Raw genomic sequence first — 1153433 nt, 5'->3', positions numbered from 1 at the left:
CCGCATGCCCACTATACGCCCTCGCTCGAAGTCCGTCAACTGCACATACGGTTCACGTCCACGCTGTCGCGGCATGCTACCAGTGTTAAAGACTGCGATGGAGCTCCGTATGCCACGGCAAACTGGCTGACACTGACGGCGGCGGTGCACAAATGCTGCGCAGCTAGCGCCATTCGACGGCCAACACCGCGGTTCCTGGCGTGTCCGCTGTGCCGTGCGTGTGATCATTGCTTGTACAGCCCTCTCGCAGTGTCCGGAGCAAGTATGGTGGGTCTGACACACCGGTGTCAATGTGTTCTTTTTTCCATTTCCAGGAGTGTATATATATATATATATATATATATATATATATATATATATATATATATATATATATATATAAAATCATTTAGCGGGGGTTGGATTTCATATGCTCATCATTCTCAGGTGGCAAATAAAATATATATGACGTAGGAAACATGTAATAACCGAAAGCGTTCACGTGGCGACGACTCTTTATCAGTTTCATATAAATATCCAAGAGCATATTACACGCATTTCTTGATTTCACCAGCTCAGACACTCTGTAAACAGTAACATTCTCTTTTACCTTGAATATGTAGTTCTCAAGGTTAATTGTTGTAACATGTTAAGGAAGCAAGAGCTATGGAGTATTTTTTCTAATGTGTGTCTACAGCTCTGTTGTTGAACAAGCAGAGTCGCACAGTCACTATCCCCCTTTAATAGTGATAACTAAAGCATGACTATACTTTGCACACTACACTCACTACCTCTCCTCTGAACTATGGCGTTACCTTATTCACAGACATCCAGCACACACTTGAACTTGAATAACTGAATGGCGATGGATTCATAGTGGCCGGTGTGCAATTTTTTTAGTAATAATAAAAAATACCTAAGTAAGGAAGTTAATTTTTTTTGTAGCTGGAAGTCAATTATTTTGTTTTTCAATTAATGGCCAAATTCTGTAACTTTATATCTTCTCTCCTCTGAGTCCGTATTAAGTTGAACTTACTTCCATGTTGTCGAGATCTACACACTTCTGTTAGATGCTTCTTCTTCCGACGCCGTAAAACTTTTCATTCTTGACCGTGTAGGTAATGGAATTTTCATTTATCGGACTTTTTCCTCATATACAGGCAGCAGGTGTGACGTGATCTCTTCGTGGTGCGCGGAAGAAAATAAAAAGGCCTCATATTTTTGCACTGAGAGAAATTATTATTCAGATACCGTGAAAGCTACTACACGCATCTCATATCTAAACACGTCCTCTCTCCACGAGAACCTAAGACATAAGGTGACAAAAAATTGAATGAGGTCTTTATCATTTGGTCTTGCCTTCCGGCGTAGCAAAATACAACTTTTTCGGGCGGTTACAGCGGTTATCCTTGACTTTTCCTACGTACCAATACAACTGCCCCCACACTGTGCGGTGACATGCAATGGAAGTGCACAGAGTTTTGCATGTAATTGTATAGCTTAAATTTAAGTTTGTGCCGAATGGGGTACAACGACCTTCATTTGTCGGCGTATTATTCTTTGTAATTTGGATTGGAGATGTCAGCTTGTCTTACGTACACATTATCTTATAGCAAATACACTATTTACATACGGAATGATGTTACCAAGCATTTACATGAGGGCGCTCCAAGAGCGGTTACTTGTCCTTTTGTCAACATTGCTAGTCTCTGTGCGCATATGCACGAAATATGTTTCTTGGCTATGCAAGAACCATTAATGTTCGAAGCATTATTCTGTACCGTCGTCCGCGCTTCCACTCGCGCTTTTAATGTCGTTTTCACACTGAATGCCAAAACTATCTGCCCACTATCTTGCTGTCGCGTGGTCTTCCGTCGTGAGTGCGGTCCATGTGCGTTTACTCTTCAAGAACCGATGTTGTGGCAGACTATTCACCTTAGGAAGAATGTTGTCCGTTGTATCCACATTTTCAGTGCGGTGAACGCTGCACATCAACACCCAACGTCAAGATAAGTGATGCTTGCACAATTGTAGTTTGATGATTAGTGTATCAGATGTTGCGTAGCATAACATCACAAAAAATTGATTCACAGCACTATTGCACAAGCGTTTGGGTACCACTATATGGTTCGTCGTTCACTTTGGCGTGAGAATCGCTTCTAGTCCTTGAGGTTTTCTCCTTTTAGATAGTTCTTCAAGTTCATCATTGACATATGATTCGATATACACAAAAATTCACATAAATATTTTTGACATAACAATGCGTATTACAATGGCTTACATCTATAACTGACATTCCACCCATTATTTGCATCAAACATAGAAAATTCTTAAATACTAAAACATTACAGTTTTCCTTCTTCAGTTATCGTTACTGGTTAGTACAGTTTGTTAGTTAACCTAAAAAAATTCCTTTGTACATAAATACAAATAACTTACATAAATTTAATTAGATTCTGTTGCTACATATGCATTTAATGTATCCACATTTTATTTTCCGTTCATGCATACATCAGTTATGAGCGTTTAATATTTTCCTAGGGAGAAACATGGAAAAGCATTTACATCATGGTTCTACATTAGGCATTGCTAGCCTAACTACGCTTTGGCGCAGCTTCCTGCATTGGGGAGCGAATGACTTTGGGTTTTCCTACTCTGCGTAAATAATAGAATAAAAGCAAACTGGTGCTTTTCATTTATTAATAAGGAATTGTTTTACATGTAGCTTTGAGTTCGTAACGTTAAAGTTTTGCACCACTTCATATTTATCTCTTACAATTATGGGGAAATGCCGTTGTTTCTGTCCATATTCGATGCAATAAAAGTTGATTAGTTTTATCTGAGCTGATATGCGTCCTTGTTTATGTCTGTTTTGTAGTCAGTATGTACATGAAAAATGTTTTGTTGTTGTACTGCGACGATGTGTATTCTTATTTTTCATTTGTTTGATGACCAAAATACATACACAACACATAGTAATAACTAAATCATTTCTTTGGGGTGCGGCCCACTTTTTTATTTGGTACCAATAACATCCGTCGTAAATCTCTTCTGGGCCGTGTCGATGCACTGGTCGTTGCAATATAAAAAAAATTATAATTAACTTATAAACTAATTGCATTTCGTAGCTCATAGGCTGCTCATATACTCGGTCATCACATTCGCTCGCAGATGTTTTTTCATTATTCATTCTAATTTGTTCATATATATTTACTTGCATTTTTATTCCTCTTTTTCTTTTACCATGTTAAGAAAGTTATTTCGACATTTCCTACGGTATCTTATCCTTTTATTAGCTAACACGTCCGGTATGTTTCGTTGTAATGATTTTTTTTACTATTACTTATAATGTATATATTTTAGTGTTGATGTGACTTTGCATATTGATATAACATTATACTCTTTCGTTCCCTGATAGTAAAATATGGTTGTTACGTGTTAATATTTATTTTGAAATTGAGTTTGGCACTTGTGTAGCTTCGTGTTCCTAGCTGGTTGCGCCGCGAGATAGCCTGTTGCGCTTGCTCAAGGTCAATGTCTCTTCCCTAGTACTGACGTAAACATGCATTGTTGAGTGCGCGCAGCTGATACGTACGCAGCTCCCGTTTGCATTTTGCTTCACATGAAGCTGTGTTTTTACACTTCCCTCTTGTCGAATGTCTGTTTTTCCTTATAAAACAAGAAAATTGCTTGGGTCTATACACATTTCAATCAAAATATACATATTAAATTTTTATTTTTATTAATTTTTTTATAAAACTATAAAATTTACTTATAAGACTATATTATACATGTCTCTACAGGATGAAAAACTCCAAAACGACAAGGAAAATTCTCAGTTTTATAACAAAGGGTAAATGCGGCACAGAACGTCAGAGAGCGGTCCAGAAAGATCCGTAGAAGTTCACTATAAAAATCTCAAAAACCGCAAAGGGTGCCGGAACCAGATCGCAAACGCGAAAATTTAAAAAAAAATCGCTCTCGCCTGGTAAAGTAACTGGGTGGAAGAACACAAGAAGAAACGCTCTGAGAGGATGAAAAGTTTTCGTGAAGCAAAGAAGAAAAAACTCCCGGAAATGAAACTGTGAATTCAAGTTTAATCACTCTGCAAAAATAAAATGGGGATAATCGTTATAATAATAATGAAAACCATAACATTACTTATACATATTTTTTTCTGACAATGAAACTGCTGCAGTCATGGACTGTGCGGCTGGTCCTGGCGGAGGTTCGAGACCTCCCTCGGGCATGGGCATGTGTGTTTGTTCTTAGGATAATTTAGGTTAAGTAGTGTGTAAGTTTAGGGACTGATGACCTTAGCAGTTAAGTCTCATAAGATATCACACACATTTGAACATTTTTTGAACAAAACTGCTGTGATGAAGTGTCACTACTCGTGAAAAGCCTTTAAATCTTTGTGAGGGTGGAGACCTTTGTCTCGCCCCGTTCTTTCATATACTAATCTGTAAGTTCCAGGATAAGGTATTTATAAGGTATTTTTGTGATAATATAGGGTCTTGAGTATAGTAATTGATATTTTTTGTTTAACTTAGCGATCTTTGTCGTTTTGGGATGTGTTCTCGAGAGGACTCGTTGCCCTTCAAAAAAATGTGTAACTCATTTTAGTTTTTTGTTGTATATTCTCTTTCTGTATTCTGCTCTATTCTCTAGTGTAATTAATACTTGTTTGATTTTATCCCGTAAAGTTAACTCTATAGTAGGTACTTTTGGTATGGGTGATTCCCAATCGTCAGTTTGCTTTGTGTTAAACATAAGTTCATTAGGAGTGAAACCTGTGGAAGAGTGGGGGAGATTGTTTACTATTTTCTTAAATGGAGTCACGTATTCAATCCATCGTGAATGATTGTTGTGAGCGTATGCCCTTATAAATCTACTGAATTCTTTATACACTCTTTCCACGGGACTTGGTCCTGGGTGGAAAAAACTCACCAAGATGTGTTTAACGCCCTGTGTGTTCATGAATTGTTTCCATTTTCTTCCCACAAAATAGACTGCGTTTTCTGTTAACATGACTTTGTGTTTCCCTACTCTTCGTAAATCATCCTCTTCAATTCTCCTTATGATGCTACTGGCTGTAGTGGTTTTGATAGCATAAAGTTTGATGTATTTTGTGAAAATATCGTAAAGAGCTGTTATGTATTTGACACCACCTTTTGCTCTAGGACAGGGGTCTCCAAACTACGGCAAACCGGCCCGCGTTAGCTGGGTGGCCATCCCCGGTATCCGACCCGCCAAATATTTGAGGTGGTACCTATACTGCCAACAATTGAGTTTCGAGGCCTATCGCGACCAATACAGCGCGGCATTGTCGGACACAATCACACAACGGAACTATCAAATATATGCTCTGGCTCTGCTACTCGCTCCAAGACTACATAATTAAACTTATTGTTGCGCCGCTTGAAATAACAATGCGTTGACATTCTCTACCTCTTCGTCTTGCAGTAATAGTGTTGCTAACAATGATTTTGAGATTTCGTTAACTTTGCACGACGCTTTCGTGACATACTTTTTTGCCGGTGAAATTCGCCAGAGTAAAATACGCCAGAATTTCGGTCAGGTACGTCCACCAATCAAAATTATGTAATTAAATAAAAATCGTAGTTCGTTTCAGTGTTAGCTATTCCCAGAAACTTAGATTTTTTCGATTTCATCTTTCCTTTAGCCTTACATTACGGTGATCATGGAGTGCTAGGGTGCTTTAATCCCACTAGGTAAATCATGGCCCTTATGACTTCGTGGAGGAGTCAATGTGGCCCGCGGACTAAAAAGTTTGGAGACCCCTGCTCTAGGATATGGTCCTGCGATATCAAGAGAAACCATTTCCAGTGCGGCTTTGGTTAGTATGGGGTGTAGTTCCGTAAACTTTGACATATTGGATGGTTTTGTTCTTTGGCAAATAGCACACTTTCTTAATATTTGTGAAACACGTCGTCGTAATTAGGAAAATAACAAAGTTTGGAAATCTTGTCTGTACATTTTGTTACTCCGTAGTGTCCCCAAACTTCGTGTGCATGTTTGATAAATTCGTCGATATATTCCTCTGGAAGTCATACACACCAATAGAAATTTTCGTGCTGCCGGTGAAACAAAACGCCATTGTATAACTGATACCATTTACTTACTTTGTGGTTTGCATTTCGGTTAATATTTTGTATTACCTTTTTCCACCTATCGTCTCGGTGTTGTATCATTCCTATCTGCTTACAAAATTTTTTTGTAGTCTGATTTTTGTGTACTACTTTGCATCAAAAACGTTCGGATTTCTGAATCGTGTTCACACAGCTCACTCAAATCGTCTAGTCCCTGCGGCAACCTGGATAGTGCATCTGCGATAATATTCTGACTGCCCTTTATGTATTTCAAAATTAAATTCCTGCAGGTACACACACCATCTCGCTAGTCTTCGGTTGCTTTGCTTCACAAAGAAATGGCATTTACCATTACCTACGTCTATTTGAATTTTATAGGTTCTAAATGTGTCTATACCTATCAAGCAGTTGACTATAAGTTTGTCCACTATTAAAAATCACACTGCACAGAAAATTGTTCAATGTTCACGGTGATAAGAGCTTGGCGTTTTACTAACTTGGTTTTGGCGCCTGTAGCGGATTGTACTTTGCAGTTTTGTACTGGCAGAACAGAAAATTTATTCCGTCTTTTTAATTCAGTGAAAAATGCTTCAGACATTAAATTAGTCGACCAAAAATGTTCACTCTGATTACTGCTTACGCTTGTTCTTCCAGTGTATTTTTCGCCGATTTTAGTTCATGTTGGTATAGATCGTCCTTTATGTCTCCCTATTCATCGAATCGTACGAAACATGTTTGAAAATTTGATTTGCCCCTATCACTTACAAGGTCTATAGTACGGGGCTCAACTACGACCGATTCGGGTTTTCCTGCGGTGCAGTCTGATCTACTTCGGTTCACGGGACAACTTCTGTCAGTTGTACTGTGTGACTGTTTCTCCAGTGTGTATCATTTCCAGTTCGCGACGTGCGTTATCGTGTGTTCATATGGCTGTTGCGAAATGTTGCCGTATTGCGATTTTGCTGCGCAAAGGTTGGCTGCGGTACGGCGTGTTGTACGTTATTGTTGTAGCCGCGCGCCGGCCACTGGTACGGCTGACTGTTTATTTTTACACGCGGTGGATAATTTTGAGAGGAGGGATATAAATTACCTTGTGAATGGTAATCATTCCTGTTATACGGAAAGCTTTGTTTAAATCTCTTGTGCAGTTTGTTTACTACGGTAGAGATGTTCTTTAATGTGGAAGTTAATTGTGTTTGTGTAGCTTCCAGGTTTGTGTGTGTGTCTTTCATCGCTTTTATTTGCTGCTCTACTACATCGTTATGTTCGTTAAGAGTGCGTAATTTCTGTTTTATTTCCGTAATGTCATTGTTTGTTTACTTCTGAAAATAAATCTTGTTTTAGCAGTTTTTCCGTGTCTTTAAATTTTATGTTCATTTCATCGTGAAAATTCTTTGTCAAATCACTGATCTACTGTGTGACTGTATCCTGAAAATCTTTTAAAACTTGTTTCTGCTCTTGCTTTACGTTGTTTATGTCTTGTGTTACTATTTATGTCCGTTCGCAAATTGGTGTTATTATTTTTATTTCTGCACGCAAACTGGTGTTTGTATTTTGTATGTCTGCACGCAAATTGGTGTAGGGGAGAGTGGGGTAAGACGTGATAGATAATATATTTGGGGTCACCAAATCAACAATCATAGTCAGAAGAATTTGAAAAAATATAGTGTAATTATACATTATTATAGCTGAGAATGATGTACAAACAAATTTGTTTTGACTTTTCAATTACAATATAAAACTGTCTTTGTAATACAATGACAAGTTTCCATCTGCCCCATCTAGTGGGGCAAGATGGGGTTATTAGTGGGGCATGATGGGGTCAGTCCTTGCACAGTGCACAAACATGAACTGCTACATCGTCTTCAACTTCTTCTCCTGCACAGGAACAATGAGCCCATCTTTTGCATATACAACGCTGAATCCACCCTTCAGTAGACTGTGAGTACAAGTATCCACAGTAAAGACACTCAGCGTCAGAAGATTCTGATGAAGAGGAACTTATCTGCTTACTTTTTAAGTTGGTTTTGTTAATTTCTTTGCCTTGCTTTTGTATTTTCTTCTTACTACTCGACTTCTTTAGCAATACTTGGTTAGTGATGCTTGTATTTTTCTTACTTTGAGCAAATCTCTTTGTTAAGTTTTTCCTAGCTTGTCCCATTTGCTTCATTTCTTTTTAAATTTATTTCTGCTTGTAAATCATTTTTGTAGGGTGATTCAGTCAAAACTGCCGGTTTACCATGATTTCGGCTCTTCTTTTTTGAATCGAGGCCCCTGCAAGAGGGAACCGGTACAATGTCTTCTGGTGTTGGACATTTTGGAATGGTTACAGCCTTTCCAGCAGTTGTAGTAACATTAATTTGACTTGAAACAGGATGAATATTTTCAATTGGAGCAGCAACTTCAAGTATTTCATAAGCACCATCAGCCTGGAGAACGTCGGAGGGAACATCTGGAGTTGATATATCCGATTTAGCAGCAGGATGATGTGGGCTGGAGACACCAGAAGGTTGACGTAGGCCTAAATAGGCGGAAGCAGCAGAATGAGGTGAGTTGAAAGCAGCAGAAAGCTGGTTGGTGTTTGTAGCCCCGTGGGTTGAGGGTTCATTATCTGTGACATCTGGCCTAGGCCTATCTGTAGTCTCAGATGGGGCATAATCATGGTCACTGAAAACGCCTTGGTTGGTAGGCCAAATTCCAGTTTTGTGAAATCCATCAATTGCTGTGGACATAGTTGCTGCATTTACAAAAGCCCTTCTATATAGCTCAGATATTTGGAACAAAGAGACAACACGTCCTGGATTCGACCTGAGCCAGCATGAAACTTCCTGGTCATAAAAAACACTCAAAGGCTTGATGAAGCTTACATCGGTAGGCTGTAAACGATGAGTGCAATGTGGTGGGAAGCACAACAACACTACGCCATTTTCCCGTGCAAAGGCAATAACATCCATGTTTTTGGTGTGCTAAAATGTCCATCAAGAATCAGAAGAACTGGCCTCTCCTTAGTAGCTCGGCTCCAGTCAACAAATTTCTTAAACCATTGAAAAAAAATATCGGATTGCATCCAACCACTTGGGTGATATGCTACCCAAGCTCCAGGAGGGCAGTCATTCATTAACCGATCGTTAGCTCGAACCCTTGGAAAAATAAAAAGAATGAGTGTATATGAACCAGCAGCATTGCAACATACTTCCATTGTTACAGTGTTGCCTCTTTCAGCAGAAGATAACACACAAACTTGTTTTCTACCTTTTAGAGACAGAATTTTTGACCTATGCTTTGGTACTACAGTTACTTCAGTCTCATCACAATTACGGAGTCTGTCAGGGGTAAATTGATGTGTATCAATAAGTCGAGTTAAGAAACAAAAATATTTAGTTACGTTCGGTTTGTTGAATGCTGCAGCTCGTGCTCAACTTGTATTCTCTGGTTTTCTGAGGGTTATCTGAGGATGCCTGCGTTTGAAACCAATGAACCAATCTTTGCCAGCTACTTGTTTTTCTTGAGAAAATGTGTGCTTTTTACACAACTGCTCTGCCCATTGAAAAGCAAGTTTTCTGAGGTCATATTCTGTCAGACCAAATAACCTTTCCTCCGTCTTTAGTACGTATTCCACCAACATATTCTCTTCCTCTGGAGTAAAAACGGTTTTAATTGGCCCTAGACTCTTGACCAAAATTGGAGTTGTTTTATTTGAATACACACGTCCACTCGATGACGCAGTAAATATATTTTCCAATTTCTCTGTCTGATCACGAGGTACTGTAACTCTTCTTTCTAGAGATGTTTGCGGAACACGAAAAGTGTCAGCTGCTCTTTTATATCCCATTTCACCTGTGATAACGGCTTCAATAGCTGATTTCATTGCTTCTGGAGACCATCCACCTCGATCAGTCTTCCTCTTGTATGTCCTTACCATCTTAGAAACCCTGTACAAACAAAAGACGAAATTGTAAAATCTGTGGGGTAAGATGGGGTAGTCCCAAATCATGCCCCACTGATACATTATGTAATATTTATCGCTAGTTTTAGGTTAGGTTTTGACTAAAAGTATTTATAATATACATAACATAACGTCCAAAAATAACAGTTTCCACCAATATATACAGTGCTTCAGTTAATGAAGTATTTTACCTGTATTCAGCACCAAACTTCAACTTCACTAGCCGGCCGATGTAGCCGAGCGGTTCTAGGCGCTTCAGTCTGGAACCGCACGACCGCTACGGTCGCAGGTTCGAATCCTGCCTCGGGCATGGATGTGTGTGGTGTCCTTAGGTTAGTTAGGTTTAAGTACTTCTAAGTTCTAGGGGACTGATGACCTCAGGTGTTAAGTCCCGTAGTGCTCAGAGCCATTTTTTCAACTTCACTAAGAAGCTTTCCAGCAAAAATCGCGCCAGTCGAGGGAAACGGACTTACACAAGGCACTAACAGTTCAGAATGGCTGCCACTTACACGTATTCTTTTCTCCATCCCTACTAGCAGTATGAACGTTTTCCGCTAGATTGCAGCACTAACTGAGCCATAAAGCCAAGTACCCCTTCTTACCCCGCTACCCCGTCTTACCGCGCTTTCCCCTAATTGATGTTCACACTAAACAGTTTTTGGAGTATTACAGCAATGCGTCATTTTGGTTGCTATTTGATGTACTTTGGTTGTTGGCAACTGTACTCTGCAAATCAATATTTGAATTTCGTGTGATGGATGACGGTAAAGTGTCGTCAAAAATCATGTTGTCTGTGCTTTCTATGTTTCCTTGTGCGAATAGAATGTTGCTCGCAGAGATATGTGATGTAGTGTCATCTCTTGTCATCAACGTGTCCTCAAAGTTAGAACTCTGTGAAAGCTCACTAACACTTGTCATTTCGGTCATGTTCATCTCTGAACTATTTAATACGCCTAATTGTGGAAGACATGGCGCTGATACTTCAGATGTTCTTTTCTGCAATTATACGCCATCTTGGCTCGTTGGGTTTTCGCCATTGTTAACAATAATGCAACTAAATTTTGTGCCATATTTGATGGAATATTAAGCTTAAAATTTTTGGAAAACAGAACACTGAAATGTATTATTTTGTGAATTTCAACATACGATTTACGTGTCGTAAGCGTTATTTAACTACTTTTATGACGCACGAAATGTTGTAACACGAAAAACTTCAAACTTTTCTCTCGTCACTCATTACGAAAAATTTCTGAAAAAATTCACTACAATGCATTTAGGAAGGAAAATTAAGGAAAGGTAAATCTAATTATTACGCAGGAGGCGCTACCAAGCATAACTAAGCAAGCGGTTGCGTAGCGGTCCTACTGCGATGAAACAAACAGCATATTTTCCAAAATTTTCCGTAAATTCCGGTTCCTTTTGTTTCCTTTTTGGATTGGTTTTCTACGCAAGAATTTTCGGTTCTGGTTATTTTGCTCCCATGTCGTGATGTTGCAAATGAAAATTTTAAAAAATAATTAGTACATACAAAAATTTTTCATACAATGTCGCAAAATAATGTTGCATAATTTACACAACTGGTTTCATGGCCTTTTCAATGTCATGTCACCAGGTGGCCAGTTGTGCAAATTTTTTTTATTAATAATAAAAATACATAAATAAGGAAGTTAATTTTTTTGTAACCAGACGTCAATTATTTTGTTTTTCATTTAATGGCCAAATTCTGTAACTTTATATCTTCTCTCCTCTGAGTCCGTATTAAGCTGAACTTACTACCATGTTGTCGAGATCTACACACTTCTGTTAGATGCTTCTTCTTCCGACGCCGCAAAACTTTTCATTCTTGACCGTGTAGGTAATGGAATTTTCATTTATCGGACTTTTTCCTCATATAACGGCAGCAGGTGTGACGTGATCTCTTCGTGGTGCGCGGAAGAAAATAAAAAGGCCTCATATTTTTGCACTGAGAGAAATTATTATTCAGATACCGTGAAAGCTACTACACGCATCTCATATCTAAACACGGCTTGTCTCCACGAGAACTCAAGAAATAAGGTGAAAAAAAATTGAATGAGGTCTTTATCATTTTGTTCTCGCCTTCCGGCGTAGCAAATACAAATACGTATTTTGCAGGCGCTTACAGCGGTTATCCTTGGCTTTTCCTACGCCGGCCGTGATGGCCGAGCGGTTCTAGGCGCTTCAGTCTGGAACCGCACGACCGCTACGGTCGCAGGTTCGAATCCTGCCTCGGGTATGTATGTGTGTGATGTCCTTAGGTTAGTTGGGTTTAAGTAGTTCTGAGTTCTGGGGGATTGATGACCTCAGATGTTAAGTTCCATAGAGCTCAGAGCCATTTGAGCCATTTACATAACATGATATTCCTTTTTGGAAATTCGACTCCCACATACACGTTACAGGGTCTAAACAGAGCTGTATCACGAAGTCACCGTTTCTCGCACATGTAACAAACAAAATCTTTGTATGACGCTCTAACAGGCTCTTTTGTTTATTCGTAACAAACTCAATTTCGCAAGTTGAAACAACAGATCCGTCTCGGGGAGATCCTCCTCCTGCACCAAAGTGTTAAACAGGTACGGTGCTTAGCAAGATGAACTTAAAAATGCGCTTCGACTACAACTGTTTTTCTGTTTCTCCACCCACCTGCTACGCCCGTGAAAATTAATTGCACTCACAATGATTTCTTAGCCACGGGAAAATTGTGTGATCTGGGTGGTGGAAGCTAAGCATGGAACGCACTGACACAAATATATAAAAGACCCCACTGTGTGTTGGCTGGATTTACAAGTATCGTAAACACCAAAAGGTTTCGTGGAAGTGGTGAAATCGATAAACCGAAAAGACTCTAGGACTTTTTAAATAATTGTAATTACATCTATACTCATCGACAAGTATTTGATGGTGGGAGGCTTTTTTGGCAGTGCGAAAACGACACTCAGCTGGTGCAAGTGTGGACGTACCATAATTTTTTTACACATGTATAACTGATAGTCAGAATTATGCTGCTGCTTGATCGTAAAGGGACATATGACCAGACGTTTGTGGGACGCAATCAAACTACTATTCATGTAAGAAAGAAAATTACGTATGTCTAGTCGTAAGGGAAGGATACATTTGATGTGGTGAATTGTGATTTCAACGCATTGAGGAATATATCCGAACGTAAGGGGTGATAGATTCATTTCGTAAACGGCTGCACAATATAGCAATGCATGGGCTCAACTGGACCCGTTGTAGTGTACAAACAGGACGGGCAATACGGCAGTAAAAAAAAAGTCCCCTCATCGGCACCCCCTAAACGTATCCTTGCATTTTCCTTGTCGTTTTATCGGCAATGACGTTGATTACAGTACTCCAACTCGTATCGGTGATATCTTTCCAATCCTTTGTACCGAGGGGGTGTGGTTGATTATCACATAGGGCCGGACGCCTGTGCTTTATAACACTTGTTTGAGTGAGTCTTGACAGGATGCAGCACCTTCCGGAAGTGCTGACTGGAAAACTTAAACGTCAGGTACTTGCCTAGGACTGAAGAGAATCGAGACACGTAGCTGGTGCGAATGTGCGCATGCCATAATTTTTCGGGTGTTGTACACATATAAACGATAACTGCAGTGTTTGAAATGCGTATATGTTGCAGTGTAAAGTTACTGTGGCTTATGTTCCGGCATGTCCAGAGAAAATGACTGTGTGTGCTATCGTGAGGGAGGTATAGATGCAGCACATCGATAGCCTTAAGGAGAAGTAAAGATTTTTTTTACATGGAAAATTATGTGTGCTATCGATATTGAGATTCGTTCCAGAACCATGGCCGTCAAGAGGAGACATTTCCAGCACATTTCTCGGTGTCAGACTGCGGCAGCAATCCATATATTTAATTGTAGCTACACCAAACTGTTTCGAACAAGATGGAGACACGGCATCTACAGAAAGTTCTGAGAAAGCAAATGTTCAAAGACAAGTTGAAGCAGACCATTCATCTCTGGCGGGATGCCGTCACTCATCCGCCTCTGTGGCTTTAGGACGTCTCCAGACCTGTAGCTGTAGTATACCGAAAATTCCCGCCATTTTTCTCTTCTGTATGACAGTGCTTCGAATTCTGTTTGCGTTATTGTTCCCATTTCACGTCTGTGGTTAAACAGTGCTCTCTTTCCAAACAACAAGAATGCTTTTATGACTAACGATGTTTTCGCGAGCGTGCAGACATGATGAGAGCTTTTGGCTGTGAGAACGTTTACCATTTCTGAGACGTATGTTGAAAGCAAAACGTCAGAATTTCCAGGAAGGGAACACGTGGTGTCTCGTTAGGACCATCAGGGAGAATGCATTCGGTGTTATTCTGGGCTATTTTTGTAAACAGTTCCTGTTACGGCAATAATTTCCATGCAGGCAAGCTGAGACACCAAGAAAACTCCTACAAAAGCGAGCGTTAACTATTTCTACGACACTTTACAATTTACGAGAGGTCGACATCGCTCTTATTTACATAGGCATGTGACGTCAGTACAACATTGAGAACCTTTTAGATGGTACGTCACTACACTAACATTTCGCGTCGATGCGTCAGCTCGCGTGTCCCGTTAGCATCGCTAGCGACAGTGCTACCTGAGCTATTCTGGGAAGCGTTGGAACAGATTGCTATAGCGATGGACCCGCAGCTCTGCATCATCGCGCCAGTAACAATGCCTACGTGAACACGTATTTCGACAGGTATTTCTCAGGGGTCAAAGGGATGCCGCCGCCTCATCCTTGCAAGAGATGAACTGACACCTGCACGTGGTTCGGCCGCTGACTTTGCAGGGCCGCCGCTGCATCCCGACTCTTGGGAGCGTGTGCGGTACATCCTGTGCGGTCCAGTGGACAGAGGTCGGTGTGCTGTGCGTGCTTCGCGATCGAAAGCTTTGCCCGTGTAATTACGTGTGATGTGTGTTTCATGACTGTATTCCTTGAACAATCGGAATGAGAAAAGAAATGCGATCCATGTAATTACTTCTCACAAGACCTGCATCTTTCCAAATAGCAGAGAATGATGAGCAAGTGAAATCCAAGCCCTGCAAACTGATTTTTTTCATAAAAGAACAATATACCCTTGAATTTCCCTTCGTGAGATCCTTCCTCTCCATGGCAGAGCCACCACTTTCTGGGTAGAAGAGGGAAGCGGTAGAGGGGAGGGGCAAGAGGAGCTGCAGAGGGGGGTGGGAGGACGATGAGCGATTTCCTGAAAAATACTTTAAATAAAAAAATTAAATATATTCCATTGCCTTGAATCCCCTAAATTCTTTAAATAAACAATATACCAGACACCAAAGAATATTCCATACACTATGATCGAATTCCCTCCAAATGACCAATGAACTGAGTCTTTTTCCCTCCATTTTCTGGGAAGGAGGTTGGGAGGGAAGGGGGTTTACCAGGGGGGAGAGGTTAATTAATTGGTCAATGTAAATAAGTAGTCAATCAAATTGATAAGAGGGAGAGGGGCTATTCTAATAACTCACATCTGAAAGTTTACCTGTAGCAGTGAGGGGGGGGGATGTATCCTGAGGGAGGAGGGGAGTGGCCAGGGAGAACAATAGGTTAAGAGCCTGTCAATCAAAAGGAAAGATTCTTTTAACAGAACAATAGGTTAAGGATCTGTCAATGAAAGGAGAACAATAGGTTTGCACCTGAGTGCATACCTGCCTCTGATGTAGGCAACCTGCACTAACAAAATGCACTTGTGGCGGCTTTGTTCTACTACTGCTGATATGCATTTATCTTGTTTCCTGGTAAGAGGTATTCTCCGTAACTAATGATCACTTTATATAGGACTGATGTGGGCATAGTATAATTTCTGAACTGTGTACAGATGTGAACAGTGGACACTATACATCTCTGGAAAGCTATATTGAGAGAGCCACTATTTTAATGAAGTAGTTTTTTTCGTTTTACAGTTTGTTACCATAGTTTATCGTAGAGAAACCTGCAAGACAGATGTATGTCATGCACTAGGAATGTATTTCTTACATTGAAATATTAAGAGCACTGCATTCCACATGACTGATATGTTAGAAACTCAAGCGATCTAACATTATAGCCTGTTTCAAGAGCAGAACTATGTAGCCTTAGGACTGCGTGTGTTTATGATCTCTCTTACCAATACACTCCTGGTACTGATCCCAGACACTAGAACAATACTTTAAATTGATAGAGTAGTTGATTTGCGTAAAATGCTTCTAACTCCATCTGTCAGGAGCTCCATCATGCATAATAATCACCCTTTTTTTGTTCCTCTTAACTGTCTGCTATTACATCACAACACTTTCAAATCTGTTAGTATACATCGATAAGGAGTGCTAACCTCCTCGACATGGGTGCATCTGGAGAAATCGTGTGCACTTGGATGGGTGAGGACTCGGCAAGCTCCATTCATTCACGAGATGTGGAATGTAGTTGTCTACTTCTGGTTAGCTGCAGATTAAATCGGTAATGGCGCTGCAGGGTTGGTTGGTCAATTACAGTGCAAGGGGATTTTTCAGTCTCTAATTTTATCCTAAGACTGCGAGAATGCTCTGTGACTCTCATCAGCATATAGATAGATAGTAAATTAAACACTATGCTCGAGGTGCTAGAAATATGTAGAGCACTGTCTGGTCTACTTTGATGATGTACATGTTCGAGAATTAACAATGAATGGATGTACTGCACAGTCATCTATCTACATTCTCAATGATACACGCAAAGTTGAGAAGGGACGGTTTAGCTATGATACTGAATTTGGGAAACATGCAGTTGCATCATTGGTCAGTGTTGAAAGTACTGTAAAATTGCTTAACTTGTTTGCACTATTAACTGTGATGCTTATTATTTCAGTACATCGACGGTGTCTTTTCCATCCCATCTGTCCACTGGTACACTGTTGGTTACCACATAATGACTGACTTACATCGCTTGTTTGAACTGGAGAAAGAGTCTTGGTGGAGGGGCAACATCTACTGGGGATGGCTAGCACCGAAACAGTGATCGAGTACATGAGTGCAATATGAGGAATCAGTCGAAACAGAACACAGAGCCATCAGCTATCCCGTCACTGTGACAGATGAGTTTAAATGTAGAGGTCGTCAATCACCTTCAGACAGCAGCCTTTAAACTCTCTACAACGCCGCCAAACTCTTCCAGTTTCATTACGTTGTAGCTGTCTTTTATTTAAAGTCATCCAGTGTTTGTGGTGTGTTATGGTAACAGCAGTAACAACATGACTTACACCATGCGACATCTAGTTTTCTGTGAGAAACATGGATCAAAACATGTTAATGTCAGTTTAGAACGTGACACAGTCCACGATGTCGTGTACAAAGCATGTTACAGCAGAAAAAAACAATGTTTCAAACGACACAGGGTCACAGGGAGGGTCACTTCGACTTATAGTATAGTTTGTGCGATACGGTCATCCTACTACAGTACAGGTGATGCACCTTTACACTGGTCCATGCGATGGATCAATAGATGTTTATTGAATAGAATCGTCACATGCTCTCGATGGTTTCACACTCTAATATTCAAGCTTGCACCCTTAGTCAAATGGCTCTGAGCACTATGGGACTTAACATCTCAGGTCATCAGTCCGCTAGAACTTAGAACTACTTAAACCTAACTAACCTAAGGACTTCACACACATCCATGCCCGAGGCAGGATTCGAACCTGCGACCGTAGTGGTCACGCGGCTCCAGACTGTAGCGCCTAGAACCGCACGGCCACTCCGTCCGGCCCACCACCCTTAGTCGCAGAGCAGTGTAATTGAGTAAGAGTCTTTCCATATTTGAGGCTCTGTAGGCCACTTTGCAGGGTTTAATTGTCGATGAGATATGGTAATCTGTGCAAATTAATATTTTGCCGCTGAAAGTCTCGTCTGCATAAAGAAAAAAGGAGGTGGACAGTGTTTCCACACCTGTGGCATCAGTAATTCGGTGTGTAAATTCAGTAAGAGCCAATCATAATGCTCCACTCATTCACAAGACATCCTTTGTGTCGAGACATTGGAGTCCCTACAGACTGATTCGATTAAGACGGGGGCACGGTATCTACAGAAAGTTCTGAGAATGGAAATGTTCAAAGACAAGTAGAAGCAGACCATCCATCTCTGGTGGGGATGCCATCACTCATCCGCCATTGTGGCATTAGGACATCTCCATACCACTGTCGGTAGGATACCGAAAATTCCCACCATTTTTATCTTCAGTAGGACAGCGCTTCGAATTCTGTTTGTGTAATGGTTCTGATTTGTCCCGTCTGTGGTTAGACAGTGCTCTCTTTCCAAACAACAAGAATGCTTTTGTGATTAATGATGTTTTTCCAAGCGTGAGCAGACATGGCGAAGGGTTTTGGCGGTGAGAACGTTTAACATTTCTGAGAAGTATGTTGAAAGCAGGACATCACGATTTCCAGGAAGAGAACACGTGATGTCTCGTTAGGACCATCCGGAAGAATGCAGTCAGTGTTATTCTCGGCTATTTTCGTAAACAGGTCCTGGTCGTTGTGCGTACATTTCACGGGGATGCGTCAGCCACACTGGGCAGGTAAGCAAGTGTGCATGGCTAGACACAGCTCGCATGTTCCATTAGGATCGCTAGGAGCAATGCAGCTGGAGCTATTCTAGGAAGCAATGGAATGGATTTCTGCAGCGTCTGTGAGGGTGAGTTGCTCGGCAATTAGATCTTCGTTGGACTGCAGGTGGAGAGACGTATCATACCAGCAATGGTGAAAATGAGCACGTGGTCCAGAGAGTGACTTGGCGCTCATTTACATAGACATCTGACATCAGTATAACACTCGAAGAACTCTAACTGTATACCCGAAAACAGACGCGACTTTCACCTGCCATTGGCATTGATGTGACAGCTGGCTCTGCAAAGTGCATGTACGCATTGGAACAGTTCTCTGATACGTTGCGTTTCTTACGTGCACTAAGAGTTTGTGCACTACATTATTTTCGGGTGTGTAAGCACTGTGAGTATGCTTGAATAGCGTTACACATGCATTATCTTTTGACAATTTAGGAGCTGTTTGCGTGTCTCTTTCGTTATTTTGCGAGTAGGTCTGTAAACTGTACCATGCATGATTTAGACAGTTTATGATTAGCAAGCGTGTCTGCAGAGCGTTTTACTTGCATTATTTTGAAAATTTATGAGTGTTTTGCATCTCTGCATATCAGTGTATTGGATTATTTCGGTGATTTACGAGTAATTTGCAGGTCTGTAGACTCTTTACTGCGACCTCAAGCATGCAAGGGTGAGTGCTTTGTACCAGTGTAATAAATAAACTACTTGAAATCTGTCCCTAAATAAATTGTATGCATTATTTCGACAGTTTATAATTAGTGTGTGTGTCTGCACTTCAGTGTACTGTATTATTTCGGTAATTTACGAGTTGTTTGCGTGTCTGTATGCTGTGTATTGTGACCCCAAGCAAGTCAGGGCGAGTGTTTTGTATCAATGTAATAAATTTACTATGTAAAATCCGTCCCTAAATAAACTGTTCGGAAATAGATAAAGCACACACTCCCATATGAACCATGGACCTTGCCGTTGGTGGAGAGGCTTGCGTGCCTCAGCGATACAGATAGCTGTACCGTAGGTGCAACCACAACGGAAGGGTATCTGTTGAGAGGCCAGACAAACCTGTGGTTCCTGAAGAGGGCAGCAGCCTTTTCAGTAGTTGCAGGGGCAACAGTCTGGATGATTGACTGATATGGCCTTGTAACACTAACCAAAACGGCCTTGCTATGCTGGTACTGCGAACGGCTGAAAGCAAGGGGAAACTACAGCTGTAATTTTTCCCGAGGGCATGCAGATTTACTGTCTGGTTAAATGATGATGGCATCCTATGGGGAAAAAAAATCTGGAGGTAAAAGAGTTCCCCATTTGGATCTCCGGGTGGGGACTACTCAGGAGGACGTTGTTATCAGGAGAAAGAAAGCTGGTGTTCTATGGGTCGGAGTGTGGAATGTCAGATCTCTTAATTTGGCAGGTAGGTTAGAAAATTTAAAAAGGGAAATGGATACGTTAAAGTTAGATATCGTGGGAATTAGTGAAGTTCGGTGGCAGGAGGAACAAGACTTCTGGTAAGGTGAATACAGGATTATAAATACAAAATCAAATAGGGGTAATGCAGGAATAGACTTAATAATGAATAAAAAATAGGAATGTGGGTAAGCTACTACAAATAGCATAGCGAACTCATTATTGTGACCAAGATAGATACAAAGCCCATGCCTACTACAGTAGTACAAGTTTATATGCCAACTAGCTCTGCAGATGATGAAGAAATTGATGAAATGTATGATGAGATAAAAGAAATTATTCAGGTAGAGAAGGGAGATGAAAATTTAATAGTCATGGGTGACTGGAATCCGAGAGTAGGAAAAGGGAGAGAAGGAAACGTAGTAGGGGAATATGGATTGGGGGTAAGAAATGAAAGAGGAAGCCATCTGGTAGAATTTTGCACAGAGTATAACTTAATCATAGCTAACACTTGGTTCAAGAATCATGAACGAGGGTTGTATGCATGGAAGAACCATGGAGATACTGGAAGGTATCAGATAGATTATATAATGGTAAGAACTGTAGATTAAAACTGAAGAAACTGCAAAATGTGGGAATTTAAGGAGATGGGACCTGGATAAACTGACAGAACCAGAGGTTGTAGAGAGTTTCAGGGAGAGCATTAGGGAACGATTGACAAGAATGGGAGAAAGAAATACAGTAGAAAAGGAATGGGTAGCTTTGAGAGATGGAATAGTGAAGGCAGCAGAGGATTAAGTAGGTAAAAAGATGAGGGCTAGTAGAAATCATTGGGTAATAGAAGAGATATTGAATGTAACTGTTGAAAGGAGAAAATACAAAAATGCAGTAAATGAAGCAGGCAGAAAGGAATACAAACGTCTCAAAAATGATATCGACAGGAAGTGCAAAATGGCTAAGCAGGGATGGCTAGAGGACAAATGGAAAGATGTAGAGGCGTATTTCACTAGGGGTAAGACAGACACTGCATACAGGAAAATTAAAGAGACCTTTGGAGAGAAGGGAACCACTTGCATGAATATCAAGAGCTCAGGTGGAAACCCAGTTCTAATCAAAGAAGGGAAAGCAGAAAGGTGGAAGGAGTATGTAGAGGACCTATACAAGGGCGATGTTCTTGAGGACAATATTATGGAAATGGAAGAGGAGGTAGATGAAGATGAAATGGGAGATATGATACTGCGTGAAGAGATTGACAGAGCACTGAAAGACCTAAGTCGAAAAAAGGCCCCAGGAGTAGACGACATTCCATTAGAACTACAGACAGCCTTGGAAGAGCTAGGCCTAAAAAACTCTGCCATCTAGTGAGCAAGATGTATGAAACAGGCGAAATACCCTCAGACTTCTAGAGGAATATAATAATTCCAATCACAAAGAGAGCAAGTGTTGACAGGTTGTAATGGTACTTTGACGTCCGCGCCTCCGCAATACAAAGTTATAATTTACGATCGCGCACGCAGAGGAGCGCTGCGCCAGCGACCGATTTTATAAATAATTTTGTTCTTCTTTTTTTTTACTTTTGCGTAGTTTTTTGTTTTTAAGAACTAAAGGAGGACTCTCTCTCTCTCTCTTGTCTTGAGACGAAAGACGTGTATTTTCCCGCTGTGTTGAATGTGCTTTTGGTGAAAATTAAAATTACATGTCAAAGTGATGTTGTTTCAATAGTTAATGAGAAGAAGAAGATAAATAAAAAAGGTAACACCACAATTGGCGTCCTAGTGACAGGACGTGCAATCTTCGGATTTGATACAAGTGCAATCTTCGGATTTGATACAAGTGCAATTTTCGGATTTGATACAAGTGCAGTTACTATAAATTTTGGACATTTTATCTAATTTTAACCACTTAATAGCATCAGAAAATGAATTTGGACTAAGTCTCATTCATTTAAATTGTAATGTTACGTGCATGAAATTTACAACAATATTGTTTTCCTGTTATTAATTTGTGTTAATTTTCATTTTCATGTTGAGGAAATTAATTTGGTAAAAAAAAAATGGAAAAGAATAACGTTCCATAAAATAATTTGCACGGACGCGAAAGAAAAATTTTGGATTGAAAACTGTATATTTGACGCTACATTTGCAACATAAGACTGACAAAGAAAAAATGGTGAGTACAGCAATTTGCATTTTTTCCAGTTTCAAGCAGCCATCTGTACTTCCTTTATTCCGATCCATTTATTTCGAAATTATTTTTTTCAAATTGTAGTTAAAATTGATTTACTACTATTATTGCAAATGATAAGTGAAGAGCATATTCGCAGTCATTTATTTGTGCGAGGGAAATTTCAGTGCCAATTTAATAAGTCAATTTCTAATTAGAAATCATATAGAAATATCCATTTCCATAAGAGAAATTTCAGATTTCAACATATCATATTTAAAAAAATTTTTTTTTACCATTGGAAAATTTTATTTGCAATTAATTATGAAAATCGCAAGATGGACGCTAGACGCGTAGAAATTGTTTCCGCGGACGAGCTTAGTGAAAGTGACACATTGCAAAACATGTCCGACAGTCAAATGAATATTGAACTTAATAGGGAGGATGTTCAAGACATAATTTTACCAGATCGATTAAGACAACAACCCCTATATTTAAACAGATATACAGGCGAATGGAGAGTGAGTACTACGCGACAAAACGTGACATTGACAACGTCAACTTCAGAACCAGACATCAATCAGACACGAAAAAATGACGAAACTAAGACACAGGACTCTGACATGCTCAACCAGATTCTGAAGTTACTTGGTGACCAAAACAGAAAATTTGACACTTTAGACAAAAGATTTGACGCTTTAGACGAGAAAAATGACAATTTAAAACGTGACATTGGGAAATTTGACACTAAATTCGATGAACTGACACGGGACATAAAACAAAATTTTGAAAAACAATCGAGACAAATTGCCGACTTGACAGAAACCACCAGTAGTCTTGGAAGGAAATTTACTGACTTATCAGACAAGGTTACGAGACAAGAAAAGGTATTTGTGGAATTCAGTGACGAGACAAAAACTGACTTACAACGATGTAATGAGAAATTGTTAACAGTAGTTTTTGAACAACAGAAAACCAGTACCCAAGTTGACGAATTACGACAGTCACACAATTCCGTAAAAACAAACCAAGAACACTTAGACCTGACGATTACAGACCTTTCAGACAGATTAAATGATGTAACATTGGAGCAGAAATCCTTACAGGAAAAGTTAGAAAAGCTTGAAGACAGAGCAGATGTAGCATCTTTAAAGAATGACACTACTCTAGCAGAAAAACTTGTACATGAATGCAAATTATGTGATGATTATTTAGATGAGAAGTTTGAGACAATGACACAGATCATTTTAGATAAGACAAAGGAACAAGTAAAGAGAGAAATCAAATTCCTTGGCCACATCATATCAACTGAAGGCATTTATCCAGACTCAAGAAAAATTGATGCAATAAAGAATTTTCCATCCCCACAGAATCGTAAACAACTCAAAGCCTTTCTTGGTCTATCTTCATTCTTCAGGAAATTTGTACCCTACCACCTTCTTAGCAGTCCACATCTTCTATCTTTACTCAAAAGAAATAATATTTGGAAATGGACAGAGTTCTGTCAGACAGATTTTGAAGCGATTAAGAATGCTTTAGTTAATGCACCGTTGTTATGTCATCCTGACATGATGTCAGACTTTTGCCTAGTAACAGATGCAAGTTCCTATGGACTCGGAGCATTTTTATTCCAAATTCATGTAGAAGATGAACAAACAGTCATCAAACCTATAAGTTTTGCTAGCCGCACACTCACTGAATGCGAAAAGTCATATTCAGTGACCGAGCGCGAAACACTTGCCATAGTATGGGCGTTTCGCAAGTTTCGCTACTTTCTATGGGGAAAACGTACTAAGCTTTATACTGATCATCAAGCTCTTTCTTTCCTGCTATCATGCAAGTTATTACATCCACGTCTTGCACGCTGGTGTGCATCACTACAAGAATATGATTTTGATATTATATATATAAAAGGAGAATCCAACATTATAGCCGATGCTCTATCTCGTTTGCCACAAGGCCTACAAGAATTTTCAGATGTGACAGAACAAACATCAGATTTCAAAATTTTACTCATGTATGATGGTACATTTGCACCTTACTACAAAAACATGTGCAGGAAGTTAGCCATATTGCAGGACAATGATCCCAGGTGGATCCAGATAAAGAATAAATTACGTGCAGGAGCAGACCCACATCTTGAAAAATATTACACGTTACACAAAGAAGTATTATTTCACCGACGAAACCCTGAATCACAGCATTGGTGTGTTTGCTTACCTGAAGCTCATGTTGATGATTTTATTTTATTTACACACAGAACTTGGGGACACTATGGTGTAACCAAATGTACAGATAAGATTATACAATATTGCTATTTTCCAAATTTAAGGCGAAGAGTATTGAGTAATATTAGGAAATGCATCATATGTCAGAAAGCCAAATATTCTAATCGCACAAGCATGAATGAATTGCACCCAATCATACCTAAGAGGCCATTACAGCTAATTTCTTTAGATATTGCAGGACCCTATCCACAAGCACGTGGAGGAATGAAATACATCCTTGCTGTGTTAGATGTTTTCACAAAGTATTTAAAATTATATGCTTTACGTTCAGTTTCTACCACTGCTATTACCAGACGTCTATTAACAGATTATTTTGTAAGAATAGGAAAACCTGAAGTTATGATCACGGATAATGCAGCATATTTTACCAGTTTAAAATGGAAGACATTTATTGAAGAACAGAATGTTAAACATATTTTAATTTCAAGATTTCATGCAGCAGGTAACCCAGTAGAAAGAACATTTCGAGAATTTGGACAGTTTATGAGAACACACACACCAGAGAAGCACACAAAATGGATAGAATACCTAGCACCATTTGAACAAATAGTGAACAATTTAACTCACATTTCTACTGGGTACACGCCAACTGAATTAATTATGGATAAAACAGAAAGAAATGAATGGACAGACCCTCTACCTAAATTTACAGCATAACAAATCATGTTAGTTTAGAAGAGAAGGTAAGACAAGCTTACACGACATTATGTGACAAAGCTAAGGAAAGAAAGCAGAAATATGACAGAGGTGTCAGGAAAGCACAAACATTTCAAGTTGATGTGTTAGTTTTACTAAGGACACATCCTAAACCCACAAAACTGAAACATTTAAACAGGAAATGGCAGATCTTATACTCTGGACCATATCGAATTGCAAATATTCCACACCCTGGCTGTTATTCATTAGAATATCCATTAACACATAAACCTAGAGGTCTACACCCACACAGACATTTGAAAAAATACATACAGTAAAATGTTAGCTACTGAGGAGAAGATAATGAATATGATATACAGTTATGATGAGCCTACATTTAAGTTATACAGATACTTACAATCTAATGAATGCAGGTAAGTCTAGAAAGCAATGTGAACCATCCAATAGCTAATAAGATATTTGGTTATAAGAGGAGTTGCTATTGAGGCATATACACATTAGACGAGGCATATACACATTAGAGGAGGCAGAGAACTGAACAGAATTATTTTCTTTAGGAGGCATGTGATAATAGTAACGTTGATATGAGTGATGTGAGTGACTGAATGAGATGAGTGAATGTACTTTTAGTCTAATAAGAGGATGAATAGTAATATGGAGAGAGGTAAATGGAATATAAGATGAAAAAAGGGTATTATTATTGTTGTTGTTGTTGAAGTAGAAAGTAAGTGATGATGAATAAGAGGAAAAAATATATATATAATGCTGAGGGAATAAGTATATGTTATTTTGTGAAGAATGAATAATGGGTAGGTGAGAATGTTATGAGTAAGTGAGAATATGTTGAGAGGAGAGAAACTAGATTTGAACAGTATATCACATGTACTCATGGAATACAGAATGAAAGTAGTGGAAAGATTATTATTTATTGAAAGATTGGTATGCCTGAGATAATAACTTATGTGGTGTCTTATATATTCTTATAACTAAAGGTGAAAGTATAGATTTATGTGGAAAGAATTATTTACAGCAGCCACTGTTGGAAATATACCAGAAGATTTAAATCTATAACACTTTAACACTAATCTAATGGGAACTTGTAATGAAATTTTTGGAGTTATGTAGGCTTGACACTTCAGATTGGAAGAACTATTTAAGAGAACATATTTAGCAGTCATCTAATGACATAATTAAAGCTCATCTACTGAACTGAACTGATGCACCATTAAATAGAAAGGAGAATAAGGAGAAAACAAAACGTCAGTCCTCTGTTGCGGCTCATACTCTCATCCCTTCCTTAGAAAAATTTATACATGTCGATGAAATATTTGACATTATATAATTCGTGATTATCTGACAGTATGGAGAGACATACACAAATATTTATTTATGAATAGAATTTTACAGGTACCACAAGGTAAATACAGAATGGATATACAGCATGGAACGCAGCAGCAATTATCTAAGAAGATTTATTTATTTATTAAGTAAAACATTTATTTATATTGCTTGACACTCATGAAAGGAAGGAGATGAACTACACAAACTTTATAGGAACATGATTGACTTGAACTAGATATATATATATATTCACTTACCACACTGATGTACATACTTGTAGGATCCTAAGATATTTAGAGGGGCACCACTCTTAGAAACGGTAATAGAGGGGTACCACTCTTAGAAACAGCAATAGTGGGGACACCACACTTAGAAACGGTATTAGGTATAGGAACTTTTACATTATATTAAGTTAACATGTATTTTATTTATCATATTTTATTTTGTGTAGTCCACTGTAGGAGATGACTTTACTAGTATTTATGAAGTAGTCAGCAACCATCCCATGAACCTATCCTCCTACAGAGGGCTGTCTTGAAGCTTGAAATATGTGTAAATTTTATTCCAGGAGGCAAGACGAATTTTAAGTTGAATATTCTAGCGAGTTGCCACAATTATCTTCAAATGTTGCAAGTGTAACGGAAAAAGAATGAGCTAACAAATAAAATGTATATTTCAATCTGAATGTAATGTAATTCACATGTCAGCACAATGATATTGAATGTAACGTAAAAAAAAAATTGACTATATTTTTTCATTTAATTCTGTATATGTACTATATGACAACAATGTATCTCATGTAATGATTAATTGTAAATATTTGTATATTCATGTACTTATTGTATCGAGAGATGTATTTTAAGGAGATGTTAATGAACTGCAAAGGACTTGTGCATGTAGCACATGATTCATATAAATGGAACTGAAAATGCAAAGAAGAAACCAACGTGATGGAACACTGGTCAAGAAATATTTACGTAGTGTCAATATGCTTTGAAGTGTATGGTGTTGTGGAAGCCGGCAGGTCTTCAGGTTGGTGTAAAAGACAAGCTCATCACCTGTCGTAGGCAGTGAGGTGTTTCCTGTGCCCTCATTGACCATTTATACCCCGGTAGACACCACCAAAATTCGACTGCTGGAGATCACAATTTCGTGTTGACACATTGAACAAACTTTGGATTTTCTTCAAGTCACACGTAAGAGATCCAGGCAGTACACACACACTCAGAATCCGATACTACGTTTAAAGACATTGGAGCAATATAATAGAAACATTTATTGTTAGAATTAATTCCATTGTAAACATGAATCATGTGGACTGAATTCAAAAGCTGTGCTAAGCAACGATACTACGCTGCAATTCAAAGACATTAATGTTATGACTCCTAAAGAAGATACACACCAAAAAGACTGTATACAAAGACTGATATGCAAAGCGCATTGTGCTCAGAAATATTTTTTGTAATATGTAAATTTCTTATTTCCTCTTATATGTATGTATCTATGTAAATTTTCTATACTGCCACGCTCGCTTGCGGAGCGTGTCAGTAGAGGAGGCATTGTAATGGTACTTTGACGTCCGCGCCTCCGCAATACAAAGTTATAATTTACGATCGCGCACGCAGAGGAGCGCTGCGCCAGCGACCGATTTTATAAATAATTTTGTTCTTCTTTTTTTTTACTTTTGCGTAGTTTTTTGTTTTTAAGAACTAAAGGAGGACTCTCTCTCTCTCTCTTGTCTTGAGACGAAAGACGTGTATTTTCCCGCTGTGTTGAATGTGCTTTTGGTGAAAATTAAAATTACATGTCAAAGTGATGTTGTTTCAATAATTAATGAGAAGAAGAGATAATAAAATAAAAAGGTAACACCACAAGGTGTAAAAATTACTGAACTATCAGTTTAATAAACCATGGCTGCAAAATACTAACACGAATTCTTTACAGACGAATGAAAAAACTGGTAGAAGCTGACTTCGGGGAATATCAGTTTGGATTCCATAGAAATGTTGGTACACGTGAGGCAATACTGACCCTACGACTTATCTTAGAAAATAGATTAAGGAAAGGCAAACCTACGTGTCTAGCATTTATAGACTTAGAGAAAGCTTTTGACAATGTTGGCTGAAATATTCTTTCAAATTCTGAAGGTGGCAGGGCTAAAATACAGGGAGCGAAAAGCTATTTACAATTTGTACAGAAACCAGATGGCAGTTACAAGAATGGAGGGACATGAAAGGGAAGCAGTGGTTGGGAAGGCAGTGAGACAGGGTTGTAGCCTATCCCCAATGTTATTCAATCTGTATATTGAGCAAGCAGTAAAGGAAAAGAAAGAAAAATTTGGAGTAGGAGAAGAAATAAAAACTTTGAGGTTCACCGATGACATTGTAATTCTGTCAGAGACAGAAAGGACCGGGAGAGCAACTGAATGGAATGGAGAGTGTCTTGAAAGGAGAATATAAGATGTACATCAACAAAAGGATACGAGGATAATGGAATATAGTCGAATTAAATCGGGTGATGCTGAGGGAATTAGATTAGGAAATGAGACGCTTCAAGTAACAAACGAGTTTTGTTATTTGAGGAGCAAAATAACTGATGATGGTCGAGTTAGAGAGGATATAAAATGTAGACTGGCAATGCCAAGAAAAGCGTTTGTGAATAAGAGAAATTTGTTAACATTGAGTATAGATTTAAGTGCCAGGAAGTCGTTTCTGAAAGTATTGGTAAGGAGTGTAGCCATGTAAGGAAGTGAAAAGTGGACAATAAATAGTTTAGACAAGAAGAGAATAGAAGCTTTCGAAATGTGGTGCTTCAGAAGAATGCTGAAGAGTAGATGGGTAGATCACATAACTAATGAGGAGGTATTGAATAGAATTGGGGAGAAGAGGAATTTGTGGCACAACTTGACCAGAAGAAGGGATCGCTTGGTAGGACATATTCTGAGGCATCAAGGGATCACCAATTTAGTATTGGAGGACAGTGTGGAGGGTAAAAGTCGTAGAGGTAGACCAAGAGATGAATACACTAAGCAGATTCAGAAGGATGTAGGCTGCAGTAGGTACTGGGAGATGAAGAAGCTTGCACGGGATAGAGTAGCATGGAGAGCTGCATCAAACCAGATCTGGACTGAAGACCACAACAACAACAACACTCCTTCCTCTCTGCAGCAAACCAGCACAGGCTGAGTCATTTTCCTGGCTTTTTTCCCTCAGACTGCCATGGGATGAAACTGCGCTCTGGTGGCAGTACTGTGTACTAGGTCAATTGCACTCCAGACCTCATGGTGGACACACTCAATGGAGCTACTGCCTCAAATTGTTTAAATAAACACTGCATACAAAATAAAGAATTACATCCATCCTATCCAGAAGTCCAGCACAGGCTGAGTCATTTCCCAGCCAATTCCTAGGAAGATGTGGCGGTTGGATCACTTAGGTTAGTGGAGGTAACCTAAGTGCCCTTTTTTCCCGCAGTTTCGTAGGTTAGTGCAGGTAGCCATGGTATGTTGCATTGACCTGCTGGAATCTGGAATTCCGCCATTTTCGGGGTAGGGGCAGGGGGAGGGGAGGGGGTTAGGTTAGCGGAGGTAGCCCAATTGACCTATTTTCCCTTCCAAAATTTGAACTTCCTACCATGACGTCATTGTTACATTGCCATATCTATCGCCGCCATCTTGGATCCGCCATCTTTAAAAATTTTGCGACAATGTTCCACTACTCCCATTAAGATCGTGTCTACCATGCAGCTGCAGTACTGGCTACTAATGGCAGAAGGGGGTGGGACTGGTAATATCCAATGGTGAGCACAGAATGAGGCTAAGGAGAAAGATTGAAATGCTTAGTCGTCGAATAGCTTACAATAGTGGTACAGTGCTAGTGGTGTTGACACAAAGTAGAGCAATGGCAACTATACAAAAAGCAAACATTGCATTATATCTACAACTACAGTTGCCGAAGTTGACGTCTCGTCAGAAAGGAACCCAAGATATTTCACAGAGCGATAAAGAAGTGGTGAATGAAATATTATTGTTTCTGCTAGGTGAGTCAGTGGAATGTGTGGCGTTGCTTATGCTCGACTGTGCAGACAATGTACATGAGGAGGATAATGATGACTTACGCTCTTAACAAGTGGACTTGATATTGCAACAGGTGTCGAGTCACGTCAGACAGGAATCCACAAATCCCGTCTCCAATGAAACGTAATAAAGGACAATCGTTTCTAAGGAGCAAGTACTAAACACAATTACTACATGGAACATCATCCGTGGTATAGTAAAAAAACCATTATGAACAGATTCCGAAAAAGTCATCAGCAAGACGAACGTGCAGTGCATAAGAAAAACGACCGATATTGAAGGGAGGACAAGGCGCACTTGTTATATAAACTGGTGTTTTCGCGTTTCAGGAATGCTCAATGCCATTTACAGGTAGTGCATAATAGTAACCTACTATGTTATGCGCATAAAATTCCCCGCCACGTGGGTTAGAGTGATTTAAAGGGAAGCAGTGGATAGTTACATAACTTAAAACGGAAGACGTGAGACAACGAAATTTCAAACAAACCAGCTTGTCGATGCACAGCAAACTGCGGAATCGGCCCGAAAATTGGCGGTTGAGATAAGCAACCTTTTGTCACAGTTCAGTAAGGAATTAGTTTTCAAGTCCGACAAATCGGGATTTGAAGAGAAAATGCGTATGAAAGGAACCGTGGAAATTAGAGGTACCAAGACAGCTGTATCAAGATTAACTAACATCAAAGCCTTAATGCATTTGTGTGCAATTATGTCGAATGTTAATCTGGATGGTAAATTGGTTGGAAACATATTTATTGTGCTGCGAGATGTTGGAAGTGGTCTCGTGTGCGTAATACTGGAAAGACAGTAGGGAATATTTATGTCGCAGCAAGGAAGAGTAGAAAAATGGGCCTAACAGAACTGCAACTATGGTAGGAGCACTACTTTTGGACAATAGCTGCTCAAAATAACTTGTTTTTGCATGATTTCTGCTCTGCATATAAAAATCATGGCCCTTACGTGCGTAGCTATCCTTTCTAAAAAGGGTGCGACATTACTGTTCATACCACCTGGAACCACTGGATAAATTCAGCCTCCGGATGTTTGTTTCTCCGTGCCTATAAAACATAGTATCGCACTATTTGCAGATGTGCCTTGAAGGTTAGCCAGTTTCACGATAAACTGCAGGACAGGCTGTTTCGCGTTCGGCTGCATGTCACCACATTGCATCAGTTCTCTTCACCCCGTTGCGCCAGTAAGATTCTATCCGCATTCCTTTACTGTGGATACCTAGCTGAAAGTCCTGCACGGTTTGTTTTGCATGTTCAAAAGAATTATAAGTTTCGTCACTGACATACTACAAGGAGTTTGCCTTAGATCTTGGTAGTGCAAGAGTTTGTGATCACTGTGGCACGCCATTTTTCATTCGGTATTCACGATGCAAGTTACTGGTTTGTTTTGAACATTCCTCGAATGTCAACAATGTTCTTTATGTGAAGTGTAATACACACATCCCATAGAAGGTTGATGTCTGCACCTCCCGGAGACTCTTTTTCTGTCGCCCTCCTGATGCATATGGTGAGACATCAGCAGATAATATTTTTCCTGTCATAATTGTTAACACAACGCTTTCAAATGAGCCTTACTAGAGATTACACTTGTGAGTTCGGCCTCGGCGCCGTGTTTCTCGCATCTTTGAGACCACTGCGCGATCTACTAGCAGTGTCCATGTCCAGCTGGGCGACAGTAAGATCTTCTGCCGACAAGCATTTTCTCCTTCTCGCTAGCACTCGAACGCCCAGAGGGGTCAAAACGACCGTTTTCGGTTTTTAAGTGCTAGCTGTTCTGAAGAATGATTCGAGTGACATTTACTTTCGTGACATGTATTTATTTGGCATGTACTTTCACTTTATTAAAAAACAGTGCATTTCGCCTAATTGATTATCACTATCTTCCAATGTTACCTTTAACGTCCAGAGGGGTCAAATTGACCCCTTTAGAAAAAAGCTATAACTTTGTTTATAGTTATACCATACATTTATCTCATGCATTCTCAAGCCTTGGATACTTTACTCTGTAGTACAATAATTTACTTTCGTTCATATTATTGACATATGAAATGACAAACATCGTCTCGGTTCACCATTTCCTTGTAAGGAGCAGTATTTCAAAGGTAATTGTGAGATGAAGAATGAAATGAATCGGAAAGAGTATTTATGAGATGAAGAGATTCTTGCAGAGTCACAAAGAGTTATGGAGTGTGATTCGGATGGTGGGGAACTTTCTTCTGACGCGTCATAGGAAGAGTTTTTACCGCAGACATTGAGAGAAGAAGAATCATCTAATACTAATGATTCTGATTCTTCAGATACAGATAATGGAAGTTTACAGTCTAGTAAGTATATTAATGTTATTGCTGTTAATTTATAATCATCATATTCTTATCTACATATATCGTTACTGTACTTAATTTAGATTTTATGGTGGCTTTCTTACATTTGTTCTATTATTAGTGCTCTATAGATCGAGAAGAATCATGTAACACAAGAGGAGATAATCCTATTCCTCCAAGTGTAGAACAAGTGGCTGCTGATGAAAGACATAAAGAAGTTGCTACTAATGGAACAGCTCTGGTTAGAAGCAGTGCCTAATTCACAAGGTGGGCGTCTTCCTAATCTAAATATTTTGAGAGAATCTCCTGGACCTACACCACACACAAAAAGAAATGTAAGTGATGAACTTGTATCAATTGCTTGGCACTTGTTCATGTTGTTGTTGTTGCGGTCTTTAGTCCTGAGACTGGTTTGATGCACCTCTCCATGATACTCTATCCTGTGCAAGCTTCTTCATCTCCCAGTACCTACTGCAGCCTACATCCTTCTGAATCTGTTTAGTGTATTCATCTCTTGGTCTCCCTCTTCGATTTTTACCCTCCACGCTGCCCTACAATACTAAATTGGTGATCCCTAGATGCCTCAGAACATGTCCTACCAACCGGTCCCTTCTTCTCGTCAAGTTGTGCCACAAGCTCCTCTTCTCCCCAATTCTATTCAATACCTCCTCATTAGTTATGTGATCTATCCATCTATTCTTCAGCATTCTTCTGTAGCACTACATTTCGAAAGCTGCTATTCTCTTCCTGTCCAAACTATTTATCGTCCACGTTTCACTTCCATACATGGCTACACTCCATACGAATACTTTCAGAAACGACTTCCTGACACTTAAATCTATACTCGATGTTAACAAATTTCTCTTCTTCAGAAACGCTTTCCTTGCCATTGCCAGTCTACATTTTACATCTTCTCTACTTCGACCATCATCAGTTATCTTGCTCCCCAAATAGCACAACTCCTTTACTACGTCAAGTGTCTTATTTCCTAATCTAATTCCCTCAGCATCACCCGACTTAATTCGACTACATTCCATTATCCTCGTTTTGCTTTTGTTGATGTTCATCTTATATCCTCCTTTCAAGACATTTTCCATTCCGTTCAACTGCTCTTCCAAGTCCTTTGCTGTCTCTGACAGAATTACAATGTCATCGGCGAACCTCAAAGTTTTTATTCCTTCTTCATGAATTTTAATACCTACTCCGAATTTTTCTTTTGTTTCCTTTACTGCTTGCTCAATATACAGATTGAGTAACGTTGGGGAGAGGCTACAACCCTGTCTCACTCCCTTCCCAACCACTGCTTCCCTTTCATGCCTCTTCGACTCTTATAACTGCCATCTGGTTTCTGTACAAATTGTAAATAGTCTTTCGCTCCCTGTATACCCTTGCCACCTTTAGAATTTGAAAGAGAGTATTCCAGTCAACATTGTCAAAAGCTTTCTCTAAGTCTACAAATGCTAGAAGCGTGGATTTGCCTTTCCTTAATCTTCCTTCTAAGATAAGTCGTAAGGTCAGTAATGCCTCACGTGTTCCCATATTCCTACGGAATCCAAACTGATCTTCCCCGAGGTGGGGAAATAAGTGAATTGCATTACACTAAAAATAATTTTACAAACGCCTTAGTTTTAAGTAGTTCTAAGCCTAGGGGCCTGATGACCTCAGATGTTAAGTCCCATAGTGCTTAGAGCCATTTGAACAAACATGTTACTATTTTTCAATTTAAATGAAATTATGGATGACAGTTTTGCAATTACCTTCGGATGCTTTGCGCAGGGCCCCTAGAAGTGAGGGCCCTGTGTGGTTGCACCGTTTGTACATACCTAAGGCAGGCTCTGGTCGAGGGACAGGTGGCGCCGCTGGAAGGAATACTTCCACCAGACGGCGATCCACCGCTTCTTCGCTTTAGCTCCACGGAAAACCCTGGTCGGTCGCTGTGCCATATCCAGATTCTGAAGAGAAGACAAATTGCTTTTTTGGAGCAGGAAACCTCGCCAGAGTTAGCCGCTCGTAGTATCCTAGCGGAGCGCGCTTAGGTTTGCACCGTGCCGTTGCTCGAGCAGGAATCGTAATCATCTACAGACGTGACAGCTCCACCAATGCACTGCCCTTTCACACCCAGTGAACGAGACACTACGGCCATCTGAAATATGTACGTATCGCTATCCGATGACTTTTGTCACCTCAGTGTATTGAAACAATAGCTACAATGTTACCTACTGGCAGTCTGCTTGAAGGCAAGACGATAACAAGAAGATAAAACGAGAACGGAAAATTATCAACAATTAAATGCCTCACACACGAAATAAAAGATATTAAAGTGACTGGAATTGCGATCACCAGAGTAAATTACAGCGACAGTACCCGTCATCGGGACAGTACCCAGACCGTCGTCAAATGAAAATGAATTGTTTAAGTAAACTGAAAAGATCGCGACTCACTTGGTGTCAATAAAAACTTAATGTATTCTGTAGCGCACCTTTCACTTCACGAGAAATGCGTCTCAAAACAAGAGTAATAATTTTAAATTCCAGTTTTTTAAATTTTTTTTTCTACTATGACGTTCGTGGAAATTCGGAGATCAGTTGCCACTGCTGCTAAATATATTGCACTTCACTTTCAGTAGTAGAACTTCATGACATAGTGGCATTCGTAAAACTGGCTGAAACTGCTTGGTAAATCTCACATGTCGAAGCGAGGATGGATTGTAGGCGATACTGCTGGCGAAATCGCAATCGATCCTGCAATTTGCTCTGCACATATGAAAACTAACTGTACAGATATTCCTAGTCTACGGTTATGGCAAACGAATACGTAGGCCCCCGTAGATGATCAAACACTTCGTCAAATTTCACGCGTTTGTCAAACTATTTGCCTGTGTGCTGCTTTATCTGACGTGATTATAATAAAAAAAAAGAAAAAAAGGCTAGTTGCTTGCCAGACTTCGATAATAACGCACTGTGCGAATGTTGATGTTTCGCCGTGCCGATTTAGGGAGAAATACTTTTTATTGCAGTTTATCTCTTTGTACCCTGAGCTTCCACAACTGTGAACACTAAGGAAAGTATTACAGGCCATTCCCCAAAATGGTAGAGGTGTTGCGTTTTTCACATAAAAATTTCACACAACGAGACGCAGAGAGAATAATCAGTATACTATGGACGACGTACAAGAATATACGCAGCTTGAAGCAGCTCCGAAACTGAGGTTAAGTTTGACAATATTGATTTGTTCATCTTCGTGCTTGTTTGAGAAATCCGTGGAAATCAAAACAGTGAATCTGACAAACAGATTCTTGCGTTTACACGGGATTCAACATTCAAACGGGCAACACTCATTTCACAAGACTTTCTGCAAACCTGACGTCATTTCGACGTGCAATATCGGCAACCACACCAACTGCTATCGCCTTTCATTTGCGTTCGATACGGGCCTTTCACAAGGCTTCATGCACGTGTATCAGAGATTCATAACAACACGTCCTAGGTACGATTTATTGTAATTATTGTTATAGTTAAACGTCACTTAATGATTAATCGACAGTTAATGCTTTCATATAAGGAACTCAAGAGTGAGTTGTTGTCTTCAATAATTTACAGGTTAAGTGTGAAACACGTTCATCATTATAACTTGTTTTATTCCGTTTCAAGGTAACGGAGCATTGAAAATTTATCACAAACATGTCACCATTATAATTAAATGTCAGTTAATAATGCATCAACGACATAAGCCTTCGACAGATGCTGTGATAACTAGGAAACTAGTATGATTTGATAAGTAGCGATTTCTCGCGTCAAAGGATGTAGATTCGCATCCCGCTACATGCACCTTTTTTTCCTGTAGCGTTGTTAACTCATTCTGGGACTTCCTTAGGAATGTAATACAAATATGTTCTGCAATATTCGATTTTATTTACATTTCAGTCTGACTAGAGAAGGAAGAATTTGACGATTTCTGAGTGTGTGGTTAGGCAGAAATCTAAAACGACAGCTGAAATTGATGCGAGTGAAACCAGGAGAAATCTTGTGAAATGAGTGTTACCCCATTTCACCACATTCCACAGAGCGTCGTTTCGCGAAATATGCAGCCTTCTTTGTTCATCAGCGATTGTTTACTGCTCAGCTACGGCACTGTTATTTCGATGTATATCTTTGAAAAAGCACTAAATGTGCACGTGCTCAGTAGGTTTGTTGTGTTGTGTTCGTGATTAATTTCGTGGCTCCCTAATATGAGCTCGAAACAAGTGCATAGCGCACTGATGGGCTTCGTGTCTGTGAATCCCGGGTTAGTCCTCCTCGGAAACGAGCACGTAGTTATGAGAAGAGACCACGCAGGAATAGAAGACAAGGTGAAGCTGCTGTCAGGTGGCGAGGCGGGTCACGATCCTTGGCCCGCCGGGTTTGTAGGCCCCGGAATGCTGACTGCCGCCGTCGTAGGAGCGGGGGGCCCACCGCCCTCTGACGTCATCTTACGCACTATCCGCGAACTCGCGAGGAACAACTCCGCCGGTATCCTCATCATAGTACAGAACTACTCTTCACACCACTACCATTTTGGTATTGCCGCCGAGAGAGCGTTAAATGAAGATTTAACAGTGAAAATTCTCATTGTCGGAGATGACCTGTTGCCATCGGAAAGATTCAAAGGTCGACGCGGTCTAGCCGGCGCGATCCTCATTCAGAAGATAGCCGGTGCTATGGCGGAAAGGGGTTGCAATCTCGACGAAATCTTTGATTTGTGCCGATCAGTCGCTCTCAGAGATTTGACCACCATCAGTGTTAATCTAGTACGAGAGAGATCAGCCGTTGTCTTAAACGAAGTAGAAATAATGCCTGATCCGAGTATAGGTTTGATTACAAGCCAGTCCCCGGCAGAAGTCGTCGAACTAAACGTCCAGTCGAGCAACTACAGGGAACTGAGAACAACACATCGCCCCTACACGAGCCCAGCGAATGCAGTGCAAATGGTGCTACAGCGCCTGATGAGAATCGAATCGGCTTCGTGTGCCACACTGCAGTCTGATCCGTTGGTTGTGCTTATTAACAACCTGGGTAACGATCCGAGACTTGAAGAATATTTGTTTACTTACGAAACAGTTAAGCAACTCGACGAGAAGGGCTATAATGTGCGAAGAGCGTACTGTGGAAGTTTGTTCACGGCGCGCGAGGCGAGCGGGTTCTCTGTAACTGCATTTCGTCTGTCAAAGCCGGAGGAGCTAGATTTCTTAGACGCACCTACTTTAGCTCCAGCTTGGCCTCAGAAGTCGCAAACCCTTACCGGAAAGGAAGAACACCTGCTGAAGTTGCTAGAAACTGTAAAGCCGAAGTCCGATGTGGAGATCCAAGAAGAAGATCCTCATTACGAGTGTGGATCCCCAATTCCAGAAAAACTCAGTTCGAAAATACAGGAGGTTTTAAAGTTCGCCGCAAAAACGTTAATAGCGTGTGAGAAGCAGCTGAATCTATTTGACGACTTTGGAGGCGACAAGGACTGCGGAACAAAGATACGAAAGGGATCAGAAGTAGTTGTGAATGGAATCGATAGTGGCGAGATAACGGCTCGCAGTTTGTGCCGTTTGTTTCACACTATTAGTGAAATCGCAGAAAACATTATGGCAGGTGCTTCTGGCGCTCTCTACAGTGCGTTCTTTGAGGCTGTATCAAAGGTAATAAATCTTAAATACTGTTACTTTGTACTGAGAAAAAGTGCAGAAAGCTGGGATTTATGGTAGTCCTCAAATGTCAAAATCTGTTAATGACGAACTTTTTCAGACGAAAAAAGACTAATATTATCAGATTCGTTACTATAATTTTCTCCATAATAACATTTTTTTCTTATATTGTTCATGGTTTGTCTTAATAGAGTTTCAGAATGTATCTTGGTGAAGTCACTATCAGAACATTTTTTTTTTATAAAATCTACTTTGATGGGTAATCGCGGATGTAATAGGTGTAAAAGTTTAAGAAATATTTTATACCTGTTTCTGCGGAATCGTTTGAAGACAAAATGGTTCCTACCAAACTAATACGTTGTTTTCCATTCCTGAGTAAACGGTTAGCCAAACAGCGCACAGTATAGCAAGAACGAGGAATACACAGAAGAAAATGTAATTCTGGTGCTTGTGAAAAGTGTATACACAAAGAACTGTAGCTGTAGTGTTTCAATTTTTTCCTTTCTACGCTGTTACCTGGCTGAATGTTAAAACTGCAATTCTCGCATTTGGGTATTTCGCCGCAATTACGATACGTATTGCGAAAATATTAATACTAACACAGTAGGTCGATCAGTTGTTGAAATCAGTATTTGATTTCAAGTACAAATGACGAAATCTTTCACTCTCTTCTCCTGCTCCACTTGGCACAGTGCGTAAAAATATGGACTCCACCTCTTTCGACATGACTTTGTGGAGTTAAGACGAGTTTGCTCTAACCAGTTACATAATATTACTGGCTACTGTGATATCACTTCTTGGTACATAGCACAGTCTATAGGCCTAGTTTGAATCGCATTTCCTTATACCGTAATTTGCTGTTACACTGTCGGTTTATGGACAGAAATTATTTTTTAAATCTCAGCTATGTTTGAGAAACAAAATACTACCTCTTTTATATTGGCGGAGAAGCTAACAAATTCGTCATTTATTTGTCCTTTTGAATGAGAAATATGGAGGCCGTCCGGGTTCTAGTACTGCTCCAGATTCCGGAGATATTTATGAAGAGAGCGGAAGTGTTGAAGATGAGAATCCTTCAGTACTGTGTCTTTATTGATTACTGTTGTGTTTTGTAGTGATGGAGGATCTTTTTGTTTAAACAGCTTCATAGTTCGCTTTGATTTGTTGTAGCCTATCTGAAGCCAAGTCACTCGTCTGCTGTTGGTAAGTACTGCCGAATATCCTATAGTTGTAATTCTTATTTGCATAATAATTGTTATGTAGGATGGTTTTGAACTGTATTGTTTGCAAGCATTTGAGTTCCTTTTAGCTGAGTACTGAACAGATTGTAATAGTGACCCTACTCCCATCCACCTACTTTCTGGGAATATGTCAATCGGTTACGTGATTTTTTGAAATACATGGTAAAACCTCACGTTATACCAGAACTTAGGTATCGCAGTCTTCACTTGACTACACAGCTGTATGTTTTCCGGTATCAACTTCGATTTCATTGTACATTTTTTTCTTTTTAGTTTGTACTGTGTAGCGTGCTTCCCGTTCAGCTGCAGTGCTTTTTTAAGATATTCGACTCGTTTTCAAATGTTCAAATATGTGTGAAATCTTATGGGACTTAACTGCTAAGGTCATCAGTCCCTAAGCTTACACACTACTTAACCTAAATTATCCTAAGGACAAACACACACATCCATGCCCGAGGGAGGACTCGAACTTCCGCCGGGACCAGCCGCACAGTACATGACTGCAGCGCCCTAGACCGCTCGGCTAATCCCGCGCGGCTCTATTCCTTGTTCCTAAAGGTATTTCTTCCAGTAACAGACCTAATGTTTCTTGCAGGAATGTGGTGTACTTCCTACCATTAAGATTTCCTTGGATGAAGTAGGGGCTTATAATTCTGTCCTCCAGAATCCCACACCATACATTCACCGACCACGGTTTTTGGTGTGCAACTTGCCGCAGCCAACATAGATTTTCAGTTGGCCAATAATGCCTGTTATGCAAATTACCATTTCCATTGTTGGTGAATGTAGCCTCGTCAGTAAATAAAAACAAATTAATAAATGTGTCATCCCTCTGAATCTGAAGTTGAATCCGGCTGCAGAATTCAATGCGAGACATATAATCCGTACCAGTTAATTCTTGGTGGAGACTGATGTGGTAAGGATGATATTTATGGCGATGCAGAACACAAACAACACTACTCTGGCTCATGCCAGATTGCCTTGCGATTTGACGCAAACTAATACAAGGATCTCGAACCACAGTGGCAAGAGTACCAATTTACGTTTCCTGGTTAGTATTTTTTTTGCCGGGCATGTTTCCGATGCGTTAAAGTTCCAGTTGTTTTCTATTTATCATATACATATTTAAAAGTACGACATGTAGGGTGAGTACGTTGAGGATATCTTTCAGCATACAAGTCTCTAGCTCTCACTAAACTTCGTTGGCATTCTCCGTAAATGAAATGCATATCGACTTGTTCTTCGAAGGAATACATCGTTCACATCCACTTGATTCGACGATACTAGTCTTACCGTTCCTATTAGTGTTGTATTACGAATCCATCGGATGGTGTTTACATGTCAATGGCACGTTAAATGGATACGCCGTATTCGGCGAATATTTACTATTTACACGATATGCGAGAGAGAATTGTCAGAGCATGTGCTTCGGTAAGTGCCGAAGTGATAAGGAATACCACTCAATCCATGATAAGAACATTGCAGCACTGCATTGATACCAATGGCATCACTTCGAACACCTTCTGTAAATGGACGTTCATGCCACCTTTGTGACCTTCGTTGACTTTCAAAGACCTTACTGTTACACATCATTGGATTTGTCTTGATAGCCGCTATCAGAAAACAAGTATCAAACGACAGCATCCCATTAAAAAAAACGAAGTTGATCTTCATATCTCTGTAGCGACCTCACCTAGCAACAAAAAACCAACGTCGTATTATGGCCCCTGTTGTCCCATGCAACATTTGTCCCACAAACGTTTCAGCTACTAACATACCGGGTGATCAAAAAGTCAGTATAAATTTGAAAATTTAATAAACCACGGAATAATGTAGATAGAGAGGTAACAATTGACACACATGCTTGGAATGACATGGGGTTTTATTAGAATCACCCCATATTGCTAGACGCGTGAAAGATCTCTTGCTAGCGTCGTTTGAGGTGATCGTGTGCTCAGCCACCACTTTCGTCATGCTTGGCCTCCCAGGTCCCCAGACCTCCGTCCGTGCGACTATTGGCGTTGGGGTTACCTGAAGTCGCAAGTGTATCGTGATCGACCGACATCTCTAGGGATGCTGAAAGAAAACATCCGACACCAATGCCTCACCATAACTCCGGACATGCTTTACAGTGCTGTTCACAACATTATTCCTCGACTACAGCTATTGTACAGGAATGATGATGGACATATTGAGCATTTTCTGTAAGGAACATCATCTTTGCTTTGTCTTACTTTGTTATGCTAATTATTGCTATTCTGATCAGATGAAGCGCCATCCGTCGGACATTTTTTTGAACTTTTGTATTTTTTTGGTTCTAATAAAACCCCATGTCATTCCAAGTATGTGTGTCAATTTGTACCTCTCTATCTACATTATTCTGCGATTTATTCAGTTTTCAAATTTATACTGACTTTTTGATCACCTGGTACTTTCGGAGTTATTCTAGGTGGTAATAGTTAGTGACTCACTCTGTATATTTGGCGTTAAAGCATACTAGGCAGAAAAAGTTTGGAAAAGGTTTTCGCTTTGTGCTCTCATTTTCAAATTTTGGGTGAATATAGTATGGGTGTCCGCAAGCAGTGAGTTACGCTGTCTGAAGACATATACGCAGTCTCTCACTGTAATGCTTGACTTACTGAGTCACGCCTTTAACAGAAGATTATATCTCTTCGTGCGTATATTAAGACAGAAATTTTAAATTTAAAAATTCGGCCAATAATTGTATGAAATATTGAAAATAAAATGTTTGTTTCCCTTGGAAGCCGTTAGATAGGCAACCTGCAAGCGGTTTCGGGGGATAATGCACTGGGTTACTTGTGCAGTAGAATAGATGTGTAAAATGATTTTTATGTTTCTATCTGAAATATCATGGCAACGGCCTTGCCGCAGTGGATACACCAGTTCCCGTGAGCTCACCGAAGTTAAGCGCTGTCAAGCGTGGTCGGCACTTGGATGGGTGACCATACAGGCCGCCCTGCGCTGTTGCCATTTTTCGGGCTGCACTCAGCCTCGTGATGCCAACTGAGGAGCTAGTCGTTCGAATAGTAGCGGCTTCGGTCAAGGATACCATCATAACGACCGGGAGAGCGGTGTGCTGACCCCACGCCCCTCCTATCCGCATCCTCCACTGAGGATGACACGGCGGTGGGATGGTCCCGGTAGGCCACTCGTGGCCTGAAGACGGAGTGCTTTTTTTAAATCTGAAATATGCACCTTATTCGCCAGATTTTGTTTACAAAATAGGTGTTTACATTTTATGACTTTTTTCAAAAAATCCAGTGAACTATAGATACTAAAACAACAAAACAAGAAGCAGAGTTTACAGGATGGTCAGAAACAGTCTAAGTTCCAAGCTAATTAACTCGGACTGTTTTAACATGTACCTCACAGAAGGAAGCTTGTGTTCTCTTAACTCAAACATACTTAGTGTTCGGTGCATACCTATGCCTTACTTTAACATTGTTCTTGAAGTCTGAGGGTATTTAGCCTGTCTTATACATCTTGAACACCAGGTGAAATAGTTTTGTCATGGCTGCCACTTCCCAGGATATCAGTGATTCTGATGTAATGTCGCCTGCTCCAGAGACATTGTTTCCGTTTAGGTATTTCAGTGCATTGTGAAATTCTTCTAGAAGTAACGTATCTTCCATCTCATCTTCATCTATTTCCTCTTCCTTTAGTGCTTTCAAGGTTATTTAGTCCCTCTATACACTCCTTCCATCTTTCAGCTTTCTCTTCTTTACTTAGTACAGATTTTCCATCTGAATTCTTGATATCTTTGAGCTGCTTCTCTTTTCTCCAAAGGCCTCTTTAGTTTTCCTACAGATGGTAACTATCTTTTCCCTAATTGTATTGGCTTTTATAGCTTTGCATTCGTCCTCTTGCTATTCCAGCTTGGCCATTTTGCACTTTGTCAGTTTTTTCGACGTTTGTATTATCTTTCATCTTGTTTGTTTGCTTCATTTTTATATTCTCGTTCATCAATTAAATTCATAATCTTCTATGATATCCCAGGATTTCTATTAGGCCTTGTCTTTTTATCTATTTGAACCTCAGTTGCCTTGACTGTTTCATCTTTCATAGCTACCTACTCGCCTTCTACTCTGTTCATTTCCTTTGTTTTAGTCAGTCCTTGCTTGATGCTTCGTTTGAAACTCTCAACAAGCTCCAGGTCTCATATCCTTACCTTCCTACCTTCTTCCACTTTATTCAGCCTTAATCTACAGTTTATAACCAATAAATTATTGTCAGAGTCCACAGGTTACGCTATAAAAGTCTTACAGTTTAAACATCTATAACAAATCTGAAGATTTTTAATGCCTCCAGATATCTTCTACGGATACAACGTTCTTTCATGAATCTTAAACGAAGTGTTAGCGGTGATTAAAATATGCTCTGTGCAGGATTTTACTGGACAGATTCCTCTTTCATTCCTTTCCCCATATCTATATCCTCCCACTATTTTTACATCTCGTCCTTATCCTACTATCGAATTCCAGTTCCCCATCACAATTAAATTTTCCTCTCTCTTAACTATCCGAATAATTTATTTTATCTCATCACACATTATTTGACTCTCTTCATGCTTAGTGGAGCTGGTTGACATATAAACTGTTATAACTGTGGTGGGTCGTGTTGGATTGATGTCTGTTTTAGCTATGAAAATACATTCACTATGCTGGTCATGGTAGCTTATCAACAGTCCTATTTTCTTATTCATTATTAGACCTACTCCTGCATTACCCCTATTTGATTTTGTATTTATAACATTGTACTAACCTGACCAGAAGTCCTGCTCATCCTGCCACCAAACTTCACTAATTCCCTCTACATCCAACTTCAACCTATCCATTTTTAAATTTTCTTGCGTACCTCCTCGACTGAGTGATCTAAAATTACACTCTTCGACCCATAGAATGTCAATTTTGTTTTTCCTGATGACGACACACTCCTGGGTAATGCCTACCTGGGGATCCAGGTGGGAGATTATTTTATCTCTGCAATATTTTACCCAAGAGCATGCCATCATCATATAAGAACACGGTAGAGCTGCTTGTTGTCGGAAAACGACTGCAGTTTCCTCTTGCATTTAGCCGTTTGCAGCACTCAGCGCCGGTTTAATTCCCAAAAGACACAAACTGCCATTTGTAGCGCCAAACTTAAGGGATGTCTGAAGCGGCCATGGGCAAAATTTTTTTGTATACAGGGTCTATCAAAATTAGTAATGGCAACTGGGATGTGTGAAACTATATGATAATATAAACAAAATCGTTCCAGCGAACGTAGGTCCGCAAGCGATCCATGTGAGTTCACTATGAAGTGTTGCCCCAGCTCATACAAATGCATTGGAAATGAAAAGTTTCGATTAAGCCCCCATCTCACTGAGGTGAAATTTCACCCGTGGTCTGTCTTAAAAATCGATACAAAAGTACATCAGCACGTTACGTGTTACAATTTACTGTTCTCTCATACCTCTCGAAGGATATGTCCTCCACTCCTTTGGTGGGAAGACTGCACTCGTCTCTGCAGTGATTTGCTAATTTTTTCAAAGAACGACAGATCGTCTCGTTACTCTTGACAAAAGTAAACATTTCGCTTCTCCAGTTCTCCAATTGTATCAACCGAAGTACTGTACACTTCACTTCTGAAATGACCTTAAACAGAAAAATTCAGAGGAGTGAGGTCAGGTGTCCTCGGAGACCAAGGTACAAGCTGTGCCAGACGTATCCATCTTGAACCATATTGGCACGTTAGATGTAGTCTTACATTAACAGCAAAATGTGCCCATGCTCCATCATCCCTGTACGACATTCCTCGACGTTGCACAAGGTACAGCAGTTCATAGGTAAAATTCGAGGCCAGTTAAATGGAATCAATATAGAAAAGGTTGCATTTTAAATAACTTTTTACCAGTTAGGACAATATGTCACACTGAGGTCAGCGGCTGCTCATAACCACATATTTACTAATCTTTCAGAAAGGCTCATTTGTGGGCTCATGTTTACTGGAAAGTCTTTGCTTCCACTGTTGCTGAAATCGTTTCAAGAGCTCAGGAATTACCTTAAATGGAAATAAATTATTTCTTTCTTTAATATTTAGCAGTGGATTAACCATAGGGAGTACCAACGCATTTCCCGTAAGGCGTACTACCAAGGAGGAGGGGGTACTTTATGCCTAACACAAAAAATTTAAAGAAAACATAAATTTTGTTAATTGTTATTAATTTTTATTAACAACACCATTTTTCTATGGCACAGAACCTTGAAATATCTTTTTGCACAATTTTAGCAACACTAACGCGTTTTCCATAAAGTACACACAAAGGGGAGAGGTACTTTATGACTACTACAGAAAATTGTAAAAAATACAGATTTTGTTAATTGTCGTTGACTTTTATTCACGACATACTTTTTAAGATATATAGGGTCCTGAACTTAAAAATATGTATATGAATCTGCAAAACGACACATTCACTACTATAACTTAAATTTTTGGGTTAGGTTTTACTGAAAACTTCAAAACAGTTATGGACTCTGCTATAACAAATTATCAGAAACAACAATTTTTTTCAAAATTTTAAAATGTAAAGTAAATGAGTCGATTACATAAAGTATCCCACCCCATTGGCATTACGAGGGTTAAGAGTCAGAAATTTCTTTCTTTTACAGAGGAATGTCTGTGTAGTACTGGAAAATGGAAACCATGTCACATAATTGGGTGGGAGACCGTGTCTCGGGTTAAGTGGACCCTTGGTGCAAGTCTTTCAATCTGAACTTGCGTTTCATGAGATGAAATGAGTAGGGCAACATAAACACCCAGGCCCTGAGTCACGAAAATCGCGACCCATCCAGTAGTCAAACCTACCCACCACCCCTCGATCTAAGGTAGCAATGGTAACCGCTATACCACAAGCTGCTGATCTATGTGGTTGTTATGCTATGTCAAATTAAAAAAAAAGGGTTCCAGGATCACTATATTTACATTTATTTTTAAAAGTCTTATCAAGAGCCCAAGGTTCAAATGGTTCAAATGGCTCTGAGCACTATGGGACTTAACATCTGTGGTCACCAGTCCCTCAGAACTTAGAACTACTTAAACCTAACTAACCTAAAGACATCACACACATCCATGCCAGAGGCAGGATTCGAACCTGCGACCGTAGCGGTCACGCGGTTCCAGACTGAAGCGCCTAGAACCGCACGGCCACACCGGCCGGCAGCCCAAGGAAAGGTAACGACTTGGTTGGGGAAACCGAGGATGAGGGGTTTCGCAAACAATATGCCGTTTGAGTGGAAAACTATTCTCATGTGGTCCTGGCAGTATTAGCACAACACAGTCATCTGGTCTGATATTACAAGGCCAGATCAATCACCCACACTGTTGTCCCTGCAACTACTGACAAGGCTGTTGCTCCCTTCCAGGAACCTCGTTTGCCTGGCTCTGGTTCTGGCCCCTCCAGGGAGACCCATCCTTTGTGATTTCACCTACGGGACGGCTATCTGTATCCTTGAGGCATGCAGCCAACTCACCTTGGCGAGGTCCGTGGTTCATATGGATGAAAAATTCTGTGTGGGACATAAAATGTACCTCACACCACACGTGAATGTGCAGGTTCAATATTTTCTGTGAAATTATTTGTATTATAATCCTCCTTTTTAAATATAAATACATAAAGAGTGAAATACTTTAGGCGTGCCATAATTGAACCTAAAACTTAAGTCCTTGCTTACATAAATATTAAATAGTTCTGTATGGGACACTCTTGGTTCTGTACAGTATTTGTGCAAGTTCTGTCATTATTAATGAAATTTTTGTAGCCTATCAACCTGAAAATATACGTAAATTATACAGTTTCGGAACTTAATGATTCAATTTCAATTTTTTATTATTTTAATTAAGACAGTTACAGGTCCCACTAAACAAATCTCTAATAATACCTACTGCCTTTTGAATTCTCTTTGGTTCATTTGTTATTTTTAAAACTTTTTCAGTTTTGATGTGAACAAATTCTTGCCTTTTGGAATAGGTTTCAAAAGCATAACATTAACTTCTCCATTTTCAGCTCTACTTTCACGGATTCCATAGAAATGGTGTTTTAAACCTTTATGACTTAACATTTCCACAGTGATAAACTATCCGGGATTTATCAAATCAACATCCACGTCCTTTCAGCATCAGTTGAAGATGTGTATTCATTTGCAGCATCTGATTCCTCAGAAGAATCAGTATACCTTCTGAAGGATTAAGTCCTGCCTGTGAAGGATTAAGTCCTCAGTTATGACGAGATATTTGGTCATTTGGGACTTTGATGTTGTTCCGACTAGAACATTATGATTGCTGCAAGGCAAAAAATAATAACATGTTTGAAATGAGAAATAGGATTGTCATTAATCCAAATTTTATTCAGAGTCGACTCTTCAGTAAGCACTTCTTTAGAAACATAAAACGTGAATTTGGCTTGAATCTGAGTTTTTGCACTTCCACAAAAATCTTAAGTACAGCCAACACGCCATTTCCTGGTTTTACCTATTCCCACAAGCTTGTCTTTTGTGTCTTTATTGAACCACAAATAGCATCCTCTGTGACTAAAACGTGAGATGTAGCAAATAATAACCAATTCCAATCTATTTCTTATACTTTCTGCAGTGCAAACAAATTGGATAATGAGTTCTTCATTTTAAAATTGGGAATTAAAGACATCTGAACAAATTGTCGATTTATTAAGGCATGGAAGCTTTAGCTTAATATTAACTATAATATTATGTAAAAACACAAAAAAAGAAATATTTGTGTGTTAAATTCTCACTGATGACACAAGAAAATGTTTTATCAGTGCTCCAGGCACAAGCTGTTAAAACTGTTACTTTCTCGTGTGTCCAATGTGCCCTCTGAATTTATTCTTGCATAAGACTTTTTTTTTTTACAAAGTCTATCTGTAGCACTCCAGTTTCATGTGATCCATTTTGCTTTCTTGTTTTAAAGGCAAAAGGCTGTATGTTTTTAATGAAACAATGGAATTTATATTTATTAATTTGCTTCTCAATTTCTGACACTATATCAGCAATGGCACCATGAGATTTCCAAATTTAGTTGCCTGTCAACAGCAATTAATTGTTTCCATTTGACTTCTATATCTTGCAATTAGTCAGCTTCATTATTTAAGCTGGACTGAAGTTTAGGGGGTACAAGTTTTACACTTCATACATGAATTAAACATGTAGGATTCGTTTTTCACACCACTGATTACATTTTAGAATAACATCTTACCTGTTCAGTGTCATTTTTCACTACATTTACCGGATAACGTAATTTACCGTGCTATCTACAGGCACACAATTTTTGAAGTGTTTCGTAAATCAAGAAAATACTTTTAAAACAGCTCGCTTCTTGCTCTCAGGATCTTTAACTGCATTTGTGTCCCTTCTGCCAGGTGATTGACGGCTTATGTCAGTGTTTTTCAAACTTTTAAGGTCCACAGCTCCCTTGACCTGAACATGGACATCAGTGGCTCCTTTCATACATGACATCCTACTCGAAGTTTGGGGTAAATATTGTGCAGGATGGGGCAGCTAGAGGGCAGAATGGTGCGAGCAGGTAGTAGAGGCAAGGTGGGTACCCAGTTGGCTCCAGAGAAAAGCAGCTGCAAATGTGACAAGTTCTTTAAGTGGCCATCTGCTCTTCATGACACACTGGGTCAGTGGCCAACTGGCCTCTGAATTCTGGTGAGCTGACTCCCTGCACATTCCACATTGCTGGCACTGTGCTGAACCCCACTGACGGCCCCGTTACGTATTCCAGCTGTACGGGACTACCGCCAACAGTGAACTCGACACTGCTGTGACCACTATGCCTCTGGCGCTGTCTGGTTGCGTCACTGGGAACGGCGATGTACAGCACGATTGATGCCCAGGGGGCAGTGGCGGACGGGTCAGTGTGTACAGAAAATGCAAACCATGCCAATGGTGTGCGAATTCGACACTGCTGTGGCTGCTGTGAGCACTGGTGGTATCAGGTGCCGTCACAGCGGGGAATGGCCAGCGCGCTGAGATGCCCACCTGGCAGTGATGGATGGTTCCTGGTGTGTGCTGCGGAAAGTACTCCACTGCCGCCCTCCCCCGCCCCCCCCCCCCCACACACACAGGAGTCAGCTATGCTGCTGGAGAGGACCTGGTCGATCCTGCTGTGGCACTAAGTCCGAAGAGGAACTTAGTTCACAGAGCTGCTGCCTTTCCATGGTCTCAAACTGGTGACCTTTGCTGGCAGGTCCATGTGATACCCTCGTCCGGCACATTTTTCTAATTGTTCTATGCTCTTGTTCTGTTCTAGCATTGGCCCATTGCATGAATAGACTAGTTTTTATCTTCTTCCCATGCAATAACAAATGGCTTGTGGATGAGGCTAGTTCTTATATTCTTCTCATGCAATAACCAACACAGGTCCTCCAATAAGTCCGACAGATTTGTCCTTTTGTCCATACTTGTCTCTGGTACTCCAAACTTCGACATATGGCTGTTAACTATTGCTTGTACGACTGACACTGGCTGCTGGTTCCCTCAGCTAATCTCTAGTCTGATGCTCTGCACCCTCCAGACCAGATAACATGTGATCATGTGCTTCCTTTAAAATCTTCTCCCTAAACTTCGGTGGTACTACTACCTGTGGCCCTAACCTTGTTTCCTTGCACAACAGTCCGAAATATGTGCTAAACTGCGACTGTGTCTTGAACTGTTTACAATAGATGTCAGCGCTTTGTGGTGCCTGACACAAGCCCGTGACCTAGAATTTTCACCGCTGCTACCTTTCTGCTTAACATATCTGCCATTCTCTGCTTCTTCCCTTGCCTGTGTGCTGCTTTGTAATCAAATTTCTCTAAGTCGCAGGGCCCATCTTGTCAGCCTGCGAGACAGATTCTTCAGACCCAATAACCACTTCAAAGTACAGTGGTCGATCACTATTCGGCATTTTTCCTGTAATGATAAGATCTAAAATACAAGACACCATAACTGAGGCTCAACATTTCTTTCTTCGTCATTGAATAGTTCTCTGCCACATTCAGCTGTTTCGGTGCATAGGCTACAGGATGTTCTTCACCATTAATCTCCTGGCTTAAAAGATATCCCAAAGCGTGATTAGATGTGTCACGTCGTGATAGGAACGGGGAATATGATGTAGGTGGTGAACTGGTAAAGATAGCTACTCAGACTGGTGGCATTAATGTGCATTTCGTGCAACTGTTTCTGCGTCATGATCGGTCTCATCTTAGTGCGGCTGTTAGGCGTGTTAAAATGGCGCTGGGGAGGGCGCTAATGGCAGAGGGCACGGGTCACATTTCAGTGGTGTCAGTTGGGTCTATCAGTAGATCGGGTTTCACTAGGCATGGCCTGCACCTCAATAGTTACGGGAAGGGGAGGCTGGAAAAGCTTATAGGTGACAGTGTAGTGGGTGGTGCTGGGATCACAAATGGAAAAATTTCTGTGGTAGTTGGTGTTAGAGCTGCACCCTTTTCAGATTGAAGTCAGCTGATAGGTATACCTGCTTAAATGAAGTCCCTCTAACTAAGGGCTCACCTTCAGAGGACGTCTTGTTTTGAAGTAGAGAAGGAATTAGCATACTTCATCAAAGTATAAGAGGTATTAGAGATAAAGTTAGTGAACTGCTTATAGATGTTGACTCTGAAATTATTGGTATGTCGGAGCACCACTTAAATAATTTGACTATTCAGAGGCTTTCTTTACCAGGATGCAGATTAGCTGGCCGTTTTTCAAGGAGTTCCTTGCGGGGTGGGGGAGTGGTTATTTACGTAAAAAACAATATTCCATTTGAGTTCATTGACATATCACGGCACTGCACTGAACACATATGTGAATGTTGTGCAGGGGAAGTTGAATTTAGTGAAACTAAACTTTTAATTGTTGCTGTTTATAGGTCCCGTAACTCTGATTTCAGATTATTTCTGCTCACGCTATAGAGGGTTATTGTTTCACTTTACAGGAAGTAACAAAATTAGTTATACGTGGTGACTTCAATATTAATTTTGTAAAAGATCGTGCAAGAAAAAGGAAGTTGGTAGATCTCCTAAATTCATATGATCTGATGCAGACTGTGCCTTTTTCCAACTAGGGTGCAGGGGAACAGTAGCAAAGCCATAGACAATATTTTTATTCATTCTTCATTACTAGGTGGGCGTTCTATTAATAAAAAGGTGAATGGCGTTTCAGACAATGATGCACAAATTTTAACACTAAAAGGCTTTACTCCAACAAATGTCACATATAATTACAAACTGTGGAGGAAAGCTAATCCAACGGCAATAGAGAGTTTTTTAAACCTCGTTATGGAACAAGAGTGGTAGGGTGTTTATAGTGCCAATAAAATAGGTGACAAATATAATGCTTTCTTTAACACATTTCTCACGCTCTTTTAACACTAAAAGGCTTTACTCCAACAAATGTCACATATAATTACAAACTGTGGAGGAAAGCTAATCCAACGGCAATAGAGAGTTTTTTAAACCTCGTTATGGAACAAGAGTGGTAGGGTGTTTATAGTGCCAATAACATAGGTGACAAATATAATGCTTTCTTTAACACATTTCTCACGCTCTTTGAGAGTTGCTTCCACTAGAACGTTCTAAACGAGGTACAAGCAGTAAAAGGCAGACTGGGTGGCTGACTAGTGAGGTAAGGATATCATGTAGAACAAAGTGGGAATTATATAAAAATGTTATAAGTAGTCACAATCAGTCTACAGTAGCTCATTACAAACAGTATTGTAAGGTGCTTACAAATGTTATTAGTAAGGCAAAGAGTACGTGGCACGCAAATCGAAGCTAATTCACTGGATAAAATTAAAACCATATGGTCAGTTGTCTGGTCAGGTGCTCAAGGTCGGCTATATAAAATCAGTTCGTAATAAAAATATTTCTGTAACTGATAAGTCAGATATATGTACAGTATTAACAATTACTTTCTGAGAATTGCTGATGAATTAAATGAAAACTTAGTTTCTACAGGGAATAATATAACTCTCTTGGAATGACTTTCCGAGATTGATATCTGAAATACTCCTCTATGATACGGACAAGGGGTAGATTGAGTCAATAATTAAATAACTGAAGACTAAGGACTCTCACAGATATGATGGAATGACTAAAAGAATATTAAAGTACTGTGCTCCACATATTAGCCCTGTACTTAGCCATATTTGTAATTTTTCTTTTAGGAATGGTCAATTTCCTGAACGATTAAAGTACTCAGTAGTAAAGCCACTTTATTAAAAGGGAGAAAGGGATAATGCAGATAATTTTAGACCTATTTCTATGCCATCAATGTGTGCTAAAGTTATTGAAAAGACTTTGTATATAAGGACAATTGATCATTTTATATCACATAATTTGGTATCAAATGTACAGTTCGGCTTTAGAAGTCGTTTAACAACTGAAAATGCTATATTCTCTTTTCTCTGTGAGGTACTGGATGGATTAAACAAAAGGTTTCATGCTAGGCATATTTTTTGATTTATCTAAGACGTTTGATTGTGTTGATCACAAAATATTGCTCCAGAAGTTGCACCATTATGGAATTGGGGGAATAGTTAGAATTGGTTCACCTCTTACTTTAACAACAGACAGCAAACGGTCATTATTCACAGTGTTGAGAATGGCTGTGATGTGGGGTCTGAGTGGGGTACGGACAAATGGGGGGGAGGGGGGCCTTGAATAAAATAACGCTAAATCACAGTAAGACTCAGTTTCTACAAAATGTTCAAATCTTCAAATGTGTGTGAATGCCAAAGGGACCAAACTGCTGAGGTCATCGGTCCCTAGACTTACACACTACTTTAACTTATGCTAAGAACAGCACGAGGGAGGGAGGACTCGAACCTCTGGCGGGAGGGACCGCCAGTTTTTACATTTCTAACACACAATTCAACAAAACCCGACATTTCAGTTTCACAGTATGGCCATATGGTTAGTGAAACTGGACATTTCAAATTTCTAGATGTTCAGATTGATTGTAAACTGTCGTGGAAAGCCCACATTCATGATCTTGTTCAAAGACTTAATGCTGCCATTTTTACTGTTCGAACGGTATCTGAAGTAAGTGATCGTTCGATGCGAAAATTAGTCTACTTTGCTTATTTTTTTTCCCTTGCGTCGTGTGGTATTATAGTTTGGGGTAACTCTTCCAAGGATATTTTTGGTTCAGAAACGGGCAATTCGGGCAATAAGTGGTGTACGTTCGGGAACCTCTTGTCGGCGCCTGCTCATTAGTCTGGGTATTTTGACATTGGCCTCTCTCTATATATACATATACATTCTTTACTGTCGTTTCTTGTTAACAATATCATCTTATTCGCAAGAATTAACAGCTTTCACTCAGTTAATACTCGGCAGAAATCCAATCTGCTATTGGATCGCACTTCCTTGACTCTTTTGCAGAAAGTTGCATCCATTTTCAATAAGATAGCACAAGAATTCAATCCACGGTCTTTCATATCGAAACTGAAGTGTTTCCTCATGGGTGAATCCTATTCTGTTCAGGAGTTCCTTGAAAAATTAAAACTGATTCTTATGTTATATTGCTGATTGCGTTTACATAAACTTATGGCTTGCCATTTTTTTGGGTTAATAAACATTTTGTTTTATCTGTTATTACTTTCATTTTGTAATTTCATGTACTGACACTTTCCATGACCTTGGAGATTTGCGACTTAATTTGGTTCTATCAAACTAGACGTGTAAATAAAATTTTTAAAAAAGTTGAGGGATAAACTCCTTTCGAAAACCTGGAATTTCTGTGACATGGCTGGATGTAGAAACATTCTTCAGTTCTTCAAACGCATCCTGCCACTTCCCTGTCCACATGAATTTTTCACCTTTCCTTAGCAATTGTGCGAGTGGTTATGCTATGTCAGCAAACCGTTTCTTAAATTTACTGTAGTAATTTGAGGTCCCCAAAAAAGACTGCAATTGTTGTATGAAGTTTCGGGAGAACTTCCAAATGTGTGTAACTTGCTGGTATGATTTTTCCGCTCATAATCTTCTGACCATCTCTTCAGCTGAATACTGACGAGCAATACGAATACACTAAGCTTCCCTATTTAAGATCCCTCTGGCACATGCAGGGTGTTCCTCGTTGGCATTGCGCACGCATTGCTTGAGCACATGCACTTCTGCGTGTGTCTGTTACACTGCTTTACGCGCCCTCTATGGTGAAAGATCGCCTCTTAGGTGTCAAAACGATAGTCTTCGCACGGTGAGATCGCAGGACGGCGCCTATTATGCAGACCAACAAGTGTTTCTATAATCCGATCGCACGCAGAATTTAGCTGGAAACCGTCATCTCGACTCACAAGGAATACAGACAGTCTTATTTCCATTGATTCATTGATGTCTGAGCTCCTAATGTTTGATGCTTGTCCCATAATTTTTGTTTAATTATATCTCATCGAATGACCAGCGGAAATACAGAGTTAAGTTATAGGGGAATTACTTGCTTGGAGAAGGAGAGTATGCTGTTGATATCCCGTAATGCGATCCTGTACAGTGCGCGCCGTTTGCCCTATATACGATTTGTCGCATTCATACGAGACCCTGTAAACACTTGCTTTGCGCTACTCTAAGTCGTCTTTGACAGATCTCAAAAGTGCTGATATTTTGGAAGGAAGTCGAAACATTACTTCATCTTTCTGTCTTCTCACTATTCTGCCTATTTTAGCTGAAACATTGCCGGATATATAGTAGACAAGCAGTCGTTTTGACGGCCTCGTCGTCTTCCTTGTTCTGTCGTTTGCACATCTGTAGCGCTCTCTGTTCTTGTTGAGACGAATATTTGTTGTTCAGGATCATAGTTTACAGATGTTCCAGTTTACTATGGAGATGAAGAAAGATGGTTGCTTACCGTTTTTAGATGTCTTCGTGTAACGTAAAAGCGATGGTACAACTGAGTATTCGGTGTTTCGAAAGGTCACTCATCCTGACCTTTATTTACAATCTACCAGTTGCCACCATCCTGCACAAACGAGGGGCGTTCTAAAGATCTGGATCCACCATGCCCACACCATCTCAGATGTCTATATAGCCTGCGAACGGGACTGGAATACCTGCAAACGGTGTTCCTGAACAAGTTTATTGATAGATTTGCATTTCTTGATACACTGGGTCAGTAGCCAGATGGCCGTTGAACTCAGCTGGGCTGGCTGCCTGTACACTCTGAACTGCTGACAGGTGCAACACTGCACCAGCTGTCTCGTTATGTATGCTGGCTGTGTGGTCCCCGCGCCCATGGTATGTGAATTCGACACTGCTGTGGCAGCTGCGAACACACCTTCAGGTGCTGTCACATGTGGGGTTGTGCCCAGTGCGCTGAGATGCCGACCTGGCAGTAGTAAATGGTGTCTGGTACGCTCAGGAAGTGCTCCAATTCCCCCTGGACAGGAGTCAGCTGTGCTACTGGAGATGCCTAGTGTGGCCAACCTCATCGTGGCGCTAAGTAAGAGGAGGGGCTTTCCGTGCAGGGCTGTACCCCACCAGGGTCTAGAACCAGTGACGTTTGCTGGCAGGTCCATGTCGTGTCCTCATCCAGCACAGCCCTGGTTGTGCTGTAAGACTCGCAATAATTCTGTTGCAAAACTGACTAGTACTTATAGTCGGCAGCGGCGTGCTTGTGCATATGCGCCAATACCAGGCGTGTATTTCGAGCCAAGCTGCCTTGCAAGATCTTGCTGGCCTTGTTGAACTATTACAGTGGTAACACGCTGTACTCACCCGCCATCAGCACTGCTGCAATACAGTGTTCAGGATCACGTTCAACTATATTAAACTCCTTTCCAAGAGGCCTCCGAAAGTCCAACAGTACCAGTCGACCACTGTGTCATCCTCAGCCTATACACACCACTGGATGTGGATATGGAGAGGTACGTCGTCAATATACTCCTTTCCTGGCTGTGTCCGTTTATGAGACCAGAACCACTACTTCTCAGTCAAGCAGCTTCTCTGTTGTCCACACTTGGCAACAGCACTCGGCAGACTTGGACGGTCCCCTATACAACAGCTAGCCGATCCCGACACTGCTTAACTTAGGTGATCTGACGCGAAGCGGTGTTACTACTGTGGCAAGGCCATTGGCTCGGACTCACACTAATATGCCCATATATGGTCGTTACAGTACAAAACTTAAGTATCAAAGAAAATGAATAAGAGTAGTTGTAGCTTTACTAACTGGTAACACAATACGACTTTCAATGTTATTACATATTGTGCTTTCAACAAAATCAATCATATGAGCGCATAGTGTCAGTTCTTTCGCACATGTTCAGAGGAACAGAAACCATGTGGAGTCCGCAGCTATGATATATTATATGTAAACTGAAGGTGGAGAGGGGAGAAAGGAAAGGGAAGGGATTATTGATGTCAGTTGCATCAGGACATTACACGAAATCAGGAATGACGAGTGAAAATGTGTACTAGACTAGGTTTCGGACCCAGGATGTCCTGTTTACTGGGCAGGTGTGGTAACCATTGCGCCATCAGGGACACAGTGCTGTCACAACAGCACCGACTATCTAGGCACACTTTATGGCCGACTCACATTCCCAACAGATTGGGTATATCTATATGTTATACGTTGGTGGAGTAGCTGTCTCACCATTCCGGTGTTAGAATGGCAGAGTTCTGAGCACCATTTTCCTGTAATCTGATTTGTGCTTCTGTGACCATTGGTGCTAGATGCATCACTAGGACTCTCTAATTCGATGACATTGCTGTTTCATTTTGTTGAACATCTCTACGCTGCAACACACGGAAATTTATGGCGAGATCGTTGCTTGCAAGAGCTCATTGGCTTAATATTTCATTTGCAGAATTTTCAGCTTTGTATGTACCTTCTCTGTGTACAATGTTAAATATGGCATTCAAAGCGAGAGACTTTGTTCCGTGTTCAAGGATCGATATTGGTGTTTCATTTATTAATCACTGAATGTAGGTCATAGCATATGTTACTATCCAACTTATTTAATATTACTACATGAATTGTACTTTACACGGTCCGTCTGAGGACAAATGTAACCATGCTGGCACACTTTACCACTTGTTTACTGAATAATAAGTTATTAAAGTAGCTCTGTTGTTATTTTGATGTCAGAGTCATTTCTGAAAATTATTACATTTTCTGGAGTGTTTACATCGGTTCACGTATTGTTACTTAAATCGGTAGTTGATGAGGGCACAATTTACTAGACACATTCTGCCTTCTTCAGAATAATTTTGCAGGTAAGGTGCCACCAGCAGAAATAATTTTGCAGGTAAGGTGCCACCAGCAGAATTTCAGTACTTTGCATGCGTCCTATAGCAAGTTGACCGTGTGTTTATGTTCCTGAGAACTTCGCGAATTCCTGCTGGTGCTAAATACGTTTGGAATGATTATTGTGATTCCTGTTCATTGTGGATAGGTCTTAGACCATATAAAGTGAAGTTTTTTTATCCTCATTGTTCGTATCCCCTGTATAAGGGAAGATGCAGGTATATTTTCGGGTAAGGAGGTTACATTGTGTTGATCGTAAAACTGTATTCACTTGAATACATGCTCATGTTCTCCTTAAATTTCTAGTTGGCCTATGAAAGTCTTCCCTACTTCTGATTATATCAACCAAACAGCAGTCAGATTCCGTTGTTATTCATTCATAGGTGAAAGTTCCGTGTAAAATGTAGAATATTTTAGGACATCTTCACTGAAGTCACCACCAGTCACATACTTAGCTAGGTTTAAAAAAGGAGTAGGAGGCATTCAACTTTACTTCAATATTGACACCAGAAATTACGTTCTAGGGAAATTCTACAACTTAGGCACAAATAAATGTCATAATGATAATACAAGTATGTGGTACAGAACATCAAACATTCCGTAGAAAACAATTATGCAATAATTATGCAGATAGGTGGATTAACAGCTTGACTACATATTTACTCCATAAACAGACTGTCGTAGATAATAGGTCATAATCTGAAAACAACAGAAGGGTTCACAGATGTAAAAGCAAGATTACTGTTCTCCATTATTTAATAGTTAACTAACTTTGCTCTTAAAGGAACGAATTATCTATAGCTCAGTCGTTATGGAATGTACTGGAACACTTACGGTAATTACCGTACAGGGGAGGACATTTTATGCATGTTTGCAGGAACAGTGCACCATTCTTCTTAACAACACAGGCATTGCCGTATCTTATTTCTCCGCCAATACTAGCAGCAACTTCCTATTAAAATGTCCTTCCACCGTACGGGAATTACATAACGTGCGCTAGAGTAGGTTGCGACGCATGTACGACGACATATAGACGTTTCATCTGGCCGTGGGTCGCCTATGGATAGCCAAAGTGGTTAAGGTGACTGCTAGCGTAAAGAGGGAAACCTGATTTCGAGTCCCGTTCTGGCACAAATTTGCACTGTCGTCATTCTATTATACTGCTGATGGTTGTCCGTATTGGCAACTGCGAATACGTTTTGTACTTAAATAAAGGTACTCTTATACTAAACGCTAAATTTAAAAACTTACTATCAACTCTCATTATATGTTGGTGAATTTGTTTATCAATAATATTTGTATAAGTGAGTTTTTCAATAAATCCATTGAGACATGTATTAAAAACTACTACAATGTAAATATAACTATAATAATTTGTATAAGTTGCCAATGTGCATTTACATGTTCCCAGGGAAAATATTTCATTGTTATAAATTAGTAGACACATTTCACACCAGCGTTTTATCGCGAACATAAACTTTGGAACATGTAAATAACTGACAATGTAACGGGCACTGGCAAGCAGAGACCTACTAACAACAAACTACAAGGCGTGTGCAGATGAATAAATTTGAACTTAAAAGGTCGTCGAGTACTGTACGCACTGTTTGTATTCCACATGTTATAGATTTCATACTTTCAAATAAATTGTGGAAATATTTTACACATATTTATAACTGTCTCTATACAATGATTCGTGTTTTTTTATGCTGGTGATTAGCATTGGACATGATAAATTAGCTGAACTGACAATTACAGTCACATTACGCCACTCTTTTTCGCATGTTAACAGTTTAACGTACTGTCATCTTTCTTGGAAATTTATGGAGAAAATATCGCGATTACAAAGTTTTTGTGGAGTTCAGACACTGGTAGAGCAGCAAGAAATTATGAAAATGGATATAAATGCAAGAAACGTAGTTGTAGTGACAGGCTGACCTGTAACAGACTCTGAGACAAGTTAGTTTGGAAGGTGACAGTTTTATTTTGAGATATCAAAAAAAGTTCAAATGGCTCTGAGCACTATTGGACTTAACATCTTAGGTCATCAGTCCCCTAGAACTTAGAACTACTTAAACCTAACTAACCTAAGGACATCACACACATCCATGCCCGAGGCAGGATTCGAACCTGCGACCGTAGCAGTCCCGCGGTTCCGGACTGCAGCGCCTAGAACCGCACGGCCACCGCGGCCGGCTTTGAGATATCACATAATAACTGTTTCAAACAAATTTCACGTTCTTGTCTTGCAAGTTAACGTTACCAGTTTGTATTCCGGTCTTACTCATGCCTGAGGACTGTGAATACGACATGAATTGGTACACCCAATTAGTCATGCCTCTACTACAGAGTGAAATCTCCTTTGGGACCGCTTGTCTGATGGTAGCGAACAAAAATTAGAGATTCGCGCTTAAGCAGTTTTGGACTGCATGTATCTCTTAGTGTCTGGAATGTTTTCTAGTTTTCGTTCTTAAATTTCAAATGGTTCAAATGGCTCTGAGCACTATGGGACTCAACTGCTGTGGTCATAAGTCCCCTAGAACTTAGAACTACTTAAACCTAACTAACCTAAGGACATCACACACATCCATGCCCGAGGCAGGATTCGAACCTGCGACCGTAGCAGCCTCGCGGTTCCAGACTGCAGCGCCTATAACCGCACGGCCACTTCGGCCGGCGCGAGTGGTCACCTTGACAGCCTCAGCCACCTCAGAACGCTCCTTGGACTGACCCAGCCTTCCATATGTCAGTTCTTTTGTCTACATCCTATAGTCGCACAGATACTGTGAGTCCCGTGCAGGAAAAGACATATGGTTAAAGTCGAATCCAAGTTATTAGGCATGAAATATTAAACTGAGTGCCTGTGTTTTTGTAATAAACTTTGCAATGTCCTTCGAACGTGCAGTCATGCAAGAGCACTGACATATTGAAGTGTGGATAGAACTAGGGAACAAGTTCGGGAGTAGGGGGGACAAAGTAAGTACTAGCGCATTATGTTAGTGCAAGATGCCTGCATCAGGGGCAAGTATTCTCTCAGGGGCAAACCTATTGTTATCTTTTGATTGACAGGGCCTTAACTCATTGTTCTGCTAAGAGGATTAAGATTTGCTGGGGATAATCAATCCTTTTGATTAGCAGCTGCTTGACCTATTGTCCCCCTCCCTCACCCATCGCCTCCCCCTCCTCCTCCCAAACCCACAGGAAACTTCTAACCCCCCTGTCTCCTCGCTGATACACGTACACTTTCAGGTGTGAGTTATTGGAATAGCACCCTCCCACTCGATCAATTTGATTGACTGCTTAATGAAACTGATCAACCAATTACCCTCTCCAACTCTGATGAACGGCCAACCTCCTCCCCTCTCCACTCCCGTACCACGAAATTGACAGCTCTGTGCTGGAGAGGAAGGATCTCACGACAGGAAATTCAATTACAAAGCAGAAGGCGTACTGTTTATTTATAAAAAATTTAGTTTGGAGAGGTTGGATCTCTCTTGCTCATCAATCTCTGCTGTTTGGGGAGATGCAGGTCTAGCGAAATACATTGAAAAGAAGTAATTAAATCGATCACTTTTCTTTTCATCCTGATCCTGCAAGGAATACTGTCATAAAACACTCATCACACAAAATTACACTGTTAAAAATCTTTCGATCGTGAAACACGTATCGTCAGCTGTCCACTGGCCCACACAGAAAGCCTTCCACACAGACTGTCCAGAATTGGAGTGTACTGGAGGGCCTCCGCAAAGCGACGTGCCCTCAGGGCCACACCACGTCACACCACGTCTCCAAAATATGGCTGTTCGGACCCTGCGATTGACAGACCGGATGTCACACTAATCCCTGAACAAAAGCACCCGAGAAATTCCTGTCAAAACAGGCGCTCTTTCTCTGTTTCGCCTCGTGTCCTACCAAGCCTGCACACGCTGTCAGTGGTAGTTGGACTGAACCACAAACAAAGCAGTGTTTATCCGGTAAACCCTTGTGGAATACCGACACACACGAGAACTCCTTCCAAGCCAAATGCTTATCTGAGAATAGATCCCGCCATAGACTCAAAACTGCTCCAGCCTTCCTGGCACAGTTGTGTTACATTTCGCGAACTGCTTCAAGAGTTACTACATCTGGTGCTGCGAAATGTTGTCACATAGATAACTTGAAGGTGTCACAGGAACTAAATGTACCACTGCACAAAGAGAGAGCTCTGCAGATGACACGACAATATTTAAAGAATTCCGAGGAATACTACCAGCGTCATACTTGAACAATACTCTAAAGGAAAAGATGGCGACACACTTGTGAAACCATCCCTCACACACTTCATGAGCTTTTATGAGAAATACCCTTGTCTTTGAGTACGAGTTCATTCAGGAGTTACTAAATCCAATTGAATATGTCTCTAAACACTCCTCAAAAAGAACGCTGCCCAGTGGTTTGCTTCAGTTTTGCGATGTGTACCATCACTGACTCTGAAAAAGGTCGCTGCACACTTGTGAAATCTCCATGAGGCACTTCACACGTTTTGGTGGGAAACATATACCGAAACAGATATCAGCTGGAATATTTGATTTTAAACTCCAAAACGATGATATTTGGAAGTCGAAATAAATATCTCTGTAACACTAAACAGAACGCTCACCACTTTTCGAGTTTTAGCTGCTTGTTTGAAGATGCTGCCAGAGAGAGAGAAGTCCTGCAGCTGCTGCGGGGTTCGTCAATTTTCAGAAACCGTAAGTGGACTTCGCTTATATTTGCTGCTGTTCGAGTCGGGGACGTTATTTTTTCCTCACTTCTCGAAGCACTCCCCGGTGTCTAAGCACAAATGGGAAAATCAGAACTATTACACAATCAAAATTCTAAGCACTGTCATAGAGATGAGAAAAAAGACTTGAATTTTCGTTGTCCTACAGTGATGCTTTCCTGTTGAAAAGAGAACATCTGGCTCTATACTTATTTGCATCTGCGTTGAAAGATGGCAGAAAGTGGATAGTGTGATCCAATGAGATGGAGTTGTAACGAGGTATGATTTGCTGGTAGACAGATGACGCATTCTAGAGAGGGAGGGGATGTTGTTGCAGGTCATTTAACCATCTTTTTCCATTGCTCTGTCAGGGTGCATCAGTTGTGTGGCATAACCTGCATTCATCCTTAGTTGACTTTGTAAGTTAGAAGGATGTTTAGAATCTATTATGTCACTGACATCGGTATTCACCAGTATAACTGTCAGTTTCACCTATTTTTTTCGAGGTTCCGCGTGAAGATCTTCGCAGACGAGATAAATCTCTAGTTACTCGGTGGTTTGCAGCACGTTCCACCTCATTGCACCTTGCTAAAGTTCGGGGTTTCTCGAGAAATAATTTCCACTCTTTATCTTCGGAATCATACTGTGCAAGCGATTGGTAGCATACTGCTGTGTGCTTGATATCGAGTACTATCACGTAAATGTTATGATGTTCTGACAAACTATGTGAAAATGCATGTGTTCTTGTAACGCCAGAGTATGGAGATGGGTGCAGAAAGCGAGCAACCAAGCAGGTCAGGGTCAGAAACAGTAACACCTTTGTGCCAACAGGAACCAGTGCAGCCTTTGTCCAACAGTTCAGAGAGTGAAGGCAGTCCTCTGGGAGCACTCTGATCGCATATCAGGCAAGTGTGTGTGGTGGCAGTTGACTAGCAATGGTTGGTCATGATGGATGATGGACCAACATCGAGGGAAATATGTAGTGCTGCGAGGACTATACATGGTGCATGTGTTTATGGTGTCTGCCACTGCAGTATATGTACGCGTGTCTGGAGGTTAATAGCTATATGCAGGATGCAGAAGTGATGATTTTGTACAGTGCAGGATACGAATTCTGTTTACTACTACATCGATATGCTATGTGATGATAAAGCTTGGTTGGAGACCAGTTTCATGCTGGAAAATTCAAGGTTTCCTCGACAATAGCAGAGCAGTGTAATTGAGGAAGTGTCTTTGGTGATAATTTCCGTATTTCATGATCTGTAAATCACTTTTGCAGGGTTTAACTGTCAGTGCAATATGACTACTGTATGTTTTTTTGGTCTATATAAAATAGTTTTGCCACTGAAAGTCCCTAATGTCTGTCTGCAGAAAAAAATATCAGTTAGTATTCCCACACCGGCAGCAGCAGCAGTTTGCTGGATAAATTCAGTAAGAGCCAATCGGACATCCTTTGTCCGATTGGCTCTACAGACTGGTTCAAACAAGATGTCTACTGAAAGTTCTGTGATGGCTGAGAGTAATGTGATGTCTTCTTTGTTTGAGTGTTCAGAGACACAACCAAGCAGTCCATCCTCCTCTGGTGGGAAGCTGTCCCTCATCTGCCATTGTGCTTTAGAGCATCTCCAGAACAGGAACTGTAGAACACCGAAAATTCACAAGAGAGCAGCGATCTTTTTCAGAGTCGGTGGTGGTATATGCCGCAAAATTGAAGCAAACTACTGTGCAGTAATCTTTTTGAAGGTGTGTTTAGAGACATATTCAATTGGAATTAGTAACTTCTGCATCAGCTTGTGCTCAAAGACAAGGGTATTTCCCACAAAAGCGTGCGAAGTGTTTCAGGGATGGTTTCACAAATGTGTCGCGATCTTTTCATTTAGAGTATTGTTTAAGTATGATGGTGGCGGTATTCCTCGAAACTGTTTAAATATTCTTGCATCATCTGCACAGCTCCCTCACTGTGCAGTGGCACATTTAGTTTCGGTGACATCTTCAAGTTATCTACGTGACAACATTTCGCAACACCAGATGTAGTACTTCCAGAAGCACTTCGTGAAATACAACACAAGAAACTGTGCCAGGAAGGCTGGAGCACTTTAGAGTCATGGCGGAATTGATTCTCAGATAGGCATTTGGCTTGGAAGGAGTTCTCGTGTGTGTTCGTATTCCACAGTGGTTTACCGGGTAAACACTGCTTTGTTTGTGGTTCAGTTCGACCACCATCGACAGCGCATGCAGGCCCGGCAGGACCAGAGGGGAAATAGAGAAAGAGCGCGTGTTTTGACAGGAATTTTTTGGGTGCTTTTGTTCAGGGATTAGTGTGACATCCGGTCTATCAGTCATGGGACCTAGTGGCCACCGCATAGAGACAGGCACGTTTTGTGGCCACTGACAGACACATCAATTCGTGGAGGCCCTCCAGTGTACTCCGACTCTGGGCAGTCTGTGCGGGACGCATTCTGTGCAGGCCAGTGGACAGTTGACTATGTGTTTGGCGATCGAAAGATTTTTAACAGTGCAATTATGTGTGATGATTTCATGACAGTATTCTTTGCATGACCAGGATGAAAAGAAAAGTGATCATTGTAATTACTTCTTTTCAATGTATTTTACAAGACGTGCATCTCCCCAAACAGCAGAGAATGACGAGCAAGAGAGATCGAACCCCTCCAAACTGAATGTCTTATAAATAAACAATATACTATCCTCTTTGTAATCTAATTTCCTGTTGTGAGATCCTTCCTCTCCAGCACAGAGTTGTCAATTTTCTTGTAGGGGAGGGGGAGAGGGGAGGGGGGTTGGTGGTTTAGCAGAGGGGGAGGGGTTAATTAATAGAATAATTTAATTAAGTAGTCAATCAATTTGAAGGAGTGGGAGAGTGCTATTTGAATAACTCACACCTGAAACTGTACCTGTATCATCGAGGGGGATGGGGGTTAGAGGTTTCCTGAGGGATTAGGAGGAGGAGAGAGAGGGGATGGGGGGACAATAGGTCAAGCAGCTGCCAATCAAAAGGATTGATTGTTCCCAGGGGATCTTAATCCTCTTAGCAGAACAATAGGCTTAGGACATGTCAATCAAAACAGAAGAAAAGGTTTGCCTGTGAGAGCATACTTGCCCATGATGTGGGCAACCTGTACTAACAAAATGCGCTAGAACATCGTTTACCCCCCAACTCTCGGGTTGTCAAGGCATATGTCACAAGTCACTCTGCAAGTCACGTTGATCCAATGTACATAACTATCTCGTTTCTGCGATCCTTGATGCGAAATTATGGCCCATGACCTTTTCAGAACGTATATCATACACATGCACGGTCTCCCTACGTCGTCAGCGTATGTGGAGGAGTCGTGGTGCTCGGAAATTGAGTAAAACACACTTAAGGGAACTGAGTGCTGACGCTTAATCAAGACACTTGCCGCATATGTGGACGATGCCTCCTGACATTTCCAACAATGTTGCAGTGGTGAATGCTATAAGTCTGCACTGTGCTGAGCCTTGATTGCATACGGAAGGGAGCAGCTGATGTGGGGGCACCAGACGATGGAATTTTATTTCACGATGCTACACAAGCTTTCTGTACAAGTGCCTTCACAAGATCGAAGTGCTGCCCAGTCCCAAATAATTTCCATAATGCGACGCTATTGGAATGATTCGCAGTCCGCACAAGGTCCTTTGAATGAGTCCATGGAGAATCGCCATCGATGTATCACGTTCTCAGAGAACAAGAACGTAGCCGCAGATTCTTAATACAGGAGGCTGTAACGCCAGATGGTCCCCGTATGACATCACAAAAAGGAATCGCCAACGCCTTTGTAAAACAATACGGTTATCTGTATGACAAAGTGGAACAAGACGAGGCAGCCTTCCATGTGTCCCTCGAACGCTGTCTGCATGCCTCGACACGACGGGCGAGCGAGAGTTAACGGGGGAAGTCACAGAGGATGGCGTAATGAAAGTGGTCGATAAGGGAGTATCGAACAAGTCACCAGGGCCCGACAGGTTTCCGTTAGAATTTTATTGGACATTTAAAGATCTCATGACTCCACGATGGACTGCCACTTACTGCAAATTGACGTCTCCAAACGTGTGTCTTCCACCCGCCTTTGTGAAAGGAATAATCATCCCTATCCACAAACCATCTGGCGGCACAGGGATGCAAGCCTACCAGCTACTGATCCTTCTTATTTGCGGCTTCAAGATCTACACCATAATACTTGCAGCATATTTCAAACGTATACTGTGCCAAGTGATATCACTCAACCAAACTAAGCTAGGACGGGATAGCAACAAAAGGCACTCAGCAACTACTGCAGTAAGATCACACTGGCAACATGTTGTCTCCGTTGTGCACTGGTGTCGATAGATTTTTGTGCAAGTGATGATGATGATGATGATTGATTTGTGGGGCGCTCAACTGCGCAATCATCAGCGCCCATACAAAGTCCCAGTTTTTACACAGTCCCATTTTTTTGCAATCCAGTTTAGCCACTGACAAGAATGATGATGATGACGATGAAATGATGAGTACAGCACAAACATCCAGTCCCCGGACAGAGAAAATCCCCAACCTGGATGGGAATTGAACCCGTGACCCTGTGATCCAGAGGCAACAACTCTAGCCACTAGATCATGAGGTTTGAGGTTTAGCCACTAGATCATGAGCTATGGACTTTTGTGGAAGTGATGGTGCAAATGAAGTTTCCTCAGAGTAATGTCACCATCGTGATTCGACAACTCCACGGCGCCTCCAGAGAGCTCATGAATGGACGTATGGTGCGGCCTATCACCATCTTGCGATCGGTCAGACAAGGTGCCCGCATCGATGATACTTACTGCCATCTCTCTCAATCCACTGCTTTGTGGGCTCTGGAACTGGCACCAGGTAATGACGATAAAGCACCACAAGTTTATATGCAGAACATTTGAGGTGACCTAGTGCTTTTAGCACTGCCGGGCGACGAGGCAAGAGCGGCTTTGCATTGGATTAGTTTGCATGGCATGGCTACGGGAAGTTGCGTGTGGAACCATTACAACCAATAGACAGGATGAAATGCTTGGGAATTACCTCAGCTACAGGCGTTCGACACATGGCGGCACTCGTATACAAACATATTCTGCAAACGATTCGTCCCAGACTTCGAAGCCACAAGTTAAGGGCACTAGACATGATACAACGGGTCACCTTTGCCAACACTTATAACCTTCTCGCATCCCCCAACTGGCCAAAGTTCTTACAATGCCGGTGGTGTTGGCGCGCTGAATCCTGGTGGCATGATATTTGTGAGAAGAGAGCTGCTTTTTTAAGTCGGGTATGAAACCCTCACCCTCCCTAGGAGTGGTGGAGGCCTTGGGCTAGTTCACATGATCAAGATGTGGACGCAACACCAGACAAGTCTGACGCGCATCTTGACAGAAGAACTGGCACCATGTTCTCGTCTGGCAAAGGTAGCAGTGGCTCACATGTCGCCACCGCTTGCCCACATACGAATCTTTTTTGTGGAACACAATTATGTGTATATGGAACTAGCGACTACCAGGACGGCAACGGCACGTGGTACATATCACATCTTGACTCGAGGACGGCTGAGTAACGCAGTAGAGAGGCGGCAACCAAAAGTAACATGGTCAGTGGCATGGCGTACAGTGCACCATGTACACATTGGTAATGGGATGCATGCACTGTAGTATCAGGTGATGAATGGGAAATACGTAACATGTTTTAAATTACATACAATTCACATGACAGATACATCACTGTGCCCACAGTGCAATGTTACAGACACAGATGAACATTGCCTGTTTTTCGGGCCTTCGGTGACACTGTGGTGTTTGGTTTAAAAAATGATCTCCTTCCTCCTTCGGGTGGTGCCGCAAGCAATAGAACGAACGCAGTGTCTTGGATTCAGGGTCCGGGGGCAGTAAGAATGTACTAGACTTTTGGACCTTCCTACAAGAACGTGACTAATTGATTATGCCAAATCCGAGATATCGAAGATATTACGCAAAATTTTTAGGGAGTGCCTTGCTTGAAGCCGGCCGGTGTGGCGGAGTGGTTCTAGGCTCTTCAGTCCGAAATCGCGCTGCTGCTACGGTCGCAGGTTCGAATCCTGCCTCGGGCATGGACGTGTGTGATGTCCTTGGTTAGTTAGGTTTAAGTAGTTCTAAGTTCTAGGGGACTGATGACCTCAGATGTTAAGTCCCGTAGTGCTCAGAGCCATTTGAACCATTTGAACCTTGCTTGATCCCCCATCCATTTGGGATGTACCAGATAGGAGAATGTAATTACTACATATGACTCTTCTGAATAAGAAAGAACCAGGACAGTGGAGAGGATCCATCATCATATGAGAAGACATACCCGTCACCAACACGAAGTGCAACGGGATCTGTGAGGAACGCATCCACAAAGAGGGACATGGCCCGGTATTGTTTTGTAGTGAAAGAAGAAGTTTACGTTTATAATTTGTTACACCATTTACGTAAAAAAATTATGTTGGAAAAGTCTTATTATTTGCGTTTTCAAGAAATATTTTATTTCATAAAGAACATCGTCTTATTTTCACAAAATAGAAATCTTATTTGCTTTATCATTCTACTTGGAAGAAAAATTATCAAGGTCACAACTCGCATCAAATTTTCATTGTCACCAGTGCATAGAGAAGCCAAAGTTTAACCAAATTCGCAAATGCAAATATGATTCTCGAATTTCATAAGGCTGTCGATCACTGCAGTGCCTGTTCCTTCAGACATGCATGCACATCTAGCTCACTGAAACACCACAGGCACTACAATTTAGCCTCCCTGAATAAGTGAACTTGAGAGACAGAATATAATATGCTGAATTTTGTTTTGGTTTTGCTTCCAGATTTTTCTGTTATATTTGTATATTCCTGTTTTGGGAAGGAAAAGCAGATAATTTCACAGAATTGTATTTTGGGGACTAGAAAGTAGACATTACATTTATACTTGATAATCTGGGGACTGTCTTAGCCGTGCGGGGTAGCCGCGCGGTCTGCGGCGCCTTGCAGCGGTTCATGCGACTTCCCCCGTCAGAGGTTCGAGTCCTCCCTCAGGCATGGGTGTGTGTGTTGTTCTTGGCGCAAGTTAGTTTGTTAGATTAAGTAGTGTGTAAGCCTAGGGACCGACGACCTCAGCAATCTTCACATTACATTACAACGTAATTGTTACCTTCATTTGCTTTAATAATGATTATGGCACTTCCTGTATGGTAATCTGAACTGTGTAGTACTTATTACAAAGATAATTTTATTTGATCACAGTATTAGAGACATTTTATTTTGAGGTATAGTTTGCCCTTACAAAATTGGAAGGAAGCTAATTTTTTTCTTTACACAAAAAACGTAAACTCATTCCCAAAATTTCTGATGGAGATAAACAAACATTTGAAAATTTTTACAACAAAGGAGATGTAGGCTAGGGGTTTCCAAATTGTGCTTTGCAGATCCCAGGGACGTGGGAGCCTTACAGTTGGGGTGTCATGGTGGTTTCATAAAAATAATAATTTGGCCACCTCTGTTGTAAAAATTTTCAAATGTTTGCTTATCTGCATCAAAAATTATGGGATTCTGTTTACTTTTTTCTGTATAAGGAAAAAAAGTAACTAGGTTCCAGTTTTGGAAGGACAAAGTGTTGCTTAAAATAAAATGCCTCTAATGCTGTGATAAACAAAATCATCTTTGTAATAAGTACTAGACATTTCAGATTAGCATACAGGAAGAGCCATAATCATCAGTAAATCAAATGAAGATAACAATTACGTTGGTGTGTAATGTGAAGACAGAGTCCCTGGATTAGCAATTGTAAATGTAAAGTCTACTTTCTAGCCCTCAAAAAGAATTCTGTGAAATTATCTGCATTTCCTGTCCAAAACAGGAATATATAAATATAACAGAAAAATCTGGAAGCAAAACCAAAACAAAATGCAGCATATTATAATTTTGTCTCGCAGGTTCACTTATTCTGGGATGCTAAATTACAATGCTTGTGTTGTTCTATTGTACTGTGCAATGTCCGGCAGATGTGCATACGTATCTGAAAGAATTGCCACTGCAGCGATCGACAGCCATATGAAATACGAAAATTATATTCGCATTTGCTAATTCGGCTTAACTTTGGCTGCACTACGCACTGGTGACGATGAAGATTTATGCAGGGACCAGGACTCGAATCCGGATCTTCCTCTCGACGCGAGCGGCCGCCCTGGCCGCCTCTGCCACCCGAGCACGCTCCCCGGATCGACCCAAATTTCCGTACGTCACCGCTTTTGCATGGCTGCGTGTGTGAAGGACAGTGAAAAGCATATTACAAAAACACAGCCACTCAATTTAGTATTTCGTGCCTAATAACTTGGCTTCGATTTTAATTATTCGTCTCCTCTTCTAAGGGACTCACAGTATCTGTGCGACTATAAGATGTAGACAAACACGGTGACATATGAATGGGTGAAAATCATAATGGTATAAGTAGCATGGAATTTATTCTGAGAAAAACGACCTTTAACATTTCAGTGTCTATATAAAGTCACAGGTTATACAAAATGAAACAAAAGATTTAAACAAAGTTTTACACTTGAGGGACATATACAGGGTGTCCCAGCTATCTTGTCCACCCAAAATATCTCTGGAACAATAACAGCTATTAGAAAACGACATTCACCGGTATCAATGTAGGGCTGGGGCCCATGAATGTACATATTTGGAAACTTTCTAAAACGAAAGCATATGTGTTTTTTTAACACAAACTTATGTTTTTTTAAATGGACCTACTATATTTTTTCTTCAGCAATCCATAGCATGACAAAGCACATACACAATGGCGTTGATTGCATCGCAATATTCCAATTACATCCAGAGATATTAAGACGCGAAGTTGACGCTTGAAACACCCGACATGCGCTGCTAGCGCACGTCCTGAGGCTCTTACTCAGAGGGAAAAAAATGGACGAGTAAGATTTATTGGGAGAATTCTCGGTAACTGTAGACAATATATATATAATTCCTTTTAAAGCAAAGTCAGTTAACTATTAAATAATGTAGAACATTAATCCTGCTTTTACATCTGTGAACCCTTCTGTTATTCTCAGATTATGACCTGTTATCTACAACAGTCTGTTTATGGAACAAATGTATAGTCAACCTGTTAATCCACCTATCTGCATAATAATTGTCTACAGAAGGTTTGATATTGTGTACCACGTACTCGTATGATCGTTATTACATTTATTTGTGCCTAAACTTTAGAATTTCCCATGAATATAGTTCATTGTGTCAATACTGAAGTATAGTTGACCTACATTCAGTGATTAATAAATGAAACATCCATATCGATCCTCGAACATTGAACAAAGACTCTCGCTTTGAACAGCGTATTTTTAATATTGTACACCACGAAGGTACATCTACAAAGCTGAAAATTCTGCCAATGAAGTATTAAGCCAATGTGCGCTTGCAAGCATCGCTCTCACCATAAATTTCTGCATATGGCAGCATAGAAATGTTCAGCAAAGTGAAACAGCAAAGTCACTGAGTTATAGAGTTCTATTCATGCATCTATCGTCAACGATCACTGAAGCACAAGTCAGAATGCGTTGTCTCGCAGCCTACTTGAGAATGCTCTTCAGCACTCTGTCGTTCGCACCGCCACATTGTCCGCCCCGATAGCTGGGTGGTCAGCGTGACGGACTGCCGTCCTGAGGGGCCCGGGTTCGATTCCCGGCTGGACCGGGGATTCTCTCCGCCCAGGGACTGGGTGTTGTGTTGTCTTCACCACCATTTCATCCCCATACGGAGCGCAGGTCGCCCAAGGCGGCCGGACCTGCCCCGTCAGGCGCCCCCCGGCCAATGACGCCAAACACTCATTTCCATTTACCACCGTATTAGTCAGGTAGCTACTCCGCCAAAGAATAGCGTACAGATATAGCTTCTATGTGCAACCAAAGGATGTGTCATCCGCAGCAAACGAAATTCTGGCATAGTGTGTCTTTGCAGCACGCCAGCGGCTAAAGACTCAGTAAAGATAAATAATTTGAAAGACATTTTCCAATGGACGCCTGTCAAAGTATCCAAAATAAACTGACTTTCTGACATTTTATTAGCGAAAATTAGCAACCAATCGAAGAGAAAAAGTTGTCATAGGGAACACTGAAGGTCTTGTTAACATCCACATTCAAAAACTTGGATGCATTCCGTGTAGAGCTTTGCCCACAAATCGTGCACAGTGACAAGCAAACGGCGCGAACAGTTGTGTAGCGTAGTTTCATGAATTAAATTTCTTCATCTGAATCGGTTTCTTCGAAATACTTAGAAGGTGTAACATCTCGAAGCGATATAATGCGAGCAAACTAACTAAATTACTCAGAGGGAAAAAAATGAACGAGTAAGATTTATTGGGAGAATTCTCGGTAACTGTAGACAACTGCAAAGCGACTGCTTACAATGCTATAGTGGTCAAAAGAAATGTTGCATATTTCGGAAACTTTTATATTGAAGGTTGTGATCCAGAAATATGTTATATTTCAATATATTGCTTTGTTTGTAATCTAATCAAGCAGAAACAGTCCGTATTTTTACCGTGAGGGGTTAGTATGAGCAACCGTGTCACCTAGAAGCATTGCAGTACTTGTGCTGTGTCAGTATGAGTGCTATTTTTTTCAGTATTGTTCGGACATCAATCACCTATGATCAGAGGCTCCAAATAGTCATTATAGTGGAGAAGAATATGAGATAGGTGGACGTTGCAACGAATGTCGTTGTGAGCCAAAGTGGTGTCTCTAGAATCCGGAACAAGTTTCTAGCGCCAGGATCAGTTGATGATCGTCACGGAAGTGGTCACGGAAAGAAAAACAACAGGTTTTCAGGACCAACATCTGTGTGTAATAGCAAGCAGTAACGTTCAACACAGTCCTACATGTCTACGCCGGCAGTTCCAAACAGCTACAAGAGTGTAGATGTCAACACAAACGATACGAAATAGACTCTATGAGCGATGATTAAAGGCCAGAAGAATTCTCAAGACTCCTCCACTAAGTCGAGTTCGGACGGGGGCTCGTAAGCCACTCCCTGTGGATAAATCTGCAGTGGGAAACAATGCTCTTTCCTCAGGATGAGATCAGTATCGGCCTCCACCCGAACAGTACTGATTTTCTTGAGTGGAGGCAACGAGGACAGCGTTTACATCCTAATTGTATTGTAGACCGCCACTCGAATCAAGGCGGTTAAGTCATTTTTTGGTGGAAACGGTTATGGCCGCAGGACACTCCTCTTGCCAATACATGGGAAGATGATTAGTGAGGAGTACCACGACGACATTCTTGCACACATTGCGGCTCCTTTTGGTGAACGTATTGGAGTGAGATTCACGCTGATGGACAACAATGCACGTCCTCAACGTCACTATCTTCCTAGTGGAGCACTGAGTCGGTCGGATGCAATGGTGTCATATTCTCCAGATCTCAACTGCATTGAGAAAGTACAGACCATGCTAAACCTGTGGTCTGCAGTCTACCTGTACTACCAGAGACCATACAGGGCATCATAGAGATCGTTGTGAAGGAATGAGGCAATAACTCACAGGCGGAGTACCAAATGGTCCATAAACAGTGTGTTATGCAATATGAGAGTGAGAAGGAACAGTAGTGTATGGAATCTTTTGTAAGGCTTTCTTGAATCTCCTTTATTATAGTTTTCTTATGACTGTACCTGACAGAACAAAATCAATTTTGTTTATTATCGTGTTCAGTATTGACAGTAAAGCAATACACATTTATTTTGATCTCTGTATTTTGTGATCTGGTCATTAGCATTGTTGGAGTGTTTTGAGCTTGTCACTAAAACAGATTAAAGAACGATATCGAAAGAGTAAAAGGCGTACTGCTAAATTTGTTAGCGGTCGGATTAGTCATAGCAAGAATAATGAGGATATAAAAGTTAAATTACATGCGAAAAAGAAGATAGCGCTACTGTACTTCCTCAAGGCAGTACTGTACAAATTTGCAGACCCTTCTTTAAACCGATTGTGAAGCGATACTAATGGTTCCGTGGCTTATCATGTGGACAGGCTGCACGTCGTCCGCTTTTGTATACGAAAGTGGTTGTGACACGTTAACAACAGTCGAAACGAAAGTAAGTACAGCGAAAACAACACAGAATGGTAACAACAGTGTGTGAGAAGACTGCATTGTATGCCGGGCTAACAAGGAGAAGTCACCGCAGTGTGATCGACTTTTTGAAACTATCTATAAGGTGATAGAGGTTAAGATCCCAGGTATCACATACTCCAGCCATTCATCCTGGTGGTCCTCGTTTGCGAGTAATTGACGAAAAAAAAAAATTCGGAACTTTATGTGCCACTCAGTACCGTTAAAAATGTTGCACTGTGTAGTACGCTTGCGTAGTATAATGAAGGGGGTAACGGCTTCACATGCAGGAAGTATGGGTTCGACTGTTGGGAAGTGCACCAATTATTTTTTATTTTGAAATATTCATTGAAATTTCTTCGATCATTATTTTTATTCAATTAACTGGTTTAAACGTAACTTTACATCACTATTTCTTTGTCTCATCATTTTAATCAGCGTATGAACTTTTTCATTTGTTTCATTTTTTCTTTATGTCATTATTTTTCCAATTGGAATTTTTGTTATATGAATTTAATTGTATTTAACTATTATCCAATCTTTTGAAAAATCCGATCCATCAGTTAAAAACGAAAAGACGAAATAATCTATTTATATTTTTCCAGTGGTGTGAAAATTGTGTTTTTCTTACAGATGTGCTATTTTTTGGATCGTAATCGTCATATAAACATTTAAAACGTAACCTAAATACCTATTGCGCTATGGATAAAATAATGCAAATGAAAATTTAAAAGAAAGAGAGGTTTATAAGTAAAACGAAATTCAAACAAACTAGAAATTGATATAATGAACGCAATAACGTGAACGAAAATGTGGGGCGATAAAACAAAAGAAATTAAATAGAAATTAATACATAAAATTAATTAAAAAGACATGAACAAAGATTTCAAGTGGAGCCAGAATGACAGCAAGAAAAATGAGAGCTAATGAAGAAAATGATATTACCATTAAAAATGTCACATAAGAATCGGATTAAAAAATTACATTTAAATCAATTAACTGAATAAAAATGATGATCAACTTCATTTCGATAAGGATTTAAAAATAAAAAAGCTTATTGCACCTTACAAGATCGAGCCCTCAGCATCCTGCATATGTAGCTGTTATCCTAACCATTATACCTCGCAATTAGACTATCAACTGAAAATTTTTTAACGTTGTTGAGCGTGACAAAAAATTCTGATTTTTCTTTTTCGTCAGTTACTCGCAAACGAAGGCCCACTAGGGTGAATGGTTGCAGTGAGTGATACCTCGAATCTTAACCTACCTCACCGCTGGGGACCTCTCATTGTAAGCTCCTTAACAGCCGAAGACAAGTGAATATAGGGCCATGGGTAAATGCAGACCTCGTACACCCCTATCTCTTTCATGTGATGGCTTGAAACCAGCATTTCTCATGTGAGGGACGGCAAATGTAGAGCCGACAGTTACAGTTTTTCTCAATTATAGTTGAAATCAAAAAATGATTTTAACAATTAAATGACTTATATTGGTGTAACAGATTAAGTAGTAGTAGAAATACCAGTGTTAATGCGATGGTTATTTTTACGTTTGTCAAGGCGAAATGGGTAACAAGCACTATGAAAGAAACATTATATTGACAGTTCCTTCTTTTTACAAGCGTCAGAATTACAGTTCTTCAATGAACATACGTTTTGTTGCATTCCGTATCATTGCTTCCACTGGAGTATCAGTACAGCAGGAAACATTTAGTTTTCTGATGATTCTTCAGCAATACATGTGAAATGTTTTATAATACTTTTATAAGAAATGGTATCAGTTTCTATCGGTAATTTCCGATATTTACACAAAAGAAGCATCCATGTTTTATACTTATGTTTTTATGATCGAAACAGTGTGAAGGTAAGAGGCACAATACATTAGAAAGCCTTGTTGCGGAGAAAACTGTAACAATGAGTTAGATATTATTTATATTCTATCGTCTCAAAATCTTTGTCATTGTCGAGTTTTGGATCTGATGTCTAACGTATTTTTACGAGATAGATGTATAATGACCCTTACCTTTCAGTTCATAGTATTTACAAATAACTAAAAAAATTACCGCACCATCAGTTTAATAACTCATGGTTGCAAAATACGAACACAAATTCTTTACAGAAGACTGGAAAAAACTTTTAGTAGCCGACGTCGGGGAAGATCAGTTCGGATTTCGGAGAAACCTAGGAACACGCGAGGCACTACTGACCTTACGACTTACCTTACAAGATATGCCGAGGAAAGCATTTGTATAGTTAGAGAAAGCTTTTGTCAATGTTGACTGGAATACATTCTCCGAAATTCCGAAGGTAGCAGGGGTAAGATACAGGGAGCGCTAGGTTGATTACAACTTCTATGGAAACAAGAAGGTAGATAAAAGAGTCCAGGAGCATGAAAGGAAAGCATTGGTTGCGAAGGGAATGAGACAGGGCTGTAGCCTATCACCGATGTTGTTCAATCTGTACATTGAACAAGCAGTAAGGAAACAAAAGAAAAATTCGGAATAGGATTTAAAGTTCAGGGAGACCAAATAAAAACTTTGAGGTTTGCTGATGATATTGTAATTCTGTCGGAGACAGCAAAGGACTTGGAAGAGCAACTGAATGGAATGGGCAGTGTATTGAAAGGAGGATAAAAGATGAGCATCAGCAAAAGCAAGACAAGGATAATGGATTGTCGTCGAATTAAATCAGGCGATGCTGAGGGAATTAGATTATGAAACGAGACACTTAAAATAGGAGATAGGCATTGCTATTTGCGCAGAAAATAACTGATGGTGGCCGAAGTAGAAAAGCAATGTAGACTGGCAATGGCAAGAAAAGCGTTTCCGAAGAAGAGAAATTTGTTAACATCAAATACACACTTAAGCGTTTGGAAGTCTTGCCTGAAGGTATTTGTCTGGAGTGTAGTCATGCATGGAAGTGAAACTTGGACGATAAACAGTTTAGACACGAAATGTGAGACTACAGAAGAATGCTGAAGACAATGTTGGTAGGTCACGTAACAAAACTAGGAGGTACTGAATAGAACTGGGGAGACAAGAAGTTTGTGGCTCAATTTGACTAAATGAAGGGATCGGTTGATAGGACACATTCTGAGACATCAAGAGATCACCAAGTTAGTACTGAAGGGAAGTATGGAAGGTAAAAATTGTAGAGGGAGACTAAGAGATGAATACAGTAAGCAGATTCAGAAGGATATAGTTTACAGTAGTTATTCGAAGATGAAGAGACTTGCACAGGATGGAGTAGCATGGAGAGCCGCCTCTGGGCTGAAGATCACAACAACAACAACAACAACAACGACAAATACTCTTACATAGAAGACCATTTTCATCTGCTAGGTAACGATATCACTCCGTAGTCTCAGCTTGTAAATTCACAGTCATTCTCGAACAATGTTTTCGCAATTTTTATGTGTTGAGAAACATCTTTATCTGTGCAATGAATGATTTAACTATAATATCGAATGTGTGACTCTGTTATTTATAAAATTGTTCCACCTTCTTTCTCCTATGATTTAATTTTAGAAAAATTGATCCACTTGCTGAGTGGGTCAATGTTTTTAGTTAAATTCTGGGAGAAAGTAGGTGGATCAATATATATTAATAATAGAGTCTCACGTTGAATACATGTCGCTCGCAGTGGGGCCCTGACATCGATTCCCAACGATTCTTCCAAATTAGCCATTAACACTTCACATTAAAATTACATTTGTGCCGTTAAGGGCAGTTTCAGTGTCAGAACTTTACATAGTTGTCTATGGTTAGTCGCGTTTACGAAATGTGTGTTATTTCGTTGCCATCGTTTTCTGTGCGCTGTTTTGGGTGTTATTCATGTGTGCTGAAATGTGTATTCGGAGTCCAAACAAAACAAGAAAAAAGAGGCAGACAAGGAAACAAGCTCAAGTGCGGCAAAACAATTGCACTCTAGGTTCCGAAAGAGTTAACGTAGCAACACAATACCGAAAGTGGGTACAAGGTAGAAAGAACCCTATGAAAGGGTAGGTGGCCCTTTTCTAACCACGATTTAACGTGTGAGGAAACTTGAGATCACCATTTTGAAACAGAATGAATGGAAGCACACCAGTTCGACCTATACGAAAGAAATTCAGAAAGCAAGTATCAGCGGGAAAAGTCATGTCGATCGTCTTTTGGGATGCATGTGCCGTCTTTCGTCATAATGCGGAAGATCAGCGCACAATAAGCAGTGCCTGCTACTCAGACATGCTGATGAATAACGAGAGGAAAACACGACGGATCTAAAAGAACAGGCGTAATGACGCTACTCGATAATGCTCACCACCCAGCTAACCCAAGAAAATTTGGGTTGGGAGATATAATCTCGCCTCCTCCCCCCTACGGTCCAGACTTGGCTCCCTCGGATTTTCACTTGTTTGGCCCACTCAAGGAAGCATTACGTGGAAAAAGTTCAGCAACGACGAGGCGGTTAAAGAATTTTTGGGTAAGTGGCTAAAAGAACAAGACAATGACTTCTTTGTATCTGGTATAAAAAAACTAGGTCATCATTGGGGCAATTGTATAATATTGATAGGAAATGTGTTGGGAAGTAATAAAAGCCCCATTTTGTACACACACTACTTTCTTTTCTGCATCAGTTTGTCTCTTAGACTGTCGAATGTCCCTCGTACTTTTCTACTGTAGTCCACTTTCTTCAAGACAACAATGGGGGGAGGGGTAGGCATAAAATTAAATTTATATGAATATTTATAATAATTTTTTTATTCTGAATATTGAACTAAATTAACAGTGACTATCACACTATTTTTTCATATTCTCTTTTTTTTTTCTACTGCCATCGATTTAACATTTAATGACTACCTATCCGCTATTCAAGATGCGGTTGCCCTATGGCATTTATTTTCTTCTCTCAATCACTTGTTCCTTTACTAAGACAGTGAAAGAGCCCTGGATTTCATTGTTTTGAACTATTTGGCTAATTTCACAATTATGTTTATCCCCTACTGCTGTTAGTTCTATCACGAAAACGTATGCTGCTACTACAATAACATTCAAGACAAGTATTGCAAGTATTAAAAGATGTCGTTACTGCCTCTGTTACCTTGATTTTCTACAGTAACGATTACTACTGAAACTTACGTTACTAACACTAACACTAATACCTCTACTACTTTTGCTTATGAAAAATGTTAAGGTCAGTGACCCCCAGAAAACAGTGAGGTAGCTTATTGTCTTGTTTAGCCTCACTATTTCCCTTATCTGTAGTCTGAAATGTACACACACACACACACACACACACACACACACACACACACACACACACACACTTTGCTGTTGTCGGAATGTATCTATAGTCTGATCAGACTCACTTGATAGTTGACAGTTCACTTGCTGGCGGTGTTTCCCCCTAGTAAGAGTGTTCAACGTCACGCCCGAACTGTTCGCGTTGCGAAACTGCCACAACAAACGGTCAGTTCACTTCCAATTCCTTGTCTGCCTCTTTCTTCTTGTTTCGTTTGGACTCCGAATTCACATTTCAGCACACATGAATAACACCCAAAACAGCGCACAGAAAACGATGGCAACTAAATAACACACATTTCGTAAACGCGACTAACCATAAACAACTGGATTCGTTGGTTATTTACGTGTTCCATTGATCAATAGCACGGAAAAACCGTTATGATGTGGAATGTGTCAAATACACAAGAAATTCGCACAGAAACAAGTTTTTTTGTTTACATTACAGTGTTATACCTAAATATTTCTGTTATCTATCCCATTCCTTTAAATGGCACAAAATGCATTTATTGTATCTCCAGATTTATTTACTCATATTCAAGAATTCATCTATGGTATAGAAGGAGTTGTCAAGTAGATATGGTTTCAATTTGTTTTTGAAACTACTACTGCTGTCTGTCAGACATTTTATTTCATCTGGTACTTTATCAAAAAATTTTATAGCAGCATATTTTACCCCTTTCTGTGCCAAAGGTAGGTTAAGTAAAGGATAGTGTAGGTCTTTCTTTTTTCTGGTATTGTCATCATGAATGTCGCTGTTGATTTTCAGCTGGCCCAGGTTGGTGAGAAAAAGTTTCATTACTGAGTAAATGTACAGTGAAGCAGTTGTAAGAATTGCTAACTTTTTAAACTGATGCTTACAAGATGTGCGACTATGAACCTCACACATTATTCTAACTACTTTCTTTTGAACAGTGAATACCTTTTGCCTAAGTGTTGAGTTTCCCCAGAATTTTATTCTGTATGACACCAGAGAGTGGAAGTATGCAAAGTATGTTAGCTTACTAATTTCTACATCCTCAAAATTGGCAATTATTCTGATTGCAAAAGTTGCTGAACCTAGTCGCTTTAGGAGATCCAAAATATGAATTTTCCAGTTAAGATTCTCATCTATATGTACACCCAAAAACTTAGTATGTTCTACCCTGTCTACTGATTTCTTTTGATGTGTTATGTTTATTGAAGGAATTATACTTTTTGCAGCAGAAAATTGGATGTACTGTGTTTTTTCGAAGTTCAGAGCAAGCCCATTCGCAGAAAACCAGTTAATAACTTTTCCAAAGATCTTATTTGTATCATTTTCTATCGGACTTTCTTTTACTGGATTAATAATTATGCTTGTATCATCAGCAAACAGTGTCAGTTCAGCATCTTATTTCACGTAAGAAGGGAGGTCATTCACATATATCAAGAACAGGAGGGGACCCATGATCGAATCTTGTGGAACACCTAATGTAATGTCACCCCAGTTAGATGAAGTGGCAAACTCCTTTGAATCACTTGAAGCATTTAGAGAGACTTTTTGCTCCCTGTTCTGTACATATGACTTAAACCACTCATATGCTGTTCCACTTTTACCATAGAATTATCATTTCTCTAACATGATGCCATGGTTCACACAATCAAATGCTTTGGATAAGTCACAGAATATTCATACTGGTGACACTTTACTATTTAAAGACTCTATTATGTGGACAGTGAAGTTGTATATTGCTGTCTCAGTGGAACAGCGTTTCTGAAATCCGAACTGTGATTTACTAAGTATCCCATTACTGTTTAGATGGCTAACCACTCTTGAGTACATTACTTTCTCAAAGATTTTTGAAAATGCTGTAAGCAAGGATACAGGCCGGTAATTATTGACACCTGTGGTTTCCCCCTTCTTGTAGAGAGGCCCGACATTGGCATATTTTAACCTGTCTGGAAAAATACGCTCAGTCAGTGAAGCATTACATATGTGACTCAAAACACAAGCTGTAATTGCTCCACATTGTTTTAATAACTTGTTAGAGATGTCATCTACTCCAACAGAACATTTATTTTTCAAAGATTTAATAATTTTCCTTATTTCACAAGAAGTTGTTAGATGAAACTTAATCTGAGTAAAATTTTTCAAAACTTTTTTCATGTACTGCCTGGCTTTTTCTTTTGAACTATTCTCACCAATTTTTTCTCCTACACTTCCGAAGTGATTGTTAAATACATTGGCTACCTGTGTACTGTTGGTTAAGATGGTCTCATTCTCTTTAACAGTAACACTACCTACCCCAGTGATTACTTTTCCTGTCTCCCTTCTAACAACATTCCATATTGATTTGATTTTATTGCTGGAGTTGTTAATTTCTTCTCTAACATACATATTTCTTGATTTCCTTACAACTTTTCTCAGTATGTTATATTTTATGAAGTAACAGCTTTATCATGAGATGAGAACAACATTTTATTTTCCAAGCACAGATCAAAAACTAACAAGAATAAACAACTCGTAGCCAAGCCGACTACGGCAAAGATAAATATCTATCAGCTGCAGCTTTCACCCGCTGTTTTTGGCGCAGTGGATAAATGACGTCGCCACATCAGCCCCCCTCCTTTTGAAACCGGATGTACCAGGTATGTGGGGAAGCTTGCACTTGATTTTTCTACCAGATCTCGTGAAAACATCTGGTGCAGGCAATGACTGCTCCTGTTCTGCACTTGCTGCTTCGTTGTCCTCTTCTGAAACCGAGGGCTCGGCGAGACTATCTGCTGTTTCTTTGGCCTCCACGTTTGAGGGTGATTTTGCAGACCGAGGAAGGAGTGTACCCTCTTCGGTGTAAGCAGGTTTAAGCCGCTCAATTGAGACTGTCTCTTCTTTACCACCCTTATCGATTTTGAAGCTGTGGCTTCCTCTTGTGATTACCCTGTATGGTCCAGAGTAAGGCGAGACAAGCGGCGGGCGCACCGTATCATCCCTAAGCCACACGTGGGACATTGCTTGCAGGTCTTTATGTACAAACACTCTCCGGTCTCCATGTCTGACAGGGTTAGTGGGTTTGATGTTTCTCATTCTAACGCTGAGTTGTCTCACGAATTGCGTGCATAGCTCAGGGGCGAACGGCTGTGTAGATGCTGGAACGATAAATTCTCCAGAAACCCTCAATTGCTCACCATAAACCAATTCTGCGGAAGAGCATTGTAAGTCCTCCTTCACGGCCGTTCTCAATCCGAGTAGGACCAGCGGTAGTGCTTCAGGCCATGACGTGGAACTACACATTAATGCAGCTTTGAGCGTGCGGTGTAGTCGTTCCACCATTCCATTACTAGATGGATGATAGCTTGTGGTGCGTAGGTGGTTGCACCCGCACAGTAGTAAAAGTTCATTGAAAAGTTGGCTTTCAAACTGCCTTCCGCGATCTGTTGTTATGTTTTGCGGAACGCCAAACCTGGAGAACCATGAATGCAACAGTGCTTTTGCAACCGATTCCGCAGAAATGTCTTGTATTACAACTACTTCTGGCCACCTGGTAAAACGATCAATGATTGTGAGCAAATAGCGTTGTTCTGAAGAGCATGATAGCGGGTCCACAATGGCCACATGTATATGTGAAAATCTTGCAGATGGCGTCGGGAAGTCAGCAATAGGTGCAAAGACATGTCTGCTGATTTAATTACGCTGGCATGTTAGGCATGCACGCGCCCATGCACGACAATCTTTTTGTATTCCAGGCCACACTACTTTGGAGGAAACTAACTTGGCTGTAGCTCGTACTCCTGGATGTGATAGGTTATGTAGTGCACTATAAATCTCGCGACGATATTGTTCTGGTATGTAAGGTCACTCCTTTCCTTTTGCTACATCACACCAAATTCCGTCTGGAACATTTGGGACAGACACACGCCTGAGCTGCAGCGCAGCTCTCTGTTCCTCTATTAGACGGCGCAAGAAAGGATCTTCTCGTTGTTTAGATGCTAACTCGGTCCAACGAATTGAATTTAAACTGGCACAATTCCTAGACAGGCAATCTGCGACCAGGTTGTCTTTTCCTGAAATGTGACGCACGTCAGTTGTGAACTGTGCAATGTACTCGACTTGCCTGCACTGACGTGGTGAATTGAGCTCTGTGTCTCGTTGAAATATAGCTACTAACGGCTTGTGATCGGTAAAAATTGCAAAGTGCCTCCCTTCGACAGACGTGCGAAAATGCTTTATGGCTAAGTAAATAGCAAGCAACTCACGGTCAATAGCACTCCATTTTTGCTGCTGTCGAGTCAGGTTTTTAGAGAAAAATGCGAGCGGCTGGCATCTGCCATCAACTTCTTGCTGTAGCGCTGCACCCACCGCTGTTTGGCTCGCATCAACCATGACCGCTAAAGGAGCGCTCAATATTGGATGTCCCAGTAGTGTTGCCCGAGAAAGACATTTCTTTAAGTCATGGAAAGCTGCTTCAGCATCTGGACTCCATGGAATTATACGATTTCCTGTTGTATTTTTACCTGCAAGTAACGATGTGAGTGGCTCTTGGGCGGGAGCTAATTTAGGTAAGTGACGTCTGTAATAGTTGAGCATGCCTAAAAATCTGCGAAGTCCTTTGTAAGGTGTGGGAAGGGGCATCTGTTGTACTGCTTCAACCCGCTCAGGCAAAGGTGACAGGCCTGCTGCTGAAACCAAATATCCCAGGAACTTAACCTCGCGTTTTCCAAACGTGCACTTTGTTTCGTTAACAATTATGCCATACTCTGTCAGACGGCGGAAAAGCTGCCGCAGATGTTCGACATGCTGATATGCAGAACCAGAGAATACTAAAATGTCGTCCATATAACAAAATACGAATGGTAATTCTCGAAGCACCTCATGCATGAATCTTTGCCATGTTTGGGCAGCGTTTCTGAGGCCAAATGGCATAAAATTGTACTCAAAGAAACCGAATGGTGTGATAACTGCTGTTTTTTTAATGTCAGATGGAGCCATGGGAATCTGTGAAAATGCTTTGGCGCAATCAATCACACTAAATATTTTGGCATTGCTAATCGTACTGTTAAAATCAGTCACATTGGGTACTGGGTAGCGGTCGGGAATTGTGCGGGCATTGAGCGCCCTGTCGTCTCCACATACTCTCCATGAATTATCTTTTTTACGGACCATGTGAATTGGAGATGCCCATGAACTATCGGACCTACTTACAATACCTGTTTTTAGAAGTCTGTCGAACTCAGCTCGCGCCGCGAGCAGCTTCTCTGGAGGCAGACGCCGCGGGCGGAAGGCAACGGGTTGACCTTGTGTCTTGCTGATGTGGTGTTGAGTATTGTGTCTGCATTTCCTGGTTGCGTTGACGGGTTCGGTAAGTGCTGGAAAGTCTTGAAGCAGTTTACGAAAAAGTGATTCCTCCGACAGTGCTCTGATATTGCCTACAGTATACGAATCGTTACGACTCTCGGGTGTCGTCTTGCGTGACGCACATGTGTGCGCTCCGCTTAGTTGCGGGTACGAAATCGTATCACAATATCCCGACGCGGATGACACGGTAGAGGAGCCGGAAATCTTCGTGCGGAAAGACACGGGCACATCGCACTGCACTTGAACCGACGCGGAAGACGCAGTAGGCAATATCCCTTCTGTGGGAACTGTCACCAAACAACGGTTAACCAGGTCGGGCATAAGTCGGTAGTTCCGTAAAAAGTCCGCTCCAATTATAGGACTCGGCACATCAGCAACCACAAAAGTCCATTTTGGATGGAAGTTGGAATTCAGATGCAATGGCAACTGTTTCTCACCATAGGTAGATATTCTGGAATTGTTTGCCGCAGTCAGCACATGTTGCGTTGTTGTCGTGAGTATATCACCTCTCTTTCTTGGATAAACACTGACTTCTGAACCTGTGTCGATCAGAAACTTCTCACCTGAAGAGAGGTCCAACACGAACGATCGGTGTGATTGGTTGACTGCAGATACCGTGGCGTTTTCACCTCTTTGAATCACGCTATGACTCGGGCGCCTATGTTGTTGTTGACGAACGTTAGCGCCCTGGATCTTTACTAGTTCTTGCTGTCTCATACAGTTTTCTTTTTTCTTTTTGAAGACACTTTAATGCCTGTAGTAATCCAAGGTTTCTTTGAAAAGTTTGTGGTGTTGCATTTAGTAATTATCTTTGGAAAACAATGTTCACAAAGGAATATAAATTTATCAAGAAATATGCTGCGTTTATCATTAGCATTTGGCTCATTATATACATCTTCCCAGTTTACATGTCCTAAACTTTCTCTGAAGTCATCTATAGATAGCGGGTTGAGCACCATCACACTTTTACTTAATGGTTTCTGAAGTGTACAGCCTGTTAGGTTTTGTAAGTTAATCAGTTGTGCATCATGGTCAGATAATCCATTTACCACAGGGAAAGCATGTGTTTGTTCCACATCCTCTTGCTGTCCTGAGCTATACGTGTAGGGAAATTGATCACTGATTCTAAGTTATATGTTGTTAACAACACTTCTAGTTCACTTTTCCTATCAGAATTGTTTAGAAAGTTAACACTGAAATCACCACAGATTAATAACTTCTTCTTTCTGTCTGAAAGACAGCAAAATATGGAGTCAAACTTTTTTTCTCCTAGACCTGTACACTGTTGCTAATATCAACACAACATTATCTAGCTGAAGTTCACGTGCACAAACCTCAAAGTGCTGATCAACACAAAATTTGCTTACTTCAACAGTTCTGTGTTTATACTCTTGTTTTATGAAAATGGCAACTCCTCCTTTATCCATACCAGATCTAAAAGCGTAATATGCTAAATTATACCCATTTATACTGACATTTTCCATCCCCACAGTTACAGGGTGCTCAGACAGACAAAGTACATCAATCTCATTCTTATTTTTGAGATTATCTAAACACATTATCAGCTCATCTACTTTATATTTTATTCCCTTGATATTTTGGTGAAGTAAGTTGGTACCACCCTTAGCTTTATCCCTATTTGCTGTGCATGAAGTTTCTTTTCTTCTATTTTCCTTGGTTGTTGTCTGTCTGGAATTTGGCTTTAACCTAAAAAACCTGTCTGCCTGGTCCCAATAATCACAGGGATGACCCCTTGTGTGACTGTGGCCCCCCTTACAGTATCTGGTAATAGAGAAGCTAACTTATCTTTCCCCTTCCTATTACGGTGCAGGCCATGTGTAGTGTAGCCCCACCTACCAATAGCATCAACTGGAAGAACGCTCATGTGAGACTTTGCTGGTGTCTGAAGCATCCCGTTTAGCTCAGTGTTAACACGCCTTACAGCAGTGTTTACCCAAGGCTGATCATAGCGCTGAAAGACCTCCACAAAACCCACATTCGTGTGCCCAGTTTCTGCTCCTATTTTACCAGGTCACTCCTAATACTATATCTTGGATTCATAGCCAGGCTGTTTCCTGCTCCCCCAACTATAATTACCTGATCTTCCTTGCTGACCTAAGTTTTCTGTCACCTGGCTAAGGCTAGCGCTTGGTTTCACAAAACTTGTGACGTGGTACTCTGTCCCTAATTTCTCCTGAAGCTGTTGGCCCACATCCCTCCCATGACTGCTACCTGTATGCAGAATTTTTCTTTTCCTATTCTGGTTTGATCCCGACCTGTCTTTTTTTCTTTAAGCTAGTATTCTGCTTCAACCTACATTCAGCTACATCTGAATGAGGCCCTTCCTCCACTACTTCACATAGCAAGCCAAACTGATTTGCTAACTGAATTTCAGAAGTTCTATCAATTGTTTCCCTTTTTCGCCCTTTGCTTGCTACCTTTTCCCAGCGCCCAGAGTCCTTTTCCTCCCTTAGTTTACATAATTCCAAATTCGCGATTTCTAATTCAGCGTTAGGGGCACAAGTCTTTGCCTCCGGTTCCGCGATTTTTCTGTCCTTTCTACATAACCTACACTGCCATGGAAGAGCCTCATTATCTACCCTCGTTTCCTCTCCGCTGCACTCGACCCAATGAAAGCACAACCTGCAGTCTATACAGAACACCCCCTCTTTCAAATTTCTGCGGCAACTACCGCACTTGTCACACATGGTTTGATAGTAAAACGTAACACAAAAGCAGAAAATAACTTCAACAACACAATAGTTTCGTAACCTGTACTAATACGTAACTAAACGCTAATGTAAACAAACTTATAATCTTGCTTCAGAAACTTTTAATTAACCACACAAATTATGGTTGAGAGACACGAATTAATTTAACCTTGAAGCGCTAAGTCTAGTCAAAAACAAATATCCACGCTCGTACGAAATTTACGCCTAAGTTTGTAAACAAACTCGTGACTGCCGGCCTTTATGAAATACTTCCTTTTCGATGTAATTACGTTTAGGAAAGCGAAACCTATAATAGATAGATTAGATAACAAGTAAATGCACTAGTCTAAAATGTAATATTAACTAAATTAGCTCTTATTTCAATATTAATCGCTTAACTTAGTGAGAGTTTCGTACACGCGCGTCCGCCTGGCTGCAGGGCTGCCAACCTTCCGCCCAAATTTGATTCTGCTTCACATATTGAAATATTGTCGTCACAGAGATCGGCTTACGGTAAATAAACTTCATACGACATGGCTTGAAACCGAACAAAAGCAAACGATCATTGCAGCTGGTTGTAGAGATGAATCAATATAACAATTGGTTCAAATGGCTCTGAGCATTATGGAACTTAACATCTATGGTCATCAGTTCCCTAGAACTTAGAACTACTTAAACCTAACTAACCTAAGGACATCACACACATCCATGCCCGAGGCAGGATTTGACCTGCGACCGTAGCAGTCGCGCGGCTCCGGACTGAGCGCCTAGAACCGCTAGACCACCGCGGCCGGCAATATAACAATTAATGTGAAGGTATTTCATAGCGCAGTGGTGCAGATGGTCGTGGGTTGCGATCCTGTTGGATGACAAAATCTTTATCAAAATGATTCTGTTTATTATTAGCTTCAATTAATTGGTTTCAACACAATTTTTTATTTTTAATCCTTTGTCGCCTCATTTTCAACTTTTAACAGCGTATTGACTTTTTTATTTTCTCTCTCTTTTCTACCTATCATTATATTTTCGTTTGGAATCTGCCTGTGTCGCCTGTAACCTGTAAATGAGTTCCACCCACGACAGCTTTGCTACAAAAGCGAGAAATTACAGCTCGCTTTTAGCGCTGAAACTGAATTTTTGTTGCCTCTAGTTTGATCGTACAGGTCAGATTTAATCGCCGAGGGCAAATCGAGCGTGATTAATGGTTCTGCCGCAGGTTACTGACAGCCGTTTTCTCGGTTACATTGAACACCATGAGGTTGTGGTCAGGTTAGAACGCGAGAGTAGATTCAGGATTATAAAACAAGTTGTCTGCCGTAATTCTGTCATTAGTCGTTTAAAATCAGCTGCGGACAAAGCATCTCGAGTTCCCGCCGTATCTCATGGCAGCAGCTAACAACATCACTCCGTGTTACATGAATAGCATTTCAACATTTGCGAAGTGATCCGCTGTGATTGCGTACCGCCTCTAACCGTGCTAGCCGATGTCGCAACACAGCAGCGCCAAATGACACACGTTAACATCGGGTAGTTTTAAGCGCACTAAAGTTTCTCTGTATGTTCAGTACCACATCAACCACAATGTTGGGCCCAGTAATATTTTGCTGCCTCCAGACAGCATGGCGGCGGATCAGAGCGCGACACTTTTCTCCTCGTTCTTCTTAGATAGGCTTGTATCCACCTCCCTTACCTCTTCCTTTATTGGCTCAAGCGATCGTAGAGCCCTTAGGCTTTGTCGTCGTTTCCTGATGTCGTTTACAGGACTTAGTCGTCGCAACTGCTGCTGTTGGCTATAGTCACGCCTTGGATTTATTGAGACTGCATCAGCTAGAAGTAACGGGAACTACCACTATCCTAATCCTAATTAAAAGAGATTTTTCGCTGTAGATAGTACGAGGGACTGAGTCGTTCAAACCACCGACAGGTGACCAAAGTTCTTGACACACAGTTGTTAGGCACGAGTTTGTTTGCGTGGCTATCCACCGCAGCAAGCACAGAAATATTTGTTTTGAAAATAAAAACGTCTTCTCTTGCCCCACTGCATTTTATTCTCTCTTGTCTAGAAAGTAAGTTCCGATTGGTTATGAAATGGAAACCACATTGAAAACCAGAAACGTTTTATTTGCAACAGTTAGGTACAGCTTCCACCTACTTCTCTACATAGTCGCTGCTCCAACTTCGAGTTTTGTCGTAGTGTTGTATCAATTTTCCAATATCCTCGTCATAGAAAGCAGCCGCCTTTGCTTTCGGCCAGTTATCTGCACTGGTCTGCAGCTCGTTGTCTGTGGAAAAAATTTGTTTTCATAGCCAGCGGCTCTTGTGAGCAGAGATGAGACTCAGGACTGTGTAATGGGTGATCAAACACTTCTCATCGGAAACGCTGCAGGAGCGTCTACATTGCCCCTGCAGTGTGCTGCCGAGAATTGGCATGAAGAAGGAACTGCTCGACCGTTGTGTTATGTGGGCTGCATGACACAGGCGAAATCTCTGACCAGGCCCTCGTACTTGGCGAGAGACGCTATTCCCTACGCATCTTTACGTGCTCACTGTTCACTCAAAACTGAAAAGAGCAACGCGACACGATCGATTGGCGTACTAGAGACACTGCCCAACACAGTGCAAAACTTTACCGGATTTTTCCAGTGGTTTCTATTTCGCGACCGATAGAAACTTACTTTCTGGACAACCCTGGTATAATGATATAGGTACGATACACCTTTGTTTTAATATGTATTATTCGTAGATTACAAAACAGTTCACTTCTCACTTTTTATGTAAATAAGTGATTACTTACAGTTCTTCCCGTTCATAGTTGGTATCTGTGTTTCCCCCGTTCTGTTCACCTGCTAGAGGTCGGACTACCGCTCTATTTACGAAAATAGGTACGTTTTTAGGTTTCGAACATTTTTCTTCGCACTTTTAATTTTGTTTGCCCTTGTTCTTGTAATGCACTATCAGCATTCTGTCACTAATGTAGACATTTGATAGAAAACTGTGACTTCAAGACGTTAACAAACCAAACACGATGAGGCACACATTGAACTCAAAGTACTTACGACTTGAAATTACAGTTTTCGATCAAATGTCAATATTAGTGACAGAATACTGATAGTGTATTACAACAACAAGGGCAAAAAAAAGAGAAGTGGTAAGATAAATATTCGATACTTGAAAAAATGCCAATTTTCGTAAATAGAACGGTAGTGCGACTCCCAACAGGTGAAGAAATGAGGGGAAACACGGATGCCAACTAAGAACAGGAAAAACTGTAAATAATCACTTATTTACATAAAAAGCGAGAAGTGAACTATTTTACAATCTACGAACAATACATATCGAAACAAAAGTGGGCCGCCCGAAGTGGCCGTGCGGTTAAAGGCGCTGCAGTCTGGAACCGCAAGACCGCTACGGTCGCAGGTTCGAATCCTGCCTCGGGCATGGATGTTTGTGATGTACTTAGGTTAGTTAGGTTTAACTAGTTCTAAGTTCTCGGGGACTAATGACCTCAGAAGTTGAGTCCCATAGTGCTCAGAACCATTTCATTTGAAACAAAAGTGTATCATGACTGTATCATTAAAGAGCCCACTGATGACGCCTTAAAATGAATAACGGCGAAATGCGTCTGGAAGAATAAAATACAGTGCAGCCAGAGGAGACATTTTTAATTAAAAACAATAAGCAATTTTGGCAAATTGTTTGAACTTCAGCGATTTTTACTTTATTTAAGACTAAAAAATAACAGTCTAAAAGTCGTTTGCACGGCACAATATGACGAGAGGGTGTTGGATTGTTGGGAGAAATTTAGAGATAAGAGCCTGTCAACAAGCCTGCGAACTCTAAAGTTCGAGGAGTACAGTATGATGAGAACTGATGGATCAGAAATTACATATCTGTGTGCAAGCAATGGTGCCAAATGATTCTGAATCCATGCGTCAGTTCTGGTCGGTCCATTACGTTGCAGTGAATGCAGTGAGACGAGCGGTCTTTGAGCACTTGCTATGGGTTTTAGTTGCTGTTGTAAGGATTAGCTTTTTTATTTCAGTAAGAAGCTAAATCTTTATTCCCAGAATGAATTTTCACACTGCGTGGGCGGGGCGCTGGTTTGAAACTTCGCGTCAGATTAAAAGTGTGACCCGGAGCGAGACCTCGTGAAATTTGGAATGTAGGGGACGCCCTGGCTGTGAGGGTGGATCGTGAGTCGTCCTTGGGTAGCTCAGCTGGTAAAGCGCTTGCCTGTGAAAGGCAAAGGTCACCGGTTCGAGTCCAGGTACGGAATACAGTTTAAACTCCAGGAAGTTTCCAATCAGCGCACACTCCGCTGCATAGAAAAAATTCATTCTGCAAACATCCCCCAAGCTGTGGATAAGCCATGTCTCCGCAATATCCTGTTATCCAGGAATGCTAGTTGTTCAAGGTAAGGAGCATGTCGTGCCGCAAGTTTTACATTTGACATCAGATATGCAAAACTCATTGTATCTCTGAGAATTAGCGGCTCAATGTTACTCCATAGGTAGATTATTCTGATATCTTAAAAGTAAGCACGTATGCAAAGCCCATCGTTTAACATTATTTATATGAATATAAATGCCACGTTTATCATTTGATGATCTGTAATTACAACCTCATGTTATCATCATCTTTTTTTTAACTGACGCATTGTAAATTGGTAGCATGCGTCCTTTGTTAGTGCTTCTATTGTAATTCATTACCCCACGATCGCTTGGGTATGCAAATAACTTTCACATTACCAGTTTCGACAAATAGTTGCTGTCTTAAGATGTGCTCATTCCACTGAAAAGCTGCGTACAGTATATAAAAAAATATAGTTATGCACTTTGAACATCATGAAGTTTAACATATTTCAATGAACGTACATCATAATGTCACCCGATAAAAAAGACACCTTTAGCAAATATTCACAATAAAATGATACCCTTAATGTGTGAGAGGACGGAAGCATTTTAATTGCCACTGACACTGAGTTAAAAAAAAAAAAAATACAATTTCAACAAGCCAACAATGCTGGGTTTATACTGAAAATTAAGACTCTGAAAAAGAAAAAAAATCAGATCTCTTTAAGAAACCCCATTGATTACCTACAAAAATAGCCATAAAACATACCTCTAATACGCATCAAACCGAAGAAACAGAAAAATCCTCCAAAATCACTTATTAAACCTTGACGCCATGTATGACCCTTTGTTGTGAATAAAACGTGTCATTTAACGGATTTAGTTCGTTATTTTCAAGGCTTCTATTACTTATTGATGATTTGCATATTATAACTTAAATAAAATCTGCTTGGAAAGCTATATTTTTGCGTTGTTTGGGTAACACGTAACCCAGGAGAGGCGAATGTAAGAAACCATCAGATCGGGATGCAGGTATACTACACCCACTTCTGCTTTTGCTCAGTGTAGGGACGGTCCCTTTCTGAAGCTCGGTAAGGACCATACGAAAAGGTCGCAGAGGAAGATTTGGGAACTCTTTGTCGGCAATGTTCTTTAAGGGTTCGCATCCTTTATGACTGCGAAACAGTGGTGAAATCGACACCGTGCCAACGGAAAAAATGGTTCAAATGGCTCTGAGCACTATGGGACTTAAATTCTCAGGTCAACAGTCCCCTAGAACTTAGAACTACTTAAACCTAACTCCGGCCGGCGTGCCAAGGGAACGGTACCAGTATCATTTACCGTGAATAGCCTGATAAGCAAACAAACGCAGGTTATGAAGTGTTTGCTAAAGTTCACCGTGTTTCACATTCCATTCGTCAATGAAAAATTTGGTATTAATAACACCACAATAATATTTGGAAACGTGTGAGGATTCTGTAATGAATAAATAGCCTATGTCCCAGATTCCAGAAGGGGTAACTGCCCCCTCTTTCACGCCTCTCCAGCTCCCTTCTGGAAATACTGGGTGATTATAATTAAAGTGCAGCTACTCACGGAAGTCTAGTGTTGGCTTTAATTATCATGTGATAGCGAAACTTGGTAGATATTCTAGTGTATTAATGTGGAACCGATTTACGCTGAAAACAAACTAGTTCCAATTGTGGTCACCATGTGAAATTTGGCACTGTACACTGCTTGTATGATCGCATGACACCCACACTGTCATTTGAGAAGCCATAATGTGAGTCAACAGCGTGGCAATCAAGAAGAGAGACCTTGTGCTGTTAGTGAAACTGTTTTATGTGAATTATAGCAATTACAGAGCTGCTTTGGGAGAGTATCGCCGACTGAAAGGTCTGAGGAGAGGCTCAATGTTATTACCTGGTTTTAAGAAGGTAATAATAAAATTGTAAAACATGGGTGAGCTTGGCGTGGCATCTGGAAGAGGAAGGCGTCCTATCCCTATGGAAGTTATTGAAGATGCTGCTGTTGCTGTAACTGACCATACAGTATGTGCCCAGGTAGTGCTAGTGCCCGCACAGTGCCACGAGATTTGTCCGTCCCATGGTCAACAGTACGGAACGTATTCGGTCTGTTCTACACTGGTGCCCATACAAGATCCAGATGGTGCAGCAACTGAAATGTGATCCACAGCAACGTTCTGAATTTGCTCTTAGGTTCCTGGCACTGATCGAAGTTGATGACATTTGGCGAGGCAATATTCTACAGAGTGACAAAGCACATTTTACGCTACAGTGTGCAGTGACTACACGGAACTTCCGAATTGGGGGTACTGTAAAACTACGTACACATGAAGAGCCATTGCACTCGCTGTTTGAGACTGTGTGGCGTGTATTCACAAGCACAAACTTCCACAAACGTATCTCCAGAGGTTTTCCAGATGCATGGCCTGTAAGATCACTTAATCTGAATTCACGTGACTTTTGGCTCTGGGGCCATATAAAAGAAGTCGTTTACCAGGGACATGTTCGGGCTCCTTTGATCTGAAGGCCATTATTCAGGAACACGTTGCTCAGATTCCACCGTAACTAATGAAAGCAAGTGTTGATCACAGCGTTTTATGGATGCAGCGTCTCGTCGACGTCTCCAGTGCTCATACTGAACAAACTGTGCAAGAGGCAGTTAATAATAGAATCAATATTATGTCTTTCTCATTTGTTTGAGCTTGGTTGCCCACGTCCCGTTCCTAACCCCTTACAAGTGGAAATAGTTCTAAACAGGGTGGAGAACAACTGTGTCACAAAATTTTAACCCCGGATAGCTGTAGCCAGTAGGAACCAAAGTACTGTTATTGTATAGGTCGACAACACACAGTTTTTAAACTACGGAAACTTGGCGCCACGCACTTCGATTGGCCGTGGGATTGCCTTGTTGCCGGATGCTCTGGACAACGCATGACCGCGATTGCTTTGCCTGCCGGAGATTGCGGTGTAGCCAAGGTGGCCGGCACGCTCGGTGGTAGGCGCCAGCCTTCCACTCTTGGGGCCTGGGGGGCGAATCCGCCGGGGTCCCGACACATCAATTGTGAGTTTCATAATAAGACGTACCGGGAACAAACCCGTCAATAGCTATTAGTTCGCGTACAGAAAGCCTTTTACAAATTATGTCGACCATGAAAAGGACCTTTTTTGTAGCCAGGACATTGTTTACTTAAACCAGGTGCTCGAACTGGCGACCCCCCTAAGCTTGGCAACAGTGTTTTGCCGAACAGTGTTTTGCCGAACTCTTTCAAAGATTCCTGGCATTGCCCTGATGTGGTTGGCGGCATGTTGAATGCGATCCATTAATTCCTCTTCGTTTCTAGGTGGTTCGCGTCCGGGTGGGTGATCTAGAACCTTGAATAATTCCCACAGGAAAAAGTCCAGTAACGTGAAGTCTGGTGATCATGGAGGCCATATCCAACGAGCACCTCAGCCAATTACCCGGCAGTCGAAGAAATCATTTAAATATCCGCCCACAGCACGACTGTTATGTGCGGGCGCCCCATCATGCTGCAACCACATGCATAGCTGTATGTCCGGGGGAACATCTTCCAGCAGGTCGTTTAGAGTTTCTTGCAACAAGTGAAGGTAATTTGCCCCAATAGGTCGAAGAGGTAGACGGACCGGTCCAATGAGATGGTCACCCACGATGCCTGCCCATATGTTGAGCGAAAATCATTCTCCATGGACGTACGTGACGTGAAGACCTCCCATTGCCCAGAAATGAACGTTTAGAGTGTTGTAAAGGCTATCCCGAGGAAAGGTGCACTCGTCGGTAAACAATACAATGACGGGGAAGTCGGGATCTCGTGCTACACGTCGCAGAAACGACCGCCAAAATGCTGTGTTCATACTCCGCTACAGGATTTAGGTCTTGGACAGGGTGGAAAGTAAATGGATGCTGGCTGTCATCTCTCAAAACCTCCCAGACTAGCCGATGAATGACACCCATGTCGTATCCAGTCGATCGAGTACTTGTTGTAGGTGTTTCCTCGAAGTGCTCGAGAACAGTATCTTCAAATGCAGCATCCCGTCGTGCTCGAGATCTTCCAGCATCACCATAATATCCCGCTAACGACCCTATTTCGCCAAGTCGTCGGTGAATTGCTGTAAACGTTTGCGGGTGTGAATGGCGTCTTGCTGGGTACCATTCCTCATACAACCGTAGAACTTCACGCGCATTGCCGTCGGTTAGTCCATAAACAATAACGAAATCTCGTTGTTCTTCAAGCGAATACTGTGCCGCCGTGCTTACTGTATAACTAAATCGCAGGTGACGTGTGTGCTCCGAAGCGAAACTTACGTATGAATGCCTCTGACGTGAAGTGGAGACAAACAGCAAGACCTGTTCGACAAATGTGCGTATCACGTTGGGGAAGCAACGGGGCGAGGGACGTTTCTATGTGTGAACCGGCAACCATAGCGCTGCCCGTCAACAGACGAACGGCAACAGGGCAATCCGACGGCCAATCGGAGCGCGTGGCGCCAAGTTTCCGTAGTTTAAAAGTGGTGCTTTGTCGACGTACACAACATTAGTAATTTTGGTTTCTACTGGCATCAGCTATCCAGGATTAACATTTTGTGACACAGTTATTCTCCACCCTGTATATCTTTCTTGCATACAAAGCGCCAGATTTCCACCTGCTGGCCAAAACTGGAACTGACTTTTTCCAGTATAAATCAGTTGTGCAGTAACGCATTAGAAGATCTACCAAGTTTCGCTCCCATACGATAATACAGCCACACTGGATCTCTGTGAATAGCTGCGCTTTAATTATAATCACCTGGTATACACTTGGTGCTATAACAGTCTCAAATTTTCAACGAATGCTTGCTGTGGAATATGTTATGCTAAAATCTGTGAACTTTCGGGCAGGTCTTCGACGAAGATGGAGGACCAGTGAATGTTTGTGAGACTAAATGGTTGGAAGCCTTGGAATTTGGTACAGACGCAATGTTCCGCATTTGTATGTCAACGGTCGGAGACGGCACCTTCCTGGACCCCCTGTCGGCAGCGGTAGTGGAGTGGCGGCAGCAGCTGGTGGCGTCACACGGCGCCACGCCGGACTGGGTGGACCGGCTGGCCTCAGTGGTGGCGGCCGCAGAGCGGTCGGCGGCGGCCACGGCGGACCAGCGGACCGACACCGGCACGGCGGTGGTGCCCGACCCCGGCGCGCACGCCGTCGCCCTCTGGCTCAGAGCCTGCTTTGAAGTCGGGCGGATGCTCTTCTGAGGCGTCTGTAAACCAATAAAGTGTGACTTAAATTTATCCATGTCGTATGGACTGTTTTGAGGACTGCGATTGTATTGTAGATTTAAGAAATAATTTCTACCACTTCAGTTGCAGTTTACTAATAAAGTCGACAAGGGACACCAAATCGACTTACACGAAGAATTAGAAAACATCATTCGTGGTACAGTACAAGGTAACAGATTGTATTGTGTTGTATGTGAAGCGGGCACCTAGAAACGACGGAGAGGCTCCGTCCCCGCCGCAGCCGCAGTGGTCCACAACCCCACGACGACTACCGCAGTCCACTTCACTCCTCCGCCGCCCCACACCGAACCCAGGGTTATTGTGCGGTTCGGCCCCCGGTGGACCCCCAGGGAACGTCTGACACCAGACGAGTGTAGCCCCTATGTTTGCGTGGTAGAGAAATGGTGGTGTACGCGTACGTGGAGAACTTGTTTGCGCAGCAATCGCCGACGTAGTGTAGCTGTGGCGGAATAAGGGGAATCAGCCCACATTCGCCGTGGAAGATGGAAAACCACCTAAAAACCATCCACAGACTGGCCGGCTCACCGGACCTCGACACAAGTCCGCCAGACGGATTCGTGCCTGGGACCAGGCGCTCCTTCCCAGTCCGGAAAGCCGTGCATTAGACCGCACGGTTAACCGGGCGGGCTGGTAAAAGCTTATTAAATTATAAGCTAGAGAGTAACACTATTAAGTTCTTTAAAATATCTCCAATGTTTGCCGGCCGCGGTGGCCGTGCGGTTCTGGCGCTGCAGTCCGGAACCGCGGGGCTGCTACGGTCGCAGGTTCGAATCCTGCCTCGGGCATGGGTGTGTGTGATGTCCTTAGGTTAGTTAGGTATAAGTTGTTCTAAGTTCTAGGGGACTTATGACCTAAGATGTTGAGTCCCATAGTGCTCAGAGCCATTTGAGCCATCCAATGTTAAATGCTTATGTTATTGAAAAAAATATGTTTAACGAAGAAGTGTCTTTACCGAGTAATTATATTATGTAATATATACCGTGACATAAATACATCTGTACAGGATACAAGTGCATATATTTTTGCATGTGGTACTTAGATGTACACAAATCACTATGATGTTTCTTTTCTGCGTGAAACAGTCATCCCAAAACGCGCCAAAAACCTTACAACCTAATTTTTTCTGCGTAGTCGTAACTGCACCGCTAAGTGGACTACGCCTGTCACTGTAGACTAACTATTTTGCGTCCATGTATGTACACTTCAACACCTGACCTGCTGCCCAAGGAAAATAAGCATTAATGGCTTTCTCTTGCCACATATGCTTGGGCAGTACTTCAAATACGGCAGGTCCCTGTTCAGTAAGACTGTAGTGTAAAATGTCCTGGTAACTCCATAAAATATTGCCTGGCCACATGTCATCAGCTTCAATCTGTATCCGAAACCGAACAGCAAATTCAGAGCATTGCTGCGCATCATGATGTTTCAGGTGCTGCACCAACCAAAAAACATGTACTGGCTACAATTATTAGTCTGCAAATGATGTAAATACCAATGTATTGCTGTTTAGTACATCGTCCTCAGTCACCAATAGATATATATTTGCAATTACACCTATTGCACTCTGTTAGAAAAGATTCGACTTCATGTATATTACTATCTTCTTCCCCTGCTTTCAAAACGTTAAGCCTTGTCTCTACAGTCACAGCTTTCTCTCTTCAGCAGTCCTCTTCACCACCACATATGAAAAACAACCCATCTCACTAATATTATTTTTTTAAACAGTATGTTCTCGATCGTCGCCTCGTTTAATACCCTATGATCCTGCCTTCAAAAATGTGTGATTAAATGTGCAACAAGTTTTGCTTTGCTTTGGACTGTAACTTTCAGTAGTTCTTCCTCTCTCCTCTTTCCTGTAGAACCATCTCATTCGTTTTTTTGTTACTGTTGCTAGTTCCTGTAATTATCCTTAGCAACTCAAATAATTCTTTATTAACAGTAAAGAGTCTTCAGAATTATGTAAAATTTGAATCTGAAGCTGTTACGCTGTGGTGTGTTATTATTCCAACAAAAATGCAAGTAAATACCTTAATAAAACGATCTAAAGATGCAAATCACTTAATACATATGCTAAAATAAATTTATCTTACTATAGAGGATTATATTTCGATAGATAACCTCACTGGCACACGTAGCAAATATACACATAATCATACTTCAACTGTAATGCACCTGACTATGACAGCGTGCTACCGAAATGCGTCTGGCTAGTATTATAAGGGACGATAAAAAAAGTTTCCCTTTGAGGACATTGCTCAACGCATGTGCAGCCCAGTGCATCTCCAATGGGTATATAAGCCCCATCATGTAGGCAAGGGATAGTGTGGTATTCATGCCTTTTTGACGTACGTGCTTCAAATGAGCAAGTGAGAACTATAAAAAACTAAACTCCGTCCGAACAGGCCTTGGAAGGCCCAATGGTACCGACTGACCGCCGTATCATCCTCAATCCACAGGCGTCACTGGATGCGGATGTGGAGGGGCATACAGTCAGCGCTCTGCTCTTCCGGCCGTATGTCAGTTTACGAGACCGGAGCCGCTACTTCTCAATCAAGTAGCAAATGTGAACTACGGCGACGTTATTACCAAATGCGTCCAAACAAGGCCGACATGCTGTTCTTCTTTTCTTGGCTGCCGAAGGATAAACATAGGTAGAAATCCATCAGAGAATGAAGAATGAGTATGTGGCAGCACGCCCGTCGAAAACCATGGTTGTGGAATGGTGCGCCTAGTTCCATACCGGTAGCGATATGACACAAGATGCCGGTCGACCTGGGAGGCCAGCCTCATTCACTACGTACAATAAGAAGAGACTGGTTGAAAATATGATTAGGGCAGACCGGTGGATAACCATTCTTGCGCTAACAAATGATCTCAGTATCAGCTTCGGTAGTGTGCAACAGAGTACCCAGCAGCACTTTGGCTCCTGTAAGGCCTGCTGCCCGTGGATACCCCGTGAGTTGAATACCGAACAAAAAGCAAACATTAAATGAATTCGCATTTGCGAATGAGGACATAAATAAAAGGCCTGTCTTGGAACATTTCTGACAAAGGTAGTATATTGCAAAATAAGTCGTAACTGACTGACAGATTTCTTGCAGACAACAGTAGGTATGTAGGCGTACAGAATCCAGGGTGGAGGCAGCTACCTCCATCTACAACCCCCTACCCCTCCTCCCTCCCCCAGCACGTAAGTCCATACCTGAGCTAATGAAACGCATCCCCAGGACAAGTTTTTTTCTTGGAAATACTTAAGCTCTTTGGTGGTCACGATGTCAACTCCCCCCACTGCAAATCCCCTAATTGAGTTACATGGAATGTGGCATTCAGCCTTTGTAAATTGGCTTGTTCTTTTTTTTTTTTTTTTTTTTTAGTCATCAGTCTTCTGCCTGGTTTAATGCGGCCCAAATTTCCTGTCCTGTGACAGACTTTTACTCTCAGAGTAGGAACTGCAACCTACATCCTCAATTATTTGCTGGATGTTTTCCAATCTCTGTCTTCCTCTATAGTTTTTATTCCTTTCCTCGCCAATTCTGCGGAGAACCTCATCAGTTCTTACCTTATCACTCCACCTAATTTTCAACATCTTCTGCAGCACAACATCTCAAATGCTTCGATTCTCTTCTGTTCCGGTTTTTTCACAGTCCATGTCCCACTACCATACAATGCTGTGTTCTAAACGTACATTCTCAGAAATTTCTTCCTCAAACTAGGACCCGCAGACTAGTAGACTTTTATTGGTTAGTAATGCCCTTTTTGCTAGTGCTAGTCTGCTTTTTATGTCCTCCTTACTCCGTCCATCATCTGCTGTCTAGGTAGCAGAATTCCTGAACTTCATCTACTTCATGATCCCTAGTTATGATGTTAAATTTTTAGCTGTTCTCATTTCCGCTATTTCTCAGTGATTTCGTGTTTCTTCGATTTACTATCAATATGTATTGTGTATTCGTTAGACTGTTCATTCCATTCAACACATCCTGTAATTCATCTTCACTTTCAGTGGCGATAGCAATATCATCAGCGAATATTATCATTGCTATCCTTTCACCTTTATTTTAATCCCACTCGAACCTTTCTTTTATTTCACTCATTGCTTCTTCGTTGTATAGATTGAACAGTAGTGACGAAAGACTATCTCCTTGCCTTAATCTGAGTGCTTCGCTCTTAGCCTTTCAGTCTTATTGTTCCCTCTTGTTTCTTGTACATATTGTATATTACCCGCCTTTCCCTTTAGCTTACTCCCCCCCCCCCCCCCCCATTTTTCTCAGAATTTCGAACATCTTGCACCATTTGACATTGTCGAACACTTTTTCCAGGTCGAAAAATTCAATGAACTTGTCTTGTTTTTCTTTTCTCTTGCTCCCATTATCAAATGCAACGTCAGAACTGCACTCTGGTGCTTTTACTTTTCCAAAAGAAAAACTGATCCTCGTCTAACAGTTACTCAATTTGATTTCCATTCTTCTGTATATTATTCTTGTCAGCAACTTGTATGCATGAGCGAAGCTGACTGTGCGATAATTCTCGTGCTTGTCGTCTCTTGCTATCTTCAGAATTGTGTGGATGATATTTTTCCAAAAGCCTTAATGATAGTACCCTTGATTTTAATTTCATCAAAGATATTTTTGACTTTTTTGTATGCTGAGTCTGTCCTTCCAACAGTAATTTCTTTTTCAATTTCTTCACATTCTTCATGCAGCCATTTTACCTTGGCTTCTCTGCACTTCATACTTTTTCGTTCCTAAGCGACTTGTACTTCTGTATTCCTGAATTTCCCTTCTTTCGTGGATTAACTGAAGTATTTCTTATGTTGTCCATGATTTCTTTACAGTTAACTTTCTTGTATCTACGATTTTCTTTCCAGCTTCTGTGATTGCCCTTTTTAGATATGTCCGTTCCTCTTCAACTGTAATGCCTACTGAGCTATTCGTTATCGCAGTGTCTATAGCCTCAGAGAACTTCAAGTGTGTCTCTTCATTCCTTAGTAATTTCGTATCCCAACAGCTTGAACATTGATTCTTCGTGACTAATATCTTAAACTTCAGCCTACTCTTCATCATTACTAAATTGTGATCCGAGTCTATAACTATTCCTGGGTACGTCTTACAATCTGCCTGAGCGTGGTGTAGTCTAACTGAAATCTTCCCGCATCTCTCACGCTTTTCCAGGTACACCTCCTCTTCTTGTGATTCTTGAACAGAGTATTTGCTATCACTAACTGATATTCATTGCTGAACTCAATCAGTCTTTCTCTTTTCTCGGTCCTACTACCAAGCCCATACTCTTCTACAACCTTTTCTTCTACTCCCTTCCCTACAATCACATTCCAATCTTCCAAGACTATAAGATTTTCATCTCCCTTTACGCACTGATTTACCCTTCAATATCCTTATATATTTTCTCTATCTCTTCATCCTCTGCTTACGATGTTGGCATGTATACGTGAACTATTGTTGTCGGTGTCGGTTTGCTGTCGATTCTGATGAGAGCTACGTTCTAGCCACTCCATCCATATGGAGACAGATTCAGAGAGTCGCAGTGATATTATATGAATAGCACATAATTTCGCCTGCGGCTGCTGCGATTCCTTGGGTAGCGGCAAACACGTCACAGGACGGTTACCGATGGCTTCTTAGAGAAAAAAAAATAATAATCAGCTGGTGAGTGGATTCTCAGTTGATATGTTCTTATTGAGGGCTTCGTACTCTGATGCTCGACTACAACTGCTACCTTGCTCTCTGGATATCGTCTTTGACCTGATCCTCTGTGTGACGGTGCGTTGCTTTTTAAGACGATTCTAGGTTTGTTCGCTGGTACTAATTTGAGCACGTTACTTGCACCCGTAACATTCGCTGTCCACTGTGTTTTCGTTATCGAGTAAGAGTCGACCTTGGTTCCCACACGATACGTGGTTTGCGGCGGTGTCCTGCCTCGTTTTGTCAGTCTGTGGCAGAGGATTTCCGCTTCCTATTTCCACGTCGTTCTAGACGGAAAACACTTACGTGATCTCGGCTAGTGGTGGCTGGGTACAGGTGTGGCACATCTGGGATTCTTAATGTGGGGGTTGCTGAATGCCACAATTTATCTAGTACTATAAACTGTGGACATGTTTCAAAGAGCACTGTTAGTTTTGAGGATGCAAATTTGTGACTCGGAGACTAGGGACCCTTACTTCACCGCTCGGATCCCGAGAATGGAGCACGTTTCTTCAAAAAAAGACATCAACTCAAGCTGTGCTGCGCACAAATGGTATGAAAGGCTGTTGGGGCGAAACAGTTAGTAGGAAAGATCTTAGGCACGTGCCACAACTGACTTTTTTAGGCTTGTTAACTCAGTGCGGGGCTCTTCTCGTATTGACCTTTATCTGCACAGTTACTCGTGAGGTGAAAATGACATATTTTAATAGTCCTCTTTTAACTGAGGCTGAGGTAGATGTGCCAATGGTAGGTATCAATACACAGGCCAATAAAATATCTGAGGATGGCAGCCCTCCTGGTAAAGAATCACGTCTTAATAGTAACGGAGCATGTCATTCAAAAGAAGATTTTAGTAAATATACACAGAAAGGATTAGAATGACTTGTTGGCACAAGCATGTCTGCGAGAACTCTGCATAATGATTGTCTACTCGTTACATCAGCATAAGCTTGCTGATTGGCCTAATACTGTCAGAACTCAAAGAAGTCTCAATTCGAGTAAAGGAGTGGCATCGTGTCATGATGTCGTTGATACTGACATTAAAGAATTCCATTGGAGTGGGAGGCTGAGAGTGTGAACGAATTGCAGGGTATCGTGATTGAAGCAATGGTATGTTAAAGAAAACTTCTGTCACCGAAGTTACTTCCAATGCATATTGAGAATGTAACTTAGATTGATTCATCAGATTAAAAATAAGACATAGTGTGCCGTTATTGTGTTTCAATTGTCAAAGCTACTGCCACACGGTTGTTACTAGTTTACACAACCATTCTTGTACTGCGCATTTATGGTTTCTGGACAGTGAAATCTTGACACAATGGCATACGTAACGTCTGTTGAGTCCACTGCAGACAGTGCCAAACTGTCGACGCAGTCAGGTCCACGTCTGTTGCAGAATTCAGGCGAGTTTGCATGGCACGTTACACAGCCGCCGTGGTCAAGACGACGCTCATTCCATGCAGTGGCCACAGTGTGTTCTTCTACCCTCAAACGCAGCACCGTCGTAGCAATTAGAATGGATTTTACGGGCGGAAAGTAACGGTATAATTAACAAATTTCCCGGGGATCAGTCATTTGATTCACAGAGAATTTTTGATAATTTATTTTGTAATTTTCCTAATGTCGTGTTTTGGCATCGCTACATTAGATCAATAACGAAGAGGTACAATAAATACATATACAATATATCTTGTCAAACAGTACTTGCAGCACACAGATACGTGCCAAAATGAATTGACTTAGCACCACAGCAATAGAGAATTTTGTATCCAGTTGTTTCGTTTATAACATCAAAATTTTTGCTGCTTTTCAGTTGTCGGAGTGTATAGAACAAGAAGCTTATTAACGATAAGATTTTGTGCATTTTGTAACATGGTCACAGGGTTTTATCATAAAACTCCTTTCCTAGTGAGGAATCTTGACCGCAGGCAAACTGTATGCCCAACGTCGAGTTATAATTATCAAAATGCAAACACTCGTTGTCTGAGCACTATAATTTAAAGGGTTTGGTTTGAAAATAGTCTTTCAATTTTTTCGATGTTAACAGAGGTTTGGTCAACTAATTACGATAACACCCAAGAACACTCTTCATTTGCATAACAAGTACCACAGCAGTCATACCGAACCGCATTCGCCAACATGCTCTTTTAGAAAATGTAATGTACAAGCGGTTTGTTAATCGTCTGACCCCGAATAAGACGCTGCCCTACATACACTTTGGATTTCTGAAGGTTTCCGTTATTGAGAAGGCTATTTACACATGTAGTTAAAATGTACTAAATTGATCAGATAATAAATTGCAAGCTGCGGATATTTTTTGTGATTTGTCACCGGAATTTGACTGCGTGAAATACAACAACCTTGTAGGTAAATTACAATTCTATTGGGCCCCTCGTAACGCTGCGGCATGATTCAAGGCATACCTCGCAAGCAAAGGGCGTCAGCACGAGGGATCAGTGAATGAAGCTAGCAGTCATCATCAGACTGGGAAGAAATTACGTGTATTGTTACGAAAGGGTCTATCTTAACTTTTGTGTACATTAATGACCTCTCGTTAGTTACATTGCCGGATGCAGAGTTTACTTTGTTTGCAGATGATACGAGTATTCCATTGAACAGCAATTCGAGCATAGTTTTAGTAAGGGCTGCTAATGACACGTTTCTGGACATTAATAAGTGGTTTATAGCAAACACATCATCATGAAAAGACTCACTGTATGCAGTTCAGAATGTGGAAGGTTTCCAACCAGCATACGTATGTCGTATGAAGAAATGCATATGAAAGAGGTCGACAGTGTTAAATTTCTTATATTACGTTTTGGGAGAAGCATACCACATAACTGCTGCACAAACTTTATTTGCATTATGAATGTTGTCAGATATAGGTGGCGTAAAATTAAAAACACTGCCATACAATAATGTCACACGGTATCGTGTTTTCGGTAGCTCTTCAAGTCAAACAAAAGTTTTTAACAATCACAAAGCGTGTAATACACATTAATTATTGTGTAAATTCACAAACATTCTGCAGAAGACTGTTCAAGGAACTAAGTATATTAATTACTGCTTATTAGTACATTTATTCCAGTTGTAAATGATGCATTCCTTTTTCCAGTAATAATCACAGTTCACAAAATCATAACTAGGAACAAGCACAAGCAACATAAAGACTTAATTTACATCAAAAGGGGTCCACTATTCAGGAACACATATTGTTAATAACATGCCAGCAACCACAAAACGTTTAACTACAAATAAAGTTTAGTTTAAGAAGAGCCTGAAACGCTTAGTTGTGACCAACTACTTCTACTCAATTGACGAATTTCCAAACAGAACCAGTTGATGTGCTGGGTGTCTTATTCCTATTATTATTAGCTCCGTATTTTTTAAAATTAAAACCATGTAATAAAAGGAAAACTGACATGTTCCACATCCACGATGGTTTTCTCAATACGGATCTATGGGACGAAAAATTAATCTAACATGACCTCCTCATCATTAAACATGCACAAAAACTACCAAAGTGAACTATCCCTAACTAAAATAATAACGAAGGTTTTTGTGGTTAATGGAGTACTAAAAAACGACTATGGCGGCATTCAAACTCAAAGTTTAAGTGCCAGTAGCAGTAATTTAGTAGCAAAGACCAGAACCTTTATTCGAAATTTTCATTTCACCTTTCGAAAAATTTATATAACATCTATTATCTACTTCCAACACTTAAATGCTCGTATTTTAACCACAGATCTGTTAACCCGACTTCAATCGACTTTACCCAAAATTACTATCACTTTTAGCCACCTTTGTTGGTAGAGCATTCTTTTTAATAAATTAATCTAGTTAGCTATTTGTCTGTAACGAGGTTGTTCATTACAGTTCAGTCAGCGATGATACGTTGTTTCATTTGGGAACGCAATGCACGCTATCACTTTTTTTGCAAAATTACCGATGGTCCCGGGAGGATTCAACTACTTAAAAGAACAATCTAAAATATTAGTTAATTTTAGTAAAATCAGACTAGACAGCTGGCTTCACAAATTTCTACAGATGTATGGTACAGGTGCAGTCCCTCATCAGTCATCAGATCCTGTAAAGCAAAGAAATGCTGGTGATATTGGTTGATGCGTTTCACCAGAATCTACAAATACTCCAAATAGTAGGGTGATTTAGTGTGCCCATCGAGACGTAATAAGATGCCTGAGGGTTGGTCAAATAGATCACAGCCGGTGTCAACTTTTATGACTGGAGAATTAGATGCTACTCGTTATGCAGTTGGTCACCAGATCACGGTAACATGAATGGTACAAAGAACATCCTCAAAACAAGGAGTACCACCTCTGACATGAACTACACAATCCACAAACTGGAGGTTAAACGCCTCATTGGGCCTTCAGCGGACTAAGTGTCTTCGATCATTTGAAAACAAACTGTTTACTCATCAAAGCACACTGCATGCCAGCAGTCAGCTATTGAGCAGTTTCCGTGATGTTCAGCCCACTGAAGACGTTCAGCTTTATGTGCTGCTTCGAGCAATGAGTTTTGTGAGATATCTGCCTCTGGAGGTCTACTGCAGGGGTGGCCAAGATTTTGCCTCACAAGCTGTGCCTTAGCATGAGAGCAATAGCGGTCAGCCTCGTGCACACATCCCCAATCGCCACGCCAAGCTGTCTGAGTGCGAGAGGGGGATGTGGTGGGAAGGGGGAAATGCGAACGTGCCGAATTCAAATGGCAATGCAGTTGCACCACATACTGTTTGGTTTCCTATTTCACATTTCTCAACAACACAAATCGAAAAAAATATCCAGTATTATTTATTTTTGATATGCTGAAGACATAACTTTTTCTTGTACAGCGTGGTTCAAATGGCTCTAAGCACTATGGGACTTAACATCTGAGGTCATCAGTCCCCTAGACTTAGAACTACTTAAACCTAACTAACCTAAGGACATCACACAGTCCATGCCCGAGGCAGGATTCGAACCTGCGACCATAGCAGCAGCGCGGTCCCGGACTGAAGCTCCTAGAACCCCTCAGCCACAGCGGGCGGCTTGTTCAAAGTGTCGGTATATAGACAGGCGCAGACAATTTTACGGATTTCCGCACTCAGCTTGCCCCGTAATTGTCACTTATTTAGTTTCATAATCAAAAAAGGTCTTTGACACAAATATGTCGGGCGAAATATTGTGGCAGTTGCGCAACCTCGTTATGGAGACATGGAAACTCTACATGGCGAATAACGTTCTGGAATGTTTTAATGTAAAGGAATTTGTCATCAAAATAGAAAAATTCTGGTCCTATGTAAAATCCCTAAGATGGTCTAAGGCTTTCATCCAGTCACTTGTTGACCATTCTGATCTGACAGTTGAAGGTAGCAAAACGAAAGCTGAAGTTTTAAATTTCAAGTTGAAGAAATCGTTTACGCAGGAGAATCGTACAAACTTACCGTCGTTTGACCACCGAACAGACTCTCATGTGAACGACGCAGTAGTAAGCATTCCTGGTGTAGAGGAACAACTAAGGCACTAGGTCCAGATGGAATATCTATTAGGTTTTTCACAGAGTTCTCTACACGATTGAACCATTACCTAGCCTGCATTTCTTTCGAATCTCTCACCCATCACAAAGTCCCAAGCAACAGGAAAACAGGAAAAAAGGTCAGGTGACTCCAGTATATAAGAAGGGCAAAAGAACGGACCTACAAAATTACAGACAAATACACCTAGCATAGGTCTGCTGCAGAACCCTTGAAAACATTGTCAGTTCGAATATAAAATTAGGAAATTTGTGGTAAGGTTCTATGGGACCAAACTGCTGAGGTCATTGCACTAAGGGCAACACATACACCCATGCCCGAGGAAGGACTCGAACCTCCGACAGGGGGAGCCGCGCGAATTGTGACAAGGCGCCCTAAACCGCACGGTCGAATATAATAAATTTTCCTGAGACTGAGGATCTTATTTCTCATGAATTAGCATTATTTTTTAGAAATTATCGCTTGTGCGAAACTCAGCTTGTCCTCTTCTCACGTAATATACTACAAAATATGGTTGAAGGGCAACAAGGAGATTCCATGTTTCTAGATTTCGAGAAAGTGTTTGGAATAGTGCCCCACTGTAGGCAAGAAGGTATGAGCATCAGTAGTGGGTTAATGGGGCTCTGAGGACAGTTTCGATATGAAATTGATATGAAAATTAATTAAAATCATTTAATTACTCCACCTCCCCAAACCCAGATGACATCACGTATTTTCCGCTGCTGGCACGTGAGTACCCGCCTCTCCATCCTCACCCTTCCCCCTCCCTCTCCTCCACCTAACCTATCAGTGGGAATTTCGAATTTTGATGGTAAATTCAAAAAATGGTGGGAATTTCAAAAATAACGAGAATTTCTTTGTCCTAAGGCTGTGCTGACGACCCACCCCACGTCCCATCCAAAAATAGGCGGTATGTTCAAAATGATGGTTCCCTTTCCGAGCCTCGAACCCCTCTCCTTCTGCACAGTAAGCCGAAGTCACCACCCAACAAAGGGATATTAACCAGATGCAGCAGAGGAAAGTTAGGTTAGTGTACTACATTTATTTTCTAGGGATACTGAAGTAAAGATCGATCTTCATTACACATCTATGTGCATAGCGCTACACAAAGACCTCCTGAAATCGCGACACAGCTCAAAAATTGACGCTGTCATACGAGTGGTGTTATCCTGCTGGTAAAAAATTTCACAATGTCCACACAAACCTAGTGGCAGACGTACTCAAACACTACATAGCATCCTTCACCTACAAGCTGGCAGGAAAAAGGCTGGAGTGGGACTATCTATATTTTTGGCAGGAAATATGCTCAACCGACGAAATGTTGGTATTGGACAGAAACGAGTTTAATAAGAGCATTACCTGTATGAAAACAGCCGAGGACTGTGTTTATTCCTGTTTGACGTCAGAGTTCACTACAGACACCTCCCTCTGCATTGCTCGACAATCACACTGCAGCCCAGATGCTCAAAATACAGGAAGGCCAATATACACTATCACAGCTGATGGAAATTGCTTCAGTGTTCTAATTACACATCGAAATCGTTGTAAAAGAAACCAGCACTCACAAACATTGGAGATTGGGAAAAAAATATTGTAATAACACAACTACTGCAAAAACCGACTCCAAAAGATTGCACCAGGATAGAGGGGTAGCAGTTACACATCTGTGTTCCTCGATGTGCCGTCACGAAATAACCAACTTAGAGTAACCCACTTAGAGCCAGTCTTACCTACCCACTACCACCCCTCATCCCTCCCTTTCCTCATCGTAGCTACGGTACAGGCCTGTTCTACCTTGTCACTGCTGGTCCACAAAGAGATCCATCTGGTGGCAGCGATATACTGTCTCAAGTCTGCAGAACTCTCTCACGGATGGATGGATCCTGCAATCTGTTCCCTGGAACAACGAAATTCCGGAGAACTCTCCAGAACGCTTTTTCAAACATATGTTGCTGACGCTTCTGCATGCAAGCACACAACCCACCCCAGAAGGTAGGCGTGGCCAGCTGACGCCGGAGGTCCATGCAGTTGGTCTGCGCTATTGATACCTACATACACAATAGGTCGAGACATCAACGAACACGGAGCAACGCGTGATAAAAGATGGCTACTCCGACCACAAGCGTTTATCTAAAACTCAAGCTGCGTAGCACTGTACCCTCTCTGACACATGCCATTCTGCGACAGAAAACACTTCGTCATAACAGTTGTATTTAACATCAAAGTATCTTTTATGCGCCACCAACTATTTAACAAAAGCACTATCACGGCGATATCAAACGTTCTGTTTCCACGAAAATATCCAGTCCATTTTCATTTAGTTTTATGAGCAAAATCGGTACAGTTTGGGAGCATTCATCGCGTTGGTATTATAAATTGTCGTGTTAAAGGGCATTACATTCTTTTCAGATGACTGAATTACCAATATATAACGTTATCTATACAGTCATTCTTTTACATTTGACTGCATAATAGAATTCGCATCTCTCACCCCACCTCGTGTTATTTTGCCATCTTGAACAAAATGAAAAAAATAATTCTGCACTTGCGCCAATTACAAATGATACAATTCGCATCTCTCACAGGACCTCATGTTTTTTGTGACATCGAACAAAGTGAAAAAAATTACAACACCACCGTCGATTACAGATGATCAAACTGCAGAGGTTGAAGCTCTATAGCGGTACATCTAGCAGATGTATTATCTCACATCTTCTACAAATGCCCACCATGCGTAAAATCGAGAAAAAAACTTCTACTATTTTGCTGTGAAAACTACTGACGACGGCAGAACGTCTGCAATATTTCGAAACTTTCATATGAGTAAGGAAAAAGCGAGAATTTAAACTCCGAAGTATATCGTTTGCGAGCATTCCTGGCATTCAAATCAGTGTCTGTAAATAAACTGTCATGCAACTGGGAATTACAAGCATTTCAGACACATGAAATGACATTACAGAATACAGCCTTTCAAGCAATTTGTTCACATGTCGGAAAAAACACAATCATTTTACGTTCGACAACAAGAGGCAATAATTCAAGAGAATGTTGTTTTTCTGTACACTATTGTAGATAATTTTTTATCAATGCGACGCTGTATCATGCTGGCGTTTACGAAACATAAAAAAACGAATTGTGAGAGCATCACTTCTAATAGAAGCTCATAACTTCACCTAGTAGAGAACCCTATAAGATTCCTCCGATATACCACCTGAATGCTGATGTCAGATATTTTTGCTCCATAACTCCCCTCTACCGACTTGCATGTAAAGCTACTGCCTCCCGTAGTTGAAAAAAACATTCAGAAGATTATCTACATCTACATCTACATTTATACTCCACAAGGCACCCAACGGTGTGAGGCGGAGGATAGTCATTCACAACAGCAGCAGATTCTTACGTTGCAGTTTCGTAAGCACTTGTGTCATTACAGAACAGTCTGTTTCACATAGTCCACTCACATTTCAGGAAAAATACTATCCTGTCTAGCTTCCACAATGAGATATAATTCAAGTGGTGTCTACTTTATAATTAGAGGTTATCAAGTATGAAATAACACAGGACTTGTGGCAATACATATTTTAAAACACACGATCGTGAGATAATAATAAAGACAGTCATGAATCCACAAGAATAGATACAGTCTATTTCTATTAGTTTTATAAGAAAAATCGCTATAGTTTGATAGTATTCTGTATATTCACATTACAAATTGTCATGCACAAGGTCGTTACATCCATGTCAGATGTGCGAAATTACGATACAGATCAGCATCTATACCGTCACTTATTATGTTCGAAAGCTCTCCTCATCATTATTTTGTAACATCCAGAGTAGGTAAAAAACTCTGAACTATTTGCATCCCAACTATGACCAGTCATACCACTCCTTGTAATAGTCTCCTAACGTCACCATACGAGATTTTACAACATCTCCCACTTCCGATATATCTGAAAAAAAAAACACCATCTGTGTGTTGACATAGAGCATATTATATACACACATAAAAAAAAAAGTTTTGCATCACCCCAGTTCCCAGAACACCTGAAGATAGACGTTGACTGTGGATATTGTATCACAGACACAGTCCCTTTGACTGTTCAGAGATGTCACTAAACCCGCCGAAAGATGTAATCAACCAAGTATGAGCAGCGCCTATTAGTTGGAGGAGGTCCGACAGCCGATGAATTACAGTCATTCCACCAGGAAGGAGGTACACGGCTCGTGCTGTCTGTTGTTCAACCATGCCTAGATAGTCAATACCGCGGTTCGATCGCGTCCGCATTGTCACTTTGTGCCAGGAAGGGCTCTATCAAACGAAGTGTCCAGGCGTCTCGGAGAGAACCGAAGCAATGTTGTTTGGACATGGAGGAGATACAGAGAGACAGGAACTGTCGATGACATGCCTCGCTCAGACCGCCCAAGGGCTACTACTGCAGTGGATGACTGCTACTCATGGATTATGGTTCAAATGGCTCTGAGCACTATGGGACTTAACTGCTGCGGTCATCAGTCCCCTAGAACTTAGAACTACTTAAACCTAACTAACCTAAGGACATCACATACATCCATGCCCGAGGCAAGATTCGAACCTGCGACTGTAGCGGTCACGCGGTTCCAGACTGTAGCGCCTAGAACCGCTCGGCTATCCAGGGCGGCATGGATTATGGATCGGAGGAACCCTGACAGCAACGCTACCATGTTGAATAATTGTTTTCGTGCAGACACAGAACGTCATGCTACGACTCAAATTGTGCGCCATAGGCTGTATGATGTGCAACTTCACTCCTGACGTCCATGGCGGGGTCCATCTTTGCAACCACGCAGCGTGGTTCAGATGGGCCCAACAACATGCCGAATGGACCGCTCATAATTGGCATCACGTTCTCTTCACCGATAAGTGTCGCATATGCCTTCAAACAGACAATCGTCTGAGATGTCTTTGGAGGCAACCTGGCCAGGCTGAACGCCTTACACACATTGTCCAGCGAGTGCAGCAAAGTGGAGGTTCACATGCTGTCCGGACCTCCCTCTAGGACAGCAACTCGATAGCAGCGGCCCTATTTGAAGAGGACAAGTGCTGCGACTGACTGGTGATGCCCCAGTTGAATAGCAGCTTCAAGATTAGGCACTTGTTGTAGAAGCGTGGACACTAGTTACTTCGCTTGTACTGTCTATGTAGCACAGACCTGTGATTGTTTATACTAAAGAAGATTGCTTATTTTGTATGTCGCACTTTGTTTGTGACACATATGTGTAATTGCAAAGTTAAATATTGTATCTTTTCATTTTGTTATAAAACTCATAAATAAGATTTGTTTGTCTAGTGAACCAAGCAGACAGGTTTCCTAGACACACATATTTGACGACAAGCATGGAGACATAATATAGAGCATTCTTACAGTCATAGGATAACATCGGAGCCGGCCGCGGTGGTCTAGCGGTTCTAGGCGCTCAGTCCGGAACCGCGGGACTGCTACGGTCGCAGGTTCGAATCCTGCCTCGGGCATGGATGTGTGTGATGTCCTTAGGTTAATTAGGTTTAAGTAGTTCTAAGTTCTAGGGGACTGATGACCACAGTAGTTAAGTCCCATAGTGCTCAGAGCCATTAAGCCAAGATAACATCGGAGATTGACAGAGTCCCCCGCATTGTCCTTGACTAACCCTCCCTACAGCATGGTCGCCGATTTAATCTGCAACTGACCGGAAGAAGGAGGGTACTGTACCGGCTACATTCCACATCTTGTGAAGCAATAGAGTTTCGCAAAACAGTTCTTAGGGACATAAACACATTAAAATCTTCCTGATAAAGAGCATAACGTCTTTGATGCAAGTTGTATTACCAGCATTTCGTAACAAGATTGTCTAGATTCTCCAGTAATAACAGCAACCCAAGACATACTGTGCACATGACCTAGGGTAGGCCTGAGTTACTGTTAGAATGTGGATCCACTCCGCATTATATCTAGAATGGTGTCTAGACGTAGATCCACAATGCGCTATGTCTCGGACAGGGTTTGAAGGTGGATCCACCACACATTATATCCGGAGTGGTGTCTAGAGAATGATCCATAATGCAGTACATCTGAGATTGGTTCCGTGGGTTGATACATGAGCGAGAGGACTGGGTGAGATTTATGGGAGCCATCCACAACATTCGCGTAGACATAGACATACAGAAAATAATGTAAATGCACGGCATCTGCAAAGTATAAGGTTGTAAGGGAATGGGTGCGTTTGAGTACTATGATACACCATCTGAGAGTGTGCTGTTCTATCTTGTAAATAAGAATAATACCCATGAAGGTCTGTCTTCCTCCATCCAACGGACATCTAGCACACAAAATAGCAGAACTGGGATGACCATGTGCCGCCATCGTGGATCCTTAAGAGTAGCTGCAGCGGGATGCCTTGGGTTGTTGTTATTACAGGCGAATCTAGACGACATTATTACGAAATATCGGTAATGTAACTTACATCAAAGGTGTTATGACCTTTAGAAGAGGAATTTAAATTTGCTTACATCCCCTACAGGGTGTCGAAAATAACATAAAAGTGGTTGAAATCGAGATTTCGCGATTGGTAATATGCATGCATACTCTCTTTATGTATGTGAGCAGAGCTGTCAGTGGCGGACGGTTGCGGTTTGGTTGCATAACTTACTAACTGTTCGTCTATAAATTACACTGCTGGGGAGACACACTCTGTAGGTAGGCAGAAGAGAAACTCTTACTGCCCAGGATGCTGAATGGAAATGAGCGTACGGCATTGTGGGCCGGGAGTCCCCCATTCGAGGAAGTTCGGCCGCTGAGGGTAAGTACTTATTGCATTCGACTCCACATTGCGCGTGCTGTCGATAGACTGTAAACCAACGAATAATTTATTATTACGATTAAAAAATACCCGAAATGTATCGAAAACATCTGAAAAGACATAAAATTGGTAAGAATCGAGGAAAACCTGTTATAATTGCGAGAAATTGATAGGAAATATGTAAAATTAAGGGCAATACGACGAAATATGTTAAATTCGCGAAAAACTTGCAAAATTACGTAAATCTTGTATGGTGACCTTAGGAGACGCTATTACGATGTATGACTGGTTAAATTTTGATGCACATAGCTCATAGTTTTTTTACCTACTCTGGATGTTACAAAATAATGATGAGGAGTGGTTTTGAACGTAATAAGTAGCAGTATAGATGCTAATCTGTATCGTAATTTCATACAGCTGAAATGGATGTAACGCCCTTGTGCACGACAATTTGTAATGTGAACATACAGAATACTCTCAACCTACACCGATTTTTCTCATAAAACTAATACAAATTGTATCTATTCTTGTGGATTCATGACTGTCTTTATTATTATGTCACGATTGTGTGTTTTAAAATATGTATTACCACAAGTCCTGTGTTATTTCATACCTGATAACCTCTGATTATAAAGTAGACACCACTTGAATTATATCTTATTGTGGAAGATAGAAACGATAATGTTTTTCCCGAAATGTAAGTAGATTGTGAGGAACAGGCTGTACTGTAATGACCAAAGTGCTTACGTAACTACAACGCAAGAATCTGCTGCTATTGTGAATGATAGTCTGCTGGACGTGTTCTTCTTCAAGTACGGTTAGCAGAAGCTTTATATGCTGGTCGGTAGAGGGGAGTTATGGAGCAAAAATATCAGACATCAGCATGCAGATGGTATTTGTTTTCGATGCATTGGAGGAATCTGATAGGCTTCTCTACTAGATAAATTTATGAGGTTCTACACTACTGGCCACTAAAATTGCTACACCAAGAAGAAATGCAGATGATAAACGGGTATTCATTGGACAAATATATTATACTAGAACTGAGATGTGATTACATTTTCACGCAGATTGGGTGCATAGATCGTGAGAAATAAGTACCCAAAACAACCACCTCTGGCCATCATAACGGCCTTGATACGCCTGGGCATTGAATCAAACAGAGCTTGGATGGCGTGTACAGGTACAGCTGCCCATGCAGCTTCAACACGATACCACAGTTGATCATGAGTAGTGACTGACGTATTGTGACGAGCCAGTTGCTCGGCCACCATCGACCAGAGATTTTCAGTTGGTGAGAGATCTGGAGAATGTGCTGGCCAGGGCAGCAGGCGAACACTCTGTATCTAGAAAGGCCCGTACAGGACCTGCAACATGCGGTCGTGCATTATCCTGCTGAAATGTAGGGTTTCGCAGGGATCGAATGAAGGGTAGAGCCACGGGTCGTAACACATCTGAAGTGTAACGTCCGCTGTTCAAAGTGCCGTCAATGAGAACAAGAGGTGACCCAGACGTGTAACCAATGGCACCCCATACAATCACGCCGGGTGATACGCCAGTATGGCGATGACGAATACACGCTTCCAATGTGCGTTCACCGCGATGTCGCCAAACACGGATGCGACCATCATGATGCTGTAAACAGAACCTGTATTCATCCGAAAAAATGACGTTTTGCCATTTGTGCACCCAGGTTCGTCGTTGAGTACATCATCGTAGGCGCTCCTGTCTATGATGCAGCGTCAAGGGTAACCGCAGCCATGGTCTCGGAGCTGATAGTCCATGCTGCTGCTAACTTCGTCGAACTGTTCGTGCAGATGGTTGTTATGTTCCAAACGTCCCCATCTGTTGACTCAGGGATCGAGACGTGGCTGCACGATCCGTTACAGCCATGCCTATAAGATGCCTGTCATCTCGACTGTTAGTGATACGAGGCCGTTGGGATCCAGCACGGCGTTCCGTATTACCCTCCTGAACCCATCGATTCCATATTCTGCTAACAGTCATTGCATATCGACCAATGCGAGCAGCAATGTCGCGATACGATAAACCGCAATCACGATAGGCTACAATCCGACCTTTATCAAAGTCGGAAACGTGATGGTAAGCATTTCTCCTCCTTACACGAGGCATCACAACAACGTTTCACCAGGCAACGCCGGTCAACTGTTGTTTGTGTCTGAAAAATCGGTTGGAAACTTTCCTTATGTCAGCATGTTGTAAGTGTCGCCACTGGCGCCAACTTTGTGTGAATGCTCTGAAAAGCTAATCATTTGCATATCACAGCATCTTCTTCCTGTCGGTTAAATTTCGCGTCTGTGGCACGTTATCTTCGTGGTGTAGCAAGTTTAATGGCCAGTAGTGTATTAGAAGAGATGCTTTCACAATTCGTTGTTTTATTGTTTCGTAAACGTCAATGATATAGCATCGCATTGGTAAAATGGGACCTGCAATAGTCTGCACAACAACAACATTCTCTTGAATTACAGCCTGTCGTTCTCGAACGTAAAATGATTGTGTTTTTTCCGACATGAGAACAAATGTCATGATATGCTGTTTTCTGTAATGTCTTTTTATGTGCCTGAAATGTTTGTAATTCTCAGTTGCATGACAGTTTATTTACAGACACTGATTTGAATGCCAGGGATGCTCTCAAACTATATACTTCGGAGTTTAAATTCTCGCTTTTTCCTTACTTATATGAAAGTTTCGGAATATAGTGAACATTCTGCAGTGGACAGTAGCTTTCGCGCAAAGTAGTAGAAGTTTTTTTTTCGATTTTACGCAGGGTGGAAATGTATAGAAGATCTGAGGTAAATCTGTCAGATGTATCGCTATAGGGCGTCAATGTCTGCAGTGGTGTATCGCTATAGGGCTTCAAACTGCTCTGAGCGCTATGGACTTAACATCTGAGGTCATCAGTCCCCTAGACTTAGAACTACTTAAACCTAACTAACCTAAGGACATCACAAATATTCATGCCCGAGGCAGGATTCGAACATGCGACCGTTGCAGTCTCGCGGTTCCAGACTGAAGCGCCTAGAACCGCTTGGCCACACCGGCCATAGGGTTTTAACCACTGCAGTAATGTTTTTTTTAACTTTGTTCAATGTCACAGAATAATGGGGGGCGGGGTGAGAGACGCGAATTGTATCATCTGTAATAGCCGACAGCACTGTAGTTGTTTTTTACTTTGTTCGATGTCACAAAACGACGGGAGGCAAGGTTAGAGATGCAAATAGTATCTTGCAGTCGAACGCAAAAAAAATGACCGTATAGATGCCGTTCTGTATTGATACGTCATCATCCGAAAAGAAAGTAATGCTCTTGTGCATGACAATTTATATTTGAACCCGATGGATGCTCTCAAATTATACTGACTTTGCTCATAATACTAAAGAAAAATGGAATGTTGACATTTTTGGGGAAACAGTACATTTATTATCACTGAGATTGTGCTTTTTCTTTATAGATGCTCGCTTATAAGAGAGACATTGACATTAAATACAACTCACAGGAAAGTGTGCACCATCGGGAGGAATCGGTTGCGGAAGGCACAGTACAGTACAGCTCCCCTTTTAGACAAACTACTTGCAGTATAGGTAGCCATCATGTATCTGGCTTTGTTCCATGGGCTACCGGTTTCTGGGCCTATTGTGTATGCAGGCATCAATAGTGGTGACCGATTGTGTGGACCTTCGGCTATGGCCGGCCACGCCTACCTGCTGGGGCGCATTGTGTGCCGGCACACAGAAGCGTGTGGAGAGTTCTCTGGAATTTAGTTGTTGCTCCGGGGAGGTCAAGTCCTTCCGAGAAATACTTTTAACAGATCGCAGGAAGCGTGTATCTGTGACTGATTTCCGCAGACTGGAGACAGTACATCACTAGCACCAGATGGATCTCTTTGTGGACCAGCAGTGACAAGATAGAACAGGCATGTACCCTACCTATGATGAGGAAAGGGAGGGATGAGGGGCGGTGGGGGATAGGTAAGACTGGCTCTAAGTTGGTTATTTGTGACCGCACATCGAGGAACTCACATGTGTAATTGCTGCTCCTCTATCCTGGTGGTATCTTTTGGAATCGGTTTTTGCAGTGGTTGTGTTATTACAATTTTTTCCCAATCTCAAATGTTTACGAGTGCTGGTTTCTTTCACAACAATTTCGATGCGTAATTAGAACACTGAAGCATTTTCCATCAGTTGTGGTAGTGTATATTGGCCTTCCTGTATTTTGAGCATCTGGGCTGCAGGGTGATTGTTGAGCAATGCAGCGGGAGGTAACTGTAGTGAACTCTGACGTCAGACAGGGATAAACACAGTCCTTGGCTGTGTACATATTGGCAATGCACTTATTAAACTCCTCTCTGTCCAATACTAACATCTCGTCGGTTGAGCATATTTCCTCCCAAAAATAAAGATAGTCCCTTCCACTCCAGCCTTTTTCCTGCTAGCTTGTAGGTGAAGGATGCTATGTAGTGTTTGAGTACGTCTGCCACTAGGTCCAAGTGGTATTGTGAAATTTTTTAACAGCAGGATAATACCACTTCTATGTCATTATCAATTTTTGAGCTGTATCGCGATTTCAAGCGTTCTTTTTGTAGTGCTATGCATATAGATGTGTAATTAGGACTGATATTTATCATTAATTTGTAATTAGGACCGATCTGTGCTTCAGTTTCTCACCCAGAATAAATAATGTACACTAACCTGACCTTCCTCTCCTGCATCTGGGTAATTTTCCTGTGTTGGGTGGTCACTTGGGCCGCGGTTCTAGTCCCTGAAAGGGCACTACCATTTCGTATTTTCCGCCATTCCTGGGTGGGGGGTCGGGGGGGGGGGGATGTCAGCGCATCTTTGGGATAAAGAAATTCCTGTCATTTTTTAAATTCCTACTATTTTTTGTATTTCTCACAAAAATTCGAAATTCCTGCCTAAAATCGAAATTCCTACCAATAGGGTAGGTGTGGGAGGGGTGGGCGATGAAAAGGGAGGGGGCAGGGACTGACGTGTCAGCAGGGGAAAAGACGTGACATCACCTATGTTGGGGAGGAGGGGGGGGGAGAGTGGGTGGTAAGTAATTCATCAATTTAATTTGCATATCAGTTTGATATCAAAAATTTCTTCGGAGCCCCATTACCCCAGTACTGGAGTCTAGAATAGGTTCATTGATATGTGAGTGGCTCGAAGACTTCTTAAGTTATAGAACCCAGTAAGTTCTTCTCGATGGCGCGTGTTCATCAGAGACAAGGCTATCGTCATGAGCGTCCTAGGGAAGTGTCACAGGACTGCTGTTGTTCTCCGTATACATTAATGATTTGGCTGACAGGCTTGACAGCAATCTTCAGTTGCTTGCTGATGATGCTGTGGTATACGATAGAGTGTCGAAGCTGACCTTAGGAGGGCGCAAGATGGTTTAGACAAAATTTCTAGTTGGAGTGATGAATGGCAGCTAGCTCTAAAGGGAGAAAAATGTAAGTTAATGCGAATGAGTAGGAAAAACAAAGTCATAATGTTCTGATACAGCATTAGAAGTGTCCTGCTTGATACAGTCACGGCGTTGAAATATCTAGGGCTAACGTTGCAAAGTGATACTAAATGGAACGAGCATGTGAGAACTGTGGTAAGGAAGGAGAATGGTCGACTTCAGATTATTGGGTGAATTCTAGGCAAGTGTGGTTCATCTGTAAAGGAGACCGCATATAGGACGCTAGTGTGACGTATTGTTGAGTACTGCTCTGGTGTTGGGATCCGTAACAGATCAGTTCAAAGAAAGACATCCATGCATTTCAGAGGCGGGCTACTGGATTTGTTACTAGCAGGTTCGAACAACACGCAAGTGCTACGAACATTCTTCGGGAACTCAAATGGGAATCACTGGAGGGAAGGCGATGTTGTTTTGGAGAAAATGTAGAGAACCTGCATCTGAAGCTGACTGCAGAACGATTCTCATGCCTCCAACAAACACTGCGCTTAAGAACCACAATAAGATAGGAGAAAACAGGGCTCATACGGAGGTATATAGACAGTCGTTTTTCCCTTGCTGTATTTGCGGGTGGAACTGAAAGGAAATGGCTGGTAGTGGTATGTGGTACCCTCCGCCACGGGCCGCACGGTGGATTGCGGAGTATCAATTTGGATGTAGCTGTAGATGGTCCTTGCAGGTGTATCAGTTACAATCGCACATGGATGGGGACGCTTTTAACTGAAACGGCAAACGGTCTCGAACACAACTGTAAGATTGTCAGTATCCTGAAAACGTTTAGGGAAGTATCCTCGTGGTTCGATCAAGGCCACAATGAATTCTTCAAACCTTGTGTTTTATTTAACGACAGTGAGCTTAGGATACTGGACTTCGTCGGAACGTGTCCCTCCCATAATGCATTCGTTTAAAAAAAAAAATTCATCACCGTCAAGCCACAACGAAGTTGTTTCTTACCGTTCCATGTCTTACTGCCGATTGTGCGCAGTCAACGTCCTCTTAAAATGCGACGTCTGCAATCCTTTCCGGACATTAACTTACGTACCTTGCAACAATATATAAAGTCTCCGTATTCTTCGTTCATTTCCATCGAAAACAGTTACAACTGAAAGTGGAATAATGTGTACGACATCAGAAATTTTACTATACATACAATCCATTTTATCAAGTGCTGCATATCTCAAAATTCAGCACATAGCCACGAGCTATAGCCACGCGGTCTCAGCCGCCTTGCCACGGTTCGCACGGCTCCCCCCATCGGAGGTTCGAGTCCTCTCTTGGACATGGGTGTGTGTGTTGTCCTTAGCGTAAGTTAAAGTTAGATTAAGTAGTGTGTAAGCCTAGGGACCGATGACCTTAGCAGTTTGGTCGCATATGAACTTACCACCACCACCTCAGTACAAAGTGCTGCTTGATGTACAGAACAATGAATCTTTTCTTTCGATCGTTGTAATTTGTTGCTCTATGTTTGTCAGCTAAATCCTTAAATTCTTTCTGCTTGGTATTTTAAAATCATTACGTAGCAAATTTTTAGTACCCATCGCTTATGCGACTGCATAGTAAAGACTGAGAAGTCACATTTCTCTGTTCTGTCATTCCCATTCATTTTTAAAGGTTTGTCACGATGAATCGCCAACGGCCTTGCCGCAGTGATAACACCGGTTCCCTTGAGATCACCGAAGTTAAGCGCTGTCGAGCTGGGCTAGCACTTGGATGGGTGACTATCCAGTCTGCCGAGCGCTGTTGGCAAGCGGGGTGCACTCAGCACTTAAGCGGCAAAACTGAGGAGCTGCTTGGTTGAAAAGTAGCGGCTCCGGTCTTGGAAACTGACTTACTGCCAGGAGAGAGGTGTGCTAACCACAACAATATGTTTTATTATTTTATAACCAGTTTCCTACAAAGAATAACCACATAACAAAAGGTAATACCACTAAAAGAGTGTATGGCTTTGTATTGTCCGTGGAATTCTTCCTGCTTATATTCGTCTTCTCTATGTTGTAAGAAACGGATGAGATCGAAGATAAGCTGAGGTCTGTTCCTCAAATATTGTAAAAGGTAGTGATAAGAGGTCAAAGGAAAAATATAACTTAAAATTTACAAAATGGAATTCTAGTGTACGGACTTTTATTTGTAACTAAATAATCAGCTATGAATGTGTTAAGTTTTGTGTCCGCGGCAGTCCAGACTGTACTTTGTTTGCCGCCATTACGTGAGCGTATGGAGCGGCAATTTTAAACTGCGGAAATAATCAGACACTAATTCTTTCCATCGATATTACAATATTTTAACTCTGAGGACAAGAACCCACAGGAATTTTTATTTTTTCTATTGTAAAAGTGAAAATAACATTCAGTAGAACAATCTTAGACTTTACGTTATGAAATAATTTTATGGCTAGTGCGTAAGATTAATTTTTCCAAAACTAATTCATCAGTGACTTTAAATAGAAATATGTACGGCACCAGTGTTGTTATGGGTGGAGATGGTGATGTGATATATTAGTTATTTGGTGCATACATTTTAATGTCAAGTATGGAATTATTGAAACTCGTTATAGTCGGACTCAGCAGCACATAAATAAGAATTATCAGAGATTATTTCTTTCTTTCAAATGCTACTGTTATTCTCGCTGCTACATTTCCATATGTTTTACAATAACACTTACGCACCACAACAATAACATTAAACAGAACTCCAAATTACCCATTCAACCTTTGAACGTCCTTCATACCGTGCACAAATAACGAAAGGTAAACAGAGCTGACACCAGGATTGGGCCGAACTGAAGAGCGTTGTGCCAGCCGGACAATGCCACACCGGAACACTAAAGGAAGTGTCGCACTGTACCGGGTACCTCCTGGAAGAAACGAGCCAAGCCGGGGCAGGTCGAGAGTCGGCGCGCACGCTGCCCTCACAGCACGCTGTGGCCGATCCTTGTCTACTGCGTACACAGCTCTTCGCAGTGTTCTCCCGGAAAGTGGTTGATATGGACATACATCCACTGAGAGTAGCAATTCCTGCCTGATTTCAAATCGATTGTCACTGACAGCGGGTGACACTCGTGTCTCATTCCTGTCGGATAGGTTCTTTGTACAACCACTGCTGTTACGCCGTGTTACATGGCTGTGAGCGGCACGCCATTCCTTGTAGACACGCTTGCCAGTTTGTGTTGATGCACCAACTAACTGGGCAGTTTCTTTCAGGTCTGGGACACGACCAAACACGGTAGCCCCTACCTGCTATTCTGTCACGACTCAAAGTCGATCCATCGAATTTCTATGACACGTACAAATCACTCCCCTGCCATATTTGTGCTAGCAGAAGTACCAGTTGTACACCATCCACAGCGCTCCGAAGCGAACAGTGTGCTATTTTCAGGGGTGATCAATTTTTTGTCCAATGAGATTGTTTTAACTGTTTGCGTATGATATTTTCTGTGACGGGAATCGCAGATCATCGTAGCATTTTCCTGAATCAGTGTGGGAAACCGTATAAAAGCATCCTACTGCTGGCTGGTGTGCCAGAACAACGGTCTTTAATCGGTTACGTGAATATGATTCCCGTCTCGCAAGCTCGTGCCCTATGAGTAAAGCCTCTATTTCAATCGTCCGTCCGGTGTGACCGAGGGGTTCTAGGCGCTTCAGTCTGGAACCGCGCGACCGCTACGGTCGCAGGTTCGAATCCTACCTCGGGCATGGATATGTGTCATGTTCTTAGGTTAGTTAGTTTTAAGTAGTTCTAAGTTCTAGGGGACTGATGACCTCAGATGTTGAGTCCCACAGTGCTCAGAGCCATCTACACTCCTGGAAATGGAAAAAGAACACATTGACACCGGTGTGTCAGACCCACCATACTTGCTCCGGACACTGCGAGAGGGCTGTACAAGCAATGATCACACGCACGGCACAGCGGACACACCAGGAACCGCGGTGTTGGCCGTCGAATGGCGCTAGCTGCGCAGCATTTGTGCACCGCCGCCGTCAGTGTCAGCCAGTTTGCCGTGGCATACGGAGCTCCATCGCAGTCTTTAACACTGGTAGCATGCCGCGACAGCGTGGACGTGAACCGTATGTGCAGTTGACGGACTTCGAGCGAGGGCGTATAGTGGGCATGCGGGAGGCCGGGTGGACGTACCGCCGAATTGCTCAACACGTGGGGCGTGAGGTCTCCACAGTACATCGATGTTGTCGCCAGTGGTCGGCGGAAGGTGCACGTGCCCGTCGACCTGGGACCGGACCGCAGCGACGCACGGATGCACGCCAAGACCGTAGGATCCTACGCAGTGCCGTAGGGGACCGCACCGCCACTTTCCAGCAAATTAGGGACACTGTTGCTCCTGGGGTATCGGCGAGGACCATTCGCAACCGTCTCCATGAAGCTGGGCTACGGTCCCGCACACCGTTAGGCCGTCTTCCGCTCACGCCCCAACATCGTGCAGCCCGCCTCCAGTGGTGTCGCGACAGGCGTGAATGGAGGGACGAATGGAGACGTGTCGTCTTCAGCGATGAGAGTCGCTTCTGCCTTGGTGCCAATGATGGTCGTATGCGTGTTTGGCGCCGTGCAGGTGAGCGCCACAATCAGGACTGCATACGACCGAGGCACACAGGGCCAACACCCGGCTTCATGGTGTGGGGAGCGATCTCCTACACTGGCCGTACACCACTGGTGATCGTTGAGGGGACACTGAATAGTGCACGGTACATCCAAACCGTCATCGAACCCATCGTTCTACCATTCCTAGACCGGCAAGGGAACTTGCTGTTCCAACAGGACAATGCACGTCCGGATGTATCCCGTGCCACCCAACGTGCTCTAGAAGGTGTAAGTCAACTACCCTGGCCAGCAAGATCTCCGGATCTGTCCCCCATTGAGCATGTTTGGGACTGGATGAAGCGTCGTCTCACGCGGTCTGCACGTCCAGCACGAACGCTGGTCCAACTGAGGCGCCAGGTGGAAATGGCATGGCAAGCCGTTCCACAGGACTACATCCAGCATCTCTACGATCGTCTCCATGGGAGAATAGCAGCCTGCATTGCTGCGAAAGGTGGATATACACTGTACTAGTGCCGACATTGTGCATGCTCTGTTGCCTGTGTCTATGTGCCAGTGGTTCTGTCAGTGTGATCACGTGATGTGTCTGACCCCAGGAATGTGTCAATAAAGTTTCCCCTTCCTGGGACAATGAATTCACGGTGTTCTTATGTCAATTTCCAGGAGTGTATATTTTCTACGTGAGTGAAGACAGAAACTTGGAGTAAATTTTAACTTACGAGTGGAACTACAATGTGTGTGTTTTAAAAAGGAGGATCAGATTTTACATGCAAGCACATACCACCCTGGAGTATTTTTACAGTTACGTGTAGAGCTATAGTTTTCACCTACATTTGACAAATGTTCAATTTGGCCTCCACTAGACACACGACAAATATCCAGACGACGGTCAAATTCGTCCTATACTTTTGCGAGTTTGTTTGCAATTAACTGAATTTACTGCTTCTGCCTTGCGTTTCGCAATTCGGCCAAAGCTGTTGGAAGGAGGAGCGCAAGGACGGGGTCTTTCATGAACCCCCACAAAAATGGATCACATTGTGCGAGGCGACATTGTGACCCGTAGTGCAGTTCGAGGTCCGTATTCGCCTTACGGGCAATCAATCTTTGAGACAGCTCGTTGTCGAGACATACTTTTCCTCGCTGTATTATCGCATCTAGGCTCGACGCGCATCGGGAATGGAGGAACGAGCGAGGTAGTGGGCGAGCTAGCTGCATCAGGAGACTCCCTACCCAGCAGCCACATGAACCAGTATTTTACAACTGGTCCCAAGGTTAGTATTGCATACGTAACTAAAAATTTACTAATAGTTTCTATCTTCATTCACATGGAAGATCAAATCTTGTGCAATTCGATGTACACAGCATCTCATCAAAAATATCCAGACATCCTTATGTAATGCGGAATTGACTACTAGATGTCACGAGAGACGGACCCACCAGCATAAAAAGACGAGAGGAGTGCTGTATTGTTAAAAGCGCAACAGCAGCAGCAGAATGGGTCAGTCACGGGAGCTCAATGACTTTGAACGTAGACTAGCCACTGGATGTCAGCTGAGTAGCAGATTCATGAGGGACATTTGAGCCCTTCTAAAGCTGCGCAAATCAGCAGTTGGTGGTATGACAATGAAATGCAAACGCCAAGGAACAACCACAGGTAAGCCAAGGCCAGGCAGACCTCATGTACTAACGGGCAGGGGGCGTCGAGCATTACGGAGGGTAGTTGCAAAACATTGCATGAAGTCAGCGGAAGGAGTCACTTGCCAGTTCCGAACGGATAACAGCAGTCGAGTAGCACAATAACCGCACGCAGTGGGTTAAGGGGAGCCGGAGGTGGTCAAATCCAAAAAATAACGATTTTTTGTTTGCTACCGAAAATTAATTGGAACATTCCTCTTTAATGTAAACTTTGAATTATTGTTATACTCGCCCTAGAAGTGGAGTTGTTACCATTTTCCCCCACGCCTGCAGAGGAAATGGGCAGCCGCTGAATGCATATAACACCCTCTCGTGACTTCCTGGCGAACTGCTTGGGATTTTCTCGGCCTGTTACGCATACAGCGCCTTATGTTACGCATACAGCGAGTGTGCAACGGTTGGCTACATTGTTTTCTGTGACAAATGAAGCGCTAAGAGCGCGGAACATCGTCTCTTTGCTGTTTACCGTTCCGAATTAGTTCAGTGTTGCGCCTGTTGTTGGTAGTATTATACTTCTTGTGTAAAGCGTTGTTCTGGTTACGATGCCACGTTTTAGTAACTGTGTATATAAGAAGAGGAAGAACGTAGGGAAAAGAAAATTAACACTAATACCAAGTTGCGATACTACAATTACTGAAACAGTGAGTTCTTCTGCTAAGCAACACATGGCCGGCCATAGCCCTGTGACATCTTCTAGCAAGAAGCCGACTGGTGGAAGTGACAGATTTCGTGAATATGTTAGTGACAGTGATGATATTAACGAAGTACTGAATATTGGATTATTATCTACTGTGCTGAAAGAAAGTGTTCTGTGCAAAATGTGTTCAAGTGTAGGAGTGGGACTAGATATAACAAAGCACTTTGGTTTAGCTTGTCGGATGAAGATAATCTGTGCATGTTGCAAGTATCAAGTGACTTTCTACAATTCACATTCCAGTCTCTTTGGTGAAAATGGACGATCTAGAGTGTTTGATGTGAATGTTTGATTTGTGTATGTTCTTGGGTCAACAGAAACATCCGATCTCACGCGTCGGCTTTTACCCGTGACGTAAGCATGTTGTGGTGTGTGACATCATTACGGCGCGGAGTTTGGTTTGTGATTGTGGCGTGTTTGTAGATGTCGTGTTGTTGTTTGTTGTGCCCTCTGGTGGTGTGTTCATGGTTTTCGTTTGTTTGGTGTGTTGGGGTCAGTTTGCTGTTGCTCAGTGGTGAGTGCTGTGTGCGTGGTTTTGAAGCGTAATTTGTATTAGTGAGTTAACGGTTTTGTGTGATGGTTAATGTAATGATGATTGCTGTACGTCGGGTGAGTTTGTTATTAAGTGTATTCGGTTGTGGTTTTTTGTGGTAAGTTCCCTTTTTTTTGTTTTTGGCGTATGTGTTGTGTATTGGGTATAGGGAAGTGTTTCATTGAGATTTGTGGCTGTGAAGGTTGGTATTGGTATTCGTATTGGGAGATGTGTTTGAGTTCATAGGTCATGGGTAGTGGTCGATCCTAAGTTATGGGATTGGTAGCTGCTGTTGAGCTATGTAGTTGGAGGGAAGTGTTCAATCTCAATGTTTGGTGGAGTATGTTGTTTTTTGTAATGGGAGATGGGATCGGGAGTTGCTGTTGAGCTATATAGGTCAAGGGAAGTGTTCGATCCCAATTTATGGGATCGGGAGCTGCTGTAGATATATGTAGGTGAAGGGAAGTGTTTGTTCGCAATGTTTTGCGGTGTATTTTGATTTTTGTATTGGGGGATGGGATCGGGAGATGCTATATAGATGAGCTATATAGGTCAAGGGAAGTGTTCGATCCCAATTTATGGGATCGGGAGCTACTGTAGATCTATATAGGTCAAGGGAAGTGTCTGATTCCGGATAAGAATGTGATTTGTGGTATTTGGTGAGTTTTGTGATGTCGATTTTTTTCGTCGTTTTGCGTGGTTTTGTATGGCAGTCGGTGGCTAAATTTGTGTATATTTAGTTTCTCCCCACCCAAAAAGCCCCAATTTCCCACGCATGTCCCGTTAGAGTCATTAGGCTTTTTGTGAAACCTGTGTGTGTGTTGTTTTTCTATGTATTTTCGTGTTTATGATACGTATGCGATGTTTTTATATCCGCCATATTGGAATTGTCGTTTATGGTCGTTTCCGCCATATTTGTGACGTCATGGGTCAAAGCCGACGGGTAGGATCGGACGCTTCTGTATTTCCATGGTCTTCGATCCATTGGAAAAGAGTCTGCTGCTGGTAAACTGTTTTGTGGTATTATGAACTTGCCATCGCCTCCACGCAAATTTGGGTACTACTGTGAACTGGTAGGATCCTCTGTTGAAGATGTGGCTTTGAAAACCATGAAGGAAGCAGTGGAGGAATCTGTAGAAATGAACGGTGGTTCTAGGGATTTGGTAGTGGCATTAGATGGTTCCTGGCAAAAAAGGGGTCATAAATCCCTGAATGGGGTTGTAACTGCTTCTTGTGGTGATGGTGCAAAAGTGATAGATGTTGCAATATTATCAAAACATTGTAGGTGCAAAAATAAAATCAAAGGAGAGCACAGTGGAACCTATGAGGCAAATTTTAGTGGATCAAGTGGAGCAATGGAAGTGGATGGAGTGAAACAAATTTTTGAACGTTCAGTTCCCAGATACAATGTTAGGTACAAATACTACCTTGGGGATGGTGACTCCAAAGGTTTCAAGACAGTAGAGGAACTGAAACCATATGGAAATGAATTTGTAGTTGAAAAGTTGGAATGCATTGGGCATGTGCAAAAGTGTATGGGTGCACAGCTTAGAAGGCTCAAACAAACTTTGGGTTCAAGTAAGCTCAGTGATGGAAAGACAATAGGAGGGAGAGGCAGGCTTACCGATGAGGTGATTGAACGTCTACAGAGATACTATGGGTATGCTATAAGGCAAAATACTACTAATGTTAGTGACATACGAAAAGCACTGTGGGCATTTTCAAGTTTTATAGTCCTGTCTTCCTCAGTTGCGTGTAATATTACGGTATATTAATAATTTTTACTTATGGACCGTCTGACAGCAACTGAATAAAACACAATTTTAGTGCCATACGTGTTTCGCCTTTATTTTCTGCAAGGCATCATCAGTGGCCTGGAATATGTACATATGTTAGCTATTTTATTTACATTTTTGTCATTGTGCCTATAGGTTATAAACAGTTCTGGTGGTTGGTATTTCCTATTAAGTAGTAATGTTTTGAATTGTACTTACAGGTTGCGTGGACAATTTCCTACATATTACGCTCCTGTTGCATTTTTGGTGTTGTTCTTCTTCTTATGAACGCCAATTTGCGGTTTTTTTCGCCATTCCACAACACTATGCACAGAACGCTTGTTTTAAAGTATTTGTTTTGGTTTCTGTTGACGACTGTCAAATGTTTTTGCCAAAGATCGAATGTTAGTGCCAAACTTATGAGTGTAACTATAGAAGTATCTGTGGTCTGTTCGTGTATGCATTTGTGTGTGCGTTTGTGTATGTGTGTGTGTGTGTGTGTGTTTTTGGTGTGATATATATTTTTTGTGCTGTGTGTGTGTGTGTGTGTGTGTGTGTGTGTGTGTGTATGTTTTTTTCCCTGTGTGTGTGTGTGTGTGTGTGTGTGTGTGTCTCCAGATGATGTGGGGAAGAGTTCTCTTTCTTTTTTTTGTTTTTTTTTTATTACTTTCTGTTTTATGTTATCATTTCCTTTACTAAGTGTAGTAGGGAGCCTGTGCTGATGTGTGTGTGTTCAATTATCACATGTTTGTTTTCTGCTATGGCTTTCTGGATGTGGAAGTTTTCTTGCATTTGTATAAGATGTTTGTCATGGTTGCTTATTCTCATTATTTTCATTTCTTGTTCCATGTTTGTAGGATGATGGTTGTAGTGTTTTAAATGCTCTGCAAATGTGGAATGGTTTGTTTCATACTTCCAACATCTGATATGTTCTTTGTATCTTGTTTGAAAATTCCTGCATGTCATGCCTATGTATACTGCATCACAACTTTGACATTCAAGTTTATATATTCCTGATTGTTGGAATTTGTCTCTCTTGGTAGCTGGCTGGCTTAGGTGTGATTGAAGGGTTTGCCCAGGCTTATATGCTATTTTGAAGCCCTGTCTCTTTAGGATGTTTGCAACTCTGTGTGTTAGTTTATGTGTGTAGGTCATGGTGTACCATCTGGTTCTTTTCTGTGTGGTGTTGTCATTGTGTGTGTTTGATGAGTGTGTTTGTAAGTTTTCAGCTTGTGAGTTCTTTTGTATTGTGGAACTGTTGTCTTTGTTTTTTATTTGTGTTTTTATTTTTTGATTGAGCTTGTGTACCACATGTGTGTCATACCCATTGTTCCTAGCTATTTGTATGATTGTACTCATTTCTTGTTCATAGTTTCTCTTGCTGAGTGGGATTCTGTTTAATCTATGTAACATGTGTCTTAGTGCTGCAAGTTTCTGGCTGTGGGGGTGGTTGGATATGGAATGTATTATTGTGTCTGTGGCTGTTGGTTTTCTAAAGATGTTAAATGTATGTTTACCATTTTCTTTTTTAATTGTAATGTCAAGAAAATTTATTTGGTTTTCTTTTTCTTTTTCAAGTGTGAATTTTATGTTCTGATGAGCTTTGTTTATTTCTGAATGGAGTTCATCTATTTTTTCACTTGGCTCATCTACCAGACAAATAATGTCATCCACGTATCTGTACCAATATATGATTTTGAAACTTTCATTTGTGGTTATCTTATCAAATATCTGATTTTCTAGGTGACTGATGAAAATGTTTGCTAGTGTTCCTGATATTGGGGATCCCATGGGCAGTCCATCAGTTTGTAGATAATATTCTTTCTCAAACTGAAAATAGTTTTGTTCAGTTGTCAGTCTGAGCATATCTGTTATTTCTTTTATTGCGTCTGTGGTGAGGTTGCTGTGGGATGAGAGAATTTGTTCTATGATTTCTATTGTTTCTGTGATAGGGATGGAGGTATACATATTTTCTATATCGAATGAAATCAGTGATGCTGTGTGTGGTACCTGTATGTTCTGTATGTTTTCTATTAGGTTTCCTGTGTTTATCACTGTTCTGTTGTTTTCTACTTTATAGTGTTTTGTAACTAACTTTTGGAGGTGTTTGGCTATGCGGTATGTTGGGGCTTTCTTGAAGTTGATAACAGCTCTCATTGGCATTCCGTCTTTATGTACTTTTGGTTGACTGCAGAGTGTTGGTGCTTGTGGGTTTTTCTGTGTTAAGTAGTATTTCTGTTTGTCTGTGAGTGTGTGTTCAATGTTTTTCAATGTTCGTTTCACATTTGCCTGGAATCGTGTAGTTGGATCTGACTTCAGTTTTTGTATGGCGTTGGTGTATATGTATTCCTTGGTTTTTGTGATGTATTGCTCTTTATCCATGAGTACTGTTACATTTCCCTTGTCTGCTCTTGTTATTAATACGTTATTGTCTGTTAACTTTTGTTTTAACCTTTTCATAGTAGCTGCTTCTGTTTGGTTGTTCTTATTGTGTGTCTGCTGTGTTTGTTTTATTATGCCTTTTATTTCTTCTTTTATTAGTTCTCTTGTCAGTCCTATGTTTATTTCACCATTATTTTGTTGTTCTTCACGTGTAAGGATGTGTTCGGTTTCTACTATGAGATTTTCTATGTATTGATTGTTCACTTTGCTATTGGTGCAGTGTTTCAAACCTTTGTCCAAGAGCATTTTTTCATTTTCGTGTAGTTCTGTCTCTGTTAGGTTAACTAAGCGTGGATGGAATGTGTGTTGGTGTTCATGTGGTTTCACATTTAAAATGTAAATGTGTTTTTGCGTCTTTTTTACTGTTAGTTTCATTATCTTCTGTTTATGTTTGGTTTGTAAATGTTTCATTGCTGTGTATGTGTTGTGTTCCGTTCTTTCTACTAGTGCCATGAAAACTGCGGCGTTTCCTACGTTTTTTGCCAATTCTAGATGAGTCTCATAGAGCATCATGTTTAGGTGCTGTTTTTTCGAATAGAGCATCTTAATTTCATGTAGTAACCAATATCGTTCTGCAAATGATTTCGACTTTTGTGCCACTGTAGAACTGTTTTTAACCTTTACATTAATGTAACTTGGAATTAAATCGTTCTTTTTGCATGTTTTGTTGAATTTTATATGCTGTATCGTCTTCTGGAGTCTCAGATGTATTTTCTTGAACCTGTTGTACACGTTGACAGGGAATGCTTGACATAGCTGTATTGACATCTTCAACTTTTATAGTCCTGTCTTCCTCAGTTGCGTGTAATATTACGGTATATTAATAATTTTTACTTATGGGCCGTCTGACAGCAACTGAATAAAACACAATTTTAGTGCCATACGCGTTTCGCCTTTATTTTCTGCAAGGCATCATCAGTGGCCTGGAATATGTACATATGTTAGCTATTTTATTTACATTTTTGTCATTGTGCCTATAGGTTATAAACAGTTCTGGTGGTTGGTATTTCCTATTAAGTAGTAATGTTTTGAATTGTACTTACAGGTTGCGTGGACAATTTCCTACATATTACGCTCCTGTTGCATTTTTGGTGTTGTTCTTCTTCTTATGAACGCCAATTTGCGGTTTTTTTCGCCATTCCACAACACTATGCACAGAACGCTTGTTTTAAAGTATTTGTTTTGGTTTCTGTTGACGACTGTCAAATGTTTTTGCCAAAGATCGAATGTTAGTGCCAAACTTATGAGTGTAACTATAGAAGTATCTGTGGTCTGTTCGTGTATGCATTTGTGTGTGCGTTTGTGTATGTGTGTGTGTGTGTGTGTTTTTTTTGGTGTGATATATATTTTTTTGTGCTGTGTGTGTGTGTGTGTGTGTGTGTGTGTGGTTTTTTTTCCTGTGTGTGTGTGTGTGTCTCCAGATGATGTGGGGAAGAGTTCTCTTTCTTTTTTTTGTTTTTTTTATTACTTTTTGTTTTATGTTATCATTTCCTTTACTAAGTGTAGTAGGGAGCCTGTGCTGATGCGTGTGTGTTCATTTATCACATGTTTGTTTTCTGCTATGGCTTTCTGGATGTGGAAGTTTTCTTGCATTTGTATAAGATGTTTGTCATGGTTGCTTATTCTCATTATTTTCATTTCTTGTTCCATGTTTGTAGGATGATGGTTGTAGTGTTTTAAATTCTCTGCAAATGTGGAATGGTTTGTTTCATACTTCCAACATCTGATATGTTCTTTGTATCTTGTTTGAAAATTCCTGCATGTCATGCCTATGTATACTGCATCACAACTTTGACATTCAAGTTTATATATTCCTGATTGTTGGAATTTGTCTCTCTTGGTAGCTGGCTGGCTTAGGTGTGATTGAAGGGTTTTCCCAGGCTTATATGCTATTTTGAAGCCCTGTCTCTTTAGGATGTTTGCAACTCTGTGTGTTAGTTTATGTGTGTAGGTCATGGTGTACCATCTGGTTCTTTTCTGTGTGGTGTTGTCATTGTGTGTGTTTGATGAGTGTGTTTGTAAGTTTTCAGCTTGTGAGTTCTTTTGTATTGTGGAACTGTTGTGTTTGTTTTTTATTTGTGTTTTTATTTTTTGATTGAGCTTGTGTACCACATGTGTGTCATACCCGTTGTTCCTAGCTATTTGTATGATTGTACTCATTTCTTGTTCATAGTTTCTCTTGCTGAGTGGGATTCCTGCATGTCATGCCTATGTATACTGCATCACAACTTTGACATTCAAGTTTATATATTCCTGATTGTTGGAATTTGTATCTCTTGGTAGCTGAGTAAGTAAAAATTATTAATATACCGTAAAGTGTGGGCATTGTTCCTTCATGCTGCCTCTTCCAATGATACCCTCAACACAGCCTGTGCCCAAAAGATTACTGGTGCAAATATAATGCAAAAAAGGACTATGATCACAAACATGGTTTGCCAGCAGCTGTGATAAATGCAATAAAACCAATTTTTCATGACTTAGCACAGCCAGAATTGTTACAGAAATGTCCACAAGGAAAGACGCAGAATCCTAATGAGAGCGTAAACAATTTGATTTGGAAAGAGATTCCTAAAAGGGTGTTTGCAAGCATAAAAACACTGCACTTTGGCATTTATGCTGCAATACTAAACCACTCTATATGTAAAAAAAATTCAAAATTTTCTATTTGGTAATTTATTCATAAATGTTCCTCAAACTTAGTGATTTTAACATGGGCAGCATAGGCACCTCCAGCTCCCCTTAAAAAGAATGGGATATAAAGGCCGAGCAGCTCACCATCAGCCGCACAGTACAGTCAGTGTTAAGCAATACTAGGGGTGGAATAAAGAGCGACACTACTGGACAGAAAATGACTGGAAACTAGAAATTTGGAGTGATGAATCACTACACTCTGTTGCAGTCTGCTGGAACTGTTTGGATTTGGCGAACATCTGTAAAACGTTACCTGCCATCACGTAGTGCCAGCAGTGAGGTCCAGAGGAAGCAGTATTACAGTATGGGGGTGTTTTCCGTGGTCAGGGCGCGATTACCTTATTTCGCATAAGAAGACAGTAAATGCAGAAGTATATGAACACATTATGTAGCGTTGTGTTCTATGTACAGTAGAGGAATAGTTTGGAGACGACGATTGTTTGTGTCAGCATGACAATTCACCCTATCTGAAAGCACCATCTGTGGCCCAATGATTTATGGACATTAAGATTCCTGAAATAGACTGGCCTACCCACAGTTCCGACCTGAACCAAAGGAACAGCTTTGATGCGAATTAGAACATCGGCTTCGTTCCAGATCCCGGCGTCCAACATAACTGCTTTCTCTGGTTTCAGTTCTTGAGGAAGAATGGGCTGCTATTCGTCCACAGACTTCCCTACAGCTCACTGAAAATGTTCCAGCAGAGTTCAAGCCACCAGAAAGGCGAAGGCTGGACACACCACATATTAATGTCCGCTGTCTGGATACTTTTGATCAAATCATTCTTTATTACATGGCATGGGAGTCCATTTGTGTGAAGATTCCCCAAAATAGACACATTTGCACAAACTGAAAATAATATCGTGCAATGTGTGATAGTTAAAAAACTTCATATCTGAAACTTCCTGGCAGATTAAAACTATGTGCCAGACCGAGACTCGAAGTCGGGACCTTTGCCTTTTGCGGGCAGGTGCTCTATCATCTGACCTACCCAATCCGCCCTCCGCCAGTACCTCGTTTCCTACATTCCAAACTTCCAAGAAGGCGAGGTACTGGCGGAAGTAAACCTGTGAGGATGGGTCGCGACTTGTTCATGGGTAGCTCAGATGGTAGAGCGCTTGCCCGCGAAAGGCAAAGGTCCTGAGTTTGAGTCTCGGTCCGGCACACAATTTTAATCTGCCAGAAAGTTTCATATCAGCGCACACTCCGCTGCAGAGTGAAAATTTCATTCTGGGAACATCCCCAGGCTGTGGCAAAGCCGAGTCTCCACAATATCCTTTCTTCCAAGAGTACTAGTTCTGCAAGGTTCACAGGAGAACTTCTGTGAAGTTTGGAAGGTAGGAGACGAGATACTGGCGAAAGTAAAGCTGTGAGGACGGGTCGTGAGTCGTGTTTGGGTAGCTCAGATGATAGAGCACTTGCCCGCAAAAGGGAAAGGTCCCGAGTTCGAGTCTCGGTCCGGCACACAGTTTTATTCTGCCAGGAAGTTTCATATCCGTGCACACTCCGCTGCGAAAAGCTCAGCCCTGCTGGCTTTTTGGAGTCTGAAAGGTGTTGGTGTATGTAGTGTTCAGACCATGGGCATGACAGATGTTGGTGTATAGAAAGGTACCATCAACAGTGACGACTAGGGATCCAGGAGGTTAAGAGGTTGGGATGGTGGAGAGTCAGTGAAGGAAATGGTTGGTGTCTTTGATGTGGGGGACTAGATTATGGGCAACTGGCTGAAGGGTTGCCACATCCCTCAAATCTCCCTACCAACAAATAACTTGAGACAATTAATTTGAGGAAAACATGTGGAAGGGTGACCCAACTTGAAATGTCATTTATCATCCCCAAACAAATATTTTTATTTAATAAGAATTCAGTCATTAGCCAACCAAGATTCTTGGGCAATACATACAAATGGTTAAGATTTGTAAACTAAATTCACGTTGTAAAGGACATTTGATTTATACATAAAATTACAACAGTACTCAAAAATGTCAACTGTGGAACACCATGGTGCTCGTACTACAAACAGTTAATTAATTAAATAAAGCTGCAGCGGCACTCTGTCCCTGCAACTTGATTATAACTGTGGGCTAATCTCGAAACAGGACTTGAATATAAGTTCAACCGAAATAACAGTAGTACTTCAGCGATTATTAGGCACAAGCCTGTTCCACTAAATAAACTCCTGTTCCCCTTAAACATAATTAAAATGATAATGACAGTTAAAACCTTAATTTTTTTTAAAGAAATCAAGAAACTCAGTTCTCAGTTTGCCCAAAGACTTTCGTCACACACCCACGCTTACAGTAGCAATAATAGTGGGTCAATTACTTCCTAATCCGGCGACGCCCCTGTCATGGCACTATACCAAAAGAATAAAAACAAACTACTCAGAGGCTGGAAAGGGAGATCCGCAGAAACGCGTGTGACCTGTCAGCACTTAGGCCTCGTGAAATGACGGGAAAGCCGCCAAAGCAGAAGGAAACTGCGTCCCTGTCCTGGGCCAGCAGAACAGCAACAGGCCAACCTTAGGCCAACCTTTGCTGATACAAGGCTGTCAACATATACCAAGCAACAAACATCAAAAGAATTTTATAAAAATTAACATACATAATAATACATAAACGGGCAATTAAATATTAGAGTATTACAACTTCAGTACGGGAGCGGCCTGCTCATAACGTTACAAGTAACCTACCCAGCAGTATCAAGAAGCAATACACAAAGTCAATGAAAAGAATAATAACATCATAATTCAAACAAGATTTTAAAAAATCAATGTATACCTTTACTGGGACTTCTTAGGGGCTAACAGACAATCAACACAGAGTAAGAGAGTGTGAAAATACAAGTATGCACACACACATGATCCACACATGCATAGCTTTAGCTGAGAGCACACAACTTTAGTTGCAGGCCGAATCCAGTACTCGACCCAGGAAGGGCCATGAGGTCTACAACAAACAGAAATTACAATCAGTAGTATCAAATACTTAACAATAACAAACCATGATTTCAAGTACAAGATTAATATTGCAAAATACTAACTTGTAACTTACAGAAACATCCAGATTGAGACACACGGCCCCAAAGGGGTCACCAAAAGGCATAAAGAAACTGTATTTCTGGCCAGCAAACACTAGGCAGAATAACATTCTTTAAGTACAATACTTATTAAATAATCTTCAAAGATAATTTCAAACAAATGCCGAGGACGCCAATAGTTTCAGGACTCTGGGTAGGCAACGGATAATACTGCTCTGCTGCTAGCGGCTGCTAACAAGTTGTTCAATACATCTCAGTGTATTTAGCACAGCATGATTCACTGATGCATGTTGCAACCAGGCTGCACGCGAAGAGAGACTGTTTTTTCCCACTAAACTCGCTGACAGCAATGGTCAAGTCTGCAGGAAAAGGTGGGCCCCATATCCCAATGGTCAATAGTGTTAACTCACTGCAAACGGCAGGACGCCATGCATTCAGCCTCACTCCTCCAACTCCGTGTCCGACCACTCACCACCACACAACCCCAAGAGTAAAAACATAACCCAGCAAAGATGATACAACAAGGACCAGAGTCGATGGAACATGCGCACAAGTGGCGCCAGTATGATCACGCGTGTGCCATCACATAAGCCGCTACAGCTCATAACTGTATCAAAACTTATTTTAATTTCACAAGAAAATATACAGAATTATTTGAAATTAAGAGTTACATGAAGGCCGGTCGGAGTGATCGAGTGGTTCTAGGCGCTTCAGTCTGGAACCGCGCGACCGCTACAGTCGCAGGTTCGAATCCTGCCTCGGGCATGGATGTGTGTGATGTCCATAGGTTAGTTAGGTTTAAGTAGTTCTAAGTTCTAGGGGACTCATGACCTCAACTGTTACGTTTCATAGTGCTCAGAGCCATTTGAACCATTTTTGAAGTTACATGAAACATCCTATTGCTCCCTCTGCAAGGGTGCCTGGGGAGACATTACATTTACAAAGTCACATGGATAGAATACGGCACTACACACACACAAATTGTCTGGTCTGGTTGGAGCATGAAGGTGTAGCGAGGTTGTGCAAGAGTGAGGGTTACCCTTCACTCAGCACCTGATGTAGGAGTAGCAGTGGAGGGGTCTGGTCACCCATCTTGTCCTTGGCAGCATCTGGATGACAGCTGGGCAGTTGGCATCACCTTTACCTGGCGAGACAGCGCTGTATTTGGGTGCACAACCCGTCTCCTAGTGATGAGTTCTCGTCTCTCAATGTGCCATTAGGTAGCGTGTATGTCGCCAAAGTCGCTAAAGCAAGACTGCAGGAGTAACTCTACCGGATCGTGGCTATCAGACTCTGTACGCCATCTGCAGAGGGGTGTGTCCACCTGGGGGATTCGTCCAGGACTTGTTGTGGACCAGCTCGTCTGCAGGTCCTTGAAGGGTGTGGCATGACGTCAGGGACGATCCTCCTGTCTGGTGGGTCCCATTCACAACCGCTCGATGGATTGTTGCTGTCAGCTGTCAGTTACTGGGCACCAGGCCATCTGCAAGGCTCTCGAGGGAGAGGCATGACGACAATGGTGGGCTGCCCTTGTCCAGTGGCCTGCCTCTGCCACCTGGAGTAGGATGGTTTATGGCAGCCACGGCGCGTGGCGCAGTTCCTCCTCCGCTTTCACACTTGTTTGGCTGTGAAGGCGGCTGGGTGGCCCCCAGCTGTCCCAGCATTAATTCAGCGCTGCTGCGTTGCTGGCCCTCCGCTCTGGGCATTCTGGGTTTCGTGCTCCACAGGTGTTCTCCTTCAAGCTGCCTCATGGTCGTCGTCGCTGGCCACGGCGTGTTGCCTCGCGACGCCCCACAGGATGCGTCGATACAGGGTTTGACAGCTCCCAATATCTGCACAGTCCCCTTAGTATGCTTCAGTGCCATAGGTTACATATAGTTTCTTATGGTTAGAAGTATCACGCAAAAATGAGTTCTTTGAATAAATACAGTATGAACTCATATAAAATTATTTGAGTGATCTTAATAAAATGAAAAGAAGAAATAAGTGTTATAGTATTGACTAAACATGACTTCCTTAATAGTTACAGTTGTCTATTATGTGAAGTGTCTCTGGTCTGTGTGTGAGAGTAGTGTTAGTACCATTTCCGATCATGCATACGCCTAAGTTAGACTGGCACTGTACCTAATCATCATTCAAACATGCTCTCTCCATACAAAACTTGGTATTAACTTTTTTTTTTTAGCCAATACCTGTCAACTTGTCCTCTCTGCTCTTAGATTATGCCTACACTACGCACACTCCTCCTGTTCTTAGTACTTCTCAATGCTAAAGTGGTCTGAAACTGTAAACTGTGCTCTCATTTGTCTACATAGATGCTCTGTCTCTTGAGCACTTCTCCTGGATTCGCACATCTGAAACTTATAAATGTCACTATTTCCTGTGTAGATGTTGCTTAACATGTTATAAAAATGTGCCAGTCTTTCTCTTGTTGGATCGCCGCTGTTATAAAATACAAAAAGGTAAATTAGTTCTTCTATGTAAGCTGATCTTCAGTCTCGCCAATGGTCCCCTTATTACTATCGCCTTCCTTTTCCTGAGCCTCAGGTACGCCACACAAGCGTGACTCGCACTGTACGTGATCTCGCCTCATAATATACAATTCGCTCACCGCCAACTCATGGCGCCGACGAAATAAAAAGATCTCGAGAAAGGCTTCATCACATGACTGGCGATGACCCAGAATCCCAGCGGAATTAGCGTCTCCACGCACCTACTACATGGCCAGCTAAAGTCATAACAAACCCGAAAATCGAGACAAACAGGAGCAGTGGCGTGTTCGCAAACTCGTCACTGCCAAACACTGGAAAGCAGCGTACACTCTCCTCTTGGGCAGTCCAAAAGAAACTGTGGCAATCGACAGAAATAATCTCACATAACATAGTGATATTACAGAAGACACTGTAACGTTGTTACTTTATTTTATTCTGCAAGCGGTGCTGCTATTCAAGACCATAAAAATTGGTTAAAACCTGTGAGCTATCTGAGGAAGTTAACCTTGCATTACTGCGCAACTATTTTACCAGGTATCCACTCTAGCTTACCAAATTCCCAACCAGACTAACATTAATTATAATCTTTTAATAGTCATACGACAACCGGTGATAAAATGGTTCAAATGGCTCTGAGCACTATGGGACTTAACATCTATGGTCATCAGTCCCCTAGAACTTAGAACTACTTAAACCTAACTAACCTAAGGACGTCACACGACACCCAGCTATCACGTGGCAGAGAAAATCCCTGGCCCCGCCGAGAATCGAACTCGGGAACCCGGGCGCGGGAAGCGAGAACGCTACCGCACGACCACGAGCTGCGGGCAACCGGTGATATACAGGGTGAGTCACCTAACGTTGCCGCTGGATATATTTCGTAAACCACATCAAATACTGACGAACCGATTCCACAGACCGAACATGAGGAGAGGGGCTAGTGTAATTGGTTAATACAAACCATAAAAAAATGCACGGAAGTATGTTTTTTAACACAAACCTACGTTTTTTTAAATGGAACCCCGTTAGTTTTGTTAGCACATCTGAACATATAAACAAATACGTAATCATTGCCGTTTGTTGCATAGTAAAATGTTAATTACATCCGGAGATATTGTAACCTAAAGTTGACGCTTGAAACCTCCGAAGTTCAGTTGCGTGTTGTAACAAACACGGGCCACGGTCGGCGAGCAGTGTCATGCGCATACTGCATCGTCACCGCTTTCACCCGTTTCATGTGTCGCTACATCATCAATTACATGGTGATGACTTTAATCATCGAATGGAATTCTGTCAATGGGTATTAACAGAGAATGCGTTGCAGTTCTACCTGTTTACCGATGAAGCGGGTTTCACAAACCACGGGGCAGTGAATCTACGGAACATGCATTACTGGCCCGTGGACAATCCTCGCTGGCTCAGACAGGTAGAGCGACAGCGACCGTGGACTGTAAATGAATGGTGCGGAATCATTGGCGACCACCTCATTGGTCCTCACTTCATTGCAGGGGCCCAAACAGCTGCAACATACATCGCGTTTCTACAGAATGATCTGCCAACGTTGCTCGAAAATGTCCCACTGGAAACGCGTCGACGTATGTGGTATCAGCATGATGGTGCACCTGCACATTCCGCAATTAACACTAGGCTGACCCTTGACAAGATGTTCGACGGGCGTTTCATAGGACGTGGAGGACGCATAAATTGGCCAGCCCGTTCTCGTGATCTTACACCTCTGGACTTCTTTCTGTGGGTACGTTAAAGAAGAATGTGTACCGTGATGTGCCTACAAACCCAGAGGATATGAAACAATGTATCGTGGCAGCCTGCGGCGACATTACACCAGATGTACTGCGGCGTGTACGACATTCATTACGCCAGAGATTGCAATTGTGTGCAGCAAATGATGGCCACCACATTGAACATCTATTGGCCTGACATGTCGAGACACACTCTATTCCACTCCGTAATTGAAAACGGAAACCACGTGTGTACGTGTACCTCACCCCTCATGGTAATGTACATGTGCGTCAGTGAAAAAGACCAATAAAAAGGTATTAGCACGTGGACGTAATGTGCAGTTCCAGTCTCTTCTGTACCTAAGGTCCATCACCGTTCCCTTTGGATCCCTACGTAATTCGGTGCTCTCCGATACACACGATCGAACAGCGAAGGAGTGGTACCCAAGCGTCAACTTTAGGTTACAATATCTCCGGATGTAATTAACATTTTACAATGCAACAAACGGCACTGATTACGTATTTGTTTATATGTTCAGATGTGTTAACAAAACTAACGGGGTTCCATTTTTAAAAACGTAGGTTTGTGTTAAAAAACATACTTCCGTGCATTTTTTTATGTTTTGTATTAACCAATTACACTAGCCCCTCTCCTCACGTTCGGTCTGTGGACTCGATTCGTCAGTATTTGATGTGGTTTACGAAATATATCCAGCGGTAATGTTAGGTGACTCACCCTGTATATATAAAAAAGAGAATTTGAATAAAAAGAAATAAATCAGTTTATATTTGGAAATTTATTTTAACATTGATCATTGAAATTTCAGCATATTAAACTTGATTCATAACTAAACTGGTGCCTTATTTAGGATTGTGAAAATGTGAGATTGTAAAAAACATTGATCATTGAAATTTCAGCATATTAAACTTGATTCATAACTAAACTGGTGCCTTATTTAGGATTGTGAAAATGTGAGATTGTAATCTTACGGAACGCATCAAATATGGAGCCAAGATTGTGAGACTGCATACAACACTGCATTCATAAAATAACACACGAAGAACGTTGAAACATATGCAAGAGGAAATTAACCACAACCAACCGATTCAATTTTCACCCAAAGAAGTTACGTTCGTAGCGCAATCCGGTCCGTCATGTAATTACCACACACTGGTATACTAAATTCATACTAACTCTCTGTGAAATCTTCCCGAAAAGAATAGCTGAGGGCTACTTTGATGATTACACCACATGATTCACGTGGTCAACTTAGTTTACACGAAGAGTGTAACTCCACAATAATTTTGATAATTAAAATAAATTAGATCGAAAAGCAATTTACAAAAGAAAAACCTCAAACTGGTTACTATCGTCTTACTATTAACCTGATGGGTCAAACAATTGTATAAGCTCGTGGTACTGGTCTCACAAAGTACACCCCACGTGGGTTGAACATAAAGAAAAGTTGCCATATTGAAAAATATTGTCAAGACGAGACGTTATAATCTCACGCACATTCGCATTTAAGATTAAGATTAGTTAGAGTTACTGATCAACACGTGGTTCCACTTTACTCACAAAGTAGTGACAAAGCAACTACCGGAATATATTCTGAACTTCACACTCGAATTACACTGCGTTGCAATTTAAGATAACATTAGATATTTTAGAGCTAAACCTGAAATAAAGGTGATAAAATTTTCAGTTAGGCTGATCTTAAGAAATCCATTGTCCTACGGACTTAGCAGAGACGCGCTTAGCCGGAGATCTTACCACTTCAGACGCTCGCCGTGGGCAGACTGACCTGCTGGGCTCCTACTGAACCTGCTTCACAAATACGAACGGAAGTGACCAGAGAGGCAGCTCCCTATACCAACATGACAAGGGACGGACTGGACCATATTAAGAATAGAAACCCTTTGGTTCTAGAAAGCGTAGCTACCTGTTCCGACGTTGGTCCTACTGTTCTCTAGCAGACAGGCTTGTCTGCTACCATCAAGCATGCAACTAGAAATACATTTGCTCATTCATTCTTTCACACAGAAGGGAAGGGGGACGAGAGTATCTTATCATATACAGTATATAAAAGAAAGCGGATGTAGGTTCCGTATGAGACTGTATGACATGAATTACATACAAACTGTGTTTTAAAGTGTAGTAGTGTGACAGATCGTTCTTGTTTATGTGTAAAAGTAACACGTTTCACTGCTCAGTCTCCTCCCAGATAGTCAGAAACACCACAGTAAATTTAGAAGAGGAATTTATGCCGTAAATGACAACAGATTTAAGAAACTAACATGAAAGGAATCCAACAGAGACCTTTCAACCTACTACGAGAATTATACCGCTGAATTAGGTGTTCTTAATGCGATCGTTTCTTGACTAACATCTTGCTGTCCTTGGAGCGTGATAATGGACAACAACATAAGGGCCTTTTGTAATATAGGATAAATGCTGGTTGCACAAAGATCTTAGCTTGTCAATGTGCATGGGTAGTCATGCCACAAGTAAGTGTCAGTTTATATGAGGAGCTGTCAGTTATGACGAATTTCTATTCAGTCCTGACTGCTTTTCATGCAGACAGTGAAATCGTTGACACGATGACGTAACAGCCACGCAGCTCATTTGATCACGTTGCACAAGGAGTCAGACCGCAAGCTAATAAATGACAATTACAAGCACATCAAATACGGAAATTCAATAAACAGATAATCTAGACTATACTTCACAATTATTACATAGAATTTGCTGATCTGTTGAAGTTCTACGTACAAATTGATTCTGACCCTAAACGAACTACTACATACACCTGTTCTACAAATGGTTTCACTTGATAAATACGGTGAATACCAAGAGATCTCTTGATTTCAAGGTCTTGAGTTACAGTGTGTTCATGTGAGCGATCCTGCAGACTCGGTCAGGTTCACTATAGATAGAGCAGAATCTGTGGCACAGCTGACCGTCAGTGTTAGTAAGTTGGAAACATTTAACCAACACCTTTTGACCAATACGGAATTCTCTTACGTGTGCTTTTCTATCCCAGATCTCTTTTAGTTTCACTCCTGCCTCATGCAAGCTCCGGAATGGCAAATCAGCAATTTGCTTATGTTGCATTTGGGTTCCTAGGGGAAAGTCTACGGCTTCAGGTATTAGATCTCTGTGTTGCCTTTTATTGAGAACAGTCACTGGTGGTATCTTAGTGACCCCATGTGGCATCTCATTCATCACGTCCTCCAAGTTTCGTTTTGTGCGGCATGTACAGCAAAATGTTCTCGGGCTTTTCATCATCCTCTCTGTCAGGAACGATTGGGAATGTTGTATGAGAGCGTATATTGGTTAAATCCCATGTTTTATTAACATCGCTTTTCATCTCTCTGACCAGAAGTGGAATCCATTGTCGGAGATAGACCTGTCTATAAGACCTACCTGGTTGAGGAAATCTTTTCAGAAGGCTCTGCACACTGTCTGTTCAGTTGCCTTGTTCAGGGGGGCTAAGGAGATATACTTAGATGTCAGCTCCATTACTACCAGGACGTAACTATATCCTATAGGTGCGCGCAAAAGAGCGCACATTAAATTGGTTGCAGAGAGGTGTTTTAGTTTAGATGGAATTATGTGATGCAGGTGCCTACATTGCTGACGTAACATGCTTTGGTTTCTGACAGGCTTTACACACCACAAAAATCCTTCGAATTTTTCTGTCGATTTCTTTAATGTGGCACATTATACGTAATTTCGGTAGCATTTCCTGGCTTCAAAACATGCGTGAGTGTGCCAGATGACCTTGTTCACAAGTTCATCTGGAATGCGAACACGGGCGGGGTGCTCCTTCCCCTTCACTGCGAAACTACAAGATTCCCTTTGGCAAGAGGCAGAATAGTCTGAGCTTAGTTTCCTTCCTGTTTTTAAACATTTTCTTTACATCAACTAGAGCTGGGCCTTGTTCCTGCTGATGTCCTTCAGGCGCGTGGTGACATTATTCTCAAATGCCACCCTTTTAATATTATACAGGCTGTAGTGTTCTTTTCCTAGTGGGTTTGCGCTACTTCTTTCCAGTCCGACAGGCGAAACTGGCAGCATATCTGTGATGATGTTCTCCTCCCCTGGTATGTGTGTAATTGTAAAATCGTACTCCTCTTGCATGCATGCCTATCTCGTCCGTCTCTTGTTGCACAGCTTCGCTGTGGGTGAGAACTCCAAGGCCTTGTGGTTGGTGAAGACTTTTGGTTTTCTCCCATACAAGAGAAAGTGAAATTTTTCGAAGCCAAACTCGACCGCCAAAGCTTTCAATTCGGTTACAGAGTAATTTCCCGTGCATTTACCGAGAACACAGCTTCCAAAAGCTATAGTCAATGTACCATGTTTCCCCCTTGCTGATATCTCTGGAAGATCAGTACGCCAAGTCCAAAGTATGAGCTGTCCGTCCCGACGCAAAATTCATCCACCAGGTTGGGGTGCCACAAAACCGGTGCATTAACGAGTGCGGTTTTAAGGGTCTGGAGTTCATCTTCCGACGCACTGTCCCAGTCCCGCGGCGTCTTCTTCCTGGTAAGCTGGCATAATTGCGGTGTTGCTAGTTTCTTCACGTGAATGAATCTCTTGTAGAAATTTGTGACACCCGGAAAGCCACTGAATTGTTTCTTAATTGTTGGCGTTGCAAATTTGGCTATTGCCTCGATCTTGTCTGAGTCTGGTGAGACTCCTTACGCGGTGATGATATGGCCGAGGTATTTTACTCGTGAAGCTCGAATTCGTGACTTCGTGATGCGGGCAGTTGTGCCGCATTGCTTGAAGGTCTGTAGTATTTCCCTTAAGATCACACTGTGCCCTCTTCACGTCGGTTCCGCAACCAAGAGATCATTTAAACAAGTTTTACGGAAACCCTTAAGGTACTTTACAGTTCCGTAATGATGGCAGCTGAGGGTACGTTTAACCCGAACGGTAGCCATTTGAATCGGTAACATCTACCAAAGGCGGGGAATGCACTGTGTCTCTTGAAGTCAGGGTGGAACGTAATTTGCCAGAAACTGTGCATGGGGGCTTAATTAAATTTTTTTTGATTATGCAAATATTTTTTAATTTTAGTCGCTGTCTGTGCGGTTACGCAGTCTCGTAACCGGTTGGCCCTGACCAGTATTTGTACGCAATCTGACTGCATAGAACAACAACAAAGAATGAAAGAAAACTTCCGTTAACACAATTAATTAATTAAGTCCCCAGCAACTATAAAAAAGCTACGAAACAACAAGGCACAAATGTAACTGTTCTGTGTGTGGAAGTGTGATTCAACGTCCACATCTGGCACGGTTCTTCCTCAATACAACAAGATGCTTTAAACGCCATTTACACTGAAGTAATTAAAAAAAAAACAGAAATACTATAATTGCACATAGAAACCAGAATTACATTCTAATACATGAACACAAGCCAGATGCTTTGTTGACTGAACCTGTGACCAAGAGACATTGTTAGTTTGGACATTTGAAATAAAAAAAAATTTCTTTACCTTCATATATATTGACGAAACATACACTCTGATCATTACAACATCCGCAATCGAACAGCATCGGCTGTCTAGCCCATCAAAACAACTGCACACGACATGGGCTTAAATAGTACAGCTATCAACATCCTCTTAGCAAAAGCACTAACCACCACAACTTCTGAACTAACACTGCCCACTACGACTTCTCGACAAGAACTGCTTGTGGAGGCGGCTGAATAATACTCTTTGGCGCAATCTCTGGCGCTGTGGCTCAGTGTAGCCACCTTTCAACTGGACCGACAGTCGAGGGACGAGAATTCTGTTACGCTATGGAAGTTTTGTAGAAGTTCCTCCAGCTTCTTGGGACGATTTGTTTCTGGTTCTATGATGGTATTAATTTGGTGTAAATCCAGCACCAAAAGGATTCAGCCGTCGAACTTTTCTAATACCGTGAGGGGTTCTTGTACGTGGAAGCTGCAGGTTCAGTGATGTCGCCGTCAAGCATCCTCTTGGTCATTAAGACACTTTGTGACGGTAGGTGTGTGGATTGGGGTAAAGTGGCACGAAGAATTCTGCGTGCTCGGGCACTCGGAATACGTATTTAGAATTGCGGATCGCTCCTGTTTTCGGCGAAAATATATCCGAGTTTTCAAATAATACACTCATGTTCAGAAAAAAAGAACACCTTGAAAGACTAAAGACAGGACGTTCATTTACACAGGATATATACGTTAGTATATTCGCAGGAAAGGCTAGCGTTTGAACCATGCCGACAAGAACTGCTTGTGGAGGCGGCTGAATAATACTCTTTGGCGCAATCTCTGGCGCTGTGGCTCAGTGTAGCCACCTTTCATATGCCCCTCCTCCACGGGCTAGAATTTGATAGTATTTTTGCCAGCATTGGTGGTGAAAATACCACCAAATTCGTCCAAAAAATACAGACAAAAATTAAAAAGTAATATTAATAAGTAAATATCATATAACTAGATAAATTTTGGCTTTGCACTGACCCTTCAATAACCTAATATATAAAATACAGTAAGGAATACAAATTCTTGCATACATATGATTTTACATAATAGTTTACACAAGTATTATTCAATCAATGGCACCAGAAATGACGAACAGGAGCAGGTAAGAGTCTCATAACATTTCATAAACTGTAAACACACAAAAAATCAGTTCGTACAAATATTCACATAAAATCCTTTCAATAGTTCAATACAAGTAGGACTCCTCAGAGTAGTTGACAGTTCCAACAGTAGCACCCAGCAATGATCAACAGGTGCAAATAGCAGTCTCATAACATTTCATCAGCAATATTTAAACAGCTTCAACAGTGGCACCCAGGAATGTTGAACAGATGCAGACACCAACAAGTGACATCATTTCATTAGAAGCAGTCCATCAGTGGCACCTAGTAATGTTGACAGGTGCAGACACCAACAAGTGACATTGTCAGTAGAAGCAGTCCATTAGTGGCACCCAGTAATGTTGAACAGGTGCAGACACCAACAAGTGACATCATTTCAATAGATGCAGTCCATCAGTGGCACCCAGTAATGTTGAACAAGTGCAGACACCAACAAGTGACATCATTTCAGTAGAAGCAGTCCATCAGTGGCACCCAGCATTGTTGAACAGGTGCAGACACCAATAAGTGACATCATTTCAGTAGAAGCAGTTCCATCAGTGGCACCCAGTAATGTTGAACAGGTGCAGACACCAACAAGTGACATCATTTCAGTAGAAGCAGTCCATCAATGGCACCCAGTAATGTTGAACAGGTGCAGACACCAACAAGTGACATCATTTCAGTAGAAGCAATCCATCAGTGGCACCCAGTAATGTTGAGCAGGTGCAAGTAACACTCCATAATATTCACTATCACTAATCAGACAGTTCATCAAAGTTCATTAGCACAAATTAAACATCTCCTAGTGGCACCCTTCATGTTGAACAAGTGTACGTAACAGTCCATAATATTCACTATCACTAATTAGACAGTTCATCAGAGTTTATCAGCAGAAATTAAACATTTCCAGTGGCACCCAGCAATGTTGAGCAAGTGCAAGTAACAGTCCATAATATTCACTACTACTAATTAGACAATTCATCAGAGTTCATTAGCACAAATTAAACATCTCCTAGTGGCACCCATCATGTTGAACAAGTGCACGTAACAGTCCATAATATTCACTATCACTAATTAGGCAGTTCATCAGAGTTTATCAGCAGAAATTAAACATTTCCAAGTGGCACCCAGCAATGTTGAATAGGTGCAAGCACGAACAACAAGTTGAAGGCACACACAATTGCTTTTACAAAATTATCATCAATGCTCTTACACTAAACATACAAATAATAATAAACACACAAATGATATGAGATAATTGTCATATTAAATATTACAAATACACAAATATCAGTAAACCTATAATATTTATGGGTGTCAGTGCAAGCCACAACAAACAAGTAAAATAATATTTAGGAGATAGGTCGGTACCAATTATTTGGGATTAGTAAAGGAAAACACACTCACTCATCTTTCATCCACATTAAGTACTACTGTGTAATTGAATAGTGTTAACTGTGTAAGCGCAGTTCTGTCAAAATTTGATGCTCGACATGTGTATCAAGTAGTTGTGGCAGCAGTGTGTAACAGTCAATAATAGTTAGTCAACGTCATAGCCATCATGTCAAGACCAATGTTTGCCAAGCCAAATCAAATGTACGGCTGCTGAACAACTGTCAGCGTGCCAAGATATGCAAATACTTCCTCTCTCCAAAAAAATATATACTGCTTATTGATTTAACAAAGTGTGTGTGTAGGCAATCTTCCTTCCACTTGAGTGTTCTACTCTGCTATCTTCATCCTCCTTGTTCCATATAGACCAACAAACAAAGAAAAAAATGCTCCTCACTTACTTCACCTCTTATCCACCAAAACTCCAATAATCATTATCATCACATAATCTTAATACTTCAATAATACCTCTTACGTTGATACATATAAACCTTATCATCAATATCATTTACCTTACCTCTTGTCTACCAAAACTCCAATAATCATCAACTTCACACAATCTCAATACCTCAATATTTACCTTACCTCTTGTCCACCAAAACTCCAATAATCATCAACTTCACACAATCTCAATACTCAATAATACCACTTCAGTACGTCGATACATATAAACCTTATCGCCAGTGTCATTTCACTTCCATAACAACTCTTTCCTCTAGTCAGTCTCCTTGAACAAGTACAGACAAAATCCTAGTGCAAACTTTAGTTCATCATCCCATACAATCCGAAGACACAATGTCCACACACAACCTCTGTGTAATCCATCTGACCCAAATCTTCTACTCATTATGAATTATAAAATACATTTTGGTTACCTTGTCCATCATAAAATAAAAGAAATGCATGCATGACCTCTAACAGCCTTCAGTTTGGATAACTTTCAGTAAGTAGGTGCGGTTACGTAGTATGAAAGATCACATAAGACTTTGAATGAATAAATCGTAATATTTCACAGTGTGTACACCACTTCAAGAATCATGGCAAAACAGAAGCAAACGTGGAGTATTTCTTGTGTCAAGTGTCACTTACTATTTCAATTGCTCACGAAGAATGCAGTGTAATAACTGTCAATGGTCTAAATCTAGTGTTGGTATGTCATGTCGTTAGTTTCCTTCCTATTAGCATACATTTATATAGCTGCCATAAAACCTCCAGCTCATGTGACTACTATGACGTTTCTTGTACTAATGTCGTTCGTCGAATTATAGCAGTTCATTTTCTTATCTTAAAATGTAAGGCACTGAGCGTAAGCAAGACATTCAATAGCGAGTAAATATACCAGTAGAGAACACAATGTCAACAAATGGATGTAGCACAATCCCTACAAAGAGGCTCTGCCAAGCGAACAATTTATAATTAATACCACAGTGTGACCCAAACTCCATGTTCGTACACTGTACATCAGCATTTCTATATACCAAATTAAAGAGTAGTTATGACAACTAGCAGAAATGTGTAAATATGCAATCCATACGCAATGCAGCAAATATGTATCTTACATAATAAACAGGTCATTAGCATCGTATCAGCGTAAGCAAATAAATGTTCATATGTAATCTTAATAAGTAAACATGAAGGCGCAAGCAGATAAATCACAAAGTATAACTTACACATAACCATATCAGCACAATTAATCATGTGACAATTATAGTTTAAAAATATGAGCACAGCAGACACATAATAGAAAAATATGACATCAGTGAAAAAGCAGTGCATCCAAGCGATGCATGATATACATAAGTAACAACCCTGTTAATTAATCAATCATTGTCAAAATCAGATAACACAAAGTATAAATCACGTAATCGCGAGCAGCAAATTACGTCTAAAGTACGTACCTAAGTGGAAATATGTTACCTGAAAAATAAACTCAGTTAATAGTTACCTTTTTAGTTTATTAGTTTCTTCTTCGAAATTACATTCTTCCTGAAAATTTCTCGATAGCAAGTCCTCTTAACGTCCGACACACACAGAATTTACCTGAAGTTCTTAAATATTTTATACAACTGTATCCTGAAAAATACTGAACGTTAATAACATAATTTATCAAGTCACTATAGCTTTATACTGAATTTATTCGGAGAAATTAGACTGTGTATTTGTTTACGGCTGTCAGTGCATTCGCACTGAGCGCTCGATCAGCTGTAGGTACGCGTGACGTAGGAAGTAATTGTTTGCGGTCAACGACTGCCTTGTGCGACGCGCAGACTTGACTGTTGCTTTGAGTATGTGTCGCCGCCGGAACACGGCGCGGTATCCTTGTATTCTCTGCATGTTTACGTATAACTGTTGGTTTCTCGAAAGTATGTCATTCCACAAAAATTTTAACGTTGGATATGTGATGTATTCCCTTAGAGCGCCGAGATTTAAGAGTTTCTACTTCGACAGTGTTATCATGAATAATTTTGCGAACTCTATATGGACCGTTATAAAGCAAAAAAATTTGCGACACAAGCCCTTTCCTTTGTGAGACAAACGGTGAGACTTAATTAACACCTTTTGACCAACTGACAAGGTTTTTAAACGACCAGGACGTTTAGCTGATTTCTCTCTTCTAGCAGTTGCAGATGCAATATTTTGCAGAGACAGGTTCACAACTTCAGAATGTCGCAGTTTCCGTGTAGCGGAAAAGGAACGATTTCAGAAATGCGATTTGTCGGTGCTTTATTTTTTAATATCAATATAGGCGGTAAAGAAGTTGAATCATTAGGGAGTTCATTAAAAATGTTTTGAAAAATATGAAGATACTGATCCCACGTTCTGTGATTCTGATGACAATAAAGTCGACACAATTTATTGATTTCCTTCATCCATCTCTCTGAAGCGTTAGATTGAGGGTGAAAAAGTGAAATGAAGATTGGTTTAATCTTACGACGCCGTAGAGTACGAAGCCAAATTTTAGAACGAAAGTGTGATCCATTATCTGATATAACTTTATCAACATGACCCACTTCTTTAAGAAAATGTTTGATGAAAGCATTAGATACTGAACGAGCTGTTGCTTTGCGTAAAGGTGTAAAACACACATATTTTGATGTCAATTCCACTGCTACCAAAATGTACGCAAAACCATTAGTAGAACGAACCACTGGACCGAACAAATCGACTGCAGCCATGTCCTTTAATTTCGCTGGAATGATAGGAAACAGCGGTGCTCTGTGAGAAATAGTTGACGGCTTAGCCTTTTGACATAATTTGCATTTGGCAAGAACAGATCGAATACGTTTTTCCATATTACTGAAGTAGCAATTTTCTCGTAATTTATGAAAGCATTTTCTGGGACCAAAGTGTGCATAACTGAAATGTGTGTACCAAATCAATTTATTGACCCACTCATCAGGAATACAAACTAACCAAACAGAGTTGTCGACCGATTTTCGTTTAAAAAGAATATCATTGCGAACTAAATAATACTGTCTAATCGCTACGCTTTCCTTTCTCCTCCACTTCTCCTTAATGTCCTTCCAGATTGGATCCTTATTTTGCTCCTTAGCGATGTCCTGGAGCGAAGACGAAATAAAATTTTCGAACGCAACACCTTGAATATACATCAAACAATAATTGTTTTCTTTGCAGTCCTCTTCAGCACTTTGTTTCAAACCCATAGGTGCACGTGATAAAGCATCAGCAATAATATTTGAAGAACCCTGTATGTAAACAATACTAAAATCAAATTCCTGTAGATACAACGCCCATCGTGACAATCTTCCATGAGTTAATTTTGTTGACATAAGAAATTCCAGAGCTCGGTGATCGGTGTAAACCTTAGTATGTCTGCCATACAAAAAGATGCGAAATTTTGTGAAAGCCCAAACAACAGCCAAAGCTTCAAGTTCCGTAATCGAATAATTCTTTTCTGATTTAGAGAGAGCACGACTTCCAAATGCAATAGTTTTCTGTACTACAACGCCGTCTTCTTCTATCTCTTGAAATAAGTGTGCGCCAAGGCCTTTGTATGATGAGTCCGTCGCCAAACAAAAATCTTTAGATAAATCCGGGTGTGAAAGAAGTGGAGCAGCAACTAAAGCATCATGAAGTTGTTCAAATTCTGATTGAGCTTCCTCATCCCAACACCAATTAGATTTCTTTCCAGATAGTTCACATAAACGAGGTGTGGTCAAATTGTCCAATCTAACAAAACGTCTAAGAAAATTACAGACACCAAGGAAACTACGAATGTCGCGTTTTGTAGTTGGAACAGCATAATTACGAATAGCGTCTAGTTTTTCTGGATCCGGAAGAATACCTTCTGTAGAAATAATATGACCAAGAAATTTCACCTGAGAACGACCAAATTCAGATTTTTTCAAGTTCACTGTAATGCCAACTCTTGCAAAATTACGTAATAATGAATCCAAAATTTTGTTATGCTCACTCCAAGAACGTTTAGCAATAAGAATATCGTCAACATATGAAGTAATATTTTCACGAAGATAAACAGGTAAAATTTCGTTTAAACTACGAATGAATGCTGCTGAAGATACAGTAAGTCCAAAGGGTAATTTCCGAAACTGATAACAGTTACCAAAGGCTAAAAAGGCAGTGTATTTTCTACAATCAGGGTGGAGTTCTATTTGCTAAAAACTTGCGCGCATATCAATCGTGGATAAAACTTTAATTCCGTGGAAATGTTGAAGAAGTTCATCTAAATTTTGTGGACGGTCAGTTTCAGGAATGATGATATTATTTATCTGTCTGGAATCCAGAACCAAACGAATTGACCCATCCTTTTTAAGAACGACGTGTTATGGGCTAGTATAAGGACTGAATACTGGCTCAATAATGCCTTGATCTAACATGTATTGAAGTTCACTCTTAACCTTGTCTCTGTAAGCCAAAGGAATAGCGTACGTTTTCCCCGGACATGGTGTGTGTTCTTTTACTTTAAATAAATATTGTAAGCCTTGTATAGTTCCTGTGTGATGACTAAATACTGTAGCATGTGAAGTTAAAATTTGGTGCAGTTCTTCTCTTGCAACGTCATCTGGCACTTCAGCTTTCTTAACCTTTTCATTAATTAATTCTTCGCTATTAATTACATCATCCATCCCGTCTCTGTATCTATTGTCAATGTCATGAATGAACACATTGTCGTCATAATGCTCCGCGAAAACATCAGAAGTAAGAAACCTTAAACATTTTGTGTCTGATACAGATTTTGTTAAACACTCGAAAAATTTCAAACTTTCCGGCAACAGTCAAATTCACATTTCCTTCTTTAAAGTTTAAAATTGCCTTATGTGCGTTAAGAAACTCCATACCTAATATAATTTGTGTACTGAGTAATGGAACAACAATAAAATTAGCAGAAAATTCGTATCCTTGAGAAATGAAATTTAAGTTAGTCTGTTGTTTGACTTCCACACTTTTTCCAGAAATAGCGCCTCGAATTGTAGTTTTAGAAACAGGTAACACAGGACAGGCAATAGTTCTTACACATATACGAAAAACTGATTCACTAATGACATTCAATGGGCTCCCAGAATCTAAAACTGCAGTGAATTTATTCTTACCCACACATACTTCAATAACAGGATGTAAAAATGCGTCTACATTATTTTCCTTTTTGTCTAGCAAAATGTCTCTCATGTCTTCCAGGTGTACGTAGTGTAAAGTCGTAGTGTCATTACTTTCAGAACCGTCTATATTGCTGCCAGAAGCCGAAGCTATAAGTCATTGTCGATTGTTCGCGTCACGTCTTTGATTATTCCCGTCATTTCGCGGATCAATTTCTACTATTTGCACTTGTCTCTCTGAAGTTCTGTCACGTGGAGGATGCCAATTAGGTCCTTCCTGTCTGTTGGATGCAAATTCTTGGTTGTGTCTGTTATTAAAATTTCTATTTTCCTGTCTGTCTGCATAACTACTTCTTGTGTAGTTTCGACTGTCACTTCTGAAATTACTGTTAGATCTACTACCCTGGTTATTTCTGTAGTAAGAATTTCTATTATTGTATGAATAATAATGATACCGATTACTGTTACCGTATGATTGATCATTCCGGTAGGAATTACCGTTATTATAATTGTCTGTGTAATTTCTGTTAGAACGTCTGTTATTGTCATACGGCTGATATCTATTGTCCTGTCTGTTACGTCTGTCATTTTCAAAATTACCGCTATAACGTCCGTTCCGATGACTATCCCTTTTCTCTGAAAATCCATTGTAATTACTGTTACTGAAAAAATTGCAAGAAGTCCCGTCGTCGATCTCATACTCAAGTTCTTGTAGCAACGTCTTAAAAGTCTCAATGTCGTCTTTACATCTTCCAGCTAAAGCAATTTGTCTTATGGATTGTGGCAGCTTAGTTAAACAAATGCAAATTAATTCAGTCGGGCTATAAGGGTTGGAAAGGAACTGATTCTTTCGAATCATGTCTTCAAAATATTCTGCTGGCGTGCGGACCTCAGACTGTTTAAAATTACGCTGCATAATAAGACTATGTTTGACTCTGTCTTGCGTGTTTTCGGACCAGTATGCCAATAGAAATGCATGATGAAATCATTTAGATTATTACAATCTCTAATAAGAGCGCGCATGCGCGTCGCCGGTTCGTTTTCTAAATATCCACACATAAATTCCAATTTGTGACTTAGTGGCCAATTTGGTGGAAGTGCGTACATAAATTGATCTAACCATGAACATGGATGTATGTCAGTCTTAGAATTGCGAAAGATCTTAAACTTCCGGACAGTTAAGAAGTGTTTATAGTCAAAGTTTTCTCCTCGTGGCGACAAAGACCTACCGCGTCTGTCCCAGTCCCAATGTCGATTATTGTCAAGTTCGCGCGCCTGGCGCTTTCTTGTTGCATCTCGTAAATGAAACAAATTATTTTCTTCAAACCCCTCTGCTATCTGTGATTCTAAATTTCTTCTGCTGTTTTTTCCTACGATTTCGCCTTCAATTTGTTTGACTTGCTTTCGTAATGCCTCAATTTCCCTTTGGACGCGTTCATTAAATTTTCCCTGATTTTCAACATGTTTATTTATGTTCTGGTACTCTTCAGTTTCTGCAAATGGCAATGGAGCTGTATCATCTGAATCTCTGTCCCCATTTAAACTAAGACTTGTCAATTTATCTGAAATCTCCTCAACTCTTTCCGATGAGTCACCTATTTTTTCTTTCTGTTTATTTATGTCTTCCGTAAGTGTCCTGACTCGGCTATTGACACATTTAGTAGTTAACTGTTCATACTGTTGTGTTAAGTTATTTATTCTGTCATTTGGTATGGATTCCTCGATTCTTTCAAGTATTTCTTCCGTATCGTGTGCACGTTGTAAATTTAACTCTGAAAATTTTTGTACTATCGCGCGATCTCTTTCTTCCTGTTCTCTATCCTGTTCCTTTTGTCTGATTTCTATTGAAATTAATCTATTATTGTGAGCATTCAAAATCGGTTGTACTTCTTCTCTAATTTCTTTTTTTAATTCATCTTTCATGTTTTTGAAACATGTCCCTATTCGTGAGTCTAACCGTGTTTCCATTGTTTTTAATTCAGATCCTAACTGTGATCCCAGTGAGTCTAACCGTGTTTCCATTGTTCCCATATCAGTTTCTAATCGTGTTGCCAAAGTTCCCATCTGTGATCCCAGTGAGTCTAACCGTGTTGCCATTGTTCCCATATCAGTTTTAATTGTTTCTATCTGTGAGTCTAACCGTGTTTTTAATTCAGATCCCAAATTGCTCCACAATGATTGGTTCGGAATTCTTTTCGCCCCTAACATTTCCCGCAAAACCAGTTTCCTTCGTCATAGCAGTAAAGCTATCTGTGTTCGATACCATTTCAGAATCTTCTAGCGTTAATCTCGTATTCTGTAAATTTTTTGATTGAGAAAAATTTTGAACTGGTTCCGGACTATTTTCCCTGCTCATTAAATTGTTTTCCACTTCATTATTCATCATCCTGTTCTCCTGTGTTGGCGAGTTCGCCATGTCAACAATTTCGTCATTCTCACTATCCATCATTTTTGCCTTTTTCATCGATCGCGTCATCATTTACAAAACATACAAAACTCGTCACTATACGATAATTACACACAATGACACTTTGTCTCCAACAATACCATTCACACGAAATGCTTCCCGACAAACACGATTAGCGAACAATTGAAACCTTCACAATTGCACAAAATTGTCAGACCTGTATACAAGACATCAAAAATTAAATTCCACAAAAATACCGTCAGATGAATTACAAGACAACTGCAAATGTTCAATTACAAAATCTACACATGCAATATAGACTACAATTACTAAACTACAAATTACTACAACAATACTACTGTCTGCTATTTTTACTATCAGAAGATTCCAAGGGACGATCCTGGCAGGGTCGCCACATGCATGGGGGCTTAATTAATTTTTTTTTGATTATGCAAATATTTTTTAATTTTAGTCACTGTCTGTGCGGTTACGCAGTCTCGTAACCGGTTGGCCCTGACCAGTATTTGTACGCAATCTGACTGCATAGAACAACAACAAAGAATGAAAGAAAACTTCCGTTAACACAATTAATTAATTAAGTCCCCAGCAACTATAAAAGCTACGAAACAACAAGGCACAAATGTAACTGTTCTGTGTGTGGAAGTGTGATTCAACGTCCACATCTGGCACAGTTCTTCCTCAATACAACAATATGCTTTAAACGCCATTTACACTGAAATAATTAAAAAAAACAGAAATACTATAATTGCACATAGAAACCAGAATTACACTCTAATACATGAACACAAGCCAGATGCTTTGTTGACTGAACCTGTGACCAAGAGACATTGTTAGTTAGGACATTTGAAATAAAAAAAAATTTCTATACCTTCATATATATTGACGAAACATACACTCTGATCATTACAACATCCGCAATCGAACAGCATCGGCTGTCTAGCCCATCAAAACAACTGCACACGACATGGGCTTAAATAGTACAGCTATCAACATCCTCTCAGCAAAAGCACTAATCACCACAACTTCTGAACTAACACTGCTCACTACGACTTCTCGACAAGAACTGCTTGTGGAGGCGGCTGAATAATACTCTTTGGCGCAATCTCTGGCGCTGTGGCTCAGTGTAGCCACCTTTCAACTGGACCGATAGTCGAGGGACGAGAATTCTGTTACGCCATGGAAGTTTTGTAGAAGTTCCTCCAGCTTCTTGGGACGATTTGTTTCTGGTTCTATGATGGTATTAATTTGGTGTAAATCCAGCACCAAAAGGATTCAGCCGTCGAACTTTTCTAATACCGTGAGGGGTTCTTGTACGTGGAAGCTGCAGGTTCAGTGATGTCGCCGTCAAGCATCCTCTTGGTCATTAAGACACTTTGTGACGGTAGGTGTGTGGATTGGGGTAAAGTGGCACGAAGAATTCTGCGTGCTCGGGCACTCGGAATACGTATTTAGAATTGCGGATCGCTCCTGTTTTCGGCGAAAATATATCCGAGTTTTCAAATAATACACTCATGTTCAGAAAAAAAGAACACCTTGAAAGACTAAAGACAGGACGTTCATTTACACAGGATATATACGTTAGTATATTCGCAGGAAAGGCTAGCGTTTGAACCATGCCGGTCCGCGGATTCATTGTCAACATCGATATAGTGGCTCTACAACACCTACCAGTAAATGTGCATGCGGCAGTCGCTGTTGCTATAAAACAAGGCCACAGAACACGACGAGATGGTCCCTCCCCTGCCCGCCCGCCCGCCGCCTCCCCCCCCCCCCCCTCCCGGTGGAGATCGACACCTCATTTGAATGGCATTGCAGACAGATCTGCGCCCTCCTCGGCTCTAGTGTAACAGCATAACACATCATAAACTATCAGCGGTGACAGTCCGTCGCCGTTTATTAGGGCATGGGTTACGTGCGTCCTGTCTACTTTTCCACCTACCTTTGACGAATGTGCAGAAACATGCTAGAAGGCAGTGGTGTGTGGGACGACGTCACAGGGAACAGGAATGGCATCACATAGTGTTTTCAGACGAATCGAGGTCTGAAAATTTTGGTTCACTGCAGCCTGCCGGAGCGACATCACATTGACTGCATTCGCTCAAGACATACAGCGCCAACTCAAGCCCTTATGGTGTGGGTTGCTACTGGGTACAACCAAAAATTGCCGCTGGAATGCTGTGTGTCCAAGGCAGCGTAAACAGTGTGACCTACGTAGATGACATTCTGCGACCTGTAGTCATACCCTTTCTGCACACCACCTCAGACGCCATTTTTCAGCAAGACAATGCACGCCCACATGTTACTGGATAAACATGTGCCTTCTCGGTGTCACAGGATGTCTGCCTTTTGGCGTAGCCTGCCAGATCACCAGACTTGTCGCCAGTCGAAAATGTGTGGGATATGGTGAAACGATGGGCGCTGCATTGTAACCCAATGCCAGACACCACAGATGAACTTTGAAACCAGGCTAATGCAGCATGGACGGCGATACCACGGGACGCTATTCGCACCTTATACGCGTCGATTCCATCATGCATGGAACAAGTTATCAGGGCCCATGGCGGAACCTGTACCTACTAGGCAGCAAGACATATGCTGAACGCAGGTGACTGAAAGGCTAATCATTTGCACAGAACATACTAATGTACGTGTTCTGTGAATATGAAGGTTCTATCTCTAGTCGTTCAGGGTGTCCCGTTTTCTCTGAATATGAGTGTATTTCTTCCAGATCCTCCTTGTCTTTCGTTGGAATGTTTTCTATGTTCTCTAACACATCATCAATAACATAGCGCAACTCCCGTCGAATTTGTTCATCTTCTTGCGTGGTGAGACTACGCTCATGACGCAATGATTGATTTCTATCTTCCTCCCGTTTTGTGGTATATCTTAGGTTGAGACATTGGGCGGGAATTTTCGCTTGTATTGCATGATCAGCAAATGCAACTTTTCTGACGCCATCTTTTTGCAATGTTAGCTCTCTTCGTCCTACATTCAATACAGCCTGATGTTGGTTCAAGAGATCCATGACGAATATTATTTGAATTTCCAGCGAAGGGGGTACCAGAATGTTTGTTTGCAAGGCGTGGCCTTAGCAGATAACATTAACCGAGTTTGTAGTTGCACCTGCGTGTGATTCATTCTGTGCGCCACTGATTTCCGTTTCTTTTTCAGCGTAAGTGCTGGCCATAGCTGATTCGCAATACATCTCTTATATGCAGATTCCGATTTAGCCATAACATGGCTTCCACTGTCACAATCCCAATCAGAGTGACGTTGCCTACGGTGAAGTGAATAATGGGATGTAGATCAGGTTGTTCCATGACTGCTTTTTACTCATGCAAGAGCTCTCTTATGTCTTCATATTCTAACATGTTGATGTTGAAACTTCCTGGGAGATGTTAGTGTTGCTTATTCTGATTGTTTCTATGTCCCAGTTTAGAGTTGTGTCCGCAGCAACCGAGCATCAGTTTCTATTTAGACTTCCGCTACGTTTCCTCTGTGACTGGTTAGGAAGCCTAATCTAGATATTTTTATCTTGTTGGTTATTTTACTGACACTGACTGTTGTTCTCCCAGCTGTGGTTCTCCCGTATCCCTCTGGAAGCAGTTTAGATTTCGTGGTTCTCCCCGATTTTCGTTTTGTTGTTCGTTGTAATTGCCTTGTCTACCTCTGTTCTCCCAACGGTGGCTGGTTAGTCCCTCTATAGTTCGAATTGTGGCTTCCCCGTGATCGATAATTTCCCCCACTTCGCTTGTCGTCGCTCCTTTCCTACGGGCTTCGCCAATTGTGGTCCTCGTTTCTGTTCCTGTCTCTTGCGCTTTGTATTTCGTTGACATATATTAATCAACTTACTGCGCTCATGGATGGTTCAGTGTAATCGTTGCACCGACCGATAAGGAATTTTTGGTGGTGCAGAGGTAATTTGATGTAACAGTGCCTCATAATTTCTTTGGGACTGTATGGCTGATCGAAAAACCGATTCTCCTTAACTAGCGACTTAAAGAACTTCACTGGACTATGGAATCGTTTCTAGGTCTTTGACCAGCATTATCTCCTACTTGATTCTTTCTTGTGTGTCCTGCGACCAACATATGTTAAGGAAATCGTCCTTGAACTCTTTATTTGAGCGACGACACTCCGCAACAATGCGCATGATTTTCGCGATCGACACCACCAAAAATCCGCACATAAATTCCAGCTTGTGTTTCAGTGAACATGATTCTTGTAGCCCTTTATTGTATTGTATTGAGCTAGCAACGTTTTTAGGTGTAACGTTTTATTATTCTCTTTGTACACTTGGTTATTTTGAATAGATGAAAAATGTTTGTGGTCGAATGTTTCGACATTTCCTGCGAACGAATTTTCCCTCGTTTATGCAGCATGCGTCTCCAGAAATCGGTTTCCAAACGATCCTTGTGCACTGTTAAGGCCCCCCTCTTGTATCGTCAGATTCAGTTCGCCGAAAACGTACACAATTATGTTCTGGTTCGGTTTCTGCCATACTTTGCGTCACCGACGGCTCTCGCACTGTCACGTATCCTATGGAGGCTGGTGTTTCCTCCTGTGGCATTCGCCTTGTGAGGGTGATGTAGCCTCACACTGCGTTTCGAAATGTCGTAATACATGCCCATCTCTCCTACAATGATCACGAGGGAGTGCTGCCGTACCACACTGTGATTCTAATTGCTGGACTTCTTTCGCTACCTCGTTTTGCTGTGAGGTGGTCCAGGTCTGCTCTTCTTTGGCTTCTGACATTTCTGTCTGTTTCTTCTCGACCAGTTCGATGCGCTTTACATTCTCGATAATTTTTATTGCTTTTCCTGGAAGATCCTTTTCCTCTGTATCTGGAGCGTGGCAAGAACCTTTCTGGCTCTGCACATTTCGGTTTTGGTCTGTTTTACTTGTTCTTTAGCTAACAAAGCGTCCTTGCGTGTTTCTTGTGCTACTAATCTTGCCACCCTGGCATCGCGTTTTTCTCCGTACGCGACCTCTCGCATCTCGATGTGTTCTTGACGCTTTCTACTTTCTTTAATACTCGCGGCTTCCTTTTTAACCTGTTCTATACTTTTAACAATCTATTCAGCTATCATCCGTATATCCTTCGTCTCCTTAGTGATTAATTTCTTCATCTTCTTCTTGACTATCTTGTCTCTCTCTCTCTTGCCTCTTCGTCTCTACTTGTTGCATCTTCTTCTCTGCTTCCTGTCTCTGCCTCTCTGCTTTCTGCATAAATCGCTTGAGGACCTCAAATTGAGATCCTCCGCTAATACATCCAGGACCACGCAAACGCGATTCCATCGCTCTGTGACGTTTTGGTCGTGAGTCTGATCTGCCACTTCACTAACGCTACGTCTGTCAAGCCTGCAGAGTCTACATGGCGCTCTGCTGCAGTTTCGCCTTCGCTCTCGTTGTCTGACTGAACTACTTCGTCATAATCAGAAAATTCAGCGTTCGACCTTTCCGTAAGGTCAGCTACTGCATTCGATTGAAAAATTTCCACATTTGACTCTTGATCAGTGCTACCGGTCTGACATTGATGCATTTGTGACGATATTCGAATACTCTAATTACTTTGGAGCAAACGTGCCTTGCTTCTAGTAAGCATGCGTTCAGATTCCTACCCCCCAGAGTTTTCAATTGCTACTCATTGTAATGCTACACAATTCTACCATGAAATTTGCTCTAGCGAGGCACTTATTTTGGATCCCTTACAACGCATATCAAATATTAACAGCCCTAATGTATCATAAAATACATACACCTCAAATTATTTACCATCCCACAACATAACACAATGCCGTTTTCCGTCGAGAACAATTAAGAAATAAAACAGAAGTCACAACAATAAATGAATGACAATACAAGCAACACACAGAAATTTACAAATAATCAATGTATTTAGCGCCAGCATTTTTTATGCGTATGCGAATCTAATTTACCTCAGTGCACCAAATGAATTTCAACATGAGAAAAACAGAAACCCTGTAGCGGAAATCGCATCTGACGGTCACAGAAGGTACCACCAGTTCAGGATCCTGGCAGCGTTCGCCAGATTGCGAGACTACAGTGGTATTGCGGTTTGATTTGAAAGATTACAGGCGACTGGAAGTTTACACCATGATAGCAATTGCTTTAAATTGTAAGCCATCCACTTGTATACCTGGCAGTGTATCTGCTAATTGTTTCTGCCCTCTGACAGTGGTTGTTATTGGTGGCTTGCATTGGAGGTTATCACTTTAATCAGAATGTTAAATAATAATAGAATGTTGCGAAAGATTAAAGAAATGGTGGCCCTGTCATTATTGTAGTCAATTAGTGATGGGTGATTAATATATCAATAACACGGGATTAACCTTTTATAAAAAAATAGCAAGAGTTTATTAATCGCAAAACAGGAAAATCAACACAGGCGAGATGACAAATCATGAATTTTTGGCAACACAAATAGAAGCAACAAATAATTATCATCCCATGGGTGGCAAAGACTAACATTTATCTGTTTAATCTATTTACCCTGGCTCAAAGCACGGATAACACAAACTGAAATTCTCTAACGCTGAATAGACTTTTGATGGATTTATTCTGCATAGAAGTTACGTTACGCTGGTGCAGTTGAGAACTAGTGGCGAGACTGTCATTTTGTTTGCCCTAGCAAGTTGGAGCAGCAATACTATACCCCTTTCTTGATGCGTAGTGCTGTCCAGGTCGTGTCGCAAGCGTCTGCAGAGTAGCGATGTGCGGCGCCTGTAATTCGTTATCGCGGGCACGAAATACGCAAAGTCGCGGGCAGGCGATCTGTCAGACGGATCGCAGTCACTCTCTAACGGAGCCCTGAAATCTCGGCAGATTCCAGCGTGTGACCCTCACGTTCGCCGATCATGGACCAATTTCACTCACGTATACGCCAGTGGGCACAAGGAGATAAAGCGTCAAGGCAGCAGAACAGGTTCAAATAAGATTATCCTCGGCCCAATGAGTTGTCCGAACGATTGAGGTCTAAACTGTTGGTACAGCTAAGACTTCACCACAAGGTCCCCAGTCAAGACCAGTGCCAGTAAAAAGTCACGCTCGGGACCAGTGTCCCAAATGCAAACCATGCAACCCACTCATAAGGGTCCTTTACAGACCAGAGTCTGAATCAGATGCCCCATTTCTCCTCACGTCCCTTTCTATCGAAAATCGGCAAATGTGAAAAGCGCACCAACAAAACCGCTCCCACACGGATTTAGTGCCGATCACAGGACTCCACGAGCGCCACGTCTCCCCTCTTGGTCGTCCCGGCCTATTCTAACCAAAGCCAAAAACATTTTTTTCCCTGCTGGAGAATCAGTCAATCCCTGACTCGTTAATTTCCACGCAGCGAGGAGAAGACAGTTCGTTTCCGAATTGTGTTTCCCATGGCCACTTTAGGCAGTGTGTTTTGAGAGTTTTTGTTTAGGCCTAAAGTGAACAAACGTTACAACATGTCTGACCAGGGGCCTCGGCTGAACTAAGAGAAGTGCTTTTGTGTCTTATCCACTTCAGAGACACTATAAATACTGTGTTCAATCCTAAGGCTTCCCAAGAAACTCGCCAGGCAGAGGGATGACACCATCTAATGGCTCCGTCCGTAGCGTACAGTCCAAGGCGAACATGGAAACTCGTGGATTTTTATGGACGCCAGCTCATTACACAATGGCCATTTAAAACACAGTTGAAAAGCTTTGGCCGTGGCGAGAAACGCCTAACAGGTAGATCCAGGTAAACAGCTTTTCGCCTCTTTGGCCGAAAGCATTATCTGCACACCGGTGCGAGAACTTCTTGGGACCAGCATTCTGTCCCTGTTGAGTGATTCGAGATGTTCTTCTCCCCAATAGCTGCACACAGCTTGCAAGTCCCAAATGTCCGCTGCAAGATTTACTGTTAAACACCTGCTTGTTCTCGACTCCAGAAAATGCTATTCGTAAGAGAGCTACCACAAACATCTTATATGCATTAACAATGTATATGCTCCCATCAATTCCTGATCTTGTTGATAACTTCCTACTGTCGCACAGAAAATGATGTCCGGGATGTCATAAAAACATTGAAGAATGGCCTCGAATATGAGAATAAGTGAGAGAGTGACTTGTCCTCTCACAGTGTTAAAAAGTTCTGCAACGCATTATAATGTCTCCGAAGTGTTTCGAACAAACATAGAAACCTGAAGAGCCAAGAAAGTAACAGGTGCTCGAAGTTTAGGACGTTTAGGAATCTGACATGCTGGTAGTGCAGACACATAAATGAAATCTGTCTGGATTGTAGCAAGATCTATTTCTAGAACGCACTCACCTCAAACCAACACCATGACACCTATCCAGCCAGAGCTGTCACATTCAGACAAACTTGTAAATTTAAACTCGTGGGAAGGAAGTGGCTGTATTTGCACACAATTTTGGTGCAATGTTTTTTTAACATGTCAATGTATGAGGCAGTTTGTTACAGAACGTTGTGACAGTTTTGCTGCAACAGGTTGATCTATGTAGCAAAGTGTGCTGTAGTCTCCACTGCCCAACTGCGTAAGTTATGGCTGTCAGCAGAAGATGGCAAACGTTTTTACTACACTATAAAATTAATAGCCTAGGCTATAATGTTTCGGTAATTTTGAAAGGGAGGTGAAGGTTGGTAATTGAGAGCATAGCAACCCTTGTTTCGTACATGTATTAGTATTTTTTACTGGCTTTCAGTTCAGCGAAGTGTTAGTATGAAAGAACACTGTAAAGAAATGCCTCCGATTTTTTAATCTGAAAAGTCTTATAGCTTTCTAAATAAAACAAAATTTATTAACATTCTATCTCTTTATTCTTCATGTCAATACATTTTCAGCCTTCTGCATCTAGAGGGATCCGAATTCTAGTATGTAACGTGGTGGCTGGTAGCGTAACTTCGTCAGTGCACGAGAAACAGCGTGCCGTAATCGATTTTCGAATCCGATGGGTTCGTTCACACATGGAGCTCCATCTTGTTCCGCATGGCAGTGTCAGACCACATACGAGCGCTGCGACATTTGCAACAGTCTGACGCCTGGGGTTCAGTGTCATTGATCATCCTCCACAATTCTGACTGGGCCCCACCCGATATTCATCTGTTTTCATAACTTAAAGAAGAACTCCGAGGACTTCACTTTGATAGTGTGGAAATGGTGCAAGCAGGGGTGAGGTTGTCTCCGTCAGCAAAATCAAGCATTATACAGTGGCAGTATCAACAAGCTGGTCTTTCTATGGGAGAACGTGTTCGTCACAAGGGTGCCTACTCTGAAAAATAAAACGTAGCCATTAAGAATAAAGATGTAGAAGGTTAATAACGTTTGTTTTATTTAAAATGCTTTAACAGTCTTCATACATAAATTTTGGAGCCATTATTTTACAGAACGCCCTCGTTGTTTCCACTGTGTGACAGCGAGTCAGTCCTCGACAAGTGCATTTTAACCAGTTTACATCTACATCTACATTTATACTCCGCAAGTCACTCAACGGTGTGAGGCGGAGGGCACTTTACGTGCCACTGTCATTACCTCCCTTTCCTGTTCCAGTCGCGTATGGTTCGCGGGGAGAACGACTGCCGGAAAGCCTCCGTGCGCGCTCTAATCTCTCTAATTTTACATTCGTGATCTCCTCGGGAGGTATAGTTAGGGGGAAGCAATATATTCGATACCTCATCCAGAAACGCACCCTCCCGAAATCTGGACAGCAAGCTACACCGCGATGCAGAGCACCTTTCTTGCAGAGTTTGCCACTTGAGTTTGCTAAACATCTCCGTAACGCTATCACGCTTACCAAATAACCCTGTGACGAAACGCTCCGCTCTTCTTTTGATCTTCTCTATCTCCTCCGTCAACCCGATCTCGTACGGTCCCACACTGATGAGCAATACTCAAGTATAGGTCGAACGAGTGTTTTGTAAGCCACATCCTTTGTTGATGGACTACATTTTCTAAGGACTCTCCCAATGAATCTCAACCTGGCACCCGCCTTACCAACAATTAATTTTATATGATCATTCCACTTCAAATCGTTCCATACGCATACTCCCAGATATTTTACAGAAGTAACCGCTACCAGTGTTTGTTCCGCTATCATATAATCATACAATAAAGGATCATTCTTTCTATGTATTCGCAATACATTACATTTGTCTATGTTAAGGGTCAGTTGCCACACCCTGCACCAAGAGCCTATCCGCTGCAGATCTTCCTGCATTTCGCTACAATTTTCTAATGCTGCAACTTCTCTGTATACTACAGCACCATCCGCGAAAAGCCGCATGGAACTTCCGACACTATCTGCTAGGTCATTTATATATATTGTGAAAAGCAATTGTCCTATAACACTCCCCTGTGGCACGCCAGAGGTTACTTTAACGTCTGTAGACGTCTCTCCATTGAGAACAACATGCTGTGTTCTGTTTGCTAAAAACTCTTCAAACCAGCCACACAACTGGTCTGATATTCCGTAGGCTCTTACATTATCAGGCGACAGTGCGGAACTGTATCGAACGCCTTCCGGACGTCAAGGAAAATAGCATCTACCTGGAAGCCTGTATCTAATATTTTCTGGGTCTCATGAACAAATAAAGCGAGTTGGGTCTCACACGATCGCTGTTTCCGGAATCAATGTTGATTCCTACAGAGTAGATTCTGGTTTTCAGAAACAACATGATACGCGAGCATAAAACATGTTCTAAAATTCTACAACAGATCGACATCAGAGATATAGGTCTATAGTTCTGCGCATCTGCTCGACGACCCTTCTTGAAGACTGGGACTACCTGTGCTCTTTTCCAATCATTTGGAACCTTCCGTTCCTGTAGAGACTTGCGGTACACGGCTGTTAGAAGGGGGGGCAAGTTCTTTCGCGTACTCTGTGTAGAATCGAATTGGTATCCCGTCAGGTCCAGTGGACTTTCCTGTGCTGAGTGATTCCAGTTGCTTTTCTATTCCTTGGACACTTATTTCGGTGTCAGCCATTTCTTCGTTTGTACGAGGATTTAGAGAAGGAACTTCAGTGCGGTCTTCCTTTGTGAAACAGCTTTGGAAAAAGGTGTTTAGTATTTCAGCTTTACGCGTGTCATCCACTGTTTCAATGCCATCCCGGAGTGTCTAGATATGCTGTTTCGAGCCACTTACTGATTTAACGTAAGACCAGAACTTCCTAGGATTTTCTGTCAAGTTGGTACATAGAATTGTACTTTCGAATTCACTGAACGCTTCACGCATAGCCCTCCTTACGCTAACTTTGACATCATTTAGCTTCTGTTTTTCTGAGAGGTTTTCGCTGCTTTTAAACTTGCAGTGAATCTCTCTTTGCTTTCGCAGTAGTTTCCTAACTTTGTCGTTGAGCCGCGGTGGGTTTTTCTCGTCCCTCACAGTTTTACTCGGCACGTACCTGTCTAAAACGCATTTTACGATTGCCTTGAACTTCTTCCATAAACTCTCAACACTGTCAGTGTCGGAACAGAAATTTTCGTTTTGATCTGTTAGGTAGTCAGAAATCTGCCTTTTATTACTTTTGCTAAACAGATAAACTTTCCTCCCTTTTTTTATATTCCTATTTACTTCCATATTCAGGGATGCTGCAACGGCCTTATGATCACTTATTCCCTGTCCTGCGCTTACAGAGTCGAAAAGTTCGGGTCTGTTTGTTATCAGTAGGTCCAAGATGTTATCTCCACGAGTCGGTTCTCTGTTTAATTGGTGGAGGTAATTTTCGGATAGTGCACTCAGCATAATGTCACTCGATGCTCTGTCCCTACCACCCGTCCTAAACATCTGAGTGTCCCAGTCTACATCTGGTAAATTGAAATCTCCACCTAAGACTATGACATGCTGAGAAAATTTATGTGAAACGCATTCCAGATTTTCTCTCAGTTGTTCTGCCACTAATGCTGCTGAGTCGTGAGGTCGGTAAAAGGAGCCAATTATTAACCAAGATCGGTTGTTGAGTGTAACCTCCACCCATAATAATTCACAGGAACTATCCACTTCTACTTCACTACAGGATAAACTACTACTAACAGCGACAAACACGCCACCACTGGTTGCGTGCAATCTATCCTTTCTGAACACCGTCTGTGCCTTTGTAAAAATTTCGGCAGAATTTATCACTGGCTTCTGCCAGCTTTCAGTACCTATAACGATTTCAGCTTCGGTGATTTCTATCAGCGTTTGAAGTTCCGGTACTTTGCCAATGCAGCTTCGACAGTTTACAATTACAATACCGATTGCTGCTTGGTCCCCGCATGTCCTGACTTTGCCCCGACCCTTTGAGGCTGTTGCCTTTTCTGTACTTGCCCGAGGCCATCTATCCTAAAAAACCGCCCATTCCACGCCACACAACCCCTGCTATCCGTGTAGCGGCCTGCTGCGTGTAGTGGACTCCTGATCTATCCAGCGGAACCCGAAACCCCACCACCCTATGGCGCAAGTCGAGGAATCTGCAGCCCACATGGTCGCAGAACCGTCTCAGCCTCTGATTCAGACCCTCCACTCGGCTCTGTACCAAAGGTCCGCAGTCAGTCCTGTCGACGATGTTACAGATGGTGAGCTCTGCTTTCATCCCGCTAGCGAGACTGGCAGTCTTCACCAAATCAGATAGCCGCCGGAAGCCAGAGAGGATTTCCTCCGATCCATAGCGACACACATCATTGATGCCGACATGAGTGACCACCTGCAGATGGGTGCACCCTGTACCCGTCATGGCATCCGGAAGGACCCTTTCCACATCTGGAATGACTCCCCCCGGTATGCACACGGAGTGCACATTGGTTTTCTTCCCCTCTCTTGCTGCCATATCCCTAAGGAGCCCCATTATGCGCCTCCCAACTACCAGTAAGCCCACCCTCTGCGACCGCCCGGATCTTGCAGACTGAGGGGCAACCTCTGGAACAGGAAAAGCAGCCATGTCTGGCCGAAGATCAGTATCAGCCGGAGACAGAGCCTGAAACCGGTTCGTCAGACAAACTGGAGAGGCCTTCCGTTCAGCCCTCCAGAATGTCTTTCGCCCCCTGTCACACCCCGAGACGACCTCCCACTCTACCACAGGTGAGAGATCAGCCTCAATGCGGGCAGTATCCCGGGCAGCCACAGCCGTAGTCCGATCAGGAGATACGTGGGACGAGCTGGCCGTCCCCGACAAACCCCCATCCGGACTCCCACAGTGCTGCCCATTGGCAACAGCCTCAAGCTGTGTGACCGAAGCCAACACTGCCTGAAGCTGGGAGCGAAGGGATGCCAACTCAGCCCGCATCCGAACACTGCAGTTACAGTCCCTATCCATTCTAAAAACTGTTGTGCAAAGAACGACTGAACTAATCTACAGAGAGCACAAACAATTCGACACAAAATTTAAACGCTTATTAGAATACAAGATTACCTAGTAAATGCAGTAATGCTACTACTTGCGCACTGCTGACACACTGCTCGGTGGCAGAAGGAGATTACGCAATTTTACACTATTCAGGTACTAAAACGCGATGCTGCAACTCTCAACTACTATAATACGCCCGAAATTTATGAATTAAACAATGCAAGTACCTAAAAACACGCAAAGAAATTGAGAATTAAACTATGTAACAAATAAGTCAGCTAAGAGTATACGACTTGCTGCTGGCAGCTGATTATCCAACGGCGGCAGGGAGCACACTAGCTGTGACCAACCGACACTGCCGTTCAAAACAGAAACAGAAGACAGACGACTACGCGAATTTACACTAATCAGGTAATAAAGCGCGATACTACAACTCTCGAATACTATAATACGGCCGAAATTTATGAATTAAACAATGCAAGTACCCAAAAACACGCAAAGAAATTAAGAATTAAACTATGTAACAAATAAGTCAGCTAAGAGTATACGACTTGCTGCTGGCAGCTGCTTATCCAACGGCGGCAGGGAGCACCGGATCAGCAGTATCAGGTGTGTCTTGTAATGTTGAGGAAGAAATCTTGACTTACTTCGATCAATAATGTCCGAAACATTACGGTATATGAATGGTCATGAAACGAAAGGTGTAATACACTCCTGGAAATTGAAATAAGAACACCGTGAATTCATTGTCCCAGGAAGGGGAAACTTTATTGCCGCATTCCTGGGGTCAGATACATCACATGATCACACTGACAGAACCACAGGCACATAGACACAGGCAACAGAGCATGCACAATGTCGGCACTAGTACAGTGTATATCCACCTTTCGCAGCAATGCAGGCTGCTATTCTCCCATGGAGACGATCGTAGAGATGCTGGATGTAGTCCTGTGGAACGGCTTGCCATGCCATTTCCACCTGGCGCCTCAGTTGGACCAGCGTTCGTGCTGGACGTGCAGACCGCGTGAGACGACGCTTCATCCAGTCCCAAACATGCTCAATGGGGGACAGATCCGGCGATCTTGCTGGCCAGGGTAGTTGACTTACACCTTCTAGAGCACGTTGGGTGGCACGGGATACATGCGGACGTGCATTGTCCTGTTGGAACAGCAAGTTCCCTTGCCGGTCTAGGAATGGTAGAACGATGGGTTCGATGACGGTTTGGATGTACCGTGCACTATTCAGTGTCCCCTCGACGATCACCAGTGGTGTACGGCCAGTGTAGGAGATCGCTCCCCACGCCATGATGCCGGGTGTTGGCCCTGTGTGCCTCGGTCGTATGCAGTCCTGATTGTGGCGCTCACCTGCACGGCGCCAAACACGCATACGACCTTCATTGGCACCAAGGCAGAAGCGACTCTCATCGCTGAAGACGACACGTCTCCATTCGTCCCTCCATTCACGCCTGTCGCGACGCCACTGGAGGCGGGCTGCACGATGTTGTGGCGTGAGCGGAAGTCGCGACGCCACTGGAGGCGGGCTGCACGATGTTGGGGCGTGAGCGGAAGACGGCCTAACGGTGTGCGGGACCGTAGCCCAACTTCATGGAGACGGTTGCGAATGGTCCTCGCCGATACCCCAGGAGCAACAGTGTCCCTAATTTGCTGGGAAGTGGCGGTGCGGTCCCCTACGGCACTGCGTAGGATCCTACGGTCTTGGCGTGCATCCGTGCGTCGCTGCGGTCCGGTCCCAGGTCGACGGGCACGTGCACCTTCCGCCGACCACTGGCCACAACATCGATGTACTGTGGAGACCTCACGCCCCACGTGTTGAGCAATTCGGCGGTACGTCCACCCGGCCTCCCGCATGCCCACTATACACCCTCGCTCAAAGTCCGTCAACTGCACATACGGTTCACGTCCACGCTGTCGCGGCATGCTACCAGTGTTAAAGACTGCGATGGAGCTCCGTATGCCACGGCAAACTGGCTGACACTGACGGCGGCGGTGCACAAATGCTGCGCAGCTAGCGCCATTCGACGGCCAACACCGCGGTTCCTGGTGTGTCCGCTGTGCCGTGCGTGTGATCATTGCTTGTACAGCCCTCTCGCAGTGTCCGGAGCAAGTATGGTGGGTCTGACACACCGGTGTCAATGTGTTCTTTTTTCCATTTCCAGGAGTGTAGATTTTCTGGTACAGCTTCTCGCTATTTCATCCAACAGCTGACCGTTGTCGAGTATCTTCCAATCGTATTCCTGTAGTGTTAGCGACATTTTCAAAACAGTAGGATTTTTAATGGGGTAACGAATAGATGTTTGAAATTCTAAAAAAAAGCATAAGCTGCAGGAAAAGATATATTTGAATTGTGTACCAAAATTAATGAATTTTGTGTCGACATCAGCGGTTGAATCATTGAATTTTATGTCGAAATCAGTCAATTTTGTGTGCTGAAACAGTTAATTTTGTCTTTGTATGTCCATCTTTTCAGAGATGGTTGCGGGACTTGGCTGGTCAGTACAGAACGTCAAATCAAACATGTTTCAGCCTTCTCATTTCCTAACTATTATTTCATTGGGCTATTAGTTTCGGCGATATACTGCGCCATCTTCAGGCCTCCTGGAAGACGTGTAGGAAGATTCTAACCTCGGTTCCGGTCAAAATAGGGGTTAGCTGTAGATTTCTCCTTGATACAGCGATAACTTCAAACATCTGATGCCGGCTATTCAGTTAATTTTCTGTCGAAATCAGTTGATTTTGTGTTGTAATCAGGAAAGTATAGTTCTGCAAGAGCTGATGGGGGAGGCTAAGTCCCAGCACGATAGTTCTGCAGAAGTTCTGTCACTCACATACCGATCTTGCCGATATGTTTCTATTAATAGCTGCTGTGTCATGGTTTTAACAAGTCAATTATTCACAGGTCCCAGCCATACTTATGCAGGCCAGAATGTTCATATCAAATCCAGCCCAATAACGCAATCAGGCTCCTATTAGTGAAATATTAAGAAGTTTACATCCATCTCTTCTTGTACAAAAGAAGCGTGTAATGTAAAAGTGACAACACTTTTTATGTAGCTAACACGATACAGTAACTGTTCCGTAGTTTGCATCATATACGAGGGTATTCCCCAAAGTAAGTTCTCCTATTTTTTTATAAGTACAGAACTCTGTTTGTGTGGCAATTGGTCACACTGTTATGAAGAGTGCTTCACGCGCTGTGTGTAAACATTCGCACACCGCGCTGAGGCGCTCAGTCTTGGCTTGGCAGCCGTTGAGAGTGGAGCTCCCGTTGGATGTTACCGCCAAGTGCGAATTGCACGCAGTTATTCGGTTTTTGAACGCAAGGGGCACTGCGCCGATTGAAATCTATCGCCAATTGACGGAAGTGAATGGTGAGTCGTGTATGTATGTCAAAAATGTTGTGATGTAGAGACTTTGCAGCTGGTCGGACCGAAATTCACGACGAACAAAGGAGCGGGAGACCGTCAATTTCTGAGGAGACAGTGTTGAAGGTTGAGCAAAGCATGCGTGAAGATCGGCGGATCACCCTGGATGATCTCTGCACGGTGGTTCCGGAGGTTTCCCGAAGCACCGCTCACAGAATTTTGAGGGAAACATTGAACTATCGGAAGGTGTGCGCAAGATGGGTGCCACGCATCACAACATAAACACCCACCCATCCTATAGTCCTGACTTTGCGCCCAGTGACTGTTACCTGTTCCCTAAGTTAAAAGAATATCTGGCCGGAAAGTGATTGAGTTCCGACGACGAGGTGAAAGAAGAGGTTCATAACTTTCTGAACCGCATGGCGGCGAGCTGGTATGACATTGGCATACCAAAGCTGTCTACAAAAATGCATCGACAGAAATGGTGATTATGTCGAAAAATAGCTAAATGTTCCAGCTGTAAACTGATGTAAACCATTGTAGAAATAAACAGGTCTATGTACTCACAAAAAATAGGAGACATTACTTTTAGGATTACCCTTGTAGGAGCGATTCGGATTTAATGGTTAAGTTTTGAAATTGCAGTAGGGTTAAATGTATAATCGCGCAGCCTTAGAACTGTATGTGTGTTCTAACACACATCGATGCCTTAAAATTAAGCTTGGAGTACTTGCGAAAGACATGTACTGGCTGTGCTGAGGACAGTTTACATGGGAAGTGAGGCGTATGCAGCGATGCCCCTGCTTGTTCCGGCCACCACTCTTACGTGTATGTTTCGCGGGTTAGGGTACGGCCCCTACCCCACCTGGGAGATTGTACCGGGTGATCAAAAAGTCAGTATAAATTTGAAAACTTAATAAACCACGGAATAATGTAGATAGAGATGTAAAAATTGACACACATGCTTGGAATGACATGGGGTTTTATTAGAACAAAAAAAAAAACCCAATATTGCTAGACGCGTGAAAGATCTCATGCGCGCGTCGTTTGGTGATGATCGTGCGCTCAGCCGCCACTTTCGTCATGCTTGGCCTCCCAGGCTCCCAGACCTCAGTCTGTGCGATTATTGGCTTTGGGGTTACCTGAAGCTGCAAGTGAATCGTGATCGACCGACATCTCTAGGGATACTGAAAGACAACATCCGACGCCAATGCCTCACCATAACTCCGGACATGCTTTACAGTGCTGTCCACAACATTATCCCTCGACTACAGCTATTATTGAGGAATGATGGTGGACATATTGAGTATTTCCTGTAAAGAACACCATCTTTGCTTTGTCTTATTTTGTTATGCTAATTATTACTATTCTGATCAGATGAAGCGCCGTCTGTCGGACATTTTTTGAACGTTTGTATTTTTTTGGTTCTAATAAAACCCCATGTCATTCCAAGCATGTGTGTCAATTTGTACCTCTCTATCTACATTATTCTGTGATTTATTCAGTTTTCAAATTTATATTGAATTTTTGATCATCCGGTATATAGAAGAAGAAAATGGCTCTGAGCACTATGGGACTTAACATCTGAGGTCATCAGTCCCCTAGAACTTAGAACTACTTAAACCTAACTAATCTAAGGACATCACACACAGCCATGCCCGAGGCAGGATTCGAACCTGCGACCGTAGCAGTCCCGCGGTTCTGGACTGCAGCGCCTAGAACCGCACGGCCACCACGGCCGGCTTATATTGAAGTAGAGGAGAGGTATTGTGCACAGTAAAGCTTTCTGCAGCCACCACAGCATTCGAGGGCGCCAGCCACGCCACTATATGGCGTGCAACTCGCTGTACGCACAATTTCGGTCACAGGAGCCTATTTTAGTCCACGCAGTCACGTATCATCATGACACCGTGTGTGTATCCTTCCACCGGCGTTACTCAGGTCAGCACTCCACCTCTGAAGGCAGTAACGTTCCGGGTTCCGATTTATCAAGAAGCGCTCCAAGTCTCTGCGACGGTCTTCTCCTGCCGCGGCCGCTGCCGTTTCCGTTGCCCGCCAGGTTGTTGTGCCACCTTCGCCGTGTTCTACCTCCGTCACTGCGCTTCCAGTCCGCAATTCGTGGTCTGGTGGTTAGCACTGCTGCCTCTGGATCACGGGGTCCCGGGTTCGACTCCCGGCCGGTTGGGGATTTTCTCTGCCCGGGGACTGAGTGTTTGTGTTGTTCTCATCATTTCATAATCATCATTATTGACAGTGGCTGGATTGGATTGCGTAAAAGTTGGACTGTGTAAAAATTGGGATTTTGTATGGGCGCTGATGACAGAGCAGTTGAGCGCCCCACAGACCAATCATCATCATCATCATCATCATCATCATCATCATCATCATCACTGCGCTTCCAACACCCACTCCTGTGGACACCTCTTCGCCGTGATTACCAGTGGCTGTCTCCGAGCTCCTCGCCTCTTAGGACCGTGTAATTCTCTCTCTCCTGCTCCTCGAGTCATGTCCAGGAGAGAGAGTTTCCTGTTATCAAATTGTGAAGATACTCACCCTCAGAAGTGAACTATGTTTAGTCCCTGTAATAAGCAACTCTTACTTCAAAGAGTGCATTTCAGCACGTGCAGCCGTCCGCCCCGGTAGCTGAGTGGTCAGCGTGACAGACTGTCAATCCTAAGGGCCCGGGTTCGATTCCCGGCTGGGTCGGAAATTTTCTCCGCTCAGGGACTGGGTGTTGTGTTGTCCTAATCATCATCAGTGGCGTCAAATCGAAAGACCTGCACCAGGCGAACGGTCTACCCGACGGGAGGCCCTAGCCACACGACATTTCATCACGTGCAGCCACACCACTCAGCAAAGGATATTACAGCAAGCATGTACTGGTACATGGGATGATGCAGTGCAGTGAACGGAGAGGTCCAGCATGGCTGTTGCCAATCCGCTCCACACACTCGAGCCAAGCGGAATTGGCGGCGGGCAGCAGCGGGTCATTGCGGCAAGGCTGCAGTCTGTTGGTGGCCCTGGTGGACTCTGACAGTCATGGGTACTCTAGTTTACGGACTGATGACGCCCTCCCACCACCCACCCAAATTCTGTTTTAATTAATAAACATACCTATCCTATTATCCTGCACTATTACACACACATGGTTGTTGCAATTGTTTGACTAACGTGCGGGTTGCGCCAGTGAGCTGTGATGTCACAGTTCTAAACTTAGAGCATGTGGCCTACTTTCACCGCTTGAGGCAAATCTGACAACCATGCAGGCTGCACCGGTGGTCTATCTCGCCGTTTTCAATTTAGCGCAACTGAACTATTTGAATTTCCCGCCTTTTCAAACTTAGGACAACTGGGTTTGAGGATTTCGAATTTTTCACCCTTTTACACTTAGGGCGTGGCAGTGCGGGAGCTGCGCAGCGGCAGCACTGAGGCCCCTGGCACAGCATCGTGATTAAAATCAAATCTTTCCTGTTCTATTCCATAGATGATAGCACTGTAAATCTATAGAAGTTGTTCAATATTGTTACAAAAAATTTCGAACAGTTCGTAACAAATTTACTTCAGACTGTTACATGGTGTTCTAATAAACCTTGAGACGAACATAGCCTATATATTCTCTCTCTTTCTCTCTCTCCGAATCAACTGAAACTTTTACCGCAAATATTGCGAAACTGGAAAGTGGTACTGATATTCGGTTTTCACCGAGTGGGTTACACTTGCATACGTGCTAGCATTCCAGCAGAGATGTCCGAGCAGGCTGCGGTAATACGTCTTTGCATGTAATCTGTTGTAGTTGGTATGTCCTTGCAGACAGTGTATATCGACTTTCCGCACAGAAAAAGGTCTACAGGAGTCAAATTTGAGGAACAGACCGGCCTAGGTACAGGCCCTCTGTGTTCAATCCAACGATTCCTGAAGACAAGAAACGCTGTAGCACTTGGTGCACTGTGGGCTGGACAGCCATCATGTTGGTACCACAGGTTCCTCCTAGTCTGCAGAGGAACGTATTCTAACATCCCTGGAGAATGGCAATACTTGTGCGCGTTCAGTGTTTCGTCTACGAATACCGGATATGTGAACTGATGGTTCACTATCCCACCCCGCACACTTACACTCCACGGACGTTCCACCTGACGAAGCCAACGGCGATTGTCAACAGAGCGTAGTGCATATTTTGGTGGTTTACCTGGCCATGATTGGTAAATGTTGCTTCATCACTGAACAAGATACACGATACATCTCGCGTATCCTGTCTTAATGTTCATATACACAAGTTCACACGATTCTTATAATCGTTCTCATGCGGCCCTTGATCGAGAGAGATGCGTTAGTGATGGAACCTGTGTCGATGGAGAATACGTAGGACATTTTCTAGACTCATGAGCTAACATTCGGATCAACTGTGACAGCAGCAAGAACATTAATTTACCCCCTCTTTTGTCGTCACTTCTTTTCTTCTCTTACGTTGTCTAGATGTTATACTACCACTTTCACGTAACTTGTTGAAGATGGTTAAATGGCTCTGAGCACTATGGGACTTAACTTCTGAGGTCATCAGTCCCCTAGAACTGAGAACTACTTAAACCTAACTAACCTAAGGACATCACACACATCAATGCCCGAGGCAGGATTCGAACCTGCGACCGTAGCGGTCGCGCGGTTCCAGACTGTGGCGCCTAGAACCGCTCGACCACCCCGACCGGCCTTGTTGAAGAGGTTGATAAGTAACTGCCGAGATGGTTGACGTCTATTGGGATTTCTTGTCGCACACGCCGTAGAAGAACGAGCTGCATTCTTCCTTCCCTCTTCACACACCACCAGCATGTCGGCTTTTTCTGCAATGGTAAATCCCATCGTCTCCTCACGACCTAGTGCTTGGACTGCCGCACACTGACTGTCAATTCGCAGGGAAACACAAGCACACTGCAAGCACACATAACAACATCGTACCTAGCATCTACGCAGGTTGAATGGCACCAACAAGTGTCGGCGTGGAAACTTTTCAAGCCGGCCGCGGTGGTCTCGCGGTTCTAGGCGCTCAGTCCGGAACCGCGTGACTGCTACGGTCGCAGGTTCGAATCCTGCCTCGGGCATGGATGTGTGTGATGTCCTTAGGTTAGTTAGGTTTAAGTAGTTCTAAGTTTTAGGGGACTGATGACCTCAGAAGTTAAGTCCCATAGTGGTCAGAGCCATTTTTTGAAACTTTTCAAACCACGATATCTCCTAAACGACTCGCACTCGACTACTGCAACAAAACACCAGTGACATTCTAATTTACCCAAGTTTTAGACTGTTAATTTATGTTTCCATAGAAAATACACTTTCTAAGGAGTATTACAATCTGCTGATTAGCTAACAATACAAGTCCTTGACTGCCATATCGTTCTGTGAAAACCGATCAACAATAGTAGTTTTCATTTCCGCAATATCTGCGGTGCAAGTTGTAGGTGATTCACCCCGTATAAGTGGCGAGCAAAATGCTTCCGTTCGAAAGTATTTCAGTCCAGAATCGGTATGCCGATCAGGCGATATGTCCTGAGCAGTGAGGCGATTATCCCACCGGAGCACCAGGTTGGAGATGCTTGTTTGGTAAAACAACGTGTAGTACTCCGAGAAGAAGCCCTGCACGTACTCGTCCGACAGAAATCGTCGATGTATGAATGCCTATTTTAAGGGGCCGAAGGCGTGATAGTCTCATAGACAGAGATGAGGACTGTGGGGCGGGTGTTCGAGTGTCCCCAGTTGGGATGGGGTAACTGCTGTGTCTCGACATTTGCGACATGGAGACGTGCGTTACCATGTAGTGGCAGCACTTGTTGGCGCACTATCCCAAAACTGCGGTTTTCGACAGACACGCTGCCCCATACACATTCTTCATTGTCTGATGTATGTTTACCGATTTTTGACCTTCGGCAGCCAAGGAGAGAATAACAGCACGTTGGTCCTGATTAGACGCATCTGGCAATAATGTCGCCGTATCACTTACGCATGCACATCGGAAAGACACGAGTGGCAAGCCCATATCTTGCCTATATACACTCCTGGAAATTGAAATAAAAACACCGTGAATTCATTGTCCCAGGAAGGGGAAACTTTATTGACACATTCCTGGGGTCAGATACATCACATGATCACACTGACAGAACCGCAGGCACATAGACACAGGTAACAGAGCATGCACAATGTCGGCACTAGTACAGTGTATATCCACCTTTCGCAGCAATGCAGGCTGCTATTTTCCCATGGAGACGATCGTATAGATGCTGGATGTAGTATTGTGGAACGGCTTGCCATGCCATTTCCACCTGGCGCCTCAGTTGGACCAGCGTTCGTGTTGGACGTGCAGACCGCGTGAGACGACGCTTCATCCAGTCCCAAACATGCTCAATGGGGGACAGATCCGGAGATCTTGCTGGCCAGGGTAGTTGACTTACACCTTTTAGAGCACGTTGGGTGGCACGGGATACATGCGGACGTGCATTGTCCTGTTGGAACAGCAAGTTCCCTTGCCGGTCTAGGAATGGTAGAACGATGGGTTCGATGACGGTTTGGATGTACCGTGCACTATTCAGTGTCCCCTCGACGATCACCAGTGGTGTACGGCCAGTGTAGGAGATCGCTCCTCACACCATGATGCCGGGTGTTGGCCCTGTGTGCCTCGGTCGTATGCAGTCCTGATTGTGGCGCTCACCTGCACGGCGCCAAACACGCATACGACCATAATTGGCACCAAGGCAGAAGCGACTCTCATCGCTGAAGACGACACGTCTCCATTCGTCCCTCCATTCACGCCTGTCGCGACACCACTGGAGGCGGGCTGCACGATGTTGGGGCGTGAGCGGAAGACGGCCTAACGGTGTGCGGGACCGTAGCCCAGCTTCATGGAGACGGTTGCGAATGGTCCTCGCCGATACCCCAGGAGCAACAGTGTCCCTAATTTGCTGGGAAGTGGCGGTGCGGTCCCCTACGGCACTGCGTAGGATCCTACGGTCTTGGCGTGCATTCGTGCGTCGCTGCGGTCCGGTCCCAGGTCGACGGGCACGTGCACCTTCCGCCGACCACTGGCGACAGCATCGATGTACTGTGGAGACCTCACGCCCCACGTGTTGAGCAATTCGGCGGTACGTCCACCCGGCCTCCCGCATGCCCACTATACGCCCTCGCTCAAAGTCCGTCAACTGCACATACGGTTCACGTCCACGCTGTCGCGGCATGCTACCAGTGTTAAAGACTGCGATGGAGCTCCGTATGCCACGGCAAACTGGCTGACACTGACGGCGGCGGTGCACAAATGCTGCGCAGCTAGCGCCATTCGACGGCCAACACCGCGGTTCCTAGTGTGTCCGCTGTGCCGTGCGTGTGATCATTGCTTGTACAGCCCTCTCGCAGTGTCTGGAGCAAGTATGGTGGGTCTGACACACCGGTGTCAACGTGTTCTTTTTTCCATTTCCAGGAGTGTAGCTGTGCTCATACATCCGCATTCGAGTCGCGCTACGTTGCATATACGCTGCAGCAAACCGTCAAACGGAAACTTTTTGAACGCCGCTTTTAATATAGCATCATTATCTAGGATGCTGGAGCTCTGGATCCAACTATGAGTCATCAATAAATTTACTGCTAGACCTCACTGAAAGTGGGAAGTCTTTCAGTTCGCTTTGCTAAGGCGAATACATATCGCGCCACCTGACGTGTTGTAGACTAACCTCTCTCACTGGGGCAATAACGTTGTCTCAGTACCCTACGATGTCGTGTCTCAGAACATCGGTATTTCCACTATTTTGTTAACCATCTGTTTTAGAATGAGTGTTGGTTATAAGCACACAGTTTCTGGAATTGTTTGCTTGTCGAGTAATCACCGTTCAAATTATCAACTTAGCTTGATGTTTCCACAGTGCAGATAATAAAACGTTTCAAAATTATAGGGGTTTGAGGCCGTCTATTATGTAAACGAGGGATCTTTCTGCTGCTCAAACATGTTTCGGCACATTTTTGGCACTTTTATTCAGTTCTGTAAAATAGAAACCTGTGTTAAATAATAACTACTGTATGAAAATTAGGCCTGGAGATCTGAATAAAACTACTCACTGACGGTGGCACAAATGTGCCGAAACATCCTTGAGCAGTAACAAGATTTCTTATTTGCATGATACGCAGACCTATATCCGCACAATTTAGTCACCAAACACGACTACTATTAAGAGCTTTAACACCAAACGATGTTTCACTGTGTCGTACGTCAAATGCGAGAAGTTGAATCCTGCCTGGATGTGTTTCCTTTGTTTTGCTCCCCTCCTGACTCTCAGCTGAGTCCAGATGAGGGACCTGCGCTTAAAGGCCGCCCCACCCTTCTGGAGGCTGAGGTGACGTCATCCGCCCCACCGACACAGTGACTCAGGGGGCGTCCACCCTCGCCAGCTATTTATTGTCCGGCTTCAGCTACGGCCATGTAAGATCGTATTTACGCAGTGCAAATTATATTCCTGTGCCGAAGCAGTGATAGCAAATCTCTCTCTGCCTTGCATGACGCATTAAGTGATAGGATGTATTAAGATGCTTCGTACTTGGACTCTGAACAAATTACGCTACATATGGGGTTGTCTTATTTTGCACAAAAGAGTCGCTATGAATGGTTAATTAGCGTCCCATGAGCATAAAAAAAAAAATTATGAAAATCATTCAGTATCAGTATGCAATACAAAACTGCTTTCACATCTCTCAGCGATCCATGAAAGTGAATGAATTAACTTATGTTGGATTGGTAGCCCCGAATCCATGGGCGAGATCGCTATCAAAAGCTTTTGCGTCTGAAAAGTACGAAAACCAGAAAAACAGAAAATGTTTTGTTGTTTGCAGTTGACAAGCTGAATAATGCATGGTACATATAAAATATCAACGTAGATAACTGATAACGTCATGTGAGGTATGTGGACAACTTAGTATCATAGGCATAATTTGCGGTATAGGATAAAGGTGCAACATTTAATGTCTCAACTCTGTGACAGGTGGTTTTAGCTGTATATGGAAACCATCGCAAACCGTTGTACATGTAAATAGCTTTACGCTGAAATTCGTATAACCTTTACAAGACGTTAACATGTCACAATAGTTTTGAGAAAGAATAATAAATAAAACCATTTGAAGATAGTAAGAAAAGGGCTGAAACATTTTTGAGTGAAAGAAAAATAATCAAACGGCGTCTTGCATAAGGCGAAATTTCTCTCTAGCGCTTCAGTAATGTTTGGGTGGTATGAAACTGCTGATCGCCTGATCTTATATTGTGTTAAGTCCGTTTGCTTCTGGCCGGCAATCTCCGTAGTCTCAATGCATTTTGTTAAATTTATAATTTTTTCCCCTTCGGTTCATTTCGTGTTCACCCCTAAAACGAAATATTTTATCTGGCTCTCTAGCCCACCCTCGTTTATTACTTTCAGTATTCTTTTACCTTCTTAACCTTCTGTGACTATGGCATTAAGGCTGTAGTCTATAGTAATTAGGAGACTGCCTATCGGATGCGAAAGTTTATCACGCGCCGCAAAATAGACCTGTAAGTTAGGGCGAAGGGTGGGGGGGAGGAAGGGGAGGAGGAGGGAAGTGTCTGGCTGTCAGGTTGCTGCAGACCGGATCACCTCCCCTACATCATCGTAGTTCCTTACCTTTTGACATTTTCTTTCCTTCCCAGACAATACCTGGAAGATCAAATTGGTTGTGCCGTTCCTTTCCTTCTTTTGCAAACCTTTAGACTGCGATTGTTAAAGGAACAATGGGACTAACAATCTTTTAGTGCCATTCAATGTTCCCCCACCCCACACCGATATCCCCGTACCATGGGATGTGGCATATAGATCTCGCAAATTGCCTTGGTATGTAGCCCCGACGGAAGCCGCCACACACCCTCCGGCAACACACTGGGGACACCTCTTAGCCTGTGTTCAGCTGCGAGTACTATCACGTTGGTAACAAACACACATAAGCGCATCGGCTTCTGTACTGAATGTTTTCACGAGGGGCATTGTCCGTTGGTCGACATAGGCCAAGAGGAACGTATTTTAATCGCTAAAGTGATGACACTTCGTGATTTTAACACAGACTGGACATTCATTATTGATGTTGGTTTTACCAATTGAAGGATGAGAACTTTGTCCAGCCACACCAAGTGTTACTCCGCGGCATTCTTTAATAGCTTCCTTTACCATATGACATAGCATTATATGGACCAGAAGATGCAACTTAAAAGTGCGAAACCGGTTGTGTGAGTCTCTAATTGACTTCAATAAAAACAGCTACAGAGGACTATTGGCATTTTCATTCTGTTTTGTATTTTAATAGTTTGAGCACCTTTATAGACCTGATATATTGAATAAGCTGGTCAATCAATTACTTCTCAACTACTTTAGCTGTGGCTACCCTAATTTGAAAATTATCTGCTACTTTTAACTCCCTACGCACAGTAATTGTGCTGGCCGGACCAGCTTTGTAACCTACGATTGATTTCTTCCACTGCGATTTTTCACACACCCCTCTCCACAGTGCTTGACAGTACGAGTCTGTTATTAGGTGTGGCCTGCCTCGTCTTTGTCTACCTGGTGTTGCTTCTTCGCGTTTCCTCTTCACAGTCACATCAACAACAGCCGACTTGGTAGCCTTAGAAACGGGAAATGCAACTGATGGATTTTTTTACTCGGTGACTAGCTCACATTCGAAATCACTGAGCTACACAGCGAGTAAAGAATTCAAAAGCAAATAAAAGCGAATAAATAACAGAACAACTTTAAATACGAATTTTGTGTAGTAAACATATTCAAGATTAGAATTTATGAATGTAAAATGTGGGAGTGTGTGTGAAAAAAAAAAAAAAAAAAACAACAAACCAGAATTTTATGTGGAGGCGAGTTATGGAGGCGAGTTATGGAATTGAGTGTATGTATTATAGTAAGGACTAATCAGCAGTTACTTGAGTAATATAAACTGTTACATGAAGTAACATCAGATTTTTATGACGCGGACTAGACTAGGAGACACGATAAAGTTATATTTCGCTTTAAGTTTCGAGTAAATATTTCAAGGTGCTGCTGACTTTTCTGTTGATACTGTGGATCCAGTGAAAAATAAAGAGCTACAATTTGATAAATGTGTTTTGAGAATTAAATGTAGCTTGACAAAACACATACAAACACGGAGGCCTGCACGGTAGTAAAATTTTGTTTTATCAGGATAAGGTATCTTCGGAACAATGTCCTTTCGCAGCAGGAAAAAAGCATGGCTTGAATTTGTGAGTATGATCATCCCGTATATCTTTTTATTTATGTAACTTCTTCTTGCCTTACACTAGCTTTTGTTGATTAATTTGTATGGATTGTACCTGATGATGCAGCTAAAATGCTGCGAAACAGGCCGTGCTTATAAATAAAGTACTTATTGCTGAAGTGGTGTTATCTTCTAAAGCGGTATTGGCAGACTGTGGCTGCCGTGCCCACAAGGTCTTCTGCATAAAGGTTCATTTGTTCGCTAGGTCCGTCCCGCTCTTCGCTGAAAGATCTCCTGCCTTTGTTGTAGAATGTGAGGTTTCATTCCAAGGCGAAGACCAGGTTGTTGTGACCACATTATCTGATGTGTAGTTTCTCTTTCGAGTGCTATTCGCAGAAGAGTATATGTAAACTGTCGATTGACCCCAAATTTTAAACTGTAAAGCTGATTCCCATTATTCATCTCATTCAGCAGTAAACAGTGAATCTTCATGTGGTGTTCGTTATAACTTCCTTGCTTTTGTGAAATAATCGAATAATAATTATATGCTCTCTTCTGGAACAGTTTCCACTACTCCTCTAGCACTGGAATCCCCACTAGTTTACACAGTTGTGACAAAAATTATATCTGAAAACGTACTTTGGTGATCATGTACATTCTCTAGTGCATGAAGTAAGTTAGAAGAAGAATTACAAAAAAAAAGTCTATCTGGTTGTCCTTTTTCTTTGGATTTATTACACTTTTTGCATTCTTCAGGTGTCCAGCATTCTCTTATTATGGAGTTGGCGCTGTTGCTATTTCTATGGCCAGGTACCCGTCAGGGTGCAGCAAAACTGACTGATAGTAAAGAAAATTGCCACCAGTCTGCGTATCGGGTAACAGTTGTTTTGTGTGTGTTACCTGTTAGTAGTAGACTAGGAATGAATACCCAGCTGGCATTTCCTATTACCTTCGAGGAAAACAATCTACTAACCGCACTCCAGTTATCCTGTGCATTTTAGCAAAAGCCGTTAATGTGGCGGTCAGTGTCGCTCTGCAGCCGGATCACCTTCCTGTCTCGCAAGCTTGTTCTCCATGCGTTACGCTACAGGACCAGGTCGGCGAGATAAAAAAGCTTGCGGCCATGAGACCCTGACTGAGATGGGAAACCGCAGAAGAATTTCCTCGGTTACGGCCAGCATCGTGAAAGACTTCGGGTGTTATGCTCCACAGGCTTCGAAAATTTAATATTCAATCTCGTATAGTGTGAGTGCATAACTGGAATCTCACTTATATGTGTATCTACATTTCTGTTACACAAATAATCGTATGGTGTTTGATGGAGGCTATGTAGAATCATGGTTAGGTTAAATCTCACTTACTGTGACCGTGTTTGCATTCAAATAAATATATTCTGGAGATGGATTCTGCCTTGAGGAAATACGATTTCCTTCCTTTTTTTCAGCCATGCATGTTTCAGTGGGGACTCCCGGTTATCATGGGTTCCTTTTATTTTTCTGTCGAATTCTTGGGAAGACTTTGGAAACAGTTTGGAGACTATGGGTCAAGCTGCTGGAAAACCATTCTGGAGTGTAATTAGCAGTCTTCGAAAGGGGGTGTAAGAAGGAAATGACAAGTATTTTGGACAGGTCAGGAAAACTGCTGGTGAATCCTGTGGATGCCTTGGGCAGATGGAGGGAATATTTTGAAGAGTTGCTCAATGTAGGTGAAAATACGATCAGTAATGTTTCAGATTTCGAGGTAGAATGGGATAAGAATGATGATGGAAATAGGATCACATTTGAGGAAGTGGAGAAAATGGTCAATAGATTGCAGTGCAATAAATCAGTTGGGGTGGATGAAATTAAGTCGGAACTCATCAAATACAGTGGAATGTCAGGTCTTAAATGGCTACACAGGATCATTGAATTGGCCTGGGAGTCGGGACAGTTTCCATCAGACTGGACAAAAGCAGTAATCACACCAATCTTTAAACATGGAAACAGGAAAGATTGTAACAACTACAGAGGTATCTCTTTAATCAGCGTTGTGGGTAAAATCTTCTCAGGCATCGTTGAAAGGAAAGTGCGAGTATTAGTTGAGGACCAATTGGATGAAAATCAGTGTGGGTTTAGGCCTCTTAGAGTCTGTCAGGACCAGATCTTTAGCTTACGGCAAATAATGGAGAAGTGTTATGAGTGGAACAGGGAATTGTATCTATGCTTTATAGATCTAGAAAAGGCATATGACCGGGTTCCTAGGAGAAAGTTATTGTCTGTTCTACGAGATTATGGAATAGGAGGCAAACTTTTGCAAGCAATTAAAGGTCTTTACATGGATAGTCAGGAAGCAGTTAGAGTTGACGGTAAATTGAGTTCATGGTTCAGAGTAGTTTCAGGGGTAAGACAAGGCTGCAACCTGTCTCCACTGTTGTTCATATTATTTATGGATCATATGTTGAAAACAATAGACTGGCTGGGTGAGATTAAGATGTGTGAACACAAAATAAGCAGTCTTGCATATGCGGATGACTTAGTTGTGATGGCAGATTCGATTGAAAGTTTGCAAAGTAATATTTCAGAGCTAGATCAGAAATGTAAGGACTATGGTATGAAGATTAGCATCTCCAAATCGAAAGTAATGTCAGTGGGAAAGAAATATAAACGGATTGAGTGCCAAATAGGAGGAACAAAGTTAGAACAGGTGGACGGTTTCAAGTACTTAGGATGCATATTCTCACAGGATGGCAACGTAGTGAAAGAACTGGAAGCGAGGTGTAGCAAAGCTAATACAGTGAACGCTCAGCTACGATCTACTCTCTTCTGCAAGAAGGAAGTCAGTACCAAGACTAAGTTATCTGTGCACCGTTCAATCTTTCGACCAACTTCGTTGTATGGGAGCGAAAGCTGGGTGGATTCAGGTTACCTTATCAACAAGGTTGAGGTTACGGATATGAAAGTAGCTAGGATGATTGCAGGTACTAGTAGATGGGAACAATGGCAGGAGGGTGTCCACAATGAGGAAATCAAAGAAAAACTGGGAATGAACTCTATAGATGTAGCAGCCAGGGCGAACAGGCTTAGATGGTGGGGTCATGTTACACGCATGGGAGAAGCAAGGTTACCCAAGAGACTCATGGGTTCAGCAGTAGAGGGTAGGAGGAGTCGGGGCAGACCAAGGAGAAGGTACCTGGATTCGGTTGAGAATGATTTTGAAGTAATAGGTTTAACATCAGAAGAGGCACCAATGTTAGCACTGAATAGGGGATCATGGAGGAATTTTATAAGGGGGGGCTATGCTCCAGACTGAACGCTGAAAGGCATAATCAGTCTTAAATGATGATGATGATGATGATGATTTTTTTGAAAGACAATACATATTGTTTTGGGATTGTGGCCATTATATTTATAACATTTTTACAAAATTTGTACCTCCAAAGCACATATTGCTGTTCATGTAGCTATCAGTTATCTGAGTACGTAGTGTCATACATTATTTGAAAAACTGTTGCAGCTTCCAACCTTCTAATACTATTCATAAATACTTAACGTGGGTACAGAATGACACCATTTCGGCACCGCGAACCATTTGGTTTTTCTTAATAAAGAATATTTTTCAAGCTTTGTAGAATGCTCATGGCACATGGTCGTACGCTATAAAAGGATTGAAAGCCGCATAAGCATTACAGCACGCCCTTTCTGTGTACAGGCAGGAGACACGTCGTGAAAGGACTAACTACGAAGACGTGCTGAAAAGCAACGCCTCCGAATATTTTATGTGAGAACTGTTAGAGCTTTTTAAATAAAAGAAACGTTATTGACATTCTACATTTTTATTCTCCATGTCTACATAGTTGTTCCTTAACACAATCACCCTAACTGCGAACACATTTCTGCTAACGAGAGACGAATTTGTTGATACCGTCACTGTGAAATGTTCGAAATTCTTGACGCAACCACAACCTCAGCTCCGCTTGCACCGCTTCATAACTATCAAAGTTTTGGAAACAGACGAAATTCGGATTGGGCCAAGTGGAGACTGTATGGAGGATGATCGATGGCAGTGAACCCACGGACTGTTCCAGCCGTCGCAGTGCTCGTATGTGGCCTGGCACTGTGATGCTGATGGTGCTCCAAGTGCGAACGAACTTCTCGAATTCGATTACAGAACGCCGTTTCTCATACGCCGACATACACTACTGGCCATTAAAACTGCTGCACCACGAAGATGACGTGCTACAGACGCGAAATTTAACCGACAGGAAGAAGATGATGTGATATGCAAATGATTAGCTTTTCAGAGCATTGGCACAAGGTTGGCGCCGGTGGTAGCACCTACAACGTGCTGACATGAGGGAAGTTTCCAACCGATTTCTCATATACAAACAGCAGTTGACCGGCGTTGCCTGGTGAAACGTTCTTCTGATGCCTCGTGTAAGGAGGAGAATGCGTACCACCATGTTTCCGACTTTGATAAAGGTCGGATTGTAGCCTACCGCGATTGCGGTTTATCGTATCGCGACATTGCTGCTCGCGATGGTCGAGATCCAATGACTGTTAGCAGAATATGGAGTCGGTGGGTTCTGGAGGGTAATACGGAACGCCGTGCTGGATCCCAACGGCCTCGTATCACTAGCAGTCGAGACGACCGGCATCTCATCCGCATGGATTTAACGGATCGTGCAGCCTCGTCTCGATCGCTGAGTCAACAGATGAGATTTGCAGACAAAAACCATCTGCACGAACAGTTCGATGACGTTTGCAGTAGCATGGACTATCAGCTCGGAGACCATGGCTGCGGTTACCCTTGACGCTGCATCACAGACAGGAGCACCTACGATGCTTTACTCTACGATGAACCAGGGTGCACGAATGGCAAAACGTCATTTTCTCGGATGAATCCAGGTTTTGTTTACAGCATCATGATGGTTGCATCCGTGTTTGGCGACATCGTGGTGAACGCACATTGGAAGCGTGTATTCGTCATCGCCATACTGGCGTATCACTCGGCGTGATGGTATGGCGTGCCATTGGTTACACGTCTCGGTCATCTCTTGTTCGCATTGACGGCACTTTGAACAGTGGACGTTACATTTCAGATGTGTTACGACTCGTGGCTCTACCCTTCATTCGATCCCTGCGAAACCCTACATTTCAGCAGGATAATGCACTACCGCATGTTGCAGGTTCTGTACGGGTCTTTCTGGATACAGAAAATGTTCAACTGCTGCCCTGGCCAGCACATTCTCCAGATCTCTCCCCAATTGAAAACGTCTGGTCAGTGGTGGCCGAGCAACTGGCTCGTCACAATACGAGCCGGCCAATGTGGCCGTGCGGTTCTAGGCGCTTCAGTCTGGAACCGCGAGACCGCTACGGTCGCAGGTTCGAATCCTGCCTCGGGCATGGATGTGTGTGATGTCCTTAGGTTAGTTAGGTTTAAGTAATTCTAAGTTCTAGGGGACTGAAGACCACAGATGTTAAGTCCCATAGTGCTCAGAGCCATTTGAACCATCGTCACAATACGCCAATCACTACTCTTGATGAACTGTGGTATCGTGTTGAAGCTGCATGGGTAGCTGTTCCTGTCACGCCATCCAAGCTCTGTTTGACTCAATGCCCAGGCGTATGAAGGCCGTTATTACGGCCAGAGGTGGTTGTTGTGGGTACTGATTTCTCAGGGTCTATGTACCCAAATTGTGTGAAAATGTATTCACATGTCAGTTCTAGTATAATACATTTGTCGAATGAATACCCGTTTATGATCTGCATTTCTTCTTGGTGTAGCAATTTTAATGGCCAGTAGTGTAGTTACGTTACACTCCGCGATGTGATATGCTACGATTAGCAACCCTCTAGTGGCAGACGTCTCCAAATATGTAGACATGAAGAATAAAGCTCTAGAATCGTTATAACATTCGTTTTATTTAAAAATCCTTTCGAGTTTTCACATAAAAAACTTGTAGGCATTTCTTTTCAGAACGAGTTCGAAATATTGTGGGTCAGTGAAATTCAGTATTTGAAATTCGACCAGGTTCGAAGGATGGAAGTTTCTGGAGAAAAACTGAACCATAGCGTGGCTGTAGGTGCAAACAGCTTTCTGGGATTTGCAGAGGAAGCCTCTTGAAGACGAGCACGTTTGGCGGACACATCGCATTAATCTTAGACCGAAACCTCACTGGGTTTGAGCATGGTGTTGTCTGACATTCTGCAGGATGCTCATCTCTACGACCGAGAGCATCATCCAGTTGGAATACTCCAACCGTATCAGGGGCCAACGTATCATGAGGGGAGCCAAACAGTCTTCATACAGGTTTTCTGAGTATTACTTACGAACCACTTCACAGAAACGAATCGGCCCCATAAATCCCTCGAGGAGACACCATACGAACGTGAAACCACAGCTCAGTCAGACCATAAGCGTCAAAGAGGAGGCGAGCACCGTTTTTTTTTTTTGCCGAGCCATACTCCACCAGTCCTCTCTGATCCGATGTGTCATCTGATGCGCCCCTGCGGTGTGCTAACCTCTGTAAAGTTGCCTTCCTTGAAGCATGTGATCTACTCAATGTTACACGTCTCTACCACGTAGAATGTACGGTTTCTGAACTGTTTACTTAAATATAGACGTCACATTACTCAACGTGGCCTGTCGAATAAAGAAGTCTGTTCTTCACGACATTGAAATAATCGTGGGTCGATCACTACGTCGTCCGTTACGGACGAGAATGCCTCTAATGCAGTACTCTTGTTAACTACCTGAGGCCATTGACTGAGGGCTGCTGAATGTCCACGCAGTATCGGGGATGAGACGATCGAACCATCTGGAAATCTGCAACCTACTATTACGTGCTTTTAAAGCTTACAAAACGATGAACAGCCTGGTTTCCTTATCGGTTACGACCTAAAGATTGACGTCGTCTTACGTATTCTGAAGGTTCTACAGATGCATTATTTTCGTGAACTTTACATTGCATACTATTTTTTCCCGAGAGGACCTGTGAAATTGTTTATTGTGGTTCTCTCTTGTGTTATTAAAAGAATTACGATCACACCAAACGACATTTATGACTGAAGTGAGGCTTTCTTGAGATGACGGACGCAGCGCGTTATCTTGAAGCATGTGCTCAGCAATCACTATCCCGGTCGTTGTCGGGTTTCTTCACCTGGCAACCGCTGCTGTTCCGTCAAGTAGATCCTCAGTTGGCCTCACGAGGCTGAATGCACCTTGTTCCAGTTCTCTCAGAAAGGAAAAATCCCTGGCAGTGCCCGGAATCGTACTCGGGTTCCCCGCATGGAATTCAGCAGCGTTGACCACTCAACTTCGAAGGCGCACTAATAATGAAGCACAGGATGAAAAAAGACTGCACACATATTCAGTGACATCATCTTGGTGAGGTTTCACAGTGGTGCAAAAATTGGTAAGCTCTTTCAAATGTACAGAGTTGTAAAACTATTCGCTCTACAAAACGTAGTATCCTATGACTAAAATATCAATGACTCATCAGTCAACGCATGTATAAATCAAGGATAGGAAGTGGAAATGGAACGATCACTTAGGCTCGTCGAACCGCGCGGGATTAGCCGAGCGGTCTAAGGCGCTGCAGTCATGGACTGTGCGGCTTATCCCGCCGGAGGTTCGGGTCCTCCCTCTGGCATGGGTGTGTGTGTTTGTCCTTAGGATAATTTAGGTTAAGCAGTGTGTCAGGTTAGGGACTGATGACCTTAGCAGTTAAGTGCCATGAGATTTCACACACATTTGAACATTTAGGCTCGTCGTAGGTAAAGAGGGTAGAAAACTGAGAAAATGCATTGTCTACAAAGACGACTGATGGAAAAAACACTTGTGCGATTCACCCTGGACTAGGAACATACCAGAATCGCCTATGTATCGCTCTCGTAGGGATCGCAGAGACAATATAAGAATAATTATAGAGCACACAGAGGCATGTAACGAGGTAGCTCTCTTTCCACGCATGAAAAATAGATGATATGCGTGTTTTTATCAAGTAAAATAATAAGTTATGCTAAATCTGATGATACAGTTTTATTCCTTAAACTTTCGTCTTTAAGAAATTATTTTTGTGCCCACACCGGAAAATCCCTGTAACCGCTGCAACAGGTGGAAGGACCCCTTAAGCCCTCCTGTCGGATGCGTAACAAAATAATTTTGTCTAAGTCATTTTCAATATATTATCTATCAGCATCCATAGGATGATTGAAAAATATTAAGTTCTAAAAAATGGTGACATGTTGAAACAAATGTAATTTTCTTCATTTGTGTGGCCATAGCGTCCGTAGTTGTTTTACAATTCTTGAGGGCATTTTTGTTCTGTCATTTCAATTACAAAAACGCGTGATGTTTTTCACCAGTCGCGTGCATCATCAGTGGTCTGTAATTAAATTATTTTCATTTTGATTTGCTTTTAGATCGAAAAACAGTCGTTAAGAATATGTTGATTTGTACTTACATTGTTTTGCGCTTGATTTATCGCTTACATCGGGAAGTGCCATCTGCTAGCATGTCGTTGCTTTTCTTCGTTAGACACTGATAATTTTGGTCTAATATTTAGTTGTTCTGCACCACTGTGCCTTTTCTTATGTTTTTCACAACACACTTTTATGCACACCTCTGTATTCTGTTTTGTTTTCGTATTTCTAAGTATTATAATCTAGAAAATAATAGAACAATCATAAATACCTCTCAACTGGTAGAACGTATAATTGACACTAAAATCCATAGTATAGCATCACTAATGTCATTTGAAAAAATAGAAATGCGTGCAACAAAAATAGACTTTTTAAGGCATCAGAAAACGGCTACAAAAGCCACAGAAAATTCAATTTAAAATGCCGGCATCAAATTCCTATCAAAATCGTATGTACTGTTCTGACGTTATGATTCCAGTCAATTTGAAAAATACGTTTAAAATTTTGGGTCATATTTTTCTGTAATTAAGTAATGAACACACCTCTAGCCAGCGATCCTTGTCCATAAATTAATTCTTATCGAAAAGGAGATCATCATCCATCTTCTTCGTGGCCATGGTGGTCGCGCGGGGCTCTTTGGCAACTTCTGTCACCCGCTACTCTGCTCTCTCGACACACTTTTTGTGCGCTTTTGTGCAGAAGTTGAAATGGGCTAGTACGGTCTCAAGTTCGAGCACGTTGATATTTACTGTAATACATGTAAAGCTGTCTTAGAAATTGTAAGTCAACTACTTTTTTCCCGTTGTGAATGGTTTTCGGAGACATTTTTTTACGAATCTCCTTGTAACTCGATAACGGGGTTTCTGAAAACTTGCTATGAATACTACAATACACTATACACCCAAGAGAACGTTTTAAGCAAAAACGTTTTTGAAATTTTCAAAGACAGCTACCCCTTTAAGCAAATTTCTTCCCGCTGAGATGTCCTGAAAGATTATAGCTGTGTGCCTTGCCAAAACTCTGCCTCAGAGACTTGTGTTTAGCTGCACTCCAGCCAGTCTTTTTTTGGGGAACCGCCAACATGTTATACTGAACAACCTATGTGGGTTTTGGAAAGTAGGAGCAGGCAGAACCAGAACTGTTCGCTTAATGCGATTGCACAAGTTAGATTAGTGTGAGGCACTCAGTTCTAATCTGTCGGGAGGTTCTAGTAATCTGAACATTTAACTGAGCGCGAAAGACAGTAGTGGTGCCTGATAAGCATTCAGGTGAGAAGTTATACATGCAGAAAATCAGATCCTCATATTACATTGGTTGTATCCGCAAATGTCGAGCATATGAAAATGTTGGTAGATGTATTTATTTGATTTCTAGCTTGACTGAACACAGGGAAAGTGTATACAATGAAGTATAGTTTGTAAAGGCCGCACCTAGTCATTGTTTCTGAATTTCTAACTGCACTTACCTGGATTTAAGACTAATAAACATAATACGGTGGCGCAGAAGTTACGCAACTGCTCTCACATTTACGGGAATCAGGTTCCAAACAACCGCTTGGCTGTTCTGATTTAGATTTTATGCAGTTCCAACCCACCTGAACTGAATGCTGGGTTGCTGTCGTTAACAATACAGTGGGCAACTACTTACCCGATCCATTTCCTTCGTAACTTGCGCTCCGTCTATGTGGACGGGGCGTTAAAATTTTGTCGTCACTTTCAGTTTGAGCGAGTTAACGCCTATCTGCAGGTGATCATGTACGTTGATTTCATAGTGTATTTTTGCTTGAATCTGCACTGAGTGCAGGGTAATATCGACATGGCGAAACTTTGTTGCGAAGCTCTGATTTATAGCAAAATTGTCTGCGACTGCTCAGAGTTGGTACATGAGCAAACTTGTGACCATTTCACAGCACCACATTCGCATACGTGTCGATTTAAACAAAGTGACTATTGAGATTCTTCTGTTCGATTTATGCAACATAGACCCTTTGATTCCAATTTGAGATCAGGAAAGAGCCACAAAGCGCACTGTATAATGTATAATTATTACCATCTATTGTAACAGCCTTGAAAATTTCAATCCTTCCCTCTAGGACGGGCCAGGGAAGCGGAGGCCCACGTGACGAGCCGCCAATGCCAACGCTGCACGGCGACAGTGCTAAAGGTGCGGCGACCAATGAGCTTCCCTCAATGAAATCGGGTAGTTTTATCTGTAAAACGCCTGGGATGCAGCTTACTCTCTGTTACTGGCCTCGGCACGCAACGGTCTGATTTTGGCGACAACGAAGTTTTTCATTATGCCTTCCCCAATGTAGAGACTCTGTATTCCTTTTCCCAATTAACGACTTTGGTGACAATTATACCTTCTCCTCATTACCACTAAATTTACTGATCACCTAGCTTGACCATTCTGTACACTTTTTCCTTTAGCGAATGAAGGTGACAACCGTCATATAAGCTCAAAAAATCGTCTCGGTAATTATCTACGCTTCTTATTATCTGACACTGATTAACTAGGTGGAAAAGAGAAAAATTTTAACAGATTCTCTTAAGTCTCTTTATTGAATAAACTACATTAGGAACGGATGACAAGGTCACTTGACATGGCAGGAAAAAAAGAGAAGAACCACGCACGAAGAAGCAGTTATTCAAATTGCTCACAAAGTGATATTCATACTAGTACAGACGGAAGATGCAAAATCGTAAACTTTGCCAGCCGACTGATTAATGTGTGAGGGTGCAGCGCAGTTTACCGCGGAGTTGGCAAGGATAGTAAACTGTGACATGTCGATACCAGGGCATGAACTCTTTGCGAATTTCATTCCGCGTACGCAGTTGTGTGGCTGTATCCCCCACTGAGCGTGAACGCACCCCTTTGGACTGCAGCGCGATTGCAATTTTTGCTGTCGTGTACAGGTTGAAGCCACTAAGGTCCATTCAAAGCCATTCGACGAAATTCGAACGACATCCTAAGCAGCAAACAATACTTACGCTTTTCAGTCCTCTTGTTCCGTGCCCTCTTGTGACGTGATGACAGGGAAATGCAAGATTAACATGTACGTGAATAAAACGGCAAATAAGACACTACAGTTCGGCAGTACCCTCTGTGCCACCATGCACATTTGTTAACCCGCTACAAATGTACGATCAGGAACTTCGAGGCCAATTTAGCCTCGGGGCCGCTCTACCGCCTGAGCGTTAGGCAAACCCTACAGCATCCTTGAGGTGGTGTTTGCCTATCTTCAGGCGCTATAGCGACCAAAGACTGAATACACGTCGAAGTTCCTGGCAGGTACATTTGTAGCGTGCAAAGGGAGGCAATTACGGGTTTCGAAAAAGGGATCGTTTAATTCTATTGCGCAGGGCATATTGTGTCAGTCTGGTTAGATCATCTGGCTCAAAACTCCACATCCAGTCTACATGATCTCCAGAAGGTCATGATAAGTTATTTGGAAAGTTACAATCAATCATTATTTTATATTCTGCATGTTTATGCAAACAATATAATCAGTTTACTGGTCATCTTCATGAAGGGTGACTTAATACGCAGTGATCTTCAAAAGTCTTTTCTACTGAAGTCCTATTTACCAACGCAAGCTTCCTTTTCGCTTAATACATTTTTGCAATTTTTTATAAACTTTATACATCCTGCAAAGAGCACACGATTTCTCAAGCTCTGCAAAATACGTTTCTTTCAGCCATAATTGGTTCATTGGACTTGTATTTTATGCTTCAGAGTTTTTCCGCGATATCGTGAACAGAAAACTGCTGTAATGGCCCAAATTTAAAACAGCAGAAAAACTCAGCTCAGACTCCTACTCCCCAAAGCTGTGAAGGCTGCTAAATACGGGAAGCAAATCGGCTGAGGCTTTATTTAACGAGCTATTTTCCACTCACATGAGATTTATGAAAGTAGCGCAAAAGATAAAGATGTATAGCCAGAAGGAGGATTTGGCACCCGCTCCTCTGGACTAAAAATGCAGCGTCTTGTCTTCAGCGCCAAGTCGTTCAGCGTGGAGGATAGTGTGAACAGTCGTTTAATTCGTATCTGAGTTTAATTGTGGTCATTGAAATCTCTGATATATGAGGTGGCAACATTGTCCTGGTGAAATACACTTAAAAAAAAAAAGACGTACCACGTAGGAATTATACGAACAGGACAGAAATCGGCTGATGTGATGTACATGTACAGACAAGAGAAGCGCTTACAGTTTCAGAAAAACTGGATAATTTGTGCAAGATAAAGAGCTTCACAAACTGAGCAAGTCCATAATGCACCAGATTTGTATACACCGTTGTCCGGAGCGCCTTCAGACACGCCTTTGCTGGTCATCGGGGCTCAGTTCGTCCATGTGGACGGGGCGTTAAAATTTTGTCGTCACTTTCAGTTTGAGTGACTTAACGCCCATTCAGTCAATATGAATCCAGGCCGAATGTGCCAGACACCACTGAAAACGTGCTTGTTATTATGTAGAGGTCAATTGCAATCGGCGCAAGTGCCGCTATGAGCTCAGACCCCTTTCTGTGAGCCTCCTTGTAACGGGCCTTGTTGTCACTGAAACACCAGTTGCAAATCGCATAGATGATGTTGATAAATCCGGGGCTCTGAGTGCCTCTCTGATGATTGATTAGGTCTCACGTTTTGTCGTCTCTTTAGGCCGATCCTTTCCTTCTTCGCCCCGTGTTCGGTCATGGTTCACCCATTCCTGCCAACATCGTCGAGCCGTGTTATGGCTCCTGCTCAAATGTTGTGCGATTCCCCAATTACTCCAACCGGCTTCTGTAAGTCCTACAACACGTCCGCTCTCGAATACTAATATCTGCGTATATTGTTTACGAGCATGTCTGTGAGGCATAGCTACTATCCAACTGAGTATGCGGAATGAAATTCCCAAATAGCTTATGCCCTTGATATCGACATGTCCCCTGTTTACTATCCTTGCCAGCTTGGAGGTAAACTGCGCTGCAGCGTTACACATTCATCCGCCGAAGTTTAAGATTTTGCATTTTCCGTCTGTACTTGTATGAAGGGTTGAAACGTCCGAGGGTGTTAGCAGTGTCAAAGGTTATAAAGTACGGCACCCTGTTGCTTATTGCACTGCGAGCTGCCGCTACCGAGAGCGAAATGTGGGGGAATCAACGACCTTCGAAAAGGAGTGGGTTCGTTTACGCCTTTTATGCCACCCTCTGAGACCACCTAGCGCCTATTCTGAGCGGCGGTGTAGCTGAAATATCTTCCTCGGTCACCCATAAGAAAACCGCGTCATTTCAACGCAAGGCGTCGCGGTTCTAATCTCCATCACAGGGGCGTCAAAAGGAGGAGTGAGAGGTGCATAGGAGGGGCTGTGACGACCTTCCCGTCGTGAGCCGTGTCCACGATGGCGTTAGGCAGAATTGTTGTCAAATTTGGTGCCAATGTGACTCATTAACCCACCTTACACGTCACATGAACTTCTGAGCTGTCGCCTTTTTTTCACATGTGTCGACACCTCGCTGTTTGAAGCTTCGCCGAACCGGAGGGAGACATCGCAGGGCGCCATGTTTTTGTATCAAATGTTACAAATGGCTCTGAGCACTATGGGACTTCACATCTGAGGTCATCAGTCCCCTAGAACAGATCTACTCAAACATAACTAACTTAAGGACATCACACACACCCATGCCCGCGGCAGGATTCGAACCTGTGACCGTAGCGGTCGCGCGATTCCAGACTGAAGCGCCTAGAAACGTTCGGCCACAGCAGCCGGCTACAGAGGGTGGCTTTAGGCACTTTTGAGCCAAATTCCAAACCTATGCGTTGCTGTGGGAGTCTTTTATAGGGTCTCGAGAAAGTGATTCTTTAATTTTGTTGCGCAGTGTAAAACGAAATATAAGAAAAAAATAACAATAAAATAACAATTTCATTTATATATATATATATATATATATATATATATATAGATTTGTTGGTTAAAACCAACCTGCCCTAAGCAAAGTGGTGTTGATAACGTTGATTATACCTCTGGTTACAGAAAAAACTTATCGTTTACTCTAAAAACAATCCTTTAGTAGAATAATCGAATTAATCGATATCTCCCTACGTTTTACAAAGCTGCGACGACGTACTGAACCTGTTGACTAAATCCGTCCGCAGTCTAGTCTGGTGTACCGGCACAGCAATAACTCAGCCGAGTTGTTACCACCGGCCGCCTTGAGCCGGATACGCAGAAGCGGAAAATCCGAGCGTTGCATCAAATTCGCCTTTGGTGCGGAGTGAGGCTGGAAGGGCGTAACTCGGTGAGCGGCACACACACACACATACACTCACACAGGAGCTCAAGGCGACGCGCCTTTATGCGGCCGGGGCTGCATGTTGTTATTACTGAGAGGCGGCGGCAAAAAGCCGCGTCCGCTGGACACGGAGGCGAGCAAAAAGCAGAATATGGCCACCGCGGCTTCTGTGTGTGCGGTTCCCGGTCGCTAGTAATGGAATTCTTTTATTCCGCAACATTCCGCAGGCCGTGTGGCAACAACGCCCCACTTTTCGTTTTACATGTTTCTCACGCTTGAGAGGACAGAAGAATCGAAGCCGTTTGCTACAGCGTTGAGTAATTTCGTACGGATACTGTCGCTCAACCCTTTCTACGTCTTCGAAGGCTGTGTGGCAGCACTTCTAGAGAAACCCGTCGGCGTGGTATTCGTACAACAAAAATTACTACCACACCGCAAGTCGCAAGTGAAAAGAAATGAGACTTGCTTTACAGTAAATGTACAGTTATGCGTCGACATAATAATTTCTCGCATAGCCATCTTTGGAATATATGAATATAGTTTCGGAAAGAACAGACACCATTGGCGGTCCTTAAAGCTCTCGAAGAATGAAATTACATTGAAATACAGACCTTTGTAGCTTCTTACAGGCGTTGATAATCATCAACGGGGACAGTTGAAAATGTGTGCTCCGAGTGGTACTCGAACCGGTGATCTCCTGCTTACATGGACACGCTCTATCCGACAGATGAAAATATGTTCCGCCGGCGGGACTCGAACCCGGGATCTGCTGCTTACACGGCAGACGCTCCATCCGTCTGAGCCACCGTGGACACAGAGCATACTGCGACTATAGGGACTTATATGTGGCACGCTCCCTGTGAGACCCACATTTCCAACTTATTCTCCACACACTACACTTATAGTGGCCCTGCCCACTACACACATTACTCGCGGCAGTCAATCTACCGAATCCCGTATGAGTTTGAGCAATGTGAGTTCATCCGCACTACAGATGATCACTGGCCGGTTCATTGGCCATTCATATAGATGCCGCTTACCGACCAATAATCATCTGTAGTGCGGATGCACTCACATTGCTCAAACTCATGCGGGATTCAGTAGGTTGACTGCCTCGAGTAATGAGTATAGTGGGCAGTGGCACTGTAAGTGTAGTGTATGGACAATAAGTTGGAAATGTGGGTCTCACGGGGAGCGTGCCAGAGATATGTCCGTGCAGTCGCACTATCCTCTGTGTCCTCCACGGTTCAGATGGATAGAGCGTCTGCTACATAAGTAGGAGATCCCGGGTTCGAGTCCCGGTTGGGGCACACGTTTTCAACTGTCCCTGTTATATTTATCAACGTCTGTAAGGATCTACAAAGTTCTTGATTTCTATGTAATTTCAGTCTTTCGAATAGTACCGTGGCTACATATTTATACCAGCCATCTCCGGAATGTGTCAGTGTTATGAATCCTTTAAGAAATCGCCGTTATCCGTCGGAATTGTAACTGCAATATTTAGACAAGATGTTTAGAATCCTACGGAAAATATGGATAAAGTACAATGACACACGGTTCTTTAACAGTAGATATAGAAACCTTACAGATTATGAATACGACGAAAGACAAGACTGTAATACTCTCTTTAATTCATAAATAACTAAACAGCATTGGACTCGTACACCATGAAGGAGCTATAACTCTGAATAAATATTCTATTTATCATTGCTCTCCATTGATATTTCACAGACTAAAAGACGAAGGATGGTCAGTCTCTCGTCCTACCTGTGTCAGAATGTGAAATAAAAGAAAGGAGAAAAGAATAAATAAAAACTTATTCATACTTATTACCCCTTCGCGACTTGTGGTCCACTCTTTATTAATTACAGTTAACCGTTTTGGATGCTAGCCATCAGCATAATTAAAAGAAAGGCTTGTTACGTAAGTAACACGTCAAGTCGTAATCAAACATTAATTGTGCTTACCTAAAATCAAGTCGTAATCAAACACTCATGATGGTTACTTAAAATCAAGTAAACACAATGAGTGTTTGATTTTAAGTTGAAGCATTACCTTCGTAACAAGACATTGGTTTCTTAGATATGATGATGATTCGAGTCCAAACCAAATAGTTTTAATATATCTGTGAAATGCAGTCAATAGATCCAGGAATAAAACAGTGCATTTCACATAGATCGAGTGCTGCAGTTGGTAATGTCAGTTACGTTGAACAATATTAATTGCGTCTTTTATTTAACATTCATGTCAGTGACACGATGAGAAAGCTATAAAAAATTAGAAATAATTAAAGAAGAATTTGGCAACATGAATGAAAGGGCAAGTGAAGGAAAAGTTCAGTGTTAAGATTCACAAATGTTGTCTTTTACCTTCTCGCTACATACACTAAAGGAGTAATAATAGCTTTTAAATCAAGTAACCACAAATTTGGGTTCAGCGCAGGAAAAGACCACAGTGACACTTGTAATCAAGTGAGGCGAAACTGAGATTGTCAACTAGGAAAACAGTAGCACTAAAGAACGCAAATTTTAAGTAAATATTGTCGAGATTCCTTAAACGTAATGTATCTTTAGAAACCATTTTTCACGTAACCTCTACTATCACTTTTGAGTAACATAGTGATCAGCCTTTTGTTCTCAGTATTTTTGAGTATCTTATTTAGGCAATACATAGAACACATCATGGAAGCCGACCAATATCGCCTTCTTTTTTGCGGTATAGTCCGGAGATGGTGATGCCACACAAAAATCGGTAACGCGAATCGATACCACAGACATTAGCGAGGGCTCTCTGCATTCCGCAGCGATGTAAAGGAGCCGCTCCAGAAGACCACGCCTCTCCTCTCAGCAACAGCAGCCCCCTCACACTGAAATCAATATAGTGTCGAGCATCCAAGAGCTCTGCCCTTGCCTCTTCGAAATCTCATCAGCTACAATGGTCATGATCATAGTGTAGGTCCAAAGAGTCGCTAAAGACTCAGATGAACTTGTACTGTTGTATACGTCGAACACTGTACCTCAAGTTAGCAGTTTGTGAATCTGTGCATCAAGTGAAGCTTTCATAGTCAATGACATTCGTGAATTATTCACTACTCCAGTCACAAAGAACTGTGTTAAAGTTAGGTAAATCTCTCATTCATTTATGTAATAAAGAGAACGAATATTTCATGTGTTCTAATTTGATGTACCACCTCACCGAGAAATCAAATAATCCACAGTTTGGCCGGGCGAACTTAGTTTCACCTGGTAGCAACACTTTTGAAGAGAAAATGCTGTTGATTTACAAATGTGTTCTTGGAGTCACTTGAGGGTAAGTTCCGGCTATTACCTGGCAAGACTGCGACCAGGTCGATAACACAGATAGGAAGTGGCACGTTACTGTGTTCACGAATTGAATTGGAGGGCAAGTAGAAGAGAAGGAGACTATGACGCTATATGGAGCCTATGTAACAATGGTATTGTTCTGCATCACCCAGGGATTTGGGTCGGTGCGTGTGCAAAACGCTTCTACGATTCGACCTTCCCTCCAAACAGAAATACTAAAAAAGAGCTATTCCAACATTGACAAAATCTTAACAATAATAGACGAGACACCAGCATAGCGGTCAATGACCTGAATCAGCGATAAGAAAAAAATATTACTAGGAGCGCTGATATCAGCGCCTTGTTTCAAGAGTCAACAAAAACCAAGAAATGAGGAAAAGACTAAATGAATAACTAACATTTTGGTATGTTGTATTTCAATGCAGCTTCAGATGACATTTCGCGTTTCTGACATGCTGTAACTTTTGATTAATTTTACGCGCAACGAAACGTAACAGGCCTTCAGTACTGTTGATAACACACTGAAAGTGCGTTCGTGAGTCTTGTTGACTGAGCCGGGGTGGAGGCCTGAGGGACAGAATCATTGCCAAATACCGCTTTCGATCTCTTTGGCACAGCCTCTGGTTTACCCGCTGAATTGTCTCCACAACGCATTTCTGACTGAATGACTGTATTACTGCACCATATACCGAAAAGTTAGAGACTCAGAACTAGAGGCCAGTCGGGCACATTTTCTCCCGTATCAGGTGCAGGCTTCTGCGACAACCTTTGGTGGGAGAAGGGAGGGGGCAGACAGTGGAATGTTATGCGTCTTGGCTTAATCATACGGATGCCAAAGGCCTTGCCCCATTGTATACACAGGTTTTCGTCAGATTGCCGATGTTAAGCACTTGTGGCTGGGCCATTACTCGGATGGTTAAATGCCCAGGAACGCCATGTGCTGATGACTGCTGTACCTTTGCCTCTACTGCAAAGGGAAGGAGAACCTCTCCACAGTATCACATGAAGTGAAGGCATGTGTCACTGTCGATCGTGACTCATCAGTCGGATGGGGACGTTAAACTTGGCGACCCCCTTGGTGCTATTCGAGAGCAATAGCACTTCTCTCATCACCGTCCGACACAAACACGACACCTCCAACACAAACTCACACCTACACTTATCAGATACACTTTTACACACTTAACGCAGTGAAGATGCCACTGTCCCCGAAGGACAGGAAATTTTTTCCAGTTAGGCGGCTGAACCTGCCCGTCGCGGTCTAACAGCCAACAATGCTACGACTTTTCTTTTTATCATATGTATTGTGAGGACCGGAGAATCCCCAACAAAAATAGGCCTAATTCTCAATCTCGGGCTGCGCTGCGTACTGAGGAGATGGACGAACACTGAGGCGAAACACGTTAGCAGGCAACCTCTGATGCACGTGTTGCACCATATTTGTGTCAGTTGTTCCCACATATAGTGTTCTGCGTGGGTTAATCATCACTTCCCTAGAGTCTGTGGAAGCAAATGGACCTTAGTAATCCTCTCAAAAACACCAGATGAATAACTGAGACCACCTACTAACAATTTAGTAAAATAACCTGTTTAGTGTATTCTCCTGAGGGACTTTCATCAATTTCGACAAAGGAAATTAGTAACGAAGCATGTGAAAATGTTTTTCTTTTATTACAACACATCAGGGGACGTTCAAGACACTCTTTCCATATTACATGCAGGAGGTAACTGAATGAATATGCGCATCTGCTAAGGATATTAAACGTCTACATAATTAGATGTCCTAATGAAAGAATCTCTGTGTTGAAATACGTGAACCTTAAGTTCCAGCTGTGTTTAGGTATCATGGTGTGGTTTTAAAAGGCACAGAAATATTAGTGTTGCAGAAGACTTGGCAATGCTAAAAGTCATGAAACGAAAAATGGTGGAAAGAGTTGATGGTGAGTTGCAGTAGCTGCAGCACTTATCATCAATATCAAATCACCCACATTACGTGAGTATATTATTGGTGGATTTCTACCTCTTACGATAAGACCTCAATCGCATAAGTCAGGAGTGGCGAACTACCACACTTGGATTCAAAGAGTAAGCCACTATCGACAAGTGTTGATTAACAGCGCCCAGACTAGGGGTGGAATGTGGGGTCCAAAAGTCGGGACTAGATTATGGATTACTCAGTATCCGTGAAGCAGAGCTAAGGGCTGCAAAACGCATTTCATTGTGTGACGAGTAAAAGCATGTAAAACAGTAAATCGTTAAGTACATTCTACAACATGTGCATCAGTCCTATGGAGACAAGTTCCCAAAGTAACACAGCAACACGCCCCAGATTAAGGTACGTTAATGGAGGAACGTCAAGAGGGTAAAGGACAGTCCTAGCAAAAAGGGCAGACATATCAGGAAAGAAGGCTTGTGTGTACTCAGTATTCTGGCGAGATGCGGAGGAGGCTCTGCCGACAGTTATTGCATCCTGCTAAGAATCGATCGTGGTACTGTGGCCTAGAGCCGAGGACAAGGCCTAATGGAACGGTATGTGCAATTGACAAGGACAATAAGTAAATATGCTACACGATTTTGGGGGCTGAAGACGACAGCCAAAGCCGAATAGGCTATGACATTAAAACTTCAGGTAATGCCTCTGCGATCGCTGAACAGCTCTGCCAGCAATCATATTCCCACGTCCAGGAAGGTGAAAACCGCGTAGCCTCTGGGAAATGCTCTTAGGAGTACAGCAGACGGGAGAGTGTGAAGGGCGAGTTCCCAGCGCTTTAACTGGGACTTTTCGGCTAAGGGAGAAAGCCGCGACAGAAAAGTCGGGCAAGTCAGGAGACCTCAAGATGGCAGCCCCCGACCTGCCTACCCTACCAGGAGACTGATGTCCTCTTATGGGGCTGAAAGCAACTCACTCGAAAAACCAAAGGAAAGATCCGGTTGGAAGATTACAGAACGTGGTGGCTAAGCCCGCTGGTATGTGTGGTAGTGAAAACTGGATCCTAGGAAAATAATACGAACGAATAACGGAAGCAGATGAGATGAAATTTCTGAGGTCACTTCTTAGAAGGGGACCATCAGACCTGTTAACCATGGATTTTGATGAGTGTTAGGTATGTTGTAGCCGAACCTGTCCCGAGTATCTGGCTAGTGACTTTTTAGGCGACCGCTCATGGTTTCCAGGAAAGTCGACCTTAAATTTTTATGCATATCGGCTATACCTGTAACGTTAGTCACGATTCGATCAAGAGAGCGTAGCGCAGCGGCCAAGGTTGACGGCTACACCGCTGGCGGTACAGGTTCAAACCCTGCCCGTACACTTTTCTGTCCATTGTTGATTCGTGAGGAAGGCAGATTGATCAGACACTTTACGATCAAATATTTGTAGATGAAAGAAAAACATGCACCTGCATCCTAAAAATCATCCCACCCAAATCTACTCCACCTTACTTTTTACAGGCACGAAAAATTGAATATGTGCGCCGCTTGCTAGGAACTAATATGAAAATAGCTTCGAGGGAAGATTTCAAAGAAGTACACTATTTACAATGAAGCGTCAAAGAAACTGTTTAGGCATGCGTATTCAAATACTGAGATACATAAACAGGCAGAATATGGCGCTGCGGTCGGCAACGACTATAGAAGACAACAAGTATTTGGCGCAGTTGTTAGATGAGTTACTACTGCTACAGGTTATCAAGATTTAAGTGAGTTTGAATGTGTTGTTATAGCTGGCGCACGATCGATGGGACACAGCATCTCCGCGGTAATGATGAAGTGGGTATTTTCCCGTACGACCATTTCACGAGCGTACTGTGAATATCTGGAATCTGGTAAAACATCAAATCTCCGATATCGCTCCGGCCGGAAAAAGATGCTGCAAGAACGGGAGCAACGACAACTGAAGAGAATCGTTCAAAGTGACAGAAATGCAACTCTTCAGCAAATTTCTGCAGATTTCACTGCTGGGCAGTCGACAAGCGTCAGCGTGCGAAGCATTCAACGAAACGTCATCGATACGGGCTTTCGGAGCCGAAGGCCCACTCGTGTACCGTTGACGACTGCACGACACAAAGCTTTAAGCCTCGCCTTGTGGAGCGGGTGCAATTGGAGTGATATGGGACCCCTGATACGTCTAGATACGACTCTGACAGGTGACACGTACGTAAGCATCCTGTCTGGTCACCTGCATCCATTCATGTCCTTTGTGCATTCCGACGGACTTGGGCAATTCCAGCAGGACAATGCGACACCCCAAACATGTCCCGAATTGCTACGGACTGGCGCCAGGAACACTCTTCTGAGTTTAAATACTTCCACTGGCCACCAGACTCACCAGAAATGAACATTACTGAGCATATCTGGGATCCCTTACAACGTGCTGTTCGGAAGAGATTTCCACCCCCTCGTACTCTTACGGATTTATGGACAGCCCTGCAGGATTCATGGTGTCAGTTCCCTCCAGGAATATTTCAGACATTACTCGAGCCCATGCCACGTCGTGTTGCGGCACTTACTCGTTCTCGGGCGGGACTCTACACGATATTAGACAGGTGTCCAGTTTCTTTGGCTCTTCAGTGTAATTTTGCGTCAGTGTATTGTAGCTCTTTTCACAGGGATGGTTCGCACAGAAGTTGATCGAAGTGAAAACAATCTTTTTCTGTTCAAACGAACTGTATTTTCGGTATTACTTCTGAAAAATCTGTCTGCCTGCAATGCAGTAGTTTTCATTAAATGTTCGTGGTGCTCCACGAATTTATGTTTCAGTTGCTTCTGCAACAAATATCATCCGGAATTTCGTTCTAACACAGAAATCAATAGAGAGTAAGACGATTCTGTAATTCATTATGTGACAAACGGAATACACATTTGAAGAAAGTCTGCTGTAATGATTCATTTATTAACGAAACTAATATGTCGGAAATGGCTATTTTTTACTAATTTTGCTTGACATAGATTATTTAATGGTATTCTGTACGATGAAATCGAAAAAATAGATAAATAAATCGACAAAATTTGATTGCGTATCACCAGCGCTGTAGCCTTCCATATTGATTTTCTCTGAAACTAGAGACCGTCGCTAGCCAGGTACGCAGGACAGGTCGCTCTACAACATACCGAAGAGTCATCAAAATCCGTGATTAACAGGTTGATTGTCCCGTTGTTAGATTAACGCTGCCGGCCGCGGTGGTCTAGTGGTTCTGGCGCTGCAGTCCGGAACCGCGGGACTGCTACGATCGCAGGTTCGAATCCTGCCTCGGGCATGGGTGTGTGTGATGTCCTTAGGTTAGTTAGGTTTAAGTAGTTCTAAGTTCTAGGGGACTTATGACCTAAGATGTTGAGTCCCATAGTGCTCAGAGCCATTTGAACCATTTTTTAGATTAACGCTAAGAGGTAGAGTGCGGTGTGCAGCTATAAAAAGACAACTAGATGTAAGAAACAATGACAGAGAAGATTATAAACTACCATAAAAGTGGTATGGCCACATCAAAAGGAAGCCACCTAAGCGTGTGCCTTTACAAGCATTACATTTCACCCAAACAAAAAAGGACGACCAATGAGGAGATGTGGACAACTGCTTTGTTAAATTATTTTGGTTTCGGAACGGGCTAAAATCCAATCCTTGAAATGGGAAGAGGAGAAGGAGAAGTAGAAGTACACTCCTGGAAATGGAAAAAAGAACACATTGACATCGGTGTGTCAGACCCACCATACTTGCTCCGAACACTGCGAGAGGGCTGTACAAGCAATGATCACACGCACGGCACAGCGGACACACCAGGAATCACGGTGTTGGCCGTCGAATGGCGCTAGCTGCGCAGCATTTGTGCACCGCCGCCGTCAGTGTCAGCCAGTTTGCGTGGCATACGGAGCTCCATCGCAGTCTTTAACACTGGTAGCATGCCGCGACAGCGTGGACGTGAACCGTATGTGCAGTTGACGGACTTTGAGCGAGGGCGTATAGTGGGCATGCGGGAGGCCGGGTGGACGTACCGCCGAATTGCTCAACACGTGGGGCGTGAGGTCTCCACAGTACATCGATGTTGTCGCCAGTGGTCGGCGGAAGGTGCACGTGCCCGTCGACCTGGGACCGGACCGCAGCGACGCACGGATGCACGCCAAGACCGTAGGATCCTACGCAGTGCCGTAGGGGACCGCACCGCCACTTCCCAGCAAATTAGGGACACTGTTGCTCCTGGGGTATCGGCGAGGACCATTCGCAACAGTCTCCATGAAGCTGGGTACGGTCCCGCACACCGTTAGGCCGTCTTCCGCTCACGCCCCAACATCGTGCAGCCCGCCTCCAGTGGTGTCGCGACAGGCGTGAATGGAGGGACGAATGGAGACGTGTCGTCTTCAGCGATGAGAGTCGCTTCTGCCTTGGTGCCAATGATGGTCGTATGCGTGTTTGGCGCCGTGCAGGTGAGCGCCACAATCAGGACTGCATACGACCGAGGCACACAGGGCCAACACCCGGCATCATGGTGTGGGGAGCGATCTCCTACACTGGCCGTACACCACTGGTGATCGTCGAGGGGACACTGAATAGTGCACGGTACATCCAAACCGTCATCGAACCCATCGTTCTACCATTCCTAGACCGGCAAGGGAACTTGCTGTTCCAACAGGACAATGCACGTCCGCATGTATCCCGTGCCACCCAACGTGCTCTAGAAGGTGTACGTCAACCACCCTGGCCAACAAGAACTCCGGATCTGTCCCCCATTGAGCATGTTTGGGACAGGATGAAGCGTCGTCTCACGCGGTCTGCACGTCCAGCACGAACGCTGGTCCAACTGAGGCGCCAGGTGGAAATGGCATGGCAAGCCGTTCCACAGGACTACATCCAGCATCTCTACGATCGTCTCCATGGGAGAATAGCAGCCTGCATTGCTGCGAAAGGTGGATATACACTGTACTAGTGCCGACATTGTGCATGCTCTGTTGTCTGTGTCTATGTGCCTGTGGTTCTGTCAGTGTGATCATGTGATGTACCTGACCCCAGGAATGTGTCAATAAAGTTTCCCCTTCCTGGGACAATGAATTCACGGTGTTCTTATTCCAATTTCCAGGAGTGTAGAAGAAGAAAAGTAGCTACATCATTTTCGGTGTAACCGCATTAGAGTAACAGTGATCACAGTATCCAGATATCTGGCACGAGCGATTCCATTCATCTGTTGATACACTTCAACTTTACTTCGATGACGAACTAGGAACGAACACACTACAATATAGCAGCTTCTGTTTTGGGAAATATGGCACTGTAAGTACTACATGTATAAACATACTCGTGTACTGCTTGATGGAAATGCTTTGCTTTGGGCACAGATGTCTGCTACACGGCGGTATTTATTTAGTGATTTGTGCTTCTCTCGTCTTTAGATTGGTAGCCTTCAAAGACCGGTTATGCACAAATGAAAAAGTTTTGTGGCTGATTACCCACTATGAATGGTAGAGTAGAGACATCTTCAAATCTTAAAATTATTTTCATTTCGGTTTTAGTCTTTAGAGCTGGGCTACTTGCCTTATCAGACTTTCTCTGAATGGACATCGTGTGGACCGAGACTCGAACTAGGGATCTCTGCCTTTCGTGTGCAAGTGCTCTGCTAGGAAGTTTAGTGTCAGCGCACATCCCGCTGCAGTGTGAAAATTTCATTCTGGAGACATCTCTTTGGCTACGGCTAAGCCGTGTCTTCGCAATATCCTTTCTTCTAGGAGTGACAGTCGTGCATGTTTCGCAAGTTTCTGTGAAGTTTGGGTGATAGAAGGCGAGGTACTTGCGGAAACATAGGGATCGTGAGCCGTGTTTTGGTAGCTCAGTCGGCAGAGCACTCGATCCCGAGTTCGAGTCTGGCGCTAGCACACACTTAGAATCTGCTAGGAAGTTTCATATCAGCGCACACTCCGCGGCAGAGTGAAAATTTAATTCTGGAATAACAGACTTCTTCTTTTGCATTTGTATCTATTTTTATATTTCTTTGCTATAATTTCTGTTTCTAGAGCTTTTTTTGTATGTGTTTCCGGTATTCTTCAACTTGCAGTGCCACATTTCTTCTTTAATTAAGGTGCAGTACAATATTAATCAATCTTTTAAATGTGTTACGGATCATGTTGTCGGCTGTTCAAACCTTAACGCAACACCATCATCAACAACAAACTTTGGTCACTGTTCAGTGTTAAACATGTTTCTCTCATGCAATTTTTAGTCATTTGTATCGATAAGACACAGTTCCTTTTGTTGAAATGACTCAATTGTCAGTTAAGCACTTCATCATATTTTGTGGTGTTTTAATGTATTTCTCCCTCATCCTTTAATGTATATACCGTGTACGGTACTCCTAGTGGTGAGAAATTAAGAAACCATTATTTATGGATATAGCATTAGGGGAATTGTTGCGTATGGCTCTCTGGTAGTAAGTCGATATGACACTGTCCAATCCCATTAATGTTATCAGCTGTCAAAAACCTGAATAACCATCTTTTTCAGCGCGGATCGCTGCGTATTATGGAGAAAGAGAGCCAATGATATTCTGGAAGGTATCGACAAGGATGTGGAGCCATGCCGACTCGAGTGCCACCGCCATATGCGCTAGGTTTCTCGGATCTATGACGAGAACAGCACGATCGAGGTGATGTCACGGATCCTCGACCATGTTTAGGTCTTGGCAGTTTCGTGGCTGCAGGAGTGCGGTAAACTCATCCTGGTGTTCTTCGGAACGTGCACGTACACTGCGAGCAGTGTGAAACGTTGCATTGTTCTACTGAAAGCGCCACAATGCCGAGGAAAAATAAACTGCATGTAGGGATGGACGTGGTCCCCCAGGATAGGTGCACACTTGTACTGCTCTATTTTATCTTCCAGAATGACGAGATCGTACAGGAAACGTCTAGAAAACATTCTCCAGGCCATAAACGCTCCCTACTCAGACCTGTACTCATCCGATGTTTGATGCAGGGCGTACACGCCAACGCACATCTGTCCAACGGAGGATAAAACGTGATTCACCTGAAAAGGCCACCTGTCGCCCCTGTGGACGTCCGGTTGTGGTAATGGCGTGCAAATTCCAGCCTCTGTCGCAGATGAACAGTTGGCGAAGGTGCATGGACCAGGCAACTTTTGCTGAGAAGACACTGCTGGTGGCCCCTTGGTTCATCTGGGCAGCCAGCTGCTCAACAGCTGGACGTCCACAGTATCCGCCTGAACACATCTCCACAGCAGTCGTCCACCCCTGTCATCTACGGCCTCTGCTGCATCGCAGTTGCATCTCCGCCTATTTTGGATAGCGTCCTTTTGCCATGTACGATATACTTCAACCATGGCGACACACGAACTGTTTACAAACGTAGTCGTTTCGGAAATGCTTCCGTCCTTGGCCCAAAAGTAAATCATCATGAATCTTTGGACGTCAAATAAATCGCTCCGTTTTCGCATTACGACAGAGACTGCACTGTTTTCCGGATATCACCGGCACGCCATATACGCGTCCACTCCTGGTGCTACCACCTGTCGTCTGTGATTGGTTATGGTACTGTGATGGCGAACGTAGGCAGTGGTCAGATTAAGATGACTGGATCGTGTGTAAGGGTCGATCAGAAAGTTTCCGTTCTAAGACCTTACAGTCCAGAATTGGTATGCCTACCCGCCAAAATTGCCGTGAGCACTGAGACAATCATCCCACCGATGCACCAGGTTGAAGTTACCCGTTTGGCAAAACACAGTTTCCTGCTTCGTGACGAAGCTCGTAACTGCCTGCTGCATATGCTAGTCCGACTGGAATCGTCGATCCATCAACGCCTTTTTCACGAGAGCGAAGGCGTGATAGTCGCATGGGAGAGATCAGGACTGTAGGGCGGGTGCTCGAGTTTCTCCCATTTGAGTTGGTGTAACTTCTGTGTTACGACATATGCAATATATGGATGTGCGTTATCATGAAACAACACCGTTCCACAACGCTGGTTTTCGACAGACCTTCTGTCCCATGCATGTTCTTCATTCTCCGATGGATGTCCACCGGTGTCTGTCTTTCGGATGCCAATAAAAGAATAACAGCACGTTGGTCCTATTTGGACGTATTTGTTATTAATATAGCCATAGTCCACGTTTCTGCATTTACCTCACGCACATAGGAAAGACACGAATGCCACACTAGTCTCTTGCCTACACGTCGGTGCCTACATGCTTCCATCGGAGTTCCGCAATGTGCATATGCGCTGCAGCAGGGCCCTCGGTCTGAAACGTTTTGGTCGCCAGTATAATAAGGTTCTATCTCCACGATCTCTACGTAAATCGATACTTACGGAGCTGAAGCATGTTTGTATTTGCCTCCCTGAAAGCTACTTAAAACGCTCGAAGCTATTTTCGCCAGATGTATAGAGTATCTTTCTCCAAGTTTCTGCCAGTTACAATTTTTCATGATTTCTTCCTCACCACCGCGCCAGTCATAATCCTGGTATCATCACGTTATATTTGTTCCTGTGCGCTCGATATCTCGTCCGATTTCGACTTAGTATAAATCCCGAAAACTTCGCAATATTCCAGGAATAAACGACCTTCTTCGTACACTAACAGCATAACAACAGTTTTTCTTTATCCAATAAATGAATGCGATCGTTATCCCAAGTGAAAGTTCTATTCCCTATTCTATTCATAAACTTTGTTACTCTACGTGACATGTGTGACAAAACTACTTTTAGTTATGACTCATTTGCCCTGTAGTCAAGGGTTATAATACTTTAAAGTGCTTGGCTAACAAACCATACAAAATGTAACGGCATCAGCATAAGGGATAAGTGTGTTAACACGACACAAGCAAGGAAAAAAGCACTACACCATAAAAAAAAACAATGACGAACTGTAGAATGCATGGCAGACGGTGGGCTATCAGCGTACATCTTAATAGCATCATGCGAGATAGGAAACAGGAAAACACCATTGAAGATGGCACATTAAACGCTGAAACATGTCTGTGTAAAACAAAACTACAAAACGATGTCTTGTATTAGGTGGAATTCCTTTCCAGTTCTTCGTACCAAGCACGGAAATAAGAACAGCAACATCCAAAAATTTATCATTCTACTGCGATACTTTCAATTTGGATCGTCATTTGGCATACAATACATCTTTTGAATACTGAAAGTCGAAAGCAATCCGAGTCTCCTTGAATCCGTTAGTTCTGGGCCTACTGCAAGCTCTTTGCTTTTACGAACGACCTCCTGAATGCAGTAAACAGCATGCGAGTATATAGAGGGGAAACATATGATTTAAGCAAATGAGAAGATTTAAATTTTCATAAAATGTAATTAGTTTTGTCGTTTGTCAGGTTAATCATAAAACACTTAACATAGGTATTGCAATATATGGGTGTACACACTAGTTAGAGCTTCACTTATCACCTTTTGGTGCCGAACGCAGAAAACGAATTATGATTACAAACAAGGGGAAAATTTCAAAAAGACTACACTGTCAAAATAATAACACTTACATAATGCATCATGTACTTCTTTAAGTGCGTAATATCACTTTATTTCATCTGCAAGCGCTGTGTTTCTTGGAAGCAATGGATCTTAACGAATACACAGAGCGTTAACAGAAAGCATTCCATATCTTGAGAGGTAGTTTGAGCCGAAAGAGGTCAAAAATGTCCAGTAAACACGTGATCTAAAATGCATGCCGTAAGAGTTATGAGCACTTGTCTGTCTTCGCTGCTGTGAAACGCGTCTGTTGTGCTGCAGGCAGGCTCTTTGCTGTTAAAAACGACCTCCAAAATGCAGTTAACAAATGAGGACATATTCCTCTGTTATTGTCCGTGTATAGAGAAGATAACATTCCAAGAACGGCTGATGGAAAGCACAGCCTATTTTCTCACCTTACACAGAAGTTTAATGGGCAATGGATTGGTTGGCCGGCTCGTTCCCCCGATCCTTATTCTTTGTATTTTTGTTTGTGGGGACCCCGGAAATCTTTTCGTTATGCATGGCTCATTAACGGTGTACAAAGTCTGCAGAAACGATTCACCAATGCTGCCATTCCATCAGTGACCAGCGTGGAGTTTTTCAGAGTGCGTGATTCCATAACACATCTGACAGAAGCATGCCTAACTATGAATAGACACCAACCATACGTAACACCCCCCTTTACGATGGGTCACAACAAGAGTAGTAATGCCTTCAAAATTATATCATTGTACGACACATAATGGAGCAACAGAAAGTGTCACCAAATCAGCGTCTGGTGTGATGGATCAGTGCCACAGAATTTAACTGGAAATAGAAGGGCTGCAGGTTCGAATCCCTGCTGGGTCACTTTTTTTCACTGGGCCATTTAACCAAGCATTTACCTCTGAATGATGTGAATATTCTCCAGGAACAAAACTTGGCTCGTATTCCACGTTACGCTGTAGCATCCCTTTTCCCAGTTAGAAAACAGGTTAGGGACATTCAAGTGGCCTACATGACGTCCAGTCGGTTCGGAAAAACTGCATAGTGAAAAAAGATGAGATTCCAAATCCTGTGATTTTCAGTTATTTATGTGTAGAGTAAAACGTAGCATGGGGAACAGCTTTACTTCGTATATATAAAGGAAGTTTTCCAACAGCGCAGCGGATGGCTCGATTTTCAACTTCCTACTTTTCTTGAGTCGAACATAGATGTGAAAACTTTTCTTTGCGTGGTAGGGCGAAAGATTATTTAAATTATGGAGAAGACTGGTAAACGAACTTCCACTGAAAAAAAGCATATTTGGACCTTGTAAAGATCTTAAAGGCATGGACACGTTCTTCTTAAATGCGATTCAAAAATTTCTTTGGAATGAATACGCAAGATTTCTAAATAGTTCTACAAACGGGAGAGGGACACATTTTGAAATATGACAACAGTTTCAGACTGCCAGTTTCTGCTTCCCTCAGATTAAGAGTGCAGTTCGCACTCTTAATTCACTGCAAACCTTCGAACAACGGGGAGCGAGTTATTCAACTTTAAAGTATCGTAAGCTTTACGGTCAATAACAAGAAGATAATCACCTCATCATCAGGGTATGGTGTGAGACTGACAGTTTGAAATAATCAGATGTTTCAACCGATCGTCAGAGAAAAACTGCTCAAAAAAGTGAAAACACATGCGAATCAAAAATATGTTTGAAATAAACGGTTTCCGAAAAATTGTTTCGGGATCTTTTTTCCGTTTATATACAGTATATTCTTTCAGCGGTGCAGCAGATAACTCAGCTGTTAGCCATCTGCTTTCCTCGAGTCTGACCTACACGTGGACACGATTCTTTGCTTGGCACGGTGAATAAGTCTGCCATAAAGAGTCCACGACAAAGAATTGCGGCAGTGAGTATCAACAATGCATCACAGTGAAGAGGATTGCTGTAACACGAGCCAAAAACGTACATCATCCATGTTTTTTTCTTATTGTTTCTTTTATTTGCGCTACCTCAGCCAGCGACCGATACATACTAAATCTCTTTCTCTCTCTCCACACGACACACACACACACACACACACACACACACACATATCGATGACCCCCATACAATTTTGAAATTGATTGTAAACATATTACTTATATTACGATGTGCTCCCATCTTTGCCATGAGACGTCACTCTAAACGCCAGCTCAATATGGAACACACAACATTCAACATTTCAGACAACTTTACTGACGTGTGCTGTTCACATCGCGTAAAATTCCCCCCCCCCCCCCCCCTCTGACCATGTCGCTAGTGTATTATAAAATTCTATGTGCTTATGTATGTTCAACACCTCCTAAACCACTGGACCGAATCTAACCAAACTTGGTTCACATATCACTTACTGTTTGGAAAGAACCGCTGTGGGGGTAATATCTACCTACCTATGAAAAGTTTAGTGGTGAAAAAGAAGTGTAGTGCGACTACCAAGAATATTTTCACCCATGAGAACATTTAGTGACTTGCAAGAATCCTTCGAGAAACTTTTTCTCGCTCACAATCCTCACAAAATCACGAGGGCATTTACCTTATAACCACGGGAAATGTACCAAATATCTTTTGTAGAACGAGAGGATTTTTTTAAATTTATTGCTGGGCCAATATATCCCAGATAAAAGCAAGATACTAGTATATGTGTTAATGTACACTCCTGGAAATGGAAAAAAGAACACATTGACACCGGTGTGTCAGACCCACCATACTTGCTCCGGACACTGCGAGAGGGCTGTACAAGCAATGATCACACGCACGGCACAGCGGACACACCAGGAACCGCGGTGTTGGCCGTCGAACTAGCTGCGCAGCATTTGTGCACCGCCGCCGTCAGTGTCAGCCAGTTTGCCGTGGCATACGGAGCTCCATCGCAGTCTTTAACACTGGTAGCATGCCGCGACAGCGTGGACGTGAACCGTATGTGCAGTTGACGGACTTTGAGCGAGGGCGTATAGTGGGCATGCGGGAGGCCGGGTGGACGTACCGCCCAATTGCTCAACACGTGGGGCGTGAGGTCTCCACAGTACATCGATGTTGTCGCCAGTGGTCGGCGGAAGGTGCACGTGCCCGTCGACCTGGGACCGGACCGCAGCGACGCACGGATGCACGCCAAGACCGTAGGATCCTACGCAGTGCCGTAGGGGACCGCACCGCCGCTTCCCAGCAAATTAGGGACACTGTTGCTCCTGGGGTATCGGCGAGGACCATTCGCAACCGTCTCCATGAAGCTGGGCTACGGTCCCGCACACCGTTAGGCCGTCTTCCGCTCACGCCCCAACATCGTGCAGCCCGCCTCCAGTGGTGTCGCGACAGGCGTGAATGGAGGGACGAATGGAGACGTGTCGTCTTCAGCGATGAGAGTCGCTTCTGCCTTGGTGCCAATAATGGTCGTATGCGTGTTTGGCGCCGTGCAGGTGAGCGCCACAATCAGGACTGCATACGACCGAGGCACACAGGGCCAACACCCGGCATCATGGTGTGGGGAGCGATCTCCTACACTGGCCGTACACCACTGGTGATCGTCGAGGGGACACTGAATAGTGCACGGTACATCCAAACCGTCATCGAACCCATCGTTCTACCATTCCTAGACCGGCAAGGGAACTTGCTGTTCCAACAGGACAATGCACGTCCGCATGTATCCCGTGCCACCCAACGTGCTCTAGAAGGTGTAAGTCAACTACCCTGGCCAGCAAGATCTCCGGATCTGTCCCCCATTGAGCATGTTTGGGACTGGATGAAGCGTCGTCTCACGCGGTCTGCACGTCCAGCACGAACGCTGGTCCAACTGAGGCGTCAGGTGGAAATGGCATGGCAAGCCGTTCCACAGGACTACATCCAGCATCTCTACGATCGTCTCCATGGGAGAATAGCAGCCTGCATTGCTGCGAAAGGTGGATATACACTGTACTAGTGCCGACATTGTGCATGCTCTGTTGCCTGTGTCTATGTGCCTGTGATTCTGTCAGTGTGATCATGTGATGTATCTGACCCCAGGAATGTGTCAATAAAGTTTCCCCTTCCTGGGACAATGAATTCACGGTGTTCTTATTTCAATTTCCAGGAGTGTATTATTGTATGCGTTCACACAGTCGATAACTTGCTCGACGCGTGCAGTGTACCGCCGTCGCTGCCGACAGCAAGCGATGCGAGATCTGTATGAGCTGGGATATGTTATTTTATAAGTGATAAACTACCTCCACGTTTATATATAATCAAGCAAGCGAGGTACTGGGGAACAAACACTACAGCTAATTAGCACATTTACGTCAACAAGCTAACGATAGCTAGTATAATCAAGCAGGTTTCTTGCCTGTGTCTGCTCGAATAGCGGTGTGTATGTCAGCTATCCTTTCCTTTCATTCTGCCATTTACCACAAGATCTAAAAAGATCCTAGTCACACGCGCTCCTCCTATGAACCGACCTGCTACCAGCAGCGACGGAGGTACACTGCACGTGCAAAGCTAGTTATCGACATTGTGTACACATACACTAATAAACTAACGTATAATCATCCCATGTAGGCCTTCACGGCCGGCGTCTTCATCAGTAAACACTTCCGGGCTAAGTTGCCGTGGTCGATCTGTAGAACTTCTTCTCCCTGACGTTTCGTTCTCAACTACGGAGAACATCTTCCGAGGTGAGTTAGACTCACCTCGGAAGATGTTCTCCGTAGTTGAGAACGAAACGTCAGGGAGAAGAAGTTCTACAGATCGACCACGGCAACTTATCCCAGAAGTGTTTACTGATGAAACTAACGTATATATTAGTCTCTTGTTTTTATCTTTCTATCTGGGACATACTGTTCCGGTATTAAACTAAAAAGAATCCCATCCTCGGGTCCTGCAAAAGATATTTAGGAGATTTCCCGTGGTTGTAAGGTAAATGGCCTTGTCTCGTCCCCCCCCCCCCCCCCCCCGCCGCCATTGCTCCCCTCCCCAAATATTCCCAATCGAGACTCACAATGCCCCGCTAGGGGCTCTCCTGGTGTTGGACTGAAAAGACCCTGAGACCACAATGGGTCAGAACTCTAATAAACCGCTTAGGTGTGAGGTTAGTGAATGTGTTTTGTCTCGGTTAAAGATACTGCAGACTAGAGATAACTGAACGAGAAGCTGCCTCTGTAAGGCCGCTGGTAATCAGTGAGCCACAACAGATGTGGTTGCATATAGCTTTTGTACGAAGCAAAGGCTATGTGCACATCAGTTCTAGGAACTCGGTGGCGTACGTAAGCGGAAATCCCTGTCTCCATTTACTGGCTCCTAACTAGGTCAGATACGACGTAGACGGCTTCGCGAGTTCGTCACAGTTGTTGTCTATTGCGAACTGTGCTGGCGAGAGGTATGGGAATAGTGTTCAAGGTATCAACTAAGGTAGAATATTGTTAAGTCCACCATTAAATATTTAATGTGGGAAGCAATCGTCATCTCGATGAAGTTGTTGGGTATGAATTACGAGACACTGTCCCTATAGAGGAACAACCATCGAATTGAAGATGAAATTCAATAACTGAATTCCGTTCTCCGTAAAAATATGATCAGTGTTATCGTCAAGTTGGATTCGTTAATAGTAAACTCTAAACAAACCCCTTGCAATACAAGGATATTCAGATACCACTACCTATTTGGAGAAACTGATAAACTGAGATGCGACGAAAGAAAGTTAAGGTTTGAATGTTCAGCGGATCTCAAGGTTGGTAGCGGCTCGGAATGGACAAGGATGGGAGAGAAAGTCAACCGTTGACGTGTTTAAGGAATACGTATGAAATGGTGTAGGAGAGCCACCAACAGCCTAATTTAGGATGGACAGAGAGTGATTTGGTTCCGCTTCTGCTGAAAAACGTGTTAAGCAGCCGTCGCTGTAGACGGGCCGGAGCCACAACCTCACTTCTACTTGCACCGTTTCATCACTACCAAAATAAAGTCTTCGAATATATATTTTATATAAGTTTTGGAAGCAGGTGAAAGTCGGATAGGGCCACGTCGGAACTCTATGTAGGACTGTAAGAAAAAGAAACGCCTACGGCCGTTCTTATAATCTTATTTATTGTGTAGCTACCAGTTTCGGTGCTTCAGTGCGCCATGTACAGGCCTTAGTTGATGCTGAAGAGGTTATCACGATCCACATATACAATGCATTAGTGGCCAACATAACTGGTTTACGCGGACTACCTGTAATCGTTGACAGCTGACGGTTGGAGGGACGACATCACAGTTACAGATAGTCTGCGTAACCCAATTATGGTGGACACTGATGTATCGTATATATGGATCGTGTTAACCCTTTCAGCATCAACTAAGGCCTGAAGATGGCACATTGAAGGGGCGAAACTGGTAGCTACACAATAAATAAGATCATAAGGACAGCTGTAGGCGTTTCACTTTCTTACAATAGTCAACGATCGTGGTACCGTTGACCTCCAGTCAAAAGGATGGACATTCAAAAATTCTATGCAAGGTGGTCAATGACAGTGAAACCAAGGCACTGGATTGTTGCAGATGTTGCAGCGCTCCTGTGTGGTCTGGCTTTGTCGCGCTGAGGCTGCTCCACGTCTGAACTAACTCTTCGAATTCGTGCTTTCAGTTTTATGATGGTCTCACAGTACGTTGTAGTGTTCATGGTGGTGCCTTTAGGCATAAGTTCCAAATGCGGGGTAACCGCGCGGTCTGTGGCGCCTTGTCACGGTCCGTGCGCCTCCCACCCCCCTCCCCCGTCGGAGGTTGTGTGTGTTGTTCGTAGTGTAAGTTAGTTTAAGTAAGATTAAGTAGTCTGCATGCTTAGGGACCGATGACTTCAGCAGTTTGGTCCCATAAGACCTTACCACAGATTTCCAAATTTTTTTCCAAATACACTATACCTTGTGTCTGTGTAATCCGACGATTTTTTTCTTTTTCGTTCAACCCGATTCCGATGAGTCTCGTCGCTTCTCGTAAGCGGTTGTCCATTCCAAGCTCTGTCACACAAGTTTCCTTCATTAGGAGCACGAACAACCCAACGTAACACATTACTGATGTCAATACAATCATCAACGTCCATTCTTCTATGAATTTCAATTTGAGGCGTTTTGTACAGTTAGAAACTCGACTACAACACGTTCTGTCTCACGACGTAGTTACGTTACTCACCGGGGTGTTACACGCTACAATTCGGAGCCCTCTGGAGGCGGGGGTTTACAATTTGCGTCGAAGTTGACCGAATAATATGCGTGAAATGTAATACCTTAATCGATATTGAGAACAGAATTAAAAAACCGGAGGCATTAATTTTCAGCAAGCCATCTTATAATCTGTAGCTAAAACCGTCTACCTTCGGAGCTACTTCTGCTCCACTGAAATCACTAAAACTTTCATCAACAAGTTGATCGGTGATAACTGGGACGTAAAAGTGAAAGAGAACTCTCACAGTTATTGTTGAAACAGGTCGACATTTTGATGCCAGCAAGGCAGCCTTAATTCTACATTAACGTGACGAATGTGGTTAGTTCTCCAATATATACAGCATTCGTCTTTACAAAGCCAGATTAACAAGTCTACCGTCACATTAGTGTCACGTATAAGGATTCCAATCAGTCGATACGCCATTAACAAAACTGTAATATCTTTCTCTATGACCGTGGCGAACTGTCTGCTGACATGATAGCAGAGTTTGACAGCTCAGGAAAACTAGAGCAAACAAGGTAGAACGAATAGAAAACATTCCTTCGGAAATTCTAAAATTGCTGAAGGAAGTGATGATAAAACGACTATCTAACTTGGAGTTTAGAATGAGGAGAAGCAAAAACAACATAGCGATAAACATCTCATTGAAATTAAGAAACACGTAGCAGACGATGTGAAGGAATTATACTATCTTGGAGGTAAAATTACGCATGATGGTCGAAGTAAGGGGGACTGGCACAGGCGAAGAGGCCATTCGTGGCAGAAGGAAGTCTGCTAGTATCAAACGTTGACCTTAATGTGAGAAAGAAATTTGAATGAATTAAGGACGTCGAACAGATGTGCAGAACTATAGACCTATATCTCTAACGTCGATCAGTAAGAGGGCCATAGACACGGGCTCCCAGGTAGATGCCGTGTTTCTTGACTTCCGCAAGGCGTTCGATACAGTTCCCCACAGTCGTTTAATGAACATAGTAAGAGCATATGGACTATCAGATAAAATTGTGTGATTGGATTGGAGAGTTCCTAGATAACAGAACGCAGCATGTCATTCTCAATGGAGAGAAGTCTTCCGAAGTAAGATTGATTTCAGGTGTGCCGCAGGGGAGTGTCGTAGGACCGTTGCTATTCACAATATACATAAATGACCTTGTGGATGACATCGGAAGTTCACTGAGGCTTTTTGTGGATGACGCTGTGGTATATCGAGAGGTTGTAACAATGGAAAATTGTACTGAAATGCAGGAGGATCTGCAGCGAATTGACGCCTGGTGCAGGGAATGCCAATTGAATCTCAATGTAGACAAGTGTAATGTGCTGCGAATACATAGAAAGAAAGATCCCTTATCATTTAGCTACAAAATAGCAGGTCAGCAACTGGAAGCAGTTAATTCCATAAATTATCTGGGAGTACGAATTAGGAGTGATTTAAAACGGAATGATCATATAAAGTTGATCGTCGGTAAAGCAGATGCCAGACCGAGATTCATTGGAAGAATCCTAAGGAAATGCAATCCGAAAACAAAGGAAGTAGGTTACAGTACGCTTGTTCGCCCACTGCTTGAATACTGCTCACCGGTGTGGGATCCGTACCAGATAGGTTTGATAGAAGAGATAGAGAAGATCCAAAGGAGAGCAGCGTGCTTCGTTACAGGATAATTTAGTAATCGCGAAAGCGTTACGGAGATGATAGATAAACTCCAGTGGAAGACTCTGCAGGAGAGACGCTCAGTAGCTCGGTACGGGCTTTTCGTTAAGTTTCGAGAACATACCTTCACCGAGGAGTCAAGCAGTATATTGCTCCCTCCTACGTATATCTTGCGAAGAGACCATGAGGATAAAATCAGAGAGATTAGAGCCCACACAGAGGCATACCGACAATCCTTCTTTCCACGAACAATACGAGACTGGAACAGAAGGTAGAACCGATAGAGGTACTCAAGGTACCCTGCGCCACACACCGTCAGGTGGCTTGCGGAGTATGGATGTAGATGTAGATGTAGAACACCGGAAACGAAGAAAACCGAAGTCTTGACATGTGGTGCTACAGATAACGCTAAAAATTAAATGGATTAATAAGGCATCAAATGAGGACGTTCTCTATAGAATTGAAAAAGAGAGGAACGTGTAGAGAACGTGAACAAGAAATATGACAGAATGGTAGGACATATGATAGCACATCAGTAAACAGCTACCAGGATACTAGAAACAGCTATAGAGGATAAAAATTGAGAACCTTGGGCACAAATGTTTCTCTGAGACTGAGATGTCAGTACTGTAGAGGAATTCCTGGCGGGCCGCATCATACAGACTGATGACCAAAAAATGACTCTTTAATGTAGCACTGATTGGTTTTCAGATTGCTCGGGGTTAGCATAACTGTCACTATTTGTTACACAGCTGGCCACTAAGGACATGGAGATGATCAGCATTCCAGCGCAACTGCACGAAAGGTAGTAGTAACGCCATCCGCACTGTGCATCACTTTTTCGAAACCCCGTAATTGTCTCCCATTCCGACGCATACCTCTGAAATTTCGCTGAAAGGTGCCTACAGCGTTGCTCTGTAACGGTGTAAAAGCGAGGCGTCCTGCGACGTCACTGTCGGCTCGTCGACGCTTCGAACTGAAAGGTGTCAACACCTGGAAAAGGTCACAACTCAGAAGATCATGTCAGCTGTAAGGTGGTTAATGATGCCACATTGGTGCCAAATTTCACCACAAATCTGCCCAACATCACTACGAGCTTGTCGTGCGATGGGAAGGTCGTCACATCCCTTCTTACTCAAATTTCACGCCTTCTTTTGATGCCTCTGCTATGAAGGTCAGTAGTGCGACACCCAACTTTGAAATCACAATTTCCTTATGGGTAGCCGGGTAAACATTTAAGACACCATCTGTGGTGTGGTCTCTAAGGACACCGAAATTACAATCGAAATCAGTTGTAGTTGCCACACACTTCTTTATTACAAATTCATTTCTCACAATTCATTCACAGTAACCAGAATTACAACAAAGCTTGTCTAAAAGAACAGAAAATTTTTTCGAGATTCAACCACTTACATTAATGTAAACCATATCCATGGACCCATAATTAATTCAATATGACTGACAAATGAGCCACACTTACTTATCACTTACATGGAAACTCTTATCTCTCTTTTCAGCACATCCAAGTTCGGAATCCAACAGACAGTAATGTTTTAAGGCTTCTTTGGGCAACATTTCATAATTTAAAAACAATATTCATGAAAGTATCCTTTTTAAAACATGACTAACGTAACTAGATCAGATAAAAGTTCTGAGTTCCACAAACACTAATATTTTTAAGGTTTACTCGGGTAACTTTTCATTAAATGAAACACTATTCATAAAACCGTTATTAAGGTAAATATGGCTGACATAACCAACCCATTGTTCAACATGCAGTAATGCTTTAAGGCTTCCTTGGCCAACTTTTCGTAATTCAAACAATATTCATAAAAGCATGCTCGTAAAATATGACTGACACAACTATCCCAGTTAAAAGTTCTGAGTTCAACAAACACCAAAATTTTAAGGTTTACTCAACTAACTTTTCATTAACTAATGTAATAATCATAAAATCCTGATTCATAAAATATGACTAACATGACTAACTCACATCAAAGTTCCGAGCTCAACAAGTCCCAAAATTTTTAAACTTTACTCGGCCAACTTCAGATTAATTAGGACAATACTACTTGCGTATACCAGATTCGTATGACGGCCTTAAACATCACTCTGACACCGTGGTAGTCCGATCCCAGTTTTCTCGCGTCAACCACTGCCAACTATCTGCAACATAAAACACATCAGCGGCAGACAATATTCTGAGGCATGAGATACACAATACTGAATGCACAACTAGTTATCAATATCTTTCAATGATACTCCACAAACGAAACCAACAGAATAACCTCCGTGACTTACTTGGGCAGTCACGACTCTTAAAATTTGTTAGCCAATTCCTTAAATCCATCAATAAAATAATGTCATAAAAGTTAGAATAGCGAGAATAATCTCGGCGCACATTTAAAGGCCAGACTAAAAAAATGACATAACAGGTAGAATGGGAAAAATATTAGAGCGCAGCTTCGAACGCCAAACACAGACTCACGCACTACTTAGTTACACTTCTAGCTATATGTTTAGCTATGCTTTGCATCTGTTTGGTGGGCGTCGTTACACTTCCTTAACTGCCGTCAAGGTATCAAGTGACGACACCAAATTCAGTGATAAGCCACTGGAACAATTCCAAATGATTTTAGTACACTGGAATATTTATTTAATATGAACACTGAGCCGCGGTAAAAAATTGCTGTTTTGAAGAGCGCGCCGCAGCGCGTTGTGTGAAGCAGTCGCCCTCCGTTTCTGGCGGCGGCGCCGCTGTTGTAATCGCAGCTTTGGTGTCTCCCTCTGATGGGAAAGCGGAAAGGTTGTCTGTTCACGTGCATTTAAAGGACGCTATCAGCTCGGCAGGGGGTCAGTCGAAGTGAGTCTGGGTCAGTCTCGCGTCACCAGTTGCTGGTCTGTCTCTCGTTTGCATTTGTGCGCCAGTTAGTGTCTGTCTGTCGTCGGAGTGCTAGTATGTCTGTCGTTTGGATCAAACTTTAAAGCCAGAAAATGAGAGTCTTGCCACTCCGCCCGTAACAGAACTCAGCTAGTGGTCGCCCGGTCGGAGCTGAGTTCCTGCATCTGAGTCTGCGCGTTAGGCCGCCAGTCTGCTCGAGTTGCTCGGGCAACGGTCATTGGCGGTTGGATCCGTCGGTTGGTCGGTCGCGCACTGAGGCACGAGATGACTTGTCCGCCTTGAGCGTCGGCGCATGTGAGGTCCCTACGTGAGTCCAGTGGGCAGCGCCGTATAGAAAGGGGTAGTGGCTTCGCGGTTCACACGAGAGCAACAGGAGCGAAACCACGACATCGGGCTGGCCGGGGCGAGCTGCGGCGCCGTGAGACGGGAGATCGGCGCGCCTTCCTGCGTCTATTGAAGCGGCTGGCAGCGGACGGTTCGGGAGAGCGTTGGTGGTGCTGCGCCAGGTCTTCGCCAGAAATCTCAGTTTAAGTTAAGTGATTGGAGATATGTTGTTTCATTTACTTGTTAAATTCTACTTGTTTTCTTGGTGAGGTCACCAACCGCTTTGTTTTGGGGTCGTCCCACCATTCTTCTCCGTTTGCCCACCCGCGGGAAGGTGGTTATTTGTGAATTGGGTGGTCCGTTTTTCCCTTGTGGAATTGGGGAGGTTTAGAGCAATCTTCGGTTCGGGTCGTTTAGTAACCCCCCCCCCCCCCTGTCAATCTGCCATACGCTAATAGCTGCCTCTGTCATGTTTGTCAGATTCGGTGTTAACGAATTTATAGCTTAAAGGCCGAATTCTTGAAATATGTTTTTATCTTGCCTATCATCTTGCGAGGTGGTATATGTGTAATGTAGAGCATGTTGTATATTTTATGTAAGTCTGCATTTTATGGGTTTTATTTAAATAGTCATTTTAGGTTATAAGGTTGCCACCCTTCCACCGTAAGAGCCATTAAAAAAAAAAAGGAATTGCACTTACGGTGGCAAATAATTTGAGTGTTGTACCATTTCCATCCTTCTTACGGGGTTCATAGTTTACATGTTTGTGTGAGTTGTTAAAAATTATTTTAATTTAAAGTAATATGGTGTGTTACAGATTTGCACTAGTGTACTCTTTCAGAGGTTGTTGTGAGCGGTCATGACTACAGCTGTGTTGAAAGGGAGCAGGCAAGCTTCTCAGCCCGAAGGCTCATACTGTTAATATTGTTCTTTCTGCCTCTAAATAAAATTGTAACGTGATGTTTCGAGGGTGCTTTTCTGCTTATAATTTTAAATCTGTTTTTGACGAAGCTTTTAGGAATAAAATTCACATTCGTTAAAAGTAATTTCATTTTCCATCAGTTACTTCCTGGCAACTACTTCCACGCTCACCTAGTGTGATTAAACGTGTTAATGTTCTTGATGAATCGCTAGTAAATAAAGTAAATTCTTTAAGAAAAGATTTGAAAGTAAATTTACGGTTCAAACACCACCTACCGGAGCAACTCGATGAGTCCAATTCATTCGGCCTGTGTAATTTGTAACCAACTCGACGGAACTTGTCCTTCCAACCTCGAGGAAATCCCAATCACCATGGACAGAAGATTTGCACTGTAACGGTTAAACTTACAATAGCGGCTGGCCACGCTCCTTCGTCGTGCCGACTCGGCCTCTCGCCGTGCTTCATCCAAACACCGTCCCACGTCACTCCACCGCACACCGCGGATACTCGCACACCAGCCACCAGCAGAGCACGCTCACTGCAGTTAAAATCCTCTGCCGCCAAAGATGTGAAGAGGACAAATAAGCGTCGAAGTCGCCTCAACGATGAAAAGACAATCGATGGAAACTGGCGCCAGCAACGCACCAGCTCACCATCGCTCAGAATTGACACGAAAAGGCCACAGGGAGTAGCATAAAGGGCGTCAATGAAACCACCCTTCCGTTGGGGTGTTGATTAACACACATTTCAAGGTCGAAAACGACGGTTCGCAGTACGGTGAGCAGCAGGACTACGTTATTGACAACATTCGACACTGCTGCCATCCGTTCAGCGTTTCAACCATAGTCTAAGGAAATAGTGGGCTACATCCCAATTCAATGTAATCTGACCCCATTGGAGTGTGGTGCGACTATAATTGTGCTCCGGTATACAGGGTGGAACCACTAGGGACCGTCCAAAGCCATTCGACAAAATCTGAGCGTGATTGGAGTAACAAAAGGCATTTCTGTTTTCCCACACCTCCTGTTTCGCGCCGTCCTGTGACGTGAATTCAGGGAGGAGGGGGGATGGAGGGGGGTGGGGAGTGCGCAACTATAATGAGCACGAATAAAATGGCAAAGAATCCCACTAAGTTCCCATCGCCCCCTCCCGCCCCCCTCTCCCCCGCCACAGTTCAAATGGTTCAAATGGCTCTGAGCACTATGGGACTTCCGAGGTCATCAGTCCCCTAGAACTTATAACTACCTAAACCTAACTAACCTAAGGACATCACACACATCCATGCCCGAGGCAGGATTCCAACCTGCGACCGTAGCGGTCGCTCGGCTCCAGACTGCAGCGCCCAGAACCGCACGGCCACTCCGGCCGGCTCCAGGCAGTCGAGGAAGAACGTCTGTAGGAAAGAGATTTTCCAATGACGAGGACGTTCCCATAACGGTTCTCGAATAAATGACTCCGTGAACAAAGAGGCTATTTCTATTGACGAGGAACTGAACGACTAACAGAACATTTCGAGCGTTATTTACAGATACGTGGTGAATGTGTTGAAAAACAGTGCCATGTATCTGTGCCACTATGCAATGTAGTGCAGCATAAGGTATATGGCCAGCCATGATAATGTGTAACTTACTTTCTGAAGTCCCCATGTATAAACAAGAGTTAACGAAAATATACCGATAAACTTCGAGTGGTTGTAGAGGGCGGTGGGAGGAATAAATGGTAGATGAGAAGCCATATCTGGAAATGTCATGTAACGGCGCTGCATCCCACCGAAATTGTAGGTGCAAATGCCTTTTGCTAGTCTAAACATTCGGAAGCAAACCTCAGTATATACTTCGGCGCACTACGTATTGTGGTGAGAGGTGTTGCTGCGCTGGACGCCATCTAAAATGGTCAATGCTGTCACGTCCATTATGAGAGCTTCCGATGGCTCTCAGGGTCCATGAGCAATGCGGGCCCTGCAATGGTGACATAATATCAGTTGCCTTGCTCACCATACTTCGCGAACGTTCGGCTCCGTACAGGATCCACCAGATATCAATATGCCAATGGAAACGTACACACTAAAGAACTTTGTTGAGAGATATCGAGAAATTGCATGCATTTAAACGTTCAGTCAAGAATTGTTAAACTCGTCTGAAATAGTTACTCGCCCCCGTCGGGGACCGCTGCTGGCACTCTTAAGACTGGCAGTGTCACGAGCTGTAACGTACCCGCCGCGGCCTGTCTTCCTCTTCCAGCTGATGTCTCCAGCAAAAGGGATGGCCTACCAGCAGGCGTTTGCACCAACAACTTCGGCGCTAAATCTCGTCGACCAGGAGTGTGTTCCTATCCTCGATTTATTCCTCAAGACAGTCCGCCTGCTTAGCTGGATGGTAATGTGCTTGGCTCCCGTGCAGCGGGCCCGGCTTCGGTTCCCGGCCGGGTTGGAGATTTTCTCCGCTCCTGGACTGGGTGTTGTGTTGTCCTCATCATCATTTCATACTCATCACCGGCGTGCAAGCCGCCCAATGTGGCGTTGACTGAAATAAGACTTGCACTTGGCGGCCGAACTTCCCCAGACGTGGCCTGCCGGCCAACGATACCATACGCTCATTTAATTTCGTCTAGACACCCTCAGCCAACACGTCGAAGTTTCTCGGTACATTTTTGCTACACCCTGTATTCTGGCACGCTGTTCATCTCAGATATTTAAAAAAAATGGCTCTGAGCACTATGGGACTTAACTTCTGTGGTCATCAGTCCCCTAGAACTTAGAACTACTTAAACCTATCTAACCTAAGGACATCACACACATCCATGCCCAAGGCAGGATTCGAACCTGCGACCGCAGTGGTCACGCGGTTCCAGACTGTAGCGCCTCGAACCGCTCGGCCACCCCGGCCGGCTCAGATATTCACTGAATTGTTTAAGATATAGTTATTCTGTTTCTACCCAAACGAGTTGTAAAAAAAGCCTTCACTGTGTGAGATATGGTCTCTTTTCATAGCATATCAATTACACCGATATCGGTATCAACTTCGTTTTTTCAAATTAACTATAGAAATATCTGCCGTTAATACCGTCGTTGTGAAAAAAGTCGAATTCTTCAGAATCCGATTAGTAGTTTCGGAGAAACTACAATACTTAGAACGTATGGTTTATCTGTTTTGATCTTGAAATCGATTGCCGTTTTATGCAGAAGTTCGTGCTGTTACACTGAACTGTCGCGGCAGGCTCGTTTGACGCAGCTAAGGGAGTCTGCTTGTAAGTATAGAATAGTGCTTCAAATGGTTCAAATGGCTCTGAGCACTATGGGACTCAACTTCTGAGGTCATTAGTCCCCTAGAACTTAGAACTAGTTAAACCTAACTAACCTAAGGACATCACAAACATCCATGCCCGAGGCAGGATTCGAACCTGCGACCGTAGCGGTCTTGCGGTTCCAGACTGCAGCGCCTTTAACCGCACGGCCACTTCGGCCGGCACAGAATAGTGCAGAAAAGTTTAAAACTTATAGCAGTCGCACTTGGCTCCATGTGGGTGTACCGATACAGCAGTTGGAGGGCACACCGATTATTCAATCAACGATCTTTAATTGAAAGTTGTACAAGTATTATGTTCACTGTACTCACAGAAATCTTCAACTGAACAGCTTTGATCGAATAATCGGTGTGCATTTTCCTTTAATCTTTTTACTGCTACGTGCTAGTGCAGGGGAACCAAAATCAATTTTGTGTAACGTTTTTACTAACGTGGTGTTTGCGTGACTGGTACATCGTAATGCATTTTTTGACAGGTCTTCAGAAGAGGAATTAGACTACCGAATAACAAATATGGGGTGCTGAAAATACACGTCCTGCTGTTCTCATCTTCATAACGAACGAAGATGCGAAAAGGCTACGCTGTTGGTTAACTAAAGATAGAACAACTTCAAGGTTACCAGTCATTGTTTGTTTATATCCACAACGTGTTTGAATTTGGTTGATGTACCTTGCTGGCTAAACAGGATATACTTGATACGTCATTTTTAAGCTGATCTGGACAAAAAGCTGTTAATGGTGGTGGTCCAGGTGATTGCCATTAATATAGAGTGAGTCACGTAAGACGTCACACTCCTTTTATTTCGTTAACGGTACACAGATGGAAGCGCGGTTTTCAGCAAATGTTACAGCGGCTGGGGAAACGTATATTTTTGTTTGGTTAATGTGTTTAGCGCTGGTACCAACTAAGATATCGAAGTAAGCACGGTTTTTTAAATGGAACCGTGTACTTTTTTTTATAAATGCGTTCGATAGCTCTTGAGAAGACAGTTAGTGATATGGCGTTTGTTAATGTCGACATTGAAACCTGTCGTAAAAGATTCGAGAAATGTCGTATAATTTGAGAGCATGGTGGCTGGAAACGGCATTTTCGGTGCAAACATTGCCAAGCAGGTACCTCGGACCACGCTGCGTAGTTTTATGTCGTAAGGTAGGCGTGCGCTACGAGAATAAAGCTTTATTTGCCCTTGATCCAACTTACGATCTAGAAGCAAGTTCACCCACGAATGCTGTATATGGATATACGACATAGGCGTGAGTCTGGCCCATCACAAAGGCTTTAGTGCACTATTCACATTTACGTGTCCTCTGAGATTTATGTGAGATGAAACAGAAATAAACTATTCAGTCTTCAAAATTAAAGAGGTCTTACGCGCTGCAAAAAAGGAAGAACTACTACTGTATTAAATATCTGAATGTTAGAAAGAAGATTTGACATCTTTTTCTGTACATGTCTGTGTGCTTCTTGGAGGTAAAATACATGCCGTCGGACAACTGTCTACCTACAGTGCCCTACATTTTATCATATGGGATACATTCGTTGAAGTAAACATTTTATTAAAAACACTTTTGTGGCCACTTGTATGTCGCGAAATAAATATTCATCTTAAAGAAACGTCGTTCTATGCTGAACGTAAACGCGTAATGACAGTGTTATCAGGTACATACTATACTCGCTATCGACTTATTTGACATTGCAGTGCAATTTCGTGTACATGTAAATGAAATAAACGATTTACTAACAATAATTTCGTAACCACCCAAATCACTTAACAAATTTCTTCGAAAAATAGAACTGTCGTTTAATTAAGCATGTGTTCGAACTGTTGACCATGGACTGAAAGGCTCATTTACCATCGCCGTTCGAAAGAACGATGAACAGATGTAATTGCAGTGGTTGATATGGCAGAGCATGCACTGGCGATCTGACAACACATATCGTCTGGCGTAGTTGGGGCTTCGTCGTAGACTACATCTTTGAATGGTCCCCAGAGAAAGAAATCAAGAAGAGTCAAATCGATGATGGACATCGCAGGCCATTTGACAACAGAATTTCGCCCTATCCAACATCCAGGATACTTCTCATTCAGTATTTGCGTTGCAACACGGGACGAGAAAGCCGGACAACCGTCCTATTGCAGTTACATACTCTGTCGAATGTACATGTGTACGTCTTCTAGAAGAAGCGGCAGATTGTTCTTCAGAAAGAGTACGTACTAATGGCCATTTAGACGGCCTGAGATGAGATGAAGCAAAGCCTCAATAAGTTCCCGTGATGCCGCACCATACGTTTACGATCTGCGGACGTTAATGTTGTACCTGGCGAAGCCAGTATGGATTTTCGGCTCCCCAGTACTGCATGTTATGCAAATTCACATCAGCGTGGTTAGCAAACGTGTTTCATCGGTAAAGAGCACACGCTGGAAAACAGTATGGTTCAAATGGCTCTAAGCACTATGGGACTTAACATCTAAGGTCATCAGTCCCCTAGACTTAGAACTACTTTAACCTAACTAACCTAAGTACATCACACACATCCATGCCCGAGGCAGGATTCGAACCTGCGACCGTAGCAGCAGCGCGGTTCCGGACTGAAGCGCCTAGAACCGCTCGGCCACTGCGGCCGGCGGAAAACAGTATGGTCATCTCTGAGTTGTTGAAGGGGAAACCGACAAAATTCCGTACGTTTCAAATCACGGTCGTCGAGTTCCTGATGTAGTGACAGATGATAGGGGTGGAAATTCTGTCGATGAAGGATGCGAATGACACTCGTCTGGCTGATTCCACGTTCTGTGGCAGTATGTGTCGTACCACTATGCGGATTTGTTAGTGTCGTAGCCAGAACAGCTTCTTCGTACTTTCTGTCGCAGTCTTTTTTTCCTCTTTTTGACGCTCAAGCAGCCTGTCCGCACTAGCGTATTAATAATTTGTGAAACTATCTGGCGCGTTTGACACTGACCACGCTGATAGATAGCCCTGTACCACTGCGCTGTTTCTGTGGCATTCCTTTGACTTTCACGACATAAAAGGTGTATATTCAATTTCTTCTCATTAACGTATATGTCTGCACGCAACGAAAGTTTAAGCATAAAAGAGCGGCTTGCAGCGCAGACAAGTAAACAGGCATATGCCTTGACATTCTAACACAGTTAGCAGAAGAGCTCTGATTGGCGGCGTTTGAACCGCTAATTCCGATTCTGGCCATCGTGCTCTCAAATTCTAGCACATTTGTCGAATTTTTTACGACAGGTTTCAATGTCAACACTATATCACCGTAATTGCTTTTTCAAGAGCTATCGAATGCAGTTATAAAAAGTATACTATTCCATTTGAAAAACATACTTGCTTCAATATCTCCGTTGATACCAGCGCTAAAAAAAATTAACTAAACAAAAATGTACGTGCCCCTCGACGCTTTAAGATTTGTCGAAAACCGTGTTTCGATATGTGCAACCGTTCACAAAATAAAAGTGGTGTTACATATTATGTGACACATCATATATATATATATATATATATATATATATATATATATATATATATATATATGATTTGTCACATAATATGTAATACCACTTTTATTTTGTGAACGGTTGCACATATCGAAACACGGTTTTCGGCAAATTTTAAAGCGTCGATATATAGTACGTGTGTATGTGCGTCGGCTACTGTGGGAGTCAGCACCGACACAAACAAGGAAGGATTAGGAAGGAGAAAAGTTGCGGTGTCCTATGACAGGAATCCAAAACCATCTGTACAACACACTTTCCAATTAATAGCAAAATTTATTTGTATTAAGGGAAGAAACAATACTCTACTTCCTGTGCCTTCTACATACAATTACACCAACGATCTATTACTAATGGCAGAACGCAGGCTAAGTAACGTCTTCCTATTGCTTAATGCTGATGCTCTAAGTCTGCGACCGAACCGGGGCCGACCAGCGATGGGAGGCTGATTAAATCAGCTTTGGCAGGGGGTTCTGAACTGTCTTCCTAGAGGTATGGCGCTGCCCGCTATTTTCATTGGCGCGCAGGTCAGCGCCTTCTTGATGCCGTTTCGCACCGTTACTCTTGTCGGTGGGCAGTCAGTGCTGTAGGACTGTACATTTCTCCCCCAAAATACTGCACCGTTGTCGTGTAGGGACCTATCTTACAACGTGGGGAGGGAGGGAGGCAGGCAGGAAACTGTGTGGCGTGAGGATCTGGGAGCCGCAGTCGGGACCGACGCCGAGCCCCCTGTCACGCCCCGACATCCGTCCTGCTCCCCGAGGGGAACATCGGTCGGAAAACCTCCCGAAAGGTGCCCCGCCCCCTCCCTCTTCCTGAGCCAGTCAGACGAAAAACGGAGAATCGGGGAGGATGACAGCGCCGGGTCCAAGGCAGGCTCTGGGACGAGCGCGGAGAAGTTGAGCTGCTGCGGAGGCCAAGCTGATGGATCAAGCTCCATCGGTTCCGCGAGCGGTGCCGAAGAGGCACCCGGGGCGGCCGCAAAATCCAGGTAGGATGCGAATCTGGGGACAGAAAATCTGAGGAACAATCTCATAAGCGACAAGCACGAATCTGGTTCTGATGGCGGCGATGCAACGCAGCAGGACCTTGAATTTAAATACATGCAGGCGTCCAAATTTCGAAGAGTCGTTCCTCTCTCCCAGCGCCTGGTGCGACCAAAAACTCTGAAAAGAATAGAATCATTAGCTGCAAAGCGATAATTGCAGAGCGTGAGAGCCGCCGTGGGCTGCGGAGAGTGCAGCAACTGGAGCAGCGTTCGGTGGCTTGGAGCGGTACTTTGCGAGGAAGAGTAGCAGAGCAAGCACTCCCGTGTGTGGGGGGCACGTAGTTTGTTCATCTGTTGCTTGAACAACGCCCAAACCTTTCAGGTTCTTCGTTCCACTGAGGATGAAACGGAACAATGGTGAGTTGAGTGATAGCACTGAGTGTAGAAACTGTTCAAACTCCTGAGCCGCAAGCTGTGGTCCGCTGCCTGTGACCAAAGGTTCAGGCAAACCTTCCCAGCCAGCCGCTATGGCCGAGCGGTTCTAGGCGCTTCAGTCCGGAACCGCGCGGCTGCTATGGTCGCAGGTTCGAATCCTGCCTCGGGCATGGATGTGTGTGATGTCCTTAGGTTAGTTAGGTTTAAGTAGTTCTAAGTTCTAGGGGACTGATGACCTCAGATGTTACGTCCCATAGTGCTCAGAGCCAGCAATAAATAAATGACAAAACATGAATGGTACTACCCGACGTAGCCGAGTTCATGGACACTGCAAACGGATATTTGCTAAAAGAGTCCACATAATAAGCCAGAGAATGATCTAAAAGGGACCAGGAAACTCAGTATGCACTTGTTGAAACGGCGATTGAGACTGGCCAAGCTGAAAACATTTCCGGCGGGGCCGACAGAGCTTCAGCACAATAGCGACACTGTGAAGCCATCTATTCAATGTGGGTGTCCCAAGTACAATGCCGATTAGTTAACTGTTTTGTGTGTACAATTCTCCAATATCGTTGGTGGAGCAATCTCAACATGTCTTGTTGCAACACTTTAGGAATAAGCACACGCGATTGTCCAGAGTCATTTTGCAATAAAATTACACTGTGCTGGACGGGGAGGCTATGCCGACGAGAAAAATATCGGCGCACAAAATAATTCTGAATGTTTTTCACTTTACGAAGCCAACCAATACGGATGTAGTGCAGCAAAAGGTTCAAGTCATGATCTGCTTCTGTAGCCTGTGCTGTTTTCCTGTAGGTCAATGGAAAAGTGAACTTCAATGTCCTATACATCGATCTGACAACAAGCTACATCAGTAGCATCGAATTCAGGATCAGGACAAACGAAGACGAGAATGGGCGCCAGCATCTGCATGCTTCGACGTGGGCCGGTGCAATATTTCGTACTGATACTGTGACAGTAACAAAGCCCAACGTTGCAGCTTCTCAGCCGTGCGTGAAGGAACAAGTTTGGATGGATGAAACAAAGACTGAAGTGGCTTATAGTCTGTCACTAGGTGAAACTTCCGACTAAGCAGATAATGGTGAAACTTTGTCACGCCATAGATAATACCGAGCACTTCCTTCTCAATTTGGAAATGGTTACGTTAAGTCTTGGTCAATAACTTATAAGCGACAGCAAACGGCTTCTCGCGTGAACCAAATCTGTGCGAGAACACAACTCCGATTCCGTATGAAGAAGAGTCCACTGCTAAAACCACAGGTTTAGCGAGATGGAAATGAACAAGGCATCTGTCACTCAATAAGCCATTTTTTAGTTTCTGGAATGCAACCTGACACTCTTTGATCCAAACAAAAGGCACATTCTTTCAGCGCAAACGATGCAACGGAGACGCGATTTAGACTGCTTTGTGTATAAACCGGATATAATATGTCAATTTCCCGAAAACTGACTGCATTTTCGTCACCTTCTGCGGGGCAGGGAGCCCCCGGATGGCCAGCAAATGTGATTGAAGGAGATGAACACCTCAGCTATTTAGAACATGGCGTAAGTACTGAATTTCAGTCTCAAAAAAGGCACATTTGTCCAGGAGACACTTTAAACTTGCAGCTGACCACGTGAAAAACTGTACGAAGGTTACTGATATGTTCCTCCAATGTACGTCCTGACACCACAATACCGTCTAGGTAATTTGTACAAAATGGAACTTTTGCAGTAAGCTGTACTAACTAGCATTGGAATATGGTAGGAACGAAAGTGATGCCAAAGGGTAAGCTCAAAAATTTGAACAATTCGTAACGTTGGTTGACCACAAACATTTCCTGGGACTCTTCATCTAGCAGACTTTGCAAATACGCATCACGTAAATCAGTTTTTGAAAAGTAGTGGCCTGCAGCAAACCTCTTCATTAATTCGTCAGAGCGAGACAAGGGATAAGTAGCAATTATTATTGTTTGTAGATTCACAGTGAATTTAAAGTCAACAATAAAACAAAGTCTTCCAGAAGACTTCGGTAAGATTACTAGTAAGGTTACTAAGGGAAAGTCCAATGATAGCCTGGATGGATGCACATCATTGCCTTGCTTTTCTTTAAGTTGTGTCACTATAGTACTGTCCACAGCTACACTGAAACGACACTGTCGTGTCAAATAATAAAATTCAGTGACCCACTGACATATCTGATCTGGGTTTTTCCGCAGCCGAAAGAACTTGTAACAAGCTGAAGCAACCTGTATCTGTAACTTACTGAAATCGAAAACTGAATTTTAAAAAACTAACAACTCCGGCCTACTAGTCGTGAATGACTTCTGAGCGAGGCAGTAAACTCTTGCGCCGGCCGTTTATACGAACTAAGAAAGTTTCACAGTACTCTGCACATTATGTGTAGCACAATGAGCGTTTGCGTGCGTATGACCCCAGTTGTTTTTTGCGCCCTAAAGCAAAACAAACAACAATGAGCGCTGAACTGAGCGTAGTACTCGTTCCGTTCCTCTAGTTGTTCATCGAAATTTCAAAACGGTGGAACGTTTGGAGGCAGTGCTGTGGATGTGGCTGGCTGTCGTGGCGGAATTGATGCAGCAGCGGCTTGTTCTTTGATTAGCTGCTGGACTACCATCATCAACTGCGACGTTTGTTGGTATTAACTGCAGTGGTATAAACTGCATTAGATCAAAGCCAGCAGTAACCGGAGGCGCTGCTGCAGGTGGTGCACGAGGCGGCTTACAGGCCATTTTAACGAGAGGAGCGCATCAGCAACGTAATTATAAGGCAATAAAATAGCGGAAGCGTTGCGGCTGGTATGCAATAAGGAAAACAATTAGTAGCAATGTGCCTCTGAATGGAAAAGAGAGAAATACTAGTGATAGAGCGGCGTAGAGCGAAGTTGGTTCCGGAGTCCTCGTCGCCAGATGTTGTGTCGGCTACTGTGGGAGTCGGCACCGACACAAACAAGGAAAGAAGGAAGTTTCGATGGCGGGTGACAGGAATCCAAAATCATCTCTACGAAGCACTTTCCAATTAAAACACACATCAAAAACAGTTTTGTATCATCTCGGTTCCGAGAGTTCCACAACCTGTACAGAAAGTTGGAATAGAGATCAACATAAACATCATTTCCGCCCTTTTTATTGCTCAAGAAAACCACACATTGCATTTTGTACCACCACACAGCGAGACCTACAAAGGTGGTGGTCTAGATTGCAGTACACACCGGTACCTCTAATACCCAGTAGCACGTCCTCTTGCATTGATGCGTGACTGTATTCGTCGTGGCATACTTTCCACAAGTTTAAGGCACTATTGGTCCAGATTGTCCCCCTCCTCAACGGCGATTCGGCGTAGATCCTTCAGAGTGGTGGGTGGGTCACATTGTCCATAAACGACCCTTTTCAATCTAGCCCAGGCATTTTCGATAGGGTTCAAGTTTGGAGAACATGCTGACCACTCTAGTCTAGCGATGTCGTTATCCTGAAGGAAGTTATTCACAAGACGTTCACGACGGGGGCGCGAATTCTCTTCCATGAGGTCGAATGCCACGCCAATATGATTGCACTATCGGTCGGAGGATGGCATTCACGTATTGTACAGCCGTTACGACGCCTTCCATGACCACCATCGGCCCCACATAGTGCCACCTCAAAACAGCAGGGAGTCTCCACCTTGCTGCACTCGCTGGACAGTGTGTCTAAGGCGTTCAGCCTGACCAGATTGTCTCCAAACATGTCTCCGACGATTGTCTGGTTGAAGTTATATGCGACACTCATCGGTGAAGAGAACGTGACGCCAATCCTGAGCGGTCCTTTCTGCATGTTGTTGGGCCCATCTGTACAACGCTGCAGGGTATCGTGGTTACAAAGATGGAATTCGCCAGGGACGTCGGGAGTGAAGATGCGCATCATGCAGCCTATTGCGGACAGTCGTAACACGACGTCGCGTGGCTGCACGAAAAGCATTATTCAAGATGGTGGCGTTGCTGTTAGAGTTCCGCCGGCCGAAGTGGCTGTGCGGTTAAAGGCGCTGCAGTCTAGAACCGCAAGACCGCTACGGTCGCAGGTTCGAATCCTGCCTCGGGCATGGATGTTTGTGATGTCCTTAGGTTAGTTAGGTTTAACTAGTTCTAAGTTCTAGGGGACTAATGACCTCAGCAGTTGAGTCCCATAGTGCTCAGAGCCATTTGAACTATTTGTTAGAGTTCCTCCGAGCCATAATCCGTAGGTAGCGATCATCCACTGCAGTAGTGAGCCTTGGGTGGCTGAGCGAGGCATGTTATCGACAGTTTCTGTCTCTCTGTATCTCCTCCGTGTCCGAACAACATCACTTTGGTTCACTCAGAGACGCCTGGACACTTCCCTTGTTAAGAGCCCTTCCTGTCACAAAGTAACAATGGCGACGCGATCGAACCGCAGTAGTGACCGTCTAGGCATGGTTGAACTACAGACAACACGAGCTGTGTACCTCCTTCCTGGTGGAATGATTGGAACTGATCGGCTGTCGGACCAACTCCGTCTAACAGGCGCTGCTCATGCATGGTTGTTTACATCTTTGGGCGAGTTTTGTGGCGTCTCTGAACAGTCAAAGGGACTGTGTCTGTGATACAAGATCCACAGTCAACGTCTACCTTCAGGAGTTCTGGGAACCGGGGTGATGCAAAACTTTTGTTGATATGTGTAGAAAACTATTTCTGTTAAGGGAAGAAACAGCACTTAACTTTCTATGCTTCCTGTGCCTTCTATATGCAAGTACACTAACAATCTATTACTACTCACAGAACGCAAGCTAAATAGTGTCTTCCTGTTTCTCAGTACTGACGTTCACGATGTCTGCGACCGGACTAGGGCCGACAAGCGACGGGTGGCTGATTAAATCGGCGTCGACAGGGGGCGCTGAACTCTCTTTTCCTGAAAGTGTGGCGGTGCCCGCTGTTTCCATTGGCGCGCGGGTCAACGCCTTCTCGATGCCGTTTCGCGGCGCTGCGCTGGTCGGTGTGCAGTCGATACTTTAGGACTGCACAGCCCAGGATGAACATTAATAAAACCAACAAACTGCGGCGACAGATACCCGATGGGCAATGGAGGAAAGAAGGTCTTACGTACTTTTGTCCGGAAATGGACGGTGTGTGTAACAACGAGAATAAATTGTTCCGGAACACAGTAGTGAGCTGCATCGCTGAAGTTCAAAGTGGCCTCCATGGGATTGAAGGCGACAGGGCAGTAGCAGTAGTCATGCAGGATACACATAATCGTACTTCGGCTTACACCCGGTTCTCCATATCTGGTGTACGCACAGTCCGCCGTCTCTCTGCACGTCCGTCTGTCTGAAAGGACCCCTGATCACACAAACGCTCAAGCAGGGCTTGTAATGTTGTATGGTATGGCTGCTGTCTGTGAGGGTTCTTGTTTTGGTATAGCCGTGCTGCCCCTCGAACGTTTCCATCTGCTTTGCTTCACAAAGACCGTCTGAGCTTGTTCCCGACGTTAATACTTGGCCTTTCTGCTGCTTATAGTAACGCTGTGTTAATCACACAGACTGCAACACTCAAGGAACACACGTTACGTGGTCAGAGGTCAGCGCCATGTACCGTGACAACGATGCATTTCCGGACACATGTTCATACGATTTTTCTTCCTCAATTTTCACTCCGGAATCCGTCTCTGCAGTTTGCAGTTTGTCGGTTTTATTAATGTTCAACCTGTAGAAGGATGTCCCACATTAAACCAGTACGCCTCACTTACCGATTAACCATCTGTAGTCGAATTGCTTGTGAAGTGGCAACATTGTCTCGAAAGTTTGCTAGGCTACATTTTATCGGAATGTTAAGTGCAGTTGCGCGTTCGTGTATCAGAAGCTCATATGTTGAGATGTTACAGAAATGGGGCAACTTGCATTAGAACAGCGAACTGATATTGTTAATCGTTACATAAATTGAGGCTCCATCAAGTAATGTAAAGAGATGTTTCAAGCGAAATGTTCTGGTAGGAATCCCCCCCCCCCCCTCCAACTAGAACTATTCAAGATATGCACAACAAATGGAGGGCTGCAGGATGTGTTCAGAATGTGCAGAGGAATAGGCGACGGACAGTGAGGACTCCTGAAACTACAGACAGAATTCGCATGGACATGCGAGAAGTCCCCGCAGAGGGTTGGTGTACCTAGTACATCGTGTAATTGTGTACTGAAAGGTATGCAACTAAAAGCCTATCTTGTGAGTATGGTGCAAGAGCTGAAATTTGAGGATCAGGAAGAAAGAGTTCATTATCCGAACTGGCTGGTAACAATGGTAACGGTTACCTAGATCCCATGTCAGATGAGGCCTCCTTTCATTTAGTGGGTTATGTACACTCCCAGAATTGCAGATACTGGTCGCACGACAACCCACAACATATTCTGTATGATTCCACCTTAAACAGTGCTAGATATCTAGACATCTTTGACTCTTTCAACCCTACGTGCGGCTGATTTTGATTCATTCACCTACCGCCATTTACCGATTTATTAGTTTGGTCAGACAACGAATGATGAGTTCCATGTTTCGGGCTACTTAGCTCTTATGATTTAGTTACACGTCGCCTGAGGATGTGGTTTTCAGTGCCACGAAACCTGTTGTGATTTGATAATGAAAAGATTAAAAATATGTGAAGCGGCTTCTTAATCCCCAAGATGATAATAGAATTCGAATTGAAGAACGCTACGTCTCTATGATTAAGACATGAGGCTCTGTCAACTCAGCTGCCACGGCTGCTGAAAGCTCCAGCAATGTAAAACAAAAATTTACGCTAACTGCAGGCACTTGGCTTCCTAACCAGCGCACTGTAACGCCCTTGTGAGCTACACCGTCAGAATTACAAGCAACTTTCAGTTTTGTCCTGCGCAGTTATTGTTTCTTCCTCGAACATACTTCACGATCTGGAAGGCCACGGCCCATTAGCTGAGCTACGTCACGTCCAGGGTATCGTGCTGCCTGGTTTCAGAGCAGATTCGCATCAGGAGTGGCGCTTTGTTCCAAACTCCGGCAAACGCGCACCTGGTTGAGAGTTCCCCCGCTGCTTGCTACATGAGGACGGCACGACCAGCTTTCAGAATATGGCAATAAAGAGTCTGCAATAATTCATCGGTTGCATTCAGTTCGTGACTAGAAAGTCCAAAAGAGGACGGAACCGTGTGCTAGAGAATGTATAAAGGTGGGTGTAAGATTTTAGACACTATATATTTTTGTCTGAAAAAATTTTTGAAAGATAAAATATCAAAAAGTTTGCTTCCGGGAAAATAGGAAATATTTTAAGTGTTTATTTATTAATTTATTCGACAGTACCAATGCAAGAATTTCAGACGTCCGTTACTTTTTTGTCACCGACTGCGTTCATTGCTCTTTGGGTGAAGAATAAGACACAGTAACATAGGGTGATGAAAATAGACACATATTCGGAAGGAGTGAGGTTCAGATCCCCCATATGGCGACACTCTTCTAGGTTTTCGCGAGTTTTCTTAAATCTGAAAAGGTCGTGTGCGCTATTTGCTTGCCCATCTCGACTGGAAGTTATGCCCTGCTCTTCCTTCTTACGTTCTCTAGGATCGTATATAGGCCTTACTCGTCTCTACAGTGTCTATTGGCTATAATTACTCCTTGTTTTTTTCTGAGACAGAATCAGCTACAAGATTTAAGGTCTCAAAGTCCTCTTTTACACTAATTATGTCATAAACAACTTTACCTCTTGAAGTCTGCCTAGCTGTCCTAGCTATATCTCAACTAGTGGATATTGCCATAGGACATGATTTGGTGTGCTGATTCGGGTTTCGAAAAAGTGATCCTTTAATTCTGTTGCGCTGTGTACAAGACTTCAACCTTACCTTGTGCCGGCCGTTGTGGCCGAGCGGTTCTAGGCGCTTCATGCCGTGGGCATGGATGTGTGTGATGTCCTTAGGCTAGTTAGGTTTAAGAAGTTCTATGTTCTATGGGACTGATGACCTCAGATGTTAAGTTCCGTAGTGCTCAGAGCCATTTGAACCTTACCTTGTGACAAAGGTGGAACTGGCATGACTGGTGTAGAAGGAAAGTGCAAGGCCTTGCTAGTACACAGTATCAGCAAAAGTGAACCTTTCAAATCTGACTTGTATCCTTACAAATGCTGTTTTGTCTGAAAGTCATATAGCACGTTTTAACGCTGGAAAAATACACCCAAAACTTAGATTTCTGATAACGGCAATAATAGAGAGTAGGTACGTTAGTTGTAAAGATAAAATGTACACTGCAATGTAATTGTACCGCCACTTTCCAAAACAAAAAGCTCTAAACAGAATCCGGAATAAGTACTGTCTTCTAAATTGCGGTGAGATCTGGAATAATATTAAAACCACCTAATATCAACAGATGTCAGCTCGATGTGGTATAAAGTTGTCAATGAAACCATTCCAGTACATTGTAAGCTACACTCCATTTACCTTAACGACTCGTCTACCTGTAGAAGATATAACAAAGAAGACACGTTAACACACATATGCACATGTTGCAGAGCTGGCGAAATATGGTAATGGATTCAAGGAAAACTTGCTATGATACTAATAACGGCAATACAACATGCTCATATACAACAGGTGCTACAGCCATATGCAAAGCGATTTCCATTCCAAAAACACAATATGGTTATACGGTCGCTTTATCGTCTATGTAATGAGCGTGCACAAACCAAAGCTCTTTGAATTCGGATATAGAATCGCAAGACTGCATGAAGAACTGCGAGAGAAACAAAAATATAAATACATATATGTGCTAACTATGCAGCGATGTGGTATTCTTGTACTTAGTATTGCAACCATTCATTTCCTTGTTATGTCGATATCCTTAAGAATTGTACTATATATATAAAAGGCAATGTCCTGTCTGACTGATTGACTGACTCATCATACATTGTAGCCTTTCACGGCTGGTACTGACATCACTTAAAACTTCCCACTTCGCCACTTTACCTCTGAAGATGCCTCCCGCAGTCGGAGAGGAAACATTAGGAGAAAGTTTTGTACATTGACCACGGCCTATTTTCCCGGACATTTTAAGTGATTACTGACTCATCATAGCCCAGCCCAAACCGCTAAGGACAGAAACTTGACATTTGGAGAAGGTGTGGATCTTATACTGTAGGCGTCATTTAAGAAGTGATTTTTCGAAATTCCAATTCTAAGGGGATGAAAGTTTCTTTAAAAAATATCGCCATTGATACCATTTTGAAGCTAGACCTACGGAAATTGGCATTTGGTTTCTCTGTGAGAAATAAAGAAATACGTGTTTCAGCATTTTTGGACATTTAACCCAATGAGAGTGAAATAGTGGGAGAAAGCTTTTTTGAAAATATATCATTATGAAAGAACTACGACAGTATTTTTAAAGCTATATCTATGAAAATTAGTATTTGACTTCCCGGTTACAAATAAAAAATACGTGTTTCAGTGATCTTCTGGAAATTGAACCCCTAAGGAGATGTAATAGAGAACGAGAATTTTTACGGAAATATTTTATTATTAAAGCGCTTTTGTAGCTAAATCTATGAAAAGTTCGGCTTCTCAGTCAGAAATAAAAAATACCTATTTCAATGTTTTTGGAAATTCAATCTCTATGGGGTGAAACGGAGGGTGAAAGATTTTATGGAAATAGTTCACTGAGCAAGCATTTTTGAAGCTAAATCTATGAAAATTTGTATTTGGTTTCTCTGTTACAAATAAAACTTATACATGTTCCTGTTTTTGGAAATTCAATCCCTAAGGGGGTCAAACAGGGCCAGACCGATTCACTGACCTATCATCGTCAAGCCCAAACCGCTAAGGATAGAAACCTGAAGTGTGGAGAGGGTGTGGATCTTATACTGCAGGCATCGTATAAGAAGGGTTGTCCGAGATTCCACTGCTAAGGGGGTGAAATATGGGGTGGAAAGCTTTTTGAAAGTATTTCGGTATCAAAGGAAGTTGCAGTTACAAGTGTTTCATTCCTCAGTCAGAAAATAAAACATACGTGTTTCAGTATTTTTGGAAATTCTACCACTAAGCGGGTAAAAGAGTGGGCTAGAATTTTTTTGAAAATAAATAAGACTAAAGAACTATTAAAGGATTTTCAAGCCTCAATCTATAACAATTGGTATCTGACTTTTCGGTTAGAAAAAAAAAAAAAAATGTGTTTCAGTGTTTCAGGAAATTCAACCCCTAAGAGAATGCAATAGGGGATGAAAAGAAAGTATTTTATTACTTAAAATAAATTTTAAAGCTACATTTATGAAAGCTGGTATTTTACTTCTCGGTCAGGTATAAAGAAATATTTGTATAAAGAAATATTTGTTAGGACATGAAAGTTTCTGTGGAAATATTCCCACAAAAACGCAAAAGGCATGATTAACAAAAACTTTCGACTCCAGCTACCACAATCGCTTTTAGGTCAGAAGTACATTCGGAAAAGGCCATGGTTACATGGTCTTAATTAGCGTGAAAAGCTTAGAAAGTGTCGCAAATTTGTGAACAACAAAATTTGACTAAATAAAAACAAAAAAATTCTCTGCAGGCCATACTGTCTATACGAGCGAAGCAGCGGGCACTATGTTAGTTCATTTATAAAGAAACATATTTAAATATAAACCCGTTACAACTGTGAGATAAAATGACAAGAATATTTGTTCTCTGAAGTTTTAAATCGAGACAGGTTTTCTACATGTTCATTAATTAAAAAAAAGTGTATTACATAATCTATCTGAGTGCACAGTACTATCACGATTTTTCATACGATACATGCTTTCGTTATGTATTTTATACCTACATGTCACGTAAATTAGTCTTTGCATATTTATGTTTTAGTTGCCTTTCTAGATTTTATTTGATAATGTGTATAATGTTGCTCTTATTGTTGTTACTTATTTAATGCAGTGAGATATCCTTGGCATGTATCTTACTCGTATATCCACTATTAATTTCAATGTCATGAGAGATTTTGTATACGATGAATCACGTGCATAAGATGTAAGTATACGAAATGTAGCTGAACGCTCCGAGGCGAAGACACTTCTGTTGTGATGTTTATGTTTTTATTTATTTAGGTAAAGCATTTTTTTGAAAAAAGAGTATTAACTAGCAAGTGATAGCGTCTTTGACTAGTAACCAGAACATTTCGAACTCTGGGTTCGATCCCAGCCTCTGCTTAAATTCCGAATGAAAATCATCAGCAACGGCGCCGAAGACCTCCAAGCATAAGGATTCATCCTCTTATACCAATCGTCTTGTAGAAGAGGATGGAGGAGCGGAAACAGGTTCAGAGCACTCTCTTACCCTTGGGGTGGAGCACTACCCACCAGGCAATGGAAACCACTTAATTAAAGAGAAGTGTGTATCAGCAGGAAATGTGGCCTGTAATTGAAAAAGTGTCATTATATTTTCACTGGCAAAAGATTCAGCATAAGACCCCAATTCTGATATCTGGTAGGGAACTTCCAAGGGGGGCATGACCATGAGAAGAAGATTGTATCATTAACGAAAGGGTAACATTCTACGAGTGGAATGTCAAAATCTTGAACGTTGTCTGGAAGGTGGAAAATCTGAAAAGGGAAATGCAAAGGTACAATATAGATATATTAGAGATCAGTGAAGAGAAATGGAGAGGAGGTAAGTACTTCTGGACAGGCGTGTATCTATGTTGTTGTTGTTGTGGTCTTCATTCCTGAGACTCGTTTGATGCAGTTCTCCATGCTACTCTATCCTGTGCAAGTTTCTTCATCTCCCAGTACCTACTGCAGCCTACATCCTTCTGAATCTGCTTAGTGTATTCATCTCTTGGTCTCCCTCTACGATTTTTACCCTCCACACTGCCCTCCAGTACCAAACTGGAGATCCCTTGATGCCTCAGAACATGTCCTACCAACCGATCCCTTCTTCTAATCAAGTTGTGCCACAATCTCCTCTTCTCCCCAATTCTATTCAATACCTCCTCATTAGTTATGTGATCTACCCATCTAATCTTCAGCATTCTTCTGTAGCACCACATTTCGAAAGCTTCTATTCTCTTCTTGTCTAAACTATTTATCGTCCATGTTTCACTTCCATACATGGCTACACTCCATACAAATAGTTTCAGAAACGACTTCCTGGCATTTAAATCTATACTCGATGTTAACAAATTTCTCTTCTTCAGAAACGCTTTCCTTGGCATTGGCAGTCTATACATTTTATATCCTCTCTACTTCGACCATCATCAGTTATTTTGCTTCCCAAGTAGCAAAACTCCTTTACTACTTTAAGCGTTTCATTTCCTAATCTAATACCCTCAGCATCACCCGACTTAATTCGACTGCATTCCATTATCCGCGTTTTGCTTTTGTTGATGTTCACCTTATACCCTCCTTTCAAGACAATGTCCACTCCGTTCAACTGCTCTTCCAAGTCCTTTTCTGTCTCTGACAGAATTACAATGTCATCGGCGAACCTCAAAGTTTTTATTTCTTCTCCATGGATTTTAATACCTACTCCGAACTTTTCTTTTGTTTCCTTTACTGTTTGCTCAATATACAGATTGAATAGCATCGGGGGGAGGCTACAGCCCTGTCTCACTCCCTTCCCAACCACTGCTTCCCTTTCATGTCCCTCGACTCTTATAACTGCCATCTGGTTTCTGTACAAATTGTAAATAGCCTTTCGCTCCCTGTATTTTACCCCTGCCACCTTCAGAATTTGAAAGAGAGTATTCCAGTCATCATTGCCAAAAGCATTCTCTGAGTCTACAAATGCTAGAAACGTAGGTTTGCCTTTCCTTAATCTTTCTTCTAAGATAAGTCGTAAGGTCAGTATTTCCTCACGTGTTCCAACATTTCTACGGAATCCAAACTGATCTTCCCCGAGGTCAGCTTCTACCAGTTTTTCCATTCGTCTGTAAAGAATTCGCGTTAGTATTTTGCAGCTGTGACTTATTAAACTGATAGTTCGGTAATTTTCACAGATGTCAACACCTGCTTTCTTTGGGACTGGAATTACTATATTCTTCTTGAAGTCTGAGGGAATTTCGCCTGTCTCATACATCTTGCTCACCAGATGGTAGAGTTTTGTTAGGCCTGGCTCTCCCAAGGCTGTCAGTAGTTCTAATGGAATGTTATCTACTCCCGGGGCCTTGTTTCGACTCAGGTCTTTCAGTGCTCTGTCAAACTCTTCACGCAGTATCATATCTCCCATTTCATCTTCATCTACCTCCTCTTCCATTTCCATAATATTGTCCTCAAAAACATCGCCCCTGCATAGACCCTCTATATACTTCTTCCACCTTTCTGTTTTCCCTTCTTTGCTTAGAACTGTGTTCCCATCTGAGCTCTTGATATTCATACAAGTGGTTCTCTTTTCTCCAGTGGTCTCTTTAATTTTCCTGTAGGCAGTATCTATCTTACCCCTCGTGAGATAAGCCTCTACATCCTTACATTTGTCCTCTAGCCATCCCTGCTTAGCCATTTTGCACTTCCTGTTGATCTCATTTTTGAGGCGTTGGTATTCCTTTTTGCCTGCTTCACTTACTGCACTTTTGTATTTTCTCCTTTCATCAATTAAATACAGTATCTCTTCTGTTACTCAAGGATTTCTACTAGCCCTCGTCTTTTTACCTACTTGATCCTCTGCTGCCTTCACTATTTCATTCCTCAAAGCTACCCATTCTTCTTCTACTGTATTTCTTTCACCCATTCCTGTCAATTGTTCTCTTATGCTCTCCCTTAAACCCTGTACAACCTCTGGTTCTTTCAGTTTATCCAGGTCCCATCTCCTTAGATTCACACCTTTTTGCAGTTTCTTCAGTTTTAATCTACAGTTCATAACCAATAGATTGTGGTCAGAGTCCACATCTGCCCCTGGAAATGTATTACAATTTGAAACCTGGTTCCTAAATCTCTGCCTTACCATTATGTAATCTATCTGAAACCTTTTAGTATCCCCAGGGTTCTTCCATGTACACAACCTTCTTTCATGATTCTTGAACCAAGTGTTAGCTATGATTAAGTTATGCTCTGCGCAAAATTCTACCAGGCGGATTCCTCTTTCATTCCTTAGCCCCAATCCATATTCACCTACTACGTTTCCTTCTCTTCCTTTTCCTACTGTCGAATTCCAGTCACCCATGACTATTAAATTTTCGTCTCCCTTCACTACCTGAATAATTTCTTTTATCTCATCATACATTTCATCAATTTCTTCGTCATCTGCAGAGCTAGTTGGCATATAAACTTGTACTACTGTAGTAGGCGTGGGCTTCGTGTCTATCTTGGCCACAATAATGCGTTCACTATGCTGTTTGTAGTAGCTTACCCGCACTCCTATTTTTTCATTCATTATTAAACCTACTCCTGCATTACCCCTATTTGATTTTGTATTTATGATCCTGTATTCGCCTGACCAAAAGTCTTGTTCCTCCTGCCACCGAACTTCACTAATTCCCACTATATCTAACTTTAACCTATCCATTTCCCTTTTTAAATTTTCTAACCGACCTGCCCGATTAAGGAATCTGACATTCCACGCTCCGATCCGTAGAACGCCAGTTTTCTTTCTCTTGATAACGACGTCCCCACCCGGAGATCCGAATGGGGGACTATTTTACATCCGAAATATTTTACCCAATCATTTAATCATACAGTAAAGCTGCATGTCCTCGGGAAAAATTACGGCTGTAGTTTCCCCTTGCTTTCAGCCGTTCGCAGTACCACAACAGCAAGGCCGTTTTGGTTAGTGTTACAGGGCCAGAACAGTCAATCATCCATACTGTTGCCCCTGCAACTACTGAAAAGTCTGCTGCCCCTCTTCAGAAACCACACGTTTGTCTGGCCTCTCAACAGATACCCCTCTATTGTGGTTGCACCTACGGTACGGCTATCTGTATCGTTGCGGCACACAAGCCTCCCCACCAACGGCATGGTCCATGGTTCATGGGGGGCGTGTATCGATATATGACAGTATGTACAGTTGCAGAGAATGGTGTAACTGGAGTACGATTCGTTATGAAAAGGAAGGTGGAACAGAGAGTGAGATACTTTGAACAATTAAATGGTAGGACTATTCTCATCTTACAAACGTCTCAAAAATGAGATCGACAGGAAGTGCAAAATGGCTAAGCAGGGGTGGCTAGAGGACAAATGTAAGGATGTAGAGGCTTATCTCACTAGGGGTAAGATAGATACTGCCTACAGGAAAATTAAAGAGACCACTGGAGAAAAGAGAACCACTTGTATGAATATCAAGAGCTCGGATGGAAACCCAGTTCTAAGAAAAGAAGGGAAAGCAGAAAGGTGGAAGCAGTATATAGAGAGTCTATACAAGGGCGATGTACTTGAGGACAATATTATGGAAATGGAAGAGGACGTAGATGAAGATGAAATGGGAGATACGATACTGCGTGAAGAGTTTGACAGAGCACTGAAAGACCTGAGTCGAAACAAGGCCCCCGGAGTAGACAACATTCCATTGGAACTACTGACGGCCTTGGGAGAGCCAGTCCTGACAAAACTCTACCATTTGGTGAGTAAGATGTATGAAACCGGCGAAATACCCTCAGATTTCAAGAAGAATATAATAATTCCAATCCCAAAGAAAGCAGGTGTTGACAGATGTGATAATTACCGAACAATCAGTTTAATAAGCCACAGCTGCAAAGTACTAACACGAATTCTTTACAGACGAATGGAAAACGTAGTAGAAGCCGACCTCGGGGAAGATCAGTTTGGATTCCGTAGAAATATTGGAACACGTGAGGAAATACTGACCTTACGACTTATCTTAGAAGAAAGATTAAGGAAAGGCAAACCTACGTTTCTAGCATTTGTAGACTTAGAGAAAGCTTTTGATAATGTTGACTGGAATATGCTCTTTCAAATTCTAAAGGTGGCAGGGGTAAAATACAGGGAGCGAAAGGCTATTTACAATTTGTACAGAAACCAGATGGCAGTTATAAGAGTCGAGGGACATGAAAGGGAAGCAGTGGTTGGGAAGGGAGTGAGACAGGGCTGTAGCCTCCCCCCGATGCTATTCAATCTGTATATTGAGCAAACAGTAAAGGAAACAAAAGAAAAGTTCGGAGTAGGTATTAAAATCCATGGAGAAGAAATAAAAACTTTGAGGTTCGCCGATGACATTGTAATTCTGTCAGAGACAGAAAAGGACTTGGAAGAGCAGTTGAACGGAGTGGACATTGTCTTGAAAGGAGGGTATAAGGTGAACATCAACAAAAGCAAAACGCGGATAATGGAATGTAGTCGAATTAAGTCGGGTGATGCTGAGGGTATTAGATTAGGAAATGAGACGCTTAAAGTAGTAAAGGAGTTTTGTTATTTGGGGAGCAAAATAACTGATGATAGTCGAAGTAGAGAGGATATAAAATGTAGACTGGCAATGGCAAGGAAAGCGTTTCTGAAGAAGAGAAATTTGTTAACATCGAGTATAGATTTAAGTGTCAGGAAGTCATTTCTGAAAGTATTTGTATGGAGTGTAGCCATGTATGGAAGTGAAACATGGACGATAAATAGTTTGGACAAGAAGAGAATAGAAGCTTTCGAAATGTGGTGCTACAGACGAATGCTGAAGATTAGATGGGTAGATCACATAACTAATGAGGAAGTATTGAATAGGATTGGGGAGAAGAGACGTTTGTGGCACAACTTGACCAGAAGAAGGGATCGGTTGGTAGGACATGTTCTGAGGCATCAAGGGATCACCAATTTAGTATTGGAGGGCAGCGTGGAGGGTAAAAATCGTAGGGGGAGACCAAGAGATGAATACACTAAGCAGATTCAGAAGGATGTAGGCTGCAGTAGGTACTGGGAGATGAAGAAGCTTGCACAGGATAGAGTAGCATGGAGAGCTGCATCAAACCAGTCTCAGGACTGAAGACCACAACAACAAGATATTCTCATCTCTACCGACAGCAAACCAGCAGTAAGAACAATAGCTGAAGTATATATGCAGACGTCACAAGCAGAAGATGAAGAGATAGAGGAAGTATATGAGGACACTGAACGTGTAAAGAGAGTAAAAATCTAGTAAATGTATGTGACTGGAACGCATTAGTATGGGAGGGAATAGGGTACAGGGTTACGGGAGAATATTGGCTTGGCAGTGGTAGGAGAAAGACTAATTACGTTCTGCAGTAAACTTCGACTGGTAATAACAAACGCGTTGTTCAAAAATCACAAGAGGAGGAGGTATACTTGGAAGAGGGGCGGAAACAAGAGAAGACACGAGCTGGGTTACATCATGGTCTGACCGAGATTCCGAAGGAGACATTGAATTGTAAGGAAGCAGATATAGATTCGGACCACAATTTTGTAATGACGATCAGAAGGCTGAAGTTTAAGAGAATCGCCAGGACGAATTAAAAGTGGAAGGAAATGGGGTACTTAATAGCTGTGGAATGATGATGTTCTTTTGAAGTTCTCTGAGGCAGTAGGTACTGCGATAATGAATTCCACAGTATGCAGTTCAGTTGAAGAGGAGTGGACATTTCTGAAAAGGGGAATCACAGAAGCTGGACAGAGAAATATTGGTGCACGGAAGCTAACTGCGAAGAAATTTTGGTTAACAGAGGATCGACAAAAGTAGGAAGAACAAAAATGTTCATAGAAAGAAAGGTATACAGCAATATGAGTCACTTAGAAAAGAAATAAATAAGATGATCAGGGAAGCTAAGGCGAAACAGCTGCAGGAAAAAAAAGGAGAATTAGGAAGAGAAATGTTTGCCGGGAAGACAGAATCAGCGATAGAAAAACTGGTGAAATTAAAAGGCAAAAGAGACAACATTCAGAGTGCAAGAGGAACTCCACTGTTAAAAGAAAGGGAGAGAGCGAATATTTAGAGAGAGTAGATTGAAGGTCTCTATAAGGGGGAGGATGATGCCATGATAGAAGAAGAATTGAGACTAGTTATGGTTGACACCGGTGAACCAATATTATAATCAAAGTAAAAAAGGGCTTTAGAAGACTTGCGATAAAATAAGGTGGAAGGTGTAGACAACGCTCCTTCGCAATTTCTGAAAACATTGGGGAGTGGCAAATAGGCCACTATTCAAGTTGGGTGCAGAATATATGAGAGTGGAGACGTACTATTCGGCTTTCGGAATAATATCGTTCACACAGTCTCGATGAGAGCAAAGGTGTAAAGTGCGAAAACTATTGTAAGGTACAATCACCTTCAAAACTCATGCATCATATTTGCTGACAAGAATAACATACAGAAGATGGGAAAAGAAAACTGAGAGTCTGTTAGATGATAATCAGTTTGGCTTTAGGAAAGGTAAAGGCACCGGTGAGGCGGACCTGACGTTGCAGTTGGTAATGGACATCAGACTTACGAAAAATCAAGACGCTTTCATAGGATGGTGAAAGATGCTCTATATTCTCAGAAAAATAAATGTATGCTGTGTGGGAAGACAGGTAATGCACAATATGTATAAGAACAAAGAGAGAACAATAAGAATGGGAGACTATGAACGAAGTGATCTGATAAAAATGGGTCTAAGATAAGGATGCAGCTTTTTTCCCCTACTGCTCAGGCTCGAAGAAAAGAAGGTTCAAGATTGTAAAATTCAGAGTGAAATGTTATCAATGACAAGATTTGCTGACGACATTGCTTTCCCGAGTGGAAACGACAAAGAATTACAGGATCTGTTGAATGGAATGAACATTCTAAGAAGTACAGAATATCGATTGAGAGTAAACCGAAGAACGCAATGAGGAGTAGCAGTAATAAGATAAATGACAAAATTAAAATTAAATTGGGAACCACGAAGTAGATGAGGTTAAGGATTTCTGATACCTTAGATTCATTATAACGGATGACGTGCGAAGCAAGGTGGACATGAAAAAAAAAAAAAAAAAAAAGAAAACAGACTAGCATAGGCAAACAGGTCATTCGTGGCTAAAAGAAGTCTACTAGTATCAAATATCGTCCTTAATTTGATCAAGAAACTTCTTGAGACTGCACATCTGGAGCACATCATTGAATGGAAGCGTTTTATGGACTGTGGCACAATGAAAAGAACATTAAAGATAAAAAGGGAGTAGAAACCGAAAGTAAATTGTACAAACACATAATACTAACCACAATAGTATATGGAGCAGAAAACTGGACATTATGACCAAAAGACCTAAGAGAACTACAAAGTTCAGTAAAGGTCCTTACATAAGTAAAAAGGCACGCAAGTGAAAACAAAATAAGAAATGAAGAAATAAAGGAAGATCTGTGGGTATGGTTATCAACTGGAAAAGTAATCGAACAAAAACAGAGTTGGAAAGATCATGTTTTGCGTATATATCAGAGTATCCCTCGACAAGCGGTGGAATACAGTCCCACTGGCAGAAGGTTTTTGGGAAGGCCGAGGTAAAGATAGTGAGGCTCGAAAAGGACAAAAGACTTGTGGTAAAGGAAGAAGAATAAATAAGTGAGTACGTAAGATGCATGTGCTGCTCTGATATGAAGAGAATGGCACTGAATAAGTCGTGACCGGCCGCATCAAAACAGTTAGATGACTGATAACCAAAAACCGCTAAAAATTTACTTAGGTTATCATAATTACGAACGGCAGGATTTTTATAGCGTGCAGTAAGAAAACATTGCGCTCAAAGGAATAATTTTTCTTTATATAGCTCTTTTATAATTAAACGTATTAAAATGAGATAAATGAGAATGATACCAAAATTACTCAAGGTGATATGTATAATTTAAACACTACAATCGTACTACTTACGTATGTTATAATCTGGTTGTTTTGCAAAGTAAAAAAAAATTGTTCATTAAAGAAACTGTTGGTCGCATGAACAAACGTATCATCAACCACAGTTTGGCTATTTATGCACCGAAAAAATATTACATGATCCTGCCAAGTGTAGATACAAAAGAGGGGAGCTGCGGGGCATAGTTTGGGTCACCGCAAAGTCAGGTGACAAACTCAGATGTTTCGGAAGACCCTGAGGAAGTGTAATACACTTACTGGAGTGGTCCCTCATCACATCCTCGTTCGTCCAATTCCTGAGCACTGTTCGTGTGCTAAGAGACCATTTCCAAGTGGGCCTTATGGAAGAGACAGAAAAGAGTTAATTAAGAGCTGCACGATGCGTGGTAGGTTTGTTTAGCCAGCTTGAGAGTGCCGCGGTGTGATATTCTACTGAACTCTCAGCTGTTTTCTAAATCAGAGCTCGATTGTGAGCACTCGATCTACTCCTAATCTACTGGTTCAGAAAGAAGCCAATTGTCCATTAGAAGCTAGATTTTCTCGTAATAAAAGTTGGTTCTGATGTAACGTAACAGACACTTTCGGCTATAACATAAAATTGCTTGAAATTGACAATCACTTACCACATCGATCTACATTGGTGTACAAAATTAAACCGGCAAACCGCTATTTCGCCGTTCCGTCACGATATAATCATACCAACTGTCAACAGGCGTCGCTACGATCGTGTTCTGCAGACGACATTCCGGTCGACGGACAACCACGGCAGCGATGACGTCAGGTCAATTATCAAAACGGGGTAGCATTTGTCGGGTAGTCCACAATCGCTGTTTACATAGTCACAGACAGTATGGCACAGATAAGTTGCCTGCCAGACTCTGCAGTGGAGAGACGTAGGAAGAATGGAAACAGGACAGTCGCAAACTGATGCGGCACGATGGTTTAACATGAATCGTTCTCTTGTTTCTCGGAGGTGGCTGCAGTTTATAGAGACCGAAACAGTATCCCAAAGACCAGGGCAGGGGCGATCACGTGAGACATCAGAAAGAGAAACAATTATTTGGCTGTAAGAGTACAACGGGACCGCCTTAGTACTGCACGGCAACTGGCATCTGTCCTCGCAGCATACGCTGTATGTGTTGTATCGAGGCAACACTGTACCGGAGGCTTCGGCAGGGTGGCCTTTATTGTCGGAGACTTTATGTATGTGTGCCTCCATCGCGTCTTCACAGAAAGGAACGCCTACAGTATGCCATCTAGATGGTCGAAGAACGGTCCAATGTTCTTCTTACAGATGAGTCCTGATTCGGTCTGGAGAGTGATTCTCGACGGATTCGCCTCTGGAGGGAATGTGGAATACGATGTTGGGACCCAGACACTGTGAAAAGAGACGGATTTCGAGGAGGATCCCTGAAAGTGTGCGCAGGGATTATAATGATCACTCTGACAGTTCTTCAGAAAATTGTACTGGTGATTCGGTAAGGTTTAGTTGCTGTTAGGTATCGTGACGATATGTTGGGAACTCATCCCGGCTGTTGTATGGTGCTGTGGGCCCAGACTTTGTACTGATGGACAATAACTCTCGTCCTCGTAGAGCACGTGTGGTTAATGTTTTATTGGGAAAGGAAGATATTGAACGCATGGCGTGGCCTGCTCGCTCTTCCGACTTGAATCCCATAGAGCATGTCTGGGATGCACTGCGCAGACGGGTTTCAACACGTCAGCACCCACCGATCACTCCCCAAGACTTGCGAGCGGCTCTGCAGGAAGAAGGGGCGTTATTGCCTCAACATGAAATTGATGACATCATTCGCTGCATGTCCCGTCGTTGTCAGGCCTTTACTGCTGCCAAAGGTGGGCACATTAATCAGTTGTAGGAATGTGTGTGTAAATCCGTGAAGTTAAAAAAAAAGCGGAACATTTTTGTCTACCGTTACGCATGTTTTAGTTGTTTAGGATCTGTATTCTTTACATTATTTCTGCTTTGCTATCACCTGTTTACACAGTTTTATGGTAAAATAAATGAAACCTTGCAAAAATCCCGTTTTTTGCTTTAATTTTGGTCACCAATGTGTACATATGCTTACTTTACCATGTCAGCGGCGGTGTAGAGATGGATACACCGATTCCCGTCAGATCACTGAAGTTAAGCACAGTTGGGTGTGGTCAGTACTCGGTGGATGGGTGGCCGACAGAGTACGCCGCGTGCTGTTGACAATTTTCCCTTTACTATTACGGCAGATGGGACAGAGGGTGCAGGGTAGTAAAGTTCCTGATCACCAGTCTTTGCGCAAATGTTCTGGATTAAATTCCGAACTTCTCAACAGTATTTTATAAGGTGATGCCACGTGACATTGTTAAAGGTGATCCGTACGTCGGATGGGGACGTTAAGCTTGGCGGCCCTCTTGATGTTTTTCGTGAGGAGAAGGCTAAGTCCTGGCACCATATTTCATCCTCTTGCTCTTCTCATCATCTCCAACACGATCACCACACTCAAATACGCACATTCACACCCATTACAGTCACCTACAGTAAACAGACGCACTCACGCACGATGCTCTCACACTTCGCGACGGAATGGTGTTTATGGCGGCGTAAGAAAGCAAAATTATTTAAATAAAAAACACTTTAATATTACACGTTTCTAAATTGGACTAAAAAGTATAAAATAGCCACATACATATTCCTAACCCCATACACATAGTGGCTGCGAATCTTTAACAGCTATGGAAATACTTACAGATTTGAAACGAAAAACGTGTGGCATTTGCAATAGATAACAGCGAGGGTTTGAATAGATAATAGTAAGGGTTTGAATTATTCATTCGACTGTTTGTATTGCACGAGTCCCACTGTTTCCGTTTGATTTTCTATAAGTATTGTCATAGCTGTTAAAAATTCACAAGCACAAATTTTTAGGGCTATCTGTAAGGGGCTAGGAATCTGCACTAAGGCTAGAAGAAATTTTTTGTGCTTCTTAGTCCGTTTTATATACGTATTATACTAAAAAGTTTTTTATTTAAATAATTATTTTCTGTTTTTTGCCTCGTGTGCGTGTAAATTTTTCAGTCGATTTGAAAAACTTTAATGAGCCTACAACACAGACATGTGCTAAATATCAGGATTATTTCAGTGTCTTTACCTGTGTCAATTATTACATTTCCTCCTCCTACGATTATCTCGCGAAAAGACCTCGAAGGTAAAAATTACAAAGAATCCAGCTCACACAGTTTTCTTGGAGCTCCCGTTCTTACATTCTCAAGTGGTACAGGAAAAGGAGAAAATAACCGTAGAACACAGTATCTTCTGTCACGCACCAGACGAGAAAGCTCGTTAATCTTACACTGTTATCCAGTTCTGAGCTATGTTGGAAGTTTCGAGTATCAGGCTAATCGAGAAATTAATTTAAAATCAACTGCAAAAATTGTACACAAGAGAGCGACCTAATAAAAATGCGTTAAAAACCTTTCCTATTAGGCACCTGAACCTTGTTTTCAGGGTCTCCTTTTTAATTAACTAGCTTTCTTTGAGTGATTCAAATTCTCGTATGTAGTCTCCCTTTTAGCAATTGCCCTACACTTACCAACATTTATTGGAACCCAGAATTGTTATTCTAGGTGAGGTAATAGCTTCCGTGAGCTAAACCTGCAAATCCTTAGATGAGGGTGCTGTTCGAGCTACTTTCCGGTATTTCCTGCAAAGAGCATTCTCAAGTAAGTGAAGTAACATAGTCGATGTACAAGGTCGATGCAGGTACTTGTTTTATTTAAATTACAATGATCTAATTGATATTAATTAATTAAGACACTGATACAAATGCATCGTTGACCTACGTGATTGTCTTTATATACTATTTTTATCATACTGAGAATTGGCCTCCAGTATCTTTGAAAAGTATAGAAATTTATAATGGAGCGCCAAAGAAACTGGTATAGGCATCCGTTTTCAAATACAGAGACAAGTATACAGGAAGAATACGTTGCTGTGTCGACAACGCCTATATAAAATAGCAAGTTGATGGCGCAGTTGTCAGATCGGTTACTGCCGCTACAATCGCATGTTACCAAGATTTAAGTGAGTTTGAAGGTGGTGTTATAGTCCACGCACGAGCGATGGGAAACCGCATCTCCGAGGTAGCGATGAAGTGGGGATTTTCCCGTACGACAATTTCACGAGTGTACCGCGGTATCAGGAATCCGGTAAAACATCTAATCTCCGACATTGGTGCGACCGCAAAAAGATCTGCAAGAACGGGACCAACGACGACGTAAGAGAATCGTTCAACGTGATAGAAGTGCAGCAGATTTCGATGCTGGGCCATCAACAAGTGTCAGCGTGCGAACGATTCAACGAAACATCATCGGAGCCGAAGGCCCAGTCGTGTACCCTTGATGACTGCATGAAACAAAGCTTTACGCCTCTCCTGGGCCCATCACCAACATTGGACTATTGATGACTGGAAACATGTTGCCTGATCGGAAGAGTCTCGTTTCAAATTGTATCGAGCGGATGAACGTGTACGGGTATGAAGACAACCTCATAAACCCATGGACCCTGCACGTCTGGAGGGGACTGATCAAGCTGGTGGAGGCTCCGTAATGGTATGGGGCGTCTGCAGTTGGAACGATATGGGGCCCCTGATACTACTAGATACGACTGTGACAGGTGACACGTACGTAATCATCCTGTCTGATGATCTGCATCCATTCATGTCTATTGTGCATTCCGACGGGCTTGGGCAAGTCCAGCAGTACAACGCAACGCTCCACACGTCCAGAAATACTACAGAGTGGCTCCAAGAACACTCTTCTGAGATTAAACACTTCCGCTGGCCGCCAAACACCCCAGTCATGAACATTATTGAGCATATCTGGTGTTCAGAAGAGATTCCCCCACCTCCTTCCGTTCTTCTGGATTTATGGACAGCGCTGCAAGATTCATAGTGTCAGTTCCCTCCAGCACTACTTCAGACATTAGTCGAGTCCATGCCACGTCGTGTTGGGGCACTTCTGCGTGCTCGTTGGGGGCCTGCACTATATTAGGCAGGTATACCAGTTTCTCTCTGGCTCTTCAGTTTATGTTGAAAAATGGTTCAAATGGCTCTGAGCACTATGGGACTTAACATCTATGGTCATCAGTCCCCTAGAACTTAGAACTACTTAAACCTAACTAACCTAAGGACAGCCCACAACACCCAGCCATCACGAGGCAGAGAAAACCCCTGACCCCGCCGGGAATCGAACCCGGGAACCCGGGCGTGGGAAGCGAGAACGCTACCGCACGACCACGAGATGCGGGCGTTTATGTTGAAGACGCCTTATAATTCTGACATTGGGTTTATCTGACGTCATAGGGATGTCGTCACAAACACCATAATAACAGGAGCCGCCTCAGCGGAAGGTAGTCAATTGTGGACAGTTTTCGAGAGAGTGCAGTTACTTAGGCCATTTGTTAGAAGAGCGATGATTCGATTTTATTAAATAGTATGGTGACGACAATGACTGCTCCTGTTGAGGTAGAACAAAACGTTGGATATGTGGATTTCAGAATCTGGTGCAGCTACAAGTTAGACGATACACATCACGGATAGCATTATTTACAGAATCCCGGGAGCCAACTTCCAAAATTACTCAAGACACAAACTACTACTTGCATCATAAATTTCATGCAACGACACCAAAAACTAGAGAAATTCGGACGTGTTTGGAAGGGTGTCGACTGCCTTTGGGCTCGCTTACCATCCGCGAATGGAATAAGGAAGGGTGCGGGACGAGGTTGGAGGGGATGCACCTGCTACACCATGCACCCTCCGCCACACACTACAAGGTGGCTTGTGGAGCACATATGAAGATACAGACAGATGACTAACCCGAACAATTACTTAATAGTGAACTTAATCTATCCTCGTACTGAGGAGTGATCGAAGACACTTTTAAAAGAATACGTTTATTAGCAAAACGAAACTCAATTACAATTTCTTTGGAAGAATATGTACACAAAAAAAATTTCAGTTGCATTATGGCAGGGTGCTAGCAACGAGTTTCGAATTATTTCAGAATAAAAACAGTCTTTGTTGCGAAGTTAGTTAATATCAATGACGCAGTTCACTCTTTTGCCGTATCATGATATTGGGTAAAAGCAGCTCGATGTGTAACCCTGTAAGGGGCTCATTAGGGGTTCATTACTATTCGCTAGCGCACTTGAGCAGATGTAATTTCGATGGATTGCTTACGCGCTGCCTGAGATATGGAATACCTATGCTACAATAGAATCGCAGGTCAGAGCAGTGTTGGCAGTAAGTCGGGTTTACTAGCTCGCCGAGAGGAGTCGTGTTTTGTAGCTCGCACAGAGCACTTGAGTTATGAAGCTCGGAGAGGGCAGTGCAGCGGTTGACTTGTGTTGGGCCGGTCGTGCAGAACAATGGCGGTGCCTGAGCGATGTGGTATAAGGTAAAAGAAAAAAAGATATTATTGTTCTTTGTTGCAGCGTGCATATGTTAGTTGCCACAACTGATTTAACCAAAATTGTAATGTTAAAGTCCCATGTAATTCCTTGCAGAAATGTTTCAATAATAACTTTTGTTCTGAAGAAAACTTTTGCCAGCCATTTATCTGAGTTTAAAGATTTTACGAATTTTTCCTGTGCATACTCATATTGATTAAGCAAAAGAAAATCAGTTGTTTTCCTACGAAGAAAATCTATTGGTCAGCATTCCACTGGGCTGTGCAGAAAATTTCTTATAGGAGCAGATATATAGATAGCGTCATCCGGTGACATCATTGTGAGGTAAGAATTTTTCAGTTTATTCAGGATGATTTCACAGGGCCATGACGCAGCGTTGCTATCGTCAAAACTTATTAATCTCGATATGCAGTCAGTCTTTAATGGAAGGTCACATTAAAACTTGAAATTTTATTATTGGAAAGGAATTTTTCTCTTGGGAACTGAAATGAAATTTTTCTGTTGCGAGGTTACACTAAATGTGAATTTTATAATTATTTTTTCTGTTTGGAGGTTACAACCCATCCGCCATAAAGCCATAAGAAGTGAACATTAACTGGATATGTAACTCATCCGTCCATCACACATTTTATATGGTTTTATGATAGATGAATTCATATCCAGCTATTTTTACGCAATTTTTTATGAAACATCCATACAGCTACATACAACAGAAATATCTCTCCTGTGACGTTATCTGTGGTGTGCCTACACAACAAACCGTAGAGTCGTTGTAATGGCTGCGTGAAGACCTGGGACGTTACTGGCGGGCCGGTGCTGCCGGCGTATGGCGGCCGGCGTTCTGCTGGTGCAGGTCAGGACGAACTGGAGCAGGTCTGCGGCGTGGAGCGCTTAGACGAAACTGCTGGTACTGCCAACTGTCAGCGCTGGAACTGAAATGCTGATGAGGTCGGACGGGGCCTAAATTGTCGGGTGCGGATCGATATTCGCGCGGTGCTACGAGGACCCTTGACCTGATGTAGCAAAATAGTGCCCTACCGACAGCGCTCGCTTGCCTGTCCTCAAGGTTGGCGCCCCCCAGTTGCTATGTAGGCGACTTGTAACTCTGCGGTAAACATCCCCTGCCATACGATGAACATATCTCTGTTCTGATGAGGGCCGGTAACGCCCGACCTCCTGGCAGGGTAGCTGCCCGCACGGCCTGCCTGGTGCGGAGGAAACGACTACCAGGCGGATACAGCAGAACTCACCACTGAAGAGATAACCAGAGCTACCATCTGCAATGAATGCGATGCTCACGATAAATATTCACTGTGCTACATCTGTGTACCACGTAGAGGTAGAGGCCTCTCACATAACAACCCGAGCAACATTGCAAAGAAGCAAAGGAATTACACAGACGTAAACACACAGAACTGGAAACTATGAAGCCTGTTCCAAGAAGAAGACAGAAATATTATACTGATCGACGATTCTTTTATTCTGTAGGATACAAGAACTGAAAGAAAGATAAAATATAAACTGTAATGGAAACATCTTTCTGACGTCGTCAATGGCATCTAGAAAATAATATGCAAATAATAAATCATTACTCAGACTGATAACTGACATTCAGATATGTTAAGACTAACATATATGATAATGTGTGTCCATAGCAGAACAAGAACTGGGATAACGTATTGCTTCTCCTATTTTCATACTTCACTTACTCGCACTCACTGAACGCAGGCAATGATATGGGCCCCAGGAGTATAACTAATGCAGAAAAAAAAGTTACACTTGTAGTACGCGATTTCTCGATTGGAGATGAAATTACTCATAGAACTGACACGCATAACTGAGTACTTGTCTGTGCTGCCCCTCTGCCAGGAAATTAAGACACTCACTAATCAAAATATCCACGGGTGTGCTGCCGGTCTATAGTGTCCAACGGGCACAATATTTCGGCGATCATACATGTCGCCATCATCAGGTGAACTGACGGACTGAGCTCCTGTGAACGTGCCGGCACGTTCGCCGAAATATTGTGCCCGTTGGACACTATAGACCGGCAGCACACCCGTGGATATTTTGATTATCAAATACGCCGGGAGAAACTCAAGAATCACAAGACACTCACTGACGAGCCAAAACATTATGACCACCTCCTTAATACATTACTGGTTCACCTGCAGCAGTATTTCTGTGGGCCAGGGATTCAATAATTCCCTCCTGGCTTTGCAGAGGTACAGGGGTTCGACAAAAACATGGAAACACCGCAGACCCTTCACCAGCTTGAACAGTTCCCTGCTAACATGCAAGGTCCATGGTTTTATGAGGCTATCTTCATACCCGTACACGTCCATCCGCTCGATACAATTTGAAACGAGGCTCGTCCAACCAGGCAACATTTCTCCTGTCATCAACAGTCTAATGTCGGTGTTGACGAGCCCAGGCGAGGCATAAAGCTTTGTGTCGTGCAGTGATCGAGGGTACACGAGTGGGCCTTCGGCTCCGAAATCCGTCTCGATGTTGAATGGTTCGCAGGCTGACTGACCCTGGTTGATGGCCCAGCACTGAAACCTGGAGCAATTTGGGGAAGGGTTCACTTCTGTCACGTTGAACGATTTTCTTCAATTGTCGTTGGTCCCATTCTTGCAGGATCTTTTTCCAGCCGCATCAATGTCGGAGATTTGATGTTTTACCAGATTCCAGATATTCACGGCACACTCGTGAAATGTCGTACGGGAAAATCCCCACTTAGCAACAGTGATCGATCTAACAACTGCGCCAGACACTTGTTGTCCTGTATAGGCGTTGCCCACCGCAGATACGTATTCTGCTGTTTAGATATGCCGCTATTTGAATACGCATGCCTATACATGTTTCTTTGGCGCTTCAGTGTTAAGTCATACACCACCTCGAAAATGGTTTTGTATATGACACGATGTCGATGGCGAAGATCAATCGATGCACAAAAGGCTATTCGACGGAAATTACGATTACTATAATTAAGATATTGGCAACGGGAACATTTTCTCTCAGAGACATTTAAACCAATAACTGAAAGTCAGAAAAAATCCTCACAAATCACAGATTGAGGCAGAAGAACAGGAGAAGAAGAAGAAGAAGAAGAAGGAAACACTACTAACGATTACATTAACAAACACAAGGATAAAGGTTTAGACACCATACATGGGGCCAGAAAGGATGAGCCATATGTGCTAGGTACCAACCCTGTATGTTTAACTACGGATGCAGTACAGACTGAGAATACGAAATCAGAGACAATACTGGGTTCATCAAAGCTATTCTTCTTCAAAACTACAACTTGTGACAAGCAGCTATCGAAAGGGATGCAAGCATGTGCCAAAATTGTATATAGGTCCTACGTCTGATACAGACAGGAAAGACAACGACTCCAAGAAACGAATGAAAGGGTCTAAATGTAAGGAACGCGATATTGTTAAACCTGCTGTAATAGAATTGCGTAAGCTTCCGCGGCCAGAGTCAGTCGACATAAAGGTTTTCTGGGTATGGTACCGCGTCATTTTGTCGACTGCTGTAATAGGTATACATAGTGCAGGTGAAAGTTTGATACTCAACATAAAAGATTGAATACTCTACTCTGGAGTATTGTAGCCAACTGGCCTACTTTGGGCAGCTACTTGTGAGAATGAGTGGGAGAAATGGTGACGGTGAGGGCAGATTTACACCGAGGTGTACAGTCAGACAGCGAGAGTATTGACAGGCGCTTATTCAAGCATCCTTGTACTGGCTGTCCTCACAGCCACGTCGCACAGTCGAGAACGCGATGTCGACGCGAGCAAACCGTGCAGCGCGCGCGTGGGAGGGGGTCGATCGCCGGTCGGCGGGGTCTGCCCCGCCGCAGGCCCCCTCGGCCACTCCACTTATGACGACTTCGGCACCGGCAGATGGACATCTGAGGGACACGTCACAGGCTATAGGCATGGTTTATGAGATTTCAATGTTTCACTCGGGCTGAGCTATGCAACCGCCTGGCGGCTCAGCGACGACAGAACAGCAGGCCCAACTGACACCAACACCGCTTCTACCGGTAAACAAGAGTGCTCGCGGAAGCCGTCGATGGCGCGCAAAATACACTCCTGGAAATTGAAATAAGAACACCGTGAATTCATTGTCCCAGGAAGGGGAAACTTTATTGACACATTCCTGGGGTCAGATACATCACATGATCACACTGACAGAACCACAGGCACATAGACACAGGCAACAGAGCATGCACAATGTCGGCACTAGTACAGTGTATATCCACCTTTCGCAGCAATGCAGGCTGCTATTCTCCCATGGAGACGATCGTAGAGATGCTGGATGTAGTCCTGTGGAACGGCTTGCCATGCCATTTCCACCTGGCGCCTCAGTTGGACCAGCGTTCGTGCTGGACGTGCAGACCGCGTGAGACGACGCTTCATCCAGTCCCAAACATGCTCAATGGGGGACAGATCCGGAGATCTTGCTGGCCAGGGTAGTTGACTTACACCTTCTAGAGCACGTTGGGTGGCACGGGATACATGCGGACGTGCATTGTCCTGTTGGAACAGCAAGTTCCCTTTCCGGTCTAGGAATGGTAGAACGATGGGTTCGATGACGGTTTGGATGTACCGTGCACTATTCAGTGTCCCCTCGACGATCACCAGTGGTGTACGGCCAGTGTAGGAGATCGCTCCCCACACCATGATGCCGGGTGTTGGCCCTGTGTGCCTCGGTCGTATGCAGTCCTGATTGTGGCGCTCACCTGCACGGCGCCAAACACGCATACGACCATCATTGGCACCAAGGCAGAAGCGACTCTCATCGCTGAAGACGACACGTCTCCATTCGTCCCTCCATTCACGCCTGTCGCGACACCACTGGAGGCGGGCTGCACGATGTTGGGGCGTGAGCGGAAGACGGCCTAACGGTGTGCGGGACCGTAGCCCAGCTTCATGGAGACGGTTGCGAATGGTCCTCGCCGATACCCCAGGAGCAACAGTGTCCCTAATTTGCTGGGAAGTGGCGGTGCGGTCCCCTACGGCACTGCGTAGGATCCTACGGTCTTGGCGTGCATCCGTGCGTCGCTGCGGTCCGGTCCCAGGTCGACGGGCACGTGCACCTTCCGCCGACCACTGGCGACAACATCGATGTACTGTGGAGACCTCACGCCCCACGTGTTGAGCAATTCGGCGGTACGTCCACCCGGCCTCCCGCATGCCCACTATACGCCCTCGCTCAAAGTCCGTCATCTGCACATACGGTTCACGTCCACGCTGTCGCGGCATGCTACCAGTGTTAAAGACTGCGATGGAGCTCCGTATGCCACGGCAAACTGGCTGACACTGACGGCGGCGGTGCACAAATGCTGCGCAGCTAGCGCCATTCGACGGCCAACACCGCGGTTCCTGGTGTGTCCGCTGTGCCGTGCGTGTGATCATTGCTTGTACAGCCCTCTCGCAGTGTCCGGAGCAAGTATGGTGGGTCTGACACACCGGTGTCAATGTGTTCTTTTTTCCATTTCCAGGAGTGTAGAAACCTTCACGGACGAATAAAACTCTTACCCTCCGCGTGGTGGCGTCGTTCACGACGAACCTGATGTGGGTCAGGACAGGACGACACCGCTGGAATTCGGCTAGAACATGGAATGGATGGATCAAGAGCCACTGGAAAGAGACGACAGCTTTGCAGAAACGGATGATTTCGTCCTAGTGCGACACAAACGGCACTATCGGAGAAATATGAAAGAAGATGCGAAGCCTCAGAAACGACGAGCTGAGACGATTGAGACTATCAATAGGTTCGCACCTGTTACCCCCGGAGATGACAAAAAGGACGTCTCCACGCAGACACGAAACCTCAAACTAGGAACGTCGGAACAACAAGCTCCTGCAGCATCTGACGCAGCGAAACGAAAATGTGCTCCACCAGTGACGATTTATTATACTGGCCAGTGTGTGGAACTGAATAATGCGCTACAACAACAACTCTCCGGGACCCTGAAGGCCATCTTCGAGAAGGACCGGATTAAATACCATTTCGAGTCATTTGAGGGTCAAAGAAAGGTTCTGAAATTTTTTGAGGCCTACGAGTTGCCACACACATCAACCACTTTAGGAAAAGAAACTTAAGGTGGTGATCAAACGACTGCCTGCACAGGTCACAGAACGTCAACAAGCACTAATTGAGAAAGGAATCCTCGACGCCAGGATACATCAGTATAAAAGGAGAGAAGGAGATCAAGGCAGTGGTGAATTAGTTAGGCTGCCCACGTACTATGTCAGCCTTCCTAAGGCGAAAGAGCCATAAAATCTACGACATCCGGTACCTTCTCTAGACGAGGGTGCGCATTGAAGATTATCGATCCAAGGATGGGCCGACACAGTGCAAAAACTGTCAAAGCTTCGAGCATACGGCAAATTATTGCGGAATGGCACCCCGCTGCGTTAAGTGCGCTGGAGACCATCGAACCAAAGACCGCAGCCGGCCCTGCACATCCAAAGCAAAATGTCCTAACTGTGACAAAGACCACTCAGCCCCATGGCGCGGCTGCTACAAATACCAGGCACTCCTCCAGGAATATAAAGTCCAGCCGCAACAGCAGGTCAAGAACCCGACGGCGCAGATCGTTCAACAATCGACAACACCAGCGACCACTAGCAAGATGGACTGTGAGGCACCAGAACAACAGCCATTGGGACAGCCCCAAATGTCAGCTGCCCTACAGAGGACTCCAAGGGGACCGATTTCACGATCCTATGCACACACACTGTCGCCTAGGAGAGACCAACCTGCAACATCTGCGCCCACGACAGCCACCGTAGGCACCTTGACACCGGCCTTATCAGACATGGCAGCCCTCCTTGTACAACTTCAACAAAAACTCACTGGAATCCTCATGCTGGTGGAGGGAATAATCAAGGCGTTTACCGCTCCTTAAGGAATGGGTAGCTTTGAGGAATGAAATAGTGAAGGCAGCAGAGGATGAAGTAGGTAAAAAATCGAGGGCTAGTAGAAATCCTTGGGTAACAGAAGTGATACTGAATTTAACTGATGAAAGGAGAAAATACAAAAATGCAGTAAGTGACGCAGGCAAAAAGGAATACAAACGACTCAAAAATGAGATCGACAGAAAGTGCAAAATGGCTAAGCAGGGATGGCTAGAGGACAAATGTAAGGATGTAGAGGTTTATCTCACGAGGGGTAAGATAGATACTGCCTACAGGAAATTTAAAGAGACCTTTGGAGAAAAGAGAACCACTTGCATGAATATCAAGAGCTCAGATGGAAACACAGTTCTAAGGAAAGAAGGGAAAGCAGAAAGGTGGAAGGAGTATATAGAGGGTCTATGCAGGGGCGACGTTCTTGAAGACAATATTACGGAAATGAAAGAGGAGCTAGATGAAGATGAAATGGGAGATATGATACTGCGTGAAGAGTTTGACAGAGCACTGAAAGACCTAAGTCGCAACAAGGCCCCGGGAGTAGATAACATTCCATTAGAACTACTGACAGCCTTGGAAGAGCCAGTCCTGACAAAACTCTACCATCTGGTGAGCAAGATGTATGAGACAGGCGAAATTCCCTCAGACTTCAAGAAGAATATAATAATTCCAATCACCAAAGAAAGCAGGTGTTGACAGATGTGAAAATTACATAAATATCAGTTTAATAAGTCACAGCTGCAAAATACTAACGCGAATTCTTTACAGACGAATGGAAAAACTGGCAGAAGTGTACCTCGGTGAAGATCAGTTTGGATTCTGTAGGAATGTTGTGAGGTAATACTGACCCTACGACTTATCTTAGAAGATAAATTAAGGAAAGGCAAACCTGCGATTCTAGCATTTGTAGACTTAGAGAAAGCTTTTGACAATGTCGACTGAAATACTTTCTTTCAAATTCTAAAGGTGGCAGGGGTAAAATACAGGGAGCGAAAGGCTATTTACAATTTGTACAGAAACCAGATGGCAGTTATAAGAGTCGAGGGGCATGAAAGGGAAGCAGTGGTTGGGAAGGGAGTGAGACAGGGTTGTACCCTCTCCCCGATGCTATTCAATCTGTATATTGAGCAAGCAGTAAAGGAAACAAAAGAAAGGTTCGGAATAGGAATTAAAATCCACTGGGGAAGAAATAAAAACTTCGAGGTTCGCCGATGACATTGTAATTCTGTCAGAGACAGCAAAGGACTTGGAAGAGCAGTTGAACGGAATGGACATTGTCTTGAAAGGAGGGTATAAGATGAATATCAACAAACGCAAAACGAGGATATTGGAATGTAGTCAAATTTAGTCGGGTGATGCTGAGGAATTAGATTAGGAAATGAGACACTTGAAGTAGTAAAGGAGTTTTGTATTTGGGCAGCAAAATAACTGATGATGATCGAAGTAGAGAGGATATAAAATGGCAATGGCAAGGAAAGCGTTTCTGAAGAAGAGAAATTTGTTAACATCGAGTATTGATTTAAGTGTCAGGAAGTCGTTTCTGAAAGAATTTGTATGGAGTGTAGCCATGTATGGAAGTGAAACATGGACGATAAATAGCTTAGACAAGAAGAGAATAGAAGCTTTCGAAATGTGGTGCTACAGAAGAATGCTGAAGATTAGATGGGCAGATCACATAACTAATGAGGAGGTATTGAAATGAATTGGGGAGAAGAGGAGTTTGTGGCACAACTTGACTAGAAGAAGGGATCGGTTGGTAGAACATGTTCTGAGGCATCAAGGGATCTTCAATTTAGTGCTGGAGGGCAGCGTGGAGGGTAAAAATCGTAGAGGGAGACCAAGAGATGAATACACTAAGCAGATTCAGAAGGATGTAGGCTGCAGTAGGTACTGGGAGATGAAGAAACTTGTACAGGATAGAGTAGCATGGAGAACTGCATCAAACCAGTCTCAGGACTGAAGACTACAACAACAACAATAAGGAATGGGTAACGGCCACAGAACAAGGCACCTCGCCGCGCGGGTTAGCCGCGCGTTCTGAGGCGCCTTGTCACGTCCGCGCAGCTCCCTCCGTCGGAGGTTCGAGTCCCCCCGCGGGCATGGGTGTGTATAATGTTCTTAGCGTAAGTTACTTTAAGTTAGCTTAAGTATTGTTTAAGCTTAGGGACCGATGACCTCGGCAGTTTGGTCCCATAAGATCTTACCACAAATTTCCAAATTTTGCAAAACACCTCCGACCCCGCATTTGGAATTCCAATCGAGATCGACGCAAACAAACTGAACTGCGCGAATTTTCTAATCGGCGCAGGTTGGACATAGTTCAGATATCGGAAACGCATCTGACGGAGGTGGCTAGTTTCAAATTACGCAACATGCATGGTTGTAGGACGGACCGTGTTGGACAACGAGGTGGCGGAACTGCAGTGTTCGTCAAAAACACCATACGACATCATCAAGAAGATCTACCGCCTGTAAACACTGGAAACCACAGCATTTACAATCTTCACGGCAATAGGAAACATAACTCTGGTACCTGCGTATCTTCACCCCAAGAAACAATTGGTGGCCAGAGATCTTCATGCTGTTTTCGACAGATTTAATAAGGTCTTGCTGGGAGAAGAACTTGGCATTCAAGGAGAGACAGCCGAAAGGGACAGCTACTCTACGATCTAGAGAACCATCTTCAAGCCACCCTCTATGGACCACGGCAGCCGACACGCTTCCCTGAGTTCGCAGTCCAGGAGGCTGACGCTGTCGATGTAGCGATTTTTAAAAATATCGCTGCAAATCTGCAGCTCAAGACCGTCCAGGACCCGTCCTCTTATCGTCTACAAGTTCTCAGACTTCTAGAGAGTGGCGGCCTCCCAGTACCACCTCCAAGCTCCATAGCCGTTAACTGGGATCTCTTTGCAACATACCTCAACCGTAATGTCCGACGACCCAAGCAGACTCTGCAATTCGGAAATTGACATAGCTTTGGTAACTTTGACAGCTAAAACCCAACGGGCAACAAGAAGTGCAGCGACTGATATCTTTCGTCATGAGCATCAGTTTGAAACATTCCCTCCTCACCTCACCGACATTAAGCATCACCCTGAATGACAAGACGTGCAGCGACTGATATCTTTCGTCATGAGCATCAGTTTGAAACATTCCGTCCTCACCTCACCGACATTAAGCATCGCCCAGAATGCAGAAAAAGATGGCAACGATACAGACATCCACAAGATAGCCGACTGATGCATCATTTGTCCCGGGAGCTACGCCGCCGAGCTGAATTATGGCGGGAAGACCTCTGGGAAACAAAGATGGACGAAATGTTTCTCCAGATTAGGAAAGAGTGGCAACTTGTCAGGGCACTACGCCAACTAAGACCACCAAAGACAGCAATACGCTGACCCGATGGTTTCATATACGACTCTCTCAGCCAGGCTGATTTGTAAGCCGACGTATATGAACACCACATGTCAGCTCCACCCCCACAGGATGCAGAGGACGCAAGGGAAGAGGATTGTATCCGATAGCGAATCGCCGACTTCCGCCAACTCCACAAACAACAGAGGCCTGTTCTTAGCACTCCTACTGAAGTTAAAAAAAACTCGAGATGAACAACTCAGCGCCTGGTAAGGACTCTGTGATCAACGCCGAACGTAAACATCTTCCGAGAAAGGCCATCGTTCGCTTAACTCTAATAATCATCAGCTGCTTACTCAACGGCTACGTCCCAGCAGACTGGAAGACGGTGAAGACGATCCCTATTCCCAAAAGAGGAAAAAACCCAACGTTGCCAGACAGCTACCGCCCAATTACTCTGTTGTCCACACTAGACAAAATATTGGAATGGGTGCTGTTACAGCATCTCAAAGACTATCTGAAAGAAAATAACATCATTCGCCACGAACAGTTTGGCGTCCAGCCACGGTTATCGGCGGAGCTTCAGCTGCTTCGGATCACAGAGTCCTTACAACTCACCCTGAATAGACGGAACTCCACAGTTGGATTTTTCCTAGATGTCGAAAAGGCATTCGATCTGGTGTGGCGTGACAAGCTTATAGTCAAACTAGTCGATGAAACCCGTCTCCCCGACTGTTACATCAAGCTGATTGATAGCATTTTGCAGGACAGGCGTCTGTTTGTACAAATAGATGGGAAGAAATCATCACTGAAAACTGTCTCAGTTGGCATCCCACAGGAAGCAGTGATATCGCCATGCCTGTTTAATTCGTATATTAACAACATTCCCACCATTCAACACGTCACCGCCAGTCAGTACGCCGATGACACGGCCTTCCTAGCCTCTGGAAGGAACATCGAGCAACTTGTCAACAGGATGTAGCGACAACTTATCGTCACCGAACAACGGGCAAAGAGCAATAAAATCGCCCTAAACCCTACGGAAACTGCAGCAATACTGTTTACGAAGAAACGGCCGTAACTGAGGACGCGTCTTGTCATCAGTGGACAGCCAATACCTGGACTACGACGACGGAATACCTGGGAGTGACGCTGGATGAAGGGATGACTTATCCTATACATACGAGATAGAAAATTGAATACTATGATGATGATCCAGGCATTCAAGCCGTTTTTCACGAGTTGAAATCTAAACTCTTCAACGAAATTAAAACTATAGAGCAACGGTACAACCCTCCCTGCTGTACGGCTAGACGTCTTGGGGACTCTAATACACACAGTTTGTAACCACTATAAAACAGGTGTTTGAAGTGGAGCCTAGGCGCCCCAAGGTGGGCCAGGGCGAGAGAAATACACGAGCTGACTGGAGAAAAATACGTAGCTGAGAAGATAAAAGACCAGGCAACTCGTCTTTTTCAAAAATTAGACGAGTATCGGGGAAATGTCCGCCAACTTGCGAATGTAGGCCAGGCCCTACTACGACATTGGCACAAATACAAGGTGCCTCGAGCCATTATTGCACCCCACAGGACCATCAAAGATGATGTAATCTTCAGTTATTCGGTATTTTACATGTAAATAGTTACTGTCACGCACTCGTACAACTACCTAACGAACACCTTCAAATGACTCAAGAACCCGCAGAGAGCCCAAGTCCCTTTGCAAGCGAATCAAGGAAGTAGCCGTGAAACTCTCACACCTTGCCACTCAAGAAGAAAAAATCGTCAAAGGCGATCACTCTTTAGCGCCTACATCCCACTGAAAATTTTCATGGCCTCTTTACAGGTAATACACGCATTATAATGATGCTAAGCTGGAGCTAATTCTACTCTAATGTGCTACGGATAATAACTCATATATTCAGGGAGGGTCAGAAGATCATAGTAACATTATGTTGGATAAACTGCTGTGTGAAGCACCTCTTTTATCGGTATCAGCCAAAGAACGCTTGAAAGTTTTGAGTGCGTTGCACGCGAGAGTCCAATTACCACCAGTTTTGCATTCATGTGAACTTTACGAGTATCCATTCCTTCCAGAGACATGAAAAGAATCTTGGACGATTAGATCATATTTTCACCGAGAAATGCCTCGATTTATTATTTTAGTGCTGCAAAAAGACAGGAGAGGCGAGTCTGAAAAACGATTCGAGTGAATTTGGCAACTGCAAACTAGCCAGTGCTAAAATGTACCTAAAGTCAGAGTTTTTCCATACGATAACTTACAGCTTGACTGGAGCAAAAGCATTGTTGATCTACTGTGTGACATGTATGTGTGGTCTTGCTCTTCTTACTATGAAGGTGATTAATTTAACCATATACTCAGTCCTAAGAAGTTTAAAGAGTTAGCACCTATCGTGGTAATTGATTACTCCAAGGAAAACGAGAAAGTGAAATCTGGTACTGTAGGCGTTCGTACTGAATTTGAATCATCGCAAAACATCCCTCCAGGCACAGCAGCATATGTGTTACTAGTATACGATCATCCCGTAAATTACTCACCTCTCACAGGAATCACACAACTTGCAGTGTAAATGTAGAGGTATAGCACCACATACATCATATCTCACAACTGAATCTCAGAGTGTCAGTATAGTTGTCGATATCCAGGGTTTTTACGAAGAGTGTGAGCAGTTTGCGTTTGAATTTGTTTCATTCACCGCAACCTAGAACACTGGACAAATGTTAACGAAGTATTCTACAATCGCTGCTTCACCTAAACAGTTTAGTACAGTACAGAATCTTCGAACCATCGCTTGGCTGACTCACCATCATAATAGAATGTCGTGGAATGCTGAAGGAGCGTCATATGAAAATATGGCAATACCACTCCGAATTTATGATCATAAAGACAGCATAGTTTACGTCAAAGGCCATGAAAAGTTTTTGTGGATCTGTAACATCTTGAAGACTGCATCAGTACAGAATCATGAGCAGTTATGATGTCCAGCATCTCACAAACTGAAGCAAATATTATGGTGATAACAGAGGCAGTAGTCATTTGTGTGCTTCAGAACATGTACAAATACTTTTAAGTCTGATTATCGATAAACAATTTTTAAAAAAGCTTTGTATTTTTGTATTTATTTATTCACGTCATATTCCTCCATAACTCCACTTGCAGGCTTCAGGTAAGTATTTCAGGCTTTGGACATGTACTACTGCGGCAGACAGTCATGAATCATTCGTCAGCGTCATGCTGCATCTCAATTTCTAAGAGCTGCCACGTGACGCAACGTCTGCGGCATGCATACAGTAAGATCACTGCAGTGTCTCAATGGTGGAGAAATTTCGTAACCACGGTCAAGTCGAGACAGGCATGTTGGTGTCGGCTATGAATAAAGCACGGTGATTAACTCCTATCCTACTTCAGTGCAAGCATCGATTATTGTATCAGTATCAATGACAGTTCGACTTTGGTAGTTGTGATTGCGCTGGTAAGAACGCTCGTTTGTCGTATGTTGGTGACTCGATTCCGAGCATTATATCACCACTTGTCGACGATCACACCACAGCTTACCTCATAGCCGATTTAGAGGAAGGTGGTTGTGATCTAGATTCGCAACTCTCAATCCGAAGTTCATAGGATTTTGCGCCGATTGTGGAGAATCAGATACGTAAATAGTATTACTTCTACTTCCTCTGCAAATAATTTCTTCTTTTTAAATGTTTTCATGTAATACTAACGATTATTTTCTTTTTTGTTCTAGATGAAATTGATGGAAGCGTAGGGGAGGCCTAAATGCTCGCAATTTACCAGACGATGGAGGCGATGAGTGGATAAAATCACTTACCGTCGGTGAAACACAGTGTAAGTATAAGAAACTATTATTAATGACGGATGTATATATCCATTCTACATGTATGCATGCATGATACTTACCAATTTCCTTAATTTTGTGCAGGAATATTGACGCCTTATGGAGGAGAGCTTACAACATCATGACCTGGACTGTCAAATTGCTGGCTACGAACACCGTGGCCTGGGTCATCATGTGCAGCAATCCTATCGCCTCGGCAACGTTCTGGGTCTAGCAGGAGCAGCAGCAGCAGTTCAGCAGCCCACCTTGTTAATGAGCACTAGATACATTGTGCAGCTGCACTGAAGTATTCCATAGTTGCTGGTGCTTTCGCAAACAGGATCCTGGATTGATAATGTGGCGTAATAAGATCCGTCTACTTTCCTTTGTGCTTGTCGAACAGTGTTGAAAATGGAACACCCTGAAATCATCAACACTCAATGCTACTCCGTCTCAGATGGAAGGCATGTCTATACTGTAAGATGGCGTGCCCCCTCAAAGATTTAACTCCTTCCTCAGCTGCTACCCATCAGACAGTGCCATTTAGTCCTCACCATGAGAGCCGGCCGCGGTGGTCTAGCGGTTCTAGGCGCTCAGTCCGGAACCGCGCGACTGCTACGGTCGCAGGTTCGAATCCTGCCTCGGGCATGGATGTGTGTGATGTCCTTAGGTTAGTTAGGTTTAAGTAGTTCTAAGTTCTAGGGGACTGATGACCAAGGATGTTAAGTCCCATAGTGCTCAGAGCCATTTGAACCATTTGAACCCTCACCATGAGCTGCTCCCACGGGCTACACTTCTTTGGACCTTCATCCGGACTATCTACAAGCCATTGCCTAGTGGGAATGTGTCACTATGGCACTGAGCTGCTCATTGATAGAATTTCTACGATCTCGACGCCTCGTGCAATCACATCCCTATTCATCCATGGCACCTCCCTGCTCATCGCCACTCCAACATTCTTGGACTTCTTCATCATGATCACCTGTTAGGCATTGTCAAGAACTGATGTTTCAGTTCTAATCAAGTTGTGTGAACATTCATCCTCAGAAGCTGTTCAAGTTAAAAACAATTTGGTGTTACTGTAACATGTGCATTTCATTTCTGTCACCTAAACCACTCGATAATGGAAAGAATACCAAGTCAACCAAATACAGGAGAGTTAGTTTTAGAACATATTATTTGATGTCATACGGCTTGTAAAACTAGAAGAGTTTATTCAGGTATGCTGATGTGAAAGCTCAGAGTACAAACGTTTTTACAAGTCACCCTCTTATCATCCCTATCTGCATCCCTGTGGGTTATAGGGATATCTTACACCCAGAGTACTTCTAAGTATCTTGTCACCACAACTTCCCCTGCCATCTGCACACCAACCTGCTTCATCTTCCACTTGCCACATAGATTTCCCCCTGCTCCTCCTTCTGATTGTCATCCTCACATCCCTCCTCTCTCTGACCATCTCCTTTTCCATATCTCTGTCCATCTTCTGCTCAACCCTCTCTCTGTCCATCTCTTCCTACCCCCCTCTCTCAAAAATTCAAATGGCTCTGAGCACTATGGGACTTAACGTCTGTGGTCATCAGTCCCCTAGAACTTAGAGCTTCTTAAACCTAACTAACCTAAGGACATCACACACATCCATGCCCGAGGCAGGATTCGAACCTGCGACCGTAGTGGTTACGCGGTTCCAGACTGAAGCACCTAGAACCGCACGGCCACACCGGCCGTCTCTACCCCCCTCTCTGTCCATCTTTCCTCGCCCCTCTCTCTGTCCACCTATCTTCCCCTCTCAATATGTTCATCCCACCATCTCCTCTATGTGTATCTCTTCCTCCCGCCTCCGTGACCATACCTCCTCCAATTGTCTGTTTCCTCCTCACCTGTCTCTGCTTAGCCATGCATACCTCCTGGAATGCATTCTGATACTACCTGCACAACATGCTTGTCCTGCAGTGCAGCCAAAATATCAGGTGTTACCAACCTTTCCACTCCCATCCCCAGTGATAAGGGAACAAGATGGTTCTTACTCCACAGCTTTCCAGACAATAACTGGTATGTGTATCAAGTTTGTTTGACATCGATCCAGTGGTTTAGGAGGAGATGTGGAACACACACACACACATGTGCATAAATTTTTATTTGTGGATATAATGTAGATTATTCTGTCGATAATGACTTGAAAACATTGCAACTGTTCTAGAAAATCGTGAAGAAGAAAACTGCAACCACCCACACTTTTTGAATGAATGATTTATTTCACTGTAACTGTGTTTGGGCCTATGCCCGTCGCAAACAGACGCAAGAGTTTGTCGCGCAAATATAATATTTTTGTCCTATGATATAACAGAATAAACTTGGTTTTGTGGTTGACAAAAGCTTTTGCTCTTTTTTGGTTATGTACGTTATTACTTTTCGAGGATAAGTTATTCTTTGTACATTGCAACAGAGAATGTTGTTTAATTGATGTAAAGTAGAAAGTAAAATTTTTCGTCGAGTAAATGAAAATGCAAAATGGTCAGTATTCTGTTATATTGTAAGAAAAAATACATTTTAGCAGAAATTGTTGGTGACATCTGATGACGGGCCTAGGTCCAAAACTAGTTAGGTAGAAATCAATTATTCATCCTAAACGTACAACTGGTTGCAGTTTTCTTCCTCACTGATCTTCCTTGTACTACTGTGTATATAGTCTTCCACATCGATTATGTAATGTTTACAAAACAATAACCGAACGTGAAATAGCTTACACGCGAATCTTTTACCTCCTGCCAGTTTAACGTAAATATCCATTAAATGAACTGCAAAGAGGCCCTGGTGAAAGTACGCGCCGCGAGGGCATTACAAGTTCGGAACTTAGTTCCCAACCTGTGACATTACAGACTTTAGTTTCTCGCCCGCGTTTGTCCAGTATTTCTTTGCACAGTGGGCCACGCTGAATGGAGTGTGTTGGGACACCTCGACTCTTGGCTACTGTAACCACAGAAGTGCGCTGGTTCTGAGTGTCCGGTGGCGGGACAGCAGCGGCCGCAGGAGGCCTTTGTCGGGCGCCGTACCCACGCCACGGCCGCGCTCGCTATCTGCCTCGTCTGGCGCATGCGTGGGCGCCGGCAGCAGCCGACTTCTCACGGCACGGCGTTGCAGCACCAGCGTCGAGACAAGTACCAGCAACGGAAGGACAGGTTCGGTGCCCGCTGTGGCGCTTTCGCCACCTCTCGTGGTTTTCCAGTGCTAAGCTGCGGCACATATTTGGCCTATTCGGACTCTGGACACAGAAACTTGAGGCGTGAAGAAAGGAGCTCTACTCCGATAAATATCACACGAAGGCAAAAATTCCTCAGAGATGGAAGATTCGAAAGATTTCTCCAGGGCCGATGATACCCCAAGCCTTGGTCTGAGATTTACGTTGCGTCTCAGTTCATCGATTATGTGTGTGGGGACTCATACCAGACAGGATTTGCAAAATATATTAAGTGTTTACAAAGAAGGGCGTCATGAATGGTCACAGGTTAGTTTTGAAAAACCCGGATCGTCAGCCATTTGAAGATAAACGCCGATCATCTATCGTGAGCCTAGCTTGTTTTCTTCTTTAGTGACAGCAGCACAGTATATCTCAACTAATATTACTATCGGAAAGTTGCATCTCAGTAGCTGCTTACAATAATTAATCTTTTTAACGACAGAGTGTTTCGGTATTTATCGCCATTTTCAAGTGCCTGTGAATACAACTTTGGTGAGATCGTGTATAAATAGGAATGTCATTTATATTAGAGTAACTATAATGTACTCACGTCTATAATGATGAAACATCCATATTACGTCGCTAATGAACTGTCTTATAAGTGTTAATGTTTTGGTTAGAAGGTAATGAGATAAATGCGTTGGAAATAAAACGCTACTTACACTTTGACAGTTCTACTATTACGACGTTATATATTTTCAAAGATTACCAAGATGTACAACATTGTTATTTTATTAACTTCATTATTAAATCACTCCAATATAAATGACATTGATGTTTACTCACGGTCTCATCAAAATTGTATTCGCAGGTACTTGACAACGGCGATAAATGCCGAAATAATTAGGCCGTTAATTAAGATTAATTACTATAAGCAGTTATTCTGGAGCGTCTTTCCAATAAGAAAACCATTGTTATTATGTTTTACGAACCAATCATCAGTGAAGAATCTAGGTTTAATCTCCATCTGCTTACATATCGCTACGGTAAATATGAAGACCGGATTAGACTAATTAAGGAAAAACACAAGGACATTTAAGCTACCAGACTTCCTACGCTCCTTATACGATTGCTACAGAGAAAAAACTTAAAATATGGCAACGTGTTAACAACCCTCTGACATGCACTTCACACAGATTTTAGAGTAGCAAAGATACTTCAGGTTCCGGCTATTCTCTTAGAACCGAGAGAAACCATGAGAAAAACTCGATACGAAGTGGGGATTCGAGCTATTTATAGTTCTTTTTCCGGGCCAATTAGTTCCTCGCCAAGATGCGAACGACTAGCGTGTGTATGTGTATCAGTTACTGTGTGTACCAGAGAAAAGCCGATGACTTACAAGATATGTAATACAACGTACTTCTGCTAAAACGTTTCCAAACAGAAGTCAAACGTTAAGAAAGTAAATTAATGTGAGACTAATTTAAAAATTACACACCAAAATGCTTTACGTGGATCTGTGAAGTAGCAGCTACTTTATTGTTGCCTAGCTGTAAATGTTACGTTAGAACCCAAATTTCTTCAATCAATAGTTTTGTGAACAGTAGTTCAGGAATGGAAACAGACTCGTTCGTCCTCTGTTAGAATATTGCTGCGCGGTGTGGGATACTTACCAGGTGGGATTGACGGAGGACATCGAAAGGGTGCAAAAAAGGGCAGCTCGTTTTGTATTATCACGTAATAGGGGAGAGAGTGTGGCAGATATGATACGCGAGTTGGGATGGAAGTCATTAAAGCAAAGACGTATTTCGTCGCGACGAGATCTATTTACGAAATTTCAGTCACCAACTTTTTCTTCCGAATGCGAAAATATTTTGTTGAGCTCAACCTACATAGGTAGGAATGATCATCAAAATAAAATAAGAGAAATCAGAGCTCGAACAGAAAGGTTTAGGTGTTCGTTTTTCCCGCGCGCTGTTCGGGAGTGGAATGGTAGAGAGATAGTATGATTGTGGTACGATGAACCCTCTGTCAAGCACTTAAATGTGAATTGCAGAGTAATCATGTAGATGTAGATGTAGATGTAGATTGGTTCAAATGGCTCTGAGCACTATGGGACTTAACATCTATGGTCATTAGTCCCCTAGAACTTAGAACTACTTAAACCTAACTAACCTAAGGACATCACACAACACCCAGTCATCACGAGGCAGAGAAAATCCCTGACCCCGCCGGGAGTCGAACCCGGGCGCGAGAAGCGAGGACGCTACCGCACGACCACAAGCTGCGAACTGTAGATGTAGATATGGCGTTTGTCCATTAAATTAGAAAAATGTGATATGTAACTGGGAGACTATATGTAGATCAAGACATGAAACAAGGCTGGACAAGACAATTTTTTCATGTGGTTTGTAGACTATCGGATGAGATACTAAGATGACACCCCTCCGTGCTATCTGCGTAAGAGCTGGCGCGAGTACGGCCGCCCATTCGAGAGGGGGCGTGGCAGCTCATGCGACAGACTCAAGAAGGCAGCGTGCGTAGTACAAAGAAGGAGATGACCGAGACAAGAGACTGTAGACGACGGGTGTGTCCAGAGTCGATGGGCAGATAGATAAGCTGTCCCAGGTGGAAGGCTAGGAGGTGGTCAATCACCGGCGCGGCGACTGTCTACATGGCGAACACGTGCCTGGGCCTAGCAAGTTCCTGCGAGATTTAAAGAGCGCCAGTGTGTGAATCCATACAATTACATCAGAGTGTGATATTTCAATCAAATGGTGGTAACTAGAGAAAAAAAAGTCTAGGCGATAGGTGATAGCTTTGCAAGAGCAACAGAACATTAAAAACAGATAAAAGCATAATAACTTTAAAAATCGATGTCTTTGTTAACACGTGCAAGACGGGTATGAACGACGGATTAAATTAAAATTAAAGTAATATAGAATAAGAATCCAGTTGTTGAAATGCTTATTATTAACTATTTATGAGAGAAAGTAATGAATTTCTTATGTAACATAGCATTTAATGTTCCTTTATAAAAAGATAACGTAGATAAAATTAACAAAGACAAACCAAAACTAGCATGAGACATTACCACGAGAAACGAAAATACTCTGCACTTCAAGAAACATATAGAAATCGGCAATTTGCCGTTAAAAAAGAGAGTGTTCGCGCTTTAACTGTAAAAAAAATAGATACTAAATACAGATCTCTTTCCCAGTAATACGCACTATATAAACGCTTGCGATCTGCTCTTTCCCATGAAACCATAAAATCCTAGTGCTGCCCAGCAATTAACGATGTTTTCTTTGTGATCAGGTAATTGTAAGAAAAAAATCGATTCATTCATTTAAGATTATTCGGCTGTTAATAAGATTAAATTTCTGATCATGTAATGAAATGGACGACAAAAAAGACGCACCCTCGCTTAGGTCACATGTCCATATTCAACACGAGATCTCGCAATAACACACCAAATGTGAATTCGGTGGCTGTTGACAACAGCACGCGCGCCAGACTCGACTATAAGAGATGTTTGGTATGCCGTCAAAGGGGTCACTTAGTCTGTCAGTCAGTCAGCCATGTTTGTTGCCAAACATCATTTGCGGTCATTGTTATCTGTTTTGGTGGTTGCACGGTTCTGGACTCGAAAATTCACATCCATATGCGGGACTGGGATAATTTTTATTGGCAATGTCAAATTCAGTCCCCTGTGAGTAATCTGAATACACACTGGTGCGCAAAACTTAAGGACGAAAATAACTTCCGCATGGTGTGTCACTGCCAATTAACATAGTTCGATGAAACTTGGACTATACCTGGGAAGATCTACTAGAATGTAAACGAAAGAAATACGTAATGAGACGAACAGAAATGACATTTTTATTCAAAGGCAATAATTCCACTGAAGTCGTCGCGGTTGTGATGGTTCCCAGAGAATTGCGAAGGGCGGGAAATGATTATTAATGGGGTGTGCGATCACTAAGCACAGCAGTGCATGTTGTCCACATTATTAGTAATCAGTTCTTCTCTTCCCGAGAGCACGGTTGACACATGCTGGACAGTGATTGGTGCATATGAGCTTGCTGGAATTCGTATCCCCAACAAATTCCACACCTGCTCGATGGTATTTAAGTCAGTGGAACTGGCGAACCAGTCCATTCCCCGAATATGCTCCTCGACCTGCGCAGCCTGATGCTGTCGCGCATTGTCATCCGTAAAAAGGAAGTCAGAGCCTAATTCAACACTGAAAAGGCACGCATGGGTAAGGCGTAGGTGTGACGCTGATGTTGGCAGGTGAATATCCCGTGTTCAAACATCTGTAGGTCAATACGGTCATGCACATTATGTCTTCCACATCATAACACCTGGACCATCAAAACTACCATGTTCGACCATTCTGGGCGTACCCTCATATGGCGGGAGATGGGAACACGTAACGCTTTCAGGTACATCACCGGACGATCGTTTTGGTGGTCCAAATGTTATAGTGTGCTGAGGCAGAATGTTGCATATGCTTACTGACCCCAAATATTTGAACACACTGTTGTTACGCTGCAGTCCTTCTCATGTGTCTTTTTCAGGGGTGAACTGGGCCCTGACTTCATTTTTGGGGATGAGAATGCACGACCGCATCGACTGTGCACGTGGAGGAGCTCTTGGAACTGGAGGATTTTCGGCGAATGGACTGGACTGCCCGTTTCCCCGGCCTGAATCTGATTTTTGGGGATGAGAATGCACGACCGCATCGACTGTGCACGTGGAGGAGCTCTTGGAACTGGAGGATTTTCGGCGAATGGACTGGACTGCCCGTTTCCCCGGCCTGAATCTGATCGAGCACGTGTGGGGTGTGTTGGGGAGACACACTGCAGCACTCCCACATGTACCAACGATCATCCAGCAGTTGTTGAATCCGCTAGTGGAGCAATGGAACGCACAGTCACGTGAACGATTTATTAACCTTGTGGTCAGTACGGAAGCACGTTGCAGAGCATGTACAGCCTTCCGTGGTGATCGCAGACCCTATTAAGAAACATGTTTAGGAGTCCATCAATAATCGAGGTGACTTCAGTGCAATTATTGTCTTTCAATAAAAGTGTCGTTTCTATTCGTCTCAGTGCGCATTTCTTTCAGTTACCGTCTGCAGTCCACTGTAGCAGTTGTTTCTACACAAATAAAAAAAAAATTGCATCATCTCGGTTCCGAGAGTTCCGGAACCTGTACGGAAAATCGGAATAGTGATCAACATAATCATCATTTCTGCCCGTTTTATTGCTCATGGAAACCACACATTGCTTTTTGTACCACCACACAGCGAGATCTTCAGAGATGGTGGTCCAGATTGCTGTACACACCGGTACCGCTAATACCCAGTAGCATGTCCTCTTGCATTGATGCTTGCCTTTATTCGTCGTGGCATACTATCCACAAGTTCATCAAGACACTGTTGGTCCAGATTCTCCCACTCCTCAACGGCGATGCGGCGTAGATCCCTCAGAGTGGTTGGTGGGTCACGTCGTCCTTAAACAGCCGTTTCCAATCTATTCTAGGCATTTTCGATAGGGTTCATGTCTGGAGAACATGCTGACCACTCTAGTCGAGCGATGTCGTTATCCTGAAGTAAGTCATTCACGAGATGTGCACGATGGAGGCGCAAATTGGCGGCCATGAAGACGAATGCCTTGCCAATATGCCGCCGATAGGATTGCACTATCGGTCGGAGGATGGCATACACGTATCGTACAGCCATTACGGCGCCTTCCATGACCACCAGCGGCATACGTCGGCCCCGCATAATGCCACCCCAAAACAACAGGGAACCTCAACCTTGCTGCACTCGCAGGACAGTGTGTCTAAGGCGTTCAGCCTGACCGGGTTGCCTCCAAACACGCTGGGCACCATGCAGCCTATTGCGTACGGTTTGAGTCGTAACACGACGTCCTGTGGCTGTACGAAAAGCATTATTCATCATGGTGGCGGCGCTGTCAGGATTCCTCCGGGCCCTAATCCGTAGGTAGCGGTCATCCACTGCAGTAGTAACCCTTGGGCGGCCTGAGCGAGTCATGTCATCAACAGTTCCTGTCTTTCTCTATCTGCTCCATGTCCGAACTACACCGCTTTGGTTCACTCCGCGACGCCTGGACACTTCCCTTGTTGAGAGCTCTTCCTGGCACAAAGTAACAATGCGGAAGCGATCTAACCGCGGTATTGACCGTCTAGGAATGGTTGAACTACATACAACACGAGCTGTGTACCTCCTTCCTGGTGGAATGACTGGAACTGATAGGCTGTCGGACCCCCGCAGTCTAACAGGCGCTGTTCATGAATAGTTGGTTACATCTTTGGGCGGGTTTAGTGACATGTCTGAATAGTCAAAGGGACTGTGTCTGTGATACAAGATCCACAGTCAACGTCCATCTTCAGGAGTTCTGGAAACCGGGGTGATGCATAACTTATTTTGATGTGTGTATATATATGATCTAAGATGCATTGAACTATCTTACGTGGCAGTGATGCAACATTTGAAAGTCACATTCGTTCTTAAGTTTTACACACCAGTGTAGTTACTGTTAGTAGCCATTAAGACCGCAAGTGGGCTTTTGACAATGCGAAATCAGTTGTGTTTAATGTAATTATTAATATAGGCTTGTTCCAATAAATGAGCGAACCTTTAGCACTGCTGTTACTTGAGGGAAAATGCGAATTCCGTGGTATATGAGGACAGAATTCTTTGAGATGTGAGGTCAGAATATAGATGGAGTAAGTCAAATGGAGCACCTGCTGTTTGGGACCCAATACCAATTAACTACGATCCAATGATTTAAAGCCACAATATCGTAAGGCAGAGGAAGAGTGAGAAAGAGGGCCACAACACTAGAATACCGTCACAGCCAACTCGCAAACACGAGGAGAGTTAAATAAAATATGGCGTTTCAGTCTTCGATCGCTATTCTTTATTTTCAATTACCGGTTTCGGGCTAGCTGCCCATCTTCAGATCATATGTTGTAGTTACAGAGTAACTTGTCCGTACAGAACACACAGTTCACTGTCATAGGTAAAGTAAATTTCAATCATAACTTGTCCGTACAGAACACACAGTTCACTGTCATAGGTAAAGTAAATTTCAATCATTTACCTATGACAGTGAACTGTGTGTTCTGTACGGACAAGTTACTCTGTAACTACAACATATGATCTGAAGATGGGCAGCTAGCCCGAAACCGGTAATTGAAAATAAAGAATAGCGATCGAAGACTGAAACGGCATATTTTATTTAATGAACGATCGCGGAATTCCCAGTGAGACAACCATGTCTAGTTTTGATAAACGAGGAGAGTTAATGTGTATTTGTCCTTTCCATGAGCTAAAATTCCACAGTTTGCCATAGATCAAAGAATGCTCACAAAAATAATGATAACCACTGTCGTAAGCCACGAGTGGAATGATGATGCTGGGTCGAAGAGTAGCGCACTTCACACTACATACATAAAAATCAACACTACATTCTTTTGTACGTAGAGAAACAAAGGTAGCAACAAAAATGTTCATATGACTCGATCTTTTGTCAGGGTTTCGACTTCTGCACAGGCCTAGCTACTGCTCTTGCTTTCCTGCTCCATTTAGGTCTCGTGTTCATCTGCTTCTCCTGCTTCCAGGGTTCCAGTCGAATACACGTTTAGAGATATTATCTTTTGCGTTTATGAAATTATGGGCAACCTTGGGTTACCCCTATTACCAAACTGCAGCGAAACAAGTCTGGGGAAAAAGAAAAATCTTTGTGTTTCTTCAGGACGTAATATATCCAAAACCAAATCTGTAAGAAAGTCTTTAGCTTAGTGATAGTCGTAGGGATGAGCGTTGTTCCTACAGGATACTGTGCCTAGGGTCACACGAGAGTTTGGTTAGTACTTCAGTCTAGTGACTGATTTTAGAGTGAGATGAAGGATTGCACACTAGAGACCGACAGAAGCAGTCTCCGCTATTTTCTGCAGTTCTTGTTATTGTTGGAAATCACGCTGTGTTTCACGTAGCATTTGTAAATGTTTCGCCTTCTACGGATTTCGTTGCTGTATAATATAATAAAGCTGTCTGGAATTTATGTTTTAATTCTTCAAGTACAGATTTATAGTGTGTAAAATGCTATTTTATAACTGTTATATATAGCACGTGCATAGCTAATTAACACTTCGTTGACGTGCACCATCTCGTACTTTGAGAGGAGGGCCTTTTACCTTGGAACATGTGATTCTTGAAAATGAACTGAGTTTTTTAAAGTCTTAACAGTTTCACCCGTCTTGAAAAAGGAAATTTCTATTAGTTTCGAATGGCTTCCGCTTCAAGTCGTATATAAATTATAACTGGTTTTTGGTAATAGTTCCGCTTAATTTGATCTCACTTACTTATTATTGGTGTTTATTAGAGTAGTAATGTAACAGATAGACTATTGAATACAGTACTGAAGGGATTTCCTCGAGTGCACGGTTTTTAAATTTGAGTAGAGTATGTGTTCCTAGGTACCTGACCATGTTGTACCTTGGAACATGTTTTCACATTTGGAAAAGTCTTAATTTTTCGGTCATATAAAAATGGAATAAGAAAGTATGTTGAACTTCTACTACAGGGATATTCAGAAAAGTGTACCAAAGTACAGCACTTTCTCCCATAATTTAATCCAGTTTTCGTAGAATTTAACCTTATTATTTGTCCTACACAGTACTCAACGGCACTTTTCGATACACAGTGCTCTCACCATCAGGCTGTAAAGCTTAGTTCGTGAGGTTAAAACGCCAAAAAGTCTACCAACACAACTGCGGCGTTCAAAGAATGAGATGGAGTAAAAACACTGTGAAGCGGGTGTCCTCGTGTAACGTTAAAATCAACAACTTGTGCCAGTGGCCGGCCTACTTCACACCGCACACTGCACCAAGCCGTGTTCTGCTGAAGCGTTATGGGCTAGACCTCCGAGGACTGTTGTGAACTGGCATGTCCGCGGCATTACAGAGTGAACGCAGGAACTCTCTGAACCATAATGCTGTTTTATTGGTCTCCTACATTTTCCTCATTTCCTAAGTGTATGGTGAGAACATTGTCTCTCGAAAAGTGTTGTTGGGCATTCCGTAGGACAAAAACTACGATTCTATGCCACCAATAGTTACTGTAAATACATAACAACGGATTCGTCACATCCATAATGAACAGTATTAAATTAACCCAATTTGCCCAATGGAGCAATATTTAGTGTCTATGCTTTAAGTTATTTAACCGCCAGATTTATCATGTGCGTTACGTATTCTTTTGTATCTACAGATGTATGCGTCTGCAAATTTGCCAGACTGAATGCAATACAGAGGAATATCTAAACAGATTGACGAAGAATGTCAGTAAATTGCTCTTTAATAATTTGCTATCGATATCGAGAAAGAAACCCTTAATTGTACTATTTTCGAAGAGGGAACTAAAGATAGTTCGCTGTCACGTGGCTCTGAGCTCTACACGATTTTCGTTAGAAATATGTCAAATTCCTAGAGGTCGTGTTTGATACTAGGCCTTTCCTATTTAGGAATTTTGTTCCATAACTTCGGCAACAACATTTTAAGGAAGGTACAGGTAGGTGCGTATATATTTATAATAATTTATCACGGAGTAGTGTGGAGAACTTCTACGAGAGTTGCCATGAAGTTTTGATTATCACGTAGAAAAAATGAGGTTATGTAATTAATTTTGTGTTTATTTACAAGTATACGCCTGCCACCCTGATACAAACATCCCAGCGCCGCAGTGCCGTAGCGCGGCGCTACAGCAACCAGAACAAAATGGCGCAGCCTTTGGATTAAAAGTGAGTACGAGAGAGGCAGTCAAGTTTTAATCGTCACTTCGTATGCACCACCATATTGATGCTCACGTAACACATAGCCTCAAGCCCAAGAGGGCTGACATAAATATTCCGCATTGTCGGTTATAGAACTTTCAGATGATTTAAAATGCTGGAGTTTGTAACTACGCTATTCCGCAATTTTGTAGCGTGGTATCACCTTACAGATCCTATTGTTCATCTGAGCTCTGTTCTAGCATGTGAAAACAATTATTCTTGATTAACATATCGAATTTCAGTTCCTATAGTATTTCTCCCATAGTTTCATTTTCTGTTATACTGAAAAATATGTGGGCAGGCGATTAAAAATTGAAATTAATATGCGGTTGGATCTTTTGCATCAGCTTATCACAACAGACGAGCTCCCTCCGGAATCTTGTACATTTGTGGCTGAAAGCAATGAAGACAATGAAGACAGTGAAGTTTGTTACAGGAATCTGTGCAACAAAAACATAAATGACAATTTATTTTCATAATGCTTTGCAATCAGTACGTATTTTTAGGTGGACATATTTGCAATTAGCATGTGCCTTTATTATTTAAATATGTGGACGAGCTTTGCACGTTGCCTATAATGAGGACAGGAAACAAAAATCAGTGCACGCTTATAAGTGTTGCTTCGAAGCCATCATGCCACTAATGCTGAAGATGGAAAATGAAATTAAAAAACATTTTCTGATTATCTAGTGTGTCTCTTTGGCGAAGAAGACAAGTTTCAGCAGGCATGTAATATTCAGTTAAAGCAACTCATTGATGACTAGGCCCTGTGGAAGAGGGTCGGGCACGTAGTGCCAAACTGCACGCAAGCACAATGTGCGGGCCGCGTTCGGGCCTGTCTCGGCTTTGCTTGGTACTTCTCGGAAGTATTCGGTACAGCGCGACATTTAATTTAACATTTCGGTGCGGCATTTTACAGTCGGCACGGCTTTCTCCAGTTTAGCAGAATTGTGATGTCAGCGGAGTCTACCCTTCACTAGTTGTTCACGATTTGGAAGAAGTTGAAGGGTCCATCAGCTATTTGCACAAAAATAGGCAGTCAAGCAATCGGTCGTCACTAGCATTTAAAATGAATGAGGCTGACAAGAGGGAAGGATAAAAATTATCTTTATCAGTTATGCGATATACCGCCAACACCATGCTGAAAGAATTTAAAGTTTTAGCAGATAATGCAAGAGCAAAAAAAGTACAAAGATAGACAGACAGGATTCATAGCTCTGTACATCAAGAAACACTTTGTGCTAAATTTGCAGGCATGGTGCACATGACGTAATTGCTGGTACGAATAGCAAATTTTTTGAATTCATGTGCATTATTCTACCACCAATTTCAACAGTTTTCAAATGAATTGAACGACGAATATGGTAACCTTATATTTTACTACAAAGTTCGTTGGTTAAGTCAAGTGACATGCCTGGAACGATTCTACGATTTAAAATTCACTATTGTTCAGTTTATGAAGCAAAAAGGAGAGCAGGAACGAATATCAGTACATCTAGAGTGGGTTGCAGACCGCGTTTTAAGTGAATTTGAGTGCACACTGCCCACAGTAAGACATTTCAAGGTGAGAAAAAACTTACTTCTGATTTCTTAGAGATACATTAAAAAAGAAACCTGCGTTGTGCAGGGGACAAATTCTGACAGAAGAGACCGCCCATTTCTCTGAGGTCCGAAGAATTCATTGTAGCCTTGAAAGAATTGCAAAGATAGTATTCTAAGCGTCCTCGGGACTCTGCAAGTCTTACATCTGTTTTCGAGCTTTTTTCAAGACTGTTTTCAAAAAGATGGTTCAAATGACTCTGAGCACTATGTGACTTAACTTCTGAGGTCATCAGTCGCCTAGAACTTAGAACTAATTAAACCTAACTAACCAAAGGACATCACACACATCCATGCCCGAGGCAGGATTCGAACCTGCGACCGTAGCGGTCGCTCGGGTCCAGACTGTAGCGCCTAGAACCGCACGGCCACTCCGGCCGGCGACAGTTTTCAATTTCAGTTCAAAGCACCCCTGCGAACTTGCTGGTGGAACCGATTCGATCTCCTATGTAATTCCCGTTGAAAACAAAAATAATTTAATGTTAAAACTGTCCAGGCAGTCTACGTTGTTTTCCACAGGAAGAGTTTCCACATTGCATAATGAGGTTGCAAATGTGATAAAATTTTTCGATCAACATATGCGTGTGAATGGTTTTTTCTTTTTTAAGTCACGATGACATGACGACCTGAGTACGAAAATCTGCGATATTGTCTGTATATGTCCGTATTATGAGGCTCTCTATCAGATAAAAATTATATTATGCCTTCAGCACGCCAAAAAGTTAAATAACACTGAAAATTTGTTTTGTGTTGTTGAGAAATGTGAAATATAAAACCAAGTCATGTGCAGTGCATCTGCATAGTCCTTTAGATGTGACATGTTCGCCGTTTCTCCTTCTTTCGCCTCCTGACAGACAGCATGCCATGGTGGTGGGGGAAATGTCCAACTAGGTTGGAGAGTATGGCACTCGTGCCAGAGCCCAGCTAGCATGGTAAATTCGTGGCTGGTTTTGCCATAAAGCTGCCAACTTTTGAAGATGTCGATTGCTATGTTCCATCTCTGTTGCAAATAGTCTCATACGTTTTGTATGCGATTAAGTCTGGGTGATTTAGCAGAACAGTCGAGGCACAATGGGGTGTACAAGAGCTTGGCAAACTAGCAACAAGTGCGCAGCCCTGTGAATTCAGATGCCATCATCTCGGAAGGCGGGACTGTCCACACCATACTCATCCTGAAGCTGTAGTGCCTACAATTTATGTTCCCAGTAAACTGAATGAGTGGGCTCAAATCGTGGTATGTAGACCATCACAGAGCCACTGGTGGCATGAAAAACAATGTTCAAATGTGTGTGAAATCTTATGGGACTTAACTGCTAAGGTCATCAGTCCCTAAGCTTACACACTACTTAACTTAAATTATCCTAAGGACAAACACACACCCATGCCCGATGGAGTACTCGAACCTCCGCCGGGACCAGCCGCGCAGTCCATGACTGCAGCGCCTTAGACCACTCGGGGTGGCATGACTTACACCCTCTATACACTGCTGGTTAAATGCCACATTAGGCAGTTGGTGCACTTGACGCTTTGTGCTGTCTAAAAAGAGGCAAAATCACAACGTCACACCACACTAAGGGCCTCCAGTGAGCTTCTGTAAAGTTGTTTACACGTTCGAAGGCGTGCAGCTTTATGTATCGCTGTGCTACTGTGTGGTACCCGACTCTAAATGTCCTGCATGCAGTTCTTTCGCAATGTTCACTCAGAAACTGATGGAGTTGTACGTGCACACACTGACAGCAGCAATCCCTGTCAGTTTTGAAACCGACTCTCACTCGTATCTAGGCCCTGTCGGTTATGATTTTTCTAGGGCGACCACTGTTCTTCCGTCGTCTGTTACATAGCAGCGAGTGGTTTCCAATTAAATTAATTCATGTTGGAGAGTCCACGATGATATACGAACAAGTTAGTTTTCGCCTTGTTGGCATGATCACTTCCAAGCGCGATATCTGTTACGCCTCCATGGTGAACTGTCCTGCTGCACTGGTTCCACACCACCGGCTGGTATATACAGCAAACTTAGCTGCCATGACTCACGTAAGCTACGGAGGGCCAAATGACCGCCTGGTACCAGTTTTGCAGCAGTTACAGCTCTCCAAAGAAGCGACCTATGTGCTCTCTAAAAATTGTGTTACTGCTTTCTCCGGCAGTTTATTGGTGACATTACTTTTTGAGCTGTCGTTATGTTTGTGTTTCTTACCGATGACCAGGATATAAAACACGGGTAGGTGGATGACGTATGATTTCATATTCATAGGCTACACTATTTTCGTAGCTCTAAAGCAAATCGTCTTTTTCTACAGCATAATGGCGAGCTGATGGTTGGTGTGCAGGCAATGATTACTTTCTAGAAAAGAAAATCATAAAATCGAAAGTGTGGAAGAAAACAGTGTAGGAAGCATGTAACCATAATGCATAAGTTAAACAGTACTGCCCAAATGCTGGATAAGTCACAATGAAATGTCATCATTTCGTGAATAAATGACTTTATTAATTTGTTCACCAACTATGACCTATCCAATATATGTGCAGTACTGTTTAACTTAAAAATCATCAAAGTCAAAATGTATACAAAAAAAGTATCACACACTTTCCGTTCAAAAGATTTCGAGACTGATCTTTTTCCTGGGTTACAAGCGATGACTGCGCAGCAAATACCATGGCAGCCTGAACTAACAACTGTAAACACACATGCGCGTTCAACCAGTTACTTGTGAACAGGCAGCGACAGCAATGGACCTGCGGCTGTAGTGTGTCAACAACGTCATGTCACAAGCCGCAATGGAGCAACGAAGTGAACACCTTTAAATCACACGATACTGCAGTGCCTGTGTTATTCCGAACTACGATGCAATGAGCACGGCTCACGGCCAGACCCAGACTTCCATACGTCATCAATCACGTGTCTACAACCTGTATTCGTACATCTAGTACAGGGGAGACATTATACTTGAAAGTCGGTTGCGTGTCCAAAGGAAAATTGCATTGTAATTCGCAATAACACAGGCAACGTAATATCGTATTTAACCGCCGATACCGAGCACACGACTTTCAAGTAAAATGTCTCCCCTATACGGGAATATACACAATGGGTGTAGGAGTACAGGTTGTAGACGAGTAGTTAACGACATGGAAGTTTGGGTCTGGCCGTGTGTGATGCTCGGATCACCAAATGGTAAGGCGACAACTAGCGATAAGCGGGAAATCCGGGTTCGAGTCCCGGTCCGGCACAAATTTTCATTATTACATTATAGACTACAACTGATGGTTGTCCATTTTCCTAACTGCGAATACGTTCATATACCTCTATATCAAGTGTTCAAGACATTATCCAGAATGTTCTGAATAAGAGAAATGTGTCGCATACACCTTGACTGCAATGCGAAATAGAGACAATTCATATCTCGAAAAAATTATCACGGGTGACGAAGAATGAATGTTATCAGTACGAACAAAAAGACAAAGAGCAGAAATTACATGAAGAGTTATCGCTTTGACGACTTAGCCGATATTCCAGCCAACGTGACGCGCGAGGTGAACAACGTCCTGAAGAACGGGTTTTCTGACGGATTCGCATTATTTTATGAACGTCTGTACGTTGTAATCAGGTGTGGGGGGGGGAGAATGTGTAGAACACTTGAAGCATTATTCTTTATTAATCCAGTCTCGAAACTTTTCGAACTGTCGGGTCTATGATAAGGAAACGTGTGCTACGGGATAGGTTGTGAGAATGCAAAAACGTGTATGAACACCAAAGTTCACTAACTACTGTGTAAAATAAGTATTAGGTACACGTGCATAGACTGAAAAATAAAATTTAGCTTAATATACGTGCTGTGACACTTGTAGGGAAGAAAAACTATTTATTATTCTCACTTGATTGCAATTTCAGTCCCGACTTAGCCCCATATGATTTTCATCTGTTTCCAAATTACCGACGACTTCACTTCGATACTGATTAGTCGGTACAAGCAGAGGTGCGGTTGTGGTTCCGTCACAAAAGTCACACATTCTACAGTGACCGTATCAACAAAGTGGTCTCCCGTTGGGAGAAATGTGTTCGTCGCCACGGAGACTACGTTGAGAAATAAATATGTACACGAGCAGAGTAAAGTTTTAGTATATCAATAACGTTTGATTTATTCAAAAAGTGTTGAGTTTTCACATAAAAAATTCGAAGACATTCCTTTTGAGCACCCCCTCGTATTATTGCTCTTATATGTTTCATTTTTGTTGCTTTCCATTTTGTGTCAGCATTACCCTCCACCTGTCCCCTTATCTACTCCAGTTGCTAAGCAGAAAACCAGGCACTGGTTAAAGTCGGTCATTTTCTTTATCTAGTAGAAAGCGCGTGACAGCTATTGTGAACTCAGGAAATGACACACTATCCTGTGTTTAGATAACGTAGATGTAGCTAGAGCTGTCGTAAATTACGGGACAAGGCACTTTCACATACCCGATAAAATTTCTTGCAACACCAGCCCAAAATGCCTAAAAGATTTAGCAGTTGGTAGAGATATCAATGGTAAGATTCGCTTACAGCAGCACTATCCTCAGCGAAACTGCGAAAGAAATACAGGATGTACTGACAGTCTGACGAACACCGAGTATGGTTTGTAAATAAACAAAAGAATGGCGAAAGTAGCGTAAATGAGATTAACGACAAACATAACTTAACAATTATTGACGGATTATTAGACGAAGTGGACATTTTGTTATCTTGGAAGCTAAATAAAGCACGATTTCCGAAGCAAGGAGGATGTACGACAGAGACTAGCACATGGGAAGTCCTTTCTCCAAGAAATCTGGGAACAAACAAAAGCCATAATTTGAGGGACAAATTTCTGAGAATGTGCTTGTAATGTACAACATTGTGTAGAAGTGAATCACTGACTAACAGACAATATGGGAACCGAAGCGTTCGTGATGTAATGTTCAAAAGGTTGCTGAAAATTAAGTGAGTTGATAAAAATTCGAACAGAGATAAGGTGGGAGTAGGTCTAATGACGCATGAGAAAATAGGCATGTGTGAACCATTGTGAACAGCACAGAGAATGCATTATCATTGCCAAGATAGATAAAGCCAACGCCCCCCACAGTAATCAAGTCTATATTCATATTGGCTTCGAAGGTGATGAAGAGATTGAAAGACTGAATAATGAGATAAAAAAATATTCTGATCGTTCAGGGAGATCAAAACTTATTTTGATGATGAACTGTAAAATGATAGTAGTTAACGAAAAAGAGGGAAGAACACTAATAGAACATGGGTCGGGGGAAGGAAAGAAAGGGGAAGCCGTGTAGCTGAATTTTTTACGGAGCACAGTTTCATCATTGCTGACACTTGGTTCAAGAATCATGAAACAAGGGTTTTATGGAGACACCATAAGGATTCAGATAGAGTGTGTAATGATAAGGCAAAGATTAAGAAATGATATTTTTACACTCTAAAACCGTTCCAGGAGCAGATGAGGAGTATATTTTATTGGTTATCTACTGCAGATTAGAACTGAAGAAACTGTAGAAATATAGCAATTTAGGAAAATGGTACCCGGATAAATTGAAAGAACTAAAGGTTGCTGAGAGTTTCGAAGGGAGCCTTATGCACTGGGTAATTGAAACAGTGGAAAGTAAATACAACAGAAGAAGCATGAGTAGCTTTGAGAAATTAAAAGGGAAGACAACAAAGGATCAAACAATAATGAGATAAGGAGAAGTAAAACACACAGGATAACGCATGAGTTACTGCATTTAATCAGGGAAGCAGGAAATGTAAAAATGCAACAGGCAAAGGGAACACAGACAATAAAAAATGAGAGTGACAGAACGTGCAAACCGGCTACGTAGAAATGGCTAGAGTAGAAATGCAAAGCTGTAGAAGCGTTTCTGACTATGGCAAAGATAGATGCAGAATATAGAAAGATTGAAGAGGCAGTTGGAAAAAAAAGAGAACCAGTGGTGTGAATATCAAGAGCCGAGATGGCAAGCCAGTGCTAAGCGAACAGGTAAAAACTCAATTTTTAAGGTATATAAACTGAAGAGGGGGTGTAAGGTACAGTGAAGCGACTCTAACAGCCTCTCCTGTACAAATGTCAACCTCACCTACCCGAGTTGCAGCTAAGGATTGCTGCACGGTACACCCTGTTATTGCTAACGAGGCTCTGACGACCGAGTGTTTCCCGGGATAAGGAAACGCCCCCTATCAAGTGCCAACGGTCTCAAAGAGAGCGGATGAGCGGATAGAGGCAGGGCACTCTCTTGTCCTTGGAGTGAGAAATTGCTCCTAAAGGCGGAAGAACTTCACAGTCAACGGCATAGGATGGAGAAGGCAACGGGAAACCACTCCATTAAAGATCACTCAAGATATCCCAAGAATCAGTAGCGCACCATGCCAGAATCTTCTGTTAAACATAAATCCGGAGTAATAGTCCCCCAATCGGATCTCCGGGTGGGGACAATGGAAGGTCAGGCAAAGTTGAAGAATACACTAAAAATAGCAACATGGAATGTAAGAACACTCCTCCAATGCGGGAAATTAGAGAACCTCAAACTAGAGATGGACAGAATGGGAACAGACATAATAGGAATATCTGAGATGCGATGGCCTGAACCAGGAGACTTCAGATCAGGAAATTATCGTATCATTCATACAGGTACTAACCAAGGAACAACTGGAATCGGTGGAGTTGGAATAATTCTAAAAGGAAAACTCGGGAATCTAGTCACAGGATATGTGCAATTTAACTCTAGGATAATACTAGTCAAAATTGGAACCAAACCAAAGAACACGGTAATAGTACAAGTCTATATGCCGACATCGGCAGAAGAAGACGATGTAATAGAAACAGTGTATGAAGACATCAACAAAGTTATAAATTATGTTAAAGGTGAAGAGAACTTAATTATAATGGGAGATTGGAATGCTAGTGTTGGAGAAGAGGAAGTTGACGGAATTGTAGGGAAATATGGTCTAGGAGATAGAAACGAAAGAGGAAGCCGGCTAATTGAATTTTGTGCCAAAAACAAGTTGGTTATAGCGAACTCCCTTTTCAACCACCATAAAAGAAGAAGGTACACGTGGAAAGCCCCAGGAGATACTAGAAGACACCAAATCGACTATATATTAGTAAAATCGCGTTTTAAAAACCAAATCAAGGACTGCAGAAGCTACCCGTCTGCGGATATTAATAGTGATCACAACCTTGTAATGATGAAATGCTTACTCAAACTCAAGCGATTAGAGAGAAAAACGAACAAAGTATGGAACAGAGATAACCTAAAGTCTGAAGAACTAGTGATCCCTTATGCACGGAAAACTGATGAGATGGCATCAAACATTATTCCCGGGAGTACTAACGAGGAGTGGAAACAAATCAAAGAAGGCATACATAAAGCAGCAGAAGAATTTATTGGGAAAGCCAAACCTGTAAACAGGAAAGAGTGGATAACACCTGAAATAATTTGTCTAATGGAAGAAAGAAGACTATACAAAAATGCCTTTGACGAGCAAAGCGAAAACAAATATAGACAGCTTAGAAACCAAATAAACAGAGAATCTAGGAAAGCAAAAGAAAATTACCTCAACAGCATTTGTAAAGAGGTGGAGGAAAACATGGTTAAAGGAAAAACTGACTTGGCCTACAGAACAATAAAACAAAACTTTGCTAAACGGAAAGTAAAATCTTCAGGAACTATAAAGAACAAAGAGGGCAAGGTACTATTTGGATATGACACGCTGAAGAGATGGCAAGAATACATTGAAGAGCTATATCAAGGAGACCCTCTAACAGATAATATGATAGAATTAAGCGAAGAAGTAGAGAAAGAAGAACTAGGGGACACAATTCTGAAAGATGAATTTGAAAAAGCACTAAAAGAACTACCAGATAAGAAAGCGGCAGGTGTTGATGATATACCTTCTGAACTAATTAAGAAATCAGGAGACAAAATGAAAGCTACATTACTGCAACTCATACAGAAAATATACAAAACAGGTGAAGTTCCTGAAGACTATCAGAAATGCATCATATTCCCCATACCTAAGAAAGCATCTACTATGGACTGTGAAAACCATCGAACACTCAGTCTTCTTTCACACGCATCAAAAATTCTAATAAGAATAATTTTGAAAAGAGTTGAAAACCAATTGAATAGCACTCTAAGTGAAGACCAATTCGGTTTTAGAAGCGGTGTAGGGACGAGGGAAGCAATCTTATCTTTAAGACTAATAATTGAGAAACAAATTTCCAAAAACAAACAAGTATTTATAGCCTTCGTAGACCTCGAAAAGGCATTTGACAATGTTGTATGGCCAGAAATGTTTAGAATTCTGAAGAAGGCTGGTCTGAAATATAATGATAGAAGGATAATCTTTAAAATATACCAAAATGAAACAGCCTTAGTTAAGAAGGAAAACAAAGAAGAAACAGCAAGAATAAGGAAAGGAGTGAGACAGGGATGCCCACTATCTCCAGTAATTTTCAACGCATATATCCAAGAAGCAATAGACAAAATAAGAGAGAATATTGAAGTAGGAATAAAACTTAACGGAATGAAAATAGATATGTTGCGATATGCAGATGATATCGCCATAATTACAGAAAGGAAAGAAGATTTAGAAGCCGCACTCAATGAAATGGAAAACACCTTAAAAGAACAGTATGGAATGAAAATAAATAAGAAAAAGACTAAAGTGATGGTGAGTGGCGCCCTGAACTACAATGAACCTATACGAATAACAATAAAGGGAGAGAAACTAGGGCAGGTTACAGAATTTAACTACTTAGGCAGCAAAATAACAGCAGATGGAAGGAGCAAAAGTGACATTAAAAACAGAATACAACTTGCCAAAATAGCATTCAATGGAAAAAGAAACTTACTGACGAGTAGAAATGTTAGTTTAGACGTAAGAAAGAGAGTCATGAAAACCTATGTGTGGAGTACAGCCCTTTACGGATGTGAAACTTGGACTTGTGGAAAAGAAGAAAAGAGAAGATTAGAGGCATTCGAAATGTGGTGCTACCGGAGAATGGAAAAAATCAGCTGGCGAGACAAGGCTACAAACGAAGATGTCCTCAGAAGAGTGAAAGAAAACAGATCTCTTTGGCGAAATATACAGAAAAGAAGAATAACCTTCATAGGTCACATTTTACGGCATAACAATTTCATTAAGAGAATATTAGAAGGAATCATTGAAGGAAGAACTCGCCGAGGACGACCTAGATTAACCTACATTCAACAAGTAATAAATGACATCGGGTGCCAGACCTATGCAGATATGAAGAAGAAAGTTGACAAAAGAACGGAATGGCGTGCTGCTGCCAACCAACCTGTGGGTTGATAACCGAAGAAGAAGAAGAAACTGAAGAGCCAAAGAATCTGGTACCCACGCCTAATGTCGTTTAGGGCCCCCGGGAGCACGGAGAAGTGCGGCAGCACGGCGTGGTATGGACTCGGCTAACGTCTGTAGTAGTGTTGGAAGGAACCGGCTCCATGAATCATGCAGGGCTGTCCATAAATTCGTAAGAGTACGAGGGGGTGCAGATCTCTTCTGAAAAGCACGTTGCAAGGCATCCCAAATATGCTCAATAATGTTCATGTCCGGGGAGTTTGATAGCCAGCGGTAGTATTCAAACTCAAAAGAGTGTTACTGTAGCCACTCTGCAGCAATTCTGGACGTGTGGGGTGTCGCATCGTCCTGCTGGAATTGCGCAGGTCCGTCGGAATGCACAATGGACATGAATGAATGTAGTTGATCAGAAGAATGCTTACGTGCCACCTGTTAGAGTCGTACCTAGACGTATCAGGTGTCCCATATCACTGCAACTGCACATGCATCACACCATAACAGAGCCTCCACCAGCTTGAACAGTCCCCTGTTGACACGAAGATTCCATGGATTCATGAGGTTGTCTCCATACGCGTACACGTCCGTCCGCTTGGTACAATTTGAAATGAGACTCGTCCGACCAGGCAACATGTTTCCAGTAATCAACAGTCCAATGACGGTGTTGACTGGCCCAGGCGAGGCACAAGGCTTCGTGTCGTGCAGTCATCAAGGGTACACGAGTGGGCCTTCGGCTGTGAAAGCCCATGTCTATGATGTTTCGCTGAGTGATTCGCACTCTAACACTTGTTGGTGGCGCAGCATTGAAATCTTCAGCAATTTGCGGAAGGGCTACACTTCTGTCACGTTGAACGATTCTCTTCAGTCATCGTTGGTCCCTTTCTTGCAGGATCTTTTTCCGTCCGCAGCAATGTCGGAGATTTGATGTTTCAACGGATTCCTGATATTCACGGTACACTCGTGAAATGGTCGTACGGGAAAATCACCACTTCAGCGTATCTCGGAGATGCTGTGTCCCATCTCTCGTGCGCCGACAATAGGATCACGTTCAGACTCACTTAAATCCTGATTACGTGCCGCTGTAGCAGCAGTAACCGATCTAACAACTGCGCCAAACACTTGTAGTTTTATATAGGCGTTACCGACCGTAGCGCCGTATTCTTACATATCTCTGTATTTGAATACGCATGCCTAAACCAGTTTCTTTGGCGCTTCAGTGTATACAGGGTGTTACAAAAAGGTACGGCCAAACTTTCAGGAAACATTCCTCACACACAAAAAAAGGAAAGATGTTATGTGGACATGTGTCCGGAAACGCTTAATTTCCATGTTAGAGCTCATTTTAGTTTCGTCAGTATGTACTGTACTTCCTAGATTCACCGCCAGTTGGCCCAATTGAAGGAAGGTAATGTTGACTTCGGTGCTTGTGTTGACATGCGACTCATTGCTCTACAGTACTAGCATCAAGAACATCAGTACGTAGCATCAACAGGTTAGTGTTCATCATGAACGTGGTTTTGCAGTCAGTGCAATGTTTACAAATGCGGAGTTGGCAGATGCCCATTTGATGTATGGATTAGCACGGGGCAATAGCCGTGGCGCGGTACGTTTGTATCGAGACAGATTTCCAGAACGAAGGTGTCCCGACAGGAAGACTTTCGAAGCAATTGATAGGCGTCTTAGGGAGCACGGAACATTCCAGCCTATGACTCGCGACTGGGGAAGACCTAGAACGACGAGGACACCTGCAATGGACGAGGCAATTCTTCGTGCAGTTGTCGATAACCCTAATGTCAGCGTCAGAGAAGTTGCTGCTGTACAAGGTAACGTTGACCACGTCACTGTATGGAGAGTGCTACGGGAGAACCAGTTGTTTCCGTACCATGTACAGCGTGTGCAGGCACTGTCAGCAGCTGATTGGCCTCCACGGGTACACTTCTGCGAATGGTTCATCCAACAATGTGTCAATCCTCATTTCAGTGCAAATGTCCTCTTTACGGATGAGGCTTCATTCCAACGTGATCAAATTGTAAATTTTCACAATCAACATGTGTGGGCTGACGAGAATCCGCACGCAATTGTGCAATCACGTCATCAACACAGATTTTCTGTGAACGTTTGGGCAGGCATTGTTGGTGATGTTAATTTCCATGTTAGAGCTCATTTTAGTTTCGTCAGTATGTACTGTACTTCCTAGATTCACCGCCAGTTGGCCCAATTGATTAATGTGATCTGAAGAGAAGTAATAAAATGAGCTCTAACATGGAAAGTAAGCGTTTCCGGACACATGTCCACATAACATATTTTCTTTCTTTGTTTGTGAGGAATGTTTCCTGAAAGTTTGGCCGTACCTTCTATTAACACCCTGTATACGCAAAGGAATCGAATGTGATAACACTGCTGAAAGAGAAGAGCAAGTAGGTGAAGGCGAGATGCACGCTTGCACGAGGATGTATCTGTGGCTGTACCCAGGGGCGCCTATTCCCTGTGGCAAGGGGTGATGCCCCCCTCCCTAGCTCTCAGGGATAAGACAAGATATAGTGTAGTCAAGTGTTTTTCATTCAAGAAAATGATTTAAAAGTCGGTGTTTTTAGTGAGTCGTAACTGGAAATTTTTTATAGCTACTTAAAAATCGCCATTCGTCTTCCTGGCAATGAAAAATACTCCATACCTGCAGGTCTAGGCTCTCCGCTACAACCTATCGTATGGGCGCCCTTGGTGGCAGCATTTCTAGTGTGACCGTTGACAACGTGTTCGATGAGGACCAGCAGAAAAGCAAGCCTCTGCTGGAGGACATCAAAATCATTATCCACAGCAGCCGCCGATGTATCCATATCCATAATGTTCTCAGAGTCATCTACCATAGCTTGGGTCATCGCAGTGGGGTGAACTGGCTGCGGTTTTCGATGGACGAAAGACCCGAGGTTGGCGACTGGCCTGTCGAGAGTTGTCTGCCTCGGCCTCGGCCAGGTTCGTGATCCCAGTAGAAGCATCCGTCACACTCGACATTTCGCGCTGGAATGAACTGCTCCTCGCTTCAGCTGCTGATGGCTTTAGCTGCTGCCAATAAGACGACTGACGCACTCTGAGAACATTATGGATATGGATACGTCATCGGCAGCCGCTGTGGATAATGATTTTGATCCACTTCAGAAGGGGCTTGCTTCTCTGCTGGTCCTCATCAATCACGTCAGCAACAGATGCGTCTTGCCAGTTCATACGCTGGCTCAGTGGAAAAGCGGGGGCCTCAGGGGGCGGGACTGTACCACCATCGTAGGCGAATCGTAGAGGACGTCGACATCCAGAGGCCCAGACAGAGAAACGGGTAACCGGGGGAAGGGGGACGGAGACAGGGAGGGAGGAGTGACGGTTTTCGCATTCGCGGCGCCAGAAAAGCACGGCCGCAAGCCGCGGATAGCCCGTGCACATGCACGAGCGTGGTATTTCGACTGCTTCTTTATTGATGGAGCCTCAGTACGTGGAGATGGACGAGAGGACCTTTATCTCTCCATAGTTCATGCCGTGTCCAGTATCAAGACAGTGTCCAGCAAACAACAGACCTTTACTGGCTGATCTAATCTGGTGTGACGTCTATGTTCATCGTATGTGTCGTTAAGAAAGCAGCGCGATTGGTCAAAGTAAAATTTTCTAAACTGGTGCGGTATTTTATACATTCCTGGTCTCCTTACACCTGTGTCGTCATTAACGGAACCCATCATCATATCCACTCGCGCCAGAGGACGGACGACACTTTATTTGATGTTTCATGAATAGCTTGCCGATCTTACGGGACACGCCACCAATGTCAGGTAGGAAAAGCATCTTTCTGGAGTTTTCCGATCTTTCTGGCTGCCCTCGAGGTTTAGTGTATACTGGTCCAAATACATTTCGAGTCTGCTAATTGGAGCCTGGACAAACACAGTACGGAGACAGCTAAGCTGTGCTGATAATGTGTTTGCGTGTGAGTAAGCTCTAGCCCTGTGAACGAGAGTCTGTGAACCACCGCTATGTTGGGATGGATGATGACAGTTCGTAGCTCTTAGATATAAGTCGGCGTGTGTTGGCTTACGAAACACATTGTGTCACAAGGAGCCATCTTCTTTTTGTGCACGATATCCAGAAACGGGACGTCTCCATTTTTCTTCACTTCCAAAGATGTTCCAAAAATCACAAGAGCTTGACAGCAGAGCTATATTGCTGTTACTTTAAATTCCACACTCCCCTAACAGTTTCATCCTCTTAGAAAACATGCCTACTGATATCCTGCTACATTAAATGCCTGTTTTATGCTTATCTGAAGAATCTTTACGATTTTATCTTCATGTATTCTGAACACATCTAATCCCTGTGAAACACACGTAAATACAGTAATTTTCAAAGAGTTTTGTATACATAATCAATGTGATCAAAAGTATCTGGTTGGAAATGACTTACAAGTTCGTGGCGCTCTCCATCGGTAATGCTGGAATTCAGTATGGTGTTGGCCCACCCTTAGCCTTGATGACAGCTTCCACTCTCTCAGACATACGTTCAGTCAGGTGCTGGAAGGTTTCTTGGGGAGTGGCAGCCCATTCTTCACGGAGTCCTGCACTGAGGAGAGCTATCTATGTCGGTCAATGAAGCCTGGCACGAAGTCGTCGTCACAAAACACCCCAAAGGTGTTCTGTAGGAGTCAGGTCATGACTCTGTGCAGGCCAGTCCGTTACAGGGATGTTATTGTCGTATAACCACTCCGCCACAGGCCGTGCATTATGAACAGGCGCTCGATCGTGTTGAAAGGTGCAATGGCCATCCCCGAATTGCTCTTCAACAGTGGGAAGCAAGAATGTGCTTGAAACATCAATGTAGGCCTGTGCTGTGATAGTGCCACGCAAAACAACAAGGGGGCAGGCCACTCCATGATAAACACGACCATACCATAACACCACCACCTCCGAATTTTACTGTTGGCACTACATACCCTTGCAGATGACGTTCACAGAGCATTCGCCATACCCACACCCTGCCATCGGATCGCCACATTGTGTACCGTGATTCGTCACTCCACACAACTTTTTTCCACTGTTCAGTCGTCCAATGTTTACGCTCTTTACACCAAGCGAGGCGTCGTTGGCATTTACTGGCGTGATGTGAGGCTTATGAGCAGCCGCTCGACCATGAAATCCAAATTTTCTCACCTCCCGCCTAACTGTCATAGTACTTGCAGTGGATCCTGATGCAGTTTGGAATTCCTGTATGATGATCTGGACGGTGTCTGTCAGACAACAGACGAGGTCGGCCGGTACGCTTTTGTGCTGTACGTGTCCCTTTATGTTACCACTTCACTATGACATCGGAAAGAATGGGTGAAGAGATGTTTAGGAGTGTCTAAATCTCGCGTACAGACGTATGACGCAAGTGACACCCAATCACCTGACCACGTTCGAAGTCCGTGAGTTCCGCGGAGCGCCCCATTCTGGTCTCTCACGATGTCTAATGACTACTGAGGTTGCTGATATGGAGTACCTGGCAGTAGGCGGCAGCGCAATGCACCTAAATGAAAAACCCGTGTTTCTGGGGGTATCCGGATACTTTTGATCACATAGTGTATATGTTTCACTAGATCCCTTGCTTCACCTTGAGGTAATGAAACGTTAGTACGTCATCAACTGATTAGTTATTTATAAGGAGATTCAAAAGTGCACCTCCGTAGGACGACCACTTAAGATAATCCCCTTCGAAATTTGGCAAGTTAACAGCAGGTAGTTTCAAAGTATTGACACTGCCTGACGGATTCGATTCCGTTGTCTGTGGTAGCTGAGGGTACCTTATGATTAAACGCTTGCTAGTGGATTCACTGAAGTTCTAGGAATCCTCGAATTCTTCCCTATGCTTACTATAATCCGCGGACCGTCTTCATTTTACTGCCGACTTCGAGACTACCAAAAATGTGAACCCGTGTCTGTCTGTTTAATTTTAATTCCAAAATTTCAATGCTAGCACTGTCTGCAAACTGCAAAAAAAGGCCATGAGTATGATAGAGCGTCCTTTGCAACTCCTCTCTGACTAATCGTGTTCTCTCAGAGGAATCAATTTCGGGAATAGGCAAATGGAAAGAGGAAGGCAACAGTTGCACTTAACAGGTTGCAGTCGGCGCGAACTGGAACAGCAGGGACGCGTCAGACGGTGGCAGCTGGCGCATGTGGATCTGCAGTCTCCGATGGCTGGAGCAGGTGACGTCATAGGAGATGGTTGGCGTCGTCCGTGTCTGAACCCTTCGTAGTTTGAGTTCGACTAGACACATTACCTATCGGCAAAAAATGTCTCCAAACACTGGTGTTAAGGCTGTTCGCGAAGTCCCAAACGTGCCTTAGAACACGATAGCACTTAACCAACTAACCTGAGAATGTGTGTTACTCACATATGGTTTTTTTTTCGCGGTTTTTAAACGTTCAGAAATACCGGGACAAATACGTGCACGAAGGTAACTATTCCACACGTTCGCTGCATCCGGCACGGAGGACCATTAAACTGTCATTTGTAGGCATCTGGTCCTGCATTTGTACATTTGTGTGTGGAATGTGTATTACAAGGGGGCTCACCACCCACCCCTTATTTCTACACCATAATGATTAGATGAAGCACAACTTCTTACGAAAGATATTTTATTCCGTAACATACAAGGTTACTCCGTAGTACTACATACGTCTGCCCGTTGCAGTGCTTTGGTAGCCGAGACATTCTTCTGTTCGCTACGGTGTGTCAAGGTTACCTGGGGCATGCGCTCTCAGCAACAATACCTGCGTGTAGAAAGAGCCCGGAAAGTCCAGTTCCGCACAGCCAAAGTTACAACGTTCCCAACAGGGAACAGGTTCTACTGGACTATGCGACCTGTACAGTTTACAAGACGCCACTAGATGGCACTTGGAGTGGAAAAATGAGTTACGCAACTCAACATGTGAAGTAGAATCTGCCGGAAATTGTTAGTAAAATCTGCCGGAAATTGTTCAGTTTGTTCAATGCTTTGGTTGCAAATTGTAGCTCATGTCAACACAGATGATGTCTACCATTTAGGCTCTAATGCCATCCTCGTTTCCTTTGGACGGCCTTCTGTAATTGTAATTGGCAAAGACTGCTAGCTTCGACAGGGGGGCAAGAGGCGGAGGGGGGGGGGGAGTGTGATGAACACAGGACTCGCTATTTGCAGCATAGTGCCCACAATCGATCACGATCTTCTGATCTGGAGCTCAGCAGAAGCCCTAAACCAGAGTCAAAGCCTTGCGAACAGGTAAGATTTGAACGAAACCAAAATGTTCGAAAGGCGAACAATGGGAAAAGCATTCAATGAGTTCAAAGTGAATATTTGGAGACTGATGTGACGTTAAATCGTAAAACCCTAATAGACATGTTCACGAGGTCCGTTACTAGATCCATAAAACTGCGGTAATTCAGCCGTAACCACACTTTGTTTATTGCTGATATTTCGGCTGCAACCACTCAGCAATCTTCGAAGCTAGTGGGGAAGACTGACGGTAAAGCTCGCCCGTCCCCCTTATACACCGATATGGCGAACGAATTGCGCATGCGTATAGGATAATAATAGTGGAAGAAATATCACATGAGCGGTAAAGATGTATGCTACTGTGACGTCTTATGTGAATGATGATGCATCACAAATTGTGGTCGACAGGAGAACAGTACCATTGACAATGAGATGTAACTAATGCCATTTTTTCACGGCAAAACCCGTCTTTATAGTTGATTACACTATTCCTCTAATACAGTTCAGTGGTTTCTCTGAATACTGAATGCGAGAAGAAAGAAACATATGTTGAATCATGGACTTTATTGCAGTCTATAGCGTGACCTGCTTGAATACAGTGCTGCAGCAGGTGGGTATAGCATCGGTGTTCCAAGTACGTTCTTGGACTGTAAGTAAAGTCCGTCCGATATATAACAATCCACACTGACAGTGAATCTTATACACGCTTGCCTTCCGTAGGATCTGGTCTTCCACAGAGCCAACGATCGTAGCTATCTTTGATATTGGCAGAGAAATAACCTCGACTTAATGTTTAGAGGGTATACGAGGTATTTCAGAAGACGGATCCCCGACGAACGGTGAACGGTAGGAAGCCCACGTACTTGAACTTTCCCCTCTTCAGCTTCTTGAGATGAAACGCTAACTTCCGGTCTGAGTTGTAAAACCTTCTTTATGTTTCACTCTAGATAGCCCTTCTCTTCAAGAACTTTTTTGAAGCATTACAATTCTTCTCACAGTTCACAACATACGAGAACATTTCATATTCGTCCATGAACGAGTTGTGGGCTTTCAATGTGGTGCGTTTGAGGAGACTGCTGTGAGGTTCACTGAAGCCCTAGAAGCGCCCGACCAATGTCCCTAGAAGAAACTTAAAAGAAAACACAGGTTTATGCCTTTCATCTTGGCAATAAGCATGCATCGAGACGGCTGCAGATTACACAGAAGAGAATCCTGTTGGAGCATTGACTCTACCTCAAACACAAGGGGCAGTCAAATGAAATCTGGGCATATGAAAAAAAGGTAAGTAAAATGTTTATTATTTCAAAAGTAATCGTCATAACCGTTAACACACTTATTCCACTATGAGAAAAGAAGGTCAGTGCTTTCAGGAAAAAATGTCTGCGGGTGTGTGTAGAAGCATGATTGTATTCAGTCGTACAACTGTCCGTCCGAAGCAAATCGACGGCCACGAATGTCTTTTGCCAGGGCTCCAGGAATTTGGAAATTTCATGGGGAGATATCGAGATTGTATGGAGGACATGTAAGGCGTTCCTAGCGAAATTTCTGCTGCGCTGTCGAGACAACCTTGGCGACATGTGGGCGAGCATTATCCTGAAATAGAATTATGCCTTCCATCAACATTCCTGGTAGTTTGTACGTGATGGCACGCTTCACTCTTTTGTGAACTGACCACGTACCGTCGTGTATTAATTGTGCGGGCTGTGTTCTAAAATGTCAGCGAGCAGGGGGTTGACGGATGGCAACCTTCTGTTGCAGGATAATACCCAGCCACATGTTCCCTAGATTGTTTCGACTTCGCTGCAGAAGTTTCATTGGGAAGCCCTTACACATATTCCATATGGTCTCGATCTCTCCCCATGCAATTTCCATATTTTTGCAGCTGTTACGAAAGACATTCGTGGCCGTCTACATACTTTGGGCAAATCATGATTCCGTAGGCAATCGCAAACATTCTCCATGAAGGCAGTGGGATACATGTATGAACAGATCTGGCGATTACTTTTGGAATAATAAACGTTTTGCAAATACACTTCTCGGGTTTGCCGCCGGCTTATATTGTGTAAATCCCACACTACTTCATAGACGCAACTGCTCGACATCTTCAGGTGATGGAAGTTGCTGCTGTCAATGCTGCAGGACGCGACTAATAATAATAATAATAATAATCGCGCGGCGCTCCTGCGGTACCGCTGAGAGTTAATTCAGCTTTTAACCGCATGAGCGTCCGGCAGCACAGTCAATTAAATCTCAGCAGAGAGATTTAATTCTGTTTTCAACCGTAGGACCATCCGGCAGCACAGTCAATGCCCACAGCGCACGAGCGGAAGGCCTTTCTGCGGCTCCCAGCAGGCAGCACTAGGAGCGCCGCTTTCATGCAACTGCGGGCATCTTCCCGCCCACGCGTATTGCCTGCTCGTGGCCTGATACTCGTAAATTTAGATGCTGCCGCATGATTATCATCAGTCGCGTCTTGCAGCAATGATAGCAGGAACTACCGCCACTCGAAGATGAGCAGTTGCATCGATGAAGTAGTGTGGGATTTACACAATACTATCCGGCAGCAAACCCGAGAAGTACACTCCTGGAAATTGAAATAAGAACACCGTGAATTCATTGTCCCAGGAAGGGGAAACTTTATTGACACATTCCTGGGGTCAGATACATCACATGATCACACTGACAGAACCACAGGCACATAGACACAGGCAACAGAGCATGCACAATGTCGGCACTAGTACAGTGTATATCCACCTTTCGCAGCAATGCAGGCTGCTATTCTCCCATGGAGACGATCGTAGAGATGCTGGATGTAGTCCTGTGGAACGGCTTGCCGTGCCATTTCCACCTGGCGCCTCAGTTGGACCAGCAATCGTGCTGGACGTGCAGACCGCGTGAGACGACGCTTCATCCAGTCCCAAACATGCTCAATGGGGGACAGATCCGGAGATCTTGCTGGCCAGGGTAGTTGACATACACCTTCTAGAGCACGTTGGGTGGCACGGGATACATGCGGACGTGCATTGTCCTGTTGGAACAGCAAGTTCCCTTGCCGGTCTAGGAATGGTGGAACGATGCGTTCGATGACGGTTTGGATGTACCGTGCACTATTCAGTGTCCCCTCGACGATCACCAGTGGTGTACGGCCAGTGTAGGAGATCGCTCCCCACACCATGATGCCGGGTGTTGGCCCTGTGTGCCTCGGTCGTATGCGGTCCTGATTGTGGCGCTCACCTGCACGGCGCCAATCACGCATACGACCATCATTGGCACCAAGGCAGAAGCGACTCTCATCGCTGAAGACGACACGTCTCCATTCGTCCCTCCATTCACGCCTGTCGCGACACCACTGGAGGCGGGCTGCACGATGTTGGGGCGTGAGCGGAAGACGGCCTAACGGTGTGCGGGACCGTAGCCCAGCTTCATGGAGACGGTTGCGAATGGTCCTCGCCGATACCCCAGGAGCAACAGTGTCCCTAATTTGCTGGGAAGTGGCGGTGCGGTCCCCTACGGCACTGCGTAGGATCCTACGGTCTTGGCGTGCATCCGTGCGTCGCTGCGGTCCGGTCCCAGGTCGACGGGCACGTGCACCTTCCGGCGACCACTGGCGACAACATCGATGTACTGTGGAGACCTCACGCCCCACGTGTTGAGCAATTCGGCGGTACGTCCACCCGGCCTCCCGCATGCCCACTATACGCCCTCGCTCAAAGTCCGTCAACTGCACATACGGTTCACGTCCACACTGTCGCGGCATGCTACCAGTGTTAAAGACTGCGATGGGGCTCCGTATGCCACGGCAAACTGGCTGACACTGACGGCGGCGGTGCACAAATGCTGCGCAGCTAGCGCCATTCGACGGCCAACACCGCGGTTCCTGGTGTGTCCGCTGTGCCGTGCGTGTGATCATTGCTTGTACAACCCTCTCGCAGTGTCCGGAGCAAGTATGGTGGGTCTGACACACCGGTGTCAATGTGTTCTTTTTTCCATTTCCAGGAGTGTATATTTGCAACAGATCCGTCAGAGAAGTCTGAAAAGTCACAATAAACGTTTTACTTAGTTTTTTCCATCTGTCTCGTTTTCATTTGACTGCCCCTTATATTTGATGTTACCCAACATAAGTCCTGATATATAAGCAGCATCGTGCTAGGAACAAAATTAAAGCCAGCGGCAGAAATAATATCCTCTGAAAAATTGTAGTCTCAAATTGGGCCGCTAACCCACACAGATACAGTGAAAAAATGGCGAATTGGAAATAAGCAATGGAAACTGAAGTGCACTGCAGATTATTAAGCCATTTTATCTCCTAAACGGTAGTCTTCAAGGCACTTCTTCAGTGCTTACTAGACACTGCCGAAAATTAGTATGCAGACTCCTGCTTCCATACATTAAATAAGCCAGCACTTAACTTCACTGTTTCAATTACACAACGATAACACTGAGGATATGATATTAGAGTCCCTAACACTATACGGCATTTGCTTCCTGTATCTTCATTAATTACCTGGAGGTGTTTTAACTCACCTGGCTTATTCCATAGATATCTCGTGGATGCTGTTTGTAGATATTGATGTCCCCATTGGATTCTTCTTTTCAGTAGGTCGCGAGTTCTTTCCTCCTATAATGAATGGTGCAAGGACAAACGGTGGTGGAAAATAATACTCCACATTAGGACTAGGTCGGAATAAATGACCGGACACTGACTTAGGATGCCACAAATGCCTCCCCAAATTTATTCAAACTTCGCCGTGAACAGCCTGCAGACGCACAGAGCTAACAAAAATAAATTTGAAACTTAAAATATTTCCTGAACACCATGAACAACAGTCATATTGGCACGCAGTATTCTTTAACATTTAGTTTATACACTAAAGTGGCAAAGAAACTGGTATAGTCATGCGTATTCAGAGATATGTAAATAGGCAGAATACGGTGCTGCGGTCGGCAACGCCTATATAAGACAAGTATCTGGCGCATTTGTTAGCTCGGTTACTGCTACACAATGGCAGGTTTTCAAGATTTAAGTGAGTTTGAAAGTGGTGTTACAGTCGGTGCACGAGCGATGGGCCACAGCATCTCCGAGGTAGCGATGAAGTGGGGATTTTCCCGTACGACCATTTCACGTGTGTACCGTGAATATCAGGAGTTCGATAAAACATCATATCTCCGACATCGCTACGGCCGGAAAAAGATCCTGCATGAACGGGACCAACGACGACTGAAGAGAATCGTCAACGTGATAGACGTACAACCCTTCTGCAAAATGCTGCAGATTTCAATGCTGGGCCATCAACAAGTATCAGCGTGCGGTCGATTCAACGAAATATCATCGATATGGGCTTTCGGAGCCGAAAGCCCACTCGTGTACGCTTGATGACTGCACGACACAAAGCTATACACCTCGCCTGGGCACGTCAGTACCGACATTGGACTGTTGATGATGGAAACATGTTGCCTGGTCGGACGAGTCTCGTCTCAGATTGTATCGAGACAATCTTATGAATCCCTGGACCTGTATGTCAGCAGGCTGGCAGAGGCTTTGTAATGGTTTGGGGCGTGTGCAGTTGGAGTGATATGGGGCTCCTGACACGTCTGGATATGACTCTGACAGGTGACACGTACGTAAGCATTCTATCTGATCATGTGCATCCACTCAAGTCCGTTGTGCATTCCGACGGACTTGGGAAAATCCAGCGGGACAATGCGACACCCCACACGTCCAGAATTGCTACAGACTGGCTTCAGGAACACTCTTCTGAGCTTAAACACTTCCGCTGATCACCAGACTCCCCAGATATGAACGTTATGTAGCATATCTGGGATGCCTTGCAACGTGCTGTTTAGAAGAGGTATCTACCCCTTGAACTCTTACGGATTTATGGACAGCCCTGCAGGATTCATACTGTCAGTTCCCTCCAGCACTACTTCAGACATTAGTCCAGTATATGCCACGTCGTTCTGCGGTACTTCTGCGTGCTCGCGGGGAACCTACGCGATATTAGGCAGGTGTACCAGTTCCTTTGGCTATTCACTGTATATCTTCCAGTAATATCACACACAACATTTTAGTGTCACTTAGCGACTTATCACTTACAATACATGTTTTCACATCTTTCCGTCCCGGTAGCGACTCCGGCAGACGCTTAACCACCGTTTCGCGCCTGTCTCCTCCTGCTGTCTTGTGACTGTTCCATCTCAACACTTAATAAAAATTCACTTTAATTAAAACATCTAACTTTTCTCATAAAAATTATTAAATTTGTTGAAATTAAGCAAAGCCACCGGTATGGTTGGAAGTTAAAATTTATTGCAATCTGCGAAAGCTAATCGTGAGCGTTATACGGCCTGGCGACCCGTCCGAACGCTTGCTCCACTCCGCTCCAGCATAGGAAGCCTCTCGAACGTTCCCACAGTATGTGGCCATCTGGCGTCGCGTGGTGTGAGTTCAGCCACTGACTACCGGCTACAGATGCAGCTTCTCTCTATACTATGCAGCCTGTAATGTAATGTAAGAATAAAAGCGGTGCGCAATGTGGCATGAATGTCACATCGTGGTAAGCCAACAGCACTGACAACACTGGCACTACAGTTGTTCCTATGGTGAATGTGCCTCTCCCGTCTGGTACACATCTCCCCACGCTAAGGAACGTGCAGGCAGATCACTGGCTGTCTCACACCTACTCCTACAGATGTGTTCTAACACCTGGCTGGAATCTCTCCGTCGAGAATTCGACGGGAGGCGATCATTCCATGAGACCTCCACATCTGTACGACATCCATTACACGTAATTGGACAGACTACCCACAGGGCGAATTAAGAAATAGCTTCCTGAGGGTAACCGGGGTCTCCGAACAATCAATTCAGCTCGAACTGGAGATGCGGTCAACTTCGAAAAACAACCGCTGAGTGGAATCATCAAAGGAATTAGTACATGCTCATCATGAAACCTAGGAAAAGTGGAAACAGACTGCACACAGGAATAATGAGATCAAAAGTAAATCTAAAATGGGAATACACAGCACATTCTGAGCCGTGCAATTGATTTTACGTCGAGACAAATCAACACATGTATTTTTGCTCATTGCCCCAGCCAGTTGCGACATAGCCCAAGGCCCTAAAAACTTACAATCGTCCGAAAATTCCCTCGCTATAACTTTACCTTTATTGATAGGAAAGGCATTTTAACCGGCCGAGAAAGTTGTGCACCAGTCATTCTTGAAATAATGAGGAACCAGATTTGGAACTAAATATTTACTTATAATTAATGTTTCTCCCCAGGCAAAATAACAAGTTGATGTCATTGTATTTCTACACCATTATCCAATTTATTACACACACATCAAAAAAGTTTTGCATCACCTCGGTTCCGAGAGTTCCAGAACCTGTACAGAAAATTGCAATAGAGATCAACATAATCATCATTTCCGCCTGCTTTATTGCTCATGAAAACCACACATTGCATTTTGTACTACCATACAGCGAGACCTTCACAGGTGGTGGTCCAGACTGCTGTACACACCGGTACCTCTAATACCCAGTAGCACGTCCTCTAGCATTGATGCTTGCACGTATTCGTCGTGGCACACTATCCACAAGTTCATCAAGACACCGTTGGTCCAGATTGTCCCACTCCCCAACGGCGATTCGGCGTAGATTCCTCAGTGTGGTTGGTGGGTCACGTAGTCCATAAACAGCCGTTTTCAAACTATTCCAGTCATTTTCGATAGGGTTCATGTCTGGAGAACATGCTGGCCGCTCTAGTCGAGCGACGTCGTTATCCTGAAGGAAGTCATTCACGAGGTGTGCTCGATGGGGGCGCGAATTGTCGTCCACGAAGACGAATGCCTCGCCAATATGCTGGTGATATGGTTGCACTATCGGTCGGTGGATGGCATTCACGTATCGTAGAGCCGTTACGGTGCCATCCATGACCACCAGCGGCGTACGTCGGCCCCACATAGTGCAACCTAAAAACAGCAGGGAACCTCCACCTTGCTGCACTCGCTGGATAGTGTGTCTAAGGCGTGGAGCCTTACCGGGTTACCTCCAAACACGTCTCCGATGATTTTCTGGTTGAAGGCATATGCGACAGTCATCGCTGAAGAGAACATCATGCAAATCCTGAGCGGCCCTTTCTGCATGTTGTTGGGCCCATCTGCACCTCGTCTCACGGTGTCGTTGTTGCAAAGATGGACGTCAGGAGTGAAGTTGTGCATCATGCAGCCTATTACGCACAGTTTGAGTCGTAACACGACGTCCTGTGGCTGCACGAAAAACTTTATTCAACACGGTGGCTTTGCCGTCAGGGTTCCTCCGAGCCATAATCCGTAGTTAGCAGTCATCCACTGCAGTAGTAGCTCTCGGGCGGCCTGAGAGTGGCATGTCATCGACAGTTCCTGTCTTTCTATATCTCCTCCATGTCCGAACAACATTGCTTTGGTTCACTCCAAGATGGCTGGTCACTTCCCTTGTTGAGAGTCCTTTCTGTGACAAAGTAACAATGCGGATGCGATTGAACCGCAGTATTGCCCGTCTAGAAATAGTTGGACTACAGACAACACGAGACGTGTACCTCCTTCCAGGTGGAATGACTGGAACTGATCGGCTGTCTGATCCCTTCCGTCTAATAGGCGCTGCTCGTGCATGGTTGTTTACATCTCTGGGCTGGCTTAGTGACATCTTTGAACAGTCAAAGGGACTGTGTCTGTGATACAATATCCACAGTCAACGTCTATCTTCAGGACTTCTGGGAACCGGGGTGATGCAAAACTTTTTTGAGTGTGTACGAAACATCGATGACAACTTTTTGCTTGAGGCCGATCAGTCCCAAAAACGTCGACAAAAAGCGGGCTAGACAGCAGTGACTGACTCAGACGTTTCCAAATGCAGCACGCAGAAGCCTTCTGTTGAGCGGACCCAATCGTGCTTCCGACTTACGAGCGGACCGTGTCTACTCGTAATCACTGATTTCGTCTAAATCTATAGTATACGTTGGGCCTGACCAGAAATAAAAGTTACAATGAAATGAATACCCCTAGCTGCATACAGGCGTTGAAAATACGTCAACGGAGACAGCGGAAAATGTGTGCCCCCACCGGGACTCGAACCCGGGATCTCCTGCTTACATGGCAGACGCTCTATCCATCTTTTTTAATCTCATTTTGTTCTATATTGTTCGTCTCATTTGTTCGTGGTGGACATCCGATGACACCCGTTCAGTTTGTTTGTTGATCCGTTCACTCCGTTTTTTTATTACTGAGAGTAGCTAAACCCTCTGACCGAACACGTCCATCTGAGCCACGGAGGACACTGAGAATAGTGCGACTGTAGGGACTTATCTCTAACACGTCTCCCGTGAGACCCACATTCCCAACTTATTTTCCCGAACTATATTCGTAGTGCCCCTGCCCATTATCCTCATTACTCGCTGCTTTTTGCCGATTCCCGTAAGAGTTCTGGCACTGTTTGTGCATCCGCACAGAAGAAGACGGTCAAATGGTCGGTGAACCTTAACTACATACACTCCTGGAAATTGAAATAAGAACACCGTGAATTCAATTGTCCCAGGAAGGGGAAACTTTATTGACACATTCCTGGGGCCAGATACATCACATGATCACACTGACAGAACCACAGGCACATAGACACAGGCAACAGAGCATGCACAATGTCGGCACTAGTACAGTGTATATCCACCTTTCGCAGCAATGCAGGCTGCTATTCTCCCATGGAGACGATCGTAGAGATGCTGGATGTAGTCCTGTGGAACGGCTTGCCATGCCATTTCCACCTGGCGCCTCAGTTGGACCAGCGTTCGTGCTGGACGTGCAGACCGCGTGAGACGACGCTTCATCCAGTCCCAAACATGCTCAATGGGGGACAGATCCGGAGATCTTGCTGGCCAGGGTAGTTGACTTACACCTTCTAGAGCACGTTGGGTGGCACGGGATACATGCGGACGTGCATTGTCCTGTTGGAACAGCAAGTTCCCTTGCCGGTCTAGGAATGGTAGAACGATGGGTTCGATGACGGTTTGGATGTACCGTGCACTATTCAGTGTCCCCTCGACGATCACCAGTGGTGTACGGCCAGTGTAGGAGATCGCTCCCCACACCATGATGCCGGGTGTTGGCCCTGTGTGCCTCGGTCGTATGCGGTCCTGATTGTGGCGCTCACCTGCACGGCGCCAAACACGCATACGACCATCATTGGCACCAAGGCAGAAGCGACTCTCATCGCTGAAGACGACACGTCTCCATTCGTCCCTCCATTCACGCCTGTCGCGACACCACTGGAGGCGGGCTGCACGATGTTGGGGCCTGAGCGGAAGACGGCCTAACGGTGTGCGGGACCGTAGCCCAGCTTCATGGAGACGGTTGCGAATGGTCCTCGCCGACACCCCAGGAGCAACAGTGTCCCTAATTTGCTGGGAAGTGGCGGTGCGGTCGCCTACGGCACTGCGTAGGATCCTACGGTCTTGGCGTGCATCCGTGCGTCGCTGCGGTCCGGTCCCAGGTCGACGGGCACGTGCACCTTCCGCCGACCACTGGCGACAACATCGATGTACTGTGGAGACCTCACGCCCCACGTGTTGAGCAATTCGGCGGTACGTCCACCCGGCCTCCCGCATGCCCACTATACGCCCTCGCTCAAAGTCCGTCAACTGCACATACGGTTCACGTCCACGCTGTCGCGGCATGCTACCAGTGTTAAAGACTGCGATGGAGCTCCGTATGCCACGGCAAACTGGCTGGCACTGACGGCGGCGGTGCACAAAAGCTGCGCAGCTAGCGCCATTCGACGGCCAACACCGCGGTTCCTGGTGTGTCCGCTGTGCCGTGCGTGTGATCATTGCTTGTACAGCCCTCTCGCAATGTCCGGAGCAAGTATGGTGGGTCTGACACACCGGTGTCAATGTGTTCTTTTTTCCATTTCCAGGAGTGTATATATGAAGATGGTATCTGTTCTTTCGGACATATAAAAGTGGCGAAGTGGGAGCTTCAGAAGGCTATGTGTTTAGAGAAAATAGGGATTTTACCGCGAGTCGGGAAATACATGAGCCATTTATGTTAGCGTACATAGTTTCCAGGCAGCGGTTGGCGCAGCTGGAATTTTCGGTTTCTATTGTTATTACACTGCAAATAAACGGAAATAATGTTCAGTGTATGGTATTTATTATTATTTTCGTAAGAGGTTTGAAAAGAAAAGGCAAAGGAAAATTTGTCATTGGAAATAAATATCCAGAAAGGAATCATAAGATGAACACGAGAACGTCATATATAAAATTAAATACTTTCATTATTTTAGATGACATTCATCGTAAAACAGGAGAACAATAATTTTCGTATCTTCTTGCACACATTATGAACACCGCATTTTTACTTTTGCATGCTTGTTTTGAAATTTCTATGGCAAAACAAACTTGGTTTACGTTCGTAAAAGATTCGCTCTTATCTCACAGTTTGAGAGCACACCACGCATAATGTTTCATGTCACCAAGTATTGACAAACATAGCTGGCGATGTACAATGGAATATACAGGGTGTTTCAAAAATGACCGGTATATTTGAAACGGCAATAAAAACTAACCGAGCAGCGATAGAAATACACAGTTTGTTGCAATATGCTTGGGACAATTTTCAGTCGGACAAACTTTCGAAATTACAGTAGTTACAATTTTCAACAACAGATGGCGCTGCAAGTGATGTGAAAGATATAGAAGACAACGCAGTCTGTGGGTGCGCCATTGTGTACGTCGTCTTTCTGCTGTAAGCGTGTGCTGTTCACAACGTGCAAGTGTGCTGTGGACAACATGGTTTATTCCTTAGAACAGAGGATTTTTCTGGTGTTGGAATTCCACCGCCTAGAACACAGTGTTGTTGCAACAAGACGAAGTTTTCAACGGAGGTTTAATGTAACCAAAGGACCGAAAAGCGATACAATAAAGGATCTGTTTGAAAAATTTCAACGGACTGGGAACGTGACGGATGAACGTGCTGGAAAGGTAGGGCGACCGCGTACGGCAACCACAGAGGGCAACGCGCAGCTAGTGCAGCAGGTGATCCAACAGCGGCCTCGGGTTTCCGTTCGCCGTGTTGCAGCTGCGGTCCAAATGACGCCAACGTCCACGTATCGTCTCATGCGCCAGAGTTTACACCTCTATCCATACAAAATTCAAACGCGGCAACCCCTCAGTGCCGCTACCATTGCTGCACGAGAGACATTCGCTAACGATATAGTGCACAGGATTGATGACGGCGATATGCATGTGGGCAGCATTTAGTTTACTGACGAAGCTTATTTTTACCTGGACGGCTTCGTCAATAAACAGAACTGGCGCATATGGGGAACCGAAAAGCCCCATGTTGCAGTCCCATCGTCCCTGCATCCTCAAAAAGTACTGGTCTGGGCCGCCATTTCTTCCAAAGGAATCATTGGCCCATTTTTCAGATCCGAAACGATTACTGCATCACGCTATCTGGACATTCTTCGTGAATTTGTGGCGGTACAAACTGCCTTAGACGACACTGCGAACACCTCGTGGTTTATACAAGATGGTGCCCGGCCACATCGCACGGCCGACGTCTTTAATTTTCTGAATGAATATTTCGATGATCGTGTGATTGCTTTGGGCTATCCAAAACATACAGGAGGCGGCGTGGATTGGCCTCCCTATTCGCCAGACATGAACCCCTGTGACTTCTTTCTGTGGGGACACTTGAAAGACCAGGTGTACCGCCAGAATCCAGAAACAATTGAACAGCTGAAGCAGTACATCTCATCTGCATGTGAAGCCATTCCGCCAGACACGTTGTCAAAGGTTTCGGGTAATTTCATTCAGAGACTACGCCATATTATTGCTACGCATGGTGGATATGTGGAAAATATCGTACTATAGAGTTTCCCAGACCGCAGCGCCATCTGTTGTTGAAAATTGTAACTACTGTAATTGCGAAACTTTGTCTGCCTAAAAGTGTACTGTTGTCCCAAGCATATTGCAACAAACGGTGTATTTCTATCGCTGCTCGTTTAGTTTTTATTGCCGTTTCAAATATACCGGTCATTTTTGAAACACCCTGTATTTTGCTGCAGTCCTCTCGCGATGTGATTTCTTTTTCTCTCTTAGTGAGATAAGAGTAGTTTTGAAGCTAACTGATGAAATTCTTTACGTGACGACAAACACAGACAACTCAGGGATGCACTAGGGGAGTGCATTTGCGGAAATCACTTTAACTTTAATACTGCACGATGGCAGTCCTTAATCTTGAAAAATTTCCACATTTAATTGTGGATTTGTCGGTCTTTCCCACGAGTCAACAAAATTTGTTAAAATTTTTTTTTTGTCAGATGCTGTTGTAAGTTCCCAGATTTTGACAAAGTAATGACAGCACCCCGCTAGTCTCACGGAAGTCAGGTTTATGCTCTGACGACGGTGATCACAGCAGCCATCGAGAGCTTGAAATTTTTGTCCGAATTTGACGTGGCAATTTAACCGAGGACTTTTATCTTTTGTGTAACAAAATCTAGATTGCTGCTATAGTAATTTAATGGTGCATTTGTTGTGATGGATCCATTTCGGCTAGATTGCCTCCTTCATACCATCTGCGAAAGTTATACAACATTTTTTATTTTGTTAGAATATCGCTTAATCATATTTTCGTATAAACAAATTTGGTACTTACGTCCATAAATTTAGTATTTACGTCCACATATCATCAGGGGTCACTGTGTGTTTTGCTCTTGTTGTTAATGGTCTTTTCTTGTAATTTTAATAATTTGACATTTTATCGTCATATTTGACAGATTGACAGTTTTTACAGTTGGCCATGGGTACTGTTTCTATCATGGAGGTAAAAGGAGTATGGGGAGAAGTCATTACATCACAAACGTGAAGCCGACGTCCGCCATCTTATGTAGCCCAAAACATTAGGTTCACCGCATTTACACATCCCTGATTCACCGCGGTGTTACTTCCTTGTGACGTCACTCTGATGTGCCCATACCCAGTTTCGACAGTTGGAAATAACTATCGCCTTTCGTAGTCGTATTCCAAATAGCGTCTGGTGCTTTGATTGTGTGGAGAGGTAGTTGTTTTATACAAAATGCCAGCTTGCGCCGTTTACAGGTGTACTAGTCGATCCGATCGTAGTGTAAGGTTTAAGGGAATCACATTTCATTCGTAAGTGAAGGCATTCAAGCAATATTTTTTCTGTCTACATGAATTATGATTGCGCAGTTTACTTTTAGTTTTTCCTATGGATTTCATTGCTTTCCAAACCGCAAATCATCCGACATCGGTGCCAGACTGTATCAACGGTTTCGTCCCTGCACAACACACGGGCACGTGACCGCGCAGATTATTGTTGCAGCATTTCACACCTTAAATTCCTACCGTCGGTAATTATTCACTGTTCACGTTTCCTTCCTTATTAAAAAAGATTCTGGGTAGAACAGCCGGAGACAGCGGTCAAATCTATGTGTGTGTGTGTGTGTGTGTGTGTGTATGCGCTTTGCTTCCTTTATGACGAAGGCTTTGGCTGGAAACTTATGTGAACACTCTTCTCGCCGTGCCTGTCTGCTGTTCTGTGTGTGAATAGTAATCTAACCGCTTCACAGTATAGTTATTCCTTCGTGAAATTTGAGATAATTAATCCACTGCGCCTCAACAGGAATAATGATGTATATAATTACAACAACAGAAGAAAAAAATGACATTAATTACGCCACACTAGGGTTGTCTGTAGCACAAATACGGATTCACAATGCTGCAACAAAAAGTTTTGATCACTTACCCAGTGATATAAAATGCCTAACAGACAGCAAAGTAAAATCTGAAACCAAACTGCTTACTTTTCTCTCTGGCAACTCCTCCTATTCCACGGAAGACTATCTATTATTATAATATGTAAATGGTGATGATTAGGAATTACTGACTTACATCTGTCTGTCTTCAATTAAAAAACAAAAAAATCTAATAAATGATCAGCACGGGGGCATAGTTACAAAAAAATGTTAATGTAAAATGACTCGTTACACATCATTAAAATTTATCGTGCAAATGATACGTGGAACATGAAACTATCTAACCATTGGTATATCACAAAATATGCTATAGACTTCTTTACTCTGAAAACCTCAAAATGAAATTCAAAATTAATATGAAGCAGATGATCAGAGTAGCCGTACATTTCAATTGTGATATGTTTGATTATTCTTGAAAAACTGACGGAGTTAATGCCGAGAAATATTTATTGTCAACAACTGAGACGTCTTGCAGATGCAATCCAAGAACAACGACCAGGAAGACTGTGTGGAGTAATGCTACTCCACGATAACGCCCACCCTCATTCTGCTAGAGTGATTATACAAGAGTTGAGTTGGGAAGTCATTCCACAACCAGCTAATTCACCTGATCTTGCACCCTGTTATTTTTACCTTTTCCGCTCTCTACCGAAAAACCTTCAAGGAACTTCCTTTCTGGACGAAAATGCCCTCCGAACACGGCTCGACGAGTCGTTCTCCTCAAAACCACGTGATTTCTACAGCCGCGGAATCGAAAAGTTACCCCGGCATTGACAAACTGTTGTAAATAGTGATGGAGACTATATTATTGATGACTAAAGACTGTTACGTGTATGTGTTGCTTTTATTATTAAACTTATGAAAAAACGCTACGAACCTATACACCAGCCCACAATGTTATAGGTATGTGCGCTGGTTTAGTCTTCTTTGTGCTTAGCTGGACAGTATGTGCCCTTGGGAATTTTTGGTTGCGTAGGTGTAGTTTTTCTTTAATATAGCTGCAATCTGTATTTCTATTACATATTGTCTCTAAGAGATATCGTCTACTCTACGGGCCCATTGGATCTTAAGTTTTTATCTGGTAACGCACTATACTGAGATGGCGCGGCTGTAGCGTCGCGCTACAACTAGTCAGTCCGCTGCTAGTGTGCTGCTCCTAGTCAGTGTGCTGCCAGTGTGTCCTCTGCCGCCTGGCTAATTGCCGAGTGCGGCGTGCCCGGCGGCGTGTGGCGAGGCGCAGCGCGGTGCTGTGCGACCGAGCGGCAAATCATTTTAGTTGCGCGGATCGCGCCGCTGAGCAGGGGCCACGCGGGAGGCGGCGCCATACACAGACTCTGTGGCGGCGGCGACGACGACGACGACGACGGCTCGTGCTCCGCTCAAGGTAGGCTTCGGCAGGCGGAGGCACCAGCGGCGGCACCCGCAACTGCGTCGTGTGGCCGTCGGGGAGACACTCATTAGCGTTACGCACTCAACAGGCGTGATTTTCCACCTGCACCGCTCGTGGTCGCCCACTGCGGCTTTCGCTTTCCCGGTAGCGTCTTCACTGAGCATCCGAGATAGACTTCCGAACGTTGTTCTACCTTCTCTCTTGATTGTGAGTGTTCATCGGAGGTGAGGGTATAATCTGGAGTGCCCCAGGGAAGTGTGGTAGGTCCGCTGTTGTTTTCTATCTACTTAAATGATCTTTTGGATAGGGTAGATAGCAATGTGCGGCTGTTTCCTGATGATGCTGTGGTGTACGGGAAGGTGTCGTCGTTGAGTGACTGTAGGAGGATACAAGATGACTTGGACAGGATTTGTGAGTGGTGTAAAGAATGGCAGCTAACTGTAAATATAGATAAATGTAAATTAATGCAGATGAATAGGAAAAAGGATCCTGTAATGTTTGAATACTCCATTAGTAGTGTAGCGTTTGACACAGTCACGTCGATTAAATATTTGGGCGTAACATTGCAGAGCGATATGAAGTGGGACAAGCATGTAATGGCAGTTGTGGGGAAGGCGGATAGTCGTCTTCGGTTCATTGGTAGAATTTTGGGAAGATGTGATTCATCTGTAAAGAAGACCGCTTATAAAACACTAATACGACCTATTCTTGAGTACTGATCGAGCGTTTGGGATCCCTATCAGGTCGGATTGAGGGAGGACATAGAAGCAATTCAGAGGCGGGCTGCTAGATTTGTTACTGGTAGGTTTGATCATCACGCGAGTGTTACGGAAATGCTTCAGGAACTCGGGTGGGAGTTTCTAGAGGAAAGGAGGCGTTCTTTTCGTGAATCGCTACTGAGGAAATTTAGAGAACCAGCATTTGGGACTGACTGCAGTACAGTTTTACTGCTGCCAACTTACATTTCGCGGAAAGACCACAAAGATAAGAGAGATTAGGGCTCGTACAGAGGTATATAGGCACTCATTTTTCCCTCGTTCTGTTTGGGAGTGGAACCGGGAGAGAAGATGCTAGTTCTGGTACGAGGTACCCTCCGCCACGCACCGTATGGTGGATTGCGGAGTATGTATGTAGATGTAGAAGTAGATTTCAGACATACGAACATACCAGTGATCTCTCTGTAAACTGAATGATGAGCTTCATCTGTCTATGTGCTGGCCAAAGATTCTCCATATCTTCCCCACCTACAACACGGCGGCCTCGAAGTCTCACTAGAATATGGAAGAAAAATACTTTCCTTCTCTGCGGCTCCATGAGGTTGCGTTCACAGTGGCACCGACAACGGTCGCCTGACGCCTTCGCCAGAGGTTGACCGATTACGTCGGACGACAGCTCGATCACGGTGTGTCCGATCTCTTTCGTCAGATTTTGGCGGGACCTCGGTGGTTAGATTGGATTAGAATCTATTCTATCAAGGAGGTCAGAAGCTATTTTGACCCTCTGTTGCCTACTGATTCTTGTTTATTCCCGATACACTCATATACCCTACATCCTGGCTGGTGGTACGATTTAGTACGTGTTTTTCTCGATTTGGTAATACTTCAACGCCTTCTAGATCTAGTTTACTAAACGAAAGGTATATCTGCACAATCTTTGAAGACAGCTGTAGAGCGGTTTCGGAGGCAGCATTGGGCGGTTTTGGAGATAGCATTTTTGTTGTGTGTATTGGTTTTTAGTTAATTGTAATTTTCCTGTTTACCATCGTTGATATGATGTAGATTAATTAATGTTTCGTCCTAGTGAACCTCTTTTGATAAATATTTTATTTGTGATTTAAACAGAAAGTCGTGCAGTACGCTAGAGTACCGTCTGGCCAAGTGTGTATATTTCATATACTGCTTCGCAAGCGTAGTTTGTTGATTTATCTGGTGTTTTTTGTTGTATTTTACTACCTTTGTTAATCTGTATGCATAAATGTCAGATCCTTTTAGTGCGATTATCATTTTTGTAATTTCTTTTTCAATAGATACATACCACTTTTCGTGATGAAGCAATAAAAACAAAGAAGCTAGTGAAAGACGGTTACAAACTGTGGTGTAATGCAGACCAGAAAGACTACATCTTGACTCTGATATTTATAAAGGGAGAAATGAACTTGTGGAGAGGGAAGTGGAGAATTATGCGTTAGGAGAAAGGGCAGTTTAAGATTAATCAAATAAGATTTGTGTAAAAAACAGGACTCTATAATTTGATAGCATTTTTATTTCCATTGCCTGCTTGAAGGGCTAGAGGTATAGAAAACTTTGGCTTGTGGCACAATCAGGATAAACATCAAGATTTCTCATCTGGTCTTTCACTTTCTCAGTAAATGGAAATTATTCCATTATAGAATGTCACATTCCAGGATTGGGACTATTTTTTTGGAAAGTCAAGAAAACTGTGTGTCTAGCTTCCAATTACTACGCAACAGAGGTACCTTTTGTATCCAGAAAGCACGAGGGTCGCACCAAAATAAAAATTCAGTACCCACCTGTGTTGTTATTGTTACAATGGAAGTGTGGACCCTGCGGACAAACCTAGATGTGCTCGTGGGCTGCGAAGAAGATCCAGAAACTGATGGCGTGGCCCGTTCTGGGGCGTCACACGAACTGAATATCTAGAGTCTTGTGCTTTGTACTGTGAACTGATTGGAATGATTCCACTGTTGGAGATTAGCAGAAATGTTGTTCAAGGTCTGATGTTTTGGACAAATGCAAAGTACATCAGTCAAAGAGCTCCATGCAGTTCTGACAGAAAGCAATAAATACAACAAAAGGAAAAAATGCGAATATTCAGTCCCAAAGGTTGTAAGATTAGGAAATAATGGTGTTCATTTTGACACTTTTGCAGCAAACAGGAGAAGTTGTGAGGTTAAATGTAGACCACAAATGTAGACCTGCTACAAAAAATGGTTCAAATGGCTCTGAGCACTATGGGACTTAACTTCTGAGGTCATCAGTCCCCTAGAACTTAGAACTACTTATACCTAACTAACCTATGGACATCACACAAATCCATGCCCAAGGCAGGATTCTAACCTGCGACCGTAGCGGTCAGGCGGTTCCAGACTGTAGCGCCTAGAACCGCTCGTCCACTTCGACCGGCTCTCTGCTACACTGAAAAGAAAAAACATTTTACTGGATTCCATTTAATAACTCTGTATAATTATCTTTATAATAGTCTCTAATTTGTAGCATTTGAGCATTCTGATGCATATTGTTCCGTTAGTTTCAACAAATGCTATACCGAGATTTGGGGTCAGCCAGTCACTGGAGAGCACACGGTTCTCAAATTACCACCTTTGTGAAACAGTAATAATAATAAAATAAAAATTCAGAAAAAATTCATTGTTATTTTGTTACTATTTACAGCTACGTTCCATAAAAAACTGAAAATATTATGTTTTTTTGATAGTTCATGGAATAAAGGGTTAACCCCCTTCGGCCGAATGGATGCCCTGACGCCACGCTTCTTGCAGACGAGTGCTGCCTTGTGGCTTTTGTTACTAAAAAGACGTCGAATTCATGTGAATATGTGGATCTATCTCGAAAACAACGTGACGAGTACTGTACACGCTTTCAGGTACTGTATCCTGCCTAGTTGTCAAAGATGGTGCGTCTAGAAGACCTGGTTCTCGAATCGCTAGACAACAATTCAAGCAAATCTATTAAAGAGTTTTATTACGAAATGAATCAATGACAATAAGTTTAAGAAATACATAAATGTGTCGCAAGCAAAGAACGACATGCAGTATAATCAATGTCCTTCAGTATAATGATACCAATACAAGTGAAACAATACAGTGGATGCTTCTATCCAGGTCTCTGGTCTTGACGCTTCTGTAGGATTCGTAGAACTGAGACGCGACCAGTCTGCGCGGCGCTTATGTCCTCTCCGCGTAGAGGTCGCTGCCGCCGCGTTGTCGTCCTGGACAGGGGTTGGTCAGCGTGCAATTGGCTGACGTCTTCTTCACAGCCCTCTCTGCTCTGACGTTTCCGACTGGCGTACCGGCGCTTGACATTACGCTGTAATAGGAATAACCAGACAAGTTTTACGAACATATGAGATGAAGAGAGACACGTTCTGCTGCATCTCGAGATGGTCCGTGGTGACACTGAAAAGCAAAATTACAAACACTTTGCTCAACTCCAAAAAAGTTCAGCAAAACATATGTATGTCAGTTAATATTGAGTTACTACCTTTCAACATATGTGTGAAAGACAAACATAAATTTTAGGATAAGTTACTCTGAACACATAAAGCACTGAAAAGAGGAAACACGTACACCACTTTTGCAAACCATCTCATAGAATCTCCAACCTGTTGGTATAAAGATAAAGCAGTCATAATAATTCGTAGACACCTAACGTCTAATGTGCACGTCCCATACCCCCCCCCAAAAAAAAGACTGCAGCGCCAAAATGGACATACGCCACCTTTTTCAGAAATGGTTCAAATGGCTCTGAGCACTATGGGACTTAAACTGCTGTGGTCATCAGTCCCCTAGAACTTAGAACTACTTAAACCTAACTAACCTAAGGACATCACACACACCCATGCCCGAGGCAGGACTCGAACCTGCGACCGTAGCGGTCGCGCAGTTCCAGACTGTAGAACCGCTCGGCCACTCCGACCGGCCCACCTTTCTCACTTGCACACAGTTTTTGGAGGTCACATCTAGGCCTAGAATTCGCGAAACAGTTTTTTCCTTGTGTTGCAGATGAAATGTCCGCCTCCGGATCCGAGTGATCTATACGACAGACCCTCGTGTGCGGGACACAGATTCGATTCTCGGATGTTTCATTGGTGGAAGAACTGGCGCGGGGTGCCCTTAGCCCCACGATGCCAAGTGACGTGGTGCCTGATTAAGAGGTAGTGGCTCCAAGAGCGAAACGTCGGCAACGGCCGGGAGTACGATGTGCCAACCCTGTGCCCCTCCATACTACAGCCGATAATAATTAACTGACGATAACGCAGCAGTCGGTAGACTATTGCGTGGTCTTCAGAGGCCGATCGCGAGTTTCGTTTCATTTTTTCCTTTGCAGATGACATGTTACATCAAGTACAGAAGCGAGGCTGAAGTGGCAAGACGGCACAGAACATGCAGAATGTAATATAAGGCAACCTTCAATAAATTATTATTAATTGTTTCGACGCTTGTGGTTTTCAATAAAGTGGCGATTTCAGACCATATATTCCCAAACATATCCTTCAGTGTGCTGCAATCCCCTTATTTTCTTGTGACAAACTTAAAAACTGCTCACACTTCATCTTTTGCGTCTGGGAACATCAGCCGATTCGACGGAAGAAAACAAAACTGATATGAATTCTAACACACTGTTTACATGTGAACTAAGGCTGTTGGCGCGAAAAAACTTTGCATTTTCACATATAAACAGTGTGTTAGAACATTGATTTGTAGCGAATTAAGTGAAAGATGTTAACATTGTGAAACGGGTTATTTTTGTCGAGGACATGTATACATGTTGGAAATTTTTAAAGTCCGAGATGTGCTGAAGCAAAATATTTTGCTGTACCACTTGAGAACGGTTCAAAGGCCAAAGTTCGAAATTGGAATCGTGAAATAAATAATTCCTACACTCAACGGCGAATATGATGTCATTTAAAAAAATACGATAACTGCTTGACAACGTTACACATGTTAAAATAGAGCATCAACTATTGTTTCTTAGTAGATGACTTTCTTCACAGAATACACTCACGTTTTACTGATACACAACGTTGTTGTATACACAGCACATTAAATGAATGGCCACTCACGATGTAAGCAGCATAAGAGAAAGCTGTGCTTAATGCTGATAGTATAATAGTAATATATGAAGAGAACAACATATATGTCAAATTGCATGCATTAATTTACACAGTACATTCACAATACGGGTAACGAGAATGGCAGCCACCACTGCTTCCATAAAAATAGATGCAAAACCTTGAAAAGTTTACACTTGGCAAACGCAAGCTGATAGCTGGTGAACTGATAATACCAGTGAAGTCAAATAAAAAAATTTGACACTGGAGGAAAGAATCGCAACACCAAAAAATAATTAACATCCGTAATGAAATTTCTGGAATACATCTGTATGGGTAACATAGTTAAGTAATTAACATCAGACGATATAAGTCATTGAAAATGTGAAATACTGGTACGTTCATAACAGTTGTAACTGCCAGAATGTTGAATGCCAGCATGCAAACGTGCATGCAGTGTGCTGTAGAGGTGCCGGACGTCAGTTTGTGGGATGGAGTTCCTGCCTGTTCCACTTGGTCGGTCAATACAGGCAGAGTTAACGTCTGCTGATGTCCTATATGTGCTCGAGAGAAGACAGATCTGTGGCTGAGCAGGACAAGGGACATGTCGACGCTTTGTAGAGCATCTTGGATTACAGTACACAAGAGAAGAGGGTATACTTGGAAAAGGCCAGGTGATACGGGAAGATTTCACTTAGATTACGTAATGGTCAGGCAGCGAATCCGAAATCAGATACTGGATTGTGAGGCGTACCAAGGAGCAGATATAGACTCAGATCTCAATGTAGCAGTGATGAAGAGTGGGCTGCAGTTTGATTAGTCTGGAAGACTCAATATGCAAAGAAGTGGGGTACCGAAGTGCAAAGGAATGACGAGTTACGGTTGAAGTTCTGTAAGACTATAGATACAGCAATAAGGAATAGCTCACTAGGCAGTACAGTTGAAGAGGAGCGGACATCTCTAAAAACTGCAGTCACAGGAGTTGGAGAGAAAAACACAGGTACAAAGAAGGTAACCACGAAGAGACCATGGGTAACAGAAGAAATACTTCAGTTGATCAGTGAAAGAGGGACGTACAGAAATGTTCAAGAAAATCCAGGAATACAGAATAGGAATGAAATAAATAGGATGTGCAGTGAAGCTAAGGTGAAATGGCTGCGTGAAAAATGTGAAGAAATCGAAAAAGGAATGATTGTCGGAAGGATTGACTCAGCATATAGGAAAGTCAAAACAACCTTCTGTGAAATTAAAAGCAGGAGTTGTAACATTAAGAGTGTAACGGGAACTCCACTGTTAAATGCAGAGGAGAGAGGGGATAGGTGGAATGAGAACATTGAAGGCTTCTATGAGGGGTAAACTGTGTCTGATGAGATAGAAGAAGAAACAGAAGTCGATTTAGAAGAGATAGAGGACCCAATACTAGAACCAGAATTTAGGAGAGCTTTGGAGGACGTAAGATCAAATAAGTACAGAAGGGATAGATAACTTTCCATCAGAATTTCTAAAATCATTGGGAGAAGTGGCAGCAAAGCGACTATTCGCGTTGGTGTGTAGAATGTTTGAGTCTGGCGACATTCCATCTGACTTTCGGAAAAATATCATCCACACAATTCCGAAGACTACAAGAGCTGACAGGTGCGAGAATTGTCGCACAATCAGTTTAACAGTTCATACATCCAAGTTGCTGACAATAATATTATACAGAAGAATGAAAAAGTAAATTGAGGATGTGTTAAATGACGATCAGTTTTCTTCTAGGAAAAATAAAGACATCAGAGGGGCAATTCTGACGATACGCTTGATAATGGAAACAAGACTGAAGAAAAATCAAAACACGTTCATAGGATTTGTCGCCCTGAATAAGCGGTCGACAGTGTAAAATGGTGCAAGACTTCCGAAATTCTGAGAAAAATAGGGGTGATCCATAGGGAGAGACGGGTAACATACAGCATGTACAAGAGCCAAGAGGGAATAATAAGAGTGGGCGACCAAGAACTAAGTACTCGGATTAAAAAGGGTGTAAGACAAGGATGTAGTCTTTCGCCCCTACTGCTCAATCTGTACATCGAAGTAGCAATGACAGAAAGAAAAGAAAGGTTCAGGAGTGGAATTAAAATTCAAGGTGAAAGGATATCGCTGATGACATTGCTATCCTGTGTGAAAATGAAGAAGAAATGCATGATGTGATGAATGGAAGTCTGATGAGAATAGAATATGGACTGAGAGTAAATCAAAGAAAGACAAAAGCAATCAGAAGTAGCAGAAATGAGGACAGCGAAAACCTAACATCAGGAGTGATGGTCACGAAGTAGATGAAGTTAAGAAATCCTGCCACCTAGGCAGCATAATAACCAGTGACAGACGGAGCAAGGAGGACATCAAAAGCGGACTGGCACTGGCAAAAAGCCATTCCTGGCCAAGAGAAATCTATTAGTATCAAACATCGACCTTAATTTGAGGAAGAAATTTCTAGGAATGTACGTTTGGAGCACAGCATTGTATGGTAGTGAAACATGGACTGTGGCAAAACCGGAACAGAAGAGAATCGAAATATTTGAGATGTGGTGCTACAGACGAATGTTGAAAATTACGTGGACTGATAGGGTAAGGAATGAGAAGGTTCTGCGCAGAATTGGAGAGGAAAGGAATATGTGGAAAACACTGACGAGGAGATGGGACAGGATGATAGGACATCTGTTAAGTCATCAGGGAATGACTTCCGTGATACTAGAGGAAGCTGCAGAGAGCAAGAGATTGGAATACATCCAGCAAACAGCTGAGGACATAGGTTGCAAGTGCTACTCTGATATGTGTTATCTTGCTGGAAAACACCCCTTGGTACGCTGTTCATGAATGGCAGCACAACGGATCGAATTACCAGAATGACGTAAAAATTTGCAGTCAGGATGCACGAGAGTGACTGTGTTGTGATACAAAATCGCACCCTGTACAATAACACCTGGTTTACGCAAAGTGTTTCTAGCACGCAGACAGTTTGATTGCAGGTCCTGAAGTGGGCTCCTTCTAACCAACAATCGGTCATCACTGGTACTGAGGCAAAACCAGCTTTCATTGGAAAACACAACAGTCCTCCACATAGCCAACGGGTTTGGCTTAGTGGAATGCACGATAGAGGACGTGTGTTTCGGAGGTGTCGTTGAAGTAACTGATTTGTTACGATCTATTGTGCGACTGACAAGTTCGTGGCGCCCTCTATCGGTAATGTGGAATTCAAAGTGGTGTTGACCCACCCTTAGTCTTGATGACAGCTTCCACTCTCGCAGGTATACTTTCAATCAGGTGCTGGAATTCTTGGGGAATGGCAGCCCATTCTTCACGGAGTGCTTCACTGAGGAGATGTATCGATGTCGGTTGGTGAGGCCTGGCACGAAGTCGGCGTTCCAAAACATTCCAGAGGTGTTCTATACGATTCAAGTCAGGACTCTGTGCAGGCCAATCCGTTACAGGGATGTTATTGTCGTGTAAACACTTCGCCACAGGCCGTGCATTATGAACAGGTGCTCGATCGTGTTGAAAGATGCAATCGCCATCCACGAATTGCTCTTCAACAGTGGGAAGCAAGAAGGTGCTTAAAACGTCAATGTAGAGCTAAGCTGTGATAGTGCCATGCAAAACAAGGGGTGCAAGCCAGCTCCATGAAAAACACGACCACACCATAACACCACCGCCTCCGGATTTTACTGTTGGCACTACATACACTGGAAGATGACGTTCACCGGGCATTCACCATACCCACACCCTGCCATCGGATTCGTCACTCCACACAACGTTTTTCCACTGTTCAATCGTCCAATGTTTACGCTCCTTACACCAAGCGAGGTGTCGTTTGGCATTTACCGGTGTGATGTGCGGCTTACGAGCACAGCCGCTCGACCATTAAATCCAAGTTTTGTCATCTCCCGCCTTACTGTCATAGTACTTGCAATGGATCCTGATGCTGTTTGGAATTCCTTTGTGATGGTCTGGATAGATGTCTGCTTATTACACATTACGACCCTCTTCAACTGTCGGCGGTCTCTGTCAGTCAACAGACGAGGTCGGTCTGTACGCTTTTGTGCTGTATGTGTCCCTTCACGTTTCTACTTCACTAACACATCGAAAACAGTGGACCTAGGGATATTTAGGAGTGTGGAAATCTCCGTACAGACGTATGACACAAGTGACACCCAATCACCTGACCACGTTAGAAGTCCGTAAGTTCCGCGGAGTCCCCCATTCTGCGCTCTCACGATGTCTAATGACTACTGAGGTCGCTGATATGGAGTACCTGCGAGTAGGTGGCAGCACAATGCACCTAATATGAAAATCGTATACTTTTGAGGGTGTCCGGATAGTTTTGATCACATAGTGTACATTCTAGTGACCACCGTGGCCAGCAGTGATGCACAATGGCTACATTCCTGCGAAGTCTCTCCCCAGTGTCGAAGAAGAAACATTCCGCTTCTCGTAACCGTATTACACCACCCCTTTTAAACTCAGCGAGCTGTTTATAATGGCGACTTTGTTGCCTTACAGCCATTCTTTATTGACGTCAACACATCATGTCTATTCTCAGAGGTTACTTCTTAGTGTCGCCATTTTTCCCCGTCAATGTAGTTCCCTTTCAGTTAAACACGGTGCTTTGTTGTCGTACGAGGTGGATTGTCGTGTAGCTAACTGTAGCTGATTGCAAGGCGACACTTGCACTGAACTCTTCTTGTCCGCTGTACTAACGTTCCAGGTTAACAACGTCTGCTCCTCCACCTGCACTTCACTCTGTTAGTTGTTTATAAACACCACGTATTCGTGATCTAGGACAACTGCTGACCGAAGTAGTGACAGTGGAAATGCCCAGCGTACTGTCCATGCAAACCAAGTTGACACTCAGCACGGTGAGTGATGGAAGCAACCTTAAATGGGGAATGGCTCTGAGCATTATGGGACTTAACTGCTGAGGTCATCAGTCCCCTAGAACTTAGAACTACTTCAACCTAACTAACCTAACGACATCACACACATCCATGCCCGAGGCAGGATTCGAACCTGCGACTGTAGCGGTCGCGCGGTTCCGTACTGAGACGCCTAGAACCGCTCGGCCACTCCGGCCGGCAAATGGGAAATGTCTATGTGGTCGCGCCCATCAGCCATCACACGGAATGTCACGTTGATCTGTGCGGTCACTAGCTATATTGTTGGTATCGTCTTTGTGTAACAGCACAGGTCACAGCCACAACCCATTATCATTATTTAGGAAATAAGCAGCTGCCTCCATCAGCCGCGGTCAATGGCCTGCCAATGCAGCACAGTGCACATTGGTAGCAAGGCGAGTTACATAAATTTTGAACAAAACTAAAAAGCTCTCTTGTATATACTGAAAGTCCTTCAATGAAAATAACCAAGCGAACTTTACACTTCATAACTGTTAATCGTACGTATGTGGCAGAAATAATTGTTGATGATTCATTATTGTATAAGTTCAGAATATTTTTGTGACCTACTACTGCAATCAAGTTTGTACGTTCAGCCATCGTACTGTTGGTAAACACATTTTTCAACAAGAACCACAGATCAGTTTAGTAATGTCACTGAAGGTTATGTGTGATATGGCCAGAAATACGTTGATAATATGAAGTTCGTGATTAATGCTCGCGTGTACATGAACACCGTGAGCAAACAATACTTTCCGTCAGTCTACAAATACAGGAAATTTCTGTAAAAATACTCTCGTCCGATTTTCCACAATCTCTGAATCACATTGCAATAAAGTATTACTTGAAATATTAACACTGCCGCTACGGCACTGCCCTGTTGCTCGGGTGCTGCCCGGCACACACTTACTGCCTCGTCTCCATCATAGCGATAATAACGTCCTGTGACAGTACCTCACATCGAATTTTAAGCTCCGACGCGCTTCAAATGTTGCGAAAGCTGCGGTGACAGTACACTCACAAAGTCCTTCGCCTAGTCATCCATCGTCGGGAAAAATGTGCCACATTGAAGGGTGAATGTGTAGAAGTTGACAAATACCATCACAAAATTTCGTGGCCGCAGACTGATGTTTTCTAAGTGAGAAGAAAAACTTTTTGGTTTTTGTTGTTTTTGCATTCTTCAGTCTGTTACAGCTACCCACACTGGTCTATCCTGTGCAAGCCTCTTCGTCCCTGAATAACTTCTGCGACCTACATCTATTTGCACCTGCTTACTGTATTGATTACTTGGTCTCCCTCTACAATTTCTGCCTCGCACACGTCTCTCCATTATCAAATTGACGATTTCTTCCACCTCAAGATGTGTCCTATAAACCGATCCCTTTTTAAGTCAAGTTACTTCACAAACTTATCTTTTCCCCAACTCAGTTTAGTACTTCCTTATTAGTTATTCGATGTTCCCATCTAATCTTCAACATTCTTCTGTTGTACCGCAGTTCAGAAGCTTCTGTTTTTCATAAGGACGTGATCGGGAGAAGCTGAGTCTCCTTTCTTACTCTCCAGCTTCTCTCGTGTTGTGATAACTTAACTGCCAAAGCTACGCCTGACCGACTAATACACAATTTTTCACAGTGCTTGTATGTAATTTTATACACGCCACTCTATGCCAAGGGTAGAAATTTGTCTTTATCATTGAGTAAAAATTTCGATATGGTGTTCTTATTATAAAAGGTAAGTCTGTAGTCGCAAGATTTCAATTTTTTGCGAGATTATCCGAAATTTTGCCAAGATATGGAATGATGCTCCAGTTTCTGTAAGTGCTGGCTGATTTCCGTTGGCCAGCGTACGGAAGTAGCTTAATTTTACGCATTTTATTTCTTCGTATCATACTATCAGGGCAGAGCTTACTGGAAGCAGTTAGTTTGATGGTCTACAGTTCTGCTTCAGAGGTAGATTCATATAATGGAACAGCCATGAGACGATGCACCATTGAATGGAAAGCTGAGTGGGTGCTGGGCGCTTGCAGGGACTATCATATTTGTGGCTATGATTTCTTCATGTATGCTAAATAATTGTCTCTATGTGTTATTATCTGTATTAAAGTCCAAGAAATTTGGAAAACAGCCTCCCAGGTCCATTTTCTTGTCTTGGGAGTTTAAAAGTCGTAGTAATGTTTCTAATTGTCTAGTGACATGAACACAGTACACCATCCACGTATATGGACCAGTACTTAATTTTGCAATTCAGCCCCTTGGCGTTTGGCAATTCTGATTCAATATCTAGTGTGTTATCCTTAATTTTATACCTTTCTGCATTTTCTTCAGTTTTTCAGTTTATCGCTCGTAATCTAGAGAGAATTATTCTCTGAATACGCTTTCTAACGCAATATAGGGTCAAAACCAAGAATAATCCTCAATGCCAATGTGGTCTCACAGGCTATAGGAATTTTTTGTACGTGGCATTGTCATCACGGGTAATTTTATTTGTAGTTTATGACGGATAGGCTACACCAAACATGAAAGAATTTGTGCAGCTGCAGCTCCAACTTTAATGAATTGGTGTACATTATGCAGTATAATGCAGCCGTATAGTTGGCAGTGTACCCACGGAAAAAAGTGCGGTTCTGAGGGAGACAAGTCTTTTGTGAAAATCGCATGATAACAAAACAAAGGAAAACACTCTCACAAGCGAACAGATGGGACGGTATCACAGTGGGTAATTATGAATGAAATAACACTAAACAAGTTTAAGCACAAAAGTGACACTATCGAACGTAAGTTACTCTGCGAAGAAGATTGGTGACACATCATGTAAAAAAAAAAAAAAAAAAGGGGGGGGGGGGGGAAAGAAACAGCAGCCATAAAAGCAAATTGTTCTCATTTATGTGGTGAATTCATAACCTCTTCTGTGAAATGTTATACGCTTTCCAATATTTTCATGCCTTCGAATCTAGCTTATGGAATACAACCTTGGCTTCCGAAAAGTTGCAGTTAGACTTCGAGATACAGGCTGCATGCTACTGCTCGTTCCTCAGCACTACTGCAATACTGCAATATCCACCTTAAATGTGCAGCGACGTGCTATGCAGTGTGTTACAAAAGCGAGACTATTACGTACGAGGGCGCTTATAGTCCTAACACCGAGAGCCCTAAATTAAGACAATAAAAACAGCTGCTTATGAAAGAGAGCGTGTGGCGCATAATCATTACATAATATGAAGAATTTTACTTCTTCCAGATTTTGACACCGACTACTGGTGCCTTCATCGGAAAATCATCAATTACCTAAAAAGATTATAAATAAACTTTAACATAGAGAAAAACTAAGGAATAAACAGTTTTTATTCCGAACAGATTTATAAGAAGACCGTCATCACATGTAGCAAATGACGAACAACTTTAAGACCAATAATGCTCTCGCCACGTAAAAATACTTCCTCAAGAAAACCATATAAAATTAAAGTAATTAAAACTGATATAAAGCTGGTAACTGCAAGTAAAATTACAGTTATCTGACGCAGCGCGGCACGCGGCACTACGGGCGACAGGAGGAAACAGTGACTGGAGGGGCCATCAAGACTGAGGCGCAGGTGCCAAAGTTACCACAACTTGGACAAGAAACAAGTCGCGCCGTCTAGTTTAAGACACCAGCTGCTTAATTTACGAAAAATGTATTTTAGATAGGATATGACCGCTTATCTCACATATCAGTAGCCAGTGCATCGCTACTTAAAGCTTGGAACTCAGATGCAGTTGGAAACTATATGACTGCTATAAAGGACAAACAGGTACAAAGAACATCTCTTAGGAATCTCTTATCAACAACCAATGCAAAATGAAAAATTATATAAGACAATTCAATAACAAAATTTACGTTCATCTTTGTACGGAATAGCTACAATATAATAAATGGAAAAGAGAGAGGCACAGATATTTCATAGTCTACTCTGAGGAAAAAGAGCAATCAGCTTTAGGCATTTCTAAGTAACGACTTTACACCATTAAAATATTTCTTTTACGTAACTCAAACTGTTCATTAAATTTTGTCAGGGGTGATTACAAACTGACAAGCGTTCTTAGCTGCCTGTATTTTTAATACTCATTTTATCAGTGTGCTACACCGAGACAGCTCAGAGAATAAACATGATGTTCGTCGCCGTATCGCTACATATGTGATTTCCCGTATTTAACCAGCAATCTAGAGCCTCCATATCCATTACCTGGTGTACCGGTATGAAATGAGCGTTAAGATACAAATGTGTCGATAGGGAGCATTTGTTGTGAACGAGCCCAAATTTTTTTTGTTTGGTTGGTATGACATCTGTCAAAGATATTTAGTATACATCAAGTCATGGAACAAACAACATCATATGATTTCATCGCGTTAACAATGTTGAATTTTGTGCCAGAAAGTGATGATTTGCAGAAAGCATTAATTTTTTGTTTTCATTTGAAAAAGAGTGCTGCAGAGTCGCATCGAATGCTTGTCGAGACATATGGTGATCATGCTCTATCAGAAGCAACATGCAGAAGATGGTTTCAACGGTTCAGAAATAATGATTTTGATGTAAGAAATGACGAACGTGGAAGACCACCAAAAAAGTTCGAAGACGCCAAATTGCAAGCAATATTGGATGAAGATGATACTTTGAGTCAGAAACAAATGGCAGCAATGCTAAACGTTGCACAACAAACAATCTCTGACCGTTTGAAAGGTATGGGAAAGATCCAAAGGTGTGGAAAATGGGTGCCACATGAATTGAATGAAAGACAGGTGGAAACCCGAAAAACCATTTGTCTAATTTTGCTTCAAAGACATGAAAGAAAGTCATTTTTGCATCGAATTGTTACTGGCGACGAAAAATGGATTTATTTTAAGAATCCTAAACGGAAAAAATCCTTGGTTAATCCGGGACAACCATCAACATCGACTGCAAAACCAAATCGATTCGGCAAGAAGACACTGCTCTGTGTTTGGTCCCACCAACTCAGGTGTGGTGTATCATGAGCTTCTAAAACCCGGTGAAACTGTGAATACTAATCGCTACAGACAACAAATGATCAATTTGAACTATGCATTGATAGAAATAAGACCAGAATGGGCCAGAAGACATGGCAAAGTAATTTTTTTACACGACAATGCACATGCACACAAAGCAAAACTGGTTCAGGATACAATCAAAACACTTGGCTGGGAGCTGCTACCCCACCCGCCGTATTCACCTTCCGACTACCACTTGTTTTCATCAATGGGACACGCATTGACTGAGGAACACTTCGATTCGTACGAAGAAGTTGAAAATTGGGTGTCTGATTGGTTTGCTTCAAAAGACGAACATTTCTATTGGCGTGGTGTCCACAAATTGCCAGAAAGGTGGTCAAAATGTAGAGAAGGCAATGGTCAGTACGTTGATTTAAATGTTTTTACTTTTCAATTCAAAATTAGTGTTTCATTTTCACAAAAAGACGCTCATTTCATACCGGTACACCTAGTAGTCATTTCACAAAGATAGTCTTACGAGATTAACTGCCACATGGCAATACAGTTTGTAAGAACTTCCATGTAACATCTAGAGGCAACACTTTGAGTCTGGGTTCAAGCTACTGGAACCAACCAACATTCAGATATTTGTTCTCGCTCGATACTACAGAGCATGAAGCAGCAAATTACTTCGACAGTGCTGTAGACATTCAATTATCACAATAAAAAATGCGCTAACGATTAAGAAAATTGCAGCACCAAGAAGATATATCTTAATAAACTGAACTTTGTAACTCATACTAGGTTCATGAAGGTACACAAATGAGTACGATTACAGTACCTGACCTCTGGCTCTGACATTACAGTATTGTGTGAAAGCCACACGTGCTACAATCAGGTGCGCTAAACGTTGTAGCATGGAGCCAAAGAAAGTCTCGGCTTCCTCACTGCTTAAGCTCCATCTACACAGTTTTTTGTGCGATCTCACAAAGCGTATTTAAAAGCATATGGATGGACGTGACATGAAAATTGCTGACCTATTACATGGCAGGCGTTTTCTATGGGCACCTGTCTTCGCTGCGTATTCCTCGTCACGTCGAGCCTGGTATTGTACTGCTGAACTAGACGAATTGTCTGAAGGAACAGGAGTACCGGAGGCTCTAAGATCTTTCTATATCGGTCACTGTTCAACCTTCCTCCAATAGGTGGGAGTCGGGATCGTATGAAGTGTCCAATGGCCTCCCAAAGCAAAGCACTTGACAACAGCGTTTCTGACAGTACTGTAAGTTTCATGTGTTTGTTCTTTGTTTAGAGAGAGAGAGGGGTGCGGGGTGTACTTGACCTGCGTTATGATATGACGTTGCTACACAAGTGTCTAAATACTACCAAATCGTTAGCCAAATTACCATGAAACAACTAACAGTAAACTTATAATCGTAGGGGAAATAGGCACAACTCTCCCTAGACAATAAACAAATCTATAATCATACAAGATGAGCGGATGCAATGCTCGCTACCTGCTCTAAATAATAAATAAGTGATCGTTGAGTTCGGCCATGACGCATAACAATAACACTGCCACAGTGGGACCAACAAACTTAGGTGTACGACAGGTTATATTTGTTATTTGTGAGTCGCCTAACCATGGATACGTCGAAGGACAATTAAAGTATGTTGAAATTTAAGCCAAGTGTGCTTATAACAGATTTTTATTTGTTGTAATTGATGGCTACTATTCACAAGAAGTTGAAAGAAAGCAAGGTTCTCTAAAATCTCGACGCCAGCACTGTGAGGAGGTATCAAATTATGTGAAGGCTGGGTGGACTAAACGCAGCAAGATATCCTCACCTGGGCAGCTTGTGAATTCAGTGTTAATGAGACAAAATTACAAATTAAAAGTCAAATCGTCAACTCAAGTTTCTAACTAGGACAAATACGTAGAGAGCTGGTCAGAATATGTATCGCACTTATTTCACAAAAAAACCTCCCAGAAATAGCACACAAAGTGCACATTAATAAACATGAGGTTAATACTGGCCTGGAGCCATGTCTCCTCGGCTGATTGGTTTCTTCGCGCCTAGCATGGTGGCAGGGCAAAACATTCGTCACTTAGAGTTTTATCGCCCCAGTAGCATTCCCAAAAACAACAGAAGGGCATGGTTTTATTTTTATATCCAAATATCTTTGATGAAAGTGATGTGGATCCTATAAAATAGCTGACTATGATGATTAAATGAAAGCGAAAAAGCACGTCAGTAAGCTTTAGCTAAGAAAGGAGAAGTACAGTTTCACAGAATCATAAATACCAATTGGGTTACACTTTTTAGAAGAAATTGATGTGATTAAGAAGAGGAAGAAATTTACTAATGACGCACTGTATACTAGAGATTTAATTCTGTCTGACAAATATTCTGAAAATTGTACGAATTCACTTTTGTTTTGCAATGAAGTCGCACTTTTGGCCTCATATTATAGTCACTAGAAGGCATGGTAACTGTAACACGCCCAGGACCATCAGCAATCTCACCCCAGAAGCTGGACTGCACACTGGGCGCCAATTTTCACACTTCCTTTCAGACCTCATCGTGTGCAGCCCTGATTGCGTGGCGAGAGAGGGAACATTAGGTCTGTGTGTTCAATGATGAGAGTAGATCCGGACCTGACATCAGTAACTATCGCTTGGAAGTTCAGTGTTGAAAGGACATCGACAAGGTATCGTTTGCGTTAGGTGACGACACACAGTACGGGCTCTTGGCACCATGATATCGAGAGACGTAGTCGACATGGAGGTTACACCTGTAACGGGAATGTTGGTGAAAAACTGGACAACGCAGCACGAATACGAAACAGCAATCGACCCTTTCTGTTTCCGTTTCTACAGCGTCAGATATACGTAATTTTACAACAGAAACAATATTTGATGTGCACGCAATTCCCATGTTAGTAACGTCCTCTTCAGGTCGCTTGCTCACCGCCGTGATCAGCAAGAACCTCCAATGGGCATGTGTGGTACGTGATGAGATAGTTACTGCTATTACCGGTAATAGCCCATAATCACTTTTAACAAGAAGGGAATAACAGCCTCTTCCAAGATGGCCTACACCTACGACCGTCTCTATGCGTGTTTGGAGGACTGCATTGCAGTTAGAGCAGACTACACTAAGTATTGAAACTGTGGCCCAAGACAGTATGTAACATACAGGGTGTCCAGAAAAGGGCTCCCTGATTTCAAAATTAAATATCTCGAAAACAAAGATCGATAGACGAATGCAGTAAACGCTATGTTTATTGTGAAAGCTGTAAGAAGTTTATACAGCAGTTTGAAATAATAGTTACAAAAGCTGCTAACAGATGGCGCTGTGCGCTGTACAGCTCATATCAGCATACATAAGTGAAATAATCGTATGAAAACAATCTTTGCAAACAATCACATCACAATGTTTTCAAAATGTTCACCATTGGCACTACAGAGGTGGCGCAAACGAAGGATGAAATTCGCCATTACATTTCGTAGTGTCTCAACTGAAATGGATTCACATGCCACAGAGATCGCCGATTCAAGCTCGTCCAGTGTGGCGGGATGCTTCGGGTAGACCATGTATTTCACTGTGCACCACAAAAAAAAGTCACAGGGAGTCAAATCCGGCGAATATGGAGGCCAATCCATGCCTGCACCAGTAAATTTGGGATATTCCAAGGCAATGACTCGATTCCCGAAGTATTCCTCAAGAAAGCGAAACACCTGTTCGGTCCGATGTGGTCGGGCTCCATCTTGCATAAACCATTCATTACCTGGTCGATCCTGTAACGCTTGCTGTGTGGCGACAAATGGTTCCAAAATTGCAACGTAACGTGCACCAGTGACCGTTTCTCGAATGAAAAAAAGGGCCAATAATGCCTCTGCTGCATACTGCAGCCCACACAGTAATTTTACGAGAATACAGGGGTTTCGCTTCACACCAATATGGCTTTTCGGAACCCCAAAATCGCCAGTTCTGCTTATTCACGTATCCATTCAGGTGGAAGTGTGCTTCATCTGTAAACCAGATGCAGCCAACATCAAATCCTTCACTATCAATCATTGTGAGCATCTGATTGGCAAAGGCAACCCTTTGTTGTACAGCTCGTACGGGTATGGCCTGGTGCGTTTGAATTTTGAATGGAAACACGTGTAGGCTCTTTCTCAGTATTTTCTAGGTGCTGGAACGCTTCAAACCAGTCTCAGATGCAATTCTACGGACGGATGACATTGGATTTCGCTGAATAATTCCAGAAACTGTGACGATATTTTCAGGCGTAACTGCGGTTTGCTTGCGGCCAACATGCCCCACTAGATCATCAGTTACGCTGCCTGTTCGTTGAAATTTTGCGAAGAGCGTACGAATGGTTTTCGCATCGGGTCCTTTTGGAACATTAAATCGTGCTTGAAAACTTCGCCATGTTGCCGTAGGACTCTCTTCTAACCTGTGGTACTCTAGCACCAGAAAAACGCTTTGTTCAATGGAGTACATGGTTTTAATCTCTTCCTTCGGTACGCTAACCTCCTTTCACGTTTCAATAGTGGACCTGATCGCTCTGGGCTTCGGATCACTATTTATACTAGGCATTACGTATGGCGATTACAACGCCATCTGTTAGCAGCTTTTGTAACTATTATTTCAAACTGCTGTATAAAGTTCTCGCAGCTTTCACAGTAAACATACCGTTTACTGCAGTCATCTATCGATCTTTGTTTTCGAGATATTTAATTTTGAAATCAGGGAGTCCTTTTCTGGACACCCTGTAGCAGAATCGTGTTGCCATTACGATCACATGTAATTATGTGTTGTTATTGTGGATACTGTTGTGACCTTCAGTTTGAAGACTGTCATGATATAGCTTTCCACGCTAGTCTGTCCGGTGCAAGTCTCTTCATCTCTGCTTATCTACCGCATTCTGTATGCATATAACCCTCGTTGCTGTAGCCTACCCTTAATCTCGTCCATTACCAAATTGACGATTCCTTGATATCTAGGTTTGTTTCATATCAACCGGTCCCTTCTTTCAGTTAGGTTGTGCCATAAATTTACTGTATCCCAGATTCGATCGTAATTATCGGATATACCTACTTTATTTCCAACCTTCTTCTGTAGCATCACATTTCGAAAGCTTCTATTCGTTTCTTGTCTGAAGTTTTAATCGCCCATGTTTCACTCCCATGGAAGGCTACACTCCAAATAATTACCTCCAGAAAAGACTTCCTACGTTGAAATTTACGCTGTTCTGCCACAATATTTCACCACCGACCTGTTATTGGTATAAACCCGTCGAGGTGATAACAGCTTCATCTGGCGAGGAATGACTGCTAGTCAGACACATGCACGGTGTAAGAAGCATCAGTGAGTGCGCTATCCGTGTGTAGAATACGGAAGGCGCGTGATGTATCTGAGCTTGACCCAGCGCAGATTGTGATGGCCCAGAGGACCAGCACGAGCATTTCGGAAAGTGAACGACTTGTCTGGGGTTCGAGAAGTGCTGTGTGAATGTCGAAACCAAAGTGAAACCAGTCCAGACGTCGTGGGGTTGTGCGCCACTCCTCATTACAGGTGTCGGACGTCGTAGGCTGGACAGGCTGGTAAAACAGGACAAGCGGCGAACTGTGGCGGAACTAGCAGCAGTATTTAATGCTGGGCATAGTACAAGTGTATCTGAACACACAGTGCACCGATCACTCCTGACGATGGGCCTCCGCAGTCGACAGCCCATGCATGTCCCAATGTTAACACTACAACATCGGTAACAATGACTGAAATGGGCTCCTTACCATCGGCACTGGACGTCGGCACAGTGGCAGATAGTTGCATGGTCTGGTGAATCCCGATAAGTTCTTCGTCATGCCGATGAGAGGGCGCGAATCCGCCGTCTTCCAGGGTAACAGCTCCTTGACAACTCTACTGCGACACGGAGAGAAGCTGGCGGCAGCTCCATACTGCTTTCGGGAACATTCACGTGGGCATCCATGGGTATAGTCGAGCTCGTGCAAGCCACCATGACGGCTAAGTGTCGTACACTGGTTGCAGACAATGTAGACCCCTTCATGATGGTCATACTTCCCGACAGCAGTGGGATTTTCAACAAGAAAATGAACCATGTCACAAGGACAGTAGTGTGATGAAGTGGTTCGAAGAACGGAGTGGGGAGTTCAAGTTAATGTGCTGGACACCCAACTCGCCAGATCTGAACCTGATCGAACACCTGGGATGTGTCTGAATGTGGCGTCAGAGCTCATGGCCCCCTCCCCGGAATTCTCGGAAATTAGGTGACTTGTGTATACAGATGTGGTGCCAACTACCTCCAGCGACCTACCCAGGACTTATTGCTTCTATGCCACGACACGTCGCCGCTGTTATACGTGCCAAATGAGACACTAAAAGTAGTGCGTGAGTTTTGTCGTTAAGTCATCAAAATGCACTACTGGCCATTAAAATTGCTACACCACGAAGATGACGTGCTACAGATGCGAAATTTAACCGACAGGAAGAACATGCTGTGTTCTGCAAATAATTAGCTGTTCAGAGCATTCACACAAGGCTGGCGCCGGTGGCGACACCTACAACGTGCTGACATGAGGAAAGTTTCCAACCGATTTCTCATACACAAACAGCAGTTGACCGGCGTTGCCTGGTGAAAAGTTGTTGTGACGCCTCGTGTAAGGAGGAGAAATGCGTACCATCACGTTTCCGACTTTGATAAAGGTCGGATTGTAGCCTATCGCGATTGCGGTTTATCGTATCGCGACATTGCTGCTCGCGTTGGTTGAGATACAATGACCGTTAGCAGAACATGGAATCGATGGGTTCAGGAGGGTAATACGGAACGCCGTGCTGGATCCCAACGGCCTCGTATCACCAGCAGTCGAGATGACAGGCATCTTATCCGCATTGCTGTAACGGATCGCGCAGCCACGTCTAGATCCCTGAGTCAACAGATGGGGACGTTTGCAAGACAACAACTATGTGCACGAACAGTTCGACGACGTTTGCAGCAGCATGGACTATCAGCTCGGAGACCATGGCTGCGGTTACCCTTGACGCTGCATCACAGACAAGAGCGCCTGCGATGGTGTTCTCAACGACGAACCTGGGTCCACGAATGGCAAAACGTAATTTTTTCGGATGAATCCAGGTTCTGTTTACAGCATCATGGTGAATGCACATTGGAAGCGTGTATTCGTCATCGCCATACTGGCGTATCACCCAGCGTGATGGTATGGGGTGCCATTGGTTACACGTTTCGGTCACCTCTTGTTCGCAGTGACGGCACTTTGAACAGCGAACGTTACATTTCAGATGTGTTACGACCCGTGGCTCTACCCTTCATTCGATCCCTGCGAAACCCTACATTTCGTCAGAATAATGCACGACCGCATGTTGCAGGTCCTGTACGGGCCTTTCTGGATACAGAAAATGTTCGACTGTTGCCCTGGCCAGCACGTTCTCCAGATCTCTCACCAATTGAAAACGTCTGGTCAATGGTGGCCGAGCAACTGGCTCGTCACAATATGCCAGTCACTACTCTTGATGAACTGTGGTATCGTGTTGAAGCTTCATGGTCAGCTGTACCTGTACACGCCATCCAAACTCTGTTTGACTCAATGCCGAAGCGTATCAAGGCTGTTATTACGGCCAGAGGTGGTTGTTCTGGGTACTGATTTCTCAGGATCTATGCACTCAAATTGCGTGAAAATGTAATCATATGTCAGTTCTAGTATAATATATTTGTCCAATGAATACTCGTTTATCATCTGCATTTCATCTTGGTGTAGCAATTTTAATAGCCAGTAGTGTAACTAACGATGATTGGGGATGATATAAAATGCAGACTTCTAATAGTAAGATAATGGTACCTAAATATATACGCTAATCAGCCAGAACATTAAGACCACCTAACTAATAGCCGGTATGTCCAATACCGGCTATTAGGTAGGTGATCATGATGTTCTGGCTGATTAGCGTATATATGTAGGTACCATTATCTTACTATTAGAAGTCTACATTTTATATCATCCCCGGCCATCGTTAGTTATTTTGCTGCCTAAAGGACGAACCTCACGCAGTACTTTTAGTGCCTCATTTCGTAAACTAACCCCCTCGGTATCTACAGATTTGATTCGTCTACGTTAGGTTATTACTGGTTTACTTTCGTTGTTATTCGTCTTATAACCACTTTTCACGACTCTACTCATTCCGTTCAACTAATATACACAGTGTGCAATCTGAATAATTCTTGAATGAATCTTTGTGCATGTGAAATCATCGAATCGAGACACCTATTTATCACTTTCCAGCGTTATAGGTGGTCAATCGAGTTGAAAATTTCATTTATCTGCACAGTTTTCCGAAGAATGAACTAGACGTCTTCGTAAGGATTTGTGCACGACAGAGACTAGTATATCGCTGACGCTATTTCGTCAAAAGCTCTTTCACTTTAGTGTCCGGACATAGTGCGACAGTAGCGGGTAGCTTCCCCTGCTACGTACCTCCCGCTGTCTGACAGTCGCGTGTGGAGTGCGAGGTGGGCTGTCCTGGTGTTCCGCACGCACGAACCGCCCGTCCTTGTTCACGCAGATAAAAGGCCCGAGAAAGCGACGCGCAGCAACACGACGATAAATTCACTCGACGTCGTTTTCTCTTTGGGTTAGGTGTGCCGAGGAACCACCTGCTAGCTGTTTCATACGCAGCCACAAGTATGAGGAGAGTATTTTAGAACCAATCTGTGACAGCACGCCATAAAAAATTAGTATGAACAAGTAAACTTTCTCCTCCCCCTTCCCCAACGTCAAGTCTTTAAATAATCAAACATCCGATTACTTTAAAAATAAGCACGTATGCGAGAAAAAGGTTGAAACTATGTTTAAAGTTTGTTGGATGTCGCTAACTGCTCACAGTACCAAATACTGGATGAATATGCCCTGACATAAAAAGATCGCAACGGCAAGAAAAAGTTGTGGAACATAAACGAAAGTTGGTAGGCACGTTTCTATGTCTCAAAGATGATGTCTATTCAAATTTCGCGTACAAGAGTGGCGCTAGCAGCGCCACTATGAGGAGCAAATCAGGTTTGCTTTAAATACACGTTGTAGCGGTCGTGAACGTTAGTTAGCTTTGAAATTGGACGTAGTGTGTTGTTAGACAAGAATGCCTTTCGGGTGACGAAAACGCCGTTATCAACAACTCGCCGGATTGGAACGAGGTCGTGTAATAGGGCTACGAGAAGCTGGATGTTCCTTCTGCGGTATTGCAGAAAGACTTAGCAGGAATATAGTTATTGTACATTGACAGCGGTGATCACGAGAATGCACGGTCGCAAGAAGACGAGGATCTGGACGACCACAAGGCACTACTGAGAGGGAAGACCGTAGTGTACGGCGTATGGCTTTGGCACATTGTACTGCATCTGCAGTAGCAAGCTGAGCAGTAGTTGGCGCCACAGTGACACAAAGAACTGTTACAAATCGGTTACTTCAAGGACAGCTCCGAGCCAGACTCCCTGTGGCGTGCATTCCGCTGACCCCAAACTAGTGCTGTTTGGGACTACAGTGGTACCAACTGAGAGCTCATTGGAGGGCAGCATGGAGATCTGCTGTGTTTCTGATGAAAGTTGGTTCTGTGATGTCAGTGACGGCAGAACTTGGTTAGAAGGAGGCAAATTAAGGGACTGCAACCAACCTGTGTGCTAGATACAGTGGACCAACACCTGGAGTCATCGTGTGGGATGCGATTTTGTATGAGAGCAAAAGCATCCTGACAGCAAATCTGTACGTCGATCTGCTGATCTGACCTGTTGTGCGGCCATTCATGAACAGCATTGCAGAGGGTGTTTTCCAGCAGGATAACACTCGCCCACATACCGCTGTTGTAACCCAATATGCTCTACAGACTGTCGACTTGTTGTCTTGGCCTGCTTGATTACCAGCTCTGTCCCAATCGAGTACATATGGTACATTATCGGACGACAGTTTCAGCATCTTCCACAAACAGCATTAAACGTCCGTGCGCTGACCAACCAAGTGGAACAGGCGTGGAACTCCCTCCCACGAGCTAACATCCATAACTTGTACAACACAGTGCATGCACGTTTGCATGCTTTTGTTCAACATTCTGGTGCTTACACCGTTTATTATCGTACCAGCATTTCACATTTGCAATGACCTATCTCACGCTTACACTTACAGTAACCCGTAATTTTGCCATGTTAATGGCTTAAATATGTTATCTAGACTAATGTATTCCCAAAATTACATTACTGTGCATTAATTATTTTTTCATGTTGCGATTTTTTTTCCGTCAGTGTATTCTGGGTAATTTGCGCATCGCCAGTTACGCTGCCTCAAAGGATATAGACAGTTTCCAATTGCATTACTTCTCTAATGTGTGTTAGTCTTGTAACATGAGATTATATTTCTTAATGAGTAGATTATGAAAGCTTTTCAAAATTTTAAACTCGTCTATTAATTATATGAAGTACTGAAAATAAATTTATATTGCCACTGGAAGCCGTTAGATAGGCAACCTGCAACGAGACCATGCACCGAGTTAGTCGCTTAGTAATATAGGTAAAATAAATTATAATAAAATCCACAGTGCTTTTCCAGGGGTATTCCATTCGCAGAAACAATTGAGTGATGTCACGCAGTCGCCGAGTCGCTGGAATCTTAAGCTTAGGAGGAGTAACGCGGGCTACTCATTATGTTTTCGTTATCATCACGAAAAATTAAGATACGTGATTAATTTTTTGTTTGTTTGCTGCTAATTGTGAGCAGCCCTAGTAAAAATTGACATCCTCACGTCGCATTGTCGTAGCAAAACGTTAGAGGAGCAAAAACAATATCGATCAGTCCATCGATGAAGTGGAATACTGGGAAAAAATGCATATTCTGCATTTGAAGGAACCGGCCGCGGTGGTATAGCGGTTCTGGCGCTGCAGACCGGAACCGCGGGACTGCTACGGTCGCAGGTTCGAATCCTGCCTCGGGCATGGGTGTGTGTGACGTCCTTAGGTTAGTTAGGTTTAAGTAGTTCTAAGTTCTAGGGGACTTATGACCTAAGATGTTGAGTCCCATAGTGCTCCGAGCCATTTTTTGCATTTGAAGGAGGATAACTGTGAAACAATCAGTATTGACTCGGTGAAAGTCTATTGCAAAATGCACTGTCATACTCTGAGGTGACGAAAGTTGTGGCATGACTCCCAGTATCGTGTCGGACCTCCTTTTACCCGGCGTAGTTGAGCAGCTCGACGTGGCATGAAATCAACAAGTCGCTGGAGTCCAGTCCACTCCATGAAAACACAGTCCACGCCGTTATGGAGCCACCACCGGCTTGCATAGCGCCGTGTTGACAACTTGGGTCCATGGTTTCATGGGGCCATGCGACACGCCCGAACCCTATCATCAGCTCTTATCAACTGAAATCGGGACTGATCTGACCAGGCCACTATTTTCCAGTCGTCTAAGGTCAAGAGACGCCGCAGGCCGCTGGCGATATCTTCCGCTCAGCAAAGGCCGCACTGTCCTAACAGATAAGTCTGTCGTACGTCCCACACTGATGTTTGAGGTTATTTCAACCAGCGTTGCTAGTTAGCACTGACAGCTCTACGCAAACGCCGCTGCTCTCTGTCGTTAAACAAAGGCTGTCGGCCACTGCATTGTAAGTGGTGGGAGGTAATGCCTGAAGTGTGGTATTATCAGCACACTCTTACACTGCGGATCGGGTTATTGACTTCCCTAACTATTTCCGAAATGGAATTCCCACACTTCTAGCTCCAACTACCATTCCGCGTTCAAAGTCTGTTAATTCCTGTCGTGCGTCCTTAATCTCATCGGAGACCTCTTCGCATGCATCACCTGAATACAAATGAAAGCTCTGCCAATGCACTGCCCTTTTCTACCTTGTGAACGCGATACTACCGCCATCTGTTTATGTGCATATCGCTCTCCCATGACTTTTGTCACCTCGGTTCATAACATGGTGGTGGGTGTCGCACACGCTTCCAGCCTGTTATTTTTTTTTTTAAGAAAAAAAACTTAAGCCAACGACCGACGTAATACAATCGAGGCGATAGTAATAAAAGTGAGAAGCATTCAGACATTTCGAATATGACAAACGCGGCAAATCGCCCATCGTCTTCCGCGACTGCTCGCAGTCATTCAAAGTGCCCTTCGAACAGAGGCAGGAACGAAAATGTCGTACATGTACATCTGGCCAATCCAGATGACTTCTAAAGCCGCCTACATGAAAGAGAGTTGGATTTATCGCAAAGACTCTTAAACCAAGGAGCAAAGACCGAGCGAGCGGGCGCAGTGGTTAGCACACTGGACTCGCATTCGGGAGGACGACGGTTCAATCCCGCGTCTGGCCATCCTGATTTAGGTTTTCCGTGATTTCCCTAAATCGCTCCAGGCAAATGCCGGGATGGTTCCTTTGAAAGGGCACGGCCGACTTCTTTCCCTGTCCTTCCCTAATCCGATGAGACCGATGTTCTCGCTCTCTGGTCTCCTCCCCCAAACAACCCAACCCAACCCAAGGAGCAAAGCAAGCAATGTATCAACATGTGGATTCCATACCAAGGCGATAACGACTCATCAAAGAAAAAGCTAAGGCCGAATGCTTTTTGGATCTGGAATGGTGTGGCGCTACAGATTATGCTCTACGAGGCAAATCCTTACAAGAATTTGCTACACCTAGAGGTGTTTCTGCCTCAGCTCATTCTGTGCGGGACAGTGACAAGTTGAGGTTCCTCGGGCTATAAAAATTTGCCTCACCTCCCACCGTATTTTCCTAACATGGCCCACAGGCATTACTTCGTCTTTGGTCGGATGACGGATAGCGGCCACTTACAGAGTGACGGCGAGATAGTTTTCGAGGTGGAGGACCGTTTCTATGAACAGCCAGACCGTAGATTTCAATAATCAAAGCCTTCACCAAGTCACTCACCATCGAAAAAAATGCGCCGTAATGTTACAGAAATTCAATGATCGTGACTTGATACAAATTTCATAATCACCCTTCTTACTTGCCCTTGTATCCTATTTATAACTGTTATGGTATCAGGAGTCACATAGTGACACAAAATCTAGTACGGGATTTTTATTACATCACTCTGAGAACACAAAATACACTGCGCAACACAAATAAAGGATCACTTTTTCGAAAGATTGTAATTGCCCCCATTGCGTGGCGTAAGTCTGAAATTTGACTCCAAGCTGCCAACGATCCTCCTCTGTAATGGTGCAAAAACATGGTGCCCTGCGACACAACCCTTGGCTCGGCGGCGATTCACTCCGTTCTTTGAGGCCTCTGCGATGGAGGACAGAAATGCGACACACAGATTTGAAATCACGCGGTTTTCTTATAGGTAGCAGAGGAAAACATTTCTGACAAACCGCCGCTTATAAACGGCGCACCCATTTCCTTGAGACATTGATTCCCACGCATTTCATTGTCCAAAACGACAGTTCGCAGTGCGATAGGAACAAGACGACGTTCATAACACTCTTAGCACTACTGTCACCCCATGGACGGTTCAATCCTATTCTGAGGAAATCGTGCGCCAGCAACCCCCCTGAATGCGATCGCACTCCTTTTGAGTGCAGTGCGACCACAATATTTGCTCTGGCGTACAGGCTGGAGGCACTAGGGGCGGGTCAAAACCATTCGACGATATTTGAACGCTATCCGAAGCAGCAAAGGGTGCTTATACTTTTTCAACCCTCCTGTTTCTCACCCTTCTGTTGTGTGATCAGAGGGATGAGACACATTGTAAGTAGGGTGTTTAGGTTTTTATATTGGTAACGCCACGTAGCGCTCTGTATGAAAATCACTGGCTGTGCTGTGTGCAGTCTGTGGCTGGTTTGCATTGTTGTTGGCTATTGTAGTGTTGGGCAGTTGGCTGTTAACAGCGCGTAGCGTTGCGCAGTTGGAGGTGAGCCGCCAGCAGTGGTGGATGTGGGGAGCCAGACGGCGGAGTTGTGAGAGCGGCTGATCTGGACAGAGACAGTAAATTTCTAAGAATGGATGTCATGAACTGCTATATATATTATGACTATTAAGGTAAATACATTGTTTGTTCTCCATTAAAATCTTTCATTTGCTAACTATGCCTATCAGTAGTTAGTGCCTTCCATAGTTTGAATCTTTTATTTAACTGGCAGTAGTGGCGCTCGCTGTATTGCAGTAGTTCGAGTAACGAAGATTTTTGTGAGGTAAGTGATTTGTGAAACGTATAGGTTAATTTAGTCAGGGCCATTCTCTTGTAGGGATTACTGAAAGTCAGATTGCGTTGCGCTAAAAAAATATTGTGTGCACAGTCTAGTACAATTTTTCTAAGGGGACGTTTCATATGTCGACCTTTAGCCGGGGATACCTCACTGGAATCTTCTGATTTTTTCTTGTAGTTTGTGTAATTAGTGCAGCCTTTGTTTATTGCTAGCGCTTAATTGTAGAGAGAATTTCCTTTGTAGTTGTAGTTTTTCATTCTTGTACAGTAAAACAGTATGGCATGCATGTAGATTTGCACCAAGTATTTCGCAGCTGCGCTTGCAATTAACGAGATTTTATTTTCAATGCTATGTTAATGTCTTTTCTTATTTTGCTCTTCAAATTGTGGTTTTCTGTGTTGTCGTGTGAAATATTGTGACAATAATGGCGTGTGAAAAACGTAATACTAGGCTCCAAAGTAAACTGAGAAATGACAGTGAAGACGGAAGCAGTGTGTTAGCGCCACCGTGTATTGAATTAACTAATGTTCAAAGTAGTAATCTGGTAATTGTGCATGGGGAAATGGAGCGGGCTGCAAATAATGGTGTAGGCAGTGAAACAATTAGTGAAGAGGGAAGCATTATCGATCGATCGGTCGGCAACAGCTTGCCTCAGGAATCCAAAATGACAGGACACAATCTTGCAAATACTGTAGATTCAGGTTTTGCATCCTCGCCGTTTTCTCAAATAAGTCAAGACACATTTTCTGCTTTTCAAAATGCGAATATTGCCGGTTCAAATGCATTGCCGAATAGCACTGAGGAACATGTTTCAGACACCAGTGCATTGTTATTACAATTAATGCAACAAATGGAACAAAATCTTCAAAAGTTAGACACAATGGACCAACACCAGAGACAAACACAGCAACAGTTAGACACAATGGAACAAAATCAGAGACAAACACAGCAAAAGCTTCAAAAGTTAGACACAATGGAAAAAAAATCAGAGACAAACACAGCAAAAGCTTCAAAAGTTAGACACCACACTTGAACAAACACGTGAAGATTTAACTACTGAGTTACATAACATTGAATCGAAATGTCAAAAAGTCTGTAATGACGTAAAAACACAAATTTGTGAGCATTTTCAACCTATTTTTTCGCGGCATTAAAATGCAGTACAGAATCACGAAGCAGCCATAAAAGAACTGCAAACCATTGTTCATGAAAATCATGAGACCTTGTGGGCTAAAATTCACTCAGTTGCATCTACCGATTCGGTTACGCTACTTGCAAAAACTCAGGAAAACTTAAAGGACACAGTAGATACGATTTCAACACAAATGGACACTCTGAAACTTGGTTCAGAAAAACACACTGAGGAAATAAGTACACTATCGGAGAAAGTAGCCGAACTTTCGGATCAGTTCATTAACTTATCTGCAAAGGTAGATGATGATCTGAATGACACAAGACCTGTAGCCATCACTGACACAGAAGAGTATGAACAAATTAAGAAATTCAAACAAAATCAGAATCAAATAAATACGCAACACAAAAGAGAAATCCGGGAAGTACAAGATCAGTTGGCACATGTAATACAAAAATTACACATTTCAGAGGACACTCGCGGTCCAACACGGGAAGAGGGACTTAGAAATACGGAACAGCCACAAAATAATAACACAGGGCATTTCGGAAATTATAAAAAAAATTGGCAAGGTGCACCGAATTTTGAGATGGAACCGCCGACACGACGTAACAATGACCGATATGCTACTCGCCGACGCGATGATTTTGACTATAAGCTGTTCATTACTACACGTAAATTCAAAACATTTAAGAATTTCGGCAACGACATTTATCCACAAGCGTTGCTTCATCAATTCTCTCATTGTTTTCCTCCCAACTGGTCATTAGAGCACAGATTAGAATTTATGTGTGGCTACCAGCTGTAAGAATGCGATCGGTCATTCACGATTGTCACAGTGAAGGAGAATTTTATCATGCCTTCCTCTCAGCATATTGGTCTCAAACTACACAAGACCGAGTAAAACATAGGATCATAATGATGAAACATTTCGAACAGTCTGAATTTTCCAGTCTTGTGAAATATTTTGAAGACATGTTGCACAAGAATCAGTACCTGTCAAACCCTTACAGCCCCTCAGAACTCATCCGAATTTGCTTAATCAAATTGCCTGAACATTTGGGACATATTATTTTGGCAGGACGTTGCAAAGACGACATTGAAGATTTTCAGGGACTGTTACAAGAATTGGAAATTGACACTGACAATCTCGGAACGCGAAAACATGAACACAACAATTACAGGTCACATCCGTCACAATTCTGCGATGAAAGAAATAACAACTGGACATGACAAGGCTATTTTCACAACACAAATCGTGACCAAAACAGACACCACCCGTATGACAACCGGTGGCAGAGTAGTAATAATTACAGAGAAAGATCGCATTTCCATCGTAATGAATGTGACAAGAGACAATCATAGAAACAGACAATATGCCAACCAGAACTATTATTGTCACGGGAGACAGAATAACTTTAGACGCAACGGTCCACCATGCAGTGATAATTCAGGGAGAAATTCTCCACCACTTAAACGGCAAGAAAGAAACTACAGGAACTACCGACATGACGACAGACGATATAATCATAACGACAGACCTGAATTTCATCAGAACTGGCGGGGTTCAAACAGGGCTGGGACCTCTCAGTAAGGCGAATTTGTAGAAGTTAGGTCTCCTAATCCCAGTAACGACGCGCAACAACAAAGGTAACAGACAATGACTCGCACCGCAAGCAGCCACGTGCACTGGGCTCAGAGAGAAATAACATAAGCTAACCCTGAGAAAAATTCCAGTATTCTTTACGACGTATACAACATGATAATTGCTTTGAAGCTGAAACTCTGCACAGTTGAAAGGGTAAAAGACTGCACCACATTTCACATGTAAAACCGTCTATTGAGAGATAATCTGCTTTTTAACTTAGTCTTTGGCATAAAAGTTTTCACTTCACGCTACTAGTACAATTTGTCACACTGAGTAACTGCTAACGTGCAACAGTGTTTTGAAGTCAACTATCCAGTCTAGAACCTAGGGAACATACTTAGTACTTACGAGTGAATTGTTATTGTGAACAGACGACACAGTGTTATTGTGTGTGTACATTCTTGCTTGTCAGTTGCACGATTACGTAACGACTATAAGGCTCACATACTTAGAACATTTACCAGTACTGCTAATGAGATTTTAATGCAACATTTTGGTTTACTTGAAAATGCATTCTGGATTTAAAGTACTTTTTGTGAGATACCAGATGACACAGTGGTTAGTTTATGTGACAGCTACACGATTTTATCACGACGCTACTAATGAGTGACAATTTACAATGTTGCTTTTGCGGTGTTTCTGTTTTATATCTGCACAGTTTTTCTGAATTATTCTGGAAAGTAAAACATGTTTTAGTAGTAACTTTTGTGGTATAGCTACAATGAGACAGCCTTTTCCATAGCACAACAATACGTTACAGCACATTACTTTCTTCATCATGGCAATAAGCGTAATAAGTAAGATACCTATATGCAAAGCATTTCACTTTTGTTTATCATGAGGTAAGTACATTGACTTTTGCAGAACTCAGATTTTGGAGGACTATAACTACGACACTTCCACAGAGATTATCTTACAACAAGACGCACAGTTTAGCGCTACAGTACACGTATTTGAGTGATTAATTTTGTACTTAAAACATTTATTTTAAAAGATATTTGAAGTACAATGATACAAAGGTTTTCCGTGATACATTTCATTCCATTGCTGTAATCTGTAACACCCGAGGGTATTATTACATTAATCCTCAGCGGGTACACGCCTACTTTGTGTACCATGTGTTGACAAGCACAAGGAGCCCTAGCTAATGTGGTATTTGCTTATACAATTTTACACATCGGTACCATATTTCTCTAACACATAAATTACACAGCTATCTGATCATTTAACTGAGAGAGACAAACATGTCTTTTTTACTACGTCAGTGATAGATGTTTACGCAATTACACAGTTGGATAATTTCACACTTATAAAATTGTATTTTGTCTGTACTTTGTGAACTGTTCATATTTTTTTTTTTTGAACCATTGTGATACCATGAGAGCTTTGAATGTCGCATTTGGTATGGGGTCATGATTTTTAAAGTACGTTTGAGGTAGATAACACTTTTGAAATGAGCAGAGAATTTTTTTTAGGTTTTAAAATATTCAGAAAGCTACGACGATTTTGAGATGTGATTGATCTGTCATGATGTTATTATTATGACGACGATGTGTATTATGCTGTTGAGGTATGTTTATGATCAGTGAGATGATGCTATATGAGGAATCTGATTATGCTATGTATTTATTATGATGAAATATTGAAGACGTGTTGATGAATATGTATATGTGTAATAAGATAAGGAATAAGGAGTAGTGGTTAGGGACTCTGACTTGTGAAAAAGGATGATAGAAACCAAGAATCGTACTTTTAAAGAGTTATGAAATGTGTGTAAATGCGTGAATGTATCACAATGTTGAAATAAGAGGAAATATATATGGAATTAAGTTTTGGGATGGACTGCAGTACCAAATGTCACACTGAAAACAAACCCTGTCCTGTATTTTTGTGTTATTACACTATGTGAATTTGTGTTTTTCCTGTCTGTATGTGTTTAGCTAATACGATTTATGTTGTAGAATTTTTCTAGTACTAAGGTACATTCACTATGATGAGGAATACTGTTATCCTCAAATATAATTTGCATTAATAATATGTTATGCACTTTGTAAAGATGTTTAGACGTTACTAATTCTGTTCTGTTTCTATGCTCAAGTGTGAAATTAATGTTTCGAAAACTATTCTCATTATTTTATATATTTACTTATGTCATAATTCCTGTAACACTGATGTACATGTTTATTTCTATTCTTTTCTAAAGCCTGTTTTACTACAAATGTTATCTGTATTGTTATGTTCTTTAATGATGTATTTTGTACCTTTGTTATTGTATTCTTATGTTATAAAACTGTAACTGACACCAGTTCATTAAATTAAGTAACTTGTAAGTTACATTTCACTGCACACGTTTCTGTTTGGTCATAGTATATGGACAATATGTGAGAAGTAGGGACTTATAGTGTTTGCACGTGTGTTAATAATAACAGCATTGCTGGTTCTAAGGACATTTCAAGAAAATTTTTTGTGAGTGCACAAGTGGTGGTTCATGGACTTGCTATATTGTCCACAAGACTCTTCGACGGTGATTGGGCACTTACACAGTCGCAACAGATGGCTGCTGGCCGTCTCTACAAGGACTACAGTGGGACTACACCTTTGATGACTCACCAATACCATTATTTCTACAAGGACTGCAGTGGGTCTGCACCTCTGGTGGCCCACCAGTACCGTAATCTCTACCAGGACTACAGTGGGTCTACTCTGTGATGACCTACCTACCAATATTCTTCAAAACTTCGACTGACTCTGCGATGGGTTTCCTCTGTTGTGGCCCATTACCTGTCTGCATGTCAAGAGTCAGCACTGTCTTTCCATTGGAAGGGCAACACTACTTCTTCAAAACTGCATGGAAATCCACTACTTCCGTGTGCATTCTCTTTTACTGCTGAGACTTTGAGGAAAAAAAAAAACACTGCAATTTTACTGTGATGAATGATCAGAACTGTCTTTATGGACTGTGAGAAAATTTTAGCTTTTGACCAACATTGTATCAATAAGTGTGTGCATTTGATTTCTTTGTTATCGTAATTATGAAAAAAATTTTCAAATCTGTATTGGCCACTGCCCAAAACAATTTGTAAAATTTTTTGTGGGGAGCATGGGGGTTATGTAAGTAGGCTGTTTAGGTTTTTATATTGGTAACGCCACGTAGCGCTCTGTATGAAAATCACTGGCTGTGCTGTGTGCAGTCTGTGGCTGGTTTGCATTGTTGTTGGCTATTGTAGTGTTGGTCAGTTGGCTGTTAACAGCGCGTAGCGTTGCGCAGTTGGAGGTGAGCCGCCAGCAGTGGTGGATGTGGGGAGTGAGATGGCGGAGTTGTGAGAGCAGATGATCTGGACAGAGACAGTAAAATTCTAAGAATGGATTTCATGAACTGCTATATATATTATGACTATTAAGGTAAATACATTGTTTGTTCTCTATTAAAATCTTTCATTTGCTAACTATGCCTATCAGTAGTTAGTGCCTTCCGTAGTTTGAATCTTTTATTTAACTGGCAGTAGTGGCGCTCGCTGTCTTGCAGCAGTTCGAGTAACGAAGATTTTTGTGTGGTAAGTGATTTGTGAAACGTATAGGTTAATTTAGTCAGGGCCATTCTCTTGAAGGGATTACTGAAAGTCAGATTGCGTTGCGCTAAAAAAATATTGTGTGTCAGTTTAAGCACAGTCTTGTACAATTTTTCTAAGGGGACGTTTCAACATACATGAATAAAATAGCAAAGGGTCCCTCCAAGGTCAGCCAATTCGACAACACTCACGGTGTCGGATGGTCACCTTTGTTGAGCACCTTACAAACCTTCCTGTATGGAGAGGACCTGTGACGAGAGTCCTAGGAGCCTTCAGGTAGGCTATGCTGCGCCTGGTAGTAAGGGCAGACGGAATCGGAGAGGTGTCGAAGGGGTTGCCTGTCTGCAAACGTCTAGGACTTCGACACAGGTTGTCTCGTGTTCAGGTACATTTTTGAAGTGTTCAAGAAAAGCAGGCAGGTGACACCTAGGATGTTGCCGGCCTGACGGGTCTTACAAAGACCCTCTCTTGTTTTATTCGTGCATGTGGCAGTGTTAGGGGGTGTGAAACAGGAGGGCTGAAAAAGCCTAAGGATTTTCTACTGCTTCGGATCGCGTTAAGATTTCACCGATTGGTTTTGAATCGTTCCTAGTGGCACCATCTATACACCGGAGTAGAAATTACGGCCGCGTTGCGATCACATTGAATGGTGTTGCTGGCATACGATGTTCTTAGAGAGGGTTTACTCGTCAGAGCGCTGTCATCAGTGTCAAAAGTTGTCAAGAATATCGTCTGTTACTCATCAAACTGGGAAATGTCGTTTTCCACTGCGACATGTGTGGAAATTAATGCCTCAAGGGAAGAGGTGCTTCAGTGACGCCCTTTGTGCCACTCCACCAGGCTATTTCGTGTCGATTCTGAACGGTGGTGTGTCTGAAATGTTTTCCTCGTCCGCCCTTAAGAAAACCGCGTAACTTCAACACTGGCTATCACAATTCTGGCTTCAGTTGCAGAGGTGTCGAAAAAAGGGATCAGATGTGGGTAAGAGGGTGAGTGGGGGAGGGGGGGGGGGGAGCTGTGACGACCTTTCCATCGCCTGGCAAGTACATGGTCCACTGTGGCGTTGGGCATAATTTTGGTGAGCTTTGGTCTTTTTTTCGTATATATCGACGCCTTGTTGTTTGAAGCATCGCCAAGCCCGAGGATGGCGTCATGGGGTGCCATGCTTTTGCACCATTACAAAGGAAGCTGGTAGGCAGCTTTAAACCAAATTTTAAATTTATGCGTCGCAGGGGGAGGCAATTACGAGGTTTCGAAAAAGTGATCCCCTAAATTTGTTGCGCAGTGTAGTTACATGTCGTAACTGTTGGAAGTGGTTATCACAGCTACAGTAGTTTCAGAATCCTTGGAAAACAAATCCTGTAATAACCCGTATGTGAACGGTTTCTACCAGTGTTGAAAACTCAGATAGTCATCTACGAATGGAACATACAGATAATGTCCGAAACTGTGTGGTGGGGCTACAGACTTTCTCACAGGCGTCTTATGGTGCCATGGATACTGCGAGTGTATGCGGAAGGTTTCAGTTCGAGTAATCCTTAGCGACAAATTGAGGAACGAATGTGACAGAACTACCGAACTTCCGTGGCCTAGTGGCGACCAGGATGGCAGCAATGATCGTCAAGGGTTGCAAAAATCTTTCAGAGAAACCAGGAATCTTTTACTGGCAACCGTACGAAGGAATTCCACATTATGCTTGTTACTTATGTGCTCCATTCATCACAAGTACAATAAACGTTATGATGTGGAATCTATACTTCGAACAACAGTCACGCACTTTCACTAAGACTATGTGCCATTTGCCTCTGAACTTTGAACAAAAGTCAAACACTTTCACTAAGAGTATGTGCCATTTAATTTACAGTATGTAACTGATTACTTATTTCTGTCCAAGGTTTGTCAAGAGTGTAGAACGAATTTTCAGGTAGAAACTACTTTGGGAAATTGGAAATTCGTAGTGAGGACTATGGGACCAAACTGCTGAGGACAAAACACACACACACACACACACACACACACACACACACACACACACACATACTCGAAGGAGGACTCGAACCTCCTACGGGGGAAGGGGGGGAGGGGGGCGCGAACCGTGACAAGAAGCCCCTGACCGCACGGCTACACCGCGCGGCTAACCTATTTTTATCAGTGACTAGAAGAGTTACTGTTACCTTGCAAACACTTTTTTTCTCTAAGTCAGTTAATTTTGGAACTGTTTGATTCTTTTATGATCCAGAGGTACACTCACTACAGGGTACTACAGTTGCAGCAGAGTATAGATCTTTGCGTGGCTGTAGTTAATATTTGCTACTCCTATATAGGTGTGATATGTTTCGTGTGTCTAATCACTTTCATTTTTACAATGAACACAGTGTCATACGTCATCCTCGAGTATCATCACGATGAACGTATGTGAAAATATGTAACAGATATACAGTTACTCTCCACCAACAGTACACAAAAAGATAATTTTTTAAACAAATTTCAATTTCTTTAGTGTACCACGATTTTAAATTGGACTAAAAGTATAAAATAATTTCTCCTAGCCTCATACAGATTCCTAACCCCTTATAGGTAGTCCTGAAAATACTCGCAAGATTTAAAACGGAAAACGTGGGGCGCTTGCAATAGATAATAGTAAGAGGGTAAACTCTTCGTGCATCCGTTATGTATTGTATACGTCTATGGTTTTCTTTTAATCTTACAAGTGTTTCCATTTATACTAAAAATTACCAATTTTCAGGACTATCTGTATGGGATTAGGAATCTTTATGGGGCTAGGAGAAATTTTTTGATACTTTTTAGCCCGATTATAAAAAGTTGGTAAAGTTAAAATAGAATTTTATTTAAATAATTGTATTTTTCAATCGATTTCAAACATTTCGATGAGATTACAACAGAGACATGTGGTAAATTTCAGGTTTATTTCAGTCTCGCTTCAACTAAGGCAACCATTATGTTACCATCTTTTACGTGTATCTCACTAGAGATTCATGAATGTAAAAATTAGAGAGAATTTCTTCCCACAAACCATTCGCGACTGGAACAGGAAAAAAGGGGAAATGGCAATGGTGCACAAAGTACCCTGTGCCAGACATCAGACAAGAAAGTATGTAAATATTGCACTGTCATCTACTTATGAGCTATGTTGAAAGTGTCAAGTCTCTAGCTCGTTGAAAAATATCATTGGTAAACAAAGTACTCTACGCAACGCAAGAGACAAGAAACTAAGTTAATACTCCATTGTCATCTGGTTCAGAGCTATGTTAAAAGTTTTAAATCCCTAGTTTATTGGGAAGTTAATTTGAAATCAATAGCTAAATTTGTACCAAACAGACAAACAAGAAAATGACCTAATAAAAACGTTATTAAAAATTAACCGAAATTCGAATGTGAACGTATTAGCAGAGCCACAATGGAAAAGGTCTACTTTAACTGGCAAACACCAGTAATCTGTCGGCTTAATTCTGAGAACAACGTTTTTTTTTTTGCTCATTTTCGTGTGTCGCAGTCATTAGCAGCCCTAAATACAAAAATTCGCCGACTGGTTATCAATGCCTTGAATTTTGTTACAGCTGACTTTTCAGGTCTATGTATTTAGTTCTTCTTGTACCTGAAGAATTTTACAAGCAATAGAGGTAAACGGCACATCGTTATCAGAAACACTGTGGTTGGCCACATATGTTCAATTAATCCATGCACCTACCTTATTTCCCAGATTAGGGAGGACCACGACGACGACGGTTCAAACCCGTCTCCGGCCATCCTGTTTTAGGTTTTCCATGATTTACCTAAATCGTTTCACGCAAATGCCGGGATGGTTCTTTTGAAAGGGCTCGGCCGGTTTCCGTCCCAATCCTTCCCTGATCCGCGCTTGTGCTCAGTCTCTAATGACCTCGTTGTCGACGAGACGTTAAACACTAATCTCCTCCTCACTCCTCCTTATTTCCCAGTTTAAGAGCCGTAAAACTCGCTATTTCGCTGCCGAGAATAGTTTTTGAGGTATGCAATCTCCTTTCCCAACTTTTTTTCAATTCCGAATTTCCCGGTATCCTAATGAACTCTAATGGAAGCTGTTATATTTATGTACATAAGCTTAGGAATATCATCGTAGGTTGAATCTAACTTCAGTTTATTGACTATTTGTGTTGAACAGCATAATCTTTTTGCCTTATTCATACCTCGATTGGCTGTGTACAACTTAGCTGACATTGCTTCCAGCAAATCATTATTTTCATTGTTAATTTTCTGAGATGTTCTGAGTTGCCTCTTTAACTATACAATAACTGAAGAATTCTTTAAGTCCTTGTACAGTTTTTCTCTTAGCTCATACGCTTATAGCCTAATTACTGCCCTTTTACTATTTCGTGTTGGTATGAAACGCCTGTAAAAGGCTTTATATCTTCTAAAGATCACGTCGTCCATAAACAGACCCAGGCATCTTCGATAGGGAGAACATGCTGGCCACTCTAGTCGAGCGATGTCGTTATCCTGAAGGAAATCATTCACAAGATGTGCACGATGGGGCTCGAATTGTCGTCCATGAAGACGAATGCCTCGCCAATATGCTGCCAATATGGTCGCACTATCGGTCGGAGGATAGCATTCACGTATTGTACAGCTGTTAAGGCGCCTTCTATGACCACCAGCGGCGTACGTCGGTCCCACAAAATGCCACCCCAAACCAGTACGGAATCTCCACCTTGCTGCACTCGCTGGACAGTGTGTATAAGGCGTTCAGCCTGATCACGCCTCAAAACACGTCTTCGACGATTGTCTGGTTGAAGACATATGCGACACTCATCGGTGAAGAGAACGCGGTGCCAATCCTGAGCGCTCCATTCGGCATGTTGTTGGGCCCATCTGTACCGTGCTGCATGGTATCGTGATTGCAAAGATGGACCTCGCCATGGACGTCGGGAGTGAAGCTGCGCATCATGCAGCCTATTGCGCACAGTTTGAGTCGTAACACGACGTCCTGTGTCTCCACGAAAAGCATTATTCAACATGGTGGCGTTGCTTTTAGGGTTACTCCGAGCCCTAATCCGTAAGTAGCAATCATCCACTGCAGTAGTAGCCTTTGGGCGCCCTGAGCGAGGCATGTCATCGACAGTTCCCGTCTCTCTGTATTCCTCCATGTCCGAACAACATCGCTTTGGTTCACTCCAAGACGCCTGGACGCTTCCCTTGTTGAGAGCCCTTCCTGACACAAAGTAACAATGCGGACGCGATCGAACCGCGGTATTGACCGTCTAGGCATGGTTGAACAACAGACAACATGAGCCCTCGACCTCCTTCCTGGTGGAATGACTGGAAATGATCGGCTGTCGGACCCCCTCCGTCTAATAGGCGCTGCTCATGCGTGGTTGTTTACATCTTTGGGCGAGTTTAGTCACATCTCTGAACAGCCAAAGGGACTCTGTCTGTGATACAATATCCACAGTTCTGGGAATCGGGGCGCTGCAAAAGTTTGTGATGTGTGTAGATTGAATCACCCAAACAGTAATTCTACTTCATTATCCCAGTCTGTATCTTTTAAGAAATCTACATTGAAATCTCCACAAACTACTAACTGTTTCCTCTTATCTGACAGGTAGCTCATTAACGCATCTGGGTTTCTCGTTTATAGCTGGAAGTTTTCTAGAGGGGATCTGTGGACGGTTACAATTATCAGTGAAGTAATCTGCAGTAGCAACTTGCATGTATATGATTCTAGCTTCTGAACAACACAACAACTATCTGTTTCAATATTTTTGACTTTGTTTCCAACTTTTACATATGTTGCAACCCTTCATTTTTCCGTGTCAACTCTACACAAGAAAGGTGCAAGTCTATTATCCTTGATATTTAAGTTCTGTGTCTCAGTGGTTAAACGTTAATGAGAGACGGACAGAGCATCTATCACTTCAAAATTTTTATGCATCTTCCAGGCCCACATCTACCTTGTTTTTCAATCCTCTAATGTTCTGATGAAACAAATTAATTTTATTCTTGTGGAAACGTAACATACATTATGATCTTTTTCTGCACTATTTTCTTTCTATACTGCCTGTCTTTAACATGATTATAACGTAAAAAGGGACTCCTTTGACTCCAGCAATCACAGGGATTTTGCGTTGTGTGCTTGCGGACCCCCATTACACTTTCTGCAAGATGCTCTGCCAATCTTTCCTTCCTCTGCTATTCACATGCAAAGGATGAAAACAGTAAGCAGTTCAAATATATGTAGATTGCAATAGTTATTCTGAGATGAAGAGCCTTCGCAGGATAGAGTAACGTGGAGAGCTGCATAAAGCCAGTCTTCAGAGTGAAGACCATTACAACGATAGCAACAACAACGATTTTACTTGCAGAAAGTATGATTTATAAAATTCTGTGCGATTGTGGACGCAAGGTAACATAAATAATTAAAATATGTAGTCAGGTGTAAGTACTCGTAAATCTATGAATGGAAACAGCTTAGAAGACATTAAAAATAAGACTGGACAAGAAAAACGTGTTAATCGACAATTAAACTCATTTTCGTGGTAGTATACTGGCCATAAATAAAACGAAAACAATTACGTACAAAACAACATTAGAACGAATACGAGCATATATGGGTGATAAGTTTGGGCAATAAGAAAGACAGAAAGATCAACTGCTATCCGTGAAATGGATTACTAGAGAGAGAGAGAGTTCTGGAATCTCAAGTTAGACCACATCAGAAATGAAGAAATCAGAAAAATTAGAGAAGTGGAGGGAAATGAAGTGAACGCTTTTCACAGGAAGAGGTTATTTAAAATAAGTGGATGATAATAGATGGCCAAAAAACGTAAGCAGAAGGATCTGAGAGGGCAAAAAGAAAATTTCATCTACCGCCTCGAAGATGGGTGACAGATGCTGGCCGCACGGGATTAGCCGAGCGGTCTAGAGCGCTACAGTCATGGACTGTGCTGCTGGTCCCGGCGGAGGTTCGAGTCCTCCCTCGGGCATGGGTGTGTGTGTTTGTCCATAGGATAATTTATGTTAAGTAGTGTGTAAGCTTAGGGACTGATGACCTTAGCAGTTAAGTCCCATAAGATTTCACACAAATTTGAACATTTTTTAATTTTTGACAGATGTTGAGGAAGTTATAGACTCAGGGAATCCCCAAGAAGGGATTGGGAAGACCACAAATAATGGGGACTGAGAAACAAGAAACGGCATTAACTGTAAACAACTCGGGAAAATATATAAAGTATTTGGGTGACAGAGGTCGTCAGGGAATTGCTCTACCTAATATGCCTCTACCGCCTTTCTTGGTGTAGCTAGTCAGCAAGTTAGTACGTTAAGGGTTCCATTATTTTAATTTGTTCTAGTGTATCAAATGTTTACTCTTTGTGGTGGAATCCGACTGGGAATTCCAGTGCTGGTACATCGTCTTTGACAACATAGAGTTTGTACACTACGAATCAAAGTCCATTAGTGACTAATCGACGTTCGGTAATTTTCCTCACATCGTATTCAGATAGTACCCAAAATGTGTCCAAATATGGCGAGCATAGTACAGTCTGAATGTTTAGATTAACCGGAGACTATGGAGGTAGGACAAGGCTCTAACGGTTCAAGTTTCATCGTTTCACGAGACTGTGAGATAACGTACAATATAAAATTAGAATGATTAACAGCTACACCTACTAAAAGTTTCTATCGTGTTGCACAGCATGATGTCTCAGAGAATTATATTGGCTTCATTAACATATGTTCACTGTCTTAAATGAGTCTCTTGAGAGGATAAATCAGTAAAATGCTTGAGTAAAAATAGATAAAGCTATAAAATAAAATAAAAAGTAAATATTTTAACGCATAAGTATTTCTCGTTGTGATAAAATTTCTGTAGTACGCCATAGATATACGAAAAATAAAAGAAGCAAACCAATAGATACATTGTGAAAAAACATACAGTTAATTCAGCTGTTGCTGATTACAGGTGATTTGCGTGAATGCGAAAGGTAACTGTGCTCCAAGGCTGTGGGAATTTTTCACATGGTGAGAAAAACCTAGAAGTAACGGACATGACTCCTGTGCAGATCAGATTGAGATAACAATAAGAGAATCTCTTTGTCTGCGCCTCGTCTTCAGTGTATAACAGGGAGATATTAGCAGTCAAACGATAATACAAACAACTAATAACTTAATCTTGTGTATATGATGCTGAAGGATTTTGTTTCTAAGTTTTCTTTCAAATCGTAGCCATAGAAGTGAGCAGATTAAATTTTTCTTCTTCACGGAAGACTCAGAGACAAAGTAACTCACTCATTTCTTGAGCAATTCATCCAAGAAAAGGATATGGACCAGAAGGACGTTGAAATCAGTGGGAAGGATAATTTCCGTTGCCCATAGAACTTCAATAAAACTTTTTAAATTTGTTAAAGATCTAGTCTTAAACGTCAGAGAGATGATTTAGAAAAATAGTTAGCAGAAAGGCAAATCAATGGTGCTGCTCGGAGAAGTTGTTCAAATTGTACCACTAAACGTTGGAGAATGTATTTTCTGTAAGGCTCAGTAGTCATAACTAACTGCACCCAGAGATTAATAAGCGTATTATGAATACGAATATTTCAGTGCACAACTACACTCCTGGAAATTGAAATAAGAACACCGTGAATTCATTGTCCCAGGAAGGGGAAACTTTATTGACACATTCCTGGGGTCAGATACATCACATGATCACACTGACAGAACCACAGGCACATAGACACAGGCAACAGAGCATGCACAATGTCGGCACTAGTACAGTGTATATTCACCTTTCGCAGCAATGCAGGCTGCTATTCTCCCATGGAGACGATCGTAGAGATGCTGGATGTAGTCCTGTGGAACGGCTTGCCATGCCATTTCCACCTGGCGCCTCAGTTGGACCAGCGTTCGTGCTGGACGTGCAGACCGCGTGAGACGACGCTTCATCCAGTCCCAAACATGCTCAATGGGGGACAGATCCGGAGATCTTGCTGGCCAGGGTAGTTGACTTACACCTTCTAGAGCACGTTGGGTGGCACGGGATACATGCGGACGTGCATTGTCCTGTTGGAACAGCAAGTTCCCTTGCCGGTCTAGGAATGGTAGAACGATGGGTTCGATGACGGTTTGGATGTACCGTGCACTATTCAGTGTCCCCTCGACGATCACCAGTGGTGTACGGCCAGTGTAGGAGATCGCTCCCCACACCATGATGCTGGGTGTTGGCCCTGTGTGCCTCGGTCGTATGCAGTCCTGATTGTGGCGCTCACCTGCACGGCGCCAAACACGCATACGACCATCATTGGCACCAAGGCAGAAGCGACTCTCATCGCTGAAGACGACACGTCTCCATTCGTCCCTCCATTCACGCCTGTCGCGACACCACTGGAGGCGGGTTGCACGATGTTGGGGCGTGAGCGGAAGACGGCCTAACGGTGTGCGGGACCGTAGCCCAGCTTCATGGAGACGGTTGCGAATGGTCCTCGCCGATACCCCAGGAGCAACAGTGTGCGTAATTTACTGGGAAGTGGCGGTGCGGTCCCCTACGGCACTGCGTAGGATCCTACGGTCTTGGCGTGCATCCGTGCGTCGCTGCGGTCCGGTCCCAGGTCGACGGGCACGTGCACCTTCCGCCGACCACTGGCGACAACATCGATGTACTGTGGAGACCTCACGTCCCACGTGTTGAGCAATTCGGCGGTACGTCCACCCGGCTTCCCGCATGCCCACTATACGCCCTCGCTCAAAGTCCGTCAACTGCACATACGGTTCACGTCCACGCTGTCGCGGCATGCTACCAGTGTTAAAGACTGCGATGGAGCTCCGTATGCCACGGCAAAGTGGCTGACACTGACAGCGGCGGTGCACAAATGCTGCGCAGCTAGCGCCATTCGACGGCCAACACCGCGGTTTCTGGTGTGTCCGCTGTGCCGTGCGTGTGATCATTGCTTGTACAACCCTCTCGCAGTGTCCGGAGCAAGTATGGTGGGTCTGACACACCGGTGTCAATGTGTTCTTTTTTCCATTTCCAGGAGTGTATATTATAGCTACTTTACAGCTATAGGAAGAAGAGACATGAATCACTAAGAAAAAGATGAACGGCTGTTAATACTTGAAAGCGGATTCTTTGATTTTAGGTTTGTTGGGTGGTTGCTTAATACGGAGAAAGAATCAAGGGTTCTATGGAATGCTTCATCATCCACACAATGTGCAAAGAAACCAAACAGTATAAGCGACAACATTCCGCGCTTTGATTTTAAAGTTCGATGAGATAAATCCAAGCGATCGAACAAAGGGTAGGTAACAAGATTGTATTCTGGAAAACCTGGTACTGTGAGTCTGCGAAAACAGGTAAGAAGCAGCAGAATGTCGTGGTTGCCGTGGACCAAATTTTAAAGTGGCCGCTTGATATTCAGTGTCGTTGAAAATCATGTATGTTTGTGAGCAAGCAGTCAGCTGAAATTCGATACCGCCTCCATCGCAAGACTAAAGCTGAGTTGAGACCCGAATTGCTTCCAAAAACACGCATTCTACAGTTGCAGGAACACCATGAAAGAAGTATCCTTGAAAGACATTGTACAACAGCGCACACAAAAAACATGGCGTTGTCGAGCTGCATTATTTACACTGGTAAATACAGTACCATACAGTAACCATAGGGAGAGTCTAGAGGTATTCGTGTTATGAGAAAACTAAGTTGGATGTTTAACAAAAGTGTTAATTTGTTGGAATAGTCTATTTGCACTTTTGCCACTTAACATTACAAGGCGACCTGCGGAACTCGCAGGTTTCCATTCGCTGACTCTTTCCATAACATTCGCAACGCTTTTACAAATCACGCGCCTCATTAAGAAACAGCGTCCGGCCTGTGATCATAACTCTCCCCCCCCCCCTCCCCTCCACGAGGTTACACCTCACGCAAACAGCCGAAAACTCGTTGAAAGAAGAAACAAGGCGAATAAATTACTGCCATTGCAGCGAAAAAGTGTTCATCACTAAGACGCTGCCAGAGAAAACATGAGCCTCATCGGAGACCACGTGATATTGTTCATGATGTTTTAAATGGTTCAAATGGCTCTGAGCACTATGAGATTTAACTTTTGAGGTCATCAGTCCCCTAGACTTAGACTTACTTAAACGTAACTAAGCTAAGGACGTCACACACATGCACGCCCGAGGCAGGATTTGAAACTGAGACCGTAGCAGTAGAGCGATCCGGGCTGAAGCGCCTAGAACCGCTCGTCCACAGCGGCCGGCCAAGGTAGGTCGGTTGTGATATTTTAATGTACTCTGTGGACACGCCATGCAGTGAACCACAGTGAATAGAAGCAGATACGTATATATATTTAGATGGAAAAGTAGAAAGGATTTTGTTGGAGTAGTAGGAGTAGGCCTTCTGCGATAGGCCGGCTTGTCAACACTTTGAAGTAGTGAACATAAAGTCCATTCAAGTTGCCACAACAGAGGGTGAAACTGATATCACAAATATGATGTTCGGCCGTTGTGGCCGAGCGGTTCTAGGCGCTTCAGTCTGGAACCGCGCGACCGCTACAGTCGCAGGTTCGAATCCTGCCTCGGGCATGGAAGTGTGTGATGTCATTGGGTTAGTTAGGTTTAAGTAGTCCTAAGTTCTAGGGGACTGATGACCTCAGATGTTAAGTCCCATAGTTCTCAGAGTCATTTGCACAATTTGCACAAATGTGATTTTTTTTTTAATATTTAGTACAGAACCGTTGCCATATTGTATTTTCAGAAGCTAATGTGAGCTTTTGTACGGGGTTCTACACATGATTACATCCACGTCCAAGATCTTGCATGTCACGCTATTGTACCTCACTCTTACAACTGAAAACCTGTTACTAACGGAGAACACTGACGGACCAGGTAACCATGTAGTAATATTCCTGGTAAACACTTGGGCCAAGAGAAAAGTATTTCCTAAGCGGCTATGGAAAAAAACTAGGACATATCTAGCATCCCGAGCTTGAGCACTAACTTGTTGAAATATGGCGTTAAACATGTTACGAAAGGCGTGATGGGTACGACTCACAAGGGGAAGGCCTGAGACACGGCCAGCCGATTCGTCTCAAATTGGGAAGGTCGCTTGTGTACGACATAAAATGAAGGACTCTAACATATTTTGGCTCAACACCACACCGTTTTTATGAAAATCACCCATAAGGGTTATGATGAACAATCGACTCAAAATTGGCGGGATCGGCAGATAATTGTAAATAGAGCATTTTTCATCATCAGGTATGGCGTCTGGAAACGCATACTTTTCCAGAAATCGAGGAAAGAAACTTGTACAACTGCCGCCTATGTAACCACATGGTAAACGCTTTTCGCCGAGAGCGCATATAGCGCAACACCCAAGGTAACGTCGGCTCTAGGCCGTGTTGTGAAGAGGGCGTGCGCGGGGCTCTATGCGGCGCTCCGTGAGCGGGCCGTTATCTACTCGCGCGGGTAATGGTATTGCAGTCTAAACAGATCGCCTCGAACGCCGATGGCGCTTTCTTATAGAAAGGCCACGATTTTTTTTACACTATGGGACTTAACATCTGTGGTCATCAGTCCCCTAGAACTTTGAACTACTTAAACCTAATTAACCTAAGGACATCACACACACCCATGCCCGAGGCAGGATCGAACGTGCGACCGTAGCGGTCGCACGGTTCCAGACTGTAGCGCCTAGAACCACTCGGCCACCCCGGCCGGCCCGGTTTCCGCACTCAGGACGACGCTTCCTCCATCGGAACCATCGCCGTGTTCGACAGCAGCGATCACGTCTGCACCCCAGCCGCGTGAGGAAGGGGAGCGTCAGCAAATCGATTCGAGCTGGGACACTGACTGTCGTGATCCACAGGACGTGGACACTCGTTCTCGCAAGTGGAAGTCGCCCGAGCCACGAAAGAGGAGGAGGCTGTCTGCAAGAAATGATTCGAGAGATGGTGACACGTTGCAGGAGGATGAGGAAAATCCATCTGCGGCCAGGGCTGTGGACCTCACACCAACGGTTCCTGGTTCGCTGCTGGCAACGTCCGCTCAAGGACAAAGCCAAGTTGACGATGCTAACTCACCGACGAGCCCCCTAACCGCCGCCTAACGTACCACATCTACAGCTCGGTGATTGGGCGTCCGAGACAGAAAGAATTATATTAGACTCGAGTGACAACCAGATGCCCGCGGCCGGCGGATTGTCGACGGACATCTTGTCTCAGCTGATCAATAATATACACGGTGCGGGCGACAGGGACGGTCGGACGGACGAGGTGGCGCATACTGGCTTAAATGACTGCAGGATACGTCATAGTACTATCAGATGACCCTGGTGTGTCAGATAGGTACAGTCAATGTCAACGGCATTAGTTCCAATATCAAAACTCAGTTGTTAAAGGACATGATTCGGGCGGCGGACATTGATATCGTGTTTCTTCAAGAGGTACGGGCTGATCTGCGCCTTGATATTTATGGATACGCGTCTTACGTCAACCCAACTTCCGACGGTGGTGGTGGTACGTCCATGCTACTACGCGATGGCATCGAACCAACGGATATTCAGTTTTTGCCATCAGCGAGAGGCAATGCGCTCACCATCGGCGCAGTCCGCCTTGTGAATCTGTATGCCCCGTCTGTTACTGCGAAGCGTCGAGAGCGAACACACTATTACTCCACTGAGGTAGCTCCATTGTTTCAAGGCTCTACAGATCACCTAGTGGTGGGCGTGGCCTTGACAAGGTCTTCCGCCCTGAGGGATCAGATCCCTCACCATGCCCCATGTTCAGCCCTTCATGCTATGGTCAGAGATCTCGCTTTGCATGATACGTGGACGCAAATCGACGGAGACCGACGCGGATATACACATTTCACCAGCCACTCGGCCAGCACGTTGGACAGTATTCATGTAAAAACAAAAAAAAAAGGTTCAAATGGCTCTAAGCTCTATGGGACTTAACATCTGTGGTTCAAATGGCTCTGAGCACTATGGGACTCAACTTCTGAGGTCATCAGTCCCCTAGAACTTAGAATTACTTAAACCTAACTAACCTAAGGACATCACACACATCCATGTCCGAGGCAGGATTCAAACCTGCGACCGTTGCAGTTTCGCGGTTCCGGACTGAAGCGCCTAGAACCGCACGGCCACTCCGACCGGCTAACGTCTGTAGTCGTCAGTCCCCTTAACTTAGAACTACTTAAACCTAACTAACCTAAGGACATCATGCCCGAGGCAGAATTAGAACTTGCGACCGTAGCAGCAGCGCGGTTCTGGACTGAAGCAGCTAGAACCGCTCGGCCACAGCGGCCGGCTCGATTTATATCTCCCGCGGTCTTCGGGCAGCAACTGTCGGTGCTGAGCTGTGGCCAACTGTATTCACCAACCATAAAGCCTTCATCTGCGCCGTGACTCTGCCACAACAGACGAGCAGTAGTAGAGGGCCTTGGACTCTTAACGTTAACATTCTTCGGGAAGAGGCTTGCCGTGTAGCCGTCACTGATACCTGGCATAAATGTGAGTGACGGCGTCATACCTGTGATTCCACGACACAATGGTGGACATACTGCACCAAACCAGCTCTTCGCCGCACGCTCATGGCGTATGGACGAGACAGGGCGCTTTGGCTCCGATCCACCTCTGAGTTTTACTACGCGGTCTTACGGGAACTAGCGTCGCAACAACCTTCGCCAGAGCGCCAAATGGCCGTCCACAGAACGCAGGCAAGGCTTCTGCAGATCACGGCTGACAGATTGGACGGCACGCGGGTTCGATTGAGACTGCAAGATTCCATCCTAGAGGAACGTGCCTCTCTTTATCACATCGTCGGAGAACGGGGACACCGTAAGAGACGACTCATCGCGGCAATTATTTCTGCGGACGGGCAACGCGCAGAGACACACAACGCCATCTCCAATGCCCTCACAGATTATTATTGCACTCTCTATCTTGAAGAACAACGGCGTGACAATGACATTGAGGACGTCCTGCACGAACTGTCACCTTCGGATACGGCGCAAGCTGACGCCACATTCTTGGAGGCTGTCACGTGGGAAGAAATACGCATGGCCCTCTCGCTTGAATTTTATAGCACCTTTTCTGACCTGATGGGGGAAAACTGGCGACAGATGTGCTGCGAACTCCTGGATCCGGACATCAGCGTCCCTCCCCCCCATCCCGAATTTTTGGAGAGCGTGCTCATTTCTGTGCCAAAACCAAACGGGGGGGGGGGGGGGGGGGGTTGCATACAGCAAGCGGCCGTTGACGTTATTGAATTCGGATTACAAGCTGTTCGCTCGCATTCTTCGTGCTCGTCTCCTCGCTATTGTCAAAAATGCCATTCATGCCGACCAAACATATCTGGGAGGTGGCGGTAATATACACACGGCGTTAAGCTCTCACAGAGATGTGGTGGTGCTCATGTCGGCATGCCGCTTAGAAGGCACCCTCGTGGGCGTTGACTTAGACCACGCATTTGACCGAGTTGAGCACCATTTCTTGCAAGCTGTCTTAGAGAAGATGGAATTGTCCCCAATATCGGCAGGAGTGGTTCTCCGCCTCATCCACGGAGCCCCTTCCACAGTGCTGGTCAATGGCTACCGCTCGCCATTGTTTACTATTGAGCGCTCAGTGCGACAAGGATATTCCCTGTCAGCCTTTCTCTTCGCCGTCACCCTCGAGCCTGCACTTCATGGTCTACGACAGCGTTTGGAGGGCATTCGCCTCCGCGATGTGCATTTTAAATGTTGTGCCTATGCGGACGATGTAGTATTTTTGGCGAGGTCAGCAGAAGATATATGTACGGCGATCGCGTGGCTTCAGCAATACGGAGAGGTTGCCGGGAGCCGTAGCAACCTGCGAAAGTCGCACTACATGGATGTGTGCCCATTACCAGAGTTCTGGCGATGAAGTGTTTGGGAGTGACCTTCCATGGGAACGTGCAGCGTACAGCAGCAGCAACGTATCGCAGACTACTTAATGTGATCCGCACGCAAGTTTGTCTCCATAACTTTCGAACACTCGACTTGATCATGCGGGTACATTTTGTCAACGTCTACCTCGCTCCGAAACTTAATCATTACACATACGTCCTCCCGATGGCCGCTACGGTAACTGCCAAGTTCCAGGCGGCCTTCGGTTATTTTGTCAGCGAGAGTAGGGTGTTCAAGAAACGTTACGAGACGCTAACGTTGCCCACACATGCAGGTGGCATTGGAATGATAAACGTATACAACAGGGCGCGCGCTCTCTTTCTGCGGACGATGCATCGCCTACGTACTTCGGACAAGGACACCCTCCCTGGTACACTGATTCAGAAGGTGTTGCCTCAGTCCCTCCGGTCGCACTGTGTCACATTAGCACCTATCTGTTCGAAATGAGTTATCTGTTGAATGTCTTACCGACCACGCGGGATCCTAGAACCAAGGACTTCTAACACTATTCTCAACGGACGCTGCCTGCTAATGTCGTTGAACGCCGACATCTGGCCGTTGGCTGGAGGCAGGTGTGGAGTAACATACACTCGTCTTTCCTTCCCACCACGGTCAGGGCACTGTGGTATGTGATAACGACTGAAATTCCCCACCCGACAACGTTTACACATGATACACCTTGCCGAGGATCCTCTCTGCCCCAGATGCGCCGCTGTCGACACCGAGATGCACCGTTTCATTTGTGGTAGGGCTGCCGACTGCTGGCTCCTCACACGGCGCATGTTGGCATTGTTGCTGTGACGGACGCCTCAGTCAGTAGAGCCCACCGCACTGATCCATCCCGACGTCACTTACTTCCCTGCTACTCGTCATAGCGCCACGGTGTGGTTAAGGGTATGGCATTGTCGTACTTTTTTAATGAGAGCGTTGCAGGTTTGTTAGACTACCTACATTATTGAACGAGTAACTACACGATTTTGCGGCGCAAAGTGTCGTATGCCACGCTCTATGCGTTGTTTACGCGCCCTCCAGACCATTTGAGGTGTACCGGGTATGAGAACAGACTGAGATATTGCACATGATGGAATGATGAGAGGCATAAACGGTAATTGTAGGGTGTTTCACCCTCGTTAAACGGGAAGACGACCAGGACATCCCGCCGTCTGGCTGCTGTGGACACCCTCGAGAAAAAAAAGGATGAAAAAAAGAATTACAAGTAAAAACATAAGAACAAAATGAACAACAATAACATATAATAATGTATTGTACCCATTCCTTCATCCTTTTATTCTTTTTTTTAATAAAATGTTCAGAGGCATATTTAATTTTTGTTCGTGGGCGGAGCCTGAAGTGGTGGAGCACGACCGTCCTACTTAGCTGTAGGGCGAAAGCGGCGGTGGCACTAGCTTTGTTTTTGTTTTTAGGTCAGATAGGTTTCTGGGGTTAGTATGGGTGATAGAGGCCAACGCCTGAAGTGGAAGATGTCTAAACAGTGCATTAAAACCTATTAAGTTTTAAAAAATAAAAAATACAGAAGAAAAAATTTTTACTTAAAAATGTGGTCAGCGCATCTCCCTAAAAAGCAGGAGATGCAGGTTCGGAAAAAAAATAAAATATAATAATAAAACAAAGGTAACGGGCTGGGAAGTGGAAAACCCGGGTTCGAATCTCGAGGAAACTGTACGGTTTTCATTTTTTAAATTGTAGTTCTTCGTATCAGAATTCGTAGGGATAGGGGGGTTAATAAGGTACGCAACTGAACACGTAATAATAATAGTAGTGAGGTAGGTAAACTAATTTCCCAAACGACGTGATTTAGTAAAGAATGAAACTTTCAGCCTTTGTCAGAAGAAAACAACTCCGAGTAGGAGTGCTGAGAATTCCTCACGAGGGACCACAGACAGTCACCCGCGTGACGATTGTTTACAGCGAAGCACGGGACAGGATGCACGCGGGGAGAGTTATGTTGCCTCAGCTGCCTGTTCGTCATATCATAGTGGTGTGTCCAGCACGAACCTTATAGAAGTTAATCGGAAACGGTTGTTTTTCCCTCATTAGGCTGTCGCGAACCTCAAGGGTACATGTAATGATTTGTCATCGTTAATCCGCCGAATAAAATATGTTTTGTGAAAGAATACAGTGATCTTCCGTAAGTAACGTGTTTTGTACTGTATGTAGTTTGTAGTAATTAGCTTCTCTCTTTATGCTGTAGTAACTAGCTACTGTTTGTTTGTTTTATATCTTTTAGTTGCATAATCTGAATAATGGAGGATGTACACCCTTCGACCAGCGCTGAAATAGATAGATGGAAGCGTGAAGCAGACGATGGCAACCGGGAAGTTACCGACGTTGCGTTTTGGTTTGTAAAAGTGTTGCAAGGAAGATGTATTATTAGTGCACTACCGGAAGCAGACAGTTCTGTTTCTCGACGTTCCAGATTGATAGGAGCGCCTATCGTCGAGCGATTTGTGGAGCTGACGAACTAAATGACTTCTGTTGATCCTGAAGAACTGTACCATGAAGGCGAAGCAGAAGGTGATTCAGTGGAAGATATCATGACTAGTGAATCGCAAAATGGTCATAACACTTTGGAAATGTCCACGTGGCAGGCAATATGTGCTTCATCTGTTTCCCGATGAATATTACGAACCGGTTACTAAATGATTGAACTACGGCGCTATACCGCATGTAGTAGAAGTAAATGCGGTAGCGCTAGCCAGGAATCATCCAAACTGGAACCTACAAACACTGCAAAAAAATGGAGCAACAACAGCTCTGAAGAGGAAGAAGGGATTAAATTATGCAAAAATTATATCGTTAAAGGAGGGACAAAATACGACAAATACCAGGCTATAAATAAGTGGACATTCGACCGATTTGTCAAATCTCGTGGTCGTAACGAGAATATAACAACGAGAATAATCCAGGAGTGGGCTGCAGCTGCAGCGCTTCAGTATTAGACCAAAAAGGATTTTACGTTCGCTGCATCATTATCTTGGGCAAGGAATTGCACATCGGAATATAAAATTCGTCAACGGCACGTCACTAAATACGTCTCCACAAGGAGGTAAATAATATAGAAGATATACAGAAAGTGGCGGCTTTTTTCAGCGCACAAACGGTGTCACTTATGACCGGTTTTAATCGTGATTACGTGATCATCACAGATCAAACAGGATGCGAGTATCGGGTGAACATTCGACGCACGTTATCGGATAAGGGAAAAAAAAAACCTAACACACTCGTACATGGCGCAATAAGCCATCACAGCCTTCGAAAAGTGTTGCCTAGGGTTTTGCTGTGTTTACAAGAAACGAATGTTACATTTTGTCCTCGGGTTGTAGAAGAAGTCAGTCGCTTAACCGACTCGTTGAAAAATGTTTACATTAATTGTTCCAAATTCAGGACATTGACAAACGCGATTTTCACAACCTTTCTTGAGAATGTTTTAAAACCATATATAGCTGATAACAAATTTTGTCTAATATTGGATTTCTGGCCTGGACAAACTAATACTGTAATGTATGACACGATGTTTATAGACGACGAGTGGCAACCGACATGAACGGCAAAAGTAATGACGCCAAACTGCACACCTGAGTGCCAGCCGTGTGGTGCTTATTTCTATCGCAAGGTTAAAGACTTTATTTCGAAGCTTCAGAATTGCAGTGTGCTTCTGGAAACACAGCGGGAATTGCACAACCGCACGGATGAAATAGCTATTCACGGCATAATTCATAACAAACTTTCAGCGCCGATTTCTGAGGCAATCATATCGTATGCGTGGTACGCATCAAAATTATTTCCCGAAAGAGACATATTTTAAAATGTAAACGAAGTCTGTTTTCCACCGACTCTTCGGAAGGTACAGTGTAGCTGTCGAAAGATTGCTTTCATTACATGTTCTTGGTGCCGCGAGTATATTTATTTCGAATGTTTGTACGACAAGACCATCCATCTAGTAGTTCGAAGAAAAGTGAGGACACGTGACAGTGACTGGAAGAGCCACTGTAAAGTGACCATGAGTAACATTTTAGTTGTTTACTATCCCACGTGGTTTGAGAAATTTATTTCCCTACCTTTTTATCATTCCTTATTGATTTACTTACCTCATTAACCCTCCTATGCCTTTCAGTTAAGATATGGGAAAATACGAAGAGAAGAATAACATCCCTCGAGATTCGAACCCGGGTTCTCCGCTTCCCAGCCCGTTACATCTTTTTTTAATCTTATTTTGTTCGTTGCATTTGTTCGAGACGGACGTCCCATGACACCGTTTGAAGTTCATTTTAGATCCATTCTCTCAGTTTTCTTTATTATAGAGGAGAACTAATTCTCTGACCGAACACGCTTGAGCTACCGTGCCGGTGTTACCTTGGCCGTTGCGCTATTGGCGCCATCGGTGAAAAGCTTTTACCATGTGGGCAGTTGTAAAAGTTTCTTTCTTCGATTTATGGAAAAGTATGCATTTGTTGACCCCATGCCTGATGACGAAAAACGCTCTGTTTACAATTATCTATCGACCCTGCCAATTTTGAGTAGATTGCTCGTCATAACCTGTAGAGGTGATTTTCTCAAAAACGAGAGGGTGTTGAGCCATCTTAGAGTCCTTCATTTTAGGCTGTACACAAGCGGCGAGCCAAATTTGAGCCGAAGCGGTGGGCCGCGCCTGAGGCCTTCCCCTTGTCAGCCTTTCCCAGTTCCCGGAAGTAGTGGTGACGGGTGGGGGTACTCGCACTTCGCCACTCACGACAGTCCACGATAACCCATTGTTCGGCTAGCGTTAAGTACCACGCTGCCCGATAGGTGGTTACTCTTATCCCTCAGCGCCTAAAGCGTGTCTTATCGACTCAGGAACGAGTAAACGGCCGACCACACTATTAAGTTACGAGTTGGCAACGTCGCTGAACAGCACTTTCTTCCCAGACCCGCTGTCAGTGACACAGAAGTGCGCGCAGTAGTCACCCCTACAGCATTACGCCATATTTTTTAGAATTTAACCGAGCCTGAAGATACTTTAAACATTCTATGGTTGTCTCCTGACCTAATACATTGACATATGATGAACTGAACAATGCAAATGTAAGTGTCGTATGGGACACGGTGTGGGTTCACCGCTTGTAGGAAAGGGTGTTGTTGCTCCGCACACGTTATGCCCCTTTTCTTGCGGGTTTGTGACAGTTGTGTCCTATGTGTATTTGTAGAACGTGGGTGAGTGCAACGAATGCACGTATAGCGTTATGTTGCCTCCCAACTCAGTGGCGCCCGGGCAGGGGGCGGTCCCGAGTGAGCTGCCCCAACTGTGAATTCATTTACTTTACGAATATGGAGCGGACCTGTAACTGCAGGGTCCGGACTTTTATAACCTAAAATACCGGAAATTATCAATAAAATGACCTCAAAATATCTGTACAATGGTGTAAAAATAATATGGTACATATGTAATGTGAGTTATAAAGCAGAGTAATGAAAAGATTTATAGGAGGTTGGAACCGAAATTACAGAAAGAACAATTAATTAAAAATTACACGTAATGAATTTCATTCGTTGAAGATGTGTGAAAATTGTTGTAGAGCCACCTTTAGAGCTATTGCAATGCATGGCAGTCGGCATGCAGAGGCCCTCGAAAGTGAAGGAATTTGTAGTTAGGTAACTTTCAAGCTTGCATTTTGATATTTTACTTTAACTTCGAATATGAATGTGAAATTTCGATATTTCAGTAATAATATATCCATAACTAGTTTCTATACTCATACCTGGTACAAATTGACACTGTAAGTGACGCGACATAGAGAATAAGCAGATGAACTACCAATACATTTTCAACGTGCGCAAATGAATTCTCGGGCAGCAATGTTACCTTTTTCCTAGAGGCACGAGCATGTTCGTTCTTTCCAACGTTAAAAGAATGAATTGTTGTGCCATAAATGGAAGTCAAACACAAACATGCAAAACATAGAAAGAATCTTAAAGATGACATCTTTGAAAAATTAAGTACAGTACGATACCCATATGACGAAAACTAGAAAATTAAATTTTCATTTTATAGTGTAAATTTTCAGGATTTTGGGACTGCTGAACAGTGCGTAGCTCATATGGAAAGAAAGATTACATGTCAACAAACTCACTATAAGGTATAATAAAATGAAATGAAGCTGCCAAACGATTGAGTGACAAAACAACTGCATGGGTCCCATTAATAGTTCTGAAGCCAGGTGACACTTTTGATGACCAAAGGTAAGAAAGCTACGATTTTTTCCTGTGGTTTATTTCGTATTGCCAATGAATGCATTTGCGGTCGGTGTAGCGGCGGAAATATACCACACACACACATAATAATGATAAAAAAAACTTATGTGAAGAAATATGAAACATTGCTGATATGAATATTATGTTGAACACAAACGGGAAAAATAGTCATCCGGTGTATTATACGTCAGGTTCACTCTTAAACATGTGAAAAATATGCACTGAGTGGAATGATACTAAGTTATGCATAACTATGACAGTTTAATAAAAAAAATAGTTCGCTGAGTATTCCGCGGTGTTTAAGTGCTCAGCTGTGAGAGATACGGCGCATCGCTGTGCGCGCGGGTGCGTGTTATTTTTCACTGCATCAGCTGAGCACTGTTCCACTGCGAAATACTCAGTGGACAATAATTTGAGTGTAACTGTTATCTATAACTATTATTTTATGAAGTTGCAGCTCTCTTGATTTCCAATATCTATTAATTTTGATTAATATGACAAGTGCTTGTATGCTCGCGTATGCGTTGCATCCATGTCACTGCATCAGTTGTTTCTCTCTCTGGCTATCAGCCTAAATTATATTGTTGATTATGTTAAAATACATAATTAAGTTTAATGCACTTATTAAAAAACAATTTATTTACAAATACATGTGAGAACGAAAGACATAGTTTAGTATTCCCCATCATCGCCCACAGAGCTATGAAACTGGCGTAGCAGTGACTGTGGTACTTTTGATCATTGCTAATTTTTGCCAACAATATAACTTTAGATTATTATCCTGCCGAATTTTTAACACATCTAAGAACTTGTTTAACGCATCCATTTCGAGACACTTTAATTTTCCTCTGTTTTTGGAGCAAGCTCTAGGCCTCTAGGGCTTAACGGCCACACGGATTTCGAACCGGACGAGACGCTCATGTGAGGAAAAGCGCGCGTAAACTGGACACAGGTTCCCCAGACGCGCGCATAGCGATGCGGTATAGCTAAGAGTCATCAGCTGAGGATTTGTCCACTGCGAAGCACTCACTGACGTATTTTTTCATTAAACTGTTATAGTTAACTCTTATGCATCCAAAGTTTAGCTTTCTTTATATCATTCTACTCAGTGCATGTTTTTCGCACATTTACGCGTAAAGCAGACGTATAATAACCTAAAACAAAGTCAGCTGACTTCTTTTTTCCCGTTTTGTTTGCAACGTAATAAACGTATCACCAAAGTCTCAGCTTTCTTCGTAGTGGCTTTTTTTACCATTGTTATGCGTGTGTGGGAGGCTGTCGCGGCTACACCCATCGCTAGCATGAAAGTTGACGGTCACTTTCCTTATTAGCAACACGAAACGAACTATAGCCAAAATTTTGAGTTTTCTTTAGATAATGTACTAACAGTGACATCTGGTTCCGCACTATAAGATGGATGTCAATGGTCAGAATTCAGTCTCGAAAATGTTGTCTTCCTAGGGAACGAAAAGGCACTCTCCCATTTCCTTCATCACCAGGTGCGCACATTGTCGTAAATCTTAAAGTGTATTTGTGGTAGCGTTCTCGCTTCCCACGCCCGGGTTCCCGGGTTCGATTCCCGGTGGGGTCAGGGATTTTCTCTGCCTCGTGATGACTGGGTGTTGTGTGATATCCTTAGGTTAGTTAGGTATAAGTAGTTATAAGTTCTAGGGGACTGATGACCATAGATGTTAAGTCCCATAGTGCTCAGAGCCATTTGATCCATTTTTTTTTGTATTTGTGGAATAAAACAGCTGCATGTTTAACACGCTCGACAAAAGTTCAGGGTCTACTCATTCAAAATTCAAATAATGGTAATAACCACCAGGCGCTAATTTAAAGTAGCGTATTGTGTTCTATTTTTTTCTTCAGTTTTTGAAGGGGTGTTCACTTGTACTATGTGGCCGCTGGTCGGTACTTGTCCATAGAACTAGGAAGTAGTTGTCATTGAAACTACTGCCAATCTATGCGATCTAACAGTGGGTGCGATTCACTGAGTAACTGTTGTAGAACAGCCTTCATTTAATTAATTCCATAATAAATACAGTCAATGAGCAAAACATTTGAATGTGAAGGTCTCTATAACGCGCTGTCACAAACTCGGCTGATCGGTATGGCGCAAGAAGGTTGTTGGCAGTGAATGAAGTTATCTCTGAATATTTCAATTTTTCCATAGTCAACAATGAGTGTAATTGATCAACGGGGCATGACTGTGGTTTATTTAGGATTTTATGCATTGCAAGTGTAAAAGCATAGTGAATAGAGAGGAAAAATGACATTCGTGAGCATTTTGTACCTCATAAACCAGTCCTGGCCAACAATTGCGCTCCCTGCGAACGCAGTCGAGTCTGCTGAGCGCCCTGGCTTCCCCCACCGCTGCAGGTGTGTGAGTGAGACGGCTATATCCTGAAGGCTATACACGCGGGAAACTTAGGAAGGCACGTTTACAACACATTGCAGCTACTTCTAAGAGACGAATATTGCAGCATATTTTTATAAACAGGCATTTATCACGTGAATCTATTTACAACTTGTTAATTTTCCGCTAAGGTAATTACCTTTATTACTCGATTAAATAAATACATAATATTGTGCTAATACTGTGAGGAGAATTAAAAACACTGAAATAACTATAGTGGTTTGCCTGTGCAGTTGAGGACATTGCTTTTGAGGTAACATTTTATAAAGGTATTGTAAATTCCTGGATTGGACAAATAGATAGTAGAGCTGGGTGCCCCACTGTACGTCTATCACTTCAAGTCTGTTCTGGTCTAACAAATAAATCTAAATCCAGTTTTAGTCATGTAATGTCTTGCAATTTCTTCGAAATCTCACTATCAAATGTTTCAATTACTGAATCGTATTGCCGGCCGGTGTGGCCGAGCGGTTCTAGGCGCTACAGTCTGGAACCGCGCGACCGCTACGGTCGCAGTTTCGAATCCTGCCTCGGGCATGGGTGTGTGTGATGTCCTTAGGTTAGTTAGGTTTCAGTAGTTCTAAGTTCTATGGGACTGATGACCTCAGATGTTAAGTCCCATAGTACTCAGAGCAATTTGAACCATTTTTGAATCGTATTCAGTCATGTCTGGTCCACAAATGGCCGCCTTGAGTTAAGGGAAACGTTTCATGTCATGAACGTGAAGCTGATTTTTCCATAAGAATAATTATTGTTTGATAGCATCAGCCATGTCCACCACATCTGTTACCAAATGCTTCTCCCGTTGCATTAAGACACTTAAACAAAGAATTTGTGATGTCAATAATAAAAGATTTGGTCACTGCTCCAGTTACACTTAACTCAGTTTCATTCCCTAACGGCCGCTTTCAGTTCAGCCAGCATTCACTGTCGTTCACCAGGGAAAAAGTTTATTATATCGTCGTTGTGGCTGGAGTTGTAATGACGTTCCAATAAATGTTTTTCCATCTCATAATAATGTGATGGCATGTTAAACCCTTTGCTTGGCCTTTAAACGATACGAAAAGTGAGGCAGTTCCCATTCAGCACTGAACGAGTGGCTTCTCCTAAAGTTCCCGTATGACAGAGGGAACGCCATCAACTGTGTCACATGTCCTCACTTCATGAGATAATACAGAGAGTAATTCAGAGAGCTCTGGAATTTAATAAAGGACATGGACGCAGAAATTGTGATCAGGAAGTTTACACCAACATCTCAACTCGCGCTGTCATCCAAACACCAGCAATGGAAGCTTCACCCACTACCAGAATTCGAAATGGCTTACCTTCGAGTCTAGTGGCACCGTGCAGGTGTGCGTAAACGATCTCGCCTATGGAAGTGGGTTTATCCGAACAATTATTCTAGGTAGTCGTGCTTGGGTCGCTCAGTGGATCAGTACGTTGTCGGCGGTGCTAGTATGCGTTCCCATCGCCTTGATGACTCTGCACTTTGTTATTGGCGTTCGCTGCCAGGTGGAATATGTGAGTACTGATTTTAGAGTCACACAGTGGATGCGAAGTACAGAAAGTATTAGTTAAAGTTTGCCTTTCCGTATGGGTTACAGGCGTCCAAAAGTATTCGAAATTGTCGACAGGTTTTACGATAACATTGGTTTGAAAGATGGGAATGTAGTCTCTTACACTTACGATTTTCTCGCTAATGCTGTGCACGCAAAGCTCAAAATGGTTCAAATGGCTCTGAGCACTATGGGACTCAACTGCTGTGGTCATAAGTCCTCTAGAACTTAGAACTACTTAAACCTAACCAACCTAAGGACATCACACACATCCAAGCCCGAGGCAGGATTCGAACCTGCGACCGTAGCGGTCGTGCGGTTGCAGACTGTAGCGCCTTTAACCGCCCGGCCACTCCGGCCGGCCACGCAAAGCTAATAGACAACGGCACTCGTATTGGAATAATGACACAGACAGATGGTTCCGCGAAATTTCAGAGTTCTGAAGGTGCAGTTGTGAATGTTGCAATCAGCTAAGCTGGGATACGTCTTCGATCAGTTAGAGTATTTAATTTTCAACTTGATATGGAATTCGAGTAGACTGACGGAACAAATCTTAAAAACAACAAAATTAATGTGGAGTAATGGATTGTCGGGAATACATTTGTTTGAGCAGCATATTTAAGCGAGTAACATTCCAACATCACAGGTTGATGTAAGTGCGAGATAAGCAAAGCTGGTAGATTAATAATCGGCGTTTAACCGCCAGAATGTTGAATGCAACCTTGCAAACGTGCATGCACTATGTTACACAGTTACCGGATGTCAGTTTGTGGGACGGAGTTCCATGACCGTTGCACTTGGTCGATCAATACAGGAATGGTTAATGGTGTTAGTGGATCACGCTTGAGTTGTCGTTCGATGATGCTTAATATGTGTTCGATTGGGGCCAGATCTGGTGATCGAGCAAGCTAAGGGAACATGTCGACACACTGTAGACCATGTTGGGTTACAACAGCGGTATGTGGACGAGTGTTGTCCTGTTGGAAACATCCGCTAGAAAGTCGTGACAGATGCGCAGGACGGATCACCAGACTGACATACAAATTTGCAGTCAGAATGCGTGGGATAACCACGAGAAAGCTCCTGCTGTCATACGAAATCGCAATCCAGACCATAACACCAGATGTAAGTGCAGTGTGTCCATCATCCAGACAGACAGGTTGCAAGCTCTCAACTGCCCTCCTCCTAAGCAACGCACGGCCATCACTGGCACTGAGGCAGAAGCAAATTTCATCAGAAAATACAACAGACCTCCACCCTGACCTCCAATAAGCTCTCGCTTGACAGCACTGAAGTCGCAAATGGCGGTGGTTTGTGGTCAGTGGAATGCACGCTACTGGGCGTCTGACTCGGAGATGTCCCTGAAGTAACTGATTTGCAACAGTTCGTTGTGTCACTATGATGCCAACTGATGCTTAAATTTCTGCTGTAGATGCATTACGATGCGCTAGAGCCATACGCCGAACACAACGGTCTTCCCTCTCCGTAGTGCCATGTGGCCGTCTGGAGCCCAATCTTCTTGTGACAGTACTTTCTCGTGACTTCTGCTGTCAGCAATCATGTACAGTGGCTTCTGCAGTATCGCAGAAGGAACATCCAGCTTCTCGTAGCCCTGTCACATGACGTCGTCCAAGGCATTCTTGACTAGCAGCCGGCCGGAGTGGCCGTGCGGTTCTAGGCGCTACAGTCTGGAACCGAGCGACCGCTACGGTCGCAGGTTCGAATCCTGCCTCGGGCATGGATGTGTGTGATGTCCTTAGGTTAGTTAGGTCTAATTAGTTCTAAGTTCTAGGCGACTGATGACCACAGAAGTTGAGTCGCATAGTGCTCAGAGCTATTTGAACCATTTGACTAGCATCAACTCACCACGTCCAATCTCAAAGGTAGCTAACGCTCCCGACCGTTGCAGCCTGTATTGAAAGTAAACACTATCTGAACCTGCATAGACGCGCTACTAGCGCTACTCTTATGCTACTGGCGCGAACTACGAATAGACATCTTTCAGATGTAGATGCACACCTACCAACTTCAGTTCCTTCCCGGTGTTGCGATTTTTTTCTGTCAATATGTATTCGAAAAGCCCTGTCATCGTACGGCAACGTTATACAAGTAACAGCCGAGAAATGGTAAGGATACAAACACTTTATCGTTGAAAATAGAGGCAGGAATGTCAAAATAGATTTTTCTCATCATTCAAGGCTTCAAAGCCCTCGTGGTAAACAACGGGCAACCGCGGACGTGCGTCATTTGTGGCTCCATAGTACATCTGAAAAGCGGATGCCCGAGTATCAAACCGCAACGTCAAGACCGACTCCATGAAGCAGGAACAATAGCATATGAGCAAATGCTAGCAGATCCGCTGTCGCCACGCGTATAGCTGCCGGAACCGAATACAAAGCGGGCCAGCCACACTCGAGGAGGCGGCAAACTACACAGTAGGAAGGAGCGAACTGGCTGCCCTTAGCGAAAATTATTTATTTATTTATTGCAAAATTTAAGTCACAAATTTCATTTCTCATTTTTTGTAGTTTTTGTTTCGTTTTCATCTGCAACATTTGACAAAGAATAATACACTCCTGGAAATTGAAATAAGAACACCGTGAATTCATTGTCCCAGGAAGGGGAAACTTTATTGACACATTCCTGGGGTCAGATACATCACATGATCACACTGACAGAACCACAGGCACATAGACACAGGCAACAGAGCATGCACAATGTCGGCACTAGTACAGTGTATATCCACCTTTCGCAGCAATGCAGGCTGCTATTCTCCCATGGAGACGATCGTAGAGATGCTGGATGTAGTCCTGTGGAACGGCTTGCCATGCCATTTCCACCTGGCGCCTCAGTTGGACCAGCGTTCGTGCTGGACGTGCCGACCGCGTGAGACGACGCTTCATCCAGTCCCAAACGTGCTCAATGGGGGACAGATCCGGAGATCTTGCTGGCCAGGGTAGTTGACTTACACCTTCTAGAGCACGTTGGGTGGCACGGGATACATGCGGACGTGCATTGTCCTGTTGGAACAGCAAGTTCCCTTGCCGGTCTAGGAATGGTAGAACGATGGGTTCGATGACGGTTTGGATGTACCGTGCACTATTCAGTGTCCCCTCGACGATCACCAGTGGTGTACGGCCAGTGTAGGAGATCGCTCCCCACACCATGATGCCGGGTGTTGGCCCTGTGTGCCTCGGTCGTATGCAGTCCTGATTGTGGCGCTCACCTGCACGGCGCCAAACACGCATACGACCATCATTGGCACCAAGGCAGAAGCGACTCTCATCGCTGAAGACGACACGTCTCCATTCGTCCCTCCATTCACGCCTGTCGCGACACCACTGGAGGCGGGCTGCACGATGTTGGGGCGTGAGCGGAAGACGGCCTAACGGTGTGCGGGACCGTAGCCCAGCTTCATGGAGACGGTTGCGAATGGTCCTCGCCGATACCCCAGGAGCAACAGTGTCCCTAATTTGCTGGGAAGTGGCGGTGCGGTCCCCTACGGCACTGCGTAGGATCCTACGGTCTTGGCGTGCATCCGTGCGTCGCTGCGGTCCGGTCCCAGGTCGACGGGCACGTGCACCTTCCGCCGACCACTGGCGACAACATCGATGTACTGTGGAGACCTCACGCCCCACGTGCTGAGCAATTCGGCGGTACGTCCACCCGGCCTCCCGCATGCCCACTATACGCCCTCGCTCAAAGTCCGTCAACTGCACATACGGTTCACGTCCACGCTGTCGCGGCATGCTACCAGTGTTAAAGACTGCGATGGAGCTCCGAATGCCACGGCAAACTGGCTGACACTGACGGCGGCGGTGCACAAATGCTGCGCAGCTAGCGCCATTCGACGGCCAACACCGCGGTTCCTGGTGTGTCCCCTGTGCCGTGCGTGTGATCATTGCTTGTACAGCCCTCTCGCAGTGTCCGGAGCAAGTATGGTGGGTCTGACACACCGGTGTCAATGTGTTCTTTTTTCCATTTCCAGGAGTGTATATTTTTTAAAAAATAACTAATTTGAGGTTGAAATATATACAAAATTTTGTTGTTTTAAGGAAAATGTAAAAAGATGATAGGACAGAGGAGAGATTTTTCAGTGCCATCATCGACTGTGACTGTCGATGAATATCTCGGAATGATTTCTTCGAGCTCTTGACAGCGAGTCACAACAAAGAAGTTTAGTTAGCAATATGGAATGGTATTGCTAATGCAATGCATTAGCGTAAGGTACTCATCTTGTACAACACTCGGTACCTTCTTGGCTAGATCGCCAACATCTCACACTGCATTTACTCTGATATTCGCTTTACTTAACAATTATTTGACTAACATGTACAATTTGTCAGTGCATTTGGCATGTTATGTCTGTTTCGTAATTCTAGTTGTCTTATTTACTGTTGTATCTCACCTTCCTCCTCCTCCTGTTCCTCTTCAGTGTGGCTGTTTTCTCTGTGACTGTGGGAGTCGCTGTCCATCCTCTGGAGATTGTTGTTACGTTGCGTATAGGCATGTCTCTTATGTCGTGTCCTCAGGTGCTCTTGTTTTTTTAATACTATTTGTTAAAGCAGTTAGTCGTGCCCATTGTTCTTCGTCTCTTAAATGTAGCGGATGTCTATCGTTCGAATATTCCCCGCAGAAGAAGATAGTGTTTTCTAGGGAATCTGCTCCTCTGCATTTGGATATTGTAGGTGTCTGTCTCAGACTCACCTGGTTTAAGTGCGTAGTATAAGGTCCATGTCCAGTTAAGAAATGTACCATACCGCGGCTGGGATCGATAAGTTTCATTCTCAACCGCTCTCTTATGTCAGGGAGGAAGTAGTATGTACAGGCTACGTCCCTTATCATTTATATGCCACTCACATTGCTACGTTTTTTTTAATGTAATCGTATGGCTAGGGCCCCCCGTCGGGCAGACCGTTCGCCGGGTGCCGGTCTTTCACTCTGACGCCACTTCGGCGACCTGCAGCCTATGAGGATGATAGGATGATGATAAGGACAGCACAACACCCAGTCCCGGGGCGGAGAAAGAAAATTCCCCGACCCAGCTGGGAATCGAACCCGGGCACAGAGAATTAACAATCCGTCACGCTGACCATTCAGCTACCGGGGGCGGACTGCTTCTAAGGTGACGTGTCATCTGAATCGGTGCACCAGTTACCATGTATCTTATCTAGTCTCCTTATCTTTAACTAGTGCATTGCAGCTCTGTATTTGATCGTGATATCTATGAGGCATATTCAGAGCACCACACACACAGTGCATCCGCTGAGGTAGTGCCGAAGGCTCAAGATAGCCTAAGCAGGACACTTCTCTGCCCTCGTCTGACTGGTGCTTTGTTGGTGACCAGGTTCAGTTAGTGTGCCCACGTGCTAGCTAAGAAGCTGAATGCGCATTCGAAGAGCCCACAGTGGTATGTCCGTATGATCAGTAGAGGTAGTCTGTACTGTTCTGAACTTAGTCTCGCCAGTTTATGTTGTATTTTTTCTTTGTTAGACTGATATGTTCGTGGAAATATAATTTCCATCTATGTGTACCTCAATATAGCATGTTACATATTCTCGTTTGAAGTTTATGTCCCCTATTTTAACTGAAGGGTTCCTTTGGGGTGATTCTTTCAGTAATGTGTACGTCGTTTTGTTTTCCGCTATCCTGGGCTTGTTGCTGTGACACCATTGTGTAATTCTTTGTAGTATTCCACTGGCTCTTCTAGCTGGGCTCTGTTGTTTGCAGTGACTGCAACTAATAAGTCATCTGCGTAGGCGACAATTCCGTCTGACCTGTCGTCACCGTCTAGAAGTTGCAGAAGGGGTTTAGTTGTTATTTGAAAGAAGATGGGACCGCAGATCGACGCCTGAGGACAGCCTTTCGTAATTCTTTTGATTCTATTCCCGCTGTCCATCTGCCATTCGACTATTCGGTCTTTAGTGTAGGAAATTGTACAGTGATTGCGGTACCTCCAGATGTTATACAGGAAATGTATTCGCAGTTGTGAATATGAACCACCATCAGACGTGTATTGGAATGACGATAATAAAAATTAGTGCCGAACAGGGAATCTAACTCGGATTTCCAGCTATACGCAAGCGGTGTCCTTAAGCGCTTCGGCTATCCGTGCTCGAATCACGACCAGACCCTAACTTCCATATGTTGTCGATTATGTCACATCCGCACTCGTACGATACGTATATTGAGACTGGTCGGCCTAATATTGGAGAATAAATATGAAACAACAGCACCTGTGTGCGCGATGCAATGTCCCTTTGTACATGCATGCATGCATATCCGAAGGAACACTGTATCGTCCTTGTTAGTAACACAGGCATAGCTATTTCGTAAAATACAAGCAGACATACGGACGACTCGAACAAACATCAGCTCCAGAATGAAGACTCAAGAGACAGACCTATAACAGACTGTACGAAGACCTCCGAGCAGAGCGAAATTGATCGCACTTTGGGCAACAGTACCTTTAAGACACTGAGTATTCACGCGACGACAGAGGACAGTAATCCCTTGAAGTATAGTCACCGGCCCCGAAGAAGGTATAAAGAGATAAAAAGCAACATGTCAACGGGACTGTCGACAACTGACAAAAATTATCATAGCTAATAGCCCGCGAAATCAGAAAGGGTGCGAAAGCAGAGGCTCGATGAAATACCGGAATTATTGAAGAAACTGGGAAGCACAAAGATAATACTCAAGAAAAACAGCACAGAACGTTTCGACTTGGAAAATGTCGTGAAAAGACAAAACCACACCGGTGCCGACGATGTTAATATGGGCATGGAAAATAAGACTATAGTGTGGGACTGTTTATATCGAGCCGATGTGGACATAGCTATGCTTCAAGAGGCGGCTGCAAATAAAATCACTGACACACTCTAACGGAAAAAAAATCTCGCTACGTAAACGAAAGCTGGTAGGCGTGTTTCTACATCTGAAAGATGATGTTCATTCAGACTTCACGCTAGTCGCGTAAGAGAGGTGCTAGTAGCGCCACTACGAGGATGCAAATCGAGTTTGCTTTAAAAACGCGTTGTAACGGTCGTGCGCGTTATTTATCTTTAAAGTCGGACGTGGTGAGTTGATACTTGTAAAGAACACCTTTAATGCGACAAACACGCCATTGCAACACCGTACCGTGTTTGGACGAGGTCCTGTAATAGGGCTACGAGAAGCAGGATGTTCCTTCTGCGATATTGCACAAAGACTTGGCAGGAATGTAGCCACTGTACATGACTGCCGGCAGCGGTGGTCACGGGAATGTACGGTCGCAAGAAGGCTTGGCTCTGGACGGAGGAGCATCGTACTGCGCCTGCAGCAGCAATATGAGTGACAGTTGGCACCACAGTAGCACAAGGAACTGCTAGCAAATATGTTACTCCAAGGACAGCTCCCGGTCAGACGCCCTGCACAGTGCTTTCCACTGATCCCAAACACAGCTGTTTGCGACTTCAGTGGTGTTAAGGGAGAGCTCAGTGGGGGCAGGGTGGAGGTCTGTTGGGTTTTCTTCAAGCTGGTTCTGCCTCGCTGCCAGGGACGGCGATGCGTTGGTTAGAAGGAGCCCAGTTGATAGCTTGTAACCAGCCTGTCTGCACGATGGACACACTTACCTACACTTGATGTTATGGTCTGAGGTGCAACTACGCATGACAGCAGGAGCAAGGTCATGGTTATCCCACGCAACTGACTGGAAATTTGTAAGTCAATGTGGTGATACGACCTGTTGTGCTGCCATTCATGAACAGCATTCCAGGGAGTATTTACCAACGGGATAATACTCGCCCAAATACCGCTGTTGTAACCCAATATGCTCTACAGAGTGCCGACGTGTTCCCTTAGCCTGCTCTATCTCGAGATCTATCTCCAATCAAGCATATATGAGACATCATCGGATAACATCACCAGCGTCATCCACAACTTGCATTAACCGTACCTGTTTTGATCGACAAACTGCAACAGGCATAGTACTCTATTCCACAAACGGACACCCGGCACCTGTGCAACACAAGACATGCACGTTTGTATGCTTGCATTCTACATTCTGACGGTTACACGCCGGTTATTAATGTACCAGCATTATACATTTGCAATGGCTTACCTCGCGCTTATACTAACTTATGATCTTACATGTTAATCACATAAATATATTACCTAGAGAAATGTATTCCCAAAATATCATTAGTCTATATTAATTATTTTTTGATGTTGCGACATCAGTCCGGAACCGCGCGACCGCTACGGTCGCAGGTTCGAATCCTGCCTCGGGCATGGATGCGTTTGATGTCCTTAGATTAGGTTTAAGTAGTTCTAAGTTCTAGGGGACTGATGACCTCAGATGTTAAGTCCCATAGTGCTCAGAGCCATTTGAACCCATTTTGGTGTTCGTCAGTGTGTTTGTATAGGATGTTATCATGAATATGGGACAGGAATACGTGACTGCAATAACGTATAAGGTGCTCATACAATGCGAGGCCACAATCTAGACTTTAACCTGGCAGACGGATTGCGGAAAGTATTTATGCTCGGATTGGCTCAGTAGGTAAACGTTACAGATGCGCTTTTCTTCACGACGAAATAGTGAATCTACTAACGGACATTCGAATTGGTGTAATTTTAGGAGGATATTTTAATTGTGTGAAGAGTTGAGTGTCTTAACGATCGGATTTCACTTAATAGACACATGGAGCCTCCTTCCCCCACGATCTATAGGCTATACCACTACCACCTCCAGAATTAGGCTAGAGAGGAAACATCCTGGCTACTAATAATTGGCAAGGTTTACAGTTTAGGAGTGATCTTGACGCCGAATACGCATGACATGCTCAATGCTTTAATAGCCACGTAGAAGGAGAATACAAACCGATCACTAAATAGTTTACAAAGAGTGAAGTTTGTCGACACTTACATTCCCAGCAAGACGTACCAGACGGCAGTTGTGCTACCAATTCCTTTTGAGAGCGCACAAAAAATTTTGACGGCCGTACGTATGGGGAGGCAACATACTCAGTGTCTCCTTCGTACGGTGACTCTGGCCTGCACTGACAGCGGTTTAGGTGCCAAGAATGTCAATTTACTGTGTACTATAGTATTTATAAAACAAACTTCTAAAATGTTGCAGAGCGACCACAATGACATGACCAAATATCTGTTCACTATCTTACTCACGAAAGACCAAAGGGTGCCATTAAACGTGGGTCACGTTAATGGAGAACTAGCGTATGTTCGTAAATACACTCTAAGAGAGAGGGAGAGAGGGGGAGAGAGAGAGAGAGAGAGAGAGAGAGAGAGAGCACCACGAAGGAGTTATGCAAATTAGTCATAAATTTAAATTCATACATGTATCGACGGAACATACAAAACAGTAAGCTTTGGTAGCCGATGGATGAATATGTGATGCTGCAACGCAGTTTCACCGCTCAGCTGGCAAGGATAGTAAACAGGACGGATGTAGACACCAGGGCAAAAAGTCCTTCCGAATTTCATTTCGTGTTGATAGTTGGACAGTAACTATGCCCTGCAGCCCGCAGACAGACTCGTGAATATTAACGCAAATGTCAGCATTTGAGAGGGAATGTGTAGTTGGACTCAAAGAAGCCGGTTGGAGTCACTGGCGAATCCCTCTACAATCGAAAAGGAGTCCTGCCATTACTCGACGATGCTCAAATGGTTCAAATGGCTCTGAGCACTGTGGGGCTTAACATCTGAGGTCATCAGTCCCCTAGAACTTAGAACTGCTTAAACCTAACTAAGGACATCACACACATCCATGCCCGAGGCAGGATTCGAACCTGTGACGTAGCAGTCGCGCGGTTCCGGACTGAAGCGCCTAGAATCTCTCGGCCACCGCGGCCGGCACTCGACGATGCTGGCAGGAATGAGTGAACCATAGCCAAACACAGTCTCAAGAAGGAAGCGGTCGACCTAGAGAGAGGACAGAACCTGGGGACCGCGCAATCGTTAGAGATGGACTCAGAGCCCCAGATACATCACTACCATTGACCCGGCGTGCATCTGGTGCCTCAGTGACCACCAGGATCATAAATAGGCGGCTAACACCAAGGGAATTGAGTTCACGGCACCCCTTGCGTCGGCTATCATTGACCTCTGTACACCAACAAGCACGTTTTCTGTGATGTCATGCACACTGAATGGAACAGAATTATCTTCAGTGATATGTCCCGCGTCGAACTGAACCCCGATAAACAGTGAAGACCTGTTTGGGTACGCCCCAGACAGCAGTGGGATACCAATCTGACGGTCGCCCACATACGCCCCGACAACAGTAATGATTTGGGGAGCGATTTCATTTCATAGCACTACCTCTTTGGACCTTACAGAAAAGCGGTACGTCGACGATATTCCAAGCCCGGTTTTATTGCCCTTCATGTCGAACCATCGTAGGCTTACATTTCACCAAGATAATACCCCTCCGCATACGGCGAGAGTTTCTAGTGATTGCCAAACCTTACATCTGCCAGCTAGCTCGACGGATCTCTCGCCAATTGAGAACTTCTGGAGGATTATGGACAAGGCCCCCCAACCAGCTCGGGATTTTGATGTTCTAACGCGCCAATTGGATAGAATTTGGCACAATATGCCTGTGGACATCCGACAAGTCCGTCAAGCAAGCCAAGCCAGTAACTGCGTGAATAAGGGCCAGGGGTGGGCAAAGTAGTTATTGACTTGCTCAGTTTGTGGAGTTCTTTCTCTTGAATAAATTGTCCAATTTTTCCGTCATTGTAATCGTTTGTTCGTCTCCTACATGTACATCGCATCTACCGATTTCCGAGCCATTCACGTAATTCCTTCGTGATGCGTCGTATTTTTTTTCTTAGAATTTATTATACGGAATTGAGTTACCTCCAGGAAGCCCCTTACCGGTATGCCATTTCCAAGGTATACATCTAACTGACTAGGGAGAAAATACGAAACCCTACTAATATCCAACTAACAACAGGAAAAATGTATGGAAGAACACAAACAACAATATCCTCACGCCAGACGTGAAATCTGTAAGGTACGATACTGTCAATGAGAATTTTGTAATGGGAGAGAAACTTTACAGGTTTAAACAGAAAGCTAACCCATAATGTGACCACTGCCATCTGTAAAACACGCTTGCACATATTCTTTGTTTGCAGAGCTCACACCAAGATCTGGAACTGGACACTAAAGTACTAGCAGTTATCAACAGGACGTCGGAAACTGCAGTTATCTATACAGGAGATGCTCTATCCAGATTGGGGTTTATAACTCATCACGAAACAAAACAGTTATGCTTGGCTGCTTGTAAATTCTGTGAACTATGTTATTAGAAACAAAGTTGCAGAGTTATATGATTTTTATGACTTACGTGACAGAAGAAAACCGTAAGATAAAAAAACACAAACAGTGTTTTCAAAACTTCCTTCTTTATACTTCGCCAACAGAAAGTGAAAAAGCTACAGTGACATCGAATAGCAGCTTTTATTCAGACGTTTTACTTTAGTAATACCGTTACGTGGTCTCTCCAACAATACACACAGAGACTGCTGACGAAAAAGCATATTTTACTTTATCAGTTACGGTCAAGAAGGTTATTTTATTTGCAACCCATTCTGTTTGTAACTTCTTGTCAAGCCTGAACAACGCAACGTCAAAATATTTCCAGGTCACTTAAAAAATGATAGTATTACAGAGCTGAGTTACTCATAAATTACACTTCAGAATAAATAAAAGCTTTGATTCATTTATAGAAGAAAAGTTCACTTAATTAAATAAATTACCAATACAGCTGAGGGAAGGTATCAGACGAAGGCATAGGTTGTCGGGGGTAGCTATGGGCTATAGGAGTGGATGGAGGTCAGATTTAAATAATAATAATTTGTAGAGCACTTGCCCGCAAAACGCAAAGGTACTGAATTCGAGTCTCGGTCCGGCATACAATTTTAATCTGCTGCAGTGTGAAAATTTCATTCTGCATATTTTATTGCTGACTACTTTCATCAAAAGATATCCGGTGGTTATAATTAAGGTACAGCTACAGTGGCACAGTGTGGGCTGTAATTAACGATGGCAACGAAACTTAGTAGATATTCTAATGGGTTATTGAGGAACCGATCTACGCTGGAATAAAATCCAATTTCGGCCACCGAGTGCAAATCAGGCGTTGTGAATGCAAGAAAGACCTACAGAAGAAATGTTTCCATGTGTAATGTGTTAGGAGTGGAACGCGGGCAGAAAAAGTCAAACAAATGCGAAAGGCGTAATGCTGATTTTATCATTAACCGCCACTTACACAGTTTGTTCAACACGAACACTAGAAACTTCAACGTGATGTACAGCGTCAGATTTGCACCTGGTGGCCAAGATTAGAACTAATTTTTTCCAGCGTAAATCGGTTCGGCATTAACGCATCTACCAAGCTTTGCTGTCAAACAATAATGACGACCCACACTTGACTCCGTGAATAGCTGCGCTTTCATTACAACTGCCCGGTATTCCAGTGAACTTCCTTTTATTTGTGACACAGTCACTTTTTATGACACTATCCTAATCGGTTTCAGTCTGGATTGTTCCACTCCATGAAGATGGCCAATGTGGGCCTAAACCGGTTACTACTGTGTTATAAAATGTGACTGTGTCAGAAATAAGAAGGAATTCAGACACAGTACGACAGTTCTATGTGTCAGTGCCGTTGCATCATCAGTGGATTTATTTTACATACTGTAAGAACGTACGTTACACTGAGGAACAAGTACATATGTAAATCCATATAGAAGTTCATTTCACTGCAAATAATCACATTTCTTTGTTGTGTCTCTAGAAAATGCCTACCAACTTAACTTAGAGTTTTTAGTTCATGCGATTCTGAAGACACTAGAACACGTTTGGAGTGACTGAAAGATAAAAACTGTTATTTGAACCGGTTCCTTATGTACTACACACTTATTCAGGCAAAAAAAGACTAACACAGAAACACCTTTTTTTTACGCGACTGAATGGAAGTAAAGTCAAGAGTCCAAATCTCCGTCCCTGTTTGGTTTTTAATTTAAAAAAAGATTATGTTGGTGGATGTTAACTTTCGAACTTGTACTGTTGAACAGCGGTACATTCATCAGAATTATAACACAGGCAACTGCTGGAAATTTTTTCAGTCACTTCACTGCTGTGTAAAAGGGCTAACTGAGTGGCTGGAAGTACCGAACAACAGTGTAACGGTGTGTACATTCAGGACGCGGTGTCAAAATGACGGAGTTATGTCTTAGGGAATTACTATAAGGATGTTACATTAGTTTTACACCAGCTTACAAGAGCATCAGTACTTTGGATGTCTAAAATAGTGCATATTTATAGCAAAATTTGCGTCAACTAAGAAGAGTATTTTCTGTAGCAGTATGGATACGAGATTAAGGAAAACGTTGATTAAGCGTTTCGTCTGGAACTTCCTAATGTATAATGACGAAAGTTGGATTATGTGGAAGAAAAACAGGAAGCTGTTTGACACTTTCTGAATTGTCGACATAGCAGAAAACTGATGCTAAAAGTCCATATATACAATTTTTTACCTGCTTCTCTATGTCGTCGAATATAAGCGTGGAGGGTAAGGTCACAAACGACGTAAACATTACAATCAATTTCGGATTCTTGATAAAAAAAGTCCTCTATAAGCTGGAAATACCTTGGAAAAACATAGAAGACTTTGCTGATATTATGCCGTGACAAAAAGATGGTATTTTTGCAACTCAAATTTGCCACCAATTTTGTCAGTTGCAATAATCCTAAATTTCGGTAGTTAATATTTGTCACTAACCGGAAAGTGTGGCATACGTTTTATACATTTCTAAAAAGTCATCTAATTACCAGCTTTTCTTTTTCATCGTTCTTATCCAGCTGTGTAGGAAACAGAGACGTGGCCTGACAAAACAAGAGGCAGAAATACTATAGCAGAAGAAAGGGAATTATGTAAGTTAGGAGACAAGCTGATTTATGGGACCGCAGCTGATAGAGAAGAACACAGATGAAATTACAAGAGAACACACTGTTGAAAATAAAGACGTTTAACAGAAACTCGACTGCGAAGATGTTGGCATATAAATGGAGCATGAAGCCGTGGGCAAGCTACTTAGCTGAAAGTTTTTCGGTACAGATAGGGATTTCCACTTAAAAATGTTGAATATAAATTGATAAAGATTATTCTTCACTCAGGTGCCTGTCACGTCTAGTAGGCTCACTCACTCTGACGGTTTATACACTGAGGTGACGAGAGTGAAGGGGTACTTCCTAATACAGCGTTTGATCCCCATCTGCCCGGTTTAATGCAGCAACTCGACATGGACTCGAAAGTCGTTGGAAGTCCTTCGTAGAAATATCGAGACACGTGTCACCTATAGCGGATCTCAACTGCGAAAGTCCTGCCGGTGTTGGATGTTGTGCACGAACTGGCTTTTGATTATGTCCCATAAACGTTCGATAGGATTCATGTCGGGCCATCTACGTGGCCATATCATTCTCATGATTTGTACAGAATGTCCTTCAAGTCAATGTGAACAATTGTGACCCGGTGACATGTCATCTTCAGTCGGTCACATGGAGTTCATGAATGCCTGCAAAGGGTCTCCAAGTAGCCGAACATAACCATTTCCAGTCGATGATTGATTCAGTTGGACTAGAAGACCGACTCCATTCCCTGTAAACACAGCCCACAACCTTATGAAGCCACCACCAGCTTGCGCATTGCCTTGTTGGCAATTTGGGCCCATAGTTTCAGGGGGTCTGTGTCACACTCGAACCATACCATCAGCTCTTACGAATTGAAAACGGGGTTCATCTGATCAGGCCACGATTTCCAGTCCCCTAGGGTCAAACAGATATGGTTATGAGCGCAGGAGAGGCACTGCAGGCCACGTCGTGCTGTTAGAAAAGGCAATCGCCTGCTGCCATAGTCCATTAACGATAAATTTCGCCGCACTGTTCTAACAGACACGTTCTTCGTACGTCCAACATTGATTTGTGCGGTTATTTCACGCATTGTTGCTTATGTGTTACTACTGAAGTCTCTAAGCAAACGCCGCTGCTCTCGGTCGTTATGTGAATATCATCGGCCACTGCGTTGTCCATGGTAAGGAGTAATGACTAAAATTTGGTATTATCGGCACACTCTTGACACTTTGGATATCGGAATACTGAATTCCCTAACGATCTCCGAAATGGAATGTCCCTAGCGTCTCCCATTCCGCTTTCAAGTTTTTTTAATTCCCTCCGTGCGGCTACAACCGCATCTGAAACCTTTTCACATCAGTTTCCTTTTATACCTTGTGTACGTAATACTACCGCTACGTGTTTATGTGCATATCGCTTTCCCATGACTTTTGTGACCTCGTTGTAGTTTAGAATAAAGCGAATGATTTGACACGGACATAGACCATGAGTAGGCTATAGTATGCTATAGAACCGTTATCTGTATCCATAACCCGTCCGTACTGTGAGGGGCGTTAATAAGTAATGCAACACATTTTTTTCAGAAAGCAGGTTGGTTTTATCCAGGATTCCAATACATCATATTATTCCCCACTATTTTGGCTACATAACCCTATTTTTCAAAATAATCTCCATTCAATGAGAGGACATTACGTCACCTTACTGGGAGGTCCTGTATGCCCGCGTGGTGCCACTCTACTGGTCGACGTTGGAGCGAACGTCTTGCTGCATCTGTAACCTCCCCATCTTCCACGTTCTGCTTTTCGCGGAGTCCGTTCTTTATTGGGACAAACTGATGGAAGTCGGAAGGCGCGATATCCGGGCTGTAGCGTGAATGATGAACAACTGCCCAATGTTGTTGTCAGGTGTTTGAGTGTGAACCGTCGATTACTTTGAATGAGAGTGTCCGCACGTTCAAAGACTGCAGGAGTCACAGCTGTGTGCTCACCGGCACGCGGGAGATGGGATATCTTTGCGCGATCTTGTTGCGATGAAGACAGAAGCCTCGCCTAACGACTCACCGTGCTTTTGTTCATTGCTGGGTCTCCATAGACATTCTGCAAGCGGCAAAGAATATTTTTGATGATCTGGTTTTCCGCCGAAAGAAGCTCAATGACAGTTTTCTGCTTGGAACACACCTCTGTTACAGATGCCAGCCTATGTATAGCGTCGCCACCTATCGGAACTTCATGAAACTATAGCCACTGAAGCAGGAATGTTCCACGATGCCCCACAACTTTCAAATTTTTTCAACAGAAATTGCCCGAGAAAAAAGAATACGGACATAGACCATGTGTAGGCTATCTTATGCTACAGAATCATTATCCGTGTCCAAAACCCATCCATACTACGAGGGGCGTTCAATAAACAATGCAACACTTTTTTCTTAGAGCAGGTTCCATTACTTATTGAACGTCAGTGGTATATTCGATACCAAAGAATGTCCCGTCAGTTGCCAAGCTAGATGCTGATACAGCACGATGTTAGGGTGAGATTGTTTAAATTTTGGAAGTTATTTTTATCTGGAAAATTTCTTTACCTTTCTTGTCGTTCTTATATGCAGAAAGCATAAACCTGTTCTCTTGTCCTGTCTGCTGCCACGTTATTTCTTAGAAACGCGGTTTATTTCAATTATACATGAGTATACAGTTACTGAATTTTTTCTCCTGACTACGTTTCCTCTAATTTGTTGCTGTTTGGTAAAATTTATTGGCATTGTGCTGTAATGTTATCTGTTGTTCTTTCTTAATAACTTTTAAACGAGCATTTGTGTTGTCATTACCCTGATTTATTGCCTGTCGAAGTGTATAATCGAGCACACAGCCACCAAAAACGTTGCTGTGAGTAACGTGATAATTGTATGGTTGGCAAAGGATTCTTCTTCTTCTTCTTCTCCTCAGCGATCACAGGCCCTGTAGACCAAGCGCTGCATCAACTATCTGCTTCCACCGACTTCTATCTCTCGCAGTCTCTCTCCACCCTGCGGAAATTCCTAATGCTGCGATGTCCTTCTCTATGTCATTTTTCCACCTTGTACGAGGTGGGCCCAATGGTCTTGTTGCCTGGAGACTTCCTTCAAATGCTTTTTTGGTGATTCCGCTGTTTTTCATTCTAGCCACATGACCAGCCCATTGCAGTCTCCTACTTTTTAATTTCTCGATGATAATTGGTTGTTTCATTAGCTGATAAATTTCATTGTTCTTTCGAATTTTCCATACGCCATTCTGCAACACAGGTCCCCAGATTTTTCTCATTACTTTTCTTTCAAAAACATTCAGTTTTCTCTTTCATTCTTTGTGAGCGTCCAGCTTTCTGAACCATACAGTACTATGCGGCAGATGATAGAGTTGTATATCTTCATCTTTTTGGTGATTGACAAAGCTTTACATTTGAGTGGGTTGCTTAGTGAGTACAGACATCTTGACCCTGAGGCTATTCTTTCGTTTATATCCATTGTTATGATATTTTTACTGTTGAAACGTGATCCAAGGTATTTAAACTGAAGAACTTTTCTGAATTTAGAATGTTGGTCAAATCCAAAGTAAGCATTTGGGTTTATGACTCGACCTATTTCCATACATTCTGTTTTCTCTTGGTTAATTAAAAGCCCCATTTTGCTTGCACTGTGCCTGTGAGATCTGTACATGTCTTTCAGTTCTTCTTCAGTTTCACTCAGCAACACTATATCATGTGCATAAGCCAGGAGTTTTACTTCACTGTGTTCGAATCGGAGACCATTGTGTAGATGTAAATTACTCTCCCGAAACACTTTCCCTAATGTAAGGTTGAAGAGGACACATGAAAGAGCGTCTCCTTGTCGTAAGCCTGTTTTAACTGGAAAGGCAGGGGATATGGATCCTCTGAACTTCACTGCTGCCCGGGAGCCATCCACGCACGGTTGTATCATACTAATGATTTTACTGGGTATACTAAATTTTCGTAACGTGTTGTAGAGGCTACTTCTGTGGATGCTGTCATAGGCTCGCTGGAAGTCAATGAAGAGACAGTGGATGTTTTTTTTTTTTTTTTTTTTTTTAATTCCCAGTATTTCACAAAGATCTGTCTCATAGTAAATAAGTTATCAGTTGTGGAACGGTTTGTTCGAAATCCAGCCTGGTAATCCTGAATAACGTTTTCTGCGTAAGGTTTAAGTTTTCCAGAACGAGCATTGACAGGATTTTGTATGTTACGTTCAGAAAACTGTTTCCTCTGCAATTTCCACGTTCCATTCTGTTACCTTTCTTGTGTGTGGGACAAATTATTGCAGTTTTCCGATCTTCAGACAGTGTTTCAGTTGTCCATATCATTGTGATAAGGTTATAAATTTGTTTCTGCAGTTTGTTTCCGCCTTCTTTTAACATCTCTGCTGATATTTGGTCCTCGCCTGCTGCCTTGTTGTTTTTCAACTTTTGAATGGTGTGGATCACTTCCTGTTCTGTGATTCTAACATTCGTCATTATTAATACTGACACTCTCAGACATTGCGTAATTGAAGGTTATGTGTGGATCAGTGGAATGTAACATTTCTGAGAAATACTCTTTCCATTTTTCGAGGATATCTTCCAGCTGTGTTAGCATATTTTGATTTTTATCTTTTATGAATAGGTTTTTACTTTGATAACTTCTATTACTTTTCTTTGTATTCTAAAACAACTTCTTTGAGTTTCCATTCCTGCTTTCCACTTCTATAGATTCTAGGACTCCAGTTAGATATTTCCTTTTCCATGTTTGTAGAACTCTTGCTGCGCCGCGCGGAATTAGCCGAGCGGGCTGAGGCGCTGCAGTAATGGACTGTGCGGCTGGTACCGGCGGAGGTTCGAGTCCTCCTTCGGGCATGGATGTGTGTATTTGTCCTTAGGATAATTTAGGTTAAGTAGTGTGTAAGCTTAGGGTCTGATGACCTTAGCAGTTAAGTCCCATAAGATTTCACACACATTTGAACATTTTTTGAACTCTTGCTGTTTCTCTTCTAACCGCCTTGAAGGTCTATCTCCTGTCCCCACTCTCCTTATTATGCAGCCACAGCATCCTAGCTTCTTTCCTCTTTTCCACTGCTCTCTGACACGTTTCGTTGAACCATTTCTGTTTCTTCGTTTTCTTTTTCCTGCCCAGTGTTTTTTCTGCTGCATCTGTCACTGCAGTCTTTATTCTTTCCCAAGTCTTCTAGACACTATTTACCTCCGCAGCTTATTGCAATGCTGTAAATCGGTTATTTATTTCAATCGCATAGGTTTGTTTAACAGACAGTGGCAAAGGATGTATATCCATAATACGACCACTCCGCGTCTCACGTACGCTTTTTTCATTAACATTGATTGACTTGTCGTATTCCCTGTGTACAGTCTACCTGTTCACGACAAACCACGCTGAAAGTTTATTTTTCAACAAAAACTTCGCTGGGTGACCACTATTGAACAGCAAACTCAAAGACGTAGATTTAATAAAAGCGTTTCTTGTGGCTTGTTTACGAGGGGTTGTCATAGAGTTTTCATTATCTGCTCGAAGAAATAAGGCTACGAATTAATTTTTATTAATTTACAACGGGTTTTAGAATACAACAAACGAAGGTGGAAAAAGAATTAATAACGAGGATGTGCTGAAAAGTAACGCTTCCAAATATTTTATGTGAAAACTGTTAGGTCTTTTTAAACAAAACAAACGTTATTAACATTCTACATCCTTATTCTTCATGTTAAATATTTGCAGCCCCTAAAAGGTTCCGAACTGTAACATGTACTATGGCAGTGTGTAACGTAATTGTGTCGGTGTGTAACCGAAAGCATCTGCAACAATCCGTCACCTTGGTTTCACTGTCATCGATCATCCTCCATACAGTTCCGACTTGACCACAGCCGGTTTTTATCTATCTCCAAAACCTGAAGAACATCCTCGAGGCCTTCACTTTGATAGTGATGAAGCGGACCAAGCAGAGGTGAGGTTGTGGTTACGTCATCAAAGTCAAACATTATACATTTCTCTCGTTGGGAGAAATATGTTCGTCGCCAGGTTGACAAATAAATATGTAAACATGAAGAATAAATATGTAGAATGTTTATAAGGTTTGTTTTGTTAAAAAAGCTTTAAGAGTTCCCATATAAAAAAAATTGGAGGCATTACTTTTCAGCAGGCCCTCGGTATTCAATATAGAAATCGCAGTCACTGCTCAAGAGACGGACAAGTACAGGGTACAATTGATTGATGACACGAAATTTAACAGCTTGAAATGTAGGAGTGAAGTACTTTTAAGTGAGCTGAAGTTAACGGGTTTTGTGGAAAAACCCTACACGGAAATGGTACAGTCTACATAGGATGACAGCTGAACGACGTTCACAGAAGAAAGCTCTTCTGGAACTTATCAAAAACGATAAGAAGTGTAAGCAATAAATAATCCAAAGAATTCCAGACAGTTACTTTGGGTATGCCAAGGACAAGAAAACGATTGAAAATGTGTGCAATTCATTAACTCAAACTTATGAGCGGAAAGGTAAAGCTAATCAACTTTTATTAAGAAAGACTGTGTTGCCATGAAGTTTTACTCAAATGAAGCTAGTCTTGAAAATCTGTTTTTGAAGTGTGATAAGTTAATATTTGATTTGAAAGCAGCGGATGCTAATATTAAAGAAACTGATATAGCGTGCGGTATGTTACTAGCAATGTCTCCAGCTTACGAAGGTTTTACTGCTCTGGAACTTGTCTAATGACGAACAGAAACTTAGTTTTGTAAATCGTAGACTATTAAATGAAGAAGAAAAAGTAATAATTCTAAAGGCCACAAAAGGACAGTAAACGGCCTGTCTTAGTCGACAACATTTGTCTCGCAGCAAGGTCAAAGGGAATATCAAGTAACAAACAAGTCTCAATGTCTGTATGATAATAAACCTCGATGTATAACCACATCATGTTAGGACACAAGGCAACGTTAAGTAGTCATGAAAGCATAAAAGTAACAGTTCTGCAACAGTAACGAAAAAATTGTAAGAAGCAGATGTAATTTTTTAAGAAGATAAGTTAATGGTCGAAGGTGAAAGCAGTGATTATTAGATCTTAAAGAAGACTTCAAATGGACAACATAACGCACAACATAGCAGAAAATTAAGGACGTCAGAATGAAAATAGCTTCGAGAAAACCGAACAGAGTGTTGAAGATAACCAAGAGCCCGTGACTTCAGAAGAAATGAAGGAAGCAGAACCCCGGCGGAAAATCAATAGAGTAACAAGAAAACCTAGACACTTGGGGGATTATGCAGTGTTAGCCTTGAATGCAGAAGCATTTGGGAAAAACTTAGCCAGAATTTTGAAGATGTGAAGGGTTAGAATGATGATGAAGAATGGACAAAAGAAATAAAGGAAGAATTGGACTCTCTGTCACTAATACAACTTGGACCTGTGCACTGTTTCCAGCAAATAAAAGAGATATTGACAGTAAGTGGGTGTTCAAAGTAAAAAGGGATGCATCTGGAAATAATGAAAAGTATAAGCCACATTTAGTTATTAAAGGATGTGTTCAGGTAAAAGGATATAACTATGAGGAGACGTATGCCCCAGTTGTTCGACTCACTACATTGAGAACTTTTCGTAGTATGGTGAATGAACACGATGTGTTTATGGAATAAGATGATGTACAAAATGCATTCCTGCATGGAAAACTGGCTGAAGGAATTTATATGAAAGCAGAAGATAAAGATTCAGAAAGGACTTGTATACAAACTTAATGATGCTATATGGACTGGAGCAGGCTTCGAACTCTACATTTGACATTGTTATGACGGAAATCGGATGTCGACAATCCGAAGTTGATAAATGTGTCTATGTTTAAAGCACTGATGATTATAATACTGATTTGACACTGTATGTAGGTGATATTCTAATTTCTGGGAACCGTAAAACAAAATCACCAATATCAAGAAGAAATTAAAATCAAAATTTCAAATGTGAGAACTTGGAGGACCAAACTCGTTCCTTAGAATAAATATACAGAGGACTAAAGGCAAAATTTTTCTTAGTCAACGCGATTGTCTTGAAAACTTATTGAAAAAATTCAAGACGGAAAATTCTAAATCCTTTGCAATAAAGATGGAAATTAAACCCAATGAAGACGGTTGTGGTGACACGATGGAAATAAACCATACAGAGAATTAATAGGTAGTTTAATGTACGTAACTACAGCTGCAAGACCAGACATTAGTGCATCAGTTAACTATTTTAGTAGACATCAAAGTAAACCAACAGAATTCTACTGTGATGTTTATGTGGGTTCCTGGTCATGTCGGTCTGCCAGAAAACGAGGCACCTGACGCTGCTGCCAAAGCTGCGGTCCTCGTACCTCAGCCCGCTAGTTCCTATGTTCCCTCCAACGATCTCTGTGTTGCCGTCTGTCAAGGGGTGGTATCACTTTGGCATCCCCATTGGTCCTCCCTTCATGGGAAGAAGCTCCGGATTAATAAGCTTCTCCCAGAGGTTTGGATGACCTCCTTCCGGCCCCCCCCCCTCCCCCCCTCCCCCCCCCCCCCCCCCCCCGCCGGGAGGAGGTCATTTTATCAGATCTAGGCTGCATATTGAGCACTGCCTTTTTAATCATCGTCATTTGCTAAATGGCGCTCCCCCACCACTTTGTTCACATTGTTCTAACTGTCCGCCACTTCCTGACGGAATGCCAATTTTTTAACCGTTTACGTTCGCACTTGGGTTTGCCGTCTGAGTTATCGGCCGTTTTAGCAAATGACGCGCGGGCTGTTGACCGCGTTTTACTTTCTATCCGCCAAAGCAATATGGCGAAGGCCATTTAATTTTTAGTTTTTGACCTCCATTTCTGTATGGTGTCTTTTTTAGCCGTTCCTACACGTCTCTGTTTTTAGCTGTCTTCTCTTATGTCAACTGGGACTGACGTATAGTCGATTTTTAACTCCTCTCTGTCTTCGTGTTCTATAGTTTTGACTTGGGCGCGTATGAGCTCAGTTGTTTTTTGTGCCCTAAAGCAAAACACAACATTATCAAATATCTTCAACACAAGAAGAATATATTACTTCGCCAACAGTTACAACAGGTATTCTGTGGCTGAAGAATCTTCCTGAAAAATTTAAAATATTCATGAAAACTCAAACTTTTATGAAGATAATCAGTCATTCACACTTCTAATACAGAAGTGGTAACATGATGATGATGATGTTTGGTTTGTGGGGCGCTCAACTGCGTGGTTATCAGCGCCCGTACAATTTCCCAACCTTTGCTCAGTCCAATTTCGCCACTTTCCTGGATGATGATGAAATGATGAGGACAACACAAACACCCAGTCATCTCGAGGCAGGTGAAAATCCCTGACCCCGCCGGGAATCGAACCCGGGCCCCCGTGCTCGGGAAGCGAGAACGCTACCGCGAGACCACGAGCGGCGGACTGTAGAAGTGGTAACAGAGACGACAGAAGCATGTGGATATTAAATACTGTTTCAGTGTCTGTGTATACCGAAGGTCATCTGGATGTTCAATACATCTGAGGAAAAGGTGGCAGATATTTTAACAAAAGCAACTACGAGTGTACAGTTCAATAGACTTTGTCCGCAGATGGGGATAGTGAGATTTGCAGATACTTAATGAAATGATAAAATTCGTGGAGACGATAAAATAATGACAATTTAATAATTATGCTTCGCGTTTTTTCCTCTTTGCTTTTTATTTGTGCTTTTCTCTGTTTTACGAGGGTTGGAACTTTAACAGTGGCAACTATTTATTTACAGTTCGAACAAAATAGATATATGTTTCAAAGTTTTACTGACCTTCAAAGTAGTCACCAGCATTGTGTATAACCCGTTGCCAACGATGTGGAAGTCGTAGGATACTCTTAGCAGTGCCAGTTGTGGTAACAGTTCGAGCGGCGCGGTCTATTGCCCAACGAATTTGTAGCAGTTCTGAAAGCGAATGCCGTGAAGTGTCTCCTTCAGTTTAGAAGCTGAGTTGAACTTAGGAGGGCTTAAGTCAGGGGAGTGCAGTAGGTTGTATAGCATTTAGCAGCACCCATCAGTCATACAAATCAGTAACAGCTTGCGCTGTACGTGCTTGAGCATTGTCCTGCAAAATGATGGTCAGGTCCTGCAGAAAGTGTTATCACTTCTGTCTCTATGCTGTTCATTTTTTGGAACACAACCTACGACCAGCTTAGAGACAGAAGTGCTTAAGGGGACCTGTACGTCGTGACTTGTAGTCTTTACTGGTATTTTGAAATTTAATAGCTCATAAATTTTAAGAGTCACTGGAGTCAAACTTTAACCAAATAATTAGTATATTGTGACCTCAAAGTAAAAAAGAATTTTAACAGTGGAATACATACCAGAGTGAATATTTATTTTTATCTTACATATTGAATTACACGTAATTTTTATTTTAGGTACACTGCACTTCCATACTATTGAAAATAAAGGATCAAAACAAATTTTATTCCTTTCATTATAAACTTGCTGAAACAATAAATCAGGAATATTTATCAATTTTGATGTTTTGTGTATTTTTTTAAAAAATGTTCTCACAAGTAAACTTTTTCTCCTAATAATTTAAGAATATATGACATGCTCCAGCTTGAAATATTTAATACATTGCGGATTAATGTGGTTCTCTGCGCAGACAAACACTGTATTATTATTCAAGCAAAATTTTGATTTTTAGCTTTAATACTGGATGAGATAATGATACTTAAGTTTGCAAAAACGTTGATTGCTGGAAACAGGAACTCAGGTTTTTCATGTCATTTTCTCCTCAATGATAACATGTCAAAACATTCCAGCTCCATAATCTTGTTGATTCTGGGTGTCCTTTTCATCTTCTTTAGTTTCCTCTCTTTTCTTTGTATTCTGGCTGGTCTCCTTTGTCACTCTTTCAGCAACTTGCCTGTCCTCTCGTAACAGCCCACTCCTCGTGTTGTGGCCAGTTTTGGTGCTTACTCATGGTTTTTAATCTGCTTGTTACTCCATCATTGAAAAAACATGTCATCGTGTCAATCATTCCAATCTGGAAAACTGACATGCCAACAAAACACAGTTTTTGGCAAGCGTTCCCAAAAGCAGCTATTGAAGCTTCAATTCAGATTCTGTGTTTTCCATGTAAACATTTTTCCAGGAGTTTAGCATCTGAAAATATCTATATATTGGCTTTAGTTCTACCATAACATTTTCTGGCGTGGGGTGTGCATATGTATGTTTTGTCCATTAGCGTCACACCTGTTATACTTGCACCATGAAGTATTTCCTTTGGGCAGAGGCCCCGCTATGGAAGATCATCAGTGGATGTTCTGTGAAAGGGCGTTGGCTAAACTAATTTCCTCGTCTCACTGACAAATGGCTCTGAGCACTATGGGACTTAACATCTTAGGTCATCAGTCTCCTAGAACTTAGAAGTACTTAAACCAACATAACCTAAGGACATCACACACATCCATACCCGAGGCAGGATTCCGGACAGCAGCGCCTAGAACCGCACGGTCACCACGGCCGGCTCTCACTGACATATTCTTTGAGGTTTTCTATTTATGATTTGATGACTCTACCTTGTCCACCAATTGCTCTGCCATCTGAGAGTTTTTTTCCTGTCATATCCTTGCAGAGTTTCCTAAGTCTTGCCCCCATTCTCTTCAGGACATGTCCTATACATATAGTTTCCTTTTTTTAATTTCAGTTTCTCTATATGATTTATCAACCACAATACTTCTGAAGCCTTTAGAGTCACCATCACCAAGTTAGTGAGGGTATCGTACACCACATCTAGCAATTAACCTACTAAAAGGAGAGACTGCCCCCTTGTTTTCCCTGCCACCGCTGACACCTTCAAAGTTTTTGTCACATTTGTGTTCATTTGCCTTATTGGCACAACCTAGGCAGTGTTCTGTCAGACATTCACAGTCCAGCACCTTGCCTATATCTACAAAGGCAGCTATGACAATTCCACTCAACGTAGTCTCTCTTCCCCCAGGTACAATTCCAATGCAGAAACATTATCAACATTTCATCAAATATCTGCAGCTTCTTTCGCTGCCCTCTGCATAGATGCTTCACTGACTTCTGTTAGGGCAGTACGCAATCGTTTATAGTGCCTGTCAAATTCGACAGGTGGCAGTGGGAGATCCATCATAGTACAGAACAACTGGGCTGCTTTCCTTCCCTTCCCAGTACACCTTATGTCATAGGCAAGACGAATATTCTCTTCACCATATTTTGTGCATTTTAGAAGAAATGTCATTGTACATTTCGTTCGTTTACAAACTTGACATTATCCCACAATTTTGCTGGATAGGCCTCTTCTCTTACGTATGTCCTCAGTATATTAAAGGATTTTTCACAATTACAGCATTTACATTTGCAATAGACAAAAGCGATCCTAAAAGCTTGTATTTACTAATTAAAATGTAACCGTTAATTTCACCATTTACAACACCAATATCTTCTGACTTTCGGTAAGATGTTTTGAAGCACTGCCTGGCGAACTTCGTGACTTATACTCTCTTGGCTGCGGCGGAACAATGTCTTCATTTCTACAATATCCGATATCATACCTGTGTTGACAACCATAAAATTTATTAGTGCAATTAAACTTCTTCTTTTTTGGCATTTTGCGATGTAAAATGGTTGAAATATGCAGTCAGAACAACAAATTTATAATACAAACTCCGGCTAAAAACATAAGTAAACTCAGACGATATTGCAGTGAAAGTGTTCCCCGAATTGCGATGTAAAGTTCCTTCGAACACGCATGTCCGAAGAAACTATGCATCGTAATTCGGGCTAACACTTTCACTGCAATATCATATTTAGCCGCCGACGCCGGGGAAGCGACTTTCAAGTAAAATATCTGTGTAGAAGTACATAACGGATGTACGAGTACAAGTTGTAGACACGTGGTTGACGACAAATGGAAATTTGGATGTGGTCTGAGTCACAAGTTGTAGACACATGGTTGACGACATATGGAAGTTTGGATGTGGTCTGAGTCGCGCTCGGATAGCTAAATGGTAAGGCGACCGTTTGCGATAAGCGGGAAATGCGGGTTTGAGTCCCGGGCCGGCTCAAGTTTTCATTGTCGTCATTCCACTATACAGCTGATGGTTGTCCATATTTGCAACTGTGAATACGCTTCTTGTAAGTAAACTAAATCTACTTGCATCGACAGAAAGAGAGGTTGCAATTAATACCTGCTCATAGTACAGTCGATGTTTTCTTCAAGGATATTACACAAACGACTTGCTGTGGAAATAGTGGTGCTAAAATTAACTAACGAGACACTGTAGGCGAGGTTTCTGTTTGACAGTAGTGTGACAGCTAGGCATTCACGCGTCGCATCTGCAATAGAAAAGCATTTAAACACGAAAATGACGAGGTGCTGTACATAAAGCATTTACTTTTAGATACTGGAAGAACTACAGAATCTTATTAAATAAAAAACATTCCGCTTTTTGGGCCCTCATGACGTCCAGAACCCCTTAAATTTTATTTGTACTGCTGGTTGCACTGACTGATTGCTGTGAAAGCATCGATTGAAATAACGTCTTTCATACAAGGAAGCTAATGATAGTCAAAAGCAGTAAAGGTTACCACACAACAAATGTCAGATAATTTCAACTAAACGTATCTGCTAAAATGCCATGCTATGCACAATAATGTAGGGATATGTGGCATCAAGAATTTCAATCACCATTTTCACAAATTTTTCGACAGATTGACACAAATATTAGAAAATAATGGAACAAAAATGGGTTAAGCAGAATGTAGTATCTATGTAATTTGTCAGCATCTATTTAATTTGAGATTTACAGTGGTGTGGAACTGTGGTTTTTAAAACTGTGTAGACAGTAATACTGAAAAGATTAAGCTAATTTAACTTTCATATGATTTATATGAATTTGCCTTACATATATGAATTTGGTTTACTTATACAACTGTGACACTACAAACGTCTTTGTTGATATCGTCTAGACGTTACTCAATGGTAGAGATATACTACATATTCCCGCCCATTATGTTGCCCCACATATCGCCAGAGTTTTCAAATGGTAGTTCATGAAATTTATTTCCTGTATGACTTATTATATGTGTATGATAACAGAATTTTATTAAATAAACAGATTCAATTATGTGCCCAGGTGGGTTCTAGGCGCTTCAGTCCGCAACCGCGCTGCTGTTACGGTCGCAGGTTCGAATCCTGCCTCGGGCATGGATGTGTGTGATGCCCTTAGGTTAGTTTGGTTTATGTACTTCTAAGTGTAGGGGACTGATGACCTCAGATGTTAAGTCCCATTGTGCTTGGAGCCATTTGAATTTTTTTGTGCCCAGATGACCTCTAGAACCCGAGAGCAATCCTGAATGTTCCTCAAGCAGGCAAGTTTTGTGAAGCTTTTGCGTCTTGATAGTAGGAAAAGAAATGTGCTGTGAGTAATTAGGAGCTGTGCCCGCCTCCGTAGCTAAGTGGTCAGGGTGCCTGACTGGCAGGCGGGGGTCCCGTGTTCAATTCCCAATACCACCAGGGATTTTTCCTTCGTGGGAGGACTGGAACGGGGTGCACTCAGCATCGTGATGCCAGTTAAGGAGATGCTTGAGTGAGAAGTAGCGGCTCCAAGGTTTGGGAAACCAACAACGACCGGAACAGCCGTGTGCTGATTCCATACCTCTCCAAACAGCATTTCGAGTATTTAGTTCATGAGCCCACTCGAATAGTAAACGGTTGTGAAAACACACTTGAATTCTTAGCAACAAATAATCCTGAGCTAATATCAAGCATCAAAACGGATACAGGTATTAATGAACACAGGGTTGTCGTAGCGAGACTGAATATTGTAGTCCCAAAATCCTCCAAAAATAAACAAAAAATATACCTATTCAAAAAAGCAGATAAAAATTCACTTGACGCCTTCCTGAGATACAATCTCAACTCCTTCCAAATTAACAATGTAAGTGTAAACTAGATGTGGCTTGAATTCAAAGCATTTATTGAGAGATTTATACCAAATAAATTAACAAACGACGGAGCTGATCCTATTTGGTACACAAAACAGGTCAGAACGCTGTTGCAGAAACAACGAAAAATACATACCAAATTTAAACGGACGTAAAATATCCGAGATTGGCGATCTTTTACAGAAGCCCGAAATTTAGCGTGGAATTCAATGCGAGATGCTTGTAGTAGTTTCCACAACGAAACTTTGTCTCGAAACCTGACAGAAAATCCAAAGCAGAATTACTAAACACAGCTTTCCGAAATTCCATCACGAAAGAAGACTGAGTAAATATTCCAGAATTAGAATAAAGAACAGGTACCAACATGAGTAACGTGGAAGTAGATAGCCTTGGAGTAGTGAAGTCACTTAAATCTTTTAACAAAAGCAAGTCTTTCGGTCCAGACTGTATACCAGTTAGGTTCCTTTCAGAGTACGCTGATACGAAAGCGCCATACTTAACAATGGTATACAACCGTTCGCTCGACGAATCATACGTACCCAAAGACTGGAAACCTGTACAGGTCACACCAATAATCAAGAAAGGTAGTAGGACTAATCCACTAAATTACAGGTCCGTATCATTAACGTCAATATGCAACAGGATTTTGGAACATATATTGTGTTCGAACATTATGAATAAAATTACAAGATACATTGTGTAAAGTTTAACGTCTAGATGTTGTTCCTGCTGCCGCTAGTGGACACACAGAGAATTTATAATAGCATAGTTAAAACTATAAGATTTGTGCTTTGCAATCAATCCCGTGTTTGTAATAAGTTTTTATCGATAAATATGGAGTTTTGAAAGCATGTCATTCTTTTTGAAACACCCTCTATATGCGCAATTGATCTGAAAGCGTCGACAGTGCGATGAGTTTCCCTTATTTACTACTGTTCTTATTTACTGCAACGTCGCAGCGTATTTCCGATAACGGCCAAGTGTAAAGATATCGTGGTCGAGTAGTGTAATACACTACTCGCCATTAAAATTGCTACACCAAGAAGAAATGCAGATGATAAACTGGTATTCATTGGACAAATATATTATACTAGAACTGACATGTGATTACATTTTCACGCAATTTGGGTTCATAGATCCTGAGAAATCAGTACCCAGAACAACCACCTCTGACCGTGGTAACGGCCTTGATACGCCTGGTCATTGAGCCAAACAGATGGTTCAAATGGCTCTGAGCACTATGCGACTTAACTTCTGAGGTCATCAGTCGCCCAGAACTTAGAACTAATTAAACCTAACTAACCTAAGGACATCACACACATCCATGCCCGAGGCAGGATTCGAACCTGCGACCGTAGCGGTCGCTCGGCTCCAGACTGTAGCGCCTAGAACCGCACGGCCACTCCGGCCGGCGAGTCAAACAGAGCTTGTATCCAGAAAGGCGCGTACATGACCTGCAACATGCGGTCGTGCATTATCCTGCTGAAATGTAGGGTTTCGCAGGGATCGAATGAAAGGTAGAGCCACGGGTGGTAACACATCTGAAATGTAACGTCCACTGTTAAAAGTGCCGTCAATGCGAATAAGAGGTGACCGAGACGTGTAACCAATGGCACTCCATACCATCTCGTCGGGTGATACGCCAGTATGGTGATGACGAATACACGCTTCCATTGTGCGTTCACCGCGATGTCGCCAAATACGATTGCGACCATGATGATGCTGTAAACAGAATCTCGATTCATCCGAAAAAACAACGTTTTGCCATTCGTGCACCGAGGTTCGTCGTTGAGTACACCACCATCGCAGCCGCTCCTGTCTGTGATGCAGCGCCAAGGGTAACCGCAGTCATGGTCTCTGAGCTGATAGTCCATGCTGCTGCAAACGTCGTCGAACTGTTCGTGCAGATGGTTGTTGTCTTGCAAACGTCCCCGTCTGTTGACGCAGGGATCGAGACGTGGCTGCACGATCCATTAAAGCCATGCGGATAAGATGCCTGTCATCTCGACTGCTATTGATCCGAGGCCATTCCGTATTATCCTCCATTATCCTCCTGAACCCACCGATTCCATATTCTGCTAACAGTCATTGGATCTTGACCAACGCGAGCAACAATGTCGCGATACGATAAACCGCAATCGCGATAGGCTACAATCCGACCTTTTCAAAGTCGGAAACGTTATGGTACGCATTTCTCCTCCTTAAACGAGGCATCACAACAGCGTTTCCCCAGGCAACGCTGGTGAACTGCGGTTTGTGTATGAGAAATCGGTTGGAAACTTTCCTCATTTCAGCACGTTGTACTTGTCGTCACCGGCGCCAACCTTCTGTGAATGCTCTGAAACGCTAATCATTTGCATATCACAGCATCTTCTTCCTGTCAGTTAAATTTCGCGCCTGTAGCACGTCATCTTCGTGGTGTAGCAATTTTAATGGCCAGTAGTGTACCTTTTGTATTGGCGCGTGCGGCTAACATATCACTTGGATATTCGTTGTGCATCGGGTGGAGGGCATATTGAACGCTATTTTGTGAATGCTAACTTTGATCTTATACGTAACTGTAATATCTGACTGTTCTTTTGAAAATAAAAACTTCGTATTCCTTCCACGTAAGTTAAAAATTCACTTTAAGTTGATATTTTCGTTTATGTTGAAGATACAGTCTTGTGAAATGGAGGAATCTTTTTGAAGCACCTTCTTTCTTTCACAAAAGCACAGAAGAGAGCCTGGTATCTTAAAAGAGCATCAAGGAGGGTGAGGGGTGCTATTGCAACTGCCAGCACGCAGCTAGTCAGAGGGTATTCCGCGGCACAGCCTTGGCGCTCCCCGCTTTCCCGTGACTCAGCCCATGCTGCGAGGTGGAGGTGCGGCGCGCGCCGGCCGCCTCTGCCAGCTGTGAATGAAGGCGCCGTGCCAGCGTTACGTCACACACAGCCACTTTGCCGCGCCGGTGTAACTGTTCGCGGGTTGCGGACCCTCCAGCTTCCCGCTGTTGCCTGCAGCGGAGCAATAACCTGCCGCGCATATCTACGGCCCACGCATGCGAGACCGGTCCATCGCCAGCCCGGCCGCCACACTACAACCTGCGACGCCACGCAGCCACCTACATAACCGGATCGAACGAGGGGGCGCACTGCTTCACGCACTGATCTCTCAAGTTGGAGGACAGAGATTCAAATCCTCGTGCGAACATCTACACTGTGCAACACAATTAAAGGATAACGGTTTTGAAACTGTCTCCCATTGCGGCGTAATAGTGGAAATTTGGCTCAAAGGTAGCTACAATTTTTGCAAGATATGTTTGGTTCCGCCCAAAAATGCATCCTCAGTCTCTTCACTGGTGAGCCTATCCTCTATTTTGATGTGGGAGTCCACCTCAGGTTGCTGTCGGCTCCTGAACTGTGTTGTGGACGAAACATTCTCTGCCTTCCTTTGGCTACAATGTGGGAACGCAGGTGTGCTCACTCAGTTTTTCTCAAACGGTTTTTAAAAAACTATTTGGTAAAAACATTTAATTCTCTTGCATCTCGTAGCTTTAATTGTCAGCTTAGTGATTAACTGCCCCCACCCCCAGTCTCTACCAACTTCCCCTACACCAGTATCTTTCGTCTGCCTCCTACCCCGGTCACTGTTTATCTCCCACTCTGCCAGTCTCTGTCCACCACCTCCTCCCCCAATCTGTCCACCACCCTCAGCCTCTGTCTCATACCTCCTCCCCCAGTCTATGACCACCACCTCTTCCTCCAGTCTCTGTCCAGCACCTTCTCCCTCGACCTCTGTCTATCACCTCTTCCCCAGTCTCTGTACATCTCCCCCTCTACCAGTCTCAGTCCTACTCTCTCTGTCTCTGTCCATCTCCTCCTAACCTGTCTCTATCCACCACTTGCTCTCTGAGTCTCTGTCCACCACCTCCTCCCTCAGCCTCGTTCCATCACCTCCTCCATCACCCAGTCTCTGTCCACTACATCCTACCACAGTCTCTGTCCACCTCTCCCTCTTCCAGTCTCTATCCTCCACCTCCTCTCTCAGTCTCTGTCCATCTCCTCCTCCCCCAATTTCTGTCCATCTCCTCCTCCCCCAGACACTGTCTATTTCTTCCTCCCCCAGTCTTTGTCCACCATGTCCATCCAAAGTCTCTGTCCATCACCCAATCCCCCACTCTCTGTCCACCTCCTCCACCCTCACTCTCTGTCCATCTCCTCCTTCCCCAGTCTCTGTCGAACTCCCCTCCCCAGTCTCCGGCCACTACCTCCTACTGCAGTCTGCCCTTTTCACCCTCTTCCAGTCTCTGCCCCCACCTCCTACCAAAGTCTCTCTCCATCTCCCAATCTGCCAGACCTTGTCCACTGCCTCCTTCTCCAGTCTCTTGTCAACCACCCCAGCTTCTGTCGCACACCTTGTCCCCCAGTCTCTGTCCATCACCTCCTCCCTCAGCCTCCATCTGCTCCTACTCAGTCTCTGAGCATCTCTTCCACTGCCATTCTCTGTCCATCTCCTCCTCCCTCAGCCTCTGTCCATCTCCCCCTCTGCCTGTCTCTGTCCACCACCACCTCCCACAATATCTGTCCACCACCCTCAGCCTCTGTCTCACACCTCCTCCCCCAGTCTATGCCCACCACCTCTTCCCCCACTCTCTGTCCAACACCTCCTTCCTCAGCCTCTGTCCATCTCCTCCTCCCCAGTCTCTGTACACCCCCCCCCTCCACTACCAGTGCTAGTCTCTCAATCTCTGTCCATCTCCACCTTCCTCTGCCTCTATCCACCACTTGCTCTGTGAGTCTCTGTCCACCACCTCCTCCCTCAGCCTTGTTCCATCACCTCCTCCATCACCCAGTCTCTGTCCACTACCTCCTACCCCAGTCTCTGCCAATCTCTCCCTCTTCCAGCCTCTGTTCTCCACCTCCTTTCTCAGTCTCAGTCCCTCTCTGTCTCTGCCCATCTCCTTCTTCCCATGTCTCTATACACTACTTCCCCCTCCAGTCTATGTCCACCACCTCCTCCTCCAGTCTCTGTCCACCACATCCTCCTTCAGCCTCTGTCCATCTGCTCCTACCCAGTATCTGTACATCTCCTCCACTGCCAGTCTCAGTCCATCTCCTCCTATCTCAGTCCCTGCCCATCACCTCCTTCCACTGTCTCTACCCACCACTCCCTCCCCCAGTCTCTGTCTGTCACAATTTCCCCTAATCTCTGTCCATCACACTCTCTCAAAGTCTCTGTCCACCACTGCATCCCTCAGTCTCTGCCCATCTCCACCTCCCCATCTCTGTTCATCTCCTCCTACCCCATTCTCTGTCCATCTCCTCCTCCCTCAATCTCTGTCCCTCTCCTCCTACCCCAGTCTCTGTCCATATCCTGCCCCCAGTCTTTGTCCACCTCCACCTTCCCCAGTCTCTCTCCATCTCCCCCTCCTCCCTCTCTGTCCATCTCCTCCTTGCCCCAGTCTCAGTCCATCTCCTCCTCCCCCTGTGTCTGTCCATTTCCCTCTCCACCAATCTCTCTCCACTACCTCCTACCTCAGTCTCTGTCCATCTCTCCCAGTCTCAGTCCACCACCTCCTCCCCCAGTCTCTGTCCACCCCCCCCCCCAGGTTCTGTCTCACTTCTTCTCCCTCAGTCTATGTCCACCACCTCTTCCCCCAGTCTCTGTCCACCACCTCCTCCCTCAGCATCTGTCCATCTCCACCTCTGCCAGACTCATTCCATCTCCTCCTCTCTTGGTCTCTGTCCAAGTCCTCCTTCTCCTTCTCTGTCCACCTCTTCCAGCCCCAGTATCTGTCCACCATCTCCTCCCCCAGTCAAGGTCCTTCATCGCCCCACTATGTCTCTGTCCACGACCTCCTTACAAAGTCTCTGTCCACAGCCTCCTCCATCAGTTTCTATCCATCTCTTCCTCCCCCAGACTCATCCAATTTCCACTTCCTCAGTGTGTGCCCTTCTCCTCCTCCCCCATGTTCTTCCCAATACCTCCACTCCCAGACTCTGCCCAACACCTTGTACCCAGTGTCTGTCCATCTCCTCATCACCCAGTCTCTGCCCATCTCCTCCTCCCCTAGTGACGGCCCTACCCATTATACCCCAGTCTCTGTCTACTATCACCCCCCCAGTCCCTGTCCATCTTCCCCTCCCCCAGTCTCTGTCCATCCCCCCTTCCCCCAGACTCAGTCCACTGCCTCCTGCCCCAGTATTTGTCCAACTTCCACTCCCTAGTCGCTGTCCATCTCCCCTTCACCTAGTCTCTGTCCACTAGCTCCTACCCTAGTCTTTGTCCATCTCCCCCTCTTCCAGTCTATGTCCACCACCTCCTACCCCAATCACTACCCATCTCCCCCTCTGCCAGCATCTCTCCAACACCTCCTCCCCCAGTCTCTGTCCACCACCTTCTCCTAAAGTCTCTGTCCACCACCTCCTCCATCAGTCTCTGTCCATCTAATCCTCTCCCAATCCATCTCCTCCTCCCCAGGTATCTGCCCTTCTTATCCTCCCACAGCATCTGTCCACTATCTACACTCCCAGGCTCTGTCCAACACCTCTTGCCCCAGTGTCTGTACATCTCCTCCTCCCCCAGATTCTGTCCATTTTCTCCTCTACCAGTCTCTGGCCATCTCCCTCTCCCCTAGTCTCTGTCCACACATACTACCCCAGTCTCTTTCCATCTCTCCATCTTCCAGTCTTTGACTACCACCTCCTACTCTGTACATCTCCCCCTCTGCCAGTCTCAGTTCACCTCCTCCTCTCTCAGTCTGTCCATCTCCTCCTTCCCCTGTCTCTGTCCACCACTTCCTCCCTCAGTCTCTGTCGAACACATCCTGCCTTAGCCTCTGTCCATCACCTCCTCCTCCAGTCTCAGTTCATCTACATCTTCCCCAGTCTCTTTCCGTCACCTCCTCCCCCAGTCTTAGGCCACCAACTCTTTCCCCAGTCTCTGTCCATCTCCTCCTTTCCCAATCACCTTCCATCTCCTCCTCCCCCAGTCTCTGTCCATCTCCTCCTCCCCCAGTCTCTGTCCATTTCCTCCTTCCCCAATCTCCTACCATCTCCTCCTCCCCCAGTCTCTGTCCATCTCCTCCTCCCCCAGTCTCTGTCCATCTCCTCCTTTCCCAATCACCTTCCATCTCCTCCTCCCCACGTCTCTGTCCATCTCCTCCTTCTCCAGTCTCTGTCCATCTCCTCCTCCCCCAGTCTCTGTCCATCTCCTCCTTTCCCAATCACCTTCCATCTCCTCCTCCCCCAGTCTCTGTCCATCTCCTCCTCCCCCAGTCTCTGTTCATTTCCTCCTTCCCCAATCTTCTACTATCTCCTCCTCCCCCAGTCTCTGTCCATCTCCTCCTCCCCCAGTCTCTGCCCATCTCCTCCTTCCCTAATCTCCTTCCATCTCCTCCTCCCCCAGTCTCTGTCCACCACCTCCTCCCCAAGTCTCTGTTCATCTCCTTCTTCCCCAGTCTCTGTCCATCTCCTCCTCCCCCAGTGTTTGTCCACCACCTCTTTCCCCAGTCTCTGTCCATCTCCTCCTCCCCCAGTCTCTGTCCATCTCCTCCTTTTCCAATCACCTTCCATCTCCTCCTCTGCCAGTCTCTGTCCATCTCCTCCTCCCCCAGTCTCTGTTCATCTCCTTCTTCCCCAGTCTTTGTCCATCTCCTTCTCCCCCAGTCTTTGTCCACCACCTCTTTCCCCAGTCTCTGTCCGTTCCTCCACCCCCAGTCTCTGTTCATCTCCTCCTTCCCCAATCTCCTTCCATCTCCTCCTTCCCCAATCTTCTTCCATCTCCTCCTCCACCAGTCTCTGTCGATCTCTTCCACATCTCTATGTCTCTCAGTCTCTCTCTCTTCTCCTTCCCCACCGTCCTCTGATGAGGACCTCCATCGCAATTGGAAGTTGCTGGTTCTTAGCCCCATACTATTTATTTCCAGCCCTTAAGTAATATTTGTACCAAGTTTGGTTGAAACTAATTCAAAGGGTCTCCTCCATATGCACTTATTACATATATTTCACATATTTCACACATATATGCCCATGTATTTCATCTGTACTTCTAGCGAATTTTGCCTTGCCGTTTTGCTTTCAAGCATCCCGATGTTTGCGTCGTCCTATCTGTTGAACTATGTGTCGTACAATGATGCAATTTTGCATTTACATCCGGTATCAGTCTGCATAATGTGTCGCGAATATAGTTAGTACATAGTAGAGAAGTAATAAATGAAACCATCATGCTTGATGCGGCAGCTTTACTGCAGGAACAGCGAAAATTTATTTTTCCTTTCATCATTTTGTGGGGAGAAAAGTTTCGTAAAGGTTAGAAATTGTGTATATAGTTTATTGTAAATGACGAAGTGCTCTCATTCTCAAACACCGGTAAATAAATGCTGGGTAATTGCGTTTCGCGGGATACGCTTCTTTTTCATACCAAATCTCAGCTCTTTAATACGAAGGCCGTTCTCATTCTCGCAGCGCTTCTTGCCAGATTGTAAGTGATACATGTACCATGTTTGATTCAAATTGATCGTGTAGTCCAGAAAGAGATGTGGAACATACATATGTATATACATATATACATACATATGTACATCATTATAGTCTGAGGTGACAAAAGTCATGGGATAGCGATTTACACATATACAGATGGCGGTAGTATCGCGTACACAATGCATAAAATGGCAGTGCATTAGCCAAACTGTCATTTGTACTCAGGTGGTTCATGTGAAAAGGTTACCGACCTGATTATGGCCGCACGAGAGGGATGAACAGACTTTGGACGCAGAATTGTAGTTGCAGCTAGACGCGCGGGACATTCCATTTCGGAAATCGTTAGGGAATTCAACACTCCGAGATACACAGTGTTAAGAGTGTGTCGAGAATACAGAATTTCAGGCATTACCTCTCACCACGGATGATGCAGTGTACGGAAAACCGTGGTCTCGTCAGATGGTGGTGACTCCATAATGGTGTGGGCTGTTTACATGGAATGGAGTGGGTCCTCTGGTCCAACAGAACCGAACGTTGACTGGAAATGATCGGCTAGTTGAAGAACATTTGCAGCCATTCGTGGACTTCATGTTCCCAAACAATGATCGAATTTTTATTGACGACAATGTGTCATAGTTCGCGATTGGTTTGAAGAACATCCTGGACATTTCGAGCGAATGATTTGATCACCCACATCACGCGACGTGATTCCTATCGAATATTTGTGGGGGATAATCGAGAGGTCAGTTGATGTACAAAATCCTGGGCCAGCAGCACTTTCCCAATTATGGACGTCTATAGAGACAGCATGGCTCAATATTTCTGCAGTGGACTTCCAACGACTTGTTGAGTCTACGCCACGTCGAACTGCTGCACTACGGAGGGAAGAGACGATGTTAGGAGGTATGCAATGAGTTTTTACACCCCAGTGTATTTAGTGTTAGTGGCCCGAGGCCACCACTCCGCCTGGAAAGGAATTCGCGCACCCCATCTGTCTGTGTTTAATGTAGATCTCACGTTCAAGTGTGGTACTGTTTTCGAAATGTTTGTGTAGTGTGTTTCTAAAAGCATGGGTAGCAGCCCCGTATTTAGCTAGTGGGAAGTGGGACATTGCCTAAAAACCACATCCAGGACGGCCGGCTCACTAGCTGGCTCTGAGCACTATGGGACTTAACATCTGAGGTCATCAGTCCCCTAGAACATAGAACTACTTAAACCTAACTAACCTAAGGACATCACACACATCTATGCCCGAGGCAGGATTCGAACCCATGACAGGAGCGGTCTCGCGGTTCCAGACTGATGCGCCTAGAACCGCTCAGCCACATCGGCCGAGGCTCACTAGCCCTCGTCATTGATCAGTGAGGCAGTTCCGATCCTGGGTAGGCTGACTTGTCGGTCCATAAACCAGAAGCACGCACATTAGCGCTCTCGGACATCCGAGCTAGGTTGGCAAATTAATCACTTTTGTTTTTAGCTTTGTGGCAGGTCATTGTTATCGCCATGGTCGTCAGAGCGAATTCGTGTTCACCATCTGTCTGTGAATCGTATAAACGTCATTCTGTGTTTGATCGTTCTTCTACTGTATCTTTTGAGCTGGAGATTGCGCACCATCCCAGCTTTTTCCTAAACACCGGTTACAAACCTAAATGAAAACAACGCATTGGTCGTTAATGCCCCGCCCGGATTCGACCTGTGTCTGGTTGACATCCCCGTTTCCTAAGTCAGCGCGCTGCTCTCTTAGCTGTAACAGCAAGTCGCTTGTTCAAAACTGGTACAGGCAATAAAGAGTAACGGGTTTTAAATACATTTCATCAGTTTGGTAGCTTGTGGATTTTTCGCAAGAAATATACATTAACCTACACCCACCGCTACCGTTTATATGTTATTCTCAATAGGGAGACATAGTCCAAAGTTAAAATATCTCTGAATGTAAATGTAAAAATTTAGGTAAGACTGTTAATAATGAAGACACATATAAACCGCAACGCAGATGACAACGATAACTCTGTAAACCAGTTTACTAATGTGAAGCGCAATATAGTGAGGTGATGCAGAGAGACCTGCCAATGATTGACGTCTGGTGTAAGAAAGAGAACAAAAGAGAATGTAATCCGAGTCAGCAGTTAGAAATATCCCGTATTTCCCGTCTACTTCGCTACTAAACATCACTGAAATCCTTCACGGTGGTTTAGTAACGTATTCGAAGAGATTTCAGGTGAAAAGATCACAGAAAGTATCCCCGAAAGAAGTCGTTTATAAAGCACTAGTCTTATTATTTTTTGGGAACTGATAGTTTGAAACCATCGCGATATTCGACTACTATTCCGCAAGGGATTTTGTTCGATCAAATTTATTGTCTAGATTTTGAACATAAATGACCACATTTGGCGGCCGAAGGCTTCCTATGTAATGAGTCATATTCTCTACTAACAACAGAGGTGCAAACAGAGGTTCAAGGCATTTAAGGAGCATGGGGAGGGAGGGCGTTTGGGGGGGGGGGGAGGCGACGAACCCCTAATGACAGATGAATCAGAATGACTGCGAATGTTCATCAGAGTGAAATAAATAAATTTTTATGCGTCAGTCATAAAGTTTTATTGTATCCACTATCCATATCGACGGAACACCATCATCAGTTTTGAGGTGTCCTTTATACGTTTGTACAAAATCGCCAATGCTTACCACTAATAATGATGTAAAGGACGCCTTCCATTTGACAATCATGGTTAACCATGGGAATGCACAGTGCATGAAATGGAACTTCATGACGAACGTGGATGTACCTTTATACTGTACTTCTTTCATTCATATAACTCAAAAGGTTGCCTTGGAAGGCATACCATTCACTTCTTTTATTGAGCTCGTAAGTTCGCGACAAAAGTTGGTCCAAACCACGCACCTATTAGCACTTAAGTTTAGATTTAGTTCTGCTTCCACGCTGGCTTTTGCGTTACTGTATTGTTTGTGAGGGTTGAGCTATCACACTATGAAAGTTCATGGCAGCCGTAATAAACTGTTCACCTAATAATACAAACCACCAATGGCTGTTACTGTCTTAGAATGACGATACTGATTTGTCGACTTTTTTCGTGTGTTATTACGCTCCCTCCGCAAATAAACTGATTAATCACTCACTATTGCCCTAACATTGACAGAAAACTCCCAGACTAGTACATCAACAACAACTGCAAATTGTTCACATTTTTTGGTGAGACTCGACAGCATTCGAACATTCCACGCGAAAGATGAACAACAACTGTCTTCGCCTGGCGTAGAGGTTCGTCTTGGGGAGTGTCGAATGAAACCGCAAGACGAGGACGCCTCATGCTGGGAAAAGCGCTCTCAGTTCTGCATGTTCCAGAGAACTAGCGGTTCGTAATGGGTACTACTGACCACCTCGTGCCACCTTCATACAACGTACATCCTTCTTTATCGACACATTACGTTTTAATTCATCCTCGCCACGAATAAGAAAAATGACAAATGCACTATTTTCCATATCCACTTAGTCTCTCTTCCCGAAACCCTTCATCTCTCTCTCTTTATCGCATCTCGACACCGCTACGTCTGGCCAACCTGATTTTGGATTCCAGTGATGTTCCTGAACCGAAGAGACAAACGCCCAAGTGGTTCCTATGAAAACGACCCAGCCGATTGCCTTCGATGTACTTGTCCTGTTGCAGGTTTTGCGTTATGTACTTTCTCCAATGTCTGTGTTACTTTTAAGTAGTAGATGTCATGTGTGTTTGATGACTGCTATTGATATACATTTTATTCTGTAATTTTAATTCAGATCGTATTAGTGTTACCCTAAAACTCCCACACGTTACTATAGACTACGTCTGTAGCGGCAATGTAGAAATGTAAGTCAAACATATGGGCACTCTCACTTTGCTGCAGTATTAATACAAGCACTTTCCTGCATCTGATAGTGCTTCATAAAAATCTTCCACCAGACAATGGTTAACCAGACGCTATGATTTGGATTTCAGTCGTACATTAGTGAAAGGAGTACACATTTTTGCGACGTGGGGGTACCGTGTTTACGGTTCACATGTACAGAGGATAAACAACAGAAGATTCACAGCGAAGTATGCAATGCTGTGCGTATAAGATGGTTGTAAGATGCTCCCTGAACAGAGTGTAGTCTAGTTTCGCGTTTCAGGTGGATCAATGCACGTATCTTGGTTTCAAATGCCTGTCCCGTCCGCGTCGAAGTACATCTTATCGCATTATTTGCCGAGATTAGATTTCCTTATTGTTACTGAGTGTCTGTTTAGTTTTAACTCGAAAAACGAAAGTTATACGATCATATTAAATACGATGCAATGAATGACAGCCCTTGAGGAAGACACGCTGAATATTTTGTAAAGCTGCGTGTCCTCTACATGATTTAAGTGAGTTACCTAACGTAATGTTGCTATCCGTGACTCAGCGTGTGGAGTCACCACAACTTCTGTATGATTGCCTTGGGAACTGACGTCCGTATACGAAGCTTCGCTGGGATATTCCTAGTCTGGGTCCAGGATTGCTCCGATTTTGAGCATCCGTACAAGTTGCAGACGCCGAGTAGTTCGGGTATAAAAGGCTATAAAACCTTTTCGTTCTCTTTCAGTTCGTCGTAGTAAATTTTCCAAATGAGACACCTTTGTTACGTAAGAGTGAGTTACGTATTCTGTTACTGCTTAGTAAAGACGATAATTTTGTCAAAACACTGCATGCAAGAAGAACGAAAAGTTAACGAGATAGGGTAGCGATAATGACAACCACGTCTACAAAATGGTATACTGCTTATGACGTGGAAGGTTACGTCGTTTAAGTTGTATTAATACACAGAAGGTAACTAGTACTTGTATTTAGTTTTACTGAAAACAGGATTTCTTAGGTTAGTTTCGAAACCACAACGCTGTTTAATTCTCGACGAGTAAGACCACTGAACAATCTTCAATTCATCTTCAGGTGCAAATGTGTCCAATCGGAGAGAAAAACTTCTTTAGCAGAATATAAATAATACCATGATGTCAGGATGCAGTACGCTACAACGGAACAAGCAACGAAAGCTGAGACTGAAAGGATTAATGTATCTATTATTGAAGCAATACACTATGAAACCGTAAGCATAGCACCGATTAGCTGAGAGACTGCTGTGTTCAGCTGGAATCGGCAATAAATGCACGTGAGTGCCAGAAGGCATACCTTAATTTCCTGTGTGAGGTGGAACTTAAGTCATGACTTTCTTGGTACTTCGATTCCATTAAGGGGTAACATCACACGTAACGGCCTAAAAAAACGTTTTTTGAAAATTTTTCTTAAATTACTATTATTATTATTATTATTGGTGAAAGGAAAGGTGATAGAGCAATAATTCTTGAGATTGATATCGAGCATATATTTAAGCATATTACAAAAAAAAAAAAATCATCGGTAAATATTGCAGAAAGGCAACACTGCAGCAAGTCTACCGAGAGAAATTGAATTTGAGGTGATCTATGACACGTACTGTAACTACTGTCAGTTTGAATCTGAAAAAACGGAAAATCTATGTAACGTATATGAATGTAGCTAGTGAACCACATAGGGGATTTACGAAATATTGATTTTTGTGTAATTAGCGAGTGTTTGAATAAAGTCGTCCAATTTGCACCAAAAAAGGACAGTCCTTTAATAATAAATATTGTCTAAAGTAACTAATAGAAAATCCTCTAATTGATTCACTTGGAAATGTTATTTAAAAGTTGTGGATAAATTCAAAGTTGTGGTTAAATGTCCAAATAAAAATACTGAAAATTGTTGGAGCTATGCTGTATGCCGTTCCGAAAAATAATACGAGTATTCCGAGAAAAATTCGTTTGAAGTTTTGAAATGTGTTATAGACATGAACAAACGAAATAATTCTACTTTTACAAAGCTCTTAGCATTAATCTGCTATCGTAGGACATGGCCCGTCGTACTGATGCCGTTGGAATCGAAATCATGTCCGCTAGTTTATCACAGAACGATTGAAATATCGGTCGTGGTAATTCCATGAACGCACAAAACTTTACAATTCCGTTTAGCCCTACCCCAAGCAGGCGCGTTGCTAGAACGATTCGACGCTTGATTTCATATATTGGTATAACAACTTCTGGGCAGGTCGGACAAGCAATAAGTAACGTGAAGCCTAAGCCTCGAGGACATCGTTATTGCAACGTGATGTCTACATTGCACGTTTTACATTTTGTCTGTTGAGAAATAACAAAGTAAACGGCACGAAAATTTATAATCCTATAGTTTAATCCGTAATTCACATCAGAATCCTGGTCACCGTCTTTTAATTTCTTAGCAGAGTCATTGACATCTTTCGAAATGCTCTGAGACTCATATATGGATGCTTTATGACGTAGTTCTTCGTTGCCGGGTTTGATACGATGTTTCCGTACCTTTTCTGCCAGCGTACACTACCTACCACGCATTCTTACATGAAAGACGAAACTGTATATTATAAGATCACAAACTGTGAAATGTCAATACTGCACACAAAAATCAAGATTCGACGCGAAGGGATTTTCTTTTTCGTACACGTACTGACGCTTGCTGACACCAAATTAACGTTTTATTGTTTTGAAATGCTTCTGTACCCAGACGGTTGAGGCAGTATCGAGTTAGTGAAGGTAAACTGTTTCAGGTCATTTGAAGCGCTAAAGAAGGAGCCTGGAATTCCATAGAATATTATTTTTACGGATTAGACTTTTTTCTTCATATTTTAAAACGTTCAAAGCATCTTTTAAGTCAACAAAAATGATTTTTTGAAAATTCTACAGTGGTGTTACCCCTTAAGTCGACAGCTGTAGACCATAACGGTCAGGAGAGGTATTTTTAAACTGCGGAGAATTAGAGTGTAAGAACAACAACGTTCTCTTAGGAGAGCCAGAGTGTTTTGGTTTGGTCTAGGTGGTATTATCAGTCGTCGGCGTTTTTGTGTTAAATTTTTGTCTTAATAACGAGCAGGAAAAGGTTTTGTTGAAAGAAGATAAACCGAATTTTTGTACGCAAACGAAAATATTAGACTGCGCCTAAAACTCATATTTTCTGCTATCATCCCGAGACTACGTCTATGATATTTCAAGAACGCTGCAAATATTCAAACTATTGTTTTCAAACCTGTAGTCTGATCTCGAAGTTTTCTGAGTGTATTCAGGTGGCGAAAGGCCTAAAACCAGTGTTGTAGTTGTTGGGACTAACCCACATCTAATCAATTTCACATGTATAAGAGTGTGAAGTCAACCGTGGTCAATCAATAAGCGTTTTCTTTTTCGTGAGCGGCGAAATTAGTAACTACGTCGTGAAGTGAATTCGATTGCGTCACTCATCGCGTGTTTGTGACGTCATTATGGTTGGACAATGGCCTCTTAAAAGCTAACTAAACAAGGTCCAAATCACAGGCGCTGTACTTGCTTCTTTAACGAGATTCGTAGTTATCGATGCGCAAGGGCAGACACCACGCAACGGTCGGGATATAAGTAGTTTATTGAAACATAGGAAAAACTTGATGTTTCCACGTCAATTAATCGTGAAAGACACCAGTCATTCCGTCTCTCATATAATTTTGGTGGTTTTTGCCTATTGAGTTCGGCAATGTATCTTTTGTCTGCCTACATTTGGTCGTATTTTCCATGCTCATACTTTCCATGCCAGGGAGGAATATCACACTGGGAAACTGAATTTTTGTGTCTTCATTCTCATTTTAATAACTGTTGAGACTCAGCTCAACATGCACAATCTTTGACATTAAACCTGGTCGGCGATAGTCCAACGAGATCTGAAAACAACAACAGCTCACGAGACGAGACGATCAAGGCACCACGAAACAAACATGACACTGCTTTCTTTACCTCGTTGTCGTTGCTCTGGTGGTGGGTAGTGCAGATATGTTACAACATCATATACAAAACCATTTGAAATTTAAGCATAGAATTTTATTCCAAGGGCTGCAAAACTAAATCTCGAAGTCACATAAACGCTATTGTTATTTTGATTACTTCATCAATATGAAAAGAGAATATTACGAGTATTTAGCAGGATCCTTCTGCACCAAACCCGAAAGTTAGTGAACGATCACAAAGTGCTGAATATCGTCAGCGGTACTGCCAAGTCTCAACCCCACGGGCAGCGCACAGTGTCCTCAGTGCGACGCAGAGCCTATTCAGTGGAGCTGCGCTAGTGCGCTACCAGATGCCGGTCTGCGGGTAGGCTTCAAACCGACAGCAGCAATTACACCATAACAAAAAGAAATAGTATTGATTGGCGACTCCATGGAGTGTTCTGTGCACCACGACCAAATAGTGGATATAACTGGAAGGAGAATCAGCATTGGTCGTATTTTTTTGTTTTATTATCCGCAAAATCGATTTTCGGTCACTTAGTGACCAACCTCAGTGCTGTAATATACAATTAAAATTGGTAGGCACGGGTATCAACAAGCTTAGAGAAATCACAAAACTAAAAATGCGTGCAAAACGATCTTGTCTAGAATGTTTACAAACACCAAGGTACTACGCACTTTTGACCTCAAACGGACTGTATCTACATCCTGTATTGTGTCATAAATAACTGTAATTTCAGCAATACGACCAGAATGTGGAGATATTATGTGTAATAGACTAATTAATTGGTGTCATAGAGTAATAAATCGTTTCTGTGGTGTCACCGCCAGACACCACACTTGCTAGGTGGTAGCTTTTAAATCGGCCGCGGTCCGCTAGTATACGACGGACACGCGTGTCGCCACTGTCAGTAATTGCAGACCGAGCGCCACCACACGGCAGGTCTAGAGAGACGTACTAGCACTCGCCCCAGTTGTACAGCCGACTTTGCAAGGAACGGTTCACTGAGAATTACGCTCTCATTTGCCGAGACGATAGTTAGCATAGCCTTCAGCTACATTTGCTACGACCTAGCAAGGCGCCATTACCAGTATAGATATTGAGATTCTATTAATGCATCATCAAGAGCGATGTTCTACAAATGTGGATTAAAGTTAAGTATTCCAGAAGCTACGTACTTTTCTTTATAGCATTCATTACGTATCCTGTTTCAGACCTCACGCCAGCCTGCGTGAGTTTAAGCGCGTGCCTTTCGGCTCCCTCTGATTGTGTCTAGGCTGTCTTGTCTAGACACAACAGTTTCATGCATCAGCTATCCCTACTCTCACCTTTCGCGTTGCAAGCTATGTGCCTCAGCTACAATGACGGCGATGAGAGAGAGAGTTTTACTGCAGCAATGACTTCTCCACATAGTTGCAAACCGCTCACTTTCTAAAACGGTAGCGACTTTCAAAATCTGTTCCAATTTTACTGAGAAAGCTATATTTTATCAATTCCTTTCACTACTACTTTAAGTGAGCACGTAACTGTCACAAGTAAGTGACAAATTTTAACGCTCCGTGTAACATGTCTCCTGGCAACCCCGCAGGAGTAGCCGCAGTCGTCTGCTTCGCGAATACCAACTTACATCTCCAACGAAATGAGAGAAAATCTCTACACAGATTCGAAGCGACTGTCACTGACAACAATCTGCATTTTGTTCATAACCTCGGTGTCAAACAAGACGGAATAAATCACTGAATCAATGAGCGAAGTTGTTAGTGTGCGTTGCTTGTCGTAGATCTGGACGGGTAAAACCTGTGAAAGCTTCAAACAGGAGGAATTCAAGATTAAATCTAGTTGAATGTCTTAAATACAGATAGCCTGAAAGGTGATGTTACTTAGTATCAGGAGATAACACTACACAAAACTCAAATGCGCTCGCGTGGAGAGCCCATTTATGACGGGAACAACAATTATTTCGGTATACTGCTGCACCTACCACACATAAGACGTCGCAACGTAGATGCAAATACTTGTCAACTCCGTGACAGAGCATTTATTTCCGCATGTGGTCCTGAACCGTTCCGCTATATTCACTTGGTATTCCCTTTCCTCTTCGATGACTTATGCTACATAATATTCATGTAGGACGAGACGCTGACACAGAAAATTTAAATTTTGGGTTATAGGAATGCCGTACTTCACGTAAGTAACATTTGTTCTCATCTTTAACTTCACGTTATGATGCTCACCGTCCAATATTACGATGAGGAAAATCAGCTCTCAGCAGCAATGTTTCGTTAGCGGAGTGGTTCCACACATGTTTTGTGATGCATGTGGGAAAGGAAGGAGGGGGGGGGGGGGGGTAGAGAATCTTCAGTTCTAATGGAGGTGTAGTGGAGGTGCAAATTGTTAGAATAAATTCCGTGACAAAATTTGAAGAAAACCTTCACATATTAAGTATTTTTACAAATTTGACTCGGTAAGCTGTGTTAATGGTCAAAGACATCTGATTTATGTATACTACTTCTTCAGAATATGACTGTCTCTGAAGAATTCGACTCGACCGCCAGCGACACAAATTTTAGTTTTGTTCGTCATATAAATGCCAAATCTCAAATATAATTAGGATTACTCCCACTTCTTATTCTCGCTGACGTATGAATGTAGTTCCTCCATGTTAAATCCGTTTAATGTCAATGAGGCACTCTTGTAGACGTTCGCTGACACTCCTTCCACTCTGGATAGCTTAAAAAAGGAACAGTTTGGTGGTTAACTCTAATTCATTACCTTACATATCACTTTCCATCAGCATTAAGTTCATCAATCCATACATGGGCCTCAAAATCTGCAGTCTGCCTGTATTGCTGTAAAGCATGGTAAATCAAACAAGGAGAGTAAACTCATTACACTGCGGTTACTCATTGTGGTTTGAAGAAAACATACGAATTCCTCACGAAAAATTGCATGAAGAATCGCCTCTAAAAGGAAAGAAATCGATATATAAAGCATTGATAATACACACATCAAACAAGTTTTGAATCATCCCGATTCCCAGAACTCCTGAAGATAGACATTGACTGTGGATATTATATCACAGACACAGTCTCTTTAACTGTTCAGAGATGTCATTAATTCCGCCCAAAGACGTAAACAACCGTGAATGAGCAGCGCGTATTAGACGGAGGGGGTTCGACAGCCATCAGTTCCAGTCATTCCACCAGGAAGGGAGGTACACGGTTTGTGTTGCCTGTAGTTCAATACCGCGGTTCGATCGCGTCCGCATTGTTACTTGGTGCCAGGAAGAGCTCTCAACAAGAGAAGTGTCCAGGCGTCTCGGTGCGAACCAAAGCGATGTTGTTCGGACATGGAGATACAGAGAGACAGAACTGTCGATGACATGCCTCGCTGACGTCGCCCAATGGCTACTGCTGCAGTGAACGACCGCTACCTACGGATTATGGCTCGGAAGAACCCCGACAGCAACGCCTCCATGTTGAATAATGCTTTTCGTGCAGCCACAAGACATCGTGTTAGGACTCAAACTGAGCGCAATAGGCTGCGTGATGCGCAACTTCCCTCCTGACGTCAACGGCGAGGCCGATCTTCGCAACCACGACACCATGCAGCGCGGTACAGATGGGCCCAACAACACGCCTAATGGACCGCTCAGGATTCGCATCACGTTCTTTTCACCGATGAGTGTCGCATATGCCTTCAACCAGACAACAGTCGGAGACGTGTTTGGAGGCAACCCGGAAGGCTGAGCGCCTTAGACACACTGTCCAGCGAGTGCAGTAAGGTGGAGGTTCCCTGCTGTTTTGGGGTGGCATTAGGTGGGGCCGACGTACGCCGTTGGTGGTCATGGAAGGCGCCATAACGGCTGTACGATGAATTACGTCCCCTGACCGATAGTGCAACCATGTCGGCAGCATATTGGCGAGGCATTAGTTTTCATGGACGACAATTCGCCCCCTGTCGTGCACATCTTGTGAATGACTTCCTTCAGGATAACGACATCGCTCGACTAGAGTGGTCAGCATGTTCTCCAGACACGAACACTATCGAATATGCCTGGGATGGATTGAAAGGGCTGTTTATGGACGCTTTGGATGGATTGAAAGGGCTGTTTATGGTCGATGTGTCCCACCAACCACTGTGAGGGATCTACGCCGAATCGCCGTTGAGGAGTGGGACAATCTGGACTAATAGTGCCTTGATGAACTTGTGGATAGTATGCCACGACGAATACGGGCTCGCGTCAATGCAAGAGGACGTGCTACTGGGTATTAGAGGTACCGGTGTGTACAGCAGTCTGGACCACCACCTCTGAAGGTCTCCATGTATGGTGGTACAACATGCAATGTGTGGATTTCGAGGATCACAAACTATATAATTAATTTTGAGCCATACTCATGTCTTACATATTAGTGAAATAAAGTACTCGTAAAATAAAAACGAGTCGTCTGCCTCCGTTGCTATCGAGCGTGAAATGCAAATCACATCCATTTTCTGTGGAGAGTCACTCAGCAACAGTAAAGCAATTTATACTCTCCAAAGTGATGAGCTGCAGCCGACGCTTTCGACACAGCGTGGGAGCGCAGCTCCACCGCCTCGGCCGCTGCCGGGTGCAAGCATGTTAGCCCAGGAGAGACCTGGCATATGTTGCTTTCAGAGGCAGACAACCTGCCGAGAAATCTGTCGCAAAAATGTTATTGGGCGGAACTGTTATTACCGATGTGTAAGAAAGTAGAATACATCGTTTCATTCAGGCGACGTTCTGCTTACTGCTACACCACGTGAGGAGACACAGTATAGTACCTCGAACACGAGACAAGACTTTCTCCAGGACCAGCCGCGGCCTACAGTGTTGCCTGATTGTGCAGATAGCCAGACTTTCGAGTACCATCAGCGTGACCACATTATATGTCCCATGTTGCGATAGGCGTGAACTTAGACTTTGCAGTAGCCGGCCGCCGTCGAGATTTTATGTAAAAGAAAATATCTACAACTGCCTGTCCCAAACATGGATGCTCACTCATTATCTGTGATTGTGGGAGTACTAACAGACGTATGTAAGCAAGGGAATTCAGATGGGCTATTGGTTTGGCATTGCAGTAGCAGTCCGGGAAGGCAGCTGAACGGTATTTTCGAAGCCAGCTCCAGTGGCGTCAAATCGGTACCAGACTGCGTCGTCACATAACGGCCGCGCGTCCCGACGTGTGGAGGCTGTCTTCAAATTTTCAGCAGTTGAACGACATGGAAAATTTTATACCGAGAGTAGAGGGCGTTTCCTGTCCTGTCTTATGATTGCATGAAACACCCCTCTTTCTAAAAGAAGCGTTTGGCGGATGCAGAGGCGACGCAGTTTAAATTAATGGGACGTGGACGCGCAACAAGCAGTCGCTGCTCCCTAATCACGTAACTAATGATGTTGAATGGTAATTTACTTTAGATTTCAAGTTAGGTTTCTTTAGACGATGGAATACTCGCGACTGACGATTTCAGTGTCGTTTTACATAATTTCAGATGGAACCGAAAACGTTGTTTGGTCAGTCATGAAGTACTATGTGCAATGTATGTCCGGTTGACAATAGTCATTCTTTCCGCTGTGAGTCACAAGCTGGCTTTGACAGTTCAGTAAGTACGGAAAGTGATGAATTTTGCTTTCGAAACCTTATGTGTGAGTAACTGCGCGTCCGTGTTGCACTCCCTTTATCCGCTCACCTCTTTCCTGATAAATGATTGCTTTGTTAGAATTACTTGCTCGTATGGAAACATAGGTTTACTATTTTTATATATGTTCCATATAAATTGAATCTCAGTAGAACGTTGGTTGATTGGTTTAAAAAGGGGGGAGGGGGCTGGCGGAGGGACCAAATTGCTAGGTCATCGATCCCTCGTTCCGATTAAAATAATTCCACAAGAATGACAGGAGGGCAACAAACACTAAAATGGACAAAATCAGACAAGAAAACCACAGAGAGACGCGAGAAACGTGTAGAAGAGATCAAAACAAGAGAGCAGATTACCATGGCTGGCTCACCATAAGAAAAAAAGGAGAAGCGAGCCACTCTGCTACACATTAAAACCTCCACTCTAAAAGCACTAGGGTGGAGGACACAGAGGGACAAAGGACATGCGCTATAGCTTAGATCAAATGATAAAACCCACCCTCACAAAAGAAAGTAAAACTAAAGCTGATGTTGAGGAATTGTCGCCCAACACCGAAGGTAGGGTGCTGGGAAGTTAAAAGTTCGCCGCAAAGTGGCTGAAAGTTGGCATTCCAGCAAGAGGTGAACGACCGTCATTGGTGAGCCACAGTAACACCGAGGTGGGTCCTCGTGACGGAGGAGATAACCATGCGTTAGCCACGTATGACCAAAGCGGGGCCGGCAGAGGACAACTGATTCCCTGCGAGAGGACCGCATGTAAGACTTCCACACATTCGTAGTCTCCTTAATGACACGCAATTTGTTGTGCGTACTGTTATGCCATTTCGTCTCCCAAATCCGAAAAATCCTGCGGCGTAAGACAGAACGAAGGTCAGTTTCGGTGATGCCCATCGCCAGAAGCAGTTTCTGCGTAGCCTGTATGACAAACCTGTCGGCAAGTTCGTTGCCTGGGATTACAACGTGTCCTGGGGTCCACACAAACATCACTGAACGACGGGACCGTTTCAGGGCATAGATGGACTCCTGAATGGACACTACCAAAGGATGGCGAGGGTAGCACTGGCCGATAGCTTGTAGATTGCTCAAGGAGTCAGCACATAGAAATGACTCGTCAGGGCATGTGCGGATGTGCTCAAGAGCACGAGATACGGCCGCCAGCTCTGCAGTGAAAACACTGCAGCCATCTGGCAAGGAGTGCTGTTGAATGTCTTCCGTGAACATACGCAAAGCCTACGTGACCATCAGCCATCTGGTCGTAGGTGTAAACCACTTCATGGCCCCGGTACATGTCAAGGATCGAGAGGAAGTGATTGCGGAGAGCCGCAGGGTTAACGGAGTCCTTAGGGCCATGCGAAAGGTCCAGAAGAATCAGCGGCCTAGGTGTACACAATGGAGGTGTGCTTGAATGAACCTCGAGGAGAGGTGGTAACGGGAAGGACTCCAGACAGAAGGGACCGGGCGCGAACCGCAATCTTAAGCCCTGACCTGGGCCGCCGATGCGGGAGATGAACCGCCGTGGGTGGGAAAAGGAGACGGTAATTCGGATGCGCAGGAGAACTACGAACTTGTGCAGCGTAACTGGCCAGCAGTTGTGCACGCCTAACCTTCAAGGGAGTGTCTCCGGCCTCCACCAGGACACTGGTCACTGGACTCGTTCTAAAAGCTCCCGTCGCTAGGTGAACGCCACAGTGGTGCACTGGGTCGAGTAAAAGCAACGCTGAGGACGCCGCCGAACCCTACACCAGATTCCCACAGTCAAGGAGGGATTGAACAAGGGCTATGTAGAGCTGCAGCAGCGTAGAGTGATCTGCACCCCAGTTGGCGTTGCTCAGGCAGCGAAGGGCATTGAGGTGCTGCCAGCAATTCCGCTTAAGCTGATGAAGATGAGGTAGACAAGTCAATTGGATGTCGAAAACCAGTCCTAAGAATCGATATAACCCCACTATAGTGAATGGATCGTCGATAAGGTAAAGTTCTGGTCCTGGATGAACGGTGCGACGCCGACAGAAATGCATGACGCACGACTTTGCGGCTGAAAACTGGAAGCCGTGGGCTAGAGCCCATGACTGCGCCTTGTGAATGGCTCCCTGTAGGCGCCGCTCAGAAACACCAGTACTGGAGAAGTAGTACGAAATGCAGAAGCCATCCGCATACAGAGAAGGTGAGACCGCGTCGCACAGCTGCTGCTAGACCGTTAATAGCCACTAAAAGTAGAGAGACATTCAATATGGAGCCCTGCAGAACGCCATCCTCCTGAATATGGGGGGAACTATGGGAGGCACCGACATCGACATGGAAAGTACGGAGCGACAGGAAGTTTTGGATAAAAATCGGAAGCGGGCCCAGAGACTTCACTCATACAATGTGGCAAGGATATGATGTCGCCAGATCGTGTCTTATGCTTTACGTAAGTCAAACTAGACGGCAACCAGATGTTGGCGTCTGAAAAAGGCTGTTCAGATGGAAGACTCGAGGAACACAAGATTATCAGTGGTAAAGCGACCCTGGCGGAAGCCGCCCTGACATGGAGCCAGTAGGCCACGTGACTTAGTAGATTTACTGGAAAGTGTATCTAGGAAGAGGTTCAAGATATAACTTATTAGTAAATTGTTTCACTTATACTGAAAATTTTTCTGTGCAAATAAGGACCCAACACAACTGCTGACACCCCATATGTTCCACCAGCTTACGAAGAAAGTTGGTGAGGCTGATGGGCTGGTAGCTATCCACAGCAAGCGGGTTTTGAGCGGGTCTGAGCACCGGAATGATGGTGCTCTCCCACCACTGAAAAAACGCCATCGCACCAGATCTGGTTGAAGATGACGAGGAGATGTCGCTTGTAGTCAGACGAGATATGTTTAATCATCTGACTGTGGATCCTATCTGGCCCAGGAACTGTGTGAGGGCAATGTGAAAGGGCACTGAGGAGTTACCACATTGAAAATGTTGCGTTACAGGTTTCACTGTGGCATGTAGTGAACGACAGGACTTTCCATCCGCCGTTTGCGGGTGTGAAGGGCTGGGGTGTAGTTCTCCGACGCAGAGGATCGAGCATAGTTCTCAGCAAAGTGCTCGGCAATCGCGTTTGCGTCTGTAGATAACACGCCACTGATGTTAATGCCCGGGACACCTGTCGGGGTCTGGTACCCAAAAAGACGTCTGATCTTCGCCCAGACTTGGGAAGGCGACGTATGGAACCCAATGGTCGATATGTACCTCTCCCAACACTCCTGTTTCCGTCGTTTTATAAGCTGGTAATGCGGGCACGGAGCCGCTTAAAGGCTATTAGTTGCTCCAGGGAAGGTTGCCGCTTTATGTCGCTGTAGAGCTCACCGACGCTCTTTAATTGCCTCAGTGACTTCCGGCGACCATCAAGGGACTGTCTTTTGCTGTGGGCACCCTAAAGAATGAGGAATCGCCTTTGCCGCCGCGGAAACGGTCGTTGTGGTGACCTGCTCAACGACAATATCGGTGGCACTGTGTGGGGGAGATTCAGCGGTGACAGCAGAAGTAAAGGCTTCCCAGTATGCCTTGTTTAAAGCCCATCTGGGTAGGCGTCCGTGAGGACGCCGGGGAAGTGACAGAAAGATGGGGCATTGGCCACTACCACACAGGTCGTCATGTGCTCTCCAGTGGATAGATGGGAGAAGGCCAGGACTGCAAACTGAGGGATCAATGGCCGAATATGTTCCATATGCCACACTGAAATTTGTGGGGGCTCCTGTATTGAAGAGGCAGAGTTCGAGTTGTGACAGTAAATTTTCGACCTCCCTACCTCGACCAGTAAGCATGGCGCCACCCCACAATGGGTTATGTGCGTTAAAATCTCCCAAAAGTAGGAAAGGTTTTGGGAGTTGATCAATCAGTGCAGCCAATACGTTCAATGGTACTGCACCATCTGGAGGAAGATATACATTGCAGACAGTTATTTCCTGCATCGTCCTTATCATGACAGCCACGGCTTCAAGAGGGGTTTGAAGGGGCACAGATTCACTGCATACTGAGTTCAGGGCATAGACGCAAACTTCACCTGACACTCTATTATAGTCTCTCCAGTTCCTGTAATATCCCTTATAGCTGCTGAGGGCAAGAGGCCGCATTGCCGGGAACCAGGTTTCCTGGAGGGCAATGCAGAGGGCAGGTGTAAAGCTCAACAGTGGTGGGAAAAACCGCCGCAGTTCCACTGGAGGATTATGCAATCGTGAGACTGGGAAGGTATGAAACACTCAATGAGGCAGTGTACGCCTCAGGGACACCTGTTGCCACCAGTTGAGTACCTGTGCGATCGACATCCATAGTGCCTGAGGGACCAGTGAGGTCTAGGTCCTCAGTGGACAACAGAATCTCCACCTCATCCTCAGACACAGAGCTTGTAGGTAGTGGTGGTGTGGGTGCCACTGCAGTGCCTTGGTTCTTGGGGGTCTTTTTCTTCTTGTGGTTCTCTCACTTCTCCTTACGTTTGTCCATCTGGGAAGGCTTCAATGATTCAATCTCAGGGACTGAGGAGGATGAAGCTATACGACCAGCTACCTGTGGTTGCTTCAGCCACTGGCGGGTGTCAGCATTGCCACTGGTAGGAACTGGGGAAGGGAGTGACCCAAGGGATCCCTTCCTGATGAGATGAGCCAAAGGAGACTGGTGCTTCTCCACCTGAGAAGTGGGGACTGACATCCCTGATGGTTGGAGGGTTATTGCTCCTGAAGTAGGTTGTGCAGGAGAAACAGGGAGGGAAGTGCCCCCACCATGAAGGGGGCAGGTGGAGTCTGACAGCTCTGAGAGCCAACTGTACATGGTGGAACGGATGATGGTAGAACCACTGTCGTAGCGGCAGCATAGGTTGACGTCATATGCATAGGATGTAGCCTTTCATATTTTCTCCTAGCCTCAGCGTAGGTCAGTCGGTCCAGGGTCTTATATACAATTATTTTTCTTTCTTTGTGGAGAATCCTGCAGTCTGGCGAGCAAGTTGAATGGTGCTCTCCGCACTTGACACAGGTGGGGTACAGGGAATATTGGGATGTGAAAAACGTCCACAATCCCGACAGGTTTCGCTGGAAGTACAGCGGGAAGACATATGCCTGGACTTCCAGCACTTAAAGCACCACATCGGGGGAGGGATATATGGCTTTGCGTCACAGCGGTAGACCATCACCTTGACGCCCTTGGGTGATGTGTCACCTCGAAGGCCAAGATGAAGGCACCGGTGGCAACCTGATTATCCCTCGGACCCTGGTGTACGCACTGGGCGAAATGGACACCTCACTGCTCTAAACTGGCGCACAGCTCATCGTCAGACTGCAAAAGAAGGTCCCTGTGAAATATGATACCCTGGACCATACTTAAGCTCTTATGGGGCGTGATGGAAACAGAAACATTCCTCAGCTTGTCACAGGTGAGCAATGCCTGATCTGATTAACATGTTTCTCATTGGAAATTTGGGATCTGAGTTGCTCGATCAACTGCCTGTTTTTCCTAATGCACATTTGTACCCTCCGTCGGAAACTGGTCTCTCGACATCATTCAATGTCTGAAGGGTGATTTCCTGGAAAGCCGCCACAATCCTTTCTCTCACATCTTCTGGCGTCGTCGGGGGAGTGGAGTACACCTTTTGCTTCACAGCTCCCCACAAGAAGAAGTCCAATGGTGTTAGGTCTGGTGATCTTGGCGGGGAATTCACGAATTGCACTACCGATACCAATCCATCGATTGGGGTAAGTTGCATTATGGTACGTTCTAACAGGTGAGGCCTGATGTGCAGCGGTGCCGTCATGTTGAAAGTACATACGTGCTCATATGTCTAGGGGGATATTTTCTGCCAAAGGAAGCACCAGATTCTGGGGAATATGAAGATAGCGCAAACCGTTGTTATGTTTCGCCATAAAAAAAAACAGGACCTATCACGTAATCTCCAACTATGCTCGCCCAGACATTGATTGACCACCATCTCTGTGTTCGGTGACCTCGTTGCCAGCGTGGGTTTGTTTCCACCCAGTAGTGTGCGTTTTGGAGATTGACTCCTCCCATGTTGTCGAAGTTTGCCTTGCCTGTAAAGAGAGTGCGTGCGAAGAAAGAGGGATCACGACGCATTTGCGTATCGGCCTTTCGACTAAATGCTAGGCATCTAACAGGAACCCTAGGCTCAATTGCGTGGGTCATATGTAAGCGATACGGGTGGATTTTAAAATATCTTAAAACACGAGATACCGTTGATCGAGGCACGCCATGCATTCCCTGAATCTGGCGAGTCGAAAGGTGTGGTTCTTCAGCGACGACAGCATGAACTCTCACAGCAATCGCCTCTCTCGGGCCGGTCTTCCGTCTCTGCAGTTTCAAGGTCCCTCATTCAGCTCGTCTTACCAGAGACCTAACTGCAAACTTCGTGGCATGGCGGGCATAGGGGTACCTCTCGGCATACAATCTTTGCGCGGCTGCATAAATGTCACGACACTCGCCAACAATTTTTATCATTCTAACTACTTCTAACGGCATGTAATCAGCCATTTCGGACATATTAGAGTCGAAAAATAAATTGTACTGATCACTTTTACTATTATTGGTTTTCTTAGGTTTTCCTTCAACGAAACATCCGGCCAGCGTGTTGACTTATTACAGTGTAGCGACCCGTTTGTTTACACATGCTTGCTGTTGTTTACGCCACAACGTGAAGCCAAAACATATTAAATTCAAGTGTGCTCCTTCAGAAAATTACTTAGGTGTCTAACGGATGTGTGTCTTTCAAGAGGGCATGTTTACATATCTCGATATTGACGTACATACTAAAGTAATGAAATACCCCACGGTAATGCGTCCTTTTCAAATATGGAGAGAAGGCAGAAAGGAAAGACGGGCCCGAGAAAGTCGAATGCGAGACAAGGTGATTCAGACAAATTTTTCTCTTATGGGCTCCAAACATTCGTGTTGAGAATAATTTTGCTTGTACGGATTTGGAAAAATTTCACTTCGCAGGAATTCATTAGCGTCTCGCGAGGCGAGATTGTTCTGAGTACGAAGAGGCGAAATTCATGAGTTCGACGAGCTGAAATTTTTCTAAATCTCTTAACACACTTTTTTTCTAAGTCCATAAGGGAAAAGCTAATGAGAGTCACGCCATTCAAGAATCATTCTAAGTGAGCACAGCCGAGAAATTTTCAGAGTCTCCAAAGATAAAATTTCTCTGAACCCCAGTCATGACTTCAAATTCCCCGACAATGACGCCTGTTAGCCTCAAAGTTCCACCCTTCTCTTCTCTGATTGTGCCGGCACAAGCACAATGCTGGTATCTGATTCGGCACCCTCCAAGTGGTGCGCATTGGTTTCCGCTAATGTCGATGGTATTTGCTTTCAATTTAATCTCTACTGAAGAATTTCAAGGCCATTTCAAGTTCAAGAAAATTTCACCAGTGGACAGAGTTCAGAAACCATACAAGATTTTCAATGAAAATTTTTCCCGATCTCATTTGGTTCTCGAGATACTGGTAACCTGCGAAAGTTACAATGAAGTCCCCCCTGGCGAAAAAACAACTGGTTTTCCGAAAAGAGAGTTCCCTACAAACAATGGCTTTTGGAATATGGAATTAAAAAATAGGGCTTACCATTTGCAAAAATGAACTTGACCTTGGTTTGACCTTGAAAACAATGCTCAACGTCCTTTCGAGGTAAGCATTCGATGACGCCCTTCAAACCTTCCAACTTTTATTAGAGATTTTTTTTTTTTTTTTGCAGAATTGTGCCGCTCCAGAGATATAGGCCGGTATAGATTGAAATGGGATACCCTATATATGTATAGAAAAAATATCGTTTATCAAATAAAGTTATTTAATCAGCAACTGTTGGCGGTCCTCAAACACGACTTTTACAAGTACTGACTAGTTGAGGGGTACTACGCCCACAAAATACATTTAGATGACGGTTTACAAGATTCTGGACACCAACTAAACAGCGAGCAACGAAATCTGCTGTTGACACCTAACGAAGGCAACCAGGAAAGTTGTAGAAATATCGTGCAAAAATTCAATGACCACTGCAAATCGAAGAAGTCTTTTACTTTCATAAATCAACGTTTCCTTGAAGTTAAAACGTTTTCTATTGTACTGCAGCAGTCTGACGTCAGATAGAAACTAGTAATGAAGAAAACTAATTCTAGGAATGGTAGTGTGGTGTAAACTAAATAAAGCGAAATGCAGATGAGAAGAAATTTGCATATACTACCAACAGAAACACAACGTAGCTCCACCTTTATCCGTGCGGTTCTAGGCGCTACAGTCTGGAACCGGGCTACCGCTACGGTCGCAGGTTCGAATCCTGCCTCGGGCATGGATGTGTGTGTTGTCCTTAGGTTAGTTAGGTTTAATTAGTTCTAAGTTCTAGGCGACTGACGACCTCAGAATTTAAGTTGCATAGTGCTCAGAGCCAGCCATCCACCTACATGAAAACAGGACTCTCGAAAGAAATATCTGACACGGAGTTTTGTTTCGAAAGTTTACTGTGCTGGTGAGTGAAATCACATTTTATCTCTTTTGTTAGCTCGTTTACTTCTAACGTTTACTTCCTTTTATTTTGTCTACATTATCCAATGACGATAGCGCATCTCATATGAAATCCTGCCGACTGCGGTGGCCGAGCGGTTCTAGGCGCTTCAGTCCGGAACCACGCGGCTGCTACGGTCGCAGGTTCGAATCCTGCCTCGGGCATGGATGTGTGTGATGTCCTTAGGTTAGTTAGGTTTAAGTAGTTTTAAGTCTAGGGGACTGATGACCTCAGATGTTAAGTCCCATAGTGCACACAGCCATTTGAACCATATGAAATCGTCAAGCGATCTAATCGGTGACAATTTATTTCCCCAGAGAGGTGAGACAGATTTTCGTGTCTGTTCATTTTATTCTTTTTATAAATAGAAGGAACTTTGATAGCAGTGGTACTTATTAACACTCCACTTCTTTATTCTTCACGTCTACGTATCTGCTATATTCCGCCCTCAGAGGGCTTCGAATTGTAACGTGTGACATGGCGGTGTGTAACTTTACTATGTAGGTGCGTGAGAAGCAGCATCCTGTAATCAAGTATGTAACCGCAGAAAGAGTACGTCCAGACATGGAGCACCCTCTCCTCCAGTATGAAAATGCCGGAGCACACACGAGCGCTGCGATATCTGAAACAATCCGACGCCTTGGGCTCACTGTCATCGAACATCCTCCATGTAGTCCCGATTTGGCCCCATCCGATTTTCACATTTTTCCAAGACTTAAAGAACACTTTCAAGGGCTTCACTTTGACAGTGGTGAAGTGGCGCAAGCAGAAGATAGATTGCCGCTCCCCCCAACAAGTCAAGCATTGTGCAGTGACGTTATCAACAAACTGGTCTCCCGGTGGGAGGGGAAATGTGATCATCTCAAGGGTGACTATGTTGAGAAATATATATGTAGGGATGAATAACAAATACGTAGAATGGTGATAAGGTTTGTCAATTTAAAAAAGAATTTTCGCATAAATTCGGAGGAATTACATTTCAGCACGCCCTCGTATTGTTTGTCACCTGCTACTCTTTTCTGAGCTAGCGATTACCAATAACTTTTAGCTGAGAAACGATCCATCTCCGCAGTGCTAGAATCTAAAAGTAAAATATCAGTACTCCAGTATCTCATCAGTATAGCACTGTACGAAAGGATGATATTGAATTAAATATATTTCTATCTTGTTAATGATGGTCATTACAGGCCTATGGAGTAATTCAGTTTCTTAGACTTCCAACAGTTGAAAGTGAGTCAGTTTAGCATGTGTTGCCATTTAAGCTATCCGATGCCAGTGGTGCCAGCAGGATGATTTTGTTGACTGCAGTACAGCGCTGAGGAGTAACTTTCGTGCCAGGCTGACCGCCAGCCCTCGGACTGGCTGTTGCTTGATAGCGTGGGAGGAGTGGGGGGAGGGGGGGTAGGGGCTACGGAAGAGGGGTCGCCAGCGGTCCCGTATTGATCACCCCTGGCTCTGGCCGCAGACGCGCCGAGCTTCGCCCCAGTTTGGATACCGTAGAAGCGCACCCGCTCACCCAAAGCAGTTCACTACACGGCAATCTGACCTCAGTAAACACTTAGCTACGGAGCTCCAAACAAGACGTTTTGCAGCTAGTTAACGTTACGAACTTCGAACTACTACTCGAAACTTTCCTTTAGCAAATTAATTAATTTAGTGCATAAAAATACATTTTTTTAATTAGACACACTAAACTTCGGAGGAAGGCTGTTTATTAAACGACGCCGTGACTGCCTGAGAATGGCAATTATAATTTCTAGTTGACAGCTGATAATTTTTGTTGACATTTACCGCCGGGGTTTGGAGTCACTTTAAATACTTCTAGCAATTGTAGACCCACGATTAAAGAAAAAAAAACATTGTCATTAAGGTAAAAAAAGTCTGCCAGGATTCCAAAATAAATTAACGTATACATAAGTAATTGCGTTTTATTTACTTAGTTGCTAATTTATTCATACGTTTATTTGTTGTCAAAAATCAGGTGTTTTAGCAATTTTCTCATAAAATAACATTAGTGTCAAATGGGTATAGTGACATTCTGACAGTAATGCATAGCAGCAGCGAGAAACAATCAAATCTGGAGATGAAACAGATTAATCGAGAAAGGAGCGAGAAATAATAGGGTGAATTAGATGAGATGGAAAGAAACAAAACAAGTAACCGATACGAATGAGATAGTGTTGACAGTGAGGAACGCTGGTTTGCTGTCTGACAAATGACGACAGCTGACATACGCTGATTGCAATAGATAAAGCTTTAATTTCCTCTTTAATGCAGCGAGCTTTTTTGGACATCGTATATTTAATGAGCGAGGTGACGCAGTTGTTAAGGAATCTGGAAGGACACCGTGTGACTGCACAGGCATATGTTTTGTATGTTTTCCCCAAATCACTATCGCGATTGTGAAAGACCAACCAAAGGGTAAACTGTTGTGATTTTCTAGCTTGGTAACAGTTATGACGAACATTTATTGCTGACTTCAAAGGCTTCAAATAGTACAGTTGTTAGCTACGATCAACATTTCTATTTTTGTGAACCTCAGATACAGTCACATTCTATGACACAGTCGTAATTGGTTTCGGCCTACAATGGTCATGGGCGACATTTCCGTTGTCGGGCTGAACTTGAAGTCGAAACAGGTTATCATTGAATCTTACAGTGTGCTTGCATCTAAAATAAAACAAGTTTACGACACGTCAATCAATACTTTCCTTCGAAGAAATGTCTTCTTTTTCAAATTTCTGTCATTCAAAGCAGGCAACCTAGACTGAACCTTACGCTTTGCTGCAGAATGTGGGCTTGAAACAGTAAAATCTTTATGTCGGATCTAGGCACAAATCTTGGTTTTTCCAGTTACGGTCTGAGATCTGTGCCATCATGACCCTGTTCATGACACGGCGGCATATTTCGGTCTGGGGTAACGATACAAAGACTAACATGGGCCAAATAAGATTCGAGTGAGCTGAAATAAAAGACATACAAATTCAAGTTCATGTTGAAAGCACAAGATCATTAAAAAATTATAAAGTTAATGTTTTCTATCTGTCACAGAAAACAGCATTTTTTTATATAAAAACGAGAGCTTATTTTCAAGGTGCATGGCAGAAAAGGAGAAGAAAAACGTTAAATTTATGTTTTCTCCCTGAAACTTGTCACCTGTACTGTGATCCTGTTTTCTTCCGTTTGAGCGAATCTTGTTTGCAGTAATTAGTTTCAAATCTAGCCCAATGTGGGTGTCAAAAATTATCTGACAAGTGACTTGTTTTTCTTCGTGATGGTAAATAACTGCTCGCTCTGATAAGTGCATCCAAATATGAATACCATATCATATGACAATTTTCTGATATATTCAAACCTGGAAGACAAGCATGTATAAAATACAGGTACACCCATTACACTGAATTTACAACTAATCTCTGAATCGCACTGAATCTCCTACTTTTATTTGCATTTGATTTGGTATCGGTTCAATATTTATTGAAAAAGCTAATGAAAAGAAAGAAACCTTGCCTTCCAAATTTTTAAATCTGAGGATCTTGTGTTAAAGTTAGGCCTACAAATCTTTCACCTTATTCCTGATACAACACAGATTCACTTGAAGTGGATTTATTTGTGTTATACATCTGCGTCAAATCTTCATTCTTCAAATATTTTTCCCAAAGAAGCAGTTTATTTCCGAATGCCTCAACTTGTTGACACATGTTCTAAATATTCTGACCTTTTCCTTGCAGTTTTAAATTTATTTTTTGGAAAATCGTGGTAAGTACTATGGGACCAACTGCTGAGTTCGTCGGTTCCTGAGCACTACTTAATCTAACTTAAACTAACTTACTCTAAGGACAACACACACACCCATGCCGAGCGAGAAATCGAACCTTCGACGAGGGGAGCCGCGCGAACTGTGACAAGGCGCCCTAGACCGCACGGCTACCCCGCGTGGCTTTAAATTTAAATTGTTTAAGATATTTTGAGATATTAATCATGAAGAATAAATACTTCAACCCTAAATAGTAAAAAACCTGTGTCTTCAGGTTTTAATTATTAAGAAACGACGCATTTCTTCTTTCTAATCCCAAAAAACGCATCGTTTGTCGACTACTTGGCAGGGCCATAAAAATATTCTTTGCGTGTGACAAAGAATTGCTTAGCTGTAATAGTTGCTGACAGGATCAAAATTCACTGTGTCGTGGAGTTGCACTAAGCTTCCAAATACGTTACAAAAGTGTCTCAGAGAAGAATTCGAAACTTGAATATTAGTTTTCGCTTTTGATTGGCTTGTGGTACACAGTGCAATTGCTTCGATAATGGAAAGTTACTGCAAAAGACCAATTTATGAATTCACTTTTAAATTTCGCACACAGTTCTAAATTGTTTCGGCGTTTAATGACAGAAGTCTTTGGCTTACATTAAACCTGAGAAAATAATTACAGTAACTGCAGTCACTAATTACTTCCACTTTGCGTGAGAATCCCAACACTTAGTGGCATGTCCGGTTTTAGGATTCTGGATGCACCCTTGTTGCCTCATAGCATATTCACGAGTTCCAACACGCAAAAGAATCTCCTATAAGGTTTCTTCTTGAAAAGTGTGAACATGCCGATCGAACTGGCGATGCCTCCTTGCTGTCACAATGATAAGCATCGGCTGGACTTTCCGAGAGCAGGATTCGCGTTGGTTATTTCAAAAAGCATTAATAATCTCAATAAAAGAGGGTTCATCAATTTGCTGAAATAAAGTGTAGGTCCAAACTGACCACAGTTTATTACAAAATCTCTATGTCAAGTACACAACACGAATTTTTATACAAAATGAAATCGAGAGTGATACGCAGTCCACCTACGAGGTGCATTCAAGTTCTAAGGCCTCCGATTTTTTTTCTAATTAACTACTCACCCTAAATCGATGAAACTGGCGTTACTTCTCAACGTAATCGCCCTGCAGACGTACACATTTTTCACAACGCTGACGCCATGATTCCATGGCAGCGGCGAAGGCTTCGTTAGGAGTCTGTTTTGACCACTGGAAAATCGCTGAGGCAATAGCAGCACGGCTGGTGAATGTGCGGCCATGGAGAGTGTCTTTCATTGTTGTAAAAAGCCAAAAGTCACTAGGAGCCAGGTCAGGTGAGTAGGGAGCATGAGGAATCACTTCAAAGTTGTTATCACGAAGAAACTGTTGCGTAACGTTAGCTCGATGTGCGGGTGCGTTGTCTTGGTGAAACAGCACACGCACAGCCCTTCCCAGACGTTTTTGTGGCAGTGCAGGAAGGAATTTGTTCTTCAAAACATTTTCGTAGGATGCACCTGTTACCGTAGTGCCCTTTGGAACGCAATGGGTAAGGATTACGCCCTCGCTGTCCCAGAACATGGACTCCATCATTTTTTCAGCACTGGCGGTTACCCGATATTTTTTTGGTGGCGGTGAATCTGTGTGCTTCCATTGAGCTGACTGGCGCTTTGTTTCTGGATTGAAAAATGGCATCCACGTCTCATCCATTGTCACAACCGACGAAAAGAAAGTCCCATTCATGCTGTCGTTGCACGTCAACATTGCTTGGCAACATGCCACATGGGCAGCCATGTGGTCGTCCATCAGCATTCGTGGCACCCACCTGGATGACACTTTCCGCATTTTCAGGTCGTCATGCAGGATTGTGTGCACAGAACCCACAGAAATGCCAACTCTGGAGGCGATTTGTTCAACAGTCATTCGGCGATCCCCCAAAACAATTCTCTCCACTTTCTCGATCATGTCGTCAGACCGGCTTGTGCGAGTCCGAGGTTGTTTCGGTTTGTTGTCACACGATGTTCTGCCTTCATTAAACTGTCGCACCCACGAACGCACTTTCGACACATCCATAACTTCATCACCACATGTCTCCTTCAACTGTCGATGAATTTCAATTGGTTTCACACCACGCAAATTCAGAAAACGAATGATTGCACGCTGTTCAAGTAAGGAAAACGTCGCCATTTTAAGTATTTAAAACAGTTCTCATTCTCGCCGCTGGCGATAAAATTCCATCTGCAGTACGGTGCTGCCATCTCTGGGACGTATTGACAATCAACGCGGCCTCATTTTAAAACAATGCACATGTTTCTATCTCTTTCCAGTCTGGAGAAAAAATCGGAGGCCTTAGAACTTGAATGCACCTCGTACATTAATGTGGCCATCGCCCGTGTTCGACGTCAACGTGCAATAACCACTCACCGACGGCAGATGGCAGCACTAACAGCGGAGGGTATGTGAAGCGTGACGGGGAGACTCGGAAAACAATGGAGCCGTCGTCGTAACGCGGAAACGGAGCGATTGTTTTGACGCCCAAAAGAGCATGATTATTAAGCTTTCGGATCAAGCGTGGAAGCATTTTCGAAGCGGCTATAATTTGTTCGCTGTTTGTGTGCAGCTGTGGTTAAATTCACTTGAATGGCAAAATGGCACTAACCAAAACCAGACCCGAGGAAACTGTGGAGCAGCACAGGCCATAGATCACGCAGGTGAACGACGGCTGCAGAGATGTGCACCGGCGAATAGACGTGCAGATGTTGACCGACTGACCACTTAGGCGAACCAAGAGGCTGCCAACAGTGTCTCCTGAACGACCATTCAGCTAACGTTGCTGCATATGGGCCCCCACAGCAAGCGCCTGGTTCATGCAACTTTGCTATCGTTCATCGCCGACGAAGGCTGGAATTTGCACGCGAGTGCCATAACTGACGTCCACGGAGTGTCCAGATGAATCACGTTGTCTGCTCCATCCGACCGCTGGCCGGTGGCATGCACTGCGTGAAACGTCTGAAAGCAAACGACCTGCAACTAGGAGGACGCTTTATTGGCTGGGGAATGTTTTCGTAGTATTCCCTTAGTTATCTCGTTATTCTGGAAGGCGCAATGGATTAGTACATGCATGCCTCTATCCTTTATGACCGTGTCCACCCCTACATACAATTCGTTTTTCCTCGGCGCGTTGGCACCTACCAGTAGGAAAACGCAACGTGTCACAAAGCTCGCAGTGCACGTGAGTGGTTGGAAGAGCACCAGGATGAGTTAACCGTCTCCTCAGATTTAAATCCAATCTAGAATCTGTGAGACCACCTCGATCGGGCTGTTCGTGCCAGGTACCCTCAACCGGAAAACCTTGGCACAACTGACCGTGTCACGGGAGTTGGCATTGCTCCACAGCCCTATCGGTAAGTTCCTGAACCCCACTGTGTCTTCCTACACGTTTCGCAGCGGTCCGCGCTCCAAACAGTGGTTTTCAGGCTTTTGAGAGGTAGTCACATTAAAGCGATTGGATAGTGTAAAAGTAAGGGTAACGCGTGGTCGCTGCAGACATTGAAATAACATCCGCTTTTACGTTCGGAATGACCTGAATGCGCGGACCAAGTCACTGTACCAAATACAAACCCCAAAAAATCACACAAGCATCTCTGGCCTGAATTATACCCTCCACATACTCTGTATTAAAGGCCTCATCACTGGAAAGAAGCGAGTACAACACCTTATTTTACAAGCGATGCATCTACTGATTAAAAGAAATTAAGCAAAGACGTGCACAAAACATAACAACAATACATCACGACAAAAAGAAAAAACTCAATCCTTTTAGGTTACTGAAAGAAATAAGATAATGAATAGCACATATACACATATTTCTTTCGGAATTGCTACACAACGCAGCAATAGTTGAAGACCACTATATTCATCGTCCAAATGGCAGCTTTTACATTAAAACTACAGCAATGGCTTGAGTTGCTATCACCTGATATTTTGGAGGAAGGACGTAGGCACTCACAATTCAATTCATGTACGAGGGGCGTTCAGTAAGCAAAGCAACACATTTATTCCTCGGCCAGTTTCGGTTGAAAAAACGTGAAATTTCTTGTGGGACATCGAGGAATATTCCTGCTTCAGCCCCTACAGTTTTATGAAGTTCCGATCGGTCGGGGTGCTACATGTAGCCTTGAACATGGGCTCTGTAGCCGAGGAGTGCACCAATCAGAAAGCTGTCATTGACATTCCTTTGGCTGAAAAACAAAACATCGCAGATATTCATAGGCGCTTGCAGCAGGTCTTCGGAGACTTGGCAGTGAACAAAAGCATGGTGAGTCGTTGGGCGCGGCGGCTGTCATAATCGAACAAGGTCGCGCACACCTGTGTGATCTCCTGCCTCACACAGATGTGGCTCCTGCATTGTTGGAACGTGTGGACACTCTCATTGTTGATGGTCGACGTATCACAATTGGATACCTCGCTGCTCACCTGTACGTCTCTGTTGGTAGTTCTGACACACTCGCCCACCACCTGAGGTACTCAAAGGTGTGTAGCCGCTGGATTTCTCATTCACACTAGAGGCCAGATCTCGCACCTTCCGACTTCCATCTGTTTGGCCCGAAGGATGCACTCCGCGGGAAGCAGTATGTGGATGGTGGGGACGTTATTCAGGCATGAAGACGTTGGCTCCGACGTCGACCTGTAGAGTGGTACCATGCAGGTCCTCCCAGTAGGCCTACGGTGGCGTAAGGCCGTCGCAGTGAACAGGGATTACATTGAAAACTAGGGTTTTGTTGCCAAAAAAGTGGGTAATAATATAAAGATTGGAATCTCGAATAAAACCAACCTGCTTTCACGGAAAAAAAATGTGTTACATTTCTTATTGGACGCCCCTCTTATGGTGCACTGTGGTCCAGTGCGGTAGACGATATGCATTTACCTGGTTTCTGGAACTCGGTATACACAGTAATTTTTAACTATGATGGGCAAATCGCAGAGTTTTTATTTGTTCTCCCTGGACTTTAATTCCTATTCCAAATTTTTCTTTTGTTTCCTCTACTTCTTGCTCAATATACAGATTGAATAACATGAGGGATAAGCTACAACCCTGTCTTACTAACTTCTCGACCACTACTTCCATTTCATGCCCCTCGACGCTTATAACTCCCATCTAGTTTCTGTACAAGTTGCAAATAAACTTTCGCTCTCGACATTTTAACACTGCTGCCTACAGAAATTCAAAGAGCGTATTCCAGACAACATTACCCGAAGTTTTCTCTGTGTCTACAAATGCTATAAACATAGGTTTGCTTTCCCTTAACCTATCTTCCATGAAAATCTTAGGGTCAGTATTGCCTCGTGTGTTTCTACTTTCCTCCTGAATCCAAACTGATCTTCCCCAAAGTTGGCTTCTATCAGTTTTTCCATTCTTCTGTAAAGAACTCGTGTTGCTATTTTGCAACCCTGACTTATTAAACTGATATTTCTGTAATTTTCACACCTGTCAGCATCTGCTTTCTTTGAAGTTGGAATTATCGTATTATTCTTGAAGTCTGAGGATATTTCGCCTGTCTCATACATCATGCACACCTGATGGAATAGTTTTTTCGTGGGTGACTCTCCTAAGGCTGTCAGTAGTTCTGACGGAATATTGTCTATCCCCGGGGCCTTGTTTCGACTTAGATCTTTCAGAGCTTCGTCAAATTCTTCTCGAAATATCATATCTCTGATCTCACCTTCACTTACATCCACTTTCCTTTCTATAATACTGCTTTCAAGTTCATCACCCTTGTATAGACACTCTATATACTCCTTCCACTTTTCAGCTTTCCCTTATTTGCTTAGGACTGGTATACTATCTGAGCTCTTGATGTTCATACAGCAGGTTCTTTTTTCTGTAGGTGGTATTTATCTTTCCCCTAGTGGAATATGCTTCTAAATACTTACATTTTTCCTCTAGCCGTTCTTGCTTAGCAATTTTGCACTACCTATCAATCTCATTTGTTAAACGTTTGTATTCCCTTTCGCCTGCTATATTTGCTGCATTTTTAAATTTTCTCCTTTCATCAATTAAATGCAATGTATCTTGTGTTATCCAAGAGTTTCTACTTATCCTTGTCTTTTTGCCTTCAGTATTCCTTTCCCCTGTTCCAGTGAACCGTTGCCGAATGCTGCCTCTGAAACTCTCAACGACCTCTGGTTCTTAAAATTTATCCAGGTCTCATCTCCCTACTTTCCTACTTTTTTCCAATTTCTTCAGTTTTTATCTACAGCTCACAACCATTAAATTGAGGTCAGAGTCCACATCTGCTCTCGGATATGTCTTACAATTTAAAATCTGGTTTCTAAATCTCTGTCTAACCATTATGTATTCAATCTGAAAACGCCTGATGTCTCCAGTTCTTTTCCACGTATACAACCTTCTTTTATGATTCTTAAACCAAGTGTTACCGATGATTAAATTGTGATTTGTGCAAAATTTTACCAGACTGCTGGGTTCCTCTTTCATTCCCTTCCCAGAGTCCATATTCACATACTATTTTTCCATCTTTTCTTTTCCCTACTATCGATTTCCAGTCCTCCATCGCAATTAAATTTTCGTGCCCTTAACTCTCTGAATTATTTCTTTTATCTCGTCATACATTTCTTCAATCTCTTCATCAATTGAGTATCTAGTTGGCATGTAAACTTGTGCTAATGTGGTAGACGTGGTCTTCGAGTCTATCTTGGATACGATAATGCGTTCACTATCCTTTCCATAGTTGCTTGCCCGCATTTCTATTTTCTTATTCATTATGAAACCCACTCCTGCATTACCCCTATTTCACCCTGTATTTATAACCCTGTATTTACCTGACCAGAAGTCCTGCTCCTCCTCCCACCGAACTTCGCTAATTCCCACTATATCTAACTTTAAGCTATCCATTCCCCTTTTTAGATTTTCTAACGTACCTACCTGATTAAGGGATCCACCATTCTACGCTCCGATCCGTAGAATGCCAGTTTTGTTTCTCCTGATGACGACATCCTCCTGAGTAGTCCCCGCCCAAAGGTCCGAATGGGGGACTATTTTACCTCTGAAATATCTTACACAAGAGGACAGTAGAGCTGCAGCTCCTCGGGAAATAATGGCTGCAGTTTCCCCTTGCTTTCAGCCGTTCGCAGAACCAGCACAGCAAGGTCTTTTTGTTGATGTTACAATGCGAGATCTGTCAATCATCCAGACTGTTGCCCCTGCAACTACTGAAAAGGCTGCTGCCTCTCTTCAGGAACTTCAAGTTTCTCTGGCGTCTCGACGGATACTCCTCCGTCGTGGTTGTATCTACGATAAGGCTATCCGTATCGCTGAAGCGCGCAACCGCACTACCGATGGCAACGTCCTCGGTTCATGGGGGAGGATGGGGAGGGGCGGGCTGCGTGAAATAATTATCGCAGAAATGAATGTGAGAAGTCCGACGAAAGTAATAGGACATTGTGGCGACATTTGGCGTTAATTGGTTACAGTAGCAGACAATCAACTGAAGTGTCTTTTCTAACAGCACAACATGACCTGCAACGTTTCTCCTGGGCTCGTGACCATATAGATTTCATAGTAGACGACTGGAAAACCGTGGCCGTGCTCTATGAGTCCCGATTACAGTCGGTAAGAGTTGTTGGTAGTTTCAAGTGTGGCACAGACCCCACGAAACCATGGACACAAGTTGTCAACAAGGCACCGTGCAAGTTTATGGTAACTTCATAGCGTTGCGGGCTGTGTTTAAATGGTATTGACTGGGTCCTCTGGTCCAATTATTCTTGAAGTCTGAGGATATTTCGCCTGTCTCATACATCGTGCACACCTGATGGAATAGTTTTTTCGTGGGTGACTCTCCTAAAGCTTTCAGTAGTTCTGACGGAATATTGTCTACCCCCGGGGCCTTGTTTCGACTTAGATCTTTCAGAGCTTCGTCAAATTCTTCTCGAAATATCATATCTCCGATCTCACCTTCACTTACATCCACTTTCCTTTCTACAATACTGCTTTCAAGTTCATCACCCTCATTGACTGGAAATGGTTATATTCGTCTACCTGAAACCCATTTGCAGTCAGGCGTGGAGTCCATTTTCGCAAATAACATAGGATTTTTTATGGATGAAAATTCTGGAGAGTTCGAGCCAATGATTTGGCTACCCAGATCGCCCGACACGAATCCCATCGAACACCTGTGGGACATAATCGAGAGCTCTGTTGGTGCACCAAATCCTTCACCGGCAACACTTTCGCAATTATAGACGGCTATAGAGGCAGCATGTCTCAATATTTCCGTAGGGGACTTCCAGCGACTTCTTGAGTACGTGCCACATCGAGCTGCTAACTACGCCGGGTAAAAGAGGGTCCGACATGATATTAGGACGTCTCCCATGACTTCCGTGTCGTCAGTGTAATGTGGTCTATAGCTGCACCGAGACATAAAAAACTGCTGCAGTTAGACGAATCTGTCCCAAAGGTAAAAAAAGGGCAACATAAAGCTTTAAAATGGCAACATACACGCACGCTATATTTGCCAAACATTTTCGGAATTTTCTGGAGAAACTCTACCTGTGACCTCCACATGAGCGATAAAAGAGCAATAATGTTTGTTCCCTCAGACTTCAAGAAGAATATAATAATTCCAATCCCAAAGAAAGCAGGTGGTGACAGATGTGAAAATTACCGAACTATCAGTTTAATAAGTCACAGCTGCAAAATACTAACGCGAATTCTTTACAGACGAATGGAAAAACTGATAGAAGCCGACCTCGGGGAAGATCAGTTTGGATTCCGTAGAAATATCGGAACACGTGAGGCAACACTGACCCTACCACTTATCTTAGAAGAAAGATTAAGGAAAGGCAAACCTACGTTTCTAGCATTTGTAGACTTAGAGAAAGCTTTTGACAATGTTGACTGGAATACTCTCTTTCAAATTCTGAAGGTGGCAGGGGTAAAATGCAGGGAGCGAAAGGCTATTTACGATTTGTACAGAAAGCAGATGGCAGTTATAAGAGTCGAGGGACATGAAAGGGAAGCAGTGGCTGGGAAGGGAGTGAGACAGGGTTGTAGCCTCTCCCCGATGCTATTCAATCTATATATTGAGCAAGCAGTAAAGGAAACGAAAGAAAAGTTCGGAGTAGGTATTAAAATCCATGGAGAAGAGATAAAAACTTTGAGGTTCGCCGATGACATTGTAATTCTGTCAGAGACAGCAAAGGACTTGGAAGAACAGTTGAACGGAATGGTCATTGTCTTGAAAGGAGGGTATAAGATGATCATCAACAAAAGCAAAACGAGGATAATGGAATGTAGTCGAATTAAATCGGGTGATGCTGAGGGAATTAGATTAGGAAATGAGACACTTAAAGTAGTAAAGGAGTTTTGCTATTTGGGGAGCAAAATAAGTGATGATGGTCGAAGTAGAGAGGATATAAAATGTAGACAGGCAATGGCAAGGAAAGCGTTTCTGAAGAAGAGAAATTTGTTAACATCGAGTATAGATTTAAGCGTCAGGAAGTCGTTTCTGAAAGTATTTGTATGGAGTGTATCCATGTATGGAAGTGAAACATGGACGATAAATAGTTTAGACAAGAAGAGAAACTTTCGAAATGTTATGCTACAGAAGAATGCTGAAGATTAGATGGGTAGATCACATAACTAATGAGGAGGTATTGAATAGAATTGGGGAGAAATTTGTGGCACAACTTGACTAGAAGAAGGCATCGGTTGGTAGGACATGTTCCGAGGCATCAAGGGATCACCAATTTAGTACTGCAGGGCAGAGTGGAGGATAAAAATCGTAGAGGGAGACCAAGATATGAATACACTAAGCAGATACAGAAGGATGTAGGCTGCAGTAGGTACTGGGAGATGAAGAGGCTTGCACAGGATAGAGTAGCATGGAGAGCTGCATCAAACCAGTCTCAGGACTGAAGACCATAACAACATGTTTTATACCTTCCTTCATGAAGCTTTTAGGCATGGAGATATGCTCGAGTGTTCTAATTACTTGTTAACCTTTGACTGCCCGACGCAACTTGACCTACCGAAGACTCTGTCGTCTACACATACTCCATGACCTTCAGCCGTGTCTTCATGACCTGTTATAATGTGGTAATTTAGGAATTCACACCAAAATGAGTCATTCTCCCAGATTTTTAATTTGATCAGTTGTGGAGTATTGTTCATTGTTTTGTACTCATCCATAGCCGACTGTTCATGTAGAAGACTGCCACAGCCCCGGATCTACGATATTTCCGAACCGGGGAAAAACTTGATAGTGCCCCGCCCTCCCACTCGAGGGTTTGAGATACGACATTAAAAGTTTTTAAAGAATAGATTTTTCAAAAATTTGTTCATTTTATAGCGCACATCTTTCTGAAGAGTTTGATGCATAAAATACATATGTTCGAGGAAATGTAAGACATGTTCTTTGGTCTTAAGTGTGTCAAAGTGTAGTGCCACGCCTCTTCACACAGCTTTCTTCTATCGCGCGTCACCGTTTTTCACCCTGTGGAGTTCAAATATGTATATTTTGTAATCAATCCTATATTCAGGACACTGGAAATCAAAATGTCCTGTGGTCCTTTCCGACTCCCAGTCGGCCGATTTGACATTGTACCCCCCTTCCCACCACCAAAAAACGAAAAAAAATCTGACAATAAATGGGGGGGGGGGGAGGGAATTTTTTGTGATCGGGAGAGTACGAATTCTTCAGAAAATTTGCACTCTTTATAGTCTATTAGCTAATAAATTTTTCTTTTGTGTATTAAGTATAGCAAACATAAAACCAGTAAAGACAAGAGGCATGCAAGACATTACACACTTCTTCACTCCTAGGTCCCAGCATTTTTTTCTCTCTAATCTTGCTACAGCTTTACATGGCGTGTTTTCCTTTCTGCGAAAGAATCTTATTATCTCAGCAAAGTTCGTCAAACGTTTTGCTACATGAGGAATCAAAATGTCGTTGTCTAATGCTGAAAATGCAATTAATACGAATAGTACACAAGAGTGATGTTGTTTCTCGATTTGATTGCGTCTGTTTTGTCCCTGTCTGCTCGATAAAACGAATAAGTATTTCTAATATTGCAGCAATTGTAATACACACCAAATAAGACTGTTTTGGCACAAATGATCATTTTTATCTACCTCATTTACATAAATAACACGACAGAATATAAATGACGTACCAATATCTTATGCCTATTAGGCCTACTACAAGCAAAAAGTTTCATTTTAGGAAATAGTTTCACATTTATACATATACTCCAGTTTCTCAAGCGTGGTATCGAAACGCCGTAGTAGTACGAAATTTTTGTATAAATTTGGAATCGCCATATTCTTCCATATAATTTGTATGATGTCCCCGTTTCTTCTGGTTTGTCGTTCAACAATCTTGTATCACTAATTCTGTAAATAGTCCTAACATTGTCGAAACTTATTCTCCGGTTACCTTCACTAACCCTGCCAGAATCACCAGTTTAGTTATCCAGCGATTACTCTCCGGTTAGGTGTTGTTACGTGTTCGTACAACTCGTTTTCCGCGCTATTCCGAGAATAGAACGTAAGCGGCTACTAACCGGCGACTGTACAACTAGTCCTTAGTAGGCTAGCGATCTGGCAAAAATTTTCTGTCAAAATCACCGAGAAGATAATGTATAATCTTTCTTACCTGCTATTCCTGTTAGTCGTTTATTTCCACTATGGTACTCTGACTATGGATTTCTCTAATAATTATAACAATGCTTATCATTCGCACACCCAGTCAACCACATAAACGAACAGCGATTCGTATTCATCCATTCGGGTTTCTTCAGCTCAGCTCGTACAGCCCCGTCCCCTTTTGTCTGCAGGACAGTATCTTATTTCTTTATGCGGCGGGGATTCCGCTGTCAGAGACATCACGTACACTGTGATCGCATTAAAAAATAAACTTATGATTCGTTCAGAAATCAACTTATAATGTGTTCAAAATTGTTCAGAAATGTTGCAAACTCATACGAGTATTCGATTAACGTGCACTGGATGCCAGGCGCTTCAAGAATATGAATTTGGCGGCCCCTGAAACGACCGGGGCAGATACCCCGGTTTTCCCTTCCGGCCCCCCCGCTCCCTCGCTAGATCTGGGTCTGGACTGCCATGCGGAAGATCCGTATTAAATTGCCAGTGCTGTCAGGGTTTTTTCCTTGTGAGAAGTGCAAAACGGCCCTTACTCAGCCTCGTGGTGCCGACTGAGGAGCTACATGAATGAGAAGTAGCTGTTCCAAGGTCTGCAAAGTCGGAAACGGCCGAGAGAGCGGTGTTTCCACCTCGCGTCCCTCCATACCGCATCCAAATGACACCACTGGCCGAGGATGAAGCGGCTGTCGCTCGGTCCTGATTGGCCCGTTGAAGCATCACGTTTGAAACTTATAAATGACTGTGCTGGTAAACTTCTTACGTTATTTGTTTTTCAAACAGCTGAGCAAAACTGAACATACTCGGACATTTCTCTCTTTACTTATTCTGATCAACAGTAAACTGACACACATTTATTTATTTTTTTTTTTAGCGCAACGCAATCTGACTTTCAATAATCCCTACATAAGAATGGTCCTGACTAACAATAACCTATAACTTTCATGAATCACTTACCTCACAAAAATCTTTGTTACTCAAACTACTGCAATACAGATTTTGATGGAGAACAAACAATGTATTTACCTTCATAGTGTTCAAAAGTCATAATATATATACAAGGCTATTACAAATGATTGAAGCGATTTCATAAATTCACTGTTGCTCCATTCATTGACATATGGTCACGACACACTACAGATACGTAGAAAAACTCGTAAAGTTTTGTTCGGCTGAAGCCGCACTTCAGGTTTCTGCCGTCAGAGCGCTCGAGAGGGCAGTGAGACAAAATGGCGACAGGAGCCGAGAAAGCGTATGTCGTGCTTGAAATGCACTCACATCAGTCAGTCATAACAGTGCAACGACACTTCAGGCCGAAGTTCAACAAAGATCCACCAACTGCTAACTCCATTCGGCGATGGTATGCGCAGTTTAAAGCTTCTGGATGCCTCTGTAAGGGGAAATCAACGGGTCGGCCTGCAGTGAGCGAAGAAACGGTTGAACGCGTGCGGTCAAGTTTCACGCGTAGCCCGCGGAAAATTGGCTCATGCCACAACTGGAGACCGACAGCGCCGACTTAATCTTTCAACAGGATGGTGCTCCACCGCACTTCCATCACGATGTTCGGCATTTCTTAAACAGGAGATTGGAAAACCGATGGATCGGTCGTGGTGGAGATCATGATCAGCAATTCATGTCATGGCCTCCACGCTCCCCCGACTTAACCCCATGCGATTTCTGTCTGTGGGGTTATGTGAAAGATTCAGTGTTTAAACCTCCTCTACCAAGAAACGTGCCACAACTGCTCGCATCAACGATGCTTTCAAACTCATTGATGGGGACATGCTGCGCCGAGTGTGGGAGGAACTTGATTATCGGCTTGATGTCTGCCGAATCACTAAAGGGGCACACATCGAACATTTGTGAATGCCTAAAAAAACTTTTTGAGTTTTTGTATGTGTGTGCAAAGCATTGTGAAAATATCTCAAATAATAAAGTTATTGTAGAGCTGTGAAATCGCTTCAATCATTTGTAATAACCCTGCATATCAGTTCATGACATCCGGTCTTACAAATCCAAGGCAACCTCCAACTGCCCAACACTATAATAGCCAATATTCCAACAATGCCAACCAGCCACAGACTGCACACAGCACAGTCAGTGATTTTCATACAGAGCGCTACGCGGCGTTACCAGCATAAAAACCTAAACAGCCTACTTACACCGTCTGCGGCCAGAGCGGTGGAGCTATGCCTTTTGACGCCTTTTTAGTAGGTAGCTTTCTTGTCTCTCTGTGTGGTAGATTGCTGCTGATTTTGAACTGAGATCCAGATGAGACAGAGACATGAAACTATTAACGTAGCCCAGAATTGGATGAGAATACAATATTAACTCGCTTTCGTACCTGGTGTGTGGTGGAGGGTACTTCGTTTCTCTGTCTGTCTGTTCGGTATAAATTTTTGGGATTACAGAAGTGTCCGATTCCACCCTGCCGCTTTGACACATAACGTCATCAATAAGGTGGAAACGGCCATTCTAAGCGCGTCCAATATGGCGCCTATGACGTCACCATAGACACAGACAAGGCAACAAACACGAAAATACATATAAATAAGGCAGTAACATCTCCCTCCAAAAATACAATAGAACTAACTAGACAATTGCGGGAAGCTTGAGCTTTTACGGTGGGCACGAGCTAAATATAACAGTAAAACACCACACCACGAACCCAAAACACACAAAAATGACGAAAAAAAATTACAGCATTCCGCTACACCGACAAAATCTATAGGATCGGACACTTTACTTGACCTAGCTCAACCGCAACTGTGGATACCATAGAAACAACACCTGCAACTACGAAAATCTGAATTGGACATTTCTCTTGACCGATATACGCCAGCCACAGCTGGCGATAGAAAAACACCAATGCCTACAACTAAAACTACGAAAATTGGAATCGGGAATTTCCCTTGACCTAGGTCAACCACAACTATATATATATATATATATATATATATATATATATATAAACCAATCCCTTCGACTACGAAAAATCTAATCAAAATTACAACACTTAAAGAACCCAAAAATCAAATATCCTTACATGAATTAATACACAATCAATACACCGTAAATTCACAAAACATCGCAACTCGAGAAGAATAGACCCAAAAAAACAATTACTTACCACTAACAAATTCCAGCGCTGCAAGCTAGGTCGGCCGCCCCCCATAATGGTTTCGTGTAGCAAATAGTGAACATAAAAGCCCATCGACCTCCTGTATTTCTGCTTTTAGGTTTTACTTCCGATACTTTCGGAAATGAAATCTAAAAAACGAAATATCAACATTCAGTGGACGTAATTCATAAAATATACTTAGTTCATAATTAAGTGTTAAGAAAATCCATTCTACATCTAAGCCCTTTGCTATTAAGAGCAAAGTGCAGGATATTTTTTACGGTTCTAACAGTTGCTAAATTCTTTATTTCTTATGTATTTGTTGTTGAATTTCTTGGACGATGTGCGCCAACCCCATGTGTAGTCTACTTCTTTAAATTTGAAATGATTTTCTTTGAGTTACATGCCATCCTTTATGCTACATACGTAAATAAATTAATAAGCTTTACATAAACGTCTTTTATTTATTTTTCTTTACTATGATGTACTTCTGCTCAACTATAACTCACGTTGCAGGCTTCAGGTATCATTTTAGTTAATAACAGAGAAGACACAACGGCACTCAATCTGAGCTCCTCTTAACTTCTGCCAGTACCTAAAAATCGTAATGTAGCTAACAGTCTCTCTTCGCAGCCTACGGCATCTCTCATGACTGTATACTTTTTCGTTCAGCAGCTCCTAAATTCATGACACATCCGTTCTTAGATAATTACGGAAATAATCGGCTCCCAGCTGCTTATGTGGGTGAATTTCTTTCCTTGCATTAGCCACTTCTTTCCCCGCTGCTTTTTCTCGGCTTTTTTGCGGCCTTGTTACCTCTTAAACAGGCAGGAGAATCCCCAGGTTTTGTTTCTGCGTAAAACTAAGCGATATAGAATATAAACACTATGAATCTGAGATAAGTCATAACAATTAAGCGGGTGTAATTGCTGAGTGCAGTAGTTCGGGACGTGTGCAGGCCGGTCGGTTGGCCGATAAATTGGTGTATATTTAGGGGCTTTAAATACTTCCCATGTAGCTCAGGGATATCGAAATCTACCAGCGATCGGTCGGAAAATATACCAAAGGACTTTCCCGTAATCAATAAGGAAAAATACCTAATCTAAATGAAGGATGACTGAATCGACAGATACCTTTGAAAATTAGCAAAAGTATGTCTATTACAGACTCGTGCATACGAAACTGGGGAAGCTTTTACAGATATTTTTAATATCAAAGTTTTCAGTTACTTTTCATAAATGTTTACCCTCCATCGAACTCTCGAAAATTTCCCATACGGTAATGAAACTCATACAATATTTTTGTAGGCTTTTCTGGAGTTATTGGACTTGCTATACGGAGTCACAGTTGGGAGGGCAGGCAAATAGGAGGGATCTTTCTCAAAACCTACAGAAAAATGTCGCATATCGTGAGATCAGGCCACGTAGGAAGCCAACGGTGCAGTGCCAGGTCTGTACTCCCCTCACGGCAGATCCATCCTTTAGCAGCTCACTGTTGGAAAATGCGGTTGCTAGGTAGATGCCACTCCGTCCTATTGAAAAATTAAATTTTCAGCGTTTTCTAGCAAATGAGTTATCGCTGTCTAGACCTGATACGCACTGGGTAATGAACGAGCGGGCGACTTAGTTTCACCAGGGGGTTCCCCTACCAGCATCTTGCCACTAGCGACACACTAAATTTTTATTTTCGGGACGTAAGTTAAAATTCACCCCAAGTTTCTGTCTATTTGAAACTGGATGAATTTTTTAACACTCCGTTTTTGTGTACCGCTCTTCCATGATACATGATTAGCCTACCAGTAAGTTAGAACCTTAACATGGTGGCTCATCTTTATAGGTGAGCGTCAAATGTACGTACTGGAATACGTCGATTGCAGTATGGTACGCAGTATGTATCCTATGAAGACACCTGTGGGTATTTACAGGATGTAGGTTCCCATACATTTTTTATTTATTTACTCGATCGGCATTGACAAGGCGAAATATTAAACTAGGACAGTGCAGCATTAAAATGACACTTTCAGCATTACTTAATTACATAATACAAAATACAAAATTTTATACAATATGAATTATTTTTTTAAGCCATTCAATGGCATTGTCTGTGAGGTTATGTATATCCTCCAGTTCGCCATTAAAACCATGCACACTACACTCGATCAAGTGGGCCATTGATTGGTTGATCCACATTCGCACTGACGGTGGTCGTTGGCAAAGCCCCATGTTTCCATCATCTCCCCGCATCTTCCGACACCCGCCCTCACACGGTTCAGCGTAGTCCACATTCTCCTGGAAAGCTTTAAGCCCTCTATTGGTATGCTTTGGTCAGTAACCAGTTTTCTGTTCTTTACTGTGCTTCTACTCCATAAACTTTTCCAATCATTTTCTGGGTCGAAGGGAAACACCTCTTCACCTTTTTGCCATAGAGGTGACCTTGATCTCAGGCGTTTTTTTTTTTTTTTTGGTGTCAGGTCCTGGTGTATGGGAAGATTTGCCAGTATTTTGCTATATTCTGTTGATAGTAACTGATTTCTTCTGATTTCAGGTGGGTAGCCAGTCTATAGGTGTAAGTTTAAGTGCTCCCGATATTATTCTCATTGTTTCTCTTAGCTGGATATCGATTTTTGAAATGTATGCACACTTCTGGCCCATACAGGAGCACAGCACTCGGCCACGCTCTGTACCATTGCCAGGGTTGAAGTTCTCAAGGTATTTGCATCACATAGCCAGGTGGTTCCTGTGAGTGTGGCAAGAATGGGATTTCTAGATTTCAGTTATTGTTTTGTATCCTTTAAATGGGCTCTGTACATTAGGGTCGCGCGGGGTGGCCGCGCGGTTAGAGGCGCCATGTCACTGACTGCGCGGCCCCTCCCGTCGGAGGTTCGAGTCCTCCCTCGAGTATGGGTGTGTGTGTTGTTCTTAGTACAAGTTAGTTTAGGTAGTATAAGTCTAGGGACCGATGACCTCAGCAGTTTGGTCCCTTAGGAATTCACACACATTTGAACATTTCTGTACATTAGGGTCCGCCTCCGTAGGGCAGCGGTAGCGTTGCAGCCTACCACGCAAGGGGGCTCGGGTTCGATTCCCGGCAGGAGACTGGGTGTGGTGTGTCATTCATTGACACGCAAGTCGCCGAAGTGGCGTCAACTAAAAAGACTTGCAATACGGCGGCCGAACCCCGAAGGGGATATCCCGCCAGTAAATGCCATACGATCATTTCATTTCATTTGTACGTTAGGGACCGCGGATTATTTAGTGGTCTGGTTATTCATGCAGATGTTCAGCTTTCTCTTGGCTTCTCTGTTATTGAGATGCATGTTTACACTTACTGCCATGTCTGGATTCGGTTGTAGATGCCATGTGGTGTTGTATAGATGCACCAGATTTAGGTCTTCATTCAATTTCTGCTCTATTTTTTGAAAAAAAAAATTGCTTTGATAAGCTATTGCCATATCGTCCGCGTATATAAACTTACGGGACATTGTTCCTGGGATATCCGTAAACAATAAGGGGGCAAGTACCGAGCCTTGTGGGAGTCCGTTGTTGAGCGCTATGCATCTGCTGGTTTTGCCATTAAGAGTTACTCTAATTTTTCTTCCGGTTAAAATGCTATTCATAAGTTTATAGGTCTGGCTGCTCTGAGTTTTTTTCTATCAGTTTATAAAGTAGGCCATCCTTCTACACTGTAATATGCTGAAGTTAGATCCAACCGGACAACGCCAATTTCCTTCTTATCCTGACAGCAATTTTCGCTAAAGATTCTGAGGGCAAGGACTAATCACAGCAATTTCATTTGGGCCTAAAACCTGCTTGCTCCATTGATAGGGAGGGTTCTATACATGGGGAGAGTCTGGTCATCAGAATTCTTTCAAATAATTTATACACAGCGTATAAAAGAGAAACTGGTCTAAAATGTTTGGGGTTGTCCCCATCTTCCTGGGTTTCAGGACAGCGACTACCCTGTCTTCTTTCCATATAGTAGATATTTTTTTCTACTTGGTGCACTCAGAGAAAAGTTTTGCTAGCCAGTTCATTCCTACCAGTCCTAGATTTTTAAGGAATTCTGGTAGGATATCAAAAAAGTTTATATAAGTTCCACTGCAGAAGAACTTGCTTTTTGTTAACCGCACAAATAAATGTCAATATATTGAAAGGAACTGTATCTTCATCTTTTCATGACGAGTGTTATCAAATGCGAAAATACACATTTAAAGAAACGATTATAGTTGCAACGCCATGGAGAAATTGGGGCGAAGCATAAAGTTTCTGATGCAGATTGCAAATCAGAATGTAGCTAACCAAGTAGAGTTTCATATTATCGGAGTTACAAAGCTACCAAGAAAGATACTCATTCATCCCAAGTTGCTTCACCCTTTGTTAAAATACAGTTTGTGTTCGTGGGATGTTACGTAACGTCTTAATTAGATGAAAGGGTTAATTTTAATAGTACTAATTTCTCCAGTGCTTTAAACATGTACCAGAGCACCCTAGCTGGTAAGTATTCGGTTCACGAGATACTTGTTCAATAGGTGAAACACATAAGAAACGGTATTTCCTTTGCAGAGAGGGAGGCTTCGTCATTTTCGGTAATACTTAGTTTACGTCAGTGATGAGGTGGTTGCACTATGACGGAATTGTAGCCTACGATTGCCCATGTAAATAGCCCTGTTAAAACATTCAGGCACCAACCCGTCCCAGTACACGAGAAAATCGAAAAAAATGTAATTTAAATAATTTTGATAATTATTCGTGGAGGGGTGCAATAGAATACTATCAAACCTCTCAGAAGCACACAAATTCCTAAAAACACTGAACGAGCTACTATGTGAGCAGTAGATAACCACATGCTTGATAGAATTGGTAATTCTACCTCCCAGAACTATAGCACCCTTTTCATTAAATGGACCACCCGAGAGGACCATCAACATTCAACAGAGCGAATGAAGCGTCTTTCTTGTAAATAATTCTCGCAGTATATGTATAATATGTGTACTTAAGTTAGCAGTAGTCCACTAAATAACTAAAATACCTCTTCTCGCATTAATATACGACCTTCAGTGATGGTTAAGACTTAAATATTTATATACTATCAATTACTTACAAATCCCAAAAGTGTTGATAAGTGACACAAGTAATATATTTTTTAATAGAATGTGACATCTAAATCCAGAAATATAAATTGTTACTAAGACAACGTAAATAAACTTCTTTAAACACCACCTCTGATTATCTGTCCCGGTACTAAAGAATATTTAGCATTAATCGTAATGTTTCCATGCCAACCTCTTATGAAATTGTTTTAATGTCTTATGCTTTAAGCCACTAGTTTTTGAAAATGATCATCTTTAGTTTTAACGATTCTCAATTCAATTGTCTTATCACTGGCTTGATCGTGTGTATGCTACTTTCAAAATGTCAGCACTGTAACTTTTATTTTCGTTTTTAAACTCTTTCCTTTCTTACAATCATTTATTGAAAGTTCGTTGTGGATAAATAAAAACTCTGGGAGTAAAAGTTATTTTTACGAATGAAGGTTTATTTTCCTTTTTTTTTTAATGGAAATGCTTGACAATGATCAAGTGTCAATTGTGAATGAGTGACTGCAGAAAACTAATAACTTCACACTAAACGAGATGAACAATACAGAAAAATATTCAAAATAAATCCTAGGTGGCACCAACTCTTTATATCTGAACTTAAATTTCAGATTTTCAAAATAATAGCCTCTTCAGGCATTGGCCTCCCGTGTAATTGTCACTCATCACTCTACTACAGAAATAATGGTAGCAGTTGGAATTTCCGCTTTGAAATGGTTCAACTATGGCAGTTTAGTCTCAATGGTTACGTCACTAATAATACGTCAGGGCAAAATACGCTATCCGTATGTTCCTGTACTTGATTCGGCAATCAAGAAATGTTTCGGGAATAACGCTCGATAAGAATTTACTCAACATACACAATAACGTCACTACCGCGCAGTACAACTCTATATTCAAAAAATTACACCCACGACTGACACTCTACTACTTTAGTGTGTGCCTTCGTAAATCTACGTTAAACATTTGCTACATCCAAATAAAATAGCGTGTGCACTAATTAATATCACGGGCAACACAACACGGATCACTTCAGACAAAATAACTGAAATGGTTCAAATGGCTCTGAGCACTATGGGACTCAACTGCTGAGGTCATTAGTCCCCTAGAACTTAGAACTAGTTAAACCTAACTAACCTAAGGACATCACAAACATCCATGCCCGAGGCAGGATTCGAACCTGCGACCGTAGCGGTCTGGCGGTTCCAGACTGCAACGCCTTTAACCGCACGGCCACTACGGCCGGCAAAATAACTGAAATCAAAACTTTAGTTCAAAATGTTTCAAATGGCTCTAAGCACTATGGGACTTAACATCTGAGGTCATCAGTCCCCTAAAACTTTAGTGTCGTTGTATTTTATAGACTCGCGAATTCTACCATCAAATACTGACACAGAATACAAACCACTCCTAACTAAGGCCGTACCAACTTAAAATCACTTGACCTTTCGTAAAATGTCACACAAAATACGAGCCTGATTCTTACAAGATTCAGAAAATGATTGTACGAGTACTCATAATGCCTTAGAAGCGTTCTGTATTTTTCAAACCTTGCATTTCAAACACAACTCAGACCAAGAACAACTTCCTATACTTTTTCAACAAACTCGCCGAAAACTCCACATTGACGAAACAGTCGATCCAATTTGCTCCAGGCTGGTATCGATCACAACATTTGTATACGTGGCCTAACTCACAAGCAGTAACACATACGTCGTCTTACCGACCCAAGCTCACTATCTCCTCAGCTCTTCGATCGTGACTGACTCAAAACCCCTACAGTACCATAGCTGAACCATTAATTAAGACAAATGTATGGCACTACCATTCTTTGTTAGCAATTAAAATAGAGAATCTCGTGGCCGCCGAGGATGATCGCTGACTCGCCCAAACTCTGCTATTGGCTAACAATGCTTGGATGATCTACGCCGTGTCTGTACAAGTACTTGGATGGCTGGACACAGTACGGATTTTTTCTAGGACATTTTCATCAACATAGACTTTAGTTACAATTAAGTAATAAATATCACATCCTTTTCCTTGACTTTCATACTTTTTGACTGTTATTACAACAGAATGAAACTATATATTTAAATCGTGACGACACGAAAATCGATAAAATAACTTTGATCATTCATATGGTGTTGCCGTGCGCATTAGACTAGGGTTCATAGGTTTCGGTACTGACTTCTCTGTGCGCTTTTGGAAGTGCTGACAAGTAAGGTTATCCATGTATTTCTAATCGGATAAATTTTAGTCCAGACAGAAACCATGGAAGGAAAGGAATCTGTTGAGTAGCGATAAATGTTTGGCAATTTCGGGCAACCGGGGATCGAAAGTTTTCGTGTCTATAAACATGTTGTAGGATGAAAGTGAGTTTCCGATCTACGACTTCTCTGGCGTTGCAACAGAAGGATTTACTGTCCCACAAAGTTGGTTGTATGAGTGTAGTTTTCAGGTGCCAATCTACAGCCATTATTATCAACGTGGATGTATTAATATTATGGCAGTGCATATGCGGTGAGGTGTGTTAAGTATGAAGAAGAGAAGTGGTGCGACAACAGTGAAGTGTATAATTACTGTTATATCTCGCGTACCGAGATGACAACATCCATGAAAATGCTCGGGATGAGCGCGAAGCAGAAAGATGCGGGGCGCCCGCAATGAACACCGAGTGTCAGCCCAACAGGCGGAGGGTGCGAAAGCAGTCACAGACGAACTCGGAATTAGTACCTCATCGTGACATTACTGCGCTTGGCCTCCGCTGTCCGATATCGGTAACGTTACAGTAAACAACAGTGGTGAATGAGAAAAACAAATGATACTGTGAATGCTTTCAGGACAGTTGTGGATATACTATCAATGTTTCAGCGTGGTCTCGTTAATTATCATGATAAAAAAACACGTGATAAGCCGACCGAAGCGCCCTCACTCTCAGGTTCAACAAGATCGTGGTCACTTATAAGAGCGCGCCATTTTTGTCTCACTTGACCTCGAAAAGGCCTACGACCGTGTCTGGCATCCCGGTCTCCTGTTTAAACTCCACACCTACGCCCTTCCTATCAACTACATCCGTCTGATGGCCTCCTTCCTCTCCCACCGCCCCTCCTATGTTACCATCCATAATGCCAATTCCCACACCTTCTACCCCTCTGCAGGTGTGCCACAGGGCTCTGTCCTCTCCCCTCTCCTCTACCTCCTGTACACGGCAGATATGCCCCAGCCCCCCCCCCCCCTCCAGTACACCTCTTGCAATATGCTGATGACACCGCATTCCTCGCCCTCGCTCCTACCCTTCAACGGTCCCAACGCCTTCTCCAGAATCACCTTGACCTTTTTGCTGCATGGTGTAACCAGTGGCTCCTGAAACTCAATCCTTCCAAGACCCAGGCAATCGTCGTAGGTCGTACCACTCGCTCCTTCTGGCTCCTTGATTTCTCCCTTACTGTCTGCGCACGTCCTGTCCGCCTCACCCCCACCCTCACCTACCTTGGCCTCACCATTGACCGTCACCTCACCTGGATCCCTCATCTCCGCTCCATCCAATCCAAAGCCCACAACCGCCTCCGACTCCTCAAACTCCTCTCTGGCCGGACATGGGGGTTGCACCCCTCTACCATCCTCCACACCTACAAATCCTTAATCCGTCCCATCCTCTGTTATGCCAGTCCTGCCTGGATATCTGCCCCCCCCCCCAAATTCTATAAGTCCCTCCAAATCCTTGAGCGTCATGCACTCCGCCTCGCCTTCCATATACGCTTCCCGTCCCCCACGCGGATCCTCTATGATCTCATTCCTTTCCCCCATCTGCTCCTATTCCTCGAACATATCCGCATCCTCTACACCTCCCGCCGTCTTGAACCCCCTCACCCCCTGGTTGCTTCTCTCCTCTCCCATCCCCGCCCCCTGCCACGTCTTCACCGTTGTGTCCCCCCTACCCTCCATCTCTACACCCTACATCTCCTTTCCCAAGGTGGCTTCCATCAGCTCCCCCTCCCGTTTGATGCCCTCTCTCCCTCCATTTATCCTTCCTATCAACTCTGATCCTCAACCCCCCCTCCTTTCCTCCGTCCTTTCCCTGGGCTCCCTCTTCCTCCCCCTTATATCCTGTGTTTTCTCCCCGCCTATCATCTCCTTTCTCTCCCCCCCTCCCCCCCCCCCGAGTCCTTTTGTACTCCCCTCCTCTGCCTTCCCCAATCTCTGGCCCGTCTGCTCAGCTCCCCCCACCCCTCTTATGGATCCTCCTCTTCCATTGGCTCCTTTCCCCCCTCCCCTTTCACTTTTCCTCTCCTTCCCCCCCCCCTTTTTCCCGTCATCTGACCAGTTTCCCCCCACCTGCTCTCGGGTGTGGTATGTCGTATTTGTGCCAACTTTTAGCGCAGTGTTTAAGTGAGTGTTCGGCGTTGTGCGTCCTTCCACAGTGTTGCGAACAGAAATCATGCTGTCGCTGGGTGTGCTTTTTATATCTCTTGCGAACAGAACCCAGACTGTCGCCGTGTTTTTTTAATTGTCTGTCTATTGTTTTTCTGCTTCCTGTGTGTTTTATTAGCTTCATCAACCCTGTGTTTTATGTTTTACGCTCCAGAATTTTCTGCCATTTTTACCTTTAAGTCACCGATTTTATCGCCAACTGTTATTATTTTTTATTATCTTCATCTTTTTAAAACAAATTCTGTAGGCTGAAGAGCGGCGTAATAAGCTGCTGCCAGCCCGCCCCCTTTAGGGGGAATCGAAACCCAATAAACGGAAAAAAAGAAGCTTGCGCAAGCCAAATAAACAAGAATCCGCGCTTCCGACTTCGGAATGCGCGTGGTCGCACCAGGAAGGCTATGATTCCAAAGGCACTGCTCGTTGTACGCGATACTCACGGCGCTAACGCTGAAATGGCGGCACACTCCGATTCTCGACAGCGAACAACTTCTCGTCTGACATACAGGAGTCTGGTGGGCACACCCAAATACTATACACAAATGATAAACTACTCAGCTGCGATAAGCCTAAAGATAATTACACTTCACGAACATGACATCAAATCCAGATACGAAACCGCCTACAGTCACAGAGGTAGATGAAGTTATAAAACAACTAAGAAAACGAACATCCAGCATGCTGGGGTAACTTGGGTCAGAAGCTTCTGTTAATCAATAAAACGAGAAACCACTCCAAGTTGCAAATCTTTTATTTTTCATTCGATGACTAGTTTCGGGCCAAGACTCATTTTCAAATCAACATAAAAAGGTCGGAAATGGCATTTCCGAAAATGCCAAAAAATGTGTAATGTACATTTGGAGTCCATACAGTTACCTGTATGCACTGTAAATGTACATTACACATTTTTTGACATTTCCGGAAATGCCATTTTCGACTTTTTTATGTTAATTTGAAAATGGGTCTCGGCCCGAAACTAGTCATCCAATGTGTTGTGGCGTTGCAAGAGAGCCACGCCACTCGGAAGTAGCCGAAATGCACGCGTTACACACGCCGGCTGGCGTGAGGTCTGCAACAGGATACGTTATGAATGCTATAAAGAAAAGTACGTAGCTCCTCGAATACTTAACTTTATTCCATCTTTGTGGCACATCGCTCTTGACGATACAAATGAGACTCTTTAAATACAAGCACTGTTAGGCTAATGGCGCCTTGCTAGGTCGTAGCCATGGACTTAGCTGAAGGCTATTCTAACTGTCTCTCGGCAAATGAGAGAAGGGCTTCGTCAGTGTAGTCGCTAGCAAAGTCGTCGTACAACTGGGGCAAGTGCTAGTACGTCTCTCTAGACCTGCCGTGTGGTGGCGCTCGGTCTGCAATTACTGACAGTGGCGACACGCGGGTCCGACATGTACTAACGGACCGCGGCCGATTTAAAGCTACCACCTAGCAAGTGTGGTGTCTGGCGGTGACACCACAGAATGTACATGATTGCTGGGAGTGGTGGCCACGAGAACGTACGATCGCAAGAAGACCGAGCTCCGGACGGACACGCGGGGCTACCGAGAGGGAAGACCATCGTGTTCGGCGTATGATTCTGGCGCATCGTACTTCATCCGCAGCTGCAATTTGAGCACCAGTTGGCACTACAATGACACAACTAACTCCAAAAAATCGGTTACTTCAAGGATAGCTCCGAGGCAGACACACTGTAGCGTGTGTTCCACTGACACCAAACCACCACTATTTGCGACTTCAGTGGTGTCAAGCGAGAGCTCAGTAGTGTCGAACTCTCACTCGTTGGACAGTAGGTTGTGTTTTTGATGAAAGCTGTTGCTGCTTCGGTGGCAATGATGCCTGTGGTGTGTTGGTTAGAAGGAGACTAGTGCAGGACCTGCAACTATCCTGTCTGTGTGCTAGACAGACTGGACCTACATCTGCAGTTATGGTCTGAGGTGCGATTTCGTATGACAACAGGAGCACTCTCACGGATATTCTACGCACCCTGAATTCAAATTTGTACGTCAGTCAGGCAGTTAGATCTGTCATGCTACAGCATTTCAGGGGCCGTTTTCCAACAGGATAACGCTTGCCCACATACCGCTGTTGTATTCCAACATGCTCTACAGAGTGTCGTTATGTTGCCTTGCCATACTCGATCACCAGATCTGTCTCCAACCGAGCACACATGGGATATCATCGGACGATAACTACCGCGTCATCCAGACACAGCGTTAAGGCCCGTCCACACGCAACGATCTGTCTGCGCAAATGTCTGCGCACATCACATCTGCGTAGACAGATCGTTGCGTGTGGACAGAAGATTTGCACCAACCTGAGGTGTGTGCAAACCTGGAAGTTGGAGTTGGAGGTTTAAGCAAAACCTCTCAAATCTGTGGGTTCAAATCACATCTGCGCAGACAAGTTGGAGCGTGTGGACAGGAGATCGCCGCAAATCTGGCACGAAACAGCTGTTTGCTCGGTCTAGTGTTTGTATTTGTGCGCATAGGGCACTAAAATGACTGATACTCGTCAGTGTTCTAAAGAGTTTGTAAGTGAATTCATTGAAATATATAGAAACTACCCATGTCTGTGGAAGATTAAAAGTAAAGAATATAGTGCCCAAGACAAAAAGACAGCAGCATACAATGCTCTAATTGAAAAATTGCGGGCAGTTGACGCCTCGGCAAACAGAGCAACGGTAATAAAAAAATAAAAAATTCGTTGCGAACTGGCGAAATTATTTGCAGATGGATGTCGAAACTTATAATTATCTCTTAAAGCTTGTAACCCCTCATATTATGAGAAAAAAATACTTGTATGAGAAGGGCAATTTCTCCTCATAAACGGCTGGCGTAACATTAAGATTCCTAGCAACAGGAAGGAGCTACAAGGATTTGGAATTTTCAACTTCAATATCGAAACAAGCGTTGAGTAAAATAATACCCAACACATGTGAAGCTATTTACGCTGTCCTGAAGAATGAGTTCATGAAGGCAAGTCAAGTAAATTAAGTCTGTCAGCGAACTGTTTACCGAAAAGAGTTATCCAAAGTTCAGAAATCTAGAAGATCTGGTGTAAGAGTAGATCAAGTATACCAGCCAACGTTATGGTATTTTGATCTGCTTGGCTTTCTTAGTGATCAAGAAACGCCAAGACCAAGCAGGAGTACAACTGAAGATGAAAATGGAGTGTCAATGTGCGAGGAAATAGAACACGAGGTAATGTAAAACAAAACAGGTTCGCCCTGCAACTCTCGCAGTAAATGTACGTGAGAAAACTGCTTTCGCTTTAGCAGCCACTGTCTTCACCATTTTGACCGCCTTCTCTGTTTCCTGCCGTTGGTCTGAATGTTTTTTGCAACACAAGCTGCGAACACAGACCACAACAGAACTTCCTCCATTTCTATATTTCAAAATAACTGAATTAAGTTTTTGACGTTTACGGGGAGCGTAGTCGCTTGCCACTGATATTTCTTTTCTACACCGACAGATGGCGGGCGAGTAGTGGATTGGGGTTTGTGTCGTGCGAACACACCACATTTGCAACGATCTTTTGCATGTACAGACATCTGCGCCAATGTCTGCGCAGACGGATCGTTACGTGTGGACCGGGCTTTAACCATAGCTGTATTGACTGATGAAGTGCAACAGACATGGATGATCAACTGACAAACTCACATCCGGCGTCTGTTCAACACAAGGCATGTACGTTTGCATGCCTGCATTCAATACTCTGGCGGTTAAACAGGTTACGAATCAATCAGCATTTCACAGTTGCCTAGGCACATCCTCGCGCTTACATTATCCTGTGATCTTATAATGTTAGTGACTTATACAGGGTGGTCCATTGATAGTGACCGGGCCAAATATCTCACGAAATAAGCATCAAACGAAAAAACTACAAAGAACGAAACTCGTCTAGCTTGAAGGGGGAAACCAGATGGCACTATGGTTGGCCCGCTATATGGCGCTGCCATAGGTCAAGCGGATATCAACTGTTTTTTTTTTAAATGGGATCCCCCATTTTATTACATATTCGTGTAGTACGTAAAAAAATATGAATGTTTTAGTTGGACCACTTTTTTCGCTTTGTGATAGATGGCGCTGTAATAGTCACAAACGTATAAGTACGTGGTATCACGTAACATTCCGCCAGTGGGGACGGTATTTGCTTCGTGATACATCACCCGTGTCAAAATGGACCGTTTACCAACTGCGGAAAAGGTTGATATCGTGCTGATGTATGGCTATTGTGGACAAAATGCTCAACGGGCGTGTGCTATGTATGCTGCTCGGTATCCTGGACGACATCATCCAAGTGTCCGGACCGTTCGCCAGATAGTTACGTTATTTAAGGAAACAGGAAGTGTTCAGCCACATGTGAAACTCAATCACGACCTGCAACAAATGATGATGCCTAAGTAACTGTTTTATCTGCTGTCGCGGCTAAGCCACACATCAGTAGCACACAAATTGCGCGAGAATCTCGAATCTCAAAAACGTTGGTGTTGAGAACATCGATTGCACCCGTACTACCATATTTCTATGCAGCAGTAATTGCATGGCGACGACTTTGAACATCGTGTACAGTTCTGCCACTGGGCACAAGAGAAATTACGGGACGATGACAGATTTTTTGCACGCGTTCTATTTAGCGACGAAGCGTCATTCACCAACAGCGGTAACGTAAACCAGCATAATATGCACTGCTGGACAACGGAAAATCCACTATGGCTGCAACAAGTGGAACATCAGTGACCTTGGCGGGTTAATGTATGGTGCGGCATTATGGGAGGAAGGATAATTGGCCCCCATTTTATCCATGACAATCTAAACGGTGCATTGTATGCTAATTTCCTACGTAATGTTCTACCGATGTTACCACAAGATGTTTCACTGCATGACAGAATGGCGATGTACCTCCAACATGATGGATGTCCGGCACATAGCTCGCGTGCGGTTGAAGCGGTATTGAATAGCATATTTCACGACAGGTGGATTGGTCGTCGATGCACCAGACCATAGCCCGCATGTTCACCGGATCTGACGTCCCCGGATTTCTTTCTGTGGTGAAAGTTGAAGGATATTTGCTATCGTGATCCACCAACAACGCCTGACAACATGCTTCAGCCCATTGTTAATACATGTGCAACATTACGGAAGGCGAACTACTCACTGTTGAGAGGGATTTCGTTACACGTATTGCCAAATGCATTGAGGTTGACGGACATCATTTTGAGCATTTATTGCATTAATGTGGTATTTACAGGTAATCACGCTGTAACAGCATGCGTCCTCAGAAATGATAAGTTCACAAAGGTACAGGTATCACATTGGAACAACCGAAATAAAATGTTCAAACGTACCTACGTTCTGTTTTTTAATTTAAAAAACCTACCTGTTATAGACTGTTCGTCTAAAATTGTGAGCCATATGTTTGTGACTATTACAGTGTCATCTATCATAAAGCGAAAAAAGTGGTCCAAGTAAAACATTCATATTTCTTTACGTACTACAAGATTATGTAACAAAAAAATTGGGGGTTCCTATTAAAAAAAAAACGCAGTTGATATCCGTTTGATCTATGGCAGCGCCATGTAGCGGGCCAACCATAGCGCCATCTGGTTTCTCCCTTAAAGCTAGACGAGTTTCGTTCTTTGTAGTTTTTTTCGTTTGACGCTTATTTCGTGAGATATTTGGCCCGGTCACGAGCAATGGACAACCCTGTGTACGTTAACGGAATAAATGTACTCCGGAAACTTCATTACTCTACATTAATTACTTTTGGTGTTGCAATTTTTTTCCGTCAATATATTTTTGCTAAGTCATTAAGTAAATATACCGGGTGATCAAAATGTCAGTGTAAAATGAAAACTTAATAAACCACGGAATAATGTAGATAGAGAGGTAAAAACTGACACTCATGCTTGGAATGACATGGGGTTTTATTAGAACAAAAAAAAAAGTATTGCTGGACGCGTGAAAGATCTCTTTCGCGCGTCGTTTGGTGATGACCCTGTGCTCAGTCGCCACTTTCGTCATGCTTGGCCATGCCAGGTCCCGAGACCTGAGTCCGTGCGATTATTGGATTTGGGGTTACCTGAAGTCGCAAGTGTATCGTGATCGACCGACATCCCTAGGGATGCTGAAAGACAACATACGACGTCAATGCCACACCATAACTCCGGACATGCTTTACAGTGCTGTTCACAACATTATTCCTCGACTACAGCTATTGCTGAGGAATGATAGTGGACATATTGAGCATTTCCTGTAAAGAACATCATCTTTGCTTTGTGTTACTTTGTCATGCTAATTATTGCTACTATGATCAGATGAAGCGCCATCTGTCGGACATTTTTTAAACTTCTATATTTTTTTGGTTCTAATAAAACCCCATGTCATTCCAAGCATGTGTGTCAATTTGTACCTCTCCATCTACAGTATTCCGTGATTTATTCAGTTTTCACATTTATACTGACTTTTTGATCACCCGGTAGATGAAATCGGTGATGACGAACAGACGCAGTCCACTCATCAGAGAGTTTCATTTTAAGTTGTACACAATCGACCTGCCAGATATGAGCGGAATCGGTGGGCCGTGTCTCAAGCCTTCCCCTCGTGAGTGATGCACCTGCGAGGAAGCTCGACAGCTCGCTTGACCTACTTAGCGGAGAGGCAATGCGACCCGCGAGCGCGCGGGCAGCCGTTGCTGCCTCGCTGCCGACGTAAACAGTGGCTCGCAGCCCTTCCGGTAGGCTGACCGCCGCGGCGAGGGGTCGCCCGAGTATCGATTACGGCGTCGCGGCGTCGCGTGGCGTCCCACCCCCGGCGGCGGCGCCAGCGTCGGAGGTGGAGGTGGAGGCGGCGGCGGTGGTGGGGGCTGCGTGTCCGGCGCCTCCGCCGCACTCGAGCCGCGGCGCCGCAGCCCGACGGTCGCTCCGGCGCAGCTCCCGCCAGCCTCTACAGGTACGTGCGCTGCTCGCCGCTCGCAGCTGGCCGGCGCGCCGCACTGGGAGCTGCGCTGCCGCTCCACCTCGTCTGCAGACCTCTGTTCCACACTCGAAGAATTTTATTCGTGAGGCTCGGCACGGCAGGCCGGCTACCGCACGCGACGGCAGCGGACGCGGCAGGCGGGCACAGGTCCTGCGCGGTGCGCGGCCGGCATTAGCACACAATGCGGGCGGCCACGCCTTCCGCTCAGCTGGCGGCCTGGCCCGGACAGCGCCGGCGAGCAGCGGCGCCTGGCGTCTCCGCAAAGTGGCCGACACGGCGCCGGCACGCGGCACAGAGCGCACGGTACACGCCGCCGGCTGCGAACGGCGCGCGCCGCCGGAACTGTCGCAACCGTTGCCGCACACACCCCGTCGCGTTTTCCCTTTCGATTGTGCTCCCACGTTTAATTCCAGCCTCGAAACACTCGTAGGCTCTGTGCTTTGGACGCGTTTACACAGTCGTTTTGACACCCACTCGCTTTCGGTGACGATCTCCGCGTGCTGCGTACACTTCCTCGCTTCGCGTGTGGCTTCAGTTGTTGTACGAACGGTTCGCAGTGTCGTCTTTGGATGCTATTACAGCGAGTTTCTGTGGCAGCTTCTCTGACAACTTGATAAGGAATTCCGTCTACTGCCTTTGTACAATTTTTATTGTCTCCGTGTACATTTGCAAGCAATAGCTTCATCATCGGGGCTTCCTATTGGTATGTAAGAACCCTTCATGGGAATGCGAACACTCCAAAAAGGCATATATATATATATATATATCAATTTTGTTGTTTCCTTTTGTTTCTGACTGCAGTGACATCCTCAGATACGCGTTTCTGGTGTGGTGACATCATAAATAAAAATTCCTATCTGTAGTACATACATTACGATGCGTTATCTAGCTATAAAGAACAGACCTTACAACTGAATTTTAACATAACAACTCCATGCTATCGTGGCTTCGATTTGCAGTTCAAATGGCTCTGAGTACTATGCGACTTAACTCCTGAGGTCATCAGTCGCCTAGAACATAGAACTAATTAAACCTAACTAACCTAAGGGCATCACACACATCCATGCCCCAGGCAGGATTCGAACCTGCGATCGCAGCGGTCGCTCGGTTCCAGACTGTAGCGCCTAGAACAGCACGGCCACTCCGGCCGGCGATTTGCAGTTACAACCACTTTTATTGATACAGTTAACCGCCTCTTAGCAAGCCCTTATAATTTTAATTAATATTGTGTTTATACTGGTAGCTGGTGAGGAGGAAAGTTAGTTTGTTAAATGATCTCATTCATAAGCAGCCATATCACAGTCATCACAGTCGCTCAAGAAAGTTATAATTAAGCTTTACTTGTTTAATCAGAATCGGACGATGACTCTCCTTGTCCACAGTCTCGATGATTCGAAGCGATCTGCAATCCTGTGTAAATGAAATGTCTTAATTTTCTTGCGTTGCGTAGTCAGTCGGGAAACCTCAGATCAAGCGGAAAGTTTGCTTTGGTAGAGTTTAATTATCCGATGAAATAATGGAGCTCTTGGATCTAATAATTGCCGGTTCGTTTCCAATTCATCGGAAGTTCCCTTCTGATTACCAACGAAACGACACCTCCGTGCAAATTTCCAATTAGAGAATACATACATAATGAAATTCCTTACACACCTTTGATGTGAATGCTCAGTATATATTTTCTTGAGTAGCATACAATATATTTTCAATCTCTTTCTTCCAGTAATCTCGATAGAAAAATTACAATTATTCAGTGCAGCTGTTCGGCACGGAGAAGATCCTAGAAGTCCCCTCAACACACCAGAGAGAATATTACGAAGAGTAATTATGCGCTCATGGAATAGTAATAGTAGTGTACTACTTTGCGCATCGATTCTGAGAGTGTATAGATGGTCAAGTAGGAAACGTAATTCACTTTTAGAATTGTGCAGTGATAATTAGTAGAATATAGAGGTATTACACCCTCTGTAGCGGCGCCAGTACCTTTCTCTAATTACAGCGAAGTGGACAGGTTTTACTATCAGCGAAAACACTCCTTGATGCCAAAATTTGTGATAAGTTTTATTCTCAGTACAAAAGAACACAATAACTACTGTACAGGTAAAACATACCTACAAAAGCCCTGATTTCTTGGAATCGTACGTACTTCTTCTTTAAGTGCATCGTCCTCCATGATCAGCAGCGAGACCTGCTGTTTTTCCATGGCTTTTCTGACCGCCGTTTCTGTGCTCAGTCCATCCACTGACTTAAGTTCTTTAGCCAGGATAATCTTATACGTCGTGGACCAAGTCTGCCTTGAAGTATTAGTTGCAACAGGTGGTAGTTGTTGTTGCGCATTATGTGCCCAAAGTATTCGCGTTATCTTTTTTTGGTGGTAATGAAAATTTCTAAATCTGTGTTCATACGCTGCAGTAGTGATACATTTGTAACTTTATCTGTACGTGGTATTTTTAATGTTTCCGCCTCCTTAGTTGAGTAGCCAGCGCGTCTGACTGCCATGCAGCGGGCCCGGGTTCGATTCCCGGCCGGCTCGGCGATTTTCTCCGCTCGGTAACTGAATGTTGTGTTGCCTTCATCATCGTTCCAGTATCATCGCTACGCAAGTGGTCCAATGTGGTGTCACGTGGAGAGACCAATCTCTTATCTACAACTATGATAGGTGTCAACAACTCAGTTGCATAGAGTAGTATACTAAGTAGAATCGAAGTAGCTGAGTGCAACGTGTTATGCTTATGTCACGAATAGTCAGAACTTTCTTCATTCCTCTGAAAAGAACTTCTTGACTATTCACTTCTTCTGAGAATTTCTTGAGAGAACTCGCAGTTATCGTTGATTTGACACCGCAAGTACTTATATGGCACAATTCCTTCGATCTTACCATTAACGAGTACAATAGTTCCATGGAAGTGAGATGGCTGGACATCTCGTTTAAACGTAAGGTCAAGGTTATATTCTCTTCGGCAGCACTGTTTAGTAGTTCTTGTAGATCCTCACCCTGATTGCAAGCGAGATAGTGTATATGGGAACAACAAAAGTGTTACAAAGGCTGTAGACGAAATTTATTATTATGTTTTTCATTTACTTCACTCACTCGTTTTTCCTGAAATGACCACTGTAGCTACAATGGAAAAAAAAATTCGTTAGTGACCATATTATTCCGAATGACGTTATTTTCGAGGTGCACTGTTATTAAATGTGTTCATTTTCGACCGTTCACACGTGTACGGCGTCTTCTCAAGAGAAGCTAACATGCATTTATGTACTTCATAGTGTGCTGTTAAGGCAATTTCAGAGTGGCACAATAGTCAAAATCGTGCGAATCTCTTTGTGACGTTTCCCTTTTGGTGACAAACTTCATAAGCTACGCAAGCTTTCTTGCTTTGCGTGTGTTTTCAGTTGTTTGAATAGTACGGAGCTTCGAATTTTGGCCGCGATTACCTAGAGCTTTTCAGACACTTTCTCTTTCGGTCATAAACTACTAGTCTATGCACGATTCTCAATTTGCGAATGGCTTGAGCTACTGTTTCAACTCTCTTCGGGAGTTTTGGCCATATTATTGCAAACCACAATATTTTCCGCCTGGACCTTTATTATTAAATTCCTTATTCACGGTGCCCTCTTATGAGGAATGAACCCAACCATTGATGCGCTTCATACTGTGTTATCATGGCTCCTTGATAGTGGCACAATAATCAACATCGCAATCGTAAACAAATACGTTGAACACCAGTCCAGGTCTCATTTCCAAAACACTGCAGGGCTGTGAATACAAGTAAACGTAAAATAATTTTACTGGAAATTTATTTGCGCAAGATACGAGAGGTTGTATCTACGTAAGTGTGTACCGAGTTGCAAGGAAAGCGAAAAATAAGATCATAAAATTGTCTCCAACTTACAGAGACGTTCTGCACGGCCTTTTTGGAACCTAAAAATTGAAATTTTGTTCTACTAATCGTTTCTAAGTACGAGGATCACTCAAACCAGCAATTATTAAAAATGCTGATGTGCAACATTTTGCTCAATTATTTACAATTTACACGTTATGGCCATTACTTACGTCTCGGATGATTACCATGTATGACATGCTACTTAAAGCAATCACTTAAAAGTCTCATCGAGAAGAGAGTGTGTTAGATCTTCCAATTATTATTAGTTGATACTAAGCGTTACGTTTTAGAATCCATCATTTTCTGTGGAATTAAAGCCCCGTTTTTCAGAATCGTATTTAGTCAGTTCTTGCATGTTTAAAGTACGGTTTTGAATTCGTCTATGTCCGTATGTAAACAAATATCTGAGCAAAAAGAGTACATCAACTAAAACGGGGACGTTATTTCTGATAGGTGGAGGGTCCTATATGAAGTTATGTCCATCGTGCTAACTACGTATTCTCATAAAATGATTTTGAAAACGAACGTTCTGAAAGCGGTTCCATTGTTAATGTGTTGATAGCTTTGAGTTGCATCATGTCCCTTGATAGAAACTGACACCAGGTGTTACTTTCGATGGCTGTTGCTGGATGAGTTTCGCATAATCTTTTCATTGTGCTTTATGCGGTCACGGTTTCACTTTCAGCCTCTAGAGAAGCAGTAGGAACCGAGTTTGTTCCACGCACTATTTACTATTTCGGCTTAAGATGTACCATATTATTTCTTTTACTTGCAATGTGCAGAAGGACTGTCATGAGTGACTACTGGAGGAATCTAATTTATAGAGAATAGAGCTGAAGTACTTTCGAAGAGACAGCGTTAGTTTATTTCATGTTGAGTATTATTCCCACGACAATAACCTTCATTCATTTGCCACTGATGACATTCCTCCTTCCAAGACATTACACAATCATTATTTCGTTAAGTCTGCTGCGAATAAATTCTACTTCAGATATCCATTTTCTTTTTGGCCTGCGCATTGACCAAATAAAATATATCTGATAGAATAGTCTCTTAAGAACATCACTAGCGTTCAGCATCCGTAGCACTCCTATCCATGTTTCGTTGAAATGTTCGGTATAAATTATATCACCGATAGTACTAAACTAAAACTATAACAGAAACATGTTGGTGGGTAGAAAAAGCTGAAGTAGTAGCTAGGAATTTCTATTCCTTTCTAGATAAAATTATTCCTATTACTTGCTGTCCTACGTGGTGATTCGGACATTGTCTTAACGCTCGCCGCTGTTTGCGTTGATCACTCACAAATTAATTCGCATTATTGGAAGGAAGGACGATATCAACGTTATTGATTATCTCATTTGTACCAGTAAGAGCGAACCGGCATTTGCTAGCAAAAGGAAGAAAGGTAAGGATTTAACGTCCCGTCGAGGATGACGCCATTAATGATGGATCATGAATTACAATAGGACAAGGATGAGAGAAGAAATCAAGTGTGTCCTTCTCAAAGGCAGATATCGTTAAAAGACAGATATCGTTAAAACATTGAAAACCTAAATCTGGATCTTCAGATGGAGATTTGTACGCCATTCCTAGATGCGACTGCAGTGCCGTGACCATTGCGCGATCTGGGATTAGTTTGTTTACGAATTTATTCTACCTACGACGATAAACATAAATCAAATAGACTCGACATGGAGTACAGGCTAACCCTGCACCACACGTCTTATGTGATAGCGTTTGCACCAGCTTGCTATGTTTGATTAAACAAACATACAGCGTCATTTTGTCGACTGAAACGTGGGCGATACTCCCTCTTGCATGTACTGCCCATGTTATCGCAGTTTGGCGTATCCGTGCCACAAGGGTTCGACGATCATTTACGGTTTTTTTAAATTTTTAAATCGTGTATGTCTTGCTTACATTCTCTTCTAGAAAGTATGTTACCACTGTTCTCTCTAATAACTGTTAGGTACATTAAACTTAAGAGCTGGCACAGAAAACGTCTAAATAGTCTTTTATGTCGTAAAGAAGCTGAGAGTTGCCGTCGCTATAAAACGTTTCCTAAAAAACAGTATACTGGCTACAAGAACGGTGTCGCACTGTTAACTTTCTCATTTTACTCACGCGCTGAAACGTCAAGAAAATTACGACGAATTATTCCACTGGGATTAAATGTGTTGTCGGTAACATGTATGAGTTAATCTGGCGAACAAATTATTATTTTTTAATCTGTGTTGCGTGATTTCTGGTATCTGTTTTGTAACGCTGCGTTCTTTTCGTGGAGTCGGCTACGAACCCATTTATTTATTCCTATGAAAGGAAATTTCCTACCAGCTGAATTTTTTATTTTTTTATGTTTATCTCATGTATGTAAAATGGTTCAAATGGCTCTGAGCACTATGGGACTTAACAGCTATGGTCATCAGTCCCCTAGAACTTAGAACTACTTAAACCTAACGACAGCACACAACACCCAGCCATCACGAGGCAGAGAAAATCCCTGACCCCGCCGGGAATCGAACCCGGGAACCCGGGCGTGGGAAGCGAGAACGCTACCGCACGACCACGAGATGCGGGCTCATGTATGTACAGGCGACTTCAAGACAATACTGTCTACTCTTCATTTACCAGTTAGGCATGCTTAATGTGTCGAATGCCGTAAGTACCGTAACTTGTTCCGTCAAGGGAGGCGCCCATAATTCGTCTGCCACACAGTTTGGTGAGTCACGTCAAATGCCCTCCACTCTGACACAGTGTTGATTTCCTTTAGAATAAAGACATTTCCTTTATTTGGGGATACGCTTTTCCGATTATTTACTACTAACTGTGTTTTCAGTGCCTCCCTTCTTCCCATATTTACGTGGAAATCTACAATGAATCGTACATCCCAACCAAACGAAGAAAACAAAACCAAGGAAACAATGAACGTGGTGTACATGGAGATAAATTGGCACTAGATATCATTTAGTGTGACATAAATTGAGAATACAAACTATAATGCACTTTTGTTCAACATGAAACTAGGTTTGATTTCGTGCGAGTACGGCTCGCACAACAGTGTCAATTAAGTCATATGCAGTTTTTCCTCTTTTTTTTTGGTTTGTTTTGAGATGAGCGATTTATGTTCCTCATCCTGTATTATTATTATTTTCGATTATTCCCTTTTAAGACAGCGATTGAACTTGAGTAGTCATGATTTCTTCTTCTTTCTTCGTTCTTCCCAAATTCTCTTCATACGTTCACTGTGTTCTCTCTTGCGTTCTTCCGACCATCTTTTTCCCGTTGTGTTCTCTGTATGTTCCTGTTTAAATGTATGTTTCTTTATGATGCTTCTAAACTGTTCTCTATTTTTTATGTTGTCTTTTGTGATCCCCAGTACTTTAATGTCTTGTTCTGTTTCAGTGATTCACTTCGTCTTGGTTTTGCTCTTATTTACTGTCTCAAAGATTTGCCTTGTGAGCTTGCTTTTATTCATCCTGCTGATATGTCCATAAAATTTCATCCTTCTCTTTCTAGTAGTGTCTGTTATTGTTTCTGTGTCTTTGTAAATCTCTCTAGTTGGTCTCTTCATCCAAATTTCTTCCCGAAACACTGGTCCATATATTTTCCTCAGAATTTTTCTTTCCTGCTTTTCAGTCTCTCTGATCTTCGTATGACCATGAATCACTGTAGTTTCTGCAGCATAAAGTGCTTCTGGTAGTGGTCAGCGTCTGTTCACCTAGTTGGTGCGGCTGCTCCATGCTCTTCTTGATCTCAACAATCAAGTCGTAAACATGTGACCTTCGTAGAAGACCACCAGAAAACAAATTTCAACTTGAATAAGCATGATGGAACAAAAGGAAAGAAATCCACTACCCCAGGCATCAGTCTCTAGACTGAATCTTTCTGGTCATCGGATTCTCGGGGACCAGGAACGTCGTGCGCAGAAGAGTCGGAGCTTCTCACCCTGTATATGTTTTATAATACTTATACGGATTCTTAAGTCTATTTGCCTGTCCATCTAACAATCAGCCTAACATTTTCCAGGCACTTAACTGTGAAATACAGAATAGTCGGACAGATTTAGATGTTTCATTATATTCAATTAATTCTAGAAGCCTTTTGACTACTATATGTGGTTTTCTGTCATTTTATTATAATAAATCATACCTAAAACAGATTATATCCGTATCAGGCACACTAAAAAGTGTATAAAAACAACCAAATACGGAGTTTAACGCAGTATAGCGTTCTGCTAAGTTCTGCTTGTGGTGACACAAACCCGATGATGCATCTCATTGGCCACATTCATTTCCACGAGACAAAAATCCGACGTGGCAGATCCTCCTTTCAGCCTTCGCATTGTAATGGAACGTGGAAATCCACGCTGTGACTTCACCAGCTCCTCGTCCACCAACGTTTTCACGTCGCTTGAGAGGACGCTTTTAGCGATCTCGGATGCACAGGCAGACTGACGAGAAATGTTTAGACTCACCGCTTGTCAGTAACTTGTCTCGTTGAGTCGACGGATCTGAAACGAGTTGCAGCAGATCACGAATGAGCAGATACTATTTATCGCCATCAAGGTCAGTATTCTATCTATCAGACCGAAAACGTCTTGTCGAATTAAACACATGTCAAACTACCTTCGACCCAGAAAGTTATTTCAGGTGACTTTCTACCGTCCTCTGTGTTAATCTTGGGCGACATCCAAGTTTCTTCTCGACTACTACAACAGCGAATACGAGCAACAAGCGTTTTGCTTCAGCTAAGCTTAAACCTTCCAATGCTATCATGCGTGACACTTTGCAGTGACAGCGTGTAGAATAAGTTAGATACATACTAAAGCCGCCGCTGACAACTCGGTTTAACGTGATGCCAAACACGCAAAATAAAATGAAGTGAGGACCGGAGTAAATGAAGCCTTCTCCTTTTAAAGTTAATCATAGTCAATATTCACTCTTCTGGCTACCTACAGGGGAAGATGTAGATTTCTAACATATTATTTCTTCACCTGTGGAAAACCAGTAGCGACAATTTAAAAAGAAGAATAGCAGTAAGAACAAGCCTATGGCTGAAATATTGTCGGGACGAGAAGAAGATAGTATTACATTTTAAAGGCACAGCTATGCTTTTAATTAATAGAGGAAACAGCCGCTTCCATGTTCAGTAGCTTGTCTCATTAATGCCTCAATAATGAAACCAAAAAAAGATATAAGTAACAATAATCTTCGTCATGGACTAATCTGGTGTCATAATAGTGATGACAGGAAAAAGACAGCTGTAGGCATTAGAAGACCACCAAATTGGATGTAGTTATTTACACTCGAAGGCCGCGATACGAAAAATAATCAAACACTTGGACATTGTTATTAGAAAAACACGTAGACCAGAACGTCTGTGGATTGAGCATACCATACTACGCACATATTCTACATCTGACTGGGATTGTTACGTGACTTTCGTATTACGCTTTTTCCTTACATTTTGTGGGTCAACCGAAACTATAGTGCTGCACGCACTTTTCATGTTCATACATAATTATTTATTAGTATCAGCAACGGTGAATAAATGTTGCTATGGTTGCAAATCGAAATAGTCAAACGAGGAAAAGTTAGTTGTCGCAGGTACAAAAGTGTAATTCTAGAAAGAGACGATGTGGTGAAATTATTGACAATAAGCGTGCCGGCCGGGGTGGCCGTGCGGTTCTAGGCGCTACAGTCTGGAACTGCTCGACCGCTACGGTCGCAGGTTCGAATCCTGCCTCGGGCATGGATGTGTGTGATGTCCTTAAGTTAGTTAGGTTTAAGTAGTTCTAAGTTCTAGGGGACTGATGACCTCAGAAGTTAAGTCCCATAGTGCTCAGAGCCATTTAAACCAATAAGTGTAATAAAGATATTATTTCGTAGGTCTAATTTACTACTGTATGGTTATATGTTTATGAGACGAGTGTTAGATAACTTCGGTATTGTTTGCTGTCAACCAATACGTTGAAAGTACACACAGCTCCAGCAATCTTCACTTCCAGATAATATTTATTACGACAGATTGAGTTGTTATCTTCCGGTTACATGGGCCTCCAACACGTTTTGCTTATTTTTAAGTACTCACTATAGTAAGCCATAGTTCTCGTACGTAGGTCACGTACGATGAGTGTGTACGATTAATCATTTAGTTCCCGAAAAATGAAGGTAAATTAAACATATTGTACCAAAAACAAAAAAAAGCAAAAAACAAAAAACAGAAGAATTCGTTCCTAAACGTATTTCAGTGTGTGGCAAATCGCTAATTTTTTCGGAAGATTTTCATTTTGTCACAGAAGGAAGCCATTTCACAATGTCACTGCAACATAATTTACGAAAATGGAGACTCGTAAATACGGTGAAGTGCAATAGCAAACGAAAAAAAATAGCGGTGGATCTTTTACTCTAACAATAATAATGATAATAATAATAATAGCGACATATGAGCTTTGACGCTGACTATGCGATTTACTCCAGCATTTTTCCTTCAATGTTTTGAGTCACATTCATCCTAGATATCAAGTACACAACGTTAAGATGCCTATAAAACGCGTTAAAAAGTCCACGTTATTTTGAACTGTACCTGTGTGTACTATCAATGTAATAGCGTTCAAAATCTGCAGAGTGCGCGTGAGCAAACCTTACTTCACAGCATAGTTCCTTGACTTTTTGTTCTGTACACTTGAATGCTCACTCCGTAGATTTTCTAATATTGCGTTTACCCTACTAATGACATTTAAGTTGAAAGAATCGTCAGATACTGGGAAGATCCTGTTTATTCTGCGTCGCCTGTCTAGTCTGCGAAATGACAGACAGTCGTCTGTCATTTCAACATAATTACTTTTTGACTTGCAGCACATCAGTAAAATGTCGGCCTATATTAATTAATATTGTTGCTCTGTTTTCTTCGTTTATCCATTGCGCTTTCTACAATTATTTAGATAAGTGGCATAGGAAAGGACAACACGACAACAACAAATAGTGCAGTACGAAAGAAGACGATCAATATATCATTCGACAATGTACGGCTTCATTTGTATATTTATTACAACTCAAAAAAATTGATCAGAATTTCGAACCGTTTTGGTACGATCGATTTTCATACGTAATATTGGACTTCTCTTATACACAGGGCGTCCCAGGAGGAATGGTCGATAATCAACGCTGTGACAGAAACGATCATTCGAAGCACTTTAGAGCATATTAGAGCCCATATTCACTTTTTTTTTTTTTTCGTCCAAACTACCTCCTCTCAAAATACGGAAAGCAAGGAGCCTGCAGTACAAGAGATATGTTTCACAGTATCGAAGAAGAAGAAGTGCTTTTAGTTCTTAAGCTGTGTATTTTAGAATCCATGTTTGCTGGACGTTTTTGCTTCGAACGATGGTTCCTGTCATATCTCTGAATACTGACAATTCCTCCTGGTACACACTGTATTTTGCATCAATGATAAGACGACTTTGTCACAAAATGATTTATTGATAAATTTTGAGTTTGCAGCTTTTGTAATTGTTTTTAATAGCGCGCAAGGAAAATATGAGCGATGTGGCTGAAGAAGACAGCGTGCGTCACGAGGGACAGACAGCGACGCCTCCCACTTAGAGGGTGTTTTCTGTTAAGATCAGTTTTCTTATCGCTAATACTCTTTGCTTGCCAGCTACGATACTTGAGCACGCTTCTGTGAAACGTACAAGTCTTTCAGACAATCTGAATCGCTCTATAATACTGTTAAACTCCTGCAGAAAGCTTCAGATTAGATTAGATTAATACTTGTTCAATAGATCATGAATACGACACTTCGTAATGATGTGGAATGTGGAATGTGTCTAGTTAATAAAAGGTGTCTGTACAAGATATTAATTACACAAAATATTATATATATATATATATATATATATATATATATATATATATGTGTGTGTGTGTGTGTGTGTGTGTGTGTGTGTGTGTGTGTGTGTGTGTGTGTATGTGAGGGTTGGGGATATTACCCACTTACTATATCCAAAAATTCACCTAATGAATAGAAGGAGTTGCCATTCAGAAATTCTTTTAATTTCCTTTTAAATGCTATATGGCTATCTGTCAGACTTTTGTGGCAGCATAAGTTACCCCACTCTCAGCCAAAGCTAGATTTAACCTTGAGTAGTGAAGATCATCCTTTCTCCTAGTGTTATAGCCATGTACACTGCTATTACTTTTTAATTCATCCGGATTCTTAATAACAAATTTGATAAGTGAATATATATATTGTGAGGCTACAATGAAGATCCCTAGCTCTTTAAATAAGTGTCTGCAGGATGATCTTTGATGAGTTCCAGCAACTATTACACGCTTTTGTGCAATGAACACTCTTTTACTCAATGATGAGTTACCCTAGAATATGATGCCATAAGAAAGCAGAGAATGGAAATAGGTGTGGTAAGCTAATTTACTGAGATTTATATTGCAAAAATTTGCAATGACCCTAACAGCATAAGTAGTTGAATTCAAACGTTTCAGCAGATCTTCAGTGTTTTTTTTTCCATTTCAACCCCTCATCAATGCATAGACCTAGAAATTTTGAATATTCAACCTTAGCTACAGATTTCCGATCAAAATCTATATTTATTAATGGTGTCATTCCATTTACTGTGTGGAACTGTATATACTGTGTTTTGTCAATGTCTAATGAGAGCCCATTTGCAGAGAACCACTTACTGATTTTCTGAAAAACATCGTTTACAGTTTCATCAGTTAATTCTTTTCTGTTGGGTGTGAAAGCTATACTTGTGTCATCGGCAAAAAGCTCCAGCTTTGCATCTTCATGAATACAGAATGGCAAGTCATTAATGTATATTAAGATCAGCAGAGGACCCAAGACCGAACCTTGCGGCACCCCATTCTTGATTGTTCCCCAGTTTGAGAAATCACCTGTTTTTTTCTGTTTTTTTTTTTGCATATAATGTAAACTGCTTATTTCAACTTTCTGCACTCTTCAGTTTAGGTTTGATTTAAACCATTTGAGCGCTGTCCCTTTCATACCATAGTACTAGAGCTTATCTAGAAGTATTCCATGACTTACACAATCAAAAGCCTTTGAGCGATCACAAAAAATCCCAACGGGTGACTTCCGGTTACTCAGAGCATTTTATATTTCATTAGTGAAAGTATATATAGCATTTTCTGTTGAAAAAACTTCCTGGAAACCAAACTGACATTTTGTGATACAGATTGACTGAGATTTTTTTCTGTTTCTGCGAAGATTCCATGCGTTATTTCTCTGAATATCTTGTCGAAATGTGAGAACGTCTGTTGCTGCAATTATTTATAGCAACCATCCCATTCTCATTTTCATGTTGAAACGAAACAGAAATTCGGACACCAGACGCAATCGGGCTTTTAATTGAATTCAGTGGCGACAACATGAAATTTTTGCCAGACCTTGACGCGAACCCGGAATTTACGCTTCAGAGTGGGCAGGGCTCGAAACGCGAGGCCTGGTCACACCTCCACCGAGTATATGGGGCACAGAAAAGTGAGAGACACAGCAATCAACAGAAGTGGAAGGCTTTGTTGTTGTTTATTTATTTTTGTTTCTTTTGTTTTGGTTTTTACTATTATTAGGAAGTTATTTGGAACAGGTATCATCCACACGGGAAAAAATGACTGGGGAAAGGGAAAGAATAATACATAAAATCCACGTATTTACGTCGCGCTCTCACATCCGCGGAATTTGGTGGTAGAATCGATCATAGGCGGCTTAAACTCAGACATCGACGGGGTGGGGGTTGTAGGTGCCCTCAGTTCCAGGGACTCCCTAACTATGTGGAGATCTAACAAAGACACCTCGAAGATAGTTGCAAATAATGTTCGGTAATGTGGCGTATGTTCGAGCACTGCATTTGCTGTTTCGTAAACAGGACCAGAAGTGGAGGCGAGGTTTTGGTTCCTCGCATCGGCTGTTCGAGCACGTTGCCCGTCCAACCCAAATTCCAAATTTCTCACACACTACTTATGCAGTGTCCCCTGTCCACCGCAGTCATTGCTCGCAGCCTCACGCTGATATCCACAAGACGTCGGGAGAAGAGTGCATCCGCACGGAAACGATCTTAATTGCCGCCGAGGCGTATATGGTTATACAGGGTGTTAGGGGTATAAGAGGAGATGTTTCTGTTGATGACTGAGGACAAGGTACTGAACAACAATGCATCGGTATTTACTTCATTTGTAGAATAATAATTACAGCTATTACGAGTAGCATGTTCTTAAGTTGGTTAGTGTCTCCAAGTACGCGTGACCCAGGAAAGCCATTAATATTGATTTTCTACTGGACAGCAGGTCGGGTATTGAAGTAAGGATGTGTAGAAACGAAACTTATAGTCTGCACTAACAGGGATCGTCCACTCGGTGGTGCATTTACGACCTTGCAGAAAACATCAGTCAGTAAATAATGTGATGCGTTTGAGGTAAGACTGTTCGACGCAAAGTAAAAATGACTTACGCTGGAGTGGGTACATATTAAGGTACCAGTGTCCACAATATCTGTACCTATATCATCTATATGTGCTATACCTGTTCTTTCAGAGATGTCAGAAAGAACAAGCACCACACATATATAAATTCTCATTTTCATAGTTTATAGTCCCATTCGACACAGTAATTGTTACTGTATGAACGGAATTTCACTTACCCTGTAAGTGTGGAGGATTTGACTAACAGAACCGTGACTCGTTTTAAATTCAAGAATCTGTATTGATGTTCCCACCATTCAAATTATAAGGTTATCTTCTAGACATTTTGGAGACGCTTGTGGGCGAATATGGGGCTGGTATGTTACCTCGATAGGATCCGTTTCTACATAAGGGGACTGGCGTAATAGTTAGTTATTCCTCATTAAACAGCACCTTTAACAATATTTGGGCTGATTAGCGACTTCCGAGACGAATTAATCAAGAACGCGAGTGCGACTGACGACATTTAACTGGATAAAGTCGTCATTTATTCTCACACAACTACGATCAGGGATCTCATAAACCACACAAAACTCAGCGATGTTCATTCTATATCATGCTGGTTGAAGTACGTGTCTCTGTGTGGGGAAAAAAAAAGAAAAACTTGGAAATGGGCATAAAGTTGTTGCGATAACGTCTACTTGTGATAGTTGTGGCATGAGATCATGACAGTTATAAACACGCCGAGACCTATCGAATATTAATAGTTCCTCCATTGTTGTCGTCATACTATGCGCGAAAATAAACTCATGTAAATGAAGTAAATCCGATGACGCTACAATGCACATCGGAGTAATTGTCGAAGAAGATTTTACATTTTTGAAGGAAAAGACTGTGTTCCAAAACTATATAAATGTCAGAATAATATTGATAGCATTACAAAAAAATTATGTTACTAAATGAATTTTCTATTTTAAATTTTACTGAAATGTGAGACCCTGTGATGGAATTAAAATTATAGGGTAATAGAAATCATTCGACACTATATAACGTGTGATTTGTATAATGAATGATCATTTCGCTCATAGTGATGGAAATTCGTTTAATCTGGGAACGAGATAAACGTCAACATCAGAAACTTCAGATTGGCTATGTGTGGGAGAATACAATACTCGTAAATATGATATTGCTGTTGCAAGGACAAACTGAAAGTTAAAACAATGAGCCGGTAGAGAAGAGAGGAAATGTGACAAGCTAGAGATTAAAGTTTTTCCATGTTAGAAGTTACTTCGTTTATGCGCTTTATTATGATGGAAAGGTGAATATAAAAAAATCCGCCTTCGGTAGTTTGAGTGATGCCGGCACGGTAGCTCAGCGTGTTCGGTCAGAGGGTTAGCTGTCATCTGTAATACAGAAAAACTGAGTGGATGGATCAATAACGAACTACAACGGGCGTCAGGGGACGTTCGCTACGAACAATTTCAACGAACTATAACGAACAAAATGAGATTTAAAAAAAAAGAGGTCAGCGCAACAGAATGTCAAACCTAAGGGCCCGTGTTCGGTTCCCTGCTGGGTCGGAGATTTTCTCCGCTCAGGGACTGATTGTTGTGTTGTCCTACTCATCATCATTTCATCCCCATCGACGCGCAAGTCGCCGAATTCGTGTCAAATCGAAAGAGTTTCACCCGGCGAACGGTCTACTCGACGGGAGGCCCTAGTCACACGACACTTAAGTTTTTAATATAAAAAAAATAATTTAAGTTTAGTGAAGAGTTATAAAACTGTGAATTACTAAAGAAAACGTTGTTATGATATCCACAAGTAGCGCTTACTTATGAACGTAAATACAAGAGTAACTGAGACTAAGCCGAAAGCATATATGGTTTCATCATCGTTATATGATCTGATTTGTAGTGATTCAGCTTTCCATGACGCTTTACAAGGATACCATGGTATTTGCATTTCGCTTTTTTATAACAAGAAATGGCATTCCACAAGTAACACGTATTATGCACTAAAATGAAATATAATAGTCAACCAAGCAGATCCAGCTGAAGAGGACCGGGCTACTTTCAGCCGTGATACACGACGCTAAATAAAAATCACAGAGTGACTGGTGCGGTCTTGTTAGGATATTCCCAGAGTTCTGTCATTCAACGCTGTGAATAACTGTTTAAAGCCCCAACTAGGCTAACGTCAGCGAGAACAAGAAAATTCGACATGTGGAATGTAAACGTACCACCCAGGAAGCGTGTTAGGCAAGGGAGGAGTGGAACCGTTTATCGTCGAGATAAGCAGAGTTCATTGTAACCAGTCAGAAGGAACAGGCCGGTAGGGAGACGCGTGGCCACGCCGGCGACGGCGACGGAAGACGTACAACTGCGCGCGGTCGGGCCGGCTCATTAGCCAGCCTGCCGGCTCTCCTGTTGAGTCCACCGCAGCACCGCGGGCAACACGAGGCCCCATTTGTTCTTCAGGACAAACGGCAGGAGGCTCTTTTTTTAATTTTAATTCGGGAGGCGTTCGCTGTCATATTCTCGGCGCGCTCAAGCCAATTAATTTAAAAAAATAACGGTAAGTCTGGGGACCATCCAGCAGTCGTTAGAAGCACCTTCTTTTAAATTTTAAGCCTTTTAATTTATCGTCACATCGTAAAATAAATACATAAATGATTTGGCGGACAGGTTGAGCGTCAATCTGCGCCTGTTTTCTGATGGTACTGTGGTGTACCGGAAGATGTCGGCGTTGAGTGGCTACAGCAGGATACAAGACAATATATTCTAGCTGGTGTGAAAAATGGCAGCTGGCTCTAAACGTAGAAAAATATAAGTTAATGCAGTTAATTTTAACTAGACTCCGGATAGGGCACTGTCTTTTTAGCCATCGACATCTCTTAAGTGGCGATTCTCCCCCGCTTTGTCCCCACTGCTCTCAACTCCGGACGGTGAGACACCTTTTACTTCAGTGCCCCTATTTTACTCTGCTACGCGCCCGTCTACAGCTGTCACCTGATATATCTTCCATTTTAGCAGATGACATGCGCTCAGCCGATCGCGTCCTCGAGTTTATCAGTGTCAGTGAGATGACGTCGGTCATGTGAAGCTCTTTTTGGGGAAAACAACCCCCCTACTATAATGGTTTTCTAAGCTTTCCTTCTGTTTTTTAGTTTCCCCACTTTTTGAGTTTCGTTCCCATTGCTGCTGATTTCCAATTTGGTTTTCTTTTACCGTTCCCTAAGCCACAGACCTGGCGCTAATGACCGTAGCAGTTTTGCGCCCTACAACCGTAACAAAAAGAAAAAAAAAAAAAAAAAAAAGACACAAGTCAGGTTCATTAAATACGATGGGCGTTCTATAAACTTTTTTTTTTGAAAGCGGGTTGGTTTTACTCATGATTCCAATACACCATATTATGACCCACTCTTTTGGCTACAAAGGCCTGTAATCCGCGTGATACCACTTCACTGGTCAACGTCGGAGCCAACGTCTTGCTGCATCAATAACCTCACCATCATCAACGTACTGCTTCCCGCGGAGTGAATCCTTCATTGGACCAAACCGATGGAAGCCGGAGGGTGCGAGATCCAGGCTGTAGGGTGGATGAGGAAAAACAGTCCAACGAAGCTTTGTGAGCTCCTCTAGGGTGCGCAGACTTCTGTGAGGCCTTGCATTGTCATGGAGAGAAGTTCGTTTGCATTAGTTTTGTGTTGAAGAACAACTCAAGTCATTTCTTCAGTTTCCTGAAGGTGTCATAATTCACGTCAGAGTTGACCGTAGCACCATGAGGGAGGACATCAAAAGAATAACAGCTTCACAGTGCCTGAAGACGGTCGCCGTGGCTTTACCAGCTGAGAGTGAGGCTCTGAATTTTTTCCTCAGAGGAGAAATGGTGTGTCGCCACTCCATGGATTGACGGTTTGTTTACGTTTCGAAGTGATGAACCCATGTTTGATCGCCTGTAACGCTGTTCGACAGCAAAATTTTCACGATCAGCTTCGTGATGCTCAAGCAATTCCGCCCAGATGACCCTTTATTACTGTTTTAGGTCTTCCTTTAGCCAGGAAACCAGCGAGCACATACCTTTGAGTACCCCAACTGATGGACGAGTGTGTCAGAACTACCATTAGATACGTCCAATTGTGCAGCGAGATGTCTGAGTGTGATGCGTCGATCACCTCGAATGAGAGTGTCCGCACGTCCCAACATTGCAGTAATCACAGCTGTGTGCGGCTGGTCGGCACGTGGGAGATCGGAGAGGTTTGCGTGACCTTGTTGCGGTAATGGCAGAAGCTTCACGCAACGAGTCACTGTGCTTTTGTTCACTGCCAGGTCTCCGTAGACATTTTACAGGCGCCGATGTATATCTGCAGTCTTCTGGTTTTCCGTCAAAAGAAACTCAATGAGGCTCTGTGCTTGCAACGCACCTCCATTACAGACGCCTCTGAAGGCTACGTATAGTACCACCACCTATTGGAACTGCATGAAACTACAGTGGCTGAAGAGAGACTATTCCACGATATCCCAAAACAAGTTCCGCATTTTTTTCAACCGAAACTGGCAAAGAAAAAATATATGGCATTACTTGATCAATGCACCGCGTATCTACGTTTAACGTTAGAAAGCGATATGAAATGGAACGAGCGTGTAAGGATTTTCGTGGGTAAGATGCGTGGTCGACTTCGGATTGCTGGGGGAGTGGCTCACCTGTGAAGGAGATCGCATTCTTGAGTACTGCTCGAGTGTCTAGGATCACCACCAGATCAGTTTAAAGGAAGACATGGAAACAATTCAGAGGCGGGCTGCTAGATTTGTCAGAGGTTCGATCAGCACGCAAGTGCTACAGAGATGGTTCGGGAACTCAAATGAGAGCCCCTGTAGGGCAGGAGACGTTGTTTTCGAGGAACACGGTTGAGAAAATTTAGAGAACCTGCATCTGAAGCTGACTGCAGAACGATCCGACTGCCACCAATGTACACGGTGACCCAAATGTTCCTTAACTCTTGAAAATGCAATAATTCAGGGAAAATGAAAATGAGCGTTTGGAGTCATTGGCCGGGAGGCCCCTTGCGGGACAGGTCCGGCCGCCTTGTTGCGGGTCTTATTACATTCGACGTCTCATTGGGCGACCTGCGCGCCGGATGGGGATGAAGTGATGATGAAAACAGCACAACACTCAGTACCTGAGTGGAGAAAATCCCCGAACCAGCCGGGAATCGAACCCGGGCCCGTAGGACGGCAATCCGTCAAAGTGACCACTCAGATATCGGGGCGGACATTCAGGGAATAATATAGGTAGAGAGGTAAAAGTTGACACACATGCCTGAAATGAAGTGGGGTTTTACTGAACAAAAATGAGTGCAAAAACTGGCAACAAAAGGCACTGGGCAGCAACACGTCAGTGACTCTGCATGAGAATCGTGCATAAAATGAACTGTAGTAAGAGATTCAGTCAGGTTATCCCTAGCGTGGCTGATGAACATCTGCTGGAAGGTACGACTTTTATGCTGAATGACGCTCCATCCCATAATGCTACACTTGGGAAAGCTCTCTTGCGCACATCGTTTGTTGAGGATCGCTTGCTGAGCCGCCGTGCCCATCATGCTTGGTCTCCCGGGACAGCAGAGATCCATCTGTGTGATTATTGGTTGTGGAGGTAGCTGAAGTCGGAAGACTACCGCGATCCTCCGACCGCGTTAGGAATGTTAAAAGAAAAGGTGCGATGGCAATTTCTCACTATACCTACAGTGCTATTCAAAACAAAGTCCTTAGACTGCAGCGATTGTTGATAAATGACGGCCGGCTTGCTGAGCATTTATTATTGTTATGCTAATTCTTGGTTTTGCATCATATGAAGCGCCGTCTGCTGTCCATGTTGTGCAGTTTTTTGGCTCCAGTAAAACCCCACGTCATTTCAAGCAATTGTATCAATTTTTACCTCTCTGCCTGATTATTCCGTGAAGTATTGAAGTTTTAAATGTTAATGGGATTTTGGGTCACCCTGTACATTTCGCGTAAGGACCACGGACACAAGATAAATTAGGGATCGTACCGAAGCTTGTAGACAGCTTATAGACAGTCGTTTTGCTGTCGCACTGCTTGCGAGTGGAACAGGGAGGAAAATGATTAGTGGCGGTACAACACACCCTCCGCCGTGGACCGTACTGTGGCTTGCAATTTATGTATGTAGATGTTGATGCAGCTGTAGTATTGGAAATGTAATATATTATTCGTTATTCTTCATCTCTATGTACTAACATTCTCGGAAAACCATTGAAGTGCATGACAGAAGATACTTATCACTGAAAACTGGTTAGGATTTCTACCTACTCCAATTGCTCAAGGAGAGCGGGAACAACGACTGATTAAAGGTCTCAGGGCCGGCCGCGGTGGCCTAGCGGTTCTGGCGCTGCAGTCCGGATCCGCGGGACTGCTACGGTCGCAGGTTCGAATCCTGCCTCGGGCATGGGTGTGTGTGATGTCCTTAGGTTAGTTAGGTTTAAATATTCTAAGTTCTAGGGGACTTATGACCTAAGATGTTGAGTCCCATAGCGCTCGGAGCCATTTGAGCCAAAGGTCTCAGGGCACTCTGTAATTAGCGAGGAAGTATAGTAAGGGGAGTTGCGATGACGTCATGCACTTGAAGCCAATGTCCGGCATGTTAGTAGGGCCAAACATTGGCTTATGGTGGAAGGGTATTGGTAAAAAATGCCAGCTTGCCCCATTTACAGGTGTACTAATCGTTCTGATTATAATCTGAAGTGTAAAGGAATCGTACTGCATTCATAAGTGTACTCACTCAAGCGATATTTTCTTTATAAACACGAATTTTAGTTGTGCTGGTTACTTTTTGTGTAGTGGTTTCATTTCCATCATTTGACTTTAAACTTCCCATCAGTACAACTCGACCAGCACCAAAATATGTTCTCAGCATTTTGGGAAGTGCACATACACAGAATATTGGTTATTAAGGAAAATGCTGGTTTATAATAGTAACCTTTTCACATCTCATACTTCGCTTCTTGGCTATTCGAAACACGTATTAAAAAAGAAAGTGACAATAATGTGGCCAAATGCGTTGTGTAACTGGATGCCTTTATGACCAGAAAAACGTCTGAGAATGTCTTTCTGACGCTGTGTTACTCACGAAAGCACTGTAATATTTACAGTTTAAAACTACTGTTGTATTAATACGACAGACATCAAGAACAGAAAGCAGTTGTCAACAGTAATCTACTAATGCTTAGCGGCTACTAATATGGCGGCGCGAGCTTCAACGTTAAGCGTGTGGTGGCAGCTCCCCTTATTATACGTCGACGGTAATTAGCTTACTCTTACCTTCGCGGTCCTTTAGGGAGCGGTAGATACGGGGCTGAAGCATGCCAGGCAGCACTCCTGCCTAGCGCTCCGAGAGTTGAGGGCTGACGACGAACAGGAAAATCAAGGCTGCAGCGGACGCCGCTATGCCGAGACCGCTTTGTCTGGCGCCAAGCGGTTTTCTGACAACACTACTTGAGCTAAACTAGATCTGCGTTTCGTATTAGGAATACGAGTACTATGGCGTCTACGTACTTGTCCAAAAAATAAAAAGTGGAAAAGCCACATCCTTTGATGTCGGATGGGAATGGTTCAAATGGCTCTGAGCACTATGGGACTCAACTGCTGTGGTCATAAGTCCCCTAGAACTTAGAACTACTTAAACCTAACTAACCTAAGGACATCACACACGTCCATGACCGAGGCAGGATTCGAACCTGCGACCGTAGCGGTCGTTCGGTTCCAGACTGTAGCGCCTTTAACCGCTCGGCCACTCCGGCCGGTCGGATGGGAATTATCTTACTTTTTGTAGCGTTTAAGAGCCACGCAAAGTGCTGAGTATGCCATGGCACTAATGTAAGCTGAGAAAATACTTACTGAAACCTCATTACATCACCAGCCGCGAAGACAAATATGATGCACTTGTTTTCTGACAGACGACAGTGAATAACGGAATAGCGGAAAAACAGATTTAAGAGTAAGCAGAGTGATGATAAAATCTCTTATAGTCAACGTAACCAATTAGAGTTCATTAAATGCCTTAGTACAAGGAGACAATCATTTGTTAAGAGATATAACAGACAAGATTCATGCTATGAAACAAAAAGTAATCCTTTGGAAACATCAGCTTCAAGCTCAAAGCATGACATGGAGCATCTACATCGTATCCCACAAGCAACCTTACGGTGCGTCGTAAAGGGTATTTCTGGTACCTCTAACTGATCCCCTGCTCGCTGTTCCACTCGCGAATGATGCGTGGAAAGTCGCCTTGCCACGGCTCGCTCGGCAACCCCCGTCGGAGGTTCGAGTCCTCCCTTGGGAATGGGTGTGTGTGTTTGTCCTTAGGATAATTTAGGTTAAATAGTGTGTAAGCTTAGGGACTGATGACCTTCGCAGTTAAGTCCCATAAGATTTCACACACATTTGAACTTTTTTTTTTTTGTCAAGCGTAGACACGAGCCTTAACAGAAACTCTACATTGTTAGGCGCCATGTTAAAAAATAATTAAGAATTTTCTTTTAGCTCATCGTCGAGACGTGCCTCCCGTTAGAGAACTAAACCTTTCTTTCAGATTCTACGAGCCTGGCGACCGCGGCAAATAATTTAATAAAATTCACTTTCAGATTTTCTCAAAGTTTCGAGATAACATCCCAAGCAGGAAGGCCTGGTCACAGGATTCTAATTCTGGTATAAGATTTCATTTGTAAAAGCTACGCTTGTTATCTTATATTGGGAATCAAGACGAAACCACGATTTTGAGTTACGGAATTTATTGTTGTACAGTGAACGGACTGGTGAAATATTCTCTGGTGCTATAAGCACATGACTAGGCATATATTGAAGAATATCTGCGTTGATTTAATAGTTAAACAAATGAGTATTTACAATTCTGTGACCCTCTGAGAAATGAGCTAGTTTACTGAGTGCTTATACGCGTCGGGCTAAATTAAACACCATATTACACTGTTAATAATATTGCTACATTAGTTATTTCTCTTTCTTGCTAAGCCATTGCATTAATGTGTGTTTCTTTTTTATATAAGTCACGGCTCATATTCATTCTGTTACATTACACTGACAGTAAAGAAAAAGAGTCACAACTATTTTTATTTTATTACATTGCACGCTCTCGTGCCGACTAAACGATCCCATGACGAAAAGTGCCGCTCTTCGTTGTATCTTCTCTATCTCTTCTACTAGTCTTATCTGGTAGGGGACCCAGACTCAAGAATCGGTCGAAAAAGTGCCTTGTAAGCCACGTCTTTCGTCAATGAGTCACACTGCCTGAAGATTCTTCCTATGAATCTCAGTCTGACATCTGTGTTTCCTACTATATGCTTTATGTGGTCATTTCGCTTTAGACCGCTTTGGATAGTTTCTCCTAGATATTCTACAGTAGAGACTGTTTCCTGCATTTTTTCATCAATAGTGTAGTTGTGCAGTAGTGGATTTCTTTCCTGTGTACGCGCAATGTGTTACATTTATTTACGTTCGAGGTCAACTGCCAGAGCCTCCACCTTTCAGCAATCCTCTGCAGGTCACTCTGCAAATCGACACTGTTTTCTCGCGTTGGTACTTTCTTACAGGTAACCACAACACCTAGGAACAGTCGGTCGTTTGCGGACCAGATATAACTATGTTTTAGTAATTGAACCATTTTATATGAGTTCTCATAGAGATTCCAAGACAGTGCACGACTGAACACGGATGGTAAGACCATTCTCGCGTTTGGCTGGTAATGCATCTCATTACTTGCAACTTGAGCTAATAGACGTGCTGTGTAGCACCCTGCTCGACCATCTGTTTGTCCAATCCAGGAATTTACAATACTTTTATAAAAAGTTATCTCAAGAATAATATCCTCGACTGCACAGGCAAACTGCTAAAGCTAGTTGTACGTTTTATTCAACACACATGTGCGAAGGTTTTTTTTCTGTTACGAATATGACGAAGTCTCGCCAACGTTCAGATTTAACATATTTTAATCTGCGTAATTCCATGCGTCTGATCTCATCGCGAACCATAGTCCCAGATATATAACGTACTCTAAAATCGAAACGGGTATAAGTAAATTATCATCACATATTAATGTAAAATGTCTATACGTAAAGCGTTTTTTAGTTCTGCTCGCCGTATTAGCGCTATTTAATGTACTTATTTTATCAAGTAATAAAAATTATAACTTTGCCAGAAAAATAAAAAGCTGGAAATATACACACTTGTTAAACTTTTGCATATAATAGTACGCTGCAATATTCGCCTGTGTAATGTGTCCCTCGAAAGAATAGTCATTGTGAAAGAAAATAATTGAAATTCAATCCTCGGTAAGCTAATTATTCTGAGTCGGAATACATCACACAGTTAACGCATGAGGAATACAATAAAGAATATAAGTGTTCATCAATGTCAAACATCCTACTTTGCCAAAACGCCTCCGTTAGCTGCTATTATAATTTTTTCTTTGGAATCAGGTGCACAGTCGTCCCTGGGGAGTGGAAAAGCTTGGTGACGGCGTACTTGATAATTGATGTATAATGCACAACTGTGTTTTGTTAGACAGTAATCGGACTTCGTGACAAGAAAGTTAGATTGCAAGTTAGACTTACAAAGAATGCAAATACGCTAATAGCGTGCGTATGACGCGCAATTGACACGTCGCCAAACCATTCGCTTCCTAACGTTACTGAAGTGCTGGAACATATACAAAGCCTTTACATATTATTAGTAGATGATACTAGCACCTTTTCTAAAACATAACATATATCTCAGCTTAATTTTCATTATTATTATTGTACCAAAATTACATAGAACAGGGAAAATGGCTTGCTTACATGCTATAAGACGTAAGGAAAAGGGTGAAGAGCACGAGATGTTTTGTGCTCAGTTACTTTTTTAAAAAAATGAGAAACGAAATTACTTAAACTATTATAAGCATTAGTAGTAGTATAGGTTACAACTTGATCTCTGATTTTGAAGAGAGGTTAATTGTTACACCTCTTAGACGTAGTTACGCTGTTTTGCAAACACTTCATCCTATGTTTCCCACGTGTGCAGCCTTTGCACGTAGGCGTCTCTCTGACGCACCTGCTCTGAATAGCGCAGTGGTGGGGGAAGCCAAAGCCCTAAGCAGACTCCGCTGCGCTCTGGGAACGCGTATCTTGGCCAGGCGTTATCCACATTCGTTGTAAGTAGCTTTCTCAGTGATAACTGGGGGTCTATCTTCAAGCGTCTACCAAGTCAGGATTTTCAGCAACTCCGTGAGACTCTCCCGTGAACCAAACAAAGCTGTGACCATTTCTGCTGTCCTTCTTTGTGTACGTTCAATGTTCCCCGCTACTTCTGTTTGGAATACCTCCCGCACACTTGAGATGCGACGCAAAGGTGTTTTGTTAGCAGTCTCCTCTATAGACTGACTGTAACTTCCGAGCATTCTGTAAATGAATCGACGTCTGCCACCTACTTTACTGACGACTGTGTTTATGTGATCACTCCATATTTATATGAATTCATCAACTCCAACAGTGACTAATCAATGTTGCAGTCGTAGAATACTACTGATTTTCTGTATTTGTGAAGTGGGCAGTTTCACATTTTTGTACATCTAAATCTAGAGTCTTTGTACCACTTTGAAATCTTACCAAGATCTGACTGGATAGTTGTGAAGCCTTAATCAAAAAGCACTACGTTACAGGTAATAGGATTATCTACAAAACGGCTCAGGTTATCATGAATATTGTCTGCCAGATCATTAATATAATACATGAACATCAGAGTTCCTAAACACTTCCACGGGGCACACCTTAAGTTATTTCCATTGACTCCAATCAAGAAGCACTCTTCTTCCTTCATACCAAGAAATTCTCTCAATTCAATCATGAATTTCGTCTCCTACACCATATAATTGTACTTTTGCTAACGAACGTTCGTGTGGTACCGAGACAAACGCTTTTCGAAGTCAAGAAATAATGCGTTTACCTCACTGATTTGAACCGTGGTTTTTAGGCTGTAGTCTGAGAAAAGTGCGACTTGCGTTTCGTGTGACCAGTATTTTCTGAATCCACAATTGTTGCCATGGAAGAGATTTTTCTGTGCTAGATATCTAGTTAAGTTTGAGTCCACGTGTGTTCTGGGATTCTACAACACAACAGACGGTCGTTGACTTTTGTCAAATATTTATCGTTTCTTACGTAAGTACAGCACATTTCGGAGATACAATTCCATTTTCAACGTCTGCATTCTGGTTTGAGGGATAGAATGCAAAAAGACTGTCTACGAAAGGCTGAGATTGATTACATATACAGCTGATGAAAATGTTTATATTAGTTTGATCGAATATTATTACCGTCTTTCTCCACTAATGCTGCCTTAGAAATTACTCCATTGTTCAAAGTTGCGACTGACTTTTTGTACACTATCTAGATGCAGAAATTATCGATGAAAATTGTGGATGAAAACTATAAATACTGTATTAATATTTATTCTGTGGATTCAGTAAATATTAGAACTGCAATATTAGCAGCGGGAACGTGATGAAAAATCTACCGTGATTTACTAAGCCTCATGAGCGAAACAGAATTAGACGATATGAGGACCGAAAATCCTCACCCGACCAGAGTATTTTACGGGAAATAAATAAATCTGATACCATAAAGATTAGCTAAGATAAACAATAATGTGAATCCAAAGTTTGTATATGGGTCGGGTATCAGTTACGCAATTTCAAAATATGTCAAATTTTGTCTCCTGTGCTACACAGGTATGGCAGAGAATAAAAATATGCTAGAAATGTGATAAGTTTAGTTATTACCATGCCATTAATAAGAATTAGTAGTTCTGCTTTTACTTTCGTCATAATGTGACATCATACACTAGAAGCGACTATCCATCTCACATCAGATTTGCAGCCTGCGTCTAGTAGTTCATAATATCCAGTATTACAAATTTTCAAAACTCCGCCATCTCTCTCCCCACATCCACCACTGTTGGCGGCTCACCTCCAACTGCGCAACGCTACGCGCTGTTAACATCCAGCTGCCGCTGCCCAACACTACAATGGCAGACAACAATGCAAACTAGCCACAGACTGCACACAGCACAGCCAGTGATTTTCATACAGAGCGCTACGTGGCGGCGGCGTTACCAATATAAGAACCTAAACAGCCTACTTACATATTCTAAACTTTAATTCAAAGACGTATTAGAGAAAATTATCCTGCCTTGAATAACAAACATGAATTATGAAGACATTGTTCTTGCGAAACTCATTTTCTGCTCTTCAAACATTATGTCCGAAAAGCAAAGGGACGAAGTACTTCCATGGTATTTCACTTTCGAAAAAGCTGCTATCTAGTAAGACAACCGACAGCTATTACTCACGTATTTAGTGTATGTACGAAGTGTGTCCAGGAAATAAGTTCTGTTTGGCAACAAAATCAAAACGAGTACAGACACAGAAAAACTATTTATTGGAAAAAAATACGAATCTTAAACTATCTTTCTACTTAAGTCCTACTGTTCTGTACGCCCTTGTCATAGCTTCACTCAAGTTTTTCTATGCCTCCCGCATAGAACACAGCCTCTCTGACGTCAACCACTTACGGTTACCCTTTGCGAGTTCTTCAACTGGACAAGCCAGCTCTTCATTAACCCTCAAATGGTTCAAATGGCTCTTTGCACTATGGGACTTAACATCTGAGGTCATCAGTCCCCTAGAACTTAGAACTACTTAAACCTAACTAATCTAAGGACATCACACACATCCATGCCCGAGGCAGGATTCGAACCTGCGACCGTAGCGGTCGCACGGTTCCGGACTGAAGCTCCTAGAACCGGTCGGTCACACCGTCCGGCTCATTAACCATCATTCATTGACTACTTCGCTCGTCGTCGTACACTTAATCACGTCCTTCATGAAATGTTGGACACATCTCCTTACCACTGCATGACTTATCGCATTTTCTCCGCAAACCTCGCAAATCAGCTGATGAATACTGACTGGTTTATTGTTCTTCACGTCCATGAAACTAATTACATCTCAAAGGTGACAGAATTTTCAGTCAGTTTCGCCATTCTACACAAGCACTATGCAATATAAAAGACACACAGAGAACTCAAAAAGGTTTGGCCTCCTACGCCTTGAGCAAAAGAAACTGCCGCGTATGCTCCGAACTGCGACTGCAGCGCTGCCACGGAAATAAAAACAAACGGAACTTCCCGCTCTCTGTATTAGGTTGAAGATTTCTAGAAAGAAAAAAATTGCTCTTTATACTGTGAAGAGACGCATCAACAAAATACCATCTTTGAATGTCCCTCAGCGAACTATTATGATAATTTCTCTTCATGTTATACGCTAACGAATGGTCGGAGACATTAGGCGTAGCCTCAGATATTCCACTGGTCATGCTTATCCAACAAAAGCGAAGTATTCAGTGTCGTTCGTGAGTCACGGCTGAAACTATTGCGTTACTTTCGCAATAGAACCCTTGTCGCCAACATTGCCAGTCATGCAGCAGGTAAATCTAAATGTGCTAAACAACAGACGTAAGCCTAGTGTAACAGCGACCGCAACAGCTGTGTTGTCAGCCAGAGCTGAGGAGTGGCGGTGCTCAGTCCTTAGTGGATGTCCTCTCGCGAGGCGAACCACGGCAGTCGCTGCTCGCCTGCCTCGTGAATAATGGTCTTGGGAAGTATGCAGCCCAGTAATTGCTCCTGCCTTGAACTTCGCTGTGCACACGTTCACCTTCACCCCATTGGTGGGCTGGCACCGGATGTCGGCGACAGTTGGGTGCGCTGCTCTCAGGCCCAGACTGGCGCGACTGCTTTTGGGTCGCCCCATGCACATCCCGGAGCTACAACTCCGCGAAATACGTTTAATCATTTCCAACCATTACCATAAGTGATAGAGGTGAAACATTTCAAGTGCAAGACGTGGTAAATCTTTTCAGATTAACCTTCATCTCCTCTTCTTAATGAATCTGACTCCTAAGTTAGAAACAGCTCTGTTTTCAAAAAGAATTTTATCCAATATAGTTTTCAGAATGAATCTTTCATTCTGCAGCGTAATATCAACTGTACTGAAATTTCCTGGCACATTCAAACAGCGTATCGGATCAGAGCTCTAACCCGGAACCCTGAAGTTTTGTCGGTAGAACAGAAGTATTGGGGGAAGAAAAGCTCTGACGCCAGGACTTGAGTCGTACCTATATGGCTCAGTGGCGAAGAGTAGTGCCCGGTAAAGCCATGGTTGCGTGTTAGACTACTGGTCCGGCACGTAGTTCTAATCTGCCAGCAAGTTTCAATGCAACGTGTACACAGATAGTGCAGTGTTCCATCAGCAGAACATGCCCCTCTTCCTGGTGATGTTCTATGTACAGAGATTGGACAAAAATGTGCCAACATTGCGAGAAAGTCATGCTCGAGCATAGATACAAGTGCTAGCCAGCCAGGTCTGTAGGTTGCGGTCTTGTATTTGACCAAGCACGGCACATTTGCAATATCCTCAATGGAAAGGAAAGGCAAAGGAAAATTTCGGATTACAGATAAATGTCTGAGAAAGGATTGTACTTCTAGGGTCGACGAGAACTTTGCAGATAAGTTTCCTGATCGTCCCATCGGCCGCTGGGGACAACAGCTACGGAGTTCGTACGATTGCTACCTATGAAGTAATAAAAGTATCTGCCGGCCAGTGTGGCCGTGCGGTTCTAGGCGCTTCAGTCTGGAACCGCGTGACCCCTACGGTCGCAGGTTAGAATCCTGCCTCGGGCATGGATGTGTGTGATGTCCTTAGGTTAGTTAGGGTTAAGTAGTTCTAAGTTCTAGGGGACTGATGACCTCAGATGTTAAGTCCCATAGTGCTCAGAGCCATTTGAACTAATAAAAGTATCTAATTTTGTATAAGAAGCTGTCGTGTATCCTTTGCAACCCCTTCCTGCAAATTTACTTACGATTCCAAATTTTGCTATGCCTTTCCTTTTCATGTCTTTTGTGCAAATATTAATAAACACATTGAGCAGTACCTCGGTTTATTTGCGGTGCAAGTAACCCAAAAATTGAAAATACAAAATGGAAAAAGAAACTTCTGCATGGGTGACTCGATCCCACGACCCACAATTTATCATTCTACACTGTTCCTGCTGCGCCAAGCTCGGCCTGGAAACTAGGTTAATGTAAGTGACTCATGTCTCGCCCGACCAGAGCCAAAAATGCTGGTATTTTTCTTGTTTTGACCATCTGTCACTTCCATTTATGGACAAGCCACACCTCCACTCCAAATTTGGACGAAACTGGTGATGACTAGTAGGCGCGGTTCTCTTCTCAGTTTGCGACGGAATTTATCTTATTTGTTTATTTCTTTCTTTATATTTATAATTAATATTATTTACGTTACCTGAATTATGTGGATTTGCTTGTATCTAGATGCTCTACATGTATATTTTCTGTTATACGGGTGCTTTGCGCTGAGAGGTTTAAATGTGTGTAAAATCGGAGGTACAGACAGTTGAAGAACAGTGATTAGAGAGACAGGAATGGTGTTAGATTCTCTGCACGTTAAATTAAGAAAAATAGAAGTATGAGTGACTCAAGGACCAACAGTTACTGAAATATGTGTATAAGAAACGTATGATTTAAAGTGATTAAAACTGTTGAGTGTCTCCAATCAAATTATGAGCATAGATAAGCAGATGAATGACCTTTAAATGACGGAAGAATGTGGACCTTTACTAAATACCGGCGAGGAACGATTGATTTTTCTTAAGGACAGTTTTGTGAAGGCGCAGCACGTCTAATTGCTTCAGGTATCGTGTCTGTATATTAAAGGATCACGCTCGTGCAAGTTATAAATCGGCAGTGCGATCAGATATTGAAAATTAGAGATTGTGAGTAAATCAAAGATATTAGTCCTACGTGGATGTTCCTTCAGATAAACTATTGCTCCGAATTTATTTGTACTTTCAAGAAAAGTTGTTTGACTCAAACCACTTCGTCGTACAAGAATGTGAAGAATCATTTTAATGCACGAATATATTCGCATTATATCAAGAAACGCACCACGCCACCTTACCAACACCAGCGAAGGCTGAGACAGCAGCATCAATCGCCGTCTTTCTACGTTACGAGGTAGGAGAGACTTCTCTGTATAAATTTTTGGAGCATTTGACAAAGAAAAAGAAAAAAAACGGAAAGTTCCTACATTTCCGTACGAAAAAAAGTGTTACTTAGAAACAATCTCACTGACAAATATAACTAGGCATCTGACATATCCGTATTCAATAGGTAAGTAATAATCTGAGTTAAAAATTACCACGATACTTTGAATATATTTATTAGGTTTTGATGGCGGGCAGGTGTTTAATAAGCAACAATTAGATTTAATAACTGCACGACACTTCGTAGCTAGTGATATGTTAAAAGATAAATTTTTTTTCCTAATAATAAAGTAATTACAAAGTGTAGCATATCAATTGTAATGGTAAAACTGTTCAAAATTATGAATATGCTATAAATGTTGATATTGTGTATTTACTAATATAACGGGTGATTATAGTTAAGCTTTCCGTATTTAACACGTTATAACACGGGAACTAATTACCGTACGAGTACTAAACTTTGTAGCATTAATGTCAAGGACATGGAGAAGAGAAATAGTGCAGAATCAGGTCAATTGAAACACTTTTAATGTGCTGCTACGGTACATCGTACCATTACATACCGAGACCATTACTGCTACAAAAGGGGCTCAATATGGCGCCCACCAGTGTCCAGAAGGGTCGCATTCTGTACAGCAGAACGAAGCATGTCCGCAGGTAGGCTGGCTACCTCTCTTGATATGCTGGGCTTCAGATCATCACATGTGTGAATGTTTCGCTGGTAAACCCTGTCCCTCAGGTAGCCCCCAACAGAACTCACAGGGAGTGAGATCAGATGATCGTGCGGAGAAGCATTTGGAAACGATCGGCTGATAATTTGAACATTTCCAAATTTGTTTCGGAGAAGCAGGTGAACTTCACGAACGATGTGTGGTGGGGCCCCATATTGCATGAAAACTGTAGAGTTCAATGCGTCTCTCTCTGTAGGGCGGGTATGTCATGCTGGCGAAGCATGTCGCAGTGCCGCTGGTCTGTCACACTGCACGTCTTTGGTCCTTGAGCGCCAACCTGTTCAAAAAAGAATGGGCCAATGATGAACGTAGCCGGGAAGCCACACCATACGGTGACACGTTCACCATACAGAGGAACTTCATGCACAGTGACTGGAGGTGAAGATCCCTACACTCGGCAATTCCGCGTATCCACCTGACCCGTCAGAGAAAAATGATCTTCGTCTGTCCACAGGATGGTCCAGAGCGAGCTCTTGTCAACTTCAATCCTTGAGAGAAAGTGGAGAGCGAAATCAGAACGTCGCTGTGCGTCCTGTTGTACAAGCTGCTGTACGATATGGATCTTGTACGGATACCATTTGAGAACGGTTCGAAGTACCTTCCACACAATAGTCGAGTGGATGTTCAACTGTCGTGACACGGCACGCGCACTGCCTGACAATCGAGAATTGCGCGCAGCGTTGTCTGCCATAGCAACAGCGATTTCATCAACAACCTGTGGTGCAACCGGTTGTCGGACTCTCCCCGGAGCGACGTCCAATTCTCCAGTTGATTTGAATTTTATCATCGTTCCGCGCACAGCAGAGGGGGGTGGGGGGCTATCATAATCCTTTCAGCTGGCGATATCCTCGAAGTACAGCTGCAGCATTACTGTTGCTTCGATAATATAGCTTCGTCAGTAATGCCCTGCTCCTTTTGTCCAAGCTCATGTTGACAAGTCAACAAGCGCACTGCGACTGGTCAGGTGTGTGAGAGTACGAATAACTATGACTGATCATGGCACCCGGTGACCACAGTTGGAAATGGACGGTGGAGCTGTGACGCATGGAAGTCATGCACCGCATTCGTATGGTAATTAGTTTCCGTGTTGCAACGTGTTAAGGAGGTTAGGACATCAAACGGGCTGACTTGGAGCAGGAGAGGCATCACAGAACATTTTAATAACCAGTGTCTAAACTTTTACAAATAAATTCATAAAACTTTGTCAGCCTAACCAGGAAGGATTCAGGATTCACACTCATTGCAGTGGAAATTCGAAAAGATAACAAAATAAATTTTTTTACGTGTGAAATTTCATCATTTTTCTCAGTAATGGCAGCATTTGTTGCTATAGGTACACTTTTCTTCATAAGTTAGAGAGATTCTTCAATGAATTTTGCACAGCATACGTACCATACTTATAGGTGCATGAAACTCTAGAATTTATTTAATTTATGAAAAAACGAATGAGGTGTCATATTTTAAACTTCATGATTAGAAAAAACACAAATTTTATAGTTATTTACCTCAATTTTTACCACAGTTTTTATTAGATTTGGAAAGTTCTAGAGTTTCATACACCTTTAGGTATGGTTTGTATGCTGTGCAAAATTCATCGAAGGATATTTCTTACCTGTGAGTAAAAGTGAACCTATAGCAACAAATGCATAATAAGTGAAAAAATGATGAAATTTCACATTTAAAAAAAATTATTTCGTTATTATTTTCGAAGTTCCACTGCTAAGAGTGTGAATTCTGAATCCTTCCTGGTGAGGCTTACAAAGTTTTATGAATTTATTTGTAAAAGTATAGTGGAAATTAAAATGTCCTGTGGGGCCTCTCCTGCTCCAAGTCGGCCCATTTGACGTCCTACCCCCCTTAAATAGGGAAAGTTTGATTACAGCCACCCTGCATGTGTTTTGAATACAGTCTTTCCACCGGAATTAAGCTGAATATAGCGAGACTATTACTAAGAAAATAGAACGAAGAAAAAGACTGATATAGTAATAAGTTTGCAAACGCTGGCTTCTGTAATGTAGTGATCGTCACTCCTTCATAAGGCGATTATATGCGAGTACTATGCGTTAAGTCTTGACGCTAGGTTGAAATATGTGTGTGCTGATTGTGGACCGAAAAAAGAACTAGGAAGATTGGTGGTTGACTTGAAAGGAAAGAGCGTGGCCTAAAAAGCAATTGCCGTGTAGGAAAATTATTAAAACTAAAAGAAACTAGTTGTCCGTTTTGTCGTTACGTCCACCGACACTGTTACTCTCGTTGTCAACCAATTTAATGATGTTAATAGGTAATCGCCGCACTTGTTCGCGAGTATTTGCGCAACCATTTCAACTGGAAAGTGTGTGTGCCTGGCGACCTGAGTAGGTTACGGCAGGGTAATGGCGTGAATGGCGGAACAGTAAGTAGAAGCCACTTCTGGAGCGATTCTGCGCTACACGGAAGTGGAGCGCGCGTGTGCCTCCTTCGCGCCGAGCGGGTCACGGCGCCCGGCGAGGGTGGGGCGCCGGCCGTACGTAGGTAGCGTGGCGTGGCGTGGCATGGCGTGGCGTGGCGTACTCGCGGGCGGCGGGCCGAGACCGGCCTTGCGCGCCGCCGATCAAGCGGGCAGCCTCCGTACAGCCTCCAGAGGCCCCACCCGTGCTGCGCCGCACATCGCGAGCCGTAGTCAGACATCTGCACTACTGAAAGGCTAACCCGATTAATGGCACGCGGTCCCAGTTGCAGGCTGCCAATCTAAACGAATTTAAAAATTTAAAACGCTGTTATAATCTACTCTTTAAGAGGTATAATCTTATACATTACTGGCCATTAAAATTGCTACACCAAGAAGATATGCAGATGATAAACAGGTATTCATTGGACAAGTATATTTTACTAGAACTGACATATGATTACATTTTCACGCAATTTGGGTGCATAGATCATGAGAAATCAGTACCCAGAACAACCATCTCTGGCCGTAATAACGGTCTTGATACGCCTGGGCATTGAGTCAAACACAGCTTGGATGGCGTATACAGGTACAGCTGCCCATGCAGCTTCATCGCGATACCACAGTTCATCAAGAGTAGTGACTGGCGTATTGTGACGGGCCAGCTGCTCGCCCACCATTGACCAGACGTTTTCAATTGGTGAGAGATCTGGAGAAGGTGCTGGCCAGGGCAGCAGTCGAACATTTTCTGTAACCAGAAAGGCCCGTACAGGACCTACAACATGCGGTCGTGCATTATCCTGCTGAAATGTAGGGTTTCGCAGGGATCGAATGAAGGGTAGAGCCACGGGTCGTAATACATCTGAAATGTAACGTTCACTGTTCAAAGTGCCGTCAATGCGAACAAGAGGTGTAACCAATGGCACCCCATACCATCACGCCGGGTGATACGCCAGTATAGCGATGACGAATACACGCTTCCAATGTGCGTTCACCGCGATGTCGCCGCACACGGATGCGACCATCATGATGCTGTAAACAGAACCTGGATTTCTACGAAAAAAATGACGTTTTGCCATTCTTGCAGCCAGGTGCGTCGTTGAGTTAACATCGCTGGCGCTCCTGTCGGTGATGCAGCGTCAAGGGTAACCGCAGCCATGGTCTCCCAGCTGTTAGTCCATGCTGCCGCAAACGTCGTCGAACTGTTCGTGCAGAGCCGGCCGCGGTGGTCTCGCGGTTCTAGGCGCGCATTCCGGAACCGCGCGACTGCTACGGTCGCAGGTTCGAATCCTGCCTCGGGCATGGACGTGTGTGATGTCCTTAGGTTAGTTAGGTTTAAGTAGTTCTAAGTTCTAGGGGACTAATGACCACAGCTGTTAAGTCCCATAGTGCTCAGAGCCATTTGAACCATTTTTTTGTTCGTGCAGATGGTTGTTGTCTTGCAAACGTCCCCAACTGTTGACTCAGGGATCGAGACGTGGCTGCACGATCCGTTACAGCCATGCGGATAAGATGCCTTTAATCTCGAGTGCTAGTGATACGAGGCCGTTGGGATCCAGCACGGCGTTCCGTAATACCCTCCTGAACCCACCGATTCCATATTCTGCTAACAGTCATTGGATGTCGACCAACGCGACCAGCAATGTCGCGATACGATAAAGCGCAATCGCGATAGGCTACAATCCGGCCTTTATCAAATTCAGAAATGTCATGGTACGCATTTCCCCTGCTTACACGAGGCATCACAACAACGTTCCACCAGGCAACGCTGGTCAGCTGCTGTTTGTGTATGAGAAATCGGTTGGAAACTTTCCTCATGTCAGCAGGTTGGAGGTGTCGCCACCGGCGCCAACCTTGTGTGAATGCTCTGAAAAGCTAATCATTTGCATATCACAGGATCTTCTTCCTGTCGGTTAAATTTCGCGTCTGTAGCACATCCTCGTGGTGTAGCAATTTTAATGGCCAGTAGTCTATGTTAAGTACTAAATACAGCAAGACAAATATTACAGTTAGAAACTGAGTTTATGTCTTGAGGCAGAGCAACTTACGGTTCTCACTTATCCGGACGTTACTGATACAGTACTTGAGAATGAGATCACTTAGCGACTTCCAATAAAATTTACACATAACTTCACACCTTTAAGGGACATTTTCCAGCACAGCTGTCCTCAGACTGATGGACTGTGTGAGGGACTTAATATTTAATATTATGTAGGAAAAAGAGTTCCGGTCAACAAATGTTGCTAGCCTTAGATTCTTATTTCCATGAACTATGTTAAGAAACTCCCCATCATTAATTTGCTCTCTTGTTTCACAAGAACTCACCACTTGATCCTGTCAGCAGGAATGCAGAAAAATATAATAATAATAATAATAATAATAATAATAATAATATCATCACGCGGCCCCTGTTAGCCATCACCAGCAGTGTTAGCTACTTACCAAACATTTCACTATTACTAACGAAAAGAAGTGAACATTTTCCGCAATGGCTTCAAACAAGGCGAAACATGGGTCTTAACTGTAGTTGGAAAGGAATCTGCGAGTTGCTGTTTCAAAGATACTACCAAGAACGGATCCGTTGTCTTCACAAATTCAAACTCACACATCACACAAAGAAATGTCAGAATATTTACGAATTTAGAACCGTGTGCATTTTTATTCTTCTTTATTTCTTTCTTGGATGATCAATTTGAATATAACGGTTTTCAAATTGGCATTTAAATGTTGGCTATTGTTCTTCCGTCATCTGTACGTTGTGATGTTTGAAATATCAAAATATTCTAAGTGAATTGAAAGCAATATAGATGGAAACAGTTAAATTTCAACTAACTGATTTGGTAACTAATTTCTAAAAAAATATATTTAGTGAAATACACATACATGCTTAGTTACAATAATTGCACTAGTTGTATTTTTTACCATTCACTACCTTTGCAAAAAGGATTATCTTTAATTGTTGCAATTGTTGTAACTAATAGTTGCAATTGAAGCACTACTGTGAGTACGCTTCATGAACGCGAATCACGCCTCAGTTGATTAAATCCCAGTTGAGGGACACCGAAAGTTAATCAGCTGATTGCAGCTTTACCATATGATCCTCATTCGTTAAGTCAATAATCAAACTATTGGACACGGAGAAAGGCAGCTAAGTGTTTTATTGCGATTACTTTTTCAATGTGTCACACTTTTCCATCCTCACTGTATCTTTCCAATATGTATGAGGGGATGCTGTGTAAATGTGTTGGACTTAGAAAGGAGAAGAGTGTCACAAGATGCAGTAGGCTTCCCTATAGAGAAACTAGGGCGGCTACACACAGGGATTGCTTGAAATAATTCAGAAAGATCGTTTCAAAGGGCAGAAGCTGGCCTTCAGTCATTAGCAACGTGATAATGCGAACGAGGGCCGGGGTGGTGGATCGGTAGCATGGGTTGGGCACTGGTAGCAGGAACATGCTGAGGTGAGGACGCAGTTTGGAGACGCTCCGTCTGGAAGGTGGTAAGATGTGAAATGTGGTAGGTACAGTTCGCGAACCAACAATTATGTTCTCAGGCATATCTGTGGGTAGCTTCCCAGCCCTGTGCGATTGCTCTTTTCCATTAATTTGTGTAATAGTGGCATTTTGCGTAGTGCTTCGCGGTGTACGGTACTTCAGCGCGTCGACCCACGGAATGGTTGTGGCCTAGTGTGTGATAATAAATTCCCTTTGGCCTCTCTACAGTGTGGCAATTAATAGGTTAATGATACGAGACCAATTAGATATTTCAGTACTTACGAGCACCGATAAAACTGTAGGCCAATGGTTCCAGATTATGTTAAACTATGCCATCTTAATTGGTAGCAAAATTTCCGTCACGTGAAATCAGTGTTGGAATTTTCAGGCGATTACTTCCCGTATCTCAATTGATTATTATCAAGGTCAAATTCATAATTATTAAAGAGTAAGAACCCCTTTATTTCTTTATTAAATAGTGCCAAATCAACTAGCCTTCCCCCCTCTTGATAAACCAGCAGGAATATGAGCGTAGGCCTGAATAATGCTAGAGGTTACCGCCTACGTTAACTAGTGCGTTGGTTTTACATGTGTGCCGCGTTATCCGTTGCGTGCAGTAGTGTTTTGTCAATAATTAAAAATCAGGGTCTTGTTAGTAATCACACGACGAAATTCTCACGCCCACTCAACCACAGCACACAGTAGAGAAGAAATATATACAAGAATACAGTGCCATACCAGTGAATGTGCACCAAAAAAGCAGGCAAGAAACGCAGGCAAGCACGTACGAAAAGACTGTCAACGCACTCCATAATTATATAGAAGTAAATAGATTTCGTGGGACGTTTTTGTACCAAGTATGAGAAGTGCTGAGGAAGGAAAGTATAGGGGTTGGCAAAACAATTTATGTTTCAGAAAGTGGTCTCGACGGAAAAGCTTTCAGAAGCTAATATCCCCCACTAAAACGATGAAAGGAAAAAAGTTGATTGATTGGTACATTTTCGCTGTCCATGCAATGAAACTTCAGCAACAGGCCCAACGCTTTAAATTATTCCTTCTTTACTAGTAACTTTATTCGTAGCACATTGTGCAGACAATATACACAATACACTACTTAATGCAGCTGCAAAATTTTATCACCGCGCGACCACGCTTCAGGAGATGTGACCTCGTAAACACTGAGATGCGTGAAGAACTAGCTTTTGCTTAAAACGGACCGCAAATTATCCACTCTATATTCACCCTGCGTTTGATAATGAAAGCACTTAGCGAATTCCAAAAAACTTTAAACATAATTGTAAGACTTTTCTAACCTTTTTTTCACTTATATGCCTAAGGTCAACTATTTAACACAGTAAATCATTTGCAAAGTAATCAAAGGTTGGAAGCTGTTTTACACGGGAGAGTTCGATTCTTCCAAGTTCGATTCTGGGTTTACTGGTTCTACCTAAACTTGTAATGACATTGGCTCTGACGAGATTAAACTTCACGCCTTTTTACTCAAGAACTCTAAGTATGCTGAGTAAACTAACGAACTTTAGCAGTGAATGTGCCTACACATTTTACTCAGAACTGTAATGAATTAATATTGATTCATTTGAGAACTGGAATAACCTATTGCTACACCGAAGTTACTGAACATGTCACAAACGCAATAAATAAACAATACCACCCAAAAAAATTAAATCACAGAAATCCCATGAGTACCTATGTAACATGATGTCAATAAATCATAATATTGCCCAAAAAAATTGAATAAGCTGTTTACAGAACAGCTACCTCAGAAAACAACCAATCAGAGAAAGCGTCTGTTCTCACCTTCTGTCTTACGCACATTTATTAGCTGCTCTGCTGCTTCAGCTGTCGGTTACCAGTTAGAGGGGCACAACTGCCGTCTATAACGGAATTGCTGTCACTTGTTCTTAAATCCTACAGTCCTCAGTGCGTTATCTTCTTTCATAGGGTCTCCGAATATAATTGTGAAACTGCATAAGAAATTGATAAAACTATTCTGTTCTTCAAAGCGAACTCAATACTACACTTTAACGGGGAACGTATTCAGCAATACGGAACCGTACAAGTTTGCATTTGCGTTTGCATTTGCACTACGGTAACAATTGTGCCACATTATACAATTACTACGCTCAAGGTTTTAAAGCGTTTAGAATGTCGTCAACTCCCACGTTCTATATTTATGGAGGATGGAAAACTGTACTGTTTCTCAACAAGCCCAAGAAAACTTTCACAGTTTCCCTATATCTTTTAAAAACTCTAATGTGACAGCCTAATCAGGAAATTGATTACGATTTATTTCAACTTTAGCCGGCCGAAGTGGCCGTGCGGTTAAAGGCGCTGCAGTCTGGAACCGCAAGACCGCTACGGTCGCAGGTTCGAATCCTGCCTTGGGCATGGATGTTTGTGATGTCCTTAGGTTAGTTAGGTTTAACTAGTTCTAAGTTCTAGGGGACTAATGACCTCAGCAGTTGAGTCCCATAGTGCTCAGAGCCATTTGAACCATTTCAACTTTGCTTTACTCGTTCATGTCGTCATCGTGCAGCACGACATTCGACCAGCAATAAAAACTGATAAACTTGGTATTAACCAAACCTTTAAGTAATAGCAAGTGTCCCAAACAATGCAGATGACTATAGAATAAAGTGTAAATCGTTCGCTCAGCTACGCTACTACTTTTAATACAAACTGCAATTGAACCACTGCAGGAAGTAGAAGTCGATTTAACATGTTAAAGGGACCTATTTCACACACTTCCTATTAAAGTGATACATTGCTTGCTGGCATTTACGTAGACATTCAGCGTCATAGATATACGTCAGCAGCTGTAAGCATGCATTTCTCTCAAATGGAAATTAAATGGTGCGAGAGAGAAGTCTCTATCAGGCTGCGTATAACGAATTTCTGGAACAGTGTTACAAATTCTTGTCAATGTTCTGCAGGATACACATAGTTAATGCTCCTCGCCACTTTAATTTAACTAGTTTGTCGTAATTTTCTATTTCCAGTATCAAGAAGAAAATCACAGGAGTGTTAGTAAAATTCTGAGCATATGTGATGGAACAAATGATTCTGGGTATGTGGCGGATATACGGTACGTACACTATGTGATCAGAAGTATCCGGACAAACACAAAAACATATGTTTTTTCATATTAGGTGCATTGTGCTGCCACCTACTGCCAGGTATTCCATATCAGCGACCTCAGTAGTCATTAGACATCGTGAGAGAGCAGAATGGGGCGCTCTGTGGAACTCACGGACGTCGAACGTGGTCAGGTGATTGGATGTCACTTGTGTCATACGTCTATACGCTGTATTTCCACACTCCTAAACATTCCTGGGTCCACTGTTTCCGATGTGAAAGTGAAGTGGAAACGTGAAGGGACACGACAGGACAAAAGCGTACAGGGTGACCTCGTCTGTTGACTGATACAAACAGCCGACAGTTGAAGAGGGTAGCACTGTGTAATAGGCAAAAATCTATCAAGACCATCACACAGGAATTCCAGACTGCATCATGATCCACTGCAAGCACTATGACAAGCGGGAGGTGAGAAAACTTGGATTTCATGGTCGAGCGGCTGCCCGTAAGCCACAAATCACGCCGATGAATGCCAAAAGGACGCCTTGCTTGGTGTAAGGAGCGTAAACATTGGACGATTGAACAGTGGATAAACTTTGTGTGGAATGACGAATCACGGTACACAATGTGGCGATCTGATGGCAGGGTGTGTGTATGGCGAATGCCCGGTAAACGTCATCTGCCATCGTTTGTAGTGCCAACAGAAAAATTCGGATGCGGTGGTGTTATGGTGTGGTCGTGTTTTTCATGGAGGGGGCTTGCAGCCCTTGTTGTTTTGCGTGGCACAATCACAGCACAGACCTACATTGATGTTTTAAGCACCTTCTTGCTTTCCACTGTAGAAGAGCAATTCGGGGGGTGGCGATTGAATCTTTCAACACGATCGAGCACCTGTTCATAATACACGGCCTGTGGCGAAGTGGTTACACGACAATAACATCCCTATAATGGACTGGCCTCACAGAGACCTGACCAGAATCCTGTAGTACACCTTTGACACGTTTTGGAAAGCCGACTTCGTGCCAGGCCTCACTGACCGACATCGATACCTCTCCTCAATGCAGCACACCATGAAGATGGGCTGTCATTCCCCAAGAAACCTTCCAGCACCTGACTGAACGTATGCCTGCAAGAGTGGAAGGTTTTATCAAGGCTAAGGGTGGGCCAACACCACACTGAATTCCAGCATTAACGATGGAGGGCGCCACGAACTTGTAAGTCATTTTCAGCCAGGTGTCCGGATACTTTTGATCATATAGTGTATAATGAAGCATTGGGATCTTTTGCTGCTCTGGCAGTTCCCTGCTTCATATTTATAGCCAGTCACTTAAGTAACTTTGTCCGGTTAACTGCCAGAGGATTCGGCTACCGGGGGATCCGTAAAAGCTTAATTATGAATACAGATAGTTCATCCATCCCTGGATCAGTGGATCTCGACAATTTTCGCCTGTTATCATATCAATACCGGCAAGGTAACGTTCCCGGAATTTCAAGACTTTCGAGAATCACAAAATTTTTTTTATGTAAATACAAATTAGCTATTTTCGAATTTTTTCCTTTACTTTCCCTGTAAATCCTTGCTTCTTGACAAAGTTCATGTTTCTTGGTCAGCGAGAAGTACCCCATAGCTTTCATAAGAGAGTTTGTGAGTATCGAAATGAGTGAGTTAAATGGCCGTGTCTTTTCATTACACTGACTTATAAGCTTAAATTTTTAACATCGCCAAGGGACAATATACCTAGTTATGTGACATAAACTTCAGTTTGGTACGTCTAGGTCAACGGAAAGTACCCTGTGAGTTTGAATGTGTGAGTTTGCGAGAGCTAAAATATGTGACATAGGTGGCCGTACTTTTTGATAGCATTGACTTAGGAACTTACGATTTTTACATCATCAAGGGGCGATAGACATTAGTATGTGACATAAATTTCAGCTTCATACGCCTACCCGTTCCTGAGAAACGATTTTTAACAGACAGACAAGCGGACAGACAAAAAAGTAATCCTATAAGGGTTCCGTTTCTGCCGATTGAGGTACAGCACCGTAAAACATCTTTAATATATAGAGATGACTGGAAATTTTTTACCTTAACAGTAATATCGTCGGCCTTGCAGACAGGTATGTGCAGACAGGCGGAAGTTCTTACTCCAGCTGCGGAGTTGTCCGTCTGGTCTGTGGAGGCATTGCTGGTCATACCGCACAAGTTGCACTGATTTCTTCCTATGATGTTGTCCTTGGTCTCATTACATGACGGGAAGCGTGTTCCGCCAGCTACCGTCACCTCGCACATCGTTTCCGTTGCTGACCCTGGCTTGTTAGTCCTTAGCAGTGGTCGCTGTTAATGCTAGCACAAACTGGAACACGGTTACCGGCCTTCGGATGCGGCAGCTGACAGGAAATTTTGTAAATCAAGTTCTGTGCACATGTGCACGCGTACCCAGTTGACATATAAATGTTCTGAGTCAAGAACTTCTTCATTGTCTAAGATTCGATCAGTACTGCAAGTGGCGCTCCTGAAGATGTATCATATAGTGACATAAACTGAGAACATTACTTACCGTGGAGAAGACCAGTTCCAGTAATTACCGAACCGGTGGTTTGTTTTACAGCTTGAAGCTGCAACGTGTCCAGAAGTATTTACCAGAAACATATTCTGTACATTTTCATATCGGATTGCTTCTGAATGGTAAAAAGAGCGAAATTAGCAGAGCACCAGTGCGACAGGAGCGGGTGCTAAGCCCGTTGGTTTGTTTGTGCTGTGTGTAATTGAATATGTTTGAGAAACTAATATGTACAGAAGTCGCAAGTACGTTGCCTATATCATATCATATATTTAAAAAACTATATGTTTAATCGAGTTATTGGCTGTAAAGCCCCTCGGATGTTATCCATCTTAATGGGAAGATTTTCCTTTTTCGCCTGTACTGTCATCTTTTCATTGTTATCCGTGTTTCGAGTGTAACTGTTTCCTGTACGTAACCTGTTGTGATACAGCAATCATACCGTGACCAAGCTGCAGCCGCTCTGAAACAACGCAGAGACCAATATATGAAGACTCGGCAAGGGATGGCAAGTCACTGCCATGTGCAAAAAGGCATCAGTATCTCTCCATGTCCTACAAAAACATAAAAAGCTCTTCCCTCTTGACCTGGAAAAGAAACTTGTACAAACACTTACACTTTCAGTTATTCATTACAGCGAGGTTATCCTGCAAGGTATTTCTCCAGTAATCTCACGGCGCCTGGAAGTGGTTATGAATGCCTGTGTTCGTTATATCTGTGTTCTTCGACTCTTTGATCATATTTCACCATCATATGCACAGCTACCCTGGCTGGTTGCAAGTAAGCGCGGAGATTTCCTTTCCCTCTGCCTTCTCTACCGTCTTATCAACGTACAATGTCCCGCCCATTTCTCCTCGACCTTACTGCCCTTGTCTGAACAACATGGCAGAAATAATCGCTCTCATCAGAGTAAAATCCTTTTCGTCCCACTTTCTCGAAGTCCTCAGCAGCAGGATTCCGACTCTGGAATATACTGCCGCAGTATACTAAAGAACTGGATAACATTTCAAGCTTCAGAAGACAGTTAATGACATACCTGCTAAACAACATAAGAATTACCATTATTCCTGTACACACTCGTTACCCTTGTACATTCTCTTTCCGGCATGATCTTCCTCATTTCCCAGTATTCTTAGCCGGTACAGTCTCGTTAAATTCCCTTTCTCCAGAACTCGCTGTATCAGAAAACATCTATTCTGTACACCTATAAATTCTTTTTATGTCTGTCACTGTCATTATTATTATTATTATCACACTTAATAGCAGCAGTAGTATATGTACTACCAGTAATACTTTTATTACTTCATTGCCACTGTTGCCTGCTCACATTGTCACCGTTGACTCTCAGATAGTTTTAATAGCATTTGCCATATTAGATTTGTTATTTCTTAGGTAATTATGATGTAAAAAAAGTACTGCATGGGTGAAACCTTGGTACAATGTAAGAGAGGACCCGAAGGGCGGTAATAAAATCGAGTTTAATAAGTAGAACCATAGATGGAGCACAGTCTGCCTTTGGAGTGATTCGTTACCACAGAGAGCGATGACTACCTATGAAAGGGATCTCCGATTACTTGGACCACTAGAGAGTTGGCAGCAGAGTTCTTAGAATGAGATTTTTCACTCTGCAGCGGAGTGTGCGCTGATATGAAACTTCCTGGCAGATTAAAACTATGTGCCGGACCGAGACTCGAACATGGGACCTTTGCCTTTCGCGGGCAAGTGCTCTACCAACTGAGCTATCCAAGTACGACTCACGCCCCCTCCTCACAGCTTCACTTGTGCCAGTACCTTGTCTCCTACTTTCCAAACTTTACAGAAGCTCTCCTGTGAACCTTGCAGAACTAGCACTCCTGAAAAAAAGGATATTGCGGAGACATGGCTTAGCCTCAGCCTGGGGGATGTTTCCAGAATGAGATTTTTCACTCTGCAGCGGAGTGTACGCTGATATGAAACTTCCTGGCAGATTAAAACTATGTGCCGGACCGAGACTCGAACTTGGGACCTTTGCCTTTCGCGGGCAAGCGCTCTACCAACTGAGCTACCCAAGCACGACTCACGCCCCCTCCTCACAGCTTCACTTGTGCCAGTACCTTGTCTCCTACTTTCCAAACTTTACAGAAGCTCTCCTGTGAACCTTGCAGAACTAGCACTCCTGAAAGAAAGGATATTGCGGAGACATGGCTTAGCCTCAGCCTGGGGGATGTTTCCAGAATGAGATTTTTCACTCTGCAGCGGCGTGTACGCTGATATGAAACTTCCTGGCAGATTAAAACTATGTGCCGGACCGAGACTCGAACTTGGGACCTTTGCCTTTCGCGGGCAAGCGCTCTACCAACTGAGCTACCCAAGCACGACTCACGCCCCGAGTTCGAGTCTCGATCCGGAACACGGTTTTAATCTGCCAGGAAGTTTCATAGCAGAGTTCTTGTACTCATCAGATGTTAGAACTGTGAATCCATGGGCTGTCAAATTTTCTGTAGGGGGTGATAGACTTGGAGATACATTTGCATCTCTTTCGAAAGTATCACTACCGTTCACTGTCAAAGGGGCTGCTCGTGGCCAATAATCGGCCAGCCAGTGGTATGAACCCTGCATTAAAACTAGTAGTATCACGTTCACAGTTACCTGATCTTGTGTTATTAATACAATATCCTGGCCCCAGTATTCCGCTCTAGTCGTTACAGGTGAGCAGTTAATAATTGTGGTTCACTGGCAGGACTCAGCTCCCTGGATTGTCGTTTCTACATCTGATATCACGAAAGGAATGTTTTTGGTTAACAACAGGAGATACGGTGCACCTTTGAATGGGAGACTGGAATGCTTTCTGATGACGATCAGGATGCAAGCCCTGAGCTAATACTCAGACGGGAAAGTGAAAAGTATTCAGACTAAAAAATAGCTTGCAATCTTCCATTAATTCTTTCCATTAGCGAAATATTTAGTTTTACGCTATTTTATTTTTCTGAAGTTCAGTGAGTAATATAGGAATTGGTATGCGCCGGCCACTCCAAATACACTCCTGGAAATGGAAAAAAGAACACATTGACACCGGTGTGTCAGACCCACCATACTTGCTCCGGACACTGCGAGAGGGCTGTACAAGCAATGATCACACGCACGGCACAGCGGACACACCAGGAACCGCGGTGTTGGCCGTCGAATGGCGCTAGCTGCGCAGCATTTGTGCACCGCCGCCGTCAGTGTCAGCCAGTTTGCCGTGGCATACGGAGCTCCATCGCAGTCTTTAACACTGGTAGCATGCCGCGACAGCGTGGACGTGAACCGTATGTGCAGTTGACGGACTTTGAGCGAGGGCGTATAGTGGGCATGCGGGAGGCCGGGTGGACGTACCGCCGAATTGCTCAACACGTGGGGCGTGAGGTCTCCACAGTACATCGATGTTGTCGCCAGTGGTCGGCGGAAGGTGCACGTGCCCGTCGACCTGGGACCGGACCGCAGCGACGCACGGATGCACGCCAAGACCGTAGGATCCTACGCAGTGCCGTAGGGGACCGCACCGCCATTTCCCAGCAAATTAGGGACACTGTTGCTCCTGGGGTATCGGCGAAGACCATTCGCAACCGTCTCCATGAAGCTGGGCTACGGTCCCGCACACCGTTAGGCCGTCTTCCGCTGACGCCCCAACATCGTGCAGCCCGCCTCCAGATGTGTCGCGACAGGCGTGAATGGAGGGACGAATGGAGACGTGTCGTCTTCAGCGATGAGAGTCGCTTCTGCCTTGGTGCCAATGATGGTCGTATGCGTGTTTGGCGCCGTGCAGGTGAGCGCCACAATCAGGACTGCATACGACCGAGGCACACAGGGCCAACACCCGGCATCATGGTGTGGGGAGCGATCTCCTACACTGGCCGTACACCACTGGTGATCGTCGAGGGGACACTGAATAGTGCACGGTACATCCAAACCGTCATCGAACCCATCGTTCTACCATTCCTAGACCGGCAAGGGAACTTGCTGTTCCAACAGGACAATGCACGTCCGCATGTATCCCGTGCCACCCAACGTGCTCTAGAAGGTGTAAGTCAACTACCCTGGCCAGCAAGATCTCCGGATCTGTCCCCCATTGAGCATGTTTGGGACTGGATGAAGCGTCGTCTCACGCGGTCTGCACGTCCAGCACGAACGCTGGACCAACTGAGGCGCCAGGTGGAAATGGCATGGCAAGCCGTTCCACAGGACTACATCCAGCATCTCTACGATCGTCTCCATGGGAGAATAGCAGCCTGCATTGCTGCGAAAGGTGGATATACACTGTACTAGTGCCGACATTGTGCATGCTCTGTTGCCTGTGTCTATGTGCCTGTGGTTCTGTCAGTGTGATCATGTGATGTATCTGACCCCAGGAATGTGTCAATAAAGTTTCCCCTTCCTGGGACAATGAATTCACGGTGTTCTTATTTCAATTTCCAGGAGTGTATTATGCACTCCCCACGGCGAGGCCGACTGCCAGCTTGTTACATGATGTGTCACTGTCAAGTGATATGGCTCGATGAAACTTGGACCACACGTAGACAGAACTGCTGTAGTATAGTAAAGAAGGAAACTGTAAGAAATACTCAACGAGGTGAACAGAAATGACACTCTTATTCAAAGTTAATAACTACACTGAAGCCACCGTGATCCATGATGATCCTAGACGTTACAGAAGGCGAGGCATGGTTCGTAGTATTATGTGTGAATTCCACGGATGGCGGTGCATGTCAGGTTATGTCCTCCCATGCTGGTTACGAGGTTGATAAGGAGTTCTTGTGGTAGGGCGTTCCATTCCTCCACCAGAGCAGGTGGCAGCTGCTTGAACGATCATTGGTGCACGTGAACGTGCTTCAATACGTTTCCCCAACGCATCTCACACGTGCTCGATGGAATTTAATGCTGGAGAACGGAGAGCCCAATCCATTCGCCGAAGGCCCTCTCGTCCCAAGAGCTCCTTCACCTGCGCTGTTCGATGCGGTCGCCCGTTGTCGTCTACAAAAATAGGACAAGGGCGAGAAGCATCGCACGCTGAGGATTTCGTGCAAACATAACTGTGTATACAGATATTTCGTCTACCATTTCTGACGAGAGAGTTTGGAGTATCAAAATACGTGATATAAATAACCGAACCTTTTGATTGCTATTGACTTAGAAGCTTAATTTTTTTACATCGCTAAGTGACCGCAGCCCTTAGTATTTGACATAAATTTCAACTCGATACCTTTACCTGGTCCTCAGAAAAAGGGATCTTAACAGACGGATCCACAACAAAGTGATCCTGCGAAGGTTCCGGTTTTTCCTCCCCACACCTTAACACCTGGACCACCAAAACGAACATATTCGACGATCCGTAATGCAACCGGGAACATTATGAGGCGTGATCGTTTTGATAGACCAGGTGCCGGCCAGTGTGGCCGAGCGGTTCTAGGCGCTTCAGTCGCAGGTTCGAATCCTGCCTCGGGCATGGATGTGTGTGATGCCCTTAGGTTAGTTAGGTTTAAGTGGTTCTAAGTTCTAGGGGACCTCAGATGTTACGTCCCATAGTGCTCAGAGCCATTTGAACCATTTTTTTGATAGTCCAGGTGTTATGGTGCAGATTGGCATAATGTTGCATGGGCGTACTGACTTCCAAACCTTTGAACCTGTCAGTGTTATTGTGACACGATACTCCTCCCCTATGTTTCTCTTTTAGGAGTGCATTTGGCCTTGACTTAATTTTTATGGATGACAATGCGAGTTGAACAAAGCAGGTGGAGATGCTCTTCGAACAAGAGCATATTCTGCGAATGCATTGGGCTGCCTGTTCTCCCTATTTAAATCCCATCGAGTGCCTGTGGGAAGCGTTGAGCGGACGTATTGCTGCATGTCCACATGCACCAACGACCATCCAACAGTTGTCAACCACGCTGGTGGAGGAATGGAACGCCCTACCGCCAGCACTCATCACCAACCTTCTGACCAGCATGGGAGCACGTTGCGAAGCATATATTGTCATCCATGGTGATCACAGATCCTATTACAAACCATGTCCCGCCTTCTATAACGTCCAGCCGAACATAATTGATCACAGTGATTTCAGTGCATTATTGTCTTTGAATAAAAGTGTCATTTCTGTTCGTCTAATTACGTTTTTCTTTCAGTTACCATCTGTTGTTCTCATCGCATGTTGAGACAGTTGTGTTGTCAATTACGATTACGCGCGAAGGAAAAATTGCTACACCAAGAAGAAATGCAGACGATAAACGTTTATTCATTGGACAAATATATTATACTAGAACTGACATGTGATTACATTTACACGCAATTTGGGTGCATAGATCATGAGAAATCAGTACCCAGAACAACCATCTCTGGCCGTAATAACGGCCTTGATACGCCTGGGCATTGAGTCAAACAGAGCTTGAATGGCGTGTACAAGTACAGCTGCCCATACAGCTTCAACACGATACCACAGTTCATGAAGAGTAGTGACTGGCGTATTGTGACGAGCCAGTTGCTTGGCTACCATTGACCAGACGTTTTCAATTGGTGAGAGATTTGGAGAATATGCTGGCCAGGGCAGCAGTCAAACGTTTTCTGTATCCAGAAAGGCCCGTACATGACCTGCAACATGCGGTGGCATATTATCCTGCTGAAATGTAGGGTATCGCAGAGATCGAATGAAGGGTAGAACCACGGGTCGTAACACATCTGAAATGGCACCCCATACCATCACGCCGGGTGATGCGCGATTATAGCGATGACGAATACACTCTTCTAATGTGCGTTCACCGTGATGTCGCCAAACACGGATGCGACCATCATGATGCTGTAAACAGAATCTGGATCGTCCGAAAACATGACGTTTTGCCACTCGTGCACCCAGGTTCGTCGTTGAGTACACCATCGCAGGCGCTCCTGTCTGTGATGCAGCGTCAAGGGTAACCGCAGCCATGGTCTCCGAGCTGATAGTCCATGCTGCTGCAAACGTCGTCGAACTGTTCGTGCAGATGGTTGTTGTCTCCATCTGTTGACTCAGGGATCGAGACGTGGCTACACGATCCGTTACAGCCATGCGGATAAGATACCTTGTATCTCGACTGCTAGTGATACGAGGCCGTTGTGATCCAGTACGGCGTTCCGTATTACCCTCCTGAACCCACCGATTCCATATTCTGCTAACAGTCATTTGATGTCGACCAACGCGAGCAGCAATGTCGCGGTACGATAAATCGCAATCGCGATAGCCTACAATCCGACCTTTATCAAAGTCGGAAACGTGATGGTACGCATTTCTCCTCCTTACACGAGGCATCACAATAACTTTTCACCAGGCAACGCCGGTCAACTGCTGTTTGTGTATGAGAAATGGGTTGGATACTTTCCGCATGTCAGCACGTTTTAGGTGTCGCCACTGGTGCCAACCTTGTGTGAATGCTCTGAAAAGCTAATCATTTTCATATCACAGCATCTTCTTCCTGTCTGTTAAATTTCGCTTCTGTAGCACGTCATCTTCGTGGTGTAGTAATTTTAATGGCCAGTCGTGTATGTAAGCGTAGAAGAGACGAACTGAAAATAATTCGTTCGTAGATACGGGCCCGCAAATGGGGAAATCCACTAACATACTCTATTTTCACAAACGACAGATTGTTATGACCCAGAACCTGGGAACGAGCATCTCGGAAACATCGAAAATGGACATTGCATCAGTGGAAACGAGTCACCTGCTGAGATGAAAAACGTTTCTGATAAAAATACCTGGCCGACGGTCGTCTGCGGACATTTTGTGATTAAATCACATCCACTGGAAACACGCGCCACGCCACGAATGCAGGCCTGTGGGAAAATGCTATGATGAACGTTCATCTGGTCCTTCATGGGACCTATGGCTATGGACAACGTGAACGTTATTACAGACCATCTGCTTCCGTTCACGTTTCACGTCTCCCCGGAAGGCGATGGCATGTTCCAGCGAGATAACTCTTCGTATCACAAGGCCAGAATCGTGCTACGGTTGATTGAGGAGACTGACAGTGAAGTTACGTTGTTATCTTGGTCACTACGTTCGCCTGATGTGAACCTGATGGAACACAGTGCCCGTAGACCAATAGCCTGTAATTTATGGAATTTCGTGATCTATGCATAGACATCTGGAGCAACATAACTCCGGAAATCTACCAAGAACATGTCGAATCTATGCCACACAGAATCCCTACTCTGTTGCATTCGAGGAAAGGACCAAGACGCTATTAAGCAGGCGATCTTAATGTGATGACTCATCAGCGAGTGTAAAAATATAGACGTTTGTAGAAAAACGCCCCTCATGACACCTCCAACTCCCCCCGTTCCCCCACCCCACCAACGGTACGACACCGCGCCTGAGAGGAATGTAAGAAGAGGAGCGGAGAGCAGCGGGCGAGGCTTCATTGGCAGCACGTGCGGGGGAACGGCCTCTCTCAGCGCCGCCAGCTGGTGAGTGAGCCTTCGGCACGCACGACCCACGCGAACCGCACGACCGGTTTGCGCGGGGCCCACCTGATGCTGCGGCCTGGCCTGCCCGGGGGTCGAGGTTAACGCGCGGAGCCAGCGGGCTGTGCGGACCGGCCAGCTGTTAGCGGCGCCGTCGGGTCACTGCTAGCCGCAGTGCTTTCTTGCGCGCAGAGGGTCAATCTGTTAGAATTAGTTACAGAGGTTTACCGACAATCATTCTTCCCACGCGCCATTCGCGAATGGAACAGGTAAGAGGAGGGGCGGATCCGTCAGTGTCACCAGAGGTACTCTGAGCCACGCACCGTCATGTGGCTTGCGAGTTATCGATGTAGACGTAGGCGTTAGCACTCGCGCCTAGTATTGCCCTGTCTACAGTCGAGGTAGTTTTAACGGGGTTCGTAGCAACACTTCATACACTAATGGAAATGTAAAGTGTAGGAGGAGAGTCGTGCATTATCGGCAAGCTTAAGTTTTTTGACTTCACTGTGTAACTATGACGATTAACTGAAATATTGATATACTCTTCTCTTACCTCAAGAGATGTTCTATGAATAGCATAATGTAATGGTTTTTATTTGTAGTACTTAATTATACAAAAAGTGAAACAGCTACAGTTACAGAGCTTGTGGAAAGTGCCTTGCAGTATCGGCCAATATCTTTTCTATGACAACAACGCTTGTTAATGATATGCTGCTTTGATACGTATTGAGTAATAACACAACACATGAGTATGGGAATTTACTGTTACTACACACATCAAAATAAGTTTTGCATCACCTCGGTTCCGAAATTTCCGGAACCTCTACAAAAAATGGAAACAGAGATCAACATAAACATCATTGCATGTTGTACCACCATACAGCGAGACCTTCAGAGTGGTGATTCAGATTGGTCCACTCCTCAACGGCGATTCGACGTAAATCCCTCACAGTGGTTGTTGGGCCGCGTCGTCCATAAACAGTCTTTTTCAATCTGTCCCAGGCATGAATGCGATTTTCACTCTGCAGTGGAGTGTGCGCTGATATGAAACTTCCTGGCAGATTAAAACTGTGTGCCGGACCAAGACTCGAAGTCGGGACCTCTGCCTTCCCCGGGCAATTGCTCTACCAACTGAGCTACCCAAGCACGACTCACGCCCCGTCCTTACAGCTTTACTTCCGCCAGTACCTCGTCTATCTTCCAAACTTTACAGAAGCTATCCTGCGAGGCAAAGGTCACGAGTTCGAGTCTCATTCCGGCACACAGTTTCAATCTGCCAGGAAGATTTTTATCCCAGCCATGTTCGATAGGGTTCATGTCTGGACAACATGCTAGCCACTCCAGACAAGCGATGTTGTTATCCTGACGGAAGTCATTCACAAGATGTGCACAATAGGGGGCGCGAATTGACGTCCATGAAAACGAATGCCTCACCGATATGCTACCAATATGGTTGCACTATCGGTCGGAGGATGGTATTCACGTATCGTACAGCCGTCACGGCGCCTTTCATGATCACCAGCAGCGTACGACGGCCCCACATAATGCCACCCTAAACAGCAGGGAACCTCCACCTTGCTGCATCGCTGGACAGTGTGTATAAGGCGTTCAGCCTGACCAGGTTTCCTCCAAACACGTCTCCGACGATTGCCTGGTCGAAGACATATGCGACACTCATCGGCGAAAAATATTCAAATGTGTGTGAATTCCTAAGGGACCAAACTGCTAAGGTCATCGGTCGCTAGACTTACACACTACTTGAACTAACTTACGCTAAGAACAACACACACACCTATGCCCAAGACAGGACTCGAACTTCCTGCGGGAGGGGCCGCGCAGTCCTCGACATGGTGCCTCATACCTCACGGCCACTCCATGCGGCCTCATCGGTGAAGAGAACGTGATGCCAATCCTGAGCAGTCCATTCTCCATATTGTTGGGCACATCTGTACCGCGCTGCATGGTGTCGTGGTTGCAAAGATGGATCACGCCATGAATGTCGGTAGTGAAGTTGCGCATCATGCAGCCTATTGCGTGCAGTTTGAGTCGTAACACGACGTCCTGTGGCTGCACGAAAAGCATTATTCAACATGGTGGCGTTGCTATCAGTGTTCCTCCGAGCCGTAATCTGTGGGTAGCGGTCATCTACTGCAGTAGAAACCCTTGGGCGGCCTGCTCAAGGCATGTCATCGACAGTTTCTGTCTCTCTGTCTCTCCTCCATGTCCGAACAACAACGCTTTGGTTCACTCCGAGACGCCTGGACACTTCCCTTGTTGAGAGCCCTTCCTGACACAAAGTAACAACGCGAACGCGATCAAATCGCAGTACTGACCGTCTAGGCATGGTGGAACTACAGACAACACGAGCCGTGTACCTCCTTCCTGATGGAATGACTGGAACTGATCGGCTGTCGGATCCCCTCCGTCTAACAGCCGCTCGTCATGCACGAGTGTTTACATCTTTGGATAGATTTAGTAACATCTCTGAACAGTCAAAGCGGCTATGTCTGTGATACAATATCCACAGTCAACGTCTATCTTCAGGAGTTCTCAGAGCCGGGGTGATGCAAAACTTTTATTGATGTGTGTATTTCATCTCAGCCGCTTACCAATGTTTAGCTTTTTGTTTGACAGAGGTCGCGTATAAAATACACAATATTCTTATGATCCACACATCCAACATTGGCCCCGCCTCTGTACTTGGTGCATGGCACCCACTCTTCTTCAAATGACACCAAACACATTGTGTATTTTTCAGTTTCGTCTGTTAACCCTTTATTTACAGTAAATCCCAATTTTCTTCGCCGCTTTGTAATTTACTTCACAATCCACCCTTTACGTGTTTATTTTCTGCTTTTAACCTCTTCTCTTCGGTGGCAATCTTTTTCTTTTCTAATTGTTAGATATAACCTGATTCACAGGCATTTTCATGCACTCTTCATTTCACTTTCCTCTTACTTTTTTCTCATTTTCTGCTATTTCAGTCTGAAAACAAGTAACAAGAAGAACATATAATACAAAAATTGGTGTTACTTACTGAAAGACAATCAAGTGGCCGGTACTGCACGACAAACACGCAGTAGTATCCAGTCATATTATATGTTCTTTTAACGAAGCTACCGTACTTAAGAATTGATACCACAGGCATCAAAATATCTTCCCTGCGGTAAGAGCTACACCAACATCATCAAGCACTCAGAGCAGACAGAACACTGGAGAGAGGAAGAAGAAATCCAACTCCAGTCCACATGGATCCACAAGCTTGCTGCTACTAACTATACACTTCTGAAACAGAAATGCACGTTTCCCACCACACCGTTAGTGATCGAGTGGAGATCCGGCGAATCCAATGATGCGAGTCCACCAAGCCATGCCTTCAGTGGCTCCGACTGCGAGAGTCCTCTGCCCCCGCGATGTAGGATGGCAGGCGGCAGCTACACGGCCCCGTCTCAGTCGCAATCTTCACCCTTACAAGGAGAGGTTCCCAGTAGTGGAATAATCTTTTTTAAACCTTCTATACGGTTATGTAGGTTAAGGTGCTTGGTATCGCACACTGCAGCCATTCACCCTGGTGGGTCTTCATTTGCGAGTCATTAACGAAAAAAAAAAAATCGGAAATCTGTCTCAGACTCAACAGCGTTAAAAAGCTTGCAGCAAGTAGTCTGGTTGCGTGGTGTCATGGATGGAATAGTAGCTTCACATGAAGGAGGTCGTGCGTTGGAATCTCGTGAAGTGTAATATCTTCTTTTAATTTTTAAATCTTTATCAAAACGACTCTGATCATCACTTTATTCAGTTAATTGATTTAAATGTAATTTTTTATTTCTATCCCTTTGTCACATCATTTTAATCATAATATCAACTTCTTCACTTGCTCTCATTTTTCTTCCTACCATTTTTTCACTTGAAATCTTTGTTCATGTGTTTGTAATTAATTTTATTTATTAATTTCAACGTAATTTCTTTTGTTTTATCACCATGTTTTTTAGTTCACATTATTGCGTTCATTATCTCTACTTATCATTTTGTTTGGAATTCGTCATACTTATAATCCCTTCTTTCATTAAATCTTCATCTGCGTTATTTTGTCTATAGTGTAATACGAATTTAGGTTACGTTCTAAACATTTGCATGACGATACCATGCAAAAAAATTGCGCATCTGGTAACGAAAAATACATTTTTCTCACCAGTGCACAGTCAATACAAATAGATTATGTGGTATGTTGCTTTTTAACTGATAGGTCAAAATTTTCAAACAATTGAATATTTTAATAGGTAAATATAATTAAATTTACATTCAGGAAAATTTCGCCTGGAAAAAGATTGATATAAAGAAAAAATTTAAAAAATGAAAATAAGTTCATGCAGTGATTAAAATAATGTGACAAAGGAATAGAAATAAAAAATTGCATTTAAACCAATTAATTGAAGAAAAATAATGATAAAAACTCATTTCGACGAAGATTGAAAACTAAAAAAAAAATTACTATGTCAGAAGAGATTCGAATCCACAATCTCTTGCACGTGGAGTTATTATCCTAGCCACTACACCACGCAACCAGGAAACGGGATTCAAATTTTTAATATTGTTGAGAATCACGCAAAATTCCGAATTTTTTTCGTCAGTTATTCGAAAAGCGAGGGCCCACGAGAGCGAATAGCTGCAGGGTGTGATAACTGGAATTTTAATGTACTTCACCGTACATTTGGTTTCAAAAAGTCTATCCTACCGCCTGTCCAGCTTCCCTGCGAAGACAGCTGCTGCACCACTCTGTGGCCCACGTCTGTTTACAGTTGTGTACGAAGTAGTGCACAACAAAGAGATGCTGATGGTCAGCAGTAATGTTCGCCTAGTCCACAGCAGTCATTGCACCCTCATTCATTTATTAATTTTATTTATTATTATCTTGACTAGATTAGGGCTCTGTCTTACATCATACTGGGGACAGCACAGACCAAAAAAGATCACAAAAAATATCTTAATTTCTGTTTACACTTGTGGATCATTTACGTACATCTGTCAAATTATTATGAGACCCATTATAATTACCAATACAAATAATAACAGTGTGTAGTAGTAATTCGCAGAATAATAATACAGGGCATTCAGAGTAACAATAATGTTGATTAGTTTATCACATTTGAACCTGTGTTTAGTACCATGAGAAGCAGAAGGGATAATGGAGTCCCATGTCCACATTCCCAATGAAAGCCGGAACGAATGTCTCCCTCCCATAGCATAATACTGAACCCACTGACCTGCGTCTATGGCGAGGTGCATCTTCCGAACATCCTTTCCCCTCGATGACGGCGCATCTGGACACGATCATCGACCTGATGCAACCATAAATGCGATTCATCCGGCCAGAAGACATGTTTCCATTGATCCACGGTAATCCCATGCCACTGCAGTTATAATTGAAGATGTCGTTGGGTCAAAATGGGAACATTAAGGATCGTCTGGTGCCGAACCAGATGGGCTCTGACTTGCGCATACAATTTCCTTTTGTTGAAGGTTTTATATAAAATAAACTTAATTTGATTTAAAGCAGTAATAACAAAAAAGGTAAGCGAAAACAATAAGAATACACTTAAAATATCTAAAAGACGATGCAGAACACTAATCTTAAAATGAATCACTTCGTGTCACTAAAACTTGATGAACCTACGCTAGGAAAGCCTGTTGTTGAGAGGGGAAAAAGATGGACGTTGACTAGGATAGGAAGGTGGGGGTATAAGTATGTAGGATGTAGTATCGATGGAGAAGACTTGGATGCTTGGAGACAGGAAGGGAGAAGTAGTTAGGGTGTCGGTAAGGCCATAATGTGTAGGGGAATCTGGTTAGGGAAAGAGGGGGAGGGGGTGGAAGGTGTTATGGAAAGCTGGGCATGGAAGAAAAAAGGAGCCACGATGAGCTGGAATGGATAGGGTGGAATATAGTTGGTTAGATGGGTGTAAGGGCGGAGTTCGTGATCTGGGAGAGGGAGACGACTGAAATTTCGTTGAGAGATGATGTGAAATGTGTGGAGGATAGGTCGGTAGAGGAGCAGCAGCGTACTGTACCTGGAAGTTAGGGGACACACAATAGGAATATTGTAGTTGAGCTTGCGGATGGTTTAGGTTGTTCGAAAGCATTCAGTATAGGTGAGGAGAGGTGAGAATCTGATGAGATGGTAGAACATCCATGTGGGGGAAGGTGAAAAGATGTGGAAACAGAGTTAGAGTGTATGGCTTTTAAATATCGTGGTGGACTTATAGAACGTAGTTGAAGCGGATATTCTTGCAACTTTTGCATAGGAGAGGATGGGTGGGATCAAGATTTTGTATGTGTGGAGGACAACGTAAGGGTGCAATTCGCAAGAGTGGCCAGTTAGAAGTTCAGTCTATTGTGGGCTTTCCGTTAGGTTGTTAATAGATGGTTCTGGTCGATATTTAGTCCAAAATATTTTAATGTGTAAGCTGTTTGGACAGGACAATCGCGAATGGTAAGGTATAAAACATGGAGGTCGGTGGTGCGGTCGGTTCAGCCTATAATTACTGCCTGGGTTTTGGAGCAATTTATTTTGAGGATCCATTGATCACGCCAAGAGGTAAACTACTGAGGTGGAGTTCGAGGGATCTTGAGGATTTCTGGAGCGTAGGACAGAGAGCGAGGAAGTGCGTGTAACAACTTGTCAATTGGTCGTGGTTTTAGCGACCTTCAGTTACCTCCCATAGATTCTCATGACAGTAATAAGCGAACAGCCGACCACCTCCGCCGTTTCCGATATGCTCGTCCCTGGCGCCGTGCCATAAGAATCGTCGAGTGACCTACAAGTCGACGAGGCACTAGACTATTACATTACCGCACAAATGACAAAGGGAAGGAAAAATGAAAGGAGTGTCGTCGCGGCGCTGTAAAACAAGACAGAAATATTCGTCAATCCCATAAGAATGTGTTCACCACGTCAGTCGGAAGGAGAACATCAGCGTTCGCAGCTCGCCCGGGTATCTGCCACTGGCGGGCCACCGCGGAGTATAAGCCGTGTCGCGGGCTGCCGGCAGCGGCGCCTTACAAGGCAGGCGGCTGGGCTTTCTCCTCCGGCCGCTGGCTGGCTAATTACGCCGGAAGCTGGACCGACAGGTCGGGTTCTGCTTTTGGCGTCCACTGCACGACGACCCATCCTGTATGCGGCGAGGCATGCGCTCATCCGCTGCCTATTATGAAGAAGCGAGATCGGTCTCTAGCTACTGGGCAGTGAAATTAAAAATTACGTTATTCACTTAGTGGGCGTCCTAATAATCTTGAACACCCCAAATAACTTTTTGTCCAGATGCAAAATAAAAAAAATATGTATCAAGCGAATAAAGTTTAGCTACATGAGTGACAAGCAAAATTGCTTTCTTGTAATTTTTTTCGTTACGGAGATATGAACAGCAGTACCTAATTTTTTGATTCGGTAATGCAGTTCCTTCATCAAGACCTGTTAAAAACGTACCACAGTGTACCATTCAAGTAATCATGACATTATTAAAAGTATAACACAAAACTGTCTTTGATCCTCCTGCAGTAGCACATAGTACAGGTACCCAGTGTAACGAAACTCGTCCACTTGCTGGAATTGATGGTTAACAAATAAAAATACAGGGATATTAATACCGGTCATGGAATCGACCCTCTTCAATTGAATAGTTGTGTCGGAACAATCCATACCAATGAACAGCAGGCAGAAATGCTCATCTATGAAAAAAAAAACAAAAAAACAAAAAAAAAAACAAAGAAACAAGTTTTCAGAACAGTAATTGAGTTTTCACATTGTTTCCTGCAACTCCAGGAAGTACACGTCATTCACATTAATGTGACCACAGCTTATATTCGACGTCAACGTGCAATACCCACTCAGAGACGGCATTTGGCAGCACTATCTATGGAAAAAAATGTTCAAATGTGTGTGAAATCTTATGAGACTTAACTGCTAAGGTCATCAGTCCCTAAGCTTACACACTACTTCACCTAAATTATCCTAAGGACACACACACACACACCTAGGCCCGAGGGAGGACTCAAACCTCCGCCGGGACCAACCTTACAGTCCACGACTGTAGCGCCTGAGACCGCTCCGGCTAATCCCGCGCGGCCTAGCTATGGAGACGGTGTGATTTATCTGACGCAAAAAAAAGGCATGATCATTGCCTTTCGGTGCAAGAGTGGAAGCATTTCTGAAACGGTTAAGTTTTTAAGCCGTTCGAGTGCCGCCATGGTTGAAGTATACCATGGATAACAAAACGACGGTATCCGAAACCAGTGCCGAGGAAACTGTGGTGCACCACGGGCCATAGATGACACGAGTGAACGACGGCTGCGGAGGCGTGTACGGGCGAACAGACGTACAGCTGTTGAGAAACTGACTGACCAGATGAACCAAGGTACTGCCAACAGTGACTCCTCATCCACCATTCAGCGAACCTTGCTGCGTGTGGAGATCCGCAGCAGGCGTCTGATTCATGCACCAATGCTAACTGCTGTTGACTGGCGAGAAAGTCTGGAATTTGCACACCAGTACCGCAACCGGACGTCCACTGACTGACAAGAGGTGGCCTTTTCAGATGAATCGCGTTTTATGCTCCATTGGGCAGATGGCTGTCGGCGTATGCGACGTGAAACGTCTGTATGCAAACACCCTGCAACAATCGCTGGAAGGGCCCAGATCGGAGGAGGAAGTGTTACGGTCTAGTAATTTTTTCGTGGCATTCCCCGGGTGATCTCATCATTGTGGAAGGCACAATGGATCAAGACAAGTACGCATGTATCCTTGCGGACCATGTCCACTTCACATGCAGTGTGTCTTTCCTCGGCACAGTGGCATCTACCAGCAGGACAATGCACACAGATCGCAGCGCCCATGCGTTCTTCGAAGAGCCCCAGGATGAGTTTACCGTACTCTCCTGGCCACCAACCAAGAATCTGTGGGACCACCTCGATCAGGTTTTCAAGAAACCTAGAGCAGCTGGCCACGGCACTGAATTGGGCAAGGGTCTACATCCCTGTCGATACCTTCCAGAACCTCATTGACTCTCTTCGTTTACGTTTGGCCGCGGTCCGTGCTGTAAAAGCACACGTGGTCACATTAATGTAAGTGGACAATGTAGTTTGCAATTACAAAATGCGTGTTATCACTTACTTTAATGTTTTTTATTCTTTTCGTATGCCTATTGGTTCTCATGTAGGCACTAGAAGAATACTAGTTTTTAATTAACTTGTTGTTACAATTAGGCAGTTGATTGAACGTAGCCTTGGCTGCTCTTACTCTCAAGAGTCACTACTTATCTTTATGTAAACATAATTTGGAAACAACTGGGATTTGAATTCAACAAAAAGTGTGAACAGTATTACTTGATTCCAAGAGATGAAAGGTTATGTAACAGTAAGAAGTTTCTTGCAATCTGAGAGATCTCCGTGCTGAAAACAGCACGAGCCAGTTAAGTGATTACATTACCAGCCTTAGCACAGCTTCACTCCGTTTGAGTCCATCTGCTCTGTATGTATGGCACTAGGGTTTTCTATTTTCTAAATAAGGTAGTAATTACTTAGAAAAATATTTTTAATGGAAACCTAAAGTATCGCCGAAGATGATTTTATTATTATCCACTTGTTGCTGCGTCATAATCCATTCAACAAATGTCCTCCGAACAAATGGAGAAACATGGTCAAGAGTCGCAGCTATGCAAACTGCATAGAGCGACATTATTTCGACTGCAGAGGATTCACTACTATTGGGATCACCCACAAGGTTGACCACAGACCGAACATTGCGTAGAAATTTTTCGGAGGGCTTCTGAAGCTCACTATAGAGGAGGATGGAGGAGGAGGATATTCGTGTTTAGCGTCCCGTCGACAACGAGGTCATTAGAGACGGAGCACAAGCTCGGATTAGGGAAGGATGGGGAAGGAAGTCGGCCGTGCCCTTTCAAAGGAACCATCCCGGCATTTGCCTGGAGTGATCTAGGGAAATCACGGAAAACCTAAATCAGGATGGCCGGACGCGGGATTGAACCGTCGTCCTCCCGAATCTCACTATAGAACCTGTTTCTTCATATCAATAAATCACATTAGGCGCAATTGCCTCATATGTTGATAAAAGCACGAAGACATCACATTTAGTCTCTGTGTTCTTGTAATAGCCTCCTTAGTAGCCAAGGTCGCTAACGCGCGCTTGTGCGCTGGGGTAGCCGTTTGAATCCTGATTGTGGAAGTAATTAACGTGGGCAGTATTTCCTCGGCAAGGGGAGGAGAGATGGTGGCCTAAAGTTCCTGATCTCCCGACTTTGTGCCAGTTTCCTGGGCTCTCTGTACTGTCTCATGGATTGAGGGCGTGTGATATTGTTGATAGTGCTATTTAATAGTAGGCAACAGGTTTTAACTTGCCATTCCCTATAATAACTCAAATTGATAACAGTACAAGCAATAATCACAGTTCTCCACACGACACAGTACACGCGACACTTCATAACAGGTCGGAAGAAGGAAACAGAGAAACACCTCCACTACGACCTTCCACAAGATAGCTGTGCGGGAATCCCGAATCTGCCTGCATCGCTAATTTTCTTAATATGGAGCTGACTGAATTTTTTGAGTTTATTCTTGTTATGCGTGTTCAGTATCAACACTCGTGTCATAGCTGTAATTCATGCTATCTAATAAACTTTTATTTACAGCTATGTTATTATCCAATTGCTGTCTTATTATCCAATTATATCAGTGAGTCCACTAAATCATTTCTAAGCGTTTATTTATTGTCTACAGCTAAGATACTTTAATAAATCACTGTCTAACGTATTAAAACTAAGTATCAGCTACATGTAATGTAACTTTACCTAGTTGTGCCGTTTTGCATAGGAATTCTGAGAAAGTATCTCAGAAACTTCTGATCCTCCGACAGGCAGAGCGTACAGTAAACCATTCACAGATAACTACTCAACAACATTCTTCTGTGCGTGTGTGTATATGTATGTATGTATGTGTGTGTGTGTGTGTGTGTGTGTGTGTGTGTGTATATGACCGTGGCTTGATATGATGCAGCTAGTGATTCTTTGGCTACTATTACAGTCACCGTGTTTAAATCTGCCTGCAATTGTAGCCAAAACGTCGGTACTTGTACCACATTAAACGTCGGTTGTTGTATCACATAATGATGCGGTAACACATCTAGAAGTATTTTAATGGAAAAAGTATCAGTACTCCCTGCAACTATAGACTACATTACTACAGTGACATTAATGTCGAATTCTTTGATCAGTGTTACATTATCCAAACTGTGTCGTTAGAAAACCGTCGCGTAGAATTTATCACATGGGTGTCCCTGCACCATCGAGTGCACATTTGTCTCACAATTGCGTGGCGCTGGCATCCAACACCGCATCGTTACTGGACCTGTCAGCAGATATTTCATCTGTGATCTCCAAGGAGAACATGGAAGCCGACGCCCCGTTGCGCTTCCTTAAAGAGACTCTCAAAAATCCTCTTCTATGAAGATTTATTTGTCCCTCTTATTCCGTTAATCCTAGGCTATTGCATCGTTTAAAGCACCACTTATTGTTTGTGTCATAAAACCTATTCATACAGCTCCTTATTGCCGGTCTGTCTTTCCTAATGAACTCTTTCGACTACTATTGATTTTTACCTTCTTGCCAAAGATATTTTGCATTTTGTTACTCTGCTAATTTAGCCTTACATACCGGTGGCTCAGTGGGCAATCCTTAGGTTACAGATCCCAAGGATTGGAGGTCAAGTCTCAGTCGGTCTAAGATTTTTTTCTGTCACTATTAGCTTTTTTCACCATTAGTAATGTCATCTACAATCTAAACTAGAATGTGATTCGGAGTGCCCATTGAACTTTAGGTCCCCTGTAATTGCCTGGATAAGTCATTTCAAAGGTCGGAAGGTGGAAAAGGCGTACCAGCTCCAGTAGGACCACGCCTGGCGAAGAACTGCGATTTTCAAACCAACTTACAGGCTGAGAAGCTGCCAATTTTCCTCATCACAAAACTACATGATACACACTATCAGAACGCCCATCCTTCCTGGAGTTGTAAATAAAAAGTTTGTCCAAGATAATCAGGAACAACTTTAATCTCCCAAGATCTATAGATTTCACTGTGTTCGTGTATTTCACGCAGAACACAGAGCAGTCGGTGCTGCCAGCACACTTTATCTTCTTTCGTAACTGAGATAAATTAATTATAGAAATATTTTATTTCTCACTCTATCGTAATATAGTAAAACCAAGAAAATCAAGAAACGGGCTTGCACTGAGGTGTCTAGAAGCGTACCCTGACATTCGTTCGAAAGTGTTTTGAAACACTAATACCTTTAGTTTTGCCCGCTTGTAAACGTTACTCGTCTGCAAAGGGAACTGGAAACATGCGTCCGTCGTATCTGTTACCAAGGAAAGCGTGTGATTTACGACCTGTGGAAGAATGTCCGGTTTTATGAGCCAGGCAACACGAAATACGACGGACGACTTTTTGTCCTTCACAACAAAAACGATAAGGACACTTCAGTGTCATACCGTTCTTTTTTACAGGCGTCTAGGGTGACGACATTTTTCCCCGTATTGTTCGCGCTGGTGTTTACAACTTCCGTAGCAGGTAGCCGCCCAACTGCTGTCAGTGAACAAACATCGATACCTCATATGGTGTTCCTATACAGAGTGAAAATGAGAAACGAGGGAAACAGTTTTAGTAAGAAAATGCATTACGTGATAATTATGTCCGGAGACACGTGATATTTCAGGACGAAAATATTGTTTGTGTGGCTGAGTATGAAAAATTTCTTTTGTAAATATGGGTTCAGTATTCCATAAACGCTATAAAGTATTGATGTATAATTGCACAGTCCAGAAAAAATGGCTTCACCAAAGCTCTCGCTTTACAGATAAGTGGAAATATTGTCTACTCACACGTGCACATGACATATTGTGTCCACAATGACTGTCCACAAACCGTGTGTGAACGAGTACATTACGATGCTCAGAGTTCACAATGAAAAGTATAGAAAGTAATCACGGGAGAGAACGCAGGAAATGTAATCAAATTGCTAATCGATTTATATTTAAAGAGCGGAATACTTTGCTTCAGATCTGAAGGTTTATTAGAGAGAATTTACTTCTCACAGCGTTTATATACAGACAATGAGAGAACCAACGTGGACGTCAGGTAACCCCTTTCATTTACGTTCGTTATAACGATGACTATTTCGGACATAATTCATTTTATCTCCTTTATTCAATGTCTCTGTGATTTATTACCGTTTGTATACCTTAAAATTTTCTTACTACAAGACAGCCGCCTAATTTTCTTTTACGAACTACACTCGTAACGCAGAAAGCTGAACACACCTGAAGGCCGCTGATACTTTAAATATGTAGGGTCTCTTTTTATAAAAGAAATACAGTGTGTTAGAAACAACTGATAATTTAATAGTCGTGACTGACAGAATGAGTGAGTCCATCACAGCAAACAGGACCGATTGGTTTACTGAACAGAATAATTTAATTTAGAGAGAATATCCTGCTGTCAAAAACTGGCTGCACTCTGTCGGGAGTAACAGTACACGATATCCTGGAGGGGGCAAATCGTAGTGGTCCGAGTATTACAGGTGCATTGTCTGAAAAATAAGTGATATCCTTGACGAGCGAGTGCCGGAGTGGCTGAGCGGTTCTAGGCACTACAGTCTGGAGCCGCGCGACCGCTACGGTCGCAGGTTCGAATCCTGCCTCGGGCATGGCTGTGTGTGAAGTCCTCAGGTTAGTTAGGTTTAAGTAGTTCTAAGTTCAAGGGGACTGATGACCTCAGAAGATTAGTCCCATAGTGCTCAGAGCCTTGACAAGTGCAGTTGTGAGAGCAGCGTCAGGTATGTTAACGTATTCAGACTTATTAGAAAAGATCTCGGAACTGTCTACATCTACATCTTCACAGATGCTCGGCAAGCCACCGTATAATACGTGGCGGAGGGTAACTTGTACCACTAACATACATGTAACATATTGAGTATACATAGGAAAAGAAATCCACTACTGTGCAACTACATTATTCATGACAAATTGCTAAAAACAGTATATACTGTAAAATATTAAGAATTAACTATCCGGAGCAGCCTTAAGTGAAATGACCAAATAAAACAAATAGTAGGAAAACCAGAAGCCAGACGGATTTATGGGAAGAACCTTAAGGAAATATAATTCACCCGCGAAAGAATCGGCTTAAAAGGCGTTTGTTTGACCGATTATTGAGTAATGTTCATCAATATGGGTGGGACCCTTGCTAGATAGGACTAATAGAAGAGATAGAGAGATACAACGAAGAGCGGCGCGTTTCGCTACGGGATCGTTTAATCGGCACGAGAGCGTTACAGAGATGATCAACAAAATGCAGTGGCGTGCGCTGCATGAGAGGCTTTACTACTGAATTTCCTGGTGGGTATTTACCGCAAAAGTGTGGGGGCAACCTCTTCATAAGTCTCTCCAAATGACCACAACGAGGGAATCCAAGAAATTAGAGTTACGCGGAGGTTTACCGACAATCACTCTTCTCAAGTGTCGTTCGAGAATTGAACAGGCAAAGGCGGCATCAATTAGTACTACCAGAGGTATCCAGTGCCACACACCTAAGGTGGCCTTCGGAGCACAGATGGAGATGTGGAGAGAACCCTATCCCGCAGTGCTGGCGGTGAATGAGTTGTTGCCATTTGGCGGACCTGGAATTAGCGGAGCGTGCCCTCCCGCACGCTGGGCCTCGCCCCACGCTGACGCACGCGAATAAACCCGCGCGAAAGCGGCAATAAATAGCCCTGCCCGCCGCGCCACGCCGGCGCCTGTGCCGGGCGACCCGGCGCGCTCTTCCGTGCGGCTGGTTGCCTACAGAGGCTAGATGCAGCGGGCGGCGGCCCATTGCTTTGACGCGAGCTGCGACGCGCAAACACAGAGCACACTAGGCGCACGCTGCCGATAACTCCGCTCAGCATCCCCGCTGCAACAACAGGAAAAGTGTTCGCACCCGTCGATGTCTATCGGACACAGCGAAATCACAAGTTTCATTGTAGAATCATGTGACTCCAACTTGTTACTTCTTCACAGGGTTCTCCACACAAATCGTAGTCGCCCTTTAGCCTTGCCAATCTTCCTCCACCGTCTTTTTGTCCGCAGCTCGTGGTCGTGCGGTAGCGTTCTCGCTTCCCACGCCCGGGCTCCCGGGTTCGATTCCCGGCGGGGTCAGGGATTTTCTCTGCCTCGTGATGACTGGGTGTTGTGTGATGACCTTAGGTTAGTTAGGTTTAAGTAGTTCTAAGTTCTAGGGGACTGATGACCATAGATGTTAAGTCCCATGGTGCTCAGAGCCATTTGAACCATTTGAACCACCGTCTTTTTCGGTCCACGTGTTTTTCTCCAGCTAGTTCCGTAGTACTGATAACCTCTGTGATCAATTCATCTCAACCGTGGTCTATAATATCTGACATCTTCCTTCATCGCCTGTCTGGTGATCTGCCTTTCTTTGACCCATTATGTGCCCCTAATACCTCAGTTCTCCTCTGTTTAATCACAAGCGCGCTTTGTACAACTCCTTTAGTTCCTCCGGTCTCTATCCTTCACTGCTCCAAAAATGTCTCAGAACTTCATTCTCAAATGTCAGTATTTTTCTTTCTATATGTTGGATCGGAGTCCAGGTCTCTGCTTCTTATAGGGCCTGGGTTCTATTATAATCTTGTAGATCCTAATCTTAGTGTATCTCCATAGAATCCGGAACTTTAGTAGTTTTCCGAGTGTAAACATTGATCTGTTTCCTGCTTGAATCTTGGCCATTATTTCCTGGCCTGGCTCATTCATTTCGCTGATTACAGCCCCAAGATATATGACCTCAATATATGCTCAGAAGGTTGTGTACCACAGCTCGTAAATATTTGGAGAACGCTATGATTACCGCCAGACGCTGCTCATGAAAATACTTTATTGAACAACAATTTTCGGTCCACGGACCATCATCAGGCCCATAAAAGCTTTTACATCATATCCCGCGATAAAATACCATTGGCAGCAGCTAATAAAAACCACGAATTCGTCACTGCTGTCACATAGTAACATTTTATTGGTGGTTGCAATATCCGTGTTTATAAAGTGTCTGTTTCTTCACATTACAATGGCCTTCGGACGTGAATGCACGTCTGAACGAACAGACTCTGTTGTGACGAATTCTTGTGAATTAGACCACTTACGTAAACACAGTCACGCATACGTAACTCGAACACACATGACCACTGTCTCCCGCCGCTGATGCCAGACAGTATGGCTTCGGCAGCCAGAGACAGTCATCATGGGTGTGTAAGTTGCGTTTGCGTTAATCTTTGTATATGTGTGTATGAGGTATAATTCAGAAGAAGGCCTTTTGGCCGAAAGCTTGCTTGTTTAGTAGTCTTTTTGCTGTGCCTGTCTTCGACTCGGCATCTCCACCATGTGATGAGTAGCGGTCTACCATTTTCAAAATACTGTCATATTTTAACGTCTCTATGATTTGATTTCATAACATGCAGAAACTTTTGATACAGCCTACTGTGTCTTCATGAACTACTGCCTGAGATGTGGTTGGATTCATCTGAAACTTGAGTAAAATACCTATATCGATGTTAGTCATTTATGCCACTGTTTTCATACTTTACCATCTCTTCGTGTTGCTGCAGACTTTGTTCCAGCTACGTCATGAATGCTGAATGCCTGTCGTTGCAAAAACTAAGTGCTTACAGAAAATACTTTTAATTATGACGTAAAATGCATCACGGACGAATTTGTAGCAGTTCTGAAGCGAATGCCCTGAAGTGTTTCCTTCAGTTTAGAAATCGAGTTGAACTCACGCGGGCTTAATTCAGGGGAGTGCAGTAGGTGGTACAGCACTTAGCAGCCCCATCAGTCAAACAAATCAGTTATAGCTTGCACTGTACGTGCTTGAATATTGTACTGCAAAATGATGGTCGGGTCCTGCAGAAAGTGTCATCACTTCTGTCTCTGTACGGTTCATTTTTAGAACACAACCTACGACCAGCTTAAAGATAGAAGTGATGACACTTTCTGCAGGACCCGACCATCATTTTGCAGGACAATATTCAAGCACGTACAGTGCAAGCTATAACTGATTTGTTTGGCTGATGGGGCTGCTAAGTGCTATACCACCTACTGCATTCCCCTGAATTAAGCCGTCGTACGTTCAACTCGACTTCTAAACTGAAGGAAACACTTCACGGCATTCGCTTCAGAACTACTACAAAATTCGTCGGGCAATAGACTGCGCCGCTCGAACTGTCAACACAACTGGCACTGCTAAGAGTATCCTACGACTTCCACATCACTGGCAACGGGTTATACACAATGCTGGTGACTACTTTTGAAGGTCAGGAAAGCTTTGAAACACGTACATATTTTGTACAAGCTGTAAATAAATAGTTGTCACCATTAAAGTTCCAACCCTCGTATATCACTGTTCATACGTTTACTTTCCAGTAACTTCCATAATTTTTGTATTTCCTTTTCATTACTGTTACCATACAAAGCTACGCTCTTCAGTATCTACTGCTGACGATGTGTTTAGGTAATTACGTTACCAAGGCGAAGATTGATGCAAACACCAAAATGCTTTACCAGGAATGGTTCTGTTTGAGCTTGTGTGCCCTTCCTTTCCTCTGACCTTTTCATCGTACTAGAGGGAGCTGTAGAGGACAAAAACTGTAGAGGAAGACAGAGATTTGAATACATCCAGAAAATAGTTAAAGGTGTAGGTTTCAAGTGCTACTCTGAGGTGAAGATGTTGCAACAGGAGAGGAATTTGGGGCGGGCCGCATCAAACCAGTCAGAAGACTGATAACTCAAAAAAAGAAAAAGAAAAGAGAGAGAGAGGGAAAATCTGAGGCTCTGATGTTCTGGTGTTCTGTATAGCACCTGCAGTCATGTTTATTCATGAAAAGTCGATGGGTATAATTCTTTACCTATCACAGTTCGAGCTCAAACATACCATGACTGTATAATCCGAAGATAATACTGACGAGTGCACGGAATATAAATTACACTCACTTAAGTAGCTACTATATCCCTAAACTACAGCTCTTCTCGATAAGAAAATAAATGAATCACAGGACATTTCCTTTTTCTATAACCGTCGTCGCTCTGTCATACCGTGCACAGAGCGTCTTTAAGATCGTACTTGTTGCAACTGTTTCCACTCTTCACTCGTTGCACAACTGTTCTTGGGAGGCAGCTGTGCGAAACGTGATAAACATTCGCAGAACTACCAGGTGTCTTGGAAAGATCTTCCTGTTCCTCTTTGGTGACATTGCTTCTCCTTTCACCAGTTTGTGAAATTGCTGTCAAGTGTACAGGTATTGCAGTTGGCAGTAGTAGTGATTCGTTATCGCTTACGTCCGACGTAGTAACGCTATCGTGTTTATGCTTAACTTTCACGCAATGTTCAGATAATAACGATCCCGACGGTTTCGAGAGTCAGATCGTCTGCTATACGGCTGCAGATCATCACCAGACAGCCACTGTTCTCTTAGGAACCACGCTACTGAGACGTGCGTGGAACTCTGTGTTAAGGTAACTGTATGTCAGTGCAGTGTACGAACCCAAGCTAAGGAAAGAATGAAAGAATGGCAGCCATATAGCTGTGATCCTGTCGGTCGTCTGAAAACCACAACGGGTTCCTGTCAGTGGTTATTAAATTATCTCGCTCTTGTAGCGACCAGGATAATCCAAAGAATGGACGAACGTCTGAACACAGACAGCCTACAGCAGTTTTTTAATTATTCGACTCATAAACAAATAAAATACACAGTAATTATCATTGAAACGAAGTGAAAGAAAGAATTATCAAACTACACTACTGTAGACCAATATCATGCAACTTCAGCTGCACCCGAAATCTCAAGCAGAGGATGCAAGATGCAGAGCATACCAGACAGTCCAGTAGCTGCTGCATGGTCTGTAGTTCTCCACAGTCACAGTTGGGGGTATCAATAGGGAAGTACCATTTCTAAGAGATTATTCTTGGATCTTACCACTCCAGAACGAAGACGGTTGAGTGACCTCCACACGATCCAATACTGTTCATAACCAGGTGAGACTGTTTCCGAATGGAGAGGCGAAGGAGGGCCGAGACGATTCAAGTTGCGTACACAACGCCCAAAACTCTGCCGTACACGAGGAACATGTAGTTTTAGTTCATTCTGAGAGGAATTAGGTTGGTTCCGTCATTACCCAGAGACGAAACGGCCCGTAATATATGTTGGTAATCAATCAAAGTGTCATTAGTCATGTCTATAGGCAGATCCACAAACCGCCTCAGAAACTGTCCCAGAAAAAATCACGCTATTGAAGAGGCAATATCTCTGAGGAGGAGCACATTTAGCCAAAGTAAAAACCGTTGGAGAATGAGAATCTCTAGGTGGTAGTGCCACGTAAGTAACTCCGTTGTGAGGGTGAGCTCAAACCAGAGACATCCACTGTTGTGTCCAGCTCACCATAGATTCTCAGCCATTTTCCTTGGAAACAATCTGCCCGTGTTGACGACGTTTCACTCCTCGCTGTTGACTCGCCGCCGATGACGTTTATGAAGAGCATACAGTAGCCAGTGATGAGTAGCTTCACGTACGATGCAGACTTCAGCCCGGCCAGCCCGCAGCCTCCAGGTCCAGCCTGCATGCTGAATATGCGAGCTCAGCCACACAGCCAGCTTGTCGCCCCCCCCCCCCCCTCCCTGCCCCAGCCCCTCCGGGTTTCGTTCGCTTTGAGCTTACTCTGGGCCAGCTTATACTTCCATTTCCATCACCAAAGCTCTATCTTTTATTTTGATTGACTATCATATTGGCCGCAGTGTCAATGGGTGTTCGAGACTGCATGGTTCAGTATGGAGCCAGTTTATCCACTATTTTAGATCCAGCCAGTTAAAATACCTCCAGTATCTACGTAGGTTTTTATGATTAGCAGGGTGTATGTGACAGAAATGACATTTAATAATTTCTTTACTGATAGATTTTTGTAATTATGTTTCTTAATGCTAAAAGGTGAAACATGCTAGGAATATGTAGAGAGTCATTACAATGAAGCAAACCTGAATATAATGTTATGATAATGAGATGGGAGATATCATACTGCAAGAAGAATTTGACGGAGCTTGAAAAACCTAAATCGAAACAAGGCTCTTGGAGTGTTACTAAGATCCTTGCGAGAGCCAACCAGACACATCTATTCCACCTGCTGCGCAAGATAAATGAGACAGTGAAATAACCACTGACTTCAAGAAGAATGTAATAGCCCCTATTCTAAAAAAGGCAGCTGCTGGCACGTGTGAATATTAGGAACCATCAACTTAATGAGTCATGGTAGCAAAATACTGTGACGAATTATTTGCAGAAGAGTGCAAAAAATGTAGGAGCCGATCTCGGGGAAGATAAGTTGGGGTTCCAATGAAACGTAGGAACACGTGAAGCAGTAACGCCATTACGTCCAATAAAACAAGTTGAAATAAAGTAAACCCTTTTTTTTAGCACTCGTAAATTTAAAGTTAACTTCTGAGGATGGCGACTGGACTACATTCTTTGAAATTCTGAAGGTAACAACTACAAAATACATGGAGCGAAAGGTTATCTACAACTTGTACAGAAACAAGACTGCAGTTATAATACTCGAGGCACGTGAAAAGAAAACGGTAATTGACAAGAGAATAAGACAAGTTAGAGTCTATCCCCAATGTTATTTAATCTCATCATTGAAGAAGCAGTAAAGGAAACCAAGGAGAAAATTGGAAAGGGATTTCCAGTTCAGGGAGGAGAAATAAAAAACTTGAGATTTTCCGTTGACGGAAAAAGACGTAGAAGAGCAACTGAATGGAATGGATAATGCCTTGAAAAGATATTGTAAGGAAGCATCAACAAAAGTAAAACGAGGGTAATGGAATTTAGTGGAATTATTTCAGCTGATGTTGATAGATGAAATTTGCTATCTGGGCACCAAAGTAACTGACGATGACTGAATTAAGGAGAATGTAATGGAAGGAAACATTCATTCTCTAAAAAAGAGAAATTTGCTAAAGACGAATGTAAATTTAAATGTTAATAAGTCTCTTCTGAAGGTGTTTGTATGGAGTCTAAGATTGTACGAAAGTGAAATGTGGACTGTTAACAATGATGTGGTGCTACAGAAGAATGCTGAAAGTTAAGTGGGTAGATCGAATAACTACAGTACTGGCCATTAAAGTTGCTACACCAAGAAGAAATGTAGATGATAAACGGGTATTCATTGGACAAATATATTATACTAGAACTGACATGTGATTACATTTTCACGCAATTTGGGTGCATAGATCCTGAGAAATCAGTACCCAGAACAACCACCTCTGGCCGTAATAACGGCCTTGATACGCCTGGGATGGCGTGTACAGGTACAGCTGCCCATGCAGCTTCAACACGATACCACAGTTCATCAAGAGTAGTGACTGGCGTATTGTGACGAACCAGTTGCTCGGCCGCCATTGAACAGACATTTTCAATTGGTGAAAGATTTGGAGAATGTGCAGGCCAGGGCAGCAGTCGAACATTTTATGTATCCAGAAAGGCCCGTACAGGACCTGCAACATGCCGTCGTGCATTATCCTGCTGAGATGTAGGGTTTCGCACTGATCGAATGAAGGGTAGAGCCACGGGTCGTAACACATCTGATATGTTACGTCCACTGTTCAAAGTGCCGTCAATGCGAACAAGAGGTGACCGAGACGTGTAACCAATGGCACCCCATACCATCACGCCGGGTGATACACCAGTATGGCGATGACGAATACATGCTTCCAATGTGTGTTCACCGCGATGTCGCCAAATACGGATGCGACCATCATGACGCTGTAAACAGAACCTCGATTCATCCGAAAAAATGACATTTTGCCATTCGTGCACCCAGGTTCGTCGTTGAGTACACCATCGCAGGCGCTCCTGTTTGTGATGCAGCGTCAAGAGTAACCGCAGCCATGGTGTCCGAGTTGGTAGTCCGTGCTGCTGCAAACGTAGTCGAACTGTTTGTGCAGATGGTTGTTGTCTTGCAAACGTCCCCATCTGTTGACTCAGGGATCGAGACATGGCTACACGATCAGTTACAGCCAAGCGGATAAGATGCCTGTCATCTCGACTGCTAGTGATACGAGGCCGTTGGGATCCAGCACGGTGTTCCGTATTACCCTCCCGAATCCATCGATTCCATATTCTGCTAACGGTCATTGGATTTCGACCAACGCGAGTAGCAATGTCGCGATACGATAAACTGCAATCGCGATAGGCTACAATCCGACCTTTATCAAAGTCGGAAACGTGATGGTACGCATTTCTCCTCCTTACACGAGCCATCACAACAATGTTTATCCAGGCAACGCTGGTCAACTGCTGTTTGTGTATGAGAGATCGGTTGGAAACTTTCCTGATGTCAGCACGTTGTACGTGTCGCCATCGGCACCAACCTTGTGTGAATGCTCTGAGGAGCTAATCATTTTCATATCACAGCACCTTCTTCCTGTCTGTTAAATTTCGCGTCTGTAGCACGTCATCTTCGTGGTGTAGCAATTTTAATGGCCAGTAGTGTAATAAGGATGTGTTGAATTGAATTGGGGAAAAAAGAAATTTATTGCTCAATTTTACTAAAATTAGGGATCAGTTGATAGGACACCTACGAAGATATCAAGAAATATTCAATTTGGCAATGGAAGGAAGTGTGGGGAGCATAGATTGTACAGGAAGACCGAGATCTGAATACGGTGAGCAGGCTCAAATGGAGTTAGGTCGCAGCAGTTATGCAGAGATGGAAGCGGCTTGCACCGAATCGGTTAATGCGGGCTTCAAATCAGTCTTTAGACTGAAGACTACAGCTACACAATTTCGAAATAGCACAAATCAAGCACCTATGAAGCGAATTAAGGGCACTCCCTCGTCGTAGAATGACGTTACTGAAAATAACACTTTTATGGCGGCGTTCGTAGCGACAAACACTTCGCTGTAGAAACGGCTTACGAAGTCACCGCCACACTTTTAATAGCGGGCCGACCGGTCCGCTGGAACAGTGAACAGAAAGATGAAAACCCAAACACTCTGATTAAATAAAAGTCGGTACTTATCTTTATTAACGAAGATACAGAAACACAGTAGTGAACTCCGTGTCTACAGAAATCTGTCTAGTTCGAGTCGGAGCGGCTAGGTCAGCGTCGGCTGACGACAAACAACAACTCTGCTGCGATGAACACACAACTGACTAGCAAGTACACAAATCGGTGGCGAGTATACAACTGAGCGGCGAATACAGAACTGTCCTAGCGCTCGCGACTCCAGCGCTTAAGAAGCCAGAACCCAGCGGTGGCGCGCGCAGACTTGCGGCGATTTCCTGTATCGCTGGGGCTGCTTATGCGGACGGCGTCCGGACTTTGATGCTGCCAACCTTTTGGCAGCGGGCTCGGATGGCATTACTGGCTAGGATATAACGAACACCATAAGAATCCACTGACTTGTAGAAGCAATCACTTAATACACAACGTCATGGAGTGATATTTAGGACGTTGCAGTTAGAGGCAAGGCGTGCAGCAGTCCCGTAGCTTTACATGAGCCGTGGATGTAGTGTCCAGAGTCCACAGCACGCCTAGCTGGGCCGGCCGAAGTGGCCGTGCGGTTCTAGGCGCTGCAGTCTGGAACCGCGAGACCGCTACGGTCGCAGGTTCGAATCCTGCCTCGGGCATGGATGTGTGTGATGTCCTTAGGTTAGTTAGGTTTAACTAGTTCTAAGTTCTAGGGGACTAATGACCTCAGAAGTTGAGTCCCATAGCGCTCAGAGCCATTTGAACCAAGCCATTTGAACGCCTGGCTGGCGAGCTGTCACACTTGACATGTTGACCTGCTAGAACAGGCCCTCTGTCTTTGGTGCGGTGGGTAGCACTCATTGTCAGCTCCCAGGCCTGGTGGGCGGGTGCCTGAGGCCCATACGGGCCAGCGAGCGACACAGGGGCTGTGCGGTCCGAAACCTGCTCCGTGCGTCACTAGATCTTCATCTACATCTACATAGATACTCTACTATCCACCGTTTGGCTGGTGACGGAGGATATCCCGTACCACTACTAGTCATTTCCTTTCTTGTTCCACTCTCAAATTGAGCGACAGAAAAACGACTATCTATATGCCTCCGTATAAGCCCCAATTTCTCGTATCTTATCTTTGTGATGCTTCCACGCAGTGTATGTTGACGGCAACAGAATCGTTCGGCAGTCAGCTTCAAATGCCGGTTCTCTAAATTTTCTCAATAGCGTTCGTCGCAAAGAATACCACCTTAGCTCCAGCGATTCCCATTTGAGTTCGCGAAGCACATTTGAAACACTTGCATGTTGTTCGAACCTAACAGTAACAGATCTAGCAGCACGTCTCTGAATTGCTTCGATGTCTTCGTTTAATCCGACCTGGTAGGGATCCCAAACACCCGAGCAGTACCCAAGAATAGGTCGTGTTAGCGTCCTGCGTGCGTTCTCCTTTACAGATGAACCACACTTTCCTACAATCCTCCCAATATACCGAAGTCGATCATTCGCCTTCCTTACCACAATCCTCACTTGCTCGTTCCATTTCATATCGCTTTGCAACGTTGCGCTCAGATATTTAAACGTCTTTGTGTTAAGCAGGATGCTGCTACTGCTGTTTCCAAAGATTTAATTTTTCCTTATCATCCACATTAATTTACATTTTTCTCCAGTTAGAGCTATGTGCCATTCATCACATCAATTACAAATTTTGCTGCGCGAGATTAGCCGAGCGTTCTAAGGCGCTGCAGTCATGGAGTGTGCGGCTGGTCGCGGCGGAGTTTCGAGTCCTCTCTCGGGCATGGGTGTGTGTGTTTGTCCGTAGGATAATTTAGGTTAAGTAGTATGTAAGGTTAGGGACTGGTGTTCTTAGCAGTTCAAAATGGTTCAAATGGCTCTGAGCACTATGGGACTTAACATCTATGGTCATCAGTCCCATAGAACTTAGAACTACTTAAACCTAACTAACCTAAGGGCATCACACAACACCCAGCCATCACGAGGCAGATAAAATCCCTGACCCCGCCTGGAATCGAACCCGGGAACCCGGGCGCGGGCCTTAGCAGTTAAGTCCCATAATATTTCACACACATTTGAACATTTTTGAACTACAAATTTTGCTCAAATGGTTCAAATGGCACTAAGCACTACGGGACTTAACATCTGAGTCATCAGTCCCCTAGAGTTAGAACTACTTAAAACTAACTAACCTAAGGACATCACATCTATACCCGAGGCAGAATTCGAACCTGCGACCGTAGCAGCAGCGCGGTTCCCAACTGGAGCGCCTAGAACCGCTCGGCCACAGCGGCCGGCGACAAATTTTATCTAAGTCATCTTGCATTCTCCTGGAGTCACCCACATACGACACCTTACCGTACTACACAGCATCATCATCAAACAACCGCAGATTGCTGCCCACTCTGTTGGGGTTGGATTGTTTTGGGGAAGGAGACCAGACAGCGACGTCATCGGTCTCATCGGATTAGGGAAGGATGGGAAAGGAAGACGGCCGTGCCCTTTCAAGGGAACCATTTCGGCATTTGCCTGGAGCGATTTAGGGAAATCACGGAAAACCTAAATGAGGATGGCCGGACGCGGGATTGAACCGTCGCCCACTCTGTCAGCCATATCATTTATGTATGGAGAGAATAATAGCGGTATTATCAAGCTTCCTTAGGGCACTCCCGGCGATACCCTTGACCCTCATGAACATTCACCGTCAAAGATAACACACTGGATTCTGTTACTTGCGAAGTCTTAGAAACATTCATGTATCTGCGAACCTAATCAGTATGCTCGTGCCTCCTTTAACAGCCTGAATGAGGCATCGTGTCAAGAGCTTTCCGGAGGTCTGTTAATATGGAATCTGCAAAAAAATGGTTCAAATGGCTCTGAACACTATGGGACTTAACATCTGTGGTCATCAGTCCCCTAGAACGTAGAACTACTTAATCCTAACTAACCTAAGGACATCACAGACATCCATGCCCGAGGCAGGATTCGAACGTGCGACCGCATCGGTCACACGGCCCCAGACTGAAGCGCCTAGAACCGCACGGCCACACCGGCCGGCAAGGAATCTGCCTGTTGCCCTTCATCTGTAGACCGCAGTATATCATGTGAGAAAAGGGAAAGCTGAGTTTCGGACGGGCGATGCTTTCTAAAATTCCGCTGATTCGTGGACATAAACTTCTCGGTCTCAGTAGAATATGTTCAAGAATTCTTGAGCGAACCGATGTTAAGGATACCGACCTGTAATTTTGCGGGTCCGTTTTTTTTACCATTCTGATATACAGGAGTCACCTGCGTTTCTTTTTCCAGATCATTCTATTGAAAGGAATGAAGGAACGATATAATTATGCTACCGAGGGTAGAAGAGCTTTGCAATACTACCGTGGGGAAGACGAGCAATTTTTCGTCCGGTGACCTCAGCGTTCGCCTTTCGCAATAGGCAGGAAGGCGTGAGTGGCAGAGTGGAGAGCTCTGCTCCCCGCGAGATAGGAGGCTGCTCGCGGTGCGTAGGACAGGTGCGGCGGCCCACTGCCAAGGCCCCCGCCGCGCGCCGCGCCGCGCCTCTGTTTACAAACGCGAGCACGCGGCCGCGATAGCGGCGCAGCGCTTATCGCGGCAGATGCCGTCCACCGCCGGCGCCCGCCTGACTCACCGCCTCGACCCGAAATCGATTACGCGTCTGCCGACAGAACGATTGCACCAGTCTCGTCACAGATGATAATCGCCTTGCGGTTCATCCCCATACTTAACAGCGTGCACTTTCGCAAGTGGATGTGAAAGACAGTGATGTGATCCAACGTCAAACTTACGGAGGGGGATATTGCAACAAGAGTTTCGTAAGCGGCTGCAGTTTCACCTATTGACGCTGAAACTCGTAGTAACCGCTGGGATATTGTTCTCTTCTAGCGGTCTCTGCCTGAGATCAATTAATTTTTCACGCCACCGGCTGCGCTTACACGGCGAGCTGAAATAATTCCAGAAGATACTTTCATCAGATTAATGAAGCTCCGGCATTCCTGTGGAAGAGTAATCCAGCACATTTATAGAAACAGAAATCCTCTGGATCAACGGGTGTCGGTTCGATCCTACTTGCAGAGTTGGACAGCAATATTGTGATTGTGGAACTAATCCAGAGCAGCAAAATAAATAGGGCCGTCAAAACACACTTTTTTTCCTCATCAGGTTATAAAAAAGAATTTATAAACACAGCAAAACTGATAGCAACTGCATTTATTCTTAATGGTTTTCAATGAACAGGCTATAATGATGCCGGCCGGAGTGGCCGAGCGGTTCTAGGCGCTACAGTCTGGAACCGCGCGACCACTACGGTCGCAGGTTCGAATCCTGCCTCTGGCATGGACGTGTGTGACGTCCTTAGGTTGGATACGTTTAAGTAGTTCGAAGTTCTGGGGGACTGATGACCACAGCAGTTAAGTCCCATAGTGCTCAGAGCCATTTGAACCATTTGAGCTATAATGATAAAAGTGCACAGAAATCCGATGTGCATGGAAGAAAACAGAGTTCAAAGAAAACTTGGGTATCATTTCAAACAGGTACGCCACTCACACAAATGCAATCGGCGGTGTTTTCTATCTACCACCGGTATGTCGGCGAAAATTCGTGTTTAAAGCGGGTGATAGGTATAATACATCGTCAGAAGTTGTTCTAAATTATTTCTCCGACAATTGTTTTGAGCGATCAGTTCAACAGTCCTTTCAAAGCGTAACTGGTTGCGGAAACATACAGAACCACTTAGCAACAAATAATCATCAGCAGATAGGGAGCACCGTGACGGATACGCGGATTAGTGAACACAAGGTTATTGTAGCGAGACTGTCCACCGCAACAGCCAAATGCAACAAACATAAACACTAAATATATCTATTTTTTTTAAAAATTACATAAAAATTCAATTGACGCCTTCCTAAGAGAAAATCTCCACTTCTCCCTAACCAACTGTGTGAGTGCAGACCAGATGTGGCTTAAGTTCAAAGTGACGCAATTGAGGGATTTATAACGAAAAAATTAATAATAGATGGTACTGATTCCCCATGTTACGCAAAACAGATCAGAACACAGTTGCAGAAGCAACGGAAGCCGAATTTCAAAGAACAAAACTGGCGATGCTTTACACCTGCGCCAACACACAATCAATACCATCACTGCGTAACACCAGTGGTAATATTACACATGACAGCGCCGTTAAAGTCAAATTATTAAACACAGTTGCGAAATTCCTTCACCAAAGAAGACGAAACAAATATTCCAGACTTCGAAACTAGATATCCTCTGTGTAGGAAGCAGCTTAAAACACTTAATAAAGGCAAGGCCGCTAGCCCAGGTAGCATACCAATTACGTTCTTTCAGAGTATGCTAATACAACAGCCCCATACTTAGCAGTCGTATAACAACCGCTCGCTCGACGAAAGGCCCGTACCAAAAGACTAAACAGTTGCACAGGTCACAGTAATACTCAAGAAAGGAATTCCAGACCCGTATCATTAACGTCGATTTGCAGTAGGATTTTTGGAACATATACTGTGTTCGAACATTATGAATTATCTCGAAGGTAACAGTCCGTTGACACACAGCCAGCACGGATTCAGAAAATATCGATCTTGTGAAACTCAACTAGCTCTTTATTCATATGAAGTAACGAGTGCTACCGCCACGGCATCTCAAATTCATTCCATAATTCTAAACTTCCACAGGGCTTTTGGCACCGTTTATAGTAAGAGACTTTTAATCAAATTGCGTGCCTATGGAATATCGCTTCAGTTCCGCGACTGGATTCGTGATTTCCTGTCAGAAACGTCACAGTTCGTAATAATAGAGAAAGTCGTCGAGTAAAAGAGAAGTGGGAATTCCCCGGGGAAGTGTTATAGGACTTCTGCTGTTCCTGTTCTACATAAACGATCGAGGAGACAGTCTGAGCAGCCCTCTTAGATTGTTTGCAGACGATGCCGTCCGGGTCGCAGGTTCGGATCCTGCCTCGGGAATGGATGTGTGTGATGTCCTTAGGTTAGTTAGGTTTAAGCAGTTCTAAGTTCTAGGGGACTGATGACCTCAGTAGTTAAGTCTTATAGTGCTCAGAGCCATTTGAACCATTTTTTTTATGCCGTCCGTTACCATCTTGTAAAGTCATCAAAAGAAATTACCAACATCTTAAATTGGAACGATCGCATATGGGTTGCGGGGAAAAGAAACCAAAGAATTCGTTTTATTGACAAAAAGCTTAGAAAATGCAACAGTTTTAGGAAAGAGACTGCATACACTACGCTTGTTGGTCCTCTGCTGTCTGAAGGCGGTTAGAAGAACCCTCTGTTCCTGTTCTACATAAACGATCGAGGAGACAGTCTGAGCAGCCCTCTTAGATTGTTTGCAGACGATGCCGTCCGGGTCGCAGGTTCGGATCCTGCCTCGGGAATGGATGTGTGTGATGTCCTTAGGTTAGTTAGGTTTAAGCAGTTCTAAGTTCTAGGGGACTGATGACCTCAGTAGTTAAGTCTTATAGTGCTCAGAGCCATTTGAACCATTTTTTTATGCCGTCCGTTACCATCTTGTAAAGTCATCAAAAGAAATTACCAACATCTTAAATTGGAACGATCGCATATGGGTTGCGGGGAAAAGAAACCAAAGAATTCGTTTTATTGACAAAAAGCTTAGAAAATGCAACAGTTTTAGGAAAGAGACTGCATACACTACGCTTGTTGGTCCTCTGCTGTCTGAAGGCGGTTAGAAGAACCCTCTGCCAGGCTCTTAACTGTGAACTGCAGAGTAGTCACGTAGATGTAGGTAAATTACGCCAGTGGTTTTTTATGCACGTAAAGCTTACCGTCATGCTGTAACATGGGTCGTTGATCGTAATGCCCCACGGAGCCGGCGTCGGTAGCAGAGACTCATCCATCATGTAGGCGGCAACACGACACATCTCCTACGTAACGCTGTCCGTATACAAGTCTGCTCTTTTAAATCTCCGAAAGTCGTCGGCCTATCTTTGGAGATTGACTTCAGAGAATTTACTACAATGGCCAAACCAGCTAGAATAGATACGTTCCTCCACACAGGAACGACACAGGGATTTGTGTCTGTTAAGCCTCGGGTAAGGTCAATTTTGCACGCGGCCTCTTTCTTCTTCGCTGAGCTTTAACGTAACGGCCTCGTTCTCATTTCCTGTCCAAACGCACCACCAAAGTGCAAAATCGTTCCGAAACGCAATTGTGTCTCATTAAACGCGCATCATGCTGTTAGTCTGTCATCTCCCCCAGTGGTATCACTGACAATTTATACATTGTGCGATTACGAATCAAAATATTTGTGTCACTTCAGTATCTCTGACAGACTGGACAGAAATTGGTAAATGTTTGAATTAAATTTGCCACGCTGTAGAGTGCAGACTACATAATTCACTGATACTATATGCTTTATTTTCACAAAAAGGTCAGTTTAAATTTCATATGATTTGTCGGAAAGATACATCCGACTTGACAAAACTTCATACATATTCCACAAGAAGGAAGAAAGATACTTGGCGCGGATTTTTAGCTTACGCGAAGTTTTTATTTTGAAAAGAACCATCAGATTTTACAACAGTGAATATATTCACATGGATACAAAATGGCTCTGAGCACTATGGGACTTAACTTCTGTGGTCATCAGTCCCCTAGAACTTAGAACTACTTAAACCTAACCAACCTAAGGACATCACACACATCCATGCCCGAGACAGGATTCGAACCTGCGACCGTAGCGGTCACGCGGTTCCAAACTGAAGCGCTCAGAACCGCACGGCCACAGCGGCCGGCAACATGGATACACACACAGGCTTTCGGTACCTATTACATTTATGTTCAGGGTCAATGCTTTCGTTTATCTTCCACCAACGTTCAATGTGGCCCTCAATGGACGCACAACAGCCATCCAGATGAGAGTCAAACTGACCCCATACATTTGCGAACACGTTTGGACTTAATGGATTCGCTGCAGTTGCTAAGCAGTGCCGCATATCACCAAACGTTGTTGAAAGGGGAGGCACACAGAGTCTTTCACAAACACCCCCTCCCCACCCCCCACCCCCCCAAAAAAGAAAAATCACATACTTGACAGTAGACGTCCTTGAAATCCAGTGACGCAATGCGAGATACGGACTCCCCTTGCAGCTCATCTATCGGCGAGGCACCTCACTGTTAAGATATGGCATTAATTGCAGATCCTTCGACGAGGCACCTCACATTTAATAAATGGCTCACATGCTTGTATCAGTGCGGACAAGTTCCGTCCTATTGAAAATTGAAATTTTCGCCGCGTCACCACAATTGTGTAATGAACCATCGAGTGAGCGAACTAGCTCCGTCAGGGAATTCCCTACCGGCCAACTATACGAGCCAGCAACTTACAACTAATGAAAGGTAAGCTTTTATCGTCGATGCGTAACTTAAAATTCACTCCAAAAGTCTATATTCATTCATCTAGAAGAAACCGTCTCGTAAATAAACAATGATTTTTGAAGCATCCTTACTTCCACCATGATTGCATATCATCAATACATGTAAAGTTACTTCAGAGTCGTAGCAATGGCCTTTTCTGAATGTGTATTCTAGGATAAAACGCCGTAGACTCTGTAAGCTATGCCAGGGAGAACATTGTTTTATGGAGTGTCGGAGCTGATGATCTGAGCCAGTTAATCGTTATGGTGTGCAGGACTTTCTAGACATGCCCGTTGATGTTGAAAATATTACTCCACGGTACACACCTTTTCTGCCCCGTCGATTTCCAGCCATCAGTCGGCAGAAATCAGGGGACTGCACTCACTTTGAGCCTTTTTTCCCTTCTTTCTCCGGCCACTGTCAACTTTTGGGGTGAAACAGTGCTGCACTACTTCAGTAGGTGTTTCAGAATGTGTAGTTGGGCTATGTTCAATTATTACGCCATAACGTGTGATGTAGCAGCTCCCGTGCCAATGCAGGCTTGCACGGTCGGTGTTCACTTCCGTTAAAATTTCCGGACTGGGAGGCTGTGCCCCAAGTATAATGCTATACACTAGGGATGGCGGTTATCGATGAAACAACCGGTTTTCGGCTATATCAGGTTCTTTCCATGCTAGTTTAACCTGAGTGCTAAAATAGCCGATTTTCAGTTTTTATTCCTATTATTTCCTGTAATAATGTAGAAATAGAACAAAGATTAAAAAAATTTGACTGACTCAATTTCAAAATACATATAATCAAAAGACGAGTATTAAATTAAATATGCATATGAAACAAAATTTAGTTCGCTGCGTTTCTTGAAAAGTTATAAGTATTTTAATGCTACAAAAAAATCGCAGGTATTCTCCTATTGATTCTAATGTTTTGAAACTTTGATGAAAAATCGTGTTGTAGTCGGGGATCGTATTACTATTTGAGCATCACGAACAGTGAAAACTGAGGTTGAAGAACTCTGTTTTCCGTGCTGATTTTTTTCAAGGACTACAAACAGATAAAGGCATATTATGTAAATACAGGCAGAAGAAGAGCTACTTTCTATTTTATCAAAATAGGAATGATCGCTCTTCCCATTTTCATATTTCGAACAAATGCAGATTTTGCGAATAAAAATTATTCTTTTTTAGGCTTATTTAAAAAGCAAAACTTTTAGCTCTGTTGCTATGACTAACTGATATTTCTGTTTTTTATTTAGTTATCACACAAAAATTAAAAATCCCTGTTATAACGGAGACAAAACAAATATCGAAAAATACTGGTGATTGAGAATTAAAATTTCGGTATATGTTTTAACCGGTCGGTTTTTCCAATAACTAGCATTCACTGACGTCTCGTCCCCATTAGAAAGTGACATCTTCAGAGATACATCGGCGGTTGCATCCAAAGCTCAAGGGGTCCCCAAATTGATAGACCCATTAATAGCTGTGTGGCGGGCATCATCATACGTCCACACGGCTCTGCTTACTATATTTGCCGAAAGCCTCGTCTCGATATTTTAAACCAATCACGAAATAACAGGTCTGTTACGCCTTACGCGACTCACGGTGCATACCACTGAACTTAGCGGTACCGCAGTGGCTTACAGAGGCGGCGGGCACTGTGTGCTCCAGTGGCTGCAGACTGCGCCGGTGACGCCAGCGGCCGGAGAGCCACCGTGGCGTCATCCGGCTGTTTCGCGGTCGATCCCCCAGGGACCTCCCATAGTCGGCGCCGCCTTATCGTCGCTCTTCGGCTCCACTCGGAACGCCTCGTGGAACACCGCCGATATCAACAACGTGAGCCTTGTGCAGAGGCTTATCTGTCACGAGCCATCTGTCAGCCGGCGTCATCCAGTTTACCTTCTAGGATCCTTACCTGGCGTTACAAGACACGATCGTCAACACAAGCTGTTTGAAACGACCAAAGCTGGACACCTTGAGCCGTCGCGCCACTTCCTACATTGTATTCGACTTTGTTTGTAGGGTTCCGTACCTAAATCGGTAAAAATGGAACCTTTATAGGAGTATTTTGCTGTCTGTCTGTCCATCTGTTAAGACCCCTTTTTCACAGGAACAGATACGGGCATCAAGTTCAATTTTACATGGCATACTAAGGTTATGTATTTTAGGTGGTGTAAAAAAAATTAAGCTTCTAAATCAAATCAATCAAAAGATACGGCCATGTGTGTAACATCATTTGATACCCGCAAAATCACTCATCAAAATCTGTAGGGTACATCCCGTTGACCCAGAATTGTGAAATTTGGCAAAAAGCAAAGCTTCTCAGTAAATGTAAGGAAAACAACTGAATATTGTTAATTTGGAATTATATCACACGAAAAAGAAAGCTTTTGTCATCTGTTATTGGACTGTCTGTCCGCCTGTTGAGTCCCCTGTTTCTCAGGTATGGGCAGATGTATCAAGCTCAAATATATGTCACGTGCTGCTTACAGTCCCTTGGCGGCGTAAAAAAAATATAAGTTTCTGCTACGATGAAGTCTAAATTTACGGTCACATTTTTTATACAAAATCATAAAATTACAATATCAAAGCGAAATTACACAAGGAATTTTAAACTTGATATTAAAATATTCTGAAAATCTCGGAATTCCCGGCACCTATATCTTGCCAGTGTCGATACCGACAGCAAACAAAAGTCGTCGAGATTCTCGAGCCCCAGGACGGATGAACTGTCTATATACACTGATGAGCCAAAAAATAATGACCATCTGTTTAATAGCTTGTTTGTTGGTAGGTTTGTGGAGGTATGTGGCATTAGAAGTCTACGCACAGGTCATCTAATTCGCGTAAATAACGGGCCGCTGATTTGCGTACGCGTGATGCAGTTCCGTAGGATTTACATCACGTGAATTAGGTCACTGAGACATTAACGTAAGTTCACTATAATGCTCCTCAAACCACCGTAGCACCGTGGCTCCGATACAAGGACAATTATACTGCTGAAACAAGACATGGCGGTCGGGTAAGAACCAAGCACAAAGGAATGCAGGTGGCGGCCAACTGCCAGCATGTCTTTGATTACTACCACAGGTCCCATGCAAGCGCAGGAAAATGTCTTCCATTGCATAATATTGTTTCCACCAGCCTGCATTTGTGGCACGCTGCGCGTTTAGAACCACTGTTAGCTCGATGACGGCAATTGTGGAGACAACCATTGACTTAGTGTAGCAAAAATGTGATTCATCCGAACATCCGACACATTCCCATTGATCGACGGTCGAATCCCGATGGTTCCGTGCCCACTGCAATCGTAACTGACTGTGTCGTTGGGTCCACATGTGAACTATAAAAGATGTAGTGCTCTTTTCGGTAGAGCAGATAAGCCTCGGAACTCCACGTTCTGTGAAGAGTCGTGGACATCCAACCATTTATCGCCTAGTGGTAGTTTCACTGTCCTCCTGCCTCTTTCCGTAGATGCTCACGTCATAGCACGTGAACATTTGACCAGCTTCGTGGTTTGGGGATACTCGTTCACAGGCTCTGCGTCATAATAAGCTGCCCTTTGTCAAAGTCCATTATCTCGATGGATTTCCCCGTTTGCAGCCCTTATCTTCGCTAGGGTGATCCTCCGTCCGTGTCTGCTCCACTTACACACTTTCGTTACCGCGTCACGAGCCCACAACGCCTCCAGACGGCATCCAACGTCGCTGTGGGTAGTGGTCATAATACGTTGGCTCATCGTTCTGTATCCAGCAATAAGAAAACGTCAAGTATTTCATAAAACTTAGAAAAAAACATTTACACCCTATATTAACATTACTTTCTGAACGCACAAGAAGCTACAGTACTCACATAGACACGGGACGTTCTTATTTACAATCACCATGAAGTTCCAAAAAAGTGTATTGTTCTGCATCTACTTTCCACAGTATGTCGTCATCTTACAGACTAATCACGTTTAAAAGTGACACATACCATAGTTCTATGATCGTAAAATATTTTGTTTCTATTTACCACTGTATACACAGCGTAGTTTTCGTAAGAGTCATCAGGAGCATTTTCTCTGGTGTTTCGGCAGACATTTGCAGTTTAGTTTTTGAAGTGGAATCGGTCCAGACAAACACTGCTCATCACACGTTTCATGCGGCGCCCAGTATAAACGGAAAGCGTCGGTCTATCTCCCATTACATACAAAACGATTCTTAAAGCGGAATTTTACGTACCCATTCGAAAGAGCGTTCCCAATTTGTCTAGTGCGACACTCGTTATATCGATATGTGTTAAAAAGGACAGTAAAACATTAAGAATACTATAAGTCTAGCAGCGGTGGAATAGCGCTGCTGCGCGGCGGTAGCAATCACTGTGGGCCATGGCGGTGCTGTCATTGATGGAGTACTGGCTATCTTTTGTGTTTTACTGTTCTTGTTAATATCCATCGATGAAACGATTGTCACGTGAATTTGTTTTCGTTTGGACTGACCTCACCTACACATTCCAAAAACGAAAATGCATATCTCTGACGAAATACCCAAGAAAAGGCAATCGAAGACTTGGGAGAGACATGTAGTATATGTTAAAATTACGTAGACGTGGTATACACCACTGGTTTGAAAAAAAAAAGAAATTAAAGTTTTCGTGACTATAAGGCATTATCAAAAGGAGTTGCTTGAGTTGATATATTTTAGCATCTTTGTGGTGGTTAGACATAAAATGTCAATTATAAAACTGTGGGGTGCAACACAAAGAAGAATGAGCCATAACATACAGACACAGACAGCACAGAACTATAGTGATTAGTGTGATTTGGATAACTATCAGAAACAGTTACTCAAAACCTGCCATGCAGAACACTGGCCACCAGGTCCATAATATAAGTCGTGATTTTCATATACATTTTACATTAAATCGATATCAAGTGGACTTACATAAATAACTAAAATATTAGTTAGTGGTACAGTACATGGAAACAATTTGCTGTACGTTATAATAGAAATTCTCAAAGCTAATTTTCTCAAAAATTTCGTCGAATGCTTGCTTCATTAATAGCAAGAGTACTCTGAAATACTCAGTACTTCTAACAAAATGGTGTGATTTAATTAATATACTTGAATGCCTATGTAATATGAAGTATGTGCCCTTCGTACAGAATGCTGGCAGCCTAAAAAACACTGACCGTCTGCATCCACTACATTTTAAAGGTAAATATAAAGAATAATTATGAACCGATTTTCTTGTCGGCGTTTTTGTATTCATTGCGTCGGATATAGCATACAAGCTCCCATAGACGATTAGCTGTTTTTTCTCTCTAAAAATATGAAGTGACGTATGAGCACTCCCCGAAACGGGTCTTCCTATACTATGATCAGAAATGAAAAGTGACTGAAGCAGAAAAGTCTGAAGTTGCGTAAAGTTGATAGTTATTGCCTTCACCATTCGTAGCGTTAGCTGCCTTTCCTTCCCTAGGCCTTGATTCAAACTCAATTCTGTTGTCACATACTTAACGTCCCGCTTTTCATTTCAGCACCGATGGAAACCACAGCGTTAGAACAATGGAATTTTCACACTTGTCACTGACGGTGTGGTCACAATGCGGAGAAACGTGTAATGTAAATGTCTAGGAGAACTCGAAGGCCGTTACCGCAGCCTTTCGCCGGCTGACGTGCAGTGGCTGTCGGGAACTAAGTCTTCAGACCGTGACGGAAAGACGCGACATGCCAAATCATTTCCATCGATTACACAAAAAGAGCGTGGAGCCGCTACTGTACGCGAAGAAGGTCACGGGTGAACGCGGGTGGCGGACGATTTCTCCTCCCGCAGCTATAATATCTCACACCTGAAAACAGTTTCACTGCTGAGACTGGGGTGCGAAAAACGACGTAAGTATGCCTCAAATGTTCTTTTGAGCGTATGAATGTAGGTTTTCCTTCGTTTCTCTAAAGTATTTCGTACAAATGTCGGGATGATTTCTCCAAAAAGACCACAGAGGAGTAGCTACGCAGAATGACCTGGAAGTGGAAAGGCCTCACAAAACAAACAGTAGGAAAATCAGTTGCCGGACTGAGATTCATTGGAAGAATCTTGAAATGTGATTCATCGACGAAGGATGTGGCTTGTAAGGCTCTTGTTCGACCAAGCCTCGAGTACTGTTCATGAATCTGGGATCCTTTCCAGTTAGGTTCGGTAGAAGACATAGATAAGGTCCAACGCAGATGGCCGCTTTTTGTCACGGTATCGTTTAGTCAGCACAAGAGCGTTACAAACTCCCGTGGCAGGCGTAACAAGAGAGGAGTTGTGCATCGCAGCTGGGTTTACTATTCAAATTTTTGAGAGAGGACTTGCCGTAAAGAGTCGGGAAACATTTTACTTCCTCCTACACACATCTCGCGAAATGACCACGACGAGATAATTAGAGAAATTAGAGTTCATACAGAGACTTACCGACAATCATTCCTCCCACGCGCAATTCTCGAGTGGAACAGGGGACGGAGGAGTCAGTTAGTGATAAGAGAAGTAACCACCGCCACTTACCGTTATGTGGCTTGCGGCGTATGATGTAGATTACGCCAACGTGTACTCAGCTGACGCCTGCATACGATTCGTGTAATTTTTTATTTATTATTAACTTTTCTGATTTAAATTCAAATATGTTTGTTTATTTACTATAACTTTTCTGATGTAGCTTCAAATACTGACTCGTTCCATGACAATGGAGACTGGTTCCTCAATTTGGTCCTACGGAAAGTAAACTAATAAATAAATATCTACATAAACATAAAATCTAAGATCCTGGACACGTAGGCGTTTCCGCTCGAAGAAAGTACTTTAGAAGAGCATCGATTTGCTATCCGATTTTTACTTTCGGCAAGTGTACAACCGTCAGAAATATTCTCTCGGATGAACAAACAGCTGGGTCAGTAGTTGCATGGGCCGTGCGAGCCTTTACGCGTGCGTGGAAAAGTTTAAAACTGGCAATAACAGCATAATCGACGAGCTCCTCTTTAGTCATACTGCAGTAATTTCGACCTCGGCGTTAGAATTTCGTACTTATTCAGGAAGATCGATGACTTACAGTTGAAGAAATAGCTGAAACATATCGAATGAGTATTGGCACAACTCATTTTAACATTCAAAGCAAACTGAACTACCGTAAGATCTGGGTTCCCAGACAGCTAATCATTTATCACGAAAAATGGAGACATTAAAACGGTGTAGCAGACAGGTATCCGAACACGGGACCTCGTTCTTCGCGTACAGTGCTGTTGTCAACTGTGCTCTGTAAGATTCGTAACCCGACTTCACTGAGTGACTGCAGCCAGTACCTCTCTCTCTAACTTTGCAAACTTAGAAAAGTAAACGGAATTCCCAACACTGGAAATGATTGCCATCAGGCTTGCTCGCATACATGAACACGCTGCAAGCTAGTTTGCGAGACATTGACGAGTGCGAGGCACGAATCGTCGGTTGGTCTGGTGCACCGGCCACTCGATTGCAGTTCTTCAGCTGTTTTCCAGTGTTCACAAGATCCACAGGCAGATGGCCCACGCGAGTTCCCACAAAAATCGTCCTCAGAGGGGCCGCGGATTCGAAAGTCTACGTGCAACCGGACGAGTTTCTGACGTCAGAGCATGGAAATTGAACGTTGCAGAGCCTTTCAGAACGTGCAGAGCTATGCCACGCATATAAGATATTCTGAAAACGCACCAGAACGTGACCAGTGAAATGGAAGAACGCCATCTACGTGAAAAGAAGATCTCTTCCCGCTTCAATAGAGCACGTCATGCCTTCTTGGATACGGGTAGAATTGTGTGCTTGATGACGCTTCTAATGAATAGTGCCTACACAAAGTCAGAACTACAAATTACCGCAGTAAGCTCTCTTACGCGTAGGCTCTATATTGTATCTTTGACAAAGTGGAAAGCTAAGTTATAGTTGTCCCATTCTCAGAACTCGCCTACCTCACCTGCAGCTGCGGATTGCTGCTAGGGGGCGCTGCGGCCGCGTATGATCACATTCCGTGACACTTACGGCATTCAAAAGCCGGGTCGTTCCGTTAGGGGCGTTGCATTAGTATGTATACATCACTGATCAAAAAGTATTCCAGAGGAATCGAAGTACTGTTTCATAGCTCGCGCAGTTCGTGCCCTGCATGACAGTTTTCATATCCCTCCAGCTCCTTACCCTCAGCGAATTCGGAGTAACGGAAACGTGCCTTAGTCGCCTGTTTGTGGCCTTCGTACCGACTCTGTACAAAACATTTTGTCACTCGCCATGTTGTCTTTCCCACATACCATTTCGCCCGACTTGGGCAGATTGGGCAGTACGCGTGACTTTGCTGTTGCCTCGTTTCGCTCGCTACGAATTACACTGTACGGCAAATCACCGGCTTTTCAACAGTCCGTAGCATTAAACAGGGACTGTTAACATGGGTCCGGCAAGTGACAGGTACAGAGTTGCTGCCGTCCGGCGATCGTATGTCGCCGCTCGTTGTCACAGCAGAATTCGACTGATTGCCTGTTTGTGGCCTTCGTGATGCAGTGGCTTGGTGTTTCTGTTTACGACTGGAAATGAACTGATCGTATGACATTATGTGTCGGGATACCCTTTCTCAAATTTTTCGGACTCCTATGCAAGTCTTTGTAAATGACGCCACTTCGGCGACTTGGGCATCGAAGATGATGAGATGAAATGATAAGAACAACACAAACATATAGCTCTCGAGCGAAGAAAATATTTGACCCGGCCCGGAATCGAACACCCCACTGTCTAGAGGCAGCAACACTAACCAATAAACCACGAGAGGGACATGACAACGATTTCGACTACTGCAACTTCAGCTATTACCATTAGTGCCAGCGAAGATACGGTGACTTCATCAAAATATACTAAAGAGATATCTGATCAGGAAACAGAAAGCACTCAGTGGCGTATTCAAGAGCACAGTTACACTCACAAGTTGATAAGATAACAAAAAGTATTTATGCGTAGTGGCTACATCAGTAACGTTGTTCAATAACTAAGGTAATGAGTACATAACGAATACTTTGTGATAGTTATGGTTTCGACAACACCCAATACAAGCAGAGGATGCACAAAAATATGAAATATCACAACACATTACAATACCTAACACAGTTTAGTAAAACCATTGGCATTCAAAACAGCATCCAGTCTCCAGTCTCCGAATGGGTAAGTTCAGATCCTGTGTGGCTTTCAAGGGAATCTTATACCGATCTTCCTGGAAAATAGGGGAAAGTTCAGAGATAACGATTATAGGTGTGGATAGCGACACACAACCTTGTCTCCAAAGTAAACCCTAAAGGCTCAGTAGTATTCAGGTCTGGTGACGTGGTAGCCATATGAGATGGGACAAGTTATCATTGTGCTCAGAGACTCAGTCCTGAACGATGTGACATGGGCGAACAAGGGTCTTGTCTTGGAGGACAGCACCCCCTTTGGGGAAGAAACATTGTAGCATGGGGTGGACCTGATGAGCCACAATGGCTACATAACCCTTGACGGTAGTGTGACCTCGCGGAGTACCTATGCAGCTCATGGAATACCACGATATGGCTGTACAAATCGTCACCAAATGCACGCCATGTTTCACTCTTGGGACGGAAACTCAGTGATAAGTTGGAAACAGTGTGCAGAAAGACTCGTCCGATCAAGTAACTTCCTTATAGTCCAGTATTTATGGCTTCGGCACCAAGTTTGTTGTCCCGTCACGGGGATTTACATCAATGATGAGTGGCTTGTAATTCCAGCGCGTAGTGCAGTTCTCAGCTCATAGAGCTCCCTTCTTGTCAGTTTCGTGCTGATAGGAATTGCGAATGATTCATTCAGTTCTAAAGTGACTTTTGGAGCTGTCATTCTCTTGTTTTTCGTCACAATCCTCTTCAATGACGTCTCTGACGATTACTCAGCACACACTTTCGTCCTCGTTGTGACTTAGCGGATGAAGTTTTTCCGCTGTCCCTGCATACAATATAAATCTTTGATATTGTGCCTCTCGAAACAATATACTCTTCAGCTACCTTGCTTCCGGAACCACTAACCACAAGATGAGCACCAACAGATGGTTCAAATGGTTCAAAATGGTTCAAATGGCTCTGAACACTATGGGACTTAACAGCTGTGGTCATCAGTACCCTAGAACTTAGAACTACTTAAACCTAACTAACCTAAGGACATCACACACATCCATGCCCGAGGCAGGATTCGAACCTGCGACCGTAACAGCAGTGCGATTCTGGACTGAAGCGTCTGGAATCGCTCGGTCACAGTGGCCGGCGAGCACCAACAATTTGTCCACGTTCGAATTCACTTATCTGAGACACAATGCACTCAGAGCTACATAGAACACTGCTCTAACCACAACTGATAAGTCCAGCGTCTTTAATGAATTCCACAGATACCGTTCGCGGTCAGATACAACGGTGCAATATGCACGCTTGGCTAGCATCTGCATTTATATTGGAGCACGTATTTCTTGCAGTATTTCCATATTTATGTCCAACCGCTGTACCGTACAAATTTTAATCGTTGCATTTACAGCTCCAGTTTCTGGTCGAGACCACGTCAGCGTGCTGCACACGTCCCAACTTTAGGTTTAGGAGGCGCACCCGTCCACGAGGTTAAAATAAAATTAATTTTCCAAATCACGGATTGAGCACACGGTGTACGGCTGAGAAGAGAGAGAGCTGAAGCGACTGTCATGGGATCGTCGTTGGCGGAAACACAGGAGCCCCGGTTGGAACTGATCTCGTCCCGGCTCAACTACTGCGTGGTCACTATCGCCCCGGCCCGGCAGAGAACAGCTTTTTTCGTCAATGGCGCGGTGAACCGGCTGTGGCCCGTCGTAGTGGCGGCCGGGTCTGACCGCGATCTGGCCGCTATTTCGGGACGTGACCTCAGAGCGCCGAGCCGCATTGTTGGCATTCCCCCGGTCGTGCACGCCGCTCGCTCTCGGAGTCGCTCCGTTTGCGCTGCAAGTCGGGCGCGCCGGGTCGCGCACGGAGCCTCCTCCTCTAGCGGGCCCAGCCTTCCGCTGGCAGCGCGCAGCCGACGCGACGAGTCACTGCGCCGTACCTCGCGTGGCGCCAACTGACTAGCACAGTCGTAAACAATGACAGCCCTCTGTGCCGCGTCATCTACTGCAGTTAATATTAAGGAGTACGGAACGCCAGCAGGGCTACAGTTGAGAGGCAGCAGGTGACGGGTCCTCCCTGTGTCATGCACAAGCATGTAGAAGTAAGTTCGGGTGTGCCCCAGGGACGTGTATTCGGACCATCGCTTTTCGTGTTGTATATTAACGACCTTGCGGGCAATATCAATAGTAACTTTTGTTACCCTTCGTCGCCAGTTTTTTAAAGGCCTCGTCGCAACTGCTATGGAGGCCAAGTTACCACTATAGTTACGGTAGGCCAAGTTTGTGACTTCGTGAAACGGCTTCTGGTGTAGTACCCCACTCCGTCTTCAGGCCACGAGTGGCCTACCGGGACCATCCGACCGCCGTGTCATCCTATGGAGGATGCGGATAGGAGGAGCGTGGGGTCAGCACACCACTCTCCCTGTCGTTATGATGGTATTCTTGACCGAAGCCGCTACTATTCGGTCGAGTAGCTCCTCAATAGGCATCACGAGGCTGAGTGCACCCCGAAAAATGGCAACAGCGCATAGCGGCCTGGATGGTCACCCATCCAAGTGCCGACCACACCCGACAGCTCAAGTGGTTCAAATGGCTCTGAGCAGTATGGGACTTAACTTCTGAGGCCATCAGTCCCCTAGAACTTAGAACTATTTAAACCTAAATAACCTAAGGACATCACACACATCCATGCCCGAGGCAGGATTCGAACCTGCGACCGTAGCGGTCGCGCGGTTCCAGACTGTAGCACCTAGAACCGCTCGGCCACTCCGGCCGGCACACCCGACAGCGATCTCACGGGAACCGGTGTATCCACTGCGGCAAGGCGGTTGCCGGTGCAGAACACCGCTAAAACAATATCTCCCTGCCACTATTACACAGATATGCCCCAGGGTCAGGTAACCGGACAGAACGAAGATTCTACATCACTCCAACAAATTAGTAACAAGGTCACACAATTGAGTTAAAAACTTTACTTATCTTCATGACTAATTGAATAACAAAGTCTGCAACATTGCTAGTAATACAACACAGAAAAGGCCCTCAACACCCAAGTGCAAATAATCGCAGGTAAACTTCACTGTACATAGCAAATGCAATTTACAACAACTGTCTGTTCACCTCTAAGAGATCACTAAACGACGTTCCCTATCTAAGTCTGCCCTGGACGATGATCTATAACCGAGTGGGCGAGAGCTGCTCCTCTCTCTTCCCAGTAGGCTGTAACTAGACTGTTTAGGTTTTTATTTTGGTAACGCCACGTAGCGCTCTGTATGAAAATCACTGGCTGTGCTGTGTGCAGTCTGTGGCTGGTTGGCATTGTTGGAATATTCGCAATTGTAGTGTTGGGCAGTTAGATGTGAACAGCGCTTAGTGTTGTGCAGTTAGAGGTGAGTCACCAGCAGTGGTGGATGTGGGGCGTAGCGTTGCGCAGTTGGAGGTGAGCCGCCAGCAGTGGTGGATGTGGGGAGACAGATGGCAGAATTTTGAGAGCGGACGATCTGGACGTGTGTCCATCAGAAAGAGTAAATTTGTAATTCTGTATATCATGAACTGATATATATAGGACGACTTTTGAATATTATTAAGGTAAATCTCTATCAAAATCTTTCATTTGATAACTATGCCTATCAGTAGTTAGTGCCTTCAGTAGTTAGAATCTTTTATTTAGCTGGCAGTATTGGCGCTCGCTGTATTGCAGTAGTTCGAGTAATGAAGATTTTTGTGAGGTAAGTGATTCATGAAAGTTATAGGTTATTGTTAGTCAGGGCCATTCTTTTGTAGGGATTGTTGAAAGTCAGATTGCGTTTCGCTAAAAATATTGTGTGTCTAGTGTTGATCAGAATAAGTAAAGAGAGAAATGTCTGAGTACGTTCAGTTCTGATCAGCTGTTTGAAAATCAAATAACGTAAGAGGTTTACCAGCACAGTAATTCATTAACTTTTCTATTGGGTCGTTTCCAGGCTTCTGTCCGTTGTCTTCCAGTCATTGGCGAATTGTACTCGGCCCCCAATTGGCCGAGGCGAAGTCGATATCTCCATCCTCAGCGCCGGCCGTGGCGCTGGTGTAACTCGCGTAAGTGGCGAGTCTCTATGGCGCTGGCACCAGCTCGTATCTTTGCGACTGTGGTGCTTTTGTCCTGGCTGTGTCTTGTACAGCAGTAACCTCATACTTTTCAGAGATGATGCATTGCTCTATAATGAAGTACTATCTGAAAGATACTGCACAAATATTCATTCAGATCTTGATGAGATTTCAAAGTGGTCCAAAGATTTGCAGCTTGCTTTAAACGCTCGGATATCTAATTGTGCACTTCACAGAACGAGAAGACGTAGTATTCTGTGACTACAGTATCAGCGAGTCACAATTGGAATCGATAAACTCAAACAAATGCCTAGATGCAACACTTTGTAGAGATATGAAATGGAACGATCACAAGGATATAGTTGTAGACAGAGCAGGTGGGAAACATCCGTTTATTGGTAAAATCCTAGGGAAGTGCAGTCGATCTACAAAAGAGATTGCTAACAAATGACTCGTGCGACCCATCCAAGAATATTTCTCAGTGTGCGGGACCCATACCGAACAGGACTAAGAGAGGATATTAAACGGATACAGACAAGGGAAGCACGAATTATCACAGGTTTGTTTGACCCATGGGAGACTATCCTGAAGATACTGAAGAAAACGAACTTGCAGACTCTTGATGATGGGTGTGAACTATCCCGAAATAGCCTACTTTTAAACCATCAAGACCCTATTTTGATTGATGACTCTAGGAATATACTACAACCATCTACCTATCGTTCCGGTACGGATCGCGAGGATAAGACTAGATTAATTACAGCGCTCACAGACACATTTACACAGACATTTTTCACGTTAATGTGACGAGAAGAAACCCTAACAACTGGTACAACGGATCATACCTTCTATCATGGAGAATGTAGCACAGTATATATGTTGATGTAGATCCGTTGCAACAGATGCCATTAGCTGAGCATGCTCAGTGTTGGATGGTGATTCGCGTGGTAAGATCAGTTCAAGCTACAAACGAGACAGAGGAGTTCTCTTGTAGTTAGAGTCCAAAAATGCAGTACTTCGATAACTGTCGACATGTCAAACAAAACAGTAAACGGCTACAGAATAGAATAAGGGAAGAATTTTCTGTTTTTATTCAGATTTTAAGTACTCGAAAAGTAGAAGTTTTAAGGAACAATTGCCGGTGTGTTGTCGAGCCGGAAACATAGGAAGGGAGCATGAAGGCTGTTGAAATTCCAGTACTGAAATTTAACGCCCTAAGAACTCAGTCTTGGCTCGGGTTTGACACAGCATGTGTCGCTTATAATTTATTTGTGAGTAGACTTTGATTTTCGTGACACTATGTTAGTCGCTACTGGAGATAGACATTAGGGACTTCAGAGATATGTCACACGATGAATGATTTTTGGTATAGTACACACAGCTGGAGTAACGCCAGGCACAGATAAAGTGATTAAAATTTTGCACGAATTGTTCAACACAAGAGGACAGTGCATCAGTTGATGGCAGCCCTAATTCTTATTCAGGATGGCTACACCACAAACCTGCAGTTATATGGTTCACTACTTATGAATACAGTTAGTTTCCTCGAATAAGCGCTAATCTGCGAGGACGAAGGAGTAGCAACTGAACGCTACTTATGTTCTAGATGCCACACAGACGTCAGTTTTGTGGATCATTCGAATGTGGCAGTAGCGTGATGTTGGACTGCCTGGGAACATGAGGGCAGGCGTACTCGTGGTTAAGGTTCCGGTCGACCACGTCTGACCACCACAATGGAGAATCGCCGTACTGTGTACCAGTGGCGTTGAAACCATTTCAGCCGGCCGCTGTGGCTGAGCGGTTCTAGGCGCTTCAGTCCGGAACCGAGCTGCTGCTACGGTCGCAGGTTTTAGTAGTTCTAAGTCTAGGGGACTGATGACCTCAGATGTTAAGTCCCATAGTGCTCAGAACCATTTGAAACCACTTCACATCTGCTCCTGGCAAGTTAGAACAAGTAATGGACTCCCTGTAACATTCTATATCATACCGCACCATTTGTCGGAGACTAACAGCGGCCGGAGTAGTAAATTACCGTCCTACGCGTAGCTGCCGTTAACATCACAACACCAACGGCTGCGTTTACACCAAAGGCTGCGTTTGTAGTGATGCCATGACGGGAAGCGTGAGCTGATGTTGAATGACATTGTGTTCAGCGATGCATCGCGATTCTGCACCACCCTGGAAAATCATCTGTAGCGAGTATGAAAGCGATCTGGGGCGAGGTCCTTTCTTCCGATATTTTGAATAACCACAGTGGTGTTACTCTTCGCGCCACGGTGTGCAGAACTATCGGGTATGATTTCAGGTCGTGGCTGGTAGTGACTGAGGGGAGTGTGACGGAGTAAAGGTTCGTCTCGTACATCCTGCGTCCTCATGTGTTACTTCTCATGCGACAGTATCGCAGTCCCATTTTTCAACAGGACAATGCTCGTCCGCATATGTCACGTGTCTCTATGAATTGTCTGCCTGATGCCGAGAAGCTCATCTGGTCAACAAATTCTCCTATGCAGGGAGATTTTCTCCACCGTATACCAACTCTAGGGATCGTGAGGGGATACGGACCAAAAAAGGTCTAATTAACTTATGTCCGGAAGTGCATGGTTTCCATGCCAGAGATCATTTATTCAGTAATACTTTGCTACAGAGACTGCTGTCTAATACGCACTGCCAAGCACCCACTGTTACAGTACGCATAGTTTCCTCCTCGAGCGTGATATTGTTCCTCATACGTAATGCCCTAGCGCCCTCTCCTGCCATAGTAATTGGTAATGTTGTGTCCGCACTTCTCTTGCTGACTCACTTTGTAGTGGATGTGATACAGCGTTGTACACAATAGTTTCGTATTCAAATCGAGAGCTTGCCGAGTGGTGTTTCCTTACGGAAAGGCAAATGGCAACGGGCGGCGGGCAGCAAGGATGTGTCAGGAGGCCTATCCCTGCCGACAACAACCACAGCATTCAATGTATGTCGTTTGTCTGAGACAGCTTCGTTTCAGGAAACAGGAGATCATGATGGACTTATCCGAAATGTTAGAACAGCAGACTTGGAGGAAAATTTGATTAACACTATGTAAGGCCACCGCCGTGTGAGCACCGGGCAGTTGGCCCGCGAGTACAGGGTAAGCCAGACGACAGTGTGGAACATTCCCCATAACAAGTGTTATTGCCCTTAACACTTACGGCGTATCCAGGGCTTACTAACGACAAATTTTCCACATGGGGGGCATTTTTGTCACTGGTTTCTTCACAAGGCTACCACGATTCCGGGATCTGTGTCGCCCATCATATTCACAGATGACGCCACCTTTACGCGAGTGTTATCTTCAACTTTCACAAGTCATCTGTGGGATAGTATGCAAAACCCCATGGTATTGTGACAGCGAATCATCAGCGTAGGTGCAGCTGGAATGGGTGGGCCGGGTTAATTGGCGACTGTATTTTGGGACCAGTCTTCCTTCCACTTCGCCTATCGGCGTTTGTTGTGGGTCACTTTGCCTCCCCTGCTGGAAGAAGTGCCATTGATGACTCGAAGGATTATGTAGCTGTTATATTATGGTGCTCCAATCCGCTAACGCCCGAACGCATATCAATCGTGTCTTCCATGGTCAACGGATCGGACGAGGGGGTCCAGTTGCATGGTCTGCTCATTTACCGGATCTCAACCCGTGCGATTTCTGCTTATGAGGCCATCTCAAAAGTATCTTGTATGCAGAGCCCATTCCAGATGTGGAGACTCTGGAACAACGTATTCATGCTGCCTTCGACAGTGTTCGGATGCAGCCTGGCCGATGTGAACGTGTGAGACAGAACGTACTACGGCGCTTACACGCATGCGTTGAAGCACACGGAAACCATTTTAAACACATACTGTAACTGTTGCTCCATGGTACAGCGCACATTAGACCGCAGTCTCTGTAACAATGTGAATAAATGGTCTCTAGAATGGAAACCATGCATTTCCAGACATACGTTGACTGACCTTTTTTTGTTTCGTATCATCTCATCGATCAGTCCCTAGAGTTTGTATACGATGCAAAAAATCACCCCGTATAAAGTGTGTGGGACCAGCTCAGGCGTAAACTCTGTCTGAATGCTAGAATCCAGGGTATCACGGACTAGTTGCAACAGTTGTAGACCAGTTTGCATCAGGAGAGGATACAACGGTTTTATCACATTTTTCCCGACTGAATCAGTGGATGCACCCAGGGCCAGGAGGGGTGCAACCTCAAACTGATAAGTGGACTCATACTGCCACGTCCTTTGTAAACTGGACTCGATATTTTAATCACCGAAATAACGTCACCTTTCCTGTCAAGCCGTGACGTTTCGTTTCGTTTCCTTCTCCCATTTTGAGTGCTTCACCTTTTTGTCAGCCAGAGTACATGACGACCAGTGTATCTTTTAGTGTTTCTGTTTATTTTAGGAATGTATAAAGGTACAAAACTGATTGCTTCCTGCAGGAAGGCAGTATTAAATTCAGTGGATACTGGATGGCGCGCAAGTCATTTCACCCTTAGTCAAGATGAAAATATAGAATTTCCTGTTTCCCGAAGTCAATTTATGTTTCTTACACGATTTCACCCGTTATCATACAAAGCTGAGAATTCTTCTCTTCTTCATTACCACGTACCTGAAGGCCACCTGATTTACTTTTAAGGTATGTTTACATGGACCATGCAAATTGCATATTGTCGTCAGTATGGCCCGGAAAAAATAGTAGTAAGTGATTAAACTTTTATTCCATTCGTAGCTGATGTGTTTAAGCTCGCATAAGGATGAAATTTTAATCAAAATATATGACAGAATGGACGTACTGGTAGGGTTTGGTCAAGGTGTTCATGGAGTAACACTTTCCATTTCCGTCAGTTCATAATTATTGGGATGCCTTACCTTGAAATTCACTTCATACTGTGCTGTATCTGTGATCAAACTGGATACGGCTGATTTCCTGTCCTGTTTAGAGTTAATTTTCCCACGATCAGACCACGTCACGCACCTCTCAAAACAGATCACGAACACGAGTCAACGTATTTTTAGTTGACCTCTCTGTACCCGTTCCTGTTACGGAAGGTGTCTAATACTGGAAAATTTTCATGGCCCCCTTTAGCACAGACACGGAAAGTGTCGTAGACAATGTCCGAGAATTTAAGTTGTGATCTGTTTAAAACCTTTTACAGAAATCTGATAAAACTCAATTTATGTAGAAATAATCGACATATCTTTCAGAACATTTTATCTGTTAGGTACAATATTATCAGTCGAAGTTGGCTACAGTTTTAGTCCCCTCGGGCAGAGCTGTTTTATTCGTTTCAAGCAGTGGCGTGCGGTGTTCGATTTGCAAAACTATTACATGCTCCACGGTTTTACGGAGCATCGTGCCATCCAGACAGCAAACTATTTCACGAATTTCCGTTGTTTCTGCGAGCCGTCATGCAATTTGCCGCCACGACGAGACTTCCTGTCCGGTAGGCGCAGCTCTGGCAAAAAGCTGCCGGTGGCAGGTGGACGAGAACCTGCACACACAACGGCGCGGGCTAAGCCGGCGAGCTTCCCGCGCGAACTTTGTCTACCACAGAGCAACAGCTGTTAGCTGTACAACATGTAGGACACGTGACGTGGTCGTGTTAACAGAACCATTGTGTCCTTCGATAACTGCTCACAACTCATTCAGTAACGATAAGCAGGAGGACATTGCCCTAGGCATGATGCGAGTCGGTCCACTATGTTGCTTACTGATAAATACTTGCCGTCAAGCAACACTTGTGGGCGGTATTACGAAAGAGAATGACAAGACCTTCCACTGCATAGTCGTTGCTTTCAATGGCGCCGCCAGGTTTGAGCGGCATCCCCCGTCGGAGGTTGGAGTCCTCCCTCGGGCATGGGTGTGTTTGTTGTCCTTAGCGTAACTTAGTTTAGTGTGTAAGACTAGGGACCGATGACCTCAGCAGTTTGGTACCATAGGAACTTACCAAGAATTTACAATTTTCCAATCGCGCGTACTCTGCATTCTTCCAGACGTTAGATAAAACCAGTTGGTAAAACACTAGGAGATCAAAGTGTTATTCATTCATAAGAGCACATACACAGTGTGAATAACATACGCAGATGAACTTGTAATAAAAATTGTTGTCTTTGTTTACGGTAATGATTGATCAGCAGTGACACACACGTTGCGCTTGTGTCATGACACTGGTTTGTGAAGTTCATAAGTTTGGCCACCGAAACTCTATTTCTCACAGTTCCCATCATTTAATATTTCATTTTTGTACTTCACAGTCTTCGGTTCAGTTTACTGTTTTCGTCGGATCATTAAAATTTTGCTATAAGCTGTGCCGACATGAATACTAACAGTAAATACAGGCGAGAATTTTACCTTTACGTAACTTCTGTGCTATAGAATGAGCAAAGGTTGTGCGACAACATGTGTTTTAGGTGGAGAGTCGCCTAAGTAACACAAAGTAGTTTCAGACCCACAGAAGGTATCGAAACAAGGTTTCCTATGTGTAACAGTGCAAGAACAAAGTTTCTTCTTTGCGATCAGTGTTCGTAACCTTTCCAGCTAGAGTGTTAGTGAACCAACAATATACTTTTTTAAATGTCACCATTTATGTTACCTGTTGTTGAGGGGCTTTGAAAAGAAAATACATAGTAATAGAGTGGTTATTATAGTTTTCACTGAAATCTTTGTGAGAATAGCCCCGAGTTGTGGCAAATAAGAAGACCAAGGCTCATTTCGTTTGCGCTTTAAAGTCCGGTAAGATGTCGGAATATTGCACTGTGCCTCCACACACACCGCGTTCCTCGCCTATTGTCTGAAAAAGTATCACTGACGACATTAACTATCATCGTGAATTAAAACGCAGCCTAAAACTTGTCTACGAACTTTGAGGACAAATTGCTGACGTCATTACATGTAAGAAATGTTACACAAAGATTTATACGTAAATATTTGGTTTACTGGTTGCATGCAGAGAGAGTAACCAAAATAAATATTCACTGTTCTTTCTACTGATGTCTGGTTTCGCTTTAGTCTTAGGACAAATGAATAGTGCTTCCGTTTGAGCCAGCATCAACTGGCACTTTGACCAAACCACTTGCGCGATTCAATCGCAATATGACGACCTTATACGAAAGTGTTCCACAGTTCGTCACGGTGAAATTTTAAATTTGTAATACTATTGTAGCGCGATGTTCTGTACACTTACCCGGTCAATGAGAGCTTTCGGGACACGTGTTCAGATAACATATCGTACTTATCTCGATGTCAGCAACCTCCAACGAGGTATACATATTTCAAACGTAGTCTTTGTATGCATCTTCTCAGGATTATTCAAATGCTGTCTGTCTTTTTTTGGAACGAACTTTTTCTCTTCACTCACGGTACTTGTCGTTGACAAAAGTAACGTCTACTTTACTTTTGATCTTCAAGCTTGCATTCTATACCGGTCGCTCTTGCGTCAGGCCAGTCTTTCAGGCAGTGTTAGACGTACGTTAACAATGGATAGGTTTACTGAGGAAGAATAGGCCGATATGCATCTCGTCTATGGGTTCAGTGAATGCAGTGGAAAAGCGACATGACGACGCTATGCTCAGCTGTTCCCGCAGCAACGGCGACCATATCACAGAAGTTTTGCATCCGTACGTAGGCGCTAAAGAACAACCGGCTCCTGCTGTGTTACACGTTTTGGTGATCGCGTTACTACAGCCTTTTTTCACTGTTGTGGAAGTATTTTCACAGAAACGAAGATAATTCTGGTAAAAAAAGAGGAATAAATCACGATTACATTATTACTCTGTAACGAAACGCCTTTCAAATTTTTAAATAGAGGTGAAACCCAACCACGCCCACACCGGCATGATGGCCAACTCAAAAGGTCTACTGCCATCTTTGCATAAGGGTTAGTTTTCACTAGTATGGGTACTGCGATGTTTGCGTACGTCTGGTTAAGGTTAATCATTAATACGTGCTCATCTGGAGATAGACTGTGTCGAACTCGAACGAAGGGTAGCGGTTTGGAGGGCAGAGGAAAAAAAAGTGCCAAGACAAGAGCCAAGGGAAAAAATCCTCTGCGATAGTTAGGTCGGGTGGTAAGAGCAGTAGCGGGTGTATTGCTGCCTGCGACAGGTCATGCAAGGGTAGGCTTTGCTAGTAGTGGGTATCATGCAGGTCGATACCTTTGACGTTGTGCGGTGCTGTTGCTCGGCGGCTGCCGCTGGGTGCCTGTGTTGAACTCTCGATCAGCGTCAGTAACCTGCAACAGTTAGGTTTATCATCGTTTTTGTGTCCGATAGGTCATATATCGGATGCACAGTGTAGGGTGATGTTGGCGATTTGTTTGTGCGTCAGTGGGCGTGCTCGTCAATTTCCCTGTTGTGGCCTGTTGGTCGGCTCTAATAGCAGCTGGTAATTTCCAGTCAACGTTGCTGATATGCAGGGGCTTGCCGACGTTTGTCGCTTGTTGGTGTATGTTAGCTTCCCATAGGTGATCATGCCCTACCTAGTAGTGTCTTTGGCCGCTTATGCTTCCACCTATGGTGGAAACGCCGGCCACCACGCGTCTTTCATACAAAATTACTCAGAAAACATGCCTGAAGAACCTTTCAAAATTTAACGGCTGCGGTTTTGGATCACCCTGTATATAGGAAATTCTAAGACAAAAAAACGGCGCACTACGAACGAACTGTCCGAATGGGCCGAAAATCGATAGATGTGGTGTACATGTATAGATAAACAAATTACTACAATTTCAGAAAAATTGGGTGATTTATTCAAGAGAAACAGCTTCACAAATTGGACGAGTCAGCAACGCCTCTGGCCCATATGCAGAGAATTATTCGGTTTGTCATTGACTGAAACGTTGTTGGATGTCCTCTTGAGGAACATCATGCCAAATTCTGTCGGATGGCGTGTTAGATCGTCAAAATCCCGAGATGGTTGGAGGGCCCTGCAGTAATGCTCCTAACGTTCTCAACTGGGGAGAGACCCGGTGACCTTGCTGGCCAGAACACGGTTTGTCGAGCACGAAGACAGGCAGTAGGATCTCTCGCCGTGAGTTGGCGGGCATTATCTTGCTGAAATGCAAGGCCAGGATATATTGCCGTGAAGGGCAACAAAACGGGCCTTAGAATATCGGCGACATACCGCTGGCCCATTAGGGTCCCGCCGATAACGACCACAGGAGTCCTACTATGAAAATAAATGGCACCCCAGAACATCAATCCTAGTTGCCGTGTCTATGACGGGTCACAGTCAGGCTGGTACCCCACGACCGTTCGGGGCGTCTCCAGACACCTCTCCATCCAAGAATCCGATTGACTGGAGTAGAATTGTCCTTAGTAATGAGCCCCGCTTTGAACCGAGTCCAGACGATCATAGAATGATGTTTCTTAACAGTTTATTAATAAAGACTGTTTAAATAGAGAAGATTTAGGAATTATTTTTTTTATTTGTGTATTTTATGTTTCACAGAATTGCTCATAGAACATCACATTGTTTAAACATTTTCAACTGCCGGAAATTGAACGTGCGTACTCACATGGCACAAGAGCACATCCACATGGCCCGGCGAAAAAATCTAGCTTAATGTACGGAATTAAAAACATTCGGAAAATTTCAAAGTCGATATTCTGTATAATTTTTGAGAGATGCACCGAGCTGACTTGGAGAATTGACATTTGAGTTTATGTAACATATAATGTGGTCAAAATAGATGTTGCATATTTGTCAAAATTTTAATATTGAACATTGTGATCTAGAAATACGTTATGGTTCAAATGGCTCTGAGCACTATGGGACTTAACTTCTCAGGTCATCAGTCACCTAGAACATAGAACTACTTAAACCTAACTAACCTAAGGACATCACCCACATCCATGCCCGAGGCAGGATTCGAACCTGCGACCGTAGCTGTCGCGCGGTTCCAGACTGTAGTGCCTAGAGCCGCTCGGCCACTCCGGCCCGCAAATACTTTATGATAACAGTACACTGGCCGATTTGTAATGTAATTCTAGCTGAAACAGTCCATTTTTCGACCGTGAGGTGGCAGTATATACAGACTATGGCAAACGTGTCACCTATAAACATTGCAGTAGTTGTGTTGAGTGTTATTATGAGACTTGTGTTGCTTCAGGATGGTTCTGACAAAAGTGAGGAACGATATAGTGCAGTCATGCTGATGGAGCAAGGAATGAGGAAGGAAGTCGACACAGCGAAAGTCGCTGTTAGTGAATCTGGTGATCCGACCTGCCTTGCTGCCATTCATAAACGGCGTTCCAAGGGGTGTTTTCCAACAGGATAAGGCGCTCGACCACATACTGCTGTTGTAACCCAGCATGCTCTGCAGAATGTCTACATGTTGCCTTGGCCTGCTCGATCACCATATCTGTCTCCAATAGAGCTCATATGCGACATCATTCTAAGACAACTAAACTGTCTTCCACAACCAGCATTAACGGTCCCTGTGTTGACTGACCGAGTGTAACGGACTTGGAACTCCATACCATAAACTGACATCTGGCACATGTACAACACAGTGCATGCACGTTTGCATGCTTGCATTCATAATTCTGGTGATAACACCGGTTATTAGTGTACCAGCATTTCCCATTTGTAATTACTTACCTCGCGCTTACATTAACCAGTGATCTCACATGTTCGTATGACCTTTCTCCCTCCATTTCCAGTCAGAAATATATATATATATATATATATATATATATATATATATATATATATATATGTATAAAATAAAAATTTCTCGAATACGTTTGTCGAGGTAAGGTGTTTAAGTGATTAACATTGCAATATCATTGGTTAATGTGAGCGAGAGATAATTCATTGAAAATGGGGTATGCTAGTGCATTAATAATCATTGTAATCCAGAATGAGATTTTCACTCTGCAGCGGAGTGTGCACTGATATGAAACTTCCTGGCAGATTAAAACTGTGTGTCGGACGGAGACTCGAAAGGCAAAGGTCCCGAGTTCGAGTCTCGGTCCGGCACACAGTTTTAATCTGTCAGGAAGTTTCATATCAGAGCACACTCCGCTGCAGAGTGAAAATCTCATTCTAGAAACATCCCCCAGGCTGTGGCTAAGGCATGTCTCCGCAATATCCATTCTTTCAAGAATGCTAGTTCTGCAAGGTTGGCAGGAGAACTTCTGTAAAGTTTGGAAAGTAGGAGACGAGGCACTGGCAGAAGTAAAGCTGTGAGGACGGGGCGTGAGTTGTGGTCGGGTAGCTCAGTTGGTAGAGCACTTGCCCGCAAATGGCAAAGGTCCCGAGTTCGAGTCTCGGTCCGGCACACAGTTTTAATCTGCCAGGAAGTTTCAACCATTGTAAGCGCCAGAATATTGAACGAGAGCTTGCAAACGAGTATGCATTGTGTTGTATAGGTCCCGGATGTCAGTTTGTAGGATGGAATTCCATGCCTTGGTCTGTCAATACAGGGACGGTTGATGCTGTTTGAGGATGACACTTTAGTTGTCGTCCGATGATGTCCCATATGTGCTCCATTGTAGACAGATATGGTGACTGAGCAGATCAAAGCAACATGTAAATACTCTGTAGAGCACGTGGGATACAACTGCGATACACGGGCGGGGATGAGCATTAATAAAACCGACAAACTTCAAAGACGGATTTCTGATTGGGAATCGAGGAGAAAAGGTCCCATGAATATCTGTCCAGAAATGCATTGTAGCCACCGTAGATGAAGCTGACAAATGAAAGTTCCTCTGACCACGAACCCTGTGTTTCTTGAGTGTCGCATGCTATGTGATAGACGCACCAGCATACTAGAAGCAGCAGAATGATCCAGTATTCATTTCGAGGACAAGGCGAGATGGTGTTTGTGTACGGCCAAGGAGATGGAAACGGTCGAGGGCAGCACAGTTATATCAAAGCAAGTACGCTCACAGACACCAGCCACATAACGCAACATTCCAAGCCCGTTTTGGGCGTGTGTGTGATCATGGTTCCTTTCAAACAGACAAAAATGCAGGGAGGTGGAGGACTGGGCCTACATCAGATTTGGAGGACCGAGTTCTGCAGAATATTGAGACGAACCCTAATACAGGATCCAGGCAAGTGGCCCACCAACATGGTGTAAGCCAAAGTATGATTATGTGTATCCTGAGTGACAACCGCTACTATGCCTGTCACCTGCAACGAGTGCAAGGATTATCAGCGGCTGATTTCCCTCTTCCAGGAAAGATTTTGTCGATGGTTTTCGCACCAGATCATCACAGTCCTCTTTACCGACGAAGCAGCTTTTACCAGAAGTGGCATCATCTGTCTGCATCCCATAAAGGCCACTAGGAACATATGTTGTGACGAGGATGCGATGCAGCTCTGTACACCGTTTCGGGACGATTTGTTGTCGTTGCACGAAAACCGTCTGTTTCCAGACGCTTGTCCATAGCACGTTTTTGCCTCCATTTACAGTGAGGATCCCGTCCCTGCAGTTTGTCGGTTTTATTAATGTTCACCCTGTGTGTATAGGGAGTTCCACAGTTCACGTTACACACTTCTGGAGATTGCAGAGGGAACTTACTAGATCAAGTTTTACACAGGAATCTATATACAGAAACGGTTCGTTTCCTGTTGTCAGGAAAACAAGAGCTGCTCAGTCGTGTGGTAGATGTTACGCAGTCCGTCTGTTACGGTAGGCTACCCACATTCATGATTAGTACGATGACGTGATGTCACATGATGTCCTCTGTTTCCATGTGCCTTGTTATACGAGTACTTTCTGATGATGCGTTCTTTGACAGTATGGTGACTAGTATTGCACTAATAGGATGCCTGACTACACATTCGCAGGGTACACCGATATGTCGTTAATTTACGGCGAAGCTCGCTGTAATGGAAGAGAAGCTCATCATCTACACCACCAGTACTTTCCAGATCATGTGAATCCATCTCATCCCATGTTTGCCAGAGTAGAACAACGACTGCGGAAAATGGGAAATTCACAAGCGATAGATCAAACTGTGGTGCTTCAAGATGGCTGCGCACTGTCGTCTTTAAAGAGGAAGTGCTTCATCTAGTTGAAGAAGACCCATTTCACGTGACTTCCACGTGTCTCTCTCATCTGTATGGCGTGTTCTGCATGAACAGCAACTCCATCCTATCACCCTCAGAAGGTATACGCCATGCTCACAGCGGATTTTGTGCAACATGTCGATTTTTGTACTTGATCTTTACACCGTTGTGTGGATTTTCCTCAGTTTCCAAGGCGACTTTTTGTTCACCGACGAAACGCACTTCAGCAGGAAAGCTGTTTTGAACGCTCGAAATAACCACATTTGGAGTCAAGAAAACTCTAAAGCAACGTTTACACGAAGATTTCTGCACACCTTCGGCATCAGTGCCTTCGCAGGTATCTCCGTTTGTCGTGTGATTTGGCCGCACATCCTTTTTCCCCCGCTAACAGGTGCTAGGTGCTTGATATTCCTGCTACAAGTGGTGGCGGAGTTTAATGAAGATGTGCCACTGGACATTCGGCGCGAATTGTGATTCCAGCATGATGGCGCGGCAGTACATTTTGCAGTCGCCTCTGGAGACATGCGGATCGGTCGAGGTGGACCACATGTTTAGCCATCAAGATCCAAAGATGTAACCCCTTTGGACTTTTCCTTGGGGGGGCCGTATAGATGACGTAAAAATACAAATCCTTGATTGACATGTGGTCTTCTTGTCAGTATAAATGGATGAACGTTTAATTGAACTGTTGAGAAACAAACACGCAGGTTCCACACCAAGTCCATAGGAGCCTCCGAGGAGTTCTCGAGTGACGACAGCTCCTTGGACGAGGGCGGGTAAAGACAGAGGAGGGGGGGGGGGGGCGAGACCAGGTGGCGGCACCGCGCGCGACTCGCGACCCACTTGCAAATCCGCGGCAGGTGCGGCCAGCCAGCCTCTAGCCTCTTCCTGTTTCCGCCGCACGCTCTCCCACCCTCCCCGCGCAGAAAATTCGCCTCGAGGACGACTCGTACGCTTTTATTTTTCCTCCTCCCGCTGCCGTCTGGCTCTCGTTGCGCCGCTGCAACGGCGGACACGCCAAACGTTTTTGTGCTTTCCGCCGACCGCCGGGTACTGTGCGGCGTGCACCGGTTCCTTATGTTACGACGTCAGTACTCTCAGCGTCTTGTTTGTTCCAGTCTGCTGTGAAACCCATTGCTATACATTACAGATTTTCCTGCTCTCCAACCTCGTCAGTTAAAAATTCACCCGATTGTACAAGAATATATTTTCTACGTGAATGAAGACAGAAACCGAAAGTTAATCTTGCCGGCAGCTGTGAGTATCCGGTTTACGTGGCAATGGCAATCGGGAAACTGCTATTGATGTGCGGTGTTCACAGGATGGATTCATAGTCAGGGGCTCGTATTGTTAGGCAATAAATAGATTGTAATCATACTTATAAACTGCATTTTTGTGCAAACCCACACTATTTAAATAGCACAATGCGTAGTGACTTAACTAAAGTAAGGTAAATTAGAATGCCATTGTGTTTGCTCCAGCATTCTAGTGCGAGTCGTTTACGAGATACCGTATTTTGAAAAGTTCCCACAGCGACACTTGAACAATACCTGTGGTAGCACACACTAAAGAACAAGTGCATACAGTAGTTACGTCGATCTAGACCAGTAACGAGAGAAGTGACTATCATAGGCTGTGTTCAAAACGACCACCTGCAGCAGCATTACACGTTTCCAGTCTGATATGGAATGGCTGCTGCACACGTGCTATCATTTCAACAGTGATGTCCGAGCAGGTTGGAGTAATAGTCATTGCATATCATCGGACGTAGCTGGTATGACCTTGTTGACAGCCTCTTTCAACTTTCCTCACAGGAAAAAATCTACAGACATCTAATCCGGCGAACAGACTGGTCGAGGTACAGGTCCTCTGGGTCCAATCCAATGACTTGAAAACAATTCGTGAAGACATGCTGTAGTACTTCCTGCACATGGTACCACATGTTGATCCTAGTCTGCATCCGTGGAAGAAGATCTGTTAGGAGACTGTGATAATTGAGTGCGTTCGATTTTCTCTCTATGAAAATCCGGCCTATGGGCTGATAATCCACTATCCCACACCATACGTTTACACTCCATGGACGCTGACGTTCCACCTGACGAAGACAATAGGGCTCCTCAACAGACAAATGTTTCGGCGGCCTATCTGGCCACGATTGATGAATGTGGTTTCAGCACCAAAAAGGATACGTGATATCTCTGGACAACCCTGTCTTAATGCCAATGTACAAAAGCTAACACGATTCTCAAAATCGTTCCCATGCAGTTCATGATGGAGAGAGGTATGATAGGTCCGAAACCTATGTCGATGGAGAATGCGTAGGATACTTGCCTGACTCATGCAACTTCCTCGTGCGATTGTGCGGGAGCTAACGTGCGGATCAATTGCAACAGTAGCAGGAACATTAATTTCACCCTCTTCTGTCGTTACTTGTTTCCTTCTGTTACGTTGTCTAGGTGTCACATTACAACTTTCACGTAACTGGCTGAAGAGGTTGATAAATAATTGCTGCGATGGTCTATTGGGATTTTTGCCGCAAACAACGTACAAGAACGAACTGCATTGTTTCTACACTCTCTGCATACAACATGCGCATGTCGGCTTTTCTGCACTCACGACCTGTCGCACACTAACTGACTAGCAAGTCGCGATGCACTCCAGAAACACACAAGCTCACTGTAAGCAACCATAACAACATCGTATCTGGCAACTATGCAGCTGAATAGTACAAACAAGTGTCCTTCTGCAAACATTTCAAAATACCATGTCTCGTAGACGACTCACACTAGAATACTGCAATAAAAACAACTGACATTCTAATTTACCCTACTTTTAGTTTGTTAAATATACTTTATAAATATTGTTACAATCTATTTATTGGCTAACAATACGCGCCCCTGACTACGAATCCATTCCGTGAAAACCACACATGAATAGCAATTTCCATTTCCGCAATATTTTAGGTGATTCACCCTCATGCAGGATGAATCACATAAAACTTGCACCGCACATATTGCGGGAATGGCAACAGATCTGAAAAGTTTCGAAATTCAGGCATACATTATCTGTTCAAAGATGGCAACAACATTCCACATATTTGATGAGAATTATGCTAAATTTATCTAACTTACAATTATATATATTTACAATTATATATATTTACAATATGTACAATTATATATATTTACAACTTTATGTATATCAGGTGACGGTCATATTCAATATTTTTGAAAGATAAATGAAAACTTTGTTCCAAAACTTAAATGTAAAAACTGCTGTAAGGTGAGTTCAAAAAATGGCTCTGAGCACTATGGGACTCAACTGCTGTGGTCATCACGTAACTAGAACTTAGAACTACTTAAACCCAACTAACCTAAGGACATCACACACACCCATGCCCGAAGCAGGATTCGAACCTGCGACCGTAGCAGTAGCGCGGCTCCGGACTGGAGCGCCTAGAACCGCACAGCCACCGCGGCCGGCTGTAAGGTGAGTGCTTATATGTGACACATATACTCCTTTGAAAATAAAACTTTGTAGTTGTATGCATAAGGTAAACTTTTTCCTAGTTTCTATTTCATTTATGTGGGAGATATACTCTTGTCATTTAAGTCGAATGTTTTTGAAACACCAAATAAATGGTTCAAATGGCTCTGAGCACTATGGTACTCAACTTCTGAGGTCATTAGTCCCCTAGAACTTAGAACTAGTTAAACCTAACTAACCTAAGGACATCACACACATCCATGCCCGAGGCAGGATTCGAACCTGCGACCGTAGCGGTCTCGCGGTTCCAGACGTCAGCGCCTAGAACCGCACGGCCACTTCGGCCGGCTTTTGAAACACCCTGTACTTCTATAGCCAGGCCTGGTTGGCCAAAAAATTGCTGCAAAGTAACTAATGAGATGTCGTAAGCAACATTCATTACTGTTAAAGTAGAGCACCCGGATTTGAAAGTAATTCCCTACCTGTCTTTTCTGATTGAAGCATACAAAAACATGTCTCTGACTGTTTTTAGCCATTTTCAAAATTATTTTCCTTTAATAAGCATCCTAACCACGCGCAACATAGCGGCAGTCGTTTCTAAAGGAGTGTTAAGCAACACGTCTGAAAAGATATGAAATTCAGTTATGCATGATCTGTTCAAAGATAGCAACGTACTTGATGGAATCTGTGCTAAATTCACAATAATGTAAATAATTTAAAAAATTTCTAGCAGACTAATATAACAACCACCGTCAAGAAAATCTCAAAATTTCATTCAGCGACATATTCTAAGGTCTTTTGACCTGTGCATTCACTTGGCTATTGGACTATCCAGTCACGTTAATGTGGCCACCTATCAAACGCCCGAATAACCACTTTTTTCTGCGCGTCCCCGTGCGGGAAGTGCAGGAAGAGCGTCAGTGCGGTTTTAGGAGGTACCGACAGGGATGTGGAGCTATGCTGGCTCCAGTCCCGTGGTCAGCTGCGCCATTCTCGTTCGAGGGTAAACTCGTCCTGGTGCTCTCTGAGTTGTGTGACGCGTTGCGTTGTCCTGTTGGTAGATGGCATAGTGCCGAGGAAAAGTAAACTGCATGTGGGGGTCGGCTTGGTCCCCAAGGATAGATGCGTACTTGCTTTACTCCACTGTGCCTTCCAGTGTGAAAAGATCATCCAGGGAATGATGCCACGAAAACGTTTCCCAGACCGTAACTCTCCTCCTCTGGCCTACATCCTGACGATTGTTGCAGTGTTTACTTCCTGACGTTTCGCGTCATACACGCCAACGGCCACCTGTCTGATGGTGCATTGTAGTGTGCGTACTGTAAGACCTTCAGTACACACACCAGCAGATTATTTGACTTGTCGCTCTAACGAAGTAGGCGAGTGTCAGCAATATGTCTCGTGGTCTTATCGTGGCGTCTTTATCTTCTGCCGTTAGGTCAGACGATAGAAATGCCACTTGCACACTTAGAGTAGCAGATTGACGGTGGCCAACTTTAAACAGAACTTGATTAATTTTCACACACATTTATTAAAATAATAACAAGCATAAAAATTACTTAACTTGGTTCTGGATGCTATTTACAATTGACAATCTGAAGTTCCTTTGGTATTGGTACGTTAATCTTATTCTAACATATATCTCTGATACTTGACAAAAGTGTCTATACATTTATCTTCATGGCTGTGTACAGGAATATGGTAATCTTATTAGGCGCAGACTGAAACTTGACTATAGACTGGTACAGACAAATGTAAAACTCGTACAGACTGGTACAGACTAATGCAGATTGGTACAGACTGGTGTAGACAAATGCAGACTGACTAATCGGAGGTCTGTACACTCGTATAATACCTCGCACATTCATGTATCACTGCACGAGTGTGATCCGTGAGGAGAGAAGGTTCTACGTTAGCATCAATCTCATTGGCTGCGTTACATATTAATACGCGGATCGGCGGAAGCAGAATTTGGTCCGTCTCTATGGCAGCGCCATCTCGCAGTGTGGAGATGGACGAGCGCTGCGCCTGCGCAGTTGTGCTTAGCAGGGCGCGCTCTAATAGGAAAGTTGTGTACGCGCTGACCACGCGGAACTATGTACACAACATGCATAAAATGTGATTCACCTGATAAGGCCGCCTATCGCCAGTTAGTAGACGTCCAATTGTGGTACAAACTGCAGCCTTCATAGCTGTCGAACAGCAGTTTACATGGTTGCACAAACGAGGTGCCTGCTGGGGAGGTCCAAATACAGTAACGTTCGCTAAATGGTAGTTGAGGAGACACTGTTAGTAGCCTCTCAGTTCATATGGGTATTCAGTTACTCAACAGTTGCACGTCAGTTTTCACCATTCACATCTCTGCAGCCTTCGTTCGCCCTGTCATCTACGGCTCGTAGAGCTTTACGGTTGTCTCGACGCCAGGTTTTGATAGCGACATTTTGCCAAGCACGATATACTTTAATCACGGCTGTACGCCAACAATTTACAAACTTAGCCGTTTCGGAAATGTTTCCACCCTTAACCTGAAAGCCAATGATCAAATCCTTTTGGACGTCACATAAATCGCTCCGTTTCCGCTTTACGACTGTCTCCACGTCACTCCGACACCCTTCACGTGCGCATCATTGCTAGTGCTGGCACCTGACATCTGTTAGTGCTCCTTGCACTTGGGCTTCCAGCCTAGGCCTTGGTCACATTAATGTGACTGGACAGTGTACTCTTATTGGTTAATGTTGCGACCGGTTCGAAGAATGCTCTTAATCACTTCATCTCTGCAATCCTGCTCAAGCCAGAGCTCTCGATAGTTCGTGTTGCCCTCTCTATCTTTGTATACCTTAAAATTCTCCAGTATCTGATAGCACATTTGCCACTAATCTCTCACCACATGTCGTAAAAATTTTCCGAGAGGTTGGTCGGATTTCCTTTCTTTCTGATGTGGCAACGGATTTATTAATTTTCAGGCTTAATAGAGAAGGACAGCGTTTTATATCGCAGCCCACGGTAACACACCATAAATTAGATACTTCTATTTCCGTGACAGGAGGGTGACTTAAGGACACTCACAGCAGCTTGCTGCCGTGTGGAAACGACGGGCCACGAATCTGGAGCTGCACTCCGGTCACTGAATTTTCTTTGCCAGCCTCACCTACTGATTAAAAGTTTAAGTATGCTGTTATGGCTAGATTTTTCCTGATCTCAACATTAGGAGGTTAGGATGTTATTCCCTGTACGTGAGGAGGTTTCACCGGTTAGCTTTTCTATGTCTTCTTCAGTTGTGTAATCTGTGAACAGGATATTGACTACTGGTTTGTTGAACACTGAACTACCATACAGAATATGTGATCTAGCAGTCGCTAAATTCATCAGTATATTTAGGACTTTAGATTATTTGGACCTCTGTACGTCTCTGGAGTAATAGAACGTCGGAATTTTTTCCTTTACTGATGTCAAACAGTAAAATATTGGTGTCAGATGATCTTCCTTCAATATCAACAATAAATGTATCGCTGTTTCAGACGTATCAAATTCAAGTGGTTCAAATGGCTCTAAGCACTATGGGACTTAACATCTGACGTCATCAGTCCCCTAAACTTAGAACTACTTAAACCTAACTAACCAAAGGACATCACACACATCCATGCCCGAGGCAGAATTCGAGCCTGCGACCGTAGCAGCAGCGCAGTTCCGGATTGAAGCGCCTAGAACCGCTCGGCCACAGCGGCCGGCTCAGACGTATCAACTGTGTCTGTAACTCAGTATCCGACCATGAATCACATTGCAGGTTTCTAGCACTTCAGCAACAAAAATGAAATTAAAAAATTGAATTAAACATATTGATCAATATCTTGATCTTTAAGACGGAGTTCCCTGTCAACTGTATTGTGATTTAGGAAAAACTGTAACCATTGTGTAGCTACAGGAATTATCCTAGATTTTTAAGTACGTTACACATTTCTGCCAGGGAAAACTAGTTTTTCTCGTTTCCTATGACAATGTGGTTCCAAGAACAACTAGAATCTAGACATACATGGACAAAAAACGCAGCGAGGCTGACTTAATTAAAATATCGTTATGGTTAACTATGTTTATGTCTTTTTTTAATGACTGTCATTCATAAGAATATCTTCGATTCATTGCAATAAAGTTTACGAACCTCTGCCAGTAGAGATATGTAATTCGGAGCTTTCTCTAGGGATGCAGCAAAGCTTTTAGTTATAGCAGACAATTTTTTTATTTCTGCAAGGGTAGATTTAGATATAGATTTGTATGAAAGAGTCCATAAGAATATTAAACATAAAATTTGTATGGCATTTATACCATTGCTGCGCAAAGCGTTGAAGAAAGGAACAGAATGAGTATTTTGAGCTACCGTTTCAATGCACATTCTCCGGCGGGTGCTGTGAATGACCGCCATGACACCTTTGATATAATAAGATGGAGTTTCGGAAAAAATTTAGAGTGCCTTGATTCTAAAATCAAATGAAATGTGTTTACATGTGACAGATGCTTTCAAATGTTTTGTAAGTTGGTTGCCATTTAGGTAGTTCAATTTGCTCTAATAGTTTGTTAATTATCATCATTTAAAAATTTTGTGAAGACCGAAAAATGAATTTGACTAGGGAACTTTTCCAGGCCATAATTTTTGCAGTTGTTTAATCCTCATTGACGCCTAAACGATGTGTAGATCGGCTTAGTAATTAATTTGGCGAAGGAGTCCCATCTAAATTAACGATTTACAATTGGTACAGCGAATTTAAAAGAGATCGGATTTTTCTTCGCGATGAATTTCGTGAAAGAGGCCCAAGAACTGATGCTACTGACGAAAATATCGCCTCTGTTCGAGCAGTCCTTGAAGAAGATCGACAAACATGTCATACATTTACGCAGGCAATATTGGGCATTGGTTTATATCAAATCCAAAACATTTTACATCAACACTAAGACGTGAGGAAGCTTTATTGTAGGTGGATTCCACATAAACTGACTCCCGATAAAAAACAACGTCATTCATTGAAGCAGAAAAACTCTGAAAAAATTCCAGAGCGGTATTTTAAAGTTGGTTTGGAATATATTAACTGTTGGTGAATCTTGGATTCTTTGTTATTATCGTGATATGTCTGTTTACCGCTAATTTTTGAAAAAGTTCGTAAAAAAACCGCAAATGGAAAAATAATTTAACATTACGACAACACTTCATTGCATACTGCAAAACTAACAACTGAGTATCTGAATGCCCAAAAGGTCAGCACCATTGACCTTCCAACGCACAGCACTGATCTAGCACCTTGTGATTTCCTTTTATTTCAAAAAATTATAGATGAAATGCTTGGATGTTCGTCATCAGATGAAGCAATGGACCATGGTCATGAAGTGCATGAGGAAGAGTGGCCCATTAGTTTAAGGATTGTGTTCATTAACTGCAAAATTCATTAATGTTAAAATGGAATTTTTTGAAGAACAATAAGATTTTTTGTGTTGCCATCGTATTAGGCCGATAGCAGGCACCGGCGCTCAGCCCGGAAGGGACAATTTACAGACTCTGTCCGACTTTAAACTTCGGTATACAAGGGAGGAACTTGAGAAACAAGCGGGTCGTTAGAACGTATACTCAGCGACGGAAGTCGGCAGGTGAAAAGAGCGGCGCAGAAGAAGCGTACGAGAGCACCATTCGCGAAACACCCCCGCGGGCCGTGCTTTATGTGCGAACAAGCGTTCGTTAGGCGCGCCGGGCCTTATCGACCAGATGCCTCCGCTGGCGCTGCCGGCGCTGTTGCCGCTCGCTGTCTGCACGCCACGGCACGGCACGCCGGAAGCGACGCGGCGAGCTTCTTATCGGCCACATGACGCCGAGCCGCCGCCGCCGCCGCCGTCGCTTCCTCCACTGGCGCAGGACGGCGCGGCGCAGAGGCGTCGCCAAACGCCAGCGGTCAGCAGAGCCCGGCCTGTGTCCGACTGCAGCTGCTGCTGCTGCTGCTAGACCCGCTCGCACCCACGTGGCGAGACGCCAAGTCAGTAGCGTGCCATACAGGTTCCATTACATTCCAGTGCCGCAACAGCTGTCCCACGTTCGTACACTAGAAATATAACCTGTTGTTGTTGTTATTGTTGTTGTGGTCTTCAGACCCAAAACTGGTTTGGTGCAGTTCTCCATGCTACTCTATCCGGTGCGAGACTCTTTATTTCCCAGTGACTGCTGTAACATACTTCCTTCTGAATCTGCTTACTGTATACAGATCTTGATCTTCCTCTATGATTTTTACCCAGAACACTTCCCTCGAATACTACACTACTGGCCATAAAAATTGCTACACCAAGACGAAATGCAGATGATATACGGGTATTCATTGGACAAATACACTCCTGGAAATGGAAAAAAGAACACATTGACACCGGTGTGTCAGACCCACCATACTTACTCCGGACACTGCGAGAGGGCTGTACAAGCAATGATCACATGCACGGCACAGCGGACACACCAGGAACCGCGGTGTTGGCCGTCGAATGGCGCTAGCTGCGCAGCATTTGTGCACCGCCGCCGTCAGTGTCAGCCAGTTTGCCGTGGCACACGGAGCTCCAGCGCAGTCTTTAACACTGGTAGCATGCCGCGACAGCGTGGACGTGAACCGTATGTGCAGTTGACGGACTTTGAGCGAGGGCGTATAGTGGGCATGCGGGAGGCCGGGTGGACGTACCGCCGAATTGCTCAACACGTGGGGCGTGAGGTCTCCACAGTACATCGATGTTGTCGCCAGTGGTCGGCGGAAGGTGCACGTGCCCGTCGACCTGGGACCGGACCGCAGCGACGCACGGATACACGCCAAGACCGTAGGATCCTACGCAGTGCCGTAGGGGACCGCACCGCCACTTCCCAGCAAATTAGGGACACTGTTGCTCCTGGGGTATCGGCGAGGACCATTCGCAACCGTCTCCATGAAGCTGGGCTACGGTCCCGCACACCGTTAGGCCGTCTTCCGCTCACGCCCCAACATCGTGCAGCCCGCCTCCAGTGGTGTCGCGACAGGCGTGAATGGAGGGACGAATGGAGACGTGTCGTCTTCAGCGATGAGAGTCGCTTCTGCCTTGGTGCCAATGACGGTCGTATGCGTGTTTGGTGCCGTGCAGCTGAGCGCCACAATCAGGACTGCATACGACCGAGGCACACAGGGCCAACACCCGGCATCATGGTGTGGGGAGCGATCTCCTACACTGGCCGTACACCACTGGTGATCGTCGAGGGGACACTGAATAGTGCACGGTACATCCAAACCGTCATCGAACCCATCGTTCTACCATTCCTAGACCGGCTAGGGAACTTGCTGTTCCAACAGGACAATGCACGTCCGCATGTATCCCGTGCCACCCAACGTGCTCTAGAAGGTGTAAGTCAACTACCCTGGCCAGCAAGATCTCCGGATCTGTCCCCCATTGAGCATGTTTGGGACTGGATGAAGCGTCGTCTCACGCGGTCTGCACGTCCAGCACGAACGCTGGTCCAACTGAGGCGCCAGGTGGAAATGGCATGGCAAGCCGTTCCACAGGACTACATCCAGCATCTCTACGATCGTCTCCATGGGAGAATAGCAGCCTGCATTGCTGCGAAAGGTGGATATACACTGTACTAGTGCCGACATTGTGCATGCTCTGTTGCCTGTGTCTATGTGCCTGTGGTTCTGTCAGTGTGATCACGTGATGTATCTGACCCCAGGAATGTGTCAATAACGTTTCCCCTTCCTGGGACAATGAATTCACGGTGTTCTTATTTCAATTTCCAGGAGTGTATATTATACTAGAACTGACATGTGATTACATTTTCACGCAGTTTGGGTGCATAGATCCCAAGAAATCAGTACCCAGAACAACCACCTCTGTCCGTAACAACGGCCTTGATACTCCTTGGCATTGAGTCAAACAGAGCTTGGATGGCGTGAACAGGTACAGCTGCCCATGCAGCTTCAACACGATACCACAGTTCATCAAGAGTAGTGACTGACGTATTGTGACGAGCCAGTTGCTCGGCCACTATTGACCAGACGTTTTCAATTGGTGGGAGATCTGGAGAACGTCCTGGCCAGGGCAGCAGTCGAACATTTTCTGTATCAAGAAAAGCTCTTACAGGACCTGCAACATGTGGTCGTGCATTATCCTGCTGAAATGTAGGATTTCGCAGGAATCGAATGAAGGGTAGAGCCACGGGTCGTAAGACATCTGAAATGTAACGTCCACTGTTCAAAGTGCCGTCAATTCGAACAAGAGGTGACCGAGACGTGTAACCAATGGCACCCCATACCATCACACCGGGTGATACGCCGGTATGGGGATGAGAATACATGCTTCCAATGGGCGATCACCGCAATGTCGCCAAAAACGGATGCGACCGTCATGATGCTGTAAACAGAACCTGGAGTCATCCGAAACAATGACGTTTTGCCATTCGTGCGCCCAGGTTCGTCGTTGAGTACATCATCGCAGGCGCTCCTGTCTGTGATGCAGCGTCAAGGGTAACCGCAGCCATGGTCTCCGAGCTGATAGTCCATGCTGCTGCAAACGTCGTCGAACTAAGTGTTCGTGCAGATGGTTGTTGTCTTGCAAACGTCCCCATCTGTTGACTCAGGGATCGAGACGTGGCTGCACGACCTGTTACAGCCATGCGGATAAGATGCCTGTCATCTCGACTGCTAGTGATACGAGGCCGTTGGGATCCAGCACGGCGTACCGTATTACTCTCCTGAACCCACCGATTCCATATTCTGCTAACAGTCATTGGATCTCGACCAACGCGAGCAGCAATGTCGCGATACGATAAACTGCAATCGCGATAGACTACAATCCGAAGCGTGATGGACGCATTTCTCCTCCTTACACGAGGCATCACAACAACTTTTCACCAGACAACGCCGGTCAACTGCTGTTTGTGTATGAGAAATCGGTTGGAAACTTTCCTCACGTCAGCACGTTGTAGGTGTCGCCACCGGCGCCAACCTTGTGTGAATGCTCTGAAAAGCTAATCATTTTCATATCACAGCATCTTCTTGCTGTCGGTTAAATTTCGCGTCTGTAGCACGTCATCTTCGTGGCGTAGCAATTTTAATGGCCAGTAGTGTAAATTCGTGGTCTCTTGATGACTCAGAATGTGGTCTATCAACCGATCCCTTCTTTTGGTCAAATTGGGTCAAAAATTTCTTTTCTACCCAATTCTGCTCATTAGTTACGTGACATACACATCTTATCTTCAATTTTCTTCTGTAGCTCAACATTTCGAAACCTTATATTTTCTTTTTGTCTAAACTGTTTGCCGTCCATGTTTCATTTACATCCATGTCTACACTCCGGACCTTCAGAAAAGATTTCCTAACAGTTGAATCTATATTCGATGTTAACAAGCAGATTTGCTTTTCTTGTCATTGCCAGTCTACATTTTATATCCTATAGACCTCTACCATCATTTGTTATTTTGCTGCCCAAAGAGCAAAACATCTACTTTAAGCGTCTCGTTTCCTAATCTAATTCCCTTAGATCACCTGATTGAACTCGACTACGATCCATTATCGTTGTTTTGCTTTTGTTGATATTCGTCTTATATCCTCCTTGGAGAGACAGTCCATTCTGTTAAACTGCTCCTCCTAGTACTTTGCTGTCTCTGATACAATTATAGTGTGATCAGCAAACCTCAAAGTTTTTATTTCATCTCCCTGAACTTTAATTCTTAATCCAGATTTTTCTTTCGTTTCCTTTACTGCTCGCTCAGTGTACTTGTTGAATAACATCAGCGATAGGCTACAACTCTGTCTCGCTCCCTTCTCAACTACTGCTTCTCTTTCATCCCACTCAGCTCTTATAACTGCCGTCTGGCCCGTGCCAGGACTTCGAGAAATTGGCTGAACGATGGAGTGGGATGGAAAGGATTTTGCTCTGATGGGAACGGGTGTTAACGTCGAGGAGAGATTCGAGGGGCAGTGTTGGTTGACAAGACAGTAGAAAAGACAGAGCGTATGTAAATCTCTGTGCCTGTTTGCACACGGACGGGATAGCTGTACATATGATGGTGAAATATGATCGCAGATGACCGTCACAGATATAACGAACACAGCCATTCATAAGCAGTTCCAGGAGCGCTGAGGTTTCCTGAGAAACGTCTTGCAGGATAACATCGCTGTAATCAATAAGTGGAAATATAAGTGTTTGTAAAAGTTTATTTTTCAAGTCTAGAGGGAAGAGCCTTTTTATGTTTTGTAACGCTGGAGGGCAGGAAAATTCAATGGTGTCGACAAAAGGACAGTCTCCGTGCACAAGTAATCAACCAACATCGGTTCGTAATGCCCATTTCTTGTATGTTGATAATCTGGCTATTACTTCACAAGGAAAGAGCCTTCTGGAAGTAGAAGAAACTGGAAAACTCGTTAAATATTTGTCTGAATATTACTCAAGCTAGAGCTTTCCATTGCCGCTCAAAACAGGCAAACTCGAAGCCACATGGAATGGACGCAACCTGGAACACACAGACACGCCAACATACCTGGGTGTCTTGCTGGGCAGATCACTGACATACAAATGTCACAGCGTGAAGACGCGCTATAGGTTGCTGACAAGAACAACATTTTCAGGTAAGTAGCGAACAGTAAACGGGGAGCCAGACCAACTTTATTAGGAATAACTGCCCAAGCAATTTGCTTTTCCACGAAGGAATAAGTATGCGCCGTATGCTCCAGACCCACAAATGCCAAAAAGTCAACTCAAGCCTATGTGACACAGGTATGCTCACAGCAGGACGTATGAATCGCACACTACTTGGGAATTTATATAAAGCGGCCGGACTCTCAGATCCTGAATCTCGAAGAAATGCACATGAGCACAAATAAAAATTTAAACAGCCTTGAATTGAGCGGGACCCTCTACACGATGCTTCATGCACACTTAAATCCTGCAAGAGATTCCTTAGCAGCGAGCTAAATGTTCCCCTGAAGGATTACGTTGCCTCCCAAGGGATGTCCACAGGCAATACATATGGCTGGAAGATTTTCAGAACTGGTGTAGTGCCATTCTCACCAAATCTACTTCAGTCGTCATCATGATCAGCGTGCTACCGAAGGGGAGGTTTCACATGCAGTCCTGTCATTTGGTACCCTCCTCGTTTACTCATAATTGGTTTCCGTTCTTATACTACCCACCATCTGTTATGTTCTGCGTCCTCCTCCTCCTCATCTTATTCTTCATTTACCGTTTCTTCTGTAGCATCTATCAACAGATCAGCAGTCAGTCTCTTTTCACCGAATGTGTCCAACCCAATTGTGTTTCCTCTTCCTGATTATCTTTAAAATTTTCCTTTTCCCCCACTCTTCTACACACCTCCTCATTTCTTACTTTGTAGCGAAGCAGACAACAAATGCGGCTATGGTGAATTCCAGGACATGGAAAATCTTCTGTAGTGCTCCAACTGTCACACGAGATTAGCAAGACTATTGCACTGTGATGCGAGTTATACCGACCTGTTAGGATTCTGGCAGCTCGCTCCTTAATTCCTTCACCATCCTACATCATGCTAACTTCAAAAGAGCCAGAAGCATTGGGTCAGTACTGTAGGATAGGACGCAGTAGAGGCTTGTATTCGATTTTCTCAGCAGAGACAATGTACTTTCTCAGAATCCTCCCAACAAGTCTACGTTTCCATTCGTCTATCCTGCCAACGTTTTGATGTGTTCTTTCTGTTTGATGTCGCTTCGTGGTATTACCGCTAGGTATCTAAACGGTACGACATGGGCTGGAAGTTTACTACTAACGCAGTAACCTGATGCTATCGGGATCTGTGCCGCATTAATTCCGCTGACTCAAGACAGCGGGAGGGCGGCGCATTCCACAGCCGCGAGGCCAGCAGGCACGCCGGCCACAGGTATGCCGAGCCGATTCGCTTATTTTCCTCCCACGCGTCTGCAGAATGCGTCCAGTACTGCCTCACTTGGTAGAAACTGCCAATCCCTCAGTCCGCTTCACTTTCTAGCTACGCCGCTCTCCGACTGCAACAAATTATATTCAACTTCCAAGACAACGTTATGTCGCCGCTCAGTCACGATTAGCCTTGTATTGTGTTTTTTCATTTCAAGCTTCATGCTCCGACAGTTTTAAACCCAAGTTTCTCAACAATTCTAGTGTACTCTAATGTACAGTGTTTGGTTGAAGTCTAGGAAAGGTTTTTCGCAGTCAACATCTGCACTAAATATATCAGCAGAGGAAGCCATAGAAAACAGTAGGTAGCCAAAATAAGTCAACTGTAAGCAGGGTTCAAGCCAGTGGAATGCTTACCAGACGGATACAGCTTAGACTGGACCACATGGAGATCAGTGTACAGGGCACGGGTGTTGGAAAGTCTCAGGACAACGCCACGAAGCGGGGATATGTACGAGGACCAGCATCGTGTGAATGTGGAGAAGTATAGACAACGAAATATCTGTGTTAGTGTCAGTGTTTATATTGCCATGATTCCTGCAACGAGTGGGACCGGTGGGGGGGGGGGCTTATGCCGGGTGCCGCGGGCGGGAGTAGGGGGGGGGGGGAGTACCATGTCCGCCAACGACGTACCGTTTCCGTGCTACAGTCGTTTGAAAACATGTTTGTTCGGTAGGTATTCAACAGAGGAGTCGTGGTAGGAGGTGATGTCATTTAACGTTTATCCTACCTCTCTGACCTAATTCGAGCCTCATTCAAGAGTGTGTGAACGTTAGAGCGAAATGGTTGAGTACACGTTTGCAAAATACACCGACATGATCCCTCTGAAAGGTGAAGCGCACGGTAATGGAAGAACTGCTCGTCGCCTTTATCAAGATTGTTACCTACAACGTCCGATCCCATCGCATACCCTTTTCGCCACAATTATGCAGCGGCTTAGAGAAAGGGTACCTTCACCATCAGTACGCGTGATTGTGATGTTCTAAGGAGACATCGCACACCCGAACTGGAAGAGACCGTAGTGCTGCATCACATTGAACAGAACCCATCAGCCAGTACACGTACAGTTTCTTTGGATGATAATGAGTGGAACTGTAAAAAAAAGTGATGTACAGGATCATTTCTAATCAATTACCTGAAAAATTGGTCGCGTTACCAACATGTTTTCAATAGGTGTGTCACACGGAAACGGTACATTTCCTGACATGGGATCCAATTCAAAATATTATCTACTTACTCCCCTCTACAAGCCCTAGCAGTTTGTAATGAGAATTTCCGAGCACCCTGTACGTATAAATTCATCCTATTTCCTCATCTGAAATTTCAGACTTATAGAATCCTATGCGTATGCTCCTGTAGTAAATAAATAAAAATGTTAAAATGTATGCTCATCACCTTTCACAATGCAAAAGCATTAAAAACTGACACGTTTTGAAGGAGCTAGTCATCATCATCATCATCAGAATTATTCTACAAGACTATTATAACAGCGATATAGATGAAAACATAAATAAAAATATCAGAAATTAATTTTCACTTTCCTTCTAACTGTGTTTCCTAAGGTATACTTCAACACCACTCGCCCAATCGGTATAATAAACTAAAATTAATAGGCGTATGCAGTCCGTGAATACACCAGGCAGTATCATTGCAACAGCTACTCGCGTGCACGATCCGTACACCTCCAAGAGAAATATATCCAGCTGTAAAAACATCCAGATGCAAACTCGCGATTAACGCTGTTGAACACTTCGTGTGGATAATCAAAAAATCAAGGACGCCCGCCAATGATCAAAGACAATGCACACCCATAAGGAGTTGTCCGGGACTTCGAATCTCGCCGCGCGCAAAGTGTCAACAATATTACTGTAATTAAAGTAGCTACTCACAGACTGTTATTTAGCAGATCTACACTTTTTTTTAAAAAAAAGTCGTTTGGATCACCTTTAATCTGTTCATTTAATGTGTTTTCATTTTTACCAATATTTATCGTAATCTCAAACTGTTTTAGTTGAATCAGTTTTCTATCCTTATTCTGTATGTGCATGACTGTGAGATGTTCTTCAACTCCAAGCAAACGGTGACCAGTTTCATGGATGTTCATGGCGACGGCTAACTTTTCGAAATCGCTGTCCGGAGTGGCCGAGCGATTCTAGGCGCTACAGTCTGGAACCGTGCGACCGCTACGGTCGCAGGCTCGAATCGAGCCTCGGGCATGGATGTGTGTGATGTCTTTAGGTTAGTTAGGTTTAAGTAGTTCTAAGTTCTAGGGGACTGATGACCTCAGATGTTAAGTCCCATAGTGCTCACAAGGGAACCTCCCCATCGCAACCCCCTCAGATTTAGTTATAAGTCGGCACAGTGGATAGGACTTGGAAAACTGAACACAGATCAATCGAGAAAACAGGAAGAAGTTGTGTGGAACTATGAAAAAAATAAGCAAAATATACAAACTCAGTAGTCCATGCGCAAGATACGCAACATCAAGGATAGTGTAAACTCAGGAACGTCGTGGTCCCGTTGTTAGCGTGGGCAACTGCGGAACGAGAGGTTCTAGGTTCAAGTCTTCCTTCCAGTAAAAAGTTTACTGTCTTTATTTTCGCAAAGTTATGATCTGTCCGTTCGTTCATTGACGTCTCTGTTCACTGTAATAAGTTTAGTGTATGTGTTTTGCGACCGCACCTCAAAGCCGTGCGATTAGTAGTCGAAAGGACTTGCCTCTCCAATGGGAACCGAAAACATTTGATCGCAAGGTCATAGGTCAACCGTTTCCTCCACAGGAAAACACTTCTTATATATTGTATGCGACACTGGTGACGGCATGTGCGTCACATGACAGGAATATGTTGTCGACCCACCTAACTTATACACTTAGCGAATAGGTAAAAAGATTCTTCTACCTTGTCCGATTTAGGTTTTCTTGTGGATGTGATAATCACTCCCAAAAGAGTGATGAAAATATAAGAGTTTGTCACATAAACTGAAAATAAAAAAATTAAGTTCTTTCACTGGAGGGAAGGCTTGAACTAAGGACCTCTCGCTTCACAGCTGCTGACGCTAACCAAGGGACCACGACACTCCTGGGCTCACATTCTCTTGATGTTACATATCTTGCGCGTGGACTACTCAGTTTGTATATTTTGCATATTTTTTTCATAGTTCCACACAACTTCTTCCTCTTTTCTCGACTGATCTGTGTTCAGTTATTCAAGGCCTATCCACTGTGCCAACATATAACTAAATCTGAGGGGGGTGCGATGGGGAGGTTCCCTTGTCAGAGCCATTTGAACCATTTTGAACTTTTCGAAATTATTAAGCCGAAATATTTCTCTGTTCTTTGTACTTCAACTTGAAGGATCAACCTGTTTGACTGATGTAGTTCGCATTATAACTGACTGAATATTGTAGATACCATCTTTGTCATATTTATCGATCTCTTGTTCTAAATTACTTCTTAATTTATAACTTACATGTCGTTGCTTTTCAAAGCAGCTTCATCTAGAAACGACTTACAAATTTTAGCTACTTTCTGAGATTCGTAACCGAAATACGGAATCGTAACGCTCTTAACATTCTGTTGGCATTTCCATTTACCTTCATCTATTATTTTATTCGCTAAGGTGTTATGGTATCCGTTACCTTTGGCTGGCTTTCTTAGAATATACAGCTCAGTCCTCCTATTCTGTTAACTCATCGAGACTAAACGTTCTACCTACCAGACAAAGAATGACGGGAAGTCTTAGGCCATTTTGGATGACACGGGTTGTTATTGTTATGTATCAAAATATCCGTTATCCTCGGCATCCTGAACACTATGAAGGCCTGCCTACCATCCTGCTTGATAATATTTAGATCAAGGAACTGCAGTTCGCGATTTATTTCTTGTTTCACAGGGAATTCAATGTTACCGTGCACAACATTAAATCAAAAGCAGTGTAGACGAGTAGCAAACATGTCCGCTGTAGTTCCGGATATGCTAAAGCCCTTTTCCAGACCGTCTTTTAGCTTGTAAAATTTATTGTTAAAACAGAAGCAGTTACATTTAAGAACAAACTGCAGTGGTTCAGTACAGTTCCTTAATAAGACAATCTCTTATATTTGGCACAGCTGCACTATGCAGCAGGGCGTTATTGCGATTTACAACGCCCTTGGAAATCGTGTCGTATTTCTCAACGCAGTTCCTACAATGTGTCGCAACACACATTTGCGGTGAAAGCTTTACTTTGAAGCGTGAAGTCCGCTAACAATACACCTAATCCGTCAGGAAAACTCTATACACATTACTTCCTTGTCGCAAAGAGTGACTTGGTTTCGTATTTTTTGGCGATTTCGAGTGTGTTAACTAGATGGACTTCATCGCTTTTTTAGGGCGCTATGTCTGATGGAATGGTGATTCGGTTCAACAGCCAATCAATCACATTCAGCAATACGATGATTCTGAAGGTACTTATCCATTCGTGACAAAATCATCAGTACAAAGAAACACAAAAAAATTACAGGATAAGTAAAACAAGTAAAGTAACGTAGACGTGTCATGATGTAAGTGCATGGAAGACTGCACCATAGATTACCAAACGTGGGCAAGCACTAGAGCGTTTGAAGCTGCTTGAAGTAGATCTTCCTCAGTGCAAGACGCGGAGCATACCTGGCAGCAGAGCAAACTGTCCATGGTTTGCAATTCTCTGTAGTCACAGCTGGTAGTGACGACTAGAAATCTCCATTTTTAAAGATTACATTTGGATGTTCCACCTCTAGAGCGCAGGCCATTGAGTACACGCCACGTTTGCAGTCCATTTCTCTCGGTGGCAAGGAGGAAGATTTTCAGATGGTTGGAACCAATGAGGATCATATACAACTTGTACTTTACGCATTTCCAATCTTCCTGTGGATGGAGCTGTTCGGAAGATGTTTCTGGTTTTTAAATCTTTTAATGGATTTCAATCTCAGGATGGATAGCGCATAATGATGTTATCGACGGCTAGGCTAGGTTACAAGGTTTGTTCTTTCCACATAGTCGTCAACCTCTCAACGAATCTAGGGAGGAGCCGTACATGCCAATGATCTATCTCGGCAATTGGTGTAGTCCGCACACATCTAGTAATAGGCCTGTACGCCTCATTCTGTACCTTATCGACCTCTTTGGAGACCAGACAGGGCATGCACATTTTGTAACGCAATAACCAATTAATAATGCCGTTGTTCTTGAAGTTCGTGGCTTAAACTCTCCTGTGCACCGATTATCTTCCTTAGGACGTTAGTCCTTGCTTCTACTTTGAACCCTTGACATGGCAGTGTTTATATAAGAGAAGGTGCGATCAAGTGTCACAGATATTTTGGATACGGTGTAGCGTCCAGTTGTACTCCTTGCCATGAGACACCGAGCTTACGATGTGCTTGTCTCTGTTTAAGACGAAAAGCACGGAAACTAATTGTTGCTTAAGTCATGTTAGCTGCGCTCATTTCCATTCCTTTCATCTTTAGAAACACCTGTCGCAGTTCGTAAATCATCCACAATTAATGTAAATGACGTTTGTCCCTTGAGAAAAGGACAAACTTGGTGTTTTGCATCTGCAAAATAGTATCCGCGCCGACTGTTGCCAGAATTCTGCAAGTTAGCTTGCTATGCTGGTCACCTAGCGTACATTCCTTCTGATGTTGTCAGCTTCAGTTTCTACTGAGTTATACGGACGTATAAGGAAGAACAAAAGGCACATGGTCGTACGCAGGCACCAGTCGACATCGCAAGCATTTTTGGACAAGGGTCATCTTCAATTAACAGAAGACTATTTTCGAATCGCAAAAACCATTAGTAATACTGCATTAAACTAAAATTTTACATTGCACCTTTGGTCCTATAATCAAGACATTACAAAAATCGCCGCTAACTCTTTACCATCTCTAGCTCAAACAGCAGCAGCTCGAAAAATAGTCGATGTATCACCCACGTAAAACATTGCGATACTAGAGGCTCTGAAAGCCACAATGCTGCCTGCAGAATGGCGCTGGAACGATTTGTTGTCGCGTCTTGCATCTTAAACCTGTCTGGTACAATACTACCTTTTCTACTGTTTCATGGGCACAGTTTTCACTCAGAATCGCAATTCACGTTTCACCCTCCAAGAACACTATCGTCTCATTAGATATGCTGAAATGCAGCTTAAGCGAATGGAAATTGCAACATGCAGATGCGTCCACATGACTTGTCTCGTAAGCGTGGTTCGGATGCGAACACCAGGTAGCCCTCAGTACGTCTTTTATGCTACTTCCCGTACTGCATTACTGGAATCACTAATGCACACAAGTAAATCTACCGCCTGACCGCCAGCTCGGAAGTTAGCAGATGCAACAATGATGTTGTAAAGAAGAAATCAAATTCTGAAGAGCCATGACTCTCGAACAGTTCCTTTAGCTAAACTTTCGTTCTTATGCGAGCGTTTTAATAACCACTTCGAAAAAAATCGAGCTGTGGCCATTAAAGTTGGTGGTGATGTCAGCCCTCTCCTACATACTCAATCTTCAATGTGACACGTTCTTTCCAACGACGGATGACTTGGCGAAGATCTTGGTTCTACAAGTCTGCGTTCTTGCTGTTCAGGAAATTTTAAGTTCCGAAAATCACTTAGCAGTCATATAAAGATATTACAAATCACTCCCAATAATAATAATAACTGAGGTTGATAACAATACATCCACATCTACATCTGCAAGCTAACTCTCCAGTTCACAATTAAGTGCCTGGCAGAGGGTTCGTCGAACCACCTTCAAGCTATTTCTCCATCGTTCCACTCTCGAACGGCGCGGAGGAAAAACGAGCACTTAAATCTTTCTGCGCGGGCTCTGACTTGATAAGCATTTCACCTTATGTAGGTGGGTGCCAACAGAATATTTTCGCAGTCGAATGAGAAAGTTGGTGATTTGAAATTTCACGAGAAGATCCAGCCGCAACGAAAAACGACTTTGTTTTAACAATTATCACCCCAGTTCGCGTATCATGTCCAACAGATTTCGAGACAGTTTCGTTGTGCTAGCTACTAAAAGCATCTCAGACGGAAGTCCACGCTAAGTTTAAGGAGTCAGTAAAACATCGCCTTTCTTGGAAATTTTGAGTTCTTTTAAATGTGGCATGTTTGTTTCGTTACTTCTGCAGCGGTGTTCTGACCCATTTTGTGTGCCATGGGGAATAAGTACTATCCTTGCTAATTTATTTGGTGTATATCTCTCATCTGCCGTCTGTACTATTTCTTTGAATTCAAACCACATTTGGTTCACGCTTACGTAGTTCGGAAGGAGTGGAGACTGTCTCTTAGAAAGGCGCCAGGAGAAATTTTATCTGATTTTTTAAATGAATAACCTTTGAGTTTATTTTTGGTTGGTTTGGATATTACGGTATTCAGTCTCGCTACAACAGTCTTGTGGTTTGCTCAAGATTATTTGTTGCTAAGACGTCCAGTATGTTTTGGCATCCATTTACATTTCGAGTGGGCTCCTGAACTAATTGTTCAAATTAATTTTCTGGGAAAGCATTCAGTACAATAATAATAATAGTAAATAGAATTTTGACTGATATATACACTCCTGGAAATGGAAAAAAGAACACATTGACACCGGTGTGTCAGACCCACCATACTTGCTCCGGACACTGCGAGAGGGCTGTACAAGCAATGATCACACGCACGGCACAGCGGACACACCAGGAACCGCGGTGTTGGCCGTCGAATGGCGCTAGCTGCGCAGCATTTGTGCACCGCCGCCGTCAGTGTCAGCCAGTTTGCCGTGGCATACGGAGCTCCATCGCAGTCTTTAACACTGGTAGTATGCCGCGACAGCGTGGACGTGAACCGTATGTGCAGTTGACGGACTTTGAGCGAGGACGTATAGTGGGCATGCGGGAGGCCGGGTGGACGTACCGCCGAATTGCTCAACACGTGGGACGTGAGGTCTCCACAGTACATCGATGTTGTCGCCAGTGGTCGGCGGAAGGTGCACGTGCCCGTCGACCTGGGACCGGACCGCAGCGACGCACGGATGCACGCCAAGACCGTAGGATCCTACGCAGTGCCGTAGGGGACCGCACCGCCACTTCCCAGCAAATTAGGGACACTGTTGCTCCTGGGGTATCGGCGAGGACCATTCGCAACCGTCTCCATGAAGCTGGGCTACGGTCCCGCACACCGTTAGGCCGTCTTCCGCTCACGCCCCAACATCGTGCAGCCCGCCTCCAGTGGTGTCGCGACAGGCGTGAATGGAAGGACGAATGGAGACGTGTCGTCTTCAGCGATGAGAGTCGCTTCTGCCTTGGTGCCAATGATGGTCGTATGCGTGTTTGGCGCCGTGCAGGTGAGCGCCACAGTCAGGACTGCATACGACCGAGGCACACAGGGCCAACACCCGGCATCATGGTGTGGGGAGCGATCTCCTACACTGGCCGTACACCACTGGTGATCGTCGAGGGGACACTGAATAGTGCACGGTACATCCAAACCGTCATCGAACCCATCGTTCTACCATTCCTAGACAGGCAAGGGAACTTGCTGTTCCAACAGGACAATGCACGTCCACATGTATCCCGTGCCACCCAACGTGCTCTAGAAGGTGTAAGTCAACTACCCTGGCCAGCAAGATCTCCGGATCTGTCCCCCATTGAGCATGTTTGGGACTGGATGAAGCGTCGTCTCACGCGGTCTGCACGTCCAGCACGAACGCTGGTCCAACTGAGGCGCCAGGTGGAAATGGCATGGCAAGCCGTTCCACAGGACTACATCCAGCATCTCTACGATCGTCTCCATGGGAGAATAGCAGCCTGCATTGCTGCGAAAGGTGGATATACACTGTACTAGTGCCGACATTGTGCATGCTCTGTTGCCTGTGTCTATGTGCCTGTGGTTCTGTCAGTGTGATCATGTGATGTATCTGACCCCAGGAATGTGTCAATAAAGTTTCCCCTTCCTGGGACAATGAATTCACGGTGTTCTTATTTCAATTTCCAGGAGTGTAGATTAGCTTAGCACATTTCAGTCATGTTTAGTATTATCAGAAGTGCAATGTATGAAAGAAGAGGAGAAGATTGAAATGACAGTGACAGTGGCTGTTAGGAAAGAACAGAACATAAATAGAGAACTTCAACGACAAAGGGGAGGGAAAAATTGTGGGACATGGGGACGGACGAGCGTGAGCTGCACAGAATATGGGAAAGAAGACTAATATCATAAGTGGACTATTAGCCGTCTTTTGAAGTTTGGAAGAAATTTAATTTCTCTGGTGCTTTTAGATTGTCCCGAAGTCGGACTCCTGATTCGCAACATTATTTAATGAACGTGGCAGTGTTGTGTGATGGTACAGAGGGAATCTTACGTTGTTGAGAACAAGTATTTCTGCGGTGCTACTCAGATAGTAGAGTAAGAGTTGAAGGCAAATAATGGGGAGTTCAAAGCTTAAGAGAACGATAGGTAAAACATAGAGTATGATAGACTCTACACCTATCGGCATGTAGCCATGATAATTATTGGTAAATTTGCTGTGATATGATGTCGTACACAAGCATTCATCGGCAGTTCCAGCCTGCGTGAGATTTCGCACGAAAATCCTTGGGGAATTATCCGTTTTGCTGAGGAACGAGTAGAGAGACTCAGATGAAAGTCATGTATCATACTAAAGTCTACCGTCCTTTGGCAGTGTAAAATATTAAAGCTTCCAAGTCAATGCAGTGGAAAGATATGAACATTGATGTCACGTATTTTGATGGTCGCAGACTCGCTCATCAAAACCTACAGATTAACTATATACATACATAAATAAGTGTATGTGGGGACCCTAAGTGCGCGTGTCCGTCTTGCCCGTGTCCGATATTTTCCTGTATCTCCCGAAGACAATGGTGGCATTTTTTTCTAATAATAGTCTGTTACTAAGAAAAATTACAACCACATTTTGGGGATAAACAGGCAACAGACGTGTATAGACGTGAATTCATATCATCCACAGCGCTATAAGAAAGAATTTTTTAACTCCGTTATGCACCGTCTCTTGCAGTTACCCTTGCAGCAGGGTGAAAACAACGGGGAGATAGAAATTTTAAAACAGACTGCAGTAGCTAATGAATATAAAACTTCCGATGTCACTAATACAACAAACTTAAAAAGCAGAAGTGCTCACAAAATGCTAATGACAAAACCTTGACTAAGAACAACAAAGGAAAGCTAAAAACGAAATGTGTTGAACTGACATATAACAGTCAAGTATCACGGAAAGTTGAACAAGGATTTCGAAAAAGAAACGTAAAGATGGGCTTCTCAACTATGAACACTTTTAAATGGCGTCTTCGGAAGAAAATTGGTTCCATAAACGACACATTTCTTGGCATCGAAGAGTACGAAGTTAAACGCAATCTGTGTGATCAGTATTAAATCGGCCGTTCATTTGAAACACGTTTTAGGGAATACACCATTTTGCCAGAATAAAACAGCTATCGGTGTGTAGATTTGCTGCAGAAAGGCATTTTGTGCAAGATAACCATTATATGGAGGTGCTACGCACCACACCCAATGGAAAGATTATCAAATGTACTGGAAGAAACATAAATTTACAGTAAAAAGAAAAATTCTCCCGAAATTATATCAAACTTATAACACGAGTTCAATAAAAACTTTTATTTTAATATTTTCGATGAACTATTTTAAATAGCACAAATTTAGTGTTTTAATACATTGATATGCCAAGGGATAAATGTTAAATGTTTCCTACGCAGAAAACTGCCAACGTAGACATTGTCTTCCCCATGGCCCATTGTGTTCGAGTTTCGACATTGGCTCTCCTACTCGTCACGACGCTAATAATTATTTCTATTCGTTTGTCAAATATCGATACAAAGCGGCTTACGACGTGTTTATTCGATACTGCTTGCCAGACTGCTTAGACCATAGTTCAAGTTTCACGTGTGTATGAAATGGAAGGACATTCAATGGTCACTTTCGCGATGACAATAAGTTGTGAGTGCTCTGGAGTTATTTGTGTTACATGCGTCGGTCGAAGAAGAAGCAGTGCTGAGGAGGAGTCTATTACGTGTATTGCCTCTGTCGTTTTGTATTTAGTGGCAATGGTGTGCTGAATTTAGTATGTTACCGTTTGGATGATCCGCAGTTAGCATTAGTTCTGTTTGTATCTAATAGTCCTCCGTAATCCTTTTTAAATTCGTTGGTAGTCGCGTTAATGCTCTTAAAGGAACTGCTGAAAGATTACGATGACAGCATGCCGGCAATGGCTAGCTTAATGGCGACAGGTCGAGGTGCCGGAAATGCATCATTCTTGTTATATGATAAATGTTAACTGGATATGCGCTAGTAGATGATGTACCCTTCCTTCAGAACTCCTGTCAGCGGGAAAGAGATCGTTGTGTTTTTGGAATATAAAAACACAACGATCTCTTTCCCGTTGACAGGAATGTGGAAGGTTTTACCCGTGAAACTATTACCGAGAAGAAATATTACTAAAGTTTAATATCGCGTCGACTACGTGCCCGTTAGAAAGAGAAGACGAGCTCGGCCTGCATAAGAATGGGGCAAGAGATCAGCTGCGGGCTTTTCGAAGAAATCGTAAAACATCCCGTCTTTTATCTCAGTTGATTCTGAGCTACCACGGAGTACCTCCGAAATGACTTGCAAAGTAGGTAATTAGATATACACACATATGAGAACTCTGGTGTCCTTACCACGGCGCCACCTCGATCGGTTTAGAAGGTAGAACCTATTTCGTGACAAAGCAAGCATCGCTGCCGTAGCGGAAAAAGAAATTTGATGTCTTGCTTGCGAAGCAATCAACGATATTCTCAGCTGTCGTGTATGGACGGGAGTGAATGTCCTTTACAAGATTTTCAGTGACGTTTTTTATTTAACATGTAGACCTATGTCATTGACAACCATCTTATTGTTCCGGTTAATGCACCACTTACATGGTTTCTTGGTGAGCGCAGTGTGCGTAATTACATCGTAACAATTTATCGATGTGCAAATGGGATGATACTTTGGCAACAAATGCAGGAAAGGGCTCTTCAACGCTGGTTGTGCACTTTGTTAATTAAATTTAGCGTTCTTTCCCGACGGTGTTGTCGAATGGGCACCAAGGTCACCCAATCTTTCTCCAATACATAACAGCCGCGCGGGGTAGCCGCTCGGTTTAGGGCATCTTGTCACGGTCCGCGCGGCTCCCCCCGTCGGAGGTTCGAGTGTGTTCGAGTGTGCATGGGTGTGTGTGTTGTCCTTAGCGTAAGTTAGATTAAGTAGTGCGTAAGCTTGGGGACCGTTGACCTCAGCAGTTTGGTCCCATAAGACCTTACCACAAAATCCAATAAATTACTGTATGTATTCGTTGATTAAAAACTGAAGTTTACAGGCAAAAAATTCGAACAAAGGAGGAAATATACCGTCTGATAAAAAATGGGAAGTGTCCTGAAGATGTGGTCAAGTGTCAATGTAACTTCGTCCACGTACACAGCATCGGCGAGTATGTAAATGATTACAGTTGCAATTCTCTGTGAAAGATAGAATGGACACCAGAATGCGTTAGTGTTCTTACGTGGCCTTGTAGGGTGTATGAGGGGAGTGGAAAGCGTCAGATCTCGAGTGACCACTGTGAAGAACATAGAGATGCAGCGTACTCGTGCAAGACAGCGATATCAGCACATGACACAATTTGAACGAGGCCTCTCTGTGGGTCTCACTTGGCCAGCTGGTCGGATCGTGCAGTATCGAGATTTATGGACACTCGGATGTGGCAGTGGCTCGATATTGGACTGCATGGGAATGTGAGGGCAGCCACACTCATTGTGAACGTTCCAGTTGACTACGTCTGATCACAACAGGGGAGCATCACCGTATGCTGCACCAAGCAAGACGTAACCCTTTCACATATGCGCATGCCATCCAAAAACAGGTTGCGGACTCCCTGCAGCATTCTGTCGTCCTGCACCGTTGGTCAGAGATTAGCAACTGCAGAACTAGGGAGCTAACGTGCCACGCATAGGCTGCCATTAACATCAAAACACAAACATCTGCTGTTATGGCGTAAAGTCAAGCGCTGGCACGCCAGTACGAAACGAGAGAGCAGAGAGGACTGTGAAGAACACGCCGGCCTATTCCATACTGACCAACCCCTCTCCAGGACGACAACGCCACAACAGCGGCCTCTATGCGAAGAAGACATCAACGCCGCGCCGACTGGTCGCGCCCCACCTCTACAGCAGCATCAAGATTAGGCACTTCAAGACCAGTGACTTAGGAATAGTAAATACTAAAGAAATTTCTTATTTGCATGTCGCCCTTTGCTTGCGACACTTCTGTGTTAATGTCAGAGTTAAGTATTATCATTGATTCATTTAGTAATAAAAACATTAATACGAATTGCTTGAATTGTTATCTAGCGATCCGAGAAGCAGGTTCCCTAGACACCCCATCATTGACAGCTAGACAGAATTTGATATCTGCGTTTGGAGTGATTCTGTAACCAAAATGGTTCAAATGGCTCTGAGCAGTATGGGACATAACATCTAAGGTCGTCAGTCCCTTAGAACTACTTAAATCTAACTAACCTAAGGACATCACACACATCCATGCCCCAGGCAGGATTCGAACCTGCGACCGTAGCAGTCGCGCGGTTCCGGACTGAAGAGCCTAGAACCGCTCGGCCACAGTGGCCGGCTTCTGTGACCAGGATACGTGGACAGCTGCTGAATATCGTCGCATTGTATTCAGCGATGAGTCGTAATACTACGCTACCTCAGATAGTAATCGTTAGCAAGTATGGCGCTGACCTGGGGAGAGGTCCCATTCTTCTAACCTTTTCGAGAGGTACAGCGGTCAGATGTAAGCATAGGCTTCGGCGGCCATTGCTGCAGTCAGTGCAGTTCTTCTGAGTCTTTAACCGCTTCGTCAAAGCTTAAAACTTCCGACGCGTAGACCACTATTGCAAGTGGCCTTCCTCAGAAAAGTCGTCCTTAGGACGGCCACTTGCAAAGGTGGCCGAAACGTCGGAAGTTTTACTCGTTGACAGTGCGGTCGCAGAACAAGAAGTTCAATGACAAGTACAAGGGTATTAAGCTTGGCGTCATTGGGTGGGGAGACATCGGATATGACTTCAGGTCATAGCTGATAGTGATTGAAGGAACTTTGACTGCAGAATGATATGTCACGAAGATCCTGCGTCTTCGTGTGTTATGTCTCATGCGACAGTATCATGGTGCCCTTTCTGAACAGGAGAATGTTCTTTTACACATGGCACGTGTCTCTATGAACTGTTTGCGTAATGTTGAGATACTCCCGTGTTCAGCAGCTGTGTAACTCATCCACGATTCTTGCCTATTGTTGATCAGCATGGGATCCTTACCAGGCTGGACTGACAGAAAAGATAGAGAAGATCCAACATAGAGAGGCGCGTTTCGTCTTTGGATCGCTTTGTCGACGCGAGAGCGTGACATACATGCTCAAAAAACTCCGTTGGCACACTTTACAAGAGAGTCATTGTGCACCACGGACAGGTTTACTATTGACATTTCGAGAGAGCACTTTCCGGGATGAGTCGGACAGCATAGCACTTTGTCCCACGTACACTTCTGCATCTACATTCATACTCCGCAAGGCACCTGGAGGTTTGTGGCGGAGGATACCTTGAGTACCTCTATCGGTTCTCCCTTCTATTCCAGTCTTGTATTGTTCGTGGAAAGAAAGATTGTCGGTATGCCTCTGTGTGGGCTCTAATTTTATCAAAATGGCTTCAAATGGCTCTGAGCACTATGGGACTCAACTGCTGAGGTCATTAGTCCCCTAGAACTTAGAACTAGTTAAACCTAACTAACCTAAGGACATCACAAACATCCATGCCCGAGGCAGGATTCGAACCTGCGACCGTAGCGGTCTTGCGGTTCCAGACTGCAGCGCCTTTAACCGCACGGCCACTTCGGCCGGCTCTAATTTTATCCTCATTGTCTCTTCTCGAGATGTACGTAGGAGGGAGCAATATACTACTTGACTCCTCGATGAAAGTATGTTGCCGGCCGGAGTGGCCGAGCGGTTCTAGGCACTACAGTCTGGAACCGCGCGACCGCTACGGTAGCAGGTTCGAATCCTGCCTCGGGCATGGATGTGTGTGATGTCCTTAGGTTAGTTAGGTTTAAGTAGTTATAAGTTGTTGGGGACTGATGACCTCAGAAGTTACGTCCCATAGTGCTCAGAGCCATTTGAACCATTTTTTTTTAACGTATGTACTCGAAACTTCAACAAAAGCCCGTACCGAGCTACTGAGCGTCTCTCTTGCAGGGTCTTCCATTGGAGTTTATGTATCATCTCCGTAGCGATTCCGCGATTACTAAATGATCCTGTAACGAAGCGCGCTGCTCTCCATTGGATCTTCTCTATCTCTTCTATCAACTCTATCTGGTTCGGATCTCACATCGGTGAGCAGTATTCAAGCAGTGGGCGAACAAGTGTACCTGCGTTTCCTTAGAATTCTTCCAATGAATCTCAGCCTGGTATTGCTTTACCGACGATTAATTTCATATGGTCATTCCATTTTAAATCACTCCTAATGCCTACACCCAGACAATTTATGGAATTAACTGCTTCCAGATGCTGATCTGCTATGTTGTAGCTAAATATACAGGATCTTTCTATGTATTCGCAGCACATTGCAGTTGTCTACATCGAGATTCAATTGCCATTCCCTGCACCATGCGTCAATTCTTTGCAGATCGTCCTGCATTTCAGTACAACTTTCCATTGTTACAACCTCTCGATATACTACAGCATCATCCGCAAATAGCCTCAGTGAACTGACGATGTCATCCACAAGGTCATTTATGTATTTTGAGAATAGCACTCCCCTGCGGCACACCTGAAATCACTCTTATTTGGAAGACTTCTATCCATTGATAATGACATGCTGCGTTCTGTTATCTAGGAACTCTTCAATCTAATCGCACAGTTGGTCTGATAGTCCATATGCTCTTACTTGTTCATTAAACGACTGTGGGGAACTGTATTTAAACGCCTTGCGGAAGTCAAGGAACACGGCATCTACCAGGGAACCCGTGTCTATGGCCCTCTGAGTCTCGTGGACGAATAGCGCGAGCTGGGTTTCACTCGATCGTCTTTTTCGAAACCCATGCTGATTCATACAGAGCAGATTTGTAATCTCCAGAAAAGTCATTATACTTCGCGTAATGACTACGACGAGAAGATTTGAGAAATTAGAGCCAATGCAAAAGCCTCGCAACAATAATTCTTCCCGAGCGCAATTCGCGGGTAGAAGAAGGAAAGGGGAGGGGGGGTGTCAGTTAGTGGTACCAGAAGTACCCTCTGATATACACCATTAGGTGGCTTGTGCAGTACGTTGCAGATGCAGATCCTTGCGTGTGTGATGGTTCAGAAGCGAAGTCTATAAAAGAAGGACAACAGAAGAAACTAACAAAAGCTGATCGTTCGGATTGTGAATAGTGCTGCCCTCATGAAAGATGGCGTTAGGAGAGCTGGAAGTGCTGTTGTCAAGAGTATTTGTTAAGTGCTTTGGCGTTCTGGGTGGAGTTTTCAGTGGTCAACTTCGAACTTAATCATTTGCCTTTGCTTCGACTGTTAGTATTAGTCTGGCTCGCATCCTAACAGCTGTACCTCTGTAATCACTAAAAAATGGATACGTTTTGTGTGGAACGTTTTATTCGAATTTGTCTATCTGTTGCCTCCTAAAATATTTATCATTCCTCGTGTTCTGCTGGCAGGAGTTGCGGCTGCGATTACGCGTAGGAAGAGCCGTCGCACGTGAGCAGCGGGTGGAAAGCGCTGCCCCGTTCCCACGTGTGACCTTGCGGCTCGCGCCTCGCGAGCGCAGCGCCTGGGAGACGCGGCCAGCACTGCGTAACGCGCCACCAGCCGGCAAACTCCGTCATCTTTCTTAGTGGTGGGGCAACACACTCGTCTCAGTGACCGATTGGTCAGTAGACCGCTTTTGCGGTTAATCGATTTTATCAGTTTGAATGAAACAATCGAACGACATTAGTCTCTGTGACCAAGTCAGCTGTGTGAATGTTTTCACCTACTCTCCTGGTATGAGTGATTTTGCACTTAATGTGATACCAGACTGACACAACTCTCTGACAGTTACGGCAGTTATACGCGGCCGAGACACATTAATGTGACCAACTGTCAAAATACTGAATAACCTTCTTTTCAAGCGGGCGTCCAGAAACAGAGACAATGAGGCTCTGGAATGTGCAGCCACGCGGACTCCAGTGCCTGGCCGACTGCGGTAGCTTTCACGGTGGAGGATCCGTGGCACGATCGAGGTGGTCACACAGATTCTCGATATAGTTTAAATTCGGGTAGTGCAGTGACCAAGGAGTACGCTAACTCATCTTGGTGCTTTTCGAACTACGCACATGCACTGCCATCTGTGTGACAGGTTGCATTGCCCTGCTGGTAGATGTCATCGTGACGAGCAAAAAACAAACTGTATGTACGGCGGGCATGATTCTCATTCATTGTGTTCGCATTCGGGAGGACGACGGTTCACACCCATGTCCAGCCATCAAGATTAAGGTTTTCAGTGATTTTACTAAACCGCTCCAGTCAAATGCCGGGATGGTTTCTCTGAAAGGGCATGGCCGACTTCCTTCCCCATCCTTGAAACAGACCGAGTTTGTGCTCCACATCTAATGACCTCGATGCGACGAACATTAAACCCAATCTTCCTTTCTTCCTTCTTCTTCCACACTTGTGTTGATCCATTACGCCTTCAGCCGGCCGTTGTGGCCGTGCGGTTCTAGGCGCTTCAGTCTGGAACCGTGTGACCGTTCCGGTCGCAGATTCGAATCCTGCCTCGGGTATGGATGTGTGTGATGTCCTTAGGTTAGTTAGGTTTAAGTAGTTCTAAGTTCTAGGGGACTGATGACCACAGATGTTAAATCCCATAGTGCTCAGAGCCATTTGAACCATTACGCCTTCCAGAATGACGATATCACCCAGTGAATGCCACGAAATCATTCCCCAGACCATAATGCTCCCTCTTCCGGCCTGGACCACTCCGACGATTGTTGCAGGGCTGTACCACATGACAGCGGGAATCTGTCCAAAAGAATATGCAAACTGATTCATCTGAAAAAGCCACATGTCGCAACTCGCTGGACGTCCAGTTGCGGTACTAGCGTGCAAATTCCTGCCTTCATCGCAAATTAACAGCAGTTAGCACAATTGTATGAACCAGGCGCCTGCAATACGCAGCAACGTTCGCTGAACGGTCGTTGAAGACACACTGTTGGTAGCTCCTTGGTTCATCTGGGCTGTCAGTTGCTCAAGAATTGAACATCTCTGCAGCTGTCGTTCAGCCTTGTCATCTATGACACGTGGTGCATCACAGCTTCCTCGGCACCGATTTTTGATGGCGTCATTTTGCCACGCTCGATGTACTTTAACCGTGGACGCACACGAACAATTCACAAACTTAGCCGTTCCGGAAATGCTTCCACCCCCCGTCCGAAAGCCAATGATCATGGCCTTTTGGACGTCAGATAAATTTCTCCGTTTCCGCATTACAACAACGACTGCACTGTCTTTCCGCCCCATCCCAACCCCTCCGAAACGCTTCATAGACCCTCCATTACTAGTGCTGCCACATGCCGTCCGTGAGTGGTTATTGCACGTCGATGGCGATGCACAATCTCTCCCCAGCTGAGAACGTTTGGAGAGTAGTGATCATGGCCCTCCAACCGTCATAGAGGATTTTGACGACCTAAAGCGCCAATTGAACAGAATTTGGCACGATATCACTCAGCTTTAATCAGTGCCGAGCTAAGTAACTTCTTGCACAAAGCCTAGAGGTGAATCAGCACGTTATTGACTTGCTCAGTTTGTGAAGCTCTCTCTTTCTTTTGAATAAATCATCCAGTTTTCCTGAAACTGTAATGATTTGTTTCTCTGTACCTGTGAATCACGTCTACCGATTTCCCTCCCATTCGGATAATTCCTTCGCAGTGCGTCCGATTTTTTAATATTTTTAGTGGCTATTTCTGATACGAATAAATATTAACTGATGAAAGGATTGTGTTATTTAGGTTGATTCGAATAATTATTCAGTGAAACAAAGTTTCTGAACTTTGCCACAACTGTACTCACGAATACTTGCGCACACTCATCTGTTAACGAAAGATACTTCTGCTTTCAGCATGTTACAAAACACATTAGTATCATTTGCAAGGGCTCTTCCACCAACCACGCGGCTGCCCCCGTCGGTGGTTCGAGTCCTCCCGCGGGCATGGGTGTGTGTGTTGTCCTTAGCGTAAGTTAGTTTATGTTAGATTAAGTAGTGTGTGAGCTTAGGGAACGATGACCTCAGCAGTTTGGTCCCGTAAGACCTTACCACAAATTTCCAATTTTGTTCCACCAAAAGATCAGAGATATAATACAAAATCAAAAAGTGTACAACTTTGTCTATAATTATCACCGGTACATCTTTGAAACAAGAAAATTAATTTACGGAAATATAAATAAATGCTTCAGCATTAATTCATACATGTTTAATACCAATATTTAAGTGTGAAACAACTAATTTTTCATGGAAACATATATATACAATGATCTTTATATCCAGCTGGAGAAATCGATACTTACCGGTATTGGATGTTTTGTATAATGTTGCTGACTTGATTGCGCTACAACTGTCAGGGATATTACTCGGTGGGAGAACTGGAACGCCTCGTGATGTCATCTGAGGGGATACTGAATGAGAAGCAGCGGCTCCAAGGTCTGGACAGCTGACAACGGGCAGGAGAGCTGTGTGCTGACCCCGCGCCCCGCTTTACCACGCCCAAATGACGCCATTGCCAGAGAATGACACGGCGGCAGGTAGGTACGTTTTACTGAGTTGGCTTATTGAAACTGAGCTGAGCAGAGAAAGGATGGGATACCTTTGTGACACGTATCAACACCGTTGCAACTGGGTGAAAGGCCTGGCTAGGTTTGTTTGATGTTCTCGGCCTCCGGTCCACAGGAACGTGCAAGAATTCCGCCCACATCTTGTACATACTTTGACAACTGATTCCGATGGAATTAGCACTCACACTGCGCCCAGGGAAGGTCGCCAAATCACCTTTTGTTGACTATCAGTGAAGCTTTCGGTAGTTCGCCATTACAGTTCCACCGAACGAGGTAGCGCAGATGTTAGCACAGTGGACTCACATTCGGAAGGACGACAGTCAGAACCCGTGTCCGGCCATCTTGCTTCACGTTTTCTCTGGCTTTCGCACATCGCTTAAGCCAAAAGTCGGGGTGGGATCGTTCCTTCGAAAGGGCACGGCTGATTTTCTTCCCCATTCCGTCCCAATCCGATCTTGTGCTCGTCTGTAATGACCAAAATGTCGATGGGAGGTTAGACACTAATCTTCCTTCCTTTTTTATTACAGTTCCAGTTAATGAACCTGGTTTTTTTTTATTTCACTTACGGACTTCTCTCTTGTTTCTGATTTTCAGTTATCCTACCGATCTATATCAGCGGTGTACTTGGTGACTGGACTGCTCCAGTGGCGGCTTCACTGCTTCAGCTCGTGACTTCCACAACTTCGCTACTCTACGTAATTCATGTTTCGCATTGTTTCTTTAGTTAACGATAAGAGGATAATATCAACGATACTAAACCAAGCGTTAAATAAGAGACAAAAGTGAGAACCTCTGTAAACGAATATGTAAAGACATTAACTCGTATACATATACGAGATTTGTGACAATCGTTGATTTCGTAGTGGCAAGTTATCACTTTTTTCCGTTACAGTGCTAATATGTGCTCTCCCAGAAGAAGATCCTACGTTTTCAGTCCATGTTCTGGTAGCAATCGCAGGGAGTGGAGACCGGTGAGAAACGCTCTTCCATTTTAAATCTGACTTTGGTCAACATACAGGCGAGTTCCTAAAACGTTTGACGTTGTCCACATTATTTCAAAATCAGCCCTTATTACCATTGCCTATGTATGGAGCTCAACATTTCGAAAGCAGAAACGAAGTGCGCATTTAAGATCTGTGAAGTGAGAGAGAGACTGAGACGTTTTAAATTATATTGTATCTGACAACTGTGCGTCATTGGTTGATGGTAGTATCTAAACGCTTTCTGTTAGATGAGCGCAACAAAAGACACTTCACATTCACCTCACTTTCTGTGTTTGCAGCAAGGGATGAGTTATTTCTATATACACGAAAAGTACCTTCACCGGATAACGTCACGAGCGTGGCATTGCTTTTTATGGTCCCGACGCTGCGGTACGGGCAGTAGTGGGGCAGAGCTTTCCTGCGCCGTTGCGCCACTGCAGCATGAGGTATACGTATACTACACCGGGCTTGCGCAGGGCCTCACGACCCGTTAGCTGCGCGGCCCACGACGAAAGTGAGACCCAGCTCCGCAGATGCGTATCTCGGCGTTGGCAAACTCTCGGCGGATCCCACGGCGTAAGGCCGAGCCGCTAGCAGCAGACCTCGCACGCGCTGCGCCCGTGCCCACGTGGTCGCCTTACTGTGGCCAGCTGCTGCTCCGAAACCTGCCAATGGCTCCACTTCGCTTCCTGCCGATTTGGTAAAATTTACCTCTCATTTCTTCATACATTAATAAATAGCTGGGAAATTCTCTTCTTTGCACTCAACAACAAGGAAACGAAAACAGCGTCGAAGGAAATTAGTATTTAAATCTTTTATATGAGACGACGAACAAAGGGGCCTCACTATTACTCCCCCTCGTTTTTTCCTTAACACGTCCACATAGGAAGCAACAAGCAAGAGCGTTCTGATGACGATGATGATGTTTCCGGGAAGATGTTGCGTCCACCAATTCGAGCAAAATTCTAAACTTGTTAGTTAGACGTGAAGTCTTTCGTCGATTTTCGCTTACGAGGACACCTTACGGACTGGTGCTCTTGAATTTTCTTCATACTTACAGAATTTGAATCTTAGTGTCCGGACATCAGTTTCCTAAAGCAGTATCATGCAAGTCACGCAAGTAAAAACAAAAAGAAAAGAAAAAGAAATCGCCTTTGAACATCAGAAGATTTCCGAGCGCTTCTTGCGTGCAAAGCACCAAGCGATTGGAAAAAAAAAAAAAAGAACAGAACCTGACTGCTGCGTATGAAAATGGTAAATGAATGGATCTGTAATTTACAGACATATCCTTGACATCAGGTTGCTGCAGGATTCTTCAACGTATTCTGATTTCGAATATAAGAAATGTCCTTGAGACGGTAAAGCTTCTGTACAGGACTCAGCATCGATTTAGAAAGCATTACTCGCATGAAACTCAGCCTGCCCTTTTCTCACACGATGCCCTGAAAACCACCGATGAACGGCAATAGGCGGATACCGTATTCCTAGATTTCCGGAAAGCGTCTGAAGCGCTGAGCCACTGCAGGCTCCTAACGAAGATCCGAACACACGGATTAGCTTCCCAGATGCATGAGTGGCTCGAAGACTTCTTAAGTAAAACAACCCAGTACGTTGTCCTCGACGGCGAGTGTTCAACAGTCTCTAGGGTATCGTCAGTAGCTCCCCAGGGAAGGACCGCTTTTACATAAGTGATCTGACATGCGAGCAGCAGTCTGCTACAATTTCCTGATGCTGTGGCTTACGGGAAGCTGTCGTCGTCGAGTGACTGTACGAGGATACAAGAGGACAAAATTTTTAGTTGCTATGGTGAATGGCACCCTGCTATAATGTAGAAAACTGTAAGTTAATGCAGACGAACGGGAAAAACAATATCGTAATTTTTGAGTACAACATGAGCAGTGTCACGTCAGTTAAGTATCTAGGTGTAAAGTTCCAAAACCATATGAAATGCAACGAGGGCGCAAGGACGGTAGTAAGTAAGAACAATGTTCTACTTTGATTTACTAGTAGAATTTTAGGAAAGTGTAGTGTAGCTTTTTCATGCCAAATTTTAAATTAGCGTGTGTGTGATTAGTAGTTAAAAGTAAAAAAATTGCGTCGTACAGACCTTCAGGAAATTAATGTCCGGTACCGAGCGTCCGGGCCGACCGGTCCTCCAGTTCGCGTCACCTGTTACCAACGCAAAACAAAGTGTAACTGCGTCTGAATTACATACTGATTAACTCAAAAGTTTCCTCTTTTTATATTACGTTCTCATTTTTACTTCAGACATTTGTTGCACTCCTTACTTAGTTAAGAACTAACGAAATTGCGACTATGAATAACATGAAACAAAATTATTGCTAAGCTACTAATCTGGGGCACTGTAACCAAGCGTCAGTTGCAGGTTGCCAATCTCACGGCTCCCAGGGGCAACAAAAACCTGATTTTCAGTATTTCGTATAATCACTGAGCAAATATAAGAATTTAGTATGCTGTCATAATTTACTTATTAAGAGACATAATTCTATGTTAAAGATTAAACACAGTGAAAGAAGTATTACACCTATAAACTATCTATAGAGTGACTTGTTAATACTGTAGATGTATTTGGTTTAACATACCATTATGTCTTGCTTCTTTAAAATGCAGTGAATGATAATTACGGATATCCAGCACTTACGTTTACGGTTAACATAGAAATAGAGACTTTAGTATTTTATAATAGATAAGCTCTTTTAAGAATTTGGTTTCTAAATATAAAAAAATTATACAGATTTTTATACTCTGATTTGGATCATTCTTCGTATAATTTCATTGTAACCATGTATATGCATTTATATTTGTGCCTAGGCTTTATAGAAACGCTGAACTTCAGCTTGTTACAACTGTGGTGCCACGTGGTGGCTGACTATAATATCTATCACGTTTACCACCCAATCCCAGTTTGTATGCGGCTCTTAGCGGTGTGTGAGCATGTATACTGAGGTGACAAAAATCATGGGATAGCGATGTTCACATATACAGATGGAGGAAGTATCGCGTACGCAGGGAACACCATAAGACGGCAGTGCGGTGGCGGTCATTTGTACTCAGGTGACTCATGTGAAAAGGTTTCTGACGTGGTTATTGCCGAACGACGCGATTTAACAAATTCTAAGCGCGAAATGATACTTAAAGATAGAGGCATGGGACACTTAATTTCTGAAATCGTTAGGGAATTCAATATTCCGAGATCTACATTGTCAAAAGTGTGACAAGAATACCAAAATTCAGGAGTTACCTCTAGTCACGGACAACGCAGCGGCCGGCGGTCTTTACTTAAAGACTGAAAGCAGAGTTTTTTGCTTGGAATTCTCAGTGCTAACAGACAACCAACACTGCATGACATAACCGCAGGAATCAATGTGAGACGTACGACGAACGTATCTGTTACGACAGTACAGCAAAATTTGGCGTTAATCGCCTGTGGCAGCAGACGAGCGCCGTGATGCCTATGCTAACAGCACGACACCCTCTGCAGCGCCTCTTCTGTGCTCGTGGCCCTATCGGCTGGACACTAGAGGACTGGAAAACCCTGGTCTGACCGGCCAGAGTGGCCGAGCGGTTCTGGGCGCTACAGTCTGGAACCGCGCGGCCGCTACGGTCGCAGGTTCGAATCCTGCCTCGGGCATGGATGTGTGTGATGTCCTTAGGTTAGTTAGGTTTAAGTAGTTCTAAGTTACAGGGGACTGATGACCTCAGAAGTTAAGTCCCATAGTGCTCAGCGCCATTTGAACCATTTTTGAACCCTGGTCTGGTCGGATGAGCACCGACTTCTGTTGGTAACAGCCGATGATAGGGTTCGAGTGTGGAGCAGACCCCACGAAGCCATGGACCCAAGCTGTCAACAAGGGACTGCACAAACCAGTGGTGGTTCCACAGTGGTACGGGCTGTGTTTACATGGAATGGACTGGATCCTACGGTCTAAATGAACCGATCACTGTCTGGAAATGGTTATGTTAGGCTACTTGGAAGCCATTTGCTTCCATATATGGACTTCATGTTCCCAAACAACGACGTAATTGTAATGGATGACAATGCGCCATATCACCGGACCACAATTGTTCGCCAATGGTTTGAAGAACATTCTCGACAGTTTCAAAATGGTTCAAATGGCTCTGAGCACTATGGGACTCAACTGCTGTGGTCATCAGTCCCCTAGAACTTAGAACTACTTAAACCTAACTAACCTAAGGACATCACATACACCCACGCCCGAGGCAGGATTCGAACCTGCGACCGTAGCAACAGCGCGGCTCCGGATTGGGGCGCCTAGAACCGCACGGCCACCGCGGCCGGCATTCTCGACAGTTTGAGCGAATGATTTGGCCATCCAGATCACCCGACATGAATCCCATCGAACGTTTATGGGGCGTAATCAAGAGGTCAGTTTCTACTTATAATCCTACACCGGCAACACTTTCGCCAACTATGAACAACTATAGAGAGAGCATGGCTCAGTACTTCTACAGCGGACTTTCAACGACTTGTTGACTCCATCCCACATCGAGTTACTGCCTTACAGCAGGCAAATGGAGGTTCGAGGCAAATGGAGGAGGTATCCCATGATTTTTGTCATCTCGGTGTACATTCGGTACACTGTGTTTGATAGTTGAATGATTCCTTTATCTTTGACATGCCAATATACAATGCCACGTTTGTTCTTGGAATGTTTATTTATTATGTGGACGCAAATTATTGTACACATGGACGTGGTGGCTTGAACTGTAGTGCATAAGGTACGTTGCGTAGATTTCTCACAGCCAGTTTTTGTGCTTTACAGATCCAAAGATGGCAACATAGCTTTCCGAAACCGATAATCTCAATGAATACTCTGTTAAGCCGATCGCGACATTTTGAAGTTTGTTACTTCTATTTTCATTTCAGTTCTAAATTTGCTAAACCTGATTTTAGAGTTTTATCATACATAATTTCAGTATGAGTCCATCATCAGTTCTATACGTACTATAGTTTTCGGGACATGGGTACAATTGTATTTACAAGGTTCACGATTGAGAGATTTAGACACTTCATAAAGGGTACACATAAAATTTTAATTTGCGCACATAATGAAAATTTTCTCATTTCAGTTGTTACTAGCAGCTATTCCATTCATTGATTTTTGATTACAGAACTTAATCAATATCTAATTAGAACACGCCATGGTGGAAAATGAAAAAATAAAGGATTTAACGGCTATAATTCAGCACGCTATGTTGTGAACGGAATAAGAACCATTCAGTAATCGTCGAAACGATGACACGATAACAGTTATATATATATGTGTATGCTCTAATATCGCGCCACTCCAGAGGGACATGAGAGTGGCAAAGGGACGGAGATATTATTTGTACGCAGCCGCAAGTGTAGGTGTCGCTGCAAATAAGTCATGTTGATATGCCTGTTACACCTCCATCGCAGAAAAGTATCCGAAATGACAGGCGGATCGAAAAGTTCGTACTTCGTTGTTGAAGCCATATCTAAGGAGCGAACAAAAAGTTTCCGTTCGATAACCGTGCAGTCTAGAATCGGTATGCCAATCGGTGCGAGCGTTGAGGCAGTCGTCCCACCGACGCACCAGGTTGAAGATACCCGTTTGGTAAAACACCAGCCGGCCGCTATGGACGAGCGGCTCTAGGCGCTTCAGTCCGGAACCGCGCGGCTGCTACGATCGCAGGTTCGAATCCTGCCTCGGGCATGGATGTGTGTGATGTTCTTAGCTTAGTTAGGTTTAAGTACTTCTAAGTCTAGGGGACTGATGACCTCAGATGTTAAGTCCCATAGTGCTTAGAGCCATTTGAACTTAAAAAAAAAAACCATGTACTGCTGTTTGAAGATGTCAGAAACTGCCAGCTGCACATCCTGACCCAACAGAAATTGTCGACTTTTCAAGACATTTTTTAAGGGACCGACGGCGTGATAGTCTCATGGAGAGAGATCAGGACTATACGGCGGATGCTCGGGTGCCTCCCACTTGTCCATAATAGACGAGGCTGGCCTGCCAGGTCGATTGATGTCATTTGTCGAATCGCGACTAGCACCCAATTTGGCGGACTATTCCACAATGGTGGTTGTCGACAGATATGCTACCGCATACACATTCTTCATTCTCCGATTGATTTTTAACGGTGTTTGTCCTTTGGCAGCAAAGGAAAGAATAACGGCACGTTGGTGTGGTTGGGACGGATTTTGTAATAATATCCCCACAGTTCACGTCTCCGTATTTTCCGCACACACCTCGGAGAAACACGAAGGCCGCACTAATCCCTTGCCTATATAGTAGTCCTTATGTGGCAGTATAGGAATCGTGCCATGTTGCTTATACGCTGCAGCGACGCCCTCTAACGCAAACTATTTGCGCGCCCCTTACACCTATACCCGCTGTCGAATGTAGCTATTATCTTGCTTTCTGGAATTAAACTTCGATTTGGATCTGTGCTTAGTGTGTGTTGTTGTATAAAGCGATTCTGGCTTTCATTCCTCGGCTCTGATTATCGTTCACGTTGGGCACAGCTCATTGTCGAATGGTTAACGTCGCTGGCTGTTGATCGTGCAGTGCTGCGTTGGTTTCGGTGATATCCTTCGCTCGGAGAGTAGCTGTTTGTGTTGTCCTAATCATTTCAGGTCACCTTCATCACAAAGACGCGCAACTCACGCAGCTGACGCCAAATTGAAAGACATGCACCAGGTGGCTGAACAATCCCAGTCAATAATGAACACGATCATTTCATTTCTTTTATCGTTCACGTTACTTGCAGTTGTAACGTTCGCTCTTAATGTGTTATCAGCTATCGAATTAGACTCAATATCGGTTTCCACGTACTACTTGATCCGCTGCCTAGTTAGTGTCAAGCTACAACGCTTCATTTGCCTTGCTAATATAGAACTTGGCTGTCTCGAGCTTCGAACTGGGTCAGTGAACATTGTAAACACGCCAGTTCAAAGCCAACTAGAGCAGTTTGTCCAATTAACTGGATTTCAGTGACATAATTGCAACGTACTCACCCGCTTACGCGCCTCTGGCAAGCCTTGGGTGAGTGTGAGACTGGTGTTGCGTCACTCAGTTATCTGTAAGAGGAGCAACATTAACTGTACTGCATAGCGACGCTGCTCTCAGCTTATTTTTCGAACTTACCACGCACGGGCGGAAGATCGTTGCGACAGCCGCGCCTCCGAAAATTTAAAATTAGATAAAAGAGGTAATTCAAAGAGGAATACATGTTGTAGAAATGCATGTACCATAAGAGCATTAATTTATTTGTATAAGTAAATAGGTTCTCCCTAAATGTAGAGTCACAATGTCATTTGGCCCTTTAAAGTTGCTACCCTAATGGAGGCCATCACAAGCGAGTTATCGGCTTCAGGTACAGGTAGAAAATTAACTGAAAATGGAGAAAGAAAAAAGAATTCCTCGAACTGCCATGCAAATTTAATTAATATAGTCAGAAAATAGAAAACATGGTAATCCAAGTTTGGCTAGAGTGCACAGATTTACACACGCAATTCTCGACTATCAGGGCATTACCAAAAACATGAAAAACGAGCGTTACGGCTGTTTCTCACCATTTAGTGGTGTAGTCCGTAGTAGGCTCCATGTGTTTATTGTCCTCGTCTCATTTATTGGTGGAAAACCAGGGACGGAAGATTTGATTTGATTTATTTATTCATCTCACAATGATGTAGGATCTATCACCATAATACAGTGAAAGTAAAAGAACTCAGAATATGGCTACATACTAATAAATGAAAAGCACCAGTTTGCTTTTGTTCCACAATATTGTGGAACAAAAGCAAACTGGTGCTTTTCATTTATTATAATGTTGTTCTACCAAGAGCCGACGGAAGATTCTGTTAATATGGCTACATACATAACAGGTGCATTTGTAAGAGGCTAGAGTAGGTGGTCGGCCGTGGCCTTAACGAAGGAACCGTCCTGGAATTTGTCTTAAATGCTTTAGTGATGCCACGAAAAACCTATCTCAGCATGGTCGGTTGGGGCAAACTTCAGTCTCCCTAATATAAGGCCAGTGTCTTAACAACTGCACTGCCTCATTCGGTGAACCCCTATTACACAATAATCTTCGATTTACACACAATTGGCGTTAGATAACTTATAGTACAAAACATAGCTTTGCATTCCATCAAAGCAAGCGCTAAGGACACCCACTGGTCCTTCCTGGACCACAAACACGCTGCTATGCCCTTTACACTAACTGTAATCTGTTCGGAAAACTGAGTTTAGTCCTGTAAACACGCAACTACGCATGCGGAGACGTAACACGGCTGACTCGTTCGTTGTCCCCTCTGTCTGTTGCGGTGGTAGCTTATGTAGCCTCTCTGGCCCTTTGCCACATTCACGTTCTTTTCTTTTTTTATTTTTCTTTGAACATTTAATAGTTTGTCCAAAATCCTCTTCTAACTGGAGAGATCCTTTTTGTAAGCGAAGCATTACGTCATTTTTCATGAAGATCATGCGAGAAATAGATGGCACTTTTTCGAGACACAGGACGACCTCATCCTTCCCAGAGGATGTTCTAGCAGAGGAACGACGCAGTATGTTTCTCTTCCTCCGCACTGGACCTTCAGTGAAAGATTAAAGAACGCTAAACTCGTCATGTTGACTGTTTGTTTTCTGACCGTGCCATATCAACTGAGTAATGAAGCTGGTCACTAAACAAATGATTGCAGTCTCCACTTACTCATTAAAAGGGCTTTCTCCAATGAGATATCGATTTAAAACTAGGTTAGATCTCATATTCGAATTTATCTGCCTGGAGAGTGAATGTATGAAAAGTTTGGTTAAAAAATAACAATATCTGTGACTTCGTAGACTTACCTGCGTAAAATTCTTAGTATTCTCTTCGGATTTGTTGCCAGATCCTAAAATCAACATGAACTGATATTTCGATAACTTGATGTTTCAATAAATCAGCGGTAGCAGAACATTGCCTAAACGAGGGACACGGAATGCAGTTTGACGAGGAGTTGATAGTTGCCAGTATTTCCGATTTTTGGAACAGTCTTGGCATTTCAAATTAGGGTGGCAAACATTTTGATTAGTAACATGACATTGCTCGGTGCTGTTAGCTCGAGCGTTTGAAATTAGTCTTTGAGCGCGATATATCGTTTCCGCTAGTGTTCTACTACGGGCGGCGCCACCAACAGTCTTGGAAGGCAGCAACTGCGGTGCGCGGCGCATGCGCCGAGTGCGGTACGGAGGGCTATATAGGACGATGATCTGCAGCCTTGGCAGAATTGTCCTGAAGATTGTGGACAGCTGGATCGCCTAAACATCGAATCATATTGATTTTAGGATGCGGCATCAAATCCGAGAAGATTATCTATAACAACAACTATTAGATTACGTAGGTGTTACATATACCACTGTTACAAATATTGTGGGCCCACTGGAGGATGAATCGATTTTCTGGACAGCGCAACACACTGGACATGAGGTGTCACTTGCGTAGCGTTGTTGGTGGGGGTGATCTAAGGAAGATGCACGTACTCGTCATCCTGGTTCCGGTCGGTAGCAGTTTATGAATTCATCTGTTGACCGACGCATCATGCGGGCAGCCGTTGTTGATCCCCAGGTGACAGCAGCACAGACTGGTAGCGGTGCCATAGCCATAATGTCTCCTAGTAGCGCTAGATGCCGCTGACTGAAAGCTGGGATATGTGCAGATGTGTCACTTCCCCATGGCGCTGTCCCACGTCGTCAGTGCAGGCTTCGTCGCCGACGGTGTAGCGAAAGATTCAACCAGAGGAATGAGTGGTGCACTGTCGTGTTTAATTTTTAAAAAAATGGTTCAAATGGCTCTGAGCACTATGGGACTTAACTTCTGAGGTCATCAGTCCCCTGCAACTTATAACTAACCTAAGGACATCACACACATCCATGCCCGGTTTAATTTCAGGTGCTCGTTCTGCACTGGAGTGAGTGATAGCTATTCACGACTGCAGCATCGATCAGAAGTGCCGCTACGTCCAAAGTGTACCAGCAGTGACGTATTCGTAGATGAATAACTCTGGTTAGCTAGGTGTGAAGAGCTGGAGCCTTCAATGATCGCATATAAACATCTGCGGCATACGTCTTCCTGTATCTTCTTCAACAACGCCCAGGAGACATTCTCTTCCAGCAAAACAATATTCGGGCTGAGGAAGTTGAAGAGGAACTATTAGAGAGCGTTGGGTAAGTTGAAGGGAGAGATTGGGCACAAAAATCTCCCCCTTCAACTTACCCAACGCTCTCTAATAGTTCCTCTTCAACTTCCTCAGCCCGAATACTCACCTACATCATTAAGAATGTGTGGGTCACGATGGAACAGCGCCTCATCCTGTACGTATTATCGAGAACATTCCCTAACTGACTTTAACAACCTGTGAAAATCCCTGAAAGGTTGTCTTCCAAGATGAAATCAGTGCCTCTCTTGTAGCAGCAATGAACAGTTGCGGCAGTTCGTTGCAGCAATAGGAGGCTTTACCAGCTACTGAGACTGTTGCCTAAGATACTCTGTCGATAGATATAAGAAATGAAAGTAACACCAGGTATGTACCAGGCAAGCTAATGTCATTTATATATTCAGCGTGAATCAGAACTCCACGGACGAACTTTCAGAGTTTATTCGGGGATATCTCTAAGTATTTTGATAAAAGGGACTCAGAGTCACCAGCGGCTCGTTACAAAGTAACAATGTAATAATGTTCAAATAACTTATGGGTTTGCTGCCGGGTGACGTTGTCGACCACCGTCGATATTTCGACAGAAGCACACCCTGCCATTTTCAAGGCACAACTGCGAAAAAGGGAAAAGTTAAGGTCTCACAATGTAATTATGTTTTATTCGGACTTTTACCGCATTCACCTTTTTTTCCTGCAGAAACGCGTTCACAGCAATGAAGAAGCTCGCTAATCTGCAATAACCAAAACGTACAGCACACGACGCAGACTAATCCAACAAACCTCAGACAAAATATGTACACTTTCATGAGGAAGCGTTCAGTGTGTTCTGTCAGGTTACAGTGCAACACGTACGAAATGCATAACTGTTCCCTTACAAGTACCGTTCAAAATATCGACCACCATGATTACGACAGAGCGTACAGCGACCCAACATCGACTATCTTACATGTTCGAGAATTCCATAATTTTGGCGGCTGCGATAATCCTACTAATCAGGTCAGCGCGAGAATCGACTGGAGCCTCGTAAACTAGGCTCTCCTCCACATGTTCCCAGAAGAAGTTCATTGGTGTCATGTCTGGTGACCTATCTGACCATGGAACCGAACCACCGCGATCAATCCATTCTCGCAAAAACTGCACTTCAAAGTGGTTCCTAACATCGAGAGCGAAGTGTGTAGGTACCATCAGCGAATGGGATCAAGACGCAAAGCGCATATCATCATGCACTATTTTCAATGCAGTACATGTACAAAGCTGATTGGGTCAAGAAACCTAACGACATGCAATAACTATGTAACGAGCCGCCGAAGACCGTAGGCCCCTTACACCAAAATACTCAGATGGTGTACCTGAACAACGTCTGAAAGTTTGTCCGTGGAGTTCTGGTCCAACGTGTATAAGCGATGCATCAGACAGGATCAGCAGAAGTCTTAAATTGCCTGTTGACGATGTTGTTGCCTGGACGTAGAGTCGCTGGATGACTGCAAGGAGATGCAAAACGAATCAGTCAGTATACTGGTGAAATGAATAAATTGCAGCTCTCTTTAAATGTGGATAAGTACAACATAATGCCCATAACAATGACAAAGAACCCGTTGGTATCCGATTATAGCATTATATGTAATCTTCGGGAGCCGTAACAAATGAAATTAGTGGTAGGAAAGGCAAATGGGAGACTAAAAGGGTTTTTCGAGAATTCTTGGAATGCGCGGTGCATCTGTAAATAAAATCACTTACAAAAATCAATGCACCCATTTCGAGATCAGACATTTGGATCCCTCATCAAGTAAGCATTAAAGAAGGCGCAGAACCGATTTAGGGATGCAAAATGGCAATCGAAATGAAACCGAGATCTTTGAAAGAAAGAAGAAGTCGTTCTCGAGCAACCAGAGAATTTCAGGGTACCCGTGGTTGTCCAAGCATCGGTATAGTGACGGTTGACTAGAGACTGCTGCAACATGCTTAAAAATATGTTATGGAAGTTGTAAAAACCTCGTCTGTTAAAATTAAAAATATTAACGCTCTCGCTTAATACTTTTACCATCTTTCCGACTGTTTGTGGATGACAATGACGGTGCAGGTTGCAAGCTTATGTAAAATAGTTACCACTTTTATTATTGTCTCATTTCGGCCTATTGTTGGACATCTCTTTCAATTCTGCGTTCATTTGATAAATAAGTTCGACAATTACAGCAAAATTTGTATGCTATATTCTGCCAAGGCAATAAATCAAAGAAAGGCATGTGTCTAGCAAAAAAATAATTCTGAAGGTTCGGGAAACGAATCTTCATTTGTGATATTATTAGCTGGTTATGGAAAACATACTAAATATAATAAAGTGAAAACAGATATGTGCAATTCTAAAGGGGTGTGTGGAATATAACACGTTTGATATCTAAGCAAAAATATATTAGGTCACCGATGGGAATGAATAATCATTTCACTAACCTACAAAAAATTATTTCCATGTACAATGAATAGTATTGACAAGACTGACTTTGTAAATCAACGACTGATACGTTAGCGATGAGCTTCGTTGGTCTGCGGTTAGCTACATAATTGGAGCAACAATGATCGTAAAAATTTGAGCTTTACGGTCAGGCACCTTCCACTTTTTTTTAAGCAAAATGGAAATTATTTATTTTATATGCATTTTATATCGTGGACTTACGATCACAGTAGCAGATCAAAAGAATATCTTGGATATTATATATTGTGGAACTGCTATAAGTCTTTAATAAGAACTTGCAACAACCAAACCATTATGCGGTTACCTAATTCAGCTCGCAATATCTGTCACACGTCGAGAGGCTCTGAAATTCATTTCTTTTGTTTCAGGTGAGTGGTGATGGGTACTTCTGAGTGAAAATGAAAACTATTTTCTACTGATATCACTTATTTGTCAAGAAGGTAAGTGAATATTCATTTTAGATTCTGCTTATTCTTTTCTGAAGTACAGTGATATTTGAATTAACATATGTCAGAATAAAAGCCACGGGCACTTTCTTGAGCAGGATGAAATTTGACTGTCTTTAACCGCCTACCCACAACTGAGAATAAAAAAAGACCCAAATAGATATGCATAAGTTCTAGCCACTAGTGCCTCCTCCCAGAGGTTATTTCAAATTCCTTACCGTTCCGTTGTTGTAAACGTAATAAGATGGCCAATTTTGCTGTATTGATCTACTACTGATCGTCGAATACCTTCCCGGTATCTGAAACGTACTGATTATTCGTTTGTCTCTCTCCAATTCACTTACCACTCTGACTATAATAGTGACCCTCCGTGTCACAAGAAAAGTCTCTTCTCAACATTCAGCCAGCGCAAATCTCTACTAGAATATCAGTCGTTCTTAGCGCTAGTAAGACCACCTTGGCGCTCAGTGACTTCGTTACGTATCAAATACCATATATATAAAAGGATAGTGGAACGTGAAAGGTCATGACGAATGTTCAGAGCAATGAAAAATTAATTTTGTAAGATTCGTAACAATTTACTGCGTTTGTCGATTCACAATTTACAGAAAATCCTAGAAAAATCAACACCTTGATATTACTAATTGAATCTCATTGTACTGCAGAACTATAACAGCATGTAGTTCTGTGTTCAGATTAGTTTTCCGTTCATCAGTTAAAATACATTTTCTCCGATAAATTAGGATAGAATCCCAAAGCAGCATTACTTTGGGTAGACATACAGCAATTGATACCGAAGTCGGGTAGATTGTTATCATAGCAGCACTGCTTAAAACTGGCATGTGCAAATTAGCGAATCAGTAGCAGTCAGCTGGCGTCATTTGCAGATACTACACGACTGTAAGGTTTAGACTGGGAGGATAGTTGATGGGGGGGGAGTGGGAGAGAGGGGACAAGTGGAATCCCATCTCGCTCGGATGGCGTCGAAATATTATCTGATAAATAAACGAATGTGTAGGGTGAACGGAAGACTGCAGCTCATTGGCAGATTGTTGAAGCTAAGACATAGGCGGCTAGAAGGGTAAATGTTCGTTCCTCTGTTGTTACCATGCTCCGTTTATCGTAAGTTTAACACGGAGCTGAACATCGCGCTATGTGTTCCCCCATGTTCGTTGTTACCTCATCAGAGTTGCGTTCCCGCGGTAAGCAACTCCAGCCAATCGATTGCAGTCGCGTAGGTGCGATTTTTCCGTTGCGTTTGTGCTGCAGCCTCGCAGCTCTCACATCGCCTTAGCGTCCCATTTTAGAAGCAGCGGTGAAAAAAACAAAATGTAAAATGCCCTATATATGTGTGATCCGTGAAAACGATGAGAAACAGGCAAACAGTACAACTTCAAATTCCACACGATCCAGTCACATTCGTAAGACCATCGCCTATGTTCCACGTTAATGTGCAATAACCCCACAAAGACGGCAGGTGCAGCGCTAGCTGCTGGGTTTATATATAGAGTGTCGAGGAGACACGGAAAATAGAGCAGTCGTTATAGTATTAGTTGAAAACAGTTTTGGTTGCAATGTTAACTTTTTTATTTATCAACTACGCGTTTCACCTTGTTTAGGCATCTTCAGGCTGATTTTAATGTGGTATTTCTTAGGACAATCCTTTAGACAGTGTAGTTAAATGGCATCGTCGAGTACATCAGACCAATATCGCCTCCGTTAACCTCAGTAAATACTTTCTAGATCAGGGGCGGGCAGGAATCCTGCACGTGTGGGGTGCACTTGCACGCGTGCAGTTAACAGGTGTTCTGCGTGCACACAGGTGCAAGCTGGCCACCTGCTTACCTCCCCTCCCAACCGTACCTTCTGTCCACTCCTTCCTCTGTAATGCGTTTTGTTTTTCTAGCTTGCGTTATTGAATGATGGAATAAGGTTAGTAGGAGTGCTTGAAATAAATCACGGTTTGAAAGAGTACCTATTAACTACGATACGTTTTATTTAATTATCACAGGTGGAGTTTACAATACGTTTAATATCTGGAACAAAATTTCTACATACAGACAAACGCAAACAGTTACGTCAATTTTCATCACTTATGTTTGCTCTTAACCGAGGCTTATTAATTCAGCAAATGGTTTTCCAGCTCTCACTATATTAAGCGCAATTTTATAGCTTGCATGTACCGCTGGGCTATTATTGTTGTCGTCCTGAAAAATTGAAAACAGTGCTCCGTAAAATGTTAAATCAGTTAGATGAGAGACATGACGAGAGAAAGTCGCAGATCTCTCGTGACAACGGCAACTAGGAAAGGTGCATCTAATATCGTCAGGTCGCTCTTCTTAAGCTCAGTCAATTTCCCCATCCGCTCAGAATCCGACAATAAATTGTACTCGCCCTTGTGAAATTTATTATAATGGCCTTCAATACTAAACTTCCGCTGACCAGCGAGAATACTGCCACATATTAAACATTTCGAATTTTCACGTCTTTGCACAAAGAAAAAATGATTCTCCCATTACTTTTTAAAAGATAGCAAATCTCCATTTCCTTGATTCACTCTGCATTTTCCGGTTCTTGAAATACAACGTTCACTACATAGTGGTCGCTTCGCATCAACGTCCGCGGCTTAGCCTTGTACTACACTGCCGCAACCTGCCGGCTGTCGCCACTGCCCCATTCGACGTTTGCACGCGAGCAGCACACGTGCAGCGCTGTGCGCTCACGAGCCGCGTGCAACGTTTGCCCGCCCCTGTTCTAGATGGACATGAGTGACTCCAAGACCTGCATAACGCGTACACGTTCACAGTAGCAAATAACATTATTTGCTCCTGTGAACGTGTACGCGTTATGCAGTAGCAAATAATATTATTTGCTCCTGTGAACGTGTACGCGTTATGCAGTTTTGGAGTCACTCATGTCCATCTAGAGGTATTTACTGAGGTTAACGAAGGCGATGTTGGCCTTTCGTACTCGACGATGCCCTTTAACTACACTGTCTAAAACATAGTCCTAAGAAATACCAAATTAATATCAGCCTGAAGATGCCTAAATAAGGTGAAACGCGTAGTTGATAAATGAAAAAGCTAACATTGCAACCAAGACTGTTTTCAACTAATACTATTAAACACTGGTTTGCTGATTCATGCCACAGATGGATTGGAAGAATTTTTGCAGTCGTTGTTGTAATACGGAAACGGAGAGATTTACCTGACGTACAAAGCGGTATTATCACTGGCTTTCGGGCCAAAGGTGGTAGGACTTCCAAAATGGCCAAGTTTGTGAACTGTTCGCGTGCCGCCATGAGTAAAATATACCTTCCATGGCAAAATGACGCTGTCCAAAACCGGCGCCGAGGCAACTGCGGTGTACCACGGGCCACATACGACTGGGGTGAACACGGCTGCGAAGCTGCGTAGGGGCGAATAGACGTGCAACTGTTGAGCAACTGACGGCGTAGATGAATCAAGGCGTTACCAGCAGTTTCCTCTCAACCACCGTTCAGCGAACATTGCTGCGCATCGTCCTCTACTGCAGGCGTCTGTTTCATGCACCCATGCTGACTGCTGTTTAAGGATGACTGAATTTGCTCGCCAACACCGCAACTGGACGTGCGCTGAGTGCCGTCAAGTGACATTTTCAGAAGACCCACGTTTCACGTTCCGTGGGACAGATGGCCGATGGCGTGTATGGAGTGAAACGTCTGAAAGGAAACACTGTGCAACAATCGTCGAAAGGGTCCAGGCCAGAGGAGAGGTCGTTGTGATGTGTAGAATGCTTTCGTAGCATTCCCAGTGTAATCTTCTCATTCCTGAAGTCACATGGATCAATTAGATGTATGCGTGTGGCCTTGGGAACCACGTCCACCCCTGCATTAAGCTAGTTTTTGCTCGGCACGATGACACCTACCAGCAGGACAATACAGCGTGTCATACAGCTCGCTGTGTACTGCGCGTTCGAAGACCTCCAGTATAAGTTTACCGTGTTCCTCTGGCCACTACACTTCCTGGATTAAAACTCAATTGAGAATCTGTGGCACAACCTCGATCGGCCCGTTCGCGCCTAGCGCGGCTGGCCACGGCACTGGAGTCGAGATGACTCCAGATCCCTGTAGGTATCTTCCAGAACCTCATTGACTCTCTTCCTGCAAGTCTCGCAGCGAACCGCGCTGCAAAAGGATGGTTATTCAGGTTTTTGACAGGTGGTCATGTTAATGGGACTGGACAGTTAATTTGGTACAGTTTGTAAGATCAGTACCGTGAAACTGCGTAGTAAGCTTCACAAGGGATCAAGTAGAATGTGAAATTTACCAGACGGAACAATCAACAAAAAAGACTGTTCAAAAATAGGATTTTTATCAGCGTTTGGTACGCGTAATGTAAAACAGAATTGTCCAGATTTCTGCGTATAGCCAAATACCAATGAAACAGAAGACAATACTTATAGTCAGTCGTTGGTAATCTCTCAACTCCCTTCCATTCCAGGACCCATGAAGGTGACCATTTCCCACGCATAGCCCTCCGATTGCATTGCGCGATTCACAAAATGCTCAATTTCCCTGTCGTCTTCTCGTCTTGCAGGGAACAGATGCTTTACCTGTATTCTGTTTTTCCTTCCGCGAGCCTAATACACAGAAACTTTGGTAAACGCAGGGGCTATTTCTGAAATCTGCCGTATCGCTAACGACGTATATTTTTCTAGAAATTTCTCGAAGAAATTCAGTACAATATATTTCTTGCTGCCTTGTAAATGGTTTCACTACAAAACTGGTTTCACTACAAAACACGAAGCGGATCTCATGAGCGGAGTAGAGAAAGCGCGCGTACAACGAAATTGGAAAGAACCTCTACTCAAGTAAGTTGTTTAACGCATGCTTCAGACTGCCTTATATTGTATTATTCACACTCGATTAATAATACATAAATACGGTCTGTTTCAAGTGGCGTCACTTATGATGTAGGTGCACTGTGCCCTACGACCAATGCTGAAGGTGAACATACCGAATGTGCTTTTATTCACATGAGCGTAGATCAAAGGATGACTACACGTTCTGCGAGGTTCATCCATCCACGATCCAAGACTTCGAAGGCGCCAATGGCTATGTTTATTGTTACGCACTCAATGGAACACTATCGAAATGCCGTTGCAACTACATTCTGTTTGTGATGCAGATACTGAAGGGACGATATTGTAGTGTGAGCTGTAGACCGCATGAAAATGGTACGTATGCTATTTAGCGCATTGAATAGTCAGACCTATACAATTTAACATCCTAATGGAAAACTTGGTTATTGGGCCTTAATGTAGGGAAATGAGAAGTTGGTCACTTTCACGAGATAAAAAATGCAATGGTCTTTTATTGCAGTATTAATGAAATACTTCTACAGAGAACAATGCCGTACATACACAGCCTGACAAGACACGGTCGGATGTCAATGTAACGTCGTACACCTGCACAGCATCGGCAGTTGAGTTCCAATTCTCTGTGACAGGTAGAACGGCCAACAGGGTGCATTAGCGTTATTCGTGTTCATTGTTGTTACCAGACCTGGTATGGTAGATACGGGACGTGAACAGCGGTAAACGTTACGTGAACCCTGTGAAGGACACGGAGGTCCCGTGTCTCATGTTAGACAGTACCACATGGTTTTTGAAAGAGACCTCATTGTGGGTCTCCATTTGGCCATTTGGTCGAATCACTGTGTATCCAGAGTTTTGAGGAACTTACACGTGAAAATGTTGGACTACATGGCAAAGTGAGGGCAGGCATTCTCTTCGTCAAGATTCCGTTCGACAACGGCTGGCCACTACCAGGCAGTAAGGCCGCCTTGTGGATCAAGCATACCGTAACCCTTTCACATCCATGCCTGCCTTTCGATAATTCGATGACATGTAATTGACTCCCACAAAATTCTGCGCCATTCCACACCATGTATCGGGAACTAGGTGCAGCCGGACTAGAGAATCACCGTCTCTGCTGCTAACACCACAAACGGCTACGTTTTAAGAGGAACAGTGACCCGGAAGCGTTGCCTGTTGATGAACGGCTTCACATTGTGTTCAGCGATGAATCACTGGTCTGCACTGACCCGGATGATCATCACCGGCGAGTATGGCGGCGACCTGGGGAGAGATCCCAATCTTCCAATGAGAGCCACAGTGGTTTTACGTCAAACGTCATAGTCAAGGGAGCCATTGGATATGACTTTAGGTCAAGGCTGGTAGTGATTGAAGGAACTGAGAGCACAAAGGTACATCACAGACATTTTGCGTCCTCATGTGGCAATATCATGGTGCCATTTTTAACAGGGAAATGCTTGTCCATATGTAGCATGTTTCTCTATGAACTGCCTGAATGATGTTGAGGTACTACTGTAGCCAGTAAGATCCCAAATCAGTCCTCTATAGAGCAGATGTCGGGCAATCTCGGATGCCAACTCTGTTTCACTACCAGAATCCAGGATATGAAGGCCGATTTACAACACTTGTGGGCCAGGTTGCCTCGGGAGAGGGTATCAGTGACAGCACACAGGCCAGAGGGGATGCAGCGTCGAACTGGTAAGTGAGCTCATACTGCCAAGTTCTTTGTAAATGTGACTCGATTTTCTAATCACTGATGTAATATCATGTATCAACACGAGAAATTTCATTTAGTTTCCTCCTCCCTTCCTACGTGCTTCGATTCTTTTGTCAGGCAGTGTACATTCACGTGGGAATAAGAACATGTGGCGATACGAAGTGGAATTATCATAACCGTAGGTTCAGTTTCTGTAGAAGTAAATAGCAGGATCCGATTTATTGGTGGGACACACAAAAATTTAAACAGTGAAAGAAATTGCTTGAACAAACTTGTAATACTTGTACGCCTTCTCCTCGAATATTGTTGATGTGTGTGGGGTCTCTATCATATTAGAGAAAACATGCAATATAGTTTATAAACAAAGAGCAGTCCGAATGAGCACTGGCTAGATGGTTTCATAGGAGAGAGTAAATGAACTGCTGAAAAATACCAGCTGGCAGATATTCGATAGATGTCCCAAGATGTCTCGCGAAAACCTACTTCGGTATTTCGGAGAATAGGTTTTCAGGTGGTCGATCAACGAACATTCTCTAGCTCCCCATGCATCGTGCCTGTGGCGACTGTGAAGTTAAAATCGCACTAATATCGGCATGCACAAGGAACGGGGAGAAACCTTAAATGCGGTAAGAAAAGAACATTTTGTAGAGATTTTCAGTGTTCAGGATAATCTAAATAGTGAGGACAGGTTACAGAAGACAATGCTTGAGAAAGAAAAAGGAACAAGTAAGGTTTATTGAGTATAGCGGAGGAGCATGTTTTCTACACGAGGGTCGTTTTATTCGCACCACGCTGCACCCTGTAAGCACATCTCAGCTGGTGACACATCATCATGTCGCTTGGAGGGTATGTCTGAAGTGGCTAGCACGGGCTTCGAAGAATGCACGCAAATGTCACAGTGTTGACTGCCCCATTCGTTTAGATGCTCCACCCTCGATCCGAATAGCGTCACAGACGAAATGAATACGTTGTTCCAATGAGCTTCTACATGTCCCCACAAATAAAAGACCAAAGAGTTGAGGTCTCGCATCCAGGCGGAACATGCAGCTTGACTGTCTCGTCCGATCCATTGACCGGCGAAGACATTGTCGAGATACCTCTCCAAGGTAACTTGAAGGGAGTCTGTAGCTTCATTGTGTAAACCTCATAATCTTTTGAATCCAAAAGGGACTACTCGAAGCAGGGGAGGTGCTAGGTCCTGCAGGCGGTACATGTATTTATTCCTCACTTGTGAGAGGTCTTGGGAAGACGACCGGTGCCACGGGGTAGCCGCTAATATTCCCCGCCCACTGGCTGAGACTAAAGTTACTGGTGGTTCATCAATATCATGCCAACAGCAATCTGCACAGCCCAGACATGGATACTGTAAAGAGTGACGATACGTTCTGGTAAAAGCTGTGAAGAGGATGCATGATTTGAAGCGAAAAGTGGTAGCGAAGTGGAGAACATATTGATACCAACACTCATTTAACTTACTTCAAGACTCGTATTATTTAACTTGACACTATCGATTTCAGTTTTACTCAACTTCGAATCGGTTTTTGGTGCGGCGATGAGGGAGTAGAGTTTGTACGTTGTTATGGCATTGCGAAGCTTTCAGTCTAATGTCTGTGAATAATGACAAGATATATAGATGGATTCCCACAGTAGACGAACCTTTTTTCGATGGATGTACTTGACTTTCCAACCACATCTGAAGATGTGACATTACATTTCGAAATACTCCAGATAATATGGAATAAAATCCATACATATCATAAAAATGTATTTGTGTGTGTGCCTTCCACATCTCATCCTGTACCACTTGACCTATTTCAACCAAACTTCTCACACATGTACCTTACTGTCAGGTAACAAGCTCTGTCTGTCTGTCCAACTGTTAAGAACCCTTTTTCTCAGGAACGGGTAGACGTATCAAGTTCTGATTTAAGTCACATATTAAGGTTTATGGTCCCTTGGAGGTGTAAAAATTTTAAGCTTCTAAGTCAATACAATCAAAAGATATCGCCATTTATGTCACATATTTTTATATTCGAAAACTCACTCATCAAAACCTACAGGGTGCTTTTTGTTTTCTTAGAGTCATGAAATTTGGCAAGTAGCAGGGTTTTCATAGCTCAAATAAAGGAAAAAAATCTGAAAACTGCTACCTTGCAATTAAAGCATACGAAAAAGGTTTTTTTCTTCTTTTTATCCATCTGTCTGTCTGTTCGTTTGTTAAGACCCTTTTCCTCTGGGAGAGTTGGGCATGCCTATTTAAAATTTATGTTACATACTAAGGTCTGTGGGCCGGCCGCGGTGGTCTAGCGGTTCTAGGCGCGCAGTCGGGAACCGCGCGATTGCTACGGTCGCAGGTTCGAATCCTGCCTCGGGCATGGATGTGTGTGATGTCCTTAGGTTAGTTAGGTTTAAGTAGTTCTAAGTTCTAGGGGACTGAGGACCACAGATGTTAGTCCCATAGTGCTCACAGCCATTTGAACCATTTTGAACTAAGGTCTGTGGTACCTTGCCGGCCAAATAATTATAAGCTTCTAAGTGGATGCAGTAAAAGGACACGGCCAATTATGTCACATACTTTCATACTCGAAAACTCACTCATCAAAACCTATAGGGCGCTTCGCGTTGACCTAGAATTATAAAACTCGGCAAGAATCAAGGTTTCATAACACAAGTAAAGTGAAATATCGGAAACTAGTTAAACTGTAATTATATCACAAAATATATCCTTTGCCATTTCAACATATATAGCGTTCATCATCTGTCAAAAGAATAATTAACGAATATTACTGCATGAAAACATAAAATGTAACTTGCAGTCATGTTTTAGTAAGTAAAGAAAAATGGTGTTATTAAATCTTCACTCTCCACACATATAAACTGAAGTCCCCTGTTCGCTTCTTTTTGTATGTCCGGGCTAGTATAGTACAAATAAATTTGTATGGAACCCAACTACCACTTGGCCTTTCTTCCTTTTTATTTTTTATCACCCAGTGCAACTCGTTCCATTGTTTAACACCACCCGATCGGCGAACATTCGTGCAGCTTTACAAGCTGAAAACGATATCTGCATGACTGTTTTGTACGTGAAGCGACCTCTCCTGCCGAGTTGGGAAGCAGGTCGTTGTGTCCAAGGCAGCGCCCTTCAGCCGCTTCTGGGATGCAGGTGCAGGGCGAAGCGCGGCCATACGGGCTGAATGCCACCGTCCCCCTCCCCCTCCCCCCTCCCACACACACACATACACACACAATCACACGCAACAACGGCCTCCTCTGACGACAAAAAAGCAGCAGTTCGCTCGCCAGCTTCATCTTCATTCGCGGCGACTGTTGTTTTTCGAGTGCTCCCGGCTTCTTACTTACGGCTGTGTTCGTTAAATGGCTCGTGAGGCTACCGTCCTAATGTGGCGCACTCTATCAGCCGGTCGCCATGTACGGAATGTGTGCCAGCGCTGCGTTGTAGAAAGCTTCTGCGAAATGAAATGAAGAGATATCGATAGAAGAGTGAAAAAAAATAAGTCCCACTGACTCATCTGACACCAGCGAGCGACGTGGCTTAGTGACTCGTCCATGTGGAAGGCGGCTGCTGCCATTCTGTTTTATCCTTCCGTGATTTTACTAAATCAGTGCGGGTGACTACCAGAACTGTTTCTTAAATAAACTCGAGCTGTTTATTTCCCCAATGTTTTATAAGCGAGCTACTCTTTTTTATTACGATTTTACTGGCATTTAGTCCATAATACCTTGCACTCATCCTAGTCTCTTACTGATAGCTGCACATTGCAATTACTTCATATACATACGGTATTAAATTTAAGAAAGATTTTCTATCACACTACATGCCCTATAGCTTTATGAAGAGGCACCGCGAGTATGTTCGCCTCCTCTTGTCGAAGTGATTTTAACATACTCTAACACACACAAAAAGAAAAACGATCACCACGAAGGAATTATTCGAATGGGACAGGAGTCGGTAGATGTAATGTACATGAGTAGTCTTAAACGAACGGTGACAAAAGCCCAAACAACAGAGGTTAACGTACTAGGACATGCACTGATACTATGAAATAGTGCACTGATAATGGCAAAGTACTAGCCGAAATTCAGGTTTGCCTAATAAAACCTGAAATAAAAGGACGACTGATTGCTGTGCTCGATCATTGAGAGTCATATCACAGTCGTTGAGTGTACCCGCATTCCTAATGGAAGGTAAGCTGGTGAAGACAAACAAATGATTACAAATTCAGAAATACTGCATGATTTATTCAAAAGAAAGAGCTTCACAAATTGAATAAGTCATTAATGAATTGGTCCACCCCTAGGCCCTACGCAAGCAAGTTTTCGGCTTGGCACTGACAGAATCTTTGGATGTCCTCCTGAGGGATAGCGTGCCGTTTCTGTCCAATTGGGGCTTTAGACAGTCAGAATCGGAGATGGTTGGAGGGCCCTGCCCGTGGTGCTCCTAATGTGCTCAGTTGGTTGGAGATCCGGCGACCCTGCTACCGAAGGCAAACACGAAGACAAGCAGTAGAAGCTCTCACCATCTTCAGGCCGGCATTATCCTGCTGAGATGTAAATTCAGGATGGCTTGCCATGGAAGGCAACAAAACGGGTCGATGAATATCGTCGACTTATAGGTAAGCTGTATGGGTGCAGGAAGGAGACGCACAAAACGAAAATTTTTAAGACACGCAAATCCGTACATACTACAAAAATGTGTGTGTGTGTGTTCCACATCCCCTTCTAAATCACTGGACCGACTTCAAGCAAACTTGCTACACATATCGCTTATTGTCAGGCAACAATCGCTGTGGTGAATAAGAACCACACAACTATCGTAGTTCAAGGTATGACGTCATTAACAGTGGGAAGCTCGAAAAACTGCCGCACCATCCATGAAGTTTAAATTTATTACTTCCTCGCTACTAATTCTGTTCCCAACATATTTCATCGACAGTATCCACATGTGCCGCTTAATGTATCTACAAAAATATCTCATTGTACGACACACAGTTCAAGTAATGAGACGCCATAAACACTGAGATACGTGAAAAAATCCCACATAATGCATGGAGTTTTACTACGTTTATTCTATACCATTAAGACACTCCTGCAGTCGAGTCACCTCAAAGAACTGCCTGACACCTGGTAGTGTTTTTGACAGCTTTCAACTGCGAAGGGCAAATGTCTGTAGGCGGGAACGATTGCCGTCTATAGTTCTATGAAATGGTGTTGCCATTAAGACGTTTACAAAATCGGATCGTAGGCACGCGAAGCAAGTGCGCCCAGCGTACAGAAAGTGTCCGGGGTCATGAATCTTATTCTAGATTATGTACTTATACAGTTGTACATTAAGCGTATTTCATTATAAGACTGTTTCATAATTTCAAAGGTATTTTCAGGAATACATGGAAATGAAATACACTACTGGCCATTAAAATTGCTACTCCACGAAGATGACGTGCTACAGACGCGAAATTTAACCGACAGGAAGAATATGCTGTGATATGCAAATGATTAGCTTTTCAGGGCATTCACACAAGGTTGGAGCCGGTGGCGACACCTACAACGTGCTGACATGAGGAAAGTTTCCAACCGATTTCTCATACACAAACAGCAGTTGACCGGCGTTGCCTGGTGAAACGTTGTTGTGATGCCTCGTGCAAGGAGGAGAAATTCGTACCATCTCGTTTCCCACTTTGATAAAGGTTGGATTGTAGCCTATCGCGATGGCGGTTTATCGTATCGCGACATTTCTGCTCGCGTTGGTCGAGATCCAATTACTGTTAGCAGAATATGGAATCGGTGGTTTCAGGAGGGTAATACGAAACACCGTGCTGGATCCCAACGGCCTCGTATCACTTGCAGTCGAGACGACAAGCATCTTATCCGCATGGGTGTAACGGATCGTGCAGCCATGTATCGATCCCTGAGTCAACAGATGGGGACGTTTTCAAGACAACAACCATCTGCACGAACAGTTCGATGACGTTTGCAGCAGCATGGACTATCAGCTCGGAGACCATGGCTGCGGTTACCCTTGACGCTGCATCACAGACAGGAACCTGGGTGCACGAATGGCAAAACGTCATTTTTGCGGATGAATCCAGGTTCTGTTTACAGCATCCTGATGGTCACCTCCGTGTTTGGCGTCATCGCGGTGAACGCACATTGGTAGCGTGTATTCGTCAACGCCATACTGGCGTATCACCCGGCGTGATGGTATGGGGTGCCATTGGTTAAACGTCTCGGTCAGCTCCCTGCGAAACCCTACATTTCAGCAGGATAATGCACGACTGCATGTTCGACTGCTGCCCTGGCCAGCACATTCTCCAGATCTCTCTCCAACTGAAAACGTCTTGTCATTGGTGGCCGAGCAACTGGCTCGTCACAATACGCCAGTCACTGCTCTTGATGAACTGTGGTATCGTGTTGAAGCTCTCTTTGAGTCAATGGCCAGGCGTACCAAAGCCGTTATTACGGCCGGGCGTGGTTCTTCTGGGTACTGATTTCTCAGGATCTATGCACCCAAATTGCGTGAAAATGTAATCACATGTCAGTTGTAGTATAATAGATTTGTCCAATGAATACGCGTTTATCATCTGCATTTCTTCTTGGTGTAGCAATTTTAATGGGGAATAGTGTATTTTTGATACTTCACTACAGAAAAAGTTAATTATTTTTCGTTTCTAGTAGAAAATCGGAAAACGAATAGCGGGAGAGACCCAGATTTGTCAGCTAGCATTTATTATATAATAAAGCAGGTTTTTGGCTATAGATATTTACTAGTCCAAGGTATCAACTATACATAACCAGGTGAATAGCTGGTGGCAAGAAATGCAATCTCCAGGATTATTCCAGAAGATGATAACGCATCCTATAGGCCTAGTGACCACGACAAATGTTGGCCCCAGCCGGATGAGAAAGAAATCGCAACTAATATCCATCTTTCCTGGAAACTGGTTTCAGTCAGGCACGACCGTCTTCGGAAGAGGAGTGCAGCTTGCAACGGTGTAGGCAGAGGTCGGGCACGAGGAGAACGCCACATGGCAGCGCGTGTAGCGCGTTACCCGCACTGGGGCAGGTGTACGTAGGCGGGCGGGGCGAGGTGAGGCTGGGCAGCCTCGGCGGACCCGTTACCGCCATGCGGGCGGCCTTCACCCCGTGACCGTGGGGCCCGTGACCTTGCGGCACTTCCCGACCTGCGCTTCAGCCCGCGGGCGCCCGCCCGTCTCGGGAGTACCGTGCCAGCACTCGGCGCAGGCGGACCAGGCCGCGAACAGCTACTGGTGGCCCACTCTCTTTAACTGGTGCTCTTCCCATTTCGAGTCGCTAAAAAAAAGGTGTTTATTCGAGGGTAAATATATAGAGTTACGTTATTACGACTACAGCGTACGAGGGCGTGCTGAAAAGAAATGTCAATTTTTTAATGTAATAGCTCTTAAAGATTTCAACTAAAACAAACATTATTAACGTTCTATATCTTAATTCTTCCTGTGCACATATATTCATGTTCAGAAGAAAACAAACAGAACACCTTGAAAGATTGGAGATAGGATGTTCATATTCGCAGGACATGGTTTCTTCTGCAGAAATAATTAGCATTTGAACCATGTAGGACAGCAGGTTCAAGGTCAGCGTCGATGTCGCAACGCAACCCCACCTACCGGTAAAAAGTGCCTGCGTCTCTCGTTTCAGACGTGCCGGATGCCTCGCAGACGTATACGCGAACCGTGCCGTCAAATGAATGAGCATTGTAACATGACAGAATGTGGTGCATCCAGCCGGGAAACTGCTGCTCGTGTGCGACAGAGTGTTTCGGCAGTGCAACGGGTATGTGCAGAATAGCTCACAGAGGGCCGTAGAACAAGACGAAATGGGTCGGGTCGCATCATCCAGACCACCCCCAGAGAAGATCGACATCTCATCCGAATGGCATTGCAGGACAGAGCTGCGTCCTCCTCGACTGTGGCGCAACACATCGTACACTATCATGGGTGACAGTCCGTCTCCGTTTATCACGGAATGGGTAGCATGAGCGCCGTCCACTTCTCTCCGCCTACCTCTTACAAGTGTGCGGAAACATCCTAGACAGCAATGGTGTATGGGAGGTCGTCACTGGGACAGGAATGCATGAGATAGTATTTTCGGACGAATCCAGGTTTGTTTGAAAGCGGTTGCCCGCTTTTAGGTTCCCCGCAGACAGGGGGAGCGGCATCACAGGGAATACATTCGCATAAGACAGTCAGCGCCAACTCAAGGCCTTACGGTGATGGGGTGCTATTGAGTACAACCACGAATCACAGCTGGTGCGTGTCCAGGGCACTGTGACCAGTGTGACCTACTTGAATGACATCTTACGACCAGTAGCCATACCCTTTCTGCACAATATCCAAGACGCCATTTTTCAGGAAGACAATGCACGACCACATGTTGCTGCACGAACAAGCGCCTTCTTCATGTCACAGGATGTTAACCTTTTGCCCCGGCTCACCAGGTCACCAGACGTCTTGCCAATCGAAAATGTGTGGTGTATAGTGAAAGGACACGTGTCGCGCTGTGACCCTTTGCCGACCACCACAGATGAACTTTGCAACCAGATGAATGCAGCATGAATGTCTATATAACAGGACGCCATTCGCATCTTATATGGATCTATGCAATCAAGCCATCACGCCCTATCAGGACCCATGACGGACCCTGTACCTATTAAGCAACAAGACACATACTGAACCGAGGTGATTGAAATGCTAATTATTTCTGCAGAACATACTAATGTACATGTCCTCTGAATATGAAAGTCTTATCTCTAGTCGTTCATGGTGTCCTGTTTTTTTCTGAAAATGAGTGTATTTATTTTTCAACAAAGTCACCCTGGCGACGAACACGTTTCTTCCAACGAGAGATCAGTTTGTTGATACCGTCACTGTAGAATGTTTGACTTTGTTGACGGAGCCACGAGCTCACTTCTGCTTGCACCGCTTCATCACTATCCAAGAGAAGTCCTCGAAGGCGTTCGTTTTAGATGAAAATCGGATGGGGACTGAATGGAGAGTGATCAATGACAGTGAACCTAAGGCGTTAGATTGTTACAGATGTCGCAGCGCTCGGTTGTGGTCTGGTATTGTCATGTTGGAAGAGAGGGTGCTCCATGTACGGACGAACTCTTCGAATTCGCACTTACAGTTTTTTAGGGCCTCGCAGTACCTTGCAGAGTTCATGGTGGTGTCTGTTGCCGTGAATTCCAAATGCATCACGGCTTGAAAGTCCCAGAACACTGTGAGCATGACTTTTCCTGTTGGTGGCATGGTCTTGAACTTTTTGGCAACTGTGACCCTTTGTCGTGGAACTTTACTGATGCTCGCGTGTTTTCGGGGTCAGAATGATGAAGCCGGCTTTCATACCAACTTCGCCCATTGCTGACGTCGATACAATCACCTTCGTGCACATCTTCTGTTCATCTACGGATTTCAGTTGGAGCCACGTTTTCTGGTGTTTGAAAACAGATATGGCACGGTGTTTCTCACGCACCGACACAGTTACATCACACACCACCATTCGGAGCCCTCTAGCAGCAGAGAGTTGCATCGTACGGTCGTCAAGGACCGAGTAATATACATGACATGTAGTACCCCATTTTCATGTTCTATACAATAACTTGAATAATCGTTTGGTTGCCACTTCCCCAATGATTTTAGAGATTCGGAAGGAATGCTATCTATTCATCCCACCTTCTTTGACCGAAAATACGCGAAAGCTCTGTGAAATTCTGCCTCTAATATTGTATCTCCTATGTCTTCCAAATCGACAGCCATTGCTTCTTCTATCATGTTGGCAAACAGTTACTCCCCTTCATAGAAGCCTTCAGTGTACTCCTTCCGTCCATCCTCGGCATTCTTATGTCGCTGTTCATCGCTGGTTCCTCAGCCAGGCATTTCCCCATCGCAAGGCCAGTAGGGTGCCTTAAACCTCTACCTGCTCCTCCGCCCTGTTTTGCTCGACGATATTTGCCAATTAGCGCTACCATCCAAATCCAGAGAGAATTTAAAAGTTAAGACCTGCACTCGCCTCATTCACTAGTTTAACTTTTCGTGCATTTTGCAACCAATTGTGCTGTTTTTAGACGAAGTACTTCCATGAGAGCATTATAAGGAAGTCATTTTTTGTATTATTTATTTAATTTTATCTTCTGGTTTGTCGTTTGTGAGTTGCTGGAAAGTAGCGTGAAAAAATTTACATGACCTTTCTATTCGTTTCAGTATTTTGTGTATGTCGTTTGGTTTTCCGAACACATCGATAAGTCACCCATGTACAGAAGACAGCTCACATACTTCCTACACTCATTTCGGCTGTTGCTGTCATGACTAAAAGATCTAATTTACGTCAAGCATTTGATAGCATTTCACTGCTTTCAGGAAAAGGCAAATAATGTTTCTGAAACAGTGACATCAATGAATTATTCGCTTTCCATTGTGATGAAAGTGTGGCGTGATTGGTTAAGGAGTACCAAGGAGCCCAACGCCAGGCGAAACTGTTTTGTTCTGTGAGCTACTTGTTTCCTTGGCATATGATGTCGACTACGAGTGGGATTAAAAATCAAGTGGCGTCCTACTGAAGAACAGCATACATTTCAAATTAACCAGCGTGTCATGTCTACCACAACATCTCAACTAAACCGTGCCGTTTATGACGCCCTTAAGCAGGTATATGTCGTCGGCACTCATGACAATGGCGATGTAAAGATGAAACAATTAGATTTGGCTCGACAGTGTCGGTAGTATGCTAGGAACACTTCTCCAAGGCTTGATTTTTTCTGCTTCGTAGGTGGGCAACTGATGCTGAAGGCCAATCGACAAGCAACGAACATGGAACAACAGAAGGCGGGATGAACACATGGGTTTCAGATTTTTTAATGGCACTCTCTATCAGCGTTAAATGGTGTGGCGACCATGGCTGAACGATTCACTTCCCTACTCATCCTCTGAGATCACCTCCATTCCTGTAAAATGCTGGTCTTCCCTAGGAGAGGGAGGGAGCGCGGCGAACATGCATTGATACTGGAAGGGAGGTCAAAATACGTACTTACCTGGTACCCCAAGTCCTATTGATGTTAGCCCAGTCACATTTCTGTGCGACAACCTCGACGTTCACTGCGTGAGTCATCTGCCATGCAGCATTCGAGTAATTTTAATCGCTATTCTTAGCAGGTTACGTTGGAATTAAAAATTTATCTATAAATCTCAACTATTTCGAACGTTACATCGAAGTTCACTAACATATGCTAACGCAGTGGTGCTCTATTAGAAAGTAGCTGGATCGAATCCTGATGTTTGTCAAAGGCGGTTTGAATAATGGTGCTAGATAAGATTATCATCACGGGGATGTGGCTTGTTGGATGGGTAGAAGTAGTTATACACAGTTCCGATCACCATATCGTATACAAGTATCCTGAGTTCAGTCCCAAAACTCGCCTTACGTTTGGAGCGATGGAGGGGCTGTGACACTGTAGATAGTGATGTCGATGTCAAACTCGGAATGCCATCCCAGCAATTCGATAGAACTAGGTTACTTGCAAAACACAGTAGAAAACTGCAGGCTTACCACAGTCATTCGCAAGATAAAGGTACACTCTCCGCACTTCATTTATAGGTGTGAGGAAGGTAAAACACCACCAACATGACCTAGCACATGTCAGCAGTTTGGATCATTGACGACTATGAGACTGACCTTGACAGGGTTGTTAAAAGCATTTCAAAACTACAGTTCCTGTAAACCTAGCATTGTTAACTGCTTGCACTTCATCCATACTGTCCAGTTGCATATAAGTTTTCTTTAATAGAAATTTCATTTTGTAGTGCTATTTATTAAGAATTTTAATACTTTACATGATCTAAGATATCTCCCATTTTACACAGGAACCTTATTGCTAAAATGATCAGTTGACGTAAGTTATCCATGAATTTTATGTGTGCATCGTGTATAAGGTTCAGCATATTTCAAAATTGATGGTCATGTCGTTTGTGAAGCCGATGGTCACCACAAAACACTGCATTCGCTTCATTCGGACATGGTAATCATGGTGGTAACAGGTTCTCTGAAGATGTGTGAATTTTGAGTTCCTTTGTTTGAGAGACCAATGATAACAGGTTTAAAAATTATTAGTGAAAGTCCCGACGACGTAGACATTCATTGGATGGGGAAGGTATAAAAAACCATTCGCGTTCCGTTTGCCTAACACTTCCGGGAAATTTTAATTAGAATGGATAGATTTTACTAACCACTGCACCAACTTTCTGGGTTACACTCTCCCGGTAAAAAGGAGTAAGACGAACCGGCCAGTTAGAGGCAAAGACTGCCCTTATTTTCCTAAGAATGCTGAAGTGTCCTCTTCACAATAAAAAGGGGCTTCGTATAAGAAAATTTGGTTCAAATAAAGGCTTTGTTCTAGTTTCTTGCAAGACACATGATGCGTTGTTCGTTATTGCACAAGGTTGTTAACAGGTTAAGGTCAACTGTAACTGGCAAGTTTAGATGCATTGAATTGCGCTCAGTGGGAAAGTTCCTTACTCGCTGACGCAGTGAAAACTGAGAATATGTGAAGTGGTACAAAAATCATTGCAGTACATATGTCAGTGACATAAATACAACAGTGCCTATTCATATGAAAACACCAATAACAAATGCAAATAATGAAATTTTGCTGTGCGGCTGGCCCCGGCGGAGGTTCGAGTCCTCCCTCGGGCATGGGTGTGTGTGTTTGTCCTTAGGATAATTTAGGTTAAGTAGTGTGTAAGCTTAGGAACTGATGACCTTAGCAGTTAAGTCCCATAAGATTTCACACATTTGAAATTTTGCGTATTGTGCATATACAGTAGTAGAAAGAACAGGTGATTAAATTGTTAGGTAATTTGGGGCGCTGTCGTATCCACAGAGGAAAAAGGCCAAGTCTTGTAAAGAAATAATGAGTCACATTCAATGGAGCAGTGGGAATCGGCAGGGTGCCAAGTGTCACTCGACGACGAGTACACAGCCGGATGTGTAGCAGGCGCAGGTGCCTATAATTTCAACCCTCTGTGGCGTCGGATGTGAACACAGCTGCAGTACTTTGCATCCATGCCAAATATTCTCGATACACATCTAGACCAAAATGATGGGGACGGAAAGTTTTCCGAAGTAACAGTGAGCACAGGGCTAGAAGAGGACACAGAGAGATGTTCTGAAAAGAGAATCCATATTCATGTGAAGCCAATAACGGGCTAGAAGCGCGGTATATGGTCAGAAGACTCTCCCCCTCTACCCATCCTATGGAAAGTTACAAAAGACGAGTGTAAATCAAAGCCAACAAGAAGGCAATATGTCTTCAGAATCACGCCATGTCAGAAGCAGAGAGGGGAAATACCTAACAAAACTAGGGTGCACAGAGATCCTCGGATTTGGGTAATTTAGTTTATTTTACTTCTGTGTACCGAAGAACAATGGAGGTTTTAGTGGGTTCCAGGTTAAAAATAAACTGCAGATGGGAACCCATGTCTGAATACATCCACCGAGGCTACAGAACATCGCATTCAGGAGACAAAGCCTTTCTACACAGCAGCTAGCTCCATCTTCTCCACTGGTGGCAAACAGTCGCGATTACTGAATAATAAACAGTTTTGCGAAGTGTTCCGCTTACAGTCCGTCAGCGTACAAAGTCACATTTGCTGCCGAAGGGGTGGCCTAGTAGCAGGCGCAGGTGCCTATAATTTCAACCCTCTGTGGCGTCGTTGGATGACATTCCCGTACACGGCTTCCTATCCTCACACCCATAACACCCTCTAGAACACCTCGAAGTTTGCTGGTATTTTTCTGTATTGCCCTACATATTGCATTTCTCCTATCTACCTTCTGCAGTTGTGATGAAACGTTAATTATTTGACGTTCGTTGCATTCCAGCTTTATGACGTTGTCATTTTAATCGCTGTAAGTGTAAAAAGGACTGTCGTATTGAATTATCTTGCTGGTGCTGTTTCTCAGAAATCGATTATAGCATAACACTCACCGCCATAACGCCTTTACAGCCAAAATGTATGCGAATGACAATCGAAATCTGTTATGTTGGGGTTGTTGAGTATGAACTGTGGTAACCACTGGAAGCCGCCATTAGCGTACTTCAGTCAAAGAAGAATCTCTGTGCTCCCTCCTATCAGCGCCCGACAAGCTCCTGAACCACTCTTGTTAGAGGGGACAGGAAGGTAAGACTGGCTGTTACAGCCCGGCAGCTGTGGAAGCGGACAGGTTTGCGCGACGGAAGTGAGGCGGCGGCTGTGGCTGCCGCAGCGTCCGCATCCGGCCGCCGTGCGGCCCCCGCGAGGTAGAAAGCCAGCCGTCTCCGAGGCTGCGGCTGCTGCTGCCTGGCTGGCCGTTCTCCAGCGCGTGGACGCTGTCTGCTGCACGCGGCAGCCGCTCCACGACTGCGTTACGGAGCACGCTGGCGTTCACTGTCTGCCAGCAGCCAGGACGGCCTCCGGGACTTGCCTGTGACAGCCAGAAGAAATGTGTTCAGAACTTACAAATGATCTCGAAAAAAAAACATTTGTTGACAAATAAACCAACACGGATTCGGAAAATTTCGTTCTTGTGAAACACAACTAGCTCTTTATTCTCACGAAGTAACGTGTGCTATCAACAACGGATGTCAAACTGTTTCAATATTTTGCAAAAACAGACATAATGTCTTATGGGATAACAGCAATCAGTGATTTTTACAATGTTGCTTAAAATCCGTCTTGATTGCAAAAAATTTTTTTTTTTTTATTTTATTTTTTATTATTCATATGACCGGTTTCGGTTCATTCAGAACCATCTTCAGATCTGATATTTCAGTTACAGGAGTAACCCGTCCAAATCCAGCAACTTTCACATGCTACGTCACATGTGAAAGTTGCTGGATTTGGACGGGTTACTCCTGTAACTGAAATATCAGATCTGAAGATTGTTCTGAATGAACCGAAACCGGTCATATGAATAATAAAAAAAAAAAAATTTTTTTTGCAATCAAGTCTGTTTCAATATTATTAGATTTCCAGAAGGCTTCTGATACTGTTCCTCACCAGCGACTTCTAATCAAATTGCTCGCCTATGAAGTATCATCTCAGTTGTCCTAATCATCATCATTTCATCCCCATCGACGCGCAAGTCGTCGATGTGCCGTCGAATCGAAAGACTTGTACCCGGCGAACGGTCTACCTGGCGGGAGGCCCTAGTCACACGACTTTTTTTTTTTTATAGGACGTCTGCTGTTCCTGATCTACATAAATGATTTACGAGACTACATGAGCTGTCCTCTTAGCCTGTTTCCAGATAATACTGTCATTTACCGTCTTGTAAAGTCGTCAGTTGATCAAAACCAATTGCAAAAAGATTTAGAGAAAACATCTGTATGGTGCGAAAAGTGGCAATTGACTATAAATAATGAAAAGTGTGAAGTCATCCACATGAGTACTAAAAGGAATCGGCTAAATTTCGGTTACACGGTAAGTCACACACATCTAAAGACTGTCAATTCAACTAAATTCTTAGGGACCGCATACAAATAACTTAAACTGAAACTATGACATAGACAACGTTGTGCATAAAGAAAGCCAAAGGTTGCATTTCCTGGCAGAACGCTTAGAAAGTGCAACTATAGAGACCCTCTTCTGGAGTACTGCTGTGCGGTGTGGGACCCGCATCAGTTGGAACTAGCGCAGGATACAGAAAAATTTCAAAGTTCGTTTTGTATTTTCGCGAAATAGGGGAGGGAGTGTCACGGATATGATACGCAAATAAGCGTGGTCATCATCAGAACAAAGGCATTTTTCGTTGCGGCAGGATCTTTTCATGAAATTTCTATCACCGACTTTCTCCTCCAAAAGTGAAAATATTTTGTTGGCGTCCACATACATCAGGAGAAATGATCATGATAATAAAATAAAAGAAATCAGAGCTCCCACGGAGGGATTTAAGTGTTTTCTCGAGCGCGCCGGCCGGGGTGGCCGAGCGGTTCTAGGCGCTACAGTCTGGAACCGCGCGACCGCTACGGTCGCAGGTTCGAATCCTGCCTCGGGCATGGATGTGTCTGATATCCTTAGGTTATTTAGGTTTATGTAGTTCTAAGTTCTAGGGAACTGATGACCTCAGAAGTGAAGTCCCATAGTGCTCAGAGCCATTTTTTTTTTCTCGAGCATTGTTCGAATGTGTAACGGTAGAGAAATTGCTTGATAGTGGTTCGGTGAACCGTTTTTCAATCACCTGATCGTAAACTGCAGAGTAATCATGTATGTGTACATGAAATGTCTCTTCGTTAATCATTTTTGATATTTCAAAACTGTCACGTCGAACCGGGACTCGAATGACAACACCAACATTTTGCAGGCATGCTGCTTCAACTGAGACACCAGTAACGTCCTGGAATTAAAAAGAAAGAGTAAGGACATAGAGCCGATTGAAGCAATAAGTATGTTTTTGAAAGGTATCGGAGGTAGGCGTGGGGGACGGGAGGGGGAGGGAGGAGGGGCTCCATCATTCCTGCGATGGATAAGTCCACGGTTTCGAATCATGGTCGTGCACGAAATTTTAACTTGACACACATAACAATACCTGTGGTAACACTCTATGATAAAATTATTCCACCTCGTATGCAAGATGTGTGACACCGGGGAAGTATCCTGAGACATGAAGGGAAATGTAGTAACCCAGTTACAAAAAATTCAGGTGCTGACGGATGTGAATCTCATCAAATCATCAGTTTAATGAGCCATTTAAAATACCGGCACCAGTTATTTGCAGAAGAACGGAAAAACTGGCAGAAGTGACCTCACCAATTTCAGTTGACTTTGTGGAAAAGTATAGGAACACGCGAGGCGACTCTGACCCTACTACTTAACTTAGAATATAGACTGAAAAATGGTAAACGTACGTTCACAGTATTTTTAAATTAAAAGAGAGTAGTTGACAATGTGCACACTCTTTAAAATTCTGTATGTAGCAGAGATAAAATGCAGAAAACGAAAGGCATTCGTGACTTGTACAGAAACCAGAATGCATTTGTAAGAGTTGAAGGACACGAAAAGGAAGCAGTGGTCGATAAGGGAGTAAGACAGGATTGTAGCCTACTGGCGATGTTCCTCACTCTGTACGTTAAGCAAGCAGTAAAGCAATCCAAGGAGAAATTTCGAAATGGAATTAAAGTTAAGTAAGAAGTAATAAAAACTTTGACGTTTGACCATGGCATTGTTATCCTGTCAAAGACAACAAAGAACAAGTCCTTTGCCGTCTTTGACCAGTTGAACAGAATGGATAGTGTCTTGCAAAGAGCTTAGACGATCAAAATTAAGTATTAGTCTTGTACTGAAGTGAGACGTGGGCGATGAACAGTTCAAGAAGAAAATAGAAATGCATTGCTTCATCAGAATGCTGAAGATTAAATTGATAGATAGTATAAATGAAGGGCTTATTTCAATATTGGTACAAGTCCATTACCTCCACTTTTCTGCCTATAATGCTTTTGACATTAATGATCCAAACAAACAGAAAGAAAGGTTCATCTCTAGCAAGGAGCCATATGCTTGAATACTTCTGGTATCTCAGCTGCAGATTTTTCAGCTCTCATTTAACTTTAGGACTCTGTATCTCAAAATGAACTAAAATGGACTTACACCACTATTGAAATAAGCCCTTCAAATAATGTGGTGATGTGGAATCAAATTGAGGACTAAAGAAACTGAGTAAAGAAAGGGATCAGCTGACAGCATATAAACTGAACCGTCAAAAAATAGTGAATTTTGAATTTTGTAGTGGAGGGAAGTGTGCTTATGGGAAGGGGGGGGGGGTAAAATTAGAGATGCAGATTCAGGTGGAGTTATGCGAGGATGAAGACGCCTGCACAGGTTACCCTAGCGTGGAGAGCTGCTTCAAACCTGTCTTCGGACTACAACACTATCAACGCAACGGGCTTTCGAATACATGGTTGTTAATGACTGATAGTGCGGTAGCCACGAACTACAAGTTGCCACTTCGAATACACCTAGTGGTAGATTTGTTCATCACCAGGATTTTGCCATCAAGGGAGGAACGGTCCTTACCATAAAGTTTCTGACCGCAAGTCAGTGTGAGAAGATCCTTGGTTAAATCACAAAAGTGACAGTAGTGCTCGAAAAGAAAGGGAATGAGACACTATTTACGGTGACCGGAATGTCGTGTAGGGGGCTTCAAACTCGAACGCCTCTGAGCCCCTATCGCCGACTCCGCATTTCTTCATCTGCTTTCCCTCTCTCGTTGATGTCCACAACACAAGACTCCACAGACACTCAACACGGCCACCTATACGAAACATCTACACTTCAGACTCAGAATGCGCGATTCGCGCAGGAAAAGACCCAAATGGGCCAAAAAAATGAACAAAATAATCACGGTAAATGATAACAGCCAAACAGTTGCAGGATAAAGATTTATTGAAATCTTTGACCACGGTTTCGGTATATCAAAATGTACCTTCATCAGAAGCAAAAATACACTAAAATCACATCCTGCAGTGGAGACGCATAAAAAAATCGTGCCCAAGGCGTCGTCAGTAGTTAAAATTAAAATATGAACTCCATCTGTACAGCATAATTATGAAGAGGTGAGGGCATGAGAGACTATTTACGGTGACCGGCATGTCGTGTGGGGGGCATCCAACTCGAACGCCTGCGAGCCTCTATCGCATCTCTCATAATTCTTCATAAATATGCTGTACAGATGGAGTTGATATTTTAACTACTGACGACGCCTTTGGCACGATTGTTTTCTGCATCTCTACTTCAGGATGTGATATTAGTGTATTTTTGCTTCTGTTAAAGATATATTTAGATGTACCGAAACCGTGGTCAAGGATTCCAATAAATCTTTATCCTGAAACTGTTTGGCTGTTATCATTTACGGTGAAGATTTTCAAGAGTTGCTGCTTCAACCATGTTTAAAATTTTGAAACAAAATGGTAATAGAATGATCTCCGGTGGCTAAATCCACACGGCTCTTCCCAGCAAAGAATATTGTATAGTATGTACTTTTTAACACAGCATGTACTATGCCCAGTGTAAAATGACATCATTTAACATACTATTATATTTATCATGAATTCTTGAATGTAGCACTGAAATTCCGAAATAAGAGTTGCCCGGATGAAGCATAATGTTTTACAATTTTATGTCCAGTATATAGTAACCCTAACAATATATTATCACATTAACGACATGGCATCTGTTTTACATAACGTAGGGTAATTTGTAAGTGGTTCACCACTGAGTGGATAACTCAAGAGACGAGTATTTATGGAAATGTACGTTTGTCTGAGTAGGATCACGCTAAAGACATAACAAAATGTAATGCAGACCTATTAATACGATCACCTGTCAAAAGCCTGAACAATCATCTTTTGCAGCGCCGACCGTGCGACACGTGCGAGAACAGTCAGTGAGGTTCTGGAAAGTACAGACAAGGAAGTAGAGAAATGCCGACACCAGTGCTAGGTTTCTCAGTTGAAGATTCTTGGCGCGAACAGCCCGATGGAGGTGGTCCCATATATCTCGAGACGTTTTAAATCTGGGGCATTTGGTCGCCAGGGGAGTACGGTAAACTCGTTCTGGTGCTCCTCGAATCACGCACGTACACTTCGAGCTGTGTGACGCGTCGCATTGTCCTGCTGGTTGGTGCCATCGTGCCGAGTAAAAGGAAACTGCAGGTGGTGGTGAACATAGTCCCCAAGAATAGACGCATACTTGTGTTGATCCGTTGTGCCTTCCAGAATGACGAGATCACCCAGAGAATGCCACGAGAACGTTCCCCAGGCCATAACGCGCTCAGCCTCCGGCGTAGATCCTTCCAACGATTGTTGCAGTGTGTTTGCTTTCAGACGTCTCACGCCTACGGCCATCTGTCCGACGGAGCATAAAACGTGATTCACCTGAAGAGGCCACCTGTCGCCTCTCAACGGACGTCTAGCTGCGATATTGGTGTGCAAATTCCAGCCTTCGTCACCGATGAATAGCAGTTAGCGTGGGCGCATGAACCAGGAGACTGCTGCCGAGGCTCATAAACAACGGCGTTCGTTGAACAGTCATTAAGGGAACAGTGTTGGTATCCCCTTGGTTCATCTGGACGTTCAACAGTTGCCAACAGTTGCATGTCTGTTGTCCCGTACACGTAGCGCCATTTTGAAACGTACGGTATACTTTAATCACGACGGCACGCGAACACTTTACAAACTTAACCGTTTCGGGAATGCCTTCACCCTTGACCTAAAAGCCAATGATCCTTTTGCTTGTGTGCTAGTGCTGCCACCCACCGCCTGTGAGAGGTTATTGCACGTTGACGTCGAACATAGTTTGTGGCCACATTAATGTGAATGTACCACGTCATAGTTTACCTTAAATATCTTCCTGTCTCCTAGACGGTGACATCATCGGAGAACGAAACATGAAATAGGTATTGAAGATAGCAAACAAGTAACACAGAGGCAGAAAATCAGTTAGCTTTTGTATATATTAAACGAGACACGGAAAAGAAATACGGAAGAGCCCTTTACAGATGGGATAAACACCAGTCCACAATGTTGGGTTGTCAGTGTTAACTGCTTGTAAAAGAATAATACAAAAGATGGATAATAATTTCGTCCAGCCCCCAGAGAGTTCCAAATGGTAAACAGTGTGGAAACTGCTCTGAGAGATGGGATATATTGGTTGACCGTGAGAGTGAATGAGATTCGAGTGCAAAGGGCAGCATGTGCGGCAACTTTTACCAAAGGATCATCTGCGTGTGGTGTGCAGCCGGCTCGCGGAGCTGACTGCGTGCGCCGTAATTTTGGAAATCACGGTAGCCGTGTGCAATCGTGCATCCTCTCGCGACGCGACTTGATTCCTACCGTGATTACTCCATGCACGACTAACTCTAACCTGATAGAGGTCTGAACATGCGGCAGACTTCCGCCCCAGTCTTCACAAACTGACCACAACCAAACGGATGAGACAAGAGGCTGCATAAGAATGTCCTGGAGAGCGTGTCTCCGTTAGCTTTTTTGCCTGGGTGGGTTGCCTGCACCAGTAAAACACAGCTCGCGGAGATAACTTTACAGGGGAGGGTGCGCTGACCTCTCTTACTGCCTTTTTTGTGGTCGGGTGGGAGTGACTTCCAGGCTCTTAGGCTGGCTGTGCTACGGTGGTACACTCAAGGACACCTAGGAGGAAGGTCTTCCCCCGCGGCAACGTGGTCGCGAAGCAAATTTGAACCGACCGGCTCTTGTTCCTTTAACTGTCCACGGTTACCTTGGAACTTCTTCAATATATGCTTGCTGGGTATCGAAACTATTCTGACCTTATCATCCATCCAATGGTCCTGAACTTCAGTAGCATATCAGGAATCCCTACAAAAACTGGTTTTATAGAGTATACTTACGTATTAAGTTTCCCAGCTCATTTAATTTGCAATCAGTCGATCCTTGATTTCACTTACTGGATTCGTAATTTCCCTTCTGTCTGAATCTGTAATTGGATTTCATATCAGCTGAATAATTCTCTACTCTTTTCTCGAAACGCTGGACGAAACTGTTGCTAGGATCTCTCTCTGTGTTTGGGAAACACATACAAGAAATTCCTGGTTTTTTAATGCCATTTCGGTAGAAGTTCTACATATCGCGTACAGAAGTTCTTTAAAATCTCTTTCAAAGTTGTGACACACACACAAAAGATGTTACGCTACTACGATCTAAATTTTGAAATTAAGTTTTAATTGTTTGTTGAGAGACCTTATAAGCATTCTAGGCTCAGATGGGATTTCAGCTCAAAGCTCTGTGAAAAAATTTTTGAACTGCTCTTTTTCGTTGTTGATGGCTGGCTCTGAGCACTTTGGGACTTAACATCTGTGGTCATCAGTCCCCTAGAACTTAGAACTACTTAAACCTAACTAACCTAAGGACAACACACACATCCATGCCCGAGGCAGGATTCGAACCTGCGACCGTAGCAGTCGCGCGGTTCCGGACTGAGCGCCTAGAACCGCTAGACCACCGCGGCCGGCCTTTTCGTTGTTGAATTTCATTTTGCGGAATGTAGTACGATTATTATTGATTTACTACTATTCTTCCGAAATCGAATTGTATTTCATAAGCACTGTAACTCCATAAAAGATCGATTTTGACTTATATTTTGGAACCTCATCATAGTTTTGTGGAAAATAGCATGACTCTATGACATGAATTTCTTACCTCTTTAAAGAAGGGTTACGAGTTTCAATTATCGATGTTGCACGGCATGTGATTGTGTACTGATTGAATATAAATAAGGTTATTGCTACCAGTTGTTTATGAAACATTTGTTTATTTCCGTAAACTAGTTTCCGATACTTTTCACGCTCACTCTTCAGATAGGGTATGCGGAAGTCACATGTTTATTTTCGTAGCGCTATGCTGGGCACTAGCTCTGTGACAGTGAGCTAACAAACCTTTTAATTTATCGCCGTGAGTGGCAGTTATATGCAAGTTATACAGAAAAAAGAATTTCTTTGCTTACTACAACTGTTGTTATCTACTTGGCGGCCTCCTTTTTCATTGTCTATTAGCCGTAATGAGAATGGAAGCTGGCCGTGATTATTAACAGCAAGGTCCAATAGGGTCAGGGAACATTAAAGAAATATACGACCACTGTCACTACTGCAACCCATTCAGTTTTAGAACGGACTCCTCTATTTACGTCTGTCAGTAGCTGGTGATGTATGACCACCTGAATCGCTTGCAAGTAAATTCAGTGATTTCCTTACAGTTTCCTCGGTATATCGCTTAGAATTGTTTTCCTATATTACGGTGTCCGCATATTTACACTCTAAAATAATTGAGCTCTACGAAATTCTTTAGGTTCGATATGTTTCAATACTCGAGCTCTGTATGACATTGCTTCCAAATTTCTGCGTCATAGCCGGCCGGTGTGGCCGTGCGGTTCTAGGCGCTTCAGTCTGGAACCGCGTGACCGCTACGGTCGCAGGTTCGAATCCTGCCCCCGGCATGGATGTGTGTGATGTCTTTAGGTTAGTTAGGTTTAAGTAGTTCTAAGTTCTAGGGGACTGATGACCACAGAAGTTAAGTCCCATAGTGCTCAGAGACATTTTTTTCTGCATCATATTATGCTGAGAACCGATCTTTCGCAAACGATTAGCTGTACCAAAACGAACAAAACTGTCCAGGTAATAATACTGCCAGTAAATTAAGAACTCTTCGATGCATCCTTGGTGCTGATCAGTTTTGAAACGTTCAAGTTAATTCACTTATAATGCAAATCTCTTTATTATTAAGGTAACGCTAAAGTCTGTTAGAAGCAACAGATCAATATTACGCATTTTCGGATTGATAAACAAACAGCTGTAGTATTCAGGATCAAGGAAATAATTTCTTGCCTGTGCTGCCTATTTTTGTAACAACTGTAATTCCAATAATTGTGCAAGCTGTCCGCACCCTCCATGATGGCAGTTCTTGAGTGAAAGTCAGTACTCTCGAGTTCAGTTCGTCAAGAGAAGGCAGTGATTCAAGATCAGCTGTATGGTGACAAGGAAATGCCGTAAAATTTTCAGGTACATTGTTGGCCAACGAACGTCGAACACTGAAAATATTAAAATATTCTGGAATACACTGTATAACTCTCTTTTGAGAGCGACTAGCGCCAAAGTGAATCAATTTTATCTTGCAGACGAGCGGCGCTCTGACAGAAAGAGACGTGACGCAGAGGAAAATGTGAGGTTTATGTAGAACATAGTCAGGCACGATTGTTTTCTGACATTGCGAGGCGTTGCAAAACACTTAGGAATGTCAGACAAAGATGTGCATACCATTACCTGCGATGAGCCGTGCATACTTAAGATTCACATAATGAGTGTCCGAGTATGTGGCATTGGGAGGCTACGTAGTAGCTGGGAGTTCAGCTGCAGGCAGACGTGTGACATTGCAAGCGTACTGTTGCAGCACAATACACAGTGCCATGAGCGTGAGTAAGAACGAGAAACGTCCTTAGGTATAAACAATACTTGTCCAAGAAGTGTGAATTGTATTCGAATCGTTCTTGACAGATTACACTGTTTGCAATATGTAAATATAACCTGCGATATTTTGCAATTTTCAAGAAGCCACTGACTTTATTTTTTCCTCGACTACCAATCATATATGTTTAGCCTAACTATTTTAGGAATTTTCAGTAATTACAAACAAATTGCAAATACAAATTCTTCATTTTGACCATTACTTCTTGCGTCTCGTTTTATGCATAATGATCACTCTCTTAGATGTTACCGTATTGTTGACTAGGAGTCAGTATGTTACAAACAAGCTGTTTTAGGACCTTGATTACAAACTTTGAGCAGCAGTAATTCACACACAGAGGTGTACCTTTTGTTAAAGAAAATTTTTACTTTCTTCCTAATACAATATTTGTGCTTTATGTGCGTAAGACGTCAAATGGTTCAAATGGCTCTGAGCACTATGGGACTTAACATCTGAGGTCGTCAGTCCCCTACACTTAGAACTGCTTAAACCTAACCAACCTAAGGACATCACACACATCCACGCCCGAGGCAGGATTCGAACCTGCGACCGTAGCAGCCGCGAGGCTCCGGACTGGGCGCCTAGAACCGCTCGGCCACAACGGCCGGCCCCTAAGACGTCATTAAGATGCTAGGAATAGTAACAAACGTACATAAAATAAATTATTTAATGACATGTTCCAACAAAAGTCTTCTTCTTATTTACTTTGACACAACTCTCGGGTAAAGCCTGCATTACATTCACTCTACAGAATTACTCTGTCGTATAAGAGAAATAATACCAGGCCAAGATGTGAAAGACTTAGGTTTGTTTGCTTTTAGAACTGATCAGTTTACGACAATGGGTCGTATCAAAATTATCTTTGTCAAAAATTCACTTTACGGCAGATAGCAAAATTTGCAGGAAAATGTATAAGAATTTTGTGGATTAGCAAGATTATCAAAGTTAGTTGCAAGATATTATTGATATCGAGTTTGGGGTCAGTCAAGGAGACTGAATCTCTGATTTTCAAGTGTGTTTTCGACAGTGTGATGCACGAGTTACCAAGTCTTGAAAATGGAGTCAGACTTGAGAAACATGAAATTGACAGATGACCTTGCATTTTCTTGTGATTTTCTAGACACTGCTGCAAAACACAGCAACGAGCAGAAGACACAAACAGCAAAGGCGGCACTCCAGATCTCCTTCGGGTAAACTAGATTTATTAAAACCATCAAGTGCACTAGGGTAGAAGATAGAAAAATAACGGACGGGGATGTTTAACTATCTACGTAAGTGGATACAATCAAACACATCCTGGGAAGAAGACTTTGTTTCACAGATCATTAAAATGGAAACAGCGTATTAACTAACTAAAAATGTCTGTAAGAAGTAATCAGTATCAATTAACACCAAGATAATGAGAGTGCAGCACAGTAGTACTACCGTAGGCACTATATACCGTATAACGCCTTGCTATGAATAGTAGAGGTCTGCTCGAGAAACTGGGAATAAGAGCAACACAGATTTTGAAGATAATCCTAGGTCCAATCGAAAAGAATGGCGGACTGAGGAGAGGAAACAACACTAAACTTTTTATATACGTGTGGAAAATATCGCAGGCACCATTCATAGTAGGATTGTTTTCTATGTCCACGACATTCTCGAATAGAATTTTCCAGTACTTTCGCAATAAGAAAACAAACAAGGCGTGGTTTACTGAGGTAGGAACATTCCTGCGAGAAGTAAGGATTACACCGCAGGATAGCCACAAAAGCATTCCGATCAAGAAGAAACTCCAAGATGAGCTTGCTTTCCAAGGAATGCCAAAACTAAAAAGTGGCAGAACGTGGAGTGAAGCAAGGCCTGAAACAAATGCGGAAACAAGTTAAGGCTCAGTTGCAAGGAAACGGAAAAGTACTGTTAAAATAGCGCGGTGCTGATTATGAGATGGCCAATACGTCAAGAAGAAGAAAAAGAATGAAAAAAATTGTTGTAAACTGTGTTTCTTTCATGACAAACTAGATAAATTCAGTTGCAAAGTAAACCTTAATTCCGCTAGAACCGCAAACCTATGAAGACAATAGCATGTCGCATCGTCCGATCACGTGCTGAGATTCATCTAATTAACTTGTGGAACTTTCACAGAAATCTCCATAACCTAAAGCAGCAGTTTGTTTTAATACGACTGCGCTCTTCAGTTAATAGCACTAGACGGTGTAAACGTGCGTCATACCCACTGCTCGTTTCTTTACACTCGATACGCTTGGCGGTTGCCGGAGGTGGTGCAGCTATCAGGGCGTTGCGTCACCGGCCGACCTGACTCAGCCGGCCGCGGTGCCAGTGCACTTTGCAAGTGTCGCCTTCGTCAAAGCCCGCCGGCCCTCACGCACGTCCGGACACCACTAACACGTACGTCGTGTCCAGCCTGTCCTATCTGGAATCCTATATTCCTCAGGCTGGTTTCTGGAAGTCCGTCCAGCCATCGCACAACAGCTATTTGTGATGTCACTAGTGTCGTCGAATCCATCGTACAAATCACGGTGTAGCTGAAACTTGACACTGGAAGTATTCAGGACAAAATGGTCTACGTGTTGTAGGGGCCTGAGGAATATCTAAAAGTCTCAGTTAGTACCACTGAGTTTACAAAGGGCGGGGAGATACAATGCCTTTCAATTGTTGTTGTTGTTGTGGTCTTCAGTCCAGAGACTGGTTTCATGCAGCTCTCCATGCTACTCTATCCTGTGCAAGCTTCTTCATCTCCCAGTACCTACTGCAACCTACATCCTTCTGAATCTACTTAGTGTATTCATCTCTTGGTCTCCCTCTACGATTTTTACCCTCCACACTGCCCTCAAAATACTAAATTGGTGATCCCTTGATGCCTCAGAATGTGTCCTACCAACCGATCCCTTCTTCTAGTCACATTGTGCCACAAACTCCTCTTCTCCTTAGTCCTATTCAATACCTCCTCATTAGTTATGTAATGTACCCATCTAATCTTCAGCATTCTTCTGTGCCGGCCGGTGTGGCCGAGCGGTTCTAGGCGCTTCAGTCTGGAACCGCGCAACCGCTACGGTCGCAGGTTCGAATCCTGCCTCGGGCATGGATATGTGTGATGTCCTTAGGTTAGTTAGGTTTAAGTAGTTCTAAGGTCTAGGGGACTGATGACCTCAGGTGTTAAGTCCCATAGTGCTCAGAGCCATTTGAGCCATTCTTCTGTAGCACCACATTTCGATAGCTTCTAGTCTCTTTTTGTCTAAACTATTTATCGTCCACTCCATACAAATACTTTCAGAAACAACTTCCTGACACTTAAGTCTATACTCGATGTTAACAAATATCTCTTCTTCAGAAACGCTTTCCTTGCCATTGGCAGACACTGGACTCGAATTCGGGAGGACGACGGTTCAATCCCGCGTCCGGCCATCCGGATTTAGGTTTTCCGTGATTTCCCTAAATCACTCCAGGCCGATGTCGGGATGGTTCCTCTGAAAGGGCACGGCCGACTTCCTTCCCAATCCTTCCCTAATCCGATGAGACCGATGACCACGCTGTCTGGTCTCCTTCCCCAAACCAACCAACCAACCAACCTTCCCATTGGCAGTCTGTATTTTATATCCTCTCTACTTCGACCACCATCAGTTATTTTGCTCCCCAAATAGCAAAATTCACTTACTACTTTAAGGGTCTCATTTCCTAATCTAATTCCCGCAGCATCACCCGATTTAATTCGACTACATTCCATTATCCTCGTTTTGCTTTTGTTGGTGTTCAATTATTATTGAAGATTTACGCATTCTCAATTTTCCGTTCTTTACGTAGTGGTAGTTTGTTAAACATTTTTGTGTCAAAAAATAAACTTAATTCTAAACATTACAGAATCTTCCCTTTTTTCTTCTCTGTATCTAGTCGATTTTCGTTATCGAACTAACGCAACTAACACCTTGTATTTAAACCAGATTGATGAACAATACTCAAGAATCGGTCGAACAAGCACCTTGTGCGCCACTCCTTTGTGGATGAGTATCATTTCTTTAGATTCCTCCTGTTCTGGTTGTTGTAATGTTTAGATATCGCAATTGCTCTCACGTATGACGTATAATGAATGAGGTGCAATTGGTGAAAGAAGAACATTAAAGAATTATTTTACTTTCGTTTGTCCAAAAAAATATGTCACTACAAATCATTTATTAATTCCATCTAAACAACTTGTAAGATTCGTTGCGACATATTGTTCTTCTTATAGTCATCTATAAATGGACCAGCCGGACGTTGTGGCCGAGCGGTTCTAGGCGCTTCAATCCGGAACCGCGCGGCTGCAACGGTCGCACGTTCGAATCCTGGCTCGGGCGTGGATGTGTGTGATGTCCTTAGGATAGTAAGGTTTAAGTACTTCTATGTCGAGGGGACTGATGACCTTAGATGTTAAGCCCCATAGTACTTCGAGCCATTTGAACCATTTTTTATATATAGACCCTGCCAGATCAAAACATTTGACAATGGTTACATAGTCTAGATGTAATATCTTTGGAGAACACACTCACCATCTTGTAAACAAAACTGCAGTTAGTGGAAAAAAGCGTTCATGTTGTAAGCGACCCGTCAGCAGTACTTCGACGAGTTACTACACTTGAAACCTCCCCTTAGAAAAATTTATGAATGATTGTGCTGATAAACCCCTTGCGTTATTTGATTTTCAAACAGCTGAGCAAAACTGAACGTGCACAGACATTTCTCTCTTTACTTATTCAGATCATCAATAAACTGACACACAATATTTTTAGCACAACGCAATCGGACTTTCAATAATCTCTACAAAAGAATGGCCCTGACTAGCAATAACCTATACCTTTCATGAAGCACTTACCTCACAAAAATCTTCGTTACTCGAACTACTGCAGTACAGCGAGCGCCAATACGGCCAGCTAAGTAAAAGATTCTAACTACTGAAGTCACTAACTACTGATAGGCATAGTTAGCAAATGAAAGATTTTGATAGAGAACAAACAATGTATTTACCTTAATAGTGTTCAAAAGTCATTATATATATATATATATATATATATATATATATATATATATATATATATATATATATATATATATATATATATATAAAGTTGATGACATCCAGTCTTACAAATTTACTGTCTCTGATGGCACACGTCCAGATCGTCCGCTCTCAAAACTCCACCATCTCTCTCCCCACATCCACCACTGCTGGCGGCTCGCCTCCAACTGCCCAACGCTACGCGCCGTTAACATCCAACTGCCCATCACTACAATAGCGAATATTATAACAATGCTAACCAGCCACAGACTGCACACAGCATAGCCAGTGATTTTCATACAGAGCGCTACGTGGCGTTACCAATATAAAAACCTAAACAGCCTACTTACACACCGTCGGATCGAAAGTATTCGGACACCCCTATCCATTGCGTAATAGATCAGTAGATGTCCCAAGAAGCCGACCCGCCAGCCAAGAAGGTGGAAAGTTTTGCGTTGTTACTATGGAGGCAGTAACACAAGAATGGTTACGTGAGGAAAGCTCAGCCGCACGGGATTAGCCGAGCGGTCTCAGGCGCTGCAGTCATGGACTGTGCGGCTGATCCCGGCAGTGGTTCGAGTCCTCCCTCGGGCATGGGTGTGTGTGTTTGTCCTTAGGATAATTTAGGTTAAGTAGTGTGTAAGCTTAGGGACTGATGACCTTAGCAGTTAAGTCCCATAAGATTTCACACACAGTTGATTTGTTGACTTCGAACGTGGACTACTCATCGTATGTCAGCTGAGTAACAAATCCATCAGGAACATTTCCATCCTTGTAAAGCTGCCCAAGTCGATTGCTGCATTTGTTGTGACTGTAAAGTTGAAACGCGAAAGAACAACCACAGGTAAACCAAGAAAAAGCAGACGTCATGAACTGACAGTCAGGGACCATTGCGGAGGGTAGTTGTAAAAAACCGCATAAAATCATCAGAAGGAATCACTCGTGAGTCCCAAAGTGCTACCAGTAGTCCAGCTCGTACAATGAGTGTACATAAAGAGTTAAAAAGAAAGGGGTAGAATGGTCGAGAACGTCCTCACAGGGCACATTTTTCCGTAGCCAATGCTAAGCGACGCTGGAGATGGAGTAAAGAACAACATCACTGGACAGTTTACGATTGGATACGAGTGATTTGGAGTGATGAGTCATCTATCCTGTTGCAGTCCTTTATAAGGCGAATGTAACTTGCCATCATGTGCAGTGTCAACAGAGCAGTACAGAGGAGATGGTGTTACGGTATGAAGGTGTTTTTCGTGGTTACGGCGAGGTCCTCTTAGTGCATTTAAGAAAACACCTAATGCGGAAGGATATGAATACGTTTTACAAAAGGAAAAGTTCGGGGGGACGGTGATTAATTGCATCGCTATGGCAACGTACCCCGTCATAAAACAGCATCTGTGAGGTGACAACGTTCACGAAATGGGCTGTCCTGCGCAGAGCCCCGACCCGACAGCTTTGCGATGAGTTGGAACGCCGATATCGCTCCAGACTCCAGCGTCCAACTTCATACCGCATTTTGTTGTGACTGTCACGGACAAATCGACTGGCATTTCTTCACAGCCATTCAGACGCACCACTGAAACTCGCCAGCAGAGTTTAAACCATCATAAAGGCGAAGAACGGAAACATCCCTATACTAATGCCCATTAATACGTGTTGGAATACTTTTGATCAGATAGCATATGTAACGTATTCAAATGCTTGCATTGGTTTACAGATGTTAGTGTGATTTTCTACTTTAATTTCCCCCTTTTTTCTGTACACCTCTCTTTTTTTATGCCGCTAAAACTAAGGAACGAGTTCCGGTAAGATCCAGGGAGTTATATAGTGCGATAGCCCTCTACCTTCCATCCATGAAGAAGGGAGTGCTTTTGAAGATACAAGTCTCGCCCTCTAGAAAATTCTAGAACATTCCAGAACATTCGTGAGTGTTCGAGAGCATTCCGCAACATTTCAGAATGCTCCTGAATATTCGACATTTTTCCGTAGCCAATGCTAAGCGACGCTGGAGATGGAGTAAAGAACAACATCACTGGACAGTTTACGATTGGATACCAGTGATTTGGAGTGATGAGTCGTCTATCCTGTGGCAGTCCTTTATAAGGCGAATGTAACTTGCCATCATGTGTAGTGTCAACAGAGCAGTACAGAGGAGATGGTGTTACGGTATGAAGGTGTTTTTCGTGGTTACGGCAAGGTCCTCTTAGTGCATTTAAGAAAACGCCTAATGCGGAAGGATATGAATACCTTTTACAAAAGGAACAGTTCGGGAATAGTTCGGGAATGGAATGTTCTGGAATAGTCCGTAGCTCTCGCGAAGATTCTAGAATGTTCAGGAACATCCCAGGTCATAATGGAACATTCCAGAATGATCTCTAATATTATGGAATGTTCTGGAACATTGTGGACAATTCTAAGCCCTTTTGGTACGTTACCTAAAATATGGAAAGGGATAACAACCACTTGCCTCCTATCTGGATGGTAGAGAGATGGGGGAGGAGAAGATAAACAGACAGAGTGTGAGGAGGAAATGGACAGAGAAACGGAAGAGCGAACACATGGACACAGAAACGAAAGGGAAGGAGATGTACTCGGAGAGAGGAGGAGGAGCTGTAATTAAAGAGTGGGGGGTGGAAGAGGTCACAGAGAGACGGAGTGGTGGAAGTGGACAGAGAGAAGTAGGTGTGGACGTGGTGGACAGGATAGTGGGGATGAACAGAGAGAGGAGAAAGGAGAGATGGATACAGAGAGAGGAAGAGTGGAGTGAGGTGGGAGGAGGGCGTGGATGGAGAGAGGGGGAGGAGGGGATGGACAAAGAGAGGTGGAAGAGCGGGCAAATGGGTAGGGACAGAGAGAGGGGGAAGGAAGAGACGGACAGACAGAGGAGGGAGGAAGATATGGAGTAACAGAAGATTGGAATAAATAAATATACGGGCAACGCAGGGTTGTTCGGCTAGTATACTATAAAAAATTCATTTGACAGTGGGCCACTTGAGTTTTATGTATACTAAATATTTTACATTTTTCATTTGTGTCTTTAATATCAGCTTTACATCGTGATTCCCAATAATGTCTCCGATTTACCTGAAGGTGAAGTTAGATATGTTATAGAGTGTGTACACACAGATCTTCAATCTTAAATTCTCGAATGCTTTTAGTTTCCCGTAATTTTGATATACGATTACCATTAAACTTGTCCCTTATTTTTTTATTAACTCTTTTACATCATTTTTCCCAGTATTCTATTAAATGTGATCCCAACAAGGAGCTAGGGATTCTGTACAATACGGTATTCGCACACTCCAAAATTCTGCGTGAATGATATTTTTTTATTTCGTCTCAGGCAACTTTTCTAGTTGACAAATTCTTATGCTCGATTTTCTAATATTTTAATTATTCTCTTTTTGCGCCTTCGGCATTGACTCAGGTTTATGTTCTTCTTCCCCTCTACCATCTTGCTCAAAAAATTGTTTTTTTCTTCCGTCTCGTTCTACAGTATGAAATGAGCCTAAAGTTAAGTGTTCAGATACTGTAAAAAGAAGGTGACAAATCTTTTTCGACTATGCTACAGTTGTAAGATAAACGTCAGTAAAGTGGTCAGAGGAGTAAACTAAAGTACGAACTGTAAATCAAATATCGGGAGGTAGAAATACCTGGCTGCTAATATCACTGTGGAAGGAAGAGAAGGAAAGTTATAGTTTAAATACCGCCTCTGCAAAGGTTCTTAAAGTTGAAACGAGCGGAAACGATGAGAAGAACCTACCTAGCGAAGGTGGTTGACTTAAATTTCATTTTATGTTACCCTGACATTAGAAAGAAGAATAAGAAACCAGTGTGAAAAGTTCAGCTACTTGTAGATTTGAAGTACTGGTAGTAAAACAAAAGTAAATATTACTAATGAAGAGCGCAGAGAACAGCTGCAGTGATGTGAACTTACGTCACAGGATAAAATCAGGACAGAAATGGTATCAAGACGACATAAACCACTCCACAAAGAAACAGCTGCTTCTGCGATACGATCGCATGAGGTCATTATTTGTGGAAATGTTGCCACTAAAGATCTTCGGAGTGGTCTCCTGCAACGGCAAGATGAAAACCGAAATAAATAAGAATGAGCGGAGAAATTTGAGAGAAACCGTGATGAGAAGAGATTAAAAGAAGGAAGATATAGTGTTGACATCGGGCACCTCGAATGTTCAAACGTCTGGTGAAAGTGCAAATTCTCGCCAGATGATGGGTAAAAATGGGAAGTCCTCCGGCGAGCACACCAAGCGCACACGACAACATTCCAGGCGGCGGGATCGCGCCGTGTACCATACGCGGCGTTGCAGGAAGTTCCGCCCACACCGCCTTCAAGACCGGCCACGATCTGTAATAACGGTCTGCTCGCAACAAGTTTCGCGAGCTCCGCTGCCCAGGGAGCGGCTGCGTCGTTAAGTGATGGGGATACGCTTCGTTACTCTCGCCGGCTGCTCTCGCGTTCCTCGTAGCAGGGGCACGCTGACCAGCGGCACGCCGCCACTTGCGAAGCAACTAGAGTATTTCAGTGCCTTGTCGTGCAATGTCGTGCCTTCCGTTTGTTGGCAGCGTTGGTTTCTGTACACTACTTGACAACTGCTAAGGAACGGAGACACTGTTGTTCAGAAATAATGACAGGCACTCATAGACGACATGAAACACAGCGTATACGTAAAAGAGGTGGAGTGGTAAATTTATAACGAAAAATGGCACAGGTTTCACCAGATAGAAATGCAAGATAAGAGACAAAAACGATGTTCATGTTTGACACAGGTCAGACTCCCAACATAAGGGTCGATATCGGACTCTCGTCAAGGAGTATGCCGCCCAAGGGCACTAATGCATGTTTTACACCTGCTATTCATGCTGGATACCAAACTGTTGAGGAGTCCTTATGGGATATTTTCTCACTCAACTCTCAAGGTAGTGTGTTCGTTGAGTAAAACGTCTGCTAAGAGCATCCCAGGCATGATCTGTAGGGTTTACATTCGGATAGCACGCAGGCCGCTCCACACGTTCAATATCTTCACTTTCCAATGTGTCCGACACCTCAACTGTCCTGTGTGGGCGGGCATTGTCATCCATGAACAGAAATTTGGAACCTGCGGCACCCCTAAACAAAAAAAAAAAATGGTTCAAATGGCTTTGAGCACTATGAGACTTGACATCTCAGGTCATCAGTCCTCTAGAACTTAGAACTACTTAAACCTAACTAACCTAAGGACATCACACACATCCATGCCCGAACCTGCGACAGTAGCGGTCGCGCGGTTCCAGACTGAAACGCCTAGAACCGCTCGGCCACACCCCTAAACAGACAGACATGATCCACAATAACTTATCTGCAATACCGATGTGCTGTAACCGTACCCCACGCTGTGGTGTTCGGCCGTTATGCATAATGCTTGCCCACACCGCAACGCTTAGGTCGTACTGATGACGTTCATAAACTTTCCTTGGCGTGTAACGTCTTCCCCTCTCTATCTCCACACAACCTGGTGTCCAGAATCACTTGCAACAACCAAGCTGTATTCGTCGGAGAACATCACTCTGGACCACTGTTGCTTACCCCAAACAACATATTCCCTACTCCAACGAACTCTTTCTCGACTATGACGTAGTTGAAGTGGGATGTACTTAACAGGCTTCCGAGCATACAAACCAGCCTGATTTAATCGCCGCGAAATGGTTCTGGCAGACACATGTGTTCCGGTAACGGTTTCAAAGTCTCCAGCGATTTGCCTGGGAGCGAGAGGTCTGTTACTTTTCGGCGCTAGGGCAGCGTATCGATCATCTTACAGTGTGGTGGTCCACCTACGACCACCAACACGCTTTCGCATAGCATTTACACTTTCAGCGGCCTTTTTTAATCGCGAGATGACGCTTTTGGACATAGCTATTGCTGTGGCAACCGTACTGACTCCTTGACGGGCTTCAAGGTGTCCAACAGCTCATCCACGAAAGTAAGCACTCAAATGATGTCTTGCAGACATGTTGCCGTACCATACGGAATGTCACACTAATCGGTTCCACAACAGTCTTCGTCAAACATTGTACCGCGTGAATTGTCAACTACGTTCAGAGGCTACGTGCACAGGCTTCCTTGCAGTTGACACGTTCCGCTCTCTACATTTCACTATCGCTGGTCGAGTGTTCCGCTGCAGCTGTCGATTGTTTCTTAGCAATTAGCAGTTGTTTCTTGGCAAGTGTCATTTGTTCCTTAAGGCCCGTCCACACGCGACGATCTGTCTGCGCAAATGTCTGCGCACATCACATCTGCGCAGACAGATCGTTGCGTGTGGACAGAAGATTTGCACCGACCTGAGGTGTGTGCAAACCTGGAAGTTGGAGTTGGAGGTTTGAGCGAAACCTCTCAAATCTGTGCGTTCAAACCACATCTGCGCAGACAAGTTGGAGCGTGTGGACAGGAGATCGCCGCAAATCTGGCACGGAACAGCTGTTTGCTCAGTCTAGTATTTGTGCGTATAGGGCATTAAAATGGCTGATACTCGTCAGTGTTCTCGAGAGTTTGTAAGTGAATTCATTGAAATATATAGAAACCACCCATGTTTGTGGAAGATTAAAAGTAAAGAATATAGTGACCGAGACAAAAAGACAGCAGCATACAATGCTCTAATTGAAAAATTGCGGGCAGTTGACGCCTAGGCAAGCAGAGAAACGGTAATTAAAAAAAAAAATTCGTTGCGAACTGGCGAAATTATTTGCGGATGGATGTCTAAACTTATAATTATCTCTTAAAGCTTGTAACCCCTCATATTATGAGAAAAAATACTTGTATGAGAAGGGCAATGTCTCTTCATGAACGGCTGGCGGTAACATTAAGATTCCTAGCAACAGGAAGGAGCTACAAGGATTTGGAATTTTCAACTGAAATATCGAAACAAGCGTTGAGTAAAGTAATACCCAACACATGTGAAGCTATTTACGCTGTCCTGAAGGATGAGTTCATGAAGGCAAGCTAAGTAAATTAAGTCTGTCAGCGAACTGTTTACCGAAAAGAGTTATCCAAAGTTCAGAAATCTAGAAGATCTGGTGTAAGAGTAGATCAAGTATACCAGCCAACGTTATGGTATTTTGATCTGCTTGGCTTTCTTAGTGATCAAGAAACGCCAAGACCAAGCAGGAGTACAATTGAAGATGAAATTGGAGTGTCAATGTGCCAGTAAATGGAACACGAGGTAATGTAAAACAAAACAGGTTCGCCCTGCAATTATCACAGTAAATGTACGTGAGAAAACTGCTTTCGCTTTAGCAACCATTGTCTACACCATTTTGACCGCCTACTCTGTTTCCTGCGGTTGGTCTGAATGTTTTTTGCAACACAAGTTGCGAACACAGACCACAACAGAACTTCCTCCATTTCTATATTTCAAAATAACTGAATTAAATTTTTGACGTTTACGGGGAGCGTAGTCGCTTGCCACGGGTTTTTCTTTTCTACACCGACAGATGGCGGGCGAGTAGTAGATTAGGGTTTGTGTCGTGTGAACACACCACATTCGCAGCGATCTTTTGCATGTACAGACATCTGCGCCAATGTCTGCGCAGACAGATCGTTGCGTGTGGACCGGGCTTTAACAACAGTCAAGCTGCGTAAAATAATACCAATATTTTGTTCGGCGCGGAAGCATTACGATGAATGTGCAAAGTCTGTAACATCTCGTTTGCCAAGGAACTGGGGATGCTAATTACTGCTCCTTAATGAAATCTGTCTTAAGTTATATATCTTTTATTTAAACGAACAGCTCAGTTCATGAAATCAGTACTAGAAATTAAAATAATCTTCATAAATACATTTCCTGACAAAAAAGTGAAGAAACCAGAAGACATGGTCAGATGACAAAGCAACTTCGTACTCATACACACCATTGGTGGATACGTAAATGATTAAAGTCGCAATTTTCTGTGACAGATTGAACGTCCACCGGAGTGCGTTAGTATTGCTCGTATTCAGTGTAGTTACCAGACCTACTAGAGCACATAAACTTAACTCCTCCCGAACACGCCATGAAGGCCCAACGGTACTGACCGGCCGCCGTGTCATCCTCCGCTCATAGGCGTCACTGGATACGGATATGGAGGGGAATGTGGTCAGGACACCACTCTCCCGGTCGTATGTCAGTTTCAGACACCGGAGCCGCTACTTCTCAATCAAGTAGCTTCTCAGTTTGCCTCACACGGGCTGACTGCACCCACTTGCCAACAGCGCTCGGCAGACCGGATGGTCACCCATCCAAGTGCTAGCCCAGCCCGACAGCCCTTAACTTCGGTGATCTGACGGGAACCAGTGTTGCCACTGCGGCAAGGAGTAGGGCATATAAGGGGCCTGAAAAGCTTTGGCACTGAGCGATCACTGTGGAGGACACGAAGATGTCGCGTACTCGTCTGAAACAGTGTTATCAGCACCTGATGGATTTTGAAAGGGGTCTCATTGTGGTATCCAAATTATTGGGGCGTTTGGATGTGACGGACGCTGTATGTTGGACTGTGTAGGAACGTAAGGGCAGGCACATTCGTCACCAAGTTTCCGACTCATCGTGTCCGACAACCACAAGGGAGGGTTGCCGCGTCGCGTAACAAGCACACCGTAACTCCTCTCACATCCACGCCTGCTATCCGAGAACAAGTAATGGACTTCCTGCAATATCTTGTGTCGTCCTGCACCATTCATCGGAGGCTAGCAGCATTGTTTTCAGCGATGAATCGCCGCTAGGCATAAACCTGGATGTCCTTCGTCGGTGAGACGGCGCCGACCTGAGGTCCCAGTTTTCCAGTGTTTTAGAGACGTTTAGAGAGCGTTGTTACTTCTCGAGTCACGGTGTTTGGAGCCATCATGTATATCTTCAGGTCACAGCTGGCAGTGATTGAGGGAAATCTGACGGTAAAACGGTACGTTGTGGACATCCTGCGTCATGCGACAGCATCGTGGTCCAATTTTTTTAGCAGGCTAAGGCTCGTTACACATGGCACGTGTGTCTGTCAACTGTCTGCGTGGTGCTGAAATACTTCCGTGGCCAGGAAGATCCCCGGGTGGGACGTGTGTGAAACCAGCTCGGACGTCATCTCAGTCCAAGTGGCAGCATGCAGCATATACGGTCCCAGTGGCAGCATGCAGCATATACAGGAGCAATTGCAGCAGTTGCAGGCAAGCTTGCCTCAGGAGAGGGTAGTCAGGTGGTTTGGTCCAGAAAGATGTCTATTATTCAGAAACACACACTGATGAACGAAAACATTATGACCACCTGCATAATACACTCCTGGAAATGGAAAAAAGAACACATTGACACCGGTGTGTCAGACCCACCATACTTGCTCCGGACACTGCGAGAGGGCTGTACAAGCAATGATCACACGCACGGCACAGCGGACACACCAGGAACCGCGGTGTTGGCCGTCGAATGGCGCTAGCTGCGCAGCATTTGTGCACCGCCGCCGTCAGTGTCAGCCAGTTTGCCGTGGCATACGGAGCTCCATCGCAGTCTTTAACACTGGTAGCATGCCGCGACAGCGTGGACGTGAACCGTATGTGCAGTTGACGGACTTTGAGCGAGGGCGTATAGTGGGCATGCGGGAGGCCGGGTGGACGTACCGCCGAATTGCTCAACACGTGGGGCGTGAGGTCTCCACAGTACATCGATGTTGTCGCCAGTGGTCGGCGGAAGGTGCACGTGCCGTCGACCTGGGACCGGACCGCAGCGACGCACGGATGCACGCCAAGACCGTAGGATCCTACGCAGTGCCGTAGGGGACCGCACCGCCACTTCCCAGCAAATTAGGGACACTGTTGCTCCTGGGGTATCGGCGAGGACCATTCGCAACCGTCTCCATGAAGCTGGGCTACGGTCCCGCACACCGTTAGGCCGTCTTCCGCTCACGCCCCAACATCGTGCAGCCCGCCTCCAGTGGTGTCGCGACAGGCGTGAATGGAGGGACGAATGGAGACGTGTCGTCTTCAGCGATGAGAGTCGCTTCTGCCTTGGTGACAATGATGGTCGTATGCGTGTTTGGCGCCGTGCAGGTGAGCGCCACAATCAGGACTGCATACGACCGAGGCACACAGGGCCAACACCCGGCATCATGGTGTGGGGAGCGATCTCCTACACTGGCCGTACACCACTGGTGATCGTCGAGGGGACACATCCAAACCGTCATCGAACCCATCGTTCTACCATTCCTAGACCGGCAGGGGAACTTGCTGTTCCAACAGGACAATGCACGTCCGCATGTATCCCGTGCCACCCAACGTGCTCTAGAAGGTGTAAGTCAACTACCCTGGCCAGCAAGATCTCCGGATCTGTCCCCCGTTGAGCATGTTTGGGACTGGATGAAGCGTCGTCTCACGCGGTCTGCACGTCCAGCACGAACGCTGGTCCAACTGAGGCGCCAGGTGGAAATGGCATGGCAAGCCGTTCCACAGGACTACATCCAGCATCTCTATGATCGTCTCCATGGGAGAATAGCAGCCTGCATTGCTGCGAAAGGTGGATATACACTGTACTAGTGCCGACATTGTGCATGCTCTGTTGCCTGTGTCTATGTGCCTGTGGTTCTGTCAGTGTGATCATGTGATGTATCTGACCCCAGGAATGTGTCAATAAAGTTTCCCCTTCCTGGGACAATGAATTCACGGTGTTCTTATTTCAATTTCCAGGAGTGTAGCTTGTTTGTCCGTCTTTGGAACGAAATACATCACCGGTTCCGCGTATCAGGGATCCTACAGACTGTTGATAGCTTTGTGAAGGTAGGCCTATGTGATATACGCATAGGTCATGTAATTCGCGTAAATAACGGGTCATGATCTGCGTACGCGGTGATGGCGCCCGGTAGCGACCCAGATGGGTCCACAGTATTTACATTAGGGGAATTAGGTCGCCGAGGCTTCATCATGAGTTCACTATAATGCTTCTCAAACCACTGTAGAACTGTTCTGGCTCCGAGACACGGACTATTATACTCTTGAAAGATGACAACGCCGTCGACGAAGAATCAAGCATAAAGGAATGCAGGTGGTTCCCGCCTGTCAGCGTGTCCTCGTTTACTAACACAGGCCCCATGCAAGTACAAAAGAATGTCTCCCATAGCATAATACTACACCCCCCAGCCTGTGTTTGTGGCAGGCTGCGCGTTTCGAGCCGCCGTCAACCTCGATGACGCCGTTTGTGAAGACGACCATTGACCTACTATAGCAAAAATGTGATTCACCCGAACCGCCGACACATTTCCATTGATCGATGGTCGAATCCCGATGATCCCTTGCCCACTGCAGTCGTAACTGACGATGTCGATGGCTCAACATGTGAACACGTAGGGATGGTCTGTTGCAGAGCTCCACGTTCAACAATCTACGATGAACGATGTGCTCCGAAACACTTGTGCGAGCACCAGCTTTGTGCTGTTTCGACAGAGATACCACAGATCACCATTTATTCTACATTACAGAGCAGACAAGCCTCCAAACGCCACGTTCTATGAAGACTGGTTGACATCAAACCATTTTGCGCCTAATGATAGTTTCACGATCCTTCTATCTCTTTCCGTAGTTGCTCATGACAGTAGCACGTGAACAGTCGACCAGTTTCGGCGTTTTCGAGATACTCATTCACAGGCTGTGCGTTATAATAATCAGCTCTTTGTCAAAGTCATTTATCTCAATGGATTTCCTCATTTGCAGCCCATATCTTAGCTAGGATGATCCCTCGACCGTGTCTGCTCCGCTAACATACTCTTGTAAAATAAATTTGTTGCCAACGCTTCATACATGTAATGGGGGCGACCGTGCGAGGTGGCGCAGTGGTTAGCACACTGGACTCGTGTTCGGGACGGCGATTGTTCCAACCCGCGTCCAGTTTCAGATTTTCCGTGATTTTCCTAAATCACTTCAGACAAATGCTGGGATGGATCCTTTAAAATGGCGTGGCCAATTTCCTTTCCCATCCTTCCTCAGTTAAAGCTTGCGCTCCGTCTCTAATGACCTCGTTGTCGGCGGGACGTTAAACACTAATATCCTCCTCCTCCTCCTCCACGTAAGGAGGGCGCTGTAGATTGGTATGAGGTACACCGAAGCCATCTGTGTTGTAAATGTAAGCAGCGGTCTCAATGTGAACTCATCTTATGACGTGTATAGTCCAGTTGAGGCTATGTGCATATACAAATGGTTTTAACTTTTTAACGTACATTTACTGGTACGTATTTTATGACTGACCTACATTCAAAGTTTATGCAACTGTACATTTAATACGGTATGCATGTTACCATATTGTAACTGGTGCTTTACATGTATTCAGCACTGAAGATGGCGACACAGTGACCGAAATCTAGATATGCAATAAACATAATTTGCGACTGATTGCTGTACCCTTTACTATTTGATAGTTTACTCCTGTCCACGAACCTTTTTATCAATCGAAATATTTATAGACACATAAATAGTTGCTTAAGAAGCATTGGTGGCTAACCACAACTTCAAGAGCTGCAACTTATAAATCGAGCAGTAATATACAAAGAACCAAAAAATTTAGAAACGGTGACTTCTCTCCATCGTGCGAAATTTCATCAAACTTTTCATCGAACTTCGAGAATACTGTAGTAATTCCAATACCAATGAAGTCAGGTGCTCACAGGTTTATTAGCGAACCAGCAGTTTAATAAGTTATGATTGCAAGATATTATCCACAGAAAAATGGAAAGACGATACGAACAGACCAGGGGGAGGTAAATTTTAGATCCGGAGAAATGTTGGGACCGCAAGGCACTACTAACTGTACGACATACCTTAAAATACAGAGTGACGAAGGATGAATCTACATCGATGGCGTATGTAGATTTATAGAGAGCTTTCCACATTGTTGACCGAAATACTCTCATTGAAATTCTGAAGGTAGCGAAAGGCAATCTATATCTTGTATAGGAACCATACTTCGGTCATCAGAGTCAAAAGCAATTAAACGGAGACAGTACTTAAAAAGAGAGTGAGACAGAGTTTCAGCCTCTCTCTGTGTTATTCAGCTGTACTCATATTAAGCGGTATAGGAAACCAGGAGAGCTACGGAAAAGGAAGTTCAAAGACAATAAACAGAGACTTTGATGTTTGTAATGCTATGACAGACGCCGAAGGACTTGAAACTGTTTTGTATGGGAACTTTCTTACATTTAGAAAATATTCATGATATTTAATTTTATGTAGATCTAGAATTCGACAGGGTAGGACAACTTCTTTGTTTATGAATTTCAGCTTGAGATGATTCAGTTGGTGCTGTCCAACTCATCGCATCCTTTTAGTACTTTGTGCATGGCTGAGGAGAGATAAAAATTTTAACATCAGCGTTATCTCTACAAGTAAGGATAAAATGTTACGGCTACAAGATAACCTTTGCGATCCTCAAATAGTGAGTCGTGTCGGTCATTTGTTGGGTAAGAAAGCAAACAAGAGTTTATCAGATGAGATTACGTAAAATTTCTCGCTCGTTGTGGTGTAAGCGAACGTTCCTGAGTTCATTCTCTATTTACTGTCTGCACGAATCGACTTACAATATCTTGTCTACGGGTGATACCAGCTGTTTAAAGGTAGGTTCAAGAGTGAGGCACTATAGAGTAAACGGCCGATCTTATTTGATCTAAGAAGTCAGATCAAATATTTATTCCTATTTCCGCTGCAGTTTTTTATCTCTTCAACTGGAGGTTTCCGGCATGTGTTTACCTTGTAAAGGTCGTCAAAATTAACTACCTGTCGTCTGTGTTAAAAGAGCAAGGCGACGTCAGAGGGAGCAAGGTTCTTGGCAGGACGAAATGATGTGTGATTGTAATACGGCCAAGAAGAAATATTTTGAAGCCCGTGATTTAAGGTTTTTTTGAAGGGAAAGATGGTCTTGGTGTAAACCGGAAATCGACAGTAGCAGATACCCAGCGATAAAAATGTCTGGTTTGCGAAGCAGCCGCCATTATTGACAGCAGGAAAAAAGATGCTGCTGTCATTTGACAGATGGTCAGTTCACTGAGCAAGACAAAAACGACAGGCTTCAGCAAGTGCCCCCTGACACGTCTAAGCAAGACACTGAACAGAAACGTAACAGAAAACTCATGCAAGAAGCTAAACGGAAATGACTCTCCACACTCTGGGGACAGCTTGCAGCTGACGCAAACTGTGCCACACGAAACTTTCCACCAGTGTCCAGCGAACATACGTGTTACACTGAAAATGGCTGAACAGTAGTACTGGATACGCCGAAAAGTTAATTCGAAGGTTTGAACAGAGTAGGAAATGTCGGTGATTGTTGACAAATTTATGCGAGCTCGTAGGCTTCCAGGGCCGATAGCTCTTTTGTTAAAATTTCTGCTGGGCGTACAGCCGTAATGGAAAGCCGCTATGGTAGGGTCTGTCAAGTGTTTCACATTACGACGAGAAGGATTTTAAAACAATTATTGATATTCTTGTTTCACTTAACTGTTAATCGGAGTTTTTTTCGGATTTCTCCTTGTATTTGTATTATTCTGAAAAGTGAAAGTATCGGGTTTGAAGAACTCGCCAAGATTTCATTAGCATTTCACTATCGAAAATCGTTCTAGACTTTTATCAATTATTGAAACATCCTCATCAGACAATACAACTTATCTCTGCTGTGATTCGATATCCATTTCACTGTGCCATCGAAACTGAATCGTCGTAGTCTTATTTGTGGAAACTGTGAATGATACGATCATTTTTATTTGTCCTTGACGTATCACATTATCGATCATTACCATCGTTTGGAAATTCGATTCTATCAATGATGTTCTTACTTACTCATGACTTATTTCCCTTGAAAGCGAGATTTTCAACCTGAAGTCCAACTGAATTGCACTACTTATTAACTGCAATGATTAGACATAAAAGTGTTTAAGTCATCTGATTTTGACAGTTTGTCAAATATTACGAATTTAAGGGGAAAAAAATAAATCGGTAATGGGCTAAATGTAAGCGAAAGCAAAAGTTATGGTCGCAGATCAAACAATACATTTCATGATAAATGACAAACATACTCGTTCTCGATGCATGTTTATTTATAGTGCTGGTTGTATCTTCAAATTAAATGTTTTTTTGCCTGATAAAGCATTAGTCGCATATGCTGAATTTTACGAGAGACTTCTACATCAAGGAATCTAAAGATTAAGGAATAAAAATAACCTTCCAATGTAATAACGATAAAGATAGAAATGAAAGTAACATAGCGTCTCATTCGTACTTGGGTTAGACCAATGTGGGAATACTGTAAGCCTTGTGTGTTGCACTGGCGATTTTTTTTTTAATAAGAAAGTCAAATTCATTCAGAGTTCAAAAAGACAAACGATTGGTTGTAAAAATGCAAATAACAGTTTAGATAACTATTATGAAAAACGGACAACAAAACGAACATACAAATATTACATCTTCAGAATTATGGTCACAACCTCCCCAACTGAGAGGCTTTTGCTTTGCGGCAGACATCGGAGGGGTGGTCATCAGTCGTTTGACTGGTTTGATGCGGCCCGCCACGACTTCTTCTGTAATAATCTGCCTCTATTCTATTCACTTTAATATGCACTGTCAGATTATTCCGATATTTAATTAGATAGCACGGTGTCAGAATAAACAGAAATACGAAACTTCCTGTTACAAAGGTGGTGGAGTAAGCTAGGGTGAAGTATTATTGCGCGTTAAAGACAGAAGTTGTTAGATCCTGTGTTATCCACTCCTTCCTTTATCAGAGAGACATAACAATTACCGGTGGAATGCGGAAAAAAATATCGTTAGAGTTTCGCAAAGTATGCCGTTCTCAATGAAGAGATACGAATGTCAGGCGAACCGTACCGTACGCTCGATATCAAAGAAGTCGAAGATACCGACTGTAGCTGTCAGTGATTTTTCAGGACGATGGAGTTTTCCGTCATTATAAAAGTGTTGTGAAATGAAGATTATCAAGATATAATAGTTAACAAAGTCCGACAGCTGACCCTAACATAAGAAAATATCGCGTAATGTAATGCGGGGAAATAATCGTGTAGATCCAAGGTAATAAGACTAAGTCACTGCCAATCAATAACTGGAATCATTCCTTCCCGTCGTATACCAAACGGTATCTATTAAGTAGGGGTCTTACGAAGAATGGGAGAATGACAATATGAATTTATACTGAACTTTGTAAACGGTGCGAGAAGTCTACTACCAATAAGTGATACACCTCTCAGAGAGGTGGAGGCCTCTTTTACTTAACTGGAAAGGTCAGTGTTACACCAGTTCAGCCGTTAAACGAAGCTTGAAACGTAGGGGCAAGTGCTATGATGTACTGACGCAGAATGGTGCAATACCAGCATGGCAAATTCGAACGCGGAAGAAAGATGTGTCGCCGGGTAACGGGTTAGTCATGCCACTGTGTTTTTCGCATACAAGACACGGTGCTACGAAAGTGGAACCGATGGACAAAATAAGCTCGTACAGCCAAGATAGTACAGTTCCACGCACCGTGATCACAGCACATTTGTTTTCTCCCCCATAGTAGTGGTAATGCGGGTAACTTAATTTACTTTACACATCATATACAGGCACAACTTTCTCTTCGCTTTGACTTGTGTTTATCCCGTGGTTACAGGTCTGTTGTTTTCGTGATACTGCAAATATATTTTATTTTAAATCTGTAACCGATTGCCCTACCTGTCGCCACACTTGCCACTTACCCAACGTTTAGGGGAGTCTTGTGAGTCATCTGTATGCGAATAGCGAAAACTTTAGTCCGTGGGTTAACATGTTTTCACTTTTTGTGTATCGTAATTTCAGAGGCGGAGTTTGGGGACCGACTTTACATTTGCCTAAACGAGCGTAGAAGAACGCCTAAAAGCCACGCTCAGGCTGGTCAATATACCACACCAACGGTATTCAATCCACCGCATGGATTCGATCAGGGTCTGGCTCACATACTCGATCCGCAAGCAAGCGTTTTACGCATTACGTTCGTCGAGCAGGTTCAGATGCTGTTTCCTATGTAATGGAAAAAAGTAAGAAATTCAAAGGAGCTTCACGAATGATCATTCACTTGTTAAACCAGCGAGAAAATATCAATTCAAGTAACATCCAGCGGATGGCGCTGCAAGAATAGTCTTATGCATCAAGTAAAGGCTAATTTTTCAATTTCTGAGTGTCTACAGAGGGGCCCAGAAATCTGTTACTTCTTTACCCTGACATAATTGATCTTGACTGTAAAATTAGAAGCGATGTCGCAGTGCTTGTATTGTTCAGACGCGCGATGCAATGCAAGCATGCCCGAAGGAATAAGCACTGCAGCGACTATAGCCGCTGTGAAAATCATGAAATACATTCGCAGTTGTGAAATGGACAACCATCAGTTGTATAATGGAATGCGAAAAATCAAAATTTGCGCCGGACTGGGAAAGGAACCCGGTTTTCCCGCTTATCGGTGAGTGGGAAATTCGGAATCGATTCCTGGTCCGGCACAAATTTCCCGGTTTGTCGCCCCATTATGCAGCTTCTGGTTGTCCATATTCGTAACTGTGAATACGCTTCACGTAAAATTAGTAGCGTTGTTTTGTTAAAAGTTTTATATAATCCCACAACGTAGAACTATGGATCCATTCCTATTCTGCATATAAAATGACCGTCCACTTAACAATCACCAGGCACAAATGGTACTTTTTGTACACAATACTAATGTTATAACAAATATCATTAGAGGGAAAGCAGGAAAAGACATTATTAATAATGTTTTCGAAAGAATTCTTCTGTAGTTCTCTGTAAATGAACATGCCCATGATTTTGAGAAAATATACTACAATTAATTTTGTACAACAGATAGAGTTATACCAACAGTTGAGGTAGCACATAAACAGGAGTCAGTAAACATAGCATAACACTCCAAATTATCGGCTGTACGAATTGATAAAAACGAACTGAAGGAAACACAGTATTGAACTACTCAGACAATCAAATTCAGTCACTCTTGCTCTTCGTATAATTGCTAGTCTTGGTAACAAACGAATTTACCTCTTGACATACTTTGCATATTTCTACTCAGTAACGTCGTAAGAAATAATTTTCTGAATGGCCCAGATAAAGACTTAAATGCATCTCCAACAAAAATTTCGATCATTTGCCAAATAATATAAAACATCTAACAGGTAGCGAAGCTTGATCTAAGGATAAGCTAAAATCATTTCTTCTGGACAATTCCTTTTATTCCATAGACGAATTTCTATTTAAAAACTGATAATCTGTAAATAAATCCGAAACTAATCATGTTCATAAATACTGTTTACTTACTCGTTCCACATAATTTCGATAGAAAAAAATCGTTCAAGTGCTCTGTGGAACTTGGCAGATCATGATAGTACTATTAAATAGGAAACAGTTTCCAATGTTTTGCAAAATTATATTTGTTTGGTCACAACCTGGCTTTCGGATTCTTAACCAACAAACACGGAAAAAGTGTGGTGAGACTTACGCAGATATTACGAGTATTTATACAGAAGATAAAAAATTGATAATAGTTAGAGTTTTTACATAGGAAATTATTACATTGTTATCTCAAGCAGACTCACATTTAACGAAATGAGGAAAAATAAAGTTTTTATGTGGAAATACATTAAATAACAGGTGAAAACTAATGTAGTATTTGTATACTTAAAAAATTTAACAGAGGGGAAAAGGTAATTGAGTTCGTTCATTTATTACTGAACTATCAATTTGTGTCATATGTTTGGCGATTTGTGATGTTTCCATTAGAGTCATCTTCCTGCTTTTCTTAACATATTGTAAAAATTCACACTCTAGATCATATGAGTGGTATTCCATAAAAAGATCTTCGAGGAAGGTAGTATCTTTCTCCAGCTTCTCTCATGTTCAGATAATCTAATTGCCATAGCTCTGCCTGACTAACCAAAATATATTTTTCCACAGTGCTTGTATGTGATTTTTACACACACCACTTTGTGCTAAGGGTGCAGTTTGTCTTTACTACTTAATAAAAATTTCGATATGCTCTTGGTATTACACAGGTCTATAGTTGCGAAACTTTAACGTATCTGCGAGGTTATGTAAAAGTTTTGCCAACATATGAGATGATGCATCAGTTTTTGTAACTATTGACTGGTTTCTCACCAGCGTACACAAGTGTAGTTTTACGCATTTCCTTTTTTCGCATCACGTGATAAATCAGGTCAAACGTGTAGGCATTTTTGAAATAGGTGTGTTCGTTGGTCTGCCGCTCTGTTTGAAAAGCAGATTCAGGTAATAGTACAGGTATGAGACAATGCGCCATCGAATGGGAAGCTGGATGTCTGTGGCTGTATGGGTGCAGGGAAATTTCAGGTGTCACCGTACCTATAGTTTTTTCTGCAAATGCTAAATAAGCATCACCTTGTGCTTAAATCTATCTTTAGGCCAAAGAAAATTTTGGAATAGTCTCCTAGCTCCTTTGTGAACTGAATTTTGATTCTTCTGCGAGTTTAAACGTTGTGTTCATGTATCTAATTGTATAGCGGTACTGGTCCATAAACACACCGTATCACCCACATATCTGAACCAGTATTTAGTTTTACAACTCAGTGGCTGTTACAGTAAGACGACTTATTCTAAGATGTCCATGAATATTTCAAATAGTGTAGGACTAAGAGGGGAACACATTGCTGTGTCGTCAGGCTGACTATAACACGCCTTCTAAAACTAAATTAGCTACGATTATGTAGTGTAATTCTGCAGAATTTAATTTAGATTTATGTAAAAAAGTTGTTAATGCGTTTATACACTCATCAACTAATCTTAGTGGATAACTGGTATGTACATACTGCAATAAATTAATGTACTACGGTCTGTCAGAGATCAAATTGTTCTCTCAATCACTGGTAATATTTAACGTACTTTCTTTAACATCGTTTGCCATTTTTTAAAAAAACATTGTAAAGAGCAAAGTCTCTTTCTTATTAACCTTTTATCTTCATGTAATGCGATTTTACAGTGCATGTGTTGTTTAGAAGTACGACGCAAATTTCCTTCGGACATGCATATGTGGCCAAAGGAACAGACTCTGCGACGACTGCAATCGTTATGAATTACATGTAATGTAATCGCAGTTACGAATATGGACAACCATCAGCTGTATAACGGAATGACGACAGTGGAAATTTATGCCAGACCGGGACTCGAACCCAGATTTCCCGCTCGAATCCCGGTCCAGCGCAAGCAAGAGGGGAAGGAGCAGGTTATGTAAAGAAACACCAATAACCACAGAAGATGCTTTGTAAATAAAAGCGAAAGGCGTCTGGTGTAATTCTTTTTAATCAGATTGCAGTCAGCTCAAGACAGATACCCTATATATAGTAACAGGGCACAAATTTTCGTTGTCGTCATTCCGTTATACAGCTAATGCTTGTTCATATTCGCAACTGCGAATATATTTCATATCTTCATGGAAGGAAGCATTTTCTTATTACTTGCAACTCTAGTAATAATAGTAATGATATTTAAGTTCACTTATACCCTTATTAAGTAGGTCAAAATGCCTTTACTCTTGATGTATTAAGAATTTGGTTACCTTTCAGGTATTTAACTACATTGGTTAGCGATAGGTTTGGTCATGTGTCGATTGGGCGCCGTCAGCGTACCATCCTGCAATCTAAATTTCTTATTACGAAGTTCGATTTTATTTTAAGCAAATCGTTTGGTGCATTGTATTCTATAGTATCAAGGTCTGCCGTCACCATGCCATGCTGTTCCTCAATGACGACTCTCCACCTGACAGTAACCTAAATCGAAAAATTACAGGCAAAGGAGCCGTCTTTGAGCAGATATGAGTTATAGTACCATTTAATATTGAAATTTTAATTATTCATGATTTTTAATGTGTTCCTCCTATGGTCACTGTGGTGTATCCCTCTCACGAGATATTAGCTTTCGGAAGATTTAAAATTTCAGTAGTTCTACCAGCCTTATGTACCATGGGGGATCCATACCATCTCCTAGCAATTTATTTGGTATACAGGGTGGTCTATTGATAGTGACCGGGCCAAATATCTCACGAAATAAGCATCAAACGAAAAAACTACAAAGAACGAAACTCGTCTAGCTTGAAGGGGGAAACCAGATGGCGCTATAGTTGGCCCGCTAGATGGCACTACCATAGGTCAAACGGATATCATCTGCGTTTTTTAAAAATAGGAACCCTCATTTTTATTACATATTTATGTAGTACGTAAAGGAATATGAATGTTTTAGTTGGACCACTTTTTTCGCTTTGTGATAGATGGCGCTGTAATAGTCACAAACGTATAAGTACGTGGTATCACGTAACATTCCGCCAGTGCGGACGGTATTTGCTTCATACATTACCCGTGTTAAAATGGACCGTTTACCAATTGCGGAAAAGGTCGATATCGTGTTGATGTATGGCTATTGTGATCAAAATGCCCAACTGGCGTGTGGTATGTATGCTGCTCGGTATCCTGGACGACATCATCCAAGTGTCCGGACCGTTCGCCGGATGGTTACATTATTTAAGGAAACAGGAAGTGTTCAGCCACATGTGAAACGTCAACCACGACCTGCAACAAATGATGATGCCCAAACAGATGTTTTAGCTGCTGTCGCGGCTAATCCGCACATCAGTAGCAGACAAATTGCGCGAAAATCGGGAATCTCAGAAACGTCGGTGTTGAGAATGCTACATCAACATCGATTGCACACGTACCATATTTCTATCCACCAGGAATTGCATAGCGACTACTTTGAACGTCGTGTACAGTTCTGCCACTGGACACAAGAGAAATTACGGGACGGTAACGGATTTTTTGCACGCGTTCTATTTAGCGACGAAGCGTCATTCACCAACAGCGGTCACGTCAACCGGCATAATATGGACTATTGAGCAACGCAAAATCGACGATGGCTGCGACAAGTGGAACATCAGCGACCTTGTCGGGTTAATGTATGGTGCAGCATTATGGGAGGAAGGACAATTGGCCCCATTTTATCGATGGAAATCTAAATGGTTCAATGTATGCTGATTTCCTACGTAATGTTCTACCGATGTTACTACAAGATGTTTCACTGTATGACAGAATGGCGATGTACTTCCAACATGATGGATGTCCGGCACACAGCTCGCGTGCGGTTGATGCGGTATTGAATAGCATATTTTAGGACAGGTGGATTGGTCGTCGAAGCACCATACCATGGCCCGCACGTTCACCGGATCTGACGTCCCCGGATTTCTTTCTGTGGGGAAAGTTGGAGGATATTTGCTATCGTGATCCACTGACAACGCCTGACAACATGCGTCAGCGCATTGTCAATGCATGTGCGAACATTACGGAAGGCGAACTACTCGCTGTTGAGAGGAATGTCGTTACACGTCTTGCCAAATGCATTGTGGTTGACGGACATCATTTTGAGCATTTATTGCATTAATGTGGTATTTACAGGTAATCACGCTGTAACAGCATGCGTTCAGAGAAATTATAAGTTGACTAAGGTACATGTATCACCTTGGAACAACCGAAATAAAATGTTGAAACGTACCTACGTTCTGTATTTTAATTTAAAAAACCCACCTGTTACCAACTGTTCGTCTAAAATTGTGAGCCATATGTTTGTGACTATTACAGCGCCATCTATCACAAAGCGAAAAAAATGGTCCAACTAAATAATTCATATTTCTTTACGTACTACACGAATATGTAATAAAAATGGGGGTTCCTATTTAAAAAAACGCAGTTGATATCCGTTTGACTTATGGGAGCGCAATCTAGCGGGCCAACCATAGCGCCATCTGGTTTCCCCCTTCAAGTAGACAAGTTTCGTTCTTTGTAGTTTTTTCGTTTGACGCTTATTTCGTGAGATATTTGGCCCGGTCACGATCAATGGACCACCCTGTATATCTCTCAACCGTCGTCATAGAACTCCTTTGAATTTAAACCACATCCGGTCTGCTGTTTGAGGAATATAAATGTAGATGTAAGAGCTTCCAGACCCCGTAGTTAATTTTGTTGCGTAGGAGTACCAGCTATCAAAAGGGCTTCTGCTGGGAGCAGTTCCCTAGCAACGGACCGCCGGTGTTTGTTTGTACTTGCGCTTGACGGCCGCAGCAGCGGGGGCGGTCGTTCTCCGCTGAGTGGGGGCGCTGACGGCAGCCAGCCTCCGCCGCCGAGACTTATGTGACAGCCCAGCGCAGCCCGGCCGTTCCGTGTTATCGCTGGGGCTGGGCTGGCCCGAGCGCTCGCAACTCACGGGCCACTGCCCGCCGTAGTCCTCCCCACAAGGCCCGCACTGTCCTCCACGCATGCGCCATATCGTTTGTTTCTACGGCCACGCGACAGGCGATGGGATTGTCTTTTGTTCCCACTGCCACTCGGCATCTTCTCTTTGCAGACGCAGTAAACAAAGCCATGAACCTGATGTGCAGTTATGGTTGTGATCATGACGCGTCCTCAACGGGAAAGGAAGAGAGGGGGGAGGGGGGGGGGGGAAGCAATCTAGATCCTGTAAATCATTATGTGCACGTGATAAGGATGGCACTAGGTGACGCGTTAGAATAAACCATTAAGAATGACTTTTTCTTTTCAAAATATACTACAACCCCGTACGTATCGCCCCCAAAGGGATCATGAGGGCAAGATTAGATTAATTACGGGGCGCACAGAGGCATTTAACTCTAGAGCAGTGAAGAGGAGAAAATTTTACCTTACAACTACACCACCTTACGTGGAGTGTTCAATAAAGTAATGCAGCCACTTCGCTTATCGATCAATTTCGGTTGGAAATTTGACTCTAGAGCACTCAAGGGGAGAAAAGTTTACCTTACTACTAAACCATCGAACGAGGAGCATTCAATAAGTAATGCAGTCATAAAGATGAGCACGTGTCCTTACAGCGTAATGATAGTGAAACTGAAGAGTTTTTCACTATCATTCCATTTTAAGGACATGTGCTCGTCTTTTATTTACCAACGCAAGGCTGTTTGTACTGAATATGATGTGCCCCCTCTATTATTTACTAATCTCTTTCGAGATGGTGATTTTACATCTGGCATTTTGAGAGGAGTCAAAATTTATTAATTTACGGCCAGCTTTGAGCTAGACAACATATTAAGCGGCCTGCAACGTATGTTAAAGACATAAAATCAAATATTTCAAAATGACATAAAAGGTCGAAACACGGCTTTTACTTAAATAAACAATAAAACAGTCAAATGGCGTTGTGTTTCTTTAAAAAATATTGTATGACTGCGGCTCAGCAACATCAAAAACTGTGTATAATTCTTGTTCGATTTGCCCCCAAACACTGTCTACGCTATTCGTCAGTCTCGTTGACTCGACGTTAAAGTAGTTGGCTTGCGTTCCACGTACGTCGACCAATATTTCGACGTCTTACTGGTGCTTCTGGGCAAAAAGAGTTGGTGTGGTCAAGATAAGTGCTATGCCCTGTTTATTGGATACACACTGTTAGAAAGTGCGTCCATAATCATATGTCGTAAAATCTCAAAACTCCCCCCTTCCCCCCCCCCCCCCCTTCCTTTTTCCCCTAACATCCTGAATATTCTCTTGCTTGTGACTTCGACATTCGGTCTGTGAAACAAAGGTGTTCATGTTCTGTGTGCTGCCGCTACTGATACTTGCAAGGATTTCAGTGTAAGGGTATCTCGTGAGGAAAGATGACAGAAAAGGCCATTGAAGCAACAATTTCATATAGACATTTGCTATATTTCCACATAAAAATCCTTGCGATTCACGAAACACGATTTACAGACGAAAATCATTTGATTCAGGAAACTTCAGAATCTACAAGATCCGCCAGGTTAGCCGAAAGCGCTAATGCGCTGCTTCCTGGACACGGGTAGGCGCGCCGGCCCCGGATCGAGTCCGCCCGGCGGCTTAAAGATGGAGGACGGTGTGCCGGTAGCCTGGATGTGGTTTTTAGGAAGTTTTCCACATCCCTCTAGGTGAATATCGGGCTGGTCCCCACGTCCCGTCTCAGTTACACGGCTCGCAGACATCTGAACACATTCGCACTATTCCATGGATTATACTAGACACAGACGGTTCGGCTACACTAATTCCGTCCCTGGGGGTACAGGGTGGCTGTAGGAAGGGCATCCAGCCACCTCTTAAATTAACCTTGCCGGATCATTGCGGGAAAAAGGCACAAGCAAAAGAAAGACAGAAACTTCTGAATCTACAAAGTAAAACCTGCAATCCAGCTGAACAAGGGACCCAAACAATTTGGTACAGCTTTTGTTGTGCACAAACCAATTATAGACTCAGTAATAAACTCGCATTCAACATCAGAAAGAATCCCGACAATCTCAGTAAAATCTGGAAACAAGGCATATTCACTGATAAATGCACATGCCCCACAAATGATTACAACAGAAAAGATCTACAGGCAATAGATGACTTCTGGGAACTACTGGAGAAAACCTCAAATAAAATGCCTACTCATCACATGAAAATTATGTTAGGAGATTTCAGAGGACAACTCGGCAAAGAGAAAATTTTCTGGAAAACAACGGGAATTCAAACAGCTCACAAGAGAACAAATAAAAACGGTGAGAGACTGATAAACTTCTGCGAAACTTTTTAGCTTAAAATCAAGTCTACACAGTTCCTTAAACCTGTAAACAAACTTGCAACATGGAAATCGCCAAATTCAATTTCAGATAGACAATGTTGCCATATCTAATAAGAATACCAAAGCAATACTCAACGTACGAACAAGAAAGGGATTTTTTGAGTCAGACCACCATCTGCTGCAAATAAAGATTAGATTTCAACCTAACAGAAAGAAATCACCAATGAACAAAACTGTTAGAACTGACCCAGAATACCTTAAAATTAACAAGAGGGAAATTGTCCAGGAAATTGCGCAATCAAACACGACGAACTGGAAGGAACTTGCAGAAGAACTCAAAAACACTATGAAATTTGGCAAACCCACAAGAAAGAGAAAACACCGATGGTGGAACAGTGCCTGTTATCAAGCAATAGAAGAAAGAATACAAGCTTGGAAAACTTTCAGTAGCAACAAAACTACAGTAAAATGGCAGGAATTTTTAAGAATACAGAAGAGTTCATCCAAGGCAATACGAAGAGTAAAACGTAGATATGTTATAAGCCGGCTTAAAGAAACTGAACAAAAATTTATCAAGAACAACACCAGAAATTTTTACAAAATTTTCAAAGAAAACCTAACATGGTATCAAACACCTACTCTGTGCTTTTGCCGGCCCTATGGATCACTGGAAACCAACATTAAAAAGGACTGTCAAATTTTAGCTAAGTATTTTCACTCACTTCTCAACTGCGAGCCTCCGACAGAACAACTAGATTTCGAAAAACCCACATCCAATCGCAATTCAAATCCTCCATCGCTTAACGAGGTAAAGGAAATAATCAATTCCTTGAAGAACAACAAGTCTCCAGGGGAAGACGGAATCATAGCAGAAGTATGGAAATTAAATGATAATAATCTCACACAATATTTGGGAAACGGAACAAATACCTGCAGAGTGGAAATGTGCATTAATTCAACCTCTCCACAAAAAACACAAAAAAGTGCAAAACCGATCCAAATAATTACAGGGGAATTTTACTGCTCCCTGTAATATACAAAATTCTTTCAAAGGCCCTGTTAAACAGAATAGAAGAACAAGCGGACCAGTTAATAGAGTAGTATCAGGCAGGGTTTCGCAAAGTTCGATCTTACATCGAACAGATACGGAACTTAAAAACAATTTTGCAAATAAGAAGATGTAGAAATACTGTGGTTGTCGATTTTAAGAAGGCTTACGATTCAATAGATAGACAAACATTATTCCACACTTTAGAGGAGTTCAGGCTTGACAGGAAAACAAGGTCAATTATTCAACAGGCATTAACAGGTACAACCTCCAAAGTTAAATTCATGGGAGAAACATCAGAAGCATTTCATATCCATACTGGTGTTCGCCAAGGAGATAAAATGTCTCCCCTGCTATTTAACATTGTTCTGGAAGAAACTGTGAGGACATGGGAAAAGGAAATAAAAGGAATTCAGCCTGGCATTAAAACAGGGCAGAGAAACAGGGTGAAGCGTCTGGCTTTCACGGACGATCTTGCCATTCTAACGAACAGTAGAGAGGAAGCGAAACTTGCATTGGAAAAACTACACGAAATCTGACAAATTTCTCCTACGAAAAAACACAGTACATGGAAAACAAACCGGTAGATAATCTCCCCATTACTACTCAATACGTGAAAGTGGCACAAGTTACCCACTTCAGATATCTGGAAGAGATAATCCAACCACCAGGACTGAACTCAATAGCCAATAAAGATAGAATCTCCAGATTACAAAAAGTTATAAGCTCACTTGGAGTCACTATAATAAGAAATCTATTTCTGTCAATGCGAAACTAAGGCATTACAACACAATAGTCCTACCAGAAGCTTTTTATGCTGCAGAAACTACAGTGATTCATGGTCATACGAAGATCAGAGAGATTGAAAAGCAGGAAAGAAAAATTCTGAGGAAAATATATGGACCAGTGTTTCGGGAAGGAATTTGGACGAAGAGGCCAACTAGAGAGATTTACAAAGACGTAGAAACAATAACAGACACCATTAGAAATAGAAGGATGAACTTTTATGGACATATCAGCAGGATGAATAAAAGCAGGCTCACAAGGGAAATCTTTGGGATAATAAACAAGAGCAAAAACAAGACAAGGTGGACCACTGAAACAGAAGAAGACATTATAGAACTGGGGATCACACAATACAACATAAACAATAGAGAACAGTTTATAAACATTATAAAGAAACACACATTTAAACAAGAACACACGGAGAACAGAACGGGAAAAAGATGGTCGGAAGAACGCAAGAGAGAACACAGTGAACGTATGAAGAGAATTTGGGAAGAACGAAGAAAGAAGAATAAATCATGACTACTGAAGTTCAATCGCTCTCTTAAAAGGGAATAATCGAAAATAATAATAATTTGATATGTTATGAATCGTTTCCTCGATCTAACGCACCGAATGTACCATTGTCGTTTTCGCTGTTTGCGCATGATTTCTGTATCGACCACATATCTTTTTTGCTCTGAGTGAGTGCGTGTACTCCGAATAACTCACCCACAATGAAATAATCATTCGATCACAGTTTCGAAACGACAGTAACATTCATAAATGTAATTCTGGAAGGGAAATGGTTCAGACTCAGACTCAGTATGGGTTTTAAGAAGTGACGTCCTAGCCATTGACCTAAAGAGTTTGACCGATTGCAAACGCGAACTAATATCACATCTGCCCGACACCTCCTTGTAACCAACAGTAGAATTTCTAAACTTGTAGTAGTATGATGAGCACGGGCGCGTTTGTGTGTGTAAATGCGAGTGCATCTTTGTGTTGTGTGTGTGTGTGTATGTATGTATGTATGTATGTGTATGTGCGTGTGCGTGTTTTTAAGAGAGGAAGAGAAAGAGTTACCATGGTTAAATATGAATCACTGTATACACGTTAAAAAATAGAAACAGAGAGATTGAGTTAAATCAGTGTACGCATAGAAAAAAAATATTACCTGAAGAATCATGTGCATGGTCAGTACTTGCTACAGTTTTCGCTGAGTAGGTTACTCGTTCATAGCGACAGACCGTAATTATGATGAACAGAACACGCAAATTCCTGACTAAGAACGAACGAAATCACTCCGTCGAAATAACTTCTGACTTTGAGTGATTATTACTGCATGAGGTAGAGGTATCGTAAGTCTCTAATTGTACAACGGTAGCTAAAATTACAATATATTGTTTTTATTACTAGATCTCGTGAAAGCTGTAGGCTTCCCAGGGCGTATGTTTCATGTGCGCTGAAGCAAAACATTAACATCGTTCAGAACAGTTTTACGCCTTTTTTCATTATCTCCATTATTTTCGAATAGGAATTTGATTTGTGAGTCCACAGCTGATAAACATTTTTCTGCAAACAGCATTTACACAGCCACTCTTTGTCTACTTCATCTACATCTACATCCATACTCCGAAAACCACCTGAATGAGTGTCGCGGAGGGAACGTTGAGTATCTCTATCGGTTCTCCCTTCTATTCCAGTCTCGTATTGTTTGTGGAAAGAAAGATTGTCGGTATGCCTCTGTGTGGGCTCTAATTTCTCTGATTTTATCCTAATGGTGTCTTCGAGAGATATGCGTAGGAGGGAGCAATATACTGCTTGACTCCTAGGTGAAGGTGTGTTCTCGAAACTTCAACAAAAGCCCGTACCGAGCTACTGAGCATCTCTCTTGAAGAGTCTTCCACTGAAGTTTGTCTATAATCTCCGTTACGCTTTCGCGATTACTTATTTAGATTTCCTTCTTTGGGACCAGTTCCGGCTTTCGCGATTATTTATTTGGATTTCCTTCTTTGTGACCAGTTCCGGCGTCGCATCCGCCGCCTCAATCGTTTTTGTGTTAAAAAATACAAACAGATGGTGTCTCAGCGTAAATATACAGATTTTGGTAAGTTACATTAAAACAGCATTATACTGCCATCAGTTTAAATAACAGAAAACAGCAGATTAACTTTTGTACAGGATCGCTTTGACAATGAGGCTGCGACCCAGAAACTGACCACAAAAATGTCAAATATATAGACACATAACATAAAAGTAATATAGTGTTGCTATGGAACTGCTATTTCTAGAGAAATGCTTCTGCAACTATCTTGTGATGATCTGCTCTATATCTCGATGTTCTAAGAACATGTGCGTGACGTACATGCAGAAATTTTGTATTCATTTAACCTGCTGGTTAAATGCCAATCTTTATGAACTTATGTAAATATTACTTATCAATGCGGCCTCATTTATACAAGATGTAACTGAAACACACTTAATAACCGTCTATGGTTGCAGGAGAAAACACACCATAAAGCGAGAGAAAATTTCCTAGTTCTTTTCTTTTCAGACTTCGGCGTAGCGAGCGAGGTGGGGCGGTCATCAAACATTGGACCCGTATTCGAAACGAAGGCGATTCAAATCCCCGTCCGATTTCAGCTATTTACCCAAAATTCCTTGAGGCGAATGTCACACTGGCTACTTTGCAATGAAACTGCCTATTTCCTTCCGCATCCTTCCATAATTCTACCTTGTGCTGCGTGTCCAATAACCCCGTCGTCGACCCTTATCTTATTTCCTTCCGTCTTGATATGTGATACAGAGTGGTCGGTGATACGCTCATATAATCACGATATTTTGTAGGAAGGTTAACAAGACGCTATTACTCAGATTTCTTACATTTTTAGTAAACATATTAATTCCAATGCTTTTGCCCTCCAGTTGTCTACAATGAATGCAGTGTACTTCTATCGGGATAAAGTCATTTCAGATTCTGCTATGTGCGCTCGATAACTTCCCAACTTTTGTTTCTCTAACCAGTGGACTGATTGCTGTAGCGCCATTATTTGAACACCAATACCTGCAATTCGAACTACATCAGTTCCCAGTTTACGGGCGTAGGAAAAAACCATAGGTTTATTGGGGAGGGGGGGGGGGAGGGGAAATAAGTACTCAAAGTGATATGCTGCTACATTCGTAAAGGAACGTAGATGCATCACTGAGACAGTAGTGCCTGGAAGGTGAAGGTCGTCTTCACAGAAACTTTTTGTGAGCTACTTAAAACTGATTGTGCAGCTATTGTTATATTTTCAGTTGCTGCAAATGTAGTATGAACTGTTATAAATTTGGATCGTACCATTTATACAGCATAACCAACACGCAGAAATAGTAAACAATTGAAGTTTATAATGATAATAAACATTTACGAGCATTTACCTCGAGAACCACTCGAAGTAGACCATGTGGCTGTACGGTATGAACTTTTGTGATTCGAATGAGCGTTTCAGAGTGCTGGCGTGTCAACCTGGGACATTCTGTGCAGCCTGTCACTTAATAAGGACTCTGCCAACATTTCGTAAGTTGCTCGAGACAGTAAAGCAATAATGGTTTTCAAGTTTTTAACAAAGTCTGAAATCAGAATAATAATAATACGAGGATTAGTAAGATATACACCCAAACGTTTTGTAAAAATAGTAACAAGATGCAATAAATGTGATTTCAGTGTTTTTCGGTGCACTGCGTTTTCACCACACAACAATACAGGTAAAACTATACCGTGTTGGTATGCTTCGTCCCCATTCTTAGCACCTAGCCACACTATTTCTGTGGAAAAGTTCAAACTAAATAGTAACACACTGCAGGTATACATTCACCTTTTCAGGAGCTACGGAATGTTGTTAAAATTTGTATCCTTCAACTATAAAAATTATAGTTGTTCCACGGTACTGTTAGATAACATACGCGGTTGACAATAATCATGATTTTGCATGTTATAACACATAGAGTACTTTATTTAAATGTATTTAATCATTTTATCACTAATAAAGGGCATGCACAGCACATGAATTTCAGGAAATAGAACATCAGTGTTATCTGTCAAGATATTTGACCAATTAAGGTGTTTTAACGAAATAAAGTCGCTATTCAACAACACTCACGAGTCTCTGAAATGAGGAGAACAGTAATATAACGCATAATTTTATTTTTTGATGAGCTAAGTATATCCTTCATACTAGCCTAATCTGTTCGCTAAAAGCATGCAGATATAACTGTTATCACAAAGTGAAACCGATCAAGAATATTTACAGACCAAACTAGAATAAATGGCGAAAATGTTCATGACGGTTTATCCTAAAATTCATTGGTGCATTTGTTTGGCTACGGATGAAATATAATGCGTGCTTAATTAATGTTCACAGTCTTCGAATGATTATAACTAGAATTCAGATCAAGGGGGCAAGATATTCGGTTATGTCGCAATAGCTGCAGTTGGAAAATCTCCTGTACAACGGAGTGAAACAGAGTGGAAATGTAGCAATATCAGTAAGAGTTACAATCAAGCATCTCATTACTATTTTCTGTATTATGCTATGTTCTTCAGAGTGCGGATAAAAATGAAATGGATGATATCTGAAAAGATCTATTGGCGCTTAACAGGTCCTTGTCATGTTATCCACTTTCAAAAGTTGTTACGCTGTACCTCCTCAGTACTAAAAGTTTCGAGACTAGATTTAAAAAAAAAAGAGAGAGACAGAGAGAGAAATCTGTTGGTGTTTTTAATCATTCTGATGTTCTTGATGTTCTATATAGTCTCTCCCCGCTTGGGTACAACGTATATACCATTCATACAGTCATGTGGAAGTATCAGAAAAGTTCCACTTTGTGATGTTGTTCAACTAGTGCGTCACCTTGGCCTGAATGTCGGTTACGTAGTCAAAGCGTGACACTTCACGGAAATTTCTGCAGTTTGTCGATTTGATGTAGGTTTGTATTGATAACACCAAGTGTTTTTTTTTTTTTTTCAAATAATGCATTTTGCATTTCAGTCAGGTCGCACAGACTTCCACGAGTCGTGGTTTTTGTTCGGGAGTCAAGGTGTGTGGGACAAATTGTCACACACTTTTCTCTTCTTCAAAACATTCAGGAGAATGTCCTGAACACTTGATTTAAAGATGTTTCCCCATGGAGATTTGTCACATTACGGCTGCACGTACAGTGGGATCTTCTAATGCAGTAAATGTGGTTATCATAGATCAATACCATTCACCGACGTCTCACAGTTGGCAACAGAAAGGCACGCTTCCGACAGACGCCAGTCTTGGTCAGCTTTTGGCAGTTCGCCCTGTATTAGTGATGAGGGCCTGACACTGCACGACGTTCTGTAGTTTGCCTCTTGTAATGGGTGGCCTTTATTGTCGTTTGTCCTTTTGTGAGGTTTCCTCGCGACACTGGGAGAAAGCTACAAGTTAAATAAAGTTTCTGATTACTTCGCTAATCATTTCTGCTCCTGTCTAGCTTCGCTAGAACGACAGCTGCAGCACCATTCTGGCGCTCACCTCTCCTTTCCAATGTAGACGAAGTAGTACACAACAATAAATGTAAGACTCACTATTTATGTGGTAAACTGTGGTGAACAAATTACATAATGTTACGCTTTCCTTATACCTTCAAACACAAATATTCTGTTGTCTGTTACATCCATTTAAAGAGTGCCGTCGTCTGATATATTCTCTACAATCTGAGTCCTACAGGCGTTTTGATTAACGTTTCTCAAGTATCAAAGATGCCTTCTCAGTGTATCTCCGAGTAAAGATTTCTACGTTTCTCGATGCATACGAATATTTTATACGGCACCATCAAATATTCAGACTTTGACGAAAAAAAAACAGTCTAGCTCACGTTGTTTATATTTGTTAACTGTAATGAGTGGTTTTGGCAGAACGAGATCATTTAGCTATAACGACCTGCGCCAGTTGTCGCCGGTGATATCATCGGCTCTTCTGTATTTTACGTCTGAAGATAACCTATTTCGACCATAACCGACAGTTAAAATAAAAAAGTGGTCTAGACTATTTTATTCAGAAAACTGTAAGACAAGATCACTGTTATCTCCTTTGGCACTGAAGACTGTTATTGAAATTAACGATCTACATATACACCCGTATTCCTCGTGAGTCCGTACAGTGAATTTCGGAGAGTACCTTGTACTGGTTGCTAGTCATTCACATTCCCTTTCCACTCTCAAACGAAGTGAGGGGAAAACGTCCATTTATATGCTTCCGTAAGAGCCCTAATTTCTCTGATCTTGTCTTCGCGGTCCCTGCGCGAGATGTATGTTGGTACCAGTAGGATCGTTCTAAAGTCTGTCGCAAATGCAAGGGTCTCTAAAACTGTCTCAATAATGTTTCGCGAAAAGAACGTCTTCTTCCTTCCTGCGCTTCACGTAGCATTTCATCGGTGCTTGATCGAACCTACCGGTAGCGAAACTAGCAGAACGCCTGTGACTTGCACCGATGTCTTCCTTTAAACCGACATGATGGGGATCCCAGACAATCGAGCAGTACTCAAGAATCTTTCGCGCAAGTGTTCAGTACATGGACTGCATTACACATGAGCTACACTTTCCTACAAGTCTCCTAATACAACGAAGACGTCCATTCGCCATCCCTACAATCAGTCTTACGTGCTCGTTCCATTTCAAGTCACTTTGCAACGTTACGGCTAGATATTTACTCCATGTCGCTGTATCGTGATAGAAACAACAGCAGCAAATACTTCTTTCCTCTGCTTAATGGACTTGGTGCATTTCGGTGCAAAAATAACGCACATTAGTTATAACGTGACTCTGTAGATTTCAGTATGAGCTCAAGTTAAAGCGTGTTGCAGTCACTGAGAAAACATTATTAGCCCACTTCAGTGATATATTTACCGAAATATCTTGAAACCCTTACGTTAACAGCGAGTGTACAGTACTCGAAGAATTACCTGCTATCATATTGACGTAACAGATGTCTCTGTTTGCCATCGTTATCTCATACAAATATTTGATCACTGGTTGGGGAAGAAATACCTCGGATCGACTTTTCTATGTGCAGTCGAACGCAACTTTGATACTACACACTATTAACACCTGTAAGTGAGCCACATATAAATAGAAGATAAAACAGCTTATTACAGCGTAGCGCAAATATTTATCTCTACTGCCTGACGTCTTATGTAAGTGAAATGTAAATGGCTGCGTTGTAAGTTAGGATTAAAATCATCTTCGGAAAAATGTCACGAGATGCAGTTCCGTAAACGTAATTAAATGAATAATCAAGGAACGAGCATCCAACGTCTCACTTGGTTTTATCGTCAGATAGACATACAACTATTATACCCACTAATACCTGCAAGTCCTTCCTATAGCAGAGAAAAAATATGTCGGGTCCGTCACGGGAATTGCATGGCTTTCAAATAAAATGTACTTAGCCAGCATTGATTAAAAATATTGCTGTTTGTGATTAACACAATATATGTTGGGTAATTAATTGTTTCATTTATTTTTCGAAGACCGCATCGCCCAGATATTGGCCGTTTACTTTTGTGCGTAATCAGAGATGGTCCCGAAAACTCCGAATGGCGTAACTAACATCTGACGTGGAATACGAACGATTTCATCCTGGACGCCCTCTTCAAGGCTGGCTTATGAACATGTCATCGGGACTTGAGATTTTCCCACGAAAAGAAGTCACATGAGCTTAGATTAGGGGAGCGAAAAGGCCAGTGAAGATTGGTACGTTTGGAAACCGATCCCGTAAGACAGCCGTTGAATTCAAGCTGTGTGTGTGCAGTTGCACAATCTTTTGAAACCACTGCTCGTCCCCTACTTTGAAGTTATGGGAAGAAGAAAGTTTGGAGCATCGTAATGGATCACTCTGAATTAACAGTACGCCTCAAAAAGGATGGGCCAATAACACTCTTCTCCCCAACTGCACACCATAGTGTTGCTTTTGGGATGCGCTGAGGGTTCATGTAACATCTAAGATTTTGCATTACACCTGTATTTACAATTTTTTGTTAACGAATGCATTTTATTACAACTGGCATCATTACTCATGAGAAAAATAATGTTTCACTATTGGCCATAGTTTCAAAGTACGATTTCGCACAAGATGCGACGCTCTTTATAATCAGCTTCACTTAGCCGGTTAAATATGTGAATTTTGTATGGAGGATAATGAAGATCCCTGAGAGAATCCTTCGTTCCGTTTAATCATTAGTCTCTAAACTCGCAGCACATAAGAGAAATGCCATGTTTTCTGGTTGTGTAGACAGGGCCAGATGGTTTCTTCCTCATTACAGAGCCAGATGTATTGAAGTGTTCAAAATGGTATTATTGTCTGGAATACGTCGGAGGACCGGAATATTAAAGTGGGTGCGAAAGCCCGTTGTGTCTCCATCATGCTCTCACAGTTTACAAAAAATCGTTGGAGATCTAACGTATGACCCTCCACGTTCCACGACATCGTTACAACTAAAGCCCGTTTTACACTGGACGTGTGACAAGAGTCGCATAAGAAAGTCTTCGTTTACTGCAGCGCTCTACGTGACAGACCATTCAACTGTAAAAATGCGTTTCCACGGTACGTCTAGTCGTCTGCTGTGTTTGTTGTCAACTTCCAGCAAGTGAATCGACGGCTCAAGGTCACCTTTCGAGACTATGTTCTTTTTTAACGAGTGCTACATTTATTTGTACTTTAGACGGTCACTGTGGGGTTGTTGGGTTGTTTTGGGGGAAGAGACCAAACAGCGAGGTCATCGGTCTCATCGGATTAGGGAAGGAAGTCGGCCATGCCCTGTCAAAGGAACCATCCGGCCATTTGCCTGCAGCGATTTAGGAAAATCATGGAAAACCTAAACCAGGATGGCCGGACGCGGGATTGAATCGTCACGGTCACTGTGATGCTGTATTAAATGTGTGGAATCAAACACTGGCTCTTTCCCCTAGTACAGTGCAGTTAGCACTTCGAACGATCTTCTATTACACTCCATTTCTAGAAAATACAAATGTACACAACGAATAAATATCATTAATTCAAAATAAAGCCTAACAACTTTCTATGAAAGCCTGTTTACGCATAGATCTATAACTGAGATAAAGCTTCAGATACTGCTCACCGAAAATACCACGTGTTTCACCTGTTAACTAATTGTGAGAAGAACAAACTACATTTCGCTGAGCAGGAGATACATAAAGAACTTCGCGCTCTTTGTCAGCCGGGCTCCCCACTCGGTCGTTTGCGCATGCACGAAGCACCTTTATGGGTGCCAGTATAGAATCCATCCTATTCCGTCTAGAAGCGATCGTACGCGTGGATCTTGTGCAAGTGTCCAGTCTTCATGGTAGATGCAGGCGGAACCGGTGCCTCGTGGGTAATCTTGCAAGCTCACACGTTCTGTGTAGAAGGCGCTTAAACTTCCCACACTAACGGACAAATCAGGGCCAACTGCTCGGCCGCATCATCCAATACAAAAACCGCGATTTCCGTGAGGGACCTAGCATATTAATATTGAATCAGGTTAATGAAATAATAAGAATGATTCCAGAATGAAATTTTCACTCTGCAGCGGAGTGTGCGCTGATATGAAACTTTCTGGCAGATTAAAACTGTGTGCCCGACCGAGACTCGAACTCGGGACCTTTGCCTTTCGCGGGCAAGTGCTCTACCAACTGAGCTACCGAAGCACGACTCAGGTTCGGTACTCAGTTGGTAGAGCACTTGCCCGCGAAAGGCAAAGGTCCCGAGTTCGAGTCTCGGTCGGGCACACAGTTTTAAACAGTTGGTAGAGCACTTTCCCGCGAAAGGCAAAGGTCCCGAGTTCGAGTCTCGGTCGGGCACACAGTTTTAATCTGCCAGGAAGTTTCATATCAGCGCACACTCCGCTGCAGAGTGAAAATTTCATTCTGGAAACATGCCCCAGGCTGTGGCTAAGCCATGTCTCCGCAATATCCTTTCTTTCAGGAGTGCTAGTTCTGCTAGGTTCGCAGGAGAGCTTCTGTAAAGTTTGGAAGGTAGGAGACGAGATACTGGCAGAAGTAAAGCTGTGTGTACCGGACGTGAGTCGTGCTTCGGTAGCTCAGTTAGTAGAGCACTTGCCCGCGAAAGGCAAAGGTCCCGAGTTCGAGTCTCGGTCGGGCACACAGTTTTAATCTGCCAGGAAGTTTTAATAAGAATGATAATTAATATCCAGCTCATTGATTAAGACGGGTTATTTATTTGTGCAGTCCGCAGCTCGTGGTCGTGCGGTAGCGTTCTCGCTTCCCGCGCCCGGGTTCCCGGGTTCGATTCCCGGCGGGGTCAGGGATTTTCTCTGCCTCGTGATGACTGGGTGTTGTGTGCTGTCCTTAGGTTAGTTAGGTTTAAGTAGTTCTAAGTTCTAGGGTACTGATGTCCATAGATGTTAAGTCCCATAGTGCTCAGAGCCATTTGAACCATTTTTATTTGTGCAATGCAAATTACAGTACGGTGTAACAGTCGCCAATCTCATATTCAGGGTGGTCAGACACAGTCTGAAAAGTTTGTATGGGTGTTGTAGGGTAGGTTGCGCTGAAAAATAATTATTAAGAAACAAATTCGACACGTTGCACCGTTTTCGGGTCACTTAGTACTGAAGTTAGCTAATCTCGCAGTTGCGCGTGCAAATTCAAGCAGTCCGTTAGATACATTTAGTGTCAATTATTCTCATAGGTGATAGCGGACGAGCGTGCTCAGCCTTTGGTTCCGGATCGATCCTTTTTACCGTCCCATGTCCAGTTTTTGTTATCACTCTCTCATTAGGTTTTAGTAAAACAAACGAAGCAGACTTTTGGCGACACCGTCTCTGACATGCTGGTTGAATTTGAGCGCACAATAGTCTGATTGACTAACTTCAATTCTAAATAACCCCTAAAACGGCGCAACGTATCAAATTTATTTCCGAACAATTATTTTTCAGCATAATCTACCCTGCAACGGCCTTACAAGCTTTTCAGGCTGTTTCTGACTAGGTCTCAAAGACAAAAGTGGACGTTTTCCTCAGATAATATTTACTTTCATACCTTACATAACGGAGTGAGGGAAAAAGACAAGGGTGACAAAGATTCAAGAACTCATGGACAGGGCGTCCATAGACTATCGCTTTTCAGAGATTATTACTGTCATAAGATTCTGAAACTCAAAGGAAATAACAACGGGAAAATAGAGCAGGTGGATCGTAGCACGGAAAGAGAGACTGAGGACATGGGGTGAGAGATGTGGAAGGTAGAAAGAGAGAGCAAAACGACTACTGATCCTTTCTTTGGATCTGCTCAAAGTGAAATTTGTTTTCCTAAGAGATGACAGGCGTGAGAGTTCTGGACTGCACTATGGGAAGCTTAGTAATAACTACAGTAGCTTCCGAACACAGCTGCTATGATCAACCAGTAAAGCTAAACAAGACACTTATTCACCCAAGAAATGTTAAAATATTTACAAACGTTCTCAGAGACCATAGGACGATTTAGCTGACTACTCGATCATCCATTATCAGTGGTCTATTAGTGACATCGTCGCAGATTTGAATGTGGGCATCAGGAAGCCATTTGTACTAGCAGTCTGTCATGTTCAAAATGTCGTGCAAGATGCCGAAAAGCTATCCTCGAGTGATTTCCCTGCTTTTATAGTCCCGCAGCCCAGTTGGTAAAAATGGAACTCATACAGAATCGCTTTGATGTCCTTCTGTCCGTCTGTCTGTCTGTTTGTTTGTCTGTCCGACTGCCAGCCCGAGTGGCCGTGCGGTTCTAGGCGCTACAGTCTGGAACCGAACGACCGCTACGGTCGCAGGTTCAAATCCTGCCTCGGGCATGGATGTGTGTGATGTCCTTAGGTTAGTTAGGTTTAATTAGTTCTAAGTTCTAGGCGACTGATGACCTCAGAAGTTAAGTCGCATAATGCTCAGAGCCATCTGTCCGACTGTTAAGAACATTTTTCTCAGGAACAGAAAGATGCGTCGAGTTGAAATTTATATCGCATGCTAGAGTCTACGGTTCCTTGGCGGTGTAAAGAATTTAAGCTTCTAAGTCAATGCATTCAAAAGATATGGTCGTTTACGTTACATATTTTGATACTCGCAAAGTCACTCATCAGAACCTATACGGTATTCCCCGTTGACTTAAAAAAATGGTTCAAATGGCTCTGAGCACTATGGGACTTAACATCCATGGTCATCAGTCCCCTAGAACTTAGAACTACTTAAACCTAACTAACCTAAGGACAGCACACAACACCCAGCCATCACGAGGCAGAGAAAATCTCTGACCCCGCCGGGAATCGAACCCGGGAACCCGGGCGTGGGAAGCGAGAACGCTACCGCACGACCACGAGATGCGGGCCCCGTTGACTTAGAATCGCGAAATTTAGCTATAAGGAAGTTTCACAATGCAAGTAAAGAAAAAAATCCGAAAATTGTTGATATGTAATTATATCACAAGAAACAATTTTTTGTTATTTATTATCCGTCTACCAGTCAGCCCGTCTGTCAAGACCCTTTTTTCTCAGGATCGGAAGAACTATCAAGTTGAAATTTATGTCACATACTAAGATCAATGGTCTCTTGGTGGCGTTAATATTTAAGTTTCTATGTCAGTGCAATCAAAAGATACGGCCGTTTATGTCACACATTTTGATACTCTCAAACTCACTCATCAAAATCTACAGCGTGCTTCCCATTGACCTAGAATCATCAAATTTGTCAAGAAATTTTCACAATACAAATAAAGAGCAAAATACGAAATTTGTTACACTGTACTAAAATATAAAAACGATATTATTTGCTATTACAAATTCACATAGCACTCGTAATCTGTCAAAAATCTGGTGTTCAGTAAAAGGTGGAGTGATTCACGAAGAAGGTTTATGTGTATGACTTATAAATATTTCGTGCTAATTGGCTGAGCTACGACGATGTGAAAATAATGCCGTTATCATCTAGCAGTGACAGACATAAGGATGCCCGGCTACCGCCTGACTGACAGTCTGTGGTTACGACGCGTACAGCATCCGTAATGTTTCAAAGCAAAATACTGCTAACTGGTGCAGCATTGCACTTCCATTGTTTCGCATGAACTTCCGATACACCACAAAGTAGCCACTGGAGCCTTTCACAGAACAATTTGACATTTGCGAAACAACAGTAGGTTTGAGTTCAGCTACTTATGCTATTAGGGTCATTGCAAATTTTGGCGATATACATCTCAGTAAATTAGCTTACCACACCTATTTTTCATTCTCTGCTTTCGTATGGCATCATACACTGGGGTAACTCGTCATTGAGTAAAAGAGTGTTCATTGCACAAAAACGTGTAATCAGAATAATTGCTGGAGTCATCCAAGATCATTCTTCAGACACTTATTTAAAGAACTAAAGATCTTCACTGAAGCCTCACAATATATATATTCACTTATGAAATTTGTTATTAACAATCCGAACGAATTCAAAAGTAATAGCAGTGTACATGGCTACAACACTAGGAGAAAGGATGATCTTCACTACTCAAGGTTAAATCTAACTTCGGCTCAGAAGGGGGTAAATTGTGCTGCCACAAAAGTCTTTGGTCACTTACCTAATAGCATCAAAAGTCTGACAGATAGCCATATAGCATCTGAAAAGAAATTAAAAGAATATCTTAATGGCAACTCCTTCCCAAACCCCCACAAAAAAATTGAGTGTCACGTAATATTTTGTGTAATGTAATATCTTGCAGAGACACCTTTTATTAGCCTGACACGTTCCACATCGTTACGAAGTGTCGTATTCATGATCTATGGAACAAGTAATAATGTAATCTAATCTAATCTATGACCGGCAGCACCGTTTTCTTCTCCGCAGACTTCTGCCAAAAGTTACCAGTAATAGCAACAGGTACGAGAGCAGACGAAGCCAACGCAGTTTTATGAGAAGCTTTTGCAGCTGCAAAAAACGCCTTTTTTTTCAATGACTGCCCCTTCAATTCGAGTATCAAGTGCGTGTCACTCTCTCCCTTGTTTCACTGTACTACAGAACGAGCTGTCCTTCTTTGAACTTTTTCGATACACTCCGTCAATTCTATCTGATACAGATTCTACACCGCACAGCAATACATCAGCAGAGGGCGGACAAGCGAAGTGTAAGAAGTCAATCTCTTTAATAGACCTGTTACATTTTCTAAGTGTTCTGCCAATAAATCGCAGTCTTCGGTTCGCTTTCCCCATAACATTATCTATGTAATCGTTCCTGTTTAGGTTATTAGTTATTGTAATACCTAAGTTTTTAGTTGAGTTTACAACCTTCAGATTTATGTGATTTATCGTGTAACCGAAATTTAGTAGATTCCTTTTAGTACTCATGTGAATGACTTCGCATTTTGCATTATTTAGAGTCAATTTTTGCACCATACTGATCTCTTGTCTAAATCATTTTGCAATTCGTTTTGATCATCTGATGTCTTTACAAGGCGGTAAATCACGAATCATCTACAAACAATCTAAGAGGACTGCTCAGTTTATCTCCTATGTCTTTCATGTAGATCAAGAGTAACAAAGGGCCTACCACAATTCCTTGGGGAACGCCACATTTTAATTCTGCTTTACTCGAAGATTTTCCGTCTGTTACTAACAACTGTGACGTTCCTGGCAGGAACTAACCCAGCTGCGATACTCCAACGGGTGCCTGTCAGGTTGCACTAAGATGCAAAATCTGAATAAATGCAGTTTTGTTGAACTTCGTATATCTTCTCGGTGATTGGGAAGAAATGCTAAAACATTATTTAGACCATTCTTCTGTGTTTACAAAATGACTTGACAGCTTCTATTTCAAACACGCTCATCAGTGAAATGAGAAAGAAGAAAAGAGAATCGAATTTGATGGAAGTTATTCTGGATGAAGGAGCTGATGTGTGTAATTTGTCGCATGTCTCCTTGGTAGTTTGCTGTGTCACAGGTGTTGGTCAAGACCATGGAAGGATTTTAATATTAATGAATATACCTAGAGTCACCAAGGAGCTCTATTTACGTCCGATCATTTGAATAGATGCCAACGCCCTTGTCACGTTGGATTCTCCAGCTTTCTCATGAACACCAAAGTTAAGCAACATCGGGACTAATTAGTACGTGTATGAGTAACCACCTGGGAACACCGAGTGCCGTTGCCTCAGGGGCGCCCAAGCCGTGAGTTGAAATACTTCACCAAGCCATTGAGCTGTACAACAGTATTACTATTATTAATTGAATCGAATGCAATCAAGAGTGACAAACACGTTTCCTTCCGTTCACCGTTTCGCTCGTCGACTGAATACAGTTCTGTGCAAGCCCTGTCGAAGATCAGAAAACGCAGAATTTCGTCCGTCACTCTGAGTAGCTTTGCAACAAAAGGAACCTGAGCTCTGGATAAGGAATTAAAGGAACGACTGCTTAAGGTGTCAATCACCCTGAGGCACTCTGCATTCTGTTTTGCACAATCTTTATATTGCAGTAGACAGGTTTTGATTTTCAGGAGTGTCCCGTAAAGAGGGATGCCTACTCCGCTGCTCGTGGATTTGAAATCACGAAAAATTTTCTGGTAAGTTCCTATGGGACCAAACTGCTGAGGTCATCGGTTCCTAGGCTTACACACTACTTAATCTCACTTAAACTAATTTACACACCCATGCCCGAGGGAGGACTCGAACCTCCGACGGAGGGAACCGCGCGAATAGTGGCAAGGCGCTCAAGACCGCGCAGCTACCCCGCACGATGCAAGATACCAGTTTCAGTTCTGTTCCTCATACTTTTCCAGATACTTTCGCCTCTAACTGACGCCTTCTTTGATATACTGCAAGCTGGACTTTACGACTTTAGCTAACGTATAACAAAAATTAATAAATTCCAAGAAACTGTGAAAACTAAACGTGAAGGATCTGAAAGAGTTATTTGTGAGCAAGAGTCATGGTAAAGTCATTGGTGACCAAAATATCTATGAACCAGTATCTAATCATTCTATTCATGATGTCGCAGTCAGTTTGGAAACAAACTTTAGATGTATCTGCTAGAAAATTTTGGACACAGTGATGGCATCGTTACAAGATGGATTAAGTAACTTGGATGCTCTGTTATTTTCGGAACTTTCAAATGAACATAGCATCAATGTAAACACTTTACCCGCAACTTGCATTGTTGTTGTGGTTGTCTTCAGTCCAGAGACTGGTTTTATGCAGCTCTCCATGCTACTCTATCCTGCGCAAGTTTCTTCATCTCCGAGTATCCTTCTAAATCTGCTTAGTGTATTCATCTCTTAGTCTCCCTCTATAAATTTTACCCTCTTAGCTTTCCTCAAATACTAAATTGTGATCCTTTGATGCCTCAGAACGTGTCCTACCAACCGATCTCTTCTAATCAAGTTGTGCTACAAATTTCTCTTCTCCTCAGTTCTATTCGGTAACTCCTCATTAGTTATGTGATCTACTCATCTAATATTCAGCATTCTTCTGTAGCAACACATTTCGAAAGCTTCTACTCTCTTCTTGTCTACACTCTTTATCGTCAATGTTTCACTTCCATACAAATACTCCATACAAATACTTTCAGAAAAGACTTTCTGACATTTAAATCTGTACTCTATGTTAACAAATTTCTCTTCTTCAGAAATGCTTCCCTTGCCATAGCCAGTCTAGATTTAGTATCCTCTCTACTTCGGCCATCATCAGTTATTCTGCTCCCAGTTCAGCTAAACTCATCTACTATTTGCATTACAATCACTAAAGGACTGCTATGGATCTTTTCTTTCTGTTGAAGATCACAGAAAGTGATTACGTATGCTTCCGGAGAAATGCGTCAAAAAATATAGGTTGTCTTTTGTAGTTTCCTGCCAAGTGGTCACCAGAGTCCAACCTGTGAAATTGTAAAACACTTTGAACTTATTTTCACTATTCCTGCATCCAGAGCCTCAACTGAGAGAAACTTTTCAGCCATGAAAAAGGCAAAAACAACTGTGTATATAGTTCACAGACATCTCTACTATCCAAAATGAATTTTCACTCTGCAACAGATTGTGTGCTGATTTGAAACATCCTGGCGGATTCATAACGTGTGGGCCAGACCGGATCTCGAACCTAGGACCTTTGCCTTTCGATGGAAAGTGAGCTACCGAGTGAGCTACCTAATCACGTCGTGAGTCGCGCTTGGATAACTCGGTCGGTAGACGATTTGCCGTCTAAAATCAAAAGTCACAGGTTCGATTCCCAGTCTAGAGTAGACAGTTTTTATGTGCAAACAAGTGTTGGCTCTATTATCTGTCAACAAGGATCTCCTGCAGCACCTGAGTTCAAATTTTACGACGCGGTGATCAACGAAATGGCCGTAAAGGTAATTTCATATTTAAAAATGACACTTCATTCTTTTGTATCTGCCTACCTTAACGAAAACTACGGTACAATCCGCTGTTCGATACGATACTTACTACAAGGTGTTGAAAAGTATCGAATAAAACAGTATCGGTGTCGAGATGAAATTTTTCGATACTAATGGCCGAGTGCATCATCCTCGGTCAAAAAGCAAGACAACCAAGTTCCCGTGATCACTGTTAAAAGTAAACCGCATTCGAAATGACTCTGCGGTGCACCAACGTTAGTCGCTGGTCAGCAAACCGTCGTCGGTCAACAGGGTTAATTCCCTGTGTTGCAATGGAAGGCGCCATAGAGATTCAAAGTTGTTGATAGAGGCATGAATTCACGCACGCCAGCCTACATATATGTTTTCTAGACAATCGTTTGTGAGTGACGTCATTCTCACATGCTCTCACTTCCTTCAACAAGCTGAAGTGTGGTTATACCTCGCTACTAGTTCGTTCGTTTATGTTTGGTGAAATCGAAAACAAAAGATGGACACCAAATTTTTCGAGGTACGATATGGCTATAGGTCCCAACTGGTCGGTGCGAATGCATCAGCTCTAGTAAACAAACGAACTGACGGCTGCATCATAAAAGGAGAAAGATGTTGCGTCTGTTTTCGGTGATTCCTTTTATTTTTTACGTTCTACTCAAATGCCTACCCCTTTTAAATATGAAATTCATCAAAGATATGCTAATTGACACGTCTAATTGTTATTTTTATAAAAATACACTAACTATAGTATACTGCATACAAAAATCCACTTTTCATTCCATACGAAAATTCTTAATTACCGATGTTTCACAGAAGATTGTTACTCAAGATCGTATGATTAAAAACCTACAAATTAGATTTTTTCTCTACTTTTATTTTTTACGCTTCATTTAAATACTCGTATAATATGAAACTGTGTATCTACCTGGAATCGAACACATTCCCACGATACAGCGAGCAAGCACACGCTACCGCAGAGCCACACTGCTTATCAAGAAAAATTTATCTTATATATTAAATATTGTTGGAAAACTTAGAAGTCAGTTTCCTGGAGAATTTTTGAGAGTTGCATCGAGGTTATTTGGAAGAGTTTTGAACTTCACATACAATAATTATAAAAAAAAATTCAAGAATCCTACTGTCGTGTGTCTCCCTTGTTAGAGAAAAACAGGGAGTAGGGTCACATGTGGAGGTGCAATGTAATTCTACTGTTGGTAAATTTCATTGATCAATTAATAAATCATCTGGGCTCATCTTACGTATAGGGTACAGTATACGATGCCTTGAGCCTGTCCCAGTATATCGAAACACGCCGCCATCTTAATACCGTTGACTTATGCGGTATAACCCTGGTCATCTCGAGAAAACTGGGTGTGAGCCACAGTCAAATTTAACAGTGGTCAGCTCCCTCGTTTAACTTTGATCGAGGACGTTGCACCAGAGTTATTCGTTGAGAAGGGTTAAATGCTGACTTTACCGCGCTTAATCGACTTTACCGCGATTGGTGCATTCTTCTGTAAGACGTAACGCTATTGTTTCCGCGTCCCTACCCACCCTGCTTCAAACTGGAACGAGCTCTTGGGTAGTCACTTGACGAAGTTGGTTGCTGTTGCGACCGGAACCTTACATTGGGGTCCGCGGAGCAGTGCTTTGGCGGCGTCTCGCCTGCCCGGAGTCTCTGACCCCAGCGTTATCTGTGGGCTCGGCTGGACTGGGCTGGGCAAGCTTTGCGCAGGCGCAGCTGGTGCACGCCGGACGGCTCCGGTGTTTACAGTCGATGGCCGCGTCTCGCCGCGCCGCGCCTGACAGTATTTTTAGCGGCTGGACTGCCGCCAGGCGCCTGCTCTCACCCGCTGACGGTGCTTCGTACCCCACACAACACTGTCGCGTTGTGTGTCTCGGAAAAATCACATCACTACTACTCAGTCTATGTCCACGCACACAGGTTTACGTATGTAACCTTACCGGGCAAAATACTCATCACCTGAATGAGATTTTCACTCTGCAGCGGAGTGTGTGCCGTTATGAAACTTCCTGGCGGATTAAAACTGTGTGCTGGACCGAGACTCGAACCCGGGATCTTTGCCTTTCGCGGGCAAGTGCTCTACCAACTGAGCTACACAAACGTGACTCACGACCCGTCCTCACAGCTTCAGTTCTGCCAGTACCTCGTCTCCTACCTTCCAAACTTCACAGAAGTTCCGCAAGGTTCGCAGAAGAGCTTCTGTGAAGTTTGGAAGGTAGGAGACGAGGTACTGGCAGAATTGAAGCTGTGAGGACGGGTCGTGATTCGTGCTTGGGTACCTCAGTTGGTGGAGCACTTGCCCGCGAAAGGCAAAGATCCTGAGTTCGAGTCTCGGTCCGGCACACAATTTTAATCTTCCAGGAAGTTACTAATCACCTCATTAAACAGCACGTCGGTTGCTTTGGCGAGCTGTATTTTACCCACAACAGGTACTCAGAGAGTATAAATGTCCGTGATCATTCGGATGCGCAGAACGAGAATTCTGTCCGCAAAATCTCCTGCAGGTCAGTTCTCATGACTCTAGGAAGGCGCATTTTAGCCCGAATAGAACTTAGCGAATTTTGAGTTATTACTGCACTTATACACATTGTCGAATCTCTGTTCTAATTAACACACTAATTGTCACTGCATAGGAAACTGACTCACGCAGAAATATTCTGACACTCACAAGGCGCTTAGAAACTGCCTAGACTGGAGGTAATTAATCTGATTGTCATGAGTATATTTTATCTGCATATGAACATACCAGCAGTATGTAAACACTGACTGGAAGCGTACTCAACTACATCTACATATTTATTTTAGTACTTGTGACGTAAACGCAGACATTGTCTCTGCAATACAAGACTTAATGACACTGTGTCTCGATATTTTTAATATATAAAGTGTCCCATATGAATACGACATTTACAATTATACACTTGTTCTACATGCCTATAAAAAGTAACTGGTCCTCCTTTCACGTACTTGCCTTTAAATCCGTGGCAACGACAATACTGCACCACAGCTGTTACTAAAACTCAGACGTGCAGAAACGAGTGTAAAATTCAAGTTTCGCTATTACCGGATATTGTTGAAAGGTAATGTCGTCCCAAAATCACGTGATAAGCACGGTTTGATGCTGAGAACACGCGAGGTAGGCTACCCTCACTCCACACACACACACACACACACACACACACATATATATATATATATATATACACTCCTGGAAATGGAAAAAAGAACACATTGACACCGGTGTGTCAGACCCACCATACTTGCTCCGGACACTGCGAGAGGGCTGTACAAGCAATGATCACACGCACGGCACAGCGGACACACCAGGAACCGCGGTGTTGGCCGTCGAATGGCGCTAGCTGCGCAGCATTTGTGCACCGCCGCCGTCAGTGTCAGCCAGTTTGCCGTGGCATACGGAGCTCCATCGCAGTCTTTAACACTGGTAGCATGCCGCAACAGCGTGGACGTGAACCGTATGTGCAGTTGACGGACTTTGAGCGAGGGCGTATAGTGGGCATGCGGGAGGCCGGGTGGACGTACCGCCGAATTGCTCAACACGTGGGGCGTGAGGTCTCCACAGTACATCGATGTAGTCGCCAGTGGTCGGCGGAAGGTGCACGTGCCCGTCGACCTGGGACCGGACCGCAGCGACGCACGAATGCACGCCAAGACCGTAGGATCCTACGCAGTGCCGTAGGGGACCGCACCGCCACTTCCCAGCAAATTAGGGACACTGTTGCTCCTGGGGTATCGGCGAGGACCATTCGCAACCGTCTCCATGAAGCTGGGCTACGGTCCCGCACACCGTTAGGCCGTCTTCCACTCACGCCCCAACATCGTGCAGCCCGCCTCCAGTGGTGTCGCGACAGGCGTGAATGGAGGGACGAATGGAGACGTGTCGTCTTCAGCGATGAGAGTCGCTTCTGCCTTGGTGCCAATGATGGTCGTATGCGTGTTTGGCGCCGTGCAGGTGAGCGCCACAATCAGGACTGCATACGACCGAGTCACACAGGGCCAACACCCGGCATCATGGTGTGGGGAGCGATCTCCTACACTGGCCGTACACCACTGGTGATCGTCGAGGGGACACTGAATAGTGCACGGTACATCCAAACCGTCATCGAACCCAGCGTTCTACCATTCCTAGACCGGCAAGGGATCTTGCTGTTCCAACAGGACAATGCACGTCCGCATGTATCCCATGCCACCCAACGTGCTCTAGAAGGTGTAAGTCAACTACCCTGGCCAGCAAGATCTCCGGATCTGTCCCCTATTGAGCATGTTTGGGACTGGATGAAGCGTCGTCTCACGTGGTCTGCACGTCCAGCACGAACGCTGGTCCAACTGAGGCGCCAGGTGGAAATGGCATGGCAAGCCGTTCCACAGGACTACATCCAGCATCTCTACGATCGTCTCCATGGGAGAATAGCAGTCTGCATTGCTGCGAAAGGTGGATATACACTGTACTAGTGCCGACATTGTGCATGCTCTGTTGCCTGTGTCTATGTGCCTGTGGTTCTGTCAGTGTGATCATGTGATGTATCTGACCCCAGGAATGTGTCAATAAAGTTTCCCCTTCCTGGGACAATGAATTCACGGTGTTCTTATTTCAATTTCCAGGAGTGTATATATATATATATATATATATATATATATATATATATATATATATATATATATGCTCTGTGTTGGTACCAGGCGATAATGTGACTCTCCACCGCTGGCTTGAGTCATGGGAGTGAGGTGGTGTGTGTGTGTGCCAGTCGGTTGTATGAAAATAGCGAGTTGAGACGAGTCGCCGTGGAGGCGTGATACAATGGCACAAATGAGCTATTGCGTTTGGATAAAACCATGACAACGCCGTAACTGAGGTAGCCCGGTTTGTTGGTGTTACAACGTTAACTTTGTAACATGTATACAAAGAGTGGGGCACCAGTCACACCACATAACATGGCGTAAGAACAGCCGTCGTCGAAAGATCCTAATCGACATGGATGGAAGACGAGTGACACAACTTGACGCTGACAACTGGTTTCAATCCCGACAGGAGCTGCAGCTGTCAGTAAATTTACGTCCATCTCAACCAATTTCCGAGCGAACATTGGACATCTGGAGTCGGGCCTCTCACAAAAGGTTATTGTTCACAGCGGCACATATATCTGCAATTGGCCAATCAAAACAGAAACTGGACTGTACCTACCTGGAAACGCGAAGCGTTGTCCGGCGAGCCAGGATTTTGCTTCTTTTCAAACGATGCGTCGAGTACACGACAGCCCACCAAGGTGCTGAACCTGCAGGTTTGGGAGTGTGTACTTCTGGCTGGAGGTGGTTATGCGAGGTTCTGTGTCAGTGTTTTTCGTACCATGACTTTGGCCCAGTCTTTCAGGTTCCCTCGAACGTGAACAAAGTTGTGCGATTCCACATTCTCGATGGCCAAGTGTTGGCCTTTATTCTACATCTTGATGACGACTTGGCTGTAGACATCCTGTCTTCCTACATGAAGAGATGAGTTCACAGGCCTGTATACATCCCCTTCTCGTTTGACGAAACATCACGCACACTATAACGCCTCGAATGGCCCGTTGAACCACCCGATGTTAACCGTAGAACAGCAAAGTGCGGGTGGGGGCGGGGGTGGATGTTACATAGTTACTAAACCAACGTAAATTTTATTACCCCTTATTTTATTCAAAGGAAGTCATAATTTATGGATTATGCACTAGCTGGTTACAATTATAATGTTTCCAATGGTACGTCACACATAAAATAAGTACAAAATGTCCTTTTTTTTTTTACATCCTATACTGACAATTCCGGGTTGTCTGGAACCGCGAGTTGGTACCAACTGCAATCGTAACTCTTACGAGGGTTTAGTAACCTACGGTTAATGGCATAGAATATACCTGTGACTGTACGTAAAAGCGGGTGAAACAGAGCAGTCAACATCCCCACAATTTGGCATTCTATTGGATTTAATCATCAACGAGTTATTTCAGCTGGTCATGGCATACGGGAAGAAATATGAGGACTCTTCATCGCCGAATTGAGGCCACTATCAGGATTAAAGGCGGTTACATGCTATTAGTGTGATGTTTCTATGGTATTTCGTTGTCTCCCAATTGTTTTTGGGGAAAAACGTAGCCTAGTGCTGTGTTCTGGTGGACGCCCATGCTGTCGGATACGGGGAGACGGGTCTGGGGCTAAGTGTAAATAAGAGGGACGTCGTCCAAATGAGCGATTGCGGACCTCCAACAGTGGTCTCTACAAGCTTGACTTTCAGTTGGCTTTGCTTTTACATTGACCCTGAGATGACGAGTATAGTAGTACTTGATCACTTGCATATCGGCTGGACTGATGGGGGAATGAAGCAACGGCAACGCAACGTTACTGCTACACCAAAACCAGAAGCCGGGGGGAGGGGGCAAGGGGGAGGATAAAAGGAGAAGACTTGTAGAGGATCGGTGCCTAGTGCATGGACTTGCAGCACACAATGTAAATAAATGTAAAGTATTGCTTGTAAATAGGCGAAGAGATTCATCGCTGTACGATTACACAAATGGTTATAAATCGCACAGAGACAGTAACATGCATGAAATACTTACGAATAATCACTTGGAGTGAGAAGAGTGCAGAAGATCCATCGAACCGCGCGACTGCTACGGTCGCAGGTTCGAATCCCGCCTCGGGCATGGATGTGTGTGATGTCCTTAGGTTAGTTAGGTTTAAGTAGTTCTAAGTTCTAGGGGACTGATGACCACAGATGTTAAGTGTCATAGTGCTCAGAGCCAGCCAGCCAAGATCCAACGAAGAGTGGCTTTCGCCACTGGTTCGTTTAGTAAGCGGAAGAGAGTTACGGATATGCTCATCAGGCTCCAATGGCACACGCTACAAAAGAGTCGTTGTGCAGTACGCGGGATTCACTGTTGAAATTTTGAGACAGTAGGTCCCAACGTATCGCAACCCAGCAAGAGCAGTGATCCGATTCGAAAATCCAGTACTTGAGAAAATCGACTCTAAGGATTCTATGAAACTTACGGAAATACACACACCAAAAAAAGTTTTGCATCAACCCTGTTCCCAGAACTCCTGAAGATAGACGTTGACAGTGGATATTGCATCACAGACACAGTCCCTTTGACTGTTCAGAGATCTCGCTAAACCCGCCCAAAGATGTGAACAACCATGCACGAGCAGCGCCTATTACACGGAGGGGGTCCGATAGACGATCACTTCCAGTCATTCCACTAGGAAGGTGATAAACGACTCGTATTGTCTGTATTTCAACCATGCCTAGACAGTCAATACCGCGGTTCGATGACGTCCGCATCGTTACTTTGTGCCAGGAAGGGCTTTCGGAACTGTCCAGGCGCCTCTGAGTGAACCAAAGCGATGTTTTTCGGACACGGAGGAGATACAGAGACACAGGAACTGTCGATTACATGTCTCGCCCAAGGACTACTAATGCAGTGGATGACCGCTACCTACGGATTATGACTCGGAGTAACTCTGAAAGCAACGACACCATGTTGAATAATGCTTTTCGTACAGCCACAGGACGTCGTGTTACGACTCAAACTGTGCACAAAAATAGGCTGCATGATACGCAGCTTCACTCCCGACGTCCAAGGCGATGTCCATCTTTGCAACCACGACACCATGCAGCGAGGTACAGATGGGCCCAACAACATGCTGAATGGACCGCTCAGGATTGGCATCACCTTCTCTTCACCGATGAGTGTCCCATATGTCAACAATCAGATAATCGTCGGAGACCTGTTTGGAAGGAATCCGCCTTAGACAAACTGTCCAGGAAGTGCAGCAAGGTGAGATTCCCTGCTGTTTTGGGGTGGCATTATGTGGGGCCGATGTGCGCCGCTGGTAGTCATGGAAGGCGCCGTAACGGCTGTACGATACGTGAATGCCATCCTCCGACCGATAGTGCAACCATATTGGCAGCATATTGGCGAGGCATTCGTCTTCTTGGACGACAATTCGCACCCCCATCGTGCACATCTTGTGAATGACTTCAAGATAACGGCATCGCTCGACTAGAGTGGCCAGCATGTTCTCCAGACATAAACCCTATCCAATATGGCTGGCAAAAACAGACATAATGTCTTATGGGATAACAGCAATCAGTGATTTTATAATGTTACTTAAAATCCATCTTGATTGCAAAAAAAATTTTTATTATTCATATGACCGGTTTCGGTTCATTCAGAACCATCTTCAGATCTGTAAAAATAATTATACAAATTTACTACTTCACGGAAGCAAATGTTTTTCATCCTATCTAATCAAATGTACCAGAACGTACCTGATATTTCAGTTACAGGAGTAACCCGTCCAAATCCAGCAACTTTCACATGCTACGTCACATAAGATTGGTTGGCAGAGTGCACGTCATTTATATTAATTATAACACTATTACCGACAGGTGGCGTCTGGTACATTTGTTACATTCCATTTGTATATACTGTATTCAGTAGATCTTTTTTATATTAAAAATATTTGGTTAAAATATGTAGATGTCAAAGTTAAAATCTGTACTTGTCAGGATTAAAAAACAGTAAAATTATCATTTTTATACGATCTAAAAGCATAGGGCGATTTATATATCTATGGTGCTGGTGTGAACTTGTTTTCCTCTACGGTCTGCTTCCGTGGTTCCCGCCATTTTGGTGTTGTGCCGCGGTGCGCTCAGTTGTCTGATGTCCATCGCCCCGGGCAAGAGGGCCGCACAGGAGGGCCCCGTCAACGACGCCAGGCGCTGCACGCGTCTTCCGGCTTCTCCACCGCGCACCATCTCTCATCCCTCGGCCTGGATCTCCACACGCAACAGTTGTCATCTTAGTAGGTCGTCATAAATGCTAAAATAGGCGTTATGATTGAATTCGTTTTGCTCATTGAGGATTAAATCCGAATCTTTATTTTTGTGGGTGTATATTTCGATCTCTTCCAAAATGTTAAGTGACCGTAATTCGTATGGTTTTAATACACGATACAGACTATATAGAGAAAACTGAAAAGTTCTTTATGGAAAACGGAATAGCAGAAGTCAAGAAAGATCCAACCAAGAAATTTCAAACAGAAATAAGGAAACAAATAGATAACAGTGTGTTTCTATTCACAGAGGAGGAAAAGTTTAAACTGAAAGTAATGAATCCGCGAATCCCCGAATTACGGTCACAAATAAAGCTCCATAAAATAGAAAAATCGATTCGCCCAATCGTTAATAACACCAGCAGCCCAAGTTATAAATTAAATAAAGAGCTAAATAACAGATTGAAGGCGGCATATACATATCGTCGGACTTTCAACATTAGTAACAGCTACGAATTTGCCGAGCAAATTAAAGACGTACTTATACCTCAGAATGCGTCACTAGCTTCATTAGATATCACCAATCTGTACACAAACATTCCCGTAAAAGAAACGATTGAGATCATTAAGAACAATCTCCTCACTCATGGTAAATTGGCACTGGGGGAAGTGATTGAACTAGTGGAAATGTTGGAACACGTCTTGTCGTTCAATTACTTTACTTTCAATGGTAAAATTTATCAACAGAAAGACGGGCTGGCAATGGGGAACAGTTTAGCTGGGACGCTGGCTGACATTTTTGTAAATCACTTAGAAAACAAATTCCTTGATGAAAATCCTAATATCGCTGAGAAAATTGTATATTACGAGAGATATGTTGACGACTCCATTTTATTATACAAAGGAGATAAAAATGATATCGAAAACTTAGCACAAAAAATGAGCTCTCAACACCCGAAAATTAGATTCACCATGGAATTTGAAGAAAACAACCGTATAGATTACTTAGATTTAACACTAATAAAGAAAGATGGGAAGCATGAATTTAGCATATTCAGAAAACCTACGTGTACAGATCTAGTTATCAATGAGCGCTCCTGTCACCCACCGCGATACAAATGGGCATATTTTACTTCGATGGTATACAGGCTATTAAGATTGCCACTAAGCCAACAGGAAGTAGAAAAGGAGTTAAGTATTTTAAAACAAGTGGCCGTAGCGAACGGATATACGTGTAAGCAGGTGATGAATATTTATAGGAAGATAAAAAAGAGGCAAATGGAACAAACAGAAGGAAGTCAAGTAGCAGTTAAGAGGAACAACAAGAAAAAATATGTAGCTCTCACTTACAATGGAAGAATTGCAGACAAAATTGAAAGATGCTTTCGTAAATCCGACGTTAAAATAGGGTTCCGAACAAATAACACGTTAATATTGAAGCTCCGGCATAGAATATGTAATAGTAGGAATAAATTTCAGGATTCAGGTGTATGTAATGACTGCTGTAAACAATATATAGGACAGACTGGTAGGAACTTTGAAACCAGATTCAGGGAGCACACCTACTCTCAAAACAAAACAGCTTTTGGGGCGCATATGACTGCGACAAAGCACTCAGTCACGAATATTTAAAACAATTTAGAAATCCTGCATAGAGCTCATAAGGGACGTTTTCTTAACATTTTGGAAGAGATCGAAATATACACCCACAAAAATAAAGATCCGGATTTAATCCTCAACGAACAAAAGGAATTCAATCATAACGCCTATTTTAGCATTTATGATGACCTACTAAGATGACAACTGTTGCGTGTGGAGATCCAGGCCGAGGGATGAGAGATGGTGCGCGGTGGAGAAGCCGGAAGACGCGTGCAGCGCCTGGCGTCGTTGACGGGGCCCTCCTGTGCGGCCCTCTTGCCCGCGGCGATGGACATCAGACGACTGAGCGCACCGCGGCACAACACCAAAATGGCGGGAACCACGGAAGCAGACCGTAGAGGAAAACAAGTTCACACCAGCACCATAGATATATAAATCGCCCTATGCTTTTAGATCGTATAAAAATGATAATTTTACTGTTTTTTAATCCTGACAAGTACAGATTTTAACTTTGACATCTACATATTTTAACCAAATATTTTTAATATAAAAAAGATCTACTGAATACAGTATGTACAAATGGAATGTAACAAATGTACCAGACGCCACCTGTCGGTAATAGTGTTATAATTAATATAAACGACGTGCACTCTGCCAACCAATTTTATGTGACGTAGCATGTGAAAGTTGCTGGATTTGGACGGGTTACTCCTGTAACTGAAATATCAGGTACGTTCTGGTACATTTGATTAGATAGGATGAAAAACATTTGCTTCCGTGAAGTAGTAAATTTGTATAATTATTTTTACAGATCTGAAGATGGTTCTGAATGAACCGAAACCGGTCATATGAATAAAAAAAAAAATTGCAATCAAGACGGATTGTAAGTAACATTACAATATGGCTGGGATAGATTGGAAACGGTTACTTATGGAAGACGTGACCCACCAACCATTTGAGGGATCTATGCCGAATCGCCGTTGGGGAGTGGAACGATCAGGACCAACAGTACCTTGATGAACTTGTGGATAGTATGCCACGACGCATACAGGCACGCATCACAGCAAGGGGACGTGCTACTGGGTATTAGAGGTACCGCTGTGTACAGCAGTCTGGACAACCACCTCTGAAGGTCTTTCTGTATGGTGGTACAACACGCAATGTGTGGTTTTCATGAGCAATAAAAAGGGCGGAAATGATGTTTATGTTGATCTCTGTTCCAATTTTCTGTAGAGGTTCCGGAACTCTCGGAACCGAGGTGATGAAAAACTCTTTTTAATGTGTGTAATTTGTGAAAACGTGCTATACGATCACTGTTTAGTAGGCCTCTCGTTTTCCTTTTAGTGTAGTTGTAAATAGCTGCAGCTATTACTTCCATTGTATTCGGTGAAAAAGTGTCGCTTGAGTATACAGAGTACAGGTTTAAATGTGAATGATGACAATGAAACAGAGAGAACATATGATAAAATACATGAAATAATAAATACATGTCGAAAGATAAGGTTTTCAGTAACAAGTGGTGAAGGACGTACAAGTCAGTAAAATTTCAACTATGTCAAAAAATCGACCGAACTGCACAAACATTTCGAAATTAGAATCTAAACCGCCAAGCATACCCAAATACGGATGCAGATAAGCACAAGTGGGCTTGGCTTATGTAATCCAGAAATACTTTTCCCGAGAAAAGGGATTCAGTATGAACTTCCTTTATAGCACTAATTCCCTTTTTTTTCTTTTTTGTACGTTGCAACGTACCACATTCCGTAATTTTTACAATAGCTGAAATCTTCAAAACAGTGTCTGAAGGGCATTGTAATGTAAGATACAGACACTGTATAAACCCCGACGTTGTAAAAAAAATGGCTCTAAGCACTATGGGACTTAACATCTGAGGTCATCAGTCCCCTAGACTTAGAACTAGTTAAACCTAACTAACCTAAGGACATCACACACATCCATGCCCGAGGCAGGATTCGAACCTGCGACCCTAGCAGCAGCTCGGTTCCGGAACAAAGCGCCTAGAACCGCTCGGCCACAGCGGCCGGCACAGACATTGTAATAATCAGTTATGTTAAAAATTACATTCAACCATGAACGGTTCGTTCTTAGGGGCCAGAGGGACCTGCCCCACCAGAAACTTGTGATATAGTTTTATTCTGAGTATTTTTTTTTTTCAGTATTACATCAAACAGTTTGAGTATAACATGATTCTGGTGTAGTACGGGTGACAGAGGCCAGATGTAATCAGGCGCAGTTTCCTTTGATTCGTTGCAGAAACACACGATCTTCCTCTGAGCTGCCAGTAGCGGGGCCAAGTCTTCCGCTACTCCTCCCTCACCACTCCTCATAGCCCATCATTCCGCAGAGAAGGACCTGTTTTCTTTCCCCCACTTCATTCACGCGAGGGACGAGGGCCAGCGCCTCGTGGCCCATACTCTCTCCATACCATACCCCCGCCTCGGTAAATTGCAGTCCGTGGCCGACGAATCATCGGCCCCGCTACAGCCCGGGCCAACGAACCTGCAACGAACTTGTGACGTCACACCAGTCGGCTTCGAAGCCTACGAGAAAGACAGGTTGCGGCTAGTACGTCACGAACGTAGGCCTGCGCTTTGCTTGCTCGCTCGACTCAGCAGACAAAATACGTTTCTGCACCTGTTAACTCGTAACTAGGTGTGTACGCACAAGCGAGAATTGCATCTTCTACTAAAATCCGCTATTATGGAGTCTTACTGTTATTAGTCCTACAATGATCGGAAGTAAATAGGCCTACTTATAATTTGTTACGGCCGTACTGGGGTACGAATGTTAAAAAATGTTCAAATGTGTGTAAAATCTTATGGGACTTAACTGCTAAGGTCATCAGTCCCTAAGCTTACACACTATTTAACCTAAATTATCCCAATGACAAACACACACACTCATGCCCGAGGGAGGACTCGAACCTCCGCCAGGACCAGCCGCACAGTCCATGACTGCAGCGCCTCAGACCGCTCGGCTAATCCCGCGCGGTTGGGGTACAATAAAATTAAAATCATGCCAAAATGATTATCAGCTGCATAAGGCACATCGTCTTGTATGAAAGGAGGACTGTTAAGCGGAAGAGAAAATGTGTGTGTTCAAATGTGTGTGAACTAAGGGACCTAACTGCTGAGGTCATCGGTCCCTAGACTTACACACTACTTAAACTAACTTATACTAAGAACAACACACACACACGCCCATGCCCGAGGGAGGATTCGAACCTCCGGCGGGAGGGGCCGAAGTGGAAGAGACTAAATGCTGTAAACAAGCCGTTATACCATTTATATCGAGTATTGTTCTTAAATTAAATTTTGTTGTTGGTTGGTTCGTGAGATTGAAGGGACCAGACTGCTACGGTCATCGGTCCCTTAAATTTTGTTGTAGTAAGGCTGCATAATAGCAGATTCCAGTAAAAAATGCAGTTCTCGTTAGTGCGTACACACCCAGCTGTGAGTTAACAGGTTTAGAAACGCAATTTGTCTGCTGAGCAGAGCGAGCGAACGAGTTCAGGCCTACCTTCGTGACGTACGCGCCGCGGCCCGTCTTTCTCGTGGGCCCCGAGTCGGCTAACACGCCATTCTCCTCGAACGCTCGGTTCCATGCAGGCCCCACGGGAAATCTATATTTAACTGAAAAGGTAGCCGCTAAAGGTCTTAATTTTGTTGTGTACTATAGAGAACTTGCATGCATTTAAATGCAGAGTCAATAATTATCAGACACGGTTGAAGCAGTAACTCGCTCCCCGCCGGAGACTGCTGCTAGCATCGTAAGACAGGCAGTGTCACGTGCTGTGACGTACGCGCCGCCGCCTGTCTTTCACGTGGGCCTCGGCCGTTTCCCTTCCTCCGCTTCGCCCTAGGCGGTAGCATTGCTTTTGGCCACCTCGGGCGTGTCCTGCTGACGGGCCAACTCACGTAACCCCTCTTTCCCCACACTCCAGGGAACCCTGCTGTCCGTCATGTTACCGCCCTCCCACCCGTTCGCACCGATACACAGTGTCTGGACCAGCTGGCTTGGGCCCGTAACCCGAATTGTCACCTACATCACTTTAGCAACCTTTCTCTAGGCCAACGGGAAGTGTTGCACACAGCAAAAGTGGTCATCTTCTGTCGTGTTCCGTATTTTGAGACTTGCGCCTTAGTAAATATGAAACTAGAAATCGACGGGGCATGTGAACATCAACCAAAAAGTTTCTTAATGTCTCAGCCTGATGGAAGGAAGAACCCAACTTTCTGCAATACATGATTCTGCAGAAAGTGGTGGTTAACAGTGAGTGAAGAGATAGAAAAGTTATTTTGGTGGTGAAGGACTGTGCAACGTGGTGGTTACGTGCAAACCGGTGACAAGTGAAATAATACGTACAGAGGACTTGCAAGATACAACTAATTTATTGCTGATCAACAGTTTAACCCAAAGAGCACAGTATTTACCCAAAAACTTTGTGCAAGTGCCTCTTATTCACAAATCTGAAAAATACATTACACAATACCTTTCTAATTGAATTAGGTGCAAACAAGAACTTCTTATAAGCGCTTCAATAATAAAAGGTATAATCAGTTTCATGTAACAATTTAACAAGGGCAACTTGAATAATAAGGTGAAACAAGTTTCTTTTGAACAGGATACACAAGTCAAAAATACATTACACAAAACCTTTCTGATTGAATTACTTGCAAACAAGAACTTCTTACAACTTCTATACTAACTGTAACCGTTTCAATAATAAAAGGTAAAATCAGTTCCATTTAACAAAGGGCACTTGGATAATAAAGGTGAAATAAGTTACTTTTAAACAGGTCACCTGGGCAAACGCAATAGGACGATTCACATAATTTCCAATTTCCGCTACCCATCAAGTATTTCTCTAAGTTCACCTCCCGCTGCACGTAAGGTATAATTCAGAACACTAGTCTCCTTCCTTTATGGTTTTGAAGGTAAATATATAAACAGTATAGCAAACGGAACAGACGCCTTGGCGTCCCAATGCAGAGGAAACTTAATGCAAGATCCCCACTCACTGCAACCCGAATAACTCACTGGCCGTCGCATCGGTTGCCATTTTCCGCGCGGCCAAAAGAACCTCGCGTTCCCTCTGGTACTGGTTGGCCAAGGCGTCGTACTCCGGATATCGATTTAGACATGGACTAGGTGCAGCTGCAGTGCTGCAACAGGAAACCACAAACACACAGCCACAGCCAAAAGAAACAATTTTAACAGCCCCAGAATATAGAAAGATAAAATTCTGCAAAGATAGATCACATCAAGACAAAGGCAAATTAAAAATGGTTGAAATCATTAACTGTAGAGTTCAAATTTCAAAATATGTGAAATTGCCCCAGCACAAACAGACTAGTTTTAAAAGGGCAACGATAATACAAAGCATAATATTACACTCCTGGAAATTGAAATAAGAACACCGTGAATTCATTGTCCCAGGAAGGGGAAACTTTATTGACACATTCCTGGGGTCAGATACATCACATGATCACACTGACAGAACCACAGGCACATAGACACAGGCAACAGAGCATGCACAATGTCGGCACTAGTACAGTGTATATCCACCTTTCGCAGCAATGCAGGCTGCTATTCTCCCATGGAGACGATCGTAGAGATGCTGGATGTAGTCCTGTGGAACGGCTTGCCATGCCATTTCCACCTGGCGCCTCAGTTGGACCAGCGTTCGTGCTGGACGTGCAGACCGCGTGAGACGACGCTTCATCCAGTCCCAAACATGCTCAATGGGGGACAGATCCGGAGATCTTGCTGGCCAGGGTAGTTGACTTACACCTTCTAGAGCACGTTGGGTGGCACGGGATACATGCGGACGTGCATTGTCCTGTTGGAACAGCAAGTTCCCTTGCCGCTCTAGGAATGGTAGAACGATGGGTTCGATGACGGTTTGGATGTACCGTGCACTATTCAGTGTCCCCTCGACGATCACCAGTGGTGTACGGCCAGTGTAGGAGATCGCTCCCCACACCATGATGCCGGGTGTTGGCCCTGTGTGCCTCGGTCGTATGCAGTCCTGATTGTGGCGCTCACCTGCACGGCGCCAAACACGCATACGACCATCATTGGCACCAAGGCAGAAGCGACTCTCATCGCTGAAGACGACACGTCTCTATTCGTCCCTCCATTCACGCCTGTCGCGACACCACAGGAGGCGGGCTGCACGATGTTGGGGCGTGAGCGGAAGACGGCCTAACGATGTGCGGGACCGTAGCCCAGCTTCATGGAGACGGTTGCGAGTGGTCCTCGCCGATACCCCAGGAGCAACAGTGTCCCTAATTTGCTGGGAAGTGGCGGTGCGGTCCCCTACGGCACTGCGTAGGATCCTACGGTCTTGGCGTGCATCCGTGCGTCGCTGCGGTCCGGTCCCAGGTCGACGGGCACGTGCACCTTCCGCCGATCACTGGCGACAGCATCGATGTACTGTGGAGACCTCACGCCCCACGTGTTGAGCAATTCGGCGGTACGTCTACCCGGCCTCCCGCATGCCCACTATACGCCCTCGCTCAGAGTCCGTCAACTGCACATACGGTTCACGTCCACGCTGTCGCGGCATGCTACCAGTGTTAAAGACTGCGATGGAGCTCCGTATGCCACGGCAAACTGGCTGACACTGACGGCGGCGGTGCACAAATGCTGCGCAGCTAGCGCCATTCGACGGTCAACACCGCGGTTCCTGGTGTGTCCGCTGTGCCGTGCGTGTGATCATTGCTTGTACAGCCCTCTCGCAGTGTCCGGAGCAAGTATGGTGGGTCTGACACACCGGTGTCAATGTGTTCTTTTTTCCATTTCCAGGAGTGTATTACACCAGTACGTCGCAGTTCCAATACAATACTGACACTCATAAGAAAAGGTAGAAGCTAGTGATAACACGGGTAGGCCCAATTGCAAAACTAGAAAGCTTGAATGTCTACTTCTTCAATAGACAGCTCTACTCCTAAATCAATAACGCATTACTCAGCGTCCAGTGACGCCTCAAGAACTTGCAATAACAGGCCCGCTTCCGCACTCCGAGCCACATACACCGGTCAAATCCAGCTAACTCCACGCAGACACAAGCTTCACCTTCTGAGCAGCGACACGTACCGGCCGTTCCGAAGCCAAAACCGAGTCTGGCCGCCAGCCCACCAGCACCACCACCGGCCAACGAGGCAAAGATTAGCAACGCCAGAGGGAAACAATCGATCCGGGTGAATCGAACGGAGAAAGCAACTGGCGCCGGCGCCTCCCCACGTATCAGATTGTGTACAACATTCGGCTCTTAGGATCTCATGTATTTAAGTTAACGGATTAAGACACGTGAGGAAAGCGGACTGCATGTAGAAAATGCTACTAAATATAAAATGTTTGGCACTATTAACATTGCTACTCCCTTTGATTTAGCTTATAAAATGTCAGTTCAGAAACATAATGAATTACTTACGAAGAGAAGACGCATATTAAACCGAGTAGTAGAGTGCTTAATTTTTTGTGGAACTCATGGGTTAGCACTAAGGGTTCAGCTAACTGCAGCGATTTCTTAGATTTCTTGTCTCTTCAAGGAAATAGTGGCAATGTTCTACATGATAACTTAGACAGCTCTTGTATTTCCATCTGTAACTATATGTCACAGCATACACAAAGTGAACTTTTAGGCTGCTTGTATCAAGATTACATTATAGAAATGGTTGAAGACATTAATGCTGCCACTTTTGCTTCTGTGCAGGCAGATGAAACAACACATATACTTGCAAAGTTAGTTGGTCATTATATTGCAGTACATTAAGATGAAATAACCTGCTGAAAGATTCCTTCATTCTGACATAAATGGCAAATATGAAGGTTTTATAGCAACAGTTCGGAACCATTGCGTTATAAAGTTTATTGACTTTGTATCTGGGCCCACCAACGAAAATAAGCACCCGTCGCCACTGCTTTCAACTTACCTTATACATGAAAATTTTCGTAACTCACAGTGTGCCACTCTTCTTGAATGACCCATGCACACCTCCCAGCAGCAACGTTGAAGACACATTGTTCTTGCCGTGGCAACAAAACTAATGCAACCGTCCTAAAGTGGACAAATTGCGAGATAGAGCTATGACGTTCTTCGTGAGCGTTGAGGCACTTCACACGTAGTTTTCAGTGACAAAAACTAAAAATGGTGGCTTTTTGACTTGTGTCACTTTTCTTGCCGGGATGCGATATTATGTCCTCACATATACTGTACATTTCGCGAAATGGTCAGTCTAGAGAATTACAGTATATCATTTTTCGTTATACCTTCCAGTTTGAATAGAAAGAACGCTGCACATTCGATTGGGAATGAAACATTTGAAAAGGAAAGGGAAAAAATTTCACAAGCAGGGCACGTAGAACCTCCCACTTAAGTTCCATTAAACACTGAGACAAATTTGATTGTGTTAAGGTTGGAAAAGAATGGAATGGGACGTCATCATTCAGTGTTTCTGTACATATATACTGGACTCGCATTCAGGAGGACGACGGTTCAAACCCGCGTCCTGACATCCTGATTTAGATTTTCTGTGATTTCTCTAATTCGCTTTAGGCAACTGTCGGGATGGTTCCTTCGAAAGGGCACAACCGCTTTCCTTCTCCATCCTTCCCTAATCCGAGCTTGTGCTTCGTCTCTAATGACCTTGATGTCAATGGCACGTTAAACTCTAATCTCCTCCTCCTTCACTTGCACTTACCTCTGTGTGGAAATTAATTAAGAAAGAAATATGAGACAGATGGCTTACGGTATGTACTAGGCGCCGAGAGCTGATATACACTACTGGCCATTAAAATTGCTATACCACGAAGATGACGTGCTACAGACGCCAAATCTAACCGACAGGAAGAACATGCTGTGATATGCAAATGATTAGCTTTTCAGAGTATTCACACAAGGTTGGCGCCGGTGGCGACACCTACAACGTGCTGGCATGAGGAAAGTTTCCAACCGATTTCTCGTACACAAATAGCAGTTGTCCGGCGTTGCCTGGTGAAACGCTGTTGTGATGCCTCGTGTAAGGAGGAGATATGCGTACCATCACGTTTCCGACTTTGATAATGGTCGGATTGTAGCCTATCGTGATTGTGGTTTATTGTATCGCGACATTACTGCTCGCGTTGGTCGAGATCCAATGACTGTTAGCAAAATATGGAATTGGTGGGTTCAAGAGGGTAATACGGGACGCCGTGCTGGATTCCAACGGCCTCGTATCACTAGCAGTCGAGATTACAGGCATCATATCCGCATGGCTATAACGGATCGAGCAGCCACACCTAGGTCCCTGAGTCAACAGATGGGTCGTTTGCAAGACAACAACCATCTGCACGAGCAGTTCGACGACGTTTGCAGCAGCATGGACTATCAGCTCGGATACCATGGCTGCGGTTACCCTTGACACTGCATCACAGACAGGAGCGCCTGCGATGGTGTACTCAACGACGAACCTGGGTGCACGAATGGCAAAACGTCATTTTTTTGGATGAATCCAGATTCTGTTTACAGCATCATGATGGTCGCATCCGTGTTTAGCGACATCGCGGTGAACGCACATTGGATGCGTGTATTCGTCATCGCCATACTGGCGTATCACCCGGAGTGATGGTATGGGGTGCCATTGGTTACACGCCTCGGTCACTTCATGTTGGTATTGACGGCACTTTGAACAGTGGACGTTACATTTGAGATGTGTTACGACCCGTGGCTCTACCCTTCATTCGATTCCTGCGAAACCCTACATTTCAGCAGGATAATGCACGACCGCATGTTGCAGGTCCTGTACGGGCTTTTCTGGATACAGAAAATGTTCTACTGCTGCCCTGGCCAGCACATTCTCCAGTTCTCTCACTAATTGAAAACGTCTGGTCAATGGTGGCCGAGCAACTGGCTCGTCACAATACGCTATTCACTACTCTTGATGACCTGTGGTATCGTGTTGAAGCTGCATGGGCAGCTGTACCTGTACACGCCATCCAAGCTCTGTTTGACTCAATGCCCAGGCATATCAATTCCGTTATTACGGCCAGAGTTGGTTGTTCTGGGTACTGATTTCTCAGGATCTATGCACCCAAATTGCGTGAAAATGTAATCACATGTCAGTTCTAATATAATATATTTGTCCAATGAATAGCCGTTTATCATCTGCATTTCTTCTTGGTGTAGCAATTTTAATGGCCAGTAGTGTATTATTCGGCGGAGTATCTTACAAGTTGAAAAGCCAGTTGCACAACCACAACCTCATCTGGTGTGACTACTCCAGCAGACACTATATCTTATATATTATGTCTTCCCCCTTAGCGTACTGTCTAAAGAGTAAAACATTCGTCTTCAAGCTGCTGTTAACTGATACGGGTATTGCTAGAACCAGTGTCGCTGCACTGAAATGCACCCGATGCCACTCTGACCGCCCGACGTGGTCAATCGCGGTGGCCTCGACGCATGACGCGAGTCTAATTCAGAGCAGCCACCTAAACAACGCCGGTCGGAGTGACGTCATCTTAGTCTAAAATACTTCTACTGCTCCCATTTCCCCGCTACTACATTATTATGGAAATGTTATCCGCACAGTCTAAATAACCGTCGAAACTCTTACAAAAGCTCAGTTGCACAGTACATAGCACGTGTATAAGCGTGTTCGCTTATTTAATAATGAATAGCATTTTGCATTCAACGATTGCACAGTCGAAAAATATGCGGTATATATATTTCACTTTTTATATCTCAACGAAAAAAAAATTGAAATAAACCTATTCATTTTGCTTGTTGCGTCAAATTTAGTTAAAGTCTAATATTGGAAGTGGGTAGGAATGTAAGTTATGATAACACTAAATGTCGGACTGCTTTTTCAGGCTGTACTCAGTCCATTACAATGCATGCAAGTTGTTTTTGACGTAGTATTGACATCTGGCACAGAGTTCTGAAACTGCAAGGAGACCCCGTTTCACACAGTTACCGCTATATTGACATTTGCAAGAAGAGATGTAATAACTGCTACTCTATGACCAAGACTGTCCTTAATAGACAAAACGTTTCTTTGATTTCCATAGGCCTAGAATCGTACCCTCTTTAGCTCTGGTTGCTTCACAAAATACAGTCTTTCATTTTGTTCATCGTCGGCTTAGAATGAAAATCTCGTGTCTCAGAAAACTTGTACGTGATTTTCTCGCTTAATATGGTTGCCTAAAACAATATGTAGGTTCTTTTTATCCTCATTAGGACGCAGCACGTAGCTCATTACCTCTCATTGGCTTACTAACAGTTGACATACGAGATTTGTTACCTAATAACGCAATATTTTTTATTTTATTTTTAAGATATGTGGTTTTCATTCCAAGATAATGTCATACTGTGATGGATGAACGGTCAGAATCGCATTTTTTTAAGTTATTCATTTCAAAATATCAACGTAATTTTTTTAACACCTGATCCTTGAGTGATGTTTCCCCGCCTATTAAAGCGTCGACGGGGACGACATGAGGAAAACCGATCCCCTTTCGGTTCAATTCAGAAAGGGACAGCTTCCTTTATACAGAGTTTAAAAGCCAACCTATTATAACCGTTTAATTGGTTACGCTAATACAGAAAAGGGCAGTTTTCCTCCCTCACTATCAACACTTTAAACATAATGTCAGGAAGCACATTATTGCCATAGATTATTTGATAGTTTGCTTCCGTGCTATTGAATATTTATGGAGTACTTGGATTTATACTATGGTTTTTACGTATGTGATTAATTTCAGTAACATTACATTGTTTCGTTCGTTTGATCACAACTCAATTTCTACTTAACGGAAGGAAGTGTATCAGTATAAAACACAATAAAATTTTATATTTATAAACATGGAAAACTTTCAAAACAGAAAAGTCACCACGTCCAGACAGTCTTTGAACACATTACAATATCCTTGTACCAATGGCCCCTGTCTGTTTTGTACAATTGACCACCGATTACCGAAATAATTTCTCGCTTTTTCCGCAGTGTAGAGATCTTTGGACGACTTCCTATAGATTACAGTCGTTACTGAGAACTGAAGCGGGGAAGTGGAACCAACTATAGACTGGCTAGCTTGGCATACGAGGAAAAAGTATCGTTGTCTGAGGACACAAGCACGTCTCGTGTCGACGCGACTGAAGTGCGTCACGTTGATTCCACGTTCACAGGATGCTTACACAATCACGTGGGTATTTGTAGCGAGGGAACAGTGTAACTGTACGTGAGACGGGGAAGCAGTAAGCCGGCGAGCGGATGTTTGCAAGAGACCGGTTTCGCTTCCCGCCACTTGTTCCAATTTGGGTTTTAAGGACGTTCTCTGCGGCCCAGTAAGCGGAAAGTGAGAAAGGTTTCAAAGATGAAAGGGTCCAAGTAATGAAGCCGCAGATAACCACTTTAATTAAATGTTACGTCTCCAAAATAAATTCTAATATTTGCTACGCCGATGATTAACACTGGGCAGCGGAGAGGAGGAGAAACAATTTCAATTATTTTTTTGTGCAGCAAGAAGGCCTCCTACTAAACTAAACTGCATCAGAACAGGTCTCTGGACCTTAACAGTTCTGGCCGACCGCCGCGTCATCCTTAGCCGGCTGTTGTCAGTTTTCGTGACAGGCGCCGCTACTTCTCAATCAAGTAGCTCTTCAGTTTGCCTCACAAGGGCTGAGTGTACCTCACCTGCCAACAGCGCTCGGCAGACCGGACGGAAACCCATCTAAGTGTGCAACAAGAAACAAATCCATATAGTCGATGAAGCTCCTTTTTCTCCTTGTTTGCTTTCAAATAATAATTATAGAAACAGGGTTCTGCCTCAAGCAAAGACAACTTTCTTCTTTAACATCCATAGATGTTTCTTGTAAGTTACACCATCGTTAATAGGTTAATTTTATTTTCTGTCGAATAATAAGTAAGAATTTTGCATTTAAATACACACGGCATTAGGAGATATGGTACTTATATTCATAACACTACTAACAAAATATATACTTTCATATCACTCACTGATGATTGTGTCTGCCTGCCTGTTGGTCTGTCGCTTGTTGTACAGTACATGCCACAGTACGGTTTGCCATGTGCAGCTAATCAGGATGTCTCAACACTGTCAACACATAAAGCAAGATGACGGAGCAGGTGAATATTTCGTAACGAATGATACAGTGCGTATAACAAGTGTAGCATAGAAGCATGACGGTGTAGAAACAATAAAAAGTAAATACGAATAAATTACATAAACTCTGCCCGCCGTCCACATAAACGCACAAAATGACCAATTTACGAAGCCCATCACAAGTAACAAGTCCTCACAACATTTTCGAAAACTATTTCACTAAGCTAGCAAACAGTAGCTAAAAAGTAGTTAACAGATCAGTATTTACAGCATAACGTCGTATAAATAATTGCGATTTTATAATGTAACATTAAAAGCGCAAAAAAGAATAGTCTGATTGTAAGCCTAAGATTTCGGCAAATATATGTAACGTACTATTGACAAACCACGATTGGTTGCACTGTTGCCAAATACTAACTGTACTGCAGACGACAAAAAGGTACACGAACATCAGCATGTAATATTAAGGTACCGTATACAATAGTTAATTATGTTATGGATAGAAGTAGCATAATTCCAAAACTGAGTATATTATCGTGCAAAACTTTTACCTGTGGTCTGAGGCGTCTTCTCACGGTCCGCTCGGCTTCCCCAGTTGGAGGTTCGAATCCTTCCTCGGGCATGGGTGTGTGTGTGTCGTCCTTAGCTTAAGTTAGTTTAAGTTAGATTAAGTAGTGTGTAGGCTTTGGGACCGATGACCTCAGTGGTTTGGTCCCATAAGACCTTACCACAAATTTCCAAATTTTTTTTTCTTGTGGCTTGAATGAAAATAAACTCACTAACGATGATGAAACTTCGCCGAAACATGTATGGGTTTTAAAACGGAAAATTGAGTTTGCTTACAACAGAACAGTGTTTCTGTAATTGTACAAGAAACTTTTCCTTTGTGAAAAATTTTGGAAATTTCTGGTAAGGTTCTATGGGACCAAACTGCTGAGGTCATCGGTCCCTAGGGTTACACACTAATTAAACTTACGCTAAGGACAACACATATACCCATGCCCGAGGGAGGAATCGAACCTCCGACAGGAGGAGCCGCGCTCGTTTGTGAAGATTATACAGATTCTTATAGAAACATTTATTGTTTGTCGCGATCGAAATTTTCTGTTTCTTCACAAGCTGTTTCGGCAATGAACAGCAATGAACAGTCATCTCCTTTGATTATATATGTAGCGTTTCAGCTTCTGAATATCTGCAGCATGCACAGGACGGATGTAGATAATACAGAAATTGACACTTTTTATCTAATTAGTGTAATAGAGGGCTAATGATGACTGCACACAGCCCGAAAACGTCCACGAAGAAATGCCACCCAGAGATCTAAATTGGGAACATAGTTACAGTAAAAGTGTAATAAGAGAGCGTTGTTGTCTCCAAGAGACATTGTGTCAAAGTCGTTGTGATCCTGAAGACACGGGATTACCTTTAAGATGGAGTTATTGAAGACATGACCACCAGTAACTGTAACACCACCCATGTACATTTTGAGACTGTCTTCAATAGGAGATCATTGTAGTTCGTACTAAGCAGCCGTTGACGAACTACACACTATCACTTCGAGAAACATCAAAACATGGCTGAGCCGGCCGCTGTGGCCGAGCGGTTCTAGGCGCTTCAGTCTGGAACCGCACGATCGCAGGTTCAAATTCTGCCTCGGGCTTGGATGTGTGTGATGTCCTTAGGTTAGTTAGGTTCAAGCAGTTCTAAGTTCTAGGGGACTGATGACCTCAGATGTTAAGTCCCATAGTGCTCAGAGCCATTTGAACCATTTGAAAACATGGCTGAAGGTAACTCAGCCTATTTGAACATCAACTCACAAACTCTTGAAAGAACTGTGACAGGGCACTAACTGTCATTCTAGTATGTTTCTGCAGCAATTGAGGACGAATGTCTTATAGGAATAGCTTTCTACGTTCATTGATAAAGCCTCCAAATTATTTCGAAGCATGGCAGCATTTCGAGTGCTAGCAACCACTGCGACAATATACTGAACGTTATATGTTTATCAGAAGCAGATATTTAGCATTAACATTCGCAATCGCGTTACCTGTATGATTAAGATGTATACGCTTTGGATTAATTAACCACACCAATCATATACTTACACATTTAGTATCTCAAGGTCTATTAACGTTAGAGACATTTCAAAAAAGAATGCTGAAATCGAGGCTTGATTATGGCATGATCTAGAAAATTACGTTTTAACCTAAGTATACCAATATTTCCAAAACAGACAACGCACTTAGAAAATCTATTATTGTATTTTGCAATTATTGCTGAAATTTCAGAAACAGACAATTGACTTCGAGTACTAAATGATAATATATTTACGTAATGTAAATCACCATACGCATTGTGAGTGAAAATGAAGCAGACATTTAAGAACTGAAAGAATTAGCAAGATGGCGCAGTGGTTAAGACACTGGAGCTGTATTAGGGTAGATCAGTGCCCGAGTCTAATTACCGTCATGCAGATTTACTAAATTTCTTAAATCACTTCAAGCGAATAACAGTATACTTTCCTCAACACAGTCTTATCCGATTTCCTTTTCTTCCCTATCCAGTCCTATTGAGCTAATACTTCCTTTCTCATCTGACTCACTCTTTACATTACGAAAAAATAACAAATTTGCTAAGCGATGAACTAATCCAAAGTCATTCCTTTTTCCGTTTACACTCTTTTACAACCCCTTCACCTCGGAAAAGCTTCCTCGCGGATATGTAAATTCTTGCACCAGATGGCATATCACTCAGTATTGCAGCCATATTGTTCATTTGCACAATAACAGAGCTATCAAGCGTCTAAATTTCTAACCGTATGAATGAGCCATAAAAGACATCACTGCGATTCAACGATGTAACAATACATTTACGTACTGGCATTACAACAAGAAAAGCATCTTCTTGTGCGTTCTTTGTAATTTTCTGACTTTCAAAATCCATGTAATTACTACGAAACAGAAGTTTTCTTCCCTAATATTCGCAGTAATAAAGGAAATTACAAAACTCTGTTTCGTGCACGTAGCTGCCGCCCGTTAAAAGACATTTACGCGAGTTATCTTAAATCAAAATCCGAGGCTGCTAATAGACAAATTGCCCAATGGAGGAGCCTTTCGCTGGACGCGGGAGAGACCGGCGTCCGGAACAAAAAGCTGTCTCGCCATTGCGGCACAGGTTGCCTTTCCCAGCCTCACTTCTCTTAATAAACCTCACTGCGGTGGCCTACTTCGCGCCTTACATCTGCTCAACCGTAAATTCCGATGAGTCACAAACTACTTTCGTAGTTGGCTACTTCATTGCTCACTACAATGACGTTTACGGCTTTTGTTGGCACAACATATTTTCTGTTGCGTCGCGCGTGCAGCCGCAGCAGACTTTTGTCTCACTGCTGAGGGCCGAACGTCCCAGGGGTAACAGCTAGAACGAAGCCGCAACTGGAAAGGTGGAAACGCCTGAAGGCTTAAACCTTTATCCACTTGATTTGCTGTAAGTTATTGTTCGAATTTGTTACTAGATATCAATATTCTGATTCCTCTTTTTTGACAGAGCGAATGATGTTAACGAAATGTGGAGTGAAGCCCTACGGAGACAATGGCTTTCTCCACTTCTGTTTGACGATGGTAACTGACGACACTTCCCAAGTGGTACTGCATGCTAGCTGTTTAATCCTAAGATCGGAACTAAATAACAGAATACACGAAAAATAGCGTCGACTTAGATTCTTAACTTACGTATTTTGTTAGTGTGCTAAGCATTATATTTGTCAAATCGAATTCTTGGTAAAATGAGAGAATGCAATGTGCCGCAGACTCTGGGAGACATAATCTGCTGTACCATTTCATTCTGACACTTTACGCTCTTCCTTAGCATGTGCCTTAACAAACTGGCATTTACAAGACCTGAACAATACTCATTCTTTGAGTAATGTCTTACCAGCAGTGTAATCCATATTCTTGGCAACGGCGAAGTTCCTCAGGACAGTATCGGTAATCTACATCTACATCCATACTCTGCAAGTCACCTGACGGTGTGTGGCGGAGGGTACTTTGAGCACCTCTATCGGTTCTCCCTTCCATTCCAGTCTCGTATTGTTCGTGGAAAGAAATATTGTCGGTATGCCTCTGTGTGGGCTCTAACCTCTCTGATTTTATCCTCATGGTCTCTTCGCGAGATATACGTAGGAGGGAGCAATATACTGCTTGACTCCTCGGTGAAGGTATCTTCTCGAAACTTCAACAAATTCCCGTACCGAGTTACTGAGCATCTCTCCTGCAAGTCTTCCACTGGAGTTTATCTGTCATCCCCGTAACGCTTTCACGATTCCTAAATGATCCTGTAACGAAGCGCGCTGCTTTACGTTGGATCTTCTCTATCTCTTCTATCTCCCTATCTGGTACGGATCCCACACTGGTAAGCAATATTCAAGCAGTGGGCGAAAAAGTGTACTGTAACCTACTTCCTTTGTTTTCGGATTGCATTTCCTTAGGATTCTTCCAAAGAATCTCAGTCTGGCTTCTGCTTTACTGACGATCAACTTTATATGGTCATTCCATTTTCAATCACTCCTAACGCCTTCTCCCAGATAATTTATGGAATTAATTGCTTCCAGTTGCTGACCTGCTATATTGTAGCTAAATGATGAAGGATCTTTCTTTCTATGTATTCGCAGCACATTACACTTGTTTACATTGAGATTCAATTGCCATTCCCTGCACCATGCGTCAATTTTTTACAGATCCTCCTGCATTTCAGTACAATTTTCCATTGTTACAACCTCTCCATATACCACAGCATCATCCGCAAAAAGCCTCAGTGAACTTCCGATGTCATTCACAAGGTCATTTATGTATATTGTGAATAGCAACGGTCCTACGACACTCCCCTGCGGCACACCTGAAATCACTCTTACTTCGGAAGACTTCTCTCCATTGAGAATGACATACTACGTTCTGTTATCTAGGAACTCTTCAATCCAATCACGTAATTGGTCTGATAGTCCATATGCTCTTACTTTGTTCATTAAACGACTGTGGGGAACTGTATCGAACGCCTGGCAGAAATCAAGAAACATGGCATCTACCTGGGAACCCGTGTCTATGGCCCTCTGACTCTCGTGGTCTATAGTTCTGCACATCTGTTCGACGTCCCTTCTTGAAAACGGGGATGACCTGTGCCCTTTTCCAATCCTTTGGAACACCACGCTCTTCTAGAGACGTACTGTACACTGTATTTCTTTTCTTCCAAGAAAGTCCCAAAGAACAGACCTATTCAGTATACTGAACACAGTTTGTACTTGGCCCTCACTTAGTGTGAGTATGTTGAAACTGTATCTAATTTTCTACTAGTTTATAAAAAAATGTTCATTCCGCGTGACTTCTGGAGTAGATTACCTGTGTGTTTATTTGAATATTATGTATCTTTACTTTAGTACAGTGTGGTCAAAGGCGATTACTGATTTCTAAGCCTTGATCATCCGAACGAAAAAATTCCCAGCTATCTAAGGAAATAATTAGGTTAACGCAAAATAAATAATAGAAAAAAGGGAAAAAGTAAAACAGTGAGCTGTATGCAAATACACTCCTGGAAATTGAAATAAGAACACCGTGAATTCATTGTCCCAGGAAGGGGAAACTTTATTGACACATTCCTGGGGTCAGATACATCACATGATCACACTGACAGAACCACAGGCACATAGACACAGGCAACAGAGCATGCACAATGTCGGCACTAGTACAGTGTATATCCACCTTTCGCAGCAATGCAGGCTGCTATTCTCCCATGGAGACGATCGTAGAGATGCTGGATGTAGTCCTGTGGAACGGCTTGCCATGCCATTTCCACCTGGCGCCTCAGGTGTACCAGCATTCGTGCTGGCCGTGCAGACCGCGTGAGACGACGCTTCATCCAGTCCCAAACATGCTCAATGGGGGACAGATCCGGAGATCTTGCTGGCCAGGGTAGTTGACTTACACCTTCTAGAGCACGTTGGGTGGTAAGTTCCCTTGCCGGTCTAGGAATGGTAGAACGATGGGTTCGATGACGGTTTGGATGTACCGTGCACTATTCAGTGTCCCCTCGACGATCACCAGTGGTGTACGGCCAGTGTAGGAGATCGCTCCCCACACCATGATGCCGGGTGTTGGCCCTGTGTGCCTCGGTCGTATGCAGTCCTGATTGTGGCGCTCACCTGCACGGCGCCAAACACGCATACGACCATCATTGTCACCAAGGCAGAAGCGACTCTCATCGCTGAAGACGACACGTCTCCATTCGTCCCTCCATTCACGCCTGTCGCGACACCACTGGAGGCGGGCTGCACGATGTTGGGGCGTGAGCGGAAGACGGCCTAACGGTGTGCGGGACCGTAGCCCAGCTTCATGGAGACGGTTGCGAATGGTCCTCGCCGATACCCCAGGAGCAACAGTGTCCCTAATTTGCTGGGAAGTGGCGGTGCGGTCCCCTACGGCACTGCGAAGGATCCTACGGTCTTGGCGTGCATCCGTGCGTCGCTGCGGTCCGGTCCCAGGTCGACGGGCACGTGCACCTTCCGCCGACCACTGGCGACAACATCGATGTACTGTGGAGACGTCACGCCCCACGTGTTGAGCAATTCGGCGGTACGTCCACCCGGCCTCCCGCATGCCCACTATACGCCCTCGCTCAAAGTCCGTCAACTGCACATACGGTTCACGTCCACGCTGTCGCGGCATGCTACCAGTGTTAAAGACTGCGATGGAGCTCCGTATGCCACGGCAAACTGGCTGACACTGACGGCGGCGGTGCACAAATGCTGCGCAGCCAGCGCCATTCGACGGCCAACACCGCGGTTCCTGGTGTGTCCGCTGTGCCGTGCGTGTGATCATTGCTTGTGTCCGGAGCAAGTATGGTGGGTCTGACACACCGGTGTCAATGTGTTCTTTTTTCCATTTCCAGGAGTGTAGCCTCGTACTACCAGCAAAGATCAATATTTCAAGAAAACAATCTCTTTCTGGTAGAAATGCAAATAAATCCGGTATTTAAAACTACACTGGGTTTTCCGCAAAAACTTACAACATTGTTTCTCATTTGGCATTTCCTATTAAAACCATACGCATATTTCCTATGAATGTCTTGAATAGTGGTGTTTCTGTCGAGCGACTTCTAACCTAACGTAACAGATTTTAGAAAGTATCTGTCATGTAAGATAACGTGTATCTTTTAATATAATTAAGAAAGTTAATTTATCAGATAAATAGTACTGGTGATTCTGCGAAATAATGAAATTATTGCTCCTGCGCAGCTGGTGTTAAAATGCTCTACAAAAACAGCGCGGTAGCTCGTGTATACAATAAATACACTGGGCTTAATATCTTATGTTTTTCTCGTGATCTGTATTAACTTGCTGCATGATAAATCATTTTTTCATACTTTGTTGTTGTTTTATTTGTTTAAACCAAAACGATACGCCTCGCTACACCAGCTTAGCTCGTGTGCATTAAGATCTGTTAAGCCTTTTCCAAAATACGCAGTGTCGTCTGAAGACAATGAAACACACGTTACACACGCTTATCAGCATTAAATTACTCGCTTTTATGGTTTGTTTCGCTTTTGTCCTAATCTCCTCCTTGCTGAAAACGTTGAGTCCTGTCCAAACATTGTTATCGTACTCGTACTACAAGCTTAGAGAACACAGACTACATTGCTAACTATAGCAAACCATTGCGCCTGAATCGTATCTGGCCTAAGATATTTCAGTGTTTATTCGTATCAGTTTTCTGTTTGAGAAATCTTACTGACAACTTTAACTTTGCTCTACAGACTCATAACGGGGAACATTTTCGAGTCAGCAGACCTCGCCTATAGCGTCAACGGGCAGAACAACGCACGTTCATGTGAAACGAAATCTCAATAATGAAAAGTTATCCAAGTGTTTCTCAAATATGCCAACAACTGTGTAGAGCAACTACATTAAGTCTTACTGTATGCACGCAAAGTGCTTCTGAGTCCAGTTAAATGTAATTGTTAAGTCCTGCCAATGGTTTTCCTACGACTTATGTAGGTTAATACTGCCTTTGATGACTGTAGTAAAGGTCTTGTTAAGACCATAAGGATTTCGCTTTATTTTAAAGCGCCTCCAATGATCAAGTTTTTTTCCTGCTCGCATCATTATTAACATTCTTCTACACACAAGTGTCAGATTTTTGTACGAAATATGGACTAGTGTACAAAACTTAAGGACGAAAGTAGCTTTCGCGTGATGTGTCACTGCCAAGTAAGATAGCTCGATAAAACTTGACCCATACATATAAAGAAATTCTACAGTATTGTACGGAAGGTAACTGAAATGACACGAACAACAACGACACTTTCTTTTCAAAGACAATAATGAGGCTGGTCACCGCGAATTATGATCGTTCTTTGGACATTAACGAAGGCGGGATCGTGTTCGACAATGTTCATAGTTGCGTTACGTGTTACCATCAGCCCCATATGAAGGTATGTCCAGCATTGTCGAACACGATCGTTTCGATGGTCCAAGTATTATAGTATAAGGTGAGGGCATAATCCGGCACGGGTGTTCTGACCTCCACATCTTTGATCAAGTTACTGTCACGAAACAACGTTATTGTGAGACTGTATTCTTTCCCCACGTGCATCTGTTCAGAGGTGTATTCGTCGCTGACTTCATTTTTATGGATGGCTGCGCGACCGCAGCGAACTGCGCAGGTGGAGAAGTTCTTGGAACGAGAGGAAATTCGACAAATGGACTGGGCTGCCCTTAGATCCCATCAAGCACGTGTGGAACGCGTCGGGGAGATGTCTTGCAGCATGACCACATGCACCAACGACAGTACAGCAGTTGTCAACGGCGCTGGTGGATGAATGGAAGGGCCTACCAAAAGAACTCCTTGCCAACATTGTGACCACCATGGGAGCCCGTGGTACGGCATTTGTTGACGTCCGCGCTGATCGCACATCCCATCAAGAACCATGTCAGGCCTTTTGTATTGTCCAGAGGACCATCATAAATAGCGTTGACTTCGGTGTAATTACTGTCATTCTACGAGGCTGTTTAAATTTAAAATTTTAAAAGTGCTGTAATATTTTTAGCTGTAACAAAGAAGAAAAAACTTACACGTAATTTTTGACATAGTCTCTCTGACTTCAGAAATGCACAGATACCACGGTGAAAGAATTCTTTTCGTCATGTCTGTAGCCAGTAGTGCAACACGGTTTTCACCTCTTCGTCACTTCTGAAACGCCTGCCTCCCACCCTTCTTTGAGTGCACCGAACTGATCAAAGTCAATAGGAGCTAGGTCTGGTGAATAAGGAGGATATCCTGACATTCTGAATAGTATCAACTGTCTTACAGGCTGTACGCAGACGGGCGTCGTCATGCTGCAGCAACACTCCCGTGGTCAGAAGACCTCGTCACTTACTCCAGAGTGCAGGACAATGTTGAGTTTTCAGCATGCCTCAATAAGAAGTGCATGTTGACAGCGGTGTGACCATCTTCTTGTGGACGATGCTGCGTTGTAGCATCACTCGGCAACATGTCGGTCACTTTCTGAACCTCAGAGAACACTTCTACCAACTACCATTACACAACTTTTTGAAATTATATGGGACTTTTAACGTTTTATTTGAATCACCCTCGTATGAAAGTGTCATTTCTGTTCGTCTCATTGCCTGTTTCTTGGAGGGTTAGGTTGTTTTTAGGGAAGGGGACCAGACAGCGTGGTCATCGGTCTCATCGGATTAGGGAACGATGGGGAAGGAAGTCGGCCGTGCCCTTTGAAAGGAACTATCCCGGCATTTGCCTGGAGCGATTTAGGGCAATCACGGAAAACGTAAATCAGGATGACCGGTCGCGGGATTGAACCGTCGTCCTCCTGAATGCGAGTCCAGTGTGCTAACCACTGCGCCACCTCGCTCGGTCCTGTTTCTTAGAGTTTCCTTCTGTACTGTACTGCAGCAGTTCTTTCTACGAGTGGTCCAGGTTTCGCTCAGCTGTTTTACTTCATGCAAAAGTTATTTTTGGGCTTGAATTTTGCATACCAGCGGGTTTATGTTTTTATTTTGTGTAGGTTCACTGCTATCTAGACATTTCATGTACTTACTACAAATGGTGTGTTATAATTCTGCAATATTAACGTTGATTAATCCTTTATAGACCAGTTTATACTCTGTATTTTGATCTTATCAAAGTTAAAAGGTTCATTTTTTCGCTTTCATTGAATGGTGGATGAACTGTTTTGCTGTACTATCTCTACGTGGGTTTAACTATCATCATCGCAGCAGTTCATACGCGGCAAAAAGATAACGACAGTTTTGGAGGAATAAGTAACGTGAGGACTCAGGACACGTTGGATACAACAACTGTGAAGTCGGAACGAACAAGAATGCCTAAACCATGAACTGGAGAAGAAGCTGATGAAGCAAAGCGAGCAATGCTCGTCGTTTGTAAACATCAGCGCAATCAGAGAAATATATTCGGAGACAAAAGAAATTTACCATGGCTTCATCATAGTAATTAAGCGAGACATGTTCGAATTGTGTTCGTGGACTAAGACGCTTATAACGTTTTTCATAGGAGAATGCTATGATAATAAAAGCAGACCAGTTCCCGAGAGTCGAGTAATCCAAGGACACGAGGAGTTTGCATTCAGTTGCGAGAGAGTTCAATACTTAGGTCTGAAATGATCGAGGTTGATACATCGTATCAGTCAGTACGTTGCTTTACAGCGCGTATCCAAGTTTAACAAGCCGGAAACTTCAGGGGCTTGATTCAAAATGCAGAAATGTGTAACATAATTCCCTTCTAGTCTTCCGCTCGGATGGAAACCAACCTTGTTAAGCCGATTTTTTTGTATTCGTATTGGATAACAGAGCGAGAGAGAAAGAGAGAAAGAGAGAGAGAGAGAGAGAGAGAAGAGTGGAGGTGAGTTTCCTCGTGTCCTCCCTGCTCGCGCGGATAGGAGCTGCCTAACGCTTTCAGGCATTTGTTTCATCTTTAACGTGTTTGCTGCTTTCTGATGAGAGGTACACCTCATCTGAAGACAATGAGTACTCCTCAGCAGCGTGATCAAAACGAAAGAGAGTGGGATAGAGCCGAAGAGGAAAAGGGGGTGTGCTGTACGCCGGGTGCGGGCGTAATGCCTCCTTTCAACTATTTACACACAAGGGAACTTAGGTTACACTCCACCTTTAGAGGAGTGAGTTCGAATTTCTGTACAATGACGACCTTACATTTTTATTTTTGTATTCATCGAACTTTTTACGTCATCCTTGTCGTTAAAACAAACTCTTCTTGACTATTTAAACAGGGCATTCATTAACCACTGGATGCATGAGAAACATGCTATTTTTGCGCTTAACTTCTACATTAACGTCTACATTCCGCAGGCCACCTTAAGGTGTGTGGTGGAGGATTCTTTGTGTACTAGTGCTACGTCCCCCTTTTCCGATTCCAGCCTCCGATGTTCGCGGGGAGAATTTGTCTAATTTTGTCTTCATAGTCTTTCCGGAAGATATATGTAGGAGGAAGCAAAAAATTGGTTGACTCTTCTAGGAGCGTAAGCTCTCAGAACATTAACAGTAGATCATACCGTGGTGCAGAACGCCTCTTTTGCATTATATGCTACTGGAGTTGGTTGATCATCTCCGCGACACTTGCGCGCTTGTTAAATGAACCTTTAATGAAACGTGCTGCTCTTCTATGGCTCTTCTCTATTTCTTCTATCATCCTATCATCCCAAATTAACATAAATTATTTAGGTATTGGTCGAGCTAGTGTTTAGTAAGCCACTTCCTCTGTTGATTGACTATATTTGATAAGGATTCTTCGAATGAATCAGTCCGACATCTGCCCTACCAGCGATTAATTTTATGTGGTCGCTCTACTTCAAATCATTCCTTAGCATATTCCTAGATATTTTGTGGAAGTAACTACTTTCAGTGATTGTTCTTACCCTCTACCAGGCACTTAAATGTTATTTGTAGAGTATCCATGTAGACGTAGGTGTAATCATATTGTAAAGGGTCTTTCTGTCTCTGTATTCGCAATACGTTACATTTTCTTAAGTTGAGTGTGAACTGCCAATCCCCCGCACAAAACATCAATCCTCTGCAGATCACCCTGAGTTTCGTTACAATTTTCTAGCGTTGCGACTTTTCTGTGTACAACAGAAATCTGATTGAGCTTCCTTCCTTGGGACACATTCGAAGTTACTTTTACAGCTGAAGACTTGCCTTCATTGAGAATGACATACTGTGTCCTGTTTTCTAGAAATTCTTCACTGCAGTCACACAGTTGGTCTGATACTCCAAACGCTCGTATTTTGTTAATTAGATGTCTGTGCGGAACTGTATCGAACGTTTTCCGGAAATCAAGGAACAATGCATGTTCCTGGGCGCTTTTATCTACTGTTTTCTAGGTCCCGTGGACGTACAGAGCGAGATGGGTTTCACACGGTCGTTGTTTTCGGAACCCATGTTGATTCCTACAGAACAGATTTTCGATCTCCAGAAATGTCATAATACGCTAGCATGAAATACGTTCAAAAATTCTACAACAGGTCGGCGTCAGAGATATAGGCCTATAGCTTTGTGCGACTGTTCGGCGACCCTTCTTGTAACTGAGTGTGGCCTGTGCTTGTTTCCAATCATTAGGGACGCTTCGCTTCTCGAGAGGTCTACGATACACTGCTGCTAGAAGAGGAGCGATTTCTTTGGCATACTCTGTGTAGAATGGAGCTGGTATCTCGTCAGGTCCAGTGGCTTTCCCTCTTTTGAGAGATTTTAGTTAACTTTCTATCTCTTGGTCACTTATTCCGACATCTGTCATTTTGTCCTTCGCGCGGTGGTTTAAAGGAGGAGCTACATTGCGATCTTCCTCTGAGAAGCAGCTTTGAAAAAGACGTTTATTATTTCGGCCTTTTATGTGTTGTCCTCTATTTCAGTGCCATTATGGTCACAGAGTATCGGGACAGATAGCTTCGATCCGTTTATTGATTCAACTTAACACCAAAACTTCTTAGGATTTTCTGTCAAATCTAAACTAGTTCAGAGCACGATCTCCTCTAAGATTCTTTGAGAGCTAAAATAGCCCCTTGCGTTCTTAGGAGTGACAGTGCCTGTGCCTGTGAATGGACAAGACGGAATTTTCCTGATATTGTGTATTGCAATTCTGTTGGATGGTGTCAGTTTTTTACTAAACTGAGCTTCGTATGATCGATAAGGAAACCAGCACTTCTGTATTGTCTTTTACTTGATCCCTCGCCGCTTTCTTCCATTGGTATGCTACAAGATTCAGAGTCATTACGGCGGGACCACGAATGTCTAAATGGTGGGTGTCTTTCGTATCAAAGAAGGCTTCACTTTCAAACAATTCACAAGATGTTGATTCAAAATTTTCATCACTTGTGCTAACTGTTGGCGATGTTCTTTTGCTTCTAACAGACAATATGGAATCCATGCCTTAAGTAAAAGGTAAAAGTATCCTGCAAAACCATTCTGTTTATGAAACTAAACATATGTTCACCTGAAACAGTTTTGGCGTAAATATTGTTACGTTTCAAGAGAAATTCTCAGTTGTCACTTTCACAGTTCTCCTGTCTTTACAACTATTTATATGAAGACAGTAACTGTTCTCGAAAGAACAGAATACTGTTGATGACCGTGCAGCTTTTCCCTGGAATAAATGATGACTAACTGAAACCTTTAGCTGCCGACAGGTGTTGTTGATATACCTCGATGTGGACAGCTGAAAATGTGTGCCCCGACCGGGACTCGAAGTTAGGTTACCCAGCCATTGACCTTCGTCTGTGCGAATGCGCACAGGTTGTCCAAACTCTTACGGGAATCGCCAAAGCGTGCGCGAGTAATGAGTGAATGGGCAAATGTCTATAAGGTACATTACATATATAGAATTGTGGGCAGTTGGGAATGTGAGTCTCACGGGAAGCGTGCAAGGGATAAGTCCCTGCAGTCGCTCTATTCATCTGTGTCCTCGGTAGCTCAGATGAAAAAAAAAGATGGATAGAGCGTCTGCCATGTAAGCAGGAGGTCCCGGGTTCGAGTCCCGATCGGGGCACACATTTTCAGCTGCCCACATCGAGGTATATCAACAACACTTGTCGGCAGCTAAAGGTTTCAGTTAGTCATCATTTATTTACAACTATTAGTGTAGCTGTGTCGAACTGCAAATTGCTGTCAGTAATCTTGTCACAATAACACACCATCCATGCCAAATATAAATGAAGTATTCGATATGCAGCTTGTTAGCTAAAGGGCCTAAAGGAGCCCTGTCATGCATTACATCTGTAGCATTGCAAAACTGATAAAGAAGTTAATTAATTTGATTTTTACCAAATAATATTTTTCCTAAAGAACGTCAATTTTATTTACAAGGACTACACAGATCATAATCTGAAATTAACCATTTTTAGGACAGTTCATTGATAAAACGAAATGTTTTCGGGTCCAAAAGACTCCTGTTAAAGTTCGGAGGGTTAATTTGAGTCCGTAAAATATCCATCTTTTTTCTTCTTCCGTTCACTTACCACATTTCTTGAACACGACATAGCTTCAGCAGGAACCCTTAGCACATGGCTCACCCACCTGTCGTTTTAGCTTCTCTGGAATTTCATAAACTTCTCTTTTAGGCTGTTGTTTGTTATTCTTCTTCAGTTGGTTCTTTAACTATCCACTCATTTTTAACAGCGTACTGCAACGCCGCAATGCACATGCTTTCAGCATCTGGTCGTCCAGTTCTCACGCTATTCACATATCACAAGTAGATATTAGCCAGCGAGGAGGAAATTTGGTTGAGACAATGGAGTCTTTCTCAAGAGCGATGGTGTTCAACTCTCCGTTTGCCGATCCTGATTTTCGTTACCTCTAGGTTCCAAAACTTATCCTTGCTGAATTGTGGCATTACTCTTTAAAAATCTCTACGGTCAAGTTACTTCTCCATTCTTGTCCTATTCCAATTTATCTTCTGCATCTAATAGCGTATCGTCACTCCTTTTTGTAAAATTTGTAGCCCATTTGTGCTTGCATTTCAGTTTGATGTCCATGTTGATTTACGTACATCTTATTTTACTTTCTTGGAAGCGTCTTCTAAGTCCATAAATGCCTTAAAGATGTCTTGGCGTTTCCTATTCTCCCTACCGTTTCCATCGACGAGGTACGAATCAACGCATGGCCATCATTACATTTCTCAGCATAAACTACTTACCGCACGATATCACTGCGATTTCTTTTTTTCTGACGCTCTGTTTGGTGCACCTGACAATTTTCAACCGGCAAAAGGTAGACGATAGAGCAGCAGATCTCACATTTATCTAATCTGGCTTCCTTCAGTAGTGGAGTCATCACGTTTTTTCAAGAACAATAAGCACAAGACTTCTGTTCACAAATTTTGAGCAGCGGATTAACTTACTTTTAGATCCTACAGCCTAAATTCATTTTAGTGGATTCGACCACACAGTGTACTAACAAACTGTTATCGCTGTATTCCACAAACTTAGCCTCTAATATCAACACTCTTTAATTATACTCGTATATTCTTATATCACGCTATTACGTGGTTCCCCTCCCCTTTCGTGCAGTCGAATTATATATTCTTGACATCTTTCTGCTCTTCCCAGAGTACTACACTTCCAATGTTTAATCTCTTTACCTTTACTGCTGGAAATTACAGATAACTTTACACGAAGCAACGACAGACCTGTCTACAATTTATCTCTTGGTCACTGTAATTTGGATTCTTGGAACTTCCAGTTTGTTTTCTTTACATGTCTATGACCTCTTTCCTTATATGGTTATACGTCCTTCATTCGATAATACGCTGAAACATTGCAAACCTATTCGGTTGCGCTTTATCTATACCTGTTGCAATAGCTGCAGCTGTAATTATTTCCTTATGACCTAAATGCACCTCCTGTTCTATCATAATGCTTTTTATTAACATTGTACACACTATCTCAGAGAATTTATAACGTTGTGTGAGTTCTTAATTATATTACATACTCTCCTAGCAAGTGCTTACATTTACTCTATAGGTTTCTAAACTTTTTTTATACATGTCCAGCTGATATCTTGTTATGTGTTAAGTTTCACCACGTATACTTTCCTCTCTTGTCGTTTTTGAAAGTCTTATCCGCCCACATACACTAATAAGCCGAAACATTATGACCACTGCCCAACCCGACGTTGGATGCCGCCTGATTACGTTGCGGGCACGTGACGAGGTAACAGAAGTATGTAAGAGGAGCAGACACAGACGGGGGATCACCCTAGCGAAGATAGGGGCTGCAAATGGGGAAATCCATTGTGATAATCAACTTTGAAAAAGGGCAGATTATTATTACGCGGAGCCTATGAACGAGTATCTCGAAATCGGCGAAACTGGTCTAAGATTCACGTGCTACTGTTGTGAGCTTCTACGTAAAGAGGTAGGATAGTGAAACTGCCACTAAGCGCTAAATGGTTGGGCGTCCACGACTCTTCACAGAACGTGGGATTCGCAGGATTGTCTGCTCTGTGAAGTAGGATAGATGGTGATCTGTGCCGAAAGGGCACAATGCTGGCGCACACACAAGTGTCTGGAGCACATCGTTCATCGTACATTAACATGGAGCTCCGCAGCAGACCACTGCTACGTGTTCACATGTTGACCCAACGACATCGTCAGTTACGATCGCAGTAGGTACGGCACCATCGGGATTCTACCGTGTCGGCTCTTCGGATGAATCACATTTTTACTACCTCGGTCGATGGTCTTCTCCACAAGCGCCGTCATCGAAGTGAACGGCGGCACGAAACGTGCAGGACGCCACGGACACGGGCTGGTGGGAGCAGTATTATGCTGTGGGATACATCCTCCTGCACTTGTATGGGACCTGTGGTAGTAATCGAATACACGCTGAGAACCGGGAACACCTTCATCTCTTCATGCTTGATATCGAAATAGACGACAGAGGGATAGAGAAACAATTAAAATCGCTCAAAAGAGGAAAGGCCTCTGGACCTGATGGGATACCAGTTCAATTTTACACAGAGTACGCGAAGGAACTTGCCCCCCTTCTTGCAGCGGTGTACCGTAGGTCTCTAGAAGAGCGTAGCGTTCCAAAAGATTGGAAAAGGGCACAGGTCATTCCCGTTTTCAAGAAGGGACGTCGAACAGATGTGCAGAACTATAGACCTATATCTCTAACGTCGATCAGTTGTAGAATTTTGGAACACGTATTGTGTTCGAGTATAATGACTTTTCTGGAGACGAGAAATCTACTCTGTAGGAATCAGCATGGGTTTCGAAAAAGACGGTCATGTGAAACCCAGCTCGCGCTATTCGTCCACGAGACTCAGAGGGCCATAGACAGGGGTTCACAGGTAGATGCCGTGTTTCTTGACTTCCGCAAGGCGTTCGATACAGTTCCCCACAGTCGTTTAATGAACAAAGTAAGAGCATATGGACTATCAGACCAGTTGTGTGATTGGATTGAAGAGTTCCTAGATAACAGGACGCAGCATGTTATTCTCAATGGAGAGAAGTCTTCCGAAGTAAGAGTGATTTCAGGTGTGCCGCAGGGGAGTGTCATAGGACCGTTGCTATTTACAATATACATAAATGACCTGGTGGATGACATCGGAAGTTCACTGAGGCTTTTTGCAGATGATGCTGTGGTGTATCGAGAGGTTGTAACAATGGAAAATTGTACTGAAATGCAGGAGGATCTGCAGCGAATTGACGCATGGTGCAGGGAATGGCAATTGAATCTCAATGTAGACAAGTGTAATGTGCTGCGAATACACAGAAAGAAAGATCCTTTATCATTTAGCTACAAAATAGCTACAAAATAGCAGGTCAGCAACTGGAAGCAGTTAATACCATAAATTATCTGGGAGTACGCATTAGGAGTGATTTAAAATGGAATGATCATATAATGTTGATTGTCGGTAAAGCAGATGCCAGACTGAGATTCATTGGAAGAAACCTAAGGAAATGCAATCCGAAAACAAAGGAAGTAGGTTACAGTACGCTTGTTCGCCCACTGCTTGAATACTGCTCAGCAGTGTGGGATCCGTACCAGATAGGGTTGATACAAGACATAGAGAAGATCCAACGGAGAGCAGCGCGCTTCGTTACAGGGTCATTTAGTAATCGCGAAAGCGTTACGGAGATGATAGATAAACTCCAGTGGAAGACTCTGCAGGAGAGACGCTCAGTAGCTCGGTACGGGCTTTTGTCAAAGTTTCGAGAACATACCTTCACCGAAGAGTCAAGCAGTATATTGCTCCCTCCTACGTATATCTCGCGAAGAGACCATGAGGCTAAAATCAGAGAGATTAGAGCCCACACAGAGGCATACCGACAATCCTTCTTTCCACGAACAATACGAGACTGGAATAGAAGGGAGAACCGATAGAGGTACTGAAGGTACCCTCCGCCACACACCGTCAGGTGGCTTGCGGAGTATGGATGTAGATGTAGATGTAGATACTGCCCGATGGCGATGTCATCTTTCAGCAGTATAACTGCCCCTGTCTCCGAGGCAGAACCGTGCTACAGTGGCATGAAGAGCATTTTGGAGAATTCACTTTTATGTCTCGGCGACCAACTTCGCCTGGTGTAAATCCTATGGAACCCATCTTGCTCGCTATCGAGTGCCATAATCGCTCACCCAGATCAGTAACCCGTTATGTACGCAAATTATATGACCTGTGCGTAGACATTTAGTACCACATACCTCCACGAACCTCTGTCGTATCACTGATACGCAGAAGAAGTGATGTATTTCGTCCTAAAGACGGACAAACAAGCTATTAAGCAGGTGGTCATAATGTTTTGGCTCATCAGTGAACATTCATTCACTCAAATATTTCCACACATTTTCTCGTTGTTGTGTCGCAATTAACATGCATGATTCTCGTACAGAACTGTATTGTACGTACTCTGGCGTCATATTTCTCCAAATACCGCGCGAACAGTGCTAGTATTCTCTAGCTATAACTTCACAAAAGAAACTGAAGAGGTCTAGTAAATAGTGATCTTAGATGAATTAGCTCCAACTCACGAGACACGATCTCCTTTGACAGATGTTTGTATCTAATTCTTAACTGGTAGCAGACCGTTTTATACTAGAATATGTGATTCAGCTTTTAGAATTTGAAGGCCTTTTTAAGAAACCATCTCTGAGAAACTACAAGTCAAATATGTATAAATGCAACATTTACTTGAAGGATTAACTAACTATAACTAGAAAAAATTTCATTTTTGTAGGAGAATACAGTAGTTTTATTTCCCAGAAATACGCTCTCACAACATCAGTGACTGGTGCTTAAGACGTCATTTACATACAATTATGAACAATTCGTTTTATCACTATATGATGTTTCAGTTTTTGTGGTACCGTGAACGCCCAATCATAGGCAATCGCGTCCGAGGGAGCAGTGACCATGCCTTCACGTGTCATGGCAACCTCTTCGGAGTGAATACCAGTCGTCTTCAACCCGATTTTTAATGCTGAGACATGATCATAGCACTGTGTAGGTTTCACGGATTTCACTCTTTCTGATCAGAGCTTATCAACCTGACAAAACGAGAGTAATGTAATCGAAAGAATCGATCCGTCGGTTAAGGAAGCTGCGCCAATCATGAAAAGAATTCCAGGCCAACTTCAGCTGTGTATTTACTGTGAACACTCCCCTATCATGCAGTCACTTATTCTTGCATTGTGTTTCGAAGATTTTATCTTGATGAAATAAGAATGAGTAAAACATTTCAGTACCATAGAGATGTTGTTACTATGAAATACCTTCAAAGGGTACACTGAAAACTCTGAAGTTGAGTGTGATATGCTGCGTGTCGTACTTTATTTCATCCTTAGAAAACTCTGCAGACGTGTTCTACACAATTAGAGCAAACTTTCTACTTCAAAAAAGGTTCCTCAGTGCCTTAGACTAAGTGTTCTCATTAGGACTAAGACTGACTATGTAGTTATTCCTACATGTCATAGAATTTATTTAGTCAAGTGGATGCAGGATTTTAGGTACTGTAATAATGGACCCTTTAAGTGTTCCAGTATGAAAGCTGTTTTTTTATTTTTTTTTATTTTGAGTCATCGGTATTCCGACTGGTTTGATGCCTCCCGCCACGAATTCATATCCTGTGCCAACCTTTTCATCTCAGAATAGCACTTGCAACCTACATCCTCAATTATTTTCGGGATATATTCGAATCTCTTTCTCACTGCGCATTTTTTGACCTCTACAGCTCTCTCTAGTATTCCCTGGTGTCTTAACAGACGTCCTATCATCCTGTTCCTTCTTATTGTCAGTGTTTTCATATATCCCCTTCCCCTCCTATTCGGCACAGAATCTCGTCATTCCTTACCTTATCAGTCCAGCGAACTTTTAACATTCATCTGTAGCACCACACCTCAAATGCTTCGATGCCCTTCTGTTCCGGCTTTCCCACAGTCCCTGTTTCACTGCCATGCAATACCGTGCACCAAACGCTCATTCTCAGAAATTTCTTCCTCAGATTAAGGCCTACATTTGATGCTAGTAAACTTCCCTTCACGAGCAACGTCCTTTTTGCCAGTACTAGTATGCTTTTGGTGTCCTCCTTGTTCTGTACGTTATCGGTTATGAATTTCTTAACTTCATCTACTTCGTGATCATCAGTCCTGTTGTTAAGTTTCTCTATGTTCTCATTTCTGGTGCTTTTCATTACTTTCGTTTTTCTGCGATTTATTCTCAACCTTCGTTTTATTAGTTCTTTTATTAGTTCTTCCATTATGTCAGCAGATAATTCCCTCCCGCCGTAGAGGCTCACAAAAAGATCTTTTCTCCTATTCACTCTCTCCTCTGCAATTAAAAGAAATATTTCCTTTACAATCATAAAATTGACAGATTTATTTTTAAAGCTTTTTTTCCATTGATTGAAGCCTCACAATTTTTTTTACATTCTTCCTGTGCCTTTTCGCCCTAGCTTCTCTGCTCTCTCTATTGAATTTCTTTCCCTGATCATTTTAAAATTTCGTTCTTTCGTAGCTCAGCTAAAATATTTCTTTTGTTACAGAAGGTTTCATCGCAGCTAACTTCCTTGTATCTCTGTTTCCCTGTCCAACATCCGTGATTGCTTTTTGTAAGGCACGTCGACTGGTCTTCAAATGAACTACCTACTCTGCTATTCACTGTCGATTTATCTACGGCTCAAACGCAATTAATCAATACTCAATGCTTCACTGTGCCACTTCTTTACACACTGATTCTTCCTGATGATTCTCTCAATCTTCAGCCTACTCTTAACCATTACTAAATGGTGATCTGTGTCTGTATCTGCTCCTGGGTACTTCGTATAACCCAGTGTCTGATTTCGGAATTTCTGTCTCTCCAAGACGTTAGCCAAATGCTCCCTTCCTGTACTCTAGATTTTTTCCAAGTATATCTCCTCTTGCTGTGATTCTTGAAAAACGTGTTTCTATTACTAACTGAAATTCATTGCAGAACTCAAGGAGTCTTTCCTGTCTCTCATAGTTCCTATCGGGCGAGAAGTCTCCCGTATCTCGATCTTTTGTCCTCCCCCTATTAAAGATTATCAATGAATTGTGTTTAAGAGGTCCTGTGTTTACATTATCGTACTTTTCGATTATAATCAGTACTGCCCACGTAAACTTTGTTTTTCTGGTTTAGTGAACGTACAAGGAGAGGCAATGGCGACTAGGAAATAATACTGTGGCCTTTTCATGTCATGATAAGATCTCGAAGAATGTTTTCTCGTTGATGTCATTCGCTGCAGGATATGTAGTTGGTCTCACTGACGCCATCTTTCTACCTGGCAGCAGCTCGATCAGACAGTGACCACAGCTAACGACAAGTGATCATTAGTCTTCTCCCTCTTGATTTTTAATGTCTAAATATCGATTGTGGTGCCACGTTGGATTCACTGGTTCAGAGCTTATGTACGTAATAAAGGTATAGTATCGAAGTTGGAATCAGTTTTCATCGCTTCGGCAAGCTGCACCAATCATAAAAGTAATTCCAAGTCGACTTAACTCTGTTTGTTGCGGAACTTTCTCTGTCAGTCAGTCATTCATACATGCACTGTGATTTGAAGATTCATCTTAATTGTACATTCGTTATAGTCGTGTCTACAGCATCAGAGAACATCAAACGCACATCACCATTTCTAAATATTGCAGTACCCTACTTCTTTACACATTGATTCTTCTTTATGACTCCCTTAAACTCAACCTTTTTTTATCATTACCGAACTGTGATCTGATTACACATCTGCTCCTAGGCACGTCTTACAATCCAGTATCTTATTTCGGAATCTGTGACTGGTCTCTTCCCATGTCTCCAGGTCTTTCAGCTATACCTTTTCCTCATTCTTGAATTATTGCTGGCTCAATTTTGCTGAAAAACGTAAGAAATCTTTCAGCTCTCTGTTCGTACTACTGTGCTCGTATTCTCTTGTAGCTGTTTCTTCTCTTCTTTGCCGTACTAACATAACAGTCCCTCTTGATTATTAAGTTATCGTCTGCAGTTACTTATTGACTTACTCGTTCATTGCCCCATGCAGTTTTTCTATATCTTCATCTTCTGCTTGCGACGTCGGAATGCAAACCTTCGCTGTTGTCTTTGGCGTTGGCTTGCTGCCGATTCTGGTGAGAAAATCCTGTCACTGAATTGTTCGCTGTAGCTAACTGTTTGCCTTATCTTCTTGTACAGAACTAATCTTTCTGGCGTCGTTAGATTCCTGTTGCAGTTGATATCCCTTATATGCATATGAACCAGACATCATTCCCCTTCCACTTCACTTTACTGTCACCCACTGCATCTAGACTCGCTTTTGCATTTCATTTTTCAGACCTGTTACATTCCATACTCTAGCTCATAGGATTGATTTTTCACTCTTTTTCTCATGCTCATCTCGTCATGGCAGTTCCGTTCGGAATTTTTTGAGGGTTCAGAGATATTTACGGCACTTTTTTTTTATTACAACGCACATGTCCTGCGGAGACACACTGTGTGTCATTAATGCAGCGGTTTCCATTGTCTTCTGCACTCCCATACCGTTCATAATATCTGATTCTTCCGCCTCTTTAGAGGTAGTTCCCATCCCTAAAGAAAGGAAGAAGCTCTGAACCTCTCTCCGCTTTTCCACTCTGTTTGACATAGCTGTTGGCAGAATGAGGGTGACTCCTTATGCCGGAAATCAACGACTGCCATTGCTAATGGCTTGTTTTTTATTGAAACTGTAAGTAGTGCCCAGGATCGAACACAGGACCTGGAATTTTTTATTAATAGGTAAAAGACTATTTCTAGAACACCTTTTATTTATAAATTTATTCATGGTTCTCTCTCAGTCACCGTGATTTCGATTTTTGGAAAATGTCAGCTACTTATTCCATTATGTTGCTGACGACCTCTGCTGTATATCCTTTCAACTTTAATCGGCTGAAGTTTTTTGATATGCCATTCTCTCTTCTGGTTTTTCTGTAATGGTGACAATCGCTACACCTTTCATTACTTCCTTATTTCCTTATTACCCCTTCTCGTCTATCAAAATGCTTTTCTTAGCCCTGTGAATATTGTCCCTGTGAATTGAGAACGCCATGACATTTCTCAGTATTTTGGCGCACCTTACTCTTCACAGCTTCCAATTCTGTTTTCTGCTGAAGTTCTATCTTGTCCTTATCTGCATCCGTATTTGGGTATGCTTAGCGGGTTAGAATCTAATTTCGAAATGTTTGTGCAGTTCAGTCGATTTTTTGACATAGTTGGAATTTTACTGACTTGTACGTTCTTCGCCACTTGTTACTGAAAACCTTATCTTTCGACGTGTATTTATTGTTTCATGTATTTTATCATATTTTCTCTCTGTTTCATTGTCATCATTCACATTTAAACCTGTATATACTCAAGCGACACTTTTTCTCCAAATAACATGGAAGTAATAGCTGCAGCTATTTACAGCTACGCTAAAAGGAAAACGAGAGGCCTACTAAACAGTGATCTCAGACCGTATAGCACGTTTTCGCAAAATACACACATTAAAAAGAGTTTTTTATCACCTCGGTTCCGAGAGATCCAGAACCTGTACGGAAAATTGCATTAGAGATCAACATAAACATCATTTCCGCCCTTCTATACCCTAATACCCAGTAGCACGTCCTCTTGCACTGATGCGTGCCTGTATTCGTCCTGGTATACTATCCTCAAGTTTATCAAGGTACTTGTTGGTCCAGATTGTCTCACTCCTCAACGGCGATTCGGTGTAGATCCCTCAGAGTGGTTAGTGGGTCACGTCGTCCATAACAGCCCTTTTCAATCGATCCCAGGCATGTTCGATAGGATTTATGTTTGGAGAACCTGCTGGCCACTCTAGGCGAGCGATGTCATTATCCTGAAGGAAATCATTCACAAGATGTGCAAGATGGGGGCGTGAATTGTCGTCCATGAAGACTAATGCCTCGCCAATATGCTGCCGATACGGTTGCACTATCGGTCGGAGGATGACATTCACGTATCGTACAAACGTTACGGCACCTTCCATGACCACCAGCGGCGTAAGTCGGCTCCACATAACGCCACCCCAAAACAGCAGGGAATTTCCACCTTGAAGCACTTGCTGGACAGTGTGTCTAAGGCGTTCAACCTGGCCGGGTTGCCTCCAAACACGTCTCCGACGATTGTCTGGTTGAAGGCATATGCGACACTCATCGGTGAAGAGAACGTGATGCCAATCCTGAGCGGTCCTTTCGGCAAGTTGTTGGGCCCATCTGTACCGCGCTGCATGATGCCGTAGTTGCAAAGATGGACCTCACCATGGACGTCGGGAGTGAAGTTGCGTATCGTGCAGCCTATTGCGCACAGTTTGAGTCGTTACACGAAGTCCTGTAACCTCACGAAAAGCATTATTGGTGGCGTTGCTGTCAAGAGTTACTCCGAGCCATAATCCGTAGGTAGCGGTCATCCACTCCAGTAGCAACCCATGGGCGGCCTGAGCGAGGCATTTCGTCAACAGTCCCTGTCTCTTTATCTCCTCCATGTCCGAACAACATCGATTTGGTTTACTCCGAGTTGCCTGGACACTTCCCTTTTTGAGAGCCCTTCCTGGCACAAGGTAACAATGCGGACGCGATCGCACCGCGGTAGTGACCGTCTAGGCATGCTTGAACTACAGACAACACTAGCCGTGTACCTCCTTCCTGGTGGAATGACTGGAAGTGATCGGATGTCGGACCTCCTCCGCCTAATAGGCGCTGCTCATGCATGGTTGTTTACGTCTTTGGGCGGGTTTAGCGACATCTCTGAAGAGTCAAATGGACTGTGTCTGTGGTACAATATCCACAGTGAATGTCTATCTTCAGGAGGTCTGGGAACCGGGGTGATGCAGAACTGTTTATGATGTGTGTATAATCTCGACCACAGACATATTTGTCTAATTATTAACTGATAACAGCTCCTTACAAACTGTAACATTTAATTCGCCTTTTTAGAATTTGAAATAACCAAATTCTTCCGTTGTGAATCCCCGTAATTGTGTAAAAGACAGCATTTAATAAAAGGACATTTTATTAGTGAACAAAACCATTTCACAACTGTAATATTTTCATTTGACGATAATACGCTCACACATTGCTGATGGATGCTATTTATGAAGTCCTTAATGTACGCTATCGTATATGATCGAATTTATCAGCAGTGTCTACGGAAACTTAGTTTTGTGACTAAACTATGTTTCGATTTTGCTTTTTTCGTGGGCGGAAAAGCGAAGGCAACTATGGCCGAGTAAAAAATGGCCATGTCTCTGTGTGTCATGACATGTTCGCAGCGAATGCCAGCACGTTGATACCAGTCGCTGCATGACATGCAGTAGGGCTCACCGGCGTCATCTTCCCTGTTGGCAGTCTCTCTACTCTTGGCTGGCCATAGCTGGTAAGAGTTCACCATTCGGCTCTCTCTTGAACCTGAGGTTTCACGCTCATCGTAGATTATGGCGACGGGTTGGTTTCCTTGGGCTACCCTCTTTCAGTTCTCACCTCATCTACATAAGACTAGAGTACCAAAAGACGAATACATGTGTCCGTCACTTCAGGCAGCAGCACGAGTCATAAAAGAATTTCAAGACGATTTTGGCTGCGTATTTGTCGCGGACACTGCTCGATGATTCAGTCATTCATTCACGCATTCTCATGCATTCTTTTTCGGAGACGCTGTCTTCACGAAAAACCCAGAGGATATGCGAAGAGTCATACTTGCATTGCCCCGGAAATGGAGTTGTGATCAAATACTTCAGTAAAGTATGTCAAAAAATCTGGTTGAAGTTAAGTGGTTTATACTGCGGCTCAGTTTCTACTTGACTCTTAAAAAGGTTCCAAATTATCTTACGCTACTATCAAGAGTTACTACTTCTCAAAAGGTTCCTGACAAAATGTTTAAAGGAGGGGAAATGACTTTCTATGTAAATTCCCCATTTTATTATTTTTGAAACTCTGTGCCATTATCAGTCGTGTCTTTTTCCACTTTTGTGAAGTTGGTGCAGGAGTTAAGATCCTGGACTCAAATAGGCGAGAAGCGAAGCATGAATTCTCGACCGCCATGCAGATTTGGCTTTTCCGTGGGCTCCCTCAATCATTTAAGCCGAATTTCAAAACAAAAGAAGAAAGGAAAATTATCTCTTCAGGTGAAATCAATGAGACGGAACACAAGATCGGTTTGGGAAGGATGGAGAATGTAATCGACCATGTTGTTTCCAAAGGAGTTGTCCCTGCATTTTCGTTATGCAATTTAGGGAAACCACGGGAAACCTAAACCTTTGTGTCTGGATGAGCGTTTGAACTGTCGTTTCCCGTAAAGCCACTCTCTAAGGAGTAAAGTTCTCCACAAGTTTCCTAGATGACGCGCATAGCTGCTCTCGGTATAAAAGTAAAGCGAAATTTCCTCACATATGTTGTACCAAATCCACAGTAATTTTCGTTTCGCCAGCTATCGATGGCGCTTAAATATTACAGGTTTTCATTGAAAAAATTTGTAGTTGCTTGAATATCGCCGTAGATTTGGGAGTTTCACATATTAATGATATAGCGAAATACTTTCCTCTTTTTGTACTATCATTTGACGAAATCTTGTTTCAATGTCTGACACCATTTACGACATACGATGAATTTTGTGATTATTTCATTCTGGCTTTTCCGCTGGCGCGCGAGTTCGGGACGAAGTGCTTTATATGCGAACTATTTTCTCGAGATTGGTAATAGATAGCAATATCCTTCAAAGTTTAAAGAAAAGTGCAATAGGTAAGCTACGTTTCATACACAGCAGAATATAGCCTACCATGCATCAAACACAAATTCATGGCGACCTCTATTTTTCAGTACAAACTTTCCGAAGTTCTTGCAATAGTTTACACAATCCTAAAATATCAGGGTAAATATGACCATTAACGAAATGATAGGCAGTTCGTTATGAAGCTGATGAATGAAGCTATAAAATATCTGAGAATCAATTTTTTTTTTAAATAGTGGGTTCCTTACAAACGTTCGGAAAAGATGGTAGGTCGGCAAACGGAAGCATGACACTCTGTTTGGTCTCGGTGGTTAACTGGCGTTGTCTGCGAGTTCCCGCACTGTAGGCTATGACGTCAGTAGTCAAACAGGAGTCCTGATTGGCCAACTCAGTTAGCATTCAGGGAACCTGCTAGGCCTCACAAGAAAAATAGCGCCGGACCCATCACGTGAAACATGCACAGCTCGCCGCAGGGCAGCTTGCTAGCAAACGACAGAGATCGCAAGGGAGCCGTCGCCTGAGCCAGCAAGTAACCTCGCAACGAATCCTAACTCTGTGCGAGACGGACTTAACGCGAGTGCCATGTCCCAGCCACTGCGCCCCTTGCTCGATGTGAATGAGAGTGTGTTTGACCACCACAGACTTAACCAGTACGCAGTCTGCGCCCCATCGCTGATGACTAAGTTGCCAATGGGAAAGTGTGGGAAAATTACGATACATTTTCCAAAACTCTTCTTTCCTACGTGCACAAGTTTCAGTGGCCATCACCTTGTAAAGGCCACCACGATTAGTGATCGAAACGCTGCGTAGATTCGCTACAAGATGCCGTCACACGGTCAGAAGATTTTTTTTTAAATGTCTTCATAACTGATGAAATGGGTACATTATTGTTTGCACTGTTCGAAAGAAAGAAATCTTGGAAGCATGGTCACTGAAGACTTGAGCTGTCATCAGGATGTGAAAACTCGCATTACTGTAGAGAAGGAGGCATTTAATACAAAATTGAAATTGTTATGTCGTAAACTACAAGGACTATTAGGAAAATAAGGTCCAATCGGGTGTGAAATGGAAACCACAGTGAAAATCCGATGAAGCTTTGCACGGAAGTATTGGGCAGTACCTCTAGTATGCTCGTCGATCACGTAGGTTGGTTGGTTGAGGGGACCAAACAGCGAGGTCATCGGTCCCGCCGGACTAGGGAAGGATTTGGAAGGAAGTCGGCGGTGCCCTTTCTAAGGAACCATCCCGGTCGATCACGCCACGTCGCTCTTTTTTCCAGTTGTGAACGCGCACAGTGAACTCATGAAGATCCCTAGAAACTAGTGTCTCGTACCAAGTATGAAGGCCTGGTGACATATTTCGTCTGATGTTAACATTACGGTCGTGCGTTTTCTTCTTCATGATAATTTTCGTCTGCGCTCTTAAGGGGCAATGAAGATGCTCCTGCAGCGTTTTCGATGGGAAGTGTTTGATCACACACAATACAGCCCGCAATTGCCTCCCCCTGAGTTTCAACCGCTAGCTACGATGACAACATTTTGGCACATATAATGAGCTGTAGACCAGCGTAGAGAATTGGTGGAAAGCCTTCTATGACGAGTGTATTGGAAATGTCTAAGTCGGAGCGGCGACTACGTAAGAAGTAGCTGGAAAGTGTAGCTAACTGTTGCAAATAAAATGTTTATCATTTTCACAGTGGCTTACATTCTTCGATCGATTGGACCCTACATTCCGAGCAGTCGTCACAGTTTTTTGTGTTTTGTCTGGAATGTGGCACCCTATGGAGCAGAAATATGGGCACTGAGACAAGAGGATGAAAAAGGGCAAGAAGCATTTTTAATACGAGTGTGGATGGGATTAAAGAGCCTTGGCAGGATGGAAAGAATAGGGAGCGGAAGAGTGTTGAAACAGTTGATGAGAGGAGCAGACCGCTGCAGGTTGCTAACAGATACTTTGGAGGACTAGCTTGTGGGAGAAGATTGAGACGTAGGTGGGGATAGAAGATGGTAGACTACATAAAGGGAAGCTGAAATTACACGGACCTAAAGAGCATGGCCGAAGACTAAAGAACGTGGATAACTAAATGTGAAAACCTGCCTTTGAACGGAACACTAATGATGACGATGAGTTCGAAAGACGTTAAAGCGAACAGGGTTCTAGCTCTAGGAGCGATAATCTATGGTGAGAAATGACTAGCTAGATAGCAGCCTTCCTTTTGCGGTGACGTCAAGAGGAGATACGAGGTTGCGAGACGGTACAGGGAAACAGCACTCAGTGCCGAATATGGTGTCACCGCTGCCCCGCTGCAAACTTGAACGCCTGCAGGGCGCGGTGGAGGTTTGATGTTTCAGCCCCTTACTGGAGTTACGGTAAAGTAAGTACACAAGTCAGGCATCTTTTTCGGATGAATGGATGTCCATGGTAAGTGTGAAGGCATATCTCAATTTGTGACAGATATAAGAAATAATTTCTCTGTAACACATTTTCGATTTACAGTTTAATGACTGGCTTCTAGATGTCACGTCTATTGGTAATGGCAGATCTCATGTCGTGGTCACTGGTGAAGTAAGTTCGTAATAGGCTGACTGTCTCTAGAAATTTCCCTCACTGCTGTTGCGGCTGAAGGACGCTATTCTTCAGTGATGAAGAATATAGTGCCTATCGCCTCGCGACCTAAAATAGTAATGTTTCTGAAGTGGTGCGGCCTGTTAGTTCCTCTGGCCACTATGATGAAAGTGTATCGAGAATGTTTCACCAAGAAATCGGATGCTTAGTAGAGTATGGTTCCGTAGATGATTCATTTGTCTGCATTGTATTCTACAGTCTGTTAAGTAAGAGCGCGGTCGGCATTACACAGTGATGGTGAAAGGTACCGCCATAGTTCTTTCACAGCCAAATAGAGGGAACCTATGTCCTTCTTGCAATGTCCGTAAAGTATTCGTTTACTCTGACTTTTTTGACTGAGATATGGAAGAAGAGACATGATTGTAGCGCATTGTCAAAGTAATCCACATTTATAACCAATTTATAGCGCATTAGTTTTGTACAAATGACTTGATTTCTTCATACATTCAGACGTCGCGCATGACTCATTTTTGAATCTTTGGGGTGGTCACAGAGAAACACCATCTCAGAACGCGACGCGTACACTGTACTCACGTCTCCTCTTGTGTACCTCAGTCACAAATTCAAAGTAAAAGAATGCTTTATGGACATTGTATGAAGGATAAAGGTTCCCTCTGTTGGGCTGCGAAAGAACTAAGGCGATATATCTTACCATCTGTGTGTAATGGCGACAATGCTTTTGCTTTACAGACTGTATATCACTTACGGCAAAACCTCTCAGTCATCCTTTAAGTCTCCTTAAAGACATGCACAAATAAGTAAAATTTAGTCACGCTGTAGCTGTATACTTAATTAGTTACTTTTTATTAACAATTACTGCATTTATGTGACATTGTGGTAAACTACGATCATCTTTATGAAGTATTTGAAAATTATTTCAATAAAGCTGTTTCGATCGCGTGAATGTTGTGTATTTCGTTTGGTGACAGGTTTCGATCTCTTAGAAGACCATCAGTAGATCATGTTTTACTCTTTGGTGATAGCAGGAGCCGATGGCGAGTGGAGGCTCTCTGGATCCAGTGTTTCAGAGCGGCCTGCTCCACGCCACGGACTCCTGCTGCCACCAAGGAGTAGAAGACGGTCTGGAGGTGGCCTTATAAAAGACCGAAACCGATCACCAAACTAAATATACAAAATATATGCGATCGAGACTGTTTTATCGAAATAATCTTGATAACCAACTTAAGGACATCACACACATCCATACCCGAGGCAGGATTCGAACCTGCGACCTCAGCGGTCGCGCGGCTCCAGACTGAAGCGCCTAGAACCGCTCGGTCACAGCGGCCGGCTGGTTGTTTTTAGTTAGGACAATGTTGCAGATAATTTTTGTGAAATATCTATGAATAATTTGGACTGTCAAGTCACTGGGAGAAAACATAAATCGCAGCTTTAAAAGATCACGCTAGTCACCATGGAGTGTCGTTAATGGCGCAAAACTGGTACCAGGTGGCCACATGACTCTCCATTGCACATTTAAATATTGGCAGTGAATTTTTGTGTACTCGACAATCGGCTCTATGAAATCAGCGCTGTGACATGGTCCGACGAGGATGGCAGAAGGGAGCTGCCCCGTTTGGACCCGCCCGTGACGACACACTGAGTGAAGTTGTCCGATTTCTTGCTATATCAACACGGACTGTCCAGCGTGTCTAAAAGTAACGGTTTACCACTCGCAGCCATCCTATCCGGAGTTTGAACCGTGGTCAAGATACTAACCGACAGTAATCGGGGGCGTGTGTCATGACACGTCGACGACAGTCGCTTTCAGTCCCGACAGGAAAAATTTGCTGGCAAAGAATATAAGTCCATGTGAACTAGTTTCCGCACTGACATTGCTAAGGGATCTGAATGCAACGGACATCTGCCGTCGGGTGCCTCGCAAAGGTCCATCGGCATATAAAGTTGCACGTTTTCAACTTTACCAAACAACACAAACTGGAGAAGAGCTGACTGAAGGCATGTCGTGTGATCGAGATTTTTTCTGTTTCCAAATGACGCACATTTTTGACTTCTCTGACGGCTCAGTGAAGCGTTTAACCCGTACTGTGTGAAGGGTGTAGGTTAGGCCGCAGGTAACTGTGTGATGTTTTGGGGTGTTTTTCGACCTGAACTGGGACCCACTCTTTCAGGTTAGCGTACATATAACCCAAGATGTTTATTTCATTTCATGGTGGGAATGCTGTGGACTCACCCGTCTTCCATGATGACAACTGCAGTATTCACAGGGCAGAACGCCTATGTTGCTGGTGTGACGAACACTCAGGCACCCTATCGCACCTCGACTGCCCCGTAAACCGCCGGACCTGAATCTGTGACTATTTGTAACAGTAGGTGTTACGTGAAAATATACATTCCCGTAATATGATAGTTCGACGAGATCTGATACTTAATTACATGTTTCACGTACATATGATATGCCTGACATAACTTGTGGACACTTTTCCTCACGAAATTGAGGCTATTATCACGGCCAGAGGCAGTGTTACATGGTATCAGCATGATATCGCTGATAGGTGACAGAATTGTTCCCCGTACGATGAAACCAAATTATGCACTCACATATTTCATCAAAATCAGTTCGCGACAGTTGACTAGTTTTTATCTCATATAGTTCACTTCAGTATATTCGTTACGTGGCAAAAGAAAAGGAAAGAAACACATCACAGGGAAGAGCGGTAGAGCTCAGTAGAGTATGGTTCCGTAGATGATTCATTTGTCTGCATTGTATTCTACAGTCTGTTAAATAAGAGCGCGGTCGGCATTACACAGTGATGGTGAAAGGTACCGCCATAGTTCTTTCACAGCCAAATAGAGGGAACCTATGTCCTTCTTGCAATGTCCGTAAAGTATAATACTAAATACGTGTTCTCGCGCTCCGTCGGTAAATAATATGTTCGACTAAGTTATTTCCACATAGGGTGCCCCAGTCACAAAATTTGTTAAAATACAATCCTTTTTGCTCCTTAGCTGCTATGTGATCACTGCCATCTATACCACAGGGTCAGCTGATTTCGGCACGTGCCATTTTCAAGGGCTACTCCTACCGTTGTAATTTTACACCATCGTCCATTGTGGTTGTCTACATATGTGCATCATTCATTTGAATATGTAACCGTTATCTTAGTAGTCTCGAGTGAGAATGGCATTCCATACTCGTCACTGATTTAAAATAACGATGTTCTCGCTCGAATCTATTTCGACAGAGGTTATACACGATGATTGGAACAACCTGGAAAGCTTATAAGGGTGTTACAGGTAAAGTTGTACAGAGAAATAATTGTTCCAAAAATATTTCGATACGTTGGGTCGTCTCAGATTTAATTAAGTTTGAAGTTACCCAATCAGGTCGTTGCGCTCGCAAATTCAAACAGTCTGCCGGAGACAGTGTCACCAATAGAGTTCTTCGTTTGTCTTCCTCGAACCGGACAAATGCAGCTTTTGCTCAACTAGTTTAAATTTATCACATACGAAAAAGAATCGTTTTAACTGGTATTTACCATATGAACAAGCGGTACCCCACGGACCCACAGGTGTTTGTACACTACCGAATTTTAGCGCGTGCAAATGCTTGAATCTTTGCGCTAAACTGCTTGATAAGCTAACTTCGGTGCTAATTCAACCGGAAATGGCGCAACGAGTCGTTTTTTTTAACAATTATTTCTCAGCACAACCTACCCTCCAAACCCCTTACAAGCTTTTCATACATATCTCCGACCACCTTGTAGAATTAAGTGTCAGCCGCAGATTTGTCTCCACCACCGAAGGATGACAGAGTAAAGTTGCGATGATAGAGTAGCTTTTGAAAATGACACATGGCCATAATTGGCTGAGGAGTGTGATAGTGGTTGTATAACAGCCAAAGCAGAAACTAGAGTATTGCCTTTTAATGCGTGCATAGTTTGTCTCCAAAGAAACGGACTGATGCTGCCGATCTGCGTACTTACTAGATGTAGCGGTGGCCGCCTTCAAAGTAGGACACACTTGAGTCTACAAATGTATGCATCTGTTTCTTCCACTGATCAGAATATGTCTGCTTGCCACTTTATGTGAGGCTGTGCAGAGCTTCCGCCCATTTCGCGTTTTGGTTGAGCGCAAGAGTGCGCCTTTATCAAACCGCTCGTTCACAGCCAATTAATCGGTCGAGCAAGCTGAAACTTGTCCCAACCTAACGACAGCGTTCCAAGGTCCAAAACCAGCCGCACACTAATACTCCACGACAAGCAGTTCGTTTGCAATGCGAGCAGTCTTTTTTTTATGTCAGAGTTCGTTTACTTATGACCGACTCTAAAATTGATGGTGATTAGTTGGTACTGTAAAAGTAATTATTGTAATTACGAAGATGATTAATAACCCGAATATTAAGTAACATTTTGAGGCGCTGTAACTGTATACCTAATTAGTTAAATTTAATGACGTTCTAACTGGTAGAATGGAGTGAACTGTATTTGTCTAATAGTGGTAAATCACACACAAACCACTTTTACAGATTTTAGATGACTATATATTGATGGTTCCCATAGGACAAAAGGTACCAAAGGAATATATAAATGAAGAGTTGTTTAGTAACAGATAATCCTTTCTAACGGATGGTACTTCGTTAAACTGTTGTTGAAATCTCAACCGCTCTTCCCTGTGATGTGTTTCTTTCCTTTTCTTTTGCCACGTAACGAATATACTGAAGTGAACTATATGAGATAAAAACTTTTCTGTGTTTATGCAGCATATCAGTTTACACGTTTTGTCATCACCTTTTCATAACGTGTCAAAAATAGATCAATACCAACAGAATTTGGTTACGTGTAAATTGAAGGGGGATCACTGCTGATAGCTTCAGCGGGACATTAAGCGGAATCAGCTATTCGAACTCGGGATCTCCTGCATACTGCACCACGCATTCATATAATAGAATTTGCTTGAAAAGTCATTTTAATTTCTGCACCTATAAAAATGTTATCTCAAAAATAATTAACATACATTACGGTGGAGTTCTATGGTGTTGATCCCAAACGCATCACGAACTCATTTTAGTGGTAAGAAACTCGATGGGAATTTTCAGATCCTCATCGGCAGGGAAATATTACATTTATCGGTCTCATGACTGAGCTCGACTGCTGTCCCCGTTTAAGTGGTACCCCGCTAGTTGGGAGCCCTGAGGCAGTGCACGGATACGGCAGTTCCTCAAAGGGGCAGCTCTAGGCTAGCTCTAGCTATGCACTGTGCTCGCGAGCGTCTAACATAATCAAACGCTTTGCCTAAACATCCTATAACACTATACACAAAAAATTCGTATTGAAAGTGGATTGTTTCGTTTTCATAGACAGTGAAAAGCGAAATACAAAATTTACGCAAGTGTTAAAAGATTAGTCCGTCGCTGCTCGGTATCATAACTTCATAATGATAACTTAAAAGCAATTATTGATGTTCTGTAGTGGTAATTTATTCTGATAACACGTTTTTGGCTTGCAAGGCCGTCACAAGACAACTGATTATTGTTGTCGAAGAGGATGCAGTACTGGTGAACAACACTGAAATAGATGTTACACAGGATTAGTGAGGTGCAAACATAAAATAAGAGTTACCTTTGACAGTATAATAGTAACGTAACTGGAAATGTTAAAGTTACAGTGTAAAGAAATGTAAGGAAATGCAAACCAGAAATAGTGTGTGTGTGTGTGTGTGTGTGTGTGTGTGTGTGTGTGTGTGTGTGTGCGCGCGCGCGCGCGTTAAAGGGTCACTTTTGTGAAAACCCCTGATATTCTTCATTGCAACGGATAAGTTAGAAATTTAGCTCGAAGTTTCCTACAACTTTCCTCTGTAGTAGACACTGTCGCACTCCCCTATGCTCATGCCACAGAAGGGAGTGAAATGGGAGGGCTGCAAAGGCATTAAATACTCTTTCAGGTACAAATTTCGTCGAATGGTTTTGAACGGATTATTTCAATGGTATTCCAGCCCCACGATGTCCTTAAAGCGAATCGCCTGGGAGAGGGGGGGGGGGGGGGGGTCGTATCAGCAACAGTGTCTAAGGTTATCAAGAACGTCAAACTGTTGCACATCGCACTGCAAACTTTTTGTTTTCGACCATGAATTTTTTTTAAATTGACACTACAGTGGAAGGGGTCATTTCATTGACGCCATCGATGTCACCTCCTCAGCCGTTTTCTACTCTAAGTGGCGATGTGTCTGAAAGGTTTTCCTTGGCCGTCTATAGAAAAACCACGTGATTTCAAAACTGGACGTCGCGGTTCTGAAGTTCATTGTAGAGGCGTCAAGAGAAGGCGTGACATGTAGGCGTGATGGTCTCCACATTGCGTGACACGTCCACGGTAGCATTGAGCAGAATTGTGTTGAAATTTGGTGCCAAGTTACATCATTAACCCACCTTAAACTTCACACGAACATCTGAGCTCTGGTTATTTTTCCGCATGTGTCGACACCTTACTGTCTGAAAGCTGGCCGGAGTGGCCAAGGGGCTCTAGGCGCTACAGTCTGGAACCGCGCGACCGCTACGGTCGCAGGTTCGAATCCTGCCTCGGGCATGGACGTGTGTGATGTCCCTAAGTTAGGTTTAAGTAGTTCTAAGTTCTAGGGGACTGATCAGCTCAGAAGTTAAGTCCCATAGTGCTCAGAGCCATTTGAACCATTTTTACTGTCTGAAGCGTCGCCGACTCGGAGGGTGACGTTTCAGGGCAGATGAAGGTTGTAGGCACCTTTCGAACTTGTGTGTTGCACTGGAGAAAGTGAATTGGTTTCGAAAAAGTTATTCTTTCATTGTGTTAGTCAGTGTAAATGCAAGACAAGATTATTTGAGAATAGCTTGATAAAGAATTACATATGGAGAGTGAAGATGGCATTTACTTTGCGTTTGCGTTTCACTAGCTACGTTTAATACCTTTTTCAATGTTTTTCACAAGTACAGTATGCTCTATTATGATTATGGTGAATTATAGGCTGATGATGTGTTTGCAAATCAACCCGCCAGGGTAGCCAAGCGCACTGAAGCGCTGCTTCCTGGACTCGGGTAGGCGCGCCGGCCCCGGATCGAATCCGCCCGGTGGATTAACGACGAGGGCCGGAGTGCCGGCCAGCCTGGATGTGGTTTTTAGGCGGTTTTCCACATCCCGCTAGGTGAATACTGGGCTGGTCCCCACGTTCCGCCTCAGTTACACGCGTCGCAGACATTTGAAACACCTCCGCACTATTTCACGATTTACACCAGACGCAGACAGTTGGGGTACACTGATTCCATCGCTGGGGGTACAGAGTGGCGGCAGAAGGGCATCCGGCCATCCATAACACTGACACTGCAAAATCCGTTGTAACCAAGCCGACCCTGCGATCGCTGTGGGACTATGGCGAAAGCGAAAGAAAGAAAGATGTGTTTGAAAATCTGAAACCTGTTAAAGGAATAAACTGATACTGTATAGCGTCCACAACTTAGCGCTTTTCGATTACGGTGTAGAGAATTCAGTGGCAGTTTACAAACGTTTACTTACTGCCCTCGAAAGTTGTTTGTGCTTTGACTTTAATAGTAACAGTATCGATTGTACGTCTCGAGCGAGAACAAGAGAAGTGTCTGTGATGCTCAAGTGTGCAGATCAGCTGCCCATCAGGCTCCGGACTATCAGCACACGCCGGTACGTTGTCAGCTGCTAAGCTGCCCACCGCACAGGTGTCTCGTTCGCGGCTCCCGGTATGTGCTGCGTCGTGCAGCGCCGTGCCGATAACGCTCCCTGCTGCCATTGACTAAAATCAGTATCATGCCTTCACGCTTTCCTTGTCTGTACTTTGATAAAAGAAACTGATCACTGAACTTGATTTATTACCTTACAACGGCCTGCGGCAGATCTGTTTAACGCAAATACAAAAAAAATAGCAACACCAAAAAATAACTGATGTAAAGTAATGAAAGTTCGGGAATATATTTGTCTAAGTAAGAAATTTAAGTGTTTAACATTGCAAGATCACAGGTTAGTGTGAGCGGGAGATAAGCCACTGCAAATCTGAAGTGCTAGTACATTAATAACCGGTATAACCGCCACAATGTTGAATGTAAGCATGCTAATGTCCCTACTTTGTGTTGTACAAGTGCCGGATTTGAGTTTGTCAATGCTGGGGCGGTTAATGCGGTTTGTGGCTGACGCTGGAGTTATCAGACGACGTCCAATACGTGCTCGATTGGAGACAAATCTGGTGATCGTGAAGGCCAAGCCAACATGTCGACTACCTATAGAGCATGTTGGGTTGCAACACCGGTATGAGGGCGGGCGTTGTCCTGTTGGAAAACACCCCCCGGAACACTGTTCAGCACAAGAAGTCGAATCAACAGACTGACGTACAAATTCTCTGTCACAGTGCGTGGTATTACCACCAGAGCGCTCCTGCTGTCATACGAAAAATCGCCCCCCCCCCCCCCCCCCGACTGTAACTCTAGGTGTAGGTCCAGTGTGTGTGTAGCACGCAGACAGGTTGGTTGCAGGCCCTCAGCTGGCTTCCTTCTAACACACGGCCGTCACTGGCACCGAGGCAGAACCAGATTTTATCAGAAAACACAACAGGCCTCCACCCTGGCCTCCAGTGGCCTCTCACTTAACACCAGTGAAGTCGCAAATGGCGGTGGAATGCACGCTACATGGCGTCTGGTTCGAAGCTGTCCTTGAAGTAACCGCTTTGCAACAGTTGGTTATGTCACTATGGTACCAATTGCTGCTCAAATTGTTGCTACAGATACCGTACCATGTGCCAGAGACGTACGCCGAACACTATGATCTTCTCTGCCGGCAGTGTCACATGGTCCTCTGGAGTCCGGTCTTCTTGCGACCGCACATTTACCGGCAAGCTTGCACAGTGGGTACATTCCTGCCAAGTCTTTCTGCAGTGTCGCAGAAGGAACACCCAGCTTCTAGTAGCCCTATTTACACGACCTCGTTCAAACTCAGTGAGGTGTTGGTAATAGCGTCTTTGTCGCCTCAAAGATATTCTTGACTAACACCAAATCACCACGTCCAATCTGAAAAGATAACTAACTCTCAAAACCGTTACATCGTGTATATGAAGCAAACCTCACTTGAACAGTCATCATTTTTCAGATATAGAAACACGGCCACCAACATTCGTTTATGTCGCAGAAATCCTTCTAGGTGTTGAGATTTTTTTCCGTCATTGTATTTGATGCCTTTAAATTCCATTCTTCCTTGCTGTATTGCAAATATCGACGCTGATGGAAACAAGAAACTTAAATCAAATGCCTTCCAGCAAGGTAGTGAAGAAGATCGATTGGCTTGAGAAGATCGCGGTTTTGTTTTGACAGCGAATATAAGAGTCGAAGGCCCTAAAGAGAAACAGAAAAATTTTGAACAGGAATTAAATTTCGGTGAGCACATTCAAAATTTTTAGCGTTTGTTGATGGCGCTGTAATTGTGTAATACATAGCAAAGGACATGGAGAATCAGTTGAACAGTATGGAGAGTGCGTTGGAAACATGCAGCGGAAATAAAACGAACTTAGTGGTGTGTGTTCGTGTTAAAGTAAGCGATTTTGAAAGAATTGGATTAGCAAATGAGACACTAAAAGTGCGAGATCAATTTTGCTCTTTGGACAGCAAAATAAAGGAATATGCGGACTGGAAATGTCAAGAAAATAATTTCTGAAAAAAAAGAACTGATTTGACATCTAAGGTACGTGTAAAAATTAAGAAGTCTTTTCAATGGGTATTTGTCTGCAGTGCAGTTTTGTACGGCAGTGGAACATGGACGATTTACAGCAGGAACAACAAGAGAAAAGAAGCTCTCGAAACGTGGTGCTACAGAAAAATACTGAAGATTATATGTGTAGATACAATGAGTAATGAGGAGGTACTGGAAATAACTGGGCAGCAAAGAAATTTATGGCACGACTTGTTCACTGTACACAACCGTGGCATAGAGGAAGAGTTAATTTGAAAATGGAGAGAAGTAAGGAGGAGGATAGTGAAAGTAGTAAAGGGAGACCACTCATTGACTGCAATACGCAGCTTCAAATGGATGTTGGCTGCGCCAATCGCTGACTGCAACAAGCAGTTTCAAATGAATATTAGCTGCAGACGTTATGCAGAGACGAAGAGTCTTGCACAGAATAGATTATCGTGGTGAGCTGTTTCTTCGCACTGAAGACTACAACAACAAAATTTCTAATGCTGTCATAAGTAATTGTAGTTATGTAACACTTATTTACAGGTGCGTTACATGCAGTATTTTATGTTACTCTTTGAGTTCTCCTACGTCACCATCTGTGTTGTTATGTTATGCCGTTTGATCATGATCCACAGCACCGCTGTCTGGCAATTCTTAGACTACATTATCGATAGTAAACTGCAGCAGCGTCTATAGAAAGGTCCCATAACTGCTCTCATTAATAAACAGTCACAACGCCCATATAGTAATAGGGACAGAAAGTTGGCTGAAACCAGACGTAAACAGTAATGAAATCCTAAACTCAGATTGGAATGTATACCGTAGAGACAGGCTGGACAGTGAAGGGGGAGGCGTGTTTATAGCGATAAGAAGTGCAATAGTATCGAAGGAAATTGACGGAGATCCGAAATGTGAAATGATTTGGGTGAAGGTCACGGTTAAAGCAGGCTCAGACATGGTAATTGGATGTCTCTATAGGCCCCCTTGTTCAGCAGCTGTTGTGGCTGAGCACCTGAAGGATAATTTGGAAAATATTTCGAGCAGATTTCCCCATCATGTTATAGTTCTGGGTGGAGATTTTAATTTGCCGGATATAGACTGGGAGTCTCAAACGTTCATAACGGGTGGCAGGGACAAAGAATCCAGTGAAATTTTTTTAAGTGTTTTATCTGAAAACTACCTTGAGCAGTTAAACAGAGAACCGACTCGTGGCGATAACATATTAGACCTTCTGGTGACAAACAGACCCGAACTATTTGAAACAGTTAACGCAGAACAGGGAATCAGCGATCATAAAGCGGTTACGGCATCGATGATTTCAGCCGTAAATAGAAATATTAAAAAAGGTAGGAAGATTTTTCTGTTTAGCAAAAGTGACAAAAAGCAGATTACAGAGTACCTGACGGCTCAACACAAAAGTTTTGTCTCAAGTACAGATAGTGTTGAGGATCAGTGGACAAAGTTCAAAACCATCTTACAATATGCGTTAGATGAGTATGTGCCAAGCAAGATCGTAAGAGATGGAAAAGAGCCACCATGGTACAACAACCGAGTTAGACAACTGCTGCGGAAGCAAAGGGAACTTCACAGCAAACATAAACATAGCCAAAGCCTTGCAGACAAACAAAAATTACGCGAAGCGAAATGTAGTGTGAGGAGGGCTATGCGAGAGGCGTTCAATGAATTCGAAAGTAAAGTTCTATGTACTGACTTGGCAGAAAATCCTAAGAAATTTTGGTCTTATGTCAAAGCGGTAGGTGGATCAAAACAAAATGTCCAGACACTCTGTGACCAAAATGGTACTGAAACATAGGATGACAGACTAAAAGCCGAAACACTAAATGTCTTTTTCCAAAGCTGTTTCACAGAGGAAGACTGCACTGTAGTTCCTTCTCTAGATAGTCGCACAGATTACAAAATGGTAGATATCGAAATAGACGACAGAGGGATAGAGAAACAATTAAAATCGCTCAAAAGAGGAAAGGCCGCTGGACCTGATGGGATACCAGTTCGATTTTGCACAGAGTACTCGAAGGAACTTGCCCCCCTTCTTGCAGCGGTGTACCGTAGGTCTCTAGAACAGCGTAGCGTTCCAAGGGATTGGAAAAGGGCACAGGTCATCCCCGTTTTCAAGAAGGGACGTCGAACAGATGTGCAGAATTATTGACCTATATCTCTAACGTCGATCAGTTGTAGAATTTTGGAACACGTATTATGTTCGAGTATAATGACTTTTCTGAAGACTAGAAATCTACTCTGTAGGAATCAGCATGGGTTTCGAAAAAGACGGTCGTGTGAAACCCAGCTCGCGCTATTCGTCCACGAGACTCAGAGGGCCATAGACACGGGTTTACAGGTAGATGCTGTGTTTCTTGACTTCCGCAAGGCGTTCGATACAGTTCCCCACAGTCGTTTAATGAACAAAGTAAGAGCATATGGACTATCAGAACAATTGTGTGATTGGATTGAGGAGTTCCTAGATAACAGAACGCAGCATGTCATTCTCAATGGAGAGAAGTCTTCCGAAGTAAGAGTAATTTCAGGTGTGCCGCAGGGGAGTGTCGTAGGACCGTTGCTATTCACAATATACATAAATTACCTAGTGGATGACATCGGAAGTTTACTGAGGATTTTTGCAGATGATGCTGTGGTGTATCGAGAGGTTGTAACAATGGAATATTGTACTGAAATGCAGGAGGATCTGCAGCGAATTTACGCATGGTGCAGGGAATGGCAATTGAATCTCAATGTAGACAAGTGTAATGTGCTGCGAATACATAGAAAGATAGATCCCTTAACATTTAGCTACAAAATAGCAGGTCAACAACTGGAAGCAGTTAATTCCATAAATTATCTGGGAGTGCGCATTAGGAGTGATTTAAAATGGAATGATCATATAAAGTTGATCGTCGGTAAAGCAGATGCCAGACTGAGATTCATTGGCAGAATCCTAAGGAAATGCAATCCGAAAACAAAGGAAGTAGGTTACAGTACGCTTGTTCGCCCACTGCTTGAATACTGCTCAGCAGTGTGGGATCCGTACCAGATAGGATTGATAGAAGAGACAGAGAAGATCCAACGGAGAGCAGCGCGCTTCGTTACAGGATCATTTAGTAATCGCGTTACGGAGATGATAGATAAACTCCAGTGGAAGACTCTGCAGGAGAGACGCTCAGTAGCTCGGTAGGGGCTTTTGTTAAAGTTTCGAGAACATACCTTCACCGAAGAGTCAAGCAGTATGTTGCTCCCTCCTACGTTCATCTCGCGAAGAGACCATGAGGCTAAAATCAGAGAGATTAGAGCCCACACAGAAGCATACCGACAATCCTTCTTTCCACGATCAATACGTGACTGGAATAGAAGGGAGAACCGATAGAGGTACTCAGGGTACCCTCCGCCACACACCGTCAGGTGGCTTGCGGAGTATGGATGTAGATGTAGATGTAGATAGAGATGAAATTTGATATGCATATGAAACATATTTATAGACCGCTTACTCAGGAAGTAATCACAGAAGTTAAGAAAGAGATTGTAAGGAGATATTGTGAGCCAATTGCTCTCCAGATAAGATAACCTCCTCTACTGTTCTCAAAATAAAGAGCAGTCAGCTGTTTTGCTTGTTTACAACCTGATTCACAATCAGATGCCACTTGACATTGCTTTGTGTTATTTCAAGGTATTCTTTGGATTTGCTCTTAGTGTCATTCCGAAGATGCTACTAATAAATTACATGAGTGTATCACTATTGACTGAACTACAACTAATTTCAGCGAACATTGCTGACGATGTTTGCACATTTCGACACACTAAGGTTAATTTAGTATCTCGTTATTACATTTACTATTATTATGACTTAATAAATAACGGCTGACTTATGTTAATCAAAAGGTAAATAACTATGGTCAAAATATGTGTTTGACCGATACTTCAAACTAATGTGACGTTCTTATTACTCTTCGATTCGGAAGTAATCTGTACTTTTTTCTAGAATCAGACGCAATCTGAAGCAATTGACAGTCCTCAAAGTAAAAAAGCGAATAATAGGTATGCTGAGGATCATGTCTCTTGACGAACTGTGTGCTTCTCTAAACATGCTGATCGTTTTCCCTACAGGGAGGAGTTCGTTTCTTAATGCTGTTTTTGTCCTGAAATATTATCATGTGGTGAGTAGTCCACAAAATGTCATAATTTATCTTATGTTCTTCTTTATATTTCCTTTTCAATTTGTATGAGATCCAAGTGTCTCCATTCACTACATACTCCACTGCAAAAATAAACATTTAAAATGGAATAAGGCTGAACTTTGTTGTATAAACAGTAGAAAATATTTCATGAATGCACTTACAATGCACATTACATTTATTAATAATTACAAGTATATTGTCGTAGTTGTGTCGTTAAATTTTGTATATATAACAGATTATTGAGCCATTTTGATAGGCAGATGTTTCAAGTACATTTCAATGTTCACGGACGGAGGCACATGTTACAACTGTTCAAAACTTCGCTTTCATTTCATGATCTTTGCTTCTGTACTTCAAACATCAATAACTTATCGAAGATATAATGACGAAGCCGTAACTAGTTATAAGGCGCATCCAGTTTGAAACCAGTTAACACTTCAGTTTATATGCACATGTATGTCTGATAAGTATTGAAGGCCACACTTATGTATGTTCTAAGATTTTACACTATAAATCAGAGCATCTTTCAAGTTATAGTAAACGGGCCTTTGATACACCTTACATCTATCCAGAAGTGTGTGAACGTACTGTATAACAAACATATCGGTTGTATGCTTAGCTTAAGGTAGGGTAAGTACTACTATTGGGTTAGGAAGTCAGATTAATTTTACTTTCAAATGATTTTATAATATCATCTAGTCTGTTACTGCAGCTTGTCTCCTCTGCCACAAACGTATTTTCTTTCTTTTTTTTCACTGTTTAAACCTCAGATAACGTTTGTTTCCACACCGAGAGACACTAATATCATAAAACTAACAAGGGAACCTCCCCATCGCACCCCACTCAGATTTAGTTATAAGTTGGCACAGTGGATAGGCCTTGAAAAACTGAACACAGATCAATCGAGAAAACAGGAAGTTGTGTGGAACTATGAAAAAAATAAGCAAAATATACAAACTGAGTAGTCAACGCGCAAGATAGGCAACATCAAGGACTGCCTGAGCACAGAAGCGCCGTGGTCCCGTGGTTTGAGTGAGCAGTTGCGGAACGAGAGGTCATTGGTTCAAGTCTTCCCTCGAGTGAAAAGTTTACCTTCTTTATTTTCGCAAAGTTATGATTTGTCCGTTCGTTCATTGACGTCTCTGTTCACTGTAATGAGTTTAGTGTCTGTGCGACTGTGAAACTGTTGCATTCATTTGTTGCAGTTTATGTGACAAACTCTTATGTTTTCATCATTTTTTTGGGAGTGATTATCACATCCACAAGGAAACCTAAATCGGGCAAGGTAGAAGAATCTCTTTACCCATTCGCCAAGTGTACAAGTTAGGTGGATCGACAAAATATTCCTGTGATGTGACGCACATGCCGTCACCAGTGTCGTATAGAATATATCAGACGTGTTTTTCTGTGGAGGAATCGGTTGACCTATGACCTTGCGATCAAATGTTTTCGGTTCGCATTGGAGAGGCACGTCATTTCGTCTACTACTCGCACGGTTTCGCGGTGCGGTCGCAAAACACAGACACTAAACTTATTACAGTGAACAGAGACGTCAATGAACGAACGGACAGATCATAACTTCGCGAAAATAAAGAAAGTAAACTTTCACTCGAGGGAAGATTTGAAGCAAGGACCTCTCGTTCAGCAGCTACTCACGCTAACCACGGGACCACGGCACTCCGGAGCTCAGACTATCCTTGATGTTGCCTATCTTGCGCTTTGACTACTCAGTTTGTATATTTTGCTTATTTTTCTCATACTTCCCCACAACTTCTTCCTGTTTCCTCGATTGATCTGTGTTTAGTTTTTCAAGGCCTATCCACTGTGCCAACTTATAACTAAATCTGAGTGGGGTGCGATGGGGAGGTTCCCTTGTAAGCATAATAAAGGTATATGCCCATATTTCCCGTATATGGTGCCGGAAGTGCTATAGAAAAAGGTTAAACTTGTAATGGAACGTAGCACGTATGCAAGGAGACAAAAAGTTTAATTTAGATGTTGTGGTTTGGCTCAAAAATGTCATGTTGGTGAATGCAGGAGTGGACAGGTGACCAGCGAGGCTAGCTGAGGATTTCAAGAGACACAGTAGCCCTTTGTGGAAGGGCAAATGGAATGCCAACTCATGGGTTTCGCCGAGTTGGTGGCGCCAGGCGAAACCATTGATCGCTGTGAGATGGGAGTCATTCGCCCAGCCAGCCTTGCGCGACTAAAAAGTAATCGAGACCGCTAGAAACTGAGTCAATGAATCACAGCCCTGCGTTTAAACTGTGTATGTCCTTTCTAATATATACAAATGTTTAAAAAAATTCACGATATAAGCAAAGAGGATCTGTCTCCCACTAATGAATCTAGAAAAATTAAACTTTTTCTCAAAACTGCAGTTACTGTACAATGAGAGTAAAAGGCGAAGCATTGAGGTTGGAAGTAACTACCGCTGATTGCCTAGCACAGACATTCGTTGTGCGAGCCATTCTGGAGACGATACAGCTCGAAAAATGTACTTCGTCCCGGGCACTCGTTAGCGGCGGACGGGCAAGGCTTCCTCATCGACGCTCGTGAACTGGAGGATAGATTTGTATATAATGATGCACACATTGGTGAAATGTTGTGTATCTGTTAATCTGCTCCATTCGCGTTGGTTTTCCCTATGCAAGGCCAATTCATGGCCCAGCCATTTTCTTATAAACGTCTAACGTAAAATATAAATAGTTCTTCCGAAAAAAATTGATCATAAGTATATTGTCGTTGGGATGTGACAGTTGTAATAAGAAACATTATTATCCTGAGTTAGCTTTTGTTTATTCGGGTTGAGAACATGGTAACTGCCTTGGGGCTTTAATTAGCTCCGTGCAGGTACCAATTGCCTGGAAAGGGTAGAGGCAGTAGATGTTTCAAAAACTTTCATTGAGACTTCTTGTGGCAAGCTTGGATGCTGAACAGACCGCCCACAGTCACTCGCCTTTTGCTTGTGATGCTGACCTGTTAATGTTCTCACAGTAAGCGTCACTGACCAAAGGAAGCGTTCTGTGGACTTCGTTCAACCTCCTTGGCCACTAAGGTGCATCAGACGTGGGTACACAGGGGACTGCGCGAAGGCGCGACACTCTTGCTTACTGGCGCCTGACCCGCTAACACGCTTCTCTCCCATTCCTCCATGCCATCAGTTGCACTTTGGTCTTAGTGGCCACCTCCCCACTTCCCGACGTGGCAGCAGTGTATACCAGTTTCCTGAAATAAAACACTTTGGGGGGTCAATTTTAGCAATCAATAATATTGCCATTTAATCGACCACATTGATCCTGCTGTCCACTTCCTGACTGCTAATCGTACCTAGTACAGCTCCTGTGATGTTATTGCACATGCTGCACGGAGAGTGTTGGGAGTGTACATTGGCGACATGGCACACAGAAGAAGCTACACAATTGTGCTTCAGCAAAGCAAAGCAGATCTCGATCGGCTAGATTCCACAGGTTACGGATTCCGCACTCAGAAGGACAATGCGACAGCATGTTAAGCAACTAAAGCACAAAACTTACAACATCACAAAATTCTTTAGAAGACATTTTGCACCCAACTATGAGCAGAATATATAATTAGTAAAGGTGTGAAAACATACGTTTAAAACAAACAGTACCTTAAAATCTTTTCCATAGCAACGGTACAATTAAATGAGAAAGTGGTTACCCATGGTCCTGCGACGCGGTCCTGGAGCTCTACTAGTAGTTGATCCTATAGCCCACCAGTGAAGAGCCGCGCCCTGCTCATTGACGGGCTATAATGCCTCACTTTACCGAGTTCCAAACATGTTTGATGGAATTCAGACCCGGTGATCAGACTGATCAAGCCGTATGATGGATATCTTCACCTTCAAGAAATTCAAATACGAGGACAGCACGATAACAGATAAGTATAATCGTCCACGAAGAGGAAGTGTGGGCAATTGCAGTTATGTACCGTCGTCTGTCTGGTTGCAGTACTTCATCTCTTTACCTCTAGGCGTTGTCAGCATTTATTATAATATCAACGAAGATGCAAAGCTCCGTACGCCTTTCCATCACGATGCTTCATCAGTATCAACCTGGTCTCTTTCCACCAGGTTCCTGCGATTGTGCTTGCTGATCTGTCCGTCCAGCTGAATCCCCGACGACAACTCACTTCCCGAACTAAAACCGATCTAATATATGAAGAGCTCTTCTTTCCATCACTTCATTCATGGTCCAGTCTTGATTTGCTAACTCCACAGCACGTATGGTCTCTGCACTGCCCACGCTCACATTAAACATTGTGCAACCACAACGTGCACGTTGAGTGCCATGGTACGTAAATTACATGTAAAACTGTGACGTATATCCGTACTAACGGTGATAGTGATATCAATTTTATGACAACTATGACACCTACACTCATTTTCACAATGTGGGTAGTCTCTGTTTTAAGATACAGAGATAGAAGAACCTGTATGGCATTTGCCATAAATGATTTTTTCCTTTTTTCTTTTTGATATACTTGACAATAGTCTAAGGCCGAAATTGTGTAATAGTACAACGAATTAAGGAAAAACTAACAGCAGGAGGCGGCATTGCATCATTTAAACAGTAGAGAAGAGTGTTTGCAGAGACAGGCTATAGACTTAGAAGAAGGGGAAGAAGAACAAGAAGATGGTGATGATAATGATGTAGCTGATGATGATGGTCGTGGTGGAAGGATGATGAGGGCGAAAAAAATTACAGTATTTCTATGCAATCCTGTCTCTCTACAGAGCCAACTATTTGGCCCCATTCGTGCTGGCAACAAGGGCCAGGATCTGGCAACAATATGTCAGTGCAAATGACAAACGCTGCTTTAAATGTTCAAATACCAATATTATTTATTAACATTTGTCGCTAAGAAAGCTAAGATCTACATGTTCAAATCATAAAACAAACAGAAAAAAGTAATTACAATTCATACAGTTTACAAAGAAAAGTTGTAAATCAGAAATTAAGCTAATATTAATAAACGACTGGCCATTAAAGTTGCTACACCACGAAGATGACGTGCTACACACGCGAAATTTAACCGACAGGAAGAAGATGCTGTGATATGCAAAAGCTTTTCAGAGCATTCACACAAGGTTGCCGCCGGTGGCGACACCTACAACGTGCTGACATGAGGAAAGTTTCCAACCGATTTCTCATACACAAACAGCAGTTGACCGGCATTGCCTGGTGAAACGTTGTTGTGATGCCTCGTGTAAGGAGGAGAAATGCGTACCATCACGTTTCCGACTTTGATAAAGGTCGGATTGTAGCCTATCGCGATTGCGGTTTATCGTATCGCGACATTTCTGCTGGAAGCTGCATCACAGACAGGAGCGCCTGCGATGGTGTACTCAACGACGAACCTGGGTCCACGAATGGCAAAATGTCATTTTTCGGATGTATCCAGGTTCTGTTTACAGCATCATGATGGTCGCATCCGTGTTTGGCGACATAGCGGTGAACGCACATTGGAAGCGTGTATTCGTCATCGCCATAGTGGCGTATCACCCGGCGTGATAGTATGGGATGCCATTGGTTACACTTTTCGCTCACCTCTTGTTCGTATTGACGGCACTTTGAACGGAGGACGTTACATTTTAGATGTGTTACGACCCGTGACTCTACCCTTCATTCGATTCCTGCGAAACCCTACATTTCAGCAGGATAATGCACGACCGCATGTTTCAGGTCCTATACGGGCCTTTCTGGATACAGAAAATGTTCGATTGTTGCCCTGGCCAGCACATTCTCCAGTTCTCTCACCAATTGGAAATGTCTGGTCAATGGTGGCCGAGCAACTGGCTCGTCACAATACGCCAGTCACTACTCTTGATGAATTGTGGCATCGTGTTGAAGCTTCATGGGCAGCTATACCTGTACACGCCTTCCAAGCTCTGTTTGACTCAGTGCCCAGGCGTATCAAGGCCGTTATTACGGCCAGAGGCGGTTGTTCTGGGTACTGATTTCTCAGGATCTATGCACCCAAATTTCGTGAAAATGTAATCACATGTCAGTTCTAGTATAATATATTTGTCCAATGAATACCCGTTTATCATCTGCATTTCTTCTTGGTGTAGCAATTTTAATGGCCAGTAGTGTACAATTCACAAATTATACATAAAAAACTTCCTTTGACACACAGTTACGCATCCACAAATTTATACCAATATTCGAAAGTGAAATTAAAAGCTTCAGTTGTAGCTTCGAAGACGTCACTCCATTCCCCATATTATCATCTCTCGGATCACTGTTTGACAATGTGCATTACAGTGTGCTCTGCTGCTACACAGCCACATTATCAACTATATACGATAGCCCTACTTTCGGCGTGGCCTGTTCGGATCCTCTTTAGACCAAATCTTCCTGGTTATAGTTCAGACCCCTGCTCCGGTTTGGCGAAGTTTTCATTGCTACTACGTCGGAAACATCTGTAAGACTTCGTGTGTGATGGAACGTGCCAGAACGGTCCCGCATACCTAGGCCGACAGATGGTGGGCCTGGTCTGTGACATCAAAACTGAGCGAAATCAGATGTTATTAAAAACACACACTGTTCTGTGCGCGCCTTACGTCTTCTTCCTAAATGAATAGGGAATGTTCCTGGCTTGTGCACATGATAACGTGACAGAGAGAGAGAGACAGTAGTTTCCTCAGAGCTCTATTCATACACTCTCATGAGCAAGGACTTTCCAAGTGTGGACTTCCTCCTTTCCGCGTTCTCTGGATCGCAGATAACAAGCAAAAAACATAGGTCCGGAGGTAGGCGTAACGGCGGAAACTGTGGACAGTGTAATGACAAGCAAGTCCCGGCGTGTCCTCGGCCGGCGCACGCGCTCCATTCAGCGGCGATCAGCACGCCGTGCTGCACTCCGCGTGCTGCACCGGCGCGGCGAGTCGCTCGCCTTGAGGGCCGCAGCAGCGGCAGCCGCGCCCTCAGCCGTCGGCGAGGTATGCTGCGCCGGCACTTCCTCATTCACTCAGCGCCGACACTCGCTGCCGAAACCTCACTGCTGTATAACAAAGGACAGAAACGCATCCAGATACGTCTCGTCCAGCTCGGGCCGGTCGCCGTCTTTGCGTCAGAACGTCTCCGGTGCACTGTAACCAGGAGAGCGGTTTGCCGTCACCAGAAGTGACGGCAGAAGTGGTACGGGCAATTTCCTTCGGTATACGAGTTATGCATCTGTTGACAAGTTTCTCAACGTTTTATCGCATTACCGTAAACGAGCGTACAAGGTACCAGAGAATGCGTCTGACCCTTCGAGCAGGTGCGAAAACAAGGTAGTGGGAGGAGGTGGAGGGGGGGGGGGGGGAGGGGAGGGAGAGGGTGAGTGGAGGGATGGGACGCTACGTCACGCCGCAAAAACATCTTAGTAAACGCGTTCATATTGTATACAGGATGTCTATCCTATGATTCTCTAGACGCATGTCCTCCGGTATTTCGGCAGTTATTTGCAATTTCGTTTTTGTAATGTAGATGGAGTCAGCCCACACACTGTTCATCCAATCTCTCGTGCGACGCACAGTGTCAACGGAAAGCGTCGGCTTGTTTCCCGTTACAGACAAAATGATTTCTTAAGCGAAAATTCACGTCATCATTCGATAGGGCCATCCCAGTTTGGTCTACATCTACCTGACTACTCAACAATTCACACTTAAGGGCCTGGCAGAGGTTTCATAGAACCACCTACAGACTCTTCCCCTATGGTTTCAATCTCGAGCAGCGCTCTGGTAAAAAAAATGCACTTAGACCTTTCATTGTGTGCTCTGATGTATTTCATTACGATGACCATTTCTCCCTCTTTAGTTTGGCGTCAATAGAATATTTTCGCATTCGATCGAGAAAGTTGTAATTGATATTTCGTGAAAAAGTCTCGCCGCAACGAAAAATGCCTTTGTTTCAATGACTGCTACCTCAATTCGGATATCATATCTGCGAAACTATCCCCCCCCCCCCCTATTTCGCGATACTACAAAACCAGCTGTTCTTCTTTGAATTTTCTCGATGTCCTCCGTCCATCCTATCCGGTAAGGATCCCATACCATGCAGCAATACTCCAGAAGATGACGGCCACGCTTAGTGTAGACAGTCTCTTTATCAGACCCGTTGCATCTTCTAAGTGCTCTGACAATAAAACGTCATCTTTGGTTCGTAATTGTAATACCTAGGTATTTTTAATAACTTATGTCTTGAGCACACTTACATTTTTCATCAGCCTTACGCGTTTCGACTTGCCGTCATTTTCATAGGCATCACTATGTCACTCATACAAAACATTACATACTTGCATCACGTCAACATTCCCGAGCACGAGGCAAGTGCAGACTTTGAAAATCACAGAAAGTAGAAACGCGTAAGGTTGATGAAACATAAAAGTACGGTCAAGACATATGAAAAGTTATTAATAGTGTACCCGGATGGCTGCGTCGTCTCATGGCATTTCCATGCAAATTGCACCTACGTATTTAGTTGAAATGACAGCCTTTAGACTTGCGTAATTTATTATGTAATCAAGGTTTAACGGATTGGTTCAAATGGTTCAAATGGCTCTGAGCACTATGGGACTTAACTTGTGAAGTCATCAGTCCCCTAGACATAGAACTACTTAAACCTACCTAACCTAAGGGCATTACACACATCCATGCCCGAGGAAGGATTCGAACCTGCGAGCATAGCGGTCGCGCGGTTCCAGACTGTAGCGCCTAGAACCGCTCGGCCACCCCGGCCGGCGGTTTAACGGATTCCTTTTAGGGCTAATAAGGATACTTTCCATTATTTAGAGTCGACTGCTATTTTTGGTGCTATACTAACACCTTGTTTAAATCATTTTTCAATTTGTTTTAATCTTCTGATGACTTTACTAGATGTGAATGACAGCAACATCTGCAAATAATCTAAGAAGGCTGCTCAGATTGTCTCATAAATTGTTTATACTGATGTGGAACAGTAGAAGTCCTGTAACATTTCCTTGGAGAACTCCTGATATCACTTCTGTTTTACTCGATAACTTTCCGTCCATTACTAGGAATTCACTGACGGAAAGTTACGAACCCAGTTTCTTAGATTTGATCGAATCACTATGTGGAAACTTTTTTTAATTTTCAATTTTTACGATGCTTACCCTGCCGGCCGGAGTGGCCGAGCGGTTAAAGGCGCTACAGTCTGGAACCGCACGAGCGCTACGGTCGCAGGTTCGAATCCTACCTCCGGCATGGATGTGTGTGATGTCCTTAGGTTAGTTAGGTTTAAGTAGTTCTAAGTTCTAGGGGACTTATGACCACAGCAGTTGCGTCCCATAGTGCTCAGAGCCATTTGAACCATTTGATGCTTACCCTGCAAATAAACCGGGATAATACTCAGTATACTGTATTTATTAATATTCAAAAGAGATACGAAAAGGAAAGGGGAAGTAAAATTTCGTATTGCAAATATATTTCGAGGGAGTAATTGAGGGGTTGCTAGAAAAAAATCCACTAGTCACAAAAATCGAAAAACGAGTTAGAGGTGCCGTCACGTAGTGTTCAGCCTTACGCACACCATTACACCACCGCTTTTGTCGAAACACCTCATGTCGTACATTAAAAGCCTCTAAATATAAGGCGATTCGGCGAAAACTCCGCAAGTCTGGAGTGTTTCCGTCCTCGTGCTTCTAGGTTATACTCCTGTTCTCCAAATCTTTACATTAATATGGACACAAATGTCCCAAAGTGGCCGTGAAAGAGAACAAGAAAGACGAAAAAGGAATGTAATATTAGTGACGCCAAAGTGCGTTGAAAAGAACACGTTAACCACATTGTGAAACTGGTGCCAGATCGCATGACTGGAGAGGAATGCAAGTTCGTAGTATTGTGTATTTATTGTTTTGTCGTTAGTCGTTAAGGTGACCATTTCTAAAACTCTAAAACTAGTACATTTGAAACGCCACAGACTTCAGTTTTATTTCTACTTGTCTTTATCCTTCCTTTAAATTTAAGATAAAGAATGCCATAAATATACTTCTTTTATTTAGACAGTATAATTAATTTCCCAAACAAAATAAATATTTGATATTTAAATGCTTCTTGCGTTTTTTTTTTAATTTCGCAACTATATTGGTTTTATTTCATAACTAACTAGGACAATAACCAAAGTACCATTATAGTACAGGTAAGACCAGAACGAGTGGCCACTTTAATTATAATTTGCCACCTTAATTATCGTCGTTTGTTCTTGTTACTTCCTAGTATTACTTTGATTGTTTTATGCATATCTAAGGAGGCCGCGCTGTTTTGAGAAAATGGAAGAGAAGCCCATCGCAGGATCATTGAAGACTTTAACAAAAGAATGTCGAAAGATGCCCACATGGTACATCGTCACAGCTTCGAAGTTCAAAACTTCTGACACCGTCAACTTACCAGGAGCTTTCACATCCCCTCCTGGAGTTAAATCTGTGAAGGCGAAGGACGTATTAAAACTTGCCGAATACTTCGAATATCCTGCAAGCAAAGAGTATTACTGAAGCCTTTTTGGCACTGCTGCATCAGCAGTTGTGACTATGAGACATTGATGACGATAGTGATGGCTGTGAAGATTAATGATTTTAGATGTCAATTTATGCAGTATATCACAATTTTCATCCTATTTCTTTAATGTATAATAGTTTAACAAATACAAGTCGTCAGATATTGCTTCGTCCTGGCAACAACAGCTGCATGGTATATAACTAATATATTAATGTGCACTATATTAGTAGGGCTTCTATTGAATTGCGCAGAACTCCAACTGGTCCAATATGTTTTCCTTCTCCACACCTCGAGAATATAATGTGATATCATTCAAACAGTTCCAATAACATCCCTGATGCCTACAGAGTATTTAGACAAAACAAAAACAAAATCAGCTGCTTATGGGACGAAGACTTGCGGTTTTTATCGTTTTCCCAACAGTGTGATTTTCTGACTAGTGGGGTTTTTGCCGGCAACCACTCAATTGTAAGATGTACACGAGAATTTCATATCTAAATTTAGTTACTTTAATTGTTTTACTGTTGGTGATTTACACGTGCTGGGGTAATATTCATCGAAAAAACAGGGCAACGACGTTATAAACGCCGCCCTTTACGATTACCGGCTTGTTTAAAGGTTTCTAACAAAAAATAAACTTGGTTTACGTTCACAAAAGGTTTTCTCTCGTCGCACAGTTTGGTAGTAAACCACGGGTAAACCATCATTTCGCCAAATATTGGTGTGGATAGCTTGTGATATAGTTGGGAATGCATTTTGAAGCGGTAATCTCTGGATGTTATTAATATTTCTCTCTCGATGCGATCAGAGCAATTTTGAAGCTGTCTGATCAAATTCTTTAGTTGACGATAAAAATAGACATCACAGGGTAGCACTAGCGGAGTGTATTTAGAGGGAATCGCCTTAACACTGATTCTTCATCGTGAAAATTCTTTTATACAATGCTTGGCCATCTCTAGCTCCCACTTCCGTCATTTGCGTTTCTGTCCATGAACTGGATATGCCACAAATCTGAACGAAATCGGTGATGACGAGTAGACGCTTCCCCCTTGTGACATGCAATCTGATTAGAATTAGTTTGTGAGGAACGGTGTGAAAAGGGTTCTGGAAAACTAGACATGTTGAATTAGCTTGAGATCTCCTGTCGATAGCTTTCATTACTTCTTGTGAATAAAGAGCTAGTTATGTTTCACAAGAACGATATTTTCTGAATACGTGTCAAAGTGTGCGATATTCGTTAGCCGCATATTCCTGTGAATCTGCGAGTATTTTAGTTGCCCTCTTCTCTCTTACGTGTTTTACTTGAAAGTGGGTGAGGACTTCAGACCATTTTCAGTACTATATAACAAGGCGTGTGCTAGTGTGGTGGTGTAGGTGATGATGGCTGACATTACGAGAGAGTGAGCGCAGTTTTATGTCAGGTGACTTTTTCTTTCTGTTATCGTATTTTCTACTTCTTAATGGTTCAAATGGCTCTGAGCATTATGGGACACAACTTCTGAGGTCATTAGTCCCCTAGAACTTAGAACTAGTTAAACCTAACTAACCTAAGGACATAACACACATTCATGCCCAAGGCAGGATTCGAACCTGCGATCGTAGCGGTCTCGCTGTTCCAGACTGCAGCGCCTAGAACCGCACGGCCACTTCGGCCGGCTTCTACTTCTTAACTACATTCATTTCCATTAATTTTCCGTTAATTTTCGCACCTCGAGGCTGAGCGCCCCTAACCCACGAACCACCACCAACACGTCGATGCGTATTAACAGGGACAGTACAACACGAAGAACAGCCAGTGCTCCAGTAGTGACTGAGCAGCGCTGATGCATGGCGGCACAAGTCAGCACGGGCCTGGGCGGGAAGCAAGTCGCTGCTAGAGTGGTGGTTATTTCCAATTAGGTGAAGACCCACGTTTATAGGCTGACTAGACCTACTGGCGACAACAAATCCGACACGGCGGGGGAGTCAACTGGTAGGACGGTAAGCTACATAAAGTTAAACCAAGACAGAAAGGAAGAGAACCCCCGCTCAAGGAAACATCACCAACTTGACCTCATATTTTAAGGAGAAAAAAACACCCTTTCAAGAACTGCAGAAATCTTGGCTGCGCGGAAATTTGGACCGTAATTCTGACAGTAAGCAGTTATGACCTTCTGAAAATGCAGTTTTTAAACTTTGGCATGCTCCAGTTGTTTGTCACTCGCTCCGCCCCACTGCAGCCGCCTAACTGTCAAGTACAGTACAATGAAGTAACAGCCAGACCCCTCGCAGGATGTTGAAGGTGAGGGAAGACGAGTGTTGGAGGTGACCACATTGGGGCACATGCTTTAAAATCTTTTTCGAGAACACGTACTATCCCACGTGAAAAATACTAAAATGAGTAGAGAATATTTGAAACTCATTCACATATCCGTTCAATATTATTTTTACAATATTCTCGTACTGATATTCTGCAGCTATATATACGCCTCAAAATCAATATATATAAACCAAACAAAGCAACTGAAAAACTACTATCAGAAAAACTTTTCCACAATCACAACTTTTAAGAATGCGAAAACTTTACATTCTGTAGAACATAATTACTTTTTCTGAAAATAATGTTAATTTTTATTCACGTCTCATTTATCAGATGTGGGTAGCAAACTGATTCGCGACATTGTATGCATCGATGTGAGCAGCAGCCAGGCGACAGTGTCCTCGCTTTGCCTGTATAGATGTACCCAAAGTTCAAGGAAATACCTTATGCACCGCAATGTATTTTTCAAAGTTCGCTTCCCATCCGTTACAAGAAATCATTGGTATTCCGAGAAAATAAATGAGGAATTTTAAATTGAAAATATCAGAACATGACTCGCTGAGGTACACGACTAGAAGTTTATGTGCCTTGTACCGTACATTTCCACGAAGGTATTTCTTGCTTCCTGGAGATGTAGGTGTCATATCTGGATTCTGATGCCTACAAATGTGCTACTATCATTTCTCTTATGCCCCTTTTCTTGTTACTTTTTATGTTCTCTTCTTTTTACGAAACCACCTAATAACCAGACAGAAATAATTCTGGTATTCGTTAATTTGCTTAGAAGTGTACCTTGCTGTCAGACAAAGAAAGAATCACTACCTGTGGAAGGTGCCGACATACTGGAAAGCAACAGACGCAGTGACCCAAGTTCGCCTGATGCTAGTTGGTTTATGCAACACCGCACGCCAGACGCAATGCCATAGGCGTTAACCAAATGGAATTTTGAGCTCTGATCCCGTGCTTGCCGAAAATAATAATGGATTACGGATGCATCCGCCTTTTTGCAAGTACACAATTATTGTTAAAGAAAAGGAATAATTTGTACTTTCAAAAAGGTGGGCCCATACTTACTCCATTATTGTTAACGAAATATGACTCTAAGCACTGCCAACAGGACTGCCTGAATTATCATGTATTCTGGAATCACAGCCATTATTATTTTCATCGATGGAACTGCTTGACTCTTTCAATTAAGCTGCATAGATTTTCACATTTATCACCCCCGTAATGTTACACTGTATGTGTCGCACTTGCCTTTCATACTTACTCTGGTTACAAATATATACTAAAAACGAAGAAACATCACGTGAACGGCCCACCTGCCCGTGTGGAACATTATACCATGATAACATCGTAATCTACTAGCCAGAGAGAGTCAATTGGAAACTGTATTGTCTATAAGATGAGAAGAGGCTGCATAGTAAAATTTACAGCAGCCTTTCATCGATAGAATCCAATTCTTTTTCGTAGTGTCTCCCGGAAGAAGAGCGTGAGATATTACTGACGGTCACGATTTGTCACCATAGAACTTCGTTGAGGTGGGCATCACCATTGCCGTTTTTTGTAAGGAGTACGCTTCATTGGGGAACAGGGCTTTATGCTTTCTCTTCATTATGTCCCTGTATCCGCTCCTTACAATACAAGCAAACACTACATTACACGCTGATGCTTGTCTCAAATGTATCCTGTGCGCTCGACAAATAGTGGGAAAACAGTAGAGGAATTTTTATTTTTTCTTAATATACTTTTAGTTCTTTGATAGCCTTTGATAGCTATTTACAGTGGAACTCAAGCACAAACATATGTATATAAATATGTAAAAAATTATGTGTTCATGTTATGTATTGGAATGTTACATAGATAATTGGCGTCTGCTGTTACAGTATTGTATATTTATTTGTCTTCTTTCCTATTTCCTCAAATACTAGTATTTACTTCTAATTATATTTATTTGAGTAGTATTCCAGTCTATCGTATTCCTAATTTCTTCTGATTTCGGTAAGTCAGACCACTTAAATAGCGGGATGATTGTTCATTCATACTGTCAGTTGTTCTTACTAGAAATCCTCCAGTTCTGAATACCAAAACTTTGTATCTCGATCTGTTACAATGACATGACGTCTGTCACATTGCTAACTGGAATAAAACTGCAACTGAAAGTGGGCGACAAATAGGTAAATACTGTGCACAAGGACTCAAATTTTGTAAAAGTCAAACAAGCGTTTTCAGTACCACAAACATTTTGTTTGACAGATGGAAGCCTCTTTATTTTATTCTTTCGTTACGCACCAGGTAAAAGCCACATTCACGTCACTAACTTAGCTTTACACTGTCACCAGGACCCCTTCATCAGCGCGCCTTCTACCACATTCTTATCAGGTCGCTGTCTTGTCTGTCTGTTCGGTACAAATTTAGTAGTTTATTATCAACTAACTTCCCGATTAGCCTAAGACTTGATATTTTAAACATAGCTAGAAGAATGAATGAGAATGCAATAGTGTACTGGCAAGAAGTACCTACGTTCAATACAGGAGGGGGCGTTGGAGAAAACGGTGTGACAAAGACGCATAATGCAGAGTAACGCCTGTCCAGTTGGAGTTCATGCACGATGGCTGTGCTTATCAGATTGCATCACAGTCCCTGCAGGCACAATGTGCGACAATTAACCTGCTGCAGAAAGGGTCTGTGGCAACTCATTCGATTTGTAGGTAGACTTCTGTAACACATGAAGCAATCGATATCCATCAAACTGGGCACAGCTACCACTTGCAACGTGAAAAAAAAATACTGTGGTGGTTAGACCCGCTAGCACCACTATGGCTAATGGTGAGATCGAAAAGAGGTGATATACAAGCATAACTCAGGGACGACTGGTACAATTTCAACCAAATTTTCCATACATGTGTCACATTTCACCGTGTTTTTATTAACTTCCTCTTTTGTCTGTCTGTTCGGTACAAATTTTGCAGTTGACTTCAAACTAACTTCCCAAAGATCTAAAGACTTGAAACTTTCAACATAGCTTAGAACTGGATGAGACTGCAATTTTGGGTCATATTAATAACACGGAAAATATACTTTATACTCGAATTTTCGGAGAACGTTCTAACGTTTGTATGAATAAGTGAGTCGGAGAGTATAATTCATCCGAGAACGTTCTCAGCCTGAGTAAATGGATGGTGAAGTTGTTCAAAACAAAGAACATTCTGCGATTTCGTATGAATAAAACTAGAGGAACTACTCACAAGCAGAGAATATTGTATGTTTTCTGGAGTAAGCTCTGTAGCGTACTCCGAGCTGGCAACGTTCTGCTGAGGTTAAGTTTTACCGACTTTTTGGTAGAAATGGTAAAATTTATGTTATTTGGGAGGCAAGAAAGGATATACGTAGCCCGAAGAAATACTGAAGGGAGAAACTGTAGAAGTTTATACGGGTTTAGCAATAAAAACATTACTTTCGTGGAGAGTTTCCTCCTACGAAATCGTGAAAGAAGAGGGGGCTACCTTTCAAACGAAGTGAAAATTGAAACATTTTTGTTACTGTTTAGCAGACCCAAGTTTTCAGACTGATGTAGGAGAAGTCTTAGGTGTACACCAAACAACTGTGCCACTGGTATTTCCTGATGTTCATCATCATGTGTTCTGACAGCATAAATGTTATATTTTGTTGTGTTAGAAATAAGAAGGCGGATCAGAACAATTAATAACTAGTTTATCACCAACGTAGGGATGTGTTTCTCGTAATGAACCGCACGGGAGTCCGTTTACGTACTTCAGACGCAAGCAGATCATGCGTCGTATTTAACCAAAATTATTTTCTGGTAGAATACTCTGACAGAGTCCCGGTTTGGAGTAGACGAAAATGCCATGCAATCTTAAGATTTCGTTCGCATACTGTGTTCACCTAACTGCAATAATAAAAAAGTTTCCCGCATGTCAGAAATTCGGTAACATTGCAAGAAAATTCATTTTCATGAACTGTCCATAATAATTTTAATAACTTGTTGCTGCACATAAAAGGAATTCGAAACGTAATGCAACTCTTCCAGAACTCATTGATGTCAGTTCCATATTTGTACACTGAATAGTTTGCGTATTTGACAAAGCTGAATGAAAAGTAACATTAGGCGTACGTTTTTGTGCCGGTCACGGCGGACGACACACACCGGGAACGTGCTCAAGAAGGGCGGGAGGCAGTGAGAAGGAACTATCTCATAAAAGAATATGCTTCTAATCTTTTATTCTTACTAAATTGAGAACTCTCTCAGAGAATGTTCCTTTGCTATGAGAATCTTCTCGAGAGGATATTGTTTTTTTTATTCATAAGACCCATTAACTCGCTTTTTTGTGTGGTGTGTGACGGCGATACTTCATTTACCACTGTTGTTTCTCGATGAGCTAGACGCTTGAAACTTTCAACATAGCTCAGATTTATATGACATTGATACACTCAACAAGAGCGCGGCTGATTTTTTTCCAACAATTACCCAACCGTCTCCAGTTGTAAAGAGCTCTTTGACAGGATGCTACACTCTATAATCTTCCTTTTCTTAAAGCTGTCAGCGAGCGCGCGCTCGTTTGTGTGTGTGTGTGTGTGTGTGTGTGTGTGTGTGTGTTTTCTTGTCAGGATGTTGCTGAGCTTCACAAAGTAAATCGGCATTTGCTTTGGGTCCCTAAAAGATATCCACGTCAATTGTTTAATGAAGAGCGTCGTAGATTTTTGTGAAATACAGAGCGTGAATGGATTGCCAGTAGCGTAATAAGCGCAACTGAGATTTCGAAGGCTTTGTGTTAGTACAAAAAGAAATCACATGAATGAATTGTCACACGTGTTCAGCACTCTGCCAGAGTATATTTTAAGGCTTGTAACTAACATAACGAAGTCAGATAATTTGAGAGTTTTCCTGTTGACTGTCACACAGGGTGTTTCAGAAAGAATTATCCTGTTTCACGAGACTTCTACACCAAGAGAGATAGAAACTTGAGGAAAATTATATCTTCCGTACCGAAGTAAGTAGCCAGTTTATGTGGCTGCCGTTAAATGTCTCCCAGGCGGAGGTAGGTCAGTCGTTTTCTCGTTAATTATTCACTGTGCGAAATGGCGACAGCACAGCAGCAAAAGATGTTTTGTGTTCTCCGTTTCAACAGCTGCAATTCAGCTACAGCAGAGAGGCCTGAGTTTCGTCAAGAGTACAGCACGTGCAACCGCTACAGCTCAAAGCATTCGAGAATGAAACCGGCTATCTAAAGACAGACTTTGTTCATGTAAGGACAAATCCACAGGTCGCCACCGTGTGCTCCACAAAGACGTAGAACGCATTCAGCGGACTTTGGAATGTAGTTCACACAAGTCTCCCGTCGAACGACCCTAGAGTTATAAAGTCATCATGCGTTTGTCTGGCGTGTTTAGCGGTGATGTTTGTGTTTCAAACCATACGGAATTGAGTTTTTTCGAGCCCTTCATGATGGCAATGAATGGCATATAGACTTTTCTGAATTCGTTGTAGGTGTGGAGATGTAAGATAACAATGTCGTTTCATGATTAGTGTTTAATAGTGATGTTACGTTCCATTTAAGCGGAAAGGTGAACTGCCACAGCTTAAGAATGAGGGGAATGAACAATGAAGTCGAGTACGAGACAGACGCGCCAAAGATTCCTGCGTTTTGCTCTGTTTCCCGGGAAATATGTACAAACTGTCCTTTTTTGTGGAAAATAAGGTTATAGGAATCACATATCTGACTATGTTGCCTGCCTGGACAGCCGCACGCGTTAGCACGCCGCTACAGAGATTCGGGGAGACGCGCCGTCCCCGAACCGAATCTGTCTGGCGGTTTCACAATGATGGCTGGTTTTCCAGCGTAGCCGGATGTAGTTTTTAGGCGGTTTCCCACACCTGACTGGGTGAATACTGGGCTGGTACCCATGACCCGGCACGCAAATATTTAGAAAACGCTCGCACACTTTGACGTTGGATAACACTAGACGCAGATTAGTTGGGGTACGCGAAGTCTGGCAACTGGCAAGGAAGGGAAAGGGGAGGGGGACATGGAGACAGGAAGGGCATCCGGCTATCCTCAACCACCAAGAATGCCAAACCTAATAATTAAGACGCAAAGCCCGTGAAGATACGGGACCTGGACATGTTGAAGACATGACTTTTTCCACACTTACGAGAACACGCACAAATTTCATCTTTCAGTAGGACGGAGCAGCACTGCACTGAAAGCTGCATGTAAGAGCATAGCATAACAGTGAGCTGTCTCGACAGTGGTTCAGCCGAAAGGGGCGCACGGATCGCATATTGCACCTTTAGGCTCCAAGTCGCCGCAAGTCACTGTGTTTCTCTTTGTTTCTGAAAGAGCCCGTCCATTACATGGCTTCGATTCCATCCATAAAGGGCGATCAAAAAGTTTCCGTTTGAGGACGTTGCTGCAGCATATGTACAATGTAGCGCGGCTCCAATGCGGGAACATGGGCACCGACATGTAGGCAACGGATTTGTGTTACGTTCGTGTTCTCGGTTGCCGAAGGACAAACCCTGGTAGACATCCATCGGAGAATGAAGAATGGTTATGGGACAGCATGTCTATTGAAAACCACCATTGTGGAATTGTGCGCCAAAGGGTGCTGCTGCCATGTGATAATGCAGGTCCTCATACCACTAATGTTGTACCGCACAAGTTACGCCAACTCAAGTGGGAGCCACTTTAGCAACTGCCCTGTAGTCTTGATCTCTCCCGAAGTGATTTTCACGCCTTCGGTTTCTCAAAAAGGCCTTGACGGCTTGACGATTCCCGTCAGGCGAGGATGTGCAGCAGGCAGTTAAGGACTTCTTCACGCAGCAAGACATGGTGTTTTACCAAATGGGTATCTTCAACCTGGTACGTCTGTGGGATGATCGTTTCGGTGCCCACGTCGAGTCTGCCTGATTAGCATGCCGATTCTGTTCTGAATAGCCCTCGAACGGAAACCTTTTTTTCCGATCGCTCCCCATACTTTAGTCAACTGCGAAGCTGCATAGCAAGTGTAGTTATTGCAGTAACTGGGCACATTATAATTTATAATAGGTAAAAGTAATTGTAAAACGTATCGATAGGTTGTATGTACATGCACGTGAAATATATGTGTAAAAGTGAAATGTTGTTTTGAAAGCGAAAACTTTCTTGTCTAATGCTTAAATCAAAATTCATTCCAAGTTTCTATCTTCACTCTTGTGTCGATAGATATTTTTTTTGAAACACCCTGTATAATTCATATTAACATGTAATATAAAAGTTTATTGTATCTCAAATAACATATTCACCTCTGACTTCTTTCGCCATCACAGTGACTCATCTCCGCTGGATGCACGGAATATGACGCTGTTACTGGGAGTCTGGTCCTGAAACAGCGACCCTGGAGATCAGCCGGCAGAACACGACCGGTGCCTTCAGCTGTATAAGTGCCTGCCTTTCTGTTCTCAGGTACACCAAGCACGGCCGCCGGGCTCGACGACGAGCTGCGAGGGCCATGACGCAGGCCGCGGTTTCCTGCTAGGCGCAGAGGTGAGTTTTCACTGCCGTTCTGTTACCTGCCTTACTCTTCTGTCAGACACCGTGGCCACTAAACGTACGCTTTGTCATGTCCGTCTATGCACCCGGCGGTATACTAGGCCAGATGTAATTCGTGACAATGTCAAAGATGTGTTTCCTTTGACAGGAATGTAGGAACGGACTTGAGTCAGCTCAAATCGAACATAACTACTGTGATTAAAAAATGTGATAATTACATTGATAGGTCTTACAGGAATTACATCTTCCCAGAGCCACTGTTACTCAGCTAGACAGGACATATTAACCCTTAGGGAAACACAGTGATCGCCTTGTCTTTTTTTTTTTAGGTTGCTTTTGCTAAAGGGGGTAAACTACAGGAAACGATCCATAATCTCTAAGAGGGAAAAAGGTAATGTTGCGTTCCATTAGAAGTACACACACTTGAAGGTCGAAAGTGTAGGTTTCATTGATTGAAGGCACACTTGATAGTACATCGGGCAAGTGAGAGTATTCTGTCTGTACTAGCGTTGTAGCTCGACACTCAAGAGGGCAGTGAGCCGGAGCATCGTCATGCAGTAGCCACATCACCCTTCGTACCAGCACATCATCCAGCAGCGGAGACAGGAACCGCTGACATGCCTCGTCTGTGAAGCGTTGTGGAAGGGTGACTAGTCCCACGAGGGGGTCGCCATTAATCCTCGGCTGAACTGATGCTGAAGGTCCGCTACTACCATACCACGTGAATTCTCTGTAGCAGACAGATGTGTGTTGTGAAGGTTGACGACACCGCCCTTCGTAAAGGTAGTCCCATTTTTGTGTACGGTGGATGACAGAAATCGCAGCACCGTGGTGTCTTGTTGGACAAACCAGTGTCAAAACTGTCGCCGAGGGCACAATTCTGTAGGTAATAAGGCCTACACGCGTTGTAAGTGATACGTAGAGTGGCAGTTGTTGTTGCCCACATCTCGTGGTCGTGCGGTAGCGTTCTCACTTCCCACGCCCGGGTTCCCGGGTTCGATTCCCGGCGGGGTCAGGGATTTTCTCTGCCTCGTGATGGCTGGGTGTTGCGTGCTGTCCTTAGGTTAGTTAGGTTTAAGTTCAAAATGGTTCAAATGGCTCTGAGCACTATGGGACTTAACTGCTGTGGTCATCAGTCCCCTAGAACTTAGAACTACTTAAACCTAACTAACCTAAGGACATCACACACATCCATGCCCGAGGCAGGATTCGAACCTGCGACAATAGCGGTCACGCGGCTCCAGACTGTAGCGCCCAGAACCGCATGGCCACTCCGTAGGTTTAAGTAGTTCTAAGTTCTAGGGGACTGATGACCATAGATGTTAAGTCCCATAGTGCTCAGAGCCATTTGAACCATTTGTCGCAGTTGTTGTGAGGAATGTTCCACACGGTCGTCTGGTATAGCCCATGCCGGAGGGCCATCTCCCTCTTGCTGATGCCGGGATGAGTGTCAAAGATCTTTTACCTCAACCATCAAATTGCTGTACCTCCATCGGTACGTATTCCCGGCGACATTTCCATATGACGTATATGCTACTTATCCTCTCAGGGGACGTTTCCTCCACTTATTCCTCAATTAGCAAACTTATCCTGTACAGGGTGATTTTTTCCACCGTGTACAAACTTCAGGGATTGATCGATGAGAGGGTACGGAACAATAAAGGTCTAACGAACTCATGTCCGGGAATGTATGGTTTCCGTGCTAGAGAACATTTACTCAATCATACTTTGTTACAGAGACTGCGGTCTAATACGCGCTGTACCATGCAGTCACAGTTACAGTCTGCATGGTTTCCTCCTAGAGGGTGGTACTGTTCCTCATACGTCATGCCCTAGCGCCCTCTCCTGACTAGTAATTGGTAATGTGTCGATTCACTTCTTTTGCTGACTCACCTTGTAGTGGATGTAATACAGCGTTGTACACAATGATTCCGTATTCGAATCGAGAGCTTGCTGACATGGTGTTTACTTACAGAAAGGCAAATGGCAACGGGCGGCGGGTAGCGATGTTTTATCAGGAGACCTATCCCCGCCAACAACAACCGCAGCATTCAATGTTTCAACAGTGTTTCGCCATTTGTCTGAGACAGGGTCGTTTCAGGAGGCAGAAAATCGTGAAGGACATACCCCAAATGTTCGCACACCAGACATGAAGGAAAATGTGATTAACACTGTGGCCGGCCGTTGTGGACGAGCGGTTCTAGGCACTTCAGTCCGGAACCGCGCCGCTGCTACGGTCGCAGGTTCGAATCCTGCCTCGGGCATGGATGTGTGTGATGTCCTTAGGTTAGTTAGGTTTAAGTAGTACTAAGTCTAGGGGAGTGATGACCTCAGATGTTAAGTCCCATAGCGCTCAGAGCCATTACCACTGTGGAAGGTGACCGCCGTGTCAGTACTGGGCAGCTGGCCTGCCAGTACAGGGTAAGCCAGACGACCGTGTGCAACATTCTCTTATCACTTACAGCGTGTGCAGGGCTTACTAGCGACAGATTTTCCACATTGGTAGCAGTTTTGTCTCTGGTTTCTTCACCAGGCAACCACGATTCCGGGATTCGTGTCATTCATCCTATTTCCAGATAAGACCACCTTTACGTGGAGTGGTATCATCAATTTCGTACCAGTCATCTGTGGGATAGTATAAGAACCCCCATGGTACGATGACAGCGAGTCACCAGCATCGGTGCAGCCGGAACGTGTGCGTTTGGATATTTGGCGACCGTGTTTTAGGACCAGTCTTCCTCCCACGGCGCCTAACAGGCTGGAACAAACGGCGATTCTTGCGTCTGACTTTGCCTCCCCTGCTGGAATAAGTGCCACTGATGATTCGAAGGGTTATGTAGCTGCTTCATGATGGTGCTCCAGCCCACTTCGCCATTAACGCCAGGACGTTTTTCAATCGTGTCTTTCCTGATCAGCCAATCGGGGTTCAGTTGCATGGCCTGCTAATTCACCGGCTCTCAACCTGTGCAATTTCTGGTTCTGGGGCCATCTCAAAAGTATCGTGTATGCAGAGCCATTCCAGATGTGGAGACACTGGAGCCTCTGACACTTCGGATGCAGCCTGGCCGATGTGAAAGTGTGAGACAGAATATGCTACGGCGCGTACACGCATGCATTGAGGCACATGGAAACCATTGTCAATACATACTATAACTATGGCTGCTTGGTACAGTGTGTATTAGACCGCAGCCTCTGTAACAATGCACGATTGAATAAATGGTCTCTAGCATGGAGACCATGCATTTCCGGACGTAAGTTCATTAGATCTTTTTTGTTCCGTATCCTCTCATCTACTAATCCCTAGAGTTTGTACATGCTGAAAAAAATCACCGCGTATAAAGGGTTAATATTAACAAAGCTGACAAACTGCAGGGACGGATACCTGACTGGAAATTGTGGAAAAAGGGTCCTATGAAAGGGTGTCTGGAAATGCACCGTTATCATGGTAGATGGCGCTGACGCATAAAAGTTTCACTGACCACTTGCCGCGTGTTCCTAGCGTGTTGCAGGCTGTGTGATTGAAGCAGCATATGGTATTCATGTAGGGAACAAGCCCAGATGGTGTTCTGTTCGGCCAAGCAGATGGAAACGGTTGAGAGGTACCACTGCTACACCAAACAAGTACCCTCACGGACACCAACGCATCGTACAACCTGAAAGTTCCCCTTAGAACAAATTATACATGACTGTGCTTAAACTGACACACAATATTTTTTTTAGTGCAACGCAATCTGACTTTCAGATATCCCTACAAAGGAATGGCCCTGACTAACATTAACCTGTACCTTTCACAAATCACTTACCTCACAAAAATCTTCGTTACTAAAGCTACTGCAATGCAGCGAGCACCACTACTGCCAGCTAAATAAAAGATTCAAACTACAGAAGGCACTAACTACTGATAGGCATAGTTAGCAATTGAAAGATGTTAATAGAGAACAAACAATGTATTTACCTTAACCTCATAATATATATAGTAGTTCATGACATCCAGTTTTACAAATTTCAAAACTCTGCCATCTCTCTCCCCACATCCACCACTGCTGGCGGCTCACCTCCAACTGCCCAACGCTACGCGCTGTTAACAGCCAACAGCCCAACAATACAATGGCAGACAACAATGCAAACTAGCCACAGACTGCACACAGCACAGGCAGTGATTTTCATACAGAGCGCTACGTAACGTTGCCAATAAGAAAACCTAAACAGCCTACTTACATAGCCCCCATGCTCCCCACAAAAAAAATTTTACAAATTGCTTTGGGCAGTGGCCAATAATGATTTGATAACATTTTTCATAATTACAATAACAAAGATATCAAATGCACACACTTATTGATATAATGTTGGTCAAAAGCTAAAATTTTCTCACAGTCCATAAAGATAGTCCTGATCATTCATCATAATAGTAATTACAGTTTTTTTCACAAAGTCTCATTAGTAAAAGAAATTGCACACAGAAGTAGTGGATTTCCATGCAGTCTTGAAGAAGTAGTGCTGTCCTTCCAACAGAAAGACAATGCTGACTCTTGACATGCTGACAGGTAATGGGCTACAACAGAGCAAACCCACAGCAGAGTCAGTCGAAGTTTTGAAGAGTATTGGTAGGTAGGTCATCACAGAGTAGACCCACTGTAGTCCTGGTAGAGATTACGGTATTGGTGGACCACCAGAGCTGCAGACCCACTGCAGTCCTTGTAGAAATAATGGTAATGGTGGGCCATCAAAGATGCAGACCCACTGTAGTCCTTGTAGAGACGGCCAGCAGCCATCTGTTGCAACTGTGCAGGTGCACAATCACCTTTGAAGAGTCTTGCGGATAATAGAGCAAGTTCATAACCACCACTTGTGCACTCACAAAGTTTTTGGAATTGTCCTTAGAACCAGCAATGCTGTTAGCCAGTCCCTTGCTGAATTATTAACACACATGCAAACACTAACAGTCCTCTTTTTTTTCACATATTGTGTACATATTATACCAACAGAACCGTGTGCAGTGAAATGTAACTTACAAGTTACTTAATTTGATGAACTGGTGTCAATTACAATTTTATAACATAAGAATACAATAACAAAGGTACAAAATACATCATTAAAGAACATAACAATACAGATAACATTTGTAGTAAAACAGGCTTTACAAAAGAATAGAAATAGACATATACATCAGTGTTACAGGAATTATGACATAAGTAAATATATAAAAGATCAGAATAATTATTGAAACATTAACTTCACACATGAGCATTAAAACAAAACAGAATAAATAATGTCTAAACATCTTTACAAGGTAAATAACATATTATTAATGCCAATTATATTCGAGGATAACAGTATTCCTCATCATAGTGAATGTAGCTTAGTATTAGAAGAAGAAGAAATTCTATGAAACTACACAGAGACAGGAAGAAAACAAATACACAAGGGTACACAAACACATAGTGGGATAACACAAAAGGAAAGGACAGGGTTTGTTTTCAGTGTATCATTTGGTACTGCAGTCCAACCCAAAACTTCATTCCATAGATCATTCCTCTTATTTCTACATTAGCTCCAGCCAAAAAAATTCTATCCAAGCATGCTTTCTGTATTCTGTTCACACATATCTTACCTCATTATTTATTTACCATTATCTTACCTCAACATTTATTTCCAAGAAAATCCTACCTAAACCTGTTGTCCCTAAACCCTACTTTTTTTGTTCATATCCTCTTTCAAAATTCTTTTTTTTGGCCACACCATTTTCTTATAGCTTCTCAATGCATTTCTTCCAATTCATCATAGTTAGTTTCTTGTATAGTCTACCCCCTCTTAAGCTAACTTAAATCTACTGAGCTCCGATGCTAAACTAAGGGACGAGGCAATGCAGCAGCACAAAATAATTAACACTAATTAACACAAACAGCAATGACAAAAAAATGGAAAATTGCAAAGCAAGCTACAGTAAATCTAAATTACCAAGCAATGCAACATCACAACTAATATGAGCCAATGTGCAGCAGCAAGAAAAATAAATCAGTAGTAAAACTAGCTTAACAGAGTAATACAAAGTGAAATTTAGTAGCACTATGCCTGGCAAACAGCAGCAGTAAATGCTATAACTTATACCTAAGCATGACAAAGCTCAAGCAGAAAAAATAGTACACTAAAGACAATAATGCAGACAAGGGAAATGTATATTCACATCTTAATGTCTATGTAATTAAAGTGGTGCTCCACAATAAGTTATTCTACAAAAAAAATTACCAAGTAGTTGAAAAGAAAATTTGTATGCAATTCCTGTGAAGGGAAATGTGTTTTTGTGCTCCTTCGTTTTTTTTAAGTACATCAAAGTTAGTCTTTACTGGGTCTGTAGGCATAAAATATTTATATTAGTACATCTATAAAATTTTATTTTAACCAATGCTGCAGGGCAGCTAGAAACTAGATATTAAACAAAATGAGTAAATAAATACATAAAGCAAGCCATATGGCATTTCTCTCAACTAGAAAGACAGTAGTCATAATCAGGTGTATAGACATAAAATATTTCTCGTCATTTCATTAGGCATTGCAGTAAATATCATAAATTAAGAGCTCCACAGTGTTATCATGTTTTCAAGTTTGAGGGTGTCGTATTTACGATGCTTTCTACAAAGGAATGTCAATAGCGAGGATAATGGCCTCTCTTTTTTTTCTACCTGTGCCTCTGGAAAGGCACACCCAAATGGCTTTTTCTCCAGGCGTCTGACACAGCTGGGTTCCCACGACGCATTATGTGCAGGTGGTCACTTAACTTTCTTACGGAAATATTTACGACAGCAGTTTCTGCTACAGTGACAGCCTCATATAAAAATATTTCACAGGTCAAGAATTTGCGTTACAAATCTGTAGAAACAAAATGCTATTGATATAACAGTGTCCAAAAAATTTTCGGCGGCATTGTAATACATTCACGCAGTTACATACATTTCATAACTCTTAAAGTACAATTCTTGGTTTCCAACAACCTTTTGCACAAACCAGAGTCCCTAACCACTACTCATTATTCCTTACCTTATTTGTCGACACTTCTTCAATATTTCATCATAACAGATACGTAGCATAATCAGATTCCTCATACAGCATCAGCTTATTGATCATAAACATACCTCAACAGCATAATACACATAGTCATCGTAATAATAACATCAAAACACCTCAGTCAACTCTCAAAATCGTCGTAGCTTCCTCCAATAATTTCAAAACCTAAAAAAATTCTCTGCTCATGTCAAAAGTGTCATCTGCCTCAAACATACTTTAAAAATCGTGATCCCATACCAAATATATCATTCAAAGCTCTCATAATATCACAATGGTTCCGAAAAAATATGAACAGTTCACAAAGTACAGACAGGTGTAGTTACGTAAACATTTGTCACTGATGTAATAAAAAAAAGTGTTTATCTCTCAGTTAAATGATCAGATAGCTGTGTAATTTATGTGTTAGAGAAATATGGTACCGATGTGTAAAGCTGTATAAGCAAATATCAGCGAGGGCTCCTTGTGCTTGCCAAACACATGGTACACAAAGTAAGCGTGTACCCCCCTGAGAATTAATGTAATTATACCCTCAGGTGTTATAGATTATAGCAATGGAATGAAATGTATCACAGAAAACTTTCTTTGTAATTAAAAAATCTTGAAAAATAAATGGTTTAAGTACAAAATTAAGCACTCAAATGCGTGACGTGTAGCACTAAATGTGCGTCTTGCTGTAAGATAATTCTGTGCAAGTGTCATAGTTATCGTCCTGTGTAAGCAAAGTTCTGCTGAAGTCAATGTACTTACCTCATCATAAACGAAAGTGAAATGCTTTGCGTATAGATATCGTAGTTATTACGTACCTTACCGTGATCAAGAAAGTACTATAATGTAACGTATTGTTGTGCTACGAAAGAGGCTGTCTCATTGTAGCTATACCACAAAAATTACTACTTAAACATGTTTTACTTTCCAGAATAATTCAGAAAAACTGTGCAGATATAAAACAGATACACCGCAAAAGCAACATTGTAAATTGTCACTCATTAGTAACGTCGTGATATAATTGTGTAGCTGTCACATAAACTAACCACTGTGTCATCTGGTATTTCACAGAAAGTACTTTAAATCCAGAATGTATCTTCAAGTAAACCAAAATGTTGCATTAAAATCTCATTAGCAGTATATGTTCTAAGTATGTAAGCCGTATATTCGTTACGTAATCGTGCAACTAACAAGGAAGACTGTATAAATAACAACACTGTGTCGTCTGTTCGCAATAACAATGCATTCGCAATTACTTGTCTAAGTTACCTATGTTCTTGACTGGATAGTTAGTTAGCTTTAAAACATAGTTGCATGTTAACAGTTTGTAAGTGTGACAAAGAGTACTAGTAACATGAAGTGAAAAATTTTATAGCAAAGACTAAGTTAAAAAGCAGATTATCTTTCAATAAGCGGTTTTACATGTGAAATGTGGTGTAACCTTTTGCTCTTCCTAGTACGCAGAGTTTCAACTTGAATGCAGTTATCATGCGGTATTCGTCCGTAAAGAATACTGGAATTTTGCTCAAGGTTAGCGTCAATGTTATTTTTCCCTGAGCCAGCGGGCGCAAGTGGCTGCCTGCGGTGCGAGTCATTGTCTGTTTCTTTGTTGGCGTGCATCGTTATTGGGATTAGGAGGCCTAACTTCCACAAATTCACGTTGTCGAGAGTGCCCTGCTCTGTTTGAATCCCGCCAGTTCTGATGAAATTCAGGTTTGTCGTTATGATTATATCGTCTGTCGTCATGTCGGTAGTTCCTGTACTTTCTTTCTTGTCGGTTAAGTGGTGGAGAATTTCTCCCTGAGTCGTAACTGCGCACTGGACTGTTGCGTCTGAAGTTATTCTGTCTCTCTTGATAATAATTGTTTTTGTTCCCATATTGTGTGTTTCTATGGTAATCTCTGTCATATTCATTACTACGGAAATGCGATCTTTCTCTGTAACTATTATTACTCTGCCAGTGATTGTCATATGGGTGGTGTCTGTTTTGGTCACGATTTGCGTTGTAAGAATAGGCTTGTCGTGTCCAGTTATTGTTTCTGTCGTCACGGAATTGTGACGGATGTGACCTGTAGTGATTGTTCTCCTGCTTTCACATCCCGTGACTGTCTGTGTCAATCTCTAATTCCCGCAAGAGTCCCTGAAAAGCTTCAATGTCGTCTTTGTAACGCCCTGCCAAAATAATATGTCGTAAATGTTCAGGCAGTTTGATTAAGCAAATGCGGATGAGTTCTGAGGGGCTGTATGGGTTTGAAAGATACTGATTCTTATGCAACATGTCTTCAAAATATTTCATAAGACTGGAAAATTCAGATTGTTCGAAACGTTTCATCATTATGATGCTATGTTTTACTCGGTCTTGTGTAGCTTGAGACCAATACACTGAGAGGAAGGCATGATAAAATTCTCCTTCACTGTGACAATTGTGAATGACCGATCGCATTCTTACAGCTGGTTCATTCTCCAAGTAGCCATACATAAATTCTAACCTGTGCTTCAATGACCAGTTGGGAGGAAAACAATGAGAGAATTGATGGAGCCACGCTTGTGGATGATTGTCGTTGGCAGAATTCTTAAACGTTTTGAATTTACGTGTAGTAATGAACAGCTTATAGTCAAAATCATCGTGTCGGCGAGTAGCATATCGGTCATTGTTACGTCATTTCGGCGGTTCCATCTCAAAATTCGGTGTACCTTGCCAATTTCTTTCATAATTTCCGAAGTTCCCTGTGTTATTATTTTGTGGCTGTTCCGTATTTCTATGTCCCTCTTCCCGTATTGGAGCGCGAGTGTCCTCTGAAATACGTAATTCTTGTATTACCCGTGTCAGCTGATCTTGTACTTCGTGGATTTCTCTTTGGTGTTGCGTATTAATTTGATTCAGATTTTGTTTCAGTTTCCTAATTTGTTCGCACTCTTCTGTATCATTAAAGACTACTGGTTTTGTGTCATTCAGATTATCATCTACCTTCGTAGATAAATTATTTAGCTGATCCGAAAGTTCAACTACTTTCTCTGATAATGAACTAATTTCCTCCATGTGTCTTTCTACTGTGTCCTTTAAGTTTTCCTGAGTTTTTGCAAGTTGCGTAACCGAATCGGTAGATGCAACTGAGTCCATTTTAGCTTGCAAGGTCTCATGATTTTCATGAACAATAGTCTGCAGTTCTTTTATGGCTGCTTCGTGATTCTGTAATGCATTTTCATGCCGCGAAAAAATAGGTTGAAAATGCTCACAAATTTGTGTTTTTACGTCATTACAGACTTTTTGACATTTCGATTCGATGTTATGTAACTCAGTAGTTAAATCTTCACGTGTTTGTTCAAGTTTGGTGTCTAACTTTTGAAGATTTTGTTCCATTGTGTCTAACTTTTTAAGATTTTGTTCCACTGTGTCTAACTGTTGCTGTGTTTGTCTCTGGTGTTGTTCCATTGTGTCTAACTTTTGAAGATTTTGTTCCATTGTGTCTAACTTTTGAAGATTTTGTTCCATTGTGTCTAACTGTTGCTGTGTTTGTTTCTGATTTTGTTCCATTTTTTGCATTAATTGCAATAATAATGTATTAGTGTCTGGAATCTGTTTCTCTATGCTTTTCGGCAGTGCGGTTGCACCGGCAACATTCACATTTTGACAAGCAGAAAATGTGTCTTGACTTATTTGAGAAAACGGTGAGGACGCAAAACCTGAATCTACAGTATTTGCAATATTGTGTTCTGTCATTTCGGATTCCTGAGGCGAGCTGTTGCCGACCGATCGATCGATAATGTTTCCCTGTTCACTAATTGTTTCACTGCCTACGCCATTGTTTGCCGCCCGCTCCATTTCCCTATGCACAATTACCAAATTACTATGTTGAACATTAGTTAATTCATTACACGGTGGCGCTAACACACTGCTTTCGTCTTCACTGTCATTTCTCAGTTTACTTTGGAGCCTAGTATTACGTTTTTCACACGCCATTATTGTCACAATATTTCACACGACAACACAGAAAAACACAATTTGAAGAGCAAAAATAGGGGAACACATTAACATAGCACTGAAAATAATATCTAGTTAATTGCAAGCGCAGCTGCGAAATACTTGGTGCAAATCTACATGCGTGCCACACCTGTTTTACTGTACAACAATGAAAGACTGCAACTACAAAGGAATTCTCTCTATAATTACGCGCTAGCAATAAACAATAGCTACACTAATTACACAAACTACAAGAAAAAATCAGAAGATTCCAGTGAGGTATCCTCGGCTAAGGGTCGACATATGAAACTTCCCCTTAGAACAAATTATACATGACTGTGCTTAAACTGACACACAATATTTTTTTTAGCGCAACGCAATCTGACTTTCAGATATCCCTACAAAGGAATGGCCCTGACTAACATTAACCTGTACCTTTCACAAATCACTTACCTCACAAAAATCTTCGTTACTCAAGCTACTGCAATGCAGCGAGCGCCACTACTGCCAGCTAAATAAAAGATTCAAACTACAGAAGGCACTAACTACTGATAGGCATAGTTAGCAATTGAAAGATGTTAATAGAGAACAAACAATGTATTTACCTTAACATCATAATATATATAGTAGTTCATGACATCCAGTTTTACAAATTTCAAAACTCTGCCATCTCTCTCCCCACATCCACCACTGCTGGCGGCTCACCTCCAACTGCCCAACACTACGCGCTGTTAACAGCCAACAGCCCAACATTGCAATGGCAGACAACAATGCAAACTAGCCACAGACTGCACACAGCACAGGCAGTGATTTTCATACAGAGCGCTACGTAACTTTGCCAATAAGAAAACCTAAACAGCCTACTTACAAACCTTTCAAGCCCATTTTGAGCGTTTGTGTGATCATGGGTCCTTTCAGGCAGACGAACGTGCAGGAGGTGGCGAACTGTGCGTACACCAGATCTGGGGGACCGAAGTCTACAAGATGTTGGGAACAACACTAATACATGCTCCAGGCAAGTGGCCCGCTAACATGGTGTAAGAGAAAGTACTATTATGTGTTTCCTGCATGACATCGTATCCCTTGGAGGCCAATTTGAACATTCCCTATGACGTGTCTCCGTACTGAGTTCCAGGACGATTTGTTGTCGTCGCACGCACAGCGTTCATTTCCGGACACATGTTCGTAGGACCTATTTTCTCCATTTCCGGTGAGGAATCTGTCCATTCAGTTTGTCGGTTTTATTAATGCACATCGTGCGTTGCAGCTACAGTTCACTCAAATGGTATCATTATCGATTTAGAACTATTACCAAGTCAACATCAGATGATCCCTGTAAACGGAAAGGAAGAGGCGTGTGAATGAAGTAGTAAAATACTAGGAAGCTAAATTATACATCAAACTTCTATAAACAAGTACATAAGCTTGAACACGTCACGTAGGAACTCGGCAACCGAAGAGACTTGGAGAGCGTCCACAGTGTTAACATATCTGCACTCTGATGGTTGGGATTGAAGGTCGCGTTTAATCACGTAGTAATATAAAGCTCGTAACTCTTAATTCACAAACATAGTATCACAAATAAATACAATGTAAAATTTATTCTGACAGGAAGCCTTCTCAAAGTGAAAACTAGTAATTAATTGCTTAACTGATGCTGTATCCAAGTTAGACATGTGCTAGAAGCAGGACACGGTCCACGAGTAGAAAGCTATTAGCTGGCTTTCGCAAATGCACACCAAACTGCTTGCGTGAAAGAACTGGTGGTTCAAATGGTTCAAATTGGTCTGAGCACTATGGGACTTAGTCCCCTAGAACTTAGAACTACTTAAACCTAACTAACCTAAGGACATCACAGAGATCCATTGCCGAGGCAGGATTCGAACCTGCGACCGTAGCGGTCGCGCGGTTCCAGACTGTAACGCCTAGAACCGCTCGGACACCCTGGCCAGCAGAACTGGTGGATGAAGCTACTATTACACAAGTCCGAGCCGGGAGGAAAAGAAACCGCAACGAAGTGAAAAGAGAAAAAAAACAGGGAAAAGAGATATCATACAAATCAGAAAACCATTTTGTAACTCAAATCGCGTTGTCCATTTAATAACAGCAGTGGATATTTCATAAAAATTAGTGAAAATTTCGAGCTCTTGAAGTGTATCCTTATAGCATCATGTAGGAACATAATGACAGATGTCGAGATGTTGACCTATGCGACTACTTTATTCTGCATTTTTCAAAATGGGATCTGTAAGTTGTTTTGCTGTATTACTACCTTGGTTGCAATACTGTCTAAACTTGTTTTTCTGTTTTTCTTGGTCTCTGCCCCGTATGTTGACGTGGTTGGCCTGTTAATTACTAGATTTGGCAATGTTAGTGGTAAAGCGTGGCTGGATTCTCTTCCTATCGCCAACATCCCTAATCTCCCGAGACAGAATTTGTGCTTCTCCTCTACCTTCCAAGGAAGATGGAAGTTGTCTTACACACTTTGCGGGACCACGACTCTTGGGAGAAAGTACATTGCGGAGAGATGGCTTAGCCACAAAATGGTGGATTGGTTCAAGATTATCTCCGCTCTGCAGCGGATTGTGCACTGTTTTGAAGGAGACTAAACCATTTGTCTGGAACACTTGTACTCTCACACCCGGTATCCGACGCAGAGCAGCATCTCCCGGCTGTGTGGCCAGATGAGCAGCGCGGGTGAGAGCGGCGCTGGTGTCGGGTATCCGGCGGCGCTGCAGGTGGCCCGCGTGTCCGGATAAGGCCGCCGCGACGTCCGAAATAACGCGCGCCGAGTCCAGAACGGGCCACACCAGGCCAGCTTCCGGCTGCATCGCATTCCTCCAGCCGGCGGACACGCCCCCTGCTCCACGTGCTGCCTCCGAGCTTCCAGATCCAGCGCCGACACCGGCAAACGTCCTGCGAAAATGTTTTGTTAATTACTCGTAAGAAATCGTTTCATCGAGGTAGCGTTTTGACGTGCAGAAGTGGACATAAACACTCCAAGAGCACTGGAACGAAAAATCTGTGTGCCTGCAGGATAGACAGTGGATTGGAGGCAACCATATACAGATGTGTGATGTCGGCTAATCATCGATGCTAATTTAGATTTCACCACTGACGTCTAAACGGATATGGACGACAACAGTCGATCCCAAATCTAATTACGTTATCAATATATACTATGGCATAAAGTCATTAGATGATGTGTAGCTGCTGCGAGTTTATTGCGTTATAACTTACTCAAATGTACTGAAAATGGCTATTTATAGCTGAAAACTGGATATGCAAGTATAATAAAAAAACCAGTGGGATTACGACTACTTGCTGTGTTACATCCTCCCTTGTCATAGTGTACGGTCGCTTTACAGTCACTGTGTACAACAGTTCCTTGTGGAATCAAAGCTGGTTAATATAAAATATATTTAACATTTATTACTTCCAGTTCTCTAAAGGATTGAATATTCCATCATTTTTCGGGAGTGCATCCGGGTTTATCACTAACTCTTGTACCGATATGTCGACTGAAAACCTTTCAGCCATTCTCAAAGTGAATCGCTTGCAAGATTTTAAAACACTTTACGATGTTAAGTAAACGTGCACGCGTCAATGATACCGTTGTTGGTAACAAGAGCGTCTGTCATAGATAAAACTTTACGCCTCTAAGAGTAAAAAAAAAATTAGGTGCACAATCAGGGAATATACAGTGCTTACGAAGCATGTGGTTGCTTATTATGGATAGCAAATGTTGGACTGACGGGCAATGAAGACCTATAACAATATTTCCTTTGAGAACTCAGACGTGAAATAAAGGGTTTTGATGATTTTTCGAGCTGGATATTCTCTTCTCGCTTGAGCAGGTTGTCTGCTAATTGTATTTCTATAGCTTCCTTGACCACTGAACCCCAGTAGGATGATACTGGTGGCCAGTATCTTAACTCTACCGTAATCTATTTCACAGCCTGACGTTCAAACCGATGCCATCTACAGTAATCAACCAAATACTAAGCACTGTGGATTTGATGACTCTGTGCTTGCTTTGTTTTACTCCTAGACGCATCAGATTTAATCTGTGACTTATCCTCTTGTTGCCAACAGTGTAATCTTTGACGCACGCATTTTTGTTCCACAATGTAAAGTGCTTTAAAAATTTTGCAAATGACGCTCCTTGAGAACGGCTGAAAGATTGACACCCGAAATACCAGTACAAGAGTTAATAATATCCCGAGTGCAGTCCCCAAAAATTACGGTATATGTAACATTTTTATTTATCAATAAACATTGCAGTAATTAACATTATACAACCCCACTGTTTGTTTGCAGATTGTAATGTTTCAATTACCTGTTGGAAGTTCTAGTAATAATCCAGTTATAAATTAATTCTTACTACGCGAAACTCTCCTCAATTTGCTTAGTGCGTTTCGTAACTGTGTAAACGATAAAAAAATAAAGTATCAACAGTAACTAACTGCGGCGCATTTTTTGGTGAGCATATAGGGCATTTCAACATTTGACTATTCCTGAAAACACTTGGCGTCCTTCGGACATGCCCCAGAGAGGCGAAAGGACGTAGAAAATTCACGGTGTTCGTATAAATTGTGTATTGCCCATAATCCAGTCATCTGATCGGAATGAAATCCGATCGGCCCAGCAAAACTGAAATTCCTGATTCGCTTCTAAAATACGGTTCTCTGCTTACAGACACCCATTCGTAAGGTTTTCTTGCTGAAAGTCACTCTGTCACCTTGCTTCACCCAATTACTTGCGTGAAATCTCTTTGTCCCAGCTCTGGCGATTATCAAAGGACGTCGCCGCGAAGTGTCATCGAACATTTTGGCTCGAAAATAAAAACTGTGTCGCCATGGCGTGATCTATCACACTCAGAGGTTTGATGAAAGACTTTTAAACACCTTGTATACTTGTATACGTACCGTACCGTACCGTGCCCATGATGTCGTACACAAGCTTTGTCAGCAGCATCCTGACACAGCTTCATCAAGAAGACACACGCTTGTGTGTGTGTGTGTGTGTGTGCCCAAAATTGTGGAATTGTTATTTATGTCCTTTACACTTATTAGCAGTTGCCTGTTCTCAGATGCCACAAACTTGTATCCTGCCAATCTTCCTCCAACAGACCTCTCCTTTCCTTACCTTCGGCTATAATCACTCTCCGTCTTGAACTCGGCCTCCCTCGGCTCCTTCTCCTTCGTGGAGACCAGTTGAGCAACACTGCAGCCATTGTTGTTCCTCCATCCGTCGGGCACGTCCATTTATACAAGCTTAACCACAACACTCCGTTTAATAGCAACGTCCAATACATTCTACTATGAGGGCATTCAATGAGTAATGCAACACTTTTTTTTCTCTCGAACTGTTTCGGTGAGAAAATGCAGCATTTGTTGCGGGACATCGTGAAATATTCCCGCTTCAGACCCTCCAGTTTTATGATGTTCTGATAGACTGCGGCGCTATACGTAGTCTTCAAAGTGGTGTCTGCAACGGAAGTGCATTCCGAGCAAAGAGTTGTCATTGAGTTTCTTTTGGCGGAAAACCAGAGCATCGCAGATATTCATACGAGCTTTCAGAACGTCTATGGAGACCTGCCAGTGAACAAAAACACGGTGAACACGGTGAGTCGTTGGGCGTGGCGACTGTCATCATCGCAACAAGGTCGCGCTAACCTCTCGCGTGCGGACAGGGCGCACACTGATGTGACTGCTGCAGTGTGTTCGCGCCACAAAAATGCAAACTAACTTCTCCTTCTCCATGACTACGCAAGGCCTCACACAAGTTTGCGCACCCGAGAGGAGCTCACAAAACTTCATTGGACTGTTCTTCCTCACCCGCTCTACAACCCGGACCCTGTACTTACCGACTTCCATCTGTTTGGCCTAATGAAGAATGCACTCCATTGGGAGCAGAACGTGTATGATGGGGAGGTTATTGATGAGTACGACGGTGGTTCCGACGTCGACCACTAGTGGTACCATGCAGACATACAGGACCTTCCAGTAAGGTGGCATAAGACCGTCACATTGAAGGGAGATTATGTCGAAAATTAGGGTTTCGTGGCCAAAAGAGTGAAAAATACGAGTAATATGGTTTATTGGAATCCTGAATAGGCCTAACAAAGCCAACAAGCTTTCAGAAAAAAACTGTTGCATTACTTAATAAACGCCACCCGTATCATCTCAAAACTTTTACTTCCTCCCACGGCTTAGGCTTCATCATCTCGTCACTTGCGTTCTTTCAGTTTCTTATTTTTGCATGACCACTAGCTCGCTCCCACATGATTATTATTTTTCCTTTCGGCTCCATCCTGCAAATGTCAATAGACTAACTGTAACCTTGAGAATATTCATATTATGTATTATTATTATTACAATGTCCAAATTCGGAAAAATGCCGTTAAGTTCTTGATTACACACTTACTAAGTAAAATGATTACATTAACGTACAAATCCTTTCATACTGTAATCTTATATAACAAAGGATACGAGTATTCACAATTAGTGAGATAAAACTACTCTGTCAATAGAAGACTGCTCTCGTGGCCAATGGACCTGGAGTATGACCACTGCTCATCCGCGTACATTCCTAGTATCCGTATCTGTTAAGTAATGTATCTGCTTGAGGAAGTGAAAAGAATTTTCCTCGTTTATTTATCTTTATTCGAGAGATGACTCTTAGAATAGAGCTGTTATCATATCTGGAGCACACTCGCAGCAATCAAGTTGTAACCTGTGCGGGAGATAAGAGTAGCATCTGCCGGCACACGTGATGCTGTCATGCACGTGTGATAAAGCAAGAGCGTTATCGACGTCTTCTAATTCGATCATGGATTTGCACCGGAAACTGTAAAGTTCGCAGTTTCCAGCTATAAACAAACACCAGCTTCAGAAGTTTAGTAAGAGGGCCGTTCAATAACTAATGCAACACTTTTTTCTGAAAGCAGATTAGGTTTATTCAGGATTCCAGTACACCAAATTATATACCAATACTCTTTTGTGAATCACTGGTGACGCACTTGCAGACGTGCCCTGGGTGTTACTTTCCACTGAGTGCCTTAACACTAAATGGTATACAGATATGAATTTCTATTAATCCTAACGCAAGAAACACATAAGGACAGACACTACGCAAATCTCTGCACACTGTTCTACACAGCTAGAGAGGAAATTAATTTTAGTCACCCTATACGGCAGATGTAGAGTTCTTCCGAGAAAGGCAACTTCCCCAAAACGCGTGCTGCTCGGTTTTTCAAATATAGACAGACTATACCTCCCCATTATTTCCTGTCCATTTCTCTCGCTGAGTAGATAAAATAACTTCACTGAGATCTTGTTTAAATAGCAGAGTTGTTCTTAGTTTACTGGGTATTTATTTGCAGTTGTTAAGTGAGCTATTATGTAAAAGAGTTCTACAGCTGGAGCTGTCAACTGTCTGCCACACGAGTAGCCTGCTCCCAGTGTAACATGCTGTCAATATATACTCGTCAAGCTCGATTTCGTTGGCACCACTATCAGTGGCTAGAATACTTTTCGCAGCTTGTGGGTATCAAATGCATCACCCCAGCCTCAACTCTCCTGACATCTAAAGGGGCCCACAGACTTCAGTTCACCGCCCTTTAACAGAAGTAGGTCACGTAGGTCTTAGGGAACATCGGATATTTCAACACAATTCAAGCAATGCACCACAGCTGATTTCTGTTGTAGATTTAAACAGTTCTATTCCATCCGGCATATTCACAAGCACCTTGCAAGATATGCTGAGGTTGTGTGGTAAGCGGCTCCGCTCATTGCAGCCCTCTCTACAAGTGCCAGCAGTTCCAGAATGGAAGAGACCTGTGCCTTCTACCAGCAACACAATTAATGGTATGGGAAATACAGTAACTTACTGGTCATTCATTAATACACCACCAAGTGGCTGCAACACCGTTACACGCCGTTACAATATGCTGTCAACGACAGACCGCAGCAAAATATCACATTTACCAGTCCAATCCGTTCCCCGCAAACACTACATGTATCACTGACAATATTACACAAATTATACAGGATAAATCACCTAAAACTTGCAACGCAGATATTGCGGAAATGGAAAGTGCCATTAATGTACGGGTTTCACAGAATGGATTGATAGCCATGGGCTCGTATTGTAATAATACTTAGAAAGTTTATTTTTGTGCAAACATACACTTGGTTGTGCCATTCAACCTGCGTAGATGCTAGGTACGATGTTGTTACGTTTCCGTCCAGTGTGCTTGTGTGTTCCTTGAGTCCATTGCGACTTGTTAGTCAGTGTGACAGTCCAAGCAATGGACTATGAGTGGATGATGGGTTTTACCAATGCAGGAAAAGCCGACATACTTATGGTATGTGGAGAGTGTGGGAAGAATGCATTTCGTTCTTTTACGATATATGCGGTAAGATATCTCAATAGACGTCAACCAACTCGCCAGTTAGTTACCAACTCTTCAAACAGTTACGTGAAAGTGGTAGTCTAACACCTACGCAACGTAACAGAAGGAAACAAGTGGCGACGGAAGAGGGGAAAATCAACGTTGTTGCTGCTGTTGCAGCTGATCCGCACATTAGCTCCCGCTCAATCGCACGAGGAATGGTGGCATGAGTCAGTCAAGTGTGCTACGCATTCTCCAGCGACATAGTTTCCATCCCTATCACATCTCTCTCTATCAAGAGCTGCTTGGCAACGATTATGAGAATCGTGTTAACTTCTGTACATGGGCGTTAAGACAAGATATTCCAGATGTATCATATATCTTGTTTAGTGATGAAGCCACATTTACCAATAATGGCCAGGTAAACCACCAAATATGCACTACTGGTCTGTTGACAAACTCCGCTAGCTTCGTCAGGTGGAACGTCAGCGTCCATGGAGTGTAAACGTGTGGTGTGGGATAGTGAACCAGCAGCTCATAGGCCCGTGTTTCATAGACGAAATACTGAACTCGCAGAAGTATCGCAGCCTCCTACCAGACCATCTACCACGATGCTAGAAAACGGCCCTCTGCAGACTAGAAGGAACCTGCGGTACCAACATGATGGCTGTCTAGCCCATCGAATATAAAGCACGGAGTACTACAGCATGTCTTCACGAATTGTTACCAAATCGTTGGATTGGATGCAGAGGACCTGTACCTTGGGCGGCCCGTTTCCAGGATTAGATTACTGTCAACTTTTTTCTGGGGGGGAAGCTGAAAGACGCTGTCTGCCAACACATACCAACTACACCCGATGATATGCAACGACGTATTACCACTGCCAGCTCAGACATCTCCGCTGACATGCTAGCACGTGTGCAGCAGTCGGTGTGGGAACTTAACAACTGCCACCCGTATTCAGCGTAGTTTTAACACGCTTTATGGAAAATAAATCGCTCCTTCGGGAGTGTCTGCACACTACGTCGTCAGTGATTCATTACGCGGGCTGCGGAACGGTCGTTTTAACTTCGAGAAATAATTGTAGCGGCTTTTTGTACCGTAGTGTGGTGGGGAGAATGGGAAATCGCTTGCTTACTCTTCAGTTCGCAGACCTGCTACAAAGGAGAAAAGTGGTTCACGGCTACAATCTGGCAACCTGCCTACCCTCACGCGTCTATTCCCTCTCCCCCACCCCCTCCTCACCCCCGCTCCAGTCCGTAACAACCCCAGAACACAATTCATCCATTAATACTGTTTTCTACTTCACATGTATGTGGTATACACATTTAATATTTGTGGTTAACTCACTTCATTTAAAAATAAACATCAATTTTGTACCATTGAAACACGGTTTTTAATAACTCGATAGCTAAGAGCCAACAACTGTAGCCAACAGCAAGTACCATCAGTGAATGTAATAAGTTTGCTTCCGTAGAAGACACTCAGCGTATAGCTCTGCATTTGCTCTGTCGTGCAGATGTTTTCATTGCTATAGTGACACAAAGACAAAAAGGAGCAAAAAAATCATAAGAAAAGCAATTACTCTGTAATGAATCACCGGAAATCACGAGCCTATCATACCAAAATACTTAGGAAATGCCCTTCAGTAACCTCCGAAATTCGGACTCAACCTGTAAGCTTATCGTATCGCTTATTGCAAAGACTGTTAGCACATTTAGTATGGGTGTGTTGGTTGATACTAGAAACCTTTTGTATCTGACTTCATCTGTTGTAATAATCAATTCTGATTATAAGGGGCAGTCAAATGAAAATGAGACAAATGGGAAAAAAGTAAGTAAACTGTTCATTGTTTCAAAATTAATCGCCGTAACTGTGAGACAAGATGGTCAATTCCTTCAAGGAGAAATGTTTGCGATTGCCTTCGGAACCATGATTGTACCCAGGCGTGCACCTGTTCGCCTGGAGCACATTGACGACCACAAATGCCTTTCTCCAAGGCTCCAAAATTATGGAAATCGCAGTGGATGAGATCGGGAGTGTGTGGAGGATGTGTAATGACTCCCAGCGAAACTTCTGCGGCGCACTCGAATCAACCTTGGCAACATGTAGGCGAGAATTATCTTGCAACAGAATGATGCCTTCCGCCATCATTCTTGGGCGTTTGGCTTGATGGTGCGCTTCAATTTTTGCAAAATGTCCACTGTCCCGGGTACAATAATGTTTCAGTAAGCAACCGCAAACACTTCTCCATGAAGACGGTTACCCTATTGACTCACATAGGTCTAAACTGATTAACAGTTATGAGGTTTACTTTTGAAATAATAAATAGTTTACTTACTTTATTTCTCTCTGTCTCGTTTTCATTTGACTTTCCCTTACACGTCACATGTTTGTGAGATATGAGGAGTTATATCATGCCCTGAAAAACGATGTAGAGAAAGACGACTAGTGGGGACCACTATTCAAGATGAAATAAATTAACACTAACTATTTATTGTTAGGAACTTCTTGATGCAAATGTTGTAGTTGAAGCTCATTTTTTTAACCGCGTTTGCTTTAAAATATAAAATTATCGAAATAGGTTTCTGCCTTTACCGAACACAATTTTCTTCTTTCTGACGAGCCGGCCGTTGTGGCCGAGCCCTTCTAGGGGCTACAGTCTGGAACCGCGCGACCACTACGGTCGCAGGCTCGAATCCTGCCTCGGGCATGGATGTGTGTGATGTCCTTAGATTAGTTAGGTTTAAGTAGTTCTAAGTTCTAGGGGACTGTTGACCTCAGATGTTAAGTCCCATAGTTCTCAGAGCCATTTGAACCATTTCTTTCTGACGATGGTGAAACTTCACTGAAACGTGTGGGATGATAAACAAAATTGTTTTTCCTCAATTCAGAACACTGTCTCCATAATTACATTGATGCAAAAAATTAAACCAAAAGTGTTGAGAAATAACAGCAATTAAAAATGAAATAAGTATGCATAAGAAATTAACGAATAGTCTTTCGTGTTTGAAACATTGTCGCGTCTAATTTTGCGATATACAAGGCATTTTGTGAATTTTCTTCATGTAGCAATCAGAACGACATTTCTCGATAATCTAGATCACACACGGCGTGGCTTGTGACATGAAATACTAGGCGTAAAGATTCCATTCAAAAGTATGGAGAACTCGGGTCGCTACGGATGTGCCACGCTGTTCCTGTGAACAATGCGATAAGATGCCTCGGGCGATAGCGCGTATGTGCCGCTTCCGTTCCGCTGTGGGCTACGAGCCTGGCGTGTGTAGACGCGTCCGCGTCGTGGCCACACACTTCCCGTCGTATGTGGACTGCTACGCTTTTTTTTCCGACTGTCGGTTCACTTCAGTCAGCAGAAATTCCATTCGTCTGAGCTGTGCCTAAAGCTGAACACTTCTCATATGAATAATCATCTGGCCAAAATGATTCCTATACCACTGTTGTTGCTTATCGTGTCAGTTACAAGAAATGCTACTGAGAGCTCCGTCTGTAAAATTCCACAAATTACACTGCGTATAGCACTTGAGATATTTTGGAATATTACATAGGTTTGTTGGGATTAAAACTTATTGAGAGACTAAACTCTTCGCCACTCCAGGAGGAAAGTTTTCTCTACCATAGACAATGGCTTAGGGATAATGATTTTTAACAAATATAAGTAGATTTTTAGTTTGTTTCTGGGTTGTCGGGTAGGCGAGAAATATAGTTCAACTCACGGCCGCCATGCGACTAACTTACCATTTTTTATTTAAAATTTAATATTTTTCTGCTAGGCGATACAATTATCACATGTGTTTTTTAGTAGTCTAACATATTAATATTATATAACACTCTACCTTTAAACATAAATATAACAGACACAATAATTGCATTAACAAAGATTTTGGGAAACTTGTAAGAAATAACAACAACTGGAACATAAAGAAAAACTCAACACTCTTGTTGTTTTACTGTAGTGAGACGAGAATATTAAGACAGCAAGACAAGCGAAGAACCGAAACATCGGATATGAGAGTTTTTTTATGTACGACGGGAGTGACTCAGAGAGAGAAATATCCGATCATCTTCGTCAAGTTATTATAGAGCAACAACAATCAGTGATTGTCACATGTTCAAAGAATTTTTATGGAATGGAATGGAACACGATATATCAACTGACTCCAAGCAAGATGAAATTCCATTCGCTTCGGGACAGGTTATCACTAGAGATAAAGGAGACAATGGTTCACCTTAGTTGTAATTTGCGTTTCTTTCTTTTTATTCTTCAGTACAGACACACTAATGGTAGACATAAAGTTTACGTACATGCCCTAGGAGAGACTCGAACCCACAATCATCTCATTACGAATAGCAGCTCTGTACCAAGACGACGGAGGTCATCGTTTCCGTTCGTAAAAACGTACTGTTCTGTTAAGAGGCAGCAGAAACAGATTCAAACAGAATTATGATAAAACAGTAATTTTTCATAACATAGATATAATCGTTTCCGGAGTTCATTTTTCACTGACTAATTCTGTTCTATGCTGTTGTTATAAGTTCAATTCTTTTATCTTGGCGGCTCGCGCACGCCCGCCCAGACGCGGGAGATTGCTGCGTTGCCAGTTGCTAACGACGCACGCACCAATAGAAGCAGGGCCATAGTATAGTATAGTTCTCAAACTTACGTTTAGGGGGGGAGCGCGCAGTTTATGAAGTAAAGCCACCACGGCCGCATTAACTCTTTCGCTGCTACAGAGATGTGCACCCCGCATTCCGCGCTGTGCGCGATTTTGTCATCACTGCACTGCTCGCCTGTGCAGACACATGGTGTTCCGACTGCTTTGACATACTTATCATTCGATTTCACAAAAACTATATGGCCCAAAAATTTGATTTTTACACATCTTCTTGGCTGATACCTTCCCCCCATAAATGACTTAATTTTGTTTCGATGTTCAACGCAGTTATTGCGCAGCATTAAATGTAGTAAACCATTGCACGAAATTTTGAAGAGTTTGCAGAGGTAAAAGTCCATAGTGTATACTTTCCGTATGGTCGATTTTAGTTGCCACAATGTTGAGAATGAAATGAGGACAAGACACGCAAATTTCATATAAAACTTACTGTATAACAATGTCTCACTTAATTTAAGTACCAGATAGGTGTCGTATGTAATATTGAGAAATATTCCGTCTTTCGCAACTGTAATAAAACTTTTATTTAGTCCAGAGTCATTTCGCTTATTTCTAAAACGTTCTGATTAAAACGAAGTTGATGAAGTACACAAAACTGAATTGTGGACTTAATAAAACATAGAAATATATTGTCAGTGAGGCGCAGTGCGCAAGCAATTTGTGTTTGTCACAACGGACAGCAAATACTTGCCAAAACATAGATCAGTCGACGAAAACATTGAATTTGATGTTTCCAAAGCAGCGAAGCAAAGAATTGCGTCAGACAATCAAGTAGCTCGGCAACGTACGAGCCGAAATTCTGCTCTAAATAATACTTTGAATACTGTCGTAAAAGTAGATATCTCAAAATGAATAGCAAAACAGCAACTGCGGAAGTGAAGATATAGAAACAAAACAGATAACATGAATATTGTATGTGTGCCTTTTCATTGTTTTTAATTGCTATGAAAAGAAATATTGGAGGACAAAATTAGAAAAACCGAAAACTTATTATGATTATAAAGCACTAGAAATTTCAAAAAATTACATTCAAACGAATAAAATTCATGACGTAAGACACTTCGATATTGTTTTTAAATAAAGAAAATATTAAGCACCGAACCAGTTTGAACTCTGATCCTTTCGCTGAGTAACCAGACACCTAACGATTACGCTAACGCAGCTAGTTGCTCTATAGAACTTCTGGAGGACTCTAAAATATTACGCAAAATACCGACAAACACTGTTGGTAGGACTATGAATTACTCACGTTTCGTCGAAGTTCAATAGAAAATAAACAATTACCGCTGTTCTTCATTGCGAAAAAGCGGTTCGTGAGAATGATACAAACACCTTTCCTTTCAATCACCTGAATTAGGAGGCTTATTGCTTGTTTGGGTTAATTAATTAATAGAATATGCAGCAACTGGTATAAAGAATGCTTTTTCCAAACTTTCTATAAAAGAAAGTCTGCTATCAAGACATTGCTTTTGTTCAATTTCTTTATTTATGGGTGAACGTTTCTAAGACTAAAGACACTCGTCCGTGCTCTGCACTGCAATCGAGCTCTGGCAACGTCTTTCTCTGTTCATTGGCTGACTGTGTTTTATGACGTCAGATGCGCAGAACGAACCTAAACTCGGCCGCCGTTGTAAATGACGCGCACTAGTAATATTTTAAGTTTCGCATTTGTGTTTTGATATTTAACCTAAATTTTTGTAGTTGTTTCACTGCAGTTCTAGTTTTCTCAGCAAAGAATTGTGTTTAGTACATTCATAGCCCGCATACCATGTTTTATTATGAATTTAAAATTTATTTTTTGTTGTAGTTTGTACCACGTAACTGCTACCCTCTTGTCACTGATCCACTGGTCTTACTCGTACATAACCTCGTGTTGGATGGCTCAGAAATAAGGTATTTGTGAAACCGTTTGCCCTTCATCCATATAGGAGCCAGAAACGCTTCGCCTTCTTTGATTTGTAGTTTCCAGTCCATACTTTTATGTCCCTTCAGCTTCTAGTGTGTTTCCTACCACAGCTTCCAAATCACACACAACAATATGATTCTGTCTCCCATGTATTCCAGACTTGCTCCACGTGTTTATCACTGAGTTGGGTTATTAGCATGTCTACTTTGATGATAGATAAATTATTAGCTCTGTGTTCAGTTTAAGTAACAGCAACCTGTCACTATATTGCAATTAGATTTTGACCGTTTGCTCTCATTCCTTGAACCGTACTGCAGTTACTTCAGTATTTTAGCTTTGATCTGGTAAGTATATTACACTCCAGAAGAGACTCCAGAAATCATCTCGACCTTCTAGTTTAATTTCAGAAATTTCTATATCAGTTTCGAGCCGTGTCGTCTCCTATTTTATGTTCTCTGCTTTATCATAAATTCCCAAAATGGTTCAAATGGCTCTGAGCACTACGCAACTTAACTGCTGAGGTTATCAGTCACCTAGAACTTAGAACTAATTAAACCTAACTAACCTAAGGACATCACACACATCCATGCCCGAGGCAGGATTCGAACCTGCGACCGTAGCGGTCGCTCGACTCCAGACTGTAGCGCCTAGAACCGCACGGCCACTACGGCAGGCCATAAATTCCCAGCCACCAAGCATTCCGCGTTCCTGCTTTTTATATTCTTCTGCTTTAACTTTATAATCATCTTGATTATAGCAGTAATTCCTACTTTAATTAAGCCTTTCCGAGACTGTCCCACCTTGGAGATCAGAGTGGGGGTTAATTTAGCTTCGGAAAATTTAATCCCACGACGATCCATACTAAATGCAAATGGTTTGCTAGAGTGAGATGAATCGTGTGGTCAGTTCTGCTTACTTTCTACACTGATGTGACGAAAGACATGGGGTAGCGATATGCACATATACAGATGGCGGTAGTATCGCCTACACTAGGTATAAAAGGGCAGTGCATTGGCGGAGGTGTCACTTGTACTCATGTGGAAACGTTTGCAACGTGATTATGGCCGCACGACGGAAATTAACAGACTTCGAACGTGGAAATTGATAAGGAATTCAATAATCCGAGATCCGCAGTGTCAAGAGTGTTCCGAGAATATCAGATTTTTTAGGCATTACCTCTCTCCACGGACAACGCAGTGGCCGACGGTCTTCAGTTGACGACCGAGAGCAGCGTCTTTTGCGTAGAGTTGTCATGGTAACAGACAAGCAACACTGCAGAAATCAATATGGGACGCACGTTAGGACAGTGCAGTGAAATCTCGTAATATTCCAGCAACTTTGAAGTGTTATATGCACTGACAGCAGACAACCGATACGAGTGTCTTTTCTAAGCATGACATCGCCTACAACACTCGTCCTGGACTCGTGAGCACAAAACGGTTGGACCCTGGACGCCTAGAAAGCCGTTGCCTGATCAGATGAGTCGCGATATCGGGTGGTAAGAACTGTTGGAAGGGTTCGAGTGTGGCGCAGACTCCGCGGAAGCATGGACCCAAATTGCCAACAAGGTACTGTGCAAGCTGATGGTAACTCCATAACGATGTGGGCAGTGTTAACGTGGAGTGGACTAGGTCCTTTAGTCCAACTGAAGCGATCATTGACTGGAAATAGTTATTGGAGGCTACTTGAAGATCATTTCTATCCATTAATGGACTCATAGTATTTTTATGGATGACAATGCGCCATATACCGGTTTGAAGAACATACTGGACAGTTCGAGCGAATGATTTGGCTAGGCATACCGGGCGATATGAATCCCAACGAAAATTTATGGGACATATTCGAGAGTTCAGTTCCAACTCAAAATTCTGCACTGGCAACACATTCGCAAGTGTGGACGGCTATAGAGGCATCACGGCTCAATATTTCTGCAGGTGACTTCCAGCGACTTGTTGAGTCCATGCCACGTCGAGCTGCTGCACTACGCCGGGCAAAAGCAGGTCCGACACGATATTAGGAGGTGTCCCATGACTTTCGTCACCTCAGTGTACATCGCAATGAGATAACCGGATCGACGATTACCAACTTCGCCTACCTGTACCTGCTCTTTGAAGGAAGAATCGCTGTCAGCAAGCTTCAGTATGAGCTCTAGTATACCTGATTTTTTGGCGTACTCATTTTGTGAGCCACGGATGGGGTGAAGCAGTATGTTGCCCGATTCTTCCTGGAAAGTACGCTCCCGGAATCTGAAAAGATAAGCTTTCCCTGATGCACTACACTTACCTTGTAGTGAAACGCTACACTTTTTGATGGATCTTCTCTACCTCTCCTAAAAATCCAACTTCGTAAGAATCCCAAGCTGACGAGTAATGCTCAAGAATTCATCGAACTGCTGCCGTCGATGAATAATATTTCCTTAAGATTCTTCCAACGAATCTAATCCTGGCATCTGCTCCTCCGACAAATACTTCTATGTGATCGTTGAGCTTTAGTTCGTTGCGGACAGTTACCCCTAATTATTGGGTGTCATACTTCCTAGTCATTTTTCGAGAACTACGGAACAGAACACAAATGGACCTCTTCACCAACAGGGTGGCCCGAAAGCCAGTTATTTCATTGGACCATTAATAATACAGTTATTTGTCCAAAACGTCCGTATGTGCACCTCCATTATCCCTGCATAGCTTCGTTAAGCCTCCAGCAATTTAAATAAGGTTGTTCTCTGATGGTTACTGGCTGGAATGCTTACAGTCCTAAGACTATTTCCACGTCGGCTGCAATAGGCTCCTTTAAATTCCAAGTTCTGCACCACGCCAGCTGGTCGACTTGCAAGTTGATCACGCCAGTGATGCACTAATCGCATCACATGTTTCCCTTCGGCTTGGTGCACGATCACAGCAGGAGGCACCCAAAACACTTCCCAGGTGAAAATTTTTCTTCTCGCACGTGGCCGACGTCTGACGAATTGGTGGCTCTTTACCGAACCGTCCACTAAACCTATGCGTCGCTTGTGTCATATTTTCGTTTTACTTTCGTTCATGGAGTCACACAGTTGCCACTAAGAGCTCTTACCAACTTAAGTCGCTCGTATGTGGTATCGTTTTTCATCAAACAATGTACAGTTCCACGTACATACTTTATTCTCCTTCCCGCGCAGTCACGTGATAGTTACGCTGCAGTCATGTTGCTACTCACGTGAGAAGTATTGCTGCCATATCAGTGATCAGAATGGGAGATTCAAATCTTAAATATCTTACCATCTTACACTGTTACACACATTTAGTATTTCCAAGGTGACGATTATTGAACTCTACGAAATAAAATAGTCATGAGTTCTGAACGGTTGGCCGCGGGGCATGACGAGAATTGTATGGCTTGTTTTAGCGACGAAGCTCACTTTCATTTGGATGGGTTCGTCAATAAGCTAAACTGGGGCATCTGGGGGACTAACAACCCGCATTTCGCGATCGAGAAGTCTCTTCAACCTCAGCGGGTAACTGTGTGGTGTGCAATGTCCAGTCACGGAATAATCGGTGCAATATTCCTTGATGGCACAGTGACTACCGAACGGTACGTGAATGTTTTGGAAGATTATTTCATCCCCGTTATCCAAAGTGACCGTGATTTCGACAAGATGTAGTTCATGCAAGACGGAGCTCGACCTCATCGAAGCAGGAGAGTGTTTGATGCCGAGGAGCAGCACTTTGGAGATCGCGTTCTGGCTATAGGGTACTCAGAGGCCACTGAAATGGGCCTCGATTGGCTGCGAAATTCTCCGGATCTGAACACATGCGGCTCCCTTTTGTGGGGTTATCTTAATAAAAAGGTGTACAGCAATAACCCCAAAACAATTCCTGAGCTGAAAACAGCCATTCAGGTGGTCATCGACAGCATCGAGGTTTCGACGCTTTAGAGGGTCACGTAGAATTTCGCTACTCGTCTGCGTCACATCATCGCCAATGATGGCAGGCATATCGAACATGTCATAACCTAAATCCGAATATCTGTAGTGGCATTTACATGTTGAATAAAGTGTGTGCACACCTTAGTTTGTAACTGATTTTTTTTTCATTTAGACCAATAATTGTCACCCTGTATATGTAATACATTTACTTTTAAAGACAGTCGCCAGTCATTTCACCGAGCGTCTATTCTGTGCAAGTATTTTCTAGCGTTGCAACCAACGTACAGACAACGTCAACGTGCGAGAACAGCCTCTCGGAGCTTCCGATGTTACTCACTAGATCACATTTTTTATACTTACTGCAAACAGTAACGTCCCTATAACACTCCTTCAGGGTACTCCCCAAGTCATTTTTAGATCTGCCGATTTCGTTCGGTTCAGAAAGAAGTTTTGAGTTTTATCTGCTAAGTAGTCTTGAATCTACTAAGAAGTTTGGTCTGATAGCCGATAAGTTCGTATCTTGTTCACTAAACCACCTCGCGGAGCTGTATCGAATACCTTCCAGACGTTAAGGAACACGACATCAGCGTGTGCGCCGTTGCCTGCGACGCCCTGAATCTCATGGGCAAACAGTTACGATTCTGAATACGTCTCTTCATTAAGATCGATGTACTGAGATTTTTTTTCTGAAAGATGGTTCAAATGGCTCTGAGCACTATGGGACTTAACATCTGAGGTCATCAGTCCCCTAGAACGTAGAACTAATTAAACCTAACTAACCTAAGGACATCACACACATCCATGCCCGAGGCACGATTCGAACCTGCGACCGTAGCGGTCACGCGTTTTTTTCTCTAGAAGTCTCCAGTCCAGTCACATACATATATTCCGTGAGGTTTCTCTTTGTTTGCTGCGAGAATGTGTTGAAGATTTTCAGTCAATAAATAAGAGTTCCCGCTCGACACGACTATCTACAGCCCTCTGAATCTTGTTAAGTGACAGAGCAAGTGGGGATTCACATGATGGAACCGTGTTGAATCCTACAAAGAAGCTATTCTGTCTCCAATCAAAAGTTGTTATTCACACAGATTAATGTGTTGCATAGTTTTACTACAATACAACTCCTAAACAGAGAGGAAGTTTCTGAAATGTTATACACTTACGGAAATCGAGGGTGTTACACCATGACAATCTTCCCGAACGCTACCAAAACGATATTCCAGTATATTCATGTCCTTGGGACACGTTGATCGAAATTTAATCCTTCTGCGAGCTTATTTTCAGTATAGATAAATGCCGTTCCTACTGATGAAGAATAGAGTGAGTAAATGATGGTTACTGGGAGTGCCTAACGTTACTGGAACTTTTCAGATGGAGATCGCAACACAGCACGCACAGAGGACGTTCACATGCTGTTTATCGTCATGTGTCGGATTGTAAGGAAGGTCGAGTAATTGGAGGACAACGGAGCATCATACCGACAGATCGCATAGACAGTTGGTTGTAGTGCAGTGACTGCAAGACGAGCGTTGACGAGATGGGGTCAGGGCAGGGCACCAGCTTGGCAGGAAGACTAGGACTACACCACGAGAAAGTTGTAAGAATATTTGAGTAACTGTGGCGAGCAGACTATTGTCAGTAGCTAATGGTCGATGAGATGCTACCGGCATTGGGTCGCTATAAACCGTCGGAAAGAGATTACTGGAATATGTGAAAGATGAGCTTTGATCCTGAGTTATTATGCGCCGTATTTTTGCTGATGTCATACTGCAGACGACAGAAACTTGCCTGGTGTAGAGTTAGAGTAAACTAAGATACCTAATGACGTTCTTTGGTGTTCAGCGCTTCAATTTGTGACTGTCAGGTCGACGCCGCGGTGAAAGTTTACAATTAACAAGAGATATCTATATCCCTCCAACTTCTGGAACCATGGTGTGGGGAGTATTGAGTATTTCAACAGGACTGATATGATAATTGTAGAAGGGAGACCGAATGCTCACCAGAATACGGTGAGAATTGTAACCCCTGCTGTCAAATCATTCACGTACAGGCTACCACATGGTATATTACAGAACGGTAACGCACGACCTCTAGCTGTAATCAACCCCAGAAATGCCTTGAGAGACCTAAAGATCCTTCGCTGGCCCTGCCGATCCCTTGATTTGTCATTTATATAAAACGTTTGGGATTGGACGGGGAGACATGTACTTTCTTATCGACTTCCTCCGGGCAAGGTGTCGCAGTGATCAGATACTGGACTCAAATTCAGAGGACGACAGTTTAGATCCGCGTCCGGTTGTACTGAATTAGATTTTCCGTGAGTTCCCTAAATCCCTCCTTTGAAAGTGCACAGACTATTTCTTTCCCCAAAACATTTCGATCTTGTGCTCTGTCTCTAATGATCTCTATGTCGAAAGGACGTTAAACCCTTTTCCTCCTGTGGAGGTGTCAAGCGGAGACACCTTTACGTTGTCAGTATGGTATCATGGAAATGTAGAACGTCTTTCGGCGCTAATAAAACATGATTAGAAAGTTAACATTTTTTATTCATATTTAGAGGTAGGCTCTGAGACCCAGAAGTGTCTGCAGTGATGATCAGGAACAGAGACACGGATGGCCCTCTCACCCAGAATCGACGATGATGTTAGTGTGATAAGGACAGTGAGATGTAGTGGTGGTTGAAGACCCTCAGTCTCTCCATCAGCGATGTGGTAGGCTGTCAATGTGAAGTGCCATCAGCGGCAGGTTGTGGTTACTTCGATGCTGTCATTTCGGGAGCGGCAAGCAGCATGTTCACGAGAAGTGCTGTAATATCTAATACACAGAGGTCACTAAACCGTACCTCAGTCCGCACCAACACATAATACAACCAATCAGATGCCATCTTGTGGGTATAAAAGTGGGAGCTTTGCCATTTCACGACACTCACTTTTAGCGCCTGACGATGATGATGGAGGCAGTCATCGAGAGCTTCGAGTTTTCTCCGTATGTGACACGGCAAGTATACCGAGCATTTTGTCAGTATTGAATCGAGTGCTTCGGTACGAACGCCATCGACTCTTATGACCAAATGAGTTCAGAGCTGGAGAACTGCGGTATTTATGGAGGCGGGCGGGAGGTAATGACGTGAAGCTCTGTCATTATGACCGAAGTGGCCTGCTTCTTTACTAGTAGTCAGCAGTCCTCGTTCCACTGTGTTTGCCTAACAATGTAATACAGGCTATTAACTGCACTCTGAAGTCTGTGATAGCTGTTATTGCATCCGAGGTATATCTTGTTGCTCCATGTAACAAAAGGTAACACAAACAGTGTGATTCAGCTGCCCCTGCAATGGGTTTTGTGCATCCTGCAACGCCTTCATAACCATACACGATTTTCCTTACTCTTTCGGCCCTACGCGCAAACTACACTCCTGGCCATTAAAATTGCTACACCGAGAAGAAATGCAGATGATTAACGGGTATTCATTGGACAAAGATATTGTACTATAACTGACATGCGATTACATTTTCACGCAATTTGGGTGCTTAGATCCTGAGAAATCAGTACCCAGAACAACCACGTCTGGCCGTAATAACGGCCTTAATACGCCTGGGCATTGAGTCAAACAGAGCTTGGATGGCGTGTACAGGTGCAGCTGCCCATGCAGCTATAATACGATACCACAGTTCATCAAGAGTAGTGACTGGCGTATTGTGACGAGCCAGTTGCTCGGCAACCATTGACCAGACGTTTTCAATTGGTGAAAGATCTGGAGAATGTGCTGGCCAGGGCAGCAGTCGAACATTTCCTGTATCCAGAAAGGCCCGTACAGGACCTGCAACATGCCGTCGTGCATTATCCTGCTGAAATGTAGGGTTTCGCAGGAATCGAATGAAGGGTAGAGCCACGGGTCGTAACACATCTGAAATGTAACGTTCGCTGTTCAAAGTGCCGTCACTGCGAACAAGAGGTGACCGAAACGTGTAACCAATGGCACCCCATACCATCACACCGGGTGATACGCCAGTATGGCGATGACGAATACACGCTTCTAATGTGCGTTCACCGCGATGTCGCCAAACACGGATGCGACCATCATGATGCTGTAAACAGAACCTGGATTCATCCGAAAAAATTGCGTTTTACCATTCGTGCACCCAGGTTCGTCGTTGAGTACACCATCGCAGGCGCTCCTGTCTGTGATGCAGCGTCAAGGGTAACCGCAGCCATGGTCTCCGAGCTGATAGTCCATGGTGCTGCAAACGTCGTCGAACTGTTCGTGCAGATGGTTGTTGTCTTGCAAACGTCCCCATCTGTTGACTCAGGGATCAAGACGTGGCTGCACGATCCGTTAAAGCCATGCGGATAAGATGCCTGTCATCTCGACTGCTAGTGATACGAGGCCGTTGGGATCCAGCACGGCGTTCCGTATTACCCTCCTAAACCCACCGATTCCATATTCTGCTAACAGTCATTGGATGTCGACCGACGCGAGCAGCAATGTCGCGATGCGATAAACCGCAATCGCGATAGGCTACAAAAAATGGCTCTGAGCACTATGGGACTTAACTTCTGAGGTCATCAGTCCCCTAGAACTTAGAACTACTTAAACCTAACTAACCTAAGGACATGACACACATCCATACCCGAGGCAGGATTCGAACCTGCGACCGTAGCGGTCGCGCGGTTCCAGACTGTAGCGCCTAAAACCGCTTGGCCACCCCGGCCGGCGATAGGCTACAATCCGACCTTTATCGAAGTCGGAAACGTGATGGTACGCATTTCTCCTCCTTACACGAAGCATCACAACAACGTTTCACCAAGCAACGCCGGTCAACTGCTATTTGTGTATGAGAAATCGGTTGGAAACTTTCCTCATGTCAGCACGTTGTAGGTGTCGCCATCGGCGCCAACCTTGTGTGCATGCTCTAAAAAGCTAATCATTTGCATATCACAGCATCTTCTTCCTGTCGGTTAAATTTCGCGTCTGTAGCACGACATCTTCGTGGTGTAGCAATTTTAATGGCCAGTAGTGTATTATTCCTACAGAAAAAATTAACAGCACCTTTTTTTAGGAAATTTAATGTAGTTAAATCTTGTGCTGGGATACGTTCTCGCCACAGATTTCGAGTCTTTCGTAAAAAACGTGTTTTAAGATTTCTTTTGTGCGTTTTTATGGAATAATTAGAGAATTACGGCCTCTAGTGCAAACACAGCCCAGGTACAGAATTTAATTACATTAAATGTTGTACAACAAGGTCTGGTGATTTTTTTCTGTAGGACTAATAGTTTGTGTGTAGCAAGTGAGACTATGAAAATCTTTCACGTCGTGGTAATTGAAGGTGTTGCAGGTTGCATAAAACAAATAGATAGGGGCAGCTGAATCACCCTGTGATTTCTGTCTGTGTGTCCTTGTGTCTCTCTCTCTCTCAGTGGATGTTCTGCTGAATCTGTAATTTGTGTCTGGATACTGGTGCCGATGTAGCAACGTGTGCTCCTGTCCTCGACCGACTTACAGTGTTGGTTGCCTTGTGTCACCTTTGGCTATGCTAGATTGAACTTAAGAAAAATGTTAATTTCTCCCCCCCCCCCCCCTTCAACTCTGTGGCCTAACATTTCCTTCCTTCCAACGTCCAGCCAGCAATCTTCGTCAGCTGACACGGAAAGTGTTCCAGGCATGGCATATAATCCCTCAAGATGACATTCAAAGGCGGGTTGCTTCCACGCCACAACGAATGCAAGAGTGTATTCGTGCTCTTTTTGAAACCATAGCTGATAGAAGTCAGTTCCCTATGAAACGAAAGTTATATCAATACTCGGTATGTGAAGAACAACTCCACAGCGTTTCATAAATATCGGACCTGTGCTTCACGGTGTAATTGACCCCAGAAGCTTCTAAATGGCACATAAGGCGGGGGAAGTGCCGTTCGGTACGCTGCTCTTCCTCTGAGCGCGCCGCGTCGCAGGTGTGAGTCAGAGCGGGCGGTTTACTGCGGGCAGTTCGCAACAAACGGCGGCCGGACTTCAAAGGGCTGCGAGGCGTGTTTATCCAGCGCAGCCCCTCCCTGACCTTGCGGTGATGCTCAACGCGTGTGCGTCGACTGCCTCGTCACTTTGGGCTGCGGACACCATCGACGTATATTGACAGCAGGAGTTTGGAACATATACTGTGTTCGAACATTATGAATTACCTCGAAAGTAACGGTCCATTGACACACAGTCAGCACGGATTCAGAAAATATCGTACTTGTGCAACTCAACTAGCTCGTTATTCGCACCTAGTAATGAGTAACAGTTCTCAGTAAGCGACGGGAAATCCTCGAGTAAAACAGAAATGATGTCCGGCATTCCCCAAAGAAGTGTTACAGGCCCTCTGCTGCTCCTAAGCTACATAAACGGCTTTGAAGACAATCTGAGCGGCCCTCTTAGATTGTGTGCAGATGATGCTACCATTTACAATCTACTGATGTCTCCAAAATATTAAAAACACTTTGAAAATGACTTAGACACGATATATGCACGGCGCGAAAAGTGATAATTATCTGTGAATGAAGGAAAAGTGTGGGGTCATCACCATGACTACGAAAAGAAATCCGTTAAATTTTGGTTACACGATTAATCACATAAATTTAAAAGCTGTCAGTTCGACTAAATACCTATGAATTACAATTACTGACAACTTAAACTGGAACGATCACATAGATAATGTTTTGGTGAAGGCGGACCAAACACTACTTTTTACTGGCAGACACTTAGAAGATGCAATAGGTTTATCAAAGAGACTGTTTACACAACGCTCGTTCGTCCTCTCCTTGAGTGCTTCTGTGCGGCATGGTATCCTTATCAGATGGAACTGACGAAGGACTTCGAAAAAGTCCAAAGAAGGGCAGCTCGTTTTGTATTATCGCGAAATAAGGAAGATAGTGTCACGGATGTGGTAAGCGAGTTGAGGTGGAAATCGTCCAAACGGAGGCGTTTCTCGTTGATATTTTCACAAAATTTCAATCACCCACTTCCTCCTCTAAATGTGAAAATACTTTATCGTCATCAACCTACATAGGAAGAAATCGTCATCGTAATAAATTAAGAGAAATCAGAGATCGTACAGTAAGATTTAATTGTTTAATTCATCCACGCCCTGTTACAGACTGGAACGGTGCAGAAATAGTCTGAAGATGGTTCAAACAACCCTCTGCCAGGCACTGAAGTGTGAATGCAGATGCAGATGTAGATGAAGGTGACCGCATTTGTTATTGTCCACCAATTGTACGCATTATGCCGTCCCTCGCTACCGTAATACGACGATATGAATTTGCCGTGTGTGCTGTTCACCCGTTTCGACTAGCCGCCAAAATATTACTCTACTTCACCAACGTGAAGCTACTGAGTTAGACTTTCGTCAACCAGTCCAGTTTTAGGCCACCTGTAGTTTCCCTAAAGCAGCAAAAATGAGTAGCAAAATGGTTCCTACTACATTTGCGACGAACTCCGAAAGCCGTCTTAAGGTGTATGGCAGCTACCGGTACTTTTTCACGACATTCCTGTTCCATTCACGAATGGCGGTAAGGCACCGTATGACATGTAATTCCTGTGATTTTTTTTTATTCGCGATTATTTCGCGAGACGTGTGTCGGCCGTCACTGCTTGGAACGTACGCTCTTTAATTTCAACGGTAAATCTCGCCTGGTGCACAACGTCCCTCTTGTAGCGTCGGCCCCTTAAGTTAGTTAAGCACTTCCGTAACGATCTCCCGCAGAGTAGTCCGGTGGCGAAACGCTCTTCCTTGGATTTCCCGAATCTCTTATATTAATCCTTCTTGGTAAGTGTCTCACACTGAGGAACAATAAGAATCGTGCGAACGAGTGTTTTGCAACCCACTTCTTTCGTGGATCGATTACATTTCCTTAAGGTTCTCCCAGTGAATCTCAAACTGGCCCATGCTTTTTCTACAATTTGTTTTATACGCCGATTCTAGTTTATGTCATTCTAGGTGATTACTTCTCGATACTTTACTACAGTTACCAGTAGTGTAATCAACCATAATCCGCCAGGTCACCACCAACTGCGTATTCCATCCTTGTCTATCCCCATCTAGCACTAGCCGCCACAGATTTTCTCGATCTAAACGGTCAGTTTAAACCTATCCTCTATGCACCTCTAGAAACTGCAGAAAACAAGCTATGGGTAGCCTTCATCAAACTGCGGAGTTAATAACACTTTGCATGGGGGCTTAATTAAATATTAATGAAAATATTATTCTCGTAAACAGCTGGCCCTGACTAGTTTTAGTACGCAATCTGACTGCATAGAATAACAACAAACAATGAAAGAAAATTTTCGTTAACACAGTTAATTAATTAAGTCCCCAGCAACTATAAAACCTACGAAACCAACAAAGCACAAGTGTAGCTGTTCTGTATGTGGTAGTATGACTCAACGCACATCTGGCACGGTTCTTCTTCAACAAGACAAGAATTTTTAAATGCCAATTATACTGACGTGATAAAAGAAAATTACAAATACTATAATTGTGCAAGAAAACCAAAATTACACTCTAATACAAGAACACACGCCACATGCTTAGTTGACTGAACCTGTAATGATGCATTATTTAGGTCACTGAAATAATAAAAGAATAAAAGAAAATACCTCCATATATATTGACGAAATGCACTCTGATCATAACAATATCTCCATTAGAATAACATCTGCTATCTCTCCCATCAAATAACTGCATAAAACATGGAACAAACACTCCCTACTACCACATATCCACTCCGAGTTCACGACAAACAGTGTCCACCACAACCTCTCGGCCAGAACTGCCTGCCGCTACGTCTCAATAAGCACTGCAAGTGGAGGCGGCGGAACAATACTCTCTGGCGCGCTCTCTGGCGCTGTGGCTCAGTGTAGCCACCTTTCATATGCCCTTCCTCCAAGGGGTAGAATTCGATGGTATTTTTGCCAGCATTGGTGGTGAAGATACCACCAATTTCGTCAAAAAAAATACAGACAAAAATAAAAGATAATATTAATACGTAAATATCATATAACTAGATAAAATTTTGGCTTTGCACTGACCTTACAATAGCCTAATATATAAAATACAGTAAGGAATACAAATTCTTTCATACATATGACTTTACATAATAGTTTACACAAATATCATGTGGTTAAACAATTCAATCGATAGCGTCAGCAATGACGAATATGAGCAGGTAAGAGTCTTATAACATTTCACAAACAGTAATACACAAAAAATCAGTTTATACAAATATTCACATAAATCCTTTCCATAGTTGAAGAAACAAGTAGTTGACAGTTCCAGCAGTAGCACCCAGCAATGTTGAATAGGTGCTACAGCAACAAGTGACATCATCTCAGTAGAAGCAGTCCATCAGTGGCACCCAGCAATGTCGAGTAGGTGCAGACTCCAACAGGTGACATCATTTCAGTAGCAGCAGTCCATCAGTGGCACCCAGCAATGTTGAATAGGTGCAGACTCCATCAGGTGACATCATTTCAGTAGAAGCAGTCCATCAGTGGCACCCAGCATTGTTGAGTAGGTGCAGACACCGACAAATGACATCATTTCCATAGAAGTAGCTCCATCTGTGCACCCAGTATTTTTGAGTAGGTGCAGACACCATCAGGTGACATCATTTCAGTAGAAGCAGTCCATCAATGGCACCCAGCAATGTCGAGTAGGTGCAGACACCATCAGGTGACATCATTTCAGTAGAAGCAGTTCATCAGTGGCACCCAGCAATGTTGAGTAGGTGCAGACATCATCAGGTGACATTTCAGTAGAAGCAGTCCATCAGTGGCACCCAGCATTGTGGAACAGGTGCAGACACCATCAGGTGACATCATTTTAGTAGAAGCAGTCCATCAGTGGCACCTAGCAATGTGGAGTAGGTGCAGACACCATCAGGTGACATCATTTTAGTAGAAGCAGTCCATCAGTGGCACCTAGCAATGTGGAGTAGGTGCAGACTCCAACAGGTGACATCATTTCAGTAGAAGCAGTCCATCAATGGCACCCAGCAATGTTGAGTAGGTGCAGACACCATCAGGTGACATCATTTCAGTAGAAGCAGTCCATCAGTGGCACCCAGCAATGTGGAGTAGGTGCAGAAAGCAGTCCATAATATTCACTATCACTGATCACACTGTTCATCAGCAGAAATTAAACATGTCCTAGTGGCACCAATCATGTAGAAAAAGTACAAGTAACAGTCCATAATATTTACTATCACTGATCACACAGTTCATCAGCAGAAATTAAACAACTATCACTGATCACACTGTTCCTCAGCAGAAATTAAATATGTCCTAGTGGCACCAATCATGTAGAAAAAGTACAAGTAACAGTCCATAATATTTACTATCACTGATCACACAGTTCATCAGCAGAAATTAAACATTTCTAAGTGTCACACATCATGTCGAAAAGTGCAGATAACAGTTCATAATATTCACCATTACTACTCAGACAGTTCAAGCATGAACAATAGTTTGAATACACATACAAATTCTTTTACAATGCTCTTACACTAAACATACAAATTCTAATAAACACACAAATGATATCAGATAATTGTCATATTACTATTACAAATACTCAAATATCAGTAAACCTATAATATTTATGAGTGTCAGTGCAAGCCACTACAAACAAATAAAATAATATTTAGGAGATAGATGGGTAGGATTAGGAAAGGAAAACACACAAAACACACTCACTCATCTTTCATCCACATTAAGCACTACTGTGTAATTGAATAGTGTTAACTGTGTACATGCACTTCTGTCAAAATTTCATGTTCATCATGTGTATCAAGTGGTAGTGGCAGCAATGTATAACAGTCAATAATAGTTAAGTCAACGTCATAGTCATCATGTCAAGACCAATGTTTGCCAAGCCAGATCAAAATGTACGGTTGCTGAACAACTGTCAGTGTGCCAAGATATGCAATGCTTCCTCTCTCCAAAAAAAAAAAAGTACATACTGCTTAGTGATTTAACAAAGTGTGTGTAGACAATCTTTCTTCCATTTTAGTGTTCTAGTCTGCTATCTTCATCCTCCTTGTTCCATATAGACCAACAACAAAAAAAAAAAAAAAAAAAATATGCACCTCACTTATTTTACCTCTTATACACCATAACTCCAATCAACTTCATATAATCTCAATACCTCAATAATACCTCTTCAATACGTCGATACATATAAACCTTATTGCCAGTTTCATTTCACTTCCATAACAACTCTTTCCTCTAGTCAGTTTCCTCGAACAAGTACAGATAAAATCCTAATGCAAACCTCCACATCCCATACAATCCGAAGACACACTGTCAACACACAACCTCTGTGTAGTCCATCTGACCAAAATCTTTTACTCATTATGAATTATAAACAAAGAATGCATACATGACCTCTAACAGACTTAGTTCGAATAACTCTCAGTAATTAAGTACGATTACGGAGTGTGAATGATCCTAATATTTCACAGTGTGTACACCACTTCAAGAATTATGGCAAACAGAAGCAAACATGTGGAGTATTTCTTGTGTCAAGTGTCACTTCCTATTTCAATTGCTCACGAAAATGCAGTGTAATAACTGTGTTGGTATGTCATGTCGTTAGCTTCCTTTCTAGTAGCACAAATTTATACAGATTCCATAAAACCTCCAGCTCATGTGACTTCTATGAAGTTTCTTGTACTAATGTCGTTCGTCGAATTATAGCAGTTCATTTTCTCATCTTAAAAATATAAGGCACTGAGCGTAAGCAAAACAAGCAGTAGCGAGTAGATATACCAGTAGTGAACAGAATGTCAACAAGTGGATGCAGCACAATTCTTACAACGAGGCTCTGCCAAGCGAACAATCTGTAACTAATACCATAGTGTAACCTAAACTCTATGTTCATTCACAGTATATCAGCATTTCTATATACCAAATTAAAGAGTAGTTGTGACGACAAACAGAGATGTATAAATATGCAATCCATATGCATAGCAGCAAACATATATCTTACGTACTAAACAGGTTATTAGCATCATATCATCATAAGCAAATAATGTTCATATGTAATCTTAATAAGTAAACATGAAGGCACAAGCAAATAAGTAAACATGAAGGCGCAAGCAGATAAATCACAAAGTATAACTTACATACCTAACCACATCAGCACAATTAATCAGGTGACAATTATAATTTAAATAAATAAGCACAGCAGGCACATAATAAAAAAAAATATGACATCAGTGAAAAAGCAGCGCAGTCAAGCGATGTATAATATACACAAGTTACAACCCAGTTCATTAATAATCATTGTCAAAATCAATTAACGTACGCAAGCACGTCGCTTCACAAGTAAATTCATAGAACATGAAATTAGTACAAAGTATGAATCACGTAATCGCGAGCAGCAAATTATGTCTAAAGTACGTACCTAAGTGGAAATATGTTACCTGAAAAATAAACTCAATTAATAATTACCTTTTTAGTTTATTACTTTCTTCTTCGAAATGACATTTTTCCTGAAATTTTCTCGATAGCAAGTCGTCTTAACGTCGGACACGCACAGATTTTACCTGAAGTTCTTAAATATTTTATAGAACTGTATCCTGAAAAATACTGAATGTTAATAACATAATTCATCAAGTCACTATAGCTTTATACTGAATTTAGTCGGAGAAATTAAACTGTGTATTTGTTTACGGCTGTCAGTGCATTCGCACTGAGCGCTCGATCAGCTGTAGGCGCGTGACGTAGAAAGCAATTGTTTGTGGTCAACGACTGCCTTGTGCGGCGCGCAGACTTCACTGTTGCTTTGAGTATGTGCCGCCGCGCCGCCAAAACACAGCGCGGTATCCTTGTATTCTCTGCATGTTTACGTAAACTGTTGGTTTCTCGAAAGTATGTCATTCCACAAAAATTTTGACGTTTGATATATGATATATTCCCTTAGAGCGTCGTGATTTAAGAGTTTCTACTTCAACAGTGTTATCATGAATAATTTTGCGAATCCTATATGGACCGTTATAAAGCAGAAAAAATTTGCGACACAAGCCTTTTCCTTTGTGAGACAAACGGTGAGACTTAATTAACACTTTTTGACCAACTGACAAAATTTTTAAACGACCAGGACACTTCGCTGATTTCTCTCTTCTAGCAGCCGCAGATGCAATATTTTGCAGAGCCAGGTTGACAACTTCAGAATGCCGCAGTTTCCGTGTAGGCGGAAAAGGAACGATTTCAGAAATGCGATTTGTCGGTGCTTTGTTTTTTTAATATCAGTATAGGCGGTAAAGAAGTTGAGTCATTAGGAAGTTCATTCAGAATGTTTTGAAAAATATGAAGATACTGATCCCAGGTTCTGTGATTCTGATGACAATAAAGACGACACAATTTATTGATTTCCTTCATCCATCTCTCTGAAGCGTTAGATTGGGGGTGAAAAAGTGAAATGAAAATTGGTTTAATTTTACGACGCTGTAGAGTACGAAGCCAAATTTTAGAACGAAACTGTGATCCATTATCTGATATAACCTTATCAACATGACCCACTTCTTTAAGAAAATGTTTGATGAATGCGTTAGATACTGAACGAGCTGTTGCTTTGCGTAATGGTGTAAAACACACATATTTTGATGTCAGCTCCACTGCTACGAAAATGTATGCAAAACCATTAGTAGAACGAACCACTAGACCGAACAAATCAACTGCAGCCATGTCCTTTAATTTCGCTGGAATGATAGGAAACAACGGTGCTCTGTGAGAAACTGTTGGCGGCTTAGCCTTTTGACATAATTTGCATTTGGCCAGAAGAAATCGAATACGTTTTTCCATATTATTGAAGTAGCAATTTTCTCGTAATTTATGAAAGCATTTTCTGGGACCAAAGTGTGCATAACTGAAATGCGTATACCAAATCAGCTTATTAACCCACTCATCAGGAATACAAACTAACCAAACAGAGTTGTCGACCGATTTTCGTTTGAAAATAATTTTCCAGATAGTTCGCAAAAACGAGATGTGGCCAAATCGTCCAATCTAACAAAGCGTCTAAGAAAATTACAGACACCAAGAAAACTACGAACATCACGTTTTGTAGTAGGAACAGCATAATTACGAATAGCGTCTAATTTTTCTGGATCAGAAAGAATACCTTCTGTAGAAATAATGTGACCGAGAAATTTCACCTGAGAACGACCAAATTCAGATTTTTCTAAGTTCACCGTAATGCCAACTCTTGCAAAGATACGTAATAATGAATCCAAAATTTTGTTGTGCTCAATCCAAGAATGTTTAGCAATAAGAATGTCGTCAACATATGAAGTAATATTGTCACGAAGATAAACAGGTAAAATTTCATTTAAGCTACGAATGAATCCTGCTGAAGATACAGTAAGTCCAAACGGTAATTTCCGAAATCACTTTTGGGTAAAATAGTCATATCCGGTTATTTTTACACGCTCTCTAGATAGATTGATAGTTGAAGAGTTGTTTCGATAGATGCAAAGAATAGTAAAAGAGTAGGCAGCGGTACAGAAAACTAAAAGAGAAATAGCACCACTACAGCTCGGGGCCCTATGCTCGCTACGGCACATATTCACTTAAGAGTAGTGAATCCCCTGAGGACATTAATAGCTGCACATAATTTCTAGTTTGTGACTTAGTGGCAAATTTAGCGGAAGTGCGTACAGAAATTGATCTAACCATGCACATGGATGTATGTCATTCTTAGAATTGCGGAAGATCTCAAATTTCCGAACAGTCAAAAAGTGTTTATAGTCAAAGTTTTCGCCTCGTGGCGACAAAGACCTACCGCGTCTGTCCCAGTCCGAATGTCGATTATTGTAAAGTTCGCGCGCCTGGCGCTCTCTTGTTGCATCTCGTAAATGAAATAAATTACTTTCTTCAAAACCCGCTGCTATCTGTGATTCTAGATATCTTCTGCTGTCTTTTCCTACGATTTCGCCTTCAATTTGCTTGACTTGCTTTCGTAATGCCTCAACTTCCCTTTTAACGCGTTCATTAATTTTTCCCTGATTTTCAACATGCTTATTTATGTTCTGGTACTCTTCGGTTTCTGCAAATGGCAATGGTGCTGTATCATCTGAATCTCTATCCCCATTTAAACTAAGATTTGTCAATTTATCTGAAATCTCCTCCACTCTTTCCGATAAGTCACCTATTTGTTCTTTTTGTTTATTTACGTCTTCCGTAAGTGTCGCGACTCGGGTTTCGGTAGTGTCACATTTAGTAGTTAACTGGTCACACTGTTGTGTTAGGTTATTTATTCTGTCATTTGGTACGGATTCCTCGATTCTTTCAAGTATTTCTTCCTTATCGCGTGCACATTGTAAATTTAATTCTGAAAATTTCTGTACTATCACGCGATCTCTTTCCTCCTGTTCTCTATCCTGTTCCCTTTGTCTAATCTCTACTGCAATTAATCTATTATTGTGAGCATTCAAAATCGGTTGTACTTCTTCTCTGATTTCTTTCTTTAATTCATCTTTCATATTTTTGAAACATGTCCCTATTCGTGAATCTAACCGTGTTTCTAAAGTTCCCATCTCTGTTTTAATTGTTCCAATCTCTGTTTTTAATTCAGATCCAAACCGTGTTTCCATTGTTCCCATTTGTGATCCCAGTGAGTCTAACCGTTTTTCCATTGTTCCCCTATCAGTTTTAATTTCAGATCGCAAAGTTCCCATCTCTGTTTTAAACTTAGATTCCAACTGTGATCCCAGATTTAATATTGCACCCATCAACTGCTCCATATTAGCCGGTTCGAAATTCTTTTCGCCCCTAACATTTCCCGCAAAACTAACTTCCTTCTGCATAGCCATAAAGCTATCTGTGTTCGATACTATTTCAGAATCTTCTATCGTTGATCTCGTATTCTGTGAATTTTCTGATTGAGAAAAATTTTGAAATGGTTCCGGACTATTTTCCCGACTTATTACATTGTTTTCCACTTCATTATTCATCACACTGTTCTCCTGTGTTGGCGAGTTCGCCATGTCAACAATTTCGTCATTCTGACTATCCATCATTCTTGCCTTTTTCATCGATCGCGTAATCATTTACAAAGCATACAAAACTCGTCACTGTACGAAAATTACACACAATGACTCTTTATCTCCAACAATACCGTTCACACGAGATCTTTCCCTCAAACACGATTAATGAACAATTGAAATAATTGCACTAGATTGTCAAACGCGTATACAAGACAACAAAATTAAATTATGAAATACCATTAGAAGAATGACAATTACCAAATCTACACATGCAATCTGGACTACAATTACTAAACTACAAATTACTACAACAATACTACTGTCTACTATTTTTACAATCAGAAGAATTCCAAGGGACGATCCGAAGCAGCGGTCGCCACGTGCATGGGGGCTTAATTAAATATTAATGAAAATATTATTCTCGTAAACGGCTGGCCCTGACTAGTTTTAGTACGCAATCTGACTGCATAGAATAACAACAAACAATGAAAGAAAATTTTCGTTAACACAGTTAATTAATTAAGTCCCCAGCAACTATAAAACCTACGAAACCAACAAAGCACAAGTGTAGCTGTTCTGTATGTGGTAGTATGACTCAACGCACATCTGGCACGGTTCTTCTTCAACAAGACAAGAATTTTTAAATGCCAATTATACTGACGTGATAAAAGAAAATTACAAATACTATAATTGTGCAAGAAAACCAAAATTACACTCTAATACAAGAACACACGCCAGATGCTTTGTTGACTGAACCTGTAATGATGCATTATTTAGGTCACTGAAATAATAAAAGAATAAAAGAAAATACCTCCATATATATTGACGAAATGCACTCTGATCATAACAATATCTCCATTAGAATAACATCTGCTATCTCTCCCATCAAATAACTGCATAAAACATGGAACAAACACTCCCTACTACCACATATCCACTCCGAGTTCACGACAAACAGTGTCCACCACAACCTCTCGGCCAGAACTGCCTGCCGCTACGTCTCAATAAGCACTGCCAGTGGAGGCGGCGGAACAATACTCTCTGGCGCGCTCTCTGGCGCTGTGGCTCAGTGTAGCCACCTTTCAACTTGCACTTGTGTAGAGGAGTGCCGGAATATTGTAGCTAGTGTCTACATTCTTCTTTAATGTGTAAGCAAACATTTAAAACACGAGCTACCAGTTCGTCAGATGTTAGCACTGCACCCGCCCTCACAGTTTAACTTCCGCCAGTACTGCTTGCCCTCTCTTCCCAACCTGACAGAAGTTTTCCCGTATACTTTGCTGGTCTAGCACTCCTGGCAGAAAGTATACTGCGGAGAAATGGCTTAGCAGCAGCCTAGAGCAAGCTTGGGCAATCTTTGGTGACCCCCGGGCCTGACTCACATATTTACTTAAGCTCGTAGGCCCTATCGTCACGTGATACGTCAACAGCGCTCATAGCAACTAAAGTGAAAACCTATAGCGTCCGTGACGTTTATGTTGACGGGGTAGCGCACCGTCCCGACACGCCAACAATTTAGCCCTTTATACACTCATTTTTTGAGAGTACATTGATTTTATGTTCACCCCATCTTCGGATGTTTACATTTAATTACTCGGCGTGATCATTGTTTCTTTAATTACGACGTTTTACAGTAATTTTCTCAAGAACGTCCGTTGTAAAAACGACTGAAGAAAGGTTGGCGCGTATCATGAATGGCACCATGAGAAAATAAACGCCTACAAAAGTAGCTGGTTGCAGCTGATTCATTTTAAATTACCTTCAGTTTCAACAGTCGCAGTGTTCTATTACGTCCACAACGGACAAGAAGTTTTTACTAATGTTAATGCGAGGAAGAATAGAAAAACAAAATATGGCAGTGAGATAGGCAACCCAGCTGACAGGCAATTGGGAGTGAAATGGCTCTGAGCACTATGGGACTTAACATCTATGGTCATCAGTCCCCTAGAACTTAGAACTACTTAAACCTAACTAACCTAAGGACAGCACACAACACCCAGCCATCACGAGGCAGAGAAAATCCCTGACCCCGCCGGGAATCGAACCCGGGAACCCGGGCGTGGGAAGCGAGAACGCTACCGCACGACCACGAGATGCGGGCAGGCAATTGGGAGTAACTTTGTGTTTGTTGGCCACAGACAGGTCATTCGAGTGTTTGAAATTTAGTGTGTTAATACATAAAAACAATATTAGCAACAATTTATGAAATATTTGTGCAAAAATACTTTTGCTGACTGGTCACATAGGCGTGGATTTTTTCTATAACACCAAATAAATTAAGCCAATCATTTCTTCGTTCATTTTAAAAAGTTTAAAAATCTAAATCGCTTGAACTTTGCTTACGTCGGCTGTATTATGCAGAAGTCAAACTAGATAAACGCAAAATTTCACTGGTCTGCGTCGTCAGATGCAAACCCCAGCCGGTCCGAGCGTTGGCTGAAATACCTGAAAAAGCGTCCCGGGCAGAGTGCAATGCGAGAGCGCTTGTTCCATCTCACACGAATTTCTTCCTTGGGCTGGACCTGGCCCGAGGGCCGCCGGCTGCCCACCCGTGGCTTAGGCAGTTATTTGCAGAATTAATTTTAACTCGGCATTGGAGTGCGCGCTAATTTGAAACTTGGGAGAGTAGAAGACGAGCTACTGGCAGAACTAAAACTTTGATGGCGGGTCGTAAGTTGTGCTTGACTAACTCAATCGGCAGAGCACGTACCCACGAAAGGCAAAGGCGCCAGATTCAAGTTCCGACATTGCAAAGTTTTAATCTGTGAGGAAATTTCAAATCAGCGCACACACCGCTGCAGAGTGAAAATTCATTCTGGAATAGCAGCCTAGTGCAGAAACATCCGGTGACCTTGGTAGCTTCGGAATTAAACCGCTACGGCTGCAGGATACGCTTCGCTAAGGTAATACTACACTTTTCTTAAAGAATGATCGGAGTTACACTCACGTTGCAAGCTCGTATCAGTCCTTGTTGCCTAATGATGTCCTAGATTTCTGGTAACAGATTCTACTGGAAATGTTTCCTTAAGACAGTTGCTGACCAAATCTGGTCCAATGAGCTGCGTATTCACGGTACCGCACCACACATTAACTGAGTGATTTGCGACAGTTCCTGATTATGCTTCGGATAGACATTGATTCATAAATAATGTTAATCCATTGCATCAGTAGCCGGCCGGTGTGGCCGTGCGGTTCTAAGCGCTTCAGTTTGGAACCGCGTGACTGCTACGGTCGCAGGTTCGAATCCTGCCTCGGGCATGGATGTGTGTGATGTCCTTAGGTTAGTTAGGTTTAAGTAGTTCTAAGTTCTAGGGGACTGATGACCTCAGAAGTTAAGTCCCATAGTGCTCAGAGCCATTGCATCGGTTCATTGATAGTAATTACTCCTTCACACATATCATACGGCGTGGTTTTAGATTCTTCCTCATATTGCAGCCCACATTAGTGGTGATCAGGTTCTTTAATTATCTACATCTATATACAGGCTCCGCAGGTCCTCATTCGGAGCATGGCTGAGGGCACCCTATACCACTGCTAGTCATTCCTTTCCTGGTCCACTCGCAGATGGAGCGAGGAAAAAACGACTTTCTGTGTGCTTCCGTACGAACCCTGTTATCTATTGTCTGCGCGGTTCTTACGCTAGATGCATGGAGGGAGGCAGGAACAGGATCGTTCTGCAGTCTGTCGGAAATTTGGGTTCTCTAAATTTTCTCTATAGTGCTGCGCGGTAAGAACGTCTTTTTCTGTCCAGAGATATCCATTTGAGATCACGGAGCATTTCTATAATATCCGTGTGTTGATCGAATCCACCGGTAACACATTTAGCAGCACTCCTCTGAATTGCTACGACGTCTTCCTTTAAGTAGAGCCATTGGGAACCCCAAACATTCGGTCATACTCAAGAATTTGTTGCACAAGCGTTCTGTACTTTTCTAGAATTCGCCTTTCCTACAATCGACCTTATGTATTCGTTCCAATTGATGTAGCTTGGTATCGTTGCATCTAGATATTTAATCGACACGGCGGTCTCAAGCTGCACACTACTAATAATGTATTTGAACGTTAGAGGATTGTTTTTCCCATTCATCTGCATTAACTTACATTCTTCCACATTTAGAGCAAGATGCCGTTCACCGCACCAAATAGAAATTCTAACCAAGTCATCCCGTATCCTCCTACAGTCAACCAACGACGGCCATTTACCGTACACTGCAGCATCATCGGCAGACAGTCGCAGATGCTGTTCACTTTTGTTCTGTGTACCGTACTCACACGTACGGTGTATCCAACTGCAGCGAATTTATCTTGCAGATGCCTATATGTGCACAATGGTTTTCAGACTTTGAATCGTACCAAGATTCCTGTATTTTGTGGGCAGCACGCTTTAGAATACAGATTCAACCTACCTTAAGATTCCCTTTTCATTTTACATGTGGCATATCAACAGATAGCAAACGAATTTGTCTCTGCACAAGGTATTCGTTGCGCTCGTTTCGATTGCTGAAAAAAGTTATTTTTTTTTACTTTCTTAGTACCATACCATATTTTTCTTGCCTTCGGTTTCACTCAGACAACCAGTCCAAATACGCAACGTCTTAGAAAGTTAAAAAAAAAACTTCATTGCATGTTGGATATTACTAATGACTAAATATACAACGTCTGAGAATAATATTGAAATTAACACATCGGTCCCTCAGTTAAAAGATTTCGGATAATGAGAAAGAACCCTTTCTCTCTCTCTCTCTCTCTCCCCTCCCCCCCCCCCCACACACACAAGTCGACAAATGGTTCAAATGGCTCTGAGCACTATGGGACTTAACATCTTAGGTCATCAGTCCCCTAGAACTTAGAACTACTTAAACCTAACTAACCTAAGGACATGACACACATCCATGCCCGAGGCAGGATTCGAACCTGCGACCGTAGCGTTTGCGCGGTTCCAGACTGAAGCGCCTATAACCGCTCGGCCACAGCGGCCGGCTAGCATACCACATGGCCTTCGGTAAATGTGGATGAATTCGCCTGTACGAGGTGCTCTTGTGTAGATCTTCAGTCTCTCTTGCCTCGTTCAAGTCACTTTTGGTCAAGCGTCTAACCACAGAAATGAGATCTTCCGTGGGAATGCGTCGATCTTGTATGCCAGGTGAGGTACCCTCTCTGTCCTTACCAATTAAAGTAAGTGTTTCAGCGCTACTAGCGAGCCCGTGAATATGACAACATGTTCAGCCACTATGGTCATGTCGTAACTTAGCGCTATGTCAATGTCTAGGAGTTCAGTCCTGTAAACTGTCACCTCTTTCGATAGACGAAATAGCTTATTTTTAATATCAACGTAGGCACAACCGACGGCGCCCTTGTACGAGGGTTGGAACTTAAATAGTGGCAACTATTTATTTACAGCTCGTACAAAATAGATATGTGTTTCGAAGTTTTACTGACCTTCAAAGTAGTCACCAGCATTGTGTAAAACCCGTTGCCAGCGATGTGGAAGTCGTAGGATACTCTTAGCAGTGTCAGTTGTGTTGACAGTTCGAGCGGCGCGGTCTATTGCCCGACGAATTCGTAGCAGTTCTGAAGCGAATACCGTGAAGTGTTTCCTTCAGTTTAGAAATCGAGTTGAAGTGCTTAAGTCAGGGAGTGCAGTAGGCGGTATAGCACTTAGCAGCCCCATCAGTCAAACAAATCAGCAACAGCTTCCACTGTACGTGCTTGAGCATTGTCCTGCAAAAGTTTTGGAATACAGCCTACGACCAGCTTAGAGAGAGAAGTGATGACACTTTCTCCAGGACCTGACCATCATTTTGCAGGACAATGCTCAAGAACCTACAGTGCCAGCTTTTACTGATTTGTTTGACTGATCGGACTTCTAAGTGCTATACCACCCACTGCACTCCCCTGACTTAAGCCCTGGTGAGTCCTACACGATTTCTAAACTGATGGAAACACTTCACGGCATTCACTTCAGAACTGCTAAAAATTCGTCGGTCAATAGACTGCGCCGCTCGAACTGTCAACACAAATGGCACCTTTAAGAGTATCCTACGACTTCCACATCGCTCGCAACGGGTTATACACAGTGCTGGTGACGACTCTGAATGTCAGTAAAACTTTGAAACACGTATCTATTTTGTTCGAGCTGTAAATAGATAGTTGCCACTAGTAAAGTTCCAACCCTCGTATTCACATCCCTCGGTATACACACGTGGCGCCTCGCTAGCTCTCTATAAGGCTTTCTAAATTGCTGTTATTGACTACTGGGTTCTCAGAATAGTACATACTACTGTGTATGTCTGGTACTTGGTAAGTTCGTACTCTTGCTCCAAGTAGAGCAGCGGTCGCGTTGTTTGAATGAGGTGTTGGTACTTGCTTACCGTTGAAAATGCCTCCACAAGAGGTCGTGTTGATTTATTTATCCAATGACGGTCGGTGTAGCATCGCGCTGTGAGGTCGCAGATTTTTTTTTCCCCCCAGTACATCGTCAAAGCGTTTTAGGTGTTTCAGAATATACTCCTGGAAATGGAAAAAAGAACACATTGACACCGGTGTGTCAGACCCACCATACTTGCTCCGGACACTGCGAGAGGGCTGTACAAGCAATGATCACACGCACGGCACAGCGGACACACCAGGAACCGCGGTGTTGGCCGTCGAATGGCGCTAGCTGCGCAGCATTTGTGCACCGCCGCCGTCAGTGTCAGCCAGTTTGCCGTGGCATACGGAGCTCCATCGCAGTCTTTAACACTGGTAGCATGCCGCGACAGCGTGGACGTGAACCGTATGTACAGTTGACGGACTTTGAGCGAGGGCGTATAGTGGGCATGCGGGAGGCCGGGTGGACGTACCGCCGAATTGCTCAACACGTGGGGCGTGAGGTCTCCACAGTACATCGATGTTGTCGCCAGTGGTCGGCGGAAGGTGCACGTGCCCGTCGACCTGGGACCGGACCGCAGCGACGCACGGATGCACGCCAAGACCGTAGGATCCTACGCAGTGCCGTAGGGGACCGCACCGCCACTTCCCAGCAAATTAGGGACACTGTTGCTCCTGGGGTATCGGCGAGGACCATTCGCAACCGTCTCCATGAAGCTGGGCTACGGTCCCGCACACCGTTAGGCCGTCTTCCGCTCACGCCCCAACATCGTGCAGCCCGCCTCCAGTGGTGTCGCGACAGGCGTGAATGGAGGGACGAATGGAGACGTGTCGTCTTCAGCGATGAGAGTCGCTTCTGCCTTGGTGCCAATGATGGTCGTATGCGTGTTTGGCGCCGTGCAGGTGAGCGCCACAATCAGGACTGCATACGACCGAGGCACACAGGGCCAACACCGGTGTGGGGAGCGATCTCCTACACTGGCCGTACACCACTGGTGATCGTCGAGGGGACACTGAATAGTGCACGGTACATCCAAACCGTCATCGAACCCATCGTTCTACCATTCCTAGACCGGCAAGGGAACTTGCTGTTCCAACAGGACAATGCACGTCCGCATGTATCCCGTGCCACCCAACGTGCTCTAGAAGGTGTAAGTCAACTACCCTGGCCAGCAAGATCTCCGGATCTGTCCCCCATTGAGCATGTTTGGGACTGGATGAAGCGTTGTCTCACGCGGTCTGCACGTCCAGCACGAACGCTGGTCCAACTGAGGCGCCAGGTGGAAATAGCATGGCAAGCCGTTCCACAGGACTACATCCAGCATCTCTACGATCGTCTCCATGGGAGAATAGCAGCCTGCATTGCTGCGAAAGGTGGATATACACTGTACTAGTGCCGACATTGTGCATGCTCTGTTGCCTGTGTCTATGTGCCTGTGGTTCTGTCAGTGTGATCATGTGATGTATCTGACCCCAGGAATGTGTCAATAAAGTTTCCCCTTCCTGGGACAATGAATTCACGGTGTTCTTATTTCAATTTCCAGGGGTGTAGATTTTCTACTGAGGTATTGTCTCCTTGGTGGTTAGGGTGCTTCCGCTGTTTCAACTGTGTGGATCCAATATCTCCTATGCGTAATCGCAGAGCTTTGTATTGATACCTGTCAAGTGTCTGCGGCTGCTGCCTGCAGGCCCTGCCGTACAGCAATCAGGCATAATGCAGGGAGGGCGCAGCAGCTTGCGATACCTGTGTAAGGCTATTGCGAGATCGATACCCTCCATGCTTTTCTCGTCGTGACACGCATTGTATTCAGAGAGTTTTTATATTTATCCGTCTATAACACGGAACTATTGAAGCTTATTCTTTACGTAAAAGCCTAGATATTTAACACATCCTTTAATGGGAATCTGGAAATCGAGTAGTCGCATGGCTTCAGTAGTTTTGAATCTGTGTCAAGAGTGTATACAGCCAGTCGACTTACTGGAGGTAACGGCAAGTCTGTTCTCCTGTAACCAGTGTTCCAAGAGTTGTATTGTTTCGCTCAAGTTATTTTTAACGGCCTCCGGGGAAGGTCCAGTAGGATAAATACACACATCGTCAGCATACTGGAGTATGCTAATTCTATCTGATAAGATACAAGGGAGGTCACTGGTATAAATCTTAAATAACAAGGGGGAGATAACAGATTCTTGTGCCAGCCCCGAACGTGTCGCCCTCTGTCCAGTAATGGTCTGATCCAAAGTGGTAAAATGTCTTATTAAGTCACACAATAAATACAGTGTTTTAAACATTGTATATCGCCTTTTCGAAGATTTTCATAAAACAGATAATAATGATATTTTCATATACATCAATATATGTTCTCTTCAACCAATCGTAAGGAATGTTACGTGTTCCACCACTTATCACATCCCATTCGCTTATCAATTGCGGGAAGAAAAACTGTCGGTGTCCCTCTGCAAGGGACAGAATTTCTGTCACTTCAGATTCGCGGTCATTATGCGATGGATATTGGAGAGCGTGGTACGTGCTCTCGGAATCAGGTTCCTTGGGATGAGTAGCACCCGTCTTACGGCGTCTCTCACAGTACTTTGCAGAGCAAAATGTATTTTTGTTGACGTGTTCTACACCTTTGAAAACTTGGTAAATAACGTTATAATCCCGTAAGCTGCTGTTTTGAAATACGGGAAACTTTGGCAGGCGGAAGTGGTTCAGTTTACTGAACTTCCACGATCGATCTTACAACTATTTCATTTTAATGGAAAAATCTACAAGCAAAACAAAGACTTAGCTGTGGGCTGTAACCTGGCGTGTGTATTAGGTAGTATTTTTCTTGATTACGTAGAAAATAAGCTTCTTTATAGAATGCTAGTTGGAAAGATAGTGTATAATAGGTGCTACGTAGATGACACTGTTATTTCGTTCAATGGAACAGAAGAGGTGTCATCCACACTTCATCACATATTCAATGAATTGCACAAAAATATACAATTCACCATTGAATATAAAAAAAAGATAATTAACGTTTTCCGAAAACCGACCAGCGGAAACCGTTCACAATGTCTCGTTCTTATCACTATATGATAAGAACAATATAACTGAATACTTTCAGACAGACAGCTATGGAAAACGGATAAAATCATGAAACAGTGAATTAGGTCTATAGAGAATAGAAAAATAAGAACTATAACTAGCAGAGAAATAACGTTAATAAACTAAGAAAAAAATAAAAACCAAAATAGGACTCTATCAATCTCCTCCTCCCCATTCTGTCTCCTTATCTCATCCTCCCCCTCTCTTTGTTCATTTCCTCTATCTCTATGAACCTCTCTTTTTGTTCATTTCCTCTACCTCTCTGAACCTACCTTCGTCTCCTTTTCTCTTTCAATTTCCACCTCCCTACCTCTCTTTCCATACCCTCCTCCCTTTTCCACCTGTCCACCACCCCTCTACATCCTCCACCTGCCTCATGATCACCCCCTCCTCCCCTCTTTCTGTCCTCTTCCTCTCCGCCTCACTTCATCCATCCCCTCCTCTATCCATTTCAACTTGTCCCCAGCCATGCTCATTGGCATGTGTAGCCCCTGCAGTACAGTTCAATAAAGCAGGCTGATACTATTCGCACAACATGTCTGTCATGCATTGAAGACTACATGTCGGGGCCTGGAAAACCTTTTCTTGCTCCTGAAACGTAGGCTTCCCTTCAAAGCAGGTTGATATGGCAGGATGATACTGTTCTCTCACAACATGATTGTCGTAAAGGGCAGCCTAATTACCAGAGGTTGGAAAAAAAATACATTTTTTGACCATACTTCTGCTCCTATTGGAACTAGAAGGTTGTAAATCCCACAGTGCTGATACTGGTGGGGGTCGCTGTTTCTAAGCCAAATTTGGTTGAAATCAGTCCAAGGGTTCGGGAGGAGATCCTGGACATACGCACATACAATCTGTTTTACATACACTGTGTGCCTCTCCTTTGGGTGATCAGTCTGATTTTCCCTGGTATTTCAGCAGATATTTGCAATTTCGTTCTTGCAATGCATAGTTGGAATCAGCTCTAAGAAGTACTGCTCATTATATCTCTCATGCAGTGCTCAGTATCGATGAAAAGCGTCGTTTTTTTGCTATTACAAAGAAAATGATTTTTTAAATCGGAATTTTACGTGCCCATTCAACAGAGCGGTCCCAAATTAGTCCAGTGCGATGTTAGTTTCATCAGTAAGTATTAACACGGACATAAAAACATGAAGGCCCACCTATTACTCCAGCAGCAACTGAGCGGCACTTCTGCATGTCGAAAGCAGTCATTGTGGGCCAGGGCAGCGCTGTCACTGCTGGAATACTGGTGTCCTCCGTGTTTTACTGCTCTTGTTAATAGGTATCGATGAAACGCATTCGCACTAGACTAATTTGGGAGCACTCTGTCGAACGGGCACGCAAAATGCCATTTTGAAAATAATTTTCTTTGTGATGTGTAACAAACTGACGCTTTCTGTTGACGATGAGCCTTGTATGAAAGACTGAGACGAGTAGTATTAGTTTGGACTGCAAATTTCAGCACTTCGAAAAAACTAAACTGCGAATATCTGCCGAAACAACGGAGAAATTAAGCCTGATGACTGAGACATCCTATGACTGAGACACCCTATGTAATAGACACATTACGAATATACACTGCCTGAATAAAATATTAAGTACCCAGAAGTCTTTATGGGATGTGAATGTAACTTTGTACACATACACGGCGCTTAGGTAAATGATTAGATTTGCAATTCTGTGTGATCGGTAGAATGGCCACCAACGTTCAATAGCGATAATCGTGTTTAGTGTTCTTATAAGGCCTGGTAGACTCGAGAACTCGAGAACGGCATCAGATGTCATGTGATCACTGTGAGATGATGAGAAGCAGCGATTTCAACAATTGATAGAGTTTGAAAGGGGGCTCATTGTGATTGACCATTTGACCATCTGGTCGATTCGTCCAATATTTTAATTTGTGAGGCTTTCGTATGTGACAGTGGCCCCGTGCTGGACTGCATGGAACACGAAGGCAGACATACTCTTCATCAAGCTTCCGATCAGCTATGTGTGTCCGCCACAAGCGGAAACTGCCGTATTGTGCACCAAGCACGTTTTAACCCTTTCACATCTATACTTGCCATCTGAGAATAAGTAATGGACATTCTGTGCCTTCTCGCATCATTGGTAAGGTGCTAGGAGCAGCTGGAGTAGGCAGTTACCGTCCTTCGCATAGACCGTCATTATCAACACAACACGGACGTCTGCGTTTCGCGTGATATCGTTACTGGGGAGTATGGACTGCTCATGAATGGCGTGGCATTGTGTTCAGTGATTAATTTCGGTTCTGCACTGTCCTGGGTGACCACCGGAGACGAGTGTCGAGACGATCTGGTGCGAGGTCTCATTCTTCCACTTTTTTGGAGAGACCCAGTGATGTTACTCCTGACACCATGGTGTTGTGATGAGTCATTGGGTATAACTTCAGGTCATGGCTGTCAGTGATTGATGGAACTCTGACGGCACCGTGGTTCGTCACGGACATCCTGCATACCTGTCTGCGTGATGATGTAGTACTCCCGTGGAAGATCCCCAGATCTGTCTCCAATACAACATCTGTGAGTCCAGCTAGGACGTCAACTCTGTCCCAGTGCAAGTATGTGGTATATCAAAGACCAGTTACAACAGTTCAGGGCCAGCTAGCCAGGGTAGGATACAACGGCTATGTGACCTACCCCCCCCCCAGCTCAACCGGTACATGCATCCAGGTCAGGAGAGGGTACAACGTCATATTGCTAAATGGTCTCACACTAACAATTTCTGTGTAAAGTGGACTCTAATCTGTAATCACAGAAATGGCGTCATATAATTTCTCAACCCGTGAAGTTTCACTTAGTTTCCTTCTTTAAATGAAACAACAATTTTACTGTTACCAGTTACTGTTTATTTATCTCCACGACGCGTTTCAAAGGTTTAAGCCTCCATCATCAGGTGGATTTACGTTTGTTAATATGAAATTTGTGTGTGTGTGCGTTACGATTTTTTGTAGGAACTTGAGGCACTGTCTCCAGTGGTCACAGGTTCCTTTCACAGTCGTAACACATCACATGTACACTGTCGTATACATGACCACTGGAGACAATGCCACAAAAGTTACTCCAAAAAATCGCAACACAACAAACACACAAATATCAAACTTCCTGGCAGATTAAAACTGTGTGCCCGACCGAGACTCAAACTCGGGACCTTTGCCTTTCGCGGGCAAGTGCTCTACCATCTGAGCTACCGAAGCACGACTCACGCCCGGTACTCACAGCTTTACTTCTGCCAGTATCTCGTCTCCTACCTTCCAAACTTTACAGAAGCTCTCCTGCGAACCATTCTGGACACAAATATCATATTAACAATTGTAAATCCACCTGATGATGGAGGTTTAAATCTTTGAAACGCGTCGTGGAGGTAAATAAACAGGGAATGGTAACAGTAAACTTGTTGTTTCATTTAATGTCAATAACAGTCACGGTAAAGCCTAACCTAAAATGTTCGCATTTTAAAAAATAATTTCCTTCTTCCTTTCTTTTTCTTTCTTCTTTTTGGTCAGGTAATGTAATTTATCGTTCTCGAGCAATCACTTTGCGAAGTCTCGGTTATCAGAAATAATCAACGTGGGCCGAACGTATGTCTGCTCTGTTTGTGTATTCAGTCAAACATTTTATGTCATACTGGAGTTTGTGTAGCCGTCGAAGCTTTGCCACGAGTGCTAAAACGGGCTCATTAACAGCCTGAGCACGTATCGAGCACCCCAGCAAGGCGAAGGCCTGGCCGTGCCGGGAAGGTCGTGACAGTGGCGGCGGCGGCAGCTGAACTTCCAAGGAAACGCGGGCCCGCACGTGAGCCAACTTAGCGCGCCGGTCATCGCGCTGCTGCCGCTGACGCGACGCGCTCGCCTCACTCCTGCACTCGCAGTTTCAGGAAAACAAAGACTGACGCCTTGGTGCGACTACATTCTAAAGGGAACGCTTATAAAAACTGCCCTCTGTTCTTTACATTTTTCCATTCGCAACTATTTGAGGCTCCGGGTTTTTCCAACGCTGACCAATAGAATTTGCACACCACTTCTGCGAAGACACAACCACCGCCTTGGAAAAGAGAAGGAGCGATTGTTTTCGCCGTTCTTGATTGTCTCATTCAGGCTGTTTAAGGTGATTTATTAGTGTAATGCGTATTCTGCGGTACCATACTACGAGTATTTATACGCCAAGCGACCATAAAACGGCGCAGATCGTTTGCAAAACTGGATGTAGGGCAGATGCAAGCTACCGTCGACTTATTTTACTGATGTCAAACTTTTGTAGAATTAGACTACTGGCCATTAAACTTGCTACAGCGCCTGGGCATTGAGTCAAACAGAGCTTGGATGGCGTGTACAGGTACCGCTGCCCATGCAGCTTCAACACGATATCACAGTTACATCTGAAATGTAACGTCCACTGTTCAAAGTGCCGTCAATGCAAACAAGAGGTGACCGAGACGTGTAACCAATGACACCCCATACCATCACGCTGGGTGATACGCCAGTATGGCCATGACGAATACACGCTTCCAATGTGCGTTCACCGCGATGTCGCCAAACGGATGCGACCATCATGATGCTGTAAACAGAACCTGGATTCATCCGAAAAAATGACGTTTTGCCATTCGTGGACCCAGGTTCATCGTTGAGTACACCATCGCAGGCGCTCCTGTCTGTGATGCAGTGTCAAGGGTAACAGCAGCCATGGTATCCGAGCTGATAGTCCATGGTGCTGCAAACGTCGTCGAACTGTTCGTGCAGATGGTTGTTGTCTTGCAAACGACCCCATCTGTTGACTCAGGGACCTAGGTGTGGCTGCTCGATCCGTTATAGCCATGCGGATATGATGCCTGTAATCTCGACTGCTAGTGATACGAGGCCGTTGGAATCCAGCACGGCGTCCCGTATTACCCTCCTGAACCCACCAATTCCATATTTTGCTAACAGTCATTGGATCTCGACCAACGCGAGCAGTAATGTCGCGATACAATAAACCTCAATCACGATAGGCTACAATCCGACCATTATCAAAGTCGGAAACGTGATGGTACGCATATCTCCTCCTTACACGAGGCATCACAACAGCGTTTCACCAGGCAACGCCGGACAACTGCTATTTGTGTACGAGAAATCGGTTGGAAACTTTCCTCATGCCAGCACGTTGTAGGTGTCGCCACCGGCGCCAACCTTGTGTGAATACTCTGAAAAGCTAATCATTTGCATATCACAGCATGTTCTGCCTGTCGGTTAAATTTCGCGTCTGTAGCACGACATATTCGTGGTGTAACAATTTTAATGGCCAGTAGTGTACTAAATATTTTTTATGCTCATGCATTTCTAGGGAACGTAAATCTCATGCGCGGTAGGGGTATTCTGTGATGAGTCCCGCTTCGAACTGAGCCTCGATGACCAGCGAAGACGTGTCTGCAGAGGCCCCGAACAGCGGTAGTAAATCTCACCTATAAAAATCTTGTGAAACATCCGTAAATCTCATCTACAAAAATCTTGTGAAATCCTGCTCGCTTTCTTCGTCCTTGAGATTCAGAGCGACCAGGCAGGCACCGTTAATTTAAAATTTGCTTGTGTGGTATTGCTATTCATAGCATGTGTGACTAGTTCTGGGTTCATAGTAAAGACGTTCATGCCCTTAACTATCACCGTATTGACATTTCGTATTTCTGATATGCTAGGCAAGAGAATAAAAGCACCACGGAGCAATGTTGCAAATTGGTGACAAACTAATATTCATAAGGCATTGGCGGAAAATGCAAAATTGTAAACTTCAATGGCCCATGGACCAATATGGCCGCGCGGAGTGGCCGCGCGGTTGGAGGCGCCATGTCACTGACTACGCGGCCCCTCCCGCCAGGAGGTTCGAGTCCTCTCTCGGGCATGGGTGTGCGTGTTGTTCTTAGCATAAGTTAGTTTAAGTAGTGTGAACGTCTAGGGACCGATGACGTAAGCAGTTTGGTCCCTTAGAAATTCACACACATTTGAACATTTGGACCAATATGTGACGCTGCAGCGCAATTTCACAGCTCAGCTGGCAAGGATAGTAAACAGGGGACATGTCGATACAGGGCGTAAACTGTTTGTGAATTTCGCGTACTTAGTTGGACAGTAACTATGCTTCGTAAAGGCACGCGAAGAATATATGTAGATGTCACAGTTCTAGAGAGGACGTGAAGTTGGGGTGAAAGAAGCCGGATGCAGTAACTGGTGAATTGCTCGGCATTCGAATAGAAGCGATGCCTCTATTCGACAGTGTTGGCAGGAATGAATAGATTCTGTGGTGACGTGTGGGTGCTATTCTGTCATTCTGCGCAACGGATTAATCTGAGATGCACCCTTTACCCTGTGGCTCCTGCAAGATGCAATTTCCACCCCCACACTACTACAGAAGTCAGACAGACACTCCTAACGTTCTAAAGAGAAATGCCTGAAAAACTTTCAGCAATAAATATCTTCTGGAGTCGTCCGCTGTAAGGAAATGACACAAAAATGCACAAAATTTCTTACGTAACTAGTGGGATGCTTGGGTACTGGAGTAGTGCTAGTTAGTGTAAGAAAAACATGAAACTAACGAAAATTATTATTTTTTGCAAAAATTCTGAGGAATCACATTGGCACTTTTAGTTATGAACTGAACAAGTTATTTCCGGGTTCTTTTCGGAATGTGAATTTACTTCTTAAGGATAGGATTCGCTAATGAAATTTCTATACAAAGTGTAAGATTGTTACTGACTTGGCAGAATGACTGAGAGCCACGCCTACTCAACTTGAATAATTATGCGTTACAATGTTGCTAGGTACGGTCGAGACTGTTGCGTGTGAAATGCATTTAAGTGTACTGTTGTGGAGGAAATATGGGGCTCGCAAGAGCTGTAGCGCAAAATACCATAAGTTGCGATGACTGCTGTCTGCGGCGCTCGCTGCTGACAAATAAGATAACTCTCGTTCTATGTGGATTGACCTTCGCCAATCAAACTCTCCCTACACCTTGATGAAGTCAAGGACTCCTATTCGCCCCTAGTCTAACTATTGGCGTGGTACACCAGTCAGACAACCAGTCCACCGAGATGCCACTCAAAAATTTGCTCGCAAGCGTTTAACTATAACTCTGTCCGTTCACACCGCACAATAAGCGTGGCGGCCAGCACAGTGAACAACGCTTAATCGCAAGGACTCAGTATAGAGTCGCACTCCGATTCACTCTCGACAGAGGTGCTCTCCCAGTGAAGTACTGAGGAGAGACTTGTTCCTCGCTCTTTGAGTACACGTTCGAGCGCACATGCTCCCGTTACGTGTTCTCGCTCCAAGAGTGACAACGGTATGGCCTCTCTCCATGCCATATGTGAGGAGGTATATCCATTGGTCTCTTCCATTACTCCTTCAGCTCAAGGTGTCAAGAATATCGTCTGCCAATCAGCATTGCTCTTCTAAAATGGGAGAATGACGTTTCATTTAAGGCGACCAATCCGGAAATCTGTAGCATCTGCGTTTGGCGTTTGCTGTCTCCCTGTGAAAACCTCTGTAACTGCATGCTATGTTTGTAAAGAATGCGTAGGCTGGGCGCTCCCACACAATGTAGCAGAATTTGCTTTTAAGCCAAACACGAGGTCGTTCTTCCTTTCACTCGGGAAACGCTGTCTGCTCTATGGACAGTTGCCGGCTGACGTAGATAGGTTGACCCGTCCTCTGAAGGGACTGGCCTCCTGGCATGCGGTTTGCCTCTCCCGAACTAAAAGCTTTTGTGACTGTCGTGTCTTGAATGTGTGTGTGTGTACGCCAGCCTCGAGTATTTCAACCTCTGTGCGCACTTGCGATTTAGTTGTTATTTGCATATCGTTTACATGAATTCATACAACACTGACTTTATCTTATCGAGTTTGGGTTCGAATGAAGCGTCTTGATGTGCGGAATATGATTGTGAGGGCGGAATATGTAAGCAATTAAGGTCAGGAGACCACGACGTCTTACAAGGTGTACAATGGCCGAACACGGCACCAAGAAGAAAACGGTCGACCCAGAGAAACGACAGAGCGAGAGCGCCGATCAGTCGTCAGAGAGGTACTCAGAGACCCAGATTCATCATTACCATGATCCGACGTGCAACTGGAGCTTAAGTAACCACAAGGAGCATTAATAGGCAGCTCACAGAAAGCGGGCTGAGCTCACGGCGCCGCTTGCACCGAGTACCATTGACCTCTGTATGCCAACAAGACCCTTTGCAGTGGCGCCGGGCACATTCGACATGGAATGTCATTGACTAAAGTAGAATTGCCTTCAGTGATGAATTCCGCTGCGAATTGAGCCTATATGACCAGAGAAGATGTGTCTGCAGACGCTCCGGACAGCGGTGGTATACCAGCGTGAATGTCGCCGGCCATATGGCCTGAAGGACAGGAGTGATGGCCTGGGATGGCACTTCAGTTCATAGCAGGACCCCTCTGCTTGTCTTCCGCGGCATGCTTACAGTACAGCGGTGAGTCGACGACCTGTTTTGTTGCCCTTCTTGGCAAGCCGTCCTGGGCTTACATTTTAGCAAGATAATGCCCCCCCCCCCCCCCCCCCCACACAAGGCGAGAGTTTCTGCTGCTTGTCTTCGGGCTTGCCAAACCCTACCTTGGCCAACAAGATCGCCGGATCTACATCTACATCTAAGTAGACACTCCGTAAACCACCACACTGTGCGTGACGGAGGGTACGCTGTACCAGTAGTAATCGTTTCCTTTACTGTTCCGCTCGCAAATGATTGTATATGTGCCTCCTTATGAGCCCTGATTTCTCGTATCTTATCTTCGTGGTTCTTATGCACAGTGTATGTTGGCGGCAGCAAAATCGTTAAGTTCAAATGCCGGTTCTCTAAATTTTCTCAGTAGTGTTCCTGAAGCACCTCCGTAGCACTTACGCACTGTTCGAACCTACCGTTAATAAATCTAGGAGCCCGCCTCTGAATTGGCTCGATGTCTTCCTTCAATCCGACCTGGTACGGATCCCAAACACTCCAGCAGTACTCAAGAATATGTCGCACCAACGTCCTGTATGCCGTCTCCTTTATAGGTGAGCCACTCTTTCCTAAAATTCGAGCAATAAACCGAAGTCGACCATTCGCCTTCCCTGCCACAGTTCTCACATGCTCGTTCCATCTCATATCCTTTTGCAATGTTACGCCGTAACCCTGTAAAGCAGGACACTAGTAATACTGTAGGTTTTATCTTTCTACCCATCCACATAAACTTACATTTTTCCACATTTAGGACTAGCTGCCATTCATCACACCAACTTGTATCTTTCTACAGCCACTCAACTTCAACACCTTACTGTACACCTCAGCATCATCAGCAAACAACCACAGCTTGCTGCCCACTATGTTCGCCAAGCATTTATGTACACAGAGAACAACAGTGGTCCTATCACACTTCCCTGGGGTACTCCGGACGATACCCTTGTCTCTGATGAACACTCACCGCCGAGGACAACGTACTGGGTTCTATCATTTAATAAGTCTTCGAGTCAGTCACATATCTGTGAACTTATTTCATACACTCTACCTTCGTTAACAGCCTGCAATGGAGCATAGTGTTAAATGCTTCCCGGAAATCTAGAAATATGGAATCTGCTATTGCCCTTCATCCTTAGTTCACGATATTTCATATGAGAAAAGGGCAAGCTGAGTTTCCCATGAGCAATCCTTTCTAAAACTATGGTAATTCTATACATAAGCTTCTCACTCTCAAGAAAATTTCTTATATTCGATCTGAGAATATGTTCAAGGTTTCTGCAGCAAACAGACGTTACGAATACTGGTCTGTAATTTTGCGGATCCGTTCGTTTACCCTTTTTATGTACTGGAGTCACCTGCGCATTTTTCCAGTCTCTTGAGCTTCGTGCTGGGCAAGAGATTCACGATAAATCCAAGCTAGGTAAGGGGCCAATGTCGTAGAGTACTATTTGTAATATAGAACTGGGATTCCATCCCGACCTTGTGATACTTTCAAACCTTTCAGTTGTTCCTCTACGCCAGGGACAGTTATTACTAGGTCGTCCATACGGTCTCTTGAGGCTTCGTGCTGGGCAAGAGATTCACGATAAATGCAAGCTAGGTAAGGGGCCAATGCCGTAGAGTACTATTTGTAATATAGAACTGGGATTCCATCCCGACCTTGTGATACTTTCAAACCTTTCAGTTGTTCCTCTACGCCAGGGACAGTTATTACTAGGTCGTCCATACGGTCTCTTGAGGCTTCGTGCTGGGCAAGAGATACACGATAAATGCAAGCTAGGTAAGGGGCCAATGCCGTAGAGTACTATTTGTAATATAGAACTGGGATTCCATCCCGACCTTGTGATACTTTCAAACCTTTCAGTTGTTCCTCTACGCCAGGGACAGTTATTACTAGGTCGTCCATACGGGAATTTGTCCGGTGATCAAATGACGGTGTGTTCGTACGAATCTCCTGTGTGAACGATTTCTTGAACGCAAAATTTAAACCTTCGGCTTTCGTTTTGCTATCTTCAACTGCCACACCGTACTGGTAAACAAGGGTCAGAATGCAAGCCTTAGATCCACTTAGCGATTTTACGTGCGACTAGAATTTTCTCGTGTTCTCTGCCAGATCTTTTGCTGCGGTGTGGTAGCTGTTGTATGCATCGCGCATAGATCTTTTCACAGACACGCGAATCTCTACTAACCTTCGCTTGTCATCATTTGTGCGTCCCCTCTGCTTCCCCAGCATCTTACGAATTTTTTTATTAAACCATGGTGGGTCTTTTCAATCGTCTATCCAGTTACTAGGCACGTAGCTCTCTAACTTAAACAACCCACAATTGCGCATCATAAGTATTCCGCTACCGAAGTGGCTACGAGTGCGTGATGAAAAGTAATGCCTTCGAATTTTTTAATTGAACACTTCCTAAGCTTTTTAAATAAAAGAAAATTTTTTAACATTCACATCTTTATTCTTAATGTCTACGTATTTATTTCTCAACATAGTAATCCTGGCGACGGACACGTTTCTCCTAGCGAGAGACTAGTTTGTTGCTATCGTTACTGTAGAATATTCAAGGAAATTCAGGAATACAGAAATCCTAGTCACTTAGCAATGAAATAAATGGGATGTTCTGGGAAGCTAAGGCAAAATGGCTGCGTGAAAAAAGTGAATAAATCGAAAAAGAAATGATTGTCGGAAAGACCGACTCAGGATGTAGAAAAGGTTAAACAAGCTTCGTTAAAATTAAACATTAATAGCGCAATAGGAATTCCACTGTTAAATGCAGAGGAGAGAGGTGACAGGTAGGAATAGTACATCGAAGATCTCTACGGGAGGGGGGGGGGGGGGGAACATGTCTGATTACGTGATAGAAGAAGGAACAGGAGTCGATAGGGAGGAGATATGGGATACAATACTAGAGTCAAAATTTAAAAGAGCTGTAGAAGATTTAAGACCAAATAAGGCAAAAGGGATAGACAACATTCCATCGGAATTTCTAAAATAATTGGGGAAGTGGCAACAAAACAACTATTCACGTTGGTGTTTATAATAAAGCTTTCGGGAAAACATCATCCACAAAACTAAGAAGATTGAAAGAGCTGACAAGTGCGAGAATTATCGCACAGTCAGTTCAACAGTACATGCATCGAAGTAGCTGTCAAGAATAATATACAGAAGAATGGAAAAGGAAACTGAGGGCCTGTTAGATGACGAACAGTTTAACTTTAGAAAAGCTAAAAGCACCAGAGAGGCTGTACTGACGTTGCGGTTGAGAATGGAAGAAAAATTAAAGAAAAATCAAGACACGTTTATAGGACCTGGCGACCTGGAAAAAGCATTCCACAATGTCAAATGATGAAAGATGTTCGAAATTCTGAGGGAAATAGGGGTAAGCTATGGGGAAAGACAGCTAATATACAGCATGTACCGAGCCACGAGGGTAAAATTAGAGTGAAAGACCAAGAACGAAGTGCTCGGATTAAAAACGATGTAAGGCAGGGATGTAGTATTTCTCCCCTACTGTTCCATCTATACATCGAAGAAACAACGATGGAAGTAAAAGAAAGGTTCGATAGTTGGATTAAAATTCAAGATTAAAGGATACCAGTGGTAAGATCCGCGGAAGACATTGCTATCCTCAGTGAAAACGAAGAAGAATTACAGGATCTGTTGAATGGAATGAACAGTTTAATGAGTACAGTATAGGGATTGAGAGCAAATCGAAGAAAAATGAAAGTAATGAGAATCAGCAGGAATGAGAATCAGAAGCAGATTAAGTTAAGGAATTCTGCTATTTAGGCAGAAAAGTAGCCCACGACGGACGGAGCAAGTACATAAAAAGCAGACTAGCACTGGAGAAAAAGGGCAATCCTGGCCCAGCAGATAGGTCTCCTGGTATCAAACAAAGTCCTCAGTATGAGGGAGAGATTTCTGAGAATGTACGTTTTGAGCACAGTATTATACAGTATTGAAAAAATGACTATCGGAAAATAGAAGAGAATCGAAGAATTGTGAGGTGTGGTGCTACAGAAGAACGTTGAAAATTAGGTGGAATGATAACGTTAGGAATGAGGAGGTTACTCGCTGAATCGACGAGGAAAGGATTATACCGAAAGCACTGATAAGAAGATGGGATAGGAAGGGACTGATGACAAAAAAAGAAAGTTTTTGACTTTGTTGACGGAGGCGCAGCCTCGCCACTGCTTGCACCGTTTCACCACTGTCAAAATGAATTTCTGAAAAACGTTCTTTAAAAGTTTTGGCAACCGATATTCGGAACAGCGTAAAAAATTCGGCATACTTTTCAGCAAGCTCTCCTACTTTCTGCTTGTGGTATCTTTTCTCGTAGTTATCAACCGCAAAACTTGGCAGGTACATTTATTTCACAACCTGATTCGTATAACGTTTACTTGACTTGACCTTCTGACATTGAAAGTAGAATACATCCGCATTTAAAAATATCAACCGAAGTATGAGTATATTTTCTTCACTAATGAGGATACAACAAAAAATAAATCAAATTTGATCTTATTTGATTCTTCCTTCACTTCTTGGCAGAACGTCGTAGTTATAAATAAAAGCAAAACAATGTGTATGTTATACAGAATCAATTTATACCGTTAACCGGTTTCCGGCTTACCACTCCATCATCTGTCTTTAACTGTTGTCGTCAATGAGGGTATAATATTCGTGAACAACATAAAACAAGGAACACATCGATAGTGAGATAGAAACACAGAGTAAATGTCACTTTTGACAGCGCCGTGGTAATGTAATTAAAAATTCTAAAATTGAGTAAATAAGTATAAAGGTAACAAAAAACATTAACACTAAACGTCGAAAATTTTCTGCCTATGTTACAATTTAAATTAAATTAATAACTACAATCAAATAAAATTACTATAAATTGTTACATTAGCACTGCTTTTTCGATGTTTAGTGTCTCTATTTATCTTCTTTCCTCCCCTTATATTTATTTACTCTCCAACATTTCTAATTACATTACTATCAAAGATAACATTTATTCTGTGTTCGTATCTTGCTATTCACGTGTGTTCTAGGCGCGCAGTCCGGAACCGTGCGACTGCTACGGTCGCAGGTTCGAATCCTGCCTCGGGCATGGACGTGTGTGATGTCCTTAGGTTAGTTAGGTTTAAGTAGTTGTAAGTTCTAGGGGACTGATGACCACAGCTGTTAAGTCCCATAGTGCTCAGAGCCATTTGAACCTATTCACGTGTGAAGTCTTTATAATGTTCTTACCGAATATTGTACTCTCCTTGGCGGCGATTGTCAGGTTTAAGTCTAGTGCTGGCCTTGTAAGCCAAAATAGGACATAGACAGTAATGTGCTTTTCGCTCTGTAAAACATTTATAACCTATTGTGCATGAATAAGAGGTAAGGACCGTTACTGGTAGCCAGTAGGATTGGTGATCAACCATTCAAAACAGTAAACAGTAACAAGTCTGGCATGAACATCGTAGTGCTTTACCAGGCGAGGTCCCGTTAGAAGGGGTAGGTCCTTGTTTCCCACCAACTTGGAAACTCACTTACCCAACCGCTTTAGGTAGACTAACAGTTTGACATGAACTCTGAACCGCTGTGCAGCATGGAATCTTTCACATAACACTGTCAGAAGTGAAAAAAGATGTAAGTGGCACAACTAGCCGACAGGTATTTAAACCCTGCACCTCTAGGTTTGTAGCCTAGTACCTGTCCAGTGACCTATCGAAAGATACTGAAAACAGTAACAGCCCTAAAATATCTAAGAATATACAGTGAGGTGACAAAAGTCATGGAATGCCGCATAATATCGTGTCGGACCTCATTTTGGCCGGCGTACTGCAGCAGCTCTACGTGGCTGGACTCAACAAATCGTAGGAAATCCCCTGGAGAAATATTGAGCCATGCTGCCTCTACGACCGTCCATAATTACGAAAGTGTTGTCGGTGTAGGATTTTGTGCACGAACTGACCTCTTGATCATGCCTCACAAATGTTCGATGGGTTTCATTTCGAGCAATCTGGGTGGTCAAATCATTCGCTCGATCTGTCCAGGATGTTCTCCATACAAATCACGAACGATTGTGGCCTGGTCACATGACATCGTTGGTTGGGAACATTAAATCCATAAATGGCTACAAATGGTCTCCAAATAGCCGAACATAACCGTTTTCAGTCCATGGACGGTTCAGTTGGACCAGAGGACACAGTGCATTTCAAGTAAACATAGTCCACACCATTGTAGAGCTACCATGAGATTGCAAACTGCCTTGTTGACAATTTTTGTCCATGGCTCCGTGGGGTCTGCACCACACTCGAACCCTACCATTACCTCTGATATCGGGGCTCATCTGACCAGGTCACGGCTTTCCAGTCGTCCAGGGTCCAACCGATATGGTCACGAGCCCAGAAGAGGCGCTGCAGGCGATGTCGTGCTGTTAGTAAAGGCACAGCGTCGGTCGTGTGCTTCCGTAGCCCATTAACGCCAAATTTCGACCCACTGCCCTAATGGATACGTTCGCTGTACGTTCCACGTTGATTTATGCGGTTATTTCGTGCAGTGTTGCTTGTCTGTGAGAACTGACAATTCTGTGCAAACGCCACTGCTCTCGATCGTTAGGTGAAGGTTGTCTACCACTGCGTTGCCCGTGGTGAGAGAGAAGGCCTGAAATTTGGTACTCTCGGCACACTCTTGGCACCGTGAATCTCAGAATGTTGAATTCCCTAACTATTCCCGAAATGGAATGCCCCATGCCTCTAGCTCCAACTACCATTCTGTGTTCAAAGTTTGTCAATTGCCGTAGTGCGGCCATAATCACGTCGGAAATCTTTTCACATGGATCACCTGAGTATAAATGATAGCTCCGCCAATTGACTGCCCTTTTATATCCTGTATACGCGATGCTACCGCCATTTGTATAAGTGCATGTCACTATCCCATTACTTTTGTCACCTCAGTGCACGTTGTGAGGGCCCTTATTGAGAAGAGGAGAGAAAAATAAACATTGGAAAGGCAGATGCTAGTGACAGAATCTTAAGATGCGGCCACGAGAGAGGTAGTTTACAAAGTCGTTGTTTAAACGACTCTTGAACATTTCTCGTCATATTGAACGCTTACCAATCAGGGTTAACACAACATATTCTAAGAAGACCGGTGTGTTACGTTATAGTTTCGTTTAGCGAGCGCTAGAGGAACACAGAGATACTTAACAAACCCCGGCAGCGTATTCAACAACGGAGGTGTTGTGAATCACGAAGGTATTTACGCTTAAAATTGCGAAAGTGTATGTTCCAAGGATTGAGACAACATATTACTTCCTGTCTCGCATAACGAATATGACGGTAACTCATACGAAGGCTTACCGAACGCCGCTCTTCCAAGTATTCTCGAACAGAACAGCAAAGGGGGAGATATGATAGTGTTACCAGAGCTACTCTCCGACACACACCGTAAAGATGACTTGCGCAGCGAAGATGCAAATGTAGACTTTGTTTTTACGTTGAATCATGGAATCTCAATGATTTATTGACGTCACGTCAGGCATTATTTTACGCAGTAGGAGTACGCTAGGGATTTGATGAAGTCCGTATCTGCTAATCGTAACTTTTGCTCAGTCTTCGCGTATTCTCACCGTTCATGTACGCAAAACAGGATCGAGTGATGCCTACAAGCTCTTAATTAAATTTTTGCTTATAAGTTTGTAACGTACTTTCCAGAATTTTGTGAAGTTTAGATGCAAATGAAATCCGTTAAGGTCTTCAAGCCACAGAATTCCTACACGGTCGTCAGTTTTTCAGTGTTCACTTATGTGTTGTCTGTATATCAGATTTTTGCACCCCAAATTCCACACTCCTTAATAACATGAGACATTCTTTGCCGTCCATCTTTAGTTAATGGGTTTTGGGTTGAACTCTACGCAGCAGAGACAGCAAGAAAATCAATAATCTTAACCTCGTATAACAAATGCTAGAAACAACACAGGGAAGGCACAAGAAATGCAGACTAACCCTTATAACCATGGAAAGTAAGCCGCATGAAGTCACTAGCAGCCGTGATTTTCGTATAACTGTGAGCATTGACTGCGTATGACCTCACCAAATCACGGTGGACAGCCCAGTGACCAATGCTCTCTCTGCTCCATTGATTCGCTCCCCCTCCCCCTCCCCCCCCCCCCCCTCACGTTCTCCACTCTCTGAAGAACAGTGTTCTGTTGCGACAACGGAAGAGATTTCACCTGGAAATACTCCACTCTCATCGATGCGGGAATAGGATCGCACAGTTTTTACGCAGAGAAGTCACAAGCGACCACTAGATGTTAAATAGATAGCTCTCACATTTCTACACAGTTTATGGGGAAGGAAAGCAATCACCCTTTCATCGAGTGGAATTAGTAGTGTGTTTGATGCCGTACGACTCGAAAGGAGGAAAAGATAGGTTGGAATTAACGTCCGCAGGACGACGACATAAAAGCAAAACACATTTTGTCATTAGTGAAGCATGAGAAAGAAAACTGCCCGTGGCCTTTTCAATAAAACGTTCCCGATATTCGCCTTTAGCAATTTCGGAACATCACGGTAAACCTAATTTTGGGTAGTCTGATGGTGGTATGAACTCTCCTTCTCCCATAATGCAAATATCCAGTACGTTGACCAGTACGACGTCTCGCTCAGAGTGATTGGTTTTCCTTGGTGGAAACTCGTGGGCGATGAAATGTTGGTGAAATGGGTGCCATGTTCAAATGGAACATCTGCAAATTGCTGACAATGTCCTTCGCAAAGTAGTTGCGCACGGTTGATCCTGCAACTAACTACAATAATGTAAAGGCTTCCTTTCTTTTATAACAGCTTCTACTGTGCAGTATTTCCTAAACGGCAGAATTACACTGTAATGGAATCGCTGCAGAAGAAACCTACAACAATAGACTGGTACAGTAATCCGGAAATCTCTTATATTTCATGGAAATGTTGTTTGATGCAGACGAACAGACAATGACTGAAATCTGCGCGTCTCAGAATGCTTTCAGAAAGATACAGGAAATGCTTTTACCTAATTGTCGAATATTAATAACATTACTCTGTAAGTTTAGTAGAGTTAAAAGTTGTTAACAAACAGAATTTGAGTCATTTATAATATTTGGGCTCAGAATCCGAAAATGAAGCTTAAATTTACTGAGTGACTCTCATCTTTAGAAAATACCTGTTTTCTGCATTCCATAAGCAAAGATAAAACAAGTTTGAAGTATTTTAAGAGTTCATCTTGGTAGCCCACCTCTGGTACTGCGTTGCAGCAACATCCCGTTTCACCATCCAGCACCAAATACTTGACAGGGCAGCACTCCGTCTCCCTCCACACCTCTACTCTGTCAATGAAAGAGCCTTTTGAAAGCGCTCACCAAGCTCACGGCTCCTGTGCTCAATTTGGCGGGTGGAATGCCAGCTGTTATTGTAAAAACTGCATTTTTAGTGACAACTGTTGCTTTTTCCTACATGGAGCCTCATTTTACTCGTAGGGGGGACGACGATACAGAAATGTTAGTCAGTAGCATGTTTTGTGGGTTCCCTTCAAATCATAGCTAGATCAAATTACATACGACCTTTCCCATTCATTCATGCATAAGTTTAGACAAACGCGTAGTAAACATATACATGCTACGCATTTCTTGTTTTGGTCCGCAACCTTACGACAAAATACAAGAAATATACTTCCTTGAATCAGAAGTCATTACACTGCAACCATACCTCACATTATCTTCATTATTAACACATTTACGTTACAATGTTATATGTGCCTGACAATATAAATATATGTAGTAGACTGCCGTATGTGAGTACATCACAACACAATTCGCTCTACATTTCGACTTTTATCAAAACCTGGCCATTTTATTGCAACAGTTCTTAAGGACTGGAGACCTTTATCTCACAACGATGCTACTGACTGTGTGATGAAAACATGTAGTTCATGTATGATGGAACCATGCTGTGAGAATTACATCATGCACAAGCAGTGGTACCAACTGCTAATAGAGGAAACGCGACATTTAGTGGAAAAATGTTATTTCCGCTAATGGCTTCATATAGGAAGTTAAAGCAATTATGCAAATCTAAATGTCAAATCGAATTTAGCGATACCAGATTAAAATGTTTAGTTGATTTCATTTCCATTTTGTGCATGCAGTAGTGTAAGAATTTTCATAATCATTCTTGTGTATTGAATTGACATTTGGCAGTATCATACAATAATAATAATACACTTAACCAGAGTAAGAACCTTTAAATAATGTTCGGTAACAAGGAAACAACGAGGTGCCTTGAACGGCAAGCATGGTAGCACAAAATTGTACAAGATACAGAATGAAACTCCTCTGTACCCACCAGACTGCTAGAAACCCCGACAAGATCAGATGGTTAGACAGATATGATGTACAGTTAACGATATATTACGTCTCTGAATGATGATTAGCGCGTCTGTTTTCGGTCATTTACATCGACGTATTATTCTTTAAATTTTCTCTGCTGCTCTTTGTGTATCATGAGCCGTCGACAGTTTCATACGTGCCTTCACATTCTTTTGTAAATATGACTTCTTCAAACAATGTTCCATCCTTTCATGCGTTATTTACGCACGGTATACGGTCATATAGACACATTTTCGTTGTACAAACCCATACAAACTCCATCTACCTAGCGTGAACTTTCTACGGCGGCAACTGCTGGTTTCGTCATCTGTTCGGTATACAATATACAAGCTGTAAATGAACAATTTATTGATTTGCTTTTGATATTCATCTGTTGGTACAGTTGCCTATTGCACTGTCACAGGGGTCGCAAATTTTAGTTAAAAATTCCTAAATCCTACCAGTGTGGTGCAATTTATTGTGTTCAGCTTCAAATTATAGATTCCTTTGCAACTGGACAGACAAGTCAGCTCACAGGTCAGAAGAATGCATCGACATAGTACATCGAATAATACCGTGTACAATACGGAGTTGTACTGCTAAAAGTCAACTGCGTATTTGTGATTGTTTTATTTTATCAACGTTCTGCCACTGTAACTAGAAACAAAACGTTACTGCAATAAAACTGAATCTTCGGTTGACGAAAACAAAAACAAACCTAATAGGGCACCAGCAGATTTAACGTCGCTATGAGCACCTTCGATCAGCTACAAAAATTCACTTTACGTAAACAACATGTTTCAGTGCAACAGCACCAAAATCTGATTTGATTTTACTGAAAGAACAGTTGGTTTAGTGAAATAAGGCTTAGAGTGCAAGTCAGTAGCTGTTACCAGTACTTCGTGAGGAAGTAAATTACATAATATAACTTTGTCTGTGAAATTTTCGTCATCTCGAAGAAACAATTCAGCAGCTGTGGCTCTAAAGCGGCGGTTTTCTGGAAGATGGTGCTCTATCAATAATTAGTGTCATATTTGCCGTCGTTCACTGGTTAGAACAGCAACAGCTTATTTTGCAGTTGCATGGGCTTTCTGGATATCTTCAAATAGAAGAGCCATTGAGGAAGGAAATAGGTCAAGAGAAGTTGTCGGCCGAATGTGAATTACTATATGAAAAAGATTTTAATAACAGAATGTCTTTGCAGTATAATTGTGCTCCGTGCGGTCCAGATCGCGAGAATATGGTGGATAATACATGAACAGCAGTTCACTATCATGCTCCTCAAATTGATGTAGCACGATTCTGTCCTTGTGAGACTGAAAGTAATCCTGTTGGAAAATGCCATCGTTGACGGAGAGGAAATAAGGCATTAAGAGATGCAGGTGTTCCGCAATAATGTTTAGGTGGTCAACGCCTGGCTGGTGCCTTAGATTCCTACCACAGGTCCCGTGATGAGAGCGAGAGTCGTCCAAACGTCAGTCTCAACACAGCCCCCATCTGGAATCCCGAGAAGGTTTCGTTAGCTATATTGGACGCTTTAAGTGGGCAACCAGCGGCCATGTCACACGGAAGTTAAGTGGCCCTCACACGTGCAATGTTATAATCAATACATCAGTGTAATGGCTGTCTGAGAGTAAAAATTGTCTTATTATCAGTACTAAAATTTGTAAGTAGGCTGTTTAGGTTTCTATGTTGGTAACGCCACGTAGCGCTCTGTATGAAAATCACTGACTGTGCTGTGTGCAGTCTGTGGCTGGTTTGCATTGTTGGAATATTTGCTATTTTAGTGTAGGGCAGTTGGATGTGAACAGCGCGTAGCGTTGCGCAGTTGGAGGTGAGCCGCCAGCAGTGGTGGATGTGGGGAGAGAGATGGCAGAATTTTGAGAGCGGACGATCTGGACGTGTGTCCATCAGAGACAGTAAATTTGTAAGACTGGATGTCATGAACTTATATATATATATATACATATATATAATGACTTTTGAACACTATTTATCTGGTAGTATTGGCGCTCGCTATATTGCCGTAGTTCGAGTAACGAAGATTTTTGTGAGGTAAGTGATTCATGAAAGGTATAGGTTATTGTCAGTGAGGGCCTTTCTTTTGTAGGGATTACTGAAAGTCAGATAGCGTTGCGCTAAAAATATTGTGTGTCAGTTTAGTGTTGATCAGAATAAGTAAAGAAAGAAATGTTTGAGTACGTTCAGTTCTGCTCAGCTGTTTGAAAATCAAATAACGTAAGGGTTTATCAGCACAGTCTTTCATTAATTTTTCTAAGGGGATGTTTCAAAGTATTGGCGAACAGTATCAATGCCAAGCAAAATATTCTCATTAATAGCATTGTGTGCTGAGCATGTGAGGGCGAATACTATCAGTTTGACAATTGCCCATGCTGTTATTCGCATTTTTGAGTTTGGCTTCTGTATAACACAGCCGACATATTCCATTTCAAGATATTTAAACTTCTTAAAACGAACAAAGAAATGATGGCTTAATTTATTTAGCGACACGGAAACAACCTGTGCCAGTGCTGTCTATCATCAGAAGTATTTTTGGACAAATATTTAAAAACACCCTTCTTTATATTTTTTATGGATATTAACACCCTAAGTTTCAAACATTCGAATGACGTGCATGTCGCCAACAAACGCAAAGTTACTCCTTATTGGTTGTCGCAGAGGATTGCCTCTCTATCTCATTGCCGTATTTTGTTTCTATTCTTTCTGGTGTTAACATTAATAAATAATTCTTGTCCGTTGTGGACATGTTACAGAAGTCCAATTCCTGAAACTGAAGGTAATTTATAATGATTTTCCAGTTACATTCAAAGGTATTTTTTTTGTCACGGTGGCGTTTCAAAATGCCTCACCTTCAGATGTTTATATTTATTTACGCGTTCTTGAACATTGTCTCTTCACTAACGTTGTTGCAAAATTTTGCAACGGAATTTTTAACATGACTATTGTGAAACGTCGTAAGTAAATAAACAGCGCCCTGACGGGAAGATAAACATCTTAAAATGGAGTGTACTCAGAAACACTTGTTTTCAGACATAATTCGTTGGCGTGGCCTGTCGTGGAAACGGTGCCATCCATATCGCTGCTTTACCCCGTAAACGTTAACGACACGAACGCTATACATAGTTTGGACTTTATGCGGTAGGGGCGCTGCTGTGGCGTCACGCAGCCCGCGAACTTGTATGTGAATCAGGCTGGCAGGTCGTCAAAGATTACCTATACCTGCTTTAGGCAGAAGAGGAAAAGGACGTAGAAGTCAATGGACACACAATTCCTATTACGAAAGAGCTCTTTTCATATTTATACTTGACTAAAATATTTGTTCGTATTAAAAAAAAAAAATTTTTTTTCACTACAATCACACACGCTTTACAAATTTTTATAGTTCATAACGAAGTCATATTATGGGAAAACTGTAGTCGATAGAAAAAACTGAAGTTATAGGTGGACACGATACGACCTTGAGATTGAACTATTACCTAACAGAAAGTAGTAAAAAAATAACTTTTCATTGGTTTTCGTTATGAGATGTAGCATTGGGCAACTATGACGCTTTGCGGATCTTTCTATGGAAAACTTAAGTACTTTTTTCCCGAAAGTAAGATTGTGTCGGAAACTAAAACAATGTTTATGAACAATGAAACGTACCTGCAAGTGACAGATCACTATTTCCATCCTACTTGTGTCTTGCGAATACACTTTTACATTTAATTCGGCAGAACAAACGAAATACGCACAGTGAACTCGAAGTCATCTCTACCGTCCACACGCACACCATGTTACCAATATCCATTACGAAGTAGCCAGTGAAGCAGCCGTGATACGCAATGCCTGCAGTGCTCATTCACACACGAAGTAAAACATTCCGAGGCGTAGAAAGCCACACAAGAGGGAGAACTGATCGAACATTCGCAGCCGCTCACGTGATGCTTAGAAGGAGACACATCATGCAAAATCCCGTGTCGGAAACAAAGACGTACACACTTCCCTCCTCTCGACTCCCACCACACCTGCTTGGAAGGACGCGCGCCCGGCATCTGCTTGTCCCGGATGACGTGTCGGCGCCGGCTCTCGGTTACTTTCCACCGTTCCCCTTTCTTGCTCCTTCCTTTTCTTTCTCGACCACTCCAGCTTTCACGTTCCTCCAGTGACGCGTCCCGCGGGAATATTCCGCTCCTCCAGACGGGTGGCGGAGGATAGTGCGACTAATGCGGGAAACACGGCGAGCCTCTGCAGGAAAGGTGGGGGCAACGCGTCAGGTCCGGCGTCCAAGGTCGGCGACCGCAGCTGCAGGCAGACTGCCCGTCTCGCGGTGGTCCAGCGCTCTGTTGATAAACAAGAGCTGCAACCACAACACGACCATTTTCCCAGGGGCGCTGTTTCGTACCAAAATAATTGCTTCCGACAATTACAGGGTATGGACAAAAACGTGGAAACACAAAAACACAACAGATTACAGAGCCTAAAACGGTGTAAATACTCCGTTGGCATTTAAAACAGCTTCCAGTCTACATCTACATCCACGTGATTACTCTGTTATTCACAATGAAGTGCCTGGCAGGGGTTTCAGTGAACCACGTTCAAGCTGTCTCTCTACCGTTCCATTCTCCAACGGCGCGCGCGAAAAACGAGCACTTAAATTTTTCTGTGCGAGCCCTGATTTCTTTTATTTTTTCGTGATCATGTAGGTGGGCGCCAATAGAATGTTTTCGCTATCGGAGGAGAAAACCGGTGATTGAAATTTCATGAGAAGATCCCGTCGCAACGAAAAACGCCTTTGTTTTAATGATTGCCACTCCAATTCACGTATCACGTCTCTGGCACTATCTCCCCTATTTCGCGATACTACAGAACGAGCCGCCCTTCTTTGTACTTTTTCGATGTCATCCGTCAGTCCCACCTGATTCGGATCCCACACCGCACAGTAATTCTCCAGAATATGGCGGACAAGCGTGGTGTAAGCAGTCTCTTTAGTAGACCTGTTGCACCTTCTAAGCGTTCTGCCGATGAATCGCACTCTTTGGGTTGCTCTATCCAGAACATTATCTACGTGATCGTTCCAATTTAGGTTATTTGTAATTGCAATCTCTAAGTATTTAGTTGTTTTTAATGTCTTAAGATTTGTGTGACTTACCGCGTAATCGAAATCTAGCGGATTTCTTTTAGTACTCAAGTGAATTACTTCACACTTTTATTTATTCAGGGTCAACTGCCACTTTTCGCACCATACAGATATCATATCTAAATCATTTTGCAATTCATTTTAGTCATCTGATGACTTTACAAGACTGTAAAGGACAGCATCATCCGCAAACAATCTAATAGGACTACTCAGATTTCTCTTATGTCGTTAATCTAGATCAGGAACAACAGAGGTCCTCTAACACTTCCTTGGGGAACGCCGGATATTACTTCTGTTTTACTTGATGACTTTTGGTCTACTACTACGAACTGTGACCTTTCTGACAGGAAATCACAACTGAGGCGATATTCCATAGGCACGCAGTTTGGTTAGAGGACTCTTGTGAGGAACGGTGTCGAAAGCCTTCTGGAAATCTAAAAATATGGAATCAATTTGTCATCTCCTGTCGATAGCAGTCATTACTTCATGAGTATACAGAGGTAGTTGTGTTTTACAAGAACGATGTTTTCTGAAGACGTGCTATATGTCAATACACAGTTTTCTTCGAGGTAATTCATAATGTTTGAACACAGTATAAGTTCCAAAACTATACTGCGAATCGACGTTAGTTATATGGGCCTGTAATTCAGCTGATGACTCCTATTTCCCTTTTTGGGTATTGGTGTGACTTGAGCAATTTTTCAGTCTTTAGGGACGGAACATTCTGTGAGCGAGCGGTTGTATACACTCCTGAAAATTGAAATGAGAACACCGTGAATTCATTGTCCCAGGAAGGGGAAACTTTATTGACACATTCCTGGGGTCAGATACATCACATGATCACACTGACAGAACCACAGGCACATAGACACAGGCAACAGAGCATACACAATGTCGGCACTAGTACAGTGTATATCCACCTTTCGCAGCAATGCAGGCTGCTATTCTCCCATGGAGACGATCGTAGAGATGCTAGATGTAGTCCTGTGGAACGGCTTGCCATGCCATTTCCACCTGGCGCCTCAGTTGGACCAGCGTTCGTGCTGGACGTGCAGACCGCGTGAGACGACGCTTCATCCAGTCCCAAACATGCTCAATGGGGGACAGATCCGGAGATCTTGCTGGCCAGGGTAGTTGACTTACACCTTCTAGAGCACGTTGGGTGGCACGGGATACATGCGGACGTGCATTGTCCTGTTGGAACAGCAAGTTCCCTTGCCGGTCTAGGAATGGTAGAACGATGGGTTCGATGACGGTTTGGATGTACCGTGCACTATTCAGTGTCCCCTCGACGATCACCAGTGGTGTACGGCCAGTGTAGGAGATCGCTCCCCACACCATGATGCTGGGTGTTGGCCCTGTGTGCCTCGGTCGTATGCAGTCCTGATTGTGGCGCTCACCTGCACGGCGCCAAACACGCATACGACCATCATTGGCACCAAGGCAGAAGCGACTCTCATCGCTGAAGACGACACGTCTCCATTCGTCCCTCCATTCGCGCCTGTCGCGACACCACTGGAGGCGGGCTGCACGATGTTGGGGCGTGAGCGGAAGACGGCCTAACGGTGTGCGGGACCGTAGCCCAGCTTCATGGAGACGGTTGCGAATGGTCCTCGCCGATACCCCAGGAGCAACAGTGTCCCTAATTTGCTGGGAAGTGGCGGTGCGGTCCCCTACGGCACTGCGTAGGATCCTACGGTCATGGCGTGCATCCGTGCGTCGCTGCGGTCCGGTCCCAGGTCGACGGGCACGTGCACCTTCCGCCGACCACTGGCGACAACATCGATGTACTGTGGAGACCTCACGCCCCACGTGTTGAGCAATTCGGCGGTATGTCCACCCGGCCTTCCGCATGCCCACTATACGCCCTCGCTCAAAGTCCGTCAACTGCACATACGGTTCACGTCCACGCTGTCGCGGCATGCTAACAGTGTTAAAGACTGCGATGGAGCTCCGTATGCCACGGCAAACTGGCTGACACTGACGGCGGCGGTGCACAAATGCTGCGCAGCTAGCGCCATTCGACGGCCAACACCGCGGTTCCTGGTGTGTCCGCTGTGCCGTGCGTGTGATCATTGCTTGTACAGCCCTCTCGCAGTGTCCGGAGCAAGTATGGTGGGTCTGACACACCGGTGTCAATGTGTTCTTTTTTCCATTTCCAGGAGTGTATAATTGCTAAATATGGAGCTATTGCATCAGTATATTCTCAATGTAATCTGACTGGTATACAATCTGGACCGGTGGCCTTGCCTTTCCTAACAAGGGAACCTCCCCATCGCACCCCCCTCAGATTTAGTAATAAGTTGGCACAATGGATAGGCCTTGAAAAACTGAACACAGATCCAACGAGAAAACAGGAAGAAGTTGTGTGGAACTATGAAAAAAATAAGCAAAATATACAAACTGAGTAGTCCATGCGGAAGATGTGCAACATCAAGGATAGAATGAGCTCAGGAGCAGCGTGGTCCCGTGGTTAGCGTGAGCAGCTGAGAAACGAGAGGTCCTTGGTTCAAGTTTTTCCTCGAGTGAAAAGTTTACTTTCTTTATTTTCGCAAAGTTATGATCTGTCCGTTCGTTCATTGACATCTCTGTTCACTGTAATAAGGTACCGCACCGCAAAACCGTGCGATTTGTAGACGAAAGGACGTGCCTCTCCAATGGGAATCGAAAACATTTGATCGCAAGGTCATGGGTCAACCGATTCCTCAACAGGAAAACACGTCTCATATATTCTATACGACACTGGTGACGGCATGTGCGTCACATGACAGGAATATGTTGTCGACCGACCTAACTTGTACACTTGGCGAATGGGTAAAAAGATTCTTCTACCGTGCCCGATTTAGGTTTTCTTGTGGATGTGATAATCACTCCCAAAAAAGTGATCGCATCGGACGGACGGACGGACAGATAATAATTGCCTGAAAACAAAAAATTAAACTTTTCACTCGAGGGAAGACTTGAATCAAGGACCTCCCGTTCCGCAGTTGCTCACGCCAACCACGGGACCGCGGCGCTTCTTAGCTAACACTCTCCTTGATGTTGCTTATCTTGCGCATGGGCTACTCAGTTTGTATATTTTCTTTATTTTTTTTCGTAGTTCCACACAACTTCTTCCTGTTTTCTCGATTTATCTGTGTTCAGTTTTTCAAGGCCTATCCACTGTGCCAACTTATTACTAAATCTGAGGGGGGTGCAATGGGGAGGTTCCCTTGTAAGTGATTTAAGCTGATTTGCTACACCGAGGATATCTACTTCTGTGTTTCTCATCTTAGAAGATGTTCTTGATTGGAATGGACAAATACACGTCCTGTAATGCTGCCAAGGGAATCTTATACAATTCTTCCTGCAAAATAGTGGCAGGTTCAGGTAATCATGATAAAGTTGGATAGCGCTCACGCACCCTTCTCTCCAAAATTGACCACAAAGGTTCAATAATATTGAAATATGATGGCTGGGAGGCCAGGGAAGCTGCGATAATTCATCCTCTTGCCCACAAACCCAGTCCTGGAGGATGCGAGCTAGGTGAACAGGGGATCTGCCGCCTCGGAACCCGGCATCACCGTTGGGAAACAAACATTGTACGTGGGATGAACCTGATCACCCAAAAATATTCACAGAAATGCGACATTGCAGAGTAACCATTGGATCCGTGGGATACCACGATATGGCTTCCCAAAATCAACATCAAACGCCCACCATTTTCCGCTCTTTGGGATGTAAACTCGGCCAGACTCGTCCGACCAAATGACATTCTTCCATCGTTCCACAGTCCAGGTTTTCCTGTTACGGGCATTTTCATTACTGATGAGTGATTTTCGAATTTCAGCTTGCACTTCAGTTCCCTGCTTATGGGGCTCCCTATGTGTTGTTTTGGTGCTGACAGGATTCGCGAATATGACATTCCGTTTTACAGTCACTTTCGCAGCAGTCGTTCTCTTTATTTTTCGTCACAGTTCAATGACCGGCCGTCACAATCACTCCACACATACTTTCGTCAGCGTTGTGACTTCTACATCTACATCTACATTTATACTCCGCAAGCCACCCAACGGTGTGTGGCGGAGGGCACTTTACGTACCACTCTCATCACCTCCCTTTCCTGTTCCAGTCGCGTATGGTTCGCGGGATGAACGAGTGCCGGAAAGCCTCCGTGCGCGCTCTAATCTCTCTAATTTTACATTCGTGATCTCCTCGGGAGGTATAAGTAGGGGGAAGCAATATATTCGATACCTCATCCAGAAACGCACCCTCTCGAAACCCTTGACAGCAAGCTACACCGCGATGCAGAGCGCCTCTCTTGCAGACTCTGCCACTTGAGTTTGCTAAACATCTCCGTAACGCTATCACGCTTACCAAATAACCCTGTGACGAAACGCGCCGCTCTTCTTTGGATCTTCTCTATCTCCTCCGTCAACCCGACCTAGTATGGATCCCACACTTATGAGCAATACTCAAGTATAGGTCGAACGAGTGTTTTATAAGCCACCTCCTTTGTTGATGGACAACATTTTCTAAGGGCTCTCCCAATGAATCTCAGCTTGGCGCCCGCCTTACCAACAATTAATTTTATATGATCATTCCACTTCAAATCGTTCCGTACGCATACTTCCAGATATATTACAGAAGTAAATGCTACTAGTGTTTGTTCCGCTATCATATAATCATACAATAAAGGATCCTTCTTTCTATGTATTCGCAATACTTTACATTTGTCTATGTTACGGGTCAGTTGCCACTCCCTGCACCAAATGCCTATCCGTTGCAGATTTTCCTGCATTTCGCTGCAATTTTCTACTGCTGCAACTTCTCTGTATACGACAGCATCATCCGCGAAAAGCCGCATGGAACTTCCGACACTATCTACTAGGTCATTTATATATATTGTGAAAAGCAATGATCCAGTAACACTCCCCTGTGGCTCGCCAGAGGTTACTTTAACGTCTGTAGACGTCTCTCCATTGAGAACAACATGCTGTGTTCTGTTTGCTAAAAACTCTTCAATCCAGCCACACAGCTGGTCTGATATTCCGTAGGCTCTTACTTTGTTTATCAGGCGACAGTGCGGAGCTGTATCGAACGTCTTCCGGAAGTCAAGGAAAATAGCATCTACCTGGGAGCCTTTATCTAATATTTTCTGGGTCTCATGAACAAATAAAGCGAGTGGGGTCTCACACGACTTACCGGATGACGTTTTTCCGCTTTCTCTGCATGCGCGAAATATTTTAGATATTGTGCTTCTTGCAACACCAAACACTTCAGCTACCTCGGTTACGGGAGCACTCACCATACGAACACCAACAATTTGCCCAAGTTCGAATTCACTTAACTCGGACATAATGCACTCATTGCTATACAGTACACTGCTCTGACCATGAGTGACATGTTGAAGACATTGCGCAGGTGCTATTCGAGGTCAGCTACAACAGTGCACTGCAGGCTTGGCTGCATTTATATTCAAACACCCATTTCTCGCGGCGTTTCCACATTTTCGTTCAATCTCTGTGTTTTCATATCTGACGGTTGAAATGTCCACAGTTCTAAATACTTTGCCAGTTGGTCAGACATCAAAACACAGCTAGCGACTGGATAATCAATTCAGAGTAATTCTAGTCTTTACAGACATTTGTTGCAAGGACCAAAAGTTGGCAACGTCGCACAGTCTTCAGATCAGGAACGTAACGCGCTCACTTCTCCCCTTGTCGGTTAAGTACCGGTTATTAAAATTTCTTCCACCACTAGGATTTTAACCGGTAAACCGTTTTACCTCCGAGTCAAACACTACCGCAAAAGCGTGCATTATTGACTTTGGCTTTGGAGGTCGGTATACTGTATAGTGAGACAGCAGCAGCAACGTAATTTCCCCCAACACAGCCTCTGTGAGTTCTAAATTACTCTGTTGTTGTTGCGGTCTTCAGTCTGATGCTGATCTGATGCAGGTCTTCCTGCTAAACTATGCTGTGCAGTAGTCTTCGTCTCCGATTATTTACTGCAACCAACACCTTTTGAAACCTGCTTACTGTGTTTAGCTTTTTGTCTTCCTCTACAATCTTTGCCCCTCACACTTCCCTCCAACACTAATTTGTTAGTCAAGTTATCCACAAATATAGTTTTTCTCAAATTCCATTCACAAGGGGAGGCCGCCAATTGTGAAATTCAGATTCGATTCATACTGCGCATAATAAAAGCTCATGGCCAGAGGTGTAATGTGGCAAAGCACCAAGATGCACTTCTCAGGCGTTGTCGAGAAAACCGACAGTTAAAAAGAAACCGTTGCGGTGAAATACTCTCTACGATTAATATTTTTCTACAGCGTCGTGGCGCAGTGGTAAGCGCTCGGGTTTGTAATCAGAAAGTGGCCGGATCGAATCTCGCGCCGTGCAACCTTTTTTTTTTTTTAGTATTTGTTTTTTGTAATTCAAATGTGTATACACACACACACATACACACACACACACACACACACATATATATATATATATATATATATATATATATATATATATATAAAATTCCCGGCAATCAGTTGCAACAATTACGCAAATAATAAGTTGTTGAAAGTCGTTTGTCGTGGAAAAACTGGCGACTTTGAACATCATTATGTTTCCCGCAAACAAAGTTGTATTTCACAAATGTTATTAATTGTCTTCATAATGTTTACCACGTATAGTTAACGGAAGACGTAGAAACGATATTCCGAAACGAATACGTATAGCGTAAGTCAAACGTTCGAATTAGAATAGAGACCCCACGAACACAAATTTAATGAGGCAGGTATCAAATATAAACTCCGTTACTCGCACGCTACACTAGATGGACAGATGTTGAATGGGCCGAAACGAGCCGCCGCATAACAGCGTAGTTGCCTGCTAACTTCGAAAGAAGGTAGATGCGGTCCGTAGCGCAACTTATAACATCGTCGAAAATCAGTGCGGACGTGAGAGCTTTGGTACACCCTGTTAAACAAACGAAAAAATGGAGGCGGTACAATTGGAGAGCGATTCGCCTTCACCAACATGCACAAGCAATTCATTAATAGTTTATATATATATATATATATATATATATATATATATATATATATACATATATTATTTGAATTACAAAAAACTAATAATAAAAAAAAGTTGCATGCCATGCGATTCGATCCGGCGACCTTCGGATTACGAACCCGAGCGCTTACCGCTGCGCCACGACGCTGTAGAAAATTATTAATTGTAGAGAGTATTTCACCACAACGGTTTCTTTTAACTGTCGATTTTCTCGACAACGGCTGAGAAGTGCATCTTGGTGCTTTACCACATTACACCTCTGGCCACGAGCTTTTATTATGCGCAGTATGAATCGAATCTGAGTCTCACAATTGGCGGCCTCCCCTTGTCAGTATCTCGTCATTAGTTACGCGCTCTACCCATCTAATATTAAACATTCTTCTGTAGCTCCACATTTCAAAACGGTCTATTCCTCACTTGTCTAAAATGCTATTGTCCACGTTTCTCTTCCGCATATAGCTATACGGACATTAAATCCAGGGCTTTTGTCAGGTGTCTCTCAATGGAGTCAAAAGCATTTTCTTGGGTCCTAGTTGCAGATAATCGATTTAAGCAAAACGGCCAATGCATCTGGAACAGATTTGTTATTTGAATCTACGATGAAGAGAATGGTTACCAGCACACTGCCCTGTGAAGGCAATATTTTTCGTTCGCCGTCGTCAGTGCTGGCCTTGAAAGTCAAAAACATTATACATGTTGGTTTGACGAAGGGTTCTTTTGTCCTTGTTACTATGAAGACATTTGCGTAATGGCAGTTTCTGCAATGTGTCTGCGTTATTAATTTTGTCAGAAGCCACTGTTAGGATCGCAAACGCAACCTCCGTCATGTTCTATTTTCGCAGCCGTCGTTGCGTGAGTGTTTGGAAGTATCAATTTATCCCAATAAAAGGCAGGCTGTGGAAGTTGAAGGCTGCTAAATTTCGCATAGTTTTCAAGAACTGCACTCTTATGCGTACTTTAAAGATAACTGAAATTTCTGTTATTATAGGTTATCTGTCTTGATCTGACTGCAATGTAATAAAAAGGTTACACCAGACGCGTTTCGCTTTTATTTACAAAGAATCTTCCCTGGTATTCTGTAAATTGGATGCATATGTTTGTACCTAAAAGAAGCGAAAAATAAATGTACAAACGTGTGTATCCAATTTACAGAGCACCACGTAAGATGCTTTGTAAATGAAAGCGAAACGCGTCTGGTGTAATTCTTTTTAATTACATTACAGTCAGCTCAAGGCAGATAACCTATAATAACAGATGCTAACAGCTGCTGCGGAAGATGGCCACACAAACAAACGTATTATAACTGGAAGTCAATACTTCTTGTGTATTGTGTATTCGGTTCTTCTACACTCTCACGATTTCCAACATAACTTAATGTAAATTTTATGCAAAATTCATTATAATTCGCATAAAATATCACTTTCCAACAGAAATTAAAGTTTTGCTACATACACCCATCAGAAAAAGTTTTGCATCACAGATACAGTCCCTTTGATTGTTCAGAGATGTCACTAAACCCGCCCAAAGCTGTAAACAACCATGCTTGAGCTGCGACTATTAGACGGAGAGGATCCGACAGCCGATCAGTTCCAGTCATTCCACCAGGAAGGAAGTACACGGTTCGTGTTCTCTGTATGCTGCTGTGAATGCTGTGGGCGTCACAGTTTTCTCATGAACGTAAGGGAGTTCCAGAGAGCTTCGTAAAGAATATAGTACAGCGTGTTATACTAGGGGCGTGCGTTTAATGACTAATTAAACACATTTTTTTCTGAAAGGAAGTTGGTTCTATTCACGATTCCGATACACCATACTATTCCCGACTCTTCTGGATACATTGATCAATGCGACAGCCTTACGCCACCTCGCTGGGAGGGCCTGTATGCCCGCATGGCACCACTCTACTGGTCGACGTCAGAGCCAACGTCTTGCTGCATCAACAACCTCCCCCACCATCCACGTACTGCTTCCTACGGAATGCATTCTTCATTGGCCCAACAGATGAAATTCGGAAGCTACGAGATACAGGTTGTGGGGTTGACGAGGAAGAACAGTCCAATGAAGCTTTCTAAGCTCCTCTCGTGTGCGCAGGATTGTGTGAGGCCTTGCGTTGTCATGGAGAAGGGAAAGTTCGTTTGAATTTTTATAGCGACGAACACGGTGTAGTCAGTTCTTCAGTTTCCTGAGGGTCGCGCAGTACACCTCAGTGTTGATCGGTGCACCTTGAGGGAGGACATCAAACAGAACACCTCCTTCAGAGTCACAGAAGACCGCTACCATGACTTCAGCAGCTTTTGAACTTTTTCTTCGGAGGAGAAGTGGTGTGGCGTCACTCCGTGGATTCCCGTTTTGTTACCGATTCGAAACGATGAACCAATGTACCATTGTCTGTGACGATGTTGGACAAAAAATTGTCACACTCAGCCACGTAACACGCAAGCAATTCCGCACAGATTGTCCTTCGTCGTTATTCATGGTCTTCTGTCAGGCAACGAGGACCCCAGCGTGCACACATCTTTGAGTACCACAACTGGTTGGCGAGTTTGTCAACACAGACGTACAGTTGCATGGCGAGGTGTTTGACTGTGATCCGTCAGTCATCTCGAATGAGAGTGTCCGCACGTTCTAATATCGCAGGAATCACTGTTGTGTGCTGCCGGCGGCCACGCGGGAGATAGGACGGCTCGCGCAGTGACTCACCTGCCTTTTTTCACTGCCAGGTCTCCGTAAACATTCTGTAAGCGGCTGTAGATATCTACAGTGCTCTGGTTTTCCGTCAAAAGAAACTCATTGACGCCTCTCTGCTTGGAACGCACCTCCGTTACAGACATTTTGAAGGCCGCCATCTCCTGGAACTCCATAAACCATAGAGCTGAAGCAGGAATACTCCACGATCTCCCACACCAAATTCCGCATTTTTTCTACCGAAAATGGCCGCCAAAATGTGCGTTTCATTACTTACTGAACACCCGCCGTAGCCGCGGTGGTCTAGCGGTTCAGGCGCTCAGTCCGGAACCGCGCGACTACTACGGTCGCAGGTTCGAATCCTGTCTCGGGCATGGATGTGTGTAATGTCCTTAGGTTAGTTAGGTTTAAGTAGTTCTAAGTTCTAGGGTACTGGTGACCACAGCAGTTAAGTCCCATAGTGCTCAGAGCCATTTGAACCATTTTGAACCACCCGCCGTAGACGGTAATCTTATCAGCCTCAAGAGTTTTCTGCGTATTAAGAAGGACAGCCACTTGGGGAAAGAATCGCGTTTGGTAAAAGCAATGTGTTTGCATGTAATTCACACGCCCATAATAGCTACTTTTTGTCTTCTGTTTTTGGAAATTTATAAATCTTTCCCTCTCGAGAGTTGTTTTTCTCTTGTGCCTAGCACCTAGCGTTGTCTAGCGTTCATTTTCTTGTAGACCACACTGCACACTGACGTACTACATGGCTTTTATGGTAATGTAGTAAACAATGCGCTAGCCGGATCAGTACATGACATAGATGAAGGACGCGCACATTAAAATCCACAAGCTGTTTCTTACAAACTGATGTCGCAAATAGGACCCCTTTGCAACTCCCCAGCGGTAACGATCATTGTAAAGCAGTAAAGATCATCAACGAGACGTGTTTCAAGCCCCAATACTCCTACTGAAGCATCACATAGGACACCATGAGTTCACAGCATGCGACCACTTATCACAGTTCCTCTGACCGATGCAGTCATTTCACACTTCCTGTTAGGCAGCACTCAGCAGTCACTTAAAATAGCGTATGTTTTTAAGAAAATCTTGTAATGTTTCCAGTGGCATCAGGTGGTTCAAGCCCCATTAGCTGTGGACCGAGTACTCCCTGGTAATTGTTATTGGTAACCAACGACTCGCTATCTGCTACTTTAATTTCTACAGATGTGTGTCATATGTGGTTGAACACTGTTCTGTTGAAAAATGACTCCACGATATTGTAGCTCGAAAGATAACACGTGAGGGTGCATACTGTCCGTGACATACCGTTATGGTTCAGAGTTCCCTCAGTCACCAAGAGTCGTAACCTGACCTCCTACACCATGAGTTTAGCAGTAATACCAATCTGCTTGTACAGAACGTTGGAAGAATGGTACCTCTTCCCAGGTTGCCGCCATACTCGCTGACGTCGCTCACGCGGAGTAGTTGAAAACTGCGATTCATCGTTGAAGTCAGGGCGATGTCATTCACGAGCAGTCCATACTTCCCAATCACGATATCACTCCAAAAGCAGCCGTTTGTGTTTTCGCGTTAACACCGGCCTACGTTCAAATGGTTCAAATGGCTCTGAGCACTATGGAACTTAACATCTGTGGTCATCAGTCCCCTAGAACTTAGAACTACTTAAACCTAACTAACCTAAGAACATCACACACATCCATGCCCGAGGCAGGATTCGAACCTGCGACCGGCCTACGCATGGGACGTTAATCCCCTAGTACGGCTGCTGCTAGTCTCTGACCATTACTTCTCTTCTGACGAATTCGCTGACGTGAAGGGGTTATGATGTGCTTGGTGTACAGTACGGATATCATCCCTTACGGTGGTAAGACGACTGAAACCTTGAAGACGAGTATGCCTGCCATCACTTTCTCATGAAGTCCAATACCGAGCCACTATCAAATTCATATGTCCTACAGATCTTGATATTGCACATATAAACCAAACGGCAAAATGGAGACTAGTAATGAGGCCCCTTTCAAACTCTGTCAGGAGCTGATAACGCTGTCTCAAACGAATACGCGGCATCTCCGTGTCCTTCACACTCCTCATCACGCCCTTGAGACCGTTTTCTCTTCTTATTATTCTCCAAGACACAAGATTGCTCACCTGAAAAGGTGTCCACCTAGACTTCTCGGTGTGGGTTTGGAACTCTACTTTGCAGGAGATGACATGCTTGTGAGATTCGTCCAGTGGGAGAAGGGATAGCACTAGGGTCTTCAACGTGTTGGTTTCTCACTGTCTCCACCTTATGCTTAGGCTTAGTGAGGCATAGCAAGCGAACAAGTCCCGTTTTTCGGGATAAAATTCAACGTACAGAGTTTTGAATTACGATTAGTAGTACTGTTTAGTATTACGTGCCCATTATTGTGCAGCACTGTAAATGACAGATCATCGGTACAAAATTTGCTGTACCTGCGAAAGTTTGAAGAATATATATTTATTGTGCTTTGTTAAACCGCTTTTTACGTATTGCAAATTGGCACAAGTTTTTTTCTCCCTTACTGTTGTGCTTCACTGTACGTCACTGTATTATCGACAACATTGCCAACATAGCTCGACTGAAACTCGTCTGTTGATAAGTCCTCACACTGAACCACATACGACGCTAAGCGAAACAATCGAACAACCAGAATTCGTTTGGAACTATAGCAGTACTAATCAAGCTCACTAAAATCTCTGTTTTCGGTCCTGCTTCATGTTCTTGAAGCTTAGAAGAAATTCGGAAAGGGAACTGAAGTTCAGGGAGAAGATCTAGTAGTTTGTCGACGGCATTATAATTCTGTCACAGACGGCAAAAGACTTCTAAGGCAGTTGAACGGAATTTATACTGTCTTGAAAAGAAAGGTGAACATAAAAAAACTAAAACAAGGGTAATGGAAAGTAGTCGCTTTAAATCATACGATGCTGAAGAAACTACTTTAAGAAATTGTCGGTTTGGTAGTGAATGAAATGAAGAGTATGAAAATTGTAGAGAGAGATCAGGCACGAATACAAGACTGAAGTCCTCAATAACAGCTTTTATAATATTTTTGCCTGCCATGTTTCAACGTGTTTCCGTAATCTTTTCGCGGGTATTTTAATGTTTAAGCTAACCAAAAATACATCGAAAAAATATGAATGCATATCACTGAGCAGTTTATATGCAGGAAAAATAGTATATCGAAAAAATATGAATGCATGTCGCTGAGCAGTGCCCCACATATCAACAGTGCTACGGGCCCCATGCTACCTTAAACCGGCTCTAAATGGAGATAATTCCCATTGCTCTTCACAATAACTGCAAGAAAATCACAGCCATTTACGTCTCTGTCCTTTTATATTCACTGGTGCTCTCCTCTCAGATGGAGTAGTGCAGAAGGATGCGTGAGCAAGAAGCTCTAAGGATATATATCTAGGAACTCCATCGCTGTTCTCCGTGGCCCACACTTTGCTTGGTCAGCTTGCAGATGTGCAATAGTGGCTTGCAGGAGAATAGCGAAAAACAGACCAAATTATTTCGCTGTGTATACTTCTATTAAATTGCTCTCAGGATCAAACACACTGCAGCGAGCAGTGCATTGAAAAGAACTTTTCTCTGGCAGATGAAAACTGTGATAGGGACGTAGACTTTTATCTAGATCTATTTATGCCACAGTCAGTAGTCCATCAACGAGTCGTCCACGGGTCGTCCTGCTGCCGAACTTTGAGCTTGTCGGCCAACACGGCTCTCCAACTCCAGACAGAGTCTGTCTGGTTATGAAACGTGGGGGACAGTTGGAGAAAAGGACATGCCTGTAGTCTTGCCAGTTGGATTCAGGGGAAGCAAGCACTCTGCAGAGGAGCGGCTGCTATAATGAGCACTATTGCTCCGATTATGTGTACGGGATCGGGGTCTGAGTGCGGATAGTTGTGTTCAAAGAGCGGCCTATGATCGGCTCTGCCGTCCGAGTACACTTTGCAGAACGACTCAAACCATCAGTCTGAAAATAGGAATCAGCCAGGGAAGGCAACCATTCTATGAAAATACTTCGCTTCTCCTCCTCCCTAACAGAGATAGTCTGCAGCTTCGCTGAGTAGCGTCTGAGCGCGTTGAAGAACTGGAAGGGATGTAAAGCGAATGACTACGACCGCACCAATTCCAGAGTAGTACAACCATAATCCTAGCCCAATTACGGTCTGCCCTTGATGCATATCAGTGGGCGGTTTATCAGAAAGGACCAGCAGCAGTATAAGACTGTTCGCTAACGAAGCAGTTGTGTACATGAAAGTACAGGATTTGGACACAGATTTGGAAACACCAAAAACTGCATGCTCGAACATAAATATAGATGCTAACCTTACCTGCAGGCTGCACCGTTGTAATTGACAAGGAGCGGCATCTGTGCGATGTGCTCAGTATGTTGCAAGTGTCAGTCATGGTCAGAACAGTGTTCTGCATTATTGTGAGTGCGTCCATAAGCAAGGTAGCTGTAGTGCTATTTTTTTCAAGAGGCACCATATCGAAGATTTGTTCCGGTAATTCACATCGCGGGTGAAAGTGTGTGCTGAGTGATCGTAACAGACCGTAATTCAAGAGGACTGTCTTAAAAAGTAAGCGATTGACAGTTTCAAAAGTCACTGCAAAATTGAATGTCGCACTCGCGAACCCTATCAGCACCAAGTGTGAGGTAACAGGCGAGTTGTGGCGCCCTGAAAGTATTGTAAGTTCAGAGTTGGTGTGGCCGCGCTGGGGCCTCTCGGCGGACCGCGGCCAAGTGGTGCCGAACGTTAGCTGGGGTCCGGCGGCCGCGTGGCTGGGAACTCAATGGCGTCGCTGTGTCGATGAAAGAGACTTGTATGCCGAGAGTGCCAAAGATGGCGGACTTTGTGAAACCATAATGTCAGACATTTCACAGTTTGTATAGAAATTAATAGTAGCCAGATGAATCATGATACCTCAAAAAGAAACACGTACATTGCACGACGATTCTGATGGTGTAATCAGATTTTCAATATCTTTATTAGTTTAGAATTTAGTATCTGACGGTAAATTATGCAAGTAACACCCAGCAACGAATTTCCAAAATCTAAATGGTTAATCCGATTTCGTCGATCGACGTGTCTTTAGAAAGCTATTAGTGTAAACCTAAATTGGTATAAATTACAGGCATGTAACTTGAATAGTAATTGAGTTATTGGAGGTCAAAGTGTTCGATTACTATCGATCGCGTCAGGTCATAAGTACTCCACAGTTACACGAAAAACCGGTAGCAGCATGCTTATTAATATATTTATTCATCTATGTCTTTGTTTGTACCCGATATATGCTATTCATGAAGAAATTGGTCAATTATTTACTGTGTTTTAGAAAGCACAGAGACATAAGGCTACTGGCTTACTGCTGTTCTGTTCCTTTGATATATGTTTATTTAATTTATGTATGTATTTAATAATGTGTTTTAGGGCGTGTTTATGGTCCAGCCGTAGGAATATTTATTTAATTTCAGGTTATTTAGGAGCGCAACAGGTCGGTATAGCCCTTGTGAAACGGTAATAAGTAATGCTCGTTAAAGTCAAATGGAATCCTTAGAAGAATGACAAGGTAATTGTCGCGAAATCCTGTTGGGTAAGTTTAGTCAACCAGTACTTGAAGAAAACTATTCAACCATGATATAACTTGTGAAGGGGTCATGAGAGTAGCACATGAGATACTAGTGCGCGTACCATTAAATATCGCAGTCATTTTTCCCTCACTCAGTACAAGAATGGAATGGAACTGCGGATCGCTAATATTGGACAGAAGTACCCTCCATCCTGCACTGTACGTTGGCGTCTGGCGTTTGTGCGAAGATATAGCTTTACATGGAGGCATATACCTTCAAGTCTATCCCTCTGAAACTGACACTGTGGAGACCCGTAGGAAAGAAATTCTTAATACTTTTATACACCAAAAAGTTGGTTCAGTTAAGGATGGCTTTCTCCTGCAGCACATCGAAAAATCATAAGGGGCTCGTCTGATAAATCAGTATGTTCAGCGTAGTTCAGGAGCGTGAGGAAGACAGTTTGATTTCCTGATTTCGTTTGGGACACTCGAAGATAAGGAAATACCTCTCTCAGTCGTCCTGCCTCCTCCGTTGTAGCGATGAGTGTAGCTGTGCGAGAAAAGCAATACTCGCTTCCTGTGGAGCTCATAAACAACAGAATTAACAAGTATCACACATGTGGCTACGGAATCATTCACGATGGAGTCCTTGGATAAAAAGGTTGACTTGCGGCATCAAATTCGAATGAAGTACCAAACTTTCTATGATTGCCTCCATTGTCGTCGTCAGGAGACAAGGCTGTCGTGAAACTGGCGAAGATCCCACATATATGATCAGAGGACAGCATCTGATTGATTAGATTACTTCACTCAGATGGTTCATGCCATCTACGTCCATAGGTCACTTTTGCGCTCCCTGTCCAGAGTTGAGTGCAGCGTCATTACTTACGTCAGGCAATAAAGGCTTTCTCTGTGCTGCACTCTTTCCTTATCAAACCTACGCTTCCATACACTGGTAAGTGCACAACCGGTATCCCATTCTGCAGCAGTCCTCGGTCCAGTTTGATCTGTTCTCCTCACCGTCCCCTATACATTACCTCATCATCATGCATCCCATCCCATTTCCGTCCAAAATTTATCCAAGACTATTCTCGCACCAACTGGAATGCCTGACAGGAATCCCTAGTACCCATATTGGCAGCACTCACCAATCTTACAGCAACCTGATGATGCTCATACCATGTGCTTCCTGTATAAGAGTTCGTCAGACGTTATATCCGCCCACAGTCCTACCAAGACCGTACACTACCACCACCCTATCCTTCCCTCGCAAGCCCTACTCCTCCTCCTAGAATCTCGTTGCTTATACAGCTCCTTCCTAGAGACTCGTGACTGGGATACACTAGCATCCCACTGGAAAATGAGGGCACACATCAGGAACTTATTAAATATTAGAAAAGGCCGGAACTGGTGCCAAACATGCAGCAGACTCAGTACTATACTCCCCATTAATGCTTCCACGTGTTGGAAAGCATTGCATCTACTCACCAGCAGTAATTCCATTCCTCACTATACGCTTCTCCACAACAACCATTCCCTACCTAAAAAACTGACCAAATATGACCACTTTGCATCCTGTCTTTCCGACATCTTCACAACTCCTGACGGCCTCATTCTGATTACTCCCTCTTCCATACAATACAGGAACGCACACTGTCACACACATGGCTCGCAGCTTCCAACGCTTGGACAGCTTCTATAAACAGAATTACATACACCAATCACAGCACACACATAAAAAATTACTTTACAAAAAACGCAACACTTCCCACAGTCACGACGTAGTTGCCTCTGCCGGACAGAGTGGCCGAGCGGTTCTAGGCGCTACAGTCTGGAACCGCGCGACCGCTACGGTCGCAGGTTCGAATCCTGCCTCGGGCATGGATGTGGGTGAAGTCCTTAGGTTAGTTAGGTTTAAGTAGTTTTAAGTTATAGGGGACTGATGACCTCAGATGTTAAGTCACACAGTGCTCGGAGACATCTGAACCTCTCGTCACAGAAAGGAATGTTCCTTCTCCTTTCCAGTCTCCTTTAGCATCCTTTATAGCAAAATCCTCTCCACAGGTTACCATCCTGAGCTGCGAAAAACCTCCAGAACTATATTTTTGCTCAAGTTGCGTATAAACTCCGATGGCACTCCCTCTTACCACCACATCAGCCTCTCCTCGACGTTACCAAGGTCTTTGAATCCATTCTCTCCAAATGGATTCATCAGCATCTGAACCGACACCACTTCCTTCCAGTTCACAAGGTTTGCTTCCATGCCAACTTCTCATCTGAGAAACAAATCACGTAGCAAGTTCATCTTCCATCCCCCCAGCTCAACAACCAAAAATCTGCAATTTTCGTATTCCTGGACCTGTTCATTGAATTCTGGTCCCCTTTTGAAACTTCAGACATATCCACTTTCCCGTAACTGTGTCTTTCCTATCTAATTTTCCATTCTTTGTTATTAGCAATACAAATTCTCATACCTCCCATCTCACTGCAGACATACCCCAAGACTCTGTCCTCTCTTCTCTTTTTTATCTCCTCCACCTTGCCAACATGCCCAAACCGCCTTCACCAGTCCCTCTCCTTCAATATGTTCATGACACCATTGTCCTAAACTTCTCCCCTACATTTCAGAAATCTCAATGATCTTTCTAAATCTGTCTCTATCAATTTACCTCGTGGTGCAACTATGGTCCCTCAAAACAATTTTTTTCTTTTTTTAATGTTCAAATGTATGTGACATCTTATGGGACTTAACTGCTAAGGTCATCAGTCCTCAAGCTTACACACTACTTAACCTAAACTATCCTAAGGACAAACACACACACCATGCCCGATGGAGGACTCGAACCTCTGCCGGGATCAGCCGCACAGTCCATGACTGCAGCGCCATAGACCGCTCGGCTAATCCCGTGCGGCAACCTTTCCGAAACCCAAGTAATAATAAGATGACGAACCACCCGTAATTAACAATCCCGCAACTTTTACCTTGTCATTTACGAACGTCATATCCAGTTAACTAAAACACTAAAATACCTCGGACTAACACTTAATCACCAATTAACAAGGGGACGCCATCTATTAACCGTTCTACAAGAACACTGCAACAGACTAAAACTGCTAACCGATCGACCGCGGGGATTACACTGTTCCACAATCCTTCACATCTATAACTCCCTGATCTGACCGATCTCCTGTTACGCAAATGTTACATGGATTTCCGCTCCTTCACATTTCTATCACGCTTGCTCTAAGACCCTAGATTGCCACACGCTCCGCCCAGCTTTTCGGATCTGCTTGCCCTCCCCTAAACGAATGAACTATCAAATTAAAAAATTTTCCACACTTCTCTCCTACACTCTGCACCTACGAATATCCTATGTTACCCGCAAACTTGACAGTACCCACCGCCTAGTCGTCCTCCTGCTCTCCGATCCTGGTACTCTGCGGAACCTATACCAGCACATTCCTTCCAACACTACACCTAAACACTCACCACATCCTCTCGCAATGCAACAGTAATCACTTTCACTTACCTGACCACGAAATTCGCTCCTGGTATCGACATGTCCTACCAAATGTAGCAGCGCCCATACCTCCTACTACACGCCACAAAAATACTTTTCATTTACTTATTTTTAAGTTATCAGCTTTATGATTTGTCTGATACGGCCCGCCATGAATTCCTCTCCAGTGCACCCTACGTCCTCAATTATGTGTTGGAGTATTCCAATCTGTGTCTTCCTCTACAGTTTTTATCCTTTTCCGCTCCCTCTAGCACCATGGAGCCTGTTCCCTGATATCTTAACGCTCTCTGTCCCCGCTTCTTGTCAATGTTTTCTGTATGTTCCTTTCTTCGCCTCATTTCTTACTTTGTCAGTCTATGTAATTTTCAACGTTCTTACGTAGCACCACATGTCAAATACTTCGATTCCCTTCTGTTCAGAGCCGGTCGCGGTGGTCGTGCGGTTCTAGACACTGCAGTCCGGAACCGCGGGACTGCTACGGTCGCAGGTTCGAATCCTGCCTCAGACATGGATGTGTGTGACGTCCTTAGGTTAGTTAGGTTTAAGTAGTTCTAAGTTCTAGGGGACTGATCACCTAAGATGTTAAGTCCCATAGTGCTCAGAGCCATTTTTTTTCTTCTGTTCAGATTTTCCCACAGTTCATGTTTCAACATACAATGCTGTGCTTCAAAACGTACATTCTCAGAAATTTCTTCCTCGAACTAAGCCCTATGTTCGATACTTCTCTTGGCCCTCTTTGCTTGTGCTAGCCTGCTTTTCATGCTCTCCTTGCTTAGTCCGTCACGGATTATTATTCTTCCAAGTTAGAAAAATTCCTTAACTTGGTGATCACCAATTTTGATGTTGAGTTCTCGCTATTCCATTTCTGCTGCTTCTCATTACTTTCGCCTTTCTTCAGTTTAGTCTCAATTCATATTCTTTGCTCATTAAACTGTTCATTCTATTCAACAAGTCCTCTAATTCTTCTTCACTCTCATTGAGGATAGTACTGTCATCAACAAACATTATCATTGATATCCTTTCACTCTGCCTTTTATTCCCATTCATGAACTTTCCTTTTATTTCTGGCATTGCTTCTTGGATGTACAGGGTGGGCAGTAGGGGCAAAAGACTGCATCCTTGCGTTACACCCTATTTTATCCGAGCACTTCGTTCTTGGTCTTCCAGTCTTGTTTTTTCCTCTTGTACATATTGTATATTAGCCATTTTTCCCAATAGTTTATTCCCTTACTACTATTTTTCTCATGATTTCGAACATCTTGCACCAATTCGAACACTTTTTCGGTTCGAGAAATTCTGTGAACGCCTGGTGCCTTTACCTTTCCTAAAGCCAAACAGATCGTCATCTAACAGATCTGCACCTACGTACATACTCTGCAGGCCACCAAACAGCTTCCACTCGCGAATAGAGCGATGCAAAAAGACTATCTATATGCCTCCATATGAGCCCTAATTTCTCATATCTTATCTTCGTGTCCTTAAGCACAATATATGTTGGCGGCTGTAGAATCGTTTTGCAGTCAGCTTCAAAAGCTGGGTCTCTAAATTTTTTCAATAGTTTTCCTTTAAAAGAACTTCACCTTACCTCCAGGGATTCCCATTTTTGTTCCCGAAGCATCTTCGTAACACCTGCGTGTTGCTCGAAACTACCGGTAGCAAATCTGGCAGCCCGCCCCTGTATTGCTTCGATGGGTTCCTTGTTCAACCTGGTATGGATGCCAGACACTCGAGCAGTACTCATGAATAGGTTGCACTAGCGTCCTACATGCGGTCCCCTTTACAGAAGAACCACGCTTTCCCAAAATTTTGTTAATAAACCGAAGTCGACCATTCGCTTTCCCTACCACAATCCTCAGATGTTCGGTCCATTTCATATCGCTTTGCAACGTTATGCCCAGATATTTAAACGACGTAACTGTTTCAAGACGGACACTAGTAATGCAGTATCCAAACATTACGGGTTTGTTTTTCCTATTCAACCGCATTAACTTATATTTAGAGCTAGCTGCCATTCATCAACCAACTAGATATTTTTTCTTCGTACATCCATAGTTGAAATGGAGGACAGTGGGACGTCTGCTGGTATAAATTTATATTCAAAATGAAGAAATTCCTCCGGCTGTATTTTATTTTGGGAACTAGTTCCAACGTTGCAACAACTTCATCTTCAGGCCCTATAAAATATACCATACATACAACAACTAATGTGACATCAGTAATCTATGAGTTATTATGTAAACAAATATATTATAGACATATTACATAATGGACTAATTCAATAAAATTAATTACATTTTGACCATTTTCATCAAATGCAGTCATTCTGGAAATTAACAATGTATGTGGTACAAGTAGGTACAATGTGGTACAAATAAGTACAAATAATCTAATCAACCTTTGACTAGATCACATTTACAATACGAATGTTATACGCTGTATACTTTACTGTGTGTCTTCGTACTGATAAGTGTTTATTAGAGAAACAGCAACTATTTTACAGGTGTGACAAATTGTTTCGACAGACAATACCCAGTTACTTCTTTTGGAGTATTGCTATGAACTTGATAGTTCTATTGACCATGTAAGTATACAAGAAGTACACTACGTGTGACCAAGGTTACTGCCGTTGATGAGACAAAGACGTTGAAATAGGGGTTTTCAGCGACATGTTAACTTACATTTTTATTCGAATGAGTATGTTTTAGATTGATTAGTATGTATTTTACACCACAGACTACCTTTTATTAACTAGGTTCCATATTCGTTTTCCGGTTACTTATTATTCGTTTTGCGACGTTATGATTGACGTTGTTTAAGTAACTCGCTTCACTATCACTTTAGTATGATGCCAATGCAGTGTTATGCAAACATAACTCTATTTATACATTTCCCTCCCTTTATTATTATGTAATGATGGATCTTACCCTACATATGTCTGATTAGCAATGCATATTCTCTTTAGCACTGTTTATTATCCGCAAGCGTAACGGCTTGTCACCTAAGTTTTTTGTATACACTCCCATCTCATTTACTGCTTGACATTGATCTGTAACAAACACGATCACGTATATATAATTTCATTTGTACTTATTTGTACCACATGTATTGCTAATTCCCAGAATGACGGCATTTAATGAAAACGTCCAAAATGTAACTGATTTTATTGAATTCGTCCATTATGTAATATTTCTATAATTTATTTGTTTACATAATAACTCATAGATTACTGATGTCACATTGGTTGTTGTATGTATGGTATATTTTATAGGGCCTGAAGATGACGTTGTTACAACGTTGAAACTAGTTGCCAAAATAAAATACAGCTGGAGGAATTTCTTCATTTTTAATATAAACTAGATATTTTGTCAAATTGATCTTGTATCCAGAATGAAATTTCCACTCTGCAGCGGAGTGTGCACTGAGATGAAAGTACCTGGCAGATTAAAACTGTGTACCGGACTGATACTCGAACTAGGGACTGGCGGAATTAGAGCTGTGAGCACGAGTCGTGAGTCGCGCTTGGGTAGCTCAGATAGTAGAGCAGTTGCCCGCGAAAGGCACAGGTCCCCAGTTCGAGTCTCGGCCCAGTACACAGTTGTAATCTGCCAGGAAGTTTTATCTTGTATTCTCGACTTCCTTTTCCATTCTCCTGTGTATTATTCTTGTCAGCAACTTGGATGCATGAACTATTAAGCTGAGTGAGCGATAGGTCTCGTACTTATCTGCCTTACTATCTTCGGAACTGTGTGGATAATGCTTTTTCCTGAAAGTCCGTTTGTACATGCCAACTTGAATAGTTGTTTGGTTGCCACTTCTCCCAATGATTTTAAAATTCATTTAGAATGGTATCTATACCTTCTGCCTTACATCTTCATTTCAACTCTTCAAAGCTCTTGATCCCCTACCTCTTCCATATCGACTCCAACTTCTCCGTTGCTGCCTCTGGATCACGGGGTCCCGGGTTCGATTCCCCACCGGGTTGGGGATTTTGTCCGCTCGGGGACTGAGTGTTTGTGTTGTCCTCATCATTTCATCATCCTTCATGAAAGTGGTGAGATCGGACTGAGTAAAGATTGCGAATTTGTACGGGCGCTGATAATCGCGCAGTTGAGCTCCCCACAAACCAAACATCATCATCTAACTTCTTCTTCTATAACGTCATAGGACAATTCCTCCACCTGATAGAGGCCTTCGATGTATTATTTCCACCTCTCCGCTCTCTTCTCTGCGGCTAACACTGGAATTTACACTGCAGTCTTAATTTTACCTTCCTTGCCTTTTTCATCTAAAGTTGTTTTGACTTGTCCTCCCGACAATCATTCCTTTTTCGATTACTTCACATTTTTTCCTGTTACCATTTCGCCTTGGCTTCCCAGAACTTCCTGTTTATTTCATTCCTACGTGAGTTATGTTGTTGTATTCCTGACTTCACCTGAACATTTTTGTACTTCCTTCTTTCGTCGGCCACTTGAAGTGTTCGTTCCGTTACCCAAGGTTTCCTCCCAGCTACGTCCCTCGTTCCTGTGTTTTTCTTTCCAGCATCTGTGATTTCTCTTTTTAAAGATGTCCACTCCCTTTCAGCTTAAGTGCCTATTGTGCTATTCTTTATCGCACTTCAAACCCATCTCATTATTCCTCAGTTCTTTAGTATCCCATTTCCTTCCACAAAGATTGTTCCGTACGATTCCCTTAAACTTCAGTCTACTCTTCATCGTCACTAAATTGTGATCTGAGTCTATATCTGTTCTTGTGTACGCCTTACAAATGAATATCTTATTTCGGAATCTCTGTCTCACCATGATGTTGTCCAGCAGGAATCTTCGCGTGGCTCTAGGCATTTCCCGTGCATACATTCTCTCCTTGTGGTTCTTGAATGGAGTAGTGGCTATTTATAGCTGAAATTCGTTGCAGAATTAAATTAGTCCTTCCCCTTTCTCATCTCTATTACATAGCACATATTTTTCCGTAACACTTTCTTCTGCTCCTCCCCTACAACCGCATTCTAATCCTCCATGGTTATTAGATGTTCATCTCTCTTTATACACTGAATTACCCAAATACCTATAACTCCTGTAACATCCATTACCCCTGGTAGTGTACATAAGCTCTCCACTTCATTCATCTGCGTATATATCTTAGACAACCCAGAAATCAGCTTTTTATCATTTAACCAACACACAACCATCTGTATATTATTTTGTGGAAACACTCATGTAAAAACTGTGATATATTTTAAATTTTTAAAATCGTTTGGCTAAAGTGCGGCGATTGTAGCCACATACAGCCCACTCACGCCTATGAACAAATATAAAATCCACCGCTGACTTTTTGAAATTCTTGTATTTAAGATGACGTAGATGTTCAGCACAGCAATTGGCAGTAGATAATATAGATTGCCCCTTGTAAAGGGTGTCACACTGGCAGGTAATATTATAAGTATCACACTCTTTGTGTGTGCTGTATTGGTGCTTCGAACATTCGCATGTTTCATTGACTACATTCGTGTATGAAACTGGGAAATCCATTTTGTACATTTTAACTTGTTTGTTTGCTCTTAAGAGTATCATTATATTTTATTCATTCTGTGATTCTGTGCCACTTATTCTACACTTTGTTTAAGTTTCATGTCGGTTCCTATATACTACACACATTATGCTTGCATTTATGATATTTGATTTATGGAAACTGTTTTACGTTTATTTACGTATGTTGTGAACACAACAAGGAACTGTTGTGGAAAATCAAATTAAAATACCTATGTGCGTTTAACTGGGGAGCTTCAGTTAAATCATTTCGAGCAGCACAGGTTTGGACGGGCCAGTGATTTCGGAATTTGAATACGGTTGTGCAGGCAAGAATCTGTTACCTCTAGTGCGCAGCGTGAGCGACTGGCGAGAGGCAACTGCTCCGAATTAAAATAATCTATCTGTGTGTGATTCTCTGGGAGCTTCAGTTAAATCATTCGTGATGCCACAGATTTGGACTGGACAGTGATTTCGGAATCAGGTCAAGATCGTGCAACTCACTACAGTCGAGAATTTACAGTTCTTCTGGCGCGCAGCCTGAATGAAGCGGCTTGCTGAAGCTGTGCCAAAGCAAGCCGTCTGCGGTTAACTGGGAGTTTCAACTGAGTCATTTCGACCAGGCCACAGGTTTGGACAGGACACTGATATAGGAATCAGCGAATGGTTGTGAATGGCGCTACAGGCGGGAATCTGCAACTACACCGGCGCGCAGTGTGAAAGAACTGGTGTGCGGGAACTTGCGAAACTGCACGACCTCGCCGTTAACTGCCGGCAAAAGACAGAAAACGCGGCCGCTTCGCTGAACTTCGGCTTACTCACCGGCCGGCGCGTATCGCATCGAGACGCGTTGTGGTGGTGGTGGTGGTGGTGGTGTTGTCGTCGTCATCGTCGTCATCATCGACGGCGCGTATGGGAGGAAGTGGAGGGAGGAGTGCGAGAGGGGGAGGACGAGCGCGCCCATTGGAGGGAACCTGGACGGCGTTCCCTTATAATCGAACCGGTGCCACGCGCTCCGATTAAAACAGTGCCAACCCGCTGCATGGCAAGGAAGATTCGGATTTCATGTACCACCGACGATGAGGCCGTTAGAGAAGCTGCTGAATAGGTGAGTACGGGCCTGCTTCGGCACTGCTCACAGCCGAGATTTATTTACTGGTGTGCGGAACCACGAAATTCCGGCCTCATTGGTAGAGCGCTTTGGAATCTACGACGCTGAAGCAAAATTCGGATCGTAGCGATCGAGCCACAACCACGACGCTTGTGTTCACTTCTTGCTGATTTGTTCTGCCGATGTGTTTGTGTTCCTCACAACATCGCACTTGCTTATTAACATAGCAAACATTGAAAACATGTAATCATATTGGCTAACTGTGCTCAAGTTAACAATCTGCTCAATCTTAGCATACGATAATATGTTGAATGCAAGGGGTGTCTTATGTAAAACACAAGTTTGTTTACGTCCATCGAAACAAGTATCACAACTGTAGGCGCAGAATCATATTTTACTTTCTTTTGCACAATTTGGAAATATTAATATCTGTTGAAGGTTATTGAATTGTTGTTATTGTTGTTGTCTTCAGTACAAAACCTAATTTGATGCAACTGTCCGTGCTAGTCTGTTCTGTGTACGCCTCTTCATCTTCGCATAATTACTGCAACCAACATTCACTGCGTAAAGCCTTGGTATCTTTCCACAATTCCCACCCCCCCCCTCTCCACCCCCACAGACTGATTTCAGTTACCAAATTGGCTGTTACTTGTTGCCTCAGCCTATGTGCTATAAACCGGTCCCTTCTTTTAGTCAGTAGTGCCATAAATTTCTTTTCTCACCAATTCGATTCTTTATCTCCTCCTTAGCAATTCGATTTGCCCAGCCTATCTTCAGCATTCTTGTGTAGCACCAAAACATATTCTCGTTTGAGCTGTTTATCGTCCAAGTTTCACCCCAAAAAAGTACTTTCAGAAAAGACTTCCCGCAATTAAATTTATATTCGATGTTAGTAAATTTCACTTCTTCTGAAACTCTTTTTTGGCTACCGCCAGTCTACATTTTATACCATCAATCAATAAAACATATCTACTACATTTAGTGTCTGTTTTTCAAATCCTTTTCCCTCAGCATCGTCTGTTTCAATTCGACTATATTCCATTACGCGTGTTTTACTTTTTACTTTTTTGATATTCGACGTATAATCTCTTCAAGATGCTACAGACTTCAGTCAGTGACAGAATTATTATGTCATCAGCAACCCTCACAGTTTTTCTTTCATCCCATGAGCTTTCCAAATTTTTCTTTGGTTTTCTTTTTTGCTTCGTAGGTGTACATACTAAATAACATCTGGGATAGGCTATAGCCCTGTCAGTTTATTGACATGGTTTCAGTGACAAGCGACAACTTTGTTTGGCAGAATGAGTGTTTTCTTTTTTATTATTGATTTAAGTAGATGTAGCTGCATGTAGGAGAATATCTGCTGTAGCTGCTCCTGGAGATATAAAAACGTACCAAGCGTGATGCCGCATTGATTGGGAGTACTCTGGTTCGAACCCCAGTTCGGTTGTCGTGATTAACATTTACTGTGGTGTTCCTAATCGACTTCAGACGTGACAATCTCTTCTTCCATTCCTTCTCTAGCTGAGCAAGTGCAAAACTCTATATTTCTTTTAAACAAAATGCTGTTAATGCTAATGATCAATTAGGTAAGGTAAAATATTAAATACAGATAAAATAATATTCTTCACTAGATGTCTGATGATTTAACGTATGTAAGAAGTCTAAACACATGCATGAAGTGTCAGTTGGATTTATACGAGTTTGAAATTTTAAGTAGCACAGTAATGTTAGTGACTTCTTGAACAAACTACCCTTTGCCAATTTTTTCAGTATTTTACCTGATTCTACAGGACGTATTTAATAACTTTTCTCTCAGGGTGGAAAGGGTTATCTTCTTCTTCTTCACTGGTGGGTTGTTTTAAGGAAGCTATCGACTGGAAGCTTTCTACTTTCGACCGTTCTGTACTTCGTCCTTAATCCACTGCGAACTTTGTCAACTTTAATGTCATTCAGCATTCTCAGTCTTCTCCTTCCTCCCCCTGTCTACACTGGAATCTTTCCTTCAATGCCTCTTCCTTACAGGCAGTTTCTTTGCAATGCATATCCCATTCAAGATGTTTTCTCATTCTTAGACTTTCCACTAGTTTTCTCTCTTCTATTCTCAGAAGTATTTCTCCATTCGTCGTCATGTAGTCTATTTAACTTTTAGTATTTTTCTGCCAATCCAAACTTCATAATTATGCTAGTACTTTTCTTCTTTCTTTCTGACTATCCGCGATTCGCTTCCATATAATACTAGATTCCAGACAAAACACTTGGCCAATCCCTTTCTTAATACTACCGGAATTCTTTTTGCTGTCAACAAACTTTTTCGCCTCTTTCGTCCATTTTCTGTCATCAAGTATCCCAAATATCAAAAAAATATCTTCTCCCATTGCCTTTCCTTCCAATGATATTTTGAAGGGACCTTCATGTTTTATAATTCTCATCACTTTGTTCGTTCCTATGTTTATCGGCATTTCATACTCTGCTTCCATCTTTATAAGCTATTTCAAAAATTGTAGTTATTCCCTTGTTTGAGCTAATACTACTCGATCGTCTGCGCACGTATTTATCTTTATCCTTTCTTCTAGTTTTATGCCACTTCCTTTTTATAATGTGTTATCTGCTAGTTTCTCAGCATGAATAGCGAAAATTGTTCCTGAAAAATAACACCCTGTCTCAACAGCTCTTCCAACACCTGCCCTTTCAGTTTTCTCGCTGCTAATCCTTACTTCCACTTTCTGTCTCGTGTAGAGTTCCTTCATACGTCTTCTGTCCTTCCAGCCTACACCTACATTGTTCACGGTTTTCAGGAAGTTATTCCAGTTAACTCTGTTAAACGCTTTATCCCAGTCAACATAAAGTGTGTACATATCTATCATCCTCAAACATGCAGTAGCATCTCGTATTGTTTCTTTACCTGAATACAACCTCACCCATGTTGTCTTACATTTTTCTTTCTAATCGTCTGAGTAAAAGGCTACAAATGGCCTTTGTAATGTGACATAATATGAAATTAACTGTCCCACAATCTTTGCGTTGTTTAATGTTGTATCCTTGATAAAGGACTCGGATAGTTATAAGTGCATTTTCAGGCCAAATGCCTTCGTCACATATCGATGACATCAGTAGATCAGGATATTGCGCTATTTCCGAATGCCTTTAAGCTTCACATGGTATTTTACCACAACTCACTGCTTTCCTCCTTCTGAGAACTGTAATGTCCTCCACATCACATCTACTTTGGTTCATATACATTTCATCACATTCCAATTTTACTCGCCTATAAATTCCTTGTTTTTCAAATAATTACTCAACATGTTCCTTCCAGATCTATTATTTTCTTCTATGTGTGCTATCATATACCTACTTTTGGGTAGTGTACTCGTTTTGCTTACTTTTCTTGGATCTTTATTTTTTATGTTCTTAATTATTCCGCACATTGCTTCTAATTTACTTTCCTTTTCCAGTTCTTCAGTCTCCTCACACTGACTTTTCATACACTCCTTTCTAGCCTCGTCATTTTATCTTCTCAGTATACTGTTCAGCTTTCTATACTGTTGCTTTCCTTTTACACAACAGTCATTCTCAAATTTCCTACGTTTATCCAATTTATCTGACGTATTTGATTTGATCAATTCTTTCATATTCTTTCCCTTCTTTACTTTTGCAATCTCTTGCCCTAAGGCTTTCAGAATTACATTTTTAATCATCTTCCATTCCTCCGGTACGCTGATCCTTTCTGCTGAATTTTCCAGTTATTCTTCAGCGATTTGAGTTAGCGCTTGAATTGTTCTGGTTCTAGCTTACTCATATCCTATTACCTTACCAGTTGTTTTCGTTTAACATTCTCCAGTCTTGTTCGTAGGCTTACCAACATCAAGTTGTGATCAGTAACAGTTTCTATTCCAGAGAAGGTTTTCGCCATTTTGATACTGTTTTTGAATCTTTAGTTAGTAATAATAAAATCTGTCTGGAATTTGGATTATTACTAGGGGCTTTCCATGCGCACAGTCTTCGTTGACTGTTCTTAAACAAATCTTTTGTCATCCAGAGATTGAAAGCGTTCACAGAAGGCTATTACACTGACATCCTCTGCATTTATGTTTCAAGTTAGAATCCTGCCACTATATTGTTCTGTTTACTTTTCCCTACTATGTCGTTCCAGTCTCCAATTATCATCCTTTTTTATTTAGCCTTCATAGATTTCCACGATTTGTTTCTATATTTCATCTATTTCCTCTTTCTCTGTATCAGATTATGTCGTGTAACTTGAATGATCAAAATATCCATTTAGGTGCTTACAATGTCGATTGATATTATTCTTTCATTAACTATATTAACTGACATAATCTTCTTATCCAGATTTTTCTTGTAAATTATGCCAATTCATTTGCTTTTCTCCTTCTCGTTTAAATATTACTTTATATTACCCACGCTCAAAAATCTTCTTCCCACCGCACTTGACTTCGTCCTAAAATATTAATGTTGCACCTCTTATTTCTCTTAGCACTTTTTCCAGTTTACCCACTCTGTTCATCGTACCCTCATTCCATATTACTTTTCAGTTCCAATACTTCCCATTTTCTCTTTTTTTTTACTCTCTAAGCCATAAGACTGCTCTCCTGAAAAAGTACCGACAAGGAGGTTCGGTGTGTATCACTGTGAAAACCTTTTTTCTCAAGAACTGCCATGCTTGTGAGATTCGTCCAGTGGGACAAGGGATATCAGTAGTGGCTTCAGTGCAGTGGTTTCCCGTTGCCTTCCGCATCATATGCCGTTGACCTTAATAAGTTAATTCACCTCTAGGAATTGTTTCCATTCTAGCGCCATAAGGGCGCCCCTTCCTTGATGCCGCTCAACCATCGTAAAATAGACAGTTGACGGTTGGTCGAAAGGGATCTCTTATCCCATAAGATACTCGTTTGAACAATATCTCTACAGACTTAGCCCCCCTCTTTGCCACGGGAAGGATTTTTCCTTCCTCGAATCTAGGAACGTACGGGCATTTCCTAGACTCTTCAGTTCTTCCAGCGAGGCAGATGTTTATATGTTAACAACAATTAAGATGACCACCGATTATTTAGTCACTGACGAAGCTTGTAAAGATAACCTTCAATGAAACAATTTTTCATAATGGATCCATAGTATTCCAAACGTTGGTGGCAGTGCCGATGTCAGAAAATTCAGACACAACGATGTGCAATAGAACTCCTAGACTACTTCCGATGCTGCTGCAAACTTGGAAACCGAACTGTGTCTGGATCCTATGAAATCTAGACCCTATCAAAATAAAGGGAGAAATCAGAAACAGATGGCGCTAGAATGGAATCCATTCCTAAAGGCGGATTAGCTAATTAAGGCCAACGGCATATGATGCGGAAGGCAACGGGAAACTGTTAGTTGGGCAGTTGGTACAACAGATATAAAGCAAATCCTTTAAGATCCCACAAAGATATGTACTGAAACGTACCGTTTATTTTTAGGAAAAACGCTGTATTATTGTACCAAATGAGTCCCGGGAAAGTATCACTATGGCGTGTCCTGAACTTGTTTGATGCGTTGATTAAAAGGTATAAGAACGTGACAATATAGCTGGTCGACAACAACATCAAATTTACGCTAGGCTGCGACGCCTATTGTGTGAATACAGTACAGAATTCACCTTGGTTTCTGTTTCCAAATAATATTCCAGCAGTAAGAGTTTAAATGATGTACGGTGAAACATCACACAGTACTCATGAATTAAGGGCGAGTGAGCATGTAACTTTAGAATGTTTTCAGTTTCGTACATCGTTTGTTGATAGTTCGCACTGTTTCAGCCAGAGCCACTATTTAGTTTGCGCTATGAGAATTGATGTATGGTTCTAGTTTCTTGTGACAATCAAAAAAAATGGTTCAAATGGCTCTGAGTACTATGGGACTCAACATCTTAGGTCATAAGTCCCCTAGAACTTAGAACTACTTAAACCGAACTAACCTAAGGACATCACACACACCCATGCCCGAGGCAGGATTCGAACCTGCGACCGTAGCAGTCCCGCAGTTCCGGACTGCAGCGCCAGAACCGCTAGACCACCGCGGCCGGCTCTTGTGACAATCATTCGCCCAATTATACTTATGTTTGCATACCAGTTTATACTGACATATCTTTCCTGTCATGTTTTATTTGCTATCTTGTGCTTTTGTGAATGTGCAATGTTTTGCATGTAGCACAAGTAACCACAGAAAACAACTGCACCATCAGTCATACTGTTCTGGATTTATGTCTCACATATTAAATACTGATTGGTAACAACACGAATGAATATGAAGTATAATGAACATAGCAAAACGACTGTGCAGACATCGAACTATTCAATGCAATATTTCTGTTTGGATGTATTCAACTGTGGAGGAAGGGCACACAGAGTTTTCCGTCAACAAAGGTCTCGGTCGGTTGATTCGTCAGCACCATTCGAGCATCCAAGATTCATGCAACAAAAGAGTGAAGAAAAAGCTCAGAACAATTCAAAGACGCTGTCAAAGGTTTTTATTTGTTCGGATTAAATAATACAACTGTGATTTCAAATGGGATAAGCTGACGCGGAATGTTTTTTCCGTAGATATTGGAAAAGAGCTAACTTTTATGATAGTCTTTCGCACAGTATAAATAAAAGGGAATGAACGTTGAAACGTTATAGAGATATTTTTATCTCATTCCTTTCAGGAAGTGCTATTAAAATAATGTGGACATAACCTTGCTAACAATGAACAAGGTCCTACAGCGATAATCTCGAATGTTATGATCACCCACCTAATAGCATGCTGGCTTACTTTTGCTACCAAAAATCAACTGCAGTTCATCATAGCAAGACTTCTATAAGTTCTCAACAAAACCGGAAGGTAGATGACTGGAAATGTTCTTGTACACATCACCAAATCCGGTGGATTACGGGGATGTAATGCGTTATATCTGGACTGATTTTCGATGACACCATACATCTAGGTAATTTGCATAACAAAATGTCAACTGCAGTTTACGATCATGCTCCACAAACAGCGGTACTACGAGTACTGCTTTGGGACATGGACAGTTCTCCTGATACGGATCGCTACAACTGGTAAGAAAGTATTAGTCGTGAAGGATGCAAATGGTCAGCCATGATACCGACGCATTCAGCAGTTAATGGTGTCCCCTGTGACAGTCATGACTATGCGGGAACACCAAGTAAATGCCCTAACAGCAAACTAGATATGCGATCCGTGCATAAGTAGCCACCAGACGCTGACCAAAAAGAGAACGCATGCTGCCCTGTTATACACATTACGTGACATGAAGCATAATTCATTTGATCAAGCAACGTCTTTAAAATGTTCCGTAATCCGAACACACAGTTCCTGTGGCCTCTGAAATCATTGTTGCGTTAACAAGAACAAGTGCAACCACGCATTTTGCAGGGTCTAATCTGCAGTAACTTGGTTGGAAGCACTTGTAGTTTCCACGGTATTGCACTCTGTCACCAGGCGCGTTCACATTTACGGCCTATTCAGCCTTACAGAGCTGGCAAGTGTCCAACACATGCTTGATGTTTACTTGCCAGGAAATATATCTGTTATTCGTCCATTTTAAGAAAATACACTCCTGGAAATTGAAATAAGAACACCGTGAATTCATTGTCCCAGGAAGGGGAAACTTTATTGACACATTCCTGGGGTCAGATACATCACATGATCACACTGACAGAACCACAGGCACATAGACACAGTCAACAGAGCATGCACAATGTCGGCACTAGTACAGTGTATACCCACCTTTCGCAGCAATGCAGGCTGCTATTCTCCCATGGAGACGATCGTAGAGATGCTGGATGTAGTCCTGTGGAACGGCTTGCCATGCCATTTCCACCTGGCGCCTCAGTTGGACCAGCGTTCGTGCTGGACGTGCAAATCGCGTGAGACGACGCTTCATCCAGTCCCAAACATGCTCAATGGGGGACAGATCCGGAGATCTTGCTGGCCAGGGTAGTTGACTTACACCTTCTAGAGCACGTTGGGTGGCACGGGATACATGCGGACGTGCATTGTCCTGTTGGAACAGCAAGTTCCCTTGCCGGTCTAGGAATGGTAGAACGATGGGTTCGATGACGGTTTGGATGTACCGTGCACTATTCAGTGTCCCCTCGACGATCACCAGTGGTGTACGGCCAGTGTAGGAGATCGCTCCCCACACCATGATGCCGGGTGTTAGCCCTGTGTGCCTCGGTCGTATGCAGTCCTGATTGTGGCGCTCACCTGCACGGCGCCAAACACGCATACGACCATCATTGGCACCAAGGCAGAAGCGACTCTCATCGCTGAAGACGACACGTCTCCATTCGTCCCTCCATTCACGCCTGTCGCGACACCACTGGAGGCGGGCTGCACGATGTTGGGGCGTGAGCGGAAGACGGCCTAACGGTGTGCGGGACCGTAGCCCAGCTTCATGGAGACGGTTGCGAATGGTCCTCGCCGATACCCCAGGAGCAACAGTGTTCCTAGTTTGCTGGGAAGTGGCGGTGCGGTCCCCTACGGCACTGCGTAGGATCCTACGGTCTTGGCGTGCATCCGTGCGTCGCTGCGGTCCGTTCCCAGGTCGACGGGCACGTGCACCTTCCGCCGACCACTGGCGACAACATCGATGTACTGTGGAGACCTCACGCCCCACGTGTTGAGCAATTCGGCGGTACGTCCACCCGGCCTCCCGCATGCCCACTATACGCCCTCGCTCAAAGTCCGTCAACTTCACATACGGTTCACGTCCACGCTGTCGCGGCATGCTACCAGTGTTAAAGACTGCGATGGAATTCCGTATGCAACGGCAAACTGGCTGACACTGACGGCGGCGGTGCACAAATGCTGCGCAGCTAGCGCCATTCGACGGCCAACACCGCGGTTCCTGGTGTGTCCGCTGTGCCGTGCGTGTGATCATTGCTTGTACAGCCCTCTCGCAGTGTCCGGAGCAAGTATGGTGGGTCTGACACACCGGTGTCAATGTGTTCTTTTTTCCATTTCCAGGAGTGTACTAGCATTGCAGAAACAAGTATCGCCCCTTATGTAATTATCGCTTCCAAAAACCGACCATTCCAATATGTCCTATTCCCAAAGCCGTTCAAGTCAACAGCTTTTCATCCTGTATTCCAAACACTTGTTGTATACGTTTCGTGCCTCCACGTCTTAGTTACGTGACCTAAGCGTGCACGTTGGCGAATCTGAGGTGTGGCTGATCAGTGTAGTCGTAAATGTGCTATAAACAGCAACAGCACAGCCCCTCTAAAATCGAAGAGACGACAAGTTGCTCATTGTATCACATGAAATGGAAAGAAGAAGCAACAACTGCGAAGAAAGCCTTCAAACTGAAAACAAAGCAACCAAAACAGCTTTCGTTATCGTGGTTACACAAGTGTAATGTACTTCGCGACATCAAGACAGACGCATTTAATCTGCTCATCAGTCAGGGCTTTAAGAAAGTAGCTGATGTAATTGTGTACAGAGGGGAGGACTGATATTTCATTTCGAGCGGTCGATCAGGCAGTTCTCTCTCTCTCTCTCTCTCTCTCTCTCTCTCTCTCTCGTGTATGTGTGTGTGTGTGTGTGTGTGTGTGTGTGTGTGTGTGTGTGTGTCTGTGTGTGTGTTTATAAACAGCATATACAAAAAAGGAGAAAAAATAAATTCCTAGATTGTCAAGTTGGACATTACTTTGCAAGATCTAGCGCAATTCTTGAAGTGAGTCCTGTATTGGTTTCCATAATTTATATTCTTACTTTTATAGCTAACGGTGTAGACATATGGAAATACAAGTCTTCACAATAAGAGTAAGTATACGACGTCTAGGAAAGGGGCAAAATAGCCACTAACCAATTAATATTCAACAGAGTTGCGTGTTGTGGATAATACACCAACGTGGATATAAGAAATGGTGTATTCCACACACAGTTTCCAGTTTTTTATTTGATACGTTCATTATACACTCACAATTTGTATCTTAAAAGCCCAGTGAAAACTACACAGAAATATCATGACGTCGATGGATCGGAGTTTAATTTAAAGTCAAAAAACCTGAAATTAGTGTAATTTGTAATACAGATGAATATAAAGAAAACTAAATGTAATGAGACATAACAGCGAAATAGAAAGTGGATAAACCTGCTTAAGACAACATGGTTGTTTGCAACTACGACAGTACCGATATGTGTCTTTTACCAGCAATCAGTCATTTCAACAAAGTGTTCTCTTCATTCTGAGCTTTTTACTGATGAAAAGTTCTTTAGCACAATGTTTTCATAGTCGTACAGTTGGAATTTCAGGTTACAAACAAGAAAAACGAAACAGTCTTCAATAACTATTTTACGTAACAGCGAAAGTAGCATATAATAAAACTGACCAGTGGTTGATAGTGGAGTAGTACTTTCTAATCTATGATGCAGAGACATTGCTGCATTGCGAATTTTCTGAGCTATAGAGAACACACCTTCTTAGGAAACAGACTGCTCGTTAGAAAAACAACAGCATCGGCCGTGACGATGGAAGGTTTCATAAAACGGTTTTTGTTTAAGATCCTTGCAAATGCTCTAAAAGCAATGTTAAACAGTACAGCTAATTTGTCAACAATCTGCTTCTCTCCCTAAAAATAATCCCGCTTTACCCTGAACCCTACAGGGCGTTACTAAGCGCATAGTTTAGGGGCACTCATCTACAAGAATATCAGCGCCCGAACAAAAATTAATAGAAAAGAATGTAGTTAAAACCTATAAGATGCGATAAAAGAAGTAAGAAGCAATCGGAGCTAAAACTTCACTCACTCTCTCCCAGTCGCACTCATTATCACCCGCACTGTCACACTAGCTCATATCCCGTAAGACAGAATTAAAATGATCTGATGTACAAAAACTGTTAATTAAAACACAAGTAAGACAAGAGAAAAACTAAAATACATTTACAGGATTATGTGGCTCACTGGTCATTAACAAAAAACACGGATGAGCCAGCCACCGTAACTACACACTAAAAAGGTCGCCGTAAAATTTTAAGGAAAAAGTCGGACATTTTCAAAACCTTAAAAGGCATACCACGCTCCCGTCATTGTCAGTTACAATAGAGGGCAAATCCATCGACAAATTAGCTGCTGCCCTCTTGTCTGAATACAAAATACAGTCTATTAAAATGTGCTCCACCGTGATCTGCACACCACAAGCATCACACGTTGGAAAACCCTCATGCTTCCGAGAGCTGCGTCCAATGCGAAGACGAGTGGGAAGGACCTCATACCGTCTGCGTGGCTGGAAGGAGGTACGGCCAGGCCGCGTTGTGGACTTTATAGACGCGGTTTACTGTCTGTAATTTCGGGTGTAGTGGAATACGACATGCCCTTCATTTCCTTCATTCGGAGGACTAGCTCGTCCTTCTAGTAGTGGGGCGGAGTAAGGTGAGAATATATACTTTAACCTATAGTGCATATGTCCACTTGCAGTGGATACATCATAATGGTCGCTTCTTTGGAATTTTCAATCAGTCTTGAGCCTGCAAATGTTCACAGGGCACAGGACCAGTAGGGAGTGTTCTCTGGAGTGAACTGCGTGTATTTGCAGTCTCAGGACTGATTGAAAACGCCAAAGAAGCGACCATTAACATCTGCCCACTGCAGTGGACATGTGCACCATAGGGAGAATTCAAAGGCAGAGCTACTGTGGTACTTGTCATTGTACACACACACACACACACACACACACACACACACACACAGTTTTTCTAGCATAAAAATCGTGTTATGTATCGAGAATATGCTGGGACCAAGTAAGAATCAAACTGAACATTTACATTAATAATCTGACCGTTAAACCAACTGGTTAATGATTAGAGGGTCAAAAGTAAATTGGTATGGCACGCCATAGCTTCTCATAAACCACTGACACAGTGAAATCAAGTCAAACAAATGGCAGAATATAATTTTAGGTACGCATCGCAATCTGCAATCAGTGGCTCGATGTCTTGTACATCAGGTGTAAATGTGGTAGTCTATGTTCTCTAACGGCTACACAAAATAAATTTACAAGAACTATCAGAATACCGAGAAGTGCAATTCACATTCAAAGTACATTTTGAAATATACAGTACACACGGCCAGTGATCGATGTCAGAGATGAAAGCGAGTTCAGTAACTTGCCAGTCATGCTTTTTTCACAAAACAAGACAACCAAACGCATTTTCTGGAGCACTAAATTACATATTTAGTAGCGTAGAAGTTGTCGGTTCTTCGGCCTTTCGCTACAAAGATAAAAAGTGAAATGCCAAAAATTAAATGAATAAATTTAATGGAACGCCGTTATTCATCACATAAGCTCACTTACGAGCAATTTAAAACCAGAAAAAAGTTTTTTCATGTAAACTACCAGCATGGTTCACTGGCACGCCCACGGAAGTGGCCATTCACGAAACCGAAGGGGTTCTTCGTCGTCATCGGTCAGTAGGGAGTTCACACTCTCCAGACAGAAACATACGCAGAAATTCAGTCTAAACACCTCATAAAGCCGCCAAGTCTCTACACTTCTTCTGTCTAAGTAATTATGTTTATGACAAGTCTGCCTTTTCTTCGGTAGCCGGCCGCTGTGACCGAGCGGTTCTAGCTCGAAACCGCGCTGCTGCTACAGTCGCTGGTGCGAAACCTGCCTCGGGCATGGATGTGTGTGATGTACTTAGGTTAGTTAGGTTTAAGTAGTTCTAAGGCTAGCCAATTGATGACCTCAGATGTTAAGTCCCATAGTGCGTAGAGCCATTTGAACCATTTTTTTCTTCAGTATTTTTCAGTTCGCTATATCGTATATTAAGTATAACACCAAGAAGCAATACGAAATTAAGAGATCACATAAAATCAATGTTAGGGGGGCGAATGAAAGACTTGGATTTTTCTTAAATGAGAAAGTGCAATGCACCTGTAATGGTAATGCATATAAGACAATAGTCTTTCAGTCTTTGGGTTCCTTATCAAGTAGGTGCGGCAACAGGCATCGAACGAAATCAGAGATTTGCTGCTAGGGTCGTAACAGAGCAGTAAGGCCCACACGAAACGGTAACAAATGCTCGGGGAGCTAAATTGAAATCATGTAGTTCTTGCGGTTCCCTGTTGAGTAAATTTAATCTTCAAAGAAGACTGTGACCATTATGTTTCCAGCATGCATATCTCGCTTGGGCACCATGAGATTGACATGGGCGAGATTAGAGAACCCACAGAGGCAGGCGCACACTGATTTTTCCCTCACTCAGTTTGGGTTTTTTATATAGTAGTAGGGACATTGGCGAAGTACTGTGCTCAACGCGCGTCTGTTAACAGATGGAGACCAGAGATAAACTGTGGATGACGGTAGTCCCACAAGATACGGGATGTTTTTGTTTGGTACATTTCCCGGAAGCAGAGACCACAACATGTGGCGAAACACGCGACAGGGATGGTCAGCTAACTACAGTCCATCGCGCTTGCGACTTCCTCATATCACTGATCATGTGGAGACTACGTTTCACTCCCTGCTAGTAGTATTCAGTAAATGCACGTCTCTGCAGAGCTGTATGTTTCGGTGTATTGTACCAAGAACTCCAGACGTAGCTATGCAGGTACTGTGTACCAAAAATGAACCCTACCCCCGCTGTTCACCTTCCTCTCCCTTCTACTACTCCTCCTCCTCCTCCTCCTCTCTCTCTCTCTCTCTCTCTCTCTCTCTCTCTGTCTAGTCAGATGTCCAGAAGTAAAACTTTTTCTCCCTTCAGTATTCCCTAGCGATTTTCGGCTTTTAATAATTCCATGGGCAATGACGACTTCTCTTTCGTTAATATTTTTAGCGCATTCCAAAACATTACGTTCCGCCACCTATGGCCTTCTTTTAATTATCTTCTCAGGCTTCTTCACTATGTTACTGGAATTGTATATGATCTGAAAATTTTGAGGGCAAACTAGGAATTTGTGACGAATCAAAACGGAAATTAGATATTTCAAAAATCTTGAGTCGCCAAGAGAACAACACAGTATTTCACTTTATAAGTAAATGACAATATACGGGTGAAGGAAATCAGAAGCTGTATTAATCTACCTCACGCATGCACGATTGGTAAATGAGCAGGTCTAAACACAACCCTAGACAGTTCATTTTATGTAGGTAGTAACCTACAGCGTGCAAATATTCAAAGAAGCGTCATTATCAACAGGCTGTTCTACTGCTAGAGTAAAAAGGTTTTATTGAATATTTTTGCTGTTGTTACTGTTCAGTCAAAAGATTGTTCTGATGCAGCTCTTCCTGCGCACGCTTCTTCGTGTCTGAATTACTACTGCAAGGTACAGTCATTTCAACCTGATTACTGTATCCATGCCGTGATCTCTCTAAACAATTTTTAACCCCCACCCTATCCTTCCTTACCAAATTGACTTTATTGACTACCAGTTTCGATTACACAAACTCCAAATCACAAAATATCAATCCAGTGTACTCAGCTTAGGTAATGCAGTGACGTTTGAGAGTAAAATTTAATCTGAATGGTTCCTAGTAACCATTTCCCCCGACCATTATACACGTGATGTTTCAGAGTCCTTCCATCAAATATGTAGCAATGTTAGATCATGTCATAGGGAACAACTTTTATTAGAGACAAAATGTTTGGTCACACTGCCCGGTAAACCTAGGCGTGCCTTTGTCCGTCCCGGGATGACGAGATTTCGCCAAACTAGAAGAGTCCACTAAGCAAATGTGCTGCACACTACCTACCCCAATAAACTCGTAGAGGGATTTTCGACTAGAAAGCCTTAAGAAGAAATGTCTCTAAGCGGAGAAAGATATTTTCGAAGCGACACAGGAGCTTTGATTGACTCAGCTACCCCCTTTCACCAGTTTATAGGCAACACCCATTGCATACACACGATGCAGAGCGCCTACACCCTGCCCCCTCTCAAGTGCATAACCAAAACAACAGGACTTCTACAGTCGCCGGGAAGCGTCAGCAAACATTTTATCTCTAACAAAAGTAGTTGCCCATGATGTGATCTATCACTCCTTGACGTTTGATGCAAATATTTTGAAATATTTGAAATATTCTATGTACTCGTACTGTCTTCTTTTTTTTTATTGTGCCTTTGTTTCGCAGCGCAGGTTCGGCATGGTTATGAACGGATCTAGCGTGGTTAATTTTTAAAGGGTGACCGGATGCCTTTCGTATCGCCATCCCGTTACCCCCCTGAGACAGGATGTGTGTCATGTGATTCATGCGAAAGAGTGCTAAAAGTTTCTAAATGTTTGCGAATCGTGTAACTGTGGCGGGCTTGGGTGCCAGCCACGCGATTTTCAGTCAGAATGCATGACTGAAAAGAACCGCTAAGATTACAATTTATCACTGATGCCTTAATATTACCTATGATAACCACGCTGGCTTGATTTTTTATGGACCTCATGAAATCGAAATGGGCACTCAATAAAAATCTTTTATTCAAATTTCAGCTGCTCCTGGTGATAGTGATATTATCTGCACAATAGTCTGAAGATGCTGACTTTTACAGTACGCCAGCAGTCAGACAACAAGAGAAACGTTACTCAATTATAATCTATTTTGCTACTTATTTAAAACGTAAGATACCTTTCACTTAAACACCTTTAAGCTACATGGCTAGCCTGCATATGAAAAACTCGGTAATCCTTCAGACTTCCTGCAACAACGTTTTCAATAAGTAGACGCCATTTGATACAATCGTGCCGTCTACCATACAGCAATAAATCCACTTGTTATCTCTCTTTTGTTCATATATGGCCTAATCACATACAGCCAGTCGCGTGAGTTGTGAAATTTCATTGGAAGTGATCTCAACTAGTTTCTTTTTAAGCCAACTCCCACTAAGACAAAATTATTGTGTGTTTCTTCTTATTCTCTAGACGAGGTGTTAAAATGGCGCATTTCCAGTCGCAGTGTACTGAATCCGAGCGCTCTCGGGATTTAGCTGATCGATGATTAAACTTCGGGCAACATTTAACAAGCTTCCATTTGTCGTGCATCAATGGGAAAGAAATTTCAGAGTGGCTATTGTTGTATTGCACATTCGAGCGATAAATGAACAGTGTCTCTTTGCGGCACAGCGTAAGTACTTGTATGCTGATGGCCATCTACTACTTGAAGAGAGTTCTTTTTTCCTTCTACACATCATTGGGATGTCTCACCGCTTATTAACGGAGCCTTACTGTCTGACTGAAATCATGATTACACTATCTTTCAAGAAGTCATGCGTCCACAAAGAAGCTCTAATCTTTCGGCCACACTACATTAGCAACAATTAATGTTATATCTTCGAAAAGAAATGAAAACATTAAAAACTGGTCCGAATGTGGCAAAAAAGGTAACTGAGATAAAAGTAATTTTTTTCAAATTCTAAACTAACACTGCAACACAAATGGCATAAAATTATGCTTTACAGGAGTGTTTCTGGTACCGTGACATCGAATTAGAGATATGGTGGATGTATGTATGTGGGAAGTACAAGATGTGTACGTCAGAGTCCATAGTTCACTGATGACGATTGCAGGAGGATATGTATGGGCCATTTGGCATTTTCTGTGGAATGTTAGTCTGTGATACACTTGGTACGAGACACATTCGAAAAGTAAGCGCTGTTTGTTTATAATTAAATGCCATCAGCTCAGAACAAAGTTATGCAAATGCAAAGCCTTCTAAAGATTATTTAAAATCTATAGAAGTCTTCGTGTTGACTCACTAGTCATTTGACTCTGTGTAAAATCAAACAACAGTAGCTTCGAAAATCGCGGCTCCCGTCGATTGTGACGTGCAATCTTTGCAAAAGGTTCAATAGCTGCTCAAATTCGTCCGGAGTTGTGCCTTGTTTATGTGTATGATGAAGTGCGGATTGGCATGTCCAATATCCAGGCCGATGAAATAGAGCAACGAGTGGACCGGAAATTGATATTTGATCGACGCTTGACGGTTTGTACTCTGCCTGATGATGTGGTTGGTGAAGAAAAAGGATGCGCCATTATTTACACATTGTCAAGGAAAGCTCAGATATCACAAATTTTATGCAGTGTGATACCGGAAGTGCTTACCGACCAACACGCAGGCGTGCGATTTTGGACCGCCATCCACAATATGTAGATGATTTGTTTTCCCACATTGCTACGGGTGGCGAGACGTTGATATCCTGCATCAACGCAGAATGGAAACAGCACTCAATGCAGTGGCGCCATTCAGCTTCAGCAAAGCAGAAAAAAATTTAGTCAATGTCCTTAGACGAATCGCAAAATGATGACTGTTCATTTTTCGAGACAAAAAGGATGTTCTTTTTGTTGATTTCATGGGAAATAGATAATGGTAGAGGAAGATAAGATACCAACAAGAACTGGGACTCACGTTCATCCAAAATACAGATTATCCAAAAGGCAATAACACGACTACCGGCCTACGCATCAGCACAGAAATCAATGAAAATTGACAGCAGGCTGTGGCTTTCAACGTTTCCCGCGATAAATCGGAATCTGACGATAGCTAAATACACAGTAAAATATTTGGAGCCCATGACCGTGTTTCAGACTGCATTTCAAAATGTTGGTCTGAAACCGTAAGCTGCGTGGAATTGTTTTCTGGCGACCTAAGTAATTGTGAAAAGCGGTTAGTTTTGATGCTATCATAACATCGGGAAAGTTGTAGTGAGTGAAAAGATGTCGTTCTTATTGGACTCGTTATTGGGCATTATACTGTATTCCAAACAGATGATATCCAACCACTGACGGTATTGAATTTCGACGGCTACTTAAGATCACTTCTTTGCTCTACATCGACACGTATGTCAATGATCGCATGTATATGATCAATTAATGCTTTCCAAGAGTTCGACGAACTGTAGACTTTTTTTTTGATCGACGCAGCGTCAGTTCGAAATGTACTGTACCTCCAGGCGGTATTTTCTTCAATTCAGCGTCCAACCCATAGGACCTGTCACTATAGTTCATGATAACATGAAGTATGCGGTAGCAGTGTAACTTAACTTGGTTTGAAACGCTGAACAGTAGTTTTGTTCCCTGATGACAATCAATTACGTAAGCTTTGTGCTTTCCTTCTAGTTTTATGATTTAATAATTTCTCTGTTTTGCTTGTAACATCCATCATTACTTTATTTTGGAAGTGAACAGTGTCTAAAGTAAATTTTTAAAATATTTGCCATTAAAACAAATTAGTTTCACAAGCGCCGAAGTTGCACGAAATAAACATACGAACGTTACCAGTGTAGCTAGTAAATAGTGCACTATACTCATCATACTGCAACCTCTTGAAGTTTAACTTCGGTATTTCCGTATGAATTTTATGCGCCACGTATGCGTGATAGTTCGAAAGGCTCTCAGTGTAACATGCGAAGTTCTCTGACTGTCCAAACTTCTCTGCTAATGTAAGTCATAGTTTTATTACATCCGTAATATGCAGTTCACCATAGAAGGCATGATGGAATGTAAATTTAAAAATGTGAAGGTTTCATCCACGCTACTATATCACGCTGGACCATACAGGACAAAAACAACCGTCATGCATTTGCTCCTCCTGTTTCGTGAAACGTAAATTAGCATCTGTAAGTACCCAACAAGAATTCCTAAATGTTTAAAAAACTCAAGGTAACTAGGCTCACGGCTTTGATTCCTATCCTGTCAATGCCGTGCTTCTTGATCCCGGAAAGCCTTCGGATACAGTTCCGCATTGTTATTCCAGGCGGTAACCAGTTTTACACGCCACTCGTCACTGCGACAGAAAACAATGCCGGACACTGACGGTGAGATCCTCACAACCTCGGTAAGCCCGTCCCCACTTTTTAAACTCCTTCATTCTCTAATTTCCGATCAAGAATCCGCAGATTAGCAGTGTGTTTTGCATCGGTTGATGTGTGCAACGATGGACACTACTGTTTTTCATGCAGTAAGATACGCCTGGTGCGTAGAGATAAAGGACCAGGATAGATCACGACACGAACACGTGCATGTCTCTGCCGTATTCAATTTCCGACAATAATGGAACATTTTTAAACTTAATTGCCAAAGGAAGGAAGATAGGAAGATTAGAGTTTAACGCCCCGTCGACAATGCGGCATTAGAGACGAAGGAAAGGCTGGAAATATTTCAAGGATGGAGAAGGAAGTCGGCCTTGCCCTTTCAAAGAATCCAACCCGGCCTTTTCCTGGAGCGATTTAGGGAAATCGCGGAGACCCTAAACCAGAATAGCCGAAAGCGGATTTGAACCGTCGTCTTCCCAAATGCGAACCCCGTGTGCGAACAGCTGCGCCACCCCGATCGGTCCTAATTCGCAGGGTTTCAGTTAGTATAGGACAGAGTGTTTCAAAACGACACATCCGACTTCACAAAACTATATCTTACACGTCAAGGAAGATAGAAACATGACGGAAATTTCAACTTACGCATTAGGCCGTAAAGTTTTTATGGGCAAAAGAACCACCTGCTTTTACGAGGGTATATCTTTCACATGCACGCACGTATGTACAACCTTGGGGTACTGTTTATAACTTCGTTTAGGATCAAAGTTTTCACTTGACTTTACAAATGTTCAATATGTCCTCCGCCGAACGCATGGCAAACATCCAGATGATGGTCAAACTCGTCCCATACTTTCGCGAGCATGTCTTGAGCCTCTGCATTTACTGCTGTTGCTATCCGGCGACGCAGATCACGCAAAATTATTGGAAGGGCAGCCACATGGATAGAGTCTTTTATACATACTTGAGAGCAGACGATCTTGGAGGCCAGTGGTGCAATGCGAAATCCATAAGGCTTAGCGACCGATCTATCATTCGGGGTTTTTCTTTTTAAATAAGTAATACACCGCCGCTTGACTGTATATTATTAATTTTTTCTCCTGTATAATCTAGATTTCGGCGTTCAAGCCATTATCGAGAACAGTGGTTTTAGACTATCAACATCATTTTGCTGTGTACTGTGCGGGATGACAAATACACATTTCAACACGTTTGCATAACTTTGATATAAATGTTACAAAATTAATCTCTTATAGGAATACAAGACACTCTTGAACAAGCACGTCATACATAGCAAAATGTGCCCAAAGCAGGTAAACATAAGAATAGCATATTTTAAAGGCTTGTGCTAGTCTTACGTTTACTTGCTTTGGGCTGATTTTGCTAGATATAACGTTCTTGTACAACGTTGTCCTGTATTACTACAAGACATTAATTTCGTATCATATATATCAGCGCTAAACAAATGTGCTGAGTTGTGTATTTGCCATCCTGCACAGTACACAGCAAAATGACGTTAATTGTCTGAGAACATTGTAGTCGATAATGGCGTGAAAGCCGAAGAAAAATATTGTAATTTACAAGCAAATGACGGTGTGTTCTTTCAAAAAATACTGTATGACTGTGGCTCAGCACCATCGAAAACTTTTTATCATTCAGGTGTCAGCAGGACGTGCTCTTATATTGCTGACTGTCGATCGCGGGGCCCTGGGTTCGATTCCCGGCCGAGGCGGGGATTTTCGTCGTTCGAGATTGTGTGTATGTGTTGTCCTCGTCATCATCGACGCGCAAGGCGCCGAGGTGGCGTAAAATAAAAAGATTTGCACCAGGCGGTCGAACTCCTCAGGAGGGACTCCTAGCCATATATGCTACATGCACATTTCACTCTTGATCGTGGAAGCAGCTCACGGTTAATACATGCAGGTTCTAGGCCCTGTTTTCAGGATGTTCTCGCATTTGCGGTAGAAGCCATATCTCCAACACAATAAGGAAGAGAGCGACCTAGCTCCACCAGGGAGACCCTACTGGCAACCGCATGAGCCGCAACTTAAAACTGGTGCCAAGGCTAATTTTTAATTTCGATGGGGAAGTTAGAATTCATTCTAAGTTTCTGTCTTCATTCACGCGCAGACATACTCTTGTGCAATTAAACAGCCTGTACTCTCTCACGAGAACGGTTGTTGAACTGATGCAATAATTTGTTAGATGTCATAAAAGTAGAAACAGCTTTCAAAGATTATTGACTTCAACAAAACGTGTTATTAATCTATTTTCTGACTGCCTACGGCTGCCGGCCGGTGTGGCCGAGCGATTCTAGGCGCTTCAGTCTGGAACCACGCGACCGCTACGGTTGCAGGTTCGAATCCTGCCTCGGGCATGGATGTGTGTGATGTCCTTAGGTTAGTTAGGTTTAAGTAGTTCTAAGTTCGAGGGGACTGATGACCTCAGAAGTTTAGTCCTATAGTGCTCAGAGCTTTTTTTTTTCCCCTACAGCTATTAGCGACGACCTACGCAACTCTTGCCAGATTTGATTCTAGAGACTAGTGACAGTTAAGAAAGAATGCGATATAGATTTTAGCAATTCCCATGTGATCAGTGCCGGCCGCGGTGTTCTAGCGGTTCTGGCGCTGCAGTCCCGAACCGCGGGACTGCCACGGTCGCAGGTTCCAATCCTGCCTCGGGCATGGGTGTGTGTGATGTCCTTAGGTTAGTTAGGTTTAAGTAGTTCTACGTTCTAGGGGACTTATGACCTAAGATGTTGAGTCCCATAGTGCTCAGAGCCATTTGAACCATTTTGAACCATGTGATCGGCTGTTGGGCATGTTTTATTTTTTATTTTCAATGCGAAGTATTAAATGATGTCAATGACAAGATTAATTGATGACGCAGTAGTCCTTAGTGAAACTCAAGAAGAATTACACAGAGATGACAGAAGTCATGGGATAGCGACATGATAGTATAAGCCTACAGATGTTGGTTGTATCGCAAGTCACTAAAGGGCAGTGCTGTCGTTTATACTCGGGCGATTCATGTGAAAACGTTTCGGACGTCATTAGAGCTGCACGACGGGAATAACAGGCTTTTAATGGTAATTGGAACTAGACGCATGGGATATTCAGTTTTGGAAATCGTTACGAAATTCAATGTTGTGAAATCCATAGTGTCAAGAGTGTGTCGAGAAAACCAGATTTCAGGCATTACCTCTCACGACGGACAACTTCACGACCCAGAGCAGCGGCGTTTGCATAGAGTTATCAGTGCTAATAGACAAGCAACATTGCGTGAAATAGCTGCAGAAATCAATGTGGGACGTACGACGGACGTAACCGTTAGGACAGAGCGGCGAAATTTGGCGTCAAGGGGCTATGGCAGCAGTAAACCGACGGGAGTTCCTTTGCTGACAGCACGACATCACCTGCAGCGCATCTCCTGGGCTCGTGGGCACATCGGTTGGACCCTAGACGACTGGATAACCATGGCTTCATCAGATGAGTCCCGATTTCAACTGGTAAGAGCTGACGGTAGGGTTCTAGTGTCGTGCAGGCCCCAAGGAGCCGTGGATCAAAGTTGTCAACAAGTCACTGCGCAAGGTGGAGATGACTGCATATTGGCGTGAGCTTTGTTTACATGGAATGGCTGGGTTCTTTGGTCCTTCTGAACCGACAACGGACTGGAAATGTTTATGTTCGGCCACTTGGTGACCATTTTCAGCCATTCATGGATTTCATTTTTATGAATGACAATGTGCCACGTACCGGATCACGACTGTTCGTGATTGCTTTGAAGAACATTCTGGAGAATTCGAGAGAATGATTTAACCACGCAGATCGTGCGACATTAATTCCATTGAACATTTGTGGGAGATAACATAATCGAGAGGTCAGTTGTTGAATCCATGCTACGTCAATTGCTGCACTACGTCGGGCAAAAGGAGGTCCGACTCGAAATTAGCAGGAATCTCCTGACTGTTGTCACCTCAGTGTACAGGGCGTGCTGAATGGAGTGAACAGTGTAATGAATACAGGATATGAATTGAGAGTAAATCGGAGAAAGGTGAAATTAATGACGAGTAGGTTTTATATTACCACCACTCTGGGACCTTTACGGCGTAAGATTAATAGGAGAGATAAAGGAGATCCAACTAAGAGCAATGCGTTTCGTCACCGAGTCGTTTAGTCGCCGCGAAAGCGTTACAAGTTGTACATCGCGGAGTAGCTCACTATTGGAACTCCGAGAGAGTGCATTCCGGGAAGAATTGGACAGCATGTTAATACCTTCCACATACGTGTGGCGAACTGACCACCACGAGAACATACGAGAAATTAGAGCTGATACACAGGTTTACCGACAGCCATTCTTCGCACACCCCATTCGCGAATGGAACAGGGAAGGAGGGATGAGACAGTAGTGCCAGAAGTTCCCTCCGCGACACACCGTCATGTGGCGAGCGGAGTTTTTATGTAGATGTTGTAGTAGCGAACAAAAATAAAATTATATTGCCGTACTTTGTACAGAAGGAATGAAACTTGTGCATAACATGTTAGTTTGTGGTTTATTTAGAGAAATATACTCAAAAGTTCCTTCTTAAGCTGTTCAGTATGGCACAGCTTCAGTACCCCTTGGAAATTAACGTTCTCAGTCATCACAGTCCTTCTCGACAGTGCTTCAGTCTGCCTTCTCTGAATCAGTGCTGGGGCACAATACGGGGTTGACGCGAAGCTCGACCTACACAGGATATTTTCCGCAGGCACAACGGCGATATCTGTTTCACGGAGACGCGGAAACGAGCCGGCTAAGTGGTGCCAGGGGCGGCTGTGACGTAATTCGCACATCGTCACTGACCGAGGTCACGCCCGCACCGCCGGTGACCGCTGCCTTATAACTGGAAGCTCAGATCGGTGGACTGACTTCGCGCACCATTACAGTCGTCCACATTTAACAGACGCATTTACTCACACAACTATCGTACTTGGAGGAGGGAAAGTGACTGCGGGAGCAGAAGACAGGGAAAACCTTTCCCATTACGCGACTGAACCTGTGCTTCAGCGTCTCCCAACCATTCATGCCGTAGGACTTTACTTTCACGTTCCAGCTAAACGCGTATCTCATGTGGACAACTTGCTTGCGCCGAAGAACAACTGATGGAATATTTTTCCCCCATAACTTCAATTGTCGAGGTTCTGGGAGAATTTATATTTTGTTGTGCCAAAATATTAAAGATTGCAATCGCATTTCGGCGTTGTCGTTGAATAATAGCTCAGACAACGCTGTAAGTGAAAACAATATACCATATTACTGGCACTGCTATGGAGAAAGGGTTAAAAAAAGGAAGGACATCAGAGACAGAGCATGAACCCTGTCGAAAGCTTTGGGGCTATAGTTCTTTGTACAAGTTATTTCATTGCGTGTCATACGGAAAGTAAAAATGTGAATCGCGTATCTGAATGACTTTAAATGATTTGAGAGTCTTGATCTGTTGATTTTTATCGCTTCGTTGACAGTAATGTTTAGTGCGTAAACAGAAGATCTGAAGGAACAATTAGAAACACTGAAAGAAAAGTCTCTGTTCTTGTACTCCTCGGTTATAGTGTTAGTAGCTTTATTATAGCGTTTTTCTGTCCTTCAATATATATATATCCCACTAGAAACTGTTATCTTTGCCTGAAGCGTCAAAAGTTTTTAACCAATATGCTTCCGGCTTCTATGTATTTTGAGGCGTCGTCATTAAATAAATATAGTAATCTTATTATGCACAAATGTTAGTCTCTTACTACGCACAAAACCTCTGTTGGAAACTTACTGATTATTGTGATTATTGAGTTCTATGGTTACACAAACTAAAATATTATGTGATGTAGTCAGTTACTGTACAGTGTGTCGGTGGTACGGGGTACCTAACTTAGTTATATTCTGAAGTGTTATCAGTGCGAATTTTCCTGCTATTGTTCTACTTAGTTACTGGCTAATTACATATTATACGTCCTCTGCCGTTAACTTCTTTCCACCGTACTGTATGTTGCTTTAGCATGTGTAACCGTAGAACTCAAAGTTCACAATAATCAGTACGTTGCCAACAGTAGTTCGCTTACGGCAAGAGACCAACATATGTACGGAATACTATTACTATATGACGACGCCTCAAAATACACAGAAACAAGGCGTATATTGGTTAAAAATATTATGCGTTTCAAAGAAGGGTGCGTTCAAAGACAACATGTTTATAATGCGATCGTTATATTTTCGTGCAAGTATCGGATATTATTCTCATGATACGTGTTCCTTCGCCTATAATAGAATTTTTATTTCTTTTCTTTTTTTTTTACATGGGTATTATTTTTCCCACTAAGGACTTAGAAGTGAATCGACTCACACAACAAGATCGAAACGACTTTGCCACTTAGTCAGCAGACTCACTGGTCAACTAAACAAGCAGCGAACAATGTTGTGTAGCATATGCAACTCATGTAGCAGGTGTAGGTGGACAAATGTCCTCATTAAGCTCGTCAAACTGAGAAGAAACGATTCCAGTGAGATGTAGTGAGTCCTTGTCAGTTGAAAACTCCACATCACAGTTCGAAAGCCCTTTGGCTCTGAACATTTCCAACACTTAACGTCGTTGTCGGTAGTGAACGTGCAAAAATGCAGTCCGGCGTAGATTTATGTTGCACTTTAACGATTAAGTCCCCTTGAAAGTTGCGGAGGGAACCTTTTCAGAGTCCAGAAGACGAAAAGAAGATAGCACGTCCAATAAGACTATTTAGCAAAGAATTACGCTGTTAAAATCACCCTTTAAATTACTGCTATTTTACTTACTACATCTATAAGTATTTCGTTTCTCAAGATAAACATAAATATTTTCAGTGTCGATTACCTTGGAGACAATAATTGTTGTTATTATCATTATCATTATTATTATTATTATTATTATTAGCTACTGTTATTACTGTTACTATTGTAACTATTATTATTGTTATTATTATCATTATCATTATTATTTTTAACCAGACATGTTTCACCTAACTGTATTTGGCATCTTTAGTGGCCTGCAAAGAAATAAAAGAGAATAAAGGTTTCCAGAAGTAACTGTAACCAGTCAACTTTTGCTTTATTCTTCAATATTTATTTCCCATTATCGCTTTCAAATCGCCTAGCGATTCATCATCAGATGGTGATTTATTGCATGATTGCAGTATTGTGGAGGTCATGTAGCTGAAGCGAAACGTAAAAACCAAACATGTAAGCCATTTCACGTCCTTTACAAAAAGTAAATAAAACTTTATTTTCGTTTTGCAAAGCACGTGAAGTTGTTACGCGAGCCTAAATTTGTGAATTTTGTGAATTTTTATTTGCGTTTTGCAAAGCACGTGGAAGTTTTTATCTGGGGCCAAGTTTGTGAAATGTTGTAAAATTACCGTCACTGGATAACATACCTTGTATTTTCCAAAACAATGGTGCACCAAGAACAAATCAACAGATACTAATAACTGTTAAGTAACACAACGAAATCAGTCCATAATGTGAATAATTCTCACCACATTCAGTACTTACATGTTTTGTTTTTACATTTTGCCACAGCTAATACGATCCCCATATGCTGCAAATACACAATTCGAAACTGGTAATGAGAAATAAAAACTGAAGTATAAAACAAAAGGTGACTTTTTGCAATAATTTCTGGAAACCTTTATTCATGACAGTAGCAGCGTTCCACATCCATAATGGATAAAAGTTTGAATAAAAGAGAATATTGTTTGCCGGACCATAACTGTTATATTTTTGGGATATGTAGTGTTTCATGACAGCACTTTTAGATTACTTTAATGTTTACATTACTTACAAAAGCTGGATTGTAAATGTTAATGTAACCTAAACGTGCTGCCATGAAACACTTCATTTCTCAAAAATTTATATTCACACAAACAGTTACCTCTTTTGTATCTTTATAGGCAAGTGAAGATGCCCAACAGAATCAAATGAATCGTATCTGGTTAGTAACCAAATAAAAATTTTATTTGAGAAAGACGAGCAACAATTACATTTTTCTGCAAGAGAAACAGCATTACAAGAGAATATCCTTTTCAGAGACTCACTTGTTCTTAAAAGTTGACAACGAAATCTGCTGGTGGCCAACTAAAACACATATTCCGTTTATTTTATTATTTGTACTTTTCCGGCCATGTAATTGTTTTATCGATTTGTTCTCCTTTTTCGTTGCAGAAAGCTACATCGTTACGTGAATCACCCGGCAAGGACTGAAGCAAAATTTCTTACAAGCAAGATGTGTTCCGCCATTTCAACAACACCTCTTCTGGCTAAGAGGTAAGTTTTTGCATCCGCAGTAATCGAAGGCATCGTACCGTTGGAATGTTACTCAGAAAGCGTAACTGTTACAAAGTGTGCCTAGTAGCAATTAGCAGACTTAAATATGTTCTTTCACATCAGTTTCATCATTCTTCGCACATGCTCACTCTCCGCAAGTTAAGCACCCATACATGCCGTATCGAGCTGAAAGCACGCATTGATGAACCTTTAGAACCACCAAATTGCGGGACTGTTGATAGCTACGCTTCACCCGTTCTTTCCAAGTATGGTATTAAGATCGGGTGATTTAGCGGAGCAGTCGAGTTGCGACAGGATGCCTACGTATTCAACAAGCTAGGAACGTTTTCCGTGCAATCTTGTTGCCATCTTAGAGGACGGAAGTGTCCACAACATGCTCATCATAAAGATGTAGAAGAAAGGGGAACACTCGATGAGCGAGAATGGTAAAATATACATCTCTGTTGATGTTGATGGTAACATCAATGCATGGGCTCAAGACGTGGTATGAGAACACGCCAAAACATCACGGAACCACGTCCCTTTAGAATTACAACCTGTACACAATGTAGGTTAAACGCCTCATTGGGCCATCCGAGATCTCGACGTGTTGCATCTTTCGAAAAAGAAAAATCATGAGTCATCGGCCCAGACTATACACCTTCAATCAGATACTGACTAGTCTCTGTGTTCTTTGGCTCACTGAAGACATGCAGCTAAGACATATACCGCTGAAAGCAATTGCCTTTTGTGTGGCACCCAACTCCAAGTGCCCGGTTCATGCAGTTCCCGTTGCAATGTTCGCTTGGAAACTGGTACATGTGTACCTGTGTTCACTGACAGCGACAGTTCCTGTTGAGTTTGAAACCGGCTGTCATTGACACGGTGTGACATTAGTCTCTGGTCCATGTTCGTTAGGGTCTCCTCACGACCGCGATGTTACGTCCTGTTACACGGCTGTGAATGGTAAACCGAAGTCGGACAGCCTTCGATGATGTAGCAACAAATAGAGCAAATTCATTTGCGTTGTGGTAATGGGCACGTCCAGACTCGATAGCTCCGTCGTGTCTCCACATCGATCCATTTTAGAGCGCCGATTCGATACAACTAAGTAGCGCATATAGTCTGTTCACGACGTCCTGACCGAGTTTTCAAGGGGTGCGGGCAGCGGAGGAACAAAGCTGCGCCTACCGAAGCTCAACACACAGACAGCCAGGAGAAGAGTAGCTGGGTGGAGGGACCAAGCCGCGATTTCCCCTGGCAATACACACGTGCCTATTGGTTTGGCTCGGTAAGGCGCTACAGTAACCTGATTCAACTACGGTACATATAGGTACTGTATCGACAATGTTGGCAGCGGCCAAACATAAAACACTCGTGGCTCCTAAGTGAACCGACTTCTAGCGTCTTCAGCCCACCCAGGACTACAAAGCCCTCTTTCACGACATTAGGAACAAACTACACACTTCCACTGCCGTGACTTATAAGAGTGGTAAATGGTCACATTGTAAGTAGGCTGTTTAGGTTTTTATATTGGTAACGCAACGTAGCGCTCTGTATGAAAATCACTGGCTGTGCTGTGTGCAGTCTGTGGCTGGTTGTCACTGTTGTAATATATGCTATTGTAGTGTTGGGCAGTTGGCTGTTAACAGCACGTAGCGTTGCGCAGTTGGAGGTGAGCCGCCACCAATGGTGGATGTGGGGAGAGAGACAGCGGAGTTTTGAGATCGGATGATCTGGACGTGTGTCCATCAGAGACAGTAAATTTGTAAGACTGGATGTCATGAACTGATATATATATTATGACTTTTGAACACTATTAACGTAAATACAGTGTGTGTTCTTTATCAACATCTTTCATTTGCTAACTATGCCTATCAGTAGTTAGTCCCTTCAGTAGTTAGAATCTTTTATTTAGCTGGCAGTAGTGGCGCTCGCTGTATTGCAGTAGTTTGAGTGACGAAGATTTTTGTGAGGTAAGTGATTCATGAAAGGTATTGGGCCATTCTTTTGTAGGGATTATTAACAGTCAGATTGCGTTGCGCTTAAAATATTGCGTGTCAGTTTAGTGTTGATCAGAATAAGCAAAGAGAGTAATGTCTGAGTACGTTCAGCAGTTTTGCTCAGCTGTTTGAAAAGCAAATAATGTAAGAGGTTTATCAGCACAGTCATTCAAAAATTTTTCTAAGGGAACGTTTCATAACATGACTGTCTAGAAACAGTTATACACTATCTACATAGTGTTAAGTTTTACTTATCACCTTGGGAAAAGTAAAGTAATGCAATTAAATTTTAGTTTTATTTGCAATCACACGCCTAAAGTCTCGCTACACATTGGGATCGCCTGCTCCTTGCGCAGCCTGTGTCTATTTCGTCAACTGCACAGGATTTAGGCTCCTTCAGCGACGTGCTACTGTGCTGTAGCGCTAAGGATTCCAATGCATAACAGGACCGCAGACGTATAGTTGAAAATAAAACCAAAATTTAATTACATTACTTTACTTATTATAGGCGATAATTACTACCGTTGGTGATGCGCTCCGAAGTGAGCAATGTATTTTTTAGGGATAACTAACACATTCTACGACAAAAAGAGAAAACGATGCACCACTAAGGAATTATTCGAATGGGACGGAAATCGGTAGATGTGATGTATAGACAAACAAATGGTTAAAATATCAGAAAATTGGAAATTTGTTAAGGTCTTTTGGGACCAAACTCGGGTAATCGGTCCCTAAGCTTACATACTACTTAATCTAACTTAAACTAACTTACGCTAAGGACGACACACACACCCATGCCCGAGGGAAGACTCGAACCTCCGACGTGGGAAGCAGCGCGAAATTTCGGAAAAATTGGACGATTTATTCAAGAGAAGCAACTTAACAAATTGAGCACTTCAGTAATGCATTGGTCCAGTTCTGCCCCTTGTGCAAGCTGTTATTCGGCGTGGCATCGATTGACAGAGTTGTTGCATGTCCTCTTGAGGGATGTCGTGCCAAATTCTGTCCAATTGGCACGTTAGATGATCAGAATCCGGAAATAGTTGGAGGGTCCTGCACATAATGCTCCAAACGTTCTCAGTTGAGGAGACATCTGGCGACCTTGCCGCCCAAGGTAGTGTTTGGCAAGCGTAAAGAGAAGCAGTAGAAACTCTCGCTGTGTGCGGGAGGGGGGGAGGGGGTGTTATCTAGCTGAAGTGTGAGCCCAGGATGGCTTGTCATGAAAGTCAACAAAATGGAGTGTTGAATATAGTCGACGTACCGCTGTGCTGTAAGGGTGTAGTGCGTGACAACCAAAGGTGTCCTGCCATGAAAAGAAATGCCACCTTAGGACTTTATTCCTAGCTGTTAGGCCGTATGGCGGGCGACAGTCAGACACGTCTTTGCTGTTCACCGGGAGTCAGTTCGAAGTGGGACTCATCACTGAAGACGGTTCTAATCCATTCAATGAGATTTCTGGCCGAAGATGAGTCTATGGACGCCGCAGAGAGCGGTGGGATACCCGCCCGACTGCCTCCCGCCACACGGCCCGACAGTAACAAGTGGTGGTCTGAGGTGCCATAGCAGCTCTCCTTTGGGTGTTATCTGAGGCACCCTTACAGCACAAGGGTGCGTCGGTGAAGTTCTAAGCCCCGTTTTGTTGCCCTTCATGGCAATCCTGTTTTGGGTCTACACTTGAGCAAGTTAATGCCCACCCGCATACGGTGAAAGTTTGTACTGCTGGTCTTCCTGATGCCAGAGCCAATTTTCGCCAGCAAGGCCGGCGGATCTCTCCCCAATTGGGAACGTTTGGAACATTATCGGTTGTGCCCTCCAACCAGCTCGGGATTTTGACGGTCTAACGCGCCAGTTGGACAGAATTTGGTACGATTTCCTTCGGGAAGATTCTCAATTTGTTAAGCTGTTTCTCTTAAATAAGTTATCCAGTTTTTTTTCTTTTTTTTGAAATTGTAATAATTTGTTTATCTGTTCATGTACACCAAATCTACCGATTCTCATTTCGTTCAGATAATTCCTTCGGGGTGCGTCGCGTTTTTCTTTTTTTCCTTTGAGTGTATTTTCTCCAGTAAGCTTATTTTTCATAAATCTTGCACTATAAGTAGCTTTACTTTCGCCTCGAACCACTCCGAGTAGGGGGCCAGTGGATTGTGTTATTAGGCCCGTACATCTGATTAGCCCTAACGGAACAGATCGAGTTTCTGGAGCATGCGCGGTACCTTTGCCTAAGCTGGTCCTTGCTGCAGCGGCGCGCCCTGTGGAGAGCGGCGTGGTGACGGTGTGGGTGTTGCCTTTGCGGCAGGTGCGAGTCGACGCTGCCGAACGAGGCGGACAGCGACGTGACGTTCCTGGTGGGGCCGGACGGGTGCCGCGTGCCGGGCCACCGCAGCGTGCTGGCCGCCGCCAACCCCGTCTTCCGCTGCATGTTGGAGGGCCCGCTCGCCTGCGGACACTCCGTCACCGTGCCGGACGTCCCGTGGAGGGGCTTCGCCAACCTGCTCAGGTGAGCCGCAAACTCTCTCTCGCAACGGTGCTCTGCACAATGAACGCAAGTCATTGGGGGCAGTATTGTGCTATGGGGGCATTCGACTGGGCTTCCATTACCCTGTGATAGAAATCGAAGGCACAGTGACAGCTGTGGACTATGTAAATATTACTTTAGGCGTCCGCCTCGATAGCTGAGTGGCCAGTGCGGCCGAATGCTGTGTAAAGGGAACCGGGTTCGATTCCCGGCTGGGTCGGAGATTTTCCCCCCTGAGGGACTGGGTGTTGTGTTGTCATCGTTATATCATCCCTATCGACGCGCAAGTCGCCGAAGTGGCGTCAACTCGAAACACTTACACCAGGCGACCGGTCTACCCGACGGGAGGCCCTAGCCCACGACATTTTTTTTTTTTTGTGCTACCTGCATCTACATCTACATCTATACTCCGCGAGCCACCTTACGGTGTGTGGCGGAGGGTACTTATTGTACCACTATCTGATCCCCCCTTCCCTGTTCCATTCACGAATTGTGCGTGGGAAGAACGACTGCTTGTAAGTCTCCGTATTTGCTCTAATTTCTCGGATCTTTTCGTTGTGATCATTACGCGAGATATATGTGGGCGGTAGTAATATGTTGCCCATCTCTTCCCGGAATGTGCTCTCTCGTAATTTCGATAATAAACCTCTCCGTATTGCGTAACGCCTTTCTTGAAGTGTCCGCCACTGGAGCTTGTTCAGCATCTCCGTAACGCTCTCGCGCTGACTAAATGTCCCCATGACGAATCGCGCTGCTTTTCGCTGGATCATGTCTATCTCTTCTATTAATCCAACCTGGTAAGGGTCCCATACTGATGAGCAATACTCAAGAATCGGACGAACAAGCGTTTTGTAAGCTACTTCTTTCGTCGATGAGTCACATTTTCTTAGAATTCTTCCTATGAATCTCAACCTGGCGCCTGCTTTTCCCACTATTTGTTTTATGTGATCATTCCACTTCAGATCGCTCCGGATAGTAACTCCTAAGTATTTTACGGTCGTTACCGCTTCCAATGATTTACCACCTATGGCATAATCGTACTGGAATGGATTTCTGCCCCTATGTATGCGCATTATATTACATTTATCTACGTTTAGGGAAAGCTGCCAGCTGTCGCACCATGCATTAATCCTCTGCAGGTCTTCCTGGAGTACGTACGAGTCTTCTGATGTTGCTACTTTCTTGTAGACAACCGTGTCATCTGCAAATAGCCTCACGGAGCTACCGATGTTGTCAACTAAGTCATTTATGTATATTGTAAACAATAAAGGTCCTATCACGCTTCCTTGCGGTACTCCCGAAATTACCTCTACATCTGCAGATTTTGAACCGTTAAGAATGACATGTTGTGTTCTTTCTTCTAGGAAATCCTGAATCCAATCACAAACCTGGTCCGATATTCCGTAAGCTCGTATTTTTTTCACTAAACGTAAGTGCGGAACCGTATCAAATGCCTTCCTGAAGTCCAGGAATACGGCATCAATCTGCTCGCCAGTGTCTACGGCACTGTGAATTTCTTGGGCAAATAGGGCGAGCTGAGTTTCACATGATCTCTGTTTGCGGAATCCATGTTGGTTATGATGAAGGAGATTTGTATTATCTAAGAACGTCATAATACGAGAACACAAAACATGTTCCATTATTCTACAACAGATTGACGTAAGCGAAATAGGCCTATAATTATTCGCATCTGATTTATGACCCTTCTTGAAAATGGGAACGACCTGCGCTTTCTTCCAGTCGCTAGGTACTTTACGTTCTTCCAGCGATCTACGATAAATTGCTGATAGAAAGGGGGCAAGTTCTTTAGCATAATCACTGTAGAATATTAAGGCTATCTCGTCTGTTCCGGATGCTTTTCCGCTACTAAGTGATAGCAGTTGTTTTTCAATTCCGATATCGTTTATTTCAATATTTTCCATTTTGGCGTCCGTGCGACGGCTGAAGTCAGGGACCGTGTTACGATTTTCCGCAGTGAAACAGTTTCGGAACACTGAATTCAGTATTTCTGTCTTTCTTCTGTCGTCCTCTGTTTCGGTGCCATCGTGGTCAACGAGTGACTGAATAGGGGATTTAGATCCGCTTACCGATTTTACATATGACCAAAACTTTTTAGGGTTCTTGTTTAGATTGTTTGCCAATGTTTTATGTTCGAATTCGTTGAATGCTTCTCTCATTGCTCTCTTTACGCTCTTTTTCGCTTCGTTCAGCTTTTCCTTATCAGCTATGATTCGACTACTCTTAAACCTATGATGAAGCTTTCTTTGTTTCCGTAGTACCTTTCGTATACTATACTATATGCGCACTATTTCCTTCAATAAGAGATACTAATTCAGGAACCTTGCCCTGGATACTTCTGCAGTTTACCAATATTACGTTAACTTTTCCTGTTTTTGGTCTCTGAGGACGGACGTTCTTTATCAACGATGATAATGTCCTCTCTGGTAAGCCGTCAGGTATTTTATCGTTTCGCCCAAGGGGGGGTCCCTCTAACCTAAAAAACCCCCGTGTGCACGCCACACGTACTCTGCTACCCTAGTAGCTGCTTCCGGTGTGTAGTGCACGCCTGACCTGTCTAGGGGGGCCCTACAGTTCTCCACCCAATAACGGACCAATAACGGAGGTCGATGAATTTGCAACCATTATAGTCGCAGAGTCGTCTGAGCCTCTGGTTTAGACCCTCCACACGGCTCCAAACCAGAGGACCGCGATCGACTCTGGGCACTATGCTGCAGATATTAAGCTCAGCTTGCACTCCGCGTGCGATGCTGGTTGTCTTCACCAAATCAGCCAGCCGCCGGAAGGAACCAAGGATGGCCTCAGAACCCAAGCGGCAGGCGTCATTCGTTCCGATTCACGTCGCGCTTGATTTCTACGCCGGCGGCGATGGCATCTCCCAGCAGGATAACTGCCTGTGTCACAATCATACTACAGTGATTTTAAGAGCAAGATAGTGAACTCACGTTGATGTTTTTGCCAACAAATTCGTGTGATCTCAACCTGATGGAACACATCTGGAGCACTATTGGGCACCATTTCTGCCATCACACACTACCGGCCTGTAATTTACGGGAACTACGTGATCTGTGCGTAGACATTTCATCGCACGTACCTTCATAAAATTACCAAACATTTGTCGAACGTATATCACGTAGAACTGCTCCTGTATTGGGTTACAAAGGGGGATCATGACACTATTAAGCAGGTAAATGAAATCAAACCATCGTTTGGCATCGTTGGCCGTGACGTCCCATCCGGGAAAGTTCGGCCGCCGGGTGGAAGTCTTATTCCAGGTGACGCTACATTGGGCGACTTGGGCATCGGTGATGATGAGATGATGATGAGCAAAACACAACACCCAATCCACGGGCGGAGAAAATCTCTAATCCAGCCGGGAATCGAACCCAGGCCCGCTGCATGGTAGGCAAGTACGTTAATAGTGAGCTAAGCAGGCGAACATTAAGCAGGTGTTCAGAATGGTTTGAGTCATCTGCATGTGTTATGCCTCCACTGTCGGTAATACACTGTTCAAAAGAATTAGGGGAACGCATTTATTAACATATGTTATGTTAAATTCGTTTCGTTACAGCCAGTACCTGTGGTCTTAAAGCATGACTTGAGATCTTCGCTTTCAATGTAGATAACAATTAAAATCATTCGTCGTCTATTTGACCGTGTTACGCACTACGACGTGAGGTGTCCCCTCAGAAGGAAGTGACTACCGGTGTGCCAGTATTTTCTAGTGAGTTACGCAGATGGCAGTTAACAATATGTGGAAGTTGTACTCAACCAAACACATGCAATGCAGTGTAAGTTACAAGGGCGATGTGCTTGATCCAAAAAGGATGGACTTTCGGTCTTGTTCCTCCAATGCTTCTCCGTGTGCCATCCACAGCCTATGGATATGCTACAGGGAGACAGGTTAGAACTCATGGTGGGTTAGAAAGGTCGCTGACGCATTACGAACCTGCGTGAAAACCGACATCTACCCATCTCTGCGTTGCGGCGTCGTACGGACACTGCCAGAGCACTGCAAAACTATCTCAGAAGGGCCACTGGAGTCGCTGTGTCCGCCTAGAGTCAGACCGTAACAAACAGGTTACGAGAAAGGACCTTACGACCCAGATGTCATGTTCAAGTATGCCACCTGACACGAGAACACTTTGCAGCTGGTCTTCAGTTCCGCCGTTCCCATGTCAACTGGCAGCTTTGTCACTGGCGAAACGCGTTATTCACAGCTGAGTCCAGATATACTCCGACGCAAGATGATGGCCATGTTCGTGTGCGGGGACCTGTGTTGAGCAGTACCTGCTAAAAGTTGTCCTGGAAATCGACAGATTTCCAAGATTGTATGATACTGTAGGGAGACTTCAGTGGCGTCAACCATACAGACTCTGTCGTTATTCATGGTCGGCTTACTGCCAGGCAGTACATAGAACAGATCCTGTTGGGCGATGTGGTGGTTGGTGCATCAGGTGGTGGTCGTGTATTGCTCGTAATGCCAGGGCCCATGCGGCGGGAGTCAGCAGCGATGTCTTGCAAAGCCTGGAAATTGACGTAATGGAATGACGCGACCTAAGCTCCATCGTGCGTATGTGGGACGTGCAGACGTGTTTGTGCTCGGCCTGTTCCACCAATGGCTCTCCAAGGAGTCCCAAGGGCTCTCATTGAAGAATGGGAACGGATACCACAGGGCGACATATGTAGACTTATGCAGAGCGTGCTACGTAGGTGTCATGCGCTGATAAACGCTCACGTAGAACTCTCAAAGTCCAATGAAGACCACCCAGGGTGAAGGGATTAATGATTGTTTGCACTTTATTTTCGGCACCTGTCGTGTATTTCATTTCTTTTTATAAAAACCATCGAGGATGTAATGATGTTTTCTTGTGAACTTAATTTGTGAAAGGTAAAGGTATAATTTGGTAACATAAGCGGTCCTCAATTAATGCGCAAATACAGTACGGCAGACGTCCAAAATGATGTTCCCCTAAGTCTTTTGAGCAATGTATTACTGACTCCCCTCCTCCTCTCACGCCGAGAAAACGCTTGCGGATTGTTCATAGTTTTCTGGAGTCTTATCTAACTGCGGATGATTCCGGCACGTTGTTTAGGCACCTCTAGCAAAGCCGGCGCATCTGCCGATGACACAGCGCGCAGTGCACGTGTCCCAGTGCCATCGACTGTTGCTGCTGCGTGTGCTCGGCTAGACGTACGCCTGTCGCTAACTGCGGATGCTGCTGGCTGTGTGCTTAGGTTCCTGTACCAGGAGCCGGTGCAGCTGCCCACGGTGCAGACGGCGCTGGCGACGCTGTACGCGGCGCACAAGTACCAGTGCCACGGGCTGCAGCTGCTCTGCACCCAACACCTGGCCGCCAGTCTCGACACCTCCTGCGTGCTCGAAGTCTTCTCCAACGTGCGCGTCTACTGCGACAGCTTCGGCTGCGTCACGAAGGCAGGTCAGTTGTCACGCAAGCTACGGCTTACTCCAGTACCTATGCCTCGACCGCTGGGGAGCCACACTTAAAAGATCGTAACTGCTTGGAATTCAGAATGTGTTGTACTGTTTTATCCATGTGATGAAAGTAAAATATTGCAACATAGCTGCTACATGGAGTCGCGAAAGGTACACGCGACCAGGTTCGAAGGCATGTGCATTCTGCAAAATGCTATAGGTCGCTAGGGAAAAAGTAATTCACTAGAAACAAACTGACTTTATTACATATATGAAGATGGTATTCGTTCTTTCGGACATGTCCTAAAGAACAGATACCATCTTCATATATATGTATAGTTAAGGCTCACCGGCCATTTGACCATCTTCTTCTGTGCAGATGCACAAACAATGCCCGAACTCTTACGGGAATCGGCAGTAAAGCCGCGAGTAATGAGTATAATGGGCGGGGCACTATGAGTATAGTGCGGAACAATAAGTTGGGAATGTGGGTCTCACGGGAGGCGTGCCAGAGATAAGTCCCTGGAGTCGCACTATCCTCTGTGTCGTCTGTGGCTCAGATGGATAAAGCGTCTGCCATGTAAGCAGGAGATCCTGGGTTCGAGTCCCGGTCGGGGCACACATTTTCAACTGTCCCCGTTGACTTATATGAACGCCTGTTGCAGCTAAGGGTATTCATTTCATTGTAATTTCATTCTAGCGAGCTGCAAGTTCACCGATGGTATCTGTTCCTTCGGACATGTCCGTAAGAATAGATACCATCTTCAGATATATATATAGTTAAGGCTCGCCGGCCATTTGACCATATTCTTCTCTGCAGATGCACAAACAGTGCCCGAAGTCTTACGGGAATCTGCAGTAAAGCCTGTATGCAGCTAAGGTATTCATTTCATTGTAATGACTTTATTATTCCAGTCTTACACGTTTCGACATTACCATCATCAGATATCCTAGAACATCATGGTGCACATGGATGCAACATGTAACTTTTGTATCTATGTGTAGCCTGATGTTCCTGGATATCTGATGAGAGCAATGTTCGAAACGCATAATATGGGACTAATAAAGTCAGATTACATCAAGTCAATGACGTTATCCTCAGCGACCTATTCAGCACTTCGCAGACTGCATATAAAATTTTGCAGTTTTGAATCAAAATGAATTATTTCTCTGCCTTTTATAATTTCTGTGTCGTTCTATTTCCATTTGTGACCAAGGACAGAAATTTCCTGTTAACAAACTTCTTCCTAGTTCTCCTAGAAGTTTTGGATTGTCTTCGTGTGGAAAATTTTCAATAAATTCGACATTTGATCACTGCCACCTATTTCTTAAACTATGAATATGGGAGGATAGTCTCGACTCATACCTTCATAACCTTTAGCTGAATTTAACTTGGTAATAAACCACCCAAAGAAAAAAAAAAGAACATTGCAGCTTCATCCATTTGGAAAAATAACCCACGCTACACGACTAGTTAAAAATTTTACGGACGCAACCATTCCACATTAAAATTGACATTTCAGTTACTCGTGCACTATTGCGCACAATATACCGATACGACAATAGCTAAATATTGCTCTTCCCCCGATAAGTAACTGTAAACTAACGTACAGAAAATGAAACAACTTACAGATAACGCTGGAACATGTCGAAAAGTGCTACATTCCACGAAACAGTATTAACAGAGTTAAATATACGTATACTGTGTATGATGGATACTGTCAACGAAGCTTTATATATATATATATATATATATATATATATATATATATATATATATATATATATATATATATATGGGGGGATATGGGCGTATGTGAACACTATTTACCTACATTTACGAAGACTTTAATGTTGTTTGTTTGTTGTTACTTTGTTACATTTATGGTGTAACTGTGCAATTGACGTGACCTATTTTTGTGTCAGAGATATTTTATTATTAAAGACGACTTTTATTGCTATCGAATGTAAAATTTAGGATTGCCTTTTGTTCTGGATTATCTGTACATGAAAATAGTTTTGTCAAAGTAGGTCCTTTATTTCAAATTTCGGTGTGTTCGTTTAAAACATTGTTTCGATTTTTGTAAGGTGTATGCGGATCTCCATCTTTTCTAGAATGTTCATATAGATTCCCTTTTCCACTCTATGAAGAACAGAAAGATTACTAGCTTTAGCAAACTTCGGACCATTGTCTTTTTTCATACCCTAGAGTGCCCGGAACTTCTGCAGGGCTACTGGTGCACAGTCAACGTTCTTGTAAAAGAGCAGTGCCAGCAGCGCGATCCTTGATGGACACAGCCATGTTGGGCGTCGCGGATGCAACTGAAGAGCAGCCCTGAGCCGCGTGTTTGCTGGTGTGCATATTCTGACACTTACAGCGCCATCTATTGGTCAAATTTTCATTAACATTTTTTTCCATGACGTTCCCCCTGGATCAACAATTTGCTGCCTAGTTTTGACGTAATTCTCTTTCTACAGCGTTTTGAAACTGGAAGTTTAATTATGGTCCCTTGCACTACTTTTCTTGATTATTCGAAACGAGTAACAAAAATAACTTACGTTAAAGAGGCGAAACGCGTCGCATTACTGAATGAAATGTGCATTTAAAAGCAGAAAGACGTCTTGAAATATCTTCCCGAGGCTGTATTCTTCTCGAAAGCACTCTAAGCTTAAAACAACAGTTGCGCGCGCTCGTCAGAAATTAAGAACAAGAAGCAATCGTAAACAGTAGTCTGCTAATGTTTTGGGGGTATCTAACATTGCACAGCCGGCTCTAAGCAACGTACAACTTGAGTCTAATCCGTTACGTAGTTTGCATACACTGTGTTTGTTAAAGTAGAGGTTGAAACTACCGCTTCAGTTGTAAGACTTTTTTTTTTACACCACGAACAGTTTCGGGCGAGTACATGCTCATCATCAGGTGTGACAACTTTTGGCTGTGACCCCTTGCGCCGCGATGGAGGGTATAGGACGCGGTGTGCCACAAGTGGGAGCAGTGTTCGCTCCTTGGTGGTACACCACGTCCCCTACTCTCTATCACGGTGCTCGTGGTCACAGCCAAAAGTTGTCACACCTTACGAGGGTCATGTATCACCTCGAAACCGGTCGTGGTCTAAGCACTCAAAAATAAAAAAACTCTTACAACTGAAGCGGTATTTTCAACCTCTACTGTGATGCTCAGTTGCCTATGTTCCTGTGGCAGTATTCTTTGCGTTCGTTACAAGTAAAGAGTATTAAGCTCACCGTGACTGTTACGATTGTGCAGCCCCAGAGGGTGACGAGTGGGCGCCCTCCGCGCCGCCGTCAGACGGCGACGAGCAGACGTCGCTGGCGGCGGAGGCAGGGGAGGCGGCCGGGCTCGAGGCGGTCGTGGCGGGCTACGCGGCGCTGCGCCAGCGCTGCCTGCAGTTCTGCGACGAGCGCGCCGACGACGTGCTGTCGCTGGAGCAGCTGGAGGACCTGTCGCGCGACGAGCTGCTCGAGGTGGTGACGCGCGACTCCTTCGCGCCCTCGTCGGAGGCGCTGCTGTTCGCCGCGGTGGTGCGCTGGGCGCGCTGCCGCTGCCTCTGCTCGCAGCGGCCGCTGTGCGCCGACGACCTGCGCGACGAGGCTGGCGACGCGCTGCTGTACGCCGTGCGCTACCCCTTCATGTCGCTGCAGGACTTCGTCGACGGGCCGATGCGCAGCGGCCTCATCTCCGGGGAGGACGCCGTCTTCTTCCTGGACCGCATCAACCGGCCGGGGGCGCCGCCCGCGGGGCCGCCGCCCAAGCACCTGGAGGCCCACCTGGACAAAATGTCCGCCCCGAGGGTGGGCGGCGGCCGGAGCAGGCGCAAGAGCTCCAGCCCCGTGGGGCGCCACGCGGGCGCCACCGCCACCGGCTGCCTGCAGAGGAAGAAGACTGCCAAGAAGGACAAGAAGCACAAGGGCAAGGACGCGGACGCCGACGGCTTCTCCTTCTACTTCCTCAGCTGCCTGTCGTGCATACTCGACTGAGACGACGCCCTTCTGGAGTGCCTCGCTGGGCGGACTCACTCTTCCTTCGTGCTTCTTCACTGAAGTTCCTGGGGCAAGCGACACTGGCAGCCAGAAGGAGTCGAAGCTCCTCTTTGTAAACGAGGAGTGGCTGCAGAACCACAGACGAGTGCAGTATAGACTGAACTTCTTCGTGTGACGCAGTTTTCCTCGTCGAGAGTTCCAAACATTGTAAATTACAACTTGAGAGCTGTAGTGTCGTCTGTGCAGTGTGTCTTTCAAGAGACACTACGTGATCAAAAGTATCGATATATACCAAAAATTGTTGTCCTAATTAGCCCAGTCAATTAGAATCAAACCTCTTCGAATCAAACCTCTACGGTTGATAGATCTCGTCATCGGGAACAACTTTTGTCACAGATAACATATTCGCTGTCACTTCCCGGTCACTTTAGACATCCTTCAGCATTCGTCATCCCTCGGACGACGAGATTTCACCGAAAGCTGAACCTGCTAACCAGATGCGCTGTGTACTATACCCCCAGTTTACTGAAAGAGTGATTTTCAACAAGAAAACCTTAAGAACACTTTCTCGAAATGAATAGAGATATTTTAGAAGCTAATGAGGAACTTTAATTTCGTTTGGCCTACTCCCATTCATACGGAGCAAATGACTGGATTATAGGCAACACACAAGGCGTTCGCGCGCCACAGATTGACTACTCTCTGCCACCTCGCTGGGGCATAACCAATACAAAATGACGTCTACCAACACTCTTAAGCGCCAGCGAACATTTTCTCTCTGACAAAAGTTGTTCCCCTTGACGTGATGTATCACCCTAGACCTCTGATGCAAAGACCTTGAAACACCCTGTTTATCTATCGCTTCGAGTCGATCTTAGATTGTAAAAAAGAGGACAGAATTAAACTGAATTATATCACTGTTATACAGTCTCTGCAAAGTAGTGGTAGCCACTGTTGTGGATCTATCTAATTTCCGATACTTTCGGGTGGCATTGGTATGAGACATAATGTGATTTCTAACCAGACTGATACTCCCATTTTTTTCTGTTTGTTATTTTGACGACTGACTTATACATCTCGTCAGCTGCCCCCACCGTTCAATTTCAACAGTTCGCTCTGCTGCACCTCAAGAAGTCACCTACGACAGTAATAGTAATAATACGCAGAAAGTCCGTAAATCCAGTGAGACACCCGTAAATAAATCTTCCATTGATCTGTGTACACCGGCATGTAACTTGTATCTCGAAGAATCCCGTAAATGTTCCATCAGCTCGCAGTAGAGCAGTGGGTAGATGAAGTGCTGCAGTGATACCACTCCCCTACAGTACAGTGTAATGAGATGGGAACTCTGTCACTTTGATGCACTCAGTCTAACTTCCAAGTTTGTCTCCGTTCGTAGGCAGTAAATATACCGTAAGATCAATCTTGCAGCACTCTTCTGACACATCGGCGTATGGGGCAAACAAGCAGATGCGGCTATCTCGCCCTTACTTTAGTCCTCCAGTTACATGAAGTTCGCGATATATTTTCTTCAACATTGTCCAAATACTTTTGATCACATAGTGTACACTTTCCTAACAAAGCTGCCCCTAGCAGGCGAACTCACACACTCATGTCACCACACAAATGATCTCATGCACTCGTCAAGATCGTATTCTCTGTGTCGTTGTTTCCGGTTGACTTTCTAGTCCACCCGTCGGGTGAAGGCGGCTTCCGTCTGTTAATCTCGACAGTTTCGTATTATTTAGTTCCCATGCCTTATACCTTCATGAAGATTCCTTGCTTTCATAAATCGATTCGGCATTTTTAAAAGTATATATTTCAGTTTTATGAAATGATTGTTATATGTAGTATCTACAGCAATAGGCACTGATCATTCACACAAAATAAAAGTTTGTAGCTAATAATTTAGTAACTGTGTGGCTAAGAACTACAATAGCAACAAACAATCGCTATTGAACAGAAGAAATTCATTTCTTGGGCTTCTGTCATACTGTATGTACTCACAAACTGGAATGACAGAAAGATAATTATCCAATCATATTTTGAAGTTATGTCCTTCAAAAGATCTATACAAAAGAAATTATTTTTTTTATATTGTCTTGATTATTACAGTGTGCATTTCAATTAACTGCCATAATGCCGTGGCACGAATGTTAGTTATTCGAAAATGACTATTTTCACTACTCCCTCAGTGCTTTTGGAGATGTAATTATATCTCCGTCTTTTGTAATGGTTGCTGCAATGTAATTGATGCACAGCGTTACAAAATTCCTTACTCGCCTTTATTTACTGAGTACAACTTTGCATCATAACAATAAATGTATATTTTAAATGCCATTTGGAGCTGTGATTAAAGTACTTCAGATAATGCTTTCGTCTGCATTAGGCTTTATATGTTACCATTTAATGCTTACAATAAAGAAATGTTACTCTATTATAGAACTTGTTTGCACCTGTCAACTGTTTATTGATAAATTCTTGTGACTCTTGCTGAAGAATTGGTGGTTCTTTGTGTTTTAGGAATGTCAATGATTGTTGCGAATTTTACGTTTTTAGTCATATTGTACTGTGAGCAAAATATGTGAAACAGGCCACATACCTACAGCAAGAGTTCAACAGTATAGATTGTTATATTATGAATGTTGAATAATTGATGATCGCTACATGATATTGGTAATTTATATTTTAGTGAACCAGTAATCAGAGAAACGATGCGTAAATTGTATTTTTGTGTCGAATGATGACCTGACAAATACTTGCAATTGCCAAATTTGAGAACAAAATTGTATTTTTGTACATTATTCGCAGCCAACTTGTGTCTTCACCTATTTCAGTCAGGTCAAATTTGATGATTTGTTGAGTAGTTCCTCTCTTTCAAAGAACATCGTTCAATGTTTTTAAGATATAAACAAAATATTGTTGCAACTCCTGCCCAAATATTACACTGCCTAAAATGCTTGCACCAAATAGGCAAACCATTGTTTTATGATTTTGTAATTTATATGTGGTACCTGTATAGACCCAAACTGTTTAAATGGAGAACACAACAGGAGAAACAAACTTAAAATATATACTACTTTTCTTGTAAATTTGTGTTTGATTCTCCTGTAATTAATGCTAGTCCACACCCTCTATGAGGGAAAATAGAAAATATTAGACTCCCATGCCATATTTATAGTAGAATATATAATGCTAAAGAGCAAAATATTATGAATGTCTTATTGATGTAATAAATGTTGAACCTGCTATTTTTATTTTTTTTAACCTAGAAAATGATTAAAAAATTCTGCAGCACAGACTGTAAATCTTACTAGAATCAGTGTTGGTTTTTGTTTAGATTGAAGCAGAATTCTTGGTTACTGCAATATTTATCAGAATCAATACTTCATACAAAATAAGATTCATTGAATAGTTGATTAAATCAATTCTGTTCAAGTGGCCACGTGTCACAATGGCTGTATAAAGAGTATTTTGCAAACATAATTCTCTTTGTGTACTTTAATGCTGAAATTTATTACACCATACTTTTTGTGCCTAAAATGCGATAGCCTCGTCAGTGGATGGTCTGAAATATTATATCGTTTTTGTTTTATTTGTGTTAGTTATAGATTTAAAACAGTTCATAGCCTGATTTTTTACATGAAGTTGAAAGGTCTGTTCAGGTAATCTGTGGCCACATGAAGTGAAAACTCTAAAATCATCGGGACTGTAGACCTAACTGTATCACTTCACTTTATTTACAGGATATTTCATTTTATTTACAAGATATTTTGATATTAATACGTCTTCAACCAAAAACTTTGTAATATTTCAGAATACCAGCTAATAATACCTCTTGTATTAAAGGCAAAATGCTTATGGTACAATAGATTTCAAATTTTAGAGTGCAAAACGCGTTCTGCGTATAAACTAACTTCTACTTTGATTAATTCGTTATATGTCACTACTACAAGTTATGTGCTGTGGCATACCATGACGTATGTCATTACGTATGTAATGACAGCGTCTAAGAAAAAACTAAACCAGACAATTGCAATAGGTGGAAAATGTATAAATTATTCAGTAAAATAAAACTTTTTCACTTATGTGCAATCTTTAATTCAGTGAATAAACTAAACAATGATCTGATTAAAAAAATCATTGTTTCTAAAAATTAGTTTTCATTACTCTGACACAGTATAACATACAGTTTTTTTCGTACATACTACTTCAAACTTTTTTAATTCTGCTTATTGCCAGTTGAAATAGCTTTACAATTATTTTGTTTTAAGTATATGTCATACAGAAAGAGTATACAAAGTCAAATGCAGCCTTATCTAAATAAGAAATTAGTGTTTTCAAAAGTTTCTTCTGTCTTTAATACGAACTGCTGACATCAGTTCCATTAGCATTATAATCATAAAAGATGAAATCTTCCTCAACAACATTGAACAGAGGAAGTTTAAAGTATAACAATACACAACCAGGAGTATCACTCATATACAACATGCCAGATGTCGATTCTTTTAATAGCAATAGTGTACCATATCCCAAGAAGGATAAATAAAATTACAGTTTCATTTTATAGGAAATTACACTGTCGAATTGTGAATGTTACAATGATTCTCAGTATTTTAGAGTGTCTTCCACATGTGCACTCAATTTCAAATAATACTCTCCAAAGTAGTGCAAAAACCCATTGAATTTTCAATAGTGACGTTTCCATCAACTGAAATCCGGTCCCGCTAGGCTCAAATTTGAGGATTTTCTTACAAATGCCTAACACCACTTGAGACCTGGTAGTCAAGGAAGGCAGTAATCGGTTACGGTTGTGGACAGGGCTGTAATCAGTTACTATTGGTTCCCTTTTGCAATTACACACATTTATTTTAAAAGTGTAATTCCAGACTCAGCAATAAATAAAGGTATCACACATTATTAACGATGGAATAAACAACTGTGTAATTAATAGTGCTTCAGTGTGTTACAATTTACCAAATGAGCATAAAATAGAGACACAGCAAATCATGTTTTAAAAACAAGCCAATGTGATCCCAATTAGAATTTTAAGGCAAGTAACCACAGTCACGGCTAAATGCCTTTAACTCCAAGAACGACAATTATAAAAAAAATTTAACAAACATACTGTAAAACAGCAATGCAATAGCAAAGGTTAATTTAAAAAGACAGGCAACTGAACGCCAAACGGGTGAGACAAAATGATGGCAAACTTGGTAGCACAATCATTTAAACCTGCTGTAACGCCAAGAATGGCAATTATATAAAAGAATTAGAAACATACAATAAAACAGCAAATACAATAATAAAACACAGGGGCCAGTCACAGACGGTGCACCAGCAATAGACCTCTGAGTAGGTCCAGCAAAAAAACACTTCCGCGAGCGATAAGATATGCAGCCAAGAGTTGCATTCACTTCACGAGATGGTAACTCAGACTAGAGGCACTCTAACGAATAACTAACGATAATCTTGCTGAGGCTAACTGACGTCCAATAAACCAAATGCAAAGATGTAAAAATACGCCAAAGCCGGAACTGGCAGTCTGGAATCCGTCCGTAGAATACTGTGCTTAGAGCGCCAGGAACGAGAAAGGAATTACTACCACCAGAGTAGAAGAATCGCCAACCAACCTACAATCAAGAAAGATGACAAAACTACACGCCTCAGTGGACAGCAGCGGCAAGGCAAGGAAACGTACACTGCCGTCACATACACTAACCCCCAGCGCAGGTAACTGGGGCGTTAGCGGCCACGACGCAGGAAAAATACCGCTGGTTGAACTTAACAAATAGTAACAAGCTGAACGAAATAAATAGTAATTAGAAGTCCAGAAAAGCTAATCAGATCCGCCTTCCCCAAGCACTCCACTCGCTGCTCTTCGCCTCGGCAACACTACGAGCAGCAACACGAACCCAGGTCATTGGAGACTCGCAAGATCTCACAAATGGTGGAGGTTTCTCTACTTGAATCCAAATGCACTCAACTTAAAGCTTGCAGGATCCGGTTTACGACTAGGTCATGCACCCTCGTGACCACAGTCCTTCGATCTGGCAGTCCATGTGGGTCGCCAGCGGTGCCAGTGTGTTCTCGCACTGAGAGGACCTGACTCCCCCTGAGTCCTGCAACCGAACTGCACACTGACACGACCCGGAAGAACAACAACGTCGCCCCAAAGATAGGGCCACAGTTACTACATATCGATAACCGCCGCTGCTGCCACCAGCGGACAGGCAATGCTTGAGGAACCAAGTGGTGCCAGTCAGCACGAGAAGAAGACAAACAACCGCAACCATGTCAACTAAACGATATGGTCTGGCCTCCAACAGAGGACAGGACCCTACAAACAGCACCAACGCAAGCCGCAGCACAGCTCACCATTATTAATACGAGATATCGCTACCTACACGTCTTTTGTTACTTTGAGTAACTTCAGTTATAATGATTGATCTTGAATAATGTCATGTATGGTGATGTCTTGTGATAAGGTACGTGCCTGGAAACCGGAAGGTCGCGGAATGGAATCCAGGTAGGATCATGAAATCTTCAGTCTGCCTACAATCAATGGTGTCGAGATCCGTCAGGAATGACACGTGGTCCGCATTCCACGTTAAACTGGAGGTCCCGTATCCTCACTGGGATCTCTGGTGTGGATCGGGGACACGCAACAGGCCACTGAGCAACGCGGAATTATTGTTGTTAGTTCGAATAATAATTACTATTTTAATTTATGTATTACCAGTGAATAGCATACATAATAAAATAAAGTATCTCTCTCATACATAAAGCAATTTTCGAAGAATAAATGCAGTCGTTTGTAAGTTTCGTGCTCCTAAAATCAGGTACCAGAGTAACAGCTTTTCTGAGCTCACCACACCATACGCACTATGCTGGGTGACCTAGTGGCACAGGGAGAGTTACAGTCTATTAAGAACTAATTGTAAGATGTCCCTTCGTCAGTCACTCCCACAGACAGTTTCTTCCAGTTAGCAGTCGACATCAGCTCCACTGCTTTCTGCAGCCTGGTTATGCGTGAAATCATTCAAACTGGTGGCTTTCCTTAAGGACGTGGAGAAACTTTCCTGAGGAAGATGTAAACTGATCACTGATCATTGCAGTTATCTGGCACCACATCCTGTGCAAGTGTCCACAAAAGTTCAAACGCTAGTGGCAACAATCAACAAACTACCTGATAATTTCACAAAAAAACTAAATTACAAAGTGTTACAAGACCTGCGACTGTAGTTTATTACTGAATTACCCATTTAACGTTCTTCATTGCATTATGAATTACTACCATACAAAGCTCAGATGTATCCTGTCTGAACCATGATTCTCCACGTGTGTTAGTCCATACTACGCACTCCAAACTTGCGTAACAGCTCCTATGCCTTTGAGTATGTTCGGGAATGAACATTTCATATTGCAATAGTCAATTCTCCTAGTTAATGATGAAATAACTATGTTTGAATAATATAAGGGCCCGTCAAAAAGTTTCCGTTCGAAGGCCGTACACTTTAGAATCAGTACGCCAACCAGCAAACTCACCGCGAGCATTGAGACAATTATCTCATGCACGCAACTGTTTGAATACACCCGTCTGGTAAAATAACGTATCCTGTTGTGTGATGAAGGCCGTAGCTGCCTGCTGCACATCCTCACGCATTAGGAATCGACAATCCTTCAAGGCCTTTCTGAAGCGACCGAAAATATAGTAATCACATGGCAGGTGCTCGAATGTTCTCGCTTCTCTGTAATGGATGAGGCTGGCTTCCCAGATTGACCGGCATTATGCATCGAACCGCGATCAGCACGGAACCTAGTGCACCATTCCAAAATTGTGATTTTTGACAGCCCCATGCACATTCTTCATTCCCCGATGTTTTATTTTTTCCTTTATTGTATTTCTATGTCCCCCCCCCGCTCCCCCCCCCCCCCAGAGGGAGGTGGGGGCTGGCAGCAGCACAATACGCTGCTCTGCAGCCTACAGAAAAGATAAAAAACAGAATTAGGATATATAACAATAAAAGCAGGCGACAAAACGGTGACTGTTAAAAACTGAAACAGGGCGAAAAAGTTGCGAAGAAAATATAAAAACAAAAGGTCGGTGATGCTTATTAAAACACATAGTAAGTAGACAGACACAATTAAAAAACACGGTGATATCTCTTGTTTCTGTTCGCAACAGTTAAAAGCGCACCCAGTGACAGTATGGTGGTTGGTCGCAGCACTGACAGGGGACGCGCAACACTGAAACTCACTTTAAACAGCACTATACAGGCGACACGGCGGCAGATGGGGGCAGTGGGAGGACCTGGACCGATGAGGGGGAGAAAGGGGGGAGCCGATGGAGGGAGAGGACATAGAAAAAATGGGGGAGGGAACACGCGAGAAGGAGTGGGGAAGGCAGTGGAGGGGAAAGCAAAAGGACTCAGGGGAGAGAAGGGAGTCAGAGAAAGGATAGGCGGGGAAAAACAGGATGGAAGGAGGGAGAGGGAAGCTGGGAAAAGGACAGAGGGAGGGAGGGAGGGGGAGGTGAGGATCAGAGTTGATAGGAGAGATAAATGGAGGAAGAGAGGGCATCATCCAGGAGGGGGAGTTGATGGAAACCAGCTTGGGAAAGGAGATGAAGGTTGTAGAGGTGGATGGCACACAACAGAGAAGGCGCAGAAGAGAGCAGGGGTTGGAGAGGAGAGGAGCAAACAGGATATGAGGGGGATCAAGTCAGTGGGAGGTGTAGAGGACACAGATACTTTCTAGGAAAATGAGCAGATGGGGGAAAGGAATCAGGTAATAGAGGATCCGCGTGGTGGACAGGAGGCGTATATGGAAGGTAATGCGGAGTGCATCATGCTCGAAGATCTGGAGGGACTTATAAAATTTGGGTGTGGAGGGCGGATATCGAGGTGGGATTGGCATAACAGAGGATGGGACGGATTAAGGATTTGTAGGTGTGGAGGATGGTAGAGAGGTTTAAGGAATGGGAGGTGCTTGTGGGCTTTGGATTGGATAGAGCAGAGGTGAGGGATCCAGGTGAGGTGATGGCCAATGGTGAGGCCAAGGTAGGTGAGAGTGGGGGAGAGGCGGACAGGACGGACGCAGATGGTAAGGGAAAAATCAAGGAGCCATAAGGAGCGAGTTGTACGACCTATGATGATTGCCTGGGTCTTGGAAGGATTAATTTTCAGGAGCCATTGGTTACACCATGCGGCAAAAAGATCAAGGTGATTCTGGAGAACACGTTGGGCCCGTTGAAGGGTAGGAGTGAGGGCAAGGAAGGCGGTGGCATCGGCATACTGCAGGAGGTGTACTGGAGGGGGGAGGGGGTTGGGGCATATCTGCCGTGTAGAGGAGGTAGAGGAGGGGAGAGGACAGAGCCCTGGGGCACACCTGCGGAGGGGTAGAAGGTGCAGGAATAGGTGTTATGGATGGTAACGTGGCGGCGGGAGAGGAAGGAGGCAATCAGATGGACGTAATTGATAAGAAGGGCGTAGGTCTGTAGTTTAAATAGGAGACCGGGATGTCATACACGGTGGTAGGCCTGCGTAGGCCTTTTCAAGGTCGAGGGATTCTCCGATGGATGTCTACTGGTGTTTTTCCTTCAGCAGCCAAGAAAAGAATAAGAGCACGTTGATCTTATTTGGACAATATTGTAATAACGATGGCATCGTTCATGTTCATTTACCGCACACACTTCGAAAAGACACGAATGCGTCACTAATCTCTTGTCTACATGCGGATGCTTTGTATACGTGCTTCAGAGTCACGCTATGTTGCATATACGCTGCAGCAATGCCCTCAGGCGGAAACTTTTTGATCACCCTTATGCTACAGTATATTCAATGAAAAACATTCTCTGTCTTGTATAGTTAATGGCTTTAGTTAATAACAAGTACTGGCGGTTTGAGGCTACATCGGTAGCTCATTGTAGCCATAGCATGTTCAACATCTGTTCTCGTATTTTCAGCTATCCCCCTCCGCTATCAACCTGAGCGTTCCCACCTGTGACTCAACTGAACCACATGCTCTCTGCAACTTCATCTGCATCTGTACTCTGCATACCACTGTGAAGTGCATCATACCATTCTATTCATGTAAAGAGCCCAGGAAGAATAATTGCTTAAATACCTCCGTACGCGATCCCTTCGGGAGGGTTGAAGTATGTTCCTAGATTCCTCACTTACAGCTGGTACTTAAAAGGCTTTGACGGAATAGTATATGTCTGTATTCAAGCGTTTGCCAGGTTAGTTTTTTCAGCATCTCCGTAACTCTCTCTCATTGGTCAAACAATCCTCTAAGCATACATGCTGCTCGTCTTTGTACACGGTGAAAATCTCCCATTATCCTACTTGGTGAGGGTCCTACACACAAGAGCAATACACTGCGATGGCACTAGTTATCTGTAAGCAACCTCCTTTGCAGAGTGATTGTATTTTCAAAGTATCCTGCCCATGAACCAAATTCTGCCACCTGTGTGTAGCTAGGACTGAGCCTATGTGGTTATTCCATTACACTTTGTTGCACTCAGGTATTCGTATGAGTTGACCGACTTAGATTGTGATTCAATGATACTGGATAATAGGAAACTACGTTTCTTTGATTTTCGAAGGGCACGATTTTACATTTTTGAAAATTTAAAACAAGCTGCCATTCTTTGCAATCTTTTGAAATCTTATCAATATCTGACTGAAGATTTGTACAGCTTTTTGCAAAGAGTATTTCACTTTCCTCTCGTAAGTGACCGAACGAAAGTAATGCTCCTAAAGAGTCGGCTACTTGCGTTCTTTACTAACATTTTATCTAATAGACAAAATGTGTTTCTCCTTAGAAGTCCTGTTAAAATGAAGTGATTAAAATAAAGGAACAAAGCACATTAGTTCTGTAACGGAGACGTAAAACATTCCGTCATATACATTTTGCGTCAAATACAAGGTTTTTAGGACAAAAAAATTCTAGCTGGTAAAGATTCGTATCTTGAATCACTTGTGATCTCAAATTCCATTATTACAATCGAGTTCTTTGTTGAAGTTAAACTTCCCAATTTCCAGCTGTCGTTTAAAGAAATTATTTATTGTATTTTCTCTTCAGCTTTCATTTACTAAAGTCATCTGCCCTTTGTGGTCAATGTTCGTGCCACTGATATATAGTACAGCGTACTTTACGAATATGCTCTACCAAAAACCACGACTATTTTACTACTATTGTCCTTTTTACATTTCATGTTAATCGTAACATCAGATGAATTAATTGATAGGACATCCTGGGGCATCAAACAATTGTCAATTTGGCAAAGGAGGGACGTGCAGGGGATAAAAATTGTCGGTAGAGCCCAAAGCTTGACAGCAGTAAGCAGTTCCAGATGGATGTAGGTAACACCAGCTATGCAGAGATGAGGCGGCCTGCGCAGGATACACTAGCGCGGAGGGGTGGATGAACCCAGTCTTAGAGCTGAAAACCACAACAACTACATTGTCAGTTAGATCTTTTTACTATGATAGTTTCTTAAACTACAAAAAATTCTTTATAATATCATTCACCCAAGACAATAAGCTTTCGAAGTAACAGGTAAACATTGGTAAACTGTCTTATTTAAAAAAACACATCCACATTTGAAAACGCAAATTAATCTCCGACGAAAGAAGCGCATAAACATAGAAAAATTTAATTTTGCTTTATATGTTAGAAGCACAAGTATTTATATCATAAAAGATATCTTTTTAATATTTTGAAAGTTTATGTTTCAATATTACCATTGAAGATATAATTAGAAAAAATTATTTGGATGTACACTGGTTTTGTGCCAAAAAGTTGTGCATAAAATAAATGCCTTTTTTATTTGTAAAAGGAAAGCTGGTTTCTGTTTGTGGGATTTCCTGCCCTACAGAGTGGTTCGTAGTTGTGGAGCCAACCTTGTAAACCAAAGCCAGATAGATTAACAAGAAATTAGCTTCTAGTAAGGTGGTCATTCAATAATCACCACATTAGGTGCAACTTGTAACTCTCATGTGGAAATTGGGTCATGTAACATATCGAACAAATAGATACTTACACGAGAAAAACTTGTGTGTCTGTAATTTGATCATATAGTAAACCAGTGTCCCTTTGAGCAAATTTTTACCAGAGAGATAATCCCAGACACATTTTTAGTTAAGACAAAATACCGTTAGTCAAAAAAGATATTAAACATAATGCATCATCTGTTGCTATGGTACAATAAAAAAAGTGAGTCAGTGTTACACTCACTCAGTGCTACTGTAACCCACTCCGTCATGTCTTCATGAAAGAGAGGTAATATTATGTTGGGACAAAGTAAACTCAATGAGTATCTCTGAGGCAGACATTCAGGACCATGTGCAACAAATAAAACACTAAATTAAAAAACTTAATTCAGAAATTGATACAGTAAATATACAAGTTATTGAGGCGTTATAGCTATTGAAATATTTTTGATCAGCATTGTGTCCAGTGCTGTCAACACAATATTACTTAATGGAATGCACGACCATCTACATCGTTCTTCGTACATTGTGAACATACACTACCTTGTTTACCCCACAGTAATGATGTAAACTTAGCAGGTAAAAATATTTAAAACTTTTTCCGACCAGTGGACAGTAGTTACCCGCAAATGGTCAAAATAACCTCAGCTTACGGTGGTTTTATTCATTCTAGAGTTGTGCTGCATTTTGTACAGAGCAAGGCAAATGCTGGTAACAACATCATGAAGGCTGAGTATGTCCTCGACGTGCTCTCTAGCACGTTGTAAGATTGTTGTTAAGTGTTTCATCCATTCCTCATGACATAAACCAACGCGAGTACCGGAATGCCATCACAAGCATCAACAATTCGCTCTCTGAGGTGTGCACAGTTTCTGATCTTCACTGCATAAGCATTTGCCTTCACATCTCCCTGCAGTTATAAATCTAATGAACTTTGAATCCGGAGAATGTAGCGCTCATTCCTCCAGACGTCTTCAGTGAAACTGGATGTTCAGGTACAGCCGGAAAGTAAATTCTTAATTTCTGAAAAAAAGTTGAAAATGTCCTGTCCTCAGACAGCAGCGACGGAGACACATTATCCTCTAAAAACTGTTAGTTGCCGTCATGTGTCCTCATAGATATAAGTCTAATGCAAATTTTGTAGGTTCAACAGTGATACTCCTGAAAACTTCCAAGTTCAGCTACGTGATAATCTGCTCAAAAACAGTAATCTGCAGCATAGTGACCTTATTGTAGTTGCCAAGTTAGTCATGACAGCAACACTCACAACAGTAGCAGTTTATATGCCTATTACCTCAACATGTGATGAAGAGATTGAAAGAATGTATAGTAAGATAAAAGAAGTTATTCAAATTGTTATGGCAGATGAAAATTTAATTGCTGTCAGGGACTGGAATTAGTACGAAAAGAACAGGAAGGGAAAATAGTAGAACATGGGCTTGGAGAGAAATGAAATGGCAAACAGCTGGTTTTGATGCTGCTGTCTAACGTGTGCGAGCATCAGAGTCTTTGGATAACTGCTATAACCTGTATCCACTGAGCACAATTTAAGTATTGGTAACACTGAATTTACAAATCGTGAAAGAATCTGGAGACACTGGAAGTTTTCAATACGTTCCATATTGATAAGGACAGAGAATTTGAAACTGCATTTTTAATCTACAACATATTTTCAGGGACAGATGTGAACTCTGACAATAATTTATTTGTTATGAACTGTAAATTAAAGCTGAAGAAATTGCAGAAAGCCGGGAAATTAAGGAGATGGTACTTGCACAGCCGAAACGACCGTATGGTACCGACATTTCGAGGGAAGCATTAAGTAACGACTGACTGAAACAGAGGGAAGGAACACAGTAGAATGATAAATGGGAAGCCTTGAGAGATGAAATAGTGAGGGGAGCAAAAGATTCAATACGCAAAACGACAAGTCCAGTAGAAGTCCTAGGATCCGGTACGAGATACTGAATAGATCTGACGAAAGGATAAAGTACAAAAATGCGTCAAATAAAGCTCACAAAAAGGAAATACAGACGTTTAAAAAACTGAGAACAATAGGAAGTACAAACTGGGAAAGCAGGAATGGCTAGACGAGAAATTTAAAGCTGTAGATGCAGGCATGACTATGGGAAAGGTCGATGCAGCGTGGAGAAAACTTAAAGAGACTTTTGGATGAAAGAGAGTCCCACAGATGGCAAGCTCTTGTTAAGCAAATAAAGGAAGCCAGAATGGTGGAAGGAATACATAGTGGGTCAACACAAGGAAAACAGATCAGAAGACTGTGTTATAGACAGAGAAGAAGAAGAAGAAGAAGAAGAAGAAGTAAATTAGGACAGGACGGGAGATACGATACTGCGAGAAGAATTTGACGGAATTATGAAAGATTTAAGTCGAAACAAGTTCCTTAGGCACATGAAATTACTCCAAAAGTATTGAGATCCTTAAGAGAGCCCGCCATGACAGAACTATTCTGCGTGGTGCGTAAGCTATAGAAAATAGGACTACAGAAAGCCAAACCTACGTGTGTAGGATTTGTAGATTTAAAGAAAGCTTTGCCAAGTTCCAAAGTGAATTTCTACTCCATAGCGGAGTGTACGCTCATCTGAAAGTACCTGACAGGTTAAAAGTGTTTGACAGACCGGGAATCAGACCTAGTACTTTTTCCATTCAGGGGAAGTGATCGCCTAATGAGCTATCCAAGCACGACTCACTATCCGCCCTCACAGCTTTACTACCACTAGTACCTAATCTCCTACCAAACTTCACAGTTCTCCTTCATATATTGAGGGGCTAGCACCGCTGGAAGACAGTTGTAATGTACTCTGAAATTCTGAAGATAGCAGGGGGAAAACGCAGGCGACGCAAGTTGTCTATAGCTTGCACAGAAAATATTGCATTTGTCAGGGGAGGACTTGAAAGGAAAGAAAAAGCTGAGAAGGAAGCGAGACAGGATTATAGCCTCTCCCTGATGTTATTCAACTTGTGCGCTGAACAAACTGTAAAGGAAACCAAGTGGAAATCTGGAAAAGGAATTAAAGTTCAGGGAGAAGTAATAAAAGCTTTACAATTTTCTGATGGCGTGGTAATTCTACCTGAGACAGTGAATGAATGACTTGCAGGAGCAGTGGAATGGAATGGATCGTGTTCGCAAGAGATTATAAGATGGATAGTAACAAAAGTAGAACAAAGGTAATGGAATGTATCCGAAGGCTGATACAATTAGACTAGAAATTACACTTGGAAAGAATGAACGTCTAATGAAAATTTAAGTGGTAAAAGGTCTTTTTTGGTGTATTTATATGTAATGTACGGTTTTACGGCAGTGAAACTTGGATGACAAGCAATTCAGACAAGAAGAGAATAGAATCTCTTGATTGTGGAGCTACAGAAGAATGCTGAAGATTGGGTTGGATGATTAAGTAACTAATGAGGAAGAACTGCATAGAATCAAGAAAAAAGTAAAATTTATGGTGCAAGTTGGCTACAAGAAGGAATCAGTTGGCAGGACACATCTTGAGGTATCATGACATCGTCAGTTTGGTAATGGAAGGAAGTGGAGGAGATGGGGGGGGAGGGTAAAATTGAAGGGAGACACCGAGGCTTGGAAACAGTGGGCAGTTTCAAATGGATATAGGTTACAGTAGTTATGCAAAACGAAAATGCTTGCACAGGTTAGAAAACAACATCAAACCAGTCTTTGGACCGAAGACCACAACAACAACAATCAACTTCCAAATTTCGCAGCTAACTTTAGAGAAATAAATAGCGTGGAAACTAAATTATCTGCAATACAACAAGGATTTCTAGCAATTGTAGGCTATGTTTAACACAGGATGCTTTTCAGTTGTTTGCCTGAGGTCCTGCCCACATGGATGGCGGCCTGAACAGTAGCGTTCCAGTCAGGTAAAGGCCCATACGCACATGTAGACCTACTAACTGTCAACAACAGATACACGAGCAGAACTGGCAAACAACAGGAAGCTGAATAAGGGAAGACAGAAAGGGAAAGACTCTCCATTAAAAAAAATAAAAAATAAAACACTTTCAGAGAATAGGGGAAAAGGATTGAAAGAAACGTCATTCCCCTCTGCACAACATACTTATCATGCAAAGCAGCCTATATGTCAGGAGTTGAAAACCCTTTTCACCCATATCTACACTCCTATTGGAACTAGGAGGTTCTAACCTCGACAATGATGATTTCGAGATAGCAAGTAGTATGTTTAACAAATTTTTTTGAAATCGAGGCTGTGATTTAGAAGGAGATGCTGAATGTACGCCCAGACACACATACTTGCAATTTTATATAGATTTGTAGCTTGCTAGTCTTTTCTCCATGGTTTCACCGACATAGGCATTTGACACATATATACATTTCCTCCTCCCCCTTTCTATGTCCACCACTTCATGGCCATTTTTCTGTGACAGAGACATGGAGTGTTTGCTTATTTCAAACTGTAATTGTTAGTGAAATAATTAGAACTGTCTTTTCAGCACCATATCGTGATAATGTCATCCCCGTGTAACTGAGAGTGCCTCGTAGAAATTACGAAGTATTCACAGACACAATTATGCAATTTTAAGAGCACATCTTTAGCTACTTCATCCACATTATGGAAAGTAGCAAACAATATACACAATTGACTGTACTCATAATATTTATTTAACTTAAGACCTGCTTGTATCCAATGTTTTTCGTTACACCTCCAGGTGATAGGATATAGAAGTAAGCGACGAATAGATATCCATTGGAGAAACACAGATATGACAAATACACTGCACATTATGTAATAGATTGCCCATCAGCCTTATTTATGGTAATCGTAAATACAGGCCGCACAGAACATTGCAGACTGGCATATTTGCTGGAATAAGCAGTATTCGTGGGATGTACACTGCTGCACACTTTCCGTTTCCTGTTAAGATGGCAGCCTCGCTCTTATTCGTATTCCTGTTCCCAATCCCATTGTGGCAGCAGTGTAAGATGAACATGGACAGATGCAGTGCGCAGGCCACCACCGCTCGTTGCCTGCCTCACTACACCAGGAGAAGCGAATACGAGGTCTACTCAAATAATTGCGGAACTTTGTTCACAGTTTACTTATTGTGCATGGTCGCCTTCGAAATACTCTCCTACACGACTGATAAAGCCCTCTCAACGCCCTTCTGGAAGCAGTCTTGGTACAGCTCTTGCTGGATCGAGCGTAGCACCGTCTGCGAGTTTTCTTTTTTCTCGTCTATCATTCAAATCTTCGGTGTCGCAACACGATTCGATAGTACCATCAGCAGTCTGCCCCCGTGGCATGAATTTATGATGAGGTTCCTGACATGCGCGTCGTCCGTAGACGTCGAAGGGCGTCCTGAGCGAGGGTCATTTTTAGCTTCCGTGCGGCCATTTTAAAACCGTGTGAACCATTCGTAACACTGGATACGGGTTAAGCACTCATCGTCGTAGGCTTCCTGCATCATTTAGTGTGTCTTTGTAAAAGTTTTCTTCAGTTTCACGATAAATTTAATGCAGAAGCTCTTCTAACTCTGTCACCCCGGAATTCGAAAACTGCGCGACACAACGTTCTACTCAATACAGCACTGAACAATAGCTAACAGACATACAACAATGAAGCTTCTGGCACTCGCACATAGAGGATACAGGGTACTTTTCCGGCTCCATTTCTTTCAGGCACTGTTTATAATGTATATGTTTTACGTATTTTTTGTTGATATCAGGTAATGGAGCACGCTTTCTAAGTATTTTGAATATTTTTGAACTGCTGAGCGTTATTAAAAAATTACAAAGAAACTCATTCATTTTTTTCCAAAATGCTTCCTCAAATTGAGGTACCATTTAATCCAATGTTATACAGTTGAAGGAGACCAAATTTTTGCCAGATATGCATGACATGATGGCCGAGGTACTAGACCTATTTAATTCCACCTATTATGTATATTTCAAGGATAAAAGAATATCACATCTTCCATTTTAATTTTTATAATTTTTTCCTAATAAAAATGTTATTTTTTCTATAATTTAGTTGATTCTGCAATAAAGCTTAGGTCTACGACGTAAGAATGGACTATTGCAAGTTACAGAAAAAATTAGAACAATGCTTTATAAATTTTAGGAAACATTTGTATCTGAACTCTGAAAAATACAACTTGTGGGAAATTGCGAATGAAGATATGAGTCCAATTAAACGGTGCCTCAGGACATTCCTGAAGCATAGTCTTCATCCTGCAGCATTTCTTCATCTTCAAGCTTCCTCTTGGGATTCCTTTTAGCACTTCTTGTTTCTTTCGTAACTTGAAACTCCATCATTGAAACATATCACTGCATCTATTACACCAACTTTTATTGTATTTAGTCCTACAAAAATATTCTTGGGTAATCTTTCCAATATGCAATGGTCGAAACTTCCATATGTATTCTGATTCGCTCCCCCCCCCCCCCCCCCCCCCGAAAACATTTACTAAGAAAATCAGGCTCACTCAGGTCTCTTAAAATTGGTTTTATTTCATTCATAACAGGCTCAGGAAGAGAATACTTATGATGGTATATTTGACCACATTCTTTTGCTTTTTGGTAACCACACCAAAAATCTGCTCCCTTAGGGCAAAGTCCGTGAACAGGGTGTTCATCTGTGGACAACTTATGAAAGTAGGTGGACCATACAGCTTTTCTCATTGTTGTAACACCACTCAGAGATGCAGTTCGTCGAAATGGCCAGTCCATAATAACTTTGAAGAAGGTCTGTTTCAGTTTCTGTCAATCTGCCTCGGTCAGACAGAGATTTTCCATCAGATAGCAACTTTACTTTCATTTCTCTTCGTAGTTTCCTCAGTCTTGCACCTATCTTTTCGACATGTCCACAACACTCCAGTTTTGTTACCAAGGTATCACCATAAACATTGAACTCATTAATTTTATAGAAAGCTTTAGAGTCCCCATCGCCTAGGTACTTCGTGTATCTAACGTTACAAACGGGCACCGATCTCTAAAATATTTTTAGAGCTCCATCACACTCCATACCTCCACTGCAACCATCATAATTCTTAGAACACTGATGTTCAATATATCCTTGAGTGTTACCATGGCAGGTGTGGCGGTACTTAGATAAGCACTCAACATCAACAACTTTTCCATTCTCCAGAGAAGTAGCATTTACAACACCATTCAAGGAACGATGTCCTCGACGTTGCCATGTTCCATCAAATGCAACAGCAATGTCCCTCGTTCCACTAATATTTACAGTTTCTTCTACTGTACATTTCATAGATGCTTTAGACACAACCGTCAAGGCACCTAAAAGTATTTTTGTGTACTTTCTGAACCTAATGGGAGGAGAAGGAAGGTCCATCAAACTACAAAACGCTTGAGCAGCTTCTTTCCTTTTCCTATTGCACGCACTGCATACACTAACATCAAATTCACATCATATGAATTACGCACAATATTCGAAGTCATTTTCGAGGTAGATTTATTGCAAGATCTACACAGAACAACTAATTTTGACGCTAAACCCTTCCTCATGCGTTGTTTTTCAGTTATTTCCAGACATCCTACACCATCACATTGTTTACATTTCACCACTTCCTTTATCAAAGAAGATAAGATGCCCACAGCAACAACAAAAAATCCATTACAAGCAGCGTCACTATTAACACAAAAATTTGAATCACCAGCAGGCGTGCCATGTGAGAGTTTCTTCCCTGAAGAACTGATATATAATTCTTGAGTTTCTCCCAGCGTATTTGATAGTCAAAATATCCACGGGTGTGCTGCCGGTCTATAGTGTCCAACGGGCACAATATTTCGGCGATCATACATGTCGCCATCATCAGGTGAACTGACGGACTGAGCTCCTGTGAACGTGCCGGCACGGAGATCCGTACGCTATGGCTGCTCAGAGGGAACTGGGTTCGGTCGCGGCGGCGGCCGATTTAAATACCCTCCGCCCGCGGCGCGCTCCCTCCGCCGTCCGCGCCACGGTCGCGCGGTGGAACAGATTGCGACGGCGTCTCAGATGACGTCGGTGTGATGGCTCTGTCCGCCGTGGTTGTCACAACTATACGTTTGCTCGATTTACTCTTGATAAACCCAATCGCTGGTTCCCAAGCCTTGCCAAGATTATAGCCACAGTCACGGTTTATGAGGTCGTCATTGGTGCGAATTTCGATGGCCTCTCTAACAACGCTGTCCCAGTATCTCGACGTCTGTACCAGAATCCTCGTGCGGTCATACTCCATGGCGTGATTTTCCGACAAACAATGTTCAGCGACCGCCGACTTGCTCGGATACATCAGTCGAGTGTGCCTCTGGTGTTCACGGCATCGATCCTCGACGGTACGTATCGTCTGACCAATATACGACTTGCCACATTGACACGGAATTTGGTACACGCCGGCATTCCTCAAACCGAGGTCATCTTTGGCGCTCCCCACCAGTGCACGAGTTTTATTTGTAGGACAAAACACAGTTCCGACCTGGTGTTTCTTCAGAATGCGGGCGATTTTCCCCGAGAGTGCGCCTGTGTATGGAATAAATGCAGTGCTTACCTCCTCCCTCGTGACTTCATCCATCTCAACAGGTTGTGCTGCAGTGGTTGGGCGGAGAGCACGTTGAATCTGCCACTCTGAGTACCCATTCTTTCGAAATACAGTTCTCAGGTGTTCCAATTCCTGGGGTAGACTCTCTGCGTCAGAGATAGTGCGCGCCCTATGTACTAGAGTTTTAAGTACCCCGTTCCTCTGTGAAGGGTGGTGGCAGCTGTCTGCGTGCAAATACAGATCAGTGTGCGTTGTCTTCCGATACACACCATGACCTAGGGTGCCGTCAGCTCTTCTCTTGACCAAGACGTCAAGGAAAGGTAATTTACCCTCCGTTTCAGTCTCCATAGTGAATTTGATGTTGGTGTGTATGGAGTTTAGATGTGTAAGGAAGTCAAGGAGTTTATCCATACCACGTGGCCAGATGACGAACGTGTCGTCCATGTAACGGAAAAAGCAAGTAGGTTTCCATACGGATGACGAAAGGGCTTCCTCCTCGAAGTTCTCCATGTACAAATTCGCTACCACCGGTGAGAGTGGGCTACCCATGGCGACTCCCTCCGTTTGTTCGTAGTATTCTCCATTAAAAAGAAAATACGTGGAAGTCAAGACATGCCTAAAAAGTTCAGTGGTCTTCTCGTCTAACTTCTGACTAATCAATTCTAGTGACTCTCGAAGGGGTACCCTCGTAAACAAGGAAACGACGTCAAAACTCACCATGGTATCTGACTCATCCAACCTGAAGCTATCAAGGCGTTTAACAAAATCCACGGAATTACGGATGTGATGAGGGCATTTACCCACATAAGGACTTAATATTCCCGTCAGGTATTTGGCCAACAAATATGTAGGTGCTCTGATGTTGCTGACAATGGGGCGCAATGGTACCCCCTCTTTGTGAACCTTCGGGAGTCCGTATGGTCTAGGCGGTACCGGACCTTGGGGTAACAATTTCTTAGCGTCACCCTCCGGTAAATCTGCGTCCTTGAGAAGCGCCCTCGTCTTGTTCTCCACCTTCTTTGCAGGGTCAACGCTCTTGCCTTTCTAAAGAGATGTCGTTCCGAGAATGTTGTCCCAAATTTTGCTAAGGTTATGCATCACATCGATTCTGCAGCAGCTAAGAGAATCAAGAAACGAGCCAGCCTCGCATTGGTACGTGAGAGAGTGCAATTCACCCGCCGGAGCTTCGAGTTTATCTCACAGGAATTACTCAAACTACATTTGCAACTGGCTAGTAAGTTCACTTCTTTTTCCTGGGATTGGATTGATGGTGTCACCTGGGTGTCAGCTGATTCCGCCCATAAGAAGGCTACGGGACGTCAAACAGCTAAGTTCTCACGTCTCCTTAACAAACCATCTCTGCAGGTTCCGTGCAAGACTGTCATCAATTTGAGTGGCATGGTGTTGAGTGATGATGCGGTCTCGGTTTTGCAGAAAGATCTCAACTTCGCTCCCACCCCCAAGTTCACTCCGGTCGCAGAAATTGTTAGTGCTGTTGAACAGGTTGCAGTTCGACTTCCGCCAGAATCAGCCGAGGAAATACGTCGTGAAACTTGTCGTGCGTTGACGAAATCCAAACCGATGAAGTCAAATATCAGCAGTAAGGACAGGGCGGCCATTCGTGATCTGAGAGAGCGCTCTGAAATTGTTGTCTTACCGGCTGACAAAGGCAGTGCTACAGTTGTTGTCTCCCATAAGGACTACACTGAAAAGATGCAGAGCCTGCTAAATGACGATTCCTACCGGAAGATCTGCGTTGACCCTACAAAGAAGGTGGAGAACAAGACGAGGGCGCTTCTCAAGGACGCAGATTTACCGGAGGGTGACGCTAAGAAATTGTTACCCCAAGGTCCGGTACCGCCTAGACTATACGGACTCCCGAAGGTTCACAAAGAGGGAGTACCATTGCGCCCCATTGTCAGCAACATCAGAGCACCTACATATTTGTTGGCCAAATACCTGACGGGAATATTAAGTCCTTATGTGGGTAAATGCCCTCATCACATCCGTAATTCCGTGGATTTTGTTAAACGCCTTGATAGCTTCAGGTTGGATGAGTCAGATATCATGGTGAGTTTTGACGTCGTTTCCTTGTTTACGAGGGTACCCCTTCGAGAGTCACTAGAATTGATTAGTCAGAAGTTAGACGAGAAGACCACTGAACTTTTTAGGCATGTCTTGACTTCCACGTATTTTCTTTTTAATGGAGAATACTACGAACAAACGGAGGGAGTCGCCTTGGGTAGCCCACTCTCACCGGTGGTAGCGAATTTGTACATGGAGAACTTCGAGGAGGAAGCCCTGTCGTCATCCGTATGGAAACCTACTTGCTTTTTCCGTTACGTGGACGACACGTTCGTCATCTGGCCACATGGTATGGATAAACTCCTTGACTTCCTTACACATCTAAACTCCATACACCCCAACATCAAATTCACTATGGAGACTGAAACGGAGGGTAAATTACCTTTCCTTGACGTCTTGGTCAAGAGAAGGGCTGACGGCACCCTAGGTCATGGGGTGTATCGGAAGACAACGCACACTGATCTGTATTTGCACGCAGACAGCTGCCACCACCCTTCACAGAGGAACGGGGTACTTAAAACTCTAGTACATAGGGCGCGCACTGTCCCTGACGCAGAGAGTCTACCCCAGGAATTGGAACACCTGAGAACTGTATTTCGAAAGAATGGGTTCTCAGAGTGGCAGATTCAACGTGCTCTCCGCCCAACCACTGCAGCACAACCTGTTGAGATGGATGAAGTCACGAGGGAGGAGGTAGGCACTGCATTTATTCCATACACAGGCGCACTCTCGAGGAAAATCGCCCGCATTCTGAAGAAACACCAGGTCGGAACTGTGTTTTGTCCTACAAATAAAACTCGTGCACTGGTGGGGAGCGCCAAAGATGACCTCGGTTTGAGGAATGCCGGCGTGTACCAGATTCCGTGTCAATGTGGCAAGTCATATATTGGTCAGACGATACGTACCGTCGAGGATCGATGCCGTGAACACCAGAGGCACACTCGACTGATGTATCCGAGCAAGTCGGCGGTCGCTGAACATTGTTTGTCGGAAAATCACGCCATGGAGTATGACCGCACGAGGATTCTGGTACAGACGTCGAGATATTGGGACAGCGTTGTTAGAGAGGCCATCGAAATTCGCACCAATGACGACCGCATAAACCGTGACTGTGGCTATAATCTTGGCAAGGCTTGGGAACCAGCGATTGGGTTCATCAAGAGTAAATCGAGCAAACGTATAGTTGTGACAACCACGGCGGACAGAGCCATCACACCGACGTCATCTGAGACGCCGTCGCAATCTGTTCCACCGCGCGACCGTGGCGCGGACGGCGGAGGGAGCGCGCCGCGGGCGGAGGGTATTTAAATCGGCCGCCGCCGCGACCGAATCCAGTTCCCTCTGAGCAGCCATAGCGTACGGATCTCCGTGCCGGCACGTTCACAGGAGCTCAGTCCGTCAGTTCACCTGATGATGGCGACATGTATGATCGCCGAAATATTGTGCCCGTTGGACACTATAGACCGGCAGCACACCCGTGGATATTTTGATTAACTGATATATGGGTTACTTTCAACAGTGTGGCTTGCTTTCTGTGTGAACTGGTTACCACGGAATTTCCTTTTATTGAATTTCTTGATGCGTGGCATAGTTCGTATTAATTGCACACTGAAGTATATATGTTCTTCCACAAATATAGGTAGCACTTGGGCAACAAACATTTAGTAACACATGAACAAACTGCTTCAGCGAAACAAAAGTAAATACTGGCAAGGATAATCATTTCCAGACACTATAAACCTGCATTGTCACCAACATATACGATACAATGACTGGAAACAGAAAGTTCACAGTTCTTTTCGAAATAATACTGGTTTCTGTAATAAAAGGGGTGTAGTGGTATACGTGACTGTAACTTTAAAATTTGGTATATATAGGACATTTTTCATTTGAAACCCTATAATGTGTATATCAACTTAATCAGGAAAGACTATAGAATTTAATAAAGTCATTAAAAAATTCGATTTTTCCACCATTTATAAGTACCCTGTATCCTTAAAAACAGGCGTGTGCAGGGATGCCAACCGCATTTCGCTCCAACACTCGATTGATGCGAAATTACGAATGTTTCGGAAATTTTTGAACAGACCTCGTATTTGTGAACGTCTCTGTCGAAACGACTCAGTGTTCTGGTGCTGCGCTGACTTTGCTATGGAAGCACTTCAGTGATGCTGATGCTATGTTGTCAGATATTATTTTGATGTTGTTATCGATAGAAATCTAAAGTTGAAAGCTGTCTTCAGTGTTCCCAGCTGTGAGCGACTTCATTACGCTGTATCGACTGTTGGAGTGCATTGTCGCCACGGTTTATGTATCCGTGGCCTATTTTATGTGTGTACCATATGTCGGTCGATTTTCTCTACCCAAGTCTCTCTCTGTCCATCTCTTCCACCCTCATCTCTCTTGATTTTGCCACATGTTGGTCCGAAGACATTTTAAAAACAAGATATAAAAACATCCGAAGTAATAACCATTGCTAAAAACTGTGTAATTTACCTTTGTTGTTCCAATGCAGTACAAAATCCGGTACTACTGACTCCGGTTGCCACCTGCTGGGATCGTTGAGAATGTGAACCAAGTGACAGACGGCAAACGCGTAACCTATAATATACGGTATTAGCGGCCCACCTCGCCAGCGTCAACGTACGACGAAGCAAAAAGTAAGAACGTGTCTTCCCATATATGATGCCAAAGCACGCTGGAGGATACTACAAACCTGAAAAAAGCAAATGCAGCTTCAGTTCCAAGTAGTGTCTTGGACCAGTTCTGAAGGCATTTGACAAATTTATGTCAAGTCCCATTTGCATGTAGCGTGTAAAATAGCAGAGAATTTTGTAATGGGAAAAGTGAAGACAAGTACGCTTAATTATAAGACACGTTTATGTAAGCAATCAACTTATTAAGCTTAGTTAATGAGAGAATCAACAGTCTTGTAAGACCATCGGCAATGTCCCCTGCCGTATACCACCACAAAACCTGCATCCATCTTCTGTTTCTTCGTATAGAAAACCGTGGTGTGTCGAACGTATATATAAAAAGTAAATCGGTCGTAGACATGACATCTAACCAGCCAAAGGGCCGAATGCACTGATTTGGCCGCGCGGGATGAGCCGAGCGGTCTCAGGCGCTGCAGTCATGGACTGTGCGGCTGGTCTCGGCGGAGGTTCGAGTCCTCCCTCGGGCATGGGTGTGTGTGTTTGTCCTTAGGATAATTTAAATTAAGTAGTGTGTAAGCTTAGGGACTCATGACCTTAGCAGTTAAGTCCCATAAAATTTCACACACATTTGAACATTTTTTGCACTGATTTGGCCGGACAACATCGTGAGCTACGGACACGGTGCTGTCGCGCGATAACGTGGCGTACAAGAAGGTGCGACGATCTGTAGCAGATATACGCATCCAGTGGACACCTAGCCTTAGGCCGTTCTTTCCACAATGCCACAAACGCTTCTCGCATGTTGAACGGAAACAAGCGAGACAACCGAAGCTTAGGGATATGCAGTTGTGTCCATGGGGCAACATGAAGAGCGTGTGCCAAAAATATAGGAAATCACAACATTTAGTTAATTAGTTACATGTTCCATAGATCATTTGAGCGATTCTTTTATCGAAATGATGCGGAACGAGTCAGTTCACAAGATATGTATTTATGACAACCGTTAAATTAATGAACACATTTTCATTTTATTCCTACTCACATAACTACAATTAAAAACTAAACAGTCTCGGTATGGAACCACGTACATACAAGGAGAACCCAGCTCATCTGACAACATGAGTATCTGCTGCAACATACAAGAAAACAGCTTCTGATGCGAGGGACCAGCCTGACTTCATGACCTGTAACATTTCTGCATTTCAGGAGGTGCCAGAAGAAAGAGCCAAAGTCATCTGTCACATCAGCAAAGTATTCTGAGGCGAGAAACGCGTGTATTGTCACTTCATTTCTCCTGCATAATCATACTTTGGAGAAATATAGGAAGCAAGAGTGAAGTCGTTGAAGTACCGCTTGCGACAAACAACGGGAACCGTATATCCAACATTCGAAAAGATGACATCCACGACTTACCACACTGAGGCTTGCTTGAACTCTCGTCCTCTCAAGCCACTATCTTGCGATCCCAGTGATTCCCCACGTCCACTCCACAGGGCAGTTCCTGGTTGGAACCACAATCACAAATAGCCCTCAGCCAGATTTAGTTACAGAAAAACTGAGATCGTTTGCAAGGTGGGAACTACTGCAGCAAGGCGGTTCTCTCTGCCTGCATCATCTGCAGCAGCGAGCCAAATGTACGGTCCCAAATCAGAAGATCAGCCTGGTGCATTGGTTGTAGTAAAGAAATCCGACCTGCCACCCTTATGCTGGAAAAAGGTCATAATTGAAGTAGTACACCCTGGGCACAAAGGAATGGTGTGAGTGGGCACCATCTGCACAGCACAACGGGTTTTCAAGATACCAGTCAGTAAGCTATGTCCTTTACAGAGTGAATTAATACAAAAGTGAAGGGTGTATTAGTGTTTTTTATCCTGTACGTTATCTTTTTTCTGTTCTCTCTGCACCTTGCATCAAAAGACGCAGAGTATATCATTATTTTTGTGTTTCAGTGTGTTATTTGGATGTGTAATTGTGATTTTCAGCGCCAGTTAAAACTCTGTCTCTTAAGAGAATAGCTGATTGAAAGATACAACGATATGAGTAGTCCCATGAGTTCTCTTTCATGCTTTAGCAGGACTTCGTGTTCTGTGTATGATTTGCAAAGAAATTAATATTTCTTTGGCGGCTGGCATGTTCGGTCACTACTTAGACCAAGTCACGGGAGAGTAATGCCCTCTCTGGAGTTGTTTGTACCTGAGAGGTATGGGCGCATTAGGGACGGTGTCCAGAAATGATACCGTGTTCAGACTGTGTTTTGATTGTGCTCCGAGTGTATCATGAAGAGTGGGATGGCGACTGAACTCGTCCTATTCACTTCGCAATGGCGTCGAGTACCTCATTTCCACATAGCCTGCTGTGTCGCTGCTGTGTCCATGGCGTGCGCCTGTCGTGTTGTAGGCTATCCACCGGGAGAGCGATTCCACCACTGATGACAGATGCACAGAGGGTACATAGTTACGTCTTGTGAAACTACATCAAGGCGCCGGTATGTCACCTGTTGGCGGTCGTTCGGTGTTTCACTCTTTCCGTCTTTGCCCGACGTCCTACGAATCTCTCTCGAACGCACATGTCCTTTCTGACCTCACACTACCGGCACCGAATTTTTCGTAAACAAGGGAGAGCAGCTGGTAATACTTGTTCAGCAGCATCCAGATCTGTCGCATAACGACTACGACAATACTCTTGTCGAAGACAATATATGGAGGCAGATCGGCGACAAGCTTAACAAATCCAAAATATCTAGGTTTTCTTCGAGTTACCTTTTGTTATACTGTCTGAAGGTACCAGTGATAATATTTTTCACGTTCAGCTGTAATTCTGCTTACTTGTAAGTGACGAATGTAGAAGCAAATGTGCGGTACTGAGGTCGTATTTTATTCGAGCTCCTGCTAGAAGCAAAACCACATCTAGCAGGTTCCAAAGAAGATAAAAAATAGATACTAGAAGACGAAACGCAATTTTTAACCCCTTTTCCTCAAAACCGTTAGACTTTTACCAAAGTTCGAAGTTTCCTATGTGCTGTTGTAAATAGAGAAGAAAACGAGGGTGATGAGGTTGGTCCATCCTTGGCGAATCGCAATACTTCGTCTCCTATACGTTCTACAACACTCTCCTGTACGTTCTACAACATTAAGGTGTGCTGGCCAGATAAACAGAAGCCAAGAGTTTTCGATCTCGCCTGGCTGCGCTGATAACAATTGGAAGCTGTACTGACTGATTTTGTAAGCACGATGAGTGAGCCCCGGCAACCGCCCCAAGAAAATTTGTGACATTTTCGTGGTTTTCATAAGTATGGACGAGCAGCTTGTAATACTTGTTCAGCAGTATCCAGAACTCATTCTGATACTCAACAAATATCAGAAGATCATCAGCGAGCCTGTTAAGTATCGTGTGGAATTTTCCAAAAATGGTTCAAATGGCTCTGAGCACTATGGGACTTAACATCTGAGGTCATCAGTCCCCTAGAACTTAGAACTACTTAAACCTAACTAACCTAAGGATATCACACACATCCGTGCCCGAGGCAGGATTCGAACTTGCGACCGTAACGGTCGCGCGCTTCCATACTGTACGCCCTTTTTCCCTTTCTTCTCTAGCTCTGAATAGAGGATCAACCCAGTAACGATATTTTTCCCGCTCTTGTTTTCTCCTCAGTAAAACTAAATTGTCTGTTTCTTCCATTGGCAACTGAACACAGCCCCTGTGAACAGCTGTGAATGTAGTATCGGTCAGTCGCTTATCCTATGCTCTGGGAGGCGAGTATGTATATTTGATTTGTGAATATTAAGTTAATTCTGAATAATAACTACCGCCCGGAGTGACCGAGCGGTTCTAGGCGCTTCAGTCTGGAACCGCGCGAGCGCTACGGTCGCAGGTTCGAATCCTGCCTCGGGCATGGATGTGTGTGATGTCCTTAGATTAGTTAGGTTTAAGTAGTTCTAAGTTCTAGGGGACTGATGACCTCAGATGTTGAGTCCCATAGTGCTCAAAGCCATTTGAACCATTTTTTGAATAATAACTGATTGTCTAATACAAATCGTCTTTCATTGCAATGCGACTGGATCCGAATCATTGTACAGTCCTAAGTTCCATGTCCTCCGGTAACATTTACAGTTTTCATTTTCGTCTGTGGACGCTAACAAAGACGATGTTTTGTCTCTAAAAGACAGGATTCTCTCTCTCAGATGCTGACATCTGCGTATATTGTTCATGCGTCTGTCTTCGAGGCTTGGTTACTGTCCAACAGAGTACACGACATTAATTTCGCAAAGTATTTATGCCCTAGTATCGACAGGTCCCTTTTTTACTACCCTCGCCAGTTGCGATGTGAAACTGCGCTGCAGCGTCACAAATGCATCCATCTGTCGCCAAAGTTCACAATTTCGCATATTCTGTCGATACCTGTATGAATATCAGTTTGAGACCAATCCGCATAACTCATTGGTGTCCGCAGCTCGTGGTCTTGCGGTAGCGTTCTCGTTTCCCGCGCACGGGGTCCCGGGTTCGATTCCCGGCGGGGTCTGGGATTTTCTCTGCGTCGTGATGACTGGATGTTGTGTGTTCTTCATCATCATTGACGCAAGCAAGTCGTCGAAATGGCGTCAACTAAAAGCAACTTGCGATACGGCGGCCGACCTTCCCCGCATGGGGCCTCCCGGCCAACAATGCCATACGATCATTTCATTTCATTTCAACTCCTTGGTCATGCGTCTATCTTGTTCTTGTTCTTCTTCTTCTTCGAGTGTATTTCCTCCCCAGGGCCGCGAGGAGTGGCCGCGTGGTTTGAAGCGCCATGTCACGGATTGCGCGGCCCCTCCCGCCGGAGGTTCGAGTCCTCCCTCGGACATGGGTGTATGTGTTGATGTGTTGTTCTTAGCATAAGTTAGTTTAAGTAGTGTGTAAGTCTAGGGACCGATGACCTCAACAGTTTGGAATTCACACACATTTTGCTCCTCAGGACTAGTAGCAGTTAGTTGGAAATACAACATGCCACTGAGATGTTGCCAGAAGATTTTATTCCAACAAATCCGATTACTGACAAAGAGATACAGGGGGTGGACAAAATATGAACACACCGGAAACACATTACCATGCCTAATACGGTGTAGGAAAACCGTTGGCATTTAAAACAGCTACTTTCGTCTCGAAATACACTCCTGGAAATTGAAATAAGAACACCGTGAATTCATTGTCCCAGGAAGGGGAAACTTTATTGACACATTCCTGGGGTCAGATACATCACATGATCACACTGACAGAACCACAGGCACATAGACACAGGCAACAGAGCATGCACAATGTCGGCACTAGTACAGTGTATATCCACCTTTCGCAGCAATGCAGGCTGCTATTCTCCCATGGAGACGATCGTAGAGATGCTGGATGTAGTCCTGTGGAACGGCTTGCCATGCCATTTCCATCTGGCGCCTCAGTTGGACCAGCGTTCGTGCTGGACGTGCAGACCGCGTGAGACGACGCTTCATCCAGTCCCAAACATGCTCAATGGGGGACAGATCCGGAGATCTTGCTGGCCAGGGTAGTTGACTTACACCTTCTAGAGCACGTTGGGTGGCGCGGGATACATGCGGACGTGCATTGTCCTGTTGGAACAGCAAGTTCCCTTGCCGGTCTAGGAATGGTAGAACGATGGGTTCGATGACGGTTTGGATGTACCGTGCACTATTCAGTGTCCCCTCGACGATCACCAGTGGTGTACGGCCAGTGTAGGAGATCGCTCCCCACACCATGATGGCGGGTGTTGGCCCTGTGTGCCTCGGTCGTATGCAGTCCTGATTGTGGCGCTCACCTGCACGGCGCCAACTACGCATACGACCATCATTGGCACCAAGGCAGAAGCGACTCACATCGCTGAAGACGACACGTCTCCATTCGTCCCTCCATTCACGCCTGTCGCGACACCACTGGAGGCGGGCTGCACGATGTTGGGGCGTGAGCGGAAGACGGCCTAACGGTGTGCGGGACCGTAGCCCAGCTTCATGGAGACGGTTGCGAATGGTCCTCGCCGATACCCCAGGAGCAACAGTGTCCCTAATTTGCTGGGAAGTGGCGGTGCGGTCCCCTACGGCACTGCGTAGGATCCTACGGTCTTGGCGTGCATCCGTGCGTCGCTGCGGTCCGGTCCCAGGTCGACGGGCACGTGCACCTTCCGCCGACCGCTGGCGACAACATCGATGTACTGTGGAGACCTCACGTCCCACGTGTTGAGCAATTCGGCGGTACGTCCACCCGGCCTCCCGCATGCCCACTATACGCCCTCGCTCAAAGTCCGTCAACTGCACATACGGTTCACGTCCACGCTGTCGCGGCATGCTACCTGTGTTAAAGACTGCGATGGAGCTCCGTATGCCACGGCAAACTGGCTGCCACTGACGGCGGCGGTGCACAAATACTGCGCAGCTAGCGCCATTCGACGGCCAACACCGCGGTTCCTGGTGTGTCCGCTGTGCCGTGCGTGTGATCATTGCTTGTACAGCCCTCTCGCAGTGTCCGGAGCAAGTATGGTGGGTCTGACACACCGGTGTCAATGTGTTCTTTTTTCCATCTCCAGGAGTGTAGATAAATACACGACTTGTATTAATTTCGAGGGAATCTTATGCAATTGTTCCTGCAAAACAGTGGCAGGTTCAGATAAAGACCATAGAGCTGGTTGGCCGCACCGCACCCTTCTGTTCAGAGGCTCCACAGTATTGAGACCTGGTGGCTATGACGGCCAGGGGAATGCGAAATTTCATCCTCGTGCTCACAAAACCAGTCCTGCACGATGCGACCTGTATGAACAGGTGCCTCGTCGTCTTGGAACGCAGAGCATCACCATTGGGGAACAAACATCGTACCATGGGCTGGACCTGATCAGCCAAAATGGTCACATAATCCTTGGCAGTAATGCGATCTTGTAGAGTAACCAGCGGCCCGTGGAATACCACGATATGGCTGCCCAAATCACCGCTAAACCCCTGCCATGTTTCATTCTTGGGACGCAAACTCACCCAGAAGTTGCAAACAGCGTGAGACGAGACTCGACCTACCAAATCACATAGTCCAGGTTTTATGGCTTCGACACCACGTTTCTCCCTTACGGGCGTTTACATCACCGGTGACTGATTTTCGAATTCCAGTTTGCACTGCAGTTCCCGTCTTATGGAGATCTCTTCGTGTTGTTTTGATGCGGACAGGATTCGCGAGTGCGACTTACAGTTCTGAAGTGATTTTTGTACCTGTCGTCCGCGTATTTTTCGTCACAATCCTCTTCAATGATCGTCTGTCACGATCATTCAACCTACACTTTCGTCCACGCAGTGAATTAGTGGATGATGTTTCCCCGCTTTCCTTGTACGCAGTATAAATATTCGATACTGTGCGTCTTGAACACCAAACACTTCGGCTTTCTTGGTTACATGGACATAAACAAAGTGGCCACCTTCGAATTCACTTAGCTCCGACATAATGCATTCGCAACTACGACTGACACGACTGACGCTTACAACATGTTGAGGACAGTGCACAGGTGCCGCTCGTAGTGAAATACACTCCTGGAAATGGAAAAAAGAACACAGTGACACCGGTGTGTCAGACCCACCATACTTGCTCCGGACACTGCGAGAGGGCTGTACAAGCAATGATCACACGCACGGCACAGCGGTGTTGGCCGTCGAATGGCGCTAGCTGCGCAGCATTTGTGCACCGCCGCCGTCAGTGTCAGCCAGTTTGCCGTGGCATACGGAGCTCCATCGCAGTCTTTAACACTGGTAGCATGCCGCGACAGCGTGGACGTGAACCGTATGTGCAGTTGACGGACTTTAGCGAGGGCGTATAGTGGGCATGCGGGAGGCCGGGTGGACGTACCGCCGAATTGCTCAACACGTGGGGCGTGAGGTCTCCACAGTACATCGATGTTGTCGCCAGTGGTCGGCGGAAGGTGTACGTGCCCGTCGACCTGGGACCGGACCGCAGCGACCCACGGATGCACGCCAAGACCGTAGGATCCTACGCAGTGCCGTAGGGGACCGCACCGCCACTTCCCAGCAAATTAGGGACACTGTTGCTCGTGGGGTATCGGCGAGGACCATTCGCAACCGTCTCCATGAAGCTGGGCTACGGTCCCGCACACCGTTAGGCCGTCTTCCGCTCACGCCCCAACATCGTGCAGCCCGCCTCCAGTGGTGTCGCGACAGGCGTGAATGGAGGGACGAATGGAGACGTGTCGTCTTCAGCGATGAGAGTCGCTTCTGCCTTGGTGCCAATGATGGTCGTATGCGTGTTTGGCGCCGTGCAGGTGAGCGCCACAATCAGGACTGCATACGACCGAGGCACACAGGGCCAACACCCGCCATCATGGTGTGGGGAGCGATCTCCTACACTGGCCGTACACCACTGGTGATCGTCGAGGGGACACTGAATAGTGCACGGTACATCCAAACCGTCATCGAACCCATCGTTCTACCATTCCTAGACCGGCAAGGGAACTTGCTGTTCCAACAGGACAATGCACGTCCGCATGTATCCCGTGCCACCCAACGTGCTCTAGAAGGTGTAAGTCAACTACCCTGGCCAGCAAGATCTCCGGATCTGTCCCCCATTGAGCATGTTTGGGACTGGATGAAGCGTCGTCTCACGCGGTCTGCACGTCCAGCACGAACGCTGGTCCAACTGAGGCGCCAGGTGGAAATGGCATGGCAAGCCGTTCCACAGGACTACATCCAGCATCTCTACGATCGTCTCCATGGGAGAATAGCAGCCTGCATTGCTGCGAAAGGTGGATATACACTGTACTAGTGCCGACATTGTGCATGCTCTGTTGCCTGTGTCTATGTGCCTGTGGTTCTGTCAATGTGATCATGTGATGTATCTGACCCCAGGAATGTGTCAATAAAGTTTCCCCTTCCTGGGACAATGAATTCACGGTGTTCTTATTTCAATTTCCAGGAGTGTACAACGGCATGACGCATAGGCTTGGTTAGCATCTGTATTTATGTTCAAACATGCATTTCTCGAGGTGTCTCCATATTTCTGTCCAACCCCTGTACCTCAAAATTTGGTGGACACTGTACAGAAATGTAGAGCGAAAGGCTTTCTTTTCCAACGACACGTTAAATGAAGACATTGTATTCTATACGGCAAACCTTGGAGGGCCACACTGATGCCCCCACATGGTGCCTTTTGTTTCCTGATGGACCTGTTCGACTGAGAAGAGCTAAGTCGGAAGACCTACTGTCGTTGCCTAAGTTCATTCCCCCAGTTCATCATGTTCTCTAGACGAGTTTAAGACAACTCGAGAACGAACTAGAAAATCTGCCTTATACCTCCTATGGTCGGCGACGTGGCCAACCACGTGGTTGTGACTGAAGATGCCCACCTGCTTCCTTCAGAACTGGAACCAACCTGGAAAAAGAGCAAGATTACTGCGTGACATACATCAAAGCGGCAAACTAATCATTTAACATAATGGGCCTTGTACACTATTTGAAGTTCATTGTCTTTAGATGCAAAACGATATGATTCGTATTTCAGAGACCCTATTTGAAATCATAAGATTAGATTAGATTAGATTAGATTAATACTAGATTCATGGATCAGAAATACGATATTTCGTAATGATGTGGGACGAGTCAAATTTTCCAATACATGACATAATTAAGTCAATTTAACAACATAATTAAGTTAATATAACAACTTTTTTTTCTTAATTTAAATCTAAAAATTCCTGTATGGAGTAGAAGGAGTTGTCGTACAGAAATTCTTTTAATTACTTCTTAAATACTTGTCGCTTATCTGTCAGACTTTTGATACTATTTGGTGAGTGACCAAAGAGTTTAGTGGCAGTATAATTCACCCCTTGCTGTGCCAAAGTTAGATTTAATCTTGAATAGTGAAGATCATCCTTTCTCCTAGTATTGTAGTTATTCACACTGCTATTACTTTTGAATTAGGTTTGGTTGTTAATAACAAATTTCATAAGAGAGTATATACACTGAGAAGCTACTGTGAATATTCCTAGCTCCTTAAATAAATGTCTGCAGGATGACCTTGGGTGGACCCCAGCTATTATTCTGTGCAATAAATACTTTATTCCTCAGTGATGAATTACCCCAAAATATGTTGCCATATGCAAGCAATGAGTGAAAATAGGCGTAGTAAGCTAACTTACTAAGATGTTTATCACCAAAATTTGCAATGACCCTTATTGCATAAGTAGCTGAACTCAAACGTTTCAGCAGATCATCAATGTGTTTCTTCCAATTTAATCTCTCATCAATGGACACACCTAAAAATTTTGAATATTCTACCTTAGCTATATGCTTCTGATTAAGGTCTATATTTATTAATGGCGTCATACCATTTACTGTACGGAACTGTATGTACTGTGTCTTATCAAAATTCAGTGAGAGTCCATTTACAAGGAACCACATAGCAATTTTCTGAAAGACATTATTGACAATTTCATCAGTTAATTCTTGTTTGTCAGGTGTGATTACTATACTTGTATCATCATCAAAGAGAACTAACTTTGCCTCTTTATGAATATAGAATGGCAAGTCATTAGTATATATTAAGAACAACAAAGGACCCAAGACCGACCCTTGGTGAACCCCATTCTTGATAGTTCCCCATTTTGAGGAATGTGCCGATCTTTGCATGTTATGAGAACTGCTTATTCCAACTTTCTACACTCTTCCAGTTAGGTACAAATTAAACCATTTGTGCACTGTCCCACTCATGCCACAATACTTGAGCTTGTCTAGCAGAATTTCATGATTTACACAGTCAAAAGCCTTTGAGAGATCACAAAAAAACCCAATGGGTGGTGTTCGGTTATTCAGCTCTTTCAAAATTTGATTGGTGAAAGCATATATAGCATTTTCTGTTGAAAAACCTTCCTGGAAACCAAACTGACATTTTGTTAGTACTTCATTTTTACAGATATGTGAAGCTACTCCTGAATACATTCAAGTGACTTATCTAACTGTTATAGACGGTCTTGTTTCAAGCTTATTGAGTTTATTTTTTTTAACGCCTATTTTATTGCATAATGTACACTAAATGTAGTACTCGATACCTGATATTAATGTTGACTTTGTATTATCCTTCAAATCTTTCAAATCTTTCAACACCTATGTTACCAATACCGATATGGTTTTCACTTCTTCAGTTTCATTTCTCGTATCATCCCGGAGTGTCTGTACACTAACTGCGGTACCATTGAGACCCTTTAGATGTATCTGTTATTTCTTTGGGTTTTATGAGAGCTCATTTGATACGATTCTGCTACAGTAGTCGTTAAAGTGTTGACGCACTGTCCTTTTGACAGCCTTTCATTTAACACCTATCTGTTTATCCTCCTATGCTTTGTTTCACAACTGTTGTGCAGTAGTCGCTGTTTCTTTAGAAGTTTCTTTTAAGAGACTGTGTAACATACTGGGTCCCTCCCATCACGAACTATTTTACTAGATACATATGTATCCAGTGCTTAGTGAACTATTATTTCAAACTTGCGCTAGAGTTCCTCTACTTACCCCTATTCCGAGTTTCTGTTTCAGACATGGCAGCCTACTGCTTTATCTCTTTGATGAACATGTAAATCATTACAATCGTTTCAGCTGAACTTAGAATTTTGTAATCATTATTTCTACAACCGCTCCGTAATCATCATCATAATCCTTTTCTTCTTCTTCTTTGTATCCTTCCAGTGAGGCGGGTGACATGTTTATGAACAATTTGCCTCCATTTCGCTCTATCTTGATATACTTCTTGTCTTGATACAGTTTCCCAGTTTTCTCGTGTAGTTTTTAGATCTTCCTTAAACTGATCAGCCCTCTTTTCCTGGGTAATCCTCTAGATCTTTCCCCCTGCACAATTCTGTTCAGGTATTGTTTTGGCAGGCGGTTACCCTTAATCCTCTTCGCATGTCCAAACCACCTGAGCCGTGCAGTATTCAGTCTTGAAGCATCAACAGATCCACTTACATCTGTCTTCTGATCTCTTCATTCCTAATTTTATCTCATCTAGTCTTCTGCAGAGCTGATCGCAGAACTTAATTTCCCCTGCTCGAAGCTTGCTGAAATATGCCTTGTTAACTATACAGCACTTTAAGCCATAGGACACAGTCGACGGGAGATACGTTTAAAACAGGGTCTGTTTGGCTCTCACTGGAACTCCCTTGTCCAACAATAAGTTCCACATGCGATGAAAGAAACTTTAACCCTTTATTACTCTGTAGTTCTAGTTTAGCAGTTCCATTTATGATATTACACTTCCCAAACAATTGAAAGCATCCACACTTTCAATTTGCTCTCCATCTAACGTCACGCTGGACTCGGCAGATGGCTTGCTCATAATCATTGCTCTAGGTTTGCTCTTGCTTACAGTCATCTGATGCTCTTGAAACTTGGAGCTCCATTCATCTGATCTTTCCTATACCTCTGGTTCTGTTTGGAGGGTCCAGTAGGATAAAATTACGTGTCTTCTTGTCCCGCAGACCATTCGACCACCTTATTCTTCTAAATGTAAATTGATATTACTCAAGTTTTCTACAACGAGTAACCGAGAAATTTCATGTAACGCACAGGTTTATTCCCTTACTTCAGATACATAAATCTTTTCGACTTTCATAAGACTGACTTTCTCTCCTAGCCAAAATAACTTCCTCTTTGTACATTACTGTTAACATTTTCCCAAGCAAGGCCTCTGCATGGAGTATTGCGTTAAATGACGTACGGCACTGGGGTCTCTGCGCCGCACTTGTGCTGATATCAGAGCATTCATCGTTGCGTCCACAACACTGCACAAAGCCCAACGAATGCCTCAAACAGGAATTACGAGACACAAGTAGAAACTTAATCTCTCACGTGTTACCTAAATAAATTATTGATTATCAAAATCGGAACCTTATTCAATGGTCATTCATATTATGTCAACTTACACTATACAAAATTTACTCATACATATTTTAACGCCTAGTGTACAGAAATATTAAATCACAGAAAACATTTATTGAAATCTTCTCAAGTTATAACTTCGATATTGATATAGCCTCACACGTGCCGCCCACATGAATGAGTAAATGTCATTACTAATTACTGTTCACCATATCATATTCGTTCATCCAGCATTGCTCCGATTTTGTCATAACAGTTTACAGAGTACTATCGCTCCTCCTTTGAGTTACTTGTTTTACCTACAACTACCGATAAAAAAATCGCAACACCAAAAGAGAGTTTGTGCGACATAAACGAAAAGTTGGCGGACGTGTTTCTACATATTATGTCTTTTGAAATTTCGTGCCAGTCACATAAGAGTGGCGCTAGTAGTGCCACTATGAGGATGAAAATCAGGTTTGCTTTGAATAAACGCTGTAACGGTCGTTAGCGTTAGTTATCTTTGAGACTGGACGTGGTGAGCTGATGTTTGTCGACAATACCTTTAAGGCGACAAAGATACTATTACCAACACCTCACTGAGTTTGAACGAGGTCGTGTAATAGGGCTACTGGAAGCTGGACGTTCCTTCTGCGTTTTCGCAGAAGAGTTGGCAGGAATGTAGCCACCGTATGTATTGCTGACAGCAGTGGTCACGAGAATGTACTGTCCCAAGAAGACCAGGCTCCGGAGGGCCACGTCGCACCTCCGTGAGGAAAGACCATCGTGCTTGGCGCATTTTACTGCATCTGCAGCTGCAATTTGAACAGCAGTTGGCATCACAGTGATACAATGAACTGTTACACAATGGTTACTTCAAGGACAGCTCTGAGCCAGACGCCCCTATAGAGTGTATTCCACTGAACCGAAACCATCGCCATTTGCGACTTCAGTGGTGTCCAGTGAGAGCTCATTGTTGGGCGGGATGGAAGTTTGTTGTGTTTTCTGATGCAAGCTGGTTCTGCCTCTATGACAGTCATGGCCACGTGTTGATTATAACCAGGTCAGGTGAGGGACTGTAACCAATCTGTCTGCATGCTGGACACACTCGACCCTACGCCTGGAGTTATGGTCGGGGTTGCGGTTTCGTGAGACAGCAGGAGCACTCGTGTGGTTATCCCATGCAGCCCGGCTGCAAATTTATGCATCAATCTGGTGATTAGATCTGTTGTGCTGCCATTCATGAGCAGCATTCCAGGGGCGTTTTCCAACGGGATAACGCTCGCCCACGTGCCGCTGTTGTAATCCAGATTGTTCTACAGAGCGTTGACATGTTGCATTGGCCTGCTCTACCACCAGATTTGTCTCCAGCCTTTATTGGACGACAACTCCAGCGTTACCTACAAATAGCGTTAACCGTCCCTGTACTGATCGACCAAGACCAACAGCCAGCTAACGTCATCCAAAAAACTGAGATCCAGCACCTATACAACACAATGCATGCACGTTTGCATGTTTTCATTCAACATTCTGGCGGTTGCATCAGTTATTAATGTACCAGCATTTCACTTTTGCAATGTCTTATCTCGTGCTTATATTAACCTGTGATCTTACAATGTCAGTCGCTTAAATATGTTACCTTACAAATGTATTCCCCAAATTTCATTACTCTACACCCCCACATTAGTTATTTTCTAGTGTGATATTTTTCCGTCAGTGTATGTTATAAGGTTTTTTACTTTTCACTATTGTATAGTCGATTAACATATTGTGGAGATACACATGAGATGTGGCCATCATTGCTATTGTAATAGAAAAACTTTAAGTGCTAGTAACTTACCTGTTATCACCTCTCAGGTTATCCTGCGAAACCAGCTTTTAGATGGCATATCAAAGAACACCTCACAATATCAAACTTCCGAATGTAAGTTACTTGTAGGTCTGTATTACTCCTGCAAAAACTGTTTCGAGAGTACGGATAAGGGAAGGATTCACAGGGAGAACAGACGAGCCTGATGGGTACCATTCCTACCCCTGACCCTAGGATCCCTCTCTCTGGAGTACTTCACTGGTTGTCTAGAAGATGAAGATGTTCGCCAGTCCTGCACAACACTGCCATATTCACCCCTACATGCCCTGAAAAATGGTTCTAACACCGTAGTATGAAAAGAGTATGGAATGAGATTAGTAACAGACTTTGGAACTTCCACCTTACAAGCGTACTGCATACTGATAGAGACAGATTAGATATGAGCATGTATCACTTACATCTAAATTCGTGTAAGTTGAGCTTCGGTATGCAACTAGCTCAGCAGTTCAGCCAATGTGAAGTAATCCTCCCATAAAAAAAAGGATTCTTTCAAACCCAACCATGCTGATCAGTGTTTAAAAAGAAATGAAAACCCTATTTTCCCTCACTGAACTTAATTAAACTATAAGTGCCACCATGTAAAATTACAAAATCCTACCGGGTATGGTACATTGTTAAAACTTCCCCTGCAAAATTTACCACACTAATGTAGAAAACTTAACTTACAGTTGTACATACAATTTTCATTGATGTTATTAAGCCATATGATCTTCCCTTTACACATTCCCTTCTAGTTACTTTAGAGTATTCAGGTTTGACTACTATTTGGGAGTGGACATTGTTGTCCATGTCCAAGGAACGTGGCCTTCTTAGTGGAGAGATCTATGAAGGGTTTATACTCTTTGATATTAGAAAGGCACCAGTATTATTACTCACTCTGATAGCTTTTACTATCAGCGTTCTCGTGTATCAAAACAGGTGTGTACTGCGATAGCCGGCCGGAGTGGCCGATCGGTTCTAGGCGCTACAGTCTGGAATCACGCGACCGCTACAGTCACAGGTTCGAATCCTGCCTTGGGCATCGATGTGTGTGATGTCCTTAGGTTAGTTAGGTTCTAGGGGACTGATGACCTCATAAGTTAAGTCCTGTAGTGCTCAGAGTCATTTGAACCATTTGTACTGCCATAAGGGATGCTCCTAATTCCCTTAGGTAGTTATAAAAGCGCCCCCCCCCCCCATGAACCATGGACCTTGCCGTTGATGGGGAGGCTTGCATGCCTCAGCTATACAGATGGCCGTACCATAGTTGTAACTACGGGGTATCTGTTGAGAGGCCAGACAAACGTGTGATCCTCAAGAGGGGCAGCAGCCTTTTCAGTAGTTGCAGGGGCAACAGTCTGGATGATTGACTAATCTGGCCTTGTAACACTAACCAAAACGGCCTTGCTGTGCTGGTACTGTGAATGGCTAAAAGCAAAGGGAAACTACAGCCGTAATTTTTCCCGAGGGCATGCAACTTTACTGTATGGTTAAATGATGATGGTATCCTCTTGGGTAAAATATTCCGGAGGTAAAATAGTCCCCCATTCAGATCTCCAGGTGGGAACTACTCAAGAGGACGTCATTATCAGGAGAAAGGAACCTGGCGTTCTACGGATCGGAGCGTGGAATGTCAGATCCCTTAATCGGGCAGGTAGGTTAGAAAATTTAAAAAGGGAAATGGATAGGTTAAAGTTAGATATAGTGGGAATTAGTGAAGTTCGGTGGCAGGAGGAACAAGACTTTTGGTCAGGTGAATGCAGGGTTATAAATACAAATTCAAATAGGGGTAATGCAGGAGTAGGTTTAATAATGAATTAAAAAATTGGAGTGTGGGTAAGCTACCACAAACAGCATAGTGAACGCATTATTGTGGCCAAGATAGACACGAAGCCCACACCTACTACAGTATTACAAGTTTATATACCAACTAGCTCTGCAGATGATGAACAATTTGATGAAATGTATGATGAGATAAAAGAAATTATTCAGGTAGTGAAGGGGGAAGAAAATTTAATAGTCATGGGAGACTGGAACTCGAGAGTAGGAGAAGGGAGAGAAGGAAACATAGTAGGTGAATGTGGATTGGGGGTAAGAAATGGAAGAGGAAGCTGTCTGGTAGAATTTTGCACAGAGCATAACTTAATCATAGCTAACACTTGGTTCAAGAATCATAAAAGAAGGTTGTATACATGGAAGAATCCTGGAGATACTAGAAGGTATCAGATAGATTATATAAAGGTAAGAAAGATATTTAGGAACCAGGTTTTAAATTGTAAGAGATTTCCAGGGGCAGATGTGGACTCTGACCACAATCTATTGGTTATGAACTGTAGATTAAAACTGAAGAAACAGCAAAAAGGTGGGAATTTAAGGAGATGGGACCTGGATAAACTGACTAAACCAGAGGTTGTACAGAGTTTCAGGGAGAGCATAAGGGAACAATTGACAGTAAATGGGGGAAAGAAATACAGTAGAAGAAGAATAGGTAGCTCTGAGGGATGAAGTAGTGAAGGCAGTAGAGTATCAAGTAGGTAAAAACATAAGGGCCAGTAGAAATCCTTGGGTAACAGAAGAAATACTGAATTTAATTGATGAAAGGAGAAAATATAAAAATGCAGTAAATGAAGCAGGCAAAAAGGAATACAAACGTCTCAAAAATGAGATCGACAGGAAGTGCAAAATGGCTAAGCAGGGATGGCTAGAGGACAAATGTAAGGATGTAGAGGCTTATCTCACTAGAAGTAAGATAGATACTGCCTACAGGAAAATTAAAGAGACTTTTGGAAAAAAGAGAACCACTTGTGTGAATATCAAGAGCTCAGATGGAAACCCAGTTCTAAGCAAAGAATGGAAAGCAGAAAGGTGGAAGGAGTATATAGAGGGTCTATACAAGGGCGATGTACTTGAGGACAATATTATGGAAATGGAAGAGGATGTAGATGAAGATGAAATGGGAGATACGATACTGCGTGAAGAGTTTGACACAGCACTGAAAGACCTGTGTCGAAACAGGCCCCAGGAGTAGACAACATTCCATTAGAACTACTGACGGCCTTGGGAGAGCGAGTCCTGACTAAAGACAGGCGAAATACCCTCAGACTTCAAGAAGAATATAATAACTCCAATCCCAAAGAAAATATGTGTTGACAGATGTGAAAATTACCGAACTATCAGTTTAATAAGTCACAGCTGCAAGATATTAACGCTAATTCTTTACAGACGAATGGAAAAACTAGTAGAAGCCGACCTCGGGGAAGATCAGTTTGGATTCCGTAGAAATACTGGAACACGTGAGGCAATACTGACCTTACGACTTATCTTAGAAGAAAGATTAAGGAAAGGCAAACCTACGTTTCTAGCATTTGTAGACTTAGTGAAAGCTTTTGACAATGTTGACTTGAATACTCTCTTTCAAATTGTAAAGGAGGCAGGGGTAAAATACAGGGAAGCGAAAGGCTGTTTACAATTTGTACAGAAACCAGATGGCAATTATAAGACTCGAGGGACATGAAAGTTAAGCAGTGGTTGGAAAGGGAGTGAGACAGGGTTTTAGCCGCTCCCCAATGTTATCCCATCTATATATTGAGCAAGTAGTAAAGGAAACAAAAGAAAAATTCGGAGTAGGTATTAAAATCCATGGAGAAGAAATAAAAATTTTAAGGTTCACCGATGACATTGTAACTCTGTCAGAGACAGCAAAGGACTTGGAAGAGCAGTTGAACGGAATGGACAGTGTCTTGAAAGGAGGATATAAGATGAACATCAACAAAAGCAAAACGAGGATAATGGAATGTAGTCGAATGAAGTTGGGTGATGCTGAGGGAATTTGATTAGGAAATGAGACACTTAAAGCAGAAAAGGAGTTTTGCTATTTGGGGAGCAAAATAACTAATGATGGTCGAAGTAGAGAAGATATAAAATGTAGACTGGCAATGGCAAAGGAAGCGTTTCTGAAGAACAGAAATTTGTTAACATCGAGTTTGGATTTAAGTGTCAGGAAGTCGTTTCTGAAAGTATTTGTATGGAGTGTAGCCATGTATGGAAGTGAAACATGGACGATAAATAGTTTGGACAAGAAGAGAATAGAAGCTTTTGAAATGTGGTGCTACAGAAGGATGATGAAGATTAGATGGGTAGATCACGTAACTAATGAGGAGGTATTGAATAGAATTGGGGAGAAGGGGAGTTTGTGGCACAACTTGACAAGAAGAAGGGACCGGTTGGTAGGACATGTTCTGAGGCATCAAGGGATCACAAATTTAGGATTGGAGGGCAGCATGGAGGGTAAAAATCGTAGAGGGAGACCAAGAGATGAATACACTAAGCAGATTCAGAAGGATGTAGGTTGCAGTAAGTACTGGGAGATGAAGAAGCTTGCACAGGATAGAGTAGCATGGAGAGCTGCATCAAACCAGTTTCAGGACTGAAGACCACAACAGCAACAGGTATAAAAGGTGCACTGACCTTAGGAACAGGAACTGTGCCCCTCAGTACTACCACAATACAAAGCTTTAAAACATAAACTGACAAACGCCAGAACCACTTTTACGGTAGTGTAAAAATAAAAATGGGTCACTGATCATTGTAGTCTTCGATGCTAAGACTATGTTTGAGTCTTAACACGAATTAACATATTACATTCTTTCTAATGCCAGCTTTCAAATTGGGTGGATAAGAAAAAGAAATTGTCCTGTCAAAAGCATACTACTGTACCAGATAACTATTACCACATTTTCTCCGCTATGATTAAGCACTGCTTTGTTTCTCTCTTAATCTCTGAAAGGTCAGATGTGTATCATTCTTATATCTTAGACCTACCAAAGGGCCTAAACGTTATCCCTCCAAATATCCATTATGCCTTCAAATGTTTCAGACAGTACTCCTTTTATCAAAATTAATCATTTGATAAGGCTTTCTTAAAGATTGTCATAAATTTGAAACTATATCTAGTCTCAACACCACAGTCATCACAGTCTGTAATGTCTGTTGTCACTACCAGTGTGTCAATACGCAGATACACACCAGAGGGAGTCTCTATTCCTCTACCTGACTACAAGGCAAGCACCATCTGTCGCTATATATAGCTGTGAGGTCCAATGTGCTTCACTGCTTTGCTCACAACACTAAGTAATGAACCTCATGTAGTAATGTTTTCTTATCTGTAGCAGACTCTTTTTGTGTCTAAACAATAAATTAATTAATTGTAAATTAAACTTTTTTCTTGCATAATTAAAGTCGATGTAACTAGTTATATGCGGATCATCAGTCAGGAAAAGAAGTCCATACCAAGAATTTTCTAGCGGCATCGGAATTCCGAAAATTATTCACCACAAAATTGAAGATACCGTACATCAGGAAGTGTGTTTGGGATATTAGCCAACGTCTATCAACGAGAAATAATTTAAGCGACTAGCCGAAACACAAAACTAACAAGAGGGAAAGTCTAACGGTCGTAATTTGAAGCCACAGTGGTCACATACGATGTTCAAGGCTGAATAACTGTACGAAACTAAAATTACAGAAGAGTTTGCCCAGGCATCAAAACCAATACATTGCATCAAGAGAGAACAACCAAACAATTTATTACCAATTTACAAGAAAAATTAAGAATAAATGCTGCTTAGGAGCACAAAGAATACAGTGGTTGCTAAGCAAATAAACATCAAGACTAATGCGAAACAAGAATATTCAACAACTGCTTATAAATTGGCATATATAATACAAATTGCATGAGAACCATTTAGTGCCAATGTTAGTGGTTTAAGCTAATTAATGAAAGTTTATACAAGCTAGTTATTCACTACAAAGGCAGACAGCATAGCCTATGTTTACCACAGTTCAATGAAACTTGGCAGTTATTTGTTGAGCGACAGTTTAGCGCAGATTCAGATGTCGTTCACTGAGTTGCGGTTGAGTACAGGTTGTGAGTCATTCATCGAGCTACAATACAATGCAGATTCGGCTGTCATTCGCGGTGTCACAGTTCAGAGCAGGTTGGCAGTAATCAACTCAGCTGCACTATAAGGCAGATTCGGCTTTCATCCACGAGGTCACAGTTCAACTCCTCTCTATGGGATGGCACAAGCAGTAATCAGCCACCACAGCAGCAGTAGCAGCGTGCTGCCATACTGATGGCAGTTATGGCAGCAGACGACACATCATGCCACGACACACCTTCACACATTACTGACAAACCCAGTGGATGCAGTCATTTCTACTGAGTGAAGTGAAGTGACCTGTGATCATAAAGGCATTGCTAAATCATACAGATAATTAGAATACTACGGCAATTTTCAGTTACATCTTAATTTCAGATCAAAATCAGGTAAACATATAAATACAAGTAGTATCCGTCAGTTAGGACATTTCATTTCTACACATTGTTTTACAGAATAACTGCTCAAAGTATCAACATGGCTTTGATAGAGGAAAATATGACCATGACAGCGTTTATGCAGACAGTATTAAACAACTTTGCCTCCCATGATAGATTCATTCAAACAGAACGCAACTTTGGTGTTATGAACAACAAATTTACACAGATTGAAACTATATTAGATACATTATAATCCAGAATAGGTCAAACAAACATTAAAATAACAAATTTTACTTCGCAATTAAAGAAAAGAATGGGTGATCTATAGATACTACATCATATTTAGGAAAAATACAATACCTGATTGCGATGATTGTTTAAATTTAATGGAAAAAAACAGTAGATGGAACGACTGACCGTGTTCTTATTCAGTACATATAACTCAGTAAATAAAGAACACATATTATAAATGCAATTACTGGAAACATCAGATGATATAGAACAAGTCATAATTACGAATGCAGAACTTTTTACAATAGTTAAGAACGATATGTAACCATTGGAAACATCAGACAATTTACAAGAAATTACAGTCAAAAATATGGAGACTTTCATATTAATTAGAATGAATTTTCAAGCATTAAACGAGTCTTAAGGTATGGAAGAATCCTCTGACAGTGAAGTGACTGAATATAATGTAGATTTACTAGATAATGAGCCACAATCAATTAATACCAAAAGTCTGGTAGGTTCAAATGCTACTCACAAGTTGTTACCATGCATCCCTCCTGATAACTGTGTCATCTGTTACTAGTGAGAATATTTACCTTCAATTACTATTGAGAATTTTGTAGCTACTAGTAGTATAGAGCTTTTGCCAGCATTTGCTACTAGTAGGAATGTATCATCTTCGGCAATTACATAGGATTTCTATTTATCGATCATTGCAAATACCTTCTGGACCGCGATCTCCACTGGAATATTATTATGTACTTTTGTTACTATGAAGTGAAAACTGAAAGTTGGTTGCTTACTGCCATTACTGCTATATTATGTGAGCTCTACGAGTGAGGTTGTAACTTAATTATATAACTTAAAGGGTACAAAATCTGCTATTTACTAGTTACATCAACTTTAATTATACCAGATACGAATTCAGTTTACTTTCTTTGGACACAAAAAGAGAATTCTCCAGACAAGAAAACATAATCACATGAAGTTCATATTTTGCATTGTGAAGAAAGCAGCAAACTATGTTGGTCCACTGCCTCATGGATGTGGAGAGTGGCATGTGGTCCACTGCCTCACGGCTGTGGATAGAGGCAGGTGGTCCACAGACTCATGGCTATGGAGAGTGGCGTTGACTCCCAATGCTGTGTATGAATATTTATGTTATACAGTTAGTGACAAGAGATATTACAGAGTGTGATATGTACATAAGACATAATTTCAGGTTTGCAACAGTATTTAAGAAAACCTTATCAAATGAACAGTGTACACAACTTCAAAATTTTGATGAAAGGAGTATTGCCTGAAACTTTCAAAGGCATAATGGATACCTAGAGTACATTTGGTAACTCTACAGAATAAGAATGTTGCACATCTGAAGTTTTGGGGAAAAGAGGTAATAATTAACCAACAGAGTAGTATGTAGTTGACAGGACAAATTTTTCTCTTATTTAGCCAAGCTGAGAGATGGCATTAGATATATTGTAATGAAATGTTAACTTGTGTTAAGACTCAGAGTAGTCTTAATATAGGAGACTACTATGGCCAATAAAGCATTTTTACTTTCACATTATCCTAAACATGGCTCTGCACTGATAATGGTGTGTGTCACTTCATGTATTAAAGTATTGGGGATATGGCACTTTTGAGAGGGACTGTTCCCATATTAAAGGCGAGCGCACCTTTTATATGTGCGTAACGAAAATAGAAGTATTCCTTGTGACAGTGTACACCATGTTTAATACTTGAGAACTCTGATAATAGAAGCTATCAGAGTAAGTAAAGATTTTGTTGCCTTTCTAGTATGAAAGAGCATACACCCCTCATAGATTCCTCTGCTAAGAAAGCCATGTTCCTTGGACAACCATGTCCATTCCCAAACAGTATTCAAACTAATTGGAAGGGTAATGCATAAATTAAAGGTATTATGTGTCAAATAATATCAAGGAAAATTGTAAGTATAACTATTAGTTAAGTTCTCTGCATTAGTGACATAAATTTCGCCAGGAAGGTTTTAAAGCATCTGCCATACCTGGTAGGGTTTTGTAATTCCTTTACATGGTGGACCTTACAGTTTAGTTAACTTCAGTGAGGGAAAATAGATTTTTCATTTCTTTTGAAACATTGGTCTACATGGCTAGGTTCGAAAGAATCATTTATTTTATGGGAAGCTTACTTCTCACAGTTTGAGCTGATAACCCAATTGCTTATCCAATCTCAACTTACACGAATTTAGATTTAAGTGATACATTCTAATATCTTATTAATCTCTCTCAGTTTTTAGAACACTTGTAAGGTGGAAGTTGCTAAGTCTCTTACTACTCTCACTCCATAGGCATTTCATAGCAGGGTGTTAGAACCAACTTTGGGCTTATAAGGGTGAAGATGGTGGTATCTGTATGGTATCTGTATTCTCAAAACTGTTTTCAGGGGACAGAGTGAACAGTAGTAACCCACAAGTAACTTCCAGATAACATTCATAATCGGTTGTTCAGTCTTATGAAGCGTTGTTTTATATGCACTCTAAATGCTGGTTTTACAGGATAACCTAAAAGATAACAACGTATCAGTGACTACCTCATAATGTTATTGTGGGTCCACTCCCCCAACTCTATTTTGCTGCTATTGCCCATGGTCCCACCACTGCTCCCCACTTCTCTTTAGTGTCCACAGCATCCTGATACTGGCATTCTTAACCTGGATATTACTTGAGCAACAGCAGCATCAGTAAATTCAAGTGATATTTCTAATTTCCTACATAGCGTAGCAACTAGCAGTACTGACAGTTTTTTACAAATATCCAGCAGACCACTACACGCACAGTATTTTCTATAACATGTACCCTGTTTATAGTTTCATGGGTTAGTGGTGTAATAAATGTGAGCTTTGAAGTCAATGCAGTCGAAAGATAAGCCATTTATGGTGCATATTTTGGTAGTCCCAAACTCACTCATCAATATCTATAATTTATTTCTATTGACCTAGAATCAGGCAATTTGGTAAGAAGAAAGGTTTCACAGGAAAAGTAAACGGAAAAATCCGAAACTGTTAATTTGTAATTATAACTCATTTTCTTCTTTGTTCATTCATCATCTGCCAGTCTATCTCTTTGTCCGTCTGTTAAGACCCCTTTTGCTCAGGAATGGGTAGATGTTTGAAGCTGACATTTATGACACATTCTAAGGTCTGTGATCCCCTGCTGCTGTAAAAAAGTTAAGCTTCTAAGTCAATACATTCAAAACATATGCCATTTATGTCACATATTTTGATACTCGCCAAATCACTCACCTGTAGGGTACTTGCTGTTGTTCTAGAATCATGAAATTTGGCAGGAAGCCAGTCTTCCCAGTATCAGTAAGGGAAAAATCTGAAAATTGTTGATCTGTAACTATATCACAATTTTTTTCTTTTGTCATTTGTTATCCGACTTCAGTCATGAAATTAAAAACTCTTGAAGGTATTATGTAACAGAAAGTGGAGGGGGAGAAAAAAGGAAAGGGAATGAATTGATGATATCAGTTCCATCGGGAAATCAGCGGCAATGAGTGAAAATGTATTTTTGACTGGGACTCCAACCCTGGATCTACTGCATACTGGAGAGCTAAATTACCCACTGCACCATCCAGACAGAGGGTTTATCGCAAATGCGCAGACTATCTCAGCATGCTCCCATGCTGATCCACATTCCCAACTAATACCACTTATCCACAGCCCCTGCCCATATGCTCCATGCTCGTTTATTTTAGATTGCCACTGGAGGTTGAACGAAATGTGCATCCACACTGAACTCTTGGATTCATTGCCCATTGAAGTGAATCAATTACTGTATGTTAAGGCATGGTGTCTGATTTTTCAAGCATGAAAAAGATAAAAAGATGTATTAAAAATATTTGTATTCGATCCCTTTAAAGTGCAGTTTAATAGGAAATGTTCCTCCAACCACTCTTAATATACAAAGGCTGCTCCTTCTAGGATGACACAGCTTTTCTTCCCATATTCTCACCTTTAACAATCCCTCTATTAATTTTCAGTTATCGATATGTGTAGATGTATAACACAAAGGTAATTTCGATTTTCTTTCTTTCCTAACCTACCCCGACTGATTTATTGAGAAAACAAAAGACAGAACTTCTGCTGCTGAATGTCTCTCAGTAAAAATCTTCATATTAGCCCAAATTTTCTCATTTCAGTCATTTCGCAAGATGTGTGTAGGAGGGAGTGTTACATTTGCTCACAACACTTAGAAGAAATGGTATAGCTATCACCTCCAACACTCCCTTTTGTAAGGCAATTACTTACTTCACATGTTCTCATCATTCACACGTCTTTCAGTCTTCAATATATGATATTTGCGTTTACCAGATTGTGATGAGTAAGGCTGGCTCTAGGTGTCCCCGGCCAAGTAACAGAGCCCTGATGCCAGTAAGTGGGTACGTTGAATGCACTTGGCATGTTTTCAGTGTATAATCTTTTTTACTAATTAATTAAAGTAATTCCATTATATTATATCATATTTTATTATATTATACCCTGTATAAAGAATTTCGGTATGAACAATTTTTGTGACATAAGAAAGCCGGCCCAGTTGGACATGTGGTCTACCGCACGGGTTTCTGGGCGGGAAGGAACGCCTGGTCCCCGCACGAATCCGCCCGGTGGATTTGTGTTGAGAACCAGTGAGCTGGACAATCTGAAGATATTTCCTTGAGGCTCATTCATTACCATAGTTAAACTGTTTTCCTGTAACTATTACATTGCACTTTTAAAATAAAAAAATAATGATTTTTAGTTCTCAATTAATATAATAATCATTTTTTCTCCATTTTTGATAACTTTCTTCACTAACAATCTTTTTGTATTTTGTTTTGCATATAACATTTATGATTTTAATTTCTAATTCAAGATTTAAGTTTCGACATTTTTCAAAGCCACATGTATGTTCTGTAGATCTCAATCAAATCCTGTTATATTCTTCACATTTATATGTGTATCACAAACTCATTGTTGAGTGTGTAAGTATTCTTTATTATAACAGTACCTATTACTTTTTCCACAATATATCTAATTTTCGACAGTAATGTGTTCTTTACCATTTCTTAATATACGTATTTTACTTTCTCTCTTGCCTTTATGTTCGAACTTGTTGTTATATGCTTTATTACATTTAGCACAAAAACATGATGATCCTAAGAATGCTGGTATGCTGTTAATTGAATCAAAATAGTTGCAATTTTTGTACAGATATATTTATAGCTTTCTCAGCACCAAGATAGTTAATTGAATTGAAATGTTCAGCACCCTGTAGAAACATTTTTGAATTTGCAACTATTATATTCAACTTATCTCATTTTCTAAAACTGATTCTCGTTTTGATTACTTCTGCCATACAATTATGTCTTTTTGTCATATAATCACTATAATTACTAACAGTATCAAGTTTGCTAACATTAGTATCGTTAAAGACAACTTATGGTCAACAGACCAAGCTTTAAATTTTTTCATTAAATTTATATTTCACTTCTTTAATCTCAGGTAAAACTTTTTCGACAGTTTTTTTTTTGCTTTTCTTTCTTCAGATAGTTTACTACTGAATGGATAAATTTAATATAGCCTCACTATTTTTTCTTGTCTTGGTGGTGGGTGTTTTTTTAAAAACATTGTCTTCAAATCTGTAAATAATTTATATCAGGTACATGTCTTTGTCTTTTTAATAAATGTCAATGAAATGGAAAATCTTGTTAATTAATTGCGATTTCTTTTGTTTACTACAGCCTCTAATACCAAGACTTTTAGCATTAGTTTTGAGTTTAGCTACTCTAAATATTATTGAGATTTCTTGGGTGGAATAGGTAAATTATTTGATACGTTTCATTGAATTAGTTCATCTTTTCTTAACCTATTGTAATTGCAATAATCACTGAGTTGGCCAATCGTGAATTGCTCCATTTTAGACTCTTATTTCATATAATATTTTAACTAGGAATTTTAAAAAAGGCTCAGCCTGGTTGCTCATTTTTGATATATTCTCGAGTACATTCATTACATCTACTTATATGTTTGTGTTTGCACAATGGGTTTGAGTAAAATCTTTCCATTTATTTCATCTTGTGATAATCAACACATTCTTTTGTGTGTTATTGGTCTCGGTCTGTTGGTCATCATTTTTCACTGAGAACTATATCTTCAAATGTTCATCACTTGGAATTCGTTATAAGTGATTTTTATAATAACAAGCAGAAACATTTTTCCACACACAGAAGGAATTCATTTACTATGATATTCATTCATACATTGTCTGCATGTTGTCCTTTAACAATCTTTCACATATTTCAGTGAAGCAAAATTATCAATTGTCTTCTCAGCTTTGCAATATTTACCCAGTGTAGATTGGATGCAGTTTTTTACAGAAAATATTTTATTAGCAAACATTAAAATTTTGTAATTTTGGGCATGTACCCAGTATTCATTATCTGAGTTACGAAAATTGCTAATAAAAATTAATGTAACTAAAAGGGGACAATCATTAACAAAAAGCTTACATATAATAATAAGTAAGTTAATGATTATTGATGTAAAGAATATTATTTTATGGAAATCAAGTTAATGTTGTTTTAAGATATGAACATTCCAGGAATGCAATTAAGGACCATGTTAAAGAAAAATGTTGTAAAAAATACGAAAATTTCTGTTCACTAATAGAGTGCTACCCAAATAAAAAACAAAAACCAAACAAATTTATCAATGAGCCTGATCTATATTCTTCAGTTGTGAGATCCAAAACGACTTTAGCAGGTAATTTCCAATATTGGGTTCATGAAGAAGTTTTACCTGCAATTCATAAACATAGAAAATATAAAATTAAAGAGATGTATAAAGGTAAATAACTCACTTGGAAAATATAAACACAATTAAGGGTGACCATATAGAAAATTTGAGTGAAATAGCTGATAATGCTTTAGGAATAGTACAAGAAAGAAACAGGGAAATACATACTTTATTACCTCATGTTGTTCCTTAAACATCCGATCAGAATTTAGGACCAAATTATATTCCTTTAAAATTGTTGATTTAACCTTCCAATACAATTATTATGTCGCTAGACACAACGAAAAAAATTGCAAAGGCTGTTGTATACAATAGACGCTAAGACATCCAAATTGTGAAGAAATGTTAAGCCTTAATTTTACTACTAATTCAGTAAATTTATACCAAATAATGAAAGAAACTTTAAGAATTGTTTACTGCTTCACATATACTTTGTCTCCTTTCTTTCTTAAAACTTTCCAGATATACATATGGATATTTTGTCTTCTGTAGTTCATACTCATAAGAATTTCCTTTTATTTTCCCTCCATCCAATGCCTTTAATTTATATTTGATTGAAGTAGAATGAACAGCACCTTCAATTTCAAAAGTTTCTGTTGACCAGTGACCTGAATAAACTTTTCCAAAAATTTCCTTAAGTTTGCTGATTCTAAATTTATCGCCAACTTTATATTTAGGCTTATCATTAGACACAAAGACGGTTGGGATACAATTTTTTTCATTAACTTATATTGATTTCATTTCTATTATTGAATGTTTTGTATTATTGTATTCATCAACCAGTTTTTCAACTAGTTGAGCATTAGCTGAAGCAGACTTTGAGGTGCTTCTAATCCATTTACAATTACCTTGAAGAGGTAATTTTTCCCACATCTTTTCTTTGAGCCTTCTATTAAATCTTTCTTCAACAGATGATTTCAGTTCAGTTGAAGTTGAAGAATGGTTAATATTAAATTTTTTTCATAAGTTCTCTAAAATTTTCATTATCACTTCCTTCCATTATAAGTTTACAAAGTTCCTGGATATCTATCACCAAATATTTTTTTAAACCCATCAATTACATTTTTACTAGCCTTATCTTCATTCCCAGTGGGGTCAGGGATTTTCTCTGCCTCGTGATGACTGGATGTTGTGTGATGTCCTTAGGTTAGTTAGGTTTAAGTAGTTCTAAGTTCTAGGGGACTGATGACCATAGATCTTAAGTCCCATAGTGCTCAGAGCCATTTTTTTGAACCTTATCTTCAACTCAAATAGACTGAGCTTATTTTGAAAAACTACAATTACAATTAATAAATATCTATATCCTCTATTTACTTTTGAAATTCCTTTCAATTTACCAAAATACATTTCCACTAGATTAGCTTGCCATAAATCAGCTGCACCTAGGGCGATTACATTTTTCCTTTTAAATTTTTTATAACAGTTTATGTAAGTTATTGATAATTTCTTTACAAATATTCAAACGGCGACTGCGTAATCAGTATTCAGACAGTGTCCCATCACCTACAATATTTTTAACGAATTTACTTTTTTTTAATTTTACATATTGCACAAATAACTTCAGTTCTTTGCCTTCGATTTTTTGTTGTTGCTCTATTTGGATGTTATGTTCCAGTAATTTTTGACACTTCAAGCACCAGATATGGTAATCCATTTATATAAATTAAAATATTAATAAGTGTATTGTATGTCACCAAATAAAATTATTTTTACATTAAAGGTAGAGCTTTAATTCCGTCTTATTTCAATCTTAGAATTAGAAAACTTGATTTATGTACTATTATTGACCTATTACTATCATTTATTTTATATTGCTTAACACCACTTACTGCAATATAAAAATCATTAAATACTAACTCTCTGTCTACCTCTATTCCGAAAATACAGTTTTTTTCAGTGTGAAAACATTCTGAAATCCAGATTTTTGTACTAGATTTTCTAAATTAAATGTTCATTCAAGTACTTGTGTATCATATACAACTCTTTTCAGTACACTACATCCATTTAAATCATAATTAAGAGTTGTCCTGAGTTATGTATTCTTTTGTAATATTGTTCTGTAGCACAAACGTAAATTGTATTTCTGTTATTGAATTATGTTACAATATTTTTGCATTCAGATTGTGTAACAAGATTTTTTAGTTCATCTTTGTTGATATAGTTGCTGAACTGTGTTACAATACTTCCTTATTTGGGTTTTGTAATGAGGTCAGCTAATTCATTTTCTGAATACTGTTTGGTAACTGCATCATAACCATTGTCTGGATCTTTTATATCTATCAGTTTTCTACCTTTAACCTCAATATTCTGCATTTGCTTTAAAAATGTCACTCAAGTCATTTTGAAATTGCTTAATTACACTATATTTTTCGATCTACTAATGATTTTAATTCTACACACAAATTATAAACATTTTAAAAGTTTTTATTAAGACTTTTTGTTTTTGAATGTAATTCATTTCTAATATCTGACTGAAAATTTTGGTTTTGATTACAACTCATTTTTGTTTTTATCTAAATTTATTTGCTCATTGATATCACACATTATACCATGCCTTAGTTCCAAAAATATACATTTATTAGATTCAAAAGCTCATTAATTTTTGAATAATCTTACAACAGTTCTGAAACAAATATAAACTAATGGCCACAAATATCAAATAAAATTTTTACTTGTGGTCTATTATAGTAAAACTCGCTTGAGCCAAGATATTTAACCACTTCTATAAGAATATTTCCTCCAAATGAATCAGATGCTATTTTTTATCTTTAATCTTATAATAACAGATACAGTGTGAGTCATTATGGTCAGATGATCTAAATTAACTATTCAGACTCTTATTCTCTAGAATGATTAGTGACAGCTGAAGCAGTCATAGGACTGTGTCTAGGTAATTCATCAATCATAAAAACACCAAGAAAGTACTTGATTTTATATTGTTTAGCTAGTTTTTCTATAACAAAATTAGTTCATGGATTAGGATACATACGGATTGCTTTTTGTAATTTTTTGTTTAATTCTAGCAGCTGCTTTCTTCTACTTTGCTAAACTGTGTCTTGTTTATTCTTCTTATTCTTTATCTTTTTGTTTTTTATGTATTACTGTGTTTGCTACTATGCCGACTACTGTATTACCAACATCTAAATACGATAATGCTGCCAAAAGTAATGGACTAAATCCTTTTTCATGTTTTGTTAGTCCTGAACCCTCTTTCTTTTCTGTCAGTTATTCAATAATCTTTTTCACAACATGAATACATGGTATTATAAATAAATTTCCATCTGTCTTCTTATCCCTCTTCCTTTTCTGTGTATTACTTAAAAGACTCAGTAATTTTTCTTTACTGAGTTTACTTTTAACTGATTGTGGTTCAGTCTTGCCACTAGGTGGCAAAGTATATTCAGTGCTTGAGTTTCATTTATACAGATAAAAAATTTCATGAGGATCACTATTCTTATAGTCCTTTACCATTATCATCAACAATTAAATGCATACCTAATTTTCTCTTTCCATATATTATTCCACAAAGTGCAGTTGTCGCTAATTTTTCTCGAACTGAAGCATCAGAAGCATGCATTCTTTCTTTTGCAGCTAGTTGAAGTTCCTATCTGCTTCATGTCTTTTTTCTAAATCCGTATTATCTCCATATGCAACAAGATTTTTTTGCAAGATTCAACTAGTGGATTTATTCCTTGCTCGCCTCCAGCTAATATTTCTTCTAATTCTGTTCCTGGGCCTCCATAATTATAACCAGGGAGGTACACTTTGAATAAGTAATTTATTAATTATAGTGTTAATTGGTTCTTTTCCATACTTTTCATTTTTCCATAACATATGAGGCCAGTTATTCAAAAATCTAATCAAATATGGAATTCCTGTTCTATTGTTGATGACAAAATCATTAAATTTATTTGTTAACATTTGTGTTACTTTTCATTATGATAATTTTTATTTGCAGGCAGTTCTTCTGCATGAACAACTGCTACTCTGTCAACGAAATATCTAACATCATTCATCCAAATATATGCAATTCTTTTTTCTATATATTCTTTATTAAGCCTCCATCTAATTTTTTATCTTCTTCTGAAGAATCTGTATTTTGTAGTAATTGTCTAAATTTTGGCAAGTGGTTATCAACAATTTCTTTTATCAATTCATTATATTTAATACTTTCACATAATTTTATTTTATTTGGATTCTTTGCAGAATATAATGCTCCTGAATGGTATAAAATATGATAAATCAATGCCATCAATTTTTTTTCACATATCACATAGAGTAGTGTGTTTATTAACCCATTAGTCCATTCTATCTTGGGATGTCCTATCACTAACTGTTAATTTGGTAAATTCAATTTTACTGGTAATTAACCAATATATTTAAGGGTACCCATAGGTCTTAATCCAAAAACTGTGTCTTCATTGTGGTTCACATACCTTAACATTTTTTCACTTACATTTATTTTTCTAACATCAAACTCATTTATTTTTTTAACACCAACTTGAGCTCGTGCTATCTTTTTTCTCGTATCTTTAACCTCTTCATCATATTTTGTCAATAAATCTTGTATTTCCGATTGACTTATAGGCTAGTCACATTGAGGAGTGTCATACTGTTTAATTTGTAATATATCTCCAATTTCTTCTTGATGATGATCAGCATTAGGAGCAATTTGTTTTTCAGCTTCTCTATTTTCTTCAGTAGCTTTCATGACTTTATCGCCTAATCCCTTAATTCCATCTTTAACTTTTTTGTTGCATCAGTAACAGATTGACCTTTTTTCTCATATTTTTCATTTTCCTACTTGGTTGTTTTTTCCAAAACTTGAATCCTCCTTTCAACTCTTCATTTCTTTTTCTATTGTGTTTAGTATTTTGTATAACCTCTGGGTCACAATTCGTAAAAATTTACTAAGGATAAAAAAACTACTAAAATTTATTTTTATGTATATGTTTATAAAAATTAATAACAGAATGCATTCTGATATTTACACTTATCAGAATATAGTAACCACAAGTATCTGGTACACAAGTGTCTACAGGGTGTTACAAAAAGGTACGGCCAAACATTCAGGAAACATTACGCACACACAAAGAAAGGAAATATGTTATGTGGACATGTGTCCGGAAATGCTTACTTTCCATGTTACAGCTCATTTTATTACTTCTCTTCAAATCACATTAATCGTGTAATGGAAACACACAGCAACAGAACGTACCAGCTTGACTTCAAACACTTTGTTACAGGAAATGTTCAAAATGTCCTCTGTTAGCGAGGATACATGCATCCACCCTCCGTCACATGGATTCCGTGATACGCTGATGCAGTCCTGGAGAACGGTGTATTGTATCACTGCCGTCCACAATACGAGCACGAGGAGTCTCCACATTTGGTACCAGGGTTGCGTAAACAAGAACTTTCAAATGCCCGCATAAATGAAAGTCAAGAGGGTTGAGGTCAGGAGAGCGTGGAGGCCATGGAATTGGTCCGCCTCTACCAATCCATCGGTCACCGAATCTGTTGTTGAGAAGCGTACGAACACTTCGACTGAAATGTGCAGGAGCTCCACTGTGCATGAACCACATTTTGTGTCGTACTTGTAAAGGCACATGTTCTAGCAGCACAGGTAGAGTATCCCGTATCAAATCATGATAACGTGCTCTACTGAGCGTAGGTGGAAGAACATGGGGCCCAATCAAGACATCACCAACAATGCCTGCCCAAACGTTCACAGAAAATCTGTGTTGATGACGTGATTGCACAATTGCGTGCGGATTCTCGTCAGCCCACACATGTTGATTGCGAAAATTTACAATTTGATCATGTTGGAATGAAGCCTCATCCGTAAAGAGAACATATGCATTGAAATGAGGATTGACACATTGTTGGATGAACCATTCGCAGAAGTGTACCCGTGGAGGCCAATCAGCTGCTGATTGTGCCTGTACACGCTGTACATGGTACGGAAACAACTGGTTGTCCCGTAGCACTCTCCTTACAGTGACGTGGTCAACGTTACCTTGTACAGCAGCAACTTCTCTGACGCTGACATTAGAGTTATCGTCAACTGCACGAATAATTGCCTTGTCCATTGCAGGTGTCCTCGTCGTTCTAGGTCTTCCCCAGTCGTGAGTCATAGGCTGGAATGTTCCGTGCTCCCTAAGACGCCGATCAATTGCTTCGAACGTCTTCCTGTCGGGACACCTTCGTTCTGGAAATCTGTCTCGATACAAACGTACCGCGCCACGGATATTGCCCCGTTCTAATCCATACATCAGATGGGCATCTGCCAACGCCGCATTTGTAAACATTGCACTGACTGCAAAACCACGTTCGTGATGAACACTAACCTGTTGATGCTACGTACTGATGTGCTTGATGCTAGTACTGTAGAGCAATGAGTCGCATGTCAACACAAGCACCGAAGTCAACTTTACCTTCCTTCAATTGGGCCAACTGGCGGTGAATCGAGGAAGTACAGTACATACTGACGAAACTAAAATGAGCTCTAACATGGAAATTAAGCGTTTCCGGACACATGTCCACATAACATCTTTTCTTTATTTCTGTGTGAGGAATGTTTCCTGAAAGTTTGGCCGTATCTTTTTGTAACACCCTGTATATTGTCACAAAAGAAGCTGAGTAGCACTGTGGTGTAGTGGTTGTAATGCTAGACTGTTGCATGGAAAGGTCGTGAGTACAAAACTCACTTCGACTGTGCGATTTTAATTTCTATATTCGTTTCGAGTACATTCTAGAAGTATCCACAAATATCAAGAATCATTGTACCGGAATATTCTGTAGCTGTATATATGCTGTATAAGTTCTGGCCAGAGGCAGTTCACTCCACACTCTTGTATGTGCAAGTGCTGAATAAACCTTCGTTAAGTGAAGTGAGTGTTCGTCATTCATCTAATTACTCCTTCTTCTACATGACATTATTCTGGTGGAGACGCTGGGTATCGGAACTTGTGTTAGCGCGCATTATCGACGATACAGTTGTTCCCATCAGGCCACGAGAGAGCCGCCGTTTACTCGGCTAGAAACCCGAGTTCGAGCCATATTCAACAGATCGTGATCTATCGGAGACGGAAGAACAAGAGGACGTTACGATGACAGCAACCAAATGAGACATCTGTCCGGGTTCTCTGGTGACGATGGCCAAGATCCAAACAAGTGGCTGAAGGTATATTAGCATACAACCAAATTTAACAAATGGATTGACACAGTGGCTTTGGCTAACGTATTTTTCTACTTGGAGGACACTGCCAAGCAATAGTATGAGAACAACGAGGAGAAGTTCACAAGCTAGGAAGTATTCCAGGCGGAACTGAGCAAGTATTTCGGCGACACACAACGACAGGTTGCAAGGCTGAAGATAAATTAAAGTGCAGGGCATAGCGTCCAGGAGAAACTACAGCATCCTACATTCAATACATGTTGGAGCCGTGTAAATTAGTGGATCCTAGTATGTAGGAGGAAGATATGGTTGCACATCTCATGAAGGGTGTTGTTGAGGACACGTAACAAGCCCTACTCCTGAAGGAGGTTTCGACAGCAAACGACTTCATAAAATGGTGCCAGTATATCGAGACAATGCATCAAAAAAGAATTACACGCAAGAAGTTTGAACATCTTCCAAACGTCGTATCCATGTCTATGATAGAGGAAGAAACTGATTTCACAAATGTTCTTCTTCAGATTGCGAGAGAGGACGTTCAGAAGACACTTGGATTGCACAGCGAGCAAAAAACCGAAACGCTTCAAGATGTCATAAGGAAGGAAGTAAAACAGACATTGAACCCAACCTCTCGTCTTCATTTCCCTTTAAAAAGGCGAAAGGGGCGAGACCCAGGTGGAGTTACGTTCCCACAATGCCGCATGAGGAATCTGTTTGGGCGCCAAGGAAGACTGACGTCTGGAGGACCCAGGATAACCAACCAGTATGTTTCCACTGTGGTCGACCGGGATAGGTGATGCGCTATTGTCGAGAAAGATGGCGGATATTTGATGACGTCCGCGCCAGAAGACAGCAGACCGATCTTAGCCGACGCCAACTCCAGGACGACGGAGATGAACAAGAAGATGTGGGTACAGGACGACTTAGGTCACCATCGCCGCAAGCTAGCCGCTGGAGAGGACGCTCCCCAACACGCCCATCAAGATGTCCGCCGTTTAGAAGCTCCAGCCGATCACCTAGGCGCCGCAACCAGGAAAACTAAAGGGCGCGACCTTCTTTGAAGGTGAGTCCGCCGAAAAGAAAATTCCTCCACTGTCGATCACTACAAAAATGACAGGAAACTACGTCGATATCCTCATGGATGGCCAACCAGCCCAAGCTCTTGTAGAAACTGAAGCATCATATTCAGTCATTTCGGACAAATAACGTCGCCAGTCGCAGAAAACCGTATTCGTTGACAGCAAACCTCTCTTCTGAAGATGGCTAGTGGGAAATATGTAAAACCTACAGGAAGGTGTACCATTCTTGTGGGTATAAGTGGCCATACACAGCCCTTAGAATTCATCATCTTACAAGAGTGTAGTCATGATGTCATTCTCGGATGGGGCTTTTTGAAAGCTTCTGAGACGGTTATAGATTGTGGTCGCTCGAAGATTATGCTAGACGAGATAAGATACTGTGGACGGGAAGATGCGTATCCGAGTGTGTGGGGACTATGTGTGCTGGATGAAGTGATCATTCCTGCAGTCAGCGCTAGAAAGTTAACTGTCACCTGTCATACCATGCATCAACCCATGGATCTTGTAGTGGAATCTAAGAGAAGCATAACACTGAAGAATAACTTGGTCATCCCAACCTCTGTCGTTTCGTTTAAGAACGGATTCGGTGAATTGTAGATAGTTAACTGTCGCCGAGAACCGCAGATCCTTCCAAGATGCATGTGCTTAGCAAACGCTGAGCCGTTAATTGAATAACAGCTGATCGTCATCGAAACCTCCCATGCCGAGTCTGTGGGCAAAGACAAGATCTTCTAGCTCGACTATCACTAAGGAACTACAGAAGAAGCTACTTGCCATTCTTCAAGAGTTCTCTGAATGTTTGAGTCCACAGGTGAAGAGCAAATTAGACAAATCGACGGTGAAGCAGCGGATTAGCAGTGAGACCATCAACCAATAAGCCAGAGAGCATACCGTATGTCAGCAACGGAACGTCGAATAATTCGCGACGAAGTAGAGAAAATGACGAAGAATGACATCATTCAGCCTTCGTAGGGCCCATGGTTGTCACCAGTGGTCCTCGTCAGGAAGAAGGATGGCAGTCGGCGCTTTTGTGTTGATTAAAGGATCCTTAATAAGATAACTAAAACGGACGTTTTCCCTCTTCTACAAATTGACAATACAGTAGATTGTCCGAAGGGGGCTAAGTTTTTCTCAACTATGAACATGTATTCGGGATACTGGCAAATCAAAGTAGATGAGGCCGATCGTGAGAAAACTGCATTCATCACCCCTGAGGACCTGTATGAATTTAAGGATATGCTGTATGGTTTGTGTAATGCACCATGAATTTTTGAACGGATGATGGATAATCTTCTAAGGCACCTGAAGTGGACGATGTGGCTTTGTTATTTAGATGACATTATAGTGTTCTCAGAGACATTTGATGAACATATAAAAAGACTGAGGGCCATTCTTAAGTATCTCCAACAAGGCAGACTGAAACTTTATCCAAGAAAGTTTCTCTTTGGAGCAAAATAAATCAGAATACTTGGACACCTTGTGTTAAACGAAAGTATGCGGCCAGTCCCAGAAAAGGTGAGATCTATAACGGAATTTTATATTCCTAAAAGTGTTAGAGATGTGAGAAGCTTCCCCGGATTATGTTCTTATTACCATCGTTTTATCAAAGACTTTTTGTACCAAAGCCAGGCCACTACAAGAGTTGTTAAAAGCTGATGCTAAATTTATTTGGGGTGATGCTCAACAAGAGTCTTTCGATGCGCTGCGAAATGCTCTGACGACTGACGCTGTAGTTGGTCTGTATGATGAGAGAGCACCTAAAGAACTACACATAGATGCCAGCAGGTATGGGATCGGTGCTGTTCTGTTGCGAATTTTGGATGGAAAAGAGAATGTTATAGCCTATGCTTCTACACTCGTGCTCATAAATTAAGGATAATGCTTATACATGGTGCAACAACGCTCTGGTGGGCGGTTTGCGGCTTTAAATCACATTGGGCTATGACAATGCGGTGCATTTGACCTGCGCTCGTCGCACGGTGGCGCTGGCAGCAGTCCACATAAGCATACGTGTATTGGTGCATGTCAGAGCACGGTACAGCGAGTAAGTGTGCAGACGTTTTCAGACGTGCTAATGGTGACTGTGTGTTGACAATGGCTCAAAGAACACATATTGATGACGTTATGAGGGGTAGAATACTAGGGAGACTGGAGGCTGGTCAAACACAGAAGGTCGTAGCACAGGCCCTCCGTGTGCCATGAAGTGTGATCTCAAGATTATGGCAACGATTCCAGCAGACAGGAAACGTGTCCAGGTGCTTCAGTATGGGACGTTCACAGTGTACAACACCACAAGAAGACCGATATCTCACCATCAGTGCCTGCAGATGACCACGGAGTACTGCAGGTAGCCTTGCTTGGGGCCTTACCGCAGCCACTGGAACAGTTATCTCCAGACACACAGTCTACAGACGACTGAACAGACATGGTTTATACGCCTGGAAACCTGCAACGTGCAGTCTACTGACCCCTGGTCACTGGAGGGTCCTTAAAGCCTGGTGTCAAGAACACAGTACATGGTCATTGGCACAGTGGCCCAAGTTATGTCCTTGGACGAGTCCATGTATAGTCTGAACAGTAATTCTCGCCAGGTTTTGGTCCAGCGTGAACCAGGAACCAGATACCAACATCTTAATGTCCTTGAAAGGGAACTGTATGGAGGTCATGGTTTGATGGTGTGGGGTGGGATTAAGATTGGTGCACTTACACCCTTGCATGTCTTTGACATAGCAACTGTAACAGGTCAGGTGTATCAGGGCGTCATTTTGCACCAGTATGTCCACCTTTTCAGGGGCGCAGTGGGTCCTACCTTCCTCCTGATGGAGATAATGCAAGGACCCACCAAGTTGCCATCGTGGAGGAGTAGCTTGAAACAGAAGAGTGGCCTGCCTGTTCTCCAGATGTAAATCCGATCGAGCACGTCTGGGATGCTCTCAGTTGACGTATCGCTCCAAGTCTTTAAACCCCTAGGGTACTTCAGGAGCTCCGACAGGCAGTGGTGCAAGAATGGGAGGCTGTACCTCAGCAGCTGCTCAACCACCTGATTCAGAGTATGTCAACCTGTTGTGTGGCCTGTTTACGTGTGCGTGGTAATCATATCCGATATTGGTGTCAGGGTACATGCGCAGGAAACAGCGGCGTTTTGTAGCACATGTGTTTCGGGATGGTTTTCTCAACTTATCACCAATACCGTGGACTTACAGATCTGCGTCATGTGTGTTCCCTATGCGCCAATGCTATTAGCGCCAGTTTTGTGTAGTGCCACGTTGTGTTGCACCACATTCTGCAATTATCCTTAACTTATGAGCATGGGTGTAGGATACTTACAAAAGCCGATAAAAACTACTTAACTACAGAAAGAGAATGTCTTGCTGTGATCTGGGCCATGTGCAAATTTCGACAGTATCTCTATGGATGCCATTCACAGTTGTTACAGACCATTTATTCACTTTGTTGGTTGACAGGTCTTAAGGATCCAGCAGGAAAGCTCGCTAGCTAGGCACTACATCTTCAAGAGTATGACATTACCATAGTGTACAAAAGTGGAAGAAAACACCAAGATGCCATCTGTCTCTCAAGAAACCCTGTGCAAGACCATCAAGGCTTCGATGAAGATAGTAACTGTCTCGCAGCACACTAGGATGTCTCTGCAGAGCAGAAGAAGGACGCAAAGAAATCTCAAATTATGCTTGCCTTCAATCGGTCAGAGGATGTGGAAGGACCATTTAAGGTAGTTAATGGATTACTTTGCAAGAAAAACTTTGATCCGTTTGGAAAGAGGTGCCTACCAGTGATTCCTAAACAAATGTGCTTAGATGTTCTATAGAAATTCCATGACACACCTGAGGCCGGACATTTAGGATTTATTAAGACATAGATTTTTCTGGCCAAGTTTATTTAGGAGTGTCCGTCACTATGTCGAGAGTGCCAGAGGAGAACCTGGCCGACTCATACCAAATCCACCAACCGAAACGCCTTTCCAGCGTGTTGGGATTGATCTCCTCAGACGATTTCCAATGTCTTCTAGTGGCAATCGATGGATTACTGTTTGTACTGATTATCTGACACGCTATGCCATTACAAAAGGCGTGAAAATTAATCGTGGAAGACATTATATTAAAACACTGTGCCCCAAGGACGTTCATTATAGATCGAGGGAAAGTTTTTCAATCGAATCTTGTGACAGAGATAAACCGTTGGTTCAACATTATTCATCACATGACGACTGCCTAGCATCCGCAAATTAATGGGCTTACTGAACACCTTAATATAACCTTGGCCGACATGCTATCAGTGTTAGTCAACGTTGAGCATGAAAGGGTACAGTAACGCCCGACATTGAAAATAGGTACAACATACTTCATAATTTTTTTCAGAACAACACATTTTTTTTGTAATATAACTCAATTTCAATTAATACAGCGAAACCGGATACCAGTGTAGGAAAGAATGACAATTTATTTATTTAATTTATCATATGTGCACTCCCACAAAATAAATCCCTACATCCAGTTTGGTGAGATCTTTTGAAATGAATGAATGTATGGTCGTCTGCTAACCGCAGATAGTAAATGTGAATACATGATCATCTTTGAGTCGATCCTTTGGCCACCTTCAGTGGGACCAAAGAGATGAAATTTACCTGAGCTTTGAGCGCCTGAAATGTGGCTGACCAATACGGTAGCATGGTCTTCCCCCACCTCAAGATAGGTGCGAAAGGACCTGGAGAACGGCCATATTTCAGCACTCTGCCGCTGGATCTTGTGCTGTTAACACCTGTTTTAGTTGTGCTCCGTAATGACGAAAGAATGGAGACATGGTATGCATGTGGAATATTTAAGAGTAGTTTGAAATAATAATTTCTCTATTTCAGGAACTTTTGTGGGGAGAATTAAATGTCAGGCAGGTCACAATGAAACCACGTGTAGCAATAAGTTGAAATACTTCCCTGTGCTTAAGTTAAGCTGAATTGCTAGCGTGTATACAATAAGTTGAAATATTTAAGAAATAGCGTGTGTACCATAAGTTGAAATATTTAAGAAATGGCGTGTGCAGGACTTGAAATTAGAGACGAGTACTTCCACGTGGTGAGTACTGTGTGAGTCTCAATCTGTGTATGAGACAAAGGATAAAGAGAAGTACTCGTCCATGGTATCAGTTGAGGACTCACATGTGTGATGAATACGTTCTTAATATTACTTTGTGTGATATGATTCCGTGTGACGCTAGATTCGAACTCTGAGAGAGAAGCAAGGTGAGTCGGCCGTCTATCCAGCAACGCCACTTGGCTTGCATTGCACAGGAAGACGTGCATATATCTCCAGAGTTCATAGTAGGAAAGTAGAATTACGAAGTGGGGCAGTGTCGTGTGAAACTGGGATAAATATTAATTGAAGTGGGAAAGCTGAAAGTGATAGTGTTGTGACTATTAAGTGTTTTATATTTCTTATTGCAGTGTGATGTATGTCATGTAATTTGGGTATGTGTGGTTTGCATGGGAGAGTAACAAGGTAGTTTCAAAAGATTAGTGGGTTATGCTTGTTCCTTCAGTACTGCTCGGTCTGGAGGAAAGTTTCGTGATGATGATTGTGAGAGTCAAAGTGTGAGAAATAATAAAAGATCCACCATCCTATCCAGAAAGTGCACTGTAGCGTTAAATAATTACGAGACCATAATATAGAGATTCACCAATGTAAAGCCATGCCCACTGGGCGGAATTTCTCATGTGTTATTGTTGTAGGTTATAGAATTTGTGTGTTTAGGTTAGAGAATTTATCGGAATAAATAAGATAGTAAAAAGAAAAAGATTGGTGGACTTTTCCATTGAATTGTATGTTGCCATAATGTCCCGAATTTATAATGTGTGCGCCATTCATATTCAGTGCAGTGGCCACGTGTTGACAAAAGCCGTTAAATAAAAGACAAAAAGAAAATGTGGTATTGCCAGTGTGTAGTGTACAGTCAGAGTTCTGTAAATTACTGATAGTCAGATGCGTGTTTCCGTTGCGTATTATTCATACAGGATGATAATTTGTAACTAAATTGTGAGTACGAGAGTTCATGTTACTCGATAAATTAAGAATGAATCCACTCGCTTGGCAGACCACTCATCTTGCAGGCCTGACTGCTTGATGCCACAGTAAGAGTAAGGCATGTGGGTGCCTCTCATAATTTCGACCCTGCCAGGATATTTTGCTGTTAGGGTTTGCTGTTAAGATTTTTTTTTGATGGAATATATTGTGATAGCGTTAAGACGTAAAATTTTTTTCTGTTTGCGATTTCTTTCTGGATTGGTGAGGATCTTTTATTTTTTATGTAATTAATTGCTATATCGTCCAAGGCTGGAAGATTGTTGTATGATTTTTTTTGCGTAATGTCCGTAGTAACTAGGTCGCAGTCGAAAAGTGTAGCCACCATGGAGAATAGCGATTCTGGGGTGAACTTAGCAGTACAGCAGGAAGCAGGTGTCGACCATGGGCTAATGAGCGGGAACGACAAACACTCGGAAGGGGCTGAATTGTTCAGTGGACCGCTGCAAGGTGATCCTTTGAGCGGCGGGCTTTGTTCACAATCGGGGGCTTTTCCCGACGACGCTGGCGAGCCGGGACTAGGTCAGGTATGCAGTGAAAGTGCAGATACCCTTAGCAAAGCTACGGTTTCTCAGGCGAACGAGGTGAGCGCACCGAAAGTAGCAAATGACAGTGTGCTACTACAGTTTTTACAGAGAATGGATAGAGATAATAAGGAGAGAGATAGGGAGACTAAGGAGAGAGATAGGAAGGCTAAGGAGAGAGATAGGGAGTTTAAGGAAATATTGGAAGCGATGGATAAAGATAATAAGGAGAGAGATAGGGAGTTTAAGGAAATATTGGACACGATGGATAAAGATAATGAGAAAAGATTGGAACCAAATAAGGAAAGATTGGAGGCAAATAAGGAAAGATTGGAGGCAATGGATAAGGGAAATAAAGAGGCAATGAGGAAGCTACACACAGTTATCGATGAGCGTCTGCCTGCAGTTAATAAACGGTTAGATGAGGGTGAGAAGAACCTGGGTGCGTTGAAGCAAGTATGTGACGCTGTGAAAGAAAAAGCCAATAATTTGGAGGTACGAATAATTGCAATAGAGAGTGATATTACTGAACGTAGGGATGTGTTGGCAGATGAGCGAATCAAAGAGGTAATGGTCAGAATGAATACGATTAGTGCAGATGTAGGAAATATCAGTATAAGAGGCGAGACAGGCCCTGACAGTACGCAGCGAGAAGTTTATGCCAACCAGGGGGAGATACAATCACTATTACAGCTTAAAGAGCCGCAATTAGAAATAAGTAGGAAACATAGGGAAGAACTAGCACAGTTGCAATTAGCGTGCAGTAGCGAAGGTGACACACCTCCAGGTAGATTGCAGAGGGAGAGTGAGATAAACTCAAAAAGAGAAAATAGGTAGAAAGAGGAAGACGAATTCAGAGAGTCAGAAGAATGGTTGTGTCAGATAAAACAGATGGCAAACCCAACTGGGTTTAGTCCAAGGCTGTCTCAATTTCAAGATTCATTACCTTCATCATGGGGACCGCTCCTCAAAATGAAGTTTGTGTGTAATCATTTGAGGGACGAGGCTAGAGCGAAAAGGCAGAAAGTTATTAAAGACTGTAGCAGTTATTTAAATGAATTCTGGTCGAAAAGTAAGCAGGACCAGGTTAAGCAAAGCATATTGATGATGCCAAATTGTAACGAGGGTGGTATAAGAGATCCAGTGTCGTGCTATCAGGAAATGCTGATACGAAATAGGTATTTGGATGTGCCATACGAACCTGGGGAGTTCATTAGGATCAGTATAACGAAGTTGCCAGTGAAATTGCACAGAGATATAGCGATAGCAGGCAGAGTTGTTTGTTGTTGTGGTCTTCAGTCCTGAGACTGGTTTGATGCAGCTCTCCATGCTACTCTATCCAGTGCAAGCTTCTTCATCTCCCAGTACCTACTGCAACCTACATCCTTCTGAATCTGCTTAGTGTATTCATCTCTTGGTCTCCCCCTACGATTTTTACCCTCCACACTGCCCTCCAATGCTAAATTTGTGATCCCTTGATGCCTCAAAACATGTCCTACCAACCGATCCCTTCTTCTAGTCAAGTTGTGCCACAAACTTCTCTTCTCCCCAATCCTATTCAGTACCTCCTCATTAGTTACATGATCTACCCACCTTATCTTCAGCATTCTTCTGTAGCACCACATTTCGAAAGCTTCTATTCTCTTCTTGTCCAAACTAGTTATCGTCCATGTTTCATTTCCATACATGGCTACACTCCATACAAATACTTTCAGAAACGACTTCCTGACACTTAAATCTAAACTCGATGTTAACAAATTCCTCTTCTTGAGAAACGCTTTCCTTGCCATTGCCAGTCTACATTTTATATCCTCTCTACTTCGACCATCATCGGTTATTTTACTCCCTAAATAGCAAAACTCCTTTACTACTTTAAGTTTCTCATTTCCTAATCTAATTCCCTCAGCATCACCCGATTTAATTGGACTACATTCCATTATCCTCGTTTTGCATTTGTTGATGTTCATCTAATATCCTCCTTTCAGGACACTATCCATTCCGTTCAACTGCTCTTCCAAGTCCTTTGCTGTCTCTGACAGAATTACAATGTCATCGGCAAACCTCAAAGTTTTTACTTCTTCTCCATGAATTTTAATACCTACTCCGAATTTTTCTTTTGTTTCCTTTACTGCTTGCTCAATATACAGATTGAATAACATCGGGGAGAGGCTACAACCCTGTCTTACTCCCTTCCCAACCACTGCTTCCCTTTCATGCCCCTCGATTCTTATAACTGCCATCTGGTTTCTGTACAAACTGTAAATAGCATTTCGCTCCCTGTATTTTACCCCTGCCACCTTCAGAATTTGAAAGAGAGTATTCCAGTTAACATTGTCAAAAGCTTTCTCTAAGTCTACAAATGCTAGAAACGTAGGTTTGCCTTTCCTTAATCTTTCTTCTAAGATAAGTCGTAAGGTCAGTATTGCCTCACGTGTTCCAACATTTCTACGGAATCCAAACTGATCTTCCCCGAGGTCGGCTTCTACCAGTTTTTCCATTCGTCTGTAAAGAATTCGCGTTAGTATTTTGCAGCTGTGACTTATTAAACTGATAGTTCGGTAATTTTCACATCTGTCAACACCTGCTTTCTTTGGGATTGGAATTATTATATTCTTCTTGAAGTCTGAGGGTATTTCGCCTGTCTCATACATCGTGCTCACCAGATGGTAGAGTTTTGTCATGACTGGCTCTCCCGAGGCCATCAGTAGTTCAAATGGAATGTTGTCTACTCCCGGGGCCTTGTTTCGACTCAGACCTTTCAGTGCTCTGTCAAACTCTTCACGCAGTATCTTATCTCCCATTTCGTCTTCATCTACATCCTCTTCCATTTCCATAATATTGTCCTCAAGTACATCGCCCTTGTATAAACCCTCTATATACTCCTTCCACCTTTCTGCCTTCCCTTCTTTGCTTAGAACTGGGTTGCCATCTGAGCTCTTGACATTCATACAAGTGGTTCTCTTCTCTCCAAAGGTCTCTTTAATTTTCCTGTAGGCAGTATCTATCTTACCCCTAGTGAGACAAGCCTCTACATCCTTACATTTGTCCTCTAGCCATCCCTGCTTAGCCATTTTGCACTTCCTGTCGATATCATTTTTGAGACGTTTGTATTCCTTTTTGCCTGCTTCATTTACTGCATTTTTTTATTTTCTCCTTTCATCAATTAAATTCAATATTTCTTCTGTTACCCAAGGATTTCTATTAGCCCTCGTCTTTTTACCTACTTGATCCTCTGCTGCCTTCACTACTTCATCCCTCAGAGCTACCCATTCTTCTTCTACTGTATTTCTCTCCCCCATTCCTGTCAATTGTTCCCTTATGCTCTCCCTGAAACTCTCTACAACCTCTGGTTCTTTCAGTTTATCCAGGTCCCATCTCCTTAAATTCCCACCTTTTTGCAGTTTCTTCAGTTTCAATCTGCAGTTCATAATCAATAGATTGTAGTCAGAATCCACATCTGCCCCAGGAAATGTCTTACAATTTAAAACCTGGTTCCTAAATCTCTGTCTTACCATTATATAATCTATCTGATACCTTTTAGTATCTCCAGGATTCTTCCAGGTATACAACCTTCTTTTATGATTCTTGAACCAAGTGTTGGCTATGATTAAGTTATGCTCTGTGCAAAATTCTACAAGGCGGCTTCCTCTTTCATTTCTTCCCCCAATCCATATTCACCTACTATGTTTCCTTCTCTCCCTTTTCCTACTGACGAATTCCAGTCACCCATGACTATTAAATTTTCGTCTCCCTTCACTACCTGAATAATTTCTTTTATCTCGTCATACATTTCATCTATTTCTTCATCATCTGCAGAGCTAGTTGGCATATAAACTTGTACTACTGTAGTAGGCATGGGCTTTGTGTCTATCTTGGCCACAATAATGCGTTCACTATGCTGTTTGTAGTAGCTAACCCGCACTCCTATTTTTTTATTCATTATTAAACCTACTCCTGCATTACCCCTATTTGATTTTGTATTTATAACCCTGTAATCACCTGACCAAAAGTCTTGTTCCTCCTGCCACCGAACTTCACTAATTCCCACTATATCTAACTTTAACCTATCCATTTCCCTTTTTAAATTTTCTAACCTACCTGCCCGATTAAGGGATCTGACATTCCACGCTCCGATCCGTAGAACACCAGTTTTCTTTCTCCTGATAACGACGTCCTCCTGAGTAGTCCCCGCCCGGAGATCCGAATGGGGGACTATTTTACCTCCGGAATATTTTACCCAAGAGGACGCCATCATCATTTAATCATACAGTAGAGCTGCATGTCCTCGGGAAAAATTACGGCTGTAGTTTCCCCTTCCTTTCAGCCGTTCGCAGTACCAGCACAGCAAGGCCGTTTTGGTTAATGTTACAAGGCCAGATCAGTCAATCATCCAGACTGTTGCCCCTGCAACTACTGAAAAGGCTGCTGCCCCTCTTCAGGAACCACATGTTTGTCTGGCCTCTCAACAGATACCCCTCCGTTGTTGTTGCACCTACGGTACGGCCATCTGTATCGCTGAGGCACGCAAGCCTCCCCACCAACGGCAAGGTCCATGGTTCATGGGGGAGGCAGGCAGAGGCTTAGACGATTCTGCGTCACTTCAGCACTTGTTACAGGAACTGGGTAATGAGAGCAATATCGTGAACGGAAACACGACTCATAGGTCAGATAGTGTCGAGAATAGGAACGGCAGAAACTATCAGAATGACAGGAGAGCATGGAATCCTGGCATTTCTTTCTTGTCGTAATAGATTGATGGATAGGAGAAACTAATCCAACATATCAGCCCTTAGCATCTTGCCTTAAAACACATGCAGCTGGCACTGAAAATTGTCTATGTAGCAGACATACTCTACTGATAAGAAGGAATGCAAATACCATACGTCTGATTAGAGAATAAAACACCAGTGATGGAATCTGTTAGGCTGGTCTCTCAGAGCAAAATTTGCAAATTTTTATTTGTAACACTAAAGTAAGAGGACTGTTTCCTCAAAAAAACCAGTTGCTAAAAATGTTAGGTTAATGCCAATGAGTCCAGTTTAATTAGTGCGATTTGACTATTGCAGGTATTTAAGACGTAATGTAAAAAGTCAACATTGTGATCGAAGTTTTTAGATTAGCTGCCATCTAATCGGTAGTATGTCATTGTCATAGTGACAGTTATAATGAAGTGCTGTGTATGGTTGTTCGGAATCTGGTGTTAGGGAAAGAGGCCACTAGCACCAAAGTTTCTAACACTTGGGCTGTCCCATCTCTCCCAGCTTGTATACTCTCTGCACACATTTAATTTTCATGTAAGCTCAGATTCCTACCTAGCGAATTCTTTACTGTGTATAGTGGATCATACAGAGTGAGGCGGATTGTCCAGGAAAATGCTGTACTGATTAAGACGATCAAGGGAAAACAATCTCATGGGCTGCATCACAATTCTAACATCAAATTATGGAAAAGTTAAGGATAGATCTAAAGTAGGCAATTAATGGTAGATAGTCAGTGTATTTATTTGTGGTGTGTAACGTTGTGCAGGGGCAAATCGAACATAAGAATTTTCAGGCGGGATGTCAGGAAGTATGACGGAATAGACTGGTCGAATGAGTCATGAACAGGAGTCGACAGAGTGGTGTATGTACGTGTTTTTTGTCATATGAATAAGGATCAAGCAGAAACGACGTGATGATTAATGAATGGATAAAGATGGTAGATAGAGAAGCGACGTGATACATAGTAGGGGATAAAGGCGATATTTAAGGAGAGAAGCGACGTGAAGCAGCGTGATTAATAAAGAGAGATTCGACGTGATGAAACAGTGGTAAATAAAGGTGAGTAGAATTGAATAGTGTGGAGATGTCTTAGATGTATGTTACAGAGAGGCCTGTGTATGCTGCAATCGAGATTGATGCGAATGGCGAAGGAAGACCAGGAAATGATGGAGTAATCGACGGACGGAGAGCCGAAATACGAATGAAGAGATGAGGACAACTGCACAACGTGAAAGGACATAAAGGGAGTATGAGATCCAGATGGTGAACGTTGTGGAATACTGACGTAAGATGTAATATAAGTGTAAATCTAATTCTTACCATAACAGTTGCTATGTGAAAAAAATAATTTTTGTTGTTGTTGTTGTTGAAGCCTAGGTACCAGTATAACTAATCAAAACGGTACCAAGAATGTGTACAGTTATTTTGCAGGATGAATAATTCGTGTATTTTTTGTTCTTAGATGAAATGTCGCAATTCTAAGTTGATATTTAGCAGGATGAATAATCGGTAAAGTGAATGCAGAGGTAAGCCGATGGAGAGAGGTGCCAGAGTGAAAGGACGAATTCGGAGACTGGAAAGCTATCTCCGAAACAGCTTCATGTGTTATGTGGTTGAGTATAAGGGAGCAAAGGTATGGTATGTTGTCGTGAGTGTGGTGGTGTTAAGGTAGCTGACTTCTAGACCTATTCTGTTAGTGTATTAATGGGTTGAATGAGAAGGAAAATGTGATGTCTGGTGAGTGAGAGTCGTAGAGTAGTGTGATCAATGCTCACACTCCTGTAAAGGGGATGCTACCGATCCATAACTAAAACATTATTGTGTTTTATGGTTTGATTTGGATGAACCTCGATGGCAGGTCAGGATCTAGCATCATGTGGATGGTTCATACATGTCCTAGAAATGTTGTTATATATAATAAAAAAAGGTAAAATATATAAAGAGATACTAATTTCAGTCTGTCACAAGCACAAAGTTGCGTTGTATATTGTAGTATTAGGATCAACAGTTTCTAATATTTTCACTGTGATAGGATGTTAAAGTAGTCTACTATTTGATATTGTAATTATGAGATGTATAGATTGTTTCTTATTCCTTTTTTTTATACTTTCATGTTTTGTATGAGGGACGACAGGTACAATCAATAGCACAAGTGTGGGCTGTATATAGAAAAGGGATAAGTGTTGATGTTGTATGTGTAGAGAACTAGGGGGTATGATTTTATGTTTTTAGAACAAAGATTCTTTTATTACCAATGTGTCTATTAGGTCATACATGTAATCAATGAGTATTTAAATACGGTAAGAATATCCTTTTGTCTGTAATGTTGCGAGATGCACGGAAGGGTCTGACTGATTGGGTGTCGTAGCGCTGAGGGGCTACACCGAACGCGCCCGTACCACATAAGCCAAGCAGACGTCGGCAACAGAGCCGGTGCGCTCCCCACTCCACTGCCGGTCGGGGTACACTCCACGCGCCCGCTACAGCAGGTCAACGGCCTGGGGCGACACGCACGTACCACTGGCCATTCATAATTTCCGCCACCCTTACAACTGGGGAAAGTATTCCGCGGAGGAAACAGCGGGTGGTTTCTTCTGTTCAACGGCTCGCGCGGCGACGCCACGGCAGAATGAACGACGTGGGGCAGAGTCCAGCGGGCATTTGTTACCAGCAACTATTAACTAGTACTGGACTGTGGAGCCGTGAAACAAGATGACTGCGACTTTCCGTAAGGTGGAGAGTGAAGGACTGGTGTTTCCACGTTGTGAGTGGTGGAAAAGATTTTGTCTTTAGCAGACAGGACGATTGTTTTGTTTTGTCGTGACCACTGGACGGTGGGATCCATAAACTTTTGGCAGTGACATGTTAAGTGAGCTTTGTGAATTGCATGTGGGGCGCTTGGTATTCTTGAAGAGGACAATTGTCGTTCGGTGACTAATTATTGTATGAACGCAAGAAACTAGAGTGGAACATTGACATTTGCGTCTGTAGTAGGAGACATTTCTTGAATTGGTGCGGGAATAAGTGCTGTTTGTTGGAACTTACGACTTTTAATTACACCATGAACTGAAAGGACAGAACCGTGGGTAATAGTAGTTGTAGGGCCATTTCTGGACGACCAGATTCGTGTGGATGGTACGCTGAGTGTGACTATGACATTTGTGTTTAATGTGAGATACAGTTTACTGTTCAGTGCGTGTTCAAAATGCCGATTTGAGTGACTTAAAGACTTTCGTCCGGGTAACCATGGGAGAGCTTTGACACCGAGACAGTGTTTCTAGGGAACCTGTCAGCCACTTTTTAGACCCCAAGAAAATCACAGAATGAAATGATTCCGTGTGACTCGCCAGATAGGGAATAATGTATTTGTACTTGTAAATGTGTAAATTTTTTTATATGTTTCATTCCTGAACGGACAGCAAGTGTAATAGTATTTCATTAACATTTGTGTGTAGAATAGTTAGTGTGTTTTTTTGTTTGTTCTGGGTTATCAAGTTCACGTAGCATGTTTATTAGAATATTTGGTACAATGATGCTTTAATTATTAGCCAGTGGCGTAATACTAACGTAGCGGCTCTTGTAGCATTGATCAGTAAGGTTGTCACAGGGGACAAGAGTTTGCATTGCACAACAAATATCAGAACTAATTGATGCATTTTGATGTCGTGGACAGTAATGATCTTGTTGGTGTGTTGACTGAAGCCACTTATTTTCATTAACACAGTGGTGATATTTCACATTAAAGTGTAATGAAGGCTAGTCAAAATGCAAGTTCTTGTCGTCTAAATGTGTAACAATAGAGAAATGAGCAGTAGAGTAAGATACTAGAGCTACTGGTGGATTCAAGTACTTATTGCTAACTTTTTATTGCATTTATTGATCAAAGTTGATGGACTGACTAGCTCAGCAGCAGGTATTTGTACTGGTGGAGAAGGATAAGGTTAAACTCACAGTCGAGTAGTGGTGGCAATTGCTTAGGTGATGATAGTTAATGAGGTATGACATGATGTCTTAGATGAACTATATTACGTAACCAGTATGTAACTTGTGGTACATTTCATTGTTTTTCTTCTCAGTTTTATTTCTCTGTAGGTTTGATGTATATTTTAGAGTAATGGTATGGAGCCTGACATTCTACATGTAACTAGTGTACGCAATGTTTTTCTTTTGTTGATTTTGTTTTGTATTTAGACTTTGCTGTGTAAAGGGTTTTACCCCGCAATTTATGAATGTCAGATTACTTGCTCTGTGTTTGGACGGTGAGCTGTTTAAAATTTCATGAGTAAAATTAGTATTTTTTATTTGTTTTAGAATTATTGAAGTTTGGATTACTCCTAAAAATAACGGAGATCCCGGTAACTAAGCCAATTTTTATCTCACCATTATTTTTTATTTGTGTGATGTAATGTTTTATTTGTCATGTGGATTGTTGTAAATTTGTATGTGTACGTTACTCCAGATTGTGGAGAGTACAATAATACAACAACTGTGTCAATAATTTGGTAAAGTAACAGCATTTGGTCGTCTATTTGAGGTCACCAGGGGCTAAGGTCTCGTCCTGGTTATTTTGATGACTTGCTACGTTTGTTCTAATACAGTTCTCTTAAAAAAAAAAAAAATTTTCGGAACTACCCTCGCATTGCAAGGATAGTACCATGCCATTTTTTTCTGCATGGGTAGCCAGTGGTGAAAGGGTACAGTACTGCCCGACATTGAAAATAGGTACAACATACTTCATTATTTTTGTCAGAACAACACATTTTTTTGTAATATAACTCAATTTCAATTAATACAGCGAAACCGGATACCAGTGTAGGAAAGAATGACAATTTATTTATTTAATTTATCATATGTGCACTCCCACAAAATAAATCCCTACATCCAGTTTGGTGAGATCTTTTGAAATGAATGAATGTATGGTCGTCTGCTAACCGCAGATAGTAAATGTGAATACATGATCATCTTTGAGTCGATCCTTTGGCCACCTTCGGTGGGACCAAAGAGATGAAATTTACCTGAGCTTTGAGCGCCTGAAATGTGGCTGACCAATACGGTAGCATGGTCTTCCCCCACCTCAAGATAGGTGCGAAAGGACCTGGAGAACGGCCATATTTCAGCACTCTGCCGCTGGATATTGTGCTGTTAACACCTGTTTTAGTTGTGCTCCGTAATGACGAAAGAATGGAGACATGGTATGCATGTGGAATATTTAAGAGTAGTTTGAAATAATAATTTCTCTATTTCAAAAACTTTTGTGGGGAGAATTAAATGTCAGGCAGGTAATATTAATGGGATTGTAGTAATCTTCGGAAGTGACCAACGGTCACAATGAAACCACGTGTAGCAATAAGTTGAAATACTTCCGTGTGCTTAAGTTAAGCTGAATTGCTAGCGTGTATACAATAAGTTGAAATATTTAAGAAATAGCGTGTGTACCATAAGTTGAAATATTTAAGAAATGGCGTGTGCAGGACTTGAAATTAGAGACGAGTACTTCCACGTGGTGAGTACTGTGTGAGTCTCAATCTGTGTATGAGACAAAGGATAAAGAGAAGTACTTGTCCATGGTATCAGTTGAGGACTCGCATGTGTGATGAATACGTTCTTAATATTACTTTGTGTGATATGATTCCGTGTGACGCTGGATTCAAACTCTGAGAGAGAAGCAAGGTGAGTCGGCCATCTATCCAGCAACGCCACTTGGCTTGCTTTGCACAGGAAGACGTGTATATATCTCCAGAGTTCATAGTAGGAAAGTAGAATTACGAAGTGGGGCAGTGTCGTGTGAAACTGGGATAAATATTAATTGAAGTGGGAAAGCTGAAAGTGATAGTGTTGTGACTATTAAGTGTTTTATATTTCTTATTGCAGTGTGATGTATGTCATGTAATTTGGGTATGTGTGGTTTGCATGGGAGAGTAACAAGGTAGTTTCAAAAGATTAGTGGGTTATGCTTGTTCCTTCAGTACTGCTCGGTCTGGAGGAAAGTTTCGTGATGATGATTGTGAGAGTCAAAGTGTGAGAAATAATAAAAGATCCACCATCCTATCCAGAAAGTGCACTGTAGCGTTAAATAATTACGAGACCATAATATAGAGATTCACCAATGTAAAGCCATGCCCACTGGGCGGAATTTCTCATGTGTTATTGTTGTAGGTTATAGAATTTGTGTGTTTAGGTTAGAGAATTTATCGGAATAAATAAGATAGTGAAAAGAAAAAGATTGGTGGACTTTTCCATTGAATTGTATGTTGCCATAATGTCCCGAATTTATAATGTGTGCGCCATTCATATTCAGTGCAGTGGCCACGTGTTGACAAAAGCCGTTAAATAAAAGACAAAAAGAAAATGTGGTATTGCCAGTGTGTAGTGTACAGTCAGAGTTCTGTAAATTACTGATAGTCAGATGCGTGTTTCCGTTGCGTATTATTCATACAGGATGATAATTTGTAACTAAATTGTGAGTACGAGAGTTCATGCTACTCGATAAATTAAGAATGAATCCACTTGCTTGGCAGACCACTCATCTTGCAGGCCTGACTGCTTGATGCCACAGTATGAGTAAGGCATGTGGGTGCCTCTCAAGCAGTGCAACTGGGATGAGGTGCTACCTTTTGTGACGTTTGCCTACAACACCGCCAAACAAGACACCACAGGATTTACGCCATTTTTCCTGGTGCATGGGCATGAGGCGACTACGACGATGGACACTGTGTTTCCGTTACATCCTGATGACGTGGACGACGACTACATCGGCCAGGTGTTAAGCAGAGCTGAGGAAGCTTTGCAGTTAGCTCGACTCCGCAGGCTCAAGAAAACGATCGCCGAAGGTATGACGCAAGCCACTGCCCTGTTGTCTACCAGTATGGTGACCTCGTCTGGATCTTCACTCCTGTTCGGAACGTTGGTCTCTCTGAGAAGCACCTCAGGCGTTACCTTGGACCTTATAAGGTTGTAAGACAGTTGTCTGATGTTACTTATGTAGTTGAAGATTTTGAGCCCGACACAAGACGACAAAAGATCAGAGATACAGTCCACGTCCTTCGAATGATGTCCTATAAGGATCCTGCAACCCAGGGTAAATTTGAAGCTCCAGCGACAGGCAGCAAGCAGAAAGGTGACGAAGAGCGTAGCGGCGAAAGAAGTTCTAAAAAGATCACTACCAGGGTGACAATCAGTCATCAGGAGTATGCAGGACCAATCACCCGTTCCCAGACTAGGACGACGTAACACTGAGACGCTGTTCACTTAAGGAGGGATCAATGTATCAGAAGAAGCTGAGTAGCACTGTGGCGTAGTGGTTGTGATGCTAAACTGTTGCATGGAGGGTCGTGAGTTCGAATCTCACCTGGACTGTACAATTTTAATTTGTATATTCGGTTCGAGTACATTCTAGAAGTATCCACAAATATCAAGAATAATTGTACTGGAATGTTCTGTAGCTGTATATATACTGTATGTCTTATGGCCAGAGACAGTTCGATCCGCGCTCTTGTATGTGCAAATGCTGAATAAACCTTCGTTAAGTGAAGTTAGTGTTCATCATTCATCTAATTACGCGTGCTTCTGTGTGACAATAGCACTTGCCCCTGAACAGGTTGTATAATGTTGACCATACTTAGATTCACCTATTTGTAATTTTTCATATTTTTTAAATAATCAAGAGCTTCTTTAAACTCATTTATATGTTCAAGTGAAACACTACCATTGTGGTCTCAAAGATATACAATGTCATCTTTTAAAGAACTCATTTAATAAGGAAATCTTTTGCATGATATTTGAATTTCCCTTCATTAGGTTGGCTAGTCAAATCTATTGAAAAAATCCAAACTGATCATTCCTACATTTACTCAACATTTCTTTAAAATCATCAAATTTTAATTCACTACCAACAAACTCATGGTAGATATGATTTAAATTTTGTATCATCTTGTGTAAAAACATTTTAAAAATTTAGATTATCCCTTATTAATTGTTTTGGTATTTTTGAATATGTCTCAGCTAAATAAAAATGATCTATTCCTTTATTTCTTCCTCTAGTAAAAATTGTCTAATTACATCTTGATTTTCAAGAATGAAACCACCAAATACTACAAATGAATTATCTTTGTATTGATCTAGTGGTGTAATTTCTTTGTTGTTTTCAATAAACATAGTAATCTTCTCATTATTTTTATCTTCAACTTTTTATACATTTTTTATAAATTCTTGATATTTCGAATGATCTAAACTTTTTCACTAAACATACAAATGATTTAGCTTATTCTAGTTCAACCATCCTGGAGTTAGAATATAATTGCCAAGCATTAATGTTGTTTTTCCACAGGCCCTTGGACCTATTATAGAACATCTGATAGTATTAGGTAAAAGCTTACCATGTTTATTTTTTGCCTTCTTCTGTGTAAATCTTATTTTTGGTTCCCAATCTGATTTCATTTAGTTAAAAAATTTATTTATATTAAATGAGTCACCTATTTCAATTGAGTAATAAGTCATCTGTTCTTAAAAAAGAGAAAGTTGTAGAAATGTTGCACTAGTTGGTTTATCTGCAACATTTCTAACTCCAAATACTACATGAGAAAATTATAAATTATATTGTGCTGGAGAAATGATAGAAATTCCTGTTAGCCAATATAGTTTGAATTTATTCATTCAGAAAAGCCCAATATTGACATTAAAGCATATCAAACTTTAAAAAGAATTATTACCGAGAGTTATGATAAATTATATATGAATATATAAGATTGCACTGGAAATGAGCTTGGATATAGTAAACAAACTATTTAAGCTGACAAAAAACTTTTGGTATTGACTTTTCTAAATTTATTCCATTCAAATTAATCGATATAAATCTTAATCTAGCTGATGGAAATGTCAAGTGTATTGAACATTTTCATCAAGGAACTAATGTTATTGTTTCATTCTAGCATAAAGGTCAGATTGGTGGACAAAAAACTCATGAACCACGTTAACCTGTACATATTCCATTTTTTAATATTATACAATAGAAGTAACTGAAACTGATGAAAGTGATAATTTGATTGACATCAATGGTGCTACTGTGATAGTTATTTTCGAAATGGTTTAATAAATTTTGTCTGTAATAGATAATGAATAAAATGGAGAGCTAGCACTTCTACACATTTCCAGTGAATGAGAAATCAAAAAATAATCTAAATATTCCTGGCAAGGATACAAAAATTAATGTAAATACAGGAGATCGATGATTTCTTTCTAATCACGTTCAGTTGTACTTGAGCTTCAGTATTATTGGAGTTAGTATGAGATTTTCACTTTGCAGTGGAGTGTGCGCTGATATGAAACTTCCTGGCAGATTAAAACTTGGGATATTGCGAGTCTCAGTCCAGCACGCAATTTTAATCTGTTAGGATGTTTCATATCAGCGCACACTACACTGCAGAGTGAAAATCTCATTCTGGAATCATCCCCCAGGCTGTGGCTAAGCCATGTCTCCGCAATATCCTTTCTTTCATGAGTGCTAGTTCTGCAAGGTGTGCAGGAGAGCTTCTGTAAAGTTTGGAAGGTAGGAGACGAGGTACTGGCAGTAGTAAAGCTGTGACGATGGGTCATGAGTTGTGCTTGGTAGTTCAGAGTTCAGTTGGTAGAGCACTTGCCTGGAAAAGGCAAAGGTCCCGATTTCGAGTCTCTGCCAGGAAGTTTCATTATTGGAGCTGATGGAACAGATTATCCAACTTACGATCGAAAATCTAGTAAAATATTAATTGATATTTATGTGCAAAGCTATTTGATTTTATGACCATCAAGAAAGGAAGTAATGTTGTGTCTAGACTAGAGCCTCCTTTTATTTAAACATCAGTTTTGTTCTATTTGACTTCAACTCTTGATGAAAAAAATATGTATGGAAGGACATATACTTAATAATGGCAAGCAAAGAGTAAGAGAAATGAAGTGCTTTATACCTAACTATGCTTGTTGGTTTCTTTAGGGACCGTAAAGAAATTTTGTGGGAAGGGGATCTTACTCCAGTTTTTACTTCAAGTTTCAGTGCTGGAGATGCTGTTCTTAGATGGCCTGACTATAACAATGCTGGAGTTGAAATAAAAGATACACTTCCAAAAGAATGTAAAATTGTGGTATAATCTGTGGAAATTCGTTTACTTATTGTTAAATGTTTACCAAATTATGAGCTTGAACAATGCGAAAATATACTGAAAAATCATAAAATTCTAATATCTTTCTATGAACTACAAACAGTTGAGGTAGCAGGATTATATGGGAAGAACAATTTCTAGTTAGATACCACGAATCACTATACTTCAGTACAGTTTGATACGCCTTATTTTATTTTTTTGTGTTTCAAACCAACCAAAAAAACAATCAGTTGATTTATTCTTCGTTATATGACCACATTAAACTTTAGAACATGTATATTCAAATGGAAATGGAAATGAGCGTTTGGCGTCATTGGCCGGGAGGCCCCTCGCGGGGCAGGTCCGGCCGCCTTGGCGCAGGTCTTATTACATTCGGCGCCACATTGGGCGACCTGCACGCCGGATGGGGATGAAATGATGATGAACACAACACAACACCCAGTCCCTGAGCGGAGAAAATCTCCGACCCAGCCGGGAATCGAACCCGGGCCCGGAGGACGGCAATCCGTCATGCTGACCACTCAGCTACTGGGGCGGACTATATTCAAATGAAACATATGAAATATTTCCTTAAGAAATTAGGAATTTGGATCCACCAAATAGTTGTCTGAAGGCATAAGATGCATTTCTTGGTTTTAAACGAGTTCGCATTGTAGATATAAGGCCATTCAATTGTGTAACAAAGTGTTATATATATTTGATTAACATGACTTGCAGAAAGGAGATTGTTACCACTCAGAGGACTACTATGAAATTATGTGCAACATTCAATGATATAATTCCAAAGAACACAATCGACTACTTAATCATATATGGGAAGAAAAATCCGACACTTGATGCACACCACAGAAATTAACTCAGAGTTTTTAATCGGAAGAATTGAGTATCTAATGATTTCCGAGTTTATGTGTTAGCATTTTTGTGAATAGGCCTTTTCATATAGATTTTGTTAGCATTCCGAATTTTTCAAACCAGTTAATATTTGGCTGAGATATTAACAACAGTGAAGATTTTTTTAACTCTTAATCTGAGGAGAGCCCAGCAGCAGAAAACAAGTGTAGTACCTGCGTCTTCAAGACTGCTAACTAGAATGGTTGCCACAGGAAGTGTATGCAAGATACATAGCCACAAGCGCCCATCTCTTGCTATCTAGCATCGCCTCCTTATCCCGATCTCACTCGCATAGTAGCTGTCGTGCTTGCATAGTGGTGGCACACAAGGAAGAGTTTGAAATTTTGGTTATTTGATGTTACCAGCATATAGAAGTTTAATATGAAGTTTTTACGCATATTGTGCCTATTTCTTAGCCCATATTAATGGTTTAAGCCTTGAATTACTACTTAAGTGGTTTACTGCCATTGTCTTAATGGTTAAAAGTCTATTATCTCTAAAAAAAAAGAAAACAAATTTCAGAGAATCTGAGACCTATTCATAAAGTTTGAATTAAGTACGAGTATAGGAGAAGTGGCGTCCAGCATGCATTTTTACTTGGCAACAGATAGCTTTGAGGTAGCTTCCATTTACATTAATAATGGAACATGCTTCACTTTAAACACAAATTATTCTTTTTTAATGTTAGTTTGAAAATTTTAATTAACATTATATGTTATGCACATTTTTATATTCAAATAAAATTCAATAATGTGAAGAAAACGATTTTTTGCTCTCAAAATACACTGTTGAAAATAGCTCAATTTGAATCATTCAAATACCAACAATATACACGATTTGTGAAGGTTATTTCCTTGCCCTCATTAGCTATAGGACTGGTTCAGATAATCAATACTATTGTTATTTGCTATCGTCATCCATTGCTGGAGCCCACCTGAAAGAATATGAGAACATCCACCATCAGTAGCTCTACCATCTACACAAGTTGTTGGCAAGACCCCGGCAGAAGAAAAAGAAGAAGAAGAAGAAGAAGAAGAAAAAGAAGATGGGTGGAAGACAGTTAGTATCCAAGTTGCAGTCCAACAGCAGAATTCAGCACAGAAACCCGATGGGGTGAGATTAAATAAAGAGAATCCCATTATAAAAACGGCCAGTTTCCTTTCAAAAGGCGCCAAAAGTTTTGCTGAAATGTTGTATAATTTTTTGTCTCCAATTATTTTTCAAATTAATCTAGTGTGCTCGAAAAAATCTTTTTTTTTTCAACTAAAATTTTATTTCAATCTATATGGATTTTTATTAAGAATGAAAAACTTTTCTATTTTTTAAAAAATTTAATACTAGGTCGCTCAAAATGCTCATTGTTTTCAACTAAATTTTATTTCATTCTGGTGAGCTCAAAACTGATGTGAATTTATATATGTAGGTAGTAAGTGGGTACATCGAGTGCATTTGCCATGTTTTTAAAGCACTGCCATTTTTACAAATTAATGAAGTTATTTATATTATATTAGATATGTTATATTTATAAAGCTTTTTGGTATGAAGATTGCTCATAAAATTAAAAAAATCTTTTGTCACAATGAGAAAAAATAGCACATTAACATACTGTAAGCAAGTTACAACCATGCAGATGCTTATGTGCAGATATTTTATGATAGGTGCTGTTTCTAGTGATTTGTAGTCAGTGGCGTAACAGTACAGTATCAGATTTCTTTGGCTACTTCAGATTCCATAGTTACATTTATTTACATTAGGCTCCAACCCCAACCAACTGTCAATCCTCTGAAAATCGCTATAGCCTACTGCTGCCACAGTTATTCTATACTTGAGAGCCCACATCTAAATACATACTCCACAAACAACTGTGCAGTGCATGGTGTGGGCTATATCCCACAAGTAATATCGACAGTTTCATTCTTATTCCACTCAAACATGCAGTGACTGGGTAAAAATGATTGTATGCTTTTGCACATACCCTCATCTCTTCTTTGATCATTACACCAAATACAGGTTTTTTAATGAATATAACACCAGGGAATAGTTCTTCAGTGCAGGGCTATAGCTTTAGTATATGAGGACCGAACAGAGAAATCCAGAGGCATAACATTTCCAATTTTTCGATGTAGAATGATTATCTATAAATATGTCTCTGTATGTACCCTTATTTCCTTTACCACATTCATACGATTGTTAGGCTTCAAATACAACAGCATAATGCTATCAACGTCTTTGTTGAACACATAGAGTTTTGCGAGAAGTGCAGAGTCTTTTGCAAATGGGATATACTGACATAATACAATTTCTTACAGTATCACAAAGCTTCCAATACCCAGCATCCATTGAATAGTTTATATTGGTGCAGCTCATTCACACAACCATGCGCAATTCAGAGTTACTGTAAGAGTATGGGAAGATTTAGGCTTTAATCACAACATTGTTCATTTTTCCCCCATGTGCTTTTTGAGAGTGGACTGACTATGATTTCATATTTGGACTAGAGCAGTGTGCAGAGCACAAATGTGCAGTAGTACTTAATATACTTTTTTAGAAGCAAAGCCACTAGTACTTACATGTCAGTCTGAGTTGAAATGTTAGTTAGGTGAAATAGGGACAGTATTTGCGGCTGCATGCCTGCCACACTTATGTTGACCTGTCAGTTCTTAATGTTTGGATTACTCCCTTAAGGTTCCTGCAAATGAGTCTGCGACCAACATATGCATTCTACTTCAGCTCTCTCGAGATGCTTCCTGCTAGGCACTGTACTGCAGTTAATTCTTCGAGTAACAGTGTATCGGATTTCTAGTCCTACTAATGTGCAATAGATTTATGTACCTTAAGGTCAACTACTGGCCCCACCACAGGTCTTCCCACCTGCTTTTATATGATTTCATCACCTATGAATATCCTACAGCTAAAATAAATACACCTCAAGCAAATGGACAGTGCAGGGTGCAGAGTACATCGCACTAGTATTATCAACTACATACCAGTATTGTCAATTACCCTTCCATCCCATGCTCATACACTGACAGAGTAAAATACGATAGTCTTTATACTTCCATGCATACCCTAATCCACCCTTATGTTTTCTGGAGAAATACATTGTTTTTTCCAGAGCTTTTCTTCTGACACATATTTGAATGGAGTTTATCAACCTATACAATCATACCAGCATCCACATGATACATTTGCTTCACATATCAGGCATGTAATACGACTCTCAGATGGCAACTATGTATTATTTAGCCATTGAATCGATGTTACTGTTCACAAGCATGTATCATTTAACCTCCAATGTCAGGATAGCAGCTGACGATAACCTCACAGCTATAGTGGGAACTGAGGTTGCATGGTGAGGTATGAAGGTGGAGCTCATTCAAACGGAGTGGGAGAAGCTGAGCAGCAGACTGACATATACCAAGGAGCAGCTGATAACTAAATTCAGCACATCCTGCTTCAGCGTCATGTCATTGATAGCAGCAGTGTCAGTGTGTCAGTACTCACTGTGTTTGGATTTGCTACTTAAAAATTAACAGCTTGAGAATCATCACAGAGCATATTTCTAAAGCATATAAGTGTCATGAGTGTACATGGCTTTGCAGGAAGTGGTATGCACTGCAGTGGAGCCAGAGTAAATCTCTGGTAAATTTCTAACCCAAAGAATACAAAAAACAAATGAAACCTTCTTTATTTGGATGGATTACTAGTTCCAACTAACAATCCATCCACCTTCAGATCATAAAACATTCTTGATTAATGTTGGTGCCATTACGACTTCACACATTGTTAAATACTTTCGTAAAATGACAACATCCATACATGACATAACTGAAAAAAGCTTTCCATCGTCTGTGGCCAATGTAACGGAACAGTCATCATAAAACAGCTCAGTAACTGACACAATCAGTATTTACATCATTTCAAAGCAGAGATCATCATATACATGTTACTATAATATGGTAAATGCGAATAGTGTGGCAGATGATGCACATTACAACTGATCCGTATTGACTTATTCCATGTTTTCACATCCTTGCGTACTGGCGCGCTCTGGCTCTGTCTAGTCGCCAGGTAGCTCCTTGGTGGCCCCTTAGTAGAGACGGTGGTTGTAGTTCCTTGGGTAACTTTGTTGACCACATTGGCAGTCAGTCGGTCGTAGTCAGGGAGAGAGAGACAGTGGCACATGTGATGTACAGTGGGCTTTGTATGTAGTTTATGGGAGCACGATTTTCTAAGTGGCTAGTCGTCGCTAAAGTCGTGTTGGTTGGCAGTACTTGGGCCTAATGTCAATGCAGGCTTTTACCCTGAATTAAGGAGACATATTTGCTGATATGGATGTTGGAGTGCTGTTCATTTTCTTATGATGTCTGTTCTGCCTTTGGGGTGAGGTACTCATTACTTGACGAAATAAATCTCGGGTGAACAGCCTGGTATGAGTGTGCATAGGACACAATATTTCGGCAATCGACCACGTTGCCATCATCAGGTGCGCTGATGTACTGACCGGCTGTGGGCCGGCGCCAGGTATATATAGGACAATCTCCCTCCTCCCTCAGGCCCTTCCTATGTGTCGGTGCGGTCCGCGCCCCGCGCGCGGTCCAAGTACAGCGTCCGTTCTCCCGCCAACTTGGCGCTGCGTCCTAGGTCTTCTCGTTCAGGAGGGTCTGCCGACACCGCTCTCGTTATTCTTCCCTCCTCCCCCAAAGTCGGTACATTCTGGGAAATATCCTTTTTCTTCCTAATCTGGGTGATCGCGGGTTCCCACGCCTTGCTAAGAATGTAACCGCTGTCACGATTTAGTTGTGGCTCCCTTACTCCAATCTCTATGGCTTATTTGTTGACATAGTCACAGTATTTGGAAGTCTGTGTCAGGACTTTGGTTTGGTCATAATCCATGCTGTGGAGTTCCGACAGGCAATGCCCAGCAGGTTTCGCGACGAACTTCTTCAGCAGCTTCAGGAGGAAGTCGAATCAGCACACCTAAAACCCATGTTTCTTCAGATATGTGGATGATACCTTCGTTATCTGACCACATGGAAGAGATAAACTGGCAGACTTCCTCACACATCTCAATTCCAGACACGAGAATGTTAAGTTCACCATGGAGATCGAAACGGATGGGATGCTCCCTTTCCTAGATGTTTTGCTTGGAAGATGAGCTGATGGCACTTTGGACCACAGCGTGTATAGGAAGAAGACGCGCACAGATCTGTACCCACATGCAGATAGCTGCCACCACCCGGCACAAAAGAATGGCGTGCTCAAAACTCTTGTACACAGAGCTCACACCATCTCCGACAGGGACAGTCTCCAACAAGAATTGGATCATCTGAAAACCGTGTTTCGGAGGAACGGTTACAAGGAAGGGCAAATTCGGAAGGCTCTACATCCCACAGCTGCAGTACCAGTGGAAACTGAGGATGAACCTCAGGAGGAGGCGCCCTTGGCTATTATTCCGTTTTGTGGGGCCTTATCCGGAAAAATTGGACGCATTTTACGTAAACACCAAGTGAAAACCATCTTCTGTCCTCCATGCAAAACCAAGAGCCTTCTTGGTAGTGTCAAGGACAACCTTGGTCTACGTAATCAGGGGTTTATCAGATACCTTGCCAATGCAGGAGTGTATACATAGATAAGACCATTTGTACCATTGAGGACCGATGCCGAGAACATCAATGGCACATTAGACTGCAACAGCCCAGTAAGTCAGCAATCGCTCAGCATGGATTATGACCAAACCAACGTCCTAACACATTCCAAATACTGGGACTGTGTCATCAAAGAAACCATAGAGATTAGAGTAAGGGAGCCACAACTAAATCGTGACAGCGGTTACATTCTTAACAAGGCGTGGGAACGCACGATCACCCAGATTAAGAAGAAAAAGGATATTTCCCAGAATGTACCAACTTTGGGGGGAGGGAAGAATAACGAGAGCGGTGTCGGCAGACCCTCCTGAACGAGAAGACCTAGCACGCAGCGCCGAGACGGTGAGAGAACGGACGCTGTACTTGGACCGCGCATGGGGCGCGGACTGCACCGACTCATAGGAAGCGCCTGAGGGAAGAGGGAGATTGTCCTATATATACCTGACGTTGGCCCACAGCCGGTCAGTACATCAGTGCACCTGATGATATCAGCATGATCGATTGCCGAAATATTGTGTCCTATGCACACTCATACCAGGCTGTTCACCCGAGATTTATTTCGTCATAAAATACACCTGCAGAAATCGAAGAATCACACTACTCGTTACTTAATTGCCACATGTGCTCCTATGTTGAAGTTGCTCCCACTATGCTGCATTGCCTGTGTTTTTCCATCACCTTGTTTCAAGAACTGAATTTACGTTTTGATGCTTCTGTTTCACATTATTTGAGCGCCACATTTGTGTGTTTTAAAATTTATTTTAATTACAATTTGTTCAATGTCTGTTTTTTGTCAGCTGCGTCTGAAATTAATTGCCATATGTTCTAGGACGCCACTTGTGTTAGTGACCACTGAGGTCGAAGTTGAATCTGATTTGTAATGGAAGTTGCTTCCCTGACCATAAAATTGCCTACAGTTGTTATAAGCAAACGCTAGTGGCCCAATGAATCTTGGCGATTGTGCAACTGGTTTCCGTTACTCTGATGAGATTTATCCTTACAGGAAAATTAATATTTATTGTTTCAGGTATGATTACGATTGTAGTTGTTTGAGTGCTAACCCTCAAGGTTTGCCTGTTACCTTGTAAGCCACTTTAGTTAATGTAACTGAAGGTTGTGTATGATTATTACATTAAATTGTTATATTTTATTGTAAGATTAACCAGTTAATCATTAATAATTCTTTTGTGATATTCTGGTTGTTACACATAGGGGCCACATTCACATTGAGTGTTGGTCTTGGTCTGAGAATTTTCATATGTTTCATAAGTATTATGAATGATTTACATGTTTGCTTGTTTTCTCTCGATCTTCCAAGCCGTTTGTAGCGTTTGGAGGCTCTATTCTGGGATCTTATTTTTTACTACCAGTCCACTAGGCGTAGCCTGTCCACTATGCATGTCTCACCATAGCCTCTGAGACATTGCAGCCTCCTGGTTTGCTGCGGCGTCCTTTATAAGTTGAGTTTCTATCTCGTAGCAATCAGGTGTTAATTTACCCAGTAGTACCCATTAATTTTTCCATCTTATTCAGTCCTGGCCTAAAAGTGCTGTTTTATTATTTTACCATGCCACTATCTTGAATGTTTCAAAGAGCCATTCCCTGATTGATTAAGTATGGTTTCAAAATTATGTGGTTCGCTGAGGCCAGTGTGATAAAAAAATTATCCTTTTTATTTAATAATATTGAAGCTATTGTGTGTTGTTTGTCTGTAAATTTGAATTGAGTAGTTTCCCTTTTTAATGTATGTTTTAGAAATGCTCTATTTTGTACTGGTAAGATGGAGTAAAAGAATTTAGAAGAAAGATGTTTTGTCAGGTGGCCTTCTCTGATTGATCAAATATCTTTTCAGAATTGTGAGTTACCTTTGGCCAGTGTTATAAGTAACCTAGTGGTGTTCTGTTTACCTGTGAATCTGAACTGAAAAGTTTCCATTTTTAATGTGTCTTTGAATAATTCTCTATATTTGTGGTAGTAAGATTGAATAAGAGGACACAGTGGGAATATATTTTGGAAGAAAACTGAATTATAAGATTTATCTGTGCAATAAAATATTGTTGAACTTTGTCAGGTAACAAATGACTTATGATAAATGGCCTGCAACTTCCCATGCCAGTCTAGTCGTTCCTTATCCTGAGTCGTCCACTGATATTTCAGTAACATTCAAGAAACGCAACATTCAGCGTTTCTTGAACGTTGTAAAGTACACTAATGGGACTATAAGTCCCTTACACTGTCGCTGGAAGCATTAACTGCAGTAAAATGACTAGCAGCAAGCATTTGGAGTGAGCTGAAGCAGAATCCATATATTAAAAAGGAAACTGAATTACATTTGATCACTTAATTGTAGTTCTAGTTATTTCCACACCTTTCTGTTTCTGGCTATGCTGGTCCACTGTCTTCCTGCTACTTTTCTGAATAAGTCTGACCATTTGCGTCTTGGTCTTCCTGGAAGTCTCTTGCCGACGTAGAAGTCCCATGTGGTAGCTCATGCTATCCATCTGTCATCTTGCAGCCTCGCCATGTGGCCGCCCCATTTCCATTTGGTCTTTGTAGCTTGTTGTGCTATGTCTGTTCTTGCTGACATCTTGTGTTTGACGTGTTTCATATTCTGTCTTTCAGAGAGATGCCAAGGATCTTCTTCTGCATTTTCCTTTGGCATACCTGAAGAGTGTTTCTCTCTTTGACTTTGAGAGCCCATGTCCGACATCCATATAGTAACACTGGATATAGCAGCTTTCGAGTTCCTCCATTTTGAGCCTCCTATTCAGGATTCTGTCTAGCAATATAGCCCACAAAGCTTTCCAAGCCAAGGAAACTCTTCGTTTTATTTCTTTTCCCATTTTTTTTTTTTTGTTAAAGTAAATTATTTGGCCTAGGTATATGTATTGTGATGCATACATTAGTTCCATTTCTTCAAGATATATTGGGATTTCTAATCCATTTGTCATTACTTGCGTTTTAGATTTGTTCATTGTGAGTCCTGCCATCTTGCTTTGTGTGTTAAGCTCCTGGAGCATTGATTGCAGTTCTCTTGCAGTTTTGTTGAAGAAGACTATGTCGTCAGCCAACCTCAAATTTGTTAGTCTCTTGCTGCTGAGGCATATTCCTTCTTTCTTATTCCATTTTAGTTTCCTGAATATGTCCTCCAGTATGCAGGTAAATAGTTTTGGGGAGATGCAATCCCCTTGTATGGCTCCTCTTTCCATGTGGGAAGGTTGGCCTGTCTTTTCAGTTTTAACTCTAGTGAATCTGTTGTTTTGAGTGTTTCTTAGTAACTGGATGTGTTTTGCTTCTACTCCTTGACTTCTTAGTGCTTCAAGTATATTTGAGTGTTCGATGGTATCGAATGCTTTGCTGTAATCAACAAAAGCAAGGTAAATTTTGAGATGGCGAGCTTCCGATTTTTCTATTATCTGATTAATGGTTTAAATATGGTTGACTGTGCTAAATCGTTTGCGGAATCCTGCTTGTTTTGAGGGTTAGTTCTCGCCTAGTGTTTTTGTTGTCGCCTTCTCAGTATTTTCGTGAACAGTATATATAGGTTAGACATCAGTCTGTCTGCATCGACAGCTGAGTGGTTAGTGCGGCAGATTGCCATACAAAGGGGCCTGGGTTCGATTCCCACCTGGTTTGGAGATTTTTCTCGGCTCAGGAACAGGGTGTTGTGTTGTCTTCATCATCATCTCATCCCCATCGACAAGCAAGTCGCCGAAGTGGCGTCAACTAAAAAGTCTTGCACCAGGCGACAAAAAGTACAATCGTACTTGTTTTCCACTGGCCGGGAATGTCTTCAGTTTATATGATTTTGTTGAACACTTCTGTGATGATTGGTGTTAGGAAATCTTGGGCTTCTTGTAAGAGCTCATTGTACATGTTGTCTTCTCCAGGTGACTTTCCATTTTTCAATTCAGTGATGGTTGTTCTAACCTCGCCATGTATTATATCAGGCTTTATTTCAGTGGTGTTTGGTTCTGGATCGGCAGGGTTGCGGTCTGTGGCTTTGTTTGGTAGAGAACTTCTGTATATTGCTTTGTAGAATTTCGTTGCTGATTGGATTATATCCTCTCTTGTGTTTAGATATTCTACCGGCTGATTCTTCATTCCTAGTATCCATAGTTTCCCGCATTGGGCGTTTTTCCTCACTTTGTTTGTTTCTAGTATTTGTCTCGTTGTTGCTAACCGGTGCTCGTGGATATCTTTTTGTATTTCCGTTTTCGTTATTTTGTCTAGTTTTGCATATTGTTCTTTATTCCTGTCTAGTTTTTAAAATTATCGATCTGTGGTCGATTAGCTGTATGGTACTCTGGCTTAATTTGCTTCGACTTTTCTTCCTTTGCTAGTATTTGCTTGTGTCCTCGTGAGGTTGGTATATGCATTTTTCTAGTGCATTATACATTTCTTGAGTGATTTGTTTTGTATTGATATTTGCTTGTTGTAGTTGCTTCTATAGTTCTTTTTTTAAATTTATCTCTGTTCAGTTTTTCTATTTCTGGTTTGCTTGCTTTCCCTCCATTTCTTCATTTCTTTGGAATTTTTATAAAGGGTCTCAAAAATTTATTATCGTATCTAAAATTAAAAAACAAAGAACTAGTGGTTGCTGGTGATTTTAATATAGATGTCCTGAAAAACACTATCAGTGAACAGTTATTGAAATCTGTTACATTGTCATTCAATTTAATTTAAACTGTTAATACCCAGATAGGGTATACAAATGTTCTAAGACTGCCATTGATAATATCTTTATAGACAATTCTAGGCAACTATGCCACATTACAAAACCAGTAGTAAATGGGCTATCTGACCACGACATAGAACATTAAATTTTGAAAATTGTAAGGGTAAAACATCTATAAGAACTGAGTAGAGAAGGCCAATAAAACAGTCAAAAACTGAGAAATTTGGGAGAGTGCTCAAAGAAATTAATTGGATCGATGTTTACAGCATCCAAGACACAAATGGAAAATATAAAACATTCATTAATAAAGTGAGCACCGTATTCGAAAATTGTTCTCGCCTGAAGGTAACTCAAATTAAGCAGAAGTCTAATAAGAAACCGTGGATCACACAAGGGATGAAGATATCATGTGAGACAAAAAGGAAACTCTATCTAATATGTAGGGACACCTTTGATACTAGCATTATAGCTCATTACAAAAATTACTGCAAAATACTGAAAAACGTTATCCAGAAATCTAAACACCTGCATTATGAGAAGAAGATAAATACATCCAGCAATAAAATAAAAACAATATGTGATATAGCTAAGACAGAGACAGGTAGGACCAGAAACAAGGAGGAACAAATAGCTCTAAAAATAAATGAAACCCTGGGAACAAATGCATGTTGTGTTGCAAAACATTCAAACAAGTATTTTGCCTCTGTTACCGATAGCATGGGGTTGTCAGGTTCAGTAAATAATGCAATTGAATATCTGAGACCAGTGCACACAAGCAATCTCAATAAAATGGAACTGACCCTTACTTCACATAAAGAAATGAAATCCATCATAAAATCCTTGAAATCAAAGCATTCTAGGGTTATGAAGACATGGCAACAAAGTTAATAAAGGAGTGTTCATGTGAGCTTAGTCATATCTTAAGTTATTTGTGTAATCAATCACTTATCACAGGAACATTCCTGGACTGGCTCAAATATGCTGAAGTTATACCTCTCCACAAGAAAGGAGACAAAGAAATGCTGTCAAATTACCGACCTTCTCACTCTTGCCAGTTTTTTCAAAAATCTTTGTAAAGGTTATGTTCAAACGTCTACTTAAGCACCTTAGTGAAAATAACATACTGTCAAAGTCACCGTTTGAGTTTCTTAAGTGTTCTGATATTGAGAAGGCTATTTACATTTACAGTGAAAATGTCCTTAATTCAATAGACAACAAATTAGAGACTACTGACATATTCTGTGACCTGTCAAAGGCTTTTGACTGTGTGAATCACAGCATTCTTTTAAGTAAATTAAAATCTTATGGCATCACTGGTAGTGCTGCAAAGTGGTTTCAGTCATATCTTACTAATAGAAAACAAAGAGTGTCATTACGTAACACTTCAGCAGTAGGCAATCAGACATCATCAGACTAGGAGGAAATTACATGTGGTGTTCCCCAAGGTTCCATATTAGGTCCACTACTTTTTCTGGTTTATATTAATGACCTGCCATCTGTTACATTACCAGATGCCAAGTTTGTCTTATTTGCAGATGATACAAACATTGCAATAAATAGTAAATCAAATATAAATTTAGAAAGGGCAGCTAATCAAATTTTCGCTGACATTAATAAGTGTTTCATAGCCAGTTCACTGTCATTAAACTTTGAAAAGGCCCACTATAAGCAGTTCAGATCTTCCACGAGATTTCATTCTAATGCGTGTATGAAATATGATGACATGGAAATAGGAGAAGTTGAGAGCATAAAATTCTTGGGATTACAACTTGACGGCCATAGTGGCTGAGTGGTTCTAGGCGCTATAGTCTGGAACTGCGCGACTGTTACGGTCGCAGGTTCGAATCCTGCCTCGAGCATGGATGTGTGTGATGTCCTTAGGTTAGTTAGGTTTAACTAGTTCTAAGTTCTAGGGGACTGATGACCTCAGCATAGTGCTCAGAGCCATTTGAACCATTTGATTACAACTTGATAATAAATTCAGTTAGGATCGACATACTAACGAACTGCAATACTCCGCCAAACATTTGTAAAAATCAGGTCAGTACTGCTAGATGCTGTACTAAGAAGGATATTTCCAATATCACCTGAATTTACTGACGCTGCTGTTGCTCGAGTGAGGTCCAGGTTAAGAATGCAGGTATTACGGTGCTGAGGACACTAAGGAGGGTTGGGGGGCAGTGGTAGGTTCATGGATAATAGCAGCACAGTAGTGGTGGGGGAGGGGACATCCTATTTTTTGGGTTGTAAATTACTATAATTAAAGTGCTGTCACTTTTAGTAAAAGCATGTGGACATCTGGGTAAAAAAGAACGCAAGTCCCTTACTAGTCACCATCTTTCCCATGAATTACAGTAATTAACTTGACAGCTGTTGATCATTAATTACCAATGTCATGTAAGTTATTGTCCATTAATTATGTCATAAATAAACAAAACATGCGCTCAAGTAACAATTTATTTACATAATGATCATTCAATTAGATGAGGGCAACTGGGCAGTTTGCTTACCAAAGAGAATAATGGGCCCCTTTGTTTCACTAATGGTACATATGACCTACTGAAGTATTTTGTGGCAAGACATATGGCTTAGGGTCTTTCTGTTGCCATCTTGCTGACATCAGATCATCGAGCACAGCATCCCCAACACTGCACGAAAATCTGACGAATACCACACAAGGAAATTACAAAGTTTGCAAAAACAGACATAATGTCTGATGGGATAGCAGCAATCAGTGATTGTATAATGTTACTTATAATCCATCTTGATTGCAAAATTTTTTTATTCATATGACCAGTTTCGGTTCATTCAGAACCATCTTCAGATCTGATATTTCAGTTACAGGAGTAACCCGTTGTAGTGTCCCTTTTGCAATATTCACCCTTATCAAGGTGAAACATAAATAAACCGACAGTATGTGACTCAAAATTAATTGCAAACATTGATTTATCATTGATTTAACTGTAAAAATATACTATATATATATATATATATATATATATATATATATATATATATATATTGTTTCTGTCATAACGTAATTGCAAATATTTAATGGTGTAAACTGTGTCCTAGTAAGAATATATTAGTAAAAAGTGATCTCCGTGTGTTATTTCAAGAACCTACGCCACATTTATCTTATGAAAAGAATATTTAATGAAAATTATTTAGCGTGTTTCCAGCTGCTGCGGAGCGAGTAACAGTAATCTCTGACTGTTAACAATTAGCCGCCATTACGCGGTACATTTAAAAATATTTTTTCACAGCACTATGTCTAATAGCTGGAGCGGAAGAAATTAAGTAAAAATATTCTGTGAGATTAATTGAAGTAATACAGTGAAATAATTTTATTAAAACTTGTCTATTTTCTGTGATAGTAATAATTTCAGAGCTGAGTACTACTACGCTATTGCATTTACAGTAATTTGTAGGGAGCCTGACGCTCGATAAAACTAGATATAATACGTAATTGGCAACCTACGAAATTCATTATTTTGCTTATTATATCTCTTTTGTATTTTTTTTGAAAGCTAAAAGTAAAAACTAACTCCACTAAAAATCAGTAACAGATCACGATAAATCAAAGGACAAACGAATTTACTAGGAGAGTATTTCCGCAAAATAAATAAACAACATAACATTATATTTCTTTTAAGAGATATAATACCGTCCAAAACCAGCAACTTTCACATGCTGCGTCACATAAAAAACATAAAATCAAGACGGATTATGAGTAACATTATAAGAAATTACAAGGCACAAGCAGAAACTTAACCTCCTAATGTTACTAAATAAATCATTGGTCATCAGAATCGAAAGTTTATTTAATTGTTACTCATATTATGTCAAACTTACAATATATAAAATTTACTCATTCACATTTAGTACTGAGAGTACAGAATATTTAAACGAAAGAAGACAATCAGTGCAGTCTTCTCAAAACAAAATTTTAAAATTTCTGTACCTTCACCCATGCCGCCCCTATTGCGGAGTAAATGTAATTACTATTCACCAATTAATAATACACTTGGATATAGAGAAATATTATTTTAAATATTACTTTCTTTTTTCTTGCAAAGCCACAAAATCACATAGCTTTCAATAAATAATTTCGTAAACTGACTCAGTCTTATTAATGGAATAATACCTATACATAGAAATCGTTTGCTATAATGCATTGCATATGTACATTTTTATTCATTGTCTGTAACACTGGTTTTGTCATAACATTTTACAAAATACTATTGCTCTTTCTTTGAGGTACTTATTTGATCTGCATTATATAGTTTTTTACTTTTCACGATTATATAGTCGAATAACGTATTGTGCAGATCCACATGAGATCTGGGCATCATTATTCTAGACATTATGCGGTGCACCTGCATGTTGTTACCTTTCAGGTTATCCTGTGAAAACAGGCTTTAGTGTGCATATAAAAGAACGCTTCGTAAGACTGAACTACCGAATATGAATTTTACATGGAAGTAACTTTTAGGTCACTACTATTTGGGCTGTCCTGTAAAAACAGCTTTGAGAGTGTGCCGAGAGATGATTTCACAAGGTAAAAGTACTGACTATGGTCAGAGGGAGGACAGACTGGCGTCCCAGGAGGGGAAGGAAGAAAGAAAAGGGAAGATGAGTAATGTTACAACCAAAGAAATATAGGAAATAAACCACAAACATGGATACCATTCCCACCTCTTGCCCCTCACAAGAGTCACCTGTGCTTTTTCCAGTCGCCTAGGACTGTGCTGGGCTAGAGATTTCTGATAAATGCAAGCTAAGTAAGGGGCTAAGCCCCCTCAAGAAACAGCATGAACTGTTATGAGATGGAGTGGGTCAAAAGGTCTAATCCTAGAAGACAATGATGATGATAATGATTGTCTCTAATTGTACTCCTGTTTCTCTGAACTCTTGTTAAAAAGTGTACTTACTATACCAGGCTGTAAGATTCACGTTATTCCATTAACATTTCATCTGTCAGAAACTTTATATTGAAATCTCTACACATAATTAACTGCATCTCTTTTTTATGGACTGAACTTAACACAGAGTCAAGCCTGGAGAGGAAAGCTCCGTAGTCTTATCTGGATGCTCAGGGTTTTTTTTTTCCTTGAAAATTCAAAGTCTCTCCCACAATTTTCGAATATTTTATCTTCATAGGTTTTCATGCGTCACTTATTTTGAATGGAAAATTACATTTAGCGCAAATAGCCACTGTTCCGATCTGCAGCGAATTCTTAACACAGAAATGAAATAAAGTTTATCATTCCAAAGGAATCCTTAATATATCTCCAATAATCAAATTATGCTCTGAGATTCAAATTAATATTTGAGTCGATTTATATTAGCAGTGCAGTTATTTACCTCTAATTTCCACAGTATTTTGGTGAAACTGAATTAATGAAGAATAGTTTCATCAATGGTGGCTATGTGATTGGGAGCATAGATGTATAGGTACGTCTCGCGGGCCCCGAGGAATCGCTTCATGACGTCATCAGAAAGGCTGAAAGCGTGACAGCGCTGCCTGGTGACTAGACCTGTAAACAACTCTGTTGACATAAGTGACGTCACACGTTGGCTACAGTGTTTATACAGACTTGCCTTCAGCTGTTGTTTTGGAATCTCAAATCAATCCAGATTGTTTGAATGAAGCTTCTGTTAGCAGAATAAAATGTAGAAAGGTTTAAATGTGAATAATCTGGATTATGGTGACATGTTAAATCCGCAGTGTAGTCAAAGTTACATATTAGAGTCGTACGTGATTGATTGAAGCCAACTGATTACAAATTATTGGTCGAAAGGCAGAGTGATTTATAGCATAACACATATTGCGCATTGCGGACAATGTGTCTAAATGTTTTTAATGCATTAACTGCAGCTTACTAATGTAGGCTAACTATCACTGAGACGTTTTCAGCAAGAATTTGTCTTTGAACCCATACCAGCAGTAGCAAATGCGGAAAAACGAATCAAATATGTTAAAGAATGTGTAGTGGAACGCCCATTGCATTTTTCCAGTTTGTGTACGATATCTGTACGTAATATGCATCAAAATACGTCGGATGCTTGTTCATTTTCTAATATATGTTTTTTGGGGATGACCTAGTAGTTTTATTTCTTTTTATTATGAGAAATGCGTTAAATGTGGGAAAGTGCATTTAAATATGCCGCAAACAAATATTAGGCAAAGACACACGTCTGTCTGTTACCACAACCTTTATTTCTCATTCGCTGTGTTCCACAACTGTCAACGAAATTATCGCTTTTCAACCTAATGTAGACTTCAGACTATGCTACAAATAAAGTTATTACTACAGACAACGTTTCTAGGGAAAAGGGGGGGAGGGGGCGAAATCCAGTATAGTGCTCTTGCCCTGTGTGTGTTACCGATATGCTTAAATTTTGATCGTTGTTTTTCTGTAAACAAACAGCTATATGCCAATACTATCTTCCTGTATGTAGTTTCTCAAAAATCCAGTTTATGTGATCTTAAGATAAAAAAGAGCTCAATGAGGGAATATTAATAGATCGAAGCAATACTGACATCTCCAAATTGTAAGACTGCTATAGATGCAAGTCACTGATTGTCAGAGTATGTCAGTGGGACAAAACATTTGAAGTAAATCACGAAGCTTTAGGTTAGTTCAACTATTACTTCTTAATGTAGTAGGCAGTCACAATTTTCTTCCGTATTTTTATGTATGTACATACTACACAAGCAACCAAATGATACTGTTCCACTCGCAAATAGAGAGAGGGAAGAAAGGCTGTCTGTCATCCGAGCCCTGATTTCTCATGCCTTCTAAATTTTCTCAGTAGTGTTATACAAAATAATACTCGCACACAGTTTGAAACTACTGGTAACCTATCTAGAATCCAGCCTCTGAGTTGCTTCAATGTGTTGCTTAAATCTGACCTCGATCTCAAACTTTGGAGCAGTACTCCTGAATGTGTCACATAAGTGTTCTATATGGCTGGTCTAAGTGATCTTCCCCTCATTTCCAGTCACAAAACGTATTCATCTTCCCAGAGGAAGAAAGTAATGACCCTGAAAGCTAGAAATGGTTTTTTTTATTCAAGTGCTGTTTTTCTCTCATACTTCGTACAAAGCATTTCAGAATTTTACAATCAGTACTGGCAGCCCTACATATAATGGTAACATTAAAACCCTGTTAATTTGAACCTTAGTGTTAACTAGCATATGCATCCTTGAGTCGAAACATTACGTTTAATTATAATTATAGAAGGAGAGGCTAATAAAATAATTTTTTTACTTTGTATTTTTTTTAATATCTTGGGGTTTTCAGTTTTCTGCCTGATGTCTAGCAGCAACCTGTTAAAGACTTTCGATCAGAATGTGAAATTCCATTGTGAATCGTAGGCAGGGATGTATAGTCTACATGGATATTGTTTTTCCTTCCAGTATTTTGCAAGTTCATTTCACTAAACAGAGTAAAACTACCCCTATTATGAACAACAAATACTATTAGGGAGTAAATATGTTGACATGTAAGTGAAAGACTAAGAAGGCCCTGAAGAGACTTCTGTAAGAAACTGCACTATCGATTTTACACAATAATTTTACTCACATGGATCAAAAGTTCTGTTACCTTGCCATATCGGATTTGAATAATATCGCAAGCTTTTCATAACAGCCTCCATCACTGTCACCAGTAATTGTGCTGGTATGTAATGGTCTGGTGTACTGTAGCGGCACATTAAAAGTGTTTCAATTGAATTGATTCTGCATTATTTCTCTTCCCCATGTCCTTGACATTAATGCTACCAAGTTATGTTCTTGTATGGTAATTAGTTTCCATGTTATAACATGTTAAATATAGAAAGTTTAACTGTAACCAAGCAGTAGTTTTCTTTGATGACAATATCAGTTCCAGTGCACAACTGAATTTAAAAATCTGTCTTGTGGTGTGAAAATCCGTTACTGCTGCTATCTTGTGCTGACAATGAGATGACTTTCATAGAAATACTGACTATGTACTAAATTAGTTCATTTGTAATACAGTTTCATAGTTTTTGCAGTTGCTCATGATCTTTACACTTGCATGCAATGGCTGTAGCATCAGCAAAAAGAACTATCCTTGAATTGGAGGAGCAGTATTTTGTCATTTACACAAATCAACAAAAGAAAGTATAACAGTACAAAGTCCTGGGTACCCTGTATTACCTATCAGTAATGTTAGATCTGTGTGTGCCACTCGCCATCCTTATGAGTGAAAACTGATTTGTGTTAGATAATGTTTTATTAAACTGTGAACAATTATCAGCATAATTACCAGCAAATTTCCCTTAGTATTTACTATCTCTCTGTACAAGCAACTGATAGAGATTTAGCTAAAACAAATCTGTAATTTCAGATGGAGGTCTGTCTATATCTAAAATTATGTTTCCTTTTCCATCTATAGCTTATCGCAGAAAGTTCAGTAACACCTTCAACACGTAGGAATTACATCTTTGAGCACCAATTATTGCCACTTTTTGCAACATCACCATAAGGTTTGATATCCCTACTGAAAGATGAGCAGAAATTCTTTGTTAATGGGTGCATAATAAGATTCTTTTTTGGTATACCAGTGCTCAGTAATAACTGAAACATTTGGTTTATTAAAACATGCTATTATGTCCAAATCATTGTGCTTGTTTCCTAGGTTCGTAAAGTTTTGGAGGATGATCTTGGTTTGCAGGTTGCATTATCAACACTTTTTTTTAACCGTAAATATCCTCATTAAGCAAATCAGATGTACTTGTCACACTGGGAAGAGGACACAAAAAGGCCTCACATATACAAAATAATAATAAAAGGAAAGATTCCAAAAGAGTTCCTGACAGCAAAATGTAAAACTTAATTGTTTTTGGATATATTGCTTACTTATAACCTTCATTCAAAAACTTAAGAAGGCTGTTAGTTTAGTGTCTTCAAGGCATAATGCTGTTTCATTGAGCATCGCAACAATCAAGTCTGAGATAGTAGTGTACTATGATACTACCTATGAAGAAATTGATGCACTGGATGTGAAGTGCACAGTTTAGTCTAACCAGCAGGTGTTCCAGAAGATTGCCCTGCACTGTTCTATACCATCATGAATATACCTATATGTTAGTGATATATTCATCACTGACAGAAAATTGAATAATAACATTTTTTCTTCAAGTTTCTGAAATGGCAGTTGATGAGATCATATCTGAAGAAACAGCTATCAACCCACACTTTCAGCAGAGGTAGGACTAGCAATTACCAGGATTCTGATATGTGGATCTTGTAAACCTAGAGTTGCTCTAGGAAAACAAGCAAGATGTGACGTGTTCCAGATCAAAGATGAGAAAATAAAAGGTTGCTGTATTAGTTATAGCACACAAATATGCAGTGAATAAGAAGTGTGAAATGACTGTGTTCGCCGGCCATGGTGGCCAAGCGGTTCTAGGTGCTAAAGTCTGGAACAGCGCGACCACTACGGTCGCAGGTTCGAATCCCGCCTTGGGCATGGATGTGTGTGATATCCTTAGGTTAGTTCGGTTTACATAGTTCTAAGTTGTAGGGGACTGATGACCTCAGAAGTTAAATCCCATAGTGCTCAGAGCCATTTGAACCAACCATTTTTTGACTGTGTTCAAAGCTATGTAGACTTGTTTAATTCCTGGTTGAAGTAATTCACATTATTTCATTGCTGTTTCCTGCTGTCATCCATTAATACCTGTATGTCAACAACTACTTTGTTACTTTAAAACCTTCAACATGTTCACTGCGGCTGACACAAAGGTCAATAATAGCTACTAACACCGTGCTTTTAAGTGTCATCCGCAGTGAATGTGCAAAACAAGAACATTTTTGCAATTTAATTGAAATTCCTAATTCAGCTTCCTTTTTCAGGCATGTTTATTTTTAAATATTAAAACTGATGAGAGTTTCATTACTAGACCACTAATTTTGAAATCTGGATGACATCATCCCAACACTGCAACAAAATGTGCGCCATACACAACAGGTTCAATGCAATCTCTCCTCTCCACAAATTTGCACCTCAGATGTGTTGTATGTCATATAATACTACAGTTAATTTTCCATATATCTTAGCAAAACCAGTTCTTGCGTGTCCAAGTTTATCTCATCTAGGCATTGCACCTTTCCCTTAACTTTAGTGTGCTTTACAATAAAATTTATATGAAAAGATTTGTGTAAATTACCTATTCTACACCTACAGCTGATGCTTGTGTAACCCAGTGTGCCATTCAGGTGGGTTTACTTGTGTATCAATGTAATTGTCAGGTTTGGTATGAAAGGGTGTCTTGAAATATATTCCCACATAAATTTTTTAGTATCTATTCTCAATTGAAAAATATATTATACACTGCCAGTGCCATTTCAATGCAAAAATTTTAAATCATGCTGGGGAATATACCAATAACACAGTTCCAGCACACCTCAGAAATTTGATTTTAGTTGCTTCAACCAATGAGAATTATGGACCAAGTCTTGCACTGCCCTGTTTTGTGTATCAACCCGTTGGCTGGCACGAATGTGCCGGTGGTCACAGCAGTGATATGGTAACAACCAGGTATCAGCAATTTTTCACTTTAATCTTACCGAGGAAAAATATTTACTTATATTTGATTTTCCTTGCCATTTCCAGACTATTTTTGGGTCTACAGTATTTTTATTTAAATGTCTTACAAAACCAAACAATTAAATGACTACAGTTATTCATGAATTCATTTTTACACACATATTTAACTGTGTAAAGGATAATTCCTGAAACAGTAATTAGCATTCTAGCTGTTCTTTTTAGCCACGACTGTACAGATGCATATACTTCACACTCAAAGTTCCTAAATGCCTGCTTAACACATTGACTGCCATGCTGCACACAGCAGAGCAGGACACTTATTGCTGTATGCCTGACCTGGTGGTGAAACATCCATTACTAATCATGTCAGTGTCAAGAAATGCAGAAGATAATCTCCAGGGAGTACTATAATCTAAAAACGTAAAATTATAACTAAAAAGGCCATTTCCAATTATGTCTACCAAGCAAATTATGCTTTCAGTCAGTGATTTCTTTTGCCATAAATGACTAGTGGATTTACAAGCCAGAGGATGGTAAATATTCATACCTTGCCTCTGAGAAGTAGTAAAGCCATTAGAAACAGCTATGCATATAGTCCAATTTATGTTGAAACTATCACCTGGGTATTTTAATTAAATTTGGTCTAGTATAAGCAACATGATAAAGGAATCAAAAGAAACACACACACTGAATTAATGTCTTTATTAACAACGCTCGGATTTCCACATCACCATAGAGGTACCAAGCTTGATGCGTTACTCGTTTTTTTTTACATGGCGAGTTTCCCCAGTAGGCCTATAATCCATGAAACAGACAAAAAGCTACTTCTTGCTGTCTTCTCTTCTTTGGATTTTCACTTCAGAAACTGAAACATCCATTACAAAAACAGATTACATCACTCACAAATCTGGATTCAGTCACTGCAATTCAATTCATACCTATTTAACTGTAAAAAAATACTGACTATGATGAATGATGTAATTTTGAACATTCAAAAGTTTTCAAATGTGCAGGTTACTGACGTTAGAATACAGTTACTACACAATTTTTGATCAGGAAAAAGTTACGATGATTGCAACTTAAATACCGAAGCCATTTGTTATGAGAATACTCCATTACCACAAATAATCCACATAGATGCATTGAAAGAAACTTTACTGGGTAACGTAATGCATCAGAATACTATAGGCACAAACAATGAAATTTCTGTAGATTTACCATAACACTTTACTTTTCTTGAGCATTATAAGATTGCTAACGGAAGTTACTTACCGTCCATTACCTGGAACATAAACTATCCTCTCTCCTCTGCAAACATCTGCTTTTGCAGCACGTACTACCAATTTTTTTCCGTGATTGAAAAGCTTTAACGCATACAAATCAAAATCTGCCATTAATCATTATACACACACAGTCACACACCCACAAGGCATTAGCGTGTCATGTTCAAAGAATTATCCGCGTTTCGAAAACTACCAGCGATATTGGCTAGCGTAAGAGTCTAAGAGACGACGTCATGTCATGATGTGACGTCATGATTCCTCGGGGCCCGCGAGACGCTTCTTAGATGTATGCATGGAGGTAAATCCATGGATATATGGATGAGTTTGACGGTTGATAAAAAAAAAATCCGATTACAAGTTTATGTCCGCCATTGATACTGAGCCTTTCCCAAACAATCTCACATGCAGTCTCAGTTTCTGTGTCCGTGGATTTGAGTTCCTCGTCTTCTGCTACAATGAATGAATAATAGAATGATCTACGATCCTGTTTGTGAACATGTATGGGATCGGTGGACAAGTCCGCGATCTGGCAATACTTTGTTGCAGTCACATTGTTTGATTGATAATATCTCTGGTGTAAGAAGAGTGTCTTATGTGTAACTACTTTGCATTCATTCAGGACAGTTTACTTTACGACTTGTGTGCAGCTGAGTTTATAGGAAATTGTAACATGCTGGTTGTGGATAAGGTCTTTTACAAGGTTTTGGCAGGGTTTCTTACATGTTTTGACGCAAAACAACTGAGTTGTAAGTATGTAAATATCATTATTAGTTTATAAGGTAATCAGGCATTTTTATGATGTGAAGTCTATTCGAAATGTTAAACGACAGCAGTCGATCATGTAATACAGTGCTTAACGAGGTCTTTCAACGTTAATTATTATCATCCTGGTCGCCATATATCGTTGTGTCGGGCAGCGGAAAACGTTTACTAGTAAATATAAACAATATTCGGACCCCTGTCTTTTGTCTCTGTAGAGCGTACGGTTTGTCAACAGGGAGTTACACAACAAATTTCAGGTCGCGTGATGCAAATTGCCTATGGTGTAGGAAACCTAAAAATGTCACACACTGTGAAGAGTACTCTGCTATGTAGTTTACTGAGCGTAGTTTTAGAGTTAATAACTCAATATGTTGTCTCATATCAAACGTCCGATGGTTGTCTAGTTTTTACGCCCAACCAATATTCGCACACTTCTCGAGACACCTCGCACAACTATATTTTTACAGTGCATGTCTTGGTGGGGATGAATTACTGTCAGCAACGACGTACAGTGAAGTTCGATTATTTAAGAAGTGCCGTCTGTTTAGGGGAAAAAAAGTGGACAAAGAATGTAAGAACATGTTATGCAATACACGTGACAGAGGAACAATTTGTATTTGTCCTGTATAATGAGTGAGCATAATGGCGAAAGTGATAAAACACACACACACACACACACACACACACACACACACACACACACACACTCCATCCCTCCCTCCCTCCATCCATCCCTCCATGATAGCCCTCTTCCCACTGTCCACACACCGTTACTCTTCCCTCCAATACAAAGTTTGTGATTCCTGGATGGCTCAGAAAGTGTCGTGCCAACCAGTCCCTTCTTTTAGTCAGGTTGTACCACAAATTATACTTCTCCCCAATTCTCTTCAGTACCTCCTCAGTAGTCACATAATCTATCCATCTATTCTTCAGCATTCTTACATAGCACCACATTTCAAATGCTTCGATTCTCTTTTTGTCTCAACTTTTTGTCGTCCATGTTTCATTTCCATGCATGGCTACACTCCATACAAATATTTTCAGAAAAGACTTCCAAACACCTAGATCGATATTATTGTTTTCAAAAATTCTTGTTTTTGCCATTGACAGTCTACCTTCTTTATCCTCTCTACTTCAGCCCTCATCAGCTGTTTTGATGCTCAGGTAACCACACACATCTACTACTTTAAGTGTATCATTTAATAATCTAACTATCTCAGTATCATCTGATTTAGTTCAACAACATGCCATAACCTTGTTTTGTTTTTGTTGTGGTCATGTTATATCCCCCTCTCAAGGCACTGTCTATTCTGTTCAACTGCTCTTCCAAGTCCTTTGCTACTCCCCACAGAATTGCAAGATCATCGGCGAATGTCAGAGGGTTTTTTTTTTTTTTTTTGTTTTTTTTTTTTTTTTTTTTTTGCCCCCCCCCCCCACTGGACTTTAATAATTCCTGCTCAGATTTTTCTGTGGCTTCCTTTACGGCTTGTTAAAGGTACAGAAACATCAGGAATAGGCCACAACCCTGTCTCCTCTACTGGTGCTTCCCTTTCGTGCCCCTTGATTCTTATATTTTCACCTGGTTTTTGTGCAAGTTATAAATAGCCTTTTGCTTCCCATATTTTACTCTTGCTTTGCTCAGAATTTCAAAGGGAGTATTCCAGTGAACATTGTCATTTGCTTCTCCTGTCTGATAAACGTTGCACACCATATGGAAGAATTTTGTCATGGCTGGGTCTCCCAAAGTATCAGTAGTTCTGACAGAATGTTGTGTACTCCCGGTGCCGTGTTTCAGCTTAGATCTTTCACTGCTCTATCAAATTTTCCTCACAGTATCATATCTCCCAAATCATCATCATCATCATCATTTACATGCTCTTCCAGTTCTGTAATGTAGCATTCAAATTCATCTCCCTTGTATAGAACCTCTGTATACGTCATCTCGTGCAGACGGTATCTTTCTCCATAGTGAAATCTGTTTCTACGAGGATGAGTCAAATGAAAACCTTAAATTTGTAGTAACAAATCAAAATTTCACGCCGTTATCCTGTAAGCTGGTAAACGTGCTACAAACAGCATGCAGAATGACCTGTAGGTGGCAGCATAGACCAGATGCACACATACCGTCGCAGTATCATTATAAAAATGGCCGCCCCAATTGCAACTTGCACCAGGGAAGAACAGTGTTCTGTTATTCAGTTTTTGCATAGTGAAGGTGTGAAACCTATTGAAATTCATCGACGAATGAAGGTTCAGTATGGTGATGCATGTTTGTCACAGCAGCAAGTCTACGAATGGAGTAGGAACTTCGCAAATGGTGTGACTTCGGTGGAAGATGCTCCTTGTCCAGGTCAGGCACAACGAGTTCTGACTCCACAGAACATTGCAGCAGTTGAAGCCATAATGAAGGAAAACTGCAAGTGACACTGAATGACATTGCAGCATGTTTACAGATTAGTCATGGGTCAGCACACCACACTGTGCATGATGTGCTCCAGTTGCACAAAGTGTCTGCAAGATGGGTGCGATGGCAGCTGACTCCTGAAATGAAAGAACAACTTGTTGATGCTTGTGAAGAACTTCTTCGGCACTTTGAACGAGAAGGTGATGGCTTGTTACCGGGGATAAAACCTGGGTTCACTTCCACCAAGTGGAAACAGAGAGCAAGCAAGGAATGATGCCATTCCTCATCACCAAAACCAAAGAAGTTTCAAACAGAACTATCAGCAGGGAATGTTATTCTGACTCTCATTTGCGATGAAAAAGGCGTCATTTTGGAGCATTACATGCCTAGAGGGACCACTGTCACCAGTGCATCATACACAGATCTCCAAAAAAATCATCTGCAGTCAAATCAAATTGACATGGATTGCTGTCAGCAGGTGTCCTTTTGCAACATGACAATGCAAGGCCCCACACTGCCCATACAATAGTTGCAACAATCACAGACCTTCATTTTGAGTGTCCTCCTTATCCACCATACTCACCAGACCTTGCCCCAAGTGATTTCCATATGTTTGGACCACTCAGAGACAATGGGAGGAAAGAAGTTCTGTTCAGATGAAGAGGTATGCCACACGGTGCATGAGTGGTTGCGCGGACTACCAGAAGAATTTTTTCCAAAGGAATTTATGCACTTTGTAAGTGCTGGAGGACTTGCATTGAGCATGGGGGAGATTATGTTGAAAAGTGATACAGCTTTGTACCACTTCTGCACAATAAATAATATTTAAAAAAAATATTTAAAGTTTTCATTTGACTCACCCTCATAAAACTTACATTTTTTTTCCTCTAGCCATTCTAACTATTTGTATTCCCTTCTGCATGCTTTTTAGCTGCATTTTATATTTTCTTTCATCAGTTAAGCTCAATATTTCTTTTGTTATCAGAGGATTTGTACTGGGTCTTACCTTTTTATCTAATTTGAACCTTTTCTGCCTTCACTGTGTCATCATTGAAAACTACATGGTTATCATCTACTGTATTCCTTTCTTCTCTTCTACTCAGTCATTGCCTAATGCACCCTTTGAAATTCTTAACAACCTCTTACTCTTTCCACATATTTAGATCCCATTTCTTCCTACGTTTTTGCAATTTCTTTTGTTTTAATCTGCAGTGCATAGGCCTAACCAAGAAATTCTGGTCTGTTCACATCTGCCCATGGAAATATCTTAAGATTTAAAACCTGGTTCTGAAGTCTGTCTTGTTGGTGTTGTGGTGGTCTTCAGTCCTGAGACTGGTTTGATGCAGCTCTCCATGCTACCCTATCCTGTGCAAGCTTCTTCATCTGCCAGTACTTACTGCTACCTACGTGCTTCTGAATCTGCTTAGTGTATTCATCTCTTGGTCTCCCTCTACGATTTTTACCCTCCACGCTGCCCTCCAATGCTAAATTTGTGATCCCTTGTTGCCTCAGAACACGTGCTACCAACGGGTCCCTTCTTCTAGTCAAGTTGTGCCACAAACTCCTCTTCTCCCCAATTCTATTCAATACCTCCTCTTTAGTTATGTGATCTACCCTTCTAATCTTCAGCATTCTTCTGTAGCACCCACATTTCAAAAGCTTCTATTCTCTTCTTGTCCAAACTATTTATCGTCAATGTTTCACTTCCATACATTGCTACACTCCATACAAATACTTTCAGAAACATCTTCCTGACACTTAAATCTATACTCGATGTTAACAAATTTCTCTTCTTCAGAAACGGTTTCCTTGCCATTGCCAGTCTACATTTTATATCTTCTCTACTTCGACCATCATCAGTTATTTTGCTCCCCAAATAGCAAAACTCCTTTACCACTTCAAGTGTCTCATTTCCTAATCTAATTCTCTCAGCATCACCCGACTTAATTCGACTACATTCCATTATCCTCGTTTTGCTTTTGTTGATGTTCATCTTATATCCTCCTTTCAAGACACTGTCCATTCCGTTCAACTGCTCTTCCAAGTCCTTTGCTGTCTCTGACAGAATTACAATGTCATCGGAGACCTTCAAAGTTCTTATATCTTCTCCGTGGATTTTAATACCTACTCCAAATTTTTCTTTTGTTTCCTTTACTGCTTGAAGTCTGTCTTACCATTATATAATCAATCTTTGCAAAATTCTAGGAGATGGCTTCCTGTTTCGTTCCTTTCCCCCAGTCCATATTCATACTACTATTCATTCTCATCCTTTGCTACTATCAAATTTCAATCCCAACTCACAATTAAATTTTTATCTCCCTTAAGTATCTGAATAGTGTCTGCTATTCCATAAAAAATTTCTCTAATCTGTTCATCTGCATAGCTAGTTGGCAGATAAATTTGTACTGCTATGGTGGAAGTGGGCTTTATGTCTGTCTTTGGTAACACATTCAGTATGCCGTCATAGAAGCTTACCTGCATTCCTATTTTCTTATACGTTATTAAATTTACTCTTACATTACACCTATTTCATTTTGTATTTATAATCTTGTATTCAACTGACCAGAAATTCTGTTCCTACTGCCACAGAACTTCACTAATTCCTGCTATATTTAACTTCAACCTAGCCATTTCCATCTTTAAATTTTCTAACCTACCTACTCGATTAAGATATGTAACATTCCACACACCGATCCATAGAAAACTAGTTTCGTTTCTCCTGATGCCAACATCCTCCTGACTGGACCCCGCCCGGAGATCCAAATGAGGGACTATTTTACCACAAGAATATTTTACCCAAGAGGATTCCATCATTTAACTGTGCAGGAGAGCTGCATGCTCTTAGTGAAAATTACGGCTTTAGTTTCCCCTTGTTTCAGCAGTCTGGAGTACGTTACAGATCTGTCAATGATCCAGGCTGTTGCCCATGCAGCTACTGAAAAGACTGCTGCCTCTGTTCAGGAGTCACATGTTTGTCTGGTCTCTCAACAGATATTCTTCTGTTGTAGTTGCAACTTTGTTACGGCTATCTGAATCGCTGAGGCACACAAGCCACCTCACCGATGGTAAGCTGCGTGGTACATGGGGGGGGGGGGAGGGGGGAGTAGACATGAATGGTACGCGTCAGAATTGTACAGTCTGTGTTTTTGTTAATGTAGTGGCGTAACTCATAGAGGTGCAAACTAAAAATATGAAAGTTCAAATCAGATGGTTCCAAGCACTATGGGGCTGAGGTCATCAGTCCCCTAGACGTAGGACTACTTAAACCTAACAAACCTAAGGACATAACACACATCCATACCTGAAGCAGGATTCGGACCTGCGACCATAGCAGGAGCATGGTTCCGGACTGAAGCACCTAGAACCGCTCGGCCACATCGGCTGGCTATGAAAGTTTCCAAAGCCTTTGTATGTTATTTCCCACAAGGGAAAACCAAGTGTTTGATACTGTTGCTCCAGGGGTTTAATGATCGAGCAATTCGTCCGTTCTGAGAATATCTGCCTTTTGAACACAGGTCAGATAACTCACTTTTCCACAGTTACAGGGTCTTTTTCGGCCATTGACCCTTCCCCCCCCCCCCTCCCCCCTCAGCTATTGCACACCTAGTTCAGTGGGAAGTGGTTCCAGATTTACATTCTACTGACAACTTCCCGGTGTGGATCCATCTGCCCATTAGGACAGTGACTAACAGGAGACCACACAGGTGGATGATACAAAGGGCAAATTGGTTACAGTACAGTAGGCTATTTTTGAATGAAAAGATTGTGCGCAGGAGGCGGCGGCCCATATCACCCGTGAGATCCAAAGGGCTGCCGCAGAGGCCATCCCCAGGTCTAGTAACTACATCCAGCCTTTACCTTGGTGGAATGATGACTGTCAATTGGCAATCTTGGCCAGACGGACAGCTCTGCGGAGCTCACTCTCCAACTACAGACAATCTTCCTGCCTTCAGGTCTGTGAGAGCACATGCAAGGCATGTGACCAAAGAACGGAAGAGGGCTTCCTGAAGGGAATTCACGACTTCCATTAATTAGTCCATTTACACCGTGCAAGTTTGGGAATCAATAAGACTGAGTTCAGGCAAGGGTAGTACGTGTTCCCTTACAGCCTTGTCAAATAATGGGGTCACATCTTATCAGAATACTTCTTTATTGTTACTACATCATCCAGACAAGCTCCCAAATCCAGGTATTCCGCAGGACTGCAGAGAAGAGGTAGCTCAATTTCTTCTCGCATTATGAGGATGTCTACAACCTTCCATTCTCCATGTGGGAACTGGAATCAGCTCTGTCTGCAGCCAGAGATACTGCTCCAGGACCTGATGAGATCCATTATGCCATGCTTCATCATCTGTGCCCTGAAGCGAAAGGACAGTTGTCTCTTGTTTCAGTCAGATCTGGTTTGAAGTACAGTACCCCACGACTTGAAAGGAGGCAATATTAATTCCATTCTGGAAACCCGGCAAAGACCGTAGCGCCCCTAACAGTTTTTGGAGTGCCGCCCTTACCAGTTGTATGGGTAAGACTCTTGAACGCATGGTCAACCGCCGTCTCGTCTGGCTGTTAGAGTCCCGAGGTCACCTGAGCTGCTCCCAATGCCGTTTCGGGTGCTACTGTTCCTCCTTTGACAACTTAATTCTACTGGAGACGGCGATACAGGAGTCCTTCTTACATCGAAACCATTTAGTTTGTGTATTTTTTGACCAGCATATGACACTATTTGGAGTTACAACTTCCTTCGCCAACTTCATGAATGGGGACTAGGTGGATGTCTGCTGCTTCTGAATCAATCATGTCTTGAGGACCAGCATTTTTGTTATCATATTGGCAATGCCATGTCTGATTGCTATGTTCAGGAGAATGGTGTGCCCCAGGGCAGTGTCCGCAGTGTTACATTGTCTGCCATCGCTATCAGTGGCATTTCCCCCCGCAGTCAGGGCCCTGTTAAATGCTGTGTTTTTGGATGACTTTGCAATCTTCTACTTTCCTCTGATCTTACAATGACGATGAGGCAGCTACAGCTGACCATTAAGAGGCTGGAAACCTGGGCCTGGACATCTGGTTTTCGGTTTTCACCAGAGAAGACTACAGGTGTCAGTTTTAACCGTGCTTGTCGGGGTATTAACCAGCCAATGCTCACAATGGGGGACAATATTCTACCTTTTCCAGACGCTGTGCACTTTTTGGGTTTACTATTTTACTCAAAATTAACATGGCTCACACACCTGAAAGACCTAGGAACAAAAGGCTTCCAGTCATTAAGTATTTTGAAATGCCATGGCAGAAAACCATGAGAAGGTGACAGGTCCTGCCTCCTACAGTTTTATAGGGGATTTGTTCAATCTCACTTAAATTGTGGCGGCATGGTCTACGGATCGGCCCATCCTTCCTACCTCCGTATGTTAGATGCTCTCCACCATGAGGGCATTCAGATATCGTCTGGAGCCTTTCTGACCAGCCCAGTTCAGAGTCTGTGTGCAGAGGCTGGGGAACAGCCACTCTGGATTTGGTGTGTATCCTATTTTCTTGATAGGCACTGAAAATCTCAGCGTCACAGAGGATGACGCACGTAAAGCTGAAATACTGAACAAAGCTGTTTCACAGAGGAAGATCACACTGCAGTTCCTTCTCTAAATCCTTGCACATATGAAAAATGGCTGACATCGAAATAAGTGTCCAAGGAATAGAAAAGAAACTGAAATCACTCAACAAAGGAAAGTCTACTGGACCTGATGGGGTACCAATTCGATTCTACACAGAGTACGCGAAAGAACTTGCCCCCCTTCTAACAGCTATGTACCGCAAGTCTCTAGAGGAACGGAAGGTTCCAAATGATTGGAAAAGAGCACGGGTAGTCCCAGTTTTCAAGAAGAGTCGTCGAGCAGATGCGCAAAACTATAGGCCTATATCTCTGACATCGATCTGTTGTAGAATTTTAGAACATGTTTTATGTTCACGTATCATGTCGTTTCTGGAAACCCAGAATCTACTCTGTTGGAATCAACATGGATTCTGGAAACAGCGATCATGTGAGACCCAACTCGCTTTATTTGTTCACGAGACCCAGAAAATATTAGAGAGCAGGCTCCCAGGTAGATGCTATTTTCCTTGACTTCCGGAAGGCATTTGATACAGTTCCGCACTGTTGCCTGATAAACAAAGTAAGAGCCTATGGAATATCAGACCAGCTGTGTGACTGGATTGAAAAGTTTTTAGCAAACAGAACACAGCATGTTGTTCTCAATGGAGAGACGTCTACAGACGTTAAAGTAACCTCTGGTGTGCCACAGGGGAGTGTTATGGGACCATCGCTTTTCACAATATATATAAATGACCTAGTAGATAGTGTCGGAAGTTCCATGCGACTTTTCGCAGATGATGCTGTAGTGTACAGAGAAGTTGCAGCATTAGAAAATTGCAACAAAATGCAGGAAGATCTGCAGTGGATAGGGATTTGGTGCAGGGAGTGGCAAGTGACCCTTAACATAGACAAATGTAATGTATTGCGAATACGTAGAAAGAAGGATCCTTTATTGTATGATTATATGACAGCGGAACAAACAATGGTAGCAGTTACTTCTGTAAAATATCTGGGAGTATGCGTGCAGAACGATTTGAAGTGGAATGATCATATAAAATTAATTGTTGGTAAGGTGGGTACCAGGTTGAGATTCATTGGGAGAGTCCTCAGAAAATGTAGTCCATCAACAAAGGAGGTGGCTTACAAAACACTCGTTCGACCTATACTTGAGTATTTCTCATCAGTGTGGTATCCGTACCAGGTCGGGTTGACAGAGGAGATAGAGAAGATCCAAAGAAGAGTGACGCGTTTCGTCACAGGGTTATTTGGTAAGCATGATAGCGTTACGGAGATGGCAGACTCTGCAAGAGAGACGCTCTGCATCGCAGTGTAGCTTGCTGTCCAGGTTTCGACAGGGTGTGTTTCTGGATGAGGTATCAAATGTATTGCTTCCCCATACTTATACCTCACGAGGAGATCACAAATGTAAAATTAGAGAGATTCGAGCACGCGCTGTGGCTTTCCAGCAGTCGTTCTTCCTGCGAACCATACGCGACTAGAACAGGAAAGGGAGGTAATGACAGTGGCACGTAAAGTGCCCTCCGCCACACACTGTTGGGTGACTTGTGGAGTATAAATGTAGATGTAGATGTCACCTCAGTCATTGGCATTTAGTTCAGTTGTTCAACCCACCATTGAATGACTGTTCAGGAATCAGCCCTAAGCAACCAAGCCGTTTGGTATACATGCTACAGACTGTCTCAAGGATCTGGATCTCTCAGCCATGAAAATACTCACCCAGGGATGGAACATACCTTGTCATCTTCAGAGGCCCAAAATGCTTTTAAGCTTGACACGATACAAGGAAACTTGTACTCCAGAATTTGTTTTTACAACTATGTTTTTGTCTATTTTAAGTACGTACTATAGTTTTTTATCGTTATTTATACAGATGGATTCCAGCAGGAGAATGCTCTCGGTTGTACTACTGTTTTTCCTGATAGCGTTTGTAAAGTGCATCTTCCAGAACAATTCATGGATTATGATGCAAAGTTATATGGTATTCTGATGGCACTGGAGAGGGTTCACAGACATCACTGTATGAGTTTTCTTGCCTGTTCCAACTCTCTTAGTGCACGGCAAGCACTCCACCAAATGTACCCGGTAGACCCACTGATTCAGCTCATCCACGATCCCTTACAGCTTCTCCAACACCATGACAAGGAGGTGATCTTTTGCTGGGTACCTGGCCACATTGGGTACAGGGCAATGATATGGCCGACAAAGCTGCCAAGGAAGATTGTTGGGATAGTGCTGTCCATCAGTCCCATCCCGTTGCATGCCATCATCTCATTTTCTGACAGATGCGGTAGGGGGAGACTGAATGGTTGCAGGTGACAGACAACAAACTGTGGTGGTTCAAATCAACCACAAAGGCTTGGTGGACTTAATGTCAGCCTTGCCGCTAAAAGGCGGTTTTGCTTACCAGACTGCACATCGGGCATAGCCGTTTCACACATGGCTTCCTCCTCCGACGGGAGGATGCACCACTCTGTGAAGTTAGTGGCATGCTGGTTTCAGTTCAGCATATTGTGGCTATGTGTGTCCTATATACTGATAATAGGGCAGCCCTCAGCCTTGCTGGAGATCTGCCCACTATTGTTGCAGATACTCATACTAGTGTTACAAGAGTGGTGAAATTTTTTGAACTGTCAGGCCTCATCCCTAAATTGGCGAGAAAGAGCGGCAAACTTTAATACTGCTCCTCATGTGGGGACGGCCTTTGTCCCCACCCTTGAGATCTGCATGCTGACTTTTTGTCAGGGCGCTGATGAATATGATGTCGAGTTCCTCCTCAACCCAAATAATCATCATCATCATCATCATCATCATCGTCGATACTGTCTGTCGACTTTGACCCATGATTTCATTAGAAAAGTGAAAAAAATAACTCTTCTAAATACAATTTTGTAACATGGGTGTCACTCATTCAGCTGTAATAAACACTCGCCACTTTTGTTATAACAATACATTAAGAATAATAATAACTAACTGCACACCCTTGGGAACTTGGAGTTTTTAATGAGGGACAAATTAGGCAGATAGCCCTGCACTTCTCTTCCACAATAACCATAAATGTCATGAAATTAAACAATAAATTAGTGGTCTCCCATGTCGTCAATCCTCCAACAATAACACTAATGGATGTCATCTTCAGGTTACAAGCTGGACTAAAAAGAAAACACCAATCTCAAAAAATATTTCACAAAGAACCACACACCCTTAAGAGCAAAACGCACCGTCCGCTCGTCGTAGCCCTCCAGGAAACGAAGCTACGCCCATGCGATCAAATTGCCTTGGCACACTACACCTCTGTGCGTTTTGACCTACCCCCTGTGGTAGGTGTCCCAGCTCATGGAGGGGTTATGTTGCTGGTCCGGGATGATATTTACTACGATCCCATCACGTTGCAAGCCGGCCTGCAGGCAGTTGCCATCCGCATTACTCTCCCCACTTTTACGTTTTCCTTTTGTACCGTTTACACTCCATCGTCATCTGCCGTTACCAGGGCAGACATGATGCAACTTATTGCTCAGCTACCTGCACCATTTTTGTTAACTGGAGACTTCAATGCCCACCATCCCCTTTGGGGCTCTCCAGCATCCTGCCCAAGGGGCTCCTTGTTAGCAGACCTTTTCAACCAGCTCAATCTTGTCTGCCTCAATTCTGGCGCCCCTACTTTTCTTTCGGACACATCTCACACCTATTCCCATTTAGACCTCTCTATATGTACTCCCCAACTTGCACGCCGGTTTGAGTGGTATGCACTTGCTGATACATATTCGAGCGACCACTTCCCGTGTGTTATCCATCTCCTGCAGCATACTCCCTCTCCGTGCTCCTCTAGTTGGACCATCTCCAAGGCAGACTGGGGGCTCTTCTCTTCCAGGGCGACCTTTCAGGATCAAACCTTCACAAGCTGCGATCGTCAGGTCGCACACCTCACGGAAGTCATTCTCGCTGCTGCTGAATATTCCATCCCTCACCCTACTTCTTCTCCACGTCGCGTACCGGTCCCCTGGTGGACTGCAGCATGTAGAGACGCTTTACGTGCTCGTCGACGTGCTTTACGCACCTTTAAACGCCACCCTACAGTGGCGAATTGTATTAATTATAAACGATTACGTGCTCAGTGTTGTCGTATTATTAAAGAAAGCAAGAAAGCCAGCTGGGCTGCTTTCACAAGCACCTTCAACAGTTTTACTCCTTCTTCTGTTGTCTGGGGTAGCCTGCGCCGGCTATCTGGCACTAAGGTCCACTCCCCAGTTTCTGGCTTGAAGGTCGCGAATGACGTCCTTGTGGCCCCTGAGGCTGTCTCCAATGCCTTCGGCCGCTTTTTCGCAGAGGTTTCGAGCTCCGCTCATTACCACCCTGCCTTCCTCCCCCCGCAAACAGGCAGAGGAGGCTAGGCCACCTGACTTCCGCTCCTCGAATTGTGAAAGTTATAATGCCCCATTCACCATGCGGGAACATGAAAATGCACTTGGCCGATCACGGTCCTCCGCTCCAGGGCCTGATTCTATTCATATTCAGATGCTGAAGAACCTTTCTCCTGCGGGTAAAGGTTTTCTTCTACGTACATACAATCGCATCTGGATTGAGGGACATATTCCCGCATGCTGGCGCGAGTCTATTGTTGTCCCGATTCCTAAGCCGGGGAAGGACAAGCACTTGCCTTCCAGTTATCGACCTATCTCGCTTACCAGCTGTGTCTGTAAAGTGATGGAGCGAATGGTTAACTCTCGATTGGTTTGGCTGCTCGAGTCTCGACGCCTACTTACCAATGTACAATGTGGATTTCGTAGGCGCCGCTCTGCTGTTGACCATCTGGTTACCTTGTCGACCTTCATTATGAATAACTTCTTGCGGAAGCGCCCGACCGCGGCTGTGTTCTTTGATTTGGAGAAGGCTTACGACACCTGTTGGAGGGCGGGCATTCTCCGCACCATGCATACATGGGGCCTTCGCGGTCGCCTCCCTCTTTTTATTCGTTCCTTTTTAATGGATCGACAGTTCAGGGTACGTGTGGGTTCTGTCCTGTCCGACACCTTTCGCCAGGAGAATGGGGTGCCACAGGGCTCAGTTTTGAGCGTCGCTCTCTTCGCCATCGCGATCAATCCAATAATGGATTGCCTCCCAGCTGATGTATCAGGCTCCCTTTTTGTGGACGATTTTACCATCTATTGCAGCGCGCAGTGTACACGTGTCCTGGAGCGCTGTCTTCAGCGTTCTCTTGACCGTCTTTCCTCCTGGAGTGTCGCCAATGGTTTCCGTTTTTCTGCCGAGAAGACGGTCTGTATTAACTTCTGGCGCTACAAAGAGTTTCTCCCACCGTCCTTACGACTCGGTCCCATTGCTCTCCCAATCGTGGAGACAACCAAATTTTTAGGCCTTACATTTGACAGGAAACTTAGCTGGTCTCCACATGTCATATTTGGCCGCCCGTTGTACCCGTTCTTTAAATGTCCTCCGTGTTCTCAGTGGTATGTCGTGGGGAGCGGATCGAACTGTCCTACTTCGTCTATATCGGTCGATCGTCTGCTCCAAGCTGGATTATGGGAGCTTCGTATACTCCTCTGCACGGCCATCCATCTTACGCCGCCTCAACTCTATACAACATCGGGGTTTACGACTTGCGATTGGAGCATTTTATACTAGTCCCGTAGAGAGTCTTCATGCTGACGCTGGCGAATTGCCACTCACCTACCGGCGCGATATACTGCTTTGTCGGTATGCCTGTCGGCTACTGTCAATGCCCGACCATCCGTCTTATCGTTCCTTTTTTGACGACTCTCTCGACCGTCAATACGGGTTGTATGTCTCTGCCCTGCTACCCCCTGGAGTTCGCTTTCGTCGCCTCCTTCAACACCTTAATTTTTCACTCCCTGCAACCTTTCGAGTGGGCGAGAGCCACACGCCACCTTGGCTCCAGGCTCAGGTCCGCGTTCACCTTGACCTCAGCTCGCTCCCAAAAGAGGTTACCCCCGGTTCGGTCTACCACTCCCGTTTTTTGGAACTTCGTTCGAAGTTCACCACCATGACTTTCATTTATACAGATGGCTCTAAGACCAATGACGGGGTCGGGTGTTCCTTTATTGTCGGGGCACAAAGTTTCAAATACCGGCTCCATGGCCATTGTTCGGTCTTCACAGCTGAGCTCTTTGCCCTCTACCAGGCTGTTCTTTACATCTGCCGCCACCGACATTCTGCTTATGTCATCTGCTCCGACTCCCTGAGCGCCATCCAGAGCCTCAGTGATCCATACCCGGTTCACCCTTTCGTACACTGGATCCAACGCTCTCTTCAGCAGCTGGTGGACGTCGGTTCTCCGGTTAGCTTTATGTGGGTTCCTGGCCATGTCGGTATCCCTGGGAACGAAGCTGCAGATGCCGCGGCCAAGGCTGCAGTCCTCCAGCCTCGGACAGCTTCTTGTTGTGTCCCTTCGTCCGATTTTAGCAGGGTCATTTGTCGGCGCATTGTGTCGCTGTGGCATGCCGATTGGGCTGCACTTACAGACAACAAGCTTCGGGCCTTAAAACCTCTTCCCGTGGCTTGGACGTCCTCCTCACGCCCTTCTCGGCGGGAGGAGGTAGTTTTGGCCCGGTTAAGAATTGGACACTGCCGGTTCAGCCATCGCCATCTGCTGACGGCTGCGCCAGCGCCGTTCTGCCCATGTGGGCACTTGCTGACGGTTCGACACATTTTAATGTCCTGTCCATATTTTAACACACTGCGTCTAGATCTTAACCTGCCAAGTACTTTCGATGCCATTTTAGCGGATGACCCACGAGCAGTTGCTCGTGTTCTTCGTTTTATCAATTTGACAAACCTCTCTCAGGACATTTGATGATGCTGTTTTTTAATCCTATGCCTGTCAGTCTGTCTTTTATCGTGTTTTCCCTTTTAGTTGTTGTTGTCCACTTGTGCCTCGCAGTGCATTCTTAGAGTAGTCAGGGCGCTAATGACCATTGAAGTTGTGCGCCCTAAAACCACAAAAAAAAACAACCTTAAGAGCAAGAACATAAGTCTGAGTACCGCCATGAAGATATAGCGTGAGAACAAAGGTAAAACAAATTTTGTTGCTTCAAACATATTTTACTGTAATTGCAACCATACACAGTAGTACAGTACAGGAACATGGTCGTGTGACATCTTGGAGAGGCCCTCAAAATAGTCTCCCAACAAATCCCTCACACACTGAAATCACTGTGGAAGACACTAAATTTCCGTGCCCTCACCACGAGTGAAATTTTGGATCTCGTGTGTCACTGCTGTAGTAATGTCTTCATGTGTTGGAAAATGTGTTTCATGCAATGGCAGTTTAAGTTTTGGTATATGGTCATAATCGTTAGGTGATAAAGTTTGCAAAATATGGTGAATGCTCTAGTACTTCCCATATCCATTGTGCGAACTGATTTCACACACATGCTGCAGTGTGAGCTTTCGCTTTGTCTTGAAGAATTAATTTCATGTAGATGTTTAGAATGTTTCTCCCAAATAGCCCGTAATAGGTGTCGTCGTAGAAAAGTACGACAGTAGTACATCGCATTAACAGTTTGTCCATGTGGTATGAAATGGCACAAAATCACTTCTCTAATGTCATAGGCTATGACGACCATAACTTGACGCGAGACAGAGTGCAATGAAATTTCTTCCTGCATGGTGAAACTGAATGGCAGTTTTTGTTCTGGCTCATAGGCCTTGGTGTAAAATTCATCTGTGGCGACAATTCTCATTGGCATATTGCCGTCCTCCTTCTCGTAACACACTAGGTGCACGTAACAAGTTTCGTAATGTGTCCACTTTACCACTTCACTTATTGCGTGAAGCACCCACTGTGCAGCAACTTTACGCATGTGTAGCTCATCACATAAAATCCTGTAGATTGTTGTCTTCTCAATACAACACACTAATTCCTACAACATCCATTGTCTGTTGTTCTCCAGTCATTGGATGATCTGGCCACAAGCACAAGTGGTGTAAAATGCCTGGGCATTTATAAGTAGGGGCAAATGCGTGGGCAGTGTCCAGGCATTTATGCATTTTAAACATTGAGAAGTGGCACATAAAAAAAAAACTTTAAGCTAATAGTTTGTATTGGAAAAGGTGTTTTGCAATACTGATTCTTTAGTGGTTGTGTAACCAAGTTGAGAAAGCTGCTTGAGAATTAGGGGAAAGTTATAAGGAAAAATAAATTGGACTGTAAACATAACTTTTTACGTCTATAAGGAGGTCAGTTGTTGGAGTAGTGCATAATAAAAAAATTAAAAAAAATAAATAAATAAATAAATAAAAAAAGGAAACATAACTCAGATTTAAAAGTAATTTTTGAAATAAACTACAGTTTATATTAAGAAGCTAGCCTGTAGGTAGTATTTTTATTTGTACTATATTATTGCAAGAAGTTCAGACTCTGCTTGGGATTCTCCTAATCTGATTCCTCACTTATCACTAGATTTCTTTCCATTTTGTCTTTGCTTGGACTGTTCAGAATGGCTTTTATTCCGTGGAATGAACAGGCTGATGTCACGTTCCGGCTCCAGCCATCAACTTCCAGTTGTTAGAGAGCTAGGTTGGTTTTAGTTTTGCAGCCCTCTCTGATATAGTCTACTTTTTTCCCTCTCTTTGGATCCACCCAGAATTGCTGAAGGAACACACGAAGCAGCAGCAGCAGTAGGTGTAACTGGTGTGCCCTGAATTTTTATGGCAACTTCTGCCAATTCACAAGTTCCTCTTAAATCTTGCCATCACAATAAATGTTTTACATACTGATTTTTATCTTCCTGAGAACGAGTATGTGCTTTTCACCCACACAAATTGTCTGGGTCAAATTCCTTGTTTGTTCCTATAATCAGCCCAGTTTTCTCTCTAACCTGAATAACATTGAGTCCACTGTTCTTTGGTGTGCCACAAACAAAGCTTATTGCATCAAGCATCTCAATAGGCTTCAGGTTACTACCATATACTGCTCTATCAAGACGATTAGCTGCAAGGTGGGCATCGATTCTTTGTTATTAAATCCATGATAGTGTTCTCATTTTGTCTTCACAGCAGTGCAGTCTTACAAAAGCAGATAAAGAAAGGAGCAGAACAGGAAACTATAATCTGTTCGAATGTTGTTACATCTGACAATCGAGCTTTTTTTTCTGACAACAGTTTTACAATTAAGAATAAATTTGTCATCAAGAAACACATGTCAGTTGTTTATTCTTAGTAATAAAGGCTATGAATGATATACATAGGTTTAAGTGAAAACATTTACTAACTTTTAATATCCAGAGTATCATCTCATTCCTTATTTTAATTGGTAAGTTATATTTGATGCTGATGAAGTCCCATACTCCTTGACGGAGCATAGGGGAATGATGCGGGAGACCCGCACCACAGTACTAGGCAAGGTCCTAGTGGAGGTGGTTTGCCATTGCCTTCCTCCAACCATAATTGGGTCGAATGATGATGATGATGATGATGATGATAATGAAGACGACACACCACCATCCAGTCATCTCGAAGCAGGTGAAAATCCCTGACCCCACCAGGAATCGAACCTTGGATCCCATGCTCGGGAAGTGAGAACGCTACCGCAAGACCATGAGCTTCAGACTAAGTTATACATTCTAGAAGCCAAAATTTTTAAAAGTACTTTGTTTATAACTGCCCAAATTTCAGGTATTTAAAACAAGCTTTGGGCAAACCCACAGGCAAATGCACATTTATACATGTCGCGCCCACTGGGCATTTTCCTGTCCCACGTCAGTACTTTGTATCTAACTCAAGCATCTCACATGATCCAAAAGCTGAAAAAACAGACCTGAACCATATACTTGGCTACAAAAAGTACAACAAAATTTAGACTAATAAAAAAATCCCCTTTCAGTGGACAAACCATACACAAATAACTAATGCAATCAAACAAAATAACCACCTGATCTCCATTCTCCCCTCCCAACAGAAACCTTTACTTACCCCCAGCCTCATCCCCATAAAACTGATGTCTTTCCACCTTCCACCAACCAGTATCCATTTTCTTGCACCAAACACCACCAAAACTAAAATAAGTTAAAAAAACACTAGTGTCAAAATAAAACCATGATCATCAGAAAATACATAAAATTTAAAACTTCTCGCACTGCCCTTCGAAACTAATCGGTATCTGAATTATCATGGGCACACATCTCAAGGGCTCAAAACTAAACAGATGAGTGACAATAGATATAAGTCAAATAAAATTACCTGCTTAGATTTTTAGCCTGAATTCAATGCTGAACCATCTGTCATAAATTGTCCTCCTGGCAGCACAAGTTAGCATCATCACTGCTACAGGAAAGAGTTTTTATATTTGTTACAACTTATATAGTCTGCCAATACATAGTGTTTCTGAAGGAAAATTATTGTGCTGCTCGTGCTACAATTCTCCTCCATCAGCATGTGGCTGTTCTTTTTCACCGTCGAATACATCGCAAACCAGACACTTACGACATTTCTCAAGTAACACTTCCAAAAGCTTTTTGACAGTGATACTTGCCACTAATGTCCCACACAAAGCAGAACACCTGTTACAAAGTTCTCTCTTCTCACAAATGCCAATTTTAATACAGTGCCCGTATGTGACAGCACATATCACAGTATTATGACATCATAGATTGAAGCCAAACCCCAGTTGACCATCCTGCAATGTATTGGCTAGTTTGTCATGAATCTCAGTAAGCTACAAATAAGTTCTAGAATGTAATATTAATGTTTTCTACATTGTGATTTTATTGGCAGTTCTTGGAATTTAACCAATGAGTGTCCAAAATTCATTATTAATGTTGGATATTAAGAAAACTGTGATGGTTTTGTTGAGAAATGGTTCAAAAAAATTTAATATTGGAAAAAAATGAAATGTATTCAGTACAGAAAGATTAGTAACCAACAATAGAATAATTGAGACAGTCATTCCAAGTTGATTTTTTGCAGTTTTATTCTTATTTTCCCAAATGAATTCATTTATTTTTCCTCAATTTTGACATAAGTCTTTGTTAAGTAGTTTTACAGGGGCAGTGCATGATTATATCAGAATTATAGTTACTGAAACCTTTGGTAGATTATTGGTAGATACATAACATCCACAAAAAATGCACCATACTGTGCCTGCCAGAATGTTGGTAGGTTTCCTGTTTACTGTTATAATTTTTGGATACATACATGTTGTTACTATTGAGAATGTTGGATATTTCATATTTATTCTGTTACCACTAAATAATTTAAAACAATATAAACTATCATAATTCACTGGAGGAAAAACATTGTTGCAGATGAAAACAGACGGTGCAGTTCCTAACAGTGAACTGAAATATATTGACAAAAAAATTAAAAGAAAGCAAAATAAACTGAGAAAAATGTCTGCACTATTGGAAATAACAAGATTGAATGACAAAGACAGAGAGGTGAGAATTGTATTCAACCCTTAAATTATTAGATGTGTAAGTCAAAAGTAAAATAAAAACTGAAATTTTTTGGCTGTTTTCTATTGATTGTTTGCTGTATTGAAAGACATGGAATTATTAAACTAGATATTCTTCTGTGGAAATGACAACTTCAGAGAGCCTGCTACTGACTTGTAATCTTAAATTGTGGCAGTAACATTGTTCATGTTGATTTTAATTCTAATGTGAAGATAATGGGCTGAAACATTCTGAGAAAATCTTCAAAACACTACATTCAAAATTTTGTAATAATGTAGGCGTACAAAGTGTGTTTGAAAGATGACTAAAGTAGTGTAAAATACTAATTTTATCCAACTTAGATTCTAAGTCCCTGTATCCTTCAAAGTGCTCTTGTACATTCACTGTCCTGCTCCAGAAGTATTTCCATGTGCCATGCAGTCCTGAAAAGCTCCTTCTTTGCCCATTAAAAATTCTTCTTGCTGTCATCAATAGTATCTAAATTGTGCCCTTTGAGCACAGATTTTAATTCTGGCCTAGGATGCCATATGAATTGAGATTGGTGGTGAGTTGGGCGGCCACTGGTTACCAGTCACAGACACAAAACACAGAAACTGACAAAATGGATATGTCAGGCATATTCACAAGGTGAGGGGACAAAGAGTTATCTTATAACAATTCTGATAGTTCTGTAAACTTTCTCTTGCAAGTCACTTGTGTGGTAATTGTGTAATAGTTCGCTCTTTGATGTCCTTGAAGCAAAAATTTAGAGTTTCAGTTCCATTGCTATCTCATTGAAATTAGTCACATTTTTTTAAGATGTAGGGATGTTTGCCGGCACACTCATGACTTGACTTTCTCTTGATGTTCTATCTTTAAAAACATTATTTTTGCACGAATATAATCCTCAGCTTGTTGAAGGAGTTCTTTGTAAACATTCAGTGCTTCTGTATGCTTAACGCCTTAAGTTTTCAAATGAGGAGCAAACTTCGTAGCAACTCGATGTACTCGTATGTTCAACTTTCACTAGAAACCACACATTTATACCAGTTAATATTCCAACTTCTTCTGCATCTTTTCTGACAGCTGGTGCTTTCTGTGCACAATATCCATGATTTCTCTGAATTTGAACACAAACAATTGAGGTAAGAGACCTTCCTGTTCAAGGATCACTTTCAGTTGGAATGGGGAAGGCCATTCATAATAACAGGTTCAACTTAAGATATCACTTCTGTAATCTTACCTGAAAACTTGAGATGTATCTCTCAACATTTTTCCATATTTACACTAAATTAAACTATTCCAATGTTGAATCCAGTAACAATAGCTCAGAAACTACACGAGACATCAAAAGTGTTATGTAGGATTGTTTGATGAAAACAATGCTGTCAATAGCACCTGTGTGGATGCTCCATTGACATGTAAAACAAGTGATGTTACTTTCTAAACAAACTTTATAATATGAGAATAAGTCATTAATAAGAGTATTTTTGTACTCTTTTTGCAAATGTAATTTCATAAATGCTCATATGAATTGTCAGTTGGCCATTGCATGCATTATACTTGCAGATGCTCCCCCCCCCCCCCCCTCCCACACCAACTTGAGGTGGGGGAGGGATTACTTGGCATCTGCTAACTTCTGATCCAGCAAATACTCTTTGGAGTGTCAAAACAAATGCAAAAATGGATCATACTTTATCTGAGCTGTGTACTGATTTTTTAAGCACCTGTAATTTCTGATCAAATATTATTTCATCATATGCATAGCTGTGTGGAGGAATGTGTATTAGTGAAGCAGTAGTATTTCTGGTGAGAGAAGTTCTCAGCATTTTGGTCTTATGGTAAGTTTCAGATGCCTGAACATAATGTCATTTCAACGAGCATCTGAAGCAGATTGGACTACCTTCTGCAAATGCATTAATGCAAGGCCTCACATGTATACAAAAATCACCAAAAGGATTATCCCAGTAAATACCTGTGTTCTATTGACCTGAGAAGTGATTAATCTTTGTTATGAAAGATGCAGTCTAGTGTATAACTGAATAAAGTGTATCTTGATTATTTCACATGTATAAATTATTTTTACAACTAAAAATTATCTGTGAAGGCTGAAGCCAGTAAGATATCTCACTCATTGTGTATTGCAGCAGTGTTACAGCAATTTTTCCCACCTCATTTGAGCAAGTGGCATACCTAAATAACTCTTCATGAAAGTATGGGACACTGAAACTATCTATTTGCAAGATGTGTTTTCTGCAACTAAGTGAGTACAGTAGGCCAAACCCTGCAGACGAGGTCCCAGTATCACTCTGCACTTCTGCCTGTACGTCATGGAAGTGTTAAAAGAGAATACAAGGCTCAGTAACAAGTACGACGATCAAAAGCTGTGTGTGTCACAGAAACACTGAATAGTCAAGTCAGGTGATTTAGGTGCAGAAGTATAAATCTTGCTAAACTAACTTCGTATCAGTTTCTCATCTGTTCTCTCAAATTAGGTTCATCTATGAAGAAGAGTGAAGAGGAATAAACCTAACTGGTCCCCATCACCCAACATACAATGTAGAACACCGCGCAGTATACAAGAGTCCATGCAGGAACAGCAGCAGCTTTCAAATTGACTCATCATTCTCACTTGAGTTTCCTGTAGTTTTTCTGTAGTTACAGCAGGCAAATGTGAATTGTTTCTCTGAGACATTACTGAGCTCCCCCCATCTTGGACAATCTGTTTTAATACTACATCTCTAATGGCTTTGAACTTGATGGGGTGTTGTAACATGAATAAAGTAACTTTGTGGTTGACAGATGGTACAGATGAGGGACAGTGTTGCTAGTGTACAGCCAGATACACAATTGAACTGAATGAGCTGATAATTTGGAGGAACAGTGCTAATATTAAGTTCATAGGCCTACTGTCATTTTGAAATTGATTACTAATTCAGCATGTGACAGTTTATTAAACGTCAGTATAAACATTCAACAAAAATATGCTAATTACAGCACACTGTTGTCATGCAGGACCTACAATCCAAGAGGCCGTTCTCTGCCAAATGTGTTGACAATTTCAGGATTGCCACAGCTGGTTCTTAGCCTTTAGGTGAACACGTGACTGTGTTCAGCTGTTTGCTCAGTGTTCACACAAAATACTGAGGAACCCTTAAATAAATCCACAGGAATACAGGTCTAATTGTGTGCTTTTTGACATCCGCTACCTTGTTTCTAGAAATACCTTCTCTTTACGAAGTTTATGCCTAGCAGTCCACACAGAAATTAGGAGCAACAAAATGGTGGATGTGTCAGCAAATGATACCCACTCAATACCTACATTGGCACAATGCAAAGGGCTGCCATGTGTTGTGAAACAGACCATCTAAGTGTTGTGTAGTTCCTTTCAGTTAGAAACGTGAAACAGACCTTTTCACGTGCCACAGGATTGGGAATTCCCTCTGATGCATAGATTTCTTGTCCACTGAAAGGATCCATCACTGTGGGGTGCTTGTGGAATGCAGCAATATGTATATCTTACTTGGAAGAGTGCACTTGTTACACACAAGGGCAGTCTTTAGTTTGTCTGCATAGTTGTCCTGGACTTTTAGTGCAGCCATAAAATGTGAAACAGCTTTAACCAGTTCTCTGACATTGTAACTTCCACCACACACAGCAGTGCCCTTCACGACAAATTTCTCTCATTTGGACCTTTCGGTCAATAATGTTCCGCTAGCTCGGCACTTCGAATGGTTTGCTCTTGCTGATACCCACTAGAGTGTCCACTTTCCATGTGTCCTTAGATTGCAGCCACAACTGCCATATATGCACCTGAGATGCTAGAAGTTTGCCCAAGCCGACAGGACACTTTTTTGGTCTCTAGCGACATTCGATGACCGTCACTTTTGTAGCGTCGATGATGAGGTCACTCATATTACAGAAGTTATTCTTACAGCTGCGGAACGTTCAATACCTCACACCTCTGATTTGCCCCAGTGCCCCCCATTTCCTTGATGGAATGAGGCATGCCACGACACAATACGTGAGCGGGGACGTGCTGTTCGCGTTTTCCGGCACCATCCTACTTTGGCCAACTGTATCCGCTATAAGCAGTTCTGTGCGCGGTGCCGTTGCGTCATCCGCGATAGCAAGAAGGTGAGCTGGGACTTCTTTACTAGCTCATTTACCACCTTCGCTCCCTCTTCGGAAGTTTGGAGTCAGATTCGACGATTATCTGGTGTGCCTAGTTTCTCCCCAGTCTCTGGGCTCACTGTCGCACATGATACATTAGTGGACCCCGTCGCAATTTATAACTCATTGGGTCAACACTTCGCTGAGATTTCGAGCTCTTCAAATTACCTGCCAGCTTTCTCCCGAAGAAACGTGCGGCGGAAGTGCAACCTCTTGCTTTCTCCTCTCAAAATCGCGAAAGCTATAATACTGTTTTCTCCATGCAGGAACTCCAACACGCACTCTCTTCTTCTCACTCTTCCGCCCCAGGACCGTATGGTATCCACATCCAAATGTTGCTGCATTTATCATACCATAGTCTGCATTACCTCCTTCGCCTTTATAATCGAATTTGGGCTGACAGTACTTTTCCCAGAAGATGGCTGGAAGCTATCGTTGTTCCTGTTTCGAAACCTGGAAACATCTCCCCTCTAACTATCGCCCCATTTCTCTCACGAGTAGTGTATGTAAGGTTTTGGAGCGTATGGTGAATTTCCGTTTAGCCTGGTGGCTGGAGTCCCGAAGTCATTCAACACCTGCCCAATGCGGTTTCCGAAAGCATCGTTCTGCAGTTGACCATCTTATTTTCTCAGGAAATGCCAAACAGCAGCAATATTTTTTGATCTGGAGAGAGCATACGATACCTGTCAGAGGATAGGAATCCTCCGCACACTGTTCTCTTGGGGCTTTCGAGGTCGGCTGCCCCTTTTTCTTCGTGAATTTGTGGCAGAGCGCACATTTAAAGTGCAGGTGGACACTGCTTTCTCCCGTACTTTCACCCAAGAAAACGGGTTACCCCAGGGCTCCGTGCTAAGTGGTGTACTGTTTGCCATTGCCATAAATCCAATTATGGATTGTCTCCTTCCTGATGTCTCGGGCTCCCTCTTTGTGGACGATTTTGCGATCTACTTCAGCTCTCAATGGACCAGCCTTCCTGAACGACGTCTTCAAGGATGTCTCGATCGCCTCCACTCTTGGAGCATCGAAACCGGCTTCCGCTTTTCTCCCAGAGCTTGTGTCAATTTTTGGCATCGTACGGAGTTTCTTCTGCCTTCCTTACATCTAGGCCCTGTCAACCTTCCATTCGAGGACATCGCTTAATTCTTGGGTCTTATGTTTGACAGAAAACTGTGCTGGTCCTCCCACGTTTCCTATCTTCTGGCTCACTGTCTGCGATCCCTCAACACCCTCCGTGTCCTGAATGGTACCTTCTGGGGAGCGGACCGAGTGGTCCTTCTCTGCCTCTATCGTGCCTTAGTGCGCTCAAAATTTGACTATGGAAACATAGTTTACTCCTCTGCTCGGCTGTCTATTCTTCGGCGTCTCGACTCTGTCCACCACTGTGAATTACGTTTAGCGTCTGGAGCTTTTTACACCAGCCCTGTGGAAAGCCTTCATGCTGAGAATGCTGAACTTCCGCTGTCCAATCGGCGAGCTGTCCTTCTGAGTCGTTATGCTAGCCATCTGTCTTCCATGCCTGCTAATCTGGCCCTTGACTTTTTTTTCGACGCCTCCTTGGATTTAGGGTATGCAGGCCACCCTTCCTTTCTTCTACCACCGGGAGTCCGCATCTGTCAACTGCCACATTCTCTTTCCTTCCGCTTTCCTAAAACTTTCTTGACAACTTCGGGGTACAGCACTGCCTTGGCTCCGGCCCTGGACCTGCCTGCTCCGTGACCTTTGTCAGTTTCCCAAGAATGGTACCCCTTCTCTTGTTTATCGTCGGGCATTTGTTGCTCTATGTGCACAAATGAAGGATGCCACATTTATTTACACTGATGGCTCAAAAACATCGTTTGGTGTTGGGAATGCCTATATTGTTGACGATGCCCCTAATTGATTTCAGCTTCCCAACCAGTGTTCGGTTTTTACTGCGGATCTTTATGCTGTTCTCTAGGCTGTCCAATACATCCGTCACCATCAGCAGATACAGTATATTAAATGTCAGATTAGCTCAGCTCTCTCCTCAGTCTCCAAGCTCTCTACCCTGTCCTCCCTCTGGTCCACCGGATTCAGGACCACCTCCACTTGGGGGGGGGGAGTCCCTGTGGCGTTCCTCTGGATCCCAGAACATGTTGGTATCTGTGGAAATGAGGCGGCCGATATAGCGGCCAAGGCTGCAGTCTCTCTTCTTCAGCCTGCTATTCGCACGATTCCCTTTGCCAATCTACGGAGTGTTTTATGTCATCGTGTTGCATTTTTATGGCACGCACATTGGTCGACACTTCCCAATAATAAATTGCAGGACGTGAAAGCTCTTCCCTGTGCTTGGACCTCTTCTTCCTGAACTCGTCGTCGGGAGGAGATATTTTTAACTAGACTCCGGATAGGGCACTGTCTTTATAGCCATCGACATCTTTTAAGTGGCGATCCTCCCCCACTTTGTCCCTATTGCTCTCGGCTGTGGACGGTGAGACACCTTTTACTTGAGTGCCCCTATTTTACTCCGTTACGCACCCATCTACAGCTATCGCCTGATATATCTTCCATTTTAGCTGATGACATGCGCTCAGCCAATCGCTTTCTCGAGTTTATTAGTGCCAGTGAGATGACGTCAGTCATTTGAAGCTCTTTTTAGGGACAAAAAACCCTCCTTCTATAATGGATTTTTAAGCTTTCCTTCTGTTTTTAGTTTCCCCACTTTGAGTTTCACTCCCATTGCTGCTGGTTTCCAGTTTTGTTTTTTTCCTAAGTCACAGACTGGGCGCTAATGGCCATAGCAGTTTTGCACCGTAAAACCATTAAAAAAACAGCAGTGCTCATGACATCAAAGGGTGTGAGCTCACACATCTTATTTAGTGTTCCCAATAAAAGCAAAGTACCATGCCCTGTTACTTCTATTGAGCATCCACACAGTTGAGCTTCCATGCAAAAGAAAACTCATTTAAGTGTATGTGTAATTGAATCTTGATGCCTCCCAGTAACAATGTCGTATTATTGTATTTGTAAAGGAAAAAGGATAGTGAGGGGATATGGTTTTAGCCACAGCTTGAGGGGTGGTTGTGAGAATGAATTCTCGCTCTGCAGCAGTGTGTATGCGGATTTGTAACTTCCATTTTTGCAATAGTGTTAGTCCCACGAAGTATGTGGGAGAACTTCTGAGAAGTTTGGATGGTAGGCGATAGGGCACTTTCCCTTTAAAGGTAAATGTCTTGGGTTCAAGTCCTGGTGTGGCACAGTTTTGAGTTTGCTAGAGTTTATCAGCACACACCCCACTGCAGAGTGAGAATTCATTTTGGAAACTGCATTAACTCATAATGTGCCATGTATTGAGAATCCTGCTCCCCCTCTTTCGACAATGTTCAATGAAGTCTTGCATAAAAGTAAATTTTACAATTACAAAGACTTTTACCTATGTTTAATTTCCCAAATAGAAACCAATAATCAGTTGACTGGAACTTTAGTTAAGAATTCTTCAAAATACTTCCAAATAGCTCCCAATCCACCAAACATCATGCTCATTCTCCCTCCATGCATCACACGAGAAATTGGTTCCCAGTTTTCATATTTTAATTTTCTTGATTTTGTTGTTCAGTATCTCAGTTATAAGTTTTCTTTGTAACTGGAGATATCTTATTTTCAGGCAGGAGCTTTAAAACAACGGAAAAGGGAAGCTGATGCTATAGAGGATTCTTTTTCAGAATGGCAGGAAACAGGCCAAATAAAAAGCAGCAAAAGGTTAAAAGTAGAAGTTACAGAGGAACAGTCCAAAACAGTGAGTGAGTTTATTTTTGTGACTATTTTAGTCTCAAAATTTTTTAGTTGCTGAAAAAGTTTTGTGTGTTAGGTCTGCTTTGCTGTAGCTTAAGGCTGTAATATCTACATTACAGAAAGTCTGATATTTTAATTCATGACTTTTAGACTTTGTTTGTCTATATGTGTGTATATATACATATATTACAGCTTGCCATCAGAGTTTTGTTGAAATTTATTTGGGAGGTGATTGGGTGGTGTAGTGCTCATTATGTTGATAATTTTCACAAATTAAAAGTGCATCAACCCAAATACAGTTTTCAACCAAGTGGACTCAGTTTAGCAATTTAACAATTCACAATAATGACTCAGTCCACTGTAGCATGGGTTTCAGAAGACAAGCAGCTGCACCAAAGCAAGACCTGGTAGTCACGTGCTAACTGTGAGACTTCTTGTGTTTGGCGTCTATGTTGTGTGTGTGTGTGTGTGTGTGTGTGTGTGTGTGTGTGTGTGTGTGCAAGAGAGGAGGAGGGGGGGGGGGGGCTTGTCACATTGACATTGAGCAGTGCCTCCCTGCTGGGTAGGTTGTGGCTAAGAAGTTGTAGCTGGTTTCAGAGGATACTCCAAAATTTAATCACGATTAACCAGGCCTTATATATTTTAGGTATAGTTTAATTTCTTCATGGTAAAAATTGTTTCATTTATTAAATCCTTGTGAAACTGTGGTATGTAATTGAACAGCAACATGGAAACCAGTAAAACTTGACAGCACATTTATCACTGGTTTAAATCTGCGTGGGGATTGAGGAAACACTAATCCTTTTTGTAGCAGTTGTTTGGTTAGTAGATATAACTTATTCGTATAAGCAGATTGCGTGTTATTACTAGTTCCTAGTGTAAGATTGTAATTTCAATTTTCCACAAAATCATAGTGGGCAACCAGTTATTTTTCTACTGTTTTCAGATTACACGAGTCTTCATAATTTATGTAAATAACTGTAAAAGGAAATTGGAAGATTAAATCACATAGGAATTGATTCTAGACATAACATGTTACATATTTGTGCTGTTAGCATGTAGATCATTAGCAGTATGTAGGTTAAGCTATTAAATTTGCTATTAAACAATATTATGTGTTTTGTCTTGATAGCTGGCAAGTTTATAGTGTAATAAATATTCCAATTTAAGTTGTTTTCATCTCATTGTCGTTATTTTCAGAGTACTAGGATACAATGAAACAAAGTTTACTTTTTGCAGGTAAAAGACATTGAGAATTTAGCAGCAGAAGCCAGTAATTCAGAACCCTCCAATCAGAGGAAAGAAGGGATTAATGATAGCATGTCTGATAGTTCTCACAGACTATCAAGGACAGGAGAGAAATTTCTGACTGGTGAAGAATTCAAAAAACTCAAGGAGGAGCTTAAAGAGAGAAAAAGACTAATAAATGTAAGTTTATTGTGAAGCATTGAAAATTTAATCCCTTTACATTACAGTAATAATTATATTGACCGTTTGGAAAGACTTCCATTTATTTTAACAAGAAATAAAAATATAATCTTCCTCCATGAAATGTACATAACAGGTTATTCAATGTTATTTTCATATGCACATATGAAGTCTCCCTTCCTGCCTGACTGAGCATAAGTGTTTCTGCAAAGACTGTTTGGTTTCAGATTCTTGCTCAATCTTCTGTCATTAGCAAACACTTTCCTTTGGTCGGTTACTTTCATTACTAAGAAAAATGGATGAAGTACCATACCCTGAGGCATTGCCATATTTAATGTTCTCCCATACTAGTTTTGTATTAATTTTGTTTAGTTTATTAATGAAATTCACCAACTGTGGAACAGGGTGCCCCATAAATTATTTCATCTCAATTGTCACACTAAAATTGTAATATCTATAAAATTCAAAATGTTGCAAGATCACAACCTGTAAGTATGAAATTGTTTTTGTTGACCAGTCTTTACAGTTACTGTTCATTTGCTGATATTCATTTTTGTAAAATAGAATCCATTACTGCATATTTCACTCTTGAAAGAAATTGTTTGTGTTATGGTCTTACTGTAATTTTTAACACCAAATGTCATTCTTATCCTATGTTTAGGATGTATAACAATCCTCATTTATTAAACAAATAGTGTCAACTGTTAACAGGTCATAAGAAATTATTAATGATCTTAGAGTTAGCAGTTCCACTGTCAACTTTTGTGTCACTGTTACAAAATATACACAGTTGCTCACAAATGTAATATCTTCAAAAATTATTCAAAATAAAATGAATTGACAAAGTCAACATTTTAGTGAACCACCTATTTTGTGAGAAATATGTGGTCAAAGTACAGTTTACACTTATTGTACCAAGGTTACAGCCAGAATGTTACTTTTTTGTGTGCTCTTAAGTTTTCCAATGGAATAAGTTGAATTCTGGTTGATGGTAACTGGTAGTCTGCTCTTAAACCTGGATGTAAACAAATTTCTATTTTAGTTTTAACCATCCAGTTCCAAATGAAACCTTGTAATTCTGAGTAGCATGGTGAAGGGGTATCAGATTCAAAACACAATTAATATTTCGCATTCAAGTCATCAGATAAAACTGATGACACTTTGACATTTGTTTCTTGGGGGTGTGTGGGTGTGGGTGTAGACAACTGTGCCTTGCACAAAAGTATAATCTTCGAGGGGTGTTAAGTTACTTTCTTTGTCAATGAAGGAGATTGTTCATTGACTTTTTTAAATTTTTTTTTTCAGCGCACTCCAAAGTTCAGATTGAAAGATGCTGGTGAAAAATCTTCTCTTAAAACCTCAGAGCAGGATCGTACTCCCATATTTCTCAGTGATGTACAGCATTTACTTTTGTATTCAGCACTTGGACATCACTCTCCATATTGGCCATCAAGGTAAAAGTTAACTTGATATTGCTATAAGCATAAAAATCAACTTAAACATTTGTCTATTACGTTATTCATTGTCTTTGCTATAATCTCAAACTCTTACATTTTCTGTGTAATATATTGAACTTGTTTAGACCCTGCTTGATATGGGGATCAGTGGATATAAACAGGCAATCTACTCGTAGCATTTATAATGCTCTGATAAGATAGTATAAGCTTCTTATGTTTTCCAAAAATATATGAAAGTAACTTCAATGTGGTTATTCATAATATTTTGCATAATTCTTTGCTTTCATGGACTCTGAACCCTCTTAGTTGAAACTTCCTAAATGTATTTCCTGTCACTGTTTCATGTAATATTAAAAGATTTTAAGGATGATAAAGATGATGATGGTTAAATTGTTAAGGTAGTGAGGGTTTGTGTCTTACTAGATAGAAGATTCCACATTTTTGTACATACCATTTTCTCCACTTTCCAATATGATAAGTTCTACAGCAATAGTAGATGCAGGATGACTTATTGAAACTGCTTCTGAATAATGTGAGATGATGATCATAAAAGAAAAATTATCTCGTAATATGTTTCTTGGCATCTTCCCTAAATTCAAATGTCCCTCCATACTTAGATATCTTTCATTGAAGTTTTATAGATAGTGTTTTGTCCTCCATTTGTAGTACTACTACTACTACTACTACTACTACTACTACTTCTTTTGCTGGTGTAGCAAGATTAATTGAAAAGAACTTAATTCTCACAAGTACAGGTGGTGTCATCTGGAAAAATACAACCGTTTGAGTCATGTAGTATTGCTGGTGGTTGATGGCTTTTCAGTGAATGATTTCGTTAAAAATGAAGACAAACTCTCTGATTTGGCCAGTTTGTATCCAATAAAGGTGGAAGTTGTTACACCTGCTGCCTACAGAAGCTGTCTTGTACAGGATATTGCAGCTGTACCACTTACAGGTGTCCAGAAAAGCTCCCTTGCTGCAAGTAGGTAAAAAATTCTAATTTTTTTGTTACAATATTAGAGTTGTTTATGGCAGCTTTAGTTATTATAACTAATGGAAAATTGCTTTTTATATTTCAGAATATGGTAGCATGGAATCTGCTGTTAGTAGTGGTAAAGTGTATAAAGTAATGAGAGCTTTCTTTCCTATTGTTGTTCCTGAAGCAAGTAAAGAATCTCAGGAACACCTCCATCCAGCTGACAAATTTCCACGTACACATCTTCTGCTATCTGTTTCACAACTCCTTGAAAATGGATACCCTTTATGTATAAAGGGGGAGAATGGCAACAGGTGAGAATCAAATGGCAGGAAGAAAACTGGCATAAGTGCCAAACGACTTCATTATAAGACTAAAGATAGATAGAATTTTTTAAAAAATGTATTCTATAGAGATAACTGGATATTAAATATTTGAGACAGTATAAAATATTAACCTGGTCGATGCTACAATGCATCAGATCCTCAAGTTGTATTTATTTGGGTTTTCGTAGTACCTTTAAACCACTGTCATCAAATGTCATAATGGTTCCTTCATTGAAGAATAACAGTTTCCGCCCCTCATTCTTGGCCATCTGAGTTATTTCATCATTATTGATCTTTATTTCAGTGAGACAGTCTCTTCCTGTGTTCTAACCAGTATGATGTGGAATGGAAAGCTTGCACTAGCTATGAACAGCAAGACATTTACCAATAGATTAGTCCATGACATACAACATATTTCATAATCAACATTCATTGAGAAATGCATGTTCTTGCCACTAATGGCCATAAATTTGTTAGAAAATCCCCGCCCCCATCCCAGCCATACTGCAGTCTGTTGCCATAATGTGGAGCTACGCCCTTCTATAGAACAAATTGCATCTGCAATGCCACCTTATAAAACTAGTCATATGTCTCACTTTAGGTGTGTGCCATGCAAACTCCCCACTGTATATCTTCACTTATAAAGCCATATTTTTGTGTGATAGAGGTACCAGAGCTGTGTGGGCAAAATGACTGTTAATATACTTCTGTATGTGCTCCAGTCTTTCTTGGAATTTTTGAGAGATATATGTAGGAGCAATTTGATAATTGACTCTTCTAGGAATGTACACTCTTGGAACTTATGAAACAATAAACTCTCCTTGATGTACAATGCCTTTCTTGTAGCATATGCCACTGGAACATTTCCACAACACACTCGTGCTGATCAAATGAATTGGTGGTGAAATGCACCACCCTTTCTTGGATCTTCTCTTTCTCTTCTGTTGGTTCAACCTGTTACGGGTCCAGTACATGGTAAGACCAATGTCAAACCGATCGATCATAGTCTTAAGATTACTTTAAATGGATTCTAAGGTCTGATATTATTTACATACATCCATTTTAAATTGTGTGGCTAACAATCACACACATTAGTAACAAGTGCTCTTCTATTGAACCTAGTGAACAGTTGCTTTGCACCCTAAGCCTGTCCTGGTCTTGTTCACACCTGAGACACTTTCCATTTCTTCCACTGCATCTCGTGTCCTGTTCTGGATCCTTCATAACCACATATTCTCTCTGCCACGGCCCTCCTCCCCCCCCCCCCCCCCCCTCTCTCTCTCTCTCTCTCTCTCACACACACACACACACACACACACACACACACACACACACACACACACATAACTCTTTTATTTTATGTCATATATTTAGACGTTACTTGTCTCATAAATGTGATGTACTGACTACTTACCTATGAGTGACCAAATCAAAAGATTAATTTAAAATGAAACATGATGAACTGTTAGTAGTTTGGAATATCAACAATGTAGGAAAAAACAGATTGCTACTTACCATAAAGAGGACATGCTAAGTTGCCGACAGGCACAATTAAAGACACTTAAACATAAACGTTTGGTCGCAGCCTTCCTCAGAAAAAGAAAGAGAAACACACACCATTCATTCAAACAAGCAAGCATAATCCACGCACACAAGTTTGTGTTTTTCAGGAGGAGGAAGTATATGTAGATGGAATGCATGAGACATTTTCTTCTTACTTATCCATATTTAATAAGAATGTTTTAACAAAACAAGTGACTTAAACCAGTTTGCTTCATACTATAATTTTTGTCTACTCAGTCATATTTCTGTGTTGTGCAGATATTTAGACTATGTGTATACAAAAGACGTGTACCAGGAAGTAACCCCTTTATCACCAATGTATGCATTAGACTGTGAAATGTGCCAAACAAATGAAGGGATGGAACTAACAAGGATATCACTTGTGGACGAAGAGTTAAAGGTGAGTACATTGCGATGGAAAAGATTTTCAAACATATATCTCTACACTTTTCAGTGTAATACGGTCCAGTATTTATATTTATGAGACTACAAAATATTTATAGAACATTCTGTTAAGGTGTTCCTGTAGTTCATTATTTAGTCTGGGAGCAAGAGACATAAAAGTGCATTTTATACTATGTGATGTTTCAGTGTGTTGTTGTTGATGCCTTAACAAACAAAAGCTTATTATCTGGAGGTTTGGACTCGCGGAATGCAAAACTCACTCTTTCAAATGTGTCATGAAATGAAATGTTCAGAACCTACCTTATACTAGCTAAACCTTTTTATGTGCACTGTTCGCAGTGTAAATTGTTGATAAAAAAAGTCAGCAAGCACCTAACTGGAACTGACATTATCAGCAACATTCCAAAGGCATCAAAAAGTGTATATAGTGCAACCATTTTAAACTCTTTGGGACCTTTGTGTTTTGCTTCATTTCTCACCATATTATTTTAAAAAATAGGAATTTTTTGGGATGTGAGCAGTCAGCAGTGTTGAAAGTGAAAATGCACAAATGATGCATGCAGCATCTACTTTTCTGTTTCTTTATGCCAAGTTTTTTATTTATATTGATATAGCACTTTTCAAGTTCGCTTGATTAAAACATTTATGAATATGATCAAATGTCTATTATTAGTATAAGTTTATTTTTTAATATTTACAATGCAATATTGCTGGTATTAACATCCATTTGTTACAGTGCAGATTGTATGAATAGTATATAGCTTGCTGAGTTTTTCTGTCAACAACTTATATTGCTAATAATACATAAAAAGTTAGAGCTAGTATAAGATAGTTTCCAGACACTGTTTTATGTTGTTCAAAAGAGCATGGGCATCACATGCCTAGAATTCAACATTTTTGGTAATAGGCTTTTGTTTGTTGAATCATCAATGTTTTACATTCAGGAACTTCCTGTTAAAAGATAAAATTATTAACAGATTTCATTCACATAGCTGATAGCTGAAATACAGCGAATCAAATTTTGTTATAATGTAAATGGATCAAAAAGTAACGCCTCCTGTGTCATAAAAAATTTAATAATGAACATAACACATCAGAACTCGTACAGATCATAGCCTGAACTGTCCTCTACACAACACTATTATTCATCATAATCACCATGCATTGTGCACATTTGTGCTGTTGTTGAACTAGGCATCAAAACCAGTTTGGAAAATGTCAGGTTTTTGCTTCAGAAGACCCATGATTTTAAAGCTGTTTGAACCTCATGAATTAAGGAAGTATATAAGGACACTTTAACAGGCATTAGCAATGTACAGTGTTGTGTGAAGTAGTTTGATAATGGAGAAATGGATGTTGCAGATAAATTGCGCAGTGGCCAGCAGGCATCTATCACAGGTGCCAGGATGTGCTGATGAGGTAATTCGAGGAGCCAGACATGTTAGATTTCACAATCAACAACTTTTAAAATCATTCTGAGAAAAATATGGTATATGTTCATTATTCAGAAAAATATCGTAAATGTTCATTATTAAATGTTTTAAGACTACTGTATGGTAAAAATGTGAATAAGTTATATAGGCAGCCTCTCTGCTTTTCAGTGCCCAGTGTTGATCATAAATTTTCAAAATTAATCTTTTATTTATTAGGAGATAAGTCATACAGATTAAAACTATCTCCAGACTGGAGGTAAAACCCAGACCCTTTCCCTTTGTGGGCATTTCTTACATACTGTCTGTCCAGACGCGCTTTTGCATCTTTTCCATCCTCTTCATATCTAGCTGTACTAGCACATTAGAATCCATATCATGTTAACGACAGTTAATAGAACTAGTTTTGCATGTACTATGTGACAGTGTTGTTTTTCACAGCTGTGACCACAAATTGCCCTGTTTTACATGCAGCTATCTGCAGTTGTTATGGAAATGTCAATCTAATTTTTTGATTCACATTTTGTGACAAAGATTTGTCTTCATCAGTGAACATGTCCAGTAATTTGGATTTGTTTTTCAACAAATGTAAATCAACCATTTCTCATTTTGTGTACATAATAGTACTGTTGAAGCTGTCTATAATATATAACATTGAACCTTTATAAACAGGTGTTGTATGATACTTATGTGAAGCCTTATAATCACATAACAAATTATTTAACAAGATATTCTGGTGTATCAAAAAAGACACTTTCAAATGTGACTGTACGTCTAGCAGATGTTCAAGAAAAACTGAGGCAACTGATTCCTCCAGATGCCATTTTGGTTGGACAGTCTCTTAACAATGACCTCCATGCTCTTAAGGTAAGTAAATGTTAGTTTATAATAAGTTCATTCAGTCACTGATGGTGAAATCTCTTATTCCATTGTCATAAGAAAAACCAGTCTGTTTACGAAAATAGTATAGAATATTTGGGGAGTTATTTGTGTTGAAAGGAAAATTTAATCGACCGCAGGCCCACAACACTTTAATGAGTATGCACATGGCGTGCATGGGTACTGAGCAATTGCAGTACTCCTTTACTGTATGGCAATTCCTGTCCTTTTTCTTCTTCTTCTTCTTCTTCTTCTTCATTTTTACTTCCCTGCCTCCTCCTTCCCACTATCACTTGATTTTTGCTCATTGTCCTGGTTTTCACATAGGTTTTTAACTTGACTTATTCTCGTGATCCCCTTACATTACTTCCTATCTTTTTATTTTGGACACTCCCCAGGTTTTACTCATTCTTCCTCAAATTCTCGAAAGTGTGGATTACGCAGGGAAGGACTCTGTGTGGTACTTGGGTACCTGAAGGTTATATTATCCTGACACCCAGTTCTGGTCAATCTTCCATGTGGTACCCAGTCCATTGGAGGAGGGTACCTGCACAGTCATAGCCCTTTGACACTGCATGGTTTACTCTGCTATAGTTGGAGTCATGAATAATAATGGTAGAGTTTACGCTTGTTCTGCGTACCACATGACACTTTCTACAACAGTCATTGATCATTCAGTAGTATCTGAGTGCTCTGCTGTGGATTTTATATGCAATGCGTGCATTATATGTAACCATAGCGAGTTATTTAGTGAATTTTTATTCCTCTGGCTGCAATTGTTATGGCTGATGGTGGTGGTGAATGACAAATTCTGCACAGGCAAGAAAGAGACATAATTTGCGGGACACACACAACTTCCATCAGGCACTAAGATTGTTTATGCACATACCACCACTGTCACTTGGAAACAGAACAATGCAGTCCTTGTCCTTGTCTTGACTAGTGCAAACTACCATCATTCATGGGTTGGATTCTAGTATCTAGTAAACACTCTATGCATGTCAAGGAATAGGTGCCCATTCTCATTGGGCTATTGAGAACCTGGAAAGCACTTATCAGGCAAATTTGGAAAAGGTCAATTAATTTTATATTCCTTGTAAGGGAAAAAAAGGTTGTACATTAATTCACCACCTATCATTTCAGATGCTTCATCCATATATAATTGATACCAGTGTAATTTTTAACCTCACGGGTACTAGATCCCGAAAAAGCAAACTCCAACATCTATCTGAGAGGTTTCTGGGAGAGGAAATACAGATTAACAGTCAAGGACATTCTTCTATAGAAGACAGCCAAGCATGTATGAAACTTACACAACTAAAATTGGCGCAAGGTTTGTTTATATTTCAATTCAGTGTTGAAATACAGTGTTGTATGAATTTAATTGCTACTTTTAACAGTTTATAGACATTACTCTTTGTTTTTCATTTCCCCACTTTTGTACACTCAGCCACTCACCCACAGGTATCATAATATTCAATTCAGTGTATGAATATTAAGAAGCCTACATTATTATGGACCCATCTAATGTATACTCCTCAATCATTCAGCTGTTTATGTCATGCATAGAAATAACAATAATTGGTATATGTGTATTTAGTTAACCACATTGATACACTGAGCAGCCAGAACATTATGACCATCTACCCATAGCCAGTATGTCCAACTTTGGCACGGATAAAAGTGGCAGTGCATCATGGCATGAAAACAATGAGGCCTTCGTAGGTCACTGGAGGGAGTTAGCATCACACACACACACACACACACACTGCCTAATTCCCATAAATTCCGGGAAGGAGGACCATGAGACAGCGCCATGTTCAATCACATCCCAGATGTGTTTGATTGGGTTCAGATTTGGTGAGTTGAGGTGGCCACCACATAAATTGTAACTCACCACTGTGTTCCTGGAACCAGTCCCTCACTCTCCTGGCCTTCTGACATGGCACATTGGAAAATGCAACTGCTGTCTGGAAACATGATCATCATGAAGGGATGTTTGTGGTCTGCAACCAGTGTATGATACACTTTGGTCATCATTAAGCATTGCATAAACTCCACTGGACCCATGGATGCCCTCTTGAATGTTCCCCAGAGCAGAATGGAGGTGCTGCCAGCTTGTCTTCGTCCCGCAGTACAGATGTCGAGGAGCTGTTCCCCTGAAGATTACAGATTTGCACCCTCCCATCAGCATGGTGAAGAAGGTATTGGGATTCGTAAGACCCTGCAGTGCTCTGCCACTGCACCAACGTCCACTGCCAGTGACCAGCTGGCCATTTCAGTCATAGATGCCAATGTTGGCATGTGCATGCATCGTCGGCTGTGAAGGCCCATTATTAGGTGTGTTCAATGCACTGTGTTTTCACACACACTTGTATTCTGCTCAGAATTAAAGTTGGATGTTAGTTCCGCCACAGTTCGCCACCTTCCTGTTTTACCAATATTCCCGGCCTACGATGTCTGACATCTGTAATGAGGTGTGGCCAACTGATCCCACAATGTCTGGATGTGGTTTCACCTTGGTGTCACCACATGTTCAAGACACTCACCACAGCACTCCTCAAATACCTGACAAGTCATGCTGTTTCTGAAATGCTTATGCGGAGACTGGGCCAATAAAAAGGGGGGAGGGGGGTGTTCAAATGTGTGTGAATTCCTAAGGGACTAAACTGCCAAGGTCATCGGCCCCTAGACTTGGACATTACTTAAACTAACTTATGCTAAGGACAATGCACGCGCCACCACACACACACACACACACACACACACACACACACACACACACACAGGGGCACACACACACACACACACACACACACACACACACACACACACTCTCTCTCTCTACATGCACTGTGCATGCATCTGACTAGCAGTCATCGCTCACCGGGTGACGCTGCTATCACCTGAATGGTTTTATATTGATAGTAGGTCAGTGGTCATAATGTTGCGGCTGATCGGTGTACATTGTGACTGAAATTTTTAGTGCATTTTGCCTCAAATTATGAAGGCTTGCTATCACCTTTGAAACAACAGTGTTGTTATTAGTGAGGTCAATGTACCTTAACATTTTAAAAAAATTCTATCTCCCTTTGATAAAAGTTTGATGTGGTATCTGTTGTTAGGTATAGAATTTGGCGACGTCATACATGCTGGATGCTTAAGAGCTGAGAGCCAGCGACAAGAAAATAGCTCTTCCACAAACTCACAGGCACAAGAATTAGGCGTTAATATTAGCCATCATGCATCCAATCAATATGCTGCCAGTCTGTTCAGCCATGTAACTCGTGTAGACAAAACAGGTAAAATATTATTGTTGTTGCTTCATTGTAATTCCACATTTTGTGAAGAAGATACTTTCACTTTCAAAGCAAAATCCAAAATCGGATGAGGAATAGTGATCCATTCACAATCAGTGCATGAGTTTCACAAAGTATGCTCAACTAATTCTGCTGGGAGATGCTGCAGGAAAGACATAGTGCTTAATTGAGAGCCTTACTCTCTTCAATTCTAGTAGCATGTATTTCAAGAATTAGTGTTCTGCCTACAGCTTATACAACAATGGCTGCAAAATTATAAATTTAAACTTATGTGGTGGCATGCCAAAAATATTTCTGCCTGCCATTCCAGTGGAAAATTGAATAAGAATGGGAAAAGAATACTGGTGCACTTTATACCTTTTATTGCACATCAAACTCCAGCTTGTGGAGTACACCAACCAAACCACTAATCAGGTCTTCAGAATCCATTTTCATGGGGTAATAATTTTCTGTTGTTAGTCAACATATTGCACAACTCTCTTGAGTTTTAAAATAAAGATTGATGAGGGACATTTCAATCTGTCAAAAATAATTATTAGTGGCTCGTTGTGGTCTGTGTCAACAATCTGTAATTGAATAATAGATTTCAACGTCAATCATAAATTTAAAAAAACATCTGTGAAATACTTGCTGGGTACATTTCAGAAAAATTCTGGTGGATATTTTTCTTTCTCTTTCAAAAACTGAGAGCTTCTGTGCTGGTCCTAGCTCATTGTTGCCCATTTGTGAATAAAGTTCTGGGTTTGGTGATTCATAGAGGGAAAGAACAAAATGTTAGATTCAGAATTATTATAGATTTCTGCCTAATGTAAATGTAGATTTCAAAAAATTATTCTTGGGAATGGCTTAGTGCCCAAACTGCAATCCTAAAATAAAACCTTGAACAGCTGAAAGCACGATGAGATTAAAAAAGTTCAGAATTATGTTGAATCTGTTGAAGTGTAAACAGAACTGTATCCCAACCTACATGTTTTGTTGCTTTTACTGTGTACAACAGTTGTGCTGCAGTGTAGATTGATGTTTTTAAATAGGCTAAAAATTTTGTCAGACTTCCTGAATATGCCCTCAAGATAACTTCCAAAATAAATTTTCATTATTATACTGAAGTCATCGGAGCATATGTGATACATGTTCAAAAGTTCCCTAATTGCAGTGTCGTTAAAGAAATACACTGTGAATTCCTTTTTCCCCCTACATAGATAGGGAAGGAATGGCAGACTGCTGCATACCAGATCTAGTGGAAATTCATGAAAATGAGATCATCGATGAAGCAGCAACTTAAGCTTCCTGTGTGGAAGACACCACGGCATAACATGTACCCCTCCCCACTAAGGGGGGGGGGGGGGGAGAGAGAGAGGTTATATTCATAGAGCAACTTGGCTGTGGAGTTCCTCTTTCCAACAATGGAAGTGCAACATCATTCTGAAGTTTTCCCATACAGGGCTTTGCCATTTGACCAGTTGATCTATCAACATGTGTGGAAATCTGGTCACACAATAATTTGACAAAATGTGTTTAGAATTGTGATTGGAGGGCTGATCATCTTGAATTTTATCTTGCAGTGAGACAAATATGGCATTAGCTTGGAGACTCTTGTGTTACATTGTTAAGTACTTTTTCACATATTTTTAAGGTAGCTGGTTTCTGCATTCTTTTTTGTGGATGATCAGTTAACCATGATTCACATTTGTTTATTGTGGCAGTATTGATAATGTTTTACAAGTACTTCAAAACCAGTTCTTATTTGAATTAAACAAAAATTTGTGATGCTGTGAGAAAGACATCCTATAGGAAATGAGGTGTGTATTTGAATTTAAAATAGATATTCCTTCATAAAATGCAATTATAAAGTATTTTGAAAGAATTTGTATGTAGTAGTAGTAGCAGTGTTACTATTTTTAATAATAATCACCTATTCTTATTTACTGATAGTCAGATAAAAGGTATTCCTCTTCTCTTTTCAGCATCAATTATCGGCTGTGGTGAAATAATTCAGAAGTACTCGAATTATATATCTGACTCACTTTTGAAATCAAATATAGGCAATGAAGATGCTTGTACTAAACAGCTTAAATGTGAGGTGCAGAACTCAGCGAAGGATGTTGTTCGACGAACTTGTGAAATTATGCTGGAGAACTTCTTTACTCTTGCACATGTAGAAATTGCGAATACAGATGATGAGATTGATAGCTCGTGTAAACGTCTCAATAAATGGTGTAGACGTTTGTTTGAACATGTTGCAGTTAATGGATTATCAGTTGTGTTGTTCAGTGGCAAAAGCAGTGGTCCAAATGGTGCGTGCTTTATCTCGCTAAAGAACCCTTTCACAAGAATTAAAACATGTTAAACCTTCTTGTTCATTGTGTGGAAACTGTAAAGGAGAAAAAAAGTCAGTTAAGTGAGAAACCTATGTAAGATCAATCGACCGACCAGCCAACCAGCTTGTTATTGTTCTTGGTGTATAAGTCCACAAATACACAAGTTTCTCTGTTAACCTGTTGTGTGGTTTTATTCCATAGAATTCTGTCCTTCATTCATTGTTTTTGATTCAGTTCAGTCTAATATGAATCCTGATGTCGGTCTAAGGATAAGGAGCTCTGAAATGAACATGACATTCCTATAACAGAGGATATTGTCAAGATAGCAAGGGTTGCTATAAAACATGTATGGCTATGTGAAAGTCTATTTAGACAATAAAGATGGCAGTCTTTTGTGGAAAATCTAACATTCTCAGGGTAAAGCATTTTTATCTTAAAAAAGGAATTCTGTGTGTTTAATCTAGAATCATAATTTAATTTTATTCAGCTTTATGAATCTAAGATTTCAAAATACTTAATATTTCAAAGAGTGTCAACTAGATGAATATTATTCCATGTGAATTATCCCGATGTTTAACAGCCATGGCTAAATAACTGCATATTGGCTAATGGCGTTTATACCTGAATAATCTGCACCATCAAATAATCCAGGCACCCTAATTTTAAGTGAGGAAAAAAAATTGACTTTGTGTGTTATTTACAAAAAATTATTCTAACATAATGACTCTGTTCATAACCACTTCATCACTAGTGGAGGAATCATTTTGTTACCATCTTCCCGTAGAGTGTCTACCTTTATTTCGTCCAGTGAATTTGTGATACCACATTTTCTAAAGGACTTTTCTGACAGTGGGAACAGAATGGAGTGCCACTCACAAATGTAGGACAAATCTGGCCGCTTGATTTTTCCATTCAGTGTGAACTTGTTGTTCTCTTCGGCCATCCATTATGTGTATCGCTGTTCAAGTGCAGCTTTGACTGGCTAATTTACACACACATTAGTGGTTGCATGACGGATGTTCGGGGTAACGACCAAGTCGGTGTTTCCTCTCTGTGCAACTTGTCTCAGACTTCCTCAGTTCCTGGAAGCTGTCCAGGACAACCATGTTACATAAATATAACAACACATCAGGGCAACATTGCCAAACATGCGTCACCCAGTCAACCCCCACATCATGGTCCATCCACCCTTTTAGATTCGCTGTTGCCAATATGGATTGAACTGATATTTTTGGATTTGTTTTTCCATTTAAATATCACATAAGGGGGTAGCTTTCATCTATATTCAGTTCCATCATCACTGTAAACCTTTGCTCCTCATTGCCGCCAGTTCATATCATGACTCTGGAGTCCCCTTTTCTTTTCATGGTGTTATTGAGTGGCATCTCAAAATAGACTGGTATTTGATCCATTACCAGTTAACTATAATGTATAGGAAAGTTCACGCTGCAAATTCTATAGCAATTAAAATTCACTACTTTTTCCCCGTGAGTGCCCGTAAGCCATTAAGCAATTGTAGTTTCCTCCAGAAGCATAATCCATGTCAACTGAAAAGTCTTGGTAGCCAGTCCCAGCTAGCTTCGAAAAAAGTGATGGCTAGTTCTTTGGCTAAAGCCAACGGTTTGGGAAGGCATATTCAACTTGTCGCCACACTTCTGTATTGTCGCTTCTCACCGACTGTGTCACAGAGCATTTTTTGAAGTCCAGATGCTACACTTTTTGGCCATGAAATCCCCAGCGATTATCATTTGTTTCTTGAAGTCACATTTTGTTTATTTGCCAGTCGCGAATACAACCCTTGCTCACATTTGGCTTTCTTCCTGCTGCACAGTTTCCAATGTTCTCAGCTTCTTCGAATTTTTAAAGTTTTTCTTTAGCTGCAGGTAAGTGGTAATGAGAACTTGTAGCCATAATTAAAAGTTAACATGTGGTTAATACTTAATGATATGCTACTGACAAGTCGCGTACTTATGCTGCAGAAACACTATAGCATGATCTATTGTTGTAGGCAGAGCAGTACTAACCTTACCAGAATTAATATGTGAAACCCAGTTTTTTATCCTTAAATTCGGAGAAAACTATGTGCAGATTATTCATGTAAACATGGTATGTCTTAGCAATGAGGAAAGAAAAGTCATTACAGTGGTGGGAGTTGTCCTCTCCCACTTTCCTGTTATTTTATCAGGAGCCTCTTATGACATCTTCCTCCCCTTACTGATTTGTCATTGAACGATTTACCTTTGGCAGAAAATTGCATAATCCACCTGTACACGTGAGAGAAAGGATCTATCTGTGTGTTTTCTTGTCAGAGCAGAGTAGTTCACCTTCGTTAGCATTCATTACCATTGTGCCATGTGTAATGGAGACTTGCATTGCAACTCCAGTGATTAAATATTGTTTTCACATTTGGATTGTTATAAGAAGGGTAAGCTAAAACATTGGTTTTATTGTAACTTTTACTATGTGTTTATGAGGCATTTTCACAGACAACTTTTGCAATGTGTGGTTTCAATATCAGATCTGTAGTTACCATGAAAATGGGTTGCACATCTAATGTAAACTGAAATTAATGTAGCAGGGTACTACATCCAAACACAAAAACAACTAGATCTGCACTCACATATCGCAACAGGTCTATGTCAATCCCATTCTTGCCAATTTGAATTTATTTTACAAACTTTTTTTGGCAATCTGCAGTATGGTATCTCCAAGGATGTGGTCTTCTTGTAATTAAATGTTTACATTTTTGGGATAGTTTGTTTATATTGTTGATATTAAAACATTGTTATGTTTGTGAAATGGATGTAGCTAGGGTTCAAGGTCATTAGTTGTAAACACAATGATGAATAGAAACACTGTATATCATCAAGGGTGTGCACACGTGTCTGTGTGTGTGTGTGTGTGTGTGTGTGTGTGTGTGTGTGTGTGTGTGTGTGTGTGTGTGTGTCTGTGCGCGCGCGCGCACAGAATATAGCAGTTACAGCTCTGCCCAAATATTTTTAAGTAATATGGGACAGCATGTGCTTTTTAGCCATGTGAAGGGGGAAAAGTTTGCACAGCAAGCTGAGAACTCACTCTTAACTTGATGTGTTTTTCAGCCAAAAGTCACTTGCAACCCAGTCACCTACCACTTCTGAGCCACACACTTCCATATAAATTGCTTCCAAATCAAAAGTATCTGTATTACATTCAACAGCAAATTACCCACAGTGACTTGCAGAATTTGTGTTAGAAGATTATGTTATAACTTCAGAAATTCTGATGCATTGAAACAATAATGACACGGAAGTAACAGTAACCTCAAGAATGTGTAAAGACAGATGCAACTTAAAGCGTGTCCTTATGTTCGCAATTGCAATCAACTGTTGTTTGGATTGCTTGATGAAAGCCAGCTATATTGTTATTGGTTGTGATGGATCACTAATAAAGTTTTGGGACACACACCAATGGATGTAAATACACGAAGAAAAGAAGTAACAATTTATATTTCACATCTCCTTTTTCTTGGTCACTCCAGAGCTACCAACCTTTCATCTTCATTCATTGATGTGACATGATGTACCAAAGGTAAGATTATAAACATTTTGATGGACAGTCCAAATGTGAATTGCCTATTTCTGCAAGATATTGGTAATGTAGTGAACAGTATTATGTGTATAATGCCTTCAAAGGTGCAGTCAAGGCAACACATTGGAACACTGCATTCTTTTTGAAAACCTTGCATAATTTGTACAAGAATGTTCCAGCCAGGTGAGCATTATATCCTTGGTATTCAGACTCCACGTTTCCAAGAAAAATTGGTTGTATTCAGTGGCTGCTGAATTCCTCAAATGCTCAAAGTGCAATTGATATGATACCAAACATGAATAAATTTGTCAAGGGTAAGAAGAAAGGTACGAATGAACTGAAGAGTGAAAGTTTCATGTTGATGAGTAAGTTTGTTAATGAACCATTGCCGTATCCCAAACTTGCTTGTTTCAAGTTGGCAGTCTATGATGTCATGACTTTCTAAACAAATTTCCAGACAGATGCCTGTTAATTCCATTTCTCCATGCAGCTCTGGTATGTACAAATTAAAAATTTTTATGAAGCCAGAGATATTAAAGAAAATCAATCAGCCATGTTGCCTGATGCCAAGGAATAAGAAATATCTGATAATTGCAGAAAACTAGGTTTTGACACCCTGTAAAGAATTAAAGAAAACCAGTTCAGATGTGAAAGCCATTGATATTCTTGCATTTTGACAAGAATGTAGAACATTCTTCAGACATTTTTCATCAAACTTAATAACAGATCACCCTTAATCTACATGCTGATGCTTGCCATTATTATCTTGATCCATGTTTGGTTGTGTCAAACATTAGTTTGGCAAAATAATGTCTTGATAAGCTGCTTCGTACTCTCACAGAAAGTAATCACTTCAGTGAAACTGCAACAGATAATTTAATATGTGAATTAAAAGACCTGACTTCTCTACAACATTTTATCAGTTCTTTTAAAGAGTACAATTATTCTGGGGAAAAAGTTGATCATCTCTTATTGATAAATACCAAAATTTGATGATTATTGTGAAATTAGTTTGCAGTGTTTCCCATAGGAATGCTAACATTGAAAGGTGCTTTCCTGTTAATGGTGAATGTCTTTTTGAAAACACGGGGGAGAAATCTGTTGTTACATGTAGGCAGATATAGGGTGATGTGTCTGATACTGGAGGCATTGACAGTTTGGATATTCCAGTCCAGGAATACACAGTATGTAGATTATTGTAATCATCTCAAAAAACAGCATGCAGAGGAACGGAGTATTCTAGAAAAAAGATATGGGAGTGAAAGAGTTGGAAGCAAAATGTTTGAAAATTTGAGAGTACTGCAAAAGAAATGTTCGCACTTGGAGGAAAGATAATTATGCTTGCATATTACAACATGACCAAAAATCTCCTCTGTAAGACTCAGCATGGGTTCCGGAAATGATGATCTGCTCATTCCAGTATAAAAGCTTTCCTAGCTTTCTTGATTAATTTATTAAACTTTCAGTAACCATCATGGCATTATGATCACCTACCTCTGTCTATAAAGTGACACTGCACTGTCAGCATCACAATGAGCAGTATTTAATAGGAATACAGCAAGGATCAAATTCATAATCAGATCCTCCTCGTCGACAAAAACAACATGATGGCACCCAAACAGTAAGGCATACTCTTGGTTTATCTCCCAAACATAAAACAAGAGACTAGGAGTGAGGCACAAGTATCCTTAGAGATATGACAAACTTCTTCATGGGTCATGGACCTAATGCCACCTATTAACATCTAAAAAAAACCTCAAGTTGTGCCTGTTTTGAAGACATTCTATCTGAGGATGCATGCTGGTGTTTTTAATACCAATTTGCAGCAAATGAATTGACACATCAGACTGTGTAGGAACCCTCCTCCCCAGATGCAACCTCCTACATTAGTGTAGGCTAGATGAGCGCAGATATAGTGGTGGGAGTCCTGCGGAGTGCCGGGCACTAATGACACATCGTTCAATCAATGATAATTTATTAGCAAGAGGTTTACCTTCACTCTGCCTTTTTCCTGGTGCTGCCAAGCAGCGACGATGTTGGGCTTTGGTTGCGTGATGGTGCAGGGTAGCACGTTAGCAAACAGCGAGGAATTTGCAGGCACTGACTTTGGTATTGTCAGGGGTCAGTGGCGCGGTTCTGTCATAGGATGATCCAGTGGCTGATCACATCACTACCACTCAGCATGGCTGTGGATGCCTGTCAGAGCCTCAGCACTCTTGTTGAATGAAGCTGTACTCAGGCTCAGCCCCAGAAATCTACATGCCCCTGTTGTTGAGATGGCATGTAGGTAGAAGACCCAACAGTGACACACAGGACAGCTGAAGAGGATGTCCCAGCCTACAGCCAGTAACGTGATACTTGCACTGCCCATAAGTGTCAGCACATGTGCCGTGCTCTCAAGCTGAACACCTCGCAGATGGGTTCTTCATTTATGCTAGATTGGCTCAGTCAATCACAGTCAAAGTTCTCTTCAGCCAGACAGTTACGGTTTTACGAGGTGCATTCAAGTTCTAAGGCCTCCGATTTTTTTTCTAATTAACTACTCACCCGAAATCAATGAAACTGGCGTTACTTCTCAACGTAATCGCCCTGCAGACGTGCACATTTTTCACAACGCTGATGCCATAATTCCATGGCAGCGGCGAAGGCTTCTTTAGGAGTCTGTTTTGACCACTGGAAAATCGCTGAGGCAATAGCAGCACGGCTGGTGAATGTGCGGCCACGGAGAGTGTCTTTCATTGTTGGAAAAAGCCAAAAGTCACTAGGAGCCAGGTCAGGTGAGTAGGGAGCATGAGGAATCACTTCAAAGTTGTTATCACGAAGAAACTGTTGCGTAACGTTAGCTTGATGTGTGGGTGCTTTGTCTTGGTGAAGCAGCACACGCGCAGCCCTTCCTGGACGTTTTTGTTGCAGTGCAGGAAGTCGTAGGATGCTCCTGTTACCGTAGTGCCCCTTGGAACGCAATGGGTAAGGATTACGCCCTTGCTGTCCCATAACATGGACACCATCATTTTTTCAGCACTGGTGGTTACCCGAAATTTTTTTGGTGTTGGTGAATCTGTGTGCTTCCATTGAGCAGACTGGTGCTTTGTTTCTGGATTGAAAAATGGCATCCACGTCTCATCCATTGTCACAATCGATGAAAAGAAAGTCCCATTTGTGCTGTCGTTGCGCGTCAACATTGCTTGGCAACATGCCACACGGGCAACCATGTGGTCGTCCATCAGCATTCGTGGCACCCACATGGATGACACTTTTCGCTTTTTCAGGTCGTCATTCAGGATTGTGTGCACAGAAATGCCAACCTTGGAGGCGATCTGTTCAACAGTCATTCGGCGATCCCCCAAAACAATTCTCTCCACTTTCTCGATCATGTCGTCCGACCGGCTTGTGCGAGCCCGAGGTTGTTTCGGTTTGTTGTCACACGATGTTCTGCCTTCATTAAACTGTCACACCCACGAACGCACTTTCGACACATCCATAACTCCATCACCACATGTCTCCTTAAACTGTCGATGAATTTCAATTGGTTTCATACCCTGCAAATTCAGAAAACGAATGACTGCACTCTGTTCAAGTAAGGAAAAGTCGCCATTTTAAGTATTAAAAACAGTTCTCATTCTCGCTGCTGGCGTTAAAATTCCATCTGCCGTACGGTGCTGCCATCTCTGGGACGTATTGACAATGAACACGGCCTCATTATAAAACAATTCACATGTTTCTATCTCCTTCCAGTCCGGAGAAAAAAAATCGAAGGCCTTAGAACTTGAATGAATGCACCTCGTATAATAATGGACTCCAAGGTGGTGGTGGATGTAGTCGGTGTATTCCCCAAGGTGTCCTGCAGCTAGCAGTGCTGACCTTCCATCAGTATCCATGATGCAGATGGAATGGCCTAACTCTGAGAGTAAGTGGAAGGAAGGCGAAGGTTTTGTAACAGTTAGACTCGATTCCCTTCTGATTGTGACACCACATGTGCTCCTGTTGTCTGAGCCTGTCAGCACTCATGGTTGGCCTAATGTTTAATTTCGGGACTTCAGTGTGTTCCTTTATGCAAGATTTGCAGCTTTCTTGAACCATTCCTAGGTGGACTTACTACATGTACCCTCATTATAGAAGAGTGTTGTGAGCTCTGCACTGTTGTCTGTGTTCAAACAGGTTCCTGGTGTAATTTCTTGCATGCTGTGAATCAGTAACTGGGTATTAAGAAGATACTTCAGTGTGAGACAACATGGCAGATCCTGGACAACATCGCTGATGCCATTTCAAGAAATTCTTTCATAGCGCAACATCTTATCAGCCAGCCTCCACCTGCTGCCTTTTGGGTGATTGTGACAGAAGATCAAGAAGCAATCCAGTAAAAACAGCTATGATATCCATCTGCAGCAGATAATTGCCAACAGAATCCCTCACTCCTTTCCATGAATGTAACTCATAAATGCAACTTCAAAGCGTACACTGATCCAGAATGTTACGACTACTAATCTACTATTCATATATACCCATCCAGGCAATAGCAGCATCACCTGGTGAGGAATAACTGTTAGTCATGAAGAGCCTCAATATGTTGGATCTGGTTGGGGATCGGTGCTTGTGATGAAGGTGAAAAATGAGGTATGTGTTAATATGGAAAGTAGGAAGACAGTATCAGGGTATACACGGAAGAAAAACCTTTGATGTACGAGGGTTACTCCAAAAGAAATGCACACTATTTTTGTAAAAATACAGTTTTCATTCTGCATGTGTGAAAGTTTTACAGTTTGTAGATACATCCTTCCCGCTTGTTTTCAAACTTAGTTCAACCTGTTCCCGTGAGTGGCGCCGTCACAGCATGTCTTCAAGATGGCTGCTACACTTGACGTTCGTCAGAAGCAACGTGCTGTCATAGAATTCCTGTGCTGTGAAAACGAGACACTGGGAAACATCCACAAGAGGTTGAAAAAGGCATATGGAGATGCTGCTGTCGATCGCAGTACAGTTAGTCGGTGGGCAAGCAGGTTACGTGATGAAAGCAGGCACAGCAATATTGAGGATTGTCCTCGCAGCAGCAGGTCTCGTACTGCACACACTCCAGACAGTGTGCAGAGAGTTAACGAATTGGTGACATCGGCAGCTACAACTTAAATGGGCATGTGTCCATTGGCATTGGATCTCAGCACAGTGGCAGAGCACTGCATGGTCTGACGAATCCAAATACCTCTCTCAAGATGCCAATGGGAGGGCACAAATCTGTTGCCTTCAGGGTAACAGCGCGTTGCCACCTATACTGTGGCATGGAGACAAGTTGGCTGTGTCTCCTTTATGCTCTGGGAACATTCACGTAAGCATCCATAGGTCCAGTGGAGCTCCTGCAAGGCACCGTGATGGCCAAGGAGTATCGTTGCAGACCACACGCATCCCTTCTTGTCAATCATGTTTCTCGATAGTAGTGGCATTTTTCAACAAGATAATGCACCATGTCAGAAGGCCAGGAGCGTGATGGAATGGTTCAAGGAACACAGTCGCATGTTCCAATTGATGTACTGGCCGCTCAACATGTTAGTCTGAAGCCAGTCAAACACATCTGGAATGTGATCGAATATGACATTAGCTCATTGTCCCTTCACCAGAATTTGTGGGAATTATGTGACTTGTGTGTGCAGATGCGGTGCCAACTTCCTCCAGCGATCTACCAAGGCCTCATTGCTTTCATGCCGTGACACATCACCTCTGTTATCTGTACCGGAGGTGGACAGACTGGCTATTTGGTAGGTGGTCATAATGTTCTGGCTGATCAGTGTTAAGTGCGCCATGGGCCCATGCCTCATTGACTTCCATGGCCTGGCATGTTGGTTGCACCCCTCACCGTCAACAATAATGCTTCCTGAGAACAGGAAAGTCATCCCATGCAACAAGGGAGCCAGAACACAACAGAAGATAAGGATTCCACCACAGTGTCCTCCACATTGCCCAGGGGATTAACAGCTTGTGCCTAAGGACTGAGGCGGCGGGGTCAGGGATTTTCTCTGCCTCGTGATGACTGGGTGTTGCGTGCTGTCCTTAGGTTAGTTAGGTTTAAGTAGTTCTAAGTTCTAGGGGACTGATTACCATAGATGTTAAGTCCCATAGTGCTCAGAGCCATTTTGAACCTAAGGACTGAGGAGTGATGGCATGCCTAGTAGATTTTTGCAGACAAAAATTGGTGCTATTTCTGTTTATAATCTGTTTCAATTAGTTATAATTATTATTACTGATATAAAGAAGGGAACCAGACTGTAATGCAACAGCAGTGGTAGATATAGTGGGGTATGGTAGTGAGCAGGGGTTCGAAACTACAATTCTGAGACGGCATTACACACTAGAGACTTTCGAGGACATAATTCACAGATCTTGGTAAAATTCGCGTCCACAAATAACAAAAGCTGAACAGAATACACATGTGGTTTTCTTCAGTGTTCAGTATGTTCTTGTAGTAGACTGTTGTCCTGCTTCAACATCATAAAAATTTATTCTATTCCTTGCTTCTGAAATACCATTTTTAACATATTCCCAGATTCTATTGTGATCTTGTCTAGTATATTATTTATAAAAACATAAGATTTGTATTTTACAGTTAATTCTAAACACAATTTCATCGATAACGCAACTAAAAAATTTGCTGAAGAGTCACTTAACAGCATTATTCTTTTCTTTGGAGAAATACGAGCACCTGGTGCGGTTAGTTTCACTGTATTGATGTACATTTTAGTCTTCTCTTCTATAGCCAAACCTGAGGGTGGCATGGGATAGATGCATTGTCAGGAGACTGGATGGTTGAGAGGTGAGACTGGATGGCAGGCCAATGAAACCAGGAGAAAGAGGCTGTCCAAACTAACACTTTTGTTTCCATCTGATACATTGGTTCTGTGGCATGATGGGGAGGCATTCATGTCCCTGTGCCACAGGAATGGGCCTGTAGTCAGCCAGCCAGTGGGTAGTGCTCATCCAGCTGACTGCAACACATGTTGGCATCCTGCTTTGCTGGTGCTTGCACTCAATGCCAGACCTGCGCACCGTCAATAGTACATATTGGAATCTTCTAGAGGTAGCCCCTCTATGATGAATGACCAAACACAAGTGGCCAAGGTGAGTGGCAAAAGGTGCATCTCCTACATGTCGGAAGGCAGCTGCTGTGCCCAGGGTGTGACCTGCAGCACTGTGGCACCAAGTCCAGTTGGTGGAGTACGTAAGTGCAGGAAGCAATACCCCAGCAGGGACTCAAACCCATGACTGCAGCAGCTGGTGGCTGTCTGGTGTGGCCTCTGCGTTTTGATGGTCCCGCTGGACTGTGAATGAATCTGCTAAAAAATGAACTGTTTTTGTACCAGAGAGCAGTGCATTTGTTATGCCCCCGTGCCACTTCTGGTTATGTACATGGCAGCACCACTGAAATCATGATGATGTTGGCATTGCCTTGCCTGTACAGTGCATTACCGCTGCACTGACAACTTTTGCCGAGTGAGGCTAGCATGTCCCAAAATAATTTCACATGCTTTTTGTCTTAAGCCAAATGTAAGCACATTGTGCTCACTGGCCATTGGAGCCTTATGCAAAGTTTCACCACAATCTAACAAATTTTACTCTTCACCTGGTCGTGGCAGTTCCCCAGTGTGTCACATATACAACACAAGTTCCCTTCGCAAAACATCTGGCAGCACAATTTCTTAAGTTAAGAGTTGGCATTTGATAATTTTCAAACATTCACTGCTTACTCGTTGGACTTATAGTCTCTTATATTATATCGGACACATTTTTCTTTTTTTTTTTTTTTAAACACAGTATTTCCCTTTCATGCTCTTAAGAATCCAATATACCAGAACCTGTATTACCAGTGGATCCATCCGCTTGGTGACCCTCCACCTCAAACAGATGAAGGCTATGCAGAGAGTTAGTCACTATGGTGCTAGGTATCGTGATACTCAAGGTCACAGTGACTTGTTGTTGCCCTTCCTGATGTTGTTTAACATGCTGCATTAACTACTCCGCAGAGGTTCGTCCCTCTTGTGCAGCTATTAATTGGTTCAGAGAACAAACTGGATCTGGTTCTCATATATTGCTTGATTAGGTTCTGCTTAGGGAGTATCTCCAGGGGCAGTACAGCTGTGGCTATTTTATGTACAAGTGAGTAACTACAGTCATTATGGCTGGTAGATGAAAGTTATCCTTGTTATTTTGCATGCTGTCCCATTAACCAACAACTCACTATCTTTCTGTGCCATCTGTCGCACCCCAGTGAGCCTTCTTTGCTCATAGTAACTATCTACAACTCCCACACTCATAACGCAGAATAAATCCGATGCTGACTTGATTGCTTGAAATATGACCTACGTTCCATGATATCCCTCAGACAATGCTGTGACCCTCTGCTCTGTCCATGAATAACTGCACTGCATATCCATTCACGTGTATCTGAATCACACAAGCTGGACATAGTGTCACTTTCTCCATCCGGCAATGTCACAGCTTTTCTTTTGTCATCACTGCATGACTGTCTACCTCTTCAGATATCAGCAACGTCCCACCTGTCCTAACCTACACAGATTTCTCTATGGTTCCCAATTTCACTGAAGTAGGAGTATATGGTGTAGCACTTAAAATGTACATGTCTACTTAACAACAGGATCCTGACCAACATGTATAGTTGTCCTTGGTTTGCCGTCACTTCCACTGATACCATAGTTGAGACAGTAGAAAGGCAGATTCTGCCCACTAGGCTCTACTATTAATCCTAGCTCTGACTGAAGCTCTCTCTGCTCTTTTCTCAACCTTGGCAGATACTGGTGACAATAAGATGAGACAACTGCCCATGTGAGGCATGATGAGTAGTCTCTTGCAAGCTCCTCACCACCACTCTTGCATCCCAGATGCCAGCCACTAGTGATAGCAATAGCCTCGTTATGGTGATTCTCGCATCCAGTACTTCTACTCGTATGGTAGAGCATTTGCCCACAAAAGGCAAAGGTCCTGAGTTCAAGTTCGTCCGGCACACAGTTTTAATCTGCCAGGAAGTTTCATATCGGCCCACACTCCGCTCTGCTGAGTGAAAAATCCCAGTCTGGACTTCTACTCTCACTTGCATGACTCCAATTTCCCGGTTCATAGTGTTCTCTGATACCTTTATGTTGTCAGTCGTCATGCTTGTCAGCTTTCAGAGTATACCCATGTTGTTTAACACTCTGCTCTCGAAGCTCGCTTTCTGTGTGGTATGCCACTTCACCACTGGCTTTTTATCCTTGGCCAACTGCTTCACTGCCTCCATTATGCTTATCAGTTCCTTTGTCACCAGCATCCACTGTTCCAAATAAATTCTTCAAAATTCTTCTGCTGGTGTCTATGCAACCTCCCCAAGTTCACCTCTATTCTTGGTTACCCATTGCAAAACAGAGAACATCTTCTTCAGCATCTTTATTTCATTGTGGAATTCCTATGCCTTAAAAACTAAACTCTGCGTCCTTTGGTGATGAGTACTCGCCACATCCTCTTGTCTGGCAAACAGTACTCCTCCCTGCAGATGTTTATTCTGCAGTGCCACTCCACTGCATTCAAAGAGATACAGCACCACCACAACTAGCATCCTTCCCATCCTCGTTCTTGATGTACAGCAACCTGAGAATAGTGACTACTATCAACCTCCCTCCCCCCTAAGAAGTCTGCTGTCATGGGTGAGCACTTTTCATAGAAGTAAAATGAAAGAATTCCTATTGTAACTCAAAATTCATGTATTGACACTTAACATACTATACTGTTAGCCAGCACATAATATCCTAAATAATCATCAATAAACACAATAAAAATATATCTGATATTTCCATAATCTCAATGCATATGATACTTCTTGCACAGGTTTATTTACACTTTCGCGTGTACTGCTCCCCGTAGGTGTGCACTGTGCACCGTAGTCGACCTCGTTCATAACTGTAGCCTAATGTTGACTGGTGAATGTGGTTTCTATTACCTGATGAGGATCTTAGTACCTCATCATACATTTCGTTGTCCTGCCTTTCGATGTGTAAGGACTGGACAAAATCATCCAGTCTTTACTGCGATATACTTCCTGTTCATGACATCTTCCTCCTGTCCCTCCAATGCCTTGATGTTCGTGCTCTGTACTCAATCCCATATCTCTCTAGCTATTCTCACAGCTTCTTGCTTCTTTTTGGCTTAACACTTACAGTGCTGATGTAGTTTATACTTGCAGTCACCTGCGGACTGGGTAAAATCATTGTTTTTCTGTAATTTCTTACTGCTATACAGCTCACTGTTATTGGAATTCCAAAGCATTTTTATGTTAAGTACTCAGATTTTTGGGTCAATAATTTAAAATTTGAAGGCACCAATGAAATTTCAAGTCAGTGATATTTACTGCCAGAAAAAAAATTGAAAAAGAATTACAGTACTGTTATATACAATGAAATAATGTTTTCCTCTAAAAATATTTACGAAACACTTGAAATAAAGAAAAATAACAATAAGCATAAGTTCCGTACACAATTTAGCTTTCATAGTGGGCAACAGTGTGATAAACTTTGAAGCAGGGGGACATACACAACCCAACATTACATTCGGTGCACTCATATAAGGTGTCCTTTCTTCCAGCCTTTCCTGTTGAATATTTCTCCTTTTCACTACACACCACACACCTCCTTTTTCCTTTTTTCTTCCCTTCTGAAATGTTGACATGATTAGGGATTTTCTGAGAGTCGTGCTAATTTTGATGATCCATCTCGAATCCCCAGCAGACAACACCAATGCTGCACATACTTCTTGAATAAACTGAGAGGTGGCAAGTTTTTTTCTTTTTGATTATGTTATGCAGTATGCAGCCTTTTGATACTGCCATTATTATGCAATGTACAGCTAGTTTCCTCTACCACTTCACAGTCTTGTGATCCAGAGCCCAATACGATAGTCGTTGGTCAAATAGGTCCACCCCAGCTTTGTTTTTATTGTAGTCAACAACTGCTGCAGGTTTCAGTTTCTCCATTGCTCTTCCTGTTCTGACACTCTGCATTGTAACTGTGTGCCTTGTGCTGATCATCCAGACATCTCTTTTATCTTTCCAGCGCAAGACGAGCACTTTCCCTTTGTGATGGAAGATCTGTTCTCCTTTTTTCAGCTTTGCATCTTTTAGCAGTTTTGGAAGTCCTTTCCTGTTTTTCATCATTGTCCCAACAAGACCAGTATTATCATCAGTTAATTCTTCAGCTAATTGAACACTTGTGTAGAAACGATCAACATACCAAATGGACCCTTTACCCAGAAATTTATTGGTCAAACGCTTCACGACACTAGAAGCGCTGATGTCTATTGTCTCATCTCTTCCATTGTATACCTCAAAATTCCAGATATATCCTGTTCTGGAATCAGCCAAAATGTACAACTTCATACCACATTTGTTTGGTTTATTGACCATATAAATCTTGAAACCTACTCTTCCTCTGCAGGGACAAATTCCTTCATTGACTGTTACTGTTTTCTCTGGATAATAAATATTTTGGAATATCTCTCTCAATGAATTGAGGAGAGGTCTAACTTTATACAGTGCATCAAAACCTGGTTCACCTTTCTTTTCTGCCATTGTGTTATCATTGTGGTGAAACGTAACTAAAATGTTTATAAATCTCTCTCTTGACAAAACACTGGGACAAAAATAAAAGCTGACAACAGAATCAGTATTCCAGTGGCTCTTCATGTTTGGCCACTCACTTATTGCCATATGCAGCAAAATAGTGAGGAATTTTTTCATATCTGCAATTGTTACAGTTTTCCACTGTTTGAACCTAGAATTAGGCAGAAGATTGTTGTCAGACTGCAGCTTAGCAAGTTTTTGCCTGGCATAACAATTTGCCTGTTCTTTCATTGTTGTTATGAGAGTAATGTTGAATAAATAGAAGAATATATCTAAAGGATCACTTGATTCATGAATAGATACATTCTGTACCAATCCGTGAGGTCCTGTGTATACAGCTACGTCAGAAATTTCGTCAACATCTGTCCAGTCACCATCAAAGTCACTTCTACTTCTTTTTCTACTTTGAGTATTCGTAGATGTAGAAGGCGAAACATGATCTGATTCATTTTGTGAAGTACCTGCAGGCGCATAATGCATAATATAAAATTCTGGGAAGCTAACAAAAAAAAACCATTTGCAGCTAGAAAATCTGAAACAAATCTTGACTTACCACTATTTTCAGACAACGTATAATCCGAATCGTCATCAGACAACCGTATTTCACCATCTGAAAACTCGTCAAGGACTTCATAAATCATTTGCTCCAAATGCTTATCCTGTTCACTGCACATATCAAGAAGAAAATCAACACGAAAACACTCAAAACGAATGAAACTGAGAGGATGTCAACGCCAGATGATGTCTATGAAGTACGCTACAATAACAAAGTCTTTCATAAACACAAAGTATTCCACTGAGTTCGCTGCTGCCATCTAGCAATCACGGTTGAAACTATAAAGTCTGCAGACCACTCAAACTTCGCAGGAGTCATAAATGTACATTTGATGCCACAGGGAAACGTTGTAACTGCTGCAAAATTCTGTTTTCTTTTGAAGACGTAATATCATGTCGGCTGCACGCTAAGTGTTAATCATATTAAATGGTGGTAGCATTTTTCTCCCATACACTACCTCATATATTGACAACCCTGTTCTGATGTGGACCTATGAACTGTACAGACACATTATGTAGGAAAGATCCATGTTCCAATCATTGTGGCTAGAGTTCACATAGTTACTCAGCATCCTTCCGTTCGACTGAGGATATAGTGGACTAATTATTAATTTCTTCATGTGTAACAAATGGTGTAATTACTTCTTCAAGTCTGGCGTTAAGTTCATCCCCTGATCTCTAATAGTAATTTCCAGTACTCAAAACTTCAGTTTCCACATACTGACCATTGCCAATGTGACTGCAACCACTTGCTGGTTCAGCATAGGTAGCATCTCAACATATGGTGAGAAATGATCAACCATCGTCAGCATAATATGTTTCCCCACTGGAGTCTGATTAAACAGTCTTAACACATTTACTCCAATCATCTCAAATGATTTTTGAAGCTTCTGGCAGTCTCTGCAATGGTAGTCGCTTAAGACTCAAGTCTGCATGCTGCGCACACTGCACGCACTGCTTCACATACTGATCCACATTCCCTTTTCTTCCTTTCCAGCAGTATTATTTAACCACTACCCTTTGGTTTATTGCTCTTGTGCACCACTTCCCATTCTTCAAGGCCCTGGCGCAGTACTTGTACTACCATTACCTTCCTGCTTAATGCATTTGCATTTCCATGTTTCCTTCCTTGCTTATCAACTACTTAGTAGTCAAACTCACTGACCCTTAACGCCCATCTCGTTAGTCTGCTGGATGGGTCTTTCACCCTGATAACCCTTTCAGAACAGCATAATAGGTCACCACTTCTTCCAATGAAGGTAACATGGAAAATACGTCACCCACTATGAGGCTAAGCATTTTTCTCTCTATGTCGGAATAGTTTCTCTTGGCCCTTTTCAAAGCAAGAGCAATAGTGTGTTCCTCACCACTGATATCTTGACTCTAATGATTGTGGTGTTGTTCATGCTGCTAAATACTGCATTTTCGGGCAACAACAAAGTTATTATGTGGCAGGTGTCATTAGAGCACAGCTAATAAAGTCATTTCACGTAATAATGAATAAACTAGGCACTCATCTTTTCATGTTTCCCACACTGGTCTCGTAAAATCGTGGCTCAGTCGTCGAAAATCTAGGTGGTGATGATTCCAAGCTCGGATGCAAAGAGGCCTAGGTTTTATTCTGCTATATTCAAAAGTTTTGTAGATGCGCTTCACAAACCATTCTTGAAGATTACACTTTTGTAGGACAATGGTGATGTAAAAAAAAAAAGTAATCAGCACTCCGAATTTAAGTTACACTTCCTTTTAATTACTTTTATTGCAATATCACATAACACACAAAACATCACTTCACAATACAAAACATACTTGAAAACATCTTCCTCACAGTCACTGTTAAAGTTCACATTTTATAAGCTGACTACAATATGCGTCTTTCCAACATGACGTCCAAGACTTGACTTTCTTTAAGGTCCGACTCTCACTACTGCTTACACGCCCAAAAATCAAGAGTTACAAGTACGTCAAAGATCATAGTGACAAAAGAAAGAATACACATAAGAATAATATCATTGCAACATAAACATATTGATGCATCAAAGTATCTCTACATTAATGAAATCAAATCTGAATGTTGTCCTAGAAATATGTCAACTACTTTACAGAAACACAGTAGAATATTGCTGGTATCAAGAGGTTGAGTTGAGGTGCCATAATGGTTACGTAATTCAAGTACCATTACAAGTGGTTGCACTGTAAATCGGCAAATCCCCTTTGAACTTCTTGTAATAGTTAGTCCCAAGAATGGATGTAATTCTTTACTCATCTTCAGCACTTGAGAATCCTGCTCTGCCTGTACTGTACCAGTTTTGGGTCTGTCCTTACCCTCATCTTTGCTAATCACGTCTTAAGTAACTTGATTCCTCTAATAAAGAATGACACCTCGTACTCGTCAGATGTGCAACCTCTTAAATACTTCTCTCAAATGTTGTCTATAGTCTTCCATGTCCCTTGAGAACACAATTATACTGCCCAAATAAAGAAGACACTGGCGAGGCTTTAACCCCTTCAACCAACGATGAAATATCACAGCAGCATTCTTCATCCTGAACAGCATTCTCCAATACTGGTCATGGTCTCAGGGTAACGAAAAAGCTGTCTTCAGTTGATCCTCGGGAACTACTTCCAACTTAGACTATCCACTTCTTAAATCCATGGTAGAGAAATATCTGTACTGCCTGAAGTTACCACTGGTCTCTGTGATGTTGGTATGGGTTGTGCACCTGTTACGGTCTTACTATTGAGATGGCGGACATCACAGCAAAATCTGTATTTCTTGGAATTGTCCATAGAATTTTTTGCACACTCACAATTCCCCAAAGACTCTTACTCTCTTCCATTATCCTAGTTGCTGGTTAATAATCTCCAAAATCAGTTGCAAATGCCGAGATATCCTATATGGTTTGCAGCACATCAGTCTTCATTCCCTGTCAGAATTCTATGTTGTCTGTGACTTATATTACGCTACACACCCCGAGGAAAAACAAATCCTCAACTTCCACTATAGCTCCTCCATCTGTGTTGTCTCCACTCCCTTTAGATGCTCCATCTTCTTGCGTAATTCGGTCTCACCAGTATCCTGTAGCTGTTTATGGCTTACACCTTCTGTGCAGCAATTCTGCTGCTGTTGCTCCTCCTCCTCCTCCTCCTCCTCCTCCTTCCAGAATCTCCTGTTCCACTGTCAACATCCCCTTTGTCAGCTTTACCTTTTTGGCACGAAATCGGTCAATATTGATGGGTACTACCTTCATGCAGTCCTTTTCCTATCTGCATACAATACTCTTTTTAACCAAACAACTTGGTGAATCTAATACATCGTTCCATTGCCGAGGTTCTGCTATGCATAACATATTGACTGGTAAGTTAGGCTCCATTCTCACCCAAAGCAAATGCCCAGTGTCATTTGGCATACAGTCATGTGAATGAAACCATAATGTATTTGTGTGCATTTTAAACAGATTGTCCACTATGACAGAAGCACTTCACAACAGATCTACAGTGGTGATGGCTTCCCCTAGCTGGAATGTCGTTTCACCAAGTTCCACGACATGTTGCCAAAGATCAATTATGGCATGATGTTGATGCAAAAAGCCTAACCCCAGGATCATGCTGTACCCTCACATGAGGCTCTACTTCCACACACTGCTTAAATCTGACTCCTCCACGTGAAAATCTATTTCCAATGACCCCAACGGCTGCTAACATATGCACCTCTGTGTCTAATAAAAACTTATGCTTCCTCTCCTTCACCACATCCACTATTGCACATTCTGCATTTGCATACACATTTTTTGTATCAAATTGTAATGGAACACCTCTTGGCAGTCTTTGGGTTCCCTCTTGTGTTTAATGGCTGCTTGCTTCCTCTCTGTTCACTTCTACTACCATTACCATAATGCTGTTAATAACTCACACCATCCCTATTCTGCAGAGGCTGGCAGCACTGCTTCTGCACATGCCCTGTGCACCCACAATTTTGACACTTCACATGTGCCTGTCCCTCACACTCATCAACACACCAATCTTCTCACACTCCTTTTCTACTCACACAGCTGAATGGAGGCACTTAGGCACCCCTGTGCACCCTACCTAACATATATGGTGGCAAACCTCTTACGAAAGTATTGGGCCCCCTGTGCTTGGCCTCCTGCACCAAAATTTTATTTGCTTCACCATTTTGAGTCAGCTACTACATTTGCTTTTCTTGTTCTATCAGGAAAAGCTTCTCTTTGCCTCTTTGTAATAGCACTGAACTGCACCTGAAAGAATCTTGCACTATTCTGCTTCTGATACCTCTACAGAATCCCATTTCAGCTGCTCAAACATCTCTGCCTTATTCAATACCTTTGTGCATGTCACAAAAGTATTTGCGTATCCTGTTAAATGTAACTTCACTACCTGCAACAACTGGTTATAAGACCACCCGTCAATGCTTGCTGACGTTTTCAGGCCCTCCACAAATGATATCACATTCTCAGGAGGACCTTAAAGAAAAAACTTAGGTTGATTGCAGATGGATCTATAACAAGGTTTAGTGGCCTGAGGACACTAACTCCTCACCTGTAGCTGCCAGCTCATTAAGTAACGCTGTGTTTTCTGCGCTCCATTGTGCTACCTTGTTAACTAATTCCAGAACTGCCTCCAGCCCAGTGATGCCCTACGTCTCCAATACCACCACTGCAATACGTTTATCCTTCATTCATACCTAGTACTAACACGCTATACTTACCAACCGACAAAAAGAAAATATTTACACCTTGTGCCTTACCAATTGCCACCTCGATTCTCCACATTGCTTCACAACATGGCCAAAACAGTGGCACATAAAACAAGTTCCAGCTACAGATTCAGTGCACAGCACAAAATGCCAAAGCAGATTACACTGCAAACAGCTCTAAATACTGCTCTGCTGCCATGAAATTCGCACACATTAGCCGGTTCTTCTGATCTTAGCAAACTAACCCTCAGGTTGCGATGACACTCCCTCTTCTATCCCTTACATGTCACACACGTAAAAAGCAACATACAGTTTCTTCACTCTCCCCACAGTGTTGAAGTTACAGACTTGGTCCATACGACACGCTGCTCGGATGACACACCCTCTGCTGCCCACTGGAGGCAATGTCTGTACTTTTGACACTGCCTTATAGTCAACTCCAGGGATAGCATGGGGCATCTACATTGTCAGGAGGGTGGGTGACTGAGGGTGAGACTGTCAAAATTAACACTTTATTTCCAGCTTGTATATTAACAGATCTGTCTGTGCTCTAACTGTTTGTTTGCACATTTTTGTGAAATGCCCAAGAAATCACACAGGGTTAACAGGCAATTAGGATTGTGGAAAGGGCCAAGAGAGTTGCGGTCGGATTCATTTCACAATTGTAATTTATTATCATTTTGTTCACAAATACATTTTTGAAAGAATTGAATTTGCTTCACAGCTGAATGCCTCCAAACATGCTTTAGAATAAATTCAATTTTGAAGAGACATGACACACAGTTAAATTTTCAAATAATATAAATCGTATACATACAATGACCGGGAAGTAAAAGCAGTCGAGCAAAGATACTACAAGAGGGGATACATTGATACACGCTGCTAACACCGCTTACAGTCAGGCAAAGCAGCAGCTCGGTGACAGTAGTAATTTAAATTAACGTAGTGAGGTGGAAGTACGTTAAAAACAGGGTGTAAAATACATGATGGTGAGAACATGAGCCACGCGTGGCTCTTACATTTTGGAAATACCATTTTTGACTGTGTTATAATGATCTGAGCATGGGTCCCAGCCTGAAACTAGTCGTAGAGTGAATTAAACATGTTTAATTTGCATCTTTGGCTTGTTTTTTGTTGTACTGATGAACAGAAATTGCTGCCTTACATTATTCCAGCATTCTGGAAGTTCATAAACTGCTTACAGCTTTGCTCCTCCAAAGATATCCTTTTCATGTCAAGGCCCATCATATGCTGAATTCTTTGTGTAGTGTTATTTACACTCGCCGGCTTGATGGTCTGACCTAGGGGGAAATCCAACATCATCTTTCTGATCAGAGTGTCACTGTGGCCCATTGGGCAATGAAAAACATTGATGCAAACACTCTCTCTTTATCTCACATTTAACTGACTAGTGCTTCCATCGAAGATCTAGGCAGACTATGAAGTTGTCATGATCTGACAATACACTCCAAAGCTGATGCATTGCTGCCAGTGTCAACATCATAACCACTCTCATGTGTCCCATCAAAACACAGTGAAATGTGTTAGTTATGGTAGAGATGCTCATGACGATGATTTCCTGCTTTCTTCTCCCTACTGTATCAATTGTAATGATGCCCATGCTGTCTCATCCCATGAGTATCCTGTGTATCTTGACGAGTGGGCCATTTAGGAGATCAGGGTGAAGGAAAAAAAACTTTACCCTGTCGTTCGCAAGTTGTTGGCTACTCAAAAGCTCTGCATTCTACCATCTGGAACTTGTAGAACTGTTCTGGTTACACCTTGTTCCATGATGGATGTGGCCATACAAATTTGTAACCTCCTATTCTGTAATGCAGTTGTGAAATCGCCCACTGTCATGGTAGCATCGCCATCTCCCCCTCCTACTACTGCGCTACAAGCCATCAAATCTTCACCCCTGTGGCAAAATCTCATGCTACACAACCAGCAGGCTGGAAAGGACAAAAAGAACACTCACGCAAAGAATTTTAATGCCCCTCCAGCCAACAAATGCCTGGGTCTTTGTCTGCTAACTGCTAACTGTTAAAGCCCTAATAAATAGAACAAAGGCAAATGGTTTTCTCCTTTTCTGACTCTGAGATTCTCTTCAGTGGTGTCGCTGCATGATACCCTCAGGCGACCAACCTCCATTTCGCTGGTGCACACTGCCAACCATTTTTCTGCCCTGGAGACCCCAGGTTGACCCACGGAGAATGCCGATGGCTGTGTAGATATCATGGAACAGAATCTTCCAGCCTCTGCATCCTGTAGCAGTGGATCTTCAAAGGCTGACATTCGGCAGCCATCGAAGTGACTGCCCTTTGTTTGACCCTCCTTCCTATTCCCTGTTATGACTCTTCTCCAACTGAAAGTTTGTGGCATTAGATTTGACAAGGAGGAATTATGGCTGCTCTTTGAATCGTAGCGTCTGGTTGTTTCCTTCTTGCGACCACTTTGACCTTTCACTTTTCCTTCCGGTCCGTTTTGACCTTCTCTCTGAGGACAGCATTCGATCTCATGGGGAAATCATGCTGCTCATTCGGAATGATGTCCTTAGCCAAACCGTATCATTGAACATCCAGCTGCAAGCTGTTGCAGTCTGCATTTTCCTTTTGCAGTCAGTCTGCATTTTCCTTTTTTTCAGTCAGTCTGCATTTTCCTTTTTTTCAGTCAGTCTGCATTTTCCTTTTTTTCAGTCAGTCTGCATTTTCCTTTTTTTCAGTCAGTCTGCATTTTCCTTTTTTTCAGTCAGTCTGCATTTTCCTTTTTTTCAGTCAGTCTGCATTTTCCTTTTTTTCAGTCAGTCTGCATTTTCCTTTTTTTCAGTCAGTCTGCATTTTCCTTTTTTTTCAGTCAGTCTGCATTTTCCTTTTTTGCAATCTGCATTTTCCTTCCTTGTTTCACCTTTTCACTTCGTAACATTTACATCCCTTTGTCATTTGCTGTCACCAGGGCAGGTTTAGCTTATTAGCTCCCTCATCCCTTTTCACTGCCAGCAACTTTAATGCCCACTATCCTCTTTGTGGCCTCTTTGAGAATCTGTCCAAGAGGTTCCCTCTTGGCTGACCTTCTCAACCAACTCAACCTCGTCTGTCTTAACACTAGAGCACCCACATCGTTTCAGAATCTACACACACCTGTTCACATTTTGAGCTCACATTCTGCACTGCCCAGCTTGCCCTTCATCTGAAGGGTCCATTATAAAAACTGACAGGAGGCTTTACTCCTCCCTGGCAAACTGTGACAAACAACATTTCCTCAGTAGTGATGACCAGGTAGAATAACTTGCGAACATTTTCCTTACCACCGCAGAATGTGCCATACCTTGCACTTCTTCTTTACCACACCATGTCCTGATCCTCTGGTGGACTGAGGCATGCCATGATGAGATTCGGGCACAGAGACTTGCTCTCTGCATTTTTAACCATCATCTTACAATGGCAAACTGTATATTTACTGCTCTCTGGTACCAAGGTTTATTCCCCAATTTCTGGCCTAACCGGCTCAGGTGATACCCTTCTCCTCTCGCTATTATGAATGCTACAGTGTCTCCTTTACTATGAGGGAGTTTGACCATGATCTCATCTCATACCAATCTTCTGCTGCAGAATTGGATGATGTTCAAATTCAGATGTTGCAGCACCTCTCTCTTGCAGCCAAGTACTTTCTCCTTTGTATCTACAATCACATTTGAGTAAATGGCACATCTCCCAGAAGCTGGTGTGAGGCTGTCATACGCATATGTTTTGTAATGCACACACTAACACTATGCCTGGTAAGGAAAAACACCTTTCTTCTAGTTGCTGCCACATTTTTCTCAGCATCAGTGTTTGCCAGGTAACGGAATGTATCACTCATGGCCAGGTGGTATGGTGGCTCGAGCCTCATAACCTGCTACCCACTGTACAGTGTGGATTTTGTGCACACTGTTCTGCAGTTGACATCTGATCACTTTGTCAACCAATATCATGAACAGTTTTCTGCAGAAATTTCAGACTGTATTCATGTTTTTTTTTTTTTTATTTGGAGAAAGGCTATGACACTCCTGGAGGACTGGTACCCTTTGTACTCTATACACATGGGGCTTCCAAGCCACCTATCCCATTTCATTCAGGAATTTTTAAAAAGACCAAGTTTTAAAGGTACATATGGGTTTGGCCGTGTTAGACACCTTCAGCCACGAGAAGGGGGTGCCTCAAGGCCTGTGATCTGAGCATCGTCCTCTTTGTTACAGCCATTAACCCTGTTGTGGACTGTCTCCCACCTGGCATGAACGACTTGATGATCTATAGCCATTCTCCAGGACTTGTCTCCTGGAGCGGCATCTTCAGCGATGTCTTGATTCTCTTTACTCATAGAGTATCGACAATGGCTTTCGCTTTTCCTCTGACAAAACCATTTGTATGAATTCTTGGCGGTGCATTGGGTTTACTCCACTGTCTTTACATCTTGGGCCTGTTGTTATTCCTTTTGCTGAAACTACAAAATTCCTGGGACTCATGCTTGATAGGAAACTTTCTTGGTCCTCCTGGCCACACACTGTACCCTGTCCCTCTGTGACCTACTTGTCCTAAGTGGTATTTCCTGGGGAGTTGATTGGACCACCCTCTTCCATTTATATCAGTCCCTTGTCCATTTGAAACTGGACTATGGGTGTTTCGTTTATTCATCTGCATGTCTGTGCATTTTATGTGATCTCAACACAATCCACCATCATGCAATATGTTTGGCCACTGGCGCCTTTTACACTAGACTGCTTACTAATGCAGAAACTGCTGAACCACCATTGTCACACTGGTGTGATGTCCTCATTAGTGGATATGCATGCCATTTACCTTCCATGCCTGGCCACCCACTCTGTACCCCATTTTTCGATGACTCCCTGAACTGCCAGTATGGGACATGCCCTTCTTCTCTGTAACTTCCTGGAGTTCGCTTTCGGCTACTGCTCCGGCAGCTCAACTTCATGATATCTGCCATGTAGTATGATGGTCGATGTTCATCTAGAACTTCATTCACTTTCCAAGGATGCTGCTTGAGATTCAATGTATAACAGTAAGTTCCCCGATCTTGGCATGCAACTTAGTGATAGCACCTTTGTGTACGCTGATAGTTGTAAGTCTGACTGTGGTGTCAGGTGTGCCTTCATCATTGGCACCAACCACCTTTGGTACTGACTTCCAGAACTCTGCTTGATTTTCCAGCAGAGCCCTTTGCCCTCTGTCAGGCTGCCCAGTTCATCCAGCAACACAGGCTTTTTAATTGTGTCATGTGCTCAGATTCTCTCATGCCCTTCAAAGCCTCTGTGTGCTGCACACACAGTCCATCTCTTAGTGTAACGAGTCCAAGAAAGCTTCCAGTTGCTCTCTGTTGAGGGAGTCACCATGATGTTTATGTTGATTCCTGGTCATGTCGGTCAAACGATAAATGAGGCTGCTGATGCTGCTGCCAAGTCTGCAGTCCTACCTCAGCCTGCTAGCTCATTCATTCCTTCAGATGATCTCCATGTTGCCATCTGTTGGCAGATGCTATCACTTTGGGGTCACCAATGGTCTTCTCTTTACAGGAACAAGCTCCGCTAAATTAAACCTTTTCCATTGGCTTGGCCAACCTCCTCTCATCACGGCGATATCATTTTAGCTTGGTTGTGCATTGGGCACTGTCTTTTTAGCCATCCCCAGTTGTTAAGTTGTGATCCCCTGCCACTTTGTGCTCATTGTCATTCACCTTTGACACTTCGTCATTTCATGTACCAATGCCCTTTTTTTAACTGCTTACATTTCAGCTGAGTTATTGGCCGTTTTACCAAAAGACATGTGGGCTGTCGATTGCATTTTACCTTTTATCCATCATAGCAATATGGCAAAGAACATTTAATCTTTGTTTGGGACCTACACTGTATCTATGGTGCATTTTTTGGATCTTCGTTAGGGACCTGCACTTATCTGTGGTGCATTTTGTGAACTTTACCCCCAGGGGACATCCTTGTTTTTAGCTCTTTCCTTCTGTTCATTGGGCTTAGTATGTAGTTGCTTTTAACTTCTTTTTCTTGTTGGTGCTCTAATGCTATGGCAAGGGGAGCTTTGACCTCAGCCGTCTTTGTGCCCTAAAGCACAAAAAAACTCCAGTTCCCCACAGGAGTAGTTGATCAGCCAGTAGCACACAGTTGCATTCTGGTCTGATCTGCCAGAGGTGGCAGGTGGTTATTTGTGCTTGAGACATGCTTACTTGTGCGAATGAATGTGTGTCTCTTTCCTTTTTCAAAGAAGACTCAGACCAAAAGCTGGATGTGTAACAGTCTTTTCATTGTGCCTGTCTGCAACTCAGCATGTCATCTTTATAGTGGGTGGCAATGTATCCTTTTCCTTATACTGTTGATATTCCAACCTGGAAGATCCATTGTTTAAGAAAATTGTTCACATATAATGATAAACCGTAGGAGGTGGTGTCTTCATTGCAGTTGACAAAAATATTGTGTCTATTGAGGTCAAAGTAGTGTGTGATGTGAAGTTATCTGGACACGTTTAACAGGGCTAATTGCTGGGTGTTATTACCGGCCACCAGGTTCCACCGTGACAGTTATAGAATCATTCAATGGGAGTCTACACTCTGTATCGCAGAAGTACCCGGATCATGCTATGTTAGTCGGAGGCAACTTCAACCTACCTAGTATAGCCTGAGATGTCTATGGATTCATAACAGGTGGTACAGACAAGCCGTAGTGTGAATTACTTTTGAACACATTATCCAAAAACGGTCTTGAGCAGCTAAATCGACAGCCAATGCGTAATGGAAATATTTTAGATCTGGTAGCCACGAACAGACCAGGCCTCATCGACGGTGTCAGTGTTGAGACAGGGATTAGTGACCATGATGTTGTCATGACTATGGTTATGAAAGTTAAAAAGTCGGTCAAGAAGGCTAGGAGAGTATTCTTACTAGAAAGAGCACATTAGCAGTGTTAGCATCACACATAGTAAATGAATCAACTTCATTTACTTCCGGTACGATGGATGTGCAAGAATTATGGGCAAATTTTAAATACATTGTAAATCACGCATTGGAGAAGTATGTGCTGAAAAAGTGGGTTACGGACGGAAAAGACCTACCGTGGATTAACAGCGCAATTCGGAGAATGCTCAGGAAGCAAAGACAGTTGCACTCGCGGTACAAGAAAGATCGGGAGAATGAGGACAGGAAAAAGTTAGTAGAGATTCATGCTGCTGTAAAAAGAGCAGTGCATGAAGCATACAACCACTACCACTGTCATACCTTAGCAAAAGATCTTGCTGAAAACCCAAGGAAATTCTGGTCTTACATAAAATCGGTAAGCGGGTCGAAGGCTTCCTTCCAGTCACTCACTGATCAGTCTGGCCTGGCAACGGAAGACAGCAAAACGAAAGCTGAAATTTTAAATTTAGCATTTGAGAAATCTTTCACACAGGGGGATCGTACAAACATACTGCCGTTTGAGTCTCGTACAGATTCCCGTATGGAAGACATAGTGATAGACATCCTTGGGGTTGTGAAGCAGCTGAATGGGTTGAAAATAAATAAATCGCCAGGTCCTGATGGGATTCCAATTCGGTTTTACAGAGAGTACTCTACTGCATTGGCACCTTACTTAGCTTGCATTTATCGCGAATCTCTAGCCCAACGTAAAGTCCCGAGCAACTGGAAAAAAGTGCAGGTGATGCCTGTATATTAGAAGGGTAGAAGGATGGATCCTCAAAATTACAGACCAATATCCTTAACATCGGTTTGCTGCAGGATTCTTGAACATATTCTCAGTTCCAATATAATGAATTTCCTTGAGACAGAGAAGTTGCTGTCCATGCATCAGCACGGCTTTAGAAAGCATCACTCCTGCGAAACGCAATTCGCCCTTTTTTCACATAATATCTTGCGAACCATGGATGAAGGGTATCAGACGGATGCCATATTCCTTGACTTCCAGAAAGCATTTGACTCGGTGCCCCATTGCAGACTCCTAACTAAGGTACGAGCATATGGAATTGGTTCCCAAATATGTGAGTGGCTCGAAGTCTTCTTAAGTAATAGAACCCAGTACGTTGTCCTCGATAGTGAGTGTTCATCAGAGGTGAGGGTATCATCTGGAGTGCCCCAGGGAAATGTGGTAGGTCCACTGTTGTTTTCTATCTACATAAATGATCTTTTGGATAGGGTGGATAGCAATGTGTGGCTGTTTGCTGATGATGCTGTGGTGTACGGGAAGATGTCGTTGTTGAGTGACTGTAGGAGGATACAAGATGACTTGGACAGGATTTGTGATTGGTGTAAAGAATGGCAGCTAACTCTAAATATAGATAAATGTAAATTAATGCAGATGAATAGGAAAAAGAATCCCATAATGTTTGAATCCTCCATTAGCAGTGTAGCGCTTGACACAGTCACGTCGATTAAATATTTGGGCGTAATATTGCAGAGTGATATGAAGTGGGACAAGCATGTAATGGCAGTTGCGGGGAAGGCAGATAGTCATCTTTGGTTCATTGGTAGAATTTTGGGAAGAAGTGGTTCATATGTAAAGGAAACGGCTTATAAAACACTAATATGACCTATTCTTGAGTACTGCTTGAGCGTTTGGGATCCCTATCAGGTCGGATTGAGGAAGGACATAGAAGCAATTCAGAGGCAGGCTGCTTGATTTGTTACTGGTAGGTTTGATCATCATGCGAGTGTTACGGAAATGCTTCAGGAACTCGGGTGGGAGTCTCTGGAGGGAAGGAGGCATTCTTTTCGTGAATCACTACTGAGGAAATTTAGAGAACAAGCATTTCAGGCTGACTGCAGTACAATTTTATTGCCGCCAACTTATATTTCATGGAAAGACCACAAAGATAAGATAAGAGAGTAGGGCTCTTACAGAGGCATATAAGCAATCATTTTTCCCTCGCTCTATTTGGGAGTGGAACAGGGAGAGAAGATGCTAGTTGTGGTAAGAGGTACTCTCTGCCACGCACCATATGGTGGATTGTGGAGTATGTATGTAGATGTAGATGTAAACCAATGTATAAAATGTCAAAATATACTAAAAGACAAATTTGCTATGGAAGATGTGACTATATAACATACTCATCTCCATTTTTCAAAAAAAATTCACTTATTTCATAAACTGTTCTCTTTGTGTATAATTTACTTTTCTTTGAAGCAGAATCAAGGCCACCTAAGAAGTATGTTCAGTTTCCACTTTTCATAGATGCTAAATGCTGACATTTTAAGAAATGTAGAGTGTAATTTTTCATGTTAATAGTGTTTTTATCATCCTGAGAACATAATTTTTACTCACAGAGGAGAATTCATGTTTGTAACACTATCATAGAGTGCTATGTCATAGGCATATGTGATTCAATATGTCATTTTTCTGCTCTATCCATATTGGCAGTTTTATTACTCCTGTCGGTGAACACTCAAGTGACTGTGGATGAGCTGTCATAGGTGGCACCTGTGCAGAATGGCATGGTCAGAGACTGTGTTTCATCTGTTTACTGTGTTCAGACACTCTGCTCCCTGTAGATTCACTCAGATATAGTTTAATTCCTCTTCCAGGATTTAGCTCCTGGCTTGAAATTGAGCCACCATTAGCTCATACAGTTTACATTGTTGCCAACAGTGATGATTCACGATGTTGTCACACCTTGTATGGGTACTAAAGTGGTGATGCTGAAAGTTTTTACATGTGTGAAGTTCTTTTTTGTTTCATAGTGTTAAATTGTGGCCACCATTGACCTGGCATTTTTGCATTGCTGGAACAAGCAGTTGTACTTCCAGAAGCAACAACAAAAGCTGCAGCAGGAACAGATGCAGGAACTGCTCAAACAGAATGCAGAATGCTCTGCACTCGCACGACACTGACAGCAAGCCAGGCATCAGAAAGATTCCTTTTCCCATGACATCCTCCTCCCACCCTACTACCCCCCACCCCATCACTGTTTGCTGGTTTTGATGCAGCTACAGAACGGGGGGAGAATTACCTGTGCACCGGTTTTCGCTGCACTGCCAGGTAACGCATTACTTTGATCCAGCTGATAAGGCTGCCTCAGTATTGTCCAGCAGTGCAGGATTATACAAAATCGTGAAGAATTTGAGTTCCTTTACAGACTCTGAGAAATTTAAGTTTGATAAACTCCGTCAATTGCTGACACAGTATTTTGCCCATTAAATCTGGGGGGTGGCAGTATGATTAGTTTAATAAGCATCATAAGTGCCACAAGCAGTCTTATGTAGCATGCATTGCGACCTGTGAGTAAGCCAATGTTGGGCTCAGCAGATACACATCAGTCAACATGTCATAATCCCTGCTCATGACAGTTTGTGGGTTATTTGTGTCACTTTTTCTGCAATTGCTTCCCCCAATGGGCTTGCCAGCTGTCATGTCCCAGTTGTCATTTGGTGTATGTATGACAGCACTGTCCACTTGTAGAGGCCATGTGTGTGGTCTTCTGCTGCAAAATAGGTCACTTGGTAACAGTTTGTAACATTCAGCAAGCTGTGGGATGATTGTCAGAAGCCTCAGTATTTTCCCAGGACTCAGAGACTGACTGTGATGCCTTGCAATTACTGCCCCAGCATATTCTGCTGCCATTGATAGTGGATGGGCAACCAATTGAGTTTCTGACACACGCATGGAAGCAACAGCCAGCCTAATTAACTTCGATATGTACAGTCTGTTGGGTTGCTCTACATTGCAACAGTCACTACATCAAGTTATGTCATACAGTAAACAGTGCATTCCTTTGAGGGCACAATTCTGCATCCCTGCACATTATAAGACTGTGGAATCATACATTGCTTTGTTACTGGTGAATTCACTGTTGGTGCAAAATATTTTTGGGTTAGATACCTTATTTGTTTTTTTGCTTCCAGACTGCTGACAAAATAAAGTATATTTAATGTGTGTCAGTCTCCTTTTCAGATTTTGACTCACTGTAGTGACCTGTTTGAGAAAATCTTGGATTGTGCAGAAAACTTTGAGTGATACTTAAATTTTGTTGCCCCCACCCCAATCCCTTCACCATCTGTGACAAGGTCAGGGGAAGTTGCAACATTGGCAGTACCTCAGCATCATTTCCCCTGTTTCATCAAGTCAGTGGACCACTCCTTTGGCGGTAACTCAAAAACCAACAGAAATATGTGCCTTTGCAATAGTTTTAGAGAGAAAGTCAATGTGCAATGTGTTGCAAATTCATGTCCAGTTCCATGGTCAGAGGAGCTGTTAATGAAATTGTCAGGTGGCCAGTATTTTTTTCATGCAAGGACTTCTGTGACACAATCCTGCAGTTGCCATTGGACACAGCTTCTCAGAATTTCTTGGTGGTCAAAAGTCTCTTTGGGCTTTACCAGTTTAATTGCTTGCCTTTTGGAATCTAGTCTGTGCCAAGAATTTATCAACAATATTTGGTACTGTTGACCCACAACATTCCCTGTTGCATAAACTATCTCAGTGACATCTGGGCAATGGACTGTACATGAGTCTTTCAGTGCCTTCTGGAAAATTACTTCCATTGCAAGCTGGAAAAATGCAGTTTTTCTTCTCCCCAGAGGTCCAATTTTTTGGGGCATCTACTTAGTAAAGATGGCCTCACCTATACAGAAGAGCACACCAAAGCCACCAACCACCTGCTGGCACCAAGAACCTGAAGAAGCTCCAGTTTATTTATTTTTTTTTTTTTTTTTAAGATCTCTTATTATGATACATTCAGTTCCCAGGCTACACAGAGTTTCCATCTCCTTAACTGGCTTTGACAAAATAGTGTCAAGTTTGTGTGGTCTACATATTAAAGGGTTTTCAGTGTCTCCAGCAATGTTTCTGTCCACCCTCTGTTTGGATTTCTTTACACCAGGTAAACCACTAACCCTTTTTGCCGATGCCCTTCTGGTATGGTAGTGGTGTGATTCTACACCATTGTAACCCAGATGGGACTGAGCAGCCTGTTGCTTATGCATTGAAGGCATTTTCCACAGTACAATGTAAGTACTCACAAGTTGAAAAGTAGGTGCTGTCTATCATTTATGGCACTCAAAAGTTTCACATTTTATTGTTTTGAGAGAAGTTCTTACTCATCACCAACCACAAGCCCCTGGTTTCCTTATTCAGCCCTCGCTCTAAGCTACCAGATCAGATTGCCCACCAGTTGCACAGGTGAGATCTCTTTCTCAGTAATTATAGTTGCCTGCCCACCACCCAGCATGCTAATGCAGCAGCACTACTGCAGCGGTCAGCCGATCCTAGTCCAGAACTCAATCAACAGGAGACTATAGTTTTTGCTTTTTATGGTACCTTCAGCAGGCATTGCTGAATTTTCCTTTGATGGAGATGGAGGTTGCGGATGACATGGCTGCTGACTTGCTCTTCCAGAAAATCAGTTTAGCTGTTCAAATGGGCTAGCCCAAGCACACTCCTTCAGGAGTAGATTGAGTGTGGCACACATTTTTTTCTGCTGCTGGATCAGCTCACCATTGTGTAGGGGGTCCTCATGCTTGCCATAGAGGAGTAAAACTGTAGATTGTCATCCCTCTGGCATTGTGTCCTTCCATAGTCCAGTTTCTGCATGCAGCACACAGGGGTATGCCTCTCATGAAGACTTTGGTGCAGCTTCATGTCTACTGGCCAATGGTTAATCATAATATTGAACACCTTGTACCTTTGGGACAGAGCACATGTCGATTTTTTTGGGCTGCTTTGGATAGCATGTAGTTGTTTGTGATCAAGGCATTGTCAAATTTTCCCTATGCTGCCAAACTGTCCTCTACATCACTGACAGCCTTTATTTGTGTGTTGTTAGTCAATTTTGGTACCGTATTTACTCGAATCTAAGCCGCACCTGAAAAATGAGACTCGAAATAAAGGAAAAAAAAATATTTCCCGAATCTAAGCCGCACCTGAAATTCAAGGGGAGAGAAAAGTTTTAGGCCGCACCTCCAAATCGAAACAAAGTTGGTCCATTGTAATATGAGACACAATTTAGGTCGAATGAAAGACGATACAGCTACAGTAGTTTGGTTCGAGTCGTAAGCTTAGCAGTTAAGCTTTACCAGGTAGCCATTGCTATGCGTCAGGCACTCCGTCTGTATTTATACGGGTACCCTTCCTTTTTCACGTGCTTCGTCTGGTTTGAATCGATTGCTTATTTTGCTTTGATCTGATAAGTGCCGTTTTCTTTGTTATAGGTGTTTACGTCACTCTAAGCTGAAAATGCATTACTGTACTGTGTCATGCATTGTTTGTCGCATTCTGATAGTGCGTGTGTACGGCCTGTCGCCGCTCGCGGCATGACTTGCTTTTGTGCGCGCTACCGCCGCTTAAAAAAAAAAAAAAAAAAGAGGAATCGTCTCATTAGCGAAACAATGGCAAGAGACTGCAGTTTGTTGTTACTTACACTGCTGCTTTTGTTTGATAATGATCAACAAGAACCAAATAATAGACTGCGTATGATAGAACATGTTCTGAACGAGAGTTAGGCGCAAATTTTTCTCCGTTTGAAAATCTTTGCGGCCGCTTCTTTAGTACATCAAATTCTGCACCGAAATTAGTCATCTTACATTTAAAATCTAGTTAGTTGCCGTGCTTCATTTCTGACTATATCACTAGTAGGCATAAGAATAATATGAATATAAACATGACACGATACGTATATTCTTCCGCGTTTGCTGTTGTTTCACTCTAGTTTCGTAGGTTATTAGGCAGACAGGATTTAAATGAGAGCAGCAAACACGAAAGAATACATGGCAAAATGTTTATTTTCGTATTATTCTTATGGTGAAGAGAATACTGCATGTGATTCACATTTCATCAGGTTCCTATTAGCAACCATCTCTTCTCACGGGTAGGAAAAAACTCGGAACGTAGAGTTGGCCATATTGACAAACATCCCTAACAGTCTTGCCAGTCGGATTTTCGTAGTACATTGAAATTCTGCTACATTCGAAGATTAACAATACGGAATTTGTATTTACTTCGTTGGACAATGTATGAAAATGCAGTGGTCGAAACTCGGGGCGGAGAAAAAAAAAGGTTTTGGCGCCAGTATTTATCTTTGTGCCCACAAATCATGCTTGTGTAGCGCTACATATATTCGATGGCAGAAGTTAGCTGTGGCGGCACCTACCAACATTTTTCAGAACTTCCGCTTGCTTTGCACTCGATTCTAAGCCACAGGCAGTTTTTTTGGATTACAAAAACCGGAAAAAAGTGCGGCTTAGATTCGAGTAAATACGGTAACTGTGGCTCTCCTCACACCCTCATCTCCAATAACAATCAGCAATTTGTGTTGAAGAATTTGCAGATAGTTGTGCACTCAATGGCATCTAGTCCGCCGCTCGTGGTCTCGCGGTAGCGTTCTCGCGGTAGCGTTCTCGCTTCCCGAGCACGGGGTCCCGGGTTCGATTCCCGGCGGGGTCAGGGATTTTCACCTGCCTCGAGATGACTGGGTGTTTGTGTTGTCTTCATCATTTCATCATCATCCAGGAAAGTGGCGAAATTGGACTGAGCAAAGGTTGGGAAATTGTACGGGCGCTGATAACCACGCAGTTGAGCGCCCCACAAACCAAACATCATCATCATCAATGGCATCTAGCATCTCACTACTGCTTCGTTTCAACCAGCTTCTAACTCAGAGATAGCACAATTTATGAGATCATTTAAAACTCAAATGGAAGTCCTTGACTGCCTCACCTCCTGAGGACATGCTATCTGGTTTTCTTGCCAAGTACTAGATGACACAGATTAACATCACAGTGCAGCAGAGTATTTGCAAGGCCACTAGTTGTGGGGTCATTTGGAATTGTTACACAAAGGGTCACATGCCCTGGACCATTGTGGCTCACCCCATTTTCCCTGTGGGGCTGCTGTTTTTCCCAATCTTTCAACCAGCAGCAGGGACCATAAAGATAAAGATCGGCATTTGTCTGTAGGGGACATTGGTCAGAAACAGCTGCTTCATCATTCCAGTCTGCTGCACCCGTGGTATGTGGGGCCCCCATTGCTACTGTCTCTAAGCCAACCAAGTAACAGGCTTGTTCACAGCACTGGTCCAGTTGAATGCTCCCAATTGTGGTAGCATGTACACCTGCTGCTGTCCCCTCCGTGCTTTCCGTTGTCCTGTCTTCCGCCACAGACTGGGGCTCCTGAGGGTTTCACACCCACGTCAGCTGATATGGAGCCCATGGAATTTGACCCGGTGCCCACTGCCCGTCCCATGCGCCAGCGGTTGAGTCTCCACCCCCACTGCTGCCAGTAGATCAACCATCACCCCAGCTTCTGTGATATTCTGCACCTCTGGCAGAGCTACCTGCAGTGGTGTTGCCTCTGTCAGTGATATGACCAAAGTTCAGTATGACAAAGTAGCCATACTACATAATATAGTTCTTACACATGTAACAGAGAAAGCTGGAACCATCCATTTGTTGCTATTCCTTATAATAATTTTTTCCTCATTTTTTCCCATTCTCTGAATGAGACATATATGACGATTATATAAAACATTTACTTTCTCATTCAAGCTGATATTTATAAAGTATTGTTCAAAATATAATTTCCAGATAGCTGATGCTGACAACCTATCTGATTTACCTAAAAATGATTTTTATGAGTAAATATTCTTAATTTGAGGATTGGTACGTACTTGTGGAGGTGAAATTTAGAATGAGTTAACATGTTACTCTTAATGTAATAATGTATCTCATCTGAAAATCTTTCAATACAGTTCAGCTTTTCCCAAAAATCATCTATTTCAAAAGTTATTCACTATTAGTATTTTTTTTCTTCTCGAATGTTCAATTTTTAACTAGTTCTTATTCCTGAAATTCTCTCTGTGTGTGAGAGGTTAACAATGTCTGATAGATTTCTAATGTTTGTAGACTGCATATGTGTCTAGGTTACAGCCACACACCTGTGACATAAGTGTTTTATTGTTCTGGTAACTTGATAAAATTGTAGGCGGTATTATGGATGCTGAAATAAATAAATATCATTAATTTAATATAATAGCATAATGAAATTTTCATTCAAAACTTGCTTAATACCGGGAGAGCAGCTACAGACTGAATCTCTAGCTCGATCGAGAATGTACTAAGTCTTACAAACCATGCTGCTGTTCAAAGTTATCATTCACAAATAGGTTGTGGATACTTTTCAGATTTCACAAGCCTCTGGTGAAGTTTCACAAATCTCCAAATATGATACTGCAGTTCACAGTTAGTCCTCAAAGCTTTTACTTTTGTGTTGTAATTTCATGTAATGACACATTCCGTTACCTTGGAGATTTGCTCCTCAATTTGGTCCTACGGAACTTGACATGTAAATAAATATAAAATAAATTGTATGAACTTTTGGTTGAGGATGTCTAGCTGTGTGTTCCTCAATTACCATGGCATTTGCTACTGAGAGACTAAATATTTTCAGACAGAATGTTGTTTGCCATCCAGTGACAGGTCATTCAGATTCTTTGTTTCTTTAAAATGCACATGATACCTTTTGTAACAACAACAATGCTATACTATTGTACATATAAGTAATTTTTTTTCTTCTGATTTTTCGATAAAATTATGTAATTAATGTTCTGCTTTCATTTTTTTTTTTTTTTTTTTTTTTTTTTTTTTTTTTTTTTTTTTTTTTTTTTTTGTTTCATGCCATTGTGTTAAGAAAACTGTAAACGAGTTTCAATGTGAAGATTAATGTTTATGTTAAACGTCAAGTAATATTGTAATAGAATTGAAATGTAACAAATGTTGAAACTGTTATAAGATGTTTAAAATTGTAACTGTGCGTCTGGTCCATACGTAGGCAATGTGTTAGGATATGTAGAATGCCAAACCTCGGGTGAATCCCCTGTCTGTAAGGGAGCGGAAAAAGGTGGATGGCAGGCGAACGCGGGAAAATGCGCACGGCACTGTACAGCACAACGGGCTCAGCAATAGTAATTGGAGTTTGGCATTGGTCTGAGCAACACCTTCTGGAGCGAGGAGGCTCTCCTGGAAGACGTAGTTTCACTGAGCCTCGGGTATGCTGTTCCAACGGCCACACAGCATGGCAATATTCCATAGGCACTAAATGGAAAAGTATTGCGACGCTAAGAAGAATTAAAGTGCCGATACGTCAAGAGCCATAGCTGTGGTTGTATGTGTGCTCTGTGCCTCGCCATCTCGTCGCCTGCCAACCGCCGCATCGATACAAGCAGGTTGAAACTTTTAGTACTGTATTCGTATAGAGCATAGAGTGAGCTGTTCAATAATAACCTAAATTTTACCAGAACTTTCCCCTCACTTAATTATCCTCACAACTAACCTAGACAGGGTCCTTTCCAAATGTTGTGCAATCCGAGTGTCCCGAAATGAAAAATTAAATTATGTGTTAATAATAATTACTTGCAGACCTAACTATGCTAGAATGGTGTTTAAAGAACTGTTCTGTTAATGAACCAGTAAGTGAATAACGAAGGTCTAATGAAGTTGAAAGATAACTTTAATATTGATATACACTCCTGAAAATTGAAATAAGAACACTGTGAATTCATTGTCCCATGAAGGGGAAACTTTATTGACACATTCCTGGGGTCAGATACATCACATGATCACACTGACAGAACCACAGGCACATAGACACAGGCAACAGAGCATGCACAATGTCGGCACTAGTACAGTGTATATCCACCTTTCGCAGCAATGCAGGCTGCTATTCTCCCATGGAGACGATCGTAGAGATGCTGGATGTAGTCCTGTGGAACGGCTTGCCATGCCATTTCCACCTGGCGCCTCAGTTGGACCAGCGTTCGTGCTGGACGTGCAGACCGCGTGAGACGACGCTTCATCCAGTCCCAAACATGCTCAATGGGGGACAGATCCGGAGATCTTGCTGGCCAGGGTAGTTGACTTACACCTTCTAGAACACGTTGGGTGGCACGGGATACATGCGGACGTGCATTGTCCTGTTGGAACAGCAAGTTCCCTTGCCGGTCTAGGAATGGTAGAACGATGGGTTTGATGACGGTTTGGATGTACCATGCACTATTCAGTGTCCCCTCGACGATCACCAGTGGTGTACGGCCAGTGTAGGAGATCGCTCCCCACACCATGATGCCGGGTGTTGGCCCTGTGTGCCTCGGTCGTATGCAGTCCTGATTGTGGCGCTCACCTGCACGGCACCAAACACGCATACGACCATCATTGGCACCAAGGCAGAAGCGACTCTCATCGCTGAAGATGACACGTCTCCATTCGTCCCTCCATTCACGCCTGTCGGGACACCACTGGAGGCGGGCTGCACGATGTTGGGGCGTGAGCGGAAGACGGCCTAACGGTGTGCGAGACCGTAGCCCAGCTTCATGGAGACGGTTGCGAATGGTCCTCGCCGATACCCCAGGAGCAACAGTGTCCCTAATTTGCTGGGAAGTGGCGGTGCGGTCCCCTACGGCACTGCGTAGGATCCTACGGTCTTGGCGTGCATCCGTGCGTCGCTGCGGTCCGGTCCCAGGTCGACGGGCACGTGCACCTTCCGCCGACCACTGGCGACAACATCGATGTAGTGTGGAGACCTCACGCCCCACGTGTTGAGCAATTCGGCGGTACGTCCACCCGGCCTCCCGCATGCCCACTATACGCCCTCGCTCAAAGTCCGTCAACTGCACATACAGTTCACGTCCACGCTGTCGCGGCATGCTACCAGTGTTAAAGACTGCGATGGAGCTCCGTATGCCACGGCAAACTGGCTGACACTGACGGCGGCGGTGCACAAATGTTGCGCAGCTAGCGCCATTCGATGGCCAACACCGCGGTTCCTGGTGTGTCCGCTGTGCCGTGCGTGTGATCATTGCTTGTACAGCCCTCTCGCAGTGTCTGGAGCAAGTATGGTGGGTCTGACACACCGGTGTCAATGTGTTCTTTTTTCCATTTCCAGGAGTGTAGTAATGAAGCTTAATTATTTCGAGACAGGTATAAAGGTATTTAAATGAGTAGTAAATAAGATAAAAAGTGTAGTAACTCATATACTCGAAATCTTGAATGCATAATAATTTCAGTAATCAATTTTTTTTAATACAGTGATCATAACAGTTTCAGGATCCCCCATCCCCCACCCCTTTTTTTATTCATTTGAATTCTGAAGTGTTCTAAATTGGTTTGACCAGCAAAAGTTAAAGTCAATATAAAAGTTAAAATTTATAAGTGCTCTTTCTAGGGTAACCTATGCCCAAATTTAATCAGATCAATAGACAGTACGAAGCTTTGTAGTATACATTATAGTGTAGTGTTATGTATTCAAGGTTTTTCCATATCAGTACAGAACGTGAAACTATCAGTTCAATAGGTTTTCTGGTTCTAAAATTCTACTATATTATGCAGTGTTACTACTTGTTATTTTGCATGAATGTGCACCAATTTGTACAGGGAAGAAACGCAGTTAATGCCTAATTAGGCTGGCGACCGTATTATTATTAAATTGGTGGCATCTTCAGTGTTGCTTTTGGTTCATCCTGATGTGCAGTTGCATTTCGAACTCACTTGACGGATCATTGTTATTACAGAGTGGGTGTAAGTCTGATTTGCCACCATTCAGGTGGCCAGATAACCGATGGCGTTAGTGGTAGACAATTGGGGTACATACAATACCACGAACATGTTAATGAACAGATTGAAATGTCGAGATTGCCTCGAACACACCAAGGAATTAAACAGGAAGTAGAGGATGACTTTGTAGATGATAATAGGTAGGTGAACGAATCCACTGACATGTTTGATTCACCACAGATAAAGAAAGAACCGAAAGAAAATTTTGATGTAGGATCGGAACACACCGATTCCGTGGAACAAAACAGTGTGAAAATTTTAAGCATGAACGACTTATTTGAACGATTAACCAAACAAATTGCAGGACAGAATGATCAGCTTAAAACACACGTTGACGAGCAGCTTAAAACACAAAGTAACCAGCTCAAAACACAGAATGATCAGCTTAAAACACACGTTGAAGAGCAGCTTAAAACACAAGTAGGTCAGCTTAAAGCACAGGTCGAAGAACACGGAATTAAAATTAGTAAACAAATAGAACAGGTAGAACAAAAAGTGGGTAATGTAAGTTCTGCAGTAAATAATATGAAGTCTGAAATTGACGCAATTAATAAAAATATGAATACTATGCAGAGGGAAATGGACAACATTAACAGTAGGTTTGATGTTGAAATTCTCAACATCCAAGAGAAAGTAGAGCCTCTAGTTGAAACAAAAGTAGACGAAAAAGTTTTCGGTCTTAAAACTGAGATCGTAAACGAATGCCAACGTGGAATCTCACAGTTGAAAAAGGCAGTTTCAGATACTGAAAGAAATTTAGGCGAAAAAGTTATTGGATGTGTGCAAAAGTGTGAACAAAATACATCAAAAATTCAAGGCAAAATTTTCGATGTCGAGAGTAAAATCAAAGATAGGTCTGGTGTTGTCTGTAATGGCACGCCACTTATGAAGCTGTTGGAAGGTGAGGAGCGCTTCGATCCCACCAAAAAACATAATGGATGGTATCTGTTGGATTTCATCAAAAATTGCGAGAGGATGTTTCCTGAACACTTGTCTGGTCAGGATAAGATAAACATGGTAATTAGCGCCTTAGCAGGTGACGCTAAGCGCTGGGGAATTAACTTGAATACCGAACTAATGGCGTTCGAAGAGTTTAAACAAAAGTTTATGGAAGAATACTGGTCCGAACAACAACAGGATCATTTGTGGGGCGAGTTTATCATGGCCAAACTTCATGATAACAGGGGCAGGAATTCTTTGAAAGATTTCTGCGAATATTGGTACCGAAAGTTGACATATTTAAGAGGGAGAAGATCCGATTCTGAAATCATATGGGAGCTATATAAAAAGCTTCCAGAAGATTCAAAGAGATATGTGGGAAGCAATCATTGCAGCTTCCAAGCGTTTCTTGAAAGGGTCGAAGACGAAGGTCACTGACGCGAAAGTTGTGCCAATTATCAGAATTTTAGTAACGGGAATAACCGCAATAATGATGAGAGAAATGATGGCGATGGGTTTCGCGTCAACATGATACAGAGAGGTAGAGGCAAAGGAAGAGGAAGAGGGGGTTATCCAGGTCGCGGTAGAGGATACACCGTGCAAAATAATAATGACGCGGGAAACTGATTTCCGCGAACGTTGTGGGCCAAACGGAAGCGGACAGAACATACTGGCCCCGATTTAAGAAATGTTACCGGACTGACAATGAAGTTATGAGACAGCTTAGGGACAGGCGTGGAACGACGCAGTCTGTTGTGGCGAAGCAAGCGTCAGGTGCGTGCGCAGAAGACTCATCTTCGCCGCGCAGAGCGATACATGTTAACAGGCGAGTGGAGCATGAGAGGGCAACGGCCCAGCCTAGCAGAACAACTGTTCAGAGAGAAGCCGCTAGCAAGGCGGCAGAATTAGGTACAAACATTGCCGTAAGAGCTGGTGAATACATTACGAGTGGTAGTTCCGTGGCGAAGGAAATAGTACGTGGAACAGTGAATACACAGAGAGGTGCGGTTAGCAGTGTTAGCAATGAAGTAAATGGCGAGAATGAATTAACAGAAGTAACTGATTGGCGTGTGCAGATCGACGATCTGTACAAGGGCCTCAAGCAATGCGAGTGGGAGGATTTTAAGAAGGAATATGAGGCAAGGAGGTTAATTAGTGAAAAAGGAAATAGTAGGGACGTCGATAAGGTGACGTGGCCCGAATTTGAAGAGAAGAGGGTAAATAGCGCCGCGCAAAGTACGCATGCTGCCGATAGGATAATGGTTAAAGATAGGAAGGAATTGGAGGATGAAATCCTAAGCACTGTCGAGGAAGTAACTTCTGTTAACGATCCGCCAACAGTACAAGCTGTTACCGAAAGGCACCGTGGGGAAGGGGCAGGTAATTACCTAAGAGTAATTAAAGTCCACGAGGATTACACTAAATATGAAGTAACAGTGAATGTGAGTAAAGCTGATAATGAGGTCGTTTTGCCAAAAGAGGATATTGAGTTAAAATCAAAGCCTGGCGAAAATGCAGAGGAAGAACTTAGTGCCTGTCTCAGAAAAGCTTTTATGATAGAACCTGAAAGCGATCCAGAATGGTCGGATTGTGACGATAGTTCAGATGACGAGTATTTCGGTACTAGTGAAAATAATGGGAATAGAGCTAATTGCGATAGTGTACATACTGATGACGAAGTTTCAAAACAAAATCCAGATGTTGAGACTGAACACAGAAAAAAGGAGCCACTGGACGACTCAGTCTCAATGTTACAAAGAGTTCAAGTATTTGATGACTTTGAGCTCCGGGAACCAAAGAAACCGCCAGATATAGGTGATGTGCAGGTCAAAAGCATATCTTGGGACGATGTTATCGTCGACCCGGATTTGCTTAGGGAAGAACACAACAATGAAAGGCATTTGATGGTTAAACAAACTGTAATATCAGTTGAAATTTATAATGTGAAATTGCAAGTACTTCTTGATACAGGATCTCAGATAAGTGCGATCTCCCAATCGTTTTTCGAACACATCTGTGATAAGCCTGGACTAGTAATTATGTCAGTGACTGGTGTAAAAATTGTTGGTGCTACTGGCAAGACTAGCAAGCTGGTAAAGAACCAGATATTGGTTGAATTTAGTACAAAAGGACAAAAGTTTGAACACGATTTTTTGGTTGTGCCAGACTTGAGTACTGAAATGATTCTGGGTATAGATTGGCTAGATAAAGAAAAAGTTATTATTGATTGTAGCCGGGAAGTGGTCAAAATTAATAATGCATCTATGAATTTGGAAATAAAATTTGAGGAAAATGGGGAGGTGGTCGATTCAGAAATTGGTTCTTTATTGTTGGAGATCGACCAAGGGAATGATGGTTTGACAAACGTGTATGAAATGTACCATGTCAAGAGGTTAATAGATGAGAGTGACAGGCAGGGGCATGATTTTAAAGAAATTGTGGAAAATTTGAAGGAGATATCTCCTGATGAGAAAATAGAATTGAATACCAGATTGAGACATTAGAGCATAAACCTTTCTTTGTAAGACTGTTTTCAGTACCCATATCAAAGAGGCAGGCTGTTCAAGTGGAAATAGATAAAATGATAGAATGGGGTGTAATCGAACGGAGTAGCAGCGAATATAATAGTCCCATTATCATCGTGAATAAAAGGGATGGGGGAGTAAGAGTAGTCATTGACGCCAGAACTTTGAACAAAATTGTAAAGAAGGAAATAGACAGACCTGAAAATCTGGACGAAATGCTCCAAAAGTTTTATAATGTGAAGTATTTACCCAGTCTGGACATGACCGCCGGATACTGGCAAATCCCATTGAGCAAAGGATCCCGTAAATATACCGCTTTTCTATTCGCCGGGAAATGCTATCAGTGTAAAGTAGTGCCATTTGGGCTCAGCACTTCTGTCGCGGTATTTATTAGGGCACTGGACTTTGTATTAGGGAGAGAATTGAGTTCCCGGCTAACTATTTATGTAGATGACTTACTAATTGTTACTGAGGAATGGCAAGAGCATTGTGAATTATTGCAGAAAGTTTTTGTTGCTCTACAAGCAGGGGGCATGACACTAAAGTGGAAGAAATGTGAATTCGTGAAGTCGGAAATAAAGTTTTTGGGGCATATTTACGACCGGGATTGGCAAGGACCCAGAAAAGTTATGTGCAATAGCAGTGTCCAGCTCCTAGAAATAGAAAACAGTTGAAAGCCTTTTTAGGTTTATGTGGGTTCTATAGAAAATTCATCAAGGGGCAAGTTTTTAATAGTCCTCATTTGAATAATTTACTTAAGAAAAATAGTGCTTTTGTTTTGATTGAAGGGTGCATGAGAGATTTTGAAAATTTAAAAAGTGAACTTTTGAATGACAATATTTTTCATCACCCCATACTGCCAGAACCTTTCCACATGAGTACAGACAGTAGTGCTTATGGGATTGGTACAGAAGTTTTCCAAGAAATCGGTGATGGCAAAGAAATCGAACACAGGACTATTGCGTTTGCAAGTAGAACTCTAACAAAATATGAGAGACACAACACTATATCGGAAAAGGAGGCTTTAGCCATTATATGGGGATTAAAGAAATTCAGGAATTATCTGTGGGGCCATAAGCTCATCATACATACTGACCACAAAGCTTTAACTTTTCTTAAAGATTGTCGTTTACTTAATGGCGGGCTAACTCGTTGGGCTTTGTACCTGCAGCAGTTTGATTATGAGATTTGCTATGTTAAGGGTACTGAGAATTATGTGGCAGATGCTTTATCTTGATTGCCTAATGGTATGAGTGAAGTGCCCAATGAAAATGGTGAAGAGGGTACTTTCCAAATAAGGTATAGGAAAGAAGTTTCAGGAAAAAGGAAAATTGAGCAAATATGTAAAAATATGAGGTACCATCAGAATGAGGATCCGACATGGAAATTTGTGAAGATTAATTTTGACAGTGTGCAGTATCCTCAAATTAAGAAATACTACAAAATCTTTAAAGGTATTTTATATAGGAGGAAAGATTTAGTCACTGAGGAATGGAGAGTATGTTGGCCACACCAGTTTGATACTGATGTCATAGAATATTTCCATTTAGCATTGGGGCATAGTGGACTGAAGAAATGTTTGGATAAACTGAATAATGTAATAGTGATTGCTGGCAGTGTCAGTAAGAAGGTAAATGAACGAATTAAGTCGTGTGATGTCTGTCAAAGGGCCAAAGTACCTAACAGAACTATTAGAGGTCCAATGCAAAGTACATTACGTGAGGACACCCTAGAATTAGTATCAGTAGATTTGTATGGTCCCCTCCCAAAGACTTCGGGAAATTGTGCATATATTTTAGTAATTTTGGAAGTATTCTCAAAGTTTGTGAAATTATACCCCTTGAAAAAGGCAACAGCAAAAGCTGTATCCAGTAGGATGGTCGAATACTTCAGAACCATCGGGAAACCCAAGTCAGTCCTATCTGATAATGGACCCCAGTTCATATCCAAAATTTGGAAAGAAGGAATGGAGCAAAATGGTGTGGAGGTTAAATATATCTCAGCCTACCACCCAGCTAGCTACCCGGTTGAAAGGTACATGCGAGAAATCGGGAGATTGTGTAGAACGTACTGCAGTCATAACCATAGAGCCTGGGGCAGATTTATATTGGACTTTGAGAATGTCATGAACACCTTACATCATGAATCTACTGGGTTCCCACCAGAAGAAATTTTGTTAGGCAGCAGAAGTAAAAGTATAATTGAGGAAAAACTAGAGTTTCCACCTTGTACAAGCTTGGGGTTGAGTCAAAAGAAAGAATTAGTCAGAAAAAGGGCAAAGCAAAAAGCTGAATCTAGATCTAAAAGACATGATAAAAACCTGAAAGTTTCAAAATTTATAATTGGGGATTATGTTCTTTTAAAAACCCACAAAAAATCTAGTGAACTGAACCATGAAATTTCCAAATTTAAATATATTTATAATGGACCGTATATAATACAGAACATTCCACACGATAATGCTTACCACCTGATCTACCCAAAATCCAAGAGACCTTTAGGTGTAAGAAACGTTGTGGACCTGAAACTGTATGTTCCTAGGAGTGAGTGACCTAAGTACACTCAGAAAGCAATCTGCAGTAAATGTGCTGTATCTAATGATGAAATTATTTTATTCTAAATGTAACAAGTATTTGTAAATGTATGTATACCATGGTCAGTGTGCTAATGTACTTATGTAAGTTTCAGGTTACCAAATGTACTATAAATGTAAAGATGTATGGTAAAAAGGGCTGAAAAGAAAGGGTAAATGCTGCAAGCCAAATAAAAGATGGGACTAACAAAAACCAAAGAGGGCAGTATGTGAGTCATTATATAAAGGACTGCCAAACACCAAAGAGGGCAGATAAATAGTCAAAGGAGAATTGTAAGTGTGGTACAGGTGATGTGATAAAATGGTGTGAAATGGACTGCCCAAATCAGAATAACAGGCAGCAAATGTGTGTAGTAATTTTTCTAAACAGTATTGTGTGTTTATTAGTAAATAAGGAAATGGACTGCCATTCAATGCAAGCAGCAACAAATTGTCTTTTAGTGTATATAGGTATTTGTATATGCTTTGTAGTTAAGTGTTTGTGTTTCAGATTTTGAATTTAATTCTCTGAGAAATTTAATAATAAGTAATTTGCTATTTAATTCATGTTGTGATAAGAGGTTTGACTGTGCCAAAGGCACTTAAGCAAATGATAGGTAAATGTTCTTGATATGTTAAAAAGTATAGACCTATATAATGTGAGTGAAAGGAAGTTTTGTGATATAAAATTTTATGATGGCACATTCACACAAAGATTCAGAACCCCTGTATAAATATAAAGTTTAGTGTTCCCATCAAATTTGCACTTAGTGAAATTTACTGGAAACAGGGGCATGTGTAACAACAACAACGCTGTACTATTGTACATATAAGTAATTTTTCTTCTTCTGATTTTTCGATAAAATTGTGTAATTAATGTTCTGCTTTCAATTTTTTTTTTTTTTTTTTTTTTTTTTTTTTTTTTTTTTTTTTTTTTTTTTTTTTTTTTTTTTTCCATGCCATTGTGTTAAGAAAACTGTAAACAAGTTTCAATGTGAAGATTAATGTTTATGTTAAACATCAAGTAATATTGTAATATAATTGAAATGTAACAAATGTTGAAACTGTTATAAGATGTTTAAAATTGTAACTGTGCATCTGGTCCATACGTAGGCAATGTGTTAGGATATGTAGAATGCCAAACCTCGGGTGAATCCCCTGTCAGTAAGGGAGCGGAAAAAGGTGGATGGCAGGCGAGCGCGGGAAAATGCACACGGCACTGTACGGCACAACGGGCTCAGCAATAGTAGTTGGAGTTTGGCATTGGTCTGAGCAACACCTTCTGGAGCGAGGAGGCTCTCCTGGAAGACGTAGTTTCACTGAGCCTCGGGTATGCTGTTCCAACGGCCACACAGCATGGCAATATTCCATAGGCACTAAATGGAAAAATATTGCGACGCTAAGAAGAATTAAAGTGCTGATACATCAAGAGCCCTAGCTGTGGTTGTATGTGTGCTCTGTGCCTCGCCATCTCGCCGCCTGCCAACCGCCACATCGATACAAGCAGGTTGAAACTTTTAGTACTGTATTCGTATGGACCATAGAGTGAGCTGTTCAATAATAACCTAAATTTTACCAGAACTTTCCCCTCACTTAATTATCCTCACAACTAACCTAGACAGGGTCCTTTCCAAATGTTGTGCAATCCGAGTGTCCCGAAATGAAAAATTAAATTTTGTGTTAATAATAATTACTTGCAGACCTAACTATGTTAGAATGGTGTTTAAAGAACTGTTCTGTTAATGAACCAGTAAGTGAATAAAGAAGGTCTAATGAAGTTGAAAGATAACTTTAATATTGATATAGTAATGAAGCTTAATTATTTCGAGACAGGTATAAAGGTATTTAAATGAGTAGTAAATAAGATAAAAAGAGTAGTAACTCATATACTCGAAATCTTGAATGCATAATAATTTCAGTAATCAATTTTTTTTAATACAGTGATCATAACAGTTTCAGGATCCCCCACCCCCACCCCTTTTTTTATTCATTTGAATACTGAAGTGTTCTAAATTGGTTTGACCAGCAAAAGTTAAAGTCAATATAAAAGTTAAAATTTATAAGTGCTCTTTCTAGGGTAACCTATGTCCGATTTTAATCAGATCAATAGACAGTACGAAGCTTTGTAGTATACATTATAGTGTAGTGTTATGTATTCAAGGTTTTTCCATATCAGTTCAGAACGTGAAACTATCAGTTCAATAGGTTTTCTGGTTCTAAAATTCTACTATATTATGCAGTGTTACTACTTGTTATTTTGCATGAATGTGCACCAATTTGTACAGGGAAGAAACTCAGTTAATGCCTAATTAGGCTGGCGACCGTATTATTATTAAATTGGTGGCATCTTCAGTGTTGCTTTTGGTCCATCCTGATGTGCAGTTGCATTTTGAACTCGCTTGATGGATCATTGTTATTACAGAGTGAGTGTAAGTCTGATTTGCCACCATTCAGGTACACGCAGTCAATATCCATACGAAAATCCTGTCTCGTAAGGTGAACCCCGCTCACTTACCATAGTACAGGCCTTAATGAGTATTGTGTGCCCCACGCGCATGTTACACTTTCATTGAGATTAATTTGAAAAGTCATGTAGAATATCTCCTGGGTGTTCTCATTTTGTAGGTGTATATATAAATAGGAAAAATACAGTCTTTCTGACCCTCATTTGTTTCTGTTGT

The 1153433-nt window shown here is 42.8% G+C and overlaps 4 protein-coding genes, 1 long non-coding RNA gene and 1 other non-coding gene across 14 annotated transcripts; 4 read left to right on the top strand and 2 right to left on the bottom strand.

The window, feature by feature from the left end:
* The first annotated feature begins 37136 nt into the window (after nucleotides 1-37136).
* LOC126176400 (triokinase/FMN cyclase-like) lies at nucleotides 37137-97955 on the top strand. The gene is made up of 2 exons (XM_049923557.1): nucleotides 37137-38573; nucleotides 97599-97955. The coding sequence occupies exons 1-2, from the start codon at nucleotides 37137-37139 to the stop codon at nucleotides 97953-97955; spliced, it is 1794 nt and encodes a 597-aa protein (XP_049779514.1).
* A 227507-nt stretch (nucleotides 97956-325462) lies between these two features.
* LOC126175344 (BTB/POZ domain-containing protein 1-like) lies at nucleotides 325463-959317 on the top strand. Of its 7 annotated transcripts, none has more exons than XM_049922071.1 (6): nucleotides 325463-325549; nucleotides 810137-810217; nucleotides 942149-942250; nucleotides 946553-946753; nucleotides 952028-952230; nucleotides 955492-959317. In XM_049922071.1, the coding sequence occupies exons 3-6, from the start codon at nucleotides 942210-942212 to the stop codon at nucleotides 956220-956222; spliced, it is 1176 nt and encodes a 391-aa protein (XP_049778028.1). In that variant the 5' UTR covers nucleotides 325463-325549; nucleotides 810137-810217; nucleotides 942149-942209; the 3' UTR covers nucleotides 956223-959317. The 7 variants fall into 7 exon arrangements, with proteins under 7 accessions (XP_049778028.1, XP_049778026.1, XP_049778029.1 ...); XM_049922069.1 differs by lacking the exon at nucleotides 325463-325549 and adding an exon at nucleotides 482421-482481; XM_049922072.1 differs by lacking the exon at nucleotides 325463-325549 and adding an exon at nucleotides 483160-483211.
* On the top strand, nucleotides 590767-590841 carry Trnal-caa (transfer RNA leucine (anticodon CAA)). Its single transcript has one exon. It is a non-coding gene; the product is annotated as a tRNA-Leu (tRNA).
* Nucleotides 814245-888697, bottom strand: LOC126175345 (uncharacterized). The gene is made up of 4 exons (XM_049922075.1): nucleotides 888528-888697; nucleotides 823716-824147; nucleotides 822083-822564; nucleotides 814245-814424 (listed from the first exon to the last, which is right to left on the bottom strand). The coding sequence occupies exons 1-3, from the start codon at nucleotides 888554-888556 to the stop codon at nucleotides 822540-822542; spliced, it is 486 nt and encodes a 161-aa protein (XP_049778032.1). The 5' UTR covers nucleotides 888557-888697; the 3' UTR covers nucleotides 814245-814424; nucleotides 822083-822539.
* Nucleotides 959318-1001793: 42476 nt separating the features above from the next.
* On the bottom strand, nucleotides 1001794-1062656 carry LOC126176776 (uncharacterized). Its single transcript, XR_007535654.1, has 3 exons — nucleotides 1062441-1062656; nucleotides 1053096-1053245; nucleotides 1001794-1002470 (listed from the first exon to the last, which is right to left on the bottom strand). It is a non-coding gene; the product is annotated as an uncharacterized LOC126176776 (long non-coding RNA).
* Nucleotides 1062657-1063030: 374 nt separating this feature from the next.
* LOC126175343 (RNA exonuclease 5) lies at nucleotides 1063031-1104825 on the top strand. Of its 3 annotated transcripts, none has more exons than XM_049922065.1 (12): nucleotides 1063031-1063201; nucleotides 1082496-1082627; nucleotides 1090420-1090551; nucleotides 1091787-1091975; nucleotides 1093281-1093429; nucleotides 1094188-1094414; nucleotides 1094512-1094722; nucleotides 1096556-1096697; nucleotides 1098805-1098999; nucleotides 1100155-1100344; nucleotides 1102137-1102313; nucleotides 1104296-1104825. In XM_049922065.1, exons 2-12 carry the CDS (start codon nucleotides 1082496-1082498, stop codon nucleotides 1104676-1104678), a joined length of 2127 nt encoding a protein of 708 aa, XP_049778022.1. In that variant the 5' UTR covers nucleotides 1063031-1063201; the 3' UTR covers nucleotides 1104679-1104825. The 3 variants fall into 3 exon arrangements, with proteins under 3 accessions (XP_049778022.1, XP_049778021.1, XP_049778024.1); XM_049922064.1 differs by having other exon boundaries at nucleotides 1063032-1063197; XM_049922067.1 differs by lacking the exons at nucleotides 1063031-1063201; nucleotides 1082496-1082627 and having other exon boundaries at nucleotides 1090420-1090555.
* The last annotated feature ends 48608 nt before the right edge of the window (nucleotides 1104826-1153433 follow it).

This window comes from Schistocerca cancellata, chromosome 3, assembly GCF_023864275.1.
Source record: "Schistocerca cancellata isolate TAMUIC-IGC-003103 chromosome 3, iqSchCanc2.1, whole genome shotgun sequence".
NCBI lineage: Eukaryota > Metazoa > Arthropoda > Insecta > Orthoptera > Acrididae > Schistocerca > Schistocerca cancellata.
The sequence above is the reverse complement of the archived record's forward strand: the minus strand, read 5'-3'. Positions and strand labels throughout refer to the sequence as shown.

Bases quoted from the DNA above. Each gene is read 5' to 3' on its own strand.
- LOC126176400 (XM_049923557.1), top strand. From the start codon at position 37,137: ATGAGCTCGAAACAAGTGCATAGCGCACTGATGGGCTTCGTGTCTGTG. The intron at 38,574-97,598 runs GTAATAAATCTT...ACTTTCGGGCAG, and splicing joins TCTTTGAGGCTGTATCAAAG to GTCTTCGACGAAGATGGAGG.
- LOC126175345 (XM_049922075.1), bottom strand. From the start codon at position 888,556: ATGCCGGGCGCGCGTCCTTCCAAGCAGGT. The intron at 824,148-888,527 runs GTGGTGGGAGTC...ACATTTTCGCAG, and splicing joins GCGCGTCCTTCCAAGCAGGT to GACGTTTGCCGGTGTCGGCG. The intron at 822,565-823,715 runs GTGTGTAAGACA...TTCCGTTTACAG, and splicing joins AAGAGTCGTGGTCCCGCAAA to GGATCATCTGATGTTGACTT.
- LOC126175344 (XM_049922068.1), top strand. From the start codon at position 915,109: ATGAGGCCGTTAGAGAAGCTGCTGAATAG. The intron at 946,754-952,027 runs GTGAGCCGCAAA...CTGTGTGCTTAG, and splicing joins GGCTTCGCCAACCTGCTCAG to GTTCCTGTACCAGGAGCCGG. The intron at 952,231-955,491 runs GTCAGTTGTCAC...ACGATTGTGCAG, and splicing joins CGGCTGCGTCACGAAGGCAG to CCCCAGAGGGTGACGAGTGG.
- LOC126175343 (XM_049922065.1), top strand. From the start codon at position 1,082,496: ATGAAAACAGACGGTGCAGTTCCTAACAGTGAACTGAAATATATTGAC. The intron at 1,082,628-1,090,419 runs GTGAGAATTGTA...TCTTATTTTCAG, and splicing joins TGAATGACAAAGACAGAGAG to GCAGGAGCTTTAAAACAACG. The intron at 1,096,698-1,098,804 runs GTGAGTACATTG...CTTTATAAACAG, and splicing joins TTGTGGACGAAGAGTTAAAG to GTGTTGTATGATACTTATGT.